The sequence below is a fragment of the Tursiops truncatus genome, chromosome 10 (assembly GCF_011762595.2).
Source record: "Tursiops truncatus isolate mTurTru1 chromosome 10, mTurTru1.mat.Y, whole genome shotgun sequence".
Classification (NCBI taxonomy): Eukaryota; Metazoa; Chordata; class Mammalia; order Artiodactyla; family Delphinidae; genus Tursiops; species Tursiops truncatus.
Genome location: NC_047043.1, coordinates 89,197,845 through 90,351,277, shown reverse-complemented (window position 1 = coordinate 90,351,277; position 1,153,433 = coordinate 89,197,845). Strand labels below are relative to the sequence as shown.

General features: G+C 39.1%; 5 protein-coding genes across 16 annotated transcripts; 2 read left to right on the top strand and 3 right to left on the bottom strand.

The window, feature by feature from the left end:
- The first annotated feature begins 143,520 nt into the window (after nt 1-143,520).
- CRBN (cereblon) lies at nt 143,521-248,538 on the top strand. 3 transcript variants are annotated; one of them, XM_033865305.2, is made up of 12 exons: nt 143,521-143,647; nt 220,757-220,880; nt 225,920-226,032; nt 228,141-228,343; nt 229,185-229,334; nt 233,873-234,032; nt 241,851-241,913; nt 243,076-243,160; nt 243,851-243,966; nt 244,464-244,528; nt 245,361-245,492; nt 246,877-248,538. In XM_033865305.2, exons 1-12 carry the CDS (start codon nt 143,567-143,569, stop codon nt 247,055-247,057), a joined length of 1,473 nt encoding a protein of 490 aa, XP_033721196.1. In that variant the 5' UTR covers nt 143,521-143,566; the 3' UTR covers nt 247,058-248,538. The 3 variants fall into 3 exon arrangements, with proteins under 3 accessions (XP_033721196.1, XP_019803021.1, XP_033721197.1); XM_019947462.2 differs by lacking the exons at nt 143,521-143,647; nt 220,757-220,880 and adding an exon at nt 222,238-222,385; XM_033865306.1 differs by lacking the exons at nt 143,521-143,647; nt 220,757-220,880 and adding an exon at nt 222,304-222,385 and having other exon boundaries at nt 225,923-226,032.
- Nucleotides 248,539-249,547: 1,009 nt separating this feature from the next.
- Nucleotides 249,548-266,910, bottom strand: TRNT1 (tRNA nucleotidyl transferase 1). Of its 4 annotated transcripts, none has more exons than XM_019947465.3 (8): nt 266,880-266,910; nt 265,619-265,793; nt 259,682-259,875; nt 256,524-256,662; nt 252,518-252,644; nt 251,076-251,269; nt 250,181-250,434; nt 249,548-249,987 (listed from the first exon to the last, which is right to left on the bottom strand). In XM_019947465.3, the coding sequence occupies exons 2-8, from the start codon at nt 265,764-265,766 to the stop codon at nt 249,739-249,741; spliced, it is 1,305 nt and encodes a 434-aa protein (XP_019803024.1). In that variant the 5' UTR covers nt 265,767-265,793; nt 266,880-266,910; the 3' UTR covers nt 249,548-249,738. The 4 variants fall into 4 exon arrangements, with proteins under 4 accessions (XP_019803024.1, XP_019803023.1, XP_019803022.1 ...); XM_019947464.3 differs by lacking the exon at nt 266,880-266,910 and adding an exon at nt 266,424-266,846; XM_019947463.3 differs by lacking the exon at nt 266,880-266,910 and adding an exon at nt 266,167-266,184.
- Nucleotides 266,911-284,359: 17,449 nt separating this feature from the next.
- Nucleotides 284,360-321,605, top strand: IL5RA (interleukin 5 receptor subunit alpha). Of its 7 annotated transcripts, XM_033865301.2 has the most exons (13): nt 285,558-285,937; nt 287,213-287,348; nt 290,869-290,936; nt 291,534-291,618; nt 293,144-293,289; nt 294,491-294,629; nt 295,314-295,467; nt 295,542-295,729; nt 297,807-297,952; nt 301,232-301,370; nt 313,780-313,876; nt 315,136-315,220; nt 319,708-321,605. In XM_033865301.2, exons 4-13 carry the CDS (start codon nt 291,546-291,548, stop codon nt 319,792-319,794), a joined length of 1,254 nt encoding a protein of 417 aa, XP_033721192.1. In that variant the 5' UTR covers nt 285,558-285,937; nt 287,213-287,348; nt 290,869-290,936; nt 291,534-291,545; the 3' UTR covers nt 319,795-321,605. The 7 variants fall into 7 exon arrangements, 6 of the variants coding, with proteins under 6 accessions (XP_073643676.1, XP_033721192.1, XP_033721194.1 ...); XM_073787575.1 differs by lacking the exons at nt 285,558-285,937; nt 290,869-290,936 and adding an exon at nt 284,360-284,505; XR_004528606.2 differs by lacking the exons at nt 290,869-290,936; nt 315,136-315,220; nt 319,708-321,605 and adding exons at nt 310,924-310,998; nt 312,212-312,566 and having other exon boundaries at nt 285,559-285,937.
- An 8,496-nt stretch (nt 321,606-330,101) lies between these two features.
- CNTN4 (contactin 4) lies at nt 330,102-1,147,188 on the bottom strand. Its single transcript, XM_019947613.3, has 25 exons — nt 1,147,042-1,147,188; nt 1,137,565-1,137,605; nt 1,046,174-1,046,229; nt 824,289-824,430; nt 656,904-657,030; nt 649,871-650,046; nt 573,479-573,574; nt 521,463-521,660; nt 506,044-506,146; nt 502,827-503,011; nt 490,050-490,186; nt 487,684-487,813; nt 473,522-473,672; nt 409,324-409,451; nt 360,574-360,749; nt 355,710-355,830; nt 351,528-351,686; nt 349,268-349,417; nt 347,372-347,442; nt 346,080-346,314; nt 344,003-344,115; nt 343,247-343,433; nt 342,706-342,818; nt 335,147-335,315; nt 330,102-332,760 (listed from the first exon to the last, which is right to left on the bottom strand). The coding sequence occupies exons 4-25, from the start codon at nt 824,341-824,343 to the stop codon at nt 332,660-332,662; spliced, it is 3,081 nt and encodes a 1,026-aa protein (XP_019803172.1). The 5' UTR covers nt 824,344-824,430; nt 1,046,174-1,046,229; nt 1,137,565-1,137,605; nt 1,147,042-1,147,188; the 3' UTR covers nt 330,102-332,659.
- LOC101319114 (actin-related protein 2/3 complex subunit 5-like protein) lies at nt 554,621-555,599 on the bottom strand. The gene has a single exon (XM_033865300.2). It carries the CDS (start codon nt 555,581-555,583, stop codon nt 555,122-555,124), a length of 462 nt encoding a protein of 153 aa, XP_033721191.1. The 5' UTR covers nt 555,584-555,599; the 3' UTR covers nt 554,621-555,121.
- Nucleotides 1,147,189-1,153,433: the final 6,245 nt, after the last annotated feature.

Below are 1,153,433 nucleotides of genomic sequence, written 5' to 3'. Positions count from 1 at the left end.
TGTAGGGAGGCTGGGAGGCAGGAGAAGAGGAAAGTCGACAGACTACGACTGTATTTGATGTGTATAGGCTGTCAATCTTGAAAATTCTGAATAGATCTTTCTATTTCATCTCCATTTTATCCTCTTTAATCTACTCTCCTGTTTCTCCACACAGAACCGCTGCTCAGGAACTCTGTTCTTATCAACACCCCCCAGTCATACCTTTCATTCAGGCTACCTGGCTCTCATCTTTTCTCCTCCTGTGTCCTTTCCTTTCCATTTCCTGTTTTCTGTCTGTCTCTCTGTCTCTCTCTCTCATCTTATGTTTCCCAATTTCAAAATCAAGGAAGCAGGCTAGTACAAGAGAGTGGGTGAAGGGGGAAGGAGAGTAAAGAAAGAAGAAATTCTTACTTAGCATGAAGACGGAAAAAAAGGAGTCTAAGTACCTTTACCAATAAATATTTTTGATTGGTGAAGGTACTCAGTTTGTTCACAGATGAAGGTAAAAGAGAGAGATCCCTTTTGGCTCAGAGCATAAGAAAAGAGAAAGAGTAAGGGGAACAGAGTAATAATCGCAGTAACAACAGTAGTAATTATGACCATAATTATCATCAGCATCATTACGGCAGTTGTATATTGAGCATTTCCTATATTCCAAGCACTGCCCTGAACACATTGTATATAGCTTCACTTAATTTGCACAACAAATATGGCATGGGGTCGGGGGGGAGGAAGCTACTGCCACTTCCATTTAGCAGGTAAAGAAACTGAGGCCTGATAAATTCTGTGCTCTTTCTGCTAAGCTGCATTGCTTCCTGAAGTGAGACATTAGAACAGGGCTGGTGTGGTTGATGGTTGTGTTGGCTACGGTAGCTCAGTATTTACACCTTATTTCAGTGCGTTCCCTCCCCTTTCTTGATGGAAAGGACCCTTCCCACTCCATGTGGTACCTCTGACTGAAAGGGACCCCTGTGGCCCATGCCTGGCCTATCATAGTGATCTGTGCCGATGATGCACAGGTTACTATGCAAGTCAGGCCAACCAGAGTTCTTTTCTGACACTTTCTTATTTCTAGACTCTGGAAGCACGTCACTAGGCTAGGATGATAAAACTTGGATCTGCTTTGTTTCCATACTCCCCTTGAGTGCCTGCCACCCCTGAATTTGCAAGGAAGAATGGCCACTAAGGGACAGAATGAGGCCAATACACAGGAAAAAAGGAAACAAAACACAGAGCTGCGGGAGCCTGGGAGATAAACAGCGGACGAGTCTTCACGTGTCCTGAGCCCAGCTATCCCTGTATTTTACTTAAGCTCATTTGGGTTGGGTTTCTACCCCACATAACTGAGTTATAATTAACACATCCTTTAAGAATGAGAAGGCCTTTCAAGGGAAGGACAGTCGAGACAGAGGGAAGGGAGTGAAGGGAAGAGGTAGGGAAGCTCAGGGTGATTTCAGGGAACAAAATGCTTTAGTTTAGCATTCGTGTGAGTTGATGAAGTGCAGGGACGGGAGGGGAGTGCCATCTGGAGAAGTAAGTGGGGCGGGGGGTCGCTGGGAGTTCCAAGCTGAGTCCTCAGGAAAATAGTGCTGTTAATACTGAGTATGTGAAAATCCAGGGTAAGGAGAACCACAGCCCAGAGGAAGTAGGAATGTTGTTGCAATTTAGCAATGAGCCCATAGCTACGTTGCTTATAAAATGGTTTTATGTTTTCATTTGAATGTCTGTAGGCCAGGCGTACACAGTTGCCAGCAGTCCCGACCATCTCTTTTTCTCTCAGACATAACCTGCTTCCCTCATTTATATTGTCTGCTTAGCCTCTGAAATCACATACGACACCTTCTCTGTGCTCTGTCTCTTCAGTGTCCGTCCTTCTAGTTTGAAGAAATGATGCGGTATTACTCCTGTAAGTCCTTTACATCACATCCTACAGTGTTTCTTCGCCAGGAGGGACCTGTCGCTCTTGTGCATCAGTAGGTTTAGGTGAACCTCTACGGTTGTTGTGTTCCTTTTGGACTGAGGGATGCCTTGTGCTCTCCTCTCCGTCTTTCTAATACCCATCTAACATTCACAGTTTCCTCGAGACAGCAGGTCAACCAGGCACCTTCCCTGATTCCATCCCCTTGTCTTTCCTCACCAGCCCACCCTCCGCTCCCAGCTGGCAGCTCAAGTTCGTTCACAAATTTAGTGCTTAGTAATACTTATTATTTGTTCCCTACGTTTAATTTATGTCTATTCAAGGAGATTGTAAACATCTTAAAGTTACGAGATTGTTAGTCATCGTCTGCTGTATTTTTCCACGGTGTTGAGGATACCGTGGGAGCCCCCAGTATACTTCATGGTTTATGGCAATAAGCCAAATAATCCCATCTGTCAGTCCGTCTCCATTTTACGCATGAATCATTTGGAGAAAATTCGTCTCCTCCCAGCTTTTAGTGTTTTGTCATAATGTTCTGCTATAATTGTAGAATCGAATTCTGGTCAAAATTCCAACTTTCTTTTCGGTAGCCTGAGATAGAGTGAGCACGACTGACTTCTAACCTGGATGCAGCTCCTCCAACTCAGGGAAATGGAGCGTCCTGGGCTTCTGAGGCTGTGAAAAGCCTCACGTTGAGCCAAAGTGAGACATAACTTTGAACTTGTCCTCTATAGTATACAAGAAGTCTTTATACAGCGTTATTTAAAGCGAAGAAAATGAGTTTTGAGCTAATAAAACCCATCTTCCAAGTACTTCTGTCTGTTCTTTTCTAGGAAAAACTTTAGAAATGATATTTCCAATTCTAATTATCTCTGAAATGAAAAGGGACCTTAAATATAATATGTTCCAAGTAAAAGGGGAGACTTAGTTCTAGGAAAACAGCCACTCTCCAAAGCACTTGCTCTCTCATCTTTGTCCTGTTCATCCCTATTCTACTGATTTTGAAGGCCCATCTCAAACCACTCTCCACAGTGTATTTGCAGGCCTGACAAACCCTCTGTAAAGCAGGTTTATTGCTGTGACTGTGTCCCTCAAGTGTGAATGACCACACACTGGTGGATCAATTCATATTGTGTAGAAAATAGCGTAATGTCTGACTCCTTCAAGGGGTATATTTATATTCTAAGTGGCAAAGTGCCTCAAGAGGGATTGCATGTTGAAACTTAAGGCACAATTGCACTTGTACAGAGAAGACATTTTTTAAAAAAACGAGCCTTTGTGATACTTTTCGAAAAGCCCATGGTTGAGGAGTATCACTCGAGCAACTATTCAGAGTCCCACCGGGGTGCGCACAAGGCAGGCAGGAACAATCAGCATCTGTGGAACAAAGGCCCTCACCCTCACTGAATCCCTGCATGTGTGTTATGGCCACACATTCCTGACTGAAGAAATAAGACTGCGGATTCCAGACATCTGCAGGCTGTTGCCTGAGGGAAGCAAAGCTTACAGCTCATAGATCCGTAATAAGCTTTTTACCTTAAAGCGTTTGCTCGTGCACTCCAGCTATTTTAACAAGGGCTATCATTTCACACACTGTTGCTCCCAAAAATGTGATAGTGTTTGCCCTGCATTTAGATGGAAAGAGCTCACAACTCACTCGTAAGTCGTGATAGGTTCCAGTATTAAAATATTTGCTTCACCAGTCTGGTGATTGCGGGCTTCACCGTCATTTCACACACCGTTGTCTTGGAAACGTGCTGGTGTTTGTGGAGCGGTCACTGCATTTACTCTGAGACCCAGTCTTGCACTCCATCTGACAGGACAGGATGAGAAGGGTATGTACTTTCACTAAGAGTTGATTCGTAATGGATTTTTTTTACAACATTGCTTGACCGCCTGCAGAGAAAAGATCTCCAGTGCTCTTAGCAAGGCTCATGGGCCTTATTTTCCCGTGTATTCTAAGGATCAGTTTGAACAAGATCCTTTGGAGGCACTGTGGCTATTAATGTACTGGGATGAGGAATGTTTTGGTTTGCAGCAATCAGACATAATCTGATATCCCTGCATATATAGGTGACTTCTGAGACTCTCGTCATAATTATAGTTCATGAATTCCTACTATGTGCTAAGCACTTCAGTTAATCTCAGTAAACCCAGGAGGAAAGTGACAATATGCCAAGTCTATCCAGTAGGCAAGGTCATTCCTTTAGAACCAAGATTTAAACTGAGTGCCCAGTCAAAGGCTTTCTATTCTATTATATTGTCTGTATCTGTTTATGTGTTGTAAAGCACCAGTTCTTTCCAGAACATGATCTAAAAGATAATCACACTTAAAAAGGGAAGTATCATTCAAATTGTAGAGGACACAGCATTAAAAATGCAGTCAGACAATCTGATTTTGCTCGCAACTGGCTGTGTCATCTTGGACATGTCATCTGACCTCTCAAAATCAGTTTCATCATTTTTCTCTTTTATAAAATGAATTCAGTTAGATAATCTTTAAGTGTGTTCCATCCCCTGTGAAGGTTTGTGATTCCATGAGGTGGTTTTAGTTTTCTCTTTAAGGCATATTTTTTAAACTTAGATTTCTAAGAGGAGATATTGTATTTATTTATGTATTTTTAAATTTCATTGATGTATAATTGATTTACAATGTTGTGTTTAATTTCTGCTCTACAGCAAAGTAACTCAGTTATACATATATATATTCTTGTTCATATTCTTATCCATTATGTTTTATCACAGGATATTGAATATAGTTCCCTATGCTATACAGTAAGACCTTGTTGTTTATCCATCCTATTTATAATAGTTTGCATCTGCTGATCCCAAACTCCCAATCCTTCCCTCCCCCACCCCACCTCCATCTTGGCAACCACAAGTTTGTTCTCTATACCTATGAGACTGTTTTTGTTTTGTAGATATGTTTGTTTATGTCGTATTTTAGATTCCACATATAAGTGATATCATATGGTATTTGTCTTTCTCTTTCCAACTTATTTTGCTTGGTATGATAATCTCTAGGTACCTCCATGTTGCTGCAAATGGCATTTCTATTCTTTTTTAACGGCCGAGTAATATTCCATGGCGTATCTTCTTTGTCCATTCATCTGTTGATGGACATTTAGGTTGTTTCCGTATCTTGGCTACTGTAAATAGTGCTGCTATGAACATAGGGGTTCATGTATCTTTCTGAATTATAGTTTTGTCTGCGTATATGCCCAGGAATGGGATTGCTGGATCATACAGTAGTTCTATTTTTAGTTTTCTGAGGAACCTCCATACTGTTCTCCATAGTGGCTGCACCAATTTACATTCCGACCAACAGTGTATGAGGGTTCCCTTTTCTCCACACCCTCTCCAACATTTATTATTTGTAGACTTTTAATGATGGCCCTTCTGACCGATGTGAGGTGGTACCTCATTGTAGTTTTGATTTGCATTTCTCCGATAATTAGTGATTGAGCATCTTTTCATGTGCCTATTGGCCATCTGTATGTCTGCTTTGGACAAATGACTCTTTAGGTCTTCTGCCCATTTTTCGATTGTGTTGTTTGGTTTTTTGTTATTTAATTGTAGGAGCTGTTCGTATATTTTGGAAATTAAGCCCTTGTCAGTCACATCATTTGCGAATATTTTATAACAGTCCATAGGTTGTCTTTTCATGTTGTTTATGGTTTCCTCTGCTGAACAAAAGCTTGTAAGTTTGATTAGGTCCCTTATGTTTATTTTTGCTTTTATTTCTGTTGTCTTGGGAGACTGACTAAGGGGAGACATTTTAAAAAGAGATCATAGAGTGCAGCCTCATTTGTCATTTTTCACACAGGAGGTTTCTCCTGAGGCTCATCCTGGCCAACCTATCTAAAATTCTAAAATGCCGTCTCTCTACCCTCACCCCCAACATTTCCTGTCCTTTCCTTCACTTTTCTTATAGTATGCTAGACATTATACACCTATATATACACACAATATATATATATAAAGAAAACACATACATATATATGTAAATGTAAATAAATTATATATATATAAATTCTCTTGTATTGCATATTATATATTTATATATTTTAGGTAATTTTTCATCACCTGTCTCTCTCACAATATGTAAGTTCCATGAGGGCATGGTTTTTGTATGTTTTGTTCACCACTCTATCTCCAGTGCCTAGAACAATGCTTATCACATGGTTTGTGCTCAATAAATATTTCCAAAAAATAGCAGCTGTGCAGTCTTATCACCTCCCCCTTAAAATATGCAGCTTCCTCAAGCCATCCCAGAGAAAAATATATATTTATGAACAGTTGATATTTTCTCAGTACTGTGTTTAACACGCGAGTAAAAGCATCTTTAGTAAACTTTGCTGTTTTTTATATTCCCTTCAATTTGAAAACAGAAATAGCAACCTTGTAAATAAATAAGGTACAAGGATATACTATACATCCCAGGGAATATAGCCAATATTTTATAATAACTTTAAATGGAATATAGTCTATAAAAATATTGAATCACAATGTTGTACTCCTGAAAATAACATACACTAATATTGTAAATCAACTATACTTCAGTACAAAAAAAAAATAACATCTTTGTGTTGCAAACACTGTTGATAAGTTCCTAGCCCCCTCTCCAACCAGTCTGCAGCCGTCATGCCCTCTTCCGTAGAAATTCTGGAGCTGCTACTGTGAAATAATATTTGCTCCTGTTTTATACTTAACCTTGAAAGGAGAAAGGGGAATTGAGGGGGAAAATAAAAAGCCACCCTGCCACTCTAACACTAACTACAGAGTTAGTGTTATAAAGGAAACTCAGTTTCCTTTATGGAGGTAATTCACTGAAAACACTTAATCCAAGCAAAAATTTACCCTTTAAACCCTTATTTGACTCTCCAAGTTGTGAGCAAGGTCATTCCTATCTAACTTTGAGAAACTGACTAGCCTTAGACCACTAAGTGTTCAGCATTCAATAAAAAAATGGTCTCAGTGAACTTCTCACAGTGTGAGCTCCAAATCTTACTTGTTACAAGCGAAAAATAATCTTTTGAAAAATGAAAGCCAAGAGACCTATGCGTTTTATAAATTTTTCAAGAGCTTTAGATGGATAATGAAAAAGGCCAGAACGTATTTCTCCTTGGTAGTAGGTTCCCCTCCCTAATTAAAGTATAAAATAGGAATTACTACCCCAAATCGTAGACAAGTCTTAAGAATAAAATGGCTATTACATTTTCTTAGAAAATCATTAAAGTTCTCTTGATACTTAATCATTCATCTTTGCTAATTTTACTAGATAATATATAAAAGTCTTTGCCCCCACTGACTGATGTACTTCACCTATTTGATCTAATACAGAGTAGATATATCTCTTACCTTAGGATTCCTGCTTTATGAGTGAGAGTAAATCCGAAAATTGTACAGTGGTTTAAGACTGCCCAGTGCGGTTAGCTGGCTGAAGGGGGAGGGCTCCACACCACAGATTTACTCAGGGACCCCAGCTCTTCCTACATGTGACACGGCCCTGTTACACAGGTGGCTCTAAGGTGCCAGAGGAAGATGAAGAAGGAGAAAGGTCATGCAGAGAGAGATTGAGTGGTCCACCCCTAAAAGGGACAAGCATTGTACTGGTCAGAACCTGCTCACGTGCCGCTCCTCCAGCCCCGGCTGTAAAGGGCTGGAACGAAGCTGAGCTGTTGACTGAGGCAGATGGCGGAGAAATGGGCCCTCGTACTAACCGATGACTTGTGCAACAGCGTAGATTTGTGTCTGTATTTCTAAAGCTTTGCCAGTGGCCTTGACACGGAAGTCCACAAAGCAGTCTTCCGCGGTCTCTGTCAGCATTTCGCGTGGTCTAATGCTCAGATAAGAAGAAACACTGTATTTAGAATTGTGTTGCCTTAACACAGGTCATAGTGGTGGGAAGAAAAACATTGGACAAAGGAAAAGTGGTTGAATTTAGAGTCAAAGCCCTAGATTCTACTAACTTTTCTGGCCAAACCACTTAGCTTCCCTGTAAAGTTCTAAGATTGTAACGAGAAGATTATCCCCTACACAGCCTGTAAAAGTAGTCCCTTTTCTCCTGAATGCAGATTCAGGCCTGTTTGCATTTTCTGATGACATTTGTAAAATGGACCTGTGACATTTTGTGTTACAACCTGGCCTATATATCCAGCATAGCGAAGTATTCCTATGCTTAAACTTCCCCATTCTGTGGCACAAACATTTCACTGATACAGGAGTAACCATTGTGATGAATGGACACTTTCAGTCTCCCCAACTCTTTGTGAGCACTGAACATTTGTCCCTCTCATTCCTTTGCGTGGTTCTTTCCAAGAGTCTTGGGTACATAGTTCTCTCACACACATACCCTGATGACTGCTCTGCTGAATACTCAATAGGGACACTTGGCCATTTCCCAGATGTCTCTGTGTACAGCCCTCTGGTCTTCAGTATCTGTTCTGTGGTCTCCCCTGAATCTCAGCTCCATCTCCTTAATCCAGGATGTCCACTGGACTCTGCCTGTTTCCCCTTCCTGTATGGTGACCTGGAAACTCTTGGGCAGTAAGCAGGCATAGTCTTAGGGCTCACCTCATTTGTTTCCTGTCTTTCAGAGATCATTGTCCTTCATTGCCTGATGTCCAGGATCTTGAAAATTGCTTTTGTGTGTTTTGTCCACTTTTGATTGTTTCAGGCAGGAGGGTAAATCCAGTACCTCCTGTTCCATCTTGGGTGGAAGCAGAAGCCCCCCATTTGCTATTTAAATATGGTGAACAGGTTACCTACCCTTTTAGAATGTAGTGGGATTTGTTTTTATATATATCAGATATGATATTACTTTATAAGCCTGTGTACGTCGCCTTCTACCTGGCAGGCTCATTATTCCGAATGGCTTTCTTCATGTATAAAATTGTCAATTTGAAACTACAACATGTCAAAGAACTTACATTCTCTTTTGTTTGTTATACTTTTTAAGAAGCAATAGCAATCACTTCTCAACGTGTCCTTTAGATAGTAACACATCTTTTGAATACACTTTTGAGAATAACCCAAATAATCATTTGGGCTCCCAAATGCACTGAGAAAAAGTAGAGATGATACCCAAAGTCTTCTCACTAAAGAACTCCCCTTGTGCAAGTGCACCCCCTAACGTAGTTAATTCTGTCTCCAGTCTGGATGGTGAGCAGAGGCCAGAAATGGCCCTAAAGGCTTTTCTGAGCCATGGAAAGGTAAGACCAACTGCGGAATGTCTTCTATTATGAGATGGCTGCATCAATGGGTGTTTGGTCTTACACCCAGAGAAATGTGTTCTTCATATACACAGCCTGGCAGACAGACAACTTGGTCAAAGACCTAGTCACAGCATTTACTTCTTGATTGTAACAATCTGAGATATTACCAACAGAGAGAGTCCCAGCTTCCCGTGAGAGACAGAAACGCAGTCCTTGACGACTATGAAATAATCCTAGAAAACACCATCTTGGCAAAGTGTGTTTAAGACATTTGTTTTTCTAACTGATAAAATTTTAACTGTGGCCATTTGAACATCATCTGTAGATTCAAAGTGGTTTCATTTCTGCCAAAACAGAATTGCTATGGAACACATTTAGTTAATTTAGGAAACTGTTCTGTTAGGCTGATTCTCAGGTTGGTAACCTGGGAGGCATGCCAATTACAGACACTTATCTCCGTAAAGAATTTGGGTCACTGTTTCATAGTGGAAGAATTTGAATATCTATCAAGGAACCAGCTCTTTAGTGCAGATGTAAAATACTTTGATATATAATTTTTTGCAAACAGCTTTTCCAGAAATATTCCTGTGATCTACAGAGTAGTGTAGATTCAACACTTTCCACATCTGAACGCAAACCTACCCAAGAGCATGTTTCTGGACATGTCTAGTAGAATCAGATAAGTCTAAAAATCCCTTTTGCTGTGGAAAGTATAAAATCTGGCTCCGGCTGTGTTTGTCTGCCCAGCCCTCTTTCACAGTCTCTTCTGCTAAGAAAACAGTTTCCCTCGCTAGTCAACACCAGGGTTGACCAACTGTCGTACCCATGTCACAGAGAGTAGTGATTGGCTTAGAGATGGACACGTGACACACACTAGGCTAATCAGAGTCCCTCGTCACTTCTCTTGTGAAAGGAACTGTCAGGAAGAGTCTTTTTCTTCTCTGTCTGATTAAGATACACTTTCATGTGAGGGAGCCTGTCCATAGACTGAGAGAGTAAAGCTAGCAGGCTGAAAGAGATAAATAGATGATAAGAAAGGGTGCCAACTGCAGTTCAGTCCTTGTTTTCATCCCTTATCCTTCTAGAGCTTTGGAAGTAGAAACTGACAAATTACCATATCTTACGCTATTTAGCCTTGAGTTTTTGTCACTTGACTATACGTTAGAGTTCTGACTGATACAGCTAATACAGCAGATGAGATTAAAACTATGAATTTATGTTTTCATCTTGATTACACTCATCACTAACAGTTTTTAAATAATTTTTACACAGAAGAAAAACCATTCATTACTCAAATGTAAGAGATTTGATATTTTAAACAAGGGAGATGGTTAAACAGTTTTAGAATTTTATTGCAAAAAATAAATAAATGAAACACACAAAAAATGAATAAAAGCCAAATATAATCTTTTGCTTATTTCTATTTGTATCTTATCTTTTATTAATATAAAAAACTTCTTATGGTATAATGTTGTCTCTGCCATTTTATCTTCTTCTGGTAAAGGGCCTAAAATGGCATAAAATTTTAGAAAACAAAAATTGCTAAGGGAAATTCTGTTTGCCTGAGGTAGAAATAAAAATAAAATGACGAGCCATGCAATGTCAAAGCTCAAAGGAGAAGAAACACACCCTCTGGGCAGTTGAAGGTCATGCCTGAGATGTCTTAGTGATTTTCAAGGCTGCATTTCCAATTTTTCTCCCTCTTTCATTGCAAAGCCCCTTCACTCCTGCCGTCTATTCTAGCTGCCAGGATCAATCAGACATAGGCTTCGCAGACCACCAAGGCAGTTGTTTCTTTAACTCAGAGGAATTATTGATGCTAACTCGGTGCTCATTCTTAGCTTTAAAGTAAGAATATGTATTGAGTTTTCCCATTATAAAAGAATACCAAAAGCATACAAAAGCACTCCGAAAAGAAGCAGGAAAAAATAATCATCCACAGTCTCCTATCCTAGGGAAAACTGTTAAGAGTTTGGTGTATTTCCTTGTATGGATTTTGTTACTATTTAATGTAGTGGTAATCTTATGACTTACAAGTCTGCATCCCCCTTTTCCTCTGAACATTGAAGCAAAAGTATTTCCTTATGTTATCCTTAGCTCTTCATGCCCATATTTTATTTCCTGGCTGAAGAAAAACATTGAATCATATTTCCCCTTTTGTATGAGTATAGATAATGTCATAGCTAGATAGTCATCTATGTGCAAAAATTTCTGTTAATATTAACGCCTGAAAGTATTTATGCAGACTTTTAGAAAGAGAACTGACATGGAAGAAAGCCTCATAACATCAAATTTCTTCTATATGATAGAAAGTATAAAGAGAACAGAGTATATGAAAGAACTATTTTTTTAAAAGTAATAAATAATATATCTGGTTTACAAAAAGTACAAGAAGCTTTATTTTTTAAATGTTGATCAAGCTTTCCAAGCACTAAATAAACGAATGTATCCTAATTCTAGTAGAATTCCTGAATTCTAAGATTTTTTTTTTTTAATGTTTATTCAGGCAAGGGAAACAATTGAGTGGCATCAGAATTCTAGTATTTAGTGTTTCAGGTAAGGCAGTATTAGGAGATTGTTCAGTAAATAATGTTTAGAAAAGTAGTTTTTTATTTTAAAAATACAGTTGACCCTTGAACAAAGTGGGTTTCACCTGCATGGGTCCACGAAATATGCAAATATTTTTCAATAGTACATAGTACACTACTACAGTGTACGTGGATTGTTGAATCTGCCGATGAGCAGATCAAGGATACAGGGTGCTGACTATAAATTATACCTGAATTGTCCCCCTTGCTGTTCAAGGGTCAGCTGCATGTACCATAAAAGAGCTTAGGTTGGTTAAGAAATTTAAGTAGCAAAAGATAATCTAAAGAAATATTTTTAATAGTGGGTGGGCAGGGGGGCTGAGAGAGTCAAGAAGGCTGAATGATTTGACTACATAAAAACTATAAACTTGTGCATGGTGAAAATCCCACCACATAAGCACCTAAAGTAAAAGTCTGTACTTGTAAGATATAGTACTAAGAGAAAGTTAATATCCTTAATACATAATAGGTTATATGTCAGTCAATAAAAATGAAACTCCATCCCAGATGAAAAATGATCAAAATAGAGACGCTGACAGTTGAGACAGAGGGAGAAATAACCAATAAATATATGAAAAGATATACAGATAAATGTCTTTTAGAAGATGAGAAAATATCTTTAACCATTCTGTTTAATAAATACCTTTATAATTATATGGCCAGGATAATGTTTCTCAAACACAAAAATAGAGATTCTTAGACTCAACTCGTTTCAGTTACTATCTAGTTGGCTGGCTGTACCTGTATCACTGTCTAAGGCAGGTGGTTCCTAAACTGTATTTTGAGAAACACTGGCCTAGGGGTTTTAATAGTAAGAGAACAGGTCATCTTCTGTGATCTTGGTGAGTGTGTAATTTTTATGACCTTCTTGGAGGTCCTATCTGTTAATATGTGTTAAAATTTTAAATGTGCGTACCCTTTAAGAAGTTGCTTCTTATAATTTCACAATGGTATTTGTTTAATATTTAAGGAAATTTTCTAATAATTGTGTTAAGGTATATATATAATGTGGTGATTGTCAATGCATTGTTTATAATAGCACAAACCCAGAAACAATGCAGATGCCCTTTAGAAGAGGATTGTTTATTTTAAGTTACATTGATCCAAAAGGATACTAAGCTACCATATAAGGAATGAGGTAAATCTGCATGAAATAATATTGCAGAAATAACCATGATGTGTTATATGTGTATGTTGGTGAGGGGAAGGCAATACAAAACGGTATGTATGGTTTGATTCAAATTATGTTTATATGTTTAAATATACATAAAAGTCTGGAAAGCTATACACAAAAATTGCTAATGGTTCTTTCTTGGGATTTTTTTATATCTATTTTACACACTTGAATATTATATGATTTTTAGAAGTTTGTGTGTATGTGTGAATAAGCAATAAAATATTTAATTTGTTTCGAGTAGTTCCATTCCAAGAAAAAGTAACCCCAGACTTGATTCAGAGTTGAAAAGAAGCATTTGGGCAATTGACAAGTTTGGATAAACTTGTCTCATGTGGACCAAGTCAAATGGAATTTATGAGGAATGACTCAAGCTTGCATCAGTGGGTAGAGTGGACCAACTATATTACAAAGTGGGTACCTCGCAAATTAATATGATTTTTCTAGAGATAGGCTTCAATCATAGTTTTTTACTGAATTTAGAGTTTCTCAGAGGAGGAAAATATTCAGTTACCTAGAATTGTAAAGCTTAAATCAAAGTTTGTCAGAGATGAAATTAGAACATGGGTTACCAGGAAATACCTAAGCAGAAGAGAAGTTTCTCTATGACTCTCATAAAAAGAACATCATAATAAAGCAAAATTAAACATTGATCATCTTTTTCAAAAAAAAGATAGGCTGCATGGTGAGATGCAGAAAATTTATTAAAATTTTTAAAGTACAGCAGATGCTACATCTCTAAGTTCAAGAGCAGAAAATGTCTTCAGCTTTTAAAATATAATTTGGTTTATTATTATGAAAAGAAATAATTAAAATGTAATTTGAAATTACTGTTTCATTTTCTTAAAGTCAAATAGGAGCGAGATGGCTTGAGGGAAATATAAGGGCCAAGAGGCAAACACTAGTATAAAATGATTCCTAAGGGCTTACAGACTCATAAAAATTAACCTTTTTTGGGAATTAGGACATAACTCCCATTCCAAAAATGAAGTGTTGAATTTAAAGTGGCAACTAAATAGATAGGATGATGTGCTTATTTCAATGTATATTACTATCCGTTTCAATAGAGTTGTGGTAGTGAGGAATCATTTAGTTACAAGTGACAGATACTCAAGTCAAACTAACTTAAAATAAAAAGGAGGAGAGGAGAACTTACTGTGTCATATAAGAGGAGCAGAGCTTGTGCCTTGTAATAGTTAGATTCAGATACTCAAATGACGTCTTCTGTATTCTTTCTCCCTCCCTTGGCTCTGCTTTCCACCCCGTTGGTTTTATTCTCACTTGGGCTTTGTCCACAGGGTAGAAACCCGACCATCAGCAGCTCTAAGCTACATTGTGCCCCCGGCTAGTATTCTAACAGAAAGCTTTTGCTCAATAGCATCAACCAGAAATCCCAGGAAGAGCTCCTACTGGCCTTTCTGGGTATCATGTTGTGATATGATTTATAATAAGAAATGTATATTTGATCTTTATTTCCGCTTCTCAAACCTTTGGAATCTCTTAAGTGATGAGAGTGATAAAACGTGACTTTTGTTACGTTAATGAGGTGTCATTCAGAAAGCACCTAAGGATGGGGGTTGGTTGCCAAGGGAACCAACTCTATGATTAGCAGGTTGGAACTTTCAGTCTCCCAGTCCCCCACCTTTGGGGAGGGGGGAGGGGCTGTAGACTAAGTTCGGTCACCAATGACCAGTGGTTTATCAATCATGCCTGTCTACTGAAGCCTCCATACCCCAAAAGGACAGGGTTTGGAGAACTGCCAGGTTGATGGACACATGGAGAGGTAGGTCAGTGGTACACGTGGAGAGCATTTATGCTCCCTGCCCTCCCCCCATACCTTGCCCTATGCATTTCTTGGCTGTTACTGAGTTGTATCCTTTTATAATAAACAACTAATCTAGTGAGTAAAATGTTTCTCTAAGTTCTGTGAGCTCCTCTAGGAAATTAATCAAACCAAAGGAGGGGAGTCATTGGAACCTCCAATCTGTAGCCAGTCAGAAGCATCGGAAACAACCTGGGATTTTGACTGGTGTCTGACAAAGTGGGGTGGGGAGAAGTTTTGTGTGACTGAGCCATTAACCTGTGGTATCTGACACCATCCCCAGGAAGATAGTGTCAGCACTGGGTTGAATTGTAAGACACGGAGCTGAGGTTGGAGAATTGCTTGATGTGGGGAAAACCACACACAGTAGAATCAGAATTGGAGTTGATACATGTCCAGCCCTAAGTTAAGAAAGCTGGGGCCATATGAATGACTGCTCCCAGCTGGCAGAGAAGGGACAGTTCCTCAAATGAGAACTTGCTAGATATTCCAAAAGTAACAGGAGTCCAACACATCTGTCCATCAACCTTTATGTCTTAAAGAGTTTTACTGCATACTGGGCAGTCTGCTAAGCACCAGAAGAAAATGTACAACTGTGTTACACAAGGTTCAAGCATTTTCTCCTGAACATTAAAGTTAACAAAGATACCTAAAAATGATGCTCAGTGCAAAGTGAGTCGAGAGTTGCATTGAGGAAACAAGATTTGAACCAGAGCTTAAAGCATGAATAATGCTTGAACAAGTAGAGAAGAGTAAGGACGTGTCAAGAGCAAAGGTTGAGAGGTTGCAAAAATATTTTTAATAGGTTTGTTCAACAATTTTGACCCTTGAGTTGCTCTTGGGTGACAGTGGCCCTGTGACTGCTGATGTCAAGGTCAGTTTTACTGTTGAGGACAATTCAGGGATAAGCACTTTAACATAAAGAAAAGCATCCTGCTGCAAAAATAAACTTTCCTTCTGGAAATCATTAGCCACATGTTTCAAGGCAGAGTTTTGTTTGTTTTTCAATGTTTTTTCCCCCTTTAATCCAGTTATTCCACTTCTAGGAATCCATCCAAAAAAGAATCCAAAATGAGGACAGCTGTTTGCACATTTACTGTAATGTTGTTTGTATTTCGAAAAATTAGAATGCTGTAAGCAGCCAATAAAAGGGAATTATATAGGTTACATTACATTTATATATTAGAGTATGCAATTATTTTAAAATGCCTTTCACCAGAAAAAAAACAAAACACCCTTTGTAATGGTAAATTGCTCATACTATGGTTACCTATAAAAAAAAAGCAGTATGCAAATTTTCATAGGCCTTAGTAAAGTTTTATCAAATGAATTATCATAATTAAGTGGACGTGTGTGAGTGTGTGTATGTGTGGAGAGAGAGGGAGGAGTGGGGAGAGAGGGGGACAGACAGGAAAGAAAATAAGAGTGCCACAGTACTTATTCATCCTTTCCACAACCATTTATCCAGCATCTGTTTGGCAGCCATCGTGGGCACAGTGGTTGACACTAGAGGTCAAAAGCACAGCAGCATCATAAGGGACACAGAAAGGAAAGAAGTAATTAGAAAGCTGACCTGTACAGTCAAGGAGAAATACATGGTGCAAGGAAGTTGCATAAGGTGAAGCCAGCCTAGCCTGGAGATCAGGAATGCCTTCTCCGAGGAAGAGATGATTGAGCTGAGAATTAAAGGTCAAGGAGCAGGAGGTGAGAAAATGTAGGATGGCAGGTGGTAGGACAAAGATTAAGGTACCTAAGGTAGAAACTTGAGGTGGGTAAGAGCAGGGCCCTTGGAAAGAACTCAGACCAGGTCCTTATGCCTGAGACTTGAGCAGCGAGCAGTGTGAGATGAAGCAGGAAACAAGGGCAGGGGCAAAGCCTGCAGAGCACCAGGTAGACAGGGTTATTATCACTACGTAGTGGTGTTATTGGTGTATTGGTGTATTTCTCTCCTTTTTCCACCTACTTTCTAGTATATTTCACAATTTTTTTAACATCTTTATTGGAGTATAATTGCTTTACAATGGTGTGTTATTTTCTGCTTTATAACAAAGTGAATCAGTTATATATATCCCCATATCTCCTCCCTCTTGCATCTCCCTCCCTCCCACCCTCCCTATCCCACCCCTCTAGGAGGACACAAAGCACTGAGCTGATATCCCTGTGCTATGTGGCTGCTTCCCACTAGCTATGTATTTTACATTTGGTAGTGTATATATGCCCATGCCACTCTGTCACTGTGTCCCAGCTTACCCTTCCCCCTCCCCGTGTCCTCAAGTCCATTCTCTAGTAGGTCTGCGTCTTTATTCCCTTCTTGCCCCTAGGTTCTTCATGACGTTGAGTACGCATGCTTCTATAATTAGGGGGAAAAAAAGTAATTAGGAGAATAGGGCTCTGAGACACAGGAAAGAACACTGAGCTGGGAGACAGCACTGCGCCACCTGACCTCACTGGGCCCTGGACTCTTTGTCTGTAAAATGTGGGGACTGAATGTTGGTTTCCATAAGTTCCTTTGCCTCTGCAATCTCTGGTCTTGTGGATGCCAGTAAGCACACAGGGGAACCGACTCCCCAGCTCACCTCTGCCTCTGATGTCATTGTCCCTGGGGATCCTGCTAGAATGGCTGGGTGTTTCCTTCTCACTGTGTGCACTTCACTCCTTCTGTTTGAGACAGGAGCCCCTTAATCCGTTTAAAAAATTAATCAGTGAGGAAAACCTGAAGTAGATGAAAAGGGAACAAAGGGGGAGAAAGACTCTCAACCAAGCAAACGTTATTGAGTAGTTTCTATTTAAAAGGCACTCTAGGGGCTCTGAATGATAAATGTTTGGAAAGATGGGGTCCTTGCTCCAAAGAGGTTGATAATCAGAATAGAAAGAAAAGTCAGAGACTTAACAAACATTAAGTAAAAATACCTACCACCTAGGGGTAAGAAGTTGCAAATGAGAGAAACAGACAAGGATAGATGTGAAAGGTCACGGGCTTTAGAATCAGAAGGAAGTGGCTAAACCACTCCCAGCTATATTAGAACAAGGACACTAGGGCTTTCTGAGAGCTCTTTTATCTTCATTTTAAAGAGAATAGTGCCTTCTTCACCTCATGACAAGGATTAAATTAGATAATACATGCTAAATACTTGACCCTTAATGGATATTTAGTAGATGTCAGCTCCCTCCCATGGGACTTCAGAGGGGCCTGGGAGCCAGCTGGAAGGTAAGAAAATTCCACGGAGCTGTTGGGATGTGAACGGGCCCTTAAGGTCAGGGTAATTAGGTGGATCTAGAAGAGGATGGAAGATACTGTCATCAAGGCTGGGGAAGGAGGTGGGAAAGAAAAAGGCAGAGATAGGAGAGGCAGCAAGTATTCAGAGAACATTTATGACGACAAAGCTTCCAGAGGGAATTTTTAGTTTCTTTGGAGAGTGGTGGCGAATGAGGTGAAAGCTGTGCTTGGACAAGAGGTTTGGAGCCTGTGGTTCTATGCGAGATGGCCCAGTGGTGGGAAATCCGTTCCCTCCCTCTATGCTTAAGTCCTTCCTTTCATGGGCCAAGGGGTGAATCTATTGATATTCAGGAGAGTCTCCTTTCCTTTTTGTAAGTAGCATGATACCTGGCATGTGGAAGGAGGCATTCCCCACAGGTTTGTTAAGCTGAATCGAAACAAAGTTTAACATATTTGTTGACTGAAAAAGTTGCATTAAAATGCAGTTACATTTTAAAAATTACTTCTTGGTCCTTCCATATTCTTCACTTCCTAGAAGCATATCTGTATTTATGTAAAAGAACAGGACTAAAGATTTGTGTTTAGCCTGTTCCCTTCATAGACAGCCTTCCAGAACACTGTAATAATAGAGGGAAATGAATTAGGTCTGCATACTTTGGGCAGCATTCCTGAGTGTTAGTTTCTTTTCAGGCAGCTTCTCCATGTTGAGAAGAGTTGTGATATGACATAGCATTTTGTGAAATTGTTTCTTCATCATCTTGCTTTAGATGACATCTGGTAACTACGGAACATTATGAGTGTTCCCACAGGGTTTCCATGGAATGACAGTCAGTAACTCCCATTGAACATACTAGAAGTGTCACAGTCATAGCTTTGTTTTGTTTTTTTCAATCCACATTTTCAAAAATGACTTTTTAATGAGTCATATATCACATCGACACAGGGATAGTATGGCAACCAGGCTATGTGTGCAGTGTCCTAAAATGTCGTCAGTGGTCTTAAATTTCAGGATCTTTGGAAAATCCACAAAGCCTGAAATGAATCTCTATTCGTTCTGCTGTGACCGGAGAGGACGTGAAGCAGAACTCTCTAGATTGCTTTTCTTCTTTTTCTTTTCCCCCATACTAGCATGAACATGCTGGCTTCTGGGGCCTGATAGAAACATATATTAATCTTTTCCCTCTTACTGTGCTGGGGCCAGTGATAGGTTGGGGACAGGAAAGTAACAAAGAAATCTGAAATCCATGAGATAGCTTAGCTCAGGGGTGAGATTCTCTTCAGAGTTTTTTAAGTGGAAAATGTGAAAGGGGGAACAGCAGAAAAGGAGGAGACGGTTTGTATGGTAGGAAATAGGATTAATCATAAGCCCCCCTCAAAAAAACACCAAAATATAATTAAGCTTGTCGTTAAGTCACTGAATTTATAATTTAAAAAAATCCATTATTAAAGGATCAAAATTACAGTGATGAAGCAGATGCTGGGGTTAAGATTGGGAGGGACCTGTGACTATTAAGGGATAATCTGAAAGAAATTCTTTGTGGTGATGGAACCATTCTGTATCCTGATTTGGGTTATGGTGACTAGAATTGACGTATGTGATAAAAATTTCCTAGAGCTATACATCACGAGTGAAAAAGTGTATGCAAACCTGGTGAAATCTGAATAAGGTGTATATTTAAGTTAATAGTAGTGGACCAGTGTCACTTTCCTGGTTTTGACCACTTACTATGGTGCGCTGCAAGATGGTATCTTTGGGGAAGCTGAGTGAAGGGTATGCAGGAACTCCTTGTGATTCATACTGTCTCAAAATGAAAAGTATTTTCTAAAAGCCCACTCTTTTCCCATGATAAACTGTAAAGCTCAGCTGTTAGCTCATATTTCTCACGAGGAAACTGAGCTCAGCTATAGATGTAAGCTGTTCAAAATCCCTTAAACAGAGTGTAAGTCTGTGGCCCCATCATTATGCTTAGCTTCGTATCTTGAAAGACTGACCTTAACGTCAGTAGAACAGATTCTGATTATGAGATTTCCTCCCCCACCAAGCACTGGGGATGGGATACTAGACAGGAGGTAGTTGCTCTCCTTTAATAAAGAATAAGAATACTTTTTCAGGTATCTTTGCTAGGAGACCTAGAATTGACACATTTAGCTGTTATTTTAGGAACTGTAGGTAATTTAGCCACCGGTCAATAAATTATGCTCATTTTAGTTTGCTCTAGGTTTTCACAAAGCAATGGGAAGTGCTGTTAAGCAAGATTACCAAAGCCCATTTTGAGTTTCTTCTGTTCTGTTCCAGTGTGTGGCATAGTGCCAGGCAAGCAGAAGATGTTCGATAAATATTTGCGAGGGGTATGGAATGGAAGCCCACTGAGGTCAGAGAATTGGTCTTACGTACTCCAGAATCACCAGCACCTAGACATGGGTCTAGCAGACACCTAGACACCTAGACAGAAGGAACTCATAAACGCATTTCATGTGAAGAGTTGCATTCTGTTCTTTAGACTCTATCATCCAGACAGCTTTCATTCTGCCTTTGGAATGGTCCTGAGAGTAACTAGTAATAAGTGCAGGGCACTCAGAAAGAAAAGAACCAGCCAACAATCAATAAGTCATGCCTGTGACTTTTACTCAAGTTTGGGTATAACTATTAACTATGGTAACTACAGTGTAGGGGGGAAAAAAGGACTTGAAGCTGAATGTACAATCTGTTTCTGAAATCTGAGGGACAGCACAAAAGTCTGAGCTTTCCCAGGGGGTCCGCCCATAGTCAGACCTCAGTTCATTTTTATCCTTTTTTTTTTTGAAGTATAGTTGATTTACAATGTTGTGTTAATCACTGTTGTATAGCAAATGACTCAGTAATACATATATATACATTCTTCTTCATATTCTTTTCCATTATGGTTTATCACAGGATGTTGAATATACTTCCCTGTGCTATACAGTAGGACCTTGTTGTTTATCCATTCTGTAAAAACCAGTTTGCACCTGCTAGTCCCAAACTCCCAATCCATCCCTCTTCCACCCCCCTCCCACTTGGCAACCCTTTTCAACCCCCCTCCCACTTGGCAACCATCAGACTATTCTCTATGTCCATGATTCTGTTTCATAGGTAGGTTCATTTGTGTCATATTTTAGATTCCACTTATAAGTGATATCATATGGTATTTCTCTTTCTCTTTCTGACTTACTTCATTTAGTATGATAATGCCTTGTTGAGTCCCTGTTGCTGCAAATGGCATTATTCTGTTCTTTTTTGTGGCTGAGTAATATTCCATTGTATATATGTACCATATCTTCTTTATCCATTCATCTGTTGATGGACATTTAGGTTTGTTTCTATGTCTTGGCTCTTGTGAATAGTGCTGCTATGAACATAGGGGTGCATGTATTTTTTGAATATAGTTTTGACTGAGTGTATGCCCAGGAGTGGGACTGCTGGATCATATGGTAGCTCTATTTTTAGTTTTTTAAGGACGCTCCATACTGTTTTCTACAGTGGTTTCACCAACTTACATTCCCACCAACAGTGTAATAGGGTTCCCTTTTCTCCACACCCTCTCCATTATTTGTCATTTGTAGACTTTTTGATGATGGCCATTTTGACTGGCGTGAGGTGGTACCTCATTGTAGTTTTTTTTTTTTTTTAATTAATTAATTTATTTAGGCTGTGTTGGGTCTTCATTTCTGTGTGAGGGCTTTCTCTAGTTGCGGCGAGCGGGGGCCACTCTTCATTGCGGTGCGTGGACCTCTCATTGTCGCGGCCTCTCGTGTTGCGGAACACAAGCTCCAGACGCGCAGGCTCAGTAGCTGTGGCTCACGGGCCCAGTTGGTCCGTGGCATGTGGGATCTTCCCAGACCAGGGCTCGAACCAGTGTCCCCTGCATTGGCAGGCAGATTCTCAAGCACTGCGCCACCAGGGAAGCCCTATAGTTTTTTTTTTTAATTGTTGTTTTATATTGGAGTAGAGTTGATTAACAATGTTGTGTTAGTTTCAGGTGTACAGCAAAGTGATTCTTTTATACATATGCATGTATCCTTTTTCAAATTCTTTTCTCATTTAGGTTAGCACAGAGGTCCCTGTGCTATATAGTAGGTCCTTGTTGGTCATCAACTTTAAATATAGCAGTGTGTATATGTCAATCCCACACTTCCAATCTATTCCCCCCTTCCCCCCAGTAACCATAAGTTCATTCTCTAAGTCTGTGAGTCTGTTTCTCTCTTGTAAATAAGTTCATTTGTATCTTTTGTTGTTGTTGTTTAGATTCCACATGTAAGCAATATCATATGATATTTGTCTTTCTCTGTCTGACTTACTTCACTTAGTATGATAATCTCCAGGTCCATCCGTGTTGCTGCAAATGGCATTATTTCATTCTTTTTAATGCCTGAGTAATATTCCATTGTATATATGTACCACATCTTCTTTATCCAATCATCTGTTTATAGACATTTCAGTTGCTTCCATGTCTTGGCTATTGTAAACAGTTCTACAGTGAATATTGGGGTGCATGTATCCTTTTGAACCATGTTTTTCTCCAGATGTATGCCTACGAGTGGGATTGCTGGGTCATATGGTAGCTCTATTTTTAGTTATTTAAGGAACCTCCATACTGTTCTCCATAGTGGATGCACCAACTTACATTCCCACCAACTGTGTAATAGGGCTTCCTTTTCTCCACACCCTCTCCAGCATTTATTGTTTCTAGATACTTTGATGATGGCTCTTTTGACCGGTGTGAGGTGGTATCTCATTGTAGTTTTGATTTGCATTTCTCTAATAGTTAGTGATGATGAGCGTCTTTTCATGTGCCTATTGACCATCTGTATGTCTTCTTTGGAGAAATGTCTCTTTAGGTCTTCTGCCCATTTTTTAATTGCGTTGTTCGTTTTTTGTTGCTGTTGAGTTATATGAGCTGTGTTTATATTTTGAAGATTAATCTCTTGTCATTCGCATCATTTGCAAATATTTTCTCCCATTCTGTAGGTTGTCTTTTTGTTTTGTTTATGGTATTCTTCGCTGTGCAAAAGCTTGTAAGTTTGATTAGGTCCCATTTATTTATTTTTGTTTTTATTTCTATTGCCTTGCAGACCCCTTTCTTTGTCTTATTTCCGGTCTCAAGATCTATCTTGTCTTGATAGTCTTTTCCATTCCCTCCTTTCCCAGAACCCTCAAAATAAAACCTTCAAAAGTCACATCTCTGTGACTTTATTTTTCAGAAAAAGTCAGCTCCTTTTTTTCCCTAACAAATCAACACTGTGTTTAAGAACCTCATCTCACTTGTCTGAAATGGTCACCCAGGTGTTGTGCCGAGCAGGAGAGCTGCCCGCCTCTGGGGTATGTGCTGCTTCTTCCCTCAAATGCAGAACAAGGTATTTCAGGTGTGGAAGAATGTGGAAAAGACATAGCGACACAAAGAACATGGTTTGTTTTAGAGACCAGCAGGTAGAATTGATGAAGGGAGAGTGCTTTCTGGGGCAAAAATGGCCAGAGAGGTTGGTCAAGTTGATTTGGGTTAGAATACATGTCAAAAGGTGCCAAGATCAACCGAGTAATGGAGACCAGCAGTGAACAACAGGAAAGCATACATACCTTATGGGGCACTGTCTGGTCTGAATCCTCCCTTATTTCCAGCTTCATCGCCCACAGCCCCTTGGCTCTCCGCTCAAACAACACCAGGCTTCCTTCATTTCCTCCTACTTGTCAGGCTGTTCCCACTACATTTTTGTTTTGTCCAGTTAGTTCTTTTATTATTGTGATATAATCCACATACCATAAAATTCATCCTCTTAAAGTGCACAATTGAGTGATGTTTAGTATATTTACAAAGTTACACACCATAACCACTAATTTCAGAGCATTTATCACCCCCCAAAGAAACACTGTACCCCTTAGCAGTCACTCTTCACCCTCCTCTCCCCCAGCCCCTGGCGACCACTCATCTACTTCCTATCTCTGTGGATTTACCTATTACGGATTTTTCATAGAATGCAGTCATACGATAAGTGGCCTTGTGTGTCTGGCTCCTTTCACTTAACATAATGTTTTCAAGATTCATCCATATTGTAATATGAATCAGTACTTCGTTTCCTTTAATGGCTGCATAATACTCCATTGTATGGATAAACCACACTTGGTTTATTTATTCCTCTGTTGATGGACATTTAGGTTTTCCTCCTTGGGCTAATAATGCTGCTATGAACATGTGTGTGCAAGTTTTTGTGCAAACATGTATTTTAAATTCTCTTGGGTTTTGTCTAGTTGACTCTTATTCATTCATCAGACCTGGGCCCAAGCCTCGCTTTCCTCAGGGAAGTCTTCTCTGGTCCAACATATTAAATCACCCCTTCTGATTCTGTGCTCCTGAGGTACCATCTGCCTTTGGTATTAATCGTAGCTGTGCTTTACATTATTTAGTGGGTAGATGATCAAAACCAATCAATATTTATTCTGTTAATTTAAATGGTCCAAGACTGAAAATGCAAACACTAGCTTGCCCCATTTTATAGCCTCCAGTAACATAAATTCATGTGTTTGATGACCTCCCAAAGACATCAGCAGTCCATAAAAATAGCACCAGTGTACAGGACATGCTTGCCTGAGTCCATCTGTAATCTAGAGCTGCTTTAAAGAGTTTACCCCACTTTACCGTGGTGTTAAAATTTTTTTATATAACTAAGAAGGAAAAAGCTTGTAAGTGGGAAAAAATTAACCACCTACATAATGCTTCCCACACTTTTTAATTTATCTGAAAAAAAAGAATTAAATGCTATTAAAATGTGTTCTTGACAAAGGCATTTGTAATAGCAACACATTGTAACTTTCAACATTTGCATTTCTCTCGGGATTGAAACAAAACCATCAGTGAAAGTTAACCCTAGACAAAAATATAATAATTTTTTCTATACATTTTATATCTTAAGTTCTGTATCATATAACTAAGTACTCAAAACTTCTTCCTAAATGCTCAGAACATTAAATTAGCTGTAGATGTAACTTACTTTCTAATTTGGATCTATCATAGCCCAACTTACTGATCATGTGAAGAACTAGTTAAAATTTTTTAAATATTAAAATGTAAGCTGGGGGCTTCCCTGGTGGCACGGTGGTTGAGAGTCCGCCTGCTGATGCAGGGGGCAGGGGTTCGTGCCCTGGTCCGGGCGGATCCCACATGCCGCGGAGCGGCTGGGCCCGTGGGCCATGGCTGTTGAGCCTGCGCGTCCGGAGCCTGTGCTCTGCAACAGGAGAGGCCACAACAGTGAGAGGCCCGCGTACCGCAAAAAAAAAAAAAAAGTAATCTGGTGTACCAACTATAATTGTGTCTGGCAACTTGAGGAATCTGAAGCCACAAAACCTTCTTGGAAATTTTCTTTTCCTACAAATTATTTCATTGTGCATGTGTATGAGTGTGTGTATACTGAGTTTTGTTTTTGTCTTTCTTTCTTCTCCTTCAGACCCTTTGCCTCTGTCCATCTGTTGTCTTTAGCCAGCCAACCTTGTCCGAAACCACAGATCCTCATGTTTTTCCAGGCTTACTACACATGACAGCTAACACTCTCTTTAGAGACATGGGAAAACCTCAGTTTTGCTGAGACGCTGCTTTGTTATTGTTATCTTGAACATCTATTTTCAAATGATTGCAAATTCACAGGAAGTTTCAAAAATAGAAATACAATTTTAAGTCCCAAAATTCGGTTTTGAAATTGAACATTTCATTGAGATCATTTAAAACTATACTTTTCTAAGGATATATTCATGGCTTTGCATCCAGTTAACCAATATTTATAAAGCACCTACTCTGTACCAGGCACTTTTCTAATCAGTGGGGTTATAAGCAGTGAGCAATTTAACCTCTAACACAAACTCTATGAAATTGCAGTTTCTTCAGGGTATAGTTAACTGGTTCTCCTTAACAATTTGGTGAGCTACCCTTGTAATACTGTGTTCTTTTTAAAGATAAACAAAATAAGGCTCTGGGAGGTTAAGGAGGTTGTCTGTGTTGAATACCTGATTTGTGACAGATCCAGAAACAGGACCCAGAGGTTCTAACTTCTAGACCAAAGTTCCTACTGTTGCTGAGTCTAAGCTCGTACTGCTTGCTGCACAACAGGTCAGTAAATCTAGAGATGAGGTGTTGGGGCAAGGAACAGTGACTTTATTCAGAAAGCTAGCAGACCAAGGAGATGGTGGACTACTGTCCCAAATGAACCATCTTACCCAAGTTAGAATTCAGGCTTTATTTAGTATATACTAAAAGGGGAGGGGGTGTGGTTGATAGCTGCAAACTTCTTGGTGTCAGAATCCTTTGTTCTTGCATCTGTCCACATAGGTCGGTTCATGCTGATCCTGTAAACTGCCAATGAGACTAATGTTATTCTCTGTTCTGCAACTTTTTATCTCTATATGAATGGAAAAGTGTTACACCCTTAAAGGTCAGAGCCTTGAGAATGGGCTGTCCTGTATATTTCAGGCTGTAGGCAACATCCTTAACTTGTAGCAAAAGCAATAAAATACAAAGGTTAAAGTAAAGTGGAGTCAGCTATGAAGGCAGATTTGTTCTTCCCTATTACACCACCACAGCTGAGGCCTGCCTTCATCTGTGCAAACACTGTTTACACAGCAAATGAAGCATCCGAGAAGATTTAAAGGTAAACATTTCCCTGATTCTGAGAAAGAAACAACAACAAATTCCTTAGAAACATTATTTAAATAAAACAACTAGAAGACCATTTAAAAACTATGTCGCTCCATTTGTTAAAGAAGCACCCATTTCAGAAAATATTTTCTTTGACCCACTCCCAGGTGGATATATACTTAGCTTATGAGTATACCCACAGGGATTGAATCCAGTTCAAACTTTCTGTACGTTTATTTTTCCAAAATTTTTTCTCCCACTGACTGGCCTACCTCCCAGTGACTTGGGAAATAGTAATGCTTTGTACCTTTCAGAAAAATTGAACACCTCACTTGGCTTGCCCTTTTATTTGACATTAAGAAATCAGTGGGTATAAGAATAAGATAAGCCAAATGAATTCATCTGGTCATAGGGCAAGGTAGTGGACTGCAAAATAAGAAAGTCTTAGCAAAAAGGATGAATTACAGCCTGGTCACTGGAGTGAGACACTTTCTGTTCAACTTGGGAGATTTAATAATAGCTTTATGATAGTCACTACCTGACTCATGGCCGAAATACTCTGGCCTGGGAGCTTTCAGGGAGTTCACAGAATCATGCCCTTCATGGTTAAGATTTTTAATAGAAATTGAAAATGGATTCTGTTAGAGTTGAATTGTGCCCCTCCCCTCAGAAAGTTACATTGGAGTCCTAATCCCCGGTACCTCAGAATGTGACATCATTGACAGGTAGTCAAGTTAAATGACATCATTCAGGTGGGTCCTAGCTCGATAGGACTGGTGTCCTTATAAAAAGGGGAAATTTAGACATAGAGACACATATACATATATAGGGAAAATGCCATGTGAGCATGAAGATGACTGTCTACAAGCCCAGGAGAGAGGCCTAGAACAGATGCTTCCCTCACAGCCCTCAAAAGAAAGCAACCCTACCAACACCTTGATTTCAGACTTAGAGCCTCCAAAATTACGAGACAATAAATTTCTGTTATTTAAGCCACCCAGTTTGTTACAGCAGCCCTGGAAAACCAACACAGACTCCACGGTCCTTGTTGCCTTCCATAAAGTGACCCATCAGTCAGCATAATTTAATGAGACCCTATTGTGTGCATACCCCTGGGATAGTAGAAATACTAAAGAAATGAAAAGCACGATCCCTACTGCCCCGAGCTTGATGGTCTAGTTTGGGTCAAAAGAGGTAGGAAATACAAAGTAACAGCACAGTGCAATCAATATGCAAACAATATTTGATTAATTAAATGAAGTTGAACTGTACACTTGTGTCCCTTAAACCCAAGTGATATAGAGACTTTTTTGGCTGAATTTTTTAAATAGCCTTATTGAGATATGATTCATATACCATAAAATTCACCCATTTAAAGGGTACAGTGGTTTTTAGTTGTGCAGAGTTGTGAAACCATCACCATTACCTAATTTTAGAATTTTTTTTTTTTTTTTTTGTGGTACGCAGGCCTCTCACTGTTTTGGCCTCTCCCGTTGCGGAGCACAGGCTCTGGACGCGCAGGCTCAGTGGCCATGGCTCACGGGCCCAGCCACTCCGCGGCATGTGGGATCTTCCCAGACCGGGGCACGAACCCGTGTCCCTTGCATCGGCAGGCGGACCCTCAACCACTGCGCCACCAGGGAAGCCCTAGAATATTTTTAACACCCCAGAAGACACCCCCTGTGTACCCATAAGCAGTAACTCCCTACGCCCCACTTCTCCAGCCCCAGGCACCCATTAACCACCTTTCTATCTCTGTGGAATTGCTTATTCTGAACATTTCACATAAATGGGATCATGCAACATACGACATTTTGTGACTGGCTTCTTTCACTTAGAGTAATGTTTTCAAGGTTCCTGTTACCACATTTATACTTCATTCCTTTTTACAGTCAAGTAATATTCCACTGTTCGGCTATACTTATCCATTCATCAGTTTGTGGCATTTGGCTTGTTTCTACTTTGTGGGTATTATGAATTGTGCAGCTATGAACGTTCATGTACATGTTTTTGTGTGGACACACGTTTTCATGTCTCTTGGGTATATACCTAAGAGTGGCATTGCTGGGTCATAGGGTAACTCTGTTTAGCATGTTGGAGACAACTTATAAAGGAAAAGTATTACTTGTTTCTAGTGTCGTCATTTTTGTTGTGCTCTCTACTTAAATATGTTCAGGTATATGTTCAGACGGGCCCACCCTGTCTGAAACAGCTCCCTCTAACCAAAATCACTGTAACACAACATCCTGGTTCCCTCCTCACAGCATTTGTCACTTTCTGAAATTTGCTTACTTATTTATTTCCATCTCTAGATTTTTATCTGTTGCTCATTACTCAACCCTCAGTAGAACCCGAACTACATCAAAAACCTTGAATATTTTGTTCATTTCTCTATTCTCAGGATGTATCCTTGAGTCTGGCTCAAAGTAAGTGCTCACTAAAGTGGTTAATACCGAATAACAAATTAGAATATAAACCTTCCCAGATAATTTGGGGATCCTAAGGATTCTTAAATTCCAGTTTGAGAAATTCTTTTATGTATAATGTGTCCTATGTAAGAGGTTCCCCAAAATGGAGGAAACACGCTCATGGAAGAAACAGAACTTGGGTTGAACCATAAGAATTCAGTGGACAGAAAAGGATTTCAAACAGGGAGAGCAGCATGACCACATGTGTAGATGCGAGAGTCCACCTGAAGCATTCAGAGCCTCACTGTTGCATAGTTTTCATGAAACAGGTAAACTACGGATCATTGATTAAACCTCTTTGTGTTGCATGTCACAGGATCCAAAGTCAAATTCACTACAAAAAAAAAAAAAAAAGCTCAATTTGTTTGTTCACTTGCCTATGAAGTTCAGATTAACTAAATCTCAAGCCCCACTGGACACAGAGACCTATATGACAGCTTCAGAACCTCGACTCTTCCTCTGTCTCTCGACTCTGCCCACCTCTACGCGTTTACTTCATTCTCTGGCAGGTTATTTCCATCTGTAGGGTGATACGGCACCTGATAACCCCAAGTCTATATCACTAGGGCTGATGACTAAAAGGCAGAGATAGTCTCTTTCTCCAAGTGCCCATGTTGCAAATCTCTGGGAAGCTTATTATTAACACTGTAAGTCAGGTGCCCATCCTAGCAACCCATGGGATGGAGTGTTGCGGGCTGAGCCTGGGTCAGGTTGGAGACTGAGCATATCTTGCCTGTCACTTGGCGGAAAGAGTTTAGCCTCACTCAGACCAGATGGAATAGATTCCTATTCAAAAGATGCATATTGTTCTCAGAAGAAGGGTGGATGGTTATGGAAAGACTAGTAATAACAACAAAAATAACAATGACAATTAGGATAACAGAACAGTTATGTGGTGAGGTAGGCAAATAAAACTTTTCTGGGCTGGAGAAACTGTGCTTTTAAGAGTGTATGACTACGCTAGGAAACCATTCCTTAAGATTTTTCTTTAAAAACAGATATTCCTAAAATCCAGCAGCAAGGTTTGTTTTTAAAGATGAAAAGACCTGCACGTGTGCTGCAAATTTCTGATTAACGGAGCACAGGATTTGGTAAAGAGTTCTGTATTCATTTTGTCTACACATTTTAAAAATTGCGAGTCTCGGGCTTCCCTGGTGGCGCAGTGGTTGGAAGTCCGCCTGCCAATGCAGGGGACACGGGTTCGTGCCCCAGTCTGGGAAGATCCTGCATGCCGCGGAGAAGCTAGGCCCACGAGCCATGGCCGCTGAGCCTGCGCGTCCGGAGCCTGTGCTCCGCAACGGGAGAGGCCACAACAGTGAGAGGCCCACGTACTGGGGGGAAGAAAAAAAAAAAAAAAAAAGCGAGTCTCCCTAAAAGAACTCATTTTTAGTCTCTCTGGGCCTTGAACATAGGAACATCCATTTCTCATGGGAAAAGTTCACAATTGCTTTTCCATCTGAGCATCGCTCCCTGGAGGAAGCTGGTGTTTGAGAATCTAAACAGTTTTCCACCGTGTTGCTTTTAGGTTGTTTGCTTTTCTTTGAGAACCCAAACGAAACACCATTAGTGGGAGCACCGATTAGGAAGCTCCAGTGAACAAAAAGCGATTAAAAAAATAATACCCATTCTCAATATTAACTTCACTCTCCAAACTCTGTTCTCAGCTGGAGGTTAAATAAAAGGCGTGTTCTTTTAGTTAGCCCAATGAGCAGATATTTTCTTAAAAAACTAAAAAATAAACAAACAAAACCTAACTACTTTTTCTAAACCTTGGGTGACTGGTCCTAAGAATTCAATCCCTTTAGTAGTAGGCAGGTAAGAACGCTTTGGTTTGGACCTGTCACCTTCTTTATCTTAAGCAATGCATTTATCCTATCATCTTTAAAAACAGGTACACTACTTCCCTTTCCATGTTAAAGGATGAACACATAATCATTTTCTTTGATTACTCAGACTTCATCTCAAGGAATAACTGATCACAGAGGAAACCAACAAGAAAATAATTAACACAAGTGCAAAATAGAATTTATAAAGTGCTTTAGTAGAGGTATATGTACCATGATGTAGGAGCACACGAGCAAATAAAAATGAAGCAAATATAATTTTGAAATAGGATGATGGGTTAAAGCTTGGCTAAGTGGGTGGCATTTAAGCTGGAATTTGAAAGATAAACTGGTTTGAAATAGAGGAGTCAATGTTTTCTCTTCTGCAGTGTTCTACTCATTCATTCTTGGTTTTCCTTAAACTATTAGGTATGATCATTGAGGAGATGTTTGTCTTGATCTCTGCAACTCATTTTATTGATTAGATGTGCCTCCCCCATCACATTTGGTGGCTCTTGTTGTAGCTGAAAAAGTTCATGGGCAACATCTGCAACATCTGCGGAGTCTGAGCTTCTCACCATGTGATAACGCTTCATGGCAGCTGCCCCTGCAGTCCAGGCACTAGCGCCAGAAGTGAGTCAAGGAGCCTTTCATCTTTGTGTACATAAGGGTGCTGATATGTCATTATTCTGCAGGGCAGTGTGTGACTTGCAGGCCACAGGGTGATGCCTCCAACTGTCTGGACTCAAAAGTCCACAGCCCAACCTGCAGGTCCTTAAGTAATTGATTGAGCCCAGGAAACCTGTGTCCCCCACTCCTGCAGCCCCTCCAAACCTGGGCCGGCGTGAGCTGGGCTGGGCCATCTGTGCCCAGGCCAATTGTCAGCACATCATGTTAGAAATCACCCCTTAGGTGCCCTTTCCTGTGTTATCAGTAAAGCAGTGTCGAGACTTCTGGTGAGGGGAGATTCAGGCCCAGGTCCCCCAACTTCCCCTGAGTGGTTTATTCAGAGACGCAGCCTTGTGGTGGAGAGTGATGTGCATCAGAGAACTTTTTGGCCCAACAGTATAGTCAGCCTGGGACACATTTTAGTGTCATTAATGATGTTTTTCCAAAAGTTAGGTACAGTAGCCTACAAAGTAACAAAATTTAAAATCTTCCATCTCTGCCATTCATGGGCTTGTTACTGCTCCTCTGCGGAGGTCTGTCTACACTTACATTTTTTCTCCTGGTTGTTTGAAGTGACCTAAGATGCTTAGACACAGCGGGTCTTCTGTTCGTGCAAGTGTATTCTTGCTTTCCTCGCGATTAAGTTGCTTGCATATGCCCGACAGAAGGTCGAAGGTCACCGTAATTGGCAGATGGAAGAAGTTCCATCCTATCAATTTTGAGGAAGTCTCTGGCTGCCTTCACTGCTTGACAAAGCAGTGAGTGATGAATTCTGCTTAAAATGACAGGGGGCTGCATAACAAACAGCACAAGCCCTCAAGCGTACTTTTAACCAACATGCACTATTCCCTTTGAAAAGCCAAATCTCCTCTCGATGTTTTCCCTCCTTCAAAGAGCGCACTTTGCTCTCCCTGGAAGTGGCTTCTCTTCCTCTCCTAGCTGCTCATCCTGGACAGTTATTGCCCTAGATGATGGATGAACTCACTCCCCAGCAGGTGTTCTCAGCCCCTTGTCAGCAGCCCTGGACAGTCTGGCAAATCTCTTCTGGTGTGTGGGGTTGTTGGAGACCTGCCGCTGGCTCCTCTCAGCTGAGCTGGAGTTAGAACCCTTGCATCTACTGGCCTGGCTTCAGCCCTGCTCCCTCCCTGTCCGTCATTTCTCCTTAGCCTCCCTGATTTCCCTGCAGAATCAATTTCTTCAGAAAGCACTGGGTACTGCTTTGGGGCAGCTGCTATCTCTACATGGCTGCTCGCCAGCACAGCACGTTTCTATAGCTGGCGCTACCAAGATGCACAGTCTATTCCTCAGTCGAGCTTCATTCTAGAAAGGGATTGTGTTCTCAGTCCTGTAAAGAACAGGTACCATTTAGACTCAAACTGAACTATGAAAATCTCAAGTTGGAGACCACATACCACTCTCAATAGGTCCAACGCAACCAGATTTTCCTGTAGGCTTGCAACACATTGCTTTTTGCTCATTTGGACATGAGAGGAATTAATTTGTTTTTTTCTTTTAGTAGCCATCACGTAAAAGTGTACCTAGCGTGCCAAGAAGCTCACACTGTATAAGAAGTAAGAGGCAATGAAACTCAGCTGTGGTACCAGCCTGTGGACGCTTCACCCTCATGCTCACCTAGGACTCATGCTCACACCGTCGGGTGGCCACTGGATTATGTACACTGCCTGACCTCTCTCTTCCCCCTCTCTCATTCTTCCTCCTCTCCTTCCCTTCTTACTGGCTCCATGTCACCATCTTTTCTTTCTTTCCTCTCTTTCTCTCTGTCTTCTCCATTTTATCCTCCACCTCCCCCTCCTCCCTCCCTCTGTTCTCTGACACACACACAGAAATCATTGAATTTAATGTAGGCTGTCTTTTTCTTTTAATTAATTAATTTATTTATTTATTTATTTATTTCTGGCTGCGTTGCGTCTTCGTTGCTATGCGCAGGCTTGCTCTAGTTGCGGCGAGCGGGGGCTACTCTTCGTTGTGTTGCACAGGCTTCTTCTTGCGGTGGCTTCTCTTGTTGTGGAGCCCGGGCTCTAGGTGCGCAGGCTTCAGTAGTTGTGGCTCACGTGCTCAGTAGTTGTGGCTTGTGGGCTCCAGAGCACAGGTTCAGTAGTTGTGGCGCACGGGCCTAGTTGCTCCGCCGTGTGTGGTCTCTTCCCGGACCGGGGCTCAAACCTGTGTCCCCTGCATTGGCAGGCGGATTCTTAACCACTGCTCCACCAGGTAACCCCTAATGTAGGATGTCTTCACGTACATGCATTAACAAGTCAAATCATCCTGTTCTGTCCTTCCTCGACACTGAAAGCTCCATCTTAACTTGCTCCACTGTTTCCCTGCTTTCATTGCCACAATCCCTCCCTCCTCCGTCTTCCATGTAGCCCATCCACATCATTCTTACTTTCCATCTTTACACTCTCAGAGCTCTGTCTGGATCTCCTTTCCCATTGTTTTAGCTACTACAACACTTGACTAACACACCTGAAGTAGATTAGTAAGTGATTCCGGGGGACAGTTTGTCTTCTATGCCCCACTACCCTGGGGTTAAATTCTATGTGACAGATATTGACCGAGCATCTGGAGTGGAGGAGGCCTTCCCTTCCAGCAGAGCCTACTTCCTGCTCCCCTGCTCTGGCAGAACAACTCCTTTCTCCATTCGGCACCTCCGTCAGCTTTGGAGGTACCTCACCCTCCATCCCTTAGAACTTAGCCCCCGTGAGGTGCTTCACAGACTGTCAGTCCCAAAGATGATCATCTACGGGCTACAGTGACACTGTCCTCCTTAATTTTCCCCAACTTGATCCATCTGCTCGTATTTCCTTCATCACTAGGAAGATGTCTTGCTCGTTTCTGCTAGTCAAGAGCTTCATCTCACACATCTTTCCTCTCGCCTCGAAGGCCTCCTTCCCCTCTGCCTGTCATTCCTTGATCATGAGTGATGTTGAGCAACTTCTCATATACTTGTTGTCATTATGTATGTCTTCTTTGGAAAAATGTCTGTTTATCCGTGGCTTTTGAACTAGCGTGTGGCCCATATATTTTGCCCACCATGTTCTCTTTCTTTCCTGGGAGGAAACAAAATGTGATGGTAAAAGTACCAGGTTTTAGAGAGAAACAGACCTGGATTGAAAATCTAACTGTTCTATTTATTAGTAATAGTTGAGATGATACCTGAAAGTGAAGGAGGAATTGGCTGAATGGGGATGGGGAGAGGCATCAATAATGAAAGGGTCGGGATGTGCAAAGGCACAGAGGTGAGTGGAAGCAAAGCTCCTTCAGGAAACCTAGCGCAGGTCACAGTGGTTGGAGCACAGAGAGTAGGTATGAAAGTGGCACAGGGTAAAGCCAGAAGCGTAGGTGAGGGCCAGAACATGCTGGGCCTGATGTGGCGTCATGTGGATATTTGTGATCCTAAGAGCAATGGCAGAAGATTTTACATTGTCAGGCTTTGAACAGATGCGGGGGGTGCGAGGGGAAGGGGTCAGTAAAGAGAGGCCAAAAGATCTGATTTACCACTTAAACGTATCACTTCTGCTTCAGTGAGGAGAACAGGTAGAGAGGGCAAGAGTGAATGTGGAGACACCATTTAGGAGACAAAGGCAGAGGAAGATGGTGGCTTGATATTGGGTGATGGTGATGATGGCAGAAAGAAGTGGGTTGATGGGAAAGATGTTTGGGAACTTAAACCAATAGGACTCGTTCATTGATTAGGCAAAGTCGGCTGCTAGGTTCATGGTGGTGTAACTCTATCGCCTGTTGTGTTCGGGCCTGTGTTGCACACATGGTAAGTGCTTACTGAATACTTGCTGTTTGATGGAGAATAGAGAGTGATGAATAAGGAGCTGGAACCTTTCATCCCACCAGCTCCAGAAAGAAGAGCATTTCTAATTCACCTCACCTCTCAGAGCTGGCAGACAAAGAAGAAGCAGGTGTGTGCTCCAGGGCAGAAGCAATCTTTTTGGCAAGGGAAGACATTATGCTGGGGCTCCAGATCCATCTTACTGACCTTATACAATATGTTCTCCTGAGCAGAGGGGAAGAAATAAGGTCATGGGATAAGGGCCAGAAATGATGTAATGACAAAACCTCTTCAGACACCAGTTCTACTCTGGCTAAATGGCGATGATCAGAAAGTAAATTTAAAAGTCAAAGAACAGTCTCTCTTTTATCCCATTCTTATGTCTAAAACCTGGCTTAACCACAGCCAAGCTCTCTTATTCAGCTGTATTTATTGGGTGACTCCTCTATGTGCCAGGTACTATGGATTTATGGAGCTGAGCTCTTCTTGGAAGAGAGAGGCATTAATCAAATCTTCCCACAAATAATATATAATTGCAAATTTTGAACTGCTAGAAGGAAAGGTATACAGTACTGTAAGAACATCTAGGGGGAGTTCTTGATCTGGACTGGAGGGTCAGGCGTCTGAGCTCCACAGAATAAGATTCTATGTTTCACTTGATTAGGTGTGGGTGAGAACACAGAATGCTGTGTGTAGCATTGTAGGATCAAGGCTGTGAATGAATAACAGCTTTACGTTCTGCACATGTTTCTGTGACTGCTGAGAACGACCTCATGCTTCATTCCATTGGGTAGTAACTCAGCAAGGACTGAAATTATGGCTTATTTTCTTAGGAGGGCACAACATGGGTGACATGAATGTTAATAATGAATAGAGGCAAAGGTCAGCAGCCTTCATTCTGTTGCCCTCAGTAACACACACCTATTCTCCCCAATCCCCAATATGTAAGCTTCCTGAGGAAGGACACAAATGTTTGTGTCGTTGATTTCTGATTCTTCATTACCTAGCAAAATGTTAGACCCATAGTTTCTATTTAATAAAAATCTATTAGTAAATATTGATAGTTTGAATTTTTATTACTATTTTAGTGCATATGAAATCAAACGAAAATAGGATAACTAGAAGTCACTTTTCAAGTTCATTCTCTTTGTGAGAATGAACACAGTTTCAGTTTGCACTGTCATTTTTACATTCCTGCACATAGCACAAAGCAAGGAATACCTGTATTTTATTTGTTTTACAATAAACTTTTTATTTACCTACAGATTATGAATGTAAGCCTAACCCCACCCAAATCAAGAAGTAGCACGTCATCTGTGTCCCAGAAGTCTGCCTTGTGACCCCTCCCTAGCGGTCAGCCCTGTCCTGATTTCTACCATCACAGGTGAGTTTAGTCTGGTTTTTTTTTGTTGTTGTTGTTGTTGTTTTATTGGGAAACAGTTCTCCACGAGTCTCTCTCTTTCTGGAAGGCTTGCGAACAAGGGCACTGACAGCTTTTGTTCTGGATTATCTTTTCCAGAATGTATGAACAGCCCTGGATGGTAGAGATGGTGTTTCCCTCTGGAGCAGAAGGCAGATTTAGTTGCTGTTTATTATACTGTATAGTATAATAAATATTTGTCCTTCCCGTGCAAAGGTCAGACAGGTTTGCTTGCAGCCCATTATAAAAGATTAGGGTTTCCTAAACTTGAGGATCTTCCGCTGGGATGCAAATCCACTCCGTGCACAGCATCCACCTAGGCTGCCTTGCATTGCCCTTGTGCATCTTGGGCAAGGGGAACTGATGTGAAAACGAGCTGAGCTGCTGGCTGTGTCAGCTGTATTAAAGCTGCTTTGTCTCTGACCCAGAATTCTCATATCTGCCCGTATCTGTGAACCGCAGTAAGCTAATTTACCACCTAGCAAGGAGGGATCCTGCGTTTCTGAATTTAGTCTGTTTTTGAACTTTGTATAAATGGAATCACTCAGCAGGTACTACTGTTCTGTCTTTCTGTCATTCAGCATCATATTTGTGAGACTCATCCATGTTGTTTTGTTTGGCAGTAACTTATTGATTTTACCTGGTGGTTAGAATCCCATTGCACAGATATGCCAAATCCATTCTGCCGTTGATGACCACTTGTGATGTTTCCAGTTTGGGCTACTTTAAATAATGGTGCAATGGATATTTCAGTACACTTGTCTTGGTGCACATATAGACACATTTCTTGTGTGTATATACCTAGATGTGAAATATATAGATCAGAGGTTTTGCACACGTTCAGCGTTTAGCAAATTTTGCCAATTCGTTTTCCAAAGTGGTTGTACCAATTTTCACCCCCATTTAAAATATACAATTGCTCCAAATCCTCTTCAACATTTGATATGGTCAGATGGCACTCTTGGTCACTTTGTTTTGTTTTTGAAAGTTATGCTGGTGGATCTAGAGTGATACGTCATGGTGATTTTATTTGCATTTTTCATTGACTATTGAAATCAAATACTCTTATTTGTTTATTGGCCATTTGAATATATTCCTCTGTGAAATATTTTTCACATATTTTGTGTAGTTTTTTATTGGGTTATCTATCTTTTTCTTAAATATTTATTAGATTTTCTTATATCTTATGGATATAAGTCCTTTGTTGGCTATTTGATCTTCATCAGTTTACTAAGACTGTCAATTTTATTAAGGCTTTTCAAAGAACCATCTTTTGGGTTTGTTGATTCCAACAAATTAATTAACTAATTAATTAATTATATTAATAACTTTTTGTACTCATATTTATAATTTCCCTCCTTTCCTCATTTTTGCAGAGTATTTATTTGCTGTTCCTTGGACAGTTGCTTAAGATGTATATTTATATAATAGATTTTCCTTCTTCACTTCTGTTATAAATAGTCCAGGCTATATATTTCCCTCTACTCATGATTTTATTTGCATCTCACAATTTTTATATTTTGTTATTTATTCAAATCAACATAGTTCCTAATTTATATGATTCCTTGTTTTACTCACTGGTGTAGTTTAAGACTTAATTTCCAAACATTTAGGGAGTTCCTCATTATCTTTATTATTCACTCCTAGTTTAATTCTACTGCAGTCAGGGAAAATATGCTGTAGGTTTCTGTCCTTTGAAATGTGTTGATTCTTGCTGTACAGCCCAGCATATGCTCAGTTTTGGTGTGTTTTGCGCATGCTTTAAAATAGTGCATATTCTGCAGTTTTTGGAGAAACATTCTCTGTATGACAATTAGATCAGTTTGTCAATTGTGTTACTTATATATTTTATATCAATACTTCACTCATTTGGGGATTGTCTTTTTATATACTGATAGAGGTGTGTTAGTCTCTCACCGTGACTGGGTTTTTTTTTTTTTTTCTCCTTTTGTTCTGTCAATTTTGGATAGTTTAAGACTGTTTTATTAGGTACCTAAAAATCTAGAATTCCTATACTTTCCTAGTGAATGGACTCTCTTATGATTATGAAATACCTCTCTTTATTTCCGCTAGTGCTTCTTCCCTTAAAGACTGTTTTGTAATCAGTAACACTGTAATGCTTATTGTTAGATACAGCTCTTTCTAAATTGCATGGTATTTTTGTTGCCATTCTTTTACTTTCAGCCTTTTAAAATCTTTGTATTTAAGGCATGCTCTTGTAAGCAACATAGAACTGGACTTGTAAAAATTCAATTTGACAATCTTGTCTCTAAAATAGTTGTTATTTTATCTACCTTTAATGTAACTCCTGATATACTTGAGTTTAAATGTACCTTCTTACTATTTGTTTTCTATTTGTCACATTAGTTGTGCTGCTTTTTCTCTTCTTTCTTGCCTCTTATGTTAATTACTATCTCATATTCCCCTCTGTTGGCTTTTTAGTCATACATCTTACTATTCTCCTTTTAGAGACAGCAACAAATATTACTATACTTATATTGACTTACTAGAATCAAATATAGATTGGAAATTTTGCCATATACCGGACAACACAATTGCCTTTTTACCCTCTTAAACATTTGTTTTCATGGACTTATTTCTAGAAATATTCTAAATCCGTAAAACATTGTGCTTATGTTTTATTATACAGTCCGCATACCTACATATTTATCCTTCCTGTTTCTCCTCATTCCCTCCTGTTTCTTTGTAGTTGCATCTGAGATAATTTTTCTTCTGTTTTGAAGATCTCCCTTTAGTGTTTCCTTCAGTGAAAGCCTGATAGTGAGAAATTCTTCCAAGTGTTGTTTGTCTAAAAATGTCTGTTTCTTTCACTTTGACTTTTGGGTATAGATTTTTATGTTGAGAGTTCTTTTATTTCAGCATCTTGAAAATGTCAGTCCATTGTCTTCTAGCTTCTATTGTTTCTGTTGAGAAGTCAAATATCAGTCTTACTCCTTCTTTGCAGGTTATGTTTTGTTTTTCTTTGCTCTCAAGATATTGTCCTGCTCTTTGGTTTTTAGCAGTTTTATTATGCTATGACTAGGTATTTCTTCTACCTTAGGTCCCCAGTACCTCTTCACCCTATAGGGTTCCTGGCAATTCTTTGTGTATTTTTTCTATTTCAAAAAGTTATCAGTAATTATTCTTTTAAAATATTGTTTCTATCCTCATGTCCTCTCCTTTCTATTAGAATTCTAAAAACACATATTAGATCTTCTCATTGTGTTCCATATATGTTTTATGCTTTTTTGCTACATTTTCTATCCTTTATTCTCACTGCGTTTCATCCTAGACATTTTCTCCTTACTTACCTTCTAGTTCACTAATCCTGATTCTTCTGTGTCTAATGCGCTGTTAAACCCATACTTTGAGTTCTAAATTTCTGTAGTTGTGGAATTTTTGTTTGACTGTCTTTTATAGTTTTTAGTTCTCACTGTTCATAAACAGGTCTTTTCCTCTGTTTCTGAATAAATGTTGAACAGTGCATATGAAAAGTGATAAAGATAATTTGAGGCTTTGGGTGATTGTTAAAATCTTCCAGAAAGGGAATAAGAAAGGGCCATGGGACAAATATCAAAGCCAGAGAACTTTCAGTACAATGTCTCAGTAAAATTAAGTGTGTGATTAAAACAATTTCTTAAGAATATGGAAAGGTTTAAGGTGTTACCTCGTAGACCCTTTTAAATGAAACTTCCTAAGGGTCTTAAGAAAAAACCTCACAAACCCTTTCTGCAAACAATAGGTCTCCTAAAAATATTAATTGTGTTTTTCCATGGCAGTCCCAAAGGGAACCAAAGGTAGAGAGAAATATTTACTTCAAAGAGATGTGTGTGTGTGGCTTTTGTTAAATGGAATGGTTTATAAATGCACAGGCAGGAAGGCCATCATACTTTTAAAGTCATTATAATGGCTTGTGTAAACACAGACCATTTATAATAGAAGGAGAAGGATTACTAGAAAGGTGAATCAAAATCCAGGAGAGTAAAGATCCCTGGAAAATAGTTGAGTCTAATTCAAGGAACTGGAAATACATACCTGGTTGGACTTCAGAATTGCTGTGGACCAGAGACTGCTTCTATCTACTATGTTTCCCCTTTTTAAAATGGGAATACATACAGTAGATATCCTATGCCTATATACAATTGTATGTTATATTAGTGGGAGGCAAATAACTTATTTCTTTTGCTGGTAGGTTTTTTGATCAAGAGGACCCATACTCAAGGAATCATACCTAAGGACCCTTATCCACAGTAGCCCTGACTTAGACGACAGGGTCCTAGACTTGAAGTTGATGTCATAATAAGAGGAAACTTTGGGGGTCTAAGTGAAGAGACAAGTATATTTTGCAAGTGAGAGGAATGTGTACAATTTGTAATCTCAGAGGGAAGATTATTTTTAAAAACTAGTAACATTCTTTGATAATTCTATTGAGTGGTAGGCTCTATGTATCCTCCTCTTAAGTCTGAGCAGAGCTGTGAGTATGTCAGCTAACAGATTGTAGCAGAAGTGACACTGTGTGACCACTGTGGCTAGGCCAAAAAAGGCTTTGCTGCTCCCACTTGGTTCCACTGGGACACTCGCTGCGGAAGAAACTAGTTGTCATGTAAGAAGTCTGACTACTCTGACACCATTATGCTGGTAAGGCCCATAAAAGGGCTCTTTTTAACAGCCCCAGCTAAGCTCCTGCCAACACTCAGCATTACCTGCTATCTATATGTGTGAGCCATATTTAATGTCTAGACCAGTTGATCCTTCAGCTGAGTGTAGTTTCAGCCAACACTCGATTCCAACCATGCCAGATACTCCAATTGAGAGCATCCTATCTGAGCCCTTGCTAAATTCCTGATGCACAAAACAGTAAGCAAAAAAAAAAATGGTTGTTTTCAGGCCACTAAGTTTTGTGAGAGTTTATGTAGCCATAGTAACCATTACACTAGGTGTAGGTCCTGGGAATCTACATTTTAATCAGCGTATGTAAGTGATGCTTTTGCATACCGCAGTCTATAATTTGTACCACAGATTATTATGTGCCCTGCCTTGCGTTTCTTTCTCTTCTCCTTAACACCTAGCCGAAGAGGCCAGAGAGCAAAGACATCACCCCAACCTTAGCCTCTGGAGGTGAAGCACAAACCGTCCAGTACCTGGCTACAGCATAATCTCATGACTAATGGAGAAGGCAACTCTCCATAGTGTTCTGGGAATAGATGGTTTTCTCTCACAGCCTGCATCCCCTGATGTTACCTTGAAATATCTAGAGCGGAAAAAATCTTACTCCTTTCCTTTTCACCCCTGCTGCTTCCTGGGCCAATGAGAGAGCAGGAAACAGGCTTTGAGTCATTCATTATGCAGAGCGGTGCTGTGTCTCTTTCTGAGGAAAAGGCATTCATGAATGGAGTTATAACATTAAAATAGTCTTCCAGGTACATAAGAAGTTGAGTTATATATTAGCATTTGCGTGCAGAAAACTCAGTATTTTTCAAATGTATTATAATCATATGTTGCTTCTTTACAATCATGTGGATTGTGTGTTACATTCATTCATTAGTTCTTTTTAATGAACTAGCACACCTGGTACCTTTCAGCCCCAAACCTCATTGCTTTATTTGCTTTTTGCCAGTCATTGGAGGCGATAGGGAAACTCAGGAGAAAGAACATGTATGTCAGATAAAGAGAGACCAAATGCAGGTGGTGATGAGATATGAATTACACACCTGGGCTCGTTCATCTCCCTCTCTTCTGACTTTAAGGGGAAAATAAAATTTTAAATTTCAAAGGTAGTGCTCCTTTTCAAAATCTCTAGTTCTCCGACCTGGTGCTTATTTTCCTGAATGACAGTAGAGGAAAAAGATGGGGAATTGAGTGTGTTAACGATATCCACTGTCTTCAGTGTTATGCCCTTATTAGTGAGTAATTTGCTATATTTAACTTTCCACCTCTGGAGACTTCAGTATGTATAAATCTACCAAACTACTTACGTGCACAGCAAACAATTTAGGTTCTTTTAATAGCATTGAACATTTAGTTTAACAGCTCATGTGTAGTTGCATTTGTTTCCTTCTTTTTTCTTTTCCTCCCAAGATATTTAGGCTTGTCATAATCATACAGAAATAAAGAATATGGAATTGGACATAGAAAGAAGAATTCTGCATTGGTAGAACAGTAAACCTTTTAATCAGTCCAATTTTTAGGAATAAGCCTCCACTATCTACTTTATTTGCCCTGAAAATACTTGAACATAATTCTAGGAGTAAAATGATTTCTTTAAAACTGCTTCTCATATTTACATTCAAAACTTAAAGTATGACAGATCAGAAGCAAAGCTTGGAAAAGAATGCCAACTTTAGAATGTCTTTGAAAAATTATTGTTTTTCATTATTTTAAATATATATTATTAAATATATAAAATAAAGTGATATCAATATTATGAAGTATGTTCTACGGAGTTAAAACATCAAGTCAAGAAATAGATGGGTTTGCTAATTATTTATTCAGCAATAAGAAGAGGAGCATTTCAACTTTGGGGATCTTTTTCCACTTTTCCATAACTTGGCATTTTCCTATTTATAAAGATACTTGTCTAGGATTTTCCAGATCACAGAACTACTTAGTTTACTTAGTGAACTCCAAGCAACATTACAAATCTGCCCACAAGTGTGAAGGTATAGGAAAAAATGATTTGCTCTCTTCTCAGTGAGCTTTCTGGTTTGCACCTATAAATATCCATTCAGACCCTGCAAGTATATAAAAAGAGAAAATGAGAGTAATTATATTTTGCATAGATTAATTTAAAAAATTACAAGAGAATTCCACATCCACAGAAAGGGTGTAATATGTAAGAAATGCCGCTATGAAGATTATAGAGAAAAGGGAATTGAATCATGATAAGTAGAAACACCACCTGATTCTACACCAATGGCACAGGGTTGCATATTACAGGAGGAACACCACTGGACTGGGGGTCAGGACACCTAACTCTTCCAGGTCTAGCTGAGTCAGTGACCTTGGACATACCACTTCAACCTCCTGCAGTCTTTATTATGAAACTACCAAGTTGAATGACATAATCTAATCTTTTCAGTAGATTTGTGTACATTGATCCTAAAAAAACACAAAAGATTAACTGTATAATTATTTAGTTTGCAGGACATTTTGTAAATAATTCTAGAAAGCCAAGTAACAGGTCCAATTTGGATATACAGATTGAGGCCAGCTTCAAATGAGACCCTGAGGGTGCGACTAAACAGTGGATTGTAATGGGCAGTCATTTTCTATTCATCTCTTGATTAGTCTTGGATGGAGGTAGAAGCCAAGCTCACTGCCAAGATTAGGATAGGGACAGTTGGCAAGCAGGTTGTAGAGAATGCTGTAGTTTTGGAGTGTGTGTTAAGTTGAGTTTTCTAGAACACTTTATTTCAAAAGGGATAAGTGAGATGGTATCAATACTTTTGTACTTTCCCTTCATTGGAATAACCGAGGTATGACCAATACTGTCTCCAGAGGTCCTCTGCCATGTGCCCATGTTTCCCATTTATGAGACTCTACTGGATTTCACCCCATGTTTTACCTCCCCTTGCCCATCCTGTTTCTCCACCACCCTATGGGGTTTTACCTCATTAAATGTCCTGATCCCTCACAAATTCTCACCTTAAGTTCTGCTTCTAGAAAACTCCATTTATCCACATAGTAAAACTGCATACACAGGCTCCCCAAAGTTTAGAACTTTAGATAATAGATATATAGAATGTGATTTATACTTGACATCTGATGAAAAAAATCCTACCGTAGGAGTAAATAGTACAAGAAAATACATTTATAGAAGGGAATATTTACATAAAGGAAACAAATTTTTTATATACTTTAAAACCATATATTTGTTTAGCCATAATAGTAAATCATTCTTAACCATAATTTTATTCAATTTGTTCAAATACAGTGAAAGGTCTTCTGGGACAGGCACCATGATTGTTTCATTTGTTGGTATATTTTCAGCAGCAATAATTTGCTAGCAAAATGCTTGACATGAACAGATTTTCACCAGCTAAGCAACATATCCTGAGTTAAAACTCATGCATGTCAGCTGTTCCTCTACAGAATCTCAGTTTTACTTTTCAATGATAATAGTTTACAGTTCTAAGTTGTTTGAAGGCAAAAAAACCCACATATCATTGGCCACAGGGCAGGTCTGGAGATTGTATTTAGCAGAGCTTTGGACAGTTGTTTCAGAGAGGCCTACTTGACATCAGCTTCATCCTTCCAGAGCTGTCAAGAGAATAGAAAATTAATCTGACACCCTGAATCCTAACTAATCTCTAATTTCTAGACCCACTACCAATTCTTCTCACTTAATCCTCAGACTGTTAACTCCCGCACTAGTATGTTGAGACATGGAAAATTGGAAGAAAGGAAAATAACTTCCCATTTTTTAAAAAAATATTTATTTATTTGGCCCTGTCGGCTCTTAGTTGCAGCACACGGGATGTTTGTTGCGGCATGCAGGATCTTTCATTGTGGCACACGAACTCTCTGTTGCAGTGCACGGGCTTCTCTCTAGTTGTGGCATGCAGGCTCTAGAGCACACAGGCTCCGTAGTTGTGGTGCGCAGGCTCTCTAGTTGTGGCATGCATGCTCCAGAGCACGTGGGGTCAGTAGTTGTGGCATGCAGGCTTAGTTGCCCCACGGCCTGTGAGATCTCACTTCCCCAGTCAGGGATCGGACCTGGGTCCCCTGCATTGGAAGGCGGATTTTTAACTACTGGACCACCAGGGAAGTCCCTAAATTCTTCTACCCACAGATAATAATTTTAACATTTTAAAGATTTAATTAATATAGTATGCATAATATTCCTAATGAAGAGGAAAATTCTCTTAAAAAGTCATTGTCTCTCTATATTTTCACATCCAGTTGTCTTTTTCCTCTGGATCCTTACAGTGACCATCTTTTCAGTTAGAAAAATAAATTACTATCAATATTTTCTCTTTCCTGGGACTTTAAAATAAGATTAAATTAATGCCTTCATATTCTGTAGGCAAATGGTAAAAAGCAGATCTTTCCTTTTTGATCAGTAGCTCCATGCCCTGTGCCGACTTCATGGGGCCTTTGGAAGGGAGAAGTCAGAGGACACAGAAGCAGATCAGGAAACATTAAAGGACTGAAATATTTTCACTGAGTTTCTTTCACTTGAAATAATGGTCATTTTGATATTTTTATCCAAGCTCTGCAATCTCTTCTGACACTACTAAAATAGATTACAAAATGAGAAGCAAGTTTTAGTAACTAAGGCTATTGAGCAATGTTTCTGCACAGCCAGAAGGGTACATTTGGAAATATTCCACAGTGACCAAATGTTCCAGAAGCAGTGTGTGATTTCTCAGAAGTCAGGGTCAAATCACAGGAAAACTGTTCTGTACCAAGGTAAGTCCTAACAAGACTTCATCTTCTGTATCCAGACTGCTGGTATCTGCTTAATATAGCCATAAATTTTGATCAGCTTAGGTTGGCAAAAAGTGGGGGAAAAATTGGCTTGGTTGGCCTTGTATTTGATCAACTGTAGAATGAAACAATAAGGCTGTTTGCAGAAAAGGAACAGATTACTTAACATTGGTTGGTATTTAGTAAAGTTGTGTCCATCACCAGAAACAATCATAGACTATTTTCTGGACGCTGGATGATTTAAATAGGTAAAGCCCACTTTGTATACTTAACTCCACTCTTCGAAGGAGAGTAGAACCTCTTGGAGAGGAGAAGAGTAACAGTGATCATGGTAATCCTTGTGATAGCTCACCTTTACTGTGCTTTTATTATATGATGGGTATTATGCTAAGATTTTCATGTTAAATATCTCATTTAACTGCACAGTACTACATATGTTCTCCCTGGGGTGCAAAAGGGATGCTCTATATTTCAATATCACACAGCAGAAATGTGTAAAATATTGAATAGATACAACAGATCGTTATTCTCAGAAATATAAACTCGAACAAAGGCACTATGCCTTCAGCATTGCGTCTTCTGTATGGTGTTAGCACATTTGGACCCACCAAGCACACAGTCTTTGTCAAACTGTGTTAATCTCGGTCCTATGAGAAACATACATCATGATCTAGGTCTGGCCCTTGTGAAGGACAGAGGGAAGGAAGGTGGTATGGTAGAATTTGGCAAGAACCTTGGGGAGTCCTCCAGTCACTGCCTCCTATCAGAAGATCCTTGCATCTCCCAGGAATGAGACTGCCTTAGTACCCCTGTCATGATCATCCATTGGCTGAGAACCACCCAGGAGAGGCATGACCTGGATGCAAACACAGTGAAGGGTTTCAGAGCCCAGCAGCTGGGACTTTCCATCAATTATGCCACCTACTACTCATAGTCAAGGGGTTCATTTTCATGGCAACTACAGAGACCAAACACAGATACCAGTTTCAGCTTGGTATTTACCACAGAATTAAAGATAGCACAATTCATGTATTCTCATTTATTCAACAAATATTCATTGTGTATGTATGTGGAAGAGACCATGCCAATTTAATAGTAAAGTCAAACATAAATCAAATAATGGCCCAAGTAAATGTAAAATTAGAGCTGTGATAAGTGCTATGAAGAAGTTTCACAGAGATATCACCATATAGGATAGTATAAATACTATGTATTTATACTATATGAATAATATAAATCTAACCTAGTCATGGATTGGGAAGGGCTTCTCTGAGGAAATAACATTTGAGCTGAGGTCTGAAACATAAGTAGGCAGTAACTAATAAGTGAAGAAGGAACATGCCGAGGGCAACATGTGCAAAGGTCCTGTGGTAGGAAAAAGAAAGACAAATATGATAGGTGAGGGAGACTTTGAGTTCACTCTTAAACAAGTCGAGTTGGAGGCATCTTTGAGACACTCAAGAGGAGATGCAGGGTGGAATCTTGTTGTTAGAAGAGCACAGAGACTGTACATATAAATTCACAAGTCACCTGAATATTGGTAGTAACTAAAACTGATGGCATAAAACAAAGTGATTACAGTTCACTGCATATATACATATTTTCAACTGTATGTTGTAAAACCTCTTATCCTGTCTTTGGGTGGTAGCAACGCCAAACTTTCCTACTGTTTTCAACTTAGATATGAAAATAATATGGAATTATTTTTTAAGCTACTACTTTCTGGAGCTCAAGGCATCAGATACTTCTTTGCAGACATTTTATGAATATGTTTCATGGTGAAAAAATATTCTTAATTCTTAAAAAAATAGTTCTTTGTCAGTTTGTAATAGGGAAGAACAAATCTGACTCCATATTGGATCTGTTTGTTTGTCTTTGTATTCTCTTGCTTTGGCTATAATTTAATCACTGAAAGAATATTGCCTGTAGCTTGAAATGTATAGGATAGCCAATTCTCAAGGCTCTGACCTTTAAAGGTATAACATTCTTCCATTTATGTAGAGAAAAAAGTTGCAGAACAGAGAATAACATTTGCCTTATTGGAGGTTTACAGGAACAGCAAACCACACCTGCTCCCCTTTCAGTATAAAAGAAGCCTGAATTCTAACTCGGGTAAGATGGTTCTTTGGGACACTAGTCCACCATCTCTTCTGTCTGCTGGCTTTCTGAATAAAGTCACTATTCCTTGTCCCAACACCTCATCTCTCAATTTATTTTCCTTTTGTGCGGTGAGCAGTATGAGCTAGGACTCAGTAACAAGCTTTACTATTCTACTTATAACATATAATTTGTAATAACCTTTCAGAAATTTCCTCTATGGAGTCAGCACAATGTGAATAAATAAAGAATAGCCAAATGAGAAATATTATACTAAAAATGTTAGTAGCAAACTTCTCATTTTAGAGCCTGTGTTCTCCCAAATTTAGGTTTTGTTTTGAAATTTCCTGTACTGAGTTCAAATGTGGAGTCTCATTCTGGTAGCTGAATCAAATGTGAATGATGACCGCTTGCACTTTCATACATTGTTTATATCTTGGGCTTTCATAATGAAAGCTACTGTCACCATTTCAAAGTATTAAGGGACAGTTATGTGCAGATGGTATGCATAGTCATTCCTTGAGTGTACAGGAGCCTGGGGTAAGTTATTCGTGAGTTAATGATTTTTATCAGAATGAAATAAGCATTTGAACTTTGGATTTGATCAGCTGCTATCTGCAGCTGTGCCCCAACTAGCAATTACTTCCTCCCTGGGCTCTTTACCCAGACAAATGGGGTTCATCCTTGTTTCATGTGTCAGTGACTTCCCTGATAACAGACATAGTGACTGCTTGAGCTATTGCTGCCTCTGAACAGCAAAACTCCAAAAACTCAGATGGGTTTTCTCCTATCAGGATATTTTTTTCCCCCAGCACAATAAAATGCTTCCTTTAATCATACACTTTGAGGGCCAGTTAATTTTCTACCCATCAGAACTTAAAAGCAGAGTTTTGAGAAGTGTCCTTTATCATGAGATACAACCTAGTATAACCATTTTATTTTTAAAAAAAGATTCAAAATCACGATGGTGGGAGTTACATTCAAATCTGCTTATTTGCCTCCGTTTTCCTGAGATTACTTCAGTAGTCATGGTTGGCATCCAACGTCTTCTACAGCTGCCAAGCATGTTTGGCTTAAGGCAGACACCGAAATAATTTTCCTACTCTTTTCTTATTCCTTCCATGATTCCTTCTTGTTATTTACTGCTCAGTGATGAAGAGCACCATTTCTGTTTTAGTGTACCATTTTGCCCTTCTGTGATTGTTTTAATGTAAATGTGAATGAAACAGGGCCTATGACTCAGCATTTTTCATGTGCATGTGGTGGTTTCTGATTTCAAATGGGACAAATTAAATAGATTTAACTTTACTGATGGAAAAGTTAATAAGGTACATGCAGTATTTTCTTTTTCCATCTTCGCTAAAACCCATCTATATTCTGAATGACATAATTTCATAACCTTCCTCATTAAAAAAAACCCAGCATAAATAAAACGGTAACTACCCAGTCACAACAGATAAATTTGTTGCCAGCTGAGATCTTGTATGTAGTTAGTTGATAAAATGATTCTACTCACCAAATCTTATTAGTTATCTGGTAAAATGACTGTAACTGCTCTCCTTGTTTCTATGGAGTTAGCAGATGAAGGCCTGGAATCTTTAATCTCAGAAAATTAAATCTGCCCCTGATTGTCACATTGATGGAGCATCTGTTGTTCCAGGTGTTGGCCTAGTTTTTAAGAGCTGTGAAGTGAGCTATCTCACAACTCGCCTGCATAGGTGAGAGTCTTCCCAAAGATGCCATGCTTCAGGCTCCAATTTGATGTATTTGCAAGACTTGCAGAGAGATAGTGAGCCATGTAGGTATGCCACATGTATAGACTACGGGTGTTTTAAATGCATGCACGGGGGGATAGAGTTGTCGCCAACCCAAGCAAAATAGTCATTTTAATATCCCAGCAGGCTGACGGAGAAGCACAATAGGAGAACCAAAGAAGAGTTTCATAAGTCTAGAAAGTTAGATCTCTGGTCAATAAATATTTGATTATCACTGATAATATTTTAGCATAGCAAAAGGCTAACTGGGGAATATGTTATTATATAATAAAGTTAAAAAAATAAATTAAGGTCTGATAGGTTGCATTTTTTGTAGGGTACTATTCAAGAATAAAGTTTGAAATTTCAGAATTAAGTATTTCATTATTTTAGTGTAAAATTTGTTGAATTATATATGTGCACACGTATCATAGGTATATATGCACACATATCATAATTGCACAGGTCAATGACTGTTCACAAAGGAAACACAGCCACAAAAACTCACGAGCCCCTTCAGGCCACCTTCTAGTTACTACCCCCAGCCATAAGATTAACCCCTACTTGAACTTCTAATAGTTAATCTACTTTGGCAGGAGTAGGAAAGCATTTTTGAACATTTTATTGAATTATTATATATTTATATAAAGTATGCAAATGAGAAATGTATAACTCACATTTTCAGAAAGTGAACATACCCACAAGTCCAAGTCAAGAAACGAAATGTTACTTCCCAGAAACCCTTTCATACCCCTAGTAACCCCGCTCCCCCCGAAGGTCACCCATTTCCTGATGTCCACGAGCATCCTTAGTTTTTCCAGTTTTTGCACTTTACATAAACTGAACCACGTGGTATGCACACTTGTGTCTGACATCCTTCACTTAACATTGCACTCGTGAGATTCATCTGTAGTGTTGCACATAGTTGTATGATCGGTGGTGTGTTCTGATTCCATAGTGTGTCTGTGCCACAATTTGTAGACGCATTTACTGTGGGTGGATATTTGGGTGATTACAAACAGTGAAAACTCCACTTTTAGCCTTCCTCTAAAGTCAGTATGAATTTTATTTCTGTGCATTTTCTGATAACAGAGGAAAAAAGATCTTTTACTTGCCCGTAAAATTCTCCTATCGTACTGGGAGCTGCTGTTTGTCCTCTATAAAGTGTATTGAGCCTTTGCTCCCCAGTTAAAAGAAGGTCTAGTCCTCTGATACTGGGATCTGAGAGGTATTAAGTATTTCTCTGGACATTTAATTGATGAATCATCAAAGAATTGTAACATTTTATAGCAATTAACTATCACCCATTTGCTGAGTCAGTTCCATTTATTAGGATAAAATCAGGGAGCATCTTTAACTTCTCCATTATTGCCTTCAATAATTGGATCTTTCTTTCCCACTCATAGACCCCATAGTTTTCTCACATATAGATATTAAAAAGCCTGGGCCAGTCTAAATCGAAACTTCAATCTCTTGGTCAATTAAAGCTTCTCTCCTCCCCCAGCACAGGCTTAACTCCCTTGCTCAGAGATGAAATTGGAGGAAGAAGGGCAGTGTCTGCCACAGCTCCCTCTCTCTCCCTCTCTTTCTCCCTCTCTCTCTCCCTCCCTCCCTCCCTCCCTACCGGCCCCCCCTCTCTCGGCGGGGGCGGGGGGTGGTCTCTGAATCTTCAAATGTTGGTTTAGTGGAGTATTTGGGAAAGGCAAAGGAGACAAAGAGTGAAAGAATGATGGAAGGAAAAGAAGTAAAAGCTTTCTTACTCATCCTGTTGTGTTTATAGTTCTCTCTTACTTGTCAAATTCTGCCTTGGCAGTCACCCAAATTCTGGATTTTCTTGTGGGGTGCATAAATGTGTTCTTTGGAGATTCCCATGACTTCTGATCCAAGTGATGTATTCTCCAGCTGACCTTTTGAAACACCCCCTGCTGTGGTATACTCACAGTTTCAATTCTGTGAGGTCCCCTCACTTTGGTGGGCAGATCTTGGTTAACATTTTTTTAGCATGGTGGAGTTCACGTCGTTCTCAAAAATTTATACTTTTTGTCCCTCCAAATCATGGAAATATGCCTGCTGGCCCATTTCCTCTGCCTGATACAATGGGCAGCACCAGCCAATGAATAAGGTACCTTTCTCACAGGTACTCCAAATGCTACAGAAGGGAAAAGACAGCAAGTACCTCCAGCCCCTGTTTTCCCACACACATGAACTTCAAAGAACCTCTTCCATCAATCTCTTGCCTTCTTCTTACCAGCTTGGATGGAGTGGTGGTCACTAGACTGGTTTTGCTCTCTTTTGTTAATATCTCACAGGGGAGCACCAAGCACCTCTCTTTAGAATGTGTGCTTATTACCAGTTGAGCTTGGGTTTCAGACCTTGGCCAAAAGTTGTAATAGGAAAAGATCTAGGTAACATCTTGTTATCTAAGAACAGAGACAGGTTTAAGTTGGTCTTATTCATGGAATGTCTACACTGCCTGGAGCCACCTCAGATACGTTTGGAAAATAAGATGGGTCTAGCTAGCTGGAAAGAGAGGTAAAATTTCTTTATACCCAACACTGTTCTAGGCCATATGGAGAATGTAAGACATTTGGACTCTCAAGGAGCTCCTCATCAAGTTTGAAAGGCAAGATTTGCATTCTCCGAACATTAAGCTCACCATCATTGTGCTCTGTAAAAGGCAGCATGCAATGGTAACAGATAAACCATTATCCAGAAGTTAAGCTGAACACAGGGGAGCATTAGCCATCTTGCTAACTCATTACTGAGAAGCTGCTGCTTTGTACCCTTGGGTGTTGTTTCAGACGGCCAGAACAGCTGACTGGGAGCAATCCCCCATAAGGGCAACACTATTTCCTGTATTGAAACATCAGGAAGCAAACAATCAACACAACAGGAGAGCCACAATATTGATTTGATGGAGGAGAACCTTCCTGGGTTTCTGATTTAATCTTTACCACGTAGGATTGTGCCTTTTGATCACTTATCTGATCTACCTCAAACTTTTTCACCCAATAATCTGTAAGCGCAAAATAGTACAATCAATTGATTACCCCCCCACACACAGTTCTGGGGACCTAGCTTATAGCAGGCTATGACCAGTTTGAAACATCTTTGACAGTTTTTATTTTATTTTTAAAAGGTCATTTGAACTTTATATTCGACCTGTAATGTGTTTTTGATTGTTTTAATTTTAAAGCAGTGACACATTTCCATGAAATAAGGCTGTATCTCTGTATACCCTCAGGCACATTCCCATACACAGAAACACCTCGTTTTATGGCACTTCACTTTATTCTGCTTTGCAGATATTGTGTTTTTTATAAGTTGAAAGTTTGTGGCAACCCTGCGTTGTCAGATAATGGTTAGCATTTTTTAGCAGTAAAGGATTTTTTAATTAAGGTGTGTACGTTGTTTTTTTTTAGACATAACACTATTGCGCACTTAATAGACTACAGTATAGAATAAACATTTATATGCGTTGAGAAACCAAAGCATTGCTGACTCATCTTATTGAGACATTTGTTTTATTGTGGTGTTCTGGAACCGAACCTGTAGTATCTCTGAGGTATGCGTGTATCCTAAGGACTGTGCTTAGTCCAGTTCAAGAAGATAAATACTGTTCTCTTGGGTTAAGGATAAGTTTCTCAGCTTCTTTTACATCTAAATCATTCACTTCATGATAGTTATGAAACTTTATTGCTTTTAAAAGTGAGCAAAGAAGCCTCAATCCCTATAATCTGGAAGCACATTTTAATTATAAGGAATGTAAATATGAGTATCTCATGAATAATAGTATAATATTACCTGACATTTTTAAATGTTGTTTACCTTTATTGAGGTCTGAGTGACTAGTAGAATTGTAAGGTATTTGAAGTGTACATCATGATGATTTGATATAGGTATACATCGTGAAAGGAGTCCTCTTATCTACTTAATTAGTACATATGTGACCTCACGTATTTATCTTATTTATCATTTTGGTGAGAACATATAAGTTCTCATCTTTTAGCAAATTTCAGTTATGTGATACTGTTATCAACTGCAGTCACCATGTTATACATTAGATCCTCAGACCTTATTCACCTTATAGGTAAAAGTTCGTAGCCTTTTACCAACGTCTATTTCCCCCACCTACCAGCCCCTAGCAACCATCTTCTACTCTCTCTCTGAGTTTCACTTTTGTTTTGGATTCCACATGTAACTCATAGCATGCCATATTTGTCCTTTTCTGTCTGGTTTATTACACTTAGCATAATACCTTCAAGGTCCATCTGTGTTGTCACAAATGGCAGGATTTCCTACTTTCTTATGCCTGAATATTATTCCATTGTGTGTGTATATAGACAGAGATATCACATGCATATCTATAAATATCACACATACGTACATATATATGTATACATACATACATATCACATCTTCCTTATTCATTCATCCACTGACAGACACTCAGGTTGCTTCCATATCTTGGCTAATGAGAATAATAATGCAATGAACATGGGAATGCAGCTTTCTCTTCAAGATCCTGTTTTCATTTTCTTTGGATATATTATACCCAGAAGTGAAATTGTTGGATCACATGGTAGTTCTAGTTTGAATTTTTTGAGGAACCTCTCTGTACTGTTTTCCATATGGAGTATACAAATTTACATTCCCACATGTGTACAAGGATTCCCTTTTCTCCACACGCTTGCCAACACTTGTCATTTCTTGTCTTTTTGATGATAGTCATTGTAACAGGTGTAAGGTGATAGCTCGTTGTGGTTTTGATTTACATTTCTCTGATGATTAGTGATGTTGAGCAACTTGTCATGTACCTGTTGGCCATCTGTATCTCCACTTTGGAGGAATGTCTCTTCAGATCTTCTGCCCATTTTTTAATTGCATATTTCTGTTTCAGGGTTGTTGTTGCTTTTGTTTTTTGTCTTTTGTTTTTGCTGTTGAGTTCTTTATGCATTTTGGATATTAACTCCTTATCAGATATATAATTTGCAAGTGTTTTCTCCCATTCTGTAGATTGCCTTTTCATTTTGTTGATGGTTTCCTTTGCTGTGCAGAAAATTTTGAGGTAGTCCCACCTATTTATTTTTTCTTTTGTTACCTTTGCTTTTGGTGTCAAATTCAAAAGGTCATTATCAAGACCATCGTCAAGGAGCTTACCCCCTATGTTTTCTTATAGGAGTTTTGTGATTTTACATGTCAAATTTATGTCTCTAATCCATCTTGAGTTGATTTTTCAATATGGTATAAGATAGGGTTACAGTTTTATCTTACGCATCTGCTGTCCAGTAATGCCAGCACTATCCATTGAAGAGACTATCCTTTTCCTATTGTATATTCTTGACTGCATTGTTGTAAATTAATTGACCATGTATGCATGGATTTATTTCTGGGCTGTCTATTCTTTTCCAATGATTCATGTATCTGTTTTTGTACAAGTATCATATTGTTTTGACTACTGTAGCTTTGTGATATAGTTTAAAATCAGGATGCTTGATGCCTCTAGCTTTGTTCTTCTTTCTCAAAATTGCTTTGGCTATTTGAGGTCTTTGTGGTTCCAAACAAATTTTAAGATTCTTTGTCCACTTCTTTGAAAAATTCCCATGGAATTTTGATAGGTATTGCATTGAATCTGCAGATTGCTTTCAGTTGTATGGACATTTTAACAGTTTGGGTTGTTCAAATCCATGAGCATGATAAATTTTTCCATTTATTTGTGCCTTCTTCACTTTCTTTCACTGATACCTTACTGTTTTCACTGCATAAAACTTTGGAGGCTGATGTAAGGAGATTGTTTTCTTAATTTCTCTGATAGTTCATTGTTAGTGTATAGGAAAGCAACTAATTTTTGTATATTGGTTTTGTATCCTACAACTTTAGAGAATTTGTTCTTAAGGTTTTAACAATTTTTTGGTATTCTTTGGGGTTTTCTACATATAATACCATGTCCTCTATAAATAGTAACAGTTCACTTCTTTTCCAATTAGGATGCCTTTTATTGCTTTTTCTTGCGTAATTGCTCTGGCTAGGACTCCCAATAGGAGTTGAATAAAAGTGGTGACAGTGGGCAACCTTGCCTTGCTCCTGATCTTAGAGAAAAATCTTTCAGATTTTTGTCCTGAATGTGATGTTAGCTTTGGGCTTGTCATATATGACCTTTATTATGTTGAGGTATGTTCCATCTAAACCCACTTTGTTGACAGTTTTTATGATTGGATGTTGAATTTTGTCAAAAATTGTTCTCCATCTATTGAAATGATCATGTAACTTTTATCCTTCATTTTGTTAATGTGGTGTATCACACTGAGCGATTTGTGTGCATTGACCCATCCTTGCATCCCTGGAATAAACCCCATTTGATCATGGTGTGTAATCCTTTTAATGTACAGTTGAATTTGGTTTGCTAAAATTTTGTTGAGGATTTGGGATCTATGTTTATCAGGGATATTGGCCTGTAATTTCTTTTCTTGTGGTGTCCTTGCCTGGTTTTGATACCAGGGCAATGCTGGCCTTGTAAAAGGAATTTGGAAGTGTTTCCTCTACTTTTATTTTTTAGAAGCAGTCATTAATCGTAGTGTCTTATGATCCTTGCATATCTTTGATATTAGTTGTAATTTCTCCTCTTTTCTTTCTAATTTTACTTGAGCCCTCTCTCTTTTTTTCTTGGTAAGGCAAGGTAAAGATTTGTTTTTTATGCTTATTTTTCAAAAAAATCAACTCTTAGTTTCATTGATTTTTTTCTGCTGTCTTCTTAATTTCTGTTTTATTTATTTCTAGTAAGATATTTGTATTTCCTTCCTTCTGTTAACTCCCAGCAGGAAAGAGAGAGAAAAGGGCAGAAATATCACTTGAAGAAATAATGGCTGAAAACTTCTGTAACCTGGGTAAGGACATCCAGATCCAGAAAATTCAGAGTTCCAAATAAGATGGTCCTTAAGAGACCACCCCCCACCAAGACACATTTTAATTAAAATGTCAAACCTTAAAGACAAGGAGAGAATATTAAAAGGAGCAAGGGAAAAACAATTTGTTACGTACAAGGGAACCCCCATCAGACTAACAGCAGATTTTCCAGTTAGTGCCTAGATGTAGGCTGATTTAGAAGCTGGATCCAGAGGCAGCAGCTGGGTAAGTATGTAGTTAGGGCACTTCCAAGGAGAAACTGGGAGATGGGCTTTTATGCTTGCCCCTCTGCACTGGACCTGGGTGTATAGCTGCAAGGGGTGCTCCTGTACCCGTTAATAACTTCTTTGTTTGCTACAATCCTGTGAGACTCGTGGATTCAGGCCTCTGTGGCTATCAAGCTAGGTGACCTAGGGGCCCATCCCTTGGGCAGTAGCTGAAGAGCTGAGGTGCCAGGCATGCATACAGTCTCTTACCAGGGAGATATTGGCAATTGGTAACAGGCTCAAATGAGAAGGTGGAGGTAGTGTCTGCTGGCTTTCTAAGTCTTTGGGGAGGATTGCAGTGAGCCCCTAGATGCCTGCTAAAGTACCTTTTAAAGTGTGCAAATAGACACCTCTCAGGGAAAGATTGGAAGATGTGCATTTTTTGCCTGTTCCCTTTCAGAGCTAAGTGTTTAGGGAGCCCATCCCTCAGATGGGTGTCTTAAAAGTAGGGATGCTAGATGTGGGGTCTGAACCCTTTACTTCTCAGAGAGAAGCTTGGAATTGGGAGTTGCATCCTGACTCTGTGGTGCTGTGTCAAGGATGGGGTTTATGGCCTTTCCTCCCTGTTTCAATGTGGGTGATACGGGTGTTTTCTCATTGGCCTGATGTGTAGGAGTTGATCAGCTAGTTTGTGGATTTCTTTCAGAGGGAATTGCTCCATGTATTACTATAGATTCATTGTGTCCATGGGAGGAGGTGGATTCAGGAAACTTTTATGGTGCCATCTTGGACCCCAGAACTCACCTGACACTTTTTTTTTTTTTTTTTTGCGGTACGCGGGCCTCTCACTGCTGTGGCCCCTCCCGTTGAGGAGCACAGGCTCCGGACGCACAGGCTCAGCGGCCATGGCTCATGGGCCCAGCCGCTCCACGGCATTTGGGATCTTCCCGGACCGGGGCACGAACCCGTGTCTCCTGCATCGGCAGGCGGACTCTCAACCACTGCGCCACCAGGGAAGCCCAACCTGACACTTTTTTTTTTTTTTTTTTTTTTTTTTTTTTTTTGCGATACGCGGGCGTCTCACTGTTGTGACCTTTCCCGTCGCGGAGCACAGCCTCCGGACGTGCAGGCTCAGTGGCCATGGCTCACGGGCCCAGCCGCTCCACGGCATGTGGGATCTTCCCGAACCGGGGCACGAACCCGTGTCCCCTGCATCGGCAGGCGGACTCTCAACCACTGAGCCACCAGGGAAGCCCAACCTGACATTTTTAATGGACTTAGATTTTCACAACACAGCCACATCCTGGTCCTCATGAATATATCTCACATTTATCATCATAGTACTGTTAAATAGAGCAGGAATTATCATCCCCATTTGAGAGGTAAGCAAAACGATGCTTAGAATGATTAAGTGACTTGCCTGTGATTACAGTTAAGAACTCACTAGGCTGTAAGCTCTGTGAGGGCCAGGACTTCATTTATTTTGTTTACCACTTTGTCTTCAGTCTCTAGCACAATGTCTGGAAAACAGTGGGCACCCAATAAAAGTTTCATAAATTAATTAACATCTAGACTTCTAGTTCTAGCTTTCTTTCCCTGTACAGAGTAGTGAGTAATTCTCACCAGAGTAAAGAATGGCAGAAAGAAGCCAATTGAGAAACCAACGAACCAAAATCAGTCCTGTTTTCCAATTTTCTAAAGACTTGTCCTGAAATCTCTTATAAGAAAAGGAAACAAAAGTATAACATTGATTTTCTCTTCTAGAACTAAGATTTTTCAGCTGAGTTTGTCTCAAGTCTTTTTTTTTTTTTTTTAGTGGTTTCCCATATCAATGACACAATAGGACTAAAGGTACATGTGCCAATGTGGGCATGAAAAAGAATGACTATGTAGGATTTTGAGTGTTTCTTAACACTTGGATTTCAAGGAGGGCATTCTATGTAATGAACTCAAATACATCTGTATGATGGTCAGCCTTGAGAGTAAACATTCCAAGGTCTGAATTGCCTATGAAAACTGAACTGATATCGTATAGCACAGGGAACTATATTCAACATTTTGTTATAACCTATAATGGAAAAGAATCTGAAAAATTATATATATATATATATATGTGTATATATATATATATGAATCACTTTGCTGTATACCTGAAACTATTACAAGATTGTAAATCAACTACAATTAAAGAGGGAAGTGAGGGGCTTCCCTGGGGGCGCAGTGGTTGAGAGTCCGCCTGCCGATGCAGGGGACACAGGTTCGTGCCCCGGTCCGGGAAGATCCCACATGCTGCGGAGCGGCTCGGCCCATGAGCCATGGCCGCTGAGCTTGCACGTCCGGAGCCTGTGCTCCGCAACGAGAGACGCCACAACAGTGAGAGGCCTGAATACCGCAAAAAAAAAAAAAAAAAAAAAAATGGAAATTAAAAAAAAAAACTGAACTGAGCAACAAACTCTTAGAGACTTTGACAGAAAATCAGCATAGATTACGCTTCCATGTCCCAGATTTGTCACTGCCATCCAGTGCCATAACTGTAGCATAATGGCAAATGTTGAGGTGGAGTTTTAAGGAAGAGAACAAAAGAGCATATGAAAAAAAGAATGATTTTAAAAAGATCAGAAAGCAGGAGGGAATGAATTTATTGGGTTGTCTATCATTTTATGATTGGGAGTCTTTATATATTCTGTAAATGAGTCCTTTTTTGTTGTATATTTAGCAAAGATCTTCTACCACTCTGTGGTAGTTTCCTTCTCCAAAGTCATGAGGATAGTTGCCTAAATTATCTTCTAATTATTCTGCAGAGTAATGAGGAAAGGTGTTCTTTTCAATAGTAGGACAACTGGATACAGTGTGGGGTAAAAAAACCTTGACCTCCATCTCATATCATACACAAAAAATAATTATAGTGGATTGCTGATATAAACATGAAAGTTAAAACAGTAAAGATTTTAGAAGAGGATGTAGATGACATCTTCATGACTTCAGAAAAGGGAACTAATTTTTAATAAGGAGACAAAAAGTCCTAACCAACAAGAAAAATGTTGACAAATTATGCTATTCAATACATTAAAATTAAGAAATTCCATTCCTCAAAAGACACGAATTTTCTCTCTAACTGGGTCTAATCTGCTGTTAAGTGTTTCCCCAAAATTCTTAATTTTAGTGGTTTATTTTTTTCATTCTAGAATTTCTATTTGATACTTTTGAGATCATCTCTGTAATTTATATAGTATTACATCATCTGTCTATATAGTCCATCTTTTAGGTCCTTGAAATAGTAAGCATGTTTGTTTTAAAGTCTAGCGCCTGTGTCTGAAGACTCTATGGATTGCTTTCTGTTTTCTTTCTTGCTTTTTCCCCTGGTGATCGTCTTTCATGTTATCTCAATAACTTGTGAGTCTTATTTGATTGTATGCCAGCCATTGTTTCTAAGAATTACAGAAATAATGTGTGGTCCATGGTGATGTTATCTTCCTCCATAAAAGATTTTTGTTTGTTTCTGCCACATGTATGGAGGCTCTAGTGATCTGAGATTACTTTAATTCAATTCTAGGGGTGGTTAATTTTCTAGATTATCCATTATATCTCCTAGCTCAGATCAGTTTATGTGAGAAACGTTTTACTTGCAATTTATTCTTCCTCCTAAGATACACACATTCAGGGCCCCATCATAAATTGCATTTATCATGACCCCCCTCCATAGAAAGCCCTGGGATTTTATCCCCCCCATAAGGTTTCAGATACATGGCTCAGACTCTTAGCTTCCTCCTCCAGAATAGCAAATTCTGAACACTACATCTCTCGAGTACTGTCTTCTCCTATCTATCTTAGCCCAATAATTCTTCCTTATTTTATTAGCATAGCAATACCTTTATTTTGCTTTTCTATTTTTTTCCAGCCTTAAGAGTTATCCTTATCAAAGGTTTGGTCCATATTACCCTGTCAAAAATTACCAGAAGTGGAGGGGCTTCCCTGGTGGCGCAGTGGTTGAGAGTCCGCCTGCTGATGCAGGGGACATGAGTTCGTGCCCCGGTTCGGGAAGATCCCACATGCCGCGGAGCGGCTGGGCCCGTGAGCCATGGCCGCTGAGCCTGTGCGTCCGGAGCCTGTGCTCCATGGCGGGAGAGGCCCCAGCAGTGAGAGGCCCGCGTACCGCAAAAAAAAAAAATTACCAGAAGTGTAAAGTCCTGTTCTTCACTTCTCATAGCACAGGGTAGAACTCATTTTATAGAGGAATTCTAGCTATTTTAGCTCTTTAGCTAAACCATGGTATTTTCATGTTTTCTGATTTCCAAGTTAAAAAGCTATTTGAGTCTGTCCGAAACTCTTGGAATCCTTTCAAAGTTTTAGAATTCAGGGCGCTAAAGTCAATAAACCCAATTAATAGATTTTTGCCTGTATTAATTAAGATCCTTTTTACTGTAACAGAAACCCAGTTCACACTGGCCATTTTTTCAAGTGGGAAGATTCTATTAGTTTCTTTAATTCAAAGGGGTATAAGCTTCAAGAAAGTTTCTTCCAGCAGCTCAAATAATACCATCAGGACTGATTTCAGACTCTCTCTCATTTCACTTTTCTGCCATGTTGGCAGAAGTTCTCAGCTTCTCTGTCCCATGGTGACTCTACATTTATATTCTTACCCTCCTGAGGCCAGCAAAATATGTCTAAGTATCCTGGAAATCTAATTATATCTCACCGGCTCTGTTGTGTCATGGGTCCACTCATGAAGCAATGGCTGTGACCTGGGGAATGGGATGTTATGATGGGCCTCACCTCAGTCACATGCTCTGACTATGAAAACAGGTGTGGAGCCCAACCGGAAGCACAAGAACTGAAAGTGGTGGAGGATATGATTTGCTGAAAAAAACAAAACAAAACAAAACAGAAAGCTGTCTTTGGTAGAAGGGGATTGGAGTCTAAAAAAAGTAGTACTGATGAACCTAGTGGCACGGCAGGAATAAAGACGCAGACATAGAGAATGGACTTGAGGACATGGCGGTGGCGGGGGGAAGCTGGGATGAAGTAAGAGAGTGGCATGGACATATATACGCTACCAAATGTAAAATGCATGGCTAGTGGGAAGCTGCTGCTTAGCACAGGGAGATCAGCTCGGTGCTTTGTGACCACCTAGAGGGGTGGGATAGGGAGGGTGGGAGGGAGACTCAAGAGGGAGGGGATATGAGGGTATATGTATACATATAGCTGATTCAACTTGTTGTACAGCAGAAACTAACACACCATCGTAAAGCAGTTATACTCCAATAAAGTTGTGGGGAAAAAAAAGAATTATGGATAAAAGAGAACAACAAAATGTCCACTATACCAGCCCACTGGAAATCAATGTTGTAGTTTTCCTCTGCGGACTGCAGGTCTCGCATTATCTTAGAAAGCGTTTTATTGTTTAATTTATTATGCTGTCACAGTGCACAAAGGTCTGACTTTGCATCTCAGATGTGCTTGATGCTAATCTCTTTTGCCTATTGGTTTCTGAAGGCTGTTGTGCACTTGGGCAATGGAAAGGAGCAGTGGTCTGCCATGAGTTGATTTCCAGAGAAGGAGCTTAATCTAAACACAATATGCCACCTTGATGAGTGTCCTATGGGATTAAAAGGGTGGAATGGAAAGCAAGCATAGGCGGGCAGTTTAGGATCATGCCTCAGAAAAAGGCCTGGTGTTATCTGTTCTGAAACTCAATGAAAATGAATTGATGAGCAGACAATAGCCCGGGTGTCCAGCTGATTGATTTGTGCAGCCCCGAGCGTCCCCAAGCTGTTTGGCAGCAAGCCGTCTTTCTTCTGTTCTTTCCTTATTAATTCCGGCTATGATAAATGGCTATGCTGACAGCCCACTACAATGAAAATAAAATCCTTGTCAGGGAGTCTTCCATCTTCCAAGAAGCAAAGAAAATCTTGTCCATAGCCCTCTTGCGGAGGAATTTTCTCACATAATCTTATTGGTGATGTGTGAGTGTGACAGTGTATGTGTTCGTGTATATGCATATCCTGCTGAATGCTGTGAGTTCACTTCTAGGTAAAAAACACTAAGGTTTATTAAAAATAGACCCCTGCAAACAGAAGCCACCAAGCTATACCTTAGGTATGTCATAAGCAAACCTGAGGAAAGGTAGAGCTCTCAGAAATACCTTGAGCTCAACAACACAGGGGAGAAGAAAATTAATACTTTTTTTTTCCCCTTGCAGTCTTATAAAAGTAGGTAGCAGTTGCATAGTGTAGAAAGAAGGGATGTTAAAACACTGATCGACCATTGCTGGGGACATTTTACACTATTCCGTTTACCTCCCCTAACCTCTTAAACCCCTCTTTTTCCTGATCAGCGTTGTGTGTACATCACAACACGCTGCAGAAGTTGGCATGCATTAACTGAGATTTTTTCTTAATTAACAAAGGTTTACATATTCTAATGTTGCTGGAACAGGATGCTCTATGAAGAGAGCTAAGATTCATAGAGTTATAATGGTCCCCGGAAATCATCAGATGAGGGAACCAAGACAAACCTAGGTGTAGGCGTTGTTTTCAGGGATCTGTCCTACAGATATATTTGCACACGTATCCGAAGATAAGCATATTTTTTTACAGCACTGCTTGTAATAGCAAAAACTCAGGAGCAATCTATATGGCCAGCAGTAGGTGAAGTAAAATAAACTAGATAAACTCAAAGGAATAACCATTAGAGAGAACAAGGAACCTCTGTATGTGTCAATAGCAACAGTTTTCAGGGGAAAAAAGTGTCACAGAAGAGTAATATGATATAATTTATTTTCTGTTAAAGCAGGAGAGAGTAAAAAACATGTATATATGTTTGCATATGCAAAGAAAATTTCTGGAGCAAATAACTGAGAAATATAAAATGTTGGTTTCCTCTAGGGAAAGGCAATGGGAACTTTGGAATAAGTGGAAAATTCTTATAGTTTTTGCAGTTTGAATCTCATTTTTACCAATGTGTGTACTGTGTTTTCATAAAAATGTAATACCATTTCTAAAAGTTTTTTTTCTGGTTCCCAGCCCAGTGTTTCAGTTTGTTAATCTACCTTCTGAAGGTGTATACAAACATTGCCTGGTTACAGGCTAAGATCCCTTGGGACAGTCACTTCCAGATACTTCTCTCCATGCTGTAAATTGTTCCAGGGCCACTGGGGCAGGAAGCTTACACTTCTCAACAGGGATACTCTGAGAATAGGCTGCAGTGTAGCCCCCTAGTTCTCCAGTTCTGACATGAATGAGCAGCACCTAGAGATCGCAACTAAACAGATTCCCAGGCGCTTCCTTCAGAATCCAGAAGTTCCAATTCAGTAGAGCTGGGTGCAGCCTGTGAATCTGCATTTCTAACAAGCTCCCAGGCTGTGCTCATGCTGCTGGTCTACAGACCACATACTGAAGTTCACATGTATGGAGCATAGGTATAATTTGATTTCAAAAGACTGTCCCTCCCTCAAAAAAATGTTTATTATTTAATGAATCATCCTCATCAATGCTTTAACTACCACTGGGCTTGGGCTGGAGGAGAAGCAGTGGAGATGGGCTTGAGATCCATTTTGGAGGCCGTGCTTCTTAGACTTGCATAGGTTTCTGTTATCAGCAGTTGCGTGGATAATGATGGTGATGCCATTTATCAAAATGCTTGAAACAAGTGAGGAAAGAGAGTAAAGAGAACAGGTTAGGTTGCAAGTCAAGGGTTCCGTTTGAGACTTACTTACTTTGAGATGCCAGAAATTGCCAAGAGAAGATATTATCTAAGCAATTGGAGATGAGTATCTGAAGCTCAGGAAGGAGGTCTGGGATTAGGGATATAAATGTGGGAATGGCCACAATGTAGACACATTTAAAGCTATGGGGAAGAATTGAATCACATTAAAAATGTAGAGACAAGGCAGAGGAATCTGAGCAGAACCGTGAGGCAGTCCAACATTTAGGGGTCTCAGAGAGGAGAAGCAGACCTAAGGAGAATAAAAAGGAGCATCCGGTGGGGCAAGGTGAAAACCGAAAGAGTGCAGGATCACAAAAGCCATGAGAGGAGATGTGTGAAGACAAACAGAGGGTCCACCTGGTTCAGTTGTGCTGAGGGACTGAGTAAGAGGAAGATAGTTACACTTAGCAACGTGGTTCCCATGCCCTTCGTTCCCATGCCCTTGGTAAGGGTATTTTCTTTAGAGAAGTTAAGGGAGAGCCCAGATTGGAGTAGGTTGAAGAAAGAATGGAGATGTGGAAGTGGAGCTCTGTGAATAGAGAACTCTTGATAAGTTTGATGCTGAAGGGATGTAAAGCAGTGGGACACGAGCTGGAGGAAGACATGGATTCAAGGAAGGTGTTTCAAAGACGGGAGACAGCAGCGCCTGTTGATGTACTCACAGGAAGCATGCAGTAGAAAGGGAGCCATAGATGGGATCATAGAGTAAGGATAAACGAAGGAATGAAATACTAAGAAAGCAAAGGGGTGGGATCCAGGGCCAGTATAAGGGCACTGGATTTTGATGGGAAGAGCCACACTCCCTTTATCAGGAGCATCCAGACATAGGCAGGTGTGGGAGTGTGGTGTGGGGGGCGGTGATGAATGCTTCCATCAGTGAGTGTGGCGTGACGTACCAGTGGAGAACAAATGGAAAAATGGGAGTTTTGCAGAGCAAGAAGAAAAAATGGGGAGAGTTAGAGTAGTTGTTTTGGTGAAGAGGCAGCTGATATCATGAAAAAGCAAAGGATTTAAGTCCCGGCTCTGCCCCAGTTTGGTATAGTGGCCAGGGATGAATCTCTTAACTTGCTCTGGGCCTTGGTTTCTTCATCTGTAGACTGAGAAGAATACCCATCTTATTTTCATGAGAGTCAAATAAAATAAACGTGTAGAGATAAATTTTAAAGCCCTATACAAACATTTGTGACTTCATTTTTATATTTTCAGAATGGAGATAGCACTCATACATACCCAACAGGGTTGTTCTATGATCAAATGAAATAATACTGTATAAAGAAAGCCTTCTCCCTGGTTCATATTAAGTTCCCATAAAGGGTAGCTATCTATTTTGTATACGCTTTTACTTAACTTGTGTATTTGGTGTCGATATCTGTTATCCCCATATCGATTCTGTCATCTGTGAAAGGGGAACAGTTTGCCCTTTGTTGTAAGAGTTGTCAATAGAACCTGAAAATGGGTGAGAAAGTCACATTTGCCATGTTCAATCATTCACTTGCTCTCAATCAACTTGACATTGTGCCCAAAAGATCACAGAACTTCAGAGCTGGAAGAGCACTTAATCATTGCAGCCAAATTCTACCCTTTTAAACAAAATTAATAGGGAGCCCAAAGCTCAGAGAAGCTCTCAGGGTTGCAGAAAGTCACTCAAAGCAGGACTAGACTCAGTCTGGTGCTCTTTCCACTTTCCCCATGATCCCTCCCACTTTGCTTTGTCATGCGTCCACAGTGCAGTGCTCATTCAAAATTTGACTTAGACTTCTTGGGAAGAGTTGACACATTTTGTCTTCAAAAAGAGCAAAACTATTCAAGGTAAACAGCCTAATAGCAACCCAATATGAACAGTATAGAAGATTCTAATTGTGCAAATGGCATGTTAGAAAAGCTTTGATCAGCTAACTCCTGGGGAACTAACTCTGGCATTTACTGTAATCTAGCTAGATGGGCAGTATTCATCATGACCAGCCTTATTTGATACTGAGCAGATCAAGTGCTAATCACAGAACTAAGGCCACCCTTGCTGTTGGGGATCTGTGCATCCTGCCCTCAGTTCCTGTCCTGTCCCTTCCCGTCAGTGTGAACTTAGACAGCATTCACTCACCACTACTGTTTACTGAGCAATTACTCTATGCCAGGTGCTATGCTGTGTTTGAAATATGTTCTCTTTGATTCTCACAAATACCCTAGAGGTAGCTATTATGGTGTTCCCAGTTTAGAGAAAAAGGACACTAAGGCTCAGAGAGGTTAAGTAGCTTTCCCATGGGTCACGCAGCCAGGAAATGGCAGCAGCAGAGTTTAGGTGGAGGTCTCTCGGATTCCAAGTCTAGCTCTTGGTCACTGTGCTGTTCTACCTCTCCAAGTCGCTTAATATTTTCTTGCCCTGTCTTCGTCAAATGCAAAATGAGGATGTTGGTATAATTTCTGAATAGGCTTCCAACTCTCCCTTCTCCGAGTCTATGAGGTGAGATTTAACCAAGTTTGAAAGAGGGCCACAGGTTTGCTCACACTACCGGTGGAATGTGCAGAGAAAATATTTCCTCATTTTTGTCTGCAACGGATTTATCTTCCTCATGTGCTCCACTTAAACTTGTAGTCCAATCTATGACCTAGTCCAATGTAATATCAGGAAGTCCTTTATAATCTCTGAGTCCTCTCTTCTCCCTTTGCTTTTCTCTAAAATGATATCTGGGGGAGTCAGATAGCAAAGCTTACTTGACCTTGAGGATTTATGGAAAAAGGGTTCTCTGTCCTTACGGGTTTCTGCGGTTGTGTCCGCTCAGCTGCCCAAGCTGTTGGCATTGGAAGACTGGTACACTCTGTCAGCTTGGTCAGGGTCCAGTAGTCCCTTGACAATGAGACATCTCCCCCATTCCCACTGCCATCATCTGGCCATGACTCTAGTTTGGCACAGGCTGGGGCAGCCGCTCTGCAATGACTATTGATTGCAGGGTCTCCCTGATCCCATTACAGTGAATTCCCAACAAGTGTCCCAGCCAGATTCCTGTTTATTTCTGGGTCCCCTTGATATGAGCTTAGTGTAGCCAGGAGAGCTGAATGTCATGACCCTTCTCCTAACAAGGAGTCCGGTGGGGTTTACTCTGATGTGGCTTCTTCCAGACCCCTGTGGGAGGATCCCTTGAGGTTCCTCAATCATCTGTTTCTTATGCACCTAAACTATCCTTATGCATCTAACAAATTAAATGTACAAGTGTGGTGAACTTTGTCACCTTAAGTGTTCCCAGTGCCATGTAAAAATGTATAAGATTTGAATCTGAAATCCCAATTCTATATCAACTGCTGAACTGCACATTTTACAGTGGAATTTTAAGGCTAAGTTAATAGGACAAACTCTCTTAAACATTACAATTACATAAATTCCCCAATTATATAAAATGCCAAATGCACAGACTTCTTAACTCAAAAATATTAATACTTTGGGTCTTATAAACATTTCTACATTTAATTTGAAATCTTCTAAGGGTTAAAATAAGTCTGCCCTCTAAGGAAACTATAATTTTATCCCATGCCTTTGGGAAATTATTTGAGGTAGAGAAATGATTGGTAATTTCACCTTAGCCTCCTGACTGAGATCTGTGGGCAACCCTGATGGGAAACACCAAACACTATTGGTAATTGTGCATCAGTGACTCTGTAAGTCACAAGGGAGTATGGATGTATAGTCTGTGGTCTGGATTCAGGTAATACCCTACCTGATACTTCTTTGACAAAGAAGTGCGCAGCCCACCCAAGCTCATCACTTTATTCATTGGTTTGAGCATATCTCTAGTCTTCTTTTGACTGATATTTCCATCCAAGTCGACAGTCTGTGTGCCAGATAGAACAGTGCATTTTCTCATATTCTTAGAACCTTAAACTTCTTTGGGATATCATCATGTAATGATGCCTAGATGGCTTGGGCTGTCTTGTGGGGCTCCACCTGACCATTTGGTCACAATATCCAAGGACCCTACACAGGTGCCCTCTGCTCCAAGCCACACGTCTCCGGCACTTCCTCCAAATGCCATTACACCTTCTTACATCTGTACCCTCCTCACACTGTCCTTCCTCACCTAGAAGGCTCCTGTCACTCTTTCTGATTGACAGTTAATGGAGGGGTTGCATGAGAATCACTTGGGAAACTTTTAAAAAACATAAATTGTGATCTGATGGGTCTAAACTCAAACCCAAATTTTTTTTTTTAATTTTATTTATTTATTTATGGCTGTGCTGGGTCTTCGTTTCTGTGCGAGGGCTTTCTCTAGTTACGGCAAGTGGGAGCCACTCTTCATCGCGGTGCGCGGGCCTGTCACTATCGCGGCCTGTCTTGTTGTGGAGCACAGGCTCCAGATGCGCAGGCTCAGTAGTTGTGGCTCATGGGCCTAGTTGCTCCATGGCATGTGGGATCTTCCCAGACCAGGGCTCGAACCCGTGTCCCCTGCATTGGCAGGCAGATTCTCAACCACTGCGCCACCAGGGAAGCCCTCAAACCCAAATTTTATGTATCTATCTGTACACACACACACACACACACACACACACACACACACACACATATACATATATAATTTTTTAAAGGTTCATAGTTGTGTTTTGGGAGCCAGTGGTCTAGAAGGGCCCAATTCATGTCCAACCTCCATCTTTCAGAATAACAGAAAATGGTCGTACTCTAGGAATTAAGAGATCTGATTTCTAGTACAAATTCTCCCAACTAATTAGCTCTGTAACCTTGGATAGGTTACTTCACCTTTGCAGGCATATATTTCTGCAAGAAATTTATTATTTTGTTTACTGCAACAGTTCTTACTTGCATTTATTGAGCATTTACTATGTGCCAGGAACTATACTAAGATAAATACATTGTCTCATGTAGTCATCATAGTCATACTATCAGCACTCTGGTTTTTAAACCCATTTTACAGGTAAGGAAATTGAAGCTTAGAGAAGTTAACTAAATTGTACTAGGTTAGCTCTCTAGCTGGTAAATGGTCTAGACTAAATTCAAACCCAGATCTGCTGACTCTGCAGCCCTTGACCTAGACTAGTTATCAACTGCCTCCCTTGAGTCTATGAAATAAAATTTACTGGTCCATTTCAGGAGAAATACCTTAATATCTGTTGAAATATTAGGGCCCATTGCAACTGAACTACATTTTTTTAAATACAGTCCTGCTCAGGATTTGGAATTGCTATGAAACTATAGGTAGAAGACTGTAGGATTTTTGTTGCCTTTTGTTTAAAGGGGATTGGATCATCTTTCATTTATGGCTCCAAAAGGCTCAGAAGGTAAAGGAGGTAGTCACTTTAAGCTTTTGAGTTCAGTAATGTATATGAAGGCCCATAGGGAATCATGTTAACAAGCAAATCACAATTGCCACCCCCCAGCCCCACCCCAGAACATCACAGTACATGGTATTGCACACTGTGCTCTCAAGAGCATAGAGCATGCAGAGAGAGAGAGTTGAGGATAACAAGAGACTCATTTAGTAAGATGCCCCAACAATTTTCCAGCTGAGCTGCAGTGACATTTTTCCTTTTGCCCTCCTTTGGGTGCACTACAAACTGACGGGCATGGGATAGCTTAATTCCTGCCTGCCCTCAGATGAATTTTAATCACACTTCTCTGTTTACTTACTGTTCATTTTGCAATAAAATAAGGTGTTCCTCTTCATACTTCAGCACCTGAAAGGGAAGAAATTGTTTGGTGAGGATAGAGCTGTACTTTAGTTTGCAGAAAATGTTTGCAGTCTTAGGAATGGTTCAGCCTCCTTTACAGACAAGGGTGAGAAATTCCACAGGGTTTATATTGTGGCTTCAGGGGCTGTGTTTGCAGGGGTAAAACAAGACCGTACATTGCCCCAGAACTCAGCACTTAGCGCAGCCGCCCACCTGCACCCCTAGGATTTCCAAGTGCAAAGCAAGACAATCTATTAGAAGCAAGATGAAGGGGGCTTTGGTTGTTCTTCCCACTTAGAAAGTAGTTCAAGTCATGGGCAGTCCAATGCTTAGACTGCCCACATAAAAATAAAAGCAAAAACTCGAGTCAGAGGAGTATAAGAGCCCGGTGTTGTCTCTTGCCACAAGATTAATGCACATGGATAATGCCCGTCTCCTGCTCATGTTAGAAAGGTGGGGGAAATTTCAACTCAGACTGTGTCTTGCGTCCACTGATGCTAATTCCTACGCAGGCAGAAGAAACCAGGACAGTGGTTGGGGGTCTATAAAAGAGAGAGAATTAGTGCAAAACTGTACCTGTGAAAACACCCCAGTAGAAGAAAAGTCATACCGTTAAAATGTTTTAGAGGAACTGCCCTCTCTAACCACCAAGAATTACGTCTTATGCAGGGGAATCTTCAAAGCATTCATTGTTACTTGGGTTACAGAATCAGCTTCCAAGCCCCTGTGTTCCCCGTTTGTCATAGGAGGAAGTGCTGAGGACTAAGGAGAAGCTGGCCTTACAGAGCGAGCCCAAGGACAAAGGTGTGGGCAACTGTGTATCTCACAAGTAGCAGCATGAGGACATGTCATCAACCACAGTGACTATGGGGTAGGGGCACCAGTCACTGAGTAAAACCTTCTTTTGAGAGTCAGGCCTAGAAGGGGGCGACAGACCCAAGTCCTCTACTTGGGCTACTCTTGTGGTGGTGGCACGAGGCCCTCATGAAGCTCTGTCACCTCCATCAGCTCCATCTACCCAGTCAACGTGGACATAGACAGCTGTGCAAAACTACGAGTCAGCCCCAGAGCTCTGGGTTGAGATGATTTCAGGCATCTGATTCTGTAGAACCTATGGCTCTTGTCCTCATTCTGGCCCTGATTTCCTTTTCTTCTCCCAGGAATTAGGTAGCTCTTCTTTTAAGCCTTCAAAGTTCAAAGGGTCGCCAACTATTTTCTTTTCGTGTAAAACAGGACTAGCCCTTCTGACTCTATCCTTCAGAGGGAGGCTACTTCTAAGTAGCTTTCTGCCTTTCTAAGGGTTATCATAGTCGGTAACACCAGGAGGAGGTTGATGCTACTGACTTCCACATGGTTTTCTGGTTCCTTCTTTACTGAAGTACTTAAGAAAAAATGAAAAAGAAAGTCCGGTCTCTAGCAGGGCACCCCCCATTAAACCAGGCTCTAGTTAGGTTCTAGGTAACAGTTAAGAAAGGGGAAAACACAGTGAGAGTTGTGTGCGAAAGACCTGGGTTCATTTGCAGCTCTCCCTCTGATTTGCTGGGGTAACTTGGACAAGCCACCTCGTTTCCCTGAGTCTGAGTTTCCTTCTCTATGAAACAAGATAAAAATAATACTCTCTATCTGCCTCAGAGCAATAATAGAAGAGTAGGATGGAATTAATTATTGCTTTCTGTCTTTTTCTGTCTCATGTTAAGACTCAGAATACATTGGCCAGGAGAAAGGGAAATATATTACATTTTTGATTCAATTAAGGAAGGGCTTTGATGTGTGGGCAGGATTTAGAGAGGGGTCTTTTTTAGTATTTATGTTTGGAGGTAGGGGTTAATCTCCTACAAGGATGTATTGTCTGCTAATAGTCACAATTACTACAGCACTAAAGTCTTTGGTAAATTGATGAGAATAATAATAATAATATTGGCAGTAATAATAATAATAAGTAGGCACTTAAGCTGTCATAATGAATAAAGCATGAAGATATCCCTTAGGCTTAGCCACTAACTAACTGAGCCCTTTCCTGTATCAGGGTCTAGGTTAAGTGGTTTGTGTACAGTATCTTGTTTAATTCTTATTATAACAGCAAGATAAACTGTTACTTTAGCTAGCCTCCAAGAGTCCAGAATGATCTTTACCTCCAGGTATGTATGTCCTTGTATATTCCCCTCTCATAGTGGTTGTGTGACCAATAAAAAGTGAAAGAAATGATGGTATGTGACTTCCAAGGCTAGACCATAAAAGACATTCTGGCTTTCATCTTGTTCTTTCTGGGATCACTTACTCTGGGGAAAGCCAGCTGCCATGTCATGAGGATACTCAAGCAGCCCACTGGAGAGGTTCTCGTGGTGAGGAACTGAAGCCTCTAACCAACAGCCATGTGAGACATCCATTGTGGAAGTGGATCCTCCAGCCCCTGTCAAACATTCAAATCACTGCATCCCCAGTCTACACCTTGACTACAGCCTCATTAGAGACCATGAGCCAATAGCACCCAGCTAAGCTGCTCCAGAATTCCTGAGTCTCTGAACCTGCCTAAGATAATACATATCTGTTGTTTTAAGCCACCAGGGTTTGATCATGTTTACGTAGCACTAAATAACTAAGACACAGAATTTTACAGAAATGGAAACAGAAGCTCAGAGAGGTAAATTAAGTTGTCTGAAACCATAATCATAGTAAATAGCAAGCCAAATACAAACCTGGGCCATTGGGCCCCAGGGCCCATGGTCTCAGTCACTGTACTTTGTTCACTTTTCACAGGGGAGAAAATGATCATAAGAGCCTCTTGATGATACTTTACACACGTACCAGGAACTTACAAAAAAAAAATCATGAATAATACTAAGTCATTGCCATTTTAAAATAACTCTTCTAAATATTTTTACTGACAATAAATATACTTAGGCTTTTAAAGTACTTATAAACTGGAACTATTTTCAAAATTTGGAGAGGGCTCACTCAACACATACTTCTATCACTTATTTCTCATCTTGAGACTGCATCATTTTTCCAAATTCATTGACAGCTGCACTTTCAGTCTCCTCTGTAATCCTTTCTCCTAAGGGCTCACTCTGTTCTAAATATCCAATGTAAATCTTTAATAAATTCAGAAATAAGTCTTGAACAAGTTTGAAGAAGTTCAGAAGTAATAGGTAATTCATATTCTTGCTCACTCTCAGCTGCTTCTCGCCTCTCCTTTTTGTGCCCATTTCTTATCATTTTATGTTAGCAATTTACTCAAACATGTCTAAGCTCTAGTGAAGTCATCGATGCTAACCAGAAAATCAGAGATTGGTCTATGAGCTGTAATGCTTGTGTTTTAACTTAATAGAGACCCAATAAGTAAAATACTATATTCCAGTGTCTATGGCACACCCTTATCTTTATGAACTTAACTAGTAAACCAAGTTAGTTTCCAGAAACCTTCAAAGAAAAAAGCAAAAGATTTTGTTTGTTTGTTAATGATCTGAAGGAATATTTCACTGGGCCATGTAAAACCTCTGCAGTTATTGTAATCCTCTTATCTTTTACCTTTGGACAGATCTTCTTAATATCTTACACATTTTAACTCTGTTAGTCAAGTCGCAACAACTGAGTATAGCACCGCTTTCTGTGAGGCACTTGGAAACCAGTCAACACAACGTGATAATCTGCCTTTGTTATCTTGATTAGATTTCAGAGACACTGAAGGCTCCTCAGGACCCAATTTACAAATGATCTGCGTACTTCTACAGTCAGCTAATCTCATTCCTTTTGTGTTGATTCTAATTAGTTGCAATTGCAAAAGGAGCCCATTTTATGGTCTGTTTCCCAAAATCAGGACTTAGAAGGGATCTTTAGGGCACCCCATTTTCTTTTTTTATTAGGGTATAGTTGCTTTACAATGTTGTGTTAGTTTCTGCTGTACAATGAAGTGAATCAGCTATATGTATACACATATCCCCTCCCTTTTGGACCTCCCTCCCACCCCACCCCATCCCACCCATTTAAATCACCACAGAGCACCTAGAGCTGAGCTCCCTGTGCTATACAGCAGGTTCCTACTAGCTATCTGTTTTACACATGGGAGTCCCTTTGGATTATTGTTGAGATGAGTGAGTAGAAGACAGGATGGTCCTTCATGTAATTAGTTGAAAATGGGGTGCTTTCAACTGATTACATGAAGGACCATCTTGTCTTCTACCCACTCATCTCAACAGTAGTCCAAAGGCACTCAACTCTATACCAGCTTCCATGAGAACCCCAACATTTAAGAAAAAGCTGAACTTCCATGTGGATGGGGAAAGCAGCAGGAACCTATATTAGCAGAATTACTCTAAGACCCTACTGCCCAACCTACACCTTGTCTGAAATCCATTTCCTTGTAATGGCGGTTTTTATTGACTAAATTTGTACCAGATACTCTGCTAGTTGTGTTACATACATATAACATTTGATCTTCACAAAATCTGTAAGATGAGTGGGAAAGCCTTTTTTTAAGTGAGAAAATTGAAGATCAGAAAGATAAAGAAATATGTCCACAGTCACAGTGATGGAAAGTGATGGAATTAGAAGGTTCTACATCAGTCTGACTTCAAGAACTGGGTTTTTTCTACCACATCACAAACCTACCTTATTTTCACTGGGATTTCTTGAGCGTTTTTACCAGGCCAAGACACTGTTCCACCTCAACGGTAATTAACTGCTAGTTGACAGTACTTTCCCACAATATGTTATACAGTGTTTTCCTACATGGAATGATGTATCATCTAAACAGAAGCCCTATGAGAGAGGTAAAATTATTATCATTTTGCAAATGAGACTCCAGCTGAGCATGAGGCATCAAGTGGCTTGTCCAAAATAGATGGGCTGTGGAGCGCTGGCGGACAAGGTAACTAGCTCTTCTGTTCCTGGCCGCATACCACCCTGCATCTTTTTGAGTGTCTTAACTTCCCATTTTCAGTGTTTTTTGTTTGTTTGTTTTCTGCCTTGTCCAGTACTGCTTATTGGAGTCCATCATCAGAGGCAAGAACAGACTTGCCGTGTACCAGAGGGTTGAGCTGAGCTCTTCCATGATGGAGGGAGGTTGTGGGCTGGGGTTGGGGAGGAGGGAATCGTGAAGAGGACAGGCCAGCCCTTCATCCTGGACACACTCGATCCCACTTGCATTTAAAATGAAATACATCATAAGTAAATTTTGATTGAGAAAAAGATAGAGGGACATTTAATGTATAGTGCAAGCTATTTCCTTTAGCATTGTGAAAGGGCATATTAAGAAGTAACCACGTGAGGGCTTCCCCGGTGGCACAGTGGTTAAGAATCCGCCTGCCAATGCAGGGGACACGGGTTCGAGCCCTGCTCCGGGAAGATTCCACATGCCGCGGAGCAACTAAGCCCGTGTGCCACAGGTACTGAGCCTGCACTCTAGAGCCCGTGCTCTGCAACAAGAGAAGCCACCGCCATGAGAAGCCCGCGCACCGCAACGAAGTGTAGCCCCTGCTCGCTGCAACTGGGGAAAGCCCACGCACAGCAACAAACACCCAATGCAGCCAAAAATAAAATAAATAAGTAACCACGTGAGAATACAGGGCTCTTTGCTTACACTTTTTTCTATAATTCTCTTACAGTTGTTTGAAGTATATTAAATGATTCTCTTTTTGTAAATATGGAAATGGAGGTTCAGAGAGTTTAAGCAGTGTGTCCTTGCCCAAGTTCGTAGACATTTAAGACCAAAACCAGGATTTCAACCCAGGTCTCTGTGTCTAGAACCCATGCTCCCTCCACCACCCTCTGGGCATGAGAGGACGGCTGCACAGACCACAAGGTTCTCAGTTTCAGCATAAATTATCTCTAGGTAGAAACACTTTTTCCCTTCTTGAAAGGACATAGTCAAAGTAAGAGTTTTTCCCCTTAAACTGTGAGCTACTTTCAGAAGGTCTGTTTTAAAAGGTGAGGAATAAAGAAGAAAAGTTGCGAAACTTTGTTGTGACAGAACAGTTGCAACAGAAGTACTATTTCCTGTTCTTTCAAGGGAAAATCAATTATTTTGTTCAGTACATTTGAAGCTACTTTTGTACATCAAGAGCCCCTTCCTGCTCTGCTTCAAACAGAGGATACCTTTTTTTTCACATTACTAGAAACAGGTGCCGATCACAGATCTTTAGTTTCTACTTCCTGAACCATGCACAAGCCGAGTTGAAATTCTCATGGTATTCCAAGTAGAATAGGTCTCCCTTGCACATAAAATACGAGGGGAGCAGATTTGGGTTCTCATTCAATTAATCTATCGAGACTAGATGATGAGGGCCTCTTGCTGTAAAACAAGGCCTGCCTATGCATCAGTACCTGTTGTTTTGTTGTTCTCTCATCTACCAAATTTTGTTACATGCCAGTGTAAGTTAGCATTAATTGTGATATACACCAGATTTCATAAGTAATACTTAAATATATTAATATTCTGTGTTATTATGTACAACATAAACTCTTTCTCTTGCATACAGCTGGAGGAGTAGAAATATTTTGCTAAGTTATTTTGTCATTGGAAGTGTAAAAAGAAATGTGTTGGAGTGATTTTTATTTGTATTGGCACATTTTTGGCCTGAATTCATGATGGGTGGGTATATGGATGGATGGATGAGAGGGGAGGGAATGAGCATATTTGAGCATGTTTTATGTCTCAAACACAGTTATTGGCATTTTACATTTTTTCTTATTGAATTACTGTTCTTATTAATAACCAGAACCCTAGGTTTTAGCCCATAGGTAGGCTCTGTTTAAGCCTTTCACATCCACTCAGGTTGTGAAATAAGGCATTCTTGTGGTAATTTGCCACTGCAATTTTCAAGCATGTTAATTGCATTCCCAAAGGAATGATTGTTAAGAAGTGGCATTTTGAAAGTTTATTTAAGTTATATTTTTGCATTGCTTGAGGAAATATACTTTTAGATCATAGCAAGCATGATGAATTCCCCTGTTACTATTAGGAAAGAAGATGCCAGTGCTTGTGTGTGTGTGTATGTATATTCATGTTAAGTGAACCACTCTATGTGGTTTCCAGCAAATCAGGATATCTATTTTCTTGTACAATTGGTGAAAATAACCCTATCTTTGGGCTTTTGGGGAGGCAACTGATAGTATCAAAGTCATGTTGTCAAAATTAGGATACTCTTGTCAAGGTTGCCAGTAGTTTGGGGAAGAGAAGGTACCTTACTATTATGACTGCTGTTGCTGCAACTATTGTTATAAATGACAACAATAATAATAGTAGCTAGCATTTATTGAACACAATATGTGCTAAAAATAGTGCTAAGTATTTTGCATCATTATTTCTTGTTCTACAAAAACAAAAGCTAAGGCTAAGAGATTAAGTGATTCATCTAAAGTTGTACATCTAAGAAAAAGGGAGAAAAAGCAAAGAATAATCCCAACATATTCTGTGTCCTAGTCTTGGGCTTTGAAGTCAGGAATTTTTTAAGTGAAAGCAATACAACTCAAACTGATTTATGCCAAAAGGAGGATTTATTGACTCATGTAATTGAAAAATCACAGATAACTATATCTTCAGGTAAGGTTGTATCCAGGAGCTCAAATTCTGTCTCATTCCCCTCTCTTCTCTCTCTCCCTCTCTATTGTTCCCCCCAATTTCTCCACCTTTTGTCTCTGCTTCTTTATTGTCTTTCTTCTCCAACAGAAGTCTAGCCACCAACAACTCTTAAGCTTTTATTTTAGTAGCTAAGTCAACCAGTAGAAACAGCGTTTTACCCCAGTGGTTCCAGGAAAAATTCCCAGAACTGAATTTTATTGGCCTGCCTTAGTTCACATGCCCATCCCTCAACCACCAACTGTACCGGAGGTGGAGTGCTGTGATTGGTCAGGCTTCGGTCATGAACCCATGCCATGGGGTGGGGCCAGCACTACCCAAGCTCTCCAAAGGAGAACAGTGTTTTTCTCTTTTAATTAGAAGGGTAAATGGATGTTGCCAAACGAAGACCACAGATGCCTACTACAGCCACTTAGACACAGAAACTGAGGTTAAAGTATTGATAGTTCCCACCAGTGAACAAACCTAAGATTATAATTACAATGGGTATTTGGCCAGTTCTGAAACGTTTAACGGTAAAGATTCAAGTCACATTCAAATCTAAACCAGAATAAGGACAGGACTTATTTAAAGGGTCAGATTAGGAGCTGGTGATGAAAAGATAATGTAAACAATGATTTTAAACAAAAGTTAATCTACTTTCCTACCATTTGTTTTTCTGTATATTTTTTCTCCCTGAACTGGCTCACTCCTGAAACAGCTGCTTCTGGAGTATATAACAGCACATGGTTGAGGAGGGAGAGGACTGGCAGCTATACAAATGGCAGAATAATGACTAAATGGAAAAACAGGCGAGTGCTATAATTTACAGATGATATGATCACATCAAAACCAGGGAAATGAGGTCTCTCCACTTAGTCGTCTCTGGCGGTGCATTCTTCTGACTTTACAAGCCAGCTCTGCTGCATTCAAATCCAGCCAGAAAGAAATGAAGGGAGAAGAGACCTCGCTTTTTCATAAATGGCATTGAGGTGTCTCTGGCCTCCCCATTTGGGAGCAAAGGCAATGCCAGTATATCCATAGAGAGACTGGCTTTGCGGCTAAAACCCTTAGCCAGAAAAAATTTGATAGATGGTTAATGGACAAGAATCTAACTTCTGGAGTAGTGAACATTAATAACGAGAGACTCTGACATCGTGCGAAAAATCAGACATGAGGCATCTTTTTGTTTGTTTGTTTTTTGCGGTACGCGGGCCTCTCACTGTTGTGGCCTCTCCCGTTGCGGAGCACAGGCTCCGGACGCTCAGGCTCAGCGGCCATGGCTCACGGGCCCAGTCGCTCCGCGGCATGTGGGATCTTCCCGGACCGGGGCACGAACCCGTGTCCCCTGCATCGGCAGGCGGACTCTCAACCACAGCGCCACCTGGGAAGGCCAGGCATCTTTTTTTTAAAACATCCGTGTGTCATTGTGGTTTTCAGATTGAAAGCCCTTGCTTTGTCACTATTTCTTCATCTACTCCAGGGACACTTATGGCCATAGCATAATTTTTTGGTATTTAAAATGCAGGAATTACTTGCTACTCAATGCTACTAGAGCAAATGTAGCTGCCTCAAATTCCATTTTTATTCATCAGGATGCTTTCTTTTTTGTGTCCCTCCTAGCAATTTCCAATCATACACAATTTTAATATTTGGCTGTGTCATTATGAAACTAGCAGACCCAGCTGCCATTTCTTGGTGAGATAACTAGTGGTATGTGTGCTTGAGTTGTATTTTATGCTTGTCATAAAAGACACTCTTATTTCTTGCAAATTTCCAAGAACTTTGTTAAGGCACAATTGTATACTTGCCACTCATAATTTCATTTAATTTAATCCCCATAGAATCCTTAAGAGGCAGGCACTATTTCCTATCTCTCAATTCCACAGATACAGAAGGAAAAAGGTGAGACTCCCAGAGGTTAAGTAACATGGCCGAGGTTATGTAGCAGTAACAGAGACAGAATTCGACTCACTCCCTTCTCAAGACAAAGCCTATATACTTTTCCCAGTCAGATTCCCAGCAACCTCCCCTCTTTTCACTGACATTCAGAATGCCTTCAAATTATCTTCATCCATCCCTGGATTGAAACCTGCTCTCTGGGCCCTTGCACATTGAGATGCCAATTACTACTAGCACAGTCTTTATGTGGGACTCATCTTGTTTATTCCAGGCATAGTCTCATTTTAGTATTGCTCAGATGTCCCAACATTGCCTTTCAAGGAAGAGGGAGTGCCCTGCCATCACAATGCACCATAGATCAAGTAAATGAGGGCTGAGAATGGACCCCTGGGTTTGGTGAGTGTAAGGCATTGGCGACTTGGACAGAAGGTGTTTGAGTGGTGAGTTGTATGTGGGTCTGTTTACTGCCTTGCTCACTAACACTATTCATGTGATCAGTTTCACAAGCACCTGAATGCAGTAAAGTTGTTTATTCCTTGTAAGCAGTATCTTCCATGCTTACAGAGCCTTATTTCCATCATCCTATTTTTCTTTTCCTCTCCTAGCAACATTTCTTTATAACACTATCTTTGCTTCCTGGCTTCTTACTCTCTCTGGCACCCATTTCACTAAAGCTTTTGTCCCCACCTCTCCACCAAAACAAGTTTCTAAGAGTGGAAGATTGGCTAAGGGCTGCTAGGGGTTTGTTGAGAAGCACCCTGTGGCAAATAAAAACCAGGCTGCGCCTAAGATGGAAAAACCAAGTTGTAAAGCAAAGAGTGATTCGTCCTCTTGTAACAGCACAAGGTGGAAAGTTTTATCCTGATTGCGAAAAAGGAAACAACAGAAATGTAGTTCTGAGGCCTTGGCATTTCTACATCTTCCTGCTTTGTAGTTGTTATCCCCATTGTCTTGCTTGTTAAAGCTGTGCTGAAGGAGGGAAGCAGATATTCTGATTCCTTGTGACATGTGTCACAACAGCTTCTCTGTGATTAACTTGGAAGGAGTAAGGAAGGGCACTCTTGCTGGAGTAGCTTAAATTATTGAGTGCTGAGATGTAGGCAAGCTGGGAAGGGCTTTGATGCCAGGGGCCTAGGTCCTGGACCGTGTGCCAGACTCCCAGCATCTGAATTCCAGTGTGTGTTGTGATCTGTTTGGCAGAGTTCTATCATATTCACAATACATTTAAAACGCTCAGAAGCAAAGTTCAGGGCAAAGGTCTTTCAGTAACATTGCTACCTCAAATAATATTTACATTAACTGCTTTACAGGGTACCAAGAAATTTTGCAAGGAGTAGAAAAATCACTATATGTCAATAAAAAAATTTTTATTGACGTATAGTTGACTTACATTATTATATTAGTTTCCAGCGTATAACATAGTGATTTGATATTTTTGTAGATTATACTCCATATAAAGTTATTATAACATATTGGCTATATTCCCTGTGCTTCACATTACTTCCTTGTAACTTATTTGTTTTATACCTACTAGTTTGTATCTCTTAATCCCACTCAGCTATTTTGCCCCTCCTCCACCTTTCTGTCTATAATCAGTATTTTAATGCCCATTTAGAAATGAGGAGACAGAGTTTTTACCCAAGATTTCACAGCTATCAAGTGACTCTCTTGGACAGGTACGCAAAGCTTCTCCGAAGCTTGAAACTAAAATTGAAAAGGGAAATAGTAATTGTTCAGCGATCTAATTCAGTAGCATAAAGCTTAGGAGTCGAGATGACATTAAACGTACTATTAGAGAAAAATAATTAACAATAACTTAACTGGGAGAATATGGCAGCCATAGGTTGGTATGGAACTGAAAAACAACTTTCTCAGATTTGGAGAAAATCATCATATAGGGTAATATTTGATATATGGCTGGCTACCATATTTGCATTCTGGGTCTTTTAATACCAAAACTCAGAAGACCTTGACCCTTACCTCATACTATGTTAAAAAAAAAAATACTTCAGATTGGATCACAGACCCAAATGTAAGGTAAAGCCATAGCATATCTAGAAAAACAAAATAGGAGAAAAATCTTTGTAACTTTGGGTTAGGCAAAAAATTTTTTATTAAGACTGCAAATATAAATCCTAAAGAAAAATATTTAAAACTTATGCTCTTAAAACATTGAACAGATACGTCACAGACTGATAGAAAACACTGGCAAAATACCTATTTGGTAAAGAAATTGTATGTGGAACAAATAAAGAATTCCTAATCTCAATAAAAAAGACAGAGAACCCAGTAAAAATGTCAGAAGATTTAAATGAATACCTGTCGAAAAGAGATATGAGTTGCAAATGAGCCGATGAAAAGATCCTGAATATCATTAATTATTAGAGAGATGCAGATTAAAACTACAACGAGGTACCACTGTACGACATGGAGTAACTGGAACTCCATATGTTGCTGGTGGGAATGCAAGATGGTACAGTCACTTTCGAAAAGAGTTAACAGTTTTCTTATAAAGTGAAACGTATACAACATATGACCCAACAACTTTCCTCCTAGATATTTGCCCAAGAGAAATGAAAGCATATGTCCACAAGATAACCTGTACACTAGTGTTTACAACTGCTTTGTTCATAAGAGCCAAAAATTAGAAAAAGTAACAAATGCCCATCAGCAAGTAAACGGCTTAATAAATTGTGGTACATCTGTACAACAGAATATTACTCAGCAATAAAAAAGAAAAAGTTAATAATACATTCAACAACATTCTGGAAAAGGCAAAACTATGGTGATCAAAAGTAGATCAAGGTTGCCAGAGGCTAAGGGTCTGCAGAAGGGCACCAGGAAACTTTTGGGGGCGAAGGAAATGTTCTGTGTTTTAATTGTGGTAGTGGTTACATGACTGTACATTTTTGCCAAAACTCATCAAACTGTACACTTGAAAAGGGTGATTTTTGACGTGTGTAAATTGTACTTCAGTAGACCTAACTTAAACGAGTCAGAGGGAAGACTGAATGTCAAGTAAAAGAAACTTAACTCAGGGAGACAAAAATGGGTAGGTTGTATTCTAGCTAAGATAAATGAAGAACAAGAAGTCGTTTTTCTTTTTTTTTTTTTTGAAGGAATTTTCCAAATAGCCACCCATGGATTGTAATTGATCCCATTGTCATCTTTTTGGTGAGCACTGTATTGGCTCACACTGTGTATAAGTGAATGTTTTTAATGACTTAGCAACACCTAAAACACAGAGATTTCACATAAAAACCTACTTTTTTTACTCTTTTTGTAAAAATGAACTGAAGACCTGGTCACATTGAAATGAGATTCCAATTCGGAGAAACCTGGCTGAGCCAGCGGAGAGATGGAGGAGGTGGGGACAGCTTCTCTCCTTTGCCTGTCTGGCTCCCACAGGCATTTCTGTTTGCAAATGTGGCTTTACATCCCTAACAGTGCAACTAATGCCGGTCTCTAAAGGCCACCCTGTTGAGTAAGTGTAGGTAGTAGATTTGGCATGTGCAGGCCAAATGCCAATACTTTACACCACCAGCAATCTTGAATATATTGTAGATTTTCATTTTTAAAAATCTACCTTAGTTATAAAGTACTCAGTTGTATTTAAATAGCTGTTCTTATTTAAAACACGTTTTGAATGGTATTTTAATGTCAGGCTTTAATCAGTGTCATTGCTGATATCTTAAGAATTGTTATGGGGGAAGGGGAAAGCCTTTCCAGGATATCAATGCTTAGAGCAATTCTAGCTATAGAAAAAAGCCCTTATTGGCAATTCCACCTCCTAGAAGTACCTAAAGAAATCCCAGACCTAGGGCCTAAGAATATTTTAGCAGAATTTAGCGTATACCTTGCAAAGTCAATATTTTTCAACGATATTCCAAGTCACAACTAGGAGTCGCAATTAGAAAGGAACATTTAATTAAAAACTGTTAACTGTAAATAACTAATACCAGTTCAAAGATGTGTAAGAAAGGAAATTTTTATCTAACTTTTTTCCCTTCATATCTTCCACAGTAAAAATTATCTTCTTACTGGTTACATGTGGTTAGAGTTCAGATGTTTTAATACAGATGTGTAGATGAGATTAGTATAACAGGTTACACAGAAAGGATCAATCTGTTACCTTATAGTGACTAATCATAGGCAAAGTTTCTAACAGATGGAAAAAAAAATAGCACTTTGAGGAAGGAAACCTCCTTTCCCCTCATCCCATGTCACAATAGAGAATATTTTCCTGCAGGGCTAGAATGTTCTTTTGCGGGTGGCAAGTTTGAGGGTTACTCCTACTTTTCTTAACCATGACCCCAAGCATGATTAGGCCTATTGTCACTCTATAATGAGGGGGCCGTACATAAAAAGGAAGAACGTTGTGGAGGAAGGGATAGAGGCTTCTGACATGCTTGATTCGGAAATCCAGAGTTTAATGTTTTGACTCTTCTTATAGGAAAAAAAAATGGTTTGTGGTCTGGGGACCCACCCTCATATGACACAGCTTTAAAGCAAGTGATCAAATAAACTCTGGAAAGATTTAATGTAAAGAAATGTCAGGCTACTAACGCAAATTCCGCTTTCTGGTTTAAATCCTGCTCTTTGCCCCAAGGAAAAGACACGCCTGTGAGTATCATGAGCAGTGTTATTTTCAATAGCTGAGTAATTTTCAGTAGCTAAACATACATGCTCATAATTCAGGCTGTCTGCTTTTTTGTTATCTCTGACATAGTACAGAGTTACTAGGCTTCATACAAAGATAAATGCATATATGAGGCTTGCAATTATTCCTCCATCTACTGGCATTTTATTTATGCTTGTGTACCAGAGCACAGTATAATTCATATCTGTCACACGTGGTCGAGAGTCATTTTAAACCCATGAGGTAGATGAAAACAGGAGGATACCAAGATTTGTTACCGAGACCCCGTCTGGTTCACAGAAGTCATTGCCCTTGCTAGTGGATAGAGAGCTGCAAACGTTAAGAATAATGACTCATAAAAAAGGTCAGAGTCCAAAGCTGCTCCCTTTGGAATCTGTTTGAGCAGTTTAATAAACTGCTCAAAATGAAAAAGTACACAGGACTTTCTCTTAAGAGTGTGAAAGATTTAGGAAATGGAAAATATCACTTAAAAGAGCAAATCCTAGCAAATTAGCACTCTCCTCGGGGAATGCTTGGGTTTTGTGCGGATCTGCTTCCTGACCTGCTCACCAAGAGTGCTCGTATAATTAGGTTTCCAGACAAGTGAATGCAGGCAAAATTGGCCGTTCCTTATGACCGATATTAACAGGTTAACTTTAACAGTGATTCCAAATAACCAGATTTACCAGCGTAAACTGTCAAGAAGGACTATTGATTTTTTTTTAAACTCCACTTCATTGTATGAGCTGAATTGTTTTCCCTTCCTTCTTTCTGTCACCCTCGCTTGCCTCTGTGAGCTTGGCTTTGCTTGAAATGCGTTTCTCATTCCATAATCTAGAAACTTCCAGGAAGCCTTCCCTGACCCCTGAGTCTGAATTATGCTCCATGTCTGGGCTCCCGTAGCAGCCTGCAGTCATTGATTACCTTAGCTGTCTCCACCAAAATACTCCTACTTTAGAACGGTAACCACGGCATTTGATGTGTGGTTTGTACTTGATACAATGTACAGAGCACGCAGTCTGGAGAATGGAAGAATACAGCAGAAGCCACTTCAGGAAGACACCACATAGGTTTTAAGTTTGTTTGTTATCCTTTATGCAAGGATCTCTCAAACTGCAGTAAATGTCTGTACTTTTAACAGAGTGGTTATGTCTACACCACATACACACTGACAACTCTTGCAGAAGTTATGTTGATATCAGAATAGCCTGCCTACATTAATGTTCTCATCTGTAAAAAAAAAAATCATTCAGACACAAATGAAAGTAGTTCACAGGAGCTAGGTATTTGCAACACGTTTTGATGTTTGAGAAGACGTGGCATGTAACTGTTGGGAATCTCTCATTTTCCATTAAGTTGAAAAAGTAATCATATTCCTGAATAGCAGATCAGTAGTTCTGGGATAAAAGAAAAGGAGATGAAAACATTCGTTTGTTTTTATGTTCTCCCCATCCAGTCTGGTAATCCAAAGTACTATTGAGACACAGAGAGAGAAAAAGGGATTTCTGTGGTTTTTATGCTTATTGTTGCCCAATTATTTAGGAAAAGAAGAAATGAGAGGTGATCTCTCAATAATCTGTTTCTATCCTCTACTCCTGAGATGAAAGAGCAATGCACAGTAGCACAAAACTTTGCATTTAAAAACTAAATATGACCATCAGCTAATTGTCCTCATAAATGAGTTTCAGACAGTTTTAGAATATTCCACCAATGCTCAGAGCCTAAAGTAGAGATTGACAGGAAAGGTAGGAAGGAGGCTGGTGGTGTAGGTCCCATGAATGATGGGGGTGGGGCATCTGAATTAATGAGTTGTGCAGTTTCTTCAGCTCTAAAATGAGGTTGAACAAAATTATCTTTAAAGGATTCTTTTAGCTATAAAATTATATAGTGTTATGATCCTAAATCAGCCATGCTCTTCAGTAAGAAATGAAAAGCATCATGCCTAACCTTTGCGCAGTGACTTACAAAGTGTTTTCAGATTCTTTACCAAATGCAATCAATACTTAGGTTGAAAAGACCTACAGTTATTTTCTTGAATGATTATTTACTTATTTTATAAACTTATTTATTTATTTTTGGCTGCATTGGGTCTTCGTTGCTGCATGCACGCTTTCTCTAGTTGAGGCGAGCGGGCGCTACTCTTTACTGCGGTACGCAGGCTTCTCATTGCGGTGGCTTCTCTTGTTGTGGAGCACAGGCTCTAGGCATGCGGGCTTCAGCAGTTGCAGCACGTGAGTTCCGTAGTTGTAGCTCGCGGGCTCTAGAGCGCAGGCTCAGTAGTTGTGGCCCACAGGATTAGTTGCTCCGCAGCATGTGGGCTCTTCCCGGACCAGGGATCGAACCCATGTCCCCTGCATTGGGAGGCAGATTCCTAACCACTGCACCACCAGGGAAGCCCTTGAATGATATTTAGATGCAACCCATTCATTCACTTATTTATTCCACAAATGGGTCATTGGTTTCTACTCTGTCCTATCCAGTGTGCTAAGAGCTTGGGAAACAAAAGTGAACATAATTTACGCCTTGTTTTTAGGAAGTGTACAGTCTACACTTCATAGGACAAACAGATATTAAATATACATATAAAAGTATATACATATTGATATATATCTAGAAATATATTTTATATAATTGTATATAATTATATGTATAATTATTTATACAATTTTATTTATACATATATAATTATAAGTTGGGAAAATCACATAAGAGGAAGAGTTAAATGAGTGAAAACACCAAGTTGAAATATTTTAGATAGGGCTGTCCAGGATGGTCTGAGGGGCTCACATGTAAACTGAGACCAGAATCTTGTAAAGGAGGCAGCCTTTCAAAGAACAGGGAAGGAATGCTCCAGGCAGGAGGAATGGCACGACGAAGGCCCTAAGGAAGAAAGAGGGGAGCATGTTGATGTCACTGAGCACAGGGCAGTGTGGCTGCAGCAGGATGAGCAAGGGACAGGGTGGGGGGCAGAAGGTGGGGTAAAAGGGGTTTACAGGGGTCATGTCTCCTAGGCCACAGGAAGGAGTTTAGATTTTCTTTAGAGTGCAAGGGGAAAACAGGAACGCATTTTCCATAGGGAATGTTACGGTCTTATTTATTTAACAGACTTCTCTGGTGTCTGGGTGGAGAGCGGTTTACAGAGAGCAAGAGAGGACCTTAGCACTTGTCCAGCTGAGGGAAGATGGCGGCACGGGCTGGGCAGAGGGGTGGGGGAGGGGCATATTTGGGGGGCAGGTTAGAGGATGTACCAACAGGGCCTGCTATTGGGACACAGGAGAGGAGGTGACACCCCAGTTTCTCTCTTAAGCGTCTGAGTTGCTTATAGTGTCATTTGCTCCGACAGGAGTGATTGAGGGAGAAATAGGTGGAGGAGGGAGAGTAGAAAGGTGTGCTTTGGGTCCTGTTAACTGGGCGGTACCTGTGAGACCTCCATATGGACACCTCCAGCAGGTGATGGGACACATGTGTCCAGGAGTTCCTAACAGAAGTCAGTCCCAGAGATAGAGCTAGCAGGTCATCTGCATGTAAAGAGGGTTTAAAGTCCTGAGGTGAAGGGATATAGAAAGCTCTCATGAGGCAAATGGTTCTGTTCTTTGTTGGGAAACTAGATAAATCAAGATTCTCATCCCATCTTTTTTTTTTTTTTTCAATTTTTTAAATTGTAAAATTTTATAACAAAATGCATCATCTTAACCAACTTTTATAGGAATATCTGAGAAAATTCTTTAATAAACTATATCACTTCACATTATAGCCATGAGTACATTATTTCCCATTTTTAAAAATTGTAGTATAATGCACATAAGATACAGTTTACTATCTTAACCATTTTTAAGTTTACAGTTCAGTGACTCTTTTTTCCCCACATCTTTATTGGAGTATAAGTGCTTTACAATGGTGTGTTAGTTTCTGCTTTATAACAAAGTGAATCAGCTATATGTATACATATATCCCCATATCCCTTCCCTCTTGTGTCTCCCTCCCTCCCACTCTCCCTATCCCACCCCTCTAGGTGGTCACAAAGCACTGAGCTGATCTCCCTGTGCTATGTGGCTGCTTCCCACTAGCTATCTATTTTACGTTTGGTAGTGTACATATGTCGATGCCACTCTCTCACTTTGTCCCAGCTTCCACTTCTCGCCTGTGCCCTCAAGTCCGTTCTCTACGTCTGCGTCTTTATTCCTGCCCTGCCACTAGGTTCATCACTACCGCTTTTTTAAATTCCATATGTATGCGTTAGCATACGGTATTTTTTTTAATCTCTTTCTGACTCACTTTACTCTGTATGACAGATTCTAGGTCCATCCATCTCACCACAGATAACTCAATTTTGTTCCTTTTCATGGCTGAGTAATATTCCACTGTGGCATTAAAACATTTATATTGCTGGGTAACCACCACTTCCGTTCATCTACAGAACTCTTCTCATCTTGCAAAACTGAAACTATGTGTACATTAAAGACTAACCACCCCCCACCCCCATCCCAGGCCCTGGCAGCCACCATTCTACTGTTTGTCTCTATGATTTTGACCACTCTAAATACCTCATGTGAATGGAATCATATAGTATTTGTTTTTTGTAACTGGCTCCTTTCATTTAGCATCATTTCTTCAAGGTTCATCTCTGTTGTAGCATATGTCAGAATGCCCTTTCTTTTTAAGGCTGGACAATATTCCATTATATGCATATACCACATTATGCTAATCCATTTATCTGCTGAAGGATACCTGGGTGGCTTCCATGTTTTAGCTGTTGTGAATAATACAGCCCACCTCATTTTTAAACTCCTGAACCCCACATATCCATCAGTCTGCTGAAAGATGTTTATTAAACACCTGTTATGTTCACAGCACTGTGACAAGCAAACCATAAACTGCTGATCTTAAAATTGGTAGTGATTAATATTCTGATATGCTATTCTATAGCAAGTTAAAACTCCTGTATTTGGTATTGTCTGTGCTGATTTTGCTTTGTGTTTTATATGAATTCATCAGAATCCCTACAACATTTGTGGAACTGAATTAGAGAATACTACTTATAAAGTAAGTTTTCGGGGTTAAAGTCAAATTCTGGTTCCTTTGGTGTGCTTTTATGAAATAGCTAGAGTAATGCAAACATAATTTTAAAAAGGAAAGTGTATATATATAGTGCCTATTACATTTAAGGTGACTCATTTACATTTATTCTCCCCCTTTTTTTTTTTTGTGCGGTACACGGGCCTCTCACTGCTGTGGCCTCTCCCGTTGCGGAGCACAGGCTCCAGACGCACAGGCTCAGCGGCCATAGCTCACGGGCCCAGCCGCTCCACGGCATGTGGGATCTTCCTGAACCGGGGCACGAACCCATGTCCCCTGCATCGGCAGGTGGACTCTCAACCACTGCGCCACCAGGGAAGCCCTCTTCTCCCTTTTCATAGGAAGACAAAGAGGAAAGAATGTGTACAATCAGCAAATTTTCTCTGAAAGAAATAGGTCTATTACCCACAAATAAGATTTACTGCAGAATTATACATGAGAAATTGTAAAGAAATTGTTCACAATTGAAACTTCACTGTAGGCATCTATTAGGGAGAAATGTTAGCTAGAAACCCAATTTCCTTATAAAATAACAGCAAAAACAACTGGCATTTCTAGTAAGCAAAGTCTTAAAGTTACCACAAGCCAAATTTTGGTTCATGAATGCAAATTTAGTACATGTTTTTGCCTTCAAGGAATGTTTACAGAACAGAAGGGACAATTCTTTAAGCAGTTCAGTGCATAGGGAGAGATTGTGTTTGTGAAAAGGAATATATAAACCTTGATATACGAAGGCTTTAAAATATATTAAATGATTGTGGTGACTCTGGAGAATTGTATTTATTATGCAATTTTTCCTCTTTCTTTCTTGAAAATTGATATTCGCAGTGTCTTTTGCTGAGACACTGTTTTATACTAGAAAATCCGTACTTACTCCATACTAGAATGAGTGAGCACTTTATGGCAGTATTTGTATAAAAATGAGTGTTTTCTGTCAAAACGTTGTTCCTCAGCATCTTCCACTTGGCCACAAGTCATGAACCCTTTAATCCCAGAACTGGAATCTCTGTAATGCAAAAAAGTTCCATGGCTTCATTTATTGATGACATCATCTCAGTGTTTTCTCCACAAGGTCATGAACACGTAAATGCACTGCTGATGGGCTGTCGAATCAAAATATGATAATGTTGTGCTCTCCCCTCCTTGGGATTTCAAGACACTTCCAATCAAAGCATCGGCTAAGTCAGCTGTATTGGACTGGTCTTTGGTTTTCCTTCCTCTCACAGATTTAGTGGAACAGATTCTCACCTTTCCAAGCAGTCACACCGAAAATCACTTCAGAGGGGGCACCAGAGTAGGGAAAGAAACACCTTCCATGATGAATAATATTGTTGATACCAGTGTTAATCATTTGAACAAGATCATTAATTTTTTAACACTGAACAGGCCATCAATGTGTACTTCAGTTTTAAGTTTATAACTAATGGAACCCAGAAAAATCTGGAGAAGGTCTGATAGGAGCATTGCAGGATAGGGAGTTGCATTGGGCCTACAGGTCAAGTCAGCTCCATGAATCACCTTCTCAGTCCACAAGCTTTAGGTAAGCCAGTCTCACACCTGCTCAACTCCTTGATTAGTATGTCATCTCATTGCCCAGAGAGAGCATCTCCGAGAAGCTGGAGCTGGGATAAAGTTTACTGGATTTTTAAGAGAATAAGTATAACACAGCTATAGGGAACCCCTTTCCTTTCTAACTTGTTTCCTCTCTGTCCTAGTTTATGTAATTCCAGGCAATAAAAAAATCATACATCTTGGTAATCACAGACTAGGTCTCTATTTTCCCAGGTAGGTGTGATTTCCACCAAATCCCCTAAGGATTTGTTTTCTCCGTTTTGGCAGTCTCTATCCACCCCCGCTTCTCCCAATCCTGTTGACAACTCCTCTAACATTTACTGCAACTCTGATCCATTTACTCAATGTTACATCAACATGTAAAGTTTCGCATATCTATTGCGCAGAGAGATTTCACTAAATGGAGAAAAATTCACACCCTGAATAGGATGGAAGGGTAAGGTTACTATGGTTACTTCAGATACCAGGCTTCTACTTATGTAAATTGTCTTCTGTGGAAAAGTACGAAAGAAACTGGCCTCTGAGAACACTTAAACCAAAGGCCTCACAAGACTTCATTCAGAGCCTCATTTGCAGCTGAATAAAACCTTGCCTCTTTTCTCTGCTTCCCCAGTTATCTTTTTAAGTCACTTTGTTTGTATTTGAATATTCTCCTTCTCTTATTCCTTTTCCCTTTGTCCCCTTTGTGAACTTGTGAGATGGACGGGATTGAATCCTAACTAGAAATCTTTTTGTATCTAACAGAATGTTACCAAAGTCGACTGACAGTTGACCATTTTGAAGAGATTGTAATGGGCAGGCTACATGTATGAAATGACTACCCAGAAGCCCAAGCATATAAATTAGTGAAGAATAATGTGGCCATGATTTCTGATCAGTGAATTAGGGGTATTAATTAATTTCATGACTCAGACTGTCACAAGTCATACCATTCAAGTTGTTAATTTCTATTAAGTCTGTGTTTCCGCGTTGGCCAGAATTGTAGAAGGAAAACTATATGGGGGTTAGAAGCCAAAACACCCTTTAGAAATATATAGACTATTCATGGAAAAAAACCATTGAAAGAGAGAGGAAGCTAGCCACAGTCCAGAAGAAGATACTAAATAGATAGATAACCTGACAAAGAGTTCATATTCAATATAAACAATTCCTAAAAATAAATAAGTGAGGCAACACATTTGAAAAATGGGGAAAAGACTTGAACTAGATATATAAAAGCGAGATTGCCAAATGGCAATAAATAGACTACAACATCATTAGTCAGCAGAGAAATGCAATGTAAAACCACAGCAATATACCATTACACACACACCAGCATGGTTTAAGTGAAAGACAACACCAGGTATTAGCCTGAATGTGAAACAGCTACAATACTTAGGCACTGTTACTGGTAGTAAAGCTTGATATATTGTTGGAAAACCATCTGGCAGTATCCATTAAAGCTAAACATAAGTATGTCCCATAACCCAGAAATTCCTAGGTATATACTGAACAGAACTGTCTGCGATGGTCACCAAAGTACTTGCACAAGAATAACTGTGTTATTTCTAATAGCCCTGAACTAGGAATTACCCAACTATCAGCAGTTGATTAGATAAATAAATTGAGTTATACATTGGAATACTATAGAACATTGAAAACAAACTCCTGATGCTTTTATGAATTAATTTCACAAACATAATATTGAGTGAAAGAAGCCAGGCACAAATGAATATACATTGCATGATTCCAGTAATATAAAGAAAGTTCAAACATAGACAAAACTAATCTGCAGTGTAAGAAGTTAGGTTATGGTTACCTGTGGATAGGCTTAATCCCTAGAAGAAGATAGAATGTAGGCTTCTAGGGTTTGAGTAATAATATGGTTTTTTTTAATCTGGGTGCTGGTGAGTTGGGAATTAAACACTTATATTAACTCAGTCCACTAATAAAGAGCCAGTCTTTTAACTCTCAGACTGACCAGAAAATTATACCCAGGGAAAGCTGGTCAGAAACGAGGGTGGACCCTTTAAATTAAGGGAAACAATTATTTAGGGGAGTGGGGTGAGACGGATGTGTAGACCAGACAGAATCAGTTAACACAAACATCAGATGCTCTCATCACCCCTCAGATTTTCCTGGTTTTGTATGACGCACTGGAAGAATGCTCTTCTATAGTAGCCCTTGAATCCAATCATGATGGTTTTTTGAAGACTTCCTCCGTAGCACCTCAGATCAGAGTTGGCTTTTCCTCCTCGTCACCCCGTTACTTAGTTTCTTGGTCATAAACACAAATCACTTTGGCCATAACATAGTGGGTTTGAGATTCTGCCCAGCCCCAAGTGTGAGAACTTTGCCAAGTGACTATGGGAAAGTAAAGGATCTGATTGATTTTGGCTACTTTTTGACTTCTCTAGGATACCAAAATAAACTTGCCTAAGTGACAAATCAGACAAGATCTTTCAGTTCAGCGACAGATTGACTTAACTTCTGAAAAGCAGGAGTTAGAAATGACAGTAAATGGGGATCAGATGAGAAGAGAGCCGTCAATGATACCTTTTGATGCAGAAATTCCACCACTAGGTGTAAACCTTCCTTTGAATATGTTACACTGATAAGGATGACAAAAAATAAGTGTATTCTTTTTCACCATGTTCCCTTTAAACCCTGCTTGAAAGTGGTTCTCAAATTGTGGTCCTCAGACCAGCAGCATCATTATCACCTGGACACTTGTTAGAAATGCAAATTCTCAGGCCCCAGCCACACCTGAAGCTCTGGGGGTGGGGCCCAGCAAATTGTCTTTTAAGAAGCCCTCCAGGTAAGCCTGGCACATGCTAGAATTTGAGAAAGTTATATGTCACCTTCATACTTCAGTGTCTTTGTTGGAAGGGGAAGGACATATGGCTTACATAGTCTTCACTTTGGGTTTTAGGGGAGCAATATATATTAAACAAAACAATTAAGGGTTTTCAAAGAGTGCTCAAGGCACCCCGGGGTTGAAAGGGGCCTCTACTGGGAAGATCAGCAGTTCTTAATTCAGGCTGCACACTGGGCACACCAGAAGAGGTTTAAAAAAATACTGTTCAGGGCTTATTCCCAGAGACTGTGATTTAACTGATCTTGAGTGAAGTTCCATACATCAGTATTTTTTTTTAAAAGTGCCTCTAAAATAGCAAAAAAAACAGAGTTGAAAACCAGTGATTTGGTTCACCAAACTCCTGTGTCTGAAGATGCACTTACTCTTGTTTTTGAAGAGTTGCTTCCCGCAGGCTACTGGTCTCACTGTTCAGTTTTCTGTTCGTCTTCATGTCTCATTAAAGTCTCTCTTTCTGTGGTTTGACCCATTTGACTCAATTGGTTTTAAAATACTTGTTGATTACCTGCAGTGCAGCAAGTAGGACTGTGAAATACAAGTAGCCTTCACCTCCCGTCTGGCCCATGTGGTTCTCACCTCTTCTTCAAAAATGTCAAAATGTTTTTGTGTGTAGTTCAGTAGGTGGGGCTCTGGGGTCCAGCAGCTCTGAATGTGAGTGCTAGCCTCAACCCTGATTTTGAAAGAAGCTCTCTTGAGCAATTAACTTTGCCTTTAAGGGTCTTGGTTTTCTCATCGATAAAGGAGGCTAGTCTAGTGCCAAATCACAGTATATTATTGGGAGGATTAAATGAGGCAGTGCAAAGGAACTCTTAACATGGCACCTGGGGTACTGGTAAGCCCTCAGCGTACAGTCTTTGTTACTGAGGGCCCATTTCTGGCCATCTGTCACATCCTCACCAACTGTTCCAGAATTGAATGTCAGAGTTCAATCCCAGCTCACTCCCCAGAAGCTAATTGTCTGACCTTAGGTGTGTCATTTAACCCCTCTAAGCTTCAGACTCCTCATCCATAAATTGGGGATAATTTTAATACCTCATGTAAAACCTGCATAAAATAAGCAGCAGAGATTATCTAGCCCAAGGCAAATCATTGTTTGGTTATTACAATAGCGTAATCTCATAGACTGAAACTGATTGTAAAATCTTTTCAGGACAGTTATTTAAGAGGTTTCAGCATTAGACTACCAGATAATTGGGCTTCCATTGAGCTAATATTTGGGTTGGGACTGGATTTGGGTTAGTGTTGCAGTTAGTATAAGTATTAACTTAAACACAATTAATTATGTGGCCAGGGGGTTATGGTGCAGAAGGAAACCAGCTGGCTTTCCCTCTTCCCAGTTTCCAGTCCTCCCTGAAGCCTCCTTCTCTTCCCTCCAGGGCTTCTCACCTCACTTCTCTAAGAGCCCTCCTTCCTTTTATCACCTATGTAGCTCTCACCAGCAGGACTGAGACTCACAGCCTCTCTTCAGCAACAGACCTGATCCACAGTCGAGCTTCAGCCTCTCTTTCTCTTCCCCCCACTGAGGACTAAATCCTCCTGATGCACAGGAAACATACCATGCTCAAACGTGGTTAAATTCTTTCAAACCCGCTAAAAACTTCCCCTTTCTAATGGCTTCTAATTTGAGAACAGTACCAGTCATTCTTTTGTCTCCCGTGCTTGGAAACTGAAATATCCTTTAAGCCCATCTGTGAAGCAACCAATTCAATTAAATTTTGAGATAAGTGCCCATAAAGCATAATTGAGAAAAGACAAGAGAAGCTTGCCGTAAGAAATGATGAGCTCCCCGTGACTATAGGACTACGTACGTTGTGATTCTCCGCCTTCCAAATGTGCCTGCTATTCATGAGTCATGTAGTCTGGTGCCAGCTTGTGCAAACCATTGTCGGGGCTGCCAGGCTGATTTCCCTGTCTCTGTGCATGAATGGCAGTTCCATGTGTTCGCTGATTAGAGAAGCGCTGAGGGAGGAATTAAAGGGATGATCCTAAATGCATCCATTGAGAAGATTTGAAAGAAGTCAAAAGTCTGGTGTGATTCAAACAGGAACCAACTTTTTTTTATTCCCAAAGGATCCTAGTGCTGTGTTAGGAAACATTTCATTGCTAATCAACTACTAACTAATCCAGGTATGTGTGGCCAACTTCTTGGGTTTCCATCAAAAACTGTTGTGCCTTAAAGCAGCCTCTCCCAGTGGTCCAGACCTTACTAGCCTCCCTAAATTAGCTGGGTTATCTGAGTTTGTAGCAGCTGCGTAGGTCATGAAGCCCAGCACTTGGCTAAGCATGAATTCACGCTCTAAGAGCTCTGGAATAAACATTCAGGCCATTCTGGAAACCTCGTTTGCCAACTCTATTTGAGGTCTTATTAAGGGATAAATGCCTCTGGTCTGAGAAGATTCATGTTGATTAAAGCATAGTGGCTCTTCCCATTCAACAATCACATCTATTGATCCTGACGTCAGTGTTCCCACTGATGTGCTCCATCTTGCCAAACTCTGAGTTCACTCCTGCCCCAACCCCACCATGAGCCTTTAACACTTTTGTGGAATAAGTCCTGGATGCTCTCCATTCATGCTTTGGTTCCTCTGGACCCTGCTCTAGCTGTGTCCTGCCCTCCAGCCCCACCTAGGTGGAGGAAATAGTAGAGCTATGATACAGTGTTGGCTCTGTCTCACCTTAGGAGGACCAGCCTCATCACACCTAGGAGGTCACCTGGTAAATCTCCACTATCAGGGCATTCATCACCATGAGGGCAGCCTTCAAAACCTCTGACTGTTAAATATTTTCCCTAAAACTGAGCTGACGTCTGTACCTTTGCAGTGGCAAGATAACAGGGTGATTAAGTACCGGGGTTCTGATCTTAGCGCCACCACTTACTTAAACTAAAGGTTAAGTTGCCTAGAGAAGTTTCATGTAAATAAAGTAGCAAGCTGAGCAGACAATAATTCCTACTTTATGTGCTACACATCCTCTAGGTTTTACCTAATCCCTTTCTTAAAGCTTCAGCAGCAGAAACAAAGATACCATGGTGCATACAAGGCTAAGTGCATTGAAAGACATTTAAACACATAAAAATCCCCTATGACATTTTATATTTATAGACATTTCCAATTAATTTATATTGAGGTATTCAAATAAGTGTTCTCATTTATTAATGCTCAAATTTGCCATTTTTAATAAAAAACTAAAAGGCCTGAAATATTGGAGATCCCATTTGTTGGGACTATATTGTCAGTTCTACAATGGAATCAATGATAAAGAAATAATTTTATTCACTTCATCTCATAAACATATATAACTATTTTATGTCACTATCTTTCCCCTCTTAGCTTAACTCAGTTTGAATTAAAATATTGAGAGAAACATCTTCTTCAACAAACATTGTTTAAAAGCCAAAGGCAAAAACATAATACTGATGTCACAAAATGAGATTCATTCTTGCTATCATCTTTTCCTTGAAAGAAAATCAGATTCCTTTCCAGGAATGAGGATATGTCCAGGGTGAGGAAGGTAATGAAGTGAAGAAATAAGAAAGCATTTTCTTACATTCCTCTTGCATAAGTTCAATGTAAGTTGTCATGGAGTCCTTCCCGATCAATTTCCATTATGTGTCAACCTATTTTGAAGTTCTAGAAGAGTCGGTCCGTATCAACCTGATTGGCTCTGAATGGTACCTAGCCATCCACAAAATGCATTAATAAATCTTCTGAAGACCACAATCAATGTAGAGACTCTTTGTCATTTTATTTTAGATCTATAAACATCTGTTCTGTTTGCTTACATTTGACCGATCTCTTTTATGTGCATTATCTCATTTGATCTTCACAATTATCTGGTGGTGTAGGCAGGGAAAATACAATCCTTATTTTACAGTTGGTTAATCAGAGGTTAGAAGAGATTGTTGTGTTCATTGCAGTGCGGGGCGGGGGTGGAGGGTGGACTCCTTATTTAGATGGGAATATTTGGGGTATTATAAATATGGGAAATTTCAGCAAAGATGTATAAGTACATTCTGGGATTTAAAATTGAAATTATTTAATTTTGTATTTGTTGCCTTAAATACAGTAGAAAATAGAACTAAGATACTTATTTTCAGTGTGTAATAGCTGTGAACACAGAGTGAACCATATAAGTGGGTTGTGTATGTATTGTCCAAAAAAAAGCTTTGGTTAATAGAATATGGCCAAGAAAATAGCATTAAATGAAAGATGTTTCTGACACTTGAGGTAGGTTTGTAAGATGTCTTGTGAGGGAAAAGTCCTAAAGAAATAATCCCATTTGTAAACCTGACCTCTTCCCTCAACTCTTATACCTAATGGGGTGCTAGTGAATATTTAACAACCAGCTGCCTGGGAAAAAAACCAAAAGGCGTGACATGGGCATTTACGCATTTATGTGGCATAAATACTCCTACCACAGCTGATTTCAAGCTACCAATAGTTTAATAACTTGTTTATAAATCTCTTGGAATTTCTACAGTTGGTTTTCATAGCTTGTGCAAGCTAACTCCAGCCCACCCTTGTGTAGAGTTGTGTAACTTACTACTCAGCATCTCTACTTGCATGTCTGATAATTCTCTCAAACCTCGCATGGCCAGAGCTGACCTCCTGATCTCCTTTTGCCTTGCCGTCTCTTCACCTATAGACCTCTTCTTCCTGTGGTCCTCTTTGTCTCAATTAACAACAGCTCTATCCTTCTAATTGTTCATCACAAAATCCTGGGTGTTATCCCTGACTCTTTCTCACATGCCTTTTCAGATCTGTCAGAAAATCTGGTAGCCACTACATTCAAAATATATCCAGGTTCCAACCACTCTTGACAACTGCCACTGCTCAGTCCCAGATCCAAGTCATGATCTCTTGCCTGACTTACTGTGTTACCCTCCTGTATTTGTCAGGGTGAAGCTCTGTAGGTGCTGTAACAAACATCCCCAACCCTCAGTGGCCTAGTGTAATAAAAGTTTATTTTTCACTCACCTCATTGTTTGGATAGCTCCCCTTAAAGTGATGCCTTGGGGATCCATGCTGCTTCCATCACGTCTTTACTACTCAATGGTTAACTTCCAGCCCCACAGAAAGTAGAAAGAGAGAACATCTAAAGGCATGAGATCTTTCAGGAGCCAGGCCTGGAAGGAATATACATATATCTCTTCTACTCACATTCTGTTGTCTTGAACTGGGCATATGGCTCAGATACCCAGATACAAAGGAGCTATTTGGCAGTCAGATACCTTCCTTTAGTACAAAAGACATTAGTTTTATTATTGGCTCTATCGCTTGCGAACTCTGTAGCTTTATGTAAACCATGCAACAGCTCTGAACCTCAGTTTCCTCATCCTAAATAGGCCTAACATTCCTCTTGCTGAAAGCGAAGGCTGTAAAGGTGAATAACCAATTTCTGAAAATTTTGTGAAATTCACAAGGTAATACAAATATGAAATTCATATTAACAGTTCATTCATTCTGCATATACTCAGCAACATTTTTACAGGTTGCTGGAAAAACAGAAACAGGATTTTGTTGGATAGAAACTGTTCTTGCTGTTACAAACAAATTACTTTCTATTTGTACATTATGACTGATTGTTTTTGAATGGTCCATGATAGGTAAAAGTACCGGCCTTCTGGAGGCAATGAATGGTTATAAAATCAGCTATTAATTAATGGTCTTACAATTGCAAAGTGGGAATAAATGTAATACCCCTATTAGTTTGCACTCTCTCATGAAGTTTCACAACATGAGAGTCTGAACGCTAGCCAGAATGCTAGGCCACAGTCAAGTTTTTCTGATATATATTGAAATCTCAAGTCATCAAGAGGAACAAATTTTGGTAGAATCAATGGCATCGTTTTTGTTTATTCTCTTCAGAAAATAAAAGTCAGATTCTTTTTCAAAAAAAAAAAAAAAAGAAGGAGCTGGAAAATGTAGTCTTCCTGTGCATTAGGAGGAAAATGAAGCTGTTTGGGTCAACACGTAGCACTGTCTGTGTCATGTCTCCTCAATGGTGTCTCTGCTCCCACCCTTGAATCCTCTAGTCTATTCTCAACACAGAAGCAGTTAGATAATCAATTAAACTATAAGCCAGATTATACACTCCTCTGCTTCAAACCATCCAATGGCTTATAACTCATGAAAGGTGAAAAACCAAGGTCCCTGTGATAACTTACAGGCCTTTCATGGCCTGGCTCCAGTTTCCTCTCTTGTCTCACTGCCTACTTCTGTCCTGCACGCTCATTCTGTTCCAACCGCATCGGGCTCCTTGCTATTGCAGCGACATGTGAGGCACACTACTGCCTCGAGGGCTTTTCATTTGCTCTTCTTTTTGTTTGGATATACTTCACCCAGATATCTACCTGCCTATCTCCCTCCCCTTCCTTACATATTCCTTAAATGTCACCTTCCTTGGCTACCATATTTAAAATGTCAACTCTCTTGCTCAGTTCCCTTCATCCCTACTGTCTTCCTGTCTCCTTTCTGTTTTTTCTCTATAGCACCTTCTAATACACATGTAATTTACTTATTTATTATTTTATTATTGTCCCTGTCACTGTACTCTTAGGGAGCTAAGTGTATTTTTTGCTATATCCCAGTACCCAAAACAGTGCGTAGAAGATAATAGGTATTCAGTAAATATTTGATTAATACATAAATTAATGAGTGAAATTAAGGTTTGTTTTTTAAATTTATTTATTTATTTTGGCTGTGTTGAGTCTTTGTTGCTGCACACGGGCTTTCTCTAGTTGCGGCGAGCAGGGGCTACTCTTCGTTGCGGTGCACGGGCTTCTCATTGCCGTGACTTCTCTTGTTGTGGAGCACGGGCCCTAGGCGCGTGGGCGCAGTAGTTGTGTCTCACCAGCTCTAGAGCTCAGGCTCAGTAGTTGTGGTGCACGGGCTTAGTTGCTCCACAGCATGCGGGATCTTCCCGAACCAGGGCTCGAACCCGTGTCCCCGGCATTGGCAGGGAGATTCTTAAACACTGCGCCACCAGGGAAGTCCCAAGATCTTTTATTCAGTAATCTGTTTTGAAAATATGAAGGATTCAAAGTTCTTGCGTTTATCAAAACTCTTACAATTGAAGACAAATGATATAATTTAAACCTACAGTAATAATAATAATAGAGTGCCAGATAGTGTGCTAAGTATTGTCTCTAGGTTATATTATTGAATCTTTTCCAAAATCACTATGAGATCATTAATTTTTTCCCCATTTTATAGGTCAAGACTAGAGCACATAAAGGATATGTCATTTGCCCTGGCTTACATGCATAGTGAGAAGTTGGGTGGAGCTTTGAATCCAGGCAATTTGACCCCAGAGTAGAGGAATTTAGATGCCAGGAGTGAAACATTTCTAGTCTGTGTTGAGGGAAGAAAGACTTAGTTTAAAGTGAATGAGTTCTGCCACTAATTAGCTGTGTGAACTTGAACACGTCTGAGCCCCTTTGTTTTTTTGTTTGTTTTTTTCTTTTTTGTTTTTTTATCATCCACTGTGTGAAATCTTTATTTTAAAATAAATTTGATTATTATTACATTACTAAAACAACAGAATGAGAAAGATAATAACATAACAAAAACTCATCATCTAGATTTAACAAATATAAGATTTGGTCAAATTTGCTCCAAAATTTTTTTTTTTTGGTAGTATAGTTGATTTACAGTGTTGTGTTAGTTTCAGGTGTACAGCAAAGTGATTCAGTTTGCTCCAAATTTTTTAAAGAAATAAATATTACTAAGTATGTGAACAAATACATAAACATTTGTAACTAATCAAGCTTTATTTGTACAAGATAGTTAACTTGCTTATTTTGTTGTGAAAAATAAGCAAACCTTTGTTCTGTATCCAGTGCTTACCTTTAGTCAATTTTTTTTCTTTCACCCTCCAAAACTTGTCATTCACACAATCCCCATTTCTCTTAGTGGCACAGTCATTTGTTAAAATCTAATGGTAAGGAATGAGCCCCTTTGTATCTTAGTGTTTTCGTCTGTAGAGAAGACACTGCTACCAGATCACTGCACAAGTCCCTTCTGGCTTAATGCACCAATAACTTGCCACAAGCAGTAAACAGAAGATCCACCACTCAAAGCCCTGTCTTTTGAGCTCTCTCAGTGACTTTCCTACCCTTATGGTATCTGCCACGAAGAATATGTCAGACAGGTAGAGGCACTGAATGGCCGAGTAACACACTCCACGTGTAAATAAAGACCGAGTCATGGTACAAAATATATTCAGACAGTGGATGCCATAGCTGGTTTGTATCTTAAATGAGCTCCTTTTGTTGTGACTAACCATTATAAGATTAACATATATTAGAGCAGGAGGTATTTTTAATAACTTTACCATGATTTAAATGCTCACGTATATCAACTTAGTTAATATTTACAACCGTGGACCTAGTATTTTCATCAATTCTTCTTTACAGTTAAAGAAACTGAGGCACAGAATCATTAAATATTTTACCTGTGGTCAGCAGGTGAAGCAGAACTGGAATCCAAATTAGCCTGACTCGTAGAAGCCAAGCTGTTAGCCCCTCTCCCGTGCTGACATTCAATACAAAAATATCCCTGCACAGTTGGGAGGAAGTGGGAAGAGAACAATAAAAGACAACTGCATCACTGAATGTGGTCATATGATGAAGTTCCTCTGTAACAACACTTCTCTCAGACTTTTTTCATTGTATAACATGAAACAGACCCCATTTAAAAGCGCATACATGTAGAAATGCATGACAACTTAGTGGGCTAAAAAAAAACCCAAAAATACCACACGCTAATTCCATGATGACATCTTGCACACAGAGCCCATGATGTTTGTTCTTTTCTTGGTCATTTTGCAGTAACTGTATCTTCCTGAAACTGGTCACCTGATTTCAAAAAATTAGGAAAGGGGAAATATGGGTACTGTAGGTCAGATATAGAAGGTGCTGGAATTGGAACTGTTTTGGACAGCCAACGCACTCTCAGATTAACCTCCGTGTCTACTTTCCTAACCCTCTGTTTCGGGAAAGTCTTAAATGGTGAAACAAATGTTCGAATATCATGTGTTATGGAGCTCTTGGGAGCAGGGATAGTGTCCCTTTAGTCTTGTATCTCCAGTAGCTATCCTTAGCAGATGCTTTATAATTACTTGATGGGTGCGTGATGGATAAATGGATGGATGGATGATGGATGGTTGGACATATCAACAAAAGAGTAGATGGGTGGATGGAAGGGTGAATATCATGAACATTGGACTAGTGGTCAGGAAACCTGTGTTCCAACCCCAAATGTTTAGTTAGCTCGCCTCTAATATTGGATAAGACCCTTCTCATTTCTAGTTCTCAGTTTCCTCATTTGTGAAATATCTATGATTCCATTAGATTCAAAATATGACTGAATATATGACCCAGCTCCCTCAAGGTAGCTCTTAAACGTGCTCCCACCTGTAAAAAAAAAAATAATAATTTTTCCCATGTGCCATCTGTCTCTCTTCTCTCAGTAATAAGACCATTTAATCAGAGCAACTGCATCTTGGACAACAAGATGGCATTGAATACAGTTTTAATCAATGTAATCAATTAGGCCAGTTGATTACAACCAATCAGTTAGGCCCCATTTTATCATGAGGCCTAATGGTTGATTGCAGGAATTTCCTGCTGCAAAAATTTTTATTTGCTTTCTGCTGATGAAGTTGTTGAGTACTTGGTCATTTGCCTGATAGTTCTAGATTCACAGTCAAGGAGTAGTTAAGTGATAGTGAAGCAGAGAGAGGGCACAGTTGACTCTAAGAGCAGTGAATTTGGGAGACATCATCAACATCAGTCATCATCAAAAAAAAAAGAAAAAAAAATCAGTCATCATCACTGGGAGGCAGTTGAATGTGGTCGTGAGGGGCAAGAGCCCTGTTCGGAATTACAAATCTTCAAATCCTGGCTCAGCCACTTGCTCTGGTTCCTTGGGCAAGTGAGTGCAAATGAAGATAATAATGAAACCTACCTGAGCATCATGACCATCATTTTTCACGATAAATTGGGATGAAAGTTACTAGTTTCCTAGGGCTGCCATAACAGAGTACCACAAACTGGATGGCTTAAAACAATAGGAATTTATTATCTCACCAAATTTATTCTGGAGGCCAGAAGTCTGAAATCAAGGTGTTGGCAGGGTGGTGCTTCTTCTGAATACTGAAGGGGAGAAGCCTGCCTTGGCTCTTCCTAGCTCCTGGTGGTTGCTGGAAATCCTTGGATTCTTTGGCTTGTAGCTCCATTTTTCTAATTTTTGCCTCCATCTTCACATGGTGTTCTCCTCTCTGTGTGGGTCTGTGTCTCCACATGGCTTTCTTATAAGGGCAGGACTTACTGGATTTAGGGTTGACCCTAATCCAGTATGATCTTGTCTTAACTAATTGCATCTGGAAGTCCTATTTCCAAATAAGGAAATAAGTCACATTCTGAGGTTGTAGGTAGACATGAAATTTGGAGGGACACTCTTCAATATAGGCAATTCAGATTCTTGCTCTAACTTCTTCATCTCCTCCCCTCATGAAGTTTCTACTCACATCTCATGTCCCTGCTAGAATGTCCATATCATTCTAGAAACTTCCAATACTATTGAGAGTTGAAAGTGGAAGCACTGGCATCAGTATTCTAACTTTAGAGGGTTTTGTTTTTTATTTGTAGAGTGAAAGATTTAGAACTGTAACCCTGAGGTCCTCCCCAACTAGCCAAGTGTAAAATGATCTTTTCTTCACTCCAAATATTTCTGAGTATTCGGAGGGACACTAATTTGAGTAGTGTTGATTGCATGTGAAAGGAACAGGATTGCAAATACCAAGTAAGCGTTTTCAATTTGTTGATAAATGTGTGCAACTCCTATGGCAGGTGCAAGAGAAAGTGCCAATTAAAAATTAGCTCCCATCCACATTTACAGATTGTGTTGTTGACTCCAGAAGTTTGCCGTTGCCTATTAAAGCAGGAGTTGACATGTAAATTTCTTCTGCTGGGTTTTTCTATAGGTCAGAAAACAGTCCTGCACAGCTTTTGGAATCCATCCAAACTGTTTAATTAGAGTCCTTCCTTGGCTGTAGATACCGTAATTCAGCAATTTTGCTTTGTTAAAAACTGTTGTTAAAAGTGTACCTATGACTTTCAGTGGTGTTCAGGAATCATAGAAATACACGCTTTCCACTGAAAGGGATGGCAAAGGTCACCTGGTCACTCCTGTCGCATTTAAAGCTTGTGTCCTTGCTACATCCCTGTCAGTGTGTCACCTGCGGTGCTATGAGTACCTCATTTCTCTAGGGGTAGCTCTGACTTTCAGAAATTTCTTTCTGTTAATTGTTAGAATAACAAAAAATGTGTGATTTGGTCCTGTCAATATCAGAATCATTTTTAGGTATTTGAGCACCATCTTAAAGAATCTTGAGGTTCTCCTGATCCAGCTCCAAGATAGTTGCCATTTACACATTCCTCCTCACTAACATGTGTTCCGATTCCAGTGTGAGAGGGATTTTACCTACAGTGTAACCCCACTCTCAGGCGTTCATAGGACTCTCACCAGCCTGTCAATGCAACACTTGCCCTCCACCAAATGGTGACCTCACACCTGCCGACAAGTGAGAAGCCAGCTTCTCACCAAAAGACTGCAGACTCTAATTTAGAGCAGTGATTCTCTAACTTGAAAGTGTATACAAATTACCTTCAATCTTGATGAATTACAAATTCTGGTTCTGGAGATACAGAGCCTGAGATTCTTCACGTCTAACAAGCTCTCATGCAGTAGTAATAAATGGTAATAAGAAAGTGTAGATTGTATTAGGGTTTTGGTTCCAAACTAAATAGAAACAAACTTCTGTGTTTGTACTTGTTTCCTGTGCTATTAACAATTATGACAAGGAAAAAAACACAGATTATGGCAAATTTGGCATTTGAAAACAACAGAAATTGATTGTTTTACAGCTCTGGAGGCCAGATTCTGAAACCAGTCTCACTGGGCTAAAATCTAGATGTCGGTAGGGCCATGTCCCCTCCAGAGGCTCTGGAGGAGGATTCATTCTTGCCTCTTCCAGCTTCTGGTGGCTGCCAGCATTCCTTGGCTCATGGATGCATCACTCCAATCTCTGCCTCTGTAGTCACATTGCTCTCCTCTTCTGTACGTCTGAAATCTCCTCATTTTTATAAGGATATTTATGATTGCATTGTGGACCTACCTAAATTATCTAGGATTATCTCCTCCCTCATATCAAGAGTCTTAACATAATTACATCTGCAAAGATCCCTTTTCCATTTAAGGTAATATTTACCGGTTGCAGGGATTAGGACTGGATACCTTTGGGGCCCGTTAAAGACATGCAGGTGGCCAAGAGGCCATGAAAAGGTGCTCAACATCACTAATGATCAGAGAAATGCAAACCAAAGCTACAATGAGGTATCACCTCACACTGGTGAGAATGGCCATCATCAAAACATCTACAAACAATAAATGCTGAAGAGGGTGTGGAGAAAAGGGAACCCTCTTGCACTGTTGGTGGGAATGTAAATTGGTACAGCCGCTATGGAGAACAGTATGGAGGTTCCTTAAAAAACTAAAAATAGAACTACCATATGACCCAGCAGTCCCACTACGGGGCATATACCCTGAGAAAACCATAAAGTAGAAAGAGTCATGTAGCACAGTGTTCAATGCAGCACTCTTTACAATAGCCAGGACATGGAAGCAACCTAAGTGTCCATCGACAGATGAGTGGATAAAGAAGATGTGGCACATATGTACAATGGAATATTACTCAGCCATAAAAAGAAACAAAACTGAGTTATTTGTAGTGAGGTGGATGGGCCTAGAATCTGTCATACAGAGGGAAGTAAGTCAGAAAGAGAAAAAAAACAAATACCGTATGCTAACACATATATATGGAATCTAAAGAAAAAAAAAAGGTTCTGAAGAACCTAGGGGCAGGACAGGAATAAAGATGTAGATGTAGAGAATGGACTTGAGGACACAGGGAGGGGGTAGGGTAAGCTGGACAAAGTGAGAGAGTGGCATAAACATATATACACTACCAAACATAAGGTAGATAGCTAGTGGGAAGCAGCCGCATAGCACAGGGAGATCAGCTCAGTGCTCTGTGACCACCTAGAGGGGTGGGAGGGAGACGCAAGAGGGAGGGGATATGGGGATATAGGTATACATATAGCTGATTTACTTTTGTATACAGCAGAAACTAACACAATATTGTAAAGCAATTATACTCCAATAAATTTGTTTAAAAAAAGTATAAATATATATCATAATCAACTGGAATATATCAGAAATATAAAGTATTGCTAAGCAGTAGAAAATTCATATGATTATGGCAAATGATGTAAAAAAAAAAGTTTTTAAAATGGTTTATGCATCTTCAGGCTGAATCTGGAAAGTCTCCACCTGGGACACATCCCAGGAAACTCTGACCCGCATTGACGGGATATTTGGGTTACTGAGGATTAGAATGGAACCTGGGTGTGCGTTTTCAGGATGCTGGTGGATTGATCATTGTGGACACACATCCAGGAGGATTTTGCAGGAGAGTAAGCAGTAGAACAACTTGGAGAGATCTTTAAAACATAGTAAAAATAGAAAGAAGAAACAATAAGATATCTAACAGTGCCATGTACAGAAGTTGAAAACACATGCACATAGAACAGCAGTACACATTTTGTAATAATATATCGAATAGAATGCACATTAACACATTGAAATGTTGAGGGAGGGAAGCATGGGTGTGGAGTATGGGTGGACTTAAGGAATTAATGATTCAAGCAAACAGCCCAGACAGTCAGCAGTCATTTACTCTGAACTGAACAGTATGACTAACTCAACCCCTGTACGGGGTCTTACAGAAATGTGATCTCTTTCAGAAATTCTCTCTGGGACTGAGGTAATTCTCTTCACAGACTTTAAGACTACTTGCTTTGTTAAATATTTGACAGGACTCATTTTACACATGGATTATGTTGTCCATTGTTCAAAATAATGACTTACGGATTTTTGGAATAAAATAACCAGAGGCATCCTTTAAATGCAGATATCAACAGTTATCTAATGTTCAATTTGCTAAGAAAGGCAATATCTTTTAAAAAAAAGGCTAGCTATTTCCCCAAAAGTCCTATTAGCAAAATTGCACGGATTATCTATCTGTCTTACCTATGCTATACAGATATATATACATACATGCATAATAATATACACAACCCACTTTCCTTTGGGCTGGGAAAAGCATCCTTACAAACCAGTGTTTCTTAACCTTGTTTTCATTATCTTTCCCATTCCCCCACAGAGTCTTTTTAGACAATTTTTTCCTAATCATAAAACCCCATGAAATTTTAATATAACAGATATACTGTATATGTATGTATTATGGCCCTTGGGAGAGTCACCAACCATGGTAAAATATGGGAATTTTTTCAGCCCCCAAGAACCAATTTTCAGCCTCTTGGGAACAATATCACCCACGCTGAGAATGCATACCCTACACTAAAGCCAGTCTGTGAACCAGGATTCAAAACCACTCTCGTAGGAAGTAAGATTCCAAGAAATACTCTCCCACCTTTGTGTCTGAAATCCCTCCTTCAGCAATTCATTCTTTTGTGTTCATCATTTTCCATTTTCATCCTGTCTCTCTTTTAAGTATAAAACATTTCAGAGACACAAAATATTAGGAATACAAAACATCATTTTAAAAATTAAAACACAGGACACCTGCTAAGAACAATATGCTTTGCTAAACACTAGGAAGGATTGAGAGTTGACTCAGCTGCAGGCTCACCTCTCAGAGGAGTTCAGAACTGGTGGGACTAGAGAAGTGGGTACAAAAGAGTGAATGAAGGTGGGAGTGGAGGTAATTAGTGTGGGCTGGAGCCTCAAAGTGAAAAACTGGAACACTCTGTTATCATCGTGTCATTAAGTTTATTCAGTCTTTCTTCTGACAAGTGGAGAGAGGAGAGGAAGGAGCTGATAAGCTTGAGTAGGAGAGATGTTCATTCATTCATTCAACAAACATTTATTGAGAACACGCCATGTGCCAGGTACTGTGTGTTGGGGGCTGATTCAGAGACCCAGTGTAGGGCACTGAGTCTTTACCTTCAAGCCCATACTTCTCCCAGGGTGGATGGCTGGGGAGAGCTAACATTCCAGCAATAATAGCAAGAGCTCCTCTGCTTTGTCAGTCACTGCCACACTGGTCCCGGGAACTCCACTCCTGAAACTAGTGTTGTTTCCTTTCTCGGCCTGGGCTGTCAGCAACACAGTAATGAGATGGGCACATTGTATAGCAACCCAGTCTCCCCTGCGACTGCCTGACAGTGCTTAGAACCGTCTGTCACACAGCTGAACAATGAGCTCCAAGCCTCAGCAAGGTGGCAATTAAGAAAATTCAAGCATATCTTCATTTACCCTACTGGAGTTCTTCATTCTTGACAGTTTGTGAAATTACAATGTTAAGTAAAGACATTGCCAGAATGTTCTTAGCTTATTTGAAAACTCGTTAACTAGAAAATAATGCAGTAAATTTATACACCGAAATGATGTTTACAGTTCTGTGCCGTGTCTGGAGGTTTTTTTCCTTTCTTCTTCCTTTTTTTGTGTCACTCTGTCTTATTTTTTGTTTGATGCTCTCTGAATTTCAGGAGTTTTTGTTGTGTTTTGCTTTTTCCTTTGATTTTAAATAGCATGCTGTGTTTGGTACTGCGTAAAATGAGGTTTACCTTCTGCATATTCTGAAAGAGATGTTTATGGAAAGTCTAAACTTTGGGGCTAGGTGTTGCTGAGGAATTTTGCCCTTAATTATTCCCACAAATGCAGCCGATCCATGGTGTGGGTAATCTGCAAAGACTTTCCAATTAGTTTTGGGATACGGGCTAACTCAAAATATTCAAAACCGAGGCCTCTCTGCTCAAATGTTGGATGTTATTCTTTGTGTAGCTCATTATAGCTGAATTATATTTTGTTCATTGTGGTACAAAAAGCTGGTCTCTGAAATAAGGGCTAGGTCTTAAAGCAGCTCTGTTATTAACTAGCTGGGTGACTGTATCAGTCAGTATAGGCTGATGATGGTGCGTTAACAAAGGGCCTCACCTGTCAGCTGACAACAGCAAAGCTTTATTTCTTGTTTGCATTGTTTCAAGTTGGCTGTGGCTCTGCCTTGCTTCATCCTTGATCGGGAACCCACACTGAAGAAACAGTCCCTAATCAGGATGCTGCTGCTTATTTTGTAGAAAGCGGTACAGAACGTGATAGAACCACATGATGGTTCTTAACATTCCTGCGTGGAAGCGGCACACGCCATTTCTACTCATATTTCATTGGCCAAAGTAAATAACGTGGTAAAATCCTATGGCGGAGAAGTGAAGACATAAAACCATTCCACAGAGAGGAGCAGCAAATATCTTGAAGAGTAACAATCTACAGAGTAACCTTGGGAAGGTATTAGGCTTCAGTTTCCTAAGGTGTAAAATGGGGGGATAGGATTGGGCGTTTCTGAAAATCCCATGCTTCTAATAAAATGAGTGTAGCATTTGAGAAGCTGGGAAAGGTGCATATTGGGAAATCCAGGCTGAGATTAAATATTGTCGCTGGGAAAATGGGTAACTCCTCTGGACAGTACAGTGCAGTGTCTGTATCACGTGAGATAAAGGAGTGGCGATAGTTGCTTGATTTTTGAAAGAGGGTTTCACACAGTAGCTAAGCAAGCCATCCAAATGGCATGATCTGAGGCATGCTAAATCCTCCCCTACCAAACCTGCCAGATGTCTAATGGACTAAGGTGGCAGGGGACACAATATTACTTCAATTTCTTGGGGACCTGATGGTGGCTTTGGTAGGTAATTTGCTCTGTTGTTTTGGTTACCAGCAAAGTGGTCATTGTCAGCTTTGCACAACATAAAGCGAAGTGTACGTAGGATTACTTGAGGCATAAACAGGCAGTATTTGGGCATGTGATGCGGTTGGTTTTAGCAAGTCTGTTCAATGATCTCATTCTTTCGTATGCACTTATACGTTTTACCCCCAGAAGCTGCCTCAGTAAGTGTCTTCAATAGAAAGGGTCAAAGCACCTCCAAACAACAAAGGGCTGAGGACTCAGAGAAAAGAGTCAGGTTAAATGTCCCCAGTGAGCATCCTGTTGGCCAGCTGTGTCTAGAGTGGCCCTTTCTCTGATGCATTGATCTGTCTGTTCCCACAGCAGTGTCTTGCAGCGGGCAGCCAGGTGGCAGTGCGCCTCTGCGCTGGAGAGCAGATAGAGCGAGAAAAAAAAAGAAGGGATTTGCCAAGCACTTTGTGCAGAATAGAGACCTCAGTCAAAGGAAGTGGGAGAAGGGCCATTTGTCTTGGACCTATCACCACTGCCTCTTTTCCTGTGTGCTCACGACCCACCTTGAGAGCTCTGAGGCAGGGCCCAGGGCCTGGGTTTCTCACCCTTGGCACTATTGCCACTGGGGACTGGGCAGTTCTGTGTTGCCGGGATTTGCCTATGCGTCGTAGACTGTGTCGTAGCATCTCTGGTTTCTACCTACTACATGCCAGTAGCATCCATGCCCCAAGTCGGGACAACCAAAAATGTCTCCTGCCATTGCCAGATGTCCCTTTGGGGACAAAGTCACCTCCAGTAGAGAACCACCGATCTGGAGGATGTGGGTTTTGAGCCACTTGAGCCGGGTGGTTGTTGACTGCAGCACACGGACCTGCGCCTTGCAGTGATGAGTTTCTGTGCACTTTGTGTTTAAAAGTGTTAAAGAATGATCAAGAGTCTGGCTCTCCCAGGTTAGTAGTTACCTCTGTTGTTATTAATTTCCCAAATCAACCCAGTCAAATGAGTCATTTTTATCTCAATCCCTCTGCCATGGTTGACTGATTTTGCTCCCCTGTTGTTTCTAGTTTCATGTAATGTCTGATTACCATAGAGAAGTATTCAACATGGTTCTCATGTAAGAGTCATTACAAATAGGCTTATTCCTCAGCTTTAAGTAGGAATGGACGAAGGGTTTTATAACACTGTATTGAAATAAATGTCTCACTAGAAATAAAATGCTTGAACACTCCACAGATTGATAGAATAATACAAAAAGCCCAAATCAGTCAGTACCGGGACCTAATCATATTTAAATATGCTAACAATGCATATTTATGATTTGCTTTCATTTACGTTGTACAAATTAGAGCATCAGTTCGCTGGAAAGCACCCTTAAGTGATAGATATAATTCTTCTCACTGGAATTCTTGGAATATATCTGTTGGATTTGTATGGTATTTGCTCCTTTTTGAAAATATATCAGGAGCTCCCGGCTGATCTTGAGGACAAACCTTGACAGATATAAAATAGCGCGTAAGGAATGGGCTTTTAGCCTAGCGAGTGTTTGAATCCCTGGCAATAAATTAAGCCTGTGGATGGCATATCCCCTTGCTCAGCTCCTGCAGGGCCCTCCCACCTACTATGAGAGCAATGGTGTACTGTAATGCTGCCTTTTCATCATGTGATACAACCATAAAATGACTGTCATGAGCTAGTCGGGGAGAGACAGAGGGGGCCCTAGGGGGAGTCAGGAGGGGGTGGCTGGGAGGCATGGGAAGATGAGGAAACAGTTGAATGCACTACTAGATGGCGTTCAGACTCAAGGGAGCGGGGCCTGGGGTTCTCGTCAAGATCAGGAGTGCTCTTTCCCCAGGACTGTGCTTTTGGTTTTAAGGGCTGAGCCAACAGTTAAGCACTAGCACTCACTATGTTAAAAGAGCCATGATGGGGCTTCCCTGGTGGCGCAGCGGTTGAGAGTCCCCCTGCCGATGCAGGGGACACAGGTTCGTGCCCCGGTCCGGGAAGATCCCACATGCCGTGGGGCGGCTGGGCCCGTGAACCATGGCCGCTGAGCCTGTGCGTCCGGAGCCTGTGCTCTGCAACGGGAGAGGCCACACAGTGAGAGGCCCGCGTACCGAAAAAAAACAAAAAAAGAGCCATGATGAGGTGTTTTTCCCGATCACCATGTGGCCACATACCTCATCTGGCACAATTACATGGTAGTTTAGAGCACAGATTCTGCAACCAAACTGCTTTGGTTCAAATTCTGGCTCTGCCACTTACTAGCTGGTCATCTTGGGCAAATTACTTAATTCCTCTGTGCCTCAGTTTCTTCCTCTGGGAAAAAGGGTGCAGTGCTAAAACCTTCCTCGTAGGTTTTTGTAAGAATTAAATCAGTGAAAATGTGTCACGTGGCCAGAATCAAGCCTGGCACATAGTAAGTGCAATATGGTGTTGACAGGAATATCTGTAACACTTGGTAATCCCTCTTTTATAAAAACAGTAAGCGTCAACTGAGATCCTTCTAAATAGAGTTTCCAGATTTAGTCAATGTAAATACAGAATGCCCTGTTAAATTTTAATTTCAATACCCCAAATTATAATTTTTTAGTATAAGTATGCTCCATGCAATATTTGAGCATACTTTAACTAAAAAAAATTAACAACTGCTACCGCTGTTGATTCTGAGACACCAATCCTTAAGAGAGTGTCCTAGTCTCTTCACTGGTACTTTAGATGTTGTAAAATGAAATATTTTTCAGTTATGCCTCATAATACTGTTTTCTGGCCCGCATTTATAAACAGCCTCCTTCCACCCTTATAAAAAACATACAACCCTTCAAATACTCCCAAATATATACATAGTCCCTACCTTCTAGAAAATCCCATAGTAAAGCCCAATTCTTCCAATAAGCTTTTCCTCATTAATCCCATCTAGCTCCCTCTCTCTCTGCAATTTTTATTCTATTTGTTTTATCAATTAGCAGGTAGTTAAATGTTTCCTTAAAATGTTTTCTGATATCTCCCATGGACTTCCAATGGGCTGCTTTATAACCTGAAGCAATAACTATATCTTATAAATATAAAATATTTCCCAATTGTACACACACTGAGTGTTCAAAGGGCTGATGAATATTGTACACATGTATGATGACACAAATGCCCTGTTAGTCCAGTGGTTCCTTATTTGTTCATGTTTGAGTTGCACTAGCCCGAAGAGCTTTGAATAAAGTGGCAGAATGCAGATTATCAGTTGAATTACAGCCCTTTAAGAAGGGATTAGATGTATTTTTCCTAAGTGTGGGTCACATAAACTCATCTTTCACAGAGTCAGATTTGCTTTAGGAAACCAGGAGGACACCTGTAATTCATAGCTTAACTCGGGGGCACGTTATGCTGGCTTATGCCGCAAAGTTTATGGTAAAATTACAATATCATTTCCCTAGAGAAGTTGGTAGTAAAATAGAGTAAGTGGGTCTCTTAAAACTGTTTCAGTCCATCTTGTGCTCCTTTTAGATAAAGATCGCTTGAGAAGCATGAGAGTGATTTTTCCATGCTTCTAGTTCACCTTGAAAGATTCTGATACGACCTAGAACCAATTTTCTTAGACCCTATTTGCAGACAGTAGTATTCAATACCAACATTTTATTTTGGAAAACCCTGAAGTCAAGATACTGATGATTTCACATTATGCCTCACAGTCCCATGAATGTCAGATAGAAAATTCCTGTCTCATGTCCCTCCCTCTGTTTTAACACTTAAGAAAATGGTTGCTCTGAGATGTGATATAACTTCCTAGGGTCACACAGCTTGGGAGTGTCTGTTTTCCTTCCTCCATTACAGGAACATGGTAAAGAGAAAAGAAACATATACTAGATTCTTTGGCATCTTTTGAAGAAAACTCCATAGAAATGGAGACCTTGTTATTAATAACATTTTCTGTACTGTCTTGGCAACGGTGTGTGGGCTCAAGATTCACAGTAGCTTCAGTGCTGTGTTTTGGGTGGTCCTAACTGCCTCCAAACTAGGTGTTGACAGAAAAATAACACAGCACAGCAGGGCAATTCAGGGAAGAGTCTCATAAGGACATGTGGGACTTGCTGGCTCCCTCAGCACCCTTTCCGAGGTAAGTGACAGTATGTATTTCAAATTTGCTTAAGTACAAATGGAAAATAATGTGTTCACCTAAGTAAGAAATCCAAGTGTTAGATTCAGGCACACCTGGATCTAGGGGCTACACTGATGACTCTGTGTCTCTATATCTAGATTCTGCTTTCTTCCCAGATAGGTTCTCTTCATGCAGTGACCATGAAAGCCCCCAAGCTCACATCCTTCTCATTATTGCAGAGGGAGTCTATTTCCTGGTAGCACCAGGAGAATTCATAGAGAGGTTTCTCATTGGCGCAGCATGATGCAGTTTCATATCTCTTGACCAATCACAAAGGAGAAGAATAGAGTAATCTGATTGGCTAGGCTTGGGTCCCATGTCCAGCCGTTGAGCTGTGGGTAAGGAAACCACCACCAAGAGCCACATATACAGAGAAGAAATGATTGGGGCTTTCCCTAAAAGAAAGGACATTAGACAAACCACAGATGTTGTGTCTATATATTTATTTTACACACTCACGTGCGTGCACACACACACACACACACACACACACACTGCTATCTCTGCTGCACCTGTTCCTGATTGTAGCCTAATCCAATCCATGGAGTCAGCAGCAGAGTTTAGAGGTATTTATGGATGGTATAATTTCCCATTTCTCTTAAGATTGCTTAGCTCTGTAAGGATCTCTTTTCCTCCTCTAGTCACATAGTGAGCAAAATCTGTTCTGTGGCTCTTTGTTGAGGTATTCATGGCCTACAATTTGTTTCCGACTGGGACAGCTGCAAGGTGCCGTTGGTCTCATGTAGTTGTTTCCATAGAGACAAAGAAGGTTATAGGGCTCATGGAATTAACCCTCAAGAGAGTCAGAAGGCGTGAGACCTAGAATCCCAGCTGGATTATTAAAACCTGAAAGATACTGTTGGTCTTCAGAGAGTCTTGGAGGCTCCTTCATTTATTTACCAAACATTTCTTGAGTATACTATGTTCCAGGCATGGTTTTGGGCATAGAGTTCAGGGGGATAAACAAGGCAGACAACAGCCCATTCTCATGGAGCTTACATTCTGGTGGCAGAGGGAGAAGATTATCAAGTAAAACAAAGAGGAAAATAGAAATGAGGAGATAGGAGAATCCCTGGGAGGGCAACTCTTAAGTGGAAAGTCAGGGAAGGACCCTCTGGGAAGACATCTTGAGCTGACACTTAAATGATGGAGGAGCCATACATTCAAAGATTTGGGGAAGGAACATTCCTAGTCAAGTACTCTGAGGTGGGAAGAAACGTAGTCATAGTATCAGTAATAATAACTAGCACTTATGGAGCGCTTACCATTTGTCAAACTCTCTGTTAAGCACTTAGGTGAGTGTTATTTTAATCTTCACAATCATGTTCATAAGGAGGAAACTGAGGCTCACAGTGGCTAAATAATCACCCAAGACGCTTCTGGTAAGTGGCAGAACCCTGAATGGGACCTGAGCAGTTGATTTCCAGAGCCTGCCAACTTAAACTTTTCAGAAAATGTAAAAGGATTCAGTAGCTGCTTCTTTACTTGAAGGGATACCATGGGAGGAAGACTGAGGTTATTTTATGAAACTGTGATTGTCAGGAAGTATGTAAAGTATGGGAGCAACAAAGTTCTGAATGCCTGAACTTTCCAGAGTGGAATAAGCTGCTCCCGACTGGAGAATGGCCTGAGTTTGGTAGAACTGCTTAGAGAAAACTCAAATATTGCATAATCGGCCTCGTCTTTAAACTCCCTCCTAACAATGAGATGCTACTTTTTCAATTTATTTTTCTAGCAAGGTCAGAATCAGGAAAGGACTCCTCCACACATACTCACAAAATCGACTTTAAAAACACATTAGAGAGGCCACTTATTTTACAACAAAACTTACGATTTATCATAAATCCCCAGGCTTTTTTAATAAATGCTGCTGTGCCATATGCCCCCTTCAGTTCAAGTTCGAGTGTAAATCATAAAAAGTCCATAATCCCACATGCTTTATGTTTTTATGATCACAGAAGGCTGCCTCGCCTTTCCATTCATGATTAATTTTTCTTGATAGCTCCCTCTAGATCTTAGCAAATAATTAAAACTAATGAACAATCCGCAATGGCAGTAGAGCAATGAGCATATTGTTTCCTGTCTGGGCTCCAAGCTTGATGAAAGGAAAGACTCACTGAGAAACAACCCGCTCATGTTTCGTACTTCACTTCCTGACCACCCAGTGGGAACAAATGACAGCTTCGGGGAAAATCATGAATTCAGATTTTTTAGCACTTTATAGAATATTTAGAGTTTGCAAGCATACAGTTAGTCGGTATAAGTGCTGATTCCCCAATAGAGAAGGATTCTAAGGTACGCACTTCTTGTTTTCTCTTACTCCTTTCCTGTATCGGTGGGATCATGTTTCCATTAAACCAGATCTGCTAATCACAAATAGCACCTAAACCAGAGGGACTGATGTGCCCAAGTGTTGGTGGTATGGTGGTTAGCATAGCTGCCTTCCAGAGTGGCTGATATAAAAGAGAGAGAGAGAGAGAGGCACTCATAAATTACCATCGTATCACGTTTTTCCAAGGTGAATGATGTGTTTTCAACAGATATTAATAGAGACTATTTTATTCAGGGGGTTTATCTAATCAAAGAAAAGTAGAAAAGCAAAGCTTCAGGTTAAATCAATCCTCTCGGAGACAGGAGGTTTGAATTCTGAGGTTTTCTCCAGAAAGTAAGAGAGAAGTGAAATTTGGGGGGAGGATTGATTATTTCCATTCATTTTCTATTGTGTATTCTGTATCTACATCTATGGAAAAGTCCTTGACGTTTTTGGTTGACTTGATACTTAACTCAATTTAATTTGACCAGTCAAGCGATTAACAAATCATAGTCAGTAAAAATAGAAGTTCTGTCTTCTTTTGATTTTCTTCTGCAAATGACTTTTTAAAAATAAATCCCATGCACTAAAGATATAGCCAAAGTGAATTAGTTTTTAGCATCGACATCAAAGGGGATTTAGATGATAATAAAAATACAGTCAATTTTTAATTGCTCTGAAGCCGACATTTGGGGCCTTTTAGAGAGTTTCTTCTTTCCTTCATTTCCTGTCTTTCTATTTACTGGCTCCAAGTGGGAAGGAAGAAACCACAGGTGCTCCAAAAACTCTTTAAAAAGACTTTGATGTAGAAGAGTTGCTGGGAGTTGGTTAGATTTTGATCATCCACGCTTGCTCCACCGGCTCGTTGGTCCAGCAAATTGAAAGTTGACAGTACAATTCCAGAAACCCAAGTTAGGAAGCTTCTGTGGATTTGCTATCGGTATTGGCTCCAGTAAGGCAGCGGAGAGAGCCGAGTTCTGCCTTCGGAATGCCCTCAGCGGCCACACCTTCTTCTGTCTTTATTAGTATAGAATCTTAAAACCTCAAGAATGGAAAAGTTCAGCCCTGTCCTCCCTAACCCCTCAGGTCAAAACTTGCTCTCAGAAAAGGATCTCACACCTGCAGAATTTCAGATGGCTTTTTAAGTCTCTTTATTTACTGTGGAATAAAATTGGTTATGGGTTGAAAAGGGCAGAAAATATCTGTGAGTTGGTTGAGGAAGAATCTTAGGGGTTGGGAGACATTCAAAGTTTGAAACCATCTTGGGTGCTAAGTCATATTTTATACAGGAAACACCCACTTAACCTGTGTTCAAGATTGTCCCTGTCCCTTATACATAAGTGAGGGCAGAGTTCTTTTTTATTCCACTTGATATTTTATTTTATTATGTCTTTTTCTAATTGAAGTATAGTTGATTTACAATGTTGTGCCTGTTTCTACTGTACAGCAAAGTGACTTAGTTATACACATATAGACATTCTTTTTTAATATTCTTTTCCATTATGGTTTATCGCAGGATATTGAGTATAGTTCCCCGTGGTATACATTAGGACCTTGTTGTTTATCCATTCTAAATGTAATAGTTTGCATCTACTAATCCAAACTCCCAGTCCATCCCTCTCCCTCCCACCCTCCCCCTTGGCAACCACTAGTCTGTTATCTATGTCTGCGAGTCTGTATCTGTTTTGTAGATAAGTTCATTTGTGCCATATTTTAGATTCCACATATAAGTGATATCATATGGTATTTGTCTTTTTCTTTCTGACTTACTTCACTTAGTATGATGATCTCTAGTTGCATCCATGTTGCTGCAAATGGCATTATTTTGTTCTTTTTTATGGCTGAGTAGTATTGCATTGTATATATACATGCACCACATCTTCCTTATCCATTCATCTGTTGATGGACATTTAGGTTGTTTCCATATTTTGGCTATTGTGAACAGTGCTGTTATGAACATAAGGGTGCATGTATCTTTTTGAATTATAGTTTTGTCTGGGTATATTCCCAAGACTGGGATTGCTGGATTATATGGTAATTCTGTTTTTAGTTTTCAGAGGGACCTCCATACTATTTTCCATAGTGTCTGTACCAACTTACATTCCCACCAACAGTGTTTGAGAGTTCCTTTTTCACCACACCCTGTCCAGAATTTGTTATTTGTAGACTTTTTAATGATGGCCATTCTGACTGGTGTGAGTTGGTACCTCATTGTAGTTTTGATTTGCATTTCTCTAATAATTGGTGATGTTGAGCATCGTTTCATGTGCCTACTGGCCATCTGTATGTCCTCTTCAGAGAAATGTCTATTAAGGTCTTCTCCCCATTTTTCAGTTGGGTTGTTTGGTTTTTTGTTGTTGAGTTGTATGAGCTGTTTGCATATTTTGGAGATTATGCCCTTGTCTGTTGCATCATTTGCAAATATTTTCTCCCATTCCATAGGTTGTCTTTTTGTTTTTATGTTTTGTTTTGTCTTGTTTATGGTTTCCTTTGCTGTGCAAAAGCTTGTAAGTTTGATTAGGTCCCTTTTGTTTATTTTTGTTTTTATTTCTACTGAAGAGCAGAGTTCTTAACAAAGATCGAGTTCAGGGTACAGCAGTCTACAGTCCACGTACAAATCCAGCCCCCCACCTGTTTTTATACGGCCTGTGAGCTGAAGATGACTTTACATTTTAAAATGGGTTGAAAAAAGTATTGAAGATTTTGTGACACATGAAAATGATATTTTGAAATGAAATTCAAATTTTAGGGTCCATAAGTAAAGTTATATTGGAACACAGCCATGCACACTCATTTGCATATTGCTTAAGGATGCCTTTGTTCTACAAAGGCAGGGTTGAGTTGTCATGACAGTCCATGGAGCCTAAAATACCTGAAATAGTTATTATCTGTCCCTTTAAGAAAAAGGTTGCCAGTGCTTAGTCTGGGTCAGTGTTTTTAAAACAGTTTCCTAAAGATCCTCATTGTTCAACAGAGCTTAACCTTAGAGCAGAGAATGGGAAGGTGAGGCCCCAGGGAGAGGCTCCGTGAAGATGTCCCATCTGCTCAGAACGATTCTGCTTTTACTTCTCATACTTTAAAATCTACAAATGAATTTATAAAAGTTTAAAGCCACTGCAACAAGCAGTAAATTTTTAAATCATAAAGTGTTTTAAATCTTCTTAACACTTTTCCAAATTAAATGCCTAGTAACAAGCGATATACTTTCCAGGAAACAAGGATCTGCTGTCATTATTTCACCATAAAAGCAGAGATTTCCATGGAAGAAGGAGAGAACTGGAAACTTATCAGGACCCAAAGCAGTGCTAGGGATCTACCTTCTTTTCCTCACTCTTCTGGCCTTCATCTCTGTCTACATCTGTTCTCTTTTCCTCCTCTCTCTCTATACTAATTTCCTCAACCTCTTCACACTTTCTTATTACTTCCTAAATGAAGGTGACATGTGGCTTTTGCTTGCCATGGCATCCTGTAAGTTCTGCTGCATTATATTGAAAATTCTTTGTTTCTCTCCAAGAGAGAAAACCTAGCAGTTAAAGTCGTGAGCTTTGGAGCCAGATTGCCCTGGTTTGAATCCTGGCCCTTCTACTTACCGGCTGGGCAGGTTACTTCACTTCTCTCTGCTCCAATTTCCTTGTGAGTAAAATGGGATAATAATTTTATCTATTGCATAAGGTTGTTGTGGAGAATTAAATAATATTTGTAAAATAGAACTATGGCTGGCAGATAGTAAGCATGATGTAGGCGTTTGCTATTATTAGTATGTGATTGGCTCACTCAAGCTGTGGGTGTGCCCCAGTCAACGTCAGAGTTTTTGAGGGCTGATCTTTCGCCGTCAGCTATCACCCCTCAGTCTAATCAGCAAAGGTTGGGTGATAGGGTCTATAGACTGCATTAAAGGCTTCAATTCTTTATCCCTCCCTGTATCCATTCCCTGCGTTGTATAAGGTTGCAGTATCGTCCTGTATTGGTGGGACATCTTTTCCATGTCTTGACTCTATGCTTGATTTGTGACTTGCTTTGGCCAGTGGGAAGTTGGCTGACAGTACAAACAGAGGTTTGAAAAGTGCTTACACATCTGGGCTCATTCTCTCTGCCATCTCTGCCATTGTCATGAGAAGGTCATGCCCAAGTTGACCTGCTGATTTCAGGAGGAGACTAAAAAACATGGGCAGCAGAGCCATCCCTGGCCCAGCCAGCCTAGAAGGGCCAACCCCCGGTCAACCTGCAGACTGATGAGAAATCAGATGATTGGTGTCTTATGCCTTCGGGTTTTAGATGGTTTGTTACACAGCATAAATCATTTTAGGGAGAAAAATAACTGATTAAATCCAGTTACTGATAAGTTGATAAACTTATTCAATAAAAAAACACACTCAAGTACATTTATAAGATATTTTTCACTGATTTCATGAAGATTTTTTTCTTCAAATAAGCTATTCAGAATTTCTGGCTTTAAATCTTCTTAAGTCATTTTCCCTGTAAACTCCACAAGTCTCTCCATCGGGTGGAGACAAGATGTTTTGCCTTGCCAGTGCAAATTCTCTTTGGAATTCTTTTAAAACTCATCTGCTTGTCAAAGGGCACTGCAGGTGGTTTGCATAGCCATGGAGGGTGAAATCAGTTTCCAGACGTCCAACTCAGCAGGCTTCCCATGGGGGTTGTGGAGAAAAGGAATCGAGGAGCAGTCTGAGTTCTACAATATTTGTGAACTGGGGATATTTTCCTTCAGGGGAGGAACAAAACTGACAGATACAGACATACACGTATAAACAAAGTTCACTTCAAAGGGAAAACTTTTCTTATAGAAATCCATCTACTAAAGCTGAGGGTAGAGATATAGGGCCAAAATAATGTATGTGATTGCAAGTCAAGATGTTTAGCCTTTGATCCCAGATGCATTTATTTTCTACATGGGCCAAGCAGTCTGGGATCAGGATACAATTTACAGTCAGCTAAAGATCGCATGAAGAACTGTCTTCTGAGAAGGGGTACTGACCATCATCTCTTGTACCCTGCCTTCTAGGGTGGCCCTTTGGGTTGTATTGCCCCATGTCTCTGAAGCAGCAGTGTTGAGCAGTGGTTAGTGTTGAGCACTAACCCTGGAGCCAGATTACCTGGGCTCGGATCCTGGTTCTCTTACTTGTTAGCTGTATAACTTGGGGTGAGTTGCTCAACCTCTCTGTCTTCTCATGAGGTGGTATGGAGGATTAGATTAATTAAAACATTTAAAATGCTCAGAAGAGTGCTGGGCACGTACTAAGCACTCTGTAAACGTCTGTAGTTGTTATCATCCTTGTTGTTACACCTGTTACAACTATTTTGGTGAAAAACTGGGCATGTCTTCTGGGAACCCGCCCCTTGCTTTACTTGAGTTCATAGTCTACAAATGCTGGCTCCACCATCCTTAGTCCTGCCTCACCAGTTAGAGCCATCATCGCCTGGCACAGTGATGCATTGTGGTTTGAGTATGTGACTCAGTCTAACCAGTGAGCTGTAAGCTTTAGATTTGGTGGGGTTGTGAGAGAGAGGCATGCTTTCTCTTCCACTGGACATCAACTCATAAGGAAATAAATTAGAACGGAGCCCATTACGAAGAGCAAAGCCAACAGATGGAACAAGAGCAGGTCCCAGTGACATTTAAACCCCTCGATTTAGCCCCCTCCCTGCCATCCATGGATTCTTTTTTTCTTTTTAATGTGAGGCTATAAATATCCTTTTGGCTTACATGAGTTGAAGTTCGGTTTAACAGAAAGAGCTCTTATACCCCTTCTAAATATTTTTTCAGAAAGTTTTATTGAAACTTGGGTCCCTTTTTTGAAGTTTTTCCTGTAGATTCAGGCCATTTCAGAACAAACTTGAATGAGCAAACAAATGAATCAAAATATGACAATCTCATTCAGACTGAACTGCCAGGAATTGTCATTTTAGAGTGTTTTTACTTTTATGAGATTTGGGGGTGTAGGAGGTTACAGTGGAAATCACCACCTTACACCTCTGTCCTGAGTTGTGTATTAAACCATGTCAAATCTAAGAATTCATGGAATATAAAACTGGCTAATAAAACAAAGCAGCTTTGATCTTCCCCCTTCATGAGATTTATTCTGACAGTTTGCAACTAGATGAAATAGATAATGGAAATCCGTTGTCAAAATAACTCAGTTTAAATGTATTGTCAGAGTAACAGACTTAGTTATCCACTTCACCAAAGGACTGTAAGAAGCAAGGCTTCACATCATCCCTTCTCATAAACATCAGAAAGCATTAAAAAGGATTTCCAAGTACATGAAATTATGAAGTGGGCAAGTTTTGCCTTCATTGAGTTATGCCCTATTTCCCCTTCCTAGGCATGGATTATTTGTCCTTCTTTCTTCTACATTCTCGCTTCTAAAACGCTTGTCTTCGTGCCTAGGAAGAACCTCCATTGTCTTTTCTGGTAATGGTCCCATTTATGGGGCCCCAAGGGTGTATACATAGTCCGGGCTGGGGCAATCGCAGTCCTTCCCCTCCTCAGTCAAAGTGATTGGTCCAGAGTATGGGCATGTGAAGCAAGGTTAGCCATTCACAGTCCTTTGGCAGATTTTTCTTTTTAATTTGAAGCTGAAAAGGAAGGTTCTTTGCTTGTGTGGTAAAAGAGCTGTTAGGGTATGAGTATAGAGCTGCCTGCAGCCATGGAGAAAACAGGTCAGCGATCAGCAATAGTAAAGAGTTAGGCTGTAATAGAGAGAGTCAAAATGTAAAGAAGCAGTCTTGGCAGCATTCAAGGCCTTAGTCCTATTCATTCCTGAGGGAAGCTTTATCTCTGCCCTGCCCATGAATTTGTTGTATAGGTAAATAAATATGTCCTCATTTCTTGATAGAGACTTCTGGTATCAGCTCTGACATGTAAAGAGCTGGGAGATAGCTTCCCATCCTAACAACAAGAAAAAACTTGACAAACTGAAAATCAATTAATTTTCTTTGACTTTTATTGAAAGTCCCAAGGACCAACAGGCTTTGGAGAACCCATTGTTCCATGATCATCACCCCCAGGAACCCCACTAGATTCTCAGTCTGAAGTTCCCAGAATGAGCCACTCATGGCTCTGGAAGGGGCAGCGGGAAAGTAATCATAGTAAAATTCACCCAGAACCTTCTCTGTAACAAAGATCTACTCTCCAGGAAAAAGATTTTGCCAGAGTCTTATGCCAGTAGGGGAAGGACGTTCCTCCATTTCCAGCACCTCAAGCCTTCCTGTCTGTCCTCTGAGGAAATGTGGAGGCTGGAGCAGGGGGGCTACACAACAGGGGTCAGGGCTTCAGGGAAATCAATAGCAAATGCTGTAGGCAAGGAAGGGAGTAAGAAGCATGTGGGTAAAGTTATACCACTCGAGGAACACTTGTGAAGGTGACAAGCCCAAGATTCAGGCCACTAAAACACTGAGATTTCATCAGATTATAATGCTCCCATTTCCCTCCATTAGTACCACACCAACAGGGCCTCAGTATAATAATAGTAGATTGTAGCTGAAAGAGCTACAAGATGCAGACTCTTTCTGAGGAAGTATACTTGGGGAAGCCCAAAATCTAGAGAGGACATAAGAACGATGACACTCGAGAAATTTGAAGCTTCTGTCACCTGTAACTATGACAAACATTAAACACAGTTCCATTCCTAGCCATATTACCATAAATCCTCATGCTAAAGTCCTGTTTATCTCAAATTTCATTACTTGATATAATGTCTTGCTTTCAACCACCATTTATAAGACAAGCCAAAAGCAAGGAAAAAAGGTAGTCTGAGGAAACAAAGTAATTGTTGGAAACAGACTCACGTATGACATATATGTAGGAGTTAGCAGATAGGATACTTAAGATGTATGATTAACATGATGTGGACACTAATGGAAAAAAATAGACTATGTGTAAGAACAGGTGGGTATAGTAGATGGTAATTCTGTGAGAAGATCAACGTGAAATGCTAGAAACCAAAAACACTGTAACAGGGATGAAGAATGCCTTCATGGACTTGACACATTCGAGGAAAGACTCCATGAGCTTACAGATAGATCAACAGAAACCAAACTGAAAGGCAGAAAAAAAAAATAGCAGAAAACAAATGAACAAAAAAATCCAAGAGGGCTTCCCTGGTGGCACAGTGGTTGAGAGTCTGCCTGCCGATGCAGGGGAAGAGGGTTCGTGCCCCGGTCCGGGAAGATCCCACATGCCGCGGAGTGGCTGGGCCCATGAACCATGGCCACTGAGCCTGCACATCCGGAGCCTGTGCTCTGCAGCCAGAGAGGCCACAACAGTGAGAGGCTCGCGTACGGCAAAAAAAAAAAAAAAAATCCAAGAACTTCGGGACAATTTCAAAATGTATAAGATACATATGATTGGAATATCAGAAAAGAGAAGGGAGCAAAAGAGATATTTGAATAATGACTGAAAACTTTCCAAAATTAATGACAGACACCAAACCAGAGATCCAAGAAGCTGAGAAAACACCAAATAGGATACATACTTAAAAACTATGCTTACGTATAGCATATTCAAACTGCAGAAATCCAAAGGCAAAGAGAAATCTTGGAAGAAGTCAGAGTAACACAATACCTTAACTGTAGAGGAAAACGGATAGGAATTAAAGCATACTACTTGTTAGAAATCATGCAAGCTAGAGCATGAAGTGAAATATTAAAAGTGGTGGAAAAAAACTGACCTACCAACCTATAATTTTATATCCAGCAAAATTAATCGTTCAGAAATAAAGGTTATAGAGAGACTTTTGCAGACAAACAAAAACAGGGAATTTGTAAGCAGCAGACCTGCCCTGCAAAAAATAGTAAAAAAGTTCTTCAGAGAGAGAGAAGGAAAATAATGTCTTGAAAACTTGAGTATACATAAAGAAAGGAAGAGCTTCAGAAAAGGAATAAGTGAAGGTAAAATAAAACAAAATATTTTTCTTAATTGATCTAAAAGATAACTGTAAAGAAATAAGAGTAATAACATATTCGTAATTATAGCCTGTGGATCAGTGAAATGAATGCCAGCAACATCACATGAGACAGGAGGGATGAATTCGGAATACTCTGTTACAATGTACCTGAATTGCAAAAACGAATATAATGTTACTTAAGGTGAAGTCATATTAGTTTAAACTGTATATTGTATAATGAGTGCAAAGCTTCAGTTTGGGAAGATTGAAAAGTTCTGGAGATAGTGGTGATGCTTAGATAACAGTGTAAATGTACACGTAAAAATGGTTAAAATTGTAAATTTGTGTTATGTATGTTTCACCAAGATTTTTTTTAAGACTATAAAAATGTATATTGTAAATTCTATGGCCACCACTAAAAGTGCTTTTTAAAAAGTTTAATTAATATTCTAAACAAGAAATAAGATGGGGTCATATTAAATGCTCAATTAAATGCAGAGAAGGCAGAAAAAACAGCAATAGGAGGTAGGGGTAGGTATCAAAGAATACATACAATAAATAAAGAGCTGTTGAAAACATGATAGAAATTATATCAATGACCACTTTAAATATGAATGGTTTAATTATGCCAATTAAAAACAGAGATTGTTACAGTGGATTAAAAACAAACAAAACAAGACCCAACTATATGTTATCTACAAGAAACCCACTTTAACTGTAAAGACTTAGATAAGTTAAAAGTAAAATGATATTCTATACTGATACTAATTTTTAAAAATCTAGAATAGCCATATTATTTCCAAACGAAGCAGATTTTTGAACAAGGAAATTATCAGGGACAAATGGCGCATTACGTAATGATAAAAGAGACAGTTCTCCAAGAAGACATAACAGTCCTTACTGTGTATGCACCTAACAAGAGTGTCAAAATATATGAGGCGAAAACTGATAAAACTGAAAGGAGAAATAGACAAATTTATTATTATAGTGGAGACTTCAACACTCTTCTGTCAGTAATTGATAGATCTAGCAGGCAGAAAATCAGTAAGGATATAGATGACGTGAACAGCAGTATCAATCAATCTAGTGACCTTAGAGAACAAGAGAAAGAAGAGTAATTATTCCTAAAGCAAGCAGAAGAAAAGCAATAATAAAAATTAAAGGTGATATCAATAAAATTGAAAATTAAAATAGAGAAAATCAACCAAAGCAAAAGCTAGTTCTTTGAAAAGACAGTATCTTAAAATTGATCAGGTTATCTCCTGTTACTTACACCCAAAAGTTCTGATTAATCTATATCACAATTATCTCCAACTTCTAAGTGTTCAGCAGTTTTTCTCTTTCCCACCTTTTCCTCTCTACCCTTTGTAGAGGAGTTTTTTCTGATAAGTGGGTTCACACTAAGCCATTAATGAGGTAATAAAAGTAATTGTAGGATTAGTGTGCACTTCCGTTTCAACAGTGCCTGGTATGATGAACGTGCTCAATCAATATCTCAATAGGAACCACTGGAAGTGATGAGATCATCTTTAATGCCAGATACTTTTAAACCGCTGAGTCTAGATTGGGGAAGCTTAATGTGACAGGTGTCCTTCAGTTGGGGCACCTCCTGAGACCAGGTCTCATCCAAAATTAGATTGACGGGCTCACCTTCATGGTTACTATTTGCCCTTTCTCCCTAAGTCCAAGCTGGTGATGACCCTTGTGGTGAGCAAATGGAGAATCTCCTTGCCAACTGGGTCTGTTCAAGTCCAGGGTTCTATGTACGGAAGCAAGAACGGCGTGTTTAGCCTTTAACCACCTTCCACACCCCACAAACAGAAAAGAGTCTGTTAACAGACAAGTCATGGCCTTTGTAGGATAGGACAATTTGTAGTATGAAATTTTAGGAACCAGCTTAGGGATTTTCAGTCTGCGCAAAACAGATGTGTTCCATCGCTAAATTGGAATAATTGCTGGGTTTTTGCAATTTTCAGAAAGTATAACTTAATGGATAAAATTTTCTCAATTTTAAGCTTTTCCTTGGCAAAATTTCCTAGGCTTTCTGCATCTGCTACTGCTCATCTGCTGGTGAGTGCTAGCTGATAACAAATCAAATGAATAAGTAGAAAGCAAAAGTTATGGCAAACAACCAATCACTCTTAATTCAACAGCACGCTTTTTTATGGATGTGTGTTTGTGGTTATGATTTTATATTGTGGCATACAATACAGTCTCATTTTCTGTGTGGTGTTGTTCCTGGAGTTAAATGTATCAATATTTCATGGTGTTCTGTGAAGAGCATAATAAGCTCCAAGTGTTCAGTCATTATGAACTCTTCTTAAAAGATCAAGAAAGTATTGTTTTTGTAGATCATATGCCAGATATGGAAATCACGTTCTCTAGCATATATAGCCTGGTAGCCCCCAACCTCAGCTCAGTCAAATAGCCAGAAGAAGGAGGGGCACAGCTGGGCCCCTCATCTTACATTTCCGGGACTCTCCATATGGCAAAACCATGAGGGAATGCTAAGAGGAGGAAGCCCACAGAGGAGGAATGTTCATGTGCGGTGTTCATGAGGCCATATTTACTAGCGAGCAGGTGTCTTAGTCTGCTTGGGCTGCTCTAACAAAATACCGTAGACTTGCTGGCTTAATCAACAGACATTTATTTCTCCCAGTTCTGGAGACAGGAAGGTCTACAGTCAAGGTGCTAGCTGACTCACTTCCTAGTGAGAGCTCTCTTCCTGGCTTGTAGATATCTGTCCTCACATGGCAGAGAGAGCAAGAGAGAATAAGCCCTCTACTGTCTTCTTATAAGGATATTAATCCCATAATAAGGGCCCCACCCTCATCTAACCAAATTATTTCCCACAGGTCCATCTCCAAATACTATCACATTGGGGAGTTAGGGCTTCAACAGATGAATTTGAGAGAACACAATTCAGTCCATAGCAGCAGGATACCTGTGCCTTGCCAGAAATGCAACCATGCTCCACTTTTCTTTTGAATTCCTGTCCCAGTTCTGGGAGGATATTCTTACCACCACCTTTTTAAGTTCCCGCTTCCATATGATAGAGATGAGAAGCTCAAGTCCAAGGACGAGGCCAGATGTTCAGATTCATGTTCCGATTTGTATTCATCAAAAAGGCCTTCCCCAGGACTTCCCCGGCGGCACAGCGGTTAAGAATCCGCCTGCCAATGCAGGGGAACCGGGTTCGAACCCTGGTCCGGGAACATCCCACATGCCATGGAGCAGCTAAGCACATGCACCATAACTACTGAGCCTGTGCTGTAGAACCTGTGAGCCACAACTATCAAAGACCAAGTGCATAGGTCCTGTGCCCCACAACAAGAGAAGCCACCACAATGAGAAGCCCACACATCGCAAGGAAGAGCAGCCTCCACTCGCCGCAACTAGAGAAAGCCCACGTGAAGCGATGAAGACCCAACACAGCCAAAAATAAATAATAAATAAATAAATTTATTTTTTTAAAAAAGGACACCCCTTGGGATTCAGCATTTGCCAAGTAACTACTAAGCTCTTACCTTATTCCCCATTCTGTGAATTATTCTTCCTTGGATGTAAGCTTGTTGCCTGAACAGCCTTGGTGGAAAAGAGGTACCAAGGCAGGACTCAGCTCCCCAGATTCTTAGCAGCAACTGTTTACTTTCTTTCCTACCAGAAGATATTATATAATTATGTATCAAGTCATGGCCTCCAACTTTATTTCAGCCATTTCTATGTTCTGTGCTCTGGTAAATGTTACCAGTGACCTGCTAATTATTCAATCAGTAGACTCCTTAGTCGCCTATATTATTTGAACTTTCTAGGGCATTTAGTATTATGGACTGCTCCCTTTGTTAAACCTTTTCCTCCTCCCTTAAGTTCCAACACAGCCCCGTCCTTAGTATCTTCCCACTTTATGTCTACCTAGCATGGGGTTACTGGATCCTCTTCCTTTGTATTCCCTTTTAAGGCACTGCCCATATCTCCCTTTCTCTTCTCCCTCCACCTGCTCTACCTGTGTGCTCTTATCAAGTCCCATGCATCCATCTGTCACCTATGTACACATGGTTCCAAAACAACATCAGCAGGTCCTGGCCAGTTTCTCCATTTGTCCCTAACTAGATGCCCCACAGGCACCCCAAAGGAGCATATCCCAAGTGGAACCTGTCAACAGTTGACCTAACTTCCCCTGAATTCTTCCTCTTCCTTCATTCTCGAATATGATGATGGGGCTATGAACAAAGATGAAGGAGGAGGAGGAAAGAAGAAGAAAGCAAATAATTATAAACTCTCTCTTCCAGTGCAGTTCCAAGTGCTTTGTGTATGTTCAGTCATTTAATCCTTCCATTAATTCTATGAGGTGTGGGCTATTACTGTCCTGATTTTACAGATTAAGAAATGGAGGCAAAGACATAGTGAGCAACTTGCCCAAAGATACGTAGTAGTAATGTCAGTGTCAGGACTCAAACCCAGAAGGACTGGCTTTCAGTGCCACCTTGCACATTACTTTGACTCTAAACATGGCACTGGTACTCATCCACTCACCTGAGAATGAACCTAGATACTCCCTCTTCCTCAGTATCCAGTCAGTCACCAGCAGGGAACTTGAATGTTCAGGAGGGAGGTTCGTGGAGAAGGAAGATAAAGGCCCTTCCATTTTCCTAGAGTTCTGCAACATGGTAAATAGATGAACAGGCATTAAAAAGCACTCATAATTTTGAAAATTCCTCATAGCCCAGTCTGGAATGTCATGTCCCATTTCTGACTATTTTTCAAATACTTATTCTACACAAGCATGACTAATATAAGAAATGACATGAAAATGATGCTTCAGTAGCAGAGTGAAATTCAGAACTTGTGCCTATGTAAGATGAGATGTGTTAGTCTCATTCCAAAGAAGATTTTTCCTTAATGTGGAATCAGAACAAAGGGTGGAGCCTTTGGAGGAATGGGGTGGTCTTTAAATTCCATCACAGGTGAGCCCCGTATGGTAGGATTATAACATAGATAATGTGGCCTTGTTAATAAAATCCTTTTGGTCCATGAATAATGGACCATGGGTAGGAGGAGCCTATCTCAGCTAAACTTTTCTTTGCATGAGGAATATGTGAAGACTGTGTAGTACACTTCACAGTTTTCAAGCGTGAACATTGGGAATACATTACAGTTGTTGATTCTACTACGTAAATGTTACACATGGGACAGGAGTGAGTTTGTCTGAAAGTTAGTCTTTTAGTAGAGACTATTTTGTAAAGTTTTCCCCAATATTTGAGGAAGATATGCTAATGTAATGACTATATCTTATAACATGAGCTGTTTTCCTTTCAAGAAATATTTGAGCAAAGGCACTATGCCAGGCACCAAGGTAGCTGCTGAGAACACAGCAGTAATTAGACAGATGTGAACTTTGCCCTCAAAGACCTGGGAGACAGAGTTAAAAATAAACAAACAAAGAAATAAATGGAAGCAGACTAGTCAAATAATTATATCATAAGGATGTTAGGAAGGAAACAAAAAATCGGCCTAATATGAAACATAATTCATAGGATCTCTCTAAAAGCAATCAAGGTAGACCTCTCTGAGGAGGTGACATGCACACTGAATCCTGAAAGTTGAAATATTGGCCCTTGCCCCCCCCCCCCCCCCACCCCAGCCTCAGGCTGGGGATAAAATGCTTGTCTTCTCTTTGCTCTGTCCCCACCCACATTCATTTTCCTGGTTCCATTGATCATACAGAGTGCATTTCCCAGCACTCGGTCATTCCAAAACCTGAGGCCAAGTTCTGTTCACCAAAGTACCTTGCCACTGCTATTGAAGTGATACCACTCAGTTTAAAAACGGGCTAATGATCTGAATAGACATTTCTCCAAAGAAGAGAAAAAAATGGTCACCAAACAGATGAAAGGATGCTCAACCTAATTAGCCATCAGGGAAATGCAAATCAACATCACAGTGAGATACCACTTGACACCCGCTAGGATGGCTATAATCAGAGAGATGTAAATACTAGCAAGGATGTGGAGAAATTGGAAGCCTCACACCCCCCCACTGGTGGGAATGCAAAATGGTGCAGCCAGTTTGGAAACAGTATGGCAGCTTCTCAAGAAGTTAAAAATAGAATTTCCATATGACCCAGCATTTCCATTCCTAGGAACATACATAAGCGAAATGAAAACATATGTCCACACAAACATTGTACAGGAATGTTTGTAGCAGTTTATTCATTAATAGTCCCAAGGTGGTCACGACCCAAATGTCCATCAGCAAATGAGTAAATAAACAAACGTGGTATATCTATACAATAGAATATTATTCTGCCACAAAAAGGAATGAATGCCTGAGTGGATGCGCCTTGAAAATATGATGCTAAGTAAAAGAAGTCAGTCACAAAAGATCACATCTTGTGCAGTTCCATTTACATGAAATTGCAGGATAGGCAAATCCAAAGAGACAGAAAGCAGACGAGTGGGTACCTAGGGTTGAGGAGAGGGGAGAGCTGGAGGATACCTGCTAAAGGGTCTTTTGGGGGTGATTAAAACAGTCTAAAATTGATAGTGGTGAATTGTGCACAACTCTGTAAATATGCTAAAAACCATTGGATTATACACTTCAACTGTGTGAATTACACAGTATGTGAAATCTATCTTAATAAAGCTATTATTTAAAAAAAAATTAAGTGATAGGAAATGGAGTCTTGAAATGGAGGGCGGGATACAAGTGTAGAAAAGGATTATTTTTCTCCACGACAACTCTTCACCTTTAAAGTCACCTCTTTCTGCCTTTGTCCAAGAGGAAATTGCTGTATACAACCGGGCTGTTATGGCAGTGATAGACGGTGACATCCTAGCTCTAACACTGAAAAACAATCTCCTTCCACACATGGAAAAAATGGGCTCTTGGCTGACTCCACCCTAACATGATTTTTATTCCTCTTGCAAAAAAAAAAAAAAAATGCTAGGAGCAATCATTTTGTATACTCTAGAATCAGAAATCTATCATGAGTCGTGCCTAGACATGGGTCACAATACAGTGAGACATGGAAATGTTTCATTGATCCCTTCATTGAAATTGCATTTGTTTAACAACTGTATGAGAACTCTGTGTTGTGAGTGACAGAAACCCAACTCAAACCAGCTGCCTGAAGAAGTGGAGGGAATGAAATGTATTAGTATTTATACCTGGGGAGTCCAAGTGTGGATTTAGTTCTCAGCTGCAGGGATTCGGAGTGTGAATGCTCTCTGATGCTCTCTCTGTGTCGTGTCTCTCTTGTGTCTCTGAGAGCCCTGGCCTATGTGTTCCCAACTTGTGAGCCAAAACCGAGAGCAAGCTGTCTCTCTGACTGATTTAGTCAGGTTTGAACATGGAATCTGATTGGTCTGACTTTGGCCACAGGTCTGTTCTTGAGCGAGTCGCCATTTCCAGAGGGAAGTACACTGACTGGCCCAGGCTGGTCTACACACCCACTCCAGTCCCAGTGTTGGAAGAGGGGCACTGTGATTGACAGTCTCACAAAGACCACCTGTACTGATGAAGGAGCTTCTCAAAAGGAAAGGGGGTTCTGTTACCAGAAGGGAAATGGGAATATACACTGAGCAGGTAAAACCACAGCCCACTGCAGTGCCCATCACGTGCAGAAGGCTTTACTGCCAAGCTGTGGGGCAGAATTAGGCAGAACCACCCTCTGAGAGGGCTGCCCGGCCTGGACTCCAGTACCATCCACATGGGGCTGCCCCCTTGAAGGTGCAGGTGGCACATTCAAAGTGGCAGCCCCAGTCTCCACTATATTTCACGCTGTATCCTCCCTTTCCCTTTTGAAATCATGTATCATCACAGGAGAATGGCAGACGTTTGATGAACTGCAAACACCAATGAGGAACATCATCCATGCCGCCATCTGAGTATAAGTAAGTTAGGTGTCACAACACGCTCTATCACACATTTTATCACACAAGTTAGGTGTCACAACACGCTCTATCACACATTTTATCACACAAGTTAGGTGTCACAACACACTCTATCACACATTTTATCACACAAGTTAGGTGTCACAATACACTCCATCACACATTTTATCACACAAGTTAGGTATCACAATACACTCCATCACACATCTTAGATGGCACCATCAAATGAGAGGTTTAGGATTCCAAAAGCACTGGTGATACATCTATACTCGTTGCAAATCGTTGTTTTATGCGGTTTCTCATACCAGCTGCCGTGTTGTATGAACTGCTCCTTTTTATCTTTGACCCAAAGATACTTCAATCAAAGATTCATTCTCCTATAAACAATGACTTGCCACCCTCCAAGACCGGCCAAGACTTGGAAAGTACATGTAAGAATAATTGCTTGAATCAGGTTTCTTTTGGTCCCCAAAATGCTTTGTCAATCTGGTTGAAGAGAGAAGTTCTTTGAAATACCTCTGAGATCCAGATGTGTAGGAAAATGGCAAGTGTTTCTACAAGTCAGACTTCAGTATCTAGATCTTATTAGTTAAATGTAGAGGTGTTCTGTTTTTTGTTTTTTTAATGAACTCAGTGTCTTGATCATTAAATTGTCAAATATAGTACAGTGAGCCCAGCTGGTATCAGGAATGAAGGAAAAGAACCACATTATCGACACATTGTGTGGTAGTAGGAGCCACAGAGGAAATATTTATTGAGATTCAAGTGTGTTTCCACCCTATGCTCACAAAGAGGCCTTATACAAATTAATTTGGGGAAGGAAAGGCCATTCTCTATTGTTCAACTATCTACAGGCCTCAGTGCCTTTGGTAGAAATGAGGAGACTTAGGAACACTAATCTCCATCATGGAGAACGTTTTACTACCATTAGTAACCAGAAGACTGAGACGGAAGTGTAGTTCAAGGAAGCTACAAATGCACGGTGTCAGGGGCTGTTCTGGAAGATATGATGACCTCAAAGACATCCAGGCATGTCATATCCCCAAATGTCATCTAGTTAAGGAAAAATGAGGCACCTAGAAACAACTCACTTCGAGGGAAATGGTGGGCTCGTTGGGGGAGACACCACAATACTTGTGAGGTTGATTCATCAGAGTAGAAAGTGATCCTTCTCCATGTGGACCCTCTAAAATTCCACTTGTAAACGGTCTTAACAAGACTCCAATCCTTAGATTCCTGAGGCAAAGAGAATTGGACTGTTGTTATGTGGAATCTATCTGTAGGTCAGAGCCTTTCCTTTATAAAGCACTGTGGAATTATAAAACACTACCACAGGCAGGGTCTCATTTAATCCTGACTAAAACCCTGCAAACTAGTTTTTATCATCAATTTTGCAGGTAAAACTAAACCTACAGAGATAAAAACCATATACCAACCTAATAGCAAAACCAAGGGTGGCAGCATTATCATGTATTCGAAGTCCTCTGCCCCTTCCACTCTCATATCGACATTTATCTCTGGCTCCAGATTCTTTTTCTTCCTTATCTAGTCACCATTCTTCCTGCCACTTCTCTCTCTTCCCATTGCCTCTTCATGAGTTTGGACCACCGTCCCTACGTATCAGGATTAGAATATTGCCTATGTAGTGACCACCCTGTTTTCATCTTGCTCCCTTCATCTTTCACACAGCAACCAGAATTATCTGTCAAAAACCCAAATCTGATTAAAACCATTATCTTGCCCTTTGGATCAAGTCAAATCTCCTTCAGGATCTAGACCTTGCAGATTTCTCTTACCTCCACCCGTATCCCATCCTCCACTCCAGTCACACTGAGCTACTTTCAGCCAATCCCTACTCACTGTCATCTCCAGGGCTTTGCATGTGTTGTTCCCTGTGCTTGAAATGCTCACCTTCCATCACCCACTTTTCTGCCAACCCCTTTGATCTTCCATGGGCCCTTCCCCTTGGTATCCACTCCTCATTAAGGTGTTGCTTATGTTTTGTCTCAGTTTGGATGTTTCTTTAATTTTCCTCACCACTCCTTTTCTAGTATCCCATTGCATTTAACACTTCTGTGTCACTTATCACATTCTGTTGAACTTGGCTTTTGTATCATAAGTAAATCTTAGTTTCTATAATATAGAAACACAAAAATGTTAATGGACATTAGAATACATGCTTTTTTTTGGCTTAAACCACAGTCTCTTGAACTTGACCAGTGCAGATATTCAACAAAGCAGCCTTCCACTTGGGATTCAGGAACCCAGGCTCCTTCCATCTTGTGGCTTTGCCATCTTCCACAGTCATTGCAGAAGAGAAACAAGAGAGTGAAGAAATTAGACCCAGTTCTTTTTTAATTTTTGGACCTAGTTCTTGCCTTAGCTTGAAAATGACACACATCACATCATTCCCATTCTATTGTCAAGAAGTCATCATGCGGCTACACCTGGAAGCAAGAAGGATTGTGAAATATCCCTGACAGGGCCACTGCTTCCTAGCAGCAATGCTACTTGTGGAAAAGGAACATATATCTTTGGTTAACTGACTGTCAGTGCCATTCCTTAGTTCTTTGTCTTCCCTGATAGCTTGAAAGTGGGAGTTGTGTCCCTCTGTCTATCCTCTAGACAATATTTGGGAAATTAATATATATGTATATATATTTACGTATATATTTATAATATAGATCAGTAACTTTAATATTTTGTGGGTCACAGACACCACTGAGTATATGCATATAAATAGAGATAAAGCCATGTACATTTTCTCCAGAAAAAAAAGCAAATTCATAAAACTACCTATAATTTCATATCTTACATGTCACAAGATAGGTAAACTCATCACCTGTTCTCAGATAGAATGAAGGCGGGCCCAGGAGAAAATCAAGCCTGCTCCTAAAATCTATAGGAGGGTCCTTGGACTCCACGTTAAGAACTATGGTGTAGGACGTATAGTGTATGTGAACAGGTTCTTTGCATCCTTGGTTGGTTGGTTCAAACACAGATTTTTATTCCTGGGAAATACCATATAAAGTGGCTATCTTGCCCTCATGATTAGGCACTCTCTCTTCTATGTTCCCACACCATTTTCTATGTCCCTGTATCAGTGCCCAGTGTATTTAGAAGCTGGTCTCCCATCTAAGTTGGTTCACTTCATCTTCATCACCTCAGAGCACCTAACACACAGTAGAGCACACTAAACATATCCTGAACAGTGAACTGGATCCGTTGAGCATTAACCCTCTACACCACATGTTCCAAGGAAAATCAGCTCAAGGTCTACCCTAGAGAGAAAACCCAGCACAGCCCAGGTAGTGACTGAAGGGAGAGTTACATTCCAGAATGACTCATTCCCAGCTAAAGGGGAAGGCAGGATCCATCTGGAAAACAGATGGAATGCTCCCTTTTAGCACACATAAATTAAATCTCATTATCTGCCAAAACAGAAAGTTAACATTGATTTTGTGGGGGTTTTTTCTTCCCTCCTTAAAGAAAAAAATCCCTGTGTTTATGAACTAAAACTTCATGACAAATTTTTGTTCCATATTGTGATTATAGCACCTAATTTCCTAATTAAATATGCTAATTGTGAGTTACCTCACAACTACAAAGCACAGCAGTATAATTACGTAATAAAAAGCTTTTATGAAACTTTTGTGGGGAAGAGGGCTGGCTGAGGAGAGAGCTGCTTAGCAAGAACAAGATTGGTGCTACCTAGGGGCCCCTTGTGTCTGAATTGCCCGTGGGTAACAATGACAAGTTGGCTCCTTGCTTGAATTTCTCAAGTTTTAAGTCTGAGAAAACCTCTTTCTGTAATGGAGGGCATGGCTACAAAGCCACTGTGTGGTGGGAAAGGAGAAACCTCTTCATGGAAAAAGGGGTTCTGCTCACTTCCAGGGTGAGACTGGAACAAGCCACAACTTTCTCTGTGGTGCTTCAGTACCATGGGGTTGTTCCCAGTGCCCCCTCCCCCCCACACACACACAACTTCCCCCGTCATCATCTACCCACTAAGAGAGTCTTAATGACTCCAGTTTCCTAATCTTTTATGAAACACAATCACAAGCAATAAGAAGATTAGAGGGCGGTGTGGCCAAGATGGCAGAGTAGGAAGACCCTGAGCTCACGTCCTCCCAAGGACACATTAAAATTACAAGAAGCAGATCAGGGGCAAGTGGACAACTAGTAGAATGGACCTACATAATAAAGAACTGGGAAAAAAAGGAATAAGAATAGTGGAAGAAAAGCCCTTGAACTTAGGCTTAAGAGTGTTTGGTGATTTGGTATAAGTATAGGGAGGATGTTGGGGAAGTGTTGCTGATCAGTATGAGTGGGGTTCCTTTAATGTTTTTCAGGAGGCACAAGTAAGGATTGGGGTTTCTTTTAAATACCCTACAGTGCCAAGACTGTGCTTCTTAGAATGCAACTTTGTGTAAATACTGGACCATGTGAGGCCCACAGATATATTTAGGCTACACGTTATCATCTTACCCATATTCATTCCCAAAAAGCAAATATCTTGTATTTATTTCTCTGCTGTTTTTCTCCCCTACATAACTTACTCACCTTCAGCATATATATGTGTGTGTGTGTGTGTGTGTGTATATATATATATATATGGATGTATAAATTCTAGCTGCCTTTTTCTCTCTTTCATTGGTTGTCGTTTTTAAAATTTTTTATTTGCATACAATTTTATGGGTTACTTTCCATTTACAGTTACTACGAAATATTGGCTGTATTCTCCATGTTGTAGCATACGCCTTTGAGCCTGTCTTATACCCAATAGTTTCTACCTCTACTCCCCCAACCCTACACTGCCCCCTACCCCCAAAGGTAACCACTAGCTTGTCTTCTAAATATGCAACAAACTAGTGAATATAATAACAAAAATGAAGCAGATTCACAGATATAGCTGCTTTTTAAAATAAATCATCATTATTATCACAATTATTACATCCACAAATATTTCCCAGTCCTGTAAGACCTCATATTCAAGCATCCCTTCCTTTTCTCTTGGCTCTTTCGGGTTTTTGGCTGGTTATTAATCCTCAGTTCACTGCCATCAAATCTATCAAGTGGGCCTTAATTTTTCTAATCAGCAGTCCAAAGTTTGAGGCAGGTAAACACTTAAGCTGAAGCATTCAGAAGAAATTGATAGAGAAAAGCTGAGGCTATGTCATATCAACTGACTGAGCTGCAGCCACTGTAAGGTCCCATAATTATGTTCCTGTTACACCCTACAAGATGCTACGTAATCCTCTCATCAAACTGTGCATTTGAAATATTATCCATGAGCAAAATTATCAGGTTAGATTGATTTTCCCATCCCATGTTACTTACATAATTGAAGCTATAGTCCAGCAGCCATAAATCAAGTCACATCATGTTGAAGTGGCTGAGTTCCTGGTGGGGTGTGGGAGAGACACTTTGATAGCACCCTGTCAAGATTTCGTTCCTGGTTCCTTTCTCCTGTGAGGTGAGAGACCAGCTAAGCCTCACGTTTCCCAAGCTGACTGGTGTGATAGCATAGTCTCATTTATTTACTGAGGGAACTCATAGGCACTAAAATTTATTTTTCCAGAGTGGAATACAGCAAAAATTTCCTGAACCCTCACATAACCAGTGGCATCCAGGGTAATACAGGGAGACCAAAAAGCCACCAACAGCCACCCAGGGCATATTTGGTGGCACAAGCTGACCAGAAACAATTTCTCCAGAGAAAACAGATAGGCTTATATCTAGAATATTCCACTACATATGTCAGAAAGAAAGATTTTGAAGTGAAAGTTATACATTATAAAGGAAAGTGTATACTCAGGAGAGCACATTACTTAGTTCATAGTAGGAGATCCATAACGATTGGTTAAATAAATATTTTTAAGTTAAAAGATGTTGATGGTTTAATTTTTCTTCAAACTTCGTGCTTATTTTGATAAATTCCATACACAATTCCATAAGTTTCATGAAAGGGGAGAAATGGGTTTTTTTAGATGCCATAATGTAGAAAATTCTCCTGGGTTTTGGTTCTTAAATTCATTTTTCAAAACTTTTTATTTTGAGATAATTTTAGACTTAGAAAAAAGTTGCAAAAATAATGCAGAGTTCCCACATTCTCAGCTTCCCCTTCTGTTAACCCCTTACATAACTGTAAAACACTGATCAAATCTAAGAAAGGAAACTTCTACACTGCTATTAATTAAACTGTGGAATTTATTTGGGTCTCACTAGTTTTCTACAATTGACCTTTTTCTGTTCCAGGATTCAGTTAGGATCCCAAATCGCATTTAGTTGGCACGTTTCCTTAGTCTCCTTTTATCTGTGACAACTTCTTTTTCTTTCCTTGTCTTCATGACCTTGTCACTTTTGAACAGTACTGACAGTTGTTTTAGAGAAAGTCCCTCAATTTGTATTTGTCTGATGTTTCTTCACTATTAAATTGGGGGTGTGCATTCTTGGAAGGGATACCACACAGGCGATGTGCTTCTTTCTGTATCAAATCAGGGGGTACGTGATCATCGATAGGTATTATGGGTGATGTTAACTTGGTCACTTGGCTAAGACAGTTTGCCAGATTTCTTAAATATAAAGTTACTTTTTTCCCTTTGCTATTGCTAAATACTTAGAGGAGATCCTTTGAAACTACGCAAATACTCTCTTCCTGCTTAAACTTTCACCCATGAATGTTAGCATCCATCAGGGTATCTTCCCAGAAGCAGCTGTTACTCTGGTGTGCCAAGGATGATTTTCTATTTCATTCCGCTTACATTTATTAATTGGAATTCTTCCGTACAGAAGAGTCATCGTTTCTCCCTGTTTTATTTGTTCATGCATCTATATCAGGGTGGGCTCATGGATATTTATTTTGTACTTTGGGTTATAATCTAAAACTGTCATTTATTTGACGCTCACGTTGGTCCAACTTTAGCCATTCAGAGCTCTTTCAGTATGTACCGTTTCGATATGCCCCATCCTTCTTGTTTTTTGTTTTTTGAGCCCTTCCTCACTATCTGGCACTCCAAGATGCTCCAGATTCATCTTCTATTTTCCCTGCCCCAGTCCTGGAATCAACCAGTTCGCCAAAGAGCCCTTAGTTGCTTTTATTGGAGAATGGTGTTTAAAATGGTGATATTGAAGGGCCACAAATTCATCGTTTTTAACATTTATTTGCCAGGTCAGTGCTTCAGGAAGTCTCTGTTATGGACTGAATGTGTCCCCCCAAATTCATATGTTGAAATACTAACTCCCAGCGTGATGGTCTTAGGAGGTGGGGCCTCCGGATGGTGCTGCAGTCTGAAAGTTTGTGTCTTCGCCAGGATTCATATGTTGAAATCCTAATGCCATCGTGATGGCATTAGGAGGTAGGGTTTTTGAGAGGTATTTAGCAGATGAGGGTGGATCCTCATGAATGGGGATAGTGCTCTTATAAAGGAGACCCCAGAGAGCTCCCTCATCCCTTCTGCCAGGTGAGGACACAATGAAAAGGCTGTGAACCAGGGATAGGGCCCTCACCTGACACCAAATCTGCCAGCACCATGATTTTGGAATTCCCAGGCACCCAAACTGTGAGAAATAAATGTTTTTTGTTTAAGCCACCTAATCCATGGTGTTTTTGTTATAGCAGCCCAAACAGACTAAAACAGTCTCCCATCCCATCCACCCCCATTCCCCCCACAAAACATAAAACACAAACCCTCAGCCCTAAATATATCTAACACATTGACACATAATCGTGTTGACCAAGAGTAATATTTTTTTTAAATTCACAATCATGGCATGGGCAACAACCAGTCACATTGAATACTAGCCTAAACCCTGGGGCAGGGTCCTGGACTTGCCCCCTGTGACAGGTATTTACAACCCTTTATTTCTAGGTCTTGAGGAGATACTGGGAAAGTGGAAAGTGTAAGGGGGACCCATAGGAGGAGCCACAGCAGCTTAGGGCCAAGGGACAGGCATGCAGGGGACTCAGCAGCAACAGTTTCCCACTGGTAGGATTGCTTCTGTAGTTTAAGTATTGGTAGAGCCATCGTGATACCATGATTTATAATGAGAAATATATATTTGGTCTTCATCCCCATTTCTGGCACAGAGCTCCTAAAACCATTGGAATTTCATAAGTTTGGAAGTGATAAAGATGTCTCTTCTTAGGTTATGAGTTGAGTTTTGGAACGCACTTGAGGAGGGGGGCTGGTTGGCAGGGGACCCAACCATGTGATTAGAATGTTCGAGCTTTCAGTCCCACCCTCCCAACCTCCTACCCCCGGGAAGGGGAAAAGGGCTGGTGATTGAATCAATCGCCAACAGCCAATTAGTTAATCAATCATGCATATGTAATGAAGCCTCCATAAAAACCCAAAAGGACAGGGTTCAGAGAGCTTCCAGGTTGGAGATTCTAGAGGGCATGAAAGCTCCACGCCCTTTCCCCCTACCCAGCCCTATGCATTTCTTCCATTTGGCTGTTTCTGAGTTATACCTTTTTACAATAAACTAGTAATCTAGTAAGCAAAATGTTTCTCTGAGTTCTGTGAGTCACTCTAGCAAATGAATAAAATTCAGGGAGGGGGGCATTGGAACTTCAAATCTATATGCAGTTGGTGAGAAGCACAGGTGACAACCTGAACTTGTGATTAGCATCTGAAGTGGGGAAAGGCAGTCTTGTAGGACTGAGCCCTTAACCTGTGGGATCTGATGCTGTCTCCAGGTAGTACATAGTGTCAGAATTGAGTGGAATTCGATAGGTATTATGGGTGGAATTGAGTGGAATTGAGTGGCCACCCATCTGGTGTCTGAGAATTGCTTGGATGTATGGGAAACTGCCCCCTCCAAACACACACACACACAGACACAAATTGGAACGGGATGACATAATTGTTAGCCCTTCATGTACACGGCAGCTGAATATCAGGCTCTCTGTTGATACCTTACAGGCCGGGTCCTCTACAAACTGGATGCTAATCCTGAATAGTGATACTGCATATGGGTCAGTTTAACCTTCTAGCTGAGGGTCAGGACTTTGGAGTCAGCTCAAACTGCATTTGAATTCCATTTCTACCACACACCAGCTGTGTAACGCTAGTCAAGTTACTTGTCCATTCTGAGCCTCAGTTTCCTCAGTAGAAGCAAATAATGAGAATACCTACCTCAACGGCATTATATACATGATATAATCCATATGGATCACAGCAGAATGCCCAGCCCAGAGTACTGGCCCAGCAAACGTTCACACTTTACTGCTAGTGCTATTATTATAAATAATAATAATAAAGATAATAATGTTAGTCATTATTTGATCTATCATTGAGTTTACTTTTTTCTACCCTCCATAGAACCAGCAAACATTCCAGTATGTTCTCTGCCAAAGGGGAGGAACTCTGCAATTTTGTCAAGATGATGCTACGACAATGAGATGGAACATTCCACCTCCAGTTATTAATTACCTGGCATATTTCACAAAACTGATCAACTTTGCATGGCATGGTAAGGTAATGAAGTTTTGCTTTTTTTTGTCTTTACGAAGCCAGAAACGGTAATTGCATAGAAGAAATTTGATCTCTGTTTGCATGATTAGGTAGGATGTCAATTAGTCTTCATGCTATAAATATCTTGGGCACAGTTTTAAGGTTTGCATCACCTGTAATTATACTCATAGAGTACTGGAGGCAAAAGTAATCTTAATGAAATTTTAGTTTGATAAACTCGTTGTGTACAAAAGAAAATTGAAAACCAGAAAAGTAAAGGGACTTTCCCAAGGTCACACAGCAGCATAATATGTTTACCTCAGGACCCCAGTGCTTTCTTTCAGACACAGAATACCATTCTGCAGATAATTAATTAGTACCCACTGCTTAGAGGTGAAAATTGTGCCCTGATGACTCCAATGTTTAGCTGACTTGTGTTGTATACCATGTCTTTAAGCTGGCAGCATCTAAAGAGGTAAGCAGAGAAAGGTTCATAATGGTGATAACAGTATCCTTTCAGATTCCACAAATGTTAACTCATTTTATGGTCAATACATCCCTGTGATCACTGTACTGTAGATAAGAAAACTTAAGCTCTTGGATCTTGTATTTGGAACAATGCACTCCTCTTGTGGCAATCAAGGAAGACTTTGTGGAAGAGGTGGTGTCACAGTGAGCTTGGGCTGTTATAACAGAATACCATAGACTGGGTGGTGTAAACAACAAACATTGATTTCTCACAGCACTGGAGGCTGAAAGCCCATGATCAGGGTGCCAACATGGTCGAGTTCTTGGTGAAGTCCCTCTTCCTGGTTTACAGATGCCCATCTTTTCATTCTGTCCTCACGTGGTAGAGAACAGAGAGGGAGGAAGCAAGCTCTTATTTTATTAAGGGCACTAATCCCATTCATGCGGGCTCCACCCTCATGACCTAATTACCTCCACAGGCCTACCTACTAATACCACCATATTGGATGTTAGAATTTCAACATATGAATTTTAGGGAGAATTCATTCATTCCATAACAGATGGCATTTAATCTGGGACTTGAAGGGTAACGTAGAATTTTACTCATGGAATCAGAAAAAAAGGAGAGACCAGGGTGAGCAAAAACTAGTGGTTTATCAGGGTATTAACAAAATCCCTCTTACGCCTTGATTTAATGTATTAAATACTACATGGGAGGCACCAAATGAAAAAGGTATTTTCATTGGTTGTAGAATTTCAAGGGCTTATCAAACAGTTAATGAGCAAAAATTGTGTACATTTTGTGGTTACAACTTTAACAAATAGGCAGAAGGGGAATTTGAATTTTATCTTCCAGTGTCCATAAAATAGCATCATGGTACTGTAATTATTAATATAATCATTAAAAAAAACAGTTTAGTTAAATTTAAGAAAACCTAGACTCATGAAGGCATAGTGTCTTCATCAAAGCAGCTCTAGTCCAGACAAAGCGAGCCTTCTAAGTTGACTGTGATGCTTTGAAATAATTATAGTGTGTTCTGAAAAGCAATTATTATCAGCCGCCACTGCTTTCCACCACGAGTTCTAATTTAATTACATTTCCTCTGTTTAAAATGTGCTGTACTCTAAGGTACAGCAAAGGAAAAAGGAGTTTGTTACTAAAAAAAAATAATAAAGGTATTTTTTACACTGAAGGTAATTAGTCTTGGACCTAACTGCTTCCAAGAGAGACAGGGGATTTTGAACTCATTAATTTCAAGTGGTCATTGCTACAAAAGAATATTCATCTTCAGAGGTGGGGAAATAGGTGTCTCCCAGGTGAAATGAGTATAGAAGGAAAGAGAGCGTGTTCATCTATTCACCCTACCAGCTGCTCAGTGCCTTCCAGGGATCTCTTTCAGCCAGGATTACTTATTCCAAGAAAAATGAAGCGTACAGATTTGTTTTATCGATTGTGAATATTTAACAATTGCATTTGGCTTCCAACTCCTGTTGATGAAACAACCATTTTGCACAACTTGTGAATTCACTTTTCCCATATATAATGCTGAGAACAAAAGTGGCTGTGCGCTTCCCTGGCAGAAAACCAAGCCATACTGACTTTTTACAGAAAAGTCTTTCCCCATCATTCTCACAGCACATGGCTTATCTGGTGGCACTAAAATTCCTCCTGTTTCTAAATTCGCCGTCTCCCTGCATGGTGGTGAAGAACCGTTGCGTTTTGTGGGTGGAAAGAGTCCTTTTCATCACAGGCTCACCAATTTTATACAAACGACGTGACTGAGAGTTGTGGGCTTTAAATGGACTCCTCAGGTCACCAAGATGCCAGGCAGAGCAGAGACTAGATGCCAGGTCACCTGCCTTTCAATTCCATTGAGACAGGGAATATTCTATGGGAATGAAATTGGCATTTGACCTTGACCTGTAGAATGAAGTTAGTCTCCACCCTGCCCCACAGTTTTGTTTAACTGTGATTAGTCACTGCTTCTCAGAGTCTTCCTAACAGTGTTTCAAATCTGCCATGTGAACATTCCTTTAAGACAAATTTTAACTGCACATTTCTGGATCCTATGCCAGACCTATTCGATCAGAACATATCACAGTGAAGTTTTAAAATATTGCTCTTCCCCAATAGCTCTCAGTCTGGGTAGAGGAGCTTGATGTAAAATTCAAGGAACCTCTTTGGAAGCACACATACCAAGTATTCCCTTCATTACTACCCCTGGTAATATACCTAAGAACGGACTCTGAAAAAGAGTATCCCCCAATATGAAAACCATTGCTCTGAAGAACACCAGCAACAAAAATATACCAGGTTAAATATCCTGCAGTAGAATAAATGTGTTCTGTGTATTTATTTCTAGCTGCTTATAGTGAAAGACACAGATAGAATGATTAAAAACAAAGAAAAAGTAAAGAGCAAAATCAATGAAATAAAGATGTCTTGGGAGAGAAAAACTGTACAGAAAATGGAGGTTAATGCAACTAAGACAGAGCACATAGCAACTTCTGAGCTTCCTGGCAACCAATGCAAAAAGGGAAATACTAAATGCTGCAGTGCTCTCATACTCTAACAGCAGTTCAAAGGAGTGTTGGGTTTTTCTAAGCATGAAATTCTGAGAGAATTTAACAAAATAACATTGAACATCACGGGAGCAATGTTTGTCCTTTTGCATGGTTGTTCTAGCACTTTCTGAGTATTGTGAGACAAAGCAATAGGACTCGGATCCCTATATAGCCCTTGGTCTCATCTCATTGTGCATCGTGGGGAAAAAAGAGAAGCAGAGGCAGAAAAGGACATTTTGGAGGAGTAATAACAGCCTACCTCAGTTTGCCTTCATCATGCAAATAAAGATTTTCTGCGTGAAGCCGTTGCCACGCACAAGAAATCTGGCAGCTGCCACGTCACCGTCAAGCTAATGACTCCTGTAGAGATCCAATCAGGGGAACTTTGCATTAGGTGCACTGCAGTTCACCAATGCCACAACCCCAAGAACACAGCCTTAAAGACTCAGACATCCAACCAATCATATACTTTGGAGAATATACTCAGACATCCAACTAATCATATACTTTGGAGAATTCTTAGAGAATATGAGCTCCGGTTCACTGCAGGAGCTTACTGCAGCACCCCTTACATTAACCATCCCCAATGTGTCAGTGTAAAAACCAAGCTGCTCTTCCCTTTGGCTGAAAATATTTCTCAGAACTTTTCTTGAGACTATAAAACAAAACTAAACAAAACAACTTATCTACAGGTCAGTTACTCTCCAGAGAGCCATAAAGATAATTTTTTGTTTCTGTAAAGGGGGAAAAATTATTAAAAACAAAACCACATAAAGATGTTAAAAAAAAAAAAAAACACAAAATCTGGCCTACAGGTTTATCTGACTCCTTTTGAACGCTCTGATGAAACTCTAAACTATAGTAAGTTTGCCCTCCAAAGGAAGAGGCTATCAAAAGTAATGCAAATAGTCTGTTTTAGCCATGTTTTCCTGAACAAGTAGATTAGGACTTATGTGATTTCGTTCTTCTCATAGTGAGGTGCTGTATATTTTTAAGTCTTGTTTTTACGCATGTGGCCTATCACACCGAAAGATATTATCAGGCATATTGGTATATCATCTCCCAGGAGGAGGCGGCCTCAGACGCAGCAGACAGTTTTGTTTGAGCTGCCAAGTGCTCTGGAAGAGAAATGTCACCCCCTCACCAAGGGGATTTCACTCCGGACCGTGACTCACATTGCTAATTGTGTGCCTGATTCTCAGGTCATGCTTGAAATCATCCAATTCAAAGGGGAGCTCCTCAGAGATTATTTTTCTTTTGCAAATTTGACACTCAAATTAAAGAACGGAAGTTACAAGTCTCCAGGCCTCTCCTTTCTTTATCCTTCCTTACGAAGACTTTACTCCTCTGCTGTTCCAACTCAGCCAGAGAAGTCTGAGGTCCGATGTCAGTCTCAAAACACTGAAGATTTTTCTTCACTGGACATTTGTACCTGAAAGCTAGCCCTGAATTGTGTCCCTTCACTCAGGGGTGGACTGAACAAAGAATTGGTTGGCTGTCAGAACCTTTGGGAGTGGGAGAAGGTGGTATCAGCGTAACGCTGAAGCTGAACACTAGAGCTTGAAGTCTAGTCTCCTCCCGCCCCCCACCTCATAGAATCACCTACTGCGCCACCCGTTGTCCCAGATATGAGCTGTGTACTCCTGGAGGACCCACATCACCTCTCAGAGACACAAAGCATTTCTAGGAAGGATTCTAATGACTCTTAGAGATGCCTGTCATTCTCTTCCTTTCCTAAAACAGTCGAAAGTTCTACTGGTGAGTATAAGATGGCTCCCCAAATCACACAAGGATATGCAGATTCTCAAGGAGGCTAAAAGCTGCCACGATGACACACCCCATAAAATCCTCCTGATGGGACCAAATATGGAATAACGGTAGCCTTGAGCATCCCCTGACTCCAGGGCTGGTGACAAGTAGAGAGGAGAGAGCCCATCTAAACACAGTGTCCCCCCCCCCCCCCCCCCCCCCGCCCTTCACCTCGGGCTGAAAGTGCAACTTCCTACATTCGTTTTGAAATGCAAATAGGTTCTGTCTTATTTCTTCCTGAGACAGGCTTGAGTCAGAGGACAAAGGACTTCGTGACAACAGAACAGAAAAAGGGGAGTGGCACAGAAATCAGAGGCAGTGTTTGCCGAAGGAGAAACCTCATCTTTTCAGTATTTTTGCCCTAGGCCCCAGTTCAAGTTAAAGGCAAAAAAAAATTTACTCTGAAGAGCTAAATATCATCCTCTTACTGTACATTTTACTCAGGATTTCCAAGGACAATATTTTATTTAATAAAATAAAATTTTTCCTAATAATAAGGCTAGTCAATATTATTATCTTCTTTTTTACAAGAGGCCTAACACTTGCTTTATGGATGCAAAAAATAAATAAATAACTCTCATCAGCCCAATATTACTTGGAAACATTAAATGTCTAACAGGATGGAAGAAAACTGAAATTCATTGCGATTAAGGGAGTGGAAGAAAAAGCTAAGACACTCAGAGAATAAGAAAAAGTAGCATAAATGGGATAACCTCTGAGCACGTTCCAGCTCTCAGCATTCCAGGTTAACATTTCCCAAAGTGCTGTCCTGCAGACGCTCTGCCTCAGGTTCACAGGTATGCCGAGAACACAAGTGTTCCATGCTCGAACGTGTTTGGGAAACTAACAAAATAAACTAACAAAATTCTTTGCTGCAGGTCTTCCTAGGGTTATTAGCGTGTATAAAATATTTCCTAAAGGTGGTGGGTAGGCATAGTTAACCCACCACTTTTCAGGTTTTTGCAGGCCTCTTCCTTGCTGATTTTTACATCAGGAATCCAAGATCTTTGGTTCTATAGTGACTTCCATATAGTTGGTGAAGTAACTCAAAACACTAACCCTGGGTTGTTGCATCCTTGCTACTCTCTGCTCTGAAGGACTGTGGATAAGTGAATCCTGTAAATAATGAAGGAAAAAAAGAAGAGGCAGTCACAAATACATTGGATCAGTCAGTGTTCACACCCATCCCTAAGAATCCAACTTCAGTCTGATTCAAGGGCTTTGTGAGCTCATATTCAAAACGAAAGGAGAATCTACGTTCTGCATCAGCCAGTGATATTTGGGTCTGAGGCATCATCATTGGTTCTTTATGGTAAAAGGCAGTTTCCAGTGATTTCCAAATCAGTCGGTATTTTAAATCTTCTTCCCTCCGACCCACTCCACACAGACAGAACAGAAAACTTAAACTGAATGATCACGAAAAACAAAGGTCAGAAGTTTATTATATACACACAGATGCGATTTTAAGAATCTGCTCTATGGGCCTCCCAGGCTTTATTCTTGGCGTAACTAGCTTCCCTTAAGTCACTGAGAGTCAGCTCTCAAAACCAAACATGGAACGCCAAGGCTTTTGTGCCAGGAAGGCACCAGAGTCGTATGAAGTATTAATCAAGCCAGGTGGGAAGGGGTGAGTGAGATCTCTTTATACTTCTACGTGAGCTTCAGTGATGGTCATCAATATAGTGTTACTGAGCAAAATTATATCAGGCAGACCAAATGGAATAATCCCTTAAACAAGAAATTGTTTGCAGGTGCAAACAAGCATGAAATAGAATTCTGCTAATGAGTGTCTATTACTAGCTAAACACATAATCAAATTATTTAGGCTCAACTCATGACAGTGAGAAATCAATTATTTATCATAAATCTGGGGCTGCGTATTGACCATCTTGGTATGTGTCTAACCTGGTCTGTAATGAATAAATGTTCTGGTTTCAAGAGTGTGTTGTCATTAGCACATAGGTACTAAAAAAATCAAAAACAGTTGAAAAGCTCTGAAGTGATGAAAAATCAAAATGGCTAAAAAGTTTTCCTTCAAGGTCTTTTAAATGCAAGAAGTATATGAGGGTAAAAATTAAATTTCTTCTTTTTAAGAAATGGTCCTGAAACAGTTGGCTATCCATGTTCAAAAAAATAATCCTGAACCCAGATTAGCTAAACTTCATAAAAATTTAACACAAAATGGATCATAGATCCAAATGTGATACCTAAAACTACAAAATTTGTAGAGGAAAACCTTTGTGACCCTGGGTTTAGTAAAGATTTCTTAAGACACAAAAAGCATGGTTCATAAAAGAAAAAGAGTGATAAGTTGGATGTCATTAAAATTAAAATCTTATTTTCAACAATACTGTTAAAAGTGAAAATAAAAGCCATAGGCCAAAGGAAAGTATCTGCAAAATTCTGATCTGATAAAAGACTACAGTCAAGAATATATAAAGAATTCTCACTCTATAATAAGAAAATAAACAACCCAATTTTTTAAATAGGCAAAAATTTGAACAAACATTTTACCGAAGAAGACATATGGTGGCAAAGAAATACATGAAAAGATGTTCAACGTTATTAGTCATTAGGGAAATGCAATTTAAAACCATAATGCGCAATGATTATACAACCATTAGAATGACTTAATTTTTTTAATTGACAATATTATATGCCTGTGAGGTTGCAAACCATGGTTGGCAGAATAATGCTGCCCACCTACCCAGCCCCCAAAGAAGTCCATGTCCTACCCCCCCACACCTGTGAATATGTAATGTTACATGGCAAGGGGCAATTTTGATTGCAAATCAAAATAAATTTGTTAATCAGTTGACTTTAAAGTAAAGAGATTATCCTGGACTAGCCAGTGTAGTCACAAGGATCCTTTAAATGTGGAAAATGAAGGTGAAGCATCTGTGTCAGAGTGAAGCCATGTGAGAAAGACTCCACCAGCCATTGCTGGTATGGAAGATGGAAGGGGCCACAGGCCAAAGAATGTGGACAGCCAGGAGGAGCTGGAAAAGTCAAGGAAATCTTCTCACCCTAGAGCCTCCAGAAAGAAGTGCAGTCTGCCACCACCTGCCGTCCTCTATTCTTCTGACTCTTTCTTTTGAATAGTGTTTACTACATGTTTTACAAGCCTGATAACCTATATTAGATGTTTTAAGGGAGAAATGAGGTGTTTTGGATATCTGACCTCCAGAACTACGAAATAATAAGTGTGTGCTGCTTAAAGTCACCAAGTTTGTGGCAATTCGTTATAACAACAGTAGAAAACTAGTACAGAAACTAATTGGAATGCTCCTAAATGTCTGATGAATGCATAATGAGTACAAAAAATGTTTTCATGGGAAAGCAAAACTTGGCATTATCTGATAAAGTTAAAAATACATCTACCATATGACCCAGCAGTCTCATTCCTAGATATTTAAACATTGATCCACTCAAATGTTTATTGCTACTTTTTTCATAATTTATCTCTGATTAGTAGATAAATGTGTAGTGGTATATTCACAATGGAATGCTCAGTAATAAAAAGGGGGTGAACTCACTAAAGAAAAGGGATGCAAACAATAACAAGGATGACCCTCGAATGTAACAAAGTAAAAGAAACCAGACTCAAAAATCTATGTATACTCTGTGACTATGTTCATATGACTTTCTAGAAAAGACAAAACTATAGGGAGAGGAAACAGACCACCGGTTCCCAGGGACTGGATGGGTGAGGGGATTGATGGTAAAGGGGGTGAAGGAACTATATCAGATGGTGGTGGTGGTTACATGATTGTATGTGTTTGTCAAAACTCATAGAGTTGTGTACCAAAAAAGGGTAAACTTCACTGTTTGTAAATTTTACCCAGTAAGCTTGAATATATGTATAAATTATCCATGCAAGACAAGCTGCATTGGAGTCAAGGAATCTAAGAAACGCTGTCTACTGGTGGCCCCTTGCTATTGTCTCATAAGAGTTACTTTTTGGAAAAAGAAATTTTAGAACTGGAAGGAATTTTTTTTAACATCTTTATTAGAGTATAATTGCTTTACAATGGTGTGTTAGCTTCTGCTTTATGACAAAGTGAATCAGCTATACATATACATATATCCCCATATCTCCTCTGTCTTGCGTCTCCCTCCCTCCCACCCTCCCTATCCCACCCCTCTAGGTGGTCACAAAACACCGAGCAGATCTCCCTGTGCTATGTGGCTGCTTCCCATTACCTATGTATTTTACATTTGGTAGTGTATAATGTCCATGCCACTCTCTCAGTTTGTCCCAGCTTACCCTCCCCCCTCCCTGTGTCCTCAAGTTCATTGTCTACATCTGCGTCTTTATTCCTGTCTTACCCCTAGGTGCTTCATGACCTTTTTTTTTAGATTCCATATATATGAGTTAGCATACAGTATTTGTTTTTCTCTTTCTGACTTCACTCTGTAGGACAGACTCTAGGCCCATCCACCTCACTACAAAGAACTCAATTTCATTTCTTTTTATGGCTGAGTAATATTCCATTGTATATATGTGCCACATCTTCTTTATCCATTCAACTGTCGATGGACAATTAGGTTGCTTCCATGTCCTGGCTATTTTAAATAGAGCTGCAATGAATATGGTGGTACGTGACTCTTTTTTTTTTTCTTTTTAACATCTTTATTGGGGTATAATTGCTTTACAATGGTGTGTTAGTTTCTGCTTTATAACAAAGTGAATCAGTTATACATATACATATGTTCCCATATCTCTTCCCTCTTGCGTCTCCCTCCCTCCCACCCTCCCTATCCCACCCCTCCAGGCTGTCACAAAGCACCAAGCCAATATCGCTGTGCCACGCGGCTGCTTCCAACTAGCTATCTACCTTACTACGTTTGTTAGTGTGTATATGTCCATGACTCTCTCTCGCCCTGTCACAGCTCACCCTTCCCCCTCCCCATAACCTCAAGTCCGTTCTCTAGGACATGACTCTTTTTGAATTATGATTTTCTCAGGGTATATGCCCAGTAGTGGGATTGGTGGGTCATATGGTAGTTCTATTTTTAGTTTTTTAAGGAACCTCCATACTGTTCTCCACAGTGGCTGTATCAATTTACATTCCCACCAACAGTGCAAGAGGGTTCCCTTTTCTCCACACCCTCTCCAGCATTTATTGTTTCTAGATTTTTTGATGATGGCCATTCTGACCAGTGTGACGTGATATCTCATTGTAGTTTTGGTTTGCATTTCTCTAATGATTAGTGTTGTTGAGAATCCTTTCATGTGTTTGTTGGCAATCTGTATATCTTCTTTGGAAAAATGTCTATTTAGGTCTTCTGTCTACTTTTGGATTGGGTTGTTTGGTTTACTGATATTGAGCTGCATGAGCTGCTTGTAAATTTTGGAGATTAATCCTTTGTCAGTTGCTTCATTTGCAAATATTTTCTCCCATTCTGAGGGTTGTCTTTTCGTCTTGTTTATGGTTTCCTTTGCTGTGCAAAAGCTTTTAAGTTTCATTAGGTCCCATTTGTTTATTTTTGGTTTTATTTCCATTTCTCTAGGAGGTGGGTCAAAAAGGATCTCACTGTGACTTACGTCATAGAGTGTTCTGCCTATGTTTTCCTCTAAGAGTTTGATAGTGTCTAGCGTTACATTTAGGTCTTTAATCCATTTTGAGTTTATTTTTGTGTATGGTGTTAGGGAGTGTTCTAATTTCATTCTTTTACATGTAGCTGTCCAGTTTTCCCAGCACCACTTATTGAAGAAGCTGTCTTTTCTCCACTGTATATTCTTGCCTCCTTTATCAAAGATAAGGTGACCATATGTGCGTGGGCTTATCTCTGGGCTTTCTATCCTGTTCCATTGATCTATATTTCTCTTTTTGTGCCAGTACCATACTGTCTTGATTACTGTAGCTTTGTAGTATAATCTGAAGTCAGGGAGCCTTATTCCTCCAGCTCTGTTTTTCTTTTTCAAGATTGCTTTGGCTATTCGGGGTCTTTTGTGTTTGCATACAAATTGTAAAATTTTTTGTTCTAGTTCTGTGAAAAATGCCATTGGTAGTTTGATAGGGATTACATTGAATCTGTAGATTGCTTTGGGTAGTAGAGTCATTTTCACAATGTTGATTCTTAGAACTAGAAGGAATTTTAAAGATCAGTTTTCAAATCATTTTTTGTTGTCAGAATCCTTTCCCCAAATACAATAATATTATTAAGTAGATACTGTATGCCATACACTATAGCAAGCACTCTACTTCTTTTAACCCTTAAGACATCCCTGTAAGGTGAATATTTTTAATAGTAAAAATAATAAAGAATATGTTGTTAGTAATTACACAGGTGTGCAAATGGAGGCTTATAAAACTTCACACAGCTGCCAATGGCGAAGTGGACATTCAAACTCTGTCAGTTTGATTCTGGAGAACATTCTTGTAAGCATTACATTGCACAGCTTTTTCCTACGAAATTCTTAGAAAGCAACTGTGCGTAGAGCTGCTCTGGGTGCTGAATGTGTGTCTGTGTGTGTATGTGGTGGGAGTGGGGGTCTGGGTCCTGTTGGTGGTTTCACAGTAACAGTAGAATTTGAACACTACTAATCTGGTCCAATGATATAATTAAGTAAGAAGGAATTTGCAGCTAAGAAAGGTCAAGTGACTTGCTCTAACACAGCTGGTTAGTGACTGTCCTCAGTCACTCTCCTGACACTGGTCAAGTGTTCCTTCCTCAACTCACAACACAGAGCCCATTTTGAATACACATATCTATCCTTTTAACCCATGCAAGGCAAAGTCAAATAGAAAATTTATCTATTAATTTAGATTTCCCCTCTTTATGCCATATGCTTCCATTTTAAAAATAAAATACATTCAAAGGAGTAGTATTGATCCCAAAGAAATGAGTTGTAGAAGGGTAAATAAAGGCCCAGCCGTTTCCAAAATCTGTCCCCTTGAAGCCTGCACTGCATTGGAACCCCACATGCATGTCATTTCCCCTGAGAACTGCACATCAGACCTAACTGGGAACAAAGGCCCAGCTGATCTTCCTCCAAGTAAATCCCAGGAAAATACTACCGCAGTTGACAAAGTAATGTGGACCAATTAAGAGCTCAATATAGTAAGGTGCTAAAAAATGAAGTATGTGAATTTCACTGTACATATTCTCACATTACATGAGACCAAATGGATTTCTACGGTATCTCATTACACAGGACAAGAATAAGGATTGGTGGCTTTAAGTAACTTTCAATAGAAGGTAGGTGCAATATGGTCTCAGTTCATTAATGTGAGTCTGATTCTGTTAGTTCCACTGACCTCCTGGGATCTAGTCCAGAATATCCAGTCAGCACATCTTTCATTAAACAGTGATGTATAGCAGGGATGTACTTGCTTCATTCATTCAGTAATTTATTGAGCACCTACTATGTGCCAGAACTGGGCTTAATGTTTTCCATCCATTACCTCAGTGAGTCCTGTATAACTTTCCTAGAACATTCCAGTCCTTCCTTCAGTTTTCTGAGCCACTCCTGTGTCTCTCCCAGCTGGTGAGCCAATACATTGCATTCTTGTTGGTTGATTTGTTTTAGACTAATTCGAGATGGATAACTTGTAATTGCAAGAGTCCTGACAAATAGAAAAGAAATCACTAAAGAAGAAGTCCAAATGTCATTGTATGTATGCGAAGTTCTTTACCGCCGTAAGAATTAAAAATATGAAGTGAAACAGTAATATCATTAGCTCTGTATCAAACTAAAGAAGACCAAAAGATATAATGATACTCAGGGCTGGTTAAGGTACAGGAAATGAACTCTTATAAACTCCTGGTGGGCGTGTAACTTCAAAAGCCACCTGAACGTGTGAATCAGCATGTGGCACGTGCGTTCCTGTTAACCTAGCAATTCCTCCTCTAGTAATTGATTCTGAGGAAATGATTGTATAAGCTTACAAAGGTGCATATACAAGAATGTTTACTGCAGAATCGTTCATAATAACAAAAAATTGGAAGAAGCCCAAACGTCCCTATTTGGGGAATTTTTGTGGGGGGGGATTTTTTTGAGGTAACATTTGATTTATAACATTATATGTTTCATGTGTATGCCATTATATTTCTACTTCTGTATACCCTAGAATGTGCTCACCACCAAAAATTTATTCTCTGTCCGTCACCGTACAGTTAATCCCCTTTACCCATTTCTCCTTACCTCTGGCCTCTTTCCCTCTGGTAACCACTACTCTGTTCTCTGTATCTACTTGTTTGTTTTTGTTTGGTTTGTTTTGTTTATTTATTTTGGTTTTTTTTTTTGTTTATTCGCTTTTTACTTCCTCACATGAGTGAAATAATCTTTCTCCATCTGACTTATTTCACTTAATGTAATACCCTTAAGGTCCATCCATATTGTCACAAACGACAATATTTCATCTTTTTTATGGCTGAGTAGTACTCCATTGTGTTAATGTTTACATGTATGTATGTATGTATATATCACATCTTTTTTATCCATTCATACCTTGATGGACACTTAGGTTGTTTCCAAATCTTGGCTATTATAGATATCTTTTGAGATTAGTGTTTTCATATTATTTGAATAAATATCCAGAAGTGGGATACCGAGGTTACATGATAGTTCTGTTCTTATTTTTTGAGGACTCTCCATATTGTCTTTCATGGTGGCTGCACCGATTTACATTCCCACTAACAGTGCATGAGGGTTCCCTTTTCTCTACATCCTTATCAACACTTGTTATTTCTGGGTTTTTTTTTATAATAACCATTCTCATAGGTGTGATGTGATATCTCATTGTGGTTTTGATTTGCATTTCCCTAATCATTAGTGATGCTGAACCTCTTTTCATGTGCCTGTTGGCCATCAGTGTGTACTTGTTGAGAAAAAAAATGTCTATTTAGCTCATCCACCCATTTTTTCATTGGGGTGTTTGGCTTTTCTGTTGTTGAGTTGTATGAGTTCTTTATATTTTTGGTATTAGCCCCTGATGTGACCTATCTTCTGCCATTCAGTAGGTTGTCTTTTCTTTTTTTTTTTTTTTTTTTGATGGTTTCCTTGCTGTGCAGATGCTTTTTAGTTTGATGTAATCCCAATTGTTTATTTTTGCTTTTGTTTCCCTTGCCTAAAGGGACACATCTAGAAAGACATTGTAAGACCAATATCAGAGAACATACTATATATGTTTTCTTCTGGAAGTTTTATGGTTTCAGGTCTTATATTGAAGTTTTTAACCATTTTGAGTTAATATTTGTGTATGGTGTGAGATAGTGGTCTAGTTTTATCTTTTTGCATTTGGTTGTCCAGTTTTGGGGGAATTAACTTTTTAAATGATGGTATGGTGATAGAGATGAATACTGTTCAACGGTTTTAATGATTACAGCAGATCCTTATGTAGTGACATTTGAAAATGTCTACAGTGTACTTTCATGTGATCAAAACATGATACAGAATAGGAAATATAGTGTGACCTAATTTTCACTTAAGATGTATGTGTTTATATGTATGCATAAAAGAATCTGGATGATCTGGTTATCTCATGGAGACTCAGGATAATGAAGGAAATTTTACTTCTGATGAATTGTTTAAATATTTCACAGAAAGTTTATATTATTTAAAAATTCAAAAATATGTTGCCATATTCTTATGGGAGGAAAGGATGTAGGAAAAGGATTAGACCAGTAGCCTTGGGAATAATCACATCATGGAAGAAGTGAGCTACTTAGGCTTTAGTTAAACCTTCTGTGAATGCAGAGTAACTACAGATTGACAGACAAGATTTGGAAGAAACATGTAAAATTTTCATATGGTCCAAAACATGGGAGCTAATCTGGAGCTGGGTTAAATCTCCACAGCTTTTCCCCCTTCTGTGCCAAGTGCACCACCATTAGAAGTAGACCCCTATGCCCAGCCCCTACTCCACTAACAGCAGTTTTGATCTCCTGAATTCAGTGACATGACTCCATCACTGGGATTTGTAGAACACTGGCAGTCTTTACTGAGAGGGCAGAGAAGGTTTAGATTTCCCCACTTTTAGGTTGAACCGTTTGAAATTGCCACCACTGAACCACTTTGACCTATAGAAAGGTCAACCTATGATTCATCAAAACACACTCTAACACAGAAGTTTATATTTTATACAATCTGTACGAAATGGTGTCTTCAGCAGCCCATAACTACTGCTCAAGAGGTAGCATATATTCAGTCTGAGTGGGTATTTGGTCTCCCAAGCTTGGATGATGTAAAAAGGCATGGCTGCACGATCTGAACTGTGTAGGGTTGCTAACATTATTTCAAAAAGGTTGGTAGAAACTCATTTCAGAGCTCTCCCCCAGCCACCACCCACGTACCACACGAATTTCTATCGCATCTCTGGTTTTTCACACTTACTAGAAGAAGCTTTTAGAATATCTTGTTGTTTTTGCTTCAGAGAACTATTAAACACAGAGGCAAAGCATAAAATCAAACTGTGAAAGTTCTCAGAAGCTAAAGTATGCTCTGTCAAAGACGTGAGAGCAAAGCTAAATCAAATAATGACTTGTAATTTTTAGGTGGCCTAAGTTATAAATTGCAAGGCAGCAAAGATAATTAAGAATAATGTTGGAAAAGGTAGACTCAATATAAATCATATAAAAAGGATAACAAGGTTTATCAACTGGACCAATTTTGAGGCAGGTTTTAAGTTGGGTATGTTTGGAAGGCACCAAAGCAGATGATTAGATACAATATTCAGCTTAATGTGCAGGAAAAGCAATTGGGATGAAGCAAATCAGTTTCCTGACTCTGATGCAGGGAATGTGGAGGGGTTTATTAAATCTAAATTTAAATTTAGATTTATGGCCAGTGTTGATCAACTAGAAGGAAACTGACATTATTGTATCATTCATTTTTAATTTCTAGCTTCAGATGCCTTATTAAACAAACAAAAAATAGACCGAAAGAAAAAAGTCAGCATCAGTTACAGAATAAATTTTGCCTTTTCCCATAATTATTTCATTCTATACTCATTTATTCCCTGCATCGGTGTCACAGACAGCGCACTGCAAGTATAGAACATTACGTTAAGGTGCAGATGAGACACAGGGGGAAGACATTTTCTAATATTGACCTTTTATATAAATGAATCAAGTTATTCACATTTTAAAAGATCTTTCTATGACTGATGATGCCAGAAGCAATAGAATTTGTCTAGAGAAAGCAGTGCCGCGTAGCCATTTCTTCGGAGGTGGTTTCTAAGCAAAGTCAGATGTATTGAGGTACGAGGATGAGCAGAGAGGACAGATGTGGGAGTTATCCAGAGGGCTTGTCACTCCCACATACTGGGGTGGATAAAACTCAGCTACTTCATTCTGGGAGATGCTCCTGAGTCCTGGTGTGACAAGGCAGTGTCCCCCTTTCAGACACTCCCCCACCCTTATGCTGCTTTGCCTACGAGACCCAGCACGGAGTGCAAATGAAACCAGTGTAAGGTGGAACCCCGGAGAGGGATGTTACTCAGGTTTTACCACGTAACGGGAGGGGACAAAAAACAGCTTAAAAACTTGAAATGTGACTAGGTCATGAATGTGGACGTATGTGGAGAAACTGAGGAGAAAGAAGGAATATGCCCTACCCCGGAATAAGCCAGCTGCTGAATTTCCATGAATGGTGAGTTTATTTTCCAGACTCATCTACCAGGACCTCTGCCATTGCTCAGGGTTGTCAGAAGTCCCAGATATTCAATTCCCACCACTGTATGGGAGTAGACCCACCTGTCGCCGCTGGTTGATTCCTAAATCCTTGATCCCCAGGTGTGAATATAGTTTCCCGGTGCAATTCCCACCTGACTGGATTGTCAAGGCATCGTGCCTTGGCTCCCTGACTCAGAGTCTCTATAGATTCCTTCCCATTAGCAGAGTTCTAGTCATTGCCATCTCAAGGCCACCTTGTCGTTTTGCCACTTCTAGCCTGTCAGGGAAATAGCTCAGTCCTCCCCTGCTCTGGGGGATTGGAAGAGAGACTCTTTCTCCCCTAGAGGGGTTGGAATGAGAAGAATTTAGGGCAGATGGGTGGAGATTGGTGTTTTATCTTGCCCATTTGCTGATATTGTTAGCACTAAGTAGAAAAGGAGTTTCTGGTCCCCTAGCCTACACTAAAGCCCCACTAAGGAGGCCCTCGAAGGCCCCAGTGAGCCCCAACTCCGAGTCACGTATCCATAATGGCAGCATTTGTTTCCATAGTGCACATGTGGTACATCGTGATAGGCTGATGACGGAAGATACCCAGGATAGTTTTCAATGGTATAAATATGTACCCGGTGACTATTTGAGTAACATAGCTATCACATTGCATCAAACTCATGAATTTATGGATTGTGTAGGATGAAGCTATGGTAGAAGTGGTGAGTTTATTTAAAGAATAAACATACAGGCGGTACAGAGATATTGAAAAATAATGAAGGGCCGCACAAATGACTGGAGGTCAAGAGCACTCACACTAGAGGATTTAAGGAGCACAGGTAAGACACGCACAGCAGCGGGCCTGGATGGTTCTACCAGGAGCCTTGTGCAGAGCTGGGGCCTTGATTTTACACTCTGCCCTAGAGATTGCCATGATGCCAGGTTGAAGCAAACTTTCCCTTGTCCGAAACATTTGGCATGTCCCAGTCCACGAGCCAACACCAGAATTCAGGATAAAGACGAGCTCCATCTGTGTTTGCCAACTTTGGATCCAGGTTCCAGCTTCTCCCCTGTACCGTCAAACACGAAAGTGTTGATGATGCTTCTCCCAGTATCATGGTGGTTTGGGCCCCTCCTTCTAGGGATGACTCCGCTGAGTGCTGCTAGACAACCCCGTTGGGGCGGGTGGCTGATTCATTGAGGGACTCAAACGTGAGTTCCCCCACCTACCCTCAGGGTTGGGGGCACTCTCCTCCATGGAGCCGGGGGAGGGGAAATTTTCTCCATCAGTATCTGTAATGATAAGGGTCAGCATTTAGAGTGGTCCTCTGAGTGAGGATCTGTGGAGTACTGTGAGAGAATATCCATGGATAAACACTGATAAGGATATTCAGAAGTTTCACTTGTTTTCTTCCTGGTTCTGGGCTTTGTTAAAACTACTTGAGGTTTTATGGTTAGTAAGTGAGGAGATACTGAATATTAATAGAAAATACCTATATGGTAAGTGTACTAGTTTCCTAGGGCTGCTATAACAAATTACCACACACTTGGTAGCTTAAAATAATAGGAACGTAGTCTCTCACAGTTCTGGAAGTTCAAAATCAATGTGTCAGCAGGACCATGTTTCCTCTGGAGGCTCTGGGGAGAACCCATTTCTTGACTCCTCTGGTTTCTGGGGGACTTTTCGTGTTCCTTTCACTCCTTGGCTTGTGACCACATTACTCCAATCTCTGCCTTCATCTTCACATCACCTTCTCTTCTATGTGTGTTTCTCCTCCTTTGTATGCTTCTTATAAGGACACTTGTGACTGAATTTAGAACCCAACCCAGATAATCCAGGATAATCTCTCCACCTCAAAATCCTTAATTTAGTCACATCTTCAAAGACCCTTCTTTCAAATAAGGTAACATTCATAGGTTCCAGGGTGTATTAGTCACAGTATTCCAGAGAAACAGAACCAACAGGATGTGTGTGTGTGTGTGTGTGTGTGTGTGTGTGTGTACACACAAAGAGATGCATATATATGTCCACACACAATAGGGTGTCTATGTGTGTGTATATATATGTACACACACACCTCAGAGATAGTGTGGGTTCGGTTCCAGACTGCCACAATAAAGGAAATAAAATATCACAATGAAGCAAGTCACATGGATATTTTTGGTTTCCCATTGCATATAAAAGTTATGTTTAGGGTCTTCCCTGGTGGCGCAATGGTTGAGAGTCCGCCTGCCGATGCAGGGGACGCGGGTTCGTGCCCCGGTCCGGGAGGATCCCACATGCCGCGGAGCGGCTGGGCCCGTGAGCCATGGCCGCTGAGCCTGCACGTCCGGAGCCTGTGCTCCGCAATGGGAGAGGCCACAGCAGTGAGAGGCCCGCGTACCGCCAAAAAAAAAAAAGTTATGTTTACACTATAATGTAGTCTGTTAAGTATGCAATAGCATTATGTCTAAGAAAAAAAAGTACATACTTCAATTTAAAAATACTTTATTGCTTAAAAATGCTAACCATCTTCTAAGCCTTCAGTAAGTTGTAGCAGTAACATCAAAGATTGCTGATCACAGATCACCATAACAAATATAATAATAATGAAAAAGTTTGAAATATTGTGAGGGTTACCAAAATGTGACACAGAGACATGAAGTGAGCAAATACTGCTGGAAAAATAGCGCCAACAGACTTGTTCGATGCAAGGTTGCCACCAACCTTCAATTTGTAAAAAAAAAATGCAATATCTGTGAAGCTCAATAAAGCAAAGTGCAATAAAATGAGGTATAGTATGCATATATATACATATATGTGTATATATGTGTGTATACACACACACACACACACACACACACACACACACACATAGATTGATTGACTGATTGATTGAGAGACTTATTTTAAGGAATCGTCTGATGGTACAGTGAGGGGCTTGGTGTGTCCCAAATCTGCAGGGTAGGCCAACAGGCTGCAGACCTAGGAAGGAGTTGCCATTCAAGTCCAAAAGTAGTCTGCAGGAAGAATTCCTTCTTGCTTGGAGAAGGTCAGTCTTTGTTCTATTAAGGTCTTCAACTGATTGGTTAAGGCTCACACACATTATGGAAGGTAATCTGCTTTATTCAAAGTCTACTTATTTAAATGTTAACTTCATCCAAGAAACACTTCATAGAAAAATCTGGAATAATGTTTGACCAAATATTTGGGCACCATGGTCCTGCCAAATTGACACATAAAATTAACTATCACCCAGGGATTCAGATGTGGGCATATCTTTGGAGACATTATTTGCCTACCATAATAAACATATATTATTTACTATGGTAGGCTGATACCATAGTAAATACATACTTATGTACTTCTCTAAGCTTTTATAGATTAACTCATTTAATATTCACAGCAACTTTAGAGGTAGAATTATTATTATCTCACCTTACAAAAACAGAAGCTGAAACAGAGAAGATAAGGAATTTGACTAAAATCACACAGTTTGTAAGTGATGGAGCCAGGGTTGGGACTCAAAGTCTGGTTTAATCCATCAAGTTTGGACTAAGGGGTCATCTTTCTGGTAAATCTCCATCTTTATTGTGTCATGGACCTTTGAATTACGTTCAGTATTTCACATTTCTGCTGTATATTTTTTACTTGCTAATTCATTGTATGAGAATAATAAATACTAAGGGTAGGGCAGTTTCTGTAGTAATTTCTCCTTTTTCCTCTTCTTTCTCATCCTCCTACTGCAGCGATTACATCGCACTCTGTTTTGACTTCTTAACACCTACCTCGAAAGTGGCCTCTGCCTTCATTTGACACTTGATAAACACTTACCGGGTCTTGTCTCATGCCAGGCCCTATTCCAGGTGTTGGAGGCACAGTGAGAACTCTGTGTTTTATGTCAGTGCTAGCAGCTTCCTCCTGAACCCACGTGTTATTCCATTATCTTTCCCTGAGCAGATGCCGGAAATTGGCTCAGAGGAGCTAAGAGGAAGCCTGTCCTCCGATTCAGTTCAGACCTAAAGGGGTCGGTGAGATACTCTGAGTATCTGCTGATCTTGGGAGAAGATAGCAGGGGTGTTAAAGTATTTATAATCATCCAGGCCTTTCCTTATCTCAAAACCTGGGTGTGGCCAAGAACTCCAGCACATCACAAGGATGAGCCGGACAGATGTAAGTAAAGATCCAGGTAGAGCTTAGGCAGCTTTACGCTGCTGCTGCTTCTTCTCGGGCTTCCAGCAGAACAAAGAGAATCTCCGTCTTCTTAAACTGAAACTTCATAAATCTAAGGAGATTTCAGTATCTGTTTCCCTTTTCCTAAAAACTGCTTTCGAAAGATTGAGATTTTAATATCTAATGTTGTGTATTTTCTGTTATAATTAAAGTTTAACGAGAATCATTTTCTATTTCAGTAGGGCTTCTGTTTTCTAAGTGCTTTCACACATGCGATCTGGTTCGGCCTCCCAACAACCCCACTGGATAGATAGGACAGGAAGGTGCCTCATTTTATAGATGAAGAAACGCAGACTTGGGGGAGTGAAGTGCCCAATAAAGTCTGAACAGTAACAACAGGCACCTCTGTTTTAGAAAGATAAGAACTGCCGTGGTCCTTTATCATCTCTCCACCATCGAAATGATTTTCTCAAGCTGGCTAAGTCCTAACAGTTCCTTGAATAAAGTCAGGTTATTGAAAATGACCTAATACATTCTATGCAAAAATTTAAGTAGTCTATATAATTTCAGTCCTTTATAACCTATTATGATACAATGAGGGAAACATATTAATTTTTATTGCACTTATTTTTTGTAGCACAGTCTGATGACAGAAACTGAGCCACTTGGATAAAACTGCTCCAACCTGACCTGATTAATTGGTCAATCTTTAAGCCCTAGCTACAGATGAATATAAAGAGATATGGGAACATATGTATATGTATAACTGATTCACTTTATTATAAAGCAGAAACTCACACACCATTGTAAAGCAATTATACTCCAGTAAACATGTAAAAAAAAACCCTTTTTGCCTGGGAAAATGTGAATGCATATTCTACATGGGGGATTTATAGTCGTGATTTTACTCTCATATGATTTATGCTAAGTTTTCTAAACCAAGTTTTACCAGAGCTTCTAGAGCACATATACCCCACACATGGAGATACCTACATACATACACTGTATACAGTTAAAAGCATAAACTGAGGTATCAGTCCACTCACATGTATCAGTAATAAGCTCTGTGACCTTAGATAAATTACTTAATCTCTCTAAGAATTGTCTTCATTTTCCAGAGATAGGAAATTAATCATTTGATCTGCCTCATGGACTTGTTTTGACAATTAAATGATATAAGGACTGGACAATGGTAGGGCATAATTGCTTGCCCACGATTAAGGCTCAGTACGTATTATCCATTGTTGTTATCATTCACAGGACAGTCTCATCTACCCAAAGTGGCTTAGACAGCAATACAAAGGAGAGTATAAAAGAGAACCAGAGGGCAAAAATCAAAAGGCCTGTGTATTCCTTTCCTACTGCTGTTATAACAAATTACCACAAATCTACAAGTAAAAAACAACATCATTTATTATCTTACAGTTCTGGAGATCAGAAGCCTGATATCAGTTTCACTGGGCTAAAGTCAAGGTGCCAGCAGGCCTGCATTCCTTCTGGAGGCTCTAGGGGAGAATCTGATTCCTTGTCCTTTCCAACTTCTAGATTGATCCTTTCTTCCCATCTTCCATGCCAGCAGTGGCTGGTCAAGTCTCACACTGACATTCCTCTTCTGTGGTCACGTATCCTCCTGCCTTCTTCTTATAAGGACTCTTGTGATTACATTGGGCCCACCCTGATAATCCAGGATCATCTCAGGATTCTTAACCACATTTGCAAAGTCTCTTTTGCCGTGTAAGGCAACAAGTTCACAGGGTCTAGGGATTAGGATGTGGACATCTTCGGCGGGAGGGGGCATTACTCAGCCTACCACAGTGAATGCCAAAGATATGCCATAGGGGGCTTCCCTGGTGGCGCAGTGGTTGGGCGTCCACCTGCTGATGCAGGGGACGCGGGTTCGTGCCCCAGTCCGGGAGGATCCTACGTGCTGCGGAGCGGCTGGGCCCGTGAGCCATGGCCACTGAGCCTGCGTGTCCAGAGCCTGTGCTCCGCAATGGGAGGGGCCACAGCAGTGAGAAGCCCGCGTACCACAAAAAATAAATTTAAAAATAAATCAAATATATGCCATAATAACCATATGTTAAAAGTTCATGGACTCCCTTCATTGGAGAGTTCCAGCTCAGAGCCTTCCTTCTTTTAATTTTGGTGCTATTCCAATAAACTTGGTGCTTTAATTCTTAGTAGCCCATTGCCAGTTAGAAACAGTCAATCATCATGTGCCTGGAAAAGGCCTGGAATTAGGGACCTCACTTTCCCCACATTCCATTGGTCAGAACGGGATCACATGCCTGCCTTCCTCCCCAGACTCAAAGGAACTGGGAAATATGGGTTGATACCTAAGAGACAAAAGAAAGAGTTTTGTAAATTTATACCAGCATCTGTCACATTCTCCAGCTGTTGTAATAATCCAATTTAGAAATGAGGGCAGAGGAGGGTCTGAGAGGCTAAAAAAACACTGGAAGGGAATAGAGACATACTAAGATAAGCTCCCACTTTATAGTTTGCCAAAGACCCATAGGGAAGAGTGGGGAAGGTCTGAATGTCTGAAGTCAACAGCTTAGTCTGGATTGGCTTAGACAGAGAGCCTTGGAGGCTGAGCCAGACTGTCTGCTGGAATAACTCAGAATGACTGCGAATGTCCCAGGCTGGATTAGAGACCAGTGAGCTGATCCACATTGAATATGCATAGAACTGCTTCCTCTGAGACAGTTCTCTCTGATGAACTGAGAACATCTAGGATACCAAATTTATGCCTTCTAAAAGTAAAAAGGAATACTTTTTAAGTGAAAGAAAATATCTTTCCATTTTGCTTTCTAAAGCTGATTAGTAGATAACAAAAGCAGAAAGAAATTAGAAAACTGGGAATTGGCCTCAAAGCACAGACTGAGTCCAAGGAGCTCTTAGGGAGATTGACTCAGTTGAAGTTAGTTTTCTAGCACCTCTTTCTTCTCATCACAAAACTTCCCCTTTACTTTTTTTTTTTTTTTTAACATCTTTATTGGAGTATAATTGCTTTACAATGGTGTGTTAGTTTCTGCTTTATAACAAAATGAATCAGTTATACACATACATATGTTCCCATATCTCTTCCCTCTTGCATCTCCCTCCCTCCCACCCTCCCTATCCCACCCCTCTAGGTGGTCACAAAGCACCGAGCTGATCTCCCTGTGCTATGCAGCTGCTTCCCAGTAGCTAGCTCTTTTACGTTTGGTAGTATATATAAGTCCATGCCACTCTCTCACTTCGTCCCAGCTTACCCTTCCTCCTCCTCGTGTCCTCAAGTCCATTCTCTACGTCTGCGTCTTTATTCCTGTCCTGCCCTGTTACTTTTAGAGGTAAGCCTTTTCCTTCTATACTTTTGAAGTTAGTTTTAGATAGGATTTGGAGTATCGGGTTGCCTTTTCTCTGGGTTTGAGGAACAGGAAAATTAAGCTTGAATACAAAGTTACCTCCAAGTTACCAATTGTTTTGGTAAAGTAAAACAACTGGTGAGGAAAGAAAGAAACCAGGCAGTCCCATAGAAGATAAAGGCATCAGGATAGGGTATGGATTTTTAAAGCCGTGTGTAATCTTTTCAGCCTGTCTGAATAATTTGAATTAGAATGTTAGAGCCCATTATTTTCTGTAGTTTTAAAATGACCATGAAAATGTATACTCGTCCACAGCCCAGGGTTAGGAGAAACAAAGGTACCAGATGGCAATCACAGAGTATGTTTGATGAAATCTCTGTACTTAGGAAACCTCTAATACCCTTTGCTACTCTGTTCTAAATCTTATTTTAATTCGGCTTTCGTGAAATTTTGAGACTAGAGTAGTCTGGACTCAGCTCAAGAATAAATCAGTACCAAATGAAATGCAGTCGTACAAATAAAAACCTCTTCCAGCCCTGGCACTGCGGCTCCAAGTGACCAGAGAACACACATTTGCCTTAGAATGACCCCCTATTGACAAAGTAAGTTGACTAGATGAGGTTAATGTCCGAATCTCCATGTAAGCCACCCTCTGGAATCAAAGAGTTGCTTTTCTGCAAAGTGGGAGATTGTAAATACAAATGAAATACTAGATATGAAATTCTTTTGAAAGGTCTAACGTACTCCACAAATGCAGACTGTTAACATTTTCAGTAGATTTGTTCATATTCCACGGAGGCATGTTTGCTGCAGATCAGGTATCACATGCCTATTGGAATCAGATCTGGTTTCAAAGCCACCATTTACTAAACATCACAGCCTGGGCAAATTTTGTAACTTCACTGAGCTTTAATTTTTTCATCTTTTACTGGGAATAATAGGAACTTCATAGTTAGGAAGATTAAGCAAGAAGGGTCTGGCACAGGGCTTCAGTTAGCATCAGTTTCATTCACTTACTTCCTCACAGCATGAGGGTCGGTAGCATCTCTCTATGAATGTGGATGTCCTTGGTGCAGGATTTTGCACGTGACTGCTGAAGCTCTGAACCTGCAATGAATAGAAGTCACCATAAGATGTGGTCCTTTGGCTAACCCAGACAGGAACTCACTACATGCCTCCAAGTAAACCGAAGGTTAGGTCCCCTGGCACACATTGGAGATGTTGAACCTCATCAGATGGAGTGTTTGCCTACCTATCAGGCGAGCCCTCCTGGCTGAACTTCACAAACCTCTCAAGTCTGAGAAGAAATTAGAAATGTCAAGGGCACAAAGCACCTGTGACTCTTCTACACAGTGATAATTCAGAACCTTACACCATTTGAGAGAGAAGGGCGGGGCAGGGAGTAGAGGGAGAGACAGAGGTTGCAAAGTTTCACTTCCATAAGATTGCTAACTTCCCCCGAGACTCAACATCAAAGACGGGCTTTGTTTTTGAGAATTGGCACGTTTCAAAACCCTGTGTGCCCATTATGTTCCAAGCATGCTAACTACTTTACATCAGTTATCTCATGTAAGCCTCAGATGACAGCTTTATGAGGAGGTACAATTATCATCGCGGTCTCTAGGTCACCATGCAGGTATTCCAGCTTTAAAGTCCTTGCTGGCAATGACCTTGTGTTATGTCCTGTCCTCAGGAGAACCTCTTTCAGACAAATCCACAGATAAAAGAGAGTATTTCGCGTTGTGTGCAATTGTGCCCCTGGCTGTTTGAAGATAATTTTAAGTTGTTCATGACATTAAGTAACATTGACTAGCATAGTAAGAAAATTACTCCCTTCCTTTTTTTGTACCACAAGGAGAACCTCTCAGCCTGGTGTTGGCATCTCTTAACTCCTCTGTCGCTTTTTAATCCCCGAGAGAGCAGACCTCAGGCTGATGAGATATCTGTTGCCAGTACTATCTAGCTAGAAATTAATATCTGCTCTTGCTTTCAGTACATATTTTTAATTTCTAATTACTGCTGTACTTCTATTTATGGGAGTGAGATACATGTTTCCTTTTTAAGTATATTTCCATTTATTATAAATTTACTTCCATTAAAAATAGGTTTAAGGTGTACACCTAAGACCAATATGTTGTATGTCAATTATAAATAAATAAAAATAAATAAATAAATAGGAGGACGAGGAGGAAGGGGATTCCCACCAGGAAAATGAGAAGCAGACAGAGCTTTCCTCAGCAAATCTCCATGTGAGGCTCCCTCCGTGCAAAGTCAGGGTGAAAAATAGTTAAGAGGACAGCTGATGGAGGAGTGAGGGAGATGGAACTGTCTTGGGTGGCTGCCAGGTTTCAGATTAGATTCAACTTTTCTCAACCAAGATTCCTGGAAGCATCAAAAGCGCTGATGTACAGAGGTGTCTACTGTATATAGTAAATTAATTCACTATCCTCCTAAGCATCTAGAATGGTTCTATCTGTGTGCAAAGAAAAAATAGCTTTAAGGAACGTTACAGAGTAAATAATAGGACAGGTGGCGTAAAAATCATGAAAAGTAGTACAACAGCAATGCTCAGAAACGTAAATGTGGTGTATTCTAGACCAAAATTTGAGACATTCTGCACTGAAATACAATAGAAGCGCCCTAATAGAAGCCACTGTAAAAGGGTGAATCCTGCCCTCAAGTAGGAGCTGCAGTCCCAATGGTTTTCCATCAGGGGCAGTTTTCTCCCCCTGGGAACATTTGGCAATGTCTGGACACCTTTGGTTGTTAAAATTTGGAGGTTGGAGATGGGTGTTGTACTACTGGCATCTAGTGGGTAGAGACCAGGAATGTTGCTAAACATCCTACAGTGCACGGGACAGCTCACCACAAACAATTACCCAGTAGAGTTGAGGGGGAGAAACCCTGCTCTACCCTGACTGTAAGTGTTGGGAGTGATTCAGCTACTGCCACTTATCTTATCTGAAGGCCAAGTCCCTGTTTGATAAAGTTCAGATATCACCTTATGGTTGACAATTCTTGTGGGGTGATTTGACCATTGGTTGTAATTTTCTGCTTGTTCCAAACACATTATTTGATTATAAAGTATCTTTATTTTAACTTTTAATTCAGAGAGAGCTCCAGCAGTGAGCTACAGTCTTGTCCTTGGTCCTGTTATAACCAGATGTGTAGGCCTTTGGCTAACCATTTTTTTAATTGTTTCAACTTTAAAAAGGAAAGTCATGTGGGTAGTTCTGATCAAAGGAGTGTGATAGTTTTTATTGCAGCTGCTTCGACCATTTCATTGAAGATTTTCCTACAATTATTATCTTTTAGCTTATTTTTACCCTTTCACTTGTAATCTATATTTTATTTTTTTCAATCTTTCTATAATGGCGTATAACTCACGGCATGCAATTAAACAGGTGTGATGTTAGCATTCTGAACCTCAGCTTCTATATTGGAGAATGCACAGCGACCTGGTCTGAAATTGTACCAACCTTGGTCCATACCCGGAAATTGAATTTTCAGGCACATTACATGAGCTCATTTTCTTGTCTCTTTCTCCTCAATATAAACTTCAGAAAATAAAAATTAGTTCATTGAAGGTTCTATCACTGGGGAGATAAAAACAGAATTTTTCTGTAATGACATTATCCTGTGTTCAGTGAAAAATACTAGTTTCACCCCTAAAATGGAAACGAATCATGCAAAAGTCTATAAATTCATTTTTATAAAAGAATGAAAGGATATTCAATTGCTTGAGTTTTATCCTAGAATTACCTGAGGTCTGGGAATCTTGGAAGCACAACAGTGTTTACTAATAACAGACCCCTTACATAGTTAGCCCCGACCCACGAACTCAGGCTATTTGTCCATGTTCGGTGGTACTTTATTGACTGAATATTTGTCAGTTCTGTGCTTCAGCAATGCAAAGCAATTACAAAATAAAATTTCAACTGCTACAAATCTTGCCCCCAAAATGTAGGATTTCAGGAAGTCTAGAGTAGGAAAACTGTTCTAATTGAACACAAAGCCATTGACACATAAGGGTCTAAAGAGTTAGACAGATTTTGCAACAGAATTGCAACAGATTGCAATTAAGAGGAAATCGACAAGAATGATTGCAAGATAAATGCCTCAGAAGAGAAATATTTAAATATCAAAGTTAAAGAGAGACTCCTGGGAAAATTGATGAAGCCTTCAAACACTTTTACAGAAGTGACTCTCTTGATTATCACACTGTGAAAGTCAAACATGAAATAAAGGATATTGTTACACTCTACGCTTCAGATTGGTCAGAAAAAAATTATTCTCGCCCCCAAATAATCAATGCTTGGTTCAAGCTGTGCTCATTCTGACATTTTATACATACTTACATTTATAACTTAAATGTTGTTAATGTTGCAGTAAAATTTTATAATTTTGATTTCATTTTTCATGATATCATTCCAATCAAACATTTCACTATGTGCTATGAATTTTTTGTTCTCATATTAATTACATTCATTTTAAATGGGCTTTTGACAGTACCAATTATCCATGGACAACTATCACCTTTTGTAATAGCATCTCCTAAAATAGTAGAGTTGAAAGAATTTTCAGAAGGCCTCAAGTTCACCACTCTTTTTCAAATAAAGAAATTAAGACTGAATGAGAATGTCACCTGTCCCAAGGTTACAAATTATACAGAACATTTTTTTAAATTTATTTTATCTATTTTTGGCTGCATTGGGTCTTCGTTGCTATGCTCAGCCTTTCTCTAGTTGTGGAGAGCGGGGGCTACTCTTTGTTGTGGTGCGTGGGCTTCTCATTGCGGTGGCTTCTCTTGTTGTGGAGCACGGGCTCTAGGCGTGCGGGCTTAAGTAGCTGTGGCATGCAGCCTCGGTAGTTGTGGTTTGAGGGCTCTAGAGCACAGGCTCATTAATTGTGGCACACGGGCTTAGTTGCTCCACGTCATATGGGATCTTCCCGGACCAGGACTCGAACCTGTGTCCCCTGCATTGGCAGGCGGATTCTTAACCACTGCACCACCAGGGAAGCCCTATACAGAACATTTTAATAGAGTATAAAGATCACCATAGGCCAATACAATAATTTCTAGACAAGAAGTATAACTTTTTTTTTAATTAATTAATTAATTTTTGGCTGTGTTGGGTCTTCGTTTCTGTGTGAGGGCTTTCTCTAGTTGCGGTGAGCGGCGGTCACTCTTCATCGCGGTGCACGGGCCTCTCACTATCGTGGCCTCTCTTGTTGGGAGCCCAGGCTCCAGACGTGCAGGCTCGGTAGTTGTGGCTCACGGTCCTAGTTGCTCCGCGGCATGTGGGATCCTCCCAGACCAGGGCTCGAACCCGTGTCCGCTGCATTGGCAGGCGGACTCTCAACCACTGCGCCACCAGGGAAGCCCTGGGATAACTCTTTTGAAGACCCTTTGTTGGTGCTTCTGAATTTGAAATTGTTTATTTATATAAGAGTAAAAAGTATAACTATTTTTGCCCATATTCTTCAGTCCCCTTTATGTTTTCAGTAAATGAGTAAGTGAATAGGAATTATCCTGTATTTACTACTGCCTCTGGATTAGTCATTTGCTGCTCCTCCTGAAAATCTATTCCAGCTCAGTGTTTATTTTTATTTTCTCCCTCACTTAGTGTAATCTGTGATGGATCACTATGCAGTTAATTGAAATTACCAACATATCAGTATGATAATCTTGTCAACTACCTTGTATTGAATATGGTCCTTATTTGACAAGTTCTCACTGTCTTGTATAAGAAGCCATATGAGTGCATCTCCTTTTGTCACACTCTGAGGATGATGAAATTACCATGTTCTTACAGTGTTTTTTCTCCCCACTTCCATCCCACCCACCCCATTTATCCCAGGCTTCTCAAACTGGTGATCCATGAGCCAGAGATAGCCCAGAAAAGTGTTTTCCCTATGTCAATTTTAAAATCTATGTCATTTTTAAAAATTTGTATTAGTGGCCAGCTTCAAAAATTGGATTGTTTACATAACTCCAAATTTCTAGCTTCTCTTTGGAAAGGGGGCAGATCTTGGAGTATCAGTTTGCAATCTGCACCAGTTTGCCAAGGCTTGGTAACACCTGGCCCCTTTTTATAGAACACCCATTTTGTAGTGTGCCTCAGTAGCATCAAGTCCTATAACCTCTGTAAAGATAAAATAACAGTTGCTATGTTGTATTTGTGTGAGTCTTTTTCTTACAGTGATGTTGAGGTGAAATATTTCATGTATCCATGTACATAGAGAAAGAGGGAAGATGAAAAAAACAGAGAGGGCTGCCTATCTCACAGAGAATAGGAGGGAGCCTTCTTACATTCAGTTGTTTCCCCCAGGGATCCCATCAGCACTTGAGTTGGCACTCTCTGATTTAACCTATTGTTCTCCATCATTTAAAGTTTGTACTAGACTTCTCAAGAGAAACAGAATCATTAGGACTTTTTTTTTTTTTTTTTTTTTTTTGGGGTATGTGGGCGTCTCACCGTTGTGGCCTCTCCCGTTGCGGAGCACAGGCTCCGGATGCGCAGGCTCAGCGGCCATGGCTCACGGGCCCAGCCGCTCCGCGGCATGTGGGATCCTCCCGGACCGGGTCACGAACTCGCGTCCCCTGAATCAGCAGGTGGACTCCCAACCACTGCGCCACCAGGGAAGCCCCATTAGGACTTATTTAAGGTAGCAGTTCATGTGATTATGGAGGCTGAGAAACTCCACAGTCTGCCATCTGTAAGCCTGAGACCCAAGAAAGCTGGTGTTGCATTTCAAAGGCCTGAGAGATGGGGAGCCAATGGTGTATATTCCACTCCAGGTCTGAAGACCTGAGAACTGGGAGCATGAAGGGAAGGAGCAGATTAATGTTACAGCTCAAGCAGTCAGGCAGAGCTAATTCAAGCTTCTTCTGCCTTTTTGTTCTGTTCAGGCCCTCAACAGATTGCATAATGCCCCCCCCCCCCCACACACACTGGGGAGAGCCATGTGGTTTACTCAGGACATCGATTGAAATGCGAATCTCATCTGGAAACACCCTCACAGACACACACAGAAATTATGTTTAACCAGCTATCTGGGCATCCTGTGACCCAGTCAACTTGACAAATAAAATCAACCATCACAGTGTTCTTGTTGAGGGCACGAAAAGTATGAATCAACAAATGAATTAACACAGAAGAGAAGTGTGTATATATGCTTTATGGATCAAGGAAGCCCGTCCATGGGGATATTCCACCAGTGTTTGAAAGTGTATACCACAAATCTTATACCCGACAGTTTTTCTGTACTGGTCTACTGGATATTTGATGATCAGATTGTTTATTCCCAGTCCCATGCCTTTTCCAAAGAAGTTTGAGTTCTGCCAGAAATTTACATGAAAAGAGGACAAGACAACAAAAAGTCTCTCTCTGGTATTTAGCGCTTTAAAATCATCTTGGATTTAGTTACTCATTTTTTACTTCCTTCCCTCCTCCTTTTATAAGGTCACCATAAGGAGGTCTCATGCTATCTAAAACTGATTTCAGCTTAAATGGAAAGATTTGCTTGCTTATCTTTTTTTAAATTGAAGTATGATTGACATACAATGTTATATTCGTTTCAGGTGTACAACAGTCATTGAACATTTGTATACATTGTGAAAGGATCACCACAATAAGTCGAGTTATCATCAGTCACCATATAGAGTTACAGATTTTCTTTCTTACGATAATAATTTTTAAGATTTACTTTCATTTTTAGAATACAGTATTATTGACTACAGTCACCATGCTGTCTGTACCTTACATCCCCATGACTTACTTATCTTATAACTGGAACGTTGTACCTTTTGATCCCCTTTACCCATTTTGCCCACCCCCAATCCCCCTCCCCTCTGGAAACCACCAATCTGTTCTCTGTATCTACGAGTTTCGTTTTGTTTGTTCATTTGTTTTGTTATTTAGATTCTACATATAAATGAAATCATAAAATATTTGTCTTTCTCTGACTTATTTCACTTAGCATAATGCCCAAAGTCCATTCATATTGTCACAGATGACAGGATTTCATTCTTTTCTGTGGCTTAATAATATTCTATTCTATTCTATTCTATTCTATTATATATAAATATATATATGTAACATCTCTATCCATTCATCCATTGATGGACACTTAGGTTGTTTCTATATTTTGGCTATTGTACATAGTGCTACATTGAACATAGGGGTACATGTATCTTTTTAAATTAGTGTTTTCATGTTTTTCGGATAAATACCCCGAAGTGGAATTGCTGGATCTTATGGTGGTTCTATTTTAAATTTTTTGAGGAAGCTCCATACTGCTTTCCATATTGGCTGCACCACTTTGAAGTCGTACCAACAGTGCGCAAATGTTGCCTTTGACAACACTTGTTATCTCTTGGCTTTTTGATGATAGCCATTCTAACAGGTGTGAGGTGATATCTCGTGTGGTTTTGATATGCTTTTCCGTAATGATTAATGATATTCAGCATCTTCTTCATATACCTGTTGACCATCTGTTTGTCTTCTTTGGAAAAATATCTATTCAGATCTTCTGCCCATTTTTAAATCAGATTGTTTGCGTTTTTTATTGTTATCATTATTGAGTTATATGAGTTCTTTATAAATATATGTTTTTTTAACATCTTTATTGGAGTATAATTGCTTTGCAATGGTGTGTTCGTTTCTGCTTTATAACAAAGTGAATCAGCTATACACATACATATATCCCCATATCTCTTCCCTCTTCCATCTCCTCAATTTCGTTTCTTTTTATGGCTGAGTAATATTCCATTTTATATATGTGCCACATCTTCTTTATCCATTCATCTGTCGATGGACACTTAGGTTGCTTCCATGTCCTGGCTATTGTAAATAGAGCTGCAGTGAACACTGGGGTACATGACTCTTTTCGAATTATGGTTTTCTCGGGGTATATCCCCAGTAGTGGGATTGCTGGGTCATATGGTAGTTCTATTTTTAGTTTTTTAAGGAACCTCCATACTGTTCTCCATAGTGGCTGTATCAATTTACATTCCCACCAACAGTGCAAGGGGTTCTCCACACCCTCTCCGGCATTTATTGTTTGTAGATTTTTTGATGATGGCCATTCTGACTGGTATGAGGTGATATCTCATTGTAGTTTTGATTTGCATTTCTCTAATGATTAATGATGTTGAGCATTCTTTCATGTGTTTGTTGGCAATCTGTATATCTTCTTTGGAGAATGTCTATTTAGCTCTTCTGCCCATTTTTGCATTGGGTTGTTTGTCTTTTTGATATTGAGCTGCATGAGCTGCTTGTAAATTTTAGAGATTAATCCTTTGTCAGTTGCTTCATTTGCAAATATTTTCTCCCATTCTGAGGGTTGTCTTTTCGTCTTGTTTATGGTTTCCTTTGCTGTGCAAAAGCTTTTAAGTTTCATTAGGTCCCATTTGTTTATTTTTGGTTTTATTTCCATTTCTCTGGGAGGTGGGTCAAAAAGGATCTTGCTGTGATTTATGTCATAGAGTGTTCTGCCTATGTTTTCCTCTAAGAGTTTGGTAGTATCTGGCCTTACATTTAGGTCTTTAATCCATTTTGAGTTTATTTTTGTGTATGGTGTTAGGGAGTCTTCTAATTTCATTCTTTTACATGTAGCTGTCCAGTTTTCCCAGCACCACTTATTGAAGAGGCTGTCTTTTCTCCATTATATATTCTTGCCTCCTTTATCAAAAACAAGGCGACCACATGTGCGTGCGTTTATCTCTGGGCTTTCTGTTCTGTTCCATTGATCTATATTTTTGTTTTTGTGCCAGTACCATACTGTCTTGATTACTGTAGCTTTGTAGTGTAATCTGAAGTCAGTGAGCCTGATTCCTCCAGCTCTGTTTTTCTTTTTCAAGATTGCTTTGGCTATTCGGGGTCTTTTGTGTTTCCATACAAATTGTGAAATTTTTTGTTCTAGTTCTGTGAGAAATGACATTGGTAGTTTGATAGGGATTGCATTGAATCTATAGATTGCTTTGGGTAGTATAGTCATTTTCACATTGTTGATTCTTCCAATCCAAGAACATGGTGTATCTCTCCATCTGTTTGTATCATCTTTAATTTCTATCATAAGTGTCTTATAGTTTTCTGCATACAGGTCTTTTGTCTCCTTAGGTAGGTTTATTCCTAGGTATTTTATTCTTTTTGTTGCAATAGTAAATGAGAGTGTTTCCTTAATTTCTCTTTCAGATTTTTCATCACTAGTGTATAGGAATGCAAGAGATTTTTGTGCATTCATTTTGTATCCTGCTACTTTGCCAAATTCATTGATTAGCTCTAGTAGTTTTCTGGTAGCATCTTTAGGATTCTCTATGTATAGTATCTTGTCATCTGCACACAGTGACAGCTTTACTTCTTCTTTTCCAATTTGGATTCCTTTTATTTCTTTTTATTCTCTGATTGCTGTGGCTAAAACTTCCAAACAGTGTTGAATAATAGTGGTGAGAGTGGGCAGCCTTGTCTTGTTCCTGATCTTAGTTGCAATGGTTTCAGTTTTTCACCATAGTTCTTTATATGTTTTAACATTGACCCCTTACTAGATATACAGTTAGCAAATATCTTCTCCATGTGCTCAGATAGCTTTCTGCCTGTTTTCTTCCAGAAGTTTTATGGTTTCTGGTTTTATATTCACGTGTTTAATCCATTTTGAGTTCATTGTTGTGCATGGTATAAGAGAGTGGTTTGGTTTCATTCTTCTGCATGTGGCTGTCCAGTTCCCAGCATCACTTATTGAAGAAACTGTCCTTTTCCCACTGTATATGCTTGCCTGCCTATCTTGATAAGAGCTGACTAATACCTTTTTCTTCTCTCCAAGTAAAGAAATCTCTAGAATGTAAAAAACTGTTGATAGCAGGTCCCAATTCCCAACAGACAGAGAGCTCGTTTACGTAACATTCTGCTTTGGAGGCTACACTTAGAAGTCAAGTCCGTAATCAAAGCTCCAGTGGAATATTTTTAAATGCAGCCAGTAACCATCCAGATATTGGCCATACAGGAGAGGTAAAAGCTCTTTGGCATGTTTATATCTGACGTCATCTCTTAACCTCGAAGAAAGGTAATGAAACTTGCACTCAAGAGAGATTATATTATCTACTTCAGAATAAATCTGTTTAATGAATAAGTAATAAGCAAATTTTTAAAGAAAATAAAATTCCGGGGGACTCTTCAGAAAAAATTTAAAATCACAATTTGAGAATGTGTTTACCATATAACTATGTAAATGATAATTAGCTCACAATTTCTGAGCCAGAAAGTTTCTTCATTAGTAAGTAATGCGCTAGAAAGAAAACAAACCACTACCACAAGATCTGCCATGACCAACATCGGTTAAATATGGATTTCTAGAATCCTGTTTTAACTAGCTGTATTAAAATACCCTGTAACAATATCAAACAGTAATAAAGACACTTGGAAGGAGGGGTGAAAGAGAAATGAAACAGCTGTGATAAAAAAAAAAAGTACCTTTATCTTGAGTGATCTATAGAATTATGAAAGGGATAGGAGATGGTTAACTGTGGTGAAGGAGCTTCATTTGTGTTCTTTGCCTATTTACGGGGGGGGGGGGGTAAGACAGAGTTAAATGAGAGAGCTTATTAATGCTTTGCTCAACCCTTTTAAGTCCCTTCCCCACCCCCAGCCATTACTTTCCAAGGCAATTGGAAACTGCTTCTGGCGATCAAGATCCTTCACCATCTTGCCTTTGCTTCTGTGTTTTAAACAGATTTCCTACTGCTCCCCTCAGAAAGTAGTAAAGCCCAGGGTTATGCGTCTGGGTTTAATTTCTAATTCTACCATTAACTGTGTGTGGGACTTTGGATGAGATAGTCTCCAACTGTAAAAGGGGTCATTCATCATGGGCGTACATGAGGATTCAATGAGGTACTAGCCTATGTCACGGACTTAGCTCCATGTTTGACATAAAGTCGGTGTACCAGAAATGTTAGCTATTACGAAGATAAATTTAACTTCTCTCTGTTCGCTAGTGGTGACCTAGCTTCAGGCTTTTGTGCGTATTAGTCCTTCCACCTCAAAGAGTCTTCCCACCCCATCTCTTCAAGTCCAAATCCATCCTTCACGTGCCTTTTCATAAAGCTTCCTGACTCCCCACCTCTGAATGTCACCTTTAGCTCTCCTGCTTCCTCTTCTTTTCCCGAAAGACAGGCAGTCCGCAGTGGACCACACACTCTGTGAGGACAGGAAGTATGTCCTGGTCATCTTAGTTATAGTCATGGTGCCAATGCCAGCGTCCAGTGGATACTAAGTGCTAACACTGGGGGATGAGAGAGGCAGAGGGAAAGGAAATGAGGGGAGAGGAATGGAAGCCAGAGGGAGAAGAGGCAAATGGAAGATGAGAACACAGATACATATAAGAGAAGCCCCACCCCCACCCCCGGAGGGCTGAAGAAGGAAGGACTGAGTGGGGGAGAAGGAAAAGCAGATCAGAGGTATATGCCTATGGTTTTCCCTCTATGGTTGCTGCTGCCAGCCAGTAAATGGCTCCTACAGCTCTTCAGTGGGATCTCTGCTAGAATAAAGCCACTCTGTGTAAACAGTATCCCTGTGTGGTCATCAGAGAATGTGCAATAGGCTCTCTGTGCGAGGGAACATATAATAGGCTCTCTGATGAAGTTGCTGCTTAGACCCCTTGCTATCTCTGTGCACAGCTCTAATGAAATCTCAGAATGTGTTAAAACTAGGACCACTGGCATTATAGTGTTGGAAGGGCTGGAGGGGGAAGGAGGTAGCCTTTCAGAGGCTCATGAGCTCTAAAATGATGACCCTTCCGCCACCACCGCTGGAGGCAGCCAGCCTCAGCATCCATGGAAATAACTCTCACTGTGTTGCTTGCTCACAATTCTGGTTCTTCCCTTACTTACGCTCTATAGCTGCTGCTGCCTGTTTTCTCTACAAGGTAGATTTGGGGGATTTCTGTCTATTTTCAGCCATCCTGTTAGAATTTAATAATCCTCTTCCAGGGCTGTCTCTGCCTGAGATTTTCATTACTTGAGGTCCAGAGCAGCTGCTGGAGAGGTCCTGATAAGGAAGGTTGAAGCTGGGTGTCACTGGGGACAGGAGGGTGTCAGTCCTGAATTCTCCTCCCTGGAGCCCAGCTGTCTGGAGCTCAGGGCCGATCTTGCAGACTTCAGAGACAGCTGTTCATGATGTGTGGTTTCAGGGGCTTCCGAAGGGGCCTTGCTCCCAAATTCTCCCAGGTCAGCCTCTGTTCTTTGAAGGACCGTGGACAAAAGTAAAGGCTCAGCATACAAATACCCTGAGATACTAGATACAGTTTGATGTCGTGCTATGTGCTCAGTCTCACACTCTGCATTTTACAGATATTATGTGCTTTATGTTAATCCCTAGATAATCGTATTCGTTTGTATATTCATGACATTTACAAAGCATCTATGCTGTTTCAAAGTATGGAGATAAAGCAGTTAACAAAATAAAGTCTCTGCTCTCCTAAAACTTACAGAAATAAACTAATAAATATATAATATTTCAGGTGGTACTAGTGCCCTGATGAAAATGAGCAAAGCCCAGACAGGGAGAGGGGAGGATCGTTGTCTTATATAAAGGGATGAGGGAAGGCCTGCCTGACAATGTCATTCTTGAGCAAAGATCAGAAGGAAGGAGGGAGTAAACACGCTGGGAAGAGCGGTATAAGCACAGGGGCCAGAAGTGCAAAGGCCCTGAGGCAGGAGCATGTTGACTGTGTCCCAGGAATAGCATGGAGGCAGGTGTGGTGGGATTGGAGTGCGGCAGAGCAAGCGGTAGATGTGAAGGCAGGAGGGAAGAGAGCGTCCTGGTCATGCATGCTCTGGTCGGGGTTAGAATTTTGGATTTCCTTGAGTGAGATGAGGAGTGCTGAGCAGGGAAGCGCCATGAGGTAAGTTGTGTTTCACAGGATTCACTCCTTCTGTTGTGTGACAAACCACGGGAGAGAAAGTAGAAGGCGGCAAGAGTCAGCACGAGGTGATGGCTTGGACTATGGTGGTCAAGGTGGTGAGAAGTGGTTGAGTTCTCAATACAGTTGCTAATGCATTGAATGTAGAATATGTATAATAGGAAGAAACAAGCCAACAAGATCTCCAGAGCTTTCAGCTGGACCATTGGAGTTGCCATTTTCCAAAATGGGAAAGGCCGAGAAAGGAGCAGGTTAACCTACATCTCTGAGGTAGGGATTGTTGCCCCATTTTACAGATGGAGAAACTGAGGCATTGCCCAAGATCACATAAGTAGAAAAAGATGAAGTGAATTTGACCCTAACCTTATTTGATTCTATCAACCTTAATTCCACAAGGCAAATATAAATTACAAAATATGTATTGTGTGATAATATATCTTATAAAATAAATTATATTACTTACGATTCTCTTAGTTACACGTGGCAGAAATTCCCGAGAAACTAACTGAGGAAAAAAATATAGAAAATAAAGTAAAGGAGAGGGTAGTCAACTCTGTTGACTTGTGCGGCTGGGAAGTATACTGGGGTAGGTAACTCATAGAACCGAAGAACGAGCTTTGGAACCTGGGGTCTCAGGACCTGAACTGAGGGCTCTGAGCCAGTAGGACTCTCTCTCTGTGCACCTGGCATCCTCTTATTGCCTTCTTCCCTTGAGCATCATACTTAATGTCTCCCACCTTTGACGGGCCTCTTCCACAGGATGTCAAACGTGGACATTAGCAATTACAGCTGTACATTCCAGACAGAATAGAATTTCTCTCTTCCAACATTTATATACCAATCCAAGGTATAACATTTTATATTATTATTCAAAATAATTATTCCCCCAGTAAGAGGATTGTACCTCCCTATCCATTGCCATGGGACTCGCCAGGCCTCTCATGGGATAAGCCTGCATCCCACTTCATTGGCTTTGAGCTTGGCCATGTGACGTGCTTTAGTCCCTGGAATGAAAGTGAACAGTGTATGTCAGTTACAAACATAAGCTTTATAGCTTTAAGAGACATCACAGGTTTCTGCCGCTCTCTTGCTTTTCTCTTGTGTCATGAGACCAGGCATACCCCTTACAGGGGCTGCTCCATTGGCCTGGGTCCAAGAACGAAAAGATACATAGAGGCCCAAATCCAACCTTGATCTGCTGATGTGTAACATGGATGAAAAGCAGATGTTTGCTGTTTTGAGCCACTGAGCTACTGAGGATGTTTGTTATTATAGCAAAGCTGCCGGTTAGGCCGAAGGGTCTCCCTTTGGTTATCTTAATGTCACATGCCCTCCCTTGGACCAATGACTGAGCCAGGGGAATGGAGCGCCATGTTACTGAAGGTAGCCTAGGCTGTACTGTGGTAACATTCCCCACACCTCTGTGGCTCAGCCGATCAAACTTTATTTCTAATCATACAAATACCAGTGTGTATCAGCAGGGCTCTCCTCCATCACATAACTCAGGGTTCTAGGCTCCCTTCTTCTTACACCACTGGATCTAAATACCTGGCCTCCAAGGTCCCGGGACATGGAAAGAAAGCTAGACGTTTAAAAAGGATGTCTTTAAGGGCCGTGATTGGAGGTTGCAATACCATTTTCATCCATAGCCCACCAAGTAACATGATTCCACCTAATAGCAAAGCAGGTTGGAAAATAACAGAGTTCCCCCATGTGCCCAAGGAGAAGAAAACGAAAGTGAATTTGGTTATCTGGTGGCTCAATCTCTGCCATAAGAACTATGTTTGCCCAGCCTAAGCCATGTCCCACCTCTGTTGTCTTTATTACAAAAGGAGAATAGGAACAGTGAGAAATCCTGAACAGTAGAAACTGCTGTCCACTCTGCAAGGCAACATTGCTCTGGGTCGCTAACTGTACTGGCTTAGGAACCAGGAACCAGCTCTGGTTCTGTATCTTTAACTTAGAAAGAATAGCAGTAAAACCTTTATCCAGGAGTCTACTTTCATCATGTGTAAAATGTCAAAATTAAATATTACTATTTTGGGGGTCATGGACCTCTTTGAAAGTCTTGCAGAAGCCAAGGACCCAAAAATTGCATAGACACAAGAAAGATTTAGTGGGTTCAACATCCTTCAAAGCTTATGTGCTTCAGGTCACAATCCTAGAAAATGATACATCAGGCCCCTTCCAAGTCTGACACTTCATGATTCAAATGGATAGATCTGAGGGAAAAAATGGAGGGAAAAAAGGAGAGCTGTTGGGCAGTGGAGTGGAGACCTAACCTACAGGCGATGTGCTCTGCAAACCTGCCCCATGGACTCTCATCCTCTCCTTTTCATCTGTAATAAAACTTACCCACAGGGCTTCCCTGGTGGCGCAGTGGTTGAGAATCTGCCTGCCGATGCAGGGGACACGGGTTCGTGCCCCGGTCCCGGAAGATCCCACATGCCGCGGAGCGGCTAGGCCCGTGAACCATGGCCGCTGAGCCTGTGCGTCTGGAGCCTGTGCTCCACAATGGGAGAGGCCACAACAGTGAGAGGCCCGCGTACCACAAAAAAAAAACGAAAAAACTTACCCACAGACATTTTTATCGTGTCCCATTGGAACAGGTCAAAAATATATATATCGGGTAGATTTATTTTCACACATTTTCAATGAGTTGACAGTCTGTTATTCTTAACTGAAATATGGTTTGGGCGATATCATCTCATTTGCAACACAGCCCACTTTGTGCATCTGAATGACAAATTGTTGATCTACAGGTTGGTAAATAAGGAAACAGCCATCAGCTGTGCCCTGTTTGCCATCGATCATTAACATGAATCAGTTTTACATGATGCATTGCATATCTTAGAGCAGAGAAAAGAGCATCTGTGTAGGGCAGAGACTGGAGAACAGCTTGATGACACCACCAACTTCTCTAGGTAGTTTGGCACTTATACCGTCTGCTACTTGTCTGTTTATCAGGAAAACGGGTCTCAGTCCCTTTCATTAAAATGTTATTCTTAAGAAAGAAAGGCACCTAGTTGCACCCCACAGGATTGGGGTGTTGGGGAGAAGTGGGGAGGTTAGCCTCACTCTATTCTGCAGCCATAACTGAGATCCTTGCTTTAGACTAACCACTGTGTAGATGTCCAAGGTGGTTTTTGTGGCAGAGACAGGATGGGGCAATTTGAAGGTACTGTTACTCCTAGAATTTAAAAAAAAAAAAAAAAAAAAGTTTAAAGGGCAGTCCCTAACTCTGGCATCTTCAGAATTGAGAGTTTGTTCATTCCCTCGTTCAGAAGACATCTATTAAGTGCCCAAAGTGCATTGGGTATTGTTGTGAGATGACAGAGGTCCTGTTCCAAAGCTCAAGAGTCCTATTCGAGTTGGGGAGATAAGATACCTATCACAGTCACCTAGTTAACAAGGAGATTCTAAAGTCAGCACCAGAAGCCCCAAATGCCCATAGTCAGCATTCTGCACGATGTCCCAAGGAAAGGTGTGGGCAGTGTTGAGGACCAAGACATCTTGCTCAATAAGTCCAACAGAGCCAGGTTTTCCAGTAGTTGGAACAGATGATCAGTTCTTTGACTGAGTAGGATATGAAGGAGTTGACTTCCCAGAAAGAGGAAAATCAAGTCAAATTTGGTGATCCTCAGTGCTGTCCCTGCCTTGGGAACTACATCTGGTGCAGCATAAGCCGTATGCCCACCTCTGTAGTCAAGGTTCACTATGTGAACCTCTCAGTAAACTGTATGGGACAAGTGTTTAAAGATACATGTTTGTATTACATCATGTCCTAAAAGCAAGTTCATGGGGGCTGGGACCCAATATTTCTTCTTATCTGCCATCTGGGTCTATTCCAGGGCAAATAACCATTGAATGGAATGACATGTGAAATAGTCTATTGTATATAAATTTAAAACACATCATTTATCTTTCTTCTTTTATCATTTGCTACATACCTTTTTTAAGTTAAAATAACCTTTTACAAATGTTTTACTCTGTACACTGAAATATATTTCAAGCTAGAGTGTGCAAACTGCTGTAAGACAAGGACAATCAAGTACTGCTAGTCCCTTTACAGCAAAGGAATGGTTACTTCCAGGTGAGATCATTGAGACTGACTTCGTGGAGAAGGTGGAGTTTGAACTGATCCCCAAGGATGGTGAGATCTCAATATTTAGAGGTTGGGAGAAAGACATTTCAGCTGGAGAAGATAATCGGGAAAGGCCTAGAGGTGGCCTTGTGTGCCTGTATATGACAGGGGGCAGCCGTAGTTAATATCACAGAGGCAGCGATAGGTAGTGACGGAAAATAATTTGGAACAGAAAGCTGCAAGGCTTGAATGCCAAGCTTAGGGTTTTGAGGAGGATGTAGGGTGTCAGGACGTTTTTCAGGTGAGAGTAACGTCATTAGACTAGTGGTGGCGTAGTGTTAAAGCATTGGAAGTGGAAAGTTTGGAGGTTTGAAGGCCGCTTAGTATACAGCCCAGAGGTATAAATCTAAACTCGTCAAGATGTAGGAGGAGGGGATAAGAGGAGGAAAATGGTTCTATGGGGGCCGACTCCATGATTTTAGCAGTTAGCTTTACAAAGGGATGAGAAGAGAATGAAGAATTAGAGATGTGTGTGCCTGTGTGTGTGTCTGTCTCCCCAAGTAGACTGTTAAGTCTTAGAGGGAAGGGACTCTGTGTTCTTGTCTGTATCTCCTGAAGTATCTAGCACAGTCCTTAGTACACAGTTGAAGCTCAATAATGTTTGCTGAATTTCATCCCTTCCCACAACATCTTTGCCATCTATTCCCAGAACCTCTGCTCCCTAGAGGATAGAAGACAGTTGGTCCCCACGATAAAGCAAACCTAGGTCTTTCTGGGTCATAATATCATAGATAGTCCTCTCAGGTTTAGACAGAGAAGGGAGCCAGCCATTGGTAATGGACTCGAAAATTGATTTCCTGTATGGGTAACAGCTAGAAGGATATCTACCCTTTCTGTGGTTTCGTTGTTTGATTATTGCTTTTTAGTGATTTGGAATAATAGAAACTCAGAAACAGACCATTAGTCCAATGTTTCTTACATCATAAAACTACTCACTGCTTTGGCTAGACTTTCAGGCTCCTTGCTTGAAGATTTCCAAGGTCGAAAGATCACTGCCCTGACATTATTGGATGATTCTATTTGTTTCCAAGTTCTACAACTTTTACCTTTCTCCTCTATGGTTTTTATGTCACAGCTATGGACTTCTATGTACATGTACGACCCCTGCGGTTTTCGTACGGTTGTGATCCCTTCAGGACCTAAGGTTACCTACAAATAAGATAGAAGACTATTTAGAAGGATCGTGGGAGGCTTTATTCACACATCACATGCCCGTGGAATAGGAACCATGCTGTGTTCAAATTCAGGCACGGCTGGGGAAGGAAAACTTTCACAAATATTTTTAAGCTGAATTTTATGATATTTGCAATAGCTTTCCCCAATTACCACAGTGTCCCACGTAGCAAAAAGGACGTGGATGTGGAGTCTGATGAGGGGCTTCATCTCATTCTTGGGTTTTCCTAGATTAATACTATCAGATTAACTCACCTCCTTGTGATTTGACAATCCAAATTTTGCTTATCATTGGAGTTGCTGGGGAAAGAAGGAGAGAGATACTGTAGAAAAAAACAGAGATACTCTAAAGCATTTAGTCGAAGCAACAGGAAGGGGAAAAACATCACAAAAGCCATCTTGTAATTCTACATCAATTCCTGAAAATCCACTTAAGGTCCTTTTGCCTTGAGAAATATCGCAGGTCTTTGGCAGACAATAGGGTGCAGGGGACATGATATTCTCCGGTATCACACAGCGGTAATCTGCACCTACCAGCCCTATTTTTTTCCCCTAGAGAAAGTCAGCTGCTTCTTCCACATTGCAGCTCTCACATCTCCATTTTCTTCATGGGGCCATATGTTCTCAGTTCTTCCAAGCAACCAGCTACTTAGGGATTCAAAGATGATCAAGACTCAACCTCTGCCTTAAAAAGTTCACAGTCTCCAAATTGTCATGGTTTCCACACCCTCCTCCCCTGCCTTTCCAAGAGCCTTTTCCACATACTCTATGATGTATCATCGTTCTGTGAAATGCGGCATTTGGGATCAAAACCAGTAGTGTTTATCTAACCTGACCAGTTCGGAAGGTAGTGGGACAGAAACCTTCCCTGTGTGTTAAACATTATGCATTTGGTAATGCTCCCTAAGAACCTGCCAGCTCACGATGAACATATGCTTAACTGCAGCTCTCTGGTCCAGATATCCTATGTGTCTTGGTGCAGTCTTCTTTAAACTTTAGTAAAAGGCTATATATATATGTGCTTTCCCATCAGATTTATCTTAATGGTTTGGACTCTTGATTTGTGGTTTATTAGTATCAAAATCCTGTTTAGATGCCAGACCCTAGCAGACCCTCTGGTCTGCCAAATGTGAAGCAATGCACTATAAGAAGTCAGGCGCTGTCTCTTCCAAACCCCTCACCACGGAGTACTCTAGAAAAGGGAACAAGAAGAGTTGAGGTTCAACACTGAAAAGAATACCTATATGCAAGTTTGCTATAAAGCAAACGCTGCCTTTATAGGGAAGAAAAAAGTGAAGCTCTCTATGAAGAATTTGAACATTCCCCTTCAGACTGTTTTAAAGATATAAATCTAAGTTCATCCATACAACACTGAACGGTTTGCTTAATATCTGGCACACCCGGCTCACAGGCTAACTCCCTCCCCCATGCCTGCATGCGAGTATCACATCATCTGGAAGGAAATGGCATTTCCATAAGCTCTTTCAAGGAATTTAGTGCTCCAGAAGGAGCTATATTTTTCAGGGGCTCCCAAACTCACCCCCGAGATACCGTAAAAGATTAAGCTTGCCTCATTCATGGGAAGTAGCTTTTTTTTAAAATCCTGATTTATTTCAGATTTGTGTAGTAAAGCATTCAGATCGACCCCATGTGGATAAGAGAAACAAAGAGAATAGAAATCATGACACAGAAAACATTTTCTGAAAACTGTTTCCTTTTCCCGTCAAGATGCCTTTCAACAATATGCAGATTAGCGGTGCCATTGTACAGTAATTATGTTTTCTTAATGTTTCCACAACAGACCTGCTTTTGCCAGACTTCAGTATTTTAGCAGCATAAGGGTCACTTTGGAAGGGATGAACACGCGTTGTATCTAGAGAAGGAAGACCTTGGAAAGTCAAATTCAGATAATGCAAAGAATATACTTTCCATTGCTAATTTGTTTCGCAGTTATCTTAGCAAGGGAGGAAAATAGAGTGCTCTCTCCAAGAAAAATATATTGGATAAAATGCAAGTGAATTAGAAACATCCTGAAATGCAAATCCCTCAAATTCTAAACCTTCCCAGGACCCTTGGACACACAGGCTGGATCGATCCCCGTGTAGCTGTGACTCATCAACGTGTGAGCCACTGGATGCAAGTTCTGGGCAGTTAATGAATGCTATCTTTTGTCACGTCAATTTGCAAAAATGCACTAGATTAAACAAAGTTAACCAAGTTTTATTCCCATAGGAACATTCTTTAATATGGTGATATTGAAGAGTTGTCCAAAGCCAGATAAAAGCATTCCCAAACTGTGTGGAAATGGAACCCTGTTTTCACAGAGACTCAAGAGATCCGTGTGCCAAGAAATGCTCTTTGGGGAACATTGGCTACACCAGTCCCCACTGTTACAATAATAAAACTGTAGCCCAGGAAATTAAAGAGACTCTTCTGAGGACACCCAAATGACTCAAGGTCAAACTAGAAATAAAATCTCAGATTCCCTGATTCTCGGCTCTCCACTCCCTCTTGCTCAGTCACTGCCTGCCTGTTGGCAGAAGCTCATCTGATATTGACACATTTATAAATGCTTCCTTTTTAGAAGATTCCAGAATTCTTCTATAGGGAGCAACAGATCGGTAATATCCTAGTTTATGCTTTTCATATCCTAGATGAATTTTACAGTTTAAAAAATGCATATCTGCCCCTAGATAATTGTTTAAATAGATGCAACCCTTTATAGCAGCGGTCCCAAGCCTCCCTGCCTCCAGGGCCAGGGAGGGACTGCATGTGAAACAGCTCAGCTTTAGCCAACTACTGCTTTGTGGAAATCTGAGCCCTCTGTTACTAGTTCTGATTTTTTTAAGGAGAAAGCCAAAAGTGAATGCTTTTGTGTGAAAATCATCTACTCGAAATTGTAACAAGTGGCTCAAAATAAAAAATAAAAGAAAATGTGGGCCAAAAAAATAGATCTACAGGTAGAATTTGGCCTGTTTTCAGGCTGCTGGTTTTCCATCTCTGCTTTACATTTTCAAATTATTCCAATTCTCTCCTTTGGCCCTGGTTGGGGCAGGGGCAGTGGTGGGAGAGAGACTCTGGGAGTCCTGGGACACAGGCAGACACTCAGCAGGTCAGAGCTGTTGCCCACTTCCATCTTCCATGACGACCAAATGACGCAAAAGAAGAGAGAAAGCCCGAGAGAGACAGAGAGACGGCCAGAGATACAGAGAAGGAGAGAGAACAGTCAGGATCCTGGGCTCCTCCCACTCCACGTTTATCTAGGTCTTCTTTTTTGTTTTGGTTTTTTTGTTTGTTTGTTTGTTTGGTTTGTTTGTTTTGCAGTACACGGGCCTCTCACTGTTGTGGCCTCTCCCACGGTGGAGCACAGGCTCCGGACGCGCAGGCTCAGCGGCCATGGCTTACGGGCCCAGCCGCTCCACGGCATGTGGGATCTTCACGGACCCGGGCACGAATCCGCGTCCCCTGCATCGGCAGGCGGACTCTCAACCACTGCACCACCAGGGAAGCCCTCGGTCTTGTTTTTGATTTCTTAATGTATTTTTAGTAGAGTTTGTTTTTTAGAGCAGTTTTAGGTTCATGGCAAAATTGAGTGGAAAGTACAGAGAGTTCTCATGTACCCCCCGTTCCCACACAGTGTCCCCCACTATCAACATCCAGAACCAAAACGGCACATTAGTTTCAATCAAGGCACCTACACCGACTCATCATTAGTCCGTGGTTCACACTAGGATCACTCTTGGTGTTGTACATTCTATGGGTTTAGACACATGTATGACAGAAATCCATCATTATAATATCACAGTGAGTATTTTCACTGCCCTAAAACCCTCTGTGCTTTGCCTTTTCATCCCTCCCTCCCCCCAACCACTGATCTTTTTACCTTCTCCATAGTTTTGCCTTTTCCAGAATGTCGCATAGTTGCAGTCACACAGTATGTAACCTTTCAGATTGGCTTCTTTCACTTAGTAATATGTATTGAAGTTTTCTCTGTGTCTTTTCATGGCTTGACAGTTTGTTTATTTTTAGTGCTGGGTAACATTCCATGGTCCGGTTATACCAGAATTGATCCATTCCCCTACTAAAGGACATCTTGGTTCCTTCCACGTTTGGCAATTATGAGTAAAGATGCTATACACATCTGGTGCAGGTTTTTGTGTGGATATGAATTTTCAGCTGCTTTGGCTAAATAGCAAGGAGTGAGATTGCTGGATTGTACAGTTATGTTTGGTCTTGTAAGAACCTGCCAAACTTTACCATTTTGCCCTTCGACCAGCAGTGAAGAAGTTCCTGTTGCTCCACAGCTCTTACCTCTTTTAATACCTGATATAGCTTCTTGTTCTCAGCTTACTGATGGATATATACTCACCCAGTGACGTGCTACAGGAAGTTTCTGCTTCAGGGGCTGGGTCTCAGAATACCTGAGGGATGAGAGCCCTTCTTCTGTTCCTTGTGGGTTTGGTTCATTTTGGAAGTTGGACGTTGCCTGGCAAAGCAGCTTCTCACCAGGGTCTGGCCATAGGCCTCAGGCCCTCACGAACTCTCTCCCGACATTTTCATTGGGAGAAATCCATTTCCTCGCTACTATTCCAAAAAGAAGTTGGGCAGCATAGATTGTGAAAGATTTTCCCCTCAGGCTTTTAAAATAGCCCAGCCTTTAGTCTGAGAGTTGGCAAATTGAGCTGAGTAGAGATATGGATAAAATTAGAAAGTCCTAAAGCCTGTATGGCAGCAAACTTCGCTTTTTAACTTCTGTAACACTTTTCTTACGTAGCTGGGCTCAATGACATGCAGGCAGAAGACAACTTTATTGTCTCCCATTATATGTTCGAATTCACCACTTGGATGAAATCTTGGTCGGATCTCAGAACTTGCAGATAATTATAAAATCTCCCCATAGGGCTTCCCTGGTGGTGCAGTGGTTGAGAGTCCGCCTGCCGATGCAGGGGACACGGGTTCGTGCCCCTGTTCGGGAAGATCCCACATGCCGCAGAGCGGCTGGGCCCGTGAGCCGTGGCCGCTGAGCCTGCGCGTCCGGAGCCTGTGCTCCGCAACGGGAGAGGCCACAACAGTGAGAGGCCCGCGTACCACAAAAAAAAAAAAAAAAAAAAAAATCTTCCTTTCAGTGCAAGAATCAAAGCTCTAAACTCTTATCTGATAGTAAAGATTCTCAGCCCCAGGCTCAGTAGTGCTTTGAGTCTCTTAGTTTTGCTGAAGCCAGAGGAGACAGAGGGAGCCCCGTAGTTTACTTCTTGGGCTCCTGGTCCTCAACAGCTGATTTACCCTCCAGGCCTGGGACGAGGGAGTGGCAAGCAGGTGAAAAGAGCTCAATCGCATGTGGCTGATGCTGCCATGATTTGGCATCAGGACCCTCTGCACTTGGAGGATGTTTGAATCTATCTCTTTCTCTTTGGTGCATTTTTTTCTCTAGTTGACTACTTTTGTAGGTTTCTCAGTGATTCCCTTCTAGGAACCTCCAGTTGCCCCGCAGGGACATTTCTCTTCATCAAGTCTCATAAGATTCCCTCCCTTAGGCTCTGGAATAACACCACAGGAGTTTACACCGATAGTTGTGAATAAATTACCCAAACCCCTGATGTCTCAGTTTCCCCACCTTTGAAACAAGATGATAATAGAATCTACCTCATAGGGTTCTGAAAAGGATTTAATGGTATTATTAATGTAAAGTGTTTAGACTAGAGCTTAGCATATAGTAAGATCTAGTAATAAATATTGTTATTGTTAATATAATGTACAAGTAGTTTGAAGGCAGTGTCTAGAAGATTATTACCAAAGACACAAATTCCGTGTCTAAGAGGCTAAGAACTAGCTACAAAGAATTCTGGCAAAGAGAAATAAGAAATATGTTCTAAAGTTACACATGATGTCATGGTAAATTAGAAAAACATTGGACTCACTTTCAGGAGACATGGATTTTAGTCCTAGCTCTGCTATCAACTGCTGTGTGTTCCTGAAAATGTAGCAGAAACTGTCTGTTCTGCAGCTCATCTTCCTCCCTAAATTTAGATTAAGAAACATGGTTTTCAGTTCATCTTTTAATTTTGCTGGTTTGGTACTGGCCAAATTGTACAATCCTCAGTGTCTTCATCTTCAAAATGGAATCAGCAGCCTAGCCCACCCCAAAGTTTTGGTAAAGATCAAGTGAGATGCTCTGTAAATGAGCACTCCGTAAACTCTAAAGCCTTCATTCAGTCACTCAGCATACATTTATTGACCAACTCCGGTCCCAGATGCTATGAAACAGTAAACTGTCGCTAACATCACCATGAAGGAACTAGGTCAACTCCAGTGTTTCTTCTAGCTCGAAAATTCTTGGAATCAAATCATAAAAAAAGGACTCCTTCCCATTGTCCATGAATGGTTTGTAGCTAGTAGCGTAGAGAAACATCGGAAGTAACTCTATCCAACTGAACATCCCGTGGTGATGGAAACGTTCTATGTCTGTACAGACCACTGTGACAGCCACTAGCCACATGTGGCTTCTGAGCACTTTAAATGCAGATAGTCCTACTGAGGAGGTGAATATTTAATTTTACTTAATTAAAAATAACTTATATTTAGGAGAACTTGCAATGTGTTTCACTGGCACTGTTTCACCTGTTGTTGGAGCTCATCGGGCTGTCCAGCCCCCCACCTCTCCACCAGTTGTGACACATTCCTTCCACATCTACCTACATGAAAGCATCTGTCTGTAATGAGGACGGTGCAGTGGTCCACACAGAGTCCAGCGCCAAGAGGGAAAACCGTGTGGCTGACAGGGTCTTGGTGCTCCGGCTGGGTGTCAGGCCTGAGCCTCTGAGGTGGGAGAGCCGAGTTCAGGACACTGGACCACAAGAGACCTCTTGGCCACACGTAGTATCAATCGGAGAGAGCTCTCCCAGAGATCTCCATTTCAACGCTAAGACCCAGCTCCACTCAATGACCAGAAAGCTCCAGTTCTGAAGGACACCCAATGCCAAACAACTAGCAGGACAGGAACACAACACCATCCATTAGCAGAGAGGCTGCCTAAAATCATAATAAGTTCACAGACACCCCAAAACATACCACAGCATGTGGTCCTGCCACCAGAAAGACAAGATCCAGCCTCATCCACCAGAACACAGACACTAGTCCCCTCCACCAGGAAGCCTACACAATCCACTGAACCAAACTTACCCATGGGGAGCAGACACCAAAAACAACAGGAACTACGAACCTGTAGCCTGCGAAAAAGGAGACCCCAAACACAGTAAGTTAAGCAAAATGAGAAGACAGAGAAATACACAGCAGATGAAAGGGCAAGGTAAAAACCCACCAGACCACACAAATGAAGAGGAAATAGGCAGTCGACCTGAAAAAGAATTCAGAGTAATGACAGTAAAGATGATCCAAAATCTTGGAAATAGAATGGAGAAAACACAAGAAACGTTTAACAAAGACCTAGAAGAACTAAAGAGCAAATGAACAAGTATGAACAACACAATAAATGAAGTTAAAAATTCTCTGGAAGGAATCAATAGCAGCATAACTGAAGCAGAAGAAAGGATAAGTGACCTGGAAGATAAAATAGTGGAAATAACTACCACAGAGCAGAATAAAGGAAAAAGGATGAAAAGAATGTAGGACAATCTCAGAGACCTCTGGGACAAAATTAAATGCACCAACATTCCCATTATAGGGGTCCCAGAAGAAGAAGAGAAAAAGAAAGGGACTGAGAAAATATTTGAAGAGATTATAGTTGAAAACTTCCCTAATATGGGAAAGGAAATAATGAAGCCCAGGAAGCACAGAGAGTCCCATACAGGATAAATCCAAGTAGAAACACGCCAAGACACATATTAATCAAACTATCAAACATTAAGTACAAAGAAAACATATTAAAAGCAGCAAGGGAAAAGCAACAAGTAATATACAAGGGAATCTCCATAAGGCCACCATCACCCTGATACCAACACCAGACAAAGATGTCACACAAAAAAGAAAACTACAGGCCATTATCACTGATGAACATAGATGCAAAAATCCTCAAGAAAATGCTAGCAAATAGAATCTAAGAGCACATTAAAAGGATCATACACCATGATCAAGTGGGGTTTATCCCAGGAATGCAAGGATTCTTCAATATACGCAAGTCAATCAATGTGATAAACCATATTAACAAACTGAAGGAGAAAAACCATATGATCATCTCAATAGATGCAGAAAAAGCTTTTGACAAACTTCAACACCCATTTATGATAAAAACCCTCTAGAAAGTAGGCATAGAGGGAACTTACCTCAACATAATAAAGGCCATATATGACAAACCCACAGCCAACATCATTCTCAGTGGTGAAAACCTGAAACCATTTCCTCTAAGATCAGGAACAAGACAAGGTTGTCCACTCTCACCACTGTTACTCAACACTGTTTTGGAAGTTTTAGCTACAACAATCAGAGAAGAAAAATAAATAAAAGAATCCAAATTGGAAAAAAAGTAAAGCTGTCACTGTTTGCAGATGACACGATACTATATGTAGAGAATCCTAAAGATGCTACCAGAAAAATACTAGAGCTAATCAATGAATTTGGTAGAGTAGCAGGATACAAAATTAATGCACAGAAATCTCTTGCATTCCTATATACTAATGATGAACAATCTGAAAGAGAAATTAAGGAAACACTCCCATTTACCATTGCAGCCAAAAGAATAAAACACCTAGGAATAAACCTACCTACAGGGACAAAAGACCTGTATACAGAAAACTGTAAGACACTGATGAAAGAAATTAAAGATACAAACAGATGGAGAGATATACCACGTTCTTGGATTGGAAGAATCAACAATGTGAAAATGACTGTACTATGCAAAGCAATCTACAGATTCAATGCAATCCCTATCAAACTACCAATGGCATTTTTCACGGAACTAGAACAAAAAATTTCACAATTTGTATGGAAACACAAAAGACCCTGCATAGCCAAAGCAATCTTGAAAAAGAAAAACGGAGCTGGAGGAATCAGGGTCTTGGACTTCAGACTATATGGCAAAGCTACAGTAATCAAGACAGTATGGTACTGGCACAAAAACAGAAAGATAGATCAATGAAACAGGATAGAAAGCCCAGAGATAAACCCACACACATGTGGTCACCTTATCTTTGATAAAGGAGGCAAGGATATACAATGGAGAAAAGACAGCCTCTTCAATAAGTGGTGCTGGGAAAACTGGACAGCTACATGTAAAAGAATGAAATTAGAACACTCCCTTACACCATACAGAAAAACAAACTCAAAATGGATTAAAGACCTAAATGTAAGGCCAGGGACTATCAAACTCTTAGAGGAAAACATAGGCAGAACACTCTATGACATAAATCACAGCAAGATCCTTTTTGACCCACCTCCTAGATACATGGAAATAAAGAAAAATATAACCAAATGGGACCTAATGAAACTTAACGGCTTTTGCACAGCAAAGGAAACTATAAACAAGACGAAAAGACAACCCTTAGAATGGGAGAAGATATTTGCAAATGAAGCAACTGACAAAGGATTAATCTCCGAAAGTTAGAAGCAGCTCATCTAGCTCATTATCAAAAAAACAAACAACGCAGTCCAAAAGTGGCAGAAGACCTAAATAGACATTTCTCCAAAGAAGGTATACAGATTGCCAACAAACACATGAAAGGATGCTCAACATCACTATTTATTAGAGAAATGCAAATCAAAACTACAATGAGATATCACCTCACACTGGTCATAATGGCCATCATCAAAAAATCTATAAACAATAAATGCTGTAGAGGGTGTGGAGAAAGGGGAACCCTCTTGCAGTGTTGGTGGGAATGTAAATTGATACAGCCACTGTGGAGAACAGTATGGAGGTTCCTTAAAACACTAAAAATAGAACTACCATACGACCCAACAATCCCACTACTGGGCATATACCCTGAGAAAACCATAATTCAAAAAGAGTCATGTACCACAGTGTTCGTTGCAACACTATTTACAATAGCCAGGGCTTGGAAGCAACCTACGTGTCCATCAACAGATGAATGGATAAAGAAGTTGTGACACATGTATACAATGGAATATTACTCAACCATAAAAAGAAACGAAATTGGGTTCTTTGTAGTGAGGTGGATGGACCTAGAGTCTGTCATACAGAGTGAAGTAAGTCAGAAAGAGAAAAGCAAATATCATATGCTAATACATATATATGATATCTAAAAAAAAAAAAAATGGTTCTGACAAACTTAGGGGCACAACCGGAATAAAGACGCAGACGTAGAGAATGGACTTGAGGACATGGGGAGTGGGAAGGGTAAGCTGGGACTAATTGAGAGAGTGGCAGGGACATATATACACTACCGAATATAAAATAGATAGCTAGTGGGAAGCCGCCGCATAGGGAGATCAGCTCAGTGCTCTGTGACCACCTAGAGGGGTAGGATAGGGAGGATGGGCAGGAGACTCCAGAGGGAAGGGATGTGGGGATATATGTATACGTATAGATGACTCACTTTGTTATACAGCAGAAACTAACACACCATTGTAAAGCAATTATATTCCACTAAAGATGTAAATAGATAAATAAATAAAATAACATATTTAAATAGCCACACTTGGCTAGTGGCTACCATATAGGAAAGTGCAAATTTCTAGCACATAAGCAGACGGTGGTGCAGGAAGAAAAAAGAAATGCAGGCCATGGAGTCTAATTTGAGAGATGTATTTGCAACTTGGTGGGAGTATATGTTTGACTGCAGATATTTGGTTTTTTTGTTTTTCAGTTTTGAACACTAGAACTTGGATAATTTGTATGTATCTGGAAAAGACTCCAGCTTAAGTTGTAAAGATTTGCCCAGTTCCTTGCCCTGAAAAGGGGATGGGAAAATCCTTAAGCTTTCTGTTCTTACAGAGTATAATTATGTATGTTTTATGAACTAGGAAGAATCAGGGATTTTTTAGAAATTTTCCACTCATTGGTCCTTAAAACAGGCATGATTTAAGAGGCACCAGATACAAACAAATGCATTTCTTCCTAAGTGTACCATTGTTGGGGATGTAATAATGAATGATTTAGAAAACATATATTAAGTGCCTCTAATTGTGTAAATTCTGTACATCAGACATTGCTGGATGGTATTAGAAGCAGGTAGGCTTACAAATTCACACCCTGAGCAGCAGATTGGCATGTCTTTTTGAAAACAGATATTCTGAAATGCCTGGTGTAACCAAAGGGATGATAGACTCCAAGTTCAGTCTCATGCCAGGCCCGGGCTTTTCCCCACTTCTATGAACATGGTGAAATTTCCCATATCTATTAAAATGAGATAGCCAGACAGGGGAGACAATGTATACATAGGAAGAACTCTGTGTTTCGCCTCTACTATTCATGCAGAGCTCTTCTGTCACCTGATGTGTCAGCTTTTTCCCACACCAATCAATTCTGTAGTACTGGCTGGGTGTCCTACAGTTCAGTTTGGTTCTGACATAACTACCTAGAGTTAGGCCAGAACCCCCAGGTTAAGGGTCCGGACCCACAAGACTGCCCCACTTCAGATGCCAACCACAAGACCCAGGTTGTCACCTGTGCTCTAACCAACCAGCTATTAATCGGGGTTCCTGCAACAGTTGGGTTTGATAATTTGCTAGAATGGCTCACATAACTCAGGACAACATAATTTACTGCTTTATTATAAAGAATATAATAAAGGATAGAGATGAATAGCCAGATGAGAGAAGCTGTTTCCTTACCTTTTCCGCCTTCTAGATTCCTCCTGCTTTCCTTGGCCTCTTTCCCCCATCTTCACAGCACATTAGTTTAACCTCTGCTTCTGTTGTTCTATCTCCCTTTTTCTCCCCTTGACCCTCTTGCCTCCCTCTTAGAAAGATGCTTGTGATTAGGTTAGGTCCACCCAAATAATCTTGGATAATCTCGCATCTCACGATCCTTAACTCAATTACATCAGCAAAGTCCCTTTGTGCCATGTAAGGTAACATATTCGTAGGTTGTGAGGATTAGCCTGTAGACACGTGTGGGGACCATTATTCCACCCCAGAGTCCTAAGCAGGTAACAAGCAACTTGAACAGTGAGCAGTGTGCCTCGGGCTCTCTGCTTTGCTTGGACCAGTGGTTCTCTGAGTGCACTTCCTGGACCAGCAGCACCTGGGAACTCGACAGAAATGTGCCTTCTTCAGCCTCACCTCAGACCTGCAGAATCAGAAACTCTAGGGAAGTGGAGCTCGGCAATCAGTATTTTAACAAACACTTAGGATGATACTGACGTACCGTTGAAGTCTGAGAACCACTAGCCTGGGGAATGATTTGGGGAATCAAAGACTGATATTCTTTTCATGCTCTTGGGAGCAGCTGTCTTTCCTGTATTCTCTGTCAAGGAGCGATGTCTTTAAGTTTTTTAGAGGCTAAGTTTCTTTACGATTTAATATCATTATGTATGTGTCATAGTTATTCCCTGCATTGCTCCAAGTGGGACTTAAGATGGCTTACAAAATCCAGTGAAGTCATCTTAAGTAGGTGAAGTTTCAGTCCAGTTTTGTTGCCTCTGGGATATCTGTGCAGGGGAGACAGGGTTTTGAGGAGAGGGCAGTGGAGGGCCCTCTACCCCTTTTCTCCTTTTTACCACCCCATTCTCTACTCCACCAGAGCAGCCTTGCATGTATTAGTTATGAGTCAGAAAACACCTTGTTGGAGGAGGTTGGGTAAAGTATGAAGCCACTGATTTACAGAATTAGAGAATGTTAGAACCAGAAGAGGTCTCCAAGAGCATGTTTCCAAGGCTCTCATTTTACAGAGGACTCTGAGGCTCAAAGAGGTCACAGACAAGGTCACACGGTTAATGTGTGGAAGTCAGTACTAGTGGCCCAGATCCCTGATTTTATGCCAGTCACGTAGCGCCTACAAGACAAATAAAAAGTATGAAGTGTTTTCACCTAAAACAAGGAAACATGACTAAAACAAGGTGACTCTGACCTGCTCTCATTTCCATTAAGGCTCCATACTGTGAGGAAAATCAGGTAGCAGAATGTGAAGATGAAGATATTGGCTGTAATGCAGAGCAGAATGAAATTGAAATTTATCTGAGGTGTGTCCAGACCAAGGGTAGGCATAAGAAATCATTCTAGTTCTATAGAAATAAAAACCCTTTGAAAGCAAAGGTAAGAATTTTAGAAAATCAATGGGGTACTTGAGGTTTCTGAAGCTAGTTGCTGGGGCAGGTGGATGGGGGAGTGAGAAGTTGCCCGTACAAAGGAGTGGGGTTATGAGAATAATGTGAAAATCCAGATGCTAAATTATAGAGCCAACGCAAGGAGTTCTTAAAATTTCTTTATAGGAATGAAAATATACAAGAAAAGTGTTCACCGTGAGAGCTAGCTGAAGAACGAAGAGCAGGATTTCCTTTCCTTTTTTTTTTTTAACACCTGTATTGGAGTCTAATTGCTTTACAGCAGAAGATGAAAATGTTGATGATTTAAAATGCAGAAATTTCTCACCATGGTCTAACGCATTAAAGTGTGGGGCTTTAAAAATAACCAAGAGAATATTTTCTTGGTTTCTCTTTTCTTTTTCTTTCTTTCTTTCTTTCTTTCTTTTTTTTCTTGTCTTGGTGAGAGGGAATAAGGTTATTCTAGTGGTAAATATGATTTGGGGACTGATGAATTCAAATCATTAGCATCAGTATGTAGGGTCAGACCTCTTGGGAGGGGCTACTGACCCACTTATTAATTTTCACAGGCAAGGTTAGGGGAAATTTTTCCACTTTTAAAAACTTAGTTGAGCAATTTTTAATGCCTTTCTTTTCCCATCTGCTTTCGTTTCTTTATTCATTAAGTAGAAAGAGTGTGTGTGCGAGAAAGCGCGAGCGAGAGATCCAATTTCCCCCTATGCACTCTCTGTAAGTGTCAACTGCGCCATCTGGTGGCAAATGGGTATTGGTGCACCTGGCCTAAATTTCGCTTTGAAAGATGAACAACAAATTTGAAAAATATCAATATCATGATTTCTCATTACCTTCAATCATTAGATACCAATTCTGATGCCATGAATATTAACTAGAATTCAAAGTGAAAATTAACTAGATGCTTGTTGTAAAATATTTGTTATGAAATGAAGGGCAATTAAAAGTTTAATAGATACGAAACTATCAGGTTCTTACCCATAAACAAAGCTTGAGAAATTGTCCAGGTCTGTGATGACAGCTGGGAAGGCTTTTATTTTCCACCCAAACTCAAGGGGGCCCCCCTCAACCCTCATCCTTCTCTACTTCAGCCCCTTATTATTTCTTTCAGATTTATTTTTTATAATTTCCTATTATTTTTATTTGCTTTTTCCTCCAGCATTGCTTTTAAAATGAAGTAAATTTCACAAGATTAGGGATTGCTTTTGTGGTTTACCACCCTTGTACCCGCAGTGCTTTTAGTAGACACTCAACAAATATTTGTCAGTGAATTTAGTTGAACTAAAAATACTTCATAATAAAACCTGAAATTTAAGAAAAGCACTTATATGAACAACCAAATTAGAAAACTCTCTCTGAGTTAAGTAGACTAACATTTTTCAAGAAATTCAGTCAAAGTGGTATGGATATATCCCCGGTAGTTTCAGAAACTGCAGTTTTTGAGGCCATGCTTCTGACAGTAAAACTGCTAGCATGCATCCGTTTTTCAGTGGGGTGGCATTCGTTTTAAAAGCCCCCTTATTTAGGCTGCGGTCTTTAGCAGTAAGCTGGTGCCTTTCAGAATCAACAGTCAAGTCAAAGAACAGCTGGAAATACACATTTGGATGTTTGCCAGATTCCACTGGGTTATTAAGTGACGTTTAGATAACTGACTTAAGCCCCACCATTGTGAACTTCATAACTCGCTGAGCTTGTAGGTGTCAGTGCATTGGAAGCAAAGTGCTCGGGCTCCGCTTTCTTGGACATGAACTTAGTCATGTCATATGAAGCATTCATTTTCAATCATAGTACTACACTTGTACTTTGACGTCTGACAAATGCCAAGTGTTTCCTGACATACATATTCTTATCATGCAAACCTACTTGAGCGGCAGAAGAAATGGTGGAAAGATAACTGAATTGCACGTGGATTTGAGGTGGACACGGTGCAGATTTCATGTTCAGTTTAGTACATTCAATTTAGAGAGCAATCTTGTAGGTTCCCGAAGATCCTTCTGGGGCATTATCCAGTTTACTGAAAGTTCAAGAACCTCCCAAAGGAAAATGGGGTGCAGAGGAATTAACCACCGTAGTAAAGTCTGGCTCATCTTTAGGGGAGGGGATGTGCTCTGGTTGGCCCTTCTTCCTCCTCCTGCCTGCTCAACGCTTGCTGGGGATCCCAGTGAACCCTGGAGAGAGTATGGAAGTGGGGCTCTACCAGCTGAATTATTGTTATTTACAACAGTAGGATCCAAAACTTAATGTTTATTAAAATCACCTGGGAAGCTTGCTAAAATGCAGAGTCCTGGGTCCAGCTCCTTCTATGTCTATAGATGTGTAGGAGCCAGGAGTCTGGTAACCAAGTGAGGCATAGAACACACCTTGGGACGCCGCTGTTTACTACTCTCAGCCCTAGGAGTGTGTGGCCTCTGTCTTCTTCACCACTGTTTCCCAAGCACCCCAGGCACATGGTCAGTATGCAGTGGATAGCTTGTAGGGTGGGGATGAGGGATGGGTGGATGGGTGGGATGCTGGATGGAATGATGCAAGATTATGTATATTCAGGAACTTAAAGACAGGGTGCACCAGAGTAGAAGAGAGAATGGTGAAATTTCTAAGGTTTCCACAGATTCTTTGAATTTCTCTTTAAATTTCTGATACATCATATGCTGCATTTGCCCCCTGATTTTCTGTGACCTTTATTTAAATACCATCTCTCTTTAGAAACAGAGTAATTTTGTCACTTGGGATTAAAAATGATATTTTTGTAAAATGGCAAACCATCTTGACATTTCATAACAAACCTTTTAACAAATTCCTGTTCTCACTCAAAACTCTTCTTCCAAGTAGAACAAAGCCTCCCATCGACGGTTTTATAAAAACAAAATGCTCGTCTGCCATGAGAGTCCCGTCAGAAGGGCTACAGGGGGGCAGTGGAAACAGGGTAGGCTGTGAGCCAGAACAGCTGGATTCCACCGACAGCCCCTCTTCTGTAATCATCGTGTGACCTTGAGCAAGTAACGCCCCTGTCTGGCCCCAGGTTCCTCACCAGTAAAGTGAGAGGTTTCACCAGATGGTCTCCAAGGCCGTGTTGGCTGTACATGTTTTTTAGAATCACTTCGAGGCTTTGGATTTCCCCCCATACCTCATCCTTGGGAGCAAAAAACAGACTTTCCTGAAGGCTTCCACTGAGTATATTGGGGGAGGTGGAATTATGCCCCCTAAAGATGTCTGTGTTTGATCCCCAAAACTGTGCTATCTTACATGGAAAAAGGTATTTTGCAAATGTGATTAGGTTAAGGACCTTGAGTTGGGGAGGTTAACAGGAATCATCCAGGTAGGCTGCGTCTAATCACGAGTCCTCAAAATCAGAGAACCTTCCCTGACTGTGATCAGAAAGAGAGATGTGATGATGGAAGGGGGGTCAGAGAGGTCACTGGTGGCTCTAAAGACAGAGGAAGGGAGCCCGGGGCCAGGGAGCACGTGCCGCCTTCAGAAGCTGCGAAAGGCAAGGTTCAAGCCTTCCCTGGAGTTTCCGGAGAGGAATGCAGCCCAGTCAGACCCGAAGTGGACTTCTGACTTACAGAGCTGTAAAATAATAAACCTGTATTGTTTAAGCTGCCACGTTTGTAGTGATTTATTGTGGCAGCAATAGAAAACTAACAAGTATGCCCAAAGAATCTAAGTACTAGTCAGGAGTTTGGTACTTTCCATAGCTCATTGGGTGGGAAAACCAGGACCTCCTGGGAGAGGACTCGTGAGGGTCATTTGACCTGGCCTCAAACTCATCAGGATCCTCACTTTTAGACGTTTTGACCTGGGTCTCTAAAGAATTCCTTTGAAATGTGTGTGTGTGTGTGTGTACATATATGTGTATGTATATGTACATACACCAGTATATTCAGCTAGAGTGATTTTTCAGCACCCCTAGGAAAACCATTGAATGGTCTAAAAACACACTTGATAACTCATAACAAATGCCACTCAGGCTAAGCCAGTTGCAGTGGGTACACCCGGTACAAATAGTAAAAGGACCTTCTGAGGCAGCTAGCCTCTATCATGTAGCTCTGCATCATAAACGGAATGAGTCTGGGTCTGAGGAACTTGGAAGCCAAAAGTAGCATCCAGATACGTGTGAAATGATAGAACAGAAGGGGACCGTCACGATCTCCCAGGCCGCCTCCTTCACCTGCAGGGAACTAAACTGAGGCTCAAAGGATCAGGAACTGCTCCAAAACAAAACCTGAAATACTCTTTCTGCTACAGCAGACGTTCTCATCAATGAGAAGAAAGCAGGATTGGAGAGTAAACGTTTATCACAGTGTCTTAGAATCTGCATTGCCTCAGCCTACCTCAAAACCTCACGTTTTGAGGTCTTGCTCCCCAAACCAGGAAACTGACCCTGATTTGAGGGGACAGCCGTGGAAGGCGAGGCAGCTGGATGTACGAGCTGACACATGAGCTGTCAGCTCAGGCTGACTAGAGACTGGCAGACACATCCCCAAATAATAAACAGAATCTCTGCTTTAACGTGGTCTACAATCTACTGTGGCCTAAATTATCTGGAAGTGTGGATATCATCACTAGTTTGTTTGATCCCTTAACTAGCATTAATGATCACCATTTAGAATGATAGAGCTGGAAGCAACCTTAGGAGTGTCTAGTTCATTCCTCGAATCACACACACGGAAACGGACTCCAGAGGTTAAGGGCTGCATCCTAGTGGCAGAGCCAGCATTTCGGCCCCATTCATCAACCCCCAGGCACTTGCTCATGCCCTCTGCACACTGGAACCTACATGATGCTTTTCTGTGAGTGAAGACTCTTGAAGCATCATGAAAAGTGGTTTTAGTTTCAGCCCATGTACTACCTTGTCAGTCTGAGAACTGTGTCTCTTGAGGTCAGAAGTCATGTTCTCCGATACAGGGGAAAAAAATGGACTTGTAATCCCAGCTCTTGGGTGAATGAATAAAAGGCATTCCACTTCTAGGCTGAGGACACAGCTTTTTCAAGAAGACTGGAATGGAAAGCACTCGTTACTCGCCAGTGATTTGATACTCTAATCACCACAGTGTTTGGGAAAACCACAAATTCCTCACTCACTCTCCTCTCATCCAGGTAGCACTGTGTGAGCCGTGTTATTACACAGTGATTATCCAGACACTCAGCTTAATATACTTAACAGTAGATGTCCATCCAGAGTCATTAGATAAACTTGAATTTGATGTGAAACCTGATTTGAAGATGTTATTCAGATACGTCAGACCTCAAGCCTCTGCTCAGATTGCTCAGATCTTTATTCCTGATTCCTCTAAGTTCACTCTCTGAATGAAGAGCCACCCAAAATGCTTACCTGTCAAGTGCTACCATTTTAGGAAAATTCATTTTACTGTTAATGCTTAAGGGACTGGGGAGGATTTCAGAATTGGGGTATCTGCATTCTACTCTGATACTTGATGGGTGTCCCTGTGCTAGTTTCAGATCTCATCCTAGACGTCAAATGCATATGTAAGACGAGTTGCGTTCAATGAGTACTGTATGTGGATTATCCATTTGCAATGATTGATAATGCCACAAAATACTCTTAACTTTGAAACTGTGAGTAATAAAATGTTATCTTACTTTGATTGTTCTGAATGCACTTTAAAATCATGCAGTGCCTTGGAGTCATTGCAGAGAATATTGCCTTTTATAGGTCATGGAACCATAGAACTTTGGAAGTGAACAGGACTTTATGTCATTCAGGTGAGGGTTGATAACTAGGTTTTGTATAGTTGCCAACTACAATTGATTGGTATGGCTCTGGTATGCCATGCTAAGAATTCTTTGGCTACTGGGGCTCAATGGACGAGTGTTATGTGATCGATTAGCAATCTCTGCCCTGGCCAGGAGGAAAGAATAGTCACTGGCAGAGCACATATGTTCTGTCGTTAACAAGTCCAAAATTTACAAGCAGCTCATGCAGCTCAATAACAAAAAAACAAACAACCCAATCCAGAAATGGGCAGAAGACCTAAATAGACATTTCTCCAAAGAAGATATACAGATTGCCAACAAACACATGAAAGAATGCTTAACATCATTAATCATTAGAGAAATGCAAATCAAAACTACAATGAGATATCATCTCACACCGGTCAGAATGGCCATCATCAAAAAATCTAGAAACAATAAATGCTGGAGAGGGTGTGGAGAAAAGGGAACCCTCTTGCCCTGTTGGTGGGAATGTAAATTGATACAGCCACTATGGAGAACAGTATGGAGGTTCCTTAAAAAACTAAAAATAGAACTACCATCCGACCCAGCAATCCCACTACTGGGCATATACCCTGAGAAAACCATAATTCAAAAAGAGTCATGTACCAAAATGTTCATTGCAGCTCTATTTACAATAGCCAGGACATGGAAGCAACCTAAGTGCCCATCACTGGATGAATGGATAAAGAAGATGTGGCACATATATACAATGGAGTATTACTCAGCCATAAAACGAAATGAAATTGAGCTATTTGTAGTGAGGTGGATGGACCTAGAGTCTGTCCTGCAGAGTGAAGTAAGTCAGAAAGAGAAAGACAAATACCATATGCTAACACATATATATGGAATTTAAGAAAAAAAATGTCATGAAGAACCTAGGAGTAAGACAGGAATAAAGACACAGACCTACTAGAGAATGGACTTGAGGATATGGGGAGGGGGAAGGGTAAGCTGTGACAAAATGAGAGAGTGGCATGGACATATATACACTACCAAATGTAAAATAGATAGCTAGTGGGAAGCAGCCGCATAGCCCAGGGAGATCAGCTCGGTGCTTCGTGACCACCTAGAGGGGTGGGATAGGGAGGGTGGGAGGGAGGGAGACGCAAGAGGGAGGAGATATGGGAACATATGTATATGTATAACTGATTCACTTTGTTATAAAGCAGAAACTAACACACCATTGTAAAGCAATTATCCTCCAATCAAGATGTTAAAAAAAAGATACTTTCTGAAATTAGAAACTAAAAAACAGAGATGAATAACCTGAGGCCAAGCATAGCTCAAAGGACGGCTGACAGTCAGCCAGCTGGTCTGCGTCTGAGCAGGACGGGCCACCTCTGTAATGTCACCTCGTGACTTCTAGAAAATAGGAAATCAAATAACAGTTTCTTGGGTGTCTAAAAACTTTGGCAGGGAAAAAAAACCCACAACAAAGCAGAAAAATATATTTGGATGGTGACGTACATTACCTAGGAAATTGGTGACAGTTTATGGAAAAGTTCAAAAGAATTTGATCTTTCAGTGAGCACCATGTAGTTTATAATCATGCTTTCAAAATTCATTTTTCTACACTCAATATATCTGTTTGGATGCCTTTTTTATGCAAGGTACTGTATTAGAGTGGTGAGAATAGTAATGAGACATTCCAGGCCGAAGTCCCCCAGCAACCATTCAAGAGACATTTACTGAGCACTTACTTGAGGCAGACAGGGCAGTCAATCTTGGAGATTTGAAACCAAGTAAAACTCTGCTCTGAAGGAGTGTTCTCTTAGTACACGATATCTGGCACCACAAGCAATGGTTAGAGCAACTTTGTTTTGTCTTCTAGATCTTCAGGGGATTCCAAGAACCCCAAGATAGAGATGACTCTCTAAAGCAAGCTAAAGCATGGTAAGGGAGAAGCTGGTAATTTTTCAAACTAAATACCCAGTAAAGATGGGAAACTTCAGGTTGTAAATATTTTAATCTTTTACTGAAGTAGAGCCCACTTCCCAAATCAAAAGGCATGGCTCAAGAAATAGAACATTACCAACACAGAAACCCCTGTGTTTTCCTCCCCATCCATACGCCTCACATCAGCCCCAAGGGTGGCAACTATCCTGACTTCCAACACCAAATATTTTTTTTCAGTTTTTGAACTTATATCGATGGAATCACATTACATTTTTTGTTTTCTGTCTTCTTTTGCTCAACAATAGTTTTGCTAGAATTATTCTTGTTCTATATAGCTATAGTTCGTCCAATTTCTGTTACTGTATAGTATCACCCTATATAAATAGACTTCAATTTCTTTATCCATTCTGTGTTTGGAGGATATTTGTGTTACTTCCAGATGGGATTTGTCCCCGAAAATATTTCTATGAACGTTCTTGTACATGCGTCTCTACCGGGGACATCCCTGCGATGTAATAGCTGGGTCACACGTGTGAGCATTTTGTAAGCGCTTCCAAAACGTTTGCCAGAGTGGCTGCAACCAATTTATACTCCTGCCTGTCATGTTGGAGAGTTCCCATTGTTCCACATCCTCATGAAGGTTTGGTATTCTTAGTATATTTAATAGTAATCAGTCTCGTAGGTCCCCTAGAGTTTTAATTTGCATTTTCCTAAATTACTAAGAAAGTCAAACGAGTTCTCATGTTTGTTGGGCGTTCGGATATCGTCTTTGGGAAAGTACATGTTCAAATGTTTTGCTCATTTTTCTTCTGGACTTTTTACAAAAGAATTGTACAAGTTCTTTGATAAGTTGGATTATATTCAAAGTAAGAAGTTCTGGGCTTCCCTGGTGGCGCAGTTGTTGAGAGTCCGCCTGCCGATGCAGGGGATCCGGGTTCGTGTCCCGGTCTGGGACGATCCCACATGCCGCAGAGCAGCTGGGCCCGTGAGCCATGGCCGCTGAGCCTGCACGTCCGGAGCCTGTGCTCCGCAACGGGAGAGGCCACAACAGTGAGAGGCCCGCATATCGCAAAAAAAAAAAAAAAAAAAAAAAGTTCTTTTCATCAAAAGACACCACAAGAGTGCTTCCGTCAGGGTCCAGTCAGGAGACATAAACCACCCCCGGTTGCTTGCAAGGAGAGAGTTTAATACAAGAATTATTAGCTAGATACAAAACTGCCATCTCTGTAACGGAATATCAGACCGAAAGAAAACACCAAGGTCTCGCGGAGGTAGCAACTGCCAGAAAGAGGTGCCCCGACCTGCCTCCCAGGACCGGGGGAGCACAGGGAAATGTTGACACTATTAAACTCAGAAACCCTGAGAAGGGGCTCCCGCCCAGCCTGCTGAGCAGGAATTTGGGTCTCTGAGGAAGAGGCACAGCCACCTGGTGCTGGGTCTCTGAGACGGGACGCAAGAGTGCTGGAAAAGCTCCAAACTGGATTTGATTGCTGCTCTGGGAGCAAAGTCACACTGTTGCAATGAAGTGCTTGGTGCCTTGGGAACAAGAAGCAGGCAGGAAGGCTCGGTGCCCAACTGCTCCAGCCTCGCAGTATCCCGCTAGCGCCCCCTACCGGCGGCTGTCCAAGCCGAGCCTGGTGGGCCATGTCGGGCCCCATCACCGCAAATAGAGAAGAAGGGGGTCGGAGCTGAGAGACAGAGAGCTTAATACTTATCATGAGAGCACGAAGGCAAAGAGTGGGGAACAACAACGGGCTTGAATCTAGGCTTGAGATGTGTAGCAGTTCAAAATAGCTAACCTTTAGTAGTTAAAATAGCTAAGCTAAGCACGTGTTTGCCGTGTACCCGCTTGCGGTAAAGCTTCACCACATCATCACACCTCATCTCACATCAGCCCATTAGGATGAGCACTCTCACTATTCCTACTGAAACGATGAGAAAATAAAGGCAAGAGAGTTTAAGTAACCTGCCCAAGGTCATCCAGCCAGGAGGTGCCAGGGAGAACAGATAACAATTCGGATCAATCTAACTCATTTTTATCTTCATGCTCCAATCCAAAAATAGAGGCTTTACTGTAAAACTGTACAGGATTGTGGTAAATGAGACAGGAAAATTCATAACAGGTCTCCTGACTCCAGGGAACTGTTACAGTCATCAGTATTTTCTGGTCATATTAGCTCATAAAAATATGGCAGGTGACATCAATATCTTTCCTTCTTTACCTTTTTTTGAAGTCCTTATCTTCTTTTAGCTGGTCTTTCAGGCGTCCTTGTCACTGTGGTGAAAAATACCACAGATTCTACGCATGTGCTTGAAGCTACTTTTACTGACTGTCGCTTTGATTTCTGTACTTTGTTCTCGCAGATGGTAACTGTCTTTGGGTGAGAACAGTCCTTTGCCTTTTCTACAATCGAAACCTAGACCCACGCTGCTCCCAAAGCCATAACCAATAGGAAAACTGTCCGGTTTGTTCCCTTCCTATACACAATTGTCTGAATGCAGTTGAAGCACCTATAGACACAGCCACTGCACTTTCCTCGTTGTGGACGCTGCGTCCACATGCTGAGATTTGGAGAAACTGTGAGAGCTCGCTTGTTCATTTATTGTCCGGCTGAAGTGTAGGGTGAGCTAAAAATCTGACTTCCTTTAAAAGCTGAATCTGTGCGGCGCTCTTGTGGAATTAGTTGGGGGAGCCAAGTCTCACTGGGCAGCCTCTGGCTCTCAGACATCTCCTCGCCCTCCCCTCCCCACGCCGTCAGATTCTCCACCTGGCAGCCAAATGCTAATTGCCAAACCTGATGGCGTGACTCCCTGCTCTGGGGAAGGGGAAAATTCTTAGTGTGGTCCTCAGGGTGTGCTCTCCCTGCAGCCTCACCTCAGCCACCTTCACCTTCACGCCCTGTCCTCCAGCCCGCCGGGTCCCTCCTGCCTCAGGGCTTTTACGTATGTTCTTCCCGCTATGCCGTCCCCTACCCCACAGACACCGTGTCCCCCCCCCTCCCCCGTAGTTGGCCCTTGCGCACGCTTCAGGGATCACTTCCCAAGGAAGGGGTTTGGGGCTTCCCTCCCCAGACAGGCCAGCTCCTCCCGTGAGAGGCTCACAGCTCCCCGGAGTTTTCTGTTCCAGCATTCATCATTTGTGACATGTGCTTGCATGTCTAAAAAATCCAAGTCTGTTGTGGTTTTCCCACCAGAATGTAGCTTCTCGGGGAGGATGCAGTTGCTGGTTTTGTTCACCATCGTGTGTCCTCAACACCTAGGAGTTCACTGGAACATGGGCATCGTTGAAAAAAGATGTCATGAAGGGGTAATTGACCTCCATGAGCACAGCTGGTGGGGGGCAGTGAGCAACCTCTTTATCCTAGATCTGCTCGGAATTTTCCTCTCCACAAAGGCCATTGCAAAGCAATATTGTCGTGTCAGCTGCTTTCATTTGTTTTTATCTGTCTGGGTAGGCTCGAGCTTGAGGCACCCTCTGTCACAGCAACACACACAGGTTGTGGGGGGCACTGCATGGGCGGTCCGATCGGGAGGTTCTCAGGCGGGGCCCAGGGATCTGCATTTAACAAGCACCCCAGGCTTACCTTGAACACACTGGCCCAGCCACACACGGCTCCATCCCCACCCCAAACCAACCTGCCCTCAGAAATCTTGTCTCCATTTCAGGACCTCTGTATCTTCACCATTCTGCCCTGCATTAGTTTCCTTTCACCACTGTAATAAAGTGCCACAAACTCGGTGCCTCAAAGGACACAAATTTATCGTCTTATTGTTCTGGAGGTCAGAGGTCCAAAATCAGTCTCAGCGAGCTGAAATCAAGGTGTTGGCTGTGCGTCTCCTGGAGGCCCTGGGGAGGCTCTGTTTCCTCGCCTTTTCCAGCTTCTAGAGGCCGCTGAGTTCATTGGCTCGTGGTCCCTCCTCACCGCACCTCTGCTTCTGCATCACATCTCCTTCTCTGACTCTGACCCTCCTGCATCCTTCTTGTCTAGTGATGATACTGAGCCACCCCAACAGTCTACGGTAATTTTCCATCTCAAGATTCTTAGTTTCACACATCTGCAAAGTCCCTTTTGCCGCATAAGGTAACATAGTCACAGGTTCCAGGGCTTGGGTTGCGGAGCTCTTTGGAGGCTCATTATTGCACCCAGCATATGCCGCAACCCTCCCCCCAACATTCTTCCTTTGCTCCTGTTTCTAAGGGCTGCATGTCCCTCATATTTGCCAGGGCTTCCACCACACCCGCCTCCCTCCTGCTCTGCCCCTTGTCCCACAGGGTGTGTCCCACCTGTGGTCAGACCATGCCTCTCGTGGTCTTCAACTAGAGTAACTAAGTTCTTTTTGGAGACAAACTGGTGTGAATTTGAATTACCAGCTCTGCTGCTTCCATGCTGTGTAGGCTTAATAACCAAACCTAACCTCTCTGGTTCCCTTCTAGTGGGCTTAAAAATGCCTACATTTGGGGCTATTGGGAGAATTAACTGAAATAATGGATGGAAGCTCTCTCCCAGGGCTTGGCAGGTAGAAAGCGTTCAGCTAAGGTAGATTATTACAATCATTATCTTCCATGTGTTTCCCCTTTCTTTTGTCCTAACTTGGGGCCTGGAGGCCTATACTACCTTTTTTTTATTGACGTATATTTGATTTACAGTGTTGTGTTAGCTTCACGTGTGCAGCAAAGTGATTCAGTTATACATATATGTATATGTGTGTGTGTGTGTGTATATATATATACACCCTTTTTCAAATTCTTTTCCCTTATAGGTCATTACAGCATATTGAGTAGAGTTCCCTGTGCTATACAGTAGGTCCTTGTTGGTTATCTATTTTATATACAGTAGTGTGTATATGTTAATCCCAGACTGCTAATTTATTCCTCTGCCCCTCTCCCCTTTGGTAATCAGAAGTTTGTTTTCTATGTCTGTGGGTCCATTTCTGTTTTGTCAGTTAGTTCATTTGATTCATTTTTTTTTAGATTCTACATATAAATGCTATCATGTGGTATTTGTCTTTCTCTGTGTGACTTAACTTCACTTAGTATAATAATCTCTAGGTCCGTCCATGTTGCTGCAAGTGGCATTGGGTTCTCTCTGTAAGCCATCCCTCTAACAGCACATACTATGACAGGATAGACAGAGGCTGGACTTTTCTGTCTGTCACGTTCTTTTTCAAGTTGAATTTGGTCCAACAATTGTTTATCAACCCCATCCCAGCACTGGGCTATTCACGGAGCATACAGAGATGAGTGAGGCATGGTCTCTGTCCTCAGCAGACACTCCACAGATAATGGGACAGATAAAAATAAAATTTCATAATAAAGTGGCAAATGCCATAGTTGCTTGGAGCGATCAGGAAAGATTTTTGGATGAAGGGACCCTTGAGCTGAGTGAGGTGGGAAATACTTTTTCAGGAAAAGGCTTATGGCTTTTCAAATTCATTGATTACATCTCTGCCCAAGGCATTGGGCCAAACCATCATCAGCAAGATTTACACTTGACTATTTCAGAATAACAAGAGCTTCACCACTCTGTTCTTTTAAGCCCAAGCCTGGCACAGTGAGAGCTTGTGCTGAGGGCCTGGCTAATCCCAGGATGCTCTGCTTTTCCAGGGGCAGGCCTGACATATATTTAAAGCAGAACAGCCACTTTGCTTGATTGGAATGTGGTGGCTGCCCACGCATCTTAGCCACCACAGAGAGACTCCTGCTGAGAGTACAATAGCCATGTGATAAAGCACAAAAGACATCAAGCTGGACTGTAAATCACTGGCTCTCTGACTTCTTAGCTCTTGACTTATTACAGCAGTGCAAAAGCCCTACCTCTGTCCATCCTATGTGTTCTGGCTTTCTAGAACAAAAGAACTCCAAGATGGCTAGATGATGGAGTGAACACAGTAACAATCACATCTCTGAAAATGCTTCAGTCAGCCAACATAATGATCAATCAGCAAGGGCAAATCCCCAAATAATTTCTCAATTACATCAATTCATGAAACAATGAGAGCAACAGTCCAGGACCAAGACCGACTGAGACAGCACAGACGCAGTCCATGTAATCCAGAACCCTTCCAGAAAGTGCTGGGAGCCCCTTCACCTCATGCTTCCACGTTCTCATGCTGCCATACTTGCCGTACTGCCAAAGCATTGGGTGGTTTCCAGACTTCTTGATAGAACAGAAAATGAAAGTCTTTAGCAAAGTCTAATAATACCCCAATTTTAGTTTATGAAAACCAAGTTTTAGTTACCCTTATTTTTAAACTTCATTAATAAATAGTCCTTCTTGTGCATCAAAATGAAAATCTCTATGTGCTTGTGTCTACTGTCTCCAAAGAAAAGACTTTCATCCTGGGATGCATTTACCATCCAGCCAGGAAAACCCCTGCAGCCTGCAGTGGAGTCAAGGCCACACCTAATTTTACTAGTCTAGAGAAACCTACATGCATTCTTCATCTTCCCGCCCCATGGACTTGCTTCTCCATGTCATCTGTCTTGGGGGAAGCTGAGGGGTGTCCAAAGAAGCAAGAATAGTGCTCCATATCTATAGTTAAAGGACAAATCTGGAGGTAGATCTAGGCAGTGGAGAGGTGAGGACCAAGCGGATAGGATAAAGGTTAAGGAACACACTGTGAGCTAAGATCTGAGTTCACCAAGTCATAGAAAATGAAAGCTGATTGGGACCTAGAAGATTATTCAGCCTGAACCTCCCACTTCAATGGGAGAAAGTGACTTGTGATCATAAAAAATAGGGATGATAGCACCTGCCTCTCAAGATTGCTGTAGATTCAATGAAAGGATAGCATGCGTATCAATTTTGGATCAGAGTAACCATTTAACATGTGTTTTTGCTGGTCTGCAAGTAGCAGAACCAGAACTAAGTCTTCTAAGTTAGAGGAGGTGCTCTGTCAGGCTGCCAGGAGGCCCAAGCACACAGGAAGCTCATAATAAAACAAGGCCAATCTCAAGAGCATGATGCTGGGCCCAAGACTTGGTCCACTCAGGTGGATTTTATATGTTTCTGTTTGGATAGCAATGAACCTCGAGGCCAGTGTATGACTCCATCTAGTAAAGTAATTCTTTATACACTACTCTCCCACGGCAGGAAGTTCTTCTAGATAGCACTTGTCACATTGTGGCCTGTGCTCTCACTTATGTGTGTCTTATTTCAACTACTATTGTGATCCCTTTGGGAAAAAAAAATACACCTTTTAATTTTTTTTAAATTATGACAGTACTTACAGTTATGTTTACTCATAAATTATTGTAATGATGACATCTTGGAAAACTAGAAAGGTTTTAGAAGCCAGTGGGAGGAGGGAGGAATCCCAGTACCCAGAGGCAACCACTATGTCAGAATATTTCTTTATTTTGGTTGTGTATTATTTTGTTTGTCCATTTCGTTCCATATATTACCAGTCAGGAATTTCAGTAAAAAAAAGAAACTGATGCTGACTCATTCAAGCAGAGAAACAATTTGTAAGGAAGAGATCAAATGACTCAGAATATATTGGACATTGACTTGGTTTCCACCTTGCATGTTTTAAATAATGCTGTTTCGAACATCTTTGTGTGTAAATTTTTGTCTGCTCTGTGAATTATTTCCATGGGATAAATTTCTAGATGTAAGGGCTGAAGGTGAATCCTTTTACATAATAAGATCCCTCTTCTTGGGTCCTTCGTTTTTATTAAGCTCTCAGATGGCTAACATTAAGTCTGTAAGTAATTTTTATGAAGGAAATTGAGCGAGTGATACATCCCTTCAGTGCTTGCCGATCTAACATGCTTACACTATAAGGCCTACCGACTGCTGGTTGCTGTAGCCACGTGCAGCGGTCTGATGTCATCACTGAAATGTGGACAATTGAAGGAGAAGCTTCTTCGTGTTGTCAGTGCCGAGTCCAGTGGTTTCATAAGAGTGGTGAGGACCCTCTCCTCTTAGAAGGTCCCTGAACTCCTTATAGAAATGCGTCTGCTCCTTCCAGCAACCGTCATGGTTTACATACAGTGTCTTTTGACAAAAAAAAGCAACGTATAATGTGGCCGCTGCTCTGGGTACTTTGTTAGGTTGTTTATATGCTGCTTCCCCCGCCCCTCACCTTCACACTACAACCCAGCCTAGGGCAGAGACTACATTTCAGTCATCTTTTTTCTCTAACTAACTCATTATCCTCATTTTCCCAGTAGGATGTAAGCTCCCCGAGGACAGGCACTCCTGTGTGTTTTCTCGCGCTGTCAGTTTCCCTGGTTCCTGTAACATCACCTCGCACACAGCCACTCCTGTGTGTTTCCCCGCGCTGTCAGTTTCCCTGGTTCCTGTAACATCACCTCGCACACAGCACACAAGCAGTGAACATGCTTATTAATCTGAGTTGAAGAAGAGCCAAGTAATTCAGAGTCTGGAGCCTTAGAACGATTTTTGTCTCTGAACACGTCCAGGTTCTGTTCTCAGCTCTGGAGCTGGCTTACACATCATCTAAGCCTTTTTCTGTCTACTTGGTTTTCCAGTTAGTTTCTCTACCGAACACATTATTAGACTGTTTTATCCAACTTTCTATTTTTCTTTCATTGAAAGCCACATTTCTCATGCATCCATTAATAACTTCACATGACATACCTTTCCCAGTTAACACCAAGGATCTAAATTTTTCTGCCTCTTCTTGACGTGAAAGGTAAACTAAAGTCAGTGGTAGGTAAGAATGCATTTACTAGAATTTGGGGACCCAAATCCTCTTCACGCCATTGGAATCATATTTATTCAGACCCTAATCGGAGCGGTTTTTCCTTTCTCTCTTCTCATCTCCCTCTTGAGTTGCTTGACTTTTCATATAGCGCAGATGTTATGAGCTAGTTTATTCTCATTACGTCTGCACTGGTCATCGTGCTGGTCTCTCATTTTTGAGCTAGTAGCTTATGGAGTTACTCAATTCCTGGCCTTGGGTCACATCACAGCGTTTTAGAACTGTCCATGGATTGTCGAACCATGGTGCCCCTTAAGTGTAGAAGTGTGATGAGAGCTAAAAGCATCGACCTCAAGCGTTCCACTTTCATTTGTTTATTTATTTATTTATGCATCCGTGTAAATTTTATCTGGGCAAAGTATTCTGAAACATATATGGGTATATATCTGAATATATGTGTGTATATGTGCATATATGTTTGTACACATATGTACATTCATGTATGCATACACACACCCACAGACACACAGGAAAAACTCTGAGTTGGTTCCACCCTGTGGCAGATGTTACTGGTGCAACCAAAGTACAGAGTATTTTGAAGTCAGGCTTGGATTCACTTCAGCCAGTGCAATATGCGTGGAGGGGACAGGTGTCACCAGCAGGCGGGAACATTTAGGAGGCAGTGCTGAATTCTTCAGGCCTTTTTGTATACCATGGCAACCTGTGATTATAGACGTATATACCTATAAAGAGATGGCACAAGGCTGAAGAAGCAGACTAGACTGGGGATCCGTCTCAGAGAATCACCAAACCCAGAACAGACCTGATTTGGGAGAAAAAAAGAAAAAGAAAAACTTGTGTTAATCCACTGAGATTTTGTTCTAATTGCAAAACTTCACACATCCTGGCCATTGTAAACCGTTACATGCAAGACTAAGACTAAAAGGCCAGCGGGGGGGAGACACTGAAATGACCCAGCCAAGACCACAGCTGGAAACAAGGTAGTGACTAGAACCCAGGACTCTGCGCTCCTTGCTTTGCGTTCATCTCCCTGTGATACTCTGGACGCCGTTAACTGCAGTGGAAACAGCACGTGGTGTCAGGAAAAGCTCCTGGATGAGTCACGAAAACAGTATACAAGTTTAAAACCATAAATTGCCCAACACTTTACTGCCTTGCACAATCTTCCCTCTTTTACCTGTCAGGTCAGAGATGGATGGGATGGCAGGAAGTCTCAGTAAATTGCAGCATTAAGTATCATCACAAATAATCATTTTTGCAAATAATCCAACCTGCTTGGACTTGAATAGGCTCTGGTGTATCTGAAAATATTACCGTAGCAGTCAAAGATGTATATAAAGGTATTTTTTCGAATCCCAAATGATTCACCACATTACTGAAATATGAAAGTGAGCAGTTAATAAAATTGTCAGCATTTTGAAGGGGCCATGAAATATCCTTCTACATCTGGTTTTCTGCCTGCTCTCTCCCCTCCAGGGCTGCATAAACAGCCAAGATCCGTCTTTCATTCCCTTTTAACTCTGGGATTTACAGGATAATAGATGCCAAAATGTACATCCCGTGACAATGGCTTCCAGACCCAGCGCTTGAAGGTGAGAAGTAAAGAAGAGATGCATTGCCCCGATAGAATATTACTTTTCCTGATATTCAGGTTGCCCGCCCCCCCCCCCAATTAAAAAGATCTCTCCACTTGGGCAAGTTTTGAAAACTAGCTATGGTTTCTGGAAATTAGGAACATGAGACTTAACAGCATTTTAATTCCAAAGATTTTTCTCTTAAGTTAGTCACAGCACTACTTCATGAAAATGTTGCAGAGCTACAAAGAATTGAAGATCCCTAACTCCAACCCTTTCTTGTCAAGGAGTGCTAAACATGACTTGGAATCCTCCACAGTGGTGGTTGAAGACTGCATAGACCCGGCACTGTGCTCCAAGCTCCTCAGGAGCATATAATTCATTGTCCAAACTGGCACACTTTGGAGAGGGGAATGGGGCAGTGGGTGCTCTGGTCCACTAGACACACACCACGGCTGCCATGGACCAGTTAGGGTTGGTGTCACTCTCCCTATACGTGCCCATACGACAGGTGGCAAACACAATGCCGAGCGGATCCAGGCAGGGCCACCCCATCTAAAAGGGCAGCTGCCAGTTTCTTCAAGGCAATTGTTCCCACACATGAATCTAAACGACAGTTGCCAAATGTTCCCATTTTCAAAAGGAAATCAATATTTGTATGTGTATCCTTCAATGTCTAAATGTTGTCAGTTCATTCAAAAACTCAAAATACCACAAAGACCAAACACTTCCTTCGAATTCTCTCTTGGGGGTCACCAGTTTTTGACCTCTGTCTTAAGAGTGGTAGACAGAAGTGTCACACTGGAAGACTGGGAAAGGGCTCTGGGGACGAGGTAAAGCTGTCACTTACATGTGCTTTTGCACACAAAGGTAGAGAGTCAGAAGATTTACAGAGTTCCAAAATTAATGAATTAATCCCTTCATTTAAAAATGATAATATTATAAGTACAAGTAAACCTAGCTTTGATTTTTCTGAAGTTCATGATTTCCTTTGAAAGCTCTTTTTGGCTGTTTGGACTGGCTTGGCTGCTTTTATTGGGCAAACCAATATGGAGCTTAATCTTCATCCCTGCAGGAGTGAGGAGGAACGAAATCTCTTCCTTTAATCATGAAGGAAAAACTTTCCGTTCTCGCTGTTCCCCATGGCTGCCAAGCCGACTTTCTCTGTGTTACATCAGCCAGAAGAACTGTGTCTCCTGGCTGCCACGAACTGCAAAAAATCACAGGGAAGGGGAGTGGGCTGTGACGGGCTTAGAGCAAATGTGACTCTGGGGGGCTGGGCACACCGTTGCCCCAAACAAAATGAGGGTTCTTGGCCAGGAAGAAGAGCGGAATTGGTGTCGGGTCAATCAGCAATGTCTCCCATAACTGTGCAATTCATTCATTCCTTCATTCTATAAACATTTTTTTGAGCATTTATTAAGTGACAGGCCCTTGGGACACAGGAGTAGACACAAGGGGCATAGATCTCTGACTTCCCCCACTGAGTTTACATTCTTGGAGTATTTTTAAAAAGTAAGGATATTTTTTTTTAAAAAGTAAGCTTTTTTTAAAAAAGCTTATTTTTAAATATTTTTAAAAAGTAAGCTTCACAGTATTTTAGAAGGTGGATATTTTTAAAAAGTAAGCTTCACAGTATTTTAGAAGGTGATCAGTGCTCTGAAAGAAAATAAAACAGAGGAGGATAGAGGGTGATGAGACTGGGGTGGGGTTGCAGTTAGATATTGGGTAATCTGGGAAAGACTCCCTAAGGGGGGACATTGCATCAAAGACCTGGAAGATGTAAGGCAGCAAATCACACGCCCACACGGGGGCAGAACATTCCAGACAAAGGGAATAGCCAGTGCAAAGGCCCTGAGGTGGGAGCAGCCCCTGCCTGGTTGTGTAACAGAGGGGCCAGAGCAGTGGGAGAGCCTGGACGGTAGTGAAGGGAGGTCAGAGCAGGATGTGGAGGCCACTGGGAGGAGGTGGCTTACAGTGAGGTAGGGAGGGAAGGAGGGGCTCTGAGCGGGGTGGTCACGTGGTCTGACTCTGGCTCCTTTGTTGAGAATGAGCTGTGGGCACCAAAGGTGGAAGCCAGAACACCATCACTGAAGCTCTTGCAGTAATCCAGGCAAGAGATCATTGGCTGCTTAGACCAAGGCGGTAGTTTTCTTTAACACATTAAAAATCTATTTGCAGATAATACAAAAGCCAGAAGGGAGCCCAAAATGTCTCTTCCCAGTATGTGTATCCCTTGCTGCTAACATAGTGTAGAAGCCAGAAATTAAAAGTGCAGTGGGGCTTTTTTGATTCGCATTTTCTCTCATCTAATATCAGCCTTAATTATATCCTATTAAAGTTAATTCTCGAACTATAAGACAAAGATCTATGAAATTATAAGTTTCCTTTCCCACTGGTTTGCAGAGCTCCTTATCAATGAATACATTTCATACGAACAAGAAGCAATGTAAGCCACTCAGTGTGATGCCTTATTTCAGGATAAAGTTACCCAATTAAAATTAAATGGTGAATGATCATGTTTTCCTTTCTGGTTTTAATAACCAGGGCTTAATCCAAGAAACCTGCTTGCTGAGATGTTTTTGTTCAGTGATCATTTGTTGTTACCCCTATTGAAAGACAAAGCTATGGAAGACTGGGTAGACTCCAGCGAAGGGGGGAGGGTAATGAAATGAAGGCGGGAGCAGATGGTGAATGTGAATGGAGGCGAGGAAAAGGAGGTGAATGGGGAGTGAAAGGTACACAGATGGTAGCTTCAGTGACCCTGGGGCTGAGCACAAAGGAAGAAAGAGGAGCGAGTGCTTTTCCAGCCACATCTGCTGACCCCGCCAGGCTCACAGCTGTCCTTTCTTGCCCACAGAGTTCTTGGTTGACCCGGGGTGCAGGGCACAGTGCTGGTACCACCTCTGGAGAGGACCCGGGAAGGTCAGAGCTTCCTTGTTTAGGGGCCAGATGTTTGCTATGTAAAGAAACTTCTGCTGCAGGTAAGCACAGTTCTTTGCAATTCTATAAACCATAGTAAGACTGCTAATGTGTATATATATATATATATATGTGTACTTGCTATCACCATTCTCTCTGTCTCTCTGTCTCTCTCTCTCTCTCTCTCTCTCTCTCACACACACACACACACACACACACACACACACACACACACACACAGCCCAACCTTTCTCTCATTGTTCTCTCTCCCTCTCCTGCATTCTCCTTTCTCTCATCCTTCACCTGTCTATAGTGACCATCTTAATTCTACTAACCCATCACAATAATGTATCCTATGTAATTGTTATTAACCTATAATCTGTAATTGTTATATATAACCATAAAAGGCAATGCTATCATTAATACTGCAGCCATTGTTAATTAGAACAAATCTGAGATGCTGTTTGACCCATTCTCATTTTGCAAATGGGTAAACTGAGGCCACAAATGACTTGACCAAGGCCCGAGAGTGTGTTCAGGGACAGAAGGCCGAGTGACTCTGAATGGATTCATCAGCCTCTCTCCCGAGGTTTTCTTTCGGCTTTTAACTTTTCAGCGAGCAAACTTTTGGAACAAACATATTTTAAAATACCGCATTCACTATTGTTTTCTTCAGAGCAGTCCTCTCACCCCTCTCCTCCCCACCATGTTTAGGTGTTTTATGGCATATACGGAGTTGTCAGTTTCCTCCTTCGCTGAAAAGATGACTTGAAAATATACTAAGGAAACTTTTCTCCATCCTCCAAAACAGGAACCTTACCAGTCAACAGAATTATGTATCTTTTTGCATTCTGCAGTATTTTTTCTTTTTTGGCCATATAATGACTCATTTTTGTTAAAGTAATAATGAGTAAGCTGTTTTATATTCTGACAATCTCACTTGCCAATCATAGGCCTTTTTGTATTCTGTGTTATCATCATTTCTGGTATTTGTTTCTGACCAATACATGTTAATTATATATGTAAACTACTTAAGACTGTTGAAAAGAAAATCAGCTACAACCCAACCGGCCTTGGAATAATTGATGCATTGGCCCAGTCTCCATGTATACGGTTTTTATTTTAAAAATTGGAGCTAATGCTGTATAATTGGGTTTCTATTTGCTCCCCGGCCCCCTCGTTAAGAGCGAGGTGGAGACTAAAGAATCTGAGCCTGTTTCTCCACGTGTAAAATGTCGTGCCAGGGGCGGGAACAGGCGACGGCTCTCACCGAGCGAGGTGGGCACCAAGTCACCAAGAGCAGCGGACACAGCACTCGGCCCCCGTGGCGACGGCCCTCTCGCCCGCTGCGCCTTTCCGGGCGGGCCGGCGCGCGATCCGCACCGCGGGCGCCGCCAGAGGGCGCTGTGGCCCCGGGCGCGACGGCGGCGGCGCGGCGAGGACCCTCCCCCGGCGGCTCGGCCGCCGCCCTGTCCCAAGCTCCTCTGCGGGTAAACAGACATGGCCGGCGAGGGAGATCCGCAGGACGCTGGGAACAACATGGGCAATCACTTGCCGCTTCTGCCCGGTAACCGTCCAGGGCCGGTCCCTGGCGGCGGGAGGGGGAGAGGCCCGAGCCGTGAGGGGCACGGCGGGGCCGGGGAGGCGGGCGGGCGCTGTGGAGCTGGCGGGGCCGCGCCGGAAGCGGCCGCGCATCGGGCCGCCGGCCAGGGACCCAGTAGCGGCGCTTCTCCCAGCGGCTGGGTCCCCCGGGCTGGGGACGAGGGTTTGGGAGGCGGGGAGGGCGGTCTCCCCCAAAAGGCAGGGATCCCATGCTGTCCATCTTCCGTGTGTCCAGAACTTGGCTCCCAGGAAATGGTCTGAAACTGGGTCAGGGGAACAGAGGGGGACTGGGACAGAGCTCAGCAGCCCAGACTTTTCCTCGACTTCTTCCCTTTGATAAGGGTGACAGCTACCATGCATTAACTGTTTACCACGTCACGGGCCCTGCCATAAGCGCTTTGCATGCGTTTCTCCGTTTAATCCTCTCCACATTTCTTTTCTAATCCTGATCTGGTGGGTGAGAAATGGATTGGCAGATTAGTGTGTGACTTGCCCAAGGTCACACAGTTGCAGGGCCAGGACTCCTATCCGAGTCTATCTGTCTGCATAGGTGGTGTTTCTCAACCACTTCACAGCCAAGACAGTATTTGGTCTGTTCTTAGGCACATAGTTCAAACACATGGTAGAACAAGCTTAATTAGAGATACTTAGGACTGTGATGTTAAACTCAGTTTTCTCTCTCTTTTATGTTTTATGAAAATTTATACTTTGGACTTATGTTGGAATACTGGGTACAAAAAAACCTGGAATGATTGTACAGTTTTATCGTGAAATGCTCTAGACAGGAGATGCTTTCCAAGAGGTGTATCAGCCAAATGGAGACTATTAGCTGAGTCCCTTCACTGTGTGTCAGGAAGTATGTTAGGTGTCCTGGAGATGAAAAGAGGTATGATACACAGTCTGATACCTGAGGAGGTTTATCATCTATATGAGGCTCCTGAAAATATAACTAGCAGAAGGCCGTTGATTTAGGCCAGTTAAGCAAATGCTCTTACCCTCCATCAGAGGGAGGGGTTGTTCAGGGCCGAAACGGATTGGGGGAAAGCCCTGTGGGGTGTCCTGGAGACATCCAAAAGCCTATAACTTAGGATAGGCTTGCAGAAGATAAGGCCTGGAAGCTTGGGTCGGAGTGTTGGGAATCTTGCATCTCTTGACAGTGAGACTGGGGGTTTCTTCCGTGGGTTGTAAAGAAACAGTTGTGGGTTTCAGACCTAAGAGAAGCTGTGCTTGGAGGACTAATTTGCCCACTGGGAGTGGCGTGGGTTGGAACAGGAAGAGACTAGAAGGCATGCCCTCCATATAGGAGGGGCCTTTTCCAGAGAAATAAATCAGGATCAGACTCAGTGGTCGATCCAGAAGCAACCTAGCTGAATTGGACTTGACTGAAGAGCTGAGCTGTTTTTTCAGAGGCATCAGCCCCGCTCTGTCTGTGCCAAAGCCAGTGTGTCAGGGAAGATGCTGATGCTCTGTTGGCATCCGCATGCTGCTCCTGCATGAGATGAGTCACCACACTTCACCCTGGAAGCTCTCAACAGTCAGTGTGTTTTGTCAAAAAAAATCGGGTGCAAAAGGGCTCAGAGAGATTGTCAATACGATAATCATGCTTTTGCAAATCACACATGAGTTTTATTTGTAGAAACATTGGATTGTCCATACATCCATGTAGAATGAATTGTTTTGAAGAGTAATCCACTTTAAATGCTAAGGAACTAGCTTAATATTTAAGATTCGAAGAATCTGTCCCAACCAAACAAAACATTAATAGATAAACAGCCAAGTGGGGGAAGTGGGTTTCTGCCCTGTACATTAGAAAGACTACTTTGTGTAAGGAAATCATTTAGAGACGGAAGTTGGAGCAGTTAAAATGTAAATTTTAAAATTATGAATTCTAGCCTTTAAGCTAAAATTTGACCTTTTAAACTCTGTGTAATAGAGCAATAAAGTGTCAAAATGCTTAGTGAAAGCCATGCTGTCAGAATTGTGAATGCAAGGAAGTAGATTCAGAATATTTTTGTCATCGGTTTAGATTTTTCTTTGTTATCTCTCGGTCTCTTAATGAAATTCCTTTGTGCTTAGGAAAATTTTGTATGAAGTGTCCAACCACTGCACATTTGAATTTAAATTGAAATAATTATGTTGTTCTCTTTGACAAAGCCTTATGTATCTAAGGAATTTATAAGAATTGATAGAGAGTCCAAGGCATTTGCCATGTTGAAAAACATTTATATTTTCTTGTCAGGGACCTAGCTGGAGGTGGTTTGATTTAAATAATGATATGCACAAAGGAAAATAATTATTTTGTAAAGACATTTTATCCACTTAGAAGTTTATTTGGGGGCTTGCTTGCTTTCTTCCTTCCTTCTTTCCTTCCTTCCTCTCCTTTTCCCCTCCTTCCTTCCTTCTCTCCCTCCCTCTCTCCTTCCTTCTTTCCTTACTTCCCTCCTGTCTTCAGAAACTCTTTAAAGTTAAACGTTTGAAAGAACTTTAGAGATTGTTCTTGTTCATGCTTGTCATTTTTCAAATGAGGGAACTAAGGTTTAATCAGGTGGGATGAATTGTCTGAAGTGTCAAAATTAGTTCCTAGCAAGGGAGAAGAGGTAAACCTCCTCTGCAGAAGAATTTCAAATCATTTATGCGGGTATGTCCCCCTTCAAGGAGGTGGAACATAATCCCTGCTTCTTAGATGTGAGTTGTCCCCAGTGATTTGCTTACAAAGAGTACAATGTGGAAAGGAGGGGGAAAGTAGCTTTCCAGTGGAGAAATCCGACTAACACTGCCTCATCCAGGTGAGCACGGTCAGCTTCAGTAGGTGTAGGTGACATCGATAGTGTGCACCCTTGATAGGACATGATGAAAATGGCTCTGCACCTTCCTAGGCTTCTTCCCCAAAACACAAATCCTAATTGAGGGACATTCTACAAAAATGCCTGACCAGTAGTCCTCAAAACTGTCAAAGCCATCAGAAACAAGGAAAGTCTGAGAGACCAGCCCAGCCCAGAGGAAGCTAAGGAGACATGACAGCTAAATGTAATGTGGTGTTCTGGATGTGGTCCTGGAACAGAAAACGGATATTAGATAAAAACTAAGGAACTCCAGATAAAATGTGTTTAGTTAACGGTAATGTGCCAATGCTGATTCCTTAGTTATGACAGACGTACCGCACTAATACAAGACATTAGCTATCAGGAAATGGATGTGAGGTATACAGGAACTCTATTATCTTTGCAACTTTTCTGAAAGTCTTAAACTCTTCTAAAATTAAACATTGACTTAAAAAAAGTAGTTGGTGGCAGAGCCCAGCCTAGACCCCAGCCCTGCAGCTGCCTCTTCACAGTACTGTTCAGATTCCCAAGTGTGTGTGGTGTTTACAAGAACCTCTCTTTTCATGGGCCCAGAATCCTCATGAAGGAATTATGTATTTGAAAGGGAACATAGCTTTTACATGTTCATGCCTCTGTTTTTTGTTTGTTTTTTTCCTTATAATATTGTACTTTTACAGCAGAGGATGAGGAAGAAGATGAAATTGAAATGGAAGTTGAAGACCAGGATAGCAAAGAACCCAAGAGACCAAACATCATAAATTTTGACACTAGTCTTCCGACATCACATACAGTATGTAATTTTGTAACAGATCTAGTATGATAAATACGTGCATTTAACTGTAGATGGAAGTTCTTGAAAACGAATGACTGCTTTTAGCATTACTGGAAATTACCTCACACCAGAAGTTGTGGATGAGGACGTGGGCTCTTGACAGTAGATAACAGTCTTAAGCTGTAATTTTTAAGCACTTTGATACCATGTCTGTTACTAGTTGTAATTCTTTGAAGAATTGGTGCCCTTCTTACGTCTTTGCTAGTAATAGGGCTACTAAAGTACTTATTATCTGTACTGCCGGGTCCCAGGGTGTGATTTAACATTCTAGCATTTTATACTTGTCATTTATGCTCTTTGGACATAGAGATGTCTAGCTTAGTCAAAATCAAATATCAGGTTGGGGCTTCCCTGGTGGCGCAGTGGCTGAGAGTCCACCTGCTGATGCAGGGGACACGGGGTCCGTGAGGATCCCACATGCCGCGGAGCGGCTGGGCCCGTGAGCCATGGCCGCTGAGCCTGCGCGTCCGGAGCCTGTGCTCCGCAATGGGAGAGGCCACAACAGTGAGAGGCCCATGTACCGCAAAAAAAAAAAAAAAAAAAAAAAAATCAGGTTGGCCAAAAAGTGCCTTCGGTTTTTAAGTGAAAGTAAAAGACATTTTTCATTTTCACCAAGAACTTTATTGAACAACGTATTCACCCTTTTGTTCCACTACCTTCTGCCATTTTTTAGGCAACTTCATAATTCCATCTTCCCAAAACTTTTTATCTTTTTGAGCAAAGAATTGTTCCAAGTGCCTTTTACAGTCTTCCAGGGAATTGAAAATATTTTTCCATTAAGAGAATTTTGTAAAGACCAAAATAAATGGAAATCCAAAGGTGCAGTGTCTGGTGAATACAGCAGATGAGTCAGAACTTCCCAGCCAGGCTGTAACAGTGTTTGCCTGGTCATCAAAGCAACATGCGGTCTTGCGTTATCCTGATGGAAGATTATGCATTTTCTGTTGACTAATTCCGGATGCCTTCTGCTTTCAGTTGGTCTAATTGGGAGCAGTACTTGTTGGAATGAATCGTTTGCTTTTCCAGAAAGAGCTCATAATAGAGGACTCCCTTCCAATCCCACCATATACACAGCGTTACCTTCTTTGGATGAAATTGGCCTTTGGTGTGGTTGGTGGTGGTTCATATTGCTTGCCCCACGATCTCTTCCATCTGCATTATTGTACAGTGTCCACTTTTCATCACCCGTCACAGTTTGTTTTAAAAACGGAACATTTTTGTTACATTTCAGTAGATAATTGCATGAGGATATACGGTCAAGAAGGTTTTGTTCCCTTAACTTATGTGGAACCCAGACATCAAAGTGATTCACATAACCAAGCTGGTGCAAATGGTTTTCAGCGCTTAATTTGGATATTTTGAGAATGTCGGCTATCTCCCACGCGGTATAATGTTGACTGTTCTCAATTACTGTCTCGATCTGATCGCTGTCAACTTCAACTGGTCTGCCCGACCGTGGAGCATCGTCCAGCGAGAAATCTCCAGCACGAAACTTCGGAGACCACTTTTGAAACGTTCGCTCAGTCACAGCATCTTCTCCCTACGTGGCACAAATCTTTTTTTTGCGTTTCAGTTGCATTTTTACCTTTCTTAAAAATCATACTGTGATGAAAATGTTACCTTTTTTCTTCTATCTTCAATATTTAAATGAATACACAAAAATTCACCAATTTTTATCAGTTTTTTTTAAAAAATGCACGCTGATATGACAGCTGTCATGATACAGTCTGACAAAATTGTTTCGAGTGGAGTTGAAGACAACTAAGCACTACTAGAGCCATCTTACGGAAAAAAAGAATGAACCTTTTGGCCAACCCAATATTTTGAACTTAAAAAATGCTCTTGAATTTTTATGTATGTGAGAGATTCTTCACAAGAAATTAGAAATTCTACTTCTAAGAGTCAAAAATAGATTTTCATGTGGGAGCTGATACAACAAGTTTATTATTTAAATATTTGTACCCTCTGTGTGTGTTTCCTTATGCTGATTTGCTGTTCAGTCTGTCGAGCTTTTGTTTCTGTTCCATATCTGTACTGACACTGACCTTGTGTGTGTCCCTCTGTAGTATCTGGGCTCTGATATGGAGGAATTTCATGGCAGGACTTTGCACGATGACGACAGCTGTCCGGTGATTCCAGTTCTGCCCCAGGTGCTGATGATCCTGATTCCCGGGCAGACCTTACCTCTTCAGCTTTTCAGTCCCCAAGAAGTCAGTATGGTGCGGAATTTAATTCAGAAGGACAGAACCTTTGCGGTGCTTGCATACAGGTAAAATCTTAGAGCTGACTGACTTAACAGTCTCTCGTGCAGTCCCAGGGAGGTGGTTTTAAAGCCCAAACTGACTACTATTCTGCATGCACAGGAGATGGGATGAGGTTGGGAAGTAAAACATTCGGATAAGAAGTGTGAAAGTGCAAGTTGGAGTATTTCGGTATGATCATTACCATCTAAATCAGGCTTTACCTTTCACACACATTTGAACTTTCTGGTATTTGAGAGGTTTTATGTCATTAATATTTAATGAAAAACATTTCTAGAATCTTATTTTCAAGAACTATCTTTATTTAAAGAAAAAGAGGGCTTTACATTGTAATGTAAAGGATTACTTTTGCAAAAGAGCAAGTAGTTATTTCACCGTCTCAAAATTCCTAAGCTGTCCTTTTACAGACCCGTGCTAAACTGAAGCTGAATTTCAAGTATCCCATGACAACTAGAGGAAATCAGTGGTAGAGGCAGGAAATCCATACAGGAAGGTCCCCCTCCCGCCCCTGCCCCCCAGTACAGTGCTGCCGATAAGCAGCAGTAAGGATGGTCTGCTGAATAAAAAGAATGTTTGGTTTGGGAAGGGAGAGTTTAAACTCCTATCAGTCCTAGGTCATTTTCAATGACTAGCAATCTATTCTTTTCCTAATGGGCTCTAACTGTACTTCCTGAAGCCTCTTTATATATCTCAATTCCCTGTGTGATTCTAAAATAAATAAAATTAAATAGCTTTGCAATGAGAGCCGATTGCTATAAATTGTTTCCCATGTGTATTGCTTTTGTCAACTTTGCATATCTGAAAACTAAATGTCCAAAACTGTTTCCTTTTTAAAATTTACCTTGGAAGTAATGTACAGGAAAGGGAAGCGCAGTTTGGAACAACAGCAGAGATATATGCCTATCGAGAAGAACAGGATTTTGGAATTGAGATCGTGAAAGTGAAAGCAATCGGAAGACAAAGATTCAAAGTCCTTGAGCTCAGGACACAGTCAGACGGGTAAGAAACACCATCTGTCTTAAAGCTCCTTGAACATCATAAAATGAAATGGTTTTCCTGTATTTTTTCTGTTTTGCTGACCCTTCACATTTTGTGACGTTTAACTAGTTGTTCTTTTCCCTTTGAAAGTATAGCTTAGGGGTTTCCAACTTTGCTGTGCATCAGATGCCCTGGGAAGTTTTTCAAACTATAGATGCTTGAGTTCCAACCGCCCCTCCCATCCGTAGAGAGCCGTCAGTCTGGGAGGGAGGCCACAGCATCGTTTCTGATGATTTCCAGGTGATTCCAATGTCCCTCTAGGTTTGGGAACGGTAATGTAAACCCTACAGGCAGTGTCATGTGGGGCAGGGCTTCTTTGGGGTTGAAGACCTCTCTTCAGATTGAAAAGGGTGGGAGGTCAGAGCCTGGCAAGCTGTGTGTGGCGTGGCATTCCTGTGCTTGGGGAGCCATGGCGGTCAGCCTGCCACCTGCTCCGTCTGGGCTGTGAGGAGCGTTTACACGGAGTGCCCATCTCCACTGTGAACGTGCTTTCACCTGTAACGGGTCATATACTGAATAAGTGACCAGGAAGCACCTGTCATCTCTGTGTCGTACCCAGTTTAGAAATTCTCAGAGTTCTGTTTTAGCAGTTAACTATTCTGGCGTGGCTCTCACGCTTAGGGTTTTTTCACAAATTTAAGGAATAACTCATTCTAAAAAAGGCAGTTCACCTTTGCTCTTAAAACAAACAAACAAGCAAACCTCCCCAAAAAAGCACACAGCATATTGTCCTCAACACTGCACGTTTCCTTTTATAGGAGTGATTCTTAACTATGGTACCTAAGAATCACCAGTGAATCACCAGTGAAGTCTTAGAAACAGATTCTTGGGTCCCCCCAGCCCTAGTGAATTGGTCTCTTATCTGTAGCCACGGTTGAAAATCTTTTCAGGTCTCTGTGTTGCACAGGTAACGTCTTCTGAACACATGGACACTCAGAGGGATCTTTAAAGATTTAAAAAAGAATATGAGCTGCCTGTGGGCAGTAACTTTTTGTCTGTTCCTGTTCACATAGTGGGCATTCATAAATATTATTGAACGATGAAAATATCGAGGGGGTCAGCCACCCTTTGGAGCTTGAGAGAGCATAGAAGAAGGAGGGGTGCAGAGCCCTTGGGGGAGGGGTTAGTGCTACCCTCCTGGTGACCCCCACCCAGAGCATTCGCTACGCAAACCCTCCAAGCACTGAGCACAGTGTACTGTCATTGTAGGGTTGTGTGTGTCTCCCTCAAGAGGCGAGCTGCTTAGGACAGTGGCTGAGACTTCTGTGTGTTCTGCATTTAGGACCATCAGTGTTACGTAAATGAATGAAAGAGTGTACCCCGAGGGCTCTGCATTGAGACAGTTGGCAAGCTGTTTTGTTGCTGTGGATTTTACTAACAGTTCCATTTTTAAAGTACTTCCTATCCTCATGCTTATAAAATTTTGAGTATTTGTGAATACTGTATTCCAGAAACCATAATGGCAAATTGACTTGGGGAAAAGTATACTTCAGAGACTGTCGACATCAGTGACTTGTGATTGTGGACAACTAGTTTGAACACAAGATGGCAGTAGACCCTTAACTGTGAAAGCAAGTCAAGGGATATACCTTTGACTCTAGTAGAGATGAGTGTGAAACTGATAGGGCCAGACGGGACTGGGAAAGGGCCCATTCTCTGTAGTATCCCTGAGACCCACTAACACAGCCTCTCACAAAAGTGAGTCTGTTTTAATTTAAAAGACCTCCACGGAGTGAGAATCCTCTGTCTCCACTGCCCTTCTGGTTCTGTCACTACCTTCACTGGAAATGGTGAAACAGAAGAAACTATGGAGATAATCTAGTGCAAGCTCCTCTTTTTTCAAATAAGGAAATGAAGTGCTAGAGAGGTAAGCAATTTGCCTAAGGTCATACCACTAGAGGGCACCACCTGGCTGGTTCTGGGTCCCTAACTTCCAAACCAGTGCTCTTCCCACCAAACCTGAATTCCTCCATCACACGTTTGCACCTCAGGCCAGTTTCCTTTTCTTTAGTAATGCAGTACCAGGTAATAGTCATTTGTCTTCTACATAAATGACTCTTCATATGTAAAAAGCATACTGCTACTTTTCCAGAGTGAGTCTTTATTTCTGTGGCATCTTCTGAGCACATGGACATTTATTTGAAAAATTAATTTAAAAAAATGGAAGTGTATCATTGAATCACCATAGGACTCTTCAGGAGTTCCTGAGTATTTCTTACATGTAGAGAGGAAAAGGCGATTAATACTCTATTTGGAATTACCAAAGAAGTTCTCTTACCTGTCATAATTGAGATGAATAATTTTTAGTGAAAAGGGTTAATTAAAAATGGAAGTCATAAAAATTTACACATATATATCTTAAACATTTTATTTTAACTTAAAATATATAAATGTCCCGTCGTTCATTTTATGTTTGATGGAAAGACAGGATACTTTCTTCGAATTGGGTCTGCAGATTAGAGATGGCACTAGTCTTTCTTGCATTAACAGCTTTCACTTTGCATCATCTATCTGCAGTTTATACCTGTAGTTTTTCTTCAAAGAGAGGTTCTGAAGATACTCACAAGGCTGTCTGAGCACCAGAAGCCTTGCAGATTTGTGCACTTTTTTTCTTACCGTTAGAATTGTCTGAGCCTAATTTGAAAGCATTTTTTTGGCTCAACCTAGTATTCATTGAAGCAGTTTTAATTTTGTACTTATATTTTATCAGTTGCTATAATATTTATATAAATTGTCAAACAACAAGATTCTACTGTATAGCCCAGGGAACTATATTCAATATCCTGTGATAACCATAATGGAAAAAAAATATGAAAAAGAATATACACACAGACACGCGCGCGCGCGCGTGCGCGCGCGCACACACACACACACACACACACGTGTGTGTGTGCACGCACATCTGTGTGTGTGTGTGTATATAACTGATTCACTTTGCAGTACATCAGAAATTAACACAACATTGTAAATCAACTATACTTGAATAAAATAAAATTTAAAACTTCAAAAAAATATTTATGTAAATTATGCAACTGTAATCACAGAACAACTGCCATAAACAGGTCAGGAAGGAATAAAACTAGTTTATGTTACAACCCAAACTCAGCTGCTGGGAGAAGCGGCAGCCGTGTGCAGCAGACCCTGGGCGGGCTTCACAGAAGGAACAGAGAGCAGTGCTTAACCCTGTGAGGCAATTCAGACAGCCTGTGTACAGACTAATGATTAAAATGATCACTAAGCTGATTTTTCAGTAGCGTTAATGTTTTTATCATAATAAACTCTTACATACTAGGTGGGTAAAACATAATTCTTATTCAGTTACTTTTGTTTTTAATGAGCTCTGATAACATAAGAACATTAGAACGTAGTTTGAACACAGTCAAATTTATTTTACCGTTTTCCAAAGTCATGTAGACATAAATTTGAGCTTGCAGGAAGAAATTGAAGTTAGTGAAGTGAGTCTAATATTATCGTTAAATTAAACCTACATATTTTCAGACACATTTAGCTATTTTCATTTAATAAATCAGAAGAAGTATCAAAGTGTCATAAGTTTTTGTGGGTTGAGACAGTGGTTACAATGAAAGACCACTTTAGAATTCCTAAGCATGATTAATAGTGAAGCAGAGACTTGTAATATTTTTGTAATTACTTTGTAGTATATTTGACTTCATCAGTCTGACAGTGTTTTGTTCCAGCGTTTGGATGTGTTGATACCTTCTGCATTTGAAAAGGTATGCTGGGACATAAAATGGCTCGTAAGACGATGGTCCGGAGGTACAACCTTCCTCTTGGCATTAATGATGAGATGTTTGCAATTATGATATTCTCAAGTAGCATTCTAGAATGATGACTTTACTGTCATGAGAGTTGAAGTAATTTTTAAAGTAAAAAAAGATAATATGATGGATATTTTGATTCTTTGCATATTCAGGGTAAATGCTGAGGAATGAGAAAAGGAATGCACATAGAAATAAGGCTACGTGTAATTCTTTAGTCTTATCTAATCTTATCCATGTAAATGGGTTCTTGATTTCTCTTCCTTTCTCTACCTACTCCTCAGGTTTGGTGATTTATGAGAAGGCGTAGATGTAGGAGTCGGGCAGCGTAAAGAGACGGGGCGAGGGGAGGGGCGGGGTGTCTAATGATGTCTGAGAAATTAATTTAGAAGTTATCAGGATATGCATAGGGGTTGGTTGTATATTGATTTTTAAAATTTTGTTTCACTTACAGACTATCTGAAATGTAAAAATCTCCCTTTCCATTCCACAGTGAGATAAAAAATTTTAGGTTACCTTTGGTTTTAACTTTGGTACGATTTATGAAATATAGTATTTTTTGAAAATTTCGTGTATCATAATAGCATTTGAGGAATATGTTTAAAAAAGAAAACTGTGAAACTCTTAGTATTGAAAATTACCCATAATGTTTAGAAACTTAATAGTTGGAGTTAAGATTATCTAAAAAATGAACAACATGCCTGGTTCTCTTTATTTCAGAATCCAGCAAGCTAAAGTGCAAATTCTTCCTGAGTGTGTGTTGCCTTCAACCATGTCTGCAGTTCAGTTAGAATCCCTCAATAAGTGCCAGATGGTTCCTTCAAAACCTGTCTCCTGTGAAGACCAGTGTTCACATAAATGGTGGCAGAAATACCAGAAGGTGAGAAACTTATTTTTTATGCCTCTTCAAAAAAAACAAAGACAGGTTGCTTTTTTCCTGTTTAAGAAAGAAAAACAAACAACTCTCATGATTTCCTTCCCCAGACTACTTCTGGACAATACTGTAGCCGCGTTTGATCATGCTGGAGCTTCTAAAAATGTCATAGGCAGCTGTGTATGTAAAAGCAGTTTGCAACAGTAGTAAAATGTTACCGTACTGTGAGGTATTCCAGCTATTATGCCTGTAAGTTATGTATTAACTAATAACACGTGGTGTTAAGTTCTGCAGGAGGCTCTCATTAGACTGTGGTCAGATGAGGTGCTTGGCTCTTGAGTCAGAAACGCTTTACCTCAGAAAAAGCATTTGGGAGAGCGCACAGGAGTGAAGTGCGTTTTCCTCCTTCTGCACTTCTGAAAGGAAGATTTTTTTTGCCCTTTTTGTACAACACTATTGACATCACAAAAATTGACTTGAGACTAGGTGCTCTTTAAAAGCATTGCCTGTTGGGGCATTAATTCCTGTATATATACTTTTGGCTAGATCATTCTTTCTCTTAGAAAAAATACTGATGAAGCTTGTTTGTACTCATTTGTGAGATGTATCAGTTACGAGTATAAAATACCTAATATTCATGATTTCTACCTAAAGGAAAAAATTTGCTAGTTCCTAAATTTAGAATCAGTTGGCTTTTTGAGATTTATCTTTTAAAAATATGGAAAGACAATTTTCATAGTAACCTGAAAAATCCTGTGCTGATCATCCTTTACTCTTTGTCATGTAGAGTAGTGAAGTTTTTAATTTTGATGTGGATTAGCATAGGATCCTAATTTGATGTGATCAGCATATATGATTCATAAGAGGGTCTCATACACTAGTCACTGGACCTCCACTTCTAGTGGTCTTGCAGTAGAAGTCATGCAGTTTCCAGAGAGAGCTCTGTGCAGGATGGGTGGTTGATGGGCAGCACGCTCACGACTGGCTCTCTGTAGGCTCCTTGGTCTCGTTATTTTGTGTTTCAGCTGACCAGTCTGTGTCATGATATACTGTGGTTTAATTCGTGTTTCTAAGAAGATTCTGATGAGAAAGTTTAATTAGACTGCCTAAAGTTTCCCAGGCTTTGACACTAAAATTTTTGAAGGTTTCAGAATATTGATACTGCCGTAAGTTTACAGTAGCTTTTGTATAGCTGTGCAATACTTGTATTTTCAGACTTGATACAGGCACTTTAAATATACTTTTTCTCTTGTTTATTTTAGCAGTAGAACAGTGGAAGCTCTTGCTGTCATAGTCATTTTCAGTGTAACTGCTGAAATAAGTATGTGGAGGATAGCTCTGTTGGTACATGGCTCCGTGGAGCGGTTTTGGAACGTGTGGAGTCATTTAGGGCCTAACCGTGTGTCTGGCGCTGGGTGGTGCTGAGATGTGGTTCTTTGGTGGGGTAACCACATCGGGGTGTGCCTCCACAGCCTCTCAGTATTTAGACAGCTGTGTATTTCAGTCACTGGATAAGTTTTCAGAAGGTAGTATTTTGATTTATATAATAGTTCTTCCATACCAAGATTTTTGTTAAAAACTCTTAACCGCTTATAAATCGTTAACTCTTTGCACAGCTCTAAGCATAGAGTGAGAGTGATTGGAGTTAATTCCTGACTTAAGTGCTCTGGACGACTAGTTCTGTGTTGTCTTTGCAGGTCCTTGCCATCTTAAACCTGAACTTGGGTTAGGCAAAAAAAACTTTTTACATGTAGTTTTTGTGTGACTTACTGATTAAACTCTTCCTATTCTGTGGTTAAAGCACCTCCACGTGTTCACATTAAATTCAGAATTAGGCCTTTGCAGCTGGGTTGTCACTGGCTCAACAACAGCGAGGAAGGACACATGTGCAAAGGCCAAGGAAGCACATTTTTGTTTGGAACCAGATCTTTTGACCTTTCCCTGTTGTCTTATTTCTCCAGTAATTCTGGACTCTCAAACATTAGCCCTCAGTTATCTTCATATTCAGAGTTGCCAAGAACTAAACAGAAGGTGCTAAGGAATGAGAGAGACATAAAAGGCTTTCAGAGATAGAAATGCCTCATCCCGTGTATTTTTCAGATCGTTCAAGGGGTTCCCTTGCTTAAACTTTGGGTAGAGTTTCTTAGGTTCTGAAATTTGGATCTAGATCACTAGGCCAAGAAAAATTGCTAGTTGAGCTATTTTGGACTCCAGGTGCCTTACAATCTCTGTTCTACTTTAGAGAGACCACTTACAGCCGTCCTGCCAGCATCAAAACGTGGAGTGGAGCAGAGGGAAGGGATGGCAGGTGGCACCGGTGGGAACTCCATTGGCCCTGGTCCCATCTCAGTGGGTCGCCCTATTGCACCCGTAGCCGGACACTGACTTGCGTCACAGCGCTTGTCTTCAGGCAGATCTGGGGCTCGGGTCAGCCCTCTCTGCAGCGTTTATTTACATCTGACTTGTGCATCTTTGTGCCTGAGAAGTGGTTCACGGGGCCAGAACTGGGAGATGCTTAGTTGATTCTTAAGCCAACTCACAGTAATCGGGTTGCCACACACTTTTCCACCAGAAAAGATACTTAAAGGGTCTAGGAGTGGAGTGTAGTCTTCCTGACATGTATTCAGTTAACCTTGACACTGTGCACACACCTCTCTTAGCATTTGCCATTGAAAACTAAAAAATCCAAATGACAGAATTATTTACGCTTCTGTTATCTTCCATCCTGACAAGGGAACATTGGAGAAGATGTCCCTATTGATTAAGGAGTTAGGCCCGTATTATCAGGAAGCACTCTTCCAAACCCACTTCTATCTGGAAACCTTCCTCATTCAGTGATTCGATCTTTGAATCTCATGTTTACTTATTTCCTTTCTTATCACAGTGCCTTTCTCTCTTCACTGGGTTTACTGTAGTGGGATTCCCTGAGAGGAAAGTGTTGTTTCACCTACTTGGAGTACAATGTGAATGTTTCTAAGTACACTCCCTGCTTGCCCAGACTATCTATCTACTTGTTCATTTGTAAAGCCCTTCTATGTTAATCAGAAAAAGAGTTGAGTATGAAGTATAAAAAGAAATCAAACGTGGGTGGGCTTCCCTGGTGGTGCAGCGGTTAAGAATCAGCCTGCCAATGCAGGGGACATGGGTTTGAGCCCTGGTCCGGGAAGATCCCACATGCCACGGAGCAGCTAAGCCCGTGCACCACAACTACTGAGCCTGCACTCTAGAGCCCGTGAGCCACAACTACTGAGCCCACGTGCCACAACTACTGAAGCCCACGCGCCTAGAGCCCATGTTCCGCAACAAGAGAAGCCACCGCAATGAGAAGCCCGCACACCTCAACGTATAGTAGCCCCCCGCTTGCTGCAACTAGAGAAAGCCCGCGTGCAGCAACGAAGACCGAACACAGCCAGAACAAAAAGAAAGAAAGAAAGAAATTTGTTAAAAAAAGAAAAAAAGAAATCAAATGTGGGAACATATTAAGAAAGTGACTGAAGCGTATCCATCTGGTCTCTGCTAAATTTATAAGCCATGATTGCTCCTGCTTCTCGTACAGAACAGGGAGGAGCTGAGCACTAACTCAGAAGGGGGAGGCCCCAAACAGGAGTTCACAGGTTAGCATCTCAGTCTTCTTCCCAAGTTTCCTTATGAAAATACAGATAAATATTCTAACTTCTTTCCTTTTTCTTACGTAAAAGGATCCATACTGTCCTGCACCTTCTTCTGTCCTAAGAGTGTAGCAGATGCTTCTGTATTCGTTTTTGGCGCACTGCTTCCTTCTTTTGGAAGCTGCACAGTATTCTCTGTATGGATGCACTATAATTTATATAACCAGTCCCCTCTGGACGACAGACCTGCACTAAGTGCTGCGTACAAATGACCTTTCATACAGGTGAATATGTAGGGCAGAGTTTGAGAAGTGAGATTATTGGATGTCAGGGCAGCTGCTCTTGTAATGTTGACAGGTGTTTTCAAAGTACCTCACTGAGAAGGTTGTTCCCATCTGTGTCCTGATTGTCAGTGTTTCACCAAGGCTTTAGAGTATCCAGCTTAATTTTTGCTGATCTGATAAGTGAAATACAGTATCTTGTTGGAGGTTTAATTTGAGTTTCTCTGAATATGAGTGAGGTGTGTGGCATTTTGTGTTTAAGAGCGGTTCGTATTTCCTTTAGTTGGTATTGTCTTCAGAGTCTTTGCCCTTCATTGATTGCTAGGAGTTCTTTACTCATTAGGAAGCTTATCCTTTTGTCTGTGATTAATGAGTTCCAAACATTTCCTTTAGTTTGTCATTTTTTTTGTCTTTTAACTTTGTTTTTGGTGTGCTGTCATACATAGTTGAATTTATCTTTTTAATACTTCCATATTGTGAATCATAACTAGAAATACTTCCCTGTGCAAAGGAGTCTTCATTCCTTAAGAACAGTAAAACATGTCATCTTTTACTTCTGATTTCATTGTCTTTAATGACCAGAGTGTAAGCTTTGATCCAGTGTAGTTGATCCTGGTATGATTTCAGTGCTCCTTTTTCCAGGTGGCTCCCGGTTGTCCTGTGACCATTTTCTGAGAGGGTCATATTTTCCCTCCCTGAGATGCTCTTATTATAGACCAGATTCATGTTTTTTATTTTATTTTTCTTCTGCTCTGTGATCCATTTGTTTATGCCTCACCAGGATGCTGCTATAACTGTTGAGTTTATAATCTTGTAAGTAAGCTATGACCAGCAACCCCTCACTGCTCTTCGCTTTTTAAGGTTTGTTTGGCTACTATTGCGTCTTAATGTTTGCATGTGAACATTAGAATCTGCGGTTGCCTTGTTCCAGGATAATAGTAGTAGCAGGAGGAGCAATGATATTTGTTGTCTATTTTTATCGTAAAGAGAAGAAAAGTCTTGGAATCGTGGCTATGTGTATTCACGGACTTCCTCCAACCAGAGTAGGGATTTCCCTGGCATACACCTTAAGCTTATAGTTGTCCATCTGCCATTATGAGCTTATAAGCCTCGGGATCAAGAAAAAGCTTGCCATTCCATTCCAGTTCTTATAAGCAAGTAGGATTCGATGAAGGAAGGAAGGAAACAGAAACTTGTTTCAAAAATTCAAAAGCTTGAATTATTTGGAAAACTCTTTTTATCATTTACATTGCTGATTGTGATAGGTCTTACTACAACAAACGACCACCTTTGGTCACTGTGTAAACCAGTGGTAATGTTTTACTATTCACACTTAGCCTTTCATGTTACTCTTCCAATTTCATTGCACTTCAAAGAACCATTTAAGTGGAGTTTGACATTTTTTGAACATTCTACATTGTTGGGAGGCAAAGCCGAAGCTATAGTTACGAGGCTTAAAAATGGAAAAAATGTGATGGATTACTACCTCCACGTAACAGACAGTCATTTGAAGGGCCTTTCTGCCTGCTTTCAGGAGTAAGTCCTATTCCTGGTGCGAATACGACTTCATTGGAGAATCAGTCATTGATCACTTTCAAGCACCTAACTTTTTGGCTAGTATTAAAATTTTCTTGAAGTATAGCCCTTTTAGGAAGTAAATCATGGTGTTGGTAGACTTGAAGAATGCCCATAAATTGCTGGGACTTATCGTCAGTATTACCCAGATATAAGTCGGGCCTTTCCTATTGTGCCAGGAATCTAAATGGAACTCTTAAATTTGAGGATATTGAAGTGGCTTAAATTTTGGCAGTTCAGTAAAAGCTAGCTGATCTCTTCTGGTTTACTTCTCTTCAGCTTGCACACTTGACTTTCTAAAGGGTGTAGTATTAAGGTTGTAGTACGTATATTTAATTGATTTGTAAATACAGCTGTAGAATCTGTCAGGGTAATCCTGATACAGAATTTGAGAGGCCGCCTCACGTTGAAAAGTCGGGAACAGAGACCTGAGGCTGCAGCTTGTTCACATTCACAAAGCCTGGTAGGAGCAGGTCGGATGGTCATGACGCTGACCCTGATGGTGCCTTGCCCTTCATATCCTATTCGCTGTATATTCTAGTGAGAAGTAATGTTTATATATAAATAATTAATTTCTTTCTATCTTTCTGTGGGTGTCAAATTACTTGCTTTTGTATCACAGAAGTGATCATTTTGATGTGTAAAGTATATATTAGTGACTGAATTCAGAGTGTGTCATCCAACCTGAAACTTCATTGGATCTTTTGTCATTTCATAATGCTAAGTACCCCTCTAGAAAGTAAGCTTCTGCCCACTAAAACGTAAGCTCCACAGGGCAATGATTTTATTCTTTTGCTGTGCTTTTAATCACTGGTATACACCAAATGCATAAAAATAATGTCAGGTACATCCTAGGTGCTCAGAATATTTGTTGAATAAGTAACGGTTGGAGTCAGACCCCCTGAATGCACATCCTAGCCAGTCCCCATTTACCAGCTGTGACCTTGAGCAAGCATCCTTCTGTGCCTGTTTCATTACCTTTAAATTGGGGTGGTAATACTGCCAATCTTATCAAAATCTTTTAAGACATGTAAAGTGGTTGCCATTACTATTACTGAATATTCAGTTACCTGACGGGCTGTTAGCATTTTTTATTCTGTAACTGGACTCTGACAAAAATTCTTACTAGCGTTAGGTTTTGGCCTGACTCCTCAGGCTTATTAAATCACTACCTGAGCCTGTGCTCAGAGGCCATCCCAGAGCATCTTTGGGTAGCTTCAAAGATAAGAATTATATTGAGTCCCAAATTCTTCTTTAACAAGAATCCACTGGTTTGAGCTGTAGCCCATGAGCCTTTGAGGGCAAGTCTGTCGTTATCCATGTAGCAGTTTCTGATTTATTCATAAACAAGTATCACATCCTCTTGAGAGGCAGCTCCAAACCACACATCCCTAGTGTGAACTCTAGACCTTATCTTCAGCATCCTGGCCACTGACAGTGAAAGTTCCCATTTGTGACCATCACAGAAGAGCAACATTACTGTCTCATCTTAGTGCCTAGTCTTCTTCTAATAGCGTTAGAGTAAGATTGTGGGGCGGGGGGAGTAGGGGGTGAGCTCTGCAGTGCGTTGGTTAGTTTACAACCGTCAGCTAAGATCCCAAGTCCTCTCTGCATTTGCCGTGTACCCACGTTCCCCATCTCGCACCCACTCACTTGGTCTTGCAGGTGCAAGCGTAGGATTTCCCTTTTATCTTGTTAAAGGTTATCTTGCCTTTCTTGTTCCACTCTGATAGTTCTTTCTGATCTCCCGTACCCCTTTCCCACCCAGTTTCACGTGTCATGCCCTCTGTCAATTGACAGCTTGTGTACAAAATTATAAATATGTGTACATATGTAGGTTTTGTTTTATTAAGAAAATGTGATCATTCTTTATATTGTATACATTCTCTGGTGGGGTGCAGAATCTTCTCTGGTGTCAAAGTATTCTATTGTATTTAACTATTGTTGAGAGATGGTTAGGTTGCTTACAACCGCAGCGCATCCTTTCAATCCTGTTTTCGTATCCTGTAGAACACTTCCCTTTCCAGATTTTCTTGGTTGTTTTTACACATCTGTTCTTTCAGATGAACTTTATACTTCTAAGTTCCAATCTTATCGGTATTGCATTGAATATATACTCTGAGGACTGACATCTTAATTATTGGGTCTTCGCAACATTGAACTGCTGCAGGAATTCAAGTAAAAACATCACTGTCAAATATAATAGATAATCGCCTATTATGGGATTATCTGCAAGCTTTTCCATCTTCTTGAAATTAGAAAGTCTTCCTCGGCCAAGGTCATTTTTTAAATGTGTTTCTTTCTACTATAAGATCTTGATTCTGTGGTGTTTTTTAAGGGACTTTTTTTTCTGTTTTCAGAGAAAGTTCCATTGTGCAAATTTGACTTCATGGCCTCGCTGGCTGTATTCCTTATATGATGCTGTAAGTAACTTACCTTGAACTTTGTGCTACTGGGGGAAGCCATGGCATAATTAAGGGTCATTAGAACAAAATAGGCTTTCATACCCAGTGGGGTTTAATTTTTGGAACTAATGCCATTCATTACATTTAAGTGGAACAGGCAGGAATCATACTGCTGGATAGACTTGGCTTTTAATTTGATAGATTTTTAGTCTTCCCTCAGTTTATAGTGGCTTGCAGCTTCAGGACAAGATATTGAGGCATTTTAGGGTTTATTAAGCATTTGAAATTTTGCTGAGTCAAGGGCTAGTTACATTTAGGAAAAATAAAGAATCCTTCAACAGTGTTGTGGTTTTGTCCTAAACAAGTGTATTAACTTCAATTTCCTGATCCCTGGTGTACTAACTGATGCATCCACCAATGTTTTTGCACCTTAGATTTTTTTATTAGGCATCTTGAAAAATTCATTAAGAGACTACTGGAATAGTTCAGAGAATCTGGATTTTAGACGCAAAGACTGTGTTCAAAGCCTGATTTCTGTTACTGTTCCTGTGGTGTGGGGCAAAACTTGATTATCTATAAAATGGGGATAATGGTAGTTATTGTCTTTGGGATGTCGCAGACGGTCAACAGATGTTGTTAGCCTTTCGCTTAGGGAATCAGCCCGCCCACAGATATGGAGCCCTGGGCAAACTAAACTCATAGGTTGTGAGCACTTACCACATGGGCAACACTAAAGGAAACTACAGTTCCGTTTGCCCTTAAGCAGCTTTTGAGCCATTACAGACACACACTAGACAAGAGTGGTTTTTGCGTCCACTGGTGAAAAGACAGTGAGCATCTTATGTAGTAAGTGCCAAGGAAGGTGTTGTAGGTAGCAAGTGCGGGTGCAGCTTACAGGGACCGACAGAAAAGGCTTCCTAGAAAAGGGAAGAGGAGGCCTCTGAGATAGCCAGCGGGTGGGAGGAGAGGCCTGGAAAGCCAGCCTAGTGCTGTGCAAAGCTGGGTCTTCCATCATTTCTGCCTAAGAAAACAGACACATTTAAACACGAAATTTTACTAGGTAGTGATGACTTAAATTGCTGCTAATATATTATTAGGTTTATTGAGTTGACAAGCTGCCAGTAAAGTGTAAATAGTCTGTGAACCTTATTATGGCTACTTTTGTTTCAAACAAAACAAGGAAACCTTAATGGAGAGAATCAAGAGACAGCTACACGAATGGGATGAAAATCTGAAAGAGGATTCTCTTCCTTCAAATCCAATAGGTATGAAAAATCAGTTTCCTTCCTGTGACCTGTGATGCCTTACTGAAAGAAATTGTTTTTTGTTTTCTGTTTAATGAAAATGAAACCCCCAACATTTTTTTACATTAGTATTCTGAACAGCATACCCATTTCTTTTGCTTTGAGCAATTACAAAAAAATGAATATTTTTTAGTTAGTGGTAGCAAAGGTCTTAAATTCTCTGAGCACTCCTATTTTAGGCAAGGTTTTCATAAAAAGTTCAAGTTGCAGTAAATGGTGTGCATCCAAAAACACTGAGTGTAAATACTCTCCTTTCCCTGGTCTTTAAGGTGCCACTGAAAGTGCCTGCAGTACCAGGACTTATTATTACCTTACTTACAGATCTGTTAATTAGGTACAGTTTAGCTATTCTTTGAGTCTCGTAGCAAATAAGTGACTTATTCTAACATGGGTTTGATTTCATGTTTAATTTAAAAGACGACATTTACAAAAACAAGCATGGGAAAAGAAGTTACATTGTAGAACCTCCGAAGAGTATATATACTTGAGAGCTGGTATACTGTAGTACTGTTTATAATTGTGTGAAATGTGTTCTTTGGGAACCCCGTAGAGAAGGGTTTATTTCAAAAGGATGTTACCGCGTTCATAAGCTGTCCTGATACTTAACTCCTTCCTAAGTTTAAAGCTTGAAAAACCCACCATGTCTTTAAGATTTTTCTTACAGAGTAGCTGCTTGTCTTCCTATTGATGATGTATTAAGAATTCAGCTCCTTAAAATTGGTAGTGCGATCCAACGACTTCGCTGTGAACTGGACATTATGAATAAAGTGAGTAAAATGAATACGTTTGGATGCCCATGTTCAGTCAGTCTAGAGAGCGAGGGTGCAGTTAGGACCAACAGAACTATCTGTAGGCTCCATTCATGTAGTCATGGAATTAGAGAACTAGTTGTCCATCATGGTTTCCATTAAAAATATTTTAAAGGATTATTTTATATATTTCATTTGGGATCATAAGACAAACTTGACTTGTTTTGCATTCCTCAGATATAACCTTTATGTGATCTTCATTTAGACTCTGAACACTTGATTTCTATGTGAACCATGTATGGTTTTTTATATATACATATATATATCAGTCACTATTTCTCTATCCTAGAAGGTCATAAGTTTTGTGAGTGAATATGTGTTAGATCTCAGATTGTGTTTTTCTTGTTCCATCTTTAAAACTATGTTGTTGAACGGTTGGAAGGAAAATATGATAATCAGAGGGATCAACACCTTGGGAGCATTTTCCCCACTAATTTTCTCTTAAATTTTTTTAGTGTACATCTCTTTGCTGTAAACAATGTCAAGAAACAGAAATAACCACCAAAAATGAAATATTCAGGTGAGATCTTTATTACATTTTTAGCATAGATCTGAATATGTTTTGCCAACTGCTATAACAGAATTACAGGCAAGACCGTATTTCCATTCTCCATATAAATGACAAATACCCAGCAAATGAAATAGGGCAGGAATTAACTCTGCCGTTGGGTAAGACAGTCTTCCTGATTGGGTACCTGATTGGGTACCCAGAACAGTGGGGGCATGGAAGACATTTTTCATAGGTAATGAGCATGGTGAAGTAAAACAGCTGAGCAGTCCTCTCGTCCCCACCCCCCCCACCGCCTTCCTTGTTGAAAATCTGTCAATTAGAGGCTATCTTCTTAGTGCTTAAGGATCTACCTCCCATGATATTTCACTCAAATATCAGTTTCGCCATATAGCGTCAAAGATAAAGGACGACATGCTTCTGAACATGTACTGATGCTGTGTGACAGTGTTTGTTTGAAAATTATTTTCTGACAACAAAGTCATTATGAATCAAGAAGGGAAGAACTGCTGTTTGCATAGTACTCAGATGCCCAAGAATGACCAAGTGGAAACTTTTCATTGGACTTCCCCTCTCAGGCTCCTTTAGGGAAAGTTGAGTCCACATATTTGACAATGTATATCTTGAGGAAGATTTAAAAAACTAGCAGTATTTTCCTTTTTATCATCATGGAAAACATTTAGACCAAATAAAACTGGGCTGACTGCCAACCTCTTATTAGTAGTTTTAACTAAAAGGTTCAAAACTATAGCTCTTAGAACCTTGTTTCTTGGTGAACTTTTATTTACCCCCACCCCACCCCATTTTGACTTGCCTTATCCTCTGTACTGATTCTTTGTTTTAGTTTATCCTTATGTGGGCCGATGGCAGCTTACGTGAATCCTCACGGATACGTGCATGAGACGCTTACCGTGTATAAGGCCTGCAACTTGAATCTGATCGGCCGGCCTTCTACAGAGCACAGCTGGTTTCCTGGGTAATGTGGTGGTGGTCACTTTTTTTTGGTTTTGCCTTAATTGGGAAGAAAAACCCAGAGTCCTAAGCAGAGCTGCTAGAATTATAATCAGAAGTAGACAATGAAGTGAATAATTCTACTTAAATGTTCATTTCATGAACAGCTAGAAAACGCTCTTCTTGCACAGTCTCACTGAATGTAAGGTTAGGGACAAAGAAGGTGGCAACTGTACTCCTCAGATTAACTATACACTTACTTAATCAATCCACACTCATTTTCCCGTCAGCTCCATCTGAAAATCAACTGTTATATGACCCAGTAAAACTACATTTGACCCTTAAACAACGTGGGTTTGAACTGTTTGCATCCACTTAGACGCAGGTATGTTTCACTAGTAAAATACAGTAAATACTACAGTACTGCCTGGTCTGCAGTTGGTTGAATCGTTGGATGCTAGAGGAACCGCAGATACGAGGGCCAACTCTAAATTACAGGTGGATTTAACCCCTGTGTTGATCGAGGGTCCACTGTGTATCTGTATCATATTCTGTAAAGTGTTAAATGTTACCCAAGCAGTGATAATAGACACAAAACATGCAGAAACCATGCTTGCTTTTCTTCTAGTGTGCATGTTTTGTTTTGTTTTTCTTTTATTTTAGCCCAGTGCCCTTCAGAGTATGACTGTGGGACCAACAGCACCACCTGTTAGATTCCTTGAGCCATATTATTTTCAAGACCCCCTATTATTTGTCCAAATACTGGCTCAACCTTTTTATTTTGAAAGAGTAGGGATTAGTGCTTATACTTACTGTAATGCCATGGCTTGTATTTTTGGATGAATTACCTGACAAATCCTTTTCATTTTAGAAATCAATCTTATTTTAGAAGAGTAGTCCTGAAATCTTTCTTACGTGAGAAAAACACTTACCTCCCCCAGTTTTAACTCACACAAAAGTGCATATTTCTACAGGTGGTTGCTGTTTTCTAACTAACTTGAGTGCAATACAAAACAAAGAAAATGCAGATGCAATTTAGTGTGGTCCTGGCAACCAGCAAATTGTATAAAAAATCTGTATTAATAAGATTTTTTTTCTTTCTTGGAATTGGAGAAAAAAATTTTAAGCACAGCTTAAGAGCACAATCAAGTTATATATGTATATATATATATTTATATATTTTTATATATATATATATAAAGACTGATGCATTACCATGATGAACCATACAAACAAACTAGAAAATCTTTTTGTGAGGTTTGTCTCAGGAAACTGTATATAAATCCAAACTCAGAGTATTCCTTCTTCCCATTCTTAGAATTTGGCTCTAAGATCTGTCTTCCCAACAGGTTATACGGTGATAGGCTGGGATACACAGCCTCAGCTGGTACCTTTCCTTAATTTTATAGGTTCGCCTGGACCATTGCCCAGTGCCGGATCTGTGCAAGTCATATTGGATGGAAATTTACAGCCACCAAAAAAGACATGTCACCTCAAAAATTCTGGGGTTTGACTCGATCTGCTCTGCTGCCCACGATCCCAGACACTGAAGATGACATAAGCCCAGACAAAATAATACTCTGCTTATAAACGAATACGGTAGGGATAAGGTTCCTTAGCAAAATCGGTATTCTAACATCAGGTCTGCTTTGGAAATTACTCCTTTTGCTGCATACCGAAGTAAAAAGCGACATTACATGGAAGGTTGCAGTTTCCTAGTCAAACAACAGTATTTGAAGATTTAGAGACTAAAATATACTATTGAAGAGGATGAAAAGCAGTCTAGAATATGTGGTTTCGGGAGTTATCTATTTTAGGAGCTTGGTGCTCTTATTCTGTGGGATCTGACAGGACATGAAGACATCTGTAAAACAAACTGGTGAGAGTATTTCCTGCAAAACATACCTGAAATTCCTATAAATTCTTATAATGTGAGGGTTCCTCACTTGATCCTGATCCATGGAACAGAATGGCACGTTTGTATCAGTGCTCCAAACAGCAGAAGTTTCCAAAAGCTAGGGTGCCAAGCACTAGTACTGTTCCTTTTTGAAAGAGGCAAGGCAGTGTGTATTATTTTAAAAGGGCTTTGTTCTTTCTGATATTCATCAATACTTTCAAAATTTACAAATCAGTATCTCAGAGAAACTAAAGAGTTACCTAATACACAGTTTGAGCCCCAACATGTTTGTTAGTGAAAATCGTATTTTGTGTATTTGCTCAGTGTTTGGTTATTCTGTTCCAGTTTCATTTGAACCTAAGACTACTGTGGAACACAGATGCTAAAACACGTCCCCTTCCTCCAAGTGAGATGTGCTAATGTATTTTATAGGCTACTTTGTTCAATGTAAACTAAAGAAACTCTGTAAGTAAACTGTAAGAGCAAAACTAAATTAAACACGTTCTTTTGTTTAAATAATGTAAAATATCTACTCATAAGCAGATTATCTAAGTGTAAGAAATAATTCTTAAGGTAAAGTTCTAGACAGACTGATTTGCCACCTACCTCTTTGCTTATACATTCAAGGGGTTTATTGGATACTTTTACATTTGCGTAATTTTGATGTTCCTTCACTGCTTTACATATTCATTGGGAGAAGTTCAGCTAATCGGGTACAATGGATGTGGCCAAAACGGACTGTTAAATTTCTCGTTTGAATTTGTCAATATTTTCTTCTTCCAAACATGCAATGGTTTTGACTGCCTAGCCTGGAATCAGCAACCGAGTATCATGTTGCACATTTATGTAAAGAGAGTAAATGAAAAGCAACTCAAGAACGCTGTCGGTTTTTTAGCATGTGCCCCTTCTGTATTCGATATGCCTAACCTTTACTTTGTTAACCTTGGGTTTATAATGACTCTACTATTTGTTCATATAGTCAGTCTTACACTGAACTAAAACGTCCTCTAAAGGGGATTCCAGAGAGTTCTTTTCAGTAGCACGGCACATCTCTTTATATCTAAACCAGGTGTAGTGAGGGAACATTTGGCCCCCTGAAGAGTGTAATCTCAGAATGTTCTATATTATTTACTGACACTTGCAAATAAAATTTCCTGGTATATAAAAACACGCATATACTATTTTAAAAAGTCTCTTTATACATGATGAAACCAGACCTCAAATCTGCATACTTCCTATATAGCACAGTACGAATTCTACAGTGTTGGTTTCAAATATGTATCTTAACTACTTCAGTGGGTTATAAGACGTTTAATTACTGACCTGTGTGCAGTCGTTTCTGAGGCTCCCTTTCTTGCAACAAAGCCCCTGTTTGTACACTGTCACACTTCCTCTTAGCAGGGCTTTAACAGAAATATGCTTTTCAAAATTGTTTTATCAAGGTCCAAAATTGCTATTTACCAGTAGCGCACAAAGATGCTCTGACTGGCTACACAGAAAGGAAAATCAGGAAATGTCAGAATGAACAATACTTTGTGCCATACACCTCTTCACCCACTGCAAGCATCTAGCCTCAAATCTTTAAAGAGCAAAAGGCCATAACCTTTATTTTACTTTAAAGCGACAGGAGTACTGTCACTATGTATATGGCACCTGTCATACACACACACACACACACATACACACATATATAGATACCCACATTATCTTCCAATTCCTCAAGACTAACCCTCAAGCTAATCTTTCCCGGCTTAGCAGGAAGTTACGGAAATTGTTCATCATGGCAGAGAAACGTATCAACTACATACTAAAGTACAGCTCCCTAGAACAAGTCCTGAGTGTAGGAATGACGGCCACCTGGGACACATCTGATCTTCACATTTTATATACGCAAATTTGTCAGCTATTTTCAAGCACAAGTTTATTCTGGAATTCAGATAAAAACCGACACTTATCATACACAATTGTTGTAGAAAATTGAACCAGGTATTTCCATTGCAAATACTAAGAAACACCTTTTTCAAGACAGTTAGTTACCACGTGTTAGGATTAATCTTAGTACTGCCCTATGCAAAAACAAACCAAAAAACCCGCTTTTTAAAAAAAACCTAGCGAAGCCAACTTTTTTTTCCTCAGTAGGAACTATTCCAAAAGAATTACAAGGTTCAGTGATATAAATCAGATTAAGAGGAGGTAGACTTTCCTTTAATGCCTGAAATACAATTATATTTCACAAAATAAGACCTTTACTCTTCTGAAGAGATCCTCTAAGCTGGCTTTTATTCCAGTCTCTTCAATCTCACTAAGGGGGGATGGGAAAAAACTAGTCTTACCAGAATGTTTCTGCTTTTTTAGTAGCCAGCTCTCATCAAATTTAGGTCTTCTTTATGTAACTTAGCAGTTCGTCTTTTTCCATTTGGTAACCACTTTTCTTCCACTGTTCTCTCAACTGCTGTAAGAGAACCCCAATTTCTTTTCCGGAAGAAATGCCCACTTTTCTGATGTCATGGCCACTTACAGGAAATGGAGGAATGGACCACTGCTGCATTTCCTTCAGAAGACCGTGCTCTCCTTGGTACTTGAGGAGTTCACACACACGAGCAGTTGCATCGGAGTCTCTAGACTAAGGGCCAGAGTCAAACATTACCACACTTGCTAATGATCTTATCCTAAAATTTAAATAAATGCTCAATGTGAAATTTTTCATTTAAAATAAAAGAAATTCACATAATACTTTGTGGGTCTTAGTATTAATAAATGTGTTCCACAATTAGCAAAGATGATTTATATTCTGACCAAGCCCAGAACATACTTACATCTATAATGAAGTCTTGATAGGGTTTCAAAGGTTCTGAACTATCTGTTGCTTTAATTAAATCTTTCCTGTTTTTAACTATAAATAAACCAAGATTCTTCTCTTCTTTTGAAATCTTCAACCTCAGATCCAATTTTGTGACATCATCCTGTACTTTGAACAGTGAGGTCAAGAGAGTCATTGGCTTTGGGGAAAAACCTTCAACATTTTTACTGACTTTGTTAAATTCTTCTAAACTTGCACTAGCAGGTAAGCCTGTAGGGACAAAAGCATTTTTAACCCATTTTTAGAAAGGATAAATTTAATAAAATAAATTCATATCTTAAGCAAACACTGTTTCCGTTTGCAGAAGTGCCCTGGCCCCAGGGCTCACTATGGGTCCAATGTGCTGCTCCATCTTACAGATGAACCACTGGTACACTGTTGCTGCCCTCTCCCACACCGCAAAATCCCGCTGTTGCTTCTGAATATTAATTTTAAACCTACTGAACTATTTCCATGTATAAGGCAGGTCTTCTCCGTGCTGTACATGTATTAAAGCTCCTGGAAGCTCTCAGCCCTTCCATTAGACAGATGCCATCACTTTCATACCCCTCTGTTAGATTCAGAAACTAACACGTAAGGAGATAAGGCAAGTCACAAAGCTGATAAGTGGCAAAGCCTCACTGAAACCCAGGATGGACTGATTCCAGAGGCCACTTTGTTCCACCACAATGTGCTGTCTCTGAGCTGTCCCCTACCTGTGAAAAAACTGTCCTACTCCTGACCTCAAAGTTTACCATCTTTTAAAATACTCCATTTTTCCTTTTAGAATTGTTAAACATTTTTTTCTTATGAAATTTTTAATCCAGATGTGTTTCATGGCCAAAAAGGCAAACTTTTTAAGTTGGACTCACCTATGTAAGGAGCCACACCAAGATCATAGATGAGGTGAATCAAATGATTTACGTGGTTACTAGTAAGAATTTTTTTTAGTTCCACCCAAATCCTCTCTCCTGATATTCCAGCCAGGCCTTTTGCATTTTCTGCAATTGCTTCCAAAGTCTCAGGATCGTGGTCACCAGGTGTATCTACAATTTTCCCATAAAACCTACAAAGCAAAAGTCTCAGAGTGTACTACCTCTATGCCAGTGTTTCACCAGAAAAATCTGCTTGTCATTTTACCAGTACTATTGCAGACATCTGTTTAATCAGAAACAACAGAGAAGTATTAGGTCTAGGAGTAACCTTAACAACCATCTTGGTCAGTTCACCTTCTCTCTCTTCTCACATGAGAAAACCTGAGGTCCAATAAAGTATAAGGAACCTTCTTAAAGTCAGCAAGAACCAGACCCCCTCCTCACTGCACTTTCACATCACTGACTGAAACGTTAGAATGGCCATCAAAAGAGGTCTCTGAATTGGTACTGACACTGGATGCATAAACCAGAGCAGTCTTCCCCAGGCACTAAAACAAGACTTGAAATGCCACGCTGGAGGAGTCTTAATCCCTCAAAGGTTGCCTGTCTGTACACATCAATACTTTTAATTAAGAGCTTCAAATAAAACAAATCTCGCTGCAGACAAGGGAGTGTATTTCATGGACTCTCAGAACTGGAAGCATTAAAGTATACCTGTTTTTACCACTCATATCTTCAAAATTCGTTCATTAGTGATCTAAATTAAATGATTAAATGGCTATGGCTGTGCCTGTCTCTGTCCTATTATTTGTAAAGAGAGACGGTTTGCAAACACTGAAGTCTAAAGGGATAGCATTTATTGACAAAATATGTAGACTCTGTCAAAGAATATTCTGAGTGATCCCAACCAGTGAAAAATTAGTATCAGTAGACATAAATTAGCCAGTTACAGTAGTTTACTTAAATGTTAGAGTTCGGAGTTGAAAAAGCATTGCTACCCACAAGACCACCCAAATGCATTTCATACCTTCCCAATTCTTCGGACAGATTTCCCATGACCACCTAAAACAGTAAGCCACATGAAAGCATACTCTGACTCACTACTCTGTTGAAAGCACCTAGCACAAGGGTTGGCTTGTGATAAGCCCTCATATCTGTGTAATGAATGACTGGTGCAGAAAATAATCAAAAAGAAAAAAGACCTTTTTAAAGCTGAATTATTTAAAAGATCATCACAGAAAGGAGCAAATAACTGCTTTGCACAATGAAAAGATGAAGTATCTAAGTATCATGAGTCACAGTATCCTGTCCCTTGAGACAGGCGTTTGGGATGTCACCACTGTGTACAGTAACCTGCTGTGCATTTCATATGATCAGAATTGTGCTCTGGTATTAATATTCAAAACTGTATCATTAATGTAATTTATAAAAATCCTTACCTGAAATATCTTAAAATTCGAAGATAATCTTCTTGTATCCTCTGTTTAGCTTGTCCAACAAATCTAACTTTCTTATTTTTTAAATCTTCATAACCATTAAAATAGTCAAATAAAGTACCATCGAAACCTATTCATTAGAAAAGAGGGAAGAAAAATCACTATTAACAAATAAGAACTGGAAAACAATGGCACATATACAATGGAATATTACTCAACCATAAAAAAGAATGAAATCTTGCCATTTGTGACAACATGGATGGATATCGAGGGCATTATGCTAAGTGAAATAAACCAGACAGAGAAAGACAAATACCGTATGACCTCATTTTTATATAGAATCTTAAAAAAAACAAGCTCACAGAGAGAGAACAGACTGGTGGTTGCCAGAGGCTGAGGCCAGGGGCCGGTGCAGTGGGTGAAGAGAGTCAAGAGGTGCAAACTCCTAGCTATAAGTAAATAAGTTCTGAGGAGGTAATGCACAGCATGGTGACTATAGGTAACAATACTGTATTCCATATAAGATAGAAGACCTTAAACGTTCTCATCACAAGGGGAAGAAAATTCTGTAACTATGTATGGTGTCAGGTGTTAACTAGACTTTTTGTGGTGATCATTTCTTAATATATACAAGTAGCAAATCATATTGTATACTTAAACTAACGTTGTATTTCAATTACTACCTCAATTCAAAAAATTAAAAGGAACTGAGAAAAAAATTGGAAAACTTAAGGAAATTAGCTAAAAACAATCACAAACAGTAAAAACTAAGCAAAGTGAAGACTTACAAGGTTGAAATACAGACATGAATAGCATTCATCTATATCCAGTGTCAAATGGAAGATATAATGGAATAAAAGGCTGCATTTACACCAGCAATTAAATACACTCAATAAACTAAACAAAACCTATGCCAGTATGAAGTGGGCTGAGACAACATCAAACAAGCTGATTTTCAAGTGAATAATGGAAAATAAATAAGAATTGCCAAAATAATCTGGAAACAATACACAGTAGTAAAAACTCTCTGGAGAAACTAAGTACTAAAAGTAATAAATAATAAACCATATGAAACAATTTTATAATACTGAAATAGGGACGACCTTTAGTCGTCCCTATTGGTAAAATATAATTACCAAGAAGAAACAACAAAACACACCACCAGAGCCTTCAAAGAAATTAATAAATCCAACTACATAAAACATCAGATATGGCTGCATAGCAAAAAAACATCACAATGCAAAGCATTAGACAGATGACATACTGGGAAAAACACATTTCAGTCTGTATCATAGAGACAAATGGCTAATTTTGATAATCTACAGAAAGCTCTTAAATAGAAAAAGACCACATAAATGGAAAAATGAGCTAAAAATATATACAAGGAAATACAAAAAGCCTCTTTAAAAATGAAGATTTTCAACCTTAGTCATAAGAAATGCAAGTTTATGAGACACCATTTTTCAGCTTTGTATCAGCTTGGCAAGGATCCAAGTCTTATTACACTGTCAGCAAGGGGACAGTAAATCTGATGGTGACACTTCACCATGCAGCCTTTTAAACTTTGCGAATTTTGAACCATGTGAACCTAATATCCGTTCAAAATGTTGTAAACCAATTTCTACCACGATATGCTCTCTCACATGTTGAACAAAATGAAAAAAACCTAACAATTTTAATATAAAGTGCATAAAACCTCAGGTATGAATAAAGTGATCAATTCATCCCAGTTATCCCAGGACCTTGCTGATTTTAAAACCGAAAATCGCAGGTCTCAGGAATTAGTTCAGTCCCAGGCAAACTGAGACAGATGGTCACCCTGAGAACTAAGGAGGAAAAAGAGAAACACTTCGAGCAAAGACACAGGTACCATTCAACCACCCAAACGGGGAGCTCTGTGAGCCTAAGAGAGACTTCACCTCGTGGCATCACAGAAAGGAAGCACTGCCACTACTACAAAAAATAACCACTTGTCATTTTAATTCTCTTGAACCTGAGTGCTCTTGATTATCCCAAATGCAAAGACACTGGTAAACTCAGGCTTAATACTTGCCAAGCTCTTTTGGTTGATGTGGCATTTTGACACTTAGAGCCAATTTATAAGGCTCCAGATTCAGAAAGATATAGCAGGAAATGAAAACAAATGAACAAACTATGTAAAGAGACAAAGATAACGATTACAAAGTAGAACATAAATGTGGTATATATCTGTCTCTTCATGTTACTTCTCTTAATGAAGAGACTCAACTTCCTGGGGAATGTGGAAATAATATCTTTTTCAGTGAAGGGAAGATCAAATTTGGAGGAAAAAAACATAGTGTGACAAAACGGAAAATAAGGGTTTGAAAAGCAAAGTAACCCTCACCCCCAGAACCAGGAATGCTTTATCTGATAAGGCTTGAAAAGTCTGGATGGGAAAATGGGCTAAAGGTAAGGATTACTGAGTATACATCAGTGTGTACTTTGTTTTGCTCTGAATACCCTTTAAAAAAATGATGAATAAAAATGAGAAATAAAGCTGTGTTGCTGAGCATAATGTGGTGGTTAAGGAAGTGACCTCTGGAGCCAGGCTGCTTACGTTGGAATCCTAATTCTCCAATTTACCAGCTGCAGGACATTGAGCAAATTATCGTGAGTTAAATACCAGGAACTACTCATAGGGTTGGTGGGAAGATTACATTTATGTGATGGGCTTACAACAGTGGCTGGCACATTATGAGGGTTCAGCAAATGTTAGAAAACAGTAGTACCAATAAGAACAGTTTTTATTTTTATAAAATAGTATCTTGAAAAAGACTATTAGTTTCTTTTAGTTCTGTCTGCATATGAGAAGCTAGTTGTAAGATTTTTCATACACTGCACTAGTTGGAGCAGTTTAAATAAAGCTGATGCAAGAAGAAAATTAACACCTGGAGTTCCACCCCCTAATGGAGAGAAAGCATGCCTCCAGCTGGGCTGCCTTTGGTCATAAATCACCCAGGCTTCGGAAACCAATCAAGGCTCTCCATGACTTGAGCTCAAGTACTTAACATCTCTGAGTCTGCTTCCTCATCTGTCGAATGAGTTTAATACCCACTTTATGGAACTTTTCTCAGAATTAAATGAGCTAAAGTATATCAAGTGAGCACTGATGCGCCTCGAACCGAGTAGGTGCTCTAGAAATGTTATTTGGCATTAATGTAATTAGCAAGAGATCCCATCTGGGCCTACAGCCCCCTTCCCCATCCCACGAAGTGGAACCCACTGCTTCATCCTTTCACAGTTACCGTGCCCCAAAGTAGGTTACGAAGAGTGGATGCTCCGTCTCTCTTTTCTAATCCAGAGATTTAAACCTAAAGAGCTTGTCTAAAATTTAAAGGACAAAAAATAATGCTTCTATTGTGCACCAAAACACTAACCTAATTCACACCTACTCCCATTATGATTCTCACTCCTTTCATGAACAAGTTAAGCTGAGATGATACTATAGGTTCCCTCTCACACGCCAACTCTGACGGAGTACAGACAGTTCCTGAAACGCAGTGCTACAGAAGACTGAAGTGGTGCTCGGCACACGGAGCAACAGGCAACGGAAGAGGTGAAGTCACTGACCAAGTGCACCACCGGCACCAGCAGAGAGGAAGGGGTGGAATGTGCGCACAGGAAAGACAGAGGAAGAGGGGCACAGCGTGTGTGTGTCTGTGTGCACGTTTCTGACCCGAAACCTAACATTTTTAGATGCGATTAATAAGGTGCCAGGCACTGTGCCAGGGATTCGCCATGACCAACTCCTCTAATCCTCACAACAACCCTGCAAAGGAAGCTAATATCACCTTCCTCATTTTACAGCGAGAGAATGATGGAGTCCGAGGAACCCAGGGATCTCGGCTCCAGGGCCGTCTTTAACCAATAGGCTGTCTCTTAGAAGAAACTAATGCAACCCCTCACGCTGGGGAACGTTTCCAGGATGCAGGTTTCACTCAAAAAGAAGGCATTTGGACTGAATTAAAACATTATCTACATATATTACCTAAAAACATAGAATTTATAGTGAGATCTCTGCGTTCAGCATCTTTCTGCCAGTCAGTTGTGAATTCGACCTCAGCATGTCTTCCATCAGTGGCAACGTCAATCCGTAGTGTAGTTATTTCAAAATTTTCTTCATGAAGCTGGAAGTAAATATATGTTTTTTTAAAATTTGTTTTTAGTATCACTGGATGAATTGAAAATAACATGTTAGTCCTGACAGGTATCGTCTTTCTTTTTACAGTCAACTAGTGCACATATACCTTGAGACAGGAAGACACCCATAGTATTCAAAGATAGATCCAAAGAATATTTTTAAGAAATAATAAACCCATCTTAATTAAAAAAGATGAGTCTGACATATAAAAATGGCATGTCTGACAAATCATGAGGCAGAAGGGAAGAGCCCTTAAAAACAGTATATTCTGGTTCTTCAATTTCAAACCAGACTACTCTTTGAAATATTTTTTAACAGCTCCAGTTTGCAAAGAGCTGAATATCAATTTACAGAATATATACCACTGAGTGAAGGACTGACAGAGGAAGAAATACAGGTACCACACCCTGCAGCTCCTTTACTGGTAATCATCAATGAGGTTAAAATACAGTGCCACATATATCTCGGGAAGAGAGATTACCTCCAGCTGGGAAAAGGTGGGTAGCCTCATGTTAGAGGGACATGTGGTCTTAGCTTTGAAAAATAAGTAGGATATGTACATGCAGATGTGGGAAGAACAACATTCAGATGAAGAGAAAAAGATGACCAAAGGCACAATGGAGAGGAAGAGGGATACGTGTAAGAGAAAGCACACTGCACAAATAGCATATCAGCATGTAGGGGAAGACAGCAAAGGTCGCTACATGCCAAGCAGTTCGGAATCTCTTCATTAGGAACTGAAAGTCATTAATGATCAGTAAAAGTCTGTTCTAGAATTCCTCTCAACCTCATGTATATTCTTCTCTACAAACAAACTAGGTCTCACTACAGAATTCCAGAATCAGGAATTTGAGGCACAAGTTATCCCAAAGAAAAGGGTATGAAATATGAAGACTGCTGAAAATCCATGCAAGAAAAAATTAGACCTCCAGAGTGACTCCCTCACCCAAGCAGAGAAACAGAGATTAACCAGAAAGGCTGACTCCAAAATAATCAGAACTTGGGGCACCAGACACGTGACCATGGGAGTGATGCACCACAATGAAAATAACATGAAGAAAAACCAACATAACCCCATCCCTTTCCCCGCTTGGTTTTCAAAATGCTAACAAGCAGGCTTATTCTAACCTGGGTAACACTGGAGGATTCCTCTGACGTCTCCTAATGAAAAGTCCTCCTGATATTGACAGTGGTGGTCCCATAACTAACTGGCTGACGCTTCCCACACAGAACTACAGTAAAGTGCTCAGGTCATTATGCACACGGTAGATCACCCAAACATAAAGAGAGACCGAAAAACACCCACACCGAAGGAAAGCCAACAGCAAGACAGAACAAGCTCAGAGGAAATAAAGACATTGTCGAAGTACCTAAAATTGATGCCCTAAGGGAAATAAGAGAAGATACTGCATCTGAACAAGAACAGGAAGCTTTCAAAAATACTGTAAGAAAGACCTCTTGAAAATTTAGAAGACAGCAAAAGTTGCCAATACAATAAGAAAACTGGATGATCAAGTTAAGGCAATCTCAAAGTAAAATAAAAGAAATGCGAATATAAAACAAGAGACAAAAGATAAAACTAGGAGATGAGCCCCCATGGTCCAACGTCCAACATCACGGGATTTTCCAAAGGGAGAGACATTTAACAAAGGGGATGACATCATGAGGGGAACACAAGGGGGCCCTAAGTGCCCCACACAATGAATGAAAAAATAAATCCGAGCCAAGGCACGTCATCTTGAAATTAAAAACACCAGAGATAACGAGATCAGAAAGGCTTCCAAGAGCGGAAAAGAATAATGATAATCAAGGTCTCAAACAAAGGAGAGATCCGAATGAGCTCAGACTTCTCAGTGGCAGCACTGGAAGGTAGAAAAACAAAGCCTTTTTTACATTTCTGCCTGAAAATAATTCCCAGCCTTGAATTCCACAGCCAACCAAACTATCAGATCAGTGTGAAGGTAAAATAAAAACATTTCACACATGGAAAGCTCTCTCAGGTTACCAAAATGAGGGCATAATCCAGGAAAGACTACCACGGGATCAGGAACCAGGAGATCTGGTAAGTAAGAGGCCAAGGAAGCTCACAAGATCTGGTGTGGGGAAATCCCAGGACGTGAGTGGGGAGCCGGCCTAGGACACACAGATGGGAGAAGACAGACTGCAGCCGGTGAGCTGGCTCCAGAAAAAGGAACTGAAACTTGACGTGGTGAAAGCCACCGGGAGGAACTGCAGAGCACAGGATGAATGAATGAGCAGCACACGAGAGCTGTGTCACAGAACTACGCCGTTAAATGCAGGGAAAACCCAAAGCACGGAACACGAGGAATGTAGTTGAAACACACTGCACGGTCTAGCCATAAACAACAATTATGAACTGATTTAACCAAAAATTATGGCATATATGTACTGAGAAAATGAGGGAAGGAGCATCGTATGTGCTTGCTGTTGAGAAGGGTGTGATAAGGCGGCTCAATCACCTTCCCTGCAGGAAGTCAACAAGCAACATCTTAAGACTGGAAATTAAAAACGAAAATGGGGCTTCCCTGGAAATTAAAACGAAAATAGGGCTTCCCTGGTGGCACAGTGGTTGAGAGTCCACCTGCCAATGCGGGGGACACGGGTTCGTGCCCCGGTCCGGGAAGATCCCACATGCCGCGGAGCGGCTGGGCCCGTGAGCCATGGCCGCTGAGCCTGCACATCTGGAGCCTATGCTCTGCAACGGGAGAGGCCACAACGGTGAGATGCCCGCGTACAACGAAAATGAAACACTGGAGCATAGAAAGGTCTTTTTTAGAAATGTGGAGGGAAAAAGTAACTACTATAAAAATAAAAGGGCCTTCAGCAAAGGAGGATGCAGGATTTAATAGAGGGTAGAGGAGACTGACTTTTTTTTGTTAAACTAGGCTTTTTGTTATTCGCTTTTTAAAAACTAGAAATGATCTATAACAATTCTTTAACTTACCAAAAAAGGCAATGCAGTTCCTGTCAAACTTTTCACTCACCCTGGCAGTGATCGTCCCATGCTTTTCTCCTTTGTTGTTGATCATACGAATGCCGACCGACTGAAACAGCTCCTTCATTTGAGCAGGGGTAGCAGTGGTAGCAAAATCCACATCCTGCGGCTTTACCCCGCTTAATAAATCCCTCACTGCTCCTCCTGCTATTCTTAATTCATGATTTTCTTTCACAAATAATTCTGAGGTGAAAAAGAACATTTTCTGTTTCAGTGTGTTTCTTTTAAGTGCAGAAGTACAAGTACAAGTTTTCCCATCTATTTGGGACAGCAGAGATTACTGAACTCGGCCTTTTTACATAAAAATTGGGAGATCAAGGCCCACAGCAACGAAGTGACCTGCCTACAGCGGAATGCCTCTAACAAACATGAGAAGCAGGGAACGTGCAGAATTTCTTTTAGGTTAATTCGGAAGATAATTTAGAATTCCACAGTGCTTCGAGGTCATTAATGTAAATTTGAATTACTACTAAAAAGTAAGGTGAATAATTCCGCTCTCTCCCTCCGGATTTATGTGCATACTTTAGAATTGTGACGTGTTCCTGCACATATTTCTCTCTGTGTATTGTGCTGAGGCAACATATTCATGCAGGAAGCCATCAAACATTAGTTGATCACACCACACACGATAAACGTTATAGCTAAGAACCCTTCAAGAAATAATCGACATTTGATGTCTGAAACCAGCTTAGAGCTCTTCTATGGAGAAGCCATATGACACTGGGGCCACCATGAGGACCTGAGTCCAGGACACCCAAAGCAGGCAGAGGACAAGGCCAAGTCCACCACAACCACCCATGTGACTAAGGGACACCACAGGGACCCAGTGAGCATGACGTCCAGGACCCGGCCTGACACCACCACCCACGGCTTGGTGTTGCTATGAGCTGGACACGCACAATGAGGCCCAGGTGGCCTCCTGTGGACATAACCGTGGCAGAGAACATCCACAGCAGACAAGGCTGTGACCATGACCAGGATCAAGACAACCTGTCATCATGTCTGAACAGATGAGACACAAACACTGTCCAGACAGCACCCTGTAACAGTTCATACATGTGATACTCTTAGTTCCCAGTCAGCGTTAGCCTCACACTGTGTATGTAGGCTTCCCATCTTCCAGGTAAGAATCATTAAGACAATCACAGGTTAACCCCGCTTCCTGACACCACCTGATGCACAGCAAAGCCCCGCTTCTTCAACTTGCCCCAAAAACACGTGATTCAAGCTCAAATCCTACAAGACGTCCTTTCTACACCCCTGTTACTCAGAGGCCCCAAGGTGCCCCAAGGTTCCCCATGGTCAGGGCTCCCCGTCTCGGCGAGGGGTGCTCCTGCTGGCCTTTGGCAGGAGGGCGCTGACCTGAGCGTTCGGCTAAAGGCATCAGAGCTCTAGCAACACTAATCACAGCTCAAAACGTCATCCTCCGTCCCCACGCCAGTCTCTGTGCTCTTTGTCATCCTCCTCCTCTGCCTGTTCTTCCCAGGCCTTCCAGCTGCAGACCTCTGCAGACTCCCTAAAATGATCTGCAAAAAAATAACAATGGTTCCCTCCCTCTACCTTCTTGCCTTAACTAAAGGCTCTCCCACAGGGTTACCACTTCCGTGAGTCCCCTCCCAGAGGAAGTGTGCAAACTCCTTTAACTCCACATTTCCATTCAAGTCCCAATGAGTCCTTAAAATGAGGTCCATGGCCCCTTAAATTAAAATATAAAAAATCATCTGTTAGTCCAAAGTTTTCCTGAGACTTAGGTAAGGTAAACAAGAGTTTCATGAAATAGTACTTACCCTTACTATACATATCATGCAATCTAATCTATTCTATTCTTTATCTCTTTTCCTCTATTTTTTAATGCTGGCCATGACCACTAAGTTGACTTTATGACCCACTAACTGGTCACACAGTGGGGAACACACACTGACCCAGCTCACCCTTCCTCAACTCCTGCGATTCAGTTTAGGAAGTCTCTCCTCGTGGTGGAGTAAAGTGAATTCCACCTAAGCTAGGAGAGCAGCCTACCTTTAATTACATTAAAATTACCTGTTTATGTCTTTGTCTCCCCACTTCTCAGAGTAGCAAACCTATCTCACTCAACTTTATACCAAACTGGCTCACGATGGAACTGAACTGTGATACACAAGCTTAAGAAAAAGAACAAAAAGAAAAAAAAAGAGGGATCGCTTCACTGAAAAGTTTTTAAAAAGCTTTTCTTCCTTCAGCTTAAGAGAGTACATAAGAAACTGCTGGAATGCAAAAAATGGGCAAGTTTTACTTTCATTTGAACCTACTTTAAGAGGATGAAGGTCAAGGCTGAACACAAAGATAACCACTGTTTTGAGATTCTCAAGCTCCGTCTACTAAAATAAAATTTTAAGTTCAAAGTCACCCAGTGTATTAACTACATTACAGAAAAAAAATGTTCCAGAACTCGAAGTAATCTATTCATCATTTTGATTAGCCCTATGGAAATGGATAACTATGTCCAAAAGTTCTCACAATCCTAACATTTTGATATAAATGAGAATGGCACATAAAGGCATATGTACGTGCCTGTGTGAAAGAGCAGTCATGCAAGAAAGGCATGATTTTACATTGACCCAAAACAGTTAAGCCTTATCCAGCTTAAAGAGGCTCCTTTTTCCCCTCAGTTACTGACATCTTCAATCTTACAGAAACAAGGACACATTCCACATTCCAACAAACTTCGTAAACTACATACATACTCAAGTGAACATAACACCTCATACAACTAAATTTAATTGTAAATTCAAGCTTAAGACTCATGAAATGCAGGATCTCATTATTCCAAATGGTCTTAATTTGTGTCAGCTGCCACAACTGATAGCAAGCTATTATTAATCAGTCTGAAGAGCAACCAAAAGACCAAGACATTAATTTGTCAGAAAACTTGTAATTGTCTTCTATCTTCGAAATTTTATTTTAATTTTTAGTCTAATTTTCATTAACTGCTTCACTTTACAATTTTGAGTTTTGAGTATTGGAGGTCGTACGGATGGAGAGCGGGCAGGAAGTGTTAGTAAAAAGACCACAGCACGACTGTTACTACCAGAAAACAAGCTATCTGTTCCTTAGCGTTTCTAGGAACTCCCAAACTTCAAGAGTGATCAGCTATTCCAACTGTCCCAAATGTTAATACGACTTGGTGACATCACATACCTAAGCAGCAGTGGATAGCTAACCATGGAGCACTATCTCCCAGCAACCCCAGCTTGTCCACTAACCGTGTAACTTAGCAAAAAGCACTAGGTTTGGAACTTCAGTCTCATGTATACAATGAAGAAATAATTTTATATGCCACTGGTATTATATGGCTGTCCTTAGCAAAAGGAAACAAATTACATGACATAAACTGACATTATAAAACGCTGTATGAGCATAATACACTGTCCTAATCTCCCAAATTTTTGCACGCTGGGAACTAATTTTACATTTGGCAAAACAGCTATCATGATTTAAGAACTGGTACAGTATGAAACTGCACAGCATCACAGCCATCTTTTTTTTCCTTTGTGTGTTTTTGTGCCTTGTTTTCATACAGAACATTATATTTTAGCACAATACTCAAGTCTTTAGAACGTAGCAAAGATCAAATAAAACTAATTACTTGATTTTCTAACCATTGGGCACTGCACTAAAAGATTCCATTCTTACCAGTTCCACTATAACCTAGAAAAATGCAATCTTAGAAGATGCCCATGCTCCCATTTGCCAGTCTTTCGAGGACCAGACCACTGGGCAAATACTACCACTCTCTTACCATGCTATTCCGTCTCTAACTTCTTAGGACTTCACCACTCAAGGTGGAGAAAACTCAGCTCTTGAAGTCAGGGTTAGTAAGCCAAATGCAACTGTTAAAATAAAAAATGTTCAAGGACCTACAGTAATCAATATCCACAGCCTTGTTTCCAAAAGAAAAATGCAGAAGGATCTGAGATAGGCCCCCAAGAGTTAATTCCCTACATCCAATCATTTGGCCCTTACAATGGAAGATGGGAAGAGTGGGCGCTGGGAAAGGCATGTAAAGAAAGAACAAGCTACAATCCAACTCAAAGCTGAAGCTTCTAGACATGAGCCATACAAACAGTGGCCAGACGTGGTTCCTGAGCACTGTGAAATGCGGCGAGTCTGCATTAAGACGGTCTGTGCGTGCTAAGGACCAGATTTCAAAGATTTACAAGCAAGAGAAGGAATTATCTCACTCATAATTTTTACAAATATTTGACATTAAAATGATGGTATCTTAGATATACGGAATTAAATAAGTTGATATACTAAAAATAGTTATTAAAATTCATTTCACCCATTTCTCTATTTTTTTAATGCGGTTACCAGAAAAGTTTATGTAGCATATGAGACTCACTTCTATGGGACAGTGAGTCTCTAGCATTTTTCACTCTAATTAAAAATCACGGGCTTCCCTGGTGGCGCAGTGGTTGAGAGTCCGCCTGCTGATGCAGGGGACACGGGTTCATGCCCCGGTCCGGGAGGATCCCACATGCCGCGGAGCGGCTGGGCCCGTGAGCCATGGCTGCTGAGCCTGCGCATCTGGAGCCTGTTGCTCCGCAACGGGAGAGGTCACAACAGTGAGAGGTCCGTGTACCGCAAAAAAAAAAAAAAAAAAAAAAAAAAAAATCACAGCAAAGCATCTGCTTTAGGCCCTCCACTTCAAGACTATGAAGAACCTATAAAAATCAACAAGTTCTGGACCATTTACCTCTGACATACACCTAAAAAAATCACCTTATTTCAAGAATAGGAAAGTAGCTTTGTCAACAAGCTAATGCAAGGAAAGTCATTTTAAAGCAATGGTTCCTCCACCTTCTGGTCACGAGAGTTTTTATCAAAATTTATAAATGCCCATGCTCCCTAGAGATTCCGATTCCAGTTCAGTAGGGCAGGAGTGGGACACCAGCACCTGTATGTTATAAAAAGCTCCCCAGGTGAATCTAATGGACAGCTCCCCAGGTGAATCTAATGGACAGCCAGGGTGGCAAACCAACAGTTAAGGTCATGTTTCTACATCCATACACCTTAATATATTTCTGAAGGCGTGACTAAGATACCATAGGCTTTGAAATGCAGCTGTGTGCACTGCAACAGTAGCTAATACTGAGAACGAACATAAGAAATGATAGTACTGCGACAAGCAAGATGAAGCTGCTGTAATCCGGCACTTAGCTCACGTTGTTTCCTGTGTTCCTTCCAGATAAGTTCTGCATGTGCACAAACGGACGTAACTCCCACTTCCTTCTACCTTCAGTTGTTTCACAAAGCACTTATACCTGGGGTGGAAATATAGCTTAGCGGTTACAAGCTGGGTTCTCAAACCAAGACTGTACAAGTTCAAAATCCAGCTCTCCACTTATTAGCTATAAAAACGTTGGAAAAGCATTTCACATTCCTAAGCCTCTGTTTCTTCAACTATAAAACAAGAGAAAAAGTACCTACTCCTTAAGTTAGTAGGCCCAATTCTGTGATGCATATAAAGTACCTGGGTTTTGTGTTTTTTTCCGGTACGCGGGCCTCTCTCTGTTGTGGCCTCTCCCGCTGCGGGGCACAGGCTCCGGACGCGCAGGCTCAGAGGCCATGGCTCACAGGCCCAGCCGCTCCGCGGCATGTGGGATCCTCCCGGACTGGGACACGAACCCGCGTCCCCTGCATCGGCAGGCGGACTCTCAACCACTGCACCACCAGGGAAGCCCAAAAGCCATGCTTTTTAACGGCAATCATTATTTGCCTCTTCTCATGATTTGGCTATAGGTTTGGATTACCCATGCACGGTAAACCCTGCTTTCATTAGCTTAAGAACAACAAAAAACCACGAATGTTGGCTAAAAAACGTTAACCCTCTGCCTCTCCATTTTTACAGGCTTCCAAAGCAAGAGGAGGCATCCTAATCTCTCACCTGTCAGACTCTTCAAGCCTTCTGTGAAAAGCGACTGGAACTCTGGAGACTGCAACTTCATTGTAAACAGAGAGTGCTTCAGAAGGAACAGTCTACTCCAGCTGCAGCTCAGCAACTGCCTGCGCCAGGGACCCAGGCACCTCAGCATCTGGAGATAAAGTCACCAACCACACATCTACAAGACAAGCAAGCATGCCCAACAATGAAACTTCTAAGTGAAGGACAACAAAGGGATATTCCGTGATTTTACTTATCAACAGAGAGAGACATTCATCTCCTGTTCAGATGAGAGACTGAAAAAAGCGACATTGGGAGGGAGAATTACAGCTGGAACTACGCTTGTCGTTATCCGGTTTTGCACTCATGAAGCACATACTACTGATACTACACCCGCATATGTATTTTACTGTTAGGGTGCTCTTCCGGGAGGTGGTTTAAAGCGTGAGGGCTGCCAAGAACAGTGGCTCCAGAAAATGTAACTCAAAGACGTGCAGGAATACTTGGTCTCCTCCAGAACAAGTCACGGTCACATACTTGCCCACACGCACCTGAGACTTATGACCCAGGGATATTTCCTAGGCACTTTAAAATAAGGTATTCCCCCATGACCGGTTCTTGCTCCCGGCTTCTTCCTCATTCACCATCCGCCCCTCGCATCACGTCTCCTGAATCCCACCCATCCACACCCCGCCTTCCGTCCTCCGTCATCCCACCCCGCTTTCCACATAAGGTGGGCCTCCGTGAGGCAACAACAGAGCTCAAGTGACCCCCAACGGAAACCACTAGAGAAGAACCATTTCTTTACTTGGAAAGCGGGTTTCAAAGGCGCTTCCCACCAGGGGGCGAGCTCCCCTCATCCAGACCACTGGGGAGGACAAACACTGCGCTTCCTTCCACCTCCGATTCAACTCAGAAAAACCCAGGGAGGGGGGACCCAGGCCCTGAAACGGCGTGCCCCGCCCCTCCCACGACAGGTGCTGGACAGAAATGGGAGACCCTCAGGGGCCCGGCCGCGAGGAAGGGAAAGAGCCCGGGGGAAGCCCGATGAAGCAGCCCGCGGTCAGCGAGACGTGGCGGACACGCGGCCCCGCGACCTCCACGTCGGGCTCTGTCCCCTAGTGCGGAAGAGGCCTCTCACTGCCCCCGGCACCCGCCTTCCCCGAGACCCGGCCCGCGCGAGAGCCCGCAGGATGCTCGCGTCGCCGCCGCCGCTCCCCCTCCCAGCGGCGCGCACCCGCAAATACCCCGCGCGCCCGCTCACCGGCCCCGCCACGCCGTCATCGGCGCGCGCACTTCCCGGCGGCAGGCGAGGTGACGTCACTGACGCGCGCCGATCAACGGCGAATGGGAAGTCGCAGCAGGGCGTGGGCGGCGCCCGCCCAGGCTCTCCCCGCCCCTTCCACCTCCCCGCGGAAGCCGCTCGCTGGAGCGCGGTTCCCCAGCTCTTCCCAGGGCTAAGCAGCCAGTCGTCGCTCCTTAGGTGACCCGAAGGACCAGGGTCTGTACACTTGTTTTAATTACGTCTCACCGCGCCTCTCTCTGGCCCTGAGGTAGTTAGGCGCCCATCTGCACTGCATACCTGTGTGACCTTGGTCGAGTGACCCCGGCTTCCTTTGTAAAATGAGACGATCACTAGAACCTCTCTCAGGGTCTTGTCAGGCTTAAATGTCACGTTATTCCCTAGTAAAGAGGAAGTGCTCAGTAAATGTGAACTTGTTATTGTTGCCTGCTCCCCGGTTCGCACTTGACTCATGTTACTATTCTATACCTTACCTCTGCCCAGGAGTAAGAACACATTTTTTAAAATACACGTACCTAGACAAGCCCTAGGCAGAGGATTCAAGAGACATTCGTTTTAAATTAAAAGCCTCCGGTCCGTTGAAATTACTGGGCATATTTTAATTTTCCCATCTGAGGTTTGTAACCGTTGGCTTTCACGGTCTGGAAACTTGTGCAGCTGTAGAGTGAAGAACTTGGATTTGATTCAGTGCTTTCGTTTTTCGGAGAGCAGAGAAGAATGAAGAAAGTGGCCAAAGAGTGGGAGGACAGCCCTAAATTCTTAACATGGGAAACTTCTAAGAAGTTTTCCAATAACCTAAAAAATAACTAAAATCTGCATCGTGTAATGTCGTTTTAATATTGTAAGTGTAGTCTTTTTGCTTTAATGTCCCTAAAACTGTCCTAGAAAAATTCATATGCTATGGTATTTCTGTGGCTTCCCTTGATGAGACCTCTTATCTTCAGAAGAATTAAGCGTCCCATTTTGAGGCACATATGACTAGCCTTCCAAGTTGCCACTCAGAGACAAAGCATTGATTCAATCCAACTCCTTAACACAGTAATGAAAAAAAAAATATATATATATATATATATGTCTCCTAACTAAGTTGGCCAAGAAAAAAATACAGAGAGCATTTAATGTAAAAGAGACCATCAATGGGGACTTCCCTGGTGGCACAGTGGTTAAGAATCTGCCTGCCAATGCAGGAGACGTGGGTTTGAGCCCTGGTCTGGTAAGATCCCATATGCCGTAGAGCAACTAAGCCCATGCACCACAACTGCTGAGCCTGCACTCTAGAGCCCACGAGCCACAACTAGTGAGCCCGTGCGTGCCTAGAGCCCATGCTGTGCAATAAAACAAGCCACCGCAATGAGAAGCCCGCACACGGCAATGAAGAGTAGCCCCCGCTCGCCGCAACTAGAGGAAGCCCGCGCACAACAACAAAGACCCAACACACACAAAAATTAGTTAATTAATTAAATTAAAAAAAAAGAACCACGCTCACAAGTAAAAAAAAAAGAGAGCCCATCACTGAAGACATATGGACATTAACAGGATAATAGGAGACACTATGGACAACTGTATGCCAACCAATTTGATATTATAGATGAAATGGACAAATTCTTCGAAAAATACAACTTATCAAAACTGAAACAGGATCAAACTTTTAAATCTGAATAGCCCTTTACTATTAAAGAAATCAAATTTTGTTCAACAAACTTCCCATAATTCCGGGCCCAGATAGTTTCAGTGGTCAAATTTATCAACCACTTAAGGAAGAAATAACACCAATTGTGAACAATTTTTGTTCAGAAAATAGAGGGAACACTCTTTCTCTCATTTGAGGCCAGCATAGCACTGATAACAAAACTGAAATAGATATTACCCAAAAAAGAATTTACAGTTCAACATCCACATGAACACAGAAAGAAATACCTCTAATAAAATCTTAGCAAATTGAATCCAGCCAGTTGGATCAAGTTGGGTTTATTTCAGGAATGCAAAGTGGATTTAATATTTAAAAACCAATCAATGTGGGCTTCCCTGGTGGCGCAGTGGTTGAGAGTCCGCCTGCCGAAGCAGGGGACGCGGGTTCGTGACCCGGTCCAGGAAGATCCCACATGCCGCGGAGCGGCTGGGCCCGTGAGCCATGGCCGCTGAGCCTGCGCGTCCGGAGCCTGTGCTTCACAATGGAAGAGGTCACAACAGTGAGAGGCCTGCGTACCGCAAACAAACAAACAAAAACAATCACCATATTACACCATATTACAGGCTAAAAAATAAAACCTATATGATCATCCCAATAGATGCAGACGAGGTGAAACCTAGCAGGACCTTGTGGGGCTCCTGGTCACAGAAGCCTTTCAAACACTTGTTAATCAGGGAAGGGAGAGGATGCAGAGACAAGGGAAGAGCAGTCAAGAAACATTAGTGTACCCTTGGGGCAGGGTCCTGGTTCTGCCTCAAGGGAGACACATAACAATATCTTTGAGCTCTTTTACAGAACTAAAACCTCCCAACAAATGGAAGATGTTAGCATTTTTCACTGCAGAGAAGCTCATCATGAGACCATATGAGGCCAGATGAAAGGAATGGTAGAAGCTCATTAGTAGATCACCTGAGGCTAGATTAAAGGAGTGCAGGCCCTGCACACACCCTGATCCTTATCAGCAACTCCACTCGAGAACCATTGCTGTTAAACTCCACCAAATCCTCCCGGTTGGGACTCTCAGTTTTTGAAGGGCACAAGCCCGCTGTGTCCCCCTTTGCATGGCAAAGCAATAAAGCTATTCTTTTCTACTTCACCCAAAACTTTCTCTCTGAGATTTGATTCGGCACCAGTGCACAGAGGCTGAGTTTTCAGCATTAAAAGCACTTAAAATTCAACACACATTGATGATAAAAACTCCAAAAATTAAGAAGACATCCGGGCTTCCATGGTGACGCAGTGGTTGAGAGTCCGCCTGCTGATGCAGGGGATACGGGTTAGTGCCCCGGTCAGGAAGATCCAACATGCTGCGGAGCAGCTAGGCCCGTGAGCCACGGCCGCTGAGCCTGCGTGTCTGGAGCCTGTGCTCCGCAACGGGAGAGGCCACAGCAGTGAGAGGCCCGCATACTGCAAAAAAAAAAAAAAAAAAAAAAAAAGACTTCCACAGTCTGGCAAAGGGTATCTCTGTAAAATGAACAGCTAATATCATACTTAATGGTAAAATATTGGCTTTCTCCCTAATATCAGCAACAAGAATGCCCATTCTCTGTACCTCTTTTCAACATTTTACCATAGTTCAAGCCGTTAACATAAGGCAAGGCAAAGAAATAAAAGATATAATAATTGAGAAGGAAGCGAAACTGTCTGTTTTCAGATGACATAATAATTTACACGGAAGTCATAGGAACTGGCAAAAGTACTAGAACTAGTAAGTGAACTTAGCAAGGTCTTAGGATTCAAGGTTAATAAATAAAAATTATTTGTATTTTTATACAGTAGCAGCAAATAGTTCTAAATTCAAATTTTAAGAGTAGCTAAAGTATATGGATATAGATATAGATATATAGATACATAGTATAGTGTAGAAATAAATGGAATAAAAGAAGCTATATGGTTGGTAACCAAGCATAGGTAAAGTAATTCAACATCACGCATTAGGGAGATGCAAATTAAAACCACAGCGAGATGTCATTACATACCTATAGCACATTTTAATCAAAAAGAAACAAACGGGCTTCCCTGGTGGCGCAGTGGTTGAGAGTCCGCCTGCCGATGCAGGGGACACGGGTTCGTTCCCAGGTCCGGGAAGATCCCACATGCCGCGGAGCGTCTGGGCCCGTGAGCCATGGCCGCTGAGCCTGCGCTTCCGGAGCCTGTGCTCCGCAACGGGAGAGGCCACGGCAGTGAGAGGCCTGCGTACCGCAAAAAAAAAAAAAAAAAAAGAAACAAACAAACAAAACCCCTGGTAATATCAAGCGCTGATGAGGATGCGGACCAACTGGAACTCTCAGACATTGTTAGTGAGAATACGAAGTGCTGCAGCCACTCTGGAAAACAGTTTGATGGTTTCTGATAAAGTGATGTATATACTACCCACCATACAACCCAGCAATCCTGTTCCTAGATATTTACCTGAGAGAAATAAAAGCTTATGTTCATACTAAAAAAAAGTATGTGAATGGCTACAGTAGCTTTATCAATAATCATTCAAGCCTGGAAATAAGCCAACTCTCCTCCAACAGATGAATGGATAAGTAAACTGTGGTCGATCCACACAAAGAAATATTACTCAGCAATATGAAAGAGGTTAACTGCTGATCCACACAACACGTCTAAAACTCCAATCAAAAAAGCCAGAGTCAGGAGGCTACACTCAGAATGATTCTACTTATACGACATCCTGGAAAAGGCAAAACTAGAGAGGCAGAAAACAGATCAGTTGTTGCCGGGGCCTGGAGACAGAGGGAGGGATGTACTACAAAGGGGCAGGACAGGAATTTGGGGGGTGATGGAATGGCTCTATATGTTGATAATCGTGGCAATCACATGACTGTGCATCTTTGTCAAAACACACAGAAAGGTACATGAAAAAGGGTCAACTTTCCTGTATGTAAGTTATACCTTAATAAACCTGACCAAAATATTGTCTTTCTATGTATTAGCAAAAAAACACCTAGAACATGAAGTTTTTTAAAAATATATTTTTAAAGGCTCTCAAGGAATGCTTATTCAAATGGATTCAATTTTTAAAGCACTGACATAGAAAAGGAGAATGAAGAACTTTGAGGGTATTAAACTAAAGGGGGAAGAACTCTGTAGATAAAATGCCCCCCTCAACGCTCCTCCCCAGTGTAGTGAAGCTAACCATAGCTCTAGAGAAGTCCTCTGTCCTCCACACAGGATGTTTACTATTATCTCTTAATACAGACCCATCCTGAGGACCATAAACATTACCTGCCAAGAAGCTGACATTACCACACTGAAATCCTAAAGGAAGTTTTTCTCTTTGTATGGTATATACCCCAAAGTAAACATTATGAACAGACAGGACTTTTAGGGTTCGGCAGGTATCTATACTCTGGAAATATCACAGCCGTGAGTATGATTCTGCAGTTAGAAGGCAATGTATTATTAAAAAGAAATGTCAATAAATTGAGATAAGAACAGTTTAGAAACATGTATCAATATTTATTATATATACCAACTTCAGGCCTTAACAGTTATCAATGCTCGTTTGAAAACTCACTAATGCTTGTTGCGATATAAGTTCAGTGCTGGTTAAAGATTTTCTCAAGAGTGGACAGCTTCCATCTTTCTTCACAGGAAATCAGATCTTTGATTCCAGTCTATATATCTAAGTGGCCAAAATTTGGGTCCCAAATGTCTAGTTGTCTCTTCACTCATCTAAGTTTTGGTTGTGTTCCTCTGAAACTGATTCATTTCTGCAAACTAGAGAGAAGTAATGGTGTATGTATAGCAGTTATGAATGTAACACTGTTTTCTTTCTTCCTTTCATCCATCCATCCATCAAATGTTTGTTTAGTGTCTACTATGACCAATGACATGCATGAATACTCACAATAAAGATAAGTTTATCTAACTATTTATATTGTGCTTAGAACAGGGCCAGGCGTTGTATTAACACATTAATCCTCACAAACAGCCAATGAGGTATTTTACCAAAGAGGAAACTGAAGCGTAGAGAGGTTAATTTGTCCAAGGTCACACAGGTAGTAAGTGGTAGAAGCTGAAGCCAAACTCAGACATTCTGACTCAAAAATCACCACTGTCCTCTGGAAAAGGTGGAAAAACAGACAGGGACCACCAGATCATGCAGGGCAGGGCACTTCATAGGATGACATTTGGTTTCTTTTTAGTGGTAATACAAAGAAATTAAAGGTTTTCTACATAGGGCTTTCTATAAACCCATTTGTGTTTTCACCGGATGGGTCTGGCTGTAGCATGGAGAATGGCTAGAAGGGTCTGGTGCATAAATTTATTATCTCACAGTTCTGGAGGTCAGAAGTCTAAAATGGGTCCACAGGGCTGAATTCTTTCTGGAGACACTTCGGAAGAATTAGTAGTAGTAGTAGTAGTAGTAGTAGTAGTAGTAGTAGTTGTAAGACCAACTGGCCTGAGGCAGGGGAACACAATCAGATTCACAGGTTGCATCAGACCGAAATTCTCCGGACCACCCAGTTCCAGAAACTGACCTGGGGACTTTGAACCCAGCCCAGCCTTCCCGCCTTTCGAGGGGCAGGACTAACGGTCCCCCAGGATACCCGAAAAGACCACCAAATAAGGAATACCCTGCGCCCTCCCAGATTCACCACACCCCTTTCCCTTCTTCCCCTATAAAATCTTGCCCGACCCTCACCCGGGTGCGACTTCTCTGGCCCCTTTCTCTCGGACCAGTGAACCTCGCCCGGGAGCGCTCCCTAATAAAGCTCACTTGAAGCTTTCCTCTGTTTCGCGGTGCCGTTTGTTAAGATCCGACCTTACAGTAGTAGTCTTTTCCAACTTCTAGACGTTCCCTCCTTCCATCTTTAAAGCCACCAGCGCAATATTTTATTTCCTCTCTCAGCCTCCTGCCACTTTCTTACAAGACCTTTGTGATGACATTGCCCCCCACCCCCACCCCGGATAATCCAGGATCATCTTCCCATCCAAAGATCTTGACCTTATTCACATCTGCAATGTAAGGTGATGTGTTCACGGGCTCTGGGAATTAGGATGTGGCTATCTATGGGGGACCATATATCAACCTACTGCAACCCCAAGTGTGTGCTTTAGTGACTGGGGGATGGGAAGACATAGGAACACCATGGATTATTAAGTTACAAGCCAACTGATTCTTCAACTTGGGACGTTCACTTCATGGATCTTAATGAGGAATACTTTTTTTTTTTTTTTCCTTTTCTTTTCTGGGCTTTAGGCAGGTGGTTTTATTTCAAGTAAAAACACAAGGCTGAACAGAGGTAGAGCTATTAAGTGGCAGAGTGACAGCCTTCGGGACCATAGTTCTACATTCCCCCTGGCAGCACCTCACTCCAGGACCCTTTAGCAAAACCCCTAACTAATCACTGCTCCCAGGAGCATTTGCATTCAAAAATAGGACAGAGAAGGGAGACTAATGCTTTGCATAAAGATATGAATTTATAATGAAAGCATGTTAGGCCCTTTGGAGATATCTGAGGCAATATGTAGACAAAGGCAGAATAAAAACATAATTATAAGCAAATTTTAATATTCTGCAGTTTTGTAGTGGTGGTAGTGATCTACTCAAACCTGTCCCCCACCCTTTTCTTTTTTTTTTTCTTTGTAAGGCACACTGAGTAATTTGTTTAAAAGAACAAGTTCTGTTTCAAGAGTGCATTCTTTCATTGAAACAACAAAAAGTACCTGTTTGAAGAAAAAGTCATTCACTCGTTTTGTTCTCATAAAAGTTTAACAGAAGCCAACTAAAGTTTAAGATGTCCCAGAGGACAAATATATTTCTCAGCAAATGTAGAATCGCAATTTTCATTGGTGCTAGGAGTTTTTCCACACAAATGCAATTTTATTTCACATTTAATACAGGTAAGTAAATAGACAAATCAATTTTAGCAGTTCTGAAATTTCATACTGGGTCATTAGTTTTAAAAGATGGGACTTCAGTAATAGTTAAAAGAACAGAGGCCCAAGGGTAAAGACTGAGAATAGTCACCTTCAAAATTCTGACTTAGCAGCAGCCTCAGATCAGAACCAAGAGTGGTGGCACAGTGGTTAAGCCTCTGCCTGCAAATGCAAGGGACACAGGTTTGATCCCCAGTCCGGGAGGATTCCACATGCTGCGGAGCAACTAAGCCCGTGCGCCACAATTACTGAGCCCACAAGCCACAACTACTGAAGCCCATGACCGTAGAGCCTGTGCTCTGCAACAAGAGAAGCCACCACAATGAGAAGCCCTCATGCCTCAACGAAGAGCAGCCCCCGCTTGCTCCAACTAGAGAAAGCCCACGCGCAGCAATGAAGACCCAACGCAGCCAAAAATAAACAAACAGATAAACATTAAAAAAAAAAAAAAAGAGGAGTGTAAACCAGCTTTCTTGTGATGTTCTCCATCAGATTTATTACTTTTAAATATAGGAAGTCCTATGGAATTCCCTAGTGTAATTACACAAACCCCCTCTTCTTTCCTTAAGACTGCATACTCTGATGGATTCTGACAAGACCAAGCTAGATAAAATTAACACCTGTCCTCACATCTAGTGGTAGAAACAGAGATATAAACATAATATTCAGTGCAGCATAAAAATAAAATTGACAGGTAAATGCAGCAATTGAACATACACTCAAAGTAAAAAGAGTATAGAGTCAGAGAAGAGAGTCTTCCCATAGGAAATCAGACTTAACCTAAAATAATTAAAACTTTCTCAAGACGAATCTCCTCCCGCTTCCCCAGCAACACCAACTAAGATATTTAGTCCCAGTTAAGTACTTCTTATACTGTTTCTTTTAAAATAATTATGGCAATTATATAAAGTTTTGCCATCCTGGGCAATGTGACTTTGGAAAGCACCATAAAGAAGCTGTGCTAAGTAACTTCCCTGAGCCTCAGTTTATTTATATGTAAAATAGGTTTACAGGAATGTGTGTAAAGCAATCTAAGTCCCCAGCACATAGGAGGTTCCTTCTAGACTAAAAAGGAACACTAATTTACATTAGTAAAGTAAGTTTAATTTTTAGTTAGCTTTCTTACATTCTAGTTCATTTCCTTTATCTGGCTTTGAGAGCAAAGAGCTGGCCCCTGCAAAATCACTTCACACTAGAGACTTATATCAAATCCTTATGTTGTTCACCTTAAACTTATACAATGCTACATGTCGATAAGATCTCAATAAAACTGGAAAAAATAAAACAGTAAAATAAAACTGATCACTGAGTAAAGAACTGAAAAAGCTTAGGTTACTGAGATTCCTTACTGAAAAAACACATGCTTTTAAATTTAGCTGTACACAGTAAATCCCGACTGATTTTACACTGGAATTGTTCTAATAACACCTGGGATTCTATTTAAACCCTGTTAGTGCATCTTCCTATTTTTTTAATAACAGTTTTATTGAGACATAATTCACATGTCATAAAATACATCTATGGTTTTTAGTATAGTCACAGATTAGGCAGTTGCCACTGTAATCAATTTTAGAGCACTTTCATTACCTCAAAAGAAACCTCAAACCCTTTAGCAGTCAGTTCCCATTCTGCCCAAGTTCTCCCCATCCAGCCCTAGGAAAACACTAATCCACTTTCCATCTCCATAGATGTGCCTATTCCAAACATTAAATGTAAGTGGAATTATGCAATATATGGTGTTTTGTGAACTGGATTTTTTTTTAATTTTATTTATTTTTTTATACAGCAGGTTCTTATTAGTCATCCATTTTATACACATCAGTGTATACATGTCAATCCCAATCGCCCAATTCATCACACCACCACCACCACCACCCCCGCCGCTTTCCCTGCTTGGTGTCCCTACATTTGTTCTCTACATCTGTGTCTCCATTTCTGCCCTGCAAACCGGTTCATCTGTACCATTTTTCTAGGTTCCACATATATGCATTAACATAAATTCCACATATTCTTAACCCACTCATCAGCTGATGGACATTTGTGTTGTTTCACTTTGTGGCTGTTATGAATAATTCTGCTATGAACAGTCACATATAAATTTCCGTGTGGATGTATGTTTTCAATTCTTTGGAGTATTTGCTGAAGAGTGGAATTGCTGGGTCACATAGCAACTCTATGTTTAACTTTTTTGAGAAACTACCAGACTGTTTTTCGAAGTGACGGCACCATTCTACATTGCCACCAACAGTCTGTGAGGGTTCCAATTTCTTCACATCCTCACCAATGCTATTACTGTCTATCTCTTTTTTTTTTTTTTTTTTCCGGTACGTGGGCCTCTCACTGCTGTGGCCTCTCCCGTCGCGGAGCACAGGCTCCGGACGCGCAGGCTTAGCGGCCACGGCTCACGGGCCCAGCCGCTCCGCGGCATGTGGGATCTTCCTGGACCGGGGCACGAACCTGTGCCCCCTACATCGGTAGGTGGACTCTCAACCACTGCGCCACCAGGGGAGCCCTTGTCCATCTTTTTTATTTTAGCCATCCTAGTGGGTGTAAAGAGGTATTTCACTGTGCTTTTGATTTGCATTTTCTTTCCTGACGGTTAATGATGTCAAGCAGCTTTTCATGTGCCTATTGGCTACTGGTACCTATTTTGAAGACATTTCTATTCAAATCCTTCACCTATTTTTAAATTGGGTTATTTCTCTTTTCACTGTTGACTTTTAAGATTTATTTTTTTTGTAGATACAAGCCCCTTATCAGGTATTTGATTTGCAAATATTTTTTCCTATTCTGTGGGTTGTCTTTTCACTTTCTTGCTCGTGTACTTTGTTTTTATTTTTTAATTGAAGTATACTTGATTTACTATGTTGTGTTAGTTTCTGGTATACAGCAAAGTAATTCACAGATATATACTTTTTCAGATTCTTTTCCATTATAGGTTATTACAAGATATTAAATATAGTTTCCTGTACTATACAGTAAGACCTTGTTGTTTATCTATTTTCTATAAAGTAGTGTGTATCTATTCATCCCAAGCTCTTCATTTATCCCTCCCCCGCCACCGCCTTTGGTAACCACGAATTTGTTTTCTATGTCTGTGAGTCTGTTTTGTAAATAAGTTCATCTGTATTATGTTTTTAGATTCCACACATAAGTGATGTCAGATGATATTTGTCTTTCTCTGACTTACTTCGTTTAGTATGATAATCTCTAGGTCCATCCATGTTGCTGCAAATGGTATTACTGTTGCTGGTGTCCTCTGTAGCACAAAAGCTTCTAATTTGGGTGAAGTTTATCTTTTCTTTCCTTTCAGTGCCTATGCTTCTGCATCATATTTAAGGAACCACGGCCTCATCCAAGGTCACAAAGGTTTATGCCTGGGTTTTCTTCTAAGAATTTTATAGGTTTAGCTGACTGTTAGGTCTTTGGTCCCTGTAGAGTTAATTTTTATATATGGTGCGAGGTAAGGGTTGAATATCATTCTTTTGCATGTGTATATGCATCACTTACTGAAAAAACTGATTTTCTCCCCCACTGAATCATCTTGGCAACTTTGCCAAAAAATCAGTTGATAACTAATGTGAGGGCTTATTTCTGGACTCTCAATTCTATTCTATTGATCTCTCTGTCTCTAATATTTTAAAAATATTTTTATTCCGGCATTTGCTTTGAATAAAACATTAGTATATATAGAAGCATAAGAAGAAATTTAAAGGAAATATCATAAGAACCAGCTGTATAAAAAAATAAATAAAATTCAAAAACAAGAAAGTAAAAAAAAAAAGGAAATATCAGTCCCCCTGTGGGAGAACAAGCTACTGGTTCCAATTCTCACACCTCTCTAGTGGTTATATACACACATGCCCTTGCCTTATCAAGGTGGGGGAAATATACTGTGAGTGTGGACCATCTGACCCTGGGCTTGTCCATGCAATTAGCTCTGACTCTTAGGATGTCAGTGAATGTGACATAAGCAGACACTTCAAATGCTCTTGTACAGTTGGTCTTACTTTCTTGCACTTTGGGGATCACATGAAAAGAATATGCCCTGCATAGCCCCAGGTTCCAAATGAACGACAGATGCTTGGAACAAGCCTGAACCCGCTCTGTGATTGGGAGCCCAGCCAAGTTTAGCCAGACCCTAGTCAGAACTCAGAGGCTTGGGCAAGAAATAAATGCTTATCACTGTTTCCCACTACAGCATTTGTGGTTGGCTGCTCTGTAGCAATACCTAACTAAAACGCCTACCACTTAGAGAGAACCACTCCTATCAGTTTGGTCTTTTGACAGAAAATGACATTATGAAAAATAATTATATATTTATATATGCATATCTGCACTCCTGTTGTTTTTACTTAGCATTTTCCCATAATACCCTGTTTTTAAAAGTTCTTGATAAACACTCCTTTTATTATCCACCTATTTCAACCTTTAAAAGCCATACATTTCTCTTAACCATTTCTACATTACTTTTATTATTATAAGTAAAAGTACAATGAATTGTGTTTATTTTCCCTCTCTCAGATAAATCTTCTACATTTCACATGTTTTCCAAGGAATGGATTCCTAGAAGTAAAACCTTCAATAAGCACCTTTAACCAGGGTTCAAGGTAAAACCACTGCATCCAGATTTCCATGTTATTACTATTCATATTTTCACTTACACTCTTCAGCTAAACGCAGACTATTTAGCTTCTTAAGAAAAACAGGCAAATTTGATTTCACTTTTTGAAAAACCATTTTTGTGAATCCTTCTAGCATGTTCCATTATACTGTCTTTGGACATTTACAATTTATTCTAAAGAAGAGTCGTTCCCACACACAAAGAAAAAACAAACAAGAAAACAACTATACAAAGCCCTCCCTTTCTTATTTTCCTTTGGGCTTATTTGGAAATAGGGCATGGGGACAAAACGTGAGCACATTTGTTTTTGCTTTTAATATTGGCATAGTCATATACCTACAGTGATGGTATCCAGGGTACAAGCCAGGTCTAATTTTCTTTATACCTGTAACAGTGCCTGGCACAATGCATAGGTGCATTCATTAAATATTCGATGAATAAGTGTATGTAAGAAATTAAGAAAATGTTAAAACAGCCTTTCAGGCCAGAAATTACTGCCCTCACAATGATTAATAACTAGTTTTAAGGCTTCTAGAGTGACGAATATGCTACAACTAAAATTAGATATAGGACTCTAAAGAGCAGACCAGATGGCTGAGACTGTATCTGAAATTTTCTGGGTCCTTCTTAGCAAACAAATGTATCTCTCTCTGTTCCCTCTTCAACTTTCCTTTCCCCAAGGAAAAAAATCACATTTTTTTTTTCAGATCATCTAATAACAATTTTTGTTTGTTTGTTAACAGGTTTATTGTGATTCATATACTCAACTAATTCACTCAAACCCCTTTGTAGTTAATATTAAGTAGTATAAAATTTCAGGATTAATGCCTTAATTCTATTTTTTTAACAATTTTATTGGAGTATAAATGCTTTACAATGGTGTGTTACTTTCTCCTTTAAAACAAAGGGAATCAGCTATATATATATATATACATATAGCCCCATATCTCCTCCCTCTTGCATCTCCCTCCCACCCTCCCTATCCCACCCCTCTAGGTGGTCACAAAGCACCGAGCTGATCTCCCTGTGCTATGTGGCTGCTTCCCACTAGCTATCTATTTTACATTTGATAGTGTATATATGTCCGTGCCACTCTCTCACTTCGTCCCAGCTTACCCTTCCCCCTCCCCGTGTCCTCAAGTCCATTCTCTACGTCTGCATCTTTATTCCTGTCTTGCCCGTAGGTTCTTCAGAGCCTGGTTTTCTGTTTTTTTTTTTTAGATTCCATACATATGTGTTAGCATACGGTATCTGTTTTTCTCTTTCTGACTTACTTCACTCTGTATGACAGTCTCTAGGTCCATCCACCTCACTACAAATAACTCAATTTAGTTTCCTTTTACGGCTGAGTAATATTCCTTTGTATATATGTACCACATCTTCTTTATCCATTCATCTGTTGATGGACGCTTAGGTTGCTTCCACATCCTGGGTATTGTAAATAGAGCTGCAGTGAACATTGTGGTACATGACTCATTTTGAATTACGGTTTTCTCAGGGTACATGCCCAGTAGTGGGAGTGCTGGGTCGTATGGTAGTTCTGTTTTTAGTTTTTTAAGGAACCTCCATACTGTTCTCCATAGTGGCTGTATCAATTTACATTCCCACCAACAGTGCAAGAGGGTTCCCTTTTCTTGACACCCACTCCAGCATTTACTGTTTGTAGATTTTTTGATGATGGCCATTCTGACCAGTGTGAGGTGATACCTCATTGTAGTTTTGATCTGCATTTCTCTATTGATAAGTGATGTTGAGCATCCTTTGATGTGTTTGCTGGCAATCTGTATATCTTATTTAGAGAAATGGTCTGTTTAGGTATTCTGCCGATTTTTGGATACGGTTGTTTATTTGATATTGACCTGCATGAGCTACTTATAAATTTTGGAGATTAATCCTTTGTCCATTGCTTCATCTGCAAATATTTTCTCCCATTCTGTGGGTTGTCTTTTCATCTTGTTTATGATGTCCTTTGCTGTGCAAACGCTTTTAAGTTTCATTAGGTCCCATTTGTTTATTTTTGTTTTTATTTCCATTTCTCTAGGAGGTGGGTCAAAAAGGATCTTGCTGTGATTCATGTTGTACAGTGTTCTGCCTAGGTTTTCCTCTAAGAGTTTTATAGTATCTGGTCTTACATTTAGGTCTTTAATCCATTTTGAGTTTATTTTTCTGTATGGTGTTAGGGAATGCTCTAATTTCATTCTTTTACATGTAGCTGTCCAGTTTTCCCAGCACCACTGATTGAAGAGGCTGTCTTTTCTCCATTGTGTATTCTTGCCTCCTTTATCAAAAATAAGGTGACCATATGTGCGTGGGTTTATCTCTGGGCTTTCTATGCTGTTCCATTGATCTGTGTTTCTCTTTTTGTGCCAGTACCATACTGTCTTGATTATTGTAGCTTTGTAGTATAGTCTGAAGTCAGGGCACCTGATTCCTCCAGCTCTGATTTTCTTTCTCAAAAATGTTTTGGCTATTCGGGGTCTTTTGTGTTTCCATACAAATTGCAAAATTTTTTGTACTAGTTCTGGGAAAAATACCATTGTTAGTTGGACAGGGATTGCATAGAATCTGTAGATTGTTTTGGGTAGTAGAGTCATTTTCACAATGTTGATCCTTCCAATCCAAAAACATGGTATATCTCTCCATCTGTTTGTATCATCTTTCTTTCATCAGCGTCTTGTACTTTTCTGCATACAGGTCTTCTGTCTCGTTAGGTAGGTTATTCCGAGGTATTTTATTCTTTTTGTTGCAATGGTAAATGGGAGTTTCCTTAATTTCTCTTTCAGATTTTTCATCATTAGTCTATAGGAATGCAAGAGACGTCTGTGCATTAATTTTGTATCCTGCTACTTTACCAAACTCACTGATTGGCTCTAGTAGTTTTCTGGTAGCATCTTTAGGATTCTCTACATATAGTATCATGTCATCTGCAAACAGTGACAACTTTACTTCTTCTTTTCCAATTTGGATTCCTTTTATTTCTTTTTCTTCTCTGATTGTTGAAGCTAAAACTTCCAAAACTGTATTGAATAATAATGGTGAGAATGGATTCCTTTTATTTCTTTTTCTTCTCTGATTGTTGTGGCTAAAACTTCCAAAACTGTATTGAATAATAGTGGTGAGAATGGATAACCCTGTCTTGTTCCTGATTTTAGAGGAAATGCTTTCAGTTTTTCACAATTGAGAATGATGTTTGCTGTGGGCTTGTCATATATGGCCTTTATTATGTTGAGGTAAGTTCCCTCTCTGCCTACTTTCTTGAGGGTTTTTGTCATAAATAGGTGTTGAATTTTGTCAAAAGCTTTTTCTGCATCTACTGAGATGATCATATGGTTTTTCTCCTTAAGTTTGTTAATATGGTATATCACATCGATTGATTTGCATATATTGAAGAATCCTTGCATTCCTGGGATAAACCCCACTTGATCATGGTGTATGATCCTTTTAATGTGTTGTTAGATTCTGTTTGCTGGTATTTTATTGAGGATTTGTGAATCTATATTCATTGGTGATACTGGCCTGCATTTAATTTTTTTTGCTGACATCTTTCTCTGTTTTGGTATCAGGGTGACAGTGGCCTCGTAGAATGAGTTTGGGAGTGTTCCTCCCTCTGCTATATTTTGGAAGAGTTTAAGCAGGATAGGTGTTAGCTCTTCTCTAAATGTTGGATAGAATTCGCCTGTGAAGCCATCTGGTCCTGAGCTTTTGTTTGTTGGAAGATTTTTAATCACAGTCTCAATTTCAGTGCTTGTGATTGGTGGGTTTATATTTTCTATTTCTTCCTGGTTCAGTCTCGAAAGGTTGCGCTTTTCTAAGAATTTGTCCATTTTTTCCAGGTTGTCCATGTTATTGGCATATAGTTGCTTGCAGTATTCTCTCATGATCCTTTGTATTTCTGCAGCGTCAGTTGTTACTTCTCCTTTTTCATTTCTAATTCTATTGTTTTGAGTCTTCTCCCTTGTTTTCTTGAAGGTCTTTTCCTTCTGTGTTTCCTGTCTAGAGAAGTACCTTTAGCATTTGTTGTAAAGCTGGTTTGGTGGTGCTGAATTCCCTTAGCTTTTGCTTGCATGTAAAGCTTTTAATTTCTCTGTCGAATCTGAATGATATACTTGCTGGGTAGAATAATCTTGGTTGTAGGTTTTTCCCTTTCATCACTTTAAATATGTTCTGCCACTCCCTTCTGGCTTGCAGAGTTTCTGCTGAAAGATCAGCTGTTAACCTTACGGGGATTCCCTTGTATGTTATTTGTTTTCCCCTTGTTGCTTTTAATACTTTTTCTTTGTATTTAATGTTTGATATTTTGATTATTATGTGTCTTGGCATGTTTCTCCTTGGATTTTTCCTGGATGGGACTCTCTGTGCTTCCTGGACTTGATTGAATGTTTCCTTTCCCATATTAGGGAAGTTTTCAACTATAATCTCTTCAAATAATTTCTCAGTCCCTTTATTTTTGTCTTCTTCTTCTGGAACCCCTATAATTCTAATGTTGGTGCATTTAATGTTGTCCCAGAGGTCTCTGAGACTGTCCTCAGTTCTTTTCATTCTTTTTTCCTTATTCTGCTCTGCAGTAGTTATTTCCACTATTTTATCTTCCAGGTCACTTATCCGTTCTTCTGCCTCAGTTATTCTGCTATTGATCCCATCTAGAATATTTTTAATTTCATTTATTGTGTTGTTTATCATTGTTTGTTTCATCTTTAGTTCTTCTAGGTCCTTGTTAAATGTTTCTTGCATTTTGTCTATTCTATTTCCAAGATTTTGGATCATCTTTACTATCATTATTCTGAATTCTTTTTCAGGTAGACTGCCTATTTCCTCTTCATTTGTTAGATCTGGTGGGTTTTTACCTTGCTCCTTCATCTGCTGCATATTTCTCTGTCTTCTCATTTTGCTTAACTTACTGCATTTGGGGTCTCCTTTTTGCAGGCTGCAGGTTTGTAGTTCCTGTTGTTTTTGGTGTCTGCCTCCAGTGGGTAAGGTTGGTTTAGTGGGTTGTGTAGGCTTCCTGGTGGAGGGGACTAGTGCCTGTGTTCTGGTGGACGAGGCTTGTCTTTGTGGTGGGCAGGACCGTGTCTGGTGTTGTGTTTTGGGGTGTCTGTGGACTTATGATTTTAGGCAGCCTCTCTGCTAATGCATGGGGTTGTGCTCCTGTCTTGCTAGCTGTTTGGCATAGGGTGTCCAGCACTGTAGCTTGCTGGTCCTTGAGTTGAGGTGGGCCTTAGCGTTGAGATGGAGATCTCTGGGAGCGCTTTTGCTGATTGATATTACGTGGAGTCGGGAGGTCTCTCGTGGACCAATTTCCTGAACTCAGCTCTCCCACCTCAGAGGCTCTGGCTTGACACCCGGTCGGAGCACCAAGACCCTGTCAGCTACACGGCCAGGTACGTGGGAGTTTCTTGCCTTTTGGAAAGTCTGAGGTCTTCTGCCAGCGTTCAGTAGGTGTTCTGTAGTTCTTCCACACGTAGATGTATTTCTGATGTATTTGTGGGGAAGAAGGTGATCTCCACATCTTACTCCTCGGCCATCTTGAAGGTGTCTCTCATCTAATAACAATTGATCTGGTTCCTTTTTGGCAACTGCGAAAACAATTACCTTGGGGATCCCAATGGCTGTCCTTGCACATGACATTCACTGACTTGCAGGATGTCTCATTGAGGGTCCCAATCATCTGTCATCTTACAAACTGAAGCCCTTATCTCACCTGGCCATCACCTCTCTCTGCGTCTCCTCTGTGGGGACCTAGGCCCCTCGGTTCCCAGTTGTGCAGTGGCTTCTCAGGGCCTGCCGTCACTCACCACCTTGGGCTAAGCCTGGAGGTCCCCTTGCAAAGGCAAAGACTCCCACCTGGCTCAGACACTTGATACATTAAGTGCCACTGTTGTCTATTCACACACGGGAAACATTTTTTTTTAAAGTCAGCTTTGCAAGTCAGTGGGCTGGAAACTCCCCAGACAGAAGTGGAACAAAGGACAGGAAAACCCAACTAGGTTTACTTAAATTGAAGGTACTTAGGAGAGGACAGCTGAGGTGCTACACTGGGAACCGGGAGATGACAGAAAAGGGAAGGTCCCAGGGTGCGTGCAGACACAGCCACCGTCTCAATTTGTTCAGGGCGCGTCCAGGCTACCGACGCCAGCAACTGATGGCACCCGGAGACTCTTTCTCCCTCCTCTGCCCCCTGCCATGGCACACACCCATTTCCCTGAGGGCGCAGGACCTGCTAACATAGCAGGGAAGGGTTAATGCATCCCCAGAAAACTGAGAATTGCTGCTCAGCTTGTAGGGAATGGTGGATGCCCCGTTTTTCTGTCAAATCATGTGCCTGGTATTGCGTAAGTAACAGAGGCGCTATACATACCCTAGTTGACTGAAGCACGTAAAGAAAACAGAAACGCAGGGCTGGAAAGTGCCCAGAGAAAACCTGATTACCTTGTCACCCAGGAGCAAACGTTCATTTCAACTCCTGAAGAGAACAAAGCATCTTGAAAGAGAATGAAAATGCAGATGAGACAGTTATCAGATAGTGGCTATCAGGACCAGAGAGATCCCTCACTTGGCAGCAGCTTAGTGCTTGGGAGTTTCGGTTAAGGCTCGTCCAGAACTGCCCGCTCACAAATGCTCCTGAATATTTGCTTAGAGTAGCCCTGCTGCCATCCCATCCTCAAGGAAACTGGCTGTGAGTTTTTAACCATTACAGCTGCGATGATGAAACAGTGAAGGAGATCCGTCTCTAAGTCAAAAAGTGCACCCAGAGATAAGGTTCATTTTCAATGCCCTGCGGCTGCTTCTGATGACATGGCACTGCACTTCTCAGTAAGTGGGGATCCAAGGCTGATTCATCTCCGAGTGAGCAAATGTCTCTTTCTCTCTAATAATACCCTGGGCTCCACCTCCTAATGATTTCATTACACGGTGGGGGCGGAGGGGGGATAGGAAAAGTGACAGAGAATGATTTATAAATATACGGCCAACTTTTAAATAAAGGGGAAAACAAAACCCCTTGAAACTCTATTACTAGCAGGGACAGAACTAATACTGGTGCTATGGACATGGTATCAGGCAGGTCATATAGACTCTGGGTGTAGCATTCTATTCCTGTGTGTTGGCTAAGTAACTGAGGTGTGCAAATCCGTGCGAAGGTGAGTCACATTAAAATAACACCTACAGTTTTTGTTGATGTTTGTGTAAGAGGTTTGTTTCCCACCGTTGCAGATACTTTAGTGATTAAAATGAGAACATGCATTCTGCCAAGATTTCTGAGGGAATATGTGAATTTAGAAAATAGGGTACAGGATATAATAAAATAGCTCAATATTGTGAGGAAGTTTCAGTTAACTGAGAAGGCTACAAATTAAGAAACAACAACAACAAAGAAGGAGATGATTGCATTGCCTCTAACAGAAGGCATTCTGTTTTTTGTATCTTCAGGGGATTCTAGGATTTTCAAACAATTTTTTCAAAATCGTTTGATTTTATATAAAATGTACAAAAACTTGCTGAAATATCTCACTTGGTTTTATGTTCAGTAATTCAATTTTCACCCAAAGCAATGTAAACATATCTCCATGTATACAGAAGAAATGGATGGAATGAAGAAAAAAAGGAGAAAGGAAGACAAAGAAAAATCTGAATCTCTTATTAATCTATTAGCCTAAAATTCATCAACACATGTAAAATGACTGCTTTTGTAGCCATATTGATTACTGTATTTGATACCCAATTTAATGAATTATCAGGCCGAAAATTCCATTACCTGGTACAGCTTCTACTTCTTGTGAAAGGGTATGCCCTCTTTCATAGTTATTGAAAAATATGTTAATGTATGTAGCTATTTGTTCAAAGTTTGCATTTCAAACATAATAAAGTTTTGGAATGCAAATCACCTCATTTGTTTTCACTACTTGAAATGCTGCTTGGGGAAATTTTTAGGCAAGTTACCAAAAGTATCACACCTCCCCCAGACAGACCAGGCTTGTTATATGTTCCCAGCCTGCCGTGCTCTCATCTAACTTGTCCCTATGCTAGGTTTTACCGTAAAGGGCTTGACATGTTAAGGGTTGTGTGTTAATTTGCCTTTACTCTTTATAGGACCAGGCATGTGCAGCACCTGCCCTGCACCTGACACTGTGCTAGGGGCTGATGGACGTGGTCCTGGCTTTCTGCTACTGAGTACAGTCGTGGGAAACAGGAGGACCGCAGGAGACAGCTAAGCCCAGGAAAGGGGGTGAGTCTGGGGAAGGGAACGCGTGGATGTGGGATGACAGTGCACCACGTGCAATTCGCTAGAAGACATCCAACCTCTCGGAGATTTGCAGCAAACTCCTTCTGCCAGCAGTTTCCAAATACTCAGGGTGGCAGCACCTTTTCTGCCTTGGCTAACAAGTGTTTATGACTGTGGCAACAATCTGAATCCCTGAGTTACATTTTAGGACTATTTCAGAAAATTAATCAGAAGTTCCATAGCAGGAAAAAAAAAAAGTTGCCTGCCTTATATATGGCCCTTGTTACCCACTTGTATTTTTAGGAATGTGTAGATTTCTCATTTGGGGGTAAGGCAACATGCCTAGCTACCTACCTAAACATGTCATTTGCATTCTACACCTTGGGTTATTTATTTATTCTTCATCCCCCAAGAGAGAGGTTTTATTGCTGATTACACTGTACAGGAAAAAAAAGGAAAAAAGAAAAGACGAAGTAAAAAGTAAACTCTACTTTTAAGGGCTTAACAGACCATGAATCCTCTCAGTTGCTTTTCAATTTCTGTTCACTGAGATTGAGTTTGAGTTCACTGTCACCACAGTTGACTCAAAAAGTTTCTTTAAAAGGGGTAAATTCAACTTTGGTTATAAAAAACAAATGTACCGGGGCAGCAAAATATGTGGGAAAGAGAGTGGGGAAAATATTGTCTGAACTTCAGTAGAATCTGACGAATTCTCAGGAACACTGGGGAAATTTGTTGCCAATTGTCAGGACTTCACCCAACTTTCTAGAAACACCTGTAGTGCAAGAGATGGTGCTCTGGTTTCCTCTAAATTTCAAAGAATATAACACCTACTAGAAGCCAGATTGTCAGAGAGCGCTCGAGAAATTTTAGATTGACTCAGTGAAATGTCACACGAACAGGTAGCCCATGGACTCTCTAAGACACTGAGTGTGTTTTTTTTTTTTCTTTTCTTTTTTTGGCTGCATTGGGTCTTCGTTGCTGCACGTGGGCTTTCTCTAGTTGTGGGGAGCAGGGCTACTCTTCTTTGTGGTGCGCGGGCTTCTCACTGCAGGGGCTTCTCTTGTTGTGGAGCACAGGCTCTAGGTGCGAGGACTTCGGTAGTTGTGGCCCGCAGGCTCAGTAGTTGTGGCTCACAGGCTCAGTAGTTGTGGCTCATGGGCTCTAGAGCGCAGGCTCAGTAGTTGTGATGCACGGGCTTAGTTGCTCCACAGCACGTGGAATCTTCCCGGGCCAGGGCTCAAACCCGTGTCCCCTGCATTGGCAGGTGGATTCTTAACCCCTGCACCACCAGGGAAGCCTGAGCGTACATTTCTGACAATCGTAAGTAGGAAACACATGGTTTTTTTTGTTTTTTGCGGTACGCGGGGCTCTCACTGTTGTGGCCTCTCCCATTGCGGAGCACAGGCTCCGGACGTGCAGGCTCAGCGGCCATGGCTCACAGGCGCAGCCGCTCTGCGGCATGTGGGATCTTCCCAGACCAGGGCACGAACCCGTGTCCCCTGCATCGGCAGGCGGACTCTCAACCACTGTGCCACCAGGGAAGCCTGGAAACCCATGTTTGCTGCATTCTGCTGAATTTGAATCTTATTTTAACAATGTAACGGTTTTCTGCTGGATTTTAATTGGTAGCCATGAAAAGAATGAATTGAACATGTCATTCTGATATATTTTTAAGGTAGCGAAATAGCCTATTGCACAATGAAATATTACCCAGTTGACATCTATATAGCAGTATATCTTTGGATTAAAGAGATGACCCCAAGAGATTCAAGCTGTTTTTCCAGTAAAGGTGATTGCTATGCCTGGAACCAGAAATATTAAGGCGACATGAGCAAAGGCTGAAGGTGTTTTCAGGGAACAAGCAGAGCAAACAGAATTATAGAAAATACGGGATCAATTGTCAAAACTCCAGTAATACCCAGCCTTGTATGGAATTTATCTGGTCCACAAAAAATTGTCATTCTTGGTAAAATTTATACTCCCACTTGACTATCTCATGTTGCCTATAAGACAACCATTTTTCGGTCAAAGTTATCATCCTGTTTAAGAGAAAATATCACAATAAGATGGGGAAAAATAGTGTATGGCTGTTTTATGGCCAAAAAATTAATCATTGAAAAATTTTTGAATGATCAAATGAAAATTTGAAAAATAATTCTATATTCAACAGCTATAAAAGCAGAACACACAGCAAATTCTAGGGGAGACTGCTTGGTTGTGTAAAATATTCAATTATCTCCCCATTGAGACATTCAATAGTTTATTACTTCAACAATTTAACTGCAAAGGATAGACATTTATTATTTTTACAAGTATGGTTATAACTTACTACTTACTCTGCCAGGCAGTAAAAGTCACTCAGGAATATCAATGTTACAGTTTTTTCTGACCTAGAATTCTTCCTGTTAATGACGATTACTGCAAAGTTAGAACATATGTGATATTATTTCCGTAAATGCTGACATTTCAAAGACATCAGCTTCTAAACTTGAAGAGGAAGCTATCTTTGTTGTTTGTTAACGATTTTTTATTTTTGCTTCTCAGGCTTAGTAAATTACTAATGCTTCCCTTTAATTCCTTAACATTCTTACTTATTGAAACCTTTAAAAATACAAGAATACTTGCTTTTATTGTCACTGTTGTTTTAAAAATTCTTTTTCTACATGGTGTGAAATCATCAGAAAGAAAGAAACAGGATTATTTTTATCAAAAGCGGCATAACTCTGATTAGTAATACTTAAGTTTGTTTGAAAAAGGAGTTAAATGCTTTGTATGCTGTTTCTGTTTTCTATGTTGTGACATTTTACTAATTTCATTAGCAAGTTAAACAGTGATAACAGTAAGTTAAGTTGTAAAAGTGAAGAAAGCGTGGTTTCTGTACTTCCTGAACGTATCCATTTAGCCAAGTTCTATCTTCTGTGGTTCTACCAGAATTATGTTTGGAAAACACCAAACCATTTAAATACATCTTTAAATTGAAAATCATGTCATTTAAATTAGTACAGAACAAAGGTTTTATGGTTGGAAGATCTGAGATTGGGTCTACGTTCCATGATTTACCAGACACGAGATTTTTGGCAAATTATTTAACTTGTTAGACACCTTTTCACCCTTGTAAACTGGATAATAACCACACACCATTTCACTGGTGGGGAGGCATGGGAGGTAGCTCATGAGAGAGAACAGGAAGAAATGCTTTGTAAAAGCGAGGGCAGCACACAGCAGGTGGAATGTTACTTTTGTTCTTTAAGTTCATATGAAAAATGCCTTTCGAAATTTTTGGAGGAAACACTCAAGATTTCTAATCTACAGTTCCCAACAAGAGATCCTCCACTCTTTTCTTTCACATGTAAAAAAAAGTTGCTGAAATGACCTAACCACTTTTTCAGATGGCCACACTTGAGTTATGCTAACTTTTCTACTCGAGATTCCTTTTCATTGTATGCTTATTTCAAATAAATAGAAATATTGTTTTTATCTTCTCCAGGCCTATTAATTACGTCTTCATTTTCTTTTATAGCCTGTTCCTTTCTGGCTTCATCAAAAAATTCAGCCTCTTCACAGTTCAAAGTACCACACACATTCTAGGTTTGTGATACAAATTTTCTTTTTCCCACATTAAAATTGTTTTAGATTTAAGTTTCTTGTCATGTTGGCTCATATTTAAATACTTATTAATGAAACTGGCAATGGTATTTACTTTCAATTTGATTAACTCTGCCTAGAACTTTTACTGTTCAAAGATCTGCTCTGGTCTCCCGCTGAATAGCAATCCTCTCTTATTTTCTTTCTTCTCTTCCGGCTTCGCATGGCTGTGTGCAAGGCCACCAGAGATGCCTGTGCTCACTTGTGTGTGTGTGTCAAGAACTCTAGTTCATCCTTTAGGACTCAATTCAGAAGTCCCTTTGCTCCTACTGTGCCCCATAAACATCTTTATGGGAGCAGCTTTTAGACTGGAATTACAATTATCGAGTTACACTTCATTCTGCCTCTCAGATTACGGATCCACACTGGCAAGACAAAGCCCAAGATTTCTTCATATTGGTATTTCTAACACGTAACAGAAAGGTCATAAATGTTCGTTAAATGGCAAAATGACTACATTTTTCTTTAGAAATGAGCTGCCAGTTTTTCTTTAAAATGGCAACAGGTGGCAATTTGGATTTTTGTCTCTGTTTTCTGTAGGATGTCATCATCATGGCACCTGCATCACTGATTCTTTTGGGGGCCACAGTGATACTGCAAGTAGACTTACTTCCTGATAAAAAATGTAAGCACCGTCTATTAAATTCAATAATATTTCTTTTTCTGAGAAAAAGTACATTACAAAAAGGATAGCATTATTTTCTCCTAAATAATAATTAATTAGGAAATTATGATTTTTTAAAAAGGGATGGAACATTTATTCTTATCAGAATACAAACTCTTTAAACATGCTCTATTTTAAGAAAGCAACGTCGGCTGAGATGCACAGTTTACGCTGCAGTTTACCCACACTTCATATTCCAAGTGTGCGTAAACGGGCACTCAGAATAAAGCTGCAGCTGATGGCCGTATTTGAAACGTCTTCCCAGGCAAGGGAATGGTTCCAAGTCCTCACAACCAATGAATAAGAAGCTTCCAGTAGGTTTGCTTCAGAAACTTGTTCATCAATGGGCTTAAGAAAAGAAGAACTGCCACGTGGTTCCCCCATCAGCACTGTCTAAGAGACCTTGCTATGGCCATGACAATGTTCTGTATCTGCACTGTCCAGTGATAAGTGACTATTGAGCACTTGAAATATGGCTCATGCAATGAAGACAATGAACATTTGATTTTATTTAAATAAAATAGCTACATGTGGCCAGTGGCTACCGTAATGGGCAGTGCAGTACAGACAGAGCCTCAGAATACTGTATGTGGCAGGTGTGGAGGCAGAGTCAGGGAAGGCTACTGAATATTAAAGGTCAGTGGAAACATCCTCACATGTAGTAAAGGAGGTTTCATAATTGTACAATATTGTAATTTTAGCCAAAATTATAAAGTTGTATAAACATATACCCAAGAAAAAAGATAATGAATGTATCACATGTTAATGTCACTCTCGGTGATAGAAGCGTGGGTAAATTTTTCTTTTCTTTTTTGAGCATTTGTGCTTTCCAAGGTTTCTAAAAAGAATAGGCATTGATTTTGTAATTTAAATGAAAACTTTTATTTTGTGAAAGCTTTTATTTTCAAGGCAACATTAGAGAGCAGTTCATTAACGGGGGGAAGAGAACACTTTTCTTTCTATAAATGCCTATTTGAGTAATTTTGCTCACAAGTTTTTTTGACCTTGAATCGTAATAAGAAATAAATCCTTTTAACATCATGAACCAGTACACATGCAAATATGTGAGTACACTTATAATAGAAACAAGAGGTTCGTGAAACAGTACTTCTTATATATTTGATGCACCTGGTATTTTCTATTCTATTTTCTTCCATGTCATTAAACACATTGCTACCCACAAACTAATACATTACTGCAGTCCATTAATGGATAATGACCCTTTGAAAATTATGCTTGTACTGAGTAATGATATAGTAAAATATTCAGATTTCAATAAAATACCTGTAGATGTTATAGGCAAATACCTGGGCAAAGTAAAAAGAAAATGAGCTAAAAACATTTCTAAGGAAACTTTTCCCAAGATTATTTCAGTGTTATACATTCTGATAGCCATAATAAAATACTATACTACACAAAAAAATACTTAACTTTAAAATGCTATGTAAAATTAAACATTCTGTGGCTTTTTTCTTTTGATCTACAGTTTTACTTCTCCCACCTGTCAATTTCACCATTAAAGCTATCAATTTAGCTCAAGTTCTTTTACGCTGGGAACCAAATACTGATCAAGAACAAAGAAATGTCCAGCTAGGGTATCACGTGAAAATAAATGCTCCACAAGAAGAAGATGTAAGTGTTTATTCTGATGGCAATCCTTATTTAAATTTTAACTTTGGGGCTTCCCTGGTGGCGCAGTGGTTGAGAGTCCGCCTGCCGATGCAGGGGACACGGGTTCGTGCCCTGGTCCGGGAAGATCCCGCATGCCGTGGAGCGGCTGGGCCCATGAGCCATGGCCGCTGGGCCTGCGCGTCCAGAGCCTGTGCTCCGCAGAGGGAGAGGCCACAGCGGTGAGAGGCCCATATACCGCAAAAAAAAAAAAAAAAAAAATTTTAACTTTGACTGCATTTTCCTTATCAAAGAAATTTTAACTAAAAAAAAAAGAAAACCACTAAAGGGCTTTTTGTTGTATTCCCAGTAGAGCAATGTCTCTATTGAAATGACTGAGAACCAGTGCCACACCTGCATTAAACAGCAGCTCAGAACATTTTAACTTTGGGACAATTCTTCCACTTAAAAATCAAGTGTAGTAACTTCTGAGGTAAAATGGTTCAGATATTGGTTTTATATAATTTCCTCTAAAATAGCCAAAAGAACAGAAGAGAAAAGCCGAATAAAAGAGGAGGAGGGCAGGGTACCTAATCGAAGAGGCCAAGTTCGAATCCCAGTTCGGCCATTTCCTGCCTTTAGAATCGTGGACCAGTCACTTAACCTCTCAGAGCCCCAACTTCACTGCAGGCATATATTAAAGCACCAGGTACCTAGCAGATGCTCAATAAAATTAAACAAATTAAATTCCAGTCAATATGGAATTCTAGAGAATTTTCCGTCAAAAGTTACCTCTGGGGAGGAGACTGGAACTAGAGATGGTAGTCAAAGGAAACTGGAGCCTTCACTGTAACATTTTGTTTGTTTTTATAAGAAGCATTTATTCAGGTATCCTTGAAGAATTAATTTTTGTATTTGTATTATGTATTTTTGAAACATGTACACATCTCGAATTGGGTAATTTATTTATTCATTTTTAAAACCACTTTATTTTGATATAACTGACCTGTAAAAAGCTGCACCTATTTAATGTCTACAACTTGATGAGTTTAGGGATAAGGACATAACCTTGAAGCAGTGGGTTTAATTTTTTCTAGCAAAACGATTTCATTGCATTGTGTTTACGTGCCATTTTAAAAGTGGAAGAAAACGCCTAGTTGATTAAAATAGTTCTCTCAAGGCCACTTCCCCTTTGCATACCGTGACTTGTGAGTCTTATTTTTAGTACGAAACCAGGAACACTGAGAGCAGACGCATAACCATCCTTCATAAAGGCTTTTCAGCAAGTGTGCAGACAGTCCCATGGAACGACCGCTCCCTCCAGCCAAGCAGCTGGGTTTCCGCGGAACTTAGAGCCCCACCAGGTAAGGCAGGCCTCTAAGAGTCCAGTTCCATATTTCAGGCTTTGTAAACATAGGAAAGTCAGAAAACAAACACCTCAGTTTTCTCTTCTTTTGTCAGTCACCAGTTCCTGCCCGGTATCCTTTTACCTCATCAACATCCTCACCAAGACCATGATCACTTCTCAGTGTCATAACCCAGCCAACGCTGGCTGGCACGTCCCTGCCAGCATTGCGGATGCTTCTCCTCCCCAGCTCAAAAGACAGAGGGTCATAAACTAAATCTGGGCCAATCAGGTCTCTCATAATTGGGTTCCAGGACATCTTTCCAACCACCCGCTACGTGATTCCTGCGCTCTTCTCAGGTGGATTTACAGCCATGACGCCTACACACTAGCACAGTCCTGCCTCGGAGCCCTCGCTTTCCTGGGCTCACCTGACTGCTTTTCTGAATCCTTCCTATACTTCATAGCCCAAATCAAATCGTACCTGCTCTGTGAAGCCCTTTTTGACGTCCCCAATCACTATCCTTTCTAAAGAAACAATCAGAAGCTGTCATGGCAATGACTTGCTCTTTTTTTTTTTTTAAATCTTCATTGGAGAATAGTTAATTTACACTGTTGTGTTACTTTCCGGTGTACAGCAAAGTGAATCAGTTATACATATACGTACATCCACTCTTTCTAAAAAAAATTTTTGACCATCTAGGGTCTCCTGGAACCTCAATTGTGAATTTAACTTGCACCACGAACACCAAGGCAAATAATTACACACACTTACGGCCGTACCAAGTTTCTCTTCACTGCACCTGGCTTGTTGGCAAGGATGCCCCTGAGGATACGCAGTATTTTCTCTACTATAGGTTAGTATCTGTTTTCACTTTCGCGAGTGGGTTGATTCCTCCAGCCTTAAAAACTTATGAGTGTTCCAATTCAGGTATGGCTCTTGGACTGAAGAATGCCAAGAATACAGCAAAGACACCTTGCAGAGAAACATCGCCTGCTGGTTTCCCAGGACTTTTATCAATAGCAAAGGGCGCGACTCACTTGCAGTGTATGTTAACGGCTCAAGCGAGGAAGCTGTGATCAAGCCTTTCGATGAGCTCTTTGCCCTTCATGCCATTGGTAAGATGGGCTTGACTCAAAGCCAAAATAACCGAATCGCAGAATCTCAGCACTGGGAGGGGTTATAAGGATCACCTTGTTTAGCTACTTGTCTGATGCTAAGTGACCATCTGCCCGCTGCTTAAGAACCACAGTGTCAAGGTTTCTCAGCCTCCACGCTCCTGATATATTTGGCGAAAGAACTCTGGGTGTGGCCTGTCCTGTGCCTTACCAGGTGTTCAGTAGCAGCCCTGGTCTCCACCTACTAGATGCCAGTAGCACCTCCTCCCCCGCAAATTGTGACAGTAAAAATGTCCCCTAGGGGATAAAATCTCCCCTCGTTGACAATCACCGCTCCAGGGAAAGTAAACTCACTGCTGGAAGAACCCCATATCCTCTCGCAGCGGCTCTGGCTGGTTTGGTAACATTTCTGCCCATGGGTCCTGTGATGGGCTGGTGCCACCCCCAAGCAGGTCTGATTCTTTTCCGCACAAGATGGTCCCTCAGCTATCCAAAGGCAGCCAGGTTTCCCATCCTGAGGTCCCTCTTCCCCGGGCTACCGGCCCTCAATTTCTCATGCACTCTTCTTATGATCCTCTACCCTTCTGGACTTTCTCCTCTGGGTGTTCTTGAGTTAGAGTGTCCCCCTTACCATGTGGTTCTCAGATCTAAGCCTATTATTTAAGCTTTCACGTGCTCACTTCTCAAAACTGAAGACCTTCTCCTTCATCCTAGATACTTGTATTAAGGCAGCTCATCAGGAGCCTCTCACATAACATTTCTGGTTCTGAATGTTCAAGGTTTCAGTGGTGGCCTCTGCTTAGTAGCGTGGGCTGTGGAGCCAGGCTGCCTGGACTTGGGTCCTGGCTCCTCCACTGACTTGCTGAGTGACCTTAGACAAGCTGGTCATTTCTCTGGGCCTCAGTCTTTTTATCTGAAATATGGGGAGAAATCAATACTTCCTACAAGGTCTTTGTGACAATTAAGTATGTTGATAATTATAAAGTGCTTAGAAGAGTGCCTGGCCTAAGTATCCATTAAATATGCAAAATGTGATTGTTCAAAGGACGTGGTTTGGCATGGGACATCTGTATCTGTTTCTATCATCTATATGTGTATCAAACGGAGTATAACTTTGTTTAAAGAATCACAGCACTTGCTAAAGAGATTATATAATTCTCTTCGATAGAGTATTACTTAGATGACCTAAAAATATCACTTTCATGAAAACAGGTGATAAAAAATGCTGAGGGGGACCTGAGAAACAATGATATTAAGACACCAATGGACACAGCCTGGGACAGACCATGGGCATTTTCTTGTGTGATATTCATTTTATTGAGACCAATTTCTCAGCTTACTAAAAGAAATAAATGCTCTTTTGATGAAAAATGTTTTGGCTTAGGGGATGGTAGGCTCTGGAGCCAGTGGGCCCCATTCTTAGCTCGTCCCTATGACTCAGTAACTGTGAGATCTAAGTCACATAACTTAAGACAAGGACACTCAGAGATAATTTCTATCCACATCAAGTGGCCATAAAACAATCATGTGAGATCTCAGGGGAAAGAACTGTGGAGTTATTTGTAAAGACAAGTTTAGCCCAATCCGTTCTTTTTCTGTAAGAGAAAACTAAATCCTCACAACAAACCAAAACAAGATCCACAAAACAAAATGAAATAAAAACTGAGGCCCAGGAAGAGGAAATAATCGGTCCAGCCACACACCTGCTTCACAGAGCAGGGCTTAGTGGAGGCTCCAGGGCATTTTCTCTCCAGGATCAGGTTTGTCCTCAGATCCGTCCAACTCCAGAAGTAAAAATGGATGGTGGGCTGGGTCTTGCAGTCAGCTGAAGGAAAAGGCATTTAACCATTCGATGCCCTTTGAAGTAGGAATCCCTGAGGTTTACGGGAGAGATCTCTCCTTTAGCACCACAAGACGGGAGTCAGATGTGAGCCGCTGGAGTCCTGTGGCTTGCAGGTTCGTAGATTAAATCCTGGCGTACAGTACTCGAGAAGACACAGCTTAGAGATGCCTTGGGAAATGTGGGTGGATTAGATTTACCAGCCGTGATCACCGACCTCTCGGTTCTTTAACCTAGATCGAGTAAATCCTCCAGCAAAAGTCACAGCAGAGATTGAAGGAACCTGTCTCTCTATCCAATGGGAGAAACCAGTTTCTGCTTTTCCGGTCCATTGCTTTGATTACGAAGTGAAAATTTACAACACAAGGAAAGGGTATTTTCAGGTAATGCTTCAGCTCATTCTGATATTCGATGATAGATTTCTTTTAGAGACATTTAAAAAATTATTGTCAGTGACTGCGCTGGTTACCCCTTGGAACCCCATCTACCTGGGTTTTATGAAAATAAAACAAACCTTACTGGATTTTTGTCTTGAAAGGATCTATTACTTTTGGTTGAAAATAATGCAATGGATCAGATAAAAGTTCATTAGCACCACTGTTGGTGAAATGGTGCAGCTGCTACGGAAAGCAGTACGGGGATTTCTCAAAAATCAAAAATAGAATTATCATATGACCCAACCTTTCTACTTCTGGGTACATATCCAAACGAATTGAAAGCAGGGTCTCAAAGATCTCTGTCCATCCGTGTTCACAGCAGCATTATTCACAATAGCCAGAAGAAGGAAGCAACCCAAGTGTCCATTGACAGAGGAATGGATAAACAAAATGTGGTCTATTCATACAATGCAATATTGTTAGCCTTAGAAAGGAAGACAATCCTGACACGTACTGTATCATGGATGGACCTTGAGAACATTATGCTAAGTGAAATAAGCCAGTCACTAAAAGACAAATATTGTATGAATCCACTTATATGAGGTGCCTAGAGCTGTCCAATTCATCAAGACAATGGGGAGACAATGGTGCTTTGCGGGGCTGGGGTGAGGGGGGAATGGGGAGTTTTTGTTTAAGGAGTAGTTTCAGTTTCGCAAGATGAAAAGAGTGCTGGAGATAATGTGACTGTACTCTACTACTGAACTGTGCCATTTAAAAATGGTTAAGATAGTAACTTTTGTGTTGTGTGCATTTTACCACAACTTAAAAAAAAAACTGCCTCCTCAGTCCTGATGGACAAAAAGTTCAAGGGGAAAGGAACTGAATGAAAGTCAATATTTACTGAGCATCAACTATGCATTATGCTTTATTATCCTCACAGTTACTCTATTATGTAATGATCATTCTCATTTTACAGCAAAGTGAGGCACAGAGAGATTAAGTAAGTTGCCCAAAGTCACAAAGCAAGAATAGAATAGAAGTCAGGATTCAAACTTCTGCCTTACAAATTCAATTCAATTCAATTCGGGTTAATAAATATTTACGATCTGGCTTCTCTGTGGGATATACAGAGCTAAATAGCTACTGTTTCTGCTCTCAAGGGGCCTGGTCTACTGGATGCACTCCCTCAGCCTCAGAGCTGCCTGACCATCGTCAATGTCAACGTGGATACAAAGGAGGGAATGGACAAAGCAAGCTGCCAGGGCCTCCACCCAGGGGAGGGGAATTGAACAGAATCTTCAAGGATGAATAGAAACTTGCTTAGTGGGAGAAGCAGAGAAGGACTTTTAGCCAGCACTTCCCCATGTACTTAAGCACACATGGTGAAAGACTGGCTTTCTTTTTAAAATTTCTAATCCACCCTACATTGGTACTTCTGTAAAATACAATAAAAATGATTTGCTAGAAAAATCACATACAGCCAAAGACAAGCCCAGTGATCCTGGTCCTGGACGCCATGGCAATGCCAGGTTGCTAAGAAAGCTCCCAAAGTGTTGTCTCCATTTCTATATTTATCTCCTCAAGGATCAGCAATAAACAGCTCCTGACTCACACCAGTCCTCCAACCACACTTGGAGTGGCAGGGGTTCTAGGCAGAAGGAGCAACTCCACAGCATGAGTGAGCATGGTTCCTTCAGCCAAGTGGCAGTAATTTAGTCAGCCTGGACATAAGGCCAACGTTGGAATCATAACTCTAGCTCTTACACTGGGACTTCTCCCAGAATGATTCTAAGATTTTGTTTAAAAAAATAAATGGTTTTTCTTTTTAAAACCATGGTCATAGGCAATGGAAACCACTAAAGTGTTTAGCTTGATAGAAAAATGTGAACACATCTGCAGAATCGCAGAATTATTTTGGAAGCAGCATGAAAGCTGGGTATGGACGGAGAGGGGACATGTGGACACAGAATACCGGTTTCATGGCTACTGCAACAGTCCAAGCAAAAAATGATGAAACCTAAAATGGCAGTGGTTTTGGAGCAGGGACAAAGAAGGGAGAAACACACTCAGGAGTAGGTAAGATACAGGTGGCCAGGGACACATCTCGGGTTTGGGGTATTAGCTGCACGGTGGGGACACTGACCAGTAGAGAGAACATACACGAAGGGTTTGATTGTGAGAAAACAGCCTCATCTCAACACTAGACAATGTTAGCCTGTGTTGCCTACGGCAAATTGGCATTTACTGAGTGCTTATTATTAGGTTGAACTGCCCAAAATGGCTGTTTTTGCAGGTCAAAAATGGGTTGGTGAATATTATCACTTTTCATATGATTCAACCCAATATATCTTTAAACTTGGGCTTTACAAAGTTAATTCCATTTAATTCAATAATCCATTAGGTGGTATGGTTCCTATTTTACAGATGAGAAAACTGAGGCTCAGAGAGGTCAAGGAAATTGCCCTGCAGTTAGTTGGAGGTAGAACTGGGATTCAAACCCTCTTCTTCCTAGATTCAAGGTCCTTTTGCTCTTTCTGCTTCCTTATGCCCCCTCCATCCCTTGCTCCTTGCGCCCTGGCTTGGGGTGAGACACTGTATCAGGGATCAGCACACTTTCATTGTAAAAGGCCAGAGAGTAGGTATTTTAGGCTTTGCAGATCATACCGTTTTTGTCACAATTACTCAGCTCTGCCATCAATACAAGCGAATAGGTATAACTGCGTTCCAGTAACTGTGTTTGTGGACACTGAAATTTCAATTTCATGTACTTTTCATGAGTCACAAAATATTCTTTTTATATTTTTCAAACACTGAAAAATATATGTCATTCTTAGCTTGCAGGCCCTACAAAAACAGGTAGCAGGCCAGATTGGCCATAGACCGTAGTTTGCTGGATCCTGTTGAAAATGCAGAAGCCATGTGATATTGTTAGTTAGGTGATTAGAGAATATCCAGGGACAAGATGAGGGAGGTTATGCATTCTGCTATGTGCCATTCCAGTCTTTCAGTCTGGAAATATCAGTTGGACCCGGATGGATCATCTAGATCTTACAACTGCCTGTTTTATTTATTTTGGTTACTACATAGCTTTCCCCCCAAGGGTGACTGCCAACACTTCCATAGTGAAGTGGTCTAGAATAAACTAATCGACGTGAGTCTTACTGATTTTAAATGGGTCACTGAATACTGAGTCACATTACTTACATACGACCTCCCATCCTGATGATTGCCACAATTTAAATTGCGTGTCCAGGGATTCTTACAATGATATTTTTTCCCATTTAGACAGAAAAAATGACGACCAATACATTCATCTCCGTAATTGATGGTATTTCTGAGTATTCCATTCAAGTGAGAGCAGCAGTGAGCTCTGTGTGCAGAGCGGTGGGACCCTCCAGTGAGTGGAGTCAGCCTATTTATGTGGGTGAGTATCTCGTGTTTATTTGAAAGCAAGTGACCTTACTTGTAGTTGTAACATCCTCCTGGAAAGTGTACACCTTCACTTGTGAGTCCTGAAATGCTTTCACGTCCCTACTAAGCCTCATCCTCTGTCAGTCTGCTGCCTTTTTGACCAGAGGTGGATTTACCATGAGGCCAATGAAGCTCCAGTGTTCCAGCTTCTCACTAGCAAGAGCCCTTCCAAAGTCTAGTACTTTTTTTTTTTTTCCAGATTATCTGGTCCTACTTCTATTCAGTTTTACCAAATTAATTTTTTTTGTTTTGAGATAACTGTAGATTCATATGCAGTCATAAGGAATGATGTCAAGAGAGCTCATGTAGCCTTTACTCAGTTTCTCTCAAGACTAACTTCTTGCAAAACTGTAATACAATATGGCAACCAAAAAAGTGCCATTGCTACAACCCACTGATCTTATTCAGATTTCATCGATTTCATATCTACTCATTTGTGTGTGTATTAGTTCTATGCAATTTTATCCCATGTGCAGGTTTGTGTATATGTCACCACAAGGGTCCTTCCTTTTGCCCTTTTTTAAGCACTTTCATTCCTCTCTCCTCTCCTCCATTCCTAACCCCTGTCGACTACTAATCTGGTCTCCATTTCTATAATTTTCCTATACCTAATTCTGAATTTATACTTTTGTTTCATTTCATAAAGAAGATTCCAAAACTGAATAAGCTCAGGGCCCACAAAATCTGGATCCAGCCCTGGGCCCTCAGCGTAACAGACCTAGAGGATCCCAAGGACTGGCATCACCTGGGCTCCTGCATTGGTTCTGCAGCTGTTTTTGTTTATGATTAAACTGACTAGCTTACTTGGCAAATAATATGATCATTGTATCTGTCTGTGGGACTGGAGAAGGGTGATGATGGTGGCTCTGAATGAAAGGGCAAATTTCCATTCTCCTTTTATGTCAGATGGCAATTCCATAACCTGGAGAGGTGGCCTTGCACCGTGATGCTAGAACATGCACACCCTGTGTTTGATACTATCTGCGTATCTTGGCCAGTTAAAAAACTAGTGTAGCTCATGTATGTGCCACAGACATGCAGCCTGGGGATGCAGACGTATGTGGCTAAGTGCTGCATAAGAGCTACAAGGACACGAAGAGGAGGGAAGAATTCTGGAGTCTTCCATAGAAAGCTCAGGTTTAATGCCAGCCTTAGCACGTACTGACTACATACCCTTGAACAAACCACTTCTCTCTGCCCATCCGTGGATTCCCAGGACTAAGGAGGTAATTAATACCCACCTCTCCTGTCTCACAGGTTATTGTGAAATACAAACAACAACGACAGCAGATAACATTTATTGCTGACTATCCTCCAAGCCCTGTGCTAAGTGCTTCACATGCACTAGCTTCACTAATCCTATCCACCAAACTGTTCTGCAGATGAGAAAACAGGTTTCGAAAGTTTAGACAGTTTGCTTAACTCTGCATGGCCAGTAAGTGGCAGAGAAGGAATTCAAACCCAAGTTGACTGACGCCAGCACCAGAGACCTTAGCTCTATGGCATGGGGGCCGGGACGCTGCAAGGTGCAAAGAGCTGAACAAATTAAAGATGCATTTAAGGGATCCTGGTAGCTAACTCTGTGATTATGGCTGGTCAAGCACGTGAATATCACTGTCCCTCAACGTACGAGGTAGTTAACGCTCCACTGAAGGGTGTACCTAAGAAGAGATTTCTTTCGGCACATGCTAGGATTTTCTATCATTTCATTCGTTCACTTAGGCTAATGGGTGTCTCTGCAGGACACTCCTGGGCAGTGACCCATGGGCCCATGTGGATGTAAGTCAGACCAGACGCATAGCAGGGAGATTTCCAAGGGAGACTGGGAAAGATAAGGAAAGACCCGAGAAATGGAGCTGGGTTCTGAGTCTGCAAGGGGACTGGTCTTACTGAGTTGCTGAGTTCCCAAAGGGGAAAGGAGCCCCTAGAGCTGTGTGACACGACCAGCACAGCCTTATGGCACGCCCACCACATCACCGCCCTGGGACTCAGAGGACCAGCGTGAGGCTTGCTGGGAGAGGAAGCAGAAAGGACAAAAGGAACTGAGAACCGGCCAATTGCACCTACTTCAGGTTTCTGCCAAAGCCAGTCTTTCCTCCTCCCCAGGTCCAGGCCCCAACCTGACCAAACAGACCCACCACATGCAGGCACCCCTTCCACACCGCTTTATCTGCACAGACGAAATCCACTCTACGCCCCGAGAGGGGGACCAGCAGAAGAAACGTGAATCCGTCTCAGGGAATTTTCAACAAGGCTATGAATTTCTTCAAACGCCTGCGACAGAAGCTTAATTTTCATGACCCGCATTTGGTGGATTTTTTTTTAATGCTTTGTTATTCCCCAAAGGCCGAAAACTCATTGGCCCCCAATTACTGACATTTCTGAGTGTCTTCCCAACATCACTGCGCATATAGTTTCAGAGTTTTTTTTTTTTTTTTTAATTCTGTGTGAGGACCTCAAACTAACTTGGAGACCAAGGTGGGAATCTTGGCTACGGAGCCAGTTCTGATTTTTTAGTGTTTGGGTTTTGAGTTCTCATCAGTGTTGTCTGTTGAGAGTTTAGAACTTAGAGAGCAGAAGAAAGCGAGAGACAAATCAGGAGATCTAGGTTTTGGTCGTGGCTCTGCCAGTGTCTAACTCTTTGACTAAAGTTAGAGATGCGGAGATAATATTTCATGAGCCCAGTTATCGGAGACTGCTTCCACAGCTGTGTTGAGAGGGAATCTCAAGTTACATTTAGGTCATCCGAAGGCGCGGTCATCTGTTGTCACCCCTGCAGGGGACAGAGTGGTGACCAGTGTGGCAGAGTTTGGCTGCCCCCGACCTAGTCAGTCACCTCTAACCCCTCTGGGTCTCAGTTTCCTCACCTGTAACATGTGAGTCTCCTCACTTGTAAGTTCTTCCCTACTCTGCCTTTCATGTTCTCTTACCCCCATCAACTGCCGACAAAAGTGCTGAGAGAGAGATTGTGACCTGTGCTGAGAGTTTATTTTAAGCTTGTTTTTAATTTATTTTTCACTCTCCACTTTAGAGCTGGCGCCCCATGATTATTTTCTAAATAACAGCTTCCTAGCTTGGAGCCGGGCTCATTATCATTTGCTCTCAGGTGTGCCTCACTGCCATCATCCACGGCAAATCCATTTCATTTGCTGCCAGCCTGGTCATGAAGATGAGCTGACTAATATTACCACGCACCTTATAAATCCATCCTTTCTGGAACTGACTTCCCTGCTCACTTTAGGATCATTAGTGAATTTAATCAATGCAGGCTCTCTACTGTCATCAGGATGATTAATAAACATCACAGGAAGCTCGGGCTCCTCTGGGACATTCCACATGGCTCTTCCTTACCCCGCGAGGATGCAGCAATAATAATGCTCTGCTTGCAGCCTACCAGGCAGGGTTCCCGCTCCATTCATTTCCTCTAGACATCCTTCCTCCACTCCTACCTTGTCTTAAAAATGGCACCCTGGAGCCCTCCCCTTCCACTTTCACACCAAGGCCCGACTCACATATCACCTCTTTGTTAGACATTATTAAGTCCACCTCCTTTATCTGAGGGAAACGGAGGCCCAGAGATATTAAATAATTCAGTAGTTATCAAACAGCCAAGAAGTGGCTATTAATGGATAATATTCTCAAATAAGTGGCACAGGAGTCAATTAGCGAACTGGAATAGATTCAATTTACTAATTAACCCATCATCACCCAGGGTTATTGAATCAAGAGAGAGACACCAGATGAGTAAGTTTTGACTGATGAAAAAGGAGGGCGGAGGAGAAAGGACTGCTGTCCTGCTCCAGTTGGCAAGGTCCCTGGACAGTCAAGAGGCACAAGGGCAGCCAGCAGGGGTCCAGCCAGCCACAGTGTGCTCTTCACCTGCCCTGAAACGCTGCCCTCCTGTGCTGGGATTTCCAGAACATGGAATACTTCTTTTTTCTTCTCAGATGGAAGGAGCAGTTTCATCTTATCAGCCCTCGTTATCAGCTGCCCTTCCTCAGCTGGCTTCTCTGCCTTATCTGAAGGGCTAACTTTCCACACTTCTTCCTCCTTTTGCAACTTTCTTAACTTCCGGACGCTTCTGCTCCCTTGTTATCTGGGCCATCTCCTGTTTACCGAAACCTGGTGTCTCCTGAGTGGTTTCTGGTCTGAGTGAAGATATTCCTTTTCTCAAGTCCATCATCTTCTCTTCTCTCTCCCCTCCCAGAAGCTCAAATATCATGCAGGAAACAAGGAATAATGAAAACAAAGTTTCCTACAGTAATGCCCTTCCCCGTGGAAAAGAGTGTTACACATGCATCCACCCAGCCGTGTTGCTGGTGTATCAGTGACGGGTCTTCCCGCCCCGCCCCCCAGCACAGGCCCTGCCCCTCAAACAAAATCGGGTTTTGCCCTGACATCACTGAAGGCCGTATCTGAAGGCCAGGATCTATTCGATGATGGTACCAGGTATCAATTAAAATGTATTTACAAAAAAAAAATATTGCTTTAGGCTTGAGATGTATAGCACTTACACCCCAGGGAGTAGGGGAAAGTTCACCGCATTTCTCAGATGCCTCAGCTGTGCGGTCAAGGTCGACACGGGCTGGCGGCTTCCTTTTGGGGCATCTTCCTCGAGACCTGTTACTCACAGGAAATCCTGGCCATGGCTTTCTGTCACAGTTTCTTTCCGTGTGTGGGGGGAGCCTTAGAGTCACATCACACATTCTAGAATCCGTAAGGACTTCATGAAAAGAGGTGGAAGCAGAAAATCAGGGAGGGATGTAAGAACTGGGGCTGGGATGGAAGCAAGGGTCCCACAGGGAGACTCTGCTGCCTTTTTCCTCGGACTTGACATTCATGGGCTGTGAATGAGTGAGGAAACCCGGCACACCGGCCCCAGGGCATGTGGAATCAAAACCTGGAGGGCGTGGTGTCACCTTCGGGATCCTCCAGCCCACCTCCTACATTGTACACTTTGCCGGCTCCACCCTCAGACTCCGCGCCTGTGCTTTTTCTTTTCCTTTCGCCACCACCTTTCTTTCTACATCCTCACACTGTTGTGAGAAAGGGAGAAAACCAGGAAGGAGAAAGGTGAAGGGGAGACACTGCAGAGAGCTCAGATCCACTTTCCCTGGGTCTTCCAAATGAATTTTGCAAATTCAAGAGCTTCTGTGAAGAAATGGCGGGCTTCTGGCTCATTAGCGACAAAAACTGATTGAGGAATAAAACGGTGACCCAGTCAGTACCTTGAAAAACCCACCTGGCTTCCCTGAGGGGGATATAACTTGTGACGATGCTGAGTTTTCTTTGTAAATGGGGGGTTTCCGGGTTGGTAAATGTGGTGGCCGCCTTGATCCGCTGTTTGCTTTTCCCCAGGCTCCTGTGGTTTCCAGGCTGGTAGCCGTGGCCTGAGGGCGGGCCAGCAGGGAGCCTTCAACTTCTGTCCCCAAATGTGAGGAGCAGGGAGCTCCCCTGTGCTTTCAGGCCTGGCCGCCTGGAGGTATGGTGTCCACACCAGACTGCCACGCGTGACCTGTGCCTCGAGACGGGCCCGCCAGATGACGGGAGGAAGGTGGGACTCCCCTCTTGGGGCAGGCACTGTGCTTGGCGTGTTCACCTATGTTATCTCATGTATCTTCACAGACACAGGATTTTCCTAATTTACAGATGAGCAAAGAGACGCAGAGGGGTTAAGGAACTACCCCAAGTGACAGAGCTAGGAAGTGACAGACCCGGACCTAGAACACAGCCACAGGACTGGGTCCATGCCATGCTCTTTCTGTGGTGCTTCGTCACCCCGTGGGTGACAGTGCCAGCCAGGGAGACAGAGGCAGGAGGACTGGCTGTGGGGACTGGCGGCAGTGAAAGGGTTGCCCTGCAGCTCATGAGCTGGTCAGCCTCCGTGGAGCCCAAGCAGTGGGGACACTTTCATTGACCTCTTCAGGCTACTCTAGTCTAAATACCCCCTTACGAGTTGTCCATGGCGTTCATTTTAATACAAACCTCCTTGAGGGTGCGGACCATCGTGCTTTATGCCCTCTCCTACCCCCTAGTATCTTGAATATCTGGTGTTTTCTTTCCCTCCAGGCCTGAGCTTATGACTCTGCCTTCTGAGGATTCTGAAAGGGCTCCAATCTTAGTCTGGCTTTCATGATTTAGGGAAATTATCTTGATGCCTTACTGCTGACATGATGTGTTTAATCATAATCACAGTTATAATAACATTCATTGAACACCTACTATGAACTAGCACCGGGCCAATCACTTTGCAGGAATAACTCAGCCAGTTCTTATCCCCGTTGAGCAAAGCAGGTGATGGAAGCTCCTGAGGGCTCCCTGCTCAGGGTCACCTCTGTTGTAAGCGGCCGAACCAGGACGAAAGCGCTTCACCCGTTTCTTACTTCTATGTGAAGACTGCAGCCTCTGCAGCCAGCTTTCAGTTGCTTTAGCAGGTTGGTAGAACAGGGCCAGCAAACCCCTTACAGGGAAGAAAGTTCTGGGTTGCCTAGGGCCCCAGAAAGCACACACCTCTCTGTGCTGTGTGCAAAAGTCTGCAAAGAAGCAGAAGATGGCGAAGAGGGTTCTCTATTTAGTTTCATCAGGTCGTGTCCTACTAGGGACAAATGTAGACCAGCAGTACGGCAGCGATCCCTTAGGGAATCCTGAGTGCGCAAAGGTACACCTACACACCCGCCCCCCCATCCCAAGCATCTCCATGTCCTTTCCATATTTTGGGTCATTGAGCCCAATTTCCCCAGATGAACAGAGAACACGTTTTGTGCATTTTGCTCTGGGCCCTGGACTACCTATGTTCTGTCCACTGAGGCTGCATTTGCCGACCCCTCTCTTTCACTCTCCCGAAATCAGGTAAAGGGATTTTTTTTCCCTAAAAAAAAAAAAACCTCCCACAATCCACTTGACAGCTGCCTTAGAAAGCTCGCCCACCCAAAGGGCTTGCTTATGATTTTTGCTGGCACTGTGAGCCTGTGACCGGCTTGGCAGGTCCCCTCACAGACGATGCCACGGCCTCCCGCTCTAAAGAGAGACAAGTGCAGGAGGCTTCGTAGACTAATGCACCTGCATCCTCTCAGTTATCCAGCCCTGTCAGTGCCCTCAGAACTCCTCCCAGCGCCTGCTGGTTTAACAGAGTAGGGCTGCTTCACTGGAAGAGCCCCATCAATTTACTAATGAGCTCTTTTCCTATTGTTGAGTCTGAAACTAGATTCAAATGCAATATGGAATCCCTGAAAGTCATACTTGTATGAACAGCTTAAGGGTGGAACAAGCCTCCAAACCGAATCGACCTTCTAAGTGTTATTAGTCTGAACTACAAAGATCATACAATTCTAGAACAAGTGGGGCTGCAGCACCGGGAGGAAAATGACTTGACAAAGCTCTGAGGGCAGAGCTGGGACGAGGTCCAGGGTCTGATTCTCTTTAACCACCAAGCTATTCGTCCCTCTCCGTCCCTTTCCCACCATACACTCCCGGGATATACAGCACGAGCAGAATTTTCATTAGTTGGCTAATTGTCAAGGTTAAATGGTTGAGACGTCAGAAACTGAGGAAGCCGAGGTCACCAAGAAACCAGACAGCTGAGCTCCCAAATGCTCCAAGTTGTCAATATTGGGAGAACATCCTAGAATGAGGTGCAGAGTCTGAAGGGCTTCTTCTCCTTGGCGGGACAGGCTTTGCTCCGTCTTTCTAAAGCTCATCTCTGCATAACCAAACAGCGGCGCCCATCAATTTCTTGAAAAGAAACATCTGTGGCTTCCGTTTTAATGGCAGAAAACTCATTCTTGAGTCAGAGAAAAGATTCAAGTTACCTTGAAACGCTTGTTCTTAAGAAAATGTACAACGTCAGAGACCCCAAAATTCAAATTAATGATGTACCGAGGGGCCTCCCAACTTTTACAGAATTAAAATTCTTAATCATTTTGACCGGAAGGATATACACTGTCAGTGGGAACTGTACCCCTGTTCTACCTTCAGTAAAATCAGAGGAGGTGCTGTCTTTAATTCATTTTACTTACATAACTGACTCTCAACTTCGTTTTTGCGTTAATAAATAACGTTAACGGTAGATAATCCCCAAGCGATTTCCATTTGGTAGTGAACATGTGAAACCTTTTTCTTGCACTGAATTTACCTGCCAGTTTAGGTTTTCTTTGCAGTAAAGCTGACCTCGGCTCTGCTGTCTGGGGGGTTAGCTCTGTTCTCAGGTGGCGGTAGGGGAGCAGTTCTGAAGCAAGGTGGGACACTGCGGAAACCAGGCGGAGAGAAATGACTCATGTGCCCCCTCCCTCCAGGCAGTGACGGTGACTTTGCTTTCCACATAGTACCTTGCATGCACCACTAACTTTTTTTTGATCGAAAGAAATAAAATCAGTTGCCTCTCCAAAGAGGTTCTGTTAATTCAGAGAGAATCTTCACTTATCAATGTGAGTGCTCAAGTGAACAGCTAGAGAGTGGTTTAACTGAAAAGATTTGTGTAAGCACGCTCAGAAGTGAACGACACTTTTATCAGGACCTGACATACCAGCCTGCAGAGAATTGCACAATTTGAGACACCAACGGGACCCAGGGTGGCACCCTGATAATATTGATAACACCACTCATTCTTTCTGCAGGACTCAAGCTTCACCTGTTTAACCTACTCGTAAACAGGAAACATTCTGCTACTTGGCATAACCCTTGCTAAATTTATGTTCCATGTACATGAGTCTAGAGATTCTGAACGTACTTGTTAGGGGACTTGCATAATGGTTCAGAGTGTACTACACTGAGTTTCAGAGATGGGGCAATGAAGCAGGCAGAATCCCTTATTCAGGAAATCAGAGTGGGAAATAAAGCGAGCTGGTATTTGACTTCACGGTAGTAGTATGTCCCAGTTGCTCTTTATATTAGCTACGTGCAAGGGCAGTAAAAACTAGGTTTAACGGGACACTCGGTGACAATCCAGAGAACTGAATACTAATCCTAGAACCAGTGAGTGTCTATGGGACTTGGGAAAATAAAAGGTTTGTAAAATGATGAAAAGCAGAGCCTCAGAGAGCCAAAGTGTGGCTACCACCTGTTTGTAAAACAGCTATAAATACATGAAACTTCTTTTTCAACGCCATGGTCAGAGATTTTAAATAAAGTGATTCGGTCCTGGCTAGAGCCTAGGGAGCATCGGGAAGACTGGTATCTTACAAGGCAGCCCCCTTCTACTGCAGACACAGCCCGCAAACCCAGCCATGCCCAACAGCTGAGACACCACAACAAAACAGGGCTGCCTTGGAGGGAAGTGGTATCCGGCCGGGAAGAGGATGCTCTGGAGGGTGTTCCGTGACAGAGGAATGTTTAGGATGTGTTCCATGAAGCGCCTGCTCATGCAGTGGGTCCTGGTTTGGGCGTGGTGGGCAGTGGGACAGGGTCCCTGCACCGTGGTTAAGAGCACGGCTGCTCAGCACGTCCTGGGCTTCACCCCCGGCTACTAGCTGTGGTCCTCAGCTGACCCCCTCCGCCCTTCTCTGCGACAGCTCCTCCGTCCATCAAACTAGGACAGCAGCGCCCACCCTGAAGCACTGCTGTGAGAATTCAAGTGAGATTGCAAGGTGAGCACTTTGCAGAGTGTCTGGTACCTAAAAAGGGAATGTCAAAACATGTATAGAAGATAAGCTATTGGTGACTGCTGGTTCTGATACCTTATTTTTTGTTCTTTTCTACAACTTTCCAACTTTCACCAATGAAAATATCCTAAAGTCAATTTTGTGAGAGGTCGGTATACACCAAATGACAATGTCGTGGATTGGGTCAGGGGTACTAAAAAATGTGCTGCATTGAGAGCGTTCTTAAGGGTCAGAGTTCAACTTCCTCATATTTGCAGATGAGGAAACTGAGGCCCAGAACGGCCACCTTCACAACAAGCTAAGAATAGAACCCAGGTTTCCAGACTAGGCAAACTCATGACACAAAAGCATGCATGTCTTGCATTTATGATGGCACAGATGAACCTATTTGCAAAGCAGAAACAGAGACACAGATGTAGAGAACAAACGTGTGGACACCGGTGGTGGGGAGAAAGGGGGGTGGGATGAATTGGGAGGTTGGGATGGACATATATACGCCACTGGGTATGAAATAGATAACTAGTGAGGGCCTGCTGTATAGCTCGGGGAACTCTACTCAGAGCTCTGTGGTGACCTGGATGGGAGGGATTTACAAAAGGGAGGGGATATGTGTATACATATGGCTGGTTCGCTTGCATTTACGGTTGGGTGTGATGTACTGGTGTAAAGCAAGTGGATGAGGAAAGGAGGGGCTACGGAGAATGAGAAGAAGCCAAGTGCCTTCCAAGGATTCCAGTCTGGGATCCTGCGAGAGGGGAGATCAGAATGGGGAAGTTTTGAGGGAAGTTGTTTTGATGTGAAGAAGGGTGTGAGTTTGGTTTTGAATGTTGTCAGCTTTGAGACACATCCCAGTGGGTTCTGCCTACAGGCAGTCTCAGATCCAGACTGGGAGCTGGGCAGGGATACAGACTCGGGAGAGGATGCCATGGAATTAAAAGATGAAGCTGTGCTCAACAAACATTTCAAAGTTCAAAGAAGAGACCATAGTGGAAAATACCAAAGGGTTAAGGCTGAGCGGTGAGGGGCAGTAGAAATTAGAAAGGGGGGAAGGAAATGATATTGAAGAAGAGGAATATTTGGGCAAAGGAGCCAGTGGCTTGGTTTCCAGGTGGGTACAAGCATCAAATCTGAATTCAGGAGGGAGGTCAGGAAAAATAAAGTTGGAAAAAGAAACTGACCGTCTTTTGGCTTCAACCAGGAGGAAGCCACCAGCAAATTTTTAAAGTGCTTTCTGAGATGGGAAAAGGAAGCTGCCTGAATCCCTTATTCAAGAAATGAGGCCGGGAAATAAAGGAGGTATTGGATAATAGTTGGGAGAGATGGCAGAGCAAAGTAATGGCTTATTCAAGATAAAGGACTCTATGAATATTTGAAAGCAGAAGGGAAGAGATGAAGGAGAGATTAAAGCTTTTGGGAGGTAGAAGATAAACCTCAACTAAGAGTTCTCAGGAGGCCAGAAAAACAAACAAAAAAAGGCCACGAGATCAAGGCAACATTGGAATCACTAGCATTAAATCCTCGAGACATCTCTCCACCCTGATACCTGGAAAGATGTGAGTTTTAAGTATTTTGGGGCTTTTGGAAGTCTTAAGATATTTTACAAGGGACTTGAAAATTCCACTTACATTCACTTCTCATTTTATAATAGAAACCGTTAATGGCAAACCAAGGATTAAGACCTGCTTCTCCTGGGGTGTGGTGTGTATCTCACCTCTGTACTTAGAGCTGCTGTCACTAAATTATCTGTGTCTTTATTTGCTTATCGACTTCTTCCCTCAATTGCAGGAAGGGAGGGTTCACATGCTTTCTTTTAACACTGTCTCCCAGCAACGTGTATAACGTCCCACACATAACAGGAGCCCAGTAAATATTGGCTAAACGGGTGAATAAAGGAATGAATGAACACAGAAAGGACCCATGCATTCAGGGAGATAACTCAAGATTTGCATTCTTCTCTAAAAATGAATCAGACAGTTTAGCAAGCAGGTTACCCTTTAAACGCCATTTGGTAAATGGCCTTGGGTTTTTCTTGAAGGTATTTCCAGTACCTTAATAAAAAAAATCACACACACCCCAAAGCTATCATCAAAGCCCACAGAAGAACCTATCCTTGAGTACAGATTAGAAGCAAATTTAACTAGATAGTCGGGCAGCATGTGGCATATTTATACTTTCTGTACTGAATCAAGTTAGCATCTACGTTTTCATCTGTGAACAACAGGTATAAACGTAAGAGGTGTTGTGAGGATAATTCAGATTGTAAACTTACAACGGAGTCTGATACCTTTGTTGTGAACTATGAGTATTATCCCACACTGTACTTCCTCTAAAAGTCCAACTTTGTAAAATGTTTTGATTGTACTGCAATTAGGTTACTGAGTAGGCTTACGTTTTTGCATCTTTTTCATCTAAAAACCTTAGTACTCACCAAAAGCTGCTAAGCTCCGAGATCCAGCTGGCATATTACCTAGAATATACTCCATAAATATCTGCTCACTGATTAAATAATGCCTCAAGATTAAAAGTGGCCTCATTGCCATTGCCGTTATTTCATTTCACTCTTGTATCAACTCTGTGAGATGGAAGCTCCCTGCCCACCCTGCCCCATTTTACAGATGAGAAATCTAAAGCTCGGGGAGGTTAAGCTACTTTCCCAGCATCACCCAGCACCTTGAACTCTGACCCAAGCCCCCTTTGGCCCTAGTGTAGTCATCTCTCTTTTCTGCTGATGATTCTAGTTCTGATTTTTTTTTTTTTTTCCATTAGGAAACAATGAGCAGAAGCCCTGGACAAAATGGTTCCTTATTGCAGTTATGGCAACCGTCTGCTTTATCTTGTTAATTTTCTCACTCATCTGCAGAATGTAGGTATTCTTTTTATTTGGGTGCTTTCGCTGGGATCTAAATATTGGATTTTTACCTTCTTGCCATGCATCCGCTGGATGCAGGGTTCTTGCTATCAGGTGGAATTTACGACATTGTTGTGTCTTCCTGGACAGCCTTTCCAAGATGAGTGTGGACCAAATAAAAAACTGGTAAACAGCAGGTGATTTACAGAAACTGGATACAGAGCACAACACAGCCTTCAGTCGTTAGATACCCCCTTCCTGAATCTGCCGACAGTCTATTCATCTCCCCAAAGGATTTTTTTTTGGCTGCAGAGCGTGGCATGCGGGATCTTAGTTCCCCAACCAGGCATCAAACCCGTGCTCCCTGCAGTGGAAGTGTGGATTCTTAACCACAGGAATGCCAGGGAAGTCCCTCTATGAAGGTTTTTACATTTGTGTTTTTTTGATTCCCTGCCTTCCATTCCCTACTTGGTTGCCTCTGTTGAGCCCCCAGGGCATGCTTCTTACTCTTGGGTAAAGGAAGTCATCCCATTGGATGCTGAACTCACTATGGTGCCTCCTGTGTTATGATCCCCAATTATGAGGTACCAACTCCTACCCTGGCCCTTCGGTCAAACAGTCCCTTACTGGCTGATCATTCCCAGGTCAGACACAGATTGTAGAAGGGTCATGCAGATTTGGTGGCCAAACCTAGAGCTTGCAAATTGCCCCATAAAAACTTCTCATCCCTTCTGGCGTCTGGGAAGGCCGAGTGCCACTTAGGAGGCTGCAGAACATGTTCTATCTTATTAGCTTTTTCATAATGTAGAAAGTGACTTTTATTTTAAACAGCTTCACTATTATAAATGTCTTATCAGATGGCATCTATAGGCTGGGGGGCGGTTGGCAGCTCAAAGGAGAAGAAAAAGACAGTAAACCCTGAGAGCTGGCGCCTAGGGGGAGAGGCTGCCTACCAGCATCGTGGGTAACCCTGGGGCCCCACGCACTTGATGTACATCATTTTCAGAAATCAGGCCTGGTAGAACGCACCAACATGAAGCAATTGTCATTTTGTCTCCCTTGGATGATTCAGAAGTCCCATCAGAGCCCTGCAGTACCACCAAGCTCTTCAACTATTATTACAATGTAGATATTTGGAAGTCTTAGTCAATGAAGATTTTGAATTCACAAAACAGCAGGTCCAGGGATTAACTAGGTCAAGTTTTAGAGTAGATATTTAAGGACAAGAAAGGCTGTTCTTGCTTATCTATTTCCCTCCTTTACTCTGTTTTCAGATGCCACTTATGGACCAAGGTGTTTCCACCTGTTCCGGCACCAAAGAGTAATATTAAAGAATTCTTTGTAACCATCAACTATGAGGTAATATTGAAGGTTCTTATAACATGTCATATCTGCCCAGGGTTGGGTCCTCAGGGATCTGTCACTGGGTCATTCGTTTTCCACGTTACAAGGCAGGGTCTTTACTCAGGAGGCCAGGTGCCTTCAGGTTGCTTTTGTCATTCTGCTCTTCTTTTAATATATGTTCATTACAGTCTTTGAATATTGCAAAGGTCCTACTCAGTTATGAGTGTCCTCACCAGTCAGACCTGAACTTTTATTTTCTATCACCCAGCTCTTATCACCCAGACCTTGGGGAATTCCTTCAACCCCATGGGCCCTGACTTCCATTTCTGCACAGTAAGGGGCACAGATGTGATGGTCCAATGACCTGTTTATCTCTGACGTTCTAACATTCAATGTTTCTACACATGGGTACCACAATCAGTAAAGTTTTTCAGAGGGATTTTTCCTAGTTCCTTAGTATAAAGAACCATAGAAAAGGCAACTGATTTCCCCAAATACGTTTTCTTAGGTGCTGTTAACCATTCAGAGCACTTAGGCTTAACTGAATGCTCACTTACCAATGGCATCCAATGGTTCTAGCATCACATGGTAGAAGTCATCCTTTCCCTAGTGAAATGCCTTGGCATCTTTGTTGAAAATAAGTTGTCCATGTATATCTGTGTCTGTTTCTGGAGTATTAGGTTTCATTGATCTATTTGTCTATCTTTATGCTAATATAATACTGTCTTGATGACTAGAGCTTTATTGTAAACTTGGAGGCCAGGTAGTGTAAGGCTTCCAAACATGACTGTTCAAAGTTGTTTTGGTTATTCTAGGTCCTTTTTATTTCCACATAAATTTTAGAGCCAGTTTATCAATTTCAACAAAAAAAGCTGCTGGGATCAGGATTGTCTTGTATTATAGGTGCATTTGGGGAGAAGTGACATCTTAAACATAACGAGTCTTCCGATCTGTAAATGTGACATCTCAACTTATTTTTGTAGGTTTTCTTTAATTTTTGTCAGCAAGGTCTTGGGATGTTCAGTGTATTGCAGGTTGCTTGTTAAATCTGTCCTTAAATTGAATGGTTATTTAGATCAGGGGCCAGCCGACTTTCTGTAAAGAGCCAGATAGTAAACATTCAAGGGCCAGATGCTTTATCACACTGCCACTGTAGCGGGAAAACATCCACAGACAATATGCAAATAGCTCTGGCCAATAAAACTTTATTTACAAAATCTGGCAATGAGCCAGACTCAGCCCACAGGCTGCAGCCTGCAGACCCTCATCAAGCAATTTTCTTAACAAATTTCATTTTCTCTCTGATAAAGTTACTCATGGTAGGATGAGTTAACTGGTGACTGGTTGTAGGGGCGTTTGGGTCGATCACTCACTCACCAAAATGCATCACGGCAGTAAGAGGTGACCTTTCTTTAGAGTTTGCAGTTCGGGTGTTTGGGATGATTTAGCGGATGACAGTTTCTGACCTACTGAAGCGGAGAATCGAGGCTGGCCCAAGAGTCACCCCTACCCTCAGTTCCACCCTTGTGGTCTCCTTTATCAGGAGGACCGCCGGCTTGCTCTTGTTAACCCGTAGCTTTTCTGGAAGGAAAGTGTGCCCCACGGTGAAACTTGCTTCTCTTCCTGTGAATTCGTGCCGTGGATCCCTCCTGGATCTGGCACACGCATGACTGGAAAGCACGTGTGGTTTAAGCAGCAGACTCAAGTCATCTGACCCAGCCTCTTAACAGCACATTTTAGTGCTGGTATCTCATTTCCCTTCACAGCCCCCAAAGATTTCCTTGCACATTCTGAGGTTGGTAAAAGAAACTGGCTTAACAGCTTACTGGGTAAGTCTGCGGTTTGCTGTTAATTAACATCAAGTCACGGGGACTTCCCTGGTGGTTCAGTGGTAAAGAATCCGCCTTCCAGTGCAGGGAACGTGGCTTTGATCCCTGGTTGGGGAACTAAGATCCCACACGTCGCGGGGCAACTAAGCCAGCGCCACAACTACTGAGGTCAGCGCCTCAACTAGAGAGCCTGTGTGCCGCAAACTACAGAGCCCGCACAACCAAGACCCGATGCAGCCAAAAAAAAAAAAAAAAAACAAAAAAAAAAACCATCAAGTCATGTGTGCAAAAGAACAACTCTTGGGGCAGACAGGCTGGTTTCAGAATAAGCAAAGGATTTATGTCAAAACCCATCACGGCCAAGCTCTTCCGGACAACGCACTCTCCTCACGTTGCAGCGGGTCAGGAAAACCAGATCAGTGAGAGGGATGGGGTGGGGCGGGAGGGCCGCAGCGTGGAGGGGGAGAGTGGGGAGAACTGGGGAAACGAAGGGTCACCTCCTGCCCTCAGTTCTACCACCTCCACCTGGAGGAGTAGGTGCCTCAGTACAGAGCTGACCACAGCTGGGCCACGTGCGGCAGTGCCCCAGCCTGTACCTTCAAAGGCAGAGCCTGTGCAACCCACTTCTGGGGCCTTTGCTACAAGGACAACGAGGGGGCCCATTAGAGTTATGGGCAAACTGCCGGGAAGCCTCCCCCTGGTGGGAAAGGAAACCCTCTGCTTTTCATCACCGCTCATACCTCTAAGCTTGATGTTGGTACCCAGAATCCTGGGGTTCAGAGGGTAGCTGCCAACCCAGAGAGGCTGTTAAGCATGTTTTTGCTTGTCCAGGCCTGAGTCAGAAATTGTTCTGTAACGTTCAAGACACAGGTTCTGGTGGCAGGAGAGGGAGGGAGGAAGCAGGGGGATGAGCTTTTTAGTGATAAAAAAGACTCACTAAAAAAACTCTTATTCTCAGCTTTCCATTGGTTACAGACTGGTTTCCAGCCATTCTTTGTTTCTACGCTGGTAACCGGAGAGGGTTCCTTCCGAGATTAAGTAGACAACAACCTATTAAAAGTACATACGGCAGAGAGCACAGGTGCCGTGTTCATCACTGCGTATTCAATGCATCACGTGATGTCCAGTGCAAAAAATGTGCTGGGACTTCCCTGGCAGTGCAGTGGTTAAGACTCCACGCTCCCAATGCAGGGGACCCGGGTCCAATCCCTGGTCAGGGAACTAGATCCCACATGCATGCTGCAACTGGGAGCCCACGTGCCGCAACTAGGAAAGATCCCCCGTGCTGCAACTAAGACCCAGCGCAGCCAAAAAAACAAAAGTGTGGAATGATTCCTACATGGTTGGTGGGAATGTAAGTTGGTGCAGCCACTATGGAAAACAGTAGGGAGGCTCCTCAGAAAACTAAAAATAGAACTACCATATGATCGAGCAATCCCACTCCTGGACAAAACTATAATTCAAAAAGATACATGCACCCCTGTGTTCACAGCAGCACTGTTCACAATAGCCAAGACATGCAAACAATCTAAATGTCCATCGACAGATGAATGGATAAAGAAGATGTGGTGCATATATACAGCACAATGGAATACTAGTCAGCCATAAAGAATGAAATAATGCCATTGGCAGCAACATGGATGCAACTAGAGATTATCATATTAAGTGAAGTCAGTCAGAAAGAGAAAGACAAATACCACATAATATCACTTATATGTGGAATCTAAAATATGGCACAAATGAACCTATCTACAAAACAGAAACAGACTCAGAGACATAGAGAACAGACTTGTGGCTGTCAGAGGCGGGGTGCGGGGGAGGGATGGGCTGGGAGTTTGGGGGTGGTAGATGCAAACTACTGTATATAGGATGGATAAACAACAAGGTCCTACTGTATAGCACAGGACACTATATTCAATATCCTGTGATAAACCATAATGGAAAAGAATATAAAAAAATAATATATATGTGTACAACTGAGTCACTTTGCTGTCCAGCAGAGACTGGTACAACACTGTAAATCAACTATACTTCACTTAAAAAAATATGAAAAAGATGTGCTGAATGAGTAAAGAGGGTCAAGGAATACAATCTCTTACAGAAGGTATTTTTTTGGTCATGAATTTTGTAATTAATACCAGCATTATCTATGACAGCCAAAATTGGACATAACACCTCTATTTCAGGGAAGACTATAGTCAACTGTGGATGGCATACAATGGAACTATTCAAAATGAGCAGCCAAAGAACATACAGTCATCCCTCAGCATCTGCAGGGAGCATGGTTCCAGGAGGCCCAGCGGGCACCAACATCTGCAGACGCTCGGGTCCATTATGTAGAAGTGTGAAGCCTGTGGATACCGAGGGCTGGCTGTATGGAATTTAAAATAAGATGTGATGCTACGTGGAAAGAAATCCACTTAGAAAGCTCTTCATATAACTGTAAAGATAACTTTCTATCTAGAAAAAAGGGCTGAAGACAAACAGTGGGCTGTGCTTGGGAGTTAAGTTGATCGGTATTTTTTGGTTTTCTTCCTACTTATTTTCCGTACTTTCTTCAGTGACCATTTACTATTTTCATAAGCAAAAGTGACTTGAAACCAATTGTAAAGAAATTCAAAGACTCAGAAAGTTCTCTAGAAGACATCTAAGGAAGGATGATTTGTTTTGCAGAAAACTGGTTCCAGTGAAACACAAATTGAAGTCATAAGCTATGCGGAGGAGGCTGGATCTGAGACCCTGGAGGACTCCGTGTTTTGACTGTCCCCGGAGCATTGTCAAAACCAACTCACACTCACGAGCCCCGGGGATAAGAATGGGAACAACTGTTTCTTGGCTAAGAGGAGTTTGGAGTTTACCAAACACTCAATTTAGCTGCAAGGGGAAAAACACCCAGACAAATCTCTAACTCACACAGGTTGATTGATTCATCTGACTGTCCTGCCAGGTCTGATCTCTGCACAGGGCAGCACCTCCTCACCTGCCAGCCTCCTGATCTGCATCACTCACCTCAAACACTTCTGCACGAGAGACAGTTATTAAGGCTAACATCAACTGTGTTTACTCTGGTAGTGCCACGTTGACTGGTTCAACTGCCAACGGTAACGATCAGCTAAAATCTCAGGAAGAAAGCATTTTGCACCATCCTGGAGTGAATAGTGAACTTGGATTGAAGACTGTCTTCCCTATAGCAAGTGGGAGCCATGGTGCTTTTATTCTGAGTTCGGGAATACTTTTTCTTTCAAGTAGTGTGTGTGTGTGTTTATGTGTGTGTGTGTGTGTATGTGTATGTTTGTGTGTGTGTGAGACAGAGAGAGAGAGAATCTCAAGCTCTACGGGCACAATCAAGTTAGCATCATTTGAGGCAAACTAATTTCAAAACCTAAGAAGCTAACGTATCAGTCCATACCAAAGGAGGGGACAGGATTATATTCTCAAAGCCAGCCTTGATATTCTGGGAATATACTGAGAAAGGCATTGGGTGGAATTGTGTTGGAAGGGGACCACTTAATTAAGAATGAATTTTCTGAAAAGACGTCTGCTTGCAAAGACTTCAGAGCAACCTGTTGGGCATCTGGTCAAGTAGTGCTGGGTCAGCGCTAGCCTTGGAGGTTTGGAAGGGGTCCTACAGGTATCCCAACAAACATGCCAATCTAGACAGGAATTCCTCCTCTAACATCCTCCCGTATGAGTCTGCAACTAGATCGGTGGCCCCCGCGATGGGCCATGGGCTACAGGTAGAACCAAGTACAGGTGTGGCCAGGGCAGAGAGGGGTTAGGAGGGACAGCTGGTACTTGAAGGGATCCAAACGGTGCTGATTGTACACGGCCCTGGAGCAGGAAGCTTAGAACAGGGCAAGGTCACAGTGCTCAGAACAAACCTCCACGATGGCAGACTCTTTACATGCTTTTCATAGTTGATTTAGTCAGTCTGATCGAGGAATGGGGCATGTTGACTACCAAATACTTCCAGGGGTTGTGTTTCTTTTCATTTCTTTCTGTTTTTTTTTTTTGGTTGCTACTCTTCACTGCAGTGCGCAGGCTTCTCACTGCGGAGCGTGGGCTCTAGGCACACGGCCTTAGGTGCTCCGCGGCATGTGGAATCTTCCCGGACCAGGGCTCAAACCCGTGTCCCCTGCACTGGCAGGTGGATTCTTAACCACTGGGGAAGTCCCCAGGGGTTGTTTTTCTGATAACCATCCACTGCAAATAGCAGGGACCTGGGCCCAGGATAGTAGGCACAGCAGTCTGGCATCTGTCAGTTACTGCCTATTTCCAAGAGTTATGGACTGAATGCGCCCCACCCCCCATTCACGTGTTGAAACTCTACATCTCAATGTAGTGGTATCTGGAGGTGGGACCTTGGGCAGGTGACTAGGTTGGGATGCTCATGAATGGGATTAGTGCTCTTACAAACAGATCCCAAAGAGTTTTTCCCCCATGTGATGATATGAGAAGTTGGCCTTCTGCAACCAGGAAGAGGACTCTCACCAGAACCCCAGCATGCTGACACCCTGATCTGGGACTTCCAGCCTCCAAAACTGTGAGAAATAAATTTCTGTTGTTTATAAGCCCCCCAGACTGTGGTGCTTCGTTACAGCAGCCTGAGCTAAGACACCAAATGTCAGGAGCTGCACCACACGCCTCCCAGACATCACCTCTAATCCTGAGAAGCCCACATGGTACGATTGCCCCTGTCTGACAGATGCAATCACTGCGGCTCAGAGAGCATGTTAGATAAGAAATGGATACTGAGGGGCTGAATACAGGCACTAGTGACCCCGGAAATGTGGAGGGGATGGTTAGGAAACAAGCTGAAGCCTGCTTAGGGGGTGGGACCAGGAGGGCACGGCTGCAATGACTGGCAAAATATCTCATCACCTGATGCAGAAGTTCTGTGAATGGTGGTGAGGAATCTGTAGGAGACTTAGGTTAAGCATTCTCAAGCTTGAGCACATCAGAATCACCTGGCGGGGTCATTAAAGCAGATCAGAGCCTGTGACCGAGGAGGTCCGGGGGGCCTGAGAATCTGCTTTCCCCTAAGCTCTCAGGTGACGCTGATGCTGGTCTCCTGACCCCACTTTGAGAACAGCTGCTCCAGGTGATTCCGCTGAATATCAAAATTTGAAAACCAACTGTTTTGTTGCAGGCAAAGCCCTGCAAAAAAAAAAAAAAAAAAAAAAAAACACAACAAAAACCCTACCCCTTTTTCGACTTAATACTCCACATGTGATCTCTTTCAAACTGGGGCCCGGAAACCTAGGACTGTGAAAACGGCCTCTGCCGAGGAGGCTGGACAAGGAGAGAGCGGTGCCCAGTGTGGCCAGTTCTTTCTGTTCGGTGAGGTGCTGGCTTCACACCCACCTGCCTCCACCTCAGTAGCAGCCGTCACCCCCGTACTGAGTCCGACCCACTGCCTGATTTGGGGATATCAGTGTCAGGGCAGCAGAGAGCAGCCCATGTGTCTCCCTAGAGGGTTAGGCCCTTCCTTTTCTGCCTTGTGGAACTCACACTCAGTCTTTGGGAACGCGTACCCCACGCCTCCTCCTTCGTGAAACCTTCCAAAGCAGAGTTTGCTTGATCCTGCCTCTGGGGCCTCGTTCTGGGCCTCAGCCCCCCTCTTCCAACGGCTGCCCTGTAGGATGGGCCATCCAGGACGTCGGGGCTCATGTGAAATGCATTTTTATCTGCAGCCTCTGGGACAGTCCCAGACTCTTAGAAGGGATCAATGCTTCTTGGACCCTCTTAAACCCTCTTCCCACCCCGTCACAGTTCCTTGCAAACAGTTGGAACTGAATGCTATCTGGTAGAGATCATCAAGGTCTAAATTGAAAGCACGGAGAGGAAGACGGGTGTCTGGTGAGAACATGATTGGAAATAACCAGGAGGCTCGCGTGTGCCTGGCCATCTGGCTGGCGGAGCCTGGGTCTCTTTCTGCTGCTGCTGTGACTACGCTACAATGTGTAAATTACTATACAAAAGGACTTGGGTTTTGAGTGGTGTGTCCTGTTTTCACTGCCCTGTCATGGCAAATCAGAGTGTGAACGCTTCACAGCGAATACCCTCATCAGCAGGTTGATGAGATACAAGCGCCCACCTCTTCCCATCTTCCACCAGGACACGGTGGATGGCCACCTCCCTCCCAAGAGCCTTCATGGTCACAGGCTCAGAACAGTGGTTCTGAACAACAGCCTTTCCAATAACGATTTCAGCCCCATCTGAAATTTAGCGTTTGCGATGCGCTGAGCTCCGCAGGGGACGCGCCGGGGAGACCAGAGGGGGAAGGGCAGTTTGCCAAGAGCTCAGCCACCTGAGCCTCACTGAAATGCCTTAAGGCCTGAAGCTGTTGATGCAGTCTGGGGAGGAACTCCGTGTGGGCCGAGAACATCCTGATTAAAAATCCAAACGTTTTCATGGGGGAGGCTTGTATGTGCCAGGCCCATCTGCTGGTGGAATTAACAACCCTTAGGTGCTAATTTGTTAAAGAAAAAGTAGATATCTGGAAGCGAGGACGGAGAACTGAAAACAGTCTTTGAGCGCACGACTAAAGGTGAAAAACCTAATTAGAATAGGACTTCGTGTCAGCTCAAGGGTCTCCGTGACGACCCTGTGCTATTCCTGCTTCCACAGCCTACAGACCAAGTTCCAGGGTACCAAGTTTTCAAAAACTATGTCTTGTTAAAGAATTAACGGTGTTTTTTCCCACAGTATCCCCCTTTTAGGTAATAGATATGAATGTAAATGCAGTTCAGAACGAGCAACGCCGAACAGAATTGACAGTGAATTGTCCGCACGTTGAACAGGAGCACATTATTCATTTTCCCCCCAGACATTCTCATTCTTTGTCCACACTACTGTCTGCATTATCTCTCAGCTAGGACCAACGCAGCAGCCTCTCAGTATCCTGGCCTCCGGTATTACTTTGAAGCATCTCAGCAGAAGCACATCTACCTGTATCACCCCTGCGCAAAACCCTTAAATAACTCCAGCACCTTCAAGCTCAAGCTCCTTTTAAAACAAAGTCCCCTCTGACTTGGCTTCTCTGTAGCTCTCCAGCCACGTCCCCGGGGAGCACCCCTGTATCACAACTACCCTGTCCCTCATCCGTCCAAGCCGCGGCTGAAGCTTTCTCTGATGGACAAGCCCTTTCAATCTTTTTTTTTTCCCCCCATCTTGTAGACAGTTTAGCTTCTAAATCTCGGCTCTTTGCCACCAGGAAGTCTATGTTCCCCAAGTACCTTCTGTTGCGTTCTATTTTATCACTTATTATTTAAAATTTTTCTGTCTCCTTTAAAGGAGAAACACTCCGAAATCGAGAAGGCGGCCCTCTTTATCTTTGTGTCCTGAACAACTGAGTAGGAACTGGTTGAACTTATACCATGAAAAAGAAAGTCAGTTTCTTAAGCGTAAGCCAGACTAGACAACTCTATTCAGCTCAGATCGAAAGAACCGAACTCTAGGCAGCACTCTCTTATTAACGCTGTGTGGGAACAGTAGAAATATCACTAGAGTTTAACAAAGAAGTTACAAGAACTCACGGTTGGCGTGGCCTCTCCCTTCAGAAACGCCTGCCTCGACCTCAGCGGCCGGCCTGCATCCGGGCTCCCGGAGCCTCTACCGCCCACCGACCTTCCGGGAGCCCGGACCGCCCTTTCTGCTCACGTGACTCACGTGCCTTTTGTTAAAGTTCCAGTGGGCTCTTTTCCCCGTGAAGGTGTATTATTCGTTTTCTTTCAGTTATTAAAATGAAAACCCAAGATTTGTCCCTGCCAGGTGATAAAATGAAAGAATGCATAAGCCTGGGGAAAAACTGTGGGTAAGAAATCAACACTTACGCAACTGGTGTCATAGTTCAAAGGTCGGCCAGCTTCCTCTTAAAGGGCTCGACGACAGTAAACCTTTTCAGCTGTGAGAGCCATCCGGGCCTAGCTCCCTGGACCCACACACACACCCCATCCTCGGAAAGGGGGTGGGAGAGTTCAGCAAACCAAAGAGAGCTTAAAACAGCAAACCTCGTGCTGGCACCCTCAGAGGCCTCAACCTTCAAAGAACTGATCACACATCGGCAAGACCCTGGAATTTAGCACTAGAAACGAATTACCTCAATGAGCAGGCAACTTCTTCCCTGCATAAACTTGCCAGATGTAGCAAATAAAAATAGAGGAGGCCCAGTTAAATCTGAATTTTCGGTAAATGTTGCATGAGACATGCTTATACTAAAAAAGTACTAGTTTTGAAATCCAAGTTTAACTGGGCCTCCTGTACTTTATCTGTCTACCCTGATCTTGTAGGATAGCCCGAGTGTGAAAAACAACTCTGAGGCACCTGAAGCCAAGTAAAACAAACAAGCAAAGACCCTCCTTTGTAGTTGAAGAAGTCCAGGCAGCTGAGCTAGACCACTGTGGAGCAAAGAACTCACCACACCTGAGCTGTATGGGTTCTCCCTGCAGGAACCCTACACCTGGGAGCCCTGCCCGTGCCCCTGGTCACTTTTCAACAACCCGGTGTACAACTTCCTAGGAAGCTCACTACCCTTCTTGTTGGGAACCGGTATCCTTATCTATCTATCTATCTATCTATCTATCATCTCCCTCCCTCCCTCCCTCCCTCCCTCCCTGTTGGTATAAATATCTAACTTTTTTGGAGAGAGGCCTGGAGTCACAAGCCACCAGCATCTGAATTCCTGGCCTCCCTGGTCAGCTGTGTGACCTGCAACAAACCTGTAAACCTCCCAGCCTTGGTCCCCCGTGTACCAAATACGAATACTATGTGGGAACTAAACCAGCAGGATGACTTGCAGAGACTGGCACATACTAAGAGCATCACTGTTGTCTGCAATTACTATTATCATTGCATTTCTCTGTATTGTGACAAATGCCGTGGCTGCTCTCTTGGCTTCCCCACCCAGTCTCATTCCAAACCAGGTGATTTCACACCAGCCTTAGAGTGTCCCCATCTCCTCCATTCTGCGGCCTTTGCGGGGTCCCCCTTCCTGACTGCCGGCCACTCCCCTGTGCCTAGAACAGGGCCTGGTACACAGAGGGCACTGGGTTCCTCTGAATGGCTGTCCTGTGCCTGGTCCTAGTTCAGAACCCCTCCCCCTCCCAACTTCAACCTCACACAGCTCCCCTCCCCCCTCACCACCGGCTTCATGCTGACTCAGTGTCCTGACTGCCCTCTGGTTGAATTTAAGAGACCAGCTTCTTACCCTTGCTTGTCCTTCGTCTCAGTAAATCCTTATTTCTAATTGTCTGTGTCACCATGGGCTTGTCGTATCACCTCTTTCCCTCCATTTCATGAGTGAAAAGGGGATAAAACCTGCATCTGCTGCTTCTTAGTGTAAAGAGCCCTTTAACACTAGAAAAAAAATTCGAGTTATTATTCTTTCTTAGTTAAAATCCTAAGATATACACATTTCCTGGGATAGTTTTGTATTCCTAACAACCGGTAAGAATATGTAGTGAAAGTCCAATTTACGGAGATTGGGAATATCACATTTAAATTACTTCGGCTTTGCAGTTTCCTGACATTCAGCTCTATCATTTGGTTGACATTTTTTCAAAACTGCTTTCTCTCCGTGTGGTCTATATTAGTGGAGGGCTTCTCATCTACAATGGAGCAGACTGTTGGTGATAAAGAACAGAGGCCGATTTTGTTGAAATTGTGAGCTCTGCTGAGTGTTGTAGTTTATCCTTGAGTTGTGGAATTGGCACATTTATTCTGCATGGCCCAGTTAGCATGAGGGGAAAGGGGCCTCCTTTCAGAATGGGCAGTCTGACTGGCACATGGTAATCATATCCTGGCAGGAGGGCAGAGCCTGGGGAAGTCACTCCAAATGGTGCCAGGGATTCTCCACCTTCTAGTTTTGTTAGGGTCAGAGATGGGGGCATACGAGCCTGGTAAGAGAAGTTAAGAATCATAGCCGAACTGTAACCCTGAGATACTCTCTGCCTACAGGGAGGGAGAAGACACGAATGCCAGTGATTTAAATACCAAATAGTGGATAGACAGACACTCATGAGTATTCATGACACGCTCTGGAATCACAGAAACGAGAGGTCAACGCCAGACAGGGAAATTGAGAGAGGCTTTGTGGAAAACTTGGTATCTGACTGAGGACCCTACCGCCTAACTTCTTTTATTAACATTATTACATATTTTTATTTTATTAATTTTATTATTAAAATGATTAAATATTAATATTTATACTAAGAAGTGAAAATACTTAAGAAAAAGATGATAATGGATGTGTCAGGTGAGTTCAACTCATTTTGGTTACGGAACGCACCCACATTCTATGTTGGTTTTTTTGTGACTGTCTCAAGTCACTTGGGAAAAAGAACAATGGCTGATTTATAGAATAATTTGCTAGTATTTGGAGAGCTGTGATTCTAGAACTTCACAAATGTTATCCTGTCGAATAAGTGGCAATTATCTGAATATGTAAGGCCCCCATGTGTGTCATTTTGTATAGAATAATTTGGGGTAGGTCCACAGATTGACTCTAAGTCTTTGATTTTTAAAAGGCTTGCTCCTGAAATCACTATGGGTGGCCAGAGGATTCTTCAATTGTCACAAAGGAAAAAACAGCCAATTCTTAAATCAAGACTACAATGAGATATCACCTACACCAGTCAGAATGGCCATGATAAAAAGTCTAAAAACAATAAATGCTGGAGAGGGTGTGGAGAAAAGGGAAACCTCCTACACTGTGGGTGGGAATGTAAATTGATACAACCACTATGGAGAACAGAATGGAGGTTCCTTAAAAAACTAAGAATAGAGCTACACATGATCCAGCAATCCCGGTCCTGCGTATATATCCAGAGAAAACAGTTGTTTGAAAAAATACATGTTCACTACAGCACTGCTTACAACAGCCAACACATGGAAGCAGCCTAAATGTCCATCGACAGATGAATGGATAAAGAAGATGTGATACATATACACAATGGAATACTACTCAGCCAGTAAAAAGGAAGAAATAAGGCCATTTGCAGCAACATGGATGGGACTGGAGATTATCATACTAAGTGAAGTAAATAATCAGACAGAAAGACAAACATCATATGATATCACTTATATGCGGAATCTAAAAAATGATACAAATGAACTTATTTACAAAACAAAAACACTTTCAGACTTAGAGAATGAACTTATGGTTACCAGGGGGAAAGCATGGGGTTGGGGGGAGGGGGAGATTGGGAGTTTGGTATTGACATGTACACACTGCTATATTTAAAATAGATGACTATTCATGGAAAAGACTCTGACAAGTACAGGTTTCTGGTAACTGACTATACTGCTGAACTGAATGAATAAGCATTTTCAGAACTCTAATGGAAAACTGATGAACTCATAAAAGTGCTAACAAAAGATCAAGATGAAAAAAAAAATAATGACATGGGACTGAGTGAACTGATGAGGATGATTATAATTTTTGTGACTTTCTGTTTGAATAAAAAAATAATAAAATAAAATAGATAACTGACAAGGACCTACTGTTTAGCACAGGAAACTCAGCTCAATATTCTGTAACAACATAAATGGGAAAAGAATTTTAAAAAGAATGGATACATGTATGGGTATAACTGAATCACCCTGCTGTACACCTGTAACTAACACATCATTGTTAATCAACTATACTCCAATATAAAATAAAAATGAAAAAAAAGAAAATACAGCCAATTCTTGACTATCTGTGTTAATGGAGGTGAACAGTAGCATTGATAATCCGATATGGTGTGCAAAAATCATCTGGTGGTTGATTACATTAAAATACTTTAAAAATTACATGACATTTTAGTAGCTAATTATGTACTATTTATGTACTTTTTAGAATTCAGCATTCCTGCAGCATATCTGCAGTAAGGTACGGGGTGGTGGGAGAGACTGGGAAAAGGCTCATCAGGATAGAAGGCTGCTTCCCAGATGTAAATAACCAAAAATTTGACGGTAGGAATAACTCAATCATTATTTTAAGATAAAAGCTTATGGCAGCTCCCACCTCAGGCTGGAAGAATTCCAAGCTCACCTGAAGATGAAGTTTATCACCCATGTCTTCTGCTCCCGTGGAAAGAAGCTGTTTCGTACACAGGGTCTGTGGGCTTTATAAAAACTCAGGAATGCTGAGAGAATCCACTTATCTGGCAAAATAGAATCTCCTTTTATACAGTTAAATCACAGGTGGACTATTCACACACAAAATGAGCATCAGAGGAAGTGCTGGGAAAGATTAAATAAGCAAAGCAAATGGGCACTTTTCTAGTGCTTCTCCTTCAGAGTCGCTGTGCAAAACTCCCAAGCAGTAATACATCCCCCCTGCCCATTCTAACTGGTACTAGGGGCTGGGGAATCCTGCCTGGAGGGCTAAGCATAGCGAGTGTGCTGCTTAGACCTTCTTAGCATTTATTATCCCATCTTCTAGAAACATCATCTCAATTTTCCTTTAACAAACTCTCTCTCCCTTGAGTGCACGATCGAGGTGCTCAGGCGGTATGACACCAATTGGATCGATCAGCCTCTTCTAGGAATTTGGATACTGAACAGAGTGGCATCAAAATCAGAAACAGAGCCAATTCATCCCCACAATAGCTCCCCCAAAAGACTTTGCAAAGTTCCTGCAGGCTTGATCCTCGGAGTGGCCTGCTTCTTATTCTCGCCAAGGCTTGGGCATTCAGTGTCTCCTTGGCTCATGTTATCTGACCAGGGTCATTCCTTTTTGTTCACTCAGGTTATCCAGAGTTGCTTCTGTGGCTTGCAACCAGTGAGCCTAACCTGCAACAACCATGGAAACCAACAAATCAGACACGTTTGGGTGAAGGTGTCCACGGGGCACTTTTAAAAAACATCTTGAGCTCGGTCAGACTCAGCTAATCCAGGGCCTCATGTATCAGATGATGAAGCTGAGAGATTAAAGGACTTTTTCAAGGCATCAAGTCAGAAGCCACAGGCCTTCTGACACTTTCTGCCACCTTGCAAAATAGTGACACAGTCTCCTCTGATTGGTTCACTAGGGCACACAGGTAGGCAACTGATGCAAAATGCTACTTCAAAGACCCTTTCGATCAATTAAACAATGATTATTTATTGCAAGGCACTGTGCTAGGCACTATGGAGAGTACATGGAAGATAAGACCAAAGTCCCTGCCCTCAAGGAGCTTACAATCTAGTTGGGAAGACAAGGCATACATACAAGGAAAATTAAGTAACAATACAGGAGTTAAGTTAAAATGCAAGATAACAGTACAAGAGATTTCCAAAAGTAGTACCTGATTAATTACTAAATGAGGGGTATCGACAGGGCTTACAGCTCATTCAGAGGAAGGATGTCACCAAGGACTGGAGTGTGGGAAGGCTTCACAGAGGAGCCTACCCTAGGACAGTGGGGATTCAGGTGACAAAGAACAGTGGGGGGTATTTCAGGAAGGGGCAACCAGATGCCCAAAAGGCACAGAGGTGAGACCAAAAGCGAGCAGTGTTCAGGGGACAGTGAGGACTCTGTGTGGCCGGGTACAGAGTTAAGCTGTTATTACATTAAGAAGGGCCTCAAGTTTACATTCTATCCTTTTAGCAGCGGGGGTGGGGAAACCTTAAAACAACAGATAGCCTTAGATTAAATACAGAAAAGACTTAGCTAATGCAGAGGATCTATTCAAGTTCGATCTTCAGGACATTTATTTGTGGATGTTTGTCCCTCTCTACCTCCAAAGAGGATTTGCAATGATGTTTTCAGGGTTGTCAATTCCAAAGGAAGAGCTCTGGGTCAACTAGCTTTGGATCGTGACCAGAGACTTCTGAGTCCCTCTATGATCTTAAATTATAACTAGCACAAGGGTGAGCTAACAAATTCCCTGACAGGCAGGCAGGAAAAATGCTCCCAAAAGACAAGTATCTTTATAAATGACAGAATATTTATTAACAATACCTTTAAAAAGAGATTACATATGCTAGATCACTGGTAAATATTTACACTGGGGTTGGGAACTACCTGGGGTATCTTTTTTTTTTTTCATTCATTTTATTATTTTGTTGATTTTTTTTGCATGTGATTTAAAATTTTGTTTTATTTTAACATAGAAGTAACCATATCAAACTAAGAAAGGAACACAGCTTGAAATACTGACAATATTTTTTTTCCAGTTACCACCCTAGTTTTTACACAAGTGGAATCCTGATTATGACTTTACTGGATAAATATAGCTAGAAGGTTGAAAAGTTAAGGAAAAATGACAAATTACAGGCAAATTTGAGCTCTCTGAGAAAGAAGAAAAGGTGGCAGCGTGTCTACATGTGAAAATTTTTATAGAAAATTTCATTGCCTTTTATATGCACTGTTCCACTAGTGTCAGCTTACAAAACCTCCCCCATTATTACAAATAGTTCTTTTCATAAGAATACAGTTTTGTTGATATTGTCATTTTCCAATGTGTGATTTTAAGACATAGAAGATGAAACTTGTAAAGCAATGAGGCTACCTATTGCAAAACAGGAGACTCATTGAGATACCACACCATTGTACTAAAGATCTTTTATAGAGTCATGAAAAAAATTCTTTGTGGCAGCTAGGTGCTGAAATAGGAGAAATCTGTCAGACTCCATACATAACTTTGATTCAAAAGAAGGGCTCTATTATTAAAGAGATACACATATTATCTATAAGAAATTTTGTAAAGAAGTTACGAATTTATCAACAGAGAATTACCCTTTTTGTTGTTAAATGTACATTCAAGACAGATACATTTAAAGATAGTAAAATTATCTTTTATCCTTTGAAAGACATGGTTGACTCTATTAACTTTTCATCTATGTTACTACAGGATATTTAACTTTCAATGTCATGTCTAAGATAATGCTACTGCTACAAAGACAATGTTAACTGAGTTGAGGGAAAAGAAAGTCTTACCGTAGGATGCTAAATTCAGGGATGGGAATATTGCACAAGGTGCCTCTTGGGCAAGTTAGTTTAGGTTTTGAGATTGCAGCCATTCCTGAAACCATCTCAGGTTGTGTTGAACAACAGAATTCACAACAGGGCTGGAAAGCATATTGTACGTGGCAAAACGACTTGATTCAGTACATTAGTCATCCCAAGAGTCATTTCCATACAGCAGCCTTGAGTTACAGACCAAGTCTTCAGCTGTTCTGCCACTAGACCCTTATAAAACTGTACAAGAAATCTGCAATGTATTTACCAAGGTGAGTTTCCAACTCTGTCTTTAAAGGAACTATTTTCAAATAATAACCATATGATTGTGTTGCCCATAGCATTTTACAGCAGAGGAAAAAAAATTAATATCTACATTTCATGTTAACTTTAAAAAATTCTATAAAACACTAAATATATAATAAAAATATGCATATAAGGACATATGTAAACTGCTTTGGTAACATCATATTACAGATGTCTTCAGTGCATTGCAGAGTTTCCAAAGAAACTTCAGACAAAGCTAGATTTGCTTTGAGGAAGTACTGTAGAATGCCATTCCTAAAGAAGCAAAAAACATTTTTTTTTCCAGTAATAAGATGTACTTGAACAACAATATTACTTAGTACTGGGTGTCTTCAAAACAACTAGCTAAATGTTGCTTATATTATAAACAGCAAGTCCTTTAGAGAACTGTTGTCATAAACTGGACCTGGCTGTGAGGGAGATCATGATCGTACTGATGGCCGACAGCGTGCATGCGTTGGAAGTGGACGGCCCCGCTCCTCTTGCATAGGCATCTGGAGAGAGAAGAAATTTACTCACCTCGGCAACAAAGGGAGGTGGGGCCCCAGGGCTTTTGGAAACCAAAGAACTGTCTGAAGTCTACTGGAAATGACCATCTCTTGTTGACTTTTTTAGTCTCAGTTCTATGACCCCCTAGCTATGAACCTGGGAGCAGGTGGGGGACATCTCTGGATCTCTGTTTAAGCATCTGTAAAAGGAGGGTGTCCCCCTCTAACATGAGAAGAAACTTCAATATGACTGGTAACATTACTGATAAATACTATGATATCCATGATGCAGCAAAATAAACATTGACGTTCCCTTCCGAATTCAAGCTTAATGCCGGGCACAGAGCCACATGACATTTAATTCCTATAAAAACCCTGAAGACCTCAGGGTGTATGGTTATCACACCATTTAACAGCTAAGGAAATGGGGGCCCAGAGAAGTAAGATAAGTCTAAGATTACCCAGTTAGTAAATAACTGAATTGGGATTCCAACTCATGTCTGTCTAAACATACCTCTTTTTTTTTTTTTCTTTGCCCAACAAGATAATCTCAATCCTTTTAAAACTTTTTCTTATACATCTTACATTTTTTCACAGTAAGAAGTTACCAACTGTCATTTGAGGTTTTATCAAGATCGTAAGATCTCTGACCAACAAAATGGAAAACCTCTTGAGAAAGAGATCATGTTTTGCTCACAGTTACATCCTTATCATCTAATAATTTTACCAATAAACTTGCTTAAAATGTTTTTGTAATGAATTAAACCAAGAATCATCAGTCAGTCTTAAAAAAAAATAATCCTTGCAATGATAAGCAAGTATGAAGTCAGATTTAAAGAAAGTGAGATAAATTAATCCCAAAACAAATTCTCATCTTGTGTTTTTTTGGCCTGGAGATAATTTCCACATCTCACCATAAATCTGGTTCCTTCCAACAGAAGCTAGAGTCCTCTTCTGATATGTAGAAACCAATTCTCCCCAGTGTTTTAAAAGACAAAAATGCCTTTAGTGTTTGTATGCAAAAAAGGTGCAGTAAGTATAAACCTCATCTGGAAACTGGTAAATCACTCCTGAATTCAGAGCATGTCTTGGGGCAGCCTTGGTTTCCCACCTGAAGTCCTGTTGTATGTCCATTAACATTAACAAGTGCTTATTCAGAAGAAGGGTGAAAGGACCATTAAACATTTTGTTTTCTGATTTGAGGCATCCAAATTTTATAGATGTAATTAAAAAGTCTTAGTGGATGCTTTACTAAAACTTGATATCAGCAAGAATACTAGACCCTTTCCTCATCTGAAAACTACTATGATGGACACTTGGCAAAGGGGCTGAAGCTCAGAACTCTGTAGTGAGGGTTGCCCATGATTTAAAATATCGTATCTCCACTGATGGCTTGAAAGTTCATATCTCCAGCCTTCCCTGAACCCCTTATCTCTAGACTGTTAAATCCAAAGGCCAATGAAAATCTATACTTAGATACCTAATGGCAATCTTATACTTTTTATTATTGTGGTAAAATACACATGACGTAAAAGTTACCATTTTAAAGTGTACAATTCAGTGACATTAAGTTCACTCCAATGCTGTACAACCGGGACTGTAAGCTAGTTCCAGAACTTTTTCATCATCCGAATGGAGACCCAGTACCCGTAAAGCCACAATTCACACCGCTGGCCAGTCACTACCAGCCACTAATCTGCCTCTATGGATTTGCCTGTTCTGTTTTTTTTCTTTTAATTTCAAATAAATAAAATCATACAAAAAAACCCCCCAAAAATAATATGCTGCTGAGATATTTGCAAACATAGTATTTGAAAACTAAGTTGAATGTATTTGGCTCAAAAAAGAACACACTCTTCAACAGTCTTTGTAAACAAAGATAATCTTGACTATCTGTAGACATGTGCATTTATGTACATATGTTACATATGCATGTTCAAAATAAACAGTGTCAAGTTCAAAATATTTTCGGCCAAAGACATTATATTGTGTCACTACGGACACGTTTCCAGAGCATTTTGAAGAACGCTTTGCTTGTTCTTCCTGAGTCACGCTTTTAACTTTCTAATCTGTAATTTTGGGGTTATTGTAGATGCAAACTACATGGGTCCACATGGAAAAGCCTGGGTGACTGATTTGGGGCTGCTTTAACCTGATCTTTGATAGCCAGCTGATTAAATCAGTCAACACTAGTCAAACTGTCTTCTGCACAAAACTACCTGAGGTCAGCAAATACCAGTGGTCTGAGGAAGGGGGATGGTATCGTCCATTTTTATTTTAGCTTTTTTTTTTTTTTTTTTTCCGGGCTTAATTTCACCCTAGCCCTGACTCACTGGGAAGCTTAGGACATAGGGCAGACAGGGAGAAGGGAGGCAAAAAAAGACATTCTTACTTGATATCTTTGGAATTCGAATCTGTTCACTGCTGCTGCCATCTCCTCCATCACTGAATGGCTTAATTTCTATTATATAATCTTCATCAAAAGGCAAAGAAAGCTCCACTGATGTTTCATTTGTTTCAATGACAGATGTGCTGCTTTGTCTGCTCCATCTGTACAAGACCTGCCAATATGGAAAGAACAGGTATCACCTGCTGTCCTCACAAAGGCCCCAAGGATGGAGCATTCCTTCACTTTCACCTCTGGGCACCAGTGAAACGCAGGGACGCCGAGGTTGTCAGGCTGCCCACTTGCATTTGGAAGGCTCATTTAATAGCGAGGGGCATGTCTGCAGCCACCACTGATTTCATTATGAGGAAAGAGTTTAAAGCGTTGTGCAACATGGCAGCGGGGCTAGCATGAGTCTAACGACGTGCTGTGTGGCCTCATGTAGCCTCTGGAAGGTCAGTTAACACACATGGAGAAGGTGGATGTACAGAGCTCAGTTACGCATGAGGGTCTTTGGCATGAGGACAGACTTGGCTGCTGTGTGACCGTGGTCCACTTACTTTCCCGCTCTGAGCCTCACTGCCCACATCTGTAAAACGGGGACAATAACGCCCACTTTTCTGGGAAGTCTTTACAATTGCACAGGACTGAATAAAATGAAGGGCTCAAAGGAAGCATGTAAGAAACAGTATCTATGAAGCCTTAAAAGGAACAAAAGGTACAAACATACATGGCAAAGGTTAGAAGCAAAAAGTAAGGTGTAAAAATCAGGCCAAAAGTTATCATTATTATTAATCCTTTGGAAAGAGGACATTTCAGAACAGGGAGAGCATCTCTGAAAGACAAGTGCTATAACCACCAGAGGACACTGGACCGCTTTTTCAGCTACACAGAAAAGAGGGGATGTTATGGGGCAATTACTCTCACTCTAGAAGTGTCTGTAGCTTCAACAGTGCCACTCATGTAGCTTCAACAGTGCCACTCTTTGTTCCCCTTCTTGGTTTCCTCTGGGTCAGAGACTAGGCTGGTAGTTCATGTGAAGAGATAGGCAACTAGCTCTCTTGAAAATACATTCACCACCTGGCATTGCCTACTGTGGTCACCAACAATTCCCACCAGGAACAAAAGATAAAGGCCCAGAGAGGTGCACCTGCCTTTCTGGATATGATAATTGTGACAAGAACTGTCCCACAAATACTTTCTGATGTTTACAATGAGCCAGGCACCCTATTGACATGACCATATTTAACTGCCACAACAACCTGACAGGACAGGCACGGTTATTCTTTTCTGCAGATGAGGAAACTGAGGCCCAGAGATGTCACAGAGCTGGTGAGTGGTAAGATGAGGGCTCCTAAGCCTGTACTCTTAAATCACCATAACCCATCATTTCTCTTGACAATAAAAAAAAAAAAAAATAGGGTTGGGTAACATGAATGGTTCTGGTCCTGGCTGTGTGTTAGAAGCACCTGGCGAGCTTGTAAAAAATACTGAAGCTGCAGGCCACTGGTTCTCAACAGGGGTGGGAGGGGGGAGGACCAGTTTTGTTCCCTGGGGCATCTGGCAATGTCTGCAGACATTTTCTGTTGTCACAACGGGTGGGTGGGTCCTCCTATAATGCAGAGGACAGGCCCCGCAACAGAGAATTATCCAGCTCAAAGTGGCACCAGTGGGGAGGCTGAGAAATCCTTCTCCAGCCTCGCCCCAGCCCTCCTGAGTCAGGCTCCATAGCAGAAGGGTCCAGGCCGTGACACATGGTTAAGAAAGATCTTCAGGGGATGTTCATTCAGTGAATCGTGAATGAGACCAGCGTTCTCCAACCCGAGCCTGCATCAGAGTTGCCTGGAGGGCTTATTAAAACACAGAACACTGGGCTCCACCCCAGAGTTTCTGATTTAGTGGGTTTCAGGTGGAACTTGAAAAATCTGCATCTCTAACAAGTTCCCAGGTAACACCATTGCCTCTGCTCCAGAGACCACACTTTGAGAACCACAGGACTGGCTCCTCTTTCCCTAAGACCCACTGTAAATTCTGATTGGCTGAGGTCAGAGACATAGGGTTACCCGCCCTTCCACTGCAAAAAAAAAAATCAAACACAAGTGAAATTCATAAAAGTCCCTTAAAACGGTTTAGATCCCATTTGTTTCCTGGCATTTCATCACCTTTATTTATGTCTCTCTAATCCAAGGTGGAAAACACAATTTCCTTGAGGTGGAAAGATTCATAAGTGTCCCCCTTCCTTCTCAGAGCATCAGTTGTATCAAACTCAGCATCCCCTCACTACTGATCAGGCTCAAATAAATCCTGAGGCGCATTCAGGACTGTCACAGCATCTCATCACGGCCCTTCAGGAACATGAGCTGGCTGATGGGATGCAAGGGCACACCTGGCTTTGAGGACTAAATTGCTTCTTTGATTCAGCTCCGCCAGAGCACAGAGGATTCAACTCGTTTCAGCTGTAAATCCAAAAGGAAGACTTCCAGGAAAAAACTGGCCTTTATCAGCATTGCTTATCAGTCTTCTAATGATGGGGACCGCAGTGGCACCTAAATAAAGGCCGGTAAAACCTTTATTTACACTACACACTTGGTTCAGCTGATTGACTTAAAGGCTGTGCTTGCATTTCCTATAATCCAGAGTGGAAGACACAGAGGAAGAGTGAATTTGTGGGAATCCTGATGATAGAATCAAACGTTATTGAATGCTTACTATGTGTTTATATTCTATGTGCTAATATAGATTACCCCTTGAGGTAGGCACTGTTATTATTCTGATTTTAAAGATGAGAAATCTGAGACCTGGAGATGTTTAGCAATGTGCCCAGGGTCTCATGGCCAGTAAGTGGGGGATCCAGCATTCAAACCCAGGCAGTCTGGGTTCACAGCCTATATTCGTAACTGAGACCAGCTTGGCCACCACTGTGGGCAACTTGCTTCCCCTCTCTGGTCTCTGTCTTCATGAATGCAAAACAAGGGGGGTTAGATCATAGAAAGCTCGTGGCCCATGGGTAACATTTGGCCTGCATATTTTAACTATTGGGCCCTTAGTGGGTTTACATTTTTTTTTTTTTTTTGAGTTAGATGTCAACATGTACAAACCAAGAAACTATACATGATAAAGTTTTGGGTTCTACTAAAAACTGGAAGATATGGCCACACTGGTCTACATTCCTGTCTGGCAATAATTGGCTGGAGCTGAGAAGCTGCTGCCTATCCTGGACCATCACAAGCTCTGTAGCTTATCACACTCTCCAGCACTTCCTATTGTGTCACATTGGCATGTATCTACCTCAGGACCTTTGCATATCCTGTTCACTATGCTTGGAACACTCTCAGAGAGCTGCCTATCTTATTCTCTCCTTTTTTCATGGCCCAATCGAAATGTCACCTCTTGATAGAGCCTTTCCCTGTGCTTTATTTAAAATAATGTCTCTCCTATCTATCCCATGGCACTGTTTATTCTCCTCACTCTGAGTTATTTCTCTTGGTACTACTTTATTACCACTTGATCTGTCTGTTTACTGATGGCAGGCAGAATAGCTGAGTGGTTAAAAGGTGGGACTCTGGATCCATACTGCCTGTGTTCAGAGCACAGGTCTTCAATATACTAGCTGTGTTAACAACACTGTACCATATAGTTGAATGTTGCTAAGAAAGTAGATCTAAAATGTTCTCACCACAAACAAGGAATGGTAATTATGTGATGGGATGGAGGCATTAGTAAATGCTATGGTGGTGATCTTTTTGCAATATATAAATGTATCAAATCAACACACGGTATACCTTAAACTTACACAATGTTATATGTCAACTATATCTCAATAAATCAGTGAAAAAAATACTAGCTATGTGAAGTAGGCAAGTTACTAAACTCTATGCCATGAGTTCTTCATCTATAAAACTGGGGCTAATAAATGCACCTACTTCATGGGTTATTACAAAATTAAGAATTAAAACAGTGCTTGGCACGTATACTGACAGTATTTATTGAAAGGATTAAGCTAGCTGAATCCCTTTACATAACCTGCCTGGCTCTGTAGACAGTTTAGTTTGTGATACTGAAACCAGACGCTCTCTTTTTAGCTCAAGTGTCATAAAGTAGCTTGACACTTTGTGCTGAAAGAATATTTTGCACTTTAAACTTTCTAAAGTCAACTTCTTTTTGAGACTATTTATGCAAGCAGAAATCCCACGAATGTCAACAATTTAGGTAGAAAACCAAAAATACACACACATACACACAGATGTATGATTTTTACGGAACTATATATATCCCTGAACATTAACATTGGATATGTAGCATTTCAATATCTGTAACCAGTTACAGTGAGATTCCTTGGGATCTAAATGAGGATGTGTAGGGAGTCTGGCTCCTCCTGTCCCAGCCCTAAAGGGCAGGGAAGGAATTGAGTCGAACTGGAAATCAAAAGTCACAAAGGGCCCTTTACTACCACCTGGTCTAACCTTGTTAATCCTCTTTCCTCTACTGTCAGCACATGTGGTTTCTGCAGCATTTTACACACTTCATACCCAGCCATGAGTGACGCTTCCTAAGGCATGAAATTCCCAACTCGGAGGTGCCACTCTATTTTTCATATTTATAGTTTAGCTCCAACATGAAAAACCATATTTGGGGGGGAAAAAAAGCCTAAATCCATGGCTCTTGCTGTGTTGTCTTTTTATTTTTTTCCTGAGATAGTCTGTTCTTTCCTTGATTTCTGGATAGGACTCTATCTTGAGCTGTGGTGTCCTTTTTGTTTCTTTTCTTTTTCTTTCTTTCTTTTTTTTTTTTAATTAAGTCTGTGGTTGAGCCCTTGTGACGAATATATTAAATAAATACGTTTTGGATCCCCCCCATACCAAATTAGCCTATATCACCCGATCTGCTGCTCACATCTGAAAAGGTTCCATGCTCTCCAGCTGTAATTTGTTCCAATGTTTTATTCTAGCTCTATAGAAATAAAAAGTTTCCCCAATCCTCCGTGAAGCCCCAGTTCTTTTCTGGGAGCTGAATACTGCCGTGTTGGTCTTATACTGCTTGATTCCACCACACCTGCCCGATTCTGTGCTGCTCAGGGGAATCTTCTAAATGTCTGCAAGAGTGTCTGTTGAATTTAAAAATATATATATAAGAAGGACCTCCTTGGAAAAGTGCTACCAAGACAAGCTCATATGAGAGTTTCTGAGAGGGGGCAGGAAGACAAAGAAGTAGCAACTAAATAATACTCATTTTCCAAGTTTTCTTCTAAAAATGCCTATAGTCTTTTAGACCCAGTTCACTGAAGTAAAATTCAGCTTGCATACAGATCCCTGCCCTGTGAAAGCTGAGGGCACTCCAAGTCACTTTACTCAATGGCCTTCGGTTTTCACATCTGCGAAAGGAAGGGCTTTGGCTGAATGATCTTCAGGATTTTTGCCCGACTAACATTTTGCTTGGTTCCCTGAAGTACTTTAGGCAGCTCCCTGCCTTTCAAATTTATTTCAGCACCAGCTTCAACATGAGCTTAAAATCTAGTAAGAGGTTCACTCATGGAACTTGTGCCCCTCCACAGGGACTCCTAAAGCTTTCTGAATTTTTGTTGTGTTTTCTCTCTCTGTTCTACTGGGCGACACTGGAAGCAGGGAGGAAGACTTTCTCGCTCCCGTTTTTTTTTGTTGTTTGTTTGTTTTTTCACTCTCCTCCTTGGTTTGGTTAAATTAATTCGTCCCAGATCACATCTGCATCTCTCTCGTGCTGTGTTCAGTCCCGGCAGTGTTAGCCTGGGTCAGACCCCAAAGTTGCAAGGTCTGTCTTCACTTTTGCCTTCTTTCTTTGCTTTCTTTGAGCCTACGCTCTCCTCTCTCATCTTCCAGCCTACCAAACCCCACATCTCTCTCGTCTTACATAAAACTGATCAGATGAACTCTTTCCCATTGTGTCTAAGAGACTACTGATTCAGGAGTTCAAGAAATGAGGGCTCCCTTTAATACCACCACAGTGAATGCATCTTTGGCTTGAGAAATCATGGGGACCATTCAGGCACTGTGCTCGTGAGGCCCACAGTCTGGGGATTCACAATAAGTCATCAGCCAATTACAATTACCCGAGAGGATGGAAAGTACTTTAAAAAAATCTGACAAATAGCGAGAGCTCTGGCCATCAGGGAAGGCTTCTCATCTTAGACCCGAAAGATGAGTGGCTGATTAAGGATGCAGATGTAAGAGGTGGCAGTCCCAGGGAGACGGAATAGAGATGCAAAGGCTCAGGGGAAAATGAAGATACTGGAAGATTTCCCCTTTAATAAAAGAGAAGTGCAGTCCCAGAAAGGTTACATGATTTACCTAAAGTCACATAATGACTAGAGCACCAAAATGTGGTCGTTTTTGCTCTATTCTGTAAGACCCTTGCAGAAAGTTTGCTTTTACAAAGGGATCCAGTGAAAGGTCTGAAGATTAGTTCTTAGGGAATGTTTCTCTGCTGGCAGAATACAAATCACTGTGCCACATGGATGAAGGAAAAATAGCCCATAGCAGCGAGGGTTTCTGAATCCCTCTCTAATCACATCACCTAAGGCTCTATGGCCAACTATGTCAACTCCCAATTCCAGCCCTGGCTTTACTAACTGTAACTAATGACTGACAGCACTGTCACTATGCTACTCTCAACAGCTGCATCCAAAAATTTCACCAGACAGCAGCCTGCAGGCTTGATGCATCCTGCAGGCTAGTTTTGTTTGGCCTGCATTGCCTCAAAGGTTGTTTAAAAGTAAAACAAAACAAGATACTTAAAATGCCCTTTAATTGTGGCACCAGGGCTACATCCATTTTCTTTTCTAGTTCTTTAAAGTCAGGCTAACATTTATGGGATCAGGCAAACGAATGTCCTAAAAAAATCCTTGTGTATATGTATGTATATGTACGTATGTGTGTGTGTGTGTGTGTGTGTGTGTGTGTGTGTGTGTATACATACCCCTAACAATAGGAACATGAACAAAAAAGATTAACCATTAGTAATAGGGAGAAGTTACTACTGTTGATTAAAAATACCATCAAGACAAGCACAGAACAAAACTGACAGTAGAAATGTTTAAAATGTGGTTCTTCATGATTTTTTGGAGACCCAACCACAAGGTCTTTAACTATTTCTGATTGTCTCTGCCTGCGCCCGAAGTATAGACGATTCTCTAAATCCTGACCAGCTGTCATGGGCTGTTGACAAAACTCAGACCAAACCACTTCGGTGTTTGGGAGAAAGAGGCTGCCAGAGCGCTGTCAGGGAGAGAGAGGACAGGGTTCTTTTTTTTTTTTTGCGGTACGTAGGCCTCTCACTGCTGTGCCCTCTCCCGCTGTGGAGCACAGGCTCCAGACGCGCAGGCTCAGTGGCCATGGCTCACGGGCCCAGCCGCTCCGCGGCATGTGGGATCTTCCCGCACCGGGGAACGAACCCGTGTCCCCTGCATTGGCAGGCGGACTCTCAACCACTGCGCCACCAGGAAAGCCCCGAAGACAGGGTTCTTAAGATTCATGAGAACAGTCTGTCCCCCCTAACAGCAGGAGTAGGTGCCTCTGCAAAAAGAAATTACCCACTTTGTATCCTTTTACTTCCGACTCATTATCCAGGGCCTTCACTTGATCCCAATTCAGGATAATTTTGGAGTCCGATGAATTCCATATGATGTTTCCGGGGGGCTGACTTGGCGCTGTAAAAATTTAAGATATACGAAGTCACAGATTATTAAGTCTCAATGGATTCTGAGGAATATCTCCTTCCTAGAATTCGAGAGTGGAGGCAATTTAACGGGCTATTGCACTAATATGTGTCTTCAAGGTCACTAAAATCTGACGAGATACAGCATTGCAAATGGAAAAAGATTCAGTTGGTCGCCTAACATTTATAGCTAAAAGAAGTGGCCCTTCCCAGTGAGGAGAAAACATTGATCTTTCTGTCCTCCGGAGCAATGAATTTTGCATGGTATTCGGAAAGGTTCAGTTAAAATGCTAAGGTAAATCTGAATTTCCATAATGATACCAATTAGTATGCAAATGATCACTGGGAGGTGGGGATGGGAATGAACTTGGAATATGTTTGATGAATCTCTAAAATATTTCTGAGCAAGAATGTTCTTACGTGGCTTTCTGGTTGTCACGTTGACCGTCGCACTGGAGGGGCCTGTCCCTGCAGAATTATATGCCTTGACAGCTAAATGATACAGAGCGCTGCCTTTTAAGTTGGTGATTTTTGTTGACGTCTGATTTCCTATTGTTCGTATTTTTCGAGCATTTTCTTCTTTGTCGTCATGTCTCCAGTATTTTACCTGAGAAAATAAAAAGGAAGACCTTGGATGTCATACCTGTTGGGGATATCTCCAACGTCATCAGGTGATTTTTTTTTTAATACAAGATTCTTATGACAGAGTTAATTTTCTATACAGCAAGTCGTAAGCAGAGCTTTCAGAACCAAGAGCTTTGCGCGTGCTGAGAAATCATCGATAATTACAAAGGCCCCCTTTTTGTTCTTAGCTTCAGAGTGAGATGGTAAACTGGCACAGTCATGGTTGGGTACTTCTCCCTTTTTCCCCACCTTGTTTCGAGCCCAAGTGATCCTCGGTGTATCAGAAGTCAAAGCTCATTTTGCCAACCATCTTATACATGCTTAGACCTGCATGTATTTAGACAGAGCTCTCTGGAGAGTACCATGGAAACGGGTAATCTCACAGTGGAATGCTCAGGGCTTCCATTCACGCTCCTTTAGAAACAACGATTCTCTAAAACAAATGCCTCTAAATGGAACTTTAGGTCTTTTTCCCATCAGAGGGTGTCTAGAAAGTTCTCATTGAGGGGTAGGGACCCTTTCCCAGAACCAAGGTACCTGTCTCTTGCTTACCTCATACCCTTGTATCCGACCTCTATTCTTTTCCATGGGGGAGGCCCAGAAGACTTCAACATCTGTTGCAGAAAGACTTCTGGCAAAGATGTTGGCTGGTGCTTTGGTGGGTTCTGCAGATAAGTACGGAAAAAGTTATGACTCTATCAGCTGCATCAGAATAGGCTTCTAGATGCAAAGGCATCATATGGGCAAAAAATCAATGATTATAGAATAGTCCTTAGTGATTATGATCCAAACCCTCATTTTACAGAGAAACCATCATTATTAACAGCTGGGAGAGGATGGTGATGGAGATGGTGGTGAAGAGACTTTTTCAGTCTTTGGCTTCTACATTTAGGGGTAGGTGGAAGGGAAGTAACCCAGGACACTTAAGTTTAAGCACCACGTTTCATAGCCAGCAATTTATTTAACACACATCCTTCTTAATTAGCATTTGTCCTAGGTGAGAGTCATAGTCACTGGTTACGAAAATTAGACAGAAAAAAGGAGAGTCAACTGACTTGACTAAGTTTCAGGAGGGCCGGGTGACGGTTCAGTTCTGCACAGACAGCTGCACGTCTTACGAGCTTGGCTGTACAAGTCATTTATGCTTTCTGGGCCGCAACCTCCTCAGCTGCAAAGGAGAGTCTGGACCCAGTCTGTCCCCTAAATTTCAGTTCTTTTTGCCAGATTTTTGCCAGAGCTGTGTACCATTTTTATGTAAAGATTTTCCTTCAGTGGTCTTTCTTAATGAACAACTCAGGCATGTTGTGAGTTATAACACAAATGAAATCCTGGTTTTGATTCGATAGCTGTATTTTTTTCTGATGCAACTCAAATCAATATGTAAGTGTTAAATAATTTTAAAGGTTCATCTAGTACGTTTACAGTCAACTTGTGTGCTCCCTCTGGAATGCACATTCTGTTCCAGAAAATGGTATACATGGAGACCCCTAAGGTTTTGTCTATTTATAACAATGTGTGATTCTATTTATGTGTTAATTCATTCAGTATCTATTAGGGGTCTGTGTGTCATACACGTTTCGACACTGGCGACACAGAGGTAAAAAATAAATAGCCGGCCCTCAAGAAACACACAAAACTAAAATTCAAAATTCATAATACATTGAGATGAGAATTATAACAGAGCAATGTTAAGACACAAGGAAAAAGAGAAGCACCTCACTCTGTGGGCCTGGGGAAATGAGAGAAGACCTTGGCTGTTTGAGTTGAGTTTTGAAGGATGACCATGAGGTCACAAGGTGGGCAAAGCAGGGAACTTTAAGAGAAGTTGAAGCATATACTAGGGGCTCAAGCTTGTTTGAAGAATTGCAAGTCCTTTGGCTATGGTTGGAACATGAAGTATGCAGGGAAGAGGGGCAGGAGTTGAGGCAGAAAAGAGAGGTGGGGGCTAGATCATGGAGGACCACCGAGTCTAAGGGGCTGACTTTTTTAACTGGATGGAAGAATTTATTGCATCTTCACTTACTCCAAGTCAGTGACTCAACTTTTAATATGGTCTCATTCCGAACATCACCTTTGAAACAATGAAGGCGAGATGGAGATGAAGATGGAGATGAAGGCCATTAGGAGAGGTATTCTGAGAGCAGGGATGGCACAGAGGCAGTGAAAATGAGTGAGAACCCCTAAACATGATAACACCAGAGATGACAATGAGAGCAATCACACTGCTCTGTGACTTACTCTATTCTTTAATAACAGAATAATTTTTGAGTACAATGTGATTTATGAAAAAAATCATCTTGAGAGGAAATACAAATTATATTTTGGCATTCACTTAAAGGCATAAAATAAAATAGAATTCTGTTGAAAGTAATGTGATAAATACATAGACATGAAGATCTTATATGGTACCTGAGATTCTGGTCCTTAGCAGTGGAATTACTAAAGGATAAGCATTTGTTTTTATACACCGTGGAGCTGCTATCTTTCTAAGGGACTGGTGGTAGATAATGAATCGTATTTTTCATAGTACGCTTTTCTTGATTCAGGATATGCCTTCAGTTTATGGGTAGAGTGCTAAATTGATTGTACGTCCTAAAGTCAACATCTCAGAATTGAAGCAACATCATACCTTCTTCTGCAGAATATACCACCGTGGTGGGACTGAAAGGGCCTTCTCCTTTATTGTTGAAGACGCCCACTTTAACCTCAAAGGGAGAGAAGGGGTGCACGCTCTCATTCCTGAAAACGTATCTGGAGGCGTCCGCGGAGGCCAGCACGGTCAGCATCCAGATCATTTTGCCATAAGGCCGGAAGGCCACCACGTAACCAAAGCCTCTGCCGTTCTGTAATTCCTCAGGGACCGTCTGGGAAGAAAGGGAGGCGGTCTTCAGAGGCTGCAGTACTTTGATGCAGATGCTACATTGTTTTATTCCACTCCCCACCCCCATACACGCCCCTGTGTTCATGCTATCTTATTGGGGGCTTTGTCGAGAGTCTTCAATTTGGGATTTGCCATCAGTCTACCAGAGATATTCAGGGGGGATTGAAGCAGGGTTCAAAAAAAATCAGTGAAAACCTGCAGTGGAGAGCCTGGCTTCCTGATGGGGGAGACCCAGCTCTGAAACTGTAGGAAATGACTGTGGAAGACACTGGACAGTTGATCTAAAAAGCAACATTCCCAACATGTACCATCTAGTAGGATCCTTCCTCCAGGGTCACACGGACACTCATTGAAAGAGCTCTCACCAAAGAAGTGAGGACCATCCTGGCTCAGGCAAGATCTTCCCTCTCAGCCCGGAAGTGCTGGGCTGGAAGGGGTGAGTGGTTTCTCTCACTGCTGGGGCTCTGGTTAAATGACAGATTGGAACTTCCGCGGCTGTTGCCTAGAATCCTTCAAAATCATTGTGGACTCTTGCTGAAACTCTGACCTCCTGTCTCAAAATCAATTTTTAATAAAGTGGCGACTAACACACCTCTACGTGGGTGAAAAAACACTTTACACAAGAGGGCTCCTGCAGCAAAGCCAATCTTAGGAAATTGTGCTGGTACACGGAGTCTATTGTGGGCAGATGTTTTAAATCAATTGGCCTTGCAGTAATTCAGGAAAAAAAGAAAAACTGGTTTTCTCTAAACCAGCCTTCTTTAATGTGCATATTATACATATATACATTTTTTCTTACGTTCTCTTCCCTTTCATGATTGTTTTTCCTGTGACCAACTGAATTAAAACTTGACTCCACAACTGACGGGGAAGCGCCATCTTTTCCTGCTAGCCATTCAGGCGAGAGCGAGTGTTTGCACTCAAACGGATTTTGGCTGTTAAAAACAGAGAAGGCGACTTCCCATATACGTTTAACACAGAGTAAAATGATAAAATAGCCTAGGCTAATGTATGTTCCTTTCGTTCTGCGATTCATTTACCTCCCAGGTTATAACCAGTTCAGATTTGCTGCCTCCGCCTCCACTGACGTTAGCTGGGGTGACTTCGGGGACTGTTCAGGAGACAAAAAAACAAGTCATGTCAGGTGGCAAAGGCCAAGAGGGCCAGCAAGGTTGCCGGGCTGAGGTGACTCAGTTTAAACAGATCCTCGGATGCACACAGCTCTGAGATCAGAAATTGTATGGTCGAGGGTCCCGAAGCATCAGCTCGCGGAAGTGAAACATACCCAGGAAACTGCTATGAGTTACCTCTTTCCCATTCAACAAGAGGCACACCTGTTATCTGACGTGACTGAATAATGATTCAGCTCCACCCCTAGAGGCCAAAGTTCAGGGGGATGAGGAAAGGACTGAGGTTCTGGTTCTAAGGCTTGGGTAGGCGTTTATGAGCCACGTGGCGGTACACAAAGAAGTGATGATACACACTCTGCCCGTGCAGAGCTCACAATCTAGTTGGAAGGGGGGAGCACATGCAGGACGATTCCAGAGCGATGTCGACAACCAACAACATGCGGCACAGACAGAACGGAGGAGTGCGGAGGCCGTCTGAAGCGCAGGCCGGGCTAACGGCTTCTCAGAGGAAGGTGAGTTTTGAGCTGGGTGTTGAAGGAAGTGGTGGACAGAGGTTGACCCCTGGCTCACCGTGCTTAACCTCTTTGACTCCCAGTTTCCTCTGTAAAGGAGGGCAAATTATGCTAGCTTGCCCCTCAGGATTGCTGAGAGGAATTCATTAAATTACGATTTTGGAGGGGAAAAGGAAGCATGGGGTTAGCTATAGTATCATCCTGTAAATGAAAGACTCCAGACAGAATCTAAAAATGTCCGGCTGGGGTATAGATTTGGTGACTGGGAATGTCCCCTTGGATAAAGCCAACGAAATACAGCCAGATGGATTTGTGTCCAAGAGTAGGGTCAGAGTTTCCATTTGCTCTGGGGCCTTCCTCTTCCTTCAATAAACATTTGGCCTCATCGCAGCTGGGACCTTCACACACACCCACACTAGGCCTCCCACTCTATGTGAGACAGATACAAGGGATGCAGGTGAATTCATGTTGTTCTCTCACCGTGCTCACCCAAGCTGCGTACACAGAAGCTCCTATAAAACTGCCGACCGGGCTTGCGTGAATTACTAGGATGGTCCTAATCTTAGCTTTTGGGAAGGGTTTATACCCTAAGAAGATTTACTGAACATTTCTGAAGAACTTATTCTTTGCCACTTGACATTTCTGTGAGTTGATTTCATTTGAAGTGTGGGTGTGCTTTTGAAAAAATAATAATCCTGGTAGGAGAGTCTTGGTGACAAAGGAACCAGTGAAGAAAGACGTGGTGTTTGAGAGAACGAAGCAGAGTGTCTCGCCCTGTACCAGGGAACCCAAGGAAGAGTGAGAACATAACTCTGGATTGAAACTCACTGCTGGGACTCACAGAGAGAGAGAACAAGCTAGTGGTTACCAGTGGGGAGAGGGAAGGGAGGAGGCGCAGTGTAGGGGTAGGGGAGTAAGAGGTACAAACTATTATGTACAAAATAAGCTGCAAGGACATATCACAGGGGAATATAGCCAATATTTTATAATAACTATGAATGGAGTATAACCTTCAAAAGTTGTGAATCACCATATTATACACCTATAACTTATATAACATTGTGCATCAACTATACTTCAATAAAAGTTAATACATAAAAATAAAAACAAAAACACCAACAAAATAATGAAACTCCCTGATGGTAAAGCTGAGCATCTATTGGTCTCATTTCTGATGATCACAGTCACTCAGGGAAGGGTGGGCTAGCACAGAGCCTCGTTAGGGCTGAAGAGCAGGGAGATTCAAAGCCTTTCCCTAAGGAACAGGAGCTCCTGCATCCTTGGTGCTACTCACGGGCCTCTTCTGTCCTCCGCTTCTCAGAGGGCTGACTGGGCTCCCCAATCCCAATCACGTTGGCTGCAACTGTGCGGAATTCATATTCGACCCAAGGGTTCAAACCCACCACAGTTGCTGTGAATGTCTTCCCATCAATGAGTTCTGGGACTGAAAGACATCAAAAGGTGACCATGTTTCATAGGATTCCATGTTAGGAAGATGGGAACTTCTATCCATCATCATCACCATTACTGTGTTCGGGGCATTGCTGCAGATCTGAGGGTAGCTGCACAAACAGCCCTTGCAGGGAGGTCATCCCAGACCTCTCTGTGCCAGACTAATAAACTCAAATCACACACCAGCAGATGACATCACAAAAGACAGTCTTCAAAGCCCAAAGCTACTTGACCATAATCACTATTATTCTCACCTCACCTGTTTTTCAGCATTTACTGTATATCGGGCTGGGCATATTGTTTAATCCCTCCAACTATCCTATGAGTAAGGTGAAATTATTCTCTTCATTTTTATAGATGAGGAAAACGTACCACATAAAGGTCAAGTGACTCGCCCAAGGTCATACTGGATTTGCACCTTTGTCTGACTGCATGGCTCAAGCTCTGTAACTTATTATAACAATGGAGTAATAATGGTATAAATCCACACAACTACTGTTAATGAACTGTGTTAGCATTACCAAAAGAAAGAATCTGTAAACATAAACGGAATGGCCCATGAAGAATAGAAAAAGAGTCAGAGAGGCAGAATTTGATAGTGTTCATCCAGCAGGATTTGGGGAAGGCCTCCCTTCACAGAGGACAGGGCCCCCTGCTTGATGCCACAAGCCATGGAGCTCTGGACTTGGCTTCTATGCTCACTGAACAACCTTTTGGGTTTTGAATTAATTGCTATGAAGATTTCCCAATGGGCCCAGGAGACTCAGAGGGACGTCCCCTGTGACAAAGCTGAGGCCCCTGTGACTAGGCTTCAGCGGCTTCTAGCCTCCTTGGGGCCACACTTTTAGAGTCCTTCCCTCCAAAGTTGAAGAAAGTGGGTTCTGGAGTCAGACAACCTGGATTCTAGCCCTAACTCCACACTCAGTAGCCAAACGACCTTGGGCAAGTTGCTTCGCCTTTCCATGCCTTGGTTTCCTCACCATAAAATAAGGCTAATAACGATATCTATTCACAGTGCAGTTGAGAACACTCAAGAAAAGCACTTAGCAGAACATAGGGCACATAGGAAGGGCTTAACCAATTCCAGCTGTTTTCTTTTGTAAACCATCATTATTATCGTCATGAGAATCAGCATCTTCATCCCACTCATGTCCTTCATTGTATTTATTCAGCAATTTATTTTTTTTTAAGTATCACAATCATTTCTGTATGGGGTCATAACAATTCTTATTCTTCCCATTTAACAGAAGAGGAATATGAAGATGTATAGAAAGCTGCTGATCAGCAAAGTCAGGACTAGAATTCTTATCTCCGTAACTTCCAGATTTTTCCTTTCCTTCCTTCTTAAAACACTCCTGTGACTCAGAAGAAAGTCAATGATTCAGCTGGAAACACAGAAACCCATTTCAGAGGTTAGATAAGCTAACATGGAAAGACCAGAAGAGTGTGTAACTTGCTTGCAATAACTACTTGTTTGTCCATATTTTCCTCAAACGAAACCTAAATAAAATAACAAAACGAGTCAATTTGGAGGTGTAGACAGCAGCAGGGATGGTACGGCCAACACATGTATTCTTTAATTTTACAAACTCTCATGCCTCTTCATGCCCAAATATATCCATCTAAAAAAATGGGCAGGAAGTCAAGAGGCTCCGCGCAGCCCTTAGATACGGGTTTCTTGAAAGCTGTGTACAAACTTTACAAAGACTGTGATTAAACAGTAACATAATCCACTGCTTTTCAAAGTGCCCCACTAGTGGTACACATACGATTTTAGGCAATGCACAGATAGATGATGCTTTTTATTTTTATAGCTAATGTATTTTAAAATGTGTGTCAAAAATATAACACAACAGACCTACTATCATTGCAGACTTATTGCTTAGAACAAATTAACAAACAAACAAATAAGAATCAGTAGAAAGAAAAATATCAAATAGTATACTGGTTGAGGTATAGGAAACACTGCCATAATGTCTCATCTGTAGCTGTGTCTGAATGAGAACCTAGACGCCTCTCGGCTTCTGCCACAGAGCTGTGTCCATTCTGCTGAGTTTCAGAAGCCCCGGTGAGACACCAGCACCAGGCATCCAACATGGTACCTGTATTAACTGCTTGCCAGCCCACGGAGAACGGAGTCCTGGCTTGAATGACATACATGGTGATGGGGCTGTGGTTGTCAGGCCCGGGTCTCCAGGAGAGCTGAGCAGTGGTGTCTGTAATTTCATCTATGGCCACAGCCTCTGGGGGGCCTGGAGGACCTGAGAAAGAGCAAGACCCTCAGAAGTTGAGCAGAGTGTTCAAATGTCCAAGGATGTGACCACTTTGTTGAATGGGGCGCTGACCTATTCAACTGTTGATTCATCCACCCACAGATTCATCGCTTGTCAATTACTTTTTGAATAGCTATTAGGAGCCTGGCTTTCTTCTAGGCTCTGAAACTACAGAGATGAGTGAGACGTGGCCTGGCCCCTTCCTTCCACGGCTTCACAATATAATAGGAAAAACCAGTAGGTATACAAAGAATTACAATAGGATATTTGTTCTAGATGTCAAGAGAGAATATTGTGGTACCACCAGGGCCCAAATTCATTAATCCATCCATCATATATTACAAGTTCCTACTACGGGTTGGACACTGTTATCTGGGTAAGTGAAGATTGGAGCCTTCTGGAAATGGTCATTTCTACCCCTGATGATGTGAGCGAAGGTGACTTTAGAACTCTGGGGGTCTCAGTGCTGCTCTGTACATTCCAGCTGCATTGGAATGTCCACGTAAAATGCCAACACACACTTGCGTGCCAGGGAACTGCTGTGAAAGTGGCCTGTGTGCACGAGTCCCAAGACTGTGCCTTCTTCAAAGCGATTTCAAAATCGGGTTGAGAGTTGAAGGACCACATTGGCAGTTTCTGTAAGTTTCACACCTGTATTTTCCTCCTTCTGCTCTGGATGTGCATTGTTTCTGCCATTGTACTTAGACCATTGAAACGAGCGGAAATCAGTTTTAAATGAAGGCTTGTAAATCATAAAGAAACGGAGGGCTGGAAAGTGGTTGGTAAGCAAACACAAAATAACAGCAGAGCCAGAGCAAAGACTCAAAGCTGTCCTTGATTCCAACATGAAACGCTCTTAGCAGGCGGTTAAAGGCATTTCTAACAAGTGACCACCCGGGCAGAGAAGGTGAGTGTGAGGGACACATAACGACACAGCTTGTGTCCATTAGACAGGAGGAAGGAGATCTTCCTGGGAGGGATGTGCTGAGGCCCGGGACAGCAATCACATGTTCTTCCAAAATACTACGGGGCCACGGCGCAGGGGCAGGGAAGAAAGAGACCTTTCACAGAGTGCTGAGAAGTTAATGGCAATTTCTGGAAGTAACACTTTGTTCTGGGACTCACTTCCGCACCCTTTAAGTGATGCCCTAAATTTCTCTTTCCTTTTTTAAAAATCATTTCTTATAGACCCACAGATGAGACTAAATTTATCTTCTCCCTCCTACTCCTGAATGAAAGGTCTGCAAGTCGGTATGCTGGCACTGATTAATTTTCCATAGTGACATTTCAGCATGTCAGTCTAATGCCACCTAGATAGAACTGAGGTAACCTCTGGTCTTCAGGACTCTTATTAATCAGAGAAAAGTCCAGAAGACAATATAATCTTTTTTTTTTTTTCTCACCAGCTTTCTCATCCTAGCATTTCCATCCTTTCTTAAAATAGATGCTCCTTCCATGGCCTTTAGAATCAAAGTACCACAAGGAGAAAAGTGTTCCTCTGCACATTCCTCAGTGAATTAAATTGATAGAGGAAGATCTGAGCCCACTGTTGGCAACTAGGAAGAAGGACATGAAGGGGTGGCATGAAGTTGGCCATGGGGGGTAAGATGGTACTTTCACAGCGTGGTTTGCTGTTTGTTATGTCCCTGCTACCAGCCCCACCCAAGTGTAGATATGCTACACCCTGCAGAATGTTTACCACCTTTGTTTTGGGGAAGTTGGGTCTCTCTTTCAAAATGACAAAATGAGCAAATGTTTATCCTCTGAGCAAAGTGGTCACATGGTCTGGGGCTCAAACAGTTTGTGTCACAGGCAACAGCAGAGGGAATGCAGGTGTTACACCCGCATCCCTGTTTCTTTCTCAGGGAAGGGTGGCCTTTCTAGCCGCTGTTCGAGTGCTCTAGATTAAATAAAGTAGGTATCAGAGAATCAAGGAAGCCAGAGACAAGACTCAAAGCTTTACTAGTTTCAGACACAAAAATCTCTTACATGTCAGTGCAATGCATACCAGCCTTGCCTCTGCAACACGCAGGAAAGCTGAAAGGGCAGAGCTAGGAGGAGGTAAAACAAAAGATGATGGTTTAAAATGGCATATTCATTTATTGGCTTTATTAACTGATCAGGCTAGATGTTCTCTTAGACCGCATTTGCAAATTCCTCTTGGTATTTCATGTTATTTTCTGTGAAATGAAGTATACAATATCATTTAAGAAATTCAACTATTACTAATTTAAATATTTATCAGTCTAATTTATTGGCGTTTAAACTGCTGATCTGAACATTATCCTAATGAAATAGAGGATACATTTTCAACAACAGAATTCTCTTGGTCCCCAGTGGGAGAGCAGACCAGCTCTGGTGTATTTTAAAATGGAAATAAACCCGGTCCCGTAGGTTATACTGTGGGTAGCTCTACCCAGGTTGGAAGTTTTCTCTTCTCTGGCCCTTATTCCTTCCATTATAGAAAGGTTTTTAAGGCGATTTAGAGGGGAACCAAAGCAGATCTGATGGAAAAGCTATTTTTCTTATTCTCTCTTGACAATCAGTTTGAGTTGCTAACTTCCACACACCTCCCCCCTCATGTTATGCCCACAGGACATAGCAACACTTTTTGTGGCTTCCAATAATATCTTATTCTCTGTGTACTCAGATTCATCCTGCCTCCAAATGTGACACCTCCTGTATTTGCTTGCACTCAAAATTCTGCTGGCCAAAGATTCCTAAACACCAATAGTTAGGGTTCGAATGAAGGAGACGCTGGCTAAGAGATTATTTGGATGTTCTGATTTGGCTTTACATTTAACTTTAGCAAACCCCTGAGCATGCATCACTTTGATTCTGGCATGTACACTGGTTCACAAAGACTTGAACTTTAATTAAAAAAATAGTTCTTAAAAGTCCACTTACTCTTCCTTTAAACATTGGTTTGTTGAGGCTCAGTCAAGTCATTCACAGCCATTTGGATGAAGTTAGACCATGTCTGTCACATGCAAGAGAATCTCACCAATGTCAGTTTTGACATCAACTTCCTGCTTATTGACTATATCCCAGGCAGGAACTCTTTCCTTCTAAAGCCATATTTTAGAAACTGGACAGAACTATTAACTTTAGGGGGAAAAAAATGGGAAAAACTGGCGATGATTTTACTTAAGCCACTGTTACATCAGTGACCTAACTCACTACAGTAAGTCCCCCACATGCGAATGGGTTCCATTCTGAGAGCGAGTTCATAAGTCCAATTTGTTCCTAAGTCCAACAAAGTTAGCCTAGGTACCCAACTAACACAGTCAGCTATATAGTACTGTACTGTAATAGGTTTACAATACTTTTCACACAAATAATACATAAAAAACAAACATAAAAAATAAAGAAAACATTTTTAATCTTACAGTACAGTACCTTGAAAAGTACAGTAGTACAGTATAACAGCTGGCATACAGGGGCTGGCATCAAGTCAACACGCAAGAAGAGTTACTGACTGCAGGAAGGAGAGGAAGTGGGAGATGGTAGAGTTGAAAGATTGTCAACAACAGAAGATGGAGGGCAAGCTGCAGTTTCACTCACGCCTGACGTTGATGGAACCCAAGTGTGCATCTTTGAAAGTTTGCATCTTGAAGGTTCGTATGTAGGGGACTTACTGTAATTTGGTTGAGCCCAGATGAAACAGCAAAAGGCACAGTTTCATCCTTCTTTAAGCTATTTGCTTTTCCTAATCTAAAGTTATTCTGTTCTAGTTATTCTGGTGTTGAACTCCAACACTATAAATCAGAGTACTGGGAGCATTTACAGGAGTTATTTTCAGTACAGAGTAACTGAATTTGCTCTGCACTTTCTGATCCCCTACGAGAAATAGCTGCACACAAAACTTCTGTAGACTCTTAACCACTGTTTACAATGTTTACCTTCTATCGTCTTTTCCCCTGTAATTCTAAACCACTGAGGTTTTTAGAACTCTGTGCTGGAGCAGATATCGCAAATATATTTTAAGAACAAAACCCAAAATTCCCATACCTCTCACAATCAGGTCAGCAGCGGCAGACAGCTTGTCTACACTTGTCTGGACCATGCAGACGTATTTCCCAGCATGCTTCAGCTGGATGTTCCGGATCATCAAATCACCAGCTGAATCCTGCTGATAAAGTAGGGGAAAGTGGCCACAATTACTTTTTAATGAGCTCTAAATATCATTATCACATGAAGGACACTGTGACTAATGGATTTATTTTACACTGGCTGATGGAAACATTAGTGATGCAAACCATGGCCTATTAAAAATATGTGAGCCTGCCTGAGAGATAACAACAGCAACATCTTCAGAACACACCTAGGACAAGACCTCAGGTGTCTGGCTTCTCTGTGTCTCTGGAGCAGTTTGCCATCCACGCTGGAAGCACTGAAGCTTACGTAATAAAGCAGCTGCTGACCTAGTCCTGTGGGTTTCTTCAGATATGCCCTCAGCCTACAGCCTTCGCTGGCACTGCAGTACTTGGGAACTCTTGATTTGGAAAGGGGAGGCAAGCCCACATTTGGAAGCATCTGTATTTTACTGCACAACCCTGTCTTATAGGCATCATTCTGACTGCTCCCAGGTTTGAATTAATGAATTATGAGGACCAGACTCTCCAAGGAAATCTTGCATCACCTACTGTGGAACAGTGCTAATTTGTTTTCCAATGCCAAATGTATGTTTGATCAGCAGATGAATAGGACTAATTACATCCCGGTACGGATGTCTATGTGCCCTAGAAATATTTCTACATCATTCACCAACACGGGACTTTTAATAATTGTGAGGAGATGCCTCCACAGGCCATCACAAAGCTGGCATTTTAACTGAAGAACACTGCTACACCTTGGAGTTCGGTTTCAGAGCTCTGTTCATCAAACACTTGGAGAACAACTGCGTGAGCAAGCGAACACCCAAGGGTTCAGAGTCAGGAAGCTATTCTTATTTCTAAACCTTGATGGATGACAAGATAACATAGGTTATTTTGGCCCTCTGGTTATGCTTCTAAATGACAATAATATTGGATAATACTTAATGGTCCTTAATATCTGGCAGGCATATATTACACCAAATACTGACATGTCCTGTGAGGTAGGTCCTTTTATTATCCCTCCTTTACAGATGAAGAAGCTCAAGCACAAAGAGGTTATTCGTCTTTCCTAGAGTCACTTAGCTGATCAGTGGCAGAACCGGAATGTGAGCCCACAGAGTTTCAGGCTCCAGTCCCTACTCGTTACCAGACTGCTGTCCTATCAGCTGGAAAGATCTTATTCTCATTCTAAATGTGTACTTAGTTTTCCTCCTTGGTTTCAGTGCAGCATATTACATATTTACCCACGGCAATGAAAGACACAGAACCGCCAAGAGTTGTAAACAGGATTAGGAGAAAGGCAAAAGCATATCGTCAAGAGAGAGCTTAAGTTTTGGGACTTAGTTGTCTGGGGCTGATCCCTGCTGTGTGACTTCCTGTGAGTCTCTTAATGTCTCTGGGCCTTAGTTTATTGACCTGTGAAAGAAGGATGCATTGCCTACCGTGCTAGCTTGTGAGAATCAAATGAGATTGTATGTGTATATGAAATCCGGAAAACTGTGAAGCACAGGGTAAATTTAAACTAGTATTACGGACGGCTACGATCAGTTTTCCTTGTGAAACAATTATGTCAAAGACATTAAATCTAATTCAAGGAGATCTGTGAATTTCTTTTGTAAACCTGAAATCTATATTTCATTTATAACACTTGGGTTCTCATCCAGATTCTACTATTTACTAATCAAGTCTTATAATTGTTAGTAAAATAGGGTAATTGCTACCATATTTCACAGAGGTTCTGTAAGGATTAAAGAGCTGATATATAGGAAAATGCTTGATAAATGATTAGGCACTTTGCAAATATAAGTTATCATCATCATCATGATTATTAATACTACTTTACCTAAGACATTTCATGCGCTAGGACTTTGAACAGAGGCTTAAACAAAAAATATGCCTCACAAGGGGGTATGTGCAGGGAAAGTGGGAAGGCACAGTGGTTTAAAGGAAATGGCTACACTATCTCAATAATTTGTTTTATTCAACAAGGGCTTGAAGGTCAAAGAAACCAGTTGTAGCCAGCAGATTTCAGAGCACAGCAATCCATTAACAGAATTTGATGACTGTGTCGTTTGGAGTGTGCTCTCCTTATTTGCAGATTTTGACCACATTTGTGTTTTTAACGTAAAAGTGAAACAACAAGAAAAATAAACTCGGGATTGAGGTATGAGTCTCACAGAAGCAGACCCCAGTAACTTTCTCTTTCCCTTCAAAGTCATACAGACCAAACTGTTTACTGAGATCTACATTTATGTTCCTACCAAAGAGAACAAAGCAGCACTGTTGTCTGTTCTGTTCCTGACCGAACACTCAGAGCCGCTCAGAGGACAATGAAATAATAACTCTTCCGAACACTGCAATAGGTCGGCTCTCCCAAGCATCGTCTGTACCACACTGACACTGGAAGCAGAAACTGAGAAATGGGCTTGACTTCAGAATTGCTTCCTTACCTCTTCTGTTATCCAGCGCTAACCCTATACACACTTATGATCCTGGTGGCTAATACACTTAGCTCTCACAATTTGTAGCGCTGTCCCACATTTTGCAGTTACTTCTTAGCAATGGTTGATTGGTGCTAGTACTGGTATCACAAAAGAGACAAACACTTCCCATACAAAAGGCTAATGAGAGTGATTCCATGGACAGAGGTCTCGACAAAAGGTGGTCACTAGTGCTTGACTCCATCACGAGTATCTCCATCTGTGCCTCAGCCCTGGCTGACGTGCAGCCCGTCCAGCATGAAGTGCATATCTGTCTGATTGGCAGGACATCTATTTTGATTGCCCAAGCATGTGTTCTGATTGGTTGGTGCCCGTGCCATTCTGAGAGATAATATTTTTATTTTTTATTATCTCTTATGCCCAAGACATTTATTTTAGTCTGAAAACAAATATTCTGCTTAATCTATGAAGGTTTTCTCAGTATATATGCTCATGTTATTAGAATTAATGTTACCCTCCTTCAATGAATACAACCGTTAATGTTTCTCACATACTTCTTTTGTGGTAGGCATTGGGCTATGTAGTTTTCTAGACCTGAAGGTATTTAACATCCTCAATGCCTTTGTGAAGTAGTTAATATCACTCTCACTTGGGCAAAGTTATTAGGCTGAACCATATCTAAGTGGTTCAGAATGGTTAATAATGGCAATTTCATCCAGCCTTCCTCAACCAGGACTCCAAGAGAGAATTACTAATGACTCGAGTCATCCACTGATGTAATGAATTAACTTCTGTCTCATGCATCTAAAATGGTACCAGTTGTATACGATCCTTGGGAGAGTTGAGAAAATAGTTACTCAGATCATTTTTGGTGTTCTGTAATTCAGCGGAGAGATACTGTTTGACAAAGGCAGCGAGAATGTAAATAGAGGAATAGCATTATCTTTGAGAGGAACATAGGCCCTCCACATATAATACAGATAATCTGTAAGCCTTAGCCCGTTTATTCCCAACATAACGGATGGGGGTAAGATGAGGTGAGTAAATCCGATTCCTGTGGGAGCATGAGGGATGGGAGGGCTTTTCAACACAGACTCATGCTTATATTCTGCTGTCTTTGATTGGACTCCTCCATGATAATAGCAGCCAGAATGAACCTGTTTTTTTTTTTTAATTTTTATTGGACTACAGTTGATTTACAATGTTGTGTTAGTTTCAGGTGTACAGCAAAGTGAATCAGTTATACATACATATATCCACTCTTTTTCAGATTCTCTTCCCATACAGGTCATTACAGAGTATTGAGTAGAGTTCCCTGTGCTATTCAATAGGTCCTTATCAGTTATCTACCTTACGTATAGTAGTGTGTATATGTCAATCCCAATCTCCCAATTTATCCCCCATCCCCCGAATCTTCATTGCTAATAGGAGAGTAGGGCTATGTTAGGGCAGAACAATTTTTTCTTTTAAGATTTTTTTGATGTAGACCATTTTTAAAGTCTTTATTGAATTTGTTACAATATTGCTTCTGTTTTTTTTTTATGTTTTGGTTTTTTTGGCCGTGAAGCATGTGGGATCTTAGCTTCCCCACCAGGGATTGAACCTGCACCCCCTGCATTAGATGCTAAAGTCTTAACCACTGGACCTTCAGGGAAGTCCCAAGGGCAGAAAAATTATTTTTGAGAATGATTGTGATAGATTCAAACTGTTTCCAGAGTTAACCTCTTCTTGGTGTAAGAGTTCAATGATGCTATGTGTATTTTATGAAAAGTAAGGCATTTTGAAAATTCAACGATTAGAATTCAAATTATCTGGAGATATTAAATAATCTGATCAGACTTTCAGATTCAAGAAAGAGAGCCCTAACCTCACAATGATAAGTCTTCTACAAGAGCCAAAGGGTGTTTAAACAGCAGCCTAAAAGCATCTCAGTAAACTGTCCTTAAGCTATTTTCTTCATCAGGTTCAATGGCATATGGTACAGTATGGGGCAGAGAACTTGGGATTTGAAGTTTGAAGCTGATTTCTGCAACTTAATAGCAGTGAGGGCCAGGTAAGCCACATAGCTCCCATTAGCCTCAGTTTTCTCATTCATACACAGTAATGAATAACTAACCTATAGAGTTAAGGATTATGAGGATTAAGAAAAGGCATGGCCTATAGGTGGCTCAATGAGCAGGGCTGCAATCATCACTCAAAAAGGAGCAGATATTAACCAAGAGTTTTTGGAAATAAGGTGTTTGAACAAAAGTTAGTCTAAACGACTCATCTGAGTCAGTTTTGAGAACTTTAGTTGCTGACTGCATTTCCTGGGGATAGTTTGATATTAATACTTACCCCTCCGACTCTTTCAAAGTGGTCCCCGTCTTTGTCAAAGTCTATCAGGTGTCCATTAAATGACCAAGTAAACACGATGTTTAGCGAGTGATCGTGGGTTACCTGGCATGGCAGAACGATACTTTCTCCAACAGTGACATCCATACTGGAAGGGGGTACCATTACCCTTGTTGGATCTGGAGAGTGAAAACAAAGCAAAACAACAAAGCCTGTGAGCTGGTGTGGAAATAAAACGTAGAATCCAAGTGCAGGATGAAATACTAAGGAGTTTTGCTTTATTTTGTCTTAGTCTGTGCCCGGCAAACCTTAGTCATCTGGGAAGCTCAGAGTCGGGCCAGGAGGTCATTTTTAATATGAAAAGATGAAAACACTTATTATGTGAACCTTCACAGAGCAGCAGAACTCAGCTGGGGAGCACTGGGGTTAGCTCTCTTAAGACACTTATGGAAGGGCCTACTGCTGGCAGACTGCTCTGAAATTATCTCTTCAAAAAGGTTTTTAGATCTCCCCAGTTTCACTAGAAAGCAATACTACAGCTGAGTGCAAACAGGAAAATCCATGTTAATTTGAAGTTTGTTGGGGTTTTTTTCTATTATAAAAGTGATACATGTTTAGTATAGGGAATTTAGAAAATTCAGGGCATTTGAAAGGAGGGACCAAAACAAAACAAAACAAAATCCTACTTAGTTTCTGACTGTCCAGATAAAACCCCTATTTTCATTTTAGTATAATTTCCTCCTGTCTTTTGGATTCATAATTTTTCAGTTGTCTTGTTTTGCATTATTGTAAACATGCTACACATGTGATTTTCCTTTTTTCTCTACTTAATATAGGCTTATACCTTTATCCACATATTTTTATAATCTGCATAATATGCTGTTAATAGTTTCAATCACTTTGAAACTAGTAAACATTTTAGCAAATTTTATTATAATTATAAATAATGCTGTAATGAACATCACTGACAAAATTATATGTATATATAACTTTTTTATTGAACAATAGTTGATTTACAATGTTGTGTGAGTTTCTGCTGTACAGCAAAGTGATTCAGCTATACATATATACACATTCTTTTTCAGATTCTTTTCCACTATAGGTTATTACAAGATATGGAATATAGTTCCCTGTGCTATACAGTAGGTCCTTGTTTATTTTATATACACAGTAGTGTGTATCAGTTCCTCCCAAACTCCTAACGTAGCTCCCGCCTTCCCCTTCGGTAACCATAAGATTGTTTTCTATGTCTGTGAGTCTTTCTGCTTTGTAAATAAGTTCATTTGTATCATTTTTTTTAGATTCCACATATCAATGATATAATAATATTTGTCTTTCTCTGACTTTACTCATGTATTACTTTTTTTTTTTTTTTTTTTTTTTTTTTTTTTGCGGCACGCGGGCCTCTTACTGTTGTGGCCTCTCCCGCTGCGGAGCAACAGGCTCCGGACGCGCAGGCTCAGCGGCCGTGGCTCACGGACGCAGCCGCTCCGCGGCGTGTGGGATCTTCCCGGACCGGGGCACGAACCCGTGGTCCCCTGCATCAGCAGGCAGACTCTCAAGCACTGCGCCACCAGGGAAGCCCCACATATTCTTTCTTTAAAATAAGGACTACTAATTCATTTTAAAATTCACCCTTTACATTACAGTTTTAATTGGGAACAGAAAGGACTTGCTTAGCCAAGATAGTTTATAAACTCTATAAACTCTAAAACTACATTCACACATAGGTAGTCTCTTATTTCTCACTGAAATTGGCTTTCATAAATGGTGCCAGAGAATAAAATGGTGAAAAGCAATTTGAGTTAAATAAAAAGGTCATATAAGTGCCTAAGGAATAAAATGATGAATTCAGCCATATTCCAGAAATTTCTCTGTACTAAACCAAGTCAAACAAAACCAACCAAACAAACCATAATAAAGAAGACAAATCAAAAGCAAACAAAAACAATATAAAAGCAATGGTTAATCCCCTTCAACATTCACAGGGTTGTGTTTCACACTCTGTGTGGCACATAAACATTTACTGAACGTAGCTCTTAGATTAAAATCTCAGCTGAAAATTTTGTAATGGAGTCTCATAGAAGACTTTTGATTGGTCTTTTTTTCCAACAACCCACCCACTAAAATTTCCTCTTTAAAGAGAGTATTTAAAACAGTTTTTCTACCCTTTTATCCAACTGTGGAAAGCAAACATCTCAGGTTGTTAAAAAAGGAAAGTCTGTGTCCATAAATAGATTATAATCTAGTGGAGGGACATACTTTTGCTGTTTTCTGAAAGTAGGTAAAGCTCATGATGCGTGGACTGGTGTGCTTTTAGTCACTGCTGAACGAATGATGTTCATGAAATGAGAAGTGAAAAACAGGTACTCCTAGCTAAGAGGTAATGGGAGACAAAAGTGTTTGTTTCAAAACCTGAGGCTTTTTGCAAGTCACATAATCAAAATATACTCCATTGGTTAACTGACCCACAGGAAAAGATACAGACTGAGATTTTTTTAAATGAGCGAAGGAGTTGAGAGCCAATCACCTTAGTATAATGCTAAGCAGAAAATCTAGGAATAGCTCCATTTGACTTAACATGTCATTTATCATTTTTTAATTTAAATTTTCACCTATAAAAATGAAGATTGGAACATATAATTCCTGGACAAAATGATATATGTCTGTGGTTTGTATTTGGCAAGATGTCACCTTATTCTATTTTAAATAGCTGTCCACTGATTTCACAATTTAGATTTTCATTTTAATGTACCTTCATTCATTTGTTGATCTATCTACCAAGCACTCATTAGGTGTTATAAGGATAACAGTGCCCTAGTACCAAGAAAGATAGAAAAAACTTATTTGTAAAAACGAATCGAGCCCCTCACATTCCAGATACCATGTTACACGCTTGACAAGGATTGTTTCATTTATTCTCAACAAATACGTAGTATTATCGGCTATTTAACAGATGAGGGAAACTGATACCTAAGGGTGGTTGAGGAATTATCTATTGTGCTACGCTGACTCCCTTCATTTAGCTGAAAACATGATATCCATTCACAAATCATCCATGCAACAAGGCTAAGGGCATAATATAGCAATTTGCACTCTTGATTACGTGTAGTCAGCTGAGGATATGTAAATGCAGAAGAAAGTCAAAGAAGGCCAGGGGGTGAAGATGGTTTCAGAGGGCTTCACTGCAAGAGTAATCAAGTTACTGCCTTAGACAGGTAAAAAGAAGTGATGATTTTATGCCTAAAATGCCGGCTCTAGCTATAAGCTTACACATCACACTGATGAGTGCAGAGTCAAATGTCCAGGTTCAGGTCCTTAAAAATGTCTTGCAGTTGGCACCTACCCTAAAGCCTAGAGTCATATACAATTCTGGCTGACATTTTTAATTGACATTTGTTTCCTAAATAAATGTTCATCCGTTTATGCACGTGTAGCTATCTGGGACAGATTTCATTTCTGGTGAACTCAGTTGCCTGTTAACCAAGGACCAGAGAAGTGCTCTAAATCAAGGATTATGCTGGCACAGTTGCTGAGCTGACAGCTGCTAATTCACTACCTTAGCACTTGTCACCAATTCACATTTTGAGCCCTGAAGTACCAAGAATCAATGCAAAGGAAGACAAGCACTGTACACACCAGAGAGTTCTCCTTGGCACTAGAGAAGATTAAACTAAAGAGGTTCAAAACCTCATTAGCTACTTGGTTTTCTCAAATTGTATGCTTGTTCAGTACTCCTGTTTTCTGTGTTATGAATTCTGATGCTTTATACTTGATGAATTTCTTGAAATTTGAATACAAACACTGTACACAAATAAACAGATGGCTTCTTCAAAACAAAACTGTCTCCCCTCCTTTGGTTTTAATTCATTAAGATCAGGAAGAACCTATATTTACAACTTCTGTTCTGAAGAGTCACTCCAGCTATTGTTCTGTGCACAGACCTCTCAAAAGCAATTAGAACTCAAGATGTGAATTGATGTCTGGGTTTGGATGTAATTAAATAGCAACAATAAATAGGACCAACAACACTCCTAAACTTTCTAGCTTGTGGTTGGTTCATCCCACAGAGAATGATAAATTTAGAACTCCAGAGGATTGATGCTCAAAATATAAATATAAATATATATATATATATATATTTACCAAGTGCTTAACCTTCCTAGAGTAAAAAAAATTCTTTTATGCTTTATAGTGTTTTCTATAATATCAAGAGGTCAGAAAGTAAACTATGCTTTGTTCTAAAGGTCAAAACAACCATGGAAGGGAGATTTAATTATTAAGCACTCTGTTAATGATTAGGTCAACAACTAGATGCATAATTTCTTACATTAACAATGAAATATCAGAAAGGGAATGTAAAAAACAATACCTTTTAAAATCATATCAAAAAAATGCCTAAGAAGAAACCTGACCAAGGAGGTGAAAGACTTATATGCTGAGAACTATAAAACATTAATGAAGGAAATTAAAGAGGATTCAAAGAAATGGAAAGATATCCCATGCTTTTGGATTAGAAGAATTAATTTTGTTAAAATGGCAATACTACCCAAAGCAATCTACAGATTTAATGTGATCCCTATCAAATTACCCATGACATTCTGCACAGAACTAGAACAAGTAATCCAAAAATTTATATGGAACCATAAAAGACCCAGAATTGCCAAAGCAATCCTGAGGAAAAAAATAAAGCAGGAGGCATAACTCTCTCAGACTTCAGACAATACTACAAAGCTACAGTAATCAAAACAGTGTGGTATTGGTATAAAAACAGACCTATAGATCAATGGAACAGAATAGAGAGCCCAGAAATAAACCCACACACCTACGGTCAATTAATCTTTGACAAAGGAGGCAAGACTATAAAATGGGATAAAGACAGTCTCTTCCACAAGTGGTGCTGGAAGAGTTGAACAACTGCATGTACATCAATGAAGTTAGAACACACCCTCACACCATGCACAAAAATAAACTCAAAATGGCTTAAAGACTTAAACATAAGACATGACACCATAAAACTCCTAGAAGAGAGCATAGGCAAAACATTCTCTGACATAAATTGTACCAATGTTTTCTTAGGTCAGTCTCCCAAGGCAATAGAAACAAAAATAAACAAATGGGACCTAGTCAAACTTAAAAGCTTTTCCACAGCAAAGGAAACCATAAAAAAAAAAACAAAAACAAAACAAAGCAAAAAACAAAAAAACCCACAAAAAATGAAAAAACCTACAGAATGGGAGAAAATATTTGCAAGTGATGTGACCAACAAGGGCTTAATCTCCTAAATATACAAATAGCTCATACAACTCAACAACAGAAAAACAAACAACCTGATTGAAAAATGGGCATAAGACCTTGACAGACATTTCTCCAAAGAAGACACACAGATGGCCAGAGGCACATGAAAAGATGCTCAGCGTCACTAATTATTAGAGAAATGCAAATCAAAACTACAATAAGGTATCACCTCACACCAGTCAGAACGGCCATCATTAAAAAATCTACAAATAAGAAATGCTGGAGAGGGTGTGGACAAAAGGGAACCCTCCTACACTGTTGGTGGGAATGTATATTGATGCAGCCAGTATGGAGAGCAGTATGCAGGTTCCTCGGGAAACTAGAAATACCATATGATCCAACAATCTTACTCCTGGGCATATACACGGACAAAACTATAATTCAGAAGGATACATGCACCCCTATATTCAGAGCAGCACGATTTCTACTCCATCGACATGAGTGGATAAAGAAGGTGTGGTGTATATATCATACTACATGAAGTAAGTCAGAAAGAGAAAGACAAATACCACATGATATCACTTATATGTGGAATCTAAAATATGGCACAAATGAACCTATCTACAAAACAGAAACAGAATCACGGACATAGAGAACAGACTTGTGGTTGCAAAGGGGCAGTGGGGAGGGAGAGGGATGGAGTGGGAGTTTGGGGGTGGTAGATGCAAACTATTACATTTAGAATGGATAAACAACAAGGTCCTACTGTATAGCACAGGACACTATAACTAATCTCCTGGGATAAACCATAATGGAAAAGAATATTAAAAAATGTATATATGTGTATAACCGAGTCACTTTGCTGTACAGCAGAGACTGGTACAACATTGTAAATCAACTATACTTCAATAAAAAAAATGTAAAAAAAAACCCTCACATACATTTAAAGCATGTAATAAAAATGTGGACTCTAACATCTTAATGTTTTTTGTAATCTCTTAAATTTAGAGGTTTTTTTTTAAAGAAAATTATCTCTCATACTGAAGAAACACTTTATGTTCACTGTACTTTCTTTTCCTATTAATTTTAGCTAAAATTTAATGTTTAATTTTCATTTTTGTGTTTTCTGCTTTGCTCAAATTGCTTAAGGACAACATGTATACTTTTATAAAAACAATTATTTTTTTTAAAAGAAATCTGGCTGCACATATTCCAAGATGTTAACATTGATCAATTCTGAGGAGCAGGAACAAAAAAAACAATTAGATGTATAAGTTGTAACATATTACTCAAGTCATATTATATTCTGACTTTCACTGTTAGAAGAAAAGCTTTCTGATTTCAGGCTTTTGTTATCTGTAACAACAAGTGCCTGTAGTTTATGGGATAAGAATTCCATTTTGATGTTGCTTGCCTTTTATTACATCAACCCTTCTGTTTCAATTTATAATTTCTTTACCTTTCCCTCACAGTGCCAAGCTATTCACTTGGTGCCTATCAAGGAAAGTGTTTAAAATGTGTGTTTTAGTCATCTTCATTCATGGGAGGTATACATCTCCTTTTGTTAGTGAATTTCTTAACTGTAATGGTTTTGATGATGCCTCACAGTCAGGTTGTGTCTTCTTTTTTACATTAAATTTTGTAGGGAAACTTTAAAAAATGGGATCCTTCAAAAACAAGAGTTAGTGAAAGAGCTGACAGTCAACTCACCTCAAATGACACCAAGGGGGATTGGATAGAGAACTATTTTTAATAGTCGTTAAAGGCCACAACAAAGACAGTTGATTAATGATCACAATCAACCTGGAGGGAGAATCTCTAGGGATGAATTTAAGCTCTCTGGTTGGTCATATTTTTTTTTAATAAAAACAAAACCAGTGCTGGATGTACTATTTTTCATCGATTTTGCATAAAACACACATAAAAAAGGGATGCCCTACCCATGAGATGAGACTCAAAATTCTCAGTGATTTCAAGCTGGACCAATTCTTTATTTTAGGATGAGATCTAGTAGGGGTAAAGCAAAAAGCTACACTTATAAAATCAACTACATAGGTGCAGGCTGGGGGAAAAACTGGGTTGGCAGTTCACATGGAAAACACGTGAGCATTCCAGTCTCAACATGGCCCATGCTGCTGCCAAAGAAAGCTAATGCAATCTTAGGCTGCATTTAATAGCATGTGGTATTCCATCTTAGAGAGGTAAAAATCCCATTATATTCTTCATTAATGAGACCACAGCTTACTAGGAACATCCTTTGGATTCACTGACAGATTAGTCCACCTAGGTTAGTGAAGGAGCTAATAAATCTGTAACAGTTAAAAAAAATGAAAATGTTTGACAGGAGTAAGAGAAATAAGAGGAGACATGAGACTGGTCTGCAAATATGTGAAGGGTTTATAGGCAGAAGATGAATTGAGCTTATTTTGTGTTGTCCCAAAGTAGAAAGCAACAGTACCTACAAAGAGGCACAGTTTGGCTCTACATAAAAGAGAACTTTCCAAATAATCTGATCTTATCAACAGGAAAATGGGCTGCCTCAGGAGAACATGCATCACTATTTCTAGAAGTATTCAAGTGGGGGTGGGCTACATCAGAGAGGGTGTGTCAGGAGACACTGAAAGCCAGCCAGGGTAGATGAAGCCTGTCATTTCTCCTGAGAGTGTATGAATCCAAACTGCTTTCCCAATGCTTTCCTGACCGCTCTCCTCACGGGTGATCCTTTCCTTGTGTAAAGCTTGTCAGCGTTAACTGTCTGTTCTATTTCTTCAACATTAAGCTTGAGCACTGTTGTGGAATATCACTGACATATATCCCATTTCTCCCTTGTAATCACGTTCCTGGGGGTGGGGGACCACATCTTACACTTTTATAAACCCCCGTGCCTAGCTCTGTCCCTACTCATGAGAGTAGGTTAAAGATTAATTGGGTGATGACCCATAAATGGTAGTGTTGGTGACTAACCAAAGTAGGGACTTGAACCTTGACATGCTGTACATTGGGAAGCTGTTGTGCTGTATTTCCTATTATTTATCCTGACTTAAATTGGCTACTGAACAGAAAAAAGTAGCTATCTAAGGGCTCAATCACTGTGCAAACTCTGACCCTTTGTCTGTGCTCATTGCTGATTTTTGCCTCCAAGGCCACATTTAGAATTTTTTCTTGCTTTTAGAAAATAATTCATTTGAAAAGTAATTTATTTAAAAAATAATTTATTTCGAAATAATTTCAAACTTATAGAAAAGTAGCCAGAAAAGTACAAAGAACTCACCTTCGCACAGACCCCTCCACTGTTAATATTTTATTGCATTTGCTTATTTCCTGTTCTTTCTTATATATAATAAAGATATGTAATATATATATGGTATTATCTATAATTTATATTTACGTATTATCATTAGTCTTTTTCTGAACCTTTTGAGAGCAACTACAGACATGCTATCTAATGGGTAGACATGCTACCCTTAAACATTCCAGTGTGTATTTCACCAAACAAGAACACTTTCTTAATAACCAGCACAAAATCCTCCGAATAAGGAAATCAACCCTGGCACATCATCACTATGCAATTCAGGTCCCATTCAAAATTCGCTAACTTTCTCAGTAATGTCTCTTTATCTTTTGGTCCAGGACCTTACCCAGGAATAAATGTTGCAATTAATTGTCATGCTTCTTTAGACTCCTTCAAGTTAGAACATTTCTTCAGTCTTTCCCTATCTTTCAAATCCTTGACAGCTTTAAAGAGAACAGACCTTACATCTTGTAGGATGACTCTCAACCTGGATTTATCGGATGTTTCCTCATGACCTGATTTAGGTCTGTATTCTCAGCAGGAACCACACTGAAACGCTGTGTGGTACCTTCAAAGTGTGTCAAATCAGGAGCTGTGTGATGTGATGTGAACTCATCTCAACACTGACCAATGACCATGATAACTCTAATCACGGGTCATGCTGGCGTCTGCCTGGCTTCTCTACTTTGTATTTAGCATTTTCCCCCTTGCAACTGATTAGCATTTTGTGGGGAGGTATTCCAAAACTACACCAATATTTTGATGCTCATCGAACCTCCACCTCCCAGCCTTAGGATCCACTGAAGACTCCTGCCTGAAGCAACCACCTCTCCGATGTTGCAAAATGGCAAATCTCCATCATTTCTTCTACATATACTACATGACATTCTACTTTAAAAAAGAGCTTTCCTGGGACTTCCCTGGCGGTCCAGGGATTAGGACTCCGCAATTCCACTGCAGAATGAATATAGAGAATGTATCACTTTACTAAAATTGAAACACTCTGAGTTCTGCATTTCACACCTGGGTGAAAATTTAAGTCAATACATTTATAAAATACCTAAGGCATTACTTAAAATTAATTAAGCTTTTGGAGAATAATTCATTATTAAATAGAATAAAATTTAAACTTAAATTGTCCAACGATAGATGAATGGATAAAGAAGATGTGGTATGTATTTACAATGGAATATTACTCAGCCATAAAAAGGAATGAAATTGGGTCATGTGTAGAGATGTGGATGAACCTGGAGTATGTCATACAGAGTGAAGTAAGCCAGAAAGAGAAAAACAAATACCCTGTATTAATGCATATATGTGGAATCTACAAAAATGGTACAGATGAACCTATTTGTAGGGCAGGAACAGAGACGTAGATGAAGAGAACAGACATGTGGACACAGTGTGGGGAGGGGAGGGTGGGACACACTGGGAGATTAGGTTTGACATAAATACACTACTACGTGTAAAACAGACAGCTAGTGCGAACCTGCTGTATAGCACATGGAGCTCAGCTCAGTGCTCTGTGACCACCTAGATGGGTGGGATGGGGGGAGTGGGAGGGAGGTCCAAGAAGGAGGGGATATAGGTATACATATAGCTGATTCACGTCATTGTACAGCTGAAACTAACACAACACTGTAAAGCCATTTTACTCCAATTAAAAAAATAAATAATAAATACACAACAGAGATTTAAGGCCAAAAACAAGGCATTCCTTAATATTAATTAAGCTTGTAGAGAATAATTCATTATTAAATAGAATAAAATTGATTAATATTCTAATTATTCTTCTCTGCTAGGTCATTTGGCTCTACATTTGAGAGCAGCTATCAAAACAAAACAACAGCATAGCTTCCGGTTTGTTCTTTTTCTCTGACTTACTTCTTGGAAATCCATTCTGTCAGGGAGTCAGGTAGGAAGCAGGGAAGGATGGGGTAGGTAAGGTCATCCTCGAGAAATCTACACTACTTAGTTAAAAGTCCTTTTGAGATTGCTCCAATTTTGCCACTTTTGAGAGTGTGAATTCTTCTCTTTGTTGTATTTGCCAACTATCTCTTATGGGGGCAGACTTCCTCACTGTCTTGTTTTTTTTTTTTCCTCTGGCTGTGGCAAGCAGGGACTGCTCTTGGTTGCGGTGCATGGGCTTCTCATTGTGGTGGCTTCCCTTGTTGCAGAGCACGGGCTCTAGGCGCGCGGGCTCAGTAGTTGTGGTGCACGGGCTTACTTGCTCCGCGGCATGTGGGATCTTCCTGGACCAGGGCTCGAACCCGTGTCCCCTGCATTGGCAGGCGCATTCTTAACCACTGCGCCACCAGGGAAGTCCCCCCTCACTGTCCTAATTTTGGTTTGGAAGTTCATCTTATAAGGGAGTTTCTCCCTCCTCATGAACATTCCTCCCTATGTGTGGTTGTAAAGCCCTGAACAGGTTACGGGAAGGGTTTTCTGTTTACACCCCATGGGGGAGCAAAATATAGGGCATCCCACCTTATATTGTACAGGCCTGGCTCTTGTTTCCTTAAGTGGCCTTGCTGCTCACTCTGGCCATCAATAAATTCCCTTTAAAAGTTCTTAAACCTGAGAATTCCCTCTCCCCTACCCCACCGCTGTTTCCTGGCAGGGAGCCAAGATCCAGGCCCTGACTTAAGGCTTAGGCAGCTTTACCTGACAAAATACCCTGATGAAATAAAATATATTCAGTGTAAAATCATCTAGATAATATCAGGCATCTATGTATTTGGTATTTGTTTCCAAGTCTCCATTTTGGTTATAACTACTACTCTTTTGGAAATCTTTTAGACACTTGATTTCTTTAAGACATTTACTTTTCACTTAGATTTGTTTTGTACTGAGCAGCTAGGCCTGTGAAATGAGAGTTTAGAACACTTTAAGACAAACGGAGGCCAATTCTCTTTGTTCATCTTACCTCTCTTTTTGTTAACACAATTTAAATCTGATTTTGTTGAGTGAAAAAGTGAAGGGCCCAGCTGAAAAGAAACCAATGATTTTATCTTGGCTGAAGACAAGGAAACCTTCCCATTTTTGGTGGTGGAAAAACCATAGCAATGGCATAGGGCACTTCAACGAGTCACGGTTTTTATGCAATCCATGCCAAGAAGCACTGCCACGTAGTACTGTGACCTGGTTCTTTGAACAACTTGTGCACCTTGACAAACAACACTGGAAGAAAACATAAGGCAAATTCTGACCCCAGTGGGACTGAGCAGAAACTGGAGCCTTCTGTAAAGCAATTTACAAATCACCCCTGAGCAGAATGCTTACGGATCTATTTTCAAGGACTAGGGAAAAAACACAAAGCAGAGCTGTTTAATAAGCCTGACTGCCACAAATGGAAGCTGCTACGCACGAGTCAATTGAGGGTGGCCAGGTATAGGTACTTGGGAAACAAGCAGTCAAATGATAATCAAACTTATTAGATTTGCCTGGTCAAAATGTATAGTGTAAAGCACCTACTTAATTACGCAGACTGCTCTCATGCCACCCGGCTGCCTTTCAGGCTTCCAAGTCAGTGACAATGAGTAATAATGACTTTCTGTTTTGTCTTGTTTTGTTTATAATAACCAAATTATCATTTATCTTAAAATCATTCATGGTCATCTTGTTTGCTCTTTTTTTACCTGCCACCAGGGCAAGCCAACCTCCTGGGTTTGGATTTGTGCCATGGTTTAGAAGCAAGATTCTCAGTTGGGATGTCTTTCTAAATGGAAAGAATTGTCTGCAGGTGTGTAAGTGTCCACTATGAATAAGGATATTCCGCAAGCAAACTAGAAGCCGTCACAGAGGTAGAGTAGGATATGCTAAATTTGCCCTCTCATATTTTCTTTGTGACGCTTTCTTTAAGATTTAAAAGGACTGATCTAAACAGACTATTAGAAAAGACTATTCTCATTGACAAATTAAATAAATTGCATCTTCAAGTCAAGATATAATTAACATTAATTACTCTATGACATTTTTGGGACTGTGACTGAAGACGAAAAAGAATGATAAATGGGAGTTACAGGTATCTTTTAACCACGGAGAAACATTTTCATTATATAATAATTAGTTCTCTTTTTGAGATGGAGAGATTATAAGCCTGTTGTTTTGTAGCTACTACACATGAGTAACTCTCCCTTATGAGTCATTGGGTAAAAATTTACAAAGAAATCCCATTAGTGTCAGTGAAAAAAAGTAAATCCCATCGCATGCCATGCATAAGAATGGTGTAATGAGGTCTTTGCTGATTAAAGAATATATAATTGTACTTGATGGGCATCTGGCTGTATCTACGGGTACAAGGTAAGAGAATATTTACCTAAACTACAAAAGAAGTGAAACGTACATCAGAAGGCAAAGGCAACGACTTCCACAGACAATGCATTCCACTGTCATTATATGCAAAATAATAACTAGTGCCCCATTCTTGCAGTTTGCTACACGGGGAAGAATTAGGATCTGGTCAGTAGGTGGTGCCAAAACCACAGCAGAAGGAAAAAGCATTGCGTCTTTCTGTTTATCTGGCTCCTGTCAGCAATTTTCTATGTGTTTTCAAATTCCTCCACTTAAGAACTCTGCAACTTGGAAGAGAGGCAATAATTCTCGTACTCTAAAGTGGTATTTCTTCGTTTGCCTACCGATGTAAGAGAAGGTCACCGAGGAGTATATGAAGCTTAAAAAAGAAGGTATGACTATCTTTGTGGACATGACTAGGCCCCTCCCTCTATGTGGTGCAGGAAGGATTGATGTATAAAGCTTTCTGCACAACAGAATCAAACAAGCCACCCACCCTAGCACCTGGGCCACTACTGACTAGCTTGTCTGGAGGCTTGTCCATAATTCTAAGTGAACTTTTTCCTGAAACCCTTCGGGATGGACAACTATTAATAGCTCCCAGGTCCCTTCAACTGCTGAGATCTCCTGTGTGCACGGCAGGTAAGACACCCTGAGTTGAGCTAACAGGTTCCTCTCCCTGTTGCACTGCCTGCTTCAGAGTGTGATCTGTATACACATTCCATGAAATTTAAAGGAAGAAGAGGGAAAATGAGGACAGTCCTCAATGAAGATTTTGTTACTGCTCTTCACTGGAGGAGAAACAGGCAACTAGCTGGGAAACACACTCCTGGTGGGAAGAACTCATTTCTGGGGTAGATTTTGAGGGTCACTGCACATTTAGTTCAATCTTCCACACCAGAGACACGGAAACTTTTCTTTCTATTGAGAGTTGCTGACCCAAAGAGGGAAAAAAAAAAAATCAGTTGAGGGTCAGCGAAGTAGAAAGCAACTTAATTTAGTTTATTTTCAGAGAGATGTTTACAACTTTTCATGTCTTTCCAACTAGGTACAGGGAACATGAAACTCTAAAGGTACATCAAACAATTTAAAACTTACATCTAATATCTATAAAGGACAGTGGAGATGAGGGCGAGTGGGAATGCAGGGAGATGGAGAAAAGATGAAAATACAGAGAAACAGCAAGAGAGACAGGTAGAGAGCGGCAGAGTCGCCTTGTCCACAAACACCAAAGAGACTCCGCGCTGAATCAAGGACACAAACACCAAGAGGAAGGCACGCAGAGGCAAAAGAATTTTTGGAAAGTGAAATAGCAGTCTTTTGTGGAGCAACAAACATTCCATCCTTTGGTTTTTAGGCTATCAACAGAGAAAACCTTTGTTGGGAAAGACGCAGCTTTTGTAAATTTAGTCATTTACAGACAAGTTCTGGAGGGGAGCAAAATCTGCTACCCTGAACTGTGTCTCTTTGGCATGAAGATTAATTTAGGTTAATTCTTTTTAAGAAACAGAAGACTCACAAAGTCTTTGTTTTTTTTTGGCTGCACTGTACGGCATGTGGGATCTTAGTTCCCTGACCAGGGATCAAACCTACGCCCCCTGCACAGGAAGTGTGGAGTCTTAACCAATGGACCACCAGGGAAGTCCCAGAAAATCTTTCTTTTTACCTCCACCTTAGCTGCCTAAAGAATGTAGATAGAGCACCTGTTTCCAGAACAGGGCCATCACCAGAAACATCTGCCACGAATACGGGCTAGGTGTGGCAGGGGAAACTCAGCAGGGCCTAGAGATCAGAGCCGCTCTGTGTCCCAGTGTCTCTGCCTGGCCCAGCAAACATCTGTGTACCCAACATTTGCTTTCCCGTTTCCAGGTCCATTGCCTTCCTTCTTTTTGAGTCCCAAACCAGTACCCCCAACATCCTCTTTTGTTCTTACCTGAAGATGGTATTTAAAGTGAGGGTTTTGGCCATTTGGGGGAGTTATTCAGTTTTCCTGGGTCTCTCCCATGTATACCTATGGTTAAACTTTTGTCTGATTTTCCTCCTGTTAATCTGTCTCATGTCAATATAATTCCTAGACCAGATGGAAGAACCTAAAAGTGTAGAGGAAAATGTCTTCCTTCCTGAAAGTTGCGTCTTGCTACTTGCACCTAAAGTGTGCTTGGAATTTAAGTCAGAGTTCTAGTTTGACCCAAAGTCCCACATTTTCTACATATTCATTGACTGTCCTCTACAATGACAACTGGGCTTTGCCGTGATGATTACATGAAGCACTGCAGTGTTAATATCATCTAAATATACTGAGTCATGATCAGCATTAAAAATTGGTGAGATATTTTAGAAAGGGATTTATTAAGGGCAAAAAGAGAAATTGTTTTCTGGCTAGGTCTTGGTTAACTGAAAAAAAAAAAAATAACTACTTCCTCATTCCAGAAACATGTTAATTACTTGAATTAAAACCAACCAACAAACCCCCTAAAAGTATATGTGTGTGTGCATGCGTTCAAATGTCCATTCTTCAAATCCTTTTAGACTTTACAGGAAATGTACTCATTTCCTATACTATCCATTAGAATCTAACAGCTCCTTTCTGGTAGGGAAGATAGTAGGGCAAGACCCCAGCACAGGTTACAACAAATACAAACACATTATTTGTATGACTCGTGCCAAGTCCCGAGGGTGTCTCTCTGGGTTGTGGTGCAAAAGAGTGAACAGAGTTTTGCAAATTGCTGTAGCATCAAATAGACCAAAACTCACAGTGAGGTAAGTAAGAAACATCAATTCATTCATTCATCCAAGCAAGCAAGATATATAAAGCACATGGCCCTTTACGTTTGGAGATCATTCTACAGTTTACAAAACAGTTTCTCACCCATTTCCACAGCTCTCTTGAACCTTAACTTAGACTCCACTGGGAGTTATTTCTGTATTAGGTAGAAAAGCAAACAAGCTCACAGAGATCGTCTTGCATTTGGCCACTATACCAGGATACACTACCTTGCTTAACTCGAGAGAGGACCATTTCTGCAATGTTACCTTGTGCAAGACAGCAGCCAGCAGAATGCCCTGTCATTTCTTCCCAGTCTGGAAGCTCCCAAACAATGCTGGGTGACCAGAATCAAGCTGGATGCTCATTTCACTGCAAATACGCCCAATCCCAGAGCTTGCCTCGGAAATGGCACCTGGGAGTTATTTCTCATGGAGTAAAATACCTTCTTTGAGTGATTCTTTGATGTTGACATAGGTTTGGCTAAAAATGTCAGCATGATAAAATGTAAAAAACACTTTATTTAGTGCCTTAAAAATCTCGTTTCCAGGTTTGGCCATACATCAGTGATTAGGTATATAACCATCAAGAAGTCATTCGACATCTGAGCTGTAGTTTTCTCATCTGTAATTTCGAAGTGACGGCATTTGGCATCCCAGCATGACTATGAAATTCAAACTGGGTTAATGGACTTTCATATGCTTCATAAACAATAAAGTTCTACCTGAGTGTGAGATACTATTATTACCATTACTATTGATGCCGAAGATTTGCCTGGGAAATAAAGGAAAAGGAGAGACCTATTTTGAGGATAAAAAGAGGGTGACATTCTAAGGGAAAGAGCTCACTGTTGTAAGTCATAGTTCCAAGACAGCTGCTGGCTGCTTAACAAAAGCCAGTGAAGATGACAAAGTAATTTCTGGTTCAAGCATGAATGCTCAAGTATAGGCGTTTACTTCGATTGCCAGATGCTTCAAGCTAGCAGCTAAATCCAAAGACACCAAAGACACTTCACGCAACGACAATATCCTGGCCTCTCACGTCAGAGCACTGCATAAATGCACATCCCAAAAGGAAAGGGTGTCACCGGAAAATTACCCGGGAGGAAGAGTAATTGTGAAACTGAAGAGAAAGATGTCAAATTCCACAAGAATCATTAAACTACTGGTTAGAAAAGGAAGTAAAACATGAATAGGGAAGGAATCTCCTGGTGGTCCAGTGGTAAAGAATCCGCCTTCCAATGCAGGGGATGCGGGTTCGATCCCTGGTCAGGGGAACTAGGTTCTCACATGCCGTGGGGCAACTAAGCCCATGCGCCACAACTACTGAGCTCATGTGCCTCAGCTAGAGAGCCCGTGTGCCACAAACTACAGAGCCCATGTGCTCCGGAGCCCGCTCCACAACTAGAGAAGAGAAAACCCGCACGTCGCAACGAAAAGCCTGCACACGGCGATGAAAGATCCCACGTGTCGCAATTAAGACCCGACACAGCCAAAATAAAATAAAAAAATAAAAAATAAATAAATATTAAAAAAACATGAATAGAGAAAATGCAGCATCTATAGTACTGGGTGATAAAAAAGATAACACTGTTGTTTTCTAACGATGAAGATGACCATCCTTCTCGATGCTGGAAGAGGCTACATTCATTTATGATTTTTGGAAAGACTTTTGGAAATCTGTCAACGGAAGATTTAATGTGGGTGATTTAACAGAAATTGTTAAAATGTTTACCTGTATTACTCTAACCGTAAGTTAAGACTGTAGTGTATTTATCAAGGTGATAAGTAATGTGTTAATGCAACCTTCTCCCTTTTGCTTTGCGGTTACCTGGTAAATAATTTATCTGAGGGGGAAAAAAAAGAAAACGAGTAGATTTATTATGGTGCCTAGTTCTTGTTGGCTGGAATTATCATTTCAGGTTCTTGGTGAAACGGTGATGATCATGCTGGCCACAGCACCATCCTTGAACACCATCATCATCATCATCATTGCAGCTTACATACATGATGGAATATATTTACATAATGACAAACATTATATTCACCATGTGCCAGGATCTGTGCTAAACACCTGCATTTATGACCTCACTAAAATTTAAGCATTGTGAGGGCAGGGAACATACCTTTCTTGTTCAGCATAGATACCTTGTATGTAGCATAGTTAATGTCAAAATAGGTGCCCGATAAATATCTGTAGTAGTTAAATGAATCACCAGCAGTTAAACCTCACTACTCTACAATAGGTATCATTATTATCACCATTTAATATACAATGAATTTGAGGCTTCCCTAAAGAGGCTAAATATATTTCCCAAGGACACAGACCTAATTAGAGGGAGAAAACAGGTATTCAACCCCAGGGCTGGTTGACTGGAAAGCCCTACATGTTACTGATTTCCATTCCAATATGACTGCAGCTTACCGCTCACTTTAATTCATTTTGAAAGAGGCGTTTGGGTGGCTGCCAACGTTTAGGTATAAATGAGCTTTGCCTCATTCTCTTTTTATTCTGATAGAGTGTGACATGATGTGTTGGAACGAGAGGTGGTTGCAGGAGTGAAATCATAAGAAGGAGGAGGAAAGAAAGGAAATCCAACGGAGCCCAGTGTGATGAGGTGAGAAAAGGATTCAAGAGAAGAACGGCAAGAATCAGCTCTGGAAAAGCCAGAAAGGAATCATTATGCTTTATTTCAAATGCTCTGAAAGGTAGTAATGTCCTAGTTATTTATGGAAACCAGCTCCATAAATGAAGGCTCAGCTCACGAGGAGGAAAAATATATGGATATAAAGTATTTCCAAGTTAAAAAAAATCATTGCCACATATTATATATTGGAAAATTGGACTCCTTGAATGATGGACAATTTTGTTTACAGATTAAAAATGTGAAGAGTGGAGCCAGACTTCCCGAGTTTTAATTCTAATTCAATCACTTACTGACTGTGTTGATCCTAGGAAAATTATTTCTTTTCTCAGAGCTTCAGTTTCTTCAGATTTAATGGGAATAAGAACATATATCTGCTACTTTGAGGATTAAGTGAGTAAATTAATATAAAGATTTGGAAACTGAGCTTGCCACATAATGTTAGCTATTAGTAAGACTCTAGCAAAAACAAAGATGCCTCCATATTTCATTCTGAGTAAATGCTGAAATCCGTATCATGGCCAACAACACCCTACCTGACCTCAACTGACACTTTTACTGAAGATAGAAATCTGAAGAACCTCCTTCAGGTGTAAAGATAGATACCTGTACCATGCATATCCAAAATGAAAACTGCTGTGTAGACGCCAGACAAGAAAAGAGGGTGCAGATTCTAGGTAGACAGCTGCACGTACAGACAAGAAGTGGGTAAGAAACTGAGCTGCGGAGTCAGAAATATCTCTCCCGCTTACTAGGTGACTGATTGCGGGTAGGTCACTTGACGGTAAGTCAGTTAATTTGTTTCCTACCTTTAGTAGTCCTGTGGCTACGTGGAATAGGACTAAAACATGGTAAGTGTGTGATACAAGCTATCTCTCATCATCATCACCATCTTCATCACTGAGCTTATTTGTGCCTGGGTTCCATGCATTGTAACTGCAAGAACCTTCAGAGAATATCAGCTTCCTCTAACATGTAGAGATTGGGGAGGGGGAGAGCAAAATTTAGTGAGAGAAAAATGTCCCCATAAATCTCCAAAGCAATACAGTGGGTCTCTAAGTTATGACAAAAATCTGCCTCAACTTTACACGGAAGCAAAAGAGAAAGCAAATTGACAGCTACTAAAAGTGATAACGGATGCTCAAAACAATTTGCTGCTAGTGGAAGTATCATAAGGAAATTATCATTGTACATAGACATTTCTTTGCCAGAACAGTGTACAAACACCCAGATAAATAGCACAGGTGCTGTCTTGTACACTTGCCAGGGCCACGCATCAAGGCTGAAGACGTTCCCCGGAATGACGTCAAGTCAAGAGATTATCGTGCTTGTTGTATTCACATTCCAGGACCTCCATTAACTCTCTGGACATCATCAGACACTGTGAAAAATGCTGAAGACAGGACAATATGACCCTGAACTGAGAAGATTAATAAGCGGTGAATAACTAAACTAGCTCATTGATAGTTTGATATGCTGATTTCTACAGCTATTTTAAAGGATTATTTGAGTAATTTATGGGCCATGGCCAAAAATATACTTTATTGGGGGACACGAAAGGTCTGAGCAAAGCCTAGGTGAGTGCCACCTTTAGCTTTTAAATACAGAATCTTTTAAAATCTTTGTTTTCTCCTCTTGTCTTCTATTTCATAATTTTCCAGAGGCCAGAAATCACGCAGGACTAAGCATCAGCACAAATTCCCAAAGACACCGTAAGATTGCTCACCACACAGGGTCACCCTGAGGCATACTGCTTGACTCTGTACAAGTGATACATGTGGGGAGGTGCGGTACCAAACTTTCGAGGGAATTCCACGCTTCGACAGAAGTCAGTAGAATCAACTAGTCATTAAGAGATCTGGATTCCAATCCAGAGATGGACTTACGTGATGCTAAACACAGATTTAGAATCCTCATCACGTTAGTGGCTGAGTGTCACACACTCAGTCCCTATTTCTTTCACAAGCTCAGTCTAAATCATCAAGGCTATACAGATAATCTAAGAACAGTGGCAAGTGGGACTTGAATAAATCAGATAAATTACATAAGTCTTGATTTCACAGGGCTTTCCCTTTCCATGCTCTTTGACTACAGAGAGCTGGCCAAAAATAATTTACATACTGGGATGATTTTATGAGAATAGAATAATAAAACAGCAACAGAAAGTAATCACTATGATTATATGTCAGTTACTGTGCTAGCTTCTCTCCGTAAGTGACCTCATTTCGTCTTCATAATAACTCTGTTAGGATTCTGGGACCTCTCTAAAATCTCTTTAAACAGTCGCACAGGGATTGTTTACAAAAGGGCATAAACTGTAAGGATAGAAGAATGGTTGTGGATGTCGGGAAGCCACTGGATGGGCAGCAGACAAGAAGCCCTGATCCTAAGCTGGTAGTGGGGAAACAGAAGGAGCAGCCTGACTTACTCTTTAGACTATCCCCCCAAAATCCAGGAAGTGGTGGCCTCAGTTGCCACCGGAGGTGCAGGTGATAGAGCACTGGATGAATGTTGTTTAGAATTAGTTAAGGCCCCGGTTACTTTTCCTCATTCCATGCAGCCAGATGACTAGCTTCCCTGCCCCAGAAGGATGCCGAGATTTTACTTTCTAAGCAGGTAACAGAGGAAGGTTTCTGAACCAGAGGATACCAGGTTCAAATGAGGGTAGCAAGCATTTAGTGAACGTGTGTTCTGTGAATGTTGGGGTTCCCAGCTCCCTTCCTCAATATGGCTCCCCAAACACTGGCAATGAGATATCTGTCTCTAGGGACTGTGATGAATTCAAATGCAAACACCTAAAAATATTGACATGGGGAGGGGTTTTCTCCCCAAAATGGCTCAGTCATATTGAACTCTGAGTCAATAAACTTGACCCACAGGTTCCTGGCTTCAAGTTAGCATGTTAGTGCCTCCCTCTTCCATATGAACCAACAACTGAGACTAGACATCTGAGGACAGCTTCTAACATCAACGATCAAGTCCAAGGCAAGTACAGAAAATCTATCATTAATATTTTCAGAGAAACAAGAGAGATTGAATTCATGCACAGACAAAAAAAACTTCCCAATATCCCAAATTAAGGAACATTCAGAGACTAAAAGAGAGTTGCTAGAAATTTAAGCCATGGTAATTGAGAGGTAAAGGGTAACTTGTCTAAGACTAACCTCCTGTGGGCTGGCCTCCAGGAAGGGAGGAGATTTTTTGCCAGGCTCCATGGAAACTAACCATGGCCTAGCGTTTAAGGCAATTAATCCTAGTCAACTCTAACACTGGGCCCCTAGTCCCCAATAATGTCAGTGTTCTTCCCCAGTCGTGAACACTGAGGTGGTGTTCCTGCACTAGCTCAAACACTAGGAACCACAAGGCTTGGCCTCTGTTCTGCAAATTGTGCTAAGAAAGAAGCCGTGCTTCCATAATCGTGCAGTTTGAAGCCCTACAGCCCAAGGTTCAGCACCCCCTTTTGTCATGTGACAGTTAGCTTACTTCATTTCTGCGGGTCGCCCTAGAACGCTGTGGACAATGGGGGACTTGTATTCCTACTAGTGCTCATGTTTCCGTGAATTTCTCCCTGGGAATGCTGCTTCAGCAGGTGTGATGTGTGTGCAGCCTGGATATTTGCCTCTGTGTTAGCCTGGCAGTGGCTGAGATGAAAATTAGTTGGAAGAGAAATCTGAGGAAAGTTTCTGGAGGATAGAGCAAAAACAGAAAGAGATAAAACATGGGAAGAATGAAAGAGAAAATTACAGGAAAAAGACAGGAGAGAAAGGAATTCTTACTAAAAGAAAACCCCCAATTTCCCAGAAGAAAAGGACATCTGTTTCCAAATTAAATAGGCCCATTGAGTATCAAACAGAAAAGAGAAAATTAGATTTCACACCAAATCACTATACTGTAACATTCAGAATAATGGAAATGAAGAGAACAATCTGTACGTGTCTAGAGAGAGACAGAGAAAAACAAAACCAAAAACAGGTCACATGCAAAGGAATAGAAATTAGAACTGTTTTGGACTTTTAAACAGTAATGTTGGAATTTGGAAAGCAATGAATCAATACTTTCAAAATTCAGAAGAAAAACAAATTCTAGCCTAGAATTCTATTCCCAGCGAAAGTATCATCATGTGTGAAAGTAAAAGAAAGAAACTGGGAGAAAAGCAAGCTGTTTTTCAGGAAATCAGTGTAGGATATGCTTCAAAAAGTGAAGGAATACATGAGATCCAGGAAATAGGTGATCCAAAATAGGAAAGAGATGATAGAAGTTTCCAGGAGGATACAGGATGGTGAAGTAACATCCTAGAAGGATAGTTTACAGTAAATGTTTAATCACATCTAAAAATTTTTTTGAAAGCTGGCCAAAGTTTTGGTTCAAATTTATGTTATAGAAATTAATGTATAGAAACTAAGTAAATAAACAAAAAAATAGTAGAGAAATAAAAAAGGTGTGAAAAGAAAATATTCAATAAAAGGAAATTAATCACGGTTCGTTCCATTGCTCACTTGGGAATAGCTTTGCATAGTCATAATTATGTAATCATGGATTCATTACCTAACCAGGATTATGATTTGTTTATAATAGGAGGACATGGGCAATAAGAAGGGTATTATGTAGGCATGGGGTGTGTGAAAGAGAGCTAAAAACTCATTTTCTATAGTAAGTCAAAAAATAATCCCTAAAATGGGAAAATCAAGCCATAGCAAAGCAAGCATGTTATTTAAAGATATAAAAAGCCGTACAAAACCAAAAAAAAGTCCCCCCAAATGAAAGTGGTTACCTCTAGGAAAGGGAAAAAAGGCAACAGGAGAGTTTATCTTTCTCATATATAACCCTGGAGAAAAAATTAAAACTGAGAAAACAAAATTTTGTCAGGTGGACATTGCTATGCCTATTTCAAAGATGAGGAAACTGAAGCTCAGAAAGTCACACAATTCATAAGTAGCAAAGGGGAAATTGTAACCCGGATCTGTGGTTGTTCTTAACTAGGATGGTGAACCTAATTGCCTCTAGAAGGGAAAAGACCCATCATCTTGCAGATTGTCTTTCATGCGTCAGGTTGTAGGCTAAGTGTTCTGCATAATGTACCTCACTTAGGCTCATGATAACTTGGAGCGGTGGGTATTTTTCCCGTTTTACAAAGGCAGAATCAGAAGCTTCGAGAGGAAGTGGTGAGATCTGGATTCGAAGGGAGGTTTCAAAGCCCATGCTAAGGAGCCCATAGCACTGAATATTTTAATCCTTCCCATCACATTGAATAAGTTGGGGATATTGTCAGTCTTTATGTAATATTCCTAAAAAGTTTTCTCAATGTAAGCCCTGCTTCTTTGACCTGCTATTTTTGAATCAAAAATTCAACTCTGATGTGTTTGTTTTCTTTGGAGGATCTGTACCAGCTAAAATGTTACCCGACACATTTCTCGTTCTGTCACCTAACGTTCATTTAGGAGAAAGACAGTTTTCTGCTTGACTCATTACACCTCCAAACAAAGATTTTGGTGTGACACATGTGCGTTTTCTCTAAACTGACAACAGAAAAGGATCTTAGTGCAGGCAGAAAACTGTCCAAACTTGATATAAGATCATCCTTCCCAAGAAGTAACAGCTCTCCTCTCCTAGCAGGAGCCATTGTCTCAAATACGGAAAAACACACATTCTCTACATGGCTGAATAGTAAGTGATGGTTAATCTATATCACCAAGGACTCTCCTCTGAGAATCCAGAGGAGGAGTACACCACAGAAACATCGTCAACCCCAAATATCCCAGTTACTTAACATTACAAGGGTCAGTTCTGGCTTATCTGTGTTGTCCAGTCTCTCAACAGCATTCTGCTTTGGATGAAAAACTATATAATAGTCTACAGATAATTCACTGTTGCCCCCATTTTTGTATGCGGGAACTGAATCGACTGCATCCCCTACTCTTTTCTTGCTCCCATGCCAACCTATGTGTTACCAAGCCAGTCCTTTGTAATGGAGATGGACAAGGTGGCATCTTACCTTCTTGGTATTCTCGCTTTCTAACAGGGTATCAACCAGAAAACAAGTACGCATTTTCCTAACTTAATGCATTGTTCTACATACTGTTTTAAAATAAAGCTGACTTAAATTCCAAGGTGCTTTAAATTAAACCAAACATGACAAACGACAGCACCGTTTTGGTCAGATATTACAGATAACCACGGGCAGATCCAGGTGACATCTGTGTAAGGTATTGATTAAAGGGAGCTGATATCCATCTTTCCAAGCACAGAATAATCCTCTGGCCTTACAGAAATGATGGCAATCTTACAGAGGTTACTCAGATACATGGGAAATCACATCTGCTCCTCGAGAAAGTACAAGTCATGCAGAGATCAGTCAGACACCAGGCACCCCCACCGTCCCTCAGAAAACAGAATTCAAGGCAGGCAGATCCTGGTTTGTAAAACACCTAGTACGAAACAAGACATTCTGCAGGTCTGAACAGTTTTGCCTGCTGAGAGCATCGATTTGTGGGTTTTATAATACATGTGCCATGATAAACAACATAAATATAAGAAGTAGATAAAAAATAACGATTTACTTTTTCTGAGAAGAGAGTGACTAACCTCTCAGACCTCAGTGCTGCTACAAAAACACTGCTGGATTTTTGGCACAGTCGTAGGGAACCTTAGTAAGACACAAATTTAAGCACTTTGAGACACTGCTCTTGAATCACTGTAGTGGAGTTGACGGGGGGGCAGGCAGTGAAAGGAATACAAGCACAATACTACGGACTGTCAATTAAAGGTACCTACTAAATGCCAGGGGCTGTTCCCTGCTTTACACAGAGAATTTGAATCCTTACAACAGAGGGACTTTCCATTTTATAAAGAAGACACTAACACTCCTAAAGACTTATTTTTTTAGGTCAGAGACGTGCCCAAAAGTGTTGGGCTTGGTACATGAAACCAGGCTTTCAGACACCAAAGCCCATATCCCTTTCACTGTGCCCCATCGACCTCTACTTTCCCCTAGTCTGTTGCTTATTAATTTCCTTAGCCATTGCTTTAATAACAAGAATTTGGTGAGCTCCTTTGGGAGGCAACATGAAAGAGTAGAAGGAAGAACAGGCTATTGTACCTTAGCTTGGATATGTAATTTGCCCTTTCTAGTTTCCTCTACAAAAAGAAGGGGCTGGAAGAGATGATCTACTCTCTTCCAAGGATCTCAACGGGTTCTTTCAATTGGGTGAATTCATGAACAGACTGTGAGAATATGATTTTAACACTCTATAAAAGGAGTCTTAGTTAATGGGGTCTATTCCTTCGCTCGTTTGTTCATTCATTCATTCAAGAGATATTACAGAGCCTCTAATATGGGCAAGGCAGGTGCTAAAGACTGTGGTTACGGGTCGGTAGCTCCGATCCTCATGAAGCTTACATTCTAGGTAGGGTGATGGATGATGGGCTTATAAGTAAACAAAACCAAAAAATATGTTTAGGTGTTGAAAAAGTGTTTATGAAATCAATGAATAGGGACCATGTTAGAGAATAGGAAGAAACTTCTTTTGATAAGATGGTTAGAGGAGATTCCTGAAGGAGACCTGAGCTCTGAAGGATGACCAAGAGTCAGCCACAAAATGGAGTTAGGAAGTAAGGTGGTAGGAGGAGAACTTTATGATATAGAGAAAAATGATCCAAATATGTCATATTATTATAAGAAAGACAAACATGCAAGCATACTTGCACGAACACACACACACACACACACACACACACACACACACAAATAGACCCTACTTCTGGTAGGTATTTACATCATCAAAGCCCACCTGTAAAACAAAAACAAAAGCAATAGAAAACACATAAATACATAAATAAATGAAATGGATTCACCTTGTCTTTTAGATGAGGAAATTGAAGCTCAGAGAGATGGTGAATTTTGGTCCTGGTCATCCAGGCTGAGAAACTAAATAGACAAAAGTTAAGGTTGTTTAATTAAGCCCACTGGGAGCAGACTCTACCATGTACCATAGCATCTAAGGTTTGCCTCAGTCAACGTAACTGGTGGGATTTGTAATATCCAGAGTCCAACACACAAGTTCTTGTGTCTCACCAAGATGGCCTCAGGTAATCAATTCAACCCAGTGACACAGCCAGCAATGTTAGCTACTGCTGCAGGCTAGCTTAGGGGATTTCATAGGAGATTTTTCTAGAGGCTTCAAACTTTAAATTGCCAATCTATACCATAATGACAATACTAATGACATCTAATGTTTACTCTATGTTTACCACATGGACAGGTAGTGTACTGAGCATTTGAAAGAATTCTCAGTTAATTTTCTCAACATCTTTATGAGGTAGGCACCATTTTTACTTTCATTGTATGCTTATCTGACTCAAAGACTCAGAGATAGTAGAGTATAATGGAAACAACAGGGGACATTGTGTTTTAAGATTGGATTCTGACCCAGGATTACTATTTGCTATAGCTGGGTATCTGAAATATGTCACATTACATTTCTGAGCCTCAGTTTCCTCAATTTCCTTAAAAAATGGGGAAATAAAACTAGTTTCTATTTGCCTCACTCAGTCAAGATGGTGTGTGTTCTGTGTTATGTGAAGTGTGTGAAGTGGCCAGTATTATTTTCTTGTAGATACAGAGTCATCTCTTCATTTATTGGAATAAAATATTAGTGGCAGATGACACAGGAAATCACCCAAGCTAAACTGTGTGAGCAAAGCCTGTAAGTGCCGTTTGTCTACAGGACCCAGTGGGCACGGATCTAAGAAATGTTAAGTCAGTCAAAATGCTAAAGAAGGATAGCGGTTGGCTCCCTTGCCTCCTTGGAGCAGTCCTTCAGAGTTATTTGAGACGCTGGGCTTAAAGTCCTAAGAATGTCTGCTGAATAAAATGTAACTCTCAACTCAAAAAAATGAAAAAACAAAAAGGATAATGGTTGGGAAGGAAGGCAGAGGGATGGCCTAGGATAGGAGCACATAAGTAGATTTAAGTTTCTGATAATAATCTAGTTCTTAAGTTGGTCATGGGCCTATAGATATTTGTGATTTTAATACAATAATAAAAAATTCAAAGAAGAGTTATAAACATCCAAGGGAAATAAGCGCCCATCATTATTGGATGTCAAATAGTTGGGAGTTACTTCTTCACCAGAAAAATGAACTATGCCTCATTTCTCATTGATTTATCAAAATTTACTGAATAGTATGCTTGGCATTAGATATTCAAAAATGAAGAGGAATCAAGGGGGAGTCATAACTAGATGGTTACAAAAATGTGATAGGTGAAACGAGAGAGATGTTCACAAAGAAAGATGGGAGTAGTATCAGGGAGTAATAAGGGTAACTCCCCATGGATGGTGCTGCGACCAAATGAAAGAGAGCGCTCAGGAGGAAGTGCTAGAGCTAAGGGAGAGGACAAGAGAGCTAACGTGGCAGAAATGCTTTATTTGTGAAGCCAAGTACGCAGAGGCATAGCCAAGATGTTTGTAGAACATGGCTGACTGGCCAGGTGCTGGAGCTCTCAATTGGTGGGCTGTGAACAGTAGTCAGAGAGAAGAGGAAAAAAATATCTGAATGCTGATATGTGCTAAGGAATGGAAATACAGATCGAATTTAGTCTTCCCAACAATCCTGTGTAATAGGGTCTGTTATACCCATTTCACAAGGTCACTCTGAACAGCTTGGAAATGATAATGCTGGGATTTGAACCTCATTTGTCTCTCTGCAATGCTTGTATTCATCCCCCTTTAATATATTAGTAGAGAAGGAAAGAGGTGGACCATATTGGACATACCAGAGACCTTCTCTACTCAGTTACTCTGCTGTTAATATCTGGCATGGTGTCACAGCAACAGAGAGGATGCTGCAGAGCTACAGCGGATGGAAGACGTGGCGAGAGTACTTCTCCAACCATGTCTTCAGGAGCAGAGTGGAGGGCTGTGATCAGAGTAGAAGCAGGATCAGGAGAATCACCTAAGTAACTGAGAATCATAAAGCTGGTGATCCCTAAGAATGTGTCAAGCTCTAGGAATTATATGACACCTGGATACCAGAGTTGGTATATTTATTAGTCCCTTTTCTTTTTCTTTCTTTTTTTTTTCAGGGTCCAAAATGGATCATAACTTATTTTTTTCCTTTTAAAATTGAGATATAATTCACATAACATTCTTCTTTTAAAGTATACAATTCAGTGGTTTTTCTATATTTACTTTTGTGCAACCATCACTACTATCTAATTCCATAACGTTACATGACCTCAAACAAAACAAAACAAAACCCTGTGCCTATTAAGAGTCAATCCCAATTCTCCCTTCCCCTATCTTCCGGCAAAAGCTAATCTACTTCTGTTTTCAGGAATGTGCCGGTTCTTGACATTTCATAGGAATGACATCATACAATACATGGCCTTTTGTGTTTGGCTTCTTTCACTTAGCATCATGTTTTCAAGATTCATCCATGTATCAGTACCATGTATCAGTATTTCATCTCTTTTTATGGATTAATAATAGTCCATTGTATGGCTAGACCACATTTGGTTTATCTGTCCATCAGATGATGGACATGTGGGTTGTTTCCACTTTTGGTTATTATGAATAATGCTACTATGAACATTCATGTACAAGTTTTCATTGCTTTCTCATACATCTACACAGGGCTGTGTTTTAAAGTCAGTATGTAAAACAAAAGTTTTGTATATTGAAAATTGCCCTTAAAAATCAAAACATTATTCAAATGAGCCAGTTTTCTCACTATCTCTCTCTTTGGCTATGAGCCTGTTGACATGGCTGGCTTGTGTTTGGTGGCCATAATGTATAAAATCAACATGTAGTCAAACACTGGAATCCCATTCAGTGCAGTGAAGTGATCATATTTTCAGAAGTATATGAAGATTGAGGCACACTTAGCCCAGGGTCCTTTCAGATCCCAACCTCATGACCATGCGTGGATGGACTGGTTGATAAAACTGCCCACACCACATAATTTTCATTTTTTCTCTTTCCTTCAGGGATTATAGCGTGAACTAAGAGAAAATAGATGTTTATACAATGCAAATCTCCTGCGCACGAAGATTTCATCTCATTTTCTTTGAGAGCCTGAGTGAGAGCACCTCTGGATAGATTTTTTTTGTTGTTGCCATTGAGTGAAAAAGAAACTGGACATTAGAGGGCTTTCATGCTGTATTCCAACTTAAGCACTTCTTTATCAAACCACAGAACTTCAGAACTAGAGGAGGCCTTAACTCTCTCTATTCAAGGCTCTTCATTTTACAGGTGAGAAAACTAGAATCTGAGGCAATAAGATCCAAGTAGCGTCACCCACTTGGCCACTAAGAGATCTAGAGGACCAGAACCCAGGTGGGCAGGACCTTGCTCACGGTTCTTTCCACTGGATGGCAATCATTCCCATATTCACAAAATTTAGGAAAAGTAAGCCATACCTTCTGAAGTTTTTTTTGTTTTTGTTTTTTTTTACTGTTCACAACCTTTATAACCCAGCACATTGTCTACTGTTTCCTTCCTTCTCACTCTCTCTCTTTTTCTCATGCAAAAGCTGAACTCTAACCCACCTCCAGCCTGGCAGGGGTTCCACGAAGACCAGTTAACCAAGGGAAAGAGCTATTTTGCCTATAATTTATGGCTTTTCCTTTATACATACAGAGCTTTCCCAAACTTACTGGCACATAAATGACTGCAGCTGGAAGATGGTACCCCGATTTTCTGGAGCTGAAGCTTAGCACCAATTTTGTCATTCAAACACAGTAGTCACATCAATTAGAAACATTCATGAACATGAGAAAATGAGTTTGTAGGTATTTCATGACCACTATTTTAGTACCATTAAGCCACATTTTCCCTATTTCTTTGGCAGTTGACAGGAATCCTCAGTCAGCAGCTAGAGAAAGCAGAGTCTGTTTTTGTTTTTGTTTTTGTTTTGTTTTGCGGTACGTGGGCCTCTCACTGTTGTGGCCTCTCCCGTTGCGGAGCACAGGCTCCGGACGCGCAGGCTCAGTGGCCATGGCTCACGGGCCCAGCCGCTCCGCGGCATGTGGGATCCTCCCGGACCGGGGCACGAACCCGTGTCCCCTGCATCGGCAGGCGGACTCTCAACCACTGCGCCACCAGGGAAGCCCCGAAAGCAGAGTCTTTTTAAAGACAGGGCTAATTTGTTTCCCGGTGAGAGGCGACAACCTGCCTCAATTTGCTTCAGATTTCTCAAAGATAATGACTTATGTTCTCTTGTCCCAATTAACCACTGGCTGCTCCTGAGAAGATCGTGTCCATTCAGATAACTGAGTTTCTATTCCCACTGATAACCTCCTGGTAGAGATAAGGGAGTGAAATGCAGATTTGGAGTAAAATCTTGTACAGAATTATAAATAGAAAGATTTGAAACATTCCCTTTTCCAGTCTTCTTTCTCTTATATTCCCACCATGGTCAATTTATATTGAATTAATAATTTAATAATTGGAAATAATCAAAAGGCTGGTCTTTCCCCCAGAGTCATGAGACCCACTTAATACTGCATGTCAAATGCTTACAGAGGTCCTGGCAGTATCACCAAAGTGTGATTAAGAGATACGAGACAACAAGGAATAATGAGGTCTGGGGTCAATTTAGAGAGCACATGCCCCCCTGTCTAAAAGCAACCCAGTTCAAAAGTTTTAAACACTCTCACAGCCAAAGAAAACCAGTCTGTGGGTTCAAGTAAAGTCAGCCATGACAGCTACCAGTTTGCAACCTCTGGTCTACAGCTGACTTTTAGAGACTCTTGATGTTTCCTAACACTCCTCTTCTCTCTCCTCCCCTGCCTCAGTCCTTCTCATTCCGTGGTGAGTCTGGGAAAAAGCAATAAAGAATTTCTGGCTCCATGTCTCTTTCTCCTGCAAGTGTGAAGGAAGCACATACAGTGGTTTGATTCTCCATGTTGCAAGGTTCAAGGGAGAGATCTGATGTTGTACAGTGGCACAAGTCTACCCAATTTGGAGTTCAGTTTTAGGAAGCGCACCATTGCTGTTTACCCAGTCACATTCTTTTCTATACGCTGTATGACTTACAAAGCTGACATCTGATTGCCATCTGCCGGACTACCTTGGCTTACCTCTCAAAGGGTTCAAAACTCAGGCAATGAACAAAGGTATCATTTACTGAACACTCTCAAACTGCAACATAAAATTAAAGAGAAAATTCATTCTTTTATAGGACTCTTATTTTAAGAATATGCTATTCATAATTAGCAGAATAACCTTTTCAACCCATGCTGCACTGCTGATTATGGATAAATTCATGCTGGGAGAAAAAACCAGAAAGAGTCTGCCATAAGAAAATAAAGTCAACGTGACAGAATTCAAGCTAGTGGCAAAATTTTTGCTCAGGGCTAGAAAAACACACAGGGCAGAAATAAGTTTTTAAAACCATAAAATCAAAGAACGATAACATTTCAGAACTGGGAGGTTCACATGGATCCAGGTTTACAAGGTCACCTAAGTAGACCATGAAAATGCTAAAATGACTAGGAAACGCCCCTTACAGTGGTCCACTCAGACCACACACTGCCACCTGATACGTGAATTCTTTATGCAGTGTTTCCCCAGAGTACTTGTCCGGTCTGGAAATGAACATTATTGATAATAGAAAAATCGTTAGTTTCATCTTCTGTATGGTCTAATTATTTGAAACTTTTTCATCTTATTGAACACAAATAATATCCTGTGCTCCAACATTTATCACCCATCTATTCAGGGACTGCCTTTTGATACCACATAGAGTTTGATAGCTCTTTAAATGTGTGAAAACATTGATTATCCCTCCCCTTTCACCCTACCTAAATCCTCTTCTTTGCCTTACCTCCTTCATCTGTGTCTCCTATCACCGGCTCAGTTGTCTTCTTCTAGGCTGATTTTAAATTTTAATGTCAGTCTCAAAATAAAAACACAATCCTCCTCCAGTTATACTTTCATCAGGTCTACTGTAGATTTTTAGATTGTCCCTCTCTTGTTTCAGGTCCTCTATTAAGGTATAGATGTAATTTGCTTTTTTTTTTTTAAAGCACAGAATATTGTTAACTCACCTTTAACACACAGCCTCACCCTAAAATTTGACTCTTTCAACCTGGTTTTTGGAGACAAGTGAAAATCTTTACATTCGCCACTATTAAAATTAATCTTGTTACATTTGGTTCACATGATTATCTTTTCAAGGTCATTTTGGATACTGACTTTGTCATTTCATCTATTCCCTAATGGTTCATGTGATCAGAAAATGTACTCAGCATATTATTAGTAACATCATGTGTCACTGATAAGAAATTCCAATAGGAAAAGGTTGAGGAAAGTGCAGAGGGATAGTTCAGGATCTCCCCTCCAGGTTGACATGAATGCCCTAATCAACATTTTAACCAGTCCTGCAAATTATCCTCCAGTATCCTCTCTCCATCTTGCCCACACAGGTATCACAAGAGAGTCTTTTTAAAGGCTGCTTCCTGATGCTATTTTGACTAGCAGGAGAAAGAAACATATTTATAAGAAAATAAGGCTAGTACTTATTTCTTGTTCAAAAATCTATGCTGGCAGAAAGCTATTAATGAAAAAAGAAGTTATAAAACAGTGTGTATAGTATAATCTTTTAGTAACAAGGATATTTATTTACAGGTTAGAAGACAGACATAGGGACTTCCCTGGTGGTCCAGTGGTAAAGACTTTGCCTTCCAGTGCAGGGGTTGAAGGTTTGATCCCTGGATGGGGAGCTAAGATCCCACATGCCTCGAAGCCAAAAAAACAAAACATAAAACAGAAGCAATGTTGTAAAAATTCAATAAAGACTTTAAAAATGTTCCACATCAAAAAAAAAAAAAAACAGACATAGATTTAGACATACACATACACGTATATACACATACACATATTTCATATATATGCATGCCTAGATGTAATTCTGGAAGAAAACATAAAGATTATATGGATCTCTCTGAATGATGAGATTATCTTTTCCCCTAATATTTCTATAAATAATATGCATTATCACATACTTTAAAAATAATTTTAAAAGTTCTCTGTTGATGATAACTGCTTTTCTTTTTAAATTCTCTTAGAAGATGTAAAATTTCCCCTGAAGTTGGTGTCAAGATCATTTAGGTACAGTTGATGGAACCTGTTTTCTTTGCATTAAAAAGAAAATCAAAATGTTTGCCTCTCTATTGTCCACAGTTGCTGAAATGTGATTGATAGTGTTTCACGGGCTGCCTCTCTGGAAGTGTTCTCATCTCACCTTTCAAATATATTTTTTCTGAACTTGCTGGGGGTTTTCATTCCTCTCATACATTAGATAAATTTCTTCTGCCTGCAATTACCTTTATATTTTTTAACAGTTGCGAAAAGCGGGGGCCACTCTTCATCGCGGTGTGCGGGCCTCTCACTACCGTGGCCTCTCTTGTTGAGGAGCACAGGCTCCAGACGCGCAGGCTCAGTAGTTGTGGCTCACGGGCCTAGTTGCTCCGCGGCATGTGGGATCCTCCCGGACCGGGGCACGAACCCGTGTCCCCTGCATTGGCAGGCAGACTCTCAACCACTGCACCACCAGGGAAGCCCCTCTTAGTCATCTTTTAATTCCCAGTTCAATGATTACCTTCACTCCCCTAGTTAGTCACTCACTCTGTTTTCTTCCTTCCTTCCTTCCTTCCTTTCTCCCTTCCTTCCTTCCTTCCTTCCTTTCTCCCTTCCTTCCTTCCTTTCTCCCTTCCTTCCTTCCTCCCTTCCTTCCTTCCTTCCTTCCTCCCTCCCTTCCTTCCTTCCTCCTTCCCTCCCTTCCTCCCTCCCTCCCTCCCTTCCTCCCTTCCTTCCTTTCTCCCTTCCTCCCTTCCTCCCTTCCTCCCTCCCTTCCTTCCTATTCCTTCCATAGTTTGAACACAGCTCTATTTCTTGGCTCTTGGTATGCATCCTTAGACTGTGAGCTTCTAGGTTTTTGACCTTTGATGTATGCAGGTATTCCCTGGGGAACTTACTAAAAATGAAAATTCCTGGGTTGCACCCCTGGAGGTTTTTATTCATCAGGTCAGGGGTCCAGGAATGTGCATTTATTAAAAAAAAACAAACCCAAAAACCCCCCTAGACAATTCTGTGGCTTGTGGGCCAAGGCTCACAGTGTTCTAGAGGGAGAGAGATGGCTACATATTTTGTGTCTTTAACTATTCTCTCATATTCAGACTGCATCAGTGTCCCCTCATCATCTATACTGGTCTTTATAATTCAGTTTCTTTTGTCTTATTCATCAAAAAGTATTAGCACCAACAGCACCAGATGTTTTACTTATGCTGTGGGCAGAGACAGTGGAGATAGATGTGATATCAGAAGAGATGTGGGCTAGGATTATAAGAGTAGGTATGGAAGAGAAGGCACTTCTGACTGGACCCTTTGGATCCCACTCTTTTAGGCCAAGCCCAAGCTTGACTTATATTTATAAGCAGTTCTACTGCTGAAGAGAGAGAAAGGGGGGGGGGAGTTAATATGATAATAGGGAACATGTTTTCCAGTTTGGAAAATTTTTAAAGCAGATGTTGCTAATCTTCACTAAGCAACATGTCTTGCACTTTTGCACACTGATTATAAAACTGCTAGAAGGCCATGTAAAAATCCACTGTTGTTCTAAATGTTCTGCTTATATTTCTTCTCCCATAACCAGTAGCCTACTTTCAGCTCTTCAAATGGCTGCATAAAAGAGATAACCATGTTAACCTTTTAGAAATAGATCTTGCTAGAGTAAATCAGAGAGAGTTGATGGAAATGTTAATTAACTTGCTTTCATCTTGGTCAGGTTCTGTATTTAACCTAAAGGCCTACACAGTCTTTTGGATGGTTTTCTCAGATGTGATTGCCTATGACAGCCAGAGAAAGTCAATCATGGTGTGGTGAGGTTACTTGTTTGGGAGGGCAATACCCCTCCTGACTCTGGCATAGAGAACAAATGCCAAGAAAGGAAGGTAGGTGAGAGTCACTCATGAATTATTCTGACACATCTCTTTTCTGGTTCAGGGTTTGTAATAGGCCACATTTTCCTTTTCAAGGTTGGGAACCAAGTGTTGGCTTCCCCCATGGGGCTGCCTCTGAAATACAAGGAGCAGGATGATGTGAAACACACACACACCCCCCTCTGCTTATGAGAGAGCACGTCCCTATGAAACCAGTCTGCAGGAGAAAACATTATTCTCAAACCACAGGGAGCTTCAATATTTGGGAACAGAAGATAAAAGTGCTTAATTTTACTTTCCTCCTTATTGATAACACAATTAGTCTTTCAAAATCCATTTCAACATTGGACATTATAAAAAAGAAAACTCACTATAGCTGAAAACAAACCACATGGATCTTGAAACATTTTATCACTGAAAAGCTCAATGTAAACCATTTTTTTCCTTCAGTAGGGGACTAGCTGTATGGCAAGATATAAGAGGACAGACGTAACTTAAAAGGACGTACGTGAGAAAGAGAGGATTTTTATTTACGTATTTGAAAAATATATAACTTTAATAATGCTGGGCATGTGTTCAGACGTGGTAGCAGAGGTAGGTCAGAGATCTATGCTTTTTAATATCAACCTCCTCTCAAGTAAGGATTTTTTCACATTTATAGCTAAATCATACTGATTGTAAGACAGCTGAAATGAGGCAATTAGTATGGCCTATGACAGCCGTGAAGAATGAAACGTGAGGTTTTCAGGGCAAGCCAGATGGATATCTTCAATATACTTCTTATTATCTGCTTGTGGTAATAAGTTCAATTAAACTGAACCAGTACAACACAAGTCTCTTTGAATTGCAGGGGAAACAATTAATTATGTGCTTCACACTTAATGAAGCCAAAGAGTCATATTCTGTTTGCCTTTTTGTTTGTTTTGTTTATTTTGATTGGTAAGTACTCATTAGGAAATAACCGTTTATTTCATTCTACAGTAGGGTTTTTTCCTTAAAAGAAAATACTTGAATTAAACGGGTTAAATATCACTAGGAATAAGGTCTTCTCTATTCTACAATGTCTAGGAGAGAAGGAGAAAATCAGAACCATTCTCTGGATGATTTTGACTATAATATCTGACCACGTAGAGGAATTCTGACCTGAGGTTTTCTTTTTAACTAGAGATATCACACATGTAAAACTACAAAACATGTAGTTTACTGATACTCATATTCCCATTTCTAGAATTAACAGTCTTTAACATTTTTCCCATAGATCTCTAGCCTTTTCCCCCTGAATATACATTAAAAATTTACCCCCCAAAATATTATCAATACAGCTAAAGTTCTTTCACGTAACCTTCCTCCAGATTCCCTCCCTCGCAAATATAATCACGAGTTAGCGCTTATGTTGAGCATGTATTTGTAAACATTATATGGTATTATTTTTATTACTAATTCTCTACTAAATCATATTACATGCATTATATGAAATACTACCATATATATTATTCTTTAATTTGCTTGCTTTTTTTTTTTTTTTGTCATTGCAAACAACATAATGAACATCTTTGCAAGTCTACCTCAGAACACGTGTAATTTCCTCTAGAGTAAATACCCTGAAATAGAATTGCTGGGCCAATTTTACTTGTTCTCCCCAGTGACTATTGCAGGTCACATTCCTACTCATACTGTGTGAGTACCATTTTCTTCACATTCTTACCAACAAAAGGTTTGGTTAGATGTCTATCTTTTGCCAGTCTTATATATAAAATGTCATATCACACTGGTACTTTAATTTGCATTTCCCTGATTACTAATGAGGCGGACAGTTCTTCAAAATCTTGTTGATCCACACGATGTCTTTTATACTAAAGGCAAGTACGTGAAAGCTGCTTTCAGCATAGAGGCCTTCCTAGGAAAAGGGCAGAGTTGGCGTAGAGAAGCACAATAGTTAAGGAATTATGTCTTCCCTCTGGACCAAGAATGGAGAAATGATGGGTAGGATGGAGTCAGGGTAGACTGTCCTGACATACAGTCTTAATAAATTTAAATCTCGACATTATAAAAGGAGAGCAGCTCTTTTACAGAGATGATCAGACGAGAGGACGATCATACCCATGACTGATACTGCTAAAGGCACACTATTTAGTAAATCTATGTGGCCCTCATTAGGGCTCACAAGAATCTCAGGGGAAATAATTATGCTCTGTTTCATTGAAATCTTGGCTTCGTGTCTTTGTATAAAGAGAGTTCTAGGTTATGTCATGCTCCGTGAGCACAGGAAGGACAAGAGGCCCAATCATCTACCCTTTCTTTAAGCGTCTGCTATTTGACTTAGCTGCTGCAAACTCCAGTGTGGTAGGTCTTCTCACATCTAACAGGATCTAGTACTGAAATGTTCTGGCCACTGTTCTTCTACCAGGAAATCTAACATAATTAGCATTTAGCACTTCTAACAACAAACTTTTCCTTCCTATTCTAGATGCCTTGGGTCAGAATTTGTGTCAATCCTATTAAAAAGACCCTTAATTATCATCTCGAAATAACTAGTTCCAGTAGAAGACATCCAATTAGGTTGAAACGTATTCTGTTGTAAGGGCCCGATGTTAAAAGCTTTTGTTGTGGGTTAGCAGCCAAATGTCATTGCTGGTTACTAATTTCTGATTGATTCTCAGTCATATATGGATAAAGCCTTGAATAACTTTACACAGAAGATGTAGGCTGCTTCAAACTCATTTTCAAAAAAGGTTCCAATTGAAAAGACTCTACATTATCGTGTTGGTCATGCCATGCACGGAAAGGCTGATATTTCTGAATTTCCTACAGTTAAAACAGAAGAACAACTTTTTGGGGCTTCCCTGGTGGCGCAGTGGTTGAGAGTCTGCCTGCCGATGCAGGGGTGACGGGTTCGTGCCCCGGTCCGGGAGGATCCCACATGCCGTGGAGCAGCTGGGCCCGTGAGCCACGGCCACTGAGCCTGCGCGTCCTGAGCCTGTGCTCCGCAACGGGAGAGGCCACAGCAGTGAGAGGCCCGAGTACCGCCAAAAAAACAAACAAAAAAAGGTTATCAAAACAAAGGATTAGTAAGTATTTTTCTGTAAAGGGCTGAATAGTAAATGTTTTAGGCTTTGCTGGTCAAGAGGCAAAAACTGAGGATATTATGTAGGTACTTATATGATCTCTGTCATGACTGCTCAACTCTGCTGCTGTGCAAAACCACCATCACTAATAGGTAAACAAATGACACAGCTGCATTTCATTAAAATCTTACTTATGCACACTGAAATAAGAACTTCAAAAAATTTTTACATATCTGAAAGTATTATTATTCTTTTGATTTCTTTTCAACCAGTTAAACATGTGGAAACCATTCTTAGCTGCTGGGCTGTACAAAAATAGATGGCTAGCTGGATTTGGCCCGTGGGCCATAGTTTTCCAAACCCTGAAAATGCAGTCTTCTGAGACTTTGGTGTGTATGATGAGTTTATTAAAAATGTAGGGTTTTCAGGTCTCATCCCTAAAGATACAGATTTGTTAGGTTAGGGGTGAGGCATTGGGAATCCACTGAACTTCCACTTAGAAGGTGGCATGTACAAAGTTCTTTGATGTAGGATACGGTTTCTCAAAGCATGGTCTGGAACCACCAGCCACAGAGTTACTCAAGGTCACTTTGGATGTAGTTCAGCTAGATAACAGCACAGCTTATAGCCCTGCATTTCATTTTGAGCCCTGGAGGTGATCAATAAGACCTAGGGCTGCTATTACCATAATTATCTTGATGAACTATATCCAAGACAAAGAGAAGTCACTCATCTTGAGGACTGCTACTTAGAAATATCCGTTATACGAAACCTGTACAGTAAAGACACTGTGTCATGCAAAATGGCATGCCTTTAACTCTGCTCTAGAGATAAAAATGAATTAGTAAGTACAATACTGCATGGAAATGTGGCCTGCTTACCATATAGTTCTTAACAACGTTCACAATCGCTAAAGCACTTCTTCCGTGAAAGGTCAAATATGATGCTTTCTGTTAGGATCCAAGGGTCTGACTTGAGAACTCTTCTTGCTTAAAATGAAAGAGCAAACCAAAATTCCAAATAGACGCTAACTAGCTAAAAAAATTAAATCAGTCCAATTTAGAAATTCAGATGATGGGATGATAATCAAGAGCCCCCTGGGCACCTGTCAGAATTCTGCAGTTTGGAAGCCTACTCATGCATAATCTGGATATTTCTCCATTTTGTGGTTGCCTGCTACAGATGTATTTTAAACCTACTGTACCTGCTGTAGTGGGTTTGTCCTCTCTTTCCCTGCCTCTACTTACTGTCCCTGTGTTTGACAGTATCTTCAGCTTCTCTCTAAAACACTGGGGTGGGGGTCGGGGGAAAGAGAATTGGATTTTAAAAGTGTTGTTAATGACAGAATTATTGTAAAAAGGTTAGAGGAGATGTGTTCTCATGTCTGACCTTCACAGTGTTTTAATCTGAGACATGGGAGGAGATCAAAACGAATACCAGCACATTTTAAGGTTAGAGTGCAACTCCTCTGATAAATTAGTCCCTTTGTAGATCTCTAAATTGAATTAAAACACAGTGCTCCATCTATTTTGGACTAAACTGCTACATTTACATTAAAGGTACAGTACTCAAGTATTTTGACGTGAGATTCAGGACCTGGCACAGTTCATACAGAGTTCAGAATGGTTTTCTCTGCCTTTACCGTGCTTTACGGGGCAGATTTCTAAACTGTATTTCTCCATTTATATTAATGTCCTTCTTGGAGACCTGGTGGTCTGGGTGCCCCTTTGCACACTTGTGTACTTCCCACTAATGCTAATGGGACTCAGAACCAAGCAATGGGAAATAAATGTTATCTCAAACATCTTCTGACCTTACCCACGCAACAGGATTAACCCTGTGAACAAATTAACCAGATAAAGCTCATATTTCTTTGTCCCACCTCACCTGGAAGAATAATATAAGAATCAGAGGGCCTCTGTGGAGAAAGTGACTATAGTTGAATACCAGAAAGAACTCTGCTTTGAAACAAATGAATTCCCCCCACAATCAGGTGGGGAAACATCATACTTTGACTTCACAGTTCCTGCCTACAGATCTCTGCCTTCCTCTTTTCATAGGCCACCGGGCTCTTCTGGTCCCATCCTTCCCACTCTCCCGTCTACTACAAAATCTCAGTTTTTAAAGTACTCATTTGTACAGATGAATCTATTTGCAGGGCAGGAATAAAGGTGTAGATGTAGAGAACAGACATGTGGACACGGGGGGAGGGGGAGGGTGGGACGAACTGGGAGATTAGGTTTCACATAAGTACACTACCATCTGTAAAATAGATAGCTACTGGGAACCTGCTATATAGCACAGGGAGCTCAGCTGGGTGCTCTGTGACCACCTAGATGGGTGGGATGGGGGTGGGGTGGGAGGGAGGACAAAGAGAAAGGGGATATATGTATACATATACCTGATTCACTTCACTGTACAGCAGAAATTAACACAACATTGTAAAGAAATTATACGCAAATAAAAAAAAAGTAAAGTACTCATTTGCCTCATCAAAAACTAGTATTTTCCAAGCCCAATCCACCAGAGGGCAGACAGCAGAAGCAAGAAGAACTACAATCCTGCAGCCTGGGGAACAAAAACCACATTCACAGAAAGACAGACAAGATGAAAAGGCAGAGGGCTATGTACCAGATGAAGGAACAAGATAAAACCCCAGAAAAACAACTAAATGAAGTGGAGATAGGCAGCCTTCCAGAAAAAGAATTCAGAATAATGATAGTGAAGATGATCCAGGACCTTAGAAAAAGAATGGAGGCAAAGATCAAGAAGATGCAAGAAATGTTGAACAAAGACCTAGAAGAATTAAAGAACAAACAAACAGAGATGAACAATACAATAAATGAAATGAAAACTACACTACAAGGAATCAATAGCAGAATAACTGAGGCAGAAGAACGGATAAGTGACCTGGAAGACAGAATGGTAGAATTCACTGCTGTGGAAGACAATAAAGAAAAAAGAATGAAAAGAAATGAAGACAGCCTAAGAGACCTCTGGGACAACATAAAATGCAACAACATTCGCAATATAGGGGTCCCAGAAGGAGAAGAGAGAGAGAAAGGACCTGAGAAAACATATGAAGAGATTGTAGTTGAAAACTTCCCTAACATGGGAAAGGAAATAGCCACCCAAGTCCAGGAAGCACAGAGAGTCCCATACAGGATAAACCCAAGGAGAAACACGTCAAGAAACATAGTAATCAAATAGGCAAAAATTAAAGACAAAGAAAAATTATTGAAAGCAGCAAGGGAAAAAGGACAAAAAACATAAAAGGGAACTCCCAGAAGGTTAACAGTGGATTTCTCAGCAGAAACACTACAAGCCAGAAGGGAGTGGCATGACATATTTAAAGTGATGAAAGGGAAGAACCTACAACCAAGATTACTCTACCCAGCAAGGATCTCATTCAGATTCGATGGAGAAATCAAAAGCTTTACAGACAAGCAAAAGCTGAGAGAGTTCAGCACCACCAAACCAGCTCTACAACAAATGCTAAAGGAACTTCTCTAAGTGGGAAACACAAAAGAAGAAAAGAACCTACAAAATCAAACCCAAAACAATTAAGAAAATGGTCATAGGAAATACATATCGATAACTACCTTAAACATGGATGGATTAAATGCTCCAACCAAAAGACACAGGCTCGCTGAATGGATACAAAAACAGGACCCATATGTATGCTGCCTACAAGAGACCCACTTCAGACCTAGGGACACATACAGACTGAAAGTGACGGGATAGAAAAAGATATTCCATGCAAATGGAAATCAAAAGAAAGCTGGAGTAGCAATACTCATATCAGATAAAATAGACTTTAAAATAAAGAATGTCACAAGGGACAAGGAAGGACACTACATAATGATCAAGGGATCAATCTACGAAGAAGATATAACAATTATAAATATATATGCACCCAACATAGGAGCACCTCAATACATAAAGCAACTGCTAACAGCTATAAAAGAGGAAATCCACTGTAACACAATAATAGTGGGGGACTTTAACACCTCACTTACACCAATGCACAGATCATCCAAACAGAAAATTAATAAGAAAACACAAGCTTTAAAGGACACAATAGACCAGATAGATCTAGTTGATATATATAGGACATTCCATCCAAAAACAGACTACAATTTCTTCTCAAGTGCGCACGGAACATTCTCCAGGATAGATCATATCTTGGGTCACAAATCAAGCCTCAGTAAATTTTAGAAAATTGAAATCATATCAAGCTTCTTTTCTGAGCACAATGCTATGAGATTAGAAATCAATTACAGGGAAAAAAATGTAAAAAACACAAACACATGGAGGCTAAATAATACGTTACTAAATAACCAAAAGATCACTGAAGAAATCAAAGAGGAAACCAAAAAATACCTAGAGACAAATGATAATGAAAACACGACAAGCCAAAACCTATGGGAGGCAGCAAAAGCAGTTCTAAGGGGAAGTTTATAGCAATACAATCCTATATCAAGAAACAACAAACATCTCAAATAAACAATCTAACCTTACACATAAAAGAACTAGAGAAAGAAGAACAAACAAAACCCAAAGTTAGTAGAAGGAAAGAAATCATAAAGATCAGAGCAGAAATAAATGAAATAGAAACAAAGAAAACAATAGCAAACATCAATAAAACTAAAAGCTGATTCTTTGGAAGATAAACAACATTGATAAACCATCAGCCAGACTCATCAAGAAAAAGAGGGAGAGGACTCAAATCAATAAAATTAGAAATGAAAAAGTAGAAGTTACAACAGACACTGCAGAAATACAAAGCATCCTAAGGGACTACTACAAGCAACTCTATGCCAAAAAAATGGATGACCTGGAAGAAACTGACAAATTCTTAGAAAGGTATAACCTTCCAAGACTGAACCAGGAAGAAATAGAAAATATAAACAGACCAATCACAAGTAATGGAATTGAAACTGTGATTAAAAATCTTCCAACAAACAAAAGCCCAGGACCAGATGGCTTCACAGGTGAACTCTACCAAACATTTAGAGAAGAGCTGACACCCATCCTTCTCAAACTCTTGAAAAAAAATTGCAGAGGAAGGAACACTCCCAAACTCATTCTATGAGGCCACCATCACCCTGATACCAAAACCAGACAAAGATACTACAACAAAAGAAAATTACAGACCAATATCACTCATGAATATAGATGCAAAAATCCTCAACAAAATACTAGCAAACAGGGGCTTCCCAGGTGGCACAGTGGTTGAGAGTCCGCCTGCCGATGCAGGGGAGATGGGTTTGTGCCCTGGTCCGGGACGATCCCACATGCTGCGGAGCGGCTGGGCCCGTGAGCCATGGCCGCTGAGCCTGCGCGTCCGGAGCCTGTGGTCCACAATGGGAGAGGCCACAATAGTAAGAGGCCCGTGTACCACAAAAAAAAACACACAAAAAAACTAGCAAACAGAATCCAACAACACGTTAAAAGGAACATACACCATGATCAAGTGGGATTTATCCCAGGGATGCAGGGATTCTTCAATACATGCAAATCAATCAGTGTGATACGCCATATTAACAAATTGAAAAAGAAAAACCATGTGATCATCTCAATAGATGCAGAGAAAGCTTTTGACAAAATTCAACCCATTTATGATAAAAACTCTACAGAAGGTGGGCATAGAGGGAACCTATCTCAACATAATAAAGGCCATATATGACAAACCCACAGCAAACATCATTCTTTTTTTTTTTTTTTTTTTTTTTTTTTGCTGTACACGGGCCTCTCACTGTTGTGGCCTCTCCCACTGCAGAGCACAGGCTCCAGACACACAGGCTCAGTGGCCATGGCTCACGGGCCCAGCCGCTCCGCGGCATGTGGGATCTTCCCGGACTGGGGCACGAACCCGTGTCCCCTGCATCAGCAGGTGGACTCTCAACCACTGGGCCACCAGGGAAGCCCTAAACATCATTCTAAATGGTGAAAAACTGAAAGCATTTCCTCTAAGATCAGGAACAAGACAAGGATGTCCATTCTCACCACTATTATCCAACATAGTTGTGTAAGTCCTAGCTATGGCAATAAGAGAAGAAAAATAAATAAAAGAAATACATATTGGAAAGGAAGAAGTAAAACCGTCACTGTTTGCAGATGAAATGAGACTATACATAGAGAATCCTAAAGATGCCACCAGAAAAATACTAGACCTAATCAATGAATGTGGTAAGGTTGCAGGATACAAAATTAATGCACAGAAATCTCTTCCACTCCTTCCAACAAACAAAAGCCCAGGACCAGATAGCTTCAAATAAACAATCTAACAAAATGCAAATCTCTTGCATTTTTCACTAATGATGAAAAATATGAAATAGAAATTAAGGAAACACTCCCATTTACCATTGCAACAAAAAGAATAAAATATCTAGGAATAAACCTACCTAGGGAGACAAAAGACCTGTATGCATAAAATTATAAGATACTGATGAGAGAAATTAATGATACAAACAGATGGAGAGACATACCATGCTCTTGGATTGGAAGAATCAATATTGTGAAAATGACTCTACTACCCAAAGCAATCTACAGATTCAATGCAATCCCTATCAAATTACCAATGGCATTTTTTACAGAACTAGAACAAAAAATCTTAAAATTTATATGGAGACACAAAAGACCCTGAATAGCCAAAGCAGTCTTGAGGGAATAAAATGGAGCTGGAGGAATCAGACTCCCTGACTTCAGACTATACTACAAAGCTACAGTAATCAAGACAATATGGTGCTTACACAAAAACAGAAATATAGATCAATGGAACAGGATAGAAAGCCCAGAGATAAACCCACGCACCTATGGTCATCTAATCTATGACAAAGGAGGCAAGGATATAAAATGGAGAAAAGACAGTCTCTTCAATAAGTGGTGCTGGGAAAATTGGACAGCTACATGTAAGAATGAAATTAGAACACTGCCTAACACCATACACAAAAATAAACTCAAAATGGATTAGAGATCTAAATGTAAGACCAGACAGTATAAAAATCTTAGAGGAAAACATAGGAAGAAGACTCTTTGACATAAATCACAGCAAGATCTTTTTTGATCCACCTCCTAGAGTAATCGAAATAAAACCAAAAATAAACAAACGGGACCTAATGAAACTTAAAAGTTGTTGCACAGCAAAGGAAACTACAAACAAGATGAAAAGACAACACTCCGAATGGGAGAAAATATTTGCAAACGAATCAACGGACACAGATTTAATCTCCAAAATATATAAACAGCTCATGCAGCTCAATATTAAAAAAAAACAAACAATCCAATCCAAAAATGGGCAGAAGACCTAAACAGACATTTCTCCAAAGAAAACATACAGATGACCAAGAAGCATATGAAAAGATGCTCAACATCACTAATTATTAGACAAATGCAAATCAAAACTACAATGAGGTATCACCTCACACCAGTTAGAATGGGCATCATCAGAAAATCTACAAACAACAAATGCTGGAGAGGGTGTGGAGAAAAGGGAACCCTCTTGCACTGTTGGTGGGAATGTAAATTGATACAGCCACTATGGAGAACAGTATGGAGGTTCCTTAAAAAACTAAAAATAGAATTACCATATGACCCAGCAATCCCACTTCTGGGCACATACCCAGAGAAAACCATAATTCAAAAAGACACATGCACCCCAATGTTCGTTGCAGCACTGTTTACAACAGTCAGTTCATGGAAGCAAGCTAAATGCCCATCCACAGAGGAATGAATAAAGAAGATGTGATACATATATACAATGGAATGTTACTCAGCCATAAAAAGGAATGAAATTGGGTCATTTGTAGAGACATGGATGGATCTAGAGACTGTCATACAGAGTGAAGTAAGTCAGAAAGAGACAAACAAATATCGTATATTAACGCATATATGTGGAACCCAGAAAAATTGTACAGATAAACAAGTTTGCAGGGCAGAAATTGAGACACAGATGTAGAGAACAAACGTATGGACACCAAGGCGGGGAAGTGGCGGTGGGGGTGGTGGTGGGATGAATTGGGAGACTGGGATTGACATATATATGCTAATTTGTATAAAATGGATAACTAATAAGAACCTGCTGTATAAAAAAATAAATTAAATTAAAAAAAAGAAATTTGTGCAGATGTGAACCAGATCACAGGAACAAAGAGAAAAAAAACTAGCATTTTCCTAATATACACTGAAAGAAATAATTACTTAAATTAAAAAAACCTAGTTTAACTCTGGATTGCCTAAAATAATCTGTTATACATGCGGAATCACTGTTCACATTTTACTAGAAGGCAAAAAATGAAGTGTTAAGTTTCTTAACATAGAAAGAAGTTACCATGTCAGCAACATTTACATCCACCCAAGTAAGGAGGCGATCATTGTGCATTTCATCACTGGTGTCTCTCTAAGCTTTGTACCATAATTCACTACAAGAGGAGCAGCAGGGAATTCTATGCATGGTTAAGAATGTTTTTATCCTGGGGCTGGTGGTACTCCTGGGAGATGGACTCTGATGGGAAAGAGAGGATTTTCCTTTCTGCCAACTATTTTGAGAGCTGAGGAAGTCAGGTTTATGAGAAGGATACTAACCAAACACAGGACATAACTTATTCCTACATGTGAAAATACCCCAGTTTCAACAATACATAGCAGCATATATATGACGTCTCTGCTCAGGTGTTCATAGTCTTTCACAGTCTCAGTCATGTCTTTGTGGCAGGCTCCCTTCTCTTTACTGATTCTCCTAATGGGGGGAAACTTCATGAATTTCCATTTCAATAAGATTTAGAATGTATGTAGAGCCATTTTGTTAAAATACAAACAACAACAGCAAAAGCAACTACTAGTATTTCTTAAGTGCTAAGCACCATGTTAAGCGGTTCACAAGGATAATCTCAGTCATCAAAACAACCCGATGATGTCAGCATTGCTATTATCCCCACACAGGTTAATTATCCCATCCAAGGTCACGGAGCCAGTAAGTGGGAGAAATAAGATTCAAAGCCAGATCTCTCTGACTCTGAGCCCAGCCTCTTCATCACTACTGAAGACTTCTGCCTACTCTTCTCCTTTATCTCCATAACTAGCAAATCATCTATAGTTAGGTGTCAGCTCTGTCATTGATCAGCTCTGAAACCTTGCGGGTCCTCCTGGTCCTAGTCCATCACTAAGTTTCCTTTTGTAGCTGAGAAAGCTATACATTAGCAAAGACGTCTAGCTGAAATTTTGTTTTACAAGTCTTACTAACTTCTTTTTTCTCTGCCCTGTGAAACAGAACGAACACATAGTCACATACCCACACTATTGCTCTGAGTGAATAATAGGTTGAAATAGCTGGAGTCCATCCAAATACAGATTACGTCTGACTCTTGAACTTACAGTTTTCTATCTGCATAGACAAGTATGTTTATGATAAAAAGGCTTCCATAAGTGGCAGTACTTTTCCAACTTCTAATGACTCCGAAATACATAATTAGGTAATTTTTAGTTTTCTTCTTTAAATTAAAATAGAGGCAAATATTCTTTTGGGGATATTTTAATTTGCCTTAGGCTATCTTACTTCACAGAGGGAGCTACAAATGGGCAAGAGGGAAATAATAAATATGCTGTAACACATCTGTATCTATTATAGAGAAACAGGAAAAATGAGTAAGATTTCCTGGCACAGTAGAAAGAACCAGGGAGAATGCAGAATCAGGATTCCTGGGTTCACATCCCTCTTCTGCTACTGGTGACCCTGAGAAACTCACCAACCTAAGCTTTATCTTCCTCAGTCAGATCATTGCCAAGATCCCTGACTCGGGGGCAAGATATAAAGTGATAGAAATGCACATTAAATGTAAATTAAAATCTCATCTCTCACAATTCTTACTTGGTACTTTCAGCCCATCCCATCAACCTGGTGTTGGAATAGACTTGCATCCTGTGCCATGCCAAGAGCATAAAGGAGTTTCTGTCTCTACTATAAAGCACCCAGGCTAAGGGATGTGGAAAATTTTCCTTCTCTAAAACCGACAGGGTTGGCTGGGTGACTGAAGCAAAACACAGGGGTGGTCAAAGCCCTTTATTAGTATAATACTCCACATCCATAACCAAGGCAGCTCTTGTAAAAAATCACCAATGTCATTGCTTAAACAATGTTAGCTAAAATTAGTATTTGAGTCGTGGGTTTTTAATTTGTTAGCACAGTGTTCCTAGACATGAATTCCAAATCTATAGAGACTTGAAAGAAATTTAATTAAAGGATTGAAGATAACATTAGTTACAATACTATAATAGCTACAATGGCTGTAATTCTCAAAATTGTATTGGATGATCCTGAAATAAGATAGCTTTTCAATCATATGCATTACCAACAGTTCCCTAAGAATTATTAATCATATCATGTTTGCCATGATGAATTAATTTAGCGACACAGTGATATCTGTACATATTAATATGAAGGATGTCACTTCAATAGATTACATTATTTGAAATGAGGACACACATATTAATCTATATGTTCTCCGGGTTAGTAATTACCTTTTACTACCAGGTTTCCAGTACTGCTAGCAGTTCCAAAATGGTTAGTGGCTATGCAGGTATAACTTCCAGCATCTGATTTAGTCACATTGACGATTCTGAGGCTTCCATCTTCAGAAATGGTAATTCTGAAATCAAAGCAAATAAACCCAAAATGGTAAGTTTATCCCATATGACCAACTGGAAATTATTTCTGTCATTCTGTCATTTTCAAACTATTAAATCATGGCTACATCACTTGACAGCTTCATCTTTAGGATATTCGTCTACATACACATGATTAGGATGCATGACTTAGTACTCTTAATACTTTTCTTGCTAATATGGTCTCAACAGTCTGTTGGAATAACTATTAGAAAAAGGAGACTCGTTGTAACCATTCTCTCTCTTCGACAGCTCTAACCACATTATGCAGAGAGAAGGCTTACTGTAGATCACCGTTAGTCTTAAAACTGCTGAAGAATAAGAAAAAATAAATCCCTTGATGGGCCACTTTATGCATTTTCATTGAAAGTGTTTTCTTCTAGATGAGAAGGCTTAAATTAAATGAGTTATTATTAAGCATATTTCTTTCTGAAATATGTCAGACAATACACTTTTAAAAAGATGCAAAAACTGAACTTAAAAAATTAAAATATTCCACAACAAGGTATGACTTTGGCAAAATAGCAAATGTAGATGGCCATCTCAGGGCCCACAATTAGGGACAAATATCTGCTACCAGGTGGGAAGGAAACACTTTCACTGACAGACACAAAACTGGAACAGGAAGGATTCGAGAGGACCCTGTTTTAAACTTGACTACAGCTGAAGGGAGAGATGCTAGGATGAATAAGACACACAGCATGGCTTAGAGGCTAGCTGGAGAAATAAGAAAGGTACACAGATGGCCCATTCAAGGTAAATGCCTGTTGAATCTTCACTGTATCTTTCAAATCTACCCACTTCTGTCTATCTCTTCTGCTCCCTCTTTTTCACCCAACCCTTCACGACAGCCTCTTAAATGATCTATTTCTACGCCTGCCCCTCAAACGCATTCTTCAGTCAGTGGCCAGGGAATCTTTTAAAATATAGATCAGACTACGTCACCCCCCAGGCTTAAAGATCCTTCTTTGGCTCTGAGTTGCACTCAGAAGAGATTCTTTCCTAGAACCTACAAAGCCTAAGGGATCTGGCCTTTGCCCTTCTCTAGCCTACTTTATTTCACCTTAATCTTTCTACCCTTTGGTGAACTCTAGTCACACTGGCCTTCTGCAAGTTCTTAGAGTACCTGAACCCCTTTCTTACCTCAGGACCTTTCTGTTTGCTGTTCTGTCTGCCTTGATATCAGGGCATAGCTCTCACCTTCATACCCTCTCAGGACCTCAAGCTGTCCCTTATAGACTTTTCCCGACTTACATTTCTAAAGTGAATTTCCCTTTTCCTGTTATTCTCTTTTCCTGCAGCCACTTTATTTCCTCCCATTCAACACAATCCAGAAGTTTTGTTTACTAGTTAACTGTCCTATCACATGGAATATCAGCTCCTCTGAGGGCAGGGACTGTGTTTGTTTGAGGACTCAATCTCCTGGATCTAGTACACAGGACGGACATGTAGTAGATGCCCTGTAAGCATCTGTTAAGTGACGGAGTGAATGAGTAAATAAATATCATAAAAGGAAAATCAATATTATGTTATAGGAATTCAGAGTCACTGAACCACTTGGCAGTAGTTCCAACCTTAACAGAGTCCTTTACAAAAGGACTAGGATGGGCACAGCTTTACTTAATAGAATTTTGGCTAACAGTTTAAAATCAAGGGAAGGTTTAGATGCACTGGGTCGCAAATGTTGCATATACTTTTCTCAAAGGCTCTTAGGGATAGAGAATTGACAGCCTTCCTGACGACCCACTCCAGGTTCTATGATTTAGGCTGATGAGACAGTATGACGGTGTGAGAACTCTACAAAGGATGTTGGCATCAGAAGGATGGGTGTTCAAATTCCAGTTCTATCAGCTCTAGCTGTGTGACTGGACGGAGGCAACTTGCTTAACTTTTTCAGTTTTAGCTTCCTCATCTATAGAATAGAACTCATAGCACCAATCTTCTAGGATGACAGTAAAAACTTATGTAAGAGGGTCAGTGAGATTCCTGGTATTTATTAGGTAGTAGTTCTCTTTTATCTTCAAAACTGTCCTCTTATTTAATCACTGGTATATATGGGGAAAATGGGACACCATTCTCTTAATATAGTTATTAAATCATCCTGCTTCATGCACTCCACCTATCATATGTGACAACCTGAAGGCAATATACGAATTAACTGGGTCATCCCAAATCAATGTACAGGATACAGACAAGGAGGCCCTTTGTTCATTTACACCATAGGTATACACATAACACTTGCTCAATAAAGAACGTATGATACCCCATTAGCCAAAGAGCAGAATGTACTTATAAAAATAGAGTGGTGATGAAATCCTAATTACCTCAATAATCACAAAAATAGCTTTAAAAGAATTAATCATATTCCCATTTACAAAATAATTTGCTGGACACTGTGAAATGTTGGCATACGAGAACTCAATAAGGAAGGTGACAGACATTTGTGTTTTCGACATGGAGTCTACTTCCACGAAGTAACATAGGCCTACGGTGTATTAAACGCTCTGAGGGGTGAGCTGACTCTTTCAAAGCACCAGATTTATACCATTTAAAATTCCCCAAACCTAAAAAGCCTGTATCACACTGCATACTGTATAATGCCAAAGGATATGAATAAGGAAACAAGCACAGGATTTGTCATCAGATGACCTGGGTCCTAGCCTTCACCCTGATACTTGCTAAGTGTATGACCTGTGGCCAAATGACTTATGCTCCAAGACAAAAAGGTTTCTCACTACTGACATTTTGGACCAGAGAAGTCTTTGTCCTGGGGAGGATGTTTAACAGCATCTTTATCCTCTACCCACTGTACTCCAGTAGCTCTGCCCCTCCTCCCAAGTCATGACAAACAAAAATAGCTCCCAAATGTTCCCTGGGGGCAAAATCACCCCAAGTTGAGAGCCACTGATCTACATCAGTCTTTATTTTTTAACGACACAGGATACTATGATGATTATCTTATACAATAGATAATATATGTGAAAGTTTCTATTAACTGTAAAGTGCTGTACACATGTTTTTCCCAGTGTCATTTCCATCGTGCATCCCTAATTTTGGTATTTCCATTGCACAAAAGGCACCCAACATATTGTGGCTACTCAGCTATGGGACCCAGCTAGCTCTTCACAACCTCTCACAAGGCTCTTCTTTCCCTTTATGGAAATCCATTGTTTCCTCAAAACTTCCCTGTCCAATTTCCTACGGGTCTCATGAAATGAGAAAGGAAATTTACAAACTACCGTACTACCCATCTTCAAGATTTTAGTGGCTCACAGGGGTTTAGTGTGTTAATCTTCCCATTGTTTTTCACAAAGAGTTGAACAAAGAGCTAAGCCTCCAGTGCTAGAGTTCCAGACGATGGAGAAGATCAGTGAAGGAGAAAATTTGTAGAAGGATTTGTAATTTTTAGTAGCTGTCATTAAATCACATCACACTTCTGTGGCCGCTTACTCTTCCTAGGGATAATCCAATTGTGGGCGCAATATGAAGTTGGGAGAACTGCTCTTTTGGGAAATTCAACCACTTCCTTATCTGAGCAATGCAGTGTAGTGAATAAGGACATATGATCTGGAACTCAACTGTCTAGCCTCAACTCAGGCTTGGACCAGTTACGAGCTATGTGACTTTGGGTAAGTTAATGTCTCTGTATCTAAATTTTTTAATTTGAGATAGTGTAATAATAAAAGTAACTATAGGGCTTCCCTGGTGGTGCAGTGGTTGAGAGTCTGCCTGCTGATGCAGAGAACGCGGATTCGTGCCCCGGTCCGGGAAGATCCCACATGCCGTGGAGCGGCTGGGCCCGTGAGCCACGGCCGCTGAGCCTGTGTGTCCAGAGCCTGTGCTCCACGGCGGGAGAGGCCACAACAGTGAGAGGACCCCGTACCGCAAATAAATAAATAAATAAAAATAAAAGTAACTATATCCATAGGGTTGTTGTAGAGATGTGCAGTGCTGAGAACAGTGCATGGCACATAAAATGCACCATGTAAGTGCACTAGCCAAATGCTCTATTAACTAAAGCTCTGTTCCCTCCTAGATCCATTGTTTCAAGCATTAATAAAGGCCTCTGTTAAGACTAAGACTACTCTGCAGTAGTCCTTCCCCTCTGAAGTCTGGCAACACATGATCATGCTTAAGGAACACACCGGTGACCACAAGTTGTCATGGAAGGGGATGAAAAACTGGACTCATGCACTTGTAGATATCTACTATCTACCTCCTGTATACCAGGTCTCTATAAATCAGGAGGACCTTAGATGGTTATATAACTAGAAATGATTCCACTGTGTTATATACCATAATGCACACATTTGTATAAATGTATAGAAAAAGCGGCATTACTTTTTCCAGTGGAGAAGCTGTTTCCCATACTATCTAGAGTATAAAGATGGGCAAGGACGCAGGAGGCCTGGCCAATCAGGAGACCCTATTCTCCTCTCTGAAGTGATTGGTTTAGAAATAGGCAGTTCACCAAAATCAGGAGCCATTTGAGGAAACCGTCTTTCTGCTGAATTGTTAAGTCTGGAGATGGGCACCTAGAACCATTGGCAGTCGTTTTGCCTGCCAAAGAAATCATGTCTTCAAGAAGCCAAGCAAAGATAAATAGAGCCCAAGGGACACAGAGAAAAGGAGAGGTAGAGACCTTACGACATCTTTGAACCCCTGTTTCCATCCATGCCTGAAGGCTGCAGTTTCCTTTGGATGCTCCGGTCATACGAGTCACCAATTTAAGATACTAGAATTGGGTCCTCAGCCCTTATAACTGGACGAATCCAATCTCTTAAAGAAATTACCGAACTTGTTCAGGAGATGGTGGCAGTGAACGTGGAGAGGAGGGAATAGATTCTGCAGATGATTCTGTGATGCCACCTCCATAGAACTTGCTGCTAGAAGACCGATTAACTCCACTACGGAGGAATAACCATGGGGTTCTGAGTATGAAAAAACTGACATCAGCTTCTTCACACCCAGCTGTAACATATACCATTTATTCCTGCAAATAAAAGCTAACTATACAATGACCTATTGCTTTGAATCTGCTTTTTGGGAATCTGATGAGGGATGAATTAGCTACAGAGCTAACACTTGGCCTTGGGGGCTAATTTGGATGAACTCAAGGAACTTCTGAAATGCACCTCAATACTAATATTTAGATACTTGCTTCCCTTCAATGTGGATCCTATACCAACTTAGAAAAAGTATTTTTCACCTAATACTACTGCATCCATTTTTGTTCTATGAATAAAGTGCCTAAGTCCAGTTCAAGGACAGTTTCATTTTCATGTCTATTTCTTCATGAGGTTTCAAAGTTTCTACTTCATTTTTGTTTCCCTGTTTCAGACTACTGACTGACCTGTAGCTATTAGCTTGATATTGAACTCTGACTCCTCCTAATACTCACGCATAGTGATGGAGTTAGATAAAAAGAATTGAAAATGTAAATCTGTTTCTGGCTTAGAACAGAAAAGTTAACCTTGACCTACCTGCTCTTTTTAAAACATTGATAAGTATCAGAGAAAAGTCAAAGATGATAAATCAGCAAGCAGTAAAAATAAAAGTATGACATAGGGCTTAACTTTCTCCACAAGAGAAGAGGTCATCTAATTCACAACATAATAAATTACCAATCACACAGAGAAGCAGTTGTTCCTCCACTGTCATTTGGAGACTTCAGATCCATAGTGGCTGGGAGCGTATTTGGAATTATGAGACAAATTGAATCTCTCTTTCTCAGTATGAGGCTCTGGGTTTCAGCCATTGAAGAGCTGACCTTGTCAGTCCTATAAATCTAACCCTGTCTGGGGACATTGGACCTTTAAACATGCTGATCTTTTCTTTTTGGGGGCTTTAGTAACAGAGGACAAAAACTGCCAACTCTGCAATATCCTGTCACCCTACAGAGGAGGGTTATTCTAAAATGGCGACCTATGATGTTCTGGGTAATTCTCCATGGAAGCCCAGTTGCTGATGACAGAGGCAGCATGTCCTCACCTGCCTCTGAGTCATAAGGAAACACTTCCCTTATAAGTAAATCCCTTTAAAGTGCAGCTTAGAAAATCACTTCTCCCCTTCTGCAAAGGGAGGAATTATGGATTGATAATTTCCTTTCAACAGACAAGGAAGTATCAAACTGTTAAGTTAAATTTAATATTATCTTTAATATTGTTAGATCATGACTCACTTAAAATTTTACATAATTAAAAAAAAAAACAAACCTCAAAGGGTCACAACAGGTTGCCCCTTTCTTTTATACATGATGAGTTCCAGAAAACATGTTTGGAAGTTGAAAGCCTGAATGTCAAAGAATCGGTTTACATGTTATACTGGGAGTGAACACTGGCGGAAGGTTGTGGGGAAGGAATAGTTAGGGAATTTGGGATTGACATGTACACACTGCTGCATGGATAACCAACAAGGACCCACTGTATAGCACGAGGAACTCTGCTCAATGTTATGTGGCAGCCTGGATGGGAGGGCAGTCTGGGGGAGAATGGATACCTGTATATGTATGGCTGAGTCGCTTTGCTGTGCACCTGAAACTATCACAACACTGTTCATCGGCTAAACTCCAATATAAAATAAAAAGTTAAAAAAAATTAAACAAACAAAAAAACTTCAAACACGGTCAACAGAAGCACTGCTACGTCTCAGCTCAAGCAAACTGACAGGATGGTGGGGTGCCGTCACAGGACCCCTGATCCCAGGAACCACAGGTGAGGCCCTAGAATGAGGAACTGCCTAGCCATAGATGTGTTTGCTTCATTCTGCAACAGAATTTTGTTTTAAACCAAATAATTGGGAGAGTTCATGTAAAAACTCATTCCTGGCTAATTTTGGCAAATGGGAAGATGGGGTAGTCCTGCAACACTTCCCCTCAGGGCACCAGTGGGCTAGAGGAAAGGAGGGGGAAACTCCTTTAAGCAGCTGGTGGGCTTTGTAGCTCCCACCATCCCTGGCTTAAACAGCTCATTAATGTCTCTACCTCACTCCTGTGGCCTTTTGAAATTACTTTAAACCTTCGTGATGTGCTGAGCTCATGGGATAGGGCTTGGGGGTAGCCTTTAGGTTTAAGGCCACACTTGCTTCCCTCTTGGACTCTCCCCACCCCAGACATCCCACACAGAACAGAGCAGTGGGATTCGAGGAGAAATTGGGCTTTGTATTCGTTTCCTAGAACTGCCATAGCAAAGTATCACGAACCAGGTGGCTCAAACCAAGAGGAATTCCTTGTCCCACAGTTCTGGAGAGCAGGAGTTTGAAATGAAGGCACTGGCAGAGCTGGCTCCTTTTGGAGGCTCTGAAGGAGAGTCCTTCTTGCCTCTCGTAGCTTCTGGGGACAGTCAACCATCCTCGGTGCTCCTTGGCTTACCGATGCATCACTCCAATCTCTGACTCCATCCTCACAGGCAGTTCTTACTGTGTGTCTCCCCATGTCGTCTTCCCTCTGCGCATGTGTCTGTACCCAAATCTCCCTCTTCTTACAAGGACCCCAGTCATTGGTTTAGGGTCCATCCTAATCTTGTATGTCTTCATTTGAACTTCAGGTAGATATGAAACTTAAGGGACATTCTTCAACCAATCGTAAGTGTTAAGAATGGAAACCCACCAGAATTATCGGTCTAGGTTGAGCAAGCAGCTTCAGCGCCTACTTCGCAGCCAGCAGAGGATAAGGAGAAGGGGTGATGTGGGGGGCAGAACCATCACACGTGGTCTCCCCAGTGCATCCACTTCCCTTCTCCATGGGCCTGGCCCTTTTCCCCAAGAGTAGCTAAAAGAGACTTGAAATTATTGCTCTTTAGGTGGTAATAAACTAATAATCACATGTGGTGGACATATATACACTACCAAATGTCAAATCGATAGCTAGTGGGAGGAAGCCGCATAGCACAGGGAGATCAGCTCGGTGCTTTGTGACCACCTAGAGGGGTGGGACAGGGAGAGTGGGAAGGAGATGCAAGAGGGAAGGGATATGGGGATATATGTAAACATATAGCTGACTCAATTTGTTATACAGCAGAAACTAACATACTATTGTAAAGCAATTATAGTCCAATAAAGATGTTAAAACAAAATAATCACATGCAGAGTCTGAAGGACAGTTTGATGTGGTAATGGATAATGTGTAGAAGGGTAAAAGTCCAAGAGGAAAACAAGGATTAAGGCCTACCTCCAAGTTCAATTTTTTCTTTAATTAACCCAGTTTATTTGTTGGAATCAAGTAGAACTTCCATTCTATCTGTTCTTTGTTGTCTAGACGATTAATTAGTATTTATTTTGATGTTAAAATTATGGTCAAAATTAGGTAGAGGAGATCTCTACCAAACGGTGATCTACGTGTTTTCTAAATAGTTCTGCATAGAAGCCAAACTGCTGGAGAGCAGCCGTATCTTTACTTGTCCTTGAGGCAATGGAAATACAAAATAGTTTTAGAATATGACACCCATGAAGTAGTCAAAACTCTGAAGGAGTGGAGAGGTGGTAAGGAAGAGACAAAGATTTGTCTTTTCAACCTATCAACTAGAGAATCAGCCTGTGACCAACAGACCTGAAGACATATGTACTCAGAGCTATCCCTGGCTTTGTGCCAGCTGAGAAATAGGAAAAGCCTGGCAGGTTAACTGGCATTGATATGCTGTAGACATTAGCAAGACACACCGAAACACTGCTCTGAAGAAAAAAAAATAGGACTTGTTTGGGTTTGAATTTGGCTATCTATTTTCATAAAATTCAAAAGATATTTTAATTTTTGTGATGGTTAATTTTACGTGTCAGCTTGACCGGGCTAAGGGATGCTCAGATAGCTAGTAAAACATTATTTCTGAGTGTGTCTGGGAGGGTGTCTCTGGAAGAGATTAGCATTTGAGTTGGTGGAGAGAGTATAGATTGCCATTGCCAATACGGACGGTCATCGTCCCATCTTTAGAAGGCCTGATAGAATAAAAAAGCTGAGGAAGGGAGAATCCGTTCTCTCTTTGAACTGGGACACCCATCTTCTCCTGACCTTGGATGTCCGTGCTCCTGATTCTTGGACCTTTAGGCTTGGACTGGGACGTATGCCTACTCTCAGGCTTTGGAACTCTGAATGACACCACCAGCTTTCCTGCTTCTCCAGCTTGCAAACGGCAGACCGTGTGACCTCCTGCCTCCATAAATGTGTGAGCCCACTTCTATAATAAACCTTCTCCTATATATCCTATTGGTTCAGCTTTTCTGAAGAATGCTGGCTACTACAACTTTTAACTGGAATTTGCTTGAGTTTATATATTTAATTTCAAAAGATACATGGAAATGCTCAGCCTGATTGGGGAGAATGAATTATCCTGGTTTATGAAAGAAAGACTGTTTCGTAGTAAGGCGCAATTTATAAAGAGTCAACTGAGAGCTCTAGAAGATGGCTTTCCTCCCCATCTTAAGAATAAAGGATGCTTTGGATGACCAATTTAAGTGAAGGTCAGTGGGAAGAAACTTACTCTAAGGGTGGTTTCAGGCCAGCCTGTCATTGATCTTTCTGTGTAATGTCCAAGGCAGCAATAGACATCGCTATTGAACAGACACCCTGGTGATAAAGTTCCCTTAGAGATAATTTGCTTTCTGTCGTCAGATTCGAATTTAATAAACCAGTGAGCAACCTGTGTGTTTCTGCCTGCAGAACAATTGGCAGTTCAGAGCTACTGCCCTTGCCTGCAGCACTGCTGGAAAAAGAAAATAAACTCATGTTTGTTTAACCTGGTTTGATCCGGCTCTAATTTTCTCTGAACAACAGTTTTAAAAGATTCATAAAATAACCTGGAAGGATCTATCTGCTCAGGGCAAGAAGAGTATTTAATATTGTAAGGTTCATTTTAATTATTCTTTATGACATGGTATGTGGATGAACGTAGGAAATACATTTCTTGGGCAGGAAAAACTTTGTAATTTTCTGTATTACAAATAACACTAAAAATACCATGTTTGGGGGAGAAGAAATAAAATACAGGACATGGTTTTGTCTAAAATTTGTTTCTTAAATTGCTACCTTTCATTCAGGTAGTACTTCTCTGTGTCTCTATTAATATAAGACTTAGAATTCCTTTTTTCCAGTTTCTTATGACCTGAGATAATTTCAAATAAATTTACAAGGCATTGGGAAGATAAACGAGGTGGGGACAGGAAGGTAATATAATATTCTATTTTCTGTACCTCTATGTATTTTTATTAAATCAAGAAAATGAGGAAAAAACTTATTATTAAGCTACAGGCACTCAGGAAGTTTTATGTAACAACCTCTTAGGACACTAGAATAGTTTAATAACCAACTGCAGCTGTCTTTAGAAATCATTGGAAATAAAGAAGACATGCACAGAAATGGACCAAAAGACCCAGAGGAATAGCTGTAAATATACTCAGTTGAGCGTTGGGCAGGGCAAGGCGTGAGAAAGCTTATTAAGCACCTACAGTGTACTACTGGATGCTGTTGAGTGCTTGCACTTATCACATTTAATCTGCACAACAATCCTGAGAAGCGTTATTATTCCAATTTTTCTGTGGAGAAAAATGAAATCCAGAGAAGTGAATGAAAATGTCCAAGTTTAGTTAATAAGGGATGGAGTACAGTTTCTAACTCAGATCTCACTACAAAGCCTGCACTCTTTCTACCAAACCATCCTGCAGGGCTGGAGGGCCCAGGAAAGAAACGAAACAGGAAGCAGAAGAACATTATAACCACGTGTGAGAGGTTTTCCTTAAATTTGCCATTAGATCTTTGATTATAATTAAATACATTTTTTTTGGCTTTTTCATTTTACTTGTTGAAACTGCTTTTTCTAATATTGAGAAATGTGTGTTCACACTATCGTCTCAAAGCAGAAGCAAAAGGAAAGAATGTATAAAAACACAGCAAAGTTGTAATCACAGAAGGTTCCTTTACTGGGAAGTGACTAAAATGCCTGGAAGACAATGTTCATTATTAATTAGAAAGGGAGGGTCACTACATAGATTACATAATTTAGTAAGTAGAAGGGGCTTCTACAGCACAAATAGCTATACTGGCTATGCTGGAGAAAAACATGTTTTAATTTGATTATGTACCCGACTTTCCTTTGGGAATTGCAGGATCATGGTTTATGTGCTTCAACCCCTCAACCCAGGACTTTATAACACTGCTAAGAGAGAAAATCAAAGTGGAGTCTCCTAGTTCCTGCAATATCACGATAGAACCCCACTATCAGGGCCCAGCAACAATTCCGTAAGTCCCCCCTGCCCTGCACACGAGTGGCACCTATCAGTTTTTGCCTTCTACAAAAGAACATAAACTCCTAACTGTATCACCGTAATGGTCGTACAATCTAAACTTTCCCAAACTCCACAGCATGCTCCCAGTTTCTGTCATATACATGTACTACCAGATGGCTTGAATCCTTGCTCCAATATTTATTAGACACGTGACTTGGGAAAGTCTCTTAGCCTCTCCGGGCTCCAGTTTGCCATCTCTAAAATAAAAATAACAGCACCTCCATTTCACAGGGTTTGTGAGAAGGTTAAATGTAAAAATACCTATGAAACATTTATAACTGTGGTGGTGCATAGTAATACCTAATAAATATTAGCTGCAATGATCATTTTTACTATTATTATTTTCTGCATCATTATCATAATTAATAGTCACAATATTTTCTTTAAATGGCTCAAAGTTTAAAATTAAAGTAATTAAATAAAGGAAACCAGTATCACTTGTCATAAATAGATGCTAAAGATAAAAATAAATATGATAAAAACATACCTAAAATATCACATTCTAGCTGGGTGTGCTTATCTGCCAGGATACTGAGCTGACAGCCTGATTTTTCTTTGGCAAAAGAGGTATTAACCAGGATTTCAAAAGTGTTCAGACACAGTAGGACCAGACTGACTTTCTCCCTGGTGGACTCATGAAAGACAGAGAACTATGTGGTTCACTGGCATTCAATGTCTGTATACTGTGTACCGTCCTTGGAGAGGCGCAAGTCTTATACTTTGTGAAACACACATCTATTTCAACCATGTTCCCAGGATCAAGCTCCCTTTACAATATTATGACCAAGTGGGCCATCAACCTGTGTTGGGCAGGTCCCATTACTGCAAATTCATGACACTGCAAGGCTGTCCAATCTACTCACATGGCATTTGTCATATACTGCCTCAATATCCCATCACCCCACCTACCCAAAGAATTTCCAGAAATCAGGGCCCAGGTCTTACACTTCTTTCTGTCCCCTTATTATTTCATACACTCCTTTATGTACAAAGAGGTACACAGTAAATATATTGATAATTGGATGAAAATTCAGTCTTGAGAACTGTAGAGACACTAGTGACACCTCCTTGGATGAAAACCTTGATTTCTAACCTTTTTTGGTGGGTGGAAGTCAGAGATCTCTTTAAGAACAGGAAGCAAATTATAACATTCTCCCTCCCCCACAAATGCAACAATGTACATTGTTTTTGAAAGTGCATAAGCCTCCTAAAGCTCCCCCTGACCCATGGCACAAGGCTAAAGAGAAATCATTGCCCTGGAGTAAATAGAGATGCCATAAAAATTTTCGTCATGAAAGTGTGTAAACTGTATTACTGTTTTCTATGAAGCTCAGTAAAAAGACTCTACATGCTGAAATTAATATTGGGTATCTTCTTTTCCAGGGGAATCATTTGTATGTGCCCTGTACCTGCAAGTCTATTTTGCACTGGAGAAACTTCCACGATCAACCTGAGTCCTTGCCCCAATCTTCTTTGCTCTCAACAAATACTCAACCAAGTGTCATGTGAAAAATGTACCCAGGAACCTCACGGTTATACTATTTTTTCCTCCCTGGTTAGAAAAGAAAGTGATTTCTTTTCAAGGAAGAGTCTTCACTCTTTTCGGACAAACCACCGAAAAAGAACTGTGAAGTCACATAGGTAATGGGTTCCAATAAATAATTCTCATGATGACAGAACATTTAAGGAATTGATATATGGGTCCGCCTCTATTTAACAGCCAAAGTCTGCAAGGACTTTTCCCTAATTCCAAGGGGAAGCTGATGACAGAAGAGGTGAAGAGCTTAAGAAAGAAGCTTAAGAAAGAAGCAGGAAGCTCTTATAATTAAAGGTGTCTTGGGGACGGACAGAAGATAGTAATTTAGATATGCCAGTGATAAGGGGAGTTCGATAAGGATGTTGCCGGGGCAGGTTTTTTTTTTTTTTTTTGCGGTATGCGGTCCTCTCACTGTTGTGGCCTCTCCCGTTGCGGAGCACAGGCTCCGGACGCGCAAGGCTCAGCGGCCATGGCTCACCGGACTAGCCGCTCCGCGGCATGTGGGATCTTCCTGGACCGGGGCACGAACCCGTATCCCCTGCATCGGCAGGCGGACTCTCAACCACTGTGCCACCAGGGAAGCCCGCCGGGGCGGGTTTTGAAGAGAAAAGATCATCGTGAAATTGACTTACTTAAAGTGAAGGACAGGATAATATCTGAACATATTTGTACTGTATTTATGTACAAAAGAGTTTTCTGGCAAATCCTCCTCTAATAATCAGCACACCACATTTCTTGGAAAATCTGGTGAATGAGGCTTTTGCATAAATGTTAAACTTGAATGATGAAAGGAATATAGTAGCCCTGAAAATACTGATAATCTCAAGCAACAAACCAAATGTGCTACCATTCTTCTTCAAAGAATTCACAGTACTCAATTATTCAAATTGGATATCTCTAATCATTAAAAAATCAGACTGGCTGATATGAGCCCCAAACCTCTTGAAATCCTGCTTAATACCTCTTTTGCCAAAGAAAAAGCAGGCTGTCGGCTCAGCATCCTGGCAGATAAGCACACCCGGCCAGAATGTGATATCTTAGGTATGTTTTTATCGTATTTATTTTTATGTTTAGCATCTATGCTTTTTTGCTTTGCTTTGCTTATGTGTCCAGCATCTCAGTGATGCAGAATTGTTAGACATGTTTGCCTTGGGGAGATGATAAGATTCAGATAAAGAACTTACTAGAAGCTTTTTCTTGATTGTGTGCCTGGGAGTGAATAAATCAGTGGGTGTGTGTATGTGTGTGTACATCTATGAGTTCGGTCCAAAAATGAGGAGCAGAACGCTGCTTAATATTTACGAGTTAGAGTGATATATGAGAAAACTGATGTGAATAGTAAATTCATTTGTAAAAATGAAGTAACCTGAATAACAAGTGATTTAGGATATTCTCTTTGTAGCGGTCAAATAGCAGAGTGAAACAAAGTTGAAGAGGGTATAAAACGTCAGGAGGTCTGTATAATTAATCAGCAATCCTACGAAGTATGCCATAAATTAGAGCGACAATTATACTACTGTGCTTGGAAAATAAGAAACTGGACTTTTTATATAAGCACTCAGACTTAATTTTAAAAATCTATCTCTAGCATAATGTAAAGTGCACTTTAGGAAATGTGGCTAAAAGAGCTGATGCTTCCATCGCTGCTATTTACAACCTAATTTGCAAGTTTTTACAGCATCTTAATAGTTATATTGCAGTTAAGAAAGAAATAGGTTGTCATTTTTGAAGGTCCTGTCAAGAAATAAAACTTTAAAAGGCACTGGAAGATAAAGCTTCTCTGGATGCTAAAATTTACTACAAACAATTTTCCTTTTTTGAAATTAAGTATAAAATTTACTTTTAAAATATAAGTTGTATCTTTGCAATTTTCAACTTCATTTCTTTCTACAGACAATATACTCCAAGGTATTCATTGTACTAAATTATTTATTCCAAACATTCCAGAATTTTGCATTGTTTTTACGTTACGGGTAAAGATTTGTACAGTTTGGAAGAAAAATGTTTGCTGAGTATAAATTACAACACGCGTGGGGTTCCTTGCCAGCTTATGTTATACCACTGAAATGATTCCAGGTCATTCACTAGGGTCACTTTTCTGAGAAAAGGGCATTAAGGGAGGCCCTACACAGGGGAAGAGTCTGTTTTTGACTTTCTACACACATCCAGCCATTCTCTATCATTTGCCCATGTAGCCTCTCAGAATAAGCCCTAAATTATCAGCTTTTAAGTATACTAGTCATCTTCCTAATTTTGGTAGCCTTCTCAAGCAATAAAAGGAAACACAGAGTCCTTCGTTCTTGGTCTGCTCTATGTTTTAGCCTAAATATAATCAGGCCACAGATATTTCCTGAGCAATTGTTACATAAAAGGCACTGTGATAACCACTACAGGGGATTCAAAAGGAAAGAAGTAGCATTTCTCTGATCAACAAGTTCTCCTGTGGAGTGGACATCTACTGTATTGCCTGCCTAGAATCCATTCCTGTTTGTCTAGTAATATTAATAACCCCTATTTTCCTTTGGGGATCCATGTCTCCCTATTCTCAGGCCACAGAGTTTGGTGGTTATAACACCATCCTCTGAGTACCAGCTTGTTCATGTGACTCAGGCATGGCCAGTGAGAGCATCCCATGCTCTTGGTTAAGGTGACTGGTTCAGGGGTAGGCATGTGACTTAGTCTAGGTCAATCAGGGTAAATGAGTGTTATCCTAAGACATTTACTAAAACAAAGGGAAAAGAGGTAAGCATTTCCTACTGGAGTTACTAAAACGGAAGATGATCTGCCAAGGGTCACCTCTAATTCGTATCGGGGAATAGCTCGCCTGAGAAAGAAACCAAGAGAAATCAAGTCTTGAAGATATTCCTCTAGCACAGAGACCAAACTCTGGAGTTTTCAGGTACGTGAACCAGTAAACTCTCTTTGAAAGGTGATGAAAATATTCCAAAACAGGATTACGGTGATACTTGCAAAACAGCAAATTTACTAAACCTCATTGAATTTTACACTTAAGATGGGTGAATTTTATGGTATGTAAATTACACCTCCATAAAGTTGTTTAAAAATCCATTGTATGCCAGTTTGAGTTGGGTTTCTGTTATCTGCAATCCAAGGAGTTGGGACAAATACACAGTCTTACTGGTGAGAGTGTGGACAGAGGAAATATTTGTATGGCGAGAGATGATGCGTCAAATGGTGAAACACCAGAAGGGGTCATTGTGGGTGCTTAGGCTGATTTTAACTGTCTAATTCCTTATCTACCTCCTCACCAGACTCTGAGCTCATGAAATATAGTTCTTTTCCTCTCTCTGCTCAAAACCTAGTGCAGGGATGACTCAGAGACATTATAAACATGTTTGTTCTGTGGTAGTGGCAGTGGAGCTGCTGGGAAGCTGTTCTTGTGAGAAATAGCTTGTGGAAAGAGAGTGAATTCAAAATGCCCTTGATTGTATGACACACAAGAGGAAGTGTTTGGCTTTCCTTTTGGTACCTCATCAGAAAATGCTTTTCTGCCTTAAAACAAAATCAGTCAAAGTTTGTCGTTAGTTCTATGTCTGTTTCCCAGAAAATTCAGGCAAAAATTATTTGACACAAACAAGTCTGACCTGGGCAAATTCCCTGGATAACTGCTAAAATTTTCACCTTGCTTTGTCTACCTGGGGACAGAGTTCTTTGGAGGGATTATATAACCCAATACATTTAGGTTGGTCCCTCCACATTTTTTCTCAGCACTGAAGCATTTCTTTAGTTGTTTAGGAACACATTCCAAAGTATGAAATGATACATTCAGATATTTATCTTACTTTGGAGGAAGGAGGAGAAAAAAAACATATTGTAATCAACTTCCAAGACGCTTAGAAAGTGATTTTCTTGTGAGAAAAAATACATACATGCCCACAGATTCTCTACTCAGTTCAGCTGCTGACAAACATTTTTGGAACTGTTCTTGAGATTCATGCAGAAAAACAGCAAACGCAATCTCAGCTTATTTGTTCCGGCTGATAACATCTGAAGAGAAGCCCAAAGGCATGGTCTTTTGAGATAAGGCAGACTTCCCCAACTTCCAACTGAAAACGTGCATGGTTCAAGGACAGATGACCGACTCTGCTTTTAAAAGGGGGCACAACTTTGTAACTTTTATTTGAAGGTAAATCTCATCAAAAACGTTGTCATGGTTTTTCATAAACTTCTCTGAAGCAGGTATGTAGAAAACAAAATGCCTTTCCTCCCAAACTTAGCCTTTTAGAATGTGTCCACGTACATACAAAGTCTGACTGAATTCACCACTCACTTACTGACTTACCACGGGCATGTGTCCAATTTCCTTTTCCGAAAAATGATGGGGTTTGATTTAGTGTTTTCTGGCTTGAAACATTCATAATCGTGTTGCCAGTCAATAAAAAGATTCAGACACTTTAGCGAAAGGAAAAGCGATTTGGCTGATTGAAACAATCTGCCTATGTAGAGGACATAATGTCTTTTATTTTGCACATTTTAAACTAAATTCAAAATATCAGTTGTTTTTAGGAAAGCCATCCAAAAACCATGTCCAACTTGGATTTATACCAGCTGTTAACAATAAGAAAATAAAGTGAACTGGAAATTTGTACTTTCCAAATAATGAAGAGCCAAGATTTTAAAAAATTGTGTATATTACTGGTTTAATTCTTCTTTCCTTTGTTTCCTCTCTCCTTTCTATCTTACATTCATTCAATGTCTTTGAGTGCTTACCAATCATGGTAGGTTCTTGGGCAATAAATTTGAATGGGAAATAGTCCCTGCCTTCAAGCAACTCACCGTCTGGCTAAAAAGGAAAATCTCACCACCATCACCATCAAAAAATAAGAGATTAGACAAAGTTGTTTCCTTCCTGAAGGGATATATATATTTGTAGGTTATACTGAGAACATTTGGCAGAGGTGCTGAGAGGGAATGAATTGTGAAAGTTCTTTCATGGAGATGAACTGATTTTTAAAGGATATGTAGGAATTAGATACATACATGGAAAGGACAGTATGTGATAACAGAACCTCACTGTCAGGCATTAACTTGAGGAAGAAAGGAGGCTGGAGGACTCAGCAAGGGACCAGGTCACAAAGAATCTGTATGTCATGCTTGAAACAAAGATTTTACCCTGGGGACAAGGACTTCAAGCATGGGAGGCATACCACGGGATTTGCATTTTAAAGAGATCACGCTAGTGAATGAGTAAGGAAAATGAATCTGAGTACAAGACGGAAGCCAGTGGAACCAGGAAGAAAGCTCCTGAAAGAGTCCAGGTGTACGCTGCCCAAGAGACAGCCACTAAGCGTACGTGGCTACTTACATTTAAATTAATTAAAATTAAATTAAACTTAAATTTCAGCTCCTCAACTGCATTAGTCACCTTGTGAGTGGTCAGTAGACACGTGTGGTGAGTGGCTGCCATACTGGACAATGCAGATATGGAAAAGTTCCATCATTACAGAAAGTTCTATTGGATGCTGCTGGACTAGACAGACAAGAGATGAAGTGGCTCTGAACTAGGCAGCTGTGGCCAGGATGGCCAAAAACAGCACAGGAGGAACATTTCAGAGGAGAATTATGTGAACAAACGTATGAAATGTATATAAGAAGGGGCGTGAACAAAGGTTCAGACGTGCTTGATTGCAATGAGACAAAGGATGTGGGAAGATGTTTTGTATGGTGGTGACGACCTGCTGCATTTAGGTTTATTAATTATGACCATGCAGGTAGAAGATGATGTCTAAGATAATGCCTTAATTCTAGAATTACATTTTGTAAATATGGTATAGTTTAATAGAATCAATGAACATTGGAGTTGGGAGGGGCCAGTCATTCATTTTACATATCAGAAAAATAAAGTGAGACCTTTGTCTCATTCACTGTGATATCCCCAGCCCCTATTATAATGCCTGATGTGTAGAGAAGCATAAATAAACTCACTGTGAATGAATGAGGCCCAGGCGTGATGTGAAGCAGTATATAAGGTGGAATAATCATGGTTCCTGAAGCGAGAAACACGGTTAAATTTCCAGTTGTGTTATGAATTAGATGTTGAATTATAGGCAAATTATCAGTTTTCTAAACCTTGGTTTCCTCATTTATAAATGAAGCATTGGGTCATTGCAGGGATTAAAAAACTAACTTACAAAATATTGCTTTTAAAACTATGAAGAGCTTCACTTGCATAAGATTGTTTATTATTATTATCCAGGCTTACCTAGTTCCTTACTCAAAGTCTGGCTGTGGATCAGCAATACTGTTATATCTGGGCGCTTGCAAGTAATGCAGAATCTCAGTCCCCAGCCTAGAGATAGTCTCTATCAGAATCTTTATTTTAATAAGATTCCTAGATATCTGTATGCTTCTTAAAGTCAGAGAAACACTGAACTACTTACTAGCAGACTTGGTATTTCAACTCAAGCCTTCCAATTCTTAGAAGACAATGAATGAAGCATCAACACAATTACTAAGCCAATTTGGTGGGAAACAAATGTACTTGAGGTGTGATTTATTCACATTGGATGTTCATAACTAATTGATGGCCCTAGAAAATTGCTAGACTCCAGTCTAATTTTCTTATGTAGATGCCGTCTTGGTGGTGGCTAAATTTCTCCAGTGAGATTGCTGACTACTTGGATGAGGACAGGAATAACACACCAACTTCTTCTCCAGATGCTACAAAGGTGAGAGGGAGCCCTCCCATATCGTGTATCAGTCAGGCTGCAATCAGAAGGCAGAAACCACATTATGCATGACAGAATTAAACTCCCAAATCTGGAACGCTGGGCTGAAGATAATAATAAATGACATTTAATAGGGATAATTATTAATGTTTCTATGAAGGTTCAAAAATATTAATAATGAAAATATGATATTCTTTCATCCATTAAACAGATATGTTATAAGAAACTACTGTGTGGCGGGCAATGTACTGGAAAAGCCTGGGTGAGCCAAGCTGATGAGGTCTCTGCCCTCATGGAACTTAAATTCTTTTGGAGAAGACCATTTATTCCATGGATGACTTTTCTCACATTCACTAATTCAACAAATATTTCTTGAGCATCCACTGAAGCCCTATACTCACAGCAGTAAATACGACAAATAATGTCACTGCTCTCCAGGAGCTGACATTTCAGTGAAAGGAGAGAGAGAAGAAACAATAAAGCAAATATATGAATGTGGTAATTTAGATCAGGAATATGTGCCAAGAATAAAATATAGACATAATAAGATAGATTTGTGTGTTCCAGCAACAGAAAGAAGGCTAGTGGGAGGGGAGAGGAGGGGGTGAGATATGACTTTGGTTGCTAAGGCTTGAGCCAGGCCGTGTAGTAAGAAATTTAGATTTTATTTCTAAACCAGTTTGAAGCTAGTCATATGCAGAAATGTAAAATTATATCATAATAGCTGCTATAAAGGACAAGTACACAGTATCATAAGAGTTAATAATAAGAGGAACTGAGTCTAAGTAAGTGATGATGCCACTGAAATCTGAAGCAAAAGTAAGAGTTAACTAGGCAAAAACAGAAAGCAGGAGAGTGTATTCTTGATAGAGGGGAGAGAGATGATCACAACAGGGGAGACATGGTGTAGATTAGAGGAACAGGGAGGAAATTAACTACTATATTTCAGGTGACCTAAACTCAGTCTGATACAATGGAATGATGAGGTTGCCAAAACTGTGAGCATAGTCGTGGGCTGCATGAATAGATATATGGCATCCAGAACGGGGAGGGAATAGCCCCAGTCTACTCTGTGCTGATCAGACTGCAGCTGGAGCTAAGGCACCATCATTCAACAGCCTTTGAAAAACTTTTCTGTGTTTATTTAGGACATATCGATGATGCGTGGGAAGAAGGGGGACGGAACTCTAAGCCTCTTCACATGAAAATGAAGGAACGGTGCTCAACATTTGTTGTTGTTTCTTCACTACTTAGCATCCTTCTCCCCTTATAGTAGCACCTACTTTTTCTTTTGAGGACATCTCTTCCCACTGCATTTGACCTGGTGGGGCTGTAGTCAGGGGCTCTCTCTTCCCCTGTGGCCTGGGACCTATGCTACAATGGTCACACACAACCACTTTCCCCTAGAATAGCAGGACAAACAGCCTGAAGACGGTTGGGATTTATTAAACTCAGCAGTGGCAGCCTGATCAAACTACCCCCATAAAGAAACAGCTTCTGCATTTCCTGTTTCCTAACCCCAGAGAACCAACTTGGGCCCACTTAGTTTCAAAACTTGCTTCTTCCATGGATTTTCAAAGTCCCCCATATCCTCGCAGTAAAATTCTTGTTTGCTTGAGTTAGCTAGAGTTATTTTTGTTAACTGCAACCAAAGAACGCCGATACATTTAGCTTTGGTGAATAAAAGACTTGGGTGAACCTGGGGACAGGAGAGCTGCTGTTTCCAAACATTTCTGTTTCAGAAAAGAAAGCTTGGATTTCTCCTACATCATACCAGGGAGCTGGCTTAGAACTCAATGATAAAAACTCTATTTATGGATAAACATCGTAATAAATAAAATTTCCCTAAGGGGTACAATTCTCTGTGAAAGGCCACCAGGTTCTATTAGTTGAGGTATTTTTAGCAGAAGAGAGCTAAACAAGTTGGGCTTTTCTTAGAGGGATTTCAAGAATGGCAGGGGGGCGGGGAATAGTTGAAATGATTTTTATAAGGTCCAGAGATTCAATAATTCTCAAGGTTCAAATGACATCTGTCATATAACTTAAATTTTCAAATGCAATTTTTTGGGCATATTTCTTGCCAGTATATTCTCTCCAAGCTTAAACAGACTTTGATGGAGAAAAAAAAAGGCAATGGATTCTTATAGGAAGTGCAATTAAAAGCAAAAATACAAAAAAATCAAGCATCTAATGGATTGAAAAAGTTAGGACATGCTTTCTAGACCAATTTCGCCGTATAAAATGCTTCTCAAAGGTTATTCTGAAAAACAAACAAACAAAAAAAGGTTATTCTGTGCACATGGCTTTGTTTTCACCCTCAAAGCATGACACATAGCTAAACTGCAGCCTGGTAATTTCATTCTCTCCAATCCACATTTTAAGTGTTTGAGAGAGCAATAATAGCCTTTGCTTCCCCAGCTATTAAGCAGGGTAGCTTTGCATGACTGAAAGGATGGCTGGTTTCTAATGACGTGGTTTGGTTCAGAGGTGGGCATGTTACCTTCAGCAGGAATTCGATAATATTTAATGTAGTAGGCACTGAGGCAAATAAAAAGTGTTTTTATTTTTACATAAGGTATGCCCTCAAGGGTTGTCATTTTTTATAATGAAGATATTCCGGTAGTTGCTGAAAAACTACTGTGTAAGACACTATTCATTGTATTATCAAATATCTCTCATATGGGACTCTGTATTAGTTACCGATCACTGCAGAGCAAATAGCCACCAAATTCAGTTGCTTAAAACAACAAGCATTTTTATTGCTTATGAGTCTGTGTGTTGGCTAAGTGTTGGCTGGAGTGACAGGGGTGACTGGGATGTGTGTCTTTTCCTCATCCAGAAGACTGCCCTTATCTTATTTGCAGCGTGGTGACAAGCAGCCAGGGAAAAGCTCTAATGGGCAACCACTTTTAAAGCATTTGCTTGCATCAATTTTACTAACATTCCACTGGCCAAAGCAAGTCACATAGCCAAGCCCAGAGCCAAGAGGGAAGGCAACGTCAAAGGGCATGAATACAGGCAAGTGTAAAAAACTGGGGGCATTGCTGCAACCAATCTACTACTGGATTCAAATAATAATTGAATTGGCTATATAACTGGCTATCAGGAGAAAGTTGTCTCTTTTCAATAACATTTTTCAGACAATGAACCTTAGTAGCTCACTGATTTCTCTTTTGGCTTAGGTTACTAGGAAGCTCAAAATATTAATATGTATTTATCCAAATCACTACTAATATATGCTTCTCCCTTCTTGTACAGGTCTAACTGTTCTATTTGAACAGTCTTACTGTATATAACTTGTAAGCTACCTCAAGTATTTTTTTTTATTTGTTTCAGAGAGAGATCGTATATTAACCAAAAGTGACTATATGGTCATTGTCAATTAAGTATACCTATAGACATCAAAATATCTGTGGACAAAAGAAGAGAGAGAAGCTTTCTTTTTGAAAGGGGCTTTAGTCATTATTACATATTACATTCTCCTGGTTCTACCTTGAACCAAAGTGACAGCTATACATCTCAACAAAGGTTTTTCTGGGAATTACCTCAAACCAATTTCCACTAGGGATGTAGCCTCTTAAAATCTCCACAGGTTCAAAAAGAGAGGTATTTTAAAATTCTGAACTCACACCGAAGAAGGTGACAGATGTAAAGAAAATTCATCCAAAAATGAAGTTCTTCATTTCATTTTAGAATATTTTCTCTAAAGATATCATGGGACAGATCTTCAAAGGACTTTGAAGATATAGTGGCAGTGTTTCATATCCATATGATTGAGTCCAGGAAATATTACCTGAGCCTTGGCAGTGGAATTTGAAATGCTGACTTGAAATATTTTCATTCAAGTTATACCAACATTAAATAGCACTAGAAAGTTATTAAAGCTGGTTTTAACATTTTCTTATATATTTCCTCTGAACTGACAGCAAACTCTCATAGCTAGTGAGACAAAGAATTAATAGGTGTTAAAAGTCTTTGGGGGAATTTACCTCTGGAAGACACCAGAGGATTTTTACAGATTCCAAATTATTTTTGATGAGTTGAAGATTTCTTTGTGATCAATCAGTCACAAATCAATACGAATCTGAAAATAAAGGATGAGTTCTCCCATTTAAATGAAGAATGGGCTAGGTATTCAATTTAATGGTAAGGAAATGATTGAAATTAAAATAATAATTAGACTGTCTATACCAATTCTAAAACAAGGGATACCGCCTCAGTGACTTTCACACAATAGGTTGAGAGGTATCAATGTGAAAAGGGCTATAAAAGTTACAATCAATCTGAAGAATTCAGAAACACCTTGTGTAGACTTGAGGACTTTCTGGTTTCATCACAATGAAATATGGTTAGGTATTTATGATTTTAAAGAGCTTTCCACAGAAACTCTATAGATATTACGGACATAACTTAAAATACATTGCCTTCTGAAAACTTGCTCTGAAGATATCACCCACCTCCTTCTTTTTAATATATTTCCCCCAGAAGCTAATTTCATTGACCTAAAAGGACTTCAAAGGATTCTATTCTATTCTTCTTCTTTATAAAAATATTTTATTTATTTATTTGGCTGCATCAGATCTTAGTTGTGGCGTGTAGGATCTTTCTTTGCGGTGCACGGGCTCTTAGCTGTGGTGCGCAGGCTTCTCTCTAGCTGTGGTGTGGAGGCTCTAGAGCGCGCCGGCTCAGTAGTTGAGGCATGCGGGCTCTCTTGTTGCGGTGTGCGGGCTTGAGAGCGCGTGTGCTTAGTTGTCCCACGGCATGTTGGATCTTAGTTCCCCGACTGGGGATCGAACCCGCATCCCCTGCATTGGAAGGTGTATTCTTAACCACTGGACCACCAGGGAAGTCCCTATATTCTTTTCTTGATGTCAAATTATTGTTGTAATTTCCTGTAATGATATTTATTCCTGTGCAGGAAGTAATAGTTTATGGCTAATGTTAAGGGCTTATATATTATACTCAGTATGATCCAGGGGAAGGCTCTAGCACAGATGCCGAGAACTTTGATTTCAATTAATGCCTCAGTTGCTCTCTTTATGGGCATGTCTTTGTCTGTAGGTATGCGGATACCCAAAGAAATGCTGATCCTTCTGTTTCCTAGGGGCACAATTTTTGTCTAACAAATCATTTGGACAAATTAACTAGTCAATACAATGGCTGTTTCATCTTTATGCTCGTTGCTCTGCAGTTATGTAGGAATTTAGAAATTCGTAAAATCTATATTTCTTAGGTCTAGTTTTAGTTTCCCCACTTGACTCATGGAATGCAAGGAATACCTCTCCTTACCCTCTCCACAAACGTACATGTTCATTATCATGTGCGGTACCTCTTAGGTGTTATCTTTTATGGAGACTTCTCTGATTCTCCTACCTTGAATTTCTTTCTGCCACCCCTGATTCTTGCATTCCCTCATTTTCACTGCTTCTTAAGGGATTTCTTACTTCCTATATTATATCATAATGCTTCCTGAGGTAGACTCCATAGCTGCTTTCTTTTTATCACTTACAGTTGCACTGGGGGGGAGTGATGACAGAGAAAATTTAAAAAGTGCAGATTGTTTTTGCTAAAGTTTAAAAGGAACACATTGCAAAGGTAGCAGGGAAGATGCAAGGCTGGTTATGGGAATTCAATAGTCTGAGTTATGATGGTGAATTTCCATGGTTCAATACCTTAGCAACCACTGATCCTTGTACTGTCTGCACCATTTTGCCTTTTCCAAAAAGTCATATAGTTGCAATCATACAATTTCTAGCTTTTTCAGATTGGCTTCATTCACTTAGTAATATGTACTTCTTCTATATCTTTTCTTGGCTTGATAGGTCATTTTTTTTTTAGTGATGATTAATAGCACATTGTCTGGATGTACCACAGTTTATTTATACATTCACCTACCAAAGGACATCTTGGTTGCTTCCAAGTTTTGGCCGTTATGAATAAAGCTGTTGTAAACATTTGTGTGCAGGATTTTGTGTGAAGATAAATTTTCAACTCCTTTGGGTAAATACCAAGCAATGCAATTCCTCGATTGCATGGTAAGAGAATGTTTAGTTTTGTAAGAAAACACTAACTCTTTCAAAATGGTTGTACTACTTTGCATTCCTACCAGCAATGGATGATAGGTACTACTTCAAATCCTCACCAGCATTTGGTGTTGTCAGTGCTCCAGATTTTTACTGTCCTACTATAGTACTATCTCATGTTGTTTTAATTTGCATTTCTCTAATGGTGTGGTGTATCTTTTCATATGATTATTTGCTGTCTGTATACCTTCTTTGGTGAGTTGTATGTTAAGGTCTTTGGTCCTTTTTAAAAATTGGATTATTTTCTTATCACTGAATTTTAAGAGTTCTTTTTATATTTGGGATAATAGTCCTTTATCAGATATGTCTTTTGCAAACATTTTCTCCTAGTCATTGGCTAGTCTTCTCATTCTCTTTTTTATAAGGTGTAAATTTTTTTTTTAACTTGACATGTAGTTGATGTACAATATTATATAAGTTACAGGTGTACAATATAGTGATTCACAATCTTTAAAGGTTTTATTCCATTTGTAGTTACTATAAAATATTGGCTATATTCCCTATGTTGTACAACATATCCTTGTAGCTTATTTCATACATAATAGTTTGTACCTCTTAATCCTCTACCCCTATAACGCACCAGTGGGGAGAAGATGTTTGTGTCTATTTTCATGAGATACTGTACAGTCGCCCCTTGGTAACCAAGGGAGATTGGTTCCAGGACCAGCCATAGATACCAAAATCTACGGATGCTCAAGTCCCATAGTTGGCCCTTCATATCCATGGTTCTGCATCTGTGTATTCACCCAACCATGGACCATGTAATACTGTAGTATTTATTGAAAAAATCTTCATATAAGTTGAGTCATACAGTTCAAATCCGAGTTGGTCAAGGGTCAACTGTACTTTCTTTTCTTGTAATGTATTTGTGTGGTTTCAGTATTAGGGTAATGCTGGTTTCATAGAATGAATTAAGAAGTATTCCCTCCATTTCTGTCTTCTGAAAGAGATTGTAGGTATGTGGTATAATTTCCTCCTGAAATGTTTTGGTAGAATTGACCAGTGAATGCATCTGGGTAATGTGCTTTCTGTTTCAGAAAGTTATAAATTATTGATCCAATTTCTTTAACAGATATAGGCCTATTCAGATTGTCGTTTTCTTCTTGTGTGAGTTTTAGCAGACTGTGTCTTCAAGGAATGGGCTCACTTCATTTAGTTTATCAATTTTGTGGGCACAGACTCCCTCAAGGTATTAATTACTCTTTTCATGTCCATGGGATCTGTAGTGATATCCCCTCTTTCATTCTCACATTAGTAATTTGTATCCTCTCTATTTTTTTTCTTAGTTAACCTATAAATTCCTATTCTCAATGCTTTTGAGGATATACCTATAAGTGAGACTGTGGGATTATATGGTAATTCTATTTTTAATCTTATGAGAAATCTCCATATTCTTTTCCATAGTGGCTGCACCAATTTATACTCCCACCAGCATGCATGAGAGTTCCAATTTATCCACACTATCTTCTACTTTGACCCTTCCTTCTTGTACAGACAGCTATGTCCAGCATCCACTAGTCCTATACCTAATAATGGCCATTTGAAAAGCCACCCCTTTTCCAGTCTCAGCCACATAATGTTGTTAGGTTTCTACTACTAAACCTTTGAGTGAAACATGGAAGCCAGGCTTATACTAATCACAGAATTTAATTTCTTCACAGTGAATTGATTAGGGATGATCACATGACCCAACTAAGTCAATGATCTGCAATGAGACTTGTTCTGGGACTTTCTGGAAAATGATTCTCACTCTTTCCTTCTGGAATTAAATATCTGAAGACTTAAGGTCTGGAGCTGCTGCAACTATTTTTTGGCCCAGAGAAGGAAAAGAGTCAACATGGTGGAGAGAAGAGCTGACCTTGTGTTTATTTTGTTACCTGCAATGAGAAAAGCCTAATACACTCCACCTGACTGACACGTGCAAATACCACTTACTATGATGATGGTTGAGTCATGCTAACAAATAATATTTATATGCATTTTAGACTTGAGTCCTGGGAAATATTTTATCTTTAAATCTGACTTTGCATATTATCTTGCTCATTATGTGTGACTTATAATTTTCAATTCTTAGATTTTGGTGAGCACCTGGCTGTCTTCTCTGCCTACTATTTTTTAATGGTCCTTTTAACTTTGGAATGTTTTATAAGACTTTTCTTGACAGATTTGCCTTCTTGATTAGTTTTGCTTTAGCCAATATTAAAACAAGATTGCACTGCTAGAGAATCAGCCTGCTGTTATCTACCACATGCCCCTTCAAAATATTCCAGGTGATGGGAAGGGGGAGAGGGACCAGGGTTAAACATTCATTTTACAACCTACTTAATTCTCACAGTAGGACTTCTTATGGTGAGAGAAAAAGATCAGAGAACAAAAGCCACGACTTAAAAATCTAAACAAAATTGTCCAGAGACAGAAGCTTAAAATTAGTACCAGACACAGAGGATGAAAGCACTAGAAAATTCTATATGGTATTGTTGTAATTACTTACTGGACCTAGATTGCATGACTATAACGTTATTACATTGCAAGATTAAACACACTGAAACTATAGGACTTTGCTATCCATCCTAGGCATGAAACGTTCCAACTCCAATACATGAATGGTCCTTCCCCTCAGTGCAAAGAGGAGGAAGGAGTCAGGCATTGTTGGCCCTATTGATTTGGGTGACACATGTTCTCTGAACCACATAGAGGGACTCTTCGTAGACTGAATGAAATCCAAAGGTCAGAGAAAAAAAAATTGATAAATATAATTGCAATTTCCTTGCAGCACCATATTTGATGACAAGACATTTGACACTGTGACAATTTAATATGTGGAAAAGGGGAGAAAGACCAGACATACCGTCCATCTGTAGTAAATGATGTTCTGCAAGTTCCCACTGGGCACAGGGGGACAAGGCTCATAAATAGCTTCTTCATGTAACCCAAAGGGAGAAGGTGAAAGACCTTGTTCATTTTGGTGACGTTTCCTCTTTCTCTCTAGGAGACAAGCTGACATGACGACATCAAGCAGAGGGACCAGAGGAGGCTGGGTGATGTGTAGGCAATCAAGATAAGGTTTCTGAATGAAAACTCAATCTCCCTTAGGTCAGCCTTACTAGGGTGCAATTATCTTGTATGACATCCAAATAAATCTCCATTTTGGAAAGAATTAATATCTATTTTAGAAAAGGAAATGTGGGGATGAGTGATTCAGAAATCCTCCATTCACTGTGTATTATGGAAACTAAAAGCTGATTCTAAAGTTATCGATTTAATTTGGAATTACTTAGTGCTTAGATAAATGGCTCTAACATTTTTATCTAGAGTCTGAGCATAGTACCTGGCACATGATGTTGTTGCTAAATAACGTTTAAATGAATAGATTGATGAATTAATGGCTCCATTAATCAATGAATTCCTGCAGGTGGTTTGGAGGACATTTGTCGTCTAAATCAATAGGGCCAACAAAGCTTGATGGCTTTCCCCACCTTTCACTGAGGGGAAAGATGGTTCACATTTTGGAGTCAGAACTTTGCACCGCTGGCAAGTAAGCAAAGACTGAGGTAGATGTTCAATAGGCTACTTAATATACTACTCTGAAGTTTGTAGAAGTCTGGGCTAGAGATAAAACTTGGGCTCCCTTAGCATTTAGAGAGCTTATAAGGCTGTGAATTAGATGAAGACAAGACACCTAGGAAGAGGGAACAGATAGATAAGAGGCCTAAACACTGGGTCCTGGGTCACGTTGGAGATTGTAGAGATGAGAATACAACAGACTCAACTAAGAAGGAGTCACTGCAGTGTAGAAAGAAAACCAGGGTCCTGGATATCAAGTAAAACAAGGGTTTCACTCTGGGAGGAGTGATCCACACCTGTGTCCAATGTTACTGAGAGACCAAGGTGAAGAATGAATCCTGGCCATGAGATGTGACAATCCATGGGTCACTAATCTTCACAAGAGTGGTTTCAGGGTGTGTTGGGGAAGGTGAGGGCAGCCTGGCAGGTGATGGTGTCCCACATAGGAATGGGGTACATTGGGGGACACATTTAAGGGAAGGGTGAGATGGTGAGATCAGCTATAGGTGTGGTGAGCTTGAGATCACACAGGATATTGATATGATGGTGTTTATGTTGTTTTGAAGTCAAATAAATCTACAAATGAACTATGCTTTTGCCACTTACTCATCTGAAAGGCTATGGGTAAGTTAGTTAACGCTGATGAGCGTCATTCAGTTCCTTCAAGTGTAAAAGAGCACGATAATAATGAGCTGGAATGTTCTGGAGAGATTCATATAAAGTATACACCTAGCACATATTAGTCACTTGAAAAATGCTAGCTGTTACTGTAGTCATGTTGGTGGAGATGCCCAAAATATGACTGCTTGGAAGTTCCCAAGTTTATTATTATAATTCTCATTAGAATCCTAGAGATTTGAAGTGGCTGATGTGAACTTCAGTGAGTTAAACAGCATTTCTCAGGAAGATACTGAGTTGCCTAAAACTTAGAAGTATTTTGAATGAATTGACAAAATCACGTAATGCCACAGGATCTAGCCATTAAAAATGAAAGAAATGAAAATATGTTCTATACTTACATTATGAAATGATATCGACTGTATGTTTTAAATCGAAAAGTCAAGTTATAAAACAGGTATGAGAGAATGCCATTTTTGTAAAAATGTGTATAGGTTTAAAATCTATAGAATAAAATCTCCACAGTGCTTTACCATTTCTAAAGCACTTTCCCCTTTAATGCAGTCTCACCAGAACACTGTAGGTATTTATTATTAAGTCTATTCTAAAGACAAGAAATTAAGTGACTTGCACAAGGCCACAGAGATGGTAAACCTTGGCCACTGATTCCATTCCCCAAATCTAGTCCTTTTCATATCAAATCATGTCACTGCAGTAGCCTCAAGTTCCGAGAGTCTCCGGGACTGAGTTCAAAATACATGGGAAGCTGTGAGCCCACACAGGCTCCATGTACATCTGCAAAACCACCTAAGGCTTTTAGACAAGCCTATTCTGGGAAAAAGTAGTTCTCATGCTGTTTATCTTTCTTCTCTCTTTGTGAGGACTTTTGTCTCTTTAGTAGAAGCTCCCTATTACAGGGGCAGCAGGATTTCTCTCCAGGATTTGGGGCTTCAGGTCAGGGGTGGTTGCCAGGCCTTTCTGTGTTGAGTGACTTCCAGAACCCACCAGGCACCTGGGTATAGGGTTAGAAATCCCCTGGGTCTTGCTGTAGCTGTTGTTAAATCTGTCAAGTGTCCTTTAGTTCACCCAGTCATCTAACTGCCCCCAGCACAGGGATCCGTGACATATGTGGCTAGTTTGGGAGTTAAAATCCATGCATGCCAAAACAAAACTACTTTCTAAAATAGTGTTTAGAAGGTGAAGTCACTAGAGGCATACATTCACACATATTACGATTCTGACTCTTGCAAAAAAAGAGTTGCAATGAAAGGAAATAAATGGAACTGTCATAGAGAGATGAGTCACAGTTGCTGTTCTGATATACACATGAAGGAATGAAACTTTGTTTGTGGGAAGTTATAAATAAATATATTCATTTAGTATCTATTACATGCCAAATACTGTGTTAAGAAATTAAGATACCACAATGACCAAGGCAGGCAATGTTGTCCTCATGGGGCTTACAGTCTAGTGTAGGAAATGGACTCTAAACCACTAACTGAAGCTTCAAATGCTCTAAAAGAAAAGTGCATGAGCTATGAGAACAGGAATTTAGACCATCCTGGGATTCAGGAAGGTCTCCATGCAGAGTTGAAATCAATTCATCCAAGAATACTGGAGTATCTCTTCTTCCTCCACACCCACAAGGTGCTGGGGGGGCTCAAATTACAGTCTAGGTGAGGGGTCCCATGTTGCCTTTGATATTCTGCCCCAATGCCGTCACAATGCTGTCAGGGCAACGGGCACTCATTTTGCTGAAAGAGGGTCTATTTCAGCATCTCTGGGCTCAAGTGTACTGCACGGACATGGGCAAAGTACCCTATCTGGATGTCACTGGGACGGGACCCTGCTCATCATCGCAGACAATGGCAGGTCTAACTGCTGAGCACAAAATGCTTATATAACAAGATACTGATGTGTTAGGGGTTTCCCAAACTCATTTGGCATGTTCAACCCCATTGTCCAAATCTCCTTCAGCGAGAATCAATGAAGCAGAGAAGTTCAATGATTCTTCCTGGGAGGATACAGATGCCAGACAACCTGAGTCTGCACAAAGGCAGCCAACAGGTTTCATCCAAAGAACTTCACAGATGCCAGTGTAAGAACCAGAATGCTGAGCACATGCCCATGGCGGTGGGCAGTGTCACACTCCAGTGCGTGCTCTCCTTCTAGAGAAAAGAGCTCTCTGGAGGGCATGCATTTGTTTTAATTCCAGGGAATCCTGCCACTCCACATGCTCAACGAATGCCATTAGTCCCGGACAACGTACTTAATCAGGATGGTAACTAGTTAAGTTGAATGCAAATGCCTTTGTGAAGCACAGTGCTTCAAACTGCCCCTCATAGGTTTTAGATATTCAAGATAATAAGTTGTCTAGTTCAAATGGGATAAGGTGTAATGATTTTTAAGAACTAAGATAAATACCCAAATGACATTAAAGGGTTGCTTCTTATTTTTCTAAGGCAGATTTAAAGAAAAAAAAAATCTTGTTACAGATGATCCATCTGTTTGCTTATATCAGTTAGGGATACGGGGTTTTAAGTAAACAAAACAGACCTTGGTTAACTTATGGAACTTATCTGAAGGATATGGAGTAGCTTACAAACTGGAGAAGAAACTGAACAAAAATGTCTTGGAGAGGATAGAAATTAATAGTAAGTAGCTCTGGGGAAGTAGGGAGTAGAATCTAAGGAGGAGTATCCCCAGGGAGCTGCCATCAAAGGACTCTGCTCTGACTTCGTTCTGCCTATAGGAAAGTTCTAATTCCTGAAGAGGGAGAGAATCTGGTTGGCTCAGCTGTGCCCGCTCATACCTCCATCCACTGGATAGAGAGGGCAGAGTACTGGGGTCAATAAATTAGGGAGATGGTATGTGAAAAGGTACTTCCTGAAAAGATATTATGCTTTTTTTCCATAATATCCGAATTCTTTCTGATGTTATCTCATCTATGAAACCAAGAGAAATCTGCCTAATTTACCATCACTCTTTTTGGTTTGCATGACAGGAACAAGGTCTCTCTGCAGAAGTTGCACGTCAGATGAGACGTAGGACAAGAGGAAGCCAGACACTGAAGATCAGCGAGGTGTACTTCAGTCCAAGGGAAGAGCAAGTGCAAAGGCCCTGAGGCAGAGAAGAACTTGATGTCTTTGATAAACTATTTACAAATCCAGTGTGATTACAACTAAGTGAAAGAGCTGGCAAATGTACATATCTCAAAATATAAAAATACTTTGTTGCTAAAAAATGTTAACCTCATCTCAGCCTTCAGCAAGTGGTAACATCAAAGATCACTGATCACAGATCATCATCACAAATATAACGAAAAAGTTTGAAATATTGCGACATTTACCAAAATGTGACACAGAGACACGAAGTAAGCAAATGCTGTTGGAAAAACGGCACCAGCAGACTTGCTTGATGCAGGCTTGCCACAAACCTTCCGTTTGTAAAAAAACGCAGTATCTGCAAAATGCAATAAAACAAGGTACACCTGTACCTTGAGCACGATGCTTAATATCACTGAGTCTCAGTTTATTAGATCTTCTTTACAATGGTCTAGTACATAAACCAAAAATCCTCAGGGAAAGCTGTGTTTTAGAATTCAGGATTTCTAATATTAAGAATCATACTATGGCACGTAGTTTATTGTAGGTAACATTCCCCCAAAAGTCTGATGTGGCATCTAACCATCCAATACATGATTTAAACACAATTTCTGCAATTAAACACAAGATAAAAAAACAAAACAAACAGAAGATTAAAAAAAAGTCTATAGCCTCAGTTTGATTTTGCCACCAGATGACTTTGCTACAAAACTGCCAAAAATAGACAAATAAGAAGAAGAAGAAAGGAAAACAAACAAACAAACTCTTCTGTTTTCAGAGCATTTTGGATCTCTAAGATACAGATACAGAACCGTGGCTCCATGCCTGAAGGTAAGGGTGTTCCTTGGTCCTGGCACTAAGGAAGAGTCAATACATACTTGATAATTTTCCCTTTTCCATCACTTACCGCCCCCCATCTCCCTCCAAGTCCTAAAATCCAAGTAGAGCAGAGTGAAAACGAAGCACTCCTGCTGAGGGTTCTTCCTTATTTGTTCCACTTTGCATCATGAACTTCAGTTCCTTCCTATCCCTGGGCTCTGTGGGCTCGAACAAATGTGTACGTTTGCAGATCACAGAGCCTGTCAGGTCTACAACATAATGGGACCAACTGGGAACACGACCCACAACCAAATCCCCCAAAGAGAACAAGACTTTGTAGAGTTTCTAGGTCAGAACCTACTCTAAGGTGAGCCAGGAAAGCTCCTTTATATAGTAACTTGTTTAATTAAGATAACAGATGTTACTATTATACCAGTCCTAGCGAGCCACTATTTAATTGGACACTCATTCACAAGGCTTGTGACTGGTAAAAACCAGTTCAAACAACCATTTCCCTTGTATGAGGTTTTTTTTTTTTTTTTTCTTCCTACAATTAAATTGAATAAACAATGCACCCAGGGCCCATCCATTTAAAAGAGACAGTTTTAATGGCACAGGAGTTTAACATGAGCAATAATGTTAGAATAGAATAATTTCCTATTTAAAAGGCAAGTTTAATTCTCTTTTTTATCAATCAGGCAATAAGTTAGGCTGACAATCAGCTGCTCAGGAAAAACAGCCGAAAAAACCCTCACCCGGGGTGTTGTTAGATGCCTGATATCTATAACGGAAGAGAGGTCTGACTCTAGGTTTCACGTTCAAATTTTAATGCACTCTGGAAACATGGATAATTGACAACCTGTCACGCATGTCAGTATGACAGAGGGAACGAAGACAAAAAGAGGAGGAAAAAAACACCTGTGGATTAGCAGAATCACCAGGGAAGACAAAATACAGAGATTCTATTATTTAACCATTCATGGGAAAATAAAAACAACACTGTGCTAGACAGCAGGCAGCAGATTCTTGTCCAGCCTTCTTCGGCTCGTCTCAGGGATTCCAAACCATCTCCTTCCTCCAAATTATCACTGCTAACATAAAGGGACAGAACTAGATCTAGATTTACAGATGCCATTACCTATAGGGTTTAGGTGGGTAATATACACAGACCAAGTTTGTGAGAATGTTTTCATGATACACTCTGCTTCTATTTGAAAACAAGAGTTTAATTATGAGCATAAGAAAACACACTCTTTTTCTTTTTTTTCTTTTTTTTTTTTTGAAATGTGTGGCCTTTTTGGCCAAGCTTTCTTTTTCCCATTTTTGATAGAGAAATAGATACCATCAATATATTACTTTTATTTTAAGTCTACTGTAAGAAAAACAATAATTCAACAGCAGTGATAAATGGCCAACTGACATTACATCTTAATATGGGGTACGAGGGTCGTGTGGCTAACAGAAGATTTCATGCCCTTGCTAAAAGGATAATTGTTTCTCACCTTTGGCCAGCTCAGCTATAGAAATGCAGGCTGGCTGATATAGATCATCTAGTTTTTTCAAAAATAAATCAGAAATCTGATTTACATGACATATTCCAAATTTTAATGGTTAGAATCTAATTTAAAAATGTAAACATAATGCTGGATAATGTCATGTGTTTGCCAAAGAAAACCTTCCTGCAAGCTGAATTCACTGAATCTTGGCTAGATGACTTTTGGGATCTTCTGACGGTATCTTTCTGGGATTCTAAATCCTACTCTTGCTATAAAGTTTTAACACCAAACCAAGAATGGGAAGGGGTTTCTCTAGTTTGGACACACTATTACATGAGCAATGTATGTGCCAACAGTTAGTTGTGGGACCTGCTATGAGTCACCTAACCCCTGAGTTCTCATAAATGTAGATCAAAAGTGCTGGTGCTAGGGAACCAGTGATTCCCATAGATTGGGAAGCCATGCATGATAGCATATTCTGGAGGGATTTTTTTCAAATCATGCCCTGCCTGAGATTCTTATCTATCATATGCTCCTGGGCTCCCTCCGTCCATTGCTTTCCATCCCCTGTTCCTCCCATAATCAGGGTGTGATGAACCATTTCAAGCAGTAGGAATATGTTGCAGCCCACAGGTATGCAGCGGGGTAGAAATAGATTGAAAACCACTGGCCTATTGATCTCTAAGGCTTCATCTAACCCTAAAATTCTCATAATCAGAGATGACACTAGTTACATGAAAAGATATCCACCCTTCAAAGAAAACAGGGGGATCTCTGGACCCTACACATAATGTACTTACTCCTATTTGCATATATAAGTTACAGAGAATAGTTCCAGCATTCAAATCTTCTACCTCACTTTTGAAAATTCCAAGATCAATTCAAATGAATACATGAAGTCATATTTGTATATAAGTGTTTTTTTTTTTAAAAAAAAACTTTCTTTTTTAGGCTTGCCACATATGCACCTTCTGGGCAAGGGCATGCGTCAAGTTAGGCTAACTAAAGGGGTCTTTTCTCATGCAACTCAAAGCACAGAAAGTTTTCATTATTTGCATAAAAAAATCACAGGCACTAGGCCAAAAGGTGCTCTTACTGGTCCAGTGTAAAAGTTGGATTAAGGTTTGCTCCCCCTCCCGCCTCCCTCCCTTCCTTCCCTCCCTCCCTCTCTCCTTCCCTCCCTTCCTTTTACCCTCCCTCCTGATTTTCTTCCTTTCTTCCTCCTTCTATATGGATCATAAATCTTCTACACCTTCATCATGGAAGGAAAAAATGAAATGAAATGACTGACAATCTCAGACAAAAGTCAAGGAAGAGAGGTAGAGATAGGGAGGGGGAAGCACACAGAGGGTTTTAAGAGACAGAGGAGTCTGTGGGAGAGAAGAAAATAATTCAGAGGAGAGAGAGTCCCCAAGTGTATGGAAAAGGCGATACCGTGTAGGTGACTCCCTGAATCTGCCTTTTGAGGAAAGGGTTGGAAAGATATAATCAGGCAGAGGATTCATGTGTTGTTTCCCATTCAGGAAAGACTCTCCATCAGTTTCAACTTAGGCTTTGACCATGACGAAACGCAGAGCAGGTTCTTCCGAGCCTCCTATGTAAGACCGATTGGCTAACATAAGACATATTTTTGATGATGAAGAGTTCCAAGCATTCCTCCCATGATAAGTGACAGTTCTTATCATTACTGCTGACCCTTGAACAACACGAGGGTTAGGGGCGCTGACACTCCGCAGCCAAAAGTCTGCATATAACTTATAGGCAGCCCTCTGTATATGAGGCTCTCCATATCTGCAGTGTATTTCCGTTCTGCATCCAGATTCAAACAACCTCAGATTGTGCAGTACTGTACTATTGAGAAAAAATCCACTTATAAGTGGACCTGAGCAGTTCAAACCTGTGTGGAAGGGTCAACTGTATACAGAAGTGCACTCTACCCAGATTCCTGCCTCAGGGCCAATGCACACTCTTCTCCTGCACTGCCTAAGAGACTTGTTTGTTGATGGCTCACAGCTGTGTCCCTCACTGAACTGCCCTCTGCAGTGGAGGACTGTCTACACCAAAATTAGCCCTCTCCCTTCCAGGTGGTGGCCTGAAGCTCGTAACTAGCTGATCCAGGGTTTCAAAGACCAGTCCCCCCGGCCTCAAGATGGGACACCTCTGAGGGGCAATTCCAGTTCCAAAGCTCCCAGTGGGGTTGGCTGAAGCCTCAACTGTGACCACACAGTAGGGCAGCTTTTCTGTCTGCCTCGTTCTACCTTCCTAGCTTCCCTTCTGCATGCAACTCTCCAGCTCAGAGTTTGTTCCCAGAATACCTAACCTAAGATACTGGTCTTATACAAGCTTCCAGCAAACTTAAAGGGAGTGTTCATATTATATTTTTATTTCAATTCAGTGGCCTCAAATAAGTGGCCTTAAATAAGGATGAAGGTCATCACTGAAAACTTTGAAACTATTCTTTTATACCAAGTTTGTATACGTTTTGCTTTGCTTATTTATTTATTTACGGTACGCGGGCCTCTCACTGTTGTGGCCTCTCCCGCTGCGGAGCACAGGCTCCGGACGCGCAGGCCCAGTGGCCATGGCTCACGGGCCCAGCCGCTCCGTGGCATGTGGGATCTTCCCGGACCAGGGCACGAACCCGTGTCCCCTTTATCGGCAGGCGGACTCTCAACCATTGCGCCACCAGGGAAGCCCTGCTTCATTTTTGATAAGTGCTTAAGAGCTCAGTAGTCAAAGAAAACAAAACACATTATAAATTCAGAACTAAATATTAAATGGCCTTATAGAGAAGCAGAAATGATAAAAGCTCCGTCAGCAACATCATGGGTCTTGGCTTTGAATAATTATTAGAAAGCAAACGAACATGGTATTATAGAGGAGGATCTAGTTTAAGAAGTTCTCAACTGGATACTACTCTTAGCTCTAAAATTCTACTACTTGGATTCTTTCTTTTTTTACTCTGTGCTCTAGTGCTCCCAGTAATAAAATGGAAAAGTACAATTTCTACTCTAGTTACCTCATAATGTTGATGTTAATATAAAATTAATAAACCAGGTGTGATGTTTCTGTGAGTGTTTGAAGGTGCGGGGCAAAACTAAAACAAAACAAAGCAAAACAAAACAAAATCCACTTTTCTTTAGGCCGTGTTCTTGCCTTGTGACTATGCCTGTTTGAAGGACAAAGGTAAAAGTAATTAGGAATTAAATACTAAGAACTTCTGAGGAATAACTTACCAATGGATTTTTTTAAAAACAATGGTACCACAATTCCACTGTTATATAATCACATATACAAATGCATACATCTGTAGGCAAAGTGGGCATTCCTTCTGGGTAAAGCAAACACTTTCAAGCCAATTGGTAGGCAACTGTTTGTGGCCAATATAAATATCTAGGATTCTAAAACTGTATAATATAATAATCTGAATAATATCTATGTCTATGTAATATCTATGTCTATGTAATATCTATGTAATCAAGTATTTACTAATCAACATACACTGCTGGATGCCAAATTAAAAAGGAAGATGATGAAACCGCTAAGAAGTTGCTGCATATTCCTGAACGGTGCGCGAACTTTCAGCTAGGAAATAACTAGGAATAAAGCCCTGCTCTTCTTTGGTTAATTGTAGGCTTGAGTCATTCATGCTTTTATTCCACATAGACAGAGCTGGTCTGCTTTTGACACAGCTATTCATTGTAACAACTAACACCCTTGTGGAAAAATACGTCAGGAAACACTTGCAAGTATCTGTAGCTTTTACCAAGCTTTTTCCATCTTTGACACTGTGGACTGGAAGAGTCATGCTAGAATCCCTGTCCACCCGCATCTGCATACCATCCTGAAAGTAGCATTCTGCCATTGGTCTTAATGATTCTCTTGACTTATTTTATAGCATAGGCCTGGTCTAAATGGATAACACAAAACTGGTAACAGAAGAGCTGCATCTCATATTCTTGACAGTAATTACAATCTTGAAATTTATTCTAACCCACCTTTATTAAAATTCTGACCATTACAATTAATGATGGAATTTCTAAAGTAAATGAACCCATACACTCATTTAGATGAAAGTTTTCCACAGTTTTTTTCCCCCTGAAGCCCCAGCCCCTTAAGGTATTCTGTGTCATAAGATTCAACTCCAAGTAAGTTTGGGAAACACAATTCTTGGAGATTCTCAGTGCAAATAGCATAGTAAAGGCTCTGAGAAGGTTTGAAATATAGACATTATACTTGCTTGATCACAGAATACTGCTTTATATAAAATGTGTCACACACCACCCCCCACCCCAAGAACTAGCTTTGAAAAATACTGCTGTAGATGCTTAAATGTTTACCCTTGGGTCGAGCCTCTCCATTTAAAAAGAATAATAAATTAACTATTCATTCATTCATTCTTGGCCCCATCTCGCAGAACTGAATTTACTAACTTGCCTATTATCACTACATAACTTGACAAATGTATAAAAAATATAAGGCACATCTATGAAATCTTGTATCTACTATAGTAATTGTGTCTCACGGGGAATATTCTTCTAAGATTTCACTATCAGGCAAAACAACTATTTTAAATTTTACAAATACTACAGTTCTTTTAACTAATTATGTTTCTTTGCTGAGGTAGTAAGACAGGTACAGCCAAGTCTGTGAATTATACAGAATGTGTTTCCACGTACTAATTTCACTTCTGACGTTTTTGTTTTCTACTGATTTCCCATTATTCCCAATCTCTAAATTACTAACTTTTATCTTTTCTATTGCTTGTATTTTTTTAAAGCAGCCTCAAATCCTTTGTGAAATGAGGTACACTGTAAGTTTACTGATTCTTTTCTCCATTTATTCAACAATTACTGATGCAACTCCTCAGCACTATTCCTGTACTAGTGCTGGATAAACAGTGGTGAATGAAACCAGGTCCGGTCCTACCTAGCTTACACACCAGTCTGGGAAGATAGATAATAGGTATAACAGACATAAGTATGTAACCTCAAATTCAGAAAAATGCAAGGAGGAATTGAAGAGGAAAGCAGGCACTGGAGATCTAAGGAAAAACAAGATACACACGGTCTTAGATATTTTGCCACTTTGATTAGTGAAGGGGAGGATATTGAAACAAAAATAATACAATAAGGAACCAGATCGTGCAGTGCCTTTAAGGTCCTGGTCAGCAGCTTCTGTCTTAAGGGTTAGTGATAAGATCTGAATTATGTTTCAAAAAGACCATCGTGGCCTTGGTACAGGGAGCAGGCTGGAAGGGGGTGAGTACAGTACAGGGCAACTGGTTAGGGGATGTCATGGACTGACTGTTTGTGTCCCCTTGAAATTCGTATGTTGTAATCCTAACCCCCAGTGTGATGGCATTAGCAGGTGGGGCTTTGGAAGATGATTAGGTCATGAGGCGAAGCCCTCATGAATGGAACTAACACCCTATTAAGAGACCCTAGAGAGCTCCCTCCGTCTTTCTGCCACATGAGGTTAGAGAAGACTGCTGTCTATGAACCAGGAAGCAGGCCCGCACCAGACACTGAACCTGCAGACACATTGATCTTGGACTTCCCAGAGACTCCAGAACTGTGAGAAATAAGTGTTTGTTGTTTAAGCCACCCAGTCTACAGTGTTTTTGTTATAGTAGCTCAAATGGACTAAGACGGAGGCTACAGGAATAATCCAACAGGAGATGATGGTGGTTGGACTAGGGCACAGACAAAGCAGATGGAAAGGAGATAGATTCTATATATTCTCTGGAAGGAGAATTACCAAAATTTACTAATGCATTGGATATGTGGGACGTTGGAAGAGGAAAATCAAAGATGATTTCTAGGTTTCTGGCTGGAACCACCAGAGGGAGATGGGGTAAGCAGAGGAAGAACAGGTTTTAGGGTGGAGGCTGGAGGCTGGAATGAGTTCTCTTTGGGGCATGTCAAGCCCAAATTGCTCAATCCTAGACTGAAGATGTACATTCGGGAGCTGTGAATACAGATGGAGTTTCAAGCCATGGGAGGAGGTAGATGAGGAAGATGAAGATACGCTGACCAGAACGATGCAACAGAAAGTGAAAGCGGAAGGAAAGTGTGATGACGAAGGAAAGAACAGGGGTGACTAAAGGTGTGAGAGTCCTTGAGTAAACGAGAAAGGGGAAGAATAATTTTAAAGTGCATTGTTTTTTCTGAGTCAGAACATATTGAATTCAGCTGAAAAACATTTTTCTTGGTGTTAAGAGCAGGCAGTTTCATTTTTTCTGTAACAATTTTATGCACCCTTTGGAACAAACCATCTCTTTTAGAATAAAACCCTTTAGAGCAAATCAATATATGGGAAAGTCAATGTGTGTGGAAGCAACAGAAAACATAAAAAGCACAGTCCAAATCTTATCTAATTGCTATCACATTGACCATAGATGACAGTCTAGGCATCTTTCTCTCTGAAGCACACAAGCACATAAGCACCTCCCATGGCCACACTTTCGTAAGATGACCTTAACTCTCATTTTATGGAGATCATGGTCAAGGCCATATTCCATGAAATTCCTCAACTCCCTCTTTCACACATTTCTCTGTGCCCTCACCTACCCTCCCTTCCTCCCCACAGTCAGAGGAGACAGGTTCATCCTTCTTTCCCACAATTGATTTCAGGTCTGACACCTCCTGTCTCCTTGAGAATACCTCCCTTCTCTTACATTGTTAACTCCTTCTTTACCTCGGTGTGATTCCCCTCAGGCTATAAATATGCCCCAACGTCCTCCATCCTAATAACATCCTTGCCACAAACATGTCACTTCCCTCCAGTGTATCTGATCTTTCTCTTTTCATTACATGACACCTGCAAAAATCACTTACTGCATCCAGTTGCTGATCCGGCCAGAAAAAACTTTTGCTCTTATTGAAAGTGTTTATTTCAAAGTTACTTTTCACTTCATTAACACCACTCCAAATATAGTTTGAGGTCTTGATTCTTTACGACCTCTCAGTGATACCCGACAGTGTCAAATACTGCCAATTATGATACTCTCTTACCTGGGATTTTACAACACCCCAATTTCCTGATTCTCCTCTTAGTCTTCTGATGAATGTTTTGGGGTTTCTTTTTCTCTTTCATGCACTCGACAGTTTGGAAGAATCTATCCAGAACTCTTTTGTTTTCCCATTTTTTCTCAATTAAACTTATTCACCGTCATCACTTCAAAGAAGATGAGCTGGAAAGCTCTGTTTCTAGTCTTCATCTCTCCCATGAACTCCAAACTGGCACTGCCAACTCTGAGCTGTGTTATGTCCAGCAAATAATGATGTGCTGGTAAATGTTTAACCACTGGCCCTCTATGGAAAAGAATGTCCTGATGTGTGCTAATTTCCATGGTGTAAATACTCCCGCTATGGTCAGTGTCAAGCTACCAAGGTGACATCACTGAACATGGTCCTGAGGAAAGATGTGCACGTTTGGCTCTTACAAGCCCGTCCAAGCGGAGTTCAGGATACCTTCTCATGATAAGCCTTTCAAATTCAACACACTGACACTGAACTCATCATGTACCAAACTGGTTAGTCTACTTCCAGAGATGATAACTAGGCATTAAAAACCCCTTTTTTATTATTGGTCAAAGGATTCAGGCCTATATATTTTGCAGCCATTTGGGTAGGTTACTTTGCTTGGAGGGAGGAATACATCCATCAAGTAACTTATCTTATACAGAGCCGCTTCCAGCATTGCTGACTTACTTCACATGATAACTTTCAGAGGTATGGAGGGTTAAATAATTTATGCTAATAGTATCAATGACTTGTTTTATTTAAAAGTGTAAAACTCCTATGACATAATTATGTTTCATGTGGGAAGGACAGTTGAATTACAACCTATTTCTTATTCTGGGGAGAGGAGGAGGAATTGTATGCATTAAAACACACACACACACACACACACGTGCGCGCGCACACGCACAGAGCAACTTTGTTTAATAGAGTCTTTTATCTACTACCTGGGTTTCTCATCAGGCAACCTATAATTCTACTATATGTACCCTCTAGGTGCCATATGTTGTAATTATATAGAGAGCCAAATGTTGCTCTAATTAGATCATTTAGAAAAGGGATTTAGAGACACCATGATGGATATTTACTAGTAGAGATCTAATTAACTCTGACATATCTGTGACTGAAATATGAGGATAAAACTGCACTATAGAAATATAGGGTCAAACATAGTGCATGACACTAGACTTTCAATATTTATACAGCATCTACACGGTCTAGCAGGTACTTTTGCTAGAGATGACAAAGTTAGGAGGAACCCAAATTATCTGCCTTGTCTCTATTGAGGAGGCACAAATATTGTCTTTCAGGTTTTAATATCCAGTCACATCACTTCAGTTGTAATTGCTCTGAATTACATGCCACTTTGGTTTGAATATTTTCATGATCGTGTAAATCCATTTGACGATACAGAGCTATTTTCTCTGAACAAAGGCACTGCTGAGGTAGTTCGAGGACTTGATTTACCTCTTCTCCAAGGGGCTTACATGGTTCTAACCCAAGCCCTGAAATCAGACCATTATGCCTCTTTCCCCAGGAAACTAGAAAGCCATGGATCTGAAGGCTGCCAATTTATTATTGAAAATATGAAATGAGTAACAGTAAAAGCTGCTTCTGGCCAATTTATCTATATTAAAGGCATCAGCAATATTCCAGTTTCAAAAGGGAGGTAATGAAAGCAGAGCTTTATTTTTACTAATAATTTATTGGCTTACCACCAGATTCCATGCTCTCTTTAAGTAGAGAGAAGCATCTAATGCTTGTTCCTTCTTCAAGCAAAGCTGGTAGAGACATGGCTTCTGGAATAAGCGTGACCTAGATTTGAATCCCAGCTCTAACACTACCAAGCTTTGCAACCTTAGGTAGGGTGAAAACCCTCTCTGGGCCTAGATTTGCTTATCTACAAGATGGGGTTAATAATAGGACTGATCTCATTAAGTTTTTCTGAGGACTAAAAGAAAACACATTTAAAGTGTTTAGCAGAGGGCATAGTAAAGACTGAAAAAAGTGAGGTAATATTATTCACAAATGGGAGAAAAGCGATGGCCACAAGATAACTAGGAAATACAGGAAAAGAGCCAAAGTAATCAGTATCCTGAATCCCCAAGGATTCCCAAGGCACAAGGTTTATTCGTGAATGTACTAGTGACATAAAGGGAGATCAAAGTCTCATTTCAACTTAATAACTAGAGATTTCTGAGCTGTTTCAGAGCCAAGACGCCTCACAGTGTTTCTGTCACTATTATTTTATATGTCAACATTATTTCAAAATGTTAATCATCTCTTGTTAAGAAATCTGAAGCATCTCCCTACTGATTATTCTTCCATTTCTTCCATCTAAACTCGATCGACACCCAGTCTCCCACTTGGCTGGATCCCTTTTGACTTGCTCACATCTGTCCCTTCATCTTGCACATACACGAGCTCCCACACGGAGACCTCCCGCTTCCCCCTCTGCCTATGTCAACCACTTTCTTTCACAACTGCTTAAACTCCAGTTGGAAGCCAGTTCTGGCAGACCCTGCCTAACTCTGAGAGTTTCTTCTCTGTGTGTTCCCTAAGCACTGCCGCCTATTTCTGTTTGGAAGATATTATGTTAATTTGTACTTCACTGGTGGTTTCCAAATTGTTTCATGTGTCTATATATTGTCATAATAGCTGAATTTTATAAAACCCTAGGAAGCGAGTCTTGGGGTTTCTATCTCCTCTCTCCTGCTTCAACTGAAATAGACCATTTATCATTTAAAAAATAATTTTTATAATCAAAGTGAAAATGAAAACCCCTCTGCAAAACAGTCAGTGTAAACCACAGATGCTTAACCTGGGATGAAGAGTTCCCACCGCTTCATTCTTTTACTGGTTTTCTAGAAATTTAGGGAAGAGGATCCAGAAATACACTTCCCTCTCCATCGCCAACATCTCTCACCTTTCAGGTCTTCACTTTGCAAGCTCCCCTCTGCTGATTTCTCCAGGGAGTTCAAGGCTTTGGGGGCATTAAAAGAAGTTCCCTCTAGCAAAATTTGGGAGCCACTGCTCTAGAGACAGAAGGGACAGCATTTAGGTCTCCAGCCAGATTTACTTCCTCTTCACTTTGCATTTGATGGACCCAGTAAAAGTGACAATTTAATCAAAACGTAAGTCACAAAGAACAGGTAAAAGACAGCAAACCAAAATAAAACCAAAATAAAAAAGCCAGGCAAAGGGAGAGTTGTGTTACTGGAAGATGTTTTAATACCCCTCATTTCTAGAAACATGCCATGCGTTAGATCGAGGGACACAAACTTTTTCTGTAAAGGGCCAGATAGTAAATATTTGAGGCTTTGCAAGCTAGGTGGTTTCTGTTGCAACTACTCAACCCTGCCGCCCATGGAGCACAAAAGCAGCCTAGACAATTTGTTAATGAATGACTATGGGGCTGGGTCCAACAAAACTTTATTTGTGGATGCTGAAATTCGAATTTCATCTAATTTTCATGTGTCACAAAATGCTCTTTTCCTTTTTATTTTTTTCCTATCGTTTGAAAATGTAAAACCATTCTCAAGCAGGCGGGCTGTGCAAACACAGGTGGAGGGCTGGATGTGGCTGTGGGGCTCTAGTTTGTCAAGCACTGGATAAGAAAGTTTGGGGCAAAAAGAACAGCTTGTTGAAAAGCATTGTGGCAGGAAGAATAAGGCCATTTGAAGAAATGACAGGAGGTCCATGTGGCTCAAGAAGTAAGATTCAGGGAGACTAAGAGAGAGCAGTTGGGACAGTGTGGCTGGAGCATGACCAGTTTAGGGTTTTGTTGGTCATGTGATGGGCTGTCTGTCCTGAGGTTAATGGGAAGCCACTAATATAGTGCCACACCTGGTTGTGCATTAGAATCACCTGGGAAACTTAAAAACCTATTCAGACTCCTGGTCTCATCTCAGAATTCCTTAGAAAGAATCTTTGGGGACAGAGAGTGGGATGCTGTATCTTTAAATGCACCTCTGTTGGTCCCAATGCAGTTAGCTCAGCACCAGCCTGCAGACCTGAATTTGGGAACTACCTGTGGATCTCTGCTTGAGGGATGGAGAGACCCTAGGAAGGTCAAGTGAGTTCCCAGACGGGTGCACAAGAAGGCCCAGCAGATGCTTTCTGAATACACACATCGAACACAACTGATCAAGGATGAGAAACAATTTAAAAGGAGTGCGGAGAGCCATGCCCGAATCATTTCCTAACTCCGTCTGTTCCCCCGTGAAGTATCAGTTCCTCAGCCTGCTTTTGAGAAATTTTTCAGCCTGATCTCCCCCTGTTCAAAAATTCCTCTGTACTTTCCTTTTGAATATGTTTTATTCCTGCTGCTCCTTTCACTTAAATATCCTATCACCACCTTCTCCACTGATCTCCTCTAAGAATCAGATGATGCAGGATGGTTGGTTCATTCATTTCGTACAAAAATCCTAAGTATCTACGGTATTCTAGGCACAGTACCAGGAGTGGGGGCACTCGTGTGCTCAAACACACGTGGCATGTTTGCTCATGGTCATTTCAGCCTGTTATGGGAAATAAACATTAATAAAATAATCATACCCATAAACGCAAAATTTATAACTGTAAAGAGAAGGAAGGAAGGAAGGAGAGCGGAAAGGATGGAAAGAAGGAAGAAAGGAGAAAGATAGAAATCCATACTCCCAACTCCCAGGCAAACCACCGTTACTATTTTGGTGGAGTTCCTTCCAGGCTTTTTCTCTGCATGTATATCAAAATATGAATATGTATATGCGTGTTGAGACTATACAATGATATTTTATATACTGTTAAAAAATAAAATTTATACCTGTAAAAGATGAAAAGTCTCTTTCCTTTAAACCACTGTAGAAATTTTTTCCCTTTCAAAATGACACATGTATGGTGTTAGGTAGTGTTCTAATTTCATTCTTTTACATGTAGCTGTCCAGTTTTCCCAGCACCACTTATTGAAGAGGCTGTCTTTTCTCCATTGTATATTCTTGCCTCCTTTGTCAAACATAAGGTGACCATAGGTGCGTGGGTTTATCTCTGGGCTTTCTATCCTGTTCCTATTGATCTATATTTCTGTTTTTGTGCCAGTATCATACTGTCTTGATTATTGTAGCTTTGCACTATAGTCTGGAGACAGGGAGCCTGATTTCTCCAGCTCCATTTTTCTTTCTCAAGATGGCTTTGGCTAGTCAGGGTCTTTTGTGTTTCCATACAAATTGTAATATTTTTTGTTCTAGATCTTTGAAAAATGCCATTGGTAATTTGATAGGGATTGCACTGAAGCTATAGATTGCTTTGGGTAGTATAGTCATTTTCACAATGTGGATTCTTCCAATCCAAGAACATGGTACATCTCTCCATCTATTTGTGTCATCTTTGATTCTTTCATCAGTGTCTTATAGTTTTTTGCATATAGGTCTTTTGCCTCCTTAGGTAAGCTTATTCCTAGGTATTTTATTCTTTTTGTTGCAATGGTAAATAGGAGTGTTTCCTAAATTTCTCTTTCTGATTTTTCTTTGTTAGTGTATAGGGATGCAAGAGATTTCTGTGTGTAAACTCAAAATGGATTAAAGACCTAAATGTAAGGCCAGACACTATAAAACTCTTAGAAGAAAACATAGGCAGAAAACTCTTTGACATAAACCACAACAAGATCTTTTTTGACCCACCTCCTAGAGTAATGAAAATAAAAACAAAAATAAATAAATGGGACCTAATTAAACATAAAAGCTTTTGCACAGCAAAGGAAACCATAAACAAGACGAAAAGACAACCCTCAGAATGGGAGGAAACATTTGCAAATGAAGCAACTGACAAAGGATTAATCTCCAAAATATACAAGCAGCTCATGCAGCTCAATATCAAAAAAACAAAAAACCCAATCAAAAAATGGGTGGAAGACCTAAATAGACATTTCTCCGAAGAAGATATAACAGATTGCCAACAAACACATGAAAAGATGCTCAACATCACTAATCACTGGAGCAATGCAAGTCAAAACCACAATGAGGTATCACCTCACACTGGTCAGAATGGCCATCATCAAAAAATCTGCAAACAATAAATGCTGGAGAGGGTGTGAAGAAAAAGGAATCCTCTTGCACTGTTGGTGGGAATGTAAATTGATACAGCCACTATGGAGAACAGTATGTAGGTTCCTTAAAAAACTACAAATATAACTACCATATGACCCAGCAGTCCCACTACAGGGCATATACCCTGAGAAAACCGTAATTCAAAAAGAGTTATGTACCCCAATGTTCACTGCAGCACTATTTACAATAGCCAGGACATGGAAGCAACCTAAATGTTCATTGACAGATGAACAGATAAAGAAAATGTGGCACATACATACAATGGAATATTACTCAGCCATAAAAAGGAACAAAATTGAGTCATTTGTAGTGATGTGGATGGACCTAGAGTCTGTCATACAGAGTGAAGTCAAAAAGAGAAAAACAAATATCATATATTAGTGCATATACATGGAATCTAGAAAAATGATACTGATGAACCTACTTGTAGGGCAGGAAAAGAGATGCAGACGTAGAGAATGAACTTGTGGACACAGTGGGGGAAGGGGAGGGTGGGACGATTTGAGAGAGTAGCACTGACATATATACACTACCATGTGTAAAATAGATAGCTAGTAGGAAACTGCTGTACAGCACAGAGCTCAATGCTCTGTGACGACCTAGAGGGGTGGGATGGGGAGGGTGGAAGGGAGGCTCATGAGGGAGGGGATACAGGTACACATATAGCTGATTCACTCTGTTGTACAGCAGAAACTAACACAACCTTGTAAAGTAAATATACTCCAATAAAAAAAAAAAGACACCTGTAGAACCGTGTTTTAAATTATGTTCATAATCTCAAATGTGTCTCATACGGAGGAAGGGTGTGACAGATGTCTACTGAATTGAATATACCAGGGATGTGATGTGGGAAGTTTGATCTCGTGGAAGATCTGAGTGAGGGGCTGGTTTCAAATAAACCAGTTAAGAGGTTAGTTTAACAGTGGCAAAGTCTATACAAGAGATAATAAGGGTAGAAACTAGGACAGGGGCAGAGGACTGACTGACAGAGAAACAATGAACATGGGAGACAGCTAGAAGGATTTTATCAGGTGTTCCCTTTAGATTGGGGACCTTTTTGAAAATACTTCCACATAAAAATTCAGTTCTCTTGCCAGCATATCCTGAGGCATAACCAATACTGTGAGCATATGAATAGAACAGGTGGCAGGTAGTCCCTGCCTGAATTTGGAGATCACTTTAAATCCTGGCCATAAAACAATATGACATAACTATACTGAGGTAGGAAAGGCTGGTGGCTGAGAGTTGAATTCATGGAGTCTCCACAGGACAGGGTCTGTGTACCATTACAGACATTTAAAAACAAATGTCTCTAAACTCTTCTGCAACTGCTCTTCAGGGGAACTCAAAGCCATAACTATTTTATGCATGGCTCTAGGAGAGTCAGGCGGAAGGAATGGGGGAAAGTTCCAGGTCTGAACTGGAGAGCAGGATAAGCTCTGCCTATTTCCATGACTACACATGCAAAATTTAAATGATATAGTACTGCCAATAAGCAGGGCAACAGATTCTACCGAGAGCAATGATGCTCAAGTTGCTTTGATGATGTTTTGCCTCCAAGACAGGATTTCCATTATTACGGAGATGAAGTGCCTCTAATTATTGCAATAACATAATTGTTCCCCAGGGCAGAATTCCTAATAACAGAGCTGTATGCCTCTGCAGCCCCTGTAAGAGATATCCTGAGGGCAGGTTTCTCATTAAGAGCACATATATAGACACACTGCCTCCAGAAGGGAAACAGAACGCCTGAAGCAATAAACTTTCCTTTCCATGCAAGGATTGCCATCAGCCTTCTGGGCAAATACCTGCCATCACATTTGCTCTGCCTCCCAGACTGCCAGTGTCTTCAGACCAGAGTTTCATACCTTATAGACAACATGGAGTTTTGCTGCCCTGTGCTGGGATTTTCCTCCACCTTTTACATGCATTTCAACCCTTCCAAAGGCCTTTGGGAAGAGAGGCAAATTAGAGCCATGATCTACTTTCACCTTGGATGAAGACTTCAATGTCTCTAGACAAGACACATGCATTTTATCCCTATTTGGGTTGAAGAGTCTCACAGGATGTTAGACTTGCTCTGATTATACTGTGGGGGGTCAGGCAAACATAAACATATATTTCAGTCTGGGAAGGAATGCCTAAAAATATGGATAATTATACCATTTTATTGTCTTCAGAATGTGTCCACTGTGGCCTCAATGTGCTCGCCCAAGGTGATGTAAAGGTTCCTAGGTCCAGCACTCATCTTTGAGCCATTATTTTGTCGGACCGCTTGGAAGCACCAAGTGCTTGCTCCTTCTTGAAACTTTCTGCTCCCTTAGTTTCTGTTTACTACGCTCTCCTGCTTGTTCCCCCACGTCTCTGAATTCCCACTCCAGTCCTCCCAGTGGGCTCTGCTTCCACCCATTCTTTGCATGTGGCCGTTCCTCAAGGTTCCTTCCTTTGATTCACAGGTGTTCTCATTCTACAAAACTCTCTCTGGATTCACTTCTCCACTCCATGGCTTATTATCTACTGGTGACATCTAGGTCTCTGTCTTTACTCTCCTGAACTCAGACCCATAGTTCCTGTTAGACATTCATTCACTGAAAACTTACTCTGTACCAGGCATTGTCCTAGATGCTACCGTTACAGAATTGGACAAAACACAAAGGGCTCCATGTAACCGTGATGGTCCTTCAAAGTAGAAGAGAGAGGCAGAAGAGGAGGTTGAAGTGCTGTGTTGTGAGAACTCAACTGGACTGCACTTGACTTTGTTAGCTCTACGCCATGCGCCAAGGAATGCAGGTGACCTCTAGAAAGCCAGACACCGAGTCTCCCCTAGAACCTCCAGGAGGAACACGTGACTTTAGCTCAAGAGGAACCATTTCAGACTTATGACCTCCAAGGCTGTATAATATTAAATTTGTATTGTTTAAGCCACACACACACACACACACACACACACACACACACACACACATACACACGTCTCTGTTTTCATGGAATTTACATTATGATTAAATGGAGGGTGGAGAAAACAGATAATAAAACAAAAAAGCAAATATGCAGCATGTTATATGGTGATAAGAACTATGGAAAATATAAAGCATGGAAAGAGGATGGGGCGGTGTTTACAATTTGAAATAGGTTAGTTGGGAAAAGGCTTTGCTGAGAAGGTGGCACTGAATGGGAGTTCCAATCTGAATGTGACATCACCACTTACAGGCACCTCAGATGTAACATGTTAATACTAATGTCTTTATTTTCCCCTCTCAAACTTGTTTTTTCTGGACTCTGTATTGTGGTAAATGGCACTGCCATCTACCAGCTGCTCAAGTTAGAATTCTAGGAGTCATTCTCTTTTTTGCTTCCTTCTTTCAAAAATCTTTCTGCTTAAATTTAAATTCTACTCTTTAATAGCTCATCTATCTGTCTTCTCTCCTATACTCTCAGAAGACTGACATCATTGAAGTCCTTTTGATTTCTGTCCCAGCCTACTGCCTGCAACTGGTCTCTGTACTTGCCAAATCTTGTTCTACTCTGATTCTTTCCCCATGTCAGAGGCAGAGCAACCTTTCTGCAGCACGTGTATGACTCTGCACTCCCTTGCATAAAATCCTTCAATTCTCTCCCAGAGTTCAAGTCTAAACTCTACAGACATAAAATTCAAGGCTTCCACAATCTATTGTTGACCTACCTTTTCCAATGCTCCATCTTAATATATCACCTTTATAACATACGCCCTAGGATTATTGAAAAACATATTGCTATTTTGCTACTGGGCCCCCTGCACTGTTCTAAGAGCATCTTTTTTAAAAATAAATTTATTTATTTATTTCTGGCTGTGTTGGGTCTCTGTTGCTGCACGCGGGCTTTCTCTAGTTGTGACGAGTGGGGCTACTCTTCGTTGCGGTGCGCAGGCTTCTCATTGCGGTGGCTTCTCTTGTTGCAGAGCATGGGCTCCAGGTGCGTGGGCTTCAGTCGTTGTGGCACGCAAGCTCAGTAGTTGTGGCTTGGGGGCTCTAGAGGGCAGGCTCAGTAGTTGTGGCGCACGGGGTTAGTTGCTCCGTGGCATGTAGGATCTTCCCAGACTAGGGCTCGAACCTGTGTCCCCTGCATTGCCAGGTTGCTTCTTAACCACTGCGCCAGCAGGGAAGTCCTCTAAGAGCACCTTGAGGGCTGGTTTTATGTCTCCGCTTTCTCTCTGTCCTCAGTGCCAAGCAACGGGCTTAGCATGTGGCAAGCATCCAATGAATATTTCGTTCGTTGATCAAAATTTGTGTTGGCTAGTTTGGCAAAATAGCCCTGCTGCTGTTCTGAAACCATGCCTGTGACATGCAGGCTGTAAGTTTCAGATTCTTTTCGGAAACATTCAGCAGCATATCTCTACTTAGTTATTATACATTAGCTTGATACAATGTATTAGCCTAATGTCTAAAAGGAAGCAGAGAAATTCTCAAGGATGAGTAAGAATAAGAAATCACTATTCACACATTGTTAATTACAGTAACATTTCACTCATTTCTTCAGCTTCAGTGAGAAATAAAATATTTTCTCTAAGTGAATTTTCCAGACAGCTAGATTTACCCCTTTAAGCACTAAGTTAATTTTTAAAAATTATCACTGGGAGGGAGTGGTCTTTCTATGATGTACACTCACCTGCCTTACTAATCTAAGCTCACTGAAGATCATTTTTCCTCTTTAGGGACATAATAAAACAGCAATTGTCATTGTTTGCTGCAGAGATAAAGAAAGATATTTATTCCCTTATTAATACTGTTTTAATTCTGAACGGAAGATTTAATTCTGGCTTTCAGAAAGACATTGAAAGAAATGCTTAAGACAGTGAGAGGATGACAAATAATGTCATATGAAGATGATCAGGGACATTTGGGCTTGGAAAAGAATTGAAAGAGGACTTGAGAATAGCTTGTTAGAATATAAGGGGAAGAGGGGTGATGGAAAAGAATTAGATTGTTTAGTATAACTTCAGAGTGGAAATTACAAGGCTATTGGTTATAAAGAAATAATCTACAGTTAGTTAGGTCTCCATCTTAGATGTAACCAGGGAAGGTGAGGGTCCAGCCATTGTGGTTTTCCCTGTCCTGGAATGGAGGCTAGGCTCCATGACTAGAGTAGGAATTTGACATTACTGCCTGCCTAGCATCCATTTATTCTTTTTCTGGTTGTAGGACCCTACATTTCTTTGGAGAAACCCCTGTCCCATTCTCAGTCCATGAGGTCTGAGGTGGCACTTCTCCAAGGGCCTCGTAGGAGAAGCACACGATCATGTGCTTCTAATCAGTGCATCACACCCCCTTGAATGTTACTGGTTCAGGGAAGATCACTGACCAAGGCAGGTTTATTCAATTTCATGAACACCTGTTCTGGGACTGTTAGAAGAGAGGGCAAGCATGGTGCTGCTGGCAGGCATCCTACCACCAGGAGAGGACAACCCATCATAAAATGGAGCCAACAACGAGCAAGGCACTGGTAAGAGATGAAGAGAGCCATCCAGTCCTGATGTCACCGTGTAAGCACCTGAACCCGGTCACACCTCAAGTCACAGCCCAACCCTGGTCTTCTCAAACATGGAGCCAATGAATTCCCTTTTATACTGAAGCCAGCTCAGAGCTGGGTTTCTGTCACTTGCAATCAACAGTCCATCCAGGTTGGTTTAATGGCTCCCTATAATTCTAGGAGCCTAGGTTTGTATTAATGGTTCTGTTATTTCTATATTTTGATGTTTTTGTTTGTAACAGATCAACTTCAACCTCATCTGCCTCAAGTGCCTTCTATCTAGAAACTAAAAGTAAACAAAATTATCAACTTTATTCAGTTAGTTGGCTTAACTGCTCAATTAATCCAAATGATGCCACTGCCCTGGTGGCATCTAGAGGCCTCTCCTGAGAAGTAAAGTACTTGCACCTCTGTGACAAGTCATCCCTGTTTTAAATGTCTGCTATTGCCTACACTCCTACTGTTGGATAAATATACAAGAAAACAAGAAATGATTTATGTTTATGGCTATTCTGCCTACACAACAGCAAAGCTATAAAAACTGAAGATTCAGTCTTTCATTTAGATGATTGGTTTAATATAGATAAGGCCAGTGTAAATCTGATTTAAATTTCTAAAGCCTTGAAAAACCAAAGTAAGGACATACAAACATATTTTAAAAATTGCTCACATGTTAACATTAAATCAGTACTTTTGAATCGATACCCACTGAGATAACTATAATACCACCATATAAGATCAAAATGTAAACATTTAAAAATGTTGCTTCTTATACTTTTATTGTAAACTCATTTGTAGGCAGTTGATTAGTTAAATGTGAAATTAAAACTCACTTAAGTAGCATTTGGCAAAGTCAAAACATAAGCTCTAGGGAGAACATTAATAAAAAGTGGTGCTTGATCACAAATTTTGTTCCACCGAAACTTGGTTTATATCGATATTTTGTAATCGAGATGAATAATCTTTTGTTCAAATGTTAAAGGCCAACACTAAAAAGTCTACAAGTAACAAATGTTGGAGAGAGTGTGGAGAAAAGGGAACCCTCTTGCACTGTTGGGAATGTAAATTGGTGCAGCCACTACGAAAAACATTATGGAAGTTCCTCAAAAAACCAAAAATCGGGCTTCCTTGGTGGCGCAGTGGTTACAGTCCGCCTGCCGATGCAGGGGACACGGGTTCGTGCCCCGGTGTGGGAAGATCTCACATGACACGGAGCAGCTGGGCCCGTGAGCCATGGCCGCTGAGCCTGTGCGTCCGGAGCCTGTGCTCTGCAACGGGAGAGGCCACAACAATGACAGGCCCGCATACCGCAAAAAAAACAAAAACAAACAAACAAACAAAAACAAAAAATAGAGTTGCTATATGATCCAGCAGTCCCACTCCTGGGCATACACCCACACAAAATTATAATTCGAAAAGATACATGCACCCCCTATGTTCATAGCAGCACTATTTACAATAAATAGCCAAGACATGGAAACAACCTAAATGTCCGTTGACAGATGAATGGATAAAGAAGACATGGTACATATATACAGTGGAATACTAATCAGCCATAAAAAAAGAATGAAATAATGCCATTTGCAGCAACAAGGATGGACCTAGAGTTTATTATACTAAGTGAAGTAAGTCAGAAAGAGAAAGACAAATACCATATGATATCACTTATATGTGAAATCTAAAAATATAATACAAATCAACATATCTATGAAACAAAAACAGACTCACAGACATAGAGAACAGACTTGTGGTTGTCAAGGGGGAGGGGAGAGTGGGGGAAGTATGGATTGGGAGTTTGGGATTAGAAGATGCAATCTATTACATACAGGATAGATAAACAGCAAGTTCCTACTGTATAGCACAGGGAACTATATTCAATATCCTGTGATAAACCATAATGGAAAAGAATATGAAAAAGAGCCGTGTGGATGAAACGCTCTTGGAGCTGCAGCCAGGAGTCAGTGCTGTGCCTCTGAGGTGGGACAGACAACTTCAGGACACTGGTCCACTAGAGACCTCTCAGCTCCACATAGTATCAAATGGCAAAAATCTCCCAGAGATCTCCATCTCAACACCAGCACCCAGCTTCACTCAACGACCAGCAAGCTACAGTGCTGGACACCCTATGGCAAACAACTAGCAAGACAGGAACAAAACCCCACCCATTAGTACAGAGGCTGCCTAAAATCATAATAAGTTCACAGACACCCCAAAACACACCACCAGACGTGGACCTGCCCACCAGAAAGACAAGATCCAACCTCATCCATCAGAACACAGGCACTAGTCCCCTCCAACAGGAAGCCTACACAACCCACTGAACCAACTTTAGCCACTGGGGACAGACACCAAAAACAAGGGGAACTACGAACCTGCAGCCTGCAAAAAGGAGATGCCAAACACAGTAAGATAAGCAAAATGAGAAGACAGGAAAATACACAGCAGATGAAGGAGCAAGATAAAAACCCACCACACCTAACAAATGAAGAGGAAATAGGTAGTCTACCCGAAAAAGAATTCAGAATAATGATAGTAAAGATGATCCAAAATCTTGGAAATAGAATAGACAAAATGCAAGAAACATTTAACAAGGACCTAGAAGAACTAAAGATGAAACAAACAATGATAAACAACACAATAAATGAAATTAAAAATATTCTAGATGGGATCAATAGCAGAATAACTGAGGCAGAAGAACGGATAAGTGACCTGGAAGATAAAATAGTGGAAATAACTACTGCAGAGCAGAATAAGGAAAAAAGAATGAAAAGAACTGAGGACAGTCTCAGAGACCTCTGGGACAACATTAAACACACCAACATTCGAAATATAGGGGTCCCAGAAGAAGAGAAAAAGAAAGGGACTGGGAAAATATTTGCAGAGATTATAGTTGAAAACTTCCCTAATATGGGAAAGGAAATAGTTAATCAAGTCCAGGAAGCACAGAGAGTCCCATACAGGATAAATCCAAGGAGAAATACGCCAAGACACATATTAATCAAACTGTCAAAAATCAAATACAAAGAAAACATATTAAAAGCAGCAAGGGAAAAATAACACACAAGGGAATCCCCATAAGGTTAACAGCTGATCTTTCAGCAGAAACTCTGTAAGCCAGAAGGGACTGGCAGGACATATTTAAAGTGATGAAGGAGAAAAACCTGCAACCAGGATTACTATACCCAGCAAGGATCTCATTCAGATTTGATGGAGAAATTAAAACCTTTACAGACAAGCAAAAGCTGAGAGAGTTCAGCACCACTAAACCAGCTTTACAACAAATGCTAAAGGATCTTCTCTAGGCAAGAAACACAAGAGAAGGAAAAGACATACAATAACGAACCCAAAACAATTAAGAAAATGGGAATACAAACATACATATTGATAATTACCTTAAATGTAAATGGACTAAATACTCCCACCAAAAGACACAGATTGGCTGAATGGATACAAAAACAAGACCCATATATATGCTGTCTACAAGAGACCCACTTCAGACCTAGAGACACATACAGACTGAAAGTAAGGGGATGGAAAAAGATATTCCATGCAAATGGAAACCAAAAGAAAGCTGGAGTAGCAATTCTCATATCAGACAAAATAGACTTTAAAATAAAGACTATTAGAAGAGACAAAGAAGGACACTCCATAATGATCAAGGGATCGATCCAAGAAGAAGATATAACAATTGTAAATATTTATGCACCCAACATAGGAGCACCTCAATACATAAGGCAAATACTAACAGCTATAAAATGGGAAATCGACTGTAACACATTCAGAGTAGGGGCCTTTAACACCACACTTTCAACAATGGACAGATCATCCAAAATGAAAATAAATAAGGGAACACAAGCTTTAAATGATACATTAAACAAGATGGACTTAATTGATATTTATAGGACATTCCATCCAAAAACAACAGAATACACATTTTTCTCAAGTACTCATGGAACATCCTCCAGGATAGATCATATCTTGTGTTACAAATCAAGCCTTGGTAAATTTAAGAAAATTGAAATTGTATCAAGTATCTTTTCTGACCACAACGCTATGAGACTAGATATCAATTACAGGAAAAGATCTGTAAAAATACAAACACATGGAGGCTAAACAATACACTACTTTATAACGAAGTGATCACTGAAGAAATCAAAGAGGAAATCAAAAAATACCTAGAAACAAATGACAATGGAGACATGACGACTCAAAACCTATGGGATGCAGGAAAAGCAGTTCTAAGAGGGAAGTTTATAGTAATAGAATCCTACCTTAAGAAACAGGAAACACCTCAAATAAACAACCTAAACTTTCTCTAAAGCAATTAGAGAAAGAAGAACAAAAAAACCCCAAAGTTAGCAGAAGGAAAGAAATCATAAAAATCAGATCAGAAATAAATGAAAAAGAAATGAAGGAAACGATAGCAAAGATCAATAAAAATAAAAGCTGGTTCCTTGAGAAGATAAACAAAATTGATAAACCATTAGCCAGACTCGTCAAGAAAAAAAAGGGAGAAGACTCAAATCAATAGAATTAGAAATGAAAAAGGAGAAGCAACAACTGACACTGCAGAAATACAAAAGATCATGAGAGATTACTACAAGCAACTCTATGCCAGTAAAATGGACAACCTGGAATACATGGACAAATTCTTAGAAATGCACAACCTGCCAAGACTGAATCAGGAAGAAATAGAAAATATGAACAGACCAATCACAAGCACTGAAATTGAAACTGTGATTAAAAATCTTCCAACAAACAAAAGCCCAGGACCAGATGGCTTCACAGGCAAATTCTGTCAAACATTTAGAGAAGAGCTGACACCTATCCTTCTCAAACTCTTTCAAAATATAGCAGAGGGAGGAACATTCCCAAACTCATTCTTCGAGGTCACCATCATCCTGATACCAAAACCAGACAAGGATGTCACAAAGAAAGAAAACTACAGGCCAATATCACTGATGAACATAGATGCAAAAATCCTCAACAAAATACTAGCAAACAGAATCCAACAGCACATTACAAGGATTGTACACCATGATCAGGTGGGGTATATTCCAGGAATGCAAGGATTCTTCAATATACGCAAATCAATCAATGTGATACACCATATTAACAAATTGAAGGAGAAAAACCATATGATCATCTCAATAGATGCAGAGAAAGCTTTCGACAAAATTCAACACCAATTTATGATAAAAACCCTGCAGAAAGTAGGCATAGAGGGAACTTTCCTCAACATAATAAAGACCATATATGACAAACCCACAGCCAACATCGTCCTCAATGGTGTAAAACTGAAAGCATTTCACTAAGATCAGGAACAAGACAAGGTTGCCCACTCTTACCACTCTTACTCAACATACTTTTGGAATTTTTAGCCACAGCAATCAGAGAAGAAAAGGAAACAAAAGGAATCCAAATCGGAAAAGAAGAAGTAAAGCTGTCACTGTTTGCAAATGACATGATACTATACATAGAGAATCCTAAAGATGCTACCAGAAAACTGCTAGAGCTAATCAATGAATTTGGTAAAGTAGCAGGATACAAAACTAATGCACAGAAATCTCTGGCATTCCTATACACTAAGGATGAAAAATCTGAAAGTGAAATCAAGAAGACCTTCCCATTTACCACTGCAACAAAAAGAATAAAATATCTAGGAATAAACCTACCTAAAAAGACAAAAGACCTGTATCCAGAAAATTATAAGACACTGATGAAAGAAATTAAAGATGATACAAATAGATGGAGAGATATACCATGTTCTTGGATTGGAAGAATCAACATTGTGAAAATGACTCTACTACCCAAAGCAATCTACAGATTCTATGCAATCCTTATCAAACTACCACTGGCATTTTTCACAGGACTAGAACAAAAAATTTCACAATTTGTATGGAAACACAAAAGACCCTGAATAGGCAAAACAATTTTGAGAATGAAAAACGGAGCTGGAGGAATCAGGCTCCCTGACTTCAGACTATGCTACAAAGCTACAGTAATCAAGACAGTAAGGTACTGCCACAAAAACAGAAAGATAGATCAATGGAACAGGATAGAAAGCCCAGAGATAAACCCACGCACATATGGTCACCTTATGTTTGATAAAGGAGGCAGGAATGTACAGTGGAGAAAGGACAGCCTCTTCAATAAGTGGTGCTGGGAAAACTGAACAGGTACATGTAAAGGTATGAGATTAGATCACTCCCTAACACCATACACAAAAATAAGCTCAAAATGGATTAAAGACCTATATGTAAGGCCAGAAACCATCAAACTCTTAGAGGAAAACATAGGCAGAACACTCTATGACTTAAATCACAGCAAGATCCTTTTTGACCGACCTCCTAGAGAAATGGAAATAAAAACAAAAATAAACAAATGGGACCTAATGAAACTTCAAAGCTTTTGCACAGCAAAGGAAACCATAAACAAGACCAAAAGACAACCCTCAGAATGGGAGAAAATATTTGCAAATGAAGCAACTGACAAAGGATTAATCTCCAAAATTTATAAGCAGGTCATGCAGCTCAATAACAAAAAAAACAAACAACCCAATCCAAAAATGGGCAGAAGACCTAAATAATCATTTCTCCAAAGAAGATATACAGACTGCCAACAAACACATGAAAGAATGCTCAACATTATTAATCATTAGAGAAATGCAAATCAGAACTACAATGAGATATCATCTCACACCAGTCAGAATGGCCATCTTCAAAAAATCTAGAAACAATAAATGCTGGAGAGGGTGTGGAGGAAAGGGAACACTCTTGCACTGCTGGTGGGAATGTGAATTGGTACAGCCACTATGGAGAACAGTATGGAAGTTCCTTATAAAACTGCAAATAGAACTACCATATGACCCAGCAATCCCACTACTGGGCATATACCCTAAGAAAACCATAATTCAAAAAGACTCATGTACCAAAATGTTCATTGCAGCTCTATTTACAATAGCCAGGAGATGGAAACAACCTAAGTATCCATCATTGGATGATCCAATAAAGAAGATGTGGCACATATATACAATGGAATATTACTCAGCCATAAAAAGAAACGAAATGGAGCTATTTGTAATGAGGTGGATGGACCTAGAGTCTGCCATACAGAGTGAAGTTAGTCAGAAAGAGAAAGACAAATACTGTATGCTAACACATATATAAGGAATTTAAGAGAAAAAATGTCATGAAGAACCTAGGGGTAAGACAGGAATAAAGACTCAGACCTACTAGAGCATGGGCTTGAGGATATGGGGAGGGAGAAGGGTAAGCTGTGACAAAGCGAGAGAGTGGCATGGACATATATACACTACCAAATGTAAAATAGATAGCTAGTGGGAAGCAGCCACATAGCACAGGGAGATCAACTGGTGCTTTCTGACCACGTAGACGGGTGGGATAGGGAGGGTGGGAGTGAGGGAGACACAAGAGGGAAGAGATATGGGAACATATGTATATGTATAACTGATTCACTTTGTTATAAAGCAGAAACTAACACACCATTGTAAAGCAATTATACTCCAATAAAGATGTAAAAAAAAAAAGAATTAGGGCTAACAAGTCAGTATATTAGAAAGTATTACTCAACACTGGACACAGTCAAAGAATTTTTCCTTTTGTGTTGTTCTAACAATGTCAATCCTTTCCTAAAATAGGAATTCTAAAATTTTTCACTTCTGAATTCTGCATATGATTGCTTTTGTTCACTTATCCACTTAATTATGCTTCTCCTTTTTCAGAAAAAATAGAGGAAAATGGTGGAATTTCTTCTCTGCCAATGAGAAAATAATGGTAATACCTTTCTTATTTTTTTACACTTTTCAGAAATTACAGGATGTTCAGCTGAGATTATGTCTTTCTCGTAACTTAAAAACCAGCAGCCCATGGAGTAAACTTGGTCCATGGATGTGTGGACCATATTGTACTAACATTAAAATTTTAAAAAGGTGCTGATGATTAAAAATTAAGATAGTTCAAATTAAATTCCTTATTTCTAGTTTCCCTTGAAAAATGAGATGGTGGGGAGGCAACAGACCTGCATCTCCATTTGGTGGCAAAAATATGCTAGAATTGAGTGGCAGGTGTCTCCCTTGGACGGGGCACACACTGAAGTCCCCACCATTCCCCTTTAAGTTACACCTGGCCAGCTTTTGGATTCATTTACATTAGGGAAATCAACCTACCTGTTTAATACATTTTGAGCGGGGTAGCAGGGAGAAATAAAACTGTGAGAACACAGCACCCACGGAGAGAAAAAGTGCTAATACTGATAGTTTGGGTCATGCCTGGTGACACTGGAGGTGGAGATGATAAATACTAAGACTTGAGTAATGATGGGAAGTTCCCTCGCTTTAAAGATACCCTTAGTGCCACATAAATGTTGAAGCAATATTTGAATCCGATTAATCAAGTCAGAAGAAAAAACAAAAATTGGAGAGAGATAAGCTTTGTGGTAAGCTAAGTGTAGAAACAGTCAATTAAATTCACTTATTAAAAATAATTCTTGATATTGATATATCATTTTCCCATAGTTAATTTAATCAACTTATAGCAATGATTAAGTTATAGCAGTGGTACACAATCCTTAATACTGTTCAAAATGTTAGGCTGTCCCTTTTCTTCTAGGCACATAGTAAGACTGTATTTCCCTGCTGGGTTGAATTTGGGCAGAGCCATGTGACTTGTTTTGGCCATTGAAACATGAGTGAAAAAGAAGTGTTTCACTTCTGGGCAGAAGTTTTAAGAGCCCATGCATGTTTAGCCACCCTCTTTTCCTTCTGCAATTCGAATGTTCCAGAGAGTGCTATTCTACCAGCCTAGACTTTAGAGGGCAGTAAAGCCCCCAGCAGACCCCTGGTGCGCGTGCAGTGTGGATGGGAAATTTCCTTTCGTTTTAAAACACTGCAGGCTGCTTGTGACAGTGGCAAAGCTTATTTGCCTCTCCTGGATTTTGATCTACCATGTTGCTCGAGCTTCATTCATTCACGGTTTTTGACATGTCTGTCTCTTATTCATATTATTAAAAAAATTGTTTTCTTTATATCATGGTTATATTAAAACTTGAAAAATTCAGCCTTAATCTAAGCAATACATGTGGTACATAAAATAAGAAACTGTGCTCTCAAGTTCCAACTTTGGCTCCAGATTTAAATGCCATGCCAATAATTTGTAAACTATACTGCTTTCTTGATATGACAGAAATCAGAGAGAGATGTATATTACAGATTTAATATATGTGAATACACCATCTATAAACCATATCAGGTTTGTTGGCAAAAATCATTAATAAGGACAATATCATCAGTGCAATGATCTACTTTGCATATGCAAATCCAAAGGTGTACAGGTATAAAGTTGATACATACACATTTTTACAGCCTTCCCCAATTGCATCTTTGAGTACTTGACCTTTAGCATCCACGAAAATCGTTATGTATAGAGCTGGTATATGTGATCTGATGTGGGACATGGACTCATGTGCCATTATCATTTTCCAACAGACTGAGTAAATTATGGAAAGGGGTGGGGGATATATTTTATGGAGGTGATGGCCAAGAAAAGGTCGTAAGAGATACCTGCCATCTGTCACAATGTGACCTAAAACCCCAACAACCCCTGTAATTACACTGTATAAACAACATGACTTTTAAACGTAATTCCCTTACAATAGGAAACACGGGTGACGAGTTTAGATATCAGAAAGGAAAAAAAAAAAAACTTTTCCAAAAAAGTTTCTTTTTGGAACTCTGTTTCACAAAGACATGATTAAAATGATCAAAACCATCCTATTTGAGAATGAGTTTTGGAATTAGAGACATTTAGCTCCAAAAAAGGAGAGACTAACAAGAGACATACTAGCCACTGCCAACTATCTGAAGGGGTTGTCATCGCAAAGAAGAACTGGATTTACTCGTTTATACGAAAAGGAGGTAGGATGGAGAAAAGTGGGCAAACCTACAAATAAATTTTAGGCCAAAATTAAGAAAGATTATTTCTAGTTGCTCATCTTTGGGCAGCTCCAACAGCCTTCAAGAGGGATCATGTGACCTCTCTGTGCAGGAAGATTCTAGAATCTTAATATCAGGAAGGATTATAAAGACCAACTAATTTACCACCCTTTTCCAAAGCTTCAGTTCTTTGATTAACAGTTAATTCACGAAGAGCAGAGAGTAAATTCTTCCCTCTAGGACTATTAATAACAGACCTATAAATTATTGCAGGTTAATCAAATATTAAAATTACTTCAAGATAATACCTTTCATTTTCTCTTAATACGTCTCTTCCTTTCTTCCAGGTGTAGACAGGTTTCGGAGAGGCTTTCGGCTTACACTCAATGACAACTTCACCTCCCACTTTGACAAGCGTTACTCTTTTTAAGAGGGTTCTTGAAAAATCTGGGCCCACAGCTGGAAGAGAATATAGAAAATAGAATAATTAATTATTATGGAAGAAAAAACCCACTAGATCATTCTTTATGGCTTTTTTCTTTCTGTAATGGACTTATTGCTGTCTTGGGCATCAAAGGGAGGATGCTACATTTTTTTCTGAAGTAAAGGGAGTAGCACTGGATGTTTTGATAGATTATGAAAAGTTGAGCTGTAATTTGTATGTGGTAAAATATACCAGTTGTAAGTGCACACAGCTTGATGCATTTGGTACATTCCAACGTGAAGATCAAAATATAGAACATTCTATCACCTTACTGAGTGATTCTTTAAAAAAAATTATTCCATGTTCAAATGAAGATAAATTTAAAATTTTCAGGGAAGCAAAAAGGAGAGACAAAACAAAAACCCATAAGGTATTTTTCTGATTGTGTAGACTAAACCTTCCCTTCATTGACAGTTACCACCTCTGCTCTTTTCCATAGCACTCTGTGCATGTCTCCATCAGAAGATGTGCTGAAATGTCTATAGCATCACCATCTGTAAAGCTTCTCCTTAAAATCAACGACTTTGTTCAGCTTTCCACTGCTACTGCCCAATGCAGTGCTTGGTTCTTGCTGGATAAATTGTGACTTACTCTTACAAAACTCGATTCTATCCTCACTACCAGTATTCTAAAAATTCATTCATGTTGACACCAAATATGTAGTTATGGGGATATAACATTAAATAATTCTTTCTTTCCTAAAACAAAAGATATACATCTGTATCCTTACAGAAATATAGAAGGGACCTTTCTGAAAAATCTCTATTTTCTTCTGCATTAGTTGAATTAACATGTTTTAGGATATGTTGTGAGCACAGATTCATCTCCTGGAATCTTAATTTTATCATATTTAAATTCCCTAACTCACTGCCATTTGACCTGATGGAATTTAAGATTTCGTACCATGCTGAATGTGAAATTTAAATGTTAACCACAAATTACTTAAAAGAGGACAGGTAGTGAGTGTGTATGTATGTAGGTGGGGAGGACGGGGGTCAGTTTTCTTAAACGTACCCAAAGTGTAAGCTGGTGATTAAAAAAAATAAAAGCAGGCTTCAGCAGAAGCAAGGTAAACCTTTATTAAGTGCTTTTGTCATGGAAATACTTTCAGTGTCTAGAAAGAAAGAAAGATGGAAAGGTTACTTTTTACTGGGGTGATGCAATGTACACATGGGGCTGGTTTTACTACGTGAAGATTAAAGTAAATAAATGAATCTAGCAGGCAATTGATACTTCAATCTGTGCTTCTTGGATTCATGAGGGGAATCTATAATTCAAAGAGTAATTCCATAATGATAAATGAAATTAATAAGTAGAGTGCAAGTACAAATGTTTTTGCTATAATTAGATAGATGCATTCCTTGTACGACCTGCAAAATCACATAATAAAAATTATAGGGTTCTGAAAAAGATAAAGTCAGGACAGACATACGCAATATTTATGTAACAGGAATACTAACAAAAACAATAATCATTCTAGTAAATATGCTAGCATGACTGAAAAGACAGATTAAATCCCTAATAGATAAATACTACAAAAAATACAGGACTTCAGTGTGTGTGTGTGTGTGTGTGTGTGTGTGTGTGTGTGTGTGTGTGTGTGTGTGTCTATGAAGACAGTTTGATGAAACAAGGGAGCTGGAAGAGAGAAGAGTTGAGATTGGTAAAGTATAAAACAAGTACAAAGTGCAGAAGAGAACCACGCTCTGAACATCGTTATGTTAGAGTACGTGACCAAACTCAGTCAAGAGGAAAATGTGGGCTGAATGGGAGTCACGGTCAATGTGCTTTCCGCCTTGGCTAGCTGTGTTGACCTGAGTTAGTGGGCCTTGTTCTCGGTTGCTGGAACTAGTGACATACACAAAGGCAGCATCTGCTATACTGACCTCATTTGCCACTCCCACACATGCTAATTTTCAACACAGAAAAGTTACTTTTTCTTTTTCTTTTTGGCCTCACCGCATGGCATGTGGGATCTTAGTTCCCCGACCAGGGATGGAATCTGTGCCCCCTGCAGTTGAAGCACAGAGTCTTAACCACTGGATCGCCAGGGAAGTCCCACAGAAAGGTTCTTGTAGCAGAATAGACTCACTCCCATCTTATGGAAACACCTGAACTGACACATTAATGTAAAAAAAAAAAAAAAATCAAGTTTCTAGAACATTTTAAAAAAGGGTATTGTGTGAAATAAAGGTACAAATATGTAACATACAAAAATCTCTTCTTAAAACTATATCTTTCTACACACATTTTTATCACTTTAGGCAGACATTTTTCATCTGTTCAACAGGAATTCTGCAGTTGCATTTGAAATGAGTTACATAAATCAAACCATGCACAACACATGGGTGTATTTGTCAAAAAACTATGTATTGCGTTTACGCTTTGAAATAGCATGATATCAGCCACACAGAAGGCAGAAAACACACATTCCAGTGTCAAAAGAATTTGTACTGTACTATGTATGTGCATATTATCTTTTGGATATCCTAGAGATAAGACTGCCTTTGAATGTCTTTCACTAATAAAAATGGAATTATAAATTTAAATCTTTTCTCTTTGTCTACTTCGTTTGCTTAATTTATTTCTAGTGTTACCAAACTCTGCAAATCTATCAGTTGCCACCATAAGCTGCAATGCTTCCTAGGGCAAAATTGTTAGACCTTCATCTGTTTTTGAGTACTTGATCCATTAATGGTGTCTTAATACTCTGTCATTTTGTGACCATCTTTCACACCTGAGATACCCTAAAGCTTGTGGGATGACGCTCTTTCATGTCTGTACCTTATATTTATTCTGATTACTAACCAGGAGAGTTAGTAATCAGGAGAGGAGAGCTTGAAGGCAAAGTAAAAGGACCCTGTTAATTTGACATTCACAGAGAATCAGGTTTTAAGTTATTGGTAAGGTCCCAATAGGGCACTGTTAGAATCCAACCTTTGCTGGCACTGGAAAAAGTGAGTGCACTTTGAAGGTGAGATTTCAGTGGGTTCCTAGTAGTTCAGAAAAGATAAAACCAATTGTCCAATTACCCACTTGAGTCCGAGAGTAGCACCAATCCTGGGAGATCCTCTTTTGCTAAATCTAATACACTTTGAGGACAATTATTTTTTACACGGACGACTAGGGGGCACTGCTCACCCAGTGTTGGAATAAGCCACCTCTTCCCTGTGGAAAATCAACTTTTTATTATTTATCAATGATCTTTAATTCATTAACATTACATTACCTAGGAGAAGCATCATCCGGCTGAGAGAAGCCTTCTATGCGATTCTCAACTGTTTGTTTTTACTTAATTAAATGGCTCTTGGTCACATGTCAAGGGTATTTTAAGGGGCCAACAGAACCCTTGAAAACTGAAGTTGTGCCTTAGGATCATTTCTCAAGAGAGATAGTAAGAATGATAACTTCTTAATGGGATGTGCAGTGGCAGTCCCATCTGGGAAATAGATGGGTGTGATGTGTTACTCTATTATTGAAGGGGAAAGGATAATTATGTGTGCCTGTTCTATCATAGTCTGTAGACACAACACTGGGAACACTGCCAGTTGATGGAGACTATTAAGGATGGCTCTTTTAGAAGTTCAGAATTTCATATTATTTTAACTTTTATTTATTATCTTTATTACCTCATCACTCCATAAAAATAAGCCCAGAGTACATATATTCATTCAAGTATTTCCACCACTGAAGAGATAGTGCTGGTATCAGATACTAAAACCCCAAACCTCTCCTGGTTGCTGGGTAGGTAACTAGAAAGCTGGCCATACTGGAAATATTCTTCTTTCTAGATCCATCATTTCAGAATGGCTGATGCAAAATCAGCCTGACTTGGGATGATATTCACAAGACTGTCAAGAAATGCTGAAGTAAGAGTTTTCTGTTCTAACATCAACATAATGTGTTCCTTCTAAGTCTCTAACAGTCTGCCCGGCTGGTTTTGGTCTCATTCACTGAATGTCCCGTTTCCCCAGGGCTCCTCCTACCATAGTACCTCTTGTTTATGGGCTCCTGCTCTTTCGGGAAAGTTATTATAAAACCAAACAAATAACATTTACAGTCACAAGGTTGCTTTGCAGATTAAATAAAATACATGTACTGTACATAAAGTACTTAGTTCAATATTTTCCCAGAGTAAGTCCTTTATACCAACTCTTCCCCTCTGCTATTACTACTATCACCACCACCATTTTTAGAGCATTTTAAGCTGAAAAGCTTAAAGAAATATAGTTTTGTTTGAAAACAGAAAAAAAAAACCTTTTTATTTTGAAATAATTATAGATTCATAGGAAGTTGCAAAGATAGTACAGAGAGGTCCTGTGTATCCTTCACTGAGTTTCTCTCAGTGGTTACAGCTTATGTGAGCATAGTACAACATCAAAACAAGAAAACTGATCATGGGCACAGGGTGTAGAGTTCTATGTTATTTTATGAAATACTTCGATGTTTGTACCTTTCACTGAAATAAAGATACAGAACGCTTCCATCACCACAAAGATCTCTCTCAGGCTACCCTTTTAGAGGCACATCCAACACCCTCCTGTCTGTCCTCCCTATGCCTAGAATCTACCAATCTGTTCTGCAACTCTATAGTTTTGAGAAAAAAAAAATATATGTATATATAAAATCATACATTATATGATCTTATGGGATTTCTTTTTTTCAGTCAGCATAATGCTCTTGAGATCCACCCAGGTTGCTAGGTGAGTTCCTTTCTATTGCTGAGTAGTCATATCTTATATCTTACCCATCCTGGTATGGACGAGAAATTCATCTTTAATTTTTACTGTTGGCATTTCAGGCACTGTGATAACTGACAAATGCTTTTAAGCACAGGAACCATTTCAGGATCTTTCAACACTTTCTCTGTCAACAAGTAGGATGCAGATTAGCCCTTTTTTCTTTTTATAAAGGTTTGAAAGCCAAAAATCAATTGTGTAGACATAGGTGGAATCTTTCTTATTCAAAGAAAAAGATTTTAAAGCCATTTTAGAACGTCATTTCTTATACAATAATTAACATGTTGATTGAAAATCATTCTTACATGTTTTAAAAGCTTTAGCTGCTAAACCCCTATTAACCTCCCTTGAGCTACCCTATCTGTATGACGATCATAAGACAGTATGTGTTTTTAAATATCTGGAAGCACTTGACCTTGCTATATCAGTCCAAGTTAGTGACATTCCATTACACTTGGCACAATGTCCTAAACACTCACACACATTTGTGTCCTTGGTTAAACAAGTAGTGTATGGCAGTACAATGTCACATTTGATTACGAGTAACTTTGTCATGAGATCGAAATCTTTGTTGAATTTTATTTATTTTTAAAAAAATTTTTTTGGCCGTGTTGGGTCTGTTGCCGCACACGGGCTTTTTTCTCCAGTTGCGGTGAGCAGGGGCTACTCTTCATTGTGGTGCGCAGGCTTCTCATTGCGGTGGCTTCTCTTGTTGCGGAGCATGGGCTCTAGGCACGCGGGCTCAGTAGTTGTGACGCGCGGGCTTAGTTGCTCCGCAGCATGTGGGATCCTCCCAGACCAGGCCATGAACCTGTGTCCCCTGCATTGGCAGGCGGATTCTTAACCACTGCACCAGCAGGGAAGCCTCTATTTGTTGACTTAACAGAAGAGGGTCATTAGACTGTGAGAATTCTGGAATTCCAGTGGTTAAGAAACGGTAGCACTTGCAATTAGCAAGTATTAGCCCATCAGTTCCTTGAAGGCAGAGACTATGAATTATGGATCTTGGACTTAGCACAGTCCTTGGTACGAGGTAGATGTTCGATCAGTATGTGCTGACTTAATGTGTGTTGTAGGAGAAAACTCAGGAATTAAGTTCCAAACAGGAAATTCCCTTCTCATGATGCTTTGGCTGGATATCACAGCCCTTTCTTTTATCCAAGTGGGGTTGTAAATGGCTTCTTGAACTTCCTGGCTTGTGTACAGGACACTCTGTCCTCTCTGGACGTCAGTCAAATGAAGCAGAATTACCCAAGAAACAGTCTGGGCTGTTGATACGGTTGTCCCTTGGCATCTGCTATCCACAGGGAGATTGGCTCCAGGACCCTGAAGGTACCAAAATCCACAGATACTATAGTCCCTCATTCGAATAGCATAGTGCAAGGAATACAGCCAGCTCCCCAGAACTGGCGGATGCAGAGTGCTGGCTGTATTCTCACACCACGTGTACTGGTGTGATGGCAGATGTTTAACAACTGGCTCTCCAAGCAAAACAAAACACCAAAGAATTTGGTTTTCGGTGCTTGCCAATTTCTGTGGTCTAAATACTCCCATTAGGGCCGAGTTCAGGCTACCAACAAGAAGTCATCGAACGCTGAATTGAGAAGGATATACCAACTCAGCTCCTGCCAATATGAACTAGCTCCGGCACCTAATATCCTTTCCCTGCTTCCCTAAAGCACATACTTAGAAGGGTACAGGGCAAGTGGGCCCTGGGAGTTCAGCTTTCCCCAGATTTGGGCCTTTCTCTGAGGCAACACACGACTGCCTCCCCTTTCCTCCCGGGTTCTCCCAGACAACCCAGTGGTGAGAAGATGGGAACTTCAGTTCCCTTCCAATTCCTTTGATTGGTTCACTCTGTTTAAAGAATCTGTATCCTGACACTTCGTGAGTGACAATAACACAGCAGTTTTAAGGGCTTCAGTTACATGTGCCCTGACCTAGACATGCGGGCTCAAGAGAAACATACTGCAATGTGGACAAGCGATGTTTATACAGCCCAGCAGTGACTGATCTCTTGCTTATCATGTTCCTTCAATAAGGCACTTAACTGAAGGAGTTTTTTGCTTTGTTTTTTTGTTTGTTGCTTTTTTTTTTTTTTTTTTTTTTTGCCTCTGCACTATGCTTATTCTCAACCACATTCAAAAGGCTTTATTAAAAGCAACGTGCCTCATACTACGTACAAATGAATTTCTTCAGGAGCCTAGAAGAGCCAATGTCTGTTCATGTTGGGAAAAAAAAAGCTGGAATGCTGTTGGTACAAACGCTCTGTTTCTAGAAGAAATTGTCTCACGTGATTAATAGAGCTTTTGTCAATACCAGGTTCAATCATGGAAGCATGGATTAATTGGAAGTAGAGTGGTTATACCAACAAATCATTATTCCTCCCTCCAACTCCTACTTGCTTTTACAAGTTAGCTACTCCGCTGGGATGGCTTAAGATTGGATAACAAAGCGTTCTATAGAGCAGACCTTAGATGGGGCACCTAAATTTAACTGATCATAAGAATCACTTGGAGGTCCTCCTCAACTCTACCCACCATGAAAGGGGACCTGAGAATTTAAATTTTACTATTTTTGCCACTAAAACAGTGATCCTCAGAGCAGAAGCATTGGTGATCACCTGGGAGCTTGTTAAAAATGCAGACTCTCAGGCCCCACCCCAGATCTGAAATCAGAATCTGAATTTAACAAGACCCCCAAGTAGTTTAAAAATGCATCAAGGTTGGAAACTCACTGCTGTATCTTTGTGAACACCAATTCTAACACTCCCTGGGTCAGGCTACTAAAAGAGAATCAATTTGCTGCCAGAAAGTAGTGGAGAGAAAAGATATTTCATTTATTTATTTATTCAGTAATTCACAGAGACTTGCAGCAGATAATGATAAAAGACATAAAGTAATAAATACATTTAAAATATGGCTGATGTCAAATATAGGAAAGGAAGGAAACTATCTTCCTAGACTTAGTACAATAAAGTGAGCTACTCTGAAGCCAAAACAGACAAGTCAACGTGACGGGCAGAGGGAAAAAGAATACATTTCTTTCTAACTAATAAAAAACAAACAAAACCAAAAAACCAAACCAAACCAAACCATATAAATTTTTAGAAGACAAACTTTCCTCCTGATTCTACACCTTAACAATTTATTGGAAATCCCTTTATGGAAAGGGCTAAGGACTTTGGAATGGATAATGCCTTCATAGCACTTTTACAGAAAACTCAGACTTCGGTGGAAGGATAGGTACATCCGGCCCTCAGTATCCATCGCTTCCGAAATCTACAGTTGGTTGAATCCAACAACACTGAATCTGCAGATACAGTGGGCCAACAGTACATGGGATTAAGACTCAGTGATGCCTCGGGCTGCATTCCTGAGTTATATTTTAAACTCTAACTCACTGAAGGCATTTCTTTTGGGGAAATGACATAAGGAACTGTCATAATATTTATCCTTCAGATTTCAAAGTCTCCCTTCAGTTGGCTTTAAGCCACCGAAGGGAGATGCCAAGAACATCTAAGTATAATCCTCACATGGCAGCCAAAGTCACTCTGTGGGCCTAATTCTAACTCACCATCTTGGTAAAATGGGGCATTTAAGACATGGTTGGAAGCTCTGATGCTTGATATTTCTCTTCTGCAGAAGGCCTTCAGTTTCAGAGTCCTGATTTAAATCAGAAGGTTTGCCAGGTAGACCATATTCAACTTAAACAAACAGACAACAGAACAACAACAAAAAACCCTCTGTTCAGGCTAGATTTCCTATTTTAGGATCGTGGTTTCCCAAGGGCAGCGTTGGACCCGGCAGCATCGACATCACCTGGGAACTTGTTAGAAATACACATCCTCAGGCATCACCCCAGAACTACTGTGTCAGAAACTCTGGAGGTAGCGCTCAGCAATCTGTGTTTTAACAAGTCCTCCAAGTGATTCTGATGGCGTGGTAAAGTTTGAGAATCAATACCATGGGAAAACTTAATTACCTTCTGATCTAATCGATTACAGCAGTAAGTTCCCAAACTGTGCTGTCCATTGGAATCACACCTGGGCGGCTTTAAGGAATAAAGGGTCCCGGGGTCCCAGGCCCAGGGATTGAATTAGTTGGTAGGGAGGATGGTAGAGTATTGGGCTCTTAAAGAACTCCCCAGATGACTGTCATATGCAGCACAATTTGAGAACCACTGCCATGGGGTTTTCTGGTGATTGTGCAGCTGTCTACATTATAAGCTTTTGGTACGGATACTAGTTAAAAACAAACAAAACACATCTTACTATATTGCTACACTTTTAGATTTGCAAGAAGTTTTCACATGTGATCTCTTTTAGTTTTGGCAATGAGGAGTAGCACCCTCATTTTACTGATAAATGTAGGCTTAGCAACTTGTTAAAAGATACCAAATTTGCATTTGAGATCCAAGTGCATAGCTTCCCCTTTTCAGGACGCGTTATGCAAAGCTCCTGCCTAGATGACATTTGGGTAAGAAAGGCGTCCGTCCTCTCATTGGATGCTGATCCCACTCAGCATTGGATGCAAATCAGTATATTTGATTATTTTGTACTCTGGCTCAACGAGGCAGTTGAGAAATCAGATGCAGATGAGCCCTTGTGGAAGTCCCTGTGAAATAACTTTCAGTTTAGCCTTAATGTTTTTCTAATTTGTGAGCCGATCATTTGGACAAATGCCAAATTAACCAGATAATTGCTCAAGCTTGCACCTCACTTTAATTGGACCATCAGTTCCTTAATGGCATTGGAATGTCCTGCCAGGGTCTGATGTTCTCCACCACATGGGCCAGGAGAATCCCCACGGTCCTGAACCATCAGACGGAAACTCCTCAGGGTGAAGCTACTTCTATCCCTTACACAGTCTTGGCAAACTCAGGTCACATTCAAGACCACTTGAATGTGAAGACACCCACTTGCTCTTGGAGATAGTTCATCCCATTTCAAAATCAAAGGTACTCTAGTGACACTGCTGGTTATGACCCAGGTAAACGGGACCCAGTACCCAAGCATCTTGCTCTAGCAAATCACTTGTCTTCTGTACAGAGTTATTGGTACCCTCACTCAGACTCTTTTTTCTGGCCCCAGCTGCTGCGAGCATTGGTTGTCTAACATCTCCAGCTGTCTCCCCTTCTCTGGGAAATTGACTGGGAGGTTTTGCTCCATCTGCCCTGCCATTGCTACCACCACCTAAAGGGCAGTCCAATGAATAACTGATACGGAGATTTTTTTAAAAGGCCAGCCTCCTTGCCTAAGGTGGGAATAGCTCTGAGATGCAGTTTATACTCTAGACATCCCCCTCCAGGATGCGATATAGGCGAGACTTCATCTGAGACCCTGTCCCTGCTCAGCTGCCCTCCATCGCCTCCCTAGCTTGCTTTCTCTTCCAGGTTTTTCCCAGAGGACACTCCTGCAGTGACTCATAGGTACCTGAATCCCTGCCTCTGCTTTTGAGGGCTTAGGCATCCTTTTCTTTACCACACGATATATACAGAATGACATTAGTATTCTGTCGGAGCAGCACAGAACATCTCAAGTTTAGCAATTCAGTCAGCATTCCCTAGAACCAATATGATCATCTACCTAAGTAGACACAAACATTAAACATGAATAGAAATATTTCATTAGAAAAGTTACTTTTAAATCAATAAAATACTAGTTTGGGTTTTTTTAATTATATTTTTTATAAAAGACTCAAATTTCCTCACGATTATAAGAGTCTATTCACTCTAACTCCAACATGCCTTCATAAGTGGAGAGGGAGATGCGATGATGGTATGACCCAGGGAATTGTGTAGCACCCCAGGGATGCCCACGAGCATATGTCACACGAGTGAATCTCATCCATGACCTAGGCTAACACAGGAGAAAAAGTCTGGGAACAGTTGCCTTGAGGAATAATAAACTATCAATTGCAATAGGTCAGTCACAAACAAGGACATTTCTATTTGATGTACTCCTAACCAGGCCTACTCTAATACACTGACCTCAAAGTAAAAGTCTCCCTATGGCATTCGGCCACCCGGTGAGTAAATCACCCAGCACCTAGGTTAATTATTTAGCAGTTTCAATCCATTAATTATAGATACGTTACATATACATGAAATACCCAGACAGAACACATAAAACAAGACCAAGGGAAAAGCCTATTAAATATATGCTTCCTAACCATCTCTTATTCATGACTTTAGAGCTATTACCCAGCATAAAAGGGAATCTCCTCTCTAGCATTGGAGGATGCTGAAATTTGATCGATAGCTGGAACCAACCTCCATTTTTTCTTCCTCATACTGAAGTATCTTGTTTTCATTTTGTTTCTTTGTTCATTTCAACCTCTCTAAGATTCTAATACAGGTAATAACTGCTCAGTTATTTGATCCATAAGAGTCAAACTATTACCATTCGACAAGAAACAAAGTGACTTGTGAAACACAATCGTATTAGAGCTTACCCAAGTTAACCAATATTAATTTATGTCTATTTTTAAATAGTCAAATGTCTTCTCCCTCCTTCACTTCAGATGGACTCTAGGATTCACCCATTCAATACTTAACTGCCCTTCAAGTCACTTGGAATATACTAGCATGATTTTTTTTTGGGGGGGGCAGGAAAAATGGGATATTAAAGAGGGAGCTTCTAAACTTGTTGTTTAAGATCCTCTAATATTGGCCGTTAATTAATTTTTCCATCTTTCTCTTTCAAGTTTAAAGTTTGCCTGTACGCTTTATGTATTTGAATCAAAAGTTCTGAAAAACATTCAGGATTCTCTATGGGCGAGAAACTATCCAGATGTTTTATAACTTTGAACCTTTGTTCAGGCCATTTCACTCTATTCTGCAATATTCCTGGTCCTTTTCTTTCTTTTTTTTTTTTTGCCTGTACAAAAATTATTTTTCAAAGCTCACCTGACTAGCCCAGTCCATTAGCTAAACTCTTTCCTGAATTTCTGGAAGACTTACTATTTTCACCACTTGCTTGGCCTGTATCATTTACTGACATGCCTTACCCTTCTCGTACTCAACAAGGTTGAAATCGGGCGTTAAATAACCTCTCAGGCATTTTTATCTTATCTTTACTGATCTTGCTTGCTGATCTCAAGGGACTTAAGAAAGGACTCAGATCAAGAATTCATTTGGAATTAGTTCCAACTGGAAATGATTTGAAATAAACCCCTGAATGTAAGAGTTGAAGCAGTGATTACCACCTCACAGGCCTTGAACCCTGGGAAGGGGGAAGGGAAAGGATCTGGTGAGGATCTTGGGATACATAAATGTAAATCATAACATACATATATAGATATGGATATATAGAGATGGATGTATACACACATACACATCTCTACATACTGTTATTTTCAGCTGTGGGTACGTGTTCTTGATAAAAATCATTTACCAGCCTTTCTCACTTTGGGCTCTGCTTTTGGGACTTTAGTCATCCTCTATCTTTATCCCATGACTATGTCCCATGATTTCCAGTCATCTGTTACTGTCAAATTTTTTCATTTTAACTAAGGGACCTACAAAATCTTTTAAAATTATCACGGCGTCCCCAGACTTAGCAATTGGCCAGCACTCACTTAGAAGGTTTCAGGACTATGTGATTCATTTCTTAGGCCACACACCCTCAGTTTTAGCTGTTCTGCTAACCAGCTGACATAGTGTTTAACAGAGAACACACTTCTTTCTGCAGAACATCCGAAGCAATCTACCTTCGTGAACTGCGCTCCACAAGAATCGGCTCTAACTACCAATAATCAGAGCCCATTTGGCCATGGTGGGATCATTGTACTTGTCCTGGAGGAAGCTGGAATTACTGTTCTCAATATTTACAGGGTGGGAGATATGTGTGTTTAGGTCATCCTTACAGCAGGCCAAGCCAAGGTGATGATGACTCCGGGAGAAAAGAATTCTCCTAGGCCCCTTTGAGAAAGACTGCAGCCTCGTGAACGCTCACAAATTCTTGTCTTTGATGGGATGTTGGTTCAAGTAAAGAATGTGGTGAGAACAACAATTATGGAAGCTTTTCCATCCGTTTTTACCTTGCAGAGGGTGGAAGGACATTCAATTCGGCAGCAACTACTTATGCACGTCAGATCTACAGTCCAGGCACCAAGGAGTGCTTTACAGAAGGGCAAGTCAGGTCTCTGAATCTGGGAAAATTATCAGGGCTTATGGAATCAGCTCCCTTTGTGTGCTGCCTTTCTCTTATTTATAATCTTTCTATTATGTTCTCACTAAGAAGAACTGCTGCTTAGATATTTAAGATAAATTCTGAAGTCAGAGTCAAGATTTTTCTACAAGACAAATGCAAGTTGATGGCCTGGAGTTCTTGTTTCCTTATTTTGTTTTGTTTTTTTTAATGTCCATAGGTTTGTTAAATCACTTAACTTGTGTTTTCAATGATTTACTTAACTCATTAATTCATTTTTTAACAGTCTCTCAACTCCTTCATCACTTAGTACAGTCGTTCATCCTTACATTCATTCATTCATTATTTATTGAGCACATACTTTGTGCTTCAACATTGTATTAAGTCCTGAGGATTAAATGATGAGTTAAACCAAATATGGTCCGGGACATCATGGGGAAGTTATAGGACAGTTAGAGAAAAAGACAGAAAAATCACATAAGCAAATGTAAAATGCAACAGTAGCATGATATATGAAGAGGAGACAGAAAAGCACTCTAGGCAGAGGAAACAGTGTGGACCAAGTGCCCTGTGGAGGAAGGGAGGGTGGTGAACATGCAGCACAGAAAGCTCAGCATTGCTGAAGAGCAGAAGGAAAGGGGCACATGGTGAAAAATGGAGCTGGAGGGGCAGGACATCAGGGCATAGCCTGGAAAATTCAGAGGTGAAAGAACAAGATGCACTTTGCTGGCTGTTCAAATACACCTTTCCACACCAAGTCCGCTCTTCCTCTCTCCAAGCCCAATCAGAGTGATAGCAACAGACGCCAAAGCATTTCATAAACGTCACTCAATTTAGAAGAGGGGTTGATAGAGGAATAAAAATGAGCGCCAAGGGAACTGCGTCACCCATTGTAAACATCAGGAGAAGCTGATTTAGAAAGTGGTCTCTTCTTATTGCTTGCAGAATGCATTCCTTGTTTCTCGAGTGATATCTTTGGTCTAAAGATTTCTTCACCCCCTTTTCTTGGATTAAACGTTTATGTTTGGCAGAGGACATGGTAGTTTAGTGATTCTAAGAGTTTTCACTTTTTTTCTTTCCAGTATAAAGACTCACCTATAACACTAAGCTCTGCGCTGGAAAAGATAACTCCATGTTTATTTTCTGCCACACACTGATACATGCCAGCATCTGAGAGGTTCACTATTGTTATGTTGAGTGTTCCTTGCTCCATATGAATCCTATCCTGTGAAAGAAAAGAGGAACACAAAACAATGACCTTCTACAACTGAGACCTTAAGGCAATTTTGCTGCATGTTATATCAAAGGGGCTTAATGGGAAGAAAATAGCTATCACATAAGCAATTTACATACCATGATCTATTTATCTGTCAACTAAATTTGTGGCAGGTCAGATGCTAAGTGGAACAACCCGTACATCAGCTGGTAAATGGAATTTAAATTGTAGGACTCTCTTGAGCTCTCATTGATTTAACAGTGAAACCAGTCAGATTAATATCCCCTCTAAATAGATGAACTTGAAATTTAAAATGCTTTTTTTACTCCAAGGCTTTGTGCTAACTGTGGGTGAGGAGTGGGAAATACAAGTAAGTTTACCGTTTAGAGTAGTTAAGACGCTCAGATTATAATCAGGCAACACTTTGAAGGTTAATAGGATTGTAATCTTCTTGGATGAAGCAGAGACAAATATTTAACGTCAGCCGAAATTTACTAAGAAAAAGAGTAGGTATTAGTAATTTAATGTTCCCTTACTCAATTGCTATGGGTGGCACGATCTAAGCATAGGACCACCTGCTGGTAGCCAATCTGAAGAAAGCAAAGTTAGTGTATGGAACAATAGAGCATCCTCATTCATCAGCCTGAGGCTACGTAACTTGAGGGGTCAATTTTTATAAGTACCCAAAAGGATCTCCTCTTCTCCAGAAGACCTGCCATTTAAGAAAGTAAAATATATAAAGACATCCTGGTTTTCTGTTTGCCCCAGGGTTGTGATTTAGTTGGGTGGACACCGTATTAGGTTTTGATCAAATCTAACCGTCCATGTTCTCTCACATTAAATAAAGGGAAGAAGATGCCAGTTACCTGGGTACTTACACTCTAGAGTTTGAGTTTGGCTTTTAGAATTGAGAGAATCATGGGACCAAAAAGAGTCCAGCAGTGACAGGCAGAGGTGTGGGTGCCAGGGTGTGGGCTAGGCTCATCACACCAGCCCGTTTCGGCGGCTGCACACACCACACTGACGTCCTGGCCAGCGCTCAGAGCAGCTGCTCTTCTCTGGGGGCTGACGGGGGAGGAAACCTGAGCACAAAAAACTGGCCTTCAACTTGGGGCCTGAGGAAAATGTCAAATTTCAGCGAACATTTGACTTCAGGAGGAAAATACATAAGGAAAATTAAACTAGACACAATTGTTCCTCATTCTAAGGTCCCACCTTCGCTTATTTTTATGGGCATTATTCCTTCCGTTATCTCTTTGAGCATCCTTAACAGACTTATTCCGATTTCTGTCTTAGACTGTTCTACAGGTTGGTTATCTTTCTAAAAAAAGTTTTTTTGCATATGGTTTGGGATATTGGTGTGCAGGCTTATTTTGAAAAGGAGTTATTTTTGTCTGTATTTTCCCCTGTATTTAGCAGTTTTGTGGTTGCCTCCACCTCAACCCCTGGCCCGCTGGTCCAGAAGCAGAACTACTCAAGGCTTCTCTCAGGTCCTGATCTGGGAGGATGCTGGGACTACTGCAATTCCCATCCAGGGCCAGTAGGGGGCATAACCTGGTACCTTTTACCTCTCTTACGTCACAGAGTCCTATTAAGCCAGGCAGCAGTTTGTTTGCTTTTGCACAAGGATATTGTACCCTTGTCTCCAGAGAGGATTTCTTTTATACCTGAGCTCTCAGCTCCTACTGCCTGCTTCAGGTCCTATAGGCTGGTGCCTCCCGCCTCACTCATCACTTTTAGTTTTTCTTCTATTTCTGTTGCATTAGAGATGTTAGTCTCGAGCTTGCATATGGCATTGCTAAACATCTGAGGCAGAGTGGGCATTTTGCTGGTGAACATACTGGACCATGTTGTCCACTAGTCTCCTCAGACGGAAGACGATAATAAAACCACACTGAAGGGGAGAATTTGGATGCTGAAAGGTGTTACTCACTCATTCGTGTCTAGCATACACGCAAAATTGTGTCTTAGCACAATTACATGTTCCAGACCTTCAGCATAACTTTCCAACTGTAAAGCCAGAGATGTTAATCTCTGAAGACCAAAGGTTGAACAAGGCTAGAGAATCAGATTTATGTACCGTTTGTATTTATCACCTGCATTCGCTTTCACTTTTTCCACTATTTATGGCATTGGGCTGCATACTATTTTGGAGACAACTGGTCATTTTTCTGTTTCCATAGCAACAACACCACATTCAACATTACAGTAAATATTAAGACACAATTATCACTCAGTTGCTTACCCGAGTTAACAGTGGTTCACCATTTTTCAGCCACCTGTATGTAGGTTTGGGCCTTCCATTGGCTTTACATTCCCAGAAGACATTTTCTTCGATGGCCACATGAATGTCATTTATTTTTTGAATCCAATTAGGTTGAGCTATAGCAGTTCACAAAGCAGAGACATACATTCAGTGTATGTTCAATCCATGTTTATCATATGCAGTCAAGGGACAAAAACAGGCTTATAATAAAATTCCTTTTCCAGAGGTTATGCAAATTATAAAGCTGGGTAGAAGTCCAGGGGGTGCTTTTAGAAAACACCCCACCCTATGTCCAACTCTGAATGTCACATTTTTGCAGCCCACGTGGCTGGTTCTTTCATTACTAAAGGCAGAATGAATAACACTACCATGAGTCATATGGTAAAATTAACTGCCCTTCCCCCCAAATATCTATTCTTCCTTTTTTCCTTTTAATAAGAGAAATCTCCCACCACCAGCCTACTACTTTTAGCTGGGCTCATGTTTTTTCTAGCTACACACTGCATTTCCAAGATTCCTTTGCAGCTGGTGGTAACCATGGGCCTAAGTTCATACCAATGATATGTGGTGTGTGTGAAAGTGATGAGAGCAACTTCCAGGTTACTGACTTAAAGATACTTGTCCTGGACTCTCACTGCCCTTCCCCACTGATTGGAAAGAGTAACAACTGAAACAGCTTTGGGCTCAGAGATGAAGCTATGTAGGATGAAAATGCTGACCTGCCAGCCTCGGCCCTTGAATGACCTTGTGGAGGAAAGCGGCACCAGACCCACCTGCCTATTTTTGGAGAGATACATGGGAGAGAAATAAGCTTCTTATTTCAGGCACTGTATTTCTGGGTGTCTCTCACACACATCATATGGATACTTTTTGTGACTCCTTTCTCCTTCGAGGCTATCATCATTTTCTACTATTGACTTCTTTCATATTGATAGAATGTTATCCACAAGTGTATGGGCCTGGAATTCCAAATCTCTGAATGAGTCCTGGTTTTTACCAAAACCTTCTCAGGAAATCAAGTCCTGCCCACAGTCTAACACAGGAATTCAAGACAGCACTTAATTCCCACACTGCCCAATGCCCTCTTCCACTCTCCCCACCCAAATTATGCCTAATTTTTCATGCTTCAATTAAGGTCATATTTTCTTTCCTTGTTCTTAAGGGAGATAAAGACAATGTTAACCTACGTTCCCTAAAAAGTCTTCATCAATAGCAAGCCTTCCCTAAAGCACAATTCGTGCCATTGGTAACTATAATGGCAAACATATTTAGGCAGAAGACCCTCAGCACAAAGTTCATGCAGGAGAGAAGCACAGCTGTCATTCTGGAATGTTATCTTGTAACAAGGCACTTCCATAGGATAATGCCTACCAATGTAAACCTAACAGTCAGAACTGGTATCAGTATTTAATTAGAAGACGCTACTCAATATTCTTAACTCGTCTCTTTGCTGACTTGACCTCAGTATCTTTAGTCAGTGAGGCTACTGATCATCCGTAATTTAATTCAAAAGGAAATGACTAGTGTTGAGGCCAAGCTCTCTTATCTTCCCAGCAATAAATGAAACTGGAAAAACACTAACAAGTCACTTAACCAGCAGAGGTCTCTAGGTCCCTGAATAAATCCTGCTTTCTCCTTTTACCCCTCTATAAGCAATTTCATGTTTTTCAAAGAGCAAAACACAATTTTACAAATCCTCTACAGATGGGGATGATGCATTGCTGCATATGCGGAGAGGCTGAAAGGGTCAACTTTCAAAAAAGTTATAACATCAACAAGTATTAACTTGAACGAAGGGTTATAACCTTTATCCTTGAAAGAGCTGCAAGCCTACCATTTTTCTTTATCTTCCTGCTGCTAATGCAAAGGAGCTCAAAAGGTAGACACCTTTTGAGTTCTCTGCCTGGAAAATCTGATGTGCAATCCTGATAAGGCTAATGGCAGTTGTCTGCCTGATTTCACATTCACCCTGCTGAATATTTACCCCCCACAGAGTTTATGAAAACAAAGCAAAAAAGAAAAGCTACAGAAATCTGTGTGGAATATTAACAACTAAGCCAAACTTTTCAAAGAGAGTGAGGAAGAAAAAAAAAATGGAAGGGCAAATGTAACTTATGAAGCAATGTCAAGTTGAAGTTCAAAAAGGAAACATCAAAACGATGTGCAGAGACAGAGATTTCAATGTCATAGATTTCCTGTAACTCTTGGGCTTATTCATTGCTTTCTTTCAAAAATACAGAAAGCTGGAAGCACTACCTTGCAATCTCAAAAAGGAGATGGGGAAGGGAAGGGAGAGCCTTGAGAGGATTTTGAGAAGACCTTGCAAAGCTCTAACTGATTAAACACTTCTGAGGGCTCATTCTGTCTCTTGCAACAGGGTTATCGAGGTTAAGGTGCTCGACAGGAATGCTCCGTGGTAGTGATTTGTGCTGGTCAAGGTGAAATCAATAGTAAATTCAGCCTTTGTGAGACATCGTCAGGTACTTTCCTTTTTTTAAGTAAAATTAATTCGTGGAAACCAAATTTGAATGGTTAAAAACCTATTCCTCCCGAAGTAAAATGAATTCATATATGCCAAATTTGAAATGATATAAACATGTTCCTCTTGAAGTCAATATCTGGACATGGGCCCAGGGGGATCACGATTGGAATATGATATTATATAAAGGGCAAAGAATGAGATAATGTTTTTTTTTTAACATGCCAACTGCAGATCTACAGGGCAAAAGCCCACACAGTGAAGGTTGCTCCTGCCACTCACTTAGACTGGATGAATCATCTCTAAGTGGGTGAGTTTTTTGTAATAGAATAGTCCTGTGCCTGATGGAAATTATTCATATCTCTACATAGCTCTTCGGGTCACCCAGTTCAAAGTGCTTGGATGACAAATGGTCCATTTTAGTGCATAATAGAAAATATTGTTTCCTGTAACTTGCTTTTGATAATGTATTTGGGTCCATTGTATTTATCACTTAATATCTAGGTTCGACTACATTTTATAACTCCATGTCTGAAAAATAGCTCCAAGGAAGGCTTGAACAGGTTGATTCAGCCCTATTATTTCAGGAAGAAGGTTGTGTCTAAACGTCTTTTGGGGCATTATATATATAGATCTCCAATACTAAACAGAATTAATCATATTCACATATTAAAACAGAACCATCTGTTTTGGCCATTCATGTTCTTTCAAGGTTTGAATAGAAGAATCTCTCCTCTAAAACATCTTAAGTCTTGTTCTCAAGATACAAATTCAAATATAAGGTTAAATGGTTGTGTTTTCTTTGACCCTGTGACACTGTTAGTCTCTTGGATAAATGAACAAGCTCTTCATTTCAATCTTTAGATCAGTAACTGCCAGAAATGACCTAAGTCAATGTATTCCAGCCGCTGGAATCATGCAAGCATCTTATCCAATAACAATTTATATTGCAGATAGATAAAATTGGAACTTAGCGGTTAAACAATGCTCAGACCTATCTGGCTCTCTGACTGTCCAAAACCAGAAATTTCTGGTAGAAAGAAATGCCATCATGAGCCTTAGACCTTAGAAAGTTAAAAATTTTAAAGAAAGGATATGATGGGGAAAAACAATTTAAATGGCTATTAGGATGATGACCTGTGGGCATTCAAAATTATTTCTGGCTGCTTATACAGTCTTGGAGAAGATGAATCATGTCCAAGGAATGCAGAGGTTTGGCTAACATTACTTAAGAATTATACTGATAGTGAGCTCTGTGAGCCTGAAGATAATTACTTGGCTTCAGTTTACCATATATATAGTTGCTTCCCAAATCTTTATCTCCAGCTGGAATTCTTATACTGTTGACAAGAATCATTGAGATACTGTCAATATCTTTACCTTGAATCCAACATTCCCAGTATTGGCACTTGAACTATTCATTTTCCAACCTTACTGTAGAGCGTCTTCCAATTTATTGTTATAGTTTCCTCTTACACCCTCAACTTCTCATTTGCAGAAGTCACTAAAAGGAAGGACGGGCTTCACATGAAAGACTCATACTGTGTTCTGTGCTGGGGTCCAAATTTGATCTCCCCTCATAATCTCCAGTCCTCTGACTTCAGGCTCTCAGCCACTCCCCACACAACACCAGCAATCAATATCCTAATGAGCAGTGGTGCCCAACCTTTCTGGCATCAGGGACCGCTTTTGTGGAAGACAATTTTTCCATGGACTGGCAGCGGGGGATGGTTTTGGGATGACTCAAGCGAATTACATTTATTGTGCACTTTATTTCTATTATTGTTATATTGTAATATATAATGAAATAATTATACAACTCACCAGAATGCAGAATCACTGGGAGCCCTGAGCTTGTTTTCCTGCAACTAGATGGTCCCATCTGGGGGTGATGGGAGACAGTGACACCCAAAGTGTGTTCCTTATGTCCAGTCTACTCCATAAGATGCAGCTTAATTGTCACTTGCCACTCACTGATAGTGTTTCTGCAAGCAATTGATTTATTATGGTCTCAGTGCAGTCAAACCTCTCTGCTAATGATAATCTGTATTTGCAGCCGCTCCCCAGTGCTAGCATCACTGCCTCAGCTCCACTTCAGATCATCAGGCGTTAGGTTCTCATAAGGAGCACGCAACCTAGATCCCTTGTCCGCTCAGTTCACAGTAGGGTTCGCGCTTCTCTGAGAATCTAATGCCTATGCTGACCCAACAGGAGGTGGAGCTCAGGTGGTAACGTGAGCGATGGGGAGCGGCTGTAAACACAGGTGAAGCTTTGCTCACTAGCCTGCCGCTCACCTCCTGCTGTACCTAACAGGCCACGGACTGGTACCGGCCCGTGGCGGGGGGTTGGGGATCCCTGCTAATGAGGGTTTTCAAATTCAGTTCTATGATGCTCAGAGAGTTCTTGGCAGGGACGTCCTTCAACTAGGACAGCCTTGCTTTGTTTTAAATATTGAAAATTTCATGTTTAAAAAAGTAACGTGACAATTTAAAAATACACACATGTTGAAAAGTACTATTCTGAGGTATCTAAATCTTGTCCTTTTGTAGAAAGAGCTTTGAATTTGGAACTTGGAGATTGAGTGCATACATTTTCTCATTTGAATCAAGGGGAGGCTGGACTTGATGGTGTCTAAAGTCCCTTCTGACTTTAATGTGCTAAACCTTTAATTACCTCTTGAACCATCTGAATTCTTGGATCTCCTGGGTTCTCTGTTAATTACTGTTTCACTCAGACTCTCCTATTTGAGATCTCTTCATCTCTGTGTAAGTTGCACTGTACTTTTACTCCTGGCAACGGCAGAGGAGGTGCCACCAGGCCAACTGTCTCACAGGTAACAATGATAAGCCACAAAGAATATAAAAACCAACAATGTGAAGGCGCACTTAAGGGTAACCCAAAGCAGGTACGTTTCTATTAATAGGTACTCATTAATATATAAAACAGATATGATTGTAGGAATAATCCATGCATGAGATAATGGATAGGATGTGCGAACGTGCTTTGCACACTGTAAATGTTGTACAAATTAAGAGAACACTGCCATCATTTCATATTTTTAGGCTAATATTTAAAGTACTCTGTCATCTGGTTCTACCTAGTTCTCTCACTTTCTGTCCAAGTATGCCCAGTGAACACACAGCTCCTGTCAAATGAGGGTCTTCTTTGTTCTCAAATCCAATAAGCCAGCTCCTGCCTCATATCTTTGTTCAAAACAACTTGTGTTTTTGGAATGTTCTCCTCCCCTTCATCCCTACCCAGTGTTCACTCTGCGGAAACACCTCCTCCACGAAGCCTTCCCTGATCTGTCAACTGCTATCCTCCTGAATACATACAGCTCATAGGGCACGCACAGCAAAACTGTTCTGTGCCATCACGTGTATTGTTTTGAACGGGTTGGTTTAACTCTTTTACTCCTACCTAATTTCTATAAGAGCATACATTTTCTCTTTTCTTCCTGGATGTGCTGTAGTCATTTCAGAACTTGAGAAATGAATCAATGAATAAAAAAGGATTGGAAATTAGCCATATGTTCATGAAAAAGGTCTTAAGGCTGGTTCACCAAGCCCACTGCCACCCAAACAAACCAAGCTATTATCTAGTTTAACACAGACTAATTGCTTTATGTTTATTTTTAATCCTCAACTCGGTCACTGCCTACTGTTTCTCTGAATGTGCTCTTACTGGTTTAAATACATTCCTTTCTCCATCCCCTATTCACCTTCTGAGCAGAGTACTACCAATCACAAACACTAAAGTACTTACATAATATCTCAATCAGCATCACTTTATATATGTTATTTCTCAACCTCATAATAACCTGCAAATTAAGTGTCATTGTCCCCATTTTACAGATGAGGTCCAGACACATTAAAGTCCAGATTCAGAATGTGGCTCAGTTAGGACTGGTACACAGGCCTTGCTTGGCTTCAACGTCTGTGCTCTCCTGACAGGCTCTCAAACTATGCCCCTACTGTCAATGGAGAAGGGAGTATTCTTTTGGACCCATGGTTCTCAAAGTGTGGTCTCAGGACCACTGGGGTTCCCCAAGTCTCTTTCAGAGAGTCCATGAGAGCCTTTCTTTCCACCTACACATCTGTGTGAGATCAGATTTTCTTCGTACACTTCAACCAAAACAACAATCGTGACAGATTAAATACAGAAGCACATACCAGAATCTAGTTTTTTCTGCTAAGATAGACGTTAAAGATATTTGCAAAAACCTAAACAACATCCCTCTTTTTTGTTTGGGAAAATACAGTTTTCTTAAAATACGTTAATTATGTTAATATGCACTGATTATACTGTTGTCATTTTAAAATAAAGTACTCAAATTCTCGGGATTAATTTCTAATATGTTATATATTGGTAGAAATAGCCCACATAAGCAAAAGTTTTTTGGAGTATACAATAATCTTTCAGAGTGAAAAGGGGACCTGAAACCCAAAAGTTGAGGACTCCAGCTTTAGAGAAGCACGGAAACTTTCAGATAAATGAATCTATGTATGCAAAACTTGCTACAAGTAAATTTAAACAATATTCCTTGATAGATAAAAATTGTAACAGCTACTTCTGCCTTCTGTGATGACAGAGTAAGGGAATGGAACTGCATTTCACTACATTGTCTTTGATGTGACTTTTTCTTCCCGGGTCTGAAGCTTCTCGTGGGGTAAGGACCCTATAACCGTACTCCTGTATTACTTCCCACTGACCATTATTTACAAAATGTTTCAATGTGCACTCCTTGAAAAATTGCACCAACTCACTTAATTGGAACTACCAGCTGAAGTGAAGGAAACAAAAATTGTTGACTATCTGAAGTGACACTCAAGGAAACGGAGGGTCTCGATCTCAGCTCTGTCTAGGACAATTAAGCAGACTACAGCTTTACTGCAGAATAACCTTATCTGCTGTGTTCATTTTTTGGTCACTCGATCCTTTAAGCCACTTTGTGGGGCTGAATATTATCTAGTGATCACATATACATAGTACATCTGCGGGGAAATTAGTATGAGATGCAACACGATGCTTCTGTATTCTGACCTTACAGATAATCCAACACCATGTGCAGTGTCATCATGGCTACAGTTGTGCCTTTAGAGCCAAAGGACCATGGCCTACAAGGTCTAGACATATAGCTGTAGATGTAAGTTGGAGAGGAAAATAAAAAAGAGCTCTTTTGGACTCAATAATCAGGTGATCACCTTGGAAAATAGGAAGTGAATAAGTCAACTGTTCAACTGGATGTTTTAATGTATGTCTTTGGTTGTGGAAAATAAGCAGAAGTATCTGGATGACTGATGAATTTTTTTTCCCTTTACCTATTTTATTAAAATGTCTTATTGTCAGGAAAAGGAACACAGGAAGAGCAGGTCTAGTCATAGCTCTGATTCTCACTCATTCTATCACCTTGGGTAAGTTATTTTATGTCTCTGGGCCTTTTTTTTCTTTTTCTTTTTTTTTTAACTTATAAAAATCAAAGAGAAGGGCTTCCCTGGTGGTGCAATGGTTAAGAATCCGTCTGCCAATGCAAGGGACATGGGTTCAAGCCCTGGTCCAGGAAGATCTCACATGCTGTGGAGCAGCTAAGCCAGTGTGCCACAACTACTGAGCCTACGCTCTAGAGCCTGCAAGCCACAACTACTGAGCCCTCGCCCCACAACTACTGAAGCCCGCACGCCTAGAGCCTGTGCTCCGCAACAAGAGAAGCCACTGCAATGAGAAGCCCACGCACCGCAACCAAGAGTAGCTCCCGCCCACCACAACTACAGAAAGCCCACGCGCAGCAACGAAGACCCAACACAGCCAAAAATAAAAATAAATTTTAAAAAATCAATGAGTTGGCCCCAGTAGATCCTTCCAGCTCAAACATTATAGGATTCTATGAACAACAGCCTGCTCACCGCTCAAATATTATATTCCCTATTTCCTCACGGTGAAGATGATTTTACTCTCTTAACACCCGTTACATATAGGAGAAACCGAACAAAAGGCATTAAATATCAGGTTCCTTTAGCTCATGCTTCATTCTTCTAAATGATGTTACTCTATTGGTCTATTTGTGCAAAAAGGAAGTGACTATACAGACATAATGAGGTGGAAAGATGAATAATTATCAAGTGAATTAAATCCATTTTATACTTCCTTTTCCTTTTTTCAAAGATAATTACTTTAGCACCCTCCTACTTTGTCTATGTAGACTGGCCATAATGCTTGATGTGACAGCAAGCTGCTAGCTTTCATGGGAAGCAGGAACACCTTTGCTTGCATGTAATTTAATCTTAGGATTCACTCTACCACTTGAAAACAGCCTAGCACGAGAGCAATGGTTCTTACACTGTGGACTCCAGACAAGCTGCACAAGCATGACCAGGGAACTTAACAGAAATACAAATTCTCAGGTCCCACCCTAGTTCTACAGAATCAGAACTTCTGGGGATTGAACGCAGTATTCTGTATTTTAATAAAATTTTCAGATTACTCTAAAGCACACTGAAGTTTGAGAACCTCTAGCATGAAGGAACAGGCATAGCATTTGGAATCTAGCTCTATATAACCATGTAACTTCAATCAGTAACATTTTCTCTTTGGGAATCAATTTCCTTATCTATAAAATGGCTAAGTGTAGGAATGACTCGGGAGTGTCTTACTCATTCTAACTCCAAAATATACGTCAAGCCTCCATTTATTTTCCTTCTTTGAGTCCTAGCCACCAACCTCTCTCACCTGGTTGGCTTCTTGACCGGTTGTCCTGCTTTTACTCTTGGTTCCCTATAATCTAGTCATCACAAAACAACCAGAGTGGTCTTTTAAAAGCATGAATGTGATTGAGTCATTCCCCTGCTTAAAATCCTCCACTGGTTTCCCGTTATGATCAGAATAAATCCCAAACTCTGTGGCTGGCTTACAAGATACTGCATCATCTGTCACCCTCCTATGTTTCCAAACCTTTTGCCCTTTCTCACCATGACTAAGTTACACTAGCTTCCTTGTTACATCTCACAATGCAGTGTTAATTGCAATGTTAAGTAGTTTCCTGTCTCAGGGCCTTTGTACTTCCTTACCTTCTGCCTGGAATGTAGCACTCCTTGAAAGCCTGGCTCTTTTGCATCCTTTAGGTTTCAGCTCCAAAGTCAAATCTCAGACAAGTCTTCCCTGACTACCTTATCTTATGAAGCCTTTCTTCTGCTCCTAGTTATATGCTATCATATCATCCAACTCATTTTCTTCACAACTCTTACCACACTATGAAATTTTCTAGTTCATTTATTTGCTTAATAGTAAATTTCCCATCAGTTTCTAGTAAAAGACAAGCTCCTTGAAGGCAGGGATTTGTCTTACAACCCTAAGTGCCCAACATTGCCTGCCATATGGTAGGCAATAAAAATTTCTTTTGAACAAATTAATAATATATTAAAGTCATTTTAGAAAATGTCAATCTTTAAGTAACAAAGATCTGTAGTATTTTAACCCTGAATATATTAACAGATCTATTTTTTAGGAAGTTTTTTATGCTGAAAAATATCTGAAAGAGCAGATTAAAATTAGACCACACAGACAAGTATAGGTCATGGCAAAATAAATTGGGAAAATGGAGATGGGTAAAAATGTTTTATGTCTGAACTAGTTTCAGTTCTTCCCATATCCCAGCCACGAGTAGCACATGCTAACCTAAAGACACAGCCACAGTGGAAACACACCAACCAGGAACAGGGGCTTCTCTCATCCTGACACAGGGAACGTAGGAGCAATGGAACCATGCCCAGCAGGCCTTTGGAGGAAGGTGAAAGGGTTTTAGGGCAGGATCAGAGAAATTGCCAATTTGTCGGGCCAGAACAGAAGTGAGCACACCTGTCCGTTGTTGTTGACGTGAAGAGGTGATGAATGGGATGCAGCAACTTGGAACCAAAAAGGAGAAACAGGTTTCTAAGCTGAAACCCATGGTTTATAATCCCTGAGCACAGCACATCTTAATGTTGTAAGAAATTTTCTTGTTAACAAAGATAGAATGTTCGTGGATAAGTGACTGGGGCTACTTTCTCCCCTTTTGTGAAATATATGGTGACTTTAATGATAATAACTCATTTAACTTGGAGATCTAGGCAGCTGGATATCAGAAACGCAGCACTGGACAAACCCACTAGATACCAGAAAAAATATATAAAAAGAAAGAAAAAAAATGACAGCCAAGCACTTTTGTATAATTAAGCTCTCCTGTGACAATGAAAACAATTTGATAGTTTCTGTGTCAACTAGCTGATACTCTAGTTGAGGATAAACAAAAGAATAAACATAGATGCAAAAGCCCAGCACCATGAAAGTCAACTTATTAGACAAGCTTCTAACACCTAGGGTGGTTGACAACTGAGGAAAAAGCTGAGTTATCTTCAGAAAGTAGGCAAATTTCATTCTGCTTTTTTCTCCATGCGTGGATGCAGACAACTTCCTTTAAAAGGGAAACACCGTTAGGACCTGATTTTCATCTCCAGGCAGGATCCCTGAAAAAACCTTTCACTATACAAGGCTGGAGGCCAGTGACAAGGTTGATTTTCCAGAACAGTAACACTGGACTCTTCTATTTCTCGTGCAGGAAACCTTTGACCTACCAGAAAGCACTATGTCATCTCCTGGTAACAGACGATTTCACACCTTTTTAACATAGTGAAACAGATATTTCACTTCAAAGAAAATCATGAAAGTGAAAAATGACTTCAATCAATTATTCGAGCAACACAAGTAACACTTAGGAACCACCACCACTGGATGGAAATATCTACCCAACTAATTAAAAAAAAAAAATTGGTCATTTACCTGAATATTTTCAGGTTGTTCCTACCTGATACAGGAGAAATAATTATTACACTGGAGAGAAAAATGTACCCTAAACACTTAAAAAAGACAGCAAGTGCATCTCACTGAACAAATCTGTAACCTTCAGTCTTATGTTTTTCCAGCCAATGAACTGTGATGTCTTTTGCTTTTCAACCAATCAAATAAGGTATCAACCATGACAGTTTATGAAAGAGCAAAGATCAAGCAACAAGTCTGTCATCGGGCATGAGTAGAGTTGGTCCTTTATTGTTGAAGGAAGATGAGTGATTTAAAAAGAGTGCAAATTTATTCAAACAACTGGTGCTGAAGTCATCATGTGAAGCACTTGGTAAAATCATGTGTGTTCTTCCACCAACTGGCCAATGTCAGAAGTAGGAGTCCAAAATGCTGAGGATCAGATGGGGGAGGTTGCTGAAGGCTAGCTGATATTCAAAATCTCCGCCCAGTTTCTAATCATGCTTCTAAAAAACCTTACATGATTACTGAACAAAATTCTTTCCCCATATCTTAAAACCAAAACGCTTTGGAAGAAGAATTGATGAAATAAATACACTTTCGTGGTATTAGTTACTGCAAGAAATAGGAAGGTTTAAAGCCTTTGCTACAACTTGCCCCTGCCTAAAGAACTGCTCTCAACCTTTTAATATACACTGTTGTTTATTTAAGCCATTCTTGAATACTTATCGATCTATAATATTTATTTTCAATACCCCAGACAGATGGGATTCAGGCATGTTCCAATTTAGGAGAACTCAATTTGCTTTCAAAATGCCTATCCGATGAAATCCCTTTCTGGATTTCAAATCAATACCCTAACAGGGTTTCCAAGATAGGCTCAATTGATGACCACTTGCTAGAGGTTTTACATTTATATTATGTTTGGATCAATGCCGATGATTCGATTGGAATAGGAGCAGCTGCGCAGAAAAAGTCTTTGGGGTGAGAGAGATTTGTTATGCTCCACTCTGGTAAGAACTAAATTTGGACAATGTGCATTTTGAAATGTTCATAGTACCATATTAAATCACTACCAAACAGGAGCAATTACAAAGGATTAACACAAACTCCAAATCAAAATTCGAATGAAGAAAAGCAGAGAGCTTAAAAAAAAAAAAACAAAAAAAAAAAACAGGAGCAGGAATAACAAAACGTTTCCTGTGTCAGTTTTACAGCTTGATGGCAGGAGAGAAAATAGGTCCTTTGCAAGTGTGTTCACACTAATTTCTATCCCCCAAACGTATCAGCCTATATCTTCCATCCCTGCCCCCCATCCTCACTCTCCCCACCCAGAATCACTCAGGGCATGCTAATTAATCAGCAAACCAAGGGTTTTACATGATCCTATTTCGAACAATCCTTCTGAAAAAACCTGAATGCAAAGCCCCCAGCTTATAATGTTAATACCAGGAAGGTCAACAAATGATAAACTGGAATCACAGTCTTACCAAAGAAAGTCAGCTGTCCCCTTGCTATGTTTTTCCCTCTTGAATTTTCAGCCACACATTCGTACCAACCAGCGTCCTCCTGCTGAAAGTTGGGGATTTCAAGAATTCCACTTGACTTGTGTCTTCTGGCTTTCCTTGCTATCGGCTTTCCATCAGCTCTTCTCCAGATAATAGTTGGTACTGGACTGATAGCAAGAAAAAATGGCAGTGAATCAAGTTAGAGAGACTGTTTCTTTTATTTGAAGCCATGCTGCTTCCAATCCCTTCCTTCTTGCTTCTAAACATTATTAGCTCACACTAGACAATGCTCCCCAAATGTTATTTATTCACATATCACTATTATGATTTTAGTGATATCTGCATCTCCAGTATTATTATATACTTAGTGTTTTCCTTAAAATCAAATAAACTTTCTTAACCTTAAATAAGTTAATCTATATCATATGCAATATTACCAATGAAATAAAAACAGATTTTTATATGCTCATTCTATTTTTTCTAGTGCATCTGTTTCTTTTAAAATCATAAATATGAAAATAAAAATGTCCCTGCACAAATGTGGAGAATTAAAGATGCCTTCCACTAAGATGAGGTCCAGGGCCCTCTCTCCTTGAAACTCATGGGTTCTTTGGCTACCTGGATTACTGAAATAAGGCAGAAGTGATGTGTCAGTTTCAAGGCTCAGGGGATAAGAAACTGGCAGCTTTTCTACTTGCTGCCTCTTGGGACACTCTCTGTGGAACCTTATCAACTTGTAGCAGTCCATTAGGAGGGTGGTTTCAGGAAACTTTACTTAAGTAGTGAGATAAGGATAGAAACAATCTGTGAGGTCTTTAAGTACTCTCAAGACATCTATCATCCTCCAGCTGAAACTTTTAGGACGCATCTTAAATTGCAAGGGCATCACTGAATCTGCAAATCAATGGTTTAGTGAGCTAACCACAGCTTTTAAGATCGCGGCTTCCTAGCAGGGGATACAATTGTTTACATATTTATTTTTTACAAAAACACACACAGACAAGTAATTACACTAAAGACTTGCTAATCTTCTCTGGAAAACCTGAGATGGTATTTAAAAAATTAGAGCCATCAACTCCACTATACTTGTTTTAGAAGAACTTAAGTTCATTAGGCAGACACTAACTGGAAAGGCAGAAAGGGCTCTATCAAAAGTACATTATGGGTATCTTTACATGTGATGAGATAGATACTTAATACGTGCCTTTACAAATAACTCTACTTAGAGATAGTCTTTCTGCTCTTAAGCGGGCCGTGATGATGTGTTTCCGCAGCCGGATGTGCATACCCAAACATTTCTGTGTAGATTGGAGGAGCCCAATTTGGGTCCTTTGTTTTCATTCTAGTGCCATTCAAGCAGCGTGAATAGTGTGTAATTCATACCCCCTTTGAAGTGGGAACAACATAAATTTTGCTGTCTTCCTCCAAAAAAGATTTTTCAAGGTTCACCTTGCAGAGTTCACCAAACACATTTCTAGCCTATCCAGTTACCTTCTCTCATCTTTTCTTTGAATTAAGTTTCCTAATATATATATAAATATATATTTATATACAATAAAAACCGGGACCATCTTCTACTGTTTGGCAATCTGCTTTTAGTCTCTTAGTAATAAACCATGGGCATTTTCTAGGCTTCACATGTTGTTTTACAACTTGACTTTTAATGTTGTCAATTGCTGTCAATTGTTGTCAATTGTTGTCAATTGTCAATTGTCCTACAGCAATGTCATAATTTATTTAACGGGGTAAGTTTTCAGGACATAGGAAATGATCACTGTATTTTTCAGCACCAAAGTAAAGATACTACTGCAGCGTACACTGCCATGACTTGAAAACAGGAAAACCAAAAGAATCCTTCATTTAGAGTTAAAAATAAAATTGAAAATAAAAAGCAACAGCTTTCTTCCATGGTTGCTGTAAAACACAAAATCATGTGAATATAGATTACATGCTGACACAGGGAGTGAGTAAAAGTTAGTGTTGCTGCCTTAGCCAACATTTGGGTACAGGAAAAGGATAAGGAGTTAGCAGTGAGTTAGCCAGATAGGTGGGGCTGGGCATAGAGATTCACGTGCATCATTAAAGTACATAGATGACCAAAAAATTCTTATTTCAGATGACAGTTTTTATCACTGATGCCAAACCTTTCTTACAGGGTTACTGGCAAAATCTTAACTGATCTGCTTTTCATCTCCCTTATGCCCTCTGACAGATACTGTAACGGAAAATCTAACTGGTTCCCAAGTGGGCTTATCTAAGAAGACTCCACAGATTGAATAATAAAATTGTGAATAATTTTCAGATGACTCTGTAAAATAAAGACTCTCTTAGAGAATATCAGGTCTTACCAATCTCTATCCAAAGCAGAAGGAAATCGAAATCGAAAGTAGAAAGAAGATGCTACTGCTTACATGTGGAATCTAAAATATGACACAAATGAACTTATCTATGAAACAGAAACAGACTCACAGACATAGAGAACAGTCTTGTGGTTGACAAGGGGGAGGGAGGCGGGGAGGGATGGACTGGGAGCTTGGGATTAGCAGATGCAAAGCAGTATATAGAGAATGGATAAACAATAAGCTCCTACTGCATAGCATAGGGAGCTATATCCGATATCCTGTAATAAACCATAATGGAAAAGAATATGAAAAAGAATATATATATGTATGTATAATTGACTCACTTTGCTGTACAGCAGAAATTAACACAATACTGTAAATCAACTACACTGCAATAAAATAAAATTTTCAGAACAGTAGAAAGAAGAGACGGGCAATTTAAAAAGAAATACAAGTTTGATGCATATTCCATAAACTGGGACCCGAATGAAAGTCCACATTTTTCCAAACAGTCAACTTCACTGTACCTCAAATGAAGGCCATTATTTTCCTATCATTCTGGGTTACATGTACATTACAGGTCATTGTAATAAAACAAAGCACTTTTTCAGAACTGCCCATTCTCCTCTCCTTTGTGGCCATGTCCATTGTGGCAGCCTAATCCCCTCTCGTTCCATGACACATCCCCTTTCCATGATGAGAGGGCGAAATCAAAGATGCGCACACAGAATCACAGCGAGAGAGGCTTGGCTTGCTTTTCAGTAACTTCAGAAACCATCACGGCGAACAGTGCAAAGAAAATTCTACACTTGCCCAAGCTGGAGGGAGGACAAGGGAGAAGAGAAACCAGGACTTACTTTCCTAACGCAAAGCATTCCAGCTTCACTGTTGTTCCTTTTGCAGTCGGGACCGTTTCCGGGAACTGCACTTCTATTTTTGGCTCATATTCACCCATCACCCCTGCGAATAAACAAAGGAGCTAAGTCTTGGAGATTCTTTTAAAACATACACAAGTGTTTTTCTGTTAACGTAGGATGCTCCTACACATCACTGTGTGTGCAATTAATTCCTTCCTTCAAAAACGGCTCCTATCTCTTAACAGCCGTGAATCATGGCTTCTCTCCCAGTTACTGCTACAGAAAAAATTGTATCACAGCACCACACCATCTGCCTAGGAGTAAATTCTCCATGCATACCCCATTGCTTCTTGAAAATACTTTTTTAAAAAAGTAGTCATGGGGCTTCCCTGGTGGCGCAGTGGTTGAGAGTCCGCCTGCCGATGCAGGGGACACGGGTTCGTGCTCCGGTCCAGGAAGTTCCCACATGCCGCGGAGCGGCTGGGCCCATGAGCCACGGCCGCTGAGCCTGCGCGTCCGGAGCCTGTGCTCCGCAACGGGAGAGGCCACAACAGTGAGAGGCCCACGTACCGCAAAAAAAAAAAAAAAAGTAGTCATGGAAGAAAAAGAAGAAGGGGTATAAAGTCCTAGTCACCAGGAATATATTATTTTTTTTGGAAATGTACTAGAGAAAATTTAAAATACATTAAAATAATATGTTCATGCTTTATTGTGTCTATATAAAGAAAATTTCTGAGTAATCAATTTATCACCACAAATTACTTTTCTTTCACTTTTGAAGGTCAATCTGAATTAGTCATAAATTGGTATATGCAAGGTAACACAAAATTCTTATATTTTTAATACATTCTGAAACAATGACAAAAGAACAATAGGAAGTAACCATTGAAAACAGCCTTTATGTTATACCCACCTTGCCAGTGGCAGCAATGGCAGGCTTACCTTGAAGGTCATATTCTCCCACTTTCCCATATCCTGGAAAATTACTGTACAATTATAGCCAAGGCAACACAGCCTAACAAATTAAGTCCACGCTTTATAACTAAATGCTTATGAATGATTTCTTATCAATACATTCTTGACACTGTCTACCACTACTCTAATTGTTTTAATACATTTATTTCTATTCAATTTCTAGTCATCTCCTGTGGTCTCTGGTTCAACTGTGCCAATATAAAGTTTAAAATTATCTAGCTTACTAAAATATGATAGGATCCTCCGTTTCATCTCTTCTTTAGGCTTCCCACAGTTAGAGGGAAAAGAGACTGAAGGATTCAGATGGAAAGGTTAAAAGTAAGGAACAGAGAGGGACAGGTACAATGACTAAGAGAAACAGTTCCATTCGTTTTGCAGAGGTGACCCTCTTTATCTGCAGCTTCACAGTTTGGGAAGCAGCAATGGGATTTCCTCAACGTGTAAAAAAGAAATCAACCCCAAGTGACAGATGATGCATTAGTCTAGCTAGGTTTGCTGTGACATATGTCATCAAAAGCGCAGAGTTGAACATACTTGTTCGTTTTTATCCTTTCATAGACTGACAGGGAGGAATGGATTTGGAAGACACCTTTGAGTTAATTTGGTTCAGTATTCTTCATCTTGGCATTCACGGATGCATACTTTTCTGCAGAAAGGACCCATACCTAGCAACCCATACTAGAAAGGACCTTAACCCCCGCAAAATTAAAACCACAGTTCTAGTCTGTCCCTGCCTTTCACAAGCAAGTCTGTAATCTCAAAGGGGTTAAACTGTTTGTCTTTAGCCCCACAACAGACTAGTGTTCAAGGTTGCAACTCTGGTCCCTGAGTCCTCATCTTAATCTTTTACTGTGGCCTCTGGCCACTGCAGGAGTAATACTCCAAAACTAAATTCCAATACATGAAATCCATGCTTGACACGTTCAGATACAAAACCATTCCCCCCTTTCCGGTCAGTCTCTGAGTCCTCTTGCACTTACGTTCGGTTTGCCTTCCCTTGAGCATGTGCCCTCACAGCAGGACCATAAAGAGACAGTGCTTGCTAACGCCCGCATTCGCACACTTCTGCTCAACTTGCTAACAAACAACCCATACAGCTGACTCACCATCCCATAAATATCTGTAGTATGACTCGGAGCTCAGGAACAAGTTAACACCTCTGAGTGCTGTGTGTGCGGCTGTGTACCCCAAGAGCAGGGTTAATTAGAAGAACAACTGCCTTGAGAGAAAGAGGTCTTTGGTCCTCCCGGGAAATCAAGACAAACGACATTGCGGCGTATCGTGAGTGGAAGGGAGATGAAACGATAAGGTTAAAATACGGAGGGTCAAGATTGTCTCAGCCATGATCAGGTTTTCCCCCTACTCCCTCGTTCTATCAACACTACATATAAACCTGGTTTCTGTAATCCAACTATGAAAGGTCCATCAAGGATCAAAAATGTCTCACACATCCTTGTCCTGAGCAACCGAAATAGCACTGCTCAGAGTCCCAGGTCCCCTCAGCTATTATCTCCTCATCCTAAAATCCCACCTACTATGGCCCCGACTCAAAATCCCCTCCTCCAGCCTCCTGTACCCCTTTCCTTAGTACGCCCTACACTCTGTAGCCCACAACAGTCTTTAAATGACCAGAAAGTATCAAATCTTTTGCTTCAGTTCTCACTGTTTCCCATGACTTACTGTAAAAAACATGTAATGATTTTGTAAATTGACTGAGTCGTGCAACCATCAGCATAACCCAGTTTTAGAACATTTTCATCACCCCAAAAAGACCCCTCATGCCTGTTGACAGTTAATCCCAGAACCAATCCCAGCCCCCAGCAACCACTAACCTGCTTTCTATGTCTATAGATTTGCCTTTTCTGGACATTACCTATAAATGAAATCAAACAATGTGTGGTCTTTTGCATTCGGCTTCTTTCTTTCTTTCTTTTTTTTTTACTGCCCTAGATGCCAGGAATACAACTGGGAATGTAAGGGAGGAAAAACTGTTTCTCTACCTTTCCAAAATTCTTTCGGCTTATCTATTAATTAAGACATTAACAGGAGAGAAAACAAATTTAATTTTGTACATATGGGAGCCTCACATAGGCGTGAGAGGGTCAAAGACAGGCAGGCAGTTAAAGCTTATAGGCCATCCTGAGCTAAGGAGGAGGGGATATGGGTCTTCAAAGGGAGGAAGACAACTCACAGAAATATGGGAAAAGCAAATGTTTGGTAAACAAAGTTTGTTATGCCACGCAGAGACAATAGGATAGAGTTAGGAATTTGAATAAACAGGTCCAGTGAGCTCTCCCCAGTCTACCACACCTAGGCCATACTCTTTGTAGTTATCTCTGGTAATAGCTCTCTTTCTGGACCAGGCCCTCTATCTAATTCCTTCTTTTTTTTTTTAATTTAATTTATTTTTTATACAGCAGGTTCTAGTTTATTAGTTATCTATTTTTATACATATTAGCATATATATGTCAATACCAATCTCCCAGTTCATCCCACCACCACCACCCCCGCCGCTTTCCCCCCATGGTGTCCATACGTTTGTTCTCTACATCTGTGTGTCTCTATTTCTGCCTTGCAAACTGGTTCACCTGTACAATTTTTCTAGATTCCACATATATGTGTTAATATACGATATTTGTTTTTCTCTTTCTGACTTACTTCACTCTGTATGTCTCTAGGTCCATCTACGTCTCTACAAATGACCCAATTTTGTTTCTTTCTATGGCTAAGTAATATTCCATTGTATATATCCACCGCATCTTCTGTCGATGGGCATTTAGGTTGCTTCCATGACCTGGCTATTGTAAACAGTGCTGCAATGAACACTGGAGAGCATGTGTCTTTTTGAATTATGGTTTTCTCTGGGTATATGCCCAGGAGTGGGATTGCTGGGTCATAGCCATGTTCTTCTTAATTGCCATCTTGTCTTGCCTACCAGTTGGCTCCTCACCGAACAATTTTTTAAAGAACATCTCTTTCAAAGATTTCAAATTTCTGAAATATTTTGTTTATTTGTGACTTCTGCCTCCATCACAATGTATACTTCTCATGTTTAGTTCATGTGTTTAGTTCTGTCTTCCATCCAGATTGTAAACCCCATGATGCCAAGTAATATGTCTGTCTTTTTCATGCTTGCCTTTATCTTTGTTTCTGCACTTAATAGGTGCTCAGTAAAAAAGTGCCATGAAACATTTTACAAATAAACTTCTGGGCGCTCTCGAATAACATTGTTTTCTATCATCTTTACAGCTATTTATACATTTGTCATCTCTTCTGTTGTACTTTTACTTCTTTGAGGAATGGAAGTACTTCTGATTTTTTTCTGTTCCTCACAAATCTTAGCTCACTACAAGGCATATGGAAAAAACTGTGATACGTAGGAATTTGTGAAAGGCAGGAAAAGATGTAGAAATGTGGCTCTTTATACTGGGACACATGATAGCCATTAATTCAAACATGAAAGTCTTCCCAGGCATGGAAGTTGTTTTTAAGTATTATCATGTCTCTTGTCCAAGTTCACTCACTTCAGATCATGTTTCTCTAAAATGAGCTGTGCAGGCTGTTTATGTGGTCACGTGGAGTGATTTCTGGGTGGACACACAGTGATCTGTATGTATGGCTATAGGAACCAAGTAACAGAGTTATCAGTAATGGTGAAGATTGAACGGTATTTATGGCAGTAGTTATAGAACATAAAGATAGGGATCAGAGATGAAATGGCATGCACTTCACTGCTCTTTAAAGAATTTTTATTGTATGTAAAGCCTGTCCTAGTATTTAAGTCATAAAAAAATGAAGGAAGCCATTTTCTTCAACAACATTATGAACATTTTTTGGAACACCTGTGAAGCGTTCCATTTAACTTGATTACATCTGGCACAGGCTACATTTTTATTTGACTACTTCTTCCATTTCAACTATTTTGGCCTTTTTCTACATTAAATTTAAAAACCTGTTGCCTTTTTTTATTTTTTAAGAAACAAAAGGCCCCTTAAAAGAGGAGCTCATTTTTCAAGTCATTCCTCTGACCACCTGTACACTTTTGAACTTAATTGGTCTACAGCTGCTCTGGTGATTTACATAACAATTAGGCAAAAAGGGTGAGGCCATTGATGGAAACTGCTCCAGAATCCTTTTTCCATCTTCAAACTATTTAGGAAGTTGGGAAGATATCAAGGCCTAGGTATGTCTACACAACCAAGATACAGCTGAAGTAAAAGTGCATACAATATTGTCAGGATCAACCAGGATTTATAATCTCAGCAATATTTCCTTTATCCTGACTGAAATACATATATATTGCCTATAGAGAAGACTCTTGCTTTCAATTCTAAATAGAGATACCTATATCTATGATTTTAAACATAAAGTGAAAAAAGTCTTAATTCATTAAAATGCATTGTCAATGTTTTCTATTCATTGGAGTGAGAGCACCGGCTGCTACAATAGTGAAGTTATATCACTTAAAATTTCATACATCAAAGTCTTCAGGAGTCAGGGGCTTAGGTGTATTTACATTCCAATGAATTCAATAAATATTGATTTAACAGCAACTATAGCAATGGGGTTACGATGTGCATACCACAGACCTGATCATTATCTTCATGACATCTGTAGTTAACCTTTTCCAGTGCCTTGCATAGTGATGTGGCATATGCACAGAACAATTAGTTGTTTATGGAATAACTGAGTTTATTTCCTAAAGAAGACATGCTACAAATTTCTAGGTGTTTTTTCCAAAACCAGTGTTCCTAAACTTTAAATTACCTGGAGGGCTTGAGTTTCAATTAGTAAGTTGAGATGGAGCCTGAGAATGTGCATTTCTCACAAGTTCCCAGGTGATGCTGATGCTTCTGGTCCAGGGAATGTACTTTAAGAACTTCTGTAGCAACCATGAGGTGTTGAGCCAAAGCAAGAAGTTGCACGGAAAAGTAACATGCATCATGGGCTAGTCACTGGGAGATGACTAGTAACGCAGAGTCGCACCAGTCACAACGCCAATCAAGAGCCTGGATCCTGCAGACGACCTTGTGGCAATGATTCTCTCTCTTTCAAAGTCTGATATTAAGGCTGATGCTAATGTATGTAAGAACTAGAATGTGACAGAATAACTGCCAAATTATAGAATATAAAAGAGAAATCAGCCACACACCACTCTTGTTTAACTACAATTTGCAGACAGCTGTCTTGGCAGAAGGAGGCCAGTTTGCAGAATTTTGTGCCGTAAGATTTTGCCAACACCTGCCTTAGCTGGAATCTGCGGTTGTAAATTAAACCACAGAAGGGACTTTTACCAACTTCTACAGAGTGGGATTTTCTACTGAAGAAAAACTGCAAAAATTGTCCTATGAAAAGTTCCCACATGGCCTTTCTTGAGGAATGAATCATATGATATATATTCCATTTATCTAAAAATATTTGGAAATATCTGATTAGTCATACACATTTCTTTGGCTGACTTCACTATTTTACTCTTTTAAGAAAGGTTTGTTTTGCCCTGTGTTGAAGGAGACATTGTAGGATCTAGGGGACTGTCCATGGAATCTCCACCACTACCCAGCCCATAATCAGTGAATTCCCATTCGAGGCAATAATTGTGCAAATAAGAACTTCCCCAGTGCTGGAAAAGAGGAATAAGACACCTGAGGGGTGTATGTCACTTACACTTGGGGTTTTAATGTAACTTCAGAAGCCTGTGGGAGGTGAAAACAAACCCCATTATTTGACCTCAATCAAACCTACATCTCTTTCCTTCCTTCTCAATAGTTAAAGTACAGAGATAACCTGAACTATTCCAGAAAGGTGTCTCCTATGAACGTAGAGTAACTATTTATCCATGCTTGCCTGGGACAGTCCTGGTTTACAACAAGTCCTGAAGTACTTTGCTAATAGTTTCCAGTTTGGGCAATTAATCATAAAGCCACCATCTTTTAGCTGAAAGAAAGCTGACTTTTGTCTTTTTTTGGCGAAGTACTTTTGTATTGATCCTACTAAAAAGTTCTTCATATTATGAGCTAAACAACTCTCTCTCCCTCTAATTTTTTATGTCTTTCTTATGTATGTATGTATGTATGTATTTATTTTTGGCTGCATCGGTTCTTAGTTGCAGCACGCAGGATCTTTGTTGAGGCATGAGGGATCTTTCGTTGCTGCACGTGGGCTCCTCTCTAGTTGTGGCATGAGGGTTTTCTCTTCTCTAGTTGTGGCACACAGGCTCCAGGGCGCGTGGACTCTGTAGCTATGGTGTGCAGGTTCCAAAGCACATGGGCTCTGTAGTTTGTGGCACGCAGGCTCTCTAGTTGAGGCGCATGAGCTCAGTAGATGTGGCATGGGCTTAGTTGCCCCGTGGCATGTGGGATCTTAGTTCCCTGACCAGGGATCAAACCCGCATCACCTGCATTGGAAGGTGGATTCTTCACCACTGGACCACCAGGGAAGTCCCTCTCCCCCTAATTTGTACATGGTGGTCCTAGTTCAAGTCTTTGGAGCCACAAAGAACAAGTCTTGATGAACAGTCTTAAAATATTTAAAGATATTACCCTGTTGTCAGAGACTGGCAAAGTTATTTTTTGCATAGACACAGATAGCAAGGATTTTATTTAGGTTTTGTGAGTCATGCAGTCTCTGATTCAACTCTGCCATTGTAGCTGGAAAGCATCCAGAGACAATATGCAAACAAATAAGCATGGCTACTTTCCAATAAAATTTTATTTACAAAAACAGCGGTGGGCTATATGTGGCCCATAAACTAAGGGTTGGCTAAATCCTGGCTTGGAAGAAATGGGGAAGATAGCAAAGTATGAGAGAGTCAACAGCATCAACAAACTATAGAACTAACAAGATTTCAGCAAGCTTGCCAAATGCTGAATCACTGACAAGTAAAATAGAGAATGTAATTAAAAATAAGATATTATTTACAATAGCAATAAAAATTACAGAGAATCTAGGAGTTAGCTAAGAATACTCAACATTTTTATGGAAAAAAATGTTAAACTTTCTTTAGAAAAGCAGGCCACAGGCAAGACTGGCCTACAGGAGGAAATTTGCCAGCTCCTGGTTTAAACAAATACTGTATCCACTGCCTGGAATTCTTATCCTTCCTGTTAGATTGGCCAACTCTTTACGGAAGCTTGAGCTGGTTCCCAAGACCACGCCAGGCTTCCTTACACACAAACCTTGATTGTTTGCATAATCTCACTGAACCGTCACTGCTCCTTGGTAGCTCTTACCACAACTGAAGCTTAAATAATCCTGCTTTAATTCTCCATCCTCCCCAGTCTGGCTCCACTCCTGCCTCAGGTTGTAATTAGGCTCCTAAACTAGACTATTATCTATGAGGACATAGAAGACTTTTGTATCCCTAGTGACAAGTATACAACAAGCACTCAATGAACATTTCTTGCTTAAATGTATGATCAAATGAATGCCCAAGTCATCTGTATTCTAGGCTGGACACCTCTCCTGTCCTCTTTCATTTCAAATCCCTCCATCTGTAAATCTGTTTCCTGGAACTCAATCCAATACTTCCAATAAGGATGAAACTTTAGACCTTTCATGAATTTGGAGTTCTCTAAAACTGCAGGCTCCCAGGGGCTCTGATCCCATCTTTTTATTTTACAGTGTACTATACACAACAGGTACCTAATAGATGCTTCCTAACTGAATAGTGAAATGACCGTCTAAGACCTTTTGGCTCCCACGGACCTGAAATGAATCTGACTACGCTAGAGGTCTAAAGCTGACTGACAAGTTCCTAAGCTTGTCAAGGTTTCAAAATATCCAGATCATTGAGACACTATTAAATCAGATTAGCAATGGCAGTTTAGCAAAATACCTCACATCCTTTAGTCATTCAGATGTTCTTCTCATAAAACAAGTTTTATGCCCACAGATCCTCAAATGGGAGGTTGTCAGAGAATTAAATGAAAGACATGATCGCTGTGACAAAGCCACACAAAAGTTGCAATCAGAAGTGAGAGTAAAATAAAGCAACGTGTTTTGGGACAAACCCTAGATCTTAGGTAATATAAAATTATGTGCAAGTCAAGGGCACATCTCTGCCTGTTGCCAGGCAGAAGTTTCACCCTTGCCAGTCTAAAGGCTAAATCATCAAAAAAAGGTTTTAGATCAAGTTTACAATCAAAAAGAGATCCTCTTAATGCCTAGGTTTTTAATCTGACAGCTAGGTTAATTAAATGGCCTACAATTGAAGTTGATCTATTCAAGAAGACCCATTGTGGTTGTTAATGCTCACTTGAGGATCTAACCCAATTTGGGGCAATATTAGGAAAGTTTACTATGAACAGATGGCAGTATCATAATGAAGAATACATTACACTCCATCGATAATCCAGAATATTCTAGAATATTCTAGCTTTCTCTTTTCTTTTTTTTTAGTCTTTGGTCTTAAATTTGGAACATTGAAGGGAATGTAGTCTTCTGAGCCACTAGGAAATCCAATGGCCACAGAGGCGAAGGTTCACAAAATGACCCATGATAGCCTGAAAGAGTGAATGTACCTAGTTTTGCATTCAACTAGGATTGGTTGTTAGCACTAAGAAGAAATCTGATCCAACGAACAAGATCTGTGTGGTGAGTTGTATTTGACATCATGTGGCCTGTGCAAATGCTGAGACTGGAGTAAAGTAAGGTAGAGAGTTGTGACTGGCAACTCAGAAAACAACTAGAAGGACCCTTAGATATAACTTATTATAAATCACTCATTTTTATAGCTAAGAAAACTGAGGACCAAGGAAATGGCATGATTTGTCTCACATGAGTTAGTGGTAGACCTGGGACTACACCTCAGAATCCTATGACTTTTTATTTCTTCTTGACTGTTAGTGCTACCCTTCTTTTACTGCATCCTAGGTGACGCCACAGCAAACAAGACAAAGCTGGTTGGCACCGATGATGGACACTCTCAATCCTATGTCCAGCACGTCCGTTTCTGTCCCACCTTAGACTGCTCTGAAACTCTAGGCTGCTAGGGTTATCAGGTGGTCTCTTGTCCAGTAGGTTAAAATTTGATTTATGTTGAGAAGATTAAATGCTTCAATGCTGACCTTGTTCAATGTTTTTATGGCTAAATAAAATTAGGCTTGGGGAAATGGGTCAGGATTTAGAAAAATATGGTCAGTTATTTTGTTATATTGAGAATACAAATTTTTGATAATTTAAATTTACAATGAAGTATAATAAACATTCAGAAAAGTATTTTGCATTTTAACTTCCAAAGACAATATATATAGTGTATATAAATACATGTATATTTACACACACACATCCTACATATATATGCTTCTCAATGTATAAAAATATGGGGATGGAGGAAGGAAAGAGAGACAGAGAGAGGCAGAATGTGAATTCTAAGATAGGATAAATCCTTTGTTTCCTGTCCCCTAGTAGCTCTTCTATTGAGAGTTCTAATTAGCAGTAATATTCAAAAATATTTAACAACCAATGTGCAAAGCAAAGAACCATCAGACACACACTGGCTGTAAACTGCTCAGCATTTGTCTTGGTTATAATAAGCAAACTAAGGAACTGCCCAACCAATCCCCAGCCAGTCTCGAGGAAAACACAGAAAAAAGGCAAAGGCCATACAGTAATGTTTCATGCTCAGTTACATACCTGTTTATGTAAAGTACATAAACAACCTCACAGACCTGATCTCATTTTCCCAAGACTGTCCTAATTTTTGCTAATTTTTTTTTTATCTTTAGCCATTTTAGAGCAAGTCAGGGGTAATAACTAAAGACAGAAAAAGTAGCCATTATGATTATCATCTAAATCTACGATTTCTCTCCTGGTTATGCTCCATGGGTGGTCCATTACCTTTGTTTATGGAAATATAGGTACAATTCTTTGAAATCTGTGGAGGAAGCAAACAATGGAGCAAGCTTATCATCAATAACCAGCAACTGGGTTAATACTGATCCTTGGACTACTTTAGTATCTGTGCTAAAAATAATTATGATATATTTTTCTCAATTAAATCTTTTTCTTTCACGGTACCAATACAACTGGTGCACTTTCCCACATAATGAGTTTTATTATCATTTCAAAGCAGATTTGAAAATACCCAGATAAGGGACTTCGCTGGTGGTCCAGTGGTTAAGACCCCGCACTTCCACTGCAGTGGGTGCGGGTTCGATCCCTGGTTGGGGAACTAAGACCCCGCATGCCGTGCAGTGTGGGAAAAAAACCTAGATAAATAAATATTAACTCTAATGTAAAATTCTCTCACATTTGTCCAGCTCTCAGTTTTATAGTACTTCCTCGTGATGAACACTACAAATAACATACAGTTTTTAGGAGAATTCCCAAAATAAAATTTGCAAAATCATAAGGTAAATATGTAAATCCAGAGGCCAAAAAATCTTTTCTGAACCTCAGTTAAATAGCATGGTAACTGGAGACTAAGAATTTGATCCCACTGCTGTCCTGACTTACTTCTCTGGTCCTTAGTTCCCTTCTTTCTCGAAGAATAAAGGTGTAAAATTGGGTGATCTCTAAGTGCCTTCTAGATCCAATAAAATGTGAATATCCCTTTCACCAAACATTTTTCTAAAACAAAAAGAAAATCTCTAATCACTGAAGAAAAATGAGAAAACACAGAGAAGCAGAAAGAAAATAAGAACGGAACATTTTACCACTAAAAGTTAACTGCTTTAAAGTTTAACACTGTTAGCATTTTGGAGAGTAGGATTCCAGCTTTCTCTGTCATTTTCCACATACATTTTACAAAACAAGGATAACAGTATCCATTCATTCTGTAATCTGTTTTTCAAAAATATAATTTGTGGAGCATATCTTAGGTAGGGAAGTTACTGATGTACAAAACAGTACTGCTGTGTTGTCACTGTTCAAAGCAGTTTACCTATAATTTCACACATGGAGTAAGCCTCTGAGGTAGGTACTGCTGTCCTCATTTGACTGATGAGAACACCGTGAGGTGAGGTTAAACTGATGTCCAAGGTCACGTCGCTAATAAGTGGTGGGGCTGGATTCCACCCAGGGAACCTGGCTTACCTCCTCAACACCCTGCCCTACATTTCAGTCATGATCTGAGATGTAGGCAGGGGTGAGCCATGTGAAGAGCTGGGGAAAAGGCAACAACAAGTATGAAGGTCTCGCAGAACCACAGTGTGTTGGGGGAGAGAGCTAAAGAGGGTCAGTGGGATCAACATGGAGCACATCGCCCTTGGTTCCTGATAGGAACATGGACTGATGGGAGTTGTCTGCTGTTCACTTCTGACCCACTGTAACCTTTGGGGCTGGAAACAGTCACAGTCCAGACTGCTTAGTTGAAACTCTAAAGAAATAACCTGAATATTGAGGATACCTAGCTCTTTAAGCTACATCTGCACTTAGCAAGGGAAATGATCGGCCATGCCAATTAGTTCAGTGCAGGCAAAAAGCTCCATTGCCTTGCTTATCCACATTTTGGAGGCAGAAGGAGGCTATGAAATTTTGAGTGAGCTTCAGTTATTGAGATGCTTGTACAAATTCTATGCTCACCTTGCACTTAGCAGTCTAATATACAGTCACTAAATACCAGACTGTGCAGAACGATGATTTCATTGATTTTACTCTCACAGTGTACACTTTAACAAGAATGTCATTTTTATTTTGCAATCTCTTCTTGATTTATCTTTCCCCTTTTCTCTTACCTCCAGACAAGAGCTAATTAAATAATCTATTTTGTGCTTAGTAATACAGTTTGAGCAGCCATTTTATGTATTCCAGCCTAAACGGGAAAGACATATTATGAATTTTCACCATGCAGCTCTCATGGAAATTAGAAATGAATGGGCATTAATTGCTGAAGAATGAGATCCTTAGTCTGCTAATTTTGTGATAAAATATTCTAATAGAACACATTTGTCATCTCTATGAAGATATACTAAGCAAGTCGAGATAAATCTAAAAGCCAAGCAGAAGGCAGAGTTGTGGCCAACTTGTGTCACCTAGGAAGACTGTGGATTTCCCGTGTTCCTGAATTTTTGTTCCTTCTCTCTGAAGCAGCAACTCTGGGTGATGTTTCTCCTGGGCTGTGTCTTAGTGCATCAAAGTCAATATTTGACTATATTTTTTCCTTGATATACCAAAATGGACAACACCACTGAACGGACATTTTGGCATAAGCGTATTACGGGCAGAGGCCAGAGGGGCTGTATTTTTAAATAATTCAGTACAGAATGCCCCTGGAACACATATCTCGAAACAGATTTTTTATCCTCAGATCTAGAGAGACGGAATGATAGCTTTTTAACAGAATCGATCCTTTGCCTACCTTTCTCGCTAAACTGATGAGATTGTTCAGTTTTATTTAATGGAACTCAGCCTAATGCAACACAGTCATTTAACATTTGCCATGTGGCAAGCACTGTGCTGCACCCTCGCACCAAACTGGATGAAAACTCTGGTCTGTGCTTGATCACATGTCAGTGTCAGCGGGGTGGGGGAGGGTAGGCTGACAAGTAAATATGAATATACCAGATGAATATTATGATAGAGAGATGGACCAAGAAGCACAAAACAAACAATTCTTTCTGTTACCAAGGGAGAAGGCATGCTTTTGGCTTCATAAATAATGACCAAAATAATATTCTGAATTTCTCCCTTGTAGACCTGTTCAGTAAAACCATTTCAGTAAATGGCATTCCCATCCACCCAGCTGCTGTGCCAGAAACCTATGTGTCATCCTCAATTTTCTCTTTCACCACCTCCCACATGCAATGCATCAGCAAGTCCTGGCAGCAAACTGCAAACTATATCCTGAATCCATCCCCTTCTCTCCTCTCCACCGCCACCCGGTAGTTCAAGCTGCCACCGTTTACTGAGTGAATTATGGCAACCGTCTTTAACTGGACTTCCAGTTTTGACCCTCACTTTTTTAAAAGTCCATTTTTCATTTTAAAAGATATTTAAGATATCTTAATATTGATATTGATATTAAGATATTATCTTTTAAAAAAACATACATAACTCTCTTACATAAAACCCTCGAATGGCTTTTCGTTTCACTTGAAACAAAACACAGTCTCCAACCTCAACTCAAACCACCCTCTTCCCTGGTCACTATGCTCCATAAGGCTCACATTCTCTTTGTTCTCTGAACATGCCAAGTGATTTATTTTTAGGCCTCAGGGCCTTTGCATGTGATGTTAACTCAGTCTGGAAAGCTCCTCCCTCTGATCTTCACAGGACAGACTTCTTATCATTCAGGTGTCAGCTCATGTGATCCCTTCAGAAAGGTTTTGCATGACAACCCTGTCTAAAGTAGACATTCTGCCCCACAGAACCTCTGTTTCATCATACTCATTTATTTATTACTATCTAACATACTGCATTTTGGGTTTTGTTTATGTTTGGTTGTTTGTACCTGTATCCTCTGAACAATGTAAATGCCATGAGAAGGGGTCTTATGATTTTTGTTCACTGGTGCCCAGAGGAGTGACTGCCACATAGCAAGTGCTAAATGAACATATGTTAAATGCATGAATAAGTAAATGAATGATTGAAATCTACATTATCTGCTCAAAAATTCAAGCTTGGTCTATGCTGTAAGGATGCTCAGACTTTCTCTGCAGAGGTGGTTGAAGAAGGCACCTGATACAGCATAGTTGAGGGGGAGGGGTCACACAGACATGACCTCCTGGAGAAAGTAATCCATTTGAAGAAATGGGAAGGACCAGTATTAGTCAAGAGACCAAGAGAAGGAAGAGCATTTCAAGAAGAGGGAACAGAATACATATAAATACTCATCGTGAATGTACAAGGACCCATGGTGGGGAAAAGGCATGGTGCTATTAGAATTTGGCATACAAATCGGCAAGATTGTCTTCAAAACGCACACGATGAATTACCATATACTGTTATGCCATCCATCTAAGTAAGTAAAGTGAAATTCATATATTTTCTTGAAATATTCTTACCAAAGTGTGGGAAATTAAAACTTCTATCTCAAATAAGACTTGACATTCTTGCATTTCACTGTGGTTGGAACGATGTCTTCAGTATCATAAATCCAGAAGTTATTTGGATAATTTAGAAGTTCTCTTCGGACACTGAATACTAAATTACATAGAATTGATTAATGAGCTAATTGTTTAACCTTCTACTTCATTTTGCCTGTGTACACAATTTAAGTGGAAAGAAACAAGAAATAGATTCCTCTGTTATTTATAGTCACCTAAATCCACATTCCATTCCTGTTGAGATTAGCAATTAGATTTCTAATTAGTTTTCCAAAATGGATTCATGGGTTTATTTCTTACGTAAGTGTAGGAAAGATAGATACTGAATGTAGAAAGCATTAAACTTTTCTTAAATTTAATTGACACAGTCAAGCTTTGCATGCCAATAACATAACAACCTCCTGAACTCAACCTATGATCACAAAAAGCAGAATTACGAAAATCCCTTTGAAAACTCACCATCATTTCTCAACATTAGCGGTGTGGGTGGCCCCAGGACCTTTTGGTTTGTTACTGTATTTGTAACCACACAGGTATAATTTCCAACATCTGATTTTTCTACTTTGGCAATATACAGATTCCCAGTCTCTTGAGAAACGAAGCGGCGATTATCCTGATAGGAAGGGTATTCATTGAAAATCCAGGCATAGCTCAGCTCTGAAAGCAAAAGGAATCATCATTACAAATATGTCTTTTGTAAGAACTCTACTGTACTCATGAAAGAACTGGTCAAGTTAAAAATTCATATTCCTCCCCAATGGTCCTTTTTCAGCGGGCTAAATATCAATAGGAAGTAATTACAGTCCCTTAAAGCATTTATAGTCTTCCTACCATCAGTCAGTGAGATTTTATTCCTATATGACTAGAAGGTACGCTGATAGCCGATTAAGAGAAGTCCAATCTCTTTAAATCAAGGGAGTAAGTAAGCATTTATAGTTTGCTAACCATGTGCCAAGCACCATGTAATTACTTACAGAGCTAATGCTCAAATTACAGACCCAGAGAGTCTACAATCTTGATATACTCTGGAAACTATTTAGATCACTTCTTTCGATTGATAGATAATAATCATAATAGTACATCACGGTGCCACATACTTGCATAGTACTTTGCGGGTTTCCAATACATTTTATAGTTTTCCATTAACTGAGAAACTTTGGCACAGAGGAACAAAGTGACGAATCTAAACTCAGCCCTAATTAGAGACAATTCTGAGTCTCAATCCAGTCTTTTCCCAATGCCTCTTACTCTTGATGCAAATTCTTACTCCTTTCTCACTTGTGAGGTTGAACTCCTTTCCCACTGTTTTAGTGAGATGGGGATTTAATATTGTAGCAAATACTCACTAAACATACAATGACTGGTTGCCTGGTCCCATAAATGCAAATCTGTATTTTTAGAAAATTAGCTGAAAATATTATTACATACGTAAGGGAGTGACTATAAAGTAGCCATCAAAGAGCGACCTTCTCACAAACACTTACTCATCCCAGAACGCCAGTGGGATGAGTGTAATAGGCAGTCATACCTGAAAATATTCCTTTGAAGGATCTAATTTTTCTTAAGAACTAGGTGAATGTTTTGTGAACGAGCACGTCGGCCCATGCTTTCAATTTCAGAAAAGAAACCTAAATGACAGTGAGTTTAAATGATTTGCTGCAGTGAACTACTGTGCTCTGAGGAAACCAAACTTTTTAGCTCCAGGCATTCCACTTTAAAGTGTGATCCCCAGATTTGTTCAAAGCTGGAGAAGTGATATAGTACCCACTGGCACTGATTAGCCAACAAGACCTGTTTTATTTTCAAAAGTTATTTTAGGCAGGAAGAGGAAGCAACTAGAGGCAAAGGGAGTCTCAGGTTTCAGAACTAGTTGGCTGTGTTCTTGTATGCTGCTCTTTAATACGATCCTGGCCTAAATTCTAAATGTATGGAGTGTCCTTGGAAAATGGCAGAAAGGTCACCTCAGCTTTGTATAGAGAATACTAACTATTGAAAAAGGCACTTGTTGTTTAGTACTTCAGTGAGTCCCCAGTTGTAACTGGCCTCAATAACTGAATGTGCAACAGGAAACATATTCTGTCTTAAATAACCCACTGTTTGCATACAAAGGAGGGGTCATGCAGATTTCTTTCCCTTTATCACTGGATTATAACATTTCCGTATGCATTATTTTAGAGCGATATAATTATGTTTATATGAGAATAGCTAATCATTTTATTTACACATGTGCATGTAATTATAAATAACCCCATGCTGATGTCAAGAGGATACTCAGTGTAAATAAACAAGTGCTTCCCAAAAAGCTAGTTACTTCCTCAAGAAACTAAAATCTGGGGGAGGAAAAGCCCCTCTAATAGGTCATGAAGAAGTACCATGTGATATGGCAATCTTCCCATAAAAACAGGAGATTTAACAAACAGCACACAGCAATGTACTCCTCTCTCAATTTGGTATGTGAGTTTCAGGAAAACAAAGTAATCTCTGAGCTTCTCAATTTTCTCATATGAACAATGAAGAGAACACTGCTTATCCCCTAATTAACTATAAGAGAGTTTTAAGATTAAATTAACATATCCAAAATCACAAGGTAGAAATTAGAAGGTAATTTACCAGCAAAATATTAATTAACACACACTTCTCCAAGGAGAGTTATAATCACATATATAAACTGTACATATATATTTTTTCCTGAAGATATTTTTTAAAACTGTTGCTAGTGGCTAGTGCCAAAAGGCTTTCTTAATTTTGTAGGAGAAGGACAGTTTAGTAACTAGAAAGTTGTATGGACCACGCATATCAGGAAAAAAGACATCTGCTTTGTTATTTTCCTAATTGGAGTAAAAAAAAAAAAAAATGACAAGAAAACCAAAACTCAAACCTATATTCCATAAAGAAAGTCATTTAAATTTAAACACTCTCCCTTTCAATTTCTTAATCCATCAAAAGGGGATATGTGGTGACGATCAAGTTACATGAAAGCGCTCTGAGTCATAAGCACATCTGTATCATTAAAAGTTAATCATTTTTAAAGTAAATATAAAAACAAAAGTCAATGAACATGCTGTTGATCTATTTAAATTATTTTGGTTTCACTGATTTTGTTACTTAGTGCTTTAGTAGGAGATGCAAACAACTGTAAACATATTCTGCAGGATTTTCTAAACTGTGGTCCTTGGAATATTAATTCCCTGTTAATAGAAGTTCTCTACACACCCGTCTACCTCAAATTTAAATAGGTTACATGACCAAATGACTTTAAGAAACACTGGATTAAGTAAAGTTTAACTGATTAAAAAATTTTTCCTTTCAGGACTTGCAAGAGGTTTTTAACATGCCAACGTTCCTCAAATTTCTTAGAGTATGTAAGCCATGCAAACTTATTTGATATAGAACTGCCTCCCAACCCCTCCACCCACACATTGTTTTTCTAAGAAATTATTAAGATGTCACAAAACCTAGGTTGGGAAACCCTGAACTAATGCAATGATTTCAATTCAAGAAATGGTAAGTATAATATAAAGATTATTAACTGTATTACTTCAGTTCTGGGGAAAGCCATTAAGTTACAATAAACAACAGAAAACAACAAAATGTTGAAATAAAGTTGCAATAAGTTTCCGAAACTGTAATAGTAATATAACACTGTAACCATTTCCAATGCTGTAGACAAAGGAACAAACCATAGTTCTGAAGACAAGTCTCAAATGGATTGTGCTAAGGATGGTAACTAACATCAATTCAACATGCAACCTTTGTAAAATACTGTTGAACCCCAAAGTGCAAAGGTTAGCCAAAGAATCTTGGCTGGTGCACTGGTGAGATCACATTGAGCTAAACGCTGAGCCCCTTGAAGGGGGAAAGTCTCTAAAAATGATATTAATTTATTTTTCTTCACAGTAAAGAGCACTACCTGGAATACTGTATTTTTATTTGCCCACAACAATGAGTAAGGAGCATGAGTAATATAATATAATGATAATGCAGACATGAAAGCAGGGAAATATGTAGTAAGACTAAAAATTACACAACATATAACTTGTCTTATCTGTTCTTTTTACAGGTATGAAAGAGGAACAAAGCTGAAGGCATCACGCTCACTAAATTCAAACTATACTACAAGGCTGCAGTAATTAAAACAGTATGGTATTAGCATAAAAACAGACACACAGATCAATGAAAGAGAATAGAGAGTCCAGATATAAACCTATACATATAAGGTTAGTAAACTTACTGCTAAGGAGCCAAGAATATACCATAGGGAAAGAACAATAATTTGGTAAGTGACATTGGGAAAACTGGACAGTCACATGCAAAAGAATGAAACTGGAACACTACCTTGAACCATACACAAAAGGTAACTCAAAGGGGATTAAAGATTTGAATGTAAGACCTGAAACCATAAAACTCCCAGAAGAAATAACAGGCAGTAAGCTCCTTGACATGGGGCTTAGAGATGACTTTCTGAATATAACATCAAAAGCAAAAGGTAAAATAAACAAGTGGGACTGCATCAAACTAAAAAACTTCTGCACAGTGAATGAATCCATCAATAAATTGAAAAGGCAACCTACTGAATGGAAGAAAACATTTACAAATCATATATCTGATAAGGTGGTTAATATCCAAAAAATATAAAGAACTACAACGAAGCAGCAAAAAAAAAAAATCTGACTAAAAATGGGCAGAAGCTCCCTGTTGGCTGTTTGGCCCGAGGAGACTCAGCACTGGAGCCTACCCGGCTCTTTTTACTTTTTTTTAACTCTTTATTGGGCTATAATTGCTTTAAAATGGTGTGTTAGTTTCTGCTTTATAACAAAGTGAATCCGCTATACATACACATACATCTCCATATCTCTTCCCTCCTGCGCCTCCCTCACTCCCACCCTCCCTATCCCACCCCTCTAGGTGGCCACAAAGCACCAAGCTGATCTCCCTGTGCTATGTTGCTGCTTCCCACTAGCTTTCGGTTTTACATTTGGTAGTGTATAAAGGTCCATGCCACTCTCTCACTCTGTCCCAGCTTACCCTTCCCCCTCCCTGTGTCCTCAAGTCCATTCTCTACTAGGTCTGTGTCTTTATTCCCGTCCTGGCCCTAGGTTCTTCATGACCATTTTTTCTTTCTTTTTTCTTTTTAGACTCCATATACATGTGTTAGCATACGGTATTTGTTTTTCTCTTTCTGACTTACTTCACTCTGTATGACAGTCTCTAGGTTCATCCACCTCACTACAAATAATTCAATTTTGTTTCTTTTTATGGCTGAGTAATATTCTATTGTATATATGTATCACATCTTCTTTATCCATTCATCTGTCGATGGACGCTTAGGTTGCTTCCATGTCCTGGCTATTGTAAACAGAGCTACAATGAACATTGTGGTACATGAATATTTTGAATTATGGTTTTCTCAGGGTATATGCCCAGTAGTGGGACTGTTGGGTCGTATGGTAGTTCTATCTTTAGTTTTTTAAGGAACCTCCGTACTGTTCTCCATAGTGACTCTATCAATTTACATTCCCACCAACAGTGCAACAGGGTCCCTTTTCTCCACACGCTCTTCAGCATTTATTGTTTGTGCATTTTTTGATGATGGCCATTCTGACTGGTGAGAGGTGATATCTCATTGTAGTTTTGATTTGCATTTCTCTAATGATTAATGATGTTGAGCATTCTTTCATGTGTTTGTTGGCCATCTGTATATTTTCTTTCAAGAAATGTCTATTTAAGTGTTCTACCCATTTTTGGATTGGGTTGTTTTTTGATACTGAGCTGCATGAGCTGCTTGTAAATTTTGGAGATTAATCCTTTGTCAGTTCCTTCATTTGCAAATAATTTCTCCCATTCTGACACCCGGCTCTTCGGTGGGGCTAATGGTGGACTATGGGAGGGCTCACCCAGGAGTACTTCCCAGAACTTCTGCAGCCAGTGTCCTTGTCCCTGCAGTGAGCAACAGCCATGCCCTGCCTCTGCAGGAGACCCTCCAACACTAGCAGCCGTGTGGCTGACAGGGTCTTGGTGCTCGGGCTGGGTGTCAGGCCTGCTCCTCTTAGGTTGGAGAGCTGAGTTCAGAACACTGGTCCACCAGAGACCTCCTGGAGCCATGTAATATCAAATGGCAATAGCTTTCCCAGAGATCTCCATCTCAACGCTAAGACGAAGCTCCACTCAACAACCAGCAAGCTACAGTGCTGGATGTCCCATGATAAACAAATAGCAAGAAAGGAACACAACCCCACCCATTAACAGAGAGGCTGACTAAAATCATAATAGGTCACAGACACCCCAAAACATACCACCAGATGCGGTCCTGCCCACCAGAAAGACAAGATGCAGCCTCATCCACCAGAACACAGGCACTAGTCCCCTCCACCAGGAAGTGTACACAACCCATGGAACCAACCATACCCACTGGGGGAAGACGCCAAAAACAACGGGAACTAAGAACCTGCAGCATGCAAAAAGAAGACCCCAAACACAGTAAGATAAGCAAAATGAGAAGACAGAGAAATATACAGCAGATGAAGGAGAAAGGTAAAAACCCACCAGACCAAACAAATGAAGAGGAAATAGGCAGTCTACCTGAAAAAGAATTCAGAGTAATGATAGTAAAGATGAGCCAAAATCTTGGAAGTACGATAGACAAAATGCAAGAAACATTTAACAAGGACCTAGAAGAACCAAAGAACAGACAAACAATGATGAACAACACAATAAGTGAAATTAAAAATTCTCTAGAAGGAATCAATAGCAGAATAACTGAGACAGAAGAACGGATAAGTGACCTGGAAGATAAAATAGTGGAAATAACTTCTACAGAGCAGAATAAAAAAAAAAGAAAGAAAAGAATTGAGGACAGTCTCAGAGACTTCTGGGACTACATTAAATGCACCAATATTCGAATTATAGGGGTCCCAGAAGAAGAGAAAAAGAAAGGGACTGAGAAATTATTTGAAGAGATAGTAGTTGAAAACTTCCCTAATATGGGAAAGGAAATAGTCAATCAAGCCCAGGAAGCACAGAGAGTCCCAAAGAGGATAAATCCAACGAGAAACATGTCAAGACACATATTAACCAAACTATCAAAAATTAAATACAAAGAAAAAATATTAGAAGCAGCAAGGGAAAAGCAACAAATAACATACAAGGGAATCTCCACAAGGTTTACAGCTAATTTCTCAGCAGAAACTCTGCAAGCAAGAAGGGTGTGGCAGGACAAATTTAAAGTGATGAAAGGGAAGAACCTACAACCAATATTACTCTACCCAGCAAGGATCTCATTCAGATTCGACGGAGAAATTAAAACCTTACAGACAAGCAAATGCTAAGAGAATATAGCACCACCAAACCAGCTTTACAACAAATGCTAAAGACTTCTCTAGGCAGGAGACACAAGAGAAGGAAAAAGACCTAAAATAACAAACCCAAAACAATTAAGAAAATGGGAATAGCAACATTCTTATCAATCATAACCTTAAATGTAAATGGATTAAATGCTCCAACTAAAAGACACAGACTGGCTGAATGAATACAAAAACAAGACCCATATATATGCTGTCTACAAGAGACCAATTCAGACCTAGGGACACATACAGACTGAAAGTGAGGGGATGGAAAAAGACATTCCACACAGATGGAAATCAAAAGAAAGCTGGAGTAGCAATTCTCTTATCAGCCAAAATAGACTTTAAAATAAAGACTATTACAAGAGACAATGAAGGACACTACATAATGATGAAGGGATCAATCCAAAGAGAAGATATCACAATTGTAAATATTTATGCACCCAACATAGGAGCACCTCAATACATAAGGTAAATGCTAACAGCCACAAAAGGGAAAATCGACAGTATCACAATCGTAGTAGGGGATTTTAACACCCCATTTTTACCAATGGACAGATCATCCAAAATGAAAATAAATAAGGAAACACAAGCTTTAAATGATACATTAAACAAGATGGACTTAATTCATATTTATAGGATATTCCATGCAAAAACAACAGAATACACTTGCTTCTCAAGTGCTCATGGAACATTTTCCAGGATAGATCATATCTTAGGTCACAAATCAAGCCTCGGTAAATTTAAGAAAACTGAAATCATATCAAGTATCTTTTCCAACCACAACACTATGAGACTAGATATCAATTACAGGAAAAAAACTGTAAAAAATACTAACACATGGAGGCTAAACAATACACTAATAAATACCCAAGAGACCACTGAAGAAATCAAATAGGAAATCAAAAAATACCTAGAAACAAATGACAATGAAAACACGATGACCCAAAACCTATGGGACGAAGCATAGCAGTTCTAAGGGGAAGTTTATAGCAATACAATCCTACTTCAAGAAACAAGAAACATCTCAAATAAACAACCTAATCTTACACCTAAAGCAATTAGAGAAAGAAGAACCAAAAAACCCCAAAGTTAGCAGAAGGAAAGAAATCATAAAGATCAGATCAGAAATAAATGAAAAAGAAATGAAGGAAACAATACCAAAGATCAATAAAACTAAAAGCTGGTTCCTTAAGAGGATAAACAAAATTGATAAACTATTAGCCAGACTCACCAAGAAAAAAAGGGAGAAGACTCAAATCAATAGAATTAGAAATGAAAAAGGAGAAGTAACAACTGACACTGCAGAAATACAAAGGATCATGAGAGATTACTACAAGCAACTCTATGCCAATAAAATGGACAACCTGGAATACATGGACAAATTCTTAGAAAAGCACAACCTTCCGAGACTGAACCAGGAAGAAACAGAAAATATAAACAGACCAATCACAAGCACTGAAATTGAGACTGTGATTAAAAATCTTCCAACAAACAAAAGCTCAGGACCAGATGGCTTCACGGGCGAATTCTATCAAACATTTAGAGAAGAGTTAACACCTATCCTTCTCAAACTCTTCCAAAATATAGCAGAGGGAGGAACACTCCCAAACTCATTCTACGAGGCCACCATCACCCTGATACCAAAAACGAGACAAAGATGTCCCAAAGAAAGAAGAGTATAGGCCAATATCAATGATGAACATAGATGCAAAAATCCTCATAGAGAATCCTAAAGATGCTACTAGAAAAGTACTACAGCTAATCAATGAATTTGATAAAGTAGGATACAAAATTAATACACAGAAATCTCTTGAATTCCTATACAGTAATGATGAAAAGTCTGAAAAAGAAATTAAGGAAACACTCCCATTTACCATTGCAACAAAAAGAATAAAATACCTAGGAATAAATCTAACTAAGGAGACAAAAGACCTGTATGCAGAAAACTATAAGACAGTGATGAAAGAAATTAAGATGATACACACAAACAGAGAGATATACCGTGTTCTTGGATTGGAAGAATCAATATTGTGAAAATGACTATACTACCCAAAGCAATCTACCGATTCAATGCAATCCCTAACAAATTACCAATGGCATTTTTTATGAAACTAGAACAAAAAATCTTAAAATTTGTATGGAGACACAAAAGACCCCGAATAGCCGAAGCAGTCTTGAGGGGAAAAAAAAGGAGCTGGAGGAGTCAGACTCATTGACTTCAGACTATACTGCAAAGCTACAGTAATCAAGACAATATGGTACTGGCACAAAAACAGAAACATAGATCAATGGAACAAGATAGAAAGCCCAGAGGCAAACGCACGCTCCTACGGTCAACTAATCTATGACAAAGGAGGCAAAGATATACAATGGAGAAAAGACAGTCTCTTCAATAAGTGATGCTTCGAAAACTGGACAGCTACATGTAACAGAATGAAATTAGAACACTCCCTAACACCATACATAAAAATAAACTCAAAATGGATTAAAGACCTAAATGTAAGGCCAGACACTATGAAACTCTTAGAGGAAAAGATAGGCAAAACACTCTATGACATAAATCACAGCAAGATCTTTTTTGATCCACCTCCTAGAGTAATGGAAATAAAAACAAAAATAAAGAAATGGGACCTAATGAAACTTAAAAGCTTTTGCACAGCAAAGGAAACCATAAACAAGATGAAAAAACAACCCTCAGAATGGGAGAAAATATTTGCAAACGAATCAATGGACAAAGGATTAATCTCCGAAATATATAAACAGCTCATGCTCCTCAATATTAAAGAAACAAACAACCCAATCCAAAAATGGGCAGAACACCTAAATAGACATTTCTCCAAAGAAGACATACAGATTGCCAACTAACACATGAAAGGATGCTCAACATCACTAATTAGCAGAGAAATGCAAATCAAAACTACAATGAGGTATCACCTCACACCAGTCAGAATGGGCATCATCAGAAAATCTACAAACAACAAATGCTGGAGAGGGTGTGGAGAAAAGGGAACCCTCTTGCACTGTTGGTGGGAATGTAAATTGATACAGCCACTGTGGAGAACAGTATGGAGGTTCCTTAAAAAACTAAAAATAGAATTTCCATATGATCCAGCAATCCCACTTCTGGGCGTATACCCAGAGAAAACCATAATTCAAAAATACACATGCACCCCAACGTTCACCACAGCACTATTTACAATAGCCAGGTCATGGAAGCAACCTGAATGCTCATCAACAGATGAATGGATAAAGAAGATGCAGCACATATATACAATGGAATATTACTCAGCCATAAAAAGGAATGAAATTGGGTCATTTGTTGAGACGTGGATGGATCTAGAGACTGTCATACAGAGTGAAGTTAAGTCAGAAAGAGAAAAGCAAATATCGTATGTTAACGCATGTATGTGGAACCTAGAATAATGGTACAGATGAACTGGTTTGCAGGGCAGAAGTTGAGACACAGATGTAGAGAACAAACGTATGGACACCACGGGGGGGAAGCCAAGGGGGTGGTGGTGTGATGAATTGGGCAATTCGGATTGACATGTATACACTCATGTGTATAAAACTGATCACTAATAAGAACATGCTGTATAAAAAAATAAAACTCAAAAATTCAAAAAAAAAAGAAAAAAAACTACAATGAGGTATCACCTCACACAGGTCAGAATGGCCATCATCAAAAAACGTATAAACAATAAATGCTGGAGAGTGTATGGAGAAAAGGGAACCCTCTTGCACTGTTGCCGGGAATGTAAACTGATACAGCCACTATGGAGAACAGTATGGAGGTTCCTTAAAAAACTAAAAATGGAACTACCATATGACCCAGGAATCCCACTACTGGGCATATACCCTGAGAAAACCATAATTCAGAAAGAGTCATGTACCACAATGTTCACTGCAGCTCCATTTACATCAGCCAGGACATGGAAGCAACCTAAGTGTCCATCAACAGATGAATGGATAAAGAAGATGTGGCACATATATACATGGAATATTACTCAGCCATAAAAGGAAATGAAATTGAGTTATTTGTCATGAGTGGATGGACCTAGAGACTGTCATACAGAGTGAAGTAAGTCAGAAAGAGAAAAACAAATTCCATATGCTAACATATATATATGGAATTTAAAAAAAAGGTTCTGAAGAACCTAGGGGCAGGACAGGAATAAAGACGCAGACGTAGAGAATGTACTTGAGGACACGGGCAGGGGGAAGGGTATGCTGGGACAAAATGAGAGAGTGGCATGGACATATATACACTACCAAATGTAAAACAGATAGCTAGTGGGAAGCAGCCGCATAGCACAGGCAGATCAGCTCAGTGCTTTGTGTCCACCTAGAGGGGTGGGATAGGGAGGGTCGGAGAGAGACGTAAGAGGGAGGAGATATGGGGATATATGTATGTGTATAGCTGATTCACTTTGTTATAAAGCTGAAAGTAACACACCATTGTAAAGCAATTATAATATAATAAAAATGTTTAAAAAAAAAAGAAGGGCAGATCTGAACAAGTATTTTTCCATAGAAGACATACCGATGGCCAACAGGCACATAAAAAGATGCTCAACGTCGTTAATCATCACGAAGATGCAAATGAAAATCACAATGAGCTATTACCTCATACCTGTTAGAATGGATATTATCAAAAGGACAAGAAATAACATGCATTGGAGAGGGTTTGGAGAAAAGGGAACCCTTGTGCACTGTTGGTGGGAATATAAATTGGTGCAACCACTATGGAACACAGTATGGAGGTTCTTCAAAAAATTAAAAATAGAACTTCCATATGATCCAGCAATCCCACTTCTGGGTATTTACGTCAAGAAAACTAAAACACTAACTTGAAAAGATATCTGCTCCCCCATGTTCACTGCAGCATTATTTACAATAGCCAGGCATAGAAACAACCTAAGTGTCCACTGGTGGATGAATGGATAAACAAATCATGTATAAATATAAATACACACACACACACACACACACACACACACTATACAGAGAATGGAATATAATTCAGCCATTAAAAAAGGATTAAATCTTGCCATTTGGGACAACATGGATAGACCTTGAGAGTATTATGCTAAGCGAAATAAGTCTAAGAAAGAAAGATGATTATCACATGATCTTAGTTATATGTGGAATCTAAAACACAAAGCAACAAACCAACAAACCAAGTTTATATATATGAAGAACAGATTGGTAGTTGCCAGAGGCAGGGGGTGAGGTAGTAGGAGAAATGGGTGAAGGGCATTAAAAAGGTAAAAAACAAACTGAATTTATAAAATCTTAAAACAAAACTTCCTAGCAATTCCATTACCTCAACATAATGATAGCTATTGTTCGGAATACCTTTTCAATTCTTGCCTATATGCCTGTAGGCTTTTCATGATTTTAACCATAGCTTAAATATTATTAAAGGAAAAAAAAAAGGGAATTCCCTAGCGGTCCAGTGGTTAAGACTCAGCGCTTTCACTGCTGAGGGCCCAGGTTCGATCCCTGGTCAGAGAACTAAGATCCTGCAAACCACACGGGATGGCCAAAAAAAAAGAAAGTGTTTTTCAACAAAGCAAAAAGCCAACAACAACCAAACAAAAAATATGACAATTCTGAGGCCTAGAAAAGGTAAGACTGGAGAGTCAGAAAGTGGCAAAACAGACTACATCTTAGTCCTTCTACCTACACTCCCACTCCAATGCTCCCTCCCAAAGTAGTAAAAGCTTTTGAAGTTTGAAAGCAAGGAGTTAGTATTGTTATATTACTCATGAGACAACGCAGTTCTCCCCCAAGAACCAGTCTATTTTTATCAGAGCAGAACATTAATTCACTGGGTTACATGAAATGCTATCCACATTCTGAAAAAATAAAGCCAAGTAAATAAAACAAAATAAATGCTCATGTGCTGCAAAAATGTATCCCACTCCATCTGATTTCCTTAGGGACTTTCATGCAATATTTATACTTGTTCAAACTTGACAGATTTCTTTTGATAAGTTTTCACACACTAATTGCTCTGGAAGTGACAGACAGTTCCCGTCCCATTGGCAATTTTTATCAACTGAGTAAACAGATACTTGGAATGCAACATTTAATAGATCGTGAGGTTTCTGATGCTCAACTGAAAAATACTGAGACTGGTTAGAATGTGATCACTATTAAGGCAGAAGGACCTAGGGATGGTTTTCTAACTCGTAGCATGTAAGTCTATAGGAAATTAACTATGAAACGTCACCCTCTTAATTGGTTCCTTTTTCCATATCTTTGGGCCAACAGCGAAGGATGTTTATTATTTTTAAAAGAAGACATCAATCAAGGAATTTTCAAATTCAGGTACTCACTGAGCAAGTTTACCCTCTGATCAGAGTCCTCAAGATGAATGCTCTTAACTTCACCTTGATGCTGCCTAATTTCTTTCTAGAGTTATATTATGTTGCACGACATTGAGTCATATCCCAAGGGGTAGCAAAGATGTCAGTTTTCGAAGATACCGTTCTTAATCCTCAAAGTTTTAAATTTGAAAGGGACCTAAGTCCAACCCCTGTGATTTTACAGATCAGGAAGCTGAGGCCTAGAGAAATTACATGCCTGGATGACAGGCACATGATAAGTGGGCAGAAATGGGATGATGGGGTAGTTGCAATATTCAGATGAGCTGGTTCTGTTAGCAAGCCATATGTTCCTCTCAGGATTTAATCTGGAGCTAGAAGAGATCACTTTTCTTTATCTGTAAATTTAAAGAGTAGAATTAGATGACCTCTAAGTATCTTCCAGCATTAAAATCCCATGATTTTATAAGCACACCATCAAATCCAACACCCTATTTTGACAAATAAAGGAAGTGGGATCCAAAGAGACCCAGTAACTTGCTAAGATTCACACAGGTAGTTTATTGGCAGGTCAAGAACTAGAACTTTTATACACACACACACACACACACACAAACACACACACACACACACACACACACACACACACACAAACAGGCATACGCACTTATATTTGAGTTAAGCTGTGCTGTGTAGAAGGATAACTGACTTGATAGTCAGGAGACCTGGATTCTAGTCCTTGCATTGCAACCAATTTGGGCTTTGACAGTTGTTTCAACAGCACGAGAGCCTCCTGATCTTTAGATAGATTTATACGCGCCTCTCCTACTTTTTGCAGTCTTGTGAGGTTAAATTTCAACTAAGATATGATTCTAAGCAAGTAGATGTGATAAAATGTATTTTAAATGATTCTACAAATGAAACAGGTTTTGAGAATGCAGTCATTGGTTTACTTTTTGGCCAAATATTTACCTGGCATTAACCATTTACAAAAGCATGGAGCTCAGGGCTGGAATGGAGAGCAGCTAGAAAGACAGGGATCACCATCAGTGGGTAGTCTGTGTGGGCAAAGGGGCAGAGAGCATAACCCAGTGGAAAGATCCCTGAATTTGGTGTCAAGCAACATAGACTGAGTCTTGGTTTCAGTGCTTCTCAGCTAGAAAGTAATTTCTACTTCTAAGTTTTCTCATCTGAAAAACAGGGATAATAAAAAGAACACCTGTCCTGCTAGCTGGACATCAACTATGTTAATTTAAGTCAATTTTTTAAAGATTCTGCTATTTTTGTTTTGCTTTGTTTGGTTTTGCTTGTAAACTGATCGATAAGTCATTTGTCTTCCTCTGACCTGAGGAGCAGGGAGACATTATAAATTGTAAGTAATCTCATTAATTCCAGAAAAAAAAAAAGAACTCAGCGAGGAACCTTAAACGCAAAGCGGCCCTAGTGATTATGCACCATAAACAGGTAGTGGGAGAGTCAAAGAAAAGAGTGTGTTTTTCTATACTGAAGTGATATCCCAAGAGGGGGTGACCGATAGACTTCTGACTTCTGAAAGCTGAAGCCTCTGGATGACACCTCTAATACTAAGACACTAAATGATCAATATAAGTATATTTGAATAGCATCTTGGGAAATAGGAGTGGAGGGGAGGTGTCTGAGACGAGTTGAAATTGAAGGGCTGGAATAGGACACATATTGTACCTCTGTTAATTAGAAGATGGACTTATGGGTGTTTAACACATATGATAATGGCCACAGCCCTTGACAACTTAGGTTGCTGAAATCATGGCTGTGGCTGAAAGGACCCCTGTTATAGATGCTCTGTGTCCCAGAGAACTGGGTTTAAACAAGGAGCCCATCATCAAGCAGGACCTCCCAGGGTTCAGACACTGTTTTGCATTATTCATTAGTGCTGAGTGGAGTAGGGACGGCATATATGTATCACTTGGACCAGCAGATGCCATGCCTTCTCTCATGGCAGACACTGAAAATTGACTATGCCAGACACAGATTCACAATCCGCAACACAGCGCTTCAGGCTGTTAGCTCCAATCAATTGATGTTGGCACATGAAGTCAAACCTTTTTACCATCTTTGCAAAAGTGATTTAGGGGAAATGAAATGGTGACCATGTGAGGCAAGGATTAGATAAGACCCAGTGCTAAAACTCATCCAAACTCGTGGCAAGCATTTCTAAAAATAAGCCTCCTGACTAAGCCTCCTGACCACTCACTGCGTTCAGTGATTTTTAGTACATGCTCTTTACTCACTCAGATGTGGCAGTGGAGGTATGGGAAGTAAGATGGAAAGAGAGTATTTTCTAGTCATGTATACAGCTCTTGAATATTGCTCTTGTGTATGGCTCACGATTTCCCCCATTTTATGGGTGACTTCTTGTTTTTTTTGTCTCTATTTTATTGGGAAATTGGACATTTTTCTGGAGTATAAATTTTCTTTAAACATTTTTAGGTGGAAGTTTAGGAATTTAACTTGAAGGCAATTTAACACATTGTTCTGACAAAAAGCCAGAAATGAGTATATGATGGAACAGGTATAAAACTCACACAAATTTAAGGGTAAAAGGAAAAACTTCAACAAAATCTGTACTTTGCAGTGGATTGCTTTAGGATATGCTCCCAGATTCCCAGGGGGCAGATGCTGACTCTCCTTTGCTCTCAGAAATGGATCAGTACAAAATCTGAGAAATACTGCCTAGGCCTGGAGTCAGCAAACTTTTATACTCCAAGGGGAGAAGCCCTATAATTTTCAGACAGAATAGCATCCTCTCTGCTAGCATACTCAGACTCTTGAGTGGAGGCAGGAAAGTGATAGCACATGAAACGGATTTAGCTTACAAAAGTGTGTGTGCCTTTTATGGCTAAAACTGTTTTGAAAACACTGAAAATCAAATAGACATCTAGATAATTAGGGTTTTCTTGAAACTCGAACACAGTTCTTAAATATCAGGCTTCGAGAGGAATCAGGGGGGTGCACTAGTGGGTCCCCAACTAGAGTGAGCTCCAGAATTAACAGAAGGGCTTGTTACTACACAGAATGCTGGGTCCCACCCCCAGAGTTCCTGATTCAGGACGTTGGGATGGGGACCGAGAATCCGCATGTCTAACAGGCTCCCAGGTGATGCTGGTGGTGCTGGTCTGGAGACCACACTTGGAGAAACACTCCTTTAAAAGGCTGACTACATTAGGCTCTCATTCTATCAGGGAAACAACTGGCAGAGCTGAGCACCAGCTTCCCACTTGGAAGCAGGCAAGCAGTCTTCTGTTTGCCACAGTCTCTACCAATCCCTAGTGTACACCAGGCCCATAGTACTCAGTAGGCAATTTAGCTTGTGAGCTCTGCTTTGGTATCTAGAAGGAAAGACAAATCAAGATACAGGAGTGACCCTTAGTTGCATGTTTTTGTTAGCATGAGAATGGTACTGGAGACCATAAACGCAAGCCAACCTGAGTACTTTGACGAGATGAAGGTGGAGGTGGTGCTGAAACGACATAGAATCAATATCAGAGCTTTGCGTGATTGTAACGGGGAATGGTCCAGCCTGCTCACTGTGGTCAAACTAGGAAGGCCACAGCACAGCTTGAGTGGACTACAATGGCCAGATGAAAATACCGTTCATTGGGGATTACAGGATTTTTCTTTCAGTTATTTGTTAAATATTTAGCATTTAAAGCAGTCAGAGTAGCACCATATTTTATGAAGAGCTCAAACAACAGCCAAAGTTCATTTGAAAAGTATTAATCCCGTAAAGCACAGATACTCTTCAAAAGCCAAGTATAAAATGTGAAAAGCACATAAAAGTTGATGAGCTCACTGCCCAATTCTAGAAAGAATACCACTTTTCCTGGGGTAGTGGGAGAACAGAATGTCAGATGACAAAACTCTTTCAGCTTAATATTTATGCCCTCTTCATACAATGCCCTCCCCCAGATCCAAGATATCTCTAGAAGGTGTAAATTTCCTATTGCAGGGGGAAGGGCAAATGCAATCAGCATACAAGTCCTGTTTTTGGCACCCATGGCTGTCTCACCATTACCTCTCATTGGCTTAAGGACATTCATTTTGCCAACTTCAGGCTGACTGCCACCCCACACCAACCCACACACAACTGCCAGACGAATCCTTCTATGGGACCACTCTAAATCAGGCCCCTCTTTTGCACACAAGTCTTTTGTGAGCCCCGATGCCTCCTGGATTAAGTAAAATGCATCAGACTAGTATTCAAGTCCTTCCAAAGCAGGACTCCATATTATCTAGTCTTAGCTTTACACACTTCTTTACATGCAGATCTGTATTTGGGAGAGGATTCCTCAAGCTAAACTCTACAAAACTCCAGGGAGGCTGAGGAGGGGCAGCCATGATTAATTTATTCATACAATACATCCTTATTCCCTCAGGGATCACTTTTTGATACAAAGATTAGGCACCGAGGGAAGGCTCTGCCCCCCCTGTTTGGCTTTAAGTAGAGAGCTCTGTTGTAAATCTTTTGTGTGATTTGCACTTCTCAACAAAACTGTATCTTAAAGAAGGTTCATACTGCTAAGTAGGTTTGTTTAAGGTAACATGGAAAAACAGTCACTGCTCCCCTGAGAGTCTCCCCGCCCAGGCCAGTGCACTGTCTTCCCAGGATTCCCTTCCCACTTCTGCTTAACTCAAACACTGCCTTCTGCAAAGAAGCCATTTTCTGGCCTGGGAAATATAAGTGCTCTCTCCTCAACAACCAAATAAGCATGTGTGTCTTTTCTGCCTCATAGCAACTGCACATTCTCACACATATTAAAATGTTTTCCCCATATGAGAATGGTTCAATTGTTTGTCTCCTCTCCGACTACCAAACTTGAATACTACTTGTGCACCAGAATACGTACAGCAGGAGAACACAGGTTTCACTTTGGTCCCTCACATTCTGGAAGCAACTCAGGTAAACACTAGTTGAACTGAACTGAAATTCCAAATGTCAGAAGTTTCCTGGAGCCACAATTTCATTACTGAACTCGAGGCCCAGAGTGCTAGTGAGAAGTAAGTTAACTGCAAATAAGAGGCTACAAGACTTTCATCAGACCACTGATGGCAAATCAAAATTACTGAAATCAGAGAAGGGCAAAAACTCTGTAATATCAGAGTCCATATATTTTCAATCAGAATGCATAAGCCCTTTCCCTAAAAAAGCTTTCTTTTTCTTTTTTTTTTCTGACATTCGGATGCAGTTTACTAAGTTTACAAAATGGCAGAAAGAAAAGATGACTGATTCATAGTTTTTTGAATATCCAAGAGTGAGAAAGACTTAGGAAAAGCAGAGAGGTAAGCATGCAGGGGTGCAGCTGGCCCACACGACTTAACAGGCTAAGTGACATATATTGAACAAATGACTTGAGTTGCCAGATGACGCCTGTGTGCCCTGGCCAGATCACAGATACTCAAAGTTAGCAGTAATCCCTGGACTAAGATATTTACACGCACAAGAAAGGTAAACCTAGCTCCAGTGAGCCAGATTTTCCCATCTACCTTTAAGTAAGGCTACATCTTATAAGTGCAGGCTTAACTCAGAGATTATTGCAAGTTTGGTTCCTGACCACTACAATAAAGCACCTCATATGAGGTGCTCTGGTTTTCCAGTATATATAAAAGTTATGTTTAGACCACACTGTAGTCCATTCAATTTGCAATAGCATTATATCTTAAAAAATGTACATACTTTAAAACTAAAAAATATTAATACCTTATCTCTAAAAAATTCTTACCATCATCTGAGCCTTCAGTGAGTTGTAATCTTTTTGCAATAGTAACATCAAACATCACTGACCACAGATCACCATAATATATATAATAACAATGAAAAAGTTTGAAATATTGTGAGGATTACCAAACTACGACACAGAGATAGAAAAGAGCAAATGCTGCTGGAAAAATCGCGCCAATAGAACTTGCTTGGTGAAGGATTGCCCCAAACCTTAAATTTGTAAAAAATGAAATATCTGTGAAGTGCAGTAAAATGAAGTGCAATAAAATGAGGTAAGCCGATGCATTAACAGAACCATAACTTGCTTAATTCCTTACATTTCTGAAACACTTTGGTATCTGTTATCTCATTTGCTGGCTCAGACAATTTTTGGAAATAAGTAGGATAAAGATGAGTTCCGGGGACTTCCCTGGTGGCACAGTGGTTAAGAATCCGCCTGCCAATGCAGGGGACACGGGTTCAAGCTCTGGTCCGGGAAGATCCCACATGCCGTGGAGAGACTAAACGGATGCACCACAACTACTGAGCCTGCGTTCTAGAGCCCACAAGCTACAACGACTGAAGCCCACGTGCCCTACAGCCTGTGCACCGCAACTACTGAGCCCACACACTGCAACTACTGAAGCCTGCTCGCCTAGAGCTCATGCTCTGCAACAAGAGAAGCCACTGCAATGAGAAGGCCATGCACCACAACGAAGAGTAGCCCCCGCTGCTCGCTGCAACTGGAGAAAGCCCGCACACAGCAACGAAGACCCAGTGCAGCCAAAAATAAATTTTAAAAAATTGCTGTTAAAAAAAAAAAAAAAGATCAGTTCCGTTGGAGACAGAGGAAATGTAAGACACAGGAAAGTCAAGGGATCTATTCCAAGACCACAAAGAGAACCAGTGGAATTAGTCTTGGGATTAAAACAGACATCTCTTAAGACTGTGGCAGAGATTTCTTTTTCTGTGCTACAAACCATCACAACCACAACCTTCAGATTAACTGAGCCAGTAATGTGGTGGTCCAGGGGTTATCATGACTGATGCTCCACCCCCTTTGCTGACAGAGCTGTAGTAAGGATTGTGGCAAGGATCGTGACAATCTTGACTGTTTTTGTATTCCACAGTACCTAATCCCAGAGCTGGCACTCAGGAGATGCTCAGAATTTCAGGGAACTAGCTGACCAGCTAAATCCTGAAATATCAGGATGTACACATCAAGTGTATCATCAGAATTTAAAGACATGTTCTAAGAAAAGGCTGCACCAATCATCATTAATAGAATTTGTGCTTTCTGTCACAGCATATTCAAAATCTGTTATTACTTTAAGCTAAGCCATTTCTGGCAACAGAGGAAAAAAAAAAGAAATATTCAATGTGGGAAATGAAATACAGTCACAAGAATGAAGAAAAATTTTGAGTAAATGGTAAAAAAAAAAAAGTCAATTAAACTATAATTACTTACATTTTATAGGATTCAAGGATTCAAGCAGTAATATGGTTAGCTGAATAAGCTTTCAAGCAATATCAACTCCCACACAAGTCAGCAATACACAGCCTTTTCACCAGATTATTAAACAGTTCTACACCCTCCTCAGTTAAAGATGTGATCTAAAATTCAAACAACTGACATTTAAATTCTGAGCATAAATTAACTTTAACTCAATCAAATTTATCAAGAAAATACTATTTTTCACTGGAATCCAAGATACTTTTTGTTGTCTCTTCCCTTTATCTTGCCAATGCTGAAGTGAAACCCATACCAAAGCATTCAGCTTGGTGGTCTATTAAAAATGAATCCGTCCTTCACCAAAGAGAAGTATTTTCTGTTTTTATTTGGACCTTTAAAAACAAAAAAAGTTTTGTACTGAATGAAATGGTCAAGTTTTGCTTTAAGGTGTGGTGGACAGGACCAGATGAAAGATTTATCACCCATGAGTTAGAGTTCATTATCTGGTTTGCCATGAAAGGCACTTTTCTTCTTCTTATCAATATTTCTTCACTTGGTTCTCATAGCATGGAATCACCATTCCTCAAAGGCTGGTTATAGGAATGAGGGTGAGTCATGAGGTAAACCAATCATATTACCTCCCTCCCAAGGCACAGAGACTGGTCCAGTAAGGGTCATATGACATAAGCCAGCAAGCAGAATTTTATAAAATTCAATCTGAGCACGAAGGGCTTTTTTTCCCTCAAGTTTCAAGACTGTCTGTGAGCAGAGTCCTCCATGCCCGTGTCTAAGGTGCTCCTGACAAGCTGGTGTGAATGGGTGAAAGGAAGACTCAAAGCTGACAGGCAGAGCAAGTGAGTGCACGTGGTGTTGAGTTCCTTGAGAAAAATCAACTCGGAGGAAACATTCTTGCCCTTCATGTAATCTTCTTTTTCTTAAAAATCAATAAATTGTTCATTAAAAAAGAAAAATTCCCCAGGGATACTAAATTCCTGTCCCCTGCAATCAAAAGTGTCTTGGCTAATATTAACTCTTGCCATTTCTTTTCCTTCTTAGAGATTTACCATACCTCCTCTTCCCAATTTAGTAATGGCTTCTTCTTACCATCCTTCATTAAGTCCCTTCAGAATGTCCTTTGAAAAATACTTGTTTACCAATCTACCATCCACCCACTACCACTTAAAACTCTTCTTTAAATTAGTGACTCTTAGGAACTGTGGATTCTTACCAATGACTCTTCTATCTCTTTTAAGGCAATGAAACAAAGACCTGCATGAAAAAAGGCAGCTTCAAGAAAACTTTCCAGTAGGAAAAACACAAGTGATGATCACTGCCCTTTATCTGATGTTTAAGCAAATCTGTGTGTGTGTTTTTTTTTAAATAAATATTCTTACCTCAGGTGTTTTAGAGTATTTTCTATAACTGGTCAAGTATCTACCCTAGTATTTGGAGTTAGACATACCTGCTCCTGAAACTCTGCTTTGCCACTTCTATGAGACCATGGAAAGTTACTGATCTATGACTCAGTTTTCTCATCTGAAAAGTGGGGATAATAATACTTACACTTCATAAGTATTTGAGAGGATCAAGGGTAACTTGGTAAGCAAAGTGCTTAATTACAATTAGCACAATGTCCAGCACATACAAGCACTCAATAAATGTCAGTTAATATTTGTTGTTATTATGGATAAGGCAAAGATGGTGACTAGAACTGTCTGATAAATTATATATTCATTCAAATTCACTCTAAAGATACATTCTAAATCATCCACTTATATTAACAAATCAGATCAGGATTTATGATTAATAAAGCTACACTGACATCTCAGCATATTCTTTCTTTTTCTGAAATTATTTTCACTTATGTTATTCATTTGATTCATCTCTAGGAGGTAATATCTGCTTTCAGGAAAGGAAAGTGAAGAACAGAGAGAAAAATGACTTATTAAAACTTAGCATTAAACAAAGCTAGCCCAGAAAATCAAATCTTCTGACCATTTGTACAGTGCTAGTATACTTATGCCAATAAGTGGAAATAGCAAAATCATAACTCAAATTAATACGTTCTCTCACTTTCTAGAAACTGAGATCAGAGAGAAGCTGGGGAAGCAATGACAAACAGAGCTCTGTGGGTAATAAATACTGCACTGGGGAAACTTAGCATTAAAGTTAAAATCAGAGCTCGTATTATAGATTTTAGCTAGAATTACTCTAGAGAAAATCTGACCAACACTTTCCTTTTCAGAAGCAGGGAGAGGCACCTAGAGGGGCATTTAGATAACTTTCATGTTTTTTGCTTGTTTGTTTTGTTTTGCTTGTAGTTAGTAAGTGATTAGGGTAGGACTTGGTATCCATGACATTAGTCTTTATACCTATTCTTCTCTTTTCATACAGTGTAGTTGAAAGGTGGGAGGGGAGGAGGTGTCTTCCACCTAACTTTGTGATCTTGGCCAAATCACTTAATCTCTCTAAGCCTCAATTTTCTCACATGTAAAGAAGGGATAACGCTTACTTTAGAGGCTTGATGACCAAATAAGACATCTATGTGAAAAGGATTTGTAAACAAGAAAACACCAAGCCAAGGTGAGAAATCATTATCGCACGGGCATAGCGAACAGATTTCAACTTGACTACAGAGCCCTGCCTGATTGGTATCGGCGATCTGTAATGCTGTTAGGGTTTTGAGGATGCACTGGGACCCACAGGAAAAAGGAGTCATAACAGATCTGGGATGCTCCCATGGGTACAAGAGTGGGAACTGGGAACACATGTAACAATATTTAGGGTGCTGCCCCTGTGTAAATGAATAGTGGCTAGGATGGGGAGGGGGAAGTCTTTAATTAAGAGACTATGTTTTACAGTATAGTTTTCTTTACCTCTCTGTTCCCACAAAATGTAAAATTCTGTAAAAGGAAAATTACCAAATTCAGTGTTGTCTTGAAGATGCAATTAAATATTATATACAGAAGAGCTCAAGAAACTGCAAAGCAACCTCCAGTGGAGATGGATTAATACTATTATAGCATAAAAAAATTACACATGCAGCCATATCTTACCCATAGAAAATACCTCCTTTATGTGCATGAAAATAAAAGTTAATTACCCCTCCATAATACAGACAAAACAATACGAAACTGACGTTCTTAAGTGAATGTTAGTAAAAATATTTTGCCCACTTTCAATTTCTAGCTTTTCGCCTGTCACTTTAAATTGCCTAAATGTTTGACAGATGTTCAATAACTGACATAGCTTATCTTCCTCTCTCAGGCTCCTTTCCTACTCAATTGCCAGCATTCCTAGTTGCTATAGCAACTGTAAACATTAATGATTATTCTAACAGGCCAAGGGAATTTAAACACATTCTTTCTTAAGGAAAGAAAGGAAAAAAAAAAAAAAAATCTATCCATCTCTGGCAAGATGGAAAATATTATATGATTTAAATTCCTTAGTTATAGCATTTATTAAACGCACAAGCCTATGTCTATAGGTCGCACAGGTAATGATTTTTATTTTCTCCCATTTGACTAACAAAAGGAATTGTGGGGAACTGAGAACCTCAGTTTTCTCCGATGATGTGAAGGAGAAAGAATTAGTCTGGATAAACGATAAATAAAAGAGCCGGAGGGGGAGCTTTGAAAGCAACACCTGAGGTCACATGATACAGAGCATTGTTTCACAGGTATTTGGGTACAAGTTTAGGTCCTTCCACGTAAAGCCTCAGTGGTTTCAAGAGTAAAATTGGGATGATGGTATCTATCCTACCCACACATGTCACCCTCAACTGTAAAATGTACAAAATACGTGGTATCATTACGATCGCCTGTGAGAAAGTAAATAGTAGTCTACCCTTTGGAGGAAACTGAAAATAAATAAAAAGACAGTAGCATTGACAACATTTATTTCAAGCTGTTGGACCATGGGCCAGATCTGTATAATAGTTGTGTTCTATTTTCCATGCTTATGGTATAAATTTTTAAAAATTGATTGCTAACAGACAAAAATTGAAATATTTCATATAGAATTCCACATTATGGTTTCTCATGAAAAACCCTAAGACCAGACAATACTAAGCCTATATTTCTTCAAGGCAATAACTGGCTTGAGATGAGTAGTCGCTGGCATGGTTGAGTGGGGCACATGAATCTTGGCCAGACCTACATTATCTTATTCATTGACATTCTTACATGCCTGGGGCTTAAAGACAGCAGAGTTTTCAAACTCTGGCTGAACCTCTTACCTACATCCCATGCATACATAAAATAAACCTTCCTGACTTCTATCAGTCCTAACCACTTTGTATTTCCTGGTTTTCTTGTGTGAAGCAGGGGGCAGCTAATACCTGTGCCCGACTTTGGTGGAACCAGCACCGGATAACTGCTTCTGCTCCCACTGGTGACTAAACAACTCCTGAGCTCCAGCGACTGACTAGGGCAAGCTTAAAGGGAAGAAGCCATCAAAATATTGCCTTTCTTAATGGGCAGAAAGCCTCAGTAGACATTTTTCCAAAGAAGACATACAGATGGCCAACAGGCACATGAAAAGACGCTCCACATCGCTAATTATTAGAGAAATGCAAATCAAAACCGCAATGAGGTACCACCTCACACCAGTCAGAATGGCCATCAGTAAAAAGTCTATAAATAACAAATGCTGGAGAGGGTGTGGAGAAAAGGGAACCCTCCTACACTGTTGGTGGGAATGTAATCTGGTGCAGCCACTATGGAAAACAGTATGGACGTTCCTTAAAAAAACTGAAAATAGAGTTGCCATATGATCCAGCAATCACAGTCCTGGGCATAGATCTGGACAAAACTATAATTCAAAAAGATACAGGCACCCCTATGTTCATAGCAGCACTATTTATGATAGCCAAACCATGGAAACAACAATCGATAGATGGATGGAAAAAGAAGATGTGGTACATATATATACATTGGAATACTACTAAGCCATAAAAAATGAACTGTCATTTCCAGCAACATGGATGGACCTGGAGATTATCATACTAAGTGAAGGAAGTCAGAAAGAGAAACACAAATACCATATGATATCACTTACATATGGAATCTAAAATATGACACAAATGAACTTATCTACATTTGTTCTTGTTGCTTCGCGTCCCCCCACCATGTACCCTCATCTCCATTTTTCATCAGGAACTAGCACACTATGAGTTGGCACAGGAGAGACACAAATGACAGTAAACCACAAATGGCCTGGTTATCCTGCAAAGAAGAGCCTGAGGCTGCAGCAGGGTCAGGGCTAAGGTCTGCACAGAGCTATTTTCAACTGGCTTCACAACACAGAGCTATCACCTCCTGACGTGTCAACTTTAGCTCTAAGGGACAACAAGATACATATAATTTTAGCATTCTTGCCACCCTTCACATCACTAATTGCTGGGTGAACACTGATTAGCTGACCCTTTTTGATGATGCTGACCCTAGACGCACTTGTTCAGCTTGTGGTAGAACTTCTTTTGCTCCCCATAAGCTTCTCAACCAAGGCCTGTTGAGCAAGGGGTGATCTCAGTCTTTAGCTGACTCTGCTTGTGCATAGTTGCATGGAGCCCTTACTGACCTCTAAGGGTAGGGGTGCCAAGGTTCAGCTATCAGAAGAAACGGCCAAGTCTATCTCTGGAAACACTTGTCTTTTCTCTCCTGAATATGATAAAGAGCTGAGAAAAATAAGAGTACAATAAAAAGATTCAGACCACAGAACTATGGTCAACAAGCTGAGAGTATGTAAGAACAGGACTGCACATAACAGAAAACATAAGCACATTCTATAAAACAACATTTAAAAAACGTGTGCATGGAATACTGCTTCAATTGAATTTAAAGTGGCATTACATGATAAAAACGTGGACAAATAAGTTTGGGAGATACCGGATTGAAAAAAGTTGGGTACATTTATTCACTACATTTTTCCTAATCTCAGCACTGTAAAATCTCCAAAAGATTTGATATGTAGTATTTACCAAAACAGGGAACAGCCTGACACCCTCTTAAGCTACAAGAGTTGGTCACTGGACATGAAAAACGGCATTTCTATTATCACAATGTCATAGTCATTCAGGAGCTATTAAGTAAAATATATGATTAGGTCAGCAGTCTTTATTTAATTTATTTATTATTTTTGGCTGCGTTGGGTCTTCGTTGCTGCGCGCAGGCTTTCCCTAGCTGTGGTGAACGGGGGCTACTCTTCATTGTGGTGCGCGGGTTTCTCATTGCGGTGGCTTCTCTTGTTGCAGAGCACGGGCTCTAGGTGCATGGGCTTCAGTAGTTGCAGCACATGGTCGTGGTTTGTGGGCTCTAAAGAACAGGCTCAGTAGTTGTGGTGCACGGGCTTAGTTGCTCCACGGCATGTGGGGTCTTCCTGGATCAGGGATTGAACCCGTGTCCCCTGCATTGGCAGGCGGGTTCTTAACCCGTGTGCCACCAGGGAAGCCCCAGGTCAGCAGTCTTTAGCTGACATTTATTTTGAAAAGGCTGCATTATAAAAGATCTAAATAAAAAGTGTGGGAGAAGAGGTTCAAAGAGGCAATAAGTCTAAGAATGAAGAGCATGATCGATCCTTAAGTGAGACAGATCTTAGTTCTCAGCAGGTTAGTTCTAAGTCATTTACTCTCCTTAAGTCTCATGTGTAAAATGGGAATAATAATTTACTTTTCTCACAGGATTGTTCTGAGTATTTCACCTCCTTTGCTATTCTGTAATTTTGCTATGTCTGTAATGGGATTACAATCTCTACTTTTGAAAACTGTTTTCAAATAATTTAAAAACTCTCTTATCTTCATACACTGTTGGATCCTAGAGTTGGTTGCTTAATTGAAAAAGTTGGTAGGGGCTTCCCTGGTGGCGCAGTGGTTGAGAGTCCGCCTGCCGATGCAGGGGACACGGGTTCGTGCCCCGGTCCGGGAAGATGCCACATGTCGAGGAGTGGCTGGGCCCGTGAGCCGTGGCCGCTGAGCCTGCGTATCTGGAGCTTGTGCTCCGCAACAGGAGAGGCCACAACAGTGACAGGCCCGCGTATCGCAAAAAAAAAAAAGTTGGTAGAAGTGTGAGACCATAAAAAAATTCCATATTTACATCTTAAACATATCATGCAATTAAATTTACATATTGTTTATCTGTTTATATAGTTTACATATATTTATTATTATTAAAAATGTTTATTTTTCTGGAAATTAAATTTATTATTTGTCATTCTTTTGACATAGAACCAAATGCCCCTTTGTCTTTTTATTTTTTATCTTTTTTAAAAAAGTTTACTACTGACTGGGGTTGTTGTTATCATTTTCATATAAACTACACTCATCACGTACAATCTGCCCTCACATCCCATCTTGATTTTCTTAAAAACAGACTTATATAATAAAGAATCCTACAAGAGTTTAATGATTCCCCCCAAGCTCTTATAACTGTCTTGCCCACAGCATCTTTATTTTTTACTGACTTGCCTTTATTGAGTCTTCCCCAAAGGATTTCCTGTAGTTTTTATGGAAATGGAAATTCTTTCCTTTTCATGATATTTCAGCACTTTATATATTTAAAGTACAACCGGCATAAACAAGTTTAGGACTAAAAACAACTGATTCTTGGCAAGTATGCAACTCAACGGGTAGGAACAAAGAGATACATGTTTACCTGAGAGTAGCCTTCCAGCCACGAACCTACAGCTTGCTACATGGAACGGTCACTGTGTATCACAGAAGGAATGAAGAGTATCTGCTTATCCAGAAAGTTAGTTAAGGGACGGTGCTTTAAAATGTCATATTCTGCTTTATTGCCCCATAAACAGACTCTTGCTCATCAGACCACGTAACTTTACCTCAAGGTCTCTGCAAAGGCTGCCTAGAGAGGCATTGCAGGTTGACTTCTAATTGTGGTTGGTACCACTAGGGGAGACTAATGTGGGACTTTACAGGTATGATCGCAGCTCAATGACAGATGCATATGGAGAAGAGCATTTCTAGGTATCCTTCAACTGCATAATATTGATGATTGTCCAGTCCATACAAAACAGAGCATTTCAAACTTTTCTACTGATGTATCCCTCACTGAGGAGTAGATCAACACACACTTCTGAAGGCCCAGAAACAAACCCTGAAGCACTTCCCCTGCAAGTCTGGAGTGTTTACATTACTTACTTATTCTGCTTCAGAATGCCGTGGCATAATATATTGATGCTGGATTTAACATAAAATGTTTTAAAATATTACCATGAAATTCCTCAAATCTGTTAACAAATATAATTCTCAGGAATGAGCATTATGTCACGTGGTGTCAAACGCTATTAGGAAAAAAACAAAAAACAATGAAAGACATGGTACTATTTTAGAAATATCAGGGAAGGAGTAAAAATGAGCACGGCTATGAAATGAGAGAAGGCGGCCAGCCATGCTGGTGTCTGGGGAACGAGAATTTAAGGCATGGAAACAGCAATCACAGAGGACCCAATACAGGCAGGGGCACATTTAGTGTCTTTGAGAAACAGTCTATGGCTAGAGCCCACTGAGACAGGGGATGGTGATTGAGAGGTAGCCAGGGACCAGTTTATGGAGGCTACTAGCCAAGATAATGGTTTTATATACTTTTTTTCCTGGGTGAGATATAAAAGCCTTTGGAGAGTTTTAAGCAAGGAAGAAACATGAGATGACTTATATCTCAAAAGTATCATTCTATGTCCTATGATAAGAAACAGCTGGAGAGGGGCAGGAACAAAAGCAGGGGGACCAGCTAGGAGGCAGTTATGAAAGTCCAAGATGGATATGATGGGAAGCTGGATGAGGGTGGCAGTGGTGGAGGTGGGGAAAAGTGGCTAGATGTAGAGTATATTTCAAAGGTACAGTAGACAGGATTTGTTAACAGACTGGATGGAGGTATAGGAAAAGAAAGAAATTAAGGACTATGTCTTAAGTTTCAGTCTTGAGCCACTGGCTGAATGGAGTGAGTTGCTGTTTCTCACGACTGGCGAAACTCTAGAAGGATTAGATTTAGGAAGAAGATCAATGCTCAGGTTTGGTCACACCATCTTTGACATAACTATTAGGAAACCAAGCATGCTAATGGCCAGACAATGGATACATGAGTCTAGGATTTAGGACGGAGGCGTGTTGCAGATAGACATTTGGGAAATATGAGTATAAACATGGCAACTGAAGCCATGAACTGGATGACATGACTAGGGAGTATGCACATATAGGGGGTCCTGAGCCTGGGGATGCTTATAATTTACTTTAAGAAGATGGGAAGATGACAGGAAAATGAGACGAAACCAGGAAGGGAGACCAAAATGTTCAGCCAGTAATATAAAGGGGGTACCAAGAGAGCTGTAGCCCAAAGGCCTAGGGAAGAAAGTATTTCAAGAAGTTTAGAGTGATCGACTGTATTGAGTGCTGCTGACTGGTTGGATAAGATGACAACTGAGAATTTACCATTGGCATTAGTACCCCGGAGATCACTGACGAGACTACTTTTGCGCAACTGTGGAGAAAAGTCCTGTGGGGCTGGGTGCGAAAGGCGGTGAAACAGAAGATTTGTGAAGTTTTGCTGCAAAGGAGAGCATAGAAACTGGGTAGTGAGGTCAGAGGAGTTTCTAATTTATTGAAGATGTGAGACGCTGCTACATTTTTAAATGCAAATGGGGATGACGTATCAGGGAAGGAGAATATACCTAATGCAGGAATGAGAAGGAAAACAGTGGCTAGAGCAAAGTTCTTGAGTGAGTGAGAGGGGAGAGAATCCAGCCACAAGGGCGACCCTAAATGGGAACCCAGAGAGATTCTGTGTTTGGGTTTCAGGGAGGGAGCAGAAAGTATCCATCACTACAGCCATTACACAGGACAAAGAATCAACACCTCTTAGCTGCCTACTGCAACTACCACTTTCTTTGTTTCTGCACACACTCGTGCCCTGCTGCAGCCATTTTCTGCACTCTTCAAAAGAGTTAATTTTCAAGCTATATATATAATTACCTAAAACCAAATGGCTTTTCATTGCACTTACGTTACAGAACAAAATTCCTTATATGGCTTCAACTAATCTTAGTAAGAATATTTTAAATGTTAAATGAAGGCTCAATATCTTCTCTTTAAAAAATATTTTTAAATCAATTAATTTAATTTTTTTCTTTTTTTGGCTGCGTTGGGTCTTTGTTGCTGCGCGTGGGCTTTCTCCAGGTGTGGCGAGCGAGGGCTACTCTTCATTGCAGTGAGCAGGCTTCTCATTGCGGTGGCTTCTGTTGTTGTGCAGTACGGGCTCTAGGCACCTGGGCTTCAGTAGTTGTGGCACGCGGGTTCAGTACTTGTGGCTCACGGGCTCTAGAGCGCAGGCTCAGTAGCTGTGGCGCATGGGCTTAGTTGCTCCACAGCATGAGGGATCTTCCCGGACCAGGGCTTGAACCCGTGTCCCCTGCATTGGCAGGCGGATTCTTAACCACTGTACCACCAGGGAAGTCCCTCAATATCTTCTCTCAATGAAAGTTGTCTTGAAAAAAATGGGGGGAGGCAATTTCTGTAATTTTTTTGTATGTTTCAACAGAAGAAAAAAAGGTCCCTCTGTTTTCATATCATGTATTACAATGTGACCTAGTTAATCCTTTAAGAGCTAGCTTTCAACACCTTTGATCAGCTTCTTACTGTGATATGAAAGATTAGATCCTGTTCCTAAGACACAATCTCCCATTGAATATTTCCTTGGTGAAATGTTTAATATTGTGGCCAGTGGAGGAGAATGAAATTCCTACAAATGCCTGTGTTATCATGAATAAGAGCATTTCTAACAACTGTGAGGCATCATCACTTTCAACCTAGACCCTTCTGTTCCTCATGGATACACTTTTCCCACATAACAAAGAGCCTCTGGGGACTTCCCTGGCGGCGCAGTGGTTAAGAATCCACCTGTCAATGCAGGGGACATGGGTTCGAGCCGTGGTCCAGGAAGATCACACATGCCGTGGAGCAACTAAGCCCATGAGCCACAACTACCGAGCCCGCACACCACAACTACTGAAGCCCATGCGCCTAGAGCCTGTGCTCCACAAGAGAAGCCATCGCAATGGGAAGCCCGTGCACCGCAACGAAGAGTAGTCCCTGCTTGCTGCAACTAGAGGAAGCCCGCAGGCAGCAAGGAAGACCCAATGCAGCCAAAGAAAAATAAACAAACAAACACATACATTAATTAATTAAAGAAAAAAAAGAAAAAGAGCCTCTGACCCACAAAATTTAAAAAGATTTCTTCGAAAAGGACTGAGCAAATAATCAAATCCCTAGGCTACTGGCCAACTGTAGATGTGATACTGGAACCAGGTTGGGAGTTGATAAATTCCTTTCTTCATTTCTGGCTAAAGAATGGAATCCTTGACTTGGTCTCCATAAGACTGTTGATGAAATTGTACCAGGAATATAAAAATGAAAGTAATCCTAATTTCCTTCATTTGTAAATAAATTCTATACCACACTAGCTTTTCTTGGTGATGATGGTAGAGTTGGCAAAATATTTGTGTGTGTGTGATTTGTGTGACTGTAGGCTATAACAGGATACCAATATGAAGCTGTTTCAAGGATTGTAGCCTCTGTAACTACCCTGGTAATAATCTCTATGCTGTGTATTAACATATCAATGCTCTGAAAAACTGGACTGAAAGTCAAAATCCACTCAGATATAACATTTCGGGCCCAGTCTCTTTGGGTGATGCAAACAAAAGCAGATATATTGGTCTTTGTTGGAAATCTTGTCCAATAACGAGATTGGCATCAATCATTTATAGTTTTGAAAGACCTTTGACTATTTTACACTCACTCTTTGGTTTCACATGATAAAGCACGATAGAAAAACTGAGGGAAGAGAAACAGGCTCCTTAGCATTGAGCATATGAGCAGGAAGTATCAATTAGAAAATAGCAACAAAATCATTAGCAATATCTTCTCACTTGACCTTAGGCAAGACTTTTACTTTATAGATGTAGCTCACACAGCTAATTGCTAGAATACTAGAACACAGCTCTTTTATTCTCTGGTCCAGGGCTCTTATTATAGTACTCTCACTTGAAATTTGGGAGATTTAACTTTTAAAAATTCTGGACTTCTATCATTTTTAAAGGAAGAAGAAAAGGAAAGACACTGAGGAGGAGGGGGTAGAAGAGGAGGAGGAAAAAAGGAAAAGAAAAAGGAAGACCTGAGTCCACACTCCCATATGACAGCAGTGGGTTCAGTGTTAAAACCCTTTCTTCTTCTCTATGGACAAATTTATCTCGGGTTAACTTTCTGGCTTGTGACCCCACAAACCCGATGAAGGTGAATGTCAGTTGCGTGACCAGGCAACATTGTTATGGTAAAAGTGACCCAGGATTGGCACCCTGCCTCTGGCTGGGAGGAATACAAATGAACTATTCATACATATCTGGTGTTGGGCTTCCCTGCCTGTGATGATTTTCACCACTGGGCTTGTTCCTCTGCAGAACTTTGGAAGATCTGTCAATAGAAATGTTACAAGATATCTTTTTAAGACTTGGGCCTTCTAAGTCAGGAGGCTCCATGCTTAACTGATTCTTAATTGTTTGCTCTTAAAATATCACTTGGAAAAGAAATAATTTTAAAAATAACTCCCTGGAGATATGTGTTTGGACTGGGTCCTACCCTTAAGTTCCTGTTGCTAAGTGTGATCCACAGTGATCATGTCATTTCAATTGTCTAGTCCAGCCTATGAACACTCTTTTGGGTGAACTGTAGATATAACCAGGTGCCCCCCTTTTTTTTTTACTAATAAGCCAAGAGCTTTATTGATGCAGCAGGCACTTTACAATGAACCCAAGAGAGCCCGCCTTCTTTGGGAGGTCGGGATGTCTGTACAGACCCTTGGGGGTTTTCCACTTCAACAAAAACCAAGCTCTCCCTTTTTTACCACACCCCTTGAATCTGCACCTGCCCAAGTCATCCTTCCCCGCTTTTACACAGGCAGTGCACACAGGTACACCTGACCAATGTGGGCCAGCCACTCTGGTAGACAGTCACAATGTCAGTTCTGCATTACTTGTGGACAAAGGCATAGACTATCAGATCCTGCAAAGGATTTAGGAAACAGTAAGACAATTTCTCCCTCCACCTTGAAAATAAAATACACTTTAGCGGATGCATGTCCTGAAATAGTTTACTTGGGAGTTCTGAGGAAGATGATCCATTGTCAATCCCTTCTTCAACAGCCTGTGCATCCAAAATTCTTCTCAAGGTAACATGAGTCTTTTTTTTTTTTTTAAACAGTCTTTCTTGCTGTAAGAACTCTTATAATGGAGCCTAGTCCTCCTACTGCTAATGCCTTTTCATGCCACTGGAGTAACACTGCACTGCTATTTTCTGTGGGCTTCTCAAACCCTTTATAAATGTACTTCATGAGCAAGTCAATGCCATTTCTGTCCAGTGACTGCACAGCCTGCTCAATTTCGCTGCTCTTAAAATTTGTAAGCACTTTCAGCACCACGCCCTGGGCCCGTTCCTTCACAGCTTGATTCTTGGTGTTGATGGGAGAGTTCCGCAAGGCTGCATGAAACGCCCGAAGCATGTCCCCTTGCCGCAGGAGCCCGTCCACCTCGCTAGGATCCGGGCCTGGCTCGGCCGCCGCCACGGCCGCCTCCTCCTGTTCGTCCACGAATTTGTTCTCGTCAAATTCGTTGATGTCCACCCGACGGAAGCGCGAGGACAGCGTGTTCCGGGCCATGGCGGGGGCTCGGCGCCCGCTCAGGCAGCTACGCTCCGGGGAAGACCTCCACTCCACTCCGCTAGGAACCGGCTCCCCAGGTGCCCCTTTTTGATGAAATGTATGCTCTCTAGTTCACCAGAGTCTTCGCCATTCCCTATCATCTTACACCTGGCTTGTTCTAATTCAGTTTCAGCGTGACCTCTGAAAGTTTTCGAGCCCAGTTCTAGATTCTGGGTGGGGTAATTTCTTCCTACAGTAACTTGACAAGTAACCTGTCAAGGGAAGCACTGAACCTCTCAATATTTATGACCTTTAGAGAAATAAAAATCACTCACCTACAGGAGTCTAACATATTTCTGTTTTGATCACCTCTTTGTTCTTTCTTGTGTTTTCTGGAGAAAAGCAAAGACCTGCCATCCTGGCCCAGTGGGTTCCCAATTTCCTCTTTCCAGCCCCTAGTTTTTACCTGCATGTAAGGTGAATTAATAAACACTCCAGCCAAAATCTTACAGGCAATTTTGACTTACTTCAGAGAATTCTTTTTTTAACAATTAATTGGAGAATAGGTCTTGACAACATATTTATCTATCATATCCTAGGACAATTCCGTAGCAGACATGGAAAGAAATAATGTTTTCAAAATAACTGCACTCTATCTCCAAGGATTCAACCTAACAATTAGAAATATACCTTTTAAATAAAATTTAGAATGTGTGTGTCACTGTGGGTGTAGGGTGTTTTTCTTTTCTTTTTTTTTTTAAACTGGTTACAGGCTGTCACCAAGCTAGAGGAAGGAGACCATTAGCACGACATTCATCATTCAGTATTTTCAGGAACTTCATTTGAGAGAACAATCTACCCGTTTTAGTTTTTATGAATCCCCTATGAGTTACAGACGCCAGATGTCTTTTCTCTGGCCGTCTCTCTGATGACAAGCATAGTGGCACATAAAAGGAAAAGCAGTCGGTGTTGGGAAGGAAACTCACAGCTTACAGCGGGCCAGTCCATTATTCATGGAGAAAGTCACAGGGTAGTTAATGTATGGATGTCAGACTTTCCAACTTTCAGAGAGTCCCCTTGGGAAGTGGTGCTGACAGATGTGTTGAAGGCAGAACTGCAAGCAGAGCGGGGTAGTCAGCAGGGGATCATTAGTCTGCTTCAAGAGCTGGGGCTCCTGAGTGATTAAGAGGTAACAGCTTACAAGAGCCATGCATAAATTACACATCCCAGGGTCAACGCCCCAAATTCTTCTTAATTTTTTTCTTACAAGGCATAGGGTCTGAATGGCAAATAGATCCTACTAGTCTGTCAACAAAAACCTTTACAACTTTAATATTTCTCATACTATCTATAAAAGCCAAGTGACTCTTTAATTAATTAATCATGGACTGTCTCCCAGCTTCTGTTAGAAGAGGACTGTATGTGAAAGGGTGTCCAGAAGAGCACTTTCACGTGCTTGTAACTCATTTTAACGACACTTGTTCACAGCAAAGATGAAAGCTGTTAAAGCCAGGATTAGGGAGGATTACTTTTAGTCTTAGCCAGCTCTGTCTTTTAATGAGCCCATTCATTCTCAACCTGAAATTGTCAGTACAGTGAAGGAGGACAGAATATGTCACCTCAAAGCGTGCCATGCTGGCATATTAATTACTTGGAATTAAAGTTACTTAAGAAACGGTCCGTGCAAGCAAGACACTCTGACCCTCCTTTGTCCTCCTGAAAGCAGGAAATAAATCTCCCACGTGAAAGGCACCCTCCCTGTTCCAAAGGTAGAGATCATCCCTTATCACCGGAGATAGGGAATTCAGGGCCAAGAAGGATGTATATAACCAACTTTGTTACTTTTTCACTAATTTACTACCCTAGGCCCAAACTTCTTTGTCTTGTCAATTCTTCACAAGTTTATTGTTCTTGTGTCTAAAATGTATAAAAGCTCCTTGCTTTGGTCACCTCTTGGAGTCTCATATTTGTACGGGCTCCTGTACATACAAAATTAAAATTTTTTTTCTCTTGTTAATCTGTCTTAGGCCAATTTAATTATTACCAGCCAAAGAACCTAGAGGGAACAGAGGAAAAGTTTCCCTCCCCTACAATAGCTACATGAAAATTTCTACACCTGAAACTTTATGGATCTACCCTGACGTAAAAGCAGAAGTCACACGTGGTGCTTAAGGGGGGAGCACCTAACATGAGGTTTATTGAATGAAGCCGCTCATGGTCTGAAAACTGGCTGAACATCATTCTCTGCTCTACCCTAACATCCTCAGCCCTGAACCTCTGGATTTAATTCAGACTTGATCCTTAATTGCTTATGAACGGTCTGGAATGCTGGTACACCACGAGATAACTTGTGTGGATTGCATTTTTGCTGTTAAAGATTGCTGCTGGGTACGTGGGATTTTGTGGAAAATAAAAGGAGGTGGTCTACCAGTGGAAAGCAAATTTGGTATGGTGTCTGCTATGAAATAAACCATGACATATTTCAGATCACAGCCACTTTCAGGCTTTGGACCACTGACTCCCCCTGTCCCCCCACCCCACCCCCCCGCCTCTGCCATATTTCACTGGTTGATTTTTAGTGGCAAACGCCGCATTTCCCCATCTGAGATGAGTACGGAAATGAAAAGAAAAGCTATGTCAACTTGAATTTAAAGTTTTCTGACCTGAAAATGAACTAGTCCTCTTAGCATAATGTACTCCCCTGCAGGCAATTCTCTTAACTAGGCTACAGTGCCATTTGGGAATGGGGGTGTTTATTTTTTTCATTCCCTGCAGAAAGTCAAATCATCTGAGCATTGATCAGTGCAGATTTAATGCACAGCACTGCACATCTGCCCCAGTAACACAGTGAAGGTCTGCCACTGGAGATTCAAAACAGCTCCAGGCAGAAGCAAAGCATATTACTGCCAACCCAGGCATTTTTAGTGATAACCATCTCTCAAGGCAGGGTAGCAAGGACAGCTATTAATAACCAGAGTGATTTTCAGAAGGAAAATAAGTAATAAAATAGCTATACGTCTGCACATCATAGAAACTCCTCCATGCAATGCAAACATCTTCTTGCCTCAAAGGCTGATACAAAAATACTTTTATGGAGAAGAAAGTAATTAACAATGGAAGATCATCTAAAATCTGAGCTGGAAGCAAACTTGGAGATCACTAAATCCAGCCACATACTTGTATTTTTAAATTTTTTGTTATGGAAAATTTCAGACACACATCAATTACAAAGGTAGAGATAATGGGATAAGGAACCCTCTTGTATCACCCAGCTTCAATAATTATCAACATTGTTTCATTCTTGTCTCTTTACTCTCTCTGGGTGTTGGCTACAATTTAATAGGACACAGAAGTATCTTTCTACAAGTCATTATATTTTTCTTTTATAACTTTTTGTATTTTAAATTTGGAATATGGGAAGAATTTAAGCAAAACTCTTTTTGGGTTATCTGTACCTTTAAAACTTTTTGCTCCTTTTATATACATATCCAAAAATGGTTGTTCATAAGGTGTTGAGGAACTTCCTATTTACTTAAACAATGTCGCAGGGATTTTGCCATCTATAAAATGGCTGTATAAGGCAATTATATCATCAGGTTGTTGTAAGAATTACATTAGTTAATTTATGTAAAGCTTTTAAAATAGTGCCTGAAATATACTATACACCATATGTGTTACTAACATTCATAAGTGAGGCTACCTCCCCCTTTCGCTGTCTTTGTCAGGTTTTAGTCCCAGTGTTATACCCATTTCATAAAATGAACTGACAGCTTGTCTTTTGCTCTGAAACACATTATTTGGAAAGGGAATTACCTTAAAATTTTGAAAGAGTTCTTTGTAAAATTTATAGGCCAGAGTACTTGGAGAAAGTAATTCCTGACAACTTTGAATTCTTTCCATGATAATTAATCTATTCAGATTTTCTATATTTTCTTGGTTCCATTTTGTTGCTTATATACTCTCAGCAGATTGTTCATCTCATCCAGATGTTCAAATGAACATAGGGTTGTACCTAGTTTTTCTCTTATGATTTTAAACATTATATACAAAATTATATGCTCTTTTTAATTTCTAATTTTGTATATAGTCATCCCTTAGCTTACCATCTGTGAGGAACTGGTTCCAGGATGCCGCCTTGGATATCAAGGAAATCCGTGGATACTTGAGTCCCTTATATAAAATGCTGTAGTATTCGCGTATAATCTACGTACATCATCCCGTAAATTTAAAATCATCTCCAGATGACTTATAATACCTAATACAAGGTAAATGCTACATAGTTAGTTGTATACACAGGTAAATGCTATATAAACAATTGTCAGCAAGCAACCAATTCAAGTTTTGCTTTTTGGAACTTTCCGGAATTTTTTTCCATGAATATTTTCAATCCTTGGTTGGTTGAATCCGAGGATGTGGAACCAGTGGATACAGGGGGCTGACTGTATTTGTACTCCTCTTCTTCGTTCTTGATTATATTTGAAGAGGAATACACTTGTATTTATCTTTTCTTTTGTCTATCAAAACTCCTCTGTGCTGTCTCCTGTGTACTGTTTCTATTTTCTCATCCACTAATTTCAACCTTTGTCTTCCTTCTGTTTCCCTGAGGTTTGTTTCATGTTCTTTTTTAACTTCATGAGGTGAATACTTAGTTTACTCATTTTGATTTCCAGAATTCCTTGCTTAATAATGAATTTAAGGTTACTGACTTGCTTCAGAGCAAACTTTTCATAAATTTCGTTAAGCATAGATCTGTTTTCATTTCTTCAATTTTGAAATGTCTATAAATTATGGTTTTTGTTTCTGTTTCAACCCAGGAGATACTAGAAAGCAGACTTGAAATTTACATGAGTTGATTTTAAAAAAAAATTGTGGTTGTTGTCATTGTGTAAAACTGATCTATAGCTAATTTCTAGTGTAACTACATTATGGCAGAAAATAAGGCCTGATCTGTACAATTTCATCTTGTTGAACCTTTTCTTTTTTTGGCTTAATATATAACCAATTAAAATAAGCATTATATGGGCACCACAAAAGGAAGTACATAAATACATATTGTATTATTACATTATTCAAAGTTTTGTATCATTATTTCTATTTACTTAACTATCAAGTTACATCACAAACGTACTTTAGTAATTTCTCCTTGTATTTCCAAATGTTGAGTATTATAAATTTTTTTTTTTTTTTTTTTTTTTTTGGTGTACGCAGGCCTCTCACTGTGTGGCCTCTCCCATTGCGGAGCACAGGCTCCGGACGCGCAGGCTCAGCGGCGATGGCTCACGGGCCCAGTGGGATCTTCCCGGACCGGGGCACAAACCCGTGTCCCCTAGCATCGGCAGGCGGACTCTCAACCACTGCGCCACCAGGGAAGCCCTACCTGTCATCTTTCTTGTGTATTTTTTATTTATGCTGTTGTTCTCATTTTTCCTTTTGGCCTTTGCTTTAATAGATTACTATTTCTTTGACTGAACTGTCTCCAGCAACTTGGAAGGTACATATTCTGTTTTTATATCTACCTAGATTTCTATTTCCATTAATTATTAAAATAAAGAATACCTTGTGGCTCCCTCTCAAAGAGGAGAAAGTACAATAAGTGTGTCATGATATAAAACAAAATGGTACACACATATATACTGGTCAAATATCTTTATCAGTTACATTGATTATACATAGATTAGATCTTTACTCCCTAATTGCCATATCTACGAAGCTTCCTGATCATTATACTTTCCTTTTACATATTAAAAAACAAAACCAAACAAAACAACTTTAGTTACTCATGCTTATCACTAATTCAACTTCCTACAATGCTCATTTGGCTTTTTACGGAGTCTGCATTCCAGATTTTAATTCTTTCATTACTAATTTTTGTTAGTGCCCTTTAAACCCCAGTTAGTATCAGAGTTAGGTCTCTCTTCACATGAGCATCTTTGTTTCACAGATTCCATGGTTTCTTGTGCTTGACAGAAGGCACAACAGAGATGCATCTTTGAATTTTATTGTATTTTCTTAAGACATCTCTTTCACATGCATTTCTGGTGTCTGTTTTGTTTTGCATCCTCAGGCAATAGGTGACACTTCCCCCCTTCCACCCCTCCCCTCTTTTAACACTGAATATTTTCTTAGGTCACCGTGATGGAGTAGTTTTTTTATTTAACTTTGTCTATTAACATTGGTTGTAATTCTATCCAGGTCTTAGCTTCACTAACCAAAAGTGGGTGTATCCCTTTATTCCTCCAAAAGTGTGTGTGGGGCAGCTTCCAGAATTCCTATCTGAGGAACTCAGATGGAACTTTCTATGGCTTCAGTTTCCACCTTCAGAGTAAGCTGGTATCACCCTTTAGCTATGTCCACACCCAATATGCCATGTTAGCCTCTTTCCCTATAAAGTATTAGCTAGAATTGTTAATTTCCTAGTAATTTTTTGGCAGGGAAAGATGGTGTACGGCATGTATGTGTGTGTTGGTAAGTATGGTAGAACATTTCTTCTGGATTCCTTAGAAAAATGTTTCCTTTATAACAAGCGAACACCTAATTTTTAAAACAGGTGTCCAGATTTAATGTGTATTTCATAGAGAGATACAAAGTGGGTATTGTGGCTACCACTGAAAGCTTTTAAAGATATCCTCTCTATCTCCCCGTGTTGTCAATTTAGTTCTTTAGTTATTAGTCTTTACTCTAGCCTGAATGTTTGTGTCCCCCCCAGAATTCATATTTTGAAATCCTAAACCATAAAGGTGATGGTATTAGTAGGTGGGGCCTTTGGGAGGTCATCAGGTCATGGGGAGCACCCTCCTGAATGAGATTAGTGCTCCTGTAAAAGAGATCCCACAGAGCTGCCACGTTCCTTCCACCGTGTGAGGACACAGTGAAAATGTGCTTGTAATAAACCAAGAAGAGAGCCCTGACCTGATCACGCTGGCACCCTGATCTCAGACTTCTAGCCTCCAGAACTGTGGAAATAAATGTCTGTTGTATATAAGCCACCTAGTCTGTGGTATTTTGTAGTAGCCCGAACAGACTAAGACTGTCAGATGGTCACTTCTCAACTTGACCTGTGCTACAACTACAGGTAATTTTTCAAGTAAATTTTTGATGGTTACCCTCTGTTTCTAGTCTGATTAGAACATTGCTTCTTTCTTTGTTTTTCATAGAAAGCTGGGTAATAATAAATCAGCCTTGGCTTCCAAGAACCCATTTTAAAACTGCCTTCCACTCTAACTTATAACCTATCTCACGATGCTACTTAAAAAAAATCTTTAGCAATTCCTAACTTCTTTCTGGAAAAACACCCAAATCATTACCACCACATCTGACCCTAGTTTCTGCCTGTATCCCAACCTGAGACTTATCCTACTCTCCCTGCTGCTCTGGAGGTCCCACCACACTGCCTTTCTCTCCTGGCAGGCAACCTCCTAGACTTATGCACTGTTCCATCTGTAATACTATTCCATCTTTCATCCTTCAAAATCTAAGCTCCAGAGCTACTTCTTCAGAGAAGCCTTCTCCCAGACTACATCACGTCCTTCTATTCTACATGATCAGATCATTGAACCCTATTCTTCTCCCACCTCACAACCAAAAGCACACGTCCCAGTGTGATTTTCTGATTACCCTCTTACTCCCCAGCAGACCTGTAGGTCCCATGATAAGAGGAACCACTCTGTTTTTGTTCACTCCTATACCTGCCATGTCTACTAAACCCCTGACATCTGAGAGGTGCTGCCAAAGTTCGATGCTTTCACTTTTAAAAAATAATCTATTCTCCTCAACCTCAATATCCTGATTTACATACTCCACTGGGACCCAATCATAAATCTCATTCATCACAACAGTTTCACTGAAGTAACCTGGAACTGCACATTGAGAAGGAATGCTGGCTTGCAATATAGTTAACAAATTCAAAAGGCAGCAACACTTATAGAGAAGGTGTAGGGATGTCTTTGTTATAGTTGTTGATTTCAGAGGTGTGTCATACAGGCCTCATTTGGCAGTAAGTGGGAACCACAAAGGGAAGAAACACATGATACTTAAATCAGCTACAATTTATTCTGAAAATCCCATTTGTCTTCTCAAAAGGCAAACCTGAGTTTGCATGAAATGATAAGAACTGGGCTTCAAACCCCTATAAAACTGAAGTATTTTGGCATTTCCCAGGTGTTTCCTATTGTATGTGCTGGTTTGAGAGAAAAAGAAAGTGTACAAATTCCACATTAGTTCACAAAGTAGAGATTCTTTGGATATTTCTGAGACGCTACATTAGCAACTGCAACTATCTTTCCAGCTGTGCCCACCATATGGATCTATGAATTACTGCGGAGTGTCGTTATAACACAACTGCTTCCCAGGGGTTAATTTTGATGGTGAGGATGGTGATAATGTGCTAACCTGTGACTAGCTGATGTGAGAGAAACAGGGTGTGTTGCAGTTAGAAATGGGAGGAGCCTTTCTTGGCTCAATATGATACGGCTGCCCACTGTCTCATCAGCAGCCAGGACCCACCTAAAATATCATGAACATTCTCCCAACCAGCCTCTGCACTAAAGATAGGACATTTCTTTTAGTTCATAACGTAGGCAGAGTTGGTCTCTCTGTGAAAGGATTACTACTTCATGTGAAAATTTGTGTTTATTCTATATGTCTCAAATGCCAAAATCGTTAGCGCATACAGTTAACTCAGATAAGCATGATGCGTAAAAGACTTTTTCATCCATACTGTTTGTCCTCGATGAACAAGCGACTTCATTAAGTCATTTCCTTTTAAATCAGCAGCTATAATCCCACCTTTAGTCAAAATGCCACCGTCTATTCCTTTGCCTATAAAAGTAAACTTTACTTGTCCAAATGCATAGTGTTGTCTGGTCTTTGATTTGACCAGCACCAGGTATTTTCTTCTTAAATGTCTGAAAACTAAACTGAATGAGTTAAAAAATATATCAGAAAAATGGCCAACTTTTTTTTTTTAAGATTTTTTTAAAAAATTATTTATTTTATTTATTTATTTTTGGCTGCTTTGATTTTCGTTGCTGCACGCAGGCTTTCTTTAGTTGCGGTGAGCGGGGGCTACTCTTCGTTGCGGTGCATGGGCTTCTCATTGCGGTGGCTTCTCTTGTTGCGGAGTATGGGCTCTAGGCGTGCGGGCTTCAGTAGTTGTGGCACGAGGGCTCAGCAGTTGTGGCTCACGGGCTCTAGAGTGCAGGCTCAGTAGTTGTAGTGCACGGGCTTAGCTGCTCTGCAGCATGTGGGATCGTCCCAGACCAGGGCTTGAACCTGTGTCCACTGAATTGGCAGGTGGATTCTTAACCACTGCGCCACCAGGGAAGCCCATCAACTTATTTGTGCCATCACACTCAGAGGATCAAGATCCCTGAGAGTAGTGAATATTCCACTTTTGAGACTTCAATTTCTGATCTCCCAACCTGAGTCTATTTCCAAATTTCCAGGACTCAACCAGCATTTCCTCATTCTATGTACTGCACCATTATCCTGCTTAATTCAATGTAACATCATGATGTACTGACCTGACAAAACACCGATTTGTTGATGAAAATGTATCCAAAGGGCTGCTCATTTCTTTCTCACCTGAAAAGATGAGATTCATATTTCCAGTGTGCATTAAAACAAGAACGCTTGCCATATATCCTGCAGTGACTGTCCACTGGATTATTTATGAAATGCTCAGCCAGGTCTATTTTGTTGAAAGATCACTGTTGATCATGTGTTCCGCTCTGGCTGGTACATCCCTGGTAGCACTCTTAACTGGGTATGTAATGTGTTTTTCACATCTCCAGACCCTCCACCCCCCACCTAGCACCTGGGTTTCCACATAGCATCACCTCTCCCTGCTTTCTGGGACAGGACAACTCCGAAAGGGAACTCTGCATGCAGCTGAGCTTTGTTGAATGATCACAGTTTGTAGATCACTTTGCTTTTATGGATCAAATCTCACTTTCCAAATACCATTTCCTTTTGGTGCTAATGTGTCTGACCCTCATTCTGATGGATCAGTGGTCCTCCAGTTCTAAGGATCAAACCTGGAGATAATCACTTTGATTTCTTTTTTAATGTTTGAAAAGAAAATAGAGACCTTCTCAACTTGAATTTAAATCTACAAATATAGTGCCTATTATTAAATTAAGTACAGAGTAACTATCAGCAGAGAAGCTGGGTAATTAGGGCCATCATTAATTTACTAAAATCCGTGGTTTCAGCCAAATAAAGAACATGGAAACATCTACATAAAAGCAAACAAGGAAAAAAGAAGAGAGAGAAGAAAATTCTTGCAATGTATTTCTGCTAATTTTTTTTTCTAAACTAAATGATCCTCTTTAGGCTACTGAACACTAAGAAATTTAATTAACTGCTATTAAGTAGCTAAGTGTATTTCTAAGTGCTACAGCCTGGGACTTGCTATAGATGCAAAAACAGCTTAAACATCTCTCTTACTAGAACTGAAAGCAGAATGAAGGTAGAAAGTGTACAACTACCACTCCTGGGGAACTTTTCTTTGAAAACAGACCAGCAATTCTCTATACAGGTTAAGAAACGGGGGGCTCAGAATTATTCTATGACCAGGGAATGCTTGCTGTCTATACAAACTCATTTCTTCTACTCATAAGTATATAGTTGTTGACATCTAGGCATTCAAAAGTAACGTCATGAAACCTTCAGATTGTTTTAAAGAGCTGACAGGAAAATTCAAAGGCAAAAAGTATGTTGGTAGCATCACAGAACATGCTTAACCAATTCTGGAGATAACTGACATCAGAAATATTCATCCCAGTTCTTCTTGTCACATCTAGTGATGGAGAAGCTCACCATTCTTCTAGAAATGTGGAGCCTGATTTCTCCCTTTTGCTTCCCTTGTTGATTCCTTCTTTGAGCTACGTCATCTCATGGCTGAGAGAAATGGAGCCTGTATCTGGTGTGGTAAGGACAAAAAAATCCTAGTGGCCTCTCCTCCCAAACATGAAACACTCCACCAGGCCATTTAGGTTAGACAGTTTTCTAACAAGTAGTCCCTGATCAATGTGGCTTTTTTTTTTTTTTTTCTCAGTTGGTGAAAAAAGGGAGGTTTAGTGAATGGAGAAAATCATCATCTTCCAAACTGTTTCCCATTACTCTATGCTGATTAAATCACTCTTGTGCTATAACCTCCGCTGGATGGCAAAGTGGGAAAAGAAGAAAGGGAGGAACTGGCTCAATAACTTTCAGATAAAAGAATCCAGGTTTGTATTTTTCAAAGGAACATGGTAGAGTCAAGGAGCATCAAACAGGATTGCTTTAAGAATATTTAAAACAAGATTAAAAAAATACCTAGTACTATGGTGTTGATGAACCTATCACTAAGTATTAACCTCTCCTCACTGAATTTCAATAGATGTGTATTCAAATGAATATATAATGTCTTGGGCTTAGAAGTGGAACTCAGAATGCATTTTCCATAGAAATAATACCATCCAAGTTGGTTTACCAGAGTTTGATCCGTAATATCCTTGAAGACTAGAACAGTAGTATTATTTCAATGCTGCTCCAACCAGCATTTTAAACATTATTTCCCGGGATCCCACATCCAGAAAACCTCTTCTCAATCACTAATCTCCAACAAGGTCACTCTAAACTTACTGAACACCTGTGGTTCTAAAATTTATTTGCAGGAGATAGGGCATCTCTCAGGTAAGTCACTTCTCAGGTGACATGAAATGGGCATCAAAGGGCAGCTATTTCAGTGCTGACCAAACATTAAGGACTCAAGATCCTAAGAACACAATTTATCACTTGTTTAATTGTCTTAAAAACTGAGTCTAATTTTGGGCACCTTCCCTCACTCCACACACACACACACAGAACAAGATGACTCAAGTGCAATGTCGGCCCTTCATCCTGATGTGCACGTTCAACCATGTCCCCACTATAACCAGAAGAGGAGATTGGTACCACACTTAGAAAGGGACTCTTCTTAGAGCTTTTCATGACAATTAAGTGACTGTTAATCTTATAACCATCTAAAAATTTCAAATTTTGTTTTAAAATAGCCATACAAAATAAGCTGAAGATTATGTTCCCTAGTCTCTTAAAAAAAACTCTGCAATATTTGAAAGCCCTTAGCTCCTCTGAGGCCCAATTAATGCTTTGTTTCTTCTAAGGAAATGAACGGAGCCCAGGCACATACTGTGCACGCTAATGTAACATGCAAACATAAAGAATTACATGGGGCTTGGCCTCTGAGAAGATGATTGGCAGAGTTCATCTCAATTGTCATGCTGAGTCTTTAAGAGCAATTTTCAAATGTTAGGAGAATGGTTAAATCAGCATTTTAATAAAGCCACAATGCCAGAGCATGATGAGTTTATGTTAACAATAGATGCATATTCCAAATGAATCTCTTGGAAGATATATCTGAAAAATATTTGCCTACTTAAAATTTGTTAAATGAATGTAAATCAAGAATCATAATATGTCTTCAAAGACAAGCAATTTTCTGATTTAATTTTAATTCCAGGCTTAGGCAAATGAAAAAAATCAAACCAGGCCTAATTAATAAAATCAGGAATGTTTGGATGTTTGAATTTTGCAAACTGGTACCACATTTATTATGTCTTTAATCCTTACAACACACTGGGGAGATTTAAAGGACAAAGATAAATTCCATTTGGCTGGCATAATGCTGTGTGAGGATTTGAGAGTTATGCTGGGAACCAAGATACGGAGAAGGAGAGCCTGAAATCTCAGTGAGAGAAAGTAGAGGAATAAGTTGGAAATGGAGGGACTGCTTCCTGAGGAAGGTGGTCAGTTGTCTAATCAACAGAGCGAGAAAATTAGAACCTAGCCAGGAAGATGTCAGTATCCAAAGGCGTCTGATATGGCAGGCGGGGCCTGGTAACTAGACTACCTGGAGGATGCAATACTCAGAATCCAAAGGATAGTGTGTTATGGTTTGAGGTTTGGAGCTGGATTAGAATGGAATCTGCATGTACCTTTGGGTGAAACATGAAGGCAAAGAGCTAAACTGTCTGGACTGTAGTGGAATGGGTTGGTATTTGGAGCTAATACGGATGCCCCTGAAAATCTAAAGTTATATAAAATTGGTAAGCAGTTTGGGGCAGGCATGGGAATAAGGCATGCAGAGGGGAATTAGGCACTCCTGCCTTATTCATTATACATTCTTGACTAGCATGTAGATGTCTTGAAGATTATTCTGGGCATAAAGGATGCTCATTTTAGCATAGCAAGATTACTTGTGGCCCAGTGACCTGTCAGCATAGTTTGGACTAATTAAGAAACTGGTGAGCCGGATTCTGAAGGTGACATCTTGATGCCGGAAGCTGAGTACGTGTGGGGAGATAGAAAAAGAATAGGGCTCAGAGAAGTTATATAATTGGCTCAAGTAAGTTAACAGCAGCACTAGGATTAGAATGTGGGTGTCCTAGTTCCATGCTGTTACCTCTGTCCTACAGCAAAGACAAATATCCAGCTGAAATAACCATGCTGTGGGAGGGCGTGATTGATTTTTTTAAGACTATAATATTCATGATATGTCTAGATCAAATCACATTTCTGGGCCCCTGGAGATGTTTGCAAATCGAAAGGTTTCTGCTGGGACAAGACCTACTTGATTTTGCAGGGCAGACACACAAGTTTTCCACCCTGGCTACATATTCGAATCACCTGGAGTGCGTTCAAAACTATGAATGATGTCAAAGGAACCAATCTCAAAAAAAAATTCTGACTGAATTGATATGGGATGGCACCCAAAGAACTAATGCATACAGAGTACAAAAAAGTAGTTGTACGGTTGTCTCCTGACTATAAAAAAAAATGGGGCACATTCTACGCAAAGGTAACTCCTAGACCTGCCACTGATTAACGTGTGACCTCACTTAATCTCTTTGCTTTCACTTTCTTATCTATGAAACACATGTCCTTATTTCTTATAGGATTATTGTAAGGATCCAAAGATAATATAAGGTAAACTAAAGATTATAAACACCATAAGGAACTCTACAGATGCTGTTATAAGGTCCCTGAGTCTGGTGCCGTGCGAATGGGATCTAAGTTTAACGGGGATGTGTTTAGCGTAAAAGCATCCAACGACGACAATTATAGCTAGTTTCTCTATAACTCATAACAACGAAAATAATCTCAGAATCAGAATCATGTGGCTTTCTTTTTTTACACTGTAGGAAGGCATATTTTCTCTAACAACGACGTAGTAAGAGCTGTCCAAATGTAAAATGCTACTTCTTCATGTGAATACCTGAGAAAAAGCCAGTCTTTTCTTAGTTGTTCACCTCTCTTAACGACAATGAAAAATATATAGGAAAGCCTGAAGTGATTATTTTTTATTTTGAATTCTTTTAAATACGAATTGGACATAAAAAACTTTTAGCACTTCTGCTTGGGTTTGATGTGGAAATCAAAGTACTCCACCTCAGCAGGGTGAACCTGGGCTGGTTTTGTAGAAGGCGATCAAAGTGGGTGTATCTTCAATCTGGCGCTGCCTCAATGTGTTCCAGCCAACTGAAACAACAGTTTTGGGGACGCTGCCCTGGGTTTATGGAATCAGAATATCCGTGGGCAAAGGCCAGGCACCTGTGGCTCTAACATGCTGCCCTGGTGATGCTTCTGCTTCCTGCACACCTCTGGCCAGAGGTGCGGAGTGTGGGGGGAGCATAGGTGAAGCTCAGGGCTTTTCAAACTTTACTGTGCACATGAATCACTTGGAGATCCTGTTAAAATTTGAATTCTGATACAGTAGGCCCTGTGTGGCATCCAACACTCTGCCTTTTTAACAATCTTCCAGGTGAGGTAGATACTTCAGGTACAAGGACCACATTTTGAGCAGCAAGGATCTGGGTGACATATAAAAGGAAGGTGGAAACAAAAATATCCCTTGGTGAGCAGTTCATGGGGATTTCACTGGTGAATGAGCTGTCAGTTTTAGTAAGCTAGGAGGAAGAATCTCAAAGTACCTCACTTCTGTTCCTATTTAATGAGTGGTTGAAGATCACAAATTCCTGCTGCCAAATGACCCTGGAGTTGATGGAAAGCACAGTGAAAATTCTAGATCTCAAAATACTCTGTTTCTAATCTAAAGAAGCATCATAGACAACCAGAGCCCCATCATCCATAGTGATTTCTATTTTTTGGCGTCTGTGTTAAAGATTTAATAGTACAATCTATGCGACGACATCACATCTGAATTTGTACCTATTAACCGAGAAATGACAAAGACGCTATGCAGGGTGATTGGTAGAGCACTGGAACTACGTGCTGATGGAAATGCTTTTCAAAGTAGATTAATTGCTGCTCATTTCTATGTTATCCTAAGAAGGTCTGACACTGCACAGCTTTTGAAATAGGACATGCAGCATCCCTTACAATGGATCTCATGCCATTACCCAGTATCCCACTGATACAATAAAAGGCTGACTCATTTCCTTTCCTCTTCATGATCTGTTACAATAGAAACTGGGATACCATATGCTGGGTTTAAAACGCTCAGTATGTCCAGCGGCTCTTGGCGATGCTGCCAGCTTTAAGGTGATCACAGCCTGGAGAAGCAATGACAGAATCACTGCTGGACAGTTTGCATTGGAGGGTTTTGAGTAACTGGGGAGATTTCATCAGATAATCATTGACTCCGCTGCCCCAAACTGATGGATGTCTGTGATGCTCTCTTATAACCTTCAATACCCACCTTGTTTTCTCTCAAATTTCCTTGCCTTGCCTGCCTTGCCTACAGTATCACTGAGCTCACAGTTTCTAATAGAGCCCATAATGAGAATATTTATTTCCTTGTCTTTCACCATCAAGACTGTCAGGAATGTCAGCACAACTCAAGGAACTGGATTTCAGAGCTGCTGACTGCTGGCAGTAGAGACAAGCAAATTTCAGTAGATGTCCACAGAAATTTTTAATATATTTCTGAGTGGGAAGGGGAAGTATTCAGGTTCATTCATTGTGGAGCAGCACAACAGTGCTTCTTGTGTTTTGCGTTTCCCAAAGATATCATTGTACCAGGGATTAGTGGGGTATTTTTTTCTCAATATGCTGTAAGATTAATTTTCAGAGTTGCTGCCATGTTATGAAAGATTAATGCTGTGAAGGTAGCCTTCAGAAGAAATTAGCAAAATCTTCCTTTCTTATTTGATCAAATTTCATAATAAGAAGAGAACTGTTAATGTGAGTGAACATCACTTTAACCTAAATAGATGTCCAGTTAATTGCTCTCCTCATATAAAGGACAGGACTTCAATAATGCATATATAGTTTATAAATATGTTTAGTTTTTATTCAGCAATTATTATGTAATGATAGAACTAAAAGGGATCTGAGAGATTTCTTTTAATCTCTTCGTTTAGAGATAAGTAGAGATAGAGAACGTGAACATAGTAGCCCAATATCAAATAATGATTTGAAATAGAGCCAGGACCAGAATTCATGTCCTGGACTCCAAATTGAATGCTTCTGATACTAACTTGGCAAGAAAATTAAGTCCTAAAGAATAAACCCATTTCTCAGAAGACAAACTCCTGAAATCCAATCTGGATTCTCTGCCAGTCTCAAACACCAGAAACCCTAACAATTCCATACCCTCCATCCAGACTTGGAGGGGTGCCTGCCTCTTCCACCTGCTTATCTATTCACCGTGCTTGAAATGCAAGCCATGCAGCTGTTTCACTAATTGTTATTTCCTGCTAAAAACGTTAGCCGGGGCATTAGGTGAGAAGGAAAAGTTAAAACTTCTGAAGACAGGACAAAAATAAAATGGTGTTTTCAAATTCTCAGTTTAAAATATCTTCTTTTTCCATCACATGTAAAGCCAAATGGAAAATTAAGGTAATAACAAGGACAGCAGGTATCAAACTAAATTTTAGCCAGAGTGACCACAAATGGAGTTTATCAGTCTTGTCAGCACAAACTGTAGTGAAATCCTAATAAATATCACTAACTACTAAACCTCCAGACTCCTGAACTCTGTATGTGCAGTCAGAGTCACCTTCCAGTCATCATTAGTCCTTTCTGCAGACACTGCAACCTGCCTACACATCGTCTCTCCGCATTCTCCCTTATTATCAAAATTATGATTTTTTAGGGCCATCGTGTATCTGTAGAAAATACTTGATTTTTGTGTCTCTTTTGCCACTGGAGTGATCAATGAAATGTACATAAAAGTCCTTGGGCAAAGCAAACCTTCCATAATACAAAAGCAACTCGAAATGAAGAGACTTCTGACATTTGCCCTGCCCTTTTCCCATTTCTACCTTTCTGCACTGGTGCCTTAGCCATGCCCCATGTTTAGGACTTCAGAGAAGGATCAAAGAAAGGGCTTGGGTCCTGGAAGATGTCCCCCAAAAGCAGTGCCAGCTTTATACCACATACCTTTGGAAGTCTTATGTGTGAGAACAACACAAACCCAAGTCCACCGAAGCCGGTGTTAGCTGGGTTTTCAGGGACTTGCAATCAAATGCATTCCTAACTGATCTAGTCATTATGAGTCCTTACAAAGTCATCTTGGATTCTGTGGTCAAGGGACTCTGGTTCTGGGTCTGATCCCTTCCCAGACCAACAATGAGATGAAGTGAAGCAAGGCCATCTTTTAATACGATCAAGTTGGAAGAAGTGCTGGCGGTTTTACCTACGTGGCTTTACCAAGCAACAGGATTCTGATTTTGATGGACTCAGGTATCTTTCCCCTTGAGCCAGGTAGACAGCAGGGGGATGGAACATTGGTACCATCTGATATTTTCCTATCCTAATTATGGGAGGCAATGACGATGCTTCCTCGACACAGAGGGACTTTGGGAATCTCTACGAATGACACTGTCCCCCTTTCTGATGCCAAGAGGGTGAACAATCAGCAAGAAAAATAGCAGTCGGTGACATGTGCACATTTCGGTGCAGAGTTACCTCCAGCATGGGCTGGTGGGCCGCACAGCAGTACCATCCCCTGACCTTGGCGGACAGACACAGTGCTTCTCGTTCTTGTTTTAAAGTTTTCAAGATCTGTTGGGAGACATAAAGGAAAAGGAGTTTAAAATTTAAAGTCCTAAGACATTATGGAAGACTAATACTACTTCAAAAGAGGATAGTCTTCTGCTGTAAAACGGCCTTTACACCACCCGGATCAGGGAAATTCAACTCTACCGTCTTCTTGCATGATATTGTCTCATCCTCTATGACTCTATATCTATACTGTAAGGTAGCCACTTGCTACATGTGCCTATTTAAGTTAAAAAACAGTTAAAATCAAATAAAATGTATGAATTCAGTTCCTTAGTCACACGAGCTGCATCTTAAGTGCTCAAGAGGCACACGTAGCTACTGGTTTCCACACTGGACAGCAGAGAGAGAGAGAACATTTACATCAGTGCAGAAAGTTTTATTGGGTAGCACATGTCTGGATGGAGTAAGTGACCTCCCCAACTCTATCTGTAACTGAATATCATTATCAGGATGTAAATTCGTGGGTTTTGATAGTCAACTGTTTACTTCACAAACCGTTCCATTATATGCAATTATGTTTGTTACTCTATATGTACCTAGAATACGACTATCTCTGTCTACACACACACACACATTACATACAATGTGTAAACAGACATACATACACAATTGTTTTATAAAGTTCCTGTGTATTTTTAAATACTTATAAAGTACTGTCCAAGGTTCTGTTTGGAAGAAAGTTCCCCTTTCTCAAGGAAGTCAAATCTGGTTAGAAAGATAAGACGTTACAAGCCCAAAGATCACAGTTGGAGTCAGTAAATACACAGTTGCCAATAACAATGAGTTAATATAAGAAATATGTCTAATAAAGTGACAGACATATTATTGTTCAAAAAGATTTTTCTTTCATCCTTCCAACTGCAAATCCTCTCAGCAATGATTGTTTTAAGTGCCATTTCATTTTTTGTTGTCTGAAACATTTGATGTAATAACCTGTTACCAGATTTGAGGATTATTCTAAGCCAAGTATGTTCTGTAGGGTTGCAAGCCCTGTAGCTGTGCACATCAGAGTTCAGTAACATTTATTGACTATTTCCTCCATTTTGGCCATTTTGGTAAGTATTTTATGGTGATTATTTCAAGTGATCCTAACAACAATTATATGAGTTAAGTACCATTAATATCCTCATTTTACAGACTAGAAAAGAGTGGCACTATAACATTTGTTAAAGGGTACAACATCAGGGAGTGATGCAGCTAGGAAATAAACCTGGACAGCATTGCTGCAGTTACAAAATGGAATGTTTCCACACTCAGGCTGCGTTTCAGGGAGTGTTCACAGGGTTAAAAATAATTTATACACCGAGCTGATCTCCCTGTGCTATGTGGCTGCCTCCCACTAGCTGTCTATTTTACATTTGGTAGTGTGTATAAGCTTGGTACTTTGTGACCACCTAGAGGGGTGGGATAGGGTGGGTGGGAGGGAGATGCAAGACGGAGGAGATATGGGGATATATGTATATGTATAGCTGACTCACTTTATTATAAAGCAGAAACTAACACACCATTGTAAAGCAATTATACTCCAATAAAGATGTTAAAGAAATAATCTATACACATACATGTCTTCATTACCAGCTTCTTCTAGAATTAGGCAAATCTGAAGCTCATATATTATTGCTTTTATCAATTAAACATATCCAAATTTGGCTGCCAGCTCGGGATACAGACATTATGAAAAGAAACCTTCTGCCCTGTAGGGACTCAAGAGTTTGGTGGGCAGGACTGACAGGTAACACCTAATCATGGGAATCCAAAGACTGCTGAAGTTGAGGTGTGCAGAGCGACACCTTGAGGACCCGCACGTACTTAGTGCAAAACAAAACATGACTACAATTTAAGTTTTGATGTAATAAAATTCCTTTCATTACATTTCTGATGTAATAAAATTCCTTTTATTCCATGAGTACCAGGTGAGGCTAGGACATGATTTTTTCTTCTCTTTAAGGAAATGGTTTGAGAAGCCTTTGAAAATGATTAAACTAGAGATTTAAAAAACTTCATTATGGCATTAATACTGTAAACCATTATCCCTAAAAATGATACTGAATCACTCTAAATTGTCGCTTCTGCATACAGGTTCTTAAAATAAGTCATCTAAGTTTTGGCAGAGACACCTCATCCAACCTCCAGAGTGGCATGAAAAATTAAGAACTGATAGGTAATTGAGATCAAGTCTTATCCAGGCAAAATCCACCTTGATTCTGACTAGAGAAAGAGCATTAGGAAATGGGAAAGAAAATGAGAAATATATGCAATGATTTTTTTTAACTTGTCCTTACTGAGTTTTAAAAACTGCATTCCTGTTTATTTCCCTATAGTTTATGAGTCCGTGCAGTTCCACAGGATTTGTTTTGGACAGTTAGAAAATTGCATTAATCTGGTATTTGAGATAATATTTCGATAAGATTCTTAGCAGTTAAGTGAAATAGATTCCAGACGGTAAACCCTACCTACATACTGAATGGAAATATTGCATTTGGGCAGATCTGAGTTTGAAAATCATCTCTGCCATGTATTATGCAAGGTTTAATTTTCCCATAAATAACATGAGATGTAATTAAATGTAATTTATTTTGAAAAAATGATGGGAAAAGATTAAATGAGGTAATATTTAAGAAGCACAAAGCCTTTCCTGCTACAAGTTTGGTGCTTACTATATGTTCTTTCACTGAGGAATAATGTAGTCCAGTGGCAAATCATACCCCTATTATTCCATTTAAGAAAGGGTTTTGAATAGCAAATGAACTCTAGAGAGAGGTGAAGAGGCTAGTCAAAGGTCACCATATTTATGCACATGTTTAAGAAAAGATTGCATGTCCATTATTCGTCTTTTCAGATGTAATTATCCATTCAGATCCTAACTGCTAGCAGCATGATAATTTTCCAAATTAAAGAACTATGTGTGTGTGAATGGGTATTTTTTTGAAACTTGGGCATGGCCAGGCCTTTCCCAGAAATATTCTCACATATATATTCTCTTATTTAGGGTCATTTTATCTCCAAAGACTTGGTACTAGGTAATAATCAGTAGCAAGAGGCATTCCAAGTTAGAATACGTTATAGATAATGTTATGTCATCATGACCGTAGCACTCATAGCAATAATTGGATCTACTTGCAAAATGTAATGAGTTCATACCATGTGCTAACAAATTTTCACACAGATCTCATTTAATTCCATTATAGTTTTAATTCCCAATTTTAAGGTGATGTTACTGAATTTCAGAACCTTCTTCACAAACTGAGAAAGTGGCCAGAAGAATACAAACTCATCTGCTTCTCTCCAAACCCACCACTATCAAGTACCAGAATCTATCATTTCCCCACTGACTTAGTGAAGCCAGTGAAAAAGGGCATTCAAGCTAGTTACTTCACATCCTAGGGACCAAAAAAAAAAGTTTGTTTGAATGAATTTTATGCTCTTCAGTGAATATGTAAGAAAGTCCACATTTCAATGCACAATGCGATGAGTCGGTACATTTGATTCCAAATTTTCTATTCCTTTGCTTTTCCTTGCGGGTGATCACTTGATGGGGGGATTTTAAACATCAGGTGCAAAGGATGGAGTGGAACAAGAAGAAAACGATCAGAAACCACCGTATTAAAAAGCAGGATTGCTGCATTGTCAGGGAGGTAGCTGAACCATGACACTTGGGTAGTATTCCCTTTAGCTCCGTGCAGCTAGTTACTAAAGGTAGTTGGATAAATGATAGTTACTAAAGGTACCTGAATAAATGATGTACTCTTATGACAAGGAATTAATATCCATGTACTGTAGTTTCTCAAAACATTTTTTGCAGCTTTCTGTATGGTTCATTGAAAAGTGACTTGTAGACTTTTAAAAAAAATGAGTGACCATACATTTTGGTGTTGACTTCATTTATCAGCATTTTATATAAATCTTTCCAGAAATCATGGGCTAAAAAATGCAGTTTTGTGGCAGATGTGTTTTCCTGTCATGTTTTTCTGTGAAAACAACTGTCCTTTGTTCTTCCGTAGAATATAATATTAGCACTTTATTTTTACATGAGGTTTTAAAAAATACACTATTATAGTACTTGGAAAGTGTAGCTCATTGAGAGCTTAGAGGAAGTGCTTTAGCAGCTAAATTCCTTGAGAAGTAAAAGTGTACAAAGGTCTTAAAGCTGCAACATGAGATAAATAATAAAAGCCTTAATATATGAAAACATTTGGAATTCAGCCCACAGAGTAAATCAGAGAGTGAGGGGGAAAAATCCCCAGATATTTACTGTCTGGAAAGTTATTAAATGTTTAGAGCTGGGGATGAGGGAGTCTATAAAAAATACCTGGATGGGTTGAACGAAAACAAAATCGAGGGTCCAAGATATTTTTTGAGAAGTAATAACAGTAAATAAGAAAGAGTAACTTTTTTGGCCATCATTAAGGGACTGCCCATCACACTTATGAACAGGAAGAGTTAAAGCCATCCACAGGGTGGAGCCAGCGCAGAAGAGCATAAGAAATTCAGCTTTAAAATGGCCAGGAAAGGTTAATGACATAGTAACATACATCACGCTTTGTCAAGAATCCACAGAGGGGCAGGAGAAGAGGAAAGAGGAAAAATGATACAGTAAACCATGCAAGTAATGCACATATTTTTAACGCATGTATTATTTACTACAAGTTAAAAAAATACCTATTCACTTTTTTCCTGACTTGGGTAGACCTGGATTCTATCAATTCTCACAGGGTGACTTTAGAACAAGAAATTGTCAGTGACAGTTGCCTTTGTTACTGCTTCCTTCAAGAAGCAATCAATGAAAAAATCAATATCAGCTTGGAAAAATGGTCAAGTGATGTATTTGTTATGAATATAATTTCCATAATGATGACTGCACTATTTATTTTAAAAAGAGGTATTTGGGGGGTATGACTTTAAAAACCAGTTATCATGCAGCATATCTAAAATTATGTCTTGACTCTGCCATTTGCTCCTTGAGTGTGTACATCTGTGGATTTGCATGGCTTCTTGGATTCTAGGGACTCAGAATGACAATAAGTCTAACTTTACAAAAACCTTATGAGTTGCAAAGTCACATTTTTGACATTCTTTCCACACAAGAAAGAAGAAACCATTAGGGAGACTGGCATGGCTGATGGGTTTTTCCTGTGAGAGTGTATACAGCAAGAGGAAGAATTACTTAATGGTTTAGCACACTGGCTCTGCAGTCAGAAGGACCTGAGCACAAACTCGGTACTCTCACTCTTTAGCTGTACGATGTGGGTGAGTACTCTCCTTGAACTTCAGTTTCTTCATTTCTAATATCAGGAAAATAATTCCTATCTCATACGGCTCTTTAGAGATTAAGATCATGAATATAAAGCACTTAACACAATGACTGGCCCAAAGTCAGTAGTCTGTAGATGCTAGCGCTATCATTATCATTTCTGAGCACCACAGGAAAGTCTACAGAAAGTAACTCACTGGGGCAAAGCTAGTGATTCCAAACTTCCACCAGATAAAGTAACAGTAGAGTAGTCAGGTCAATCCCACTGTGGCAAAATAAGCTGCTAAGACTTAAAACACCTCTTCTTTTGCTGGTCTTAACTGTGTTTTCAAGTCTAGACTGGTGCTAAAGTAAGCCAGATACCTTATCCTTTGCAGTGCATGGAGTGTACTCTTCAGGTGACTTAAAATTAAGAAACACTCCCATATACTGAATTCAGGTAATTTTCCTTAAGAAATTCCTACGATGGTATATTCTGAGCAGGTATTACTTTTTAATGTTAAGGTGGGAAATATCATTTTCATAAAACAGTAAAAACTGATGTTTGTGTATCTTTATAAAGGATACAAATTATTGTTATTTTAACAGAGAAATAAAAGACGAAACATATTATTTACTGATTATATAAATTTACTTGTTGCACTTAAAATTTGAGGAGTTTACACTGTATACCAGATGAAAATAGAATGAATATAAATGGAACTGGAAAAAAATATATATATACATTATATGTTTGTCAGTATCTTGCTTTTCCTATGTCATTAATTTTTCCATTTGTTTAGCCAACCTTCAGCAAATAATTTTTGAGTTCCTCTTTTCCTCCAAGTATTGGTGTCAGCCATTTTATCTCTCCAACAACTAAGTAAAACAAAACAATCAAAAACCTATGGATATGCTCAAGATCTGACATTAAATATCCCAATTTGTTGGCAGTTTAAAGTAAGGGATCAAAATCTGATTCTAGGTAGTGGTTTGACTTTGAAAAGAAAAGCCAATCTCTTTCCTGGAGATCTTTGTATAGATAACAAAGGACCTTATCAGTATTCCTAAATTAATGTACACACACTTTACAAATGACTCAGTTATAGAAATTGTTTATGACCTTCTTCTTTCATAGCCTAATGCTACTGCTATCGACATCCCTACGAAAATCCTTAGAGCACTTGTTTCAAAGGGAAAAAGGAAGAACTCATGGGAGCTCTCCCAGGTGCTGATTCTGACCCTCACAATGTTTTCCCTCTGTCTGAATTTTTCCTCAACCTATTTAGTCATATCAGATGAAAGTCTATAATTTAGGGATTACTTTGGAATTATATAAATGCCATTTTAAACCCACATATGGCTGCAAATGCATTACCTTGCTATGAGTCACTTACAGTGAAGAATTAATTAATTCAAAGAGATTGTTTCCTCTTAAATAAATAAGAGCAGTATGGATTCTTTGAATGTGAGTTTTGATTAGCCAAAAAAGAAACAAAGAAAATGTAATCTATGGAGTAATAAGGAAGGCAACGTAGGGCTGAGAAAGCTCAAGAAAGGAATAATGACTTAAAAATACTCTTAAATTTGATTTTCTTCACAGGTGTTTCTTACTGAAAGAGTTATGTACCAACAAAACTATCTATAAACAATACTAGTTTCTCACTCAAAATTCTTTACCTTATTTTTTTGTAGAAGAGCTGAAAAGGAAAAAGAAAAAATACATATAGGGTGAGAAAGGTGTGTGCAGATTGCCAAAGACAAATTTGTCTGGGGTCAGCAATTCTGCATTTAGCAAGAGGTTACTCTCCTCTTTCTCTTCCTGCACCACATTTCTACATCACTTTTTCTTTCCAGTAACAAAACCTAGGAAAGACCCGAAAAGAGCGTAATGAATGCTACCTGTTAAGGAGGCTTCTGTGGGCTGATTTTGAAATTTAATCATTTTTGTAAATATTAACTCTTTGGGAGAAATGTAAGGCCAGTTTCAACTAACTTATGTAAAGAACACAATTTCTCACTTTCCATGCATTCATTCATTAAATCCTCACAACAACTCTATGATGTAAGTATTATTACTGATTCCACTTTATAGAAATTAAAAAAATCCATATCCGAGATCACAGTCCTAGTATAAGGAAGAGTGTGGATTAGACCCCAGCTCTTCTTTGACCCACAAGTCCATGTATTTAGCCTCTATTCTATACTGAATTAGATACCAGGAATGAAACAACACATGTTGATATTCTGGTTGACTATTTGAGACTCATAATTTTTTACCCCTCTGCTATTATTTTCTTGACTTTACAAGAAAATAAAGGCTGCTTTGCTGCCCTTTTCCCTGTAAGTGTACGACTTTCCTGATAGCTATTTTTATTTCTGATTTCAGATTTTTTCTTTCCTCGTTGCTTTGACATACTCTATTTTACCTAGACCTTCATGCTATTTAAGAAGCCAAAGAACAACCCAGTTTCAGATGTTTGAGTTTCCCTGCGTGTTCCATAAAAGTGTGCACCTACCAGACTCATGAGGTTACTGTGATTAGTACAATCTGGCATCATAACTACTGTTGTTCTCCTTTGGAGACAGGTGCCCTAAAACACAAGCTATTATTACCAGCAATTTTCTCTACAGGAGTACATCTCCTTTTGCATACCATCCTAACTCAGGAGTGTTAATGGTTAGGCATCTGCATTCTCTATCTTTGGTTTCATACTTACATAACACAAAGAGAAACAAAAGTTTCAGAAAACCATTTGGCCTAGAAAATTTTAGAACAAAATATGGACTCTTTGCTGAGCTTTACAATAGCCCTTAGGGATCTGATCCTTGCCCAGGTCCCCAGTCTCATCGCCTGTTAGGTTCCCCCTTACTTATTTATACTGTAACAACCATGTTTTGCTTTCTGTTCTTCAAACACCTTAAGGCTAATCCTGTTTCAGGACCTTTGAACTTGCTGTTCTCTTTGCTTGGAATGCTCTTTACCCATCTTTTAGCTTATCATGCTCATTCTTCGGGATTCAATTCAAATGTCACCTCCTCAGAGTAACCTTCGCTGAGTTTTTAATCTGAAGTAGCCCACCACGCAGCTCCGGTTACTCTCTACCACATCACCTCTTTATTATGTCTTTCATAGAGATCATCACCAACATCTGCGATTACTTTGTTCATTTATATGATATTTGGTTTACTGTTCCTTCCCCCCCGCCCCACCCCAAAATGAAGGCTCAATAGAGGCAGAAATCTTTTCAGTCTTTATCAGGCTATATATAGCACAGTGCCCAAAACATGTCTAACACATATGATGTGCTTAGTTACTATTTGCTGAGCACTATTCCCTTTCCTGCTTCACACACTGAGGTGGTGGTCAGGAGACTTGCTGGAGTAGGGTGAACCTTCTTGTAATATTTGTCCATATGACACACTGTCTTCCAGCATCTTGGCTACGATGGACCTTTGTGTGCTCAATGACCAGGGATGCTCTAAAAGATAACTTTAAGAAAAGGTCTTTAATCAACTGCACCGAACCACCTACGGTGCCTTAAAATGAAATTTAAAATGAAAGCTTAGAGGCACACTAAGATTGGAATGCAAGCCGCATATGACACAAACGCATTGCTTGGCAAAAGAAACACTCTCTCACCCACTGACACCTGCCCCAGGGAACACTTGAGATGAAGAAAACATGAAAGGACATCATGCAAATTGCACAGGCTTGTTGCTCTTTGTAATCAGGGCTGTTATCAGCTAGTCAGGGAAATATCCTACAATTATCTGTTCTTCACCTAGTGTAAGAGTTGTACAACTTGATAGACTTATGGTCATTACAGTTTTGATGGAAAGAAATGTGAATCTTCATTTTGAACTTTTACTTCATAGGCTTTTTTTTCTCCCCTCTGAAAATTAAAATTAGAAAGTTGTAATTCCTTGCCCAGGTCTTCCTAAGAAACGGGCAACCCTAGTGGGCAAGTCAGATGTATTCAAGTAACATTAGAATAAATATTCCCTGAAGAAATGCTGAAAAGGCACTGCATCAAGAGGACATTGGAAAGCTGCTAATCTACAGGAAAAAACTTTGGGGATGTATTACTGGATGGAGATATATGGGCCACAGATCATGATAAAAACCCAAAGACCACAACTCTACCAGCCAAACGATTGGTCATGAAAAACCTTGCTTTAAAGTGAAGAGAAATTGCTTCATATCTGACTTTTTCAGTCCATTTCTTTTCTTTTGTTAAGCTTTCAGGGGTACAAGCCTGAGTAACGAGATGGCTACCGAATTTGCCTAACACTTAAGGGCAGTGGATACAATCTCTGAAGGAAGAGGGGCAATTTCTCACTCCTTGATCATAAATAAAATTAGGTAGATGTTCGTATAGTTAAACTGGCTCTTAATTCTATCCATAAAAGTAGGCATTTTCCCCAAGCAGCTTGGGAGGAAATTACTCTGATGGTTAACTTTAAAGGGAGAGGCAAACTTTACTAGTATTGCCTGACACTAACGCTCTGCAGAAGTTTTGCTTTAAAAGCAAGTAGAAGACTCCTCACTATGTACTCAGTTGTGGATTTCTGAACTAATAAAATAGGGATTGATGACTCATAACGAAAAATGCCAGTCACGCTTAAATTCATTGCTCCTAAGAAATTGGACATGTTCTGCCATACAGCTACTTGGGGGAAATCAAAGCTTTTGGAAGTAACAGGTTTGTTTAACCACGGGCTCATAGAGGGCTATTTCTTTTCTCTTTTCCTTCCGCTTCTCTGAGTATAAAACATTTCTTGGGACACTGGATGCTGAATTAGCTGTATACTGGTTAAAATTTTTTAAGGGCATAAAAAATGCTGTATATGGATGAAATCCCCAGATGAAGAGCAGCTGTTATTTATGTTGAATTTAAGTTGCTTCGGCAACTCCAACCATATATTTTTATCTCATTTAATTACAGTTTTGAAAATAAAACCATCATCAAATATACATGCAAGCCATGTGTTTACTCATCATCTATTTAGACTTTGCTATGGGGGCTGTTTCACCGTTCCCTTCACAGAGAGAAATCAGAGATAATGCTGCACTGGGGTAACACTGCCAGTTTTTGGAAATGTCATCACTCAAGCACCTTGCTTTTAAATACACCCTGAGAATCAATACAGATTCATTCAATACCTACAATAGGCCTCCAATGGGCATCTATCATATGCCAGCCACTGTTTTAGGCACTGGGGTTACACCATTGAAAAATAAAACAAAACAGATCTCTCCCCTTAAAGAAGGTTAAGTGGGTGAAAGGACCATAGACAAAATAAATAAATCATGCATAGCATCTTTGAGGGTGACAAGTGCTATAAAAAATAAGTTAGGGAAACAGGATTGGGAACTGGCATAAAAACTATAAAAGAGGAAGATAATATAAAAGTAGGATCTTGCTACTTTCCATCCCACTTCCAAACGTGGAGAAATAAATCACCCTCCCTCTGCCGACTCAGCTCCTGGCCCCCACGGAGGCTGCAGAGAAGGGCAAAAAGTAGTGTCAAGCGACACAGCCGTCCTGATTTAGCCTTGTACTTTCTTATTTATAACTGAAGTTGAAGTCTCCTTAGTTCAGGTAACACCTGAGGAAACTAATAAATAAGTATTTTCATCTTCCATCTAAAAGTTTCAAAGAGTGCTAACTTCTTGGTAACTGAGGAAGTGGGAGAAACAACTGAGCAGGCATACTAAAATATACACTGATTTCCTAAGGGAAGACAATTACCAAACCAGTATTGTGATAACTTATGCTCTGCTTTAGATACAGGTACTGTTTTCTGCCTCAGAAATCCTACAAAGCTAGAGAATTCCAGAGGTGGGAAGATCTTACTGTCTGTCTTAGTCTGTTCGGGCTGCTATAACACATATGCCATAGATGGGGTGTCTTATACAACAGACAGGTATTTCCCACAGTTCTTAAGACTGAGAAGTCCAAGATGAAGGTGCTGGAAGACCTTGTGTCTAGTGAGGAATTGCTTATAGGTTTGCAGATGGCCGTCTTCTCACTGTGTCCTCACATGGTAGAAAGCGAAGAGAGAGGAAACTCTTCGTGTCTCTTCTCATAAGAGAACTGACCCATTCAAGAGGGCGCCACCCTCATGACCTAATTACCTCCCAAAGGCTCCACCTCTTTATAAAAGCACTTTGCCAAGGGGTGACGGTTAGAATTTCAACATATGAATTTTGGGGGAGACGCAAACATTCAGTCCATAACAGCATCCTTTCTTCAATCTGAACTCCCTCCCTTGCCCCCCTCCCTTCTTCCCTTCTCTCCATCAATATAATTTATGGTACCATGTGTGGTGGATGCTGTGGAGAATATTAGGGTAAGTCGAACATGATGCCTGACCTCAAGAGGTTTCCAATTTCGATCAGATAGGCACATAAAGAACTCTACTGCAAGGTACAAAGGAAGTAGTCAATGCTGTAGTGCTGTAGAGAGAAAGCACTATGGGAGTTGATAAGAAGTACTTTTTGCTGGGGTGATTCATCCAGTCAGCATTTCAGCTGCACAAATGATGGACCCAAGTATATGGATCTTGGATATGGGTTTTAATTTAAGTCAGTACCCAGGACCTGTTTCCTCTCCATCTCTCTCTCAGCCCTGCTCATTCTCCCCACTTTCTCTCCTACAGATCAAAGCGCACAGACGGCACAGGGCACTGCCTCACTCCTACTCAAGGTGTGACTGGATTCTTATGAGAACCGTAGCATCAAGTATGTGCAGGTCAGTCGCTCAAACCCATCAAACCTAGACTCTGTCAACCATTGAGACTACTGGTTTTCACAGGAGACAAGCTCATATGCAGCTCTAGTCATATCTTCAGAGCACTGACGTGCCATCTTTCCATCTTCACAACATCACTCCTGAGGTCATTTTCCAGCTCAACATCTCTGCCTCACAACTTTAAGGCTAGAGTTTTGAGAATATTGCAGCACAATCCCCACTGTCACAAGACACTCTACAGCAACTTTACAACCTCACTGTGGCACTTGGATTTCCACAGACTTCTTTAAACATTGTAGACGAAGCCTACATCTGTGTATAAGGATGCTACACAGCACAGCAAGTGACAGACCCACTTTTAAATGTGTGCATGTGTGTAGTTGGGTGATCTAGTGAAGGTATTACAGATCACTGCTGAGGCATCCTGGGACTTAAGTGATGATGCAATGCTCACAACCTTCTTGCTCAGTTGGAAGTTTGGTACTAATTCAGGGGTGGCTCTGGGTTGCAGTAATAATAATAGTAATGACAGCTAAGATTTATTGAGTGCTTACTATGTACCAGGTACTATTTAAAGCACTTTTCAGGTATTAACTCATTTAATCTTCTCAACAATACCATGAAATAGGTACCATTTATTCCCTTTTATCTATGAGGAAATGGAGGCAAAGAAAGTGAAATCATTTGTTCAGGTTCACACTGATAGTAAATAATAATGCCAGCATTCTAACCCAGGCTTGTCTGATTCCAGATAATCTGATGTTTTTCTTTATTTTGAATTTTTGTCAATCTGGTATATAAATGGCAGTCCATGATTTCTAATTTGCATTTCTTCAGTTACTAATAAAGCTGGTTTTTTTTCATGTTTATGGGCCACCCACATTATATCATTCTTAAAATGCCAGTTCATGTCTTTTACCTAGTCATCTAGTGGACTTGCATTTATTCTTACTAATTCATTGATGTTCTTTACATATTTAGGATCTTCTGTTTGTCAGTTATATTTTTATAATTATCTTCTCCTCGTATATGACTTTCTTCCCCACTCTCTTTCTAGTATTTTTTGATGAATGGAAGTCTTCTGAGTGCATCAATCTTTGCTTTAAGGCTAACATTCTTAGTTTCTTACCTAAGATTCTCTTCCTTATCCCGAAGTCATAAGGATATTCTCTGCTATTTTGTTTTCTAAAAAGATTAAAGTTTTGTTATTCTCATTTAAGTTCTTGTACTCAATCACAGCACAACACTATCAGGTATCAACAGGCAGTTCTCAGCACTGATGGAATTATGTCCTATAAAATTGCTGCAAACACTTATTTAGTGAAAACTGTACTGTTGTTCTGAAGGGAATTACAGGGTTAGGTTTCTGTGAGTCTCTGCTCATAACATTTTCCTCCACCAATCAACACGTAACCTTGTATTATGTGTGTTTATATTTAAATACACCTTTTAAGTATATAATGTTGATTCACTAACATTAACTCAATGCCAACAGCACTGTAACTTATGCCTGAATAAAGCTTACCTAACACAAGTATTTTCTCTGTAAGGCACAGCACGGCCTTCTCTAGCTTAGGAACACTAGACAGTACTAAAGTACTACACTTTGGGCTATTTTAAACAGCAAAATTACCAACAAAGAGCATAAAAACACACAAAAAAAAAGGAACTAAAAAGACTGCAAAAAGAACACTGTTTAATTCATGCACAGAAATCTCTTGCATTCCTATACACTAATGATGAAAAATCTGAAAGAGAAGTTAAGGAAACACTCCCATTTACCACTGCAACAAAAAGAATAAAATAGCTAGGAATAAACCTACCTACAGGAACAAAAGACCTGTATGCAGAAAACTGTAAGACACTGATGAAAGAAATGAAAGATGATACAAACAGACGGAGAGATATACCATGTTCTTTTTTTTTTTTTTTTGTGGTACACGGGCCTCTCACTGTTATGGCCTCTCCCATTGCGGAGCACAGGCTCCGGACGTGCAGGCTCAGCGGCCATGGCTCACGAGCTCAGCCGCTCCGCGGCATGTGGGATCCTCCCAGACCGGGGCATGAACCTGCGTCCCCTGCATCGGCAGGTGGACTCTCAACCACTGCGCCACCAGGGAAGCCCTACCATGTTCTTGGATTGGAAGAATCAACATTGTGAACATGACTATACTACCCAAAGCAATCTACAGAGTCAATGCAATCCCTATCAAACTACCAATGGCATTTTTCACAGAACTAGAGCAAAAAATTGTACAATTTGTATGGAAACACAAAAGACCCCGAATAGCCAAAGCAATCTTGAGAAAGAAAAACGGAGGTGCAGGAATCAGGCTCCCTGATTCAGACTATACTACAAAGCTCCAGTAATCAAGACAGCATGGTACTCGCACAAACACAGAAATATAGATCAATGGAACAGGATAGAAAGCCCAGAGATAAACCCATGCACATAAGGTCACCTTATTTTTCATAAAGGAGGCAAGAATATACAGTGGAGAAAAGACAGCCTCTTCAATAAGTGGTGCTGGGAAAACTGGACAGCTACATGTAAAACAATGAAATTAGAATGCTCCCTAACACCATACAAAATAATAAACTCAAAATGGATTAGAGACCTAAATGTAAGACCAGACACTATAAAACTCTTAGAGGAAAACATAGGAAGAACACTCTTTGACATAAATCACAGGAAGATCCTTTTTGACCCACCTCCTAAAGACATGGAAATAAAAATAAACAAATGGGACCTAATAAAACTCAAAAGCTTTTGCACAGCAAAGGAAACCATAAACAAGATGAAAACACAACCCTCAGAATGGGAGAAAATATTTGCAAATGAAGCAACTGACAAAGGATTAATCTCCAAAATTTACAAGCAGTTCATGCAGCTCAATATCAAAAAAACAAACAACCCAATCCAAAAATGGGCAGAAGACCTAAATAGACATTTCTCCAAAGAAGATATACAGATTGCCAACAAACCTATGAAAGGATGCTCAACATCACTAATCATTAGAGAAATGCAAATCAAAACTACAATGAGGTATCACCTCACACCAGTCGGAATGGCTATCATCAAAAAATCTACAAACAATAAATGCTGAAGAGGGTGTGGAGAAAAGGGAACCCTCTTGCACTGTTGGTAGGAGTGTAAATTGATACAGGCACGATGGAGAACAGTATGTAGGTTCCTTAAAAAACTAAAAATAGAACTACCATACGACCCAGCAATCCCACTGCTGGGCATATACCCTGAGAAAACCACAATTCAAAAAGAGACATGTACCACAATGTTCATTGCAGCACTATTTACAATAGCCAGGACATGGAAGCAACCTAAGTGTCCATTGACAGATGAATGGATAAAGAAGATGTGGCACATGTATACAATGGAATATTACTCAGCCATAAAAAGAAACAAAATTGAGCTACTTGTAGTGAGGTGGATGGACCTAGAGTCTGTCATACAGAGTGAAGTAAGTCAAAAAGAGACAAACAAATGCTAACACATATATATGGAATCTAAAAAAAAAAAAAAAAATGGTCATGAAGAACCTAGGGGCAAGACGGGAATAAAGACACAGACCTACTAGAGAACGGACTTGAGGATATGGGGAGGGGGAAGGGTAAGCTGGGACGAAGTGAGAGAGTGGTATGGACTTATATACACTACCAAATGTAAAATCGATAGCTAGTGGGAAGCAGCCGCATAGCACAGGGAGATCAGCTGGGTGCTTTGTGACCACCTAGAGGGGTGGGATAGGGAGGGTGGGAGGGAGGGAGATGGAAGAGGGAAGAGAGATGGGGATATATGTATATGTATAGCTGATTCACTTTGTTATAAAGCAGAAACTAACACACCATTGTAAAGCAATTATATTCCAATAAAGACGTTTAAAAAAAAAAAAAAAAAGAACACTGTTTATAGTATGAGAGCTGAACCAAGAAGGCAAAGAGTCATCTTGTTCAACCTCAGAAGGAAAAGGGTGTGTAGGGTGACTCAGTATTTTACTGCTCTGCACCTGTCCATGAATGACCATGAATGACTGCAGGCTGGATACTTTGTAGGTACTTGATAAATGTAATAGTTAAATACTTAGTATCTTACACAGAGTTTAGACATGGGTGATACCAGACATTTTATGCTCTTAGGCCATGTTTCAGGTAATATAATAATTATGAAGAAGACGATGACGACGACGATGATGATAGAAATAATTTAGCAATGATGACAATCATAACATTAAAACTATTAGATGTTGTAGTAATAATAAAAGTAGCAGCAACAGGACCAATGATGATGTTTCCTTATATTTTTATAGCACTCTAAAAAAATGCTTTATTTTTGTTGAGCTTTCTTGAATTTGGGACCACGTTAATTCTGAAAGGCACCTGAACTCATATATGCAAATGAATATAGTCCTTTAACATAGGATGCTTGGGATATGCATATTTTTTTCTTCTAATTTTTTTATCATGGTAAAATATATGTAACATAAAACTTCCCTTCTTAAATATTTTTAAGTATACAGTCCAGTGGTACTAAATACATTCATAGTATTGTGCAACCACCATCGCCGTCTCTCTCCAGAGCTCTTTTCATCTTGTTAAGCTGAAACTCTACCCATTAAACAATAACCTCCTCTTCCTCCTCCCACCAGCTTCTGGCAACTGCCATTCTACCTTCCGTCTCTATAAATTTGTATAGTAATTATTTTTAACAAGTAAACAAAAAACAACAGTTTTACTTATAATAACTCATTTGATCATTAAAACATCTCTCTAAAGTAGGAGGAGACAGCATTAAGTATTAACTGCACTGTATAGAAGAAGACATTTGAAATTCAGAAAAGTTAATAGAGTTGCTCAAAGTTAAACCTCTAATAAGGAAATGATACAGTCGTTTCCAGATATTGGCTACTGTAACAAATGCAGCAGTGAACATGGAAGTGCAGGTATTTCTTTCAGGTCCTACGTTCATTTCTTAAGTATCTTTCAACAGCTGCATGGATAAAGAAGATGTGAGACATATACATATATACATGTATATGTATATTATATTTATATAAAATAGAGTATTATCCAATTTATGAGAAAAAAGGAAATCTTGACATTTGTGACAAAGTGGATGGACCTTGGAGCATCATGCTAAGTGAAATAGGTCAGGCAGAGAAAGACAAATTGTGTATAATATCACTGATATGTGGAATCTAAGAAAGCCAAATTCATAGAAACAGACAGTAGAATGGGGTTTACCAGGGACTGGGAGGTGGGAGAAATGGGGAGATAGATGCTGGTCAAAGGATACAAATTTCCAGTTATAAGATGACTAAGTTCTGAGGATCTAATGTAGAGCATGGTGATTATAGTTAACATTACTATATCATACTCTTAAAAGTTTTTAAGACAGATCTTAAATGTTCTCACCACAAAAAGAAATGTAATTATGCGATATGAGTGATGTGACAGAGGTATTAGCGAACCATATGGTGGCAAACATTTTGCAATATATAAGTGGATCATATCAACATGTTGTACACTTTAAACTTACATGATGTCGTACGTCAGTTACATCTCAGTTAAGCTGGAAAAACTTAGTAAATGATCTGAGACTAGAATTCAAAACACTTTCAGTGGAGACTGCAAGCTCCTTGAGGGCAAGAGTGACATATCACATTTGTTAGGCTCCAAAAACTTATCTCAGTGTTCTGATGGAGTGGACACGCCATGAAATATTGCACTTAACTATGATGATGATAAAGGCAGTGTTGCGTTGGATTAAAGAGTAGAAACCTGGTATTTTCAAATAGGGACCCACTTTTTTTGAATGCTCTATTTTCCTCCCCCCAAGAAGACTTCATTATTTTACCAAAATTCTTCAGAGGGAACAAAAACGATCTGATGAAACTAACACACTGTGTCTAGAGTGATATGTTAGGCTATGAAGATTCAACAATCTGGTTCAGCTGTGTTATTAATATTGCTCTTCCCGATTACTGTTAACTGGAATATTTTAATTGGTGTAATGTTTTACTACCTTCACAGCTTGAGAGAGTTGAAGTGGAGAGAACAAATTTTCAATAACGAAAGCTAACAGAAACTACCCTGATCTTACTAAGTTCCATATGAACATACTGTGACCAACAGCACACACTTGCTGTACTAGAAAACAGGATGAAAATCATGTTCATTTGCTCTATTCTTTTAACATATGTTAATGCAGTGCCTAATATAGGCCAATCCCTGCTCGAGGGGCTTGGGACACAGCAATGAAGAAATCAGACAAATATCCCTGCGCTTGTGGAACCTACATCTAGCCAGGTGAGGCTGGATGATAATAAACATGATAAAATTTAAATTACGTAGTGGGTTAGAAAGTAGTGAAGCAGTGGGAAAAAGAAAACAGAAAACCAGAACAGGGTAAGAGGGACTGGGAGAACTGGGAGGATGGAGAGAGCTGTAATTTATAATGCGCTCAGGGTGGGTCTGAGCAAGATGAGGACATTAGAACAAAGAGCTCCAATTCTGATATTTAAAGGAGTTGAGGGATTTAATCAGGTAGTTATTTAGGGGAAACCATTCCAGGTAGAAGAAAAGGCTCTGAAAGTAAGGATACTAAGCATGTTTTAGGGACATCAGGAAGCCAGCCTGGCTGGAGTGTAATGAGTAAGAGAGGGAGCAGCTGGGAGATGGAGTCATGGATATACGGGGGCGACCGTGTAGGGACCCCTGGAAGGTCCTTGGCTCCTATTCTGAGCCAAAGTGGAAGCCACAGCAGGTGTCTGAGAAGAGTGACATGGTTTGACTTATGGTTTTGTGGTTATTCAACTCAATTCTGTTCAACCAGAATGACTGCCTATTACCTCCTGGGCCGAGTGCTAAGAAATGAAAGATGTAAAGATAAATTAAGATAAAGCCACTACCCCTAAAGAGTCCCTCATCTTGTAAGGAAATGTGGACAATTACCTGGTTCAAAACAGACAATGAGGGGCTTCCCTGGTGGCGCAGTGGTTGAGAGTCCGCCTGCCGATGCAGGGGACACGGGTTCGTGCCCCGGTTCGGGAGGATCCCACGGGCCGCGGAGCAGCTGGGCCCGTGAGCCATGGCCACTGAGCCCGTGCATCCGGAGACTGTGCTCCGCAACGGGAGAGGCCACAGCAGTGAGAGGCCCGCGTACCGCAAAAAACAACAGACAATGGCAAGAGCTTTAGCAGATGTGTAAACAAAGTGCTATGGGATCACAAAGGAGAAAGCAAATTATTTTTCTTTCAGGAAAAAAATATAACAACACGGTATATAACATTCAGTTTTGACCGAGAAAAAAATTAAGATTTCAAGAGGAGAAAAAAAAAAGAAAGAGAATGACGGGGTAAAGGACAGCTTGCATAAAGATCAAGAGGCATTAAATATATGTAGTATGGTCATGGAATGACAGTCAAGTGTCTGCACAAAAATAAGAGGAATGATGCTAGAAAGGTAGGTAAGGGTCATAGTGTAGACATTGTTACCACCGTGGAATCGTATTCTGTTTCCCACAGAGTAATCTAATAAAATAGAGATGGTTTAAAAATGTTTTGTGGTTAGCTGCAAAAGGTAAAAAATTATATTGATCTCTTAGAGATTCACCGTTCACGGTGCAGAAAAAATCCACAGTAAAGGGATTTGCTTAACTTTACTAAACAGATTATTTCCTAAATTTATTTGAGTCTGTACACTTTGGAAGTGCCTCTATTAACATCCTGTAGAACCGGAGTTCACCAATTTGAGAAACATTCTTACAAACAACAATGGATAGAGCAGGAATTTGAGTGTGCAGCAGGGGTGATGTCGTGAGCAACATGATAGTTATCAGGATTTTGGAAAGTTAACTCAACTTATGGAATGGTCTGAACTCTTAACTTAAGGACGAACACTTTGGGGGTATAGCAATAGAATAGGATGAAGCTAAAAATAAATACACAGGTATTTGCCCTCCTTCATTTAATCTCTTCCAGAGAACTTTAAAGAACACACTGTCTTATATAAGGACTTAAGCAATTAACATTTCTTCTGATAAGTCTTAAAGAAAGAAGCTGAAACACAATGCGAACTGGTAAGACTTATTCATCTTTATTCAGAACACTGGTACCAGCCTAAATTAGATTTCATTGAATTAATGTAGCAACGAGAAAACCTGGGGGTATATTTAGCTTGTGTATTAAGTACAGATTTTATTTTTAGATTCCAGCTTTTCATTTCCATTTTTTTCCTCAGAGAAGTAAAGGCGCATTAAAAACCATACTATGGAATTAAAACGGATATTGAAAAGTGAACGTAATCAAGTGGTATTTTTAGATCAGGGGAGGCCAAAAAATTCTGCTTGATTGGCTTTAAGAAAACTCAAATTCATGCCAGCCATGCTGATGAGTTCTTCAACTTTCCACATTTTGGTTTCTTGAAAACCTTCAGATATAATTCTAAAAGTGACATCTCCTAATAATTATTTTAGTTAAGAACTACAAGGAAGAAGGAAGGTAGTTCAATTTGTTCAAGTTACGGTGTAGCTTAAGTCCCTATTTTTTTGTCCAAAACCAAGTACATAATGAAATTGAAATACACTTGGATTTACTTTAAAAGAAGAGAACAAACACAAACTTAACTCCCTGCCTCAAAGCCTCAAGAAACCACTAAACAACAGTTCTATACTGAGAACAAAACAGTCTGTTGTTTCCTCCAGCTGTTTCTGTGATTAATGAAAGGATAAGAAAAGTAATTTTCAGAATTCTGATAGAGTTGTCTAACTTCTCTACAGTAATGAACACATAAGAATTAGGTGTAATGAAAAGATTACTTTGCCCACAATCAAATTTTACATAAATCTGATTAGTTTTTGCATTGATCATACATATTTTTTTGGATAAAAACACAAATTTGAGGGCTTCCCTGGTGGCGCAGTGGTTGAGAATCTGCCTGCTAATGCAGGGGACACGGGTTCGAGCCCTGGTCTGGGAGGATCCCACATGCCGCGGAGCAACTAGGCCCGTGAGCCACAATGACTGAGCCTGCGCGTCTGGAGCCTGTGCTCTGCAATAGGAGAGGCCACGATAGTGAGAGGCCCGCGCACCGTGATGAAGAGTGGCCCCCGCTTGCCACAACTAGAGAAAGCCCTCGCACAGAAACGAAGACCCAACACAGCAAAAAAAAAAAAAAAAAAAAAAACCACAAATTTGAATCAAAAGATACCTTTCTATTACTCAAAAATAAGACTGTTACGGGTACTAGGAGATGTTTCATACCTATTTAATAGAATATATAATAGGGGTCCCCTCCCCGACGGGATTGTCCCCTGAGTTGTGGGGAGAAAAGGTACTGAGGTCCCACCAAATTCCAATTATACAAGTTGCACTCCATTCTTGAGAATGGGAAAACAAAGGACACATGCGACGACCTTTGCACCAGACCCTGGAGAGAGGGGAGGGGGGTGGATGACTGAACTAATGCCATCAGGAAAATGTCTGAGCCCTTCACCCCTCACCCACTCACTATCCCCAAAATCTTGTGTTGCACCCAAATCTTTTCTAGCTTTTTATTTGAGTGTAAGGTTAAAGTGTCTGCCTGTTAGTTCCAATTTTGATATTTAACCTGCCTAATTGGGATTATTTGTCCTTGACTATGATACTTTCAAAATATGAACGCTTTTCATGTAAATCATTTAACTATACCAGTGGATTTGATGATTCTTTCTGACACCAGCAGATCATCATACTTGCAAAATGGAAATGTGGATATCACATGGGAATCTACTTAACCTTGAACAGAGAATTACAGCATTCCAGATTTTCAAAGGACTCAAGAGATCATTTATCTCCACTCCCAAAGGAAGCTGAGGCTGAGAGCTGTCACGTGACTTGCTTTGAGTGCCCTGTTTGTCACAGAGCTGGGATTAGAACCCAAGTTGACATTTCTCCTGCTTTTCCATTCCACGATATTGTACAATGCCAATGTTTCTTGCATTATTATTAAAGTTCATTTCTGAGAACAATGATTTTTCTCTGACCAAAAAGGGGATTTATCATCAAATGAGTCTGGGATTTACTACTTCCTGTATCTCCTTCCTGGGGATATACAACGCACTTTACAGCATCAAAAACTCTCAGAAGTCCTGCAGAAAACAAACCTATGAACTGTTCATTGCTGATCTCTCCTGAAGTAGTGTCCTCCGAAGCATACATCGAGAACAGCTACAGTGGAGCATCAGGCTAAGTTTTCACTAATGGATACAGTACCAGACATTATTTGCAGAGGCTGAAATATTTCTGTGATGATATAATCAACTTTTAGGATCAGAATCTGTAAAACATGAGACATGTTTTTCATTATTTGTCCCAAAATATTAAAAGAGGTGAATGGACAGGAGAATCTCTCTGAAAGTATGGCAGATGTGAAACATGCTAAATTTTCCTATGCTGTAAACTTTGTGTCATAAATTGACCACAAGATGTGTGGCAGTGCACGTTTTTATTTGGTATTCCCAACTAGTCAGAGCCTACCAGAAAAGTGGGAGGCAGCAGTTGGTCTTTCTTCTTAGATATGAATAAGTCTCAGAAATGTATGAGTCTTCTTCGTGACTCATACATACGAGTGGGTTACCTGATTGTTACTTGAGTCCATTCAACTTCCCAGAACCTGGAGCTCATGACTTTGCTGTTCTCTCCTTCTTGTATATTCAGTAACTGTGATCACGGCAAGAAGTGGTTACCTTTTTCCCTGTTATGTTTTCCTATGCTGCATGGAATGAGGCAATGCCATACTGGTAGCCACAAACGAGGTTATCACAAAGGTCTGGAAATTTGAGAGTTGGAACAAGTATATCATTCTTGGGAACTGTAGGTAAGAAATAATACTTTTTAAAAGTCCCTTAAATAGCAGTGATCAAGAACTGAAAAGAAAAATCATTTAGGTTCTCAATAACTGCAACTATATTTGGTTAAACTATACCATCCCATATTTCATGAAGGTAACTACCCATAATTAAGGGCCCCAAATCCCAAAGTAAAGCCCCAAATCCCTTTTTTACATTATAGATGGAAATAAGCCAAATGGTTATGGGAACAAGCTAGAGGTAGAAAAACTTACGAGCAAGGACAGAACTTACTCTTGGACCTTTTCTGACAAGATTTCATAGGTTAATAAGAGAAATTAGTGGACTTGCTGGATAGATAAGATGAATAACCAGCCTTCTCAAAGCTATGAAGAAACAGGCAGAAGTATATTAGGAGCTGAGAATGAAATGCATGACCTCTGTTTCCAGCAAATACACCTATTTCCATTTAGGATGAAACTAATTGTGAAGTTTTTTTCATTTGAACTCTGGCATCCTGTTTACAGCATTTTATACAAGGTTAGCTTTCTTCGTTTCATTGCCCATAATGTGGAAATAATTCAGCAACTGCACTTACTGCTCCTCGGTAACCATAATGAAAACAAGAATACTTCCCCAAGGAGGTTCCATGTCTCAGGTCATTGGTGGTGTGACAGAGATGTCCCTATCCTTTATGAAGGCTACTCTCTGCTTTGCAAATCTTTATTCACCAGGGCAATGTTCCCGTGAACGCTGGCATTTCAGAATCTATGTTATAAAAATGCACAGTATACATACACCCCTATATACACCTCTATATTAATTCTGTGGGATTTATTGTTATTACACTCATTTTAAAACAAAGAACCTAAACTAAGGGTCTCTCTCTCTCCCTGTCTCTGGGGATGGAAGATACGGAGTTAAAACAAAACACCCTTTAATATTAGAAGTGAGTGGTAAGTGAATGGAATTGGATGTGACAGGTGTCTCTTAGCAAGACGGTTTCTGTAGCTGATTCCTCGTGAAGGACTTCCACATTTAGCTGAATAATGCTACCCAAATCCGAGTGCATTTGCTACTTCAGCTGGCTCTCTAGAATTTTTGCTTAGGAAGCTCACAGCCAGAATTAGTACATATTCAGTTGCAAGCTAAAAGATGCATGTATCAATTGGTTTTAGATATTTTAAAACCATCTCACTCAAAACTCAGAGCAATTTTAATATTCACGCAAATTAATGTTACTTTTTTTTAGCCAGGATTGCGGATCCTCAGATGACCTATCTCTGAAATAAAGATTGTAAACAGCCATGATCACCAAAGTAGTCAGGTAGTAGAAATTTCTATTATTTGATGCCAGTGGTCTAACATTCCTCACTGCAAAAAATGTCCAATTAGCATCCATGCTGGAAGAGCGTAGGGATCATCTACATTTATGGAGACCAGGTAGAGCGGGCTGCATGATGCTCCAAAAAAAGGGTACGTCCACATCCTAAGCCCCAGAATCTGTGAATGTGACTATCTGGGAAAAGTCTTCGCAGATGTCGTTAAGGATCTCCAGATGAGAGGATTATCCTGGATTACCTGGGTAGGACTTAACTGGCGAGTATCTTTAATAAGAGCGAAGGAGGGAGATAAGACAGACAGGCAGAAGAGAAGGCTATGTGAAGAGGAAGGCGTGATATGGCCACAAGCAGGGGGAGGACAGGGCAGCCACCGGGGGCTGGAAGAAGCAAGGAACAGATTCTCCCCTAGAGCTGCCAGAGCAAGTACATTTGTACCACGCTTGGGACTTCCAGGCCCCAGAACTGGGAGAGAACACATTTCTACTTTTTTTTTTTTTTTTTCTTCTGCGGTACGCGGGCCTCTCACTGTTGTGGCCTCTCCTGTTGTGGAGCACAGGCTCCGGACGCGCAGGCTCAGCGGCCATGGCTCACGGGCCCAGCCACTCCGCGGCATGTGGGATCTTCCTGGACCGGGGCACGAACCCGTGTCCCCTGCATCGGCAGGCGGACTCTCAACCACTACGCCACCAGGGAAGCCCTCTACTGTTTTAAACCACCCAATTTGTGCTAATGTGTTACAGCAGCTTCAGGGAAATACACCAGGTGGGCATTCCTCTGCGTTTTGAACTTGGGTAAAGAGTCACAGATATATACAGGTTTTCAGTTCCCTTCTCTTTCAAAAAGTTATTTCTGAATTAAATGACGAAAATTATAAGAATAAATAACAGCCCCATTTTACTACCATGTGCATAACTCCTTACAATAATCCTGCCAGTTGTGTTACAAAACTCATTTTAACACTAATCTCAGAGCAGTTAAATGACTCATGCTTGTTGAAACAGGGAGCCTGTAGGGACTCCACCCTTGACCTTCCTTTTTTCCCTTCATTATTCAATACATAATATGATTAGGACCCTGTGCTCATGATCACTCTGCTGACGTGGAGTTTACAGCCTAGCAGGGAAGATGAATATTAAGCAACTAAATCCAATCTCACTTGAATTTTATAATTAAACAAGAGCAATAATACCTGTAACTTCTGCAAACTGATGCTGGCAGACGCTGATTATCATTAAGTATTTATCTATTTCATGTATAGAATTTACATCAAAGATAAGATCACTTTCTCTGGAAAGGAAGGAAGTCAAGAAAATGTAGGAGTTACAGGTGGCAGGAAAAGACAACTCATTGGCCATCCTCTGAACTGCTTTTCTGGAAGGTAGACAGGTCTGTGACAAATATCAAACTCTGCTGCAGTGGAAGGCATTGGATAAATCCATACAGTACTCACAGAAAGCAAAGTGATCTTCCTGCACTTAAGACTTGGAGGCTGGTTTGCCTTCCATGTTAAACAGAAAGTTCTCAAGCAGAACACCTCCCAGTAAGCTTGTTAGCTGGGGGCCCGGGTCACATGGAGCACATCTGCCCACTTAGGCCCTTACTCTGCCATGCTTGCCCAGCTCTGCTCCTCTGCCCTCTGGGGATGTTGTGAAGTGACTATCCCTGAAGAGCTTTCGGAAGAAAAGCAGCAAGTACCTGTCCTAGATGTCTGGGTCATACACCTGATGGAGGCACTGAGCTGGCACAGCTGATCTCTCCAGATCTATCGTGGCTCGATGCCACCCTTTTTAGCTCACTCAGCCACAACGAATCCCTTTAGATGGCCCGGAATACCAAAGAGGGACGCAGCAAAACGGCAGCATTTAGAAGATAAGAATCTCCTAAACTCAGGTTCAAATTCTAACTTTGCCCTTCTTTCATCTTAACCTTGGCTTTCTCGTGTTTAAAAGAGATGATGATTTTTTTCCCCCTACATATAAAGTGATATTATGTCCATAAACTGTGTAACCTGGCGTCTGGTGAATGCTAAGCGCCAAACGGCAGCTGCCGCTATTATTATATTCACCATTGTTATCAAATCCACCTTTGGAAATAAAAAAGCTACCTCACCTGTAAACTCTTCTATGGCTGAAACCATACACACTTCCCTAGTCTGATGGAGCCAGGATAACAGGTCGGGTTCAAAGTGAAAAATTCACTCTTCATCTTGCAACCAGATATACACCTTTCCAAGTCTCTCTGAGTTAGTTTCTTTTCCCCTTTACCTCTCTGCACTGTTCTTTGGGATCCCTCTGTTTTGTATCAGAAGGAAACTTCGGAGTTGCATCTACCTGGGTAACCAGGTCAGAGCTAAGACCTTTCAGGTATGTCAATTTAAAGTGATGATGGTACAATAATAATAACTACACACCATTCCATATTTCACACGGGTCATATCTTTAATCCTTGCAACTGCCCCATGGATTAGTTGTTGTTATTATTATCCTTATTATTATTTCACAGATGAAGAAATATTCAGAGTAAGAGACCTGCCCAGAAGCACACAGTTATTAAAAGGAGTCAGACTTGGATCCTACACAGTCTGGTTCGAGAGACTTCCTTCAAATGGTCAGGCAAATTCCTAGTGATCCTGTGTCAGTATAATTAAGACTAGATGGACACATCACCACACACAGTGAAGATCTACCTGATTATACATTGAGGACAATCTTAAAGGCATAAAGAGATAAATATACGTGGCGGACAGACAGAATCAGAACACTTTTTTCCCCTTTCTTGTCATGTCTCTAAGAAAACTGATACGCTGAACTTTGTAAAGACCTATGTCTCTAAGAGTTTTATGCTTTTAAAAAAGGGGAAAGTTTTTTGTCATTTCTTAAGCAACTACAGTGGTTCTGTTCTCCTGCTGGCCCTGGGAGTTCGGGCAAGGCTTCCCTGCCAGCTGGAGGGATAGATGGTTCTAACAAAAGACCTTTGGACACTGAGCTTAATGGTTTTTCCATTTAAGGGTTGGCATTCTACTGACTTCTTTCTTAGAGCCTTTGAGGATGAACGTTTTCTAATTTGACCTTTGGAATAGAAGTTTTAGATACTATTACAATTTAATTGCAAAATAATTTAAAAAGATATAGCATATTCTCCAAAAGATGGAGGAGAATCATTAGCCAAATAACGGTGTTTAAAAATCATCCTGTCACAGATGCTTCTTTTGTATATGTGGATTTGGAACATCTGAACTCGATAAGAATGTTGTAAATAGGTATCGGTATCGTTTGAGAAATCAATTATTTATATCTCCACACTCCATTTTATCCTTACATTACGAGGTAGTGAATATTGAATCAATTTATCTTCCATTGGGTTAAATAATCCCCAATTGTATCATACAGTGAAATGAATGGGTGCCTGCAATTAGGGAGGACACAGGACACAGAAGAAAATTCGCATTTCAGAAATCCGTTTCCCTTGAGTACCTCCATGACTCCTCCACTCCCAAGTGCCCACTGGCACTTTTGTACTTTGGCCCATTGCACCTCATGCCCGAAGAAAGAGACATATGAGCTACTCTCTCACCAAAGAGTTTCCTTGCCAGTGATGTGAAATTCATTAGGGATGCTGGCTAGTGTCTTGAGGAAGGAGGAATCTCACCTCAATTGTCCCCAAAGTGGGGGACATTACATATGCCAAGACTGTTCAGAATTTAGAAATAGAAGGGGTAAAGAAGAGCCCACCATCACCCATCATCTAGATGCTAGGAAGCAAGCCTCCGGAGTAGGGAGCACAGAGGAAGAACAGGGGGAATCATGCCTGATTTCTGTAGTGAGTGCTGCTTTACCAGCTGAGGGAACAGTCACATGTACTTTATTGACAGCCTACACCGCCCCTCCCCCCCATTCTGATGCCTGGGCACAGAGGCATGCTGGTTCATAAACAAAGTGGAAAGAAAGGGACTCTGAGGAGATGTCAGAGCTCATACTTCAGGCCTAGAACAACCTGAGAAGCACTGAGGACAATGCCAAGCAGAAGAAGAACCTGATACAAGTTACTGAATAAATGAATGACTCTGTGTTCTGGTAGGATCTTCCTTACACCATCACTGGAGAAAATCTTTTAAATAAAATAATAAGATGAAATTTTTGCACATACCCTTACATATACTAACCGATATTTAACAAACTACATAGGGAATACTTTATTGGCTCTAATTTAAATTTTAAATGCAAAAATTGAAGCTTCTTTTAAAACAACAATAAAAAAAATTATTATAACAATGAGTATGCATTACGAAGATGGTGGCTGTTATTAATTTCAGTTAACAGCTAGAATTATTATTATTATGAGCAGCTAATGTTAATAGAAAAAGGCACAGTGTTATGTTTAATGTATGGGTACTAGAGTCTTGCTAGCAGGGTTCAAACCCTGGTTCTACCACTTACTAACTGTGTGATGCTGGGTAAAATACTTAACTTCTCTGAGCTTCATTCTCCTCATCTATTATGTGGGGATAATAAGATTTCTTATAAATTTGTGTGAGGATTAGGAGAGTTAATACATGTAAACTGGTTACAGTAATGCCTGGCACAAAGTAAGTGCTCACAACAAACCAGCTATTTCTGTTATGATGATGATGTGATAGTATTATTATTACTATTATTGTTGTTATTATTATTTTTACAAGGTGGCAGGACTGTGATAAGTACATTCCATGTATTAGCTAACTGAATAACCCTATGAAATATGCGCTACATCAGCTCCATTTTACAGATGAGGAAAACAAATGGAAAAAGTAAATAACTTGCCTGTGGTTAAACAGCTGATACGTGACAGAGACTGGATTTGAACTCTGGGAATTTTGGAACCTGCAACTCAATCATTACAAGATTTTGCCTTTTCTACATTATCTAGTGAAGTGTGCAGACATTTATCCAATAAACACCATGGCTTTCATATCAATAATTCTTGGATATAATGACTGCTGTATGTCTCCTCAATTTACTTCTCCTAAGGTTTAATAATCCTGGTCATATGCCTTTTTAAATTACCCTTCTCATAATTCTTATTAACATAAAAAATCAATTTTTTTATTTTCTTGAAAAGCTGTCAAGTTTCCTTATTCCTTTTAACCGTCAAAGTCAAACTGCACATTCATTTTATACCATGTGTCTACTGTTACATCAATTTCTGATACAGTTTCTGCCTGCATGAGTGTCGGAAAAAAAGTTCAAATAAAAAATAGCATCATTTGAGTGAATTACTAAGGCCACTCACTGCATTTGAGGTTGATATTTTATTGTTAGCCACAAGACTGACACCAGATCTTGTTCTCCTGGAAATATGCCCTTGCTGATCTGTGATGGTATTCACCATACTATTCAATTGCACTTCACAGAAATGGAGCTCATAATTTTTAAATACAGGAAACCATATGCAAAAGTGCGCTTTTTCTTGAGGCCAAGTCACTCTTAGTTCCCTAGGACCTATTTTCTTTCCTGAACATGATTAAAACTCTTGAAAAAGAGATGAGAAAAGTTTTGAGAGTTACCAAGATTATTCGTTATTTCAGGCAAACAGGAGGTGATGATGAGGGGTGGAGATCACTTCTTGTCTTTTAGGTCTAAACTCAAACATCCACCTCAGCAGGGCCACCACTTGGGGTAGCAGAGATTATGAAGGATAGTTCTGTCATCTGAGAGGTCTTCCTGATCACTCACTCCCAAGTTTCTTTCTAGTTCCCATCTACACAAACCAGTTGTATTTTCATTATACCATAACTTCTGTATTAAATGATTCTGTATTTTTATGTGTTCTCTCATCTTCTATTTGGCTTCATTCTAGGATATAAGCTCCATGAAAGAACTTACTTGTCTTATCCATCGCTGTATAATTATGAGACATAGCCAACCTCAATAAATAGTTACAGAACAGATGAATGTGTTCAGCTCTATGATTAGATGGAGGAACAAGTAAGAACCTAGGGACTTTCAGGTCCCGGGCCAAGTAAGCTAAAATGTGAGGGCTGATTCAAGCAGGAGCTACTCAAGTTTAACCATCCAGGTACACAAAAAAGGGACTCTCTGTAAGAATCTCTGGATTCATGCCATCGCTCCTTTCAACTCTATAGGAAAAGGCAACTAGTCCTTATTGAACGCCCTCTGCGAGCCATGGCGTTTAGTTCATAAAAGCACCGGGTGAGGTGAGTCATAATCCTTTCATATAAGTGGAGGTGAAGCTCAGAAAGGTTAAGTAAGTGGCTCAAAGTGAGACAGCTGTGAAGTCATAAGCAGAGCCGGGATTTTAATCCAGTGATGTCTGCCACCAAAACTCTACTCTTTCTAGGTCATGACAGTGTTTCTAGGCTACTTCCTTCTGCCTAAAAACTATTCTTGCAGTGAAAATACTGCTGGGTTTCCTCTGGGTTGAGGTCCTGTGTCCCATGGTAACATCTCAATTCTGACTCATGTATCAGTATGATTCAGCCTTCAGTGAGATATTTTAATCAGATCACACATATTAATGGTATATCACACCTAGAAGGAAGCTTAGATATGATGTAGCTGTTGAACCCTGATTCTGCAGATCAGAGAGAATGAAGTACAGGCAGGTAGATGCCCTGCCCAAGGTGATACTCTCACCTACGCAAAAAAAATCAGAGAAGACAGCAGGGTCTGAGTTTCTTTCGTTGCTGAGAGGTTAAACAGATGGCTCAAGTTGTAAACCATCTTTCCTACCTGGGTGGATATACCAGTGTACATTTGATAAAAGATATCTGAAAAATGCCTCCTAGAATTTAGCATGGGAGATTCCATAGTGGGCACAAAACCATAAACACACCAGAATGAAAACCAAAATATTTCCACATCAGTGTAAAGTCACTCTGTTCAGGGCAAAGTTTGGCCTGAAATGTAAATCGCGTAGTTGATAGCTTGATGTCCTTTCAGCACTAACAGACTGCGTTCATCATATTATCTTCTTTCCCTTTTGGACACAGTTTCTGTTTTTCAGGCATCAGAGGATACTTTGTGTTGACTTTGAGTATCGTTTCTACCACTTATTAGCTGTATGGCTTCAAGGCAAAGACCTTAACCTCTCTGAAATTCAGTTTCCTCATCTGAAAAATGGGACTAATTATATTTTCCCTATAGCGTTTCGAAGATCATATGTACAAGCTGGAGAAAGGTGAGAGAATCGGTCCAAGGTGTGTTAGGCCTGCCGAACAAAATGATTAGAATGCTTTCAAAACACTGAATGTGATAAAAAAAGAGCACACACGTGTGCTCTTCTGGTCTGGCACAATTTCCACCTCTCTCTTTTGATATCTATCCCCCTCTTCCATCCACTCGTGTTACCCACCTGGATTGTACATGAGTCTGAGTTTCTAACTCCTGAGGGAACAATAAAGAGTGTTGGCTGTTATTATCCCAATTTTCTAAATGCCTACAAGTAAATATTTCAGCAGGTCATGAGACGAATACAGATAATCTATATAATCTAAAATTTGAAATCACGGCACAATATTGTCTGTTCTCTGGCAAACATACACCCAGAAAACCAGGAAGGGTTATGATTAATAAAAGAGTATATTGACCTTTCCAGAGGAATTATGCATGGCACCTTTATAACAAACACTGTAAAATGAAAAACAGACAAGAAAATTGCAGGGTTCAACCAACTAGAGAATGGATTCATCGTGAACATTCATTAGATGTCAACCTGGTGAATTAGGAACAGTAGTAGTTAGCCTGCAGTGATCGAATGATATTCAAAATGCCAGGAATGAATTTTTTTTTTTTTAACTACCAACTCTTTTCTAGTCTTGAGTTCAAATGCTGTCTTATAACATAGGACACATGAGATTGGTTTCAGTTTTTCTAAGCACTGGATACATTTCAGCACTAAATATTGATATTTTCAAGTAATCTAGAGAAAAATCTTTAAAAGTTTAAAAGCCTAAATCCTACAGAGAAAAAAATCACAATTATCTTCTAACTACTTCTTTTGGTTCCTACTCTTCCCTTTCATTCCTTCTGATCCTTAGATTCCCATGTAAACCTCCATGTTGTACCTCTGGCGGTAAAGAGGGGACACCAATGTGCAAACCATAGGTATGACGGGGGAAGGGTGACCCACAAGCCCTAATAATAGCATCTGGACTTCAGCTGACAACCTTCTTCAAGATGCAGTGCCTCTAAGCCCTCAACCGTTCTCGACTTTACAATTAGGAAACTGGATCCGTGGTCTTAGGGATCCCTTACCTAGCTCAGTAAATACATGGATCAGGGCAGGACACTCAACAGAAACACAAAATTGATTTCAGGTCACCCTTTAGCACTAAGATTATGATCTCCCTTGAAAGCACTTCACACATATCAAGTTGCCTTTCGTCACCCCAGGGCTTTAGGATACATGCCTTCCTTTTCTTTTCTTTATTATGCATTAAAGAGCAGACAGATAAAGAAAAGTAGCAGCATATCCGGGAAGCCACAGGGAATGAGCACTAAAAAGATTTTCAAAGTAGTGTTACTGGCTTTTGGTCCCCAAACTGAACCATGACACCAGGTCTCCTGTCTGCCCAGTGGTGTATCATGACTTCCTAGAGAAACGACCAGACCTTTCTGAGACTTAGGCTAATTCTTTGTAAGGGAGACAGAACCCTTTATGAACTGTCTACTCCTACGTGCTAAAAAAAACACATTCAATAAGAAGGTAGGAACCAGGTATGGGTATGCATTTTCAGCTCTTTATTGCCACTAGGAAACCATTTACTAAAAAGCTGCTCCATGGAAGACAGAGTGAAAGGGTTAATAGTGTTCCCAGGCATCTTGCCCACTTCATACATATATCTTTAGGATACAGCCTTGATCTGATTTGCAGAATAGTATTATTGCTTACTCTTTTTTCCATTTTTTGAAAGTCTTTTAAAGTGTTTTATATTTGATTTGTTAATGATGATAAACTTAGAAGAGTGTTTTTCCCCCTACTTTCAAAAGGAGGTTTCAAATGAAAGTTACAGAAGACTAAAGAATACAAATGGTATTTCCTGAATTCAGCAAGTTTGAACTCACCGGAATTAAGATTAAAAGCACCTTTATTCCTTGTTTAGGTTTCTGGCAGAGATTTTATTTCAATTGATCTTACGGCATATTGGTTTCTTTTCATTTGAAGCCACGCACTCCATGTCTAATTCTTTCTATTTCTCACTTTTCTACTCACTTGTGATTTTGGCAGGATCATATTTAATGTGCCTCCTGTTTTCCAGAGCTCCTAGACAGTGGCATGTGCTCAGTTGGTATTTAAGTATAGATCAAAATATTTTTTTACTTTACCTGGGCTTGAAATTTTGAGAGAGAATTAAAATCAGCAAAGAGTTCACACTGACTAAAATTCATAATGCAGGAACTCTAAAGAAGATTATTTAATTTTGTATGATAAATAGCATCACCATTTACTTTCTCAGAAAATGAAATATATTATTACAGATATGAAAGTGGTACTTTTTTACTAATGCGAGAATAGAATTTTAAGCGCAAGTATACATAAGGTAGAGCAAGGACTACAAACATACTTGCCTATAGGGGTAAAAAGTAAACATTAAATGAGTGAAATGGGCTGGGTTTAACTGCATATTACATATAAGATCAAAGTGGTGGAATAACATGTCTCATCAACAGGAGCTCAATGGCAGCCATGGTTGCTAGAAATTCTATGTCTTTAAGAGAAGCTTGAAATCCTGATTACTTTCTGGAGGAAAAAAACTTAAAAAAAAACCCAAAGTCTTTACTCTTAGGCCGAACAGCAAACACAAAGCATATAAAAGAGAACATACTCACATCGAACACACAGAGGGTTGGAGGGTCCAGAGCCCTTTGGAGATTATAAATGTGTTTACTGGACGAATAGAGTGGGTGTGAGAAATCAATTTCACAGAAGCTAACAGGCATAAATGATCTCTTACACTGAAAACGTCCATGTAGTCAGGCACTAAATGTCTAACATTAGAAAAGACATTAGTAGTAAGAACACGGTGCTTACTACAGCTTGAATTAAAATATTTAGAATCATTCTGCATCTGCACTTGGCCCTCACAATGTAGATTTTTTTGGCAACCAGTTTTCTCTTATTCTCATATAATACTCTCATATATAATACTCATACTACGATTCAGACATACTCACCAACATTTTTGCTTCTGTCATGTGTTGCCCACTACAGTTGGTGGGATTGAGACTGTCCCCATTTCTTTTACAGATGGCTAAGAAGCACATGAAAAGCTGTTCAACATCACTAATTATTAGAGAAATGCAAATCAAAAAACTACAGTGAGGTATCACCTCACACTGGTTAGAATGGGCATCATCAGAAAATCTACAAACAACAAATGCTGGAGAGGGTGTGGAGAAAAGGGAAACCTCTTGCACTGTTGGTGGGAATGTAAATTGATACAGCCACTATGGAGAACAGTATGGAGGTTACTTAAAAAACTAAAAATAGAATCACCATATGACCCAGCAATCCCACTACTGGGCATATACCCAGAGAAAACCATAATTCAAAAAGACAAATGCACCCCAATGTTCACTGCAGCACTATTTACAATAGCCAGGTCATGGAAACAACCTAAATGCCCATCAACAGATGAATGGATAAAGAAGATGTGATACATATATACAATGGAATATTACTCAGCCAAAAAGAGAAACAAAATTGGCTCATTTGTAGAGATGGTGATGGATCCAGAGATTGTGATACAGAGTGAAGTAAGTCAGAAAGAGAAAAACAAATATTGTATATTAACACATATAGGTGGAATCTAGAAAAATGGTACAGATGAACCAGTTTACAAAGCAGAAATAGAGACACAGATGTAGAGAACAAACGTATAGACACCAAGGGGGGAAAGCGGGGGTGGGGGTGGTGGGGGTGGGATGAATTGGGAGATTGGGATTGACATATATACACTAATATGTGTAAAATGGATAACTAACAAGAACCTGCTGTATAAAAAATAAATAAAATAAAATTCAAAAAAAAAAAAGACTGTCCCCATTTCTTTAACAGTGGTATCAGTGAGTGTTTAATCTTAAAATAATAATGGTCAGCTGACTCTTCAAATCAATGAATAAATTAATGAGTTTCTCATATCACTATTTAATTTTGGTATGGCCTATTGAGAGTAAAAATCGCAGTAATTTGAAGTAATATATTGCTAATCTACCTTATTAGTCATTAATCCTTATGAAGGCTTTTGTAAATAGTTTAAGAATTTCCTCTCCTGATTTGAGGAGTTAACAATAAAACAAATAACTATCATAACTTACTGTGTGGTTTCTAGGTACTTCAAATACATAATCCTGGACCTAAAAAGACATATACAGAACATTCTATCCAACAATAGCTGATTACACATCCTTCTCAAGTGTACATGGAACATTTTTTAGAATAGACCATATGTTAGGCCACAAAACAAGTCTTAGCAAATTCAGGAAGACAAATCATACCAAGTACCTTCTCTAACCATAATGACATGAAACTAGAAATCAAAAACAAGTGGAAAACTAGAAATTTATGAATACATGGAAATTAAACAACACTCCTCTGAACACCCAATGGATTAAATAAGAAATCAAAGGGGAAATAAAAATGTTTCTTGAGGTAAGCAGAAAATGGAAACACAATATACTAGAACTTACAGGGCACAGCAAAAGTAGTTCTAAAAGAGATCTTCATAGCAATAAATGCCTGCATTAAGGAGGAAAAAGATCCTCCAAAACAACCTAACTCCATACCTTAATAAATTAGGAAAAAAAGAACAAACTTAGTCCAAAATTAGTAGAAGGGAGGGAATAATAACGATTAGAGCAGAGATAAATAAAATAGAGAACGAGAAACGAAAAGATTAACCAGACTAAGAGTTGGTTCTATGAAAAATAAACAAAACTGATACACCCTTAGGTAGATTAACCAAGAAAAAAAGAGAGAGGGCCCAAATAAACAAAATTATAAATTAAAAAAAAATTACAGCTGACAGCATAGAAATACAAAGAATCATAAGAAGTTACTGTGAACAACTATATGCCCAAAACATGGACAACCTAAGAGAAATGGAAAAATTCTTAGAAACCTATAACTTACCAATACTGAATTGGTAAGAAATAGAAAATCTGAATAAACCAAATACTAGTAAGGAGATTCAATCAGTAATCAAACATCTCCCAATGAAGAAAAGCTCATGACCAGATGGCTTCACCAGTGAATTTTACCAACCATTTAAAGAAGAATTAACACTAGTCTTTCGCAACCTCTTCCAAAAAACTGAAGAAGAGGAAAGACTCCCAAACTGATTTTAGGAGGTCAGAATTATCCAGATACCAAAGTCACATAAGGGCACTAACAGAAAAGAAAATGACAGGCAATATCCCTGAAAATATAGATGCAAAAATTCCCAACAAAATACTAGCAAACTGAATTCAGCAGCACATTAAAGGGTCATTTGCAATGATCAAATGGGATTTATCCTCAGGAGGCAAGGATGGTTAAATATATGTAAATCAATCGATGTAATACATCACATTAAAAGAATGGGAGAAAAGAATCACATGATGATCTTCACAGAGGCAGAAAAAGCATGTGACAAAATTCAACATTCATTCATGATAAAAAACTCTTAACAACTTAGGCATAGAAGGAACATATCACAACATGATAAAGGCCATATATGACAAGCCCACAGTTCATATCATACTCAGTGATGAAAGGTTGAAAGATTTTCCTCTAAGATCAGGAACAAGACAAGGTTGCCCACTCACACCACTCGTATTCAACATAGTACTGGAAGTCCTAGCTAGAGCAATTGCGTAAGAAAAATAATCAGACATCCAAGTTGGAAAAGAAGGAGTAAAACTTCTCTATTTGCAGATAACATGATTTTATATATAGAAATTCCTACAGGCTCAATTAAAAAACTGTTAGAACTAATCAATGAATTCAGTAAAGTTACAGGATACAAAATTAACATACAAAAATCAGTAAAGATGAATTTTCTAATAAAGAAATAAAGAAAACGATCTCATTTATAATAGCATCAGAAACAATAAAATACTTAGGAATAAATGTAATCAAGGAGGTAAAAGATCTGTTCTCTGAAAACTGCAAGATATTGATGAAAGAAATCAAAGAAGACACAAAAAAATGGAAAAGTATCCCATGTTCATAGATTGGAAGAATAATATTGCCAAATGTCAATATTACTGGGACTTCCCTAGTGGCGCAGTTGTTAAGAATCCACCTGCCAATGCAGGGGACACGGGCTCGATCCATGGTTTGCGAAGATCCCACATGCCTCGGAGCAACTAAGACCATGTGCCACAACTACTGAGCCAGTGCTCTAGAGCCCGCATGCCACAACTAGTGAAGCCCGTGCACCTACAACCCAGGCTCCGCAACAAGAGAAGCCACTGCAATGAGAAGCCTGCGCACCACAACAAAGAGTAGCCCCTGCTTGCCGCAACTAGAGAAAGCCCATGTGCAGCAATGAAGACCCAATGCAGCCATAAATAAATATATATATAAATTTATTTATAAATTTATTTATTTGTAAAAAAATGTCAATACTACCAGAAACCATCTATAGATTCAGTGTAATGGCTACAAAAATTCCAATGTTTTTGTTTTTTACAAAAAAAGAAAAAACACTCCTAAAATTTATATGAAGCCACAGAAGACAATGAAAAGTCAAATAAATCCTGAGAAAGAAGAATAAAGCTGGAAGCATCACACTTCCTGATTTCAAGCTATACTATAAAGCTATAGAAATTAAAACACCTTCAAGGTGGCGGAACAGTGAGATGTGGAGATCACCTTCCTCCCCACAAATACATCAGAAATACATGTACATGTGGAACAACTCCTACAGAACACCTACTGAATGCTGACAGAAGACCTCAGACCTCCCAAAAGGCAAGAAACTCCCCACGTACCTGGGTAGGGCAAAAGAAAAAAGAAAAAACAGAGACAAAAGAATAGGGATCGAACCTGCACCTCTGGGAGGGAGCTGTGAAGGAGGAAAAGTTTCCATACAGTAGGAAGCCCCTTCACTGGTGGAGATGGGGGGGTTTTGCGGGGAGCTTCAGAGCTACAGAGGAGAGCACAGTAACGGGTGCAGAGGGCAAAGCAGAGAGATCCCCGCACAGAGGATCGGTGCTGAACAGCACTCACTGGCCGGAGAGGCTTGTCTGCTCACCCACCAGGATGGGTGGGGGCTGGCAGCTGAGGCTCAGGCTTCAGAGGTCGGATCCCAGGGAGAGGACCGGGGTTGGCTGCATGAACACAGCCTGAAGGGGGCTAGTGCACCACAGCTGGCTGGGAGGGAGTCCGGTAAAAACTCTGGAGCTGCCGCAGAGGCAAGAGACCATTGTTTCAGGGTGCACAAGGAGAGGGGATTCAGAGCACCGCCTCAACAAGCTCCAGAGACCGGCGCGAGCCACAGCTATCAGTGTGGACACCAGAGACGGGAATGAAACTCTAAGGCTGCTGCTGCAGCCACCAAGAAGCCTGTGTGCAAGCACAGGTCACTATCCACACCTCCCCTCCCGGGAGCCTGTACAGCCCGCCACTGCCAGGGTCCCATGATCCAGAGACAACTTCCCCGGGAGAACACATGGCGCGCCTCAAGCTGTTGCAATGTCATGCTTGCCTCTGCCACTGCAGGCTCGCCCAACATCCCGTACCCCTTTCTCCCCACGGCCTGGTGAACCAGAGTCCCCTAATCAGCTGCTACTCTAACCCCGTCCTGTCTCACCGAAGAACAGATGCCCTCAGGTAACCTACACGCAGAGGCGGGGCCCAATCCAAAGCTGAACGCCAGGAGCTGTGCGAACAAAGAAGAGAAAGGGAAATCTCTCCCAGAAGCCTCAGGAGCAGCGGATTAAATCTCCACAATCAATTTGATGTACCCTGCATCTCTGGAATACCTGAATATAATATGAATCATCCCAAAATTGAGGCAGTGGACTTTGGGAACAACTGTAGACTTGGGGTTTGCTTTCTGCATCTAATTTGTTATTTCTGGTTTTATGTTTATCTTAGTTTAGTGTTTACAGTTTATTATCACTGGTACATTTGTTTATTGATTTGGTTGCTCTCTTCCTTTTTTTTTTAATATATAGATATATGTCTATTTTTTTACCTTTTTCTCTTTTTGTGAGTGTGTATGTGTATACTTCTTTGTGTGATTTTGTCTGTATAGCTTTGCTTTTACCATTTGACCTAGGGCCTGTCTGTCCTTTTTTTATTTTCTTTATTTATTTATTTTTAAATATAGGTTTTACTGCTTGTTACCAATGGTGGATTATTTTTTGGTTTGGTTGCTCCCTTCTTTTTTTTTTCCTCTTTAATTACTTTTTAATTTTTAAATTTTTAATAATTATTTTATTTATTTATTTATTTATTTTCTCCCTTTTCTTCTAAGCCATGTGGCTGACAGGATCTTGGTGCTCTGGCCAGTTGTCAGCTCTGTGCTGCTGAGGTGGGAGAGCCGAGTTAAGGGCATTGATGCACCAGAGAACTCCCAGCTCCATGTAATACCAAACGGCGAAAGCTCTCCAGAGATCTCCATCTCAGTGCGAAGACCCACCGCCACTCAACGACCAGCAAGCTACAGTGCTGGACATCCTATGCCAAACAACTAGCAAGACAGGAACACAAACCATTAGCAGAGAGGCTGCCTAAAATCATAATAGGGACACACACACACACCAAAACACACCACCGGACGTGGTACTGGCCACCAGAAAGACAAAATCCAGCCTCATCCGTCAGAACACAGGCACTAGTCTCCTCCACCAGGGAGCCTACATAAACCACAGAACCAACCTTATCCACTGGGGGCAGACACCAAAAACAACAGGAACTATGAACCTGCAGCCTGCGAAAGGAGACCCCAAATGCAGTAAGTTAAGCAAAATGAGAAGACAGAGAAACACACAGCAGATGAAGGAGCAAGGTAAAAACCCACCAGACCAAACAAATTAAGAGGAAATAGGCAGTCTACTTGAAAAAGAATTCTGAGTAATGATAGTAAAGATTATCCAAAATCTTGGAAATAGAATGGAGAAAACACAAGAAACGTTTAACAAGGACCCAGAAGAAATAAAGAGCAAACAAACAATGATGAACAACACAATAAATGAAATTAAAAATTCTCTAGAAGGAATCAACAGCAGAATAACTGAGTCAGACGAATGGATAAGTGACCTGGAAGATAAAATAGTGGAAATAACTACCACAGAGCAGAATAAAGAAAAAAGAATGAAAAGAACTGAGGACAATCTCAGAGACCTCTGCGACAACATTAAATGCACCAACATTCGAATTATAGGGGTCCCAGAAGAAGAAGAGAAAAAGAAAGGGACTGAGAAAATATTTGAGGAGATTATAGTTGAAAACCTCCCTAATATGGGAAAGGAAATAGTTAATCAAGTCCAGGAGGCACAGAGAGACTCATAGAGGATAAATCCAAGGAGAAACATGCCAAGACACATATTAATCAAACTATCAAACATTAAGTACAAAGAAAAAATATTAAAAGCAGCAAGGTAAAAACAGCAAATAATATACAAGGGAATCCCCATAAGGTTAAAAGATGATCTTTCAGCAGATACTCTGCCAGACAGAAGGGAATGGCAGGACATATTTAAAGTGATGAAAGGGAAAAACCTACACCAAGATTACTCTACGCAGCAAGGATCTCATTCAGATTCGACAGAGAAATTAAAACCTTTACAGATAAGCAAAAGCTAAGAGAATTCAGCACAACCAAACCAGCTTTACCTCTAATGCTAAAGGAACTTCTCTAGGCAGGAAACACAACAGAAGGATAAGACCTACAATAACAAACCCAAATCAATTAAGAAAATGGTAATAGGAACATACATATGGATAACTACCTTAAATGTAAATGGATTAAATGCTCCAACCAAAAGACAGAGACTGGATGAATGGACACAAAAACAAGACCCACATATATGCTGTCTACAACAGATCCACTTCAGACCTAGGGAAACATACACACACTGCAAGTGAGGGGATGAAAAAAGATATTCCATGCAAACAGAAAGCAAAAGAAAGCTGGAGAAGCAATTCTCCTATCAGACAAAATAGACGTTAAAATAAAGACTATTACAAGAGACAAAGAAGGACACTATACAATGATCAAGGGATCAATCTAAGAAGAAGATATACCAATTGTGAATATTTATGCACCCAACATAGGCACACCTCAACACATAAGGCAAATGCTAACAGCCATAAAAGGGGAAATCGACAGTAACACAATCATAGTAGGGGACTTTAACACCCCACTTTCACCAATAGACAGACCATCCAAAATGAAAAAAAATAAGGAAACACAAGCTTTAAATGATACAATAAACAGCATGGACTTAATTGATATTTATAGGATATTCCATCCCAAAACAACAGAATACACTTCCTTCTCAAGTGCTCATGGAACATTCTCCAGGATAGATCATATCTTGGGTCAAAAATCAAGTCTTGGTAAATTTAAGAAAATTGAAATTGTATCAAGTATTTTTTCCGACCACAACGCTATGAGACTCGATATCAATTACATGAAAAAATCTGTAAAAAATACAAACACATGGAGGCTAAACAGTATACTAATTAATAACCAACAGATCACTGAAGCAATCAAAGAGGAAATTAACAAATACCTAGAAACAAATGATAATGAAAACATGATGACCTAAAACCTATGGGAGGCAGCAAAAGCAGTTCTAAGGGGAAGATTATAGCAATACAATCCTACCTCAAGAAACAAGTAAATCTTAAATAAGCAACCTAACCTTACACCTAAAGCAATTGGAGAAATAAGAACAAAAAACCCCCAAACTTAGCAGAAGGAAAGAAATCAGAGAGATCAGATCAGAAATAAATGAAAAAGAAATGAAGACAACAATAGCAAAGATCAATTACACTAAAAGCTAGTTCTTTGAGAAGATTAACAAAATTGATAAACCATTAGCCAGACTCATTAAGACAAAAAGGGAGAAGACTTAAATCAATCGAATTAGAAATGAAAAAGGAGAAGTAACAACTGACACCACAGAAATACAAAGGATCATGAGAGATTACGACAAGCAACTATATGTCAATAAAATGGACAACCTTGAAGAAATGGACAAATTCTTAGGAAAGCACAACCTTCTGAGATTGACCCAGGAATAAATAGAAAATAGAAAAAGTTTAATAACAAGCAATGAAATTGAGACTGTGATTAAAAATCTTCTAACAAACAAAAGTCCAGGACCAGATGGCTTCACAGGTGAATTATATCAAACATTTAGAGAAGAGCTAATACCTATCCTTCTCAAACTCTTCCAGAATGTAGCAGTGGGAAGAACATTCCCAAACTCATTCTATGAGGCCACCATCACCCTGATACCAAAACCAGACGAAGATGTCACAAAAAAGAAAACTACAGGCCAATATCATTGATGAACACAGATTGAAAAATCCTCAACAAAATACTAGCAAACATAATCCAACAGCACATTAAAAGAATCATACACCATGATGAACTGGGATTTATCCCAGGAACGCAAGGATTCTTCAATATACGCAAATCAATCAATGTGGTACACCATATAACAAATTGAAGGAGAAAAACCATATGACCATCTCAACTGATGCAGAAAGCTTTTGACAAAATTCAACACCCATTTATGATAAAAACCCTCCAGAGAGTAGGCACAGAGGGAACTAACCTCAACATAATGAAGGCCATATATGACAAACCCACAGCAAACATCATTCCCAATGGTGAAAAACTGAAACCATTTCCACGAAGATCAGGAACAAGATACGGTTGCCTCCTCTCACCACTATTATTCAACATAGTTTTAGAAGCTTTATCCACAGCAATCAGAGAAGAAAAAGAAATAAAAGGAATCCAAATTGGAAAAGAAGAAGTAAAGCTGTCACTCTTTGCAGATGACATGATACTATACATAGAGAATCCTAAAGATGCTACCAGAAAACTACTAGACCTAGTCAATGAATTTGTAAAAGTAGCAGCATACAAAATTAATGCACATAAATCTCTTGCATTCCTATATACTAATGATGAACAATCTGAAAGAGAAATTAAGGAAACACTCCCATTTACCATTGCAACAAAAATAATAAAATACCTAGGAATAAACCTACTTAGGGAGACAAAAGACCTGTATGCAGAAAACTGTAAGACACTGATGAAAGAAATTAAAGATGACACAAACAGATGGAGAGATATACCACATTCTTGGATTGGAAGAATCAACATTGTGAAAATGACTCTACTACCCAAAGCAATCTACAGATTCAATGCAATCCCTATCAAACTAAGATTGGCATTTTTCACAGAACTAGAACAAAAAATTTCACAATTTGTATGGAAACACGAAAGACCCCCAATAGCCAAAGCAATCTTGAGAAAGAAAAATCAAGCTGGAGGAATCACGCTCCCTGACTTCAGACTATACTACAAAGCTACAGTAATCAAGACAGTATGGTACTGGCAGAAAAAAAGAAATATAGATCAATGGAACAGGATACAAAGCCCAGAGTTAACCCACACACATATGGTCACCTTATTTTTGATAAAGGAGACAAGAATACACAATGGAGAAAAGACAGCCTCCTCATTAAACCCACGCACATATGGTCACCTTATTTTTCATAAAGGAGGCAAGAATACACAATGGAGAAAAGACAGTCTCCTCAGTAAGTGGTACTGGGAAAACTGGACAGCTACATGTAAAAGAATGAAATTAGAACACTCCCTAACACCATACACAAAAATAAACTCCAAATGGATTAAAGACTTAAATGTAAGGCCGAACACTATAAAACCCTTAGAGGAAAACATAGGCAGAACACTCTATGACATAAATCACAGCAAGGTCCTTTTTGACCCACCTCCTAGAGTAATGGAAATAAAAACAAAGATAAACAAATAGGACTTAATGAAACTTAAAAGCTTTTGCACCGCAAAGGAAACCATAAACAAGATGAAAAGACAACCCTCAGAATGGGAGAAAATAGTTGCAAATGAAGCAACTGACAGAGAATTAATCTCCAAAATTACAAGCAGCTCATGCAGCTCAATATCAAAAAAACAAACAACCCAAGCCCCAAATGAGCAGAAGACCTAAATAGACATTTCTCCAAAGAAGATATACAGATTGCCAACAAACACTTGAAAGAATGCTCAACATCATTAATCATTAGAGAAATGCAAATCAAAACTACAATGAGGTATCATCTCACAACAGTCAGAATGGCCATCATCAAGAAATCTACAAACAATAAATGCTAGAGAGTGTGTGGAGAAAAGGGAATCATCTTGCGGTGTTGGTGGGTATATAAATTGCTACAGCCACTATGGAGAACACTATGGAGGTTCTTTAAAAAACTAAAAATAGAACTACCATACGACCCAGCAATCCCATTACTGGGCATATACCCTGAGAAAACCATAACTCAAAAAGAGTCATGTGCCACAATGTTCACTGCAGCACTATTTACAGTAGCCAGGACATGGAAGCAACCTGAGTGTCCATCAACAGATGAATGGATAAAGAAGATGTGGCACATATATACAATGGAATATTAGCCATAAAAAGGAACGAAACTGAGTTAGTTGTAGTGAGGTGGATGGACCTAGAGTCTGTCATACAGAGTAAAGTAAGTCAGAAAGAGAAAAAACAAATACCGTATGCTAACACATATATATGGAATCTAAATAAAACAAAAAAAAGCTTCTGAAGAACCTAGTGGCAGGACAGGAATAAAGACACAGACGTAGAGAATGTACTTGAGGACACGGGGAGGGGGAAGGGTAAACTGGGATGAAGTGAGAGAGTGGGATAGACTTATATATACTAACAAATGTAAAATAGATAGCAAATGGGAAGCAGCCTCATAGCACAGGGAGATCAGCTCAGTGCTTTTTGACCAACTAGAGGGGTGGGATGGGGAGGGTGGGAGGGAGACACAAGAGGGAGGAGATATGGGGATATCTGAATACATATAGCTGATTCACTGTGTTATAAAGCAGAAACTAACACACCATTGTAAAGCAATTATACTCTAATAAAGATGCTAAAAAAAATTAAAAAAAATAAATACCAAAATCCAAAATAAAACAGAAAAAAACCACTATGGTACTGGCATAAAAATAGACAAATACACCTATGGAGTAGAATTGAAAGCCAAGAAATAATCTCAAGCACAGAATCAACTGATATTTGTCAAAGAAGAAGAATACTCAATATAGAAAGGACAGCCACTGGGAGTTCCCTGGTGGTCCAGTGGTTAAGAATCTGTCTTGCAGTGCAGGGGACGTTGGTTCACTCCCTGGTCGGGGAAGCAAGATCCCACATGCTGTGGAGGAACTAAGTCTATGCGCCGCAAGGAAGAGCCCACACGCCACAACAAAAGATCCCGTGTGCCAGAACAAAGACCGAACACAGCCATAAATAAATAAATAAATAAATAAATAAATAATTTTTTTCTGAAAAAAGAAGACAGCCTCTTTAATGAATGGTGCTGGGGAAATTGGATATTCACATCTAAGAGAATGAAACTTGACCCTATATTACACCACTCACATAGATTAACTCAAAATGGATTAAAATCTCAGATATAAGACCTGAAACCATGAAACTCCCAGAAGTGCACCGTAATGTTCATTGCAGCATTATTTACAATAGCCAGGTCATGGAAGCAACGTAAATGTCCATCAACAGATGAATGGATAAAGAAGATGTGGTACATATATACAATGGAATATTAGCCATAAAAAGGAATGCTACTGGGTCATTTGTAGAGACATGGGTGGACCTAGAGACTGTCATACAGAGTGAAGTAAGTCAGAAAGAGAAAAGCAAATATCGTATATTAACGCGTATATATGGAATCTAGAAAAATGGTACAGATGAACCTGTTTGCAAGGCAGAAGCAGAGATGCAGACAAAGAGAACAAACGTATGGACACCAAGGGGAGAAGGAGGGGTGGTGGTGGGTTGAATTGTGAGATTGGGACCGACATACATACACTAATATATATAAAATAGATAACTAATGAGAACCTGCTGTATAGCACAGGGAACTCTACTTAATGCTCTGTGGTGACCTAAATGGGAAGGAAATCCAAAATAGAGGGCATATATGTATACATATAGCTGATTCTGCTAGTACGGCAGAAACTAACACAACATTGTAAAGCAACTATACCCCAATAAAAAAAATAGGAGATTAAAAACAAAAAATTACCAGTAGGAAACATAGTGCAATCAAAGCTCTTGATATACATAAGAATAGAAACACAATGGGTTTGCTTTGCCAATAAATGTATGTTTTTGTTTTAAAAAAAAGAAACTCCCAGAAGAAAACATAAGGAAAAAGCTCCTTGACATACGTGTTAGTAATGATTTTTCAGGAAATTACAGCTAAAGCACAAGCGACAAAATAAAAAATAAACAAGCAAAACTATATCACACTAAAAAGCTTCTGCACGACAAAAGAAACCGTCAACAAAGTGAAAAGACAACCTATGGGACGGAAGAAAACATTTGCAAACCACATAGCTGATAAGAGGTTAACATCCCCCCAAAATAAATAAAGAACTCATATAACTCTATAGCAAAACAAACAATCCAATTTAAAAATGGGCAAAGGACCGTAATACACATTTTTCCAAAGAAGACACACCAATGGCCAACAGGTATATGAAAAGATGCTCAACATTACTAGTCATTATGGAAGTGCAAATTAAAATCACAGTGAGATATCACCTCCTGTCTGTTAGAATGGCCATCATCAAAAAAGACAAGAGATAACAAATGTTGGCATAGATGTGGAGAAAAGAGAATCTTTGCACACTGTTGGTAGGAATGTAAATTGGTGCAGCCATTACGGGAAACAGTATGGATGCTCCTCAAATTAAAAATAGAACTACTATATGATCTAGAAATTTTACTTCTGGGAATAGATGCAAAATAAATGAAAACACTAACTCGAAGACATATCTGTACTCCCTTGTTCAGTGCACCATTATTTACCATAGCCAAGACATGGAAACAACCCAAGTGTCTGTCAATGGATGAATGGATAAAGAAGTCATAGTACATATATAGACAATGGAATATTATTCAGCCATAAAAAATGAGGAAATCCTACCATTGCTACAACATGGATGAACCCTGAAGGCATTATGCTAAGTGAAATAAGTCAGACTGAAGAAGCAAATTACTGTATAATCTTATATATGGAATCTAAAAAAAAAAAAAGTCATAGACAAAAATATCAGATTTGTGGTTACTAGAGGTGGGGGCAGGGATGGAGGGAGGGGGAGAACTGGAGGGAGGGGGAGAACTGGAGGGAGGGGGAGAACTGGAGGAAGGTGGTCAACCAGTGCAAACTTTCAGTTATAAGATAAGTAAGTACTAGGGATGTCAGGTATAACATAATGAGTATAGTTAACATTGCCATATACTACACAGGAAAGTTGTTAAGCAGGGTGACCCTCATATCACAAGAGAATTTTTTTTCTTTTCTTTTTTATTATATCTCTACTAGATGATGGATGTTAACTAAACCTATTGTGGTAACCATTTCATAATATTATGTAAATCAAACCACTATGCTGCATACCTTACATATATACAGTGATATATGTTAATTATTTCTTAATAAAACTGGAAAAATACATAATCCTCTTTAGTCCTCATTGCAAGGTATGTACTATTAAACTCACTCTTCTGAAGGGAACACTGAGGTTTTGAGGAAATTAAATGACTTATCCTAAGTTAGCCACATCTGCTAAGTGAAAGAGCTACCACATGAACTCTGATCAGTCTCATCCCAAAGTTTATACCCTTATAAACATCCCTTTTATTCCAACATCATTATTATTATTATTTTTTTACGGTACGCGGGCCTCTCACTGTTGTGGCCTCTCCCGTTGCGGAGCACAGGCTCCCGACGCGCAGGCTCAGCGGCCATGGCTCACGGGCCCAGCCGCTCTGCGGCATGTGGGATCTTTCCGGACCGGGGCACGAGCCCGTGTCCCCTGCATCGGCAGGTGGACTCTCAACCACTGCGCCACCAGGGAAGCCCCCATAATTATTTTTAAAATAGTAAAATTGATTTTTAATTAATAACCAATTGCCAGAAACGAAAGCCATTAAATATCTGTCAAAGTCTCAAGTCATTTCAACATGTTGATGTCAATAAAATTATTACTCTACCTCCCTGCCCTCCCCCACAATAAAAATCATACATGGCTGGCTTGCTTTCTGAAAATTCTTTCATTGTCAGTTATATTTAAAACTGACAATGTTGATCATTTAATCATCTGAAGTAAATAAATGCCACTATGAGGCATTAAGAGACTAACATAGTAAAGAACCTGAGTGGCAATTATAATTTGTTTCTTAGCAACTAATAGCAACTAAAGTTGATTCTAGCACATCTATACGAGGCAGCATTACAGCCTTGGGAATATTGCGACAGTCCTCAACAGTATAATGTTGTGAGTAATTTGCTTTTGCTACTATCATAGATAAATTATTTTGGACCTGCTTGGTCAAAACCCTCAAGAATTCTCATTAAAAGTCAGCTATTATTGTATGTGTTGCTTTCTTCCCCTTTCTTTCACGTTATACTGAACCCAACTGTATTGGTTATTCCATGCATTATAGTAAGCTGAAAAGAATCATCATGATAAAAACAGCTTGCTTTAATAACCAGGGGAAAGGAGTTCAGCACTATAATAGTTCCATTTCCTGTCTGAAACAGCACTTATTAAATGTAGTCATGGTTAGAGTAAATTAAAATTTTTATAATGGATATGAGTGAGAGCAATAGGGATTTTTAAGGGTGTTATATGCCGTAAACAGGGAAAAACAGTAGTGAAAGCTGAGTGGTCTTAGTCTGAGAGCTTAGGAGATTTTCAGGCACACTTTGCTTATTGTTTTAAGTTAAAATATATTAACCTACAATATTATGTTATTTTCAGGTGTACTACATAGTGATTTGACATTTGTATACATAAAGAAATGACCACAGTATGTCGAGTAACTATCTTCTGTCCCCATACAAAGTAATTACGATATTATTGACCATATTCCTTACGCTGAATATTATGTCCCTGTGCTTATTTATTTTATAACTGGAGGTGGGTACCACTTAATTCCCTTTGCCTACTTCCTCCACCCGCCACCCCACTACCCTCTGGTAACTACCCACTTGTTCTCTGTACATATGAGTCTGTTTTTGTTTTGTTTGTTTTTTACATTCCACATGTAAGAGAGATCATATGGTATTTGTCTTTCTCTTATTTCACTTTGTCTTGTTCTTATTTCACTTAGCATAATACCTTTCAGATCATCCATATTGTTGCAAATGGCAAGATTTCATTTTTCTAATGCCTGAGTAATATTCCATTGTATATATACATACTACGTCTTCCTTATCCATTTACCTATCAGTGACAAATTGGCTTCTCAAAGATCATACTGGTGGCTCACATTGTGGGAACATAATTTAATTCATTTCGCTTAGAGGAATCCAATTCATCAAATTTAAAATCTTTAAAACAACTGTGTCATGGTTTTCTTTTATACATCCATGGAATATAGATGATACAAAGTATTTCTAGGATAGATTTTTCTTAAAACCAGAAGCTAGGTACTATCGATCAGGAAAAGCAAATACTATTGCATTAAGATATAAAGTCAGAGTAATAGGTTAAGTCGTTGAATGAGAAATATTTTAAGAGCTTTCATAGAAAAAAAGATACAATTATACAGCTAGGCATGTTTGGAAATATGCCAGTCATACTGCAAAGAGTTTATGTTGTGTAAAAGGACATATATTAGATCTGACTGCTTGCGGATGTCTGGGGCAAGATTCCTCCCAAATAAACCAAGAGTTCATGACTCCTGTTTGTCCCATTGATATGCTGTGTGTCAGAAAGCCTGTAACTGGGGAATTGCAAAGCCCACTCTCCTGGTTACTCGTGAGGTGACTCAGTTCATAGGAACTAGGGAAGCTGACAGTAACCTCAGTAACCTGAACTATCAGTTGGTCTTCCGCCCCTTTGCTGCTGCCGGAAAGGGTCGGGTGCACCCAGCCAGGTGTCAGATGGACAATTGATGCCAGGCTCATTAGTTAAAGCACACCTTTACTCAGGCAAAGACTGATAAGCAGCTATACTCCCTGGTAAAGCCTCCGAACACAGTATTAGAAATATCAGTTGAAGATGTTTCCAGTGGTAACCATGAGTCACTACCTTCAGCCCCTCTTGACTAAATTTGATCTCTACAACATCTGCCTAAAAGATCAAATGAAAGGGTTACATCTATTTCCAGTTGGCAAACATGCATAACCTAGGTCTTTGAACCCTATGGGGTCAGCAAAAGCTTATTAAATAGAACAGTGCAGTGGATGCCTACAGGTAATTCATCATGTATTTATTGAGCACTGACTGTCCAGCACAAAGCCTGAGCGCTAGGGCATCAAAGATGAGGAAGGCAGTCCCTTCTCTCAAAGAGTTCAGTCTATCAAGTCTACTGAGGGGAGAGGGCATGCCCTATAAATGTGTGCCACAAATATGCTATGAGGTAAGTGTGTACAAAATGCAAGCCACAAAGTAAAGCGGTTAGTTCTGCCTAAAGAGCAACACTTCAGTCGACAAATCTTGGAACTTCCCTGGTGGCGCAGTGGTTAAGAATCCACCTGCCGATGCAGGGGACACGAGTTCGAGCCCTGGTCCAGGAAGATCCCACATGTCGTGGAGCAACTAAGCCCATGCACCACAACTACTGAGCTTGTGCTCTAGAGCCCGCGTGCCACAACTACGGAAGCCCACGCGCCTAGAGCCTGTGCTCCACAACAAGAAATGCCACCGCAATAGGCAGCCCACGGATGGCAATGAAGAGTAGCCCCCACTTGCTGCAGCTAAAGAAAGAAAGCCCACGCACAGCAATGAAGACCCAACGCAGCCAAAAAAATAAAATAAATAAATAAGTAAATTTAAAAACAAATATCTGTTAACTGTCTTGTGTGGGTCAGGTCCAATGCTAGGCGTTGGTATCACAGCAGTGAATATAAAAGAAAAGGTTCTTGCTGTCATATAGTATAGTAAAGGAAACAATCAATAACTTAGTAAATAAGAAAAAAAGGAGATGATCACAGAATGTGATAATAATTGCCATGGTGGACATGTTTTAAATGTTAAAGAGATTAAATGGTAGGAAATGGCTTTCTAGAGGGTCGTCAGAGATGGTGTGCTTCTGCAGGAACTCTTCATGCAAAAGAGTTTTGTATGGGGAAGAGGGTGATGATAGGAGTAAAAGAGGAACGGGAGAAATGAGGTTTGAAAACAGATCTGTAAGAATGAACTGGCTGGAAATAAAAACACGAAGCAGTATTTGAACCCCAAAACAAGCTAAAGCAGGGCCCTAAAGGAGTCCACGTGAATTTTTAATTGTTACAGTCACTGTACAAAGCATATGGATCATATCATATGAGATTAGTGCTCTTAAGATGCAAAAGCAAACCATCACTTATGCCTGCTGGAAAGCCATCACTGTCCCATGGAGCACATGATGAATAAAGAGCACCAGCAGGTTGCTGAACTTCACAAGCATAACCAGTCTTTTGCGAAGCTGAAATAGCCGTCTCTGCTTCCAAAGGATAAGGGCTGGTCAGTCCATGGTTGAATGGAACTTGACAAAAGAATCTTGGGAATCTTGCAAGAACAACAGGCTGTTTTGTAAACTGCCCCCCACAAAGCATCTTTTTCATGTTCTAGATGGTTAATGGAAATGAGAAAATAGTATTCAATAAACATCTTGAAGCAAAATGACGTTGCCTTGTAGTCTATGGTCACATCTTGGTTCCTGAACTCCTCTAACAGTCATCCCTCTTGGAGTCTTTACAAATGAAAGCGAAGAGATACCTGCTAGTCTAAAGGACTGAAGGTGCTGCCTCACCTCTTCCCCTTCTATGTCTAGTACACAAGAACAAAGTCCAGAGCTTCTTGAAAGCTTTCTAAAACTCAAAACATAGAATGTATCAGTTTCTGTCTAAATGTTCTCAAGAGCTAACAGAGTGGACAGTAAGCATTATTTTTTAGTCAATCTGTAGAGAAAAGGAGTCCCTCCTTCACTTGATGTGCACAAGGAGAAAATGAGTGATTGGTTACTTTGAAGGTAGAGGAGAGAAAGGAGATACAGTAACTTAAGACTCATGTGGAAGAGAAATGAAGGAATTGCTGTGGGGATGGTATGTTGCTCAGAAAACAAGCTTGGCAGTGAAAATGGAGCCTGGGAGGTGATGCTGACTTATCTTTTCTGAATTAGCATAAGTCGTGGTCAAAAGCCTACTGAGCTGAGATGAAGTCTTCATCATGACGTAACACCAGAGCTTTGGTAACACCTAAACCTCAATGTCTACAGGTCGTTCAGAAAGGAGGACACACTTTCTATCCACAAGTAAGGAAATCAGTGGTGTAGACTTACTGCAGCACGTTCTTAAAACATGTATTTCTCATTCAGTGACTTAACCTATTACCATGACTTTGTATTTTAATGCAATAGTATTATTTTCCTGATAGCACCTAGCTTCTAGTTTTAAGAAAATCCTGCAGGGCTTCCCTGGTGGTGCGGTGGCTGAGAGTCCACCTGCTGATGCAGGGGACACGGGTTCGTGCCCCAGTCCGGGAAGATCCCACATGTCGCGGAGTGGCTGGACCCGTGAGCCATGGCCGTTGAGCCTGCACGTCCGGAGCCTGTGCTCCGCAACGGGAGAGGCCACAACAGTGAGAGGCCCGTGTACCGCAAAAAAAAAAAAAAAAAAAAAAATCCTGCAGCAGTCTCATCTTCACTCAGAATCATACATGCATCACCCTTCTGAGGTCTTCCTCCAGTTTCCAGGTGTCCTCAAATAATTCTGCAGCAAGGTAGCATGGAAAATACCCAATAAACATGTTTCATTCACTGCTCTACCTACTTATAAGAGCAAAGTGAAAAATAAAACTTAAATGAGTTAATACTGTCATTGAACGAAAACGGTACAGACTTTCAACTTGAACTAAACTTAAATAAGTCAGTACTACTATTGGGGAAAAAAAAAACACCTGTGTCTTTAGACTTGTTCTTTTGCCTAGTAAAATATGCAAACTTCTGTCAACTTGAAAAAAAATCTATATATAAAGCAAAACTTCCTTTGACTCTATACTCCTTTTAGCTATTTCTCTCTTTTTCTCTTCCCTTCCCTTGGTGCACCCTTGCTTCCCCTACTTTTATTTCCCATTCACTTGTCACCCCACTGCATCTGGATACTAACCTCAGCTCCACCTGAAATCAGTGGCAAAATCAACTCTCTATCGCCAAACCCAGTAGGCATTTTTTAGTTCTTTTCCTATCTGAGTTCTCATTTCTCTTGCTGCACAGAACATTTTCAGCCTCTCTCTGAAACTTCCTGCTCTCTGCCCTCTTCTAACTCCTAATCCTTCCTGAATTCTTTCAACTTCCCCTTCCCTTTAAACACTAGCGCTCCTCAAGGTGATCTTGGCCTGCTGTTCTCCTCTCTTTCTTTTTTAGGCAATCTGATTCACTCTCTTGATTTTAATTCTAACCTTTAAGCTCATGTCTACTTACTGTAAATCTTCATTCCTGTTTGATGTATTATCCTCATATATCCAACAGTCTGATTAGCACAGAAATATATACTTGAATGTCCTATGGGTAAAGTGACTTTACATCCTAGTTTTCCCTAGATAGTTGTGGTTTACATGTACTGTCCTGGCAAAATTATTAATAATGGCCTTTTTCACATTCATAAGTACCCAAGTTCAGATGATAAATCATAAGACTTGGTGTGTCTTGTTTTGTTTTTTTGCAGTACGCGGGCCTCTCACTGTTGCAGCCTCTCCCGTTGCGGAGCACAGGCTCTGGACACGCAGGCTCAGCGGCCATGACTCACGGGCCCAGCCACTCCGCGGCCCGTGGGATCCTCCCGGACCGGGGCACGAACCCGTGTCCCCTGCATCGGTAGGCGGACTCTCAACCACTGTGCCACCAAGGGAAGCCCAAGACTTGGTATGTCTTAAAATGAATTTGCCTTATCTTAATCTCCAACCCTAACCTGCTTCCAGACTCAGTCAGTGACACCCCACCATGCAAAACAAAACTCTCAAGTCATTCTGTACTCTTCACTCCCTCTCCCCACACTCACTCAAACCATCCACCAAACCCTGATGATTTTACCCCGTAAATATTTTGTATAATATGCCTCATCTAATACTTCTGCTTTTGTCTTAGGACAGACTCTCAACATTTCCTGCCTGGAATATTAAAAATGCTCTGGCATTCCAGCTCCCTAAATGTACACTCCAAAATGAAGCTAGAGTAATACACTTCTGAAACGCAAACCTGATTATATCATTCTGCTGCTTAAAATTACCTTGGAAATCATCACCCACCAAAAGACTAACTCATCATCTCAAATGAGGCCCCCCGTAACCTGGCCCTTACCTCTCCCTCTTACCTCTCTCCTGGCCTCCCATTCCCCAATTCATGTTTGACAGCCTTGATATCTGGAGTGTTTCCATGCTCCCTGCCTATCAGTGAAGAGTCAGCTTTCTTGTCTTTGCAGCTCATTTTGCATGAAACATCCTGCCAACACTGGGCCTCTTTAACTGTCAACCATCTGTCAAGACGAGGCTCAGTCACTGTCCCTCTTGGGGAGTCTCCTGGGCACTCCCAGAATAGGTTGTATGTTGCTCCTCCAGGCTTCCACAACATACTGTGCACACCACTGTGTTTTCATTCACCGTATAATTTCCTGGAATACTTTATTAATACCTTATGCCTTTCTCTCCCATTAGTGTGCAAGATCCCTCTCTGTCATGTTTATTCCTTTCAGACGTTTCTTCTTTAGATCTTTTTCTGTTGTCTTTTTCCAACAAGGCATGTCCTACTTTTAAAATTGGAAGGAAAATATTCCCTTATACTTTGTTTTGGTGAATCTTTTAAAAGAGCCATTGCTACTAATATTATCCTTATTAAAGAGAATGAAACTGAGGCACAGAAGAATAAAATGACTTGACAGAGTGGGGTGGCATATGGGAGACAGAAGAGACAGCCATATAAACTGTGTGGGCAACTGCCCACCGTGCCACTCGCTTGTATAACTTCCCATTTGCATTAAAGATGGGGCACCCAAATCTATTTTATTACTCAGCTTCAATTTTCACTAGCTTCACAAAAGGGAATATTTTTTCTGTATTTAAAGATATCTATTTTTCATACAACATGGTTGTAAACTCAAGCTAACTTCTCCATCTGACGCTAAGCCAAAGAAACAGTTATTTGTACGTTCTGATCCTGGTGGAAGAAAGAATGGCATGCCTTTTTCCAACGTGGGCGCCTAGACCCACAACTTCAGGGGATTTTGAGGGTAATTTTAAGTACTGTATATACATTTTGCTTTCAGTGCTGACTTTGAAAACAAATTCCTGGAAGATGTGTGAGACCCTACCATGCTCTATTCCAGAACACTCCTGGCTTCTAAACACTACTGGTGCAGGAGAAGCAGTATTTTTCAAGCACAATGGCTTCTCACTCTGAATTTTTCATAGAAAAGCAACCCCCCCCCCTGCCAAAAAAAAAGGAAAACACATGGTCTACACTGGCTGTGTATGCATGGCCCGTGCTTCCGGGAGTAATCTGTCGTGTCTGGTAGCAGAGTCCCTTAGCCGTGCCTCAGGTGCTAATAGAATCCCACGGAATGTTTTACCAACTAGTGAGTGCTGCTTTTAAACCCTTGCTATTCCCACTGCATCAGCTTTTCAAACAACAGTTCTTAACCACATGACACTTGAATTTTACATTCCTTTGCTGAGTCCAGTCTACTGACTATCTCCGATCACTTCTATTTGTTCGTTTTCCACCCTCCGTAGGGCCAGTGTAGTGACACGTGTAATAGCTGTGCAGAAAGAAGTGGAAAAAAGGAGATAATGCTCTAAAAAATCGGCAGGTTTCAAGATTCTTTGTCTTTTATGGAGCCAGACTGGTGAGGGATTCTACAACACACTTCCTCTCTTGGGAAGAAGGAAGATGGTTGCCCAGGTTAAAGGATGGGGATGTACCTGGGAACAAAATGCAACAGTGCCTTATCCTAAAGGGTTGCAGAGTTCCAAGAGCTGCCTACAAAACTAAATGGAAAGAGAGGGAAGAGAGGCCACTCTTTCCTTCTTCAGTGACAGGATATAATTAATCTAACCTTGAAAACAAGACATAACACAGGTGCTGAGGTCCAAGAAATAAGCTCCAGGGAGCACTACAGAGGCTAGCATTGACTCCTGGAGACAGTCTGCTGCTCTTGCTGGTACTTTCAGTCTGCTGGTTGGGATGCTGGCTCTGCTCATGTTTTCTAAGGGTTGATACTACCAACAAGAAGCATTTTACCTGCCACCCATTCTATCAGCTCATGTTGTTTTTAAAAGCACTGGTTCATAGTCTTTTTTTTTTAACATCTTTATTGGAGTATAATTGCTTTACAATGGTGTGTTAGTTTCTGCCGTATAACAGAGTGAGTCAGCTATACATATACATACATCCCCATATCTCCTCCCTCTTGTGGTTCATAGTCTTTTGTATTTAATGGGGCAAGATAATTTTTTTTTTAAGAAGGGAGGTGTGTGAAACCAACATAGATATTTCTAAGTGTTGGTGCTAAAAACTACTACCATTCTTACTACCATCTTCCACCATCCTCAATTCATACAAGAAATAATTTTTCAACATTAAAAATTAGAGGCAGGGTATAAAATCAGGACAAAAAAATGTTTTTTAAATTGTCTAAGTTCTGCCTTTTTAAAACAATATAGTTTGGGGAACCTGCATTTGAAGGTATACCCCCGAATATCTTCTTCACAAAACAATGACAGACATCAGACACCTCACAAGTAAAGATCCATTGATTTGGCTTAAGAAAGGAGCCCATTTTAGATCAGCTCAGTGCTTTGTGTCCACCTAGAGGGGTAGGCTAGGGAGAGTGGGAGGGAGACGCAAGAGGGAGGAGATGTGGGGTTTTATGTATATGTATAGCTGATTCACTTTGTTATACAGCAGAAACTAACACACCATTGTAAAGCAATTATACTTCCAATAAAGATGTTAAAAAAAAAAGAAAGGAGCCCACTTTAACTGAAAATAACAATGTGGTGTAGTGAAAAGACATCAGGACTTGAAGTCAAAAGTCTGTGTTTTGATTCCGAGATCTGACACTTACTAGTGGCAGGGACTTGAGGAAGCTGCTTCTCGTCTTGAGTTACTCATTCCACAGCTGTACAATGGGGATGATGATGATGATAAATCATACCTCATGGGGCTTTTGTAATGACAAAAGTTAATCATAGATTTGAAAGTGCTCTCTAAACAGTAAAATAGTATAGACAATTTAGCTATTAATTATTTTTCCAAGGCATTACAGTGGTGGCTTAGATTATCAAGGAGAAAGTGAAGCAAGCCATTGATGAAAGGACCAAGACATATTCTGTGGAGTGACAGTTTCCTTGGCTTTACCGTCTTCAGTGTCAAGACAAAAGAGGGAAAATCATCAGGATTATTTTGGAGGCAACCAGAGGACAAGCTCCTCCACATTCATTTCCTCAGCTCTCTACAGCTGGCTAAACGAGACTGTGCCAGCAAACCAGTAAACACCGCACTGATTTTCTTTTTTTTATAAACACAATTTCAGCTAAAAGACATTTCATAGTTAATGAATTGAATACTGAGCCAATTAGCCAGATCACCTACTTGCTAGCTGTAGCAACATTGATTTTGTGGAAATATTAATTATCTAAAACAAGATTTCCTGCTTAACCTTCAGAACAAGCTTAAAATGCACTATTTTACATCACTGCCAAGGTTAAGAGGAAGATGCTTATGATGTGATGATAATTTATATTCCTGGAGTTACCGTTCATTTTAGAGGCATCAAGGCCACCTGGTCAAATGAAGGATACATGTGTGATGCTTAATTTCCAGCAGGAAATGGCAATGACAGGCAAGGTGATAAATATGAAGGCTCCACAGATGTAATACATTCGTTCATCTCTAAGTGCCACTCTTTGCCCAAATTACCTACATTTCAGTGATTTAAAAACCTCAACTCATGTAACATTTGTACACAAATGTTTTCTAGCTTCAACATTTGGTTGGCAAACAGTAAATGACATCACACATCTACTGCTATGTAATGATATTTTAAGTTGTTCTTCCCTCTAACCAATTAAAGAAAAAAATGCAAAAATAATTAGAGTGAAAGCTATTTAATTTAAGAGCTTTTACTGAGTGTCTGCTGCCTGTGGAGCCCTGTATTACATGCTGGACTATCAGGATAGGGAAGCCACAGAGCTGCCACCAGTAAACTCATATTCAAGACTTTGCTCCTCATCATTATTAGGACGTTGGTCACAGAGCAAATCAGAGAAAGAAAGGAGATCAGAACCCAGTGTCTGGGACTCCAAGTTTGGTCCTCTCAGGTAGGAGCATTTCTTCAATGGGCCTTGCGTTTTCCACCATGAAGTATTCCATGGACTAATTATTATCTCTATTATCTGCCAACGGGACCACTAAATGAATATTTTAAAAAGACAGCTCACTGGGCTTCCCTGGTGGCACAGTGGCTGAGAGTCCGCCTGCCGATGCAGGGGACACGGGTTCGTGCCCCGGTCCGGGAAGATCCCACATGCCGCGGAGGGGCTGGGCCCGTGAGCCATGGTCACTGAGCCTGCGCTCCGCAACAGGAGAGGCCGCAACAGTGAGAGGCCCGCGTACCGCAAAAAAAAAAAAACAAAAAACAAAAAACAAAAAACAGCTCACTTACAAAAGGCAATAAACAGCACTCCTATAAACTTCATTTTTTTTTTTTTTTTTTTTAGAATACACTAACTAGGCCCTGATTAGCTGTGGCAAACAGTGGGTCTATTTTATAAACCACGCACATGACAGCTGTTCATCAGGAGTGGTCGTAACAGCCCTCTGATCAAAAAGTTACATGCACACCTGACAACAAAGGAAATAAAGTCTTTGGGAGATCTCCTCTCTCCTCCTGCAGAACATCCCTTCCCAAAGCAAAGCACGTTTACCTTTGTCTCTGAGGTTTTTTTTGCATGTAAAGTGTTGAAATGTCAAGGTTGCTATCCCTACTAGCATCTCTTTGGGACCCCTGCTTCCATGTAGAGTAACTTACTAGTCTGCTTATCCAACAAAAATGTACTGAACAAAGCAAGGCACTGGTAAACTTTCTAGTGGGGTTGATGAGCGATAGACAAACTGGTAGATACAATTATAGACTCTTATTAGTGAAAATGTAAAGAAAATCAACAGGATATTGAAAAGATAGGACTGAGGAAAGCCACTTTAGCCAGCATGGCAAAGGTAGTTGATATCAGAATTTTGCACCAGAAAAACAAAAATGACCCTTATTGTGACTGTGGACTTTAACTCTGATTTGGAAGAAGTGGTGACAAGAGATGCCTTGTACCATCTCATGGGGGGTTAGGAAGGGGAGGGGGAGTAAGGTTTATTGCTACAGACAGGAGATAAAATTCAGGGAGGTTCTCACTTTCCACTGCCCAAATCCCTAACCTCATGAAATGTTTTCTCTTTTGCTGGTGGTTCGTCCTTTCCAGCACCCAGTATTGTTACTTTCTCCGTCTAGGGGCACAGTGCTGTTGTTGAAAGAATAGGCACTAAATATTTGTTTTGATCAGGTTTAAATTTAACACATGCTTGTTTACTTCTTGGCTAATGAAGGAGGAATTACTGAAGAAGGAATGGGGTTTCTCCAGGCGGCACTTGCCTTATAAGTCTATGGGATGACCTCTGAGGGTACCTGTTTACTAGAGACAAAGACAGGCAGAAAGACAGAGGACCTTCTACACATCTATTCACAGATATAAAAACTCTGTGTAATATAAAGACATTTAATGACATCTAATCATATTTAATTGACAATAATTTAAAATTATTAAGTGAAATTAAAAACACAAATGAGACTATTAGAGCGGAACCTGATCAGCCGTCAACGTCATGAAAACACATAGCTTCACTTTTCTCCTCTACACCAGAAACTTTGCAGATATTTCCTAATTCTTCAAACAACCAAGTGAGGCAGGGAAACCAGAAAGAACATCAGCGGCATCAGGTGAGCTCTGTTCTCGAGCTACTATCATGACTTCCTTAGCAACTTCAATCTTATTCTCTCATCCGTTGCAGAAATTTGGTGTTGAAAAATAAGACTAGTGATACTGAAATCCTGAACTGCACTCAGTGCGGTCTCTTACTGGCCAAAGAACAAAGCACAACTTCACCTTTTCACCCACGGATGCAAGTGGAGGTTGGTTAACAATATGACATCCAGAAAAAAAAAGAGTCTGGCTCTTTTATTAGTATCCCACTCCAAACTCAGTTTGGAATTTCTTGGCAAATTGTTTCCTCTGATGGAGATGCATTTTCACTGCAGTAGAAATATAAGAGCGACAGTATGGTGTAGTGATGAATCAGGCAAGTATTGAAGCCAAATGACCTGGAATCTGCTCCTGGCCTTTCAACTTCCTAGTTGAGTGGACTTTGGCTAGTCATTTAACTTTTTCATACCTCTGCTCTCTCCTTTGTAAAATGGGAATATCGAGAGTACCAGCGTCTAGAGTTGAGACAGGATTAAAAGACAATTCATATTTGGCTGCCTGGAACATGCGAATCAGGTAAGAATTGTTAGCTCCTGTTGTTATTATAGGTGGTTGGTTGGGGATGTGTGAACTGATGATTGGACTTACAGAAAGCTCCCACTGTACTGAACATGATGTACATTTCAAGGCACTGAGCATGTTTTACAGAAGCACATATATGAGAATTTTGCTAATCTTTAGCCAGTAAACAGATATACTTCAAGGTCTTGAGGTAAAATGCAGAATACATAAATAACCTTCACTCTACTCACTCCTTATCACCATCTTCTACTCTGCTGTATTCACCTCTTTCTGCTCTGTGTACTCCAGCCATACAGGTGGGTCTTCTTTGATTCCCCTAAATGTGCCACATTCTATTCTACCACAGTGCCTTTGCACATCCTGTATTTTCTGTCTGGAAAATGCTTCCTCTTGAGTCCTTACATATCCTTCAGACCTCAATTACAGTCCCTTCCTCAGGGGAAATTACCATCTGTCTATGTTCTATGTCTATGTCAAAGTACCCAAACCATTTTTTTTTCCCATTTACCTCAGTGGATGATTACATACTTCTTGTGTAATTACTTGATGAACACCCCCTGCCCCCTGTTAGAATGGGAACTCTAAGAAGAGGGACTGGGTCCTGTTTTCTTTCCTTTCTCAGCAAAGAGTGGATACTCCGAAAAAATTCTGAACTAATGAACACCATATACAGCCTGTGTTTTCTCCTCTGCTGAAATGCCTTGCCCTTTTCTCCGTACCCCTCCATTTTGCCTCTCCTTGAACAACAATCTAACCAACTACCTTATAAACAAACACCACTTTCAGGCCATCACTCCATTCCCTCTCCGCTGCTGCTTATTCTGTCCTTTGTTCCTTAGAAATCAAGACTTCAACCTTCCTAATACTCACCACACTTGAGGTTACTTCTCCAGTATCTGTCTTCCCTGCTGGATGTAAGTTTCATATTTGTCTAGTGCATTGATGTGCTCCTGATCATCTAACACAGCACTTACTACCTAGTTGGTATTCGTTAAGTATTTATGGAAAGAAAGAAAAAACAAACACACAAAGGAAGTCTCCACACTGAATATTGATAACTCAATTTTTTGCAACACATGTACTTGGATGATGTGGTGGTACTTCCCAAAGGTACTTAATTTCTCAAATATGCAGGAGGATTAATAATTTCCTAATAGTATAAATAATTACTTAGCAGAAATCTCAGGTTGTGACTACTGAGGTTGAATTATATGCAGGATCAATGGTTGTTTAGAGTATAATGAAGCTTAGTATCTTAGAGAGACCAATTGCTAACTGTTTTTGAAACCTTGGAACATCTTCCATGTTTAATACTCAGTAAAATGTAAAAACGTGAATACAGTTGGATTTGGAGGGTGTACACCGACCAGTGAGAGGGCCAGACAAAACCACCCTAGTACCGGAGCATTTGCAGATGAAGTACCGGAGCACTTGTAGACAAAGGAGATAAGAAAGCACAGCATTCATGTATCTATGTACATTCTGTACATGAACAGGTAAAGGCATGTTGATAAACATACAAATTATATTTCCCTGGCATATTTCATTCTCACAATTTTAAAATACTATCATTATGCTTCTTCTGAGGACACTGGTGTTGAGAGGAGTGTGGAAACTTTCTCAAGGTCACACAGCCTTTCGGTGGTAGATACAGAGAATGTCAGCTCCAAAGGCAACGTGGGGGTTGTAAGGTCTAAGCAAATTTAGGAGAAATCACTTATTATAAATTACTCTAGTGGAGATAAGAAAACTGACATTTCAAAATAAATGCTGGGTCAGTAGTATTCTCTGTTCTGAGAAAACCCACTAAGGACCGTTTAAGGTGTGCAAATATACACCAATTACCTCCACACAGTTTTTGGAAGAGTTAGAAGTGGAGATGCGCTGGCCAATGTTAAATGGTCTGGTTGCTTATTCAGTAGTTATCCTAGGACTTCGATGCCTTAGAGAAAATTATTTCTCTGTGGATTTAGAGTTTGCCTGGCCTGTAAGATAGTGATTGCTCGTAAGAAATTGCAAGCATTCTTCCTTGAGAGGTTCACGAAAACAGAACTAAGACTCTGAGGAGTAAGAAAAAAAAAGAGTTCTTCCTCAAATTTGAGGAAACAGTAAATTAGGTTGTCAAGGCTCCAAATGTGATGTTATTTAAGATTACATAGCTCAGAATTTATCAATTTTAAATTTTCTATAACACATCCAAAGGCAATATGCTTTGCTTACAGGAAAGTAAGATGGAGTCTACAGTTAATATGATATATGCATTATATTTCTTTGACCTTATGATGCTATTAATGGATACTTTTGATTGCAAAACTTGCTACAAAGCTACAGTAAACAACGCAGTGTGGTACTGGATAAGAACAGACATATAGATCAATGGAGTAGAAATTAACTCTTATACTTAGAGTCAATTGATTTTTGACAAGAGTACATGACCATTCAATGGAAAAAGAATCATTTTTTCATTAACGGTTCTGGGACAAACAGATATCCGCATGCAAAAGAATACATTTGAAAAAATTTAAAAAGAATGAAGTTGGATCCCAACTTCAACATATCCAAAAATTAACTCAAAATGGATCACAGGCCTAAACTCAAGAGCTAAAACTACAAAACATTTTATTAGAAAACATAGGAGTAAATTTTTGTGACTCTGGATTAAGCAATGGTTTCTTAGATATGACATCAACAGCACATGTAACATTGTATATATGTGCCACATCTTCTTTATCAATTCATCTGTCGATGGACACTTGGGTTGCTTCCATGTCCTGGCTATTGTAAACAGAGCTGCAATGAACATTGTGGTACATGACTCTTTTTGAATTATGGTTTTCTCAGGGTATAAGCCCAGTAGTGGGATTGCTGGGTCGTATGGTAGTTCCATTTTTAGTTTTTTGAGGACCCTCCATACTGTTCTCCATAGTGGCTGTATCAATTTACATTCCCACCAACAGTGCGAGAGAGTTCCCTTTTCTCCACACCCTCTCCAGCATTTATTGCCTGTAGATATTTTGATGATGGCCATTCTGACTGGTGTGATGGTGAATACCCTATGCTAACACATATATATGGAATCTAAAAAAAAAAAAAAAGGTTCTGAAGAACCTAGGGGCAGGACAGGAATAAAGACGCAGCCGTAGAGAATGGACTTGAGGACACGGGGAGGGGGAAGGGTAAACTGGGACAAAGTGAGAGAGTGGCATGGACATATATACACTACCAAATGTAAAATCGATAGCTAGTGGGAAGCAGCTGCATAGCACAGGGAGATCAGCTTGGTGCTTTGTGTCCACTTAGAGGGGTGGGATAGGGAGGGTGGGAGGGAGGGAGACGCAAGAGGGAGGAGATATGGGGATGTACGTATATGCATAGCTGATTCACTCTGTTATACAGCAGAAACTAACACACCACTGTAAAGCAATTATACTCCAATAAAGATGTTAGAACAACAAAAAAAGCACATGTAACAAAAGAAAAATTAGATAAATTGACTTCATCAAAATGAAAACCTTTGTAGTCGAAATGACGTCGTTAAGGAACTGAAAAGACAACATACAGAACTGGAGAAAGTATTTGCAAATCATGTATCTGCTAAGGAACTTGTATCCAGTATATATAAAGTAATGTTACAGCACAATAATGGAAAGCCAAATAACCCAATTAAGAAACAGGCATAAGATCTGAATATATATATCTCCAAAGACAATATTACCAATAGTCAGTAAACACATAAAAAGTTGTTCAATATCATTAGCCCTTAGAGAAATGCAAATTAAAACCAGAGTAAGGTATCACTTCACACCCACTATGACAGCTAAAATAAAAAAGACAGGCAATAACAAGTGTTGGTAAGGATATGCAGAGATTGGGACCCTCATACGCTGTTAGCAGATTATAAACGGACACAGCCAATTTAGAAAACAGTTTGACAGCTGCTCAAAATGTTAACAGAAAGTTACCATTTGACCTAGCAATTCCACTCCTAGGAAGATAACTGAAAGAAATAAAAACATGTGTCCACATTGAAAAATCTGTAAATCAACGTTTGCAGCAGCATTACTCAGAACAGCCAAAGAGTGGAAACAACCCAAATGTCCAACAAGTGATGAATGGACAAACAAAATGGTGTTTTTCCATACAATGGCCTATTATTTGGCCATATAAAGAAACGAAGTACTGTTACACACGACAACATAGATGAACCCTGCTAACATCATGCTGAGTGAAATAAGGCACAAAAGGCCACGTACTGCATGATACCACTTATACGAAATGGCCAGAATGGGCAAAGTCATAGAGACAGAAATTAGGTTACTGGTTGTCCAGTGCTGGGCGGAATGAAGAATGACTGTTAACGAGTACAGGGATTCTTTTTAAGATGATGAAACTGCTCTGAAACTAGACAGTGGTGATGGTTATACAACTTTGTGAACAGGTTAAAAACTAACTAAATTGTACATCTTAAACTGTTGAATTATATAGTATGTGACATATCTTAATAAAATTGTTACTGAAAAAAGATGGTACTGGAAGTCAGAGGCAACGCTTTAACGAATTTTGTTTTTAAAAGAGAAACACTAAAAAACAAGTACTCAGGTCAGGGAAATAGACTATTTTAGAGGAAACAGTACCTCATAGGGTAGTAAAGGCCAAGGCACTTCTGTTTCTCTTATATTTTTACATGGGCTGATTCATATATTCATTCAGCTTAATTTATTCCACAAGGATTTACTCAGCACCTATTCATAAGTACCTGTCCTCTGGGTGGTAACGTTTGAATACAAGAGGAGAAAGCAATCGCTGAACTTAAAATTAAGAAAATCCATTTGTTGACTCCCTCACATCCCCTAACCCCTATTAAATAAATCTGTGCTGCTTAAAAGATAGTCTATAAGGCATAATTAAACTAAACTTTATGAGGTCAAGCTAACAGACTGCTCACAGCACAAGACTGCATTGAATTTGGGGTGGGAGAGAAGTAAATGCTATGAAAAAAAAAATTTGAAAGGCTAAAGATATACAACAATGCAAATATTTCGCAGCAGATCAACACTGTAAATATCATGAGTGTGTACCCCAAATACACATATCAGGAATAGATTACTGACTGGCAACACCGTCCGTCAAGGGTTTAGCGGCTAGTACAGAATTGCATCTCTGGTAAAATATCTAACAGAATAATTTAGCTCTTGGAAAAACAGACACACTCACACACACTCACACACACATGAACGCACACACACATGCACACACACCTTATCATGATGCTCCTGAGTTTGAGATTTAACCTCTGAACCCTAAAGCATTTGTTCTCTCCAGGGACCACATATTACAGCTGTGAAGTAAAAAACAGCCAGCGTGGTGCATAAAATACATGTCCACTAGGAGCCAACTGGCTTGTTCTGATTAGAGGCTACTTAGTGAAAGGTGCTGATTGGGAAGGCAGCAGAATCGGGCCCTTGATAGCACAGGGGCTTCTTTCTGCAGCCAGAAATGTCATAACACGAATCGGAACAATGCATGAGAGACCACAGTAGAACTGTTACAGACACAGGTTGGTCAGATACTCTAAATGTGATAATAGCTAGTTTCTAGGACTTTAGAGTGCCAGACAAAAAGGTCAAATTCAGGGAAAATGACCTAGAAAAAAAAAGTCCAGAGAGAGGGTCTAGGGGCCAAAAAACAACTCAGAATCACTTCAAATCATTACACTATGGAGAAAGGGTCAATTCCACCTATTTTATACCAGGCTATTCCAAGAGATGGGCAGAAATGTGCTGGCAAAAAGAAAAGCTTACTCTGAACTTCTGCAGAGTACTATCTTTTTCCAGTACTTCATCAATCATACTACACAAAGATTAAAACCCCTTTTATGCTCCCCAGAGGAAAATACAAAGCGTGACACAAAACTTGCCCAGATTATTCCACATTTAATCAAGGCCATCCCTCTCAATACTTTGCTTCCTAATACAGTTCAGTTACAAAAGTACCTGACCTCGGTCTCACTCCTAGGTGGTTTTATTTTTTCCTTGATGAAGGTGGTCAGGAAAGAAAAGATCTACGAGTTTCCTACCGTGGCCATAAACAAGTTACCACAAATTTGGTGGCTTTAAACAAAAGAAACCTATTCTCTCACATTTCGAAAGCTATTAGTCTGAAATCAAGGTGTCGGCAGGGCTGTGTTCACCGCCAAGGCTCTAATCCTCCCTGGGCTCTTCCAGCTTACGATGGCCATTGGCAATCGTTGGTGCCCCTTGGCTTCTTCTCTCCAACCTCTGCCTCCATGGTCACAGTGCCTTCTCCTCTGTGTGTCTCCTCTTTTGTCTCTTGAAAAGTCCTTGCCATGGAAGGCAGCTATGCTAACCACGATACCACCAAGGCCTCGGCAAGGACCCTGCCATGGGATTTAGGGTCCAAATGCTTAACTCTGGATGATCTCAAGATCTTTAATTTAATTACATCTCTAAAGACCCGTTTTTCCAATTTGTTCCACAACTGCGTTTTCACTCATCATTCGTTGCCTCTTGGTATAATGCAATTTTCCAAAGCGTTTTCCATTTTTGCCAACAAAGTCTTCCCAATGACAGGTTCTAGGTGCATGTATCTTGTACTAAATTATTATTCTAACCACTACAGGTGGTCAATTAGATTCTGAATTTGAACCATAATCTCTCACATAAAAACTCTTGAAAAAGAATGCGATACGATGAGAGTGTTCTCTAGGTCGACACCTTCTCCCGTTCAAAAACTGCTGCCTCTTTCAACTAACTGGTGACACCTAACTGATGGTAGACCAAAACTTCAAACTTACAGCGCAGTGATGGTCAGATTTGATCCTCATTGTCTAAAAACTAAACTTGCAGAACAATCAAACAAAATTATTTTAATATTTAGTGACTGAATTATTCCAACAATAAAACAAAAAGGGATGACATTTTAGTAACATTACTTTAAAAAAACAGATACGAAGTGTTAATTGTTTTTAACTTGGTGATTTCATTTAAAGCCCTGACTCATCAAGCCTGTATAAACACCTATCTGGTCCTGGTTGCCAATTTTAATGTGTACTGTATTCTTAAGAATGCTCCTGAATTTTAAAAAATTCTCTATACTTCATTGACTTAGTCATAAACTACTCTTTGTCAGACTGCAAACTGGACTGCAGGATGACTGAAGGAAATATACCTAATAAACGGATAGCTACAATTAACTAGCATCTGTACATTACAGGTTTTGTGGAAGAGACAGAAAAAAAAAATACAAGTGAGAATAATGCTGTGTACTTGTGAATTTCAACTCTTTGTACCACATCTCACAACTGCCCACACCACTAAGAACCAACAGCACACCTATGTACTAACCAGTTCTGCATTATGAAATTTTCAACAGACACCAATTGTCACCATTCTTTTTAGTACTATGGTAAGTAGCAGACAATATCTACTAAAAACATTATTTCAGAAACTCAGCAAGTTTGGGTTTGAATTCTTCTAACTATTCAAATGAGAAAATTTTAATTCTTTCATGGAGGATCAAAGCCCTTCATTGATAAATGTTAGCAGCTTTGCAATTCAAATACTTCTTAGTTGATCAAGTTTTAATTCATCTAAATATTCACAAATTATTTATCCAAACAGTCGTCCACCAACATTTTATTGCTCAGAAACAAAAGTCTGCCTATTTAAGCAGCTGGCCTTCCTAATTAAAAATCAGTCAAGTCAGTCCTGAGTTTGGCCATCTATCAAACTCCCAGTTATTGTTCTGATTGCACATTTTATTCTTTGGCTATGAAAGATAAACTAAACATTAAAAGCAATGAACACTGGAAATTTACTGCGAATAACTGCAATGATCAAGACTCAAAAACCAGGTTGCTGGGCTTCCCTGGTGGTGTAGTGGTTGACAGTCCACCAGCCGATGCGGGGGACACGGGTTCGTGCCCCGGTCCGGGAAGATCCCACATGCCGCGGAGCAGCTGGGCCCGTGAGCCATGGCCGCTGAGCCTGCGCATCCGGAGCCTGTGCTCCACAACGGGAGAGGCCACAACAGTGAGAGGCCCGCGTACCGCAAAAACAACAACAACAACAACAACAACAACAACAACAGATTGACAAAAGCCCCAGTTGGAGTACAGTAAAACATTCTAAACTTAATATATTAATCTTTATTACCATCATCACAATTGTCAGAGGGCACCTAAGTTAAGGAGAACTCAGACAAGGCTTACTTTAGTACCCATAAGAAAGATCTTTTTCAATGATGTTATCTGATCAGCTACTGTTCACCAATGTGATATTTTCACCATAAAAATTGTTGACTGCACATAACTGATAAACCAAAATTAATCTCAGAATGGATTGGTTTATTGAGTTCTCTCTCTCTCTCTCTCTATATATATATATAGAGAGAGAGAGAGGTCATAGAAGGCCAATATGGGGTGGTTTTTGAACCTAAGGTTCCCTTTCATTTATCATCTTTATCCTTCTTTTTTCTTCCTTTTCCTCTTCTATTCCCTTCCTCATAATACAAGCTCAGGAGGTACACATGCAGGGTTTGAATAGAGTGTACCAATCTAGTTTCTTTTCCCACCTCATGCGAGGTACCAACAGAGATCAGCATATCCATCACTTCCTTCCAAAGAACACCACCTCGCCCACAGCCAAGACCATGCCAGTTTCCCTACAGCAGGCAGGCGACTTGATTTTGTTAAGTGATTTAATTTTACCGTAAGCAATTTGGAGGTACTTATGTATGAATTATAGTCATCCCCAGCAGGAGATGAGTAGTATTAAGTCTTCTGTTTTGAAGATCTGAACTGTTATAAAACAGCTGAACTTCTTCCAGGAAGAAGGCCCCAAACAATGTTTATGAAGCAATCAGTTTGACAGGCTAAAATCTGAGAGTTATTGGATTAGTCTCTTGGAAGCCCTTCTTAACAATCTACATTTAAAGTACATCTTTTTTCACAGGTGGGGGAGGAATAATACAGGAGTAAAAAAACTTATAATAACATGTCATTTACTGCTTGGGGATAGAAAGTTTGCCAACTCACAGTTATTTATCATAAAATATCAATATTCAGAATGTTTTACAACCTACAAGCAATAAACTGGAAATTTGCATATTAACTTTTAGAGCAGAAATATTGTTATTAATTATTCTCATTATGGAACCTGAAACCAATTATATTAAAATTCGAGCCACAAATGTATGCATAATTGTGGTACACAACATTATGGTTTTAGATATTAACAGCAAATCAACATCATGACAGCATCAGGAAGCCTATAAGTAAAAAATTAAAAACAAACTAATGATGGATGTACTATATGAAAGGTTGTAAACACACTGAAAAATCCAAGTTTGTGTCTACAAAAGAAACATTTTATTAATCACCCAAATCTATAGTTTGAACATGAATTCCACAAGGAAAGTGTAGTTTTAGCTGTCATGAGGGAACTATGCATGTCAAATGCCATGTAATGAGCATCTGCTCAAAAGTCAGGTAGCCAGATTCCTATGCTGGGTCCTCTCCCTTCCACTGCACCCTTGGTGAAAATTATCTCATTTCCCTAATCTGCAGATTCTTTACCTACGAAAGAAAAATAATGACTATACTTCCTTGGGTTATGTTGAGAATTAAATGGGATAACGCTTCCAAAATGCTTAGCCTCATCTCCGACCTAGAGTAATCAAATCATGATAAAAATTATAACAATAGCTAACAGTTATTAACCCCTAATGTGTGCCAGACAATGATCTAGGAATTTTAGGCAATATTAATTTATGTGATCTTCACAATAAAGGAGGTAGAGTTATTAACCCTATTTTATGGATAAAGAAACTGAGGCAGAGAGAAGAACCTTGTCCCAGGTCACAGGGTTACAGGATAAATTGAATTCCAACCCAGGGAACCTAACTCCAGGGTTTGTGCCCTTACCCCCTATACCTAAGTGTTTAATAAAGGTTAGTTATTATTCTTATTTTAAAAAGACAGAAAAGAGAGGGGAAAAGAGGGGAAGAGAAGAAAAGACAGAAGGAAAATACAGAAGCAGCTTTTTCATCATTTTCTCATGCTAGGAATTATTCTGGGCTTTTGCATATGCTTTATAATTTAATCTTCATAACACCCTAAGGCAGAAGTATGGTTATCCCCAGGGCTCTGATGAGATGTCTCAGTTCTAGCAACATTATAAGACACATAAAGTGGAATGGAGCAATGGACAACATTCCATTCTATCTAAACTTAGGCAATATAGTATCTCAGTTTCTCAAGCCCACATTCACAAATTTTTAAAACAGTGACTTGGGTATTTTATAAGCGTGTAAGTGTAGATTACAACTTACTTAAAAAAATCCACATCTATATGTCAGTGAACAAAATTGCCTTGTTGCCTAATTGTGTAAGGTGATTCTCAAGCAGATTTGGATTGGGATGCTTGGCTGGGAAGTAGGTAGGTAGGGTGACAGAGCTGTAGCACTTCATTCTGTATAGACACAGCCTCTGGAAAAATCCCCACCATCAAGCAGTGAAAGTAATGAACTGAAATTCCTTCTACTCCTGGCCTTATCTTCTGATTCAGGTACGTACGTAAGAGTTAAAGAACATTCAACTTGCTTTACCCCTTGTGAGAAGGGAAGGTTAAAGGAAAGCTATTCCTAAACACTTCATTGAAGCTATATATACTCTTGCGCCAGGTTTTCAGGATACAAGTAAACTTTGATGGCATGTTTTAACATATGATGCCCCAACACATACCCTTATCTGGAAGTAGGATGGCGATTGTCTTCTACACAAACTCAAGATGGAAATACTTGCATCTACCTCTGAAGCACTCCCAAAGGACTGCCAGAAAGTCCTTAAATGCAGTGGTTCAACTCATACCCCACACATGGCCTGATGACTTTAACATCCAATCCTTATAACTTATTCATTTATTCAACATTATTGCAAGTTTACTAAATGCCAGGCGCTGGGTAGACCCTGGTAAATTAATCAATCAAGTTTGCTAGCCCAAGGTGAAACAGTAGGACTAGATGGTAGAAGGGGCATTGGTAGTCTACTATTAGAAACAGGCTAAATGACAGAAAGAGAAGTGATTGACCCTGGCTTAATACTGCAAGGGGACTGAAAACAAAATGTGCTCCAAATTACATTACAATACTCTATGCTCATGAAAATGTCCACACCTTATCAAGAGTGACTTCAATTATGCTCTGCCTGTTTAATCAAGGAAAGTTTTCTGTCCTAAGAAAAGCGGGGGTTCTTAGAGGCATCATCTCCATTAATTAGATTCTTTGCTTATGTGAATTAATTCATTTTTTAAATGCTAAATACAAGAGATTATCAAATTCTGTCTATAAAAGCAGTATGAAAATATTTTTTAAATAAATCATAAATGATGTCTACCTTATCAAATTATCGTGTGGATAAAGTTACAGAAGGTATATAAATGAGATCTGAAGGTGTAACATGTTAGATAAAGATGAAGGGATTTTTTTTCTTATAAAATCAAAGTGAGTCTAACACAGGCACAAATCAAGGTGTGCTGGATAGGAGCTGAAGCTGCCATTCCTTGGTTCTCACTTATTAATTATGTAAATAACAAGTAATTCAGTAACTTCAATCTTCAATTTAATTTTTTTTTATTTTAAGATACAGGCCAGGAAACCTTTAAGGTCCGTTTCAGCCATAAGATCATATGATTAAAAATGAAGAAATATTCTTACTTGCGTATTATAGTTCAGTAAGTATGGTCAAAAGGCAACATCTTTTTCCCTCAATGATTATGAAAATGCTTGGGAGAAAGCAATTACTCGGTAACATTTAAAAGATGTCATTGTCATGCTCCACCTTATATCAATGAAGAAAAACATTTTATTCTAACCAATTAAAAATGATTTTTGAATAGAGGCAATGTCTTTTAATTTTTTTTTAATTTAAAAAGGATAGAAAAGAAAGGTCTAGAAACTATATGTTAACGATCAAAATGCTAGACTCCAGAAACTGACTAGAATAGAAAGGGTGCAGGTTTACCAAAAAAAATACATCTTCCCCCAAAATAACTTTATACATATATTTTCTTTGTTGTGTCACTGAATAGGCAATTAATAAAGCAATTTGTTTATTCCTACATATAAATTATTCTAGACTCTGGAGATATAAGGATGGACAAGATAGCCTCACCTCTCTTACAACTTAGATTCTATCATAGAAGTCAAATAATGAGAAAAAAGAAATACACAAAATCATTCCAGATCATAGTGAGTCCTAATGATTGAAAACGATGTTGTTATGTAGAAAAGTAGAGGGCAACAAAAAGGTAGGCAGAAGACAGGAGAAGAAATGGAAGGAGCTGCTTCTTAGGTTAGACATGGTGATATGGAAACTTTCTCTTAGGAGGTCACACCTAAATTGAGAACTAAGGATCATAGGAAGTGAGCGTGTGAAAGATCAGGAGAAAAGCAAATAAGGCAGAGGGAGTGAAAGTATCAAGGACTGGTGCAAAAGATAGTTTGTCATTTTTGAGAAATGAAAACAAGACCATGGTAATGAATTTGAGATTTAGTCTAAGTGCAGTAGAAGGCATAAAGCGGGAAAGTAGAATGGTCTCATTTACATGTTTAAAAGATTACTCTGGCTGTTTTATGATAAATGGTTAAGGAAGATCTAGACAAGATTCACAGAGACCAGGTACAAGCGGATGTTGTAGAAATTGTCCATCTTGATTTCAGCAAGGCATCTGGCAAAGATTCTCATTACTCTAAGAACAAGTAGGAGATACTGAGGTTCAAGTATAGTATGTATGGGTAAATGTGTAGCTAATTGAACACGAGTAGGTGAAGGATTTTGATTTATCAATTTAATCTCATTTTATTGGACATTCTCTACTGGCAGGCTGCCCTGTCCTGGTCAACATTTTGTATCAATTATTTGAATGGACACACGCTTATCACATTTTCTGCTGACACTGAAGTAAAAGGATCAGTATGTCAGATTTTAAAAAAAAGATTTAAAACAATTTCAACTGTGATGGAACAAAGGGTCACAACACAGAAGGTGAATTTAATAGGAGTAAATATAAAATTCTGGATTTAGGCATTAAAATAACACAATTGGGTAGCTCTGGATTAATAGCCATTCATGAAAAATCAATCCTCTAATTTTATATGAAAAAAGTTGAAATATGAGACTGAGGTTTTAAAAAAAAGTAAATATCAATGTCAGCCCCATTCATCAAAAGAGAAGCTCACATCGTGGGATACTACTGTTCCCACTGTCCTCTGCAAAGTCAAGGCACACGCATAGAGTTGGGTACAGACATTTCTACAGGGTCACAGTTTAATAGATAATTGAATAAAATTGTGTCGTGAAGAAGATGGTTGTGGATTGAGTACCTGGAGAAGAAAAGAATTATGGGACAAGGGACATGAACATATTTTCACGTGTCTGAACCTAACCAGAATCATAGAGTAAGCACTGGGAGTGAAGGTGATAGAGATTTAGATACTTAGCCCAATTTTAAGGAAGAGATATTGTGCTTGGTTTTGTGTTTTTGAACAAGTACAGCAATCACAGGTCAGGATGCTCTGTGATGAAAAGGTGAGCTCTCTATCTTCAGAATTTTTCAAGCTGAATGCTTATCAGCTGACGATTCTGAGGGTGGCAGGATGTTAGGCATAAGAAGTGCAATAAGCAGGGTGGATTCCAAACTCAGGCACCTCAACCACAAAACGAGTGGCAGAGCTTTTACTTTGGCTAAACTATTCTATTTAAATGACTATCCCTGCATATGAGATTCTATCTTTCCAATATTTTTAGTAGTAGAAATGCCTGGACTTCTACAAAAGGAGAGCCTTAAAAGTTAGTAATTTGTTTTTTAAATGTCATAAATTAGAAAAGCAAAAGGTTGTTAATGCTATGTTAATCTCTTTTCTGTTCCTGTTATTGTTACCGTTTTTAAAAAAAATTTCCTACACTGTGAAATCCAAAAATCAATGAAGTACAAGAGTAACTGAATACAGAGATTTCCCTACTCTGAGAGTCTATGATTATTTTCTAAAATGAATCCAACAAAATCTATTTGTTAAAAATATAGATACCACATTTGTGTTAAACCAAAAGAAATAAACACTTTGGTTCTGTAGCACTCAATCAGACATATCCTCCTATTTTTCTGCTCACCTTAGATTATTTGGAAGACTACTGCAGAAGACATTCACGAAGAAAATAAGCCTGGTATCCCATATATACCTAATACTTAGAAAATTCATTTCTCAACTCATCAAAATGCCACCAAACAGCAATAAGAAATTAAGTACTGAATATTAGGTATATTTGATATTGAGTTTCTGGAGAGGATTTTGTTAATGAGAATATCCTACAGCGTTACTGCCAACCGACTTTGTAATTAGGAAAGCTTCGACATTCATGCACTGCTATATGAGTTGGGATTTTACACAAGGAAATACATAATCATAGGCAAATACATAAACCCTTAAAAATACCGCTGAACATCAATCCTTCAAGGTGTCTATACTCAATGTGTACTCACTGCTCTTGCCTGTGGATTTTATTTTCAACTTGCGATCTCTAAATTCCACTATCTTTCACATGCTCATGAACTTTCATTAGCTGATAATCCTAAAAGATTGCAATTTGCTTTTTAAATGTTCTAAACCACAAATATAAAAGGTAAAGCTTTGACTGCCTTTACTTTTTGTTTTTTGCAGTTGCTTTTAAATTTTTCCTTTTCCTTCAAATAAGAAAAAGTATTAGAGAATTATAGGATTAAGAGACTACCAAGCTTTTTTCTTTTCCAACTGTGAGCTTTATGGCCAAATCGCTTGTCACATGGACTATTAACTTACTGGTAATTCAACTGCTTGCTTATACATATTCACTTTAAAATGTGTGTGTGTGTGTGTGTGTATGTGTGTGTACGTGCGTGTAATTTGTTGTACATGTAAACTTATACGTGTATAAATTTGAGTGTATGTGAATTTATGTGTATAGAGCATCATATAACCAAATTATCTTATAGTCAAACTATCTCAACCCTTATAAAAGCAGAAGAATACATCTTCCCATTCAGATTTACAGTTTACCCTACAATGAAAGATATTTTGCAAATATGAAAGAAGGGTAAAGAAGATCAACATGAAAACGTAAAATCTGTTTGGTGTTTTAAGATAAACTGTTTTAAAGGCTGATTGGTACAAGGCACAAAAACTCAAAGTCACATTTGCAGCAAGATATAATTGCTACTTACAAGCAAACTGAAGCTTTGCTTCTCTGCTAACAATTGTTCCAAATGAGTTTGTTGCTCTGCACTGGTACGTTCCAGCGTCTTGGGTTTTATTGGGGTTATTGATCAACAAGCTGCCTTCAACAACACTGTAGCGGAAATCCATACCAATGTCAACATCTGTTCCATTTAACTTCCACCTATAGTATAAAAATGCCAGTAGATAAAGCCTTGTAATATTAATCAATAATTCTGAGTTGTCTAAAATACATAAAAACTATGAATCGCATGAAATATCATCTGTGACTGTTTTTTAACCATGGTAAAAAAAAAAATTAGAAAAGCTCTACCCAGCAATGGTGCCAACATAGATGCATACACATGCTTTAAAAGAGCACGTCCTTTTAAAGTAAACAAGATATTAAAATTTTAACACTTGTTTTTGTGACTACTTACAATGCTACAGACACTTCCCTTTTTTTTTGGAAAGAATACACCATTTTCCGGTAGATTGCTGAGTATTTGATGAAATTGCAGAGTTGCTTTGATTTGGTCCTTAATATGACTGAAATGGCTGACTACAAAGCAGAGGAATTCCATTGATCTAGAGTTATCTTAGGAACCAAACTAGCCTTCAACAGGGATCACTTTGAAGATCTCCTTAGCTACCAGCACTCAAACATCAATCAACCAGCCCAATAAACTGTAGATCAGGCCATTAGGTAACAGACACAAAGAGTGTTTTCTTGCTTTTCTGTTTGTTTACTTGGATCATCTGTGTATCTGAGTATAGGGCCTGGCCCAATAAATTAGTTTTAGTGGGACTCACACATTTAAACAGAAAAGCTTTAGTAACAAGATCTCCTTTTTTTTTTTTTTAAACAGCCAATAACATTCCAGAGAGACCTTATTTTAACCAAACTGCATTTCAGTAAGTTGTTTTAATACGTACAAACTTTTGAACTAATACAAAACAATGATTATCTTTTTTTCTCTTCCTTCCCCACAATCCTACATAAAATATCAGGTAATGGATACAGCATAGTCAGAGTATCTGAATTATCAACTGTCTCCTAGTAGCGTTCACACTGGGAGGCCAAAAATAAGGCAACACTAGACCATAAAGGAAATTGATTGGAAGCAATAACGGGAGTAAAGAATGAGCAACAGTGATCTTATTTCCTTCAAACGGTAAAAAAAAAAACACTCTTTAAACGTGTGCGTGTATATACATACTCATTGTGTATCGTCTTATAACATTCGGGGGCACCAGGGCTGGTATGCATAATGTAAAAGCATTGAAATGAAAAAAATGAAGGCCAGTTAGTTTCAAGATTTTGGATACTGGGTATCATCAGGAACATGTTTAAAGAATGAGTGCTTTCTTTCCACCGAGACGTCCGTCTCTCATACTTCAAAGTCAATCTTAAACTACACCTCTTCTCATGAAGTCTTCCTCAGTATTCCTAGTCAAGATAAATCAAAGCTTCCCCCAAGCTCCTACAGAATTCTCCTTACTTGTTTAGGTGGGAATTCTGCCTTCACCATAGATAATTTGCCTATATCACTTCCGTAGTCTCCCTTTAGTAACCTAGAACTTGGCACTCAGTGTGCTCAATAAAGGCTTGTGGTATTTCACTAAATATTTTACTTCTTGGCTGGATATTTTAGCTTTGAGCATACACAATTTAAGAAGCATCCTAGCCCACCACAGCACAGCAGTGTACGTTTGTTCACGTCTATGTCTTTGAAAGGTGAAAATACGGAAACGTGAGGCGTGGGAAAGGTGGGCCAGATCAGGAAATGGGACATAGCTCTTTAAGTGTCTTTTGATAAGAAGACGGGTATTAGAAACTGACATTGTTCTTAAGCTTGACAGTAATTCTCTCTGTGTTCTGACACACACAAGAAAGTAATACGCAATAAAAAGAGAACGACTGGGTTACGTCCTAGCAGGTCTATATGCTCATGAATCTCCAGGGCTGACTGCCTGCCCTAGACAATTTTTTGAGTCAGCTGGTCACATCTCTGTCATAACTCTCACTTCAAATGAGAGTCGAGCAATTTAATATGACAAGTGTAAGAACTCAAAGAGGAAATTGGAATCTAATGTGAGCTGCAAGCAGAGAGCGGAATTTAGGAATGGGATCACGTGAGCCTTTTTAGAAAAGTCTTCGTAGGGATAATGAGAACACCTCTGTGGGTTTGTCTACACTCGTCATCTCAACCAGAATGCTCTGCAGAAAGTCCATTACTCTACTTTATTACCTGCTTTTACATACAAATAGCAAAGGAAAACGGAATATTTAGAAAATAAGGCGCTTGTTGTGAAATGCAGTTGAGTCTCCATTACACAGCACTATACCAAGTTTTATTGCGATGCAGTCACTGTTCATTCCAACTGAACGTGGACTGCGTTGAATTCCTTATTCTATACTGAAACACTCTTGAAAATATTCACAATTCATTTTCAATGTTTGAGGAGTCTTTTAAGAACTGGTAATATAGAGGCGATGCTCATTTGACACAAAGAGATTTTCCCAAGGGCCAGGACATGGGTGAGTCTTGTAAGCTGATTTCTGAATTATTCAGGGAATCACAATCCCATTCTCTCCAGAGAGTGAGGTTGTGCACAACCAAATACTGACACTGTGAAGCTCTGTAAGGTACCATTTTTCAGACCTTGCTGGGAAGCTGTCTATAGCATGTGTTGTAGCAAAACCCTCTCTCTTTGTTCCCTGTTTCAGCTTGGCACCGAAGAAGGGGCAGGACCTTTCTGACCTGAAATTAGTTGTCTGCAAACCAAGCTGAATACAAACTTCACAGCAAAAGTATTTCCACCAAGTACGTGACCATTCTTTCCATCGGGAAATGGAGGCTGACAGCCATAAGTACTGTCACATGTCCTTCCGGAACTTTAATACAAGGAAAGTGGGCACAAGTCAAAACTTCTTAAGTTTTTCTGGGTCTGGGTCAATCCTTTCAAAATTGAGGGGCAGGAAACAATGAAAAGAGAAGGCTCCATTCAGGGAATAAACACAAAGAAGAGAGGTCAGTCGGGGCATCTGAGGGAAAACCTAATGGCGAAGATCCCCATGAAGAACTCACCTTGAATTTCTCTTAGGGGTTCCTCCCCTCAAAGTCAGCCTGAAGACTGAAAAAGTTCAGCCAGAAAGATGTTTGAAAATACCTGATTTCTCCATTCTTTCTCTTGTTCTTTCCTCCTACAAAAGGGAGCTTTTAGCTCCCAGGTACCAATCAGCTATTTCGTCACAGAGAAACTACCAAAAGTATATACAGGAAAGTGAAGTACACTGCAACCAACTGCTAGTGCATTTGATTAAAAGTTTTCTTCTCAGCTTTTCCTGGCAATCTTTAAAAACATAATAGGTTTCTGTTCCTCTGCTTGTTTTAAATAACACAGCAAGCCCCCATATCTAGAAACACAATGTTACAAAAGCAATGTTAATTAAAGGTCAGAGTTTGGGGAAAAACAAAGCAGCAACCTGCCAAATTCTGCTGCAAAATTTCTTCTCATTTGTGGCTAACATCTGAACTTATACTTGGCGATGTATTAAAAACTGGGGCCATTTAACTCATCATTTATGTGTGTAGGAACCTTTGCCTCTTGCATTTATTCATTTATTTATTTTACTACGTAAAGCATTTAAAAATGTTTGATTTAGCCTTGAATTCAACATATTATAGGGAGAATAGCTACGTATTCTGATTTATCCAGGACATTGCTGGGTTTACACCTGTCCTCCTGGAATAATTATTAACAGTGGCCTTTTCCTCTCAGAAGTGTGCTGGTTTGGATGATAAATTACATGTTCACCCTAATTATATGGTCCATTAGAGAGTTTTTTTTTTTGTTTTTCTTTCTGGAATGTACTTCTTTTTTTTGTCCCTATGACAAAAGGTCATTAGCCCTCCAAATTCACTTAAATATCTCCTTTCCTGTGAAACTTTCTCTGATACCTTCCCTCTCTATCCTGAAGCAGACTTTCTTTCCTCCAGAATGCCCTAGAACTTGGACATCCTTTATTCACACTTCCAGCATAGTCCTGTACTTCCACCTCCAGGCACTGACCCCCAAAGCACACTATTTGAATATGTAGTTTATTAATCTTTGAATACCTCAAACCTAGGATGGAACATTGCAGCTGCTTTAATGTAGTGGTTTAAACATCTTTCCTAGAGGATGTATTTTTCAGAATCCTAATATATACCCTAGTTCAAAGTAGACCTACCACGATGGAATCTTGGTTAGAAACTCTATAATAACTCATCCCAGGTAATTCCTGAGTCAACTCCTTGGACCCTGGAATTCACAGTTTGAAAAACACTGGGGGGGTCTGATGAATAATGCTATGTTTGATGAATGAATGGGCACACAAACTAAACTCTAAAACAATTTCCACTACGTTAATACTACCATCCTGTATGGGATGTCCCTTGCCCTCTGCCAATTTGAAAACTATCAATACCTACCTCAGTTCAAATTCCACTTCTGTGCCCCCCGGGTGACTCCAATTTCTTCCTCCCCTAAACTATGACACATGTGCCATATACTCTTTTGGTCTTTATATACCACTACATATTGGTTATTAGCTTAAGGTTTTCATCAATTAAATCTGAATAGAGGTAAAATAATATTTATAATATGTATGTAAATTATATAAAGGATCCCAAGACAATAAAGATCTGTGTTTAAGAAAAGGAATATTATTACTCTTGAAGTCTCCTATTTCCATTTTGTTTCCAATCACTCTTATCTCAATGGTTGATTATAATCTTGAATTTTGGCTTTTTCATTCCTTTGATTTTATGATTTTATCATGTATGTTAGTATCCTTAAACAACTACTCCATCTTACTGCCTTTGAACTTAGTAAATACGGGATTATAAACTTTGCATTCTTCTATGACTTGCTTTGTCTACTCAAAGTTACGTTCCTGTGACCCATCATGTTTTTGTAGCTATAATTCATTCATTTTTACTGTTGCATGGGGTTACCGTGTATGAATATGCCAGGTTATATTTATGTATGTTATTTATATTACGTTAAATTTGCTCTTCTAAATTTCTGTCAATTTGGTGGGTTTGAAAGAGTGTGTCATTTTAGTTTTAATTTGTATATTTTAATATACACTGATAATCTCTTTATATGATTAATGGATATTTGATATTCTTTTCTAAGAAGTATCTGATCAAGTCTTTTGGAAATGTTTTTATTAGGTTACTTGTTTTTTACTTTTTGATTTGTGGAAATTCTTTAAATAGTTTACATATTAATCCTTTGCAAATAATATGTATTAAACATATCTTCTCCCAGTTGGAAGCTTATAATTTTACCCATCCCAGTATATTCTGCTAAACAGAAATTCTTAATTTTAGTGAAGTTAAATATTTTCTTCTATGATTTGTGCTTATTTGTCATTATTGAAAAGTTTTTTCTTCCCTCCAAAGTCATAAATATGTATGCCTATTTCCTTTTAAAAGTTTTGTAAATTTCCCATGTTGGTCTTCTATTCACTTGGATTTGATCTTTGTGTACCCTGTGAGGTAGGGATCTAACTTCGTTCCATTTTTTTTAAAACACATGGATAATCCACTGTGCAGTATATATCTTCTCAATTTATTTCTAATATTGTCATGACTTTTAACTTTTCTTTTTTAATCTTCACAATACAGTATTGTTTTTATTATTTTTATTGTTTAGCGCAATTGACTTTTACGTGGAAATATTAACCTTTACCATTTGTGTTACTTATCATTCTTTCTTATATCTAAGACAGTATACCTGGGATCATTTTTATTCTGCTTAAAGTATATCTTTCAGCATTTTCTTTAGTAAGGATCTGCTGGAGTCAAACTTCAGTTTCTGTCTGTCTGAAAACACATTTACTTTCTTCTCCTTTTTAAAAAGTACTTCTGCCATAAAAAAATTTGACAGCTAATTTCTCTCAGCATATTGAAGATTCTGTCTTCTGTCTTGATTTTTTTGTTGCTATTGAGAAGTCAGCTGTTGGTTTAATTGTCATCTCTTTGAAGGTTAGCTGTATTACAACTTTGGCCTACTTTTATGATCATGTCTTAGGGTTGGTGTTTTGCTGTTTCTCCATGATAATTCTAGACAGGGCTTTACTTTTATTTGCACTGCTTGAAATTCACTGGGCTTACTTAGTCTGTGGCTTTGAATGTTTAATTAGCTTTGGGAAATTCTTAGCCTTTCTTTAAATATTGCCTCTGCCTCATTTTTTTTTTTCCTTTCCTTATGGAACTCTGATTAGATATGTGTAAACGTTTTCTCTTAATCTCTTTTTTCTCTGTCTCTCTCTCTCATATTTGGATAAAGAGGAACACCTCTTTATCCATTTCTGCTGCTTTTAGATGATTTCTTCAGCTATATCTTGCACTTTACTAATTCTCCTTTCAGCTGCGTCTCATCTGTTATTAAAACCACTTAACACCAAGGTTTGAAACAGGCAATTACTTTTGCTTTTAAGTCCTTTGGGAGGCAAGGTTACTTCTTATTACATTCATCCTAAGAATGTAGCCCTTGGGTCCCGGGTCTATTCTGGAAGGTGTTCGCATGTTAGACTCTCCTTCTGGTTGAGTCTAGGCTTTGTCTTGTGACCCCAGTGCCCTGTGAAACTGCAAAATCCAAAGCTGCAGTTCACATAGTTCTTCAAGGTGAAAATTGCTTTCAGTGTTCAGTGTTCTGCTCTGGGTTCAAAACCCACTTACTAAGTATTTCTTTCTTTCCTGCCAGTTTATTGATGCATTTTTAAAAAGGTGTTTTAAAAAAATATGTTGTTAAGTAATGTTAAGGCTTTCAGTGAGATAGTCAATCAGGATATTTAATTCCTGGTACTGCCAGAAACAGAAGCTGGGTACTAAACTTTTCATGAGCACGAGCATCTCTTGAGCATCTCAGGATATCCAACGATGCCTATCTAAAAGCTCTTTCTGTAATCAGCACTCCGTAAGCATTTGTTGTTTAATAACAGAAAGTATATGCGTGAGAACACATGCTTTTAAGTTAACAAACCTGATATGAGGTTTTGGATTCCCTTTAACTTCACAAGTGAGCTTCACTTTTTTCTCCTCAGAGTCCAAAGGGAACATTACATGACTTGGTTCTTGAATGAAAATTGGGCCATGCAGTGTGTAGTCATCTGGAATAAGAAGAGAAAATGTCCAAAAATGAACATCTTCCAAATAGGGACAATGACAGGAAATAACAACAAAATGAAAATAAAAGAGGTAAACTAACAAAAAAAAGAGTAATACACAACAGATTCGTTCCAGCCTCTGGATGAAATTTCCCATTGAAGAATAATCTTTGGAATTATGAAGTGGAGATATGGACTCTCCTATTTCATATCGATGACTTATTTTTACCAACAACTTCCAGACACCGAACGGCTTGGCATTCCCTTTTCTCTCCTCCACTTCTTATTGTTCCACCTGTCTTTAGCCCGGCCTTTTACTTTGTTCACATTTTGTGCCTCCTACGTGCCTTTTGTGCTGCTGTCATCCTGGAAGACTGTCTAATGTCACAAAGTTAGAATGTCTCTGCTCTGTAATGGGATACTATAGTTGGAAGCAAGCAATGATGATTTCGTAAATACATTAATAAGGAGAAGCAGCAGTGTACTGCTAAAATATGTACAAAACTTTCTTAAATTGGATATGCAGGTAAATAAAGAATAACCTAGAGTTAACGATTCTCAAATTATGTGTGGTAAATTAACAGTTTGGTTTTTTTCAACCTGTTATGGACCCATAGATGGATACTTGTGTAAGTATCACACAGCTGGGATTGACTAAGCACATGAGTTCAGTAATAACCAGACTGGTCTATACCAAGTTCAAAGAGATATGAGTTTCTAAATTCCTTCTCTCAGTAACAGAAACTAAATGCATAAAACTTACTTTGTCATGGAGCAGCAACAAAGCTCAAAGAATGGAATAATCCACAAACTAGATTTGAAGGAGCAGTGTAGAGTACATATGCTTCTATAGTAAACACATAATAAATATTGGTCAAAAGGCCCCTCACCACCCATACCATGAAGGTGGTTTTCATTCTTTACAATTGAGTCCCTTTTTTCCTAGAAGGCTTTTCTAGACCCTCAGGTCTTCCTTTAACCACATGATTCATAAATTATATCCATATTTCTCTGTGGACACGTCTTTTTCTATTAAATGCATTTGTGCCTTTCTTTCCCCTTCTTTGGACTGTAAGCTCGAGAGCATGACTCTATCTTACCCGTTTTTGCATGTCTTGTAGTACTAACTACAGTAGCTTATACATCAAAGACGGTCAATAAGGATTTGTTCTAACTGAGGTATTTTTTCACTTTTTAATGTATTCAGTCAGCTGATTTAGGCACTGCCTAACAAATTCTGAGACAGAGGGCCAGGGTCTATGATGTAAAGTGATACTGAGTAGCACCCTGTAGCTGACAATCCATTCTCCCCTTATATGGATTATTCTGATGGCTGTGAATTTTAACTGCTATCCTGGAAAACCTTCAAAACCAGCTTTCTGTTGATAGGTGATAGGACGAGACTGAACTCATTCAGGTGAATCAGGACTGAGGAAAAAGAAGAAAGCCGATTTGGGGATCTAGGTGAAACATGGTAAAGTAATTTAAGTTTTTTTTTAATCTTTATTGGAGTATAATTGCTTTACAATGGTGTGTCAGTTTCTGCTTTATAACGAAGTGAATCAGTTATACATATACATATGTTCCCATATCTCTTCCCTCTTGCGTCTCCCTCCCTCCCACCCTCCCTATCCCACCCCTCCAGGCGGTCACAAAGCACCACAGAGCTGATCCAGGCTTTAAAAACTCTGCATGTTCAGGTTGGGAAAGAAGAAAAATTAAGGACACAAGAAAATCAAACAGAATTTTAGAGGAATGGGGACAGCCAATGACCTTGTTGAGAGAATAAGCAGGATATGGGTTCAGAAAGACTAGGAACTGAGATTCAACGCCTTGTGTCAGCTACTAACTCCATGACCTATGGAGAATCACCTAGTCTCTCTATGCCCCAATTTTCTCATCTATAAAATAACAGCGTTGGACTCACTCAGTGGTTCTATATTGGTTAAGGGTGAAAAAGAAGCCATGAAAACTTTCCCATAAACGCACTTGCACATACACATGATATTTGCATTCAAAGATGTCATGAATTATATTACCACCACCACCCTCTCTCCTCAGTCCATGTATACAATCTCAGGCTAATGAAGGAGTTAAACAAAGAAAACAGGATTTACCAAAGAACACACGGAGTAAAAGTACACAAAAGTATTTTTTTAAACACTGGTCATTTAAAGCTAGATATTTCAAAATCTGCATATTTACGTTTCAGATTTTCAATGACAGTTATTTTCAAAACAAATTTAGATACTGGTCATCAGTTAGCTCAATTCAATCTTGAAGAATTAGGTGAATTTTTAGCATATTTAGTTAAGTGACAAACATTACTCATCAAGATCACTAACACAGCAGCAGGTTTGGTAGATTTTTCTTTAAGAGAGAAATATATTTCTATTGTTGTCTCAATTCCAAAATTATGTGTGTGTGTGTGTGTGTGTGTATATATATATATATATATATATATATAATATCAACCATCTCAGTTCATTGGTGTTCTCTGATTTGAATTTCATACAGAAATACACAGTCTGTTACTAGTAATTCCAAATAAGAATAAAACATAATAATGATTATCCAGGATGCAGCTGAGAGACTTTGGATTAACATCTGTACTATTTCTCAATGTATCCATGCCGTATTTAAATAACAAAAAGGATATTTTTTCTGTGTATTTTGTAACAAGAATTCATAATAATGATGCTTTGCATTTGCTATAATTGACACATTTCATCTGAAGTTTTTATTTTCTCTTGGTTAACCAAGCTCACTGCCTAGAAATTAACATTAGCATAAAGGGACTAGCATTTCAGTTCTCATCTAAGGAAATCCACAGCCTTTCAAGCATGAACTATTTGGTTTCACAAAGATGGAGGGAGAGATTTTAGAAAGTTGCTATCCAGGTGTAGAAAACAGATATCCTAACTTTAATACCTTTAAGACCAGGGTTACCAATATTTTAAGAAAAATGAGTTAAAGAGTTGCTTTATTTCCCCCAAACCTTGAGGTGCCTGGGTTAAACAGCCCTGAGAGTGACATTCTCAAACGCAACACGGAGCATGACACCACTAAGTCTGTTCTATCCGTGTGTAGGAGCCACAGAGTGACTTTCCAGTGGCTTGAAGGTATACACAAAACACTTTGCATGTGCTATTTTCAAAGCTGAGAAGATTAACTTCACCCTTCCCTTTATCACAGTAAGCTGTCCTATGTAACTAGTGGAGTGGCCGTGATTTTTCAGCCTGTGAGGTAAAGGAGCATCTCAGAAAGCAACAGAGGAAAGGATTAATAAGCCAATACACCTCAATGTTGGTCTGTGGACCACCTGCATTGTAATTACGGCATGCTTATTTTTTTAAACCCCAGTCCAGACTGACTACACCAGAAAAATCTGGGGTCCCTGAATCTGCCTTTTAACCTGGTTCTCTGAGGGATTCTTTTGTACACTGAAATTTGAGAAGTACTAACACAGACCCTTCTGATCCTAGCTCTCCATTTCCTAACAGCAGAACACCAGCCAACACTGGCTTTACACCCACCCTTAGACTTTCTCTCTTAAGCAAAGTTTAACCAACAAATTCTTGTTTGAAAACATTTAGAGAAGGAATTTTAGCACATGTTTGGACTAATAGTTGAGAGGTAAGAAGCCAGGAACAGAAAACGATAAAACTGACCCACACAAAGAAAATGGGTGGACTTGTCAAACTCTGGGACTAAAGCTGTATAAAATAACCCTTAGAACACTCATAGTTGAACTCAAGAAGCTAATTGTGAGAACCCCCAGGGCTGCACCCCGTTGACAAAGAAGAGGCATCCTCAGGGAGACCCACTAGTCCACTTCCCTGTAGTAAAATCTTACCCTCACTTGATACACACAACATTCCTGCTATACCCACCCTTTATTTATATGTAATGAATCTCATCTTATTTAAATGACAGGCTGTTCAGATTGATGTTTTTACTTTGGGATTACCAATAGGGTGAAAAGTCACGGCGGTGCTCCCCTGCCTTGGAGAAGTTAGGGAAATGGGCTCACATTGTTTTTAGGGATCTCTCAGGAAAGGAGAAGGTAAGGATCTTTCATACTTGCGGGAAGTCTCAAAAATCATGGTTAAGAAGAAGGATGGGGGAAGCAGCCAGGTGGTCAGAAACCCAGATAGAATCTCATAGATTCCAGAGCACTGATCTCAGCCCCAGCTTGGGGGATTTAGTGCAAATGCCGATACTGGTACATCCTGATTTTCTGGGTTCTCCCCTCCTTGACAGCTAACTGCCAATCGGTCGCTAGGTTACCTCTAGCCCCACCACCCATGATCCCTAAACTCTATCCCACAGAAGCTCTCCAATTTTTATTCAGGGATAGTTTAAAAGAGAAGAGAGAATCTATGTTAAAGAAACCCTGCTTTCATGCTTCAATGAAGAGTGGGGAATGTTTGGATCTTCAGAAAAGAGTAGAGATTTCATGACCAGAAACTTATTTAGGTTAAAGATCAGGGTACTCTAAACCTTTCTCCCCTTTTGCTCAAATATTAATTTAAATAAATTTAATTTAAATGTCAAAGTTAATAAAAAGTTAAATAACTTTTAATTTAAATATTAAAAGTTACTGAAAAACATTGCTCTCAACCAGCAACTCTCAAACTCCTTTTCCCATTTGATTCTTCTCTTTTTAGAATCTATTCTGGGGAGAGATAAAACCAATGTTTGTCAGCCAACTTCTTCCTTTATCCTCCTGCAAGCAGCTCAGAAATAAACTGTAGTGCCAGGGCTACTCTTCAAAATTTTAGATTACTGAAAGAGATGCAGAGAATCACAGAATTTTAGATTAGAAGAGATTATTTATTCCTAAATGTATTTTCCCAGATCACAGACTAAAACTGTACTGCATCTGTAATAGAAAGAAAAATGATTTTCACCTAAGAATAAAATAATACTCTAAGAAAAACAGTAATAAAACAACATTGGACCACCAGATGTGAGTGAAATCACTGATGTCCCAAAGCTGCAGATAAAATAAGTGATAGCTAGATGTCACAATCTATCTGCAGCTTTGGGACATCATTGATTTCACTCTCTATTTTATTCTTTGAATTAACTTGGCCCATTTCTGCATGTCCCCAAAGTTCTCTCCCAGGCAAGCAGGATGCTGCTCAGTTAGGCTACCAGAAGCCAGACTGGGCTAAGGAATTGGAATGGATAGGGCCAGCATGAAGTTTTCTGAGACTGACCAGAGAAAAATAAGGCTGAATCTCAGGTGATAGTAGACTCAGGGAAGCAAAACAGAGACCTGAGTATCAGGTCCCAGGGAATAAGAGTAGAGCAAACTCTGGATTCCAAGTGAAAGGTCAGCAAAAGATAACACGCATAAAGGAGCAAGTGAGAGGGGAGGTAGAGCTTACAGAAATCCACTGATGCTAAATATAGATTTTTTTTTTTTTTAACAGGGATCTGTGAACAGTCCTAAAAGGTAACTGAGATGGGAAGGAAAGTCATTTAGCAGCTGAGCCATATTAGACAGCAGGGATGAATTCAGGGTAAATATTTCATAGAAGATAACTTAATAAAAAAAATAATCAAGCTATCTCCAAAATAATTATTCCTCAAAGTGTGGTCTAGTAACCTCATGCACCAATACCCCCTTACCTGGGGGTACTTGATAAAAGGCAGATTTCTGAGCTCCTGACAGACCAACCCAGCACCTCTGTTCATTACTGTGCATTCTGGAGCTGGAAAACTAGTACTTTCAATTACGAATTGAGCACAGATAACTTTCAGCCCTAGACCAATTAAGGACACCAATGAAGAAAAACAACCCTGCAGAGTTTTGTTCTGTGTGTGCTAGTTTTGTGTGCTAGATTACTCCGTAGCTACCATGTGGGATGGGGTAAACGGTCGTGTTTTGCAAGCATAGCCCTTTGGTCAATGTGCTTTTCTTCCGCTGGAAATAGTTTTCATCTGTTGCAAACTCAGTGACACAACTCTGCTGGGAAAGGACAAAAATGCAGTACTATGATTTCATCCCAGAAAACTAAAAATACCGGATTCAATTCTACTTGTAATTGCTGTGGAGTTCCCAGGTGTCACACTTGAGGGTTGTTTAGGCCCTTCATCCTCACGGCAGGTAGAAAGTACTGCCATAGCAGCCAAGAATCTAGGACTATGATATACAGTCAATTTTCCTACAACATCAAATAGGTTGTTTGATTAAACACCTGGTCTTGGGCAGAAATGGCAACGATCTCATTTCAGGAAGCCAACTCTAGGAGACCTAATGCAGAACAACAAGGGCTTGAAATATAAGCTCAGAACATGAGCCCATGGGTTTAGATGAGAGTTTTATCTGGGTCACATCTGGAGGGCAGGTGGACTGTTGCATTCGGCACGCACAGAAGCATCCTGACGCGAACCACAGAGGCTTTGCCGTGTTGTGTCTTTTACTCTGCATCCTGCAGAGCCCTTGACCAATCCAGAGAGTAAATGCTGCGTGTGTGTGTTCGCGGGTGTGTGCGTGTGTCTGTGTGTGTAATCAGGGAGAACAACGCTGCCTTATTGGATTGCAAAGCAAAGCCATGCCACGGGGGACAAGGAACGGGTAGTCCCGCTAAGCTGGTTTGTTGGGTGTGCTCCAGCGTCATGGTCACATTTCGCTTTTTCAAGGGGGAAGCCCAAAGGGGAGAACCAAATGTTCCAAGAAGGGCACACACAGGGCCCACTGTATCTGGCTGGCTGTGAGCCTTCTCCTCCAGCTTTTCTAATGATCATGGAAATTCGTTTTGGCTAAAAATCTGTAAGGTCAGCAGCATCTCCGTGGATCCAAATTACTCACAAAACGTATGGGCAATAACCTAAGGAAATTCAGAAACAAATGAAATACTGTAACAGTGATTTTCCAGAGTGTGAGAATTCCTTTAAAATTGAATAAAATTGAATCTACTGATCGGAGAAATGACTGGACAGCTGTCAAACGATCATTACAAATACAATTTACTGTTGTTCGTCTTTATAAAATAAATAGCAGGGGATGTTCAAAGGCCCCACACAAGGGCTTATGTGTGAAATTAGCCTACACACAGCATTTTTATTGAATAATTATTCCATTTGGTTCTATTTGGTTGTTCAGTTGAATGGAGCAAAGGCAAAACAGATACTAGAGGAGACAGACATTCCTACTTAAAGGATAACACATTTCTTTCATCCGTTCTTGCTTCCACCTTCCTTATTTATTTATTTTTTTAAGATATCTTTATTTTATTTTTTTTGGCTGCGTTGGGTCTTCACTGCTGCACACGGGCTTTCTCTAGTTGTGGCCAGCAGGGGCTACCCTTCGTTGTGATGCGTGGGCTTCTCACTGTGGTGGCTTCTCTTGTTGCAGAGCACGGGCTCTAGGCACATGGGCATCAGTAGTTGTGGTGTGCAGGCTCCGCAGTTGTGGCTCACGGGCTCTAGAGTGCAGCCTCAGTAGTTGTGGCACACAGGCTTAGGTGTTCCGCAGCATGTGGGACTCTTCCTGGACCAGGGCTCGAACCCATGTCCCCTGCATTGGCAGGTGGATTCTTAACCACTGCACCATCAGGGAAGCCCCCACCTTCCTTATTTTAACTCCCTCAAATGAGCATTTTAAACAGCAAGCAACAGAGAAGTCTACTGACAGATGGTATATGTTTTGAAGGCAGAAAGTGAAAGAAAATCCAAACGAGAGGTGAACTCTTCTACTCTTTCTTTGTTCTCTGGTTAACAAAATGATGCCACTGCTATCACACATCATGTCACACATAATGAGGACCTAGTCGTACGTAATGCCAGAGCTTAGAAATGATGGGACGTGAGAAAGCATGAGGAGATAAAAGTGGCTCTGCTTAGAGAAATTCTATGTTGCTGGAGGAATGGTCTGTAGGAGTGGAAAAGAACAGCAAGGGGAGCTGTGTCGACACATCCTACTCTGACCTTGACCTCAAACTCTGACCCATTTCAGGGGCAATGGACTCATTACTCCTTTAAAAAAAAAAAACAACAACTGGGAATTTGGGGTTGGTAGATACAAACTATTACGTTTAGAATGGATAAGCAACAAGGTCCTACGGTATAGCACAGGGCACCATATCCAGTCTCCTGTGATAAACCGTAATGGAAACGAATATTAAAAAAAGGAACGTATATATATGTAAAAGTGAGTCACTGCTGTACAGCAGAGATGGGCACAACATTATAAATCAACTACACTTCAATTAAAAAAAAGTAATTGGGTGATTTTGATGTCAAGCCTCAGGTATGCAAAGAAAGATGACTTTTCAACAAATGCAAATACTGTGCAGCTCAACTGGAGGCAAAAAATTACCTAAGCTATGAAGCTATATATAGCTTAGCATGAATATTCACATTATTTTGCTACAGAATTATAAATGTGTTTGATTATGGAGTGCTGACCCAGACTCAGCTGGGGATGTTACATAATACTGGGCATGTTTTGTGCACCATATTTCTTTTCTAAAATCAGAAGGATTCTTAATTATCAGACATTTTGACCCAGTTTCTGATCAGCATTCACAGGCCTATATACTATATGTCATTTCCAATGTTACATATAGAGGACATATAGTGTGCAAAGAAGACACCATCCTGCCCTCATGGCAACCACCCTGCCCTCATGGAGTGTTTATTCTAGAAGGACTGACAGACAATCAGATAAGTAGAGCTAACTTTATATTTTTAATTAATAGACTTCATTTTTAGAACAAATTGAGCAGAAAGTACATGTTCTCATATATCGTTTCTCCCCTGCTCACAGCTTCTCCTATTATGAACATCTGAGAGGGAGGTGCAAAAGGGAGGGGATATGGGGATACATGTATATACATAGCTGATTGACTTTGTTATACAGCAGAAACTAACACACCATTGTAAAGCAATTATACTCCAATAAAGATGTTAAAGAAAAATCTTGCTTTAGTGTGGCACATGTGTTGTAACAAATGAGCCAACTGATACATTATTATTAACTAAAGTTCACAGTGTACAATAGGGTCCACTCTTTGTGTTGTGTATAATTCTATGGATTTTGGCAAAGGTATCAACATAAGATGTATGCACTATTACTCTATCACACAGTTTATTGTCCTAAAAACCTCTGTGCTCCACTACAGCTCTTTAATTTATATTCAAATATATTACTACTGACTCATGAGAACAAATAAGAGTATAAAACACATATGTATATAACTGATAGGTTTTGGCTAAAGAAGTCTAAATATCTGGAATATCTAGGTCGCTAATTCACTTACTATTGTCTCCCTAGTGACATGAGTATATAGTGAAAATCTATGGCTTTTGCCTGCTCAGAATCCATCTCTCCTCTCTAAGGTAAGAGCACTCCACCCTTTCTTTGGTGAACCACTTTCTCAAACTAGGTGGTCTGGATAGGCTAAAATCCTCTGTCCAAGTCAGGAGGAGGTAACCCAGGCCTGGCCAGTTAATATTCCATTTCCCTGACTAAATTATGGTTCCCATGCGTAAGATGTAAGTTTGGCTAATAATGCTATTCCAGAGCTTTTCATGAAACTACTAGGGCAAAAATCCCTTTTAGAGCCTAGAACTGCTTGGTGGCAAGAAGCGTGGAGCTTCCAAAGGTCCCCACATAGACAGCCTAAAAAAAATGAATGATGCCAAAAAAACAAGAATGAAGCTAAAACAAAACTGAAGGACGGAGGCTGACTGAGCTTTGATGATATCGAGATCTGGAGCCAGTTCTGTCCAAAGCAAGATTTATTCCTAAGATGCCCAGATATGTGAGCAAACGACTGCCTTTATTTAAGCCAATTTGAGTTGTTTTATCCGCTGCAGCTAAATGACCCCTAATTGAAACTGTATTCATAGAAAGTACGTATCAGTTTATTCATGGGTTTAATTCATGTTATTGGTCTTCTTTCTCTTCTTTCTATTTCCTTTTGACAATTGTCTACATGCACTTGTATGTAAAAATGCACACAAATAGGCTGTCGGCAATCTGGCAGGCAAAGATGTTCTCTCTGTGGACCTAAAGTTCATTTTTATGCCTCCACCTTCACCTGGTCAGTCCTATGATCAACAGCACCCTAGAAGTCGCCTCCTTTGAACTGCGCCTCTTCTGATTTCTGGATATGTATGAGCCCCAACAAAATAGGTCTTTCCCATGCCCTTCTCCATCACAGGACACTATTTCTAATTGGAAAAAATATACATATAACTATATGTTAATCATTCCCCAAAGTCTTAGCTTCCAGCTGAAATTCATACACTTTAATGGAGGCCTTTTCAGAAGATCATTAACCTAAAACAGTGGTAATACTCCTAATGTGCTTTATATTCTTTGGGTGCAAAAAGACACTCCTGGGACACTTAAAAATTAATATAGAACTACATTCTTCTCCCCAAATTCTGATTAGATAGATTTGGAGGTGGGGCACAGGTATATGCATCTGAATCCTGCATGTCAGGTTATTCAGATGCATGTGTTCTACAATCATGAGTCACCATTTAAGAAAGAAAAATGGGGGGCACACCAGCAACCCTAGCAGACTGTTTCAAGCACCAGGTGGCTGCTACAGCTGGTAACCAACGAAAGAGAGCTCTTTCATTTGTGTAGCTCTCAAATCAAATGCTGGAAATGCCTCTCTTTTATGCCCTGGGTGAGTGGAGGATCTCCCAACCTACATGATAACAGGAATAAATTCTTCGGTGCAATAGGAGGTGTCAGTGATTATACCAGACCTGCTTTGGCCCCTGATGCTTTCCTTATCATGTATTAAGAATATTATCATCCAGATTTGTCCGAGCTTCTGCAGTTTCCCCAGCTCTCTCTCCAAGCCTCCCACAGCCAAAGTACCCTCCTTCTCAATGAAAAAAAACTACAGCCAAAGGGTTGAGGTTGTCTTTTCTGCCCTCAGTCATAATTTCACACTTCCTTGGAGACCATCTGCTTTAAGCCCTTCTGGGGTGAACTGCTGGTGTTATTATCTCCTCAATGACACCCCAAGTTCCCCACTGCCTTCCCTGACAATAAGATGCCTGAACACAGAACGCCTGCAGGCAGTACTTTCATGTTACATGCACCGTGGCTTTTCAAGGAATATTAATGAACCTTTGCACCTGTCTCTTCAGCACCTGAGGTACCCCATGTCTGTCTTTCCTTAAATGTTTCAGGTTTTCAATTTGACACATACTGAATGCGTCAGTATATATATACACACACACGTACATGCACTGGGAAGCGTGAAAGGGAGCAATCTGAGACCTGTTCAAGCAAAAGTCTAACAATATATTTCAAAAGGAAAGATCCACTAAAGCTGAATTTCATATGCTTCTCTTTCTGGTGTGTAGGTACTTTAGTGATTTTGCATATCGTTGCTTAGGAAACAAGGCTGTCATTGTGTCCCTGATGAAGTTGGGGAGGAGAAAAAAAATAAGATTTAGTTCATGGCAGGCAGTGGGCTCCAGGCATGAGCCTTCGTGGTGGGACGTGGGTATGTTAATTGAAAGTTGGTAAGGAAACCCAAATCAGACTTAGGTTTTACCTCCCTCACTGACTGAATCCACAAGTCCTGCTAGAGAAGGATAAACATAACCGCAACCACTCAATTTAGGCAGAGATGTGTTCCGCTTTGGCAAAAAGATGCTTAGGAAATCACAAGTCAACTTCTACCTTCCCTTCTTCAAAAGGTAACACGTGTGCCTCCTATTTAGAGACACGCTGAATAATGAAAATAGCAACTCTCCATCATAATAAGGCCAGGCTCTGTGCTGAATAAAAATACTAAGTAGGCCTTGTCTCAGGCTACAACAACCCTACTGACAGGTCCTATGCTTCTCCTCACTTGCTGACGGAGAGAGAGAGGCCTGGAGATAACCCACCCTTATAATGGGTGTCAAAACAGGGATCTGAACCTGGTTTCTTCTTCTTAGAGCCCAGTACTCAGCGGCACTATGATATACAGTGGCAACTGCCCTCTGTATGTTACCCCCCAACAAACAACAAAGGAGATTCTGATATGTTGAGTAAGAATGGTATCATTAAATGTGAATGGTTTCAGACTTTTAATCCAACTCCTTTTTCGAGGCAAGGAAACAAAGGTTTTCAGAGGTTAAGTGGGCACACAGATACTCAGTGATGGAGCTCGAATCAGAATCCTGATTCTCTGATTACTAGTGGAATTTTTTTGTAGTACCATAGGTTCCCTCCAGTTTACTATTTGGATAATAGTAGAATTAGTCCACTTTTACCTAGAAATATAGTGGAGAAAAATGACCAAGTCATCCCTTAGGGAAGGGGATAATCTATTTTGTCAATATTTATGTCTTGAAACTTCAGGAGAAAATAAGTGAAAGCCTGTTTCTTTTCAATAGAGAGCAGAAAGGATAAATGCATTCATCATATGCTATACTTGTTCCTAATTCTTTCAAATTACAAAGTTGTTCTTTCGGGGAATTACCAGCATATTGATGCACAGAAAGGATATTTTGTCCTAAAGTATCCTCTATAGAAAGCTTTGTAAAGGAGGGGATTCATAACCTTTCAAAACGACAAGCATAAAATGTGCATCTAATTACTGGCCATTCTGCCTTTTCTATGTCATTCTGTCTTAAGGTAGAGTGACATGCATGCTGATTTGGGCAAACACAAAGCAAAAACTCCTTCTGTAAAGGGATAAATGGCAGTAAAAAAAAATGCCATTGACGTGAATTCACAGGCTTATCAAAGGAGGGAAAAACGTTTCCTTCGCTTTCCAAAGACAATGTAAAAAGCATGTCCATTAAATTGTTGGGCGCTTTGAATAAGTCATCCACCTGTCTGCTTCATTTCACTGACAATTGATGCTCAAATTCCTTCCCATAGACCTGCAACCAGAGAGGAGGTGCGTGACCATGACCTTCTCTATAACAAAAATACCTGTTTGCTTAAGCAATACAGCAACTAACCAGGAAGTAACTGACGGGATACTGGATTATCATCTTTCACTCATTCAACAAGTATTTAATGATTCCCCACTATGCGCTAGACCATATTCAACACACTGACGATAGACAGGGAAGTAGATCAACACACTGCCCTAAGAGAGCTCATGTTCTAGATTGGGGAGGCAGACCCTAAGTAATTTATACAGTGTGTTGAAAGCTGATTACTGCCAGGAAGTAAAAAGAAGAGGCACAGAGTCCAGGTACGGTACTGCAATTTTATATAGGGCTGCCAGTGAAGTCCTTTATGAGAAGATGATATCTGATGTAAGGCTTGAAGGAAGTGAGGAAACAAACCAGGAGGGTACCTGGGAGATAAACACTGCAGGTAAAGACTGCAGTGACTGCAAAACTCCTGGGGTAGTGGGAAGGTACTTAGCGTAATAAACACTTTCCCACTTTCTCTCTCCCCACTCCCCGGTTCGCTGCTCTCCACCCCTCCACACACATATATATACACATATCCCCAGTGTACGTGGAGCCTGGGAACAGAGGTAACAGTAACAGGAGACAAGGAGGAGAGGTAGCAGCTATACCACCTATCAGAGCTTCCCTCTGCCATATTTCTGGCAGTTCTCCAACCTACACTGGGTAAGTGAAAGCAGGTATTATTGCTATATCCTCAGTCTACAGACAAACAAGGTAAGACACACAAAAAATCCACTTGAGGGACCCTGGTACTACCACGATGTTTCTTTTTCTCTCTCAAGGGATGCAAATGGAATTAGGAAACTGTAATTCTTGACCAATTTTCTTATGTAGAACATGCCAAGATCTGTACGTTACTTACAGTATAGGAATTAAAAGCATGGGCTTCAGACAATACTGCCCAGATTAAATCTCAGCTCTACCCGTGGGTAACCTTGAACAGTTGCTTAGATTCTGTGCCTCTGCTTCCTCATTTGTGAAACAGTAGCACATTTGTTATAGGGTTACCTGTGAGTGTTGAGTGCCTTAATATTTTTAAAGTGCTAAGAACAGTGCCTGGCACCTAATGAGTCCTACATAAGGAAGGAAACACAAAATGTCTACAAATTCCCTGTTTCAAGTCTCTGATTTGGGGAGGGGAGTATTGGAAATACAAAGGAGAGAATGAACCCCGTCCTCTGCAGTCCGGATGCAATAACAATTTTCTGAATGTAAATCGCCAAGGACATAAATTTTTTTTTGCCTCAAGAAAAGTAGTAAGGTGGGTCAGCACATATTGCTCCTCTTATCCCCCTGCCCAACCAAATTAGTAGTCTGGATGGTTCGATAAACACTCAAGTATGAGCTGCACACAACCCATCTTTAATCTTCCCCCAGGTTTCTGAATGAATGATCCAACATTCAGGCTTAGAATACTTGTCTAAATCAAAGAAGGTCGTCTTCAGAAAGGGCTGAAAAGAATACGGGCGATGTCCCTGTTTAAAAGGGAATAAAAGAAATATAAATCCCTCTGATTGGTTTCTATCTATTGATGTCACAGCATTTCTATCCCAACGACATCAAAAAAAGCAAAGTACGATGTGGAACAAAATTAGGAGTCATGTCTATTTTTGGCAGGCAATAAAACATCCCCACCAATGAAACAACCTTTCTTTCTGCTCCCCATTCTGTACACTCTGATACTTAGCTACCCAGATTATGATGATACTTTATTTACTTGCATATTGACTGTAAGTTCTTACAAGATAGGAACTTCAGTCAATGGGGTCTTAGTTCCCCAGACTTTATCTTCCTTTCTGACATGCTGTTGATATCTAAACCATCTCTAACGAATGAGATAGTGAATGAAGGAAACAACTTGCCAATGATTATAAGGTGGTATGTAGCAGAACCAGGGTGGAAAACTAAATATCCTGATTGCTTGTCAAGTACTATTTACAACAGAACTTGGTGCTTCTGGAAGATCTTTTGAGAGACCTAGATAAGGCTCATTCAATAAAGAATGTCAATTTTTGAATTTTCTATGAAAAGTCTGTTTCTAATGATCTTCTATAGAGGTCACTCTATAGAAGAAATCCTTTCCATTCATTCATTCATCCACTCATTCATACGATGAGTTTCTTCTGAGCATCTACTCTGTTCCACATGCTGAAGATACAATAATGAACGAAGACAGATAAGGTTTCTCCCTTTGTTCATTAAACATCTATTCACCACCGACAAGTTGATGCTTAGTAACTTAAACAAACAAGCAAAACATAAAACAAAAAACCTGATGTGGACAGGCCTAAGGCATCATCTAGTCCAGTAACTGGTTCTTATCATTTTCTGAGTCACAGAACATATCGATAAGAAGGTAGAGAGGAACTGATATCTACACAAACTTTTACATAAAATTTTGGGGGTTCCCAGACAGACTTCCCTGAAGACCATCTATGGATTTCAGGTTAAAATCCCTGATCCAATCTGGGTCTATCATTTCATACCTTGTGTGTGTTCATGCGCGTGTACGTGCATGTGCACGTGTGTGCGTGTGCGTGTGTCTAAGCTTACTTTAAAGACACAAAATAAATGTTTAGCTCATATTACAAACCTCATAGCAAAATATTAACTATAGCTAAGTCTCTAGGGTATTTCAGAGGATTGAGAAGTTGCAAAAGTGAAAATAAAATGTTTTAAGTGGTAGGGAAACAATAATTAGAGAGAATTTGTTCTCTTTTAGTAACAAAGTAACAAGAAAAAGTATTTCAAAAAGTACAACTCCTGTTGAAGTCTTCTGTACCCTCGGGAAATCAACAGTGAACTACTGGTTAAAGTGTAAGTTAATCTCACGAAAAAGACTGAGTGAAATACAACTATTTTGCCTGGGTAATAACTGCTCTCAAATGAGGAGGAACCATTCATTACCAAACTTTCGGGATCTTGACCCAAAATGCATCCTGAAGTAGGATTTGAGCAATTGTTAACATTTCCTCAGAGATAATTCAGGAGTTGGCAGTTGACAGTTGAAAGGCTTTTACTCTTGGCAAAATTTCCAGCATGTAACTGAGGGATTTATAAGCCTTCCACAGATAATTACTGAAATGTGTGAAATACTTGGCCAATACACATAGGGGATTCAGTGTGCTATCAATACAGCAAAAGCTACAGGGTCAGAAAAAATAACCATGAAAATACACGCTTTTGGCGAAAATATAAATGAAGCTATTTTGGTAAACTGAAGAAAGGCTAGTGATGATGGGAAGGTATGACTATTAAAACATAATAATTATAGCCAACCTTTATGAAGCACTTAAAATATCATGGGCCCCAGAACATCAGAAAATATTTGCAAATCATATATTTGATAAGAGGCTGGTATTCAGAATATGTATAAAAACTCATATAACTTAATGATAAGAGAAACCAATTTAAAAAAATAGGCAAAGGATTTGAATGGACACCTCTCAAAAAAAGATATACAAATGGCAGATAGGCACACAAAAAGATGTTCAACGTCACTGGACACTAGGGAAAGACAAATAAATGAGGTACCATTTCACACCCAGTAGGTGTTATACGTATTTAAACAAAAAAAAAAAAAAACAGAAAAAGTCAAACGCTGACAAAAATGTAGAGAAACTTAAAACTTCAAATATTGCTGGTGGGGATGTAAAATGGTGTAGCTGCTATGTAAAATAGTCTGCAGTTGCTCAAAAAATTAAGTGACCCAGAAATTCTACTCCTAGATGTATACCTATGTCAGAGGTCTCCAAAGACACCCCGGGTTCAATGATCTGCTAGGAGGACTCACAGAACTCAGCACACAGTAGGACTCACAGACAGGATTCATTACATCACAGTGTAAAAGGTTACAGAGCAAAATCAGCAAAGGGAAAAGGCACATGGAGTGAAGGCCAGAGGAAACCGGGGACAAGCTTCCAAATTCCTCTCTCAAGTTGACTCACACAAAAGCAATTCATCTTGAATACACCTATGAAATGTTGTCTAACAGGGAGATTCATTTGAGATTCAGTCCTCAGAGAGTTTTAATGGGGCACTGGTCATGTAGGCAGCCGCTGCTCAGCACATACCAAATTTCCAGATTCCCAGAAGGAAAAGGGGTATCCAGCATAAAACATATTGCTTGTATAACCAGTTTAGGAGCAGTAAGGCATTCTTATCAGTTAGGGTAGGGCAAAACCTACAAAAATGTGGGTTCCCAGATGCTAGTCAAGGGCTAAACTTTTATGTCATCCTTTCCAACAGAGCAGGCAGGACTGCTAAGTTACCTCTTTTCTGTGCAATACCCAAGAGAATTGTGGTGACAGTTGCATACACTGTGAATATACAAAAACCCATAAATTTTGTACTTTAAAATCATTACAATTGTGAGTTCTACCTCAAATGAAAAATAAAAACTTAGCAATGGTAAAAGAAGATATGTCTATTTGGTGTACTAGACATAATTGATGTATTAAAAATGTAATGAGGACTGCTATGGACTAAACTGTATTCCCCGCCCCCCCCCCCCCCACACACAATTCACATGAAGCCATAATCCCCAGTGTGGCTGTACTTGGAATAAGGAAGTAATCAAGGTTAAACGAGAGTAGAGCCCTAATCTGACTGAATTAGTGCCCTTATAAGGGGAGACACCACGGAGTTTGTGTTTTCTCTCTGCCATGAGAGGACACAGCAAGAAGGTAGCTGTCTGCAAGCTAGGAAGAGAGCCTTCACCAAAACTGAATCAGCCAGTACCTTCATCTTGAAATTCCCAGAATCCAGAATTGTGAGAAAATAAATTTGTGTTATTTAAGCTACTCACTTTGTTAAAGTAATCCTAGCTAAGACGGGACTATGCGATATACTTTACATAAAGTATGTCACTTAATTTTCTTAAAACAATGCTGTGAGAGAAACTCTATTCATGTTTCCTTTTTACATAAAGCCTTAAGAAGATTAATTTGCTCAAGTAGCAAAGCAGAATTTAAAGAAAGGTTACCCGATACTAAAAATCCATGTTCCATCATACTCTATACTGCCTCAAACTATAATGATACTGTGAAAAAATTTCCAAATTACGAGAATATATAATATAAAATAGGCTCATGTTTTAAAATTTCCTTTGTATATATAACTTACCCATTTATGCATGTATTTTCACAATTCCTTTTCCTTTATTATATTTCTTTTCGATAACCACTTCCTTCAGAAACACCCAATTCCATGTTGGGCACACAAAGGCAGTGCTTCATTCTTCTCTTGTTGGAAATCACCACTCAAAGCAACAAGCAGCATGTAAAAAGGAAGTGAAAACTCTATCCCAGACAAAAACAGGAAATATCTATGGAAATCTATGGAACATGATACAGTTGATTCTTGAACAACATGGAGGTTAATCCATGTATAACTTATAGGTGGTCCTCCGTAACTGATTCCTCCACAACCGTGGGTTCAACTGATAACAGACCTTGTAGTACTATAATATTCACTATTGAAAAATATCAGAGTATAAGTGGACCTGTGTAGTTCAAACCCAAGTTGTTGAAGGTAGCAGAGGGCTGCCAAATCTCTTGGAGTCACCTAGGAATTCAGAAAGGTCCTGAAAGAACCTGATAATCTCAGACAAAGCAACAGAGTACAGCTCTCCAAAGCAAGTTGCCCAACCAACAGTAACTTGTTTGGAATAAAAATATGTTTTTATGGACTGAGACCAAGGGTATTCTGGAACTGGTTTTGTAGAAAATCTCAAGAAACGAGGAAGGTGAGAATGAACATGAAATCACACAGAAAACATATATATGCCAAAAGTTATGTTTTGGCAGCAGAAATGACTGTATTTTGAGCATCACTATAGGTATTGATCTCTGTTGGCTAGAGAGAATTAAAACCTAAAGAAATATGACAAAGATAAAACCTTGAGACAAAAGGAGAACCCTTGCTGTATGGAATACAGTACTGGCTTTTTACAGTACTAAGTGGTTAATAAAGAACTCACCCTATTCAAAGACGGGTAATGTAAAAAAAGAAAACAGCACAGAACATATTGAATGAATTAAAAAAAGGAGAAATGGAACAGCAAAAGCAAATGGCAGAAAAAAGAACATGAACCCAAAATACACTGCCACAGAACAGATGAAATGTGATCAACTATATTATGGTATATTAAATATCTTAATAAAGCAATAACCTTATAAAAGATACACTGGTTGCAGAGATTCTAAAGCTCAGGGAAATAAGGTGTGACATCAGAAGAAGAGGAACATAAGCTCAAGCACAAAGATGTGGGATATGTTAAAACCATCATGGACACAGAAATGAAATTAGAAATTCTACAAAGGAGAAAAGGCATTGTTAATATAATAATAGATGGAAGATGGAAAGGAAAACAATGAGAAAATGAAATAGAAGTGAGTTAAGAACTGAAAAGGAAAACCATGAAAATAATAAGATTTATGGTTACTGAAGTATAGCACTTTCAACATGTGCTTGGTTCATACCCTTATGGAAGAGAACTGTACCACTGAAACAAGCCAAATGATTCAAAGATGTAAATAATAAAAAAAAAAAAAAAACTTTGTAAGTAAAATTAAAGTTAATAAATATAAAGGTAAAAAGCATTACATGTCTCAGAAACAATTGGCCCAGAATAATGAACACAGATACGTAACAAAGTACAGTATAGTCACTAGATAACCATAAAAAAAAAAAAGATCCTTTAAGCACTGAAGCAAATCATTTAGAAAGAAAGTCTGCTTCAGACTTCTCTAAAGCAACATTTAACGTGAGACACTGAAGACATTTATAAACACCTTAGAGAAAAAAAAAAGTGTGATCACAGATTTTTATACGCAAACTGTCATTTGAATAACAACACAAAGATATTTTAAAATGTGCATAATGCAGGAAATCTACTTTTCATAAGCCTTTCTTGAAGAAACCACACCAGTAGCCAAATGACAGAAAAATTGAGAAGATACCACAAAAGGACTAGAGGTGAATATTGAATCCTTATAATTGCAGGGTTAATACTAAAACAAATGAGAAATTATACACAACAGAATGAAATGTCACAAACCTGACAATGCAAATTCTATAACTATCAAAATTTGGCAAAGGGGGGAAAAAGTGGGAGGTAGTGGAAGTACACAGATTTCCTCATCTTTTATGTTCAAAAGATATTATTTAAAGGTAGTAAGATGTGAACATTAAAAGATATAAGGAAACTATATAAAATTATGTAACATTAAAATGAGACATTGGAGGGGACAGTGGGAAGGAATCAAGAGGCAAAAATTTAGTAATTCTACTACTGCTCACAGTAGGGAGTCAAAAAACACTACCTTAAGAAATGAATGATTAATTACATCGTATAGCATTATCACCATGAAGATAATTACCACACCCACATATCAAAATAAATATACCTACCAAAAATAATCATCAACTACATGTGGAAATATTTTTTAAAATGATAAAAACGGGGCTTCCCTGGTGGCGCATTGGTTAAGAGTCCGCCTGCCGCTGCGGACCGGGTTCGTGCCCCGGTCCGGGAAGATCCCACATGCCGCCTAGCGGCTGGGCCCGTGAGCCATGGCCGCTGAGCCTGCGCGTCCGGAGCCTGTGCTCCGCAACGGGAGAGGCCGCAACAGTGAGAGGCCCGCGTACCGCAAAAAAAAAAATAAATAAATAAAATAAATAAAATGATAAAAATGGGTACCATATCAAAATATGACAATAAAAGCAAACAATTATTTTATGTGAAAGAAATATTGAAAGATACTCCCAGTATGAATCACAAAGCAAAGTCTAATGACTTCCTAAATAAAAGTGTCACGACTTGTTAAAAATTACAGGATGGGCAAACGTATACTCAACAAATGCAAGTATAAAGAAATCAGAGGAGACCATATTAGTCGTAGGCAAGGCAAAATAAATGAATCAAAGGAGAAATCCTTACAAGGATAAAAGCTCCAGCCCACAAAGAAGACATTGTTGTTATTAATACATCTAAAAAGAACAGCAGCAGCATTTACATGGAAATAATGTAGGAGATACAGGGGAGAAATAGACTAAAACAAAATCATACTAGGAACCATCGATTTGTCTCTTTCACTCTGTGACAGTTTAAATGGGGAAAACAATAATTAGATAGGATTTCTAAATGAAATAATTCTAAGTCATATCTACTTGAGATAGATAGATCTATATCTATATAAAAAAATACGGCCAACAGAGCAATGAACTTCTTTTTATGTGCCATCCATGTAACAGGTGTAATTGACCATAGTAGTCACACAAACTAATAAATTTCCAAATAAAATAATAGACTAATTACAAACTAGAAAAAAAACACTTGAAAATTTAAAACAATCAGTGATTAAGGAGAAAATTAAACTGAAAACTGGGGAATATTTTCAGAATGACATAGTAAAATATCACACAAAACCTATGATTCAACAAAAGCAATGCTTAGAGGAACCCATGTTGTTTAATATAATGAAATAAGTATGTACGTAAAAAGCAAAGTAAAAGAACAACAACTAAAAATGAAGGGAAGAGAAAAGTAAAAATCGATCATAGAATAGAATAATGGCTCAATTCATCTAATTTAAAGAACCTATAAAAGACTTAAATGGTTAAACAATCTTATACAAGAAAAGAATAAAAGTCCAAAAACACCAAGTAAAAAATGAAAAGCCACGAACACAAAGCAGAGAAAATTAAAAGAATCCAAAGAGATTGTCTCAATTCTATGCAAACAGATGATCAGTAGGAAAATATTAATGTTCAAAACTAACTCTAGGGACTTCCCCTGTGGTCCAGTGGTAAAGAATCCGCCTTCCAATGCAGGGGATGTAGGTTTGATCCCTGGTTGGGGAATTAAGATCCCACATGCTGCGGGGCAACTAAGCCTGCACACCACAACTACTGAGCTCGCATCCCTCAACTAGAGAGCCTGCGTGCTGCAAACTACAGAGCCTAGGTACTCTGGAGCCTGTGTGCCACAACTAGAGAGAGAAAACCTGCACGCCACTAGAGAGAAGCCCAGGCACCACAACGAAAAAGAAAGGTCCTGCATGCCTCAACGAAGATCCCTCATGCCAAAACCAAGACCTGACGCAGCCAAAAAAAACCACAAAAAACACAAAAACCCAAAAAACTAACTCTAGAGGAAGTAGAAAATCTAATTAGGTCAGTTAGCTGAGTAGACAGGTGTCCAAGAGCTATCAAAGAATCAGACACAGATGGATTCACAAATTCCACAAACATTTAAGGCGTCCAAAGCTATTTAGCAGTTCAGAAGCTAATAAAATGAAGAATTATTCTTCTAAATTATTCTTCTAAATCCTGAGAAACATATATACCATAATTCAACAAAAATAGCTTGCTCTCTGTCTCTCTTCCTCCTTCCTGCCCTCTTCCCTCCCCTCCTTTCCTGCCCCCCCCCCAACATACACACACACCAATCTCACTTTTGACATTCTACTAAATTCCAGTTAGATAAATGTGCAGATAAGAATAATATGTATTCTACTTCCCTTAATTTCAAGGTTACCTTTGAACTAGTTTAAAACTAAATTCATACTATATTCCCTTGGGTAAAAATGGGGACTTTGACTGACCTTCCTCATTTGAAACTGTATTCAGAATGTTTAAGTTTTATACATGACATGTATAAAGGACTCCATAAAATCCAGAACATAGAGCAGATGAATGGCAGCATTTAACAACAAACAGGGGTCTAAAGCACTGATTATTTCAAATTGAATTCTGTATAAGTAAAATCATGGCTCACCAAGCCAAACCTCCATGAAATCTGATGCTTGGAAGAGGGCTAAGAAATATTTAGCTGAATCTGATTCTTACTGTAAAGGTTCCTTTTTACTCTGAGGTCACAATTATGTAATTTAAGAGCCACATCTCCTCTGTAAGAGGCCTTATCATTATTTCGTTTAGGTTGTCTTATTATGTGGTACTAATTTCATCTAATTAACCACTCACAAATTGAACAGATCAAAATTGCTCAGAACTACAGCAATTTTCTTCTTGACTAAACAATATACCATTGTCAAAGAAGATTAACAGGTAGATTCACAATGTTATTTTTGCATTTTTATCTCTGCTTTCTTCTACATAAAAACACAAAGCTAAATCTGCCACAGGGATATGGATGCAAGGAGGTGATGGAACTCAATAGAGGAATGAAGGAAATAATATGTATATACAGTATGATAAAGTTTAGGAGAATATTTTGATCTAGGGTCATTTTCTAATGATAATTTTGTTGATTTGAATATATAATCTTTGTCTATATATAGGAGAAGCCTTTACGAAATCTATGAAGATTTCTCTGTAAAGTTTATGAGCACTTTTAATTACAGCAGAATCTTTGTGCTACGGGACGAACATTTGAGATCTGGATTTCTGTAAATGATCCCAAAGTTCCACCTCACATCCTGTGATTTTGCTGAGGCACCATTTTAAACTGGAACCCTTGAGAGATCAGTAAGCAGATTCAACACTCACTCAGCATTGCCGTGTGGCTTTTCTAGCAACTCATCATGCACAGAATAAATACAAGGTTTAGACTAAACTTCATTTCCTTGTAGAAAAAAATGCCACCCCGAAGTCATGCTACTAGGTATTTGTGAATTTAGAGATTTCCATGTGTCAAAGGTCTCCTCAACCTTAATAATATATTCTATTAAGAAGTGTGTTTTATAAAAGGCCATGGTTTTCCCCAATAATCTGAGTACTGTCAATTGTTTTCCATGCATTTATACTATTTAACCTCATCCTCTATCAAACCTCCTACCTCAACACTGGGACTGGACATCAGGCTGCCCTCTTGGTAATTACTCTGGCCTGCTCTCTTGGTGAAGATTGATCCCTATAATAGCGTTTTCTTTAGGGCTGAATACTTGTTTCACTTGGCTTTGTCTTTGGACTACAGGTCCCATGCCTTTGGCAACGTGGCCTTACACCACAACTGAAAGTTAAAAGATGTTATCTTCTTCTCAAACTCTTAGGTTCCTTTTTGGCATAGCATCTAATTCCCTGGCAGTCCAACGAGTGATGAAATGTCTCTAGTCTGAACCCTTCCTCACTTGGCTGTTCACTACATAGAGCCCGGCCATTTCCTAGGGCTACATGCGTATTTGTCTGTAGAACAGTGGGAAGAACTCAGTTTTAGAATCATAAATGATTTAAATCCCAGCTCCTCTACTTGCCTCATTTTCTATAGAATAGTATTATTATAATACTACATTATATTCAATATAATAATATATAATTATATATACTAGTATACAATAATGTTATTTCTTTATAATTACATTTCTTTATAATAGTACAGCCCTCCGTTGGTATCCACAGGGGACTGCTTCCAGGACCACCCCACTCCCCCTCACGGCCTGTCCGGCAAGTACCAAAATCTGGGGCTGCTCTTACAGTCAACTCTCCGTATTGTCAGAAGCGAAACCCACACATGACACGGGGGGCCAACTATATTATCAATTATACATATTTTTTAAAAGGATTGTTGTGGAATTTAGAAAACAATCAAGTAAGAGTCTGAGCACCCTGCGTGGCGTGCAGTGGTATGACTGTGTAATAGAATTTTATCTCACTATGGCAAACTACACATTGCTGGACTCTCAGTAGATGTCAAATAATAATTTATTCTGGTTGCTACACATTTGTTTTGTATTAAAAGTATACAGACATACATGGAAACAACCTAAATGTCCACCAACAGATGAATGAATAAAGAAGATGTGGTACATATATACAATGGAGTACTACTCAGCCATGAAAGAATGAAATAATGCCATTTGCAGCAACATGGATGGACCTAGAGATTATCATACTAAGTAAGTCAGAAAGAGAACGAAAAAATACCATATGATATCACTTATATGTGGAATCTATGTGGAATCTAAAATATGACACAAGTGAACTTATCTATGAAACGGAAACAGACTTGCAGACATAGGGAACAGACTTGAGGTTGTCGAGGGAGAGAAAGGTTGGGGAGGGATGGATTGGGAGTATGGGACTAGCAGATGCAAAACTAGTATATACAGAATGGATAAACAACAGGACCCTATTGTATAGCACAGGGAACTATATTCAATATCCTGTGAAAAACCATGTGAAAAAGAATATGAAAAAAAAAATATATATATATAACTGAATCACTTTGCGGTATAGCAGAAATCAATGTAACATTGTAAATCAACTATACTTCAATAAAATAAAAATTTAAAGAAGTATATAGACATATAACAACAATTCAAAGAAAACAATTTTTTTTTTTTTTTTTTTTTTTTGCGGTACGCGGGCCTCTCACTGTTGTGGCCCCTCCCGTTGCGGAGCACAGGCTCCGGATGCGCAGGCTCAGCGACCACGGCTCACGGGCCCAGCTGCTCCGCGGCATGTGGGATCCTCCCGTACCGGGGCACAAACCCGTGTCCCCTGCATCGGCAGGCGGACTCTCACCAGGGAAGCCCAAGAAAACAAATTTTTTTAAATGACATGTAGTTCCACCTCAAACAGCTACTTTTGGTATACTTCCTTCAATTGTTTTGTAATTCAACTATAATAATAGTTGTAATCACAATGTATGTAGAATTTTCTATCAAGATTTTTTCTGATAAGTACTTTCCATCCTTCTTCAGAGCCTCCATAAACTGCATTCTAAATGGTTGTGTAATTCAGTAAATGCTGAGTGATTACTAATCTGTCATTAATAGGCAGAGCAGATCAACCATGAAGCCCTCTGATGAACTATGCTATGAATAGCGTATTTTAAAGTTCTTAATACAATGAAGGGAGAGGTGAAAAAATCTGGTTGATACCTGTATGCTTGAAAATATTTGTACCCAATGCACATAGGTTCTAACTGTCACTAACTAGTGAGAGGATTGGGCAAGTTCTTTATTATCCTTAGCAGTCTTTGGACCCTTATTACAGAATGGGCTGGAATTTATATTCTTTCAAAGGTTCTTACCAGTTTTATAACTTTATGATGGTCCCAGTTCTAACACTCATTAGTTGGGTGACTGGACCAGTTCTCTAGCAGATGCAGACGTTATACTAAATGAGTAGTTTTCTTTCTGTCATGCTAATCCTCTCTGTGGTTAGCAATTCTGATCTGGACAGTGGTGCTGATGGTGTCCCCTTCCTACATCTTCAGGGACCTTGCCATCATCCTAAACTCCCTCCAGTTCTAGAAATTCTTCCTCCTTCCTCTTACAGAAAAGTTGACGACTCTTCAATATACGAAGTCTCAAGTCCCTTACTAAAGCTGGGCCAAAGATATCTATTGTGGTGCTGGTATGGTATTTTACTCCCTTTTAAATTAGTTCCCAACATTTAAAATAGAAGTCCACACTTAGAGCTCCTCCTAAAAAACTGGCATCTCTTATCACACTGGGCCAGCACTCCTACTAGGCAGAAACTGGCTGGAACTCAATAGATGCTGACCACTTTGGATGAGCCATGCATTCTCTGAAGTCTGAACCACAGCCTCTATGACCACCTATTATCATCTACCTGGTGAGTCTCCCTCATTTATTTCCTTACACAGGCATCTGGATTTGTGACTCTGTATTATGTGTAATACTACTCTGGCTGAGGAAATCATCAAAAACTGACAATGACTTTGAAGGCCAGTGCTACAAACAGTTCATTTAGAAAATGTCAGAACACTTCAGGCTGATTGACGTTCACTTAAATCCAATCCCAATTCCACTGGTTTCACACTCTGCCATTTCACTGATTAAATGCATGTTGTATCTGCTTGGTAAAGCTGACTTCTCTGCTTTGAAGCTTAGGGTCAAGTATATTTTCATACTGTAAGTAAAAAGGGAAGAGATTGGTCTTCTTTGAGAGCTGTTCTGGGTGTCTACTTTGCATAAATAGTCACTCATGAAGCATGTTCCTTTCTGACAAACTTTATGAAATTATTCATCAGAGGTAGAAATGGCCTCAATTAGATAAAAGAAATGGAGCATTTAATTAATTTGTGACAAAACCACGGGTGGCCAGAAAAATAAAATCATATCTAAAATTAACTAAAGACAGACCACAGGATTGGATGCTTTCTCCATATTAAAAAATGAATGCAATTGACACCTTTTAACATTTGTCCTTTATCTGTCTTGTAACAAAAAAATTAATTTCCTTACTCAAAGCTGGAAAACAAAAGACCAGGTTACAACTACATAGAGCTTTCAGGAAAAGGAAATTGCACTAGTTAAGGAAACAAGAAATTCTGGGTGCACCTGTCACTATTAAAATACAAAACCCAGAATAAAATTGCCACAGTAATGCACAATTAAAATGATTCCTGACTGGTTTTTCTTTTCCCTTTCCAAAGACTACTCCTGTCTAGCCAAGAGAAGCAATCTGGAAACTGCTTTATACATACCCCATACAAGATGGATGCCATAAAAATACTGTATTATTTGGAGTCTTCTGAGGTCTGTACAATGAGCAATGAAAGTACCCAAACCGAAATTACTCTCACGGACTACACATGAACTAGAAACCCAAACCCCTCACATGTAAAATACATGATTGTGATGCAATGAAATACTCACAAGGCATTTTTACAATAGTGTATTTACTAACTGTGGTTCTAACTATAACATGGGCCAAATATTATAGCTGGGGCTAGCAGTTTAGTTTGTATCAATGACTCTTCCAGAAGAAAGGTAACAATATCTACAGTGATGATTAAATATGTTAACAAACGGGGTGGGGGATTAGCAATAAGTAATAATTGGGGAAACATGCATTACAGAATTTAAATAATTAATTAAAAATGTTTTTAATATTTGAAATTGTTCATCTTACAGAATTGGAAAGTAGGCTGGTCTGGAAATCTAGTGTAAGACCTTGGCCTTGGCCTAACTATTCATACATACACTTGCTATAATTCCCTGGGTGGAGGCTCAGCAGTTCCCATCCTTGGCAGCATGTTACAGTAACAGGAGAGCTTCACAAATCCCTAGTGGACAGGATGCACATAACCAGTCAAATCATAATCTGGGAATAGGACCCAAGCGTCGTATTTTTTTAAAGCCAATGTGCAGCTAAAGTTGAAAATCACACCATAATGCTTATAAATTCAGATCCCTTTTAAGATTAAACAAATAAACAAAAACCCTATGAATACATTTCGTATTCTAAAAGGATGGTTATCTCTATCAATAAAATTAGGCTTGTCTGTTATAAATGCAATATGCATTTTTTGCTGGATTGTCATCAAATGTTAAGGCTATATTTGTGATGATCTGGTGTAAAACACAGCTCCTGCGGTCTAAGCAAAACAAAATTCACTGGGTGGGAGGATGGGGTCTTTGGGACATCTGAAAGAGATATGCCACCTTTTATTCTGAAGATGCCAGTAGTAATAGCCATTAAAAGAATATGTACACACATTTCTGCAATGCAATATCCAGCATGAAGCCATCCATACACAGTTGGATTTACACTTAACGTCTTATCAGAACATTTTACATGAGAAAATGGAGAGGTTATATATATTATACATATATATATATATGTATTAGATATATACCACCAACAAATGTATATATTTTTCCAAACTTGTTTGTTTGCCTATTATAAAATAGTAAGATTTTTACAACAGGAAAAAGTTCTATGATATTTTCCTGGAGCGCATAGTTCTGTGTGTGTGGACTGCCTTTCCAGGAAGATCTCCAGACCTCAGGCTGTGAAGGAATATTCACAGGGTGGGACGCAGGCCACAGGGCTAGCACCTGGGGCCCATGCCCGTATGTTCCTGTATTAAAACTTCCCACTTTCGTCACTGATGGCGCTCACTCATGTCACAGAGCTTCAGCACAGCAGTGGAAGATAGCGTAATCCTCAAAAATCTGGAGTCTGCCCCCTCCAAGAACGGGCAGAGTCTCCTAAGGAATCCTTCATTGTCTCCCCTCCCAACACTTACAACAACTCCTCGTAAATAATACGGGTTACTTTGAAAGTAGTATTTGGTTATAAATGATTACCTTTTGTTGGACACTCCTTTCCTTCTTTAAGTCCCATCATGTTATTAGCAAATGAAGATATTTTGTCATCATTATTGTGCTTCTTAGAGTATATAATGAAGACCAGAATGACGGTATATTTGAACTTCATGTCACTAGCTTTCATTTTTAAGTAAATGGTAACTATGTGATTAACCCATTGCAATTGTGAAATATAAAATAAGACAAGACAATCTTAAGAATAATGTATTCAATATTTGATCAGCACTCTAGCCTGAAGCCAATTTGTTCTCATTTTGTTTCCTCAGTTTCCAGAAGAACCAAGACGAGAATGGGCTGGCATTATAAAGAACAAACTACCTTCTTTGTCCACCATATTTCAATATGACTATGTAGTAAGTAAAATAAAAATATTAAATTTATTGAATTATTTCCATACTTATTAGCTTTAATTATGGCTATGGTGGGACTTCCCTGGTGGCACAGTGGTTAAGAATCCGCCTGCCAATGCAGGGGACACAGATTCGAGCCCTGGTCCAGGAAGATCCCACATGCTGCAGAGCAACTAAGCCCATGAGCCACAACCTCTGAGTCGGTGCTCTAGAGCCTGCGAGCCACAACTACTGAGCCTATGTGCCACAACTACTGAAGCTCATGCACCTAGAGGCCATGCTCCGCAGCAAGAGAAGCCACTGCAATGAGAAGCCTGTACACCGCAACAAAGAGTATAGCTCCCACTCGCCGCAACTAGAGAAAGCACACACGCAGCAACGAAGACCCAATGCAGCCAAAAATAAATAAATTAATTAATTAATTTTAAAAAATTATGGCTATGGTAATTCGTTTTCATTCGAGCACACGAAATCCAGTCAGATTTATGAAAATTCAGACATATTTTAACTTACATAAGTGTCAAACAAAATTAAGTTAAAAAAGGATACAGTAACAAAAATCTATAAACTTTCTTCCCTGTCACTGCCAAAGCAGAAATTCTGGTGTGCTGACAATAACAGGGGACTGTCAACTGGAAAACCTGACTTACAGATCTGGTTCTGCTATTAACTAGCTGAGAATTTTTACACGTCTATCTGTGTTGTCTCTTTGGAATTAAGAGGGTTGAACTAAATTATCCCTGAAGATTTTTTGAATTTAATTTTCCATGATTTTAAGGAAAAAGAAAACAATATTTATCAAATGGTAGGTAAAGTTTTATTTTATAACTAAATACACACACATATATACAATCTAGTCCTTCCCTATTTCAAAGGCTCTTCCAGGCACTTTGGAAATACTAACTCACTTTAATTTTATTCTAACCCGGTAAGTTATGTTTTACAGTTGAGGAAACTGAGGCACAGAGACGTTAAGGGATTTGCCCAAGATAATATCAGGAGAGGTGGGAGTTGAATCTAGGCAGTTTATTTCTGGAGACCGTATGATCTTTTATTTCCTCCCCCAACATTGTATGAACAATTTTAAACATGCAGAAAAGTTGAAAGAATTGTACATGGACACCCACCTACCCATGGGTAGGCTATACTCACTTACACTATACAAGTATCCCTTTCCTATGGCAGGTAAAATTGAATAACCACAGGTAGATCAACTGAGTCCAAATTGCTGCATTTTTACGTGCAGTGATATCATCCAGCCCCCTGCCCCGATACTACAGGAAATGGGTGTGGCACAGGGTCTGATGTGATGACACGAGGCCTGATCATCTTCTGTGAAAAGTGAATTGCAAATGTTGACTTCAGAGTCAAACAACAATAACACTAAAGACCAACACAACCACTTCTACCTCACTGATTTATATTTCACAGTACTATATAATTAATGAAACACCTACAGTTGTCATTTCTCTTAAGAAAGTGCACTGTTATTTTTTCAGCAATGACAATGGAGTATCGTCTGAGTGACAGATATCAAGAAGATTTCACTGATCATAATGGTGGGCATAAAGCAGACGATGGATTAGCACAAAAATGACATCCATACGTTATGTATTATGTCACCGGCTTTCCCTATTATATAAAGCATACTTTTAAAATGGACTTCTATAGTCATTTGGCTCTTTTACTAGATTAACAGATGTTTCACCTCCACCAAAGGTGGAGATAAAAACTTTACACTTAATGCTTTATACAGCCTATATACTGCTGAAGTTGGAGCAGTTTCTTTACAACTCAGATTTAATAGACACCTAATCCAGTGCTCCAGTGATCTCTGATCCCATCGTCCCTCATACAATCTTTGGGATACAACTTGAGATGGTTTAAGGAAAATGAAAAGGAACATAGTCTTCTTAAGACTTAAACTTCAGCTACCATTGTCTATAGCCAAGTTTAATAAAATATAGTACATATTAAAGTTTTTTATTCAACATTTTTCATTTCATTTTCTTTTTTTTAAACATCTTTATTGGCGTATAAGTGCTTTACAATAGTGTGTTAGTTTCTGCTTTATAACAAAGTGAATCAGTTATACATATACATATGTCCCCACATCTCTTCCCTCTTGCGTCTCCCTCCCTCCCACCCTCCATATCCCACCCCTCTAGGTGGTCACAAAGCACCGAGTTGATCTCCCTGTGCTATGCGGCTGCTTCCCACTAGCTATCTATTTTACGTTTGGTAGTGTATATATGTCCATGCCACTCTCTCACTTTGTCCCAGCTTACCCTTCCCCCTCCCCATACCCTCAAGTCCGTTCTCTAGTAGGTCTGTGTCTTTATTCCCGTCTTGCCCCTAGGTTCTTCATGACCACTTTTTTTTTTTTTGGATTCCATATATATGTGTTAGCATACGGTATTTGTCTTTCTCTTTCTGACTTACTTCACTCTGTATGACAGACTCTAATTCCATCCACCTCACTACAAATAACTCAATTTCATTTCTTTTTATGGCTGAGTAGTATTCCATTGTATATATGCACTGCATCTTCTTTATCCATCCATCTGTTGATGGACACTTAGGCTGCTTCCATGTCCTGGCTATTGTAAAGAGAGCTGCAATGAACATTGTGATACATGACTCTTTTTGATTTATGGTTTTCTCAGGGTATATGCCCAGTAGTGGGACTACTGGGTCGGATGGTAGTTCTATTTTTAGTTTTTTAAGGAAGCTCCATACTGTTCTCCATAGTGGCTGTATCAATTTACATTCCCACCAACAGTGCAAGAGGGTTCCCTTTCCTCCACACCCTCTCCAGCATTTATTGTTTGTAGATTTTTTGATGATGGCCATTCTGACTGGTGTGAGGTGACATCTCATTGTAGTTTTGATTTGCATTTCTCTAATGATTAATGATGTTGAACATTCTTTCATGTGTTTGTTGGCAATCTGTATATCTTCTTTGGAGAAATGTCTATTTAGGTCTTCGGCCCATTTTTGGATTGGGTTGTTTGTTTTTTTGATATTGAGCTGCATAAGCTACTTGTAAATTTTGGAGATTAATCCTTTGTCAGTTGCTTCATTGGCAAATATTTTCTCCCATTCTGAAGGTTGTCTTCCCGTCTTGTTTATGGTTTCCTTTGTTGTGCAAAAGCTTTTAAGTTTCATTAGGTCCCATTTGCTTATTTTTGTTTTTATTTCCATTTCTCTAGGAGGTGGGTCAAAAAGGATCTTGCTGTGATTTATGTCATAGAGTGTTCTGCCTATGTTCTCCTCTAAGGGTCGGATAGTGTCTGGCCTTACATTTAGGTCTTTAATCCATTTTGAGTTTATTTTTGTGTATGGTGTTAGGGAGTGTTCTATACAAAGTTCCTGCCTTATAACAATGGTAAACCATCAATGCATTTTTTAAAGTCAATCTGATTGTATATAAATCCATATTTTAGTAATTTGGAGACACACACACAGACACACAGACACAAAGACACACAATGCAAGGTCCAAACAGGAAGCTAGCTATTCATGCTTTTTCTAGGTGTATGTAATGCTCATCTCTAGAATAAAGAATAAATCCCAGACATCACTTGAATAGTGAGAAATCTAGCCCCCTTCCCAGGGGTGGCTCATAGGAGAGGGCCCCCAGTATTCTAGCATAGCAGTTCTGAATATGGTTTTCAGACCAGTAGCACCAGCATCTGGGAACTTAGAAATGCAAATTTTTAGTACTTCCCCCCACCCCGGAAGTACTGAACAGAAGCTGTGGGAATGAGGATAGTAAGCTGTGTTTTAACACATCTTCCAGGTAACCCTGATGCTTACTAAAGAGAACCATTATTCCAGCCTGTACGATATGAAGTTCTTCCAGCAAAGGACACCAGTCTTGCCACTGTGCTGATGAACCAATTCTATCCACTGCAGCCATACTATTTTCTCTTCTTTTTTAAGCTGTTAAGAGACCACTTTGGTTGTGTCTTTTTAATATTTATTTATTTATTTTGGGCTGTGTTGCGTCTTTGTTGCTGTGCACGGGCTTTCTCTATTTGCGGTGAGCAGGGGCTACTCTTCGTTGTGGTGCACGGGCTCCTCATTGCAGTGGCTTCTCTTGTTGCAGAGCACAGGGTCTAGATGCATGGGCTCAGTAGTTGTGGCACGAGGGTTTACTTGCTCCGTGGCATGTGGGATCTTCCCAGACGAGGGATCAAACCCATATCCCCTGCATCGGCAGGCAGATTCTTAACCACTGCGCCACCAGGGAAGCCCTTTGGTTGTAATTTTAAAATTGCTCTTACTTTCACAGTGTTATCCTATTTTCTATCCCATTATTTTATCTTCCTTATTGTCATTAACTTTAAAGGGGGTTTTGAAGTAGTAGTATATATAAGAGAGAGTGTGTTACAGTTAACTTCAACTTGGAGAGAAAGCTAGTTCATTCCTTCCCATCTCTTCTCCTCTTCCCCAATAATTGTATGGAGATTTTCCAAATTCAAGTTTCCTTTTTCCTGCTTTCTTTACATTTGTTACCATATTAAAAAAAAAAATTGTAGTAAAATACCTAACTCTTTCATTCTTATTTTTTGGGCTAATAAACACATGTAAACCATATTTTTTCCTCTTAGAATGGCCTTTGCATTTTCTGTTAATTTAGATATACTGTGTTGTCATTATCACTGGTTTATAACTAACTGTGATTGCAATTTTTTTTTTTTTTTTTTTGCGGTACACGGGCCTCTCACTGTTGTGGCCTCTCCCGTTGCGGAGCACAGGCTCCAGAAGCGCAGGCTCAGCAGCCATGGCTCACGGGCCCAGCCGCTCCGTGGCACGTGGGATCTTCCTGGACCAGGGCACAAACCCACGTCCCCTGCATCGGCAGGCGGACTCTCAACCACTGCACCACCAGGGAAGCCCTATGATTGCAATTTCGTTTTCTCCTTTGATTCAATTTTGAAGTTTAATAACTTTGTGGTTTGCTTTTTATTTGCAATTTCTAATTTTGTGATTCTGTGCCAAGATAATGTAGATTGTACAATTTTTAGATTTCTAGATAATAGAATTTATTAAAGATTTCTTTGTTGCATAGTAAATCTTTTACAATTAAGAACTAGTTGTTACAATTGAATCAATACGGGCAATTTACATCCTTGAGATTTTTCTTTCTGGTCAAATGATAATAAAACAATAATAATACCCTTTAACTAAATGCATTTCTTGTCAAATGAGCTAATGGATATGAAAACTATAAACAAATTATGAAATGCTAGATTTTTATCCATTTCATGAAAGCTGTTACATTTCGATTTGCCTAACCATTGCTATACCCTTACTTACATTGTACGATATAATTTTAATTAATTTATTCAATCATTTGTTCAATCTTAGCTAGGTACCAGGTACTATATCAGGCACAGATGATATAAATATGAATAAGAGATTACTCCTGCCCTCAAGGAGTCTTTAGTGAAAAAAAAGCCACGTGAAGAGTATAGAAAGTGTTATAAAAGATCATATATATATGGAGGATCTCAAGCAATTTATTAAACATTATCTCTGCCTCAGTCTCTTCATCTCTAGAATTAGGATAACAACTTATAGCAGCTGTCGCAGTGGTGTATAAATCAAGACGCGCAGCCCTCCCTCAACAAAGGGGTGAGCACTGGCCTATCTTTCAAACTAAGTCAATCAGATATTATTCTAAGATTTTGGATCCTGAGCAATAAGCCAGAGATAAGAAAACTGTAGCCAATTTTAGAGCCCATTCATTCCACTGGCCACGCTGTCCTTCAGAAAACTCGATTGTGATGTTAACCGACACCTTTCACTCTACTCTGTCTCCAATCTTCTCTGAATCTGGCCAAGATCTCCATAATTTCTGGGAACTCCTAACTTTTCAGTGAATTCCTTTTCTACTTAAATGATCTGGAATCAGCTTCTGTTACTTGTATCCTCAGAATCCTAACTGATCAAGAAATTTTGAAAAATGATGTTTTATTTCCACAAGGAAAACAACTGTGAAAGGGGAGTCACAAGATTAGGACTGAAATCCTAGAGTATATAATTTACTTGGCAAGTTGTTAACCTTGCTAAGCCCCAGTTTTCTCATCCGTGAAGAGTGGGGTAGTCCTCGGATGCTATCACTCATGTGTTGCCCTATGAACCATTTGTCAGGATGCTCTCTGGACGCTCCGTCTTCATCCCCCAACTCCCTACATGGCTCCAGGGGCAAACTATTCACAAAAGTCACTTCCAACAAAAGCTGGATAAAGCAGATTTCCAAAACATTTGAATTACAGCTCAAATGCCATTTTATCCATGCAACTCCAGGCTGAAGGTGAACATCACTGTGTTTTCATTAGCAATGCTCACGACTTTGTGCCATGTTTCCTAACTTATGTTTTCCCTCATTTTTGCCTGCATTGGACCATAAATTACACTGAGGTACCATCCCTGATTTATCTCTCATTTCCAAGATCTAGATTAGTGCCAATCATCAGTCCTTACTCAGTAAATATCACAGGAATTTTTTTAGAATGGGTTATTCCTACAGATGGCTACTCCATGGATGCTAAGCGAGTGTCTGTACCTAAAAGGAAGGCCCCGAGGAAAGGTCATGATGAGTTTTGTTATGCTCTAGGAATGAGTATCAAACATTACTTAACAGATATGGTTCTGTTTAACAGAGGAGGATGTGGGTACAGTATATTACACAATTATATCAAAGACCCACCAAATCAGTGGTGAAAACAATGCTATAGAATACTCCTTTGTGTTTGTGAACAATTGCATCTGATCCCACATTCCAGCCACTTTGGACATGCTGTACCATACAGGGACAAAAACCAAAACCAAAACAACAATGAAATAAATCAGAACAATAACCAGACCAAACATTTTCATTCAGGTGCACAAGTGAAAATCATTCTTATTGCATCCCATTATTAGATTCTTTGACAGAAATTGTTTGCTAAATGGAATTTCTTTCATTTTCATCGAAATTTATGGCCAATTGAGGGAGAATTTAATTGAATATCTCATACTGTAGGGAAAACTAATAACTAAACTGAAGTGAACTTTTGGAAATTGAGCCACATAGATGATAAAATCCTTTCTCGATTTTTTCCCCCCAAGGGAATTTATTTTAACTCTATCGAAGTGAATCAGATGACAGGCCACTTTCAAACCAACTTACAAACGAGTACTTCTACAAGGCAGAAATGTGTCAAGAGTCCCCCCTTCCGGGAATGTGAAAAGAGAAGTAGAATAAATCCAGGAAGAGGTTGAAGAGCGGCTAAGAGTCAACTTGTTTACACTGTTGGATTTCACATTTGCTCGCAATCCAAATCATGCATCCATTGGACCCTCTTTATTACAACAATAACATTGTGACTCAAAAGCACCTGGAATTCTTGCCCCATCTCCACCACCAACTGCCTATGTAACCTTAGGGAAGGGACTTAACCCTTCCGGATTTCAGTTTTATTAACTCTAGGAGAAAAGAACTGGGTATGATGATTTTATAGTTCTTCAATCTCTGTCTTTATAGTTTTTTAATCCCTAAGTTTATCTTTGAAAATAATAATCTCATCAGGGGTTTGCAATGGGATGGATTTCACATGGGCACTAAATGTCCAGTTCAAGAGTTGCACTGGCCTATGGTACCAACCATGTCTTACTGTGTCACCTCCTCGTGGCTCATCAGCACACTGGATGAAGGAGGGGTGGCTGTGCTGGGCAGAGGACAGGTTCCCAATCACACACACTCACAGGCATAGACAGCTTGCCACTCCATCTACCTGGTGCAGCATTATGAGAGGAGGAATCATCTGTTTCATCAGCTCACCCAGTGGCGACAGCCTGTGCAGATGCTCCAGATTTGTGTGGAGATGCAGCTGTATAACCCCAACAATGTCTACAATGCCAATAATCAACATGTTTCTGTTGAAGAATCAGGCCCACGAGGCCAAGCTGTACAACCATTAACATCTTTAGGCAACAGATGTGATTCATTCAGAGACCAGCAATGACCCAAGAGGCCACATTGGTGAAATGACGGTATTGGCACATTGCTGACTTCCATTCCAAATGGATGCAAACCCAGTAAATAAAAGTGTCTGAAATTCACCTGAAACACACTGGACTAGCCATTTGGACACTTGCACCACCACCCCCAACTTTGGAGTGAATAGGGGACTGATTCTAACGGCAACTGATTTATTCTCCAAATGTCATTTCCAAATGAATACCGAAATCAACCAAAAAGGCTTAGGTGTAAATCCATTCTCAATTTACACCTAACTTTTACGAGTTCAAATGAGCTGTACTTGAAAATGTCAGGTAGAATTCTTTTATGAAGTTGCAGATTACTTTTGGGAGCACAGATCTAGTCTGAAGTGGTATTTGACAATCCAGGTGCAGCATTCAGAGAGGAGCTGAGCAAGGAACAGTCAAGGGCAGAGGAGACAGAGCAGCAGGTGTGAAACCCTTGCAGAAACACGCCACACATGTCTTCCTGCAAATTTACAATGATAGAAATCGCCACGCCAAAGCCTTCCCCAAATGTCGTAGACCTTGGTAACCTCCAGTTATAAGCCAAAGGGTGTATTTTAGGGCTGACTGATTAGACTCAGTTTTTAAAAGATTATCATCAGATTCTCCCAAGCATTAGGCATTCCCCCAGTTGTAAGTTAAACACCTTGGATGAGTATGCTAACAATTCCAGGATACTAAAATTATGTATAAATGATTATCATTACATATTTTACTTTTTTATATCCTAATGGAATGCTCAAATTCCATGGTCCATAGACATAAGACCATGAGTAAGTAACTTGAACTCTGTCAATAAGATTTGAAACATATGTTCCAGCTGTACTGACTTGGAAATGTATGCAGACATCTGACTGGCAAAGCACATGGCAGTCAAACTTCATGTTTTTTAAAAAGTCATCACCACAGAGAGCAACTTCATATCTGTAAAATGGGCAGAGGGAGAAATACTTTCTCTGTGGACACTTCTAGCTCTAGCCTCTTGGAATGCTGCCTGGGCAGTAAGAAACCAGTTAATCTCTAAAACAGAAACTCTCAAAGTACTTTGCAAATTTCCGGTATTGAGGCAGAGCAAGAGGCTTACTCAGAGGCCCAAATATAGAAAGAGGAAGGGAAAAGGGCGAAGAAAATTGAACATTTAGGCATCTCCTACGCACTGGACTTATATTTTAGCTTATTCAAGTCTCCCTAAGCCATGAAATATATTCCCACTTTACAAATACAGAAGAGAAAAGTATGGATTTTCTAGCTTACCATGAAGTAGTATACCCCCTTATAGCCTCTCTCCTGACTGTATCTATCCCATGATGACTTCTGCCACATCTGAGCATCTCTACCAGTGGCTGTCTGAAGAGGTCATGCCTTTTTTACTTACAAGTGTGATGGTTAATTTTATAAGTCAACTTGGCTAAACTGAGGTGCCCAGTTGTTTGCTCAAACATCAGTCTAGATGGATATTGCTGTGAGGTAGTTTTTAGGTGTCATTAACATTTTTTTTTTTTTTTTTTTTGCGGTACGTGGGTCTCTCACTGTTGTGGCCTCTCCCGTTGTGGAGCACAGGCTCCGGATGCGCAGGCTCAGCAGCCATGGCTCATGGGCCCAGCCGCTCCACGGCATGTGGGATCTTCCCGGACCGGGGCACGAACCCGTGTCCCCTGCATCGGCAGGCGGACTCTCAACCACTGCGCCACCAGGGAAGCCCAACATTTTTTTTTAAATTTATTTTTATTGAAGTATAGTTGCTGTACAATATTATATAAGTTACAGGTGTACAATATAGTGATTTATAATTTTTAAAGGTTAGACTTCATTTATAGTTGTAATAAAATATTGGCTATATTCCCTCTGTTGTACAATATATCCTTGTAGCTTATTTTATACCTAATAGTTTGTACCTCTTACTCCCCTACCCTATCTTGCCCCTCCCTCTTCCCTCTCCCCACTGGTAACCACTAGCTTCTTCTCCATACCTGTGAGTCTCCTTCTCTTTTGTTATAGTCACTAGTTTGCTGTATTTTTTAGCTTCCACATATAAGTGATATCATACAGTATTTGTCTTCCTCTGTCTGACTTATTGCACTTAGCACAATGCCCCCCAAGTCGATCCATGTTGCTGCAAATGGCAAATTTTTGTTCTTTTTTATGGCTGGGTAGTATTCCATTGTATATATGCACCATATCTTCCTCATCCACTGATCTTTTGATGGACACTTAGGTTGCGTCCATATCACGGCAACTGTAAATAATGCATGAACACCGGGGTGAATGTATCTTTCTAAATCAGTGTTTTTGGTTTTTTCAGATATATACCCAGTAGCGCAATTGCTGAGTCACATGGTACATGTATTTTCAGTTTTTTGAGAAACTTCCACAATGTTTTCCACAGTGGCTGCACCAATTTACATTCTCACCAACAGTGTATGAGAGTCCCCTTTTCTCCATGTCCTCACCAACATTTGTTATTTGTGTTCTTTTTGATGACAGCCATTCTGACAGGTGTGAGGTGATATCTCATTGTGCTTTTGATTTGCATTTTGCTGATGATTAGCTATGTTGAGCATCTTTTCATGTGCCTGTTGACCATCTGCATTTTCTTTTTGTATATGGTGTTACAGAATGTACTAATTTCATTGTTTTACATGCAGCTGTCCAGTTTTCCCAGCACCACTTATTGAAGAGACTGTCTTTTCTCCATTGTATGTTCTTGCCCCCTTTGTCATAGCTTAATTGACCATTAAGTGCATGGGTTTATTTCTGGGCTCTCTATTCTATTCCATTGTTCTATGTGTCTGTTTTTGTGCCCGTACAATATTGTTTTGATGACTGTAGCTTTGTAGTATAGGCTGAAGTCAGGGAGCATGATTCCTCCAGCTCTATTATTCTTTCTCAAGACTGTTTTGTCTATTTGGAATCTTCTGTATTTCCATACAAATTTTTAAAGTATTTGTTCTAGTTCTGTAAAAAAAAGTCATTGGTATTTTGATAGGGATTGGCATTTAAAACAGTAAACTCTGAGTAGCAGATTATTCTTCATAAGGTGGGTGGGTCTCATCCAATCATGAAAAGGCTTTAAGAGAAAAAAAGACTAAGAATTCTCTCTCCAGACTGCCTTCAGACTCAAGATGGCAATATCAACTCTTCCCTGAGTCCTGGCCTGCAGAATTCAGACTTGCTTGTCCCCATAATTACATAAGCCTATTTCTTAAAATGTGAGTTTCCTGGCTATCGAAAACTACAGCATTCCTGTAAAGACTTGTGTAAGCTGAAATGGTGTAAAGAGAAGCAGTTACCTTAGGGCACATCATGCTAATGGATGCACAGATTAAACTGAGATAAAGCACAGATGCTCACAGACACAGTTCAAAGCTATGGTGGCTTAGTGCTAAGATGCCCAGTGTAGTTGCTGGGGAAGGAGGTTCGTGGTGCCACTCTGGCAACTCTGGGTACGAATTCCGTCTATAGGCTCACTGCAAAAGAAATGCTGAACACTATTCTCACTTTTTTTTGATAAAGAAAAAATCCTCTTTGGACTTCTTTCAGTTAGTGAAAACAGGTATTAAGTAGGTCTTTTGTACAAGCGAAGTGGTATAAAGTGAACTTTCCAAAAGCAGGAGATACCTGTAAATATCTTTCTCTCTGTATATACATGGATCCTATTGGTTCTGTTCCTCTGGAGAATCCTAACACAACAAATGGCAGAGAACTCAACCAAAACTGGCTTTAAAAAAATCGGTTGTCTGACATAACTGCAAAGTCTAAGCTCTATTGTCTATTTTCTATATTTGTAGGTGGGCTCCTCTTTGTGGCAAAAGAGACGGTCACTGGCCACCTGCGCTTACATTTTACCATGTCAAACATCATAATCAATGGGCACTTCTCCTTCCACAAAGACTCAGCAAGAGTTTGAGGAATCAGGAAGACTGATCCTGTCAAACCTGGGCTTCTTATAAGTGTTTTGGGGGGATGGTCAGGGAAACCCCAATGAACTAAAAATAGGAGATGACTAATCGTCCAAAGGAAAATTAAAGTGCTATCACAAAAGCAGAGGAAGTGGATAGTGGGAAGGCACACCACAGACACCCCCTACACAGTCCAGGGCACTCAACTAGTACTTAATACTGCAGGCTATCTTTACATGAGCACCTACATTATCTCCTTAAATAAACTATAAACTTATTAAAAAGACCACTTCTTAACAGCTTGTTATATTTCCTCTGGTCACTAGTAGTGTGAGTTCTAAATTTTCTACCCTTGCTCTTGACACAAATCTAGATTCAGGAACTCAAACGCCATTCATAGATTGTGCACAGTGAGTTTTGTGATGAGTGATATATAAAATTGAGTGAAGAGTAATTTTTTAAAATTCATAAACCTCCCTTTCTAAATACTGACAACGACTGTACAATATGGCTTAGTCCACTCATAGCAATTACTTACCTAAATGGCTATCTTAAGTTGGAAAGCATCAAATAGAGTTTGGTTTCTGGGATGCAAATAATCCATGGGACACAAGTCTTCTGAAATAGATGAAAACCTTCCTCTCAAATATCAATAGTAGGGCTTCCCTGGTGGCGCAGTGGTTGAGAATCTGCCTGCTAATGCAGGGGACACAGGTTCGAGCCCTGGTCTGGGAGGATCCCACATGCCACGGAGCAACTAGGCCCGTGAGCCACAACTACTGAGCCTGCGCGTTTGGAGCCTCTGATCTGCAAGAAGAGAGGCCGCGATAGTGAGAGGCCCGCGCACCGCAATGAAGAGTGGCCCCCGCTTGCCAAAACTGGAGAAAGCCCTCGCACAGAAACGAAGACCCAACACAGCAAAAATAAATAAAAAAATAAATAAATCTATGTTCTAAAAAAAAAAAAAAAAAAAAAAATCAATAGTATAAGAATCAAATCTGCTAGTTTATTTAGGTAAAAGAAGTAAAGAAGCATCCCCAAATGGCAAACCTCCTTACTAAGACACTTGAAGCAACTTACTACTGATTTATAACTATACCTTTTTACCACACACACTACATAAAACTCTGCTTTGCAGAAACTATTTATTACATTTCTGGTCATTATGATCAGGTCATTATGATAATCAATGCTGATTCTTTATGACCCCTTGAAAAGCTAATACATTAGTTATAGGCCTTGGCCATCGAGAAAAAATTCTAATTTCCAACAAGACAACTGTGGCAAAACTTAATAATTAAAAAATCAAAAAATATCTTCATACACACACAAACATATATACGTATACACACACACACACACACACACACACACACACCTCACGAGCCCTCTTTTCTGTCATAATTCATTCTTAAAAATAACTATAGTGTCTCCAAAACCTCCACCCACTGTACTCATTTCTCACCTCAATGCCTTAACTCATGTTGGTTCATTTCCTACATTTCACCTCCCAGCTAATATTTGGTCATCATTTCAGATTCAATTCTGGGGACATTCCACTAAATCTACTTTCTTTAAATCAAGATTGGACTAAACTACCTTCCGGAGTACTCCCACAGTACCCCTTGCTTATTGCTAACATGATTTGCAATTTCACATTGAAATAATCTGGCAAAATCATTGTCCCCCTGCTGCTGTGCATATACTTTTGGGAAGCAGAGGTTATGCCCTGTTAATCTTCTCTACAATACCCCCTCAACCACCCAATATCCCCCATCAGATGTCTTTCACAAGCCCTGTTCAAAATAAACTGAGGAGGAGGGTTTGTGGAACTGACAACAAATGTACAAGGAAAAGTTATTCATTGAAAAAGAACCAGAGGGAGATGGGTTCAAGATGTCAGAGTAGAAAGACGTGCTCTCACTCCCTCTTGCGAGAACACCAGAATCACAACTAACTGCTGAACAGTCATCAACACAAAGACACTGGAACTGACCAAAGGACATACTCCACATCTAAAGACAAAGGAGAAGCCACAATGAGATGGTAGGAGGGGGGCAATCACAATAAAATCAAATTCCATAACCGCTGGCTGGGGACTCAAAAACTGGAGAACACGTAAACCACAGAACTCCACCCAATGGAGTGAAGGTTCTGAGCACAACGTCAGGCTTCCCAACCTGGGGGTCTGGCAACAGGAGGAGGAATTCTCAGAGAATCAGACTTTGAAGGCTAGTGGGATTTGATTGCCGGACTTCGACAGGACTGGGGGAAACAAAGACTCCACTCTTGGAGGGCACACACAAAGTAGTGCGTGCATCAGGACCCAGGGGAAGGAGCAGTGACCCCACAGAATATTGAACCAGACCTAACTGCTAGTGTGGGAGGGTCTCCTGCAGAGGTGGGGCATGCCTGTGGCTCACTGTGGGGACAAGGACACTGGCAGCAAAAGTTCTGGGAAGTACTCCTTGGCACGAGCCCTCCCGAAGTCCACCATGAGCGCAACCAAAGAGCCTGTACTCTCCAGTGCTGGGTTACCTCAGGCCGAACAACCAACAGGGAGGGAACTCAGCCCCACCCATCAGCAGACAAGTGGATTAAAGTTTTATTGAGCTCTGCCCACCAGAGCAACACCCAGCTCTACCCACCACCAGTCTATCCCATCAGGAAGCTTGCACAAGTGTCTTAGATAGCCTCATCCACCAGAGGGCAGACAGCAGAAGCAAGAAGAACTACAATCCTGCAGCCTGTGGAATGAAAAGCACATTCACAGAAAGACAGACAAAATGAAAAGGCAGAGGACTATATACGAGATGAACGAACAAGATAAAACCATGGAAAAACAACTAAATGAAGTGCAGATAGGCAACATTCCATAAAAAGAATTCAGAATAATGATAGTGAAAATGATCCAGGACCCCGGAAAAAGAATGGAGGCAAAGATCGAGAAGATGCAAGAAATGTTTACCAAAGACCTAGAAGAATTGAATCACAAACACCTAAAAGAATTAAAGAACAAACAAAGAGAGATGAACAATACAATAACTAAAATGAAAAATACACTAGAAGGAGTCAATAGCAGAATAACGGAGGCAGAAGAATGGATAAGTGACCTGGAAGAAAGAATGGTGGAATTCACTGCCACAAAACAGAAAACAGAAAAAAGAATGAAAAGAAATGAAGACAGCCTAAGAGACCTCTGGGACAATATTAAATGCACGAAAATTTGCATTATCAGTGTCCCAGAAGAGGAAGAGAGAGAGAAAGGACCTGAGAAAATATTTGAAGAGATTATAGTCAAAAGCTTCCCTAACACGGGAAAGGAAATAGGCACCCAAGTCCAGGAAACACAGAGAGTCCCAAGCAGGATAAACCCAAGGAGAAACACACTGAGACACATAGTAATCAAATTGACAAAAATTAAAGAAAAGAAAAATTATTAAAAGCAACAAGGGAAAAATGAAAAATAACATACAAGGGAACTCCCATAAGGTTAACAGCTGATTTCTCAGCAGAAACTCTACAAGCCAGAAGGGAGTGACATGATATATTGAAAGTAATGAAAGGGAAGAAGCTGCAACCAAGATTGCTCTACCCAGCAAGGATCTCATTCAGATTCGACAGGGAAATCAAAAGGTTTACAGACAAGCAAAAGCTAAGAGAATTCAGCACCACCAAACCAGCTCTACAATAAATGCTAAAGGAACTTCTCTAAGTGGGAAACACAAGAGAAGAAAAGGACCTACAAAAACAAACCCAAAACAATTAAGAAAATGGTCATAGGAACATACATATCGATAATTACCTTAAATGTGAATGGATTAAATGCTCGAATGAAAAGACATACACTGGCTGAATGGACACAAAAACAAGACCCGTATATATGCTGTCTACAAGAGACCCACTTCAGACCTAGGGACACATATGGACAGAAAGTGAAGGGATGGAAAAAAATATTCCATGCAAATAGAAATCAAAAGAAAGCTGGAGTAGCAATACTCAGATCACATAAAATAGACTTTAAAATAAACAATGTTATAAGAGAGCAGGAAGGACACTACATCATGATCAAGGGATCAATCCAAGAGGAAGATATAACAATTATAAATATATATGCAGCCAACATACGAGCACCTCAATATATAAGGCAAATGCTAATAGCTATAAAAGAGGAAATTGACAGTAACACAATAATAGTGGGGGACCTTAACACCTCACTTACACCAATGGACAGATCATCCAGACAGAAAATTAATAAGGAAACACAAGCTTTAAATGACACAATAGACCAGGTAGATTTAATTAATATTTACAGGACATTCCATCCAAACACAGCAGATTACACGTTCTTCTCAAGTGCACACGGAACATTCTCCAGGATAGATCACATCTTGGCTCACAAATTAAGCCTCAGTAAAGTTAAGAAAAATGAAATCATATCAAGCAACTTTTCCGACCACAAGACTATGAGATTAGAAATGAATTACAGGGGAAAAAACGTAAAAAACACAAACACATGGAGGCTAAACAACACGTTACTAAATAACCAAGAGATCACTGAAGAAATCAAAGAGGAAATTAAAGAATACCTAGAGACAACTGACAACAAAAACACGATGATCCAAAGCCTATGGGAGGCAGCAAAAGCAGTTCTAAGAGGGAAGTTTATAGCAATACAATCCTACCTCAAGAAACAAGAAAAATCTCAAATAAAGAATCTAAACTTACACCTAAAGGAACTAGAAAAAGAAGAACAAACAAAATCCAAAGTTAGCAAAAGGGATGAAATCATAAAGATCAGAGCAGAAATAAATGAATTAAGAAACAAAGAAAACAATAGCAAAGATCAATAAAACTAAAAGCTGGTTCTTTGAGAAGATAAGCAAAATTGATAAACCTTTAGCCAGACTCATCAAGAAAAAGAGGGAGAGGACTCAAATCAATAAAATTAGAAATGAAAAAGGAGAAGTTACAACAGATACAGCAGAAACACAAAGCATCATAAGAGACTACTACAAGCAACTCTATGCCAATAAAATGGAAAACTTGGAAGAAATGGACATATTCTTAGAAACTATAACCTTTCAAGACTGAACCAGGAAGAAATAGAAAATACGAACAGACCTATCACAAGTAATGAAATTGAAACTGTGATTAAAAATCTTCCAACAAACAAAAGTCCAAGACCACATGGCTTCACAGGTGAATTCTATCAAACACTTAGAGAAGAGCTAACACCCACCCTTCCCAAACTCTTCCAAAAAATTGCAGAGGAAGGAACACTCTCAAATTCATTCTATGAGGCCACCATCACCCTGATACCAACCAGACAAGGACACTACAAAAAAAGAAAATTACAGATGCAAAAATCCTCATGAATATACTAGCAAACAGAATCCAACCACACATTAAAAGGATCATACACCATGATCAGGTGGGATTTATCCCGGGGAAGCAAGGATTCTTCAATATATGCAAATCAATCAATGTGATACACCATAACAAACTGAAGAATAAAAACCATATGATCATCTCAATAGATGCAGAAAAGCTTTTGACAAAATTCAACAGCCATTTATGATAAAAACTCTTCAGAATGTGGGCATAGAGGGAATTTACCTCCACATAATAAAGGCAATAGACAACAAACCCACAGCAAACATCATTCTCAATGGTGAAAAACTGAAAGCATTTCCTCTAAGGTAAGGAGCAAGACAAGGATGTCCACTCTCGCCACTATTATTCAACATAGTTTTGGAAGTCCTAGCCACAGCAATCAGAGAAGAAAAAAAAAATAGAAATCCAAATTGGAAAAGAAGAAGTAAAACTGTTACTGTTTGCAGATGACATGATACTATACATAGAGAATCCTAATGATGCCACCAGAAAATTACTAGAGCTAATCAATGAATTTGGTAATTTTGCAGGATACAAAATTAATGCACAGAAATCTCTTGCATTCCTATACACTAACTATGAAAGATCCGAAAGAGAAATTAAGGAAACAATCCCATTCACCACTGCAACAAAAAGAATAAAATAGCTAGGAATAAACCTACCTAAGGGGGTAAAAGGCCTGTACTCCAAAAACTATAAGACGATGTTAAAAGAAATCAAAGATGACACAAACCAATGGAGAGATATACCATGTTCTTCGATGCGAAGAATAAATAATGTGAAAATGACTACACTACCAAAAGCAATCTACAGATTCAATGAAATCCCTATCAAATTACCAATGACATTTTTTACAGAACTAGAACAAAAAATCTTAAAATTTGTATGGAGACACGAAACACCCAGAATAGCCAAAGCAGTCTTGAGAAAGAAAAATGGAGCTAGAGTAATCAGACTCCCTGACTTCAGACTATACTACAAAGCTACAGTAATCAAGACAATATGGTACTGGCACAAAAACAGAAATACAGTTGAATGGAACAGGACAGAAAGCCCAGAGATAAACCCATGCACCTATGGTCAACTAATCTATGACAAAGGAGGCAAGGATATACAATGGAGAAAAGACAGTCTCTTCAATAAGTGGTGCTGGGAAAACTGGACAGCCACATGTAAAAGAATGAAATTAGAACACTCCCTAACACCATACACAAAAATAAATTCAAAACGGATTAAAGACCTAAATGTAAGACCGGACACTATAAAAATCTTAGAGGAAAATATAGGAAGAACACTCTTTGACATAAATCACAGCAAGATCTTTTTTGATCCACCTCCTAGCCTAATGGAAATAAAAACAAAAATAAACAAATGGGACCTAATAAAACTTAAAAGCTTTTGCACAGCAAAGGAAGCTATAAACAAGACGAAAAGACAACCCTCAGAAAGGGAGAAATTATTTGCAAATGAATCAATGGACAAGGGATTAATCTTCAAAATATATAAACAGCTCATGCAGCTCAATATTAGAAAAAAACAAACAACCCAATCCAAAAATGGGCAGAAGACTTAAATAGACATCTCTCCAAAGAAGACATACAGATGGCCAAGAGGCATATGAAAAGATGCTCATCATCAGTAATTATTCTAGAAATGCAAATCAAAACTACAATGAGGTATCACCTTACACAAGTCAGAAAGGCCATCATCAGAAAATTCACAAACAACAAATGCTGCAGAGGGTGTGGAAAAAAGGGAACCCTCTTGCAGTGTTGATTGGAATGTAAATCGATACAGCCACAATGGAGAACAGTATGCAGGTTCCTTAAAAAACTAAATATAGAACTACCATATGACCCAGCAATCCCACTACTGGGCATATTCCCAGAGAAAACCATAATTCAAAAAGACACATGCACCCCAATGTTCACTGCAGCACTATTTACAATAGCCAGGTCATGGAAGCAACCTAAGTGTCCATCGACAGACAAATGGATAAAGCTGTGGTACATATATACAATGGAATATTACTCACCCATAAAAACGAACAAAATTGCGTTGTTTGTAGAGATGTGGTTAGATCTAGAGACTGTCATACAGAGTGAAGTAAGTCAGAAAGAGAAAAATCCCATATCGTATATCAACGCATATATGTGTAATCTAGATAAACTGTAAAAATGAACCGTTTTGCACGGCAGAAATAGAGACACAGATGTAGAGAACAAACGTATGGACACCAAGGGGGTAAAGTGGGGGAGCAGTGGTAGGATGAATTGGGAGCTTGGGATTGACATGTATACACTAATATGTATAAAATAGATAACTAACAAGAACCTGCTGTATTAAAAAAAAATTAAATTAAATTTAAAAATAAATAAATAAAAAGAACCAGACAGGTATATTCTCAAAGTTTAGTTGTTATATTGCTGAGATATGCCATCTTGGGAAAGTCACGTGCATATCTGGGATTTTTGGTTTTTCATACAGAAATTCAAAGGATAAGATCAGTGATCTCTTCCACAGAGTAACTGTAGTTGTAGACACATGTTATTAACTGCAGATGACCCACTACTTAGATTTAAGGATCAATTAGCATTAAAAGGCTCCTAGACAACAGTCAGGAAACTGCAAAAATGTGACATGATTAGGATATATCCATTTGATGACCATGAGAACAAAGATAATAATCTACTGGCATGACCCTAAGAACAAAGATAATAATTTTCATCACAGTTAAGCAGGGTCTGCCTAATGTCACTAAAATATTCAAAGAGAAAACCAAGGCAAGGGCATTCATAAACTCAGGCTGTAGGCAAATTTACCTTGGATTAATTTGTGAATTTCACTGATGTTTTCTTCTCGTTCTAAAGACTTTTATAGAAAATCTTACAAAATCAACCTTTTGATATTTTATTTAAAACTCAATTCATACTTAGAAGGAGTTTTCTGGGATAATGTTCTGTACCTTGATTGGGGTTTGTTTTACACAGGTGTATGCCCTTGTCAAATCCCAAGAGGTGGCCACTTAAGATCTGTATGTTTCATTGTATATGAATTTTGGCTAAGTATTTAGGAAGAAGTGTATGCATGTGTGTAGTTTACTTTGAAATGCATTGGAATAAAGAACCAATGAATGAAAAGGGGGATGGATAGATAGAAGGATGGAGACAGTAAAATGTTACAGATAGAATCCAGTTGATGGGTATACTGGTGTTCACTGTGCTATTATTTGAAACGATGTATGTTTGAGAATTTTCATAAGAAAATGATGCAAAGATTTTCAATAAAAAAATTAAAATCAGGAACAGACATTTACAGAAGTACCATATTTGTCTTTTGAGACTACCATATTTTTTAAAGAAGTATTCTAACCTATGGTGAAGAAATGTAAAAAGATAAAAATGAAATGTTTTTTACTGATTTTTTTTTACACATTTTAATTCAGAAATTTTCTATAAGGATATTTCTCTTTCTTGACAAAGTCATCACAGGATTAAATAAAATGGTGTTTGTATGTATCAGTGTGTGTATGACAAAAAAATATTTACTAGAGAGTATTAAGAAAGATACCCTCTCAGGATATGCAGTTGCAGGATGTTTTAATCAAAGACATAAACAGCAACAGATCTCAGAGAGATAAATTTAATCTCAAAATTTCTGTCATATTAAGAAAGAGGCAAAGGGAAAAATAGAAGATATCTAAGTGCTCAAAACGTGGATGGAACTCACATTCCCTTCCTCCTGCCCCAATCCTCAAGGCTCTGATATTTACATTTTTTTTTAACATCTTTATTGGGGTATAATTGCTTTACAATGGTGTGTTAGTTTCTGCTTTATAACAAAGTGAATCAGTTATACATATACATATGTTCCCATATCTCTTCCCTCTTGCATCTCCCTCCCTCCCACCCGCCCTATCCCACCCCTCCAGGAGGTCACAAAGCACCGAGCTGATCTCCCTGTGCCATGTGGCTGCTTCCCACTAGCTATCTACCTTACGTTTGTTAGTGTATATATGTCCATGCCTCTCTCTCGCCCTGTCACAGCTCACCCTTCCGCCTCCCCATATCCTCAAGTCCGTTCTCCAGTAGGTCTGTGTCTTTATTCCTGTCTTACCCCTAGGTTCTTCATGACATTTTTTTTCTTAAATTCCATATATATGTGTTAGCATACGGTATTTGTCTTTCTCTTTCTGACTACTTCACTCTGTATGACAGACTCTAGGTCTATCCACCTCATTACAAATAGCTCAATTTCATTTCTTTCTATGGCTGAGTAATATTCCATTGTATATATGTGCCACATCTTCTTTATCCATTCATCCGATGATGGGCACTTAGGTTGTTTCCATCTCCGTGATATTTACATTCTTTTAAAAAAATGAGTTACTTCAAGGAGAAAGCAGGCTGGCAAGAAAAGGGAAATTACTGGAACTGTGTGCAGGGAGGGCAGAGATAGTGGAGGGAAAGCACGGGGCACTGTGGGTTTTCATCGCTTTTCCAAAAGGGGAACATCAAACTCTCTTAGAAGCAAAGCTGCTTCTTGCCAACCTTTCTTCCTGCTATTTGCAGAAATATTTAATCAAGGGATTGCCTCTTCAAATATTTGTGAATAAGCAGACAGAATTGCCAGTTGCCTAGTGAGAAACTTAATACTTCTCTTGGGTCTAAGTGTGTCACTTAACTTTAATCTAAGCATCTGAGATGTAATTTGTGCCACATACTACATGAAAATCAACTGGATTGCATTCTGCTGTTCAACAATAACACGGGTGCAGAATGTTGGCACTCATCACCCCTGGATACTCTGCAAAGCAGTAAGAACAAACATCATCCTCTCTAGCTGGAAGGTATCCACTTGTCTAATATGCTGACACACATGGTGTGCTAAGGAAGGTCATAAATATGTTTGTTATGGCAAACAGCTCGGGTGTTAGCTTGCTTAGAAACAATAAGAAAAACAAAAGCTCTAACAACTGTTTATTTTAACTTGCAGTACCAAGAAAATACATCTAACCCTCTTTTGTTAGTGAGACAATTTGTTAATCAAAATACCTATGTTTAAACTTATCCATATGTGCTACTGTCGTTGATAGCTATGCTAATTAGTGTATTCCCTGGAGGCCATATGGCTTTAGGTAAACAGCCTGATGAAACACTATTTTGGAAGAGATATCTTGGAAGACCCTGCAGTTAATAGCTTCTATTACTTTCCAGTGAGTTCCTCATTCTCAGTACCCTAGAGGAGAGAACTCCTACCTTGATTTCACCCAGCTTGGAAATGAGATCATGTGATCCTCAAGCCAGCTGTTGACCTAACAGTCCTTGGGCTATCATTGCACAGTGGGAGGAAAACGGAATCATTTTCTTTTTCTTCTTCTCTGCCTCCTCCTTTGTGTCCTCCTCCTCTACCACTACCACCACCACCACTTCTTCCATCATAAGCACCATCACAATCATCATAGGTTATAAACAAAATAACGTTTCTGCCTCTTTATTGCTAGACCATTGTAAGAAGTTTTGGGTAGTTTTTCAACAAACTTTGAGGACACGCTATGGGTGACATGATTTAAAATAAAGTCAAGGAGGCACTGAAGGAATCAGCTTTGAGACGTTCTTGAGGAACGCCTTAAAGAAATGGTCACACATTCTCCCAAAGAGCCGTAACTGAGATAATACTGTTAAGTCAGGATAACTGCCAATAGAGACAAGTTATGCATATGAATACCTGGCACACATAAAAAAATAAACAATGATTTTGAATGTAAGACCCACATCAAAGATAACAAGGGTAAAGGTGATTATCTGTGATGGAGATGATTCTCACGTGGTCTCCCCTATATGGTATTCTCTAGGGCAGAGGTTGACAAGTATCTTCTGTAAAGGATCAGATTGTAAATATTTTAAGTTTTGAGAGCAAGGGTCTTTGTTACAACTTTGCAGCTAGAGTGTGAAAGCACTCAGAGGCAAAACATAAAGGAATGTAACTGTATTCTAATAAAATTTTCCTGAGAGACACACAATTTATATATAAATTTTCATATATAATGAGATATTAGTAAGTTTTTTCAGGCATTTACAAAACTGTAAAGCCATCCTCAGCCCGTGGTTTGTACAAAAATAGGCAACTGTTAAGATTTGCCCCTTTGGCCATAATCTGCTGCCCCCTGCCCTTGGGTGAGGAGTGCAGGGATTTATTACTTAATGATGGGTAATACATTTTCCTTGGTGAATGAAGAAGATATTGTTAAGGATGCTTAAAAACAAAAGGACCTCTCATGGACTGAACACTGACTATTCACCTAAACTGTGATGTTGGCAGTATTACCCGACTTGTGGATTAGAAAATAAAGCTTGGAGAGTTGAAAACCTACCCAAGACCACATAGTTAGCATAGGGGTTCGTGTCTGGACTAACCCACAGGTCATGTATTCCACTGTGCTAATTGGCTTCTCTGAGAAATAGTGAATTGAACATACTTGGGACATTTCCCCCGACTACTTTGTCTCTTGGTGAGCATATTCACTTGAGGAGAACACATGAAACCAAAAGTAGAGCAATTCTGTTTCTTATTACCTGTCCCAGAGAATGTAATTTAACTAAAACGGTAGTTGTAGCAAAAATATTCAGAAGCTGTAGGACACACACTACCTGCTGACCGAATAGAAACTTTATTTGGAAAACCTATTGCTCTGATAGCTCACCAAAGAAACTGGAGATTGCAAAGGGGAAAAAAAGGGAAATTATTAGCTAGTATGAACATCATAGGCTGTTATGACTACTTTTCTAAGTGTTCAGGTTTTCCATGAGCAACAGAAATAGAAAGTAGTGAGAAGACATATAATCTTAGTTCAGTGGCAACACACACACACATGTGCGCGCACACACACACACAGACATCTCACAGGGCATGCCTGACTTTTCATAAAGAATACACATGAAATAGTGAGCTGATAAGAACTTTCCTGTACGTTCTGGAAGAAGGGAAGGAGGTGTGGGTTGCTCAGCGTCTCTATAGAAACCAATAAATTTTCACAGCAGTGTATACAAGAGAGGAGGAGAAGGGAACTGGGGCCAGGGCATTGCATTAAAAACGCAGACTTCTTATATCAGCCTCTCCACCGCTAATCCCAGAGTGAATTTCAGAGAGTTCACTTCATCCTGACCTGCTGAATCACCATCCTCCCACAGATTTAATTCTCTCTAGTATTGCCCCTCCCCCTGCCTCATTTTTCCCTCTCAGAAATGGTTCCAAATATCTCTAACCTGATCCCACGAAATAAGGGATAGAGCAGGGTTTCTCAACCTCAGTACTCCTGACATTTAGGGTTGGATAATTCTTTGTTGTATGGGTATTGCTCTGTGCATTGGGGGATGCTGAGCAACAGCACATATGGTCAAATATCTCCTGAAGAAGGGGGAGGAGGACTTCCCTGGTGGCACAGTGGTTGGGAGTCCGCCTGCCGATGCAGGGGACATGGGTTCGTGCCCCGGTCCGGGAAGATCCCACATGCCGCGGAGCGGCTGGGCCCGTGGGCCATGGTCGCTGAGCCTGCACGTCCGGAGCCTGTGCTCCGCAACGGGAGAGGCCGCAGCAGTGAGAGGCCCGCGAACTGCAAAAATAATAAATAAATAATAAAATAGAAGGGGGAGGAGACACCTCTTCCCCCATTCCCCACCCTTCTCTCTCTCTCTCTCTCTCTCTCCTAAAAGAAGTAGTAAAGAGCTTGTGAAAAGAGGTGGTCTCTAGCAAGATGCAGACAGAGGCAACAGTCATAAACAAGATGAAAGATGAGATCCCTTTGGACTGCGGAGGGGATGCAGTTCTGTGGGAGTAGAGCATCTGTGGCAAGTCAGCTTCCCCCTACCAGGTTACTCCATGATGTGCCTAGGGAGGTGCTATCCAAGGTACTGATGTTGTAACTTTAGCTGAGATTCTTTTTCTAGAGGCCAGAGTTGAGACCTGCCACATTGCAAGGAACCATCTGGGCTTTGACAGAGACTGTCAGTGGCAATTTTAGCAGACCAGCATTTAGATATCCTTCCCCATTTCCTGTGTTCAACTTCAGAGGCTGGATTAGCTCCAGTAAGAATGGAAATGTAATTTTCTCACCAAACTGGCAAAGATTGGATGGAGCTTCATAGCCAGAAATAAGTTGCTTTAAAGCAAATAAAGAAATGAAGTCTTACACACTAGTGTTACTTGTTTATGTCTGCAACTCTCTGTTGTGTTAAACTTCCAGTCTCAATTGTGGATGACTTAGTATAGAGTCCTCAGGTGTGAAAAGGTTCAGATAAGCCTCTCCAAAAGGTTCCAATTTGGCATGTGAACTACTCTCAGCTTAAGGCAATACAGACCTGGCAGACTCAAGGAAAAATTTTCTCTCTCCCTTGACTATTTAAAGGAATTTTGATAGGGGGCCTGGCCCAGAAAGAGAACAAGTACCAGAGATAACTTTTTATCTGAATGACCTATCTGTATGGCAGGACAGACATCTGCTCTGCTTACTGTCCTGTGAATTGCCCTTGTCCTCTTTTAAGGCCCCTATCCCCATCCTTAGCTCAGAATGGCATATAAGCTTCAACTGCCCAACTTGCCCTCCTGTACTATATTCTTACGGGACCCGTACATACATAATTAAATTTGTTTTTCTCCTGTTACCCTGTTTTATCGTTAATTTGATTATTAGACCAAGCAAAAATGGTTCCTTCCCTGTAGGTGCTATACTGAAACTCAATAAGGATTATATCTCCTCGTCTTGGCTCTGCTCTTTGTTTAATGGTTCCCAGACTGCCAACTTTTACAATGTTCTCAACATGTAACTCTCACTAGCGCCTGGGCCACAGAAATGCTTAGATCACTGGCCTGGACTCAAATAATGGCTCCAGGCACACCCAGTGAGGGTTACAAAGACCCACAGGGGGAATAAGGTTGGATAAATACTTCACTAGGTAAATCTGTGTTTTCTGAAAGTCTTGCAGCTGGTAACTGGATGGGACTATTCATGCCTCTAACCTTGTTGAAGAGTTAACTTTGCTAGATGGTTCCTCATTATCAGGTTGCCTGCACTTATCTGCTATTTTAATAAATGCAGGCTCAAGTTACGCATCTTGCTCAAAAACAGAAATCGTATACCACTCCAGCAAATAACCCTGTCCTCCCACCAACAGCAGGGAGCTGTGTGCATATGATATATTTCTCTTTGTGTATATACACACATTTGCAATTATTTTAATTCTATGTATTCAGGATGATAAAACACAGCTTGGGTAATCAGTAATTGGCTGGTGTTGAGCCTGGCATGACTCATACCTTTCACACCAAATGATTCCTTTGATTCTTGGGTGGAGGGCGGTACCTGTGGCCCTTTTAATTTGGCTGCATTGCAAACTGTGTTGGGAAAAAACCCAATGTGATCCAAAGGAAAATACTAAGGAAATAGCTATTTCTCTCTCAATAGACAGAAATAAGCTGATTATTTTTTAAAAGGCACTGTTCAAAGCACAACTGCAATAAGTAAATTTACAATCCCTTCAAAAATCTGTACACCATATATTCATATTCAATAAGATATCAAATTAGTTACAGGTTTTAACTTCATTTTTGGTGTCTCTATTCCCATCCAGATATAAATACAAACTTTTCTGTTCAATTAAGAGCAAACATGTCAGTATATGTTAATAACTAAAGATTCCAAGGTCTGGGAACCATGTGACCTGAATTCTATCCTTACCATGATGTGAACTTACTGCCAACTCTAAGCTAGCCTCTGCCCCGCCTCTCCATCTGCAGAATGAATGGCTGACTAAATAACTGCTAAGGTTTCCTCCTACTCTAACATTGGATAGTTGCATCTCTCTAATGATACAAACAATCCTACCAAAAAGCCACACTTTTAACTCGCATTCAATTGTAAAATAATTGCCCATTCAAGGACTAAGAGAATGAAATCAAAAGCAGAGATACGTGTTTACAATTGTCCATCAGAAACTGCAAATTCAAATGTTTACAAGGTGACTGGCTTGAATATAAATGTGTGAAGCCAACCATAAGTGAGTAGCGGGAACTTTGGGGAACCAAGGAGCACACTTCCCGTCTGTAAAAGGCAACTTGTCAGCTCCAGTCTACTGCAGCCATACAGGAATGCAAGACACCATACCATCAAGAGAAGTCAGAAATCCAGACTTTTCCGTTAGATCTCCTGATATTTAAATGACTGAAACTCCCCGTGGACAAACTCTAGTAGGCTAAAGGGAAATCACAGTTCCTTATTAAAAGCTCATTCTCTTCCCAGATAAGGTCACACCTACCTTGGCTTCAATTAACACCTCTAGGCTAAGGACTCCCAAATCTCTAAGATCTCTAGCTTGGCTCTCATTCTTAAACCTCAGGCTATATATTTAATAACCTCCCAGGCATCTCCACTTGGATGCCATGAAATCTAAATCACACCAACTTGCATACAGTTAGTTTTTTCCCACAGCATTTAAGAATTCAGTTGTGGGCACACTTAACCTGGGCCAAAAGGAGGAAGTTCAAAGGCAGTAAATTTGGATTGATGTAAGAGTTAAACCCTGCCAGAAAGCTGTCTCATTCTCAGGCTGCAGGCACTAGGCATATTGCTAGCTTCCCCTACAGCACTCACCTGCTGTTTTTTTTTTGTTTTGTTTTTGCTTTTTTGTTTTTTCCGGTACACGGGCCTCTAACTGTTGTGGCCTCTCCCGTTGCGGAGCACAGGCTCTGGACGCGCAGGCTCAGCGGCCATGGCTCACGGGCCCAGCCGCTCTGCGGCATGTGGGATCTTCCCGGACTGGGGCACGAACCCATGTCCCCTGCATCGGCAGGAGGACTCTCAACCACTGTGCCACCAGGGAAGCCCTCACCTGCTGTTTTAATAAATGTTCAATAACAGGAATCACATACCTTTCCAGAGCAAGTATCTTTGTCCTCCTACCAATAGCTGGGGAACTAGTTTATTGTATAGGATGTAATTCTCTTTATAGGTACTCTTATTTGAAATTATTTTAATTCCATGCACTTTGGGATTAAAATACAGCTTCGGTAGTCAGGAACTGGATGGTGTATTTTCTCCAAACAAAAATCAGTTTAATCTGTGGTTTGGGTTTTCTCCTGCCCAAAATCACAAGGTGTAATACTGCTAACTGAGGTTGGAAATTGGAATAGAAACACAATTGTGAAGCGTTCACTGATGTAAACCAAAACCACCACCATCTACTCTTTAATTCTTTTACAATACGATTTAAATAACAAGGGGCTCAAACAGAGGGAAAACAAGGCTTTAATCTAGCAAAGAAAATATAGATAAGTCTCATATTTTAACAAAATAAACAAGCCCACAAAAAGCAGTTAGGTTTTCTCCTTTAAATCACTAAAATGGGGACTTCCCTGGTGGTCCAGTGGTTAAGACTCTTTGAGCTCCCAATTCAGGGGCCCAGGGTTCAATCCCTGGTCAGGGAACTAGATTCCCGCATGCTGCAACTAAGAGCTCGCACGCCACAACTAAAAGATCCCACACGCGGCAACTAAGACCCAGCACAGCCAAAAAAATAAATATTTTTTTAAGAAACCACTATGATGATCTATGAAGCTTACTTCTTGGATTCTAAACCTTAAAACTGTTTCTAAAATTATCAAAACAGTGACATTTTTGGAAGGACACTTCTATTTTTATGTTTCCGTCTTAGAGTAAGACCAAATGCTACTAAATTTATGAGGTAGTGCTACCTCTTGATGTGAAATAAAACTAGATGAAAACATGCAATGGGGGAAGAATTATACTATTTCCATTGGTTTCTTCAGAGGTTTATATGCATTCTTGTATTTTAAGATTATTTTAAACATTTTGTTTGGCATAAGTTAAAGGGAATGGAAAGGGGTTAGGTCACCTAAGTATTCACTCTCTCACTACTTCTCAAAATGTGATGCTGAAGTTACCTCTCTTTCAATGTCTTTTCTTCAGTTCTGCAGTAAGTTACTGTGCATTTTTATCCCCATTACTTGACCTGACAAAGACTATTCTCGGTATAGACATTTTTTAGGTTAAAGACCAGATGGTAGATAATGTACATACAGGGAAGAAATGGCAGCTTAATATGACAGATGTTTATGTATATTAAAATAACCAAAGCTAATTGCTATGTAAAGAGCTAATAGCTAAATGAATGTAGCTTCCATTTCACAAGAATGTATAGCTAATCTTTCTTTTCCACAAGTTCTGACAAGTACAAATTATCATACCGATCGCTGAACAAGGCAATGGCCTGGCTAATAACACTCCTAAATAATACTCCTAAAGGTATTTCTCCTCTGTCCATCCCAATTCATCTTGCCTGAGTATTTCGGATCCTTCTTTTATCATTTTAATGTGTACAATGATACGTTCATACAGATAACAAGAAAATCACATGGCTGTGACTTTCTGTTGAATTATTTTATTTATGATCATTAAAAAGAAAAAAAAAAAACTTGTAAGCAGTTTAAAAAATAATTTAGGAGAAACAGTATTCAAAACTGAAGAGAAAACTTTTTTCCCAAAACAAAATTAGCTGATTACCATTGTTTGGATAAATCTACGTTTAATTTTGTCTGACTTGTTCAGGGTCCATTCTTCATCTCATGATTTATACTGAGATGTCTGAACTCTGCATTGCATGTTAAATACATGGGACAGACATCAGACTCTACTTCAGGTCACGCTGGGAAGGAAATAGGAAAAACAGGTACTTGGGGTCCAAAGCTTATTTTAAACCCACTTATACAACTTTCTACAATTTCTCCTTTTTTGCCTTTGGCTACAAAATCCATTGTTTTCATATTCCCTACCTGTCCAGTATTCTCAGTTGCAATGCTTTGGTTAGGCTGATCTATTCTGCTCCCTGCTTTCTCTCTCCTTTGTTCTCAATGGGATTCATTCATCTTCCTCTCCCCTTGAAGCCTTGCTAAATGATTGACTTTCAAATCCCTAAATCACACAGAGTGTTAATGGATGTTAATGGCTTCCCCAAGTATTTAAATTTTAAATGGAAACTCTTATAGGTACACTAGAAATCAAAAGAATAAATATTTAATAGTGTGAATTGTAGGAAAAGTAAAGACATTTTAGAGCCAGCATTCTCCACTAGTCCTCATCAAATGAAAGTCTACCTTTAAGGTAAAACCTGTAAATGATACATAAAGGTGAGTTTTTTCAGTTTGGATAGAGCAATGGTTGCAGAGTTTAAGGCAGCCTCAGGGATCCATGCCCAGAGACTCTGTTTTAGTAGGTTTATGGGAAAGCCCAGAAATCTGTGTTTAAGGGAACAACACAAGAGATTCTACAGCACGTGGTCTTGAGAGTACACTATAAAATACCTGCCACCTGAAAGGCTACTGGAATATTCATAGTCAAGGATGAGAAGGGCAACACCTACAGATGCCACTTAGTTGCACCTCTCAGGTACCTTTGCTCAAATATCAAAAGGGTTCAAAAGAATCATTATTTTACTGGGTTACTCTAAGGAATAAACAAGTTAATAATATATCATTGTTGGCCATCATCACCATCAACGTCATCATTAACATCAATAATAATGGAAAAACACTTGAAGTGTGTTCATATGCGCTATGCTCTGGTCTAAGTGTTTGCATGTATTGACTCATTTAATCTTCAACATGTGGACATATATTCGGGGGACTAACTGAACTATGTTCAAGCATCAGCATATAACTATATTCCTATGATTAAAAATTAATATCAGGAAAATCACATCATCAACAAAACTCTTAAAAGTTGCTGGCTGGGACTGTGTGTGTGTGTGTGTGTGTGTGTGTGTGTGTGTGTGTACACAAGAGAGATATGTGCATTTGTTCAGGGTCTATCAATCTTGTCTTGACTGTGTTTTCAAGTCAGCAGCCTTATCTTTACTTTCATTCCACTCAATCTCTTGTCATTTTCCCTTTGAAAATAACTACACCCAAGTCTGCAAAGCATCATCTTTCTTTCCCACTTCTTTTTGTAAAGAGTTTGTGACATTCTGAGAGATGGACATGCTATCACAATAATGGTGGATTGTTTTGACTTATAGGGAATCTAAGGAGAAAAAATGTCTCCACACAGGAAAGTGACAAGACAGACCGCAATTGCTCTGAAAGGTAGGGTCAATGACTGGTACGGTCTGTCCAATCTCTCCTTTGGTTTCACAGAATGCCAAACATACACCTGGATGCTGGCAGCAGAAGGAAACCACCTTATGAAGGATAAGAGCAGAATTTGTTGTTGCTAAAGTCCTAGAATGAAACTAGGAAGACGGTACTTTTGCTTAATTAAGATTAACAATGGCTGAAAGGCAGGTCCTTGGAAATGGACCCATGATATAATATAGCACAGGGTGCAACTTTCAGTACTTAGAGATTTGACACCCCTCCCTCACCTTTCAATCTAGATCTTCTATTACCCAATTTCAGGTATTCAAACAGAGCTACTCCCCATTTTCTATACACATGTCATGCATTTCACCTGGGTGTTTTTACTCACCCATATACAATTAATTCACTTTGCCTGCTTCCAGCCTAGTGCATGTCTAGGTTCTAACTACTCATTAAAGTAGGCGTTTGTGGGCTTCCCTGGTGGCGCAGTGGTTGAGAGTCCGCCTGCCTTTGCAGGGGACACGGCTTCGTGCCCCGGTCAGGGAAGATCCCACATGCCGCAGAGCGGCTGGGCCCGTGAGCCATGGCTGCTGAGCCTGTGCATCCGGAGCCTGTGCTCCGCAACGGAAGAGGCCGCAACAGTGAGAGACCCGTGTACTGCTAAAAAAAAAAAAAAAAAAAAAGAAAGAAAGTAGGCGTTTGTAAGCTAAATGCACCCAGACTGGCTTGGAGAGAATCCATCACTTCGTTAAAGTGAATTACAATGTACTTGTAAATTTTGGAGCTGAGAAACAATCATTTTCCTCAGATGATGAAAGAGATCTCTGACCTCCTCATCAGAAAAGTTAAGAAACACTGCAACCTGGAACCGAGATCATGGGTCACTTTTTCCATAAAGATGTCCTTGATTTCTTCAGCCTGCAGGTCAAGGTCAATGGTTAGAATTTCCTTGAGGGCAAAATCAGTACCTTTTGGCCTGAGTCCTCTAAGAGATCATAAATGTTTCATGGTCAAGGAGTGCATTTTATTTATTCTAGAATCTCAGTATCTGTAGACAGTAGAGACTCATGTTCCTTAACTTGTACTTTATATTTCTGTATCATTTATCAGTAGCTTTACACCTAGTGGAGGAAGAGCTTTACACCTATGTGTGAATGGATGAAAATTCATCTCGAAAGTACAAACACAAAAACACTAAATAAACAACTAAGAAATATCCCATTTGCCTAATATTTTAAGTTTGCTATGATACTTTCAAAGGCAAATTTACTGGTTCTCTTGGTATTCAGAATATATTTTTCTTGTCCTTTTCAAAAATTTCCAGGCATTTTTCAATAACATTGTACATATTTTTGACCATTCTAGTAATTCAACCGTAATTTAGGATGAAGCAAATTGGTGGCAACAGGAATGAAAATGGTAAATCCATTTAAATGAGTTTATACAATCACCTGCCATAGATTCTGAGTGATTCACGCAAAGAAAAAACTTACACACATGTGCACACACACATATATAGAGAATACAGACATATGTACACATACATAGGTGTGTGTGTGTCATTAATGTACATCACATGTCAGAGAAGGTACAACCACATATTAAGATATTAAGGATGGGTTTTTTTGGAAAGACACAGCTTGAGAAAGGAAGGCTGCTGAGGAACATCTACTTGTTTCTGACCTCTAGTCATAGGAAGTCTGAGATCTCTCTACCCGCCTCCTCCCTACCTTCTCAGTCAGCCCACACGTTTACCCATCACTCCCAGACTCTGCTGCCATGGCAGGTAATTGCAGAGCCCACATTTCCTTGTACAGCTGGTGGGACCACATGTACCCCAAAGGGACATGGTTGGGGCATAACAAAAAGCACTTAGAAATTCTACGTAGTTACTCAGTAGGCTAATCTCTGTCTGAACTTCTAGGTCATAATTTATATACCACACTTTTGGCAATTTCTAGCATCCTGACCCATCGTATGGCTAGAACTGTTATCTGACATTGTTATTAAGTTATACATTTATGTCTTGCTTCCCTAAGCCAGATTATAAAATCTGAGTGAAGAGCCATATCATGTACTTTTTCCCTATTACCTTGAATACTTAATACAAAGCTCTAGAAACATTAGGGTCTAAAAAACCTTTAAAACTGTAGCTTTATTTTCTAAAACTGTTCTCTGTACATTTTATAGTTTAGCCATATGATATCGTATCCTATTTCCTTCATAACATATAATTTCAAATATCTGTTTTCCTTGTTACAAAAGCAATATTACCACTGTAGAAAGTGTAGTTTTTGTGGAAAACAAAAACATATGCAAAAGAAGATGGAAGGTCTTTGTAAACCTACCACCCAAAGGTAATTAATGATAGCAAATTAGCATATTGCTGTTATTTCCTTTTTCCCCCAGGGTATATTTTCACTCTTATAAAACTAGTGTCCAACTTTCCATTCAGATTTTCATTATATTATATACATACTGCATTCCAAGCACCTTTCCATTTCATTAAATATCCTTTAAAAACATTTTTTAGCGGATGCATAGCTCTTCACTACAGAAATTCTGTAATTTAATATGAACCTTCATTTGTTTGTTTAGGCTGTTAATTTGTTAATTATGCTGTGATAAAGAATTCTGAACCTAAGGAATTGCTCACACCTCTGATCATTAAACAGATTCCTAGAAGAGGAAACATTGAGGCTTCTGATGTGTACTGCCAAATGGCTTTCCAGAAAGTGTCCACACTTTTGCAGTCCTGCTAGGAGCAGAGAAAATGCCTGTCTTACTGGATCCTTGTCAGGATTGAGGACCACCACGTTTTCCAATCTTTGACAATGTGATAACATCATGTTTATCGACATTTACGCACCTGATCTTTGCTCATCTTCTGACCTCTTCCCAATATGCCCTTTCCCTAGTTCTCCTCGTATCCAAAACTACCCGCAAGGCAGATTTCAAATAATGTCTGCATTTTTAAAGCCTTGTCCATGTTGGCAGGTTTGCTTTCTCTGTGTTCTCATAGGGGTGTGTTTCTATCTCTTTTACAGCATGTATTACCATCTGGCTTATATGATATTTACTTGTATGACTTTCTCTTCCACTGTATTATAAACCTTTGAAGGCAAGGATTAGATTTTACTTATCTATTCCTTGCTCCCAGAACCTAATACCACAGTATCACTAGGAGTTCTCTGGCCGTCCAATGGTTACAACTCGGCACTTTCACTGCCGGGGCCCCGGCTTCAATCCCTGGTCAGGGAACTAAGATCCAGCAAGCCACGTGGCTTGGCCCCCCACAAAAATACAGTATCACTGAGCATAATGGACACTTAATACTTTCAAAAAATGTCAAATATCTCCCAGTTTCTTGAAAAAATATTTAATAGATTATTCACTAAAAATTACTTAGTGTCTACTCTGTGTCAATCACTATTAAACAAATGACAAATAAATGATAAGCAAAATTAGAAATGACCTCTGCCCTTGAAGAGACTTCATTTTTTTGGGTGAGGCAGACAATCAAATAATCAACCAAATAAACTGCAATTATAATAAGGTTGACTGGTGCCAAGGAAAGGTATATAATTTAGCTGTGGAAGGTTTCTCTCAGAAAATGATACTAGAAATAAAGTCCGAGAGTGTGGGAGGGGAAAGAATGGGAAGAGGGAACCAAAATCTAACACACCCCTCTCCTAATCTGCTCACTGGATCTCTCCTTCCTCTAACCAGGTGACCTGTTCAGAGTGACCTCAGGATCATCGCCCACACACACAAAAATTGGCAAATCCATTCTAACAAGTATCCAAGGACCCTTACAGAATAGCTTCACTATGCCTATTGCGTTTAGGATCGAATTTTACCTATAATCATCACACTTCCTTGCCCCTCAGAGACTACACATAATGCACCAAACGACCAAAGTGCATTTGCTCACCGTCCTTCAACTGAGAAAAAAATGCTTCTTACTTCTTTGTCTGTTCAACAGGCCGAGTCTCTGTCCTCTTCAGTATGAGCTGCCACACGGACACAAAACAAATCAATATGCTCTACTCTCAGCCAGGGATTCAAGGTATTCCAATAATTAAGCAACAACGTATGTGCAGAAAAGGCAATATCCTCAACGATTAGTGCTAAATTTAATTAATTACCTCTAAAATAAAATGACACACAAACTTTGTAATTAAGAATAATTCTTAATTAAGGAACATTTGACAGATAGGCAGGAAGGAGGAAAGGGATGGAAAACGGCTGATTAAGATGGAGAATTAAGCACCTCATTGAAGATATTAGCAAGCCCTGTTGTGTGTTTATTTAATTTTCAGGGCATTCAATGAACTGAAATTTAAAACATATGGAGGGCATTTCAGTAAAACACATGTGCCCTTTTTCTGTTTAATGTAAAATTGTACCTTTGCAGCTAAAATGACAGCTACACTTTTACTCCCTTGATCACCCAACTAAGGAAAGGGAACCAGCTGGTTGGGGAGTTACCATATCTGTTGACTTTCTAAGGCATGAGAAAAGCCATATAGCCCTAAAGACTTAATGTGGGCCTGCCTTATTAGATATGTACTTCTCTTCCTATTATTGGCATTGGATGAAGTTTCTTAGCCACCTCATGTATCTGACATTTGGAGGAGCTGAATTGTATACTGAGCTATTCCATTACATGCTGATAAACCAACCATGCAAAAATGGCCTGGGGAATCTTGGATAACAGAAGATACAGCATAGCGAGATACAGTATAGCAAAAAACCATAAAGGTTATCTGCAAATATGGCCTCTCTGTGCTAGGACTGTTTCTTGCGGTTACTTCAAATATAACCCCCAATCCCCACCCCCGTTACAGCCACCATTTCCACTACCATAGAGCAGAGATCAAACGGACAAATAAAAGAAGACAACTAAGGGGGAAAAACAGTGACATAAATCATCTTGGTTTGGTTTTTTGAGTATCTATTGAGATAAAGTTGCACAATCTGTAAAATTTCCATTGTAGAGAGAAGTTATAATCAATATTCTTAAGGTCAAGGTAAGCATAAATGTGACCAAGGATAGATAAGAATACATACATATATATGTATAAATATATATACATATATATATATACACATATACATATATATCCAGGGTTGAATAATAATTTCTTCACAAATTCATGGAATTCTAGACTTTGAAGTGCTTAAAAATCTATAAAGAGTAATTTAAAAGACTAATTAAAAATAATCATTTCTTTTCCCCAAATTATACTAAAATGTAGTTATTATAGTAAGAATAATAGTAAGTATAATAAGATCATCATCATGATGCTATAGAACGGGCTGCTAAGAGAACATGTACCCTTATTTTTTTCCACTTTAAATCATTAATAGAAAAACCATAATCTTTTAGAAAATACCTCTGGTAAGCTTGTTTGGAGAACAACACATTGCTCTGCATTTCCTAGGTTATTACATACTAAAGAGATGTGGTGACAGCTAATATTCAGGTTCTCTGCTAACAGACTCATCAACTGCTTTACATTCCCATCATGTAAAATACACATTGGTGTGCTTATTGCAAATTCTACAGTTTCTCAATTTTTCGATTTGCACATAATAAGATGCATTGTAGAAAATCTGTTATTTTTTTTCTAACATTCACTCCTTGTTGTTCCAAGTTTACGAATCAGCTATTTTAAAAGTTCTCTTTGATTTCTCATTGACTGGAGTGTTTGCCTGCTGCCACCACCATCTGCTGGGAATTTGAAGTCAACTGTTTAAAATGCTTAAGACAAAAATCTCACAACGAACCATGCTGTTTGATGATGTTCAACCTATCTTCATAAAGACTGTATTACTTCCCAGTCACCCAAAAGAGCTCTTGTTAAGATTAAACCAGTCATAAGTCTCTCTCTCTCTCTCTCTATATATATATGCTTATATAAGTTTACACATATATAATTATACATAATTATATATATAATTATTTTCATGAAATTGATGCTAAACGTGTGGTATATTATGACTTACTTTTTTGTGTGTGTGTGTGTGTGGTACGCGGGCCTCTCACTGTTGTGGCCTCTCCCATTGCAGAGCACAGGCTCCGGACGCGCAGGCTCAGTGGACACGGCTCACGGGCCCAGCCGTTCCGTGGCATGTGGGATCTTCCCGGACCGGGGTAGGAACCCGTGTCCCCTGCATCGGCAGGCGGACTCTCAACCACTGCGCCACCAGGAAAGCCCTGACTTACTTTTCATGCACAATTTCTTCTCAGTCGAGAAGGTATTTGAACCTCTCAATTGAACCTGGTGTGTTAATTTCTGAAAAGTTTTCACTTGTTACTGGATTTAAGTTGTTTGATGTGAAGGGTATGCCTCAGATAGACACTTAGTCTAAAAACCCAGAATTCTGCAGACTGAAAAGTTTATGTGCAAATGACTGAAAAGTCCATTTTGATCCCCCTGATCCACACAAACATCTTCCAATTAAGGACAAACACCATATACCGTTTAAGAATGTTGTCCAATTAGGGTCTTCTCTGAAAGATCAGATGTCTCATCATTTTCTCTCCACTATTTTTTTTTTGTGTGCATTGGGTCTTTGTTGCTGCGTGCCGGCTTTCTTCAGTTGCGGCGAGCAGGGGTTGCTCTTTGTTGCGGTGTGCGGGCTTCCCATTACGGTGGCTTCTCTTGTTGTGGAGCACGGACTCTAGGTGCACGGGCTTCAGTAGTTGCAGCACATGGGCTCAGTAGTTGTGGCACGTGGGCTCAGTAGTTGTAGCTTGTGTGCTCTAGAGTGCAGGCTCAGTAGTTGTGACTCACAGGCTTAGTTGCTCCACAGCATGTGGGATCTTCCCGGACCAGGGATCAAACCTGTGTCCCCTGAATTGGCAGGTGGATTCTTAACCACTGCGTCACCAGGGAAGTCTCTCTCCACTGTTTTTTTAATGTGTCTGTTTAAGTATGTTTCTCAAGACTCCAGAGAGGTTGAAAATTGTGCAAAGATCATCAGGAAGGTTTCCGTACCAAAACATTTTCTTCTAAACACTGTGACCTTTGAAAACACTTTATCAAAACCCCTTTGTACATTCAGTTTCATTTCCCTGGAATTCCTAATTTCTGCCTGGCCAAACCTTGCTCATCCATTCCTGAAAGTCCATCTCAAATGAGACTGCTCCATGAAGCCATCCCTATGCCCCCAAACTGTATGAGTTAACCTTCGGTTTTATTGCCTGGGTGCCTGTTGATCAGGTTCCAAACGTAAGTAAGACACTACCATCACTTTGGAGGGAAGCATAAAGATGGGATAATAACATAGCAACAATTTATTCAAGAAATCATAGTCCGGTGTATTATATAAGGAGTCTCTAGGGTTAAACCTTGTGACTTTAAATCTTGGGTATTTTATCTGAGTAACAGGCAGCTAGTTACCAAGTTGTTTAACTTCTCTAAGACTCAAGTTTTTTATTGGTAAAAAGAAGATAATAGAAGACTGAGATAATGGATATGCTTAGGAGAAAAGTGCCTGGTTCAAAGAAAGCAGTCAAGACATGTCAACAAGTAGGAAGAGCAGTGGGAGTTAGTACTGTAGTTATCAGTACTGTTCTCATGACCCAGGTCCTTTGCTAGCTGCCTTCATGCCTCTAACTCTGAATAATTCCTCAGAATGACCACTTTACCTATTCGTTCAATGTGCATTTACTCAGCAGGGACTATGCACCACACATTGTTGTAGGATCTGGACAACTCAGAGTCCACAGTCTTTCCTGACCTCATGGAAAGGTGGGAAAATAGACCATAAGGTAAACTTAAATAAACGAGGTAATGAAAGATAGTGCCAAGCACTATGATAGAAAGAAAATAGGGGAATTAAGTACTTTCTGGCCAGCTGTTGGGAAGGGGTTATCCAAGAAAGTGACATTTAGGTGAGACCTGATTTGTGAGAAGGAATCAGGCATGTGAAAGCCTGGAAAAAGAATCTGAGGAAGGACAAAGGTCTTGAAGTCTGAAAAGGCTTGGCACATTTTGGGAATGTGGCTAGGAGTTAGAGAAAAGATAAGGAGATAAGGTAAAGAGAGGTGGGCAGGGCCAGAGCAGGTAGGACCCTTTTTAAAACATGACATGAGGAATTTGGACTTGTGACACTAGTTTTTGTTTAAAAGGCCACTTTTTCCTATTGTGAGGTATATGCAACAAATGGGATAAGTACTTAAATTATCTACTGCTTTGTAACAAACTACTCCGAAACTGAGTGGTGAAAGAGTAATGATTTATTATTTCTCACCATTCTTTCATCTGAGCTCACTTATGTGGCTATATTCAGCTGCAGTATCAGCTGGGCTGGAAGGTCTGAGATGGCTTCACTCAATGTCTGGCAGCTGGTGCTGGCAGTTGGCTCGGTCACCTCAGTTCTCTTCCACATGGCCTCTCATCCTCCAGCAGGCTAATGTGGCCTTCTTTTCAGTGGTCACAAAAGAATGTTTCAAGAGGATGAAAGTAGAAGCTGCAAGGCCTCTTAGAGCCCAACTTCAGAAGAGTCACTTCAGCTGCATTCTACTGGCCAAAGTACGTCAGAGAGTAACCAAGGTCCAGCCCAGATTAATGTCCACCTCTTGATAAGGTGAGCAGCAAAGTCACATTGCAAAGGAATGAGTACACCTGGATGACAAGAATTCATGATCATAGGTTGCAATTTATCTCAACCGTAGTGGTCTAGTGGGTCCAGGTAAGGAATAATGGTGCCTTAAACCTGGGTGTGATGTTGCAGCAAACATAGAAATAGTGTACACAGCTACCTGATAGGGCTCTTTTGTATGCCTATTTTACTGTCTCTGGAGTGAAGCTTGTACAGGTTAAACAACTTCCCAATGTTACTAGTTATTGAAGCCAGGTATTTAAACCCAGGTACTCTGACTATGGAGTGTGCATTCTCAATTAAAATATTCAACCATTTCCCACTATATTGACAGGAGAAAAAAACAAACAAAATCTTTGAAAAGAAGACCTACAGATGGCCCAAAGGTACCTGAAACGATGCTCAACATCAGTAATTATTAGAAAAACGCAAATCAAAACTACAATGAGGTAACACCTCACAACAGTCATAGTGGCTGTCATTAAAAGTCTACACGTGGGCTTCCCTAGTGGCGCAGTGGTTGAGAGTCCACCTGCCGATGCGGGGGACACGGGTTCGTGCCCCAGTCCAGGAAGATCCCACATGCTGCGGAGCGGCTAGGCCCGTGAGCCATGGCCGCTGAGCCTGTGCATCTGGAGCCTGTGCTCCGCAACGGGAGAGGCCACAGCAGTGAGAGGCCCGCGTACCACAAAAAAAAAAAAAAAAAAAAAACAGGTTGCCAAAAGCCCCAGTTGGAGTACAGTAAAACATTCTAAACTTAATATATTAATCTTTATTACCATCATCACAATTGTCAGAGGGCACCTAAGTTAAGGAGAACTCAGACAAGGCTTACTTTAGTACCCATAAGAAAGATCTTTTTCAACGATGTTATCTGATCAGCTACTGTTCATCAATGTGATATTTTCACCATAAAAATTGTTGACTGCACATAACTGATAAATCCCAGAATGGATTGGTTTATTGAGTTCTTTATATAAATATATAAAGGCCCGTGAGCTGTGGCCGCTGGGCCTGCGCGTCCGGCGCCTGTGCTCCGCAACGTGGGAGGCCACAAAAGTGAGAGGCCCGCATACTGCAAAAAAAAAAAAAGTCTACAAATAATAAATGCTGGAGAGGGCGTGAAGAAAAAGGAACCCTCTGTACTGTTGGTGGGAATGTAAATTGGTGCAGTCACTGTGGAGAACAGTATGGATCCTTAAGAAACTAAAAATAGAGTTACCATGTAATCCTGCAATCCCACTCCTGGGCATATATCCAGAGAAAACTCTAATTTGAAAAGATACATGCAACCCAATGTTTACAGCAGCACTATTTATAATAGCCAAGACACGGAAGCAACCTAAGTGTCCACTGACAGATAAATGGATAAAGAAGATGTCGTTTGTGTGTGTGTGTGTGTATATATATATATATATATATATATATATATATATACACATACACACTGGAATAGTACTCAGCCATTAAAAACGAATGAAATAATGCTATTTGCAGCAACACAGACGGACCAAGAGATTCTCATATTAAGTGAAGTAAGTCACACAGAGAAAGACAAATATCATATGATGTCACTTATATGTGGAATCTAAAAAAAATGATGCAAATGAACTTATTTACGAAACAGAAATAGACTCACAGGAATAGAAAACAAACTTATGGTTACCAAAGGGGAAGGGTGGGGGGGACAAGAGATAAATTAGGAGTTTGGGATTAACAGATACACACTACTATACATAAAATGGATAAACAACAAGGACCTACTATATAGCACAGGGAACTATACTCAATATCTTGTAACAATCTATAATGGAAAATAATCTGAAAAAGAATATGTATATATACACATGCATATATACATATACATATACAAGGACCTACTGTATAGCACAGGGAACTATATTAAATATCTTGTAATAATCTATAATGGAAAAGAGTTTGAAAAAGAATATATACACACACACACACACATACATATATACAGTATATATATACTGAATATTCAGTATATGAATATACTATATATATACTGAATATACATATATATACACACACAATCACTTTGCAGTATACCTGAAACACATTGTAAATTAACTATACTTCAAAAAAAATGGTTAAAAAAATCTCTGAAAGATAATATGGTATTTACCATAATAGAAGTATAAAGGTACTATGGAAAAGTGGTAAGTCTGTATTCCCATTGTACTTTGTGTACCTATTATTTCAGTTATCAAACTTCATTGTAGTTACCTATTTGCATGTTCTTTAGGCCACTAGAATTAAAGCTTCTCTAGGGCAAGGACCAGATCTTAATCATTTGTGTAACCCCAGGGCCTAAAACAGTGGCTGGATGGTTCATTGCAGACTTCTTAGAACTATTACTAAATGTGTTAATTAATTAATTAATTAATTTTTAAACATATCTTTTAAGTTCTCAATTTTTTTTAAAATTTATTTATTTATGGCTGCGTTGAGTCTTCGTTGCTGTGCATGGGCTTTCTCTAGTTGTGGTGAGCGGGGACTGCTCTTCGTTGTGGTGCGCGGGCTTCTCATTGTGGTGGCTTCTCTTGTTGCGGAGCACAGGCTCTAAGCATGCGGGCTTCAGTAGTTGTGGCGCACGGGCTTAGTTGCTCCACAACGTGTGGGATCTTCCCAGACCAGGGCTCGAACCCGTGTCCCCTGCATTGGCAGGCGGATTCTTAACCACTGTGCCACCAGGGAAATCCTTGTTAATTAACTGAAATGCTACAAAGCTAAGTAAGGGTGTTCTCTCCCTTGAGCAGTGGAAAGTTACATATTTTAAAATTTTCATTCCTAGTGGAAAAAATTGCCTCAAGGAATATTTTTAGAGAAGAAATGGTAACACAAATAAAAATAAATCAGCAATGACTTTGGGAAAAATCAGTAATGATCATAAAAGGGTCACTTACTGCACTACGATCTAGAAAGAAAAATGGTTGCTCCCTGAAACTTAGTTTGTTTTTTTTTTAATATACATTTTCTTAATACCAGTTCAAAAATCAGGTCTTACTTATAATGACCTATTTGTAGAATAATAAACAATCGCTCTGAAGACTTAAGCAATTCTACAAAAACAAGACGCTGAACGTAAATTAAAACCCCAAGGACATGAAACCAGTTATTCTAATACCAAAAATAGCTAGGAGAAATCTAAAAAGGAAGAGTATGAATTGGCCTGGATAACAAGATGAATCATCATTCCTCTTCTAGGAAAAGTCATGAAATAAAGCCCCATGAATTTATTCTGTAGTTAGCTATGATGTGTTACCATTGCAGGGTAGAGCGGTCTGACCTTTAGGAGGGCCAGTTATCTTCACCTGCTCATAATTACAGGTTATACTATAACTTCAAAGTATACGTATATAAATGAATAATATCCTTTATGAAGGAGATGAAATCTTTGAAGAATCAAAGCAGTGCCACTACTGACCTTCCTGAAAAGGCCAATGACAGCATCCATCCTACTGATGCCACATGCCATCTGTGTAAGAACAGGACAACATTACAATGTTAGGATGTGGACAGAAATACGTCCTCCATACCCCATCTTTATTCCTCACATGCCAAGTACCCAGCTAAAGAAGAATGTGGTAAATTATTCAGTTCTGCCCCACTGGGATTGATTGAGAGGGTAGCTTAAGTCTCTACCACCATACCTACCCTCCCATTCCCTCCTGAGAGGCCCAAGAGTGGTCACCAAATCAGGCTGAGGCTTTGATCACCAGGATTTCTCCCACCAGAAACAAAAACTGAGGCTTTCAACTTTTTTCACGCAGGTTCTCCCAGGTGACCAGGAAACAAAAATTACAAACGTGCATAAAAGAGGTTCAACCTTGCTGCAGACATGCCAAGCTCCATTTCTCAATGTCAATCTCCAGAGATACTGATTCTGAGTTTCTGTTTGTAGCTTTATTGCTAGATATGATCATGTTGAGAATTCAAAGAGGGTTGTGTATAATTCTATTCCCTGTTCTGATTTAGTCTATTATGAGTCTGAAAATGAATTTAAGTTTTTAAAACACATCAACAGAAAAGATACTCTGTTCCTTAAACTACTAAAGCTCATGAAAACATCTTGAAAAAATTGACTAACACAGCTTCAAAGACCTGAGTACCATGCTAACAAAAAAGTAGAACTTGCACAAAGCTGGCTTAAGAACAAGAATGATGCAAGACCATCTGAATTAATATTTGCAACACTAACAAATGAGATTCTCTTTTGAAATCTAAAGGCCTGCAAGAAGGGTGTCCTACATCACCAGCCTCTTGAGGAATTGTGGATAAAAGCAAAATAATTATATCCCAAGAGATGAAATACAGCTAGTTGTCCCCGAGAGAGCCCCTGTTTTGATGTTAGAGCGAAGAATGGGTGTTACTGGTATTTCTAAGGAAAACCTCCCCAGAAGCAGGCCACAATAAAAACTGACATACAGATTAAAAAGACAATTAAATATTAATGAAGCCAAACACGCTTGCAAATCAAATGCTGACGAAAAAAGACATCTTTCTTCCAGAGAAACTTGGTTTCACTCATCATGTCCTATTACTTTAAAACAACAAATCTGTTGGTGTTATTGCATACTATAAGCATCACATTTTCTATAACATGGACTTGACCTCTGCAAAGCAAGCTGGTTACTAAATAATGTATAACTGTGTTATTTGTGCCATTCCAGGAAAACCTGGAGAATATCTTGGAGGAGAATTTAAACGTAAAATGCCAAATGTTTTTCTCTGATAAGTTTAGCTGGGTTCACTTTGGGTCCCAGACACTACTGAGGGTGTGGTTCCGATTATCTAACCCTGGATAATAGGAGGCTACATGTTTATAGGTAACTGCAATATTTTCTAAGATAAATTTGACATTAATCTTGATATTAAAAGTCTTTTATTATAAACAGAACTTTCCCAACGTACTTATCATAAATCTCAATGCTAATTTACAGATGACCTAGACTTAAGAAGGAGAAAACATGGGTGGTGATCTCAGTACCTTAAGAATATGCCCAATTACAAATGAAAGTCTTTTCTACACAGAAATTTAAATATATTTCTGGATAAAAACAAACAAACACACAAACGAAAACATGATTGGTTTAGAAATCACAGAATTTTACCTCCAGAAGTTTGCTTAGAACATATAGATATTTACTGTACCCAAGACTTTGTTGTTCCCTTTTTTGTTAAATGAAGGTTTTATTGAGATACAGTCCACATACCATACAGTTCACCTGTTTAAAGTCTAACATTCAATATTTTTTGTATAGTCACAGAATTGTGCAACTATCACCACAATTAATTTTAGAATATTTTCATCGTTACCCCAAAAAGCTCGTTAGCAGTCATTCCCCTTTCTCCTCTACAACCCAACCTCCCCACCCTGCATCCTGCCCTAGGGAACAACTGATCTATTTTCTATCTCTGTAGAGCTGCCTCTTCTGGCCATTTCATACAAATGAAATCATACAATCTGTGGCCTTTGTGACAGGATTCTTTTACTTAGCATGATGTTTTCAAGGTTCATCCACGTCATACCAGGTTTCAGTACTCTATTCCTTTTTACTCCTGAATGATAGTATACAGATTTACCACATTTTACTCGTCCATTCATCAGCTGATGGACATTTGCGGTGTTTCCTACCTTTCTTTCTATAGTTCTTTCTTATTTCTCTTTGTAACCATTTTATTTGTAACCATTTGTCTTCATGGACAAACTCTTCTTCCAGTCTTTTAAATTCTGCCTTGCAGGCTTGTTGCATACCCTCTGCAAGCCTTTGGTGTTTTCTTTCTCTTTGCGATGGCATTTACTCTGCATGCTTCAAGGAAACCTACATGTTGATAAGCCTCAAATCACAACGTATAAAGACTTCCCTTCTGTACTTCAGACCCATATAGATTCCTACCCACTTATTATCCTTCCCTCCTACTTATTATCTTTTCCAATATCTAATTAATTTAGCCAGATATCGCCCAGGAGATATTCTAGACTCTACCTTCCTTTTTCCTCACTTTTCACATTCAGTGGGTCCACAAGTCATGTATATTTTACCTACTGCTATTTCTTGAATCCATCCCTATTCCATGTCATTAATTCCTTGTGTGTTCATCATTTATCTCTAATTCTACAGCCCTAACCTCTTAAACTCCAGTTTTTCGGACTTTAACACTTTTTACCTTAATAACTCACCATCATTGAAAAAAACAAACTGCAAGCTCCTCAGCAAGGTACAAAATCCTCCCTGGTCTCATCTCTGTTTATTCCTCTAACTTAGCCCTCACACGCCTCTTCACAGGTGGCCTCTCATCCGGTCACATCAGACTGCTTGCCCTTTATGCCACTGGACAGTTTATTCCCTCTGCCTGGAATGTCCTTTCCTCTTCTTCTGTTGCCTAATTTCATATTGTTCGGTGAGGGAGAGACTAGTTAGCTGCTTAACAAACCTTCTCTTCCTTCCTGGACCCAGAGCTAGACCACACCTGTCGTGCAGTCAGGCCATGGCCATGTGGCTGAACTTCACTGTTCGCCCATGGGTCCTTTCAGACCTGGATTATAAGAGCCTCCTGTACAATGTTCCTCTCTCTGTTTTTCTCTCCTCTTGTCAAGTGACTGGATGTTGATGTCCGATGACACCTTGAAAGTCCCATTTGAAGACGAGCCTGGGTCCCTGAATGACTACGTGAGCCACAGCTGTTCCAGCCACTCTCCTCCACTGAATCTTTATGTGAGTAAGTTCTCATCTACAAAGCCTCACATTTCAGGGATAATCCAACTCTTCAACAAGCAGATGCTCAAAAAGGCTTTTTCATTTCTATCTCCATGTGCCTCCTTTTGTGCATCACACTACCTGCCAAACTGTAACGTAACTGCAATCTACAAGTTTACCTCCTTCCCCACCTGGCCTGTGCACTCCACCAAGTCAGGGGCTGGGGCTTTGACCCAACACCATCCACAGTACCCGGGGTGTATATATACCTCTTATATTTGATAAGTATCTGCTGAATGAGTTAAAGTTCCCCTCACAAATCTTTCCCCATGTCTGTTCTGCAGGAATTTTTAACAAAAAGTGGGGGGGGGGGGAGGGAGAATTTCTGAGTTTCTCCAAATTTGGTAAATGTTATGTTAAACAAAACAAAATGTTTCTCATAGGCCTTCTTAAAACTTCTGTATACTAATAAGCATCATCAAAATGATGTAGTTTGGGGGCTTCCCTTGTGGCGCAGTGGTTGAGAGTCTGCCTGCCGATGCAGGAGACACAGGTTTGTGCCCTGGTCCGGGAAGATCCCACATGCCGCGGAGCAGCTGGGCCCGTGAGCCGTGGCCGCTGAGCCTGCGCATCTGGAGCCTGTGCTCCGCAGCGGGAGAGGCCACAACAGTGAGAGGCCCGCGTACAAAAAAAAAAAAAAAAAAAAAAGATGTAGTTTGTTCCTCAAATTATTTGATCACAGGCTTTTTTTCTCACGGAACATCTTGAGAGGCGAGCGATCCACAGAGCACATTTTGGAAAACAGCTGACCTTGACTAATAATATAAATACTGCAAAATCTTGCATAGAAACTCTGAAATGTTTTATTTCAGTCCTAGATGCATAAATCACATAGTCAATTTGAATATTCAGGGGCTGAAGAGTTTCTGGAGTATTCACGCCAGAGCCTCTCTTCATTTGGGGTCGCCTAGCTTTCGGAGATGTTTCCGCCGTGAGTACACGTTAAGAACAAGAACTAGGACGCGAGGCTAATTTAAATCCCGCCTCTTTACTTCCTTTGTTTCCTGAGTCTGGCTAAGAATGGACTGGAAGGACTGTAGCTATTGGCTCAGTCACAGAGAAACAGTTTGGGAGTCAGTATGACGAAGTGGAGACTTATTTTGCTGGCCCTGTACCTCAGTGCTCTCAACTATAACAATCAAAACATGTAAAGAGTTTGGAAGAGGGCTTGGTCAACGAATGTTCTTTACGGTAGTTATTAACAGGAAGAACACTGGTGGGAGTCTCGTTGTGGTGACCTTAGAGAAGTCCACTTACCACTCTGGGCTTCAGAGTGTCTTTCAAAAGCAAAGAGTGGGATTAAATTTGCCACGGACTCCTAGTCTCGCTTTGACTTACTGGGCTTCAGTCCTGTTTAACTTCAGTCTCGTATCTGTCATTCTGCCCTTGAGCAAATCATGTACTCGTGTCTTCCCCTTTTGAAGGTGCTAAGAGGAAGCATTAAGTCTAGATTATTATCACTGGTGTAGACAGAGTCAAGGCTAATCCCCCAAAGAAGAAAACTCAATGTCATTTCAATTTGACCTTGCAATTTCCAGTGACTTTGGGGGCTTAAATTCACCTTCCTAATTTGCCAGATACTATAATTTTAATTGCCTGGTGTACACCTATTGATGACAGGGTTAAAACAGGCCTGAAGCAGACCAAATACAGAATCTCTCTCATAGACAATATAGCCTTGGATTCTTAAAAGCAGTGTGCTAGTTTGCCAGGAGCGCACCTATTCAAAGTAAAATGCCCTGGCTATCTAAGTTGAACACATGCTGTTTATTTTACATAGTTTGCTGCTTTATCTCCACACACATGAAATACTCGTTTGATGTAATAGTGTAGCTGAATCCAACACCCCCAGCATTAGTACATCGTTCTTAAATAAGCCCCGGTAGACTGAGAGTTTTCTTTCTTTTAAAAAATGTTTCGAGTATACTCCTGTAGTTTTGTTATCATTTTTAAACCATCTCTTAGCACTTAGAAAACCAGTAAGTGCTGTGGCTTTACAGTTTTCAGGATGTTGGATGCTTTCAGCTCAACTGAGGTCACTCCTCAGATTGATTGTTCACTGACAAGAGTAGCTTGGGAAGAAATGTAAATTTCTCTGGCCAGGAGGAAATAGAGATTTGACAAAGCCCAGTGACTTTGCATCAAATTGTCATGCTATTTTAAAAGCCAATAAAAGACAAACACAAACAGGATTTTATGTACAAAGTATACATGCAAAGATGAAGCTGTTCAAACAATCCCTGAGGAGGTTTCTAGCTCTATGTATCTGAACAAAAGGAACATTTTAAGAAATTCACATGTTGACATGTTGTTAATATGTCTCCCAAAAAGATTATGTACATTGAGGATGACTTCAAAGCATTATTCTATCAAAATAAAACAATCAACTAAATACTTCGGCATGTCAAATATATACCAGATATTATGAAAAGTCTTAAAGGATGAAAAAGAAAGAATAAGAAGTGTCCTTGGTCTCAGACTGACCATCTTATGCTCAGGAAGCCAAGACAAACGAGTGCAAAGGTAAATAATAACAACTAAGGAACAGGTTACACATTAAATTAAAAGATATTACAATTCATTAATGATTGTGGGCGTTAAGAGAAACTTCATGGCAGACGAGGGTGATGCCTGCAAGATACTATAAAGATACTACAGATTTACTCTGTGTTCCTTTTTCTAAGAAGGTTCTTACGGAATTTTATTGTGCAATAAAGAGTACGAACTATGTGTCATTCTAATAAAGACATTCTCTCTAGAACCACTGTACTTAAAACCAAATACAATTTATGAGAACTGAAATATTCGCTCTGTGTATGTATATGTGTGTGTCCACAAAAGTTAAAAAAAAAATTACCAAGCAGCTATTTAAAATCATGGATATGGGATTTTCAGTTGATCCTCTTTTGGGTTCAAATCTTAGAAACCTGAACATGCTCTACTGGAGAAAGTATGGGTTTTATTATATAAAAGGCTTGATATTAAGAGTAATTTACCTAGCCTGGGCAAGTCATTCCACCTTTCTTATTGTCAGTTCCCTTAGATAAATAAGTATAACAACATTAACTTCTCAGATTAAATGAAATAATGAAAATGTCTATAAGAAGAAAAGGATGGTACAAATGCTTATGATTCTGGGGACTTAAGGAAATGGGAAGGATGGTACTTGTCAAATATGAACTGAGGGGCTTCCCTGGTGGTGCAGTGGTTGAGAATCTGCCTGCTAATGCAGGGGACACGGGTTTGAGCCCTGGTCTGGGAGGATCCCACATGGTGCGGAACAACTAGGCCCGTGAGCCACAACTACTGAGCCTGCGCGTCTGGAGCCTGTGCTCCGCAACAAGAGAGGCCGCGGTAGTGAGAGGCCCGCGCACCATGATGAAGAGTGGCCCCCGCTTGTCACAACTAGAGAAAGCCCTCGCACAGAAATGAAGACCCAACACAGCAAAAGTAAATAAATTAATTAATAAACTCCTATCTCCAACATCTTTAAAAAAAAAAATGAACTGAGGTAACAAAATAACAATACAAGACAGCTAGATGGAACGGACTTTATTCTTGTGAACTTCAGTAAGTTGTTTTACTTCTCTGAGCTTACTTTTCCTCCTCAGTAAAATGGGAGTATCAATGGTACCTCCCTTCATAATCACCTGATTTAACCACAGTATTAAATGAGATAATGTAGATCACGTACCACAGTATCTGGCCCGTAGTATATGATTAATATGTCACAGCTATTTACTATTATTACTCTTCCAATCATTTCTGTGGTGAGCCATTCTCATGGATTCAGTTATATCTGATGAACTCGATTCAATTGCCAAGAAAATTTGGAACAATTTGCTAATGCTATTTGTTAATTTTATGGAAACTACAGTGCAGCTCAATGAGCTTTTAGAGTTTTATTTATATTGATTCACTTTCTCCCCTGAAATTAAAAAAGTCTTTAGTTCAAAAGAGGTTAACAAATTTCCATTCTAAAAATACCTTTCTTTTTCTTTTTGGCCCTCAAACTTTGCATTGGAAAAACATGCCATTTTGAATCTCTCCATCCAGATCACAGAGCCATAAACATACACATCCGACACATGACTCACCCATCTGAGAAACCACACATATACGCCCTCTGCTAACTAAATATGCAGGTTTACAGAATGCATATTTAGAAAAAACTAATTTACTTCCTGTGCTCCCTGTAGCCCCATCATGTTTTCATCCAGCTGGTCCAACTTTCAATTCACAAAAGCAAAACCTCCTTAGAACCAAAATAAATACTAATCTTAAATTCAATGTACCCTGACAGCAAATAAGTTTGCTGTGCTTACTTCAGCATGAATAAAATGCCCGCAAGGGGACTCCTACATAAGAGTATATTTACAAGTTCCATTACCCACTGCAGAGATTGATGTAATAAACCTATAATAAAAAGTCTCACGTTATAGATTTCTCTAATGTTTATCAAACAACCTATATTATCTTGGCTGTGTATTCAATTTAAAATAGGTTTTCAATAAGTGCCTCAAAGCTAGAGGTCACTTTGCTTTCTGACATACAGGAATGTTTACAGACACTTTCTGACCCCAGAATTGGAAAAATATGCTTGTCTGCTCAAGTACTTCATGGCATTAACCTATATATTTATTTTCAGCCTTTAACAGTTTTCCAAGCTGTAGCAGTTGGCTGTCCCATTATCTAATTTACTTTCATTGCCAAGGAGGAGTAGATGAACTGTTCCACATCACATCAGAGCACCACTGTAATCTCAAATTATTTTGCCGTGTGTATACTAGATATTTCAGAGAGCTTGTTTATTTGAATTTCCAAGTATCTGACCAGAACTCTCCATGAGCTGTTCTCCTGAAGGATGAGGCATACCACTTACATGAAACTGGCAGTCCTTCTACCCCAGAAAAAGGAAGATAGATGGGAAGGTATGAGTAGAATACTTGAATTCCTATCCACATTTGGGTCTATACATCCACACTGAGTTCCAGTTACTACTATCTATCCACACTGAAAAGATTTTGCTACACTAAGCTATTCTTGCATACAAATCCAAAACATTCATTAGTTAGACCCACCCCTTTGAGACTTATTCAATTTACTGTCCCATTAAAATTGTCAAAATGTATCCATTCACTAATTCATCCAACAAATACTCACTTAGCCTGTATTATATTCCAGGCACTGTACTAGAGTTTGGGGTTCAAATGGAGAACAAACAGATATAGCTGCTCTCTTCATGGAATTTACAGCACATGGGAGAAACTGGACATTAATCAGTCATAACGACAAACCCTCAATTACAACAGTAAAACATGCTTTGAAGACAGGACAACACAGGGGATCTGATGATGCTTCTGTGCAACTAAACCTGGGATTAGATCAAACTGCTTTTTGCATGGCAAAAGTACTTTTATTCTCAGCTTACTTTTTTTATCCATTTGAATTTCTCTTCCATTTCTTGGACTTTGAATAGATTTTCCTGTCTTGAGATATGATGGGTATTCTCATCTACTATCACCCAGTGAAATAAGACTATATCTGCCCTTCCTTGTAACTTAAATTATTCTATTGTTATTGCTTTTAAAATTCCATAGGATCCTTGGTCCTACTCTTCAACACCCTTGCCAGATAATTCAGATAATTTTTGCCACAATCCTGACAGCTCCATGACGGAAAAAAGAAAACAGCACCAATAAACAAAACAACACTCTTCTTCTCCATTCCAGAAAGTCCATCCTATTTTTTAGATATATGTCAAATCATGAGAAAGTAAATCCTAAATCTGAGGTAGAATATATCTTCAGTTTTCACCATTTGTCCAAGTTCTAGGGCTACTGCAAACAAGTCAGCCTCCTCTTCTATATGATGGTCTTTCAAATTTTTGAAAGTTAACAACCCAGTAGGATTACCCCAAACCAAGAGTCGAAAGATACTCGGTAACACTGCAACAATTTGCCTATTCATTTCATTATCATCCTCTGGCAAAGAGGTACGAGGCTACTACATGTCCAAGTATTCAAGTTCTATCATTTCAAATTGCTCTGGCCGTGTATAATCCTTTGTTTCAGCTCTTGAGACTCCTTTTCCTTTCTGTGTTACAGACAAGTCAGATATCTCAATACAGAGCTGTATCTTTTCAAGGTGAACTGCCCTGCGTGTCAGAATACTGGGGAGCAGGAAACAGAACCAGAGGGGAGACGACTACACGAATATGAGCTAAGGCTGCGGTATATTAAACCGAAATCAAGATCCTTAATTCAACTTTTATGAGAACAGTAGAGAAACTTTCACTATCAATCTCATTTTGAGAAAGGTGAAGGGCATACAGAACCAAAGAGACAGCCTGTCATTAAAAATGTTAAAAATAGAAAGCCTGGTGCACACACTGGGTGGTGCAATAGTGCACACACATTCTTTAACAGACAAGATTTCTCTCTGCAGTACAGCTATGAATCTCCCAAGTCTAACATCCCTTAACTCTCTTCAGAGTTAATGGTTCAAAAGGCAATGTAAGCTTCTCATTAAGATTCTGTATCACACTGGAAGGAGGAAGACTAAAACAAAGATTTTCTAAATTCCTTGAAATATCAGGATTCATATCATTTATGGGTTGTGACTCTTTTAGAGAGAAAGTGACCATGAGTGACTTTGTGCTTTGGGCAGACCATGAATTTCATCAAAAACAATTATTTAGGGAAAAATTTTCAAAGCTATCTGCCCTTAAGGGTGAGATGCTAACTTGCTTCACAAAATTCTCTGCTTTCTAGGATGTAGGCTGCATGTAGGATGTCAATGGGTCAAATTCCTCCCTGGCATTAACTGGGGCATAATATCCCACACATTAATATCTACTAGAGTAGATAATAAGGAGAAGCAAAGAAGTTATGACCCAGACCTTCCAGAAAGCACTGCTAGATTCCTATTTTTACAAACCTAAATCCAGGTCTCCCACCTGGACTTACTGGGGTTAGAAAGAAAGGACTGGGGAAGGAGGAGGTGACAAATGAAGCAGCCTATAAGAAAACCGCCACACTCTTCCCAAGCATTCCTTTTACACCCCAAAGACCGATTCTTCAAATACATATTGCAAGGAAGGGCTAAATGCTTGTAATGACTAAGGTCTGAGAAAAAATAACATCATTTTTGTTCATTTTCAGAATTAATACCTCGGGCTGGCCTCATAAAGTCTTTTGGAAGAGGGAGATACAAATCATAAAAAAAGCATGGGGGGTGGAAAAGGAATAATAATTTAGTGATTCTAAAGCATCTACTTTTTTTAAATTCAAATTTTCAAACTTTATGCAAGTACAAAATAAGTCACAAATTGGGACGTCCCTGGTGGTCCAGTGGTAAAGAATCTGCCTTCCAATGCAGGGGACACAGGTTCGATCCCTGGTCGGGGAACTAAGATCCCACATGCTGCAGGGCAACTAAGCCCACACCACAGTTACTGAGCTAGCGCCTCAACGACAGAGCCTGGATGCAGCAACTAAGACCCAATGCAAGGAAGGAAGGAATGAAGGAAGGAAGAAAAAGTCACAAATAGAAAGGTCCCTAACAATCCATTTGTATACATTCTATAAAAATTGATGTAAATTAATGCAAGATTAGGCTAAAGAAGTATATTCAAGCTATGTTTGAAATGAGACATTAAGCTTCCATAATTCTAAACAGAAGTAATGTGCCCAGTTCCCTATGTAACAGACGTTTTAATCCGTGATAAATTATTGTAAATAAAGTATGAGACTAGCTAGAGCCTATTTACACCTGCCAATTAGCTGCCCTTCAGCACTAAAAACAAAGGCGAAATGGTAGCATAAAAACTGTGCCCCTGGTGTACAACCCTTTCTATTTCCACAAACAGAACCTTTTGCTTTATGTTTTTCATCAACAAATTCAACTTTGGGATTTAAAATATATTGATGGAAAAAGACATTTTCATAACATGACAACAGCCAATAATTGTGAAAATGGTCATCTCCTTCCAACACATGTCCACTTAAAACAATGTAAGTACTGTAAGTGTTTCACGACACTTTCAATTGAGAAGTAATACATGTGCTGTAAAGTCAACACATACACCTCACATTTTAGGCTATTTTAACATCATGGTCACAAAAAATGTAACTTTGAAAGTAGCACAATAATTTAAATTATTAAGAATCCTTTTAAGGTCTTACAATCCGTACACTTTTAAGAGGCTTCCAACTTTATGGGGGTTTTCTTAGACAATATTCTCAACAAACAACAAAGTGGTTGGCAAAGGCAACAAAACTGATGGTCAAGATGAGTTCTTTTTTTCGGTGGTCTTTCCATATCCCTCTTGAATTCTCGTAGCTCAGCTTTGGGGCAGAAGGAGTAGATAAAGCTCATCCCCTGAATAGAAACTCAGCAATTAATTGCTTACAGGAAGGAAAGCCAGGCCTTGGGGAAATTAGCAAACATACATCTGCTTATCAGGTTAGTTTTAGCTACCAAGGACAATAAAACGAAAGAAAACAAAGCAAAAACAAAATAAGCAAGCAAAAAACAATAGCAAAACAAAACATGCTCTGCTTTTCTATAAGTACCTATATTCTTAACCTTTCTGTTTACCTGCTGCTAGCTGTCCCTATGTAGCCACTCATAACTCAGTCAAAACCACATCCTGGATTTGGCACAGATGAACTGGTCCCTTGGTCTTTAAGGAAGAGGAAACTGCAAAGAATTAAAAGTTCATTTACCTAGTGCCCATTATATGCATGTGCATCAATTTACACTAGGAACTTATGGGAAAGAAAGGAAATGAATAGTCAAGAAGACTGTTATTCAACCTTACGGTTACCAGGGAGGAAAGGGAAGAAGGGATAAACTGGGAAATTGGGACGGACACATACAGACCACTATATATAAAATAGTTGACTAATAAGGACCTACTGTATAGCACAGGGAACTCCGTTCAATACTCTGTAATGACCTAAATGGAAAAATAATCTAAAAAAGAGTGAATTTATGTATATGTATAACTGATTCACTTTGCTGTACACCTGAAACTAACACAACATTGTAAATCAACTCTACTCCAATACAAATTAAAAAAAAAAAAGAAGACTTTGCTTGTTACTCAAACCCTAAAACAGCTGGAAGTTATACAAGGAGTTTGGTATAGACTATGGAGGTTGAAGGCAGAAGTTTCAGCGAGAAAACAGGAGAAAGAAGAATACTTCAGGCTAAATTCAGGCTAAATCACTTGACCTACACAAATGCAAGGAGCAAAGTTTAGTGGACTTAAAGGCAGGAAATTTGAATTATATTCTCTGGCTCATCAGTTACTAACTTTTTCATCATAGATAAGTCACTTGTTTCTCTTTCCTGAGCCTCAGGTTCCTCATTTTACAATTCTCTTAAGATATTTCTTATGAACTGAAGATAAAATATGGAAAAGTGCTCAATCAACAGGTTAGCTCATAGATACCACCAAAGGAGCAATTTTTAAAGAAGTGAATTTAGCAGTTAAAAAGGTAGTTTAAAACATGTGTATTGAGTATTACAGGAATGTGTTGAAATGTCAATATAATTTAATAACTGATACGAATAGAAAATAAGCCCTTTTGTAGAGTGAATCACAATTTTTTTAAATGAAGAGTGATATCTTCCTACCCAACTATTTTATTTATTTATTTATTTATTAATTTTTTAGATGTTGGGGGTAGGGGTTTATTAATTTATTTATTTTTGCTGTGTTGCGTCTTCATTTCTGTGTGAGGGCTTTCTCCAGTTGTGGCAAGCGGGGGCCACTCTTCATCGCGGTGCGCGGGCCTCTCAGTATCGCGGCCTCTCTTGTTGTGGAGCACAGGCTCCAGACGCGCAGGCTCAGTAGTTGTGGCTCACGGGCCTAGTTGTTCCACACCATGTGGGATCCTCCCAGACCAGGGCTCGAACCCGTGTCCCCTGCATTAGCAGGCAGATTCTCAACTACTGCACCACGAGGGAAGCCCCCACAATTTTTTAAAAAAGCTTTCACATATATTTTCTCGTGAATTTTAAAACATTTTTGAAACTGTATACAGAACTGATTTATGAGCCACAGAAGAAAATGAGCTTCACTAATTTTTAGTCACCATTCATTTTTCGACCAAAAATGGTGTTTCCCAGCATGAACACTGACTTTTATCGTGACTTGGCTCTGAATACGTTTCTAAAAATAGAAAGGTAGCTGTTGCCAAAAGTGAAATCCGACTTCAAAGGAGAAGGATTTACCAGCAGTTTTAAATAATCAGAGGAATAAAACACAAGCCATAAAGGAAATTCAAAAAGAGAAGATCCATAATAAATGTTTTAAACGACAGCAGAAGTGTGATCATAAGTATGTAGTTTGGGAAGCATACTTCTTGGATGGAGAATACATTCACATGTGAGAAATCGAGTCAACCGTGTAAACAATGACTTAACTTACTAAGGCATGGGTTCCACTGGGACCTGTATTACTACTTCCTTCCTTCACATCCTTGGGCAAGTCTTTCTATTCTTTGGGCCCCTGCCCAGGTTTCCTTGCTAAATTCCTTGGGTCTAGAAATAATAGAATACCATCTGGGAAGTCTATCTCTTCACTCCCTCTCACATCCCACTAGTAACCCCAGGCTGGGTTGGATGCTATGCTTCATCGTAGCTGCACTGTAGTCAGTGCTCAGTTTCTGTCCAACACTTACTGTATTTCAGGGGGAGTGTGTGTGTTTAGATTAGCAGATCCAAGAGGGAAATGTGTGGCTTTTTAGAACACACTCCCAGGAACTAGTGTGGACCAAGAATTTTGCCGGCCACTTCAGTAAACAAAGGATGTTGCAGCCACCAAGCCATCATCCACTGCAGCTTCCTGCTCTATGTACCCTGAGGGGATTCAGAGTGAAGAAAAACAGGATACTGGCCCTAGATAGTTAAGGGGCATAACAAAGGAATGATCTCACTGAGCCCAGACTCTTGAGTCTTCCCATACATAGAAAAGCGCTAAATTCATTAACTTGAGATATCTGGTTTTTCTTCAGTTTACAGTAATCTCTTGATGTTCCAGTAGCCCGGTTTTTGTTGTGGTAAGTTTGCCTGTCTACCCTAGTGGTAAGTTTGCCTGTCTACCCTAGCTTCTCCCTTATCTCTTCGGAGCCGTCCCTCACAGCAGTCTGAGAGCCTGCCTCCTGGACCTATGTCCTCAGTATTATCTGCCGAATAAAACACAGTTCTCGACTGTTAGGCTGTGCATTTTTTTTCAGTTGACACTAGCATAGGCGGTTATTAAATATGTGTTTTGTGAATGAATGTATTATGAGATGAAGTATTTTTCTCTCTCTTCTGCTCTCAACTTTCTTTGGTCATTTTTTTTTTTTTTTTTTTCTGTACGCGGGCCTCTCACCGTTGTGGCCTCTCCCGTTGTGGAGCACAGGCTCCGGACGCGCAGGCTCAGCTGCCATGGCTCACGGGCCCAGCCGCTCCGCGACATGTGGGATCTTCCCGGACCGGGGCACGAACCCGTGTCCCCTGCAAAGGCAGGCGGACTCTCAACCACTGCGCCACCAGGAAAGCCCTCTTTGGTCGTTTTGATAACACTATCCAGTCAGAGGAAGAGATGGATTTTATTTCAACCTAACATCCAGGGTATATGCTAAGAGGAGGTCATTCTTGGAAAAGGGTGGCTCCACAGAAATCTGATAGAACTGAATGGCTGACAACCTACATAGGTGGCCCTGGAGAAGAAATTGTATTTTAGAGAGAAGGAGGGAGTGAAGGCATTAAAGAGACCCATGGATCAAAGCTACAAAGGGATCACAGGAAGAACAAAGGAATGAGAGACAGTCCTAAGAACGAATTCTATCCCCCTCTCTAGACCCTCATTGTAAGAGAGGAGGCTCTAAGAGATGGGATAAAAAGGAGGGGAGGGTGGTAGAAGGATGGAGCAGTTAAATAGACTGCAGTGGCCACTTGGACTTGAATCCTTATCCTGCTAGGTTAGAAGACATGACAAAGGAAAAGCCTGGAAAGGGTCTAATAATAGGATTCCAAACAAGTTAGTTGTTCTTTAAGATTTCTCCAGCCTATAAAATGCCAAGCCTTTATAGTCTAACCTGTAAAAGACTGCTAATCTTCCAAACTGAAATGATGAAGAAGCAGCTGGTAAAGTTTCCCAAATATCTGCGGGCTATTTCAAAGTACACATAGGATACCGTCATTCAAATAAAATAAATGACATTAAAATTACATAGAGATGGTGGTTCCAAAGGCAAACTGGTATTTTACAGGGAAAAAAAAAAAAAATCTTTAGAGCATTTGCTTTGAATTTGTTATACATACTCTGAATGATGACTGGGAAGGGTTTGTATTTTGAAATGGGTATAGAGCAGAACACAGTAATTTGCTTAAATGTCAACTGAAAATTACAGTTTTCTTAAAATCTAGAAAGAAATGCATCTAATTGTAAACTTATTGCTTCAGCAACGAGGTAAGTGTCTTTCCTAAAGTGACCATTAAAGCCATTTAATATTAGTAACTGTCAAGTAACGAAGATTGTAAAACGGAAAATGGAATTAATATCGCTTTTTCAGTAAGCAGAAAGCTGGTACCTATTTAGCAATTTAGAAGTTACAAAATTCTTTTCCCTCTCCTGGTTTAGTTTATATCTTTTTGTGAGGATATGTGTTCCCTTTTACAGATAAGTAAAAGCAAGTCTTTAGAGGTGAAATGACTTGCCTGAGTTTACATAATTCCTATATTTGTATAATATCAGTAAGTCTATTTGTATAATATGCAGCAAATCTAAAGTGTAAACCCAAGTCTCCGGACCGTAAATGTTATCATCTTACTATGGCATGAGTCTGACACACATGCTAATTATAAGAGGGACAAAAATAATAAACATGTGGTGTTGAAAGACTAACTGTACCACAGAAACTGGACAGAGATTTTGAGATAAGGCATACATTACATATGCTTTTAAATACATTCATCCTGGTATAAATCCTGAAGGCAGAGCATCAGGATAACTGCCATACGTAGGTCAGGTTCTATCTTGGGGTTATGTGATGAATTATGTTCCCCCCAAATTCATAAGATTGAAGCTATAACCCCCATAACCTCAGACTGTGACAGACTAGGTGACAGGGCCTTTGAAGAGGTGATTAAATTAAAATGAAGCCCTTAGAGTAAACCTTAATCCGACTGACTGATGTCCTTAAAAGGAGAGAAAATTTGGAAACACACAGAGGAAAGACCTTTAAATATACAGTGAGAAGGCAGCTCTTTGCAAGCCAAGGAGAGAAGCTTCAGGAGAAACCAAACCTGCTTACATCTTGATCTTGAACTTTCAGCCTCCAAAACTGCGAGACAATACATTTCTGTTGTTTAAATCACCCAGTATGTAGTACTTTGGTATGGCAGCCCCAGTAAGCTAATACACAAGATAATAGAAAATGATAAGGAAACTCTGATATGTGTGCATATTCTTTCAAGAGGGTAATAATGATAGCAATGGTTAACTCTTACTGAGTTCTTACTATGTGCTAGAAAATATTCCAAGGGTTAACATGGACTAACCCCTATAATTCTGACCACGATTTAATGAGGTAAGTACTCTTTATTTTTCCTAATTGACAAATGAAGAAACTGAAGCATAGACAGACTAAGTAACTTACGCAAAATGCTTAGCCAATATTTGAACCCAGCATCTAGCTGGATTTATAAAAATGATCATTAATAAATGTTCACGGAGTTTCATAAAAATATTATCGAGTCCCAGAAATTGAGACTTCGTTTTAATACCATTCATGTATCTTTAGTACAGACCAGATACAACTGTTTACAAAGCATCTTCCATTGCCAGCTCCATCATAGCAGATACCTTCACATGCTATGCCATATGAAATCACAGTAATTCTAGAAGGTATTGATACATTACATCTTATACTTTATTTTTACAGATAAGGAAACTGACTCTCAGATAAAGTCAGATGCCCAATATCAAAGTCAGCAAAAGCAGAAAACAAATATTAGGCCCTGGTTGGTTTGAATCCCAGTGTCATACATTTTCTACTGCAGTGATACACCACAGTAGTTGAAATGATACAATTGAAGAATTAGTATAAATCATTTTTGGAAGAGATGTCATTTTTGCATGTATATGTCTCTGTGTTTAAACATACTCTGAAATGTGAAAAGATGTTAGAGGATGAAAATCTGGGACCTGACTTTTCCTTGTTTTGAATAATGTGTAGTAAGGCAGGAACTAGCTTTATACCATCCACTTCCCTGTTCACCATGAACAACAGGCAAACCTCAACTTTGTGATTTTTTGGCTAAGGACATTTTTAACTAAACTCTTTCACATACTCCCAGTAGACAATGAAAAGAATGCTGGGGCCCAATTTTTAAATGGAACATCTTGAACAAGTCACAGCAAAGGAAAATTTGAGTCCTTGATAATTTAAGTCCTTGATAATTTAAGTGTTTTACTACTAATGTGAATTCAACCCTGGCAAATTAAAACAGGAAGAATTAATTGGATATGCAAATGAGATTATTCAGTATATAAATCTAATTACATACCAATTTGCTTTAACAGCATGAAAAAAGAATAAATTGTTCTATGTAAATTGATTGTCTTAAATAACCACCTGTAGCCCAACAAAAATTGTCTTGGAAAAGCTATACTGTAAGTGCAGACATCTAAGTAACATAATGTTCTTCATAGATTTTGTCACAAGAATCTCTTTACAATGAAGCCTGCTTAAACTCCTGATGTACAATAAGGTATTATCAGGTTTCTAGAACGTAAGGAAATAATGTCACAAGTGGGCTTTTTAACCCCCAGAGCACATTAGATTGATAAGACACGTTGATTTCTGAAACACTTATTGCTTTCACACAGACTAGACTTGAAATCTGAGCAATTCACACGTCAAAAACTAAGAAAGAAAAATGGGTGAAGTGTGCCAGTTTTTGTTAATTTAGCGGTGGCTCTCAAATCTATTTAATCAAATGCTTCCAATACGATAGAGCAACCCCCCTCTACCACCTATCTTTAAAATTATTTTCTTTGTCACTCAGTTTAGGCAAATGAGTTTTGAATACTTAACTGGGAAAGGAGGCATTAATTCATGAGGCCTGTATCTTGGGAATAAGCAGAGTAATACTAGACATTTGCAAAATACCAGATGAGGGGTTAGCTGCTTTTCTCCCCATTGGGAAGCGCTACTGTGTCCACTGCCTTATGCAGCCCTGACGTACAGCCCAAACAGAAATATCAGGCCAGTTTTCTCAGGGGTTAGCCACACTAAGACTGGGTCCATTTTCAATGACTCAGATCAAAGATCAAAGGTCCTAGTTTCTGTGACTCTCCTACAGACAGATCACAGAGGCCATGGTGAGTTAAATTCACGGATTCATCCTGGGGAATCCGATTTCACCTTAGTCTTGTCTTCTCAGGTTTAGACACAGGTATTTTGCAGAACAGTGGACAAATAAAGCATGTATTGGAATTGAGTGGTAGACAGATAGATAAATAGAGGAATGGAAGGACGGATGGATAAGGGACAGATGGACAGACAGAATGAGCATAGCAAGACCAGTGTAATTTCCCTTTGCCATCAGCATTCATCCTTGGCTCTAAGAATCAAGAGAGGTTCTAAAAAGAGCTCATAAGATAGTAAACATATTAGAAACCAAAATCTCGGTAGCTGATGTAAAGAAGGCTGCAGAGCAATTTGTCCAAAGGAGACTTTTCTTCTACTGCAGTGTGAGTACAAGTGTTGCTGAACCCCTCTTCAACTTCCAAAATAAAAATCAGCAATGACAGCTGGTACTGTTGTTGAGAGTCTCTCTGCCCAAGTTCTTTTCTTTGGGGAGATAATTAGAAATTACCCTTAGGGGCTTCCTTACCTACTCTTCCCTCCCTGGCAAGTAGGAACACCAAGTGGGGATCCGGGCACAGGAACAGACGTCCTGGCTCCGTGTTCCTGCTCCCTGGCTATAGTAAATGGAATCATAAAGAGGGATCTAGGGACTTCTCTGGTGGCACAGTGGTTAAGAATCCGCCTGCCAATGCAGGGGACATGGGTTTGACCCCTGGTCCAGGAAGATCCCACATGCTGCAGAGCAACTAAGCCGTGCGTCACCACTACTGAGCCTGCACTCTAGAGCCTGCAAGCCACAACTACTGAAGCCCGCATGCCTAGAGCCCGTGCTCTGCAACAAGAGAAGCCACCGCAATGAGAAGCCTGTGCACCCCAATGAAGAGTAGCCCCTGCTCTCCACAACTAGAGAAAGCCTGCATGCAGCAATAAAGACCCAACACAGCCAAGAATGAATGAATGAAGAAATAAATAATCTATTAAAAAAAAAAAGAGGGATCTAAGTTAATGATAGTGTCGAGGGATGAACCTGAAATCAGGGTCAGGGTGACTGTGCCCTTAAGCTGAGAGGAATGGAAGACACAACGGAGTGATCAGGTACCAGGGGAAGATGGGCTCAAATCTGATAAGAACAAATGAATTTGAACAAAAAGAAGGAAGCAGCCCCCAGAGAAGTTCCCTAAGCTTAGCATGTAGAGGTGCGGCAGAGTTTATAAGATGTTTATGACCTCAGATGAGGGGAGTCAGGGATACTTTGAAAGAGACTCAAAAGCAGTGGCCTGGTCTCACTCTCCTCTTACTAACATAGCTCCAAACATATAAACCAAAACGGTGACAATTACGTCACCTCTTTTATTTCCTTCCTTTCTCTTATCACTATCTTAGGCCACTTATATTAACTTCTTTATTATCTGTCTTCTCCAGGTGAAAGGTGAGCAGGTATTCCTGGCCTGTGTTTTTACTCCCACATTCTCAGGATCTAACCCAGAGTTTACATTGTAGGAATTCTACAAATGCTCAGTGCGCAGAAGACAGGCATGCATGCAAGTCGCTGGATGAGAGAACACAGCTTGATAAGATTCCAGTAGCCAAGCACTATGAGGTCACTTGAGGGTAAGAGACTAATACACGGGGATAAAAAGGGCTCCATGGTGATGATACAGCTCAGCTTCCTTTGTTTAAGCACTTCCTATGTGACAGGTATTGTGCACAGTACTTTAAAAGGATTATTTCAACATAATCATATCTGTCCTAGGAGGTATGTACTAATACCATCAACCTTTTCCAGAAGCAGACACAGGTTTACAGCAGCTAGGTCACTTGCCCCAAATCATACAGCCCATCTGCTGGTGGATTTTGAATTGGTATCCAAGGAATCAGAATGTACTATGCCTCTTGGGTCTTGAAGTACAGGCAGGGTTTTAAAAAAATAGAGATGACTGAGGAAGGAATATCAAGGACAAAGACAGAAGGACAAAAGTAGGTAAAGTTTTTAATCTTCTAACTGCAGAAATAAACATATGTGCACTCACGGAACAGGAGGAAAGAAGGCGGGGGGAGGATTAGCAAGAGACAGAAAGGCTGAAGATATTAGATTTGGCCATAATATAAACATACACAGAAGATGCATACACATACCTGCTTCTAAGTACGCATACCTGTATACCGGAAGGTATTGGTACTGAAGAGAACCAACACACTCTATATAATTTATGTGGCTTACATGAGGAAAGAGAGTATCTTCTTTCCCCACATTTTCAACAAACATTTCGGGATCCACCAATGTTAAGGTGTGAAAAAGCATGATATAATTAAATATATTATTCAACATGATACAAATATGGCTTGCAATCTGACTGGATTTTAAAGTTCCATCTGTCAATACAGGCTATAACATAATCCTAGCTTCTAAGCAATTTTCCTTGCTGGCATCTAATAAACTCCGGCAAACCAGCAAAGAACAAAATTTTAAAAATTCACCCCCAGGATACCAAAGTGTAATTCATCGTGTTACAAACTTTGCCATAATCTCGGGGGCTATTTAGGATAATGAGAACTGTAGACAAGCGCCATCCTGAGGACGAAGTAGAAAAATATCAATAGAAAAGAAAATATGGACCAGTCTTAATAGTAAGTCTGTAAACTGTGGGGGGGAGGGGGACTACAGTTGATGAATTTAACATTCTCCATGACAGAATTTATCTGCATTTATTTATTTGGCCTATGGCAAGATGGTTTTAATCAGATATTTCCTGCAGTCATGAGGATTAAAATAACCTAGATATTTTAATGCCAAGACTGATTTCTGGAAAATCTAAGTGTTTCTTCTTTTCATGTCTCTGTGAAATATGTGAATAATGTGTACTCCCTGGGAAACACCAAGAGAATATACACAAATCATTTCAAATGCATTTACAGACAAATTCAATAGGATTTTTAACACTTGCATGCCACAGTGGAACTACCTATCATAATTAACGTAATAATTTGGGAACAATCAAGCATATGACAACATTTAATTTCATCCATCATTAAAATGTGATGGAGAGGACCTTCAAGATGGCAGAGGAGTAAGACGTGGAGATCACCTTCCTCCCCACAAATATATCAAAAATACATCTACAAGTGGAACAACTCCTACAGAACACCTACTGAATGCTGGCAGAAAACCTCAGACCTCCCAAAAAGCAAGAAAATCCACACGGACCTGGGAGGGCAAAAGAAAAAAGGAAAAACGGAGACAAAAGAATAGGGACGGGACCTGCACCAGTGGGAGGGAGCCGTGAAGGAGGAAAGGTTTCCACACACTAGAAGCCCCTTCACTGGGGGAGATGAGGGGTAGTGGGGGGAAGCTTCAGAGACATGGAGGAGAGCGCAGCAACTGGGGTACAGAGGGCAAAGCGGAGAGATTCCCGCAGAGAGGATCGGTGCCGACCAGCACTTACCAGCCGGAGAGGCTTGTCTGCTCACCCACCGGGACAGGTTGGGGCTGGCAGCTGAGGCTCAAGCCTCAGAGTTTAGATCCCAGGGAGAGGACTGGGGTTGGCTGTGTGAACGCAGCCTGAAGGGAGCTAGTGCGCCACAGCTAGCCAGGAGGGAGTCCGGGAAAAAGTCTGGAACTGCTTAAGAGTCAAGAGACCATTGTTTCGGGGTGCGTGAGGAGAGGGATTCAGAACACTGCCTTAACAAGTTCCAGAGATGGGCATGAGCTGTGGCTATCAGTGCGGACACCAGAGACAGGCATGAAACGCTAAGGCTGCTGCTGTAGCGACCAAGAAGTCTGTGTGCAAGCACAGCTCACTATCCACACTTCCCCTCCCAGGTGCCTGTGCAGCCCACCACTGCCAGGGTCCCATGATGCAGGGGCAACTTCCCCGGGACAACACATGGCGTGCCTCAGGCTGGTGCAATGTCATGCTGGCCTCTGCCGCAGCAGGCTCACCCCACATTCCATACCTCTCCCTGTCCCCGGGCTGAGTGAACCAGAGCCACCAAATCAGCCGCTCCTTTAACCCTGTCCTGTCTGAGTGAAGAACAGACACCCTCAGGTGACCTACACGCAGAGGCGGGGCCAAACCCAAAGCTGAACCCCAGGAGCTGTGTGAACAAAGAAGAGAAAGGGAAATCTCTCCATGCAACCTCAGGAGCACTGGATTAAATCTCCACAATCAACATGAGGTACCCTGAGTCTGTGGAATACATGAATAGACAATGAAGCATCCCAAAACTGAGGTGGTGCACTTTGGGAGCAACTGTAGACTTGGGGTTTGCTTTCTGTGTCTAATTTGTTTCTAGTTTTATGTTTATCTTAGTTTAGTATGTAGAGCTTATTATCATTGTTAGATTTGTTTATTGATTTGGTTGCTCTCTTCCTGTTTTTTTTATATATATTTTTTCTTCTTCTCTTTTTGTGAGTGTGTATGTGTATGCTTCTTTGTGTGACTGTGTCTGTAGAGGTTTGCTTTTACCAGTTGTCCTAGGGTTCTGTCTGTCTGTCTCTTTTAGTATATATATATATATATATATTTTTTTTTTTTTTTTTTTTTTTTTTTTGCGGTACACGGGCCTCTCACTGTTGTGGCCTCTCCCGCTGCAGAGCACAGGCTCCGGACATGCAGGCTCAGCGGCCATGGCTCATGGGCCCAGCTGCTCCGTGGCATGTGAGATCTTCCTGGACCAGGGCATGAACCCATGTCCCCTGCATCGGCAGGCGGACTCTCAACCACTGAGCCACCAGGGAAGCCCCGACATAACACTATAAATAGAGAATCCTAAAGATGCTACCAGAAAAGTATTAGAGCTAATCAACGAATTTAGTAAAGTAGCAGGATACAAAATTAATGCACAGAAATATCTTGCATTCCTATACACTAATGATGAAAAATGTGGAAGAGAAATTAAGGAAACATTCCCATTTACCATTGCAACAAAAAGAAAAAAATACCTAGGAATAAACCTTCCCAAGGAGACAAAAGACCTGTATGCAGAAAACTATAGACACTGATGAAAGAAATTAAAGATGATACAAAGAGATGGAGAGAAATACCATGTTCTTGGATTGGAAGAATCAACATTATGAAAATGACTCTACTACCCAAAGCAGTCTACAGATTCAATACAATCCCTATCAAACTACCAATGGCATTTTTCACAGAACTAGAGCAAAAAATTTCACAATTTGTATGGAAACACAAAAGACACCGAATAGCCAAAGCAATTTTGAGAAAGGAAAATGGACCTGGAAGAATCAGGCTCCATGACTTCAGACTATACTACAAAGCTACAGTAATCAAGACAGTATGGCAGTGGCACAAGAACAGAAATATAGATCAATGGAACAGGATAGAAAGCCCAGAGATAAACCCACGCACATATGGTCACCTTATTTTTCATAAAGGAGTCAAGAATATACAATGGAGAAAAGACAGCCTCTTTAATAAGTGGTGCTGGGAAAACTGGACAGCTACATGTAAAAGAATGAAATTAGAACATTCCCTAACATTATACAGAAAAATAAACTCAAAATGGATTAGAGACCTAAATATAAGGCCAGACACTATAAAACTCTTAGAGGAAAACATAGGCAGAACTCTATGACATAAATCACAGCAAGATCCTTTTTGACCCACCTCCTAGAGGAAGGGACATAAAAACAAAAATAAACAAATGGGACCTAATGAAACTTCAAAGCTTTTGCACAGAAAAGGAAATCATAAACAAGACCAAAAGACAACCCTCAGAATGGGAGAAAATATTTGAAAATGAAGCAACTGACAAAGGATTAATCTCCAAAATATACAAGTAGCTCATGCAGATCAATATCAAAAAAAACAAACAACCCAATCCAAAAATGGGCAGAAAACCTAAACAGACATTTCTCCTAAGAAGAAAAACAGATGGACAAGAAGCACATGAAAAGCTGCTCAACATCAATTAGTAGAGAAATGCAAATCAAAACTACAATGAGGTATCACCTCACACCAGTTAGAATGGCCATCATCAAGAAATCTACAAACAATAAATGCTGGAGAGGGTGTGGTTAAAAGGGAACCCTCTTGCACTGCTGTTGGGAATGTAAATTGATACAACCACTATGGAGAACAGTATGGAGTTTCCTCAAAAACCTAAAAATAGAACTACCATATGATCCAGCAATCCCACTACTGGGCATGTACCCTGAGAAAACCATAATTCAAAAAGACTCATGTACCACAAACCTCACTGCAGCACTATTTACAATAGCCCGGACAGGGAAGCAACCGAATTGTCCATCGAAAGATGAATGGATACATACATCTCTTACTACGTCTAAATCTACATTACTCTATTTGGTGAAAATGATGTTCCAATGATTACCTCCGAAGCTTAGGTATCCTTAATTCTGAGAAAGATTTAGGTATGTTTAGTACGATACACTTAAAATTGGGGGAGACAGTGTACTAATACACAGTAAAAATTTTTTTTAGTATTTGTTCTTTATCTCATTCTGTTAACTAGGAATGTCAATTGAAATATGCCCTGTCCCTTGCAGGCCTTGTTACTTAAAGCTATATTTTGTTGTTTAAAAGGCTGTATTTATTAAATTTTTGTTTTTTTAATACTTTTTCAATATATTTGGGTGTTAAATAATAGTATCATAATTTGAAAACAAGGCTCAGAGATCATGTTCTTCCCCAGTAGGTAAAAGAATAAAACTATGTTTTATCTTAAAAAAAAAAAAGAAGTTGTGGCACATATATACAATGGAATACTACTCGGCCATAAAAAGAAACAAAATTGAGTTATTTGTAGTGAGGTGGATGGACCTAGAATCTGTCATACAGAAAGACAACTACCGTAGGCTAACACATATATATGGAATCTAAAAAAAAAAAAAGGTTCTGAAGAACCTAGGGGCAGGACAGGAGTAAAGATGCAGATGTAGAGAATGGACTTGAGGACACGGGGAGGGGGAAGGGTAAGCTGGGACGAAGTGAGAGAGTGGCATGGACATATATACACTACCAAATGTAAAACAGATAGCTAGTGGGAAGCAGCCGCATAGCACAGGGAGATCAGCTCGGTGCTTTGTGACCACCTAGAGGGGTGGGATAGGGAGGGTGGGAGGGAGGGAGATGCAAGAGGGAGAGGATATGAGGATATATGTATACGTATAGCTGATTCACTTTGTGATACAGCAGAAACTATCACACCATTGTAAAGCAATTATATTCCAATAAAGACGTTAAAAAACAAACAGTAATATCCAATTTATAAAACTAAAAAAAAAAAAGCGATGCAGTTGTTGCATTTGTTTTGAAACATGTACTTGGAGTTGTGTATCAGATGTATACGCTAAATTGTAATGAACAATCTGGCAGAATTCTTCTTAGGTCTGCGACAACGCAGAATTGAGAAATCAAGAAAAGTCTGCATGACCACCTCCAATTTTTCTTTTTTCCCTTTAATCACCCTATCCTCTTCCCTCTTACCCCCTGCCCAGCACTCTAATGCTGCCTGGGGTCAGAGAGGAAAGTGGCCTGACAAATGTGGCACATTTAAAAAGAGGTTTTACAATCCTTACGAGGACATACCATCCTAGGACTGGTTATTAGAATCATTAATAATTCATATAATTAGAATTATTACAAAGGACCTTATGCTTCCAAAGTCATTCAACAATAAAAGAATTAGCCATAAGTAACGGAAAATTTGATGCCGAGAGCTGAATAGTAATGTTCGTATTTTTGATCAAGAATCTTCCTAGTGTTGGTCATATACACATACACTGTGTGTGCTTGTTATATGTGTGTATATGTGTTTTATATACATACATGCACACACACTCAGGTATAAGCTGCCCCTGGATAACAAAGAGCTGCTCTTGATTCTATGTATACGTCAGTCATTGTTCAGCTTTATATTTGTTCCCAAGTAATATTTACCATCACCCAATCTTCCCTAAGAACTTTACCAGGTAACCACTGGTTCTTAACTACATTTTTTTTCTTCTTTCACATCCTAGTCTTTCCACAAACCCACCGTTTCCTGATTACTTAATCCCGGCCAGACATATTTCTATACAAAAACTGCATATCACCTTTTGGTGAAAAACCTATTCTTTCCATGCTAATCAATCTATAAACGGCCTTCCAAATCTCTGAAGACAGAGAATGTTGTTTCCTAAGGAGTACAGCGTTGTTATAGAATTCAGCTTTTGCTCTGCTGTCTCCACAGTAGTTCTCATGCACGATAGATATGTTAAGGTTTGCTTCTGTTACTCAATTTAAACTCTTCAACTTGTCACACTTTACCATCATGTAATGCATTTTCCAAACACTGTCATTTCAGAGTTCAGAAAGCTTGCATGGAAAGAAAAGCAATGTCAGATCATTCTCTTACTTGCTTGTAATCCTTTAGTCCCCAGCTACGCCCCCTGTTAAGTCAGACAAAAACAGATTTTGTTTTACATGTAAATGTTGATGATTTTCATTGTATTTTTGGTTCATTGAATTCAATTAACTAAGTTCTTTTAAAAATCCAAGTGTGTATTATGTGCCTTTTTGACAATTCCAGCTCTAGCAAGGGGAGAGGAGGTGGAAGTCAAATAGCTTAGTTTTTCCTTAAGCTATTATTTTTAAAAATGTCCAAACAAGCTGTCAGTTTGGTCTACCATTCAGTCATTTGGCTTTATCTGCACAAAGGGAGATAACTGGTAAGATTCTCTTTTCCCTTCTGTATTCCAACCTTGCATCGAAACAGCAGTAGTAACAAACCTCCCTCCTCCCCCAACAAAACACTAATGTATTAAACTTTTCCAGAGGCATTTACTTCAGATAGTCTCACTCATTTATTCATGTATTCATTCAAGAAGAATTTACTGAGTGCCTGCTTTGTGGTAGGCACTGTTCTTGGTACTTGGGATACATGAGTGGATAAAACAAAGATGTCCGCCTTTGAAGAGCTTATATTCTAGCAGGAGGGAAATACAATAAGCAAATATAATCCATAAAATATATGGTAGGTGAAAATTCTTATAAATGTCATAGAAAAAAGAAAACATGGAACAGGATAAACAGACCCATGATTGTGGAGGGAGGTAGATAGGACCACAGGTGTGGTTCAAAGGGGTATGTTATAAATGTTAAGACGACTTTATCACTCTCACCACTTAGGGTTTTTGGACTTCTGTGCCAGAAATGACGATGAAAACCATATACATAGATTTCTTATTATAAGTCACAATATTACACTGAGAGATTTTAAGCATGGCCAGCTGAAGCATGTCACTAGCCATCAGGCTCTAAAAGGATTGAGACATTAGCTACTGCTAACCTTTAACACACTCTGAAAGGAGTTCAGGGTGGAGATCAGGAATGAAGCACCCTGTACTCTGGGAAAACTGGCAGAACAGGCCTTCAAATAGTTGGATATTTCCAGGAGAAATTTTTTATGAACCTGGATTCTTGCATCTTCCCATATTTAGAAAACACTAAAACCATTAACTAAGATACCTGTTCCCCGTGACTAGCAGCAACCTTCTACTTAGATGTGCACTTGGTTGCACGGACTCCCTTTGACAAAATGAAGTTTATACTGACCTCCCGACCTACCCCTTTGGAGAAGTTCCTTAGAGCTATCTGAGAGGCTGTCTCCTGGGCTATAGTCCTCAGTAAGTCCCCATATAAAACTGAAACTCACAGCTCTCCCTTGTGTGTTTTTATTTCAGTCGGCAGCATACACAGAGTCATGATGAATCCGAAGCCAATGAGAGGGCCAATGGAGGAATTTATCTAAAGAGCTAGAAGTTAAAGTCGAGCTTGAGGAAAACAACAGCTACCATTTGCTTAGTTCCCACAATATGTGTTGCACTCTGCTTGACAGTTTATACATATAACTCATTATAGACTATCATTTATCTACCTCGACTGTAGAGCTAGAATTTATAGATTAACAATTTTGTTCAAGGTCATACAGTTGAAAAGTGCAAAGACTTCTGGTTCCAGGTGTGCCTTTCAAATTCAATAGTAACCAAAATGTGTGTATTCTGCCTGTCTTAGAAGTAGGGCAAAGGAAGACACTAGCTTAACTTTTTAAAAACCCCGTGTGTGTTAAAAAATGGAAATTACGCACTGCATTTACAAATAATTAAAAATAGACAGAGAGAAGTATATGTGGGAGTATTGTTAATTCTAAAGCAACTGCCCTCAAGATAGTTAATACTGTGTTGTCCTTCAGCAGAAAATGCATTTGAATGAAATAGAAAATAGTCTTCAAAACATCTGATGCTTTTAAAAACCTCGTGCTTGTGATTCTGTTAGGATTTTATCAACTTGTTTGGATTTCACTGTTGATATGAGGAGTAGGGGGGCAGTTGTAAAATAATGAACCGGTATGAGTTTAGGCTGGGGATTTTGGAAACTGCCCAATAACAAAATACATTAAGAAAAACTTATTTTATAAACCACTTCATTTCCAGGTTAACTCAGAGAATTTAAGGAGTAGAGATCATCAGTTCCTGGGTTTTCTTCTCTTTGTAGTGAGCAGATCCCTATCAGGTTGTAAACTGTAAGACTTTGGGAAAATGATTACACAATCCCTAAAGACTATCAACATTCTATCTTCTGTAAGTTAAAAAGGCATATTTAACTGGTTCAGCAGTAAGAGAGGGGACAGAGAGGAGAGGGGATGGAGTACGTCCTGATGACAGGAAGTACTGAGAGCATCTGGGATTAGCTCTCTTTTCCTCTTTCTGTGAGGGGTGGAGGCAGTTCCCATCAAGATTACAGATTATCGCAACCTCTGAACATAGCCAGAGGAAGCTAGAGTAGGAAAAGAACAAGGCAGTGCTGGGTGGCCTCCAGCTTGCATGTCCTTCTGTGGGCACCTTCAAGGGACCCCTGGTGGGAGATCCCAAAACAACTGGAGAACGGAAGGACAGAGAACTGAGATCCTGCGAAGGATCTCAGGCGAAGGAGTCAGGGGGATAGAGGTTATGTACGTACAGATACATCAATGTGTCTGTAGATATACAGAGACAGAATACCTTTTATTGACTCTTAAACTGTTTTCAAACTACAGTTTAATGGAAGATGAGGCATGACTAAAATGTTAATAAAGAAAAAAGTGTATGGGAACTAGAAAAATTAAGAGAAAATACCTTGATTGCAAATTACATTTTGATATCTCACACGTTCCTTTTTTCTAACTTGATTTATCTTTCTTTGGAGATTGTCAGATTGACCCATCAAACATAACAGGCTATTTTTTCAAGGAGATACAGAGGGGAAGGGATTTTAACAGTTATCCAGAGTGGTGGTGTTAAATAGGGAAGTAAGGAATGAATAGGTTTCAGTTTAAACTTAGTGCAACAATAATGTTCAACACAAAAAATGTTCCATGAAAATTAAAAAAATTCCCCTGGATGGTGCAGAGGAATATGTCTTACTGATACAAATTTAGTTACGACATAAAGTGAATCTTTTCAATAATGGAGTGGCTTATGCCATGTCTTTCCACTTAAAAGAATATCTTTATCTCCCAATTCTAGATTTTTTTTGAAATTCCAAATGATTAATGTATGTATTTATTTACAGAGTTTTAAAAATCATACTATTGTCTCTATAAAAACCCAGCAGCGAATATTTTCTGAAACATTTTCTTAGGAAGGAATGCTTATTTTCTATAATAAACAAACACCACTGGAGACACACATACTTCTTGCTACTTAAGAGAATCTTTTTTTAAAGTGTAATTCCTCAGCATTGAGACTTTAAGAAGTGTTTGCATTACAGACTAGTTCAAGTGGAGTAACGTCTAAGAGAAAATGCCAGAGAGTGAATGTTAATGCATTTATACATAGAGACTAATACATTTTTCATTTGACTACAGAGTGGAAGCGAATACATTTTTATAGTGAAACTAATACATTTTTCATTACTTAAATGCATAGTAGCTGGTTCTAGAGTTACTAATGAATTTACATGAGATCCTCCAAAGAACTCAGAAACAATTTAAATCGTTTTGCAACCACTGTGTTCCCCTGGTCACGAAAAGCAATGATTGTAAGGGGTAGGTATGATTTGTAGAGAGTAGGTAAGCATTTCTTTATCTACAATATCAACAACGTCTGAAGGTAATGGCACTTAACAGTAGAAAATTCGTGTTTCCACTATATTACTTGACTCTGAGTGTCGCATTTCTTCTTTTCATTTCCTGAGAAGTGACAGAGCAGATACTTTCATCCCCCTTCTTTCCTTCCTTATAGGGACATAGATTTTGAGGTCAAGAGCTAAAGACCAAGCAACTTTCTGAATTAACCCCATGCCAGCAAGGTTATAAACACAGTGCTTCTGCTTTCAAAAAGACTTTTACAGGCTGCAGACTACTGTGATTGCTTGCATGACACCTCCTAGTTAGCTGTTTTTATGATTACATTATCATCACCAAAAAAAGAGAGAGAAAAGATGTCTTCAGAAAAATCCCCACCTGATTGAAAAAGACTGAATTTTCATAAAGGATTGAAGCCTAAAATCAAGTTTGGATTCCTCTACAAACATGACAAACGAACATGTTTATGGCACCAAGTCCACTAGGCTGAAATCTTCACTCTTAAAGTTAGGCACAACAAATACGTCATCACATTTGTTGAAATCTCTGTGTATTAAATACATGCAGGAACAGAACTGGAGACACAGCAATGAATGTGACTCATGAAGTGGGAGAAAGACACAACTGTTTGTGTGATAAAGGCAAACCCTTTTGATGATGAATCCAATGACTAATGAGCAGGCCTGGACCCTGATTGCTCTGCACAACTTTGCAGTAAAGTGGGGGTGATGCTCACATAAAGCACCATGTGCAACACGGTAGGTGGGATACAGCTAAGGTTTACACGACCAGATTCCTATGTCCAGATGACTGAGGATTTTACTACCTTAAATCACTTTTTGGACTATGGAAATAATAAATATACAGAAGAATTATTTTAAAAAGGAACCTGAAGCAAAAAGTAGCTACTGTACAGTGTTAAATTCAATATACTTTTTATTACTTGCAGTTTTTCCGTCAACATCAACATATACTAATTGAGAACTTCAGGCAGTGCAGCTTGGTCGGTTAAGAGCATTTGTGGTGTTTAAATGCTCATTTTGGCACTCAATGGCAGACTGAACTCTGGAATTGACCCAACTTTTCTACCCCTCAGTTTCATCACCCCTAAAACAAAGATGGTAACATAGGTCTTGTTCAGTGTCGTGAGAACTACTGCTGCAAAGCGCATACAATGTGGATGGTGCATAGAAAAGTGCTAAAGCAACTTGAGATGTACCACCTGGTACAATGGTTTAGGAACACAGGTGAATTTATTTTACATGAATTAAATCACACCTAAGGAGCTCACGTGGGGATCCTGCTCAGAACATTCTTCATGATTCTGTGCCCTACAATGCACATGCGAAGAGAGACATAAACCTGAAAAGCTTTGAGTAAGCCTTGATCTCTGCATGCCTCTCACAGCCATGTTGAGCGTGATTTTGGTGTATGAAGGAGCATATTTTATGTACAACATGGCCACTGAGGATAAGAAAAGTACTTCATCTAATGCTCAACAGGAATTTGTTCCAGTGTTAAGGGGAAATTCAGAAGTGTTGGATTTACTGAGAAGTAATATATCAATCTCCAACACGTCCCTTTCCCAAAAGGTTCTGAAAAGTAATTTTGTCTCTGCACTGTTTTTAAAAATAAAGTTCTGAATAAGATATGATTGTACTGTGTGGGAAATGCACCTGATAAGCACTAGGGGAATTAAACAATTAATAAAACACTGTCTCTGCCTTTCATGGGATTATAGATTAGGAGAGAAGGTAAACACAATGCAGCTCAACAAAAAATAATTTTTAAACACAGCACAGATTTCAGATTCTTGTACACTGGGTTTGAATCAGATTTTACCTAAGGCATCTTAGTTAACCTGATTTCAATATTCTCAGATAAGAAAAATAAAAATCCAATTATTTATAAGTTAATCCCTTAGTATAGGGCCTGGTACATTGTCAAAACTATGATTAAGACACAAGAACCAGCATGGAGCCAGATGGTGGAGATGAGTGACCAACATCAGGCTCTGGACGGCCAATGGGCTTTCTAGAGTACATGGTAACTCTTAGGGGTATTTTATTTTCACTGAATTATGTATAGTTTTTAGTGTCAAACTTGTTTCCTTCGTACAGTGTATATGAACATCCAGCTAATCTCTGGGGTTTACTAAAACATTTTGTAAGGTTCACTGACAGAAGCATTCCGCTAACTGCATTCTGCTACTACATAATAAATGAAGTCTCTCAAAACTAAGTATTCACTGCAATAACCTGTCACACTGTATGGATTTTAAGCTTCGAGTGACTGTTTGCCATTTTTTCATTCCCCTAAGCTAGATTCCTGACCTAGTAATCTAGGCTTCTTAGCAGTCAGTAATGACAAATGTGGAAATGAACCATAAAACACTGCCTGAGAGCCATCACTCTTAGGAAACACCTTCAAGACTTAATTAGCTTCTGGAGAAGGGATGAGAAACTTTGCCTGATACTACTACTACTCCCACATCAGCCAATATGGATGAGATCTGATGGGAATACAAAGAAAGTCTTTTGTAACTTGGTCAACTGGTAATAAATGAGTAGAGGGCTGATAAGATGAAAGTAACATATACCATCTCTTAATGAAGTTGAGAACTTGCTTGATGAAGTGCAGAGAATAACTGTGTCTTTACCCAGGTACATCTTTGTGCTAATAAGACTCCTGTACTGAGAATATTTATTTGATTTTAAGTTTTATACTTGTTTTAAAAAGGGAAGTTACTCAATAAATCCTAGTGTTCCTAAGATTTTATTAAACACATGGCATATATAAATATTTACATATAAAAACATGCCCTAGAGATATGTCATATTAATTTCTCTCAAATTTTTCTATAATTTGAAAGAAAAGATTTAACAATACTGTTATAGTTTCTCAGCATTATTTATGCTTTACATATTAATAAGGGATTGGAGTATATTGGGGCTATCAAGCAAAAGTGTCAGTATACAGCCAGGGATTTGAAGTTTTTTCCTTAATTTTTTAATTTAATATAGATAGTGAATGTGTTAGTAATATATGGATGCAGAGGTAGCAAATATTTTAGGCTCCTATGGTCTCTTTTGCTCTTTTTGCAACATCTCAATTCTGCCATTGTAGCGTGATAGCAGCCCTAGATAACATGTAAGCCAATGAGTGCGGTTTTGTTCCAATAAAACTTCACTGACAAAAAACAGGTGTAGGCCCAGATTTGGCCCAAAGCTCTAGTTTTCCCAGCCCCAATAAAGAAAAAAAGATTACTAAGTAGAGGATAAAAGTTATCTTACAGAGAAACATACAGAAAAATTTCCAATTGAGTTTTGGGGAGAGTAGAGGATGACCACGGATAAATAGGAGTTTGTAGCATAATTTCATCCCAGAGTATCATGGCCTCTGTAACAATCCACAAGTTCCCTCTTTAGGAAAACCATAAAACAAACCACAGCATCAGGCGTCATTTGAATTGAAGTAATTCAATTATTATAGAGTCAAGCAATTTCAGGGATGACAAAAACCTGGAAGCATGTATCAGGAATCTTAGAGGCCTAGAGGAGGAGGGACTATGCACCCTGTCAGATCACCAAGGAGGGCAATGTTATAACCTGGGCCTTCTGCTTCGTATTAAACTTACAAAGTCTTGTCAATAGACCAAACGGCTGGAGTACCCACAGGGAGGACAAGAAGTCAGTCTATGAACCTGGGATGGAAAGGACTAAGGTCAAAGGCCATTAATAGAAGACAGAGAATCTAATTCATAAGTCAAGCAGTGATAATCTGCCCTGGGAAAACGAGGTGTTTTCAAAATGTTTATTTTAAAGTTAGGTGCTGTATTAGTCGGCTACGGCTGCCACAACAAAATGCCACAGACTGCATGGCTTAAACAATAGAAATTTATTTTCTTGCAGTTCAGGAGGCTGGAAGTTCAAGATCAAGGTGTGGACAGGGTTGGTTTCTGGTGAGGACTTTCTCCTAGGCTTGTAGATGGCCATCTTCTCTCTGTGTCCACTCATGGCTATTTCTCTGTGTACGCATCCCTGCCACCTCTTCCTCTCCTTATGAGGACACCAGTCCTATTGCATTAGGGCTCTACCTTTATGACCTCATTTAACTTTAATCACCTCTATAAAGATCCTGTCTCCACATATACTTACATTAGGGTTTAGGGCTTCATTATGGAGAGAACACAATTCAATCTATGAGACGCCCATTTGGATACATTACCTTAAGATATAATTTCACTATAGCCAATGATAACTGACAAAATTAAATTATTCTAAGGTCCATAGTAGCAGTAGTTGGATTATTATCCTAACAGTTACCCTAATCTATCTGCCACATAATTGGGAAACATTTTCTCAGAAAAAAAATTATATCGTGAGTTAAAAACTTTTTGGTTTTGTCCAGTTTTAAATGAGCATGATAAAAAAATATTTTGTGAGTTTTTTATAGCACTTTTTGATATGTCCAGCTCTGAATTATCACAGAGAACATGATTAGGTGGCTTTGAATAAGGCAGTTACCACTTTGTACAAACCAGACATGGAACTACAGGTTGAAGGACATTCAACTGATTTTTAAAGATTCAGATCTGATTTCTTTCCAGTTTGAGAGAGTAGAGAGCCTTGCTCTTATTTCACTGACACTGAAAAAGGCAACTAGGGAAAAAAAATCCCACTTCATCATTGCCTACTGATGGCAATCAGAGAAATCTGGAAATCTTCTCTCAATAGTCACTTAGATTAGAACAAAACTACATCAGATATCTATTGCATTCTATCTGGAGTGGAAAATAATCTCATGAATCAAACCTTTTAAAGTCTTTACTTTTTGTCCCAAGATCAGAGCATTGTGGAATAGCAAAGTTGGTCTCTGGAGCTAATACCCTTAAGGTGTCCTACTGCATCTCCCAAACATGCAGCCACAGTCTTCTGGGCCTGCCATTCTGTGTTCCCGATGACTGCTTCCTACCTGCTGCCTTACAGTTCCTTTCTTGTCCAAATTTTCTCTCTTCTATGCTGTTACTTTGGAAAGCAGCTGATAAACTAATTTCTGCCACAAGGGGTACTAATCCAACTGTCTTAATATGCTGAGCTTCCTCAAGGCATTGGTGTTTAGGCAACCAGGGTTAACCAACGTATGGGTGAAAATTGGTGAGTTTAAGGCACACACTAGGCCAGTGTTAGACATACTGCCAGCTACAGAAGCCATTTCAGTCACCTCTAAAATTACACCATGAAGCAAATCCCTCATCAATCTGTACACAAAAATGTCACCTCCAGGATAATTCAACAGTGTCAAAAACTTGACAACTAAAACTTTTATGATTCTAAAGAGAGACATTTGACGATAGAACAAAAACTACATCAGTATCTTCAATTAAAGTCTGCAAGATGTTAATGAAACTGTTAATTAGTATTGCAATTCATAGTAAATTTATTTTAATTAGTAACCTGCGATGTATTTGTGAAAATGAAAAAAAAAAATACATGCTGGCTAATGGATACATCACTCATACGGAGGTAGACCCTGCTAGTAAAGGAAGTCCACTGTCACCCTAAAGGCACCAGATTAAAAAGATTAAACGTACTTAAGAAAAAATCCACCTTAATTAAATTATATGCTAGGAAAAAAAACATAACTTGTAAAAAGACTCAGTAGAATCCAAATCAGAACTAAGTATCTCTCATTTTAAAGTAAAACACATTTTTTTTAAAACAGCTGACTATGTGGAAACACTGTGAAAAGAGTTGTACAACATGAAAAAGATGCAATATATACAGTTCCTGTCCTCAAAGGAGGGTGACCAACTTGTCCCAGCTGCCTGGAGCTTGAGTTTAGTACTGAGAGTTCTGCATCCCAGGAAACTCCTCAAACTCAGCCAAAGCAGGATGGTTAGATCCTGCCTTGACAGTATGTTTAGACCAGCAGGAAGAGGAGGCATAAACCAAATTATACTAAGTAGATGAGCAGAGTGGGGATTGAGGACCAAGTATAAACTGGATATAGACACAGCAAATACTAAGATTATAAAGGAAATGCAGATGTAATTCTGTGCATCACCCTTGAATCACGCCCCAGTCACATGGTAACTGTGAGACGTGCTATCCAGATGTAGAAGCCCAGGCACATGCCTCGCCTCCTTATGACAGTCTTTATATCTCTAGCATCTAGTATGTTTGAGTAAAAATGGGTAACCTAAACTCTGTAAGTTAAATAAGAGGTGGACACCACAGAAACATTACAGTTTTATTAACTAAAGATTTTCTTTAAATAATCTGGGTAGTCACAAGCAAGTTTCTGGCTTTTACCAACGGTGCAGTCACAGACGAAAACTGTAAAAAGCTGTAAATCAACGATAGTTCAATAAAAAAAAAAAAAAATACAGAAAAAAATGTAAACAGAACCAACTCCAAGACAACTCTTTCCTCTTCCCTTGTGTTATTTTTCCTCTTTTAATGATAGAAAGAGTTTTGTTTGATCCATTTCACTATTAGGAAAAGTAGACTGTGGAATTTTTATTTTATCCATTTTACCATTAGGAAAAGTAGATTGTGGAATTTTTTACACAGGGCAGGAGGCACAATCATACAGAAAAAGCTTAACAGCCTCAACTATAGCAAAACTAAGTACTTCTGCTCTTCAAAAGACTCCAAATAAATGGGAAGAGGCCAGCAACAAACTACAAACTGGAAGACATATTATTTATATACACATGTACATATATCTGGCAAAGAACAGTGCCCAGAACTTCTTCAAATTATGAAGAATACAAATAATCTTGAAGAAAAGTATCTAATGACTTGAATTGGCAGTTCACAGAAAAAACATAAATGGTCTATAAAGAAATAAAAATATAAATTCCAAATTAAAATCATACTGTGATACTATTTCAAACTTAACAGATTGTTAAATGTGCAGAAGTCTGACAATATCAAGTGTTGGCAAGAATGTGAAGGAATTGATACAATTAGACACTGCTGGTAGAAATTAAATTAGAACAATCCTTTGAAAAACAATTTTGAATTGTCTGCATTTCAAATTATCTTTACTGTGAAGGTAAAGATACCCTAGATTCAGTAATTCTTCTTAGAGTCAGGGACAACAGGGGACATATATGGCAGGATTCATAGTGGCACTTATTGTTACTAGCAAATAAAAAGGCTATCAGTAGTAAATGGATAATAAATTGTGATACATCCAGTCAGAGAAAAATGATAGAAAAGAGAAAATAAAGTAAAATGAATTATAGCTAACTGTAACAGTATGGATGAATCTTAGAACTTAAACTGAGTGAAAAAAGGAAATCACAAATTTCGGTATGACTCCATTCACATCAAGTTTATATTTATTTGTAGATATGCGTGATAAAACTGTAAAAGCAAGCAATAGACTATTAAACATAATTCAGGCTGGTGGTTACAACTGTGGGGAGGAAAGAACCTGGGATCATAGAGAAGCATTCTGGGAATTTCAAAGATAATGGTAATGATGTTTTCCTTAAACTGTCATTAGTATCCGTTACATTGTTATTCTTTATAACTTACATATACTTTATAAGTATTCCTGTATAATGACGCAATATTTATTGAGGCTAATTTTAAAAGTAGAATATAAGTTGATTATATGATAAGCTATCATATGAGGTAGGTACCAGGATGCTCCAAATGACCGAGTCTACTCTTGTGGCATCCTGGGGTGAGGGGGCGTGGGTTTTTAGGGACCTACTAAATTTTTGGAGGATGAAGATGGTGGTGGGCAGCAATTCCTATTACACACATAATTATAGTATTAAAAACAATACTGGTGATTTTGTATTAAGCACTACGTATTTATAACTGTTTTAAGTGCTCTAAATACATTGTTTCTTTTACCCTTCACCACAACCCTATAATTTAGGTAATGCTATTATTCCCAGTTTTATAGATGAGAAAACTGAGGCTTATAAAGGTAAAATAAGATATACCCAACACCACACATCTAATAAAGTAGTAGCTAAAGTTGACATCTAGGAATTCCACTTCTAGAACCAGGACTATTAATCACAATTCAAACTGTACCTGCATAATGAAAGTAAATGTTAATATAGGGGTAGATTACTATTGATTAGTCTGAAAATCATGCCATGTTCCTGGGTTAGCATCCAGGTTGCAAGCTTTGATAAGTCAAAGGTAAGGCATTACTCCCCAAATTAATTTTTATTCACGGTAGATGCTGACGTGGCAACACATATCACATTGAATATATCCAAGTACAACTTCTGCTTCCTCAGACATTAAAAAAAATTAAGCCCTTTAGAAGTCAGACTTCATCTAACATTAAAAACAATACCTACTGTAAGAGTTCGTAGCTTTTTTATGTGCTATGGACCCTTCTGATACTTAAGTGAAAATTATGGGTTCTTAGAATGGTATTTTTTGGACATCAAAAAACATATATATAGAATTACAGAGGCAACCATTTATAATGAAATGATTATAAAATATTTTAAGCTTGTGTGATAAAATATACATTTCTAAGGTGACTATAATTACTAAACTTTCAAAGTAGTGAATATCATAAAAGTATTTTGAGATATTTGCAATAACTATTAACAACATATAAATAAATCAGTGATTTCTACTGGTGGTGAAGGTACAGTAACTGATCGTAATTCCATGTTTATTATCTACATTCATAACTGAAGGGAATGCTAAATTTCAGTGAAAGGTGAATGAATACAGAATTGGGATTTTGTTTGTTTGGCTTTGTTTTGTTTTCTTCCATCTGTGGCCGCTGGTTAAGAAACCCGGGTGTACTGTATCTTACTCTGCTTCTCCAGGCTCACCTTCCTTTGACTGACTTGGTTTTCCCAGTCAGGGACAGTGTGCTCCTCCTTGTACTGTTTCATTCAGGCCGATACAGATACCATTGGTTTTCACTCTGTATCCCCAAGCCCTATGATGTATCCAAGCGACTGTGCTACTGCAGTAGTTCCCATGCTTGCTCTTTCACCAGGGAGCAGTTCTATGATTCATCATTCACGCCACACAGCCCTCTCTGCTAAATAGGAGTTTGACAAAAGGCAGAGCACTTTGGGAACCAGCATTCATCATGCTTGTTTGTTCAAAGCTGATTTATGTTTACCTCTCCCCTGACCTCCCCTGCCCCCCTTCTGTCTAGATTCCGGTAGGAAGCTCCACAGTAACAGCTAAATATCACCCCAAAGCCCTGGTAAAATGGCCACGTGGTGGAGGAGGATTAATAGCACACACCACCAGAGTATCTGTGCACTGATCCATAAAACTCAGAAATGATTGTGGAGCTTCAAGATGAGGAGTTAAAATGACAAAAATATATGGACCATGAATGGGCAAAACAAGGAGGCAGGAAGTCAGGAAAGAAAACATGAGAATAAAAATGGAAATAAAAGAGGATTCATCTCAAAAAGGGATTTTTCAAGAAGCTAATGTTCAAAAAAAAAAAGCAGCTAATATTCAGGATGTACAGACACACCAGATTATCATCCTTGAATGAGGTGAATATGAAAGGATTTCATTATATTTGGGTTAGAATTATCTTTCTACAACCTTTGCATCATTTCTTAAGGTGAAAGAAAATTTGCCTTCCAGAACACAGCATGGATCTTTAATTTCGTCCACTCCTTTACAGGTAATTCTTTGATAGCTATAGAAAAATTACTAGTTATAAATACAGAATTGATATTGGGTAAGAAAAAGAAAACAGATATGTGTCCCCACTGTCCTCTTTAGACCTACTTTTCATACTAGGAGATCCAATCCTTAAGAGCACTTGTTTTGGAGTCAGAGTGCACTGGGCTGAAATCCTAGCTTTTCCATTCTGGCTGTGTGATCTAGGGTGAGATATTGACCTTTCTGAGCTTCTGATACTTCATCTATAAATGAATATATTAATACTCTCTCTTTTATGGTTATTGTGGAAAAGGCACTCTTAAAATAATGTATGTAAGGGATTTCTCAGAAGGTGTGTTACATATTAACACATTCAATAAACAATAATAATTATATTAAGTACTACTATTCCTCCATAATTGCTCACATGTTCCAGGTTTTTCAGCAGTCTTCCTCTACTGCAAAACATACTTGTCCTACATCTATACTACTCTATACCTCAGAATCAGAATTGATGACATTCCCAATATAATAAATTATACTAATTGAATGCCCTTCAAAAGAAAGGTAAATTTTTGAAATCATTACCCCTCTGTGATGCCCATGACAGGCCATTCAACATCTGCGTAAAGATTCTTAGTTATCGGAACTCATCTCAACGAATCTTTATTGAGCAACAACAGCTTTAGCCACTGCTAGTCCTGTAACTTGTGTGATTTTCTTAAAAGGGTTACATCACATTTACTGCGGCTAAGGGTCTCCTGGTACCACTCCGGCAAAGTGAAGTCTTTATCTTTTGTCTAATGAGGACTACATTTACAGCTCAGATTCCCATCTAGAAGTTACTCTTTTTTAGCAAAAGGTAACAAATATAAAAATCCCCTCATCTAGTCACAGTGAGTAAAGAACACACCATAAAAAGCAGAACCTTGAAACAGCAAAGCAAAAGGCCGACATGCAGATCAAGAGTGGACTTAGAGAAAGGGGGTATTTTCTAATAATTAGGGCAGAAATGAAACAAAGTGCCTCAGCACTCTCTCTGACAAAGGATCCCTTAATGAGAACTTCATGCGCTTAAATACGCAGCAAGCCTGCGATTTTACAGAGCAGGACATGAGCCTCAAAATCCAGATGTGACACGACAGCATGTAACGGTCTGGAGCAAGTCCCGTGCAGGGCATGGAAAGGGAGCCAGGGAGGACATCATCCTTCTGGAGAAGTCTAAAATGAAGCTGACTAGGATTCATTCTTGTGGCCAGAGTCGCTTAAGGTTTTCACTTGTATTTTTGTAAAAGCAGAATGTATCATAATGCACTGAAAAAATTCCTTATAACTATACAAGTTAAATGCATATAAACTGTATTTGGCTTTCATTCCATGAGGTTCATTAAGTCCTTCTCCACTTATACTTTTTTGCGTTTTTAATAAAATACAAGTTAAGAACCATCCAGGTATTTTCACAGATCGTTACTGAAATAGGGTGACACACATCTGAGAATTATAACCAAAATTCCGGCAGCACAGACTATTCCTTTCCAGAATTTTCTTAAGCAGACTCAGTCCAGTCCCGATTCCTCATGTTGGGCTTTTTTTTCTTTTTTTTAACTTTTTGGCCGTACCACACAGCACGTGGGATCTTAGTTCCCAAACCGGGGATCGAACCCGGGCCCCCTGCACTGGAAGCCTGGAGTCTTCACGGCTGGAGGGCCGGAGAAGTCCCCCTCCTGTTGTACTTTTATACCCATTGAAGATGATGAGCAGGAGTAGTGGGAGGAGAATGGGCGCTGCTGACATTTACTGAGAACGTTCTACGTGTCTGACAAGATGTCAATGTTTTTGCAGGAGTTTTCCCATGTAATCTAATCTTCCCAACAACCTTATTCGGCAGACACAATTTTTATTATTTCATTTTATAAAGATTGAACTTATGATTCAGTGAGGTCCAGTACTGACCCAAGTTCAAATATATACTTTCTAGAACCAGATATCAAGTCTTTCTTTTTTTTTTTTTTTTTTTTGCGGTACGCGGGCCTCTCACCGTTGCGGCCTCTCCCGTTGCGGAGCACAGGCTCCGGACGCACAGGCTCAGTGGCCATGGCTCACGGGCCCAGCCGCTCCGCGGCATGTGGGATCTTCCCAGACCGGGGCACGAACCCGTATCCCCTGCATCGGCAAGCGGACTCCCAACCACGGCGCCACCAGGGAGGCCCAAGTCTTTATTTTATGTTTAGGTTCGTTTCTCTTACAACGTAGAGTCTTCTTTTGTTAAACATCCAGGAAAGGGGTCTAAAAGATAAAATCACACCTAACCAAACAATTTTTAACAGGGGTGCTCTGGAGTTTGAATGTCTTGTTTCAAAGGAGGGATAATGATACGGGGTTATTACAGAGGCTAGTGATGTGTCTATTTTGTCTGTAAGTGAGGGTTTCAGATTTCCTAAAATCCTATTAATCCTATACAAGGACTTTCTTGTGTAAACAGATTTTTCACTTAAACCCAAGCAATTATAAAGGATTAAATCCAACTTGTAGCAACATTTACTGAATCTTTTATCAGCATATTAAAGGTATAGGGTTATTATTTTACTCCACAAGTCCTATAATTTAGATTTCCATGTACTCTTGATAAATTAATAAATATTTTAAATTCAAAACCACTTTCTGCATCACTAGAGTAGCTCAGCTAGAGTTGTATTAAGCAAAAAGTCAAATATGATTTTATATAGTACAGCGTTGCCCTGCTTTCAATTACTCAATCTCAGTACAACCAAATGAATGACCAGCTTACAATTTTCAAAGCTCCCCAGGGACTGGGAAAGAGAACAAGTCACTGCTTGAGTACACATTTGGAGCAGAGCGATACTCTTATACTAGAAAAAAGAAAACTTGATACTCTTTTTTATATTAGAAAAAAAAAAAAACACCAGGTACAGAAACAAGAGCATAGTTTCTATCAAAGAACAAAAGATTCCAAAATTGAGAGGGTTAAAGCTATCAGCTCTGAGTACTTCTGGGAAAATGAAGGCATAACAAATGCTCTGCACTGTCTTGTGGCCAGAAGAGCTATAAGCAGTCAGAGCCCTGGTAGACTGTCTATGTTATGTTATTAACATATCTGATCAATACAAAAAACATTTCAAGGAAAAAGTGTTTGTTCCCTCATATTCTTCATCAGCACATAAAAAGCCTTCTCTGTAAGGATATAAAAAGAGTCATGGGGCTTCCCCGGTGGTGCCGTGGTTGGGAGTCCGCCTGCCGATGCAGGGGACACGGGTTCGTGCCCCGGTCCGGGAAGATCTCACATGCTGCGGAGCGGCTGGGCCCGTGAGCCATGGCCGCTGAGCCTGCGTGTCCAGAGCCTGTGCTCCGCAAGGGGAGAGGCCACAACAGTGAGAGGCCTGCGTACCGCAAAAAAAAAAGTCATTAAATAAAGTGTGTGATCCCTAGAACTAGATTCAATATGACTTGCCCTTTTTCATTACTAAACCAAATAGTTCTTCTGATGTCAACCATTTTACAACTGTGACCCAATGACCACACTTGGTCTCTAATAAGAAATTGTGAATAACTTTAAGAGATAATAGAAGCAGAAAATCAAGATAGACACAGATGCCACACATGTTTTCCCCATAGGTGAAGAGTGGAATGTTCTTTATCTATTCCTCAAGCTATCTGTTTGAAAATATTTACTCCCCGTGCGGTTCCTATGTTGCATCTGTGCCTATGAATCAATATACATTGCTACTAGGGGAAGCCCCATATTGGTATTTTCAGTCAACTACAGCTGGTAGCAAGAGCCCAAGAATAGCATGTCACCTGTATTATCATATTTGATCTTGATGACAACTCCTTGGGGGATATATAATATTATCTCTTCCTTTATACTTGATTTCTGCACATATTGAACATGTACCTCTGAGATGACAGAGAGTATCCTCAACGATACCGGAGATACAAAGATAAAAAGATGTGGTCCCTACTGTTAAGGTCCCTATTGTTATGGAAAGACAGTGAACAGAAACTCCCTGGCAATGTGATGTGGCTACCATGTTGCTATTATGAAGACATACAAAAGAGACACCAGGACAGCCAAGGAATTCCTTCTCTATTTTATTGATAACAAGTGCAAAGAACCTAAATAATTTCCCAAGTTCATGCAATTATGTTAGAAGAATGATCATTTCTAACCCAAATCTCCAGATTCCAAATTCACTATTCTTCATACAACACTAGGTGGCCAATGTGTCTGAGAATATCTTACAATTTTAAAAGAACTATTTCAGAGCAAACTCATATTTGTTATTAGATTGGGACTAACACATGAAACTTTATTAGGTCTTACTGATGTTAAACAATTGAAGCCATATGATATGAGCAATGGTGATAATTTGCATTGCTACTTACTATTTGGGGCACCTTGAACAAACTAATTTCTCTGTGCCTTACTTTCCTAGTTTGTGGAATGAGGCCAATATAAATGCCTATTCCACAAGTTGCTGTAAAAATCAGATGAAGAAAAATATACCTCTAGCTTAAAATGTACCTGAAACATAGAAAGTGTTGATTTTTATTACAATAATGATTTTTATTTGATACTTGTATTTGGCATACCACAATCTAGCTCTTGAAAATTTCAAATAATTTCATGTGAATGTGTTCAATGTGACACATATTTTTGAGATGCACACTTATCTAAATTTCAAGTAAAAATGTTTGTCCATTTCCTAAGCAACTCTTTGAAAATGACACCATCTCAGCAAAGAGATTATAACTGAGAAGAAATAAGAACATTATCATTAGGGAAAGAATATTTGTATTCTTCAGATTAACCATGAGAGAATGATCCCTAAAAAGAAATAAGGGCATCGTGAAGAACTAGGATTTTTAATTTTTGCCAAATAATGTAATTACAGAAGAATCTGTGTTACTTAAATACTATTTAAAGAATAATCCCAATCCTTGATTCCTCCTGTCTAGAATCCTGTTTTCGATGTTAGTTTTAGCCAACTCATGGAAATATTTTAGAAGAAAGGCATACCAATCCTTTTATAGGTCATTTCTAAAGGTTAGGTACATCCCAGCTTCCCCTGCAAGCTAAATTCAACAGCACCATGGATAAATTTGTCCAAACTTTAAAATTTCATCTTTTCTAAATATACTTTGGTGATGATTGTACAACCCTATACATTTACTAAAAAAATTTAAATTTTACACTTAAAAAAGTGAATTTAATGGTATGTAAATTATGCTTCAATAAGGATGCTTTAAAAACTCACTTACTGGGCTTCCCTGGTGGCGCAGAGATTGTGAATCCGCCTGCCGATGCAGGGGACACGGGTTCGTGCCCCGGTCCGGGAAGATCCCACATGCCGCGGAGCGGCTGGGCCCATGAGCCATGGCCGCTGGGCCCGCGCGTCCGGAGCCTGTGCTCCGCAACGGGAGAGGCCACAACAGTGAGAGGCTCGCGTACCACAAAAAAAAAAAAAAAGAAAAAAAAAATCACTTACTCTTTCAGCAGGTTTTTAAAAATTATTTTTTGTATGTGGAATTTAATCAACACTCTAAGTATATTACTTTTTGAGTGAAATAGTTCAAGAATTTCATTCTGTTGTCTTAATCCAAGAGAAATATCAACAATTTAGTTTTAAAAAGCGCTGTTAAAAATGTAAAGTGTTTTAAGACACAAATCCCTTTACCTCCCTCAAAACACATAGAGGACTTAAAGATGTACAGATGTGAAAATGATCTGGGGCAATTTAGACACAAACAGATTAAAGATCCTTTCATATCATCACTGACACCTGCAAGGTTTAATTAAGCTGAAAGTCACCGACTTCTGCTCAAAATGCTGACTACTGGCTTGTTAATTGGTTGCTTTTCTCATTGATTAACAACTTATGCAATATCCTGTTATAAATGGCTGTAATGCTTGCCTTGTTTCAGAGCTTAATTAATATGATATAGACTATTTAACAATTGTGTCCTTGTTTGATTTATGAAGTAAAAGCAGAGTATTTTATTGCTAACTCCAAACAATGACGTACAAAAACAATTTTCAAAGCAAGCCAAAGCTGATACTATAAAACTTTGTTTATCTTTTAGGGAAACTTTGATGAAATGAGCCACCACTGCTTGTCATGAACAATAAATTAATTTCTCAGAAATCATGTTGTCAACAAATTTTCAAGACAAATGTTTCAATAAATAAGTACCCGTCAGTTTTCAGTCATCCAAATTATACTTTGCAATGTACTGTGGAATTAATTAAAATAACTGTGTGGGCACGTCTCTGCTTTTTTATATGCAGATGACTCCCAAATCTCTATCGCCAGACCTAGTTTCTTCCTGGAACTCTAGGCTGTTGTACCCAACTGCTTACTTGGTATCTCCACCAGGATGTCCAGAGGCACACAAGAGGCACATCTGAATTAATAGGGCCAAAAGAGAACTCCTGATTCTTCCCATCACCTTTCCCCAACAATCTTGCTTCCTACCCGTCTTAGGAGAAAACAATTCCTCCCTCTACTCTGTAGCTTAAGCCAAACATCTAGAGAGTAATCCTTTCTCTCATTTCCCTACTTCCCACGACATCCCAAATCTGTACATATTTTGTACATTTCACTGCTACCACCTTGGTCTTATCCACTGACATCTGTCACCTGGGCAACAACCTCCCAACTGTATATTTAAAAAAAATTGAAGTGTAGTTGATGTACAGTATTATATAAGTTACAGGTGTATAATACAGTGATTCACAATTTTAAAAGTTATACTCCATTTATAGTTATTATAAAATATTGGCTATATTCTCTGCATTGTACAATATATCCTGTAGCTTATTTTATACATAATAGTCTGTACCTCTTAATCCCCTAGCTGTACTTTGATTGCTTCCCTATGATACTGTCCCCACCCCATCCAGTATGTGCTCATCACTTCTCAACATGGAACTTTCCAATGGCTTCCCAACGTGCTTGGAATAAATATCTTTTTACATTTGATTACACAATTCCCCATGATCTGGCCCCTGTGGTCCTCTCTGACCTCATCTCCCTGCCTCCCTCTGCTCCCTGCATTTTAAGTTCATTCCCACCTACAGGTCTTGGCACTAGCTATTCCCAGTGTTTAGCCAGCACCTCCTTGGACTTTCACACGCAGGCTCCTTCTTTTCATTTAGATTTCAGCTTCAGTGCCAATTCCTCAGAGCGAACTTACTTGACCCACCAAAACAGCCACCCATTTGACTGTTATCAGAGCACTTCACACCATGTAACTTTTTACTGTTTTTTTTTTTTTCTAGTTGACATATTTGCTTATTTTTTCTTTCCACAACAGAATGTAAACTCTGTAAGAACAGGAACCTTAACTGTCTCATTCTGTCCTCTATCCACAATGGTCAGAACAGTGACAAGCATACAGAAGGTACAGTATTTTTTCTTTTTTTTGTTTGAATAGCTAGGTAGCTGGATAGATTTTGTGAGGTTTATTTAATGTAGAGTTACTCTACACTGGCTTTCTTTCCAAAAAGACAAACACGTAAGTTGCTGATCAAACTTTTTTTAACAGCAAACTTGGTTCTCTATTCATCCTTAAGGAGAATGCTTATACACCCAGGAAGGATAAAGGGTAAACTTAGGCAGATCTTGATACTACACTTGAGTTCTCACCTTATGTGTGCATTATATTCTAACACCAAACTTAAGGCAAAAGTCTGAGTCACAATTATCCCCACAAAACGCCTTTTTATTGCCCATGAAGTACAATGCACAATGAAGTCTTGAGTATACCACTTCATAAAGTACTATGAATGTAAAAATGTGAAATAAAACCAGTGCTTTACAACACGTTAGTGAATAAATATGTGGCAGAACTCATTTGCCTACCTTACCACTGTTTACTCCCATTCCTCTTTTCTGGCAGAATCTAATGGTTGGCCTTATGCATTACACAATAAGGGCCCGCACCCAAGCCAGTGATTGAATTATGGCTGATCTAAGCAAATCATCATGGTATCATTTTCCTTGCCAGGGACTGGTTTAGGTGTGTGACGCAATTCTGGCCAAGAAGAAGTGAGGAGAAACAGGCTGCGGGAGTGTCTGGGGGAAGGTATCATCACTAATAAAATATAAGAGAAGAAACAGAATGTTTTCCACTGGACCTGGAGTCTCCATCTGGGCTTAGAACTATGGCAGCAATCTGAAAGGAACCTAAGTGGTCATTCTCAGAATGGCACAGCAAATGAACAGGGGGAAAAAAACCCAAACCTTATGCCACTGCACTACTGATCTGCAGCTACCGGCTCCTGTTATAATATGCAAAATATATTTTAACCATATTATATTTTTAAACATATGCTCATGGGCAGTGCCCTAACATTCTTCCTTTAGTCACACATGAAATGAAATGGGATCTACTGAGTCACCAGGTGATTCGCTTCTCCCATCTCAAGGTCACTCAGCTTAGCACTCTTTGTGTCAAAAAGTGTGAGAAATTGCTCACGTTATTTAAATTGCTATTTCTCTCATCCTTCCCTTTCATTTTAAGTTTGTATAGCTGAATTTGACTAAATTAAATGTCTCCATCTTGGGATACTACTCTATTTCCATCTGTAATAAAGGTATCATAAAGTACATGTTGATTTCTTTAAAGAGTAAGAAATAAGAAATGTAGCTTATCACATGAAATCCCTAATTCAAATAACCCAGAAGATATCTTTTATCTGCATCACTCTACTGGACTGAAAGCCACATCTTCCTCACTAAATTCCCTTAGCAATAATAACATTCTCCAGATTGGTTCAAGATGGCAGAGTAGAAGGACGAGCTCTCACTTCCTCTTACAAGAACACCAGAATCACAACTGACTGCTGAACAATCATTGAAAGGAAGACACTGGAACTTACCAAAAAATATACCCCACATCCAAAGACAAAGGAGAAGCCACAATGAGACGGCAGGAGGGACGCAATCACAATAAAATCAAATCCCATAACTGCTGGGTGGGTACTCACAACTGGAGAACATTTATACCACATAAGTCCACTCACTGGAGAGAAGGTTCTGAGCCCCACGTCAGGCTTCCCAATCTGGGGGTCCAGCAACAGGAGGAGTAATTCCTAGAGAATCAGACTTTGAAGGCTAGTGGGATTTGATTGCCGGACTTCGACAGGACTGGGGGAAACAGAGACTCCACTCTTGGAGGGCACACACAAAGTAGTGTGCTCATCGGGACACAAGGGAAGGAGCAGTGACACCACAGGAGACTGAACCAGACCTACATACCTGCTAGTGTTGGAGGGTCTCCTGGAGAGGCAGGGGGTGGCTGTGTGTCACTGTGAGGACAAGGACACTGGCAGCAGAATTTCTGGGAAGTACTCCTTGGCATGAGCCCTCCCAGAGTCCATCATTAGCCCTACTAAAGAGCCTGGGTAGGCTCCAGTGTTGGGTCGCCTCAGGCCAAACAACCAACAGGGAGGGAACCCAGCCCCACTAATCAGCAGACATGTGGATTAAAGTTTTACTGAGCTCTGCCCACCAAAGCAACAGCCAGCTCTACCCGCCATCAGTCCCTCCCAACAGGAATCTTGCACAAGCCCCTTAGATAGCCTCATCCACCAGAGGGCAGACAGCAGAAGCAAGAAGAACTACAATCCTGCAGCCTGTGGAACAAAAATCACATTCACAGAAAGACAGATAAGATGAAAAAGCAGAGGACTATGCACCAGATAAAGGAACAAGACAAAATCCAAGAAAAACAACTAAATGAAGTGGACATAGGCAACCTCCCAGAAAAAGAATTCAGAATAACGACAGTGAAGATGATCCAGGACCTCAGAAAAAGAATGGAGGCAAAGAGTGAGAAGATGCAAGAAATGTTTAACAAAGATCTAGAAGAATTAAAGAAAAAACAAACAGAGATGAACAACACAATAACTGAAATGAAAAATACACTAGAAGGAATCAATAGCAGAACAACTGAGGCAGAAGAACGGATAAGTGACCTGGAAGACAGAATGGTGGAATTCACTGCTGCAGAACAGAATAAAGAAAAAAGAATGAAAAGAAATGAAGACACCCTAAGAGTCCTCTGGGACAACATTAAACGCAACAACATGTGCATTATACGGGTCCCAGAAGGAGAAGAGAGAAAGGACCTGAGAAAATATTTGAAGAGATTATAGTTGAAAACTTCCCTAACATGGGAAAGGAAATAGCCACCCAAGTCCAGGAAGTGCAAAGAGTCCCATACAGGATAAACCCAAGGAGAAACACTCCAAGACACATAGTAATCAAATTGGCAAAAATTAAAGACAAAAAAATTTACTGAAAGCAGCAAGGGAAAAATGACAACATACAAAGGAACTCCCATAAGGTTAACAGCTGATTTCTCAGCAGAAAATCAACAAGCAGAAGGGACTGACATAATAAAGTGATGAAGGGAAGAACCTACAAACAAGATTACTCTACCCAGCAAGGATCTCATTCAGATTCGATGGAGAAATCAAAAGCTTTACAGACAAGCAAAAGCTAAAATAATTCAGCACCACCAAACCAGCTCTACAACAAGTGCTAAAGGAACTTCTCTAAGTGGGAAACACCAGGGAAGAAAAGGACCTACAAAAACAAACCCAAAACAATTAAGAAAATGGTAATAAGAACATAATATCGATAATCACCTTAAAAGTGAATGGATTAAATGCTCCAACCAAAAGACACAGGTTTGCTGAATGGATACAAAAATGAGACCCATATATATGATGGCTACAAGAGACCCACTTCAGACCTAGGGACACATTCAGATTGAAAGTGAGGGGATGCAAAAAGATACTCCATGCAAATGGAAATCAAAAGAAAGCTAGAGTAGCAATACTCAGATCAGATAAAATAGACTGTAAAATAAAAAATGTTACAGGAAACAAGGAATGACACTACATAATGATCAAGGGATCAGTCCAAGAGGAAGATATAACAATTATAAATATATATGCACCCAACATAGGAGCACCTCAATACATAAGGAAATGCTAACAGCTAGAAAAGAGGAAATAGACAGTAACACAGTAATAGTGGGGGACCTTAACATCTAACTTACACCAAAGGACAGATCATCCAGACAGAAAATTAGTAAGGAAACACAAGCTTTAAATGACACAATAGACCAGATAGATTTAATTGATATTTATAGGACATTCCATCCAAAATCAGCAGATTACATTTTCTTCCCAGGTGCACACAGAACATTCTCCAGGACAGATCATATCTTGGGTCACAAATTAAGCCTCGGTAAATTTAAGAAAATTGAAACCATATCAAGCAACTTTTCCGACCACAAGGCTATGAGGTTAGAAATCAATTACAGGGAAGAAAACATAAAAAACACAAACACATGGAGCCTAAGAATACGTTACTAAATAACCAAGAGATCACTGAAGATATCAAAGAGGAAATCTTTGAAACATCGAAAACATGATGATCCAAAACCTATGGGATGCAGCAAGTGCAGTTCGAAGAGGGAAGTTTACTGCAATACAATCCTACCTCAAGAAACATGAAAAATCTCAAATAAACAATCTAAACTTACACCTAAAGGAAGTAGAAAAAGAAGAACAAACAAAACCCAAAGATAGCAAAAGGGACAGAATCATTAAGATCAGAGCAGAAATAAGTGAATTAAGAAACAGAAAAAAATAGGAAAGATCAATAAAACTAAAAGCTGGTTCTTTGAGAAGATAAACAAAATTGATAAACCTTTAGCCAGACTCATCAAGAAAAAGATGGAGAGGCCTGAAATCAATAAAAATTAGAAATGAAAAAGGAGAAATCACAACTGACACTGCAGAAATACAAAGGATTATAAGAGATTACTACAAGCAACTCTATGCCAATAAAATGGACAACCTAGAAGAAATGGACAAATTCTTAGAAAGGTAAAACCTTCCAAGACTGACCCAGGAAGAAAAAGAAAATATGGACAGACCAATCACAAGTAATGAAATTGAAACGGTGATTAAAAATCTTCCAACAAACAAAACTCCAGACCCAGATGGCTTCACAGGTGAATTCTTTCAAACATTTAGAGAAGAGCTAACACCCATCCTTCTCAAACTCTTCCAAAAATTGGAGAGGAAGGAACACTCCCAAACTCATTCTATGAGGCCACCATCACCCTGATATCAAAACCAGACAACGACAGTACAGAAAACGAAAATTACAGACCAATATCACTCATGAATATAGATGCAAAAATCCTCAACAAAATATTAGCAAACAGAATCCAACAACACATTAAAAGGATCATACACCATGACCAAGTGGGATTTATCCCAGGGATGCAAGGATTCTTCAACATATGCAAATCAATCATAGTGATACACCATATTAACAAATTGAAGAAGAAAAACCATATGATCATCTCAATAGATGCAGAAATAGCTTTTGAAAAAATTCAACATCCATTTATGATAAAAATTCTCCAAAAAGTGGACATAGAGGGAACCTACCTCCACATTAAAAAGGCCATAAATGACAAACCCACAGCAAACATCATTCTCAATGGTGAAAAACTGAAAGCATTTCCTCTAAGATCAGGCACAAGACAAGGATGTCCACTCTCACCACTATTATTCAACATAGTTTTGGAAGTCGTAGCCATGGCAAGCAGAGAAGAAAACAAAATAAAAGGGATACAAATTGGAAAAGAAGAAGAAAAACTGTCACTGTTTGCAGATGACATGATACTATACATAGAGAATCGTAAAGATGCCACCAGAAAACTGCTAGAGCTAATCAATGAATGTGGCAAAGTTGTAGGATACAAAATTAATGCATAGAAATCTCTTGCATTCCTATACTCTAATAATGAAAAATCTGAAAGAGAAATTAAGGAAACACTCCCATTTACCGTTGCAACAAAAAGAATAAAATACCTAGGAATAAACCTACCTAGGGAGACAAAAGACCTGTATGCCGAAAACTATAAGACAATGTTGAAAGAAATTAAAGATGATACCAACAGATGGAGAGATATTCCATGTTCTTGGATTGGAAGAATCAATATTGTGAAAATGACTATACTACCCAAAGCAATCTACAGATTCAATGCAATCCCTATCAAATAGCCAATGACATTTTTTACAGAACTAGAACAAAAAAAATCTTAAAATTTGTATGGAGACACAAAAGACCCCGAATCGCCAAAGCAGTCTTGAGGGAAAAAAACGGAGCTGGAGGAAGCAGACTCCCTGACTTCAGACTGTATTACAAAGCTAAGGTAATCAAGACAATATGGTACTGGCACAAAAAGAGAAATATAGATCAATGGAACAGGACAGAAAGCCCAGAGATAAACCCATGCACCTATGGTCAACTAATCTATGACAAAGGAGGCAAGGATATACAATGGAGAAAAGACAGTCTCTTCAATAAGTGGTGCTGGGAAAACTGGACAGCAACATGTAAAAGAATGAAATTAGAACACTCTCTAACACCAAACACAAATATAAACTCAAAATGGATTAGAGACCTAAATGTAAGACCGGACACTATACAACTCTTAGATGAAAACATAGGAAGAAGATTCTTTGACATAAATCACAGCAAGATCTTTTTTGATCCTCCTCCTACAGTAATGGAAATAAAAACAAAAATAAACAAATGGGACCTAATGAAACTTGAACGCTTTTGCAAAGCAAAGTAAACTACAAACAAGATGAAAAGACAACCCTCAGAACGGGAGAAAATATTTGCAAACGAATCAACGGACAAAGGATTAATCTCCAAAACATATAAACAGCTCATGCAGCTCAATATTAAAAAAACAAACAACCCAATCAAAAAATGGGCAGAAGACCTAAATAGACATTTCTCCAAAGAAGACATGCAGATGGCCAAGAAGCACATGAAAAGCTGCTCAACATCACTAATTATTAAAGAAATGCAAATGAAACCTACCATGAGGTATCACCTCACACCAGTTAGAACAGGCATCATCAGAAAATCTACAAACAACAAATGCTGCAGAGGGTGTCGAGAAAAGGGAACCCTCTTGCACTGTTAGTGGGAATGTAAATTGATACAGCCACTATGGAGAACAGTAGGGAGGTTCCTTAAAAAACTAAAAATAGAATTACCAGATGACCCAGCAATCCCACTACTGGGCATATACCCGGAGAAAACCGTAATTCAAAAAGACACATGCACCCCAATGTTCATTGCTGCACTATTTACAATAGCCAGGTCATGGAAGCAACCTAAATGCCTATTGATGGGTGAATGGATAAAGAAGATATGGTACATATATGCAATGGAATATTACTCAGCCATAAAAAATGAAATTGAGTCACTTGTAGAGATGCGGATGGACCTAGAGACTGTCATACAGAGGGAAGTAAGTCAGAAAGAGAAGAACAAATATCGTATGTTAACGCATATATGTGGAACCTAGAAAAATGGTCCAGATGAACCAGTTTGCAGGGCAGAAATAGAGACACAGATGTAGGGAACAAACGTATGGACACCAAGGGGGGAAAGTGGCGGTGGGGTGGGGGTGGGGGTGGGATGAATTGGGCGACTGGAATTGACATGTATACACTGATGTGTATAAAATGGATGACTAATAAGAACCTGCTGTATAAAAAATTAATTAAAAATTGAAAAAAATAATAATAACGTTCTCTACTTTGTGCAACTAGTATTAATATATGTCATATCTCGACTTCAAACCTGCTGCCAAAGCACCTGCGTGTGCTCCAATTCCAAAAGCATATATACGTTTTGGTTATATTAAGTTGAACAGTAGACTTCAAATGGAACACAGTACAGTGTTCCTAGCCATTAAAATGTTATCTTCTGGGCATATGGAATAGAATCTTTGTGGACGCAGCTTTACAATATTCCAGCCCCTATGCAGTCTGAATAAAACTAGGCCACCTAGTAGTTCATCTCACTATAGGTTTGGTGCACTTAAAAGCAAACCTCACCTGACGTTAAAAAATGTAATTAAAAATTTTAGAGTCATCTGTCTAAGAGATGCCACAGGGGCAGTCTGTTACACTACAGAGAGCCAAGGCACCATGGCCAGTCTCCTCCAACCCGTATTTCCTAAATGTTCAAGAGAGCCTCATAAAAATGTGTTAAAAATCAACACAAATTTAAGCACCCCTTCCAGGTCAAATACCTTCCTGCATCATATACTTGAAAATGTATTTACCCCAAGTTATTAGTGGAATACCATGTCAATTTCTTTTTGGCAGTGGAAAACACCACCACATTCTCAGATAAAACACTCTACAATGTTCATAATAGCTGTTCTCCCACTTGGCTGCATGTTTATAATTTTTAAATGCTCTGATATCAGTCTTAGAAGATATACTTAAATTTCTCAGAAAAGCAAACTAACACAATTTTTTTTCGTGTTTTCTTCTCCACCTACCGCCTGCTGTTACATCAAGGTTTTGTACACTCACAGCACATCGATCCACCCCCACAACTGCAAAATGCACAAAGTGTGAGGTTTTACTAGATGACAAGTTGTTATGAGTTTCTCCAAGTGCTGAAATATGATTCAGTGGAAACTACTGCAGAAAAGTTGAGGAGAGCAAACACACACACGTAAAAAGCAATGCTGCCAAAAAGAGATGTTAGAACTGATTAACCGAATCATCTCTGAAGGCCACAGACTTAAACTTTATCATGTACAGCAACGGTAATTTAAAAATAGTCACAGGTTTCTAAAGACTTAGAAAAAGTGCCTTCAGGATGGTTACCCAAGAAATAAAATTATCTCACTATGCAAATAAGGACTAAGGTATCAGAGATACTCTTTCACATTTTGGGTGTTTTTCTTTAGTAACAGAAGATTACAATCACTACAGTAAGAAAACTCTCCTAGACCCTAGGTCACTATGCAAAAGGCAGTCAATTTCCTAAAGGTCCAGTAGAAGCAAAATGATCACTTCTACATTTGGAAACAGCACCCTTGATAAGAAGAGATGAAGTGAATCCTGAATATTCTTATAGGAAATGCTCAAAAAGCTTAATTCCGTGTTAAAATCCTGGGAGAAGAAAATTAAAGGAGGATTCCGATTCCTTGCCTTTTCTTTAACAATCTGCTTTAGAGCTATTGCAAACCAGTATTTGTTCCTTGATGAAAAATTTGTAATACACTTGTTATGTGACACACACTTTTCCAGGTGGGTAAAGCAGTAGGGACAATAAAATCCCTATCTTCTTGGAGTGTACATTCTATGGAAGGAGACAGACAAAAATCAAACAAGTAAAGGCACAGACATACTAATACGGACTATGGAGAAAAAGTGGGATGGGGGTGGCACACCACGTGGCAAGTGCTTTTGTAAAACTTGGTATTTTATATTTACTTATAATACGGACGCTGCTTTACCCAGTCAATAGACATTTAAGTACCTGACAAGTGCCACGCACAGGGCAGGTCTAGGGAGAGAGAAATCAATAAGACATTATAAATAAATCAAAAGGACAAAAGATAAACATATATTTTTGTTTGGGTGAACATGTTCCAAATTAAGGTGAAGACAATAAATTTTTGTGAGTATGAAATCACTGATGACATTTGTATAATGAAACAAAATGATGCCATATGTAAGGCTATGCAAATCTAAAATTACCGTTTTATTTATAGTAAGGGAGAGAATTTATTTAAAAATTGAAAAATAGAAGAGTTTTTAAAAAAGAAAATATATGATTTTAATACATACTATATATTATAGAAATATACATGTATATAATACAGAAACATGCCTATAGGAAATATATTTAGCATTTAATTTTTCAAGCCCCAAAGATTTATTTTCTTTAGAAAGTACAATGAGAAGAAACTCATTTATAGTCCTTAATTTTTTTCACATCTTTTATTTTTACTTGAAGTACAGCTGATTTACAATGTTGTGCCAGTCTCTGCTGTACAGCAAAGTGACTCAGTTATACACATATACACATTCTTTTTTTATATTCTTTTCCATTATGGTTTATCCCAGGAGACTGGATATAGTTCCCTGTGCCATACAGTAGGACCACGTTGTTTATCCATTCTAAATGTAATAGTTTCCATCTAGCAACGCAACATTCCCAGTCCATCCTTCTCCTCCCCTCCCCGTTGGCAACCACAAGTCTGATAATCCTTATTTTTTAATTAACTTATTTAGAGGATAAGTTAGAGAGTTACCCTACTGAACTTACTGCTCTTGAGAACTATCTCTATTGTATAAATACAAATAGCTGTTTCATTGTTTTGAATTCTGTATTGAACGTATCAGCACACGAAGCATACATATTTATTTTCAAGAAAGCCTAGTAGAAAGACGAGCTTTTCCATAGAATGGCTCAATATGACTTGGCTAAAGTATTAGAGGGTTTCTTAAACCTCTCTTGTTGATTATTTTACCTCAGAAGATGATGAAAGGAGAGGAAGACCAGACTTTATCGGCTGTCAGCATCCCCAGGCACTCCCACGTCTAGAGAGATTATTTGCGTGGTGAAATCTCCCAAAGGTGGAGCAATAGGGAATCAGACAGTTCGAGCCACTACTTCCTTTTCCATCCATTCTACTCAAACAAGTGGGTCTTTCTGAGAGTATTAATCATGCTCAAATCAAATGGTTTATGCGGTGGGCTAGGGAAAAGGCTTTAAGTATTTTTCTCTGCCTGAATTTCTCCAGCTCACTCGGAGCACAAATGTCCACCTGATGTTGACTTCCAAACTCCATCATCATCTCATGTGATTATTAAGTACATAGTTGAAATAACAGCTCACATTTCACTACTGTCAAGTTATTTCAGACTCTTGGGTTAGATCTTACAACAAACCCTGTGACTGTACTGAAGAGTCAACCTAAACATTAAAAGTAGAGCATCACATCTAAAAATGATTCAGTCACTCACTAGGAAAAAAAAAAGATTTTATTATGTGCTTGAATGGTATAAAAGCACAGAGGAAAAAAAGCATCAAACTGATCAAGATATGGCTTGTGGGAAAAGTAACTATAAAAAGACAAGTATTTTTTATTATTTAATATTTTCAATTATTAAATACTTCTATCCCACAGAAATGTTCATAAATTACTATGACACCCTTGCACTCAAAAGCCAGATTTAAGAGATGATAACATTTACAGATTAGTTTAAAATATATCCATCTCTTTTTTAACACAGCATTTTAAAATGACAGGTTCGGCTAAGGCCTTCTTTAACTCTCCTACCTGCTTTTATTCCCAGAAGTTTTCTGAAACTTGTATGTATCATTACCATGCATATTTTTATACTTTTATTAGCCATATATTGATATGTATGTATGTGTATTTATGTCTATATAGAGAAATAAAATTATATATATCATATATATAATTTTGTATTTCTAAATGTATATAAACAGCACTGCATTTCTATGTTATTTTGAAATTTACTATTTTCCCTCAATATTACACTTTTTTTAGGTATTCCCATTGATACACGTAGCTCTAATTTAGTTACTTATGATGCAGTATTCGACTATATGAATAAAGAAATTATGTATTGATTCCCCTTCCGATGGACCGTTAGGTTGCTTCTGTCTCTTTGCTATTAAAACAGTGCTACGGTGAACATCGGGTACCTGTGTTCTTGTGTACGTGCTCATGTTGCTCTTGGGCAGAAACCTAGAATTACCATTGCTGGATGCTAAGTATGTACATAATCAACTTCAGTGGACTGTTTACATTCCTCTACAATATGAATGTAACCCTTTGTACTCTATTCCTCACCCACATGACAGTTTTTTAGCAAAAGCAATAGGTTGAACAGGATACCAAAAGAAAAAGTCCTTAGAAGAATATATAATTTACCTAACAAAGCCCATACAATTTACTCAACAAGAGAGGCAGCAGTGCAATAGGAGAGGAGCTTAAAATTATTTAGAAAAGCTTGCCATGGGAGCTTGAGGAGGGCTGACAGAAGTGAGCACAAGAAGTCACAGCCAGGAGTCAAAGGACAAAGTAGAGGCAGAATCTATAAAACTCACTGGTCGGGCTTCCCTGGTGGCGCAGTGGTTGAGAGTCCGCCTGCCGATGCAGGGGACACGGGTTCATGCCCTGGTCTGGGAAGATCCCACATGCCGCGGAGCGGCTGGGCCCGTGAGCCATGGACGCTGAGCCTGCGCGTCCGGAGCCTGTGCTCCGCAATGGGAGAGGCCCGCGTACCGCAGAACAAACAAACGAACAAAAAAAACTCACTGGTCTGGAGATCTGAAGAGTCTGAGGTCATCCCTTTCCATCAATCTAATAACAAGGGGGAGGCAAAGGAAAAGATTTGGAGTACGGCTCCCCTCCATTTAAATGATGCGTGAGTGTTAAATATTCAGGAAAACTTTCGTTTAAATGGAACACAAACTTGTTAAAAATGCAGAGCTTATAAGGGCAACCCATAGCTATTTGGGAAGTCTTTTTCTAAGGATCATTTTATTCACTAAGAATGCTGAATGGTGCTTAGAGGGGCAAATATTTATTTCACTTTAAAAAACAAAAGGAATAGCAACTGGTTGTGCAAAGATAAGAAAAGGATGTGGAATTAGCCATAAAACAATAGTCTCCAAAATGGTCTCAAAGCTAAAATCCCTTTAAAGTCCATTCTGCAGTAGTCAGGGCGAATTCTTATTAAAAGGGTAAATCAGGTAATAAACTCAGTTTGAAACCTTACAATGACTTCTTATGGCCACAGAACCACAACCATCTAAAGTTCTTACCTTGGCTTAAAAGCCCTGTGTGACCTGGCCTTTGTGGGCTTCCCTATCAATACTGAACCATCTTCTACCTTCACGTGATGTTTAAACTACAGAGACTATAACCTTTCCACCACTGGCTAAGCCTAAGGATCCCTGCAGTACAGCTCACATCCCCATGTTAGAATTAAACCCCATGAAAATTCAATCCCTGCAACCCCAATTCTTGGAACTGCACTAGCCCGTGACAGGTTATCAGTACTTCCATAGCGTAGATCTGCGGCATCTACAGAGTAATAATTACCAGGGTAATCTCACATCTCCCAGACAATCCATTAAGAAACCTGAAGGCTCCACGTTCAAAATGCATCCAGAATCCATCCCTTGCCCTCAATGCTACCACCCCCATTCCAGTCCAAGCCAACATCACCTGACATGGATGACTACAGCAGCTGCCCAGCTGTGCTCCTTGCTTCCATGATTGCTGCGCTACAGGTTATTCTCCACAGAGAAGCCAGAGAAATTCAAATCATGTCATGACACCCCTTGGCTCAAAGCCCTGTAACCCTCCTTTCTCTCTCAGAATAACACTCAGATTCTTTACTGTGCCTCCAGGGCCCTTCGAGACCCGACACCCTGCTGTGTTCTCTGATCAAGTCTCCCACTTCCTTCCACTGTCTGTCTGACTCACTGCACTCTGGAGACTCTAGGATCTGTCTGGTCCTCAAATGTCCCCAGCAGCATCCTGCCTTAGGGCTCTGAATTCACTCTTGCACTTTTTAGAAGGCTTCTCCTACTGATAATCATGGATTTTGATCCCCCTTTCTTTCTGAAGTCTCCACGTTTATTCTTATCAGAGAAGTTTTCCTTGAAAAACCTACCCTGCTTTATTCTTCTTCTTACAACTTTTTACCAAGTGAAATGTCACAAATTATTTGTGTGTTGTCAACACTGTTGGAATATAAGATCCACGAGATCAGGAATTTTGCCTGTTTTTGCTTTCTGCAGTTTCTCTAAAGTTTAGCCAGTTGTCTGACTCATAGGAACTCAAAAAAATATTTGCTAAATGAATGGGGGGGGGGGGAAGGCTTTACTCTGGTTTCCAGGATATGCAAGATCAGAGGAGGGTTTTGGAAAGAGAGGTCCGATCAGGGAAATCCTCTACATTCTTTTTTAACAGACTAATGAAGCTCAGATGTACTAAGAGGTTTATACAAAGTCACACAGCGTGGTAGTCATGAGTAACATCTTGCTAGGCACATGGTAGGATTCTACTTTCTTTGCCTTTGACCACGTGATTTGCGCTGGCAGATGAAATGTGACAGAAGTTATGTGTCACTTCCAGGTAGAAATGTAAATAGCCTCAATGATTTACATTTCCCTTCCTACTGTCCATGGTGTTTAAAGCAGGTGTTAAGAGCAAGCCTCCACCAGCCCAGGTCCCTGAATGAATCAATAGTAGAGGCCCCTTGGTGACAAATCCCCTTGGAAGATGTAGTGTGAGTGAAATACACACATTCCCAGGGATGTGTCATTGAAACTTTTTTACTGTAGCACAAGCTAGACTATGTTGCTTATCCCAAATAATACACAAAGCTACCAAGTGGAAGAGATAGGACACAAATCCACACCTCCTCCCTATCATTCTAAGCTGCCCTATGACAAGATACAGAGCTTTGTTAAAGAAGGAATAGATGAGCCCATAATGGGCTGTTTGTATTCGACTGGAGCTCTCATATACACCTCATTTCATTTTCAACCACAGGAAATAAAGAAAAAAATCTTTAAGCCATAAGATGTGAAATATAAGTCATTATTCAAGTTTCTGAATTCAATATTTAGAAACTACTATCTCTAATACTTACATGTTCATTTTTTTCTATTTACCTAATCCATTTTATTCAACGCTTAAATCAGCAGAGCGCCAGAATTATTTTCCATAGGGTTTTGTTTCTGTAGAGATTTGATTATCTGCTTCTCGCACCACAGAAAAATCTCTATAAACCTGCACTTGCATAACATTACAAGAGGCAGACTATTTCTAATGATTTTTCCACCCTAGGAGATCCTAAAGTACCTTCTCAATCAAAGACAGAATTTCATGTTGTATACTTTCAACATAATGAATACACTGTATTTCTAATTTTATTAGTCTTCAATGCTTGGCATATATGGAAAGGTCAGTTACTCTTTAATTAACCCTAAATATTATTCCCTAGTCATATAGAGTAACAAGTTTGTTCCATCCGAAATGAAAAAAAAAATAAAAAATTCTTGACAATTATAATTTGGCAGAGAAGTGAGAGGCACAGAAACATGGGAAGGGACTCAGGAATTCCAGAAGGCATTTTAAACAACAAATTATAATCAAGTAAGTGAAGAAACAATTTCGCCCCATACTCATATTCACTCATGTTCATTCAGCCACCTGAACCACCCTGGGATTTAAACTTTCAAACAGTTTACCAGGTTGCCTTAATATGATAGGACATACTCCTGTATGTGCTCACTGAAACCTCATTTACTTGAGCCTTCTTTTCCCCCTAAGCCAAAATGTAGGACAGCATACTCAGCAGGCAAATTTGTGCTTCATAAAGAAAGTAACTGGTACATTACTCTTCTCTCTTGTTCTTGTTATATTACTACCACATAGCACCTGTAATCTGTGGATGACATGCTCTCTATTAATAAGAATCCCATAACTAAAACAGGGATGGGGTAGAATCCCAAAATTGAGGTTCTGAATATTTTATCGCTTGAGAAACAAGTGCTCCAAATCTCAATATAGAAGAGATTTTAGCCTCTTGCTGACGGCTAACTCAGACCTCAGGCAATGGAGAACCTCATCCAACTTATACCGGATGCTTGTTTCTCCATTTAATTCCCTCAGGAATTTGATGTGTGCTAGAGGATTGACCCAAGTATACTCTCTAATGCAGTAATGAATAATGCTGATGTAACTTCCTCCAAGGAATTATTTTTCTCTGACTGACGAGTCGAGGGTTCTCTGGCATTACAAACTTTTAACCAAAGGAAGTTTGATGAATGCTACAAACCTTGCTACAAAAGATGGCCATGATACAGAAAGTGCTGCAGGCAAAGCTGTTAAGTAGTGAGATGGTCTTTCTGGGGGTCTTCTGACCCTATGCAATAATACCACACATTGGTCTAGCTGCTCACCATCATCTTTGAAGTTGCAAACAGGGTTTATTTTAAACTACCCAAAAGGATGGAGAAAATGACACCAGAATAAAGAGGTCATAAATTTGGGACTTATGGAAAATAGATTGCCAGAGGACTAACAAGGGTGATGCTGCATGGTGGTTAACAGCTCACAGCTTCTGGGTTCAGAAAGACTAGTTTTGAGTTAGTCCTCCACCATTTACCAGCTGTATGATCTTGAGAAAGCATTTAAATTCTGTAAGCCTTAGTTTCATCTTCTGTAAAATGGATAAAATGGAACCCACAATGAGTATTGGTGCCCAGGGGTGGTATAGAAGGGCTTTAGCCAAAACTCCAACAATAACCCCTATATGTGGATACTTCCTAATCTCTGAAATGGACAACTGGTATTTTCCTAGTCTTATATACAGCATGACTGAATGCATTTTTTTTTCTTTGTGCAAAAGCTATTTACTACATTAAGCACGTTATTTCAGCTATGGCTGAATGTATTTTTTAAGGAAATTTATATTGATCCAAAACATATACACCACATAAAAACAACGCACTTAAAATAGATAGTCAGCTTCAAAACAAGTCTACTATAGTCTATTCTAAACCCTAATTGCCATCACTGATTCCTTAGTATATAGAATATCTATAACTGCCACTGACTAACCCATTTTGAAAATTAAAATGGGATACTGTACGTAAAACATTTAACACAATGCTGGATACACAGCAAATATTCAACAAATACCAGATGTTATTATTAATAGTGTATTTTGTTGTACACATTTAAGTGTATTTTTCTTAGATTAAGAATTACTTTGAATGCCAAGGAAAGAAAAGACAACCTTGTTGTCCCATTTGAAAATGCCTTTTAAATGGGAAAAGTGGTTACCACTGGTAACAGCTTGAGGAAATTTGTTCAGCTACAAAAGCAAGGAAGTGGATCTTTATCTCCCCATTTATGTATATATGTTGGGACAACATTTGTACAAATGTCATGGCTGTACATGCACAAATAAATACATCAACTAATTGAACTGATTTGTAGGGCCTTAGCTGCCAGGAGCTATTTATATTTATTTGCCTTTAGTGTCTAACTTCACTTAATTTCTATTAAATATACATAGATTTCTTGATATTTTTGAATTATAGAGTAAAAGTGATACACACACAAAATCAAGGAAAGAGTTCTGGCTTCATTGCACTTCAAATACCATATTAAAAAATGTGTGTGTGTACATACGTACATATACATACATACAATAAATTCAATTTTAGCTAGAACCATAAAACAGAAATTGGTTCCTAAAAATTCCAGTCATTGGTGATTAGAATGTTGAGAGGCAAACAGAGTTTGCTTTGATTTTTTTCTCTTTTCTCTCTAAAGCATTTTCTCCCTCAAAATAAGCCAGAAGACTTCCTGTACAATAAGGTTTAGGTGATTCCGAATGTTCAATTGTATTTGCTAATACCACTGCAGTTTACGGAGTGTGGAACCACTCAGACCTCCTAACATTGCCAACTGGGCTCAGTGATAGGACTAACAAGGTTGTCTGGTGACACAGCAAGTAAAAATTAAAATCAGAGGAGCAACTGCGTTTGCTACTGGGAGTCACTAAAGGGAGGCGGAAGAGAGGCAGTAAGACGCTGCCAGGCTTCAAGCACCTGCTGAAGTCAGAGAATGTCGCAGCCTCAATATAGCCTGGTAAGGCAAGGTCGTAAAAGAGAATTACAAAAATCAATTCCTGAGGCGACCAAAGCATGGATAAAAATTTCAGCAGCTGCCTGGTTAGAACGAATGGATGCAAAAAAAGTTCATTAGGGAGGAGGGGAGAAGAAGAACTGACAAAGTGTAACACTTTCAACACAATATTTTTCTTGTACTTTCAAGTCATAGGATTAGATGGGGGTAAACAATGGCTGTTTTAAGGGACTGCTGAACACTATCATGTCATTCTCTGACAACTGAGATTTGATAAAGTCCGATTTTCCCATCCCTAGCCTCTTGATGCACAAGCATCTTTACACTGGGGGACAGTTCGGATTGAGTCTGAGCTCCTCTGCGTTGGTACTTTCATAGACACACAGCAGTGCTTCTCAGATGCTGGTCTTCATGGCTTCAGGCTGCTGGTTCTTTCTTTTGCACCCTTCCGTGGGAACAGCTGGGGTGCCATCAGTCACCGATGTACCATGTTGCTAAAGCTCTATGCTGAAGTTGATCAGAATTATGCCTCAGGGGTCCTAAGTCGGGACAAAAATGCCTTAGCATTTTTATGAACTTTTGTTCAGGCTCTCTTGTTCAAGCGTAAGGTGCTCCTTGCTAAAGACCTTTGAAAGCTCCTAAAACTTCATGTAAAGTGTTAATTCTGAACTTAGAAGAGACATGACAAATTCAGAAGAGGCACTGTCCTTTCCTTTGCATCCCAATGTTTTGGTTCTTATTAAATTTATAACAAAGGACTGACCTTGTTATAATTTTCATGACAGTCTCTGAAATCTTGGTAAGAAAAAGGATTAGGAGAGTAGTAGTAGGTGCAAAAGAATGGAGGTTGCCTTGCAAATGCCTTGGAAATCACAGGGACTGCCAAGCATGGCTGCCAAAGACTTTGCAAACTATGCCTGGTGGTGACCTGGTCTTTTATCCCTTTCCCACTACAAAGCTCAAGACATTTTGTGCAATGATCTCCCTAAATAATCAGTTTCTGAGTTCATATTTACTATGTGTGGAAGTCAGATAACCTCAAAGAAGAATATATTATCAGGGATGTTTCCTTCAACATTTAACTATGTCCTGTATGCAATACCAAAAAAGACATGATTGGTAACCAGATGTGTAGCCAATTCACTGTAAATTCAACATCCGATCGTAAAAAAAACGTCAGCACATAACATTTATGAATTAAAATTATATCTGCAAGATGGTCTTACAACTTGTGGACAGGAGGCAGTATCGAACAGTGGTAACAAGCACAGGGACTTAGAGTCGTACCGCCTAGATTCAAACCCTGCTCCCGCATGCAGAGTGACGAAAGGCAGACGATTGAACTTCTCTAATTTTAAGTTTCCTTAGCTGAAAAATAGACATAATAAAAGAATCTACCTCCCAGGGATGGTGTACAGATTAAACGAATATATACACATACATATACAAGCATGTATATATTGGGTTGGCCAAAAAGTTCATTCAGGTTTTCCCGTGAAATGTTTTTGGGAAACCCAAATGAACTTTTTGGCCAACCCAAAACATACCTGGTTTGGTTCTTTACTACCACCAGAGTAAACAACCCATAATTATTGCTGTTATTATTGTTCATATTAGGATTATCATTGTGAACATCACCATTTTTACCTAAATGAAAACACAGACAGAATTTGGAAGACAAGAAACGTCCATTTTATTAGCCTCTTAAAATAAAATAAATATGCTCAATGGGTAAGCTATAATTTGTTTAGTAAATTAATTTGCATGTAACTTAATGTGGGGATTATTCATAATTCAATATGCTTCTCACCTGCTTCTCTCAGAAGAAATATTTATAATATCAGGGTGGTTACAAGGTCTATTTTAAACATTTAATCCTATCTCCATTCAAACCACAGGACCCTTAAAATATTATCAATAAGTTTAACATATCTACATAGGTGTTCATTTACTGCTTTTAATTAAAGCTTCACGCAAAGGCACAGACTTTAGTCCTATTTTTTATTCAAAAAGTTTAGACTCTGATAATGATGTCATCTCATAAACTCCTAGAAGGGAAAAAACATGACAGCGCTTCATTTGTTTTATCCAGTATTAGTGCAATGCCACTCACCTAGGGCAGAGAATGATAAATAATTCTCACGGTTATTATAGTGAACCTTCCGCTAAGTAATGAGACTCTGTCTAAGAGGTGACCAGCTTTGACAAATTGTTATACCTGCCTGCTTAAGGATCATGTAAATCTACTGCTGTAGTTTGAAAGAGCAGCACTGTCTGAAAATAAACAAAAAGCTCACTTGGTGTCCATGGACAACATGCCAACTAGGATGGGGGCTGCCCTACTCTCTCCCCGTAGGAGAGGCTGCACCCGAGCTCACGCTCCATGCAGGGGTAACTACACCATCAGACAGGGCCTTAAGGTCTCTGGGAGCTCAGACCCAGGATTCTAGAACTCCTACAAACAGCTTGTCTGGGGCCAAGCAGCCTGCTTATCCTTTACTGACAAAGGTAGATCATTGGAGAGAAGGGGGCCTTGACGGGAACACAAACCCGCATTGCAGGCTCAAGGCAGTCAGGTTCTAACTTATCTTCTGGTTGGGTATGGAGGATTAGGGGACCTTTGGCTTTTCTCTGTGCTAACTCTTGACCTATGTGACTTTCCTAATAAATCTTGTTCTCTAGTCCATGATGTGTGACATTGTGTAATATGTCCTGAAATCTATGTGAGAGATGTAGATTCAGATGGGACCTGCCATAGCAACTATGAACAATATCATCTTTAAAATGCCCCAAACAAATCACTTTACTATAAAATTTATAGGCATTTGATATTAATAGAAAGAATGCATCACAGAAATACTTAGTAAGTTGTGTAATACTGGCCAATGTTTCGAAGGAGTTAATAAAAATATGCCATGAAATCGTAAGACAAGCAAAGAAAGTATAGTATCACCATCAAAGGATGTATTATTCCCTCTAAAGTATAACTCAAATCATATCTCAAATAATGTATTTTACCTGGTTAAACACTGGTCACATACTCAGTGTGATATGAAACTGTGTCTAATATGATAAACATTACTTCTTTAAAAAGATTATAATTTTTACAAATATAGTCAGTTCTTGAGTGTTTCCACTATTAGGCTGAGATCAGAGACAAGAAATTTGCAAAATTCATCACACTTATCTTTGAAAAAGAGTAAGGAAAAAACTACTCTAAATATACAAGTAATACACACACACGGTTACACAGAAAGTCACACAGACACATACACACACATTTTTCTTCTGATCTAATACTGAATAACTCTCCAAGCTCCACACTATTATATCCTGATTAACCAGATACTCCAGGGAAATCATCCTTTACCAGATTATTTATTTAGGAAGAACAAAGAATTTGCATATTTTCATGGAATCAACGGATATGTAAATATTACCTCATCCACAGAATTGGCCTAAGGGATCTTGATCAGTAATGTTTCAAAATTTCAAAAGAAAACAGCTTCTCAGGAACCCTATTCAACATTACTCCAAGAATGTAGCTCTCCAATGAAATACAGACTGAGAGTCATTAACTAGGTAAGCAAAGTGATGCATTATGTTTCCAAAATCATCTCCCACTTTTGAAAATTTATCTTGAATATGTGACCTGGTCACCACCAGGCATAGTTCGCAAAATTTATCTTGAATATAGCTAATACCATTAGCTATAAGGCAAAACTGGCTTTAATCATTCAGTTTAAAAGAACATGAAAGAAATCCATTGACCCACATGTTCCACTTGCTAAAATATCTTCAACATATCTAGATCTTAGCCAACGCAGAACATTCTTACGGAACCTTAATCTGTCCACCTAAAATATGACCTAGTCTTTCTATCAAAAATACCCAATCCAGATTCTAAGATGAAATAAAAATGTGTCATCACACAGACGTGAAAATCAGTAACTACTGCCTGATCATTTCAGGGGCCACAAACTCAACTTTCAATTCAGTTTTACAATTTACAAGTGATGTTACTATGGGAAAGTGTTACTATGGGAAAGTTCTATCTAAGCCACAGTTTTCTTATTTATTAAGCAGGGTTGATCTCAGTGTATCTACCTACCAGGATAATTGAGAAGATCAATGGAGGCAGATACATTCAGGTGAGTTTTTGTCATATTGTAGGTGCTGAATGAACACATGGTAGAGACGTCCATGTGGTAGAGAGAAAGTTTCATAGTCAAGAACCATGTGAATGCACATGGCATTCCACTGTCATGTTATTTACTTATTGGCCATAATTCTCCATGCTGTTCGTCAGTCAATACCCACCAAAACATAAAATTAAATCAAAGAGAGTTATAGATTCTATTGTACTTGGTATATCAAATGGATGTTTTAATATATTTAGAAAGTGTATAGCCCATGTATTTGTTATTCTTCTTATTGTGTATATTACAATTGTGCAGGCATATACAATATGTGAGTTCAGAAAATGTTGAATGAGTGCCATGTATGCTCAAATTAGGAATCACAGAGGAAAGAAATCTCCTTAAAGATATCCAAATTCAAATTCAGACTCCCCATTCTGACACTGCTTCTCTCCCCAATATAGTGACCTAATTACAACCACTCAGTATAATATAATAAATACCAAAATAAATGTGGACAAAGCATCTATTTTGTTATGTACAAAATGTATTTCCTAACATCTGTGTAAACATTTCTAAGGCTATGAAAACCTTAAAAATAAACACTTTATTTGCTACCAACACAGAATGGACCACTCCAGAAAATGGTTAAACCGATCTTCTCTTTAAGAGAAGTTCAAACACATATTTTGAATGATATTTGTATTTTCCTAAATTTTCTTCTTTAAGAATGATAGAAATCATGTAAAGACAAGTAAAGCAAAGGTTTTAAAGACAATCACATGTGTTTTCTCATCTACTGCTGCGGTATTAATTGCACTGAGGTAAGGACAAGATGACTAAAAGTTGGGGTCAGGGTAAAAAACTTCAATGATTGCTTCTCTTTCTCTACTGAAATAAAGACCAGGTTACTATACATGGCATTCAATGCTCACCTTTCTTCTTCTTCTCACCCTACATGACAGCCCAATGGGGATCTTGTTTTTCTTTGTTTATTCTTTAAACATACGCACCTCATTCTCTTTTCCAGATTCAGAAGGCTTTCACCTGCTTTGTTAAAATTCACAAACCTACTCATATTGAAAGGGGAGCTACAATAGCACCAAACCGTACATTCCTAAGTGTATTCTAATCTCCTTGACACTACCAACTTCCTGACTTAGCGCCAGAGAACTTGACCTGTGTCTCTTTAAGGGCCCTTGTCAGTTGATAGTATGCTTAATTGATCATTTATTCAAAAACAATATCAAACATCTACAAAGTTCCAGGCAACGTGATCATGGAGATACAGCACTGAATTCGACAGACACATTTTCTCTTTACGTGAAACGTACAATTAACTGTAGAGACACACAAGTAAGTTAGTACAGACTGAAATGAGAGCAATTAGTGCATGTAAGCTGTCATAAGCACTGTAATGATTAAGCAACAGGTTAATTCAGGAAACAATGAAGGATGCTCTTTATGAAGGACCATGAGGAAACTTTTGGGATGATGGATTATTTTACTTGCGGGGATGGTTTCATAGTTGTACACATATGCCAAAATGTATAAATTTGTATACTTTTTAAATGGTGAGTTTGTTACATGTCAATTATACTTCAATAAGGTTTTGTTTTATTTTGTTTAAAGAAAAGAGAGACCAGTGGAAAGGTGCTGCTTTAGTTTCATCAGGTAAGTTTCTCTAATGGAGACGGATTAAAGTGCAAAGTCAAAGAATAAAGCCAGTCACAGAAAAACAAGGGGAAAGACCAAGACAGAGTGAACAGCAGGGATAAATGTCCTGCATCTGGAAGAGATTGACTTATTTCAATTATGGACAGGTTAGAATTCCTAATGAGCCTGGGAGAGAGTTGCATGGGAAGAGGTGAGAGAAGAAGGCAGGGACATCATACATAGGACACAGGCCTCTAAATTTTATTCCATGTGCAGTAATAAGCCACTCAAAGTTAAGAAACATGATAAGGTAGATTTATGTGTTTTTTTTTGCGGTATGCGGGCCTCTCACTGTTGTGGCCTCTCCCGTTGCGGAGCACAGGCTCCAGACACGCAGGCTCAGTGGCCATGGCTCACGGGCCCAGCCGCTCCGCGGCATGTGGGATCTTCCCGGAACGGGACACGAGCCCGTGTCCTCTGCATGGCAGGCGGACTCTCAACCACTGCGCCACCAGGGAAGGCCAGATTTATGTTTTTAAATGATCACTTTGGCTGCTATGTGGAGAATGGAACAGAAATGGAGAAGAGCGAGCATGAGAAGACCAGTTAGAACTGTTCTACGTCATCTCCGTAAGAAGTGGTGACAGTCTGCTCCACTGTGGGAACACAGGAGATGAAGAGAAGTGGATTTGGGTGGTTTTAAATTCTTTGACGCTCCTCCTTCTGAAGGATGGAGCCTAATGCCCCTGCCTATAATGTAAACAGAACACATGAACTCACTTTGACAAACAGAATATGGAAGAAATGGCCTTCTACCACAATGGCTTGCACCTAGGCACTGCGGCTTCCTTTTGCTTTCTCTCTCGGCCATTTGCTCTTGGAGGAAGCCAAGGGCTCTGCCATGAGGATACACAGCAGCCACAGAGGAGCTCTGTGTGGAGAAACAGAGGCCTCCCTCCAACTGCCAGGATGAGCTTGCCAGCCATGGATGCGACTGAGCCAACTTGAAAGTGGATCCTCCAGCCCCAGTCAAGCCTTCAGAAACTGCAGCCACAGATGACATCTGACTGCCACTTCCTGAGGTCAGAACCCCCCAGCTAAGCTGTTTCCAAATTCCTGACACACACAAAAAGCACTTGCATGAGACAATAAATGTTCATTACTACTTTATAAAGAGAAAAAAAAGTTGAGAATGACACTAGCATTCTTCTAATGCTTCCATTATCCAGATATCTTTGTGGGTGGGGAATGAATGGCTTAGATAGTCCTGCCTAAGGAGAAAGTATACTAGAAGACACACGTTTAAAACATTGCGCTTATTATGATAACAGCAGTGGATGGCTAAAAACAGAAACAAGATTGCACTTTCACAGATCACTGAACTGAAAGGCACTTCAAAGTATGTTAAAAATAAGGCACTGAAACCAAAGAAACTCTTAAGTCCCACTTGTAAGAGGCAACTGGACTCCCTCAAACTTTAAGAATGGTTTTTGTGTTAAATTTCACACAACTAATACCGCAACTACTCAGCACTCTGTCAAAATATCATGTGCTTAAAGGGCCTCTAATCACAATAATATTATATGCCAGGCGGTCCCTGTTCTAGGACCCCATTCAGAGGTTAGTCGGGCCCCTTTATGTCACTCACTGTGTGATATTCTGGATAGGCAGAGGTAAGTAAGAAGAAGGGCCATATTCTTTCTATTTACAAAACCTTGGAACATCATTAAATAGAATAATAAAGGCAATATAACAGTATCATTACATGTCTTAGCCCACAATTGATTTATACTAATTTTTGCATAGTACATGGGGTCAAAAATACAATTATTTCCACATATGAAAAATAAGGCATGAAGAGAACATAATCTCACATAAAAATATGATTTACCTGAATCAATACTGCCAGAGTGCATCCGATACATCACTCTGGTGTATTACATCTATTTTGAGGGCGAAAAAATGTCAACCTTCTATATTAGCATTTCCCAAAATGTGGGATGCACAGCACCGGTATGAGACATAATTTTTAGACTGTAGAGAGACAAGGCACTAAATAATATTGATTCACTCCAGAATAAATTCATTCCTTCTTCAATTCTCTTTGATTTCTTCTGATTAAAATAAAGAAGAAAGTCTGAGTTGATGCCAGCATGTCTTAAAAACCTGTCTAACATTTGACAGTCTTATTTTTGTGGAGAATAATCAGGACTCGGAATCAGTCATCTGAGAACAAGACAGGCTTTCATGCATGTGTTTCTATAATATTTACCTTTATGCTTATTTTTTACTTGTATCAAATAATACTGCTATGATGAAGTTCTTTTGGTAAAAGAAGAGTTAATAAAAATGGAAGTAAATATCTTGTAATAAAGTATAAAATAATAGAACAGAACCTGAAAAGCATATATATATATATATATACATATATAAATCATTTTGCTGTACATCTGAAACTAACACAACATTGCAAATGAACCCATACTTCAATTTAAATAAATAAATAAATAAAATGCTGGCTAAATAAAACTGGAGTAAATAATAATACTCTGTATACCAGGAGTATACAGATTGAACAGAAATAGATGATCACTGAAGTGTGGGTAACACTAGCCCAGAAAACTCATTTTGGTTCCATTCCATTATTTACTTATGCAGAATCTCAGGTTTTAAGTCGTAGAGTTATTTACTTAAAGTTATAAAACTACAAAGTGGTAAATATTGTTCTAGATTCCTCGGATTTCTGTTATATTAACATAATAAAAAGGTAAGAACAAACTTCAAGAGTGATTTCTTCTCTGTGTATTTTTTTTAATTTTTTGATGTTAGTAATAGTGTTTGTATTTCCCTCACTCTACTGCAATATAACTGACCTACAACACTGTATTAATTTAAGGTATCCAACATAATGATTTAATACATGTATATGTCAAGAAATAATTATCACTATAAGTGGTAATTACTTTCATTCATTAGTACACATAGTTACATTTTCTTCAAAAGTGATTCCAAATCACTGAACAAAACATTTATTCATTTACTTATTTACTGAATTGGGGATTAATTTAGATATTATGAAATCATAAACAATTATAAAGTACAATTAGTTGATAAGCTCCTTTTCCCCTTCTTCAACTTTTTATTTTTTTAATTACCTTTTTATACAGCAGGTTCTTATTAGTCATCAATTTTATACACTTCAATGTAGATACGTCAATCCCAATCGCCCAATTCATCACACCCACCCCCCCCGCCGCTTTCACTCCTTGGTGTCCATCCGTTTGTTCTCTACATCTGTGTCTCTATTTCTGCCCTGCAAACCGGTTCATCTGTACCATTTTTCTAGGTTCTAAATATATGCGATAATATATGATATTTGTTTTTCTCTTTCTGACGTACTTCACTCGGTATGACAGTCTCTAGATCCATGCACGTCTCAACAAATGACCCAATTTCGTTCCTTTTTATGGCTGAGTAATATTCCATTGTATATATGTAACAAATCTTCTTTATCTATCCGCCTGTCAATGGGCATTTGGGTTGCTTCCATGACCTGGCTATTGTAAATAGTGCTGCAATGAACACTAGGGTGCATGTGTCTTTTTGAATTATGGTTTTCTGTGGGTATATGCCCAGTAGTGGGAAGGCTGGGTCATCTGGTAATTCTATTTTTACTTTTTTAAGGAACCTCCTTAGTGTTCTCCATAGTGGCTGTATCAATTTACATTCCCACCAACAGTGCAAGAGGGTTCCCTTTTCTCCACACCCTCTGCAGCATTTATTGTTTGCAGATTTTCTGATGATGCCTATTTTAACTGGTGTGAGGTGATACCTCATTGTAGTTTTGATTTGCATTTCTAGAATAATTAGTGATGTTGAGCAGCTTTTCATGTGCTTCTTGCCCATCTGTATGTCTTCTTTGGAGAAATGCCTATTTAGGTCTTCTGCCCATTTTTTGATTGGGTTGTTTGTTTTTTAAATATTGAGCTGCATGAACTGTTTACATATTTTGAAGATTAATCCTTTGTCGATTTGTTTGCAAATATTTTCTCCCATTCTGAGGGTTGTCTTTTCGTCTTTTTTATGGTTTCCTTTGCTGTGCAAAAGCTTTTAAGTTTCATTAGGTTCCATTTGTTTATTTTTGGTTTTATTTCCATTACTGTAGGAGGTGGATCAAAAAAGGTCTTGCTGTGATTTATGTCAAAGAGTGTTCTTCCTATGTTTTCCTCTAAGACTTTTATAGTGTCCGGTCTTACATTTAGGTCTCTAATCCATTTTGAGTTTATTTTTGTGTATGGTGTTAGGCAGTGTTCTAATTTCATTCTTTTACATATTGCTGTACAGTTTTCCCAGCACCACTTATTGAAGAGACTGTCTTTTCTCCATTGTATACCCTTGTCTCTGGTGCCATAGATTAGTTGACCATAGATGTGTGGGTTTGTCTCTGGGCTTTCTATCTTGTTCCATTGATCTATGTTTCTGTTTTTGTGCCAGTACCATATTGTCTTGATTACTGTAGCTTTGTAGTATAGTCTGAAGTCAGGGAATCTGATTCCTCCAGCTGCGTTTTTTCCCCTCAAGACTGCTTTGGCTATTCGGGGTCTTTTGTGTCTCCATACAAATTTTAAGATTTTTTTGTTCTAGTTCCGTGAAAAATGCCATTGGTAATTTGACAGGGATTGCATTGAATCTGTAGATTGCTTTGGGTAGTATAGTCATTTTCACAATATTGATTCTTCCAATCCAAGGACACAGTATTTCTCTCCATCTGTTGGTATCACCTTTAATTTCTTTCATCAGTGTCTTATAGTTTTCGGCATACAGGTCTTTTGTCTCCCTAGGTAGGTTTATTCCTAGGTATTTTATTCTTTTTGTTGCAATGGTAAATGGGAGCGTTTCCTTAATTTCTCTTTCACATTTTTCATCATTAGTCTATAGGAATGCAAGAGATTTCTGTGCATTAATTTTGTGTCCGGCAACTTTACCCAATTCATTGATTAGCTCTAGCAGTTTTCTGGTGGCATCTTTAGGATTCTCTACGTATAGTATCAGGTCATCTGAAAATAGTGACAGTTTTACTTCTTCTTTTCCGATATGTATTCCTTTTATTTCTTTTTCTTCTCTGATTGCTATGGCTAGATCTTCCAAAACTGTGTTGGATAATAGTGGTGAGAATGGACATCCTTGTCTTGTTCCTGATCTTAGAGGAAATGATTTCAGTTTTTCACCACTGAGAATGATGTTTGCTGTGGGTTTGTCATATATGGCCTTTATTATGTGGATGGAGGTTCCCTCTATGCCAACTTTCTGGAGAGTTTTTATCATAAATGGGTGTTGAATTTTGTCAAAAGCTTTTTCTGCATCTATTGAGATGACCATATGGTTATTCTTCTTCAATTTGTTAATATGCTGTATCACATTGATTGATTTGAGTATACTGAAGAATCCTTGCATCCCTGGGATAAATCCCACTTGATCATGGTGTATGATCCTTTTAATGTTTTTTTGGATTCTGTTTGCTGGTATTTTGGTGAAGATTTTTGCATCTATATTCATGAGTGATATTGGTCTGTAATTTTCTTTTTTTGTAATATCTTTGTCTGGTTTTGATATCAGGGTGAAGGTGGCCTCAAAGAACGAGTTTGGGTGTGTTCCTTCCTTTCAAATTTTTTGGAAGAGTTTAAGAAGTATGGATGCTAGCTCTTCTCTAAATGTCTGACAGAATTCACCTGTGAAGCCATCTGTTTCTGGACTTTTGTTTGTTGGAAGATTTTTAATCACGGTTTCAATTTCATTACTTGTGATTGGTCTGTTCATATTTCCTATTTCTTTCTGGTTCAGTCTTGGACGGTTATACCTTTCTAAGAATTTGTCCATTTCTTCCAAGTTGTCCATTTTATCGGCATAGAGTTGCCTGTAGTAGTCTCTTAGGATGTTTTGTATTTCTGCGGTGTGTGTTGTAACGTCTCCTTTTTCATTTCTAATTTTACTGATGAGTCCTCTCTCTCTTTTTCTTGATGAGTCTGGCTAAAGGTTTATCAATTTTTTTTATCTTCTCAAAGAACCGGCTTTTAGTTTTATTGATCTTTGCTATTCTTTTCTTTGTTTCTATTTCATGTATTCCTGCTCTGATCTTTATGATTTCCTTCCTTCTGCTAACTTTGGGGTATTTTTGTTCTTCTTTCTCTAGTTCCTTTAGGTGTAAGGTTAGATTGTTTATTTGAGATTTTTCTTGTTTCTTGAGTTAGGCTTGTATAGCTATAAACTTCCCTCTTAGAACTGCTTTTGCTGCATCCCATAGGTTTTGGATTGCCGTGTTTGCATTGTCATTTATCTCCAGGTATTTTCTGATTTCCTCCTTGATTTCTTTAGTGATCTCTTGGTTATTTAGTAATGTATTGTTTAGCCTCCATGTGTTTGTGTTTTTTACATTTGTTTCCCTGTAATTCATTTCTATTCTCACAGCATTGTGGTCAGAAAAGATGCTTGATTTGATTTCAATTTTCTTAAATTTACTGAGGCTTGACTGTTGACCCAAGATGTGATCAATCCTGGAGAATGTTCTTTGCGCACTTGAGAAGAAAGTATAATCTGCTGTTTTTGGATGGAATGTCCTATAAATATCAATCAAATCTATCTGGTCTATTGTGTCATTTAAAGCTTGTGTTTCCTTATTAATTTTCTGTTTGGATGATCTGTCCATTGGCGTAAGTGAGGTGGTAAAGTCCCCTACTATTACTGTGTTACTGTCTATTTCCTCTTTTATAGCTGTTAGCCATTGCCTTATGTATTGTGGTGCTCCTATGTTGGGTGCATATATATTTATAATTGTTATATCTTCCTCTGGACTGATACATAGTGTCTTTCCTTTTCTCTTGTAACATTCTTTATTTAAAAGTCTTTTATCTGATATGAGTATTGTTACTCCAGCTTTCTTTTGATTTCCATTTGCATGCAATATCTTTTCCATCCCCTCACTTTCAGTCTGAATGTGCCCCTAGGTCTGAAGTGGGTCTCTTGCAGACAGCATATATATGGGTCTTGTTTTCACATCCATTCAGCAAGCCTGTGTCCTTTGGTTGGAGCATTTAATCCATTCACGTTTAATGTAATTATTGATATGTATGTTCCTATTACCATTTTCTTAATTGTTTCGGGTTTGTTTTTGTAGGTCCTTTTCTTCCCTGGTGTTTCCCACTTAGAGAAATTCCTTTAGCTTTTGTTGTAGAGCTGGTTTGGTGGTTCTGAATTCTCTTAGCTTTTGCTTGTCTGTAAAGCTTTTGATTTCTCTGTAGAATCTGAATGACATCTTTACCAGGTAGAATAATCTGGTTATAGGTTCTTCCCTTTCATCATTTTAAGTATATCATGCCACTCCCTTTTGGCTTGTAGAGTTTCTGCTGAGAAATCAGCTGTTAACCTTATGGGAGTTCCTCTGTATGTTATTTGTCATTTTTCCCCTGCTGCTTTCAATAATTTTTCTTTGTTTTTAATTTTTTCCAATTTGATTACTATGTGTCTCAGCATGTTTCTCCTTGGATTCATTCTGTATGGGACTCTGTGCGCTTCCTGGACTAGGTGGCTATTTCCTTTCCCATGTTAGGGAAGTTTTCGACTATAATCTCTGCAAATATTTTCCCTCGTCCTTTCTCTCTCTCTTCTCCTTCTGGGATCCCTATAATGCGAATGCTGTTGTGTTTAATGTTGTCCCAGAGTCCTCTTAGGCTGTCTTCATTTCTTTTCATTCTTTTTTCTTTATTCTGTTCCGCAGCAATGAATTCCACCATTGTGTATTCTAGGTCACTTATCCGTTCTTCTGCCTCAGTTATTCTGCTATTGATTCCTTCTAGTGTAGTTTCCATTTCAGTTATTGTATTTTTCATCTCTGTTTGCTTGCTCTTTAATTCTTCTATATCTTTGTTAAACATTTCTTGCACCTTCTCGATTTTTGCCTCCATTCTTTTTCCGAGGTCCTGGATCATCTTCACTATCATTATTCTGAATTTTTTTTGGAAGGTTCCCTATCTCTACTTCATTTAGTTGTTTCTCTGGGGTTTTATCTTGTTGCTTTATCTGGTACATAGCCCTCTGCCTTTTCATCTTGTCTATCTTTCTGTGAATGTAGTTTTTGTTCCACAGGCTGCAGGATTGTAGTTCTTCTTGCATCTGCTGTCTTCCCTCTGGTGGATAAGGCTATCTAAGAGGCTTGTGCAAGTTTCCTAATAGGAGGGACTGGTGGTGGGTAGAGCTGGGTGTGGCTCTAGTGGACAGAGCTCAGTAAAACTTTAATCCACTTGACTGCTGATGGGTGGGGCTGGGTTCCCTCCCTGTTGGTCGTTTGGCCTGAGGCGACCCAACACTGGAGCCTACCCAGGCTCTTTGGTGGGGCTAATGATGGACTCTGGGAGGGCTCACACCAAGGAGTACTTCCCAGAACTTTTGCTGCTAGTGTCCTTGTCCCCATGGTGAGCCACATCCACCCCCCGCCTCTGCAGGAGACCCTCCAACACTAGCCAGTAGGTCTGGTTCAGTCTCCCCTGGGGTCACTGCTCCTTCCCCTGGGTCCTGATGTGCACACTACTTTGTGTGTGCCCTCCAAGAGTGGAGTCTCTGTTTCCCCCAGTCCTGTCAAAGTCCTGCAATCAAATCCCACTAGACTTCAAAGTCTGATTCTGTAGATATTCCTCCTCCTGTTGCTGGACCCTCAGGTTGGGAAGCCTGACGTGGGGCTCAGAACCTTCACTCCAGTGGGTGGACTTCTGTGGTATAAGTGTTCTCCAGTCTGTGAGTCTCCCACCCTAAAGTTATGGGATTTGATTTTATTGTGATTGCGCCCCTTCTACCATCTCATTGTGGCTTCTCTTTTGTCTTTGGATGTGGGTTATCTTTTTTGGTGAGTTCCAGTGTCTTCCTGTCGATGATTGCCCATCAGCTAGTTGTGAGTCTGGTGTTCTCGCAAGAGGGAGTGAGAGCACGTCCTTCTACTCCACCATCTTGGTTCAGGGCCCCCTTTCCTCATCTTGAATGCTACTGAATAGAGCAACTCTATGAAATCATAAGGGAAACAGAAGGAATACAGAGCACCAACTTCAAACTTGACTCTATTTCCAGTTAGATAAATATTATGTTAAAACCAAGTTTTTGTGCAAATATCACACCACTGGGGAGACAAGCATTCCCAAAGAGGGTGTCCAAGAATTCTGCCTAAGAGAAACAAGAGGAGAGGGGAGAATTCACTTTTACTTGACAATTTTTATTTTACAAAGATCACTTGTGTGCAACTCCTATTTGCCAGTCTTAGCAGAAGTTCATAACTTTTCAGTGAAATTCTACAGAGAATATCACATCAAGTTCTGGCAAAAACTGTTGACCCAAACAAATACTGCTGCATTTTTATTATTTACTCTTTTGCTCAGAGATGGGAATTTATTTTGGTTTTGCTCGGTTCTTTGAATTATCGTTATTCCCATGGGGGGGCGGTATTTTATTCTGTGGATAAGACTTTGTTAGAGAATTTCACCCTTTCCTTTAAAGGAAGCACAGAAGATAGCATATACAAAGTGCATACTGCATCTGCTCTATGAATACATTAGCCTAGTGAGTTTTAAACAAATAAATTAAAACTTTACTCATTTCAACACAGAGGGAGGTGAACAGCTGGGAGTTTGAAGGAGTGTTTAAAGACAATTTCATTAGCTTTACATCTGTATTCTAAGCTAAGATATAATTAGACTGAGAAAGTAAAGGAAGGCAGGAGGGAGGGAGAAAGAACAGAGCAGGGGTAGGCCAGAGGGAGAGATAATGACTATTACCCCAGGGGGTGGAGAAAAAACAAAGAGACAATTTTTTTTGTGGGGAGCTGGAGGAAAGATACCTCCTGGGAGAGAAAGCAGGATCACTACACTGCGACTGCATACAAAATATAAAGCAATTTTGGGAGGTAACATCTACACATTTTAATCTAGTTTTCTCCAGAGTAACGGGTTAACCAATAACTCGGGAGGAAGATGATGAAGGGCTAAACTGCACAACACTGGGGGAGGGACAGAAAGGTTGAGTTCCTGCTCAGGAGACGACCTACAAAAGGAAGAGTGTTGCTCCAGAAGGTCCCTGCTAAGGTCTGAGGCTGGTGTTGACCAGGTGAGAGTAGGAGTAAGACACCTGGTATTGGTGAAGCCACTCCTGCATGATCTTCAGCCACTACAATTTAGTTGCCCCTCTATAATGCAGAAATGATGATATTAGCCATCTTAGGTCCAATATAATTTATATAATGTATTTAGAGGATTTAGAAGAGACAGCTGGACAGTAATTATTGCTATTATTATTATTATCATCATCATCAGTAGTGAATAAGTTGCCCAGGACTCTAAGTAATATTTCAATGGTAAGAAATGTGAACCATCAGGTAAAATAATAACTATTAATAGTTAATAAAGTACTAGATGGGCGATATAGTATTCTCTATTTCAAAATTCTCTAATTCAAATACTAGCATACAGCCTGAGAGAGTGGGTATATATACAGTAATAAAATGCTTATAAACATTTTTATCTATATGGCTATAGAGAGAACAAGATACAGATTTATTCTTAGAATAATATAATTACATAAGAGAAACGGTCATCAATCCTACCTTCTTTTTCTTCCCTACCTACAAAGGAGGTTGTGACCTGGCCCCTTCTTAGTCAACTTCACAACAAAATTAAACAATATCACTTTTGACCTTTCCTCCACAGTTGTTTCATGATAGGCCAGATTTTGGCATTCTCTCCTTCTCTCTCACTCCCACTGTTCTCTTCCCTCTTTATTCATACTATGTAATTCAGGATCCACTGGACTCTATGAAGTAGATGGAAGTACATCGCTTGTATTGGGACTCAGTGGTAAAGGGGGAAGAAGGTTATGCCCATTTTATTATTATTACACTCTGATTACAGGCCAGTCACTGTGCTAAGTATTTTACATCTAATTTCTCAGAGAATTAAGCAATTTCTTCTATTTCATACATTTAGTAACTATACTTAGAGAAAGGTTTTGAACCCAGATTTATCTCAGCCCCAGGATCATGGTGCTTTCCACTATAGGTTGTACCAAGGAAATAGCTTCTGATATTTTAACATTATGGTTCATTGAGAAGAATAGTGTATTTTGCCTAGATTTCTCACTTAAATCTGGATTTAAGTTCAAGATTTAAAATCAAGATTATATGCACCTTAAACCATGGACTAAACCACAAATAACTTTGTATGCCCAACATCTATCACCACATAGCATGTAATAGATGCTTAGTAAATAACGAAATAAGTGAATAAATTAGTAAAGAATGTGTAAGTATTTTCAAAGAAATAAAAAGTTCTAACTTTAAGAAAATAATCTCTTCTCAAAATGTATTTGCTGCTGTTATCAAAAGTCTATAGGGGATTATTAGACAACCTACTAAAAACCACCATCTCCAGTGGATAAATAGTTGACAAAGGCAATCAAAAACTTTTGTCCTAAATACCTCTAATAATAAAATTCCATGTCCCTTTACATAAATAGAGTTTAGACTTCTTACGATGTAATAACAAGAAAACAATTATCAAGTCAAAATCAGAAAAAGTTATTATTATTGTGAGAAAGGTAAATCAAACCTTCTCAATTTAACCCTTGCTGTGAAAGTCATTAGCCATGTGAACTTGGGCAAAGGAATTAATCTTTTTGTTCACTGGTTTTCAAATCTGCCCAAGTAGAGACAGACTGGATGAGAGCACAACTTTGACAGCCCGTAAATCTCTGACTGTGGAAGTAACGTATTTGCTGCAAGGGATTGCTATGTTAACCACTGGCCTAGCCTTCAAAGTTCCTTAGAAAAGAGTAATGCTTTCTTCTGTAGTATCTCAGGTTGATCGTAAGTTGTCTATTTTGACATTTGTTTCCACATCAACAAGCAGAATACGTTTCTGGCTGCGTTAATTCCTTTCTGGTGTAGATGTCATCTAAGTGGAAGCACTATAGCTGAAACGAGGGAGTTTATATTGATTTTTGTTTCCTTTTACTTAACTAGTTCAAGCAACGTACGCATTACAGCCTTCATACCTTTCAAATAATATATATGACATCATGCTTCCCTCAGGCACTCTTAATCCAGGCAACTGCCTTCCCTTTTTGTATCAAAAGTATTTTCAAGACTTTGGTCTGGGACATAACCCTCTGATGGGGTGTGTGGTAATCACATAGTCAATACTATGGGTTTTTAATTTTGTCCCCCAGGGTGTGTGGTACAGACAGGCAGGAAATGAAAAGATGTTCTGCTCCCTACAGATGCTGATATGGGACAAAATTGAAAATCGGTGAAGTGGTGAAGTCAGTGCACATCCTGACTCCTCAAGATCCCTCTCACAGCACAGAAGCTCTCCTTCTTCCTTCTCGCTTCCAGAGGGATCCGATATGACACCTCAGGTGAGTTAAAGTCAGAGGGTTCATGCTCCCAGGGAGGTTTGTCCCTCATTCTTTTTCACTTATTGCAGTAGCTGCCCCTTGGAAGTGGGAGAGAGACGAGGCCTGGAGTTTGAGAAACTTGGACTCGGATTATGCCACTAATTATCTGTGTGTCCTTGGTCAGTGCAGTCAATTTGTCTTTAAGATAAGGGATAGGTTTATAATCCTGTGAATCATGTCTGAGGGAAGTTGGCTCCAATAACCCTGACTTCATGACAGCAAGACAGGCTCTCTCAGGAGGTAGTAACACTTGTGTTAGTTTTGTTTCTCAGAAGACTTATTTTTTGTTGAGATATAATTCACACAGTGTATAACTCACCCTCTTAAAATGTACAATTTAGTGATGCCCTGGTCTGAATGTTTGCATCCCTCTAAATTCTGTGTTGAAAACTCATGCCTTATGTGACATGATGTGATGGTATTAGGAGGTGGGGTTTTGACAGGTGATTTGGTCCTGAAGACAGAGCCCACGCGAATGGGATCAGTGCCTTTATAAAACAGACTCCAGAGATCCCTTGCCTCTTCCACCATACGAGGACACAAAGAGAAGTGGGCAATCTGCGATTTGCAAGAAGTCTTTGATCAGAAACTGATCAAGCTGACATCTTGATCTTGGACTTCCAGCCTCCAGAACTATGAACTGCTGTTTACAAGCCACCCAGTCTGTGGTATTTTGTTAGAGCAGCCTGAACAGACTAAGACAAGTAGCTTTCAGTATATCCATAAGGTTGTTCAACCATCATCATTAGATAATTCCAGAATATTGTACCACCCTAAAAGAAAACACATATCCACTAAAAATCACACCCTAAACCCTCCTAAGTTCTGCTCTGGTTCACTCTGTCTTTATGGATTTACCTCTTCTGGACATTTCATATAAATAGGTTCATAGAATATGTGGCTTTATTCACTTGGTATAATATTTTCAAGGTTTATCCGTGTTGTCATATCAGTACTCCATTCCTTGGTATGGCTGAATAATATTCCACTGCATGGGCATATGGCATTTTGTTTATCCATTCATCAACTGATGGAAATTTGGGTTGTTCCCAATTTCTGGCTATTGTGAATAATCATGCTGTGAATATTTGTGTATAAATTACTTCTGTTTTTGTTGATGCAATTTGCAAGCTCTCTGGAAATACTTTTTAAGAAGTCCTCTGGTCTTTACTGTTTCACTGTTTTTGCTGGATATAAGACGGTGATTCTTTCCTCTATGAAGGCATCTCTGAGGCCCTGTGGTAGAAAAGGGCACAGTACTTGGAGTATGAAGACATAGATTTGAATACTGGCTCTGGGGATTTCTAGATGTTTGACCTTGAACAAGTTCCACAGCCTCTCACAGTCTAATTTCCAGGACTATAATTTTAGAGAGGATTAGTGATGCCTGACCTCCAGGGTTGTAAAGAAGGTTAAACAAGGGCTTCCCTGGTGGCGCAGTGGTGCGTCCGGAGCCTGTGCTCCACAACGGGAGAGGCCACAACAGTGAGAGGCCCGCGTACCGCAAAAAAAAAAAAAAAAAAAAAAAAAAAAGAAGGTCAAACAAGGAGGGAATGGAAAAGCACATAGTAGATCCACAAAAGATGTCAGTTAAATTTATTCTTTCATTTACATCCTATTTATTGACTGCCTGCTCTGTGCCATGTACTATCCCATATGCCTCTTAAAACTAATGAATAAAACAAATATTCCTACCTCTACGAAGCTTAAAATCTGCAAGGGGAAGCATTTACCTTATGCTTTGAATCAGCAACTTGGCGAATTTACATTTTGTACCTCTCCCTTCTACACTTACCCCCAGTCAACTTCCCTTTGGGGCTACTAGCCAGGGTTTCTACTTCTACAAAGACAAGAAAAGGAGGGAATTATTCTCAGGTACAGTTACAGGTTAAGAATTAGTAGGTTAGTTCCTCTATCTTCAATGGCACTGCTTATCCAACAGAAATATAGTGTGAGGCACATAGGTAGTTTTAAATTTTCTAGTACCTACATTAAAAGAAAGTAAAAACAAACTGGCAAAATACATATGTTTTATTTAACCCAACATATTCATTTCAACATAATTGATATAAAAATTACCAATGAGGCATTTTATATTCCTTCTTTGTAGTAGGTTTCCCACATCCAAGGGCAGAAGTGCAGACACAGAAAAGAAAGCAATGTGAGGATGGACGCAGACATGAGAGTGATGTATCTAATACGAGCCAAAGAAGGCCAGAGACTGCTGCCACAGCCAGAAGGTAGAAAGGAGCAAGGAAGAATCCTTCCCTAGAGTCTTCAGACGGAGCATGACCCTGCCAACATCGGATTTCAGACTTCTAGCCTAAGAATAGTGAGAGAATACATTTCTGTTGTTTTAACCCACTCACGTTAGCGGTAATCTGTTACAACAGCCCTAGGAAACCACTACAGAGTCCGGTAACTCAGTTTGGACTGGCCACATTTCAAGGGTGCAATAGCCACATATGGCTAATTTGAGCACAATTTTTAAGTCTGTAGAGGAGAAGTCCTCTGTGGTCATTTCCCAAAACCTTGCTTTAGAAATGAGAGCCTTTGAGATAAGTCTTAATTGAGATCTGAAGGGGTGAGCCCTCTGCCTTAGAATCACTTCTTTCTGAAACAAAATAATCTGTTACCTTTCTTAAGGCAAAGGATTCTTGATTACTCTAAAAAGACAAAACATCCCAGCGATCCACTAGGGGTTCTGGGAAATAAGAAAACTATTTTTCTTTTATCTCTCTAAGCACAGAACTCACACCTTATTGTTCACCAGAATGATCAGTAATTGTACTCTAGCTGTAGGCTCAGGAGACATTCCTCCTTTATTTTCTGCTCTCCAAAGATGCTGCAACATAATTCTATTTCCCTTTAAAATTAAGAAATAACGTCTTTTTTGCGTTCATTACATCACAAAACAGAGAAAGAGCACAGGCCAATATCATACCTGTTAGTGGTTCACAGGCAAGGAAATAAGGCTCAGCAGAAAAATTAAATCATTTCAATACTCAGGACACCTCTTCCACATAAAAAGCCCTTCCTTTGTATCGTCAGGTATTCAATAAGTTGCCCTGAAAGCCAGACTGACTTGAGTATAAAGGCAGCATATGTACTGGGGGAAGAGTAAACCACTGGGTTATGAATCAGAAAGCCTAGGTTCCAGCTGATGCCATTGATGTCAGGAATATAACCTTGAGCAGATCCCTAACCAATCAGAATCTCATATGTAAAACTGGAATAATGACAATTTCTGCCTGACTTGCCTCTCAAGACCGTTTACTATGACTCTCAAGCTTTTGGAAGTATCAGTCTCCTGGAGGGAGAACGTGAACTCACCTCCAGAGATTACGATTCTGTAGGTCTGGCCTGGGGCCCAGGAACCTGCATTTCTGATAAGTTACCAGCTGACGCTGTTCATCCACGGACTACATTTTGAGAGCCACTGGTTTGTAGTATTTTACAAGATGGTAAGCCCCATGACGACAGGCACTATGTGTCGATAGATATCATAGCATAACTGTTAGAGGCCCTGGCTTTTGAGCTGGATAGACCTGTATGAGCAGGGCCTGTATGAGCTCTAATTCCTTGGGCAGGTCATGCAACCCCTTATCTAGGAAATGTGTTGTTCTGAGGTTAAATGGGATATTGCACTCAAGAATATGATACTACATCTGGCACAGAAATGTTCAATAGACGTTTACTCTTAATGTTATTATTGTGCCTGTCTCTAGCCCTAACAGATTTGTTAAACACACTGTTCCGCAAATATTTTATAGACTAACAAGTGCTAAACAAATTAAGGGCATTATTAGGGTGGTGTGGGGCTACATCCTCATCAAACTCTGTTCTTGCTACAGATGAACTACATGGTTAACATCACTAATGGGAGTTTGGGGGGTGAAAAGAATGGAAAGGAGTCTGCTCGAGCCCAATCCATCACATGCATTAGGGTCTTCTATGTGCTCCTTTCTTTATTGTAGTTGTTTTGTTTTTTTTTTCAGCAAAATGCATTTAAAAATCTTCCATCATTTTGAACCACCAGATCCTTCTCGTTTTAGAACCCCTAACTCTGCAACTTGATAAATTTCTAGAAGGCCCATCATAAACACCTCCCCAGCTTTTTTCCCAGTGCCAGGCCCCCAGATAGTTGGCTCCATTGGCACCTGTCCCAGGGGCCTTGCTGCCAGGAGGCAGACCCTAAAAGTTGTGGCTGCTAAACATGCATATGGCTGCCCCCTGGCTTGCTGCTGCTGGTGGTGATGATGGTGATGATGACGATGACGATGATGATGATGATGATGATGATGATGATGGTGGTGGTGGTGGTGATATTAACAGCAAGTAACACTTAGTTCATGTTACTAAGCCAGACATCTTCCTAAGTGCTCTACACATATAAATAAGTTTAATCAATTTAGGTATTTATTTTTCAGAGAAGCTTATTATTATTATACCCCTATTTTATAGATGAGGTCACATCTGTAAAGGTGGGGGAAGGGCGACAAAGATGCTCTGAACTCTGCTTCAACCACTGAAGAAGAGCGAGACACCCATGTGCTAAGAAGCTGATAGTAGTGGCATCAGCAGCAGCAGCAGTGCAAAGAGGACAGAGATGATCTTTCACTTAGAGCTAAACTACATTCTTAGAGAAGCACAATCCTAGCACCGGCAGGTCCTCTAATATGGGCTAAATGACTCAATGAATGACAGCTCACACTCAGTGTTGCTTGCAAGGATCAGACACTGCACTAAGTACAGAGCACATATACATGATCTCAATCCTCATAAACACCCCAATAAACACTTATTTTGTCCATTTTATACGTGGGGGAAAAAAAGCAACCCAAGACTTAGGGGGAGAAAATAGCTTCATCACACAGCTGATAAGTGGCAGATCTATTTCATTTCAAAACCCATGCTCTTAACTTCCAGGTTCACTTCATCTCCAGGTGGCGTTTCTGGTGTGGTAGGAGATGCCACGGCTATTCCTTCACCTGCCCTCAACCTCTGAGGCAGTATCATTGATCCCACATTTCAACCAAGCATTATCACATTAGCTGATATTAAATGCATACAATGTTCGGATTTTTCACTTGTTTGTTTTTCTCCCCTCTTCCTAATTTATTTCATTCAACAGACTTCAATCTTTTTTTTTTAATACAACATGTCCCAGACTCTATCAGCAAGGGAGTTTTATTTATAGTTAAGACAACCAGCCTGGCTGAGCATGTCTAATGAAGCCATTAATGACTTTGCTTCAGGAGAGGTCTTAAATTGAATATTTCTAATAACTTTTGGTTTGTATCACTGCTACTATATGTCCATGCCAGTGGGGATATAAAATTGCTGCCAGTTTCTCTATTTACCTCAACATCTTTATTACTGATTAATATTTTCCCACCATGAAATGTATTTAAGTACTTAAATTGATATTCAAAAGGAGTTTTCCATTTGCTGTTTATTATTTTTTGGGTATACTTCTCCCTATTCTTTTCCTGAATTTTCTTCACTGGAGTCACTGCTTTTTAATCTAGTTATTAGCTTTCTTCTTGCTAAATCTTTCTACTACCTTGGCTTCATTTCATGGCCATGGTTTTGAGACAGCACAGAGAAATAGGAAATCCATTCTTTGGCTGCAGTCAGCATGACTCTAAATGCACTGGCCAGCCAGTTTCTTAGAAAGAGAAACAATAAAATAAAAATTCAGTACAGAACTAGGCTTTGCAGTAACTGCGAGAAAACTGACATTTACTCAACTCTCTTTTGATCTTAATCGAACACTTGTTACTTTTGCAAAAACAGGCAGTACTAGGTTTAATATCTGTCTGGAATTATTTGAGAGCTGTCTGTTCTTCTATTTATTCTGGGGAAACATATGAGAGTCTTAAGAAGTGAAATACTGTTCCTGGCTGCTGCGCTGTGAGGCCAAACTCTGAAACTCACTTCTGTGTTCTCTGCATTCTGATGGGGCCATATGGGCATGATGGTGGGGAGCAGGGATGTTTTAGGGCAGGTCCTGAGCTTTGCAGGAATGTTTGATTAAGGAGTAACTCGATAAGATTGTGCTTATCGAGTTCTACTATCAATATCAACAAATACTGGAGGTTCCTACTGTACATCTGTGTTCTCTGACCCTAGAATAAGCCAAAACCATCTACGGCCTACGTTAGTCTTAGTGATAAGACACTTCCTAAGCCTAAAATGCCTTCTGAGGACCACTGGGCAGTGTCTCCACATGCTCTGACTGCAGGTGGTGGCCCCTGGTTTGCATTTCTTACTGTCATAGATTCAAGCTACACCACTGTGGTTATTCAACCCAGGCCTCCTCCTTGCTCCAATTTTGAGAACACTCACTAATCCCAGAATACGCCTCACGTGAATGACACAGGATGCTTTCTGCCCTGCCCACCCCAGATGCAGCTGTAACAGCAGGAGAAATTTTGTGAACAGACCAACAAAATGCTTACATTTGGAGAGGATGCACTTTCTCAAAAAGAAATAACTGCTGAAGTTGGTAAACTGCACCACAGAGATGGGAATAAATTTAGGCTCTCTGAAACCAACATCAATTGAGACTACATCAAACATACATTTTTTTCACCCATTCACAGAGGGTTTTTAAATGTCTTCACACCTCTTGTTCCATATGAACATATGGACCAGCCATTTTATTCTTTTTCTCAAATCTGCCAGTGTGAACAGAATCAGTAACACACAGTAAGGCATAGGATCTGTGGGAAATTTCGTATTAGATGAATACAGTTTCAGGCTTAGCTGTAACCCTTCAGCATACATATCTGTCTTTCAAATCATGTGTTTAGCTATAACTATACATTCTTAGAGTTAGAAAGAACTTTAGTAACCATCTGTTCAACACCCTCATTGTACAGAGGTGTAAACTGAATCCCAGAGAGGCAAAAACAACTTTCCCGGCAGCTGGCTAATAATAAAACTAGTAAATAGTAAAGCAAGTAAAAGACTAAAACTACCTGGTTGCAGGACCTGGATAATACTTCCAGGCATATCTATATAGAGGCAGGCGTGCATGTACTCACATAAGTCCTTACACGCATGTACACATATGGATCCACAGCACAGTCAACATCTCAGTCATTTCTGTCAAAACCATGTTTTCTGTCTGGTTTCGTCCTAATTACTGATATGACCAATACTGGGCTGCTTTTCTGCTACTAATTGGTGTGTGCATGCTTTTGGTTTGGATTCCCCCAAAAGCAGAGCCTGAAAGAAGGACTGGAAACAGTTTATTTGGAAGATAATTCCAGGAAGTAGGAGTGAGAAGGAGAAGGTAGAAGAGGGTACTGTGGGCAACGGGGCTTCAGTCTTGCCGGAGACCTCAAAGGAACCGTGTAGAATGTGCCTAGGCGTTCTCCTTCTAAATGGCAGGCCCTGAGACCTTTATCTACTGATTCTCATGCCCCATTGTGTGAGGACTGCACTGAAGAAGAGAGTTAGTTTCTCAGAGTTCCCCTTGCTTGTGACTAGAGAAAGGCTTGAGAAACAAAAATACAGAACAGGGACAGTCAACCCAGCTGTGGTTGAAAGCAGAAATGGGCGAGGGGATTGGGAGATTGGGATTGACATATATACACTAATACGTATGAAATGGATAACTAATAAGAACCTGCTGTATAAAAAAATAAAAACAAAACAAACAAAAAAAAGAAATGGGCGAGGGGGTGCTGCCCCAAGAACAACTGATACACAGTTCAAGGCACAATAACCACTTTTAATACTTCATATATTTCTATCTAATTTAAACAACTCAGTTGTATGTATTAGCCTCAGAGGTGGCTGGTTCACTGCCTTAACATGAAAGGGACTACAGCATGCCTTGTGTCCATAGTACAGCTTGAAATTGGAGACTGGGTCTCTCTCTCCTTTCTGGTCAGTAGGCAGCATTTGTTCATTTGACATATGTTTATTTATTTAGTGAATGGCACTATGTACTAGGCATTTTGAAGATACTGGGCATGCAGCAGTGAACTAAAAAGATAGAAATGCCTGCCTTAACAAAGCTTCAGTATGGTCAGGAAAGACATTTTGCATAAAGACAAAACTTATAGTTGTTCATATATTGATAAGAACTCTGAAGAAAAATAAAATAAGAAGAGGGGTATACAATGTTGGTGAAAAGAATGATTGCTATTTTATTTTATTTATTTACTGTGGTCAGTAAAAGCCTTACCAATTCAGTGGCATTTGAGCACAGACCCAAAGAAGGCTAGAGGGCAACTGATGGGAACATACAGGGCAACAGCATTATTGGAAAAAGTCAGTAGAAAGATCCTAAGGTCTACTTACTTGGCACTGTGTCTAATAACAAATAAAAACTAAGCACTTGAAACAGACTTCGCAACCTTGTGGGCTAGGAACAGCCTCTCCCTGGAAGACCACTTTGATTTGTTTCATACAGCCTTTCCATTTTTATTTTAAAATTAATTTGAGTTGGTTGGCAATGTTAAATAATTAGGAGATTTATTCATAAAAACTCAAAAAGCTGGGAGACCTGGCATATAGGACCAGAGCGGTGCACTGGTTGGTACTTTAATGGGACACGTTTGTTCCAGTTTTCTGCAGTCACCAGCCTTCCCTCTTGTCAGCAGGACTCACTATTCCTTTAAGACTGTTTCATTCACTTGTTAGCTTCCTTGCTCTTCCAGGTAGTTGGGTTATGTGTTCCTTGTTACTGTGTTCATCAGTAGTCTTTTCTGTTTTTTAATTACTGTCAGAGACTGAGTCTAGCTTTGGTAAGAGAGAAAATATCCATTGTACCATAAATTACTAATCAATTCCTTAAACGATTAGCAGACCTTTCAAGGTGCATCCCTCGCAGGAGGAACCTGTTTATATATTCGGGTCTTCTATCTTATTTAGGGAAAAAGATCAGGAAAAAGCATATTTGAGATTCACTAATTATGACAAACATAATAGACATAAATTATTTTCCTTGCCAAAAACTCACCAAGAAATATATGACTAAGGAAGTATAGAAAAGGAAAAGAATGAACAGTTAAATAAATCTGTTCAAACTTCAGAGTGTCGAGTGCTATGTAAATTAATAAAATCAAGACAAATAGCAAGAAAACAAAAACATTAATTAAAGCTTGACTTTACTTATACCAAAGGAGGCATATGGTAAGGGAATATTAATGCCATGTAAACCAGTTCACAAAAAAGACTCACCAAAACATCAATATACTGATTTCCTACAAAAAACTAAGTGAATAAAAAAAGACACAGATACACATCTTGGGTGAAAATTCCGAGTTTTTCAAAACACCACTGAGGAGGTTAATGGCTTCCTTGATTTTCAACCCTTTAACTTCTGATATCTACTCAGCACAGCGAGTTAAATAAACACATTGCTTTGGTCAAACACTGAGAAATCGATTCATTATGTTATGCTTTAGAGAATATGTATATCCCAGAGTCAGGAGGAGTTACAGCCAGATTATCTCAGTTAAGGACTTTGGGGAGGGTCAAGGGTCATGAAAAGACTGGAGAAAAGGAAATGAGGCACAGAGCCTGAGGCAATGGCTTGGGGAGGGGGCAGAGATAAAGCTCCTGACCAGATGAGGGAGAAAAGTAATAGTTCTAAAAGAGACAGCTAGACGCCAACATGTCCATGATCAGGGAATGGCGAGGATGCTATGAACCTAACTAAGGCAAGAAGTTTAGGATTTGAAGGTAGGGCATTCTGAAGTTTGTTAAGTGGATGGGGTTTACATTTAGAAAAACGCAGGAAGAGTGAAAAGCAAAATTTAAAGAGTACATTTGCAACCATTTACTGGACAAATCGACAAGACAGCCACAAGGCTGTATAGTGAGCTGGTCAAAACTATGGAATCTGGAGTTAGTCAGCTTTGGGTTGGGACCTTATTTTCTTTACCACCTCCTGGCTTGGTGACCTTGGGTGAGTTTCTTAACTTCTTAATGCTTCAGTAATAATATTAATAATAAGAGCGACAAAAGTAAAAATAAAGAGTAAATACTTCCTAGTGATCATGAGACAATGAAATAAAAGTACACGGAGTGCTTAGCACAGTGCCTGGCATGAGTAAGGGATCCATACATGTAAGCACTACCATTACTACCTTTAATCACTCAACAATTGCACATAATCTGCCGTATCAAGCTGTCGGTCAATATAGCTATAGAACACAGCTAATAAGAGTTCTGTGTCTGTCTTGCTTAGGAGTAGATTCACAGATATTAACACAGAGCTGTCTCCTTGTAAAATACTCAATAACATTATTTGAATGAATGCATGAATCAAGGTCATGATGATCCAAAAGTCATTTTTTGTTTTATGTTGTAAAAACACAGATATATTCCAGGTGTCCCTCTTGGACTTGACACTCTGAATAACAAAACAGGCGAACTAGACTCATTTCAAAAAGACCTGGAAAGACACCCACCATCCCAACCTGGAAACCAACTCTCAGTGCATGCTGGACTTGAGGCAGCATCAACAATGAGTTATGTATGTCAGCTGGTAGGCTCCTATCTTCCAGAAAACCAAGAAAGTAATAAATAGCATGTCTGAACTTTTTAAAGCCCTTGTCTAGCGGGTGACCATGAGAGTATGGTAAAAGCCTTGTATCTATGCTTTCCGACTCCTGCTAAGCTATAGGTGTATTGCCATGAAAAAGAAAGTATCAAATGACAGAGTGATACCAACAAAGATATTGCAAGAGTCACCCAGATAAACTTCCATCCAATGACATCAAAGTAGGCAATACTCTATATTATCAGTTTTATTGCCCAATATCTCTGTGCAATTGAGCACTGGAAGGAGCAAAAATAACAACTTTCAAACTAAATAATGGCTCAAACAACTGTAAAAGGACCACACAGACAGGTGAAACATCAATGTCTAGCTTTGGATACAACACCATGGAAAGAGGCACTAAAAGACTATCAGGAGAGAGTATTCAGAAGTGTCAGCAAACGCTAGTCATAGTAGCGCGCACTCTTACGATTTTATCATTGCCATCTAAAGTGAAGGCCCGCTTTTGAATTAGTGTGAAATACAGTGGCATTTTTAAATCAAAAAGTTCTAAAATGACACTCTACCTGCAAGGCACAACACGAATGACTGCAGCACCAGCAGTTCCCATGGCAACCTCATCTTCAGTTTCTGAGGTCAAAGGAGTTTCAAGTCCAATAACAAGTGAATAAAAAAGCTGTTTCTTTTAAGTTGTATTCAACCTTTAATCTGTGGGAGAGAAGAGACAATACAATGAGATTTGGGAATACTTCTCCTTGTGCGCTCTGAAAATTTATCCTTCCTTGAGTACAAATAAAAATGCTTCTGGAAAACTACTCTTGAAGAAGAGAAAGCATGTTAAATTTGGAATTGAAGCAAATATTGCTCCTTTCCTTCTTCCCAATAATACTTGGGCAGAGACTGAAGCTGGTAGGTCCCTGTGGCTACTGAGCGCAGGTAAGAACAGCTTCTGATCAGATGTGAACCAACCCTTTCCAGTCCCTTAGTTTCCAGGCCCCATTCTTATTTATTTTCCAATTAATAATACACTCAAAATAGTGAATACAGAAGAAATTCCACTGAACAAAACAGGGCTAGCATTGGTGGACTTTAAAGAGAAATTCTGAAGTCTTAGAATGGAGTTACATGTGTGAAAAATTATAACTACCCCATCAATTCAAACATTTTTCCCCCAATTCTCCATGTTTCATCCCCAAAATGCAACAGAAATATGCAGCTCTAGTGCCTACAGAGAAAAATCCTACTAAGTATGAGTAGCTGTCTACTAGGTTCTTTTGGACAAATCTAGAGCATGAGTAAGAACAGTCATTCTTCCGTTAGCCAGGAATCTTAAAACAGGAGAACTCCATGGTGAAGAGAGGCTGCTTGTTCTGTGTACGATGTACAAAGCAGGTAAGTGGACGGGTGAAGCAGGCAGCATTCACGGGCCCTTGGGAGGGCAAGGGTACATCCTGTCTGAAGGGGCAGGTACCCCCGCCAGCTCATGCTGATGGCTAACATGTGGGGCACAGACCTAGGGTTGCAGAAGCACTTACAACTTTTCAAAGAAAAGTTGAAAACATTATTGTATTTTGAAAATCTCCCAAGTTTTAAATGTTGGAAACCTCTTCAAAAGATTCTTTTAAAACATCGAGGGAGCCAAACACCACCAAATTGCCTTCAGGTACCACAGTTTTGCAACATGACCTCGGTAAAACAGAACTCACACTGTGCTTGGCTTGCTCTCATCCACTCATCCCTTCTCCCATCCATCCTATGAGCCAGACATGGATTTATGCGTCTATGGAGTGCCTTTTGCTTGCCAGACACTAGTGAGGCACCGGACCTGCCAAAATGGAGATCCCAGCCGTATGTAGCCGTAAGAATCTCCTACTCCAGTGGGGTCAGTTACCTGCAGTTTCATAAAACTGCAACACAACATGCCATTTTGAAGGAAGGAGGACAGTTTCCGGACTTCATAAAGGAGATGAGCTCCTACTGGTGTTTGAAAGATGAGAATGATGCATCTTCCTATTCATCATTTAACCAAATAAGGGAGAAATCTAGGAAAGCAGAAGACACACTCTGTTTACAGCTTGGGCGGTAACCAGTTCCCAGGTCCTGGTTATGTACCCCACCCCGTCTCTCTCCCAAGGTTGTTTCAAAAGAAACGTCCTGGTTAAGTACATGAAACCTCTTTGAAAACCACACAGCACCATACGAATGCTAGATGTGATTATTATTATAGTCCTGATATTTTTTAAGCTGATGATAACCTGGGTCTTCTCCTCTCACTGCCACTTACCAGAGCGAACACAGGTTTACATGAGAACATGGATCAACATGGACTAACATGAGCTCCTCAATCAAGGGCTCTTAGCATTAATTGATGCCACGTGGTCACTCAGAAGCCTTTATGTTTACCATGAAGCGAACAGAAAGTGAAGAACCATCATTAGAGAACTCGTCTTTCTTTTGCATCCTTAAATAGCTCAGTTTCTGATAAAGCCAGACTAGATATGTTGTGAAGACAAAAGGGACTCTTAACTTCTGATGTGCCGATGTGGCGTAAAACTGGGCCGTGTCTCTAACTGGATATGTTCAGATACTCTTCTGACATGCATGGTAATTAGGCCATTTTAGATAAACAGGATGTGACGATCAATGAAAACTATTAATGTCTTTAGCAAATGATCAGGGTATTAATAATTAATTTTGCGATGGAAATGTCATCTCAGACCAGAGAATTGATCTACGTTGTTAAGCAGTTTCTTGAAGCAATTAAAATTAGCTTAGAAAATGTATCCAATTACACCGTAAAGATTTAATTCAAGATAGGATGCTATTTACAGTGTGTGCTCTGTTACGAGCTGTAGATTTTTAAGGATGAAGGATTTCAAGAACCCGGCTGGCGTTTATTTGCATCCAGGTAAGGTTCACCTCCACTAATCAGAAATAATGGGGTCGTTGATGGTAATTCGTCTGGTGGGCAGTCCTAACCAGAGCACAGGGTTTTCTGAAGGGAGCTGAAGATTGATGAATCTCATGTGGGACTGTGGTGCAGGATACAAAGTTTCATAATTTCCATTTTTCTGCCAGAACCAGAAAGCAAGCTGTGGGATGAGGTGAGAGTTATGGCAGTAAGAGACCTCCCCTGCAGCCTGGAGCTCTCTCTGGTTTACCCTAAGGTGGCTGTAGGAAAAGGTAGTGTACTCAGCACTAACTGTGGGACCTTGACCAAGAATTAGACTCGTAAATCCTGGGGAGGGGGCCACACAATGAAACAGGACTGGCTTGCTTTCTCTGGCTGAGCCAGAAGGATATGAATAATTGAGAATCCCACAGTTTATCTGTACACATTGCTCCACACAGCCAAACTCCTTCAGCCTTCAACACTTCAAACAATTCTTATATAGCAAGAGTCATGCTAAAGAACTCAGTCTAAAGTGTGTAAGACAAATCATGACTCAGTTCTTCCTTAAACATCTTGGTTTCCAAGAACCTACATGCAGGGTCTCATCATATAATGACTGCTTTTAGCACTTTGCTAAATTAAAATTCTGCTGGTATCCAAATGCTCTAATTCAGCTCAACAAATAAGCAGGTGTGCTTACTGGGGGCAGGGACAATGCTAAGGGTGGAGGTGCAGAGGTGATGGAGGTAAGGGCCCTATCCTCAAGGAGCTCACTGTTTACTTGGCAAGAAAGGCGATTAAACCAGGCATTATATTTCAGTGGGATTAACATAGTAAATCTATTAAGGACAAGGTGCTGAGGATGCTAAAGGACCGTCACCTAACTGAGCCAGGGGGTGGGGTAAGGCAGGGGCTTCAAGAATGCTCTCCAAAGGGGTTAACAGTTCGAACTGTGTCTTAAAGGATAAGTAAGAGGGAGGAAGGAAATTCTAAGCCAAGTGGCAAGGGCAACTGACAGGCATGAGAATTTAGAGAATCTTCAAGTTACTGCAACACAAGAAAATGGAAGGAGCACAATGGGCGGACTCACACCTGTGCTCTAATCTTGGCCCTACATTCTCCAGCTGTGTGGCTCATCTGTAAAATAACAAGAATACCCATCATCCAGGCTTACTGTAAGGATTAGTGAGAGGGTATGGAAGGCACCAAGGTCAGGGCCTTGACACTTAGTAGCCACCCTTGCTAAACATAGTACAGCACTGCCTAAGCCAGGTACCTGATGCCCGAACAGTCTTGAATGTATATTAAAGAGTTTGGACCTGAATCTGAAGACTAGGAGAGGGTGGAAATGACTTTAAACAGGGAGAAGTTCTGAATAAACTTGGTTTCCCTGTATGGGGATCTGCTTTACATGCAATCCCCAGAAACAGAGAATATCTACTTTCCCCATTGCTTGTCTCCTCTGCTCAACAGGTGAACTCTAATTACGAAGTATACTTCCAATATTCAACACAGTTTTCAAAACCTCATGGCAGTAAGACAGAGTGGGAAAACACTGGATTTGGAATGAAGTGAATTGAGTTCTTTCTTCCTGGTTTTGCCACTAGTTATCAATTTTGGGGAAGCCACAACCTTTGTAAACATATTTGCTTACCTATAGTTTGGGACTCATACCATGAGCCCTATCTTTCTCACACGTGGTTGTAAGATTTAACTGACCTATGTTTTGAAAGTGACTATCAATTATTCTTATTGTGTAGATTCTAATTCAAATCCCCTCCAAGATTTTAAACTTTACAAAGGTAGTAATATTTGTTTTTTCATAGGTATTTAAGAGGCTCATGGAGAATTACATGGCACAGAGCAGGCAGTCAATAAATAGTATGTAAATGAAAGAATAAATTTAACATCTTTCATGGATCTACTATGTACTTTTACATTCCCTTCTTATTTAACCTTCATCACAACCCTGGAGGTCAGGTATCACTAATCCTCTTTAAACTTATAATCTTGGAAATTAGATTATGAATGGAACTTGTTCAAGGTCAAACATCTAGAAATCATCAGAGCCAGTATTCAAATCTAGGTCTTCATACTTCAAGTACTGTGCTCTTCTCTACCACAGCAACAGAAATGTAAATAAAGCAATGTGTCTTTAAAGGGGAGACATAAAGTTCTGGTGGTAACCCTCCTAACTCTGCTTTTCATGTTGCCCTTCTGCAGAATAGAAACCAGATACCAGGGAGCAGAGATACAGAATCTGCATAATATGCATAATGCAAAATAGAGCATGGGTTTCAGAGCTGAGCCCTTGTCAGAAGAGTGCATTTCACTAGTGTGAACTCAGAACTCCTTGTGAGAGCACAGCTGGGAATGCTGCTTTCCCTCTAAACGTAAGAACAACATGAACATTTGTTTTCTTCCTAATTATTATTTAGGATGCAGCCATTCTTAAGGCAAGAATTTTAAAAAGGATCATCCACAGTTCCCAGTGTATAGTTGAGCATTTTCAAACTCTACAATTAACTAATAAGCGGTGCAGTCAATCATAATGGCAAGGAAGCAGTGAGCAGAACTGAAAGCAGGAGACACATTCAGCTTCCTCAGAAAGCAACCTGTCAATCATTTCAAGGGAAAATGGCATACAGTCAAATCTTAATATTTAGTCAGTCAACAGATATTTATTGAGTGCTCATTATTCAAATGGTAATATGCAGAATGCAGAGTCAAGGTCAAGGCCTCTGCCCACAAAAGGATGACAACTCAGCTGGGTAGAAAAGATTACTGACTATATAACTTAGTTTATATGGCAACTTAGGGGTACAAATAATCTATACTTTCTATCCTTATGGTATCTGGTCTACAGGTTCCTCTTGGATAATGAAAATTCATAGCAATCAAATTAGCTTAATAGATTTTCTCCTTGTACCAGCTTTTTATTCTATCTTCTACAAGAAACATATTTCCATGTCTATTTCCTTGAGGTCTTCCCTACTTCAGTGGAGACTGAAATAAGTAGTCTGCCAGGAATGTGAAAAAATGTGTGTTGCTTAGTTTCTCTTTGGATTGCTTGTCCCAAGCATCTGAAAGTATTAAGAGGAAAGTATTAAGTGTAAAGAAGATGTAAAAGGGACTGGATAATACATTTGGAAAACTGCACTTATTAACCAACAGGTAGGCACGCATGAGATGGTATTCCTTATGGAGATGGTACCCAGCTACTCAGTGGCTGATTGGGACTCTATTTCCATCATAAGATCACATTACAGAGGACATTGAGGACAGAGGGTCAGCTAAATGGGGACAATTATCCCCATTTTTAAAGGCTTTCTAGGCAAAATGGTGTCTGCCACTTGTGGCAATTCTAACCAGAAATATGATGATTACATTAAGACACACTCTGGCATAAAAGCCAGCTAGCCAACATCTTATCAACTCAGTCACTGAAGGATATCTTTCAGACATTCTGAGAGCCAAAAGAATTCTACACACTATTTATGAAAAATCCCATATTAAAGTTTCTTAGAATATATAAGCACTACCACCTTCTCAACAAATATTCTCCTTATAAAACCTTATTCTCCTTTGATGTTAGACCTTTACATTTTGCTACTCAGGAGACCATCTTAAAAACAAGAACTGAAGTCATTGCAATAATCAAAGTGTGTTATTTCAAAAGATCACTGGATTGAGATTCAAAACAACTGGGTTCGTAGCTCAGTGCTGTTATTTACCCGCTGGGCAAGTTTTTTCACCAAGAAAAGTGGTCTGGATCAGACTGTTTCTAAAAATCGTTTAAGTCCTGTTGCATCATTACATCAGAAAAACGGTGCGTATTCAAAAGATTTAATGCAATAAATGAATGGTGGTCACTCTGCCTTTGTCATCACCAATTACACATCTCACAATTTCTCAGATGACATCATCTTCTCATGCGTCAAAGTTGTCTGAGATACACTGCTTTTAAGCTCTATGTATGGTGCCGTTACTGCAATGTAATCCCAGGCCACAAATACATAGTCCCCATTCATAGTCTCCACCAGGTAATCACTTACTGTACTACTTTCTAAAGCTGTATTTAATTTTTACTTTTATTAAAGTAATACATAAACATAGCTTAAATACCTACTCCTACTCCCCTCAGAGAACTGCTTCCCAAGGAAAATAGGTTGCCTTTCTGATGTGTATCGCAATCTTCACCAAAAAAATGCTTATACTACTATATCTTGATTTGGGGTTCTTATGTATTATTAGTTTCTTTTATGGATGACAATAATTCAGCTTTCTCATATAATCACTCCCAATAACAGACACACATACACAACACACACACAAACGCCTGGTTCCACTGTTGTCCAAATTTAGTTACATTATTTAATTTGGTTAATAATTTTTCAACTGAGTCCCAGAGTAAACTGCTTATGCTTCCTTTCCGTAAGAGTTATGTTTTTTAACACTTACTACTTTCCTCTTTATTTGCTTAGGTTTCTAGGTATATATTACAGATTCATTCTAAACATTCTACCATATCTAATGCTTTCATTATGTTCAAACACACCTTGTAGCCCATCAGCTTTAATAAATACTTATTTAGGACATGTAGATACTGAACACTTTTACATTTCAGTTGAAAAACAAACAGATATGGTTCGTGTTCTAGCATCCTTTAGATGAAAACAGAAAAGCCTTGTATTCAAAGATATAATTAAATATATTATGCAATTATTCATATATGAAACTTACATATTTGTGAGTTTCCAATACAACATATGTAATTAAAAAGCAACATAAAAGGATATGTGATTAAACAGCGTTGGAGGCAATGTAATGGTAGAATGTAATATGAAATAACTGAGGAGATGATAAATAATAGATATCCTTTATGAAGCACTTATTATGTAGTAGTCTCTTATTAAGTATTAACACATATAATCTTTAAAACAACACTTTAAGTAGACAACAATATCATTTTAAAGGTTAGGTACGTTGTCTTTAGTTAGAGCTGAGAAGTAATGGAGATAGGACATAAACTCTGAATATTTTCCCCAGAAGTTTACTGAAGTATATTTTACATACACTGATAGGCATTCTTTTTAGTGTAAAGTTTAATGAGATTTGAAAAACTTATGTAGTCATATCACTACTATACCACCAAGATGTAGAATATTTCCATCACCCTAGAAAGCAACCCTAAAAGTTTAACTTCAGCGTATAGATGTTTATCCATTCTCCTGAAATTCTCCCAAATAGTTATAACACAGGCTTATTAACTGTAGTACGTATAAGATACATGTTTTTTTCTTCCTCTTATTTAGACTGCTTCTCTGATATTTCATCTTCCCTTTAGAATATCATTCCCACATTAGTATACTCTCAGTACAACAGAAATGAGAACAAAAGTAGATCATAGCAGAAGACAGGAAAAGACACGGCACCTCCATGGCCCCTTCCCAGGGAAAGCAATGCTAATTGAGCATGGACCTTCTCCCACTGAGCCCAAGGGCAGTCCCAGAATCTTTTCCAGGTAGCATTTCAAGCAGGCACAACAAAATCAATACGGTTTGTAAGTAACATAAAAACTCCTTTGCCTTCCCTATGGTGGTTGAAAACATCAGCTTTAGAATCACACAAACCAGCTTTAAGTCCCAGCTCTACCATTTAGTTGTTGACCTCGGGCAAGTCATTTAACCTAGGCTAGCCTTACTTTTCTCTTCAGCAAAGTGACAGTGATGATTCAGGGTTGTTGAAAGGAATATAAGAGAAAATCTCTTTAGTTGGATTCTGCTAAAAAAGTTGAGCATGGCTTTGAGAAGGTAAACTTGTTGGGAAAAGAAGATGGACAAGCAGTGGAAGCACCTGGCTTCAGGAGACACATGGATGCAGGAAGCTCACTGTGACAAAGGGGAAAAACCCATGACCTGTTGCATTCCCTCCTGAGCATCAGAGCAGAGTGCGTGGAGGAACTGGGGAATTTGGGGGTGGGGGGAAATGACATTTCCTAGAGACGCCAGTCTTAGTCTTGCTTTCTGGGTAATGGGAAGTAAACTTTGCAAACTTTCTTAAGGCTGCTACCAACAGAGCAGGAAAGAAGCGTTCTTAGCAATCATCTCACGTTTGTTTTCCTTCTGCCCACTGGTGTGCTGCAGAGTGCCAATTCTGCTAAACTCCCAAATAAATCACTGGTAATGAAGCATGTCGCACATACAGACAGCAACAGGCACTTTTTAATCACCTAAACCAAAGAAGAGCTAAAGGTAAGCACAAAACACTCTAATACCTAATATATTAGGTGTCAGATTTAAAGTGGAAAGAACCGTGTGATTTTCAGAGCTTTTACTTGGATGCACTTAGTGGGGAAGTAAAGCTACCAGTATATTCATCACTATGCACAGCTTGCTGACTGCTTGGACAGGCAAATCAGATAGGTGGTAGCCTAAGACAGAGTCTGTATCTACTTAAACAGAAGTAGAAGTAAGACTGCAAACATAAATGCACAAATTATGACAGGCTATAAAAATAAACAGGCTAAAATCATTGATCCTCTGTACTTCACTCACAAATTATTAACTAAATTTCTACTAATTGACATGCCACATGATACAGAAATGAATAAGACACACATAGTCTGCCCTCATGGAGCTTATTTTATTCTACTGGCGGTGTAAATAACACAGGGCTCTAGGGGGGCTCGGAACAGTGGACAACCAGGAAAGTGTGTCAGTAAGAATCAAGAGTGTATATGACCTTTGGAAACAGATCTATGTTCAAATCTTGGTTTTCTATATCCAATGCCTGAAATGTTTTGGAAAAGTTATTTGGATGCTCCATTTTTTTGTCTATAAGATGGAGACTGCCATCTACATCAGAAGTGCATAGGGAAGTATGTGAGCTAATGCATGTAAAATGGTTAGCACTCTAAGACAGTCTTAACATGGACTTTGCCTTACCTAGGGGAAGCTTAGAAGTCTAAGTGGAGTGTGGGACATGAAACTACCCTACTCTTTAGTGAAGTGGTAAAACAGGATTTATATTCAGAGCCTGCCATCTCACGAAATGGTAAACAAATTGTACATTCTAGATCCTGTGCTATTATTTATAGAAATAAATATACTGGAACATTATCTAAATAAAATTTGATGAATAAACACAGTATGTTAGACCCTTGATGTCATAGTAGACAAAGTCCTGTCGACATAGAGTTTGCATTCTAGTGCACTTTCCAGTTTATTTGCCCATGGAACTCATTTTCATGAAGAAAAAGCTAAATTCCTATAGGCACACCTCACCATCATTGTCATTTGGTCTAGGACTGCATGCAGATGATAGGACGTTTCCAGATCATCTGACAAACTCTTTTGAACTCTTCTTTGGTATCAAATAGTTTTCCAGAAATCCACTGCATATTATACAAAACTATTTAAGCAAGTGCTTGCCTCCATTTCCTTGTTTCATTTATTTATTTTTTGCACCCTGATCTGTATCTCAGGCATGAAAGATGATAGAGAGAGAAAACGACAAGCTTTTTTCTTGAGTACATACTATGTCTGTTAGTAACCAAAGATTTTACATGAACTATGTAATCCTCACAGTAACTTGAGGAGGTAGGTATATCATTATTCCCATTTGTCAAAGAAGAAAGTGAGGCCTGGAGAGGCCAGTGAGTCAGTTACTTCTTTGGTATTCCTTCCACTGCTTTCTCCTAGACCTGTAAGTGGCTAACTTCTTCTCAGCATATTGTATCAAGGCCAGTAGCAGTGATATTCCAAAAGAAAAATAGAGGAGACAGCTGGTAAACCTGTGTGTGAAGGATGCCTTTCTCTGCATTGGTGGGGATATTTCATCACCAGATACAAACTAATGAGACTGAATTATTGCATATGGATCGAGAATCATTAGCATGCCAAGGGACACCTTCCCCCCTTATAAGAACAGCAGAAATTGCAAATGTGACAGTTTAAAAAAAGGTTTTTATAGCCCTTATCAAGTCATGGTTATTCATTGGTTAGTTTAATAGCCAAAATAGGTAGAAAGTGATCAACGTGCTCTCTGTTTAATCAGGCTGACTTAGGCCAAATTGAGCAAACATTAGTTGGTTCTCAGGGAACGAGATTTCAGGCCTGGCCTGTCACATGTAGAGCAGATGTCCCTGTAGTTCTGGGTGTGAGATGAGCACATGCTGCCAATCTACTTTAACCATTCCACTTATGTTCTTATTTAAAATGTGATAGAGTGATCATTTCCAGTTATAAAGTGGCTTTTATCTGAGAATCTCTAAAGGACAGTGTATTAAGTCTACACTGTTTGGGATGAGCGTTAGCTTCCAGTATTATAATTTTTAGGCAGGGAAACTGAGGTATAAAAGAGTATAGTGAGTATACAATACTTAGTAAATTAAGAATAAAAACATGCGTCTTTGTCTAAAGCTAAGACTCAGGGGAAAAGAATAATTTGACATGAGGAAACTTAGCCAATACCCTCTTAACCAAGTGATCAAGGCTGACATCACCAGTGCCAATTCATATTGGCCTCAAGCCCCCTCTGCCATGGAGCAGTGAGGGGGACACAGTATTCGTGTGTGGTCTCCTTGCAAACAACGCCTAAACTCAGTGTGATCAAGAGAAAACATCAGACAGTTGAGTAAGGTGCTACAACATAACTGACCAGCGGTCTTCAAAAGTGTCAAGATCACCAAAGGAAAGACTAAGGAATTGTCATGAATTAAAGGACAGTACAAAGAAATGAATATTGCAAACAAGGTGGGATTTGGGATTAGGTCTTGGAAGAGAAAGAGGACATGAGTAGAAAAACTGGTGAACTTTAAATAAGGCTTGCTGTTTCATTAACTGAATGTTACCAATGTCACTTTCCTGCTTTTGATCACTATATTATGGCCATGTAAGATGTTAACACTAGGAAAACCAGCGTGAAAAGGAACTCTGTAGCCCTTTTTGTAACTTTCCTATAATTATTTCAAAATAAAGCTAATACTGTATCAACTATTTCCTAGCCTGAGAGTAAAATTTTGAAAAAAAAATCCATTTTTGGTTTTTATAACAGTGGATCTATCCTCCTTGAAAGATATGAGCACACATAATGCCAGTTTAGATGTTATATTTAGGTACGCCACATCATTTCTAGAGAAAGTTCAATGATCATGAAAGTGTGCTCACAGGAGACACATTGGTCAGAGGAAAAATGATGTAGGAAAAAAAAAAAAAATGTCTGGATGCCCAGGCTGCAATCCATATTGACAATACTGACTTTCTTCCAATTTAATTGAAATTACACTGCTGAATAGACAAGTTAAGGTATGAAGAAAAAAGATTACTCTGCTTTTCTTAATGAAGAATAAGTAAAGCCAGAATTCTTTACTTCTTGTATGCTAAAAACACAACACCCAGGTTTTCCCTAAACTTTTTATTTAGTATCACTGTGAGCTCTTTGCAATGACATGTGAGATCTATGTAAAGAGAGAAAAGTATGAAGATGGGAATAGTTGTAATACTATATCATATTTGTTCATGACATCAAACTTCCTCCCTAAATTAGCAGTCTAGGTCTGCTGTTGGTAGAACAAAATGTAGCAATTCTATTTACCTATGGAAACTAAGACACAGCTGAATTATCTATGAAAACATTTTTGAGAATATAATTCTAATAAGTGATAACTTCAACTTTGAGGCTATTTCAGAGATGTGGCAAACAACAAAAGAATGATCTAAATAGTTGTAGTTACTTAGGAAAATTCAACTCCATGACCTATGTTAAAGTGTATTCCTACACACAGTTCAAGTTTTTATATTATTGCCTCCCAGCCCTTCACTTACCACACCTCAGCTGCAAGTTTCAGGAAAGTATTTTCAAGTGTAGGAAGAAACTTGATGAAATATGTCCTCCTGGTACCTAAGTTTATATAACTGTAAATATATGTAAGTTCTCATCTGACCCTCGGCAGCATCACATTTCAGGCTCAGACTGTACCCCAAGTTACCTTAGAGAAGCTCTGCTAGAGGAAAACCAAAAACTACTTGGGAACCAGTAATCTTGAAGGATGAGAAAGAATAACCTGCATAAATACAATGAAATAGCCTTCCAAGTGTCTAGCTGAGTGCAAGAAGGCAGATTTTTCCTAATCAAAAATGAATATTTTTGTATGACTTTAACTATGTTCCTAGCTCACAGTAAGCCCTCAAGTGGGGCGGTAGCAATGGTAGTGGAAATGCATCAGGTTGTAATGACAGACTTGTGTTACTTCAAAGCTCTGGCACCAATTCCGCCCAAGAGATGCTACTTTCTCCTGAGTTCACACAATTGAGGAATGAGTCTGGGAGCCACGATGAGCATGCTCAGAGAAACCAGGAAAATAATCAGAGAAGAAATGTATTGCTTCTGTTTTGTTGATATTAATAGGGACTCCAAGGAAGCCTCTCGTTGACCCAAATCCCCAAAACCTTAACCCATGGCTTCATCCCACTACTTTTTAACACCTGATCCTCCATTACAACCACAGAACTCCACACACCCTTCAGTCTGGACATTAGAAGTTGCATTTCTGAGCAATGTTAACTAGCCAGAATAAAATATAGAAACAGTATATAAGTCATATACATTATATATACATACATATGTGTGTATATATATCTGATTGTGAATATATATTATGATTGTGACATACATACTATATATATATACACACACATATGTATACAAACACACACATATATGTGTGTGTGTATATATATAAACACACGGGATATCTCAGGGTCCAGTTTTCAACACAGAATAATTTGTTCTACACGAGAAAAGAGTTTAAAAAAAAAACCTTCACATCTTTGTAAGTGCTTCACTGTGCTAAGTGGACATATTTCACACGTTGTTATTCAGTAAACACAACATTATGCTACATTCTAATTGAGAATAACTTCCAGAAATACCTCATGCATTTGTAAATGAACAGTGCAGGTGAACAAGGACAGGCAGGGTCTGCAATAATTCCTGTGTATATTTATATGCCCACCAGTTCTGTTGTCTTAAAACAGACTTAAGGGAAAGCTCGTCTAGGTTAATTGCTATTGCTAAGGAAAAGGCCCAGGTTTGCCTTCACAGTTAAATCATTTCCTTCAGGTGCAACAATCAGGCTGGCCTTTTGGGATCAACTTTTGTCTAAAGACAAATGTGTAGTAAAGTCTCCTCTCATTTTTCTAAAAATACTTATTATTCACTCTTTAAAATTTTTCAATATCCCCAAATAAAGAGTTTAATATTTCTAATAGCAACCAGATAATTTCAGGAAAAAAATATTCTCTGGCTCTTGGTTTCTTAACATAACATAGGAGCTGGGCAGCATGTTACCTGTCTGAAGGAAGAATGTGAGTAATGGGTCATCAATGGCAGATTCCCCGGTAAAGCTATAGGTCAGCTTAAGAAAAGTCCCATATCTGAGCAGCCCAGATCCCTCTGGTCCATTCTCACATTTCAGCCACAGCTATGTTACCAGACTGTAAATACGATAGAGCCACATTCTCCAACTTTCCACTTACCTTCAATACCTTTACAGAACCAGGAAAGACCTGTTTAATTCAAACTCCCACCCATCTCTGCAGCAGACATCTGTCTTAGAGCTATACTGCATGACAGCTGGATAGGTCTGGCCATCTTGTCTCCTTATCTCTGTTCCTGCTTTTTCCCCACTTCTCTGTAGCTAGCTTGAAATTTATATGTAGATGAACTTCCTCTGAAAGTCTTCTCTGACCTCTTAATTATCATTTTACTTCTCATACGTGCTTTGACAACATTCAGAATTTCCTTATTAGAGCAGTTATCATATAGTATTATAACTTTTGTCTGTATCCTCCTTTGTTATTATAAATGCCCAGAAAGGAGAAACAAGGTCTGTCTCATTCATCCATGTACTGAGAAAGGAAGCCCAAAGTAAATATATCTTGAATCAACTTAAACTGTAACGCATTTAATTACTTAGGAGAAGGCAGAGTAAGTCCAATAGCTCAAACTGCCAGCAGGAAGTAATACAATTTGAACCTAAAAAAATAATAATCAGAAAATTACTCAGAACTAGTTAAGAAGGTTAGGACTTTACCCTGGCTACTTTTGTGGACAATAGTTTGTGAGTTTTCTTGAAATTTAACAAGCTTTCAATAAAGATATGCCTATGATAATCTATATAGATAGTTAAATTATAAGTTTGGAAACTTCTAAATCACAGATTCTCAAATATGTTTAAGAGTTAATATAAAAATAATTCCAAGTTTCCATCTGTTTGAGAGAAGCGAGTTAACCAAAGTAGATGGATCACTTTATTCCAAGACTTCTCATAGACTTCAATAAGATGACATGGAATTTATACAAAAGAAGAAAGAGGCATTCCAGGTGGCGTTGCCTGGAGTTACTTGACCAGAAGTTCCATTTTATCCGGGACAAAAGTTCCTCAGAACTCACTTTGGGATATGTCTGTCATCTACAGCAAGGTCTGGCGATCTAAGGGCTGCTCCCAGCTCAACACCTGTTTTTGTAAACAAATTTTTATTGGAACACAGCCAGGCCTGCTCATAAATGTATTGGCAGCCATATCTGTGGCTGCTTTTGTAATAGAATGGCAGGGATGGATAGTTGTGACAACAATCATTTTGCCTGGAATTTAAAAAAAAAAAAAAAAACTTGCTACCTAGTCATTTACGGAAAATGCTTGCTGATCCCCAATTTATAGTAATATTTTGTTCTTTCTTAAACTTCACTATAAAAGTCTCCTCTGGGTATAATTAGGTTTACCACAATCAGCTGGACCCACTGCTGCTGTTTTGTACAAATGCAGGCTGAAATGATCCATGAAACTGGAGAGCATCACATTTTCCCTAAACGCTGAGCTGATCAGCAGTACTTTCTAAATTGAAAGGTGAACTAAGCAAAACATCTTTGGATTTTCTGCTTTGTTTTGTTTTGTCCTGAATCAAGTAACAAGAAATTCTGAGGATCTATTTTAGTCCCTTTTCATTTCCTCTCTGACGCTTTACTGTTTCTCTAAATAAAACAAAGATGATATTTAGGTTGCAAATGTGGAGTTCTATTAATAACTAAAGAAAATAAATTTAAAAAGCTGTTGTAAGCCAGTGATTCCAGCTAAACTTGGTTATTCATGATACTTGTACAAAATCCTCTAAGAGAAACTGAGATATAAATAAAGACTTATAAAAGAGCACATGATCAACATGTATCTGTACATCTCCAGTAAGGAAGATATTTTTTTCCTTTCCTGCATTATTTCCTGCATTATTTCAAACCCTCACATTCCTCATAAACTCATGTTCATGTTCTATGGCATGCCTCCTGATATTACTAATGAAGAGAATGACTAGTTCTTTTTCTTTTTAAATGTTTCTGTGATCATTTCAAAGTAATATTAGTGATTTAAGTACTTTTTTCCCACTTTTGTCCTAACATAAGTTAGGTATCAGTTTGTATATTTTGGGCCATTGTAAATCGTCCTTATCCATTACCATCCTGGTGTAATAAGGGAGAAGAACTCTGTGTGTGTGTGTGTGTGTGTGTGTGTGTGTGTGAGCCTACACACACTCAAGCACATACACACTTACACATGCATACAGTTGAACACTTTGCTTCTCCTACCATCCACACACATTTTGGATTTTCCAGCTGAAGTCCTTCTCTACTAAAAATGTTGCATCAGATGTCAAAAAACACACCATTTCTTGATTAATACAGATCTCAATTAAGAGATACCTTTCTCTGCTTCTTAAGGAATCAACACAAAACGTGACAACATGCTCCATCAACCACTGGAGCAAAGATGAAACTCACAGATTTTGCTTGTTCTCCACCTAGCACTCTCATTTTACAGTTGCTTTTTTTTTTTTGTCTTCTCTAAATGTCCTTAATCTGCAGGTCCCTATTAAAAATTAATTTTTATCTTGTGGATTTGTGGACCTTTGGGCAGTATCACGAGAAACCTGATTATTAATAAGTTATCTTTACATGAGAAGAATGAAATCCCACTTTGTTTCACTGCCCTCTAGATGTAAGACATCTCCAAGGAAAGTCCACAGCTCTTGGCTCCCACACCCACTCTGGTGAGTTCAGTTACTCCCTTGGGCATATGACTCTTGGTTTCTCTACTTCAGTCTCTCTGAAATTCTAGGTCCCAAATTTCTAAATGCTTACTGAATAATTCCCTTTGAATCATCTCATTCCAATTCACTAAAAATCATCTCATAAACAACTTGTGCTTTCTTCCCCGTGAACCAGCACTTTCAAGAAACACCTATTTCAGTTAAATCTATACATTCTTTGAAGTTTGAAGACATGGGGTTATTGGTGATTTCTCCCAATGTTTTCTTCCCCATTCCCTACACCTCTATTTCCTACATCCAATCAGTGACTAAGTCCTTCCATTTGCATGGCTTAAATTTATCTTATATGCTGTGGTGAAGATTAATCAATATTACATGGAAGCTATTAAGTATTCACTAAAAAGTTAACTTCTATTATCATTAGACCTAACACTTAAATTTCTCTGCTTTCACATTTGTGCAGTTTAACACCTTTCCTGCTTTGGACAACATGTCTAAATCTTAAAAATGCTTGGGGAATCTGTTCAAATTCAGTTTCTTCCATTTACGATGGAGCCAGAATAGTACATGGCCATAGCTCCTTCTTCTAGTCTCCTGGAGCATTTGTTATTTCTACTATTCATTCAATCAAGTATTGCTTCATGACATCACCTGTATTTAACTGAACATTCTTCATCTCTTACATTGGTATTTTGTTCACACTGCACTCATTTTCTTTCCCCAATTATATTGTGAGTTTCTTGTGAGGACAAGGGATGGTCTATATTGTCATATTTGGTGTATCCCACCAAAATGTCTAGCAAAGTATATTTTTAAAGCTGCTTAAAATCTTTTGTTGATTTCCTGATGACTGATAATATTCTCTTCGGTTGTTTTTGGTGGGATTGACCTTGTATAAAAATATGCTTGCATGGTCACAGTCCACTTACGATTGCACGAGAATAATCTTTCTTCCCAACTCTTCCAATGAGGACTAAGGCTTTGAGAAGTATGTCCCCATCATTTACCAAATACACTGAACTCCACTCCATGAATACTTCTAAAAAAGGGGACCCTGGAGCAATCATGCATCCAGGCATGTAGCATCTCAGAGTCGGATTTAATCTGATTTATTAGGATTATAATATCAAATTTATGATTCATGAATCTCACTTGTAAAAAAAAAGTATAACTTCAATATCAAGAACATATTTTGAATTTATAACTCAATGCATTAGCTATACGGCTTCTCTTATGCGTCCTCAGAGGAAAAGCAGGGCAGATACATCAGAAATATGCAAGGCTGGATGCTCAGCAGAGAGAGGCTTACCCCTTCCTCAGCTCCATACCAAGCCAGCTCTTCACTGAAATAGAAAAACACAAGTCCACAGTGCAGACAACAATGAGATATTTCTTTCTTAATGTTTCTAGGTCAAACACTTAAGATAAAACCACTATGTAAATGCTCCACAATACAGGAAAAGGATGTATTAACTAATGGAGAGAGCACCATTCTCTTTCTTAGCACCATTCTGTTTCTTAAAGCAATCTCAGACCATGAGTGAACACAGCAGAGGATTTCTGATAGTCCGCGCTGTGAACTCTCTACATACCTAACTTCACACAGAGGTAGCTGCAATTTAACCAACAGAACTGTCTTACGGGGCTAGAGAGAAAGATGGCAGAAGAGTACGACACGGAAATCACCTTCCTCCCCACAAATACATCAGAAATACATCTACATGTGGAACAACTCCTACAGAACACCTACTGAACGCTGACAGAAGACCTCAGACCTCCCAAAAGGCAAGAAACTCGCCACCTACCTGGGTAGGGCAAAAGAAAAAAGAAAAAACAGAGACAAAAGAATAGGAACGGAACCTGCACCAGTGGGAGGGTGCCGTGAAAGAGGAAACGTTTCCATACACTAGGAAGCCCCTTCGCGGGCGGAGACTGCGGGTGGCAGACGGGGGAAGCTTGGAGCCGCAGAGGAGAGCGCAGCAACAGGGGTGCGGAGGGCAAAGCGGAGAGATTCCCGCACAGAGGATCGGGGCCGACCAGCACTTACCAGCCCGAGAGGCTTCTCTGCTCACCCACCGGGGCGGGCGGGGGCTGGGAGCTGAGGCCCCGGCTTCGAAGGTCAGATCCCAGGAAGAGGACTGGGGTTGGCTGCGTGAACACAGCCTGAAGGGGGCAAGTGCGCCACAGCTGGCTGGGAGGGAGTCTGGGAAAAAGTCTGGACCTGCTGAAGTAGCAAGAGACTTTTTCTACCCTCTTTCTTTCCTGCTGCTCGAAGAGAGGGGATTAAAAGCGCCATTTAAAGGAGCTCCAGAGACGGGCGCGAGCCGCGGCTAACAGCGTGGACCCCAGAGACGGGCATGAGACGCTAAGGCTGCTGCTGCCGCCACCAAGAAGCCTGTGAGCAAGCACAGGTCACTCTCCACACCACCCTTCCGCGGAGCCTGTGCAGCCCGCCACCGCCAGGGTGCCTGGATCCAGGGACAACTTCCCCGGGAAAACGCACTGCGCGCCTCGGGCTGGTGCAACGTCATGGCGGCCTCTGCCGCCGCAGGCACTCCCCGCATTCCGTGCCCCTCCCTCTCCCCGGCCTGAGTGAGCCAGAGCCCACGAATCAGCGGCTCCTTTAACCCCGTCCTGTCTGACCGAAGAACAGACGCCCTCAGGCGACCTACACGCAGAGGCGGGTCCAAATCCAAAGCTGAACCCCGGGAGCTATGCGAACAAAGAAGACAAAGGGAAATCCCTCCCAGCAGCCTCAGGAGTAGTGGATTAAATCTCCACATTCAATTTGATGTACCCTGCATCTGTGGAATACATGAATAGACAATGAATCATCCCAAATTAAGGAGGTGGACTTTGGGAGCAAGATATATTATTTTTTCCCCTTTTCCTCTTTTTGTGAGTGTGTATATGTATGCTTCTGTGTGAGATTTTGTCTGTATAGCTTTGCTTTCACCATTTGTCCTAGGGTTCTGTCCATCCGTTTTTTTTTTTGTTGTTGTTTTTTTTGTTTGTTTTCTTACTTAAATTTTTTCTTAATAATTATATTTTATTTTAATAACTTTATTTTATGTTATCTTACTTTATTTTATTTTATCCTCTTTCCTTTTTCTTTCTTTCTTTTCTCCCTTTTATTCTGAGCTGTGTGGATGAAAGCCTCTTGGTGCTCCAGCCAGGAGTCAGTGCTGTGCCTCTAAGGTGGAAGAGCCAACTTCAGGACACTGGTCCACAACAGACCTCCCAGCTCCATGTAATATCAAACGGCAAAAATCTCCCAGAGATCTCCATCTCAACACCAAGACCCAGCTTCACTCAACGACCAGCAAGCTACAGTGCTGGACACCCTGTGCCAAACAACTAGCAAGACAGGAACACAACCCCACCCATTAGCAGAGGGGCTGCCTAAAATCATAATAAGACCACAGACACCCCAAAACACACCACCAGACGTGGACCTGCCCACCAGAAAGACAAGATCCAGCCTCATCCACCAGAACACAGGCACTAGTCCCCTCCACCAGAAAACCTACACAACCCACTGAACCAACCTTAGCCACTGGGGACAGAAACCAAAAACAACAGGAACTACGAACCTGCAGCCTGAGAAAAGGAGACCCCAAACACAGTAAGATAAGCAAAATGAGAAGACATAAAAACACACAGCAGATGAAGGAGCAAGGTAAAAACCCACCAGACATAACAAATGAAGAGGAAATAGGCAGTCTACCTGAAAAAGGATTCAGAATAATGATAGTAAAGATGATCCAAAATCTTGGAAATACAATAGAGAAAATGCAAGAAACATTTAACAAAGACCTAGAAGAACTAAAGAGGAACCAAGAAATGATGAACAACACAATAAATGAAATTAAAAATACTCTACAAGGAATCAATAGCAGAATAACAGAGGCAGAAGAATGGATAAGATAAAATAGTGGAAATAACTACTGCAGAGCAGATTAAAGAAAAAAGAATTAAAAGAACTGAGGACAGTCTCAGAGACCTCTGGGAGAACATTAAACGCACCAACATTCAAATTATAGGGGTTCCAGAAGAAGAAGAGAAAAAGAAAGGGACTGAGAAAATATTTGAAGAGATTACAGTTGAAAACTTCCCTAATATGGGAAAGGAAATAATCTAGACCAGGAAGCACAGAGAGTCCCATACAGGATAAATCGAAGGAGAAACACAACAAGACACATATTAATCAAACTATCAAAAAATTAAATACAAAGAAAACATATTAAAAGCAGCAAGGGAAAAACAACAAATAACACACAAGGAAATCCCCATAAAGTTAACAGCTAAACTTTCAGCAGAAACTCTGCAAGCCAGAAGGGAGTGGCAGGACATATTTAAAGTGATGAAGGAGAAAAACCTACAACCAAGATTACTCTACCCAGCAAGGATCTCATTCAGATTTGATGGAGAAATTAAAACCTTCACAGAAAAACAAAAGCTGAGAGAGTTCAGCACCACCAAACCAGCTTTACAACAAATGCTAAAGGATCTTCTCTAGGCAAGAAACACAAGAGAAGGAAAAGACGTACAATAACAAACCCAAAACAATTAAGAAAATGGGAATACAAACATACATATCGATAATTACTTTAAATGTAAATGGATTAAATGCTCCCACCAAGACACAGACTGGCTGAATGGATACAAAAACAAGACCCATATATATGCTGTCTACAGAAGACCCACTTCAGACCTAGGGCCACATACAGACTGAAAGTGAGGGGATGGAAAAAGATATTCCATGCAAATGGAAATCAAAAGAAAGCTGGAGTAGCTATTCTCATATCAGACAAAATAGATTTTAAAATAAAGACTATTAGAAGAGACAAAGAAGGGCAATACATAATGATCAAGGGATCGATCCAAGAAGAAGATATAACAATTGTAAATATTTATGAACCCAACATAGGAGCACCTCAATACATAAGGCAAATACTAACAGCCATAAAATGGGAAATCGACAGTAACACAATCATAGTAGGGGACTTTAACACCCCACTTTCACCAATGGACAGATCATCCAAAATGAAAATAAATAAGGAAACCCAAGCTTTAAATGATACATTAAACAAGATGGACTTAAGTGATATTTATAGGACATTCCATCCAAAAACAACAGAATACACATTTTTCTCAAGTGCTCACGGAACATTCTCCAGGATAGATCATATCTTGGGTCACAAATCAAGCCTTGGTAAATTTAAGAAAACTGAAATCGTACCAAGTATCTTTTCTGAGCACAACACTATGAGACTAGATATCAATTACAGGAAAAGATCTGTAAAATATACAAACACATGGAGGCTACACAATACACTACTTAATAACCAAGTGATCACTGAAGAAATCAAAGAGGAAATCAACAAATACCTAGAAACAAATGACAATGGAGACACGACGACCCAAACCCTATGGGATGCACCAAAAGCAGTTCTAAGAGGGAAATTTATAGCAATAGAATCCTACCTTAAGAAACAGGAAACATCTCAAATAAACAACCTAACCTTGTACCTAAAGCAATTAGAGAAAGAAGAACAAAAAACCCCCAAAGTTAGCAGAAGGAAAGAAATCATAAAGATCAGATCAGAAATAAATGAAAAAGAAATGAAGGAAACGATAGCAAAGATCAATAAAACTAAAAGCTGGTTCTTTGAGAAGATAAACAAAATTGATAAACCATTAGCCAGACTCATCAAGAAAAAAGGAAGAAGACTCAAATCAATAGAATTAGAAATGAAAAAGGAGAAGTAACAACTGACACGGCAGAAATACAAAGGATCATGAGAGATTACTACAAGCAACTCTATGCCAATAAAATGGACAACCTGGAAGAAATGGACAAATTCTTAGAAAAGCACAACCAGCCAAGACTGAACCAGGAAGAAAGAGAAAATATGAACAGACCAATCACAACCACTGAAACTGAAACTGTGATTAAAAATCTTCCAACAAACAAAAGCCCAGAACCACATGGATTCACAGGCGAATTCTATCAAACATTTAGAGATGAGCTAACACCTAACCTTCTCAAACTCTTCCAAAATATAGCAGAGGGAGGAACACTCCCAAACTCATTCTACGAGGCCACCATCACCCTGATACCAAAACCAGACAAAGATGTCACAAAGAAAGAAAACTACAGTCCAATATCACTGATGAACATAGATGCAAAAATTTTCAACAAAATACTAGCAAACAGAATCCAACAGCACATTAAAAAGGATCATACACCATGATCAAGTGGGGTTTATTATAGGAATGCAAGGATTCTTCAAGATATACAAATTAAAGAATGTGATACACCATATTAACAAATTTAAGGAGAAAAACCATATGATCATCTCAATAGATGCAGAGAAAGCTTTTGACAAAATTCAACACCCATTTATGATACAAACCCTGCAGAAAATAGCCATAGAGGGAACTTTCCTCAACATGATAAAGGCCATATATGACAAACCCACAGCCAACATCACCCTCAATGGTGAAAAATTGAAACCATTTCCACTGAGATCAGGAACAAGACAAGGTTGCCCACTCTCACCACTATTATTCAACATAGTTTTGGAAGTTTTAGCCACAGCAATCAGAGAAGAAAAAGAAATAAAAAGAATCCAAATTGGAAAAGAAGAAGTAAAGCTGTCACTGTTTGCAGATGACATGATACTATACATAGAGAATCCTAAAGATGCTACCAGAAAACTACTAGAGCTAATCAATGAATCTGGTAAATTAGCAGGATACAAAATTAATGCACAGAAATCTCTGGCATTCCTATACACTAATGATGAAAAATCTGAAAGTGAAATTAAGAAAACACTCTGTTTACCATTGCAACAACAACAACAAAAATATCTAGGAATAAAACTACCTAAGGAAACAAAAGACCTGTATCCAGAAAATTATAATACACTGATGAAAGAAATTAAAGATGATACAAATAGATGGAGAGATATACCATGCCCTTGGATTGGAAGAATCAACATTGTGAAAATGACTATACTACCCAAAGCAACTTACAAATTCAATACAATCTCTATCAAAGTAAAACTGGCCTTTTTCACAGAACTAGAACAAAAAATTTCACAATTTGTATGGAAACAAAAAAGACCCCGAATAGCCAAAGCAATCTTGAGAACGAAAAATGGAGCTGGAGGAATCAGGCGCCCTGACTTCAGACTATATTACAAAGCTACAGTAATCAAGACAGTATGGTACTGGCACAAAAACAGAAATATAGATCAATGGAACAGGACAGAAAGCCCAGAGATAAACCCACACACATATGGTCACCATATCTTTGATAAAGGAGGCAAGAATATACAGTGGAGAAAAGACAGCCTTTTCAATAAGTGGTGCTGAGAAAACTGAACAGCTGCATGTAAGAGAATGAAATTAGAACACTCCTTAACACCATACACACAAAAAAACGTCAAAATGGATTAAAGACCTAAATGTAAGGCCAGACACTATCAAACTCTTAGAGGAAAACATAGGCAGAACAATCTATGACATAAATCACAGCAAGATCCTTTTTGACCCACCTCCTAGAGAAAGGGACATAAAAACAAAAATAAGCAAATGGGACCTAATGAAACTTCCAATCTTTTGCACAGCAAAGGAAACCATAAACAAGACCAAAAGACAACCCTCAGAATGGGAGAAAATATTTGCAAATGAAGCAAGTGACAAAGGATTAATCTCCAAGATTTACAAGCAGCTCATGCAGCTCAATAACAAAAAAATAAACAACCCCATCCAAAAATGGGCAGAAGACCTAAATAGACATTTCTGCAAAGAAGATATACAGATTGCCAACAAACACATGAAAGAATGCTCAACATCACTTATCATTAGAGAAATGCAAATCAAAACTGCATTGAGGTATCACCTCACACCAGTCAGAATGGCCATCATCAAAAAATCTAGAAACAATAAATGCTGGAGAGGGTGTGGAGAAAAGGGAACCCTCTTGCACTGTTGGTGGGAATGTAAATTGATACAGCCACTATGGAGGTTCCTTAAAAAACTAAACAGAACTGTGATATGACCCAGGAATCCCACCACTGGGCATATACCCTAAGAAAACCATAATTCAAAAAGAGTCATGTACCAAAAGGTTCATTGCAACTCTATTTACAATAGCCAGGTCATGGAAGCAACCTAAGTGTCATCATCGGATGAATGGATAAAGAAGATGTGGCACTTATATACAATGGAATATTACTCAGCCATAAAAAGAAACAAAATTGAGATATTTGTAGTGAGGCTGATGGACCTAGAGTCTGTCATACAGAGTGAACGATGTCAAAAAGAGAAAAACAAATACCATATGCTAACACATATATATGGAATCTAAGGGGAAAAAAAGGTCATGAAGAACCTAGGAGTAAGATGGGAATAAAGACACAGACCTACTAGAGAATGGACTTGAGAATATGGGGAGGGGGAAGGGTAAGCTGTGGCCAAGTGAGAGAGTGGCATGGACATATATACACTACCAAACATAAAATAGATAGCTAGTGGGAGATCAGCTTGGTGGTTTATGACCACCTAGAGGGGTGAGATAGGGAGGGTGGGAGGGAGGGAGACGCAAGAGGCAAGAGATATGGGAACATATGTATATGTATAGCTGATTCACTTTGTTGTAAAGCAATTATACTCCAATAAAGTTGTTAAAAAAAAAAAAAAAGAACTGTCTTACGTGGGCTCCCTATTAACCCTTTTGTAGCCAAATCGATGAAGCTCTGAAGTCAACCAGTGACAAGTGGCCCCTAACATCTCCACATAATCAAGTCCAGAGTTAAGCCCTTATTCACTGTTATCCCCTCTCAGGCCCCAAATCCCAGGGCTCCCACTAAATGGAACCCAATACTAGGAAGGAAACACTTAACTACACATGGACTGCCTCCCTTATTATTTGTTTATCAAATAGCTCTGGGCTGGGTTCTATTTTAAAATGTTGCCTCTGAATCTGAATGCTTTAAGTGAACAGCCCTGTCTTTGCCAGATGACTTTTTCCAACAGCAGATTAGGTGCTTAGCTCTTTACTACAGCTGCAATAGGATCAGGGTTCTACCCCTTGCAGGTCAAAATACATCCTGCCTTATTTTTCAAATTAATGGTAGCCAGTGAATCATATATTTTGTATAACTGACAAAAACACAGGTTTCCCAGAGCAACTGAGAGTAATATAAATTATGTGGATTTATTGTGGCACGTCCTTCAACATGTCCACATGTATAATGTGGCTGTGACCTTTCATAAGATTAGCCTGTGTTAATACTGATGATTTCCATTCCAGCTCTCCTAATGCACATTCACTGTAGTGATAAAAGAAAGAGTGGAAATGTTTCTTTTCAAGGCTATCATTGGTACAACACAGGTGTGGTCAGCTGTCTTCTGATTGCCCAGTTCCACAGAGAACACTGAATCCTTCCTAATTCCTGACCTGCTATCCAGCCCAGGAAACATGCCACTCACTCCCCTGGACACCTAATAAGACTACATTTTGACTTCTCTCATTCGACCCAAGAGGCAATTTTCCCACTTCATGTATGAGAGAAGAAAAAGTGCCACAAAGCATCTCTATGATGGCAGAGACCTCATACTGGGAGTTGATCGTGCCATCATGAAACTAATCTTGAAATATTTGTATCTTAATCTCCTGCAGAAATAAACCTTCTGGAGCTCTCAATCTGACATACAGTGAAATTTGTACTATATCGGCTGTTGCTGGGCACGCTGTTAGGAATAAAAAGAAAATGCAGAAGCTTAAGTGCTGTGCTTGGGAGATTATTTCTTGTTTATGTTCTTTCTTTGCAGATTTTCTAGTGCTAGTTCATTACAGAGATTTGGTCTCCCCTCCTCTGCTACTGTGTCTTTGCTACTTCTCTTCCTTTGGCCTTAAACCATATGTCACAATCAAACCTTTTAACCTGGGTCTGCGAAGGCCTGTTTCGCTTGTCTGACTATTAGAGATTCTCCAACGTAGCTGCAGGCTTCTTACTCATCCACGAGATAAAGCTCGTGGTGGAGAGGTCAGTCAGCTGTGGCTATTTCACCCCAGTCTACTTCTAGCATCCTTGCTGATCTTATCTAGAAGAATTACTCCCCATATCATTTTACCTGCTGGTATGTTTAGGCTAAAAATAAGAAATGATGTCACCCAAGTGGGATTAGATAGCAAAGAGCACAGTGCAACTGACCCCAAAGTAGTCTGCTACCTACAGGGAGTGTGTCCTGCCCCGGTCACTGTATACACTGATAGTCAGTTTTAATGACATACCTGTTGTCTCCACATTGCCGTTTTTAAATACTTGGAAACACCTGTGCAGTGCCCTTTAGTGTCACAACTCAATTCTACAGAGATAAGTATTAGAGTTGCCAAGGTCAGTGACCCTGCCTAATGGCATAGTGGGCAGCCAATCAAGAGGACGTCTCTGCTCACTGCAGGCTAATTAAGAGTTGAAGGAGGCCTGTAACACAGTGGCACCCACACAGCCCCGCTCAGCACAGATTTTTGCCCTTGGCATTCTGAGAACAAGCTGACATGTACTCTGGTAGATGCTACTGTGCTTGCTTCAGCAAATTTAAGTGACTTTACCCTCTGCCATTGACTGACAATTAATTTTAAACCAAATGTCTGGGAGAGGTGATATCAGGTAGCCTAAGAAAATTATATGTGACAAATGTAGGATGAAGAGTGTCATGAACAGTGACTGGTCTTAAAATTCTGAAGTTTACCTTCTACTGTACTTGTTTCAGGAAGAGGAAACTGATGCTAAGTGCTTTGGAGATTCTCTGTTAACCCTGCTTATCCTGTCCAAATCCTTCATATGGAAAGAAAGTATTTTTCTCTTGACTTGTTTGCAAAGTAAGGTTAATAGTATACATTGAGAAGTTTTGTTGGCATAGAAAAGTGATAAATACATAAATGACTAGGTGGTTTAATACTATATACCCTCATTTCACTCCAGGAAATTAAGTGTACAAACAAATAATTCGCCAAACACCTTGAATCTGGTCCAGAGTCCCACAAGATAGCTGTAGAAAGCTAGAAGGCTACTAGATGATAATATAAAGACATGGGGTCAAGTTAAAGAAAAAATCTTGTAAGTCTCAGTTTCCTCATTTTCAAAGTAGATGCTTCATAATCTTAATTTACAGTTTCAATATTTCTGTACTCCCAAATAAATTATCACGGGTACAATCATTAATTGACATTATCAACTATATCCCTTCTTCCGACTTTATTCTTTTACCTATATCCACTCTGTTAACAGGAAAATAAAGTTAAGTAAGCACAGAGTCTAAATTACTTATATAAAGCTTGGATCAAGAATAATGAAATACATGAAACATTGTTACAAAAAAATTCTACTTTTCCTTGTAATTGGCCTTGACTATTTTTTGACCTGTTATTACTTATTAAACTATAATGTTCATGGAATTGGCTACTTTATTAACTACTTTACTATATTATGTCTGAAAAATATTCACATTTAGAATTTCTATAGACAGTGGACATATCACACTGAAACATCTGCCATTTTTTATAAGACCAGTGAAACCATTTACCGCAGTAAGTAGGGTCCTGTGACATCCACTATCTGGAGTAGAAGCAGAACAAATATAATTTTACCCCTCACCCTCTTTCCTCCTCTCTGCTCTACAACCACACACCTCTACTCTCTCAGTTGACAGCTTTCTGTTCTGTTACAAGAGGAATTAAGACTCAGTGCCCATGAGACACGTGGTTCTAAACTAACTGTTGGTAACCCAAATGAATGGTGCCAAACAACATGATGCAGCTCCAGGTAATCAGACTCTGATGTGATACATTTTAAAATGTAACTGCATTTACCCTCCAGTTTATTACTAGTCATAAAAGAAATAAATTTCCAAAAGGAGGCAAAAAATTGAATGGCTGGTAACTTAGGCTGGCTTCTTTGGATGCGTCTTATAGTGCTCAATTTTTCTAATCATCTCTTAGTTAGTTCAAAACATATTCACTGATACACACACTGATGATGCAGATTATGGCAGATTATCTCTTCCTCTGCCACTTTAATTTTATTTAATAGATGATCTGTATTTGTTTGAAGACATTTTCTCAATACAGTTATTGGATCTACAAGGAAAAAAATTAGAATAACTAAGTTCCCTCCTAGCTCTAAGCCACAAGTGTTGAGTGATCAGTGGCAATTTACAGTATGCAAAAATAGCATTTCTTGACGCAAACTGCTTTCATTCACTCATATCAGCTGTCAGAAGGAAAAAATCCACACTATTTTATCTCAGGGATTCTACATCATCTTTGAAGTATGTAGATGTTCAGCATCAGAGAGAAAAGCTGGGAATCTGTTTACTTATAAAATTAATTTCACATCTTTTTCTTTATGAAGAAGAAAGATAAAAAGAAATCATGTTTGTGAAACTAGAACATCTTATTGATTTTTGTATCAGGCCTATGTGGTGAAGGACAAAAAGTCAAAGTTTGTTTTTTAGTGTAAATACATGGACTTCTTATATTGAATTTCTTTGGGGATTTATACCTAGGGCATTTCCAAATACTTCTGTTCTCAAGATTATTATCTCAGGTGGAGATTAAGGGAAAAAAAAATGAAGCTGTTGAACTAGGAAAAATCTCCTTTTTTTTTCAAGACACATCTCTGAAAAGAAGTTAGTACCAACTGGCAGAGATTCAAAGACAAAATATGATGTTGCAGAGATGAGGCAAGCTGAGGTTCATATGAACAGCTAAAGCATTCAAATGATACAGTACACAATACATTTAGAAAATTAGAATTCTTATGATTAAAATTTAGCATTAGAATTGAATCTTACCCCTATATTACTGTTCTCTATCCTACTGGTTTATGCTAATTTTAAGACTAAATTGTCATAATAAATTTGTCAATTTCACTGTTATTTTGCTTATAAATAGTCCTTAAGGAAATTACTGGAAATCAACAAAATGTCATAACCTTTAATCTATTCTTCAAATAGATATTCTTTATTTAGAATAGTCATGGGTACTGCAGCATAAATCCAAAAGCTTAAAGCTATAAGGAAATGTTTAATAATGGGGAATTGTTCATCAATAATACTTAGAGCATATACATTTTAATTTATAGAATATTTTATGGTAGTTCAAAATATTTCATAAAGGTAATATGAAAACAGGACATGCTTTAATATATTAAATAAAAAATTACAGAACATTGTATATATGTATATCAGAATTAGAAATATGTAAAATACATATGCATATGGGTAAAAACTAGGTGTAAATACACAAAAAAGAACTGCCATTAGGGATTATAGTTAATTTCTTTGTTAAATTATTCAGTCATGCTTTTATAAGTTAGCCTAGTTAAGAATTTAACTATAACATATGTAAAAGCAGGTGCTATGAAAATTAACATGAGCAACAGTTAGCTTCAGATCTAAACCAGATTATAAAGTCAGTAGTCTTCAGAATTTAATCTTTAATGTAAGTTAGAGACAACTTATTACACTAAGCTATATTTTTATGAATAGATTAATATTTTTTAATTTGGGGAATAACTATATACTAAAACTGCTAGAAATAACATATACACATACCTATTGATACGGAAAAATATCCAAAATGTATTGCCAAGTAGATCCAGAATAGTTTATGCAATGTTGGGGAGAGAGGTTAATCCCATAGTTTACTGTGATAGTTTATTAGGGCTGCCTTAACAGAGTACTACAAACTGAGTTGCCTGAAAAAAAGAAATTTATGGTCTCACACTTCTGGATGTAAGAAGTCTGAGATCACAGTGTTGGCACGGTCATGTGCCTTCTATAGGCAGTAGGGCAGGATGTGCTCCAGGCCTCTACTGGAGCTTCTAGTATTTCCTTCCTTGGCTTGTGGCAGGATACTGCCCATCTTCACATGGAATTCTCCCTGTGTGTCTATTTGCATCCAAATTTCCCTTTTTTATACAGGCCCAGTCTACTCCAGTATGACATCATCTTAAGTAATTACAGCCTCAACAGTCCTGTTTCCAAACAAAGTCACGTTCTGATGTATTCGGGGTTAGAATTTCCACATATGAATTTTGAGGGGACGTAATTCAGCCTGTAACTACTGGAGTGAGAATGAAGGAAAGGAAGGGACCTTCATTCTGCTGCCATGGGGAGAGCTTTCGGAGATGCACACTCAACTCCTTTTTGCTCTGCTTTCTCACTTCTACAGGAGGAGAGGTACCTTAGCTGAAGAGTGAACTCAGGAAGAGAACATTAAGCTCACCCTTTTTAACTCCTTCTGTCAGTTGGCCTGCTTTCAAGTCCCTTGGGTTTTTCCTTCAGAGGTAAAAATATGACATTGATAAAGGAAGGAATGGAAATAAATAGGCAAACAAATTCCAAGTGGTAAAATATATGTCTAAATATTAACTATATTTAATATGGATGGTGGCAATACTTGTGATTATATATTTTTATTTGTATTATTTGCAATACATTTATTGTACAACTTTAAATTAGAAAGCAAGATACTCTTTTCCTCCAAACATATATGTGTATCATAGGCAATAATTATAACTAATAGCTATTTAGTACTTACTTTGTGCCATTCAGTATTGTAAGTGATTTATATGCAATAGTATTTATGATGGGTGGATATATGGATCGATAGATAAATGGATGGATGGATGGACGGATGGTAATTACACTTCATCTTTCTAAACTTTCTGATGATCTTGGTTCCTGACACCAAGGTACTTTTAGGGGACAGCTAATGGTAAAGATAAATCTGATATCCTGGGTCATGAGGTATCAAAGTCCCCTAGAAGTGTCATAGTCTGCTTCAAGCCAACACCCTTGCTGAATAATTTGGACAGAAAACACTTTTCATTAGATATAAGCTAGATATTTATATCCAGAGAGAATATAAGGCAAGATGGAGGTGAACAAGCAGATTTGAATAGCTACCACTTAAAAAGAAGTTAAAAAAATACATGCTGGTCATCAATGGGGAAATTATAGACACAGATCTCTCACAAGTGTAAGGACTCTGAGTTATACATTCTGATATTACTGTTTAGATTTCCTACACACTATCACAGATCTACCAACTCTAGTCAGTATCTTCTATCCTAATGGATTCACAAGAACCTCTGTGACTCAAGCAATTACAAGTCTTTGAGACAGTATTCCTGTTGTCTATGCAGCCTTGATATCACCACCAACATACTGCATGGCAATACGCAGTGCACAGTTTCCTAAATTTCCACTACAGAACGCATGTGTGTAAAATACAACTCTCCCCCAAAATTTAAAACTCCACGGCATCTTTACATACACGACATTAGCATGCAGTACAGACTCCAGTTGGTTGACAGGATTCAATTTTGTTCTACTTAATACGCACAAAAATCCCACATGGTAAATACTGTTTTTTACTTATTTTTACACAGGAGACAAGGTGCAGAGAGATTAAGTAAATTTCTCAAAGTCCAGTGGCCACACACTGGAGCCAAGGTCTGAAGTTTGTAGTAGGATTCTAGAATCTGGGCTCTTCAACACGATATTCTGTAACATCTACTTACATGATGTCAAATGTTTCACTTCTGAGATAGAGAAAGGAAAGAGCTATTTCCACTGACCTAGAAAATTGTGCTGGGCTTTGATATCTTAAAAATATACTCATTTAAAATTTTTCTGGGATCAAACTCAGTGCACTACTTTGATATGACCTTGCCTCAGCGGGGTCAACTGCTTTTATGATATGTATTTGAGAACACTAATTTAATATTTTCATCATAGGATATTGATTTTTCAGGTCAAGCTCTTTAAAAACAGTGAATTAAATAAAAATCGGTCTCAGCTTATGAAATCAAATATCACTACCAGTCGTTGGGGGAAGTATGGTAATAATTTTAGCTCTATGAATCTGAGTCACCCTAAAAGCAGTAGGATTAAGCTTAAAAACAGGCATGAAGGAATGCATTTGAGTAAACTTTCAACCAGTTGAACTTTGTAGATTTGAAATTTACCCATAGATCTAGATGGTTTCTAAAAGATTCCCTAATATATAAATGTCACCTTTGAGAGATACGGTGGTAGATGTAGGCCTGAACTGCTTCACCCTTAAACCGCTGCCTATGTCACAGTCCTCCAGACAGTTCTCTAAAGGAAGTGAAGTTTCAAGGGCAAGTTGCTGGCACTCAGATCTTTCATTGACTGCTTTTCCTTGTGACACAGAAAGTTCTATCCGTTTTTCTTGTTTGTCACTAATAGCAGAACAGTGAGCTTGCTCTCTGAAGAATAGACTTCAAAAACACAGCTTCGGGAAAGTGGATGATTTTTTCTATGTCACCAGGTTTCCCAGCAGTGCTTGATTAGCTCTTTCTAGATCAGTATCATAAATGCTGAAATATGTTAATAAAGGGCATATTTTTAACTCGACCTATCTTGAGAGAGCCTCCTGACCACACATGGACATACAAATGTTTTCACTTCTCATTCAAATGTTCAAAAACTTAAAAGAAGAAATAACATTGACGTATAAAATAATCAGTCTTAGAGGTTTCTTTCTGAATTCTAAAAAAGAGGAGGACTCCTTTTAATAATAACATCGAGTAGCAGATGAGAATATAGGAGTCTCTGGTGTGAAAGGGAGCCGTCCAATAAACATCTGAACTGGAATGTGATTAATTACTAAGAACTGTGAACAAGGAGCAAGCAACTGTCTGGAGAGTCAAGGGGATATCCCTGGCTCCACATGAAAGTCTGAAGAGCTTCTTAGCAATGGGTGAGAAGAATGAAAACTTGAAAGAATACTGGTCATTTTAGAAAGAGCAGAGAAAAAGCCTATGATTCAAACGTGAAACCTAGAAATAAGAGGAGATAACAGACAGAGACGCCTATTCGGAAAGAGAGGAAAAGCAGGAATTCTTCCATCAAAAAGGGATAGCTTCGGAAAGGACTGGGGACGGATTTAAAAGGGAAAGACAAGGCATCCAACTATAAGGGAAGATATGCTATCAGGAAAACCAATAAGGTTGCTCTTTTTTGTTGAAGTTCAAATAAAAAGGCATCAACTGGCTCTTAGAAAGACACACTGACAAAATTATCTTTAAAAAAAATGGACAGGTATTTTTATTTAAAGCAATCCTCAAGAAGAGAGTAGAAAGGGACATAAGAAATATCCAGATCCAATTATTATTATTATATAGACAAGGTATTTAAAGATGAGGCAAGGCTGGAGAGCTTGCTTTACTGCAAAGGTAGAATAGGTTCAAGCATGAATCCCCATGTTCCCAACACTGATTTTCATTTCAGATACCTAAATCCTTATTCTTACACATGTCTACACAATGACCCAGACCTACGCCCATCAATTCTAAATATGTTTCTAAAAGGAGACAACAACAACAATAACAAATGCAAACAAAAAGAAGGTTTTTCCTCATTTGGTATCAGTCCCAAAGAGTGAAACTGCAGCTTTTAACAAACATTTTCCGAGGTGACAGGACAGGCAACAAAAAGGAGGCCAGTGTAACCAATTAAAACTTCAGAGGACATTTGGATAAAAACTGGAAATGAGGCCAAGGCTCTTAGGTCATGGCCCTCAGCTGCAGAACAGTGCCAAGGGACTTGGAGTGACCATAAGGAATCCAGAGTTCCCATCAACAATGCACAGCTAAGATCTCTGTTCAACAGTTTCTTAGAAAAAGCACCAATCCCTAGTAACCCACTCTGCAGCTAGAAGCAGCCTCATTCTAAAGGAATGCCACAACTTGGATCATCTTCAGTCATCCAAACTTCTCTATTTTCTGAGAAAGAAACCCAAGTTCAGAACCGTTAATGTCACATGGCCCAGGTCACAAAGGAAGTCAATCGTGGAAACAGGTCTCAAAACCTACAGGTCTGTTACAGTGATTACACAAATCAACTGATCACTGGTACAACTACAGTACCGATTTCACCAATCCTGCCCAGGTAGTACCTTCAGTACACTTGAGTTCCACCTTTTTTTTCAGAACAATATGATCTCCTTTCCCATAGTCTTCCCACCCCATGGTGGGTATATCCATATGTATGCAAATATTAAACAAAATAAACTTTAGGACAATATAAATTTTCTCTATCAAAATAGAAAGAAGTGGCTTATGAATGTAACAGAAAGAGTATTAAGACTATTACAGTCATTCTTTTAAGGAAGTAAATAACCATTTTACAGTGAATAGTTGTTCTGATTTCCACTTATGTTATGGTAAACCAAGTAATGTAAGCGGATCATATTTATGCTTGGATTCCTTTCCTCCCAGTTACCTATGTACAAAGCAAGAAGTTTTAAAATCACAATTAACTCTTGAACAACACTGGTTTGAATTGTGTGGGTCCACTTGTATGTGGATTTTTTTCAACAGTAAATACTACAGTACTACACGATCCACGGTTGAATCTGGGGATATGATACAGAGAGCTGCGTATACGGAGAAACCAACTATATGGAGGACTGACTATAGGTTATACATGGATTTTCAACTGTGAAGGGTCAGCATCCCAACCCCCACATGCATTGTTCAAGGGGCAACTATAGTTACTTTTATAAAACTATTTCCTTCATCAGTCAACTTCTTATTGACGACTCATTTAAAAATACAGATGTTAAAATGGCTCCTACTTTGTATTTTTCTTTAGTATGAACATATGGGCCAAATGAAAGACCTTGTCCCTTACACTTATCAGAAGACCTAGATGAAACTCTCTGACAAAATGGAGAAATACCAACCTCTTTTACTTCTCTTAATGATAAATATACAATCTGCCAATAAGTAGGAAGATTCACAAGTACGTGTAACCAAACTGGCAACAAGAATACAGGTTGTGGAAGCTGAAGACGTAAAGAAGTCCAGTGGGAGTTCACCAGTCACTTACTCTCAAAACATGACTACTGGCACATATAGAAACAGAGCACTTAAAAATCTTCTCTTTCCCCAGGACTGTAATGCTGCCTCTGTTTTAATTCTTCAATTCGCATAAAGCTGAGACTGTTTCTTACAAGATCAAGCGTGAGAGCAAACACTGCCATGGGTTATTTCTGGTGGATGTCAGGGACATCACATGAATCTCATTAGGAATATCAGGACAGATTTTTACTTGAGTCTGAATTTGTAAAATTGCATGTATTATCCGTGCAAGGGCATTCCTGACCACTAATAACAGGGGAGATAATTCCACTCATCAGATTGAATCTTCACTTCTAGAGACAGTACAAAAGGGATCAAGAAAGGTCAGAAACCTCAGGAGAAGAGTCAGGGAAGAGTCAATATTTTCTTTTTAATTGAATAGGCAGGTTAAAGGCTGGAACGATACATGGACATTCAACAGTGAGTCATTATACTACCCTCACATTTGGGACTGGGAACAGTGAAAAGGTACCACATTTTTTAGTTAGTGTAGTAATTAATTGAAAACCAACTATGGGTAACAGCTTGGATCCCTAAGGACTTACTGCTTCCCACATTGGAGGGATGGAGGGACAACAGAGATGGAGAATGTACCCCATTTGTGCCCCCACTCTTCCCCTAGACTAGGCTGCTGGTAATGAATTCCTGACTATTCCTAAGCAAAACTTAGCAAATCATGCCTCTTGCTACTCCCCCTTCCCCACCTGAGCTCTTCCTCTTCCTTTCTTTCTCTGGTGGAGCAGAAAGGCCCAAGGTGACAGGAGAACACCCTGAAGGTAACAACTTGTCCCCTTTACTTCAAGAAAGAAAGGGGTACTATCTCAAGACCTGCTGGTGTTTCCAATTGACAAGTAACAATACTAAAAGATGAAAGCCTTCAGTTTAATGTCATCAACCATACCTTCACTCCTTGGAAAATTCATTTTCCTAGACTCAGCAGCCATTTTTTACACATCTCCAATTACTTCTGATAGTAAAGATAATCCTTTTCCATACGGGTCATCCATGAAAATGACATAGTTGTTTAGTTAAATTGCCAGAGTAAAATAACTTAAAACACAACTAAAAAACAAGGGAATCTCTAACACATGGTTAGAACAACTGAAAACTTCAGGATGGTTCATGTCCTTTCATTCCCAAATGTCGTAGGGGCTTATTCCCAAATTATTTCAGAAGGTAAAACTTGGAGTAACCCAGTGACTAAACTACATTTCTCAGATTATATGATATAGTCTTTTTTTTTCCTCCCATTGCAGAGCACAGGCTCCGGACACGCAGGCTCAGCGGCCATGGCTCACGGGCCCAGCCGCTCCGCGGCCCGTGGGATCCTCCCGAACCGGGGCACGAACCCGCGTCCTCTGCATCGGAAGGCGGACTCTCAACCTCTGCGCCACCAGGGAAGCCCTATGATATAGTCTTTTAAGAATACTTTCTCAAGGGAAAAAAAAAATTGGTGTAAATAATCATCTCAAAATAACAAAAGGAAAATGCAAATAGCACCTATATAAGAAGTATATAAGAAGTCACTATATAAGAAGTAAATCATGAGAAAATTTGAAGCCAAGTCCCAATCAGTGTGGTTTTAAGAAGGAAACAAAATATGCCAGTAAAATAAAGAAGTATATTGACAATGGATTACACTTGGCAGGCAGGCCACAATGAAAAAGGATTTTATTTACTTATTTTGAATGAATTCTAAGCCAGTGCATATTGTGATGAAAATGTTGGTGAAGCAGCAACAAACTTGGGAAAAAAAGCCCCTGCTGCTCTCCTATCAGTGGATTTAATGCAAACTTTCTGAAAATCTACGCTGGTGACAGCAGAAGGTAATGATTCTACTGTCAGGGAAGAAGCATGATGATACAGCTCAGACAAGGACGTGAGGGAAATCTAAAGCACAGTGTCTCCACTTTTCAATGTTCACTGATGAAAATATATCAACTGCAAATTGGTCTTCCACTGCAGTGTGGCCAAGAAAGAAGCAACCTAACTGGAATCAAATCAGCAGCTGTTAAAGGACTACGATATCAAGATATTCTGGTATTGCATTTTGTCAATGACGTCATCATGGTGATCCACAGCATGACCTTTGTGGAGTGGTCACCATCACCAAGTCACTCTTAATGAGTCAAGACAACTGATCCTGCTTAACAGGAGACAACCAATTTAGCTCATGCAACAATCAACGTATCCTGCACAAGAAGGCAGGTCCTTTAAGAACTTTTATAGCCAGGGAGAGGTGAATGTCTGAGAAAACAATGGCTTCAAGGGAGGGGTTGGCAGCCTGCAGCACAGAGGGTCTATAAGTGCAGCTTCTGGGACTTTTTTTTCTTGTTTTTCTAGGTACTTTATATGCCTGAGATGTTTTACCTCATACCCTGGGAAGTATTTTGTCTTGTTTTAATGCATCTTAATTTTAATAAGATCCTCTAGACACACATTTATTTGCTACTGAAACTTAAAATAGCACATCAAAAATTTTTTATTGCAATTCAAAGTTTTGAAAACCAGAAAATCGAGTTAAGGTGCTCTGTCTTAATCATGCCCCATCCAAGCCACCCAATGTTTTAAAATATCTCTTGCAAGAAACGTTATGTCATTTTATTGTGTTTGTTGACTGTATGTAGTAGGCACTGTATGTATTACAGTACAAAATCTATTTATATTATGTATTTTCTGCTCTATGTAAATATCAAAATCAATAAATAGCTTATAATACTCAAGGTGGGAATAAATTATTGTATTATAGGTTAACTGTAGACTCAGAGATATTTTAAAGGTTAATACTGAAATATTAAGTATTCAATATTTAACTCTACCAGAGAGGTGACAATATTTATCCAAGTAACACAGTTACTTCACCACGACCTAGATGTTTCAATAATCACCACAGTATTGTCCTCATAAAAGTGTTCTGGAAAAATTATGTTTGAGGGGCTTCCCTGGTGGCGCAGTGGTTGGGAGTCCGCCTGCCGATGCAGGGGACGCGGGTTCGTGCCCCGGTCCGGGAGGATCCCACATGCCGCGGAGCGGCTGGGCCCGGTGAGCCATGGCCGCTGAGCCTGCGCGTCCGGAGCCTGTGCTCCGCAGCGGGAGAGGCCACAGCAGTGGGAGGCCCGCGTACACCAAAAAAAAAAAAAAAAAAAAAAATTATGTTTGAAATAAGTCAGTAAGGTATGACAATCTCACAAAAATCAGTTTGGGTTCCTTAGGTTAAATTATACTCATGTCATAGCCTGGTTATATCAATATCATTGCCGTCTGGGTGTTTGTTCGTTTGTTTTAATGGGAGTGATTTGATATCTAACATACATTAGGTTCATTTTATACGTCAATGGAGCAAGTGGCCACCAGTGTAGCATAATATGGATGATATCCTGGTTTTTGTGGGTGGGCCTGACAGGTAATAACTGAGAAGAGAAAATGAAAACTTGAAAGTACATATACTGATTACAAAGAGCACTGAAAAAGTTTATATTCAAATAGAAGTGAAAACTGAAACCTTGGAGCGGGGGAAATACCAGGAAGAGACACATATTCCAAAGAGGAGGAGAAGCAAGCTTTCCTACATCAGAAAGAGCTGTAGAAAGAACTGGGGGCAGAATTAAAATGGGAGGACAAAGTACCCAACTCTGAGGGAAGAAATGCCATCAGAAATACTAACAAAGTTGTTCTTTTGTGCTGAATTTCAATAAGCAAAAGCACCTTTTCGGCAACTGGTTCTTAGGAAGATACGCTAATAAAATTTACGTTTGTAAGTTTGGCAGCTATCCCTATTTTTTAAAAATTATCAAAAAAGAGCCATAAAGGACATAAGAAAAATCTAACTCTTTTTATTATATAGACAAGGTATTTTACAGATGAGGTAAGGCTGGAGAGTTCACATTACACATTACAAAGATAGAATAAGGTCAAGTAGGAATCCCTGGGTCCCCAACACCGATTTTCATTTCAGATACTTACATCTTTATTTATACACATGTCCACACAATGACCTAATCCTCCGACCATCAAATTTAAATATGTTTATAAAAGGAGACAACAACAACAACAAATGCAAACAGAAAGTTTTTTCTCATTTACTATCATTCCCAAAGAGTAAAATGGCAATTTTGACAAACATTTCTGAAGTGACAGGATAGGGAGCAAAAAGGAGGCCAGTGTAACTAACCAATTGAAACCTCAGAGGACATTTAGATAAAATTGGAAATAAGATCGAAGCTTTTAGGTCATGACCCTCAGCTGCAGAACAGTGCCAAGGAACTTGTGATGACCATAAGGAATCCAGGGTTCACATCAACAATGCACAGTTAAGACCAGAGGGCAGAGAGCAGAAGGAAGAAGAACTAAAATCCTGCAGCCTGTGGAACAAAAACCATGTTCACAGAAAGAAAGACAAGATGAAAAGGCAGAGGGCTTTTCATCATTCATGTACCAGATGAAGGAACAAGATAAAACTCCAGAAAAACAACCGAATGAAGTGGAGATAGGCAACCTTCCTGAAAAATAATTCAGAATAATGATAGTGAAGATGATAGGGACCTCAGAAAAAGAATGGAGGCAAAGATCAAGAAGATGCAAGAAATGTTTAACAAAGACCTAGAAGAATTAAAGAAAAAACATCTAGAAGAATTAAAGAACAAACAGAGATGAACAATACAATAACTGAAATGAAAAATACACTAGAAAGAATCAATAGCTGAATAACTGAAGCAGAAGAACAGATAAGTGACCAGGAAGACAGAAGGGTGGAATTGACTGCCACAGAACAGAATAAAGAAAAAAGAATGAGGGCTTCCCTGGTGGCGCAGTGGTTGAGAGTCCGCCTGCTGAGGCAGGGGACATGGGTTTGTGCCCTGGTCCGGGAAGATCCTACATGCCGCAGAGCAGCTGGGCCCGTGAGCCATGGCCACTGAGCCTGCGCATCCGGAGCCTGTGCTCCGCAACGGGAGAGGCCACAACAGTGAGAGGCCCGCGTACCGCAAAAAAAAAAGAAAAAGAAGAAAGAATGAAAAGAAACGAAGACAGCCTAAGAGACCTCTCGGACAACATTAAACGCAACAACATTTATATTATAGGCGTCCCAGAAGGAGAAGAGAGAAAGGACCCAAGAAAATATTTGAAGAGATTATGGTGGAAAACTTCCCTAACATGGTAAGGAAATAGCCACCCAAGTCCAGGAAGCGCAGAGAGTCTCAGGCAGGATAAATCCAACGAGAAACACACTGAGACACATAGCAATCAAATTGACAAAAATTAAAGACAAAGAAAAATTATGAAAAGCAACAAGGGAAAAACGAGAAATAACATACAAGGGAACTACCATAAGGTTAACAGCTGATTTCTCAGCAGAAACTCTACAAGCCAGAAGGGAGTGGTATAATATATTTAAAAGTGATAAAAGGGAAGAACCTACAACCAAGATTACTCGACCCGGCAAGGATCTCATTCAGATTCAACAGGGAAGTGAAAAGCTTTACGGACAAGCAAAAGCTAAAAGAATTCAGAACACCAAACCAGCTCTACAACAAATGCTAAAGGAACTTCTCTAAGTGGGAAACACAAGAGAAGAAAAGGACCTACAAAAACAAACCCAAAACAATTAAGAAAATGGTAATAGGAAAATACATATCGATAATTACCTTAAACGTGAATGGATTAAATGCTCCAAGCAAAAGACACAGGCTCGATGAATGGATTGAAAAACAAGACCCATATATATGATGTCTACAAGAGACCCACTTCAGATCTAGGGACACATACAGACTGAAAGTGAGGGGATGGAAAAAGATATTCCATGCAAATGGAAATCAAAAGAAAGCTGGAGTAGCAATACTCATATCAGATAAAATAGACTTTAAAATTAACAATGTTATAAGAGAGCAGGAGGACACTACATAATGATCAAGGGATCAATCCAAGAGGAAGATATAACAATTATAAATATATATGCAGCCAACATATGAGCACCTCAATATATAAGGCAAATGCTAACAGCTATAAAAGAGGAAATCGACAGTAACACAATAATAGTGGGGGACTTTAACACCTCACTTACGCCAATGGACAGATCATCCAAACAGAAAATTAATAAGGAACACAAGCTTTAAATGATTCAATAGGCCAGATAGATTTAATTGATATTTATAGGACATTACATCCAAAAGCAGTAGTTACACTTTCTTCTCAAGTGCTCATGGAACATTTTCCAAGATAGATCATATCCTGGGTCACTGATCAAGTCTTGGTAAATTTAAGAAAATTGAAATCGTATCAAGTATCTTTTCCAACCACAACACTAAGAGACTAGATATCAATTACAGGAAAAAATCTGTAAAAAAGACAAACACATGGAGGCTAAACAATACATTACTAAATAACTAAGAGATCACTGAAGAAATCAAAGAGGAAATAAAAAAAATACCTACAGACAAATGACAATGAAAACACGACAATCCAAAACGTAGGAGAGGCAGCAAAAGCAGTTCTAAGAGGGAAGTTTATAGCAATAGAAGCCTACCTCAAGAAACAAGAAAAATTCCAAGTAAACAATCTAACCTTACACCTAAAGGAATAAGAAAAAGAAGAACAAACAAAATCCAAAGTTAGCAAAAGGGATGAAATCATAAAGATCAGAGCAAAAGAAAAATGATATAGAAACAAAGAAAACAATAGCAAAGATCAATAAAACTGAAAGCTGGTTCTTTGAGAAGATAAACAAAATTGATAAACCTTTAGCTGGCCTCATGAAGAAAAAGAGGGAGAGGACTCAAATCAATATAATTAGAAATGAAAAAGGAGAAGTTACAAAAGTCACTGCAGAAATACAAAGCATCCTAAGAGACTACTACAAGCAACTCTATGCCAATAAAATGGACATCTGGAAGAAATGGACAAATTCTTAGAAATGTATAACCTTCCAAGACTGAATCAGGAAGAAATGGAAAATATGGACAGAGCAATCACAAGTAATGAAATTGAAACTGTGATTAAAAATCTTCCAACAAACAAAACTGCAGGACCAGATGGCTTCACAGGTGAATTCCATCAAACCTTTAGAGAAGAGCTAACACCCATCCTTCTCAAACTCTTCCAAAAAATTTCAGAGGAAAGAACACTCCCAAACTCATTCTATGAGGCCACCATCACCTTGATACCAAAACCAGACAAAGATACTACAAAAAAAGAAAATTACAGGCCAATGTCACTCATGAATATGGATGCAAAAATCTTCAACAAAATACTAGCAAAAAGAATCCGACAACACACTGAAAGGATCATACACCATGATCAAGTGGGATTTATCCCAGGGATGCAAGGATCCTTCAGTATACACAAATCAATCAATGTGATAAACCATATTAACAAATTGAAGGAGAAAAACCATATGATCACCTCAATAGATACAGAAAAAGCTTTTGACAAAATTCAACACCCATTTATGATAAAAACTCTCCAGAAAGTTGGCATAGAGGGATCTTACCTCCACATAATAAAGGCCATATATGACAAACCCACAGCAAACATCATTCTCAATGGTGAAAAACTGAAAGCATTTCCTCTAAGATCAGGAACAAGACAAGGATGTCCACTCTCACCACTGTTATTCAATGTAGTTTTGGAAGTCCTAGCCACAGCAATCAGAGAAGAAAAAGAAATAAAAGGAATAGGAATTGGAAAAGAAGAAGTAAAACTGCCACTGTTTGCAGATGACATGATACTATACATAGAGAATCCTAAAGATGCCATCAGAAAACTACTAGAACTAATCAATGAATTTGATAAAGTTTCAGGATACAGAATTAATGCACAGCAATCTCTTGCATTCCTATAGACTAACTATGAAAGATCCGAAAGAGAAATTAAGGAAACAATCCCACTCACCCCTGCAACAAAAAGAATAAAATAACTAGGAATAAACCTACCTAAGGAGGTAAAAGGCCTGTACTCAGAAAACTGTAAGACACTGATGAGAGAAATCAAAGATGACACAAATCAATGGAGAGATATACCATGTTCATGGATGGGAAAAATCAATATTGTGAAAATGACTATACTACCAATAGCAATCTACAGATTCAATTCAATCCCTAAAAAAAATTACCAATGGCATTTTTTACAGAACTAGAACAAAAAAATCTTAAAATCTGTATGGAGACACAAAAGACCCTGAATAGCCAAAGCAATCTTGAAAAGGAAAAACAGAGCTGGAGGAATCAGACTCCCTGACTTCAGACTATGCTACAAAGCTACAGTAATGAATACAATATGGTACTGGCACCAAAAGAGAAATATGGATCAATGAAACAGGATAGAAAGCCCAGAGACAAACCCACACACCTATGGTCAACTAATCTATGACAAAGAAGGCAAGGATATACAGTGGAGAAAAGACAGTCTCTTCAATAAGTGGTGCTTGTAAAACTAGACAGCCACATATAAAAGAATGAAATTAGAACACACCCTAACACCATATACAAAAATAAACTCAAAATGGATTAAAGACCTAAATGTAAGACCGTACAGTATAAAAATCTTAGAGGAAAACACAGGAAGAACACTCTCTGACATAAATCACAGCAAGATCGTTTTTGATCCACCTCCTAGAGTAATGGAAATAAAAACAAAAATAAACAAATGGGACCTAATGAAACTTAAAAGTTTTTTCACAGCAAAGGAAGCCATAAACAAGATGAAAAGACAACCCTCAGAATGGGAGAAAACATTTGCAAACGAATCAACGGATAAAGGATTAATTTCCAAAATATATAAACAGCTCATGCAGCTCAGTATTAAAAAAAATAAACAACCCAATCCAAAAATGGGCAGAAGACCTAAATAGACATTTCTCCAAAGAAGACATACAGATGGCTAAGAAGCACATGAAAAGCTGCTCAACATCGCTAATCATTAGAGAAATGAAAATCAAAACTACAATGAGGTATCACTTCACACCAGTCAGTATGGCCATCATCAAGAAATCTACAAACAATAAATGCTGGAGAGGGTGTGGAGAAAAGGGAACCCTCTTGCACTGTTGGTGGGAATGTAAATTGATACAGCCACTATGGAGAACAGTATGGAGTTTCCTTAAAAAACTAAAAGTAGAATTACCATATAACCCAGCAATCCCACTACTGGGCATATACCCACAGAAAACCATAATTCAGAAATACACATGCACCCCAATGTTCACTTCAGCACTATTTACAATAGCCGGGACATGGAAGTAACCTAAATGCCCATCAACAGACGAATGGATAAAGAAGATGTGGTACATATATACAATGGAATATTACACAGCCATAAAAGGAATGAAACTGGGTCATTTGTACAGACGTGGATGCATCTAGAGACTGTCATACAGAGTCAAGTAAGACAGAAAGAGAAAAACAAATATCGCTTATTAACGCATATATGTGGAACCTAGAAAAACGGTACAGATGAACCAGTGTGCAGGGCAGAAATAGAGACACAGATGTAGAGAACAAACATATGGACACCAAGGGGAAAAGTGTCCCCGGGGGGTATTGGTGTGATGAACTGGGAGATTGGAATTGACGTAAGTACACTAATATGTATAAAATGGATAAAATAAAAATAAAAAATAAATAAATAAAATAAGATGCTTTTATAAAACTGTATTTCCTCCAGTAGTCAATTTCTACTTGGACAACTTTGATTTTTAAAAAGTACAGATACTTGGAATGGCTCTGACTTTGATATGTCTTTTCCAAATATGAAAATTTTAGCCATGTAAAGGATTTGTCAAAAGACCCAGGAGAAACTATCTGACATACTGTGAAACACCAGCTCTTTTTACTCCTCCAAACTCTAAGAATTATAAGAACTACTGGAATGGAGTACTCTCAGTCTAAGAATATGCTTTGGTAGAGAACTGAGAAATTGGAGAGAAAGGAGAGTGTTGGGAGGGGAAAAGCACATGAGGGCTGAGTAATGGAGAGAACCATAGTTCCAGGCATGGGTAAAATCTGTCAAAGGTGTGGGTGAGAGTATAAAGGAAAACTTCACTAAAATAAACAGTATATACTGCACAGTTTTGTCTTCTGCTGGCTCTCATTCGTAACTGACGTACTTAATTGACTTGTAAGTCACATTGTAAGAAACCTGTCTTAAGACTGTTATTTGGAGTAGCAATAGGGGTGGCGGTATAATGTTAATTTCTATTTCCATGTGACATTGTACATATATTCCATCACTGCTAAAAGCAGAATTGAATGATATTGCTCAACCATTTCCTTCATTACACAGTGTATCTGTCGTATTCACCTCTAAATACATATTTTCAATCCTTTTAGAAAGTAGACACTCGATACTGATTCTGTTCCAGATCACTTGTTAGTAATGATACTTATGGAAAACCTTGGCCTTGCCAAGATGAAAAGCAAATAAAACATTAGTGACAAGGTTTGCAAAATACAAACCAATGTATATTTGTGCTTGGTGTTCAACATTAAATCATGCACAATAAAGACATATCAGTGACTTGTATTTTAAGTAAAATACTTGCATGTTTGATTTTGGAGCACACTGAATGAAGATTACATACATGACTTTTACAGACATATATAAATTTAAAAATGTTTTTGACTAAACATTTACTGACAATGTTCAATTCATGAACAATATTTAGTCAGTTGCTTTTCTGCACTCTTTCATCATTCAGGTCAAGGAAGATAATTTTGTGGCAGTGACAGTATCTTATCTTTATTTTTTCCTTTCAGAACACTAACATGTTTATATCCTTCCTCTAACCTATTTTCAACTGGAAAAAGAAAAGGTAGTCCCAGTAGAATACCTGCAAAACATCAAATACACAGGAGTGGTAATCAAATGTAATCCAAATAGCCTTCCAAGGTGCACACTGCATGAATAACATCACTCTCCCCAGTGCATTCATTTCAGCCTCTTTTCCAATAGGTGTTCTGATACCGGTCATCACATTCAATGATAGTAAAGATCTATTTCCAATACGGGCATGCTTTACAGTCTTGACTGGCACTTCCCGGGATGAGAAAATACAAGCTTGATACCTTTTTGCATCTATAACTTTTGGATTTTACGGACTGGTTGACAAAGCCCACCCACAGTTTTCTTTATTGCCATGCAAATATTCTAAGCCCCCAAAAGCCTGAGCTGGGATTCAATTAGATTTTTTCCCCTGATATACTAACTAAACTTGTTTGTCAGTATACCATATCCAAGTTGCATGTATTTTGCTCTTAATAAGAGGAAAGGACATATTCTTCGTTTCGTTTTTTATAGACAATTTACCTTCTTGTCTTGTATTCAAATCTTTAATCATTGGATGGTGTGCCACTATTGAGTTTGGAGAAGGACTAAAGCTTTAGGAGATACTTATTTTCTAGAGAGTAAAACACTGAAGAGGTAGTTTAGATGAGTAAAACGATTCATTGAGAAAGAATTTTACTTTATAGCTTTTAACATATTACCTTTAAAACTTCACCATATTTCAGGGTTGATGAAGTTTAAACATATTAGTTAAAAATCTTCACTTTGGACCCCAAAATGACACTCCCAGGTATACGTCCACACAAAAACTGTAGTCAAATGTTCATATAGGCATTATTTACAATAGGCAAAAAAGTAACAACAACCCAAATGTCCATTAACTGAAGAATGGATAAATAAAATGTGGTATACCATGCAATGGAATATTACTGGGCCATAAGAAGAATGAAGTGCTGACACATGCTACAACGTGGATAAACCTTTAAATCATGATGCAAAGTGAAAGAAGTCAGTCACAAAAAATCACATATTATATAATTCCTTACATATGAAATATCCAGGATAGGCAAAACCACAGAGACAGAAAGTAGATTAGGGCTAGGAGAGGGTTTAGGAGAAATGAGGAGTGACTGCTAATAGGTATGGGGTTTCTTTATGGAATGATGAATATAGAGTTGATCCTTGAGCAAAATGGGTTTGAACTGTGTGGGTCCACTTGTACTCAGAGTTTTTTCAATAGTAATACTACAACACTATACAATCCACTGTTGGTTGAAACCATGGATGTGGATCCTTGGATACAAAGAACCAACTACAAGTGATGTGCAAATTTTCAACTGCATGGAGGGTTAGCACCCCTAACCCTCACATTGGTCATGGGCCAGCTGTATTCTCAAATTGATTCTGGTGATGGCTGAACAATCCTTTGAATATACTGAGAACACTGAATTGTACTTCCTAAATGTGCTAATTATATGGATTATGAATGAATAACTCAATAAAGCTCTTTAGAAAATATCTGGTTGAGAATTTCTTCTTTCTAATTTTCACAGTCTTTTCAACAAGGTCATACATTCACAGTGGTTTTTAACAATAGAAATCTTTTAAAATAGAGAACTGATTTTTTTTTTTTTAATTTATGAAAGGAGAATTGCTTTGATGAAAGTTGAAAAAGGTAGTTATTCACCTTGATTTCTAAGTACTCAGATGACTACCTAAATATTCACCTATTATCTGAGGACTCTGGGTAAAATAAGGGTTAGAAGACCTACACTGGCCATGATATTTGCATCTCTTGGAGACAATCTTCATGCTGTTGTTTACGCTCTGTTGCCCTCCTGATCTGAAAACCTCCTCATATGACACTGGATTTTATTACAGGGGTAATCTTTTGTAAGTTCAAAGCCAAGGTCGTGTCCCTTCAGCTCAAATCCAGTCCTGCGGCATAACTCTTTCAGAAAAGATCATTCCACACTTGCATCACAAAGACTCTGACACATGTCACAATGAAGCAACTTCCATTAAGTTGCAGCAATGAATGTCCCTTCATCTGACGGACGCTGAAAAATTGTTCTATCTTTCCCCATTCCCATGACAGCTGTCACCATGTCATATATAGAGAAAAGTTTAAAAAAGAAAGGCCTCTCACTTTCCCGACAGTTGTCACCAGTAGCGGCAACATAATATGCAGTGTTACCAAGGGAAAATAAACACTGAATAAGAAACTAGACAATGCCTATATTGGAAGAGCCCACATTTTACTTTCATAAATCGTAGGATCAAAGGGAAACAGTAGTATCATTTATAATATTTCAGAATATCCCCTATGGAGTATATCTGTCCTGTCTCCAGTATACATCTCAATTCCTATGGCTCTGGAGAGAGCATCTACCCCAGAAAAAGCATTCAAAATATTTCACTTCACATGTCTTTAAATAACTAACTACAAGACTGGGGTGTCAGGGAAAGATGTATCAGATCAATTTAGGATGGAAGGCAAAGATTTAGGGTGTAAAGCAGTGTAACATAAAATGAGGTAAAAACTTTTAACTTGACAGGTTGATAGACTTGTTGATCTAACATATTTTCTTTTCTGAGTTCAAATAACAATACAGTGATAAAAAGATGCCCAAGAAAGAATTCCTTAGTTATAAAATTCAGTGTGGGTGGAAGGAGGAGTTCAAACTGGTCTTTACTCTTATTATTCAAAAGCAGTGCAGACCCCCCCAACACTGGCATCATTTGGGAGCTATTTATAAATTCAGAATTCAAGCCTCACTCCAGTCCTGCTGAATGAGAATTTGCATTTTCATACTTTAATGTCTGAAAAGCACTGTCCACGCTATTTTCCCACTCGGGTCACTATTCAATGTTTGGATTCTCGGGCCATGGAAACAATTCATTTCTTACTAGTTACAGCTATTAAGTAATATTGACATGAGAAAAGAAATGTAATGCAACACAATACACACCCTATTGTTAAATTAACTAAAAGTTCAAAACATCAGATTTCTCATGTGACAGCTATGCTAAAGCCTTAATATCGAGGGCAGGTTAAGAGATATTCTAAATCAATTGATATCTAAGACTACATGATTTGTTAGAGTCTCTATGGAAAATGAAACAAGCTTGTTAATCCTGACTACAGATCTTTAAAATACTACATCAGTTTGATACTGAGGCAATTTGAGGTTGATGCTTACGCAAATGTGACTTTGCCTAAGAAGGTGGTGTTTCTAGATGATGAAAAGGAAGGGGCTTGTATTGTGCCGGCAGGTAATGTAATATGCTTTGAACTGGCCAGTCACATATTTCATGTGTATAACAACTGCTTAGGCAGGTCACATGCATACCCAATTCAATGATGTCTGTAGAGGATTTGCCTGCCTGGTGATGGTAAAAATAAACCCTTGAGTGCTCTGGGTTTAATTAAGAAAGCAGATTTGGAAAGCCATTGAGCCTTTAGGCTCTTAACATGAAGAATCATCCCACTCATCACTTCCTAGGATCACATGAGGTCAGGACCACTGTACCAAAGCTCAGAGACAACGTTCTGTGGTGATTGAAGCACTACTACTTCTGTGCCTTTGAGGAAAAAAATGACATCAGATGTCCACACAATTCATCACTGAAGAGTGTTCAGCCCTCAGAAAAAAGACAAAGCTGTCATCTCCTCAGTAAATCCCTCTAACTGGCTACTTCAAAACTTAGGTAAGCTCCCAGGTTACCAAAGGGAAGTTAAAAGGGAGAGAAAAGTCAATAGCCTTGGGGAAAGAATTGATAAGGCAGACAGGCACTATATATTCTACTACCTATTGTCATTTTTACACACTGAAATGAAATAGTGCACTAAGAGCCCCTTTTCACTTAGTTGGCATAATATTTACTTCCTAATTATTATCTTTAATACTAACAGCACTTTGCAGTTATAAAAAACATCTTGTTCCAAAAAGCTCAAAATGTTTCCTCACGTATCAATTCAACTCTGCTTAAGACCATGTCTCAGGAAGGGATGGCTGTACCCATACCAATGGTATAAATGTAGTTATAAATGGGTTTCAAATTAGTCAATTCGATCGACTCCATTATTTAAGGTGGGTAGAAAGGAAACACCTAAGAAATAAGTGACTTGTTGGGTAAATAGAAGTCCAGCTTTATTCACAGAAGTGAAAAGAGGGGAAGGTCTGCCTTAGTAACTTGGGTGCCTAATTACAAAAAGCTACACTCAAATGTACAACCAAGAAGTCCGCTTCAGTGATTCAGCTATTTTAGGCCAACATAATTCTGAGTTCACAAAAACATCCAGAAAATTGTTTTGTTCCTTTACTTCATATGGCCTGTATAGGATCAATTTAAATACCACACAAGTACTCTTAGCTGGAGAAATGAGCCAAAAGAGCAAAAGGAGGCAGTGGAGATGCCAAGAAAAGCCACCAAGGTCCCCAGCATAGTGTACAGAACCTCTCCTTCCCTCTCCTTCACAGGTTTTGCCCAGTGAGAATGGGCACACTTTGATAAGGACAGTGAATTTCTGTGTGTTTTATTCATCACCATATCTCTACACCCTAGACCAGAATGAGGTAAATAGTAGATAATTTTAAAATGAATGAATGAATGAACTAGGCTGGCAATCATGAAGATGGGCCCACCTGCTGATTCTGTCAGCTGCACGGTAAGCAAGAAAAATGCAAATGCCTAAACATCAAAGCACTGTGTTCCTTTAGCAGATACAACCTGCAAAATGTCTGTTGTAAAACTACATAGCATATAGGCTGTGTCCTTGAGGGGAAAAACAAGTGAAAATTAGACCATCTTTTCTAATGCGATTTGACGTGTCTAATCTCACATAATGCAGATGTGACAGAAGCATGTGCAGGTTTCCTCTACCTGCCTGATTAGATATGTACTCTGTGTCTATGCAAAGTTATTTATTTTTTTAAAAGGAAATAATCATCAACGTATCCCTTTCAACAGTAGTGTAAATCATGTTTGGCAACGTTAGTGCCAAATTTAAATACAAAAATTACATGTTAGTAAAACCAGTCACTGTAATTGTAGTCTATCAAACTGAATAACAGGTATATTAGATCTACTTATTTATTGAATTCTGTGTGATTAACACCATACTTATACCTGTAAAATAATGAGTTCTTAACTCTGACCCCTACAAATGGACAATGTGGAGACATATTAATGGATCTAAAGAAGCTTTGTAGGAATCCTAACACATTTTGTTCTAGTCTCCCCTTAAATTCCTTTCTAAAAGTGCATAGAATAACTTATACTAGAGGATGTAAATTATGAGTATAGATTTGAAAGCTGTCCCTAGCTTTGAAACATGAAAAATTAAATAGAGGTATTTAACATGGGTGACATGTAGCAACACAGAGCACACAATCCTACATGGCACTTAAGAGGGATGCTCATGCACTGTCCTCAGCCAACTCTGTAGATGCTCTATTTTCTGACATCTGGTCTACCTCACTCATTTATGTTTTCAGCCTGGTATCAACAGGCCCTTTCTTTGGGCTTTCTGGCTCTCGGTAGCTTTCTAGTATTACGGCATGATCACAGAATCTAGAGAGCAATTCAAGGGTTACTCTCTTGCCAGAGAAAGAGCACCATGGCGTTCTGGAAATTCTAAGCTCTATTCCTAGTCACACTACTTACTATTTTAGATAAGCCCCTAGCCCTAATAGAAGAGAATCAGACAAGACAATCTGTAGAACATTTCCAGACTTAACATTCCATGGTTTCTTGTCACTGTTTCCTCATTTGCTAGGGTGGCCCTTCTTGACCTATGACAGGGTCACCTGCATGTCCCCATTACAAGTTCTGCTACATACGAGAATGCCTTCTAAAATTATTAATCAAAAATACTTTTAGAAAAACAGTTTTATCAATGTAGCCTTGCCCTAAGCAATTATATCTGTAAAATAATATATTTTATTTCCTAGTTACATATTTTTTTCTTTTAACATATCCATTAAAAGTATCTATCTATATCCTAAAGTCATCAGACATTCCATCAGCGGCATTTGCTTCACACTCTGGAAAAACTGCCATGTGGAGCCCAAAGTTTACTAAAATGGATATTTTAGAGAAATTATCAGAGTCTTAGCCAGACTTTCAAACAGGTTCCTAACTCTATGTTTCAGATGATTTTGATATTGAATACCTTCAGATACAAACTCAAGAATGTTTCCCAAGGGAAATATTTTAGTCTATCATTTTACATGAATATCTTGAATATTACTCATGTGTTATGAAATTAATTTGGAAAAAAATACCACTGTAACCAATGTATCATTCAACCATACCCCTTGATGAACATCAGAAATTTGCAGATTTTAGCTTTGTTGTATATACACACACACAGAGAGACACACACAGACATACACACACACACAGACACATGCACACACACCACTTAGCTGAGAAACTGTTTTTCTCCTAATAATTAAGGTAAGAATGTTTAAAAGTAAAGTCATTTTTAAAGCTTTCACATCTCTTAGAGGTACTCGCATGCCACAAAAGGTACTTGCAACAAGAAATATAACACTACAGGAGAGGTTAACGACAGCAATCAACTGAATACCCTGGTGGATTCCTGCAGGGAGAGGTAGAGGGGGGACTCCAGGGAAGGACTGTGTCAGTCTAAATCTGCTGCTTTTCTTTGCTCTCAGCACACTGCCAGACAGCTGGATGGGAGGAAGAGTCACACACCTTGAATTACCAGATTCACAGTTAACACACACATCATAAAGATGCCAGAGACCATGTTTGAACACATGATTTGTTCTCTTCTGGGAGATGGTGCTTGTTTCCCCACCCAGGGTCGAGCATCATGCCTACCAACCTGAAAGGTGCACAAATGCATGGAATTCTAAGCAGCACGAGGCAAAGTTCTTGCAAATGACTGTGTATAATTAGTGACATGACTCATTTAGAGGCTCTTGTCTGGTAGAAAAGGGCATTTATCTGACTGCTCCAGAGACCTAAACATTTTACTCCGGATACGATGCTTAGTAGAGGAAAAGTGAGGTGAAATGATTTCAAGAAATCCTTCCATATCATGGCGCATCACGCCCCACAATAAGAACGTTAAATTTACTTGTGAGCGGTTGAAGTGATTTAAGAAAATCAAACTCCTAAAACTTCCTGGTCACCTCTCCTGGTACTCTTTGAGGTCGTACACATAAATGGTGAGTGTGTGTGTGTGTGTGTGGGAGATCAGAAACACAAAAATTGATAGAAAAATCAAGACAATTCACTAGCAACCTGTATGGACAGCTACACAATGTTTATGAATACTTACCACATGAAACATGATACCCATATACGCTATTCCAGAAGTCCTCATTAAGTAAGACAATTCACACTGATGCTACAGTACACACTCCATTTACGATAATTCTATTTTTAAAACTTGTTTGGGCAGTTAAGAGCCAAAGGCATTCCTTTTTCTCTGTGTCTCCTCACTGATTTAAATTTCTTAATCATTTGCACGGTAACTTAGCAATACCTATGCCAATTAATTTGGAATTAGTCCCAGTGCCCTGACACTTGGTATTTTTTCACTCACTCATCACAATACCCTCTTTCCTCTACTTCCTTATTTACAATGTTTCTTTGTGTTTTTTTTTTTTTTTTTTCAGAGCACTCAAATTTCCATCCCTTGATATAGGGTTTCCTTCTGGCAAGCCTTAAATCTCCCTCCTCGAGTTCCCTTTGCCGAACGCGTGGCACAGTCAGCTTCTCTAAATTCTGACATAGCCTCAGAATCTGTTGCTCTGCATTTTATATCTAACCACAGAAATACTTTATTCCCTTGCAGCCCTTCTGATATGCTCCCTTCAATATTAAATCATACTGGTCCTTCCTAGAACCAACAGAGAAATTTCATACTGATATGCAGAAAGACTCATTCCTACGTTGGAATATAAGCAGACAGGAAACCATGAACAAAACCTACTGCCACATCTGAGACTGATTTACAACTTTACTTTTTTAACTACACAATAAAACAGTCTGATAAACCACTGGAGCTATTAACTAAGTGATAGTGAATTGAACATCTCAACTCATCAGATCCACTGATTTAAAACCAAAAGTAGTGCCCCTGAAGCTGCCTGGTAACTTTATAATCAGGGATTTGAGAGACACAAATTATCAGACATATCTGTCACCATAATATTGTTTTGCATAGAAATAGTACTTAAGTACAAATCATTTTGGTCATGGAAGGATGCACAACTATAAAGCTGAGGAATTATTCCATGTTACTGATTCTACTTACTACAGGGCCCGCCACCTAAAAAGTCAGGATATCTACCCAATTTTATGAGATGTGCAAAATTAATTTTATACTCTGCATGGATCACATCAAATACAGTCTATGAGTTCAATAAGGAATAACATTAATATTCAAAATAAGCCACATAGACAGAGATGTCCTAATAGTGAAACTTGAGAGAAAAATTAATATTCCAACTTATAGTTAAAAGCTGTCCTAACACTACCCTTTTCTGGAATAAGCAGCAAAGCCCATCCACGCTATTAATGTCATCGAATGGTCACTTAAAATCCATCTCATAGTACACACACTGGATGTTAAGAGATATATATATATAAATGTTGTAAAGTGTTAAGTAGAATATTAGCCTGCAATTATTTTGTGCCATTCCAGCTATTCAGTCAATGTGTATGCTCATTTCATTTACAAGTGAAAGAAACAAAAAACAGTGTCATCCTTGTATTACAAATATCAATTCTGAAATTAATTTAGCTTCTTCCAGTACTTGTAGTGAAGATGATCAAACAAAATTTACTCACAATTGGGTTTGAGTACATCAAAAAGCCCCAGAATCACTAGTGATGGTTCAGTAACTTCATCATTTGTCGATTTTAACTGACAGTCTTATCTCGTAATGAACAGTTCTAAGATTACAATAAACATAGAATGAAGAAAATTTTCCATGAAGCTCTTTTTCTTTTAACGCTCTTGGATGCTACAAAGTTGCCTGCATGATTATGCTGTCAGGTATATATTTCATACTAAAATCATTTATGGCTTTTTATTTTCTATACCATTTAACAAGACTGTCATTTTTCATGGAAAAATAAAATCCTTTGGTGAATATTTTTTCCCTTTTTAAAAATCAAGCTCTTTAATATCCTGCAAAACTGGAGTGGATTCTCACTTGTGAAATTTTGTTTTTGTTTTATTTTTAAATTAAATGTTGTCAGCTGAACACATTAGGATGAATCCTGCTTAGTCACCTTCAATTTAGAATATAAGATAAATTATTCCCTTACTTTAAAATCTATACACACATATATACACACCCATAACTTTCAGTGTGCCTTCTGCACACACCTGCCTAGGACTAAGTAAACATAATACACAACAGAGCAGTGTATCAGTGTATCAATTATACCTCAATGACCTCTCATAAGAAAAGGTGACAAACAACTTCCGCAAAGAACAGGCGATCCTAATCTTGTTTCTGTTTGACTTTAGAATAAGTCACTAATGAAAAAACAGAGGAGGGAGGCAGGAAAAAAGGGAACCAGGGACAGGGTAGAAAGAGAGCGAGTGGAGATAGAAAAAAGAAGGAAGGAAGGGAGGGAGGGAGGGAGGGAGGAAGGGAAGAAGGAAGGAAGGAAGGAAAGAAGGAAGGAAGGAAGGGAGGGAGGGAGGAAGGAAGGGAGGGAGGAAGGAAGGAAGGGAGGGAAGAATAGAGGGAGGGAGGGAGGAGAAGGGAAGAAAAGGAGGAAGAAAGAAAAACAAGAATCCAATTTGTTTTGGATGACAATTATATCACATTTTGCCCAGTCCCGAGGCAATTTGAAGGGCTATCAGGAGTGAGTGAGAGGCTAGGATGAGGTGTCATGAGATCATGGATTTTCCTAACCTAGAGAGTATCTTAGAAATCATACCATTTTAACAGGGGATACTGATGCACAGAGAGGCGAAGTGCCTTTTTAGAGCTTGCACAGCAGCTGAAAAGAGGTTAACTTAAGCGTCTGCTGGGCCAGGTGAAAACCTAAGGAGCAGACACTGATATTGCAGAGTCGAGGTTTACTAACATTTAAAATATCCCCCAATTTTTTAGGTTATTAAAGTCATGCTTTTTCCATTCAACCATATTCACTTTTGAATGTCTCTTGGAAAGAGTTTACAGAACTTCCTGCTTCACCTCATATTTGCGGGTGCAACCCATCTAGCAGGGATAGAGTGCTATCTGTATGCAAAAAGGACCTGCTGACAAATGCTGCTGAGGATGCTGTGAAGTTCCCTCTGTGCTTAGCCCAGCAGCTCTGGGACAGACATGACAGTGAGCAAGGGCCCAAAGCACAGCTGCCAGGGGGCCTTTTCTCTCTTGCTGTGCCCCTTCCCACAGCATTCTTTACTTTGTTCAACTCTAGCAGCTTCTGGATGCTGAGGGAGCCCGGAACTGGGAAGAGCCTGGAAATTATCTACAGGGCTCATTTGATGGATTTGTACTCACGCTTGCAAACGCATAGAGAGATAAACTCTTTTTACATACAAAATGCAAGACTTTTATTATCTTTTATAGCAGTGAAAATTTATTTTGAAGGCCAATCAAATCACCATGACTTTAAAAGCCCCTATTACAAGGTGTATGTAACACCCATCTGGCCTCCCCATCTGTCAAATGACCAGACCCTAAACTAACCCCTGAAGCATCCAATCCCCTTTTCTACAGATTAAGCATAACTGAGGATACAGTGTCCCAGTTTTTATTAAATAGTTAAAATATTTCTAAATAATAGGAGCACACTATAAATCTTGCAAATATCTCTTGGAGCTTTGAGGTGACCAGCCGCAAAAAAAATAATAATTTTAACATCACAGGAGTTGACATTTCTAAATGTTTGAATGGAAAAAAAGAAGTCAAACTTAACTACTTCAGAAGAATACCTCTCTACAAAGGGCAAAAGTTCCTGCTAAATACACACACACACACACACACACACACACACACACATATACATATATATGTGTATATATACACACACATATATACAGAAGAATTCAGGAGTCACACACAAAATTGAACTTCAAAAGAAAACAGCACGTACTAAATTATTTAGACACAAAACAAACGATTGTGCAAAAATCACTGGACCTTAACTACTTCTATTTCTGTTCCTTACACCATTTTAAATAAGATCACACCTCTGCGAGATCACATACTTGCACTAGTTAGAAAAACACAAACTATTATTTAAAATATAGCTGAGACTTCCTCAGTAACCATCACTCACACAAGTCAGCTCAGTTTGGGAAGAGGCATGAGGCCAATCTTCTGCTTAGGGGAAATGTAACTAACCATCAAATCCACTTGCCATTATTTCAGATTTCCATATTTCAGACCCTTAAACACACTTACTTTTTTGCAGAGAACAGAATTCTCCTCAAGGACAGCCCTGGGACTGTTGGCTACCCAGAGGTACCACGGCCATTCTCCGTTTGCTTCATCTTGCCAGATGTTAAGTGCTCTTTATTGGTTTGTTAACTTCTCCCCTCCAAACCTCAAGCTCTGAAAATGCCGGTGCTCATGTACACAGCCATCTATTTTGAGTCTTCTCCCCCTTGCATCATTCCCCTCAACCAAATCTAATGAGAACATCCTCTGTCCTCACCAGTGAGACACTTTGATACTTCACAGCCTGTGGTTTCTCTCTGCTTTGAAACTTACTGCCTATTCAGAAAAATTGTATTTCCACTCCGGAAACTGCGGGATCCTCCGGCTCCACGGACTCAAGCTCAATGAGGACACTTCAATTCCCCTTTGCAGATAGGAATGATTTGAAGTTCACTTTGGTTCACCTCAGCTCTGGCCACTGGTTCAAGGAGTTAAAGCCTCTTATATTCAAATTCTATTCTTCCAGCAGCTCAATTATTCTACTTTCAATCCAGGAAGAAAAGTGTGGTTTATATTTAGGTTAGGGGAAACCCAGGCCAAAAATCCGTATACCCTTTTCCACAGTGATAACGATCTTTAATTTCACTAAGCCATTGATCATTTGGAAGATACCATGCAAACATTATTAACAATATTAATTTCTAATATCATTTTTATGATGAATTCATCTTGCATAGATAACAAGTACTAATTTGATAGGTTACATTTGGAGACATATGAAAGATAAATGAACCCAGAGCTGAACTGACAATTTTTGCTTTTTTACATTTCACATCTCCATAAAAAGTAGTGCATTCAAAAGCAAAAATGGGCTAAACATACTCTTATTTTTCAATACCATCCCTTAGAATGAAAAAAGACACATATACTTTATATTTGCAAATATTCCTAATAGTTACCCCCACACCCCGCAAAGTTTCTAAATAGCATGCACCTGAAAAACAAGAGAAACTTTCCTGTTTCTGCATTTCTTAGTAGCAGGAGAGAGCCACAAAATAAACTATCTTAAATAAATTCTGGAAACATTGACACAAGCTTCTTTTATAAAGAAATGCAAGGAAGATGATCGCTTTACACATATGCATTACTTCTACTTACATTTTTCTTGCAATGGCCAGAGATACAGAAGATAAATATATGCTCTAGCCATCCTGAGCACCACAGACAATGCACGCATGCTTCCAAATTTCAAACAAAGCCAATAATTTTTAACTTCCATAAAAGCGTTCTAAAAGGTCTCTTATTTCCTTGTAGGAATCAATTATAAAAGAGATCTGACAGAAACAGCAAGCTCTAAACAGATTACACTCTGTCTCACCAGCTTGATTCAACAAAGAGCGATGGAACAGAAAATCAAATGCAGCTTGCAAAGTCACATTCACATGGAGCTGTAGGGAGGAAGAGGGGGAGAGAAAAACCTGGTACTTACAGACTGCAAAGTAAAATGTCCCAGTTTCGCTTTCCATGTTACAGCAAATCAAACAGAGATTTCAGCTCTCAGCAAGTCCCTGCTTCCACTACACTGATCATCCACGCAGAACAGGCCCTTATGGATTGCTTAGGCAGCTGGGAGATAATGGGACCATATTCTCATCTGGGACTAGAGATGCTGAACTGCTCTCCGCTGTGCACTGCATGGCTCTCTGCCAGCATTAATCAAGGAGGACCCAGCTTTGTGGCTGTGTTCCCCAAAGGATCGACATAATTAGCGCATGAATCAAAAACGCACACTGGGAGAATCACACACATCTCTAACTGGCTCTGCTCACATCGAACCTGATTAGGAAATCAACTTGGTTCCCCGATCAAATGTGTTCAACCTTTCAAAGATATGCAGAGACTCGCACAGCTGTTTATAGATTTCAAGGGGGGGGGGAGAGTTTAAGGCTTCCTTCCCAATGGGCAATTTATGTAATTCCTCAACTATAGAATATAATTACACTGGTTGTTAGGTATATATGGCGGGTTTGCCCTGTGATTTGGTTTGTCTGTTAGGGTTACTTGCGGCTCCCAGGAAGCTTACAGGCTGCAGCATTGCCCCTCTGGATTATATGGGACACGTGTGCCCATATTCTTTGCAGATCTAGACTTTGGGGAGACTGGTTAGACTCAAAATAGTCTCTTTGCGGGCATTTTATGTCTCCAAATATATGTTTCTTCTTGAGTCCTAGAAGTCCAGGGCATTCAAAGCAGAGGGTTTGGCATGGAACTCAGGACACCAAGTATTCAAAAGGAACTGGTAATGTTGATTCCGCTTGTGTAACTGGAATAACACTCTTCTTTACTCTGTCTGCACGGTGATACAGTCAGGAGTTGCAAACTAGTAGCCTGTGGACATGCTTGGTTCGGCAAGAGAGAGATTTTAGAATTTGAATGTGAACATTTTTAAACAGAACATGTGTTCTGCACTTTACCAAACCTGTGCCGACTCCTGCTTTTGCTCATATACGCTACCTGCCAGCCCTTGAAGATATTTGCTTATGTAAATTTGACCTTAGTTAAGCAAGTGTGGGTTAGAGATGTAAAACTTTCCATTTCAGAGAAAGGAGACAGCTCTTGTGTCACTCATCAAAGGCTGTGATTAAGGCACCCATGTGATAATTTAAAGTTCCAACACACACAAAAAGGTGCTTATAATTAATAGGCCTGTGTGATAAAGACAGGGCAGATATTAGGAGGAGAGAAACCCTGAATTCTTATGCTCATCTTGCTATAAAAATCAGACGACCTACAGTATGACTGCACCTCTCTGAGCCTTGTTTTTCTTATCTGTACAATGGGGCCTTGGTCCAGATCTCTGAGGACTCTTGCAGATAAGACAGTCTACTATTGTTCTGAGAGCTAGAAAGTGGATCTCCGATAGAACAGTGTTTATACTTCATAGCAGCGACCTGAGGAACGGCAATGAAATAAATGTATGCTTTTTTTTTTAAACTGTCCTCAATTGGGAGGTCTCTGTTACCTTTGAGGGTCCCATGAGAAATTGGCTGATACGCAGCTGTTTTAGAGAACTAGAGGCAGCATGATCTATGTGAGTAAATTATAAATGTGTAAAAGGAAAAAAAAAAAAGGCCGGCCAGAAGATGGTTTGGGCTATTTCTACACACACTATTTCTGCCTGAGAGTAAAACATCTGGATGAAGAACCAAAAGTCTGGTCAAAATGTTTTGTCTTCGTGGTGTCAATCACCAGATACTTTGATTTGTGAGGAAACAGTCTTTTTATATTTAAATGGGATTATTCCAGCTTACTTTCTTACACTCCTACTATCCAAAGTAAAGAAAGATAGGGTTTCTCTTCACATTGTCAGTCACGCCATCTTTTGTGGGAAAATATGTATCATCAAGGTCAAGACAATCCAAACTGTCCTAGGGTTTTGATACTGGTCTCAGGGAATCACAGAAAAATGGATCCACACTTTTCTGATGCTTTACTCAATAACTAGAAAAATAACTCACCCAAAGGACACAAGATTTTGCAAAAGATGTATGCTACCAGATCTTTCTGTGTCCGTTACCAACTCATTCCAAACTAGATACAAGGCCTCAAGTAGACTTACTATCAATAGTTAATAATAACAATATACAAAGTGAGGGATGATGAAACTATAATTAAACTTAAAAAAAATCACCAGACTTCTGAGTAATTTTGTGTTGGTTCAATACGTTTGTTTTTGCAACTATTTTCAATCCAATTTCTTTAAAGTAACCCATTTTAAAAAAAAATTCTTGGGGTATTCTTGCAAATTGGCATAACGTAAAATGACTGGCAACAAATTTCATGTTTGTTATTTTTATCTGGCTCATTATTATTGAGACTTTAGCACATCTACTTCACGTGGCTCATGTGAGGTGCTGACAAAAACAGGTTAATTAAATAGCAATTGTGCATCTCAGTTATATTAGCAAATGTATTGCTGCAGTAAATGAAAACAGGAGCAAATTAAAATACAAACTGTTTATTCAGTGGTACAGTCAAAATAAATAGTTTAATTAGTTTTAAGTTGTATTCAATCTCTCTTTGCCTGGTAATTACTTTGATTCATCTTTGATTATGGTATGTGATAGATTCACTTTGACATCATGTGATTTGCACTTGTTTCTAATGGTAGGTGATAATTATTAACTAAAAATCTCTAACTTCCATCAATTCTTCATACATTACTCCCCTGAGACATATCATTTAAAATATGGTTTATAAGAAAAACCTAAATCTGGGAAATGTCTGTGTTTTTTTTTTTTTATTTTAAGGTCAAAGCCAACATTAATGGCAAAATAAATATAGCAAAGAGAGGGAGTAAATGACCAAAATGATTAGTAACTGCAAACAAAAGAGACTGTCTTCATACAGTAGGACCTGATATATTACCCCAGAATGTATTTTGGAAGCCAAAAATATACAGTGATTGTTTTAGACTTTATGTGGTAACTCCAAGAAAGTGCATCTCTTTGGAATTGTCAACAATCTACATTTTTAACAACACTCTTGTCAAGGCTAATAAGGACCTGGGGAATGGGGCCCCTGAGGTCTTTTTCTGGCCACAACACAAGATTCAGCAAGTTAAATACAGTTCTGAGCTCCAGCAAATCTAGGGGGAAAATGAAAGTTATGGCAGTAATTTCCCAACAGGTTGAGGCTTAATCAATATTTTTTAATGCTTTGGAATCTTCAGCAGTAAGTCACTTGATGTGCGTATAAGTGCTCATTGCTTCTTCTACAAAGTATTCATACTTCCTATTCCTTGCCTCTCTCACTAAAAGTCAGAGCCAAAAGCTGAGACAACTGACATTTCTCCAGCTGAGAACAAAATTTCAAAGGAATGGACGGTTCAGAAATCACTGCCCCAGGGCACCCACTGGAATGACAATCTAAGCAGCTTGACTGGACTTCCTTTTCTAACTGAAAGTGATGGAGCCAGTAAGAAATTAATCAAGAAACAAGCCACAAGTATGGATCCACAAGAAAAAGTGTGTAGCCATATTCATTTTCCAGGAAGTAATCAGACTGTTGTAACAGTAATCCACTGAGACCAGGGTCACAAAATTAAAACAATCTGTAGAGAAAATAGCCTATTTTGAAAATTATGTCACAATGACATCAAATTGACCTATAAGCTAGATTAAAATGCAGTATGCCTCAATATTTATCTACCACCAACTGATCAGAAGTTTGGAGCCATCGTTAGCAAAAAGTGTCAGTTAATTTAAGGTGTGCATGCATGGGCCTATGTGTTTATGTGTGTGTGTATGTGTGTGTGCATACATGTGTGTGTGGAGAAAGATAAGGAAAGAGAGAGAGGAAGAGAGACAAAGTGTAGGCAAATGGTTTTGCAAGTGGTATTGCTCATTTACTTTTAGGGGTAGAACTGATTTATCCTCATTACACTGGCCAAAGAACACATACTGATTTTCTTACCATCTGAGAACAAAAATTATTTTCCTCATAAGATTCTGATCTTTCTTACAACAAAAACGGGAAGTTTTAAAAGACGAGTTTTTGATTGTCACAACTCAGGGGAGGGGGGTAAGTGGCATCTGGTGGAAAGAGATATTGCTAAACAGCCTGCAATGCACCGGACATCCCCTCCCTCAAAATGATCTGTCCCACATCTGAGAAACCCTGACGCAAAGGAATCTTGATAGAGTCCTCATAGAGCTAAGATGAAAGACTGACCAAGTTTAAATGGTATTGCTCTAAATATAGCTGCAGTAGCAAATGGACTGTTTTGCCTTGAACGTTACTTTAGACTTTCCAGTATGCTTTCACAAAAATTACAATATTCAGTACAAGAAGCTAGTCCAAAAGCTGAGAAAATACTGTAATTCCAAGTCTATTAGCGCAAACAAATGTGGGCCTTGGAACAAATGGCTAGTGGCATGACGAAGTGAAAAAGTCAAGTCAGCACAAGCACCCAATATGGCCCTCAGCTCCCTCCTGCTTCTCACAAAACCAAAGAGAACAGAGAAAAATGAATCTCAGTCCAGCTCTGTTACCCTCTCCCGCCCCCCAACCATGGAAACCAATGAACACAAGTCTATGGCAAGTGGACGGTCATGTAATTCCACAGATATTTTTTTCTTTCTATCTCTGCTATTCCCCCTAAACAGATGGGTATCTTTTTGTATGTTCCCATTTCAGGAATGTGATTTCACTCCTGAAATAGATACACTTTTAATACAGATTTGGGATTAAATATGCCTCAAATATGCTTCAATTCATGGACCTTCCTTAGGAACTCAGTTGTAAGACCTCTTTTGCTTACTCATTCAACAACAACTTATTAAGCACCTACTAAATTCATTGTCCATTTAAATTATCGGGGAGAGAAATCAAATCTCTTAGCATCTGCTTTTCTTACAAACTTCATGCATTTATATGGTATCCCCTACAACATCCCGTCTGGCTCAGAAAAAGTTTACTGCATTTCTCATCATCCACTAAAGTTATTATTATTTATAAACAGCTTTATCACTAATGACTCCAGCTCTAGTGCTGAGCTCTCCTGTCGGCTCCAGGGAGGGTAGGCGCTAGGTAGACGGCAAGAGCTTTTCATTTTATTCTTTGCATCCCTTGCATCAACTGCAAAAAGCCTTGTTGTGGCTTTTACATGAGGTGAGTCACAGCTCACCTTTGTTTCTTAAAGTGAAACTGTTTCCCCTTAGACCTGCTGCAGCTGGAGCAAGATGAGAAAAAGGTACCCACAGGATGTTCACTGGCAGAAGCAGAGAAAAATCCAAAAAGTTCTGTACTTGGTAAGATTACCAATGTTACTTTAGGAAAAAAGTGAGTGCCTGATTAGAATGGGTTAAAACTATTCTTATATTTTATGGATCAAAGAAAAGGAGAATAAGATGCCTGCTTTCCTTCCTACCTGCTTTGAGAAAATGGGTTAAAGGTTTTTTTCCAAAATGGACTGATTCCCAGATACAGAGGAGTAGACAATTTTAGAACACATGTAAATCAAAGATTAAGAGAGAGTTCGAGATTCTCTCTAGAAATTTTAAAAGCTGTTTTCAGGGAAACTTCTTTTTAAATTCATACCCTTCTATCCTCTGTATCTATACGATGTAGAAACACTACTAGCAAACGACAAATGTAGGGAACGCAACCTTTAATTCTAGGAATCTAAAGTTTATGTAATCTATATGATATAGCCACATAATCATATGTATCTTTAAAGTATACCTCTGTCCTTATGTTAAGTGATTATTTGAGACTCTGCAATTTTAAAACAGTACGTAATTTTATGGGGTGGGGGATATTACAGATTTATTTTGAGCAGTGAACAGTACAGCAGGAGGAAGACTTTTGTCCAGAGACACACTTTTTTCCTGCCACGGCCCATCATTATTTTGAGAGTTTATTATGTGTCAGAAACCACTATGCACTTTACATGGATTAAGTGAATCTTCACTGCAACCCTATGAGTTAGGTGTGTTTACTATTCCTGTTTCATAGAAGAAGAGACTGAGAACCAGAGATATGAGTAAGTTGTCCAAGGGCTCATAGCTCATAAATGGCAGATTTGGGTTTTTTTTTTAAACTTTATTATGTAGAACTTTTATTTTTCACTGTTGACAATTTCTTTTTCCTTTTCCAATCATGTTCATAACAGAAAATGTTCTTAACTGTGTTTGCCTACAGTGAACCAATGGTTCTAAAGTTTGAAATTTTAAAACAGGCTGATACAAAATAAAGCAAATGTATTAAACCTCAAAATTGGTGGGTAGGGTTGATCTAAAATAACATACAAAATGTAATAATTTTGGATAAGATTATAGAGCACTATTTTCAACTTGATCATCTGGACTTCCATCTGCCCCAATTTTTTTTTTTTTTTTGAGTTATTTCAAACTTAGAGGAAAGTTGAAAGAATGGAACGTTCAATACCCTTATATTTTTGACCTAGAACTAATGTAAACATTTTGATGACTGCTTTCTGTTTTTAGTCGCTCTTCTCTCTCCTTCTCTTCTTCCTTCTCTCTGTTATATTCATTTTTTCCTGAACCATTTGAAAGTAGCAGACGTCCTAACACTTTACCCTTAAGTCACTTTAAGAATTCGCCAAAATTTTTTTTTCAGTATTACTGAGGTATCATTGACACATAAAACTGTAAAATATTTAACGTGTATAATACAATAGTTCACCAAACAATGTTTTTCCAAAGAACAATGACTTTCACCTATATAACCACAATGTGAGTAAGGAAGCCAAGGAGTGTAACACTGATAAAAAACTATCACTTACTAAATACTCTCTGGTTAGGTGACACTGAGATCTCGGTGCACTGTGTTGGAAGGTACGTATTGTCAGTTTATACTGTTACTGGTGGTATTAAGTTTGATCTCCAGATTTCTGTTATAAATGTAAAAGTATCATTTTACTTTTGTAACTAGTAAGTAATATTTGGAGAATACTTCATATATGTCATTTTCTCAAACAGCTTTCACCTGCTCATTTTGGCACACATTGATGAACCTTGACTTAATTTTCACAACCATGGTTAGAAAATACCTGGATTCTTTGACCTCAATAATTTGTCAATTTATTTTCTTAAAGGATCCCAACCTACTCACTCTACCCTCTCACACAACATCAAAGTGGTGCTAATGGAGGCCATCAGGAAATTTCTGCAAGTTTTCTCATGAGTTCTTCATGAAAATTTATTACCAGCTCCGGAACATATAAAGGTGGGAAGAAAAATATAAAATTAACCATTTTTTTTGAGGGCAAGAGGGAAATTGTCTGGATAAATCTGGATATCGCTCTTCTTAGTGATGTCTTAAATTGAATAATGAGACACCCCCTTCATATCTATAAATGCTAAAAATACTACAGTTATCAGATTAGGGTCACTTTCAGCTTCTGCAGAATGCACTCTATATTTAGGAGACAAAGAGTTCCTTTCAGACATTTTAAATTGTGCCATTTATTGATCTCTAAACCACTCTGTTTTGCTGTAGCATTTTTCACCTGAAAATGAATAAAAAATGAAAAGCCCTGGTTGAAATCCATTCTCCACAGTGATGTCAGCGTGCCCTTTCCAAAACAGAAATCTAAACATTATCCTCCTGTTTAAAATGCTTCAAAAGACCCTATCAACTCCCTGATCAAACCTAAACACAACCAATTCATACCTGGTCCCCACTCTAATGACCGCCTCCCTCAATGATTTGTGCTTTCTATTCCATTCACCAACTAGGATTTTTTTCCTTTTCCTTCCTTAAAAACTTCACGCTACTTTTCCCCTCCATGCAAATATATTCTCTCTTTGGCTGTAATGCTACTCTACCCGAAACTCCTTCATCAGGAAGTACTTCTAGTCTTTTAGAAGTGGTTCTAACTATCAAAGTGTAAGGGTGAACACGCTGGAGTCAGACAGCCTGGTAGCCTAGATACTCCACTTACTAACTGTGTGAGCTTGAACAAGTTAACTTCTCTGTGCCTGACTTTCTATATAACGGTGATAATGATAGTAACTATCTTCATCATGTAACTATCCATCTATTTATCCCTCTATTCAATACATTCATTAATCTAAAAAGAACTATTTCAGGATGAAGCATTTCTGAACCCATTCTTCCTCCTCCCCCACCCCCCAGGACAGTATCACTGTTGTCTTTGCTCTCACATGATCTTCAGGCACACTGCTCTGTAATTATCTGGTGATACAACTATTTTGTCTACTAGAATATGACCTCCTCAAAAGAGCTATGACGTCCTGTTCAATTTTCTTAACCCAGAATCCAGCTCAGTGCTGTAGCTCTGTAAATGTTTAAAGAATTAATGATTTTTTAACATGCGTGGCAGTTACAAAGCCATGCAACAATATGGTTTTCATCAGGTTCTTGTATCATTTGACAATTCAGTCATGGGTATTAAAATGACAGGAGTAATAATAATAAAAGCATAGTCATTAAATTTTATGAAAGAGCTTTCACATCAGATTCGGACACCAGCATTCTATCTTGGTTGTTTAGTAGTCAAGTATACTCAGGTAAGTAAGTTAACTTTTCTGGGAAGTTCTTTTTTCATCTGCAAAATGAAGAAGAAGTCCTAGAAACATGGTGGGCTAAAACACCTCCTTTAAGCGTCATAAAAATGCTGGTTAAAAGAATAAAAGAAATACACCAAAATAACATGTATGCACATGTGTATAGTAGAGCCTGAGAGGAAAAAAAAAAAAAGCCAAGACAGAGTAGCAAGGTTAAGCTGACGACTGAGGGCCTATGAGCCCTGAGAGCTGGCTGGGATGTCAGGCCACACATCTCTAGGTGTCATTCACATAGGAAATGATGTAAATTACTTCCTGAAACTGCAAGAAAGCATCTCTGGGGGCTAGAGAATGAGCTGTAATACCTGACAGGAACAGAAGAGGCATAAAACTGAAACTTTATTGCCAAAAATGCAATCAGTATTTACTAAGCACCTATCAAATTCCATGTATAAGTATTCACATGCATTTGTGATAACATATATAAAAATAAAAAATAGAAATAAGATGGAAATATTAGTACCTCACGATCTAAATACTTTTTCCTAACATTGACTTACTATATTCCAATGGGGCATTTAAAATTATTTTGTCTGTTTCTAATTCAAAGGACAAGTGGTTATTTGTGGGATAGAGAGAGGAAGAGAGAACAATAAACGAGTAAATGAAATGATTCATTCAACTCATCCTTATTATCTATTGGGTGCAAATCAGTGAGCTCGTTTTAGCCACATTTAGCCACACAAATGGACAGCAACAATTACAGAGTTATTATCCCTCGTGAGGGAGACAGACAGCAGATAAGCAATCAATAAGTAAATTAAATAATTAGAAATTCTATTAAGAACTCTGCAAAAATTTTTTTAAAAAAGAGTCCTAAGATAGAGAATAATAAATTTTGGCTCTTAGGTATTCATCAGAGTAGGAAATATCAGAAAAAATATTAAAGAAGTAACACTAAAAAGCAACATTAATAGAAAATATGTGAAATTATTATATTCCACAGTGCTGGCCTAACTTTACCTGGGTCTTGTGAGAATAATCCCACTCCATCTCCCAAATCCCTTCTTACTAAAATGGCGTAGGTTTCTACCTGTGTACACTCACAGACAAAGGGCATTAAAATGTTCACTGCATGTGTCAATGGCAAAATCACCGACAGCAGATATGAAATGTACCAAATTCTCGATTTTCCAAAGACAAGCTAATGAGCTAAGTCATTTGGAAAGTGAAATGTTAGGGGAATGCAAACTGCGGGGTATAGATTTCAGATGCTCTGAGGCCAGTTCACAGGGATCACGAGTGTCAAGCTAAGGATTTTACATGTGATTTAATCAGGGATGAGTGTTCATAGAAGTTTTTCTATAACTGGTGAGAAGAAAATGATGACACAAAACAGTATCAGAGGAACACTATGAAATACAATATGTAAGAAGAGGGAACACTTAGTACCCAGGAACAAGTTCCCATTTGGATGGGCAATGGTAGAGTAACACTCCTGGACTTTGCCCATGAGATTAGAAGCATCAGAACATAAGTTTATCAGTTTCCTCCTCTATTCTTACTTTGGCAACCCCTACCTTCAGAAAAGGTGTTTTCTGTTCTGTCCTCTGACCACACAGCACAGAGCCTGCCCCTTTGAGAAGGGGCCCAGGACACTAAAGCAGTCCAGGTGTGCATGTAACTGGGTGAATAAATCTGTTTAATTCAGGGGTAAATTATTAGTACTCTACTTGTCAACAAATCTATGCCATGTTTTTAACTTTATCAGTAATAAAGGTTTATTTTTATTTCTATCAGTCTGACTGCTAAGTATGTTTCTCAATTAATTCTGAACTTTATAAGTAAAGAAGAGAATTATTCTTAAGCCTCCTAAAGTCCCCAGGGTTTTTCCTAGAATGTCTAATAACCCAAGAAAAATTAAATGAGCTGATTAAAAGCAACCAAGTATAATTTGACCAAAATTTCAGATGTCATCAAGAATAAATGGCTTTCTTACTGGTACAATTTTGTAGTGCCAATATATTTTCAGATGGCACGAAAAAGTTGAGTTGGTGTTGAAAGGAAAAAATTGATTAACTTTCCTTTGTTTTATACCTACTACACAGAAAGTATAGTATGGTAACAAATGGTATCTGCTAGGTAGAAAGTCTTCTGTATCTTTTTAAACCTAACTTCTCTGAGCAAACCCAAGCACAAATCTAACTCCTATTGTCATGTACATAGTAAGGGACCGCAGACCAAGTGACAAGATGTGCACTGCAGCCATGCACTGCGGATCACCATCTGCTCCCTTTCTGGGCCATGTTCCAGTGGCTGAACTCTAGATCCAATTTGAAGCCCTTCCTATTAAATTACTTTTGAGGCTGAAGTTTCCTATATTTAAACCAGGCCTTTATAAAAATGTACTGTATACACCACTAAAATAAGCAAATGTTCTGAAGAATTTATTCATCCAACAATCATATGATAAGTCATAGGATTAAGTGGCTAGGCATTTAATACAGGTCTAGAATTAATACTTGCTTTTCAGGATTTGAAGTCCAGTAGAGAAGTATAAAACCCATAGATACGCTTTTTAAGAGAGTTATTTATGAAAGTCCAATGGGAATCTAGAAAAGGGAAAGATTATTTCTTACTTGACACTTTTAAAAATGCTTTGGGGAGGAAGTGGTGTTAGAAATGTGAACTTGAAGGACTGTCAATTTTAGCCATTCAGAGATGGTTACTAAATGATGATTATGATGTTGAAGGTAGGTTTTCAAATAATATTTTGTAACTGCTCTACAATAGAAAGGGCCTTTCTCTAGATAAATATCATCTTCCCATTTTGGACACTGTCTCTGATGTCTAGATTCTGCTGAGGATTTAAAGGACTTTCTCCCTAGGGGAAAAAAAAGATGTATCCACAATTACAGTTTTTCATAAAATATCAAGGAATTCACAGACTTTCAGTTAAGAAACCTTGCTTTAGATCAAGAGAATATTATTAATGGGAAGCATATTGCATATAAATAGTATTTTATACTTTTTCAAGAACTATCACAGTATCACAATATGAAGAAGTAACAGGGCTATTATCATTGCCTTTGTTTTTCAAGTAAGAAAAGCAAAATATAGAGAAATCAAGCAACTCTTCCAGTATTATCAGTTTCTTTGGGAGTTCCTGGGATTAGGCCAGTGTTTATTAAAATGCCTCCCTGACCTATGGGAATTCCACTTAGCATAATTCATTTGAAACTTTAGAGAAACTGATTCAACTACATATGGGAGGAAAATCAAAATACTGGGTTGGCCAAAAAGTTCCTTCAGTTTTTAGGTAAAAATAAAAGACACATTTTTCATTTTCACCAAGAACTTTATTGAACAATATATTCACCCTTTTGTTCCACTACCTTCTGCCATTTTCCAGGCAACTTCATAATTCCATCTTCCCAAAACTTTTATCTTTTTGAGGAAAGGACTGTTCCAGGTGCCTTTTACAGTCTTCCAGGGAACCAAAATCTTTTCCATTAAGAGAATTTTGTAAAGACCAAAATAAATGAAATCCTAAGGTGCAATGTCTGCTGAATATGGCGGACGAATCAGAGCTTCCCAACCAAGCTGTAACAGTTTTTGCCTGGTCACCAAAGAAACATGCGGTCTTGTGTTATCCTGACGGAAGAGTATGCATTTTCTGTTGACTAATTCCGGATGCTTTTCATCGAGTACTGCTTTCAGTTGGTCTAACTGGGAGCAGTACTTGTTGGAATTAATCATTTGGTTTTCCAGGAGGAGCTCATAATAGAGGACTCCCTTCTAATCCCACCATATACACAACATCACCTTCTTTGGATGAAGACCAGCCTTTGGTGTGGTTCATTTCACTTGCCCCATGATTTCTTCCATTCCAAATTATTGTACAGTATCCACTTTTCATCACTCATCACAATTTGTTTTAAAAACGGAATATTTTTGTTACGTTTCAGTAGAGAATTGCGTGTGGAAATATGGCGACGAGGGTATTTTCACTTAACTTACGTGGAACCCAAACATCAAAGCTATGAACATAACCGACCTGGTGCAAAAGATTTTCAGTGCTTGATTTGGATATTTTCAGTATGTCGGCTGTCTCCCGCATGGTATAAAGTTGGCTGTTCTCAATTAACGCCTCGATTTGATCGCTATCAATTTCAACTGGTCTACCCAACCGTGGAGCATCGTCCAGCGAGAAATCTCCAGCACGAAACTTCGCAAACCACTTTTGACACACTCGATCAGTCACAGCACCTTCTCCATACACTGTGTAAATCTTCTTTCGTGTTTCAGTTGTGTTTTTACCTTTCTTGATATAATAAAGCATAATATGCTGAAAATGTTGCTTTTTTTCTTCCATCTTCAATATTAAAATGGCTACACAAAAGTTCACCAATTTCGATAAGTTTTTTAAAATGCACGCTGATATGACAGCTGTCACAATACAATCTAACAAATTTGTTTTGAATGAAGTTAAAGACAACTAGGCACTCTTAGAGCCATCTTAGGGGAAAAAAAAATGAATGAACTTTTTGGTCAACCCAATAATAATAGTTCAGGTGAAAGAAACTCATTTCTCACTTGAAGGGAAAGAAACTTAATAAGCCATACAGGGCTGGTATTGCAGTCCCATAGTATTCAATTAAGAACCTAGGCTGCTTCTATAATTTTCCTCCACTATTCTAGCTTGTTACAGTAATCAAGATCACCACATGGTTCAAGGTAGCTACAAGAGCTCCGGCCACCAAGCCTGATTTCCAGGCAGCAGAAAGAAGGAAGTGGAGTGCAGGACAAGAAATCTCAATTCCCAGCTAAAACATCTCCCCTTGAAGAGACCTTTTGGAAGTCCTCCCAAATATTTCTGCTTGTATATAATTTGACAAAACTTAGTTACATGTAATAAAAATTACAACATTTTATCTGGGCACATTGCTGCTCTAAATAATACTGGTGTTCTGTTATTAAGTAACAAACAAAGAATTGATATTGGTTGGCAACCAGCAGTCTCTTCCATAATCACTACTCAACACTAATTACTCAAGCCAACAGTGAAACTCTAGTGGCAGCAATCACTGAATGAGGATTCTGAAGATGGGATTTCCTGTTGATGAGAAGGTATCAACTAGATCCCTGTGTGGTCTGTGTAAAATGAGGGAGGCTAGAGACTAGAATGTCTCTCAGGCATCCTCCAGCTTTGAGGTTTTAGGACAGCAAAACTGTTACCTCATCACCTTACCTCCTAAGGAATGGTATTTTTTGACATGTAAACTATCTCCACATCTGGGAACAGTCTAGGTTAGATTCTATTAGAGTAACAAAATAAGACTATTAGAGTAGCTCCAATGAATCATTTTAGAGCAGATATTCTTTTCTTTTCTTTTTTTTTAATAAGGCGAAAAAAGAAAGAAAAGAGAACAAGAGAGAAGTTCTTGTTCTTTTGGAAGTCCAATGTGGATGGCAACTTTATCATCTTGGTACCAATAGGAAGTAAAACACTCTGTAAATGATCTTGATATTTGGGGCAGGGGATGGAAATTCATAATTAAAATGAAACATTCAGGCTTACAATTTAAGAACTGTAAGATACTAACAGTAAAATATGTAGCTGTTTATAAGAACTACCATTTATGCAAGTAAAATATTCAATCAGTAAAAACAGTCCTCTTAATGTCCCTAGGGTAATCAATTTTTTATGTTCATAGAATTAAATCCGTGTAACAATATAACCATCAAGTCTTTGTACAAACTTCCTATAAAACCCGATAGATTGAAAGGAGTATAGACAATACTGTTTGGATTATAAACCGCTGCCACACTTCAGATTTGTTAGTTAGGGTACCGGCCTGAGGTTCTTTCTAAGCATTATCAAGGAAGACAGCTAATCCAAGTTTATCTGCTTCGTTCCTCTCCTTCATTTACTGCAGTTTCTTAAATAGAAGGACCCAGAGTGTCATAAAATGGAATTAAATAGAAAACTAGGTAGAAAATGTAATAATAAGCTAAATGACTAAGATTCTTCCTTTCAATTATTTTACCAAAGAGGAAAAATATCTACTAAGGACACTATGGTCACCTATGTAGCTGTAAAATATGGGAAAGCAGAAAGGAAAAGAATGGCTAATCTCACCTCTGAGATCTTCAAAACAAATATACCTGGAAGCAGAAACTGCTCTCTCATTCTGCCACCTTGGAGCACTGAACAAGATCCCCCGTTCTCTACTGCATACAGCATCTCACTTCCAGTGCCTTCAGATTGTTTCTGAACACGTGAGATAAGCCTCCATGACCAAGCCCAGCCACCAGACCTACTATCCGAACCTATAATCTCTGAAATTTGGGATGCATTTAGAAGGAAGGACTCACAAGTGCTATAAAAGGGGTGCTATAATTTTAAAAGTGTGTAAAATATCTGCAAAGCGTATGAGCCATCTCTTGCATTAAAGTCAAACAGTATTTATTAAGCACCTATTATATACAAGGCACTATGCTAGAAACCCAGAAGGCAACATTCCCTGCCTTCAGGGATTCAACAAGTTTTTGCTGAGTAACATTACAAGAGTGCCTAAAGATTTTTTTGGAAAAAAAAAAAATCAATAAAAACCAAAACAACATGATAGAGCCTAAACTGCCATCTTTTCTGATTTGCAGGGAGGTAATAAGGTATCAAAAACTTAAAACACTCCTTGTCTGAGAAGCTTACAGTATACATTTGTGAGTCAAACAAAATAAAATAAGTAAAATAAAAATAAAATAAAAACTTGTGAATGATTTGCAGATAATCACAGAGAGAATCCCAGTGTAAAGTACCAGAGTGCAATAAAACCATGACAGGCAGTCTGCTTGGTGAAGGAGGAGTCACCTCCTCATTCTTTCAGTGAATTTCTAGTCTTACAAAAGGATTTGGAGTTGGGGAATACATACATGTTTTGAGGCATTTCCGTCATACTAAATATCAGAGGCCGTAAAAACTAAAACTGTAATTAGAGGGATTTTAAACACACAGGAAAAGACAGGTTGAATGAGATAGTTCAAACTAAATGATGCAAAGTTTAAAAACTGCTTATAGCCTAGGAGAGTCTATAGCGATATGAGATAACAATTATGTCTTTTCTTACATATAGGCAACTGCATCTGCTTTCTCCCAGTATTTTCTTGTGAAAGTGCTTACACATTCACAGAATTTTTAAAAAGGGCAATAATTACCAATTTGCCCACCATGTGGATGCAACAACTGTTAACATTTTAACACATGTGTGTACACATATTTTTTTTTCATTTGTTGACCCACTGATAAGTAAGGCTCCTAATAAGGAGGACCTGCTAGTAGAAAGATTTTTGAATCTGTTATTCTTTTATAATTTAGTTCTTCAATATTTAGAGCCAACCTTATTTTGATTGGCAATGGTAAATGGATGCATGTAGTGTGGATTTACTGATATCACAAAAAGTTGTTTCTGAATACCTACCATTTACTGGGTGGCATGGAGGGTAAAAGAGATATATTAGACACAATCTCTACCCTTATATGGCTTCTTTTATTGATTCTCCAGAATCAATCAATCGGTTGATTGAGGCTCTGAAGAAGTTTATTTCTTGCTTCATGTGAAAGATTCTACCCTCCCAGAAGCACTGAATTTTTGTCCTTAATTTTTTTAATAGGAAGTTTGTATAAACTACAGAAGATAATGTCTTGGTATATAGATTAGTGATGTGAAAATTGATTTTATCCTTAATTCATGACCATGTTTTAGTGTGAGATTTTTCCTCCTAAATACCACTAAAACATACAAAGGAGATACAGTGACTTGTAACTACAACATACATTCCAGGGTTCAAGCTATTTTCTATACATTTCTATAAATAATGTTGCTGGCACACAAATACAAAACTGTAAATGGGTTCTGTATTAGGGTAAAAGAGTATAAAGCGGGCATTTCCACCACACCAGAATATACGTGCTTTTGAAAGACCTCACTCTTTGCAAAATGATGCACTAAAAATATGGCTTATGGGAAAAACAAATTTGAGGTAGACAACTGAAAACCCATGCAACTTTATAAGCAGCATATAAGCAAAGAATTAAGGGCACCTCCTTCAAAAACTATCATAGGTAAACTAGGCAGGCAGCTGAGCACGATTGGAGACTGCCTAGGTGGTAATCAAAAACACAGAAAACCGTGAGACGGGGCATCAGGGTTTCTTGCACTGAGACAAAGCAGAATAGCAATGGGCTTAGGGTGAGTAGCACTGATGCTAAGGTGGGCCCAGGAGGAAGTGTAGCCTGCCACAAGCACACAGACCTCCTTAGATGTAAAAAGCCCCTGGTGCAGATAATTAAGGCTTTTTTCTTTTTCTTTTCTTTAGAGTGGAGAATGCTCTTGTCTAAGCAGCTGTTAGCTGAAGGCTTCTTCTTTCCTGGTGAAGACAATAATCCTAATCCTGCTACTTCAGCAACCTTTGTTTAGAAACACATATAACATGGCAGGACAGACTGTGTATTTAACACACATACACACACATACGTTCTATTTACAACAAAGGTCAAATCAGCAAGGTGGGTGGAACCACTACTGTTTAGAGTATTCCTTGGTCCTTAGAGGGTATATTCCTTAGAAAAAATGAGAAAAACAAATGTGGAAGGCTGGAAGAAAGGAAAAGAAGGGAGAGAGAGGAAAAAAAGATAAAATTCCATCATTTTCTAAACAGCTGAATATGTGACTTAGTCTAGACGAAAACATTATACCCTATACAAGTAGCTTTAAAACTTAGCAACACGTAGAAAAGGCATTCCTAAGAGTAACTGATACAACCAGCATTATTTTAGAGTGTGGAGGTTCTAAAATGAGTACATAATGCTTCCTACACTGGACCTATGAAAATGCTCTTCAAACTCCTTCAACTCCACAGAACATGGTACTTTGGAAACTAAGAAATAACTTCTGTGTTTGTCTTTATTTCAGCTGTAGGAAATGGGAAACTTCATCCAGCAGGGAAGACAAGGTTTAGCTTAAGGGGATGGGAAAATAAACAGTGGGTGTGGGAGTGCGGGCTTCCTTCCTTCAGAGGTCCCCTCCCCCTCAATTTCATTCAAGTGAGGAAAATCTGATGAATGATGCAACTTCACAGTTTTGTTACTCAAATCTTGGGGGGGCTTGAGAACAGCCTTAATCACTATGGTGACTTCTATTAGATTCAATATGAAAATTCTAGAATGCTTAAACATCTAATGTCTTTTGTTGAGAGGGCAAAAATAGTTTTCAACAAGTTTCTTATCCTCTCAAGATTGGCAAATCCTCCCAGATGATACGTTAAACTGAGCTATTTCAATATTTCACCAAAAAGAAAATGAGTCAATACATGCTAATGTGGAAAATATTTCAACATAAAAACTCACTGGAAAAAAAGAACTGCAAAAACAAAGCAAGGCTGGATACCAGGAAAATATGTGATGGAAATAAGCATGTCTCTGTAGATCTATGCAAAGATGAATGGTTTGGCTTCTATTGTATTATTTATCATTCCTTTTTATCTATGATTCCAGACTATCTATTATTAAAAATGGAGCCTACATTCAATTTAAGTAACATTATGTTGGTTGCTTTTTTTCACTTGTAAGCATCCATTTCAACTGAAGGGAATGGTAATGCACTAATGCAAGGAGACGTCCATGCATTGCCATTGCATCTACTATACAAGCTCTGAAAGTTCAGACTTGTTTTGCACATTTTCCCAGCAAACATGAACTTAGATTTTTAATTGCTAAGACTTTGCATCTAAACATCTTAGATAATTACCAATAGTTGTGCTTGAAGGGTAAGTGATTATAAAATGTGCACTTTGGCTAATGCCCAAGAAAGTAGATCTGTATTAGGGATAAGTATAGATACTTTAATTGCTTTAGGGTGTTAATTGGCAAGGTACATACAAGGAAGGAAAAAGAGAGAATCTAGAAGTGTCTTTTTAATCTGTGCTGACCCACAGGTTTGCTAAACCTACTCTCAGTGTGCAGTCTTACAATGTACTGAGCCATAATTTAACTTTACAAATTTATTTTCACGAACAGATATAACCTACTGGTACATTTGCTTTTGCAAAAATTAATTTACTGCCAAAGGCTGATACTGTTTCTTTCCAACGCTCTGAACGTGGCAAATCCCATAGTATATTAGAAACTGAAATGAAACTATAGAAGACAAATTCTCAGGTATTCCTAAAATTACAATGATAAAGGAGGAAAGAGATCAATACCAATGCTACGTCTAGCCAAAGGCTTTTAAACTTTCTTGAAGTCACAGAATCTATTGTACGAAAAAGAGGGGAAACTTTCACCAAATACTGACAAAGTTTTTAAGTGCTTATATGCACTTGCATTATAATTATACACAGATACACATTTTATTTTAGTTTGAAGGAAGTCATCCATGATAAAGAGTACCTGAAAATGCTGATATTATCCTAGGCAATAATTTTGACTGTAAGCTCCTTAAAGACAAGGATTATGTATTTTCATCTCTAAATCCCCTGGCAACAAATACTTGTACTGTACATGGATGGATGGATGGATGGATGGATGGATGGATGCAGGGATGGTCTGTTGGTAGTTTGGTTGGATGGTGGAAAGGGAGAGAAGAAGGTAAACTGCTTTACAAAGATGTAACTTTCCTTGTTACTTTTAAAAGTTAAGTTTAAACAATACCTCACCCGAATCTCACCAAGTAGTGGCAATACTTGTAAAAGTCAGTGCATTGGGGTAAACACAAGCATACTTCCAAATAAGCTGGGAAAGGAGTCAGGTTAAGAAATGATATGCTTATATAAACTAAAACTATTTTTAGAAATAGAAATGTCACCAACAAAAAAACACCAGGTGGAATTCCAAAAAGAAGAAAGTGAGAAGAAGGTAGGCAGACATTTGGTAGTCATCATTTCAACAAGGTTGCAAATTTTTATCTGATTTATATAAAGAAATGATCTCATAATTTGATTAAAAAAACAAACAGGACAATCTAATCATGTTATTTTATATAATCTTGGAATGTCATGAAAAATAGTTTGGAGAAAACAAGGGCTGTAACTTCAAGTTCAGCCACCCTCCAAGTGGTCAATTTTTACCCATTCTGATAAGGTGGTTAAACTGTCAAAGGTTCACCAATGATCAGAAATCAAAGCTAATCCATTCCTTTACAGCTGCATCCAAGTGAAAATGTGATTTGGAAAATAAAAAAAAAAAAAAAAACTTATATAAACATCAACAATCCCCCACAAGGTATACCCAGTTACAAGGGTCACTGCATTCCAGGAGAGCACAAGCATTATACCACGATCTAGTATCAGAGGCCATTTACAGTTCTTCTTAATGCAGACACAATTTATAAACTACAAGTTATTTGTACCCAAAAGAACACTATCTACTGATGGAATTGTATTTATTGTCATATCAGGTTAGCAGGTTAACAGCTCTAGAGTAATGGAAGATGAAATTCAAATGTTGAAAAGGACTTTGTTATGTACTCAGATGAGTGTCTTGACAGCAGTCACTTCAAATAACTTCTTCTTCTACAGGTTAAGAATTTGAAGGCAATAACCTGAACGTGGACAGTTACCATCATCAAATGTTATGCTACCGACGGGAGCTTTTGAGAAAATTCCATTTCCCCATTCTATTAACATCCATTAGACAAGGAGAAAACTTTGATCCAAATCCCAATTTTCCAAAACCATTATGAGACAGATCGTTCAGGATAAGTTACTAGTCACTTGTTACTCAAAAAAACGGAAAAAACTGTCCTTGCACGAATGGATTGCTACAAGCATGTGATGCACGTGTTAATTTGTTGCATTAAACGGGAAAGGCTTAAAATTAACTTGTTTCCTGGGTCAAAAAGATAAACAGCAAAGGAAATGGAAACAGCAGGCAAAATTATTTGAATATTAGTTTTAATCTTCTCAAGAAGGAAAAGGAAATGTATGTTCTTTTTGGATATTTCAAGGGAGAGACAAAACAAATATGTTGAAATGGTTGGGACTTTCTAGTTATAGACTGTTGCCAAAGTAGTAGGAAGATGGAAAAAATGACCAAGGACTTAATTCCTGCTGGGAAGTAGGGGAGATCTGAAGGAGAGAACACACAGTTAATATAAACTTCCATTCGTGGTAGAGAGAGAGAAAAAAAGAAAAATCAAAGCCACTTGATAAACCTGTGACCATGATTTTACGTAGTAAAAATGAATGATTAAATAGAACTAAGTGCTAAATAAGAAAAGACATCTATGTATCAGTGAACTTAAATTTTTCATTCATTATTTTTAAAAATCTAATTTGAGAGTCACGTTTATGGCACGCATACACTCTGTGAAAGAGCTGAAATGTGGACTTTCAACTCCCTGATCACCAGATTTACATGGTACCTCAGACTAACTGAGATCTCCTGTGTGTGTATCACCCTTGGAAATAAGAAAACACCAAGTATGTACCTTTCTGACTTTGTGCCAATGCAATTTCCTTCTTCCTTATAATAACGGGGTTTCAACTCAACGCATCATCTTTTATATTTTTCATTAACACATGTTGACTCCCTTTTCCCCCCCTTCAGATTATTGAATATAAAATAGCAAACAATATCTGAAAGCATACTTCTAAGATAGAGTGTTTTCTATAAAACATCCTCTTCTCTATCAATGCCCAAGAGATGATTTCAAAGTAATTTAAAAATAGATGATATGTTTCAGCAACATCTCCTGTTTATTTTCTGGCCTACTAATAGCCTTTTATTAAGTAGCTGTTCCTACTGAGTTCACTGTCTTCTTGCTCGAATGTCCATAGCCCGTGACACCTCAGCATTTTCACACAGCTCATTAGATGGAGCACAGTTTAGAATACAGTGATGGAAATTAGTCCCTCCCAAAGGATTAGAACTAAAATAAACCAATCCTACTATTGGTCAAATCATCTGTGATTTCCCCCCCCCACCCAAAAGGCTTAAGCTATGTACCGCTTTGCTTTTGCATTTTGACTTTATAGAGTTTAAGAACTATATCCTGTTTATAAGGAATTCTAAAGGCAGATCACAGACTTTAATGTTGAAAATATGAGCCCTGAATTAGGACTGCTTCAAAACTGCGTCTGCCACTCACTCGCCATTTAACTAAGGCTCACTAAGACTCAGGTCTGCACGTGCAAAACGGGATAAAAATATTCTCTGTTTGTAGGGTTGTTATAAGTATTAAATGGGACAATGTATATAGAATATTTTATACAGAGCTTCTGATATTGTAAGCACTGGATTTTATCACTTTATATAATATCATTATAAATAAAATCATTACTATAATCATTATCATCATCACGTGAACATAAAGCATGGACTCTCCAGGTGGTCATCCTTCCCGCATCTACCAAAAACCTAATGTACCATTTATATCGGAAGCCTCCCTTTTGGCCTGAATCCCCTCCTAGATTTTCTGGGACTCTCTGTGTAACAGGCAAACACATTTTTATAAGGGTAAAGCTACTATAGAAGCCAGCTGCTTATACCTCTTTGCCTGCCTGAGGAAGCCAACTTGTGTCAGACTTTACATTTATTTTTGTTAAGTTTCATCTTACTGGTACTAGCCCAGCTTTTCAGGCTGTCAAAACAATTGCAAATCTTGGTTCTGGCTTCTATTCCATTAGTTATCCCTCCTAGCTGTGTCATTCACAAATTTGAAAGCACGTCTTCATCCAAAACAGTTGACAAAATATTGATGAAGCACAGCCAAGTGCAGGGTCCTGTGGCATATCCCCCAAATCTCTCACTTTAGGTAAGATTGAAAATAAACACTATTAAAAATAATTTAATAGTGAAAAGACATTAACAATCACTGACTATGCTAAACAGTATTTTTAGGGTTTTTTTTTTTTAAACAGTTTATTGAGGTTTAATTTATACGACATAAAATTGCCTGTTTTAAGTGTACAATTCAATGATTTTTAGTACATTTACGGAATTGCATGATTACCACTGAGTTAATTTTAGAACATTTCCATCACCCCAAAGAGATCCTTTGTGCCCACGTGCAGTCAATCCCCATGACCAGCTCCAGACCCAGGCAACCAAGAGTATATTTTCTGTCTCCCTACATTGGCCTTTTTTGCACATACCATTTAAATTGAATCATACGACACATTTGAGTCCTTTCACTTAGCATAGTATTTTTGAGGTTCATCCATGTTGTAGGAGGTATTAGTAATCTGTAACTTTTATTGCTAAATAGTATACCATTTTAGGAATATACTATGCAAACATTGTACACACAGTACCCCGCTTTAACACTTACAGCAATTGTAGGAGGTAGATGCCATACACCGGCATCCTTATAGTGAAGATGAAGAACCTGAGGCTTGGAGAAACTAAGAAATTTACTCAAAGACTAAGTGTGCTGCGGAAAAGCCAAAATCTGAACCCAGACAGGCTGACTCCACTCCAATATACTTAACCTACCCTGCCTCCAGTTTCATGAGAATTATCAGGCATTTGGAAAGTACATGCCCACAATATCAGCTAGACTACTCATCATTAGCCACATTTCCCGCAAGGATGCCATTCAAACTGCTGCCCCCTATCTTGCTGAATGACATTTGTCCTGTCCAAAAGCTGTCCTTTAGTGTACCAGTCATGAAGATAAGGGAGATTAATTTTGTGTGACTTATTTGGTGTAAATCCAAATGGATTCTCAGTCCATTTAATACCTGTGCTTTCCAAACAGAGATTTTGAAAGGATTTAGAAAGTACTCTAAAAATCCAATTACAAATTATTTATCTATTTTTAAATTGAGGTATAGTTGTGCAATGTTACATAAGTTTCAGCTGTACAACATGGTTATTTACAGTTTTTAAAGGTCATACTCTATTTATAATTATTATAAAATATTGGCTATATTCCCTGTGGTGTACACTATATCCTTATAGCTTATTTCTTTTACACATAATAGTTTGTACCTCATAATCCCCTAATCCTATCTTGCCTCTCTCCTCTTCCCTCTCCCCACTGGTAACTACTAGATTGTTCTTTACAAATGTGAGTCTGTTTCTTTTTTATTATATTCACTAGCTTGTTTTATTTTTCAGACTCCACATGTAAGTGATATCACACAGTATTTGTCTTTCTCTGTCAGACTTCACTTCACTTCACATAATGCCCTCCCAGTCTATCCACATTGATGCAAACGGCAAAATTTCAAATTAGTTTCCAAGAACACCTTTAATACATTTTATAGTCAATATTTCAGAATTTTACAGGTAACTGCTTGAAATATCTTTAAAAAAAAAGACTTGATGCATTTTGCATAGCACACAGGTTAAGGGCAGGAAACCCAGATAACCAGACTGTCTAGATTTAAATAGTAGCGCAATTTTGGACAAGTTACGGAACCTCTCTGGGACTCAGTTTTGCAGTATTTGACATGGAGGTTAAAAAGGATGCATGCATCGTGAGTGCTCCTTTGAGGAGTAAATGAGTTAATACCTGCAAAGCACTTAGAGTGGGACTCAGCACATAATACGTACTCAATAAGTTTAGCTCTTATTATTGCTATTGCTAATTTTATATTATTATTGTTATTAGGAGGCAGAGAAGTATATCCTGAAGCACAAATAGCTTTAATCATGACAGTTAAATAAGCAAACAAAAATAGGTATCAATAAAAAAAGAACTGATACGGGAAACTGGGGGAAGGGAGTATATATGGAAGACGGTGCACATCTATGGACTATCATGGGTCCTCTTTTGAAATAAAACAGAATGTAAAATGTCCGTAGAGAAAAAAAAATAAGTAAACTGCTTCCATTAAAGCTAAACTGTGAACACATACTTTACTTGTGTTCTTGAGCTCACTAGATCCTATTGCACACGGAGTGATGCGACACTAATGTCACATCTTTACCCCCTTGAGTAGGGATACCTAAGAATTCAAATTATAAAGGGGATATTAACTTCAGTGTATAAGAGGTTAGTGGCTTAGTTTAAACAATGGAATAAAATAAATGGCATCTTTTTTTTTCTTTGAACTCAATTCTTTGTCAACATAATAGTGGTGATTGAAAAGAGCACTATAGTGTTTCAATAAAAAAATAGTATTTCCCACCATATACTCATTTTTTTAAAATACTATTTGTCCATCTTGTACTTATTGCATTAAAAAAAGAATTTAACATGATGACAATATCCCCAAACTCATGGGAAAATATTTGGCAAAATCTTTCAAATCCCATTAACTTTACAGATTTTTATACTTAAGCAATTTAGCCTAAGGTAAAATATCTCTCTCTGAATAAGAAAATCTGCTTGCATAAAATATTCAATGCTATTTAAAATAGAAAATACTGAAAACAATCTAACTATCCAAAAAGTAATAGGTGAATTTCTAAGTAAATTACTTTGTCATTAGTGGATAGACTATAGGGCAGCCATTAAAAATAATTACACTGTCCATGCTGGATGTCTATGATGAAATATTAATGTTAAAGCTAAAAACAGAAACTATCTGAGCTATGGAAGCAACTGTCAAATTATGTAACCATGTAGTCAAGGGTTAGAAGGCAACATGGAAAAATGAAAACAGTTGATTTGTTCTAATTATATTAGATAGGGGGCTTCTCACATGGACTGGTATAAAGCAGACTTAGGTTGAATGCAGTTTCCTTCTCCTGAAGTGGGTGTGAGGCTGATGTTATTTTCCCTTAGATTTCCTGCTATGATGATGATGATGATGATGATGATGATGATGATGATGATGATGAAGAAGATGATGATGACCACCACTGTCATCAGCATCATTACTGTATGGTTTAGGGTTTAACGGGCTTAACATTAACTAACAGATCCTTAAGGGTAATTTTCTTAAGGTCAGTCTCTGAGGAAATTAATATCTACTTTTATAATAGAAGTCAAATGAAAAAAAAAGGCTTCAATTCATGGAAAATTATAAATACATTTATTCAAGTAAGTTTGCCTATTTCAAATAAACATTTTAATTAATCCATTATTAATCATAAGTTTACTGAGTTCTTGCAAAGCGCCAGGTACTCAACTGCATGCCCAAACATGAGACTGAGCCAGAAACATGGGTTTATTGTCTGGTGGGTGATGGAGAAAAATACACACACAATTACAATCTATGTGATAGACGCTATGCTAAGGGGAGCCATAGGTATGAAGAGCAGCACAGAAAGGGAACCTAATCAAGGCTGGTGAGTTGAGAAGGTAGAGAAGATACCCCAGGATAAAGCCCCAGAGGAAGGAACCTCAGCATATGAAACCAGAACAGGAAGGAAGAGCTAGGTAAATAAGGGGGGGGCTTGGAAAATGACAGCACAGTTACCCAGTAACTTTCTGGCTGATGAGAAAGACCAAAGGCAAGGAAGGGCACTTATCTCTGTAGCACTGCTGCCCAACTCAACTTTCTCTGATGATGCAAATGTTCTAAAATCTGTGCTGTCCAGTAGGGTAGCCACCAGCCACAAGTGAGCAATGAGCATCTGAAATAAGGGTAGGGTGATCCAGGAACTGAAATTTTAATTTCATTTGATCCTAATTAACTTAAACTTAAATAGCAAGAGGTGGCTAGCAGCTACATTACTGGAGAGCACAGCTTTGGGGTAACTAAAATAAGTTCACTGTGACTACGGCAAAAGGTGTGGGATGGTGAAGAAGGAGGGAGGTGGCAAGAGGCAAGGCAGGTGGAGGCTTAACTCCCTAGGGATGTGTATGTCATGTGATGTGGAGGGTGCCACCACAACCATGGTGTAAGGGGAAATGATGTACATGAGGGTAAGCAGTCATCCATGGAGGCCAGTCAACAAGGCACTTACAGACTGAGATACCCACCTCACCTTACCGCCTCCCTGCTAATGACACCCTGAATTCTGCAGACTGAAATAAGTAAAGCTGGCCTACTTAATACACTGAAGTGTGGGCAGTTATGGTGGGATGTGGAGGGGAGGAAAGGAAGAGTATTTTGTTTGTGTGTTTTTGTCTATACATTTTCTAGAATTCTACACAGTTGGGATTTTTTCATTTCTCTTACACTGATGTCCCAAACCACAAAAGGATGCTCTGCTTTGAACCTCCGGTCTCCTGGATCATTCCTGTTATGTAATGGCAACTTATAACCAAGAATAATGCAGTGATTTCATAATCAAGCCTGAACTTCAGAAAAGTTTCTATTGAAAATGGAATTGAAGAAGCCAGGCTAAAGGCAAGGAGACCAATCACCATGCCATCATAGTACTGATAAATTAAGAGAGAAATACCAGAGGTTTTAACAAGGTAGCAATATACAGTAGACCCTCTGTATTGGCAGGTCAGGCATCCTCATTCAACCAACCGCAGATAAGGTACTACGTTTAAGACCTGCTGTCGTTTGAATTCGCGGACGCACATTCTGCAGATAATGAGGGCTGAAAACTGGACTTGAGCATTCGTGTATTTTGGTATCTGGGAAGAGGCCTGAAACCAATCAACTGCAGATACTGAGGGACCACACTGTATAAGGGATGAACCAAACAGCTACTGTCAAGAATTTGCCAGGAGATGTAACAGACAGACTCGGAATTGACTGCATGTGGGCAGAGAAGTATAGGGAATGATAAGCAGTGATACCCTGTTCCAGCTGGACCAAAGTAGATGGTGGTACCACTGGTGGAGATACAGAATTTAGGAACTACCATCATTGGATCCTGATTTTGCTGCTTCCTAGGTGGGTGACTTTTATCAAGTCACTTAACTTCTTAGGGCCCATCGCTCAATTAGGTCAGACCAGATGACTGATGAGATCTGTTACCTGATTTTAGGGGTATATTTCCAAAGACACGTTTGTCTTTTATTATCAAACACCTGAATCAAAGATAACTTGTTTTTCAAAAAATGTTAGTCAACAAAAAATAGTATTATGTGCCATATCTCTTCGCTTGATCTCAATTTTAACTGTGGATGGGAGTCTATGATTCCATTTGTTGGTGATTCGATATGCTGAATTATATACCTAAGCTATAGACATACATACATGTCCTGGAATACATTCTTATGTGTAGCAATAAACAACATTATGTTCTACAATAAATCATAAAAGAGTCATAAATGAGAAATGACAAAGCACACTATCAAAGTCTCCCCTTGGTGATATTGTTTTTGCACAAATTCTGTATTTATTCTACTTTGCTTTTCCTTAAGTAGTGATAATAGTGTCTACTATGATTAAAACATATTTCATATCAAACAGAATTGTCCCAAATCAATTTTCACAGCTACTTGAAGTCCAAGGTATTCAGAAGATGGTAACTTTCATATTCAACCTGAGCCATATCCATCATTTATCTTGATAGAATGAGTTTTAGGAATGAAATTGTGGAAGTGGGAAACACACACACACACACACACACACACACACACACACACACAAGGATGTGTGGATCTGCTCTGAAAGTTAGATAGATAAGAATGATTGTGGGGTGGTTACTACTTTTTGTATTTAGAAACTTTCTAGCTTGACCTCCCACAGCCCAAAATTCTTCACTGGAGTTGTTCAGAATAAGCCCTCCAGAAACAGACAATGTAACAAGGAAGGAATCTATGCTTTTGTTCCCCCTACCATAAGGACATCGAGACAGATGGCTAGTTAAGCATAATGATATAAAATAGAGCTGTCGTAGTTCTGTCAATGTAAGCTCTCTGGATTTGAATTTTCACCTCTACCATTTATTAATGGTCTGTCTTGGGCCAACTGCCCAGCCTTTTAAAGCCTCATCTTCCTCATCTGTAAAAGGGAATTATGAGCAGAATCCACCTTATCACATTGTTGTGAACACTATCTATCGACAGATCTATCTACCATATTATTTATGTACTAATAGATTTCATTACATACTTCATATTTTTTCCATCAATTGCAGCCATTATTTATTAATGCTCAAATTGCCCCATTTTAGGTCAATGGGGAGCCCTGCACGTTGACTCTTTATCCTTTGTTATTATCCCCTTTGTCTTTGATAGCTTCCTTGTTTTCTAGTTTGGCAAGAGACCTCGGTATTTTGTATGTTTCCTAGAAGTCAGGAATATTCGTTTGCTTTGTTCACGGATATATCCAAGGTACCTTAAAATATCCTCAATAACCATTTTTTGAATGAATGAATGAATTAGCATGTAACACATTTTCAATAAAAGTTATCTATTTTTATTTGTCATGGTATTACAAGAATTTCTGCCTCAAGAACATAACGATGTAACTCTTTCAGTTCAATTTAATTTAGTCACTTACTGAGGACTTGCTGTGGGTACCCACCCCACCGCCCCATGCACAAATGTTTTAGCTGGTATGGAGAGTATAAGTACTGTTAACAAGCACAACATATAACTATATTACAAGGTAGATGAAAGGAACGTGAAAGGATTAAAAGAGGCAATCAAACTTTTACTGCACCTCAAAAATTCTTTCGTTCTTTCTATACAATCTTCCTTGTATTAGAATTAGGGGGTTCTAATGTCAAACGTGTTTCTGGGATAAATCTTACATTTCTTCCGCAATGGAAGAAATCTGTTTAAATCTTCATTTCCAATTTTATTTTTGCTCTCACTGCCAAAGCCCTGTACTGTCTTTGACTTCCTTTGTTTTTCAACTTTTTCTCAATAGTAATTTGATTTTAATCACATAACCACCTTTCCTGTACTCGACCATTTCCAAAATAATTTTGTTTACCATTTAAGTAAAACTCACCCTTAATTTATCTGCTGGAAAGCTGAGGAGAAACTTTTAAACTCAGGATTCTTTCCCTTATTCAAATTTTAAACAGCTAAAGAAATACTTCACATCTGTAACGTATCAAAATTACTCAAAAAAAACCCATTTTGTGCCACATCTGAGCTTTTAAAGCAGACTTTCAAACATGTATCGCTTGCCTCCAGCTTCGCCTAGAATGAGGCAGTTATAAGTGTTCTCAGAAGGTAAAATCCAAGACTCTAATACAAGATGCAGTTAAGGTTAATGAAAACTTCATTGGCAGACAATTCTGACACCATGCCCTACTAATGCTTAGAACACTCAGATGAGAGATTTCTTCATTTGCCATGCTGGCACATGCCACGATCACCTCATTCTGGAATACTGTGAACCAACACACCTCTGGAGGGACAGATGGTTTCCAATTCAGCAAAGCCTGATGATTTACAAGTTTAACATTTATGGAGGACAATCGCAAGAGGAAGTGAGCATTATTCCTAGAATTAACAATTTCAGAAGGGAAATGCTAATTTTTCCTCATTAAAAAGAGAGAACACAGATGTCACTCACTTCCAAGAGAAAAAAAAATGACTGTAGCTCTAGAGCATGCCATGCTTTTAGGGAACATAAAGCGGGAGGTGCGAAGCAGAAATCTAACCCTCTGGCATCTTCCCTCTCTCTTCATGATAGATAGATTTATGTGTATTTTCCTCCAAATATGTATGGTTAATTAACACATTTATGTTCTGCATCCTCCCTGCCCCAACTTAGGATTTTCTTTCATTCCTTCCTGAATAAATCTAGTCTGGCAGTTTCTAGGAACAAATCCTGCTTCTGTCAATAACAAAAGTGTAGCTCCTTGAAAGCCACAATCATTTTCTGGGACTGAGCTGGAGACTTCCTTTTATTTATCTGTATGATGAGGGGACAGGATAACCTCTTCGATGTTCTGTGTCTTTTTAGTCTTTGGCTCAAAATGGTCTGTACCTTTTATGAATTCCTATAGCTCTAGATACTGGTGCTACATTCATTCAGAAAAATGAATTCAGCCAATACTGTACAGAGAGTCTTACAGGGCAAGTTAACTTTCAAATACACATGCTAACCCTTCCCCGTCAAAAGTGGCAGTGCCTTGAGGGCAAAGACCGTATTTTGTCCTCCTTGCATTTTTGTGAAGCATCTAACCCTAAACCTTACACATATCATCAGGTGATTCCTCAATACCTGTGCAATGATTTGCTGATGACCTTATCACTAAACTTTCTTCAGTTCTACTTGGGAGGCTGTACATATAGGCAGGACTCTAAATGTGCTACGCTCCTAAAATGAGAGGCAGAACAGGTCAGTTTTTAATCCAAGCTCAAGTGGGCAAGAAGAAACATTTTTTTCTCATGGGTAAAGCTGTTAGAGCAGAGTTCTTCAGAAGAACATAACAGGGGGAAATAAGTGATGGGGCTGGAAAGTCTGTTGGCCTCTCATGGTAGCAGAACAAGAATGCTGGGAAAAAGTCCCAATATTAAAACAGGATCAGAAATGAGAGTAGATGTGAAGTTAAGAGGAGCATTTACCACCCATTCCAGAATGAACAAGAGTTTAGAGAAGAAAGAAGAAACAAAAAGGAATAAGCTGTATAATTTTATCTGTAGACAAAATACATTGTTGGAAAGTGAAAAACTACCCAATATCCATGTTTGCTAAAAATAAGTGACATACACCTAAACATAAAAGAAATTCCATAGTACTTTGAAAAGCAATGCCCCTCCCATGCAATACATTTATACTAGTGAATAGTTATATAGAAACATTTCTCTCACAATCTTTAGTCAAAAATGTCAGCTCACATATTAACACAAATACACCTTGTACGTCCTTCGACTAGGTGAGTAAGGAGACTTTAGATGAGTAACTCAGTGAAATTGAATTTAATTTTCCCAGTAAGACATAAGGAAGTAGATTCTCACATAGGGCAGGAATTTAAACATTTGACTTTTCTACTGGGCCCATAAGCCAACAGATATGAAACAGGGGATCAAGAGAATGGAAGGTCTATTTTTGCATTTGCTCAAAAAGCACACCTAGTTTCTATAAAGCAACTGAAACACTGGTTGAAAAATGGGCATTACCTCCAAACAGCGAATTGTATATTCTGATTACAATATATGGTCCTACCCAAATGAGGCTCCAACCTGACCCAGTGTTAGAAGATTCCTCTAATTGTATGACAAATCTACATGAGAAAAGCAATAGACTATTGCAAATTATGTGGTGCATTTTTCCTGTTCAACATTATTCTAAAAGTTTTAGATTGTAAAAGATGCATAGTCCAATAGAGAACAGACTCATGGCTGCCAAGGGGGAGGGGGTGGGGGAGGGATGGAGTGGGAGGTTGGGGTTAGCAGACGTAAGCTTTTATATATAAGATGGATAAACAACAAGGTCCTACTGTAGCGCACAGGGAACTATATTCAGTGTATAGGATAAACTATAATGGAAATGAATATGAAAAAAGGATGTGTGTGTGTGTGTGTGCGCGTGTGTATATATACCTGAATCACTTTGCTGTACAGCAGAGATTAACACAACATTGTAAATCAACTATACTTCAATAAAAATAATAAAAACTGAAAAAAAATGCATAGTCCATGCAACTGGGAGTAGATTAAGTAGATTAGATTAAGAATAAGCTATCATGTTTGTTGTGACCACTGTTAGAAATGAGAGTACCTGTCAGAAAATCAAATGATCACTTGCAGGCTTTCCCTGACTCTGTCAGTTGCTTAATAAAATCACTCACTGTTTTCTTGGTTAGACTAGTTCCAACTTTAAAAGTAGAATATTAGAAGTAATTGCCATATGGAAGAGGCAAAGAGCAAAGTAAATGGTTATTAGTTTACACATTGGAATATTTTTAGGAATGACACGGTATATCTCAACTTAATAAAAAAAGTAAAACTTAGTTAACTTATCAGAATTTGTGGAAAATTGTCACAGTAAAGAGAGACATGGGTGGTTGGTTAGCTAACTGTCAGCCTATCCTTTTCTGTGATAACTGAATTCCATTTCTCTTCAGAGCAGCAATGAATTCAGCCACAGTGATGATCTATGACTAGGCTGGGTCAGTTATAGCAATCTTATTTCTGTTTGCTCGATATTTACATATCTGGACCCTTCAAGCTAGAAATAGCTGTGAGCTGGTTTTAACTAATGAGCTTTGAGCAAAGTTTTACACGGGAGGGGTGTTTTTAGGGAAACATTCAGTTTTTAAAAAATAAAATGATAGGAATAAGAGAGAGCTTAATGGTGCATCCCTTCCCCATTTTTTCCTACTTTCAACACTGATATGATCCCTGGAGTAATGACAGCCATCTTAAGACCATGCACTGAGATGCATGAGAACCAAAGGCAAAACCACAAGAGCAGAGAGGAAAGAAAGAACCAGTCCAGGTCACTGATGACAACAGTGAGCCTCTGAGCTAACCTTGGACCCCCCTAACCCAGAGTCTTTCAATTAAGTGAGGATAACGCAATGTTTAAGGCACATATTCTGCAGCCTGACACGTTTCTAAATGGTACAGTCCTCTCTGCAGAATCCACCCACAAGAGCCCATCAAAGAAGTCTCCATTTCTCAAATGTAATATATCCCATCTCTTAGGCGACGCCCTAGTGGCCTGCTCTAACAATCTGCTTATCTCATATGCTTGGTGATACTCTTTTCTTTTTCTCTGTATAGGAAAGGGGTCACAGACCCAAACTAAGATATACCCTTTGCCCTAGAAATGTATTCATAACATGTGATATGAAACACACAATTTCACGGGGCTTGGGGAGCTCCCTGAACCATCCATCAATTCCTGGTATGGTCTTCAGAGAGGATCCACATATAAGAATCCTGGATTTATATGATTTCTTATGTCTTTACTTTTTTTTTTTTTTTTTTTTTTTTTTTTTTGCGGTACACGGGCCTCTCACTGTTGTGGCCTCTCCCGTTGAGGAGCACAGGCTCCGGACGCGCAGGCTCAGCGGCCACGGCTCACGGGCCCAGTCGCTCCACGGCACGTGGGATCCTCCCGGACCGAGGCACGAACCTGTGTCCCCTGCATCGGCAGGCGGACTCTCAACCACTGCGCCACCAGGGAAGCCCTGTCTTTACTCTTAATATTGCTTTTTGATTAATTTCATTTCATAAGATAGATAAAATAAATGCCAACTTTGGTCTTATTTATAGAACTCTTTGTGCTCCAGTGTCTTAAAAAGGACTGGACTCAGTTCACAAGGAGCAGCAAAGTGAGGGAACTATGTCTGGATGGTGACTTAGGAGAGACTGAGTCTGGGCATGATTCTGTCCCCATCTTCAGAGTGACCAAGGTCATTTTGAATTTCAGGTCTCTCATCTATAAAATATGGAAAATGATACCCAGTTCATCTAACTCTTTTGAAAAGTATAGTGGTATCACTGGGTGCTGTCTGAATGGCAGATTAAAGGTAGAGTTTTCATTAGTAGGAGGGACCAGGACACTGCAAGGCCAAGTTCAAGTCAGTCTCTGTCATATCTGGTCTCGATCAAAAAAGAGGATTCTGTTCTGCTCCTAAAAAGCTGGTTTTGTTCTATTTAAAGGTTTATTCATTTATTACATAATTATTGTTAAGAATAAGAAGAATATTAGTTATTATTTACTGTAATACCTCCATCTACCAGACATTCTACTCAGAACTTTACATATATTATTTTATATTAGCATCACAAGTCAGATATCACAACCCACATTTGAGGAAACAGTGGCTCGGAGACACAGAGTAACTTATAAAGAGTCACACAAACACAAGTAGAAGGACTGGGATACGGAGATAAGTCCATCCTACAATGAAAACCATTCTCTTGATATAATGTTAAAATTCATCTCACACATAGAACTCAATTTTACTAGGACCTAGCTAAAAAGTATGTTGGAGACGGTTGGGAAGGTAACTGTCTGACAGCAAATACAATTATCATTCACAGTTTCCCAGGCCTTGCATCTAGAGGCCAAGCTACAGCAAGGGCCGATGCATATGCTAGCTGGAAACTAAATTTTGGATTCAGAAAGTAAATGTATTAGTAATACTGTGCCAATTTAGGCATCTTATCAATATTCATACCCTTGGTATTTTTGAAGCCAGGGTCTGACCAGAATTTATTTTTTCCTCAAAAAACAGCATAACTTTAGCCTACTATCCAATGGAAAAATATGTATTAGTAATATTATAAGACTTTTTAAATGAGGCAAGACTGGCATTTACTCCATATGTGAATACTAAAATTAGATCAGTGACTGAGAGCTTTGGCAGCTGGAAATGGAACAAGAATTTTTTTTTTTTAAGCAAGGAATAAAGATTTGGGACTTTGTTAAAAAAGAGATCTCCACTTCCTCCCATGATAAACATAACAGCTGGAATGAAAACAGTTAATGCTGACTGCTATTAAAATAATTAATATATAAATGCCATTTTCACACGGTATGTTCATTTTTGGTAGAGTCTTGCATTAAGTAAATAATTTAATTTTGAGATAGAACACATGTCAAAGCAATCCAGCTTTCACATGGAAACAATAGTCAAAATGTATGTAAAATGCCCCTGGAAAATGATCAGTTACAGCTGTGACCGGCAATGTCAAAAGCGATATTAAGAGATACCATAGCAACAAGAGTCTTTCTGCTATAGCAGCAAAATCACAATCACTAGGTGAAAGAAGGAATTAGTCTAGATACTTTAAAAATTTACTTAAAAAGTACTGCCTCCCATGAAAATTTCTTCATTCATTTTGAATTCCTAATTTTGTTACTTAATGCCTTGAAGGGGTCTTCACTCTATGTAAGATGCATAGATCTCGGTAAAATATACAAATACAAGTTGAGAGCAGCACAGAACATTGACGTTTGGTTTCACATGTGCATACTTTAGTTCCAAGAAAACAGCCTTAGGTGTTCAGGATTTTTAGAGTCTATTTGCTTCACAAGCGTTTTATCTTTTGTTTCATGTACTCAAAGTGAAATTCTCTTGTAATACTCTCTAATGGACTTAATATTTCAACGATGCATCCTAATATGAATGCCCATTTTATTTATTTTTTTACTGTTAACAAATCCCGTCTCAAAGGAAGATAGGAAAGATACAAGGATGCCATACAAGGCAGGAGCATGTGACCTTTTAAGTGCCATGGGCTGCTTCAGCAATCTAGACCCTCCAATCAGAGTGTTTCTGAATGATTTTGACATAGAAAATGCGATTACAAACAAAATCATTTATATTGAAACAGACATCAAAGTATTTAGAAAGCAGTCTGTGATAATAGTAATGTGTGCTTCTTAATGCATAGAAAACATGACACAAGAGCAGGTCTAAGAGCTACTGTAGTTTTCTGAGCAGTGGTAGGCATAATTGATAGCTTAAACTACCTCCTACACGTGATACAAAAATGTGTTATTTCTATGGGGCAAAGCCACAGGTGCTACTGATAGTACATGGTTTATGGGCCCCTTTCATGATTGGAGGAAAAAACACATTTTGGCTAGAGGGTCGTGAAAATAAAAATGTACTATTTTTTTCTTCACCCACTCACCCAAGTTCACAGACCCTCTGAAGTGCATCCAATGACCCTAAGAGTGAGGGACCCTGACCCAGAGAATCAGAGTTAGACCCAATGGAACAATTATTCAGACTTGCCAAAAGTTCTCCTAATAGCCCAGGAGTTTCTAGAGAAACAGTAGCTCAGTTTTATCCCACTCATGGAACCACTGAAATTCAGGAAATTCAATAGTAATTTACTGATTGGCACACATTAGCAGGATTGGGTTGAACGCCCATTTTAAATGATCGAGATACACCTGCAGTAATTACCGCAGTGAGACTAGTGAAGCCGTCCTATGCTCTGATGACTTCAGGCAGTGTTGGTTTAGTGCACCAAAGTGCACGTAATAGCTTGAATTCCCTGGTATATCCGACAGACAGCCTATTACAGAGTACTTGCACACTTGATGCTTTTGACCTTGCTCATAACACAATCTGAACACACGCACCAAGTCGCTTTTAAATAGTAACAATGAAACCTTCCTCCCCAAACTTACCAGTTATGAATCGCATATTCAATTTTAGGTGAAATATTTCATATCAAAATGTTAACTAAACTACATAAGTAAACTACAGACCTGTGGAACATCAGAAAAGAGCCCAGATACTATCTGATCCATCCCACAGAGTTTTCAGGTTTCAAGAAATAATTGACGTTTCAAGTTTAACACCTGCATTGCTATCCTATTAATTTTTACTTTTTAAGAAACCAAAGCAAACATCATTTACATTTTTCAGATCTTTGCTAAAACTAAAATGAAAGGAAATAAACTGCAAAGAAGTTATTTTTTCCCCTAAATTAATGAACAGCTAATCTTTGTGGATGTCTGTGCCCTCAAGTTCTCATTAAGAATCATGCCAACAGATGACTAACATAATCTCAAAAGTAGCAGGTAGTAAGTAAAAGAAGCTTTTTTGTTGTAATATATAGTATAGTGGTAAAATATAGATAACATAAAATGTACCTTTTAACCATTTTTAAGTAGAGAATTCAGTGGCATTAAGTCACATTGTTGTGCAAACATCACCACCATCTATTTCTAGAACTTTTTCTTCATCCCAAACAGAAACTCTGTGCCCATCATGTCGTATTCTATTTTTTTTTAAGGAACACATGTAAGAAAAAAAAATTTCTTCTCATCCTAATCTGCTCCAGAATCTAAATTACAGGATTTACAAGGTTCTTAGAGCCTCAACAGGGAAGTCATTTCCAGAGGGTTTACATGCAGAGCAGGAGAACGAATATGTGCAATTGCCACAAAGCAGCCATCTGTCTTGGGATTCTCTGCTGCCTTGAGAAGGAACCAGCAAATGACAATACAGGAGACTTCCTTTTCCTCTAGGGCAGAGTTTCTCAAGTATAGTCCACAGTCCTGGGATCCTTGATAAGATGCAGTTTCCCAGTTCCAACTTGAGACCCAGTAACTCAAAGCCTCCTTGGGAGGTGTGTAGAAGCCCGAGAGAGTATCATGTGGTCCCCAGGTAACTGCAATCCACATCAAAGTTTGATACATGCTGCTTGCCTGCCTCTCACTCTTTGTCCCTTCCCAATGCCCCTCCCACACATCGCCCAACCACCTCCACCCATGAACAATACCTCTTTGTGTCTTCCATTTATTCCTAAACATCCCTTTAGGTCCCTGTCTGATGAGAGAGGCAATGGTTCAGGTAAAGGGAATTAAGAAAGTTTCAGTCTTAAAACAAACCCAAAAGACTAATTCCATAATAACATTTAGAAATAATTTATCAAAGGAAGAAGTAACTATGCATTCTCTTGCTTGCCACATTGACAATCCTGAACAGAAAAGAACAGGGCATGTATATTAAATAGTTTTCTCCAGTGGCGAGTTCTGTTTAGTATAATCCACACATAATAAACTGCTTGAAGTGCACAGAGAAGTAAAATTTTTGACTTCCCGAATATCTCACAAAGCAAACTTAGAAGTTACCAGAGTACAGAGCTTCATGACTATGCTATATTTTCTCAATAATCTATGGGTTGAAAACCTTAGGGTGTTCATTAGGAAATATACCTCCAGAATATTAAAATGGCCCATGTATCTTTTATGCATACTCACCATCTCCCTGCTCTGTGATCCACAGCATGTTTTGTAAGACCTCACTAACATTCATGCTGTATTTTCCTTATTAGACTACACGCTATTGGAAGGTTGTGTGCTATGTATCTTGCATAGTCTTTGGGCAAAAACACACTTCATGATGAAAGAAGATGAACACTAAGATCTGTGACAAAGGGACTTCTTGTCAAATGGTATTCAAGCCCATAACCTGAACCTCATTTTAACCAACTCAGCCACAAGACAAAATGAGGCAGAAACCACAGTAAAAACACAAGTACCAAGTCATTACTGATAGCAGCCACAGTTGATTCTAAACTTGCTCATTTCCCCAAATCCAGAGTTACAGTACTTACTCATTTGGCTTATTTCTTATTTTTAATAAATCATGTATATTTTACTTTGACTTTTTAAAGCTTTATTTCTAAGTTGACTTCATTTAAAGTTGAAGGATATTCTTAAAAGGATGCTAGTGGTATACACTGCCTTTTGGAAGAAGAAGAATGGGTAAAAATATGGTGCAAATGAATTCTTTTATATATATATATGTATGTGTGTATCTTAGATAAAAGTTCCAGTTACAAAATGCCTTTATGTAGTAAAAATGTTTGAAGTTAATAAAACTAACAAAATATACAGAACAATGCGTCCCTTAGTTTTGACCTTCACTGGAGATCTTTCATTTTCTTTCTCACATTAGACAAGTTACTTAATTATAGAAGCTATTTCAGGAATAATTAAGAACTCCCCTTTCAGAAGCAGCAAAGTAGTTTATGTGGTCATCTTTAGAAGGTTATAACTTGAATGTATTATTTCTCGGATGGTTAACCTTTTGGGTAGGCAAGAAAAAAAATGATGGTATATGTTTCATTTATGACTATCCAACAGCACCCACTATTTATTAAATGCCAAGAAAGAGTATGTGTGTCTTTTCCAGTCACAGAACATGGGCGATCCAAGACCTCAGTCCAGCTTACCATGTGGAAATTTACACTGAGTGTACAAGCAGGGGGTTGGTTCCTGAATTTAATTTGAGTTCTACTAATATAATAGGGCATTTCTTTTAAAAACAGCAATATAGTGGAGCAATTAATTACAACGTTGAACCTACGATCTTTAGGAGACTACCTAGGACGGTTAGGGCAAAGCACTAATGAAGTCATCATAAGTGGTTCAGTATAAGTTCGAGACAGTTAACTTCATGTAGAAATCAAATTTGGTGTAATGGTCTGAGAAGTACAAAACAGCTGCCTGCAGTTAGGGGTGCAAACACAGTCTTAGAGAAGATGGGACGGGAGAACGAGCAGTTCAAAGCATTCCGTTATTAGGCTTGGAAAATGAAGCCTAATACAGGTGTTTCTCCTGGTTCTAGGTCATAAAAGTCAGCTTCACACATGAAGGGAGTGTGCTCTTCTACCCAGGGACACGGCATCTCATACCTTAGTACCAGACACCCAGAAGCAGCGTTAAACAAAAAGCAGTTCATTCCCATTTGACAAATATCTTTCACGTAAATCAAACAGCATAATTTCATATGAAGGAAAGTTGTTCCATCAGCTAAAAGTTTATACTGCACCCTAAGGATGGTTTACGTTCCTCTAACTTTAGTAATATAAATTGGTAGATCCTCACTCAAGTTTTTATTTCAGCTGAAGGAGCTGAAGTTTGGTTTTATTTTCTATGATGTGTTTTCATTCCACAGGCATACTCTCACTTTAAAGTTTTATCAGTTGCTTTCAAGTCAAGTATTTTTTTTTTAAATGTCAGCCTATTTAACAGACATAGTCTTCTATTTCTCCACTTGTATCTTTGTCTTCTGCCTTTTTACATTTGTATTCAGACAGGATGCTTTATCTGTCATCATCCCTGACTGTATACAGTTAAAGTTACAAAGACATGCGGGGCTAGCAATTTCATTCCTTAAGAGTTCACAGTAAGGGAACGGTTCCCAAACACAGCTGAGTCTCAGAAACAGCAAATTGTACAGTACAAACTGAAAGGTGCTTTAAGCATAAGATGTATACCAGATTTCAAAGACTTAGTTGCGGGGTGGGAATGTGAAATATCTCAATAAATTTTACACAGATTCTATATTGAATTGATACTATTTTGGATATATGGGTTAAATAAAATAGATTAAAATTAATTTCACTTGCTTATTTTCTTCTAATGTGGTTATTAAGTATTTAAAATTGGATATGTATGTGTCTGGAACAGTGGTTCTGTTGGCCAGCACTGCTACGGATAGTGAGAAAGCCATCTAAGAGAACACTGGGTCTGGCTTTGTGCAGATAGCTATGTAGATACACATGAATGAATTTAGAAGTATACCTCATAGACCCGGAAGTGTGAGGAGACAACAGCAGTAATAATAGCTGGTATGTAAGCGTGCTAAATGGTTTACCTGAATGTTTCTATTTGATAATCAGAACAATTCTATTATGCTCATTTTACAAATGAGAAAGCTGAGAAGTGAAGGAATATCCCGAAAGCAACACAGCTACGTGTGGTACGACCAGGAATCAAATTCAATTCTGTCTGACTCTAGAGCCTGGGCTTCTACCCATAAAAGAAAATCACAGTCAATAAAGCCTATTTCTGGTATTGCCACATAATGCCTCAGTGTTCTAGCATACTATTCCCTCCACCTACCATCCTATCCTTACCATTATTTACCTTCTTATATCCACCTTATCTGTCAAGATACTGCTCTAGTTCACAGGAGTCTGCCATTCTCTGAAATTTCTATAATCAGTAGCACCAGCCTAAGGGTTCATGGATTTTTATTTATATCAGGTATGTTAATTCTATTTAGTTATCAGTTTCATGAAAGCAGAGACTGTATCTCATTTCTTTTGTGGTCTCCACAAAAGCTAGTACATAGTAATTAGACCAAAATAGCTATCAATGGAAAACACAGGGAAGGAGTTGGGGCAGAAGAGGGGCAGAGGCAGGTAGGCAGGCAGTTCTATGCTTGATTACCTGGATGATAATAAAAAAAATATAAAACCTTGGTAGGAATAATAAGGAAATTCCCTCTTGCTTGGAATGTATGTCCCAGCCCCTCTAAATAACTTTTACACTGGACTCATGCCCAATTCTGATTAGCTAGTAACCAAATATAAGATTTGCACAGTTGAAGATTTTGGACGAAATTCATGGGTAATTATACTTGGAAACTCTTGTAAGAAATATGCAATGTAGGTATAAAAATATTGTTATTCCTCCTTTTAATTTGGTCCAAACTTGCTGCCTAAACTGTAATTGAGCTACAGTACTGATAAAAGGCACAGTAAATCTGCAAAATAGGTTTGTTGTAATGAAAAGAAAATGTCTGAAACACCAGCATTTTTCCTTTCCCAAATAACATGTTGAATAACAATGTGGCTACTTTTCTTTACTGAAGCCAAAATCACCACTAGTCATCAGAGTGCTACATTTATCATCTTCCCCAAGTGCTTTGCCTTCTTTAATAAACACACCAATTTGTGTTTCCATTGTAATAATTGATATCCCCCAATAGGTTCTTGCTGGGCACAAGACTAGTTTGTATCCTTAGGATGCACCCAACAAACTATAATATTCCAACCCAAAATTTCAGTCATGATAAAAGGCACACCAAACAGAAAAATAAATCCAAAGAAAGTAGAAGAAAAGAATAAAAATAGGGCTTCCTTGGTGGCGCAGTGGTTAAGAATCTACCTGCCAATGCAGGGGACATGGGTTCAAGCCCTGGTCCAGGAAGATCCCACATGCGGTGGAGCAACTAAGCCCGTGCGCCACAACTACTGAGCCTGCGCTCTAGAGCCCGCGTGCCACAACTATGGAAGACCGCATGCCTAGAGCCCGTGCTCTACAAGAGAAGCCACTGCAATGAGAAGCCCCACTCGCGACAACTAGAGAAAGCCCGCGCGCAGCAACGAAGACCCAATGCGGCCAAAAATAAATAAATAAATTTATAAATAAATAAATAAGTAGCCTCAGTGGAATATGTAGAAAGGAAAAATAAGACCAATTCACTTGTGTTTACATAACTTTGGTTCCTATTATGTCTAGAGTACCCTAGAGTAAGTACAGAAGCCTTTTTACCTGGATACTTCAAAAGGCAAGGGATAATGACCTTTGAATATGGGCTTTGAGAGTCCTCAGAATATGTCTAAGGTGGGCTACTATCCTTTTAGGATAGACCATCGCAAGACTATACACATGAATTCCACTCATCACCCAGAAGGGCACGGGCTCACTAAATCAGACAAGGATATTCTCTGATCAGGGCCATCAAGAAGCAGAGTTACCAGCTTAATGCCTAGCTACTCTACAACCGGAAGCTACATGAAGTGCTCTCTTCCTCTCTCACACTGCTGTATTTCCAGTAACCAGCATAGTGTCAGACACAGAGTGGGTAGTACACCATAATATTTACTGACTGATGATTTCAGAACCAGGGTTCCAACCCCTGCCAGAATCTCTGGTAGAGATGCTAAGCATTTGTAGTAATCTAATCTACAGGAAAAGGTTTTCCCTAAGCCCTATTTAGGGGGACTATCCTTATCTGTAATCCTTAGAGGCTAGTTAACCCTGTCTGATCTTCAGAGGCCAGAGCTAACCATGGATCATTTTTTCACGTAAGATGGGCAAAACCATCATTTTCACCAATGACAACTCCGAAGAACATCAAGAAAGTGAAGATGATTCAGTAGTCACGTGCAACAAACATCTTCCTCCTTAATATCTGAGTCACAGAGGGGTTCCGTTCATAGCCAAGTTCCAGATTTCACTGTACTGAGAGCGGCACCGAACATTCATAGGATCAGGATACTACTGTCCAGGAGTTCTGGAATACATATATTCATCTTTCATGATGTGATGGGAGATTTTCAAGGTGGAAACTGTCAGAATGGTTCAGGGAACGATTTCTGGAATAGTGTCACTTAGAAGGTAATTTTAAACTTGAGGAACAATGAGATAGTGCTGAGCTGCGAATACCAGAAAAGATCATACTGATATGACTGTGGCAATAAACTCTACCCTTGATAAGAAGCCCAGGGTATTTCTATGATCAGGGTGACCTACCAGAGTCAAAGTGAGAGCCCTTTGACTCTACCCTCGATGTATTAAAGGCTTGTTAGAGAAAAATGTGGCCATAACTCAACACAGAGCTGGATGGCCCGACTGGTTACATCTCACGTGGCAACCTGACCAGCAACAGTGACCCTCTTGAGGGCTACATTGAGAAATATTATGAAGCCATATCTGGGTTTTGCAGGACAGAATACCATAACAAATTAGTGATGGCTGCTAGAAATACAGGGCAGAGGAGTGATAACAATTCAACTACTTATTTCCTTTCTTCTGGCTCAGACACTGAAGTAAATTCAAAAAAATCAGATCACCTCCTTACGGTCATGTGTTGCCCTGTGGACCCAACAGTCGGGGTTATTCAGCCAGAAAGGACATGAACCCAGTTAGCCTTTTTGTAGCAGTCAAAGTGGTCTAATCAAAGACTTACACTTTTAGAGCTTTGAGCTGTTTTTAGTACCATCTCTGGAAGGCAACTCCTTTTCTCTCTGCATGCCAACCTGCCACCAGCCTAGCAAAGTAATCTTAAAGGGCAAGACCAAGGTGAAAAGCCTGATGGGCCAAACCTCGAGAGTAGCTCTGCATCTAGCCGATTTTACTGTTTAAAATTTGAAATACCACCGATAAATTGTTCAAAATATATTTTGCTTTGGAGACGCACTGCAGATTGAATACTGATGGGACGGCAGATGCAATGTAAAGGGTAGGGGCAACTTTGAGCGATTGTGTATCACCTGTGCATTTTTCCAGTTTTCTGCTTCTTTTGACTGTCTTCAGAGGCTTCATGGCATGGGTCTCTAGCTGGAAAATCCGAAATGAATATCTCTTTTTAAAGATGGATATGACTCATGAAATTAGGGGAAAAAGAAAGGTTGAAAAATTATAGTAGTACATTTGAATCTACAAGCGAATTGTCCTCATCTATGATTGCTCCTAGGCAAGTGTTAACATCGCTGTTGGTATCAACAAAGGGGCAGATCGTCATTCAGGCATTTGCTGAGAGTACAAGATTAATACAGGTATTAAGTATAGGTAATTTTCATAACCACAGGGTAGCCATTTATCAGACTTGAAATGTATAGAGGAAATCTGAATCTTCTCAGCTTCAGCTAAGAATGAATGCCGTATATACACACACACTCATATACACACACGTTAAAAGTGGTATGTAAAGCACACAGGTAGAAAGGAAGAATTGTAGAATCTAATGTACAGATGAAAGATGCACTATTACCTAAGTCACTAACACAAAGAAAATGTGCTTGGGGGGTTTGATAGCAAGGCTGATACGCCGCATTTTAGTCACGAGGCCAGAAATTTATGAGAACTACTATCACTTCATTTGCATTTTCTTACCATCACAAAATCCATTTAAAAAGGAAGCCAGAATGAATATCTGCCTCCATGAAATAATCATAATAAAAACAAGAAGACCATTCATTTTGCTTGCCTTTATCCCTATACATAAAGAAATCACAGACATTTATGGGCAGTGAATTGGTGGGGAAAAAAATCCATTCTTGAAAAGCTCATTAGTAAATTGTGTAGTTTTAAAAGGTGTGTCCACCCCCAGGATGATCACTGTCAACATCTTCTAAGAGGGAGTAAACAGATGATGCCTAATTAATATCTTTAGACTTAGTGAAGACATCAAAACTCAAGTATACACACCTGACAATTAGGGATTTCTATTCTAATACAAAGTTTATTGAAAAAGATAAAAGAAAAAGCTTAGCTTGACTTACACTATAGGTCTGCTATACACAAGAAAGACATGTATCTCAGGGTTGGGCAAAATACATTTCATTTTTTTAAAAACACATTTCATTTTACCACTTAATATTAACTTACATTGTTATAAAAATAGAGTCTTATATTACAACTTTAACATTTGGTTTAATTCATAGCAGCTCAGTAAGATTAAAATGTGGTCAAATGCTATTAATGTAGGCATATCCCTCAGATAATAAATAATACTGAGCAAGAGACTGTGCAATTCAATACTTGAACTGAGAATTGCATAGAACCTCTGGTTTCCAATGCTATTGTTAAATTTGATAAATGTCTTTCCATCCCTCCATGTCACACCTGTGCAAATGAAGTTCTAGTTCTACAACTGGAACCTTGTTACTCTGCATAACTCTGAGGCTGGTGGGGGATGTTTGAGCAGGATTCTGTCCGAAATAAGTGCAAAGCAGACATACTTCTGTAGCTTAGGTGGTCAAAGTCTCCCAGCTGATAGTGTGAAATACACTCATTAAAATAAATGAAAAATTCCCAGGATGGTCAAGTGGCAGAGTTTTTTGCATTTTCCAAACTGAGAATGATCAGTAACAAACTGGTTATCATACTTGGGTTGTACAGTTACCTTGACAGAATGGCATTGTGTAATTCAGTGAGCATGTTCTAGCCCAAAGACATGGAGAGTTCTACATTTAGGTTAAGAAAATCAACTGCATAAACCAGCACAGCAAAATGGAGTTCTGACTTAACAACAGATCCTAAGAAAAGTGCCTGGGAGTTTTACTCCACCCCAAACTCAGTGGTAGATTCTGGTATGTATCTCTAAATGAGCTAAAACTGAACCTGAGGAAATAAATAAGACTCTGAACACTACCAATGTCAGAACATATCTGGAAGGTGTATTTGGAAATATATACACTGCATTTTTCCATAAAAGAAGTCATAATAAAAATTTTATATACTTCTTTACTGTTTGGATTTTCAACATGCATATGTACTGTGATTTTACTTGATTGTTTAATGGCAACAGAGAGATTCTGGGCTGGGAAACCTGGGGCTTGTTTCTTAATTTGTTATTTATTATATAATTTTTATTATTAATAAAAAACAAATATTATTTTGAAAAACTAACACCTAATAATCTTTCAAGTGCAACCAAACTATCGATAATGGTAGTGATGATAACAGTAAAAATAAATTACTCCTGGAATATTATTAACCAATATTGGATTCCGCATTTTAAGAGGAAACTTGACAAATCAGAGTATGCCCAGGGGAGACAGGAAAGGGTGGTATCAGGGAAGGGACAGCTAACGCAGTTGTAGGTGTTAAGTCTGAAGGTAATAAGATACAAGACAGAAAAGGCACAGTGTATAGACTCTGAAACTTTGATGCTAAGATTTGAGTCCCAGCACTAGGAGTATGTGACCCAATGCAAGGTACGTTAACCTCACTGTACCTTAGTTTCCTCAACTATAAGCCGGGTATAATAATAGTATTCACCTCACAGCGTTCTGAGAATTCAAAGACGTTTTACACATAAAACACTTGGTTCAGTGACTAGCACAAAGTAAATGCTCCAAAAGATGCAGCTCCCAAAGAATCCAAGACAGTTACTCAAACAAATACTTGTACATGAACGGTCAAAGCAGCACTAATCACAGCAGCCAAAAGGTAGAAGTAACGCAAATGTCTATCAACTGATGAATGGATGAAAAAATTGTCAGAAATAGAATATTATTTAGTCACAAAAAGGAATGAAGTGTTGAAACATGCTATAGCATGGATGAAATCTCAAAAACATGATGTTAAGTGGAAGAAGTCAGACACAAAAGGTCGCATATTGTATGATTCCATTTATATGACATATCTAGAACAGGTAAATGCAAAGAGACAGAAAGAAGACTGGTGATTGATAGGGGCTGGGGCATGTAAGGAGAAAGAATGGGGAATAACTGCTTAATGGGTACTGGGTTTTATTTTAAAGTCATGAAAATATTTTAGAATGAGATAGAGGTACTCTTTATACAACACTGTAAGTGTACTAAATGCCAGGAAATTGTTCATTTAAGAGTGGTTAATTCTAAGTTATGTGAATTTCACCTTGATAAATACTTAGATAACATTCATAATAATAAAAAAGGTTAAACTGTTGAAATATTACTTTTCCTCCTCCCCTTCCTCCTCCATGGATGGGGAACTCACTCCCTCACAAGGCAACCAATTCCATGTTCTGGGAGGTTTGCTGTCATCAAAGATCTGTTGGGCTTCATGGACTTAAGCTCATTTCTCAGCTCTATCTGCTATTAGCTGTGCAGAGTTGGCAAGTTACCTAGTCTCTTCTGTAGAATAGGAATGCAAGTGCCTGTGGATCAGTCTATAGTTTGCATTAAAGTAACTACATTGCATCTAGTACAATGGACAGCACATAGTAGGTGCTTACCAGCAACAAATGCAATCTCAACTTAATAGATCTAAGTGTTGACACAGATTCGGGGTGGGGGTATTGTAAGACAGAAAGAAGAGAGGCATGTTTAGAAGTTGCGATGTTTCTAGTGGCTAAATTTCATCGCTAATTAACGACTAACTGTTAACAGTTAGCTCTGCTGACCTATGCATCAACGGCCCTCTCCCAAAACTTGATTCTAGTTCTCCCTTTGGGGCCACACAGTAATGCAGTTCTTACCCAGAAGGACATCCTTCAACAATGACTACTTGAAAAGGCAAGAAACACAGACACACCTGGCTAAGCACACAATTTATTAAATCACTGAACTTAATTTTCCATACATTTTGGAGGTGCCCTCCTTCCATCACTGACAAAACAGTAAAACCTTAACAGTAAAAATATCCTCCTCTCCTCTCCTACTATCAGAGCAGTTCGAGATTACTGAAGAGATTTCTGGTTATGGAAGCAAGGATGTTTCCCCTTAAAAAAACAAACCAAGGAAGGAATCAAGGGCCTATTTCTCCCTGTTCTGCCTCTCTTCTTTGCCCTGTCCTTTTAACACTTCAATTATTTACACTGCCCTCTTTGGATAATGATCGTATTGGAGGGCTGACATTCGCCCAGAGTGGCTGTAACAGTTCATTGCATGTGCTGTCCAAGCCTGTAAAACAATCGATAACCCCAAATGAAGAGTAATGGTTGATGAACCTTCCTTAATGATATTATATTTGCCTACTGCTTCCTGCATATTCGTCTGCCACAGCCCTTGCTGCATTCAGCTGCACCCCTTTCCTGGAAGAACTCACATATTCACCCTGACCTTTATGTGAGTCTCACGCATATCCTCTTCTGAGCAATCCAGCCATGGTTAGTTGCTTACACCATATTTACTGGTTTTATTTTTGTTTCTAAGATGGATGAAGTGTGCTTGTTATTTAGTGAAGTAGCCATTGCTTTTAGTTATTCATCACCAAATACACTCAAGACTCTCCTCCTTTCTTTATTCCCGAAAGCCGTAGGACATCTCTCAATGACTGGCCCATCACTCACACTCCTGAGTGTAACGGCTGTATTTTAAACTCACTCTAGGATAAAGGTGATCCAAAAAGCTTTTTAAATTGTTCACACCTTCAGCAATGAAATATTTACTGAGTATCAAATTAATATCAAAGTTAACATGGGGCAGAGATAAGACCATTCAAGGACTAGAAAACAAATATAAAGATTTTGGAATTAGAAATACCTAGACTTTAACTCGGCTCTGTCATTTACTTGGCATGTGACAACAGAGAAATTAATGTCTTTGGGCCTCAGATTCCTTGCTTATAATAAGGGGCTGATTATATCCACCTTCTCACAATGTTACAGGATACAGAAACACATACACATAAATCACTTAAATACTTTCCATATTTTCTGTATTCACTCCTATTAAAGTATTTAATTTTTCCTATCTCTGCCTCTGAAAAGCTACGTGATCATGAACATGGTATTTAAAAGGAACCTCAGTTTCCTTGCCTTTAAAGTGTTCTTGATGACACTTTGCCTCATTATGTCGTTTATTTCTTTTAAAATGAGGTTTTATATGTGGAAGTGCTTTGTGAACACCAAAACAAACAAAAAGTAGCCACCAATACTTTTACTGAAATTTCTGCTATTTTTTTTCTTGATTATTCTCTTGAACTTTAGCGGCAAGTAAATGAACTCCTTTTTCCTAAAAAAGAGTTGTAAATAGTATTTATGTTTAGAATTGACATCAAAGTTCATTATAGGTAACAAATTAATTTGAAAAGTTCTAGACATTTTTTTGATTCTAAAACTCGATGATTCTGACTTGAATGACTTTCTCTTTCTTGCAGAGTTAATCACATAATTACAAACTAGTAGATTATTTTATGCAAGAAGATTCTTCCACAAATTAGGTAACTGTCATTTATCATTAACATTTCTTTCCAAAACATATCAAATCTTACGATCTGTTAACATTTGCTTCACTGCATATCGATTTTATTTCCCTCAAATGAACATTATGAATAATTACAAAGACCTAACCAGGAAAAAAATTAAAAATTCATTGTATTGTACAACCATGAATATCTGCAGTGATCAAGGCCAGTAAAAGAACAACAATAACAACAAAATGGTAATGTTTTAGAGCTCCTAGAGAAGAGGGAAATAGGCTTATTTGGAGTCATGCCTCTTTTGTATGCTGGGGCTTCATGGGAGGAAGAAATAAACTTGGATTTGAGATTGTTTCTTATATACTCCTCCATGCTAGACCATTTCCTCTCCCACTCCATCAAGCGCATAAATAGACATGATTGATTCTGAAGGGACAGAAGCCTGACATTCACGAAAGATAACTACCAATTCAGTGAAAAACATAAGATGGAAATACAGATGCTTTTAAGTTTTAGGAACTTCTGTCCATACTCCTTTCTGCCTAAAAAAATTTTGTGGGCTAGAGGAAAATGAATCGCAAGCTCATACTGTAATTATAGATGAGGACCAATTAGTACTTCGCAATTACTAGGCTGAAACCGTGCCAGACTAAGTCCCTTCCCAAACAGAATCTCACTCTAAAGAGACCAGAAACCATATAAGGACAGGACTACTCCAGCAGAAGGTGGCTGGCTGCACAGAGCCTGCGTGAATTCACAGCATACATGCACAAAGTAAGGAATACTTGGTACTCCCACAATAATTAACTTTGTACAGTGCTAGAGATCAACGGGATCCTGGGAACATCTGTGCAACCACCTCATTTTACAGAGAAGAACACTCGGGCCAGGGGAAGTAAAATGACTTTTCCTGCTCAAAGAGCTAATAAATAGCAGAGCCCATACATCAGCTTCTGGCTCCTGTTCTCACTTTGCTCTCTACACAATCCTACTTCTCCATGTCAAGGCTGGTTAGGTTTTTCTTTCCCAGTCTCTGTGAATGTCATGTACCTGATTTGCAGGCCCCAAAATTAAGAATTTGACTAGTGATAACTATGACAATTCAGCTAAGAATTAATTGTATTTCTCTTCCTTTATAAGCAAGTCTTGTGTAAAAGAGAGATTTAATTCTTGTCCAGAATTCCTGTTTGAGGCCTGTAAGGGAATGAGATAAACTGCTTAAAATTCACACAAATATCTAGCACATTGCTGTGGTGAGTCTAAAAAATGCTGAACAGATTTTTCTACTAATTTAAAGGATTTACTGGAGCTGGGAAGGAATGCTATGTATAAAATCAGGGTACAGTAATTAAAGGACAAAGAAATGGAACATTTCATCATAACAGAAAACTCAGGAAAATATGTACACTAAAAAAATACAATGCATCAAAATGGTTATTTTAAAATCATTATAGAGTATATACATTTATATGGTTATAGCCAACTAATAATTATGACAAAATTGACATTGATAAAAGTAAAAAAACCCAGAAATTAGTATATAAAATACATATATATATATATAAGATAGATACAAACATATATATAAATAGCTTGATAAAAAAAAAAGAATACTGATTTTAACCCCCTGGGGTTAATTTTAAATAAAGACCCTAAAATCAAACTTTTAATATGCAAAATACCTCATTTCTGCTCATTTCAAATCATAATGAAAATAAAACATATGAAGCTTGCTAGTGATGCCCCAGATTGTATAATCCTACAAAAGACATTAACAGAAGCTCTAAAAATCTAATTAAATTTTAGAGTGCTAGTAATGTCACCATAAGGCCCACGTAAGCTGTTATCTACATCAATAAAAGTTAAATTCAGACTATACCCCTAACTGAATAACAATATACCTGGTTTCAAGGTTATTCTTATTTTGTTACTTAAGGATATTTCTTCTCTATTCTCATAAATAAAATCGATTAATCATGAAGGGGAAAACCAAATACCTTCTCTTCTATCTACACATTTTTCTCTTAGGCCACATAGAAGGGAATGAACGTCCTTCCCACTTTGGGGGGGCAGAGTTCACACGTTGGCATCTCTCCAGCCTTCCCCACTTGCTCCTCCCAAGAAAGGAAGGGCTCTGTAATCTGTCTTGTGCTTTCTCTCTTACAACATGTGTGCTGGGCTCAGCTTGGTTCTAGCCTCCTTATGTTATGCTGAGATGACAGTCTACCATATACAGACCCAGCTGGGTCTTTTCTCTCTTTGCTCCAACATCAGGGCCTGCAACCGTTTTGACTGAGTCAAGACAGACTCTTCCTGGGACAGGTTTCTTTATTTTCTTTATTTATATTTTTATTGGGGTATGGTTGCTTTACAATGTTGTATTAGCCTCCACTGCACAACAAAATGCAGCCATACACATACAGATATCCCCTCCCTTTTGGACTTCCCTCCCATTTAGGGTACCACAGTGCAATAGGTACAGTTCCCTGTGCTATACAGTACATTTCCCTCAGTTGTCTATTTCACACATAGTATCAATAATATATCTGTGTCAATCCCAGTCTCCCAATTCCTCCCTCCCCACCCCTTTCCCCTTTGGTATCCATACATTTGTTCTCTACATCTCTGTCTATATTTCTGCTTTGCAAATAAGACCATCTATACCATTTTTCTAGATTTCACATATATGCATTATTAAATGATATTTGCTTTTCTCTTTCTGACTTACTTCACTCTATATGACAGTCTCTAGATCCATCCACGTCTCTACAAATGACCCAATTTCATTCCTTTTTATGGCTTAGTAATATTCCACTGTATATATGTGCCACACCTTCTTTATCCATTCCTCTGTCAGTGGACATACAGGTTGCTTCCATGTCCTGGCTATTGTAAATAGTGCTGCTATGAACATTGGGGCGCATGTGTTTTTTTTGAATTATGGTTTTTCTCTGGGTATATGCTCAGTAGTGAGATGTTGGGCCATATGGTAGTTCTATTTTTAGTTTTTTAAGGAACCTCCATACTGTTTCCCATAGTGGGTTTTTTAAAATTTATTTTTATTATTTTTATTTATTTTATTTTTAACATCTTTATTGGAGTATAATTGCTTTACAATGGTGTGTTAGTTCCTGCTTTATAACAAAGTGAATCAGTTATACATATACATATATCCCCATAACTCTTCCCACTTGCCTCTCCCTCCCTCAGACCCTCCCTATCCCACCCCTCTAGGTGGTGAGAAAGCACAGAGCTAATCTCCCTGTGCTATGTGGCTGCTTCCCACTAGCTATCTAATTTACATTTGGTAGTATATATAAGTCCATGCCACTCTCTCACTTCATCCCAGCTTCCCCTTCCCCTTCCCTGTGTCCTCAAGTCCATTCTCTATATCTGCATCTTTATTCCTGTCCTGCCCTTAGGTTCTTCAGAACCTTTTTTTTTTTTTTTACATTCTATATATATATGTGTTAGCATACAGTACCTGTTTTTCTCTTTCTGACTTACTTCACTCTGTACGACACACTCTAGGTCCATCCACCTCACTACAAATAACTCAATTTCGTTTCTTTTCATGGCTGAGTAATATTTCATTGTATATATGTGCCACATCTTCTTTATCCATTTATCTGTCGATGGACACTTAGGTTGCTTCCATGTCCTGGCTATTGTAAATAGAGCTGCAGTGAACATTGTGGTACATGACTCTTTTTGAATTATGGTTTTCTCAGGGTATATGCCCAGTAGTGGCACTGCTGGGTTGTATGGTAGTTCTATTTTTAGTTTTTTAAGGAACCTCCATACAGTTCTCCATACTGACTGTATCAATTTACATTCCCACCAACAATACAGGAGGGTTCCCTTTTCTCCACACCCTCTCCAGCATTTATTGTTTGTAGATTTTTTTGATGATGGCCATTTTAACCGGTGTGAGGTGATACCTCATTGCAGTTTTGGTTTGCATTTCTCTAATAGTTAGTAATGTTGAGCATCTTTTCATGTGTTTGCTGGCCTTCTGTATGTTTTCTTTAGAGAAATGTCTATTTAGGTCTTCTGCCCATTTTTGAATTTTTTTTTTTTTTTTTTTTTTTTTTTCCATATGCAGGCCTCTCACTGCTGTGGTCTCTCCCGTTGCGGAGCACAGGCTCCGGACGCGCAGGCTCAGCGGCCACGGCTCACGGGCCCAGCCGCTCCGCGGCATGTGGTATCTTCCCAGACCGGGGCATGAACCCGCGTCCCCTGCATCAGCAGGCGGACTCTCAACCACTGTGCCACCAGGGAAGCCCTGAATTGGGTTGCTTTTTTGAGCTGTATGAGCTGCTTGTATATTCTGGAGATTAATCCTTTGTCAGTTGCTTCATTTGCAAATATTTTCTCCCATTCTGAGGGTTGTCTTTTCGTCTTGTTTATGGTTTCCTTTCCTGTGCAAAACCGTTTAAGTTTTGCTAGGTCCCATTTGTTTATTTTTGTTTTAATTTTCATTACTCTAGGAGGTGGGTCAAAAAAGATATTGTTGTAATTTATGTCAAAGAGTGTTCTGCCTATGTTTTCCTCTAAGAGTTTTATACTGTCTGGTCTTATATTTAGGTCTTTAATCCATTTTGAGTTTATTTTTGTGTATGGTGTTAGGGAGTGTTCTAATTTCATTCTTTTACATGTAGTGGGACAGTTTATCTTTAATTCAAAGCTGGGAATGGTAGGTCTTTGGTCCAGGCCAAATTCACTTGTTCGATTTTAGCCGAGAGCTTGTACATTGGGAGTTACTCTGTCTCCATTAATCAAACCTTGAGGGGTATTTGGCCACTTAGTTCCCTTTTCAAATGGGAAGAGCTGGGACAGGAGGCAGGATGAATCGCACTGACAAATTACCATATTACATCTGCCAGCAAACTACCATTGCAGGGTGCATATCAAGAATCAACACTGCCCCCACAGCTTTTAGAAACCCAAACACGTCTCCTCTTCTCCCTCCACCCCTCAAACACACACCTGACTGATATCTTAACATACGAAGAAACTATACAACATTTAAAGTAAATTATAGAGGAACTGCCTGGAAACATCAGTTTTTTCTAACTCATTCTCTGAGAAGTCAGGTGTTTTCTTTGTTTTTCTCCTATGTTTGACTACATATCATGGTCTTATATTCTATCATTTATCTCAGGTCTTAGGGTACAGTTCTTCTCTATCTGCTTGGTCTCTGGACGTGCGGATGGGATCTCTGAACCCATTCCTGCAGGCTCGTTCCCTGATCGCTACTCCCTATAGACCGATGTACCTCTTCTTGGTCAATAAAACTATTTTTCAAATAATAATCCTGAAAATAACAATGGCTTTCCCTTATTTTTTTCTTCTGTCTTTGAAATCTGACATGTCCCAAACATCACTCTAGCTTGGGAAAATGTGTAAAGGTTACAGGTTTTCCTTCACTCCTAACATCACCTTTTGACCAGGGAGTTATACAGGTAATATGTGCTCTCTCAAAACTGTGATCTTTTGTTTGGAAGTGAAAATTAGAGTGACAGTTGGAAAAAAATAAACACAGTACCTTGGGTTACACTGAAAATTTAAAGTAAAATCAGCTGGTAATAGGAAGGCAGACTTATAAGGCTGGGTACTGATGATAAAACAGCACCTCATATTTATACGGTACTTCATCTTCACATAATGCTCCCATATACATTCTTATCTAATCTGCATACCAACACAGATTAGATTTGACTCATGTCACTTAATAGATAAGGACATCTGGGCTACTGGACAGCCAGAACAGACTTAACAGAGGAAGTAATACATTCTATAACCTGTCAGAGTTGGTGCTCAGTAATATTCATTAAATGGATAATTGCGATACAGCTGCCACAACTATGGTAAATAGAGATTTGTGTATGTTGTTTGCCTAATATCCATTCAGAGAAGTATCTCTTCCATCTCTGTGTGACTCTGAAAGAGGAGAGGGTGTCAATGTAGAAGGTCTGGTACATGACCTAGAGTTGTCAGTACTCCATGCCCTGGTCAAAACATCAGAGATCTTTTGGTCTGTAATTTAGATGGTGGAGAGAAAGAGGGTAATCCTCTAATGCATTTGAGTTGTGTTTCTATAACCTGCAACTGAAAAGTCCTATTATTACACACATCTCCCTATGTACTCCTAATGGTAGAGGACACTGTTCCAATGACCTGGGTTATTTTCCCTTCTACCTGTATATTCATTTGTTCCCCTTCCTGAGAGACGAATATACCTACCCAGTGCTCTGGTTCATGGTTCCCTGGTTACTCAGATTCTGATTAACGATGCTTTCTATTGATCCCTACATTACCTGCCCCATACCCGTGACTAACTCCTCTTACATGTCCCTGAATTTTAACTCACCAGCAGTCTTTGCTGCCTGCTCTGAGCGTGGCTATACTCTCTTCTTCCTAGAGGACAGTAAGTCCACTTGATGACTTTACTGTTAGTACCCATGACTCCATGAGCCATAATTCTTCCTGCATTTTCATGCAAAAATTTCTTTCAGGCACTTATTTTAGAGGAAGTATATTGCAGGGATTAAGGGCATTTGCTTTTATTTCAAACAGGCCTGGATCTAAGTCTTGATTCCATCTTTTATGAGCTAAGTATCCTTCAGTAAGCCACTTACCTAGACCAAACCTACCTCTCTTCATTCCTGAAATTAATAATAGTATCCACCTTTAATTTGGATTTTGAGGGATTGAAAGCATAATGCATTTGAAGTATATATGACAAATCCCAACACATAATAAGGACTCAATAAATTAATTCGAATGTATTTGTTGAGTATAAAAATTATATATATAAGATAATCATATATATATACATAATATATATATCTCAAGATATAGATATAATTACTATATACATATGACAGTGAAGTATGTCTCCTATATTCTACAAGGTCTTGAGATCCAGATTAAACAACACAAAAATGTTCTTGCGGACATTACATTATAAGAGTAGACACAGACAACAAATAAGCGCACAAAAAGAAAGTTTAATATAAATATATAAATACAATATATTTAAATATGAGAGACGTTAATCGTAAACACTGATTTTTAGGCTATTTAAGGAGTCCGTACTTCTGCCACACTGATATGGACTAAACGATTGACAGAAAAGTAATTATTATATACTTATTATAACACTAACTCTTAAAGAGACTAGATAATTAGAATATGACAAACTTTATGACTGGTGAGCAACATTTCAACCCACCAAGCATGTGCTGAGAAGCTATTATATTCAGGACAATATGCTGAGGCTCTTTGGATGGGGAAGGAACGGATGTTAAGGTAAATTACACCTAAAAACAACTAATAAGGAAATAAATGTGAAGTAGAGGCACATGTAATGTGATGACTCAGGAAAAAAAAAGAAGTAAGAGTCACCATTACAGAAGTCTATTAGGTAAGGAAGGCATATGAAACCTCACCAATATTTTCTTGAACTGAAAGATAAATTATGACCTCAACCAATGAAGAACAACCAACAAAATCATTCTGTGTTACAAAAAGGCTTTGATATGGGAAATAAACTTTAGGAGTGAGAGATTAAAGGCAGGAAGAATAATTAGGAGGTGATAACAGTAATCCTGGAGATAAATTACAGAGTCCAGAACTCAGATAGTGGCAGTATTGGTAGAGAAAAATAAACCGAAGGGACAGTGTTTTTGCAAATTTAAGCTTAAAAGGTTTTCATGTTGTTGGTAAGAGAAAAGCACACAGTGCTTTTACTTTTAAAAAATATACCATCACTGTAATAAAATGAAATGTAAAACAGCATAAAACAATTATTTTGAGAGGCATAAGTACCTAACTTCCTTACATGTATTTGGATAACCACACACACTTATTTAAACATACATAGATAAAATATATATACACACACACACAAATATTTCTACATACTGAACAGACAGCAAGGTTCTAATTACCACTGTTTATCAAACATTATTGCCCTGACTTAGATACATGGCTTTCATAGCAGTAGTTATTTTCTCCTGTTTATTGACTAACAGACATAATATATACACAGAGAGACACTGGTATCCCTTCAGTGGCTTGACTCTCTATAGAGTGCCAGATTCCCACATGTATTTTAATGTTTATTTTATTTTATTATGTATTTATTTACTTTTGGCCACGCACCATGGCACATGGGATCTTAGTTCCCCGACCAGGGATCGAACCCATGCCCCCTGCATTGGAAGCGCTGAGTCTTAACCACTGGACAGCAAGGGAAGTCCCCCCACATGTATTTTAATACAGCTGTCATGTGTTCTTTTAGTGTTACTGGCCCTTCCAAGTAAAATAACATTTCGGACACAGTAAAAGTTGGCCATGATTAACACATGCAATCATTTAAGTACACCGATCATTATTTTTAGTATCTTGTGCATGTCCTAACAAATGAGACACCAGCAGTGACTTGCTCATATTATAATTAGGTGGAAGTACTCCTGCAGTAAAAAATACACTAGGATTCTAGGTAACCTGAGCCAGACAACCTGAATTTGAATCATGGTTCCATGTCCTAGTGAGGTAAGTCATCTTGAGAAAGTTACTAAAATTCCTTGTCTAAATTTTCTCTTTTATCAAAGTAAATAACAAGTGTATACAACTGTACGTAATATACATATGATCATTTTATGTTGAGTGTGTGTAAATATAAGTACAATATATATTAAAATATATAAAATAGATATATGAAGAGAGGGAGAATATATAAAAATCTTAGAGTAATCCTTATTACATTTTAAGCACTCAATATGTTATTATTTTCTTTGTTGCTACTACTACTACTACTACAGTTTTCTGTGTGATCTTAGGTAAGTCAAAGAAAATACGATAACCTGTTATTTTCCATGAGCAAGAAAGATTTCAAGATTCTAGGTTTGGAGGCAGTCTCTTTCATTTAGGATTTTCCTCCAGGTTACTTGAAAAACGCTTGGTGACACAACATTGACAATAATTGGTGAAATAAGGGCTATAAATACAATCTCTGCTATGACAAAGTCTCTGCCTTCCAGAGACATACAGCACATAGAACATAGAAGGGAAAAGACAGATTTCCCTAATAAGGAATTATATAGATCAGATCCCAGGGAGAGGACTGGGGTTGGCTGCGTCAACAGAGCCTGAAGTGGGTTAGTGCACCACAGCTACCCGGGAGGGAGTCCGGGAAAAAGTCTGGACCTGCCTAAGATGCAAGAGACCATTGTTTCGGGGTGCACGAGGAGAAGGGGTTCAGAAAACTGCCTAAACAAGCTCCAGAGACAGGCGCGAGGCGCGACTATCAGCACGGACACCACAGACGGGCATGAAATGCTAAGGCTGCTGCTGCAACCACCAAGAAGCCTGTGTGCGAGCACAGATCACTATCCACACCTCCCCTCCCGAAAGCCTATGCAGCCCGCCACTGCCAGGGTCCTGTGATCCAGGGACAACTTCCCCGGGAAAACACACAGCGCGCCTCAGGCTGGTGCAACTTCACACCGGCCTCTGCCGCTGCAGGCTCACCCCACATCCGTACCCCTCCCTCCCCCAGGCCTGAGTGAGCCAGAGCCCCAGAATCAGCTGCTCCTTTAACCCCGTCCTGTCTGAGCGAAGAACAGACACCCTCAGGCGACCTACACGCAGAGGCGGGGCCAAATCCAAAGCTGAACGCCAGGAGCTGTGCGAACAAAGAAGAGAAAGGGAAATTTCTCCCAGCAGCCTCGGGAGCAGCGGATTAAATCTCCACAATCAACTTGATGTACCCTGCATATGTGGAATACCTGAATAGACAACGAATCATCCCAAAATGAGGAGGTGGACTTTGGGAGCAACTGTAGACATGGGGTTTGCTGTATGTGACTGACTGGCTTCTAGCTGTATGTTTATATTAGTTTAGCATTTAGAGTGTATTATCATTACTAGATTTGTTTGATTTGGTTGCTCTCTTCCTTTTTCTTTTATATATACATTTTTCCTTTTTCTCTTTTTTTGAGAAAGTTTATGCTTCTTTCTGTGACTTTCTCTGTATAGCTGTGCTTTTACCATTTGTCCACACGTTCTGTCTGCTGTTTTTTTGTTCTGTTTTGTTTTTTACAGTTTTTAGCACTTGTTATCACTGGTGGATTTGTTTCTTGCTTTGGTTGCTCTGTTCTTTCTTTCTTTTCTCTTTCTTTTTATTACTTTTTAATTTTTCATAATTTTTCGAATTTTTTTATTTTAATAACCTTATTTCTTTTTATTTTCCTTTTTTCTTTCTTTCTTTCTTTTTTTCTCCCTTTTCTTCTGAGCCGTGTGGCTGACAGGGTCTTGGTGCTCCGTCTGGGTGTCAGGTATGTGCCTCTGAGGTGGCAGAGCCGAGTTCAGGACACTGGTCCACAAGACACTTCCCGGCTCCACGTAATATCAAATGGTAAAAGCTCTCCCAGAGATCTCTCTTAACGCTAAGTCCCAGCTCCACTCAACGACCAGCAAGCTACAGTGCTGGACACCCTAGGCCAAACAACTAGCAAGACAGGAACACAACCCCACCCATTAGCAGAGAGGCTGTCTAAAATCATAATAAGGTCACAGACACCCCAAAACACACCAGCAGATGCGGTCCTGCCCACCAGAAAGAGAAGATCCAGCCTCATCCACCAGAACACAGGCACTAGTCCCCTCCAACAGGAAGCCTACACAACCCACTGAATGAACCTTACCTATTGGAGGCAGACACCAAAAACAATGGGAACTACAAGCCTGCAGCCTGCGAAAAGGAGGCCCCAAGCACAGTAAGTTAAGCAAAATGAGAAGATAGAGAAATACACAGCAGATGAAGGAGCAAGATAAAAACCCATCAGACCAAACAAATGAAGAGGAAATAGGAAGTCTACCTGAAAAAGAATTCAGAGTAATGATAGTAAAGATGATCCAAAATGTTGGAAACAGAATGGAGAAAATACAAGAAATGCTTAACTAGGACAAAGAAGAACTCAAGAGCAAACAAACAATGATGAACAACACAATAAATGAAATTAAAAATTCTCTAGAAGGAATCAATAGCAGAATAAATGAGGCAGAAGAATGGATAAGTGACCGGGAAGATAAAATAGTGGAAATAACTACTGCAGAGCAGAATAAAGAAAAAAAAGGAAAAGAACTAAGGACAGTCTCAGAGACTTCTGGGACAACATTCAGTGCACCAACATTCAAATTATAGGGGTCCCAGAAGAAGAAGAGAAAAAGAAAGGAACTGAGAAAATATTTGAAGAGATGCAGGTCAAAAACTTCCCTAATATGGGAAACAAAATAGTCAGTCAAGCCCAGGAAGCACAGAGAGTCCCATACAGGATACATCCAAGGAGAAACACACCAAGACACATACTAATCAAACTATCAAAATTTAAATACAAAGAAAAAATATTAAAAGCAGCAAGGGAAAAACAACAAATAACATACAAGGGAATCCCCATAAGGTTAACAGCTGATCTTTCAGCAGAAACTCTGCAATCCAGAAGGGAGTGGCAAGATATATTTAAAGTCATGAAAGGGAAAAACCTACAACCAAGATTACTCTAACCAGCAAGGATCTCATTCAGATTTGAGGAAGAAATTAAAACCTTTACAGACAAGCAAAAGCTAAGAGAGTTCAGTACCACCAAGCCAGCTTTACAACAAATGCTAAAGGAACTTCTCTAGGCAGGAGATACAAGAGAAGGAAAAGACCTACAATAACAAACAAAAAACAATTCAGAAAATATAATAGGAACATACATATCGATAATTAGCTTAAATGTAAATGGATTAAAAGCTCCCACCAAAAGACACAGGCTGGCTGAATGGATACAAAAACAAGACATGTATATATATATATTGTCTACAAGAGACCCACTTCACACCTAGGGACACATACAGACTGAAAGTGAGTGGATGGAAAAAGATATTCCTTGAAAATGGAAATCAAAAGAAAGCTGGAGTAGCAATTCTCATATCAGACAAAATACATTTTAAAGTAAAGGCTATTATAAGAGACAAAGAAAGACACTACATAACGATCAAAGGCTCAATCCAAGAAGATGATATAACAATAGTAAATATTTATGCTCCAACAAAGGAGCACCTCAATTCATAAGGCAAATGCTAACAGCCATAAAAGGGGAAATCGACAGTAATACAATCATAGTAGGGGACATTAAAACCCCATTTTCACCAATGGACAGATCATCCTAAATGAAAATAAATAAGGAAACACAATCTTTAAATGATACATTAAACAAGATTAATTTAATTGATATTTATAGGACATTCCATCCCAAAACAACAGAATACACTTTCTTCTCAAGTGCTCATGGAACATTCTCCAGGATATATCATATCTTGGGTCACAAAACAAGCCTTGGTAAATTTAAGAAAATTGAAATTGTATGAAGTATCCTTTCTGACCACAATGCTATCAGACTAGATATCAATTACAGGAAAAAAATCTGTAGAAAATACAAACACATGGAGTCTAAACAATACACTACTTAATAACCAAGAGATCACTGAAGAAATCAAAGAGGAAATCAAAACCTATGTAGAAACAAATGACAATGAAAACATGAAGACCGAAAACCCACGGGATGCACCAAAAGCAGTTTGAAGCGGGAAATATATAGAAATACAATCATACCTCAAGAAACAAGAAACATCTCAAATAATCAACCCAACCTTACACCTAAAGCAATTAGAGAAAGAAAAAAAGAAACAAAGTTAGGAGAAGGAAAGAAATCATAAAATTCAGATCAGAAATAAATTAAAAAGTGAAGGAAATGATAGCAAAGATCAATAAAACTTAAAGCTGGTTCTCTGAGAAGATAAACAAAATTGGCAAATAATTAACCTGACTCATCAAGACAAAAAGGGAGAAGACTCAAATCAATGAATTAGAAATGAAAAAGGAGAGGTAACAATTGACACTGCAGAAATACAAGGATCATGAGAGATTACTACAAGCAACTATATACCAATAAAATGGATAACCTGGAAGAAATGGACAAATTCTTAGAAAAGCACAACCTTCTGAGACTGAACCAGGAAGAAATAAAAAATATAAAGAGACCAATCACAAGCACTGAAATTGAGTATCTGATTAAAAATCTTCCAACAAACAAAAGCCCAGGACCAGATGGCTTCACGATCAAATTCTATCAAACATTTAGAGAAGAGCTAACACCTATCCTTCTCAAACTGTTCCAAAATATAGCAGAGGGAGGAACACTCCCAAACTCATTCTATGAGGCCACCATCACCCTGATACCAAAACCAGACAAAGATGTCACAAAGAAAGAAAACTACAGGCCAATATCACTGATGAACATAGGTGCAAAAATCCTCAACAAAATACTAGCAAACAGAATCCAACAACACATTAAAAGGATCATACACCATGATCAAGTGGGGTTTATTATAGGAATGCAAGGATTCCTCAATATATGCAAATCAATCAATGTGATAAATCATATTAACAAACTGAAGGAGAAACAACCATATGATCATCTCAATAGATTCAGAAAAAGCTTTTGACAAAATTCAACACCGATTTATGATAAAAGCTCTCCTGAAAGTGGCCATAGAGGGAACCTACCTCAACATAATGAAGGCCATATATGACATGTCCACACCAAACATCATTCTCATTGGTAAAAAACTGAAACCATTTCCTCTAAGATCGAAAACAAGACAAGGTTGTCCACTCTCACCACTACTATTCAAAATAGTTTTGGAAGTTTTAGCCACAGCAATCAGAGAAGAAAAAGAAATAAAAGGAATCCACATCATAAAAGAAGTATAGCTCTCACTGTTTGCAGATGACATGATACCATACATAGAAAATCCCAAAGGTGTTACCAGAAAGATACTAGAGCTAATCAATGATTTTTGTAAAGTAGCAGGATACAAAATTAATGCACAAAAATCTCTTGCATTCCTATACACTAATGATGAAGTATCTGGAAGAGAAATTAAGGAAACACTCTCATTTACCATTGAAACAAAAAGAATAAAATATCTAGGAATAAACCTACCTAAGGAGAAAAAAGACCTGCATGCAGAAAACTGTAAGACACTGATGAGAGAAATTAAAGATGATATAAACAGATGGAGAGATATACCATGTTCTTGGACTGGAAGAATCAACACTGTGAAAATGACTCTACTACACATAGCAATCTACAGATTCAATGCAATCCCTATCAAACTACCAATGATACTTTTCACAGAACTAGAACAAAAAATTTCACAATTTGCATAGAAACACAAAAGACCCCGAATAGCCAAAGCAACCTTGAGAAAGAAAAATGGCGCTGGATGAATCAGGCTCCCTGAATTCAGACTATACTACAAAGCTACAGTAATCAAGACAGTATGGTACTGGCACAAAAACAGAAATATAGATCAGTGTAACAGGATAGAAAGCTCAGAGACAAACCTACGCACACATGGTTACCTTATCTTTGGTAAAGAGGCAAGAATACAGAATGGAGAAAAGACAGCCTCTTCAATCAGTGGTGGTGGGAAAACTGCACAGCTACATGTAAAAGAATGAAATTAGTATACTCCTTAACACCATACACAAAAATAAACTCAAGATGGATTAAAGACCTAAACGTAAGTCCAGACACTATAAAACTCTTAGAGGAAAACAGAGGCAGAACACTCTATGACATAAATCACAGCAACATCCTTTTTGACCCACCTCTTCAGGAAATGGAAATAAAACCAAAAAGAAACAAATGGGACCTAATGAAACTTCAAAGCTTTTGCACAGCAAAGGAAACCATAAACAAGACAAAAAGACAACCCACAGAATGGGAGAAATTATTTGCAAACGAAGCAACAGACAAAGGATTAATCTCCAAAATTTAGAAGCAGCTCATGCAGCTCAATATGAAAAAAAACAAACAACATAATCCAAAAATGGGCAGAAGACCTAAACAGACATTTCTGCAAAGAAGATACACAGATTGCCAACAAACATATGAAAGGATGCTCAACATCACTAATCATTAGAGAAATGCAAATCAAAACTACAATGAGATAGCACCTCACACCATTTAGAATAGCCATCATCAGAAAATCTACAAACAATAAATGCTGGAGAGGGTGTGGAGAAAAGGGAACCCTCCTGCACTGTTGGTGGGAATGTAAATTGATACAGCCACTACGGAGAACAGTATGGAGGTTCCTTAAAAAACTAAAAATAGAACTACCATACAACCCAGCAATTCCACTACTTGGTATATACCCTGAGAAAACCATAATTCAAAAAGAGTCATGTACCACAATGTTCACTGCAGCTCTATTTACAATAGCCAGGACATGGAAGCAACCTAAGTGTCCATCGACAGAATAATGGATAAAGAAGATGTGGCACATGTATACAATGGAGTATTACTCAGCCATAAAAAGAAACGAAATCGAGTTATTTGTACTGAGTTGGATGGACCTAGAGACTGTCATACAGAGTTAAGTAAGTCAGAAAGAGAAAAATAAATACCGTATGCTAACACATATGAATGGAATCTAAAGAAAAAAAAGTGTTTCTGAAGAACCTGGGGTAGGACAGGAATAAAGACGCAGAGGTAGAGAATGGACTTGAGGACACAGCGAGGGGGAAGGGCAAGCTGGGACGAAGTGATAGAGTGGCATGGACTTATATATACTACCAAATGTAAAATAGATAGCTAGTGAGAAGCAGCCACATAGCACAGGGATATCAGCTTGGTGTTTTGTGACCACGTACAGGGTTGGGACAGGGAGGGTGGGAGGGAGACGCAAGAGGGAGGAGATATGGGGATATATGTACATGTATAGCTGATTCACTCCATTATAAAGCAGAACTAACATACCATTGTAAAGCAATTATACTCAATAAAGATATTAAATAATAGTAATAATAATAATAAAGAACTATATAGTATTTCATTCCTTTTTATAGCTGAGCCGTATCCCATTGTGTGTGTGTGCGCGCGCGCACGTGCGCAAACCACATCTTTATCCATTCATCTCTCGATGGACATTAAGTTACTTCCAAATCTTAGCTATTATAAATAGTGCTGTTATGAACATTGGGGTATATGTCATTTGCAGCAACATGGACGGACCCAGAGATGATCATACTAAGTGAAGTAACTTGTCAGACAGAGAAAGACAAATATCATACAATACCACTTAGATGTTGAATGTAAAAAATTATACAAATGAACTTTTTACAAAACAGAAACAGATTTACAGACATAGGAAACAAATTATATTTACCAAAGGGGAAGGGAGAGAGGAATAAATTAGGGGTTTGGAATTAGTAGATACAAACTACTATCTATAATACAGATAAACAACATGGGGTCGTACAGCATAGCACAGGGAACTATATTCAATACCTTGTAATAACCTATAATGTAAAAGAATATGAAAAACTATATATATGTGTATATATATATAAATATATATATATGTATTACTGAATCACTTTGCTGTATACCAGAAACACCACACTGTAAATCAACTATACTTCAGTTTAAAAAAGAAAAAGACTAATTTTTTTTTTTAAATACACTGTAGTCATAAACACTGACCAAAGGTATTTATTCAGCCCTATGTATTTAGTGGTGTTAAAGGAATAGCTTCAGAAGTCATGTGAAACTGGTCTACATTTAACGCCTACATCTTACTAGGTATATGGCCTTGGGGTCAATGCTTAACTCCTCTAAATCTCAACTTTGTAGCAGTTATAGAAATTTACAGCAGAGGCTCTTATGCCAGTCTGCCAGTCAAAGTTTTACTCATTATCTGTGTGACTTTGGACAAGTGTCTTAACCTCTCAATGATCCCTCATTTGTAAAATGGAACTAGTACTAACTACATTTTATGGGTTGTGATGATACTTAAATGAAGTAATAGAGATAAAGACAAAGTTGTAATCAGTACAGAGTAAGAACGCAAATACACCTTAGTGTGATTGATATTAAAACAGGAAATATCATGACCCAGACTTCTGACAGGGGTCCCCAAATTTCAAACAAAAGAAAGAAATCCTTACATTTTAAATCGATTTGCTGGACCATTTCTGAAAAACTTACAAATGATGAAGCTCCCCCCACCCCCCAGAAAGTATCTGAAAATGTTGGCAAAATTGCTAAGAATGGCTTTTCTGCAGATTTCCTCATGGAGAGCTGTCAGTTCAAGGTGCATTCCCCGTCCAACCCACGCCAAAACTAGGGGTAGATGGAGAGCTTATCGCATCTTAAGTCAAGTGACGGAGACTTACTAAGGTCTGATGCTCTAGACTCAGAGTCTGAGAGCCTGAATTCAAATCCCAGTTCTATCACATATTTGCTTTGTGATTAGGGACAAGTCCTTTACTTCTCTGAGGCTCAGGCATACATCTATAGAACAGGTGTAACTGTTTTTGTTGTTGGTGTTTCTCTTCCCCTGATTAGTCCTTGCTTATCTACAATACAACAGTTTACTCATCTATGACCCTTAAAAGTAAAGGAAATTAGAAGGAAGGAAAAGAAAGATGATGCTTCTTCCACTAGGCTACATTACACTTGGCTCTCTCCTACAGTTGCAATGAGGAGAGTTTCCTCAACCTGCCTTAGCCCCTCAAGACATAGTTAGCACTGTCATTTTCAGGGCAAAAAATGATGAGAGCTCAACCCACAAGATGCTGATAGCATGAAGCAAAATATATGCTGATGTGATTCATCTAAGTATCAAACCTCAGTAAACTCAGTGTGTTTATTTATAGCAGGAGGTGTTTTACACTCAGAGAGACAAGCCTCAAATCAGATTCTGAATTCAATTCAAGGAGCAAGCGTGAAGGTATGAATGAGCTGCAGGATAATGTACTTGAAGATGAGAGTTTACTGAATTTGAGTGAAAGGAATCAGGGAGAGAACGAGAAAATAATTGGTGTAATAAAGCCAACCTTTTAAGAAAGATAATAGTTAAATGAGACGGTGACAAAAAATTCTCTAAAGCCCTGGAGACTACGGGAGAGAAAAACAGATTCTGCATTCAAGTCACATTAACATCACACCAGTGTGGCATGCTCATTGTGGCATGCATACAGCAGTCTAGCTCGGTATGCTAATAAAAACAGGAGTGGGAAGCAGCCGCATAGCACAGAGAGATCAGCTCGGTGCTTTGTGACCACCTAGAGGGGTGGGATAGGGAGGGTGGGAGGGAGGGAGACGCAAGAGGGAAGAGATATGGGAACATATGTATATGTATAACTGATTCACTTTGTTATAAAGCAGAAACTAACAACATTGTAAAGCAATTATACTCCAATAAAGATGTTAAAAAAAAAAAAAAAAACAGGAGTGCACACAGCAGGAAAAGGGGCCTATTCTCTCTCTGCAGTAGGAAAATGCACAGGAAAGAAGACTTTCTACTGAAAAAATGTCTCCCCCTTCTCTGGCTAATGTTACCCTTCCCAGTGGTCTCTTCAAGGTCACAGGGCATTTTGAGATTCAGATCTCCAAGCAGAGCTGGGAAATTTGGGAATTATGGATTAAAGAACTCAACCAAAATAAAAATAGGAATAAAACTTTCATTCATTTATCTACCTAAGCGGGTCATTGAACAGGTAGTTGAGTATGTTCTACATAGCAGGGTCTCTGCTGGGTGCTAAAGGAGAGAGCAAAAAGAGCAGGATATAGTTACTGCCTTCAAGAACTGCACAAGCAGATAAGGGAGAGACATACAAACAATGTGGGTAAGCCTGACTTCTGTGCAAAGCCTTAAATTGATATTTGGGACATCCCTGAGTGTGAAGAGAGGAGGATGTGGTGGAGAGGGATGGGTTTTGGAAGCTCCACTCAAATACACTGCCTGGAAAATACCAGGAAAAGAGTGCTAGCTTTAAGATGAACAGGATCAAGAGACAGAGGTTATATGTTAGAATCATATAAAAATAAATGCAAACAAAAATTAATCTATTATTATTATAATTATTCATGAAGAATCTAGCCACAATTGCCAAGTCCTTATTTGAGCTTATATTTGAAAACGCTATGATTATTTTTTAGAGATAATCCAAGAAAAGTAAGGAAAACTATAAAACTTAAGAATAAACATCCTGAATCAGGCTCCCTGACTTCAGACTATACTACAAAGCTACAGTCATCAAGACAGTGTGGTACTGGCACAAAAACAGAAATATAGATCAATGGAACTGGAGAGAAAGCCCAGAGACAAACCCACGCACATATGGTCACCTTATCTTTGATAAAGGAGGCAAGAATATACGATGGAGAAAAGACAGCCTGTTCAATCAGTGGTGCTGCGAAAACTGCACAGCCGCATGTAAAATAATGAAATTAGAACACTCGTTAACAACATACACACAAAAAAAACCTCAAAATGGATTAAGGACCTAAATGTAAGGCCAGACATTATACAACTCTTAGAGGAAAACATAGGCAGAACACTCTATGACATAAATCACAGCAAGATCCGTTTTGACCCCCCCCCTAGAGAAATGGAAATTAAAAACAAAAATAAACGAATGGGACCTAATGAAACTTCAAAGCTTTTGCACAGCAAAGGAAACCATAAACAAGACGAAAAGACAACCCTTAGAATGGGAGAAAATACTTGCAAATGAAGCAATGGACAAAGGATTAATCTCCAAAATTTAGAAGCAGCTCATGCAGCTCAATATCAAAAACACAAACAATTCAATTTAAAAATGGGGAGAAGACCTAGACATTTCTCCAAAGAAGACATACAGACTGCCAACAAACAAATGAAAGGGTGTTCAACATCGCTAATCATTAGAGAAATGCAAATCAAAACTATAATGAGGTATCACCTCACACCAGTCAGAATGGCCATTATCAAAAAATCTACAAACAATAAATGCTGGAGAGGGTGTGGAGAAAAGGGAATCCTCTTGCACTGTTGTTGGGAATGTAAATTGATATAGCCACTGTGGAGAACAGTATGGAGGTTTGTTAAAAAACTAAAAATAGAACTACCATATGACCCAGCAATCCCACTACTGGGCATATACCCTGCGAAAACCATAATACAAAAAGAGTCATGTATCACAATGTTCACCGCAGCTCTATCTACAAGAGCAGGACATGGAAGCAACCTAACTGTCCATCGACAGATGAATGGGTAAAGAAGATGTGGCACATATATACAATGGAATATTACTCAAGGAGGCTGTCACCAAGACCACAACATACACTGGGCTCCAGGGCCCTGATGAAGGAGGATTAACCAAGTTATGATCATTCTGTCTGTCCCATCCCATTGTTTTAAGAGAGTTGATGTCTGATCCTCTGACCTCTGAGCCGGGGAATCTGGCATACTATTATCCTTTAGGATTATCGGATGGAAATACAAGTAACCTTAATGGACAGTCAATCGTTCTCAAGGTGTCAAGCCAATCAGATTTTTTAAGCTAGGGAGAGGATGAAAACGGGTGTAACGTTCAAGGCACAAGGCAGAGAAAATTGTAATTACCTAGCTGTAACAAGTTTTAAACTTGCTCTTGTCAAAGGCAACAAATGCAGCACCAACTAGCAACATGTATAACTCTGATATTAGAAAAGCAAAGCAAAATAAACTAGCAAAAACCTGTTTATAACAGACTCACTGAAAAAGGGCAACAGGGCTGTAGGGCCATTAAGCCATTTGTCTGTCCATGCATCCAGCCACCCATCCAATATTTACTAAGTGCTAGGCTTCAGGGCTGAAAAGGTAACTGCAGATCCCATGCTTATATGGCTGGCATGATCTAACAACAGATGAGATATGATGTAAAATCCCACTGAACATAAAAAACAGAAGATGAACTTACGTCAGACAACAAGGCCTAAGTGATCTGTTCCCTGTCAGCCTCTACGGTCTCCATTTCTACCGCTTTCCCTCATTCATCAAACCCAGTGTCACTGACCTTCTTTCTCTTCCTCCAGGATAATAACCGAGTCCCCTTTAGGGTTCCCCTTTTGACTGGAGAACTCTTCCCAATGACCTTCACAGGATGGGCAGCTCCTTATCATTCAGTTCTTGGCTTGGCCTCATCTGCTCAGAGAGGCCTTTCCTAACCAGAGAGCCTAATCTTGCCATGACCTCTCCTCCCAGGTTATGCTCCGTTTTTATCCTGCTTCATTTTATCTTCACTTTATCTTTATTTTTCATTACCGAACATTATAATACATGTTGCTTAAGTTTGTGCCTTTCTTGCTAGAACATAAGTTTCACGAGGCAGTGGTTTTTATCCATTTTACTCACAGAGTATATTCACTTAATGGTACGCGATACAACATAGTCATTAGAAAAATACTTGATGGAAGAAAATAGTACACAAATATATATATATATATATAATTACAAGACCATGAAGGAAAGATAAATCGTTCTACTGAGGTAGAAAATAAGGTTATTAGAGCTCGCCTGGAAGAGACTAAAAAGAGATTTCTGAGGAAATGCTGTTCAAATTTAATCACACATGTTTGTCAGATAAATTATGTAAATCAATTTGGTCCTTCATTGCCTAAAACCTAGAAGGAAATAAGATAAACTACAAATGAATCAACTTATACATAAATTAAACTGGTCAGTGAAATTAAAACTGACTGCTTAACTAAATGAAGAGAAAATCAACAACAACAACATAGAAACACACCCCAGGGTCACTGCTTTTTGTCTCTTCTACAGATGAGCTGGTCTGGAAGGTTGGTCTCTAAGCAGAGGACAGGTCTTCCAAACAGGTCAGAGACCCAGCTTCGGTGAGTTGATTAGGTAAACACATAAATGCATATTTAAAATTGAGCTCAGTGATATATGTCCAAAATTCCTTTGAAATGACCTCAGAATGATAGAAATACTCTCTCTTACTGAACTATTGTGATTTTTAAAAATAAATTTATTTATTTTATTTACTTATTTTTGGCTGTGTTGGGTCTTCGTTGCTGCACGCAGGCTTTCTCTAGTTGCAGTGATTGGGGGCTACTCTTCGTTGTGCTGCGCGGGCTTCTCATTGCCGTGGCTTCTCTTGTTGCGGAGCATGGGCTCTAGGCATGCAGGCTTCAGTAGTTGTGGCTCGTGAGCTCAGTAGTTGTGGCTGGTGGGCTCCAGAGCGCAGGCTCAGTAGTTGTGGCACACGGGCTTAGTTGCTCGGCGGCATGTGGGATCTTCCTGGACCAGGGTTCAAACCCGTGTCCCCTGCATTGGCAGGAGGGTTCTTAACCACTGCACCACCAGGGAAGCCCCAGAGCTACTGTGATTTTTGATGATTTGTCTTCATTACTATAGAAGCCCAATATGAGTTTTAAAAGAGGCTGCAGACCCTTAAAAACTAATGCTGAGATGCTACTAGAAGGGCAGTCACCCTAGTGGTTTAATGAGAGAGAAAAATCACTGAAAGAGAAAAGGATGAGCGGGTGTGAGAAAAGAAGGGAAGGAAACTCAGTTGTCCTTCAAGAAACTCGAAGCCCTGCCTGACAAATGAGTCCATACCATTCATTTCTGCATCATTTCCTACTCGGTGCTGCATAGGTCACCAGGAACCAGAAAGGAACCAACTTATCCACTATACTGAAGAGACACCTCTATCAAAAGAAACTCTTCCCTGAAATGTCTTCGTTTAAAACCATTCCTCTCTTAGAGAATTCTCTTAAGTAAATTATTTTTCCAAAAGTAAGCTCCTACTATCGTATAAATTACTTTTCCTAAGTATTTTATTAAAAAAAAGTCAAAAGCGTTTCCTCCCCGCTAGGATATATTTCTTCAAAGTGCAGAAATCTAGTTGGGAATTAAACTTGGAAAAAAAGAAACAGGGGCACCCTCCTTAACCATTTCAAAATTTGTAATTTAAGAATCGTATCAGTCACACTATGATGGTTAACTTTAGGTATCAATTTGACTGGGATAAGGCATGCCCAGAGAACTGTTAAAACATTATTTCTGGGTGTGTCTGTGAGGGTGTTTGTGGAAGAGGTTAACATGTGAATTGGTAGACTGAGTAAAGAAAATCGCCCTCACCACTGTGGGTGAGCTTCATCCATTCCATCAAGGGACTGGATAAAACAAAAAGGCAGAACAAGGAGGAATTCACCCCTTTTGGTTCCTGCCTGCCTTCCTGCTTGAGTGGGGTCATTTCATCTCATCTCCTCCAGCCCTTGGACTATGATTTAAACCATCAGCTGCTCTGGTCCTCAGGCCTTCCAACTTGAATTGAATCACACCACTGGCTTTGCTGGGTCTCCAGTTTCCAGAGAGCAGCATGTGGGACTTCACAGACTTCAAAATCAATATCTCTCTCTTTCTGTATGTGTGTGTATGTATGTATGTTTATTTATGTATGTATGTGTGTATGTGTATATTTATTTATATTTCCTACAGGTTCTGTTTCTCCTAATACACACACCTAGAGATAAGCTTCTGAATCTTATCTATCACCAAAGTAGGAGTAGTGGATAAATCACTATTTAAATGGCACTATTTAAACTACCCAATTAGTTTAAGGTCCATGTAATAGAATAAAACTAACCAAGCTGGATATTACCAAGGTCTTAAATTATACTGCCTTTCCTTTTTGGCTTAATTCACAAAGATTCTAAGATAAACTACCTAGATACGTTGGGGGCAGGTCAATCACAAGTTTATGGTAATTCAATATTTAAGAGATATGAGATAAAAGAAATAATTAGAGAAAACAAACAAAAAAAGTGTTGGAATTCTGCTTCTGTTCAAAAAATGTCTTGAAATTCAGCAAGACGCTTTGTAGATAGTAAGATAATCCTCAATATTAGCTAAGACCTGGGTTTCCTTCATCTTATACTTAGAAACAATCCATGTTATCTCTTGGGTTATATCTGCTTAAATCTTTATGGTCCGTAAGCTACTTTTTTTTTTTTTTTTTTTTTTTTTTTGTATAGGGTTTTGCAGTTCCAGATGATTGTAGAAAGACAACAAACAGTGTGATGAATTCCATTCTGCAAATTGAGTTAGATTTAACAAAAGTATAACAGAGACAGAAGGCAAAAATAATGATAATAATAATAATCAAAAAATGACACAGGAACTTTACATTTTCACAAGATTGCAGAAAGATCTGACTTAAATATATACTCAATTTTTATCTTGTAAAACTTACTCCATCATGTAATTTCCTTGTAAATAGATTTTTCTTTTCATGCATAGGCAAATTACCTAATATTTCTTTAGAAGGCATATTAAGTACTAGTACATAGCACATTAGTCATTGGAAAGAGGAAGCAAGCTAGCGATGAGAAGGGAAAGTACTGTACTGGTAAGAGCCAGTTCTACATAAAGGTTAATCAGAAATGAAAATGAGGCCTTAGGTAAACACATAAATGCATATTTGATGCAGTTGATGACAATTTCTCAATGGGTCTCCTGTGTCCTGCTGCTATCCCGTGCTGCCAGGGCCCCTGCACAAAATATAATGCGGAAGCTCTGTAGATAAGCCTTCCCAACTCCTTTCTTATAGGCAATTACTAGCAATTAGTCATGCTGCAGAGCTAAATAACTCTCTCTGCACCTGCAAAAACGATGTTTGAATGCCACAGCTGAATCCACTGCAGGACTCAAAATTAAATTTAAACTGAAAATCTAGCCTAATACTTTATTTATTACCTGCTACTCTCAGGAATAGGATATGAGGAAGAAGAGGCCTCCAAAGGTAATATTTTATCTTCAGTTTGTTAGAATACTTCCCCAGGAATAAGAGTGTCTTTTACGGACGGATAATATACAGAAATATAGTTGTATTTCTCTTGGGCCCTATTGTAAGCAACGTTAATTCAATCAGATCACACAGATTTGGGAGGCTTAAATAAGACACCTTTCCTTCCTTGAAAATGTTACTTTTGAATCACATATATTAATACGTGCTTATTAATGGACATCATATTCTACTCATCTCAATAAAGGGCTTCTTGGGGGCCTCCCTTGAATTTATTCAAAGGCCTCACTTATTTACTTATTAAGTTATTGAATGTAAAATATAGCAACTAATTTTGACCTCAATAGTAATATTTTATAAATGAATTGAAGACCATACAAGTGAATGGTGCCTGGAATACACAGTAGACACTCTGTATCATTAGGTACCAGTTCCAATCCTGAATCAATCTTTAATCAACTACAGGGTTTTGAACTAGTTATCACTTAACTGTCTTCTATACCTGTTGAGTAGAAAAATGAATTAAAAGAAAAGATTTCACAATGTTTGGCTTTGTAACACACAGACATCCAATTATTCAAAGACACACACTCTATTCTCAAACACACATATACAAACATCAATTGGTCCCTTTAGCATAACTGGCTCTAACTTACTTGGACATGTTAAAAGTGAACTCAGGAGTTGCCGTTCTTGAGAACTATGGGTGATGCACAAATGATCTGCTCACAATACTTATCAAACTTGTATCTAATTAAACAATGGCACACAAAAACATAAAATCTCATGCACTGGAATTTGAAGAAATACAAGGCATTTTCAAGTACCATTAGTTACTGGATCTGAGGTCTGTGTGACTTAATTCTTCAGCAAGTACATTTGCCAACAGGAAACTGAAAAATGAGCTGGACAATCAACAAATATGACAATGCCAAGCATGTCTCTGCAAATATAATATTATGGTAAGAAAAGACAACTGCTTTTCTGGGTTGGAAAAGTTCTGTGCACTCCTCTTAGCTTTGGTTTATTAATCTCATTTATTTATTGCTAGAGGCTTTTGCTAACGCTAGTTTTGCCACTACTAAAAGGCTAAAACTAAAAAAAAAAATACTTCTAAATTATTTTTTTCAAAAGGAACCACTTTTAAAATAGTCAGATTGTTGTGCTAAAGAGCAGGTGAACCTGAGGGTCTCACTGCCTGCCTCAGAGTTGAGTGCATGAGGCACTGGCAATGGAGCATCACAACCAGGCCCCCTGAGATGTACGATGCTACTGTATGTGTCCCTGTTTTATCGTTCTTCTCTTCTGCATAATCCCATCCACTCCTCATTAGCTCTCCGATTCAAACTTGCCATCTTCCTCCATTTTAGAATGTCTCACACACACACACACACACACACACACACACACACACACACACACACACTGTCCAAAACTTTCAAGAAAGTCAGATGACTACAATTCAAGTTAAGGCAGCACCTATCTCCTCCAAAGTTCTTCCTATGATGCTTAACGTTTATAATCTCTCACATGAGAAAATTTAAGTGAGAATAGCACCCCAATTTTTATAATCATTTCATTATAATTCTAAGTAATGAACAGAGAAAATCAGAAACGTGCTGGTTTGCCATATTCAATAAAGCAGTGATTCTCAAGCTTCAGTGTGCATCAGGATGACCTGGAGTGTCTGCTAAAACAACTGCACTGGTCCCTTCCCCAGTTTCCCATTCAGGAGGTCTAGGGTGGGGTCTGAGGAGCTGCATTTCTCACAAGTTATCAGATGGTGAGGATGTTGCTGGTCTGGGGCTCACACTTGGAGAACCACTGCGCTGAAGTTCTAATGCTCTAATGCAGTAATTCTCTTGCTTTGTTTCAACTTCCCAGGAACAGGAGGCACTGCAAATTCCCACCCTACTGCCAGAGATTTTTTTAAGTAAGTCTGAAGTTTCTGCAATTTTAACAAACATCTCAGGTAACTCTAGGGATGGTGGTCTAGGAATAGAGAGATCAGTGCCACAGTCTACTCTGGACTGTTGTGGTTTACACTTGCTGTCTCAGTGTCCCATCTAGGCAGCCCCATCTACTTTCTCTCTAAAAAGTGGAATTGGAGATTCAGTATATGCTTATCTTATCTGTGAACCATAACTTGAGAAACACTGATGCAGAGGTAGACCAAATCAGTAAATCGCCAGTCTTCACACCCATTTTAAGACCCTCTTGCCCACCCAGTGAGAACCGGAGCTGCAGCCCCGTTCCTTAGTCTGCCATTCCTGCAACTACCATTGCAATGCTCATGTGCCTGCCGTTACCTGCCGGTACTGCAACTGCTCAGCCAGCCAGCGACCCACTACTGTACTCTGAGCTAAGTGTTTCCTGAAATGTATGTTATTTACTGAACTGACACCCCACTTCCTGCCTTTTACTTCTTATTTTGGACAATAATTTCAAACAGAAAGTGTGAATAAAGTATATTGTTTGAACTGGCCGCAAAAAAATAAACAAGCAAAACTGAAAAATAAAAGAATATCTTGAAAAATTTATAGCTCAGAACACCTTTAAAGAACTGGTGAAATATATACAGGGTAAAGGTAAGCAGGCAGGTTAAGAAATTGTGGCAAAGTCTGACCTTGAGAAGGTCAATATAAACATAACCACAAAAAAAGGAGCATTAATAAATGGAATATAAGGCAGGCAAAACCGACTCTGGTCGGAAGCACATCATCTCATAGGCTTTAAATATGTCACAAGTTCAAAATTTTGATGCTGGGAATGGATCTCTTAATGCTTACAGACTAAAGACTGTAAAGATCTCATTGAATGCTGATTTGTTTAGGTCCCCCCAGTAGATTAAGCATGCCATTACCTCCAGACATTTACACTAACTAAACCCTAACCCACCCTATCGCCTCCTCCATTGCCAGTATATATTTCATGAATCTTCAAAGACAGAGGTGATTAAACTTCATGCTTCAAAGTTTCTCTAAGTGCATACTAGAAGCCACCTGCATCATAATCATTCAGGATTTCCATCTTTCAAAAGTTGTTTTAGACGGCAAGGCAGGATTTTAGAATCAGAATGTTTGGGAATGAGGCTGGATGTCTACATCTTAACCAATACAGAGGTGATACCTATGCACATTAAAGTTTTTAGAACTTCCTCTGTTACGATTTTCTTTCTTCTTTTCTTTTATTGCTTTTATTTTATTTTATTACTATTTTTTAACATCTTTATTAGAGTATAATTGCTTTACAATGGTGTGTTAGTTTCTGCTTTATAACAAAGTGAATCAGTTATATATATACATATGTCTCCATATCTCTTCCCTCTCGCATTGCTTTTAAGTGGATGGGCCTCTGCAACAAAAGGGTATATGGGTTCAGAAATTTGGAGTGTGATTGTTGGCAATGATATGTTTTAAATTTTACAATATAAAGAGCTTTACATAAAATATACATTTATGGCAGTGAAAAACTGTCATTCACCATGTTGTGAAGAAATAATTCAAGTAATTGAGTCTTTTAATAGACATTATTTTATCTTTCAGCATTTTATTTTAAGAAACATTAATGGAGTAGGTTTCTTTTCTTCTAAAATGTTTAGCAGTTATTTATTTGTATCTAGTGTTTCTTACACTCAAGTGAGTTCCAAGACGAAGAAAACTATGAAATTGTCAATTAAACAGATTTAATTATCAGGGTCTCCCTTTTCCTCGCTAGAATTGTGACTGGGGAATGCACAACTCTTAAATATGTCTGGGCACTTTGCTAATTAACAGGTTCCATTCATATGACAATAGGTAGAAATCAGAGCAAAAGTTAAAGATGCAGAAATATTTAACATCGTATGTCTCAAGCAATCTCCACATGAAGTAAACATTCTACGTAACCCAATTTCAAGCTTCACATAGAACCACCTTCCTCCATTTAAGGTTTAAAGTTGGCGAAAATTAATCTTAGCAACACTTTATTCTCCTATCTGATGAAAATGGAATTTAACATGAAGACCTGTAAACTCTACGTCTACCGTTTTATACTTCAAATAAATCAATCTTAAAAATCACTTAGCCAGGGCTTCCCTGGTGGCGCAGTGGTTGGGGGTCCGCCTGCCGGTGCGGGGGGCGCAGGTTCGTGCCCCGGTCCGGGGGAATACCACGTGCCACGGAGCAGCTGGGCCCGTGGGCCGTGGCCGCTGGGCCTGCGCGTCTGGAGCCTGTGTCCCGCGGCGGGAGTGGCCGCAGCGGTGCGAGGCCCGCGTACCGCAAAACAAACAAACAAACAAACAAAATATCACTTAGCCAATTCCAAAGGGAAAGAAAGTATAGTTCTAAAGAACACTCTCAGGTTAACGAATACATTTCATTTACAAAATGCCAACTTATGGCCATATCTATTAACCAAACGGGAAAAATATATGAAGCTGCTTAAAGTAAAATATATATAAGACATCAAACTACACAGCTGAGATTAAAAACTACAGTGAGAGTGTGTGTGTGAGACATATATCCAGCTCAGCCACAAGAGTTGAAAGCACTATAGTTTGCAGTTATCAGTACCATCAAGCTCTGAGATCACAAAGGATTCCTCTGCAACACTCTGGGTCCAAATTCACAACACCAGAGGCCAATAGAAAGTGATTTTAGAAAAATTCAATAAGGTAATAAAAATCTTGGAAAACACTTAAGAGTAAATGCTAAAATGACACATTTCCCGCTGCACAGAAATGCTGCTCACTGCCTCCTCTGATTAGAAAGGTCATCATACTTTAGGACTTTAAGCAGGTGTCCTCCCCTCCAGGTTGTCATCTGTAACCCCATCCCTCACCCTTCCCATCTCATTTACCTATCCCTGTGAGAGCTCCCTAGAGCTGTCTACTTACACCACGGAGAGCACTTTGTACGGTATCTTCCTCTGTTCACTGTGAGAAATTACAAACTAAGAACCATATTTATTTTAAATCTGTGAATCCACAGCTGTGAACTGAGTTTCAGCCTGCCTCATAATAAGTATGCACCCAATGTCTGTTGAATGAATAACTGTTGAAATATTCAGCTGAAAACACTGGCCAAAGGATGAAGTAATAATTGGCTCCAGCTACAGCTCTCTCAGGCAATTCAATTCAATTCAAACTAATTTAATTCAACTTCATTCAACAGGCATTTAGGAAGGGTCTAGCCTTTGCCTGTAATAGAGATATGAATGGTTTTTGGACCTGTATTATCTCTTCAACTGCCTTAACACTTTACTTTGCCAATAAAGGCACAGTTTAGTTTTACAACCAGAAATTAATTACAAGGGGGTGGATATCATAGTAGTGCTCCAAGTTTTGTGGGAAGAAAACAAGAGTAAACGGATATAAATTGTGTTCTCTAAAATTCTGTAGATATTGTACATAGCATACATTTATGTATAGGTCTTCTTAATAACCTACCAGTTTTTCTTAAGTGGTCTTGAAAGAGAAACATCTGTTGCATGTAATGAATTATCTTTTCTCTTACACATTTAGAGGAGTACTAGAACAGCAGCAGTACTCCTTGGGAGAAATGAGAAAACAGTCACTCGAATTATTTCCTCTGTTTTGTGGTTGTGTCTAACCCCGGTAAAGGCAGTCTGGCAGTGTCTCTGTTACAGATTGCATGTAGATGTGTATCTATGTATAATTTTTCATAACTTACTTCAATGAATCGGTAATTAACTGATGGAATTAATGGTGTTTAGCGGTATACACAACCATGGGGATAATTCAGGAGATTTAGTATTAAGCTCTTTGATCTGACTCACTTAGATAATTGGCTCAATTCTCCATATCACACATCTTAAACAATCACTAGAACAGATTCCAGGGGAAATTAACTTAGAAAAACTCCTTCCTTGAGATGGTTTAAGAGAGGGTCATTTTCCTTTGGCTCAGGATTTAAGAGACTCCACATAAAACGACGACTGCTTTCATGTTTCCAACTAATGAGATTCCATAGGTGTAAAGAGGGCTTTCTATCACGAGACGGAAGGTACAAACTAAAAGTACATAGGATGGTGCTTCGAATGAATTCAGAATGAACTTTGTGGAGAAAAATGACAGTAGGTCTTTGAGTCAATCACAAAATTGACTCAGAGGAAAAAGCCCTGTGTAATGACAGACCTCCACTACAAAGTGCATTCAACAAGGAAATGATTTGATTAGGTCATCTTTAGAGTTTCCGCCACATCTAAGATTCAATGATTGCAAGATAAAGAATTACATTCTTAGAAATTACAAAACAGACTATGATCTTTCACTGTTGCCAAAAGGGCTGTGCTTTCAGTACTTCCGGGTAGTATTTCCTCCCAGGTAATGCACACGCCTGTGGCTGAGATCCTTGTTCAATTTCACCTTGTTTCAATCCCTGGAATACTCCAAATTCTTCCCTAGCTCAAGACTTTTACACATGCCTCTCCCTTCACTCTCCATAAGCGACTCTAACAATGAAGTCTCAGCTTAGCACCACCTCTTCAGAAAGACTTTCCCTGAATATACCAAGTAGACCTTCTCTACCCAGTAATTTCATTCACAACATCAATCTCTATTTGTGATTTATTATTAACTATTTGATTGTTTCTTCCAGTAGAATTGGAGCTTATAGGGTAAGGACCGTATTTGCTTTCCCCAACATCCAGCATATACAAGACGCTCCATATATATTTACTGGATGCAGGAATGCAAGAGCACATGGATGGAGAGAGGGAAAAAAAAAGGAATTCAGGTGACATTTGGGTATGGCCTGGGCAATGACACATGTTCAGTCACACGAATAATGTCCAAAAATTGAGCTGAAGATCAATTGGACTAGGCCTCCTGAGTGCGTCAGAAATGAACACATGAAGATGTACTAACTTCAATAAAACCTGGCTCATTGCTTGTGCAGTGAGACTTACTGACTGATTTTTCTGGATGGTTTGCCATTTGCAAAGCATTACAGATTAACTACAGTCAATCAGATAGACTGGATCATCTGGCCTATTTCTTAAGAAATACTCTATTCTGTACATTTTTATTCACCTTTTTAGTGTTTCCATTGTTTCGACTTCATAAACAGCCTCCTTGCTTAGTTAGGCCTGATTCAGGCTTCAGATGTTGGTGCAAAAACTCCTTCCTCAGGAAACCATCCCTGACCATATAATTACAGACTTTTCTAACTCCCTGTACTTTTCCTACATAGTAATAAATGTGTATATTTATGTATTTCTTTGATCAATTTCTGTATCCCTGAGCTCAGAGCCAGTGTGTCTCTTTGTTCTCCACTGTATTCCCATTGGCAATGGTAGTAATTTGTACATAGAATGAGTACCATTAACATTTGTTGAATAGATTGATTGGATAATTATGACTCCACATACCTGTTTCATGGATTTTCTTCTTTTAAAAAGCCAATTATAAACAATAACAGAAAATTAGGTTCATGCATGACTTCTGTGGAATAATGTAAAGTAGAGCAGCATGTATCAAAAACCTCTTTTCAATGCTCCACATCCCATTCTTCTCCACAGAGGAAGAGAATTCTCTTTCAATATTTATTCTTTGCATCTACATACATATATAAAGAGATGGACATGCTTTTTATTTATTAAACAAAGAGTATCCTCATCTGCGTATTATTCTACATGTTGCTTTTCTCATGGACCTGCATTTCCCTTCATACCAGCACATACTGATCTGCCTTATAATTTTAATTGGTTTATACTATTCCACTGTAGGTGTGGACCATAGCTTTCAGGACTCTTCCCCTATTTATAGATACTTAGACTATTTATAATTCTTATGTATGACAAAGCTGCAATGAATATCCCTTAAAACATTTCATTATACACATATTTAATGTTCTTGGATGACAGAGTCTTAGACCAAAAAAAATGCCAGGAGAGTATTGTTTTTTTTCTCCAAAGGTGTACTACATTCTGGATGGAATGCTCTATTTATTTCACAAGATTTTTAAGTCTAAAAGGTAGATATGTGAGGCTCTTGGCATCATGATTTAATTCTAATTTTCATCAGCAACTTGGAGACCCCACAAGTTGTTTAGATGAGTCTCTATTATAATATGAACACATCTGTCTTTTTCAGCTACCTTGGACCCCAGGGGGATGGAAAAAAACTCAACCAAAAGAAACACGCAGGTTGAAATAACAACACATGTAGAGTAATGTGAATGTACTTAGCCCTTTCCAAAACCCGATTAGGATCATCTCCCAACACAACAATTATCAGTAAATCATTTCTAAATATAATGCACCTCTAGCTGAGGCAAACTAACTGAACATATATATATATATATATATATATATTTTTTTTTTGGTATGAGGGCCTCTCACTGTTGTGGCCTCTCCCGTTGCGGAGCACAGGCTCTGGACGCGCAGGCTCAGCGGCCATGGCTCACGGGCCTAGCCGCTCTGCGGCATGTGGGATCTTCCCAGACCGGGGCACGAACCCGTGTCCCCTGCATCAGCAGGCGGACCCTCAACCACTTGCGCCACCAGGGAAGCCCCTGAACATATTTTTTTAATTTGCACCCAATAATAATTGAAAAGCAAAATAACATTCATAAAAAATGGTGTATTCCAACTAAAGGACATAGACTATTCCCTTTATGAGACTTTTTGACAGGATACAAAAATCAAATGGTAAGAAAAACAATAAGTATTTTTCTCACTCTAATGTAGGATGATAAATCTGGTACCAATCGATCAGTGTACTCCACACAATTTATGAATGGTGAAACTACCCAGTAGGAAGTTTTATAATAGAAAGAATGTTTGAAAAAGAAGAAAAAAATGACTTTGGGTACAGATAAAGCTGCAAACCTTGAAACATCCATAGAGGAATCTAATGGCTATCAAAGAAAGTGAAAATTCAATTTTAAGTAGACAAACACTGGGTTTATATCAGCAAAACCAGAATAAATTTTTAATTGACATATTTTCTCTTTTGTAGCAAAAATAAAGGTACATTTTAGTCATGTTTGTTTATTTATTTTTGGCAAAAAGCATTCCACAGAGGCAGTTTGCAGAAAACTAAAGTTTCTACCGAATCTTTCAGAAATGACTAACTTGTCTGCAGCATGAAGAAATGTGTCTGAATGAGCATAATCAATGTTCATTAAATGAACTAAACTGACAAGTACACAAGACGGCACCGCATGGTTGTGCATCTGAGCTTTCTGTAATGAATAAATGGAGCGTGTGATCCCAAAGGCAGCCGTACCAGCCATAACTTTGTATTTGATACTTGACTGCCCTTAGGAGTCTGTCTGTCAAAAATCGTCTATTTGGAAAAGAAAAAAAAAAAAAAGTAAAGAAAGACACAAACTTGTGAGGCTTTTCTAGAGGGCAGTTACACACAAGCTTCCCAGGAACAATACTTCTACGAGTCAGACTGTTCTGAGACGAATCAATTATTTATTTTATTGGTTTATTACTACTGGAGTTCATTCAAAGTTCATTTCACTAAAAATAATGGCACCACCTTACTTGCTAAAATCCAAAGTTGCTGTGGAAAAGACAGCAATGCTGCTTTTCCAGTTTGGCGTGGAAATTCAGATTCAGAACCAGAAATCCAGGACAGGTGGCAGACAGGGATAAAAGAAATTTAGTTCCTGGACAACACGGCACTCATTAATTTGCAGGAAATCTCCTATCTCATGACCTGATGGTCCCTCCATGCCTACAAATGATAAAGCATCCCTTTGAAACCATGTCACTTTCAGACACTAGAATAAAACAGGATATTAATGGATCTCCCTTTACATCAAAAGATCTCCACACTGTGATGATGAGATAAAGCCACTCCTCTAAAATTGTCAATAATTTTGAGGATGTAGAGATGCTTATGAAATGCTAAAATAAATTCATGTATCCCATTTTAGACTAGAAGGACCAACAATCTATAGGGAAGAAGCTATCTGCAGTGGAAACCAGCTTGCAGAACAACAGCTTTAGATTATAAGGACTTGATGCAAATCTTTATCTTCCTGACCCTGGCTCTCGGGAATCAAAACAGAGCTCACTATTACAATACATTTAGAATTTGCCATTGAGAAGATGTGTTTGTTTTTTAGGGACAGTGAAGAACACAACATCTGTTTGGGGGTGAAAGAGGGAACCTTGCCCGCTATCAAATGCAGACCTTCCATGCTATAAAAAGTTGCAGAATGAGCAGAACTAAAACCAAAGGGTCTAGATTAAGTTTGGAAAGGGAAGTGCTTGAATGGAACTGGGGTAGGAGCTCAGGAAAAAGGGTAGAAAAGTTCAGTGGGTAACACAACTTAGCCTAAAAATCTGATCTGCATTCCCCTCTTTTTTGTTCCCTTGGACAGCGTTCCTCATGTGCAATACCCCTCCCCAAGTCTGTGTAACTTTATCCACGGTGAGAGCCACCTGGTGACTGCTTTTTTATTCCATGTCGGAGAACAGAAACAAAGCTGTTTTAACATATCAGTTAAAGAGGTCAGACTAGATAGTGGCTAGGAACACAAAATCAAGTAAGTACGCCAGTGTTCAGATGCCAAGTATTATAAATAACATCTAAAAGTCCAAATGCTCTTTTAGCCTCTTACTTGCTAGTGTGTTGTTAAGAAAATTATACACTCTCTCCGTGACTAAGGTTTCTCATTGGTAAAATGGGAACAACCATTCTCTCTCAAAAGATGGCCATGAATATAATGTTAGATAATGACTGTGAAGTGCTTAGCATTCTGCCTAACAAGGTCAGAGTCCCATACGCAGTAGTTATATTGTAAATGAGTTTGGTCTTGGCCCTATCTTTTATGTAGAAACGTTAGACTTCAGTGAGGACACACATCCTTCAACAAAACGCTGAGTGAGGATGTGAAAAGGGGCTTCAAGTACCGATCGCCTACTGCTGCCCATTATAGTGCAGTTAAAAAAAGGAAATTAAGATCAACATATGAAACTCTCTTAAGGACACCCTGAAGCTCACTCCCTACTGCCTCTTGATAACAAGGCACTGATTATTATAGGATGTTGATTATTAGGGGGATGGGAGATGGCTGAACTGGGACTGGAATATGAAAAATGTAGCCTGAACTAAGAGCTGGTTCTATAAACCCTTCCAAGATGGCTTGCTCTTGCCAGCTGGGGGTGGGATGTGTCTTAGTCTGGGTTCTTCCAGAAGCTGACGTTGAAACAAGTATTAGAATAAAACTAGTTTATTCAGAAAGTGCAGGTAATGCTAGGAAGAAAGTGAGGAAATGTTACACAGGAGTAAAACCATCCAATAAATAATATTTTATCAAAGCAGCTAATACAGTGGGCAATCCTGCACAGAAACTCTGCAAAGTGGTATAAAACACATCTTGCAGGTTATCCTGCCTGAGGGGCAGGGGAACGAGGGTACTTACACAGCACCGTTGGAGAGTCACTAGCGGAGGGCTACTTCCAGGGGATGTTAATTCTCAGCACTGAAAGCTCAGTTATGCATATGGACAGTGCGATTTCCCACAGTTCCATGCAGACAGACCTTAGGAAAAAGCTGTAGGTAATAGGGGTTGGAGGTCTTCAGGAACACAATTAAGGGTCTGAGGCATATAGGCAGGGTGCTGACAGCACTAGATACAGGAAGTCATAATATCTACTTATGCTATGCCCTGAAAACAGGTGGAATCAGGAACAGATTCCAGCAAATTTCCTAGGACTCTACATGCCAGAGTATCTTCCAGAAATCATGTAGCCCAGTGACCACAACTTCCAGCAGAATCAACACCTCAGAATTATTCAACCTGTAACTAAAAATTATACTCATGCAGGGCAGTGATTACAAACATTTAATGTTCTGAAAACATAAAGGAAATAACTATTTGAGCTGAAGTGTGTGCTTATGTTTGTGTGTATGTGTGAGGGAGAGGGGAATAGGTACATCCCGGAAACCACTCACATTTGGATACACACAGTTACTCCTTTAAAGATTTGGCAAATGCATTTAATACAAGAAGGCATTTGGTTATCTGTAAATTTCCTTAACGTATCCTCTGCTCCTCATGATCTTCTGCATGAGAACTTATTATGCTTGTTAGTAGAAGTTTTAAAAATTGGTTCAAAATCACATTTTAGATTTATTCACACAATGTTATTTGTCATATAAGCGCTTTATCTTTTAGTTGCAGACTTTTCTGTTTACTATGTTATATTACGTCATCCACATTACATTTCACTAAAATGCCAGCATTTTTTCAATCATCGAGCTGGAGGGCACTTAAGGAGATCAGTTTATTGTGTCCCCTATATAGGAACAAATGAATGTTGGACATATCCTAAACACATGGTGATCTCTAGAAATATCCCAACTACCACCCTAAAAATTATAAAATCTTTATAAAGTTGAAAATCATAAGGTACAGAAAGCTGTATTACAGTGAAATGTAGATGATAACCATTCAAGCTTTTCAGCCAATGGAAATGTGGGGTACATAATTCACATCAGATGCTTATTTGTAACATGATTAATTACTTGCAATAATGGAATATTCACTATTATTCAAAGCAGCTTATTTTTTTCCCATTGTTGGGAAGATCCAATTTGTAGAAATCCTTTTTAAAACTTGAATCATGTGGGCATTTACCTTCTACCTATTAATCCTAGCCCTGAATCCTGGAGCAAACTTAAATCTACTTTTATGACAAAATCTTAAAAAACCCCGTTATCTCTTTGGGTTTCAGTGTCCTTGTCCTACAGTAAGATTCATTCTTCTTTCACCCTATGGATCTAAGACTTCTTTCATCTCCTGGGATCTTCTAAACTCTGTGATACAAACATCATGCACTTTAAATCATTCCTTTCCTTCACAATGCAAGCCAACACTGATTAAAAATGATATTGATTACTTTCCTCAATTCAATGTCCCAGACATCATTTTATGCATTATTTCTTCTTAATATAGTACATCCTGCCCTCTATATATCAGAAATGCTGAATGATTTCCTCTTGCTTAAACCCTGGATGTGCATTACAAAAGTGGAATCATTTTACTGATTCTTTATTTCACCTTTATCAACAGTTATTAAATACACAAATGCAATCACCAAATTATAGCTTTATGCTGAGAGTGGATCATGTTAAAAGGCATATAACAGGACAGTAAGTAAACATTTGCTACTGGGGGAAATTCTACTGTAGCTAATGGTTTAGTAGTCATTTTAGTACCTGGGCTATAAGCCGTTTTGTGTTGTGAATTGCTTGTCTTGGTTAGCATTTGTAAATGCCCTCTACATATTATTTTCAAGAGGGTGCTCTAATCTCATTTTATTAGTTTTTTTTACAATCACTCCCCAAGGGGCCTGTTGGTAAGTTAATAATATGAGGGATGAGAAAGGAGCAGCAGTTCACGGCCTTGCTCAAAACCCTGGAGTAGAGCATCAAACAGTGCAGTGCAAACTCAGTAGTTCTGAATTCAAAGCTGGACTGAGGTTACTGTTTTTGAAACCAGCTCAAAATGTGGTTGCTCAAGTCCTTGGTTGGCTCATGATACAGTAGATAGTAGACTCAATTGAAGGAACTAGGTTTTACTCCTGAATTTGCCACCAACTGTCTGTTTGACTAAAAAAGACCAATAACTCGTGGACTGAAACAGCTCTGACACTGCCCATACCCACCACTCCTGCCAGTGGGCTTCTTCTCATCCATCCACAAACTTACGTTTGCTTAAAAACAGAAAACAGAGGATAAGAGGAGAAACAGAGAGTATGTTTTATGGAAACGAAATGCACCTCCGCCTGATGCAGGGCAGATAAATACCCCAAGGGAGTAGGCAACACAGCATAAACCTAGTAGGTAGCTGGAGCCATTATAACCTGTCTGCCCTCAGTGGAGAAGGGTAGTTATCAAACTATGAGGCTTCTGATAAGAGAAGCAAATCTGATGCAGGAGTAAGTCAGGATACCAGACAGCCCCTTGGTTTTTTAATAACACAAGTTACACAGGCTTTTCAGAATGAACAGTGGTAACTGGAAACTCAAATGAGGAAGCATGATGGAGTTCACCAATATACAGTCCATGAAGGGAGCACACCAGCCCTACTATGGGCAGACTCCTAAATTTAGTACCTCAGTATTCCCATCTTTAACACAAGATGGTTCAACTACCTACCAACTATCATTTAAGTACATTTTTGCACAAAGGTTATTTCACATATGCCACATAAGGCAGATATTCCTATTATCTCCGTTTTAAAGATGCAAAGTCTGAAGGCATAGCTAAATGAAGTAAATTTCCCCAAGGTCACAAAGGCAGTACATGGCAGAGTCTGACTATAAAGCGACATCATCTATAAAGTCTGAAACTTAATGATCCTATTCTTTTTGGAGGATGCAGGTGGTCCATGATATGGAATGACCTTATGAGGGAATCAGATTCTAACTTACAGAAAAGTTCTCTTTCATTACATAAAATCATTATCTACTAAATATATTTTAAATTTCTCTCTCCACTAGATTGTTCACTCTGTAAGGACAGGACACTGCAGGTAACCTAATAGTTATACCATAGCTGGTGACTGACTAAATAATTCTCACTACCAAAGCACCTTATATTTGAAATCCACCCAGTAGTTAAGAATATTACAGGAATATGAACACGGGTTATAACTTGGGTTGTTAAGCTTCCAGAGTTTGTAGTGAAGGAGGAGAATGTGGTGAAATCCAGAGTTCTAATGAGACAGGGCCAACATTAATTAAAAACAATATTCAATGAAGAGGTGAAAATAAACAAGGCCAACAGCAACGACATATAAATGAAATATCAGAGTTTTAGGAAGTTTATGAATTTATTATGTTATTAATACAAGGATAAAAGAAAAAAAAACATGATGGAAAAAGGAAAAAGCAAAGGAATTTAGTGCAGCAGACCATCAAAGCAAAATGCTGGAGAGACAGAAAAATACAGCAAGCAAAACGTACCTCCCTTCTCACACTTACTACTGGACTAAAAATAATGTGGTATATTTAATCCATTTCTTCTCTCTTATAAAATGACCCATCACATCCCTGTCCTTGAAAATGTTATGACTTTATAAAAGCACCTAACAATTACCCACACCTGGTTAAGCCCAATGAAACAGCATACTGTTTCAAAGCTGATCCATAAACTGCAATTCTATAGAATTCATATAGATTACCGGGAGGCTCAGGCTATTACAGTTCTCTCATTCAGAGAGCGAAGGTTTGATGTGAGCAAAACATTATAGGGCCTTCACAAGCCAACACGATCAATACCTTTACAAAATACACTTGCTGCTGCAATGGTCATTCATGCTGAGAAGGCTAAGGATAGAGGCTACATGACAGACAGTAGACTCTCTTAGGATGAAGGCATTTAACACTATGTTTGACTAGGTGGCACTCTTAAGTCAACAGAGGAATCAGAATACCTTATCCACAGGAGAAGTATTGGGGTGCTCTTGAATGAGTAACCAACATAGAAAGTGATTAAACCTACACTTGCATTATGCTTAATATATTAGAAGTAAAGATTCAGATGAAGAGGAAACTGCTTCCTGATTTTGAGATACTGGGAGAGTTTTCCAACAAAATTCACTCAACATTTATCATTTTCCTCTTTATGTGTTTTTCTTTTAATATATGTACAAATTATTGCTGATTTTAAAACAGAATTGTTGAACTTACATTCCTAAGTCTACCTGATCTAAAGTGTTCTTTTTTTGTGCTATTTTTGTCAGGTCTTTGCATTAATGTAATGATGGCTTTATAAAAATAATTTTTAAGATTTCTGTCTTTCTGCATACGCAAGTAAAAATTAAATTTTAAAAGTCTGTTCTTTGAAGGTGCAGGCATGATAATTTCTTGGAAAGTATTGTTGAAAACTTCACTGATTTCTTCTATAGTTAATGGTTTGCTCAGGTTTTCTTTTTTAATCTACTATGAGTATGTTCTTTTATTTCTTATTATATAAATAATGCATAATCACTATACAAATGATACAATTACAAAGAAATGTTTTAACCATTTGAATTCCCAGCAAAAGACAACCACGCATTAATATTTCAGTGAGAATCATTTTACATATTTTTATTCATATGTGCAATTTTTGTTGTCATATTATTTTAAAGTATTCTTTAAATTTCACTCTCCTTTTAAAATCTTATAGCCTTGTTTCATTTATTGAAAAATATTTATGTGGGGCATAAGTGCAAGGACTTATGCTAAGTGATACAGAAGAAACAAATTAACACCTAAAATGTACTCCCCAAAGAGGTTACATTCTCAGAGCTGGGGATGAAATGCCTACATAAATAATTCAAGTAGCATCTCTGGTAACTCAAAGGCACCTACCAGCCATCTTACACTGTTGGAAAAACTTGAAATCCCACAGACCAGGGAAGTCTTACATCTACCATTTTCCAGCCATACCTCCATCCCAGCATCTATCATTCATAGGCTGGAGGCACTGTCCCTAGTCCTCATGGTGAGGGGGAGACTTAGGTCTCTGTCATCTTTGCTACTCAATTAGCAGCACTAATATAGATTCTGGATGCCAATGCAGAGATTAGGCTAAACACTGAGTTGTTAGCACCAAAAATGCAAAATGTTTGACTGAAAACACCCACAGCTGTAGCTGCCAATAGTAGGTAGTCAAAAAAAGGAATTTAATTTAATATTTATATACTCAGGGCTTTATACAGAAATCTTTATAGAATGAGAAACATATTAAGAAAAATATATTTTTCAAAGGTAAATAATTTAGGAAGACACACCTGTATGTTCAACAAATTTGATGTTTAACTTTTTTTTTTTTTCATACCTAAAGCATTCTCTCAATATCAAAAGGCTTAGTGATTCAAAAAGGGAAGTTTGAGTTTTCTTTTGTTATTCTTAGAAGTAATGTCTGGATTCTAAAAGTAAGCAGTTGAGAGTGATTTAATCAAGACCATTGTTGAAGTAATTTAAACTCGAGTGTCTCATTATTTGTAGTCAAGAAGCAATTTCTCTATGGTTGTTATCATTCACTTTGGTTTAGCTAAAGTAGAGATACAAGAGCCAAACTGAATGAAAATATTTAGCCTTTTGGCAATTTCGGTTACAGAAAATAGTCTATAGGTTAATTCACATACTACATTTTTACTATGTGAAGTTATACAGGATCATATGGAATCTTGTATATATTCTGAATAAAAATGACTTGCCTGCTTGGAACAATAGAAATAATAGCTAACATATGTTAAGTACTTATCTATTCTGAAGGTATAGTCTAACTCAGTCATCATAACAACTTTATGAGGTCGGTTCTAGTGCCACTGTTTTTACAAATGAATGAAGTGAGATCCAGTAAATTTAAGAAAATTCCTCCAAGTCACACAATAGCAAGCAGAATATCTATGACTCAAATTTAGGCCGTTTAATTCTAAAGCTTTCTATCTTAAGTACTCTGCAATTCTGCCTTGTTTTAAATTACAAAAGTGTATACTTATGATGCTTAAGTGCAGGAAAGAACCTATTACCAAACTATCATCAATTATTTAATAACTCAGTTAAACTGTATCAAATATTGCTGCATAGTGAAGAGAGAGTTCAATGTTCTCATTAAAACACATACATATATATATATATATACACACATATATGAGAGAGAGAAAAATGAGTAACCTATCAATCTACAGTAAAATTAATAAAATGTATAATATGAAAAATATAATAAGCAAGTAATATGAACATTCAAAATAAGGGTAAATGCATAAATTCATATGGAAAAGAGACTAAAAACAGAAAGATCTAGAGTTGAAACTGTGTGCATGTAATGAAAACATCAGGGTATGGAAATGAGGAAGAACACATATTATGAAAGCACTGACTGCCCATGGAGGGTCTCTGATTAACTGCACTGAGTATTTAGTAAACTCTAACTCTCTAAACTTGAATACACGAAAAAATACAAGATGTCACCTACACTTGAACAGATGGATTATTTTGAAAGTTCAAGTTAAATGCCAGAGAAACACTACTCCCCCCTCACCTTACTTCACTAAGAATGGTCTCTTAAATCTTACAAAGTGTATGAACTCAAGCCTGTGGACTCGACTCTTTCACAGCTTATAGAGTTAAATTTTTATGCTGCTTCTAACATGGTAACTTGCTTGATGCCACAAAGAAGATCAGAAGAAGAAAACCAGGAGGCTTAAGTGACAGTAGGGAGTAGAAAGCTGAGTTAATATAATGATATATGATAGAAGCCTGAGCAGAAAGCAGCAAAAGAACTATAAAAGACAATACCATGCAATAATCAGTCTCCAAATGATTCATAAAGATGACCATATACTCAGCTGGGAAGATATAAAACTGCATAGTTGACTTTAGAGATTTTTTTGATATAAAATAATTTAAAACAATTCTGACACTTGAAAAAGGGATTCTTTATCTTTAGCCCCTTCCCCTTGATACTATGTTGAAAAGGTGTAATCACATTAGCATTTTCATTACAAGGCAAAGACAACAATAACCTAAGTATTTGCTAAATGTTTAATGAGAACATATCTCTATGAAGAACCCAACAACTTGAAGTGAAATATTATCAATTCATCAAATATGACTGAGTACGTATTAGGCGCCAAAATATTCAAGATTCTCAGAAACCAGGGAAAATTTTAGTCAAAGGGCTCCCAGTTTAGAAGCAGGCAGGATAGAATATAAAAAGAAATATAAAGAAGGCAGATGGATGGTCACCAGAAAAGGAAATTCTGCCTGGTGGTACAACAATGCCATGAAGATAAAACAGGTAACTGAATCATATGCGTTAAAACCTGTGCTTGCTAGATAATTTCTGAGATTTCAATAATATTCAAACACAATATTTTTAAAGAATAACTTTCATAGCATGACAATTAGAAGAGTAAACCACTACCCCATGTGGGTACATCCAACTGATGAGAAAGTTGAGGACGAATATACACATAAATATGCTTCAGAGGTGTCCATCACCAGGAGAGCGGACAAAGAATTGTGGTATTTTAAAATGAGAGAATAACATCCAGTAATGAAAGGAGCACATATAACAACGTGAATAAATCTCAAAAATTATTATGTAGTGCTAAACCAGCTAGATACAAAGGATGTCAGATGCATCCTTTATTTGATTATCTGTATATGAAGTTCAAGAACAGGCAAACCTAGTCCATAGTGACAGAAATCAGAAGACCAATTGACTGGTTAGAGGTAAAAGAGAACTTTTCCCAGGTAAAGAAAATATTCTCTATCTTGATCTGGGTAATGATTACATGAGTACATATATTGATCTGTATACTTAAGATTTAAGTCTCTTACAGTGTGTAAACTGTATCTAAATTGAAAAGGAGAAAATATGCTTCAAAATGCAACAACCTCAGAATAAAAGGAAAAGAGGCAAAAAACAATGAAATTTACGATATACACAGCATAAAGGAATTCAGTATCTTTTCCCAGTGACTTACCTTTCCATAACAAAGAGGAGGGAGAGGGATGGAAGAGGAAGACAAGGAAGAAGAAAGAAAAAAAGGAAAGGAAGGAATTAGTCCAGTGAATGATAGAACAGGGCACTGTAGAACTTGCAGTTTGAAAAAAAAAAATTTCCTTTTGAAAAGCCATTCCATAAAACTAAACAGGGCAATCATTTAAGGTCCCAACATTCAATTTTTCTTTATATATAAATAGTCTATCTTCTCCACAAAATATGTATTTAATTAAAATTTTATTAATTAGATTTTGAACACTTTTATGGGTTGTATTAAATAAATTGCTCAGTACTTCAGAGGAAATAAGTATGCATCATACATGTATACCACTATTCAAATTGACTGAATAATAACCAAGGAAGAGACAGACTGCACTAATGATTACTTTAAATGTACAGTCCAGCTGAAATACAGACGTTGCACTATGGTGGGCTGGTGCTTACTCTGAACAAAAGAGATTAGAACAACAAAACAAAACTAATAAAGGGCTTAAGGAATAGTTCTGACACTTTACTAATACCACACATGAATAAAAATAACATTTACCTTTGCTAGACCAAGATACCATAGTCAGACTGGCTGTACTACAACTTTTGAAATATGAAAGTAGAGCTAATTTATCCCTAAGCTTATTCACATAAATGGGCTAATCCAGTCTTTCATTTTTGATTTCTCAGTAACGGATATGTATTCTAACACAATAATATTGAAAATATTCCTGAAATTGGTTTTCAGTGTTGATACATTCTTCAGAACCCTAGTAACCTGGCCCTGACTTTCCAGAGCAGTTTTATTTTGGCCACCAGCAATGAAACTGACAATATAATATATGAGATTATGAGAGAGAATATGAAAATAGGAGAATAAAAATGTTATCTTCAAATATCCTCTGAGAGGATAAAAATGGAGGATTACCACTACACAACTGTCAAGAGAAAGGATTAATTTTAAACCATTTTCTACTTCCACTGCCTGATGCGGTAAACTTGGATGAATAAAAGGCCATTGTCTTTATTCATTAATTTCAGGAGATTGTTAGAAGATGGGAATCTTGGAATTATTATGCCTCTGTAACAATCTTTATCTAAAAACTATGATTCTTAGAGAAGAGTCTGTTCTCTTCTAACTGTAAACGTTGTCAGAAGGATGAACTAGAGAAGAGCTGTCAACACAGTTTCAGTGTCTGCCCCACAAAGTTCACTTGAGGATCTTTTATCTTCTTACATTTGCCAAGATACCATTTCATCAAAAGAATATGATTGCAATCATTTCTCATTATATACAAATATCGGATCATTATGTTGTACTCCTGAAACTAATAAAATGTTATACGTCAATTATACCTCAATTTTAAAAAATAACTTCATTTAAATTAGAGAAACAGAAATGTTTAAACGTATGTCACTGATTTCTGAAGTTTCTCTCATAAGCCAACGTGGGTTTGATGAATGGCTATAAATAAAGCTAAAAATGACTAAACTATGATATAGCTAGCCTCCCCAAATACTGAAATATTTATCAATGAGCCAATGGATTTCCCTTCACGATGTGGTGACAGCAAGATATCAATAAAGCCCCACTAGTGAATTGATTTCTGTAGAAACTATCAGTTCAGAAGTCAAAAGAGCAAAAAGACAATGACTCTGTAGGAATGTATGTATATACATATATACACTACCAAACTTAAAACCGATAGCTAGTGGGAAGCAGCCACATAGCACAGGGAGATCAGCTCGGTGCTTTGTGACCACCTAGAGGGGTAGGATAGGGAGGGAGGGAGATGCGAGAGGGAAGAGATATGGGGATATATGTATATGTAAAACTGATTCATTGTGTTACAAAGCAGAAACTAACACACCATTGTAAAGCAATTGTACTCCAATAAAGATGTTAAAAAAAATTAGATTAAAATATTTTGAAAAAATGTAATAATATAAAATAGTAATATTAAATTACATATTATAAACATAGATATACATAATTCTATAAATATACAGTTGAACCTTGAACGACATGGGTATGTTCTGCATGGCTCCACTTACATGCCAATTTTTTTCAAAAAATGTAATGAAAATATTTTTGGAGATTTATGATATTCAGAAAAACACTGCAGACAAACCATGTATCCCAGAAATATTGAAAAGATTAAGAAAAAGTTAGGAATGCCATGAATACATAAAACAAATATAGATATACATATAACATACAAAATATGTGTTAATCAACTGCTTATGTTATTGGTAAGGCTTCCAGTCAACAGTAGGCTATTAGGTGTTAAGTTTCGGGGGAGTCGAAAGTTATATGCAGATTTTCAACTGCAGTTTGTGTGTGTGTGTGGGGGAGGTGTTGGTGTCCCCACCCCCATGTTGTTCAAGGTCGACTGTATGTACGTATAATGTACATACAGAAAATATATGTGCATGTTTCTTTCAAAGAGAGAATAGATATCATGATACATGTTTGATCGTATCTTTGAAATTCATATTGAAATACAGCCTAAACATTCTTACAGAAATGAAATAGAAGAGATTGAAATGGGATCTGGAAATAAAAGTGACTACAAACTTATGATTTCATAGTTATGAATTCATTTCTTATATATTTGAAATTATTATATGCAGCCATTATAGCAATATTGAAAATATATCTTTAAATCTTCAGAACTTTATAAAAGGTACAGATGTTTTTTATTAAATAAAACCTCCAAGATCAGTATGCTTTAATTCCCTAGGATTCAAAACATTTTAGAAGATGATCCTAAACCTATAATTTTGTTCCCCTTAAATTCTGGGTGTATAAACACAACTATGGTTCGTCTTCCTTTAATGACACAGATGTGAAAGATAGTCTCATAACATGCAGACCTAACCTGACTGATTAGCTGAAGAGCAGAATTCTACCATACAAAATCTGCGGTATATGTACAAAAATAAATTGCAAAGTAAGCCCTGCAAATAACCTCTAAAGGTTAATATTTTAAAAGTTATGAGACCTTGTGTAAGTCATCAACAGGCATGTCCTCTATTTCACCATGTCTACAACGAGAAGACTGTTCTAAAATAGCCTCTTATAGAGGGTGTGGAGAAAAGGGAACTCTTCTACCCTGTTGGTGGGAATGTAAATTGGTGCAGCCACTACGGCAAACAGTATGGAGACTCCTTAAAAAATTAAAAATAGAGCTACCATAGGATCCATCAATCCCACCCCTGGACATATATCTGGAGAAAACTCTAATTCAAAAAGATACGTGGGCTTCCCTGGTGGCGCAGTGGTTGAGAGTCCGCCTGCCGATGCAGGGGACACGGGTTCATGCCCCGGTCCGGGAAGATCCCACATGCCACGGAGCGGCTGGGCCCGTGAGCCATGGCCGCTGAGCCTGCGCATCCGGAGCCTGTGCTCTGCAATGGGAGAGGCCATAACAGTGAGAGGCCCGCGTACCGCAAAAAAACAAAACAAAACAAAAAAACATGCACCCCAATGTTCATAGCAGCACTATTTACAATAGCCAAGACATGAAAGCAACCTAAATGTCCACTGACGGAGGTATGGATAAAGAAGATGGTGTGTGTGTGTGTGTGTGTGTGTGTGTGTGTGTATAATATATATATAATAGAATATTACTCAGCCATAAACAAATGAGATAATGCCATTTGCGGCAACATGGATGGACCTAGAGATCATCATACTAAGTGAATTAAGTCATACAGAGAAAGGCAAATATCATACAATATCCCTTATATGTGGAATCTAAAAAATGATACAAATGAACTTATTTACAAAACAGACTCACAGACACAGAAAACAAACTTATGGTTACCAAAGGGGAAAGGGCAGGCAGAAGGGATAATTTAGGAGTATGGTATTAGTAGATACAAACTAGTTATATAAAATAGATAAACAACAAGGTCCTACTGTATAGCACAGGGAACTATATTCAATATCTTGTAATAAACTATAATGGAAAAGAATCTGAAAAAGAATACACACACACACACATATATATATAACTGAATTACTTTGCTGTACACTAGAAACTAACACATTGTAAATCAACTGTACTTCAATTACAAAAAATTAAAAATAAAAGCCTCTAATATCCTTTCTACTTCAAATCAATGAAGACACTGACTTCTATTATCACATTTTATTCTATGATGAAACTATATTCACTTACTATTGATAAACATAATATTTTTGTCCTATGGAGGAGTTATAATACATATTGATATGTCAGTTTTGTTATTTATTATTTCTCACTTTTCCAAGGGGTCTTTCTGAAGGAAGAATTGGGCTCTTCTGTTTTCACAATTTATTAAAATGAACCACATATCAAATATACACACTGAAGACTCCTTTCATCCACTCTCTATTTATTACATAAACCATGACCATAGTTCCAAGAGTGGCTCTCAGTGCCCTTCCATTAGCAAACTGCTGGCCTGACTCCCTAAATGAGAATTATAAATTATACCTCTTACTACTTTTTTTCCTAAAGTACATTTTCCTAATATTTAATTTATAAACCATTTCCCAGATGTATTAGTAATAAATGGTTGTAGGCGGCAGACAGGTCTCCAGCAAGTACCATGCTTGCTGTTTACAGGGAGGCCTCATTAAAAAGGCATCAAGAGAAAGCAAAATAAAAACAACCTTGTGACCCTTTGTAATTGGTCTCAAGGGATATGTAACTCTGAGGATATCAATACAGAAATGCCCTAGTCCAAACTCCCTCTTAGATTTTACAAAAAATATTTCTTTGCTGTTATAAAGTTTGTATAAGGCAATTGCTTATGATCAGAATGAAAACAAAGCAAAAAATAAGTGCCCTGTGATTTCAGATATTTTCTCCCTAAAGCATATTTTAATATAATGACCAATCTAATCCTTTTGAACTGCCAAGCTGCTCATAAATGAAGTAATTTTAAACAAATGTGTTGCAAATGTTTATCATGCATGTAAAAGTGGAGGGATACATATGTACATTATATAAAGAACGTACACACACATATTACAGTGGTATGGTCAACACATCAGTCAACAATTTAGACGTTAAAACAATTTAGACATATCACATATGGATTATTTTGTGAAGTGAAGATTTATTAATCTTTTAATTTACCAATTTTTAAAATACTGGGTTTTTTTTAAAGCGAGACATTCTCTTGTAAAGATGGGGACAACTTTTCATGACTGCATTTGTTATATCCATCAGACCTCAAATTTGACATTTTGACTGATTGCGATTATGAATTTCAACATATCACACTATTTTCACCTTCTCATGACCCAGAGGGGGAGTATCATCCCACATGATAGATGAGGAAGCAAGTCCAACAAATGTGGCCAAATAACACATGCAGCTAAGATTACTAAACTACAGATGCACCACCAAACTCCACTCTAGTGTTCTTTATATTTGTTTCATGGTTTTTTTTTCTATGTTTTAAGGCATCCTTCCATATAGCAAGATAGATTCATAGCAGTTATGTTGCAAAAGTTATTACATTTTGGTTGATCCATAGATCAAGTGGTGTATAAAATGGATTTGCAAAGAAAAACATAAAGAAAATCCTAAAAGTATGTCTATATTTGGGTTTCTTGACAACTGATTCATCTCAATATTTTTTCCTCTTTGTTTTGAACTAAACAAGTTACAAGTAAAAATAACTTCCTTTTTTACGGACCTTCTCTCCAGATTCAACTATGCCTATTATATTATAAATCAAACCTATTTATTACTGCCAGCTTCAAATAATAACACATAAACTAAATAAATTAATATTTTAGACGCTTAATTTTTAGTATCTGTTTTATGCAAAAAAAAGAAAATCTAATGTGAGATACTGGAATCCAGAGCACTGGATTCAATTTTTTTTTTGCCTGATTCTCCGTTTACCTCCTGGCATAAGCATTTACAGATTTACTTGCCCATTCACAAGTAAGTTATGGACAAATAGTATCACAAGTAATACTCTGGGTAGGAGTATGAACATTTATCTTGCATACTGTCTATATTAGTAGTATATATAAATTTACTGATCAGTTGACTAAATGTAAACTTGTTCTTATATTTAGATATTTCTCTTAGGAAAATAATACATGTTTAAAATAACAAATATGTAAAATAAAACAGAAAATAAAATTTACCTGTTATCCCACTACCCAGAAATAATCAGGCAGCGTTTTCTTACAATTCCTACCAGTTTTAATTTAATCATTCACCTGTTATTGGACATTTAGTTAACCATTTGCTACAATTAATAACACTGTAGCGAACATTTTCACACATAATTTCTTGGCAAACTCTTCAGTTATTAAATTTATTAAATAAGACTGACAGATTATTGTTCATTTCCCTTTTTATTAAGACATTAACAAAATATTTACCTGACCATCCGACTCATACAAGTATAGAAAATAGTGTTTAGAGCAATAGTTGCTGAGCTGAGATTCGAGTAAAAAGCCGCCCTGAACAGAAACAAAAGGCAATAGGACAAACACTATATGATTCCACTTATATAAAATATCTAGAATAGGATAATTCATAGAGACACAAAACACAGCAAGGTTACCAGGAGCTGGGGGGGAGAAGGAATGGGAAGTTGTTGCTTATTGGTTTTACGGGTTCCCTCGGTAGGTAAGGGAAAATTTTGGACATAAATACTGGAGATTGTTGTATAACACTGGGAACATAATTGATGCTACTGAATTGTACACTTAAGAATGATTAAGATGGCAAATTTCATGTTATACACATTTTACCACACTTTTTAAAGTTTCATTGAATTTGACACATAATAATTAAAACCCATCCAATTCACTGGAACTTTAAACATAAATATGTAATAATAATAGCAAGTTTTTGAGTCTATACTATATCAAAGACTCTGATAAGTGCTTACCTATTGTATCCTATTTAAAACTCACAATAAACCTATCAGTACTAACAACAGGGAAACTGAGGCTTAATGAACTTAGGTAGTTGTGCATGGTCTCACCAGAATCAAGACTTATACCACATTTGTATGAGTTCAAAGCCATTGCTTTTAATTATTATGCTGTCTAAATGACATCTCACATGCTTTGTCTGTTACAGCCTCTGAATTGTTAAGCCTATTTTACAGATAAGTAAAATGAAGCTCAATGAGGTTACATGAGTTAATTCAATATTACAAAGCTAGTATACGGGAGAACCTAACTTAAAAAAAAAAATATTTTAGACTACAAAATGGCCAATATAGTACAAAGAGTTCTCACATACTCTTCATCCATCCTCCCGAAAGTTAACCTACATAACCATAGTGCCGTTACTAAAACTAGAAACTACAAACTTTATTCAGATTTTACCAGTGTTCTCACTAATGCCTTTCTCCTTTTCCACGATATAAGGATGTAATGAAGAGAACTGTTAAATAGCTTCGTACAGTGTCCCTCAATTTAGGTTTGTCTGATATTTTTTCATCATTAGATGGTGGTTATGTATTTTTCTCAAGAACAAAACAGAAGTGATATGTCCTTCTAAGGGTATCATGTCAGAGGTACATAATGTCCATATCTCTCATTATTAGTGATGTCAATCATGATCATGGTTCTTAAGAATGAACAATTGGTTAAGGTAGTGTCTGCTAGGTATGTCCAATGTAAAGTTATAAATTTCCCCTCTGTAATTAATGAAGACTTATGGGTAGATGCGTCTCGAGTAAGAAAAGTTTTCTTTTCCTAAAACTTTCATCCACTAGTTTTAGCATCCATCATTGGTTCTTGCCTACAACAATTATCACGGTTTTCTAATGATGATGTTCCGTCTTCTTTATTTCTTGTATATTTACTAACCAAAATTCTTCCACAAGGATGAACTGTGTCTTCTCTGCTACCTCGCTATCTATCTATTTCAGTATGGGCTCATAATTATTTATTTTACCCTGTGGGTTAAAACTCGGTCTTATACTTATTTATGGGGCTGCTCTAATTTTCCAGCTTTGGGAGCCCTTTCAGGTTAGCACCTGTGTCCTTGGACGTGACCACATCCTTTTAGAGCACTCCCTTACTTTTGGTGCCAAAGATGCTCCAAGCTCATCTCATAGTCTCTCTGCTCCAGCCCTGGAATCAGCCACTTCTCCAAGGAGCCCAGAGACAATGGTATTTAAATACCAAGATCTAGATTCTAGGTGTACTCTTTGCTACTGGAGTTTTATTGCTTCCAAGCCCTCTCAGTAAACCAAGCTTGGAAATATACGTATCATACTGATGAAGAACCCAGGCGTTTAGTCAAGGAATTTGCACTCTCCCTAACAATGTCCTCCCCTGTCCTGAACTGGTTTCTAGTTTGGTAAGATTCACAAATCAGAAATGAATAAGGAAATAATAATGTCAATTATATAAATAATTAAAACGGCAGGAGTAAAAAAAAAGGCCTGGTTCTCTGTATTATGTTAAGGACTAGCAGATGTTCTTTACACTGAGAGGAACTCTAATATACTTTCAACTACAGGTCTCCTGCACCTGAGAAAAACTCTTAAGCTCGATGCTCTTGTTTCCTTATCTATGAAATGAGGATGATTATCTCTATCCCCTACAGATTTCATGAAAATACATGCTATTATAATAAATGTGATGGTACTTTTTATACTCTAAAATACACGATTTTATGGGCATATTCTCTTCAATATGAAAATGCTTAAGAAAAAAAAAATCACTAGGCTATGACAGGCAGAATTCTATGTATGTCCCTCCAAGATTTTCATTTCTTGGTTATTCCATCAAATATGAATCGAGGTACTGCTTAGAAGGTACTTTGCTGATGGAATCAAAGGTATTTATCAGTTGACAAAATAGGGAGGTTATTCTGGATAATGAGTGGGACCAGTGTAATCACATCAACTCTTAAAAGCAGGAGACAGAAGAGCCCATCAGATGTATTTGAATAAGAAGATGAGGCCTGAGAAATGAGGATGAAGGGGAGGGGGGCAAGAGAGGTGTGAGAAGAACCTGACCCACCATCTCTGCCTTTGAAGATGGCCACGAGCCAGGTATGTAGGTGGAGTCTAGGAACTCAGAATGACTCCAGGACAAGAGCCAGCCAGGAAACGGGGACCAGTTCTACAGTCACATGGAGCTGAATCCTGCCAACAGCTTGAATGATCCTGGAAAAAGATTTCCCCCTACAGCTCCAGGAAAACCAAAACAAAAAAACAAAGACAAAAATTTTGTTGATCCCTTGCTTTCAGTCTTGAGAGACTGTGAACAGAGATTCATGCTGTGCTTACACTTCTGATACAGGAAAACTGTGAGCTAATAAGTGGGTATTATTTTAAGTCACTAAATTTGTGATAATTTGTTAGAACATCAATGAAAACAAATATATCAGGTTTCTCCAGAATAAAAATGATTAAGAGAAATGAAACAATTATTTCATAATCTATGTCAACCATAGAGCCTCATACATAATGACTACTGTAAATTGATAACAGGAATAAGAAAGATTTGATTTCAGGAAATTGAGAAAGTATTATATGGACAATCTATGCTTACAGGGTTCACTACATAATTCCATCAGTCTCTGTTTGAGACCTATCTGAGTCACAAACCTACCTACACCAATTTTCTAGAGAGCAACATGATGATAGAGCAGAAAGAATTCAAGATCTGGACTTGAAATTGATCATAAAATCTAATCCAGGCTGTATCTAATCCAGTCATTAGCCAAGGAACCTTTGACATTTCATCACCACTAAACTTGAATTTCCACATCTTTAATATGGGTATATATCATACTGTGTCGGTTTAAGTGACATAATGTAAATTAAAGTTCTTTGAAAGTTGAAAATATATAAACTCTCGTCAGGTTGGCTACCTTATTCGCTGATTCTCAAAAACTGAATAAAATAATTGCTGGTGGTCAGATTAGTCTACACTGTTAATTTACTAAGAGTGATTCATAATTACTCACTATAATGATTATCTCATTGTATATTCTCCTACTTTGAGGTTATAAATTTAGTATATTAGGAGGTAGTTTGTTATTTGTAGTTAATAAAGGTAAGAGGAATGGAGGAAGGGAAGGATGAAGAATGACATTATGGTAATCCCAAAGTTTCCAGTCACTAGAAAGGACACTAAGTTAAGAAAGTAATTTTAAAAATTGCCCATGTTCCTTATAATGGGCTGAATTGTGTCCCCCCAAAATTCTTATGTTGAACTCCTAACTCCCAGTGCCTCAAGGTATGACCTATTTGGACAAAGGGGCACTGCACATGTAATTAGTTGAGTTCATACTAGAGAAGGGTGGCCTCTAATACAAGAGGACTAATATCTTTTTAAAGAGAAATTTGGACACAGACAGACAGACACACAAAGAGCACCATGCGAAGATTAAAGCTAAGATCAGGGTGCTGTCTCTACACACACAGGAACACCAAAGATTGGCAGCAAACCACCAGCAGTTAGGACAAAGTCCTGGAGATGATTTTTCCTCACAGCTCTCAGAGGGAACCAACCCTGCAGAAACCTTGATCTCGGACTTCTAACCTTCAGGTCTGGGCAACAAATATTACTGCTGTTTAAGTCACCCAGTTCATGATACTTTGTTATGGCAGCCTGAGTAAATGAATGCACTCCTCCACTCAAGAGAAGATACCCAAGGAACTACTGCAATTATAATTATCCAGCAAAGGGTATGAGCCACTTAAAAAGACTTTCAAATTGCTTAAGTCCATTTAATTCTTTAAAAAAAAAAAAAAAGAAAAACAACCCTTGAACCATGAAGAAGGTGGGAATCGTTACTGTATTTCACAAGAAACTAATGGATGTAAGATAATTTGAGAAGCTTGCTTAAAATCAGAGATGATGGAGGAAAAGCTTGAATCTGAAACTTTTAAGTTTGAATCCACACCTTTCTCTATGCCGTTTGGTCAATTTTTTTTTTTTTTTTTCTGAAGAAGAAATGGTTCTTGTATTTTATTTTATTTATTTATTTTTATTGGGTATAGCTGCTTTACAATGTTGTGTTAGTTTCTGCCGTGCAACGAAGTGGATCAGCTATGTGTATACATATATCCCCTCCCTCTTGAGCCTCCCTCCCGCCACCCCTCCATCCCACCCCTCTAGGTCATCATAGAGCATCGAGCTGAGCTCCCTGTGCTATACAGCAGCTTCCCACTAGCTATCTGTTTTACACATTATAGTGTATATGTGTCAATCCCAATCTCCCAATTCATTCCCCCTCCCCGTGTCCACACGTCCATTCTCTACATCTGTGTCTCTATTTCTGCCCTGCAAATAGGTTCATCTGTACCATTTTTCTAGATTCCACATATATGCGTTAATATACGATATTTGTTTTTCTCATTTGCAGAGATGTGGATGGACCTAGAGTCTGTCGTCTGGTGAATTTTCATTTGGCTTGATTCCTCATACTTACTCCTAAACTCAAATGGAAGAAACGATCAAACAAAATTGCTCAGAAAGCTCAGCCCTTAGACTGTATGTTTAGTACAGGATAAAATCTCATTGAATTCAGCTGCAAGGGCGGGTAGGGGGCAGAACCCTGTCCTGGTGAGGCCGTCTCCACAAGCCCGTTGTCTTGATCAGTTTGTCAGGTGCAGTTCAGCAGAGCTTATGTCACAGATCTCATCTTTGTCTGATTCTGTTTTATTAGATAACTGTCCAGCAGCTGTTCTTTGCCCCAAGAGGAGCTTTAAGGTATTTTAAATTCCTAGCAAGGTCCTCTGAGAAATACTCAGAATCCAGGTACCCATTTGCCAGTGAACAAAATTGCTTCTGCAGGATTAAACTATTCAATTCTTGAGCTTTTGGTTAAAATTCACCTGACAATGCACTGTGGCGAACAAACAGCTACACTTGTGTGGTGAAAGTTTTAACCTCTACAAAGTGTGCAGCCTATCTGAAGCGCAAAGTACTATCAACTATAGAACAAACAGATTTGGGATCCCTGAAGAAAACACCAAACTAGGTGTATCGTTCATTCTGAATAAGAATGAAATTCTATTTCTTGTTTGCTTCCCTCCCCTTGAATTACTCTAATTGTCTCCATCCCTCATCCCACTTGAGAAAACTAGAAAAAACCCAAAATATCAGAAACCTATTATTTAACAGAAAAAAAATGTTCTAAGTTGTGAAATAATTTCCACATGAAAGCACATTCAAGTGAAAACTATCTTTTGTTATCTTAACTTCTGGGTTGGTACTCCAAAATAGCCAGTGTGCTACATTATCCACCAATATCTGAGAGATGTCTGAATGGCAGCAGGGAACAGTTTATCTATCTGACTCAGAGGAAATAAGGTGCACTAAAGTGGACGTTATACAAGAAGTCAGGAGACCCAATTTCTGTATCTGGCTCCACTATTAACGGGCTCTATGACGTTGAGGGGCCTTTTGGGAACTGTCTCCCCATTTGAGTAATGAGCTAGTCATCTCTGAGGTCGATTTCTAATCTAAAATTATGAGATCCAAATAATGTAACTGACTCTCTGAAACCTATTAAGAAATAATTCTCGACTGTGATTTTGGCCAATTTGGAGAGTAAACTAACTCTAAATACAGGCAGATCAAAGCGGGAATAACGAGATCATTTTTATCACAACATTTGGTATACATCTTAAAGCTGGAAAGAGAAGTAAAAATTAAAGTGAAATGATTATTTTTCATGTGCTATGTTTTATGTTAGTTTCTCCATATACTAACACCTATCCTTTAAAAATCCTATGAGAAAACTATAAGAATGTGCCCCAAAAGGGGGTCATTTTAAACCAGGGGAGAAACAATGAGGGTGGTATTGTTAGAACCTGAAAATTGGAGCATGGGTTAGTGTTATTCCTATTATGAACAGCATAATCCAAATTATGTCAAAGTAGTTATTTGAAAACTTGGAATAAAAGCCATTACAAAGTTAGTTTCTTTGCTTACAGGCACAAAATATCACCAAACCTTTCATTTAAAAAATGATAACAGGCATGATTTTTGTACCATCATTCAGATATAGTCAGGTAGAAAATAATATTTTATTAATATTTTGGCAATATTAAATTGTTGCTAAATCTATGATTTACAAACTCTTTGATTTACTGAACTAGCATTTAGAAGCTAAGCTCTATTACTTACTTCCCTACTTATCTACAGAAACACAATCATGCATCAAGTGGCAGGGGAAGGTTTGATGGTTAAGCACATGATTCTGAAGCCTTGTCATATACTTTAAGAGAAAAACAGATAGTATACAAAAAATGGAGAAAATTTCAAAATAATACAGGAAGACGTTTCTGGTTTTGTTGCAGTAGAAATGTTTAAAATAAGAAAAGTATTAAAACAGAAAGACTCACAAACTTAGAAAATAAACTTATGGTTACCCAAGGGGAAAGGTGAAGGGGAGGGATAAATTAGGAGGTTGGGATTAACATATACACACTACTATATATAAAATAGATAACCAACAAGGACCTACTGTATAGCACAAGGAACTCTGCTCAATATGCTGTAATAACCTAAATGGGAAAAGAATTTGAAAAAGAATAGATACATGTATATGTATAAATGAATCGCTCTGCTATATACCTGAAACTAACACAACATTGTTAAACAACTATACTCCAATGTAAAATAAAAATTTTTAAAAAAGAACAGTATTATTTCATGGTGGTGTTTATCAGGAAACTTCTATGAAGAAGATAGGTCTTGAAGGAGAAAAGGTTTTACTTTACTTTCCAGGCAGAAAACCTGGAAATCCTAACAGGAGTGACTTTCAACCTACAGAAGTTAGTTATATAAATACTTCCTTGGAAAACCCAAACCCATAATTAGTCTCACTTTGACTGCCCACATTAAATTATATTACATCATGTACACAGCTACATTTCTCCTTGATGTATTTCATAACTAATAAAATCACTCATAGCTATTGATTTTATTTGAAGAAAAATGGGAAAGTTACTCTTTACAAGATTTCCACCACAACATGATTATGTGGTGAGCTGGTAATGACAGAAACCATTTGATTTTTACTCTTCATTAAAAATAAATACACATTTAAATAAGATTCATGGTTACTCTACTTAGAATCCACATACCAGACCAAATCAATTACCACCCCAAACTAGAATTAATTGCAGGGACTTTTTGGAAAAGCAGAAGCCTTTCTGAAATACTAGGTGAATGCAGTAATAGATTTATTGAACACTTACTATATGTAAGGCAAAAATTAAGTATTTTATATGAATTCTCTCATTTGATCCTCTCAGTAATCTAATGAGTGAGGTGGTTTTAATATCTTCATTTACAAATAGAGAAAACAGAGGCTCAGAGAGTTTATGTAATACGCAAAGGCTAGAAAGCAGCATAACTTGTTTTCAAAAACAACTCTAGCCCACTTCAGTCTGAAATCACAGATGGATTCTAAGATATCCATCATGAAAAAAATCCGCTACATGAACACAGTCTTGAAACTATGGTCACAGAAGCGACCATGGCTCAAACCTTACATGAGTTAAAAAAAAAAAAAAAAAAAGGATTTAAAGAAAACACCAGACAGGGTGTTAGCAAGTGAGCAAGCTTAAAACGCTTATCCTGGCTTAACATGGTCAGCGAAGAGAAATCTAGGGACAAACCCTAGAGACTAACCCAGGGCAAGAACAATTCAGGAGAGAAAGTGATTGCAGATATGGAACAACAACAGAAGGGTCTCCAAGCAAAGTTTTACCTTTTTTCCCCACCTTCAACGGCTTTCTTAGTAAATGCCTGGGTAGAGCCACAGGATGCTCTCCGCATTTTGCTTTTTTTCCCAAAATGCTGCCCTGTTCCTAAGTCCTTATTGATTTTTAACTTAGCATCTGTCACTGGGCAAATTTACAATTTAACATTCATCTAACAAACCAACTTCTGAAAAAGCCTGACTCCTACATTGTATAGTTTCATTGAAAATCCAAATAAACAGTCCAAATCTCTGGCAATGGAAAGCAGGGAATCAAATCGGGTTAGCAAAACGGAATGGAGAATGAGCCCATCATCTCTGATCAAATTTCATTTCCAAGAGTTTCAGAGTCTCAAGTTTTGGTAGTATGCTGCCCAAAAGTGATGGGCCAGAAACTGGATCTTGGAAATGCTTTGGTTATAAAGAGACTTGTTTTAATATTGAACGAAAGCATAGTCTGCTCAATACAGTCTTACTAAACCTGCCCGTAGTAAACCTACTTCTATACATTTTTTCCCCCGTAATGGCAATTTAATGGGTCAACATCACATACAGAAAATAAAGTCAGGAAAATATTACTTTTTTTAAATGGTAGCTGTTGGCTAGTAGTGGAAATGCGTCTGAATTACATACCATATTAGTAGTACTTTATTATCAGTTAAACAATTTCATGTAATTTCATGAAATTAGGAGCATATTTTAATTTATTTAAAACATAAAATGAATTATTTCACCCTAAAGGAGAAACATTTTTTATTCTTGTTCTAATGCATCCTACAATTATGTGGCATCATCTCTTTTCATTCAGGAAACTCTTTGGATATGTATGCTATTGTTCAAGAATACTTAAAATTATAGGAATTTTCATAATTTTTGATGTACTGTTATTTATCTTTGAAGTGCTACATGTCATACCCTGGTCTCTCTGGCCTAACCAGGAAAATCATCTCTATTTTTAATACTTTAATGTCATATAGGTTCATGCAAAATGTTAACTTGTCATTATGTTAAAAACTGGCTATACAAAAGTAACAGCATAATCAAGGTGCTTTTAATTCCTAGGTCATTTTCACATTTAGCCATTTTTGTAGAATGAATTTTTTCTCTCTATTTTCCTGCATCAAACTTAACCTCATAAAATTATTTTTTTAAACTGTAATCTGTTTTAATTTAAGTCAAATAGAACTAGCATCACTGCAGTGTGCTCAAAGTAATAAAGCTACTAACTAGCTATTATTAATATGAAAGTTTGCACAGGTTTAGCAAAATACTTATTTCTAAAATAATATCTTATACTGGCTAAGCTAGAGACACATAACACATTTATTTCAGCATAGCTAACCAAAACATATATTTCTACCTTATTAAAATTTATATTGATAAAACCACCAATTTACAATCATTGGCTACATCAGAGCTTTGGTGTAATTTCCTTCTTTAAATTGTAATGTTGAACAGTTGTGAAAATGTAATATCAGTTAGGACTGCTGTTGTCTGAATTTGAAAGAGTCAGTTGTATGTATACTTGGAGAGCACACTTCTGAAATATTCAGAAATTGCTAAAAAAAAAAAAAACAAAAAAAACCCTGCATGTAAAATGAGACTAATGTTTGCAAAAAAAAAAAAAAAGAACAGATTTTAAGCTCATTTATTTTTCTGTAGAAGTTTTAAAAATAAAACATTACATATTAAAGAGAGAACCAAAGAAGTCTGGGAGGCTTCATCAAGTATTAAAGCTAAGTATCCCAGCAAAAAAACAAAAAGGATCATGCAATGTTAGTTCTTGCTTCTTTGAAGAGCTATAATTCGTACATGAAAAACACTGTACTTACTAGGTCAGATGTCTGCTTTCAGCAAATACTGAACTTATCTTTAGCACAACTTCAATCTTTGGTGCATTATTTATTTCCTCCTTAACAGCAGCAGAGATGCAAGATGTTCCAAAGCTTTGCTTTCAGACAGTTTTCTTGAACCACACTCTTTCACATGTCCTGTTATTTGCTTCAGCATCTATGAAACAACTCCATCCTTCACGATAATCAAAACCCTTGAAGCAATCCACATCTGCTTCCTTATACTGAATTTCAAATCTACTTGCAAAGAAAAAATCCTCCTCCTTGCTTCATATTTTATTTCAGAAAGTTTGATGGGTTGAATAGTCCACCTCCCTTTAACATACCACAGAACACTAAATGGTAAGAATCACATTACTGCAGCTTCTTAGATTATAACTGATAAGGTGAGCCTTTTACATTTATATTAGGTTCTGAGGAGCTGATGCCATACCGGTTCAATAATTAATAATTCATGGAGCCAAATTACAGCCTTAGAAGGAAACAGCCTCTTTGACTAGTTCTTTCATAATCCTGTGATTTATGTATGACAGCAGAGAAGAGTTCTAGGAGAGGTTAATAAAAAAAAAAAAAAAATCCCAGACATAACACTTGAGTTTTTAAAATTAGTCCTGCCTTTGCACAAGCTGGGTTTGTTGTGGCATCATGGGAGTTCCACCTCTCTGAGCACAGTCAATTCAAAGGGATAATCATATCATTTTAAATGACCATCTGGCTACTGAGGATGTCCAGAGAAAAGTAAGGGATGCAGGAAGTTGGGGGAGCAGTCAGTAAATTCAATTTGAGGGCACTTTGTATCGAAAAAGGGGAAGATTTCACCCGGTGTTCCTAAAAAGTAACCTTTGACAGGATTTCTGAGAAGACATTTCAGGTTCAAAGGTACCCTCTTTCTCATTACCCGTCACTCCTGAAAACAGATCAGTCAGGGACACAGTCACCATTCATATGCTATGTGTAACTGTGTTTTTTTGTGCTCATTCCCCTATGAACATTTGGCTATACACAGTCATTCATACAAGCAATTCCTTCAATGCCTGAGCAATCCATAATCTGTAAGGCTTAATAATTTCAAAGAATAGTTGTATCAAGGAGTAACTCACATATTCTAAACTGTACAGATCTGAAGTGTACAGTTCAATCCATAGTCCTATGAAGACACAGAATATTTTCACCACTCCTGAACCTCCCTTATATTTTTTCCCAGTCAACATCCTGCCCTCAAAGGAACTGACTTCTTTCACTAGAGACTACGTCACCTACTCTAGTGTTCTACATAAATGAAAACCTACAGTATGTATTTCTTTCTGGTATCTTTCACTCATCAAGTGTTGAGATTCATTCATGTTGCTGCTTGTTTCTGCTGAATAGTAGTCCACTGTCTGAATATGCCACCATTTGCTTACCCCTTCCTTCTGTTGATAGACTGTTCCCAGTTTTTTGTGATTACAAATCAAGCTGCTATGAACGTTCGGATACAAGGCTCTTTGTAGACATGTTTTCATTTCTCTTGGATAAATTTCTTTGCATATAAACATAATTGCTAGGTCACAGGGTATATTCATTTTAACTTTTTATGAAACTGTCTGAAGTGTCCAGAGTAACTGCATCATGTCACATTGCCACCTATCATGTAGGAAAGTGCTAGCTGCTTCTCACCCTCACCAATGTTTGTGGCTGTCAATTGCCTTCATTTTAGCCATTTAGTGAGTATTTAGTGGCCATATGGTCTCATTTCTCCAACGACTTATGATGTTGAGCACTTTTTTCATGAGCTTATTGGTAATAGGTTCAGTCTTCACTAACTGTTAATAAAGTGGGTTTTGAGTTAGTGATAGATCCAGAAGAGAATTTCCACATAGGCCTAAGACTTAATTGTCTTTGAATCAGTGCATCTAATGAAACACTGTCTTTCCATTCAGCTAGGTGTAGCCCCTGCCCCTGTGAGCTGATACTGTTCCTGTTAACATGGAAACCCTAAGCCCTACACCTACTCATTCCCTACTTCTCCTTTTATTTTGATTTGATGATGCTACGTCTTTTGGTCATTTTTTCATTCTCAATATTTAAAAATAAGTTCCATTGTTTATAAATTGACACTCTTTGCAAACGTGTGCCCATTAGCATACCTAAAAGTTTAGCGTCCACTTTTGGATGTTGGACTAAGATAGACTGGTATTTGAACATCCATAGATAACCCTGACCAAAACTCATGTCTTGATTCTTTCTTTTCCTACTTGTAAAATAAGAATAATAGCTTTCTCTTAGGGTTGTTATGAGGATTAAAATAGACAACTGGTACCTGACGTAGCTGGACCCCTCGATAGCAGCAGAGGTAAGGAGGTGGTAGTAGTTATGACACCTGCTACCCAATCTGCAGGTGATCTCAATTCATACTGATAATTCTTTTGAGTGAACTAGTGGATTTATGGTGATTCTTTCCTGTATTTCACTTGATCTCTTCAGGCACATAATTTATCATCTGTAAGCTTCAGTGATGATGATGATAATACTTAACAATTATTTATAGTTTATAAAGATAATGGAAAAAAGAAGGTAACGTGATGCAAAATCTTCACTATTATTGCACTTGGTATAGTGTCACAGAGTAAGTCAGATGCATGCACAAAAATTTTGATTATTTAATTAAGTGCATATTTGCTGACAGAGTAAAGGTAACTATTTTTCTCTACCTACACAAGTATAGTAAAATAGACAAAAAGGAGTATAATCCATATAACTCTATGAAAAAAAATGTACCAAAAGTAATGGCTGATTTCTATTTTTCATACACTGTCACCAGGATGAAAGAGAGCCTCAAGAGTGTGCAGGAAAATGACGTATCTTACAGGTTCAGCTGTGCCCCCCACCCAACCCCACATACCAATTCATCTGCTTAAGTCCTAAGTCCCAGCATCTCAGAATATGACCTTATTTGGACACAGAGTTGCTGCCGATGTAATTAGTTAAATTAAGATAATGTCATTAGTGTGGGCCTTAATCCAATATGACTGGTGTGCTTACAGAGGGGGAAATGTGGAGACAAACACACATGAAGAAAGTCAGTGTGACAATAAAGGCAGAGATTGCCAAAGCAAAAACTCCAAAGGTACAAGCCAACCACCAGAAGGTAGCAGAATGATATGGAAGAGGTTCATTCACAGCCCTCAGAAAGAACCAGTCCTGCCAAAACCTTGATCTAGGCTTTCTAGACCTGAGAAACATAAGACAATACATTTCTGTGTTTTAAGCCACCCAGTTTGCAGTACTTTGTTACAGCAGCCCTAGCAATGGGTAAGTCAAGAGTTGCAGAACGAGAGGCTATGGGAGAATCGATGTCATGTCTCCTAGGTCATGAAGACCTTGCATTTATTTCTACTGTGAGGTTAACAGGCATAATTGCTAGTAAAGCAACAGGAGATATTTAATGACTAGGATTTGTTGACATGAGGGTACAGAGTAGAGTTTCCAAAGGAGGTGTCGGAGGTAATAAAGGGGAAGGAGAAGGAGTTAAGTCATATCAAATCACCAAATCTCTACCAGGAAAGTGCTGATTATGGACTTCCTGAAGAGGAATCTTCGTACAGGGACAAAGTGACACTTGTTTTTATTTCTTTGATACTAACTTGTCCTTTGACAAGGTAGCCAAATGTATCTGGGAAGGCTGAGAAACAGACTGGTAGAATTTGATTTAACCTTCTGATCTGGGGTCATGGAGCAGCATTTTTCTTGGCTCGACCTGACTAGCAGGGTGCAGTGTGGAAGAGGTTCAGCTCTGTTCTGAGCTCCCTAAGAACAGCCACAAAAACTCTAACATCTTAACTGAAACAAGTTGAATAAAAACTCACTCCAACTACTTAATGCTGTTGTCCTAACTTGACCCACTGAACCAGCAGACTGAGAACACCTACGTAAGGGGCTTAACTCCACTTTTCCAAAACTGGTGGGTCATTCCAGTTTTACAATAAGCTCTCATGGGTCACAAACTCAATAAAAAAAAGCTAACCAGTAAAGTTTTTTATGATCATAAATGATCTTTGATTCTCAACTACTGGTTTATGGGAGAAGCAGTTCCAAGCTCAAAATCTGCATGACCCCAGCCCGGTCATCGGGCTGGGGTCATACAGATGACCAGTATGTACAATGATGTGCATCCAGTTATCTTTCTCAATCTATGAAGGCATCACATGTAAACGTCCTTTGTGCTCCAGCCTTGATTCATGCATGATACTATCCAACAAAGTAAGGCTCAATTTTCTCTGATATACCTATTTTTGGAGGGGCCACGTTGGTAGAATTTTCAGGTGTAGAAAGGAACAGAGGTTAGAAAGCAGAGTTTGCCTTGGTTTTGCTTTCCTCTTGCTCTCTAACAGTGGCCAGTTACTTCACTGTATTTTTCACTGAACATTACAGCTTTTCCATTTTTCTTAGGATTTGTCATGGTTTCATCTACTGAACTTGATAATGACTCTCAGCCATGTAGGGCTGAGATAATGCAATTGTAAAAATGGTCATAAAAGGGCCTAGCATGGATGGAAACAAGGAGTCAGATGAGCTTAAAATAAGCATGCACTAAATGACCCTAACATACTCTTATTATGTACTCTGTTTCACTTATCTGCTTCAGTAATTTTGGATTAGATGCTTGTTATTATGTTCGAAGATATGGAAGGTATCCAACCCCATGAACAAAGGTACTCCTTGGATAGTAGCCATTTTGTCATGTTAGCCTGACACCCACAGGTTGTATGGCAGGGAAGGTCAATACTGAGGCCATTACAAACTAAACCTGGCTCCTGTATTACAGTCCAGCCATTCAGAATCTGTGAGGAACACCCGTAATTAGAATTTTAAGCCAGATATTAACCATTATGAACTCTCCTTTGCATCTTTTATTTTATAACCTAAAAAATGTACTTAAAGAACAAACTATCTTCTGGAAGAAGGAAATGCCTTTTCAGAGTCTGCACTATTTAAAAGGCATTCAAGTAAAAGCTTGGGTTTAGCAACTCTCTGAGCAAAATTCCCCAGGGTAAGAAATAAATAAAACATCATTATTTAGAAATTAATGAGGCTTGATGAAGTCTCAGTTATGTGTCCAGCATTATTTTTTGTAAAACTATTCTCAGTCTACAAATATTAATTTACACCAAAAAAGTAAGGTAGAAATAAAATCTCTGAATCCTATTTAGGTTACTCTTTAATCACCAACTGCGTGGAGTTAACTTGTTTGTTACTCTCAAAGTAGAACCCACAAACTCTTTAGCTGACCTACAATGATCTCAATAGGATAAATACAAATCTTTGGTTTTCACATCAGTTTAGTTTATAAACAATTAGAACATGTGTTTTTCTTAAGCATATTTAAGGTTTTAATTAGAGTGAATTAGTAATTGAAATTGTTTGTAGTTATTTTGTTAAACTTTGGATGCAGATTTCTTGTTTTAATTTTGATAATTTCAAACTTAAAGATAGTTTCAATAATAGTATAAAGAATTACTGTATGCTCAAATCCCCCAAGATTGGCCAAATTTTAATATTTTACCATATTTTCTCTATCACTTCTATTCTCTGTCTTTGTCTGTCACACTCTATAAACACACACACATACACACACGTTTTTCCTGAAACCACTGACAGTAAGTTGCAGACATAACAATTATTTAACTGTAAATAATTTAGTATACATTTCTTACAAGTAAGGACATTCTCTTACATAACCACAATAAAAGTATCAGAATCTGGAAATTAACAATTATATAGTAGTATTACCTAACATAAATATCTTACTCAAATTTTTCTAATTGTACCCATAATACCTTTTAGAGCAAAAGCAAATCTCAGATCGTATACTCCGCTTGACGGGTCTCTCGCTCTCTCTCTCTCTGTCTGTCTGTCTGTCTGTCTGTCTGTTTGTTTATTTATTTATTTATGGCTGTGTTGGGTCTTCATTGCTGCATGCAGGCTTTCTCTGGTTGTGGCAAGCGGGGCCTACTCTTTGTTGCGGTGCGCAGGCTTATTGTAGTGGCTTCTCTTGTTGCAGTGCACAGGCTCTAGGTGTGTGTGCTTCAGCAGTTGTGGCACAAGAGCTCAGTAGTTGTGGCTCGAAGGCCCTACAGCGCAGGATCAATAGTTGTGACTCAAGGAGGCTTATTGTAGTGGCTTCTCTTGTTGCAGAGCACAGGCTCTAGGTTTGCGTGCTTCAGTAGTTGTGGCACAAGGGCTCAGTAGTTGTGGCTCGTGGGCTCTACAGTGCAGGATCAATAGTTGTGACTCAAGGGCTTAGTTGCTCTGCCGTATGTGGGGTCATCCCAGACCAGTGCTCGAATCCGTGTCCTCTGCATTGGCAGGCAGATTCTTAACCACTGAGTCCCAGGGTAGTCCCTTGATGGGTCTCTTTAGTCTCAGTTAAAATGGAACAACTCCTCAATCTTACTCTGTTTTTCATGCCCTTGAAATTTTGAATGTCATGGGCAATTATATAATGTGGTTCTGTCTGACGTTTCCTCATGATTAGATTCTTCGGTGAATTTTTTTTTGTATTCTCCTGAGTGTAACATGTTAAGAGGCACATGATATTGATCTGTCTCATCACTGATCATGCTAACTCTGATCATGGGATTAAGATGGTGAATGACAGATTTCTCCACCATAAAGTTTCTATTTTTCCCCTTCTAGGCAATAGCATATGTCAACAAAGAAAATGCGTAAGGCCCATTCTCTCATGGAATGTACATTTTATCAAGGGATGTAGACTGTAATAAAATGAAAAGAAAGTAAGGGAGGGGCCTTCCCTGGTGGCACAGTGGTTGAGAGTTTGCCTGCCGATGCAGGGGACACGGGTTCGCGCCCCGGTCCGGGAAGATCCCACATGCTGCGGAGCGGCTGGGCCCATAAGCCATGGCCGCTGACCCTGTGCGTCCGGAGCCTGTGCTCCGCAATGGTAGAGGCCACAGCAGTGAGAGGTACGTGTATCGCAAGAAAAAAAAAAAAAAAAAAAAGAAAGAAAGAAAGTAAGGGAGGGAGAAAGGAAAGAAAAGAGAAAGACAGTGAAGGAGGAGAGGAAGAAAGAACAAACAAGCAAGAGATAAATTCCAGGAGCAGTAAATGCTAGGTGAAAATTAGAATAAGGGTAGGAGTTTTAGACTAGGGACAGTTAGAAGAGAGTTGATGCAAAGTCTCCCTGAGGAAGTAAACATTTCCTCAGTGAACAAAATAGTGAAGGGGCTCCAGCCATGTGAAGGTCTATCAAGGGGGAAGAGTATTCCTGACTGAAAACAGGAAATTCAACAGACAGAAATGAGGGGCAAGAGTTAAAATCAGATTGCTTAGGCAGATTTCCAATCACGTTGAGACTATGCAGGAGGTAGCATGGAGTTTGGATTTTATTCTGAGAGCAAGCCAAGGAGTGAAATAATGCATGTTTTCCTTGGATAATGAAGTGTACAGAGTTATAAGAGGAGAGGAAGAGAGGCCAGTATGGGCTCATCTGTTTGCAACATTGGGTCCCAAGTTTTTCATCCACTGAGAGTGTCACTGCATTGGTTGCAAGAGAAAACAGTTCTCACATACCTTCTTTCTATGCATTTTTGTACCCAGAAAATTCAATGATGAAAGACAGATTAACTAAATGTATGTAGTGATTATGGTGTTAATAATACCTGGAAACTTTCAACTGAACGTATCTACAACTCATCAGAAATATTTCCAGCATTTAACTCTCCATTTTAAGTACCTTTTGCAGAGAGAAAATTTTTTTAATGTTTTCCAAAAACATATATTGTTTAACTTCTTATATTTAAAAATTTTCTCGACTAAATTTGGAATGAAAGCCTTTGCCAAAATCCTAATAACCACACTTAATTAAGTCATTATATAGAAACCAAAAATGATGGACCTAACTATTGTTTTAACCATGTTTTCAGAAAAGCTGATGGTACTCCTCTAGAACCTCGGAGCTTGCGTGGAGCAGTGCAATTTTAAAATCAATTTGGTTCACACTTTGTTCTTGGGAAGACCAAGTCTTAGTTGTCAGTCTTCTGGTGATACACATACTTCAGGTATAATGGGTGGAACATCACAAATAATTAATTCCATTAATGAGGAATAATGGAAGTGTATCCCTTAAAACTAGCATCGCAAATCTTGCAGGAAGAACAGAAAAGCAAAACAAGAAAATCTCTGAAAATTGGCTTTTTGGATAAGAGCTTGGAAATAAAAAGTGAAATTCATCCAGCTAGCTATTTTTAGGTTTATGATAATTAAATTCCTTATAATTTTTATAATTTTCAAATTTGTCCTTTAAATATTCTTCCATGTATTAATCAAATAGAGTTCTTAGTCAATAATAAAACTACTTAAAATGGAAGAGGGTATCTTTATTATTTATTCATTTATTTATTTCGACATTGTAGTCAAAATAAAACACAGAAATTATATTTCCTTTGATAAAAAATAAATTCACAGGAGCATCGAAACTCTAAGCCAATTTTATTTTTAAATGTTTTTCTTTTTACTATTAATAAATATTTGCCTTGAGAATAGTAGAAATAACCCACCAGATTAACATATATTAAAAGTGACTAACAAACCATTTGTAAAGACATTACTTCCACTGTCTGGTAGAACCACAATTCCTGGATTATCAATAGCATTTTTAAGAGACAAATAGCAAAAGAATGGACTGAGTCACAACTAAGTAATTTTTATTATAATTATTCATATTTTAAAAATATTTAGTTAACCTAATGTTTATTTAATGTAAGGATAGGTTTTATGACTTTGAATAACTCAAGATGACATGTAAAATGAACATCTGTTACCATAGCAGAATGTAATAACTGACATTAGAAGTCACTGCATAACATAACATTAGCAAGTTCAAAACTCTAAAAGATATCTCCTCCCTTGTATGTAGCTTCCTGAAATAAGGATGCAAAGCCAGGAGATGGAGAAAAAAGCAAAAGCCAGATATTCATGGATTTGTTACATATATGACTTCTATAACTTTTATCCATCTCCTTTACCAACCACCTGTAAATAGGTAATCTTTAAGTTAAACACTCTGTTGCAGCTCTATCTTACCTCAATTTGTTGTGATAATTATCTCCTATGCTCAAGGTAATCTTTAAATTATCAATTTATCTTTATCCTATTCATATATTTTAGTTAGAACCCACCCCAAAGAATAAGATAAGCTCCCCTTTTGTATCTAAAGAGGAAAATATACGCTTAGCCATCAGTTTTTTAGCTAAAGGCTACAAACAGAAATATCTTTGCAACTTTCACATATCTCAGAAACTTTCTAGCTTCAAGCATGTGAAGCTAGAAAATTATTCCTCTTTACATAAAGTTTTCCAAAAATTATTGCCCAAAATGCAAACATCTTCTCCAACAAATATTTTAAATGCAACGTAAACATACTTTGCAAGCACTGATTAAAACTAATTTCCACAAACCATTCTATTATATAGTATTCTGGGATATTGCTGGTGATGTAAGCTGGCCACAGATGGTCACAGCATTCTTTACTGTCTTAAGTGGTTACAGTAAACTAGCCCCACAGAAAGACTATGAATTGTATATCTCAATGTTACAAACTTACCACCTGGCCAATCTGCTGCCACCACACAAAGGTTGAGCAGGAGCAATGTAATTTGGGGGAAAATAAGGGAAATAATCCAGTCATAAAGAAAGCAGAAACTTAATTATATAAACATTTGTTCTTCCCTTCCAGGGACCGTGCTAGGCAATGAGATATGAAGATGAATAGTACATAGGCCCTTCCCTGAGGAATTCATGGTCATATAAAGATACATATATATGAACAAATGCATTGTGACAGGCCAATTAATAAACAACATGTGCAAAGTATATTAACACATAATTACTGTAATATGGAGGTGAGGTGATTACCTCTCTTTTGAGCATAAAAGAAGGTTTTTCAGAAGTGGTAGCTGAGCACACATGCATTTATGCATCCACTTATCAAATACTGATGAAGCATTATTATGCGTTAAATTGGGTTCCCCAAAACAGATGTTCATGTCTGCTACCTGTGAATGTGACCAATTTAGAAATAAGGTCTTCACAGGCATAATCAAGTTAAGATGAGGTCATTAGGGTGAGCCATAATCTACTATAAGCAGTGCCCTCATAAGAGAAGGAAAATTAGGACATACATACAGACACAGAGGCAATATGTTCTACTGAAGGCAGAGGCAGAGACTGGAGTTCTGCTCTCACAAGCCACAGAATGGCTGGGGTTACCACAAACTAGAAGAGGAATGGAAGGGTCACCTCCTAAAAGTTTCAGAGCAACCTGGTCCTGTCAACACCTTTTTTTCTTTTTTGTTATACAGCAGGTTCTTATTAGTAATCTATTTTATACACATCAGTGTATATATGTCAATCCCAATCGCCCAGTTCATCCCACCACCCCCGCTCCCCCACTTGCCTGGGGGAAAGTTGGACATGAAAGTTTACTGGGAGAGTTGGACGTGATTTGATATTACTGTAGAAAAAAGTGGGATGATGAGGCTGGAGAGGAAGGCAGGCCCAGACCCTAAAAACTCTTCTTCGTATTTGTGAAGAGTGGGGGTTTAATTCTGTTAATAACAGTATGATTTATGGTTGAAGTTAGGGAAATAGTGATATGCTTATACTTTCAGCAGGTCACTCTGCTAGCAAGATAATCAATTCGATCTGGGCACTAGCAGAAGGAGAGAGACCAGTTTGGAAGCTACAGTTATAGGACAAGCAAGAGATAAAATGAGGATCTGAGTGATGATGGTGGTCGCAGCAAGGACTTTCAAGTCAAATTGATTTCAAACTTAGAGCTACAGAGAAGAGGCTATGGGTAACCAATTTTCTTTATTAATTTTTAGACTATTGTTTACGGCAATGGTGCTAGTAAAAGACAACAACAACAAAACCCCTTAAAAACAGATTAAATGATAAGTAAAATTTAGTCCTTCCATTTAGAAATGAATAATGTAGAGATGACACCAACACACATGTACACAAACATGCTGGGTCGCTCCTAGTGTGGGAGCCAGAGAGAAATCTAGATGAGAGAGCTGCCTGAAATGCTGGGCTAAAAACCAGGCAGATGTGAGCATCCTATTTGAGTCTCAAAGCAGAAAAAGAGACTTCACAAAGGGACTGCCCCTAAATCCTGATTTATCTGGGCACTTGTAGTTTACTTTGACTTAGGGTTTGTTTTCTGACAAAGTTACTATTTCCCAATCTGTTTTTTAAAACCATTAAAATAAGCATAATAAGTATATCTCTCCTTGGCATTCTCTGACATTAAATCTAAACTGTAAGAAAATTTCCCTGCTTTTTTCTCCCAATGTAATCTAGCAGATGGATTTATGTGGACATGACTTTGGAAAAGGCAAGAAAAGAACTTACATGGAAACATACCTCCACTGGACTAGAGCAACTGAACTCAGGGTTCACAGTACTTACCCTCCACTTGGTCAGAATGATGAACTTACATAACAGTCAGTCAGTCAGTACACCGAGGCTGAGGCGTCTGTTTAGGCTTGTCTGGTTCAATAATGATGCTAACAATAATAATAGTGGCTAATGTTTATTGAGCCCTTATCATGTGCCAGGCTCCATACTATAAACTCACTGCATTATCTTACTTGATCTACCCAGCAAACCAATAAAGTAGGCCATAATCTTATTCTCATTCTATTGATAGGGAAACCATACCTCAGGAAAGATAAATAACTTTTCCAAGTGGTTAACTAAGGATTTGAATGTACTTTTAATCATTAGGTTATTATAGTCAATCATAGGTACCAAATGTCTATAACACATTTGTGTACGTGTGTGTGTGTGTGTGTGTGTGTGTGGACAGAGAGATAAAAGAGAGGGAGGGGGGAGGGAGTGGGAGGAAGAGAGAGAGAGAGAGAGAGAGACGAGGAGAGGGAGGAAGGAGAGAGGAGAGAGAAAATAAAATAAGTTTATGGGCTCTTGACAAGATTTTGCAGGATCAAAATTCAAATCCAAGTCCATCTCTGTTGTGTTACCTGGGACAATTTTCCTCATCCCTATAGACCTCAGAATGTAAAATGGGGAAAATAAATAGTAGGTACTTTGAAGGGCGATGGGAGGATTAAGAGTTACTATATGAAACCATGCATAGAAAGCAGGTAGAAAGTACTACGTAGCTAGTGTTATCATTTTCATCAATATCATCATCATCATCGTAAGTAGTTACTCGTTACTGCAGATATTTAAAAAGGAGTTGGACAAATACACAGCAGGGGTATTATAAAAAGGATTCACAGGCTGAATAGGTAATTGGGTAAGATAATCATTATCCTGCAAGTTAGGATCTGTGATCATATAAGTCTGGGAAATGCTACATGATATATTCCCTTCCTGCAATTTCAAAAGTAATGTCAGGTTTATCAAGAGTTTCAAAGGTCAATGAAGCTGTTTCTCTTGCTTTTAACTCAGAATTTCTGAGCTCCGTCAGACTGTATGACCCTTCATTGACTTTACACTTGAGTAGAACTCACAACGTTGGTGTTATTTTACACATATTATATAAAGTGCCTAATCTGGAGCCAAAGAGAAGTGTTCCTTATTTTTGGTTCTAACTCATCAGTAATTCAAAATCAAATAACCATCACTTAAAAGAGCAGAACTGAGGTGCAAAATAAGCCTTTTAGAGAATAGGGAGCATTTCTTAGACAGTGTTCCTGTTATACTGGTTATGGTTTAGATGGAAGAATATCTGGGGTAAGAAACCTAAACATAACACAAAAAGTGTGACAGAAGAAAGTTAAGCCACTGTCAATAAAGTATATACTGGGCTTTTAAAGTAAAGTCGTACAGTGATCTAGGTTTAACATACCTTTAGCTGAAATCACAGAGTCATATATGTACCATCTTCATAAGCAAATCAAAATTATTATGTGTGTGAAACTCGCTTTGCTCCCTTGTGTGCACTGTCTTTGCCACAAGATTCAAAAAGAACAATATGCTTTCTTGACAGTTTGAAATTATACCTTGTAAATGTTACACAGCTACCTTGCTAGGAAAATTTCAAACTACTGGCAAAAAATAAAAATCATACTATATCATGTTTTCTAAATATTTCCTATGAGCTAAATATGTTTTCCAAATATGCCATATTTTACAAGAAGTGGATCATTTCTTGAGTTATATAATCAAAATATTACTATAGTTAAGCCTTTGTTAAAGAATGGAGACAGTCTACAAATCATTTACAAGTACTAATTTTAACTTCGATATAACAAATCTCAAATTCTTTAAATTTCCAACCTAACCTACAGACCTTGAAGGAAATGACTATTATGTGTTATGTACCAGATACTCTCCTAAGCACTTTAACACATTTTTGTCATGTAATTCCCACATGATCCATATAGTTTCACATTATACAAGAGAACAGTATAGCTCAAAACATTTACATTGTTCTCCAGGTTCTCCCGACTAGTGGGTGGGATCTACTGAAGAGACCTAAATGAAAAGGGTCAGCCAGATCTTCTGAGTCTAAGTCTAACCAAGAAACATACTATACTAAAGCAAATATCGGGCACCCTCTCTCCCTGGAAAGGAAAAAGAAGGCCAAGGTTTAAAAATTCTGACATACTTGGTACTTGGGACACCAGACCACAACAGCATTGAATTGAGAAGACAGACAACACATACAAAACACATGGGAGCAGGTCAATTATAAATCACTGATCCAGAATCACAGAATTGCTGGTAGTCTTTGAAGCTACAAACAAATGTCTATTTAATCTGCCCTTCTGTCTTTTAGGTTTCCCATTTTGCAGATGGGGCTACTAAACTCTAGAGAGTTATTTATTTAGTCTAACGTCAAATAAGATAAAAAGAGAGAAAAAAAACAAACAACATAAAGCATGCATGATCAGCACGTGAAATCAGGGTATGCTTAATCTAGTAATAGTCAGTACAGTATATGAATCAGGTAAATTGGCCATTCTGCTAGATGTCCACAGGGGTAAAGTGAGAATATTTACTTAGCCCATACAAGTGATGCTCAAATAAACTAATTAAAGTTTTCAAACTGTTCTGCAAATATAGGATGCTCCAAGAGTGGTAAGCATCGTTACTATTCAAATTAATGCCAAATCTCCCCTGTTCCACAAAGCTATATAAATGTAAAATAGACTCGTTTCATTTTCTTCATCTATTTCCTGCCTCCAATCTTCAACATCTGATCTTAGGGCTCTTTAATATTTAATGAAATGCCTTAAAGAATCAAAAGAGAAAAAACAGATCCCTGAAAGTGAGAAACACCAATGCAATCCCCAATGTCATCCCCAAGGCTGAGATATATAGGCAATATCCAAACTTCACATAAAAAAAAATGAAAGGGTGCTTTGGAAAAGTTTCACCCTATCTTCCCTAACTTCTATAAAAACACAATGGACTGAGGAAAGGGAATGACTTTGTTTTTTTAAGTTGATCAACATTTCTTTGAGGGCTTATAAGATGGATAATATTAAATTCTCACCAAACCCTATGAAGCTGATACTCTTATAATCCACAATTTTTTAAGCTAACGAGGAAACCATACCTCAGAGAAGTTATACATTGTTCCCAAGGTCATGCGGCTAAATCAAGTGGTAACAACAGATTCAAACCCCAGCAGTCTGATTTCAAAGGTCAGATTTTAACAATAAATAAATGCTCCCTCCCCAGTGTTTTCTTTTATAAACATCTACTTCATGTCCTTAACCAACACTTTATACCAACATAGCAATTAGGTAACAAAACTAAAAGAGGCCTGTGACAATCTTGCTACAGTGTCCTCATTTTTTAGATAAGGATACTGAGGTCAACCACATTAATAAAATGAGGTACTATCAGAAGTTAGTAGCAAGAGTGGCAACAGAACCCACAACTTGTAACCTTACTATTTTCCCCTCTACAATAGGCAGAGCTGCAGGTTTCTTGAAGAATTTTACCCACAATGATAACCATTTGGAGAGAAGGAAGGGAGGGAGGGAGGGAGGGAGGGAGGGAGGAAGGGAGGAAGGAAGGAAGGAAAAAGAAAGGGAAGTAAAAGAAAAAAAAAGGGCTATATGGTGTGATTGTTAGAAAAAGCCTGACTCCTTTATGGTGCTTTGGCTATTATTCCGTGATCTCATTTGAATGATCAAATATCATACCCCTATTGTATAAGAAAATATGCTTGGCAATGGATGGGAAGTACAAGAAGCACAAGCGATTTATCTGCCCTCATTTAACCTACATGACAATGGAAAGAAAAACTGTTAATGTATGGAGAGTAATGGAGATTGAATAAAGCACCTTAGAGTGAAAATTTTATGGAACTGTAGTGTAACATTTCCATTCCTCTAGTATCAATAATAAAAGGGCAGCACTCTTACGGAACACTAATAAAAATAATGCAGATTCTCCTCTTACTAAGGTGAATACAAAGGGCAGGAAAAGAAAAATTAATGCCATTACCAAAATTATTTGTAATCCTTCCCTTCTTCAAAAGAAAAAGAAGCTGAGCCTGACCTCTCAAGTTCCCACATGCTTTATCTGAATTTTCAGCCTTATTTCTCTTATACAAGACATAAATCAAATTAGCCGTTTTCTCTGATGCACTGTGAGAAGGCCAATGGGCAGATGAACTAATACAGTCCCCAGCCCAATGCCTAGCAAACAGGTTGCTCCCAAAACATACTGAATGAAAGAATAAATGAGGGAGTGTAGTAAAGACTGCTGTCTGTCCACCAAGATCCATTTACCTCTTTTTCCAGGATGCTATTCTAGATGCTGTTTCCCAGCTTCCCATACATAGCCGAAGAAGGCCATGTGACTGAAGTTCAACCAAGGTGAATGAATGGAATTCAGGGCCTGTCCCATAAAGCCTCTCACTAGCTGCTCCAAGTTCTTTTCTTCATCCTGCTGACTGGAAACGTGAGGCCCAGAACCATCCTGAAGGCACATGCTGAAGAGGCAGAACCCTCGTCTGCCTGGATCCCTGAACAACGACGTAGGTAAGACGACACCAACCTCCCCAGCTCCCGGACATGGAACCACCCTAGGTTTTTGAACTTGAGAACCAATATTCCATTTTATTAACTCAATGAAATTTGGGTCCATTTGTTGCATCTCTTTCTCCTACCTAAATTAATGCAACGGGTAATCACAGAACTCAAGCCCCAAGTCACATTTTGGCATCTAGGTTTTACACAATATATATATTCCAAATAATGAAAGAGCTTGCAACTGCTCCCTTTTATACACACGGCACACAAAACCATGACGTGACCACAATAGCTGGTGGGAGCGCAACCTTTTACTAACACTTTCCTTTAGAAAAAGAAACCTTTGCATTGACATTTTGTTTGTTTATTAAAAATATTTTATGCCGACATATATATTATAAATATTCTGGGCAGCTTCAGTTTTACTGTCTTCTTAGCTATAATGGAGCTCTTTTTCCAAAAAAAAAAAAAAAAAAAACCTCAAATATAAAATTAGTGTGTTAGTGTACACAGACAGTGAAAGCTGCCTGTCCTTTCCCGTGAAGGTGTCACGTCTACAGAGAGGAAAGCTTTACTAGTGCCCAGGGACAACACATCTCTCGGTGACTTAACGATCTGTGTGTGGGTGAAGGAGATAGAGAGGAAGATTGTGCCTTGCAGGTACAACCCATCATTCTATTAATACTCTGTATAATGAAGCACAGTTCAAGGTGGCATCTATATTAAAGACAGTGTGCTACGTATGCTATTTGCATCCTAGCCCAGAGTGGAGCTCTCAGAAACACTAATAACACCTTAATGTTAAAAAAAAAAAAAGACTGAATATTGTACCTGGAAACTGATATGAGAAGAGCTCTAGGTCATTTTCTTTTTGTGTTAATACAGCTGGTGCCTTAAAACCATCTCAGACCTGTACACTGTTGATAATGAGTCAACACGTGGTCAGCAGACAAGCAAGGTGAGAGCAGAAAGCAGACTCCGAAAGTTGGAATATTACAGCATATTAAATGTTAGGCATACAATTTTTACATATGAATGCCTCCTTCCATAAAACTATAGAGAAATTAAGAAAACGTGAAAATTGAGAAAAAAGAATTCTTGAGGTAAAAAGACCTAAAAAACAGTGACAACTCTGTGGACTGTGCTTAAAAACACCTTTATCTCAGAGACTGCCTGGTGATACACAAGTACCTATGCTTCAAAGCCCAATTCAAACATCACCATCTCTTTGAAGCCTTTCCTGACTTGCTCCTATATTCCCCTGTCCAAAAACAGAAAGGTAATCTGCCTTTCGTGTGCTCCCAATATTCCTGGTTCTCCTCATACGATAAATCATCAGTCACATCGTCACCACTAATACACATTGGGCAATTACTAGGAACATACAAACAGGCAAATGTTCTGGTTTGGATTAGAGAATATATAATAAGAATTATTGTTTCAATTAAATAGTCCAATAGGAACAGTTAGAAGAATAGTGCGAAACAGAGTATCAATTTCTATCTGATGCATGGATTACTGATAACTTCAAATTTAGAGTGGAGGCCCTAAAGAAGTCCTGGGACTACATGCCTTTATTCAACTACTAACACTCTACTGTCACCTGGGAACAGAACAGTAGGTAGTTATCTCACATTTCCTTAGCTTTCGTGAGTTGTAGAACACAGCTTTCCTGGAAGGTGGGGCTCGCTTCTATGCTTCAATAAATAGCAAAGTAAGAAGAAAAAGGAAAATACACCAAATATTAAGCTTCAAGTGAACAAGTGAGGTTTTGTAGAACCATCTGTGTTTTGTTTTTTGCTTTTTTTTTTTTCCAATTGATGTATGTCAGGCTGGTATAAAAGGGGTGAGTTGAACATCTGGACCGAAACCAAGGTGTTTAACATTTCCAAGCAATTCACAGGCATGGATGATTTATGATGCTATTCTGAGATTTTTATCATGTATCCTCTCTACTTTATGAAACGTGGACAGGCACATAAACCTGGTGACACTTCATGACATAAAAACAGTGACTGAAGACTGACAAAGAAGAAAGAAAAAAAGAATCATTTTTGTTTGGAGGTGTTCCAAACAGAGCAGGTCCCTGGGAAGATGAGTTGAATTCTGTTCCAGCCAGAGCACCTTTCAGCACTGGACAGAAGCTTTGTGTTTAAGCAATCATGGGCTTCCTCTATCTCTAGCAAAAGAGGAAAAGCATCTGTGACTTAACTGATGTACATGTGTGGCCTTTTTCACTAGAGAAGCTGAGCAGTCATATTACTGAGTACTGAAAAGCCCTGAAGAAAACAAGGCCACTGTAATAAACTTTCTATCTTCAAAATGACCCATATCCTTCGCTTTTGGCCAAAAAAAAATAAAAGGTAAGAAAAAAGGCAAAAGCAAAAAAGTGAGGGGGGAAAAGGTACAAAGACTTTGGGCATACCAAGGAAAATAGAAACAGCATAACATTTTGGCAAAGATGAAGCTTGTTTATAAATCATTTGTCTTACAGATATTCTCTGTACGAAAAATAATGCCCCTAAGGTAGCGATTTCTATTTTGTGGCAGAGATATGCCATATATATTTAGAAACACTAGAAACTGTCTACTGTCATCAACTTGTTGATTAATTTCAAACAATATGCAGTCTCAGTAAAACTGTTGTGACTGGAGAAGATCTGCACCATGACTTTTTAAGATAACACATTATATGTATATTGTCAGATAGATTTACATTTTTAAAAATATATCACTCAATTTAACAATAATCACTGCATTTTGAATTTGCTCAAATAAGTAACAGACTTTGGCATAAAATGCTATCCTATGTCTATATATATAGGTCTAGCATTTTAGAAAAGTCATTTGTCTTCTTATTTATTTTATCAATATTTCAACCAGTGACACTTGATTAGTATCAGAGCTCAAAGAATATGATCTTTTATTTATGTCATCGTTAGATAACAATTTAAACATTCATTTATATTTTCTGTATTTATGAGAGTTTTGGCTTTTGAGACTTTTTAATTTTCTCATGGTCAATCATGTTTAATGACTAAAGCATAAATATTTTATTGCTTCTAATAATTATTTCTCATTAGAAACATAGTCTTTTTTTTTTTTTTCAAAGAAGCCTTGGCACTTTAGAATGGTCCATCAGGAATGTATGATGTCCTTCTGTACACAGAGATAAGAGACAAGTGAGCAACAGCTCTGGGGATTTCTAGTTACTTGATAGTGCAACAGACTCCAAAATACCTACTTTATGAAGAATACTGGGTAGATATTCACCAGTAACACTTAAAAATTAAACTCTTTTTTTTAAAGTCTTTATTGAATTTGTGACAATATTGTTTCTGTTTTTTATGTTTTGGTTTTTTGGCCGCGAGGCATGTGGGATCTTAACTCCCCCACCAGGGATCGAACCTGCACGCCCTGCATTGGAAGGTGAAGTCTTAACCACTGGACCACCAGGGAAGTTCCTACGTTAAACGCTTTAATATCAACAGCTGATATGACATCAAAAGGGAAAAGAACAACTCTTCTTTCTAGATATTATTAGAGTTAAAACTGCATCAAGAAGCATGGAAGTCAACTTCACTACAGAAGGATTTGAAGAGAGCATTCCCTGCACAGCCTGTTTGTACTCCATGAAGCTCTATCTGTGAGCCAGGCGTGGGAAATCCTGGATGTCCCTCCCAGGCCAATTTACTCCATGACCTATAGATAGAAGGTTGTAAATGAATGTTCCTGAATATCACCTTCTACCTCAGGAGCCCATTTTCCTTTGCTGAATTAGACACTTACCTTCTAAAAGAACCCTTTCCCTGAGGGGTTCTAAAATAGAGCTGCTTAATTATGCATACCACGCACCCTGGAGAACAAAAGTCCTCCCAATCATAGGAAATAAATCATTATTATTGATTAAAATGTCATTTCAGTGAGAGATCAGAAACCCCAAAAAAGATCATTTTTGCTTTCCAAATCACACCTAAAAAGTTTAAACTGTAAGTAAAATGCCATTCCGTGCTACCGCAACGAATTTCCAATAATAGTGTCTGCTTTATAGTGGTTCATAAACATTGCCTTAATCAGGTTGACCTTTAAAGAGCTTTTCTAGAACTGAAATCCTTTAAAATGCTTCGGCATGCTACTATTCACATGCGATCTATCTACCCAAATATAATTATAAAAGCTTTAAAATCACAATTTAATATTTGTTCTAGACACCAATTATTATTTTTGTCACTTCTGCCAAACATTAGAGTTCTGTTTAGAAGCCATTAAGAGATTTAAAACTTTAATACTTGCTTATACTAGTTTAGAATTGGCCTAAACGCTAAAAATTGTGTTCTTGGGGTGTGGTGGGTTAAACAAAAAACAAAACTTGCTTCAAGATACCAAGCAAATATGGGGTTGGCCAAAAAGTTCGTTCGGGTTTTTCCCTAACATCTTCTAAGCAGTGGATCCATTTGGAAGTGTTTAGCATACAATCATGACATCCATACTTCTCTAATTCTTACTTTGGTTTTCAGTGTTAATAAAACACTTCTACCTACTTGAATCCTTTTGAAAAGTACAGCATTCCTGGGAAGTACAGAAGAGTCTTCTATTTTAAAGATGAGGAAATAGGTTCAGGGAGAGAACTTTCATTCATATCTAAGTGGCAATATTTATTTCATCATCCAGTACCCTCAAGGAGTAAGAGTCTGCCTCAGCCATGCAGGGCCTAACACAGCTTTTCTGATGTTCACTAAAGATCAACATTGCTTCCCATATCTGTAATTACTGGATGAACCTTTGAGATTAAGTCCTCTAACCTCAGTGTTCCATCCTACCTTAAATTGGGTGTTGGGAAGGATTAGAAATAAAGTGATTTTTCCAACGTCAAACAATTTATTAGAGCCCGCCTGACACTAGACTCCAGATCTCCTGACTCCCATTCAATTGTTCTATCATCTCCTGCCTGTTTTCTCCTTTTCAAGAACTGAATAGATAAAAACATTCCAGTCAGACTCTGAATGCCAGCTAGCCAGTTCTGAAAGGTAATGGAATTGTCTTTGGAAACATTTTTCTTTCTAAACATGTGTTTTACAAGACACTAAGGATTGGAACCAGATGTCAAATTTCAACTCTGTTTCTCATTGCAAGTTTCTGAAGTACTAGTACACTTCTTCTATGGACCTTTCAGCATGGCACGTGTCACATACTTTAATGAACAGGGAAGAATGTACAAATTAGCCATACCGTTTGCTGTCTTTTTTTTTTTTTTTTCTTTTGCAGTACGCGGGCCTCTCACTGTTGTGGCCTCTCCCATTGCGGAGCACAGGCTCCGGAAGCGCAGGCCCAGCGGCCACGGCTAACAGGTCCAGCCGCTCCGCGGCATGTGGGATCTTCCCAGACCGGGACACAAACCGGTGTCCCCTGCATCAGCAGGCGGACTCTCAACCACTGCGCCATCAGGGAAGCCCCGTTTGCTGCCTTTTATATTCTATATCCTATCATATATTTCCAGCCAGAATGTTCATCAGTCTTTTAGTTGATCAATCACATAAAACCATTATTTTCAAAACTCAACACACAATTATTATAGTTCTGGGTATTCAGCAAGCATTAAACATGATTTATACCTCCTTCATATCACCGCTTCAGTCTTGCAAGTCTTAAGCCTCTGAAGCATATGTCTTCAACATACATGCATACATACATACATAAATAAATAAGGCTACTGCAAGGGCTAGTCATTAACTCCACTGAGGGTTTAACAAAAGATTATAATGAGAATGATCACGTTTATGCAACTTTCCTACTCTAAGCAGAAATATAAACCTTTATTACCAGAGCCTGTATCATCGTTTATACGTAAAAACATGATGACTGTTTATTTAAATGAAATGAAATTGTTCTTCTCTAAACCAAACAGCACAAAGTAATCAGATGCTGGATTTAATCTGGTTTTAATTCCTCCACTGAAAACATTATTTGTGTACTTACAGGACTTGGCCAACTGCTGTATTATAAATATTACAACTACAAGCACTTGATTATTTAGCATGTTTCCCAATCATCACCTGCCAAAAGAAATTATTTAATAGAAATCAGCATCACATTAGCTTTGAGCTTCTGTGAGGACTGCAGGGAAGATTTTAACAGACATGAATATTACAATTTGTCCAAGTCCTTTTTTAGTTCCTTCCTTCCTTCATTCAAAAATATATGTTACATGACTATTATGGGCAATGCACTGGGGATACAATCCTTAGTACAAAAAGCAAACATACCATTTCTCTATCTTCATGAATCTTAGTCTACTGGGGGAGCAAAAAATAATGATTAAACAACACAAAAACTGGCACTTCCCTGGTGGCGCAGTGGTTAAGAATCCGCCTGCTAATGCAGGGGACATGGGTTCGAGCCCTGGTCCGAGAAGACCCCACATGCCGTGGAACAACTAAGCCCGTGAGCCACAACTACTGAGCCCGTGAGCCACAACTAGTGAAGCCCATGAGCCTAGAGCCCGTGCTCTGCAACAAGAGAAGTCACCGCTATGAGAAGCCCGTGTACGGCAACAAAGAGTAGCCCCCGCTTGCTGCACTAGAGAAAGCCCACGTGCAGCAACGAAGACCCAATGCAGCCAAAAATTAATTAATTAATTAATTAATTAAAAGAAAATAAAACACAAAAAACTTTTCCTGACTAAATATTCATTCACTCAACAAATATTTATTGAGAGCCTACAATGCGGAAGGCATTATTTCTAGACATTTGGGTTACATCAGTGATCAGACAAAAATCAGTGCCCTCTTTGCAGGCATCTTCCAGGATGCAGAGGCAGATGCCATGACAACTGCTGGAGAAAAAGAAGAAAAAGTGGAGGAGGAAAGAAGATTCAGAGCATTGGAGCTGGGAGTTGTAATATTAAAAAGCATGTTAAGGATGAGTTTTACTGAAAGGTGAGCATTAAGGAGACTTTTAAAAGGTAATAAATGCCTTGAAAAACTATTACAAAACAGAGGCTTGAAAGTCAGGCAGGGATGTGTGAGCCATGAAAAGGGTGTGGTGTTTATGCCAAGTGTGGTGGGAAGCGAACTTTATGGAAAATTTGAGTCATCATGGATGCCTCAAATTTCTGACTCCTTTGATAAAATGGATGGTGGGATTATTTACTGAGTTAGCAAAGAGGGGAAAGTATAAGAAGTAAAGTCCTCAGCTGTCAGTCCTTTTGTCTACAACTGTGGCATCCAGAATACTGAAGGGATCAGAAACCATTCTACATAGCCTCCCATCCCCATCTCTAAATTATACCCAAACACAAATAAGGAAGTTAGATTTGAATTCTCGCTCGATATAAATATGAAATCAGGAAAACCCCAAGAAATGCCATAACTTTCCCTATAACTCGGTTTGTTACTTTCAAATCATACTTTTCAGGAGAGTGAAGCTTATCACTCCTATGGGGAGGTGGGGTCTTCAGAAACGTCTGCCTGAGCTTCTTTCATAGAAAAAGGTGGATGTGGAACCCAGCACGTAATTTGAAAAACTGGTCTACATCCACCTCCGAGTTGAGAAACACTGGGATAAACATCTAGAATGCTAAAACTCTAGGAATCTATGACAAAAACACATCGACACTGGTAAGCAATAAATCAGATAACCCATTCACTTATAAAAAGTCAGAGGAGAGCTGTCTTTGAGATCACCACCATACTCAGAATAAAAGAACTATTCCGTAAACTACAGAACCACTTTCTCTGTTAAAAAATACGCAAATAGTCTTGAATCAAATAGTCTCATTAAGTAGTTATCCTTCCAATATTGTCAGATCAAACAGGAACAGAAGCAGTAGGGGGCATTTCATCACTTTGTCACCTTACCCTCCTTTATCTGTGCTCATTTCATTCTTCTGGATGTCACTGAACTTGACTCTGGTACACTCTAACCCGGTTTTTCTGTAAGTCATTTTTATGACCATTTTATGATTCCAGGCGGACCAAAACAAAGCACCAGAGTTATGAAACAGTTCTCTTCAATATAATATTATTAGTGAGCTTTAAAAAAAAAAAGGTAATGGATTTAAGCATACCACAGGATAACATTGGTCCTGTATAAGTGCTTTTAAAGATATTAAATATCACAAATGTATTTTCTAATATCAGGTCTTTAGATGTGGGTAACTAACCTCTTTTCTGGCTTTAGGCTGTAAATCCAGTTGTGTGTATTAAAGAGAGCAGAGAGAATGCAAAGACTAAAAACAAACAAACAACAACTCATTCCTATGTTCTAGAATTAAAGGTGATGTCTCTACTCAGTTACCCAGGGCTGGGCACTTTGCCAGTAAGGCTGTATATTGAGGCTAGGTGGCTACGATCTCAATGAGTTCACAGTCTCTATAGGAAATTTAGTATGAAAAGAGACTACCAATATGGACAATTACACTCTGTATCAAAACAGTGGTCACAGTATAAATAGACCCAGACGTTCTCAAGAGGGAAACATTTTACTTAGGAGAAATGATTAAATCACCACTCTATTATGGTGGATAAAAGAAAGAAAGCTAGTTCCAAATCAATGCAATTTTTTTTCTCTTTCTTTCCTTAACATCTGTGACAAGCATTGTAGTTTCCACCATCAGATGCTAGACAGGGCTCTACCTCAGAGAGGGAACCTGTGCTTTTCTGAAAATGTAAATATCTTTCTAATTTCCAAGCAAGAGAAAGGAAGCATCTAGTTTCTAATATAGCCTGGACATTCTGAGGCATAGGTTCACATCCTGAGGTTAAAGCCGTATGTGTAACACGGGCCATTATATTCTGTCTAAAATTAAGAACATTTGTGATTTCTGGTAACTTTTCTAATTGTTTCAACTTCACGATAGTCTCTGTTTAAAGGAGACTTCCTTGGAGAACTTCTTGCTCTTCATGTCAGAACCTGCCATTTGATACTTAGAGGGAAAAATGTAGGTTGCTAAATAATAATGGCTCTGATTTTTCATTTTAATTAATGCAAGAACAAGAGTAACTGTATAATTGAAAGACCAAGAGGAGCGAGTGAAATTCTTCTTACCTGCCTTATGAATAGGAGTTTAAGATGCTAGCTTTCCAAAACTCAAAAGAAATGGGGATATTTATGTTTTAAAATCAGCAAATCACTACTTTTACTGACATATTTCCATACTTTGACCTGATGTTTAGCTCAACACACAGAGGGAAGTTTAATTCACCATCCAATTTTACATAAGCATTTTCCTATTTGCTTCTTTTTTTTTTTTTTGCGGTACGCGGGCCTCTCACTATTGTGGCCTCTCCCGTTGCGGGGCACAGGCTCAGCGGTTAAGGCTCACGGGCCCAGCCGCTCCGCGGCATGCGGAATCTTCCCAGACCAGGGCGCGAACCCGCGTCCCCTGCATTGGCAGGTGGATTCTCAACCACTGCGCCACCAGGGAAGCCCCTATTTGCTTCTTTATAATGTTTGAGGTATGACCATGAGTTAACCGGAGAAGAAAATCTGTTTCCTTATTTTGTAGACACAACCTTACACTTCAATATCACAACAGTACTTATGAATTCTAAGGTGAATTTAACAATACCAAGTACAGCCAAGAGGGTTAAAGGTTCAAATTTTGAGTCATTTTAGGAGTTTCAGATAAAACAGTTTCAATGGGTCCTATCCATATGTTAAAAAAGGGAAAGACTCCGCTAAAGCCAAGTGAGATTATTCTACCAGTGGAAGGATATTCTATTCCCACTTATCCACGTAACTGTAATTAAGATTGTTACATTTTCAAGGATAGTTTTTTTCTTTATTTTCTTGAAACTAATCTAAAAACATGAGGGAGAGGAGGATAATTTAAGCTTTCAATACAGCTTTAGTAATGTGCCTTTATTTTAATGAAAAATCTGGAAAAGCAACTTACACATTTTACATGTGCCATCCAAGAGGTTTTCTCCAAAAATAATAAAATGTGACATCTAGAAATCCAGTATTTTTTCTTCTACAGATCTATGTATTTTCTATGATTTTTTTGTTTTTTGTTTTTTATGCTAAAAACTACTCTTCTTATATACCATTTGGTCTTCTATCAGGACACTCCTATACACACACATACACACACACACACACACACACACACAGATGCTTAATAAACATTATTAGAAAAAAAAGTTAAATAAAGCCAGATCAAAGAGGTCACATATATTAAATTTGACTGAACATCAAAGTGCATTTATCCTCATTATTTGGATAATACAAACTACAGCTTAGCATGAGTATTTAACAAACTACAGCTTAGCATGAGTATTTTAAATTTAACATGTTCGGATACAAATTATTAAACATGACCTTCTTTAGCCATTAAAGAAATTATGCAAACATAATCAAAAAAAGAGTGCTGACAATAAACCTCAGGAAAACATGGCTCTGAAGTCAAGTTTTAAGAAGAGACACAGACCTTGTCAAGGTAGACTTTGTCCCCTTTCCTTTCATTTTTTACAGGGGGAAATTATAACACCAAAGAGTATGTTAGGAATGAAGGTTTCACTGCCACTCTGAAACTGCCTAGGAAACAAAAGGCTGTTTATTGCACTACATGTTGAGCCCCAAAGATTAAGAATTTGTGTTTCTACTGAAAATGTCTCCTTCCTCCCCAAAGGGAGCAGCTTGCGGACTAATAGAGCATTCAAAGTTAATATCCAGTTTTATACATCAGAAGATGAGGCTCAGCAAAATTCCTTTATAAGAACTGGTCTCTCATCTTTGTATCTGTGTGGTCAATATTTGCAGAACTTCGAATTTTCCACATTAAAATTCATACTATTAGTTTCAACCTAATGGTCAAGTCTACCAAGAAATACCTGATACCTCAGGAAAGAAAAGATGGTGGAGTAGAAGGACATGCTCTCACTCTCTCTTTCTAGAACACCAGAATCACAACTAACTGCTGAACAATCATCGACAGGAAGATACTGGAACTCACCTAAAAAGACAGCCCACATCCAAAGGCAAAGGAGACGCCACAATGACATGGCAGGAGGGCTGCAATCACAATTAAATCAAATCCCATAACTGCTGTGTGGGTGACTCACAAACTGGAGAACATTTGTACCACAGAAGTCCACCCACTGGACTGAAGGTTCTGAGCCCCATGTCAGGCTTCCGAACCTGGGGGTCCGGCAACGGGAGGAGGAATCCCTAGAGAATCAGACTTTGAAGGCTAGCGGGATTTGACTGCAGGACTTCGACAGGACTGGAGAAACAGAGACTCCACTCTTGGAGGGCACACACAAAGCAGTGTGCGCATCGGGACCCAGGGGAAGGAGCAATGACCCCATAGGAGACTGAACCAGACCTATCTACCTCCTAGTGTTGGAGGGTGTCCTGCAGAGGCGGGGGGTGGCTATGCCTCATCATGAGGACAAGGACACTGGCAGCAGAAGTTCTGGGAAGTACTCCTTGGCGTGAGCCCTCCTAAAGTCCGCCATTAGCCCCACCAAAGAGCCCAGGTAGGAAGAATTGGACAAATTCTTAGAAAGGTATAACCCTCCAAGACTGAACCAGGAAGAAATAGAAAATATGAACAGACCAATCACAAGTAATGAAATTGAGACTGTGATTAAAAATCTTCCAACAAACAAAACCCAGGACCACATGGCTTCACAGGTGAATTCTATCAAACATTTAGAGAAGAGTTAACACCCATCCTTCTCAAAATCTTCCAAAAAATTGCAGAGGAAGGAAAACTCCCAAACTCATTATATAAGGCCACCATCACCCTGATACCAAAACCAGACAAAGATACTACAAAAAAAGAAAATTATAGACTGATATCACTGATGAATATAGATACAAAAATCCTCAACAAAATACTAGCAAACAGAATCCAACAACACATTAAAAGGATCATACACCATAATCAAGTGGGATTTATCCCAGAGATGCGAGGATTCTTCAATATACGCATATCAAATCAATGCGATACACCATATTAACAAATTGAAGAATAAAAACAATAAGATCATCTCAATAAACGCAGAAAAAGCTTTTGACAAAATTCAAAACCCATTTATGATAAAAACTCTCCAGAAAGTGGGCAAAGAGGGAACCTACTTCAACAAAATAAAGGCCATATATGACACACCCACAGCAAACATCATTCTCAATGGTAAAAAACTGAAAGCATTTCCTCTAAGTTCAGGAACAAGACAAGGATGTCCACTCTTGCCACTATTACTCAACATAGTTTTGGAAGTTCTAGCCATGGCAATCAAAGAAGAAAAAGAAATAAAAGGAATACAAACTGGAAAAGAAAAATAAAACTGTCACTGTTTGCAGATGACATGATACTATACACAGAGAACCCTAAAGATGCCACCAGAAAACTACTAGAGCTAATCAATGAATTTGGTAAGTTGCAGGATACAAAATTAATGCACAGAAATCTCTTACATTCCTATACGCTAATGATAAAAAAGCTGAAAGAGTAATTAAGGAAACACTCCCATTTACCATTGCAACAAAAATAATAAAATACATGATAATAAACCTACCTAGGGAGACAAAAGACCTGTATGCAGAAAACTATAAGACCCTGATGAAAGAAATTAAAGATGAAACCAACAGATGGAGAGATATACCATGTTCTTGGGATTGGAAGAATCAATACTGTGAAAATGACTATACTACCCAAAGCAATCTATAGATTCAATGCAATCCCTATCAAATTACCAATGGCATATTTTACAGAACTAGAACAAAAAAATCTTAAAATTTGTATGGAGACACAAAGACCCCGAAAAGCCAAAGCAGTCTTGAGGGAAAAAAATGGAGCTGGAGGAATCAGCCTCCCTGACTTCAGACTATACTACAAAGCTACAGTAATCAAGACAATATGGTACTGGCACAAAAACAGAAATATAGATCAATGGAACGGGATAGAAAGCCAAGAGATAAACCCACGCACCTATGGCCAACTAATCTATGACAAACGAGGCAAGGATATACAATGGAGAAAAGACAGTCTCTTCAATAAGTGGTGCTGGGAAAACTGGACAGCTACATGTAAAAGAAAGAAATTAGAACACTCCCTAACACCATACCCAAAAATAAACTCAAAGTTGATCAGAGACCTAAATGTAAGACCAGACACTATAAAACTCTTAGAGGAAAACATGGGAAGAACACTCTTTGACATAAATCACAGCAAATTCTTTTTTGATCCACCTCCTAGAGTAATGGAAATAAAAACAAAAATAAACAAATGGGACCTAATGAAACTTCAAAGCTTTTGCACAGCAAAGGAAACCATAAACAAGACAAAAAGACAACCCTCAGAATGGGAGAAAATATTTGCAAACGAATCATCAGACAAAAGATTAATCTCCAAAATATATAAACAGCTGATACAGCTCAATATTAAAAAAACAAAAAACCCAATCCAAAAATGGGCAGAAGATCTAAATAGACATTTCTCCAAAGAAGACACACAGATGGCCAAGAAGCACATGAAAAGCTGCTCAACATCACTTATTAGTAGAGAAATGCAAATCAAAATTACAATAAAGTATCACCTCACACCAGTTAGAATGGGGATCATCAGAAAATCTACAAACAACAAATGCTGGAGAGGGTGTGGAGAAAAGGGAACCCTCTTGCACTGTTGGTGGGAATGTAAATTGATACAGCCACGATGGAGAACAGTATGGAGGTTCCTTAAAAAACTAAAAATAGAATTACCATATGACCCAGCAATCCCACTACTGGGCATATACCCAGAGAAAACCATAATTCAAAAAGACACATGCACCCCAATGTCCACTGCAGCACTATTTACAATAGCCAGGTCATGGAAGCAACCTAAATGCCCATCGACAGATGAATGGATAAAGAAGATGTGGTACATATATACAATGGAATATTACTCAGCCATAAAAAGGAACAAAGTTGGGTCATTTTTAGAGACGTGGATGCATCTAGAGACTGTCATACAGAGTGAAGTAAGTCAGAAAGAGAAAAACAAATATCATATATTAATGCATATATGTGGAATCTAGAAAATGGTACAGATGAAGCAGTTTGCAGGGCAGAAATTGAGACACAGAAGTAGAGAAAAATGGACACCAAGGGGGATAGCAGCAGAGGGTGGTGGTGGTGTGATGAATCGGGCGATTGGGATTGACATGTATACACTGATGTGTATAAAATGGATGACTAATAAGAACCTGCTGTCTAAAATAATAAAATAAATTTTAAAAAGCAAAAAAAAAGTATGTTAAGAATGAAAAGAGGTATGGAATTTACGTCAGAAGCCCAGAATTTAGGTCCTGAATTTTATTCTCTTATGGATCACTTATTTAAAAAAAAAATTATTTGGATGCAAACTGACAAATTTGATTTGATGAATTTAGTTTCCTGGGTTTTCACTTAATTACAAAATGTGAAGATGTACAGATTCACTTCTCAGGAAAGGATATAGTCAAGAAAGGAATTTGCTTCCCAAAGACAGAGAGAAATCAGTACAGAAAGCAGAAGAATAGAACTGAGAGTTAAGACTCAAAGAATAAGTTGAAAATATCATATAATCAAAATTAACCTCATTCATTAAGGAGGTGCCCTGTTGGGGATGGAAGTAATTCACCTTCTCTCAATAGGCCCAACATGGAAAGATTTTTATGTTTTTGTTTTATTTTACCCTAGCATTGGAACAGATCACTGTTTTTTCACAGAACACTATACCTGGTTGACTTCTGACTGGCATTTAGGGGTCACATTCCCTAACAATTATTAATATTTACACTCTAGAATCACACTGGACCTGGCAAGATGGTCACATGGGAACTAGAAGACCAGAATCTCATCTCATCTCAATCTCACTTCGGCAAAAAGCATCACTCACTCATGGAAGGTAAAGAGCAAATGTCTGCACTCTACCATCTCTCTCTTTTTTACTTTTTCTCTCCTTCCATCCCCTCTTTTCCTTGTTCCTTTATTATTAACCAGTAGAGTAGAATTTGAAAAGACTAATTTGTGTCTAATCTAATTACACATCAATAAGATTAATATGACTAGGCCTGAGAAATAGTGGAAAACATGATCAGAACAGAGATGACAACAGCACATTTAGCACAGATGATGGAGAACAGTGAACGGCAAGATGTGACTCTCTATTGCACAGATAATGGTGGGAATTTTTATCCACATAAGGATCCAGAGGCAGATGAATCTTCAGAAACAGATAATGAAATACAAACCAAAGAAAATGTGAGACTAAACCAAATATGATCACTCTGTGCTGATGAGAAGAAATGTTGGATAAATTATTACCTGTACTTATTACAACTGTTTCAAATCCCTTTGTGATCTTTTCTCCCATGATAAAATAATAATATTAAACTAAATAACTACCACAGGATCTCTCAAAATTAGATATTTAGAAAAGTGCTTAAGTCACCAGGTGAAATACACACAATTCGCAGACCTACTAGAGAATGGACTTGAGGACACGGGGCGGGGGAAGGGTAAGCTGGGACGAAGTGAGAGAGTGGCATGGGCATATATACACTACCAAACGTAAAATAGATAGCTAGTGGGAAGCAGCCACATAGCACAGGGAGATCCGCTCGGTGCTTTGTGTCCACCTAGAGGGGTGGGATAGGGAGGGTGGGAGGGAGGGAGACACAAGAGGGAAGAGATATGGGGATACATGTGTATGTATAACTGATTCACTTTGTTATAAAGCAGAAACTACCACACCCAAAAAACAAATAAAAAAAAATAAAGAACATTTACCTGCAAAATCTAGGAAATCAAAAGAAAGTCACCGTGTTCAATTAAAAAAAATAAGAAAATAAAATATTGTAACTTCCATATCCCTGAAGGATAAATAAATGGTTTGAAAAAAGGTCTCCACTACAAAGTTAAATTGCAGCATTATTAAGAGTATTTTGTGTACTATAAAAACAGTATATTTGAAGCAGAATAAAGTACACACACACACACACACACACACACAGAGGAAAAAAAGGAAGAAAGAAATTGCAGGGCTTGGTATTGTCATGGCAATGGCCTAGATTCACCACAGAGTTGTCTCTCTTAAAAATAGTAACAATTTTTTTTAACTTTGTTGGAATCATTAATAGATGCTTTCAATTAACAGGAAACCAAGATTCATAAAATCAGATTCTGCATAATTTTTCCTTTTCCTTGCAACTTCCAAAACAAAATGCAATACACTCTCCATTGACATCATTTGCTTCTTAAGCAAAGCTGCATTATATAACAATTTAACTGTTCTTCGGGGATTCAACTAAATTAAGAGATCTAGAATGGCTGTAGTATTGAAGAATGCCAGAAATGATGTAACTCAGGCTAACATCTGACACTTTGGAAAATGGAAATTTTATTGTCATCACTTTCAAAGATTGCAGTAACACCCCTTCCTCCTCTGACATGCCAACACTTAGTGGTTCTTGGAAACAGCAAGTGTAGAAACTATGATAGTTTACTGGGTTCCTATCTGATCCTGCTCTAGGCACTATAAAAATATTCTGACAATTCCTCTGAGAGAAATACTTCCATTTTGTAGAAGATGGCTCAGAGAATCAAAAAGTTAAAGTTATACTGCCAGCTGGTTTCAGCACTAGAGTTCAAACCCAGGGCTATCTGATTTCCTAACTTAATTTAGTAGAACTCTTCCATGTTGCCCACAAAACACAAGGTTAAGGAGTAGCACTGAAATAGGATAGCACCATATCCAAGCAAAGCTCTGGTCCTGAGACGGCCGGAAAATAAATCTGCCTAGTCTGTTATAAATGTTCCATTATTCAGTGATCATTAAGAAGCGATCATATAATTGGAAATATTCATTACGCATATTTATTTTCAAATAAATACGCATTATTTATTTTCAATTTGTAGGAAATCACCTACATTAAAGCTATAGATTATGTGTTCCCTTACTATTTATTGTTTCAGTCTTCAGCAGAATTACTATATTCCACCCTTTATGAAGCTTGCTGTCAATACCACCTTGAAGAGGACTTTAAATTATATAGAAAGCTACTCTGAAGAGAATGCTGACCAGTTTTTTGCATCTGCACAGAAGTCTATAAAAAGAGGGAAGATGTTAGACTTTGGTAATTTTTGGTGACAGCATAAAGGTACAGTGAAAAGAATATACGGTTTTGGAGTCAGACCCATGTGGATCTAAACTGCGTCTCCCAGGAGTTGTTAACAAAGACACCCTGGACAGAATTTTCCCATCTAAAAAAAGAGGCAAAATCATATCTGCTTCACGTGGTTGTTATAAGCTCAAAAACAAGACATAAAAATCACCTATCTCCTGTAGTATATACAGAGAAAAGTAGAGTTTGGGGAATCAGAGAGGTTAACTTTCATCACATCTTTACCAGTTACTGGCTGTGGGATCTCAAACTAGTAGGGTCCCTTAAGATCTGAGACCTGATTTTCTGATTTTTATGCTAAAAATGGCACTTGCCTTAGAGGAAGGATAGCTGTGGCATCTTAGCTGAGTACTGACACTTGGTAAATAACCAATACTGTTAGTTCCCTTCCCTGTTACACAGGAGACACTTGAAAGGTGCTGGCTTCCTTTTGGTATCACATAAGTGATGTGATACCACACATCACTGTGTAACGTGATGTGATCAATTTACCACAAATTGATTAAAAAACAGGTTCACTAAGGGAGAAGCATAGAATAGGGGAGACTTGGACATCTATAGATGAGAGAATCCACCAGGCCTTGACTGGTTCAGATACGGACACCCACGGCCCTTCCATCATTAGAGTATTATAAGAGAGGCTCCTGTAGAAACTTAGAATATAATGTTTTCTAAATGTCTATATTAGGCGTTAAATGTGAATCTTAACATAGTCACTCTCTTGCTTTAAAGTCTTAAAAGTTGAATCTTATTTTTAGAATAAAGTTAAAAATTCTTTACATGGCCTTACAGTACCTAGGTTGATGTGGGTCTTGCCTAATTCTCAAGACACTCTCCTTAACTGCTACGCTTAGTCCTACTTGACCCCTGACTGTTCTTCGAGTGCACCGAGCCCTTTCCTACCTCCCCCTTTGCCTGTACTGTTCCCTCTGCCTGGGGTTCTTACTTGGCCTTGTCAACTCTCACTCCTTTTTTCTACTTAAATGGGAACTTTTGTCAGACCTTTCTAACTCAGGTCCTCCTACAGTTCTCAGATAACCCCGTGTATCATAAAACACTCATCTAAATTTTAATTTAATAGGCATTTCTATAATTATTTGTTTAGCATCTCTCTTGAGCCCATGAAATTACAGACCTAATGAGAGCAATGCCTATGTCTATTGTTGCAATCAGTGCTCAAGTGTACACTCACAGAACAAAGACACTAATGTTACGGTCACACAATGTTAATCAAGGAGCTGTTTCTTCAGCTATTGTATGTGAAAATGTTTTTATTCTATAAAAGAAAAGATTTAGTTCTGTTTTATAGCAGAGCATGTAATTTCCAGCCTAATTATTCAGCTCTTATTCCAATATAGTTGCATACACACACTGGTTAATTAATTTCCCTTTTATACTGAGGCATAAACCTGTAAGCTAACATCTAAGTCACAGAATGACCTTAGCTATAGTGTAGAGCAGGGTTGCTCTGCCTTAATGCTACTGATATTCGGGCCACATAATTTTTTGTTGAGGAGGCTATCATGTACAATGTACAATGCATCATGTACAGTGTAGCATTCCTGGTTTCTACCTATCAGATACCAATAGCACCTACTCCCCAGCTGTAAGAACTAAAAGTATCTCTAGATATTGCCAATTATTTCCTTGAGAACAAAATTATCCCCTGGTTGAGTACCACTGGTGCAGAGTATCTGTATTAAAACACAGTCTTTGCTCTGATGAGTTGCAAACCTATGTGGGTGGTGTTAATACAGGCATACAAGAATAACTGAGACACATAAAAAAATGCTATTAGACTTAAAAAAGAATCTCTCCTTTTCCAAGGACTTAGCATTTCATTATGTATTATCTCACGCTAATTTACCATGGCTATGTCAATTCTTAATCAACATTATAAACTGCTTAATAAAAGCAGTAATACCTTGCACAGTACCCCACCACAGAGCCCTGGGGAACATTCACAACCATCAGCACTTTGATTATTATTATGCCAGAAGAAAAAGTGAACACCACAGCAGGTTTTCAGGAGAAGCAAGTGTCGAGCATTCAGAAAAGGTTTAGAGTAAACTTTCAGCATTATGCAAGACTGTGTTCACATTTCATTGGGCAAACACAGAAGACTGAAACACTGAGGAAATTATAGTTTTTCAGTCTTTTCAGATCAATGAAAGATGAAATAGAATTGTTTTGTTTTTTTTGGAGGGGAAGAAAATTCTAAAGATTCTAGAAACATTATTGACCTGAAGAGTAAAACAGTTTTTACTGCTAAAAATTGCAATACAGGGCTTCCCTGGTGGCGCAGTGGTTGAGAGTCCGCCTGCCGATGCAGGGGACACGGGTTCGTGCCCCGGTCCGCGAAGATCCCACATGCCGCGGAGCGGCTGGGCCCATGAGCCATGGCCGCTGAGCTTGCACGTCCGGAGCCTGTGCTCCGCAACGAGAGACGCCACAACAGTGAGAGGCCCACGTACCGCAAAAAAAAAAAAAAAAATGCAATACAAAGTAATCATTAGTTCTTGCTCTAAATGACTTTCTGTTAGAAGGGCTGTGTCTTCTCTCCTACTTACTGTTCACCATCCTGTTCCAATGTCACCTCCCCTGTGAACTTTTCCATATACTCTGTGCTCCAAAGAGGACAGGCCTAGTCAGAAGGTAGAGTGAATATCTGTTCACCTAGTTTTCACTCTGCTCTGGTAAATCCCTTCAGGCAAGGCCTGTGTTTATAACTATATTGCACAGTACTGAGAATTTCGGAGGAACTCCAAAATATCTGTGTAACAAGTGAATGAATGAGTAAATGAGCAATGAAATATACACGGTTTATGTTAAGCACATGCTAGTTTGGGTATGCCTCAGACTTAACTGGAGGATGATGATTTGTTATAGATCATAATGATTAAACTCCCTTGATGTTTGTGTAACTTCTTTCTGGAAACGTAGCACCTAAGCTCTTAGTAACAGACATTCCTGCAATCCCAGAGAGGAGCTGCAAAGTGAACGTGCGGGTATCACACATTATAATGCATTTCAATGTACATTATACATCATAATAATTACATAATTGTATTCACTCCACTCCAACCAGACAATGAGACCAGCTATAACTGAGTCAACTCTATCTGTAAACTCACGTCCAGCTAATTAAATGGTGCAGACCTGACTGATGTATCTGTGTGGCATCAAATCATATAAAGTCATTGTTTGATTATGTCACAGGGCTGCCATTGGTTGTTTAAAACCCGCAAATAAATATTTATCACAATTCTGTCAAGGAAGATGATGATTTTACTTGGATGGGGTGAAAAGGCCCAGAATAATCAGATGACTTGATACAAATATGACATAATCATAAACCCACCAGTAGTACCTACCAGCAACTAGAAGGAAGGGGAAAGTACCTCTTCTTAGAAGCTCATGGAAGTACAAGAGAGAAAAATGCATGCTTTTGGACACACACCCTATTTCTGGACCAGCCATATTTGTTCATTCACCATATATTCTGGTTTTAAAAGGGACTTACTCTCCTCGATTAAGTACCTATATAGGGACAAAAATATGATTTTTACAAAATTCAAAAATCCCCCTCCAATACCCCTCCAATGTATACCCAATAAATTGATACTAATAATACCATTATAGCTACATGATGAAAAATGTCTACGTACATTAGTGCAGATTTGGGTTGCTATTATTTATCATTAACTCTCATTTATACATGCTAATAGGTGAAGCAATTTGGGGCATATGAAATAACAGATTATCAAAGCTCATTTTTAACTGGTTCTGGAAAGCATGCTTCCTTTACTTTTCCCACAGTAAGTTTACACTATTAATTGTCCAGTTACAATTAAAACTTATTTCACGTATCCAAGAGTATTCTAGGTGCCTGAGGTAAATAAATAAAGAGAATTATCATTTTGCTACAGCTTGCTCCTGGAGATATTAAATGCTTCAGGGAATAAGAAGAAAAGAGTATTTCCTGAGAGCTTAGCATGCCAAGTGCTGGTTAAATGCTTTTTAATATGCTGTCATTTAACCCACATTACCCTGTAAGATAGATATTACTATCTTCATGTCATAAATGCAAAAACTGAGGCTCAAAATGCTAAGCTTACCCAAAGTCACACAATGACCAAAACATGTTATTACTCAAACTGCTAAGGGGACTGTGATATCCATCTTGAATAGAAAGAAATATTGTATCCTTTTTGTGTATCTTTTTATCCAAAGAGAAAACTGGTAGAAACCCAACAAAAAGATTTGCCCCAGCAGACTTTCTCTCATCCACACTAAATAAGAATGTTGCATGGGGGGTAAATAGATGTTCCCAGACTACTGATTCTGCTACACAGTAGGTTTAATAATCAAATGCAAAGTGCAGAAATCATGCATTTTATTGCACAAAAGACAGTAGCTGGAGTTATTTTAAAAACCTCTAACTGAAATATGGTATATTCTGAGTGTATTCTTTCAGAAATATATTGACTACCACAGTATTTTAAATTTACAGATGTTAAAGCATGATACCAAATATATACAGGATTAAAAAGATGATGGCTATTTATAGCAGTTAATCAAAGCTAAACTACATGTTGCAGGATCATATAATTGGAATTATAGACGATTTATTTTTGCTTTGAGAAAGGATACAACCCACTCACTGGAAAGGTCCTTAATAAATCTGAGCTTTATTCTCATCAGTCCCCTTCAGCCCAAGTTACTCATCTTGTTGCTGAAAATATACTCCCAGGTGTCAAAATTTTAGTTATCTATCAACAATCTCTCTGTATCCTGGGCTTTGCTTTGAAAAAGCTTGGCTGATAAACAGATAAATCTGTCTTTCTGTGTGCATGTTTATATTTCCAGTACCTGCTTGAGCTGAAAACCAGACAGTGACAATGAATTAGGGCTATGAATGCAGCACTTTTACTAAGTGAACAAAAGAGCACGGGCTCAACATAATAAATATGAGAGTCCCTGAAGTTGTTAGAATCAACAGAAATTAGTTTTTAATTCCAGCACTGCTACAAACCAGAGCGTCCTTATGCAAGTTGTCTCACTACACTGAGGTTTGTTTTGTTCAGGTCTCAAATAAGAACTTAGGATATTCTCTTACATTCTGAAAAATCCACCAATTGTGGATGCAAATATATATATATATATATATATATATATATATATATATATATATATATATATATATATATGTCCTAATGTTTTTGTTACTTGAAGCATGATCCCTAGACCAGCAGTATCTAGATCACCTGGGAATTTGGTAGAAATTAGTTTCAGGCCCTACCCAGGCTTACTGGAAAAGCATCTGCATTTTTAACAAGATTCCAAAGTGATCTGTAGGCACATTTTAGTTTGAAACGTACTGGTCTAGACATCAAGTTGTAATAATAAACAGGCACCATGTCATCTAGTCTACATAAATCTGATTGTGTTGACAGTATTGGAATTTTTAGTACAAATGTGAAAATCACTGAGGGTACTAAAAGATCTCTTGTAAAAATTAACTCTTTAGATTTTAACAGCTAGACATCACAAAAAAGACCTCTCAACCCAAGGACAGGATCTACAACCTCCCCTAACTGCTGTGGCTGAGACGTCCAATACTATGTTGAATAAATGTAGTGAGAATATCCTTGTCTTGTTCCTTATCACAAAGGAAGAGCTTTCAGTTTTTCACCACTGAGAATGACGTTGGCTGTAGGTTTTCCATATACAGGCTTTACTATGTTGAGGTACTCCCTCTATACCCACTTTCTTGAGTTTTTATCACAAATGGATGCTGGATTGTGACAGATGTTTTTCCTGCGTTTACTGAGATGATCATATGATTTTTACCCTTTGTTTTGTTAAGGTGATGCATCACATTTATTGATTCGTGAGTGGTGAACCATGCTTGCATCCCTGGAATAAATCCCACTTGATCATGCTATATTATTCTTTTAATGTGTTGTTGGATTTGTTTACTAATACTTCTGTGAGGATTTCTGCATCTACGTTCATCAAGAATACTGGCCTGTAATTTTCTCTTCTTTTATGGTGTCCTTGTCTGGTTTTGGTATTGGCGTAATGCTGGCTCCATAAAATGTGTTTGGTAGGCTTTCCCCCTCTTTAATTTTTTGGAAGAGTTTGAGAAGTATAGGTGTTAAATCTTCCTTGAATGTTTTGTAGAATTTGCCAATAAAGCCGTCTGGCCCTGGGCTTTTGTTTTTGGGAGACTTTTATTACTGTTTCAATCTCCTTACTAGTAATCAGTCTATTCAGATTTTCTATTTCTTCATGATTCAGTCTTGGAAGATTGTACATTTCAAGGAATTAATTCGGTTCTTCTAGGTTGTCCAATTTGTTGGGGTATAATTATTCATAGTAGTCTCTTGTGAGTCTTTGTATTTCTGTAGTAACACTTTTAACCTCTCCTTTCATCTCTAATTTTCTCATTACTATTAGTTAGTCTAGATAAAGGTTTGTCAATTTTGTTTATCTTTTCCAAAATGCCATTCCAAAATGGCACCCACCAGCATTGGTATTAACAAGGTAATTCGAGACCACATAAATGGCTCCCAGCAGTGACTGTGTCCCCAAAGAGTATTGCACCTGGTTCCTTCCTCCCTGGCAGATGCTTCAAGATTAGTAGGTGGGTCCCTTTTACACATAATCCATGCACATGATTTTATTCATTATTTCTTTGTGTTTGTAGGTGGGCATTGGTCTACAGTAGCCAAGTCCATGATGTTTTCAAAACTGGAAGTCTGTAGCATCAACTTTCTAATCTGTTAGAAATGGTGCTCTAACTATATTATCCACAATGATCTCACAACTCTATGACATATCTCTCTATGAATTACTGGGAAGAAGAACTAGACTGAAAAGACCAGTCTCCTGTCTTTTTTCCACTTTGTTATTAACCAATTGTGTGATGTTAGAGAAATCATTAAATATTGTTGGGCTTAAGTTTCCCAATCTATAAAGTTAGAAGTTGGGAATCAATGCCTCAAGTAAATGAATCCTCTTCTCTACAATAAGCAACTTTCGAACTGGCAAGTTTTTTGGAAAGACCCTACTTCATTCCCAATATTCTAACATTTAATTATTCAATTATTTCTAATAGAATTTTTTTAACATACGTTACTGAAAAGATTACATCTTAAGCCCACTTGGTTTGTGATACTTTATAAGTGTGTGAAGAACCATCATGACTTTTTAAACCTATGGATTGAATGAAATTACAATTGCTATTATAAGGGTCTCAAGAGGTAATATGAATATAAAGTGTTTGTTGATTGTCATAAGACACTTTTTCAAGAGGCCTTCTGAAGTAGCATGCCTTATTATTTCATCATATGGAAAAAAAGAATTGGGGTACATTTTTAGCTAGTCATGTTTAAAACAAGGCATATGGTAGCTTGTCAAAATTTCAAAACAAAGTCTTGAATTTAGTATATTCAGTGCAGAATCACCCTTCTAACTACATGTGTAATCAAAGAATGTAAACTTCATAGACCACCCAAAACATAGTGTAATTCCCTTTAGAGTATCCTCTTTAAAAGTCATGTCCAAACCACTCCCAGGATTTGAACATAGAAGTCGAAGATATCCTAACAGATATTACCCAAAAGCTAATGATTTGCTGTCAGTTCTGTCTTAAGCACATATATTTTAAGGAAAAAATAAAGATATATCTGCCTGAAGATTGTACAGAAACTTTATTAAAAATCCAGGCTTCAGGAGACCGATGGACTATATGCAAACTATTAGCATAGCTCTGATTTTGCAAGCACACGACTTGGATAATGTTACCCCAGTGGAGATATTCAAGTACAAAGTGGAATAAGATCTCAGAGTGCTGATGGACCAATATTCTGAACTGAGTACATTGAAGCAAACAACCAGAAACAAGCCAGAGTAATATGAGAAGCTTAAACTTGGGGATCAGTGCAGGGAAAATGAAAGGAAACAACAGCCAACTTTATCTGAAAAGGATGAAATATCACACAACAGGAGGATGTTAACGTATCTCTGGTGAGTCTGTTGAGGGCAGGGCATGGAGCAGTCACAGCAATCTACTGTCCCCACTGAGATCTATTCTGAAGAGAGACAGGTACTTGTCTCAAAGGTCAACGACTGAATGTGCCCTATAGACGTGGTTGTGGTTATTTTACCTTTTAATCCACCTTTGAAATAAGAGATTAGAGATAAAATGAAAGCTAACTGGATCCTTGCTGGAAGAATGAAGCTTTTTAAAGGAAGCCGTAATTACAGCTGCCTTCAAGGTAGGTGGATGCCGAATTTTAGGGACGTGCAGGATTAACCGCATTGGTAAGAACAGAACCTAAGGTATCCCCAGCAGTGTTCTTAAGAGCTTGAAAACCAAGGATTTGGAGAGCAGGTGGTTGGACACAGCTGCTGAATAATCCTCTTAACCTCATCTGTATTCCACAGGAAGAAAAATAGCAGGAAAATAAAAACCTCCACCAAGTGGTTGATGGCAGTGAAATAGAAGGAGCATCAAAAGTATACAAGGGCAAATTTGTCCTAATGCTAATAATTTTGAAAAAAAAGACACAGGCAGTTGCTGTAGAGAGCTGTGTACAAGTATAAGATAAAGACGTAATAAGTATGGTTACATAAAAGATACAACAGGGCTTCCCTGGTGGCGCAGTGGTTGAGAGTCCGCCTGCCAATGCAGGGGACACGGGTTCGTGCCCCGGTCCGGGAGGATCCCACATGCCACAGAGCGGCTGGGCCCGTGAGCCATGGCCGCTGAGCCTGCGCGTCTGGAGCCTGTGCTCCACAACGGGAGAGGCCACAGCAGTGAGAGGCCTGCGTACCGCAAAAAAAAAAAAAAAAAAAAGATACAACAGAGTAGGATGTAGGATTCTAGGGGTGGTCTTGTCTTCAAGGGACATCTAAAGCTATTATTCACTGAGGGTCTAAATCCCTCTTAATGTCTCTTTATTAATTTTTTTGCCCAGGAAATAGCTAGAAATGAATAGCTCTCAGTCAATATTTAATTGATGCTTATAAATTAAATTTAATCAGGGACTAATCTAGATGTCTCACTATCCAAGGAAAATTTAAGCAAAGCCAATGCAACAAAGGAAAATGAGAAGCAAAGCAGGCAACAGGCACCAGACTTTGTGAGAGATATAAAACTTTACTATATTAAGCAACTAATATTCCTGATTATTATAGTAGAGCCTAAGTAATCCTGATCAACACAGCCCCTGCTCCCCACAAAGCATGAAATAAAAATTGTTTCGGTGTAATGTAATGGTTCTATGTCTTAGTAATTCTTTATTTTTAAAAGTCCCTATATTGAGTTTACCTGAAACATATTGACTATTGAAGCTCAAGTTCTGTTTATTGCATAGTTGGAGAACTGTATAGCATCACTCCTACCATGAATGTGAGATCATTTAACGTTCAAAGTAGGAAGAGGAAACTCCTAGAGCATAGTAAGTAAAAAAGAGTCCCAGGTAACATCCAGGCCAGAACTTTCATTTTACAGTTGAGAAAACTTAGGCTCAGAATTGTTAATGACTTGTCCAGATTCACACTCACACCAAACAGCAGTCCTGAAGTTCAGAGTTGTGCTTTGTCCACAATGATGGCGAGTCTTCCTCGTGTCAATGGTGAGAATTTACTTTCCCCAAAGTTTTTTTTTTTTCCCTCCCTCAAGTGAAGGAGGATGATCTTACTTCCCCTAAAGAACTGAATGACATTTAGTTGTGCTCAACAGAAATGGGAGAACACAGGGTCCTCACTTGATGATGATGATAACGGCTAATCGATTTTGAGCACATATGATGTGCCAGGCACTTTCCTAATCTTTATGAACACATTTTCATCTTCAAAATTTAAAAATCTAACCCAAAAGTAGGTTCTAACATTTTCTTCATTTTTTAAAATAAATAATCTTAAGTTTGGAGAGGTTAAATAAGTTTCCCAATATTTTACAGTAAATCTGTGGCAGAATTGGGATTCAAACTCAGATCCTTCTTGATTCCAGGACCAAGATTCATAATCACTGTTCATAGGTCTGCAGGTAACAGGTACTGAACGTTCTTGAACTTCAAGTGCGAATTAAGGAGTTACGCGCATAGGATTGAAGAAAGGCAGCCACCAGGGTGATGTCAGAGCAGTTTGTTGCACCCAAACTCTTACCTTCCACACGGTGGTAAAATACTAACCGGAACTTTGTGTATGAGAATCTGCCATGAGGAGGAGACAGTTGTGCTGAGCTGCTTTTGCGCAGCGCTGCAGACAGATCACACTTGGCTGTAAAGAAGCTGTTGATTGCTTACACGGTTTCTGTGGCATGCCAGTTCCTCTTGCCAGCCTGCTATTCCTTATCAAAGAGCCAGGAGTTCCAAGTGAGGTGAGAACCCCACTTGACAAGCAGACGTAAGCCATTTGGGGATAATACAAATTAAAAGGCTCCAAGATAGAAACAGAAGCATTAGCAGCAGGAAGTGTCTTGGGGATACACTGTGTCAGATTACATAGGGGAATTGGGAGAATAAGTGAGTCACAGCCGCCCAGTGGATAAACCATACTGTGTCAGTAGTTGGGCCGCCTCGGAAGAAAGGTGTATTAGCTATTTAAAGGTGCCAGCACTGATCTTAATGCCCTCAAACTAGCATCTGCTTAGCAACATCCTTGAATTATGCACAGTTTGTCCGTTTCTCAAGTAGCTTTAGCATTTGTCCTAACTTCTAACCTGTGAGTCTGGAATTCCATCATACTGGAATTTTATCTATGTGTAATGGTAGGAATACAGAAATAAAAAGAATTAGAGAAGTTTTGCCTAATATCTCCCAGTTATTCAGTCAATGACTTAAAACTACGATGTTGATTTCAAGGAGTCTTGGTTTTTAAAAAGAGACAGTATCCATTTGTTGTCATAGGGCTCATGTGGTCAATGTCCAGGCCAAGAAATCTCAGTTTTAAGAAAGAAGAGAACCCCTTAAAGCAGACCAAGCAAAAAGTTTACTGGAAGAATACAAGGAATCTCGGAAAACCTACTGCTACAAAGTACAGCTAGACCAAAATCACAACCAACAGGGCAGGTGCAAAGGTGCTACCCTTTCTCTATTTCTGGGACCATGTGGTCACTCAGCTCGCTCTCTCTCTCTCTCTCTCTCTCTGCCATGTTGTTTTCTCTTTTCACATCCTTCTTTCTGTGTTAGTATGTAGTCATAGTCAGTTTAAATAGCCCAAGATTAGCATGACCCACTGGTTCCCTTGCTCAGGTCTCATCTAGTCTCTGTGTCCTCATCAAAGTCCTCAAAGAGAAAAATCTCCTGCTCCTATCAGTTTGTGGTACAAGGAGACACCCGGACATCCTTTCAGCCTGTGCTGTGGCACTTGGATATTTCTAAGCGAAAGGGCTGCATACTCAGCAGACAACCCAAAGATTTCTTTTGTATTCAGCAGTTTGCTTTGAATGTTCAGTTCTGATCTGACTCAAATTATAGCAAGGATGGGGCTTATCCCTGGTTACTGTATAATATGAGCACTTAACACCAGGGCAGCCACTTCTTCCCTGCCTTCTAAAACTCCCATCAGCAGTTGCCTGTATGTTTTTTACCTTGTTTCACTTAGTGCTTCTTGACTGCTAATCCTGTATAAAAGAAAATTCAATAGAAGATTCAGGGTTTCCATTTTCTATTGTTTAATCCATTTCCAGCTATTGGGAAAGGGAGTGGGAGAGGAGTTTCCATTAACTTATTACAGGCAAAGTATTTTACCATCTAGAGAGTTCAAGATGGTGGCATAGGAAGATCCTAAACTAACCTTCTTCCACAGACACAAGGAATCACCAGCTACAAATGGAGTAATTCCCTCAGAAAGAGACCTGAAAGCTAGATGAAGAGCGTCTCCACAACAAAAGGTAAAAGGACAGCACTGAGACAGGTAGAAGAGGAAGCCATATGGGCTCACCAAGGAAAAACTCACATGCCAGCCACAGCAATCCACAGACAGGAGGGATTACAAAGGTGGGGTTATTTTCCTTGGAGAGTGAGAGATTCGAGCTCCACATCAAACACCCCAATGGCTAGATCCTGCACAACAGAGACGAGTCCCCAAAACCTCTGGGTTTTAAAACCAAAGGGGCATATGCTCACGAAAACTAAAAAGCTGCAGGGAACAGAAAACCTGCTTTACAAAAGGCTCGTGTGCAGAATCACTCAACACGAAAACCAGCACAAAAACACTGGATTGAAAAGTGCTTCGGCGGTAGGTGAAAGGAACCCACTTACTAATCTTGAAGCATCTGCCCGAGAGGCAGGTACCAGATGGGACGCTCTTTGGAGACAAAGTCACTGCTGAGAGCCATTTATGTGATCTCAAGCCACCGCAAGACACAGTCTGGAATTTTGCTGTCTGCACCAGGTTCAATGTGCCCCCTGGAAGAAAATGAAACTCCAAGCCTTTGCCAAGCTTAAGTATATGATCTAAATGTATACTACTCATGAGGTGTAGGAAATTAACACTGGTCTGGGACACTTTACATCCCAGGACCTTGGTAAAAGCAAAAGCAAAACTAGTTCAGGGGTAAGTTTTCACAACACAGGGTCCACAGCATTCCCACAGAAAAAAAACATACCTAATGTGAGTTCACAATACAAAATGACAAAATATATGCGAGAAAGAAAAAGCTATCACAAAAATGAATCTGCTAGCACAGTAAAAAAAAAAAAAAAATGCAATGTAAGCACTAGGAATAATAAAAGATCATGAACATGAATAGAAAATAAGAGTTTGGAAAGTGATAAAAAGGAATTGAACCCATAATAAAACAGCAGAACATTATAAAAGATACACAGAAGATAAATGAGATAAACCAAATAGAAGTTCAAGGAAAAAAAAAATAATTGAAAATTTAAAAGCCAACAGACATTTGGTATTGCAATTAAATGCTTTTCACAAGTATTGCCCTTTATTTCCAAGCAAATGTTACCCTCTTTGTAGTCATCCATGGCCTTGTGACTTCTTTTGCCAATGAAATGTAAACAAAAGTGACATGTGTCCATCCTGGGAAAAAGCTTTCAGGCTTAGCTCATGATCCCACAGGTTCTCTGTATGTTGCCTCAGCATTTATGGAATCATTTCCTGACAATGACTAAATCAACATGGGTCCCTGAGTAAATAAAATGAGCAGAGCCCCCATGTTAACTTGCACTGGGTATGTAACCTGAGGGAGAAATAAACTTCTGCTGCTTCAGCCCATAGGACTTGAGAGTTGTTTGCTAGTGCAGCATCAACTTGCTATTTTGACTGATATAAAATGTTAAATAACAGAGTAGACAATGATGAAGAAAGGGTTTAAAACTTGGAGGAGGAATCTGAGGGATTTTCTCAAAAAGTAAAATGGAGATGCAAAGAAATAGAACATTTAAAAGGATAGCTAGGCATTATAGATAGGAGAAATAAATGGTCCAAAATATGTCTACTTAGATATGTAGAAAAGGACAATAGAAAACAAAATGTTAAGAGTGTCAATATTCAAATAAATGATGAATGAGAATTTTCCAAAATTGAAAAAAAGAACATGCCTTCAGATTGAAAGTAAGACATCACATGAGAAAAACTAAAAATAAATGCATAATTGGACAAATCACTATGAAACTTCAGAACTCCAAACAGAGAAAATCTTAAAAGGAAACAGAAAGAAAAAGATCACATATACAAGATTATCAATTTGACTAACAGACGACTTCAAAATCTGCAGTAAATAAAGAGCAGAAAACAATAGAACAATATTTTCAAAGTACTGAGGGGAAAAATTTGTCAACTAGGAATTCCCAACCTAGTTTAATATTACTCAAAAATAATGGTAAAAGAATGACATTTAATGATAAACAGAGAATTTACCACTAAAAGAACTTGCTAAAAGAAATCTTTTGTGGGTGTGTTAAGTAAAAGGAACTTGAACACAAAAGAGCAGGATGCTGGAAACAATGATGAAAAAATAAATAGGTAAATATATAGGGAAATCTATGTAAATGAAGGCTTAACTATACTAAATATAACAATTAGAATCACTAACTGAGAGAAAAATCAAGTTGAACTAAAATACTATGTGTACAGCAAAAACTTGGAACTTTGAGTGGTACAATTAGAGTTAGAGAATTTTAGGTTTTATTTGAGAATATTGTTAAATTTGGCATTGTTAAGTTTAAAATTAAGGGAGCCTCCTACCGATAGAGTAAGAAATCTGAAATAATGGGAAGGAACAGTAGAATAAAAGAAAAATCAGTTGGTCTATTAGAATACAGCAAAGAAGAAATATGCAGAAACAAAAAAAAAACTCACACAAAATATGCCAACACAAAATAAGGTGGTAGGAAGAATGTAAAAATAGTTCAAGATTCAAAATAAATGTGAACTTTTCAACTCTCTTGATAAATGAGAAAAAAATATTAGATGGAAAAAATACAGCTATATGCTACTAAAAGGAGACACACCTAAAACGACATATAAGGACTGAAAACAAAGTAGAAAAGGAACCCCTGGCAAAAATCAACTTAAATAAGGGAGGAATAGTAATCTGAACATGATATGAAATAAATATGATGTCAAAAAGCATTACTCTGAACAGAAAGAGGATCATACCCTAATATCAAAGGGTCAATTCATTATGTGAAAAGAAGTCTGATGCCCTTTGGTGAGAAGCAGCCTACCCAGGGTCACATAACAAGCTAGTCTTGATGCAGAGCTATCAGCTGTGCTTCTTTATTGTTGTATCCTCTTCCTTTCCTCATAGCACCTAACACAATTAGTACTTTTTTACTTGTTTATTACCTGCCACGCCTATTAGGTATCAAACCCAGAATTCGAGGCTACATGTCTATTTTGTCACCATATTGCCAGGTCCTAAGGAAGATGCTGGTGTACATACTTGCTCCGAGAACAAATGATGCGGTCTCAGGCTATTCTGACCACTCACCATAGCATAATCCTTTCCATTATCCATAAGGGAAAGCATAAATCAGCCACTGGATCAAATGGAACAATTCATACAGTCATTTTTTTCATAATGAAGATTAAACAATTCTGCTTAATGTTACAATTTATAGTATACTTCACTGAATAACTCAATTATCTTCTATATTCCCACAGTATGATTTTAATTTCAATTTCCAAAGCCAAAGCCAAAGGTAAAAGCATCTCTACCGTGTTCTAAAGGGAAAAAATCATAAATAATAAAAATGATGGACAATTGAATCATACATTTTAAGGCAGCAGTTTATTTTCTTATTGGCAACAGCCTGACTTGCATTCAGAAGCACATGCACAGACGGATTTTAATATAAGGCCACAGGGATGTGTTCTTAGTTCTAACATCACCTTCACGGTATGCTCCTCTCTCAGCACAGGTAATGTTACCTCTGCCAGGGAAGGATCTGCCGACTACCAAGAGGAGCACAGGAAGCATAAAAATCATGTTTCTCTGTTAAATATTTCCCTGCTATATCAAAAGTCCGTGCGGGGCTGATTAAATTCATTAAGCACTAGCAGATATTCTAGCTGTTCTTTTCTTTCTGGCCCAGATGCCCGCCGCCCCCCCCCCCCCAAAAAAGCCAACTTTGGAACAGTTGAGTCACCAAAAATCTAGTTGAGTCGCCAAAAAATCTATAGCCTAATACTTACAAGCAAATAACACTAATTAAAATACATCAATTACACAATATTATAAATCAACTGTACTTCAATTCAAATATATATATATATTTAAATATCTATATATATATATGTGTGTATATAGATATAAATTATAGAGGAGCTGTTTTGTAACTGGCACCATGGTAAAAACTTGACATTTGTTCTTCCTAACTCTTACAGTAACCCAACAAAACGGCTATTAGTACCTTTATCATTTGAAGAATGTGTGGCTTAGAGAAGTCGTAATTGATAAATTTTAAAAATGAACCCATCTCTGTCTGACCCCATCATTCATAACCATTGTATTAAATGATGAATTCTTACAATTAGAAATGTGACATGGTCTTTGGCTTTGGAGGACACAGCAGGACTTTTAGGAAGACACTGTATATTGATTTGAGTGACAACCCAAGGAACCTGCTTATTTTGTTACACTCCCTAGTCGCCATATCTGAAACAGAAATTTTGTCATCCTAAAACATGAATTTCATATTCTATTACTTTATTGAGATATAATTCATGTACCATAAAATTCACCATTCACTGCACAATTCAGTGTTTTTTAGTATATTCACAAGATCTTGTAACCACCACCACTATCTGATTCCAGAACATATTCATCACCCCAAAAAGGACCCTGTGGGCCCATTAGCAGCCACTTCACATTATTCTCTGCCCTTAGTTCCTGGAAACCACTAAAATGCTTTCTGTGCCTATCGTTTTTCCTATTCTGGACATTTCATATACATGGAATCATACAGTACGTAGCCTGTTGTGTCTGGCTTATTTACCTAGCATAACATTTTCAAGGTTCATCCACGTTGTAGTATGTATGGATACTTAATTTCCCTTATCTATTTTAATTAACATCACCTAACAAAAGATGAAAATTCTTTGTACCAATCCAGAAAAAAAGAACTAACAATCTTCTTCCTTTTTCTCTGTGTGTATAGGTTAGGTGGAATTTTGTGGTTTTTACAAAGCAACTTTACATGATACAAGTCCATACACAGTATCACAGTCTCTATTTCTCCATTTTACAGATGGGAAGAAAGAGTCTTGGATAGATTAGTTTATCTGTTCAAGCATTTGAGAAGGAGATTAAGCACAGACTTCTGAACACGAAGCCAAAATTACTTTCACATAGTTGATAGATATATGTCAGCAAGAACTAAATGGCTCATCCAGACACCGAACCTACGATCTTTCGTTCATGAGAGACAAACTCTTAGAAGCCAAGTTAAGCTACCACGTACCATCAATTCAGGTGTCTGTGTAGGTGAGGACATTGGACTCAAGTGCCTGCCAGGGCCATATAGGTAGTAAATGATGGGGCATGATGAACTGAAGGTAGAGGAAGGCACCTGCTGCTCAGGTAAGCCCGCTGGCATCCGAGAATGCAGGCTCAGGGTAGAAAGATAATCTGATTCCTTCTAAGAGAATCTAGAAACCATCATTTCATGTGAAATCTAATTTTCAAGGGTTAGCAACAAATTAAACTTTTTCTTTTTCAAATCAAAAGAAGAAAAGAGCAAACGCGTGAACCAAAATAACCCTGTTTTGCGGCTGTTCTGTTCCACAGGCTACTGCTTTTCCAGAAAACAAAAAAGCCAGGGCACCGGAGGGTGTCAGAGCCCTCCTTAAGATGGGGCCAAAGGAGGATCAGGAAAATTTGAGTGAAGGTGACCTCCTGCCTTTCAATATTAATTCCAAAAATGTCCAACAAATTAAACCTTTAAAGACAGAAGAACTGGAGGAGAAAAGATGTCCAGAAAAGAATCCTTCATTCTTTCCATTAATAATTACTAATGACATTCTTTCTGCATGTACTGCTAGGTTCTAGGAATACCATACTGTACAAGAAGATGTAATCACTGGCTTCAGAGTCTACGGTGGGAGAGTAAGATAATCAGGCAAGTAATTACAGTACGCTGTGATTATCATATTGTTTACATCAATGTTAGCAGCAGAGGGAAGCCTAATTCAGGCAAAGGAAAACATAGAAGCCTTCCTGGAAGAAGGAGTTGATCACACAAAGATAGGAGAAGTAAGCAGGAGGAGGAAAATCGACTATTCCTGGAAGAAGGGACAGAATGAGCAAAAGCAAGAGAAAAGATGGCATATTTTAACAATTTAAAGAAATTCAGAACCTATTTTGGAAAGCGTGGGGTGGGGGAAAGAAAGAAAGAAAGGTAGAGAGGTAAGCAAGAGCCTAATAATGTAGAATCTTTTGAAACCATGTTAAATGGCTGGAATTGAACCAAGGAAAATAGGGAACAGTGGCAGATTTACAGGTGGTTTTGGTAGTTGGATTAGCTTTAGAATTGTGACTTAAGAAGATCAATCCTATTGCCTTGTGTGGGATGGATTATAGCTTAACAAGTCTGAGGAGGTAAAGACAGAAGTTCACAGCAAGTTTGAAAACACTCAGAATATCTTGGAATAAAGCCAGCACCATGAGAAGAAGCCTGGCTCCTACTGGAGGATTGGCGACCATAGAGAGCAAGTCTCCCCCAACTAACCTACAGACTGATCCAGGACACACAAACGCACCCAGCAAGACTGGGGGAGTCTTGTTTCGTACCAGAAGACCTAAGCAGCTGACCTGACAGACTTGTGAGAAATAATAAATGGTTACTGTTTTTAGCCACAGAATTTTTGGGTGTTTTTTTATGGATTAATAGCTAATTGTCAAAGGATACCTTACTCCAACTTGGCTTATGAAAATCATCTGAGAAATCAAGTGAAATAAAATTTTTTCTACATGTTTTTTCAATAGAGGGTGTTAAGAAAATTCCCTGAGAGTCAAAAGCATGCACTGATATTTACGCATTGCCATCAACCCTTATGGTGAATGGCTGAATATTTTGATTATATTGTTTGGGAGACAACTGGGCCATCTGGAGATAATTATTGCATCTTTTAAAGTAAGTGAGCATTTTATTTTGTGTATAACAATGCAATGAGATCTTCCTCTACCACCACCCTCCAGGTTAGTATTTGTCCCCATTTATGTCTAATTAACCATAGTTAACTTCACGATCACTCTTGTTTCTTTTAAGGGCCAGGTACTATTATGGATGAACTATGTCCCCCAAAAACATATGCTGAAATCCTAAACCCCATAACAGTGAATGTGACCTTATTTGGAAAAAGGGTCTTCGCAGATATAATCAAGTTAAGATGAGGTCATATTGGACTAGGGTGGGCCTTGATGTAAGGACTGGTGTCCTTACAAGAAGAGGGAAATTTGGACACAGACACACACAGGGGAGGAGGCCATGTGAAGACAGAGATTTATTTGAGTGATGCAACTACAACCCAGGGAACACGAAAAATTGTTGGCAACTTCCAGAAGATGGAAGAAGCAAGGAAGGATTTCTCCTATAGAGCTCTCAGAGAAACCACAGCCCAGCCTACCCTTTGATTTCAGACTTCTTCCCTACTCAACATGAGAAAATATATTTCCATAGTTTTAACTCACCCAGTTCATGGTACTTTGTTACAGGAGTCTTAGGAAACTAAAACAGTAACAGTTGTATTTTTTTAGACCTGTATGTTTCATAAAAGAAAAAAACTGCGTGCACTATAGACAGTAAGTTACAACAGTCATGTTTTACCCCTAAAAGACTTCAATTTTAGGATCTAGTTAACTTAGTATTTTGAAGATTTGACTGAAAATGTCTTATCTGTAAACCATGGGCAAAAATGCAACAACCTTCATTTTATTCCCAGGACTCTCTCCATGACGCCAAATTCTGAAGTTTTTGAATTATCAAATTCATCTGAACCACCAAAAATCTGCCTCAAGTATCTTCTCCAGAAAGGACCCAGAAAGGTCTCAACTTCCTATTTTCAAGGCTTAAATTTATATGACTTCACTACCTTCATTAACTTCAACCCTAAGAAAAACATCAAAAATGATCTCATGCTATCACTCTCTAAGGAAAGGATCTCAATGTTTCCATAGTAACTAAGGATGCTAATCAAAGGTGAAATGAATGTAAGAAAAAATCTTCCCTGTGGGAAGCTTACCATTTAGGGTAGTTCCTGGGGCCACATGCTGTGGAGTTACTATATGTCAACAATTCCTAGAATAAAAAAAACAAAAAATATACAAATAAATACATTTTTCAAGGATCAATATTCTTATACATAGCTGATGCTTAATTATTCCCATTCTAAACTTAAACTAGAAGGAAATAAAAATTAAATACAGTTGGTGTGGATTTCCAGCTTGGTAAAATCGCCTAGATTAGGAGCCTAGATTAGGAGGTTGGGTTTTTTTCTTTGCTTTGTGTCTCACTAGCTGTGTGCACTTTCCGGGTTATTTTTTTTTTTTTTTTTTTTTTACCTCATGTATTTTTTAAATTTTTAAATTTATTTTTATTGAAGTAACCTTAATTATTAACATTATATGTTTCATATGTACATTATATTTCTACTTTTGTATACCCTACCAAAAAAGTGTGCTCACCAACAAAAGTTTATTTTCCATCTGTCACCCTTTAACCATTTTGCCCTCCCCATGTCCCCCTTCCCATCTGGTAACCAACTTAAAAAGACACATGCGCCCCTATGTTCATTGCGGCATTATTTTAAATGGCCAAGATATGCAAACAACTTAAGTGCCCATGAACAGATAAATGGATAAAAAAAGATTCACATACAATGAAATACTACTCAGCCATTACAAAAGATGAAATCTTGACACCTGCAATAACATGGATGGACCTGGAGGGTACTATGCTAAGTGAAATGAGTTAGAGGGAGGAAGACAAATACTGTATGACTTCTCTCATACTTTATATATAGGATATAAAAAACTAATAAACAAGAGAAACAAAGTAAATGAACAAACCAAATCAAACTAGCTATGTGACTTGCCATGTGACTACTGACAAGTCAGTTCACCACTCTATCCCTTCTTTGTTAGTTTACTAGCTCTTGGAGCCTGTGACATTCTATGGGATTCAAATTCACGAAGAGCAACCATTTCCTAACAAAATATGTTACAAACTGATTTAAATAACGAAAAGGTAAGCAATGAACTGGAAGGCATCCTATTGTTTTTGTTAGTTTTATAAATATGTAAAATGAAGGTAACAAAAACAAAAAAACTCTTCCAATAAATATGGCATTATATCTTCTCTTAAATCCACCAAGTTAATTGCAAAATAATTTTCTACCTGGGAGTACTCTTCCTTGAAGTAATACTTTTTCTAAGGAAAATATATACATGATATTACTAAGAGTAAATGTATATACTCGTAGCTTCATGTTTATGTATATGTGTGTAACTGCTAACCAAGCTTCTACTATGGTTAACCTTACTTCTGAGTAAAATGATTGTCTTTTAATATTTTATAACTGAAAATATTTATAACTGAAAATATCATTTTATGTAGATATATATATATATATATAAATTAGCCACTCAAAAATATATTTAACTATAATATTCTCATCTAATTTACATTGAAACATAGCATATTTGACTGGGATAGAAATATAGTATTTTCTTGACTAGCCATAAATACCTTATCACTTCTTAATCTTATGCTATCCCCTGCTGGGTACCATAATAGTTCATCACTTTATTAAGTACCTAACTACCTTTACTTTCAGGTTAGTATCAATAATGTCTGGAAGGTAAGAACCAAACATGTGTTCTTTATATTGTTCATATATTAAGAATGTAATTATTTTTCTTTCCTTTCTTACATATTCTCCAAAAATAAAGTGCCACAAATTATTCTAACAAATCTAAGGAGGTGCTTCCTATGAAATAGAAAAAAATGCTATCAACTTCACCATGAATCATAACTATATCACTATTTGTTTTATTTTAATATGGTTGGTCACCAGCCGTATATATGTGTATGTGCCTCAAAGCCTGACTATTTTCTTACACTAAGGATACCCACTGGTAAGAAGGTAAAGCTCTGTTTATAGCTGTTGGCACCATTTGCAACTCCAGCTTACGTATCAGAAACAACAGCTAAACTGAGAATTATCCTAAAAACAAAAATGAAAAAACTTTGGTCAAGGTTTCGTTCTTTCTTTTCAATTATTACTACAATCTTGGCATATACATATACATATATATATATATATTTTTTTTTTATTTTTTCCTCACAGAATGAAAGTAAGGATTACATTTATCCACTGGAATGACACAGACTTGAAATGAAAACAGACTGTAACTTTATTCATTAAAGTATAATTATGTTCCACTTGTTTAAAAGCACAATCTCTGAGAAAGCTGCCTGGGACGGGATATTGGTTCAATTATTTACTACCCATGGGAAGCCTCGATTTCACCTATAAGATGGGGAGGATAATGTTATTCAGCCTCAAAAAACAACTGAAAAGTGAGTAACATAATGCAATTAGTATTCAGTCTACTACTTGGCATATGGTAACCAGTAACTTGATATTAATGTTAAGAGTTTCTCATCCATTATGAATAGTCTCATGACAAATGAGTACATACTTCAAAGAATTTCCCCATTGTCTAGAACACTTAGCACTAATCCCCCCCCTTTGATTTTAGGAATTGCTTCCTGACGGAAACATAGTCAAAAGAATTTACCTGTTGGATGGGCTAACATCATGAATACCTTTATCAGATTTGTTAGGTGCCACCAAGCAAAGAATGATGCCACAGAGAATGGAAAGCAGGATGGGAAGGTTGGAAAAGTAAGGAGGAATATCTGAGATTTACCCATGAAGGCCTCTGAACGGACGTCTGTTTCTAAAAGAACTTGCCCTACCCATAGTTCCTAAAAAGGAAAGCCACACGCACTATGTGATTCACCCTAATTGGCTACAGCTTTGAACCACTCATGAACACTCAACCCATATTAAGCCGGTAAGAGTCTCTCAGAGACATTGAATCGCAACAAGAGGTCCAAGCACGTAAAGGTGGAATAACTGGCAAAGAAGCCAGTCTGTGGAGAGAATGGGGGAATTAATCAAATATTCTGAGAAAAGAGAGAGTTGAGATAACATATACCCTTATTCCTCATCCCCAAGAGAAATAAGGGAATGAAAATAAGGTAAAAGAGGTGAGAAGTAGCCACATCTCTCCACCTTTCAAGTCATGTCCGCATGAGGTCAGGTTTTATCTAGTTTTCTGTTCTGAGAGGGCCATTGTTTTGCCTGGCATGTGGTTTCAATAGCGCTTCTATTTCTGTCAGCTAGAGCAGGTTTCTGCATCTTAACTAAACAATTGCTTGTCAAGAAATAAGCCCACTGAAGGCAAGCTTTCCATGAATAATATCAAGTCTCATCTTTGTGTCTAAAGAAACTAAGGGTAACATACAGGTGAAAAATAGATAGAAACAAACAAAAATCAGTCCATCATGCTATCCATTTATTTACAAGGAAATCCCCATACACAAATTTTCCTGGCTCCTGAATATGAATCATAGTCAGCTATTCTTTACTATTATAGGCCAAGAGTTTTTACGTTTGCATTTATTCATTTAATCAAAAATATTACTAGGAGAAGAAACACAACAAGGTCCCTTACATCATAGGGTTTGCTGTCATCATAAATTTACTACTCTACCACCCCCCAAAAAAACAAACAAAAATCATTTAAATAAATGTAACAGAGTAATAGCTTAATATTTTTGAAATAACCCTTTTAACAAAACCATAGTATTTCCAAACTGGATCTCGTGCTCCTGTTATATTCAGCATAACAACAATCACAATATATTTATCACCCAAACCACACACAAACACACATCATTTATTGTGGGGAAACAGTTACCTGTCTTAATTTGTCGCCTTCTTCAAATTGCAGCTGCAGAGCCTAGTACAACCTGGTCTAAAACATGTGCTCTTTAAATGTGTGCTGACTGAATGAATGAATCCAACTTAAAAACTAAGTTATAGTAAGGGATGCAACTAAAACTAAGTTCAATTTCCATAGTGTATTTTCATGGCTGGTCTTAAAAAGATATTTCTATTGATGCCTAGGTAGATATTGAGAAGTTTTTGATTTAATAATTAGGAAATGTTTTTTCAGTCCATATTGGAAGAAAAGTTGACTAGCCATATTCTTATCAGGGGTAAAGTGACTTAGTTAAAACTTCCCTTCAGATGTGCCAGCATACACAGAGATAAATCAGGTAGACAGACATCCAAGTCCATTCCTTGAAATGGGGTAAAAATACAGGAATTATTCCATACCACCTTTGTGCTGCTTTACACAAGCAAAGAAACCATGCGTCTATGCACTGATTGTATAATAGCCTCTCCCTGGACAAGAACATGAGGAAACATTTTCATTCCATTCATCTTCTTTAAGTTCAGCTTCCTTATGCATAAAATGAGCATAATAATTATATTCCCACCTTACACTGTTTTTATAAGGGCAGAATGAGATAATCTATGTACAGTGTCCAGCTCATAATATGCACAAAATATTTAATTTTTAAAATCACTGAAAATTTGTATTTTCCAATATTACCATCCATGTCATTTAGCTGCTGTTGTAATAATTTTAAGTTATTTTTAAATTTTAATGATGGTTTTTATTATAAAAAAGCACATGTGAGAATAGAGAGGGCATTAATACACGAACAAATTAATAAATGGATGAATCTCCCTCGGCTAAAAGAAAGATTGGACAAATCAGAGTTCTGAACAAATGAGCTGGTATCAACACAAATGCACTGGCTATATCACAATACAAAAGAACCAGAAATCCATGAATGACCATAGACCTTCCTGGCAAAAAGCAACTCTAAAGAGGCAGCAGCTGGTAAAGCCTGGGTCAAAAAGGATCATTTTACTCTAGAGAACAAAATGTCCTGATCTATACCTTTCCCAATACTTCAGAACTAAATGGTGTGTTGGTAATTTATTCAGGACAAAACAATCCTTCCCAAGTGACAGGTAAAGGAATGAAAATAAGACTCATGAAAATGTTCAAAAAAACCCGAAGAGACATCTCTAATTGTTTCAGTTCTCACAGATGTAGGATGTAAAATTAGAAGGGAGAAACAAGAATCTTTCCACTCAGTGGGCTCTTTCACCTTCACTGGGCTCAGACAGGTATGTATCTAATAATAAACATGTATATGATCACGGCAGTTACAAGTCTATGATTGCACTGAAGCCTCCTGTGCAGTATGCCTTTACATAATCAGTGGAAAACAAACACATGGGCTCTCAGGTCAGAATCGAAGCTTCACCACTTTCCTGCTATGTGAACTCATGCAAGTCATTTAACCCCTACCATGTCCGTTTCCGTTTCCTCAGTTGTAAATGAGGAACATTAACTACCTTGCAAGGTTCTTGTGAAGATAAAACGATAGAACGTATGAAAGCTATCAGGCATACAGCAGGTATTCAGTAAATGATGTCTGTTTTTACTGCTTTGTTTGAACATGAAAAGATAGCATGAGGTGAAAGAGATGCCGTTCAATGGCTGTCCATATTCTCAAAGGCCATTACGTTTAAGGTGTTTCTCCTTACACATATTCTATTTTACTTCAGTTATCGATGGCATTTTCCATCACTGAATCAGCAGGTATTTCTCATGGGTGTTTACTTCCTTCTCAGGTACTTAAAACCCAGCCTGACCTTTCTGTGAGAGGTAAAGGTCATGTAGACATTAAATTACCCATGTTTATTTCCAGAATTTCCATTAGTTTGGCTTGACAAAATTTAGTACTAATATCCGGGTTATAAAACTAATACTAAGAAAGAGATTACATTTAAATGCATTTTCCAGTGGGAAGTGGGATGCACTTCTAATCGTGCTGTCTAACCAGAAGCAAACAAATGGTCATTTGATTCTTTTGTCATTATCATGACATATAATATCGACCACAGAGATCACTAATGGGTTCCCACACACACACTCCATGTAAACAACAATACAACATGATACATAACAGGTTTTAGAGTTATTAAGAGATAATCACATCCTTGGGACTTTCACTGGGCACAGTAAGTGGCACTGCTAAAACACGATTATCTCTCGATAACAAGGTACTTGCAGTTTTCACAAAGTGAGAAGAAAAGTCATTACTGTAGGGAAAATGTGCATTTATTTTACCGAAACATAAAGCTGACAACTTAAGCTAACAAGGAGTGGCTCTCCCTGAGATGACAATATTACACAGTGTAGGAGGCTTCATATCAACGTTACACAGGCACCATCACCTTCAAGAGTCTGGCTTGAAGAGCCATTTTCTGGAAGCCTAATTTCTAGGGTCTTGTCGACAAGACAAACAGGGCTGGGAGATGCTTAAGGGCCTAGAGATCTATAAATCTATTTAAGACAGAAAAGGGACTGTGAAGAGCAATGGGAATGGCTTATATGGCTTATCAGTTGTAAGGTTAGGGACTTGAGATTCTGAGTTTCTCAAGTTGTCCTGATGAAACATAATTAGGCCAGCTCACCTGAGGGACTAAAGACATATGTTCCAGCCTCCAGGAAGTCCCAGGACAAACAACCAGTGACATCGAAGAAGGGAATGGTGGCAAGTGGATTTAGAATTAGGACAGTAGGAAAAAGACACAGGCATGAGTCTTTAGCACTACTCTCAAGGATGGAAAAAAGTTCATACACAAGATAGAGCTTTACTTGAGGGTTCTAATCAGCAAGAAAACTCTATTCACCTAAAATTACTCAGAATGGGCTTCCATGGTGGCGCAGTGGTTGAGAGTCCACCTGCCAATGCAGGGCACACGGGTTCGTGCCCCAGTCCGGGAAGATCCCACATGCCGCGGAGCGGCTGGGTCCGTGAGCCATGGCCGCTGAGCCTGCGCGTCCGGAGCCTGTGCTCCGCGACGGGAGAGGCCACAACAGTGAGAGGCCCGCGTACCGCAAAAAAAAAAAAAAAAAAAAAAAAAAAATTACTCGAAACGGTGGTATTTTCCGGTCTCCCTAACTCACAAGAAATACTCTTGAGTCTCCATTTACTAATCAATAAAATGGGTTTTTTAAAAAGGCCTCCTCAGAGTTACTGGGAAAAGTAAAGAAAATATTGAGTTCGAAAGTAGTCTGTAATTATATAACAACTTATATTTGTCAGATATGATTTGGAGAGATTAATTACATAAATATTAAAAATGGGGTGAGAATACATAATTTCTCAAAAGTTCTGCCAGTGATGTGAACTAAATTTATTTTTATGAGATAATACTAGTAGAGAATACATAATATTAATAATTATTTTATTGTAATATGTTTGGAACTGTAAGCTTGGCATTTTGGCCCCTAAGATACGATCCTCAAAACATCTAAAGTCTTAAAACATGTGCAAAGGTGTTACTGATTTTAGGAGTTTACAGCATAAAAGAGCCAGAAATTCTATTGCTCTAAATCAGTGATTATCAAACAGAGGCAATGTTTCAGCAAAGTATGGAGATAGTTTTGATCATCATAATTGGGGGAGGGGGAGGGTGGTTTGCTCTGGCATCTAGGAGGTGGATGACATGGATATTGCCAGACCTCCCACGATGCACAGGACCCTGTTTCCTGTCTTCTTTAAATACAGACACTTACTATTATCACTTAACTCATAATTTGAATGACTTATCTCATGAGGCACCCACATCTACAATTCAGTGCTGTGAAAAACTACCTCATCAGCCTCAACATCCTAGGAATAGAGATGGAAAATAATTCTCTTCAAATGATTGAAGTCCATATCCAAATGCAGGCTTTTTAGCCCTTTAAATTTCCATTAAGAATAATTATCAGTTTGGCTAAATCCCATTGTCTTTCCCCTTGGGAAACCATAGGGGTAGAGTCAATGGGTTGGCAATCTGCAAAACCAGAAAATGAAATTTGCAAGCGTTCACCATTATCACAAAAATTTGGCACAGTTGTAATGACAACTTGTCACTCTGCATTCCCAAGTCATATATAACTCCAATGCTTGACATTCCACCACATCACATTATGTGATGTGATATTAAAATATATTGGACACTTGGAATTTTATATTTCCTATAAGTGCATGCTACTTATCTCAGTTTTACCACCACAGGGGGAATAAAATACCTATATTTCTGTCCAAGAAATGGAAGACAAATGAAATGAAGCAAAAATTGCAGAAAGTAACTACAGATGTTAGAGTCCAAATATTTTCACATGGATAACTTCATAAACTTTAAGATGAAATACAGCATGGAATAATGGTTGAGAGTGCAGAATCGGGCTTTCAGAATTCAGATCTCCACTGTCTAGCTGAGTGACCTTCAGCACATTACTTAAACTCTCTGTGCCTTACTCTCCTTGTGTATTAAACAAAGGTATTATTCCTATTTGCTTCATAAGGCTGCTATGATGATTATATAAATATTTAGAAAGTTTTTAGAATCCCTCCTGATACACAGTAAAGGCTATGACCTCCTTTTTTTTTCTTTTTTTTTAAATAAAAAGAAACAGCTCGATAGGCAGAGTGTATTATCCCATTTTACCTGAGAAGTAACGTAAGCTCTATGAGTGTTAAGTAACTTTTCCCAGATTCACTCTTTCCTTGAGTTTGCGCAGCACTGCCCTGTTCTCATAGCTGCATGGACCTCAGTGTGCTGTGTGATTGCTGTGTGAGATCTCAACTCCCTGAGCACATACCAAGTACACGGCACACAAGTATACATGATGGATGACATAATGGAGAGTGGGGTGAAGGAAACAGTTTGGAGGCCTGAGAGTCTCACAATCTGGTCCCTCCAGGCAGAAAATTTGTTCATAGCCATAAGCGGCTTGTATATAATGGAAACCACGGTAAGGGCTCTGAACTCCAATTTCAGAACCTTGATAAATAAGGATTATAGGGGATCTCAGTTTTCAAAAATATGGTCATAGGACTTCTAGGGGTACACACCATTATTTTTATTTTCTGAACATTTTAATGTAAATCTATGTGTATTTATTTTATGTTTGTGTAAATATTTATATATTTGTTTGTATGTTTATTTTCCATTAATGCCAAGTTTTCATCTATTCGTATTACTGATATAAGCATTCTTCAGATCCACAATTAGTTAAAAATCCATTAAATTTATAGAAAATGTTAAGTAGACAATAGTAGAGATGGTATGCAGCTATGGTAAGAAATATGACCCTGGTACATAACTGTCCAAAATGTGGGGAATACTCATACTTGAAAAGGGAAATTCTATTTGAATAATTAGATCTATGAGCCTAGAATAAGGAGGGTTTCAAATATTACCCTGCTTGTCACTAGGAACATCGATTTATTCTGGGTTTCTGAAGGAAGAGTACTACTTCCCACCAGTACACTTGAGAATGTGTGTTCTTTTCCATATCTCTTGCTGTTCATGGTCCAGAAAGAGATCTATGTTATGGTTCTTTTTAAAGACAGAAGCATTAATTGCACAACACCGTATCTTGAAAGGGAAAGGCATCCAGAACAAAAGGTAAAGTACAAAGAATGACTTGTTTTTCTTCCTTAAAGAGGGAGAGACTTGCTGATGCAAAAAGAGCAGTGTCATCTCAACAAAGGGCTACTGAACTCTAAAGTGAATCTTAAAGCTCAGTATGTATTTACAATATCATCGAATATTTTGTTATTACCATGAAGAATGAAATAGTAACTAAACAGCACAAAGGGGATGAAAGAAGTAATATTTTACAACTTACTAAATTGAGTTACACATACAATAATTTCCAGGATTGATTCTCTGTCTACTTTTGAAGCAAATAGCCATGAATCTGGAAATCCATGCACAAGTGTGTGAAGAATGCAAACATTTTCCTAGTCAGTGGCAAATTTCTTTAGCTTTCTTGAAAAGAAACTTAGCACTCTACACACATAGACATGCACACTTTGATTGTAAGGATTGTGTAAATCATACCAACTTGAAATTTCCCCAGGTCACTATAAATCAGTTATGACTTAACTAAGGGTAGGCACTGCTACAGTTGAAACCATTTGAAAAAATTATCTTGGTGTCCTACATTTTTGTAGATAGATAAAAGCTTTATATATAGTCCAGGTCCAAGAAAGCTTAGTGAACTAGTAAGAGAACAGGCTTCTGAGTTAGAGAAACACTGGTTCAAACCTAGCCATCTCGTTTACTCCTGTATAACCAGAGGCAAAGGAGTCTCTCTTAGCTTCGATTTCTACATTTGTAAAACAAAGGCCATAATAACGGCTCAGCGCCCAGCACATGGTATTAATTCAAAGATAGTGGCAGTCACTCCTATCCTTGCTTCAAGTGAGACCCTATTCCCTCGTTCTGTCCTTGGAAAGAGACCAAGTCACCTGAATGAGTTCTCAGACTGAGAAGGTTATCCAAGTTAGGGCTCAATTTCCCCTCATAGTTGCTATATGCTAAAGTATATTTCCTTGATGGTTTTCTTAATCCCCAATTATTTGACCTTTTCACTCTGTACCCATATTATAATTTTCTAAAAAAAAAAAAAGTTCAAATACTGTAGGAGAAATTCCATGTTTTTTTGATAGCATGCTTCTGTTAGGAAAAACACACAAAAATAATACTTCTAATGATGTATTTTTATCTCTAAAGTATGTGATTGTACTATTAAATTATATATATGACATTTAAACACTATCTTAAATAATGTAAAATACATAAATAGAAGTTCTCTTATTTTCCCACCCTCATATGGATATACAGTTGACCCTTGAACAATACAGGTTTGAACTGTGTTGGCCCACTTAATATACAGATTTTTTTTCAATAAACATATAGTTCGCCCTGTATCACTGTGGATGTGGAATTAGTGGATATAGAAGGCTGACTATGGGACTTGAGCATCCACAGATTTCGGTATCTGGGACAGGTCCTAGAACCGATTCCCTAAAGACCCCAAAGGACAAGTAACTGTATTTGGCTATCATCCAGCATGCATCTGACCACTGGTAAGTCCCTTGTTGTAAAGAAACACCTAAATACAGGAACAATTAAAGGCTTCCAATTTTGGCCAGTTCAGAGTAATGAGCACCACACTTACTTTACTCTTGTAAACTGCTATAAAAGTGAACAAAATACTGAGGAAACTGTTTCCATGTGTTGGACAACAGACGGCACAAGGCTGATCTTTGAGAGAAAAGAAGCACATGATATCAGCTCTTCATGCATCCTGACATGACTTCTGTGGGCACCTTCCCAACCACAGCAAAGGGAAGTGATGCCCACACTGGAAATGTGGTCTCGCTGGGTAAAGTAGAGACTGGACTTTGGGGCTATTTGGAATTTAGAATTTCCAGGGTAGGTAATGAAAAGGAGGGAGCTGCACAGAGAAGGATCTGTTGACATCTTGAGCTGTCAGCTAAAAACTAAAATGCACATGCCAAGGGCAAGATTCCACAAGGCCTGGCAGAGAACAGACACTGGGGCAGCTTGAGATGAACATATACCATCTTTCTCCCAGGGCTGGAGATGTTGAAGATCCAGAAGCCAGAGTAGAAAAAACTGGATGAACACCCCAGGTATTCAACTGAGACCCTAAAAAGTTACACTCTTAAATTTACTGAGAACCTCAAAGAGCTTTTATTTGTATGGGTTATGTATATCATACTTACCATATTAGAAATTAAAACGGAAACTTCTAAAAGTAGTAATTCCTTTAATAATCAGTATATTACACACTAACATAAACAACATGTCTTATGGAAAAATAACTATATTATCTGAAGACATAGTGAGAAGAGTGGCATGTTGGTACATTTTCACAAATTGTGTTAATGTCAGACTCAATAGCAGATTAACTGAATTCTCCTATTTGTCTCTGCATTCAGTATTATTTACGTGTTATCACATGCCAGGCAGCCTCTGAAAAACTCTACTGTACACCTGTGAAAGACTGAGAGTGACAGGTAAATACCATCTTAGTATTATAATAAAAATAGCTTGGATCTGACCGGCCACCCGAAAATCTTGGTTATCACCCTGACCAGGGTTCCCTGGATCAGACTTTGAGAACTACTGTAAGAGGATGCCTTGGAAGCAGAGAGAAGCAACACCTCACTTAAACAGAGAGATAAAAAGAAAGAATAAAGGGCTTCCCTGGTGGCGCGGTGGTTGAGGGTCCACCTGCCGATGCAGGGGACACGGGTTCGTGCCCTGGTCTGGGAGGATCCCACATGCCGCGGAGCAGCTGTGCCTGTGAGCCATGGCCGCTGAGACTGTGCGTCCGGAGCCTGTGCTCCGCAACGGGAGAGGCCACAACAGTGAGAGGCCCGCGTACCGCAAAAAAAAAGAAAAAAAAGAAGAAAAAAGAAAGAATAAGAAAACATGTATGAGCAAAATTCGGGGGGGGGGGGGGTGGAGGTTTTCATAAAGCGATTTCAGCTTAATTTTCTCTCCTACAGAGTAAATTAAAGATCTCTGTTTTGCAGGGGAATCACTCTTTGTGATTGTTTTCAGGGTTGGGGGATCAGTGAGCGTGGGCTGAGAGGAGTGGGTAGGGATTGGGTAACGCAGGCTGGTTCATCCCCCTGGAAAAGCACCTGGGTCCAGAGAACACGTAAGACGCAAGCAGATCCAAACACTTTTTTCCCTGAGTTTCATCTATGGACTTTTGAGGGCAGGCTCGAGGTTCTCAGGAGCCACCTACCTCTGTCCTGGCACCAGCCTGAGAGAAGCAGAGGTGGGACACACAGAGAGACACCTACTGAGAGCACAGCGTGAACCCCTGGATTCAACTATGCCTAAACTGAATCCAGGGAATGTCAATTATACAATTAAAACTGAAGGCAAAAGACAGTATCTGGAAGAAAACACACTCCTGGCCGAAATAGAGAAAGGCGCAACTTAAGTTAGTGTCTTATGCTTCTGGACTAGAAAATGGGAAAGTTCTGATAAAGTTCATGTCACAGAGAATACGTACATCTGGTGAAGTACATTGTGTGTGTGTGTGTGTGTATGTGTGTCTCTCTCTCTCTCTTAGGAGAAAAATACTACAGATACATTGTCTATTTTCTCCATCATTCCTCTCCTCTGCCCCCATCTTCTGTTCCAAAAACTTAAGCTTTCTGAGCCAGGCCAAAACTGAGGCCCTGGAACTCTACACCATACTCTACACAGTGCTTCTCAACTCAGCACAATATTGTCCTTTCCCTACCAGAGGACAATGGACAGTGTCTAGAGACATTTTTGATTGTCATGACTTGTGGAGGGGGTGTTACTGGCATCTAGTGGATAGAGCCCAGGGATGCAGCAAAATATCCTATGTTGAACACGACAGGTCCCCAGAACAAAAAATTATCCAGTCCAAAATGTCAACAGTGCTAACGCTGAGAAGTTCATCTCAAGGAAATAACCTTGGTTTGAGAATTTCTGTTTTTCTAGGCTAGCACTCTCTGAATTGCCAGTTTACTACCTAAATTTCTACAAACACCCAGACAATATTATTAAGCCCAGTATTAAACTTTACTATTTCCCGAAGCTGTTTATATTCATACTATATTGTTCAAACTATTCTAATTTGAGTCAATGCACTAATGGGAGTATACACAGATACATGAGTGTATATGTACTTGTTTATTCAAATCAGGGTGTCAAATGCCACAGTTACTTTGACCACAATGTGCCAGGACAAAAAATAAAATAAAGCATCAAAGAAACTTAACTTAATGGATGGACTGTTTGTTTAGCTTCAAAACATGTTCATTTGGTTTGAGCCACACTCTGACAACAAAAAGAATGGGTGATCATCACTACCAAGGAGCTCTGAGAAATGGAAGAAAAAGAGACATCTAAAAGTCTACACACACAGCTTAATATAACTTGAAGCAGAATGACGCTTCATGGGAAAACTCTGAGCTTTTGTTTGCCAGCTTCCATGAACCTCCAGGAGACCACGGCATGCAAATATGTTCTCCCAGATCCCACAGTTTCCATCCATTTCAAAATCCTCTCCTGGCTGTCCTTCTCTCTCCTTGTCATTTACAGTCTGTGCCCCAGAGACAGGCTAACGGGGCTTGATTTTGTTACCCCAGCCAGCATTCCTATAGGACTCTTCATCCTGTAATCATCATTGTTCCAGCAGTCCATGTCTATGAAATTAACATGGAAGAGATTGATTCTTCAGGTATGTGTCTGCTGCTTTTGACAGTCAATCCAGATCACTCCCTCCGAGGCAAGACAGCTCAGGCACGAAAAATACCTTTGCTTATCAAGCTGAGGCTCTGTGCCAGTGAGATGGCAATTTTGGGCCCATATGACAGCAGCCAGAATGAGCTAGGGCGCTTAGGAGAGTGAATTTTGGTAACCCTGCAGTATTCCATTAATCTGAAATCCACTAATCGGAGACCTCAAATTTTTCTCCACTTTAAAGCTCTGATCCATTTACAACATTACATAAACACAGTTAGTACCTCAGTTAAAAATAGACATTGCTGGTAGCATGTTTCAGGCATTTAGATTTTCAGTATCTTAGGATCTCAATTTGGTTTTTCATTTTAAAATATATATTTGTTGTGGTAAAATAAATTTAAAGTAAAATTTGCCACTTTAACTATTTTTCAATGTATGATTCAGTGGCATTAAGTTACATTCACAATGTTGTGCAAACATCACCACTATCCATCTCTAGAACTTCTTCATCATCCCTAAAAGAAATGTTATACTCATTAAACAATCACTCCTCAGTCCCTGGTAACCTCTATTCTACTTTCTGTTGCTATGAATTTGTCGATTTTAGAACCTCAGATAAGTGGAATTTTCTATCAAAATGTATCCTTTTGTGGGACTTCCCTGGTTGCACAGTGGTTAGGAATCTACTTGTCCATGCAGGGGACACGGGTTCAAGCCCTGGTCTGGGAAGATCCCACATGACGCGGAGCAACAAAGCCCATGCGCCACAACTACTGAGCCTGAGCTCTAGAGACCGTGAGTCACAACTACGGGGCCCGCGCGCCTAGGGCCCGTGCTCCGCAACAAGAGAAGCCACCGCAATGAGAAGCCCGCGCACTGCAACGAAGAGTAGCCCCTGCTCGCTGCAACTAGAGAAAGCACGCAGCAAGGAAGACCGAAAGCAGCCATAAATACATACATACATACATAAATACATAAAAATACCCTTTTGTGTGAGATTTCACCAGCACGTTTTCAAGGTCCATCCATGTTACAGCATATATCAGAAGTCCATTCCTTGTTAAGGTTCGATAATATTTCATTATATGGATATATTACATTTTGGTTACCCATTCATCTGTTGAACATGTGGGTTGGTTTTACCTTTTGGCCATTCTCAATAATGCTGCTAACATCATAGGTGTAAAAGTATCTGAGTCCCTGCTTTCTATTTGAATTTTGATTCATTTTTGCTCATTAAAAAGAAAAAACTACCTGACAGCTGTAAAGTGTTACAAAGTAAGATAATCTAGTGTTCTTTTTTTTTTTTAATATGATCTTATGTGACTCCTTGTGGCACAGGTAGAGATAATTTTTACAAATACGAACACTGCCACTTGGAGAACTTCAGTTATTTTCCAAAGCATATACAACAAATAAGTACAGTTGTTGGTAATATTCTTTCAACTTTCTATGGCCACCCAAAATACCTGGTCCTTATCAGCAGATCACGAACGTGGACTTTGAAGAAACAAATAATATTCCCTTTCAAAGCAGCTCACTACATCTTTGGTTAAGTTAAAGTGAAGGTCAAATCACTTCACTATATATCATAAGACACTTCTCTCTCTTTTACCACGAACAGCCAAGTGACAGAGCAGAGCTAGATATAATGATTCTGAAGTTTATGTGGCCACAAATGTCCTTCTTAACCATGTCAATATATTTGGAAAACTGAGATACTAGGTTGTATAAAACGACGACTTCAGAGGCAATCTAGCTGTGACGAGGCTAAGAACAAAAGGAACGTAGGTTTAAAGCTGATATAAATAAAAATACTAACAAAATAATGGTACTGAAAACAAAGATTGCTAAATGTTACAGTAACTGCATACCCAAGAATGAAATTTTGGAAACCTTATTTTAAGACAGCAGCTCTTCTAATTTAAACAATTGCAGAACTCTACATTTCTAAGATGTTTACTAAGTCTTGGTCACTCACGTAATATTACTTTATTGAACTCTCATGGCCGTTCTTTGGGGACAAACTGTTATTTCCATTTAAAGCTAAGGAAACTAAGAGTTTCAGATAACTCTCATGGGGGCACATGGCTAACGGTGGAGGTGAACTTTGAACCACTATCTATGTTACTCCTGAGATAAAGCTTTTTATGACTGTGCTATCTGCAATTGGTCCAAACCACATTTCACAACTGGGACAATGCTTCAAGCAAGTATGTGTTTATGAGGGAGATAAGAATTAACGTGCCTTGTCAATTAAAATGGGTCCCCTCAGAGCTATGAGATGGAGCCTGCTCAGCCTGTGTTTGACAGTTCCCGCATCATCTGGTATTTCTCCATTCTGAGAATTTAGCAACCCAGCGTGGCTCCACGTGGATTCATCTACCGTTTCTTTCAGACCTCTCCCCTGAGCTTCTAACGTTGGCTGTTTTACTGAAATATAAATATTTTAGAAGTGAAACATATCTAGAATGTTCTAAAGAGAGTTTCACTGTTGCTATTGTAATTATTCTTAATTATCACTATTGTTCCCTTTGGAGCAAGTTAACTCAGGGAGCACTTATGCAATCTGCCTACAGAAAATCACTGAGCGTAAGCTATGAAGGAATTATCAACCAAATGTAGACTCCTGTGTTTCTTTTTCCTGTGCACCGGCAGTAATGATTTTAGAAGTCAGCAGTATACATGGTTTGGAGTTTACATTGATATTTGCTTCACGATAATTTACGGCATCCCAAAACTGACACCATCAACTTAGAATGGTAGTCTTTATTAACATGGTAAATTAAAATGGAATACTGACTGATGTCTTGAGTAAAATTAATGTGCCATTAACCTTAACTATACCAATAAAGTTATTTCATGAAGGTCAACTACAAGAACATTTATCCACCTGGGATACACAGCAAATATATATTAACTCGATGTTAATGTGGAATGTAGATGTTAAAAGGGAAAGGCAATTGAAACTAAATATTAAAACCTTGGTTGAAATAAAAATCATAAAGGGTTTTGATTTATGACACATAAGCTGTATTAGTTCAGGATTCCCTATCCCCCATCATCACTGATGTTGTTTCCTATCATTTGTGTTGATGAGTTTTAAGTAGCTGGGACCAAAGTTTCCTTCTCTAAACCACATTAATTCATCTTAGTTACGCTGACAAAGAGCAGAACATTTTTAAAGCTTGAAGGGTCACGAGAGATAATTAAGTTCCACCTTCTCATTCTATACATGAGGAAACGAAGATCTAGAGATCCTGAAGCACAGAGAGAAGAACAGAGCCTCAGTCTAACTCTCACTCCGGAATTATACCCCCTACAACCTGCTTGATTTTCATTCCAGCTTTCTCTTTGCTAAGGCACTTTCTCTCCTTTTGTTCTCTAACTCTGACAGATTGTAGAAGACCAACACTTTTTTTTTTGGCTGCGTTGGGTCTTCATTGCTGCGCGCAGGCATTCCCTAGTTGGGGCGAGTAGGGGCTACGTTTCGTTGCGGCGCGCAGGCTTCTCATTGCAGCGGCTTCTCTTGTTGCAGAGCACGGGCTCTAGGGGCACAGGCTCAGTAGTTGTGGCGCACGGGCTTAGTTGCTCCACAGCATGTGGGATCTTCCCGGAACAGGGATCGAATCCCTGTCCCCTGCATAGGCAGGTGGATTCTTAACCACTGCACCACCAGGGAAGTCCCAAGACCAACTTTTAAAGTAAGTAAAATAGAGGTAATGATGCCTAATAAATAGATGTATTATGATGGACAAACCAAATGTTCTTGAAATCTTACTTGAGAACTGTAAAAAGTTATATTTTATATTCATAATAGGAATAATTGTATAACTATATTATTTTATTGCAAATATAAATATATATATTTATTATAAAAATAAAAGTAACTTTTAAGCCATTGAAAAAGTTGAACTCTCCTTTGAAAAGTCTCTTCTTTTTTAAGTAGCCCAGAAGAATACAGGCTTTGAGACCGGGAAAATGTGGTTTCTAGGCAAGTCTCACTCAACTTACTGGCTACCATTCCTGAATATCTCTGGATGTTCTAGATGTCTAAAATCATTAACAGTAATATTTCTCTTATATGGTAGTTGTGAATATTAAATAATATATATATAATACGGGACAATACTTGGACCCTAGTATACATTTGATAATTATGGATAAATATTAATTTTCATTTCTCTTCCTTTTGAATCTTCCCTCTTTCCTTTGAATATGTATAATTAAATTGCAAAATTTTAAACAGTACTAATATGCAGGCACAAATCTGTACTTACAAAATTATTTTATTACAATAGAGAGCGACTTAGTAAGCTTCTCTATAACGTAAGCAGACAACTTAAAGATACAAAACAGTAAGTAAATCTGCTCACTGAAATGGTACCACACACCCCTAAGCATTCTTAATTAAAACGAGTAGGTGCAGCTCTCACATTAGGAGGAGAGGAATATACCAAAATCTGGATTAATCTTAGAAATGCTTCAGTGGAGAAGAACAGAGTCATCCTATTCAAGGGAGAGCAATGCTGATGTGTTAAAAGACACTTTGCTACATCCCAGGTATTCTGACAATTTCTGATGGAGGCAGGGTCAAGCTCTTCTGGTACAAGTTACCTTTCTGATAAGGATAATTCTAATAATATGTATTTCCAGCACATTAGGTCCTTCAGTATATACAGGATGTATATTCACATGATGATATATCAGCATATTCAAGCTGTCACTTTTAATGTACCAGATCACACTAAGATTAACACTCAATTTAATTTTGACTTAAATCGAGAGAAATACAAAACAACGGGGAAAATGAAGTTAAAAGACAAAGTGTTCTGAATGGAGTCCTAGAGGACATACCGAAGACATGTGTACTGTTGATGCGAAAGTAAGATAATGCTTTGAAACAATATTACTCTTCTCAGAAAAAAGGGATGCTAGCTTCCTGGGCCACAGACTCTGAGGGCTAGCACATCAGTCTTTTTAAAGAAATTACCAGCATGCTGTGTTTGGTTTACTGTCTCCCACGTTGCATTTTACCAACTGTATCAAAGCACAGAGTGTAACAGCTCCAATTTCTTTCATAGCAGCCACACTGTGTGAGCAAAATCGACAGATTAACTAGAAGAAAGCTTCTGACGTCACTAGAAACTATGACTGCCCATTAGAACAGAATGGTAGACCAAAGAACACACGGAAAGGAATGGCTTGGTGATCCACTGCGCCAGCACCAGTTACGATCTGAGTGTGAGTAGGAGAGGGTCCATCCAGGAATGATAACCTGGACAGTGGTGCCCAGCACTCACTCTGGGTGAGGATAAAGATCTGGATTAAAAAAGTAGCTATTGATTTTTCTGAGTACTTCAGCTATTATTCTGATGAATCCTCTGGTTGCTAGCTTATACTAAAATATAAACAACATAGATATCTGCTTCTTACATAAATTAATGAGGTTAAGCTAAAAGAAACACCAACTGCTTCACAAACAAGTACCACTGTTAACTGAGTTCAGAAACGTACATTTGTCCTTTTTATGATAATCTGTCAGGTCTAGATTCAGTGGGAAGCACTATACCTCACATTTATACAGAAACTATACAATGTGTTTGAGAAATATCTGCCGTGTGGTCCACAGAAATAGGGAAGACTGCTATTATGACACCTGTTTTAGAAATGAGTGACTTAGAGGTCTGCGAGTTTAAACGTGGCGACTAACAGCACAGAAAATAAGGAAAGTGGTAGTGTTCCTGTTTGTGGGATGAAAGGAAGGTGTGGGCAGGAGGAAAGAAGTCCTGAAAGAGAAATCAAAGGAAGATACACATTGGCTCAACCTCAATGTAACTTGCAAGTATTTTCCCCTTTTTTGAGTTATTTACTTTAAAAGTTTGTATCAATACACCTTTAAAAGATAACTATGGATAAATTAAACCTTTCAAAGGGCAACTGCAATGTTCACGTTACTGGGAAGATGTGGTATGATATGCGATGGTTTACATTTTACTTATGGATGAAATGGATAAAAACAACTTCACAATAGATCACAGCTGATGCCTCTGTTACGGAGCATTCCCTCAGGGAAAGGGCTGTCAGAATATTTACCATAAACTGGAGTTTTAATGTGTCTGTTACAATTATTTAAATCATCAGCAATCTACACTTTAAGACTTTTTTCTCCAATCATTTAGTATAATTTGACCTTCTAGACTTTAAGTAAGACAGATAAGTAGGGGGTATGCCTCAAATATATCTTGAAAGGGAATGTCCTTTTCAAACTGAAATTTTACTGTCAAACAGATGAATTAATACATACAGATCATGTATAATGAAAGACTTTAAACATCAGAGTGTTTAATATCTACTTACTGAAAACTCACCAAATAGTCTACTGATATTTTTATCTATCAATGTAGCTATCTATCAATGTATCATGTTACTGGTTTCACCAGTAACATGAAATTATGATGCAAAAAAAGGGAAATATGTCATATTAAGAAGATAAGCCACGTCTTCAAAATTAATTACTAATAGAGCCTATAGTTTGCAGGTGGAAACTCAGAGTCACACAAACTAAATGATTTACCAACAATCATCCCTGGTAATTCCATAACGCAAATTGAAGCCTCCTGATTCTTGATCCATGAATTCTTCTGTTATATAAGGAAAATCCTAATTGGCTAAAAATAGGCCAGTTCAGTGTATCTGAACATATTTTCTAGTTCTATATTTGAGGAAAATTCTCACTGTATCCTCACATGGGGTTAGGGTTCTCCATAGGGTCTCTTTATAAGCTCACTGCTATCATTCATGAGAAATCTACCCTCATATCCTCATCAACACCCAAAAGCCCCATATCTTAATACCATCACCTTGGGGGTTATGTTTCAACATATAAATGTCGAGGACACAAACATTCAGACAAGAGCATTGCGCATGCCTCTAGTCTGACAGAGGTTTCAGAATCACCACCATCAACACCAAAAGCACTGACTTTTATTCAGTGTCAGACTCTGCACCAGGTGCTTCTAGATTATGCCACTTCATAAAGGACACTTGTTAGTTTGCCCTCTATTTCCGTGCTCTGAAACAATTATGTAACATAAAGTACACATGTATCATTAATTTGAAGTGGTTTATCCATTAAGATGGCATCCCAGTGTCATCCCATTGGGGATAACTATGACAAATTTTACATTTTTTCCAGATTATTTTTTTTTTTTTTTTACTTGGGTCAATTTATATAATTTGTATTGCTCAAAAAAATCATTCATCTAACATTTTTAATATCTTCTGTATTGATATAACCACCTTATAATTATGAATCCAGTGTATATGTTTTCCTTATTTTTTGTGCATGAGACATTTGAGCAATTTATGTATGTCTTGATTTTTAAGTCACAGCTCTCAGATTTATCTAATCTCTTTTCTGGTTTTGCATTATTTAATGATGTTTTCATTATTTTCTTTACTCTTATAGCTTTATTATCTATTTTAACTTTTCAAGTTGAACATCAACTTAACTTCATTAATAATATGTCATATGATGACATTTTATTTAAAGCTATGTATTTGCCTGCAAGTACAATTTTGGTCCTACTTCACAGGCTTTGACATGTAGTGCTTTTATTTTTGTCATGTGCTTAATAGTATGTGACTCTAGTTTCTAATTTTAGTTCGTATTTTATCTATGTCCACAATATATGAAAACAATCTCAGTCATAAACACATACACAGAAACAGGCACACAAAAACAACCCAAAAACCCAGATGCTTGCACCTAAAATACCTGGTGTAGGTCAACTCATCTGAAAATACAGGTTTCTGTAACATTTGAGAAAAAAATTAGTTTATTTTCCAAAAACTATGTTCTTTGTACTTATGATGTGATTTGTATTACAAAACACAAATATTCCAGAAAGCACAAATTTTATTATTAGAAAGGACTGAACCATCTGGGTCACATCACCTTTTACATGAAGAATCACGAGTATTATATTACACAGATTTCAGGATCTACCAGGATGGATTTCCTCCTGGCTTACTGGGATGCAGAATTTCCTGTAGATCTTTGTAACAAATTAGCTGATAACTAAGACGTTTAAATCAGCCAGAACAGCTAGGTTATAGCCCAATATGATTAAAATCAAGGCCTTAAAGCAATTCATTTCTGATTCATGCTCTATGTCTAATGTTTGTTGGCAATGTTTGTTTACCACAATTATTCAGGGGCATGAAAGAGAGTATCAACAAACATTTCCAAAATCTCCACAACAGTGAGAAGGGAAGTAAATTAGGCACTGGTTTTTAAAGCTGTTTTAATCCAAGTGTGATTCATGTCACTTCTATTCATATTCCATTGGCCACAGCAGTTGGTCTGGCCTCATTTTTGGGAGAAGTACAACCCTACCATGTACCCAGAAAGACAGTAAGAATAAGAATATTGCATAAAATTCATTCTTTACTTTTCCCTTTAGCTTAAAAAACTGCTTTTTCTCATGGCATGAAACCCTCACATTTTTCATACACCCAATCGATGACTATTTCTTAAGTGCTTACACTATACCAGATACACATCCCTGATTAAGAAGCCTCTGAGGGGCTTCCCTGGTGGTGCAGTTGTTGAGAGTCCGCCTGCCGATGCAGGGGACACGGGTTCGTGCCCCGGTCCGGCAGGACCCCACATGCTGCGGAGCGGCTGGGCCCGTGAGCCATGGCCGCTGAGCCTTCGCGTCCGGAGCCTGTGCTCCACAATGGGAGAGGCCACAACAGTGAGAGGCCCGAGTACCGCAAAAAAAAAAAAAAAAAAAAAAAAGAATCCTCTGAATTTCATACCTCTGGAAAATATCAAAGGATTGCCTGAAATATTCTGTTATGTTTAGAAGAAGGGCAAAGAGTTTTAACAAAGAAATATAATTGCTTGGAAAACATATTTCTATTCAACTACTCTTCATATGAGCAATTTTCCAAATAATTGTCTATTCATACGGTTTTCCAAAGTATTATAAATGTGTACCAGCCGTTGCTCTGACATAACAAACTTGCTGTATAGACGCAAGACGAGATGCACACTCCTCACTCCCCTGAGCATGTCAGAGCACTGAAGAAAACCTACTGAAATGTTATTCCTGCTGAGTGACCAGGAAGAGCATCAGTTATTTGTTCTCACAGGTGCACAGCTGCACTCTGACAAGACTGTTTCAAGTAATGCTCCATTCACTACTTTTACCGCAGATGATAAAAAGTAGAACGGCAAAGAGTTATTAAAAGCCTCAATAGAAGGAAAACCCAACAGTGCCTGCGTCAGTGAAAGGCCTCTCTGATTCTTGTCAAATACGTTTCTGTTTGATATATTTCTTCAATGGTTCCAAGAAAATAATGAAGTAAATTAAAATCAATGTAAAATTACAAATCAAAATCTCAGGTTGACAGAAAGACAGAAGTAAGAGCATTTCAAATCAAGGGAAAATATACATCACCGACTCATCCACAGTGCTTTCCTTTCTGAAGAGACTATGACTCATTCCTGCTGCTATTGCTAGGTGGGACAGCTTGAATCAGGAATGGAGAAACAGCCTTCAATTAGAAATTCATTGAAATTTGTCAGATTCATTAAGACATTAATGTCACTTCAAGGGGGAATGGTAGGTATGTTTTTGATTCAGTCTGCCTCTCTGTTTCTGATGTTTTCATTCTAGGCTACATTCCTTAGCTGTTATTTTTCATTCATTAAGAAGGAAAAAAGTGTGAAAAACAGGAGGATAAAGTCAAGGGAGGCTTTCTGTTTATAAATCAACGTGAAAATTTCAAAACACATTCACTGCATTGAAAGACAGGTTGAATACCTATCATTTGAGAGTCAACCAGATTTGTGCACTTGAGCACTCACAGTAAGAACATTTTATAACATTTCAATGGCAATCCTTCTATTTCTATAGGATAAGATAAAACAAGTGGGAGCAGAGACAGAGCAAGTCCTAGATGGTGGAGTGTTAAAAGGCTTTCATATCCACAGATAACCATGGTAACTTTAGTTAAAGTATCAAGGGACACCTAAAGACACACAGATGCTTAATATGCTACTGGGGTATGAAAGAAACCATGTTTAAAGGGAGCAAGTAGTGGTCGAACATTTGCTACAGCTGATGGCATCAAACTAAAAATAAGGCCGTTATATGATGAAGCAGTATGTGCTAGGGTGAAAAAGTGGGAATGCAAATCCTCATGCTATAAATGTCTCTCTAGTAGCTTTGTAAGTCATAGAAGACATCACTTTTAGGAATAGTGAATGACAGACAAACTGCATTGTTTTCCCCTGTACATTCTGTACTGATGGCAAAAACTTAGGTAGAAGTTTCTTCAGGTAGTTCCATAGCTCCACAGTGTCATTCATGATCAAAGCACCACAATGTCATTCATGGAAATGCATCTCTTTAAGAGTGGGAAACTTGAAAAGCACCTAGAAATTTAGTTGAAGACAGGCAAAAGCCAAGTCATTTGATTGTTATGTCCAACACTTGTCCCTTTTATCACGAAGTCTCAATCCAGAATATATTTCCCACTCATGCAGCTGGTTCCCAAAACTCTAACATTCAGAAGCTCTTGGGGTGTTTAACTGGTTTCTGATAAATTTTTCACATATTCCATCTGGCAACTGAAATATGTTAGCATAAAAAGAGTTATGACATGAAAGTACCCACATACTATCAAGTGTTTAATAAAAGTTAGTTTTTACTACTACTGTTTCATACTATTTTATAGGTAAGCAGGACTTATTTAAGTGTGTAAAGACAACATATAGAAGCAAGAATGCCAGACTTCAGCTTGTCCAGGAGACCTTCCAAATATGGAAAATACAGGCGGCAAATGGTTTCTCCTTAACTCTGTTTGCCCAGTAAATATAGCTTGCTCGATCCACAACAATGCTTTTAAAATCTAAATTAGTTTCCAAAAGTTTAAAATTGAGTAAAACCAAAAAAATTCACAATTCTAACTTCTTTTGGCATACTGGAAAAACTGACATCACTAGGACTCCATTCTGTAATGACACTACCTACCTAAACCAAGTCGGGTATTCTGTTGAGCTCCTGCCAGGTGAAGGCCTGGACTGCAGGGAAGATAATGAAAATGGAAAAAATACGTAGAGTCACAAACAAAACTGACATAAGACACATAGAAAACAAATAATAGGGAGAGCACCAGAATCATAACTAACTGCTGAATAATCATCAACAGGAAGATGATGGAACTCACCAAAAAAGATTCCCCACATCCAAAGACAAAGGAGAAACCAAAATGAGATGTTAGGAGGGGTACAATCACAATAAAATCAAATGCCATAAGCGCTGTGTGGGTGACGCACAAACTGAAGAACACTTAAGCCACAGAAATCCACCCACTGGAGTGAAGATTCGGAGCCCCACATCAGGCTTCACAACCTGGAGTCCAGAAACGGGAGAAGGAATTCCCAGAGAATCAGACTTTGAAGACTAGCAGGATTTGACTGCAGGACTTTGACAGGACTGGGGGAAACAGAGACTCCACTCTTGGAGGGCACACACAAAGTAGTGCACACATCAGGAAACAGGGGGAAGGAGCAGTCACCCCATAGGAAACTGAACCAGACCTACCTGCTAGTGTTGGAGGGTATCCTGCAGAGGCGGGAGCGGCTGTGGCTCACCACGGGGACAAGGACACTGGCATCAAAAGTTCTGGGAAGTACTCTTTGGCATGAGCCCTCCCGGAGTCCACAATTAGCCCTACCGAAAAGCCTGTTGTCTCCAGTACCAGGTCACCTCAGGCCAAACAACCAACAGGCAGGGAACTCGGCCCCATCCATCAGCAGACAACTGGATTAAAGTTTTACTGAGCTCTACCCACTACCAGTCGCTCCCATCAGGAAGCATGCACAATCCTCTTAGACGGCCTCATCCACCAGAGAGCTGACAGCAGAAGCAAGAAGGACTACAATCCTGCAGCCTGTGGAATGAAAACCACATTAACAGAAAGACAGACAAAATGAAAAGGCAGAGGACTATGTACCAGATGAAGAAACAAGATAAAACCACAGAAAAACAACTAAAGGAAGTGGAGACAGGCAACCTGCCAGAAAAAGAATTCAGAATAATGATAGTGAAGATGATCCAGGACCCCAGAAAAACAATGGAGGCAAAGATCGAGAAGATGCAAGAAATGATTAAGAAAGATCAAGAAGAATTAAAGAACAAACACTTAGAAGAATTAAAGAACAAACAGACAGAGATGAACAATACATAAGTGAAATGGAAAATACACAAGAAGGAATCAATAGTAGAAAAACTGAGGCAGAAGAACGGATAAGTGACCTGGAAGACAGAATGGGGGAAATCACTGCTGCGGAACAGAATAAAGACAAAAGAATGAAAAGAAATGAAGACAGCCTAAGAGATCTCTGGGACAACATTAAATGCACCAACTTTCGCATTATAGGGGTCCCAGAAGGAGAAGAGAGAGAGAAAGGATGTGAGAAAATATCTGAAGAGATTATAGTCGAAAATTTCCCTATCTTGGGAGAGATAATAGCCACCCAAGTCCAGGAAGCGCAGAGAGTCCCAGGCAGGATAAACCCAAGGAGAAACATGCCGAGACACATAGTAATCAAATTAACAAAAATTAAAGACAAAGAAAAATTATGAAAAGCAACAAGGGAAAAATGACAAATAACATACACAAAAACTCCCATAAGGTTAACAGCTGATTTCTCAGCAGAAACTCTACAAGCCAGAAGGGAGTGGCACGATAGATTTAAAGTAATTAAAGGGAAGAATCTACAACCAAGATTACTCTACCTGGCAATGATCTCATTCAGATTCAACAGAGAAACCAAAAACTTTACACACAAGGAAAAGCTGAGAGAATTCAGCACCACCAAACCAGCTCTACAACAAATGGTAAAGGAATTTCTCTAACTGGGAAACACAAGAGAAGAAAAGGACCTACAGAAACAAACACAAAACAATTAAGGAAATGATAATAGGAACATACATACTGATAATTACCTTAAATGGGAATGGATTAAACGATCCAATGAAAAGACACAGGCTCACTAAATGGATAAAAAAACAAGAGGCCCACTTCAGACCTAAGGACACATACAGACTGAAAGTGAGGGGATGGAAAAAGATATTCCAAGCAAATGGAAATCAAAAGAAAGCTGGAGTAGCAATACTCATATCAGATAAAATAGACTTTAAAATAAAGAATGTTACAAGACACAAGGAAGAACACTACATAGTGATCTAGGGATCAATCCAAGAAGAAGATATAACAATTATCAATGTTTACGCACCCAACACAGGAGCATATCAATACATAAGGCAAATGCTAACAACTATAAAAGTGGAAATCAACAGTAACACCATAATAGTGGAGGACTTTAACACCTCACTTACAGCAATGGACAGATCATCCAGACAGAAAATTAATAAGGACACACAAGCTTTAAATGACACAACAGATCAGAAAGATTTAATTGATATTTATAGGACATTCCATCTGAAAACAGCAGATTACACTTCCTTCTCAAGAGCATATGGAACATTCTCCAAGACAGATCACATCTTGGGTCACAAATCAAGTCCCAGTAAATTAAAGAAAACTGAAATCATATCAAGAATCATTTCCGACAACAACACTATGAGATTAAAAGTCAATTACAGGGGAAAAAACATAAAAAACACAAACACATGGAGGCTAAACAATATGTAGCTATATAACCAAGAGATCACTGAAGAAATCAAACAGGAAATCAAAAAATACCTAGAGACAAATGACAATGAAAACACGATGATCCAAAACCTATGGGATGCAGCAAAAGCAGTTCTAAGAGGGAAGTTCATAGCTATACAAGCCTACCTCAAGAAACAAGAAAAACCTCAAATAAACAATCTAATCTTACACCTAAAGGAACTAGAGAAAGAAGAACAAACAAAACCAAAGTTAGCAGAAGGAAAGAAATCATAAAGATCAGAGCAGAAATAAATGAAATAGAAACAAACAAAACAATAGCAAACATCAACAAGACTAAAACCAGGTTCAATAAGAAAATAAAATTGACAAACCATTAGCCAGACTCATCAAGAAAGAGGGAGAGGACTCAAATCAATAAAATTGAAATGAAAAAGGAGAAGTTACAACAGACACCGCAGAAATACAAAGCATCCTAAGAGACTACTACAAGCAACTCTATGCCAATAAAATGGACAACCTGGAAGAAATGGACAAATTCTTAGAAAGGTATAACCCTCCAAGACTAAACCAGGAAGAAATAAAAAATATGAACAAACCAATCACAAGTAATGAAATTGAAACTGTGATTAAAAATCTTCCAACAAACAAGTCCAGGACCAGATGGCTTCACAGGTGAATTCTATGAAACATTTAGAAAAGAGCTAACACCCATCCTTCTCAAAATCTTCCAAAAAATTGCAGAGGAATGAAAACTCCCAAACTCATTCTATGAGGCCACCATCACCCTGACACCAAAACCAGACAAAGATTCTACAAAAAAAGAAAACTACAGACCAATATCACTGATGAATATAGATACCAAATTCCTCAACAAAATACTAGTAAACAGAATCCAACAACACATTAAAAGGGTCATATGCCATGATCAAGTGGGATTTATCCCAGGGATGCAAGGATTCTTCAAAATACGCAAATCATTCAATATGATACACCGTACTTACAAATTGAAGAAGAAAAACCATATGATCATCTCAATAGATGCAGAAAAAGCTTTTGACAAAATTCAACACCCATTTATGATAAAAACTCTCCAGAAAGTGGGCATAGAGAGAACCTACCTCAACATAATAAAGGCCATATATGACAAATCCACAGCAAACATCATTCTCAATGCTGAAAAACTGAATGCATTTCCTCGAAGATCAGGAACAAGACAAGGATGTCCACTCTCACCACAATTATTCAACATAGTTTTGGAAGTCCTAGCCACGGCAATCAGAGAAGAAAAAGAAATAAAAGGAATCCAAATTGGAAAAGAAGACGTAAAACTGTCACTGTTTGCAAATGACATGTAACTATAGATAATCCTAAAGATGCCACCAGAAAACTAGTAGAGCTAATCAATGAATTTGGTAAAGTTGCAGGATACAAAATCAATGCACAGAAATCTCTTGCATTCCTATACACTACCAATAAAAGATCAGAAAGAGAAATTAAGGCAACAATCCCATTCACCATAGCAAAAATTTTAAAAAGTAAATAAAATACCTAGGAATAAACCTACATAAGGAGGTAAAAGACCTGTACTCAGAAAACTATAAGACACTGATGAAAGAAATCAAAGATGATACAAACTGATGGAGAGACATACCGTGTTCTTGGATTGGAAGAAACAGTATTGTGAAAATGACTCTACTACCGAAAGCAATCTACAGATTCAGTGCAATCCCTATCAAATTACCAATGGCAGTTTTTACAGAACTAGAACAAAAAATCTTTAAATTTGTACGGAGACACAAAAGACCCCAAATAGCCAAAGCAATCTTGAGGGAAAAAAACGGAGCTGGAGAAATCAGACTCCCTGACTTCAGACTATACAACAAAGCTACAGTAACCAAGAGAATATAGCACTGGCAGAAGAACAGAAATATAGATCAATGGAACAGGAAAAAAAGCCCAGAGACAAACTCACACACCTACTGTCAAGTAATCTATGACAAAGGAAGCAAGGATACACAATGGAGAAAAGACAGTCTCTTCAACACGTGGTGCTGGGAAAACTGGACAGCTACCTGTAGAAGAATTAAATTAGAACACTCCCTACACCACATACAAAAATAAACTTAAAATGGATTAGAGACCTAAATGTAAGACCAGACACTATAAAACTCTTAGAGGAAAACATAGGAAGAACACTCTTTGATATAAATCACAGCAAGATCTTTTTTTACCCACCTCCCTGAGTAAGGGGAAAAAAACACAAACAAATGGGACCTAATGAAACTTAAAAGCTTTGGTACAGCAAACAAAACTATAAACAAGACTAAAAGACAATCCTCAGAATGGAAGAAAATATTTGCAAACTAATCAAGGCACAAAGGATTAAACTTTAAAATATATAAACAGCTCATGCAGCTCAATACTAAAAAAGCAAACAACCGCATCCAAAAATGGACAGAAGACCTAAACAGACATTTCTCCAAAGAAGACATACAGATGGCCATGAGGCACATGAAAAGCTGCTCAACATCACTATTTATTAGAGAAATGCAAATCAAAACTACAATGAGGTTCCACCTCACACCAGTTAGAATGGGCACCATCAGAAAATCTACAAACAACAAATGCCGGAGAGCATGTGGAGAAAGGGGAACCCTCTTGTGCTCTTGGTGGGAATGTAAATTGATACAGCCACGATGGAGAACAGTATGGAGGTTCCTTAAAAAACTAAAAGTAGAATTACCATATTACCGAGCAATCCCGCTACTGGCCATATACCCAGAGAAAACCATAATTCAAAAAGACACATGCACCCCAATGTTCACTGCAGCAGTGTTTACAATAGTCAGCTCATGGAAGCAACCTAAACGCCCATCTACGAAGGAATGGATAAAGAAGATGTACATATATACAATGGAATGTTACTCAGCCATAAAAAGGAACGAAATTGGGTCATTTGTAGAGACTCGATGGACCTAGAGACTGTCATACAGAGTGAAGTAAGTCAGAAAGAGAAAAACAAATATCGTATATTAACGCATATATGTGGAATCTAGAAAAATGGTACAGATGAACTGGTTTGCAAGGCAGAAATAGACACAAAGATGTAGAGAACAAACATATGGACACCAAATGGGTAAAGTGGCGGGGCGTGGGTGGTGGGATGAATTACAAGATTGGGATTGACATATATAAACTAATAAGTATAAAATAGATAACTAATAAGAACCTGCTCCATAAAAAGTAAAATTCAAAAAAACACATAATAAAAAGGCAGATATAAATCCTATCTTATGAATAATACCATTAAATGTGAAGAGATTCAAAGGTACAGGGCTTCCCTGGTGGCGCAGTGGTTGAGAGTCCGCCTGCTGATGCAGGGGATATGGGTTCGTGCCCCGGTCCAGGAGGATCCCACATGCTGCGGAGTGGCTGGGCCCGTTAGCCATGGCTGCTGGGCCTGTGCGTCCGGAGACTGTGCTCCGCAGCAAGAGAGGCCACAACAGTGAGAGGCCCGCATACCACAAAAAAAAAAAAAAGAGATTTGCAGAATGGATTAAAAAAAAAAAATGATCCAACTGTATGCTATCTACAAGGGAAACAAAGTGGATTCAAATGCACAATAGGTTGAAAGTTAAAGGATGGAAGATGCTATACCCTGCATATGGTAAACAAAAGTGATCTAGACTGGTGTTACTAACATCAGGCTTTAATACTTCAAGCCAAAAATGTTACTAGCAATAGAGGAATATTTTCTAATGAAACATGGCCAAACTACCAGGAAAATATAATAATTAATAAATATATATGCACTTAAAATAGAGACCCAAAGTACATAAACGGAAACTGAGAGAAGTGAAAGGATAAATGGACAATTCAACAATAGCTGGAAACCTCAATAGCCCTCTCTTTCAGGAGTGGAAACAAAATTAGAAGGCCAACAAGAGAATGGTTGATTTTAACAACACTATAATCAAACTAAACAAACAGAATCTATAGAACACTCCATCCCAAACCAACAGAATACATATTTGTCTCAAGTGCAAATGGAAACATTTTCTTAGACTATAAGAGGTCTCTAAGCTATTTAGTACACTACAGACTATATATAGACTACAAAAGGTCATGAAACAGGTTTCAAAAATTTAAGAGAACTGAAATTATAAAAAAAATATGTCCTCTGACCACAAAAGAATGAAACTGGAAATTAAGAACAAAAGCAAATTTGGGAAATTCGCATGTATGTGGAAATTAAATAACTCTCCCAAAATAACCAGGAGCTCAAAGAAGAAAGTACAAGAGAAATTACTTTGAGATAAATGAAAATGAGGACACAATATGGCAATACCTATAGAATGTGGATGAAGTAGTGTTGGAGAGCACTTTAGAGCTGTAAATGCCTGTGTTAAAAAAGAAGAAACATTCAAATCAATAACCTAACCTTCCACGGTAAGACAGTGGAAGCACAAGAGCAAAAGAAACCTAAATGTTACCAGAAGGGACGAGATAATGAGGATTGTACAGAAAATAAATTAGAGAAGAGTAAAACAATAGAGAAAATCAATGAAACCAAAAGTTGTTTCTGATAATAAAATTGACAAAACTTCAGCTAGATTGATTAAGAAAAAACTGGAGAACATTCAAAATCTAGAATGTTGTAAGGGAATGCTATGAATTCCTGTATTCCAAGAAATTAGATAACCTAATGAAATGGATAAATTCCCAGAAAGATATAAAACTACTAAAACTGCATCAAGAAAAAATAGAAATTCTGAATATAACCACTAAAGAAATTGAATTGGTAATAAAGAAATTCCCACAGAGAAGTCCATGAACAGAAGGCTACACTGGTGAATTCTAGCAAATGTTTAATGGAATGCTGTAAAAATATATATATAAAAGAAGTGGGAACACTTCCCAACTCATTCTGTCAGGCCAGTATTACCTTAATAACAAAACTAGTTAAGGACACCTCAAGAAAAGAAAATTACAGATTAATACCCATTATGAAGATCAACAACAACAACAAAAACTTCAACAAAATACTAACAAACTAAATATAGCAAGGTATAAAGAGAACCTATGACCTAGTGCGTTTATCCAAGGAATACAAGGTTTGTTAAATATATGAAAATTAATCAGTTTAATATATTATATTAATATATTAAAGGACAAAAGCCACATGATTACTTTATAGATGCATGAAATACATTTGACAAAATGCAACACCCTTTCGTGATAAAAACACTAAACCAGGAACAAGGAAAAGAAAGGATTTTACTCAACCTGTTAAAGGGTATCTACAAAAAACCCACAGGAAACAACATACTTATTAGTGAAGGGATGAAAGCCTTCCTTATATGGTCATAAACAAGACAAGAATGTCTGCTCTTGCTACTTCTATTCAACACTGTATTGGAGGTTCTCGCCAGGGTAATTAGGCGAGAAAATGAAATGAAATGCATCTAAAGTGGAAAGGAAACAGATTTGAAGATGACATGATCTATACAGAAAATACTATGGAACCCACTAAAAATATCTATAAGATCTAATAAAATATCCAAGATAAATAAAAAGTACATCCACTTAAAAACTTGTACACAAATGTTCATAGCAGCATTATTCATAATAGTAAAAAATGGAAGCAATTCCAATGTCATCAGATGATGAAGAACAAACTGTTGTATACCATATGATGCAGTATTATTAATCCATAAAAAGGAATGAAGTACAGATACTTGCTACAATATAAACGAAAATGAAGCATAGTGCTAAGTGAAAAACCAGACCCCAAACTCTACATATTTTATACTATTTATGTAAAATGTCCAGAATAAGCAAATTCATAGAAGCAGAGTATAGATTAATGATTTCCAGGGGCTGAGGGAGAGGCAAGCGTGGAGTGGCTACTAATGGACCCTGAATTTCTCTTGGTTTGGAAAATATTCTGGAATTAAACAGTGGTGATGGTTGCAAAAGTTTGTTAGGTTATATGAATATTTCAATATAAAAGAAGAAATCCACAAAAATATTTTTATGAAGGTATCAGTGTAATTTATGAATTAGCCTGCATAAAGTGGACTACGCAAGAGGAATGTAATATCTGGCAGCTAAGACATCAGTACAGGACAGCAGAGAAGCTGAATCTGGCAACTGGTAAAGTGCTTTACTTAGATATTAAACATTAAGTCGATATAAAATAATAAGCAAAAAAGTACACAGAAAAGTCACTACCAACAAAATTTTTTTTTAAGCAAAATAACTCCCAAGGATTTCCCTGAAGCAAATATACTGTAAAAGAACTTTCAATTAATTCCCAGAGAGGAACAATTGATTTCAGCTGTTAAATATGTCTCCTTTCTTTAAACAGAGTCCATTCCCTAATATGTACTGCCAGGCTGGGCTGTTAACTACCCAGGCCAGAGTAGAACCGGAAATTTCTAACACTGATAACTGTCGGAAATTTGTGATCACTCTGTCCCATTCATACAGCTACTTTCCAAGTGTCAAAATTTGGAAACATTGGACAGCTCTGAGTATAAAAGCAAGGTAAAGGCCATAGCAGCACTGGGGAAATAGTCCTATAAGTGAATTCTACCTGCACACAGGGAGCTAAAAATAACTTTCTCATATCATACTTATTAGTCTTCTCTTTAGAACATCAGTTTGCCTCTTTTGGTTGTTTAGGAATAAATAAATAACTGCATAAGTTTCCCCGTTGGTCAACCAACATTTTTTTATATAGCATATTTGATGTTTTTGAGAGATACAATTTCAACAGGTTATCACAAAGAGACACGATGGTCTCAAGCCACATACCACATGTTACAACAGAAAAAGGCCCATTCTGTTTACTCCTGTTAAATAAACATGCTGGGGATATGGGGAATTATCTGATACATCATTTGTTGGGTCAGATCACATAATATGATAAAACCGACTTTCTGCCTTCATTATTTTCCTAATTACCAAGGCCAACAGTGTTTAATCTAAATTATGCTGTGAATTCAAGCAAGAAGGTGTGAACTGTCTTGCTCGTACGTGATATAACACCTCTTCCCTCACTTCGGTCCCTCTTTAATCATAATCAAAGCCAAGGATCACGAGGATCACGTAAAAATCAAAAAACTACTAATACAAACTGGCTCTAAATATATTTCACTGCATCTAAATGGTGTACATTAATAAACAAATATTTTCCAATGAGATATTTATAATATGCAGTTAATTTCTTTCTCTAAATATACTAATTCACTTTAGTAACAGGAAAGTTGTGCATCATAAATAAACTATATAATTATTACATAAGTCATAAAATAAGGAATTTAATTTGATGTGAATGATGAAATTAACAGGCATATAAATCTGAACTATTAAAGAAAATATTTTGTAAGAGAATTTTTCTATTTTACACAGTAGCTCCCAACTTCCCATTACAGATAAATGAACAGATGTCACCAAATGATCCTTTCTTGGTACTACTTATCTTGTACATCTCATCAAAAAATAGATAGACTGAATATCATTGTGCATCTCACCTACTAATATGTGATCAAGATTTACAGGAAACTTGAATAACACTCAACTAAAGGTGCCATAATCTAATTTCTTTTTGAAAAGGGTAACTCCAAAAGTGATGCTCTATTTTAAACGAAATGTACTCCTTACACAGTATTCCAAGTACCCAATCTGTCCTGAAAGCTCCAGTAAGTGTGACTCTTGAGGTAAGGATTCAACTGAAGGGAGATGAGAGGGCAGACAGAGGGCAAGTCCGTGTGCTCCTACCCCATGCTCCCTTGCTGTATTCACTTCTCAGAGATCACAGCTAGGCTAAATCAGATGTGCCTTTCGGACTCCAAAACCTTAAGCTCAGAGCTGTCCTTTGTGGTGGTGTTGAAACAGTCAGCTGAGCTGTCCAAACTGTTAGGGTTGACTTTTATAACCACTAGAGGTTTTTTGTACCTAAGTAATGAGAGAGGTAGCAAAGATGTGTGGTTAAAACAACATGGATTAACATCCATCAACTAATAAATGATGAAATAAAATGTATATCCATACAATAAACTACTTTTCAAAAAATAGTGAAGTATTGATAAATGCTACAACATAGGTGAACCTGGAAAGTAATATTATGCTACCTGAAAGAAGGTAATCATGAAATACTACATATTGTCTGACTCCATTTATGCGAAATGTCTAGAATCAGAAAATCTATAGAGGCATGAACTAGATTAGTGGTTGCCTGGAATTAGGGGGGGATAGTAAATTAGGGGAAAAGATCAGTGGTTGCTAATGAGTACAAGGGTTATTGTTTGTTTGTTTTCTTTGAGAGGGGGACAAGAAAAAATTCTAAATTTGAGGCAACAAATCAATATAATTATTATTCATTGTTAATATGCTAAAAACCATTAATTGCACAATTTAAACAGGTGAAACATATGGTACATAATTTATATCCCAACAAAGTTGTTATTTTTCTTAACAAGATCATGGATTTATGCCACGGCTCTACCATTCAAGAGCTCTGCAATGATGGGAAAGTGACATAACTTTTCTCAGCTTCAGGACATTATCTGAAAGTAGAGATGGTAACAGTATCTATACTTCATAGTTTTGAAGACCAAATAATTTTTATATATGTAAAGCATTTAGGACAATGTCTCACATAGTAAACATGAGCTGTTACTACTGCTAACCAAAGCATCTTCTTCCAGGGTATCTCCTGAAAGCTGATGGCTTAGAGATTTTTTTAAAAAAGACAGGCCAAGCCAGCCTGAATCACAAGTTTGATGGCTTACGGGACACATCCAATACAAGTGCTTATAGAAGCCCAAAGTGGATTCCAGTCTGAAGTCTGACATGAATGCTCTATTAGAAATGTGCATCTGACTCAGCCAAACTCAGGTTTCACACTGTGTTCAAACAACTCTCTATTATTCCCTATATGACTTGCATCCTTTTTCTGTGATTATGATTTCTGCTCAAGGCTGATAATCAAATTTCTTACAAATCAAAAGGAATAAAACATAAGGTGAAACTGTTAAAAACCAGCTATCAACAAAAAGGTCAAGGCCTCCGGCATGAAAAAGGGGAAAAAAAAAAAAAACACTTATTCTCCGATTAGATTTATTCCTGATACAGAGCAGAATCATTTACAGCCACCAAAAAATTTTTAACTAGTAGTAAAGCATATTACAAGCTCTCTTGATTCAATTTTCCCTGGCATTTATTGTGCTTTATAAAATATCTAAATGTCAACCAGATTTATAAAAATGTATTTATAACTTAATAAATGGCTAACAGATTATTCATAAACAGATACCACACAGGCTATAATAATCTAAATTGATACAAATTTGTTTTCCTCCACATCACAAAAGTAATTAGTGTTTGCTTACAAAGTTTTTTTTATTTAATAGTAATGGGTACTAAAAATGCATCTGCATCTGCATGCATTTGAGATTTCAACATTACTACTGTACAGTTAGCATTCAATACGAGAACATTTGGTGGATTTATGTATTTCAATTTGCAATGCATCAATGAGTGGTCAAGGACATATCAAGGAGGGCTTAGCCCAAATCCGGATTTGAGGAATAGTACTAATAATATTTTGAAAATGATTATCCACTAAGTTGTGCTTCCTGCAGGTGAATCAAGGTTTTATTTGAAAGCCATCAAACGGGCAAGACTTCATGGTATTTTCAGGTTTCTCTGATAAAATGTTTTATTAAAAAAAAAAAAAAAGGCTTCTCTGACTGACTATCTTCTGATCCTTTCTCTGGGGTAAATGAAAAGAGCAAACAGTTATAAATGAGAATGTTAGCTCCACCATTTGGCCTCAAAATAAACATCCACTTGTTGCTGCAATTTTCAAGGCCCCTGATTTTAAGGAAAAACATATTGCTTAAGATAAAAACTGTGATACTTCCCAAACAATTCTATCTATTTTGAGAAACTTACACAAGCAAATCTACCCTGAAGTTTCAGGTACTGATCTTTTTACTGACGCCATAGTCTTCACATTCTATGACATAGAATGTCATATAGTTGAAATCATACAGTATGTAGCCTTTTCAGAATGGCTTCTTTCACTTAGTACTATAAATTTAAGTTCCCTCCATGTCCTTTCATGGCTTGATTGCTCATTTCATTTTAGCGCTGAATAATATTCCATTGTTGGGATATACCACAATTTACTCATCTATTCACCTACTGAAGGACATCTTGGTTGCTTCCAAATTTTGGCAATTATGAATAAAGTTGCTATAAATATCCATGTGCAGGTTTTTGTGTAGATATAAGTTTTCAAGTCCTTTGGGTAAATATTAAGCATGATTACTAGGTTACTAGCTTTTAAACTTTGAAGGTAAAAGAATTTGAAATTCATTCTCCATTCAGTTTTACAAGAGAAAGGGACAGACAGAGGTACAGAGAGACAGAGGGATAGGAGAAAAAAGGGAAGGGGAAAGGGAAAGAGGATAACAAATTTTAAAATTCCCATTTGTTTCAAAGGCATTTTGAAACATACAGAATGTAATTAGAGAACTACTTTCTTAGAATGCAAGGTTAATTAGATAATTTGTTGAGCTGAGCAATACATGAGGTACCGCATGTTTAAAAAATTAATATACTTATTCTAACTAAGTAATTATAACTGCAGGGACAAAAGTCAGGTTTGAAAATAAGCCCGTTAAATACCAAGAAAAAGGCCGAGACTAGATTTTAATTTTACTGACAAGATGAAGACAGCCTTGGCAGAGGAAGTTAAAATTATACATTTATAACTATCTTTAAACATAAAATAGAATATATATTTTATATATTATAAAATGATTTATTACTAATTATGTTCTCTTTTAAGGATCAGTTAAATGCATTCATTTATCCATTTAATGGCTCATTCATTCAAAATCTATTTAGTGTTCACTTTGTACCAAGCACTGTCTAGCTGCTAAGCACACATCCCTCAATATAACATTCAAAATTCCCTGCTCTCATGAAGCTTAAATTCATGTGTAGATAGCCTGGAAATAAAAGTAACTAAGAAGAGAAGTGTACAATATTTTATAAGTCCATAATGCCTTGGGGATTAAATGGGTAGGGTTAAATCAGACAGAGGTACAAGGAAGTTGCAATCTTATACGTGGATCAGGGTAGGCAGCACTTAGAAGGCTGCAACTGATTACTATGTTTTTTAATTCATTTTTTTTACTGCATTCTTTTTTAAAATGGCAACATAAACTCTTAACAGAATCTTCAAAATATCCTGTAATTTTCTAAGTACTTGTTAAAGCATCAAAATATTTAACATCATTTGACAATATTCTATAATATGATTTATACAGATGATTTGATTTCCTTCTGATGGGAATTTTAAAATAAAAATAGAAACAGTCTGTCCTATAAAGCATCCTGTGTATTCTAACAGTTGCAAATAAATTGTCTGATACCTCACATCAAATCTGGAAAAATCTCACTAATGAATCCATTGAAAGACATTATAGCTGACATATAAAGCACTCTTAAGCTGAATTTATATTGTGATTTAAATCAACATTTTGTCAATAGGATCCTTAGATGGCGAGAATCATATAAAAGTTCTCAACTCCCAATCAATGCATTCAAAATCAAATTAACGCCTACAATCAAAGGCATGAGTGAAGAGTTTATTTCACCATTCCCCTAACCAAACTTATTCAACTCCACTCTGTTTAGAGGGGGAAAAAAAAGAGGAGTGACATGATTTACCAATACAATGAACTCAACAGAACTTTTACAATAGTAAAGCAAAAATCTTCCAAGACAATCTAAAAGGCTAGTTCTTCCTTAAAGTCTAATCTTCTAATTCATTGGATTTATAGGTTTTTTAGGGGAAGAGGTAGTAACAGAAACTAAACAGACACCCTTCTGTATACACTACTTGTCAGCTGCAGTATCTGTGGATCATTTCACTTTCCTTCTGCCCTTTGTCCTATAAAATCTCAACGCTACTGTTGCCATTTCTATTCGACGAAACTCTGTCGTGGTAAATTGTCAACATTTATACCTAGGCTTCCTGAGACAAATCATTCTTCTCAGGCAGAACCATTTGAGCTTGGTCTCCTCCTTTTAGTCTTCATATATTTATCACTTTTAAATGATGATAAATCATAGTGGTATCAGCATTTTGTTCTAACAAATTTTAATGCTCTTCAATAACTTCCACAGAAATAATTAGAAACAGTCTGTTCTGTTAAACAAGCATTTGAATAATATTTTTAGTAAGAAAAACTTGCAAAGCTATGGTAGACTGAAAAAGACACAACTCCTCTACCCTCTGTTTGCCACATAACTGCAGCTCCTCACGTCGCCACTCACAACAGGGGAAGGCTAGCTCCCTAGTTCCCAAATCAAGTCTGGCTTTGCCGCTTGCTTTGGACAATAAAGCATGGTGGAAACAACACAGCACTGGATACAAGGCATCCTGTATCTTGTGTTTGAGGTCCTACCTAGTTACCGTGTGAACAAGTCTGCATAACTGGCTGGGTGATGAGAGATATGCGTCTTAGGTGCCACCACTAACGGAAGCAAGTCAACTCCCAGAAAAAGAGTCAGGTGACTGGCAGTGCCTTCAAGACCAGAGGAAATACCAGCTGAACTGAGCTCAAATTGCAGATCCCCAAAATTGTAAGCTGCATAAACAGTGTTTCAAGCCACTCAGCTTTAGGGGTGTAGTACAGCAATGGACAACTCGCACAAAATCAAGACTAAGAGTACTGTTTATACTTTTAATCAATAGTTCAACCAGATTATAGGATTACAATTAATATTTCATAAAGACGTTAAAGTGAAAATGTTTAAATAAATTGCTACTCCTACTGATTAAAGAAATATACTCATAACCAATATATAACCGAGTGACACTATTGCTAATAATATTAACAGCCAGCACATGTATAACGTTTATTATGTGCCAAATAATCTATTGACACATTTACTATCAAAACCACCCTATAAAATATGTGATATTATTCCCAAATGAGGAACCTGTAACACAGGTTAAGTAACTTGTCCAAAGTCACATAGCTTGTGAGTGGTAAAGCCAAGATGTGAATTCAAGTAATAAATACTATTCCATTCTGCCTCTTAAAAACAACGATTGGGACTTCCTTGGTGGCACAGTGCTTAAGAATCCGCCTGCCAATGCAGGGGACACGGGTTCGAGCCCTGGTCCGGGAAGACCCCACATGCTGTGGAGCAACTAAGCCCGTGTGCCACAACTACTGAGCCTGTGCTCTACAGCCCACGAGCCACAACTACTGAGCCCATGTGCCACAACTACTGAAGCCCGCATGCCTAGAGCCCATGCTCTGCAACAAGAGAAGCCACCGCAGTGAGCACGTGCACCGCAACGAAGAGTAGTCCCCACTCACCACAACTAGAGAAAGCCCACGTGCAGCAATAAATGCCCAACACAGGCAAAAATAAATACATTTATTAAAAAAAATAATGATAACAATAGTAACAATAATAAAATGACAAAATATTAGTTTATCTTATAATAATAGCTAAAATTTATTGAGTGATTGTACTGTCTGGTATTATGCTAAATTTATCATTTACTGCTCAGAGAAACAAATATTACTGTTAATATTGCTATTTTTAAACAGCTAACAAAGGCACAGAGAGATAAAGTTAGTGCTGCCTCTTGTGCTGGAAAATTTTTTAAATATTATTATGAAATGGATAATTTATACATGTGCCCCTTAAAATTTGGTACTATAATCAACTCATCAAGAGAATCCACCTTGAAATCACAATGCAATACCACTGAAAGATCACTAGAATAGCTAATACTAAAGAGACCAACACTACCACACATTACTGAGGATGTGTGAGAAACAGAACTCCCATGCATTGTTGGTGACAGTGTAAATGGTACAATCAATTTGGAATACATCTTGGTAGTTTCTAATGAATATGAGCACACACTTACCCTATCCTTTAGCTATTGCACCCTTAGGGAAATGAGTGGATGCGTCCACAAAAAGACTTGTACTGGATATTCACAACAGTTTTACTTCTAGCAGTCCCAAACTGTCCATGGATAAGAGACAGGAAAAATATATTGTGCTATATCCATATAACAGAATACTGTCAGGAATTTTAAAAGATCAACCTACCTATACATGCAATAACATATATGAATTTCAAAATGTTATGCTGAGCCAAAGAAAGCAGATGAAGAGTACATACTATATATCAATATTTCCATTTATGAGAAATTCTAGAACACTAAGAACATTCCGAGGTGTAATAAATATGTCAGAAAAGCGACTGCCTGTGGTGGAGTGGAGACTACGCCTGAAAAGGTGCACAGGAGAACTTCCTGGAATGATAAAGGTGTCCTGTATCTTTATTTGAGTGGTGGCAAATGGGTATCAGAAAGTCAACACACTGTAAACTTTAGATATGAGCATTTTACTGGGTGCACATCAAAGTTGAAAAAGCAAATGAAACAAAACTGATCATTTTCAACTTACTCAAGTTAACAAATACCTATGGGGTACCTACTATGTACTTAGCACTGTGCTCAAGGCAATCCTGAGTGACAGAAGGAAATCTTGCAAAAATCTATGCTATTAATAAGTTCATCGGGCTTCCCTGGTGGCGCAGTGGTTGAGAGTCCACCTGCCGATGCAGGGGACACGGGTTCGTGCCCCGGTCCGGGAAGATCCCACGTGCCGCGGAGCGGCTGGGCCCGTGAGCCATGGCCGCTGAGCCTGCGCGTCCGGAGCCTGTGCTCCGCAACGGGAGAGACCACAACAGTGAGAGCCCCGCGTACCGCAAAAAAAAAAAAAAAAAAAAGTTCATCCATTGTGAGAAAGAAAACTCAGGGAAAAATCCAAGAGAAAAATAATCTGCTGCTAAGATATGTGCGTCAGACAAGTGTTGTAGAGGTCACAACACAAATACCACTTGTTATAAGTGAAACAGGGAATAAGCATTCATGAGACATTGTGTTTTAAGAGTTAATGATGTGACAGATTAACATTTTACTATCTTCTTAAAAAGTCATTAAAACATTACACTTTGAAACAAAGCAACCAAGTAAAATCACTTATATCCCAGAAGAATTCGAGACCTCCAAATAGTTTATCATAAACACATCAGTTAATCCTTTAATGATTTTACAGTACCTGATATCCTGTGGTGAAATATGGGATAAACAAAAAGATATCTTACCATCCATTCAACAATCATAATTTAAAATTCCTACTGAGGCTTTTTAACCCATTTTGTTCTTCAAATATTTAAAGGAGTGAATAAGCACCAGTGGTAACTAGGGTGACTCTGCTAGTCTAATAGCGTGTCAAAAGTTATTATTTTAAAATGATGCTACAAGATAAATTCTTGAATAGTGAGAGGTCTCCTCCATGGGTTAAGTTTTTCCATAAGAATCACTGAACAAGAATTTATTGCATGCCAAGGCTATATATTCAGTGTTGGGGAAGTTAACATGCTATTCAAATATACTCTCTGCCACCAAGAAAATTCTGATGTACTTGGGTATACAGGAAGGGTAAAACATGTACACAAAACGAAGCAAAGGAACAGTAAAGAATGAAAATCATCCTATTTGCAATGATGGGGTCCAGGTACCTTAATGGCTAGGGATGCAATCATCCAAACATACAGCTATGGCATGAGTCATGATCAACGTGCACCAAAACTCTCATCCTATATAGTTCTATTTTTTTCAATAAACGCAGCTCAATAAGAAAAGTGATAGAATTTTACAATGTAAAACTTTAATAAAAATCAGCCACAGATCATAAAAAAATTCCATTAGTTCCTTGAGTTTTGCTTTGGAAGAGCTTGTCATTTCAATAATAATAAACTAAACAGCGCTTCCCTAGTGGCGCAGTGGTTGAGAGTCCGCCTGCCGATGCAGGGGACACAGGTTCGTGCCCCGGTCCGGGAGGATCCCACATGCCGCGGAGAGGCTGGGCCCGTGGGCCATGGCCTCTGAGCCTGAGCGTCCCGAGCCTGTGCTCCGCAATGGGAGAGGCCACAACAGTGAGAGGCCCGCGTACCGCAAAAAATAAAATAAAAATAAAATAAACAAAGCTCAGATCGAGAGTTTCTATTTAAAGGAAAACGAGTTATTTCCTCCAATCTGATCTATTTGAAGTCAGAAATATTTTATTGCCTATCTCCGCAGCTACCATCCCAAAACACTGTACCTGGACCACGGTCTCATGCCTGCCTAAACTTCTGATGCCTTCACATCAATACATGTATCTTTAAGGTGGAGCCCAAGACCCCATGTAGCCTGGCTCAGCTCTTCCTCTTCAGTCATCTCTTCCCAATTTTGATTCAACAAGTGATTTCAGTCATACTGAAAATCTTCATTCTCTTGGGTGTACCATTATTTGTCCACTTACTCCTATTTCATATATAGTCTCTCTCTACCCTGGACTTCCTATATAAAAATCATCGTTAATGATTTTTGCCTATAATTGCAACCATGGAACTTAAGTACTCTGTAAGTTACATGTATAAATGAAAAGATGAAAGGCCCCCAAATCAATACTATAAAACACAATTCAGTGTGATGATATTCAAGTCATAACGTACCAGACTAAAATGAGCAGTTTCTTTAAATTACTATGCATATGGTCCAGGGTCCATCTGGCTTTCCCCTTCCTGTGCTGTGACCAGGAGGCTCTCTCTAGGTTATGTAGCCAGGATAATCCTATAGTCACCTCATTTGCTGCCCTTGTTTCTGGGATCGTTGTTCTACCCTGCCTCTTCTGTTCACTGTCTAAAAACTGTTGTTTCGTTATTGTTGTTGTTGTTTTACATTTTTGGTGTCGTTATATTAGGCAGAAAGATAAGTCCAGCCCCCGTTACTCCACCATGTTAGATGAGGAAGTTATAAGATCTCAGAAAGTGCCTGGCTCAGAGGCCAGACCTCAAGGTACTGGAGAGTTCTAAAACTCTGAAAACAACACTTTAAAGTTTCCAAATAAGGTGGTCTTAATTTTCTAACCAAACTTCCAGATAGAATTATGTTACAAAGAATATTCTCAGTAAGTTATTCAGCCACTATTGTGACAACTTAAACATCAAATGACTATTCTTATAAATGCAAAACAGTCAAAGAAAATTAGAAAGAGGCTCAAAACTAAAGATAGTCACAAGAGGTCCCAAAATTGATTCACAGTCTGGTCTTCATTATCTTATTTTCCTTTTTATTTCCATAGGATGAGAAGCAAGGCTTGGAGGTGGTAGAGAGCTGCCTAAAGTCAAAAACCCCACGAGGATTTGAAAAGACCAGAAAGATCATCATATGTGATTCAACTACCCTCCGCTACAGCGTGTTCCACAGCTGTTGACTAAAAGCAGATGTCTTCATGCCTTGCTTTTTATTATGAACAACAGCATTTAATGAACATCATAAATGTTCCAGGTGCCATGCTATGTGCTTTACATATTATATCAAATTAATCCTAACACCAACCCTGTGATGTAGGTACAATTATTATCCCCATTTCACAGATGATAGAACTAAGCACAGAAAAGTAGAGGAACTTGCGTAGAATACCTCTATGCAATGGAAAACCTAGGTCTGACCCATGCTGATCATTCTATACAAAATCATGACATTTAACCAGCTCATGTTTAGAGGACCTGGTCTCCCATTCCCCACAACTCCCTCATCTGACCTATGCCTGTCGCCCCTTCATTTACCAGTTTGTCCACTGCAGCTCCGGTCTTCAACTGGCCCACCTTCAGATCAGTTATGCTTCCACCCTTTCCAAGGAGAGGATCTGCATGAATTTAACATAAACTGTCTGCAATTTTCAGAGAATACAGAGAAAACCCTTACTGAATCTGTTTACGCCAGTGTACACCTGCCCCTGCTGAGATCCCAGCCTCACTGCGGGACTTCCTCATCACATTCATTCTTTTCACCTGCTTCCTCCTGTACCAGTTCCCACCTGTCATGAGAGATCACTCGCGGTAGAATTTCTGCTACATGCCAGCTCAACTACTAGTCTTGGCTCACTTTTTCTAGTTTTACCTCTCTGACCTACTTATGTTTACAATGAGAAGTTGAATTTCAACACGTTAAAAAAAATGATGTCACTGTCCTATTGCCCATCAATTTGCAGAAGTTTTACCTAAAAGGAGTCTGAACTTGGATAAAACTGGGCAGAAGTTAATTATTTCCTTTTTGCATCTTTATAATAGCTTATAATTTCTCATATAAATATATAAATACATGAATATAATATATAAATTTATAAATAAAAGCTATTTAAATCTAGAATGTGTTACCTTACAAAATAATTAATCCCCTCTCTTGAGTCTCTATTAAGCAAGCACTTTTCAGGAATACGGGGCTAGGTAAGATCCACTCACTAAATAGGGAGCTAGAGCAAATGATTTATAAGATATTTCTAGCCCTCAAACGGTTCTGTGTACCTTTAACCTCACTACCTATGTTTAATGCTTGTATATAATGCATTAATGCAGTATATACTTCATTTCACTCCATTCCTTCAAATTTCTAGCTCTTCTTCAACCTTCCCTACATTACTGAACAAACAAGTTATTTAACTTGAGTAACAAACTATTTTCCTTTATTTATATGCTCATCTAACATTTACCAGCTGTCTTCCAACAAATCCAAAAAATGAGTTATTTTCTTTAATTCTGGTTTTCAGATTCATATTTCTCTTACTGTCCTTCTACTTATTTGATAACAATGCATTTGTGATATATTTTCTGTTTTATACTTACTATAGCTTAATCTATTCCATTCCAAACAGAAACTATTTGAAGATCCCTGAACAGTACAAACTCTCCCAGTTTCTTTAATCTGCCTTCATAATGATTTCCTCCCTTCCTTGTTTTCTTTTCAAATCCAGACCACCTTATTTCTACTAATATCTCGTCTAATTTATTTGCTATTTCTGCTGTCAATTTTCTCTCTGCATTACTAGACGTCAGTGTTTCTGTCAAAATTGCCAATGACTGAAATCCTCTGTTCCTCATACTTCTTTATAAAATTAATACAACCAAAAATGAGATCTTAACTCTCAACTTATTCATTTAAAGTTTTATTAGCTTTTTACTCTTGTAATATAATTTGAACATCAGGAGATGAATATAAAGTTTACTAAGTTCACTACCAATTATAACCAAATTATAAACATACAGCCAATTTCAAACTTCAAGATTACTAATGTGCTATTGTAAAATAGAAACTTTTTTTTTCACACATTACATCCTAGAGCTACAATGGATAGAATGGTATAAAGTCCCTTAGTTGTTCAACTTTATGGATTCATATTTAATTGCCAAGCTGGAAATAGCCTTAAAGGTAATCTAGTTCATCTATCATCAAATGATAAAATCATCTCTACAATAACCTTGCCAGGTGAATGCCCAGTCTCTGAACAAAGAGGTCCAAAGAAAGAATATGTCATAAACCTCCTCACAGGAATGTTTGTTTTATGACAGGTATGACATTCCTCATCTTTTAACCTACAATTCCTTGTTTTATCTTAAGACTATAATCAAAACATTCAATCTACACTGATAGCCCCTCTAGTGTTTGTATACAAAAATGTCATTCCTGAATGCCATTTAACTCATCTAAACTAAACCTTCCCTGGTTTCTTTCTTTTTTTTTTTTTACTTTATAAATGAAGAAGTACAACTATCTTTACTTGTAGTCAATATGATTGCTCATGAAGAAAATTCTAGGGAATCTACCAAACAACAACAAAAAAGTACTAGAATGAAAACAAATTTAGAAATGAGGCCATATGATACAAGTTCAATATCCTTTCCTGGTTTTCTTAAACACTTCTCATGACATTGTGATTAATCTTTTCTCTGTATTTTAAGCATTCTCTAGTTCTCTATGTCCCTTTCAAAATATGTTACCCAGAGTAAATTAAACATATGTTCAATTACATCCTTGGATAATCCCAAGATATTTACAGCTTCCACTATGTTCTATGAAAAAGGAGTGCTCTATTGTAAATGTAAATATATGTATAACCTAATCAGCAGTAATGCATCCAATTCACACATTAAGCAGATATTTTTACTATAACACTCATCTAATCGAAACACCAGTCCTATTTCAGGGCAGTTGTCCTACTTAGAAATTGCAATTTTTATCTTTTTCCTGTTCTTTTTATATATCTTGACAAGCCTTGTTTAATAACCATATATTTTTGAGCTAACTAGACCCTTTATGGTTAGAATTCTGCTATTTTCCATTCAGGTTTCACTATATTTTAAGTTACTATAAATTTGAAGAAAGGGAAGTACTCATCTTTCTAATCAATAAGAAAATTGATGTATAGACCAAACACAACATCAAAATACAGGTTCACAATGTTTTTAAAAGTCTAGTATATATGTGGTTGTATGTAAGAATGGGTGAATAGATACTTATATATAGAGAGAGGGATGGGTGGCAATTTCATACAGAGAGATATATTAAATTTAATAGTTAAAATTTTAAATTAATAGAATTCATCATGATATGACACCTTTTTCTTGCTTATAATATTGGCAAATAAAAAGAAAAATGCCTCCCCAAATCGGCAAGGATGTAGCTAAATTGGTTCTTTAATTCAGTATAGACATGTAAATTGGTACAAATTTTCCTAATGGAAATTTATTAATCCATTAAAAGCATAAAATATATACACTCTTTGGTTCAACAATTATGCTTCAGGAATTTACCCTCAAGAGATAAAAGATTAGTTAAATAAACTGTGTATATCCATAAATGGAATAATTGGCCATTAAAATAATGGAAAATAGTGTTTCCTGAGATGGAAGGTGTTCATATTATAAAACTATGTGTAAAATACAGGCCATAATACAGTTGAAAAATACATAATCATTTATTTATGTGACTATTTAAACAGGAAAAACATACCTAGATTGACATCACCAAAATGACATTGGTTATAATCCCCTGGATTATACCGCTGTGGCCTCTCCCACTGCGGAGCACAGGCTCCGGACGCGCAGGCTCAGCGGCCATGGCTCACAGGCCCAGCTGCTCCGCAGCATGTGGGATCCTCCCGGACCGGGGCATGAACCCATGTCCCCTGCATCAGCAGGCGGACTCCCAACCACTGCGCAACCAGGAAAGCCCTGATACTTTTTAATATAAGGAAGTGTTCACTTGGTTATTCCTCCTACATAGCAGTATATTTAGAATATAAGAAATAAGAGGTATGATATAGGAAAAGAATGGGAAAGAAGGCAAACTGTTAGGCACCCCAATGCCCCAATGCAATCTTATGTTTCCACTTCAATAATTTTAATATGTGTTATTAATGAAATTATGTTATGACAGAATAAGCAATTGCAATCTCATTAAACAGATTTATCAACTGTAATTGAACCAGATAAACTATTTTTTAACCAGCCCATTCATCTAATTAAATCCTATTTAGTATTTTTTACAGATTAAGAACTTCTTAATTATGACTTTTTAAATATGTATCAATATTTGTTACTCATCTTGCAGTACTTTTCTAGGTACTACTAAATTCCATATTCTTCTTGTTTGCTAATTGTGAACATCACTTTCTAATTCCATATTTTGTGTTTGTTGCAATAAAATTAAAGTCTAATTTTTATGTAGACTGAGCCCTTTTCATTTTTTATATGTTTTATTTATTATTCCTCTTTAAATATACTTTATTATTTAAAGTATACCCTGGTAAACAAACTGGCAGACATAGTATATGTAAGAAACTAAAATTAAAACTATCCTATTACATACCTCCTAAGATTACAACCAATGAAGCATTAACATATTTTTCAAGACTTATCTGTGTGGTATAATTTGAAAAATTTCAATATTAAAAATTTCCTATACTATATATTTATGCTCCTACCTAAGGAATATTTTGCATATTATTAAATGTTTCTTCAAGATTATTTTCATAACTCTCAGTACACTGTGTACGTAGATTAACTCTTCCACTACTGTCAAATACTTTATTACTGATAAAAATGAACATCCCCAAAGATGATGCTGACTCATTTTAATAGCTCTATTGCAGGAGTTAGGTTTCATTAACTATGTAAATAAATTATTCTACAATAGAAAATTACATTTGCATAGGAGAGGAAAAATAATTTTCCCTCTACCCTTATGAGTTATTGGTCGAGTCCTCTGTAATAGAGGACACATTAACAAGAGAAAAGCAAACAGGTTTATTAGCATGCGTACCTCATGTGTTCATGGGAGATACCCAGGAACACTGAGTAACTCAAAGAGGTGGCTTAGAACTCTGACTTATATAATAGCACCTTCAACCAAAAAACAATCCATTTGTGGACAAAGGAAAGCAGTTTTAGGCTTTCAAAGATGGCAAACTCGTAGGGTAATGAAGTAAAGATAGATAAAGGCTAGTCTAAAAAGTCTGTTATACAGATTCCTCTGGTACCATCTCCAGGTCAATAGAACATAAAGTTCTCAGCTGATTAACTTTTGTCTTTCCTAGTAGAGAGGGGAAGAGTGACACCTTTGAAAATTTATCTCCTGCTTTTAGGCAAACAGGCATAGTGCAGGGGTCCTTTCTTGTATCTGCTTCTTCTCAAATGACTACAGTTCAAAATAATACTTATGCAAAAGGTGCATATTTGTGAAGGGCATATTCTGCTATCCTTCAATAACACAATTATAGAATAAACCCCAACTGTGATGCTATATTATAAATTCTTTGAAAATAAACCTCGTAGAATTGCTTCATTTTAAGCAATGAGAAGATGGCAAAAATAAAATTCATGAAAAACATTAAGAAACTTTTTTCAAACCACCTTTCATAAAAGGTTATAGAGATGAATGAGATAATTATTGCTAGATATCCAAAAAGTGTAAAACTGCCTTCAAAACCAGAACAAGCTAAGTCTTCAAATGTATATTATAGATGGACCTAAAGAAAAATATATTTGCAAATAACTTAATTGGTTCTGCATTCTTGCAACTCAATTTTTTTACAAAAAGGTTTATGTCCTGTTCTTAACTTTTGCATCATTCTTGGAGTTGCTTCCTTTGCTATTCCCAGCCTACAGCCATCATTCTAATTTCTTCCCAACTGTTTCCTCATTTCCTTTCTTTCCTTCTACCTAAACCTCATATAGCAATCTAACACCCCAGCTCTTTTTCCCTCTTTGGGTACTTATTCTATTTGCCTCTCTTTCCTCTTTTCACTTTGCCAACATGCCCGTACTATTTTACCTGTTTTTAGTTTCACATTTGCATTGGCAAATAGCAAGAGATGAACTAGATAAGTAAGAAGCAGATTTCAGGCCAGGCAAAGGGTCAGAAAACACATGAGCATCAAATGAGCATATGAAAAATTCATAACGGGAAATATGCTTTCTTAGCTTTTGTAGGACCAAAAAAAAAAAAAAAAAAGTTCTAATAGTCTCCCTTGAGCAGAAATGTGGAAGTGGTAGGAAAACTAAACCTTACAAACTGAACCAAAAATAAGGACTGAAAGCTATTTCAATTATATTTAGGGAAGGAATCACTGGGCTCAATGAAGAAAGAACTAACCCTTCCTGGATAGAAAAATGAGTTAAGCTGAGATGAAAGCTCTTACTGATCGTGTTATCCCCTCCTTACCCACACCGTGGGGAACTCCTATACCTCCTTCCAAAAGTAGTTGAAATAGAATCTCTCTGGCAAAAGGTCTCTTTACAACCATTCAGCTATGAAGTGTCAACTACCCTCTCTTCCGTACCCCACTCCTCAAGACATGGCACTTACTCTTTGTGAGCATATTCGGTGACAGATCAGTGAATACATTATTTTCCATCCACCATTCAATGGCTTATTATCTGCTTTTATTTTGGGGGGCAGAGGGAATCCATTCATGGAAATTGGAACACCCGTTAACTTAGCATTATAATAAAGGTTGGGCTAAGTGTTTCTTATCCAAAAGCATTCCTGCATTTAATGTTATTATTATTTTGCAGTCGGTCATATACGTTTATCAATTATACTGAAATCTAGACTTGATGATGCTCTTAATGTCAAAGCATTTCCACTAATTCTAATGGCTTTTTATTTTTATACCCTCTGTTCACTATAACATCTTTTCACTTTTTACTGAGATATATGATGAATTTTGTGTTAGGTTAATACTAACTATTTTGAAGTGTACAATTCATTGGTTTTTAAAACACTCACAAGCTCGCACAACTATCATCACTAACTAATTCCAGAACATTTTTACCACTTCCAAAAGAAATCCCACTCAGTGGTCACTCTCCACTCCCCTCTACCCACAGCCCCTGGCAAATACTAATCTCCTTTCTGTTTTTATAGATTTGCCTATTCTCCATATTGCATATAAATGACATATACAAGATATGGCCTTTTGTGTCTGACTTCTTTCACGTCACGTTATTTTCAAGGTTCATCTATGTTATAGCATGTATGATTATTTTGTTCCTGTTAATGGATGACTAATATTCCATTTACGGCTATGTCACATTTTGTTTACCCATTTAGTAGGTGATGGACATCCGGACTGTTTATGCGCTTGGGGTATTATAAATAATGCTGCTATGAATATTTGTGCACAGGTTTTTCTTTAAAAATAGATTCTCAATTTTCTTGGATATAAGGCCTTCTTGAAAAGAACTCAAGATACTTAAAACCAGCATTTTAATAGTCAATGTGATAGTCTTGCTTTGTTCTGTTATGTTAAATATACATATTTGGTATGCCATTTTTGTCCAAATGATTCATCAAAACAGAAGGAGGGGAAAAAAGCATCAGACAGGCCATAGACTCGTGAACAACATACACTACAGAATACAACTAAGGACAGCACATTACAGCACGGACTGGCTGACAGTGATCACAGAATTGTGTGCTTGTTCTCGTTGTCAAAGAACACGGAAAAATACATGCTGTGTAACGAGTCGTTTGATATATCCTTACTTTAAAGGACATACCTTGGAGACGAATGGAATTACAACCAATCGGCAATAAACAAAAGTAATTCAACGTCTGTCACCACTGATACACTTTCAGTAATTTTCCAAATGTTTACTGCATGTAACCAGCCTCATAAAATTCAGGCCAAGCACCTGACAACCGTGTGAAACAAGCATTCACAAAAAATTGTAAAATAAAAGTTTACATTCATGATCTTTCAGACAATAATGTTTATTATCCTCAACATATTGAGGATAATAGGTATAGGAAAATAAGAAAATTTCAAAGGGTTACTGTAAAAATGGGGCAGGCGTATAGGTAAAAATACAGGCAAAAAATGAATAGCTGCTGGGGAAAATGTGGGAGGTTAAAAGCTGATGGCTTATTAAAATTTAAAACACATGAAAATCTTCGTGTCAGAGTCAGTAGAGTTGCCAGCCAAAAATAAGTGAGTCAAGAATACCCAATCTCCACAGAATAAGACGACACCGAACAGCAAAGTAACGCGCTTGACAAATGAAGCAACTGACACTAAACCACTAAAATAAAAGCACAAAAAGGGAAGAGGAAAATGCAAAATAGCTAATGAAACAGAAAGCGGTTAGCCAAACCTTTTTCCTAGTAAATATGTGAGATCCTATCAGTTGGCACATGATGACACTGCCAGGTGTCACAGAGAACTTCAGGGGACACAAAAATTGCTGTATTCCTTTAGGGAGAGCTAGAAAGTGGCCAGAAGAGATAGAAGACAGCAGTGTACAGCAGACAGAAGAGATTACAAAACACTTTCAGTGCATTCTAGAGCTTAGCTCCTGAAGAATCTTTAGTCTTGAAATGCGCCACGGAGAGTACCAAGCACAGTAGCTGAGGTAAGTATATAGTGGACAATCACAGTGCCGGGCATTTTATTTATCCTCCCGGCTAGAGTATATGGTATGTACTGTCCTCACTCCCACTTAATTGATGAATATACTGAGGCTCAAAGAAGTTAAATAATTGGGTTAAGATCACAGTACTGACTGACTTCAGATCCTGAACTCAACACTACTATCCATGCTAATGGACTAGAAGGTACCAAAATATGATAGAGGTACACCCACTTATCACAAAACCCAGTAACTGTTAGAAATGTGTTTTTTAACATCTTAATTAGAGTATAATTGCTTTACAATGGTGTGTTAGTTTCTGCTTTATAACAAAGTGAATCAGCTATACATAAACATATATCCCCATATCTCCTCCCTTTTGCGTCTCCCTCCCAACCTCCCTATCCCAGCCCCCTAGGCGGTCACAAAACACCGAGCTGATCTCCGTGTGCTTTGCGGCTGCTTCCCACTAGCTATCTAATTTACATTTGGTAGTATATATAAACCATGTCACTCTCTCACTTCATCCCAGCTTACCCTTCCCCCTCCCTGTGTTCTCAAGTCCATTCTCTATATCTGCACCTTTATTGCTGTCCTGCCTTTAGGTTCTTCAGAGCTTTTTTTTTTTTTTTTACATTCTATATATATGTGTTAGCATATGGTATTTGTTTTTCTCTTTCTGACTTACTTCACTCTGTATGACACACTCTAGGTCCATCCACATCACTACAAATAACTCAATTTTGTTTCTTTTTATGGCTGAGTAATATTCCATTGTATACATGTGCCACATCTTCTTTATCCATTCATCTGTTGATGGACACGTGGGCTGATTCCATGTCCTGGCTATTGTAAATAGAGCTGCAATGAACATTGTGGTACATGACTCTTTTTGAATTATGGTTTTTCCAGGGTATATGCCCAGGAGTGGGATTGCTGGGTCATATGGTAGCTCTATTTTTAGTTTTTGAAGGGATGTCCATACTGTTCTCCATAGTGGCTGTATCAATTTACATTCCCACCAACAGTGCAAGAGGGTTCTCTTTTCTCCAAACCCTCTGCAGCATTTATTGTTTGTAGATTTTTTGATGATGGCCATTCCAACTGGTGTGAGGTGATACCTCATTGTAGTTTTGATTTGCATTTCTCTAATGATTAGTGATGTTCAGTATTCTTTCATGTGTTTGTTGGCAATCTGTATATCTTCTTTGGATAAATGTCTACTTAGGTCTTCTGCCCATTTTGGGATTGGGTGGTTTGTTTTTTTGATATTGAGCTACATGAGCTGCTTGTAAATTTTGGAGGTTAATCCTTTGTCAGTTGCTTCATTTGCAAATATTTTCTCCCATTCTGAGGGTTATCTGTGGGTCTCTTTTATGGTTTCCTTTGCTGTGCAAAAGCTTTGAAGTTTCATTAGGTCCCATTTGTTTATTTTTGTTTTTATTTCCATTTCTCTAGGAGGTGGGTCAAAAAGGATATTGCTGTGATTTATGTCATAGAGTGTTCTGCCTATGTTTTCCTCTAAGAGTTTTATAGTGTTTGGCCTTACATTTAGGTCTTTAATCCATGCTGAGTTTATTTTTGTGTATGGTGTTAGGGAGTGTTCAAATTTCATTCTTTTACATGTAGCTGTCCAGTTTTCCCAGCACCACTTATTGAAGAGGCTGTCTTTTCTCCATTGTATATTCTTGCCTCCTTTATCAAAAATAAGGTGACCATATGTGCGTGGGTTTGTCTCTGGGCTTTCTATCCTGTTCCATTGATCTATATTACTGTTTTTGTGCCAGTACCATATTGCCTTGATTACTGTAGCTTTGTAGTACAGTCTGAAGCATGGGAGCTTGATTCCTCCAGCTCTGTTTTTCTTTCTCAAGACTGCTTTGGCTGTTTGGGGTCTTTTGTGTTTCCATACAAATTGTGAATTTAGATCTAGTTCTATGAAAAATGCCATTGGTAGTTTGATAGGGATTGCATTCAATCTGTAGGTTGCTTTGGGTAGTAGAGTTATTTTCACAATGCTGATTCTTCCAATCCAAGAACATGGTATATCTCTCCAATTGTCTGTATCATCTTTAATTTCTTTCATCAGTGTCTTATAGTGTTCTGCATACAGGTCTTTTGTCTCCTTAGGTAGGTTTATTCCTGGGTCTTTTATTCTTTTTGTTGCAATGGTAAATGGGAGTGTTTCCTTAATTTCTCTTTCACATTTTTCATCATTAGTGTGTAGGGATGCAAGAGATTTCTGTGCATTAGTTATGTATCCTGCTACTCTACCAAAGTCACTGATTAGCTCTAATAGTTTTCTGGTAGCATCTTTAGGATTCTCTACGTATAGTATCATGTCATCTGCAAACAGTGACAGTTTTACTTTTTCTTTTCCAATTTGGACTCCTTTTATTTCTTTTTCTTCTCTGATTGCTGCTGGCTAAAATTTCCAAAACTACGTTGAATAATAGTGGTGAGAGTGGGCATCCTTGTCTTGTTCCTGATCTTAGTGGAAATGGTTTCAGTTTTTCACCACTGAGAACAATGCTGGCTGTGGGTTTGTCATATATGGCCTTTATTATGTTGAAGTAAGTTCCTTCTATGCCTACTTTCTGTAGGGTTTTTGTCATAAATGGTTGTTGAATTTTGCAGAAAGTTTTTCTGCAGCTATTGAGATGATATGGTTTTTCTCCTTCAATTTGTTAATATGGTGTATCACATTGATTGATTTGCATATATTGAAGAATCCTTGTATTCCTGGGATAAACCCCAGTTGATCATGGTGTATGAGCCTTTTAATGTGCTGCTGGATTCTGTTTGCTAGTATTTTGTTGAGGATTTTTGCATCTATGTTCATCAGTGATATTGGCCTGTAGTTTTCTTTCTTTGTGACATCTTTTTCTGGTTTTGGTATCAGGGTGATGGTCACCTCGTAGAATGAGTTTGGGAGTGTTCCTCCCTCTGCTATATTTTGGAAGAGTTTGAGAAGGATAGGTGTTAGCTCTTCTCTAAATGTTTGATAGAAGTCACCTGTGAAGCCATCTGGTCCTGGACTCTTGTTTGTTGGTAGATTTTTAATCACAGTCTCAATTTCAGTGCTGGTGATTGGTGTGTTTATATTTTCTATTTCTTCCTGGTTCAGTCTCAGAAGGTTGTGCTTTTCTAAAAACTTGTCCATTTCTTCCAGGTTGTCCATTTTATTGGCATAGAGTTGCTTGTAGAAATGCCTCATGATCCTTTGTATTTCTGCAGTGTCAGTTGTTACTTCTCCTTTTTCATTTCTAATTCTATTGATTTGAGTCTTCTCCCATTTTTCTTGATGAGTTTGGTTATTGGCTTATCAATTTTGTTTATCTTCTCAAAGAACCAGCTTTTAAACAAGGTTATGCCAACTCTTATGTGACCAGGAATGACTTCTCTAACTTTGCTTGTTAGGTCACAGCTAACTTTTAGTGTTCAGAGTCTCTGTTTCATCCCATCAGCATGTCATGAGCTGTCAAGGGTGTGGAAAATGCCATCCAAATCTCAGCTTTTCACTAACAGAGCAAGTAGGTGCCACCTCTGAAGGCTGCTTCTGTCACTCCAAGACTCTGCTGGAGGTTGATGCCAGTGTGATGTGCCTTCCCCAGGTGATTGAAACAAACACCATGTGTGTCATTCTCATAATGTTTCCAACTTCTGTGAAGAACTTAAATTAAGTGAGGTTGAGGCTTTTAGACCAACTTTGCAGGATCTGGGGCTCTTAAGTACCAAACTTCATACAGAAGTTCTTATAAACTGACAAAGAAAGTAGGCAACAGAAGCTAGGTTTTTCCATGAAAAACAGTAAAGTTTAGTGTCTCCTTTTTTATTTTTGGTATTTCACCATGTGCTCTAGGGTTGTGACCTTATATTCCTAGGAGGTCAATAGCTGAAGACCCTATAGGATACTGGCTAAAATCATGGTTTCTGGAATCAGACTGCCTGCATTTCAATTCCAAATGTCACTAGCTGAGGGACCCACAGCAATGAGTGTTACTCTCCAACTGTATCCTCAATAGTAAATTAAGGTTTTGCAGCCTGAGTCTAAAGGGTAAAGTCAAGAAAGGAGGGAAAAGAGGGAGATGTGCCTTCTTTCTTTCACTTTCTTTCTCTTGCTTTTATAATTACCTTTCAGAGAATAATAAACAATCCTTGAAATATCCCTTTAGTCAAGAGCACTAGATTCATAACTATGCTTATAAATGCCTATTGATTAGTCCAGTATTATACCTGGTAATCAAGAAAACATGATAAAAGGAAGAGAACACTTGCAGGTCATAAAAAATATATGTATTACGACTGCATCTAGGGATATTTTAATGAAAGTGCTGCTTATTTTATTTTTTACAAGGCATACCCTGGTTTATAAAGGCAGGCACTGTTTGCAAAAATGTCCTTTTAATCTGATTTGACAAAATAAGCAACGAATTCAGGACCAAGCATTGCAACCCATTATGTTCTTCTGGCCCCTTTTAATATAGTGCAGTTCCTTCTCCAGACATTAACTTGTTGAAGAGATCAGGCCTGCTATCCCACAGAATGCCTCTCGTTTGTTATTTGTCTTGTTGCATCTGTATGATGATGTCTAGTTTGTTTATTCCCTGTTTCTCCTGATGATCGGATATTAACAAAACTTTGAATACATCATGGATACTGTCTGTTATAGCCTGCATTATATCAAGAGGCATATATCTGACTTACTACTGTATTACAATGAAAACAACCTAATTCCTTCATTGTATATCTTTTCCCTTTGGAAAGTTATATGTTTAGTTCTACCTTGATATTATAAAATTATCTGGCTCCCCATAAAGCAATTTATTAAAAATTGCTGACCCTTACCCAAATCAATAATTTCTTTTGGATGTTTTTATTTGTTTCCGTTAGTTGCTTTGTTTCTTTGTATTTGTTTACATTTGAACAGGGAGAAATCTACTTGGGCCAGGCTTTTTGCCAACATAGAAGGTAAACACAAGGTTGGCAATTTCAATTGTCAGGTCTAAACTTGAATTTTAACTTGATGGGCATGATCTATCAGCTCGATCTGCAAAGCTTGCAGGGATTCATTGCCTTTTGACCCTAACCTAAGGATAAACCAATAGCAGAGGTGACCATCTATCCCGTGTTTACCAATATACACCAAATACCAGACTTAGTTCTTACTTATTAATCCTCACAATAATATTATGAAGTGTTTTATCCCTATTTTACAAATGGGAAAACTAAGGCACAAAGAAGTTTGGCAACTTTTCCAGTGTTCAACAGCACACAGTTATTTTGGAATTCAAAATCGTCCTATTTAACATCCTTTCGTTTAACTACTATAAGTGTATTTTAAATGTCTTCTTTGAAGGGGACATGTATACAGTATGTACAGTATTTCTCTTTCCATAGCTATGTATGCCTGCCTTTCTCAAACACTGCCATTTATCTCAAACATGTTGCTTTCTGAGATTTGTACTTTCTGCATTGATGCAGAAATACATGAGCTGACCATGATGGGGAGTGAGGACAGTGGTATTCTACCACTGATTATAGGTGGTACCCCGTTCAGGAAGGGTTACATACTTTTCTAGTAAATTTTTTCTAGTAAATTTTTTCAGTGCATAACTAGATCGGTATATTATTGTTCAGTTTACTTTCCTACTTTCTCCATGTCCAGCTGGTATATTGGTGTTCTCTAGGATGTGTAGACTACAAATGTACTTCCTAAGCCAATTCCAAGACTGAGCTATTATTGAAATTTCCTCTACTGATTTTTACTATTTAGTGATATGGAGAAAGTAAGGCAGGCTAGTTTGATTTTTAGTTCTTTACAGATTATCTTTGTTTATTTTTGGAGGAGTTTCTACTTGAGTTATAGGCTCTTCTCATTCTTATTTATAATCTTGCTGCCAATTTGTCTATTTCTGTGTACCTTCTTAAACATTTAACGAACATGTGAGAGACAGCCCATCAGAAAACCTAACTGCGCTGCCATATTCACCTAGGAAAGTCCTGTACAAACTTTCAAAGTTGTCACCTTCTGAAGTGACTGGTCTTCAAATCTAAAGTCGCTTCTTGGTTTACAATTTTCTTTTAAAAAATTTGTCATTATCCTGTGCACTCCAGTATTGTGCCGGTTCCACTGAATTAGTCATGCAAGGAAGGAGAAATTGACAGATAAATTCAATAAATAGCATTGTGCTGAACTTGCTGAGTCTCCAAACAAGAAGGAAGTAAGCACAAATGAGCCATGTAGGTGCATCCCACCTACAATGAAGGGGAATCAACATCCCCCAGGAAAGAAAAGGACAAACCAGGAGGAGGAACAAAGCAAGCAATATATAATACTAGCTTCGGGGAGAATTCTGCCAACAATAGGGACTGGAGGGGAAGATGAATAATTATGCATCTTTGTGCTCTACAGAGGAAAATTCAAAGTTTCTGAAAGGTATACGATAATACCCAGCTGTGAATAGTACCAAGAGGGGGAGACCAGAAAAAGGGGGAAAAAAGCATAAAAATATTTTACGGCAGACAGAGCCTGCTGAAAATTACCTTCCTTTCTGTATTTTTCTACAAACTGTTTAGTGGGAACGTTTGTTCAGCTTCAAGGAATGTCTTTAAACTAAGCAACAACTCACACATGTACAATAACTTTAAAATTCACTCTAATATTTGAAAAACCAACCCAGTAGGCATTTTGCTCATTATTAACCTTGCTGATAGTCTGCCAAGATGTTTACACCACCTTTCTCCAACAAGAAAAGAGAAACAATTAAGTAATGTACTATATCATATTCTCACATGACTTGGGATACAATGATTTCATGAACCCTCACAGCCCTTAAAATTCCCCTGGTGAAATAATGGATTCTAAAACATATAGCTCCTTCCTTCTCTCTTGCTTTTTTGGGTCTGTTTTTACCAAACCTACCAATTATTTTCTTTCACTTTTGTTGTCATTTATTTATATAATAATCTTTTTATACATATATAAAAAGGTAAAGATTTACACCTCGGGCTATCCTGAGGCACATGGATTCTTTAAAAGCAATTGTATTGATCTATTTATGGACTAGAAATGATTCTAATAAAAGAGCAAATAACTTTAGAAACTGACCAACATGTAGTTCAAACAAAAGCTATTTACTGGGACTTCCCTGGTGGCACAGCACTTAAGAATACACCTGCCAATGCAGGGGACATGGGTTCGATTCCTGATCCGGGAAGATCCCACGTGACACACAGCAACTAAGCCTGTGTGCCACAAGTACTGAGCCTAAGCTCTGGAGACCACGAGCCACACTACTGAGCCCGTGTGCCACAACTGCTGAAGCCCGTGCACCTAGAGCCCGTGCTCCACAAGAAGAGAAGCCACCTCAATGCGAAGCCCACGCACCACAACGAAGAACAGCCCCTGCTCGCCGAGCGTAGCAATGAACACCCAACTCAGCCAAAAATAAATAAATACATAAATGAATAGATAGATAAAAAGCTATTTATTGAGAACTTTTATTTGTAATGCATTATGTTATGGGGATCACAAAAAAATAAAACAGTACTACTCTATGAATATTTATCATTTAATTGACCCATTATTTAATAATTGTTAAAATATAAATCAGGCAAAGAGAAACTAAGGAAATAATCCATTTTACCATCACATCAAAAAGAATAAAATACCTAGGAATAAACCTACCTAAGGAGACAAAAGACCTGTATTCTGAAAACTATAAGACACTAATGAAAGAAACTGAAGATGACAGAAACAAATGGAAAGATATACCATGTTGCTGGATTGGAAAAATCAATATTGTCAAATTGACTAAGGCATTTTTCCTCCCTCCTTTCCTCAGGATATGTTTTCAACTTTCTTTCTCCAAGATCCATACACTTGGCCTTCTAATGTGCCGAGGGTATCATTCGAGACAGATTTAACAGAAGAAAACTGAAGTGATTCAGTGTTGGTAACATTTATTGATGAAGGAGGGAGGTAAGTAGCTATAACACCTCCACCAAAAAAAGTTTTTAATTAGAAAAAAATAACGGTATTTCTCTAGATTTTATGAGAAGTAAAGAAACAAGGATCTTGAAACAAGTACAGATTTGAAGAACAAGTAATTTCCAGGATGATCCCTTGGTTTGTGGATGGAGATCTGAGTATGGCATGGGCCTCTACAGATTGGAGAAGGAATGGAAAATCGTATCTACCTTCCTAAGACCCAAAATGGAATGTTTTCTTTCACACAAATCTCCAGTGTATGCTTACTGCTATGTTTATGTAGAACAGGAAAATAATGCTAAACCCCCATTAGATGCAGTAAAGGAGAAAGAAGATTTTATTTCTTGGATACCTAGTCTGAAGAGAGACACGATTATCCTATTTTACACGGGGAAAACTGACCTGAATAATAAATGACAGAGCTACAATTTAAAATCAGTTTTGTTAGGCTGTAAGCACAGGATTTGGGTGTGCTGTGTGTTTTTTTTTTAACTTTTTATTTTATATTGGAGTATAGCTGATTCACAATGTTGTGATATAAAAAAAATGTTGTGATAGTTTCAGGTGTACAGCAGAGTGATTCAGTTCTACATATACATGTATCTATTCTTTTTCATTCTTTTCCCATTTAGGTTGTTACATAATACTGAACAGAGTTCTGGTTTTGATTCAATACATATTAGTATTAAGAGGAAAAGAGTAAAGTGGGGAGCTGACCTTCACACTGGTGTGTCCAAGATTTCCTTTATCTGGCAGGCTCAGTCAATTAAATTTCTAAGACAAACAAACTTGAGGATTCAAGCAATTGACTTCCAACCAAGGAAACCCTGTTTCCATTTATATACCATCATCCTAAACTCCACTCACTCATCAGTCATGGTAGTCACTACAAATGAGATCAAGAGGTGAAGTTAAATGTCTCCACGTAAGACATCAACAATGCAAGAAAACCAACTCAAAGGACACATCCAAGCAATATGTCTTACTGTTGTTTATAATGTAAAGAAAGCTGAAATGGGTCTTTTATCACCTCCCTGGGTAAATATAAAAATATAAATCTAAAAATTATATATGTGTGTATATATATATATACACACACACATATGTGTATACACACACACACACACACACACACACACATATATACACACACACAGACACGGAGAACAGAGGAAGAGAAAGAAACAGAAAGAGAGAACAAGACTGAAGGAGATATTAAATGTCTTCATAAGGCTGCACAAAATCAATTATAAAGTGAAAATGAAGAATACAACAAATAAATACTTTTTAAATGATCACTGAAAAATTCTGTAGACAATCTAACAGTATCATGGTTTACTGCTATTACTGTAATTTTTTTCAAAAAGATCTTTAATAAAATTTCAACTTTAGGATGGCATCCCCTAATCTGTTCAGTGTATGATTTCCAGCACTGGATAGGGTAGAAAAATTGGACCACTAAGGAAATTTTGAGGTTACGTTTATTTTTATTTTTCCTCCCAGTTTACTTAATCTATGAGAAGGCTTTACATCCTATAATGATATTTTTTCTAAAAAATAACTTTCACTCCTGCCTGAGGGTGCAGAGAGCTGTCTGGTGTTAGGCACACACAGCTTCTCTAAAAAGGCCTAACAGGGTGCTCTGATAGGGCTCCATCTGTCCCCTGACACACACTTCAGCTCCTGCCTCAACTGCAACCCCATTGGTTTCCTGTGATTGGACCACACGATATTACAAAAGTGATGACTGGGAGTCCAATCATCCCCTCACCCTCACAGGAAGGAGGCCAGAATCACCAGGGTGGGAGTGTGATTAAAAGAACTAAAAGCTGTCTAAATGTTTCTGATATTCTTAAAATACTCCCTCCAATAAATGAATGATCACACTTATATTGTGAATAATTTGAATCCAACTGTCTAGATGAGGGGCTCAAGTACACCTATGAGAAGATACTCAACCTCATTAATATTTAAATAAGAGTAGATTAAAATAATAATGAGATTTTTAAAAACTAGCTTAGAAGTATTTGCATATACTTTTATTGGTAATATAAATTGGTATGCACAAGAACGTTTTCCAGGGTGTAGGTTTTAGTGCATTAATCGTGAAAGATAAACAAAATACACACCCACACATATATATATGTAAGAGATTTTCATACATCTATTCAGTGGACTGGACCATTAGAATAATGAAAGATAGTATATTTTGACAATGGAAATGTGCATGACGCATTGTTGAGTGGAAAAAAATACATAATTCAAACTTCATTTATGTAAAATGAAAGAAGTAGTGAATATGGAAATTCATAAATAATATCTGGAGGGTATTAACAATATTAGTGATGATCATGTTGAGGAGGTGAGATTGCAGATGATTTTATATTTTTCCTGTTTTGCTTGACATATCTACAATGAGCTTCATTACTTTTATAATCAGAAAAAAAGAAACCTCTTAAGTAGTTTTCATTCTGGAAAATGTTAAGGCCAAATCAAGAAAGTACTCATTAAAATTTATCATAGGATTGTAACATTTTAATATTTTTCTTAATAAAATTATTTGATGATTAAAAATTTAGGATCATACTTAAATACCATTTTTCAACCTGTTAACCTGTTTTTTCTACTTAACATCTTGTGAACATGTTCCATATTTTCAAATATTCTTCAAATTATGGTTTTTAATGACTTTAGTATTCATTGTATAATACATTAGTTTTTAACTATTATTTAGTTTTCTGATATGGAAAGTAATTACATGATATGATTCTGAATTACAGAGTTATTTATTGAAGAAGAAGTTCAGATGGTGGTAGAAGGTAAGGTGCTCAAGTTAAGGATAGTTGGCTCTTAGAGATTTATATTAAGTGAAATAAGCCTGACAGAGAAAGACAAATATCATATGATATCGCTTATATATGGAATCTAAAAAAAAATGATACAAATGAACTTATATACAAAACAGAAGTAGACCACAGACATAGAAAACAAATTGATGGTTACCAAAGGGGAAAGCTGGCGGAGAGATAAATTAAGAGTTTGGATATACACACTACTATATATAAAACAGACAAACAACAAGGACCTACTGTATAGCACAGGGAACTATACTCAGTACTTTGTAGTAATCTATAAGGGAAAATAATCTGAAATATATATAACTGAATTACTTTGCTACACACCTGAAACTAACACAACATTGTAAATCAACTATACTTCAATAAAAAAAAATACTTAGGCTCCAAAAAACCATTTGCTGGGGATGGGACCCTACCAGATGATTCTGCTGTAGATCATCTCATGTCCTGGCTCAGAGGCACTGATATAATCAGTATAGTCTAGGAAGAAAACGTCTAAATTGACTATCTACTTGCGATTATACTATTCTTTTCCTTAACAAGATTATCTAACCAATGATTTTTCTATTAAAATAATAACGGTGAATAATTACATACCACATTACTAATAGTAACTCATTTCATCTTCAAAATAATCCTTTGATGTAGGTGCTATTATTATCCCTATTTAACAAGAAACAGGCCGAAAGAGTTTATATAAGGGGGTAAAGATAACACAGCAAGTAACTGCAGAGATAGAAACTGAACCCAGCACTATGGCTAGAGATTCCATGTAATTACTTTCTTCAAAATTATGAGCAAATTCACAAAATATGAGGCTCATTCAAGAACATATACTTAGTTATCAGGGGATCCAAGATCAGAACTCAGGGGTAAATTCAGGATCTTTCCATCACATTCCACTCTGTTTCAGCAACAACAACAAAATTATCTGGTAAATGAGATTCAAGCAGAAGAGGAAGAAAGACACACTTACTTGTTCATATTTCTAGTGACTGCAAGTTCAGTATATAAACAGGTTGATTATATACAGACATAAATAAAACATTTTGAAAAATGGTATGATTTTTTCCTACCATCTACATTCTTTTTGCTACCATATATCACCAAAAGCACATAGGTCCCCAAGTTCTAAGAAGTGGCTGAATTAATATTCAGCTTTCTATAAAGAAAATCAGAGCTGTTCAACCTCAGAAATAATTCTTTAAGACACAGCAGATACTTCAGCCTATAAACCTATGAGCTACTGATAGCCCACATATGTAACAATGGCTGGTTTGCATTTCAGGAGGCAGCTGGACTATGAGAAATTAGTAGAACACAAGGAACTGAGCCATGGTCTGTCCCTCCCAGGACCAACAAAAGAAATGTCACCATCCTGGGTAGTTCTAAGATCCATTTTCTGTCACAGTGCATAGTTCAGTCTTCCTCAAGCAAATCACATGGTTAATACTAGAAAGTGGTCACAATGAACCATATTCTTGTCACTGTGTCAATGAGCATGGACACAGTGCCCATGAATACACCTCGCCAGCAGTCCTCCTAGAGCCATCTGTAAAACATCTTTGAAAATGGACTAAGTGGGGTCCTATATGTCATAACAAGTACTCCTGTCCCTTCCCCACACTTGAAGTCAAATGACATTTTTACACAGGGTGATCCCACATATTCCTTTACTTCTCTGTCCCCGAATGTATAGAAACTAGCCTCCCGTCACCACCACAACTACACACGCACACATGCACGCACACACACACACACACACACACACACACACACACACACACTTTAAACCTGCTATGAAAACAGGATCAGTAAGTAAACTGAGTTCAAAGCTCTACTACAAAACTATCTTTACTTCCAAAAAAAAGTCACTTAACTTCTTAGAGTCTCCCTTTCATTATTTTGAAATAGAGAGTTAATGCTATAATCTATCCAGTCTCTTTTCTACCCCACAAGTCACAGGCTTAATGTAATCCATTACATCATAGACACAAGGTATACTTAACCAATTTCAGCACCCCACTGACCAACGTACAGTTCTTCAAGATTCTCATTTTATCATGATCTCCCTTTCCACTCCTAATTGGTTACTTAAGGCATTTCAAGTGGGTAACAGCAAAATCCTCAAGCATTTACAGCCATCTAAACTGTTCCTTTGGTGTTTTTTCCAGAGAGGAACTAAAATGGCACCACTTCCTGTTTGTCATTCTTAGCCTGGTGAGCTAATCAGTCCACAGCATCCAGCAAGACTTGGACTCTGATATTGTGAACAAAGTAGTGATTTAGAGATGCTGAAATGCACACTGTAGAATCACCAAACTATGGAAATGCATCCCACAGAACATATCATTTCCAGAATATAAATGAATTAATCAGTAGGCTTGCCACCCACAAGCCAAAAACATTTCTGATTAAATTTAATGTAGTGAGTTTGTGCAGTCACCACCAACCTAACCATCGATTAAACAAAGGCCTCTGAGTGCTAATTCTTTTAATGTGCAGTTTACTTCTGCTCTTGTCTGAAGGGCATACCTTTGAAAACAATGCTAGTTTGGGGCACATATCTACATTTGGAATTCAGTCTGGGTTTATTTCCGAAGGCAGCCGAGCTCTGTTATAGGAAGGGCGACTAATGCATCAGACATTTAGACAGATGCCTATTTAGTTAATTTGTCATAGGGGCACTAAGATTTCTCAACTACCTTGTGGATAGGTGGAGAAACCTGTTTATCGCAAAGTAATTAGTCACCTAATTCCCTCTCTGCGTGTATAAACAGGAGAGAACTGCTTTTTACCCCAGAGATAAAAGTTAAAGGTTGAAATATACCTAAGATTCCTGCTTACTCTGTCCTACACATTTGAATTTCAGGCATAATGGTATTTGTCTGCCCATGGATGATAAAGGAGTAAGAGAACTGCAAAATATTATAAAGAGACTGAGATTTGTCAAGACTAGCTCTTATTTTCCTCCCAGACAGATATAGCTAGACAGATTTAGATATATCACATATTAACTAGAATCTAATTTATACAGCAAATCCACTTGCAGACTCCTGCTGTAATTTAACAGTAGTTCAGACTGCATGTACTGTGTTCCTGGTATCCAACAGGTACCATAAAAAAGAATCAAATTCCTGCTCTCAAAGTAGCTGAAAATTTAGTAGTAGTAAATGGGGAGTAATATTTCTGGACTGAAAATGTATCCCCTGGTAATTTATCAAAGACTGTCTCTTAAGTCCTGTGGAATCACGCTCATGTAAATACTGGACATTCAAAAGTATATTTTTAAGAAACGAAATTGAGTTATCTGTAGTGAGGTGGATGGACCTAGAGTCTGTCGTACAGAGTGAAGTAAGTCAGAAAGAGAAAAACAAATACCGTATGCTAACACATATATATGGAATCTAAAATAAAATAAAATAAAATAAAAATGGTTCTGAAGAACCTAGGGGTTGGACAGGAATAAAGACGCAGAGGTAGAGAATGGACTTGAGGACATAGGGAGGGGGAAGGGTAAGCTGGGATGAAGTGAGAGTGGCATGGACTTATATATACACTACCAAATGTAAAATCGATAGCTAGTGGGAAGCAGACGCATAGCACACGGAGATCAGCTAGGTGCTTTGTTACCACCTGGAGGGGTGGGATAGGAAGGGTGGGAGAGAGATGAAAGAGGGAAGAGGTATGGGGATATATGTATATGTATAGCTGATTCACTTTGTTAGAAAGCAGAAACTAATACACCATTGTAAAGCAATTATACTCCAATTAAGATGTAAAAACAACAATTACATTTTTAGACTTAAAATAAAGCTGAGTGCTAAATATCTAATCTTAATCCATAATGAACAAATAGGACTGCTGTCTCAAGTCAAAACACGATTTTTATGCCCCTATTTGACCCTAAGAAGTCTGGCAAACATTCTCTTAGACTTACAGAACAGCCCTATCTGTGTATCATGGAGCAACTATTTGAATGCATGTTTGACTTTGCACCAAATCTAGTATATTGAACACACAGGAAAATGTGTTCAGGCTAAAAATGTTTATGGCCCCTTCTCTCACAGCCCACATCTATCTCACGATCAATTCCTGTGGACCGTACCTTCTAACTAATGCTGCTACATACCCTGAATATGATCACTTCTCATTCCCTCCACTGCTAGAATCCTCGCTTGAGACTCAAAAGGTTCCAGAGGACAAGACAACAATATATAAATATGCAAGGACTATTAATGTGTAAGATGGAAAGCCTTGGTCCTATGCGACTCCAGGTGGCAGAATCAAAATCAATAAAGTGGTATTTTTCAATGTACATAAGAAAATCTAATACTCTCCAAAAACCTAATAGGTTACCTTAGGAAGCAATGGGTTTTTTCACATAGCTGTTGAGGAACGTATTAGAGAGCGATCAGCAAGGTCAATCAAGAATGAGAAAGTAGGGAAAGGAGAGAGATTAGAAAAGAGTTCCAGCCAATCCCAAAATTCTATGCTTTCAAATTGTCACTTTCTCATGAAGTTCATGAGTCATAGATGAGATAGGACTGTCATGTATAACATACACGCATGTTTATAATGGTGTAGAACCATGAAATAATATCCTATTAGAATTTGGGATGCAATTCAAATATTCCTTTCATTCCAAATGAATCCCTCCTGCTTTGATTTGTATACATCATTTCAGGATTTCACAAACCAGCAGCTGTGAAGTTGCTGATTTGTCTTCAGTATGAATTTCTTTGTTAGGAAAGAAAATGGCTCTTTGAAACAGTCCTCTTCCTATGAGAAGAGGAGATACTTTTGCTTCTTTTACATACATATGCAGGTCAATTCAAAGGAAACCTCCTTATTCCTAAATGGCTGTATCACCTCAGGAAATGGTTCTTTCAGTGGTTATTATGCTTAATTTCTACACCACACAGCCATATTTGGCACAGGAGACAGAAAAGGAGGTGAATGGTATCTTTTAGACACAGGCAAAGTTCAGTCATCAGAAGCTCTTTACATCCCTGAAAGGCAAATTCCCCAAGCACCATCTTTGTTTCTTTGAGACAGACAGATCCTGAGAATAAATGCATTTAATTCTTAACTGACTTCCCTTGAAAATTCTATAATAATAAGTGTCACTCCACTGCTTGATTATATTTGAGGAACCATAAAAATAACTTTGGCAATTTCATCTTTGGTTTTAGTCCGTGAGAGCCCATACTCTTTTGGTATCTAAAAACCCCAAGCCAAGCATATTGCTCGAGTGTGATGGCAGCTGTTGCTACTACATATGACCTTCCCCTGCTGAGAACTCTCCAGCAATCCTCTGAGAAGTCTCCAATATTGTGACATTTCTAGGAAACTCAAAACAGCAATGCTGTTCGTTACCAATGAATCAGTTTGCATAGAAGGCATTATACGCCTTCAACAACAGAGCTCAATAAATGAAACATTTAATTAACCTGATCCCAGGACATTAAGGATCCTTGTCTCAGGAGTATGGGAACCTCAATCACAGTTAACAGCCCTTATTTAAAAATCCTTCAAGGGGACCAAATCTCTACTATTTGCCATCCTACTATGGTAGATTTTTTTTTTCTTATTGGAAGAATCAGAAAGCTGTCAGAGCAAAAAATAACAAAAGCAGGTTTTAAGAGAACAAAATAAGTAGTGAAGAGAATTATTTTCTTATATTGATATGTTTTAAAATTTAAGTCTGAACATCATTTCCAAAGAGGAATCCACAACATGCCTTGATAAATGGTTGCATCACAGTTACCAGTTTGAGAAAAACTCTAGTAATCTGACTACAGTACTTAGCAGAAGTTCAATAGTTATTGAAAGAATAAAGATTGAGTACAACTGTTTTAAACTTTAAAAAATCAGTCTCCTTTTTCGTCATATTTCACATTAAAAATACTCTTTGTGTGCATCTTCAATGACTAATTTATTCACTGCTTTGTTGTCGCAGTAAGTTAAGACTGATAACACAAAATTATTTTATTATACTAGTCCCTGTCCGCATGTAGTTCACAATCTACTGAGCAATATTCTCAAGTGGAGGATATATTAAAATTACTATTTGTGGGAAAAATACTGCTAGTCTTCCTCCACAAGGCAGAAATTTTAGCTCGGCACAGGGCCACAAGAAGAACTATATCTTCCAGTCTTCTTTGAAGCTACACATGACCATATAACTAAGTGCTAATCCATGACACTAACCAGAGCACTTGTACGGCAACTACTGGGAACTTCCCTTAAGAGAAAATAATTGCTCCCTTTCTCTATTATGCTGCTTGGAATGTGCCTATGACACCAAAGCTCCATCCACAAAGATGATGTCTGACAAAGCCTGGATCCCTAACATCCTGCAACACTGTGACTACTTTGGACTGCCTACTTTGACTTTTACTTGATAAGGAAAAATCAACTTTTATCTCATTTAAGTCTCTGCTATTATGGATTTTCTTTCTCTTGCAGCCAACTCTAACTCTACCTAACATTGTATGAAGAAATGTTATCTAAAGTTCTAATGGGTCTGATGGTACAGTTATCAGAAAAAGTTCTAAAAAAATGCATTTGAAAAATAAAATAAACATGGAACTGCAAAAGTATTTCACATCTTTGTATACCTCACTTTTGGAAACCTCAAAAATCCTCTGTGCAGGACAAGGACAGATGATAGAATTTTCCTTTTAAATAGAAGAACACGGCACAAAGAGGTTATAAGACAAGTCCAAGCTAATAACACCTGCTCTTCACTCAGGTGCCTAAAGGGGTTGCTTGCCTTAGTCCAGCATGAGGATTTTCATTCCCTTACATAAAACCCCTCCATAAAATTGCAAAAAACTGTAAGTGGGCTCTGGTACCGTTTTGTTAGTCAGAAAGTGTGCTGCACAAAATGATTCTGCAAAACAAATAGCTTTTATTTTTCTGAATTATATCATGCAGATGAAATTGCAAAGAAAGAAAAAGTATCTGGAAAAACTAGTCCAGTTGGGGATACACAGCTGAAAACAGATGATACCTTTTTTTTTAGGTATTCCTTCTATATTTATATAGCCTGAGTTTTCAATAAATGGAAAGCGTTGTACAGAAGGGTTAGAAATATATTTGCAATTTTCACATTAAAAGTGAAGGGAAACATACAGGGAATAACTAAATGGAAAACTCTGAATATTGCTGAGGGGAAAAAAATGCATTTTACCAGCTGGAGAAAGACCTGGGTAATAAGTAGAGACAATGTGATTTGTGAGGCAAGTTGCAAAAGGCACTCTATGGGAGAGGAAAAATAAAATGAAGATGACAGCATGTTTGGGACTTACTGGGCAAAAATAAAATCACTTTCAACATGCATCCCACACACAGACACTCAGGCAGATTTAGTTGATCAGTTCTGACAAAAACAAAAAACAGTACAAGTGGAAGATGTCTGGCTTCTCAAGGTACACAGCTCTGTCTGAAAATTAAACTAACTTCCACATCTGAACAATACTCCACTGCCAGGAAAGAGCAATGAAGAGAGCTTGTCCTACACTGTTTGCTCTATTCCATATAATTTTTGAACTGATCCTCTGCAGCCTGGAATAGGCGGTGCTAGTGCTCAAGCTTCTATCCCAGATGCTAAACGCAGCGAGTTACATTAAAATAAAAGAGCAGAAAATTCTTGATGGAGAAGATGCTCACATTCTTCTCAAAGCCCCACCACTAAAGCCTATAATATAATGTATGAATGGGTCATTTTAATAACATCTCATATATGAATATCAGCAGACTTGATAATAACAGTGTGAGCCATAACATGTTCATGCCATCTCAGAGGACTGGTGAATTCTTACTCTGAGTAGTAGACAAACCAACATGTAGACCTTTAAATTTAATTGGCACCTTCTATAATTTCAATTCAACAAAGCTAATATAGCATAAATGCTCTCACTCTGAATAATAACTTTGATTCACTACATACCAGCGAATACCACAAATAGGAGTAATATGCAATAAACCATGTGGGAAAAAATTAGGGAATTTTTTTCCCATCTCCAAATGTGGTGTGCTCATTTATTTTGACAACTGTAATTTAGTTTTAATTATTCATCATATGGTAGTGAATGTGCTGCAGGATATTTCATGAAGTAATGAAAACTCAAATCTGTAATGGGAACTCCTGTTAAGAGGCAACATTATATTAAATACTTGCTTAGAATAATGCAAAAGCAAGGAATTTATAGCAGGCATAGGAGTGAGTGAGCTTTCACAAGGCAGTAACAGTAGGGGGGCCAACTTTTGTCCTTAATACATCTGCACTGTTTTCTCTTATGCCTCCTTTTCTCAACCACCTCAGTGAACTTTTATTGTTCTTAAAGCTCATCCTGATAACACCTTGAATTTAAAGAGCATTTCAAAATTTACAAAACATTTTCCCCTTCATTATCTTAATTTAATCCACAGGTTCTCAACCAGGGGCAATTTTGCTTCCCCTGAGAGGTAAAAAATTTGTCATTGCCCAAAGACATCTTTGGTTGTCACAACTAGGAAGGTACTACTGGGTAGAAGTTACTGACAAACCTAACAAAACACGGGGCATCCTCCCACAAAGAACTGCCTGGCCCCAGATGTCAGTATATGAGGCTGAGAAACCCTGATTTAATCCTACAGCTACATTGTATGGTAGAGTAAACGAACTGCTACCTCCATTTGTGGATAAGAAACTGAGGCCCATCAGTCTTTAACATATATAAAAAAAAATTAACTACGGCCAAGTACCTCCCTTATATTTCCTAAAACATTACAAAAGTCCAGTGATCTGTAGAAATTGTGGGAAAGCTTGGTGAAAAAAACAAAAAAGCTTGAAAATAATAGAGCAAAGTTCCCGAAACCAAGGGACAAACGATACAAAGAAGTATGGGAAAAAGGGAACTACCTGCAGGTACCACAGTGCAACAGAGGGGAATGAAAACAAAATAACCAGATCTGGGTCCCAGGCCTGCCACTCACCCATCAGATACAGACTTAACATTTTCAACTCCGAGCCTAGTTCCCAACTTGTAATATGAAGATTACTCAATAAGAATACATATGCAAAGCTCTTTATAAAACATAACATGTTGTCCAAGTGTTACTTATTATCATCAACATTAGAGACAAATTTCACTGTTCTCTCCTTGCTTCATTATCATCTGGTTAGTGAAGTCCTAATTTGTGTTCACATACTGACTTAAAAAACTAGGCTTAGGGCTTCCCTGGTGGCGCAGTGGTTGAGAGTCCACCTGCCGATGCAGGGGACACGGGTTCGTGCCCAAGTCCGGGAGGATCCCACATGCTGCAGAACAGCTGGGCCCGTAAGCCATGGCCGCTGAGCCTGCGCATCCGGAGGCTGTGCTCCGCAACGGGAGAGGCCACAACAGTGGGAGGCCCGCGTACCGAAGGAAACAAAAAAAACTAGGCTTAGGTCAAAAAGCAAACACATGTCCAGATCCCATAAAGATATGGGGCAGGGGGAAGGGGATACATGCGGAAGAGAAGTTAAAAGAAAGGGGTCTGAAGTCAAAAAGTCTTAAATTTAGAGAGAATAAACAATCACTAAATAATCAGCTAGCCATCGCAATATAGCTTTGGGTGAATTATTTAACCTAAGTCTCCATTTCCTCATTTGGATAATAGTACTTGTGCCTCATAAGGTTATAAGAACTAAATGAAATACAAGAAAAAGAACTGTGTCGGAGTATACAATACCTGCTGTGATATTAACAACCATAGGGCATGATATATATTAATAACAACCATCATGTGGTATATCTGTATGTTTTTTGAGAATCCCTCTTAGGCCCAGTAACACCCTGAGGATCTGCGAAGTAATGGTGGATGAAATGGACAAGGTCTCTCTCCTCATAAGCCCCACATTTCAATGGGGGACATGAGCAAATCAATATATGAATAATAAAAATAATCAAAAATAGGGCTTCCCTGGTGGCGCAGTGGTTGAGAGTCCACCTGCCGATGCAGGGAACATGAGTTTGTGACCCGGTCCGGGAAGATCCTACATGCCGCGGAGCGGCTAGGCCCGTGAGCCATGGCCGCTGAGCCTGCACGTCCGGAGTCTGTGCTCCGCAACGGGAGAGGCCACAACAGTGAGAGGGCCACGTACAGCAAAAAAAAAAAAAAAAAAAAATCAAAAATCAGAAATTTTAAAGGTCAGGAAATAAGGTTAAGACATGAGATGCTAATTCAAAATATCTGTTAAGCCAAAGATTAGAGTTTCCCGAAATTATGTGAGAAACAGACTGTGTGAACAGAATTATTAAATTTAGGATTTGTGATCCAGGATGTTCAAAGCCAATTATAGTACGGGTTGTGAGTTCACAAACATGAGCAAATAAAGTGCATCTAGCAGGAGGATATGATTAAAAAGGTAGGAAAACTCTCCCATTGTTTTCTTAAGCAGTATTTCATCCTAAAATAAAATATTTCATCTAACAACTATCTAGGCCTACTTCTTACTTATTAGGAAGTATCTATCTAAATGCTTAATATGACAAAAAAATTAAACAATATTTTTGCAATACTCAATGAAACTTCTTGAATCAGAATATCAGAAAGTAACATCTATCAGCTATGCAGATATAACTGAAAATGTTAAATTAATAAGAAATCTTGGCACATTATGGTCATACTGATTCCACTGAAGAGGAGATTAATAGTAGAAAGCTGTATTCTGCTTCAAGGAAATAATTCAATTAAAAAAAAAGGAAATAATTCAATTAAATAAAAATTCGTGAGCAGAGCTTTTAGCAGTGCATTTATCAAAGGCTAGATAAAAGAAATTCTAGAATTAGGGCATAAATCATATGGCAGGATATTGGTTGTTTTGCTTTGTTACTAAAACGTAGTATCACTTTTGAATTTCTGATCTCACTTCTCATAGACACCATAACATCAACCCCTATCAAAAAAATTTTAAAGGAAATAAGGCTACTTCTTTCGGAAATAAAGTTACTGTTCATTCTAATGGGCGGAAAAATAAGGCAGCAGAAATGGAAGTAGTTTAAACTCATTTAAGAACACTGACAAATTCTTCAATATGTTTAGAATAATTACATAGCACAAAGTACACGGCAGATTTAGGATCTAGTCACCTTGATCAACTTCAATTAAAAGAAAACCAAGCTAGTAATTCTAGACTCTAGGAATGCTCTTTGGATCTTAAATTACTTTTAACGGCCTTTATATACTCAAAGCAATCGTGTAACTACTAAATATGGTTTTTTTTCTTTGTGCTTTGCATATATTATCTACTATGCTTTTGTGAATATAATAGTCTCTATAACAAAACAAATTAAAAATTAAATTAACTAGCTTAAAAGCGACTAAGTAAGAAAACACCACACCCTGGCAAGCAAAGAAGTAATAAATAATTTAAGATAATCTTTTTCCTGAGGCGTTTAGATATTAACAGTATTGATGACTTTAGAAAGAATCAAAAATGCTTTGGAAGACCACTGAATCATCAAATACGATTATCAAGCCAATCTGTACTTAAAGGGATTCAGCATTTTTATCACCTTACTCAAGTATGTGAGTTAAGTTCCCTAGTGGATGGGCTTTTAATCATCAGCCATGTTAAATCTACAGTTTAACCCAGAAAAAGAGAACATATTTTATAAGAGCCAAAAGGTAAAATCAAAGTGATGTTCTATGATTTGGCCATTATTACAAGCAATACTGTTTCACTTTCAATGAACGCCTTCCAACTTTTTTTTTCCTTTATCTGGTTCATATGTATGGAACATAATCAATGGAAATGTAAGAAAGGTAAGGGAAGAGTAGAAGGTAGTTTTTATCTTTATTGATACCGTGAATGTATGGAAACATGTTTACGGAATACCATAATGTTATAAATTAATAAAGCAATAATAAGGTCCCAAAGGTGATATACAAAAATGTAATAAATGTAACGTAAACACTTAAATGTTTTGCTAAAGATTCATTTGGAAATAAGTCCATTTTATTTTCAACATGACTTACTGTATTAAGTTATAATCAAAAACCTTATCAAGAGTATTTTTACCATTCAACTACATTGGAGGGAAAAATAAATTCAATCATTTCATTAGCAACTGTTGGCTTTAATAAGTATAGTCCCTTCATTCATTAAGTCAGTATGTATCTAGTACCTATTATATGCCAAGCAATATTCCACCTCCTATAAATATGAATGTAGAGTGTGTGTAGAAATCATCACGGGTTACAATGCCATACATATTGAGATGATGTGAATTAGGTTAGGCCAATATAAAATCAAATCAGTGAAACAGTTTGATGTGCTCACTTTCCTAAGGGTTGGTTTTTATTACATAGATTGAATAAAAATATATCAACTAGACAACTAGTTAAAATGGTACAACAGCCTCCTCTTTTTACTATCTATGCTCCAGGGCATTGCTTCAAAGAAACTAAACCAACTTTATTTTTCCGTGGAACCCATGGTGTATAATATACAGAAAAATATGAAACCTGCCTCCACAATACATTACAAATCAAGAAAGATTAGTAGTACTAACTCAATTTTTTAAAATCGAACAGTATCTTTTTTTTTGCCAACTTGTAACCCTAAGAGAAGAGACTACATAGTATTTTATAACTAGGACTAAATTAAATAATAATTTATTTCCTGGCTATCCAAAAATTCCCTAATACAGAAATGGCAGTGGACCTATGAGGAAGTAGACGGAAGGGCAAATTCATTCTTTCAATTTATTACGAAAGTCCCCTTAATGACTTGATTATGCAAGGACATATTTCCTAAGGGACCACTAGTGATGTAGCCCTGAGAGCCCTGTTTCCAAACTTGGACCTCTAAATGTAAGTGAGAGTGGTCAGCTTTAAATGGGAACACAAAAATCAGAAGAATTGAGCAAAAGGAATCTAAATAGATATTCCTTCATTCATTTGATACCCCTTAACTTTGCTGTTACCATTAAAAAATACTTTGGGGAAAAAATGTCATCGTATTTTATTAGCATTCCTGGAGCAAATATTTAATATCCTAGATGGCTATGCTCAACTTCCCAAATGTTAATTGATGTTATTACAAATTGCTTGTGGCATATTCAAGGTGTACCAGGAAATTAACGACAGAGCTTATAGGACGCAAAATACATTTTAATAACTGGTCAGAAGGATCATTGTTCTCATTATCTTCTTTTCTATGGTAAATAGTAAGACATTCCTATTTGAAATTCTGAAAATATTTAGATAATGACACTGTAAATAGGTGACAAGGCAACATCAGCATTGTAAGCAGAATTTCTCTTCCTCAGATTTATGTGTAATATTTACAAGTGCCATTACTAATTATTCTTTTAAAATAATTTCTTCTCTTCCTCTATTAACTAGAACAAGAACAAAATCAATGACACTTTCTATTTTAAAGAATTAGCAATTATACTGACCACTGAGTGTTATATTCTGGGTTTCCATGATCACCGTCTACTTGTGTCTTCATTTGGGACATGGTAGAAGAAATGTAATAGTTTAGGCGGGGTAAAATTTAGTACGTTTTAAATACGGTTATGCAATCCGAAAACCAAATCAACAAGAAAAAAGAGGGATACAATGCAAATTATTTCATACGCAAAGGTTCCAAAATAGTTTTGTTACCTTTATTTACCACTATTATCATAGAATCACCTTTAATTACAGAGCTCTCAGACATCATAACCTCAGAAGTATATAATAATGAGAATAATTAATAAAAATTAACAATAATAGTTTTCTGAAGAAGCCAGAAATCTGTGACAGCCCCCAAGATTCCTGCCCCTTGGTATATACCACTTTTGTAACCCTCTCCCTAGTAATGATGGTATGAATATGATGGATTTCACTCCTTAGATTACACTACCTTATATGACTAAGGGGACTGGATCAAGGCTCCACATCAGTTGGCTTTGAGTTATTCCAAAGGGAGATTCTCTTGGAATCTTGACCTACAGAGGTAAGAACTTAAAAGGGACAGGCTCCCTTCTTAAAAGGAGAGATGTCAAGTGACAGAGATTGTCCTCTTGAATATGAAGAAGTAAGCTGCTGTGTTGTAAGGTGCTTACAGAGAACATCACGTGGCAAGGACCAGAGGCAGTCTCTGGGCGCTGAGAACAGTCTTGACTGACAGAAAGCTACCAAGGCCAGGGGCCCAGACCTCAGCCTCACAGTTCCAACAAAATGGATGCTGCCAACAATCTTAGGAAGCTTAGAAACAGTTATTTCCCTAATTCAGCCTCCAGATGAAGACACGGCCAGCTGATGCTTCCATCTCAGCATTATGAAACCCTGAGCAGACAACCCAGCTAAACTATGCTGGACTCCTGGCCCAGGGAATTTACAAGATAATTAATGTGGATTATTCTAAGCTTGTTTATCTGTGGTCATTTGTTACACAGCAATAAAAATATAATACAGATGGGCTATCACGTATTGATTATTTTCGAAGACTTTGCAGGCATTGTGCGAAATCCTACATTGGGCTGGCCAAAAAGTTCGTTTGGGTTTTTCCATACAATGTTACAAAAAACCCGAACAAACTTTTTGGCCAATCCAATATTTATTATCCCATTCAAGCCAAATTCGTAAGTTAAACATTATTACCAACCCTATGTTACAGATGAAGTAAAAGTTCACAGGGTAAATATCTTGATTAAGGTCACACAGCTAATAGAGATGACAGTTGCAATTTTAACACTCACCAACACTCCATTCTGCTCTCCTGTGAGGAAAGAGCACCGAGGCCACAGTCCTAAAACCTGGGTTCCAATCCCATTTTGCTATGAGTTAACCATGCCATTTAAAGGAAAACACGGATTCACCCTCCTTATCCCTGGTCTGCTAATTAAAGACTAGTTCATCCTCCCAAGTCCTTTTAAATCTAAGATTCTCTCATGAAATGAAAAGCTTATATTCTTAACTGGCCACACAGAAATTAGTGTAGTTTTATGTAGAAAAGTTAAATTACAAGGGCCAGTGACGAGATAACTTATTTTGTCAAGAAGCCACTTTGTCTCTATGAGACTCAAAACCCACACTGAAAACATTTTAGGGCGATATGCAAGTCCCTGGAAAGGGATGAGGAGATACTAAGAGATGGTTTATTTTAAATTCCATTTTGGCACACATCCCAGCTAAAGCAGACATAGAAATGATTCAAAGTCCCTCTGCAGGAATCTTGAAAAGAACAAAATCTAAAAGTGAGGCCCAGTAACAACACTCATTATGTAGAGGATAAGGTCGAAGTATGCTTGCAGCTTTTTCAAAAGAAAATATCTATGGCAAGGAGTACTACGGTACTGTGAGTGGAAATGTAAACCACACTTTTGTGGGACAATTTCTCTCACCCTGTGACTTTCCAGGTCTAAGATTTCTGTTTTCTTGATTTCCTTCCAAATCACTGGATCTCAATGTATGCTTTTCCATGACCCCCTTCTTCCCCCTCCATTCAACTCCTTGCCCAATCTATTTCAAATGCTCTCCACACTTGTTCTTACCAACCTCAAATGTCTGAACTTGACCCAATGAGCTAGATCCTTTGCCCCAGCCCTACCAGTTCTACCACAAAAAATAAATGAGCCTGTCTTTTAGAGACAGCCTTTAGAGACATTTATAGAGAGCCCATCTATCTGCTCTCTTTCATTAGCACTAACTGATCTGGGAAACAAATAACATTTGTATTCATGAGATGCCATACAACTGGATTATTATCTCACTGCTGAGGTCTCAGCATGATTTGGACCACTCTGCAACAGACCATTTATGTGCAGTGTTCTCTGGATGTGATACCATAAGCTTGCTTCCAGTGATTCAACTTTTCATTTTTCATAGCACTTCTTTACCTCCTGCACAAAACTGTTCATCAATCCCTCTAAATAGTGCTGGTGACAACAGCTACCTGTATCTTGGCTATTTAAGGCCCTGTGCGATTTTTTAAGGTAGCTTATTTAAAACAGTAGATGATTCTGTTTTCAGCAACGAATATTTTCAGTCCCATCAGAAACTCCCCCATGCATTAGGAGGGCTCAAGGGAATACTTTCACCATCTGCATCTTTGCTTGTTCCACACATATCTCATTTCCCCATTACAACAAATCCTCCTCCTGAAATTTAGTTGGATTTCACCACATGCAGCCAACACAAATGTCAACAGGCTACAATATGCTATGTTATGGTGTCAGGAGAATACATGTTGTTCTGCCACTTTAACAAGCTTTTCCCTTTACATATCCACCAAGCAGCTATTCTCAGTGTTAACCTAAGAGAGTGCTCAAGCTTATCATCCCAACTTCCAGATATGATGAATGACCAAGGCAAAAAAAACAAATTTGTTAAGGAAGCAGCCCATATAAAGCTTGTAAAGCTTTGATTGATCATGTTTACCCAATGGATACAAATGTTACTGGTCTTAAAAAAAAAACTGGGGGGGGGGGTATGTTTTGTTTTCCTGTCCTTTCTGAACATGGCTTTTTCCGACCAGCATCTGCTCAGGCTTACACAATGGAATGGTATGGAATAGTGGTTACCAGTGATTTTGTATAAATAAAATTGATTCATTTTTCCTAGAATGTGTGAAAGTGGTCTACCTACAAGTAAGGAAATGTTCCATTTCCTTTTCAGGGCTCTTTGTTGCCTGTATTATTCGGGTATATACAAACTAAAACACTTTGTGTTAATAAACCAAAGTTCTTGAGTTTGGCTCTGGAGCCAAATATTAACTAGCTTTCTAAATCATCTCTAGCACCCTATTTAGCCCCCTCTGTGCCTACAATAAAAATTCATCCAGCTAATCATTTATGGGGCAGAAAATTTTACAGGCGCTCAGTTTACAGCACTAAACAGTTCAGTCTCTGCTCTGATGCCGCTTACATCCTAGGAAAGAGACAATAAATAAATACCTCGGGGGGGTGAAAAGTGCTATGTAGCAAAGAGAACAAACAGAGGAGGTACAGACACTCTTCTAGAGATGATGCGCCAGGAAGGCCTCTCTGACGAGAAAATATTTGAGCAGAAATCCAAAGAAGTAAGGGGCCCAGCCATGCAGGTATCTGGGGGGAAGATCAATCCAAAAAGAGGGGACAAGTGTATAAGCCGTGAGGAACCTGAAGAGAACACTGAATATTAATGTGTGTCAACACTCTTGCAAGACTTTAGTAAGGCATTTATTATCTTCAAAGTACCACACTGTCTGCCACTTCTCTGTCTGGATTTGGGTTGCTATTTGTTCCCCAAATATAACTCAAAACAGAGGACACTGTAAAGCCCAGAATAACTGCTGTCACTCAACTAATATGTACAGAACAACTCATTATCGTTCGCCCCATAGCTCAGTTTTAGAGCCATTTTATCATAGAGAATACAGTCCTTAGCAATTTCCCATTTAATCAAAAAGATACCTAATATGACAAGAAATCCCCAATCCGGATTACAACATCGGCCAAAGAGAAAAACAGCCATTTCCCCTGCAAAACTGATTTCAAAACTATCATTATCCATCATCATCATCATCAATCAGAAGAGGCAGCTGCTTTGGAAGCATTATTTTAAGTCCGTATTTAATGAGATGACAGCTTAACCTTCTCAGGGCAGCAGAGTAATCCCTCCTTCCAACCCCAACCGAGTACAGAGAAGCAGATTTGCTCGAATGTAGAAACTGGCTTTCATCTGATTTCATAAACACACAATGGCATTTGATGATTTAATAGGTACATAGATTTTTCTTTTGAACATTCAACATTCTATCAGGGCTGGTGAGGCCTGTGTAACTCAAGGATTACTGCAGTCACTACATCAGCAAGAACTTATCAACAGAACTGACTGTGCACGATGGCCAGGGAGAAAGCTATCCACGCAAATATACCTTCCAGAGCAAGAAGAGACACTTGACTAAATACATAGCGGGACACAATGTGCATGTGCTTCACACATGATAGACATTTCTTTCCCCATTCTATGCTTGTATTTAACTGACCTCCTCCTCTCACTGTTCATATCCATGCCACAAAGCTTTTCATAGCTCTATGTATGTATTTATACCACTTACTCAGCCTGCAAGGACCATCACCAACATCTATATATGTTCACATCCCAGCCATAGTCACTGAGGAAATTTCATCACCAAGCCCTTCCATAAAACTATTCCTGGAACCCCAGAGAGAAGTAAGTTTGGCCTTCTCTGAATTTCCCGTCAGGCTTCATTCTATACCTCTTTTAGGAACTCATCTTGTATTCTACCTGATAGTAAAGTCATTTGCTTGTATCTATCATCTTGTTTTTCCTATTAATGAAAAAAAATATTTATGGGCAATTATAATAGGAGTGTATCTTTTTACTTACTAAAATAGTCTTTCTCTATTACAGTGTTACAGAAATGTGTGGTAAATTAACAAATGCTACATATCCCAATTATGTTGCCCCTTCAAACAAATATCCTCAGTTAAAAACGTGCCTTCCATCATTTCCATCATAGCTAAGCGCCAGAATCAAAGTAAGTATCTATGAAAGCTACTTAAAGCAAATGTCAAATACAGCAGTTTCATTATGCAAAAGACATTTTTTAAATATAATGGCAAAAAAGTCTCCCTATTAAAAGTTTCCTTTCAGAATAAGAGGCATTAGGAATTTTTTTTTTCATTATGATTCCCACAACAGCTAGCACACTGCCTTGATGACAATTTGTTGAATGAATAAGTAAATGATTGCATGATTATGCACACATTACTGTAGCTCAGACACAGCATGTCAAAATTTCAGGGAGGGGAGATGGCTGAAGGAGGAGCATGTCCAAGATAAGCAGGGAGTACAGGTTGAATTATAGGAAAAATGGAAAGGAAATAGATCAATACTGTTGTTAAACAGCATCTTAATAGAGAATATGAGGTTAAGAATCGTATCTGTACCCAGATAAAATAATTAGGATTACTGACAATCATTAGCATCCAGGAAGGTGTTCATCTAGAGAATGGGACAGTGTAAGAATGTGAGAGTGTGGGCGAAAGAAAGCACCCACGCACACACATGCGTGTGTGCCTATGGGCCTGCCCATGGCTGTGACGTCAGAGGAAGGGGTGGGAGCAGAAGGCTAATTCTCAGAAGGCATCTCTACTTACTACTGAGAGGCGTGCACTGAGTCATAAAAAAATATGAAAACTGCAACATCGTTAGACAGCTCGTGATTAATGATAGGATACCTAGTTAAAGGGAGCTGAAAGGTATATCGTTTTTCATGACATAGGACCAATGAGACTCAATTAATAAAATGAAATATTAAGTTAAATTTAGAATTTTTCACCACACAGTCATTTCTTTGAAGAAAAAACTATGTGCACTCATTTTTATTGTTTCCGAGTACAACGGTAGGAGTTTTAAAAACATGTACAGGGTAAATTACTAAAACTCAGTGCTCACAGCGATTTTCTTTTGCCTACTTCAACGTCTGTACTTCTGAAGAACAGTTACAAGAGTTTCAATGCACTATGAGCTTTTAAGAAATTAATTATAGCAGGAGAATCACATGCAGATACAGTGTGCACACTGCCACTGCCTTTTTCTGAAAATATGAGAACTATCATGTGGGAACCTATCGATTGTGATGCTTCTCAACCTGCCTATGTCATGCATCTTCACGTGCCAGAAAGTACCTGGCACAAAGTGGTTACTCAGAAAGTATCTGTTAAGCTGTGTTGACTATTTCATCAATATATCTATTTTTCCCTAACATTCAGATTCTAAAATGGCAGCTTAAAAACACAAATCAATTGGGGATTCCCTCAGCCTCATTTCCTCCCTATCAAGCTATTATTAGTTTATCTTCTGTTAGATCAGCAACTCCCAAAATATGTTCTATGAAATACTGGTTATGAGTAGGGGAGTGGGTCCTATCCTCAAAATATGTGAACACGTGTCTTTGAAACAGGAATATATTTTGAGCTTTAGAACTTCTTAGCTTATTTAATATACATACATACATTGTGTATATTATGGTAGATGGATTAAAATGTATATAATACATCTCAATTTGACTTGAGAATACTTTTCAATTAAAATACTGTATTGGGTTGACAAGACCTTTTCATACATTGAACATGAAATATCATGAATTATAAGGCTTTCAGCTTTGTCTCAAATATCTTCCTGTAGGCAACCAGCATATCTTAGTCTTTTTGATTGCATAGTCTTTTTGAACACAGATCATAAGGAACGTCTGTAATATGATTACTTTATAAGATAAGAATTTGAACAATGTACTTTCCACATGTCAATTCTAAAAGTTTGAGGAATAACATATCTACAAATTTCAGAATATTTATTTTGACCTTATTTTTGAGAAAGGCATTACCTTTTACTTGTCCATACTGGACTACACTGTGTCTCATTCATTCCATTTTGTTCATTTATTCACCAAACATTAAACCCTCAATACACCCCATGCATGGGCCTGGAAACTGGTCACATAAGGATGAATATAGGGCTTCCCTGGTGGCGCAGTGGTTGAGAGTCCACCTGCCAATGCAGGGGACACGGGTTCGTGCCCTGGTCCAGGAAGATCCCACATGCCGTGGAGCGGCTGGGCCCGTGAGCCATGGCCACTGAGCCTGCGTGTCTGGAGCCTGTGCTCCGCAATGGGAGAGGCCACAACAGTGAGAGGCCCGTGTACCGCAAAAAAAAAAAAAAAAAAAAAAAAAAAAAAGATGAATATAAAAGGTTTCTGCTCTAACAGAGCCCTTGTTTCATTTGAGAGAGAAAAATAAAATAACAGTAACTCAAAGCAGAGTCTGCCGACATGAGCAAGAGATGCACACACTTACAAAGTAAGGCCAACTCTGCCTTGGATCATCAGAGAAAGCTTCCAAGAGGTAGGCCTTCAAACAACGAGTTCACGAAGTATCAGAGGACAGCCTTTTGAGAAGTATGACACATCCAAAGAAAGAAACCCCATTTGCTGAGGCGTGGAAATAAAGAAACACAGAAACTTAGAAGACTGAAGTGATGAGGCAAAACTAGACCATGACCTGCTTGCCAACTAATTAATTTAGCTGAGAACTTTTGTAAGAGCAAATGTTACAGATAAGAGGGCTCAAACTTTCCATCTTTTGTCTCCAAATTACAACCATACTTGGGAATGTCCATGTGAGTAGACTTGGACTGAATTTCTGCACATGCTTAGAGTTTCGAGGAAAAGTTCATCAATTCCTCTGGGGCTGGTCTCTCGTGAAATTATGATGACCTGTACAAGGCAGTGATTCTGAGATGTACTGTATAATTAGTCTCTCACAACGCTTACTAAAGAAGAAAGGGTAACATGTCCAAATCCCCCTTTACCCATACCTAGTATCGATAATAGAGTACAAGAAGAGTCAATCTACTATTCAAAGTACATTTTTTTTTTTACCTCGGCCAATTTAAATGATGCACAGTTATGTATTTTGAATTTGTCATCTGCCTAGAACATGGTGAAGAACTGTCATTAATAAGAATCCTCCTCTAGGGCTTCCCTGGTGGCACAGTGGTTAAGAATCCTCCTGCCAATGCAGGGGACATGGGTTCGAGCCCTGGTCTGGGAAGAGCCCACATGCCGCGGAGCAACTAAGCCCGTGCGCCACAACTACTGAGCCCATGCTCTAGGGCCCATGAGCCACAACTACTGAGCCCGCGTGCTGCAACTACTGAAGCCCACGCACCTACAGCCTGTACTCAGCAACAAGAGAAGTCACGGCAATGAGAAGCCCACACGTTGCAATGAATGGTAGTCCCCACTCGCCGCAATTAGACAAAGCCCATGCCTAGCAACGAAGACCCAATGCAGCCAAAAATAAATAAATAAATTTATTTTTTAAAAAAATCCTCCTCTAAGCTCACTTTTTCATGACCCCTTTCCAATTCACCCTTCATACCTTCAATCTTTCCACCAATCTAAAATATTAGGCATATGCTTTAAGGATTTATTTTTTATGATCTTTCCCCCATGTTTGGCCTGGGTTCTGCCTCCCTTTCCAGAACACCAATGTCTTAAAAACAAAAAGAGGAAATTTAATTCTAAAGAGAACAAAGACTATATGTTGCTTATCTCTTTTTCCTTGGAACCTAGCATAATGCTTAATATATGTTCAACAGTTGATGACTATTAGATGAATGCATGGATAGATGGATGAATGAACAAGAGAACGAGAGGAAAAAAGATAGGGGAAGGGATAAAAGGACAAGTAGAAAGAAAGGAAAGGAAAGACAGAAAAGAGGAATGGGAAGTGGAATAGAAAGAAAACTTCAATTATATAAATAATTTTATCTCTATAAGTCAGGACTCTGAATTGAATAACAAAGACCCAACTCAAACTAGCTTAAGTAAAAGGGTAAATTATTGGTTTCTGTAGCTCCTAAATACCCAATGATATAGTTCAAGGGACTGGACAAAGTAGCAGGAAACAGGACCTGAGAAGACAGAAGTGGGGACTCAACTCTTTGCAGAGTCTTTCCCAGTCTCCTTGTTCACGCTCTTGTCTGGGTACCTTGGTTTAGCTTTATCTTATGGACATTAGCCTCCTTCCTGTATACAGAGCTCCCCACCCTCATCCTCATTCTCCTCATTCTCTGATGGTCCTTTTTAGAGTTTAGGCCCACACTTATTTTAATCCCTTTGTCCAGAGGAATAGGGAACTGTGAAATGGTGAAACCTGGCACACTGGCCTATGAATTTTTATCAGAATTGCTATTATATCTGTTATAAAAGATACAGCTAGGGCTTCCCTGGTGGCGCAGTGGTTGAGAGTCCGCCTGCCGATGCAGGGGACACGGGTTCGTGCCCCGGTCCGGGAAGATCCCACATGCCGCGGAGCAGCTGGGTCCGTGAGCCATGGCTGCTGAGCCTGCGCGTCCGGAGCCTGTGCTCCGCAACGGGAAAGGCCACAACAGTGAGAGGCCCGCGTACCGCAAAAAAAAAAGATACAGCTATAAGTATATAGCTGTAAATTATGCTATTGCATTTTGGATTACAGATGTTACTTTATTTTTGAAACTATGCATAGAGATAATAGACATTAAATATTAGACTAATATTTAATAAAAGAATAGTATGGTTTTGTCATCAGCTTTGAAAAAAATATCACAGAGTTCATAACAACCTTGGCTGTATCTGAATAGTATATAATTTCTGCCCTACCAATCTCACGGTGTGACATGAGGATCCAATAAGATGAAGTATGTGAATGCATACAGTAAACTCTACGAAACTACAGTGGCCATTGGAGTTGGCAATTTTGCTGTTTTAAAAATTAAGTAAGTATTAAGAAACAGAGCAAGAATGGTCAAAGAAAGCATCTATCGCCCTGTGATTTCTACCGAAGATGTCCCTCTGATCTTTGATTAAATAAATATTACTCATTTAATTCCCTTTTAAATAACTGTGTTCTCCCCAGAACCAATATACATTTTTCATGGTCTCTTGCCCAATACCTAAGACCATGCATGCAGATGCATTTTTTTTTTTCCTCGTATTTCTCAACACTTAGGAACTCTGTTTGCATTAAATAAATGATGCTGTGAGATGATTTATCCAATGAAACAGAAAACAAGAGGATAAGTGAGATCATTTTTAAAGTAGGGAGCAAAAATTATTGACCCACGACAAACACACCATGTGGGAAAAATCAAGCCGGAACCTCTACTACCTTGTCTGGTGTACAGTTTTAATTTTACAAAACAATTCAATCAAAAGTATGATTTGTGCCAAAGCAGGGAACACAGGGGAGAGAGGTACACAATCAAATTGGAGAATGGACACAGAATCTGTTAGTCACAAGGCAGCAAGATACAGATGAGCTCCAGATGGAAGGACAAGTTGACAGCAATGACCTTGAGTAGCAAATTCTGACTAGAGGGCATCTGGATGGCCTCCTGGAAGAGGCAGGAAGGAGTTCAACTAGACATAGAAAGATAAGTAGAACTTTGACAGGTAAGGACTGGAAGAAAGGGGTATCCCTGACAAAGGAAACTGAATTAAAGAAGGCAGAGAGGTAGGATCAAACACTGGGTGAAATAGCAAGTGACAAGCAGCAAGAGTAGCAGGAACATGAAATGATGGTTAGAAAAACTGAAAAGTAACCGTAGAAGATTCTCAAGGTCAGCATTATAGCTATCTATCCAACAGTATACTCAGCAATAAGATGTAGGTATTAAAAATGGAATGAATTCACTAGAATACTTATGATATTTACCACTTTCCTAATTAGTATTATACTGGCCTCTTAAAATAAGTATATCTAGCTGCTCTATTTATATGTTCATATAATTCCAATAAGTAACATAAAATATCCATTATTTTAATTGTTTATTTTTAAATATTTCCCTTAAAATTTGCTTCTACTGATTTGCATTCCTTTGAAGGGAAATAGCACATTTATATGTTACCTTTGTCAAGGCCATGCTGAAAACCACCATTTGGCATAAAAAGATATTTTTACTAATGGCATATAATCAAGCATGCACTTCATTAGTCATGAAAATTTACTGCAAATATTCAACAGCTATGTAGCAGTTGCAAAGAAAACAATGATCTTGATTTCAAACTGTAATGCCTATGATTTGTCTCATAAGACACAGGAAAAGAATTCCTGAAAAAAGAAAGATATGCAATGAAGGTTTTATTCCTATTTGATTTACAAATATTTAAAATATAGTTTTTAATACCTGGCACTCACGATGATAACTAAGTTTTCTTAAATGAAGTTAGTGTTTTAGTAAGCTTTGCTGCTTGACATTACCATTTTCACAGATGAGTTATATTTTTTCTCAACAATGAATAACTGACATGTAGGCTGATCCACATAAAATTGACACCATCTTACCATTTTTCACCTGCAAAGATGTTAATTTTTTAGATTTAACCTAAAAGATTAAAATTGTAGTATCGTAGAATCTTAAAGTTAGAAAAATGGTCTGAGAGATCTAGTGGATCCTTTGGCCTGGTTCATAAAAATCCCCTCTGGTATAAAACAGCAATCATTTGATATCTGCTGTTGGAATGCTTGAGGTAAGCTTAAAATAATATATGGATGGGAGTAAAAAGAAGCAATGAGAACAAGCCCAACACTCACATGGATCTTTCTACTTATTCACTGACTTCATTTATTTTTTTTTTAATAAAGGAAAGGAAAAACAACAAATGTCAAGCAAATATCTAACCTCACAATAGAAAAGGTGCCTGAACATTACTTAGAATTTTTTAAATGACCAGATAAAGGATATGAGGGCTTACTCTTCAGACTAAATATATAATGCATTTTTTTTCTAATTTCAAACAAAAGTAACTAAAATTAGCAATCCCTAGTTAACACTCTTTCATCTAAGTATCTTGGAAGAATCAAGTGAATTATTCAAATCTAGAAAAGGAAATCATGAAGAAAACAGCTATTTTAATGCTCTTCAGCCTGCAACCTATACAGAAGAGAGAAATCAGATAAAAGATAACCCTGAGCTAACAAGGTTTTAAGGGATTCTTTCAAAATGAGAGATTTTTCAAAATGAATCAATCCTATGTCTCCATGTCAGAGGACAAAAGGGCACAGAGGGAGGAAAGCCTGTCTTCCTAGATCCACCCAAATCCCCGAATTCAGTAAGTAAACAAAAATACTGCTGACTAGACAATCGATGAACCTTTCTACACGATTATCCCAATACATGAATTTACGTTACCCTGTCACCTCTTAATTCATAGCAGTTTTACCAATATGAAACTATTCACCTCTAAACTTCAGCTTTTTGAAGTAAGAAATGAAAGTATTTCAGGAGAAGAAGGAACCTAACAAATCATGATTTGGCACACTAACCGTACAAATGAGGAAAGTGAACTTTAGGGAAAATGAATTGCTCAAGATCCCACAGCTTGTGAGAGCATGAACAGTCTCAGAACACTTGACTCAAGAACCTCTGGCTCACTACTTCCTGTGATGGCCCAACATAGTAGGACACCAACCTCTTTGTTGTAATCTGGTCATTTTTGCTATGGGATTGGCTAATATGTGTGTCTGTGCATGTATCTCTGTGTAGCTTAGAAAGGCATTAATACAGTTAAGACTCAATTTTATACTGATTAATTAATCACTCCTAAATGGTCAGTAATCCTTTTTAAGTCTACAGATCTTCCCCATAAATTAAACTCTGTAATGCCACAGGATTATCTGCAATCGGGTAACCAAATACAAATCATGTAATTATCATGGGACTACCAAAGTACAAATTGCTAAAACAAACGGATAATTCTCCAGTATACGATGTATGCACTAAACCAAAAGGAACGAAGACAGAAAACTTTGTACAAAATATAAACATGTTAGGTTGAAAATCAAAAAAGATGATTTTTGAGATAGTTGCTATTAAGAACAGAACCATTTGATCACTAACATGACAACATATAAAATAATGTTTACAGGGGTAAGTTGTGTTCCAAAATGCACATTTTGGTAATATTAGAATTTAACATAGCAAAAATATAAATTTCATAAAATGCAAAGATTTACAGCTGAATAAATATGTGAAGGAAGACAAACAAATGCATTGTCTATTATATTTAGTTATTCAGATAATAAATTTCAGATAGTTAACTTTCCTACTTTAAAAAGTATAGTTTTTAAATGCATTGATAAATGAGATTAATAATAAAATGTTATTTGTAAATGAATTTTGAGGACCACATATTACATTTAAAATCACCTCCTATCTTATGGTTTAATATAAAATCCATTGCTATTGCTTTCTGTATATTTACATAAGTTATATATTAATCCCATAAGTCATAAGGAAAAGTAGTCCCCAATGACTATCAACATCAAAACTTTTCTACAATTCCTCAAAGATAAAATATATTTATATATTATATTACACATATATTTTTATTTAAATAAAATGGTACTTACTCCCAAAGATGTTATTCATCTCAAGTTCAATTGCATATCACCTACAAAAAAAGAAATGGATTTTAGAATAAAGCATAAACCTAGACTTTTTTTTTAATAATCAGTTGCATTCCAGAGGCATCAATGGTGTTAGAAAAAAGCCTCGATGGCACATTATGTGAGAAAAAGTTTTTCTCAGTCAATTACAGAGAACCTGATTTTACCAAGATATTCCTTAAACTGTGTAGTAAGATACCCTGATGAGCAAGAAAACTTTTGTAAGTCACGGTTAACCCATAAAAAAGGCCAAAAGGATGATCTATATTTAAATATCTGAAACGAGAAAGATACTGATAAAGCAATATGTTTAAATAAGCTAAATTAACTATTTAATTTTCATATTAAAGTCAAAACTCTGTATCGTTTGAAATTAAAGGATAAATTACATAAGATCGTAAAGAGCAACAATTAATATTCATTCCGTATAAACTACATGAGAACAATTCCCTTACCCTTGAAAACCACTGCCAAATTTTTAGAATACATTTTTTAACACTTGAAATCTAATTTATAAAAGTAGGACAAATGGTACAATTATAAAACTTTTAAATAGTATGAAGGCTCTCCAAGGTTTACAAATCCTCACTTTTTTACCCTCAAAAATTATACACTATACGTTTCTAAATTTAAACTCCAGGTGATACCGATGATAGTTTGGACTTAACACAAAAACATATTTATGTTTCTTTGAGTTCTATATTGCCTTCATACTTTCTTTTCTGAGCTCTAGATCCATGCAGCCAATTGACTACCTGACATCTCTATTTGGATACTCTAAAGGGATGTCAAACTCAATGTGCCTGTATACAAACACATGACTTCCTATACCAATCCTCCCTCCCCACTAAAGGGCCCACTTCTAGAGTTGATAGCGAACGGCACCACCATAATTTATCAAGTCAGAAAGTCAGGAGTCACACATACCTTCCCTTGCCTCTCATCGCATCAATACTCAATCCACCACTAAGTCAACCTCTCCCCATCTCTACCACTAGTTCCCTCAACCTACCATTACCTCTCACCTGTAGTAGCAATGAGCACATTCTCACTGCATTGTCTCCTGACACCACCTATGCCTTTGCTATCCATTAGCCGATATTATCACCTCTCCCAACCCAAACCCTCTTAAGATGCTTCACTGTCTTCCAATTAGGCATAAAAATAAGACCACAGTCTTTAATTGGCCTACACATCCTTGCATCATCTAACCTTTGTCAAATATTCCCAAGAGCTCACCTTTCACCACCCTCCACCTTGCTCTCTGCACCCCAGATACACTAAAGTCTTTTCAGTAGAAATGAGCCATGTTCTTTCCTATCTCAAGGCTTTTATACATACTGTTTCTTCTGTCATGTTCTTTCCTTTAAGCCCTTTCCACCTATTCACTCTGTGGAGCCCCACTTAAATTTCACTAAGAGAAACGTCCTCTAACACCTTAAGTCAGGTTCTCATAATATTCTATACTCACAGGACAGCATTTGCTTCTTCAAAGCTTTTATCACAAACTGTCTTTGTAATTGTGTCATTTATGACTACAGCCCTCACTGAACTTTAAACTAAATGATTATAGTATCTATGTTGCAGATCTCTGGTGCCTAGCATAAAGCTTCATATCCAAAATATTAGTGAGTGAAATTAAAATGAATGCCTGAAAATGATAGTTTTGGGCTTATCATTTTCACATTCCATTCATACCAAAGTATGTTGCTCTAAAAGGAACAAAACCATGTTGCGTTCCTGAGGAAAATATTTAAGATTATTAGATTATTCCGGAGTCCCAAAACAAAAGGCATGGGGTACAATACTGACCTTTATAAAATGCTAATTGCTTTTTTAATAAACCAACATTAGTTATTCTCCAGATGTAATTTGAAGAATGGAATATAGTTGGTGTGGATATAGTTGGTCTGTATAATTTATACAGAATAAAAGAACTTTATTTATTTTTAACATCTTTATTGGAGTATAATTGCTTTACAATAGTATGAGTTTCTGCTTTATAACAAAGTGAATCAGCTACTGGTGTTTTAGTTTCTGCTAAATAACAAAGAGAGTCAACTATACATATACATATATCACTATAACTCCTCCCTCTTGCATCTCCCTCCCACACTCCCTAACCCACCCCTCTAGGTGGACACAAAGCACCTAGCTGATCTCCCTGTGCTATGCAGCGGCTTCCCACTAGCTATTTTATATTTCTTAGTGTATATATGTCAATGCCACTCTCTCATTTCATCAAGCTTACCATTCCCCCTCCATGTGTCCTCAAGTCCATTCTCTAGGTCTGGGTCTTTAATCCTGTCCTGCCCCTAGGTTCTTCAAAATCTTTTTTTTTTCTTTTGGATTCTAAACATATGTTACCATATGGGATTTGTTTTTTCTCTTTCTGACTTACTTCACTCTGTGTGACAGTCTCTAGGTCCACCCACCTCGCTACAAAAAACTCAATTTCATTTCTTTTTATGGGTGAGTAACATTCCATTGTATATACATGCCACATCTTCTTTATCCATTTATAAGCCGATGGACACTTAGGGTGTTTCCATGTCCTGGCTATTGTAAACAGACCTGCAATGAACACTGTGGTACATGACTCCTTTTGAATTATAGTTTTCTCAGGGAATATGCCCAGTAGTGGGATTGCTGGGTTGTATGGTAGTTCTATTTTTAGTTTTTTAAGGAACCTCCATACTGTTCTCCACAGTGGCTGTATCAATTTAAATTCCCACCAACAGTGCAAGAGGGTTCCCTTTCCTCCACACCCTCTCCAGCATTTATTGTTTGTAGATTTTTTGATGATGGTCATTCTGACCAGTGTAAGGTGATACCTCATTGTAGATTTGATTTGCATTTCTCTAATGATTACTGATGTTGAGCATCCTTTCATGTGTTTGTTGGCCATCTGTACATCTTCTTTGGAGAAATGTCTATTTAGGTCTTCTGCCCATTTTTGGATCGGGTTGTTTCTTTTTTTGATATTGAGCTGCTTGAGCTGCTTGTATATTTTGGAGATTAATTCTTTGTCAGTTGCTTCATTTGCAAATATTTTATCCCATTCTGAGGGTTGTCTTTTCGTCTTGTTTATGCTTTCCATAGCTGTGCAAAAGCTTTTAAGTTTCATTAAGTCCCATTTGTTTATTTTTGTTTTTATTTCCATTTCTCTAAGAGGTGGGTCAAAAAGGATCTTGCTGTGATTTATGTCACAGAGTGTTCTGCCTTTGTTTTCCTCTAAGAGTTTTATAGTGTCTGGCCATACATTTAGATCTCTAAGCCATTTTGAGCTTATTTATGTGTATGGTGGTAGGGAGTGTTCTAACTTCATTCTTTTACATGTAGCTGTGCAGTTTTCCCAGCACCACTTATTGAAGAGATTCTCTTTTCTCCATCGTATATTCTTGCCTCCTTTATCAAAGATAAGGTGACCATGTGTGTGTGGGTTTATCTCTGGGCTTCCTTTCCTGTTCCACTGATCTATATTTCTGTTTTTGTGCCAGTACCATACTGTCTTGATTACTATAGCTTTGTAGTATAGTCTGAACTCTGGGAGCCTGATTTCTCCTTTTTGCATCTATGTTCATCAGTGATATTGGCCTGTAGGTTTTTTTTTTTTTTTTTTTTTGCGGTATGCGGGCCTCCCACTGCCATGGCCTCTCCCATTGCGGAGCACAGGCTCCGGACGCGCAGGCTCAGCGGCCATGGCTCACGGACCCAGCCGCTCTGCTGCATGGGGGATCTTCCCGGACCGGGACACGAACCCATGTCCCCGGCATCGGCAGGCGGACTGCCAACCACTGAACCACCAGGGAAACCCAGTTTTCTTTTTTTTTTTTTGAGACATATTTATCTGGTTTTGGTATCAGGGTGATGGTGGCTTCACAGAATGAGTTTTGGAATATTCCTCCCTTGGCTATATTTTGGAAGAGTGTGAGAAGGATAGGTGTTAGCTCTTCTCTAAATGTTTGATAGTATTTGCCTGTGAAGTCGTCTGGTCCTGGGCTTTTGTTAGTTGGAAGATTTTTAATCACAGTTTCAATTTCATTGCTTGTGATTGGTCCCTTTATATTTTCTATTTCTTCCTGGTTCAGTCGCAGAAGGTTGTGCTTTTCTAAGAATTTGTCCGTTTCTTCCAGGTTGTCCATTTTATTGGTATATAGTTGCTTATAGTAATCTCTCATGATCTTTTGTATTTCTGTAGTGTCAGTTGTTACTTCTGCTTTTTCATTTCTAATTCTATTGATTTGAGTGTTCTCCCTTTCTTTCTTGATGAGTCTGGCTAACTGTTTATCAATTTTGTTTATTTTCTCAAAGAACCAGCTTTTAGTTTTATTGATCTTTGCTATTGTTCCCTTCAGTTCTTTTTCATTTATCTCTGATCTGATCTGTATGATTTCTTTCCTTCTGCTAACTTTGGGGTTTGCTTGTTCTTCTTTCTCTAATTGCTTTAGGTGTAACATTAGGTTGTTTATTTGAGATGTTTCTTGTTTCTTGACATAGAATTGTATTGTTATAAACTTCCCTCTTAGAACTGCTTTTGCTGCATCCCATAGGTTTTGGATTGTCGTGTTTTCATTGTCATTCGTTTCTAGGTATTTTCTGATTTCCTCTTTGATTTCCTCAGTGATCTCTTCATTATTTAGCAGTGTATTGTTTAGCCTCCATGTGTTTGTATTTTTTACAGATTTTTTTTCCTGTAATTGAGATCTAGTCTCATAGCATTGTGGGCAGAAAAGATACTTGATATGATTTCAATTTTCTTAAATTTACCAAGACTTGATTTGTCACCCAAGATATGATCTATCCTGGAGAATGTTCCATGAGCACTTGAGAAGAATGTGTATTCTGTTGTTTTTTGGATAGAATGTCCTATAAGTATCAACTAAGTCCATCTTGTTTAATGTATCATTTAAAGCTTGTGTTTCTTTATTTATTTTCATTTTGGATGATCTGTCCATTGGTGAAAGTGGGGTGTTAACGTCCCCTACTATGATTCTGTTACTGTCAATTTTCCCTTTTATGGTTGTTAGCATTTGCCTTATGTATTGAGTTGCTCCTATGTTGGGTGCAGAAGTATTTACAATTGTTATATATTCTTCTTGGATTGATCCCTTGATCACTATGTAGGGTCCTTCCTTGTCTCTTGTAATAGTCTTTATTTGAAAGTCAATCTTCTCTGATATGAGAATTGCTACTCCAGCTTTCTTTTGATTTCCATTTGCATGGAATATCTTTTTCCATCCCCTCACTTTCAGTCTCTATGTGTTCCTAGGTCTGAAGTGGGTCTCTTGTGGACAGTATATAGATGGGTCTTGTTTTTGTATCCATTCAGCCAGTCTATGTCTTTTGGTTGGAGCATTTAATCCATTTACATTTAAGGTAGTTATCGATATGTATGTTCCTATTACCATTTTCTTAATTATCTTGGGTTTGTTATTGTAGGTCTTTTCCTTCTCTTGTGTTTCCTGCCTAGAGAAATTCCTTTAGCATTTGTTGTAAAGCTGGTTTGGTGGTGCTGAATTCTCTTAGCTTTTGCCTGTCTGTAAAGGTTTTAATTTCCCTGTCGAATCTGAATGAGATCCTTGCTGGGTAGAGTAATCTTGGTTGTAGGTTTTTCCCTTTCATGACTTTAAATATGTCCTGCCACTGCCTTCTGGCTTGCACAGTTTCTGCTGAAAGATCAGCTGTTAACCTTATTGGGATTCCCTTGTATGTTATTTGTTGCTTTTCCCTTGCTGCTTTTAATATTTTTCCTTTGTATTTAATTTTTGATAGTTTGATTTACATGTGTCTTGGCATGTTTCTCCCTCGATTTATCCTTTATGGGACTCTCTGCACTTCCTAGACTTGATTATTTCCATCCCCCTATTAGGGAAGTTTTCAACTATAACCTCTTCAAATATTTTCTCAGTCCCTTTCTTTTTCTCTTCTTCTTCTGGGACCCCTATAATTCGAATGTTGGTGCATTTAATCTTATCCCAGAGGTCTCTGAGATTGTTCTCAATTCTTTTCATTCTTTTTTTCTTTATTCTGCTCTGTGGTAGTTATTTCCACTATTTTATCTTCCAGGTCACTTATCCGTTCTTCTGCCTCAATTATTCTGCTATTGATTCCTTCTAGATAATTTTCCATTTCATTTATTGTGTTGTTCATCATTGTTTGTTTGCTCTTTAGTTCTTCTAGGTCGTAGTTAAACATTTCTTGTATTTTCTCCATTTCCAAGATTTTGGATCATCTTTACTATCATTACTCTGAATTCTTTTTCAAGTAGACTGCCTACTTCCTTTTCATTTGTTTGGTCTGGTGGGGTTTTATCTTGCTCCTTCATCTGCTGTGTATTTCTCTGTTTTCTCATTTTGTTTAACTTGGTGTGTTTGGGGACTCCTTTTCACAGGCTGCAGTTTCATAGTTCCCATTGTTTTTGGTGTCTGCCCCCAGTGGTTAAGGTTGTTTCAGTGGGTTGTGTAGGCTTCCTGGTGGAGGGGACTGGTGCCTGTGTTCTGGTGGATGAGGCTGGATCTTTTCTTTCTGGTGGGAAGGACCGCATTTGGTGATGTGTTTCGGGGTTTCTGTGACATTATGATTTTAGGCAGCCTCTTTGCTAATGGGTGGGGCTGTGTTCCTGTCTTGCTAATTGTTTGGCATAAGGTGTCCAGCACTGTAGCTTGCTGGTCGTTGAGTGGAGCTGGGTTTTAGCGTTGAGATGAAGATCTCTGGGAGAGCTTTCGCCATTTCATATTACTTGGAGCTGGGAAGTCTCTGGTGGACCAATGTGCTGAACTCGGCTCTCCCCACTCAGAGGCTCAGGCCTGACACCCGGCCAGAGTACCAAGACCCTCTCAGCCACATGGATCAGAAGAAAAGGCAGAAAAAAAAGAAGAAAAAAATAAAATAAAATAAAGTTATTAAAATAAAAAAAATTAAATTATTAAAAATTTAAAATAAGAAAGAAGAGAGCAACCAAACCTAAAAAACAAAGCCACCAATGATAACAAGTGCTAAAAACTATACCAAAAAAAGCAGGCAGACAGAACCGTAGGACAAATGGTAAAAGCAAACCTCTACAGACAAAAATCACACAAAGAGCATACACACACACTCACAAAAAAAGAAAAAGGAAAAATATATATACATACATATACATATATAAAAAGGGAGCGCGCAACCAAATCAACAAAGATATCTTCCAATGATAATAAGCTCTAAATACTAAATTATAATAACCATATAACCAGAAACAAATTAGATACAGGAAGCAAACCCCAAGTTGCTCCCAAAGTCAACCACCTCAATTTTGGGAGGATTTGTGGTCTATTCATGTATTCCACAGATGCAGGGTGCATCAAGTTAATTGTGGAGATTTAATCCACTGCTCCTGAGGCTGCTGGGAGAGATTTCCCTTCTCTTCTTTGTTCGCAGAGCTCCTGGGGTTCAACTTTGGATTTATCCCCGACTCTGCGTGTAGGTCACCTGAGGGCATCTGTTCTTCACCCAGACAGGATGGGGTTAAAGGAGCAGCTGATTCGGGGGCTTTGGCTCACTCAGGCCGGGGTGAGGGAGGGGTATCGAATGTGGGGCGACCCTGAGGCGGCAGAGGTTAGCATGACGTTGAAACAGCCTGAGGCGTGCCGTGTGTTCTCCTGGGGAAGTTGTCCCTGGATCATGGGACCCTGGCAGTGGCTGGCTTCACAGGCTCCGGGGAGGGGAGGTGTGGAGAGCGACCTGTGTTTGCTCACAGGTTTCTTGGTGGCCGCCACAGCAGCCTTAGCACTTCATGCCTGTCTCTGGGATCTGCACTGATAGCCACAACTCACACCCATCTCTGGAACTCGTTTCAGCGGTGCTCTGAATCCCCTCTCCTCGCACACCCTGAAACAATGGTCTTTTGCCTCTTAGGCAGTTCCAGGCTTTTTCCCAGACTCCCTCCCGGCTACCTGTGGCGCACTAGCCCCCTTCAGACTGTGTTCACGCTGCCAACCCCAGTCCTCTCCCTGGGATCCAACCTCCAAAGCCTGAGTCTCAGCTCCCAGCCCCCATCCGTCCTGGCGGGTGAGCAGACAAGCCTCTGGGGCTGGTGAGTGCTGGTCGGCACCGATCCTCTGTGCAGGAATCTCTCTGCTTTGCCTTCCACACCCCTGCTGCTGCGCTCTCCTCCGTGGCTCTGAAGCTTTCCCGCCCCCCCCCCCCCACCATCTCCGCCAGTGAAGGGGCTTCCTAGTGTGTGGAAACTTTTCCTCCTTCACAGCTCCCTCCCAGAGGTGCAGGTCGTGTCCCTCTTCTTTTGTGCCTGTTTTTCCCTTTTTCTTTTGCCCTACCCAGGTACGTGGGGAGCTTCTTGCCTTTTCGGAAGTCTGAGGTCTTCTGCCAGCGTTCAGCAGGAGTTGTTCCACGTGTAGATGTATTTCTGATGTATCTGTGGGGAGGAAGGTGATCTCCATGTCCTACTTCTCCGCCATCTTGAAGGTCCCTCTCCAGCCTCAGAAGTTACGTTCTATAGACCTTTCCCATTTGCTACATGCTTCCAGATACACGATATCCTTTGAACATGAAGTCAGACATTGACTGAGTACCTACTGTCAGTATCTCCAGCTGACAGATACAAAAGTACAGTAAGAGAGGATCAGTGTGTGGCCCGTGTGGTTGCATTGCTAATAAGCAGCAAAATGAGACTCCTTATCTCCAACTTCTGTGTACTTCCTGCTCAATTACAAAGGCTTGGCAATGATCCAGATGATGTAAACCTTACAATTTCTCCCACTGAGACCACCTTGTAACTTCATGACGATGATATTGCTGCCGCACAGCATTTTCACAATACTGTGGGTGATTCATGCTACCTTCCAGCTATGGAAGCATTCACTCAACATCCCTTAAACTCAAGTCCACCAACCTCAATTTCCCAAGCCCTTCTCCATTTAATTAAGATGGGTCTTTTCTGCATCTCCTATCACAACATTTTCTGCACTAAATTTTAAACTGGTTTACTAACACATCTACTTTAACTAAACTGTATGTGCCTTAAAACAGGACGGTGATCAATGTTTATATTCCAGCACCAGGTGCAATGCCTTCACCACAGTGGCCACCTAAAATCAGGATAGTGAGTGGTTGTGTGCAACACTTAATAAATGAATTGCCCAAGAACACGCATGATACTAGACTTCTCAATCATCAAAATTTAAAATCAAATGAGAGCATTTTGTTGAAATCTAGTTCTCTAGTTGGCATAGTAACCATTAATACATCATATGCTTATCATACAGAGACAAGTTAAAGGACTATGAAATTTGCACTGGGAAGATTATTTTTAAGTGGATATACAAAGCCTCGAAAATACAGAAAAACAATGACGGGAATTAATTTTTTAAGTTAGAAAAATAAAATGATACAGGACAATTTTAATTTCTTCAAAATTTTGACAGATTTATTTTAAATACTTACTGTAGCATGTTCAAACACAGGCTGGCATATACCCTTCCTAGATAGTTATGTGGGGTTCTCTGTTTGTGACTGCATCCAAGTTAGCTTTCATATTAATGAACTCCTTAATCTAAATAGCTTTCATGTTATCCTGTTCTGCACATCTGTTCACACCTGGATAAATGTACAAATTGATAATGTTAACATCATTAAATCTCATGCAATTCACAGTAATCATTCAATTCAAGCTCTAGTCAAAAGGTAAAGAGAATAGGGAAAAATAAATCTTTTTTGTTTCTGAAACACCCAGACTTATGGGTCTTCTTGGCCACTTTGTTCTTTTGTTAGTTCTGAGTGAGCTCTAAGACAGAAGCCCTTACCAATGCCACAGAGAAACCAAGATAAGTAACTCATTTTTTCCAAATACCTATGGCCCTTTTTCCAAGCAAAAGTAAACTCAGAGCAATACTGTTCAAAGCAAGTGAACAGGTTTTGTCAAAGCTTCAAGCAAAAAGAAAGACAAGTATCTGGTCTCCACTTAGCATAAACTTGAATCTTTTGTGACCGAGGTAGTACTGAAGATGCAATAACATGCTTTTCTGGTGGAGAGATGGGGGCTACTAAGTGAGCAAGAGAATAGAAGAGGAAAAAAAGACAAAGGCAACATGCTGTTTGTGAAGGACACACTGATGAAATGATTGAACGTCATCTGAAGTAACGATGAAGATTAAAATACAATTCCTTTATGACAAAGTCAATCAACAATGCACCTGTCTCATGCTAAAGAAAGTAATTTTACTTCCTCCTAACTCTAGGTGCTATACCCAGTCTTGTCAGCTCCATAAGAGGGCATTTAATAAATGTTTCTATCAGATATATCAGCATGAATCCCTGTCAACGACTTCTTGGTCCAGTGTCCAGAATAAAGTCACTTCTATAAGTAGTTCTGTATAAAAATGTGGTAAGCAGAGAAACTCAACAACTTGATGAAGTTTGTTAATGTCTGCTAGATGCAATAATGACCTTTTAATAAATATCTATTCCCGATTCTCTTGCCAAAAAGTAGGTCGTCATTTCAGAATCTAAAAGCTACCTGGCCAATTATCATCTGAAAATAAAGAAAACATGTTACATGCCTAAATGAGCAAGAAATCATATGGAATAACAGGAGTGGGGAGGAAAAACTGCCAACACTAATTACATCAGGTATATTTTCCAGGTAACTGTCCTTGTTTGCTTTTCTTCTTCTGTTGCACATTCACTTCTTGTTCAAACAGGGCATGGATAATTTTGAGAAAGAAGAACTCACTAGGCTCAAACCAAGGAGTTTGGACAGACGTTTCCAATAATTTCTTGGAAAAGTCATTTCTCTAATGAGCTTCTTCATCTACAAAATTACAGGGGTGAGCTAGATGACCTTGAAATCTCTGCAAGAGATAATAACTGTGATATCCAGGATGATTCTATCATACTGCTGCTTTGCTAAAAGGTTTATTAGAGAGAACACTGAAATAAGCACCCAGAAAAATGATCTGAAGATTCTCAACGGATTTCATTTCCCACGCTGTCCACACCTGTCCTCAATCACTGCAAATAATGCTTAAGTTAAGCGGTATTATGCAAAATCAAGTACTACATACTGAATTGTATCTGCCTCTTTCAGAAAGGCTATCTATGATAGTGCATATAACCATGAGGGAGAATGCAGAATATATCACAAGACTGAAAGAAAGAAAAAAAAAAAAAAGGAGGCAAAAGCTTTTTAATTGACCACTTAAAAGGTTATGTAGAGGCCAGGCCACAAGGTGAAGGTATGAAGTATGTTTCCAGTACAGAAAGCTGTCTACTAACAATGAAATGCTCAATATTCTTACGACTTTTTTGAGTGAGGAGTCTACAGCAGATTTAAGTCCTGGATCAGTTAAGAATCTGGTATGTAAAAATAAAAGCCCATCAATTCTTAGCATCCCTTTGGGGTTTCTGTGGGTATACGTGTAATAACTGTCATATCTCAAAACAGTTCAATCTGACCCCCATTATTTTAAAAATATAATGATAGTGGCCAGAGTTATCAGCTATGCTTCGATGATTTGAATGCTCCTAACTGGTGCAATTAGGTGAAATTAACAATTTCTTAGTAAGAACACAGATTGGTATCTAAAGGGCTCAAACCACCTCAGAAAGGCAAATAGGGCATTTCATAAAAGTAGAATCTATCTGCCAAGGTCAAAAAGCTCCTGTATCTCTTCCTCAATTCAATTTTTCTCATGACTTTCCACCCCCAAGGTTGTCTCACTTAAGACTTGTTGATGCCCTGGCAATGCTGTTTTGAGATACAGGGTGTGATAAGAGCTATGGAAAGGGTATGATCTCAATTATAATAGAAAACACCAATGGAAACAAAACTTTTTCAAACTTCATATTTTCCATCTATCAAATTGGCAAAGATCAAAAGTTTTACACTGTGTTGATAAGTGTGTGGTATAACAGACATTCACATACATTTTTAGTGGGTGGATCCATTGGTACAAATTCTGTGGAGAATTATTTACCAGTATCTATAAGAAGCAAACTTTTTTTTTTTTTTTGACTCAGAAATGCCTCCTCTAGAAATATAAAGTCTAGGAATATATGGTCATTGGAGCACTTCTTCCTGGTTGTAATGGCTACCTGATAGGGTTATTGTTAAGATGAATGAAATAATTCATATAAAGTATACAGAACAAAATTTGCATTTTACTGGTATTAATGGTAAGCACTGATAAAACTTAGTTGTTCACGTAATTATTATTAGATGATGATGTTCATGTAATTATTATTAGATGGTAATACAAGTCATTTTTTGACATACTACAAAATTTCAGAGAAGTAGAGGACAGCCTCATATTCATTAAGGTTAAAAAAAGCAAATGTGTGTACTACACATACCTACATCTAGAACATGGTATTTAAATGCTCTCTGGTAAGCCCTGTCAACTGGGGAAATTTCTTTACAGAAAAGTATAATTTGCATATAATCATGTGTTAATTCCATAGGACTGTTTTATACTGAATTAATAAATGTCTAAAAGATTAGGGAAAAACACAAAAACCTTGTAATCTGGATCAAAATTACCATTATTTTATTAGGATATAATTGTTTGAATGATTTGAAGAGTAGCTTAAATATTTTCTGGGTTTTTCTCTTCTTTCTGTAGCTAAATGATGTTCTAACCATTATCAACCATTCATTTTAGCTAAATGACAAAGAGAGAAAAAATGTGAACTAAAAGCGTATTCATTCCGACATTAACCCAAAATAACCAATTTGCTTCTCATGAGCCTTGGATGTTGCTGAGGTGCATTTGTTAAATTATAGAAGCAATTTTTCCTCAGGAATCTTCTAATTTTGTTCCAATCACTGGAGTCATGCTTATCTATTTCCTTGCACAGATATACTGCCTCCTCAGAGAACTCTTGAGAATAGAAACTCTGTATCCGATGAGTGAATATCAAACAGTGAGATGACTAGCCAGTTAGGTTAAAAATATGAAAAGACATTTAAATCTAAACATAAAGGAGACCATGTGAATAACAAAATATGGGGGATGTAGAAGAATAAATTAGGAAAACTTCTTCCCTTCCTTTTCTCAGAGCTTTTCCATACCCAAGCAGGAAAGCTGGGTCTTACTATCCTAGTGTTTAGAGCTGTGCTATCCAATATGGTACCACTAGCCAGATGTGGCTACTGAGTGCTTGTAAAGTAGCTAATAAGAAATGAAAAGATAGTGTAAAAAATGAGTGTAAAGTATCTTATTCCTAATTGTTTTAATACTGGTACAGGTTGATATAATATTTTGAACACAATATATTTAATAAATTTCCACCTGTTTCATTGTACTTTTTAATGTGAGTTCCAGAAAATTGAAATTATATTTTTGGCTCACAGTATATTTCCATTGGACAGTACAGAACTAAAGCATTAGTATCTATGACATATGTATACGCCACAAGTTCCTTTGTGTGCACTTGTGTTTTGATGGTTCCAGTAACTAAGTCGGTCTCTAAAAGGGAAGAACCCATGTATCTGTACAATCTTATCTAGGCGTGGGAAAACTGCTTGGGTTTTATTTGAGTCCAGCTCTTCCCCGTAAAAACAAGGCCCTAGCCAACATGGTGTTGCAGTCAGAAGACTTGAGTTTCCACCTGGGTTACCTGGGCAAATCACTCAAATCCCCTGAGTCCCTTGTCTTACGTATAAAATACCTGTCTTTCTAGCCATGAGCACTGCTGTGCAAATCATTTGAGATATGTATATAAGATAACTCGTCAAGTCATACTCATTATGGTCCTTGAAGGGGTATTAACATTTAGTTTTAGCTCAACAAATGACATACTTAACAACTGATCCTTCGCAGTCCACCTAAGTCGCAGCAGAAATACCACACCTTTGCTTCCAGTCACACTGCTGTGTATGACAGAGGCAGCTGATCCCTAAGTCGTAAGTTAGACTGTTCCATAAGGATTCTTTTTCAAAGCAAGTGAATCGAGTGTGGATCTCTGAAAAAGCTTAATAACTATGATCACAGTACTAGAATTAAGAGTAAAGAAACCATGATGATGTATTGCTGATAACAACTGACTCTTTCACACACCCATGCATTCACTCATCAAACATTTGGAGAATGCCCTACAACCACAGCATGAGAAAGATCAAGCTTTGGAGTCAGAGATACCTGAGTGTTAATTTCAGCCACCCCGAGTGTTTTATATGGCCCTGTAAACCCTGTATTATTGGAATAAATTATTAAGAGCAGAAGGTTTTTAGACAGTTAATTAAGTGTTATTTGTAAAAAAAAATAAAAATAAAAATAGCTCAATTCCTGGCACATAGTATTCAGTAAAGGTTAGCTAAAATAATAATATTTACTATTATTTAGTTACTGTTCTTGATACTGAAGATACTGTAAGACACAGGCTCAGCCCTCAAGGCATTATATAGATTATCATCTACCAGCTGTATCCAAGAAGTCTGTAAGAATGGATGTTTTTAAGAATCCAGGTAACTATATGAATTTCAGCTGTTATTCTGATATTTAGCACTGCGTAATGACAACCTGAATTCTCAGAAGGTCCATTCAATAAGCCTAAGGGATTTTGCCAACTAAAATGCAGTTTACCTTACTGTGTTTCATGTAATAAGTCTTTCAACACTGAATTTCAGGAAACTCTTGAGAAAACCTCTTCTACCAGGCTTAAAGTTAGCCTAAGTACCCTATTAAATAGACCTCTTAAGCCATTTTTTAATAACACAGAAAACTGATCATCATCACAGTCTAATGCAACAATCATTTATTGTGACCCTCTAGTTCAGCAAGGGAGGTGAGAAATCAATGATGGAAAACATCAATAACTTCTTGCCTGCTTTCATAAACCTAGCTAAGTAAGCTCTTACCATGAACAGCCATCATCTTTGACAATTTATTTTTTTCTGCAATAAATGAATGAGTGAGCAGCAAGGATTTCCACAGAAAGGCCTTGGGGGCCAATTCCCCAAGACCACTGTATTAAAGTTCTCAAAATAAAAGGTGCACCAACTTGTAATCATTTTTATATAAAGCAGGATCCACAATGACACAGAAAAGTGATTCTACCATCTACTATGAAAACAGAATACCAACCTCCCTTTTGTAGATAGCTACAAGTTAATACGGCATGTCCAAAGTTCCATACACTGGAATGACTGCTTTTAAATCAATCAACCAAATCGTATTTAATAACTCAATTAAATGAGAACACATAACGCCATTTTCAAAAGACTTAAAATATTTTTTAAATAGATCTAAATTGTAGGCATTTATATATATTACAAGTTGTTATAGTTCAAGACGGCCCTCAAAACACAATTGTAACCAAGTCAATGACTTAAAAATCAGAGCCTCAGTGTCTTGATCTGTAACATGGAGATATTTGTATTGAAATTACAGTGCTATTAGAAATCAGTCTTATTACTACTACTGATGTTTTATTTTCTTTATTGGCTAGGGCAGGGGTCTGCAAACTTTTCTGTAAAGAGCTAGATGATAAATATTTTCAGCTTTGCAGGTCATAAAATCTGTATCAGAACTACTCAACTCTGCTGTTGTAACATGAAATCAGTATGGACAATATATACACACGAGTGTGGCTGTGTGCCAATAAAACTTTATTGATGGACACTGACATTTGAATGTCATAGTTTTCACATATCATGAATTACTATTCTTTTGATTTTTTTTCCAACCATCTACAAATATTTTTAAAAAGCATGCTTAGTATGTGGAAGACACACAAAGAAGTGGAGAACTAGACTGGATCAATGGGCCATAAATTGCCAACCCCTTGGCCAGAAGACTCTGATCCAACCTTATGTAAATTGATTATATATTTAATTG

Coding starts and splice junctions, on each gene's coding strand:
- CRBN (XM_033865305.2), top strand. CDS start 143,567: ATGAGATGGAACATTCCACCTCCAGTTATTAATTACCTGGCATATTTC. Junction 143,648..220,756: donor ACTTTGCATGGCATGGTAAG/GTAATGAAGTTT, acceptor TCTTGCCCACAG/AGTTCTTGGTTGACCCGGGG. Junction 241,914..243,075: donor TGTATTCCTTATATGATGCT/GTAAGTAACTTA, acceptor AAACAAAACAAG/GAAACCTTAATGGAGAGAAT.
- TRNT1 (XM_019947465.3), bottom strand. CDS start 265,766: ATGCTGAGGTGCCTGGGTCCCTGGCGCAGGCAGTTGCTGAGCTGCAGC. Junction 252,645..256,523: donor TATAAATTCTATGTTTTTAG/GTAATATATGTA, acceptor TCTAATGAATAG/GTTTCGATGGTACTTTATTT. Junction 250,435..251,075: donor TGGTGTGGCTCCTTACATAG/GTGAGTCCAACT, acceptor TTGTCCCTACAG/GCTTACCTGCTAGTGCAAGT.
- IL5RA (XM_073787575.1), top strand. CDS start 291,546: ATGGCACCTGCATCACTGATTCTTTTGGGGGCCACAGTGATACTGCAA. Junction 295,468..295,541: donor CAGTATTTTCTCTACTATAG/GTTAGTATCTGT, acceptor GTTCCAATTCAG/GTATGGCTCTTGGACTGAAG. Junction 313,877..315,135: donor TTCTCACTCATCTGCAGAAT/GTAGGTATTCTT, acceptor CTCTGTTTTCAG/ATGCCACTTATGGACCAAGG.
- LOC101319114 (XM_033865300.2), bottom strand. CDS start 555,583: ATGGCCCGGAACACGCTGTCCTCGCGCTTCCGTCGGGTGGACATCAAC.
- CNTN4 (XM_019947613.3), bottom strand. CDS start 824,343: ATGAGGTTGCCATGGGAACTGCTGGTGCTGCAGTCATTCGTGTTGTGC. Junction 573,575..649,870: donor AGCAAAGCTTCAGTTTGCTT/GTAAGTAGCAAT, acceptor GTCTCCCAACAG/ATCTTGAAAACTTTAAAACA. Junction 473,673..487,683: donor CGCAGAGCTTAGTGTTATAG/GTGAGTCTTTAT, acceptor ATTCTCTTCCAG/CTGTGGGCCCAGATTTTTCA.